Genomic DNA, 909,042 nt, shown 5'->3' with positions numbered 1-909,042 from the left:
CATTTTGAAAGTGCTGTCCTTTAAATGAGATGCAAAATTGTGTGCATTTTTAGATGATGTGAAATAATTTAAAGGGCAGGAAAGTTCTTCTGCCCTGGCAAATAATTATCCCTCAAATAGCATTGCCAAAGTAGATTAGCTGGTCATTTTTCCTCTTTGAGGGCCCCTGCTTTGTAAAAATAGGCTGCTGTGAACTGGGGTAAGAGGTTGCAGATAATTGACTAGTATTGTAGTGTTTTCCAGGACTTTTACTATAGAAAACCACCTGGAACGTCTTGATCTTGATACAGTAGCTCCAATAGACAAATATTCTTAAAACAGCTCCCAAATCATAGCTTCAAAGGAATTTTGTCACAGATAGCCATCCAGTGTAGTGTAACGGTTGGTGTTAACTCAATACAAGAGCTATCTCTCATCCCAGTTCCCTGTTCACTTCAGGAGTGTTTTTTGCACCTTCAGTAGCAACTTGTGGCAAGACATTCTATGTCCTTATAACTTAATTACCCTCTGCAGAGGTTAGAAGTAATTATTATCTAGAATTCAATGCTTACAAGGGTGGTGGAAACAGAATCAAACAGTACAAAAAGGAAAAGGAATAATTTACAGGGTTAAGAGGAAACAATAATGGAATGGAACTGACAGATTCCTGTACAAAGTGCTGGCATGGACTCCAGTTGCAGCATAACCATTATATGTTTCCACACTTATAGTACTTACTACAAACTAATGGTCAACCGTCAGCGAGTGAGAAACTGGTGGGAATAATCCTTCAGTGTCTTCCATTTTTAGCCTTCAGCTTTTACATCTTCCTGTATCCTATAAACTTGTAATTTCTCTTTAGTTTTCCCCAAGTCTTCCACCAACATATGGTCATTAATGTCAGTTTATCACCCTAGCAAAATTAAATTAAGTTTCTTCCATGATTCCCATAGCCCAGAATTTATAGTCAGTGATGAAGCAATGGGTGGGGGTGGGGCAGGAAGGAGGGAAAGATCCCACAATCTCTGTGGTACAGCTCCATCATCAAGCTGACTGAACAGAGTATACTCACAGACAGCAAACTGGAAAACAATTTTTAATTAATGGTTTAAGCATTGTAACCACTAAATAGAACATATACTTCATATTACAGTACAAATTGAAATATATTAAAAGGAATTTTTTTTTAAAATGTTTTTTTAAAACTCCCTATTGTTATACATTGTAGGATTCATAAGGAAATTAAAATATAACTTTATAATTTTCTTCCAGGCCAGCTACTTTGCTCTAAACATGGCTTAATATGCTATTAAAAAGTCACTTTTATCTCATTTAACTAAGGCTTAAATTATCAGGGCATTTTACTGTAGCACTAACTTATAAGCAGCTTAAATTCAAGGGATTTCAACTTGGTTGCAGTGGAAAAGACTGCTTAAAAAGCGCAACCTGTGAAGACACACAGGATCACTGGCAGTAACCTTGGGATTTCTGGGTTTAGCTGGACTTGCATGGACATCCTAAGATTTCTGTCAATTCCATGGAGTAAGCGTAGTTTTGATATCATTACAACCATTTCCATGACGGAATGCATAATGATGGAAGGGCTGAGGAAGAAGCCATGAAGGAAGACCAGAGCATCACTGGTCAAAGACCACCAGCTAGGATAAGTCCCATGTAGCACCTTTCATGACCTAGGGTTAGCCCAAAACATTGAAATGTTGTGATGTAGGGAATGAGGGAGCCAGTTTGCACTCAGCAAGCTCCCACACACAGTGATGAAATAAATGATCAGATCATGGCTTCAAGGATAAATCTTGACCAAAATAATAAAGTTGGGGTGGGGGGGGGGAGGGGGTGGGATTGGGAATGGAGTTGCTCCTTTTGAATATTGCCACATGATCATTTATGTCTGAGATGAATACAGTTAAGCGAAATTATAGGAAGTTCAGAGAAGGATGTAAAAAGTGAAATAAGAGAGTGCATACTGACATTTAACGTAAAAAGAAATTCAATAGTCTTCTGTAGGCATATAAATAGTAAACAGGTAATAAAAGGAGATATGAGCTGATTAAATTGTGCTGAAAGAGATCCTTCACGAAAAGTACTCTGCATCTGTCTGTACCTAGAAAGAAGTTACTGCCAAAAACAACTAAAACATTCAGGAACTGCAGAAGCTGAACACTGATAAAGTGATACCAGGAACTCTGAACATAAAAGATATGGATGGGATGCACCCTGGGTCATTGAGGATGGAACAGCAGAGCACTGGCCACAGTTTTCCGATCTTGCTTGGAAGCGAGACTGAAGCCAGAATTGCAAATACACCCTTGTTCAAAATATAGTGATCTCAAAAGGTCCGGTAGTAAATACTGCAGGACTAGTCAGCAGGCTATGAGCTATGCAAGAGACTGCAGATGCTGGAATCTGGAGCAAAAGGCAAACTGCTGGAGGAACTCAATGTATCAGAGGGCATCTGTGGGAGGAAAGGAATTGTCAATGCTTTGGATGAAACCCTGCATATGGACTATGATCCATGCAAGTTATTCATGGGGGACAGCTACAGTGAAAGGCTGCCGCGACCAATCCTTCTTTTGCTCTGTGATGTGCTCCTAAAAATAATTAGATTGCCAAATATACGACAGGAATTACTAGAATGCATGAATGAATTGAATGCAACTATGTAAATCATTGTCCGCATTTCTATAAATTATTTGTGCATTTTTTCTATGGAAATTTTTTATATGGAATTTTCTAAACAATATCACTTAAAAAGTTCTTTAAGATTGTAAAAGACAAGACAACTTCATATGGTAAGTTTAATTTGTTTCTACCTTCACACCATTCAATGAAAAGGAAGACAGCAAGGTGCTATTTTCAGAGTTAACAGCTTATGGGTTTAGAGATGCATCTCTGCCCCTTGACTAAAGTTGCTCTGGCATTTACATGGCAATAATGGAAGCACCATTAGCCTCACTGTAACTTGGACATCAAAATCTAGCCTATTAGCTTGGCGTTAAGTTAGAGTGCAAATTGTTCTGTGGCCTCATGCTCGCAGAAATGCACTCACAATGAAGCCTTAAAAGATAACAGACAGAAGTGCCTCTGATCACATCAGGCTAGATTATTTTTCAGTCCAGATCTGCAAAGTGTAAAAGGCCAGACTTCAACTTTTCATAATGTCATCCAACATATTAACTTCACCAACATATTATTGAATGGCTTAACTTCAGCAGCAGGAATTATAATATATATGATTCTTGTAGCTCAGTGATTATAATCCATTCAGTTTTACTTCCAGATTCTGGCAGAGTGTACACATATGGACTGCTAGATTCCCCTTGGTCTCTACTATTACTGGATATTTATTTAATAAGGATTTTTATTTTGTACTGAACATCCTTGTTAAGATGAAGACCTTGTTTAAAGTACATTCCCATTGAAGAAACTCAACAGACTGCACAAGGCAGAATGGATCAAAACCTAAATCAAAACTCTTAGGGACTTCTAATTGCGTATTTCTATGCTGCTGTCATTTTGAAGTAATTTCTGTGAGAAGCTGTATCCCAAGAATAGTTGAATCTACATGGCAATTTCTTACAAGAACTCATTATCAAATCAGTGTTTGCTTTCTTCACTCCCAAAAGTCATGTTTGCTGCTCTGAATAATAACTGATTCACTCACTTCATGCCTGCCATTTGCATTTCTTTATATTATCGTCTCAGCTCATGGGAAATCACCTGTCAAATTCCTTTTCATGCATATCAATGTTCATTTTTTCAAACCACAAGCAGTTTAAGGAAAATGTTTGCTTGATATTTTGGTATACTGCAGAAATCCATTTACTTTTACCTGTCCATATACCAGTCTATAAATACTAGCTGGTCACAACATCTTAAAAACATTAAACACATAGCAATAAAAGTGTAAACATTTTTAAGTATGGGAACAAGATGATTTCATCTTCATGTTAATCCCAGCATCTCATTCTGTCACTGAACCCTTTCGTGAGGAATACATACAATTTTCTTTTCCCATTACCTTATTCCACACTCATTACTCTCTGGATTAAATCATTTCTCCCCTTTCAAATTTTCTGTTTAAGGTGTCTTTAAACTTTTCACCATACATTAAACTATTTGGCCAGGTCAATTTTAGTACTATTGTTGTTGTTTAATATTGGAAAATACAACTTATTTTTTTGTTTGCTAGGAAGATGCTCCTTAATCCATGAATTCCCTTCAACCCATTTGATCTAAACCTTCCAGGATAACAAGCCAACTATGTTGCTACATTTTCTAGCTATATAGAATCATACAGCATAAAGTCAATAACGGTGGTACACGGGTGCAATTGGTAGAGCTGCTGCCTCACAGCTTCAGTGACCCTGGTTCAATCCTGATCTCTGGTACCGACTGTGGACTTGTGGGTTTCCCGAGCGCTCCAGTGGGTTAATTGGCCTTAGTAAATTGTCCTAGTGTACAGGTAAGTGGTAGAATGGGGGGAGGGGGGGCGCGGTGGGGTGGAGGAGGGGATGAGAATATGGGGACAATAAAATGGGTTAAGATTGGATTAATGCAGATGGTGCTTAATGGTCCACATGAAGACTGGGTGAGTGGAAGGGTTCATTTCCAAGCTGTATCTCTCCATGACTCTATGAGAACAGAAACACGCCCTTTGGTGCACCATGTCCATACCAACCATCAAGTACACATCTATATTAATACAATCTGGAAAGAATCAACTCACTTTCACACCCTTTTAATCCAGTTAGTAACCAACTGCCTTGTCAACATTTTCATTTGACCTTTGCAGCCCTAAACCTAGATGTCCTGGCATATATTAAAAATCTTGCTACCTTTACTTTATTCCATTAACTGCATGCATTCTGCCATCTCCCCAACATCTCAATGCTTGTTGAGTCTAGCTTATCAAATTGTTCTTCAGAACCCCGTCACCTAGCACTGGGGCCCTTTCCTCTGCACTCCAATTAGGAGTTAGTCTGCTCCCTCTAAAATCCCGGTGGCCAGCACTGGATGCCATACCTCACAAAAACAGCCTCCCCTCCATGGAGTCTGTCTACCCTTCTTGCTTCCTCAGTAAAGCAGCCAACATAATCAATGACCCCTCCCACCCCAGACATTGTCTCTTCTCCCCCCTCCTATCAGGTAGAAGATAGGAAAGCCTGAAAGCACATACCACCAGGCTCAAGGACAGCTTCTATCCCACTGTTATAAGACCATTGAACAGACCTCTTGTACGATAAGATAGATTCTTGACCTCACAATCTACCTTATCATGGCTTTGCACCTTATCGTCTGCCTGCACTGCAGTTTCTCTGCAATTGTAACACTTTATTCTGCATTCTGTTACTGTTTTTCCCTTATACTACCTCAATGTACTGATGTGGTGAAATAGTCTGTATGGATGGCATGCAAAACCAAGTTTTTCACTGTACCTTGGTACATGCGACAATAATAAACCAATTACCAATTCACACATAGCCTTTCTATAAGAGCTTTGTAATTCCAAAGACTTGGACTCAAATGATAATCTAGCATTGTTTTTATTTGGTTTATTGCTGCTTCAGATTATTTGGGTTAACAAGAACAAGTCAATATATGCATGGGGGTTAACCAAAGCGTTGTGCAACAGCAGTGGAACCTCTAGATTTGTATCCTATCCCTTGCTAATGCAATAGATTATTTGATTTCCTGTTTTGACTGCTGATATCATTTACTTAATCTAGGATGTTCACACTTTCTATTATTTGCTTCATGTAAGTTTTAAATTTTTTTTTAATTAAATTTAAATTTTATTTACAGCGTGGTAACAGGCCCTTCTGGCCCAACGAGTCTGCGCCGCCCATTTTAAACCCAAATTAACCTACCCGTACATCTTTGGAAGGTGGGAGGAAACCGGAGCACCCGGAGGAAACCCACACAGACACAGGAGAACGTACAAACTCCTTACAGACAGCGACAGAAATCGAACCCCAATCGCTGGCGCTGTAATAGCATCGCGCTAACCGCTACGCTACCGTGCATAATGTAGGATATTCTCACTTTGACTTTCTTCCTCCATCCACGAATGATATGTTTTTTTCCTAGATAATGGAAATATTATTACCTGTATGTTGGTTTTTGACAAATGGCATAATAAACTTGGTATAGGAACAACAAATGCAACATAAAAAATAAGGTAATCAAATAATTTCACACAAGATTTTGTCCTGAAGCAAATGTTGGCAGATAATCAAGGCCAGAGATAAATGGATTTAAAATGTTAAGAGTTACACTGTTGTGACTCAAATTTTCTTTTTTCAATCTCATCCTGGATGGAACTGCAGGGTTCTTTTCCTTTTGGGAGGAATAGCTCACTAGGATAGACATGGAATCTTAAAATCATCGAATCTTTATGGAACACGAGGCCACAAAAGATCCACAACTTTCACCTCCCTTTTCTCTGGGCAACTTCCAGGACTGACTTGAACTCCTTGTTTCTCCCCTCTCTTGTGATGAGAACATTGCATAACAGAACCAGTCCTACTATATTCCACAAGTTTTGTATGTCATTTTACATAGCTCCAAGTTAAGGAGCAGAGGGAACCATTGATAATAAGCAGGCACTATTTTGATCACCTTCAACCTATTTTGATATTGATATCACAGAGTCTCCAGTTGCCTTTTGCAACCATTGGCAATTGAAATTGCCAGGACACACCTGTGCCAACAAAGACCACTATTGATTAGAATGGTAGTGGTGTGATGCTTACACAGATTCTAGAAACTGAACATAATTGGTTCCCAAAACTAACCACAGTACCCACACAGATCCCGACTGCTCATAGTGAAGCTGTAGCAGCCAAAATCCCGATCTTCTATATGCATGTGTGTATAGAAGTCTGCCTGTGCCCATAAGTTTTTTATATAAGTTCTCACTGGGAATAGTGGGGGCAGGACTGTGCAGGTGCATGATGTCAGCAGGTAAAGCGTGGGCAGTTTAAAAAGCAAACCGCCATATCCAGCGGGCAGCGTTGGAGCGGGCAGCGGAATGAGAGGGAGAAGAGTGATTGGGCTTTGGCTCAAGGAGCTTAGGCGTAAAGGGGTGAGGAAAGGTAGGTGACTTGAGTAAAGGGAGTATGAGTGCGGTTTCCTGTACTCGGTGTCAGATGTGGGAGTTCCCGGAGTCTCCCTGCCTCCGGGAAGGCTACATCTGCACCCGGTGTGTCGAGCTGCAGCTCCTGAGGGACCATGTTAGGGAACTGGAGATGCAGCTCGATGACCATCGTCTGATCAGGGAAAATAAGGAGGTGATAGAAAGGAGTTATAGGCAGGTGGTCACACCGGGACCACGGGAGTCAGGCAGTGGGTCACAGTCAGGAGGGGGAAGGGGAAGAGTCAGGTACTAGAGAGTACCCCTGTAGCTGTACCCCTTGACAATAAGTACACCTGTTTGTGTACTGTTGGGGGAGACAGCCTACCTGGGGGAAGCAACAGTGGCAGTGTCTCTGGCACAGAGCCTGGCCCTGTGGCTCAGAAGGGTAGGGAAGGAGAGAGGAGGGCACTAGTGATAGGGGACTTTATAGTTAGCTGGGCAGACAGGCGATTCTGTGGACGCAGGAGGGAAACTCGGAAGGTAGTTTGCCTCCCAGGTGCCAGGGTCCAGGATGTTTCAGATCGTGTCCAAGATATCCTGCAGGGGGAGGGAGAACAGCCAGAGGTCGTGCAACCTATTGGTACCAACGACATAGGTAGGGAAAGGGATGAGGTCCTGAAAAAAAGACTATAGGGAGTTAGGAAGGAAGTTGAGAAGCAGGACCTCAAAGGTAGTAATTTCAGGATTACTGCCTGTGCCAAGAGACAGTGGGTATAGGAATAGAATGAGGAGGAGGTTAAATGCATGGCTGAGGGATTGGAGTAAGGAGCAGGAATTCAGATTTCTGGATCATTGGGCCCTCTTTTGGGGTAGGTATGACCTGTACAAAGAGGACAGGTTGCACTTGAATCCCGGGGGACCAATATCCTGGCAGGGAGGTTTGCTAAGGCTACTAGGGGGAGTTTAAACTAGATTTGTTGGGGGGTGGGATCCGAACTGGAGAAGAGGTACTTGGCTCTCAAATAGAGAAAGCTAATAGTAGGTACGAGAGGGAGAATAGGCAGGTGATAGAGAAGTGACGTGCTCAGACCAGTTCGAGATGTGTCTATTTTAATGCAAGGAGTATTGTGAACAAGGCGGATGAGAGCTTGGATAAATACTTGGAGCTACGACGTGGTGGCCATTACAGAGACTTGGATGGCTCAGGGACTGGAATGGTTGCTTCAAGTGCTGGGTTTTAGATGTTTCAGAAAGGATACGGAGGGAGGCAAAAGAGGTAGGGGAGTGGCACTGTTGATCAGAGACAGTGTCACGGCTGCAGAAAAGGTGGACGTCATGGAGGGACTGTCTACGGAGTCTCTGTGGGTGGAGGTTAGGAACAGGAAAGGGTCAATAACTTTACTGGGTGTTTTTTTATAGGCTGCCCAATAGTAACAGGGATACTGAGGAGCAGATAGGGAAGCAGATCCTAGAAAGATGTGATAATAACAGAGTTGTTGTGATGGGAGATTTTAATTTCCCAAACTTCGATTGGCATCTCCAGACAGTGAGGAGTTTGGATGGGGTGGAGTTTGTTAAGTGTGTTCAGGAAGGATTCTTGACACAATATGTAGATAGGCCTACGAGAGGAGAGGCTGTGCTTGATTTGGTATTGGGAAATGAACCTGGTCAGGTGTCAGACCTCTCAGTGGGCTAGCATTTTGGAGATAGTGATCATAATTCTATCTCCTTTACGATAGCACTGGAGAGAGATAGGAACAGACAGACTAGAAAGGCATTTACTTGGAGTAAAGGGAATTATGAGGCTCTCAGGCAGGAAATTGGAAGATTAAATTGGGAACAGATGTTCTCAGGGAAAAGTACGGAAGAAATGTGGCAAATATTCAAGGGATATTTGTGTGGAGTTCTGCATAGGCATGTTCCAATGAGACAGGGGAGTCACGAGAGGATACAGGAACCATGGTGTACAAAGGCTATAATAAATCTAGTCAAAAGGAAAAGAAAAGCTTACAAAAGGTACAGTGAACTAGGTAATGTTACAGATCTGGAAGAGTATAAGGCTAAAAGGAAGGAGCTTAAGACGGAAATTAGGAGAGCCAGGAGGGAACATGAGAAGACCTTGGCAGGCAGGATTAAGGAAAACCCCAAGGCATTCTACAAGTATGTGAAGAGCAAGAGGATAAGATGTGAAAGGATAGGGCCTATCAAGTGCAGCAGTGGGAAAGTGTGTATGGATCCGGAAGAAATAGCGGAGGTACTTAATGAATACTTTACATCAGTATTCACTATGGAAAAAGATCTGGGGGATTGTAGTGAGGACTTGCAGCAGGCTGAAAAGCTTGAGTATGTAGATATTAGGAAAGAGGAGGTGCTGGAACTTTTGGAAAGCATCAAGTTGGTTAAGTCGCCGGGACCAGATGGGATGTACCCCAGGCTGCTATGGGAGGCAAGGGAGGAGATTGCGGAGCCTCTGACGATGATCTTTGCATCATCAATGGAGACGGGAGAGGTTCCAGAAGATTGGAGGGTTGCAGATGTTTTTCCCTTATTCAAGAAAGGGAGTAGAGATAGCCCAGGTAATTATAGACCGGTGAGTCTTACCTCAGTGGAAGATCCTGAGAGGCAGGATTTATGAACATTTGGAGAGATATAATATGATTAGGAATAGTCAGCATGGCTTTGTCAAGGGCAAGTCCTGCCTCACAAGCCTGATTGAATTTTTTGAGGATGTGACTAAACACATCGATGAAGGGAGAGCAGTAGATGTAGTGTATATGGATTTCAGCAAGGCATTTGATAAGGTACCCCATGCAAGGCTTATTGAGAAAGTAAGGAGGCATGGGATCCAAGGGGACATTGCAATGTGGATCCAGAACTGACTGGCTCATAGAAGGCAAAGAGTGGTTGTTGAAAGGTCGTATTCTGCATGGAGGTCGGTGACCAGTGGTGTACCTCAGGGATCTGTTCTGGGACCCTTACTCTTTGTGATTTTTATAAATGACCTAGATGAAGAAGTGGAGGGATGGGTTAGTAAGTTTTCGGATGACACAAAGGTTGGAGGTGTTGTGGATAGTATAGAGGGCTGTCAGAGGTTACAGCGGGACGTAGATAGGATGCAAAGTTGGGCTGAGAAGTGGCAGATGCAGTTCAACCCAGATAAGTGTGAAGTAGTTCATTTTGGTAGGTCAAATATGTTGGTGGAATATAGTATTAATGGTAGGACTCTTGGCAGTGTGGAGGATCAGAGGGATCAGAGGGTCCGAGTCCATAGGACGCTCAAAGCAGCTGCACAGGTTGACTCTGTGGTTAAGAAGGCATATGGTGTATTGTCCTTCATTAATCGTGGAATTGAATTTAGGAGCCAAGAGGTATTGTTGCAGCTATATAGGACCCTGGTCAGAACCCACTTGGAGCACTGTGCTCAGTTCTGGTCGCCTCACTACGGGAAGGATGTGGAAGCCATAGAAAGGGTGCAGAGGAGATTTACAAGGATGCTGCCTGGAATGCAGAACATGCCTTATGAAAGCAGGTTAAGGGAACTTGGCCTTTTCTCCTTGGAGCAACGGAGGATGAGGGGGGACCTGGTAGAGGTGTATAAGATGATGAGAGGTATTGATCAGGTGGATAGTCAGAGGCTTTTTCCCAGGGCTGAAATGGTTGCCACAAGAGGACACAGGTTTAAGGTGCTGGGGAGTAGGTATAGAGGAGATGTCAGGGGTAAGTTTTTTTACTCAGAGAGTGGTGAGTGTGTGGAATGGGCTGCCGGCAACAGTGGTGGAGGCGGATATGATAGGGTCTTTTAAGAGACTGTTGGATAGGTACATGGAGATGAGAAAAATAGAGGGCTATGGGTAAGCCTAGTAAGTTCTAGGGTAGGGATATGTTCGGCACAGCTTTGTGGGCCGAAGGGCCTGAATTGTGCTGTAGGTTTTTCTATGTTTCTATAACTGTCTCCCAAGGTTTGGGATGGTCCACATTTTCCTGGGTCTTGCCATGAACATTTATTGACGGACGGCAGAGCATGCAGCAGGGGCAAATTAGAAGAGGACCTTTTCATTATGGATTTGAATACAAGGCCCATCCAATCAACTGTTTCAGCAAAAGCATTCACCAGAGCTTGGAGTTTGGCCTTTGAGCATGCTCAAATGCAAACATCATCTGCACACTCAGGTTTGGTTCTGTAGTCACCGTAGGTTGAACAACTTCCATTAGTTCTGAAAATTAGCTCCATTGCCAAGGCTACTTTTTTGGAGGTGAAATGCATCATTGCAATGAGAAAGGTTGAGAAAAATATTGGGACAAAGTGCTGTCTTGTTTGATATTGAGAATCATTCTGTAGTACACCCATTGATTACATGCTATCATGGAGCAAGTGTAAGGTGGGGACAAATATCTGTGGGCAGCGAGCAGACATCAGTGATGAAGTTCATCACCTCCTTGAATGCACCAGTACAGCTTTGGATTGATTGAACAAAAAGGTATCTGAAGATCAAGACCTTGGACCTGGTACAAAGCTTATGGTCATATCCCTGCTCTCTAAGCCTCTGAGACTTGGACCACCTACAACAGGCATCTCAAGGCACTGGAAAAATATAACCAACACTGTCTCCACAAAATCCTCCCAATTTCCTGGAAGGATAAGCGACCTCTCCCAGGTCAAATCCCCAGTGTTGAGGTCCTAGTTACACTCAGTTCTGTATGTTAGGTAGGCCATATTGTCTGCAAGCCCAACACCAGACTCTTGAAACAGACACTCTATCTGCACTAAACCCATTTGCCTGCATTAGGACCATATCCTTCCAAGCTTTACCTATTTAGGTGTCTGTCTAAATGCCTCTTAAATGTAGTAATTATATTTGATTCCACCACCTCCTCTGGCAGCAAGTTCCAGATATCAACCACTCTCTGTGCTAAAAAAAGTACCCCTTAAATCCCATTTAAAACTCCTTCCCCTTACCTTAAACCTATATCCTCTTATTTCTTATGTGTGCACCATTACCATGGGAAAAAGATGTGGACTATCCATTCTGTTTATGTCCCTTATAATCTTGTATATACTTCCATCAGGTCACCTCTCAGCCTCCTTCACTCCAGGAAAAACAAGCCTATCCAATCTCTCCCCATAACTAAACTCCTCCAATCTAGGCAACATCCTGGTTAATCTCCTCTGCACTCTCTCCAGTGCAACCACATGCTGCCTACAGTGTGATGATCAGAACTGCACACAGTACTCTAAATGTACCCAAGCAGTCTTTTGTAAAGTTGCAAAATAATGTTCCAACTCTTATATCCTATGCCCTGACCTATGAAAGCAAGCATGCCATATGCCTTCACCACCCTATCAGTCTATTTTGCCACTTTCAAGGAAATATGGACTTGGATTCCTATGTCTCTTTGTTCATCAACACTCTGTAGTGCCCTATCATTTACTGTACATGTCATACCCCTATTTGACTTCCCAGGAAGACTTTCCCACCTGATCTGCCCTGCACGTGTAGTGTTGAGATTGAATAAGGGCTCATTTCATCTACTGCTCCAGTTTCTCAGTAGCTCTTCACCCACAATAATTTAAAAAAACAGGGTTCTTATTTCACTTATTGCAATATACTCACCAATGAAAAAGGTAATATATTCCATCAAGCCCTGCCCTCAGAATGACCCTATACTCATCACATTAATTTTATCTACTTGATTCTATTACCAGGGTTTTTCACTCTATCATTCTGATGGGATGCCTGTTTCAATTGTTGGATCCTCCAAGAACATCTGCCTGATAAACGTGACATAAGAACTGGCTGATCTGTCCAGCGTGACACCAGAGCCCAGTTTTGATAGTGCAGTACTTGTGCTGAATGCATTTCATATCCTAGTTCCAGGAATGATACCGAAGGGCTGTAGTGTACTCCCAGTGCTTAAAGTTGTTTTCTGAACCCGTGTGGCACAATCCCTTGAGGTAGGTTACAGCATTTACCATTACAAATAGTCTTGTGACCGATTCCTCTCCAAATCCCTCTGCGTCTATTGTGGCACTTGTGGAATACCTCGTACGACGTGGCTCCAGTCCACTATAATCAAATCTTGTTTTACCTTTGTCTCCTGTTCCCTCTGACCACCCCCTGAGATATTGTTTACAGGTTTTAGTTACAGCACTTACACACTGTATCAGTGGAAGAGTATTATATCTATTGGATGCTTACTGCAATCTTATTTTATATTGCTTTAACTTCTACCACAAATCTTAAATGAAAACTTTAAATCAATATTTATGATACTACCTCAATTTCTCATTCTCCAATAATATATTCTCCATCATATCCTGACATTAAATCCAGTAATGTAACATGCTGGAGTGCAACAATTAACAGAAGACTTTAGGGATTTTTTATTCTACAGGGATTCTTGGCTCAAAATTTCCTCTAACCCTCAAAGGATGCATTGCCATTTCTGTTACATAATTAGAAACCTAATAACTAACTCATAGTAAAGTGCAATTTTGATGTTTAAAATTTGCTAGCAGATCATCAATTATGGAGGAATTTCATTCCAGCAATATGTTATTTTCCTGTTTAAGAACATCTAAAAGGATGAAATTCTTTGGGGGAAAATCACTTAGTAAATTTGCATCTTACAAACACAAACCCTCAGCCCCATTCTAACCAGGCCAAAGGCACCAAAGGTTTGTGACAAAGGCACCAAAGGCCTGTTCAGGATGGAGAGCAACCTGGACCTTATGCAGTCAAAATAGATTAGCTTAGACGGGCAAAATGGTCAGCATGGATGTTTGGGCTGAAGGGCCTTTTTTTTTGTGCCAACTCTAAAATATGCATTACTGCTGCATGGAGACAGGAGGCAGGCAAGTAGAGACTCCCTATGTTTAGGTTGCCTACCTTCCCAGCCTTCAAAGGGATTCACAGTCACTTCATAGTCAGGACTTACTTGATTCACAATCAGCCTCTTGGAATTACTGAGACTGATAGAAAGATCTCAAGAAACTGCACGGCACAGCCCAGCACATCACAGAAACCAGCCTCCCCTCCATGGACTCTGTCTATACCTCTCGCTATCTTGGTGAAGCAGCCAGCATAATCAAAGACCCTACCCACCCAGCTGATTCTCTCTTCTCCCCTCTCCCATCAGGCAGAAGATACAGAACGGTTCCCTTATACAATAAGATGGACTCTTGACCTTACAATCTACCTTGTTATGACCTTGCACCTCGTCTATCTGCAATGCACTTCCCTGTAGCTGTGACACTTTACTCTGTATCCTGTTATTGTTTTTACCCTGTACTACCTCAATGCACTGTGTAATGAATTGATCTGTATGAACGGTATGCAGGACAAGTTTTTCACTATACCTCAGTACAAGTGACAAGAATAAACCAATACCAATAGCAAGATGAAGCCAAGTTATCTGCCAGTAACTTGGGATGTTGTAGCAGCTTTACATATCAATTCCGTCATTCCTCCCAGCTCAGAACTAATTATTTCATTAAAGATTAGAGACTATTTTAATGAAAACTGCTGCTTTTCAGACTTTTTGGGGTAAGATGTTAAGGCAAGTGTTTGTGTTTATTTATTTATAGAGCCATAGAGTCAATATAGCACGGAAACAGGCCCTTCAGCCCAACTGGTCCATACCAACCAAGATGCCCATCTACACTAGTCCCAATTGCCCCCAGTTGGCCCACATCCTTCTAAACTTTCCCTATCTGTGTACTTGTTCAAGTACCTTTTAAATGTTGGTAATGTACCTGCCTCAATCACTTCCTCTGGCAGTTCATTCCATGTACTGACCACCCTCTGGGTGAAAAAGTGGTCCCCCAGATTCCTATTAAATCTCTCCCCTTTCACCTTAAACCTATGCCCTCTAGTTCTTGATTCCCCAACCCTAGGGAAAAAAAACATGCACATTCACCCCATCTATGTGCCCCTCAGAATTTATACACTTCTATAAAATCACCCCTCATTCTCCTATGCTCCAATAAAAAAAGTCCCAACCTGCTCAACCTCTTTCCATAACTCAGATCCTTGAATCTTGACATCTCATAACTCTCCTCTGCACTCTTTCCAGCTTAATGACATCTTTCCTGTAGCAGGGTGACCAAAACTGAACACAATATTCCAAAGGCGGCCTCACCAACATCTTGTAAACTGCAGCATAACATCCCAACTTTTATACTCAATACCCTGACTGATTAAGGCCAGGGTGCCAAAAACCTTCTTCACCACCCTGTCTACATGCAACGCCACTTTCAAGGAACCATGTACTCGGTCCCTCTGTTCTACAACGCTCTCAAGGGTCCTACCATTCACTGTGAAAGTCCTACCCTCATTTGTCTTCCCTAAGTGCATGACCAATTTGTTGACAGAGGGTGGACATTGCTGTGCATCTGAATCACATAGATGGTTTACCAGGAATCAACCATATATGCTGTGAGCATGTAGGCCTGACTGGGTAAAGACAACAGATTACCTTCTCTGAAGAGCATGACTGAACCAGACTGCGGTTTTTAAACTTCATTCTCACTCTTACTGATATTATATTTTTATTTCTGGTTCTATTTAATTATTTGCATTAAAAGTCTCTAGCTGCCACAATGGGATGGGAACTCATTTCTCCAGATCAATTCTTGATAATAATCCACTATAATACTCACAGCATTATTTCAAAGATGAAAAGAGTTCTCCCTAACGTCCTAGTCAACCAACACCACCATCACTTACAAATCCTTCTTTTCCTTTATAATTTGCAATTCCATATCAACTCTGCTGAAACCATTATTCCATAAATATTCCTTTCATTGAAACCCACTACTGCCCCTAGCTCCAATTCCAGATTGCATCTCTGTAACAACGGCCTAGCAACTCCACATCTCATATAGCTATACAGCTCTATCACGGACACAGCCCTCCCCATCATCGAGGACATCTTCAAGAGGCGGTGCCTCAAGAAGGTGGCATCCATCACTAAGGATCCTCACCATCCGGGACTTGTCGTCTTCTCATAACTACCATTGGGGAGGAGGTACAGGAGCCTGAAGACCCACACTGAATGATTCATAAACAACTCTTCCCCTCTATCAGATTTCTGAATGGTCCATGAACCCATGAACCATTCCTCATAATTCCCTTTTTTGCACTATTTAGTTTTATATTCTATCATAATTTTATATCTTTGCACTGTACTGCTGCCTCAAAAACAACAAATTTTTACATCATTTAAGTAGAACATAGAACAATACAGCACAGTATAGGCCCTTCGGCTCACAATGTTGTGCCGACATTTTATCCTGCTCTAAGATTTATCTAACCCTTCCCTCCCACATAGCCCCCTATTTCTCCATCATTCATACAAGAAATCAATGATAATAAATCTGTTTCTGAATCTGAAACAGCACAGAAACAAGCTCTTCTGCCCACTGATCAAATATCCATTTACACTAGTTGAATACTATTCCCATTTTATCCTTCCCACACTCACCTACCCACTAGGGGGAAATTTACAGTGGAAAGTTACCCTACCAAAACTCACATCTTTGGAATACAAGAAGCTGGAGCACCCAAGGGAAACCCACGCAATTACAGGAAGAACGTGCACAATCCACACACACAGCACCGGAGGCGAGGATTGAACCTGGGCCCTCTGGTATTGTGAGGCAGTAGCTCTACTAGGTGTGCCACTGTGCCACCCCATATTTACCTTTAAGGTTAAGCATGATAATGTTCAGCTCTTATTAATAGTTACTGTTCCCAGAGCTCTATACAGAGCCTGTGTGGAGATCAGAGGTCATGGGGTGGATTTCCTGCCTCAATCTAAAAGGAGTTGTCGGCCCTACATATCCATGGAATATCCAAGGTGCCATGAGTGAAGAGGGGTGGAGAAGGTGCAATGATGATCACACAGAGGAGAGGAAGAGATCAACTCAAGCTGAGCCAGGCAACTCTTCCCTTCCCCAGTTGTTGTTCTGACAGCAGCTTCTAATGCTCGCTACTCCCTGGGATGGAGATGCAGCCAAATGGTCCACTTTACTCAGAAGAGTGGACAGGGAGCAGTCCCAGGCCAGTACTCACCCTTACAACAGTTGTCAATGGGTCAACAGCAGTGGCAATGGTGGCTGTGACACAGGCAACTCCGACACTCCAGTTTACCCACATATGATGCCTGTAATGTGGAAGTGATGGTTCAGCACATAGACACATTCCCTACTGCACTGTCAACATGCTCCTTGTTACATTATACACACCCTAGTATTCTGTAAGCTATACACAAAATTTCAGTATACTCTGGTCACCCTATGAACCAGAGAGCAAATGTGAAAAATTGGGACAAATGACATCAGGGGCACCTTGATCAGGTGCTGGGATAAAGTCCTAACATTCAAACAATCCCAGTAATCATCAGGTTAACCTAATTGTCTCACAGCTGTTTGTAAATCAGTGCCATGTGAAAGTTGCTACAAAAGAGTTACATTTCTGGGGCAACAATATTAACCATATCAGCAGTCCAGATGTAGGGTCTCAACTCGAAATGTTGACCCATTTCCTTCCACAGATGCTGCCTGACCCAATGAGTTCTTCCAGCAATTTGTTTTTTGCTCCAGATTCCAGCATCTGCAGTCTTGTGTCTCAATATTAAACTATATGACATTCTTTCCCTAAGAAATTGTTTTTAAGCCAGACATACTTACTTATTAATTAGATCTCCATTACTCTTCCTGACAGCCAATCCAGATATTACAGAACAATTGATAAAATTTTAACAAATGAAGCAGCATAAGCAAAGCAAGCTCATGTGTTTTCAAGCATAGCTTTGTCATTATCTACTCCTATTTTTTGATAGTAACTCAAAGAGATATCAATAATTCAATTTCATCCACAACTTCAGAGTTACATGCTAAATTTCCTTTTCCAGTCCAAAGCATATATTTATTTTACAGAGGTGTCAGCCAAAATGGAAATCAGACAGCACTGCAAAATAAAATTGGTCTTACAAATTATTTCTAAAGCTCTATGATCACATCCAAATTCTTTTCAAAGTATCAACTTTTACTACTGAATTTTCCTTTGTACTTCCAGGTTGCCTGATGCTCTAAAAACATTCAATCACCTACGAGGTACACATCAGGACTGTGACAAAATGGACTCCACTTGCCTGGAAGAGATGAGCTCAAACAACACTCCAGAAACTTGACACCCATCAGGATAAAGCAGCCTGCTTGACTGGCAGCCCATACACCACCGTAATTATTCAGTCTTTCCAGCACCTCCACACCACTGTCACACTTACACACCGTATGCTGTTCCAGCAGCACTTCCCAAACCTTCAACCTTCACCAGCAGGAAGGATAAAGGTAGCAGGTTCATGGGAAATACCACTACCTGCAGGCTCCCCAACATATCCTGACTTGGAAGTACATGCTGGAACTCTTCTAGCAATACCAGAAGGATTGCAATGTTTCAAGAAGTAAATTTAATGGGCCCAGACCTGCTGGAAGTGTACAAAGCTACCATTCTGGCTGGCAGCATGTCAGGATCCATGGGGAAGGGTATCATCACCCTCATCTACAAGCCATAGAGGAAGCAGGCAGACATCAGGAATTCAGGACTCATCTCACTGTTAAACGTAGATTACAAGGTCCCATCCAGGGTGATCTCCGATCAGATCAAGTCTGTTCTGGGACAGGTGATCCACCCATACCTGGCAGTAAATCTCTGACAGCTTTGCATTGCTCAGGGATACCACTGCCTACGTGCAGGACAGGAGGTGAACACATTCTTGATCAGCTTGGGCCAGGAGAAAGCCTTTAGCAGGACATCACACACATACATGATGGATATGCTCTCCAAAATGGGCTTTGGGGAGGGAATCGTGAATTGGATCCAACTTCTCCACACAGGAATCAGTTGTGCAATCCAAATCAATGGGTAAGAAACAGATAACTTGCCCAGCAAGTCTAGAGTCAGGCAGGGTTGCCCACTCTCCAGTCTTGGTTGTATATTGCGTAGAACCCTTTGCCAAATCCATCAGGAAGGAAGCATGTCTAAGACAGGTGACAATGACAGGCATGCAGACCAAAGCCTCCCTCTACATGGACAGTATCACTGTCTTTTGCTTGGATCCAAGGTTGGTCTGCAGATTGATCAGCATGCATGACCACTTTGAGCTTGGCCTTGGCGGGGTGGGAGGGGGGCGGGCCACCAGATCCAACTGCAGGAAGAGCAAGGCCATGCTCTTTGGCAAGTGGCCAGTCCTCTGTTCCTTCACTGTCAAGTCTCACTACTGGAAGGTTCAGGGGATCTGGTTCAGAGGGACCAAGACGTGTAACAAAAATTGGCTGGAGCTGTTAGGTAAGGTGCAACAAAAATTGGGAATGTGGCAGCGACGCTTCCTCTCGATAGCAGACAAGAGCCTCGTCACTAGGTGCAAGATGCTCTCAGTGTTGCTGACGAGGTGCAGGTGTGGCCCAACCTGCTCCTCGGCCATGACAGTCACCAGAGCCATCTTCTGTTTCATCTGGGGATCCAAGATGGAATGTGTCTGATGGGTCGTGATGCAGAAGTCTCCAGAGACTGGGAGAAAAAGCATACACAACACTGCCCTCATCCTGATGGCCGCCGTCATGTGCGACTGCATCAAGCTGTGTGTCAAACCAAAGTATGCAAACACCAAGTATCACCACGTGCTGAGGTTCTACCTGACCCCAGTGTCGTGAAGGATGGACCTGGCCTTGTTCCATTCAGTTGGACATTGCTGCACTTCCAACCCTTCATGGAAAACTTTCAGGAAAAAACGTTTTGACCACAAGTCCTTCAGGCAGTGGTCAGCATGGAACTACAGGCCTTGTAGGAGCAGGACATGATGGATGCTGTGGGATAGTTTCCCGAGCTGGCAGTCAAAACCACTCGACAGAACGCCTTATTGTAGAATTCTCCAATAAGCACCAAGACTTTGCTTCACCGGAACTGAGAGGAGCATAAAAACAGGCCCTTCAGCCCACTGCATCTATGCCAACCATCATGCCTATTTAAATTAATCCCACTTGCCTCCATTGATTCCAAATCCCTCTCTGCTTTGCTCATTCAAGTACCTGTCCAGGTGCCTCTTGAATGTTGTTACTGTTCCTGCCTCCACCACTTCCTCTGGCAGCTCATTCCAGATACTAACTACTCTTTGTGTGAAAAATTGACCCCTCAGATCCCCTTTAAACCTCCTCCCTCTCACCTTAACCTTTACCCTCTAGTTTTAGATAGCATGGGAAAGAGACTCTGGCTATCTACCTTATCTATGTCTCTCATAGTTTTATATACCCCTCGGCCTCCTTTGCTCCAGAGAAAACAGACCCAGCCGATCCAGTCTCTCCCTATCACCCAAGCCCTCCAATCCAGGCAAAATCCTTGTGGATCTTTTCTGCACCCTCTCTAGCTTAGTCATATCTCTTCTGTAGTGTGGCAACTAGAACTGCTCACAATAGCATAATAGGTACATTTTTTAGGATATCCCAATTTTTTTCTTCTCTTCTGCAATTAGCAAACTCTCAACAGGGGGGATGTGGAGTAGAATTCAAGTACCATGATGTATCCTTGTCTTTTCTGTGTTGCTGTTAATAGCAATTCTCAAGCATGTCTTACAGCCAGCACAAAATGTCTAACTCCAGGGTTATTTTAAAATGACAAAGTTTGGTTTCCAACAATTCTCTGAGTATTTAGAGTACAGAAAGATTGATAATAAGTATTTGGTTGGATTGAAGAGTACTTGAGGGATACCAGAGTTTCAGCTGAATTGGGATTTCAATTGAATAACTGAGAATGGAATATTATTTGGTTGCACCAGGGTGGAGATCTAATACTGAATCCTATTTTGGCCCGAGGTAACCAAATTTTAAAATGTCTTTAATTAGGGTGTAATCAGCCGAAGGCATGTTCCTTTGGCACTGCATCCTATTAATTTTACATGCACTCTTTCATTCCCCTCCCACCCACCCCCTCCACAAACACACACACAATTTGTTCGTTAATTTTTAATCAATGTAACTGTACAAGTAGAAGGTTGTCTCTTCCTGTGCTCTACTAGTGACACAGTTGCACACCTAGCAGGGTTGCTGCCTCATGAATCCAGCTGCCTGGGCTCAATCCTGACTTCCAGTGTGGTCTGTATGCAGATTGTATGTTCTCCCTTTGACTGCATTGGTTTCCTTTGAGGTGCTGTGGTTTCCTCCCACATTCCAAAGACATACAAGTTGGTAGTTTAATTGGCCACTATATATTACCCCCATGTCAGTGAATGGTAGAGTTGATGGGAAAGTGAGGAGAATAGTTTACAGGGTAAATTAGTGAAGGAATGGTAATGCTCCGTCAGCTAGCATGGACTCAGTGAGCTGAATGGTCTCCTGTGTCAAATGGAAATATCTTGTTCAAGGAAATGCTTCAATTTTTTCTTGTTTAGTTATCAAAATTATGCTTACCTAGTGACAGGTTGAAATCTAAAATTCAATAAACTCACAATAAAAACAGAACTGGCTAGAAACAATCAACAGGTCAGGCAGAGCATCTGAATAAAAAAAAAGTCTTGTCTGGACGGCTGAATATTTCTGGAATCTACAGTACTGGTTTTATTTCATATTTTCAGCATCTGTAGTTTCTTTTTTGATTTTCAGTTAACTTATCATAAAGTCTGTCTGGAACAGATTTCATGCCATGCATTGTTGTCCACATCAAAATAATTGTTGGTTAAAAAGGTAGAGATTTCAACAATGAACTAAGTCAGAAACAGGAGGAAATACTCTTGTTCTCCTTTGCAGCTGAACTGTAAGTCACACCATGGTGAAGTCGTCATTTTCTTCTTCCAGTCACCTAATGCTAAGTCTGTAGAGTGCTCTTGATAAATGGAGGAACCTTTCCACAAAATGGGATGTTTATCCAATATTGACACAGCAAAGTTAGTAATTTATTCCATTACACAGTACAGTTAATTAAGCTTCCTGGAAAATCAAAAATCACACCTTTTAAATAAGAAAGCCCAAAATATTCCTCAGAGTTTCCGCTGCACTTCTGGCAGAACAGGAGGAATTCTGATGAACTTCCAGAAAAGATTCTCCACATTGTTGGATTGCAGCTCCCATACAATATACGTACATAACTATCTTTCTTCTTACACAAATTTGCCTCTAGAATGAAATAATTCCTCTTAATATTGTTCTCCCCTGCAGGATGGAAGATTGCTCCCTCAGTGTTGTGTATTGAAATTGGGTATTGCCACAAAGGATGGGGGTCAGAAGGGGACACAAAGTGGTAGGTCACATCATTATTATTCAGTAGAATTCTAGTAGTCTCTCACATGGAATTTGCTTTAACTCTGTTGAATAATTGATTGCCTCACTCTAACAAGATCAGGTGGTAACAACTGCAAATGACCAACATCCCATTCCAAAGCAAAATGTGTTCAATATACAGTTGCAAATAACATTTATTTTTAACAACTGTGAACATGCAAACAAGTATCTTTTACTCTCACTGCATATCAAATATTAGAAATGATTTGCCTTCATTCTTATCATTGGCATGACTTTTTCACCTATTATATAACCACATAGTAGAAGTTTTCATTCAATAACCTTTCAATGGATTTTTATTGAATTCTGTCTGATTTTCCTCAACTGACAAACACACCAATTTACTGCAACTGTTATCAGATGCTGGGTTTTAAACTAACATGACCTTGTTCTTTCAAAATCTCTATAACCTGTTGCGTTCTAAAATAATATTTTTACACTTCATTTTCAGTAACATGATAGAAAATACTTTCAGCCGATCCTTTTGATCTCAAAGATACTGGTATAATTCACCCAATTGTGGGGTTGTCACTGTAAAGGAAGATGATGGTTTCACAGCTCAAAGAAGGGCAATTAAAGAAGCTTATAGAATGGATGTTGTGTGAATCTTGTCAGCCAAAGTTCCCATCATACTTTAATGTACCATGACATTTACTGCATGTCATGACAACAACTGCAACTACTCCTCCATCACCAGATATTCTCTGCGAGTTCCTACAGAAGGTTTCCCACATTGCAGCAACAACTATACTGCAAAAGGATTTCATTGACGGTAAAGCTCTACAAGAGATATCAAGATTCTGAACGGCACTGCGCCAGGGCAAAATATTTTTAAAAATTCAAACCAAAGGCCCTTCCAGGCATGTAATAAAAACGATTGGTATGCAAGACAAGTTTTTCACTGTACCTCGGTACAAATGACAATAATAAACCAATACCAATAATATTGATCATGTTAACTCCATGGCTTACTGACAAAAGTTATACAGGAGCCCAAACCATTTCTGTGACTTTAAACATTCTACTGAGGGTGTTTGCAAGAAAGCAGCAGATAGAGATGGCTCAAGTCACACGATGACAAATATGAAAATTCTCCCTTTGACTGTAAAAGAAAATTAAAAATCAAACTTTATTGTTTAAGCTATTTTCATCCTTGTTTCAGAGAAACATGATGCACCTGCATTTCAAAAATCACATTTCACATCGCTTTCAGGATATCCCAGAGCCAAAGGAGTTATTTTGAAGGAAAACACTGTAGGAAATAAGCGCAGAGCATTCATGCACAGGAAGCGAAAAAACAGAAGTATGAGTAACAAAGTAATTCCTCACAGAAGGAAATTGAAATCTTACCATTTTCTATTGTGAATTTCCCATGGAAAATGTACAAGTTATAAACTGTAACTGAGAATCCCACAACATCACAAACCACAAAAACCTTACTTATTTAAAGTGATTGTTCCTGGCTTTCAATTGAGTTATGTGCTATTGAATACAAAAGTACTTTTTAAATATTTTCACCCAAGCCTCAGGGCAGCAGAGTATTGGTATTGGTTTATTATTGTCACTTGTACCAAGGTACAGTGAAAAACTTGTCTTGCATATGGATTGTACAGGTCAATTCATTACACAGTGCAGTTACATTGAGTTAGTACAGAGTGCATTGATGTAGTACAGGTAAAAACAATAACAGTACAGAGTAAAGTGTCACAGCTACAGAGGAAGTGCAACAAGGTAGATTGTGAGGTCAGAGTCCATCTCATCGTATAAGGGAACCGTTCAATAGACTTATCACAGTGAGATAGAAGCTGTCCTTGAGCCTGGTGGTACTTGCCCTCAGGTTCCTGTATCTTCTACCTGATGGGAGAGGAGAGAAGAGAGAATGACCTGGGTGGGTGGGGTCTTTGATTATGCTGGCTGCTTTGCCAAGGCAGCGAGAGGTAAAGACAAAGTCCAAGGAGGGAAGGCTGGTTTCCGAGCTTGTGGAGCTGCTGCCTTACAGCTCCAATGACCCAGGTTTGATTCTGACCTCTGGTGCTGTCCGTAAGGAGTTTGCACTCTCTCTCTGCGACCACATGGGTTTATATAGCTATGTGTAAAAGGCTAAGTGTTGAAAGAGGTTAAAATTCTATCTTGTGGTAGATTGCTAATGATTTTCAACACTATATATGCAATCTGTTTGCTGGTAATCTGTTTACAATCTATGGCATTAAGAAAGAATGTACCACTGGTGATACTTAGTATGTAAGGATACGTGTGCTGGCAGTTAGTAACTGCACATATATGGTGCCAATAACAAATTGCAATGTACATCAAACAGAACAACCTCACAGGATAACACAAGGACCTTTTGTTAAAGAGTTGCTATAATCCACACAATTTGCTATAAACTAGAAGCTAATTTCAAGAACATTCAGTTTCTGGTTGTTTACTCCTGATAGTTTACAAATCTCTGCACCATGGCTTTGAGAAAGAGCTTAGTGGCATGTAAAGTAAAGAAAACATTTTCTTCATTAACTGGACTTTCATCAATGGCTCAGCACCAGCCATGCAACAATGGACCATACCAGTGTCACATCTGAAACTACTTCTATGTAGGTTCAGTGGATGATCCAAGGTTGGCCTCAAACTCTTGCCAAAGGAGCGCAGGAAAATAATCGGCCAGATTTACCACCTTTGATCAGCATCCAGGCAGGCGAGATCAAGACCTGGTTGTAGTTGACTAACTCATGCACATACACTGCCAAGTCTCATTTCAAGTGTGCTTAAGTGAATGAAAAGCCACAGCTATCCACAGAGCAAACAATCCAGTGTAAGGATAGAGACAGAACATAACAGGAACAGGTGTAAGCCGACAGGCTCCTCAAGCCTGTTCTGCCGTTCAGTATGAACATGGCTGATCTATGTTGGTCTCAACTCCTTTTCTGTGCCAGTCCCCCATAACCCTCAATTCCTCACTCTTTCAAATAGTTCTCTATCTCCCACTTAAATACATCTATTGATCTGACCTCCATCACCCAGACACACGACCCTCAAAGGGAAGAAGTTTCTATCCACCTCAGTTTTAAATGACCAGCCCCTTATTTAGCTATGTCCCCTTGTTGGTAAGTCTCCCATTCATGAAGATATCTTAACTTCTACACTGTCAAGCCTCTGTAGGATCTTATATGTTTGAATAACGTCACCCCTCATTCTTCTAAACTCCAAGGAATACAAACCCAAACTGCCTAGCCTCTCTTTATGGGGCAACCCTATCATCCTAGGAACTAGCCTGATGACTCTTTTTGATTGCCTCCAATGTTTCTATATCCTTTTTTAGATAAAGGGACCAAAATTGCACGCAGCATTCCAAGTGTGGCCTGTTACAAACTGTTACAAAGCCTCCCTATTATTTAACATTATAACATTGTACACTTCACAATGAAGGCCAACATACCATTTGCCTTCTTAACTACTTGTTGGACCTGCCTGCTCACTTTCTATGATTCATGTACTAGCACACCTAGATCCCTCTGAATTTCACTCATTTGAAGTCTCTCTCTATTTAGATAATAATTTGCCTTTTGATTCCTCTTATCAAAGTGCATAACTTCACACCGCCATATTAAACTCTATTTGACAGGTTTCTGCTTAATCACTGTGATGGATATTCACTACCCAGGCCCAGCAGACCTATTGCTAACCTCAGCTGTTTGGCAAATCACTGTCCAGGGATTAAGGTGCTTATCAGTAGAAGGAACAGATATCAAGTATTAATGTGCCTACCATCAGAGGAAAACAGTCCAAGGATTAAAGTGGCTGCTGTTAAGTAATTCAAATTCCTAACCAGTACTTTTTGCTCATCCTGTTCATCTAACCAGGAGAAAACAACATCACTTACAGATGAAGCTTTACTAGGTGACTAATCAAAAAAGGATATAACTATTAGAAAGCAATAAGGGTGGGGAGGAGTTACAGAGATGAAGACATAGAATCCACTTCTCATCCTCGACCCAAGAAGGATCTCTTCCCAGAGCCTTCTTTCTGCGACAGATGACTTATTTGTCTGCAAGTCATTGGTACGTTTTTCCAGTTTGTAAGAATTGCACTGGTGTTTGGAAATCCTTTGTAGAATTAATCTCTGTTAGAATTTACTCCTTAAGATAAAGGTGCTCCATTTAAAATAAAATATTGGTGTTTAATCGGCTTCATTAGCTGGAAATAGCTCCTCCATGGTTGGGGGGGTGGACCCACTGCTCGAAATAGTGATTCTTGACAGCTAAAACCCCTTCAAAAAAAAAAGACCAAAGTAGTTAAGTAAATTAGTCTTTGAACTATAGGTTGATACAGTATAATGTTCCTAAAGTGAGGGTACTGATAGACACCTATAACTGATAAGACTTAAGGTCTTGATTTAAGTTTAGTACTCTAGAATGTACTCAATATCATCAGATCCCTATCTATATCTATGTGCAGAATCACAGAGTCCCCATCACAATACACCTTCCCACCTATTTTCATATCATTGGCAAACTAGGAAATCTTACATTTTGTTCCCTCCTCCAGGTCATTAATGTGAATAGAAAATTGAGGGTCAAGGACCGATCACTGGGCTGGTCCACAAGCTACATCCCTCCAGCCAGAAAGGGACAAATTTATTCCAATTCTTTATTTTCTATATGACAACCAGTTTTTAGTCTATGCTAACATGCTTCCTCCACACCTTGGGCTCTTAATTTATGCACCAGTCTCTTGTGTCACCTAATCAAATGCCTTTTGGAAATCTGTATACACTACATCAACAGGTTGCCCTCTATCAACTCTCCCTGATACATCCTCAAACGAATTCAAGCAAATTTGTCAAACATGACTTATCTTTCACAAAACCATGTTGACTAGGTTTGATTATATTCAGCTTTCCTATATGGATTAGTTATTTCCTTTGAATCATTGACTCTAGCATCTTGCCAACAATAGATGTTAAAGTAACTGGCCTCAAGGGAGTTACATTGGCTATTTCCAATTTTCTGATACCCTCATCCAAAGAAATCCTCATAAAGCAAGCCAACAGTTTAAAGATGTCTCAAAACCCAAATAAACAAAAGTAATTGAGAATTATCCAACCAATCAGATGTTAATTTTAAAAAGATATTAAATGTTATAATGCAAAAAGATTTTAAATAGCGAATAGACATGTCAAAAAAAACTTAAGTGTTCATGACCAAAATATACAATAGATTCTGACATGTTAATCCAATATTCTTCAGGGTCTTTTATAAATCTGATGACAACCCAGCACATCATACATTTTGCCCACCTTTGAGTACACAGAACAAAAAGTATCTATTGAATAATCATAGATTTGTACCCAAAAAATGATAGGGAAATAAATAAATATTCTCAAGACTTGGTAGTATTAATATGTGCTTGACATTTTCTGTAGGTATCCACTTAAGTTCTACATCTAATGCCCCAAGTTGTTTTAATAAACGCACATCTTATATCTGCTCCGATCTTCTTGTCACTAGACAAGCACCATTCCAGAAATAAGTTAACTTATGAAATCAGGGTGAACATATCTTGTTTGGAGAAAAAATGTTATCTATGGGTTCTTTCTGAAATGACAATCCTGCCCCCATGCACATCGTGTCCCACAACAATTGTTCTGCATGACATCAAGACTTAAAATGCTTCCACTATGGTATAGTATTTTACCGAAGGATTTTTTTTACATTTACTGTAGTAATAGCTGAACCTGCAAATATTAGAAGAAATGAAACATTCAATTACCACTTTAAATTAATTTATTTTGTTAAACCTGTCACATTCTTCACACAAGTGTGTCAAATTCCTGCTTTGTTACATAAAGGAGATTGCATGGGCAGAAAGAGGTGGCATTGTTAGAAAAAGACAATATTTTGTGGAGTTGCAAAATTTAAGGGATTTATCATTACTTAATCTTCGAATGGACAGTTGGCAGCATTCTTATGCTATGGTTACAAATTATGGTTCAACAAATACATGTTTAAACAGGTAGTTTGTCTTATTACATCAAATTTCTCTTGTAATGAGTCCCGATATAACTTATTTTCAAAGTGCACTCACAAAATCACTGCATACCTAAAAACATGACACAATCACTGAAGTCTGCCAACCATTGCATTTTTCCATAGACCATTTGCCAACGATAATGTAAAGTGGCAAGAGCTCAAATTTGCATACATCCACAATAAATATTTTTTGAAAGGACTGAGGGTCACTTGTGGCCTGCCACCTATGCACCTCAGCTGAAATGCTCTGGGATTCCATTAACAACCTGTTTGATTCTGCAGTGTACTGATTTTCAGGTTTCTTGCCTAATTTTCAGGCATTCCAGCAAGTGGAAATTTAGAGGGCAGGAAGTAAAGGGGGTCCTACTAAAGAATCAATGACCTTACAGACATTTTCCCCCTTCTAGAAACAATAGTTAGCCTCAAATTTAAAACTTCTTGGACTGGTATGATTGAAATCAGCAGCTTAGTCCATGGCCAGCTCGAGTACAAACCTGCATTTTATTACTTTGTTCTGTATCATGCCGAATCATCCTAAACAAAAATTAATGATTAGCACCCACCCTGCTCCTCCCTGCAGCCTGATCTGGAATGTATTACAAGATGGTAACAACTTGGAATTAACATGACGATGTTGTTATCTTGCATTGTTTGGCAGCCTCTAAATTGTTTAATTCAGTATTCTAGGTCTTACTCCAAATCCACTGACTTCATCCCGAGTGTAGAGAGTGAGAACCTGCTGCTATACTGCCCACTCATATCATTGTAGAAGAGAAGCTGGCAAAGATACACACAAATTCTCAAATGTATGCAGCAAGCTGTGCTTACTGACCCGACTGCTGGTGTGTTTTATTTTTAAGCTGGTGAAAGAAACTATCTCTCTTAGTTGTTTTAGTCAGTATCAAGTAGAATGACAGTCTAGAAGTCAGTTTGATTTCATTGACGTTTAGTAAATCATTGAAGTTTAATGACACCTACCCCCCACAAACCTCCCCAGCCCCACTACCACACTTCAGATCCCCCTCTCTCCTCATTGTAACAGTGAGATAACCTTGTCCTACGGCAGTGTGAGGGAGACAAGCCCAATCTGTCATCAGAGTAACCCAACCCCAGCTGGCTGACCTGGCAGAAGTAATCAGCCAGCAGTGTATTCTTCCAGAGTAAGCAGCATTCATGGACAGTACTAAGGGTCAGGTCCTATTACAATAGTTGTAATTTACCTCACAGGATAGATGAGGAAGGATACATCAAGCAGCGTGTTTCTATGGGACTACAGTGACAAAGGACCTTCCAACATCTAGTAAATAGTGATCAATTTATTTTTCAGGTACAAGAGCATGTTCAGCACAGTGTAATACTACTATTCCAAGACCAAAGCAATGTAAAGGTATTTTTACCTTGAGAAGTCAACACTAGGTGCACTGTTCTCCAGCTATCCAGAGCCCAATAACTTCAGGACAACCTAGATTTTGTTCATATTACACACCCTGTTTTCTGACTATCTGAATGTATTCATCTACTATTTACTTCTGTCCAAACCTCAAGGCTACCTTAAAAATAGGCCTTGATTTTTGCCAAATATTAATCACCTAGAGTACATTACGAGGTGCAGCAACCTGAATTCATGTCTCCATTTTAGTGTTGTTCTCCCAGGACCTCCATTTTGTTATTAAAGTGCCTGTTACCACTTCTAGAAAACAGCTTTGTGGTATATATCTGGTACCCATTCCAATAAACAGGCACCATACCTTCTGAAAAAGTCCATCAAATATCTGCTGCTGTCCATCTGTGTCTACTGATACCTTGAGGGCATTTAGAAATAAAAATATTAAAACTTCTATACAGAATCTATGCATTTCATTCTATACCTTTGGCATTGGCGATAGAGGTATAATAGAAAACTCCTTCAAAGAATTGGGTTTTGTATGGTTTTAAGTTGGCCATTAATGAAAATAAAACCTTCTGGGCACGTGTTGCTCAATGTATCCCCTAGCCCCTTAAAATACTGCATATTGCAAATGTTCTGTCACAAAGACCCTTGATAAAATACAAAAATCCCTTAAGCATGGTTTCTTGTAATCATAAGAACAACATGCTCTGTTGGGTTCAATCGTAGCAAGTTTCAATTATCATCCAACCAAATGCTATTTTTGTTTTTTTTTGTATTTGAGGGTTGATTTCCTGCGATGACACAACAATAAGAATAAAAATAAGGGTCAAAAAGGTTTATTTTGCAACAGACTCCTTTGTTTGTTTTGCACATTTTAGGGGAAAGGAACAAACGGACTTGTGTGGGAGGAACAATCGAGCAAAAAAAAGAACATGAACAGAAAGGATCCTGATCAGTTGCACTTTGGCAGTAAAGCACTGTACTCAACAATTCTACAGTCACATGCCATCAATATAATAGAATACTTTCTTTAAAAAAATGATAAATTATCAATTTATTCATTTAACCAGACAACAAAAAGAACTATATATGTATTCATAGAGCAACATATATAACAATTTTAAACCCAAAGATCAAGTATTTCCGGTGAACAATTGAATGCTTTGCACCTTTGCCAACACCTGATGATAAAAAACTCCCTTAAAATCACCATGTGATTCACATCTCACCAGCTTTTTGCCGTTAGTAGCAAAGTGAACGAGTTACATGGATGTATGTGAGGGATGCCTGTGTCAGTAGATCAATGTTTTGTCAGTGGAAGGGTATGTGTGTTTGGCTATGTCTGTGTATAGGGGATGCTAGAGTACTTTGCATGAATGCATGTGTTGGAGTGGGCGAGACTGCAATGTGTGTGAATGTAAAGACATGTCTGGATGAGTGTTTTTATGTGGGTGTATGCAGAGGTGTGTATTGGTGTTAAGGTACCTCTGAGCATCTGTGGGTGGGTGTATGGGGGAGGTTGTGTAACTAGGTCTGTTAGTGTAGAGGGGTGCGAATGTGTGTGGGTGTGCAAGAGAGAAGGTTCCTCGCAAAACCCTCGGCCTCAAATGTCCTTCCCCTGCCAACGCCCCACTGTCAGATCTGGACTTAAGCATGTTCAGAAACCAAACAGGTTGGGGGTTTGCCCTCCGCCTCTCTTGGGTGTGGACTGGATGGGGTGATTTACTGCATCACTTCAGTCCTTTTGTTCAGAGCCGGAGTTTGGTCACAAAAGACTTGCTAAAGTCCTTGACTTCCTCGGGCGTTTGGACCTTCTGGTAGCCCAGCCAATCCATGGCCTGTTGACAGTATTCCTCCACCTGTTTGATCTGCGAGTAGGTCAGTTGGGTCCTCCAAGCGTTGGCCGCCTGCGTGGCGTTCCTTGAGGAGACGCTGAAGGGCTTCTTGTTGTTGTAGCTGGAACCCATGGTCATGTTGAGGACGAACCTCTCGAGGTCCTGACTGAGGGACAGGTTGACGAAGTGGTACATGTCCTTCAGGTACCTGATGGGCTCCTCCACCAGGTCTTCGTAGCGCACCACCCGATAGTTGTCCTTGAGCCAGCCAGGCGGCTCCCTGGCCATCTGCACCGTCCGCACCATGCTGTTGCAGATCACCTCCAGCGCGTTGAGGGCGTGGTAATCCACCGCGTCCCGCCGGCTCCTCTGGTAGCCGTCGTACACCTTGAGGCGCCGTCCCTTCGGATCCTTGCTCCTCATAACCTGGAGGCTCTCCCGGATCAGCCCGTTCCTGGACTTGATGCGGGAGCTGGCCACGGCCCTGGGGTCCCGCACCAGGTGAATCACCTTCAGGTCGATGGAGGGGTCCCTCATCAGAGGCGCCAGCACGCTGAGGTCGAAGATGCGGACGCCCTTGATCACGATGGCGCTGTACTTCTGGCACTCGCCCGCCAGGGAGTCCAGATGTTGCGGCGGGCACTCGTTCTTGCAGACGTGCTCGTCAATGAGGCCCACTCGCTCCTTCCTGTAGGCTTGGCAGAGCGGGTAGGAGCAGACCACCTTGTTGCGGGGCGCCCCGAAGATCCCCATGCTGGTGACATTGTTGCCCCCGTTGTAGAGCTGGTAGATGGAGAGGTCGCAGCGGTAGAGGTGGCTCAACATGTCCCGGGCCGCCCCCTGCAACGTGAGCGCGTCACCCGGGTACAGCTTCTGCCAGATGTGCCACATGGGCTCGTAGAGGAAGAAGACATCGGGGTTCTGGTTGAAGAGCTCGCCCACGAAGGACGAGCCGGATCGCCATGTTGTGAACACGTAGACATGCTGCCGCTTGGCGGACGCGTTGTGCGGCGCCGCGGCTGGCTGGTGCTCCACCGTGTAGCGAAGCGGGTAGGGCACATACTTCACCTGGCTGCACTCCTTAGCCCCCTTGTAGTCTGTGAAATGTAGCATTGTGAGCACCACCAGCAGGATGTAGCCTAGCACCAAGAAAACTGCCTTCCTGCGCAGCACCTTCATCGTCCTTGTTTTTTTGTGTAGGGGGAAAAATTTAAAAAAAACAGAATCACTCACTGTAGCATCGTGGGCGCCGCTTTTCAACCTCTTCCGTTCCCTGGAACCAGAAGCTCTAACAGAACCAGAACCCCGGCCATGGGAGTGGGGTTGGGGAGGACTTGTCCTGCTTCCTTCTCCCGCTATCTCCTCACATCACCAGCTGTCAACTTTTCTCCCTTTCAATTCCGCTTCTCCCTTTTCGTTGATGCACACACACACCCTCCTCCTCTCTCCCCTCCGACAGGGAGAGAGGTTAGTCCCTCCGCATTGCACACCGTCTCCTCGGCTCCGTGCGAGCTAAGCCCAGGCGGGCTTCTTCCTGTTTTTGTCACGCATCTGTGTCTGAATTGTGTGCGTGCCCCCTGCGTCCGATCTCTTCACCAACTCTTACCTCGGATTTTTTTTCTTCTCTCCCTTCTGGAGGATCCTAGTGAATCCTGCGCCCAACTCCCGACTTGTCCCCCTCTCTCACTTCCACAGGACACCCTCCGGCGGCAGCCTCCCTCCTAGTCCATGGAGCCTTTTAGCGCGTCGAGACGGCGGTCTGATACTCTCGATTTCATGGTGAATCGGGGCAGAATTATCTCCCCCACATTATCTTTTCACTACACGTGTAATGCTTATTTTTAATATATAAAAGGGGCAGCGAGAGAGAGAGAGAGAGAGGATTGCGTCTTCCGCCCACCGCCTCTCGGTACAGACTTCTTCACTCTGACGCTGCTCGGCTCCGCTCTCTTGTAGCCGCGGTCTAGAGAGCAGAGTCCCCGCCCCGAGCTGGGGGTAACGTCGATTGGGTCCGAGGTGGGCGGCTTCTGGGGCCCGTTATCTGGACGCGCTCCCTCCAGGCGCAGGAAGGAGCGCGGCGGGACGTGGGCTGGACGTGGTGGTGGGCTTAGGGGTTGCGGGAGGGACAACCGAAGAGGGCGGGGAGATGGTGGCGGCGGGGGGGGGGGGGCTGAAGCTGTGAAGGGTTTGTGGGGGGAGGGGGAAGCGTTGATAGTTGGGGAAATGGGGGACCAGGGTTGCACTGATTCTGTGTGCATGGGCATTAATGATGGGGGACTGGAAAGGGGGAAGATGGTGAGAAGCTGGAGTTGTGGGAGGTGGTTGATAGTTGGGGAGATTGAAGATTGGGGTGACGGTGGCATTGAGTACATGGACACATGATGGGGCACTGGAGGGGTGGGGAACTGGGGGTTGATAGTTGGGGAGATTGGGGAAGAGGATGGCATTGGGATTGAGTGCATGGACAGTAACGATGAGGGTTGGGTGTGTTGGAAGGAGTGAGGAGGATTGCTAATGGAGGTAGTGAACCCGTGGTGGCGGGCGGGGGAGGGGGTGCTGATGGGGAACGGGAGGTTGGTGATTCGGGGGGGGGGGAGGGGGTTGGTAGAGGGAGCAGTGGTGGGAAAGGGGAGCCTGGGCTTATGGAGCACGGTGCCAGGTGTGAATTGGGGAGGCGGGTGGGGGCCAAAGTCCGTCATTATTTGGGACCTGTCTGGATAAACTGTTAACAGAGCGTGAAATACAAGTATACCGTTACAATAAATAAGCGAGGCGACTCCACTAATTGGCGAATCCAACCCGCACTCTGTCATTTAGAATGCCTTAGATATTACAAGTTCATATTTAATTTACTGGGGAAAAAACTACGCGGACGAAGCAGTTTTCGGAACGTCTCTCCGGTCTCTCGCAGTGCAATTTTACCTTCTCGGTTACAGTGACTGAGAACACGGCTCCGGCGGATGTGGGCACTTTGAACCAAAGGGGCGGAGCTGGCGATGAAGATTATACATTTCAGCGCTGACTTTACCCTCCTCCACCCCCTCCTCTCCCAAAACGTCTTTAAAGGTGACAGTATTCAGCAAGGTGGGACCGGTAATATTCTGCTATTCTGACAAGTAAGGGTGATGTGATTATGGAACAGGGAAGTCACTGGTGAAAAAGATGGCCAGTGGCTACATTATCAAGGAAATTCGTATATTTCAGATTTTCAGTATCCGCAGTATTTCGCTTTAGTACACTTAACTCCTTATTGTACGTATGTGCAGTTTACACTTTTTGATAGCCACCCTTATAGAAAATTAAATGGCAGACTTAGGACTCCATGCCCTACGTCTGCATTGGAGTTTAATGTAATGATAGCTGGTATGCAAGGAGGATATATTAGATGTACCATCCCTTATGTTATAGGCCATTCGGAAGTGTGGTTGTTGTTAACATTCTCCATGCCCACATTGGAGTATGCTGCAGCAGGGCATTCAAACCAGTGTTGATTCCTTCACCAAGGCATACTTGACATACATTAAATATCTAGAAATCAAAGGTCTCTCACTAAGCCACCAACAATCAAGAAATGCCAGTCAAAAGGGGATCATTTCCCAAATCCTTAGGAACCACCCCTCAGTAAGACCAGACAACGGTGATAAACTACACCACTGGCTATAGTGCACCAGCACAGCATACAGCTGCCCAAGGGGAAAAAAACACCAAGGTTAATGTCTCCTCAAGTACTTTCCAGTAAAAATTAATAATTTATCTAAACAGCAAAATCTCAAATGTTGCAAAGCTGGCAGGAAATGCCTGAAATACTCAATGGACCAGGCAGCATTTGTGGGTGGAGAAACTTAACATTTCAGATCAATGACTTTTCATCAAAACTGATGAACAAGCAATTAAACTGCTGGTATCTGGCAGACTTCAGTTAAAATTGCTGCTGAATTGGTCTGGCTTGAGTTATTTCATTAGAATCCAATGACTAAATACAAGAAAAATGGGGAATTTTGGAAAATTGTCAAAAAACATGATTTTTCCCTCTTACCAGCCTATGTGGTAGAACAATTAGACAGTTGTACACCATATTCCTTGTAAAACCTGTTAGCTTCAATGTCTAATTAATTAATGGACAATAAAAGTTTTTTTTTCTACATTTGCCCTTCCTAAATACATTTTCTTTACAAGTCCTCTACTCCTTGTGCAATGTGATGCATTCTGCTAATTCAGATTAAAACAAAGCACCTGGTCTGTGTAATCAATAAATACTGAGGGGGAAAAAGTGCAAGTTTACTGTGAAAGATTTGTTTTTAGCTTTACAGACATAGTTAAAGTGACAACCTGATAACTGAAGTCTATTGTTATCCAATCTACAAAGAAGCAGTATGTTCTTTATTTATTGTTAAACAATGGATTATTTATAGCAATCATCAGGCAGAGGGGATTGTTTTATTAAATTATCTATCAGAGTAAAGTAGTACTCTCTCAAACCAGCTGTCTCCAACTCTCTTCGTGCTTTCTCCAGGTCAGACAGAATGACAAATGCAGTAGGGGATTTATTGGATTTGTCTCGTTAACATTGAGGGATAAAATCAGAGTGTAGGTAGGTGGAAACAGGCAGTTACAGTTCCCTTAAGGCCACATGCAGCACAGTTCTTCAACTTGTGTTTCAGCAGAAACGATCCACCTGAGACCAAGGAAGGGCTTTCTTAGAATCATAGAACAAATGCAGGAAAGGCCTTCCAGTCCACATACTATCCTTGCCTCATTGAAAGAGCTATCCAATTATTCCTGTTCCTCTTCCCCTTAATTATTCCTCTTCCCCTAAAGCATGTAAATTTGAGTAGCTTTTTCCAAACACAGGCACAGGATAGTTGGAATCCTGAATGTACTGTCTGAGTGGGTGCTGGAGGAAGGCACTCTCACAACATTTAAGTAACAAGCACTTGAATCACAAAGGCTAAAAGACTAAGTGCTGGTAAATGGGATTAATATAGGTAGGTACTTGATGGTCAACATGAATGTGGTGGCTGAGTGACTACAATTCTTATCCTTCTTGGTCTAACTGGGTCTTCATTTTTGATTGATCAGAGCCCTATCTTATATTCCTTTTTCCAAAATTAAGTTGTACTGCCCTCTCCAATTCCTTTCTTATTCTCAGTTAATTACATTTTGTATAAAAACTGTTCAGCTTTCCACCTTAGCCCCAACTTACTTCTCCTTAACCTGTAAATGCAGCATTTAAATCTTTTGTATTGCTGAACAGTTGGCTGCTTGCACTTTGTCAGTCACCTTTATAGTTTTGAAATTGAATGGGGTCACCTCAAGGGTCCAGATTATTAGTAGATCTTAACTGTAGCATTGATCCAATAATTCAGGTTATAAAATGGACAATAAATTTTAATGACAGTGCAAGTAGCACATGGTCTGTTGCAACAAGCAGATTCACCAGATGGATGGCCTTTCATGGATATTTATATGTATTATTGAAGTTCTTTAAATTCTTTTGCCTTTTTCCATTTGTTAAAATACCCATGTTTATCACTGAATGGATGCATGGATATATTGGTCTAAAGTCCCATTGACAATGTGACCTATTTCTTCCTGCTAAGAGATATCAATGACCAACTTCGAACACTAGACAACACTGGCATCTAGCTGACAATGTAGAAAATTACCCACGTAGCCTGTCCACAAAAAAAGCAGGACGTCCAATCTAATTACCAGCCCAATCAGTCTTTGCTCAATCACAATGAAAGTCATAAAAAAGGTATTGTAGGCAGTGCATTAAAGTGGCAATACTGACAAATAAATCTGCTCACCAATGCCTAGTTTGCTTCTTGCCAGGACCACTCTGTTCCAGACACATAGCCTTGGTCCAACCATGGACCCAACAGCTGAATCTGAGGTGAAAGTAACTTCCCTTGAATAGCAGGGCAGCATTTAACAGAGTTTGGCATTGTGAAGCCTGGGCAAAATGTGCACGAAGGAGAAAACACTCCAATGATCAGTCATACCTCAAACAAAATGGTTACTAGGGGTCAATCATCCCAACCTGAAGACTGATGTAGGAGTTCCTCAGAGCTGTGTCCTAGGACCAACACCTTTAGCTGCATTGATGACCTTCATCCCACTACAAGATCATACACAGGGATGTATTTTGATGGTGGCATAATATTCAATTCCATATACTACTTCTACATCAACATACAAAACCCAGACAACATAAGGGCATGGATTGATGTGCTAATTAATATTCTTGGAACAAAAGTGCCAGGAAATGAGTATATCCAACAAGAGAATGTAAAGATTTATTCCCTTCACCACCAGTACAGCACTGCTGCAGAAGGTGTCATTTATAAAATACCACCAGTTACTCACCCAGGCTACTCCAGCAGCATCTCCAAAACTCTGAACCTCTACCACCAAGACAGCAAGTATAGCAGAACCTGCAGGGATTCGCAGAAGTCCTTCTTGAAAACATTGTTGTTTCTTTATTCTCTGCACCCAAAGAACAGCAGCAGTTCAAAAAGGTGGCTCAACACTACCTCCTCAAAAGCAATTAAGGATGGTGTTGCAAAATGCATTTCTTCCTGTCACATGACCAATTACTAGAGCACACAAGCTTTAAGCAAGCTTGTTGGCATTAACTGATACCACACTTGTGGTTTAACAATATTGCACATTTTTACAAAGGGTCAATAAAGTAGAATGTATAAAATCACTATTCTAAACTGTTTCTACATCACAGTACAGATGGGCAATAATACTGATTTTGCCAACAATGTCTGGATCCCCAAAAAAAAAGAATTAAAAAAATCTGAGTCTCATTTTTATATTTGTTTCCTCAATTCTGCAGAAAAAAAGTCTATACTTTCTCTATTTGGCACAGTGCATTCAAGAATTGTAGAGTAGCAAGTAAACCAACATATAGATCTCAATCAGTAGCCTCACATTTCAGTGTCATAACAAACTCTCACACAATGACAGGCAAAGTCTATTAAAACACACAACCTATTGAAATCCAATGCTCACATTATTGTATGATATGTTTAAAAAACACATACCTAATGTTGTATTGATTTATTCAGTGACATTTTAGTAATTTAAATAACAGCTGCATTGACATCTTTTTGATATTTGTGTTGTAAAGATTAAATTCATGCTTTAAATATAGTTGATTCAACAATCCATCCTTCAAATATTATTTGAATTTAAAATTTACATCATTTTTAAAGCTTTTGTACTATTTTGTAGCTGCCTTGGTCTTTTGCAGCCCCTTCAAATCCAGTCAGAGAACATGAAGAACTTTTAAAAATTGTGATTTAGATCTTTGTATTGTGCTTATTTTAATACAGTTTAGTAAATTTCTTCAGCCAAAGATTTGAGAGAGAAATAATCCAAACAACCATGTGTGTTTCATTCTGTTTCTGAGTAGCAGTCTATTTTTGTTTCAGAACTTTTCTGAAACAATCTGCAAATTAACTAGAATCTGCCGCAAGCTCGTTTAAAATTTAAGATGTAGACATTTTGACAGAACTGTTCTCTCTTGAATTTGAGCAATTGTACATTTCAGAGGAATTATACGTCATAACTGCAAATGCAGTAGAATATTTTGGAAAGATAATTGTTTTCACTCATAATGCAGTGAATTAATGGCATTCACACAGTGACATTTATCAAAATGAATCTTGAGTTTAACCATAGTAATACCTGAAATAGAAATCTACACTTTTCATTAGAAATATCATGCATTTGGATAAGAACATTTCTCCATTTTTCATCATCGGCAGTGCAGTTTTGAAATTCTACAATGAATGGTCTGAAATTTAATATTTTAAATAAAGCACAATACAGTGGACAATTTGTCCATTTCCATCATTGATTGGATCTCTAATCTCATGTCATCGAGGAATTCAATCCCTGCACGTCACATTTCTTCTCAATAGAAACAAGCACAGTGGACAGTTTGGACTGAATAGCTTCCAATAGACAGTTTGATGTACAGTTCCTGGGAGTTTGACACAACCCACTCATTTCAAACCCACCTCAAGAATAAAAAACCTTCCATATTGTGAATGATTAGTTTGTGCCTTCACTCAAGATGATGGCATCACAATGTTGAATCGCATTAGATTGTTTGTCCCCTCCATGTAATGCAGAGTTCTATTTGCATAACAATGACATTAGCAGACTGGCCAATAACAGGGACTAACATCATGGAATTTTGGTTGATAGAATGTGACACTTGGATCAACTAATCTGCATTCTCCTTTAAGATTATATGTTGAGAAATTCACCATTGCATAATGAATTTATCGCATTAAGTCTCATTTCAGCTCATACAAAATGCTCAAGGTTAGGCCATCATTGACACCTATGCAATAGGTCAATACTTCATATAAGTGCCACATGCTAGCCTGAATATTTTAATCATGCAGTCTCAGTTGAGTGGGTACATTGAATACAAATTAAAGAATGGAATACTTTTGGAGAAAGTTAAATACTTGACAACTCTTGTTACAAATAAAATACACCGTAGACATAGTTTATACAGCATAAAAAAGATATTAGATAACAAAGGAACTGCTCATCAAAAAATAATAATAGGATCCAAATCTTCATGTTTGCTGCAGAGATGTATTTAAAGGCACTCATCCCTTTGGTGAAGAGACAATATTTATAAAATCATAGGGGCAGAAATGATTTAATAAAAGATGCTGGTTCTCAGGCTGACTCAGTCATTTCTAAAGCATTAGCAGAACCGTGCCATTCCCAAATTAAGATATCAAAGGATGCTCAATTGTAAGCATTATTACATACTATGCTGGAATGTTTCCTGCAGCCTCGTACATGGACAGTCTAAATGAATGATTACCTTACATAAGAATAACTTTTAACTAAAATTCCCCATAATTATCTATTTAATATTGAGGGTACATCCTTGTACATGTTAATTAGGTGTTTATGCAGTTTATATTTTTCCTTATATTCTTTGCCATCCTTTCAAAATGGAAATCTTCAAGGAAAAGAAATTATGCAACTTCAAATGTTTGCATTTTTATTTGTCCATATGTAGGAATTTATTTTGAAAGGCTACTGTTATGTTAACATTACCGACCACAGTTGCCTTATCCATTTAACCCTGCTTTGTGTTTTCCCCCGATTCTGCTCAATTGTTCTTGTAGTTTGTGTCCTTTTGTTTCTCAGAGCTATTTGTTTCTTTTCCATTATCTTTCTTCCTTTCACATTTTTACATTTCTGCAGTAGGGAAGTATTCCAACTCCTTCAGCATCTTCTATTTTCCTTTCTGATGACCTGCCTGAAGAATATGAATGAGTGCTCATATTTAAATTCAAACAAGTTGCTATTCATACAATCAGACAGCAGCACAATATTGTCATGGATGTGATTGGATGGATCCCAGCTGCAGATTCTACTATAAACACATTGAGTTGTTAAATACAGACTAGAATAATTCGTCACCCATCAAATCCTTATTTTAACTAGAAAGCAGTTCTGCAATCAAGAAACAGGTCATATTTATGTAATGAGCAACTGATACAATTTGTCCTTGTGAAATTTCTCCCTCATGGTTTTTGTGTGTTATTTTTAAAATTACTTTTGAAACCTACAGCAGCCATTTTCTGGATCATGCCAAAAAGAGAAGAGAATTTGCTGGTAGTCATAGTCAGTTAATTAACTGGGGAGTTATTCATGTGTTCCTAATGGTTATTATTTGGAAGTGGATTACAGGAACATGGAAGTGGACCCTATTAATCTGGAGATGTACCATGGTAGCTGTGGAATTTAAATTCAGATAATTAAATAAATTCAAATTAAAAAGCTACTGTTTCTAATGGTGACCATGAAGCTAGTAGACATAAGTACACTACCTGCACTACCTGGTCTGACTGCGTCTTTCAGGGAGGACTGAGTCTTTACCAGGATGTTGCCTGGAATTGGGGTCCTGAATTACAAGGAGAGGTCGTGTAGATGAGAACTTTATTCCTTGGAACAAGATTTGGGGGGGGGGGGAGGGGGGAGGAGGGTGGGAGCAGTGCAGGGGTGGTGGTGGTGGTGGTGACTTGATAGAGGTATACAAGATCATGAGGTGCATAGGCAGGGTGAAAGCACACAGTCTTTTTCTGCAGGGAGGAGGTGCTAAAAACAAGAGGACATAGGTTTAAGATCGCAGCAAGAGATTTAAAAGGGACATCAGGGACAGCTTCTTCACAGAAAGGGTGGTGCATATTTGGAATGAGCTGCCAGAAATAGTGGTTGAGGTGCACACGTTAGCAATATTTAAAAGCCATCTAGATAAGTACATGGATAGGAGAGGTTTAGAGGGCTATGGGCTGAATGCGGGCAGATGGGACTAGTTCACTGGGCAACACAGTCGCCATGGACGAGTTGGGCTCAAAGGCCTGTTTCCATGCTGTAGACTATGATTCTATAACTGAGGAGAAATTGCCATACTTACCCTGTCTCTAATGCCAGACCTATCACTGGGGTTCAAATAACAAACTGTTGGACAAACTCAGTGGGTCAACCAGCATCTGTAGGGATAGTCGAAGTTTCAGGTCAAGACCCTGCATCGGGAGGACAGTCAATAAGAATGCAGCTGATTCTATGGCTCAAGTTCATGTTCCCACCTGATTCCCTTAATGTCCAAACACCTATCAATCCAGTCCTTGATTATACTCAGAGGGTTGTGGATGCCTGGCCACTGAAGTATAAAATCCCAAAGATTTACCATTCCCAAAATCAAATAGTTTCTCCTCATATTGGACATTCCTTCTCTGCAGCTCGTGGAGACAACCCCTCAACATCTATCCCATTAATTCTTTTCAGGACTTCTAGTGTCTCAATGAAATCACCATAAATAAAGGTCAATCTAACTCTCAACAGGACAGCCACCTCATCCCTGGAATCAATCTGCTGAATTTCTCCAGCAGTGATTTCAAGGCAAGTCTATCCTCATTTAGGTACAGAGACCAAAACTGCACAGGAGCCCTGTGCTATCTCAGCAAGACTTCCATACATTTGTACTCTGAACCCCTGGTAATAAAGCCAACATACTATTTGACATCTTGCCCACTCATTTAACCCTCTTTTTGGGCATCTTTTACTGATTCATTGTTGTGCACAAATGTTCAACTGATAACAAGGTACACACACCCTTCCAAAAGGATACGAAGTCCTATGCACATCCACGTATAATGACACATGAAATGCCAAGGCTTTTACAGGTACAGCAGGCAGTGCTAGTACCACAGGTCCAGCCACCCAGGTTCATTCCCGACTTCTGGTGTTGTTTGTGTGAGATTTGCATATTCCTCCTGTGACCATATGGGCTTCCCCTGTGTGCTCCAGCTTCCACCCACATCCAAAGACATGCTGGTTGATAGTTTAACTGGCCACTCTAAATTTTCCTTAACGCACGTCTTCTTCTGCATCTCAATGAATACTCAAGTCAGTATCTCCTTCAACAGGAAGGTTAGCTGAAAAAGTATAATATTAGAAACTGTGGTCCAGATGTTTAGTCCTGTAATCAGTGATCCTATATTAATGAAACAAAAATTGCTTGAAATATTCTACAGATTGAGCAGAATCCAAGGAAAGAGCAGAGCTAATGCTATGACACTTTCTCTATGGATGCCACTTGATCTACTGAGCAATTAATATTGTCATATGTACCAAGGTACAGCAGAAAAAACTTTGTTTTGTGTGCCATCCATACCACATTTCACCACATCAGTACATCAAAGTAGGACAAGAGCAAAGCAATAACAGAATGCAGAATATAGTGTTACAGTTACAAAGAAAGTGCAGTGCAGGCAGGCAAAGTGCAAGGCCATGATGAGAGATTGGGAGGTCAATAATCCATTTTATCGTGCAAGAGATCAATAGTGTTATAACAGTGGGATAGCAGCTGTCTTTGAGCCTGGTGGTACACACTTTCAGGCTTTTGTATCTTCTGCCCAATGAGAGGGGGAGAAGAGAAAATGTCCAGGGTGGCCAGGTTTTTGTATTTCCTACATTCAGCATTTTTACAAGATTTCCAGCCTGCAATATATTTTGATTTTGAATACCGAGTGATTGATGTCCCAACCTGTTTGAAGCCACTGAACGACTGCCCCTCAGCAGGAGCAGAGGTAGCAGAGATGCTCGACAGTAGGGGAGAGATGTTGGCAATGAAGGAGCCCTGGGTGCTGCAGGTTATGGATGCTGGATCCTTTTCTTTACTCTGTCTGGTTTCCTGGATCTGTGGCCGACCAAGGTTTGTACAGTACCAAAGTAACAGCCACAGTGTGTCCAAGTATTCCCAAGCTTCACTAATGTTGCTTGTGGTACAGCACCAAACAGCCACTGGCTGTGCACCACAAACAGCAAAGGAGATGCCACAATGCACAATCATTTCCAGGTCCATTGCACAAGCGATTTATATAGTGGTTAGTGGTTGATCACAGTTAAATGCTGGCACAGGTACAGATCCCTAACTGCACTGTACAGTACCTTCACATAGGTATGTGGTGGGTTGATTGCTTTATGCAATCACTGTGATAAGCCACTGGTCCATTAACTGAAGATGTTGCGTTACAGGAAACCTGACTGAACTCATGCTCTGCAATGTTCCTCTTGTTCAAATACTTGCTAACCTAATAATTTGTTAAGAACTATAAATCATTTATTACTGGCCAATTTTCACATGCTTGCTGGTGTTTAATTTTGCCTCAGTAATAGCATAGTTCAGAAGGCACGTCACGTTACAGCTGTACAAGACATTGGTGAGACTGCACTTGGAATACTGTGTGCAATTCTGGTCACCTGGGTATAGCAAGGACGTCATTAAGCTGGAAAGGGTGCAGAAAAGATGAATGAGGGTGTTATCAGCACTGGAGGGTTAGAGACATAGGGAGAGACTGGATAGGCAGGGATCGTTTTCCCTTGGAACATTGGAGGCCAAGGGGTGACATTATAGAGGTTTATAAAATCATGAGGGGGCATAGATAAGGTGACTGGTCAGCCTTTCTCCACAGGGTAGGGGAGTCTAAAACTAGAGGGCATAGATTTAAGGTGAGAGGGGAAAGATTTAAAGGGGACCTGAGGGGCAACTTTTTCCAGAGGGTGGTTGGTATATGGATTGAGCTACCAGAGGAAGTGGCAGAGGAAGGTACAATTACAATGTTTAAAAGACGTTTAGAGTGGTACATGGGTAGGAAAGGTTTAGAGGGATATGGGCCAAATGTAGGGAAATGGGACTAGCTCAAGTAGGCAACTCAGGCAGCATGGATGAGTTGGGCTGAAGGGTCCACTTCAGTGCTGTGTAACTATGCGACTCCATGGCTACAAGAGGTTGCATCCAATGAATTACCAAGTCACAGCTGAGCTAGGAAGATCCAAGGCCCAACAACTAGTGTACGTTATGTTGGTCGATCTTAGGTGACTGACCATGGAGGTGATTTAACTGGCCACAGTTTCACCCCAAGGTCAATGAGGGAAAAATTGCATAATTGAACAGAGCTGCAGAGAAGAGGCTGCACTTTCATCCTCACCTTGAATATCTCCAGGGGCTGGTTCATTTACTACAATGATTTCCTTCAAACCCACTCCAGGTCAGACAAATCATCTCAAGTACACCTTTCTCTCTAAACCACCATGCCCTTAACATTTGGCTCCCTCTCCAAAGACTTTTCCATCTTTCAGCCTTTCCCAATTATATCAAAGAAAATCTGTAAACCTTTCACTTGTTCGGCTGGGCTGCTACTTAGCTTTATTTTCTTTTATTACAGAGGGAAACTAACATTTATTCATTGTAGTTTGTTCAAAACAGAAGGTAGTGATGGATGGGTCTTATTCTGGATGGAGGTCTGTGACTAGTGGTGTTCTGCAGGGGTTTGTTGTTTGTTATATATCTACAAATGATTTGGATGAAAATGTTGTATGGTGGGTGGGCAAGTTTGCAGGCAACACAAAGATTGATGGTGTTGTGGATTGTATGGAAGGTTGCCAAAGAATACAGTGAGATATAGATCAGCTGCAGATATGGGTGGAAAAGTGGCAGATGGAGTTTAATCCGGGCAAGTGTGAGGTGCTGCACTGTGGGAGATTCAACATAAAGGGAGAGCACATAGTTAACGGCAGCATCCTTAACAGTGTTAATGAACAGAGTGATCTTGGGGTCCAGGTATATGGCTCCCTAAAAGTGGCTGCACAGGTAGATAGGGTGGTAAAGGCGGTATATGGCATGCTTGCCATCATTAGTCGAGGCACTGAGTGCACCCAGGAAGTTATGTTACAGCTTTACAAAACCCTGGTTAGGCCACATCTAGAGTTTTGCATTCAGTTCTGGCCACCTCATTATAGGAAGGATGTGGAGGCTTTGGAGAGGATGCAGAGGAGGTTTACCAGGACGTTGCCTGGTTTGGAGACGTGCTACTAGGAGAGGTTTGACAAGCTGAGGTTGTTTTCTCTAGAGTGGTGAAGGCAGAGGGGAGATTTGATAGAAGTTTAAAAAAATCTGAGGTATAGATAGACAGCTAGCATCTTTTTCCCAGGATTGAAATGTCTAGTGTACTGGAGGGCGTATATTTAAGATGAGAGGGGGAAAGTACAAAAGGAGATGTGTGAGCAAGGTTTTATTATACAGTGGTGGGGGCCACCACTCTTTAAACAAAAATGGAATGCTCTGCCAGGGGTGGTGGTAGAGGCAGATAGCATAGAAGCATTTAAGAGACTCTTAAACAGGCACATGAATATGCAAAGAGAGAGATATGGACAATATGTGGGGAAGAGGGATTAAATTAATTAGGAGTCACTGGTTTAATTAGTTTGGCACAACATCATGGGCTGAAGGGCCTGTTCTGTGCTGTACTGTACTGTTCTATGTTCTAATTAAAGTGTAAACTGTTGAATTCTATTGGGAATGCATGGAATTCAATATTCTCCAATCAGATACAATTTAAGAGACTTGCAAAAGTTAATAGTTTATGGTACATGGGCAATAATTTACAAAACTGAGCAGAAGATAAATTACCATTCCTTTCTGATTGGAAGCTTGCCTTGCGATTTAAAGAAAAGGCCTGTTTCATTTCTTCTGATCTTTCACCACTTCCTTCAAATTCCTTCTGCACTAAACAACCTAGAGCAATGACCTTAGTTCACTAATTCACAGAACTAGGCATCAACTAATCTAATCAGAGTATACCATACATGCATCCCTTTCCCGTACACCATCCCCTCCTCCCACACCGAACCCCCACACCCAATCTTCCAAGCAATGTAACGGGGTTGTTGCAATTTCAGTAACTGGATACCATTTACAGACTGTTGTTCTTCAGTGAGTAATTAAATCAGTTTTAGTTAACTAGTTAGAAATGCTATTGCCAAGTGTTTGAAAAGATAAATTCTTTATACAGAAACCCTTAATAGGTGTAATCCTTCCCTTAATTGATTGCATTGTTCAAATGGGCCATAAGAATGACTGGTGTGAGAAATGAAAATCTCATATCAATGCAGTTGTGTACACTTTATTAAAGCAGATTGGTGAGATAGAACCTCATAATGCATTGATAATTAAAATAGAAGTTACTGTTATAGATACTGGGTCAAAAATATTAAGAAATGTTCAATTCCCAGGGGAGAAAAGGGCATGTCACAAAAAGTCCAGTTAAGAACATTTAAACCATCCTTCCAAAAATGAATTAATTAATTCAATTTGATCAACTCTTGAAGACAAGTAACTTAGGTTCCATATTACACCAAAATAAATCAGAAGTAGAATGCTACTTGGTGTCTGTAATATTGACAAACAAAATAATTAATATATTGTAGCTGCACGCAACGCGCTACTGAAGGAACACACGGAGGCAGAGTGCTGAACTAAAAAAAACCTTCACTGATTCAAAATCGTGCGCTTAAATCTCCCATCCCATGGACCCCTGCGACCTGCGGGGTGGATCTGACGTCTGACTGTCCCCGGAGGGTCTGCCCTGAGCAGGTAGTTCCAAAAGCGCTACGGCGTGTCTGCCCACGGCTCCTGATGGCGGTTCGAGTCCCAGATGTGCAGGCCACCACACCCCACACCCACCCCAAAGAAGGAGTCTATTGGGGGAGTGGAGCCCCCAGTCTGTGTGGCTTGCCTGGGTGGCCAGCCTCGACGGCGCGGTGCAGGTACCCTCAATGTCCAAGTGCGCCGGTTTGAGGTGGTCCACTGTAAAAGTCTCTTCCCGGCCACCCACCTCCACGACACACGTGGATCCATTGTGCTGGATCACCTTGAAGGGTCCCTCGTACGGCCGCTGTAGAGGTGACCTGTGCATGCCCCTACGAATAAAAACATACTCAGACTCGGAGGTCTTTAGGGGTGAAGGATGGCGTGGGACCATGCCTGGAGGTTGGGACCGGTGCCAGGGTCCCTACCTTGTCCCGCAGCCTCGTTAGCACCGCTGCTGGAGTTTCTTTCAAACCTTGGGCCTCTGGTATGAATTCGCCTGGGACCATCAGAGGGGCGCCGTAGACCAATTCTGCCGAGGAGGTGCCCAGGTCCTCCTTGGGGGCTGTGCGGATGCCCAGTAGGACCCAGGGAAGCTCATCTGTCCAGTTGGGGCCCCTGAGGCATGCCATCAAGGCCGACTTGAGATGCTGGTGGAATCGCTCTACCAAACCATTGGACTGGGGATGGTACACTGTGGTATGATGCAGCTGGGTGCCCAGTAGCTGCGCCAGTGCTGTCCACAAACCAGATGTGAACTGTGCCCCTCTGTCAGAGGTGATGTCCATTGGGAGGCCGAACCTGGCGATCCAGTTTGCAATGAGCGTCCTGGCGCAGGACTCAGCGAACGTGTCTGCGAGCGGTACAGCTTCCGGCCATCTGGTGAACCTGTCTACCATGGTAAAGATATACCTGGCACCCTGGGAGACTGGCAGGGGGCCGACAATGTCCACATGGATGTGTTGGAACCTCCTCTGCGTTAGCTGGAACTGCTGAGGGAAGCCTTCACGTGCCGCTGGACTTTGGTGGTCTGGCAGTGTATGCAAGTCCTGGCCCAGTGTCCAACCTGTTTGCGCAAATCATGCCAGACGAATCTGTCCGCTACCAGCTTGATGGACGCCCAGATGGACCAGGTTGTGCAGCACGAACACCCGGCACCTCCATGCTGCTGGTACCACGGGTTGGGGTTTGCCGGTAGACACGTCGCACAGGAGTCGATCTGCTGCCGGGCCGATGGGGACTTCCTCCAACTGGAGCCCCGAAACAGCGGTGAGGTAAGCCGGGACCTCGGTGTCCGACCGTTGTGCTTCTGCCAGTGCTGTGGAGTCTATTCCTGAGGACGATATGCCCGCTGAGTGGAGGCAGGGGCAATAGTGTGTCGGCGACAACATTGTTCTTCCCTGCGATGTGGTGGACGTCCGTGGTGAATTCTGAAGGACAGATGCCTCTGCTGCCAAGCTGACCATAGGTCCAATACCTTGGCCAGTGTGAAGGTGAGGGGCTTGTGGTCCGTATACACGGTGAACTCCCTTCCCTTGAGGAAGTACAGGAAAGGCCGGACAGCCAGGTAGAGCACTAGCGACTATGTCGAAAGCGCTGTACTTCACCTCTGGTGGCCGTAGGTGCCAGCTGAAGAAAGCGAGTGGTCGCCACTGGCCCTCGACGAGCTGCTCCAGGACTCCGCCGACTGCCATATCGGAAGTGTCGACTGTGAGTGGCGTGGGTACATCGACTCTTGGGTGCACTAGGAGGGCCGCCTTTGCCAGCACCTCCTTGGCCTGCTCGAACGCTTCCGTGGACTGTGTTCCACGCCACCTCTTTGGCCCTGCCGGCCATCAGGCTGAACAAGGGTCTCATGATGCATGCCGCCACCGCGAACCAATGATAAAAGTTGACCATCCCTACGAACTCCTGCAGGCCCTTAACCGTACTGGGCTTGGGGAACTGGCAGATGGCCTGGACCTTGTCCACTAGGGGAACTGCGCCCAAGAAGTCGATCTCCATCAGCCCAAACTGGCACTTCGCCGGATTGATTGCCAGTCCGTGGTCACTCAGGTGTTGGCAGAGCTGGCGCAAATGTGCCACGTGCTCTTGGTGCAAACTGCTGGCCACCAGGATATCGTCCAAGTAAATGAAAACAAAATCCAGTCCGCATCCCACCGAGTCCATGAGCCTTTGGAAAGTTTGGGCTGCATCCTTGAGACCGAAAAGCATCCTCAGGAATTCAAACAAGCCGAACGGGGGTGATGAGGGCTGTCTTGGGCACTGGGATCTGATGGTATCCCCTGACCAGTTTGATTTTCGAGAAGATGGTCGCTCCGTGCAGGTTCACCATGAAGTCCTGGATATGGGGTACTGGGTATCTGTCGGCGGTTGTGGCGTCGTTGAGCCTTCTGTAGTCTCCGCAGGGCCGCCATCCTCCTGCAGACTTGGGCACCATGTGCAGCGGGGATGCCCACGGGCTGTCTGAGCGGCGTACGATTCCCATCTCTTCCATCTTACGGAACTCCTCCTTGGTGAGGTGGAGCTTGTTGGGTAGGAGCTTGCGAGCTCAGGTGTGCAGTGGCGGTCCTTGTGTGTGGATGTGGTGCTGCACGCCGTGCTTGGGGTCGGCCATGGAGAAATGCGGGGTGACTATGGAGGGGAATTCCGCCAACACCTTGGCGAATTCGTTACCCGAGAGGGTCACGGAATCCAGGTAGAGGGCCGGTAGCTTGGCTTCTCTGAGCTGGAAAGTCTGGAACATCTCCGCGTGGACCAAACGCCAGCCTTTTAGGTCGACCAGGAGGCAGTTGGCTCGTAGGAAATCTGCCCCTAGTAGTAGCTGTGACACCGCTGCCAATGTGAAAGTCCAAGTGAAACGGCTGGACCCGAAACGTACGTTTCAGTACAGACCGTATGTCCGAATACTGGTGCCACTTGCAGCGGTGAGTTCGGGGCCTGGGACCACGTTACATGTGTCCATGTTTGAGGGGGGGAAGTATGCTGACCTTGGCCCTGGTGTCTACCAGGAAGCACCGCCCGGAGTGCCGGTCCCAGAGGTACAGGAGGCTGTCTCGGTGGCCAGCCGTCGTAGCTATTAGCGATGGCTGGCCTCAGGTGTTTCCTGGAAAAGCACATGGTGGACAGCAGTGGCGCACGCCTGAACCCCATCTTTGGTAATAGAAACACCATTGTTCCAAACTTTCGTCTTTTTCCCGTGGGTCTCAACGGCTTCGGTTGCAGGGCCTGGGCTTTGGGGCACACGCTCGTGGCTAGGCCAATGAAGGCTGCTCCACGTTGCCTACTCTGCCAAAGGACGTCTGCTTTAGCAGCGACCCTCTGTGGGTCGCTGAAATCCTCACTCGCGAGGTGGCAGCGAATGTCCTCTGGCACTTGCTCAAGGAACAACTGTTCAAATAAAAGGCACGGCTTATGGCCGTCCACGAGCACCAGCATATCATTCATGAGCTCAGATGGCGTGCGGTCACCCAGACCGTCCATGTGTAGGAGACGTGTGGCCCGTTCGCGGTGGGAGAGTCCGAAGGTATGGATCAGGAGCACCTTAAGCTTAGTGTACCTGTCCTCCGTTGGTGGCTGGCGTAGGAAATCGATGATCCGGCCTGCCGTGTCCTGGCCGAGTGTGCTGACCACGTAGTAGTACCGCATGGCGTCGGCTGTAATGTCTGATATTGAACTGGGCCTCAGCCTGCTCAAACCAAATGTGGGGCTGAGTGGCCCAGAAAGTTGGGAGCTTCAGAGAGACCGCGCTGTGCGAGTTGCTCGAACTCATGGCTGGTCGCTGAGTCGCCGGCTCCAGATGCCATCTGGAACGTCAGGGTCACCAATGTAGCTGCACACAACGCGCTACTAAAGGAACACACAGAGGCAGAGTGCTGAACTCAAAAACCCTTTACTGATTCAAAATCACGCGCTTAAATCTCCCATCCCATGGGCCCCTGCGACCCGCGGGGCAGACGTGACATCTGACTGTCCCCGGAGGGTCTGCCCTGAGCGGGTAGTTCCAAACATGCTACCGTGTGTCTGCCTGCAGCTCCCGATGGCGGATCCAGTCCCGTGTGTGTGGGCTGCCACAATACTGTATAAATATCATCAGGCGTCAAGGATAAGAAATGTGATGCCCACACATTGACACACCCTACATATACGTACATTCATAATTTTAAAAAACTCCATAAGATTCCCTAGGCTTAAAAGAACATTAAGAGGGTCTGGGTGGCACACAGTACAGATCTGCACCTCTAAGACCCAAATTTGCATTCAACAGGGTGATGAAGTGAAAGACTATTTTCAGAGATCATCATTCAAAATTGTTCCAATTATAGTTCCAAAACCCCACAGCATAAAATTTGCTGAATTTGCCACAAATATGCAAAAACACTAAAAAGGGTCTGCTTAAATGGTTGGTATGGAGAATTAAAGAACTTTAAATGTTTGGAGAAACCATGACATTTCATTACCTGCAAGTAATTGAAGGAATAATGCTGCCCTAATGGATTTGGTTCTGTCTTAATTCAGTTCTTTTTAAAAAAAAGTGGAATGTGCATAAACTTTCAATGTAAATCATATCCTCTTATCGTAAATTAGTTGCTTTGTAAATATCAAAAACAGATGCAAAGCTAATCCCAATGATGCCATCCATGGGGATTCTATTGCCTTACAAAGTAGATCAAAGAATTTTAGTCACCTGAGTAATCTAGAAGAATTCTTCAAAAATGATTATAGTCCATTTCAGAAACAATTGCTATTGAATACTGAAGCTACTTTTCCAAATCTTTTTGTACTTTAAGACCTAGCTCTGATTGATGTTTTCATCCAGTATCAAATAGACCAACCATGATACACTTCTATGCATTAGGCAACCAGTAATAAATAGTAAAATTATCACAAACATACGTTGTATTTTTTAAACTAACCCCTGATCTGCAAGAGTGACATTTTCTTCCATAATGTAAAAGAGCTCTTCCCAGACTAATGGCAATAGATTCATTCAATTTCACATTAACTTTTTTTATATACATGAAATACATTAAATATTTTCTCATGCCACTATTGTACCCATTTCCAGTACTTTTTGGAAGAGAATATACTAGTTATACTCAAATGTTACTGCTAATTTCATGTGGCTCATCATGTCGATCTTGATGGTATAATAAGCATCAGAAGAGAGAAAACTTACCGAATACTTTAACTGTGTTAGCTTTCCATTAACCCAGCTTTTGTGAAAACTAATCAAAATAGGGGTTTTGGTTCTCATAATGGAGTGGGGTGAGAACAGAATGGAAGTAAAGTGGACTAATCTACATTTCAGGGAAACAAGATAAACTTTAAAGCAGAACAAAAACTTAAAAAGAATGATAGTTTGGGTTTCCTAATTTCCAGACACTAACATGGGTAAATACATCTGTAAATAGTGTTACCAGCTTTCATTGCTCGATCTTGAAATCTCAGAACTTGAGAAAGAAATGGAAACATTTGAAAGGGAAAGCTATCTTCAGCATAAGAACCTGACTGTAGCCACCATGGTAAGAGAAATACCAGTGGAGAAGGGAAGTGCTGCAACTATCTATGCGATAAAGGAGAGGAAGCAAAGGATTAAAATAGCAACTAGGCCGTCAAACAGATTGGCTTCTTGTTAAGAAAATTAGGAGCCTGGCAGGACAAGTGAATATCAATAAAAATCTTTCACATACCATCTTGTTTAACAATAACTATAAATGAAAGAGTAATAGCAATTCAATAGAAGAACCAATGCAATATTTTCCGATTTGAACTGAGATTTAGAGAGATTACCTTCCAAATGCCAGAATAAGAGGCATTTCAGGTGGAAATTCTTTAAAATTAAAGAAGCATGTATTTTGATTTCTTTATTATAGATTTTAAACAGGAACTAGGCTAAAGTACACAATGATCTCATCCATTTATCTCCATTAGTGATACTTAAGAAATCAGTTCTTAAGAAATCAATTCTGTGGGCCTAATAGAGACAGCCACATGGTGTGTTGCCTCCCAGGTGCCAGGGTATGGGATGTCTCAGATCGGGCCCAGAGTATTCTGAAGGGAGAGGGCAAGGAGCCAGAAGTCTTGATACGTGTTGGTACCAATGACATAGGCAGAAATAGGGAGGAGGTCCTGAAGAGAGAATACAGGGATTTAGGAAGAAAGCTGAGAAGCAGGACCTTCAGGATCGTAATCTCAGAATTGCTGCCTGTGTCACGTGCTAGTGAAGGCAAGAATAGCAGGATCAAGCAGATGAATGCATGACTGAGAGGCTGGTGCCAGGGGCAGGGCTTCAGATTCTTGGATCATTGGGATCTCTTCTGTGGGAAGTATGTCTTCTGGGGAAAGTATGACCTGTACAAAAAGGACAGGTTACACCTGAACCCGAAGGGGACCAATATGCTAGTGGGCAGGTTTAATAGAGCTGTTAGGGAGGGTTTAAACTAATTTGGCAGGGGGATGGGAACCAGAGTGATCGGGCTGAGGAAGGGGAAAACAGTAATAAATCAAATATAGCACACAGTAAAAAGAGGACAGGAAGGACAGGCAGGTGATGGGGCAAATTTGCAACCAGTGGGATGAGTTGCAGTGCAATCAAAGCAAAAAGTACCAAATACTGGACTTAAAGTATGATACTTAAATGCAGGCAGCATAAAAAATAAGGTGGATGATCTTGAAATACAGCTACAGATTGGCAGATATGATGTTGTGGCCATCACTGAGACATAGCTAAAGGATGGATGTCTTTGGGAGCTGAACGTCCAAGGATAAACAGTATATCAGAAGGATAGGCAGGTAGGTAGAGGGGGTGGCGTGGCTTTGCTGGTAAGAAATAATATTAAATTAGAAAGAGGTGACACAGGATCGGAAGATGTAGAATCTTTATGGGTTGAGTTAAGAAATCGCAAGGGTAAAAGGACCCCGATGGCAGTTATATACAGGCCTCCAAACAGCTGCCGTGATGTGGACTACAAATTACAACAGGAAATAGAAAAGGCTTGTCAGAAAGGCACTGTTATAATCGTGGAGGACTTTAAACATGTGAGTGGATTGGGAAAATCAGGTTGGTACTACATCTCAAGAGGGAATTTGTAGAATGTCTACGAGATGGCTTTTTAGAACAGCTTGTTGTTGAGCCCACTAGGGCATCAGCTGTACTGGATTGGGTATTGTGTAATGAAACAAAGGTGATTAGAGAGCTTAAGGTGAAGGAACCCTTAGGAGACAGTGATCACAACATGATTGAGTTCACGTTGAAATTTGAGAATGAGAAGCTGAAATCCGATGTGTCGGTATTTCAGTGGAGTAAAGGAAATTATGGTGGCATGAGAGAGGAACTGGTCAAAGTTGACTGGAAAAGGACAAGCGGGAAGGACAGCAGAGCAGAAATGGCTGGAGTTTCTGCAAGAAGTGAGAAAAGTACAAGACATATTCCTAAAAGAAGAAATTTTTGAATGGAAAAAAGACAACCTTGGCTGACAAGAGAAGTCAAAGCCAAAGTAAAAGGAAAGGAGAGGGCATACAAGGAAGCAAAAATTAGTGGGAAGCTTTTAAAAACTTAGAAAAAGGCAACTAAGAAGGTCATTAGGAAGGAAAAGATGAACTATGAAAGGAAGCTAGCAAATAATATCAAGGAGGATACTAAAAGCTTTTTCAAGTATATAAAGAGTAAAAGACAGGCAAGAGTAGATATAGGACCAATAGAAAACGACGCTGGAGAATTTGTAATGGGAGACAAGGAGATGGCAGAGGAACTGAATGAGCATTTTGCATCAGTCTTCACTGAGGAAGACATCAGCGATATACCGGACACTCAGGGGTGTCAGGGAAGAGAAGTGTGTGCAGTCACAATTACAACAGAGAAGGTACTCAGGAAGCTGAATGGCCTAAGGGTAAATAAATCTCCCGAACCAGATGGAATGCACCCTCGTGTTCTGAAGGAAGTAGCTGTAGAGATTGCTGAGGCTTTAGTAGTGATCTTTCAAGAATCAATAGATTCTGGCATGGTTCCGGAGGACTGGAAAATTTCAAATGTCACTCCACTATTTAAGAAGGGTGCGAGGCAGCAAAAAGGAAATTATAGACCTGTTAGCCTGACATCGGTGGTTGGGAAGTTGTTGGAGTCGATTGTCAAGGATGAGGTTACGGAGTACCTGGCGGCACATGACAAGATAGGCTGAACTCGGCATGGTTTCCTTAAGGGAAAATCCTGCCTGACAAACCTATTGCAATTTTTTGAGGAAATTACAAGCAAGCTAGACAAAGGAGATGCAGTGGGTGCTATGTATTTGGATTTTCAGAAGGCCTTTGGCAAGGTGCCGCACATGAGGCTGCTAAACAAGAGCCCATGGAATTACAGGAAAGTCACGAGCATGGATAGAGCACTGGCTGATTGGCAGGAAACAGAGTGGGAATAAAGGGATCCCATTCTGGTTGGCTGCCAGTTACCAGTGGTGTTCCGCAGGGGTCTGTGTTGGGACCGCTTCTTTTTACGTTGTATATCAACGATTTGGATTATGGAATAAATGGCTTTGTGGCTAAGTTTGCCAATGATACTGTCACAAACCAGCAACAAAAGAAACACACTGAGCATGATTCAGTGTTAAAAACTATTTTATTAATCACTACTTATGATAATACGTAAAATAAAAGTAAAAAAAATGTTAGTATGTTAGAATTCAAAAATGTTAAACCTCGAACGTTAACCCCAAAACTAAACTCTTCGTGTGTGTGTGTGTGACAAAGTCCAAAACTCCCAGTTCCGGAATGGTTCTTAAAGTTCAGTTCTGCAAGCCATAAGGTGAAACATGAGCAAGGGCTTCTTCAACAACCACCGTTGTCTGAAGATAAGACATAGACGTAGAGAAACATAGAGAGAGTAAATACGAAATCCAAATGTTCCACGATGGAACCCAAACGACACTTCAGTGTTTACTCGGTAGTGACTTCCTCACCCTGAAAAGCATCCGAACCGTGGTCGTCCACACACAAATACCTGTTTCCTTCTACAGGTCAGCAACAAAGTGAACTCCACCGGATTACTTCCAACTTCCATACATGGATTTCAGTGGCAAACACAGTTATTGTTTCTCATCCATCGATAGAGAAAACAAGCAGGCTGGTGTCTCTCTCCCTTCTCTCTCTCTCTCCTTCTTCTTCTTCTGACTTCTTCAACAACGTCATTACGTCCTTTATCTTCTATTGACGTAAGCACGCCCCACACACACATACACACACACTCTCTATCTTAAAGGGACTTTCACTGAGTCCCGGTTAAAGATAGAAGCTGAACGAGAACAAAAGAGATTAGAGGCCGAGCGAGAGAAATTAGAGGCCGAACAAAAGAAATTAGAGACTGAACAAAAGATAACTCACATTAAAGGCTCTTGGGCTTGATCACACACACATACACACACACTCTCTATCTTAAAGGGACTTTCACTGAGTCCGTAACAATACAAAGATAGGTGGAGGGGTGGGTAGTGCTGAGGAAATGGAGAGTCTGCAGAGAGACTTGGATAGACTAGGAGAATGGGCAAAGAATTGGCAAATGAAATACGATGTTGGAAAGTATGGTCATGCACTGTGGTAGAAGGAATAAACGGGCAAACTATTATTTACATGGCGAGAAAATTCAAAATTCAGAGATGTAAAGGGACTTGGAGTCCTCCTGCAGGATACCCTAAAAGTTAACCTCCAGGTTGAGTCGGTGGTGAAGGCGGCGAATGCAACGTTGGCATTCATTTCTAGAGGAATAGAATATAAGAACAGGGATGTGATGTTGAGGCTCTATAAAGGCATTGGTAAGACCTCACTTGGAGTACTGTGTGCAGTTTTGGACTCCTTACTTAAAAAAAGATGTGCTGACGTTGGAGAGGGTTCAGAGAAGGCTCACTAGAATGATTCCAGGAATGAGAGGGTTAACATACGAGGAACATTTGATGGCTTTTGGGCTGTACTCCTTGGAGTTCAGAGGAATGAGGGGGGGACCTCAGAAACATTTTGAATGTTAAAAGGCCTGGACAGAGTAGATGTGGCAAAGTTGTTTCCCATAGTAGGGGAGTCTAGTACAAGAGGGCACGACTTCAGGATTGAAGGGCCCCCATTCAGAACAGAGATGCGGAGAAATTTCTTTAGCCAGAGAGTGGTGAATCTGTGGAATTTGTTGCCACGGGTGGCTGTGGAGGCAAAGTCATTGGGTGTATTTAAGGCAGAGGTATCAGAGTAGCCAGGGCATCAAAGGTTATGGTGAGAAGGCGGGGGAGTGGGGCTAAATGGGAGAATAGATCAGCTCATGATAGAATGGTGGAGCAGACTTGATGGGCCAAATGGCTGACTTCTGCTCCTCTGTCTTATGGTCTTGTCCACCTCTCACCCTTTCCTGAACTACACAAGGAAACAAAGAATACGAAGTGGAGGGATTTTTAGGGCAACTTGTGAATGTGTGGGAAACTATCCATAAAATATCAGAATAGTAAAGCATTTTGTTCAATCAAAAATATTGTAGATGTTGAAAATCTGATAAAAAACAAAATGCTTTAAACAGCTGGCAGTTCAGGTAACACTTGTGGAGACAAAGTTAATATTTCAGGTTGATGACCTTCCATTTCAATTAGAAAATCTTAGAGATGAACACATTGTATGATGCAGGGAAAGGTGGGAGGGGAGGATAGGTGGCCTATTAATGAAACAAAACAATATTCGAAAAGCAGATTCTCAGCTTTTAGACAATGATTTTAAAATGGAAGCAGAGTTTAGGAAGTGCAGAGGAGGATGTTGATAAGGTAAATCATAGGAACACATTTTTCTTCTTCTTTGGTAGTCTCTTGAGATCAAAGATGACTTTTTCCTCATTTGCAAAGGAATCTGTCCTCCATTAATTCTGGAAGAAGATAGTCTTCCCATGAAGACAGTAACCAAGTACATGATTAGTTTCAGTTTCCTTATTCTTTCATTATAAATTTTCTCATCTCTGCCTGCAAAGAACCTCTATTGGCCTTTGGTAGAATTTTCCTTCTTACCTGTAGAAGCTCTCCAGTTTTTACATTTCTTGTTTAATTACTCCAGGTGTTCTACTTTCCCTTTATCAATTTCTTGGTCATCCTTTGCTAAATTTTAATAACTACTGTCAACTTTATACTATTTTCCTACAATCTAATACTATCTTTAATTTCTCCTGTAGTCCAAGATTGAACCTTTTGTCTTGTATTTTTCTGCAAGGTAGAAGAAACGTTAGGTACAATAAGATTTTCCAGTGAAAAATGAAAGGATATACAGAGAACATTAATGTTGCATTTGTTTAATCTAGTTGTGAAATATGAAAAGGCCATGTAATTGCAATAGCTTCTATTGCTATGAAAACTAGCCATCTACTGTATATATGGAGAATTACTGAGCAAAACTAAACCACAAAAATACTCTATGGCTCGAAGGCTGAGATGCAAGACTTTCACTGTGAGTTACAGGTGGTTCATTGCACACATCTAAATGAGTGGGAAACTGGGCTGAGAGAGATAGCTGTAGATTCAGTCTCACAGCAGAAGTGATACTAAATGTGGTGTTTATGGGATTAAAGGCCATGCCTCTGTGCCACAAAACAATCTGTAAAACACCTTTGGCATGGTAAAATATCCCAAGGTGCTTCACAGAAGTCAGATTTAAACTTGACGGGAAGCCACCAGACTTTATATTAACGCACATTGGGCAAAAGCTATACAAATGCATATGTGGATATTAGCACATCAAAAGTACGACATAGGAGGACCATTAGAAAGAGAGAAGCCTGTAGAGTTAAGGGATGCATTGTATTGCCATAGCATTAGCTCAGTAATAGGAAGTGGAGGATTCAGATCGAGAGAGTGCTCACAGGATTGGATTCAGTCCGTTGCTCAGGTTTTATAAGCAAGCTGTAGAGAACAGTATTAAAGTTTGCAGATGCTATAAAACCTGGTAACTTAATGGATTATCCAGAGAATAATTGTAGGATGATTAAATAGGTGCAAATATGGCAGATAGATCTCATTGCAGAGAAGAGGGAAATGATAGACCTGGGTGTAAAGAGAATAAATTATCCTGCAAATTAAAAATTGTAGCTGGGTAGAAGGACCTATTTATGTGTATGAATAAAGTCAAGGTCAAGTTTATATGACAATAAACTTGACTTTGACATTCATACACATTAATAGGGCAGGGCATGTATATAAAGTGGCTCAAAATCGTATGGGTAGACTATGGTTTTCTAAATAGAGGCATGGGATATAAAAAAAGAAATCATGGTAGAACTTCATATATCACTAGTTAGACCTCAGGTGGAATATCGTGGACACTTTAAGGATGTCCACTTGGGAAAAGCCCTGAAAGAGTGTGGAACAGGGGTTAAGAGGTGCCCTGTTAGATATTGAAGGGGAAGAATTTTGATCATAAATAACTATTTCTTCTAATAGTTGGGTTGATAACTAGTTGTCATCAATTTAAAATCACTGGCAAAAGTTCCAGAGATGTCAAGCATTTTTTTCTCCTGCTCAGGATCTAAAACATTTTGTCCAAAAGGGTGATGAAAACATATTCCCCAAACAACTTGAAACAAAATGAGGAACTTGCAGGATCACAAAGAGAAAGCACAAATCCAGGTCTAAGCTTGACTACTCTTTCAAAGAATCAGCATATGAAAGCAGTTGAATCACTGCCTCCTGAACCACAAGTTTATAAGCACAATTGCCTGAAGCTTCAGCATTTTTTCTGAACTTTTGTTTAGAGTCTATACTACTAATCCAAAGGCATGAGTTTGAGGAAGGCTGAATTTATTTAAAGTTAGCATCAGAAATTTTGACCACAATTCTGACTGTCATAAACACGCATCTGGTCTGCTGACATCTTTTAGTTTGGCTGATAATATTGCTTTTAACAGACCTCGTTGGTTCAAGAAGTGGTTAAGTATTAAGTACGTCTGCATAATTAGCAACATCCTCATTTTATCAATTTAAAAACTAATTTTGTAAGATTTAAAAATAATTGTTTTTGTTCCTTGTTAATTTATTGCTTTGTTACAAGAAGGCAGATTGAGAACAGATTTGCCGAGGTTGGACATTATATTATTACCGTGACTCCTCAATCAGATAAAATTTAAGAGATTTTCTTTTAGATGGTCATAATCTTGACCTGGAGGGCTGCACTTTTTTACAACACTCAATTCTAGAAGTTAGTTTTCTCTTTCTGAAGGCTTCCATTTAGGGATTTTTTCTCTCTCGTGATTTATTGCACAATAGGGCTTCCCTGGTATACATTGTGTGAAGGAGCCATCTGTTAACATTGCCTTCACTCCCAAATAGCCTAGTTCTATTTTTTTGTTAATTGCACCTTGTTCTGCTATTTGTCATGAAAGAAATATTCATGAAAGTGGTTACTGCCTTACAGACAGCTTACAATGTCATACAAAGTGATCATGTAATGCTTTAAAAAAATCCATACCTTGGGCCCCTTTGCCTCTTCTTCTGGGTCACAGTTTTGTGGACACTGGCCATCTTGGGTTCTTCATTCGGGTGGCTGTTCAAATGAATCCAGTTAATAATGTTGGTAGACTAATAATAGAGACTCATTCACAGAGCTATTTTCTAGACAGGATGAGATGGCAATTAAAGATATAGAGATTCAGTCTCTCCACCCTCTCCTACTCAGTGAAGCTACACTAATGCCAAGTGCATTTCCCTAATTACTGTGGCAGTGGAGATCAGCCAATTCAGCAGCATAAGTGAATTTGACACCTTTGATTTATGTAGTTCACTCCAAGTGCAAGGCAAGGCCATTCAGATGTGATTATGAAGTGGGAGTGATCCAGCTCTCATTTCATTATCAAATCTGACCACGTCAATTTGTCACTCATTGGTGGCATTTTTGATGTTCATTCGTTATCTGCCAACAGGAGGTCTATGCTTCCCATCAATCCCAAGAGATCTGATCCTTTTTACAAATGATCTATCACATTTTCAAAGACTTCACCTCTGGACAAACATATTTAACTAAGTCCTGAGAACCACATCCTACAAATTGCTTTGCATCCTACCCAAACAGCAAGATCAGAGTAAAAAAAAAAGACAATTTTACAAATCTCTGAGGTATCCTGCAGAAGATTTCCTGCTCCTACCCCATACTCCTTGAAACATTTTGTTGCTCAAAGTATTCGAAGTCTATTCTGCACTGTCCAATCACTCCAAAATTCAGATAGCCATTCAGGAAGGAAGTCTGAAACATTAAGCAAAGCTGGGGAATTGACTTCGACGTGACTAAATTTAATGTGGAACAATTTAGGTTCCTCTAAAGCTCATCATTTCATAGTAATAAATCATGGCAGTCTGTTGGAGTAAAAACTGCACTAAAAATGTTATGTATTTCTAATGTTATACATCTGAATCTGCATGTTAACCTTCAATTTCACTTTCACTGCTGCTACAGATGTATCAGCCCAAGGCAACATTACTGATGACCACCAGAGTCCTTGTGGTGATGAATTCCCATCTTTACCTACAGACATCATCACCATACTAAATAGGATAGATTCACAACTCCAAGTACACAAAACCAGGCAATACTAAAGTACAACAGACTTTTAGCAGCAGAATTGTGTTCCAGCACAATCTGTAACCTCCAGCTCCAGGATAGATATCCCTCACTGTACACCATCTTCAAATCAGGAACCAAAATATACATCTAGGATTGTACTCATTTAGTTCATCGACTTGATATTCTTTTATCATAGCCTTTGAATAACACAACATTAATAATGAAAATCCACTATCAACACTTAGTAAAATATGTACATGGCTTTTCATTCCATCACATTTGGCTCTCTCAAAGTTGATATTGGTAACATGCCTCAATGACTACCAACCAGTGGCTCTGACATCCACCATCATGAAGTGCTTTGAGAAGTTGGTCATGGCACGCATCAACTCCAGCCTACCAGACAACCTGGACCCATTGCAATTCGCCTATCGCCGAAACAGGTCTACAGCAGATGCCATCTCCCTGGCCCTTCACTCAGCTCTGGAGCATCTGGACAGTAAAGACACTTACGTTAGACTATTGTTTATTGACTACAGCTCTGCCTTCAATACAATAAAATCAAGCAAGCTTGTCACCAAACTCCGAGACCTAGGACTCAACATCTCCCTCTGTAACTGGATCCATGACTTTCTAACAGACCGTAATCAGTGAGGATAGGCAGCAATTCCTCCGGCACGATTATTCTCAACATTGGTGCACCTCAAGGCTGCGTCCTCAGCCCTTTACTCTACTCCCTATACACTCATGACTGTGCGGCCAGATTCTGCTCTAACTCCATCTACAAGTTTGCAGATGATACCACCGTTGTAGGCCGTATCTCAAACAGTGATGAGTCGGAGTACAGGAAGGAGACAGAGAGTTTAGTGGAATAGTGTCAATGACAACAACCTTTCCCTCAATGTCAACAAAACTAAAGAGCTGGTCATTGACTTCAGGAAAGGGGGCGGTGTACATGCACCTGTCTACATCAATGGTGCTGAGGTCGAGAGGGTTGATAGCTTCAAGTTCCTGGGAGTGAACATCACCAACAGCCTGTCCTGGACAAACAACGTGGATGCCACAGCCAAGAAAGCTCACCAGCGCCTCTACTTCCTCAGGAGGCTAAAGAAATTTGGTTTGTCCCCTTTGACTCTCACCAACTTTTATCGATGCACCATAGAAAGCATCCTATCAGGATGTATCACGGTTTGGTACGGCAACTGCTCTGCCCAAGACCACAAGAAGCTGCAGAGAGTTGTGGACACAGCCCAGCGCATTATGGACACCAGCCTCCCCTCCTTGGACTCTGTCTTTACCTCTCGTTGCCTTGGTGAAGTAGCCAGCATAATCAAAGACCCCATCCACCCGGGACATTCTCTCTTCTCTCCTCTTCCATCAGGTAGAAGATACAGGAGCCTGAGGGCACGTACCACCAGACTTAAGGACAGCTTCTACCCCACGGTGATAAGACTATTGAACAGTTCCCCTATACAATGAGATGTCTATGACCTATGACCTCACAATCTACCTTGTTGTGACCTTGCACCTTATTGCACTGCACTTTCTCTGTAGCTGTGACACTTTACTCTGTACTATTATTGTTTTTTTTTACCTGTACTACATCAATGCACTCTGTACTAACTTAATGTAACTTGTGTTATTTAACTGTACCTTAGTACAAGTGACAATAATAAACCAATACCAATAGAGAGAGTGAACAATTCAATGATCCCATAAAGAGAGAAAGCTAGTGTAGTATAAAAGTTAGATTACAATCGCATTTTGTGGAGTCCTTTCTCATCAGCCTAACTTTTGCTTAAAACACTGAGAATAGGTCCAAATTATCACCTTGATAAAAAATTTACTTTAATCACCAATGCGTGGGTCGTCTCGATCCAATGTTATCAGGTGCATATACTTCTCACACCTGAGAAACTAGAATCCAAAAGTAACTGAACTTTAAATTTGATTCTTCCTTTTTCCAAACATTAAAAGGTCCACACTGGGATTGCTAATCCAGGAATATCTTGGGTTAAAGACCAACTGCACTGCTACAAGTGTGAAGGACCTTCCCTTGTAGAGCCAGAGTTTAGATCCTAAAAGACTGAAGGGGAATAAACAAGCAGCTAGAAACAGAGGTTCTGAGCTGGAGGTTACAGAGGTTGGATGGGAAAAACGCAAAAAAAACCATGTAAATAAAGGATGAACATTTTCAATGACACATTGGAAAACTGACACAATTTAGGTAGCCTTGCTGATGGTTGGACTGGGAAGATGGAGCAGTCAAGGTTTAGACAAGGATGGGATGGGCCAAGAGACTACTGGAATTAGAGGTTCATTAACACATCAGCTTTGCAATGTTACACAGATATGGAGTAACCATGATATTAGATGTTAGAGGTTAAATAGGAAATTGAAATAGTAATTTATTCCTTCAATAAATAGAATTTGACTTTGTTACTATGGCTCCAACGTTATTGTCTAGTATGTCCCAGTAATCTACCAGTCACATACAAAACCAACTACAACAGTATTGGTGGAGATCAGAGTGTCCATCAGGAATTACATTATCGATGAAGTCTGACAACATCCCAGCTTTAATGCCAGAGCCCCATGCTCCAGAACTAGTCGTACTTCTAGCCAAGCCGTTCTGGTTCAGCTACTATATAGCCATCCAGGACACAGAACAGTACAGCACCGGAAAAGGGCCTTTGGCCCACAATGTTGTGCTGAACTAATTAATAATCAAATGCCCAACCAATCACTTATGCCGACACAATGTCCATATCCTTATATTTCCTGCACATTCATGTGCCTAGCCTCTTGAACACCCCTATTGTGTTTGCCTCCACCACCACCCCAGGCAGTGCATTTCAGGCACCCACCAAATGATAAAGACATCATTTGACATTTGAGCACTGAGGAAACTAAAATTAAAACTTAAGGGAATTTGTTTCAAGAGGTGTACAAGATGCAGGAGATGGAAAAAGAGTAAAAAAAAACTTGCCCCACATATCTCCTTTGAACTTACCCCCTCTCACCTTAAATGCATGCCCTCTAGTATTAGACATTTCAACCCTGGGAAAAAGATGCTAGCTACCTACTCTATGCCTCTCAATCTTATAAACTTCCACCAGATCTCCCCTCAGCCTCAACACAAGTTTGTCCAACCTCTCCTTACAGCACATGCCCTCTAATCTAGGCAGCATCCTGGTAAACCTCTTCATCCTCTCCAAAGCTTTGACATCCTTCCAATAATAGGATGACCAGAATTGAATGTAAAACTTCATATAAAGCCAACTAAGGAAGAACTGCCCAGGTTACCTGGCCCATAACTAAGAAATCCAAATCAACCACTGCTCTATCATTACTCACAAATCAGAAGTTGGTGAAAAATGTCATCATTAATGCAATGGCAACATTTCCCAATAGCCTACTTACCAATTCCTCCAAGTGCACTTAGCCCCAGACTTCACTACAGTCTTGGCCCAAACATGGACAAACCATTCCCTCCAATGAAATCTGGTAAGGCAAGCTGATAAAGGCATCATTTGACATTGAGCACTGAGAAAACAGAAATTAAAACTTAGGGGAATTAGTTTCAAGAGGTGTACAAGATGCAGGAGATGGGAAAAAAATAGTCTGATAGCCAAAGGCATACAAAACTAACAAAAATGATTTTCATTATTTGAAGGCAATAATCTCAGCCCCAGGTCATGGCTGTGCAAGTTCATCTGGGCAGCGCCATCAGTTCAGTGACTTCAGCTGTTTCATTAATGATCCTGCCTCCATCTGGTCAGAAGTGCAGGTGCTCAGTAATGATTCCAGAAATATTCCATTCTCAGTCTCAACTGTTCAGTAAAATGCAGGCAATAGCTGCATAGAGCTTGATTCAGTCCAAGTAACACTCACCTACAAACATGGCAAGCAATCAAATATACCCCAGCGCTGGCATCCCAAGGACCACCATAAACAGAACGGGATCAAATCTCTTCATCAGAAGCTCACAGGGAAAGTCATGCTACATCTGCCATCAAGCATCTTCTACCTCACCTGTGAGGGTGTTTGCCAACCCCTCACTAGCCTCACCTGACATCCAAGAACCCAGAACGAGACTGGACATGTCATTCTCAAACTCAATGGATTGCCTAAGAGAGTTCATCAAACACAAAGTTCACACTTTGAGGAACCAAAGATTGGCAATTTCCCCAACTTCCGGAGATCAGAAAAACAAATTAACTTAGATCAGGCATTTAGTCAGGCACTAGTGCTGAGTAAAACCAAGCAAAACTTCCCACAGAAAGACTTTGTTTTTAAAAACATGAGTAATATAAGATTACAGTGGAGGATTCAGTGGAGATAATAGTGAACATTTTTCAAAAATTCCAAAAGCAGTCACTGGTGACAAAAACTGGGACAAAGATGACCAAGTACAAAATATGAATGGGGATAGGAATGCAAATGTTTTTATTTCAGCAAAACACTCGCAGGATTACCAAATGCACATGGGCAAAGATTAAAACCAGAGATGGAAAAATCTCATATCTTTAAGGTAGCTGTCACTCCCAAACCACTGCACAACACTATTATGCCAAATATCTTAAACTAAATGCATTTTCTGACCTCAATCTTATCCAATGGAGAAAAATAACACAACACAAAAAACTAACTACAAACCTCCTGTTAGCTGATCAGAGTTGTAGTAGAGCTGCCAATTAGAGGCCTAGGTATCACCAGTTAATTATGCCAGGCTATACATTTACTTGCTACATTTGTGCACCTCCTGGTGGCAAACTGAAAGAATCACATTGAAAGGTCTGGTGACCAATAACCTAGCATGAACATACTTTCAAATTTACATTAATATATCCAAACAACAAAAAGAATTGCAGTTTGATGTAGCTACTGTTTGTTGGCAAGCAAACATCCCAAGTTAGCCAATTAACAACATATATTTGCAGTCAGAATACTGCAATTTAGATGCATAATCAGTTTGTTTTCTAAAGCCACTAAACAAAATAAAAAGGTTCAACAACAATATTTAGATCCATAAATTTCTCTCGTTTACAGAAAGCTAAATTGCAAAGGACTAAGAAACAATACAATTGATTAAACTGCAGCACAATTAAAATCTACATTTTTATTGCCTGCTTATGTCGTCTTGGGTCTTATGTTTGTAATTCACCAGGATTCTCCTTAATCAGTTTTGCAAAAAAGGTCAGGGTTCTCCAAAAGAAATTGACAATGATGGGGGCTAGCAAGATCAAGTTAGAATGTAGATACAATGGATTAATTTCATAATTATCAGATGCATTGCACTGGTTTCAATTAGAACATGAATTCAGCAAGTGTAGTCCACTCAGTCACCTCAATTAAAAAAAACTGTACAAAATATTTTGACAAGTTATCAACAAGCATCTTCATCTGGTTTATGATGTGCAAAGAAACATGGCATTCAAGGAGGAATATGGAACTTTTACACAGTTCTAATGTAAAGAATATAGCAATTTTTTCTTGACACAATGAATTCACCACATTGCTTAAAGTGATTAAAATGTCAAAGAGCAGTTAAAGTAAAAACAAAAATACGCAGTTCTCTCAGAATGTTAAAAGAAAAACTGAGGTTTTACATTCAGTATCTTTGACAAAGCTGCCTATTATCTCTGGTCTTGCTGCTTTTCTGCTTCCTCTTCAGATGTACAGCATCAAGTCTTCAGCATTGATCTTCCTGAAGTTCATGGGCTTCTTGCCATTCAGCTCAAATAAACCTTCTCAAGCAAGTGACTCCCTCTGCACAAAATGCTTATCACTTTTGGTCTTTGTAACCAGAAGTGATCAATGCAAAATGAAAAAGAGATTAACAACCATAGCATTTTGATATACTGAAGTTCCAATTCAGAGTACTCTGGAAAGATTGGCTTGCTCTACAGCATTCCTGTTCCTCAAGCCACTCAAGACTGCTTGATGTGCCATTTTAAAATGCAGCCTAGAAGAAACAAGGAAAATCTGCTTCAGGCAAAGTGCCTCACTTCTGTGTCAACAGTGTTTTATGGTGTAATGCCCAAAAAAGCTGCACGTTAAGATACCAAGAGTTGAATAGCTCAAACATTATTGCATTTACTTTATTATAAAACAAGAAATTATGTAACTTTCTGTACTGATTTTTATTCAACTCTCATTGAATGTTAAAAATTACAAAAGGATAACACTTCTGCTTCAGGCTTCCTCATACACCTCTGCAAATACAATACTGCTACTGCTGGTGGAAGAGACATACAAGGATCCTCATGAGAAATCTAACATAAAGGGGTCTGTCTTTACACAATCTACAAACAGGGAGTTTAGGGATTGATGAAGCCAAAGCACTATAGAAGTCAAATTCTTTCATATACAAAAAAGCACACAGATCGACTGGAGTTGAATATTCATAATGAATGTATGTGCATTCAAAAAAAAAGCCAGGAATGATATTCCTCAGTTTGTTTCAGGCACGGGACAAAACTAAAATTACAGAAAAAAGGTGATGGACAGTTCACTAGTGTTTGCTCTTCTTGGATTTCTTGTGTGATCGATGTGGAGATCTGGACTGGGATCTAGATTTCTTTGAAGATTTTCTGGGAGTCCTAGAACGAGATCTTTTGGACCTTTTCGGAGTCCTCGAGCCAGATCGCGATCTGCACAAAATTGTAAAACAAAAATCACTTAAGACACACGCAACCAGAAAGTTTAACTGGAGTGAGCAGTAGACTTTAAAAGTGCACAGGAGTCAGAGTCAGCTGTATAACACAGAAACAAGCCTTTGGCCCATTATGTCCATGCCTACCTTTTTGCCCACCTGTACTAATCCCATTTGCCTATATTAGGTTCCTAACTTTCTGTGCCTTGCCTATTTAAAGTGCCTGTCTGAATGTCTCTTAAACATTGTATCAAACTTCACCACCTCTAGTAGAGAGAGTTCTAGATATCAACCACTCTGTAATAGAAAACTATTCCTTAAAATTTCCTTTAAAATTTCTTCCTCTCTCTTTAAACCCATGCCCTCTTATTTTTGATATCCCTACCATGGGAAAAACTTTCTATCTACCTTATAACGTCCCTTGTATATGCCTTTTATAATTTTATGTACCATTATCAGGTCACCTATAGGCCTCCTTTGCTCCAGGGAAAACAAACACAGCCTGTCCAGTCTCTCCACATTAAAGTCCTCCAGTCCAGGCCATATCCTGATGAATCACCTCTGTACTCTCTCCAGTGTAACACTATCCTTCCTGTGACCTCAACAGCACACGATACTTCAGGTGTGTTCTAACCAGTGTTTTCTAAAGTTTCACCATAACATCCCAGCTTTTATATTCTGTGCCCTAATCTATGAAGGCAAGCATGCCACCTTCACTACCCTATATACCTGTGGTGCCACTTTCAGGGAACTATGGACCTAAGCCCAAGGTCATTCTGTTCTTCAACATTCCTCAGTACCCTGCTTTGTTTTACCCCCTATTTGACTTCCCAAAATGCATTGTTGGGATTAAATGGATGTTAAAATACAACAAATGAGACACTGGTTAAATGACTTGAGGGACAATTAGTATCATAATGACATACAGTATCATCTTAAAACCTTGCATTTGCATAGATCTTTAACGTAAATAATCAAAATAGTTAGAAAAATTATGGAGAAACAATGATATAAATCACAGAAAAAAAGTGTTAGGTTATGTGATTACATAGTTGATCAGTGCAGCAAGTTCAATGCAGCAAGTGCAATAAATTGATGAGCTTATTTAGAAAATGAAAATTGAATCTCAAACTGAGTGAACCACAAAGTAACAATACACTTTAAACAAAAAAGGAATTTTTACAATGCTCAAGTCTTATTTACCAGTGAAAGGTATTAGAGATTTACCAGCAATCACAAGAGCAAATCTCATACTATATGTGCAGTCTTACCAAATCACCCAATTCAGTAAATGGAAGGGCCATACAAAAAGTCACAGGTTCAATACATACTGCTTCAATGTACATGTTTTATACTGGCATTGAAGTGCAAGTGCAAAATCTCCACTAACTCTGCTGAAAGCACATGCATCAACAGGATCAGATGGATGAAGGGATAGCCAATTCACACCCAGCACAAAAGTTCACAAGATAACAGCAGGGAGCAAACAGCTTTGGGAGCAGGGAAACAGCAAGTGACAAAAAGGGCAAAGGAATAGTACTAAATGTACATTAGCAAAAGAAACTGCTCGAATCTTATAGATCCAACTTAACTACAGGGAATGAGTTCAAGAGGTCTTGTTTTTGATTTTTAAATACATGTAAAATTGAGACCAATAGTTTGTAATAACAATAAGCCAAGGATTAAATTCAATCCCAGAATGGTTAAAGCTGTTTAGGAAGATCCAATCCATTTTTTCTATACAAAACACAGAAAACAAATTGGTGACTGATCAGTTTATGAACTCCAGTGCCACTTGACCCAGTAAAGCAGACTTTGAAGACCCCAGTCTCGTGGCGTCAGAACAAACATGGGCAGGGAAAACCACTTGATTGTCACTTATTCCTCCCTCAGCTGAAAAATCAGTGCTTCTCCATGTTGAACAACAATGAAGGTAGAAAAGGCACAGGATGTAGTCTGGGTTGGACACTTCAAGAGTATCTTCATTGCACCAGTATAGACTGAGCTGCCAAGTCCTAAAGGACACAGCTGCCAGAGCAGTTCTGCAACAGGTAATGAGTAAACCAGCCTGAAGGATAAGCCCACATGACTTCATCTGCACAATCAACCTATGCCATTTACCCACAATAGCTTTGCTGGAAATGGCCTATGTACTATCTTCATGGAGACAAAACCCCATCTTCACACCAAGGACACAATGGTTGTCCATAGCAATAATCATGCTAAATGGGATAGGTTCAGCACAGATCTGAGAGATCAAAAACTGGGCATTTGTTAGGCATTGTAGACCATTAGGAGCAACAGAAATGTATACCAGAACATTTAATAACCGCACGCATATCCCTCATTCTATTACAATAAAACCAGGGGACTAGCCATAGTTCAATGAATACACAAGGGCTGCTAGGAGCAGCTCCTCCAGGCATACTCAAAATGATGAGATGCCAGCCCTGTGAGGCCACAACACCAGACTACATACATGCTAAACAGCATGTAATAGACAGAGCTAAGTGATCTCATAACCAGTTACACATCAGATTGAACCTCTTCAGTCCTATCGTGTCTGGTCATGAAACATGGAGGACAATTAAACAGCTAATTGGAGGAGGCAATGCCAAGAACATCCCCACCTTCATCAATTGTGCAGCCATACACAAGTACAAAGACAAGGCTGAGGCACTCACAACCATGTTTAACCAGAGATACTGGATATGTGATCCTATTCAACTCCCTTCTGAGAATCCTCCATCACAGAAGCAAATCTTCAGTCAATTCAATCAATTCACATCATATGATATCAAGAAATAGCTGAGAGTACCGGACAAAACAAAGGCTATGGGACCAGGCAGCATATCAGCTGCAGAAATGACGACAGATCTAATCTGGCTAATTACTCCCCAGTCAGTTCACTTTCACCCGCAAAGTGATGGAAGGTGTCATCAACCATTTCACCGAGTGGTACTTACTCATCAAAAATCTACTCATTAATACCCAGTTTGGGTTTCGCCAAACCTGCTCCCTACATCACAGTGGCAATTCAAGTATAGACTGAAAGGTCCTTATTTGAAAATGTGGACTTTTCAAATATTTGAAAATATTTGAGAAGTCCAGTTCTGGTCGCCTCATTATAGGAAGGATGTGGAGGTGTTGGAAAGGGTGCAGAGGAGATTTACCAGGATGCTGCCTGGTTTAAAGAGTATACATTATGAGGAGAGACTAAGGGAGCTAGGGCTTTACTCTTTGGAGAAGAGGATGAGAGGAGACATGATAAAGGTATACAAAATATTAAAAGGAATAGATAGAGTGGACAGCCAGCACCTCTTTCCCAGGGCTCCAATGCTTAATACAAGGGGGCATAGCTTTAATGTAATGGGTGGGAAGTTCAAGGGAGATATCAGAGGAAGGTTTTTTACCCAGAGAGTGGTTGGTGCATGGAATGCACTGCCTGGGGCAGTGGTGGAGGCAGGTACATTGGTCAAATTCAAGAGATTACTAGATCAGCATATGGAGGAATTTAAAATAGAGGGATATGTGGGAGGAAGGGGTTAGATAGTCTTAGGTGAGGTTTAAAGGTCAGCACAACATTGTGGGCTGAAGGGCCTGTATTGTGCTGTACTGTTCTATGTTGTATAAAGTCAAGTTTTGAGAGGCCAGAGTGACCACTCTTGACATCAAGGCAGCACTCGACTAAGGGTGGCATCAAAAATCCAGGTAAAACTAAAGTCAATAAGTAGTGTTGAGAAAACATACCACCAGCTGGAGTTGTACCACATGGAGGTCAATCATCGCAGCCCCAGGACATCACTGCAGGAGCTGCTCAGGACAATATCCTCTGCCCAACTGTCTTTAATTGCTTCATCAATGAATTTCCTTCTATCTTAAGATCAGAAATGGACATGTACCCTGAAGATTGCATAATGTTCAGTTCCATTTGCTGTCAGCAAATGAAGCAGTCCATGCTTGCATGCAGCAAGACATAGACACATTACAACATGGAGTGGCAAGCGCCAAGTAACATTCACACTACTGAAGTACCGGCCATCTCCAGTGAGAACAAATCTCATCACTTATCCTTGACATTCAATGGCCCCAATGTCTATAACCTGGGGTGCGGTGGGGGGGAGGGAGGGTGGGTGTGGGGATCATCATTGACCAGAAACTCAACTGACCAGCCATAAATACCATGGCTTCAAGAGCAGGTCAGAGGGTGGGTAAGCTGCAGCAAGTGACCCACCTCCTGTCAGCCCAAAAACTTTCCATTATCTGCAAGGCACACCAGCAGCCTGATGGAATACTCTCTGCTTGACTGGATGAGCTCAGCACCAATAATTCTCAAGGTAGTCAACACCATCCAGGACAAAGCAGTCTACTTGACTGGACCCCCATCCACTACCCCAATCATTCATTCCCTCCATCACCAGTGCACAGTGGCTGCAATGTGTACCATTTACAAATGCATTACTGTTATTTGACCAATCTATTCTGGCAGCAATTCTCAAACCTGCAATCTCTACCACCAAGGGCAACAGGCGCATGATTTGGCAATATAGCAGTGGTCCTTCATTATTAGATCAAAATTCCAAAACGCTCCACCCAACAGCACTGAGTGTACCTTCATCTGAGAACCACTGCCTCACCATCTTGTTAGTGGCATTAAATGATTGTTAATAAATATTGGCATTGAAAGCAACACCCAGATACAGTAAAAGAATTAATTAAAAAAAAAGGAATGAGCAGGGTGCCATAGGGAGGGGGAGGGAGGGAGGGAGGAACTTGTGTGGGGGAGGGGGAGGGAGGAACTTGTGTGGGGGAGAGGAAGGTCTTCTTCATTCCAAAAAAGAGTGAAATAAATTTCTTGATTTATTTCACTCTTTTTGTAATGAAATAAATCAAGAAATACAACAGGGCAATATTTCTTCATTTATTTCATTCCAAAAAGAGAAAATGACTTTTGCTGTCAGTTTACAGTAAAACTGCAGAGCAATGAATTGGTCACATTGGCCTGAATGTGAAATTACAGGTTAGAATTTTAAGGGGCTCTTTTGACATGCAAGAGTAGCAAATACAAAAAAAAAAATTCCATTTCCACTTCCCAATGCTCAGTACACCAATGAAGATTAAAATACAATGCAAAGAACATGGCTCCACACTAGGACCTACCTTTTGGACTTCTTATTTGTATCTCTAGGTGTGTCTTTATGCGCTGATCTAGTGTGTGGACTGTCTTTGGTACGCGATCTATCTGACCGTTCTGAACGCGGTGACGGTGATTTCACACGCCTGGCCACACGAGTTGGACTGACAGATGCACTGTGCTTCCTTTTCCTAAGGAAACATATCATGCATTAATAACTCAAAGTAGCTGCCCAGGCTTCATGTTTCAATTGTTTACTTTCGACCGAAGAATGTGTCAAACAGCAAATAATATAGCACTCAAAATATAATTAATGCAAGCAGCCCATGCTTCCACTGGAGTGGGTATAAACTGCAAATATATATGCATCCTTGTACATGGCTATTCAACACCACTCTCTCATTTATCCATTAAAGGACAGAAGAAAACTTGAGTAGATCCTTCAGCCCCCATACCCGCTCTGCCACTATGCAGAATCATTGCTAACCTTTTAACTCAAAAATCATCCGTTGACTCTTCCAAAAGATAAATTTCTCTCCATCTCCACAGTCCTCTTTAGTAGTAAATTGGGGTAGAATTTGTTAGGTGTGTACAGGAAGGATTGCTGACACAGTATGTAGACAGGCTGACTAGAGGAGAGGCCATGCTGGATCTGGTATTAGGCAATGAACCTGGTCAGATGAAAAGACTTTTCAGTGGGCGAGCATTTCAGGGATGGTGACCACAAATTCCTTACCTTTAGCAGAGCCATGGATAAAGATAGAAGCAGACATGGGAAAGTATTTAATTGCGGGAGGGCAAATTACGATGGTATTAGGCAAGAACTTGGGAGCGCAAACTGAGAACGGATGTTCTCTGGTAAATGCACCGCAGAAGTGTGGAGGTTGTTTAGGGACCACTTGCATGGGGTTCTAGATAGGTTTGTCCTGCTGAGCAAGGAAAGAATAGTAGGGTGAAGGAACCATGGTCAACAACAGAGGTGGAAGGTTTAGTCAAGAGGAAGGAGGAAGCACATTTAATGTTTAGGAATCAAAAATCAGATAGGGCTCTTGAGAGTTATAAAGGTAGCCAGGAAGGAGCTTAAGAAGGAACTTAGGAGAGATAGAAGGGGACATGAGAAGGCCTTGGCAAGTAGGGTTAAGGAAAACCCTTACGCGTTCTACACATATGTGAGGAACAAGAGGATGACTAGGGTGAGGATAGGACCACTTGGGCATAAAGGAGGGAAAAATGTGTCTGGAGGTGAAGGAAGTAGGGGAGGTCCTAAATGAATATTTTGCTTCAGTGTTCACCAGTGAGGGACTTAGACAAATGTGAGGTTAGCGTAGAACAGGCAAATGTGCTAGAGCATGTCCAGGTTAAGAAAGCAGTGTTGGAGCTACCCAAAAGCATCAGGATAGATAAATCCCTGGGTTCAGATAGGATATACGCCAGGTTACTATGGGAAGCGAGGGAAGAGATTACTGGAGCGTTAATGATCTTTTGAGTCCTCCCTGGCCACTGGAGTGGTACCGGAGGACTGCAAACATTATTCTGTAGCGGTTGCTACCGCGGAATAAAACAAGACTCTACTCGGAGGATTGCCAAACAGAACTCGTTTATTTTCCCGCCTTGTGCGGGCCCTTTAAGGGAGAAAAACTCCCGCCCAAAAAAACCGGCAATGACGTAAGTCCTACGTCATCAGGACTTTCCCGCGCGCGGGTTCTCCCCGTCGCTCGGAAAGACGAGGCCCGCCGCCATCTTGGGCCTCATCGCTCCGACGCCGCGCGACCCGACTGCCGAGCCGGTTCGCCCGACTAGACGGTGAGTCACCACAATTCCATTGTTCAAGGTAAAAGGGATAATCCTGGGAATTATAGACCAGCGAGTCTTATGTCAGCGGTGGGCAAACTATTGAAGAGGATTCTTAAGGGCAGGATTTATGAGAATTGAGAAGTTATAAGGGACAGTCAACATGACTTTGTAAAGGGCAGGTCGTACCTCACGAGCTTAGAGTTTTTTGAGGAGGTGACAAGACACATTGATGAAGGTAGTGCGATAGATGTGTTATATCTGGATGCTAGCAAGGCATTTGACAAAGTTCCCCATGGTATGTTCATTCAGAAAACCATGAGATGTGGGATCCATGGAAAATTGGCTGTGTTGACTTGAAATTAGCTTGCTCACAAGAATGCAGAGGGTGGTTGTAGAAAGGAAGTATTCGACCTGGAGGTCAGGGACTAGTGGTGTTCTGCAGGGATCTGTTCTGGGACCCCTGCTCTTTGTGATTTTTATAAACGATTTGGATGAGGAAACGGAAGGATGGGATGGTAAGTTTGCAAATGACATCAAGGTTGGTGATGTTGTAGATAGTGAAGAAGGTTGTCGTAGGTTGCAACGGGATTTAGACAGCCTGCAGAGCTGGGCAGAGAAGTGGTAGATGGAATTCAATCCAGAGAAGCGTTAAGTGATACGCTTTGGAAGAACGAACTTGAAGGCAGAGTACATGGTTAATGGCAGGATCCTTAGCAGTGAGGAGGAACAGAGAGATCTCAGGGTCCAAGTACACAGATCCCTCAAAGTTGCCCCACGAGTGGAGTGGATAGAGCAGTTAAGGAGGAGTATGGTGTGCTGACCTTCATTAGCTGAGGGCTTGAGTTCAAGAGCCGAGGAGGTAATGTTGCAGCTTTATAAGACTCTGTTAGACCACACTTTGAATATGGTGTCCAGTTCTGTTCACCATATCATAGGAAGGATGTGGAAGCTTTGGAGAAGGTGCAGAGGAGATTTACAAGGATGCTACCTGGGTTAGAGAGCATGTCTTAGGAGGAGAGATTGAGTGAGTTAGGGCTTTTCTCTTTGGAGCAATGGAGGATGAGAGGACACTTGACAGAGGCATACAAGATTATGAGAGGCATAGACAGAGTGGACAGCCAACATCTTTTCCCCAGGTTGGCAATGTCCAATACTAGGAGGTCACCCGTTTAAGGAAAGCAGAGGAAAGTTCAGAGAACATGTCAGAGGTAGGATTTGTTTAAGAGAGTGGTAGGTGCCTAGAAAGCACTGCTGGGGGTGGTGGTAGGGGCCGATACGATAGGGACAGTTAAGAGACTATAGGATAGGCACATGGATGAAAGAGGGCTATGGGAGAAGTAGAGAGGGGGATAGATTGAATGGGGATAAGGTTTACTGTATATAGGTTGGCACAACATTGTGGGCGGAAGGGCCCGTACTGTGCTGTACTGTTCTATGTTCTGAATTCCAAAGATTCTCTACCCAAGGGGGTGAAGAAATTTCTTCTCATTTTGAATGGCTGACTTATTTTAAGACTAACTCCTGGTTCTAAACACCCCATCATCAACCCTACTTCTAAACTATCAAGCCCCATACAAAATTTTCTATATTTCAATGCAATTTTCCCTGTTTTCCAACTGGCCCAGTATGCTCAATCTCTCAAGAGAAAATGCCCCTTCAGCCTTCAAATCCACCTTGTGAACCTTTGCTGTTCTCCCTCTACTAGAAGTACAGTACATCTTTCCTTAGTTAAGGAGAGCAGATCTGTACACAATATTCTAGGTATGGTTTTGCTAAGGCCTAACATAACTGGAGCATGATAACTATATTCTTGTACTCAAACCATTTTACAATAAAAGGCCAATGTACCAACAGCTATTTTATTTCCTCTCTATCTGCTTATTAGCTTCTGTGGATATATATACACAAGGACACCCAGATCCTTCTGAACACCAACATCTTCCACAATCTTACCATTAAAACATGCTTTGTCTACTTTTTAAAATCAATGTAGAGGACCCTAAATTATTTCCAAATGCCATGTCATCACCGATTTACATAATCCCATAGATCTTGCTGCATTTTCACAGCATTCTCTACAACCCTTTCTCCTGTCTCAATCTGTAGGAGACCTGCATTAAGTTTACTATCTTTTTTCCTTTGTTTACACGTCAGTAGAAGCTTTTGCAGTGTTTTTGTTTCTCACTAAATTACTCTGGGTTTTCTATTTTGTACTTCCTTACAAATGCCTTGACCCTCTTCTGTTGAATTCTGAAGCTTTCCCAATCCCAAGGCTTATTATTGTTTTTTTTAAAACAGCAACACAAGGTTTTCCCATTGATTTACTACCACCTTTAATTTCTCTTGATAGCCATGAATGAATTGCCTTTCCTGGCCGTTTTGCCTTGAGGGGGATGGCACACATTATACATAAAACTTTTAAACTGAATTAAACAATCCAAGTAAAATTATCTGAGCAAACTACCCCTTTAAGACCTTTCTTATGGTCACCCTCACTGCACTATACAATTCCAATGCAGTTCCAATCATCTTCTGGGTTTGGTTGACCATAGCGGGCAACATGACCTTCACAGACTGTTAATGAACCATACAGCACATAGTCAATTTTAAAGCCTGAAAGTTCTATTTGTAGGTCAAACAGATTGCAACTCAGTGTACAAGCACCTGAAGGTATTTCATATATATTCAGATAGCTCCCCGAACATCAGAGGATTTGAAAAATAAAAGATTTCTGAATTTTCTATAATGGGTGATTATTTTCATTGCTACACAGTAGTGAGACATCAGTTCTGTGATGGTGACATTTCTCCCCCGCTGGGCGGGCATTCAGCCTTTCTGAAGTTATTGGTATTGGTTTACTATTGTCACTTGCACCGAGGTACAGTGAAAAACTTGTCTTGCATACCGATCGTACAGGTCAATCCATTACACTGTTCATTGAGGTAGTACAGGGTAAAAACAATAACAGAAGACAGAGTAAAGTGTCACAGCTACAGAGGAAGTGCAGTGCAGGTATAGACAATAAGGTGCAAGCTCATAACAAGGTAGATTGCGAGGTCAAGAATCTATCTCATTGTATAAGGGAACCATTCAATAATAGTCTTATAAGTGGGATAGAAGCTGTCCTCGAGCCTGGTGGTAATGTGCCCTCAGGCTCCTGTATCTTCTGCCTGATGGGAGAGGGGAGAAGAAAGAATGACCTGGGTGGGTGTGGCCTTTGATTATGCTGGCTGCTTCACCAAGGCAGTGGGAGATATAAACAGAGCCCATGGAGGGGAGGCTGGTTTCTGTGATGTGATGTGCTGTGTCCACAACTCTCTTTTGTTTCTTACGATCCCTGGCAGAACAGTTGCTGTATCAAGCCATGATGCATCCAGACAGGATGCTTTCTATGGTGCATCAACACAAGTTGCTGAGTGTCAAAGAGGACATGCCAAATTTCTTTAGCCTCCTGAGGAAGCAGAGGCACTGGTGAGCTTTCTTGGCAGTGGCAGCTACATGGTTGGACCAGGACAGGCTATTGGCGATGTTCACTCTTAGGAACTTGAAGCTGTCAACCCTCTTGACCTCAGCACCATTGATGTAGACAGGTGCATGTACACCATCCCCTTTCCTGAAGTCAATAACCAGCTCTTTAGTTTTGTTGACATTGAGGGAAAGGTTGTTGTCATTGACACTATTCCACTAAACTCTCTGTCTCCTTCCTGTACTCCGACTCATTGCTATTTGAGATACGGCCACTACGGCGGTTATCATCTGCAAACTTGTAGATGGAGTTAGAGCACAATCTGGCCATGCTGTCATGAGTATACAGGGAGTAGAGTAGAGGGCTGAGGATGCAGTGCTGAGAATAATCGTGCTGGAGGTGTTGCTGCCTATCCTCACTGATTCCAGTCTTTTGGTCAGAAAGTCAAGAATCCAGTTGCAGAGGGAGGTGTTAAGTCCCAGGTCTCAGAGTTTGGTGATGAATTGCTTGGAATTAGGGTATTGAAGGTGGAGTTGTAGTCCATAAACAATAGTCTAACATAGATGTCTTTACTGTCCAGATGCTCCAGAGATGAGTATAGGGCCAGGGAGATGGCGTCCACTGTAGACCTGTTTCAGTAGCAGGCGAATTGCAGTGGGTTTAGGTTTTCTGGGAGGCTAGAGTTAAAGCATGCCACGACCAGCCTCTCGAAGCACTTCATGATGGTGGATGTCAGAACCGCCGGTCAGTAGACATTAAGGCACATTACCTTGTTTTTCTTAGCTACCAGGATGATAGTGGTCTTAAAACAGGTGGGAATCTCAGACTGAAACAGGGAGGAGGTTAAATATGTCTGCAAATACCCCTGCCAGCTGATCAGCACAATATCTGAGGGCATGGCCAGATGCTCCCCTCAAGTTCACTCTCTGTAAGATTGATCTTACGTCCTCGACGGCGACCATGGGTTCAGCTGCATTGGAGGGAGGCTGTCAGTGTGGGTGGTGACAAACCAATCCCCTCCTGTTCAAAACGTGCATAGAATGCATTAAGCTCATCAGGATAGGATGCACTGTTGTTGACTATGCTGCCAGACTTTGTTTTGTAGCCCGTTATAGCATGCAAGCCCTGCCACAACTGACAGCTAGGAGAGGGAGCTGTCAAGAGCACATCAGTACTTAGTGTCTACAGTACATTTCAAATTCTGTAAAACTATTTGGAGTGATGTATTACGTTTATCCATTTGTCTCTACATAGCAATAGCAGTGCACAATTTCCACTGCTACCCAAACCAAACCATGTTCCTTTTTGGTTACAGTTTGAAAATGAGAAAATTTAACAACCATGCCCCTCCACCAACTACGTATTTCAAAAGCATTAATATCTTAAACTCAAGTGGAATAATTACTGCTCCAACTGTGATTAAGCATCATTTCACTAATATGAAATCTCAGTCTATTTTAACTAAATTTTTAGTCTTCTTTGTTTGAATATATCATGAAGCTAACAATATGAAACTACAATAACAAAACTAGTAGTTAATCATACTTAAAGCTTAGTGACTTATAGCTGCCTTCACTTGCAACATGAACATTTTAGCATTTCTCCACCAAAATCAAAGTCTTATAAATACAAAAAACCATGAACTAAAAAAAAATCATGACAGTGACTCACTGAACAGACAGTAAATGCACCCTTGCTAGCACAGATCACACTCCAAAAATATATGAGGAAGAACAAATTAAAATGGTGTGATTTCAAGATGAGCATAATTTTTAGTAACAGCCAGTTGGGAACAATACCTCTCTTTGCCCGAAGGTGAGGAGGAGCTCTCTTTTTCTTTCCTATCTTTTACACGAAACTCTGATTTAATCACATCTTTCTCTTTGTCCTTTTTGTCACGCTCCCTTTCTCTTTCCAGTTCTTTCTCTTTCTCCTAAATGCAACACAAAATACTGAAGTTCAGGTCACAATATTAAGCTATTAAAGCATCATGGCACAAATAAGATAAACTATAAACACCACTAGACCAAGGGCGTAAACAAATTAACTGATAACAAGAATTTATTACTGGGGCACAAAACGTGAGGGGAGTAAATAGCTTTACAACGTAGCACAGTCAATTTATATTTTTAAAATAATTTATGTATGTTAAAGTTAAATCCGTAAATGAAATGCAAGAGTATCAGCAAACTGGCAACCCCACCATCTTAATTGATGATTACACTCAGTAGCTTGAAACAGCCACAAGCAAATCAAACTGAATTTAAATTTTAAGTTAATTAGACTTGCTGCACTTACCCGCTGAAGCAGTTTGTCTCGATAATGTTCTACTTGCTCTTGCATGGTCTGACCTGCCTTTTTAGGCCTTTTCCCAGATTCTAATTCATCCTGGAACTTCATTACTTTAAGCTGAAAAGGTCAATGTTTATTTTCAATGACAGTTATTTTTACAATTCAAAAGTCAATGCTCAAGAACTATTTTGCCAAAAAAATGGTCACAACACAAGAAATATCTGTACCTCTATTTCTCGAAGCTTTGCTCGCTTCTCTTCAGACATTTCTGAATATTTAAGAATAGGTTTGGGTTCTGTCATTTCTTCTTTTGCTGGGTTAGTAAAATAAAGCAATTCTTCTGATCTCGATATTTGATCATCAACATCATCATCATCTTCATCATCACTTTCCTTTAATGTACTGTCCCTGTTAATTACAAAACAATTTCCCATTGTAAGAACAGTCAAAAATCAATAATGTGGCTTAAATTCCAAGACCACCAGGAATTAATGATTTACGAATTCCTGCCCTTTACACAACTTAATTATAAGTTAATTTTGTTCAAAGCTATCACGTTGCAATGGATTTAAACAAGTTTTCACTTAGACTCCCATTGTAAACCTAGATACTTATCATGGTTGTACATACTATACTGAGAAGGCAAGCAGTAGAACTCACTTGTTGCAGAGAAAGCCAGCAAAGGTTTAGTTTAAAGCCAATACACACAAATTCATGCCTTATTACCTCAGATGCACCTAATTCAAAGTAAAACAAACACTAAAGCATTTGTACGTATACAATTTTCCTTAGACTTAATTGTGCAGCCTCGGCAAAATCATTAATATCTGCTGCATAGATACAACACATGCAGCACAAGTTGATGGCCTGAGTACAGTGCAATATCCAATTTGCTCCACTAATGAGGTTTTCATGAATCATTCATGACTTGTATCCTAACTTTTGAAATAAAACGCTATTCCTCCTGCTTGTGTATTCTGCATTACATCAAGTCAAAATAGCAACATACGCTGGTTGCTCATCTTCCTCCGATTCAGTTGGTTGGTCAAAGAGCTCCCACTTTGAAGTAGTAACAGCTGTAAGAAAAGCATGCAGTATTACTTAAGATAATAATTACCGATAAGTTCATTTTGCACTATTAGAGTTTAATATGAACACATCTGCCTAATGTATTAAACAATTAGCAGAAAATTTGATATGTTGAATTAAGAGTCTTTAGGAAAATTCCGTTAGTCAATGGCAGCTAGTTATGTTATAATGTGTTCATGTTAAAATCAAAACCAGTACAAGCTCAACATTAATAAACTGTCCATTTTCCTAAGTTAATTTTGTGTGTCCAGTAGAAAAATACCAGGTTAAAATTTATTTGAAACTTACCTTGAGATTCTAACTCTGCCTCATCTACTGCTTCCCATTTTGATGGAGCAACTTTAAAAACTGACTGAAACTTCTTGGAGTCTTCAAGGCCATCGACTAATAAAAGAAAGTTCATTTAGCAATCAAAAACACTATCAGATGAGACTTTCTAAATCAACAAGTTCTGACATAAAGCAAATGGCCCTTTCAGCTCTAAGAGACAATAGTATGTCATAAACTCATTTTATAACAGGTTGGTAGTAAACAGAGACTGGGCACAAGCATTGCCCAACCTCTTCCAATCCAGTCAATGCAAGCAGAGTTCTTTGTTGACACTTCTTGGAAAATAAATCAATAATCTCTGTTCAGAAATGAGATGGAAATTAAGAAAAGTCAGCATTTGCCAAGCTTTTAAATGTACACTGCAAAATTATGTGAACAGATGTTTTAAATCAATAATTGTGCACCTATAAGCTCTACCACTAAAGACAAAAGCAGCCATCACATGCTTACACCAACACCTGCAAGTCTCACACTATTCTGACTTGGGAATACACATTCCTTCTGGGTATAAACACTGGAACTTCCTACTTGTGAGAATATTTCACCAGAAGGAGCCAAGGCAAATTAAGGATAGGCAATAAAAGCCTGGTAATTACAGAGCTATGAGCCTAACATCAGTAGTAGCGACTTTATAAAACAGACCTCAGCTGGAGTACTGTGCGCAGTTCTGGTCACCACACTATCGGGAGGATGTGATAGTGCAGAAAAGATTCACCAGGATGTTACCTGGGATGGAGTGTTTTAATTATGAGCAGAGACAGGAGAAGCTAGGTCTTTTTTTCTCCTGAGTGGAGGAGTTTAAGAGACATTATTGCAGTATATAAAATTATGAGGGATATGGATAGGGAATAGACTGCAGGAAACCTTGCCCCACATCAGAGGTATATAAAACCAGAGGACATATTTATGGTAAGGGCAAGAGACTTAGAGGATCTGAGGGCACCTTTTTCACCTAAAGATTGGAGGGACCTGGATTACACTGGCTGAGAGAGTAGTGGAGGCAGAGTCGCTGACAGCATTTATGAAGCACTTGAATTGCCTCGGCATAGAAGGCTATGGGCTAAAATGGGATTAATACAGATGGGTTCCCATTGGTAGGCATGGACATAGTCATAAAGTATGGAAGTGCCATTCGGCCCACTATGATAAATTCAAAGTTTAAACTAAACTTTATTTACACAGCACGGTAACAGGCCCAACAAGTCCACGCTGCCCATTTAAGCCCACGTTAACCTACCCGTACATCTTTGGAATGTGGGAGGAAACTGGAGCACCCAAAGGAAACCCACGCAGACACTGGGAGAACGTACAAGCTCCTTACAGACAGCGACGGGAATTGAACCCAGATCGCTGGCACTGTAATAGCGTCACACTAACTGCTACGCTACCGTGCTACCCACCTATGCTACCGCGCTGAGTGAACTCTCGCCCTTTCCGTCAAGTATTTTAAAAAAATTTATACTTATCAGACAGAGCACAAGGTAACTCAATTATATACAGACAAATAACATGAAAAATTCAAACCACTTACTGGGAACCCCATCAAGGTCATCATCTAGCACCTTCATCGGGACACCATCTAGATCATCCATTCCAGTGTTCAAATCAATTGGAACTCCATCTACATCCTCCAATGGGGCACCATCAATTTCGTCCTCCACCGGTGCTCCATCAAGATCTTCAGGGTCTGGCTACCAAACATAAGCACATTACCATAACTACCTTGGTCTTTACACATCAGAACTGCTTGTTGTACATTAGAGAATTGATTTTTCTTCTTGCTTTTGCTATTGTGCAGTGACTCTTCTTTCAGAGGCAATTAAGTTGAAGAAGCTGATCAGCCACCGAGTCTGGAAGGGTGGAAGGGAATCTGCAGCTGCAATCTAATTTAAAGCTTTGTACATCATAAATCAAAAAAAAATTCAAGAATTGAAGATCACATACTTGCATTCCCCCATTCTTTATTTCCCTGTAGCACTATTCTCTTTTTTGCCCTTCACGTCTCCTTTTGATCCTTAAACTAACTAGAAGCAATTTATCGTAGCCAATTAACATCAGCACATCCTTTGGACCTTGGAGGAAATTGGAGCATAGAAAAAACCAATGCATTCTCAGGAAGAATGGGCAAACTCTGCACAGACCACACACACCTTGGGCAGTATTGAATCCAAGCCTCTGAAACCATGAGGCACCAGCGCTAAGTGGTATGCCACCATGCAGAAATTTAGAAAGGCAGCAAAATGTAGATTGTTTATATGCAAGGAATAATAATTGACATTTAAGTAACTTTAAAAAAAAATTCTTCTCAGTATAGCTCAAAGCATCACTACTACTGAATTTTCTTTGAAGCAGTACTGCTATGCATGGTTGGCAACCAATATTCTCAAACAGTGGTCACTAAATTTAACAATCTTAGTTAGATTTTCATTCCTTGTTAAAAAAATTCCATTTTAAAACATAGCATTCTCTAAATGGGTAAAGTTAAAAAAAATTATATTTTTTAAATCAAAATAGACCAGACCTAACTGTTATTTCACCCTAAAGTCGCACGTGTCTTTCAATTTTCTATGGCAACATCCAACATTCTAATCATATTTTCAGATGAGTCGATTCATAAAGCAGGGTTTGAAAACAAAATGTTTAAACTTGGTGAAACATACAAAACAAAAAAAAATTCTTACTGGGTTTAATAAGGTAGATATGGGGATAATGCTTTCCTGGCTAAAGCATTTCCAAAACCAGGTGCAACGGTACTGAGATGGCAAGAAATTTCCTTACCAAAAGGATAGTGAAACTTAAGAATTCTTCAGCCAAGTGGGCTGCAGAGGTTTAAACACCGAGTATATTTAAGACAGCAATTGATATTTTTTTTAAACATTAGAGGAACCAAGTTTTATGGTGTAAGGCAAAGTGGCAGCAAGATAAAAGATCAGCCATGATCTGAGTATCAGAGTAGATGAGAGGGGCCAAAATGGGGACACCCATTTTTATATCTGAAGTTACAATTTAAATGGCCCCCTTGTTTTGAATGTAGTTTAATAGCATGCCTGAATAATGTCTTGTGAAATATTCAAGGACAACTTCCAATGTGGCTCAGAGAAACATCTATTTCTATTTGCTATCACCTAAAATGAGATTAATATTCTTACTAAGCATGAAAAGTCATGTATAGAGGGTGGAGAAAGGCCTACAATGCAGACTGATTATGTGAAAGAAATCAGAATTTAACACTTGAATCATTTCAACTGAGTGGCTTATAGGCAAAATGTTTGTTCATTTGCTTTCAACCACAAGATATAAAATCCACTTGCACTAATGATGGCCATGATGCAAATAACATAAATCCTTGCACATCTTTTACCAAAATTCCTTCACATTAACAATTTCAGATACATAAAACATCTGCACTGCAATGAGCAATAGATTCCAAATTAAACACCTCAGTCGAATTTCTGAACTGAGTTGACAGCTCAAATACAAAAATTTTAATCTAGATCATAGTCATTGCACAGCATTTTATTCAAGCTCACTTTACCAGTAATCATTTGGGGGAAAAAAAAGAGAAAGCTCTCGGGTTCACTTTTAAACAGAAGAGAAAAGCATAAGTAAAACTTTGATTGAACTTAATTAGGTCACAGCTGGAATGCTAGCAAGAGTTTTGGTTTCTGTTTAAGACAAGGAACTGGAAAAACTAAATAATACCAGAACTGAAGTACAGAATTATAAGCTATGAATTAATCTGAGCTCATTCCCCTAGAAGAAAGACATCCAAGGGATACATTCTGATGAAACGTTGTTGACCCAAAAATGTTAACTGGTTCTCTCCACTGATGCTGCCTGACCTGCTGAGCTTTTTTTTAAAAAATGTTTCAGTCTTCCAAATTTTAGTATTGCGCTTTTGGAAGACAGGAGGTAACCATCAAGGTATCAAGGGTAGTACTGAGTTTGAGAGGTAGTAGTTCCAATTCGAAGGCTAAACCAAACCTAGGGGCCATGGACAGACATGGACTAATAAAATCTTAACACAGAATTCAGGAGGAAGTTTTTACTCAAATGGTTAAAATATAGAACATGCCACCCCAGGGAGAAGTTAAGAACAATAGCTTATATACATTGAAGAGAAAGTTAAACATTGGGAAGGTGGAATAGGACAGGTACAAGGATGCTTTTGTGGGGCCCAATCAATAAGTATGGGCAAATGAGGGCAACTAATTTGTTCTTAAGCTGCAAATACTTGATAATGTTTTGTAAACATGTAATACTACATACAGGCCCAGAAAGAAAAGAGAAAAAGGAAAATTAACTGAAATTTGGCAATGAAAACACCAAAATATTGTGGAATGCAATAATAAATCAGCACAAAGCCTCATTATAGAAAGACAAGGCACAGATAAAATACATGGATTATCACATAGGTAGCTACCTGTCGTTTAGAAACTTCTTTAATTTCTTCAACATCCACAAGTCCAAGGTAGATATTCTAGAGATTAATGAGGAATGGTGTCAACAGAAATGAAAAACTAACTCAGAGCATTTACACATTTTCATGAGTCCTGCTCACCCACAGAACAAACTGTGTAGTACAAGTAATTTATTTATTTTTTTAAAATTCTGTTGGTTGTATATTTAAGCAGAGGAAGAAAAACATCCAACCATTCTCAAGTACCTGAGGTTTGCAGAGTTCTTTACTTTCCTCCTCGAGATCTACAAGTCCAAGAAAGATATTTTGTAGTTTAATGAGGAATGGGTCAGGATAAACTGTCCAATCTTCCCATGCTCTAAAGCAGCCCATTACTCTTTGCTGTAAAACAAATTAGAATATTTCAACATATTACTAACAATTTGAGTTACCAAAAAAGCTGACAGTGGTTAAAGAGATACTTAAAAATATGAACACTATTTAGATTTGATTTTTTAGTTTGTGCCTTGCTGCAGGAACACATGCCTTGTTTTCCTTTCACTGTATCAATTGTATTTCTTAACATTTATGTCTCCATTTAAATGTTCTCAATAGTTCAGATTGAAGTTAGTTTCTTTTGATTTCCTGACAATTAGGATGTTCCCTTCATCTCAACTTGCTGCCTCTTTTCATTTTGTCGTCTAAGTATTAGCTTGTCTCCCTGATCTTCAATACTGACCATCTCAGTGTCGTGCACTATTAAAGTACACCAATCACCTTTGGCAGGTTCCCAAAACCTTCAAGACTTTGATTATTTATTTCCTAATTACTCTTCACCACCTCTTCCTTTATTTATGCTTAAGCCTTAACAGGGACAGCTAGAAACAGGAGCAATATATATTATAATTGGATATTTTATTGTCAACCATTAACAGATAGCTTTCCTGGACGTTCTGATCAGAAGCAGGAACTGTGCCTGATTTTTATTTTCTTGCTAACCCATGGGTTCCAAGGAACAAGTTAGAGCCTTATATCTGAACCTAGGATCAAACTCAAGACTTTCCAGGTTTATGTCGTATCTATTCATTGGATAAACTTGCTCAGCCATCAGTCAACACCTTGCAACTATTTAGATGGTTTTGTGACAGTTCTTTAGTTTAATTCTTAAAATACAGCACAAAATTTCAAATATTAACAAAATAAACCATGCCTATCCTTATAATCTTAATACCTTTTGACAGATTCTCAAGAACTGACCAAAATTTGTGCAAATATTCAATGGGGGTTAATAAGTGATTTTAATTTTACATAAAATTTTGATACCAAATTGTTTCAACCACATGTAATATACAGTACCGCTAATGGTTAAACCTCAAGTTTACGTAAGAAATAAGGTTAAAATAATTTAAAAAATAGTAAAATATGTCCTATTTAACTACATTATGTCATTGATTAGTTGTGATATTTCAAAATGACTATGACCAATAAAAGCAAATAGCACATGGTAGCTATTACCTTGAAATTCTCAGACTGTAAGTGACCTTGAATTGACTTGTAAGTTGCATTAAGGTTTGCAAATATCTGGCACAGCTTAGATTCAAAACTGCGAGAGAAGCAGAAATTTTATTTTCTGGAATAAATTAAACTCTGGTAAAATACAAGAAACATATCTACTAATTTATGCTAGGCTTAAAAACAAAATGTTTTACATTATTTGCACTACTATGAATGGTAAAAAATACCATGAGATTTAGTTGAATTCAACAGTTTGGGTGGAATCCTGACCAAAGATTCTGAAACACAATGATAACTTGAACTACCATTTAAAGAAGTCATTTTGGTATCATAAATTTGTATTTTGTAAAATTAATATTTTCTGACTTCTTTTGGCTAGTTCAACATTTTTCTTGCCATTTCCCTTTCAGTATAAAATGGTTTACTTTACAATAATTCTTTGTGAAGAACATTCAGAATTCAGACCAACATTATCAATTTTTAATTTAAACCATAGCCCCATGGCCTAGGAATATTGCAAGTTTTTTAAAAAAATGTATTCACAGGATGTGGGAAATACTGGCAGACCCAAAACTTAATGCCCACTCCTAATTGCCATAGGTGATGGCAAGTCCCATAAATGCCCCGAAAAGGTGGAGGCGATTCACCCTCTTGAACTATTACAGTCTTTCCTGTACTCCCAGTGCCAATGAGCAGTGAACCAGTTAATAATAGTCATTTTTCTTTTTTGAATATGTGGCCAAAATATTGCACACTTATGCTGGGAAGTGTTTAGTGGCTGATACATGCTAACATTTTGACTCAACTTTTCAGAGCGATAGAACAACTGCGTCATTGCTAATGGTGAGTTTATGATGAACAACGTCTTCAAGGATCCTTCAGCATCAAAAATGACAAATACTACAATGCACCTCATAGCCAAGCACTAAAAAAATACCTGTAAGACTGATGACCTACTCTCTTGACATTTGAATTCCACACAACATGCTTAACAGCTGCATTAAATCTTCAAGATAAATACAAGGTCCAAAGTATCTATTTATTGAATGAATCTATCAAGACACTAATATTACATAAAAAATATTTGCACAAGCACCTACTAGAAAATATGCAAGAGCATTTCTGAAGATAATTAAAAGGGCACAAGAAAATAATGAAAACTAACGAGGATTTCTGCAACTGATACCAAAAAAATTCAGATATACTCCCATCAGGAATTCACTCCCCAAATATCTCGAAATGCTACTGCCCCCAACCCCCCAATTCTGAAATTCCCTTATACTTCCAGCATCAATTTAAAACACCTTGACTATTTTTTTTTACTGCTCAACATCTACTTGTGTTCATCACTCTACAAAACTAAAATACCCAAACATGCGAATAAAACTTTAAGAATACAATTGCAATTACACAACTTTGAACAGGCCATTTTATTAAAAACAACAATTGTTGAAACACATTTTTCTGTTTCAACAATTCACTAAGATACAATGAGCCAAATCATGCCAAAAGTTTCAAAAGGGAAATGCCAGTGGTCAACCAGTCATGCCTCAAGAAGTCTCAGGCTTTCACACGTGCAGCCAAACACAGCATTCATACATCCTGGAGATCAAATGCCAGAGCATCAGACTGTCCACTTCACTCTGGACTCACCAGCGAATCCAAAAGCAGAACAGTGACTCGCTGAAGAGGGGCAAGATGCACTTTGCATCTGGCCCTCACCTTTACACCAATGATAATGGCATACAACTCACAACTTCATTCATTTGAATGGGGTCACTGATGCCATGGAAGAAGGTAAATACAGATAAATGTATTACTTAGTTGATTTTGTTTTGATAAATCCATTTATGTATTAAATTTTAGTTATTTTGGCTACATATTTAATTTTTATGCTTTTCAATTTTTAAAATTTAAATCATTTGAATAGATTAATAACTACGAGAACCGGTTAAAAATTGTTCAAAAGCCTTAAAGGGACAACATGCTTGTCAAAATTTTCACATCCAGGAAAATGATTCCACATAACTAGCTGGATCCAGGCTGATCCAGACCCATGGATAACATGATGAAAATTAAATTGACTAACCAGGAGTACTTACTATTTTCTATAATACGAGGCATTTGCAACTTTAGCTGATGAATTGTATAATACATCCGACACCAAATAAAGCCTGGCAATCTGGAACAGAAGAAATAAGTGTGATTTCTTTCCCCCCCCCAAAAGAAAATCTTTGGTTTTAAGTATACAGTTGTGACACACACAAAGAGCATAATAAAAGTACTAGCAGACAACCACAATGCCCTTCGATTCTCAAGCTTTTGAAAACAGCATCTTGGTAGATATGGACGATCACTTCCTTACCTACCTGGACCTTTTAAATCATTTCTAAGCAACACTATTTCATTGCTATGCTATGGATTTTACTCTTTTATTGCTTTAGATAAAGTTAATGATGCAGAACTTGCCTTGCAACCAAGCAAGAGTCCACATCACTTTGGCTATTAAAGTCACTAAATCATCCAGAACTATAAAAATGAAGTCTAGGGGTGTATTATGAATTGGCTGCTCTTTTTCCCACAAATTTAGGAGCCAGGTAAATTAGTCCCAAGCTAAGACTCACTCTAAATCACTTACCCACACTGTACACCTAATGGCTTTATTCCACACAGACAGCAGTGCTGAGCACAACGCAAGACCAAAATGCCAAGGTCAAACTAAGTACATCCATGTCCAAAGTATCTAAATATAATATAGGTGGAGCAGTCAGATGAGAATTTGACAGCTTATACAAAAACCCCAAAAGGTGCTGACCAAAGCCAGTTTCAAGGGTACTTCATGGTTATGTAATATCTTCCAGTTAGATACAAACCTTTTTAGGCAAAGGAGTTTTCAGAATGGACAAAGATTCTGCAATACATTCCACAATTTCTTCAGCAGCCTCAGCATGATTCAGGCAGAACACCATAGCGTCACCAACATCATTTTTTCGAGGGGTTAGTCCACGCAAGAGCTCCTCCAATTTATCCCTTTGACTGAAATAAAAGTTATAAATGTCACACTTCAACAATATTTTACAACACATGAATACTAATTAAAAGACCTTGGAGTATGATACAAATAAATTTTTGTGACCATTTTTATCATCCCTCATTTTCTGAAGTCATAGGGTATTTTGGCCCTTTGAAAGTAATAAGGATTACATGGCACTATAGTGTTAAGTTACTGAGCAAGCAGCCAGAATGCTGGAACTTTGATCCAGGGACAAGTCCAAATTGCATCATGGCATCTGGGGACTTAAATTTAATTAATATGCAGTTTAAAAGCTAGCTTTAGTAAGTAACTATTAAACTAACATATTGTGACAAAAATCTTTAATTACCACCTGTGTCTTGTGCTATCTATTCAGTCATTTAATCAAACTTGCTCTTCACCCTATTATGCATCTTTTTAGAGTTCTCCCCCCACCCCCTCAGACAATTAAAAAGCTGCCATGATCTATTTGATCCACTGAGAAACATAAGCAGTGCAGGTAATATTAAAAGTAGATAACATCAAACGAACTACTAAATTTGACTAACTTGAAAAGAGATGTGTGCATTGAAAAACAGCATAAGGAATTGAAAAAAATGCTATTCCACTGATTTGCCCAGTACTGAAGGACATTATAATGATTCAATTAAATTAATCTTACTCTATTCTTTCACTACCATTTTACAACATCATAAAAATAGTTTCTTATAATAGTTAAATATTGGAGAGATGCATTTAACTCACTCTTCTTTTAACTGTCCTTTTTTCACATTCTCTTCAACTCGAGCCTCTGTTTCTTCTAATATTTCTTGCAGATATGGGTTTAGAGGTGGAGGCCGCCAAAATGATCCATTCTTGAACATGCGGAAATCCATTGTTCGCCAACGAGTTGGAGAATCCCCCTGTCAAACAAGTACCAGTAATATGAATTTGAATGGCAGAATCGTCATTTAAAAGTATTTAAATTTCCACAAGTATTAATTCAGTATACCTGTAGTATGGAATATAATTTCCATCTGTAATAAACATGGGCAGGGCTTTGATTCTCAAAAAGGAACCTGAAAAATATATTTAATCAACTTTAACCTATGCAAAGTGATTAATAAAAATTAATTTCAATATAAAATATTTTTAAACAAATCACAAATAATTCATTGGAAATAAAAACCTGAACATGGGGTTGTTTATTTCTCTGTTCATGATCATTGCTTCAAACATAGGTCCTTCACGCACGACAAATTCAATCATCCGATGAATTACACACAACAAGTTTCTGCACAAGACAAAAATCGATACAACCAATTCATAAAAGAGGACAGCATTTTAATGAATTTAAGAACAAATTTATACACAAAACATATTTTTCTCAAATACATCAGCCCGGTATTTTTTTTAAATCATGCAGCTTAGTAACTTGCACAGCATTTTAATTGCTTTTAGTCAGTGGATGGGAAGCAAAATGGCTAGACTATCTTCAAAGCAAAAACCCAGTGCTTTCATTCATACAACTCAGAATGCTTCTAGGTTCCCTTTGAGTTTGTTCAAAATAATATATACTTTGGCCAAATAATATCTGCAGCTCACATAACTTCGTCAGTCGTACCAATGGAGCTAAATAGACTTATTAATCAAGCATCTTTCTCATCAATAGATGGTAGATTTACTTTGTTTTACATAAAAACGTGGATTATAATTAATGGTGCTTTGAATGACACATTTGAATGATCAATAAGCATTCAAATTTCCAGACCAAATTGAAAAGATGCTTCACGTTAACAAATACTAACTTAGTTTGGCTTAAGAAACTTGCACATTTGTGTGCATTACAATGATAATGCTACTATAAAGAAAGTTTAAATTAAAACAAGGTTTGGAAACACTGGTACTGAATTATTTACAGCATATATAGCATGACATTTGAAGAATGAAAGCTTTAAAACCAAAAGTTTGTGCGAGACATCAGTCTTTTGATGGTACTGTTCAATTTGACAGAGTTGGGGGTTACTGTCACTGATCATCCTATACTAAACTATTTATTGCAATTACTGTTATTTCCTTGCATTGTTGAATATAATTAACACCAATTTATTTGCTTATCTTGCTGCTTAATTATCAGTAATTATCTACTTTACACTGCTATTCCAGTAAAACAATTGATCAGCATGAATCTGACAATATCAGGTACTGAGCCAATTATAGATAAATCAATTATTGATCATACTTCCAAAACAGTTTAAAAAAAAGGCTAACATCTAGTTGAATTCTGAAAAAAAATGTTCTTTTCAGAAGTTTAAGGGCTTTGGAACATTAAATTTAATTACTTGGTGCTTCTCTGAGGGCATTTCAGTTTGCATCTACATTTGATCGATTCTTATTATGAACTACTCACCAAAAGTACTATTTCTCTATTACAGAACTATTGCCTTGGGAGAGCATTTATTTAAGATCTGACAGAACTCAGAAAGAGGGAAGGCCATTCAACCCATCATACCTAGGTCAATTCGAAACCTTCAAATATTAATCATGACATGTGTATCTTTCAACATTTGCTTTTATGAACATCCTATTCAAAACTTTAAGATCTATTGGTGTCCACCTTGTCACTACCCACGGTAAAACATGTTTTTAAATATTCTTGTGAAGCAATTTGTTCTCTCTCCCAACTGTGACCCTCTTTGTTGTAGGAATAACTCATTTTTAGGATGAGATGTAATTTTAAAATTAAAATGCATACTTGAAGCAATCAGTTTGTCAATACTGAGCTGCAATACATTATACTCTGTGCATTCCAAAGTCAAACAAACACCAATAGTTGACTCATTAAAAGTGTGCACGTTTCCAGGTTGAACAGACCTTGGTTTATTTTTGCAAGTAAAATTTTCCAATTCTATTTTTTTTTTAAAAACTTATTCATGAAGTCTGGAGGCTGAGAAAGCCAACATTTTTGTTCACTCCTAACCACCTTTGAACTGAGCAGTTTGCTAAGATAATTCTGCATTCAAGACGAGATAAAGACAGCAAATGTCTTTCCCAGAACGAAATTAGTGAACCAATGAAATAGTTTCAGAGTCACATTATCAATGCAGCCTTCTATTCCAGATTTTGGTTATTTAACCAAGACAATTTCCCAGCTATAGTTTTGAACTCTTCTGTTGATCAAGAGCAGAGGCTTTTTGATTACTACTCAAGAAACATAGTTACTGTGCTATCATACCCAATTATAGACTGATCAGAATGGTGACCACTAAATTCCAAGAAAGGAAACATCACTGACACAACCAGGAGCATCTTCCATTTGGAGACAAGATTTAAAGACTACAAGAATATATTTTCTTTAAAAAGTGGGCTTCTCATTGCTAATTTATTGCTGCATGTCAACATGGCTAAAACTAAAATTCTTGTCTCTGGGTGAGCAAGCATTGGTGAATCAGAAGACTATAAAGCAGGGTTTGCCTGGCTTTGGAGAAAGCAGTAAAAAGGAAATTCATGCTTATTCAAATGTCATTATTAAAAGATGTGTGCACAAAACCCTAAGACTTGGGCAATGAAAAATAAGGAAAACTGAACAGCAAAAGTGCTGCAACATGGAACGAGGCCATTTGGCCCATCAAACCCATACCAGTTCTCTGCGCAATCTAGTCAGTCCCATTACCCAGCTTTCCTCTGATTTATCCATTCAATTTCCTTTTGAAAAAGGGCAATTGAATCTGTTCCTCAATCCCTTCAGAAGACGAACAACACTGAAAAATGATTTTCTTCTTGTCACCTCTTTTGCCAACTACATTGTCCTTGGGATATTATGCCTTGATAATACAAATACAAGTAATATAACTGAAACTGTTGCCATTGTTATTTATGATCAAAGCATTTGTTCAGAAAAATAATTTGCTTCTTACAACAACACCTCCCTCACCTTGCATCTTTCCATTGTGGAAAGAGGAATTGAAGGGAACCAATTTCCTTTCTGGTTGGCTACAACACTATTCCATGATCACACAACTGTTTAACACAGCAGGACCGGGCGGGGGGAAGCAAAAATGGAATGATTGTACCTCTGCAACTAGATCCTTAACATCCTTATCAGGAGACCACAGTCAATGTGGATGAGTAATAACATCTCGCCCTCGCTGACAGTCAACACAGACACACATCAAGGATGCGTGCTTAGCCTACTGCTCTACTCTTTGTACACTAATGACTGCATGGCTAGGCACAGCTCAAACACCATCTGTAAATTTGCCGATTATGCCACTGTTGGTAGAATCTCAGATGGTGACAAGGAGGCATAGAGGAGTGAAATAGATTGCAACAACAACCTCACACTCAATGTCAGCAAGACCAAGGAATTGATTGTGGACTTCAGGAAAGGGAAGTCAGGACAACATACACCAGTCCTCATTGAGGGGTCAGCAGTGGAAAAGGCGAATAGTTTCAAGTTCTTGGACGTCAACATCTCAGAGGATCTATCTTGGGACCAACACACTGATGCGATCATGAAGAAGACACACCAGTGGCTCTGCTTCATGAGGAGTTTGAGATTTGATATGTCACCAAAGATGCTTGCAAATTTGTACAAACATATGGGGGAGAGCAATCTGACAGGTTGCATCACCGCCTGGTATGGAGGCTCCAATGCGCAGTGTTGTAAATGGCTGAAGAGGGTTGTAGACTCAGCCAGCTCCATCACAGGCACAAACTTCCCCACCATTGAGGACATCTTCAAGAGGTGGTTAAGGACCCTCACCATCCGGGACATACCCTCTTCGTGTTATTACCATCGGGGAGGAGGTACAGGAGCCTGAAGACACACACTCAACACTTCAGGAACAGCTTCTTCCCTTCTGCCATCAGATTTCTGAACTGTTCATGAACACTACTTCATTATTCCTCTTTTGCGCTATTTATTTTTATAACTTATTGTAATTTTTATGTCTTGCACTGTACTGCTGCCACAAAAAACAAATTTCACCACACATAAACCTGATTCCAATTCTGAGGATTTTAACTTCACCAATGTTAATTGGGATTGCTTTAGTGGAAGGCATAGAAGTGGAGAGCTTTTAAACCAGTGTGTATAGTCAAACTAGAGAACGGGCGCTACATACCCAGGTAATTGGTTGAAGTGCCAGTGGGAGAGCATTTTCAAGATGGGTGACTATTATGCATTAAATTTCTAGATAGTCATGAAAAGGGACAGAGGAGAATTTGGAAATTAAGGTTCTGAACTGAAGAAGGCCAATTTCAATATCATAAGACAACATTTAGCAGAAGTACACAAGGAGCAGCTACTTGCAGGTGGCCTACATCTGAAAAATGGGAGTAATTCAAGTTTAATGAGCGCCAAAGACTATGTTGTTTCCATAAGAGTAAAAGGTATGGACAGCAAGTCCAAGGAAGCCTAAAAGGGATTTCTGGAGCTGAATGGAAAAGAAAAGGAAGCATTTGCCAGGTACTGAGAACAGGGAGGCCCTTCAGGAATATAAAAACTGTAGGCAGTACTTTGAAAAGAACTTAGGATGGCAAAGAAATGGCAAAAAATATCACTGGTAGACAAAATCAAGGAAAAGCACAAAATATTTTATAAGTATGTTTATTCACAGAGAAAGACACTGTAGTTAGGGAATTCAGGGATAAGGGCAAGCAAAATTCTTGATCATGTTATCACAAAAAAGGAGATTAGCTATCTTAATGGGTTTAAAAGGTGGATAAATCCACATAACCAGATTTATTATCACTGACATATGATGTGAAATTTGTTGTTTTCAGCAGCAGTACAGTGCAAAGACAAAAATCTATGAATTACAAAAATAAATAAATAGTACAAAAAAGGGATAATGAGGTAGTGTTAAAGGATTCATGGATCGTTCAGAAATCTGATGGCGGAGGGGAAGAAGCTGCTCCTGAATCATTGAGTTTGGGTTTTCAGGCTCCTTAGTGATAGATGCTGCTTCTTGAGATGCTGCCTCTTGAAGATGTCCTTGATGGTGGGGAGGGTTGTGTCCATGATGGAGCTGGCTGAGTCTATAACCCTCTGTAACCTCTTGCTATCCTGTGCATTGGAGGCGCCATACTAGGTGGTGATGCAACCAGTTGGGATGCTCTTCAGTGTACATCTTTAGAAATGTGTAAGTCTTTGGTGATGTACCAAATCTCCTCAAACTCCAAGTAGAGCCTTGGAATGCCTTCTTCATGATTGCATCAATGTGTTGGGTCCACGATAGAGCCTCTGAGATGTTGACACCCAGGAATGTGAAGCTGCTCGCCCTTTCCACCACTGACCTGTCAATGAGGAGAGTTCTGTGTTCTCCCAATTTTCCCTTCCTGAAGTCCACAATCAGTCTTGCTGACGTTGAGTGCGAGGTTGTTGCTGCAACACCACTCAACCAGCCAATCTTTCTCACTCCTGTAAGCCTCCTCATCGCCATCTGAGATTCTACCAACTACAGTGGTTTCATCAGCAAATTTATAGTGTTTAAGCTGTGCTTAGCCACACAGCCCTGAGTGTAAAGAGGGTAGAGCAGTGGGCTAAGCACTCATCGTTGAGGTGCACCTGTGTTGACAGCGAACCGATGTTATTGCCGATCTGCACTGACTGTGGTCTCCTAACAATAAAGTCGCGGATCCAGTTGCAGAGGGAGGTACAGAGGCCCAGGTTTTGAAGCTTGGTTATTCGTACTGAGGGAATCTTGATGTTGAACGCCAAGCTGTAATCCATAAACAGTAGCCTAATGTATGTCTTGTTATCTTGGTGCTCCAAAGCAGAGTGGAGAGCCAGTGAGATTGAGTCGATGAGATGTGTCATAGGCTGCCAATGGGAAGAGATTAATGGGGCTCAGAAAATTTTAAATCTTTACTGGCCATTGGTAAGGCGCCAGATGATTCGAAGACAGTAAATGCATTCTCTTTTATTAAAGGACAACCAGGATAATCCAGGTAATTACGTGTCCATGAGTCTAATGTCATTGGTAAATAGGAAAGTTATTGGAAAAAAATTGAGGAATAGGATTAATCTACACTTAGAAAGACAGGGATTAAACAAAAGAGAGCATGGTTTTGTTTGGGAGATATCATGGCTAACCAAATTTGACAGAATTTTTCCAAAGGGGTATCAAAATAGATTGACAAGGGCAGTGCAATTGATGCAGTCACGCCTTTGACAAGGTCAGACATGAGAGATTGGTCCAAGAGCTTAAAGCCAGTGGGGAACATGGCAAGTAGGCAAATTGGATCCAAAATTGACTTGGAAATAAGAGAAAGATGATGATGGTGGAGAGTTGTTGTGATTGAAAGCCTGTAACCAGAGGTATACCAAAGGGATCTAGGTCGGGTCCCTTACTACTTGTTACATACATTAAAGATTTGGATACGAATATAGAAGCCATGATTTGTTAAGTTTGTGCATGATATGAAAATTGGTGATGTGATTATTAATGAGGTTAGCTGCAGGATAATATTGATTAATTGGTAAGAAGAGCCAGGGTACGACAGATGGAATTTAGGTACTGATAAGTGCAAGGAGATGCACTTTGGGAGGACTAATATGGTTAAGACACCCACAATGAAGATTAGAGGCTGAGGGAGTATTGAGGTACAGAGGGACCTCAAACTACAAGTCCAAGGATCCCTGACGGTGGCAGTAGATAAGTTGGTGAATGCAACAAATGGGATATCTGAAGAAAACAAAACAGAACATTACAAGAACTCAGTGGGTTAAGCAGCATCTGGAGGTAAAGGGAGAAAGTCGATGTTTCGGATAGATAACTCGCATCAGGACTGAGGGAGAAAGGAAACATTGCCAGTATATAGCAGTGTTGGGGGGCGGGGGCAATAGAGGCTGGTAGGCGATAGGTAAAGCCAAATAGGGAGAGGATGATGGGTAGATAAAGAACCAGCTGGAGGAAGAAGGGAGTGGGACAGAAGCTGGTAGCTGACAGATGGAACCCGTCTACCTAGTCAAGGTAGATTAGACAACCATTTGATGGAGCACCTACACTCTGCATGTCATTTTAACTCTCCTTGCTACTCCCACACAGAGCTATGGAGAGGCCAAATGCAAATTGAAAGAACATCTCATATTCCCACATCCCTGCTGTTCTCCTCCCACACACACAAACTCTCCCATTCACTTAGTTTTCTCCTCCATCTGTTTAACTCACCCACCCCCTACCCCCAGCTGGTTCCTTGAATCACCCATTAGCTTCTGTCTCACCCTACTTCACACTGCTGTTAACATGAAATCCTTCCACTTCCCTTTCAGTTCTGATGTCGAGTCTCAACCAAAAACATCAATTTACACCTTTTGCCTCCACAGATGCTGGTTGATCTCCCGAGTTCTTCTAGCAGTGTTTTGTGTTCTCGTTCCAGCATCTGTGATGTCGTATTTTCTTGGTCAGACAAGATCTCCCCTTGACAAAGCCATGCTGGCCACCTCTGATTAGTCCCTGCCTTTCCATGTGATCATTAATACTGTCCCTCAGAATTTTTTCCAATAAACTCCCTACTATGATGTTAGGCTCACAGGTCTGTAATTGCCAGGCTATTTCATGCTGCTCTTCTAGAAAAGGGGGTCATCTGCTGTCATCTGGTACCTCACTTGTGGCCAGCAAAGATTAAAAAATCTCAGCCAGAGCCCCTACGGTCTCTTCCCTTGCCTTCCAAAACAGCCTGGGATAAATCTCATCTCATTCCTGGTATTTATCCATCTTTAAGCCTGCCAAGGCATCGAGTACCTCCTCTTTATTTATGGAGACTCACACTAAAATTTCACCTTCCCCTTCGCTGAATCCTCCAACTATAAAGCCCGTTTCATTTGTGAATACCGATGAAGAGCATTCATTTAGGACCTCACCTTTACCTTCTGGCTCCACGCACAGATTGCCCATTTCCCTAAAGGGCCTTACTTGTTCCCTGGTTATTCATTTATCCTCATCATACATAAAACACATTTGAATTTACCTTAATCCTGTTTGCTAGTGATATTCCATGACCCCTCTTTGCCTTCCTAATTTCCTTTTCAAGTGTCTCGCTACATTTTTTATACTCATGATGGGCCTCCCACATCTTTATTCTCATATCTGCTAAATGCTTCCTTTTCTCTCTTTACCCTTAAAATATGATGACCTTGAATTATCATTTCTCCTTTGAATGCTTCCCAATGTGCAGATGTAAACTCACCTGCAAGTGGATGCTCTGTCTACCTTTGCCTGGTCCTCCCTTATGTTCATGAAATTGGCCTTCCCAATTTAAGTCCTTTATTCCTGGTCTATCCTTTATTTCCCCCCAATACTGAAACATCAAGTTTATCAACAAATATCTAATAAAAGCAGGAGCATTTGTTTGATTGTATTATTTGGTGCTGAGAATGTGAGAATCTTTTGATAAAAAGTAGAGGAGAGAAGGAATGAGAAGTTGAAGTATGCTCATATTCCCTCCAATTACACAGTGCCCAAATTGTTTTCGTGAAAGATGACACTAAAACTCAAGATCTACACATAACTGAAAAGGTGTGGATCAAAATATAAACAAATTATTTTTATTCATTGATATTTCATGCAGAATAATATCCAATTTTTGTTGGCCAGGAACACATCAAATCTTCATACCATGGGATTTTAATTCTTGAAAGACAATAGTAGCATTTAGAAATGAAACAAACTGTTGTTAATTTGGTAAGCAAGAAACATTCAGCATCCTCAAAATGCTTCTCATCCATAATTTTTAAGCAATCACTATAGGGAATCAAATGAATGTGTGGAGATTTTAGAATCCGATTTAATTCTTGAAAAGACAAGTTGGTTCAAAATTAAAATTTAATTGTGAAAGATTGCAGCGAGTCCATGAAAGCTCAAATGTTAGGATCAATAATGAATAAAGATTTCCTGATGTAACCAACATCTTTCACCAAGACAAATTTTTGAAAGATACATGATTTTCCCCCAAAACTAAAGCCTAACCATAATAGCCACAAATAAAGAAAAGCAATTCAACAAGAGCCAATGAGTCTGATTCTTACCAATGACTCCTCAAAATCTGAATACTTTCCCCAATTCATCCATGGTACTTTGTTCAGGTCCCTTGCTGCAAAGACTGTTCAGCTTGTGGTGTTTACTATGTCCAAGTCAAACATCATGTAGAGTTTACTTAAAACATTGGTGGCCAGCATGGTCAAATTCTGGTGATTTTTTTTGTGAATTTTGAATGTGCATTGCAAGATAAGGTTTCTGGTTTAGTTGAGCAAGGGAAACCTATTGACACATCAGCAATATCATTCTACAGCCCAAAACAGGCGAATGACACATACATATTTATTGCTTTTCCTCAAGTCTAAAGCCAATGGGATTGCAGTACAAAAACATGAATACACTTCTGTGTTAAAATGTATATAGATCAGTTTCAGTTCTTAAACTTCCGTCCTCAAAGATAGGCAAACATCCTACTCCAAGCCCCAGATACCAAATTTCAAGAAATGACTTCAGGTATAGATTCACTCTGTCATTTATCCAAATAGTACAAGTAGTTCAATCTACTATTGCTTGAACAGTCATGTTTAGAAGTTTCTTTCCAGAAGTCTTGACCTAGACCATAGCTAACTAAATTAAACCCAACTGCACTTATTACACTCTGAAAAGGAACACCAATATAGCTATCAACTAATTGCTTTTCCTCAATTTTCCATCAAGGCAGTGACACATCGTAACAGCCACTCTGCAGTTATGATGTAGCACTGTGATCACATCTGATTTGATCCTGACTCAAGATATCTGGTTACTATTCTTAAACCCCATCACAAAGCACTTGCAAAAATACCATCAAACTGATCACTTCTAAAGCACATTCAGTCATTTCACAGAAGTTGCATTTTATAATTTAATGAAGATTTAAGCAGGTTTCAAGCATTTTGAAGTAGAGACAGAACAAAGATTTTCGGTTTAAATATTCAAAGCATCAAACTAAAATATTTTGCTTCTGAAAGCTAGATAAATTGAATCAAACCTAGGTCTAACCATCATCGGCATCAATTATTGATGGTACACTTGAGCCAGATCCACACAGCTCCATCCAAACACACACAACTTGCTCAATTTTACATTTCATTCTTTAGCTGTACCACATTAGAACAAAGAAAAAGAAAAACTTAAAAAGAAAACCGGTACTGCGTCTGAACAATCTAACTTGCAATTAAGCACAGCATGGAAAACTAACCAAAAGAATGCACTGAAAAGCTGTACCCACATTCCATACACCTGAGAAGGCATTGAACACAATTTAACAGTGGTTCACTGGATATGGGCAGAAAATCTCATTTAGCAAACTACACAGGCAGTAGCCCCAAGCATACAAAGGAACCATTGCTCAGCTACCCAAAATCTTAGCCCAAAGCACATGATTGACAAATAACCTAAAGTCATTTTATTTAAGGGACACTTTCTACTATCAGCAGCAATGAAAAATGAAAGAAGAAACGTGTACCTTTCTGTTGGGATAACCACTTTGACTATGGCGTGCGACAGAGTCTGTATATGAAGTCACATCAGATAATAAAGATAGGATAATATGAGTATTGGCAACTTAAGCAGCAAGTATACAAAAATATAAATACAAATGCATTTTAAAAACCTTCAAGGTAACACTTATACTTTTATAAATCGTTACTTATTAAATTAAAAAAAAAGTACATGTATTTAAGACAACTGAAAAAAGCCACTATAGAAAAGCAGGGATAGAAATAACTGAATATTTGTCTTTACAATGCAATGGAATTAGAGCCAGGACAAATTCCCAATGATAGAAATGAGTATGACAAATTCCTGATAGTAGAAACAATGTGGAAATATTTCCTGATGCTCAGAGTAATTGATATTTTGCACAGCATACTCAAAGAATATTAGACAATACTTTAACAGGCAGGAGCCACATCATTAAACTCGTGTGTTAATCTGTCAATGTACAGTTTTTCATTTGAAAATGGTGGGATATTCAAGTTGTGACATAAAGCAGCATACAGTCAACTCATCCTTGAAGTTTAATGGTCACATCATCTAGGGAAGAGTCACTTCTCATACCCATCACCTCCCATTCAAACATTATGCTACAATTTAGTACTGATATTAAATAATGAAACTAAATTGAAATGCACTCAAAACTCACAAATATACAAAACTGGAAATGCCCAATTAGTGATCTTAAGCTTTGTCCTAGACCTAATGTGCAAAGTCTAAAGACAAATATGTATGAACAGCTATTCAAAGTACTAAGGATATTACAATAACCAGGGTTTTAGTTATTGTACATACAGTATAGTTTTCCTAAAACTATTTAGTATTAGATATTGAATTTGATGGAAGAAATGAAACATCACAATTTTCAACTGATCAATTCCAAATTAAAATACCTCCTATCAAATGTCTGGTAAAGTGTATAACCTGTGCATTATTAAATCTGAAAGTAAAGGTTACCAAAAAGCCTATTTTGTAGACAAGTGCAAATCCATGGAGAAAAATCCAAAGTGACGCAACCAAAGTCTTTGCACCCTCTTTCTCCACACAACTTCACCTATTCCTAACTTTTCACAATAGTAAAAGTATTTTCTAGTGATGAGTTCATTGAGCTTTGCTTAGTGGCCTAGCAACGTTCAGAAGAGATGGGCATGCATTATTCCTGAAGTTAATCTGTTATTGCAGCGAATGGGTGTCTACAAACAACTATGAAATTGGTAAAATATTTTGGATGTCTGTACTTGGGTCACAATACAAGAATACTACACTGCAGGTGCAAAATTCAATTGGAAAAATAATTTAGGGGGGGAAAAGCTTGAAAGTCACCTTGTACCACAAAAAGTGCCCATTGCTTGCAGAGTAGCATTGATGTGGTTCAGGGGTCATCCACAGCTTTTTCCAATGAAAATTGCTGACTGAAGGATAACAATTCTTGGAATCTATTTAAAGGCAGAGGAGGGGTGGCATGTGGTTAAGAAATAAGATAAAGGAAATCAAAATTGTGGATTTCTAAAAAGGTCACTAAACTAACTACAAGCCTTCTGCCTCAGGAAGTATGTAGAATACAAGTTGATCATATACATGACAGAGGGTTTAGAATAACAAAGCCTACCTTAAAGATTTCAATCATGAACACTATTTAAACACAGCATCTTCCTGCTGGCATAATGGATGCCTCAAAGCCAGCACATCAAGTCAAGAGATTGGGTTAATGGGTGAGATGTTAACTGGTTGCCTTTTGCTGGGTGAAGAGAAACTTCACAGATCTTTCTCAGAGATATAGGCAGAATCTACAAAAGGCCAAAGTCTGCATGGTATGTAGAAGGAATGGGCTTGATGGGTTGAATGGTCTTTTTCATTCCCCATGTTTAATCCATTACATTCTCTTAATTCACAGTTTTAACAAAATATTTATTGGAGAGCTGAGCTATAGAAATGCAAGTTCTGTCTTTTACACCTTGTGAAAGACAAAGGGGAAGCTTAAATAAAAGGTTGAAGTCTTGAAATAAAGTATTGTAAAGCCAGACTACAGATTTCACAGGTTGACTGCAATAACCACTCCTATTTTAAATGCTTTGCATCAAATTGATGCTACTTAGAGCATTTGACTTAAGAAATCAAAAACAAAAAAAGTTGATTTCTATCCCTGAAGAAATACTAGTAAAATGTATACTAACCAGAGAAAATATAGCTAATGAAAATGCTACTCCAATCAACAGATGGCCAAGAAAATTTTCATTAAAATTTCTAAAAAGCTAAATACTAATGCATGTTAATTGCAGTGAATTCTATTCCATAAAATTCCTCACCTAGACTTTTCAAATTACCTTTTCAAAGTCATCTTGATTTTTCGGCGGCATCACTGGTGTCGTGGGATTCTTCAGTCTCTCCCGTGGTTGAGCGTTGAAAGGTAATCCAGATGGTGGCGGCGGTAGAGTCAACTCCATCATAGCAGGTGGAATATAAATGGGGTGAGGTGGAATGGGCACAGCTTTCCCCCAACCCAACTTCATTTCAAATTCCATTATAATTTTCCCTGAAAGAAAGTAAAACTTTGTGAATTGATGTGTAGGTGCAACATTGCTGTTTCTTACTTCAAGCTTAGTTGTTTTGAAGGCATCTGACTTAAAATAAAATAGCTCCCTATCCTTGTATGAACTCTCAAAGTACGAGGGGAAACAGTTTGAGGAACTTTACCAATATCAAGATTAGTTTTTGATGGAGTTAAGAATGTCAAGTATTTTCAATGTTTTCTTTTTGTTAAATGACCAGCTCCTATTCACTGGATATTTTACAACCACATTTATTCTGCAACAAAAAACTGTCCTATTTAGGTTTTCTTTAGTATTTGGAATCATTCTGGCAATATAAAAAAAGATTTTTGATAGCAGGTGCATCCATACATTATCAGCAATTACTTCTGTCAAAATTCTGATCAAATACTGAATTATTCCAATTGACACTTTTTGGAATTACCATTTTCACGTCCCTCCATCTTTCTGTCACTTTCATCTCCTCTCCATTTTTGTTCCCCTCACCCGACTTTGCTTTTCTGTAATCTCTTTTCCCTTCCTGTTCACTTTCTTGTTATCTATCTTGTTTATCTTTCCATACAGATAATGATTCAGGCAGGCTTAAAGCTATAGTATTAGTTACATCTGAAATACAATAGGAAAAGTTATGTTCCAGTGTGAATCTGAGGAAATTCAAATTTGCAGTTCTCCATAATGTATTGGATGAAGAAAGACAATATTAGAGAGCCTGTATGTTTTAAAGTTCCATATTGGACTCCCACAAGGAGAAATATAGCTGCTGACAAGTTGCACATCAACCTGCTCTTAAAGCAGCTAATCTTTCAGACAACAACTTTTCCTTTGACTTGAAATCTATCAGCTACATATCAGATCACAATCCCAACAAATCTATAGTGTCAGAATGAACATAGGACAACAAAAACACTACAAAAACAGACAAATACACTGTTACGCGAGTAGCTCAAGACAAAGTACAATCAAAGAGGGAGAAAATAAAAAGATAAGCAGGACAGATGTACAAACCAATTTGTGCAAAATATAGCAAGAGGTTACCACATCTCTCTCTCTCTGGTAAACACACAGAGAAATCGACCTCCCCTACAATGTTACCTTCACATTTCAGTAAATTTGCATCCAATTACTCACCATTTAGATTTTTCAAAGCTCTTTCAGCATCCCTTCTGTTCATATAGGCTACAAATCCACAATTTCTTTCTCTGGCTCTTTCTTCTTCTGTTCTGGGCCACATAATCTTAACACTAGCCAAGGGGCCAAAACGTCCAAATTCCTGACATAGCATTTCTTCATTCATCTGTATATCATAATGAAACATTTTGTGTATGTCAACTATATTTAGATGATAAGATATCATTTGCTATACAGCAAAAAAATAACAACTCAACATTTCACCAATATATTTAAATGGACTTAATTTGTGATGTATAGTACCTTAATAAATGAGGTACCAAACCCTACAAATTAAGTCTATTTAAATAGACAAACAGTTGCTTATTTTTAATTATTTGGCACCTCTGCATTTTCCTATTGCATAGGTATTGTGTTATCAGGAGAATGCACAGGATTTTGCCATATGGATCCCTTCAGTTTTCATACCACATTAGAATAAACCTTAAATAAAATTCTAAGATTAAAAGAAACAATGTTAGTATCTGTAGAAGTTAACTGCCAACAGGCATATTAAATATGGCAACATCTTGGAGAACCATTCAGCAGGTTTGGAACGATGGAGTACTAAACACTCTCAGAAAATCTGTACAGCGTAGGAAAACACAGCAGAAAGAGCAAATTTATTATTAATTGGATGGACCAGAAAATTTAGCTTCCATAAAATAAAAAAGTAACTTTCACTAATTACCTTGTTGGAAAATAATAAATTATGTCTCAAGTTATATATGGCCGAGACCACAGCACCTCATCCCCAGTTTCTAAATCATTGAGCTATTTTGGACACAAACATTGGACCATGATTGGATATGCTGTACTCCAAGTTTGTCACCAATGAAAGTTACCAGGTTTAGTAATAATATTCTGGTCTGGGGCTTCATCCAGACTGCTATTCTCCCTGTAGGTCCAATCCTATCCAGTATTTATCACATTAACTTCATGCAGCAATTTGAAACTGCTTTTCTGTACCAAAGACGAGTAAAGTCACTGCCTTACAGCGCCAGAGAGCCAGGTTCAATCCTGACCTTGGGTGCTGTGTGTGGAGTTTACACTTTCTTCTTGTGACTGCATGGGTTTTGCCCAGGTGCTCCAGTTTGCCCCACATCAAGACATGCAGGTTGGTAGGTTAATTGGCCACTGCAAATTGCTCCTAGTATGTAGATCAGGAGTAGAATCTTGGGGTGGGGGCAAGGTGGAATTGATGATTATGTGGGGAGATCAAAATTTAGGATTAAAGTAAATAGTGGTTGACGGTCAGTGCGGAATTGGTGGGCCAAAGGGTTCATTTCCATGCTATATCTCTTTATGATTGTTTCCCTCAAGAGTCATTTTCTTCCAATTTAAATCCTGAATTCCCAATTTAGCTTTCTCCTTTACCAAACTTCAATGTAGAGGTAGTTTTGCTTAGTTCTACCTTCAAGTCAATCATCTACTCCTGCTCAATTCCACTTTTACTTAATGATTCTTTTTTTTAAAATTAGAGCTATCAAAACAAGACACACCTTGAGAGGAGTGGCCAAAAAGTATTGATTGGTGTTGGAGTAGATCGATGAACGTGGAGGGGGGGGGGATAGCAAAAAAAAACTTGAAAGCTAAGCCAGCACCAATTTGAACTAGCAAGCCAACTGATGAACTAATGAGATCAATGTTCATCACAGTTCACTCAATCGCAGAGAGTAAGACTTAATGGATAGGTTCTCAGAATATAGATCCGTCAAGTTATGATTTCTCTCTCAATCAATGCAATGCATTTAGAAGTCACATTTAAACTCTAAATATATGGTGATAATTGCAGTTTAGCAGAATAAAAAATACTGTACCTTCGGATTAATGTTACCAATATATAAATTAGTTGTAGTTGGATCTCCAGCATCATGAGAACCAGGAGTAAATTCCTCAAGTGCTAAAACGACAAAAATTATTTCTTAGTAAAAAGGTATCCAAACCAAAAGGAGAGGTTTAATATTTTCAAAATATGAAGAGGTAATTACCATTTGTTTGTCTGTTTCGTCTTGAAGACTCAGCTGAAAAGAGAAAATATTTTAGTGTCATGTGCTTGAAAATAGAAATGTATTGAGACTTTAAAAACTGAAGAAAATTTCAATGACCATTTGGCACTGGTGACTGTAAATGCAAATCAGATCCAACAGACTAAACTATTTCCTTTTCAATTCCACAAACCAAACAACATGATGGATAAAAGTCCTGACAACCGTAAAAATTGCTAGCTTGTGTTTACCACAGTAAATGTCAATTCACTGCTAAATTCACCAGACTAGCACTATCATGTACACAAATACAAGCAAATAAGTAGCAGGCAGGATTTTCTCCAGATAGAAGGATCTATTTTTAATGAAACAATTAGTTGGAAAAAGGGTGCTCAGGAATAATATGGGGTCCTTAAAAATGAAATTTCAAATTATATATAACAAGGCAAAATGAGTTTGCATTCACGTATAGCAAATAGCATCCCAGACATTCTGGGAAAACAATATTAAATCAAACTTGAGGGCGACTTTAAATTAATAAAAGGACACTAAATTAATAACCATAACTTCAAATGCATTGCCTAGTATATACCTGAAGCATGAAAAACAACTGAGCACCACTCCTTAGGCAACGTATATTGATTGATCTCTCAGATGGAGAGCAGCATAGATTTACCAGAACGATGAAGTCAGTATCCTAACATATTGACTTTGCTTCTCTCCACAATTGCTGTCTGACCCTCATGAGCATTTCCAAGACGTTGTTTATGTTTTTGATTTTGTTCTTGGTTTACCAGAATTAAACCCAGTCTTCAAGGATTAAATTACGAGTAGAGTTTACACTACCTAGTGTTGCATTCCCAAGAGGTTAGAAGGTTAAGCAATAATTTGACTGAAGTGCTAAAGATATTCAAAAGGAAATCTTTTCAAAAGGAAAAAATGCACAAGGTGGATTGAGAAATATTTCCACTGAATGTTGGTATTTCAGGGCCTTGAGGTCTTAGTCAAAGTTAGACCCGAGTCTTTCCAAAGGGAAGTTAGGAAAGACTTACAGGGTGGGTGGTAGAAATTTGCAAGTCTTCTGAGAAACAGCAAACACTGCTAGTCAATTTTTAATTTTAAATCAGAGATTGAGTGCCAATTAAAAATAAACCGTATGAAGGGATTAAAGGTTGTTTAGTCACAAATCAGATACGACTTACAAAGGCTGCAACAGGGGCCCATTCACTTGTCTGCAAATTACAAATGAAGATAACCAGTGGATAGCAAGAAAGCAAGAGCAATTCAGTGCTCAGGAGAACAAACAGATAGGTGAGATTTCGATTCCAATGGCCTTAATCTAATCCAAAAACTCTCCAATAAGAGAATACATTAACTGTTTAGTGGCAAGGAAGTGAGAGAGCAGGGGAGGGTATGACCACCAGAAAATATTCAAAAGCTATCTGATGGTGGATTTTGAATGAGTGGGGCTGCTTGTATACTTGCTGACAAAAATCAGATGAGAATAATTGCTTTTCTTGACAACTCACCCGCAGCTGCTGAATTTTAGTGCATTTAAAATTAATATTTCAATTTGGAATGACACATAATATTTAGGTATTATATACACATATCTGTGTAATAGGCCAGACTGCATGTTCATTATTCCCTCAGCCAAAATCTCAGACACCGAGCCATGCAATGCAACAGGTCAGGAGAGACATATTTTTGAACACTAGGCCAGCCACTAGAAAAATGTGAACCTTCGACGCAAAAATTATTTCAGGCTGCATTCATGCACCCCCTAGTGTTCAGTTATAGGATGTCATTCTATGTGACAATAGTACTTGCATGTAACACATGAAAATACTACACTGTGAAGTATCCAAATGTTCCAATTGCACATCAGAATCAAGTTTATTATCACTGACATATGTCGTGAAAATTGATTTGTGGCAGCAGTACAGTGCAAGACATAAATATTACTGTAAGTTACAAAAACAAATAAATCGTGCAAAAGAGGAATAACGAGGTAGACTGTTCAAAAATCTGATGGCAGAGGGGAAGAAGCTGTACCTGAAACGTTGAGTGTGGGTCTTCAGGCTCTTTACTTTCTCCCTGATGGTATTAACGTGAAGAGGGCATGTCCTGGGTGGTAAGGGTCCTTAATGATGGATGCCGCCTTCTTGAGGCATCGCCGCTTGAAGACGTCCTCAATGGCGGGGAGGGTTGTGCCTGTGATGGAACCGACTGAGTCTACAACCCTCTGCAGCCTCTTTCGATCCTGCACATTGGAGCCTCCGTACCAGGCGGTGATGCAACCGGTCAGAATGCTCTCTACCGTATATTTATGGAAATTTGCAAGAGTCTTTGGAGACATACCAAATCTCCTCAAACTCGTAATGAAGTAGAGCTATTGGTGTGCTTTCTTCATGATTGCATCAATGTGTTGGGCCCAAAACAGATTCTCTGAGATGTTTTATAGAATAGAACACTACAGCACATATGGGCCATTCAGCCCACGATGTTGTGCCGAACTACATGAACACCTCCTCTATGATCAATCTAACCCTTCCCTCCCGCACAGCCCATATCCCTCCATTTTTCTTACTTCCATGTGCCTAAGAGCCTTTTACATGTCCCTTTTGTATCAGCCTCTACAACCACTGCCAGCAGTGGGTTCCAGGCACCCACCACTCTGTGTAAAGAATCTACCTCTGACATCTCCCTCAGACATTCCTCCTCTTACCTTAAATGGATGCCTTCTGGTATTGGCCATTACCACCCTGGGGAAAAGATGCTGACTGTCCAATCTATGCCCCTCAATCTTATACACGTCCATCAAGTCGCCTCTCATCCAGCATCACTCCAAAGAGAAAAGCCCAAGCTAGCTAAACCTTTCCTCACAAGACATGTTCTCTAATCCAGGCAGCATCCTGGTAAATCTCCTCTGCACTCTGCTGCAACATTACCTCATGGCTCTTGAACTCAATCCCCTGATCAGTGAATGCCAACACACCACACGCCTTCTTAACCACCCTATCGACTTGCATGGCATCTTTGAGGGATCTATGGACTTGGACCTCAAGACCCATCTGTTTCTCCACACTGGTCAGAATCCTGCCATTAACCTTACTCTGCTTTCATGTTCGTTCTTCCAGTGTATCACTTCAATTTTCCAGATTGAACTCCATCTGCCACTTCTCCGCCTAACTCTGCATCCTGTCTATATCCTGTTGTAACCTACGACAACCTTCTATATTATCCACAACCCCTCCAACCTTCGTGTCATCCGCAAACTTACTAACCCATCACCCCACTTCCTCATCCAAGTCATTTATAAAAAAAAATCAAAGAGCAGGAGCCCCAGAACAGATCCCTGCGGAACACCACCAGTCACTGACCTCCAGGCAGAATACTCTCCATCTACTACCACCCTCTGCCTTCTGTTGGCAAGCCAATTCTGAATCCACACAATCAAGTCTCCACAGATGCCATGCCTCGTGACTTTCTGGAAGAGCTTACCATGGGGAATCTTGTCAAACACCTTACTCAAGTCCATATACACCATATCCACTGCTCCACCTTCATCTATTTGTTCTGTCACCTCCTTGAAAAACTCAATTAGGTTCTGAGGAACAACCTGCCCCTCACAAAGCCATGCTGACTGTCCTTAATAAGACTATGCTTCTCCAAATGCTCGTAAATCCTGTCCCTAAGAATCCTCTCCAATAGCTTGCCCACCACTGACGCAAGACTCACTGGTCTGTAACTCCCAGGATTGTTCCTATTACCTTTTTTGAACAAGGGAACAACATTTGCCATCTTCCAATCCTCTGGTACCACTCCTGTGGCCAGGGAGGATGCAAATATCATTGTCAACACCCCAGCAATCTCTTCCCTCACTTCCCATAGTAATTTGGGGTATATCGTGTCCAGTCCCAGGGACTTATCTAGCCTAATGTTTTTCAGAAGCCCCAACACTACCTTTTTCTTAACCTCAACATGCTCCAGCACATTAGCCTGTTCTACACTGACCTCACATTCGTCAAAATCCCTCTCCCTAGTGAATAGTGAAGCATTCATTAAGGACCTCCCCTACCTCCTCCACCTCCAGGCACATTTCCCCCTTTACCCGAGCAGTCCTACCCTCACTCTAGTCATCCTCCTATTTCTCATGCAAGTGTAGAACGCCTTGGGGTTTTCCTTAATTCTACTCACCAAGGCCTTCTCATGTCCCCTTCTAGCTCTCCTAAATCTCTTCTTAAGCTCTTTTCTGGATGCCTTATAATTCTCAAGAGCCCTGCCTGATTTTTGCTTCCGAAAGCTTAAGTATGCTTGCTTCTTCCTCTTGACTAAATATTTCACCTTTCCCGTCAACCATGGTTCCTTTACCCCACCATCCTTTCCCTGTCTCAGTGGGACAAACCTATCCAAAACGCAGACTAGGTGACCATTTTGTAGAACACCGACGCTCTGCATCTCCCCATTGCCAGTCACTTCAACTCCCCCTTCATCAATAATATATCAGTCCTCGGCCTCCTCCACTGCCAGGAGAAGTCCAAACGCAAACTGGAGGAACAACACCTCATTTTCCATCTTGGGACCTTACAGCCCAAGGTCATGGAGGAGGAGATGGTACCCCCGATCAGCACTGACTGCGGTCTCCCAAAAAGGAAGTCGTGGATCCAGTTGCAGAGGCCCAGGTTTTGAAGCTTGTTGATTAGTACTGAGGATATGCTGGTGTTGAATGCCGAGCTGTAATCAATAAACAGCAGCTTCACGTATATTTTGCCGTTTTCTAGGTCCTCCAAAGCCAAGTGGAGAGCCAGTGAGATTGCATCCACTGTAGACGGGTTGTAGCAGTGGGCAAATTGCAGCAGGTCCAGGTCCTTGCTCAGGCAGCAGTTAATTCTAGCCATGACCAACCTCTCAGAGCACTTCATCATCGTGGATGTAAGTGCTACCAGGTGATGATATTCATTGAAGCAGCTCACCCTGCTCTTCTTGGGCACTGGTATGATTGATGCCCTTTTGAAGCAGGTGGGAACACAGTGAAACTTAGTGAAACTTTGATATCTGTTACCAACCATCCAGAAATCCCGATGATTCGTCACCTGGTTCACCAGGTGATGTTTGCCATGTTTCCTGTCTATTTCTTGGGGCCCTGCTTCCCACATCACATTTCAACTCACCTAATTCTGTTGCCTTTGCTCCCTTTAAACCCATCTGCTTCCATTTCTGACGCTCCATTTATACTTAACAATTTCTGCTACTGTGTAGCATCTTAAAAAAAGACAGTGTTTTGGAGTTGTAATAACATCTGCTAAGCCCATCACCAAAGTTCCAAGTGTGCCAGGATAACAGAGTTTTACTCTACAAATTCAGTAATGGACTGACATTTAATTTTTAAAAAGACTAGAGTTTTCTAAAATGTAGCACTTATGTCACATGCAGCTTAGCCACAGCCAAGGGACCTGTACCCATGCTCTGTTGCTCTACACTCTTTTGAGCATAAAATGCATATCTAAACAATTACTGTTTTGGAAATTATAGAATTTTGGATTCAACTCCATGTCCAATACCTAAACACTAAATTTTAGTTACGATCGAGCTGAAACCTTAACATTTACAGAGATATTTCCTCAATCCTGCATTCAAAATAAGAAGTACATTTGGTCTAGATTAACAACGATAAAATTCACATGCTATGCAAGAAGTGAATTTTAAAAGAGACAATAAAAGAATAAACATTTTTTACCTAGCACACTCCAAGAACAAGCCCTATTTACTTGCACGAAAATTAACTTGACATGTCTGGTTTCCAACAACTAAAGAGAAGGGAAGTCTTTGGTGTTTCGATCGGGAGCGAGAGGCCAGCGAACAGAGGCAGCCAAGGAGTTCCAAAGAGGTAAGTTTTTTCTTCTTCTAATGGTTTTGGGGATAGCGGGGAGTAACTGCACAAGTGTGTGACGTCAGTTGTTAGCACGCGCACAGTTTAAAAAGACTGCCATATCCAGCGGGCAGCTGAGTGAGTGGGAGCAGAGTGTTTTGGGCTTTGGCTTAAAGGGGCAAGGCGGGTGAGTAGCTGGTAGGTAAAGGTAAGGTTTACCTGTTATCAGTTATAAATTTTTAAGTAGGATAAAAACTAGGTAGGGGAAAAAAAAAGAAATAGTTCAGATGGAGGACATGGTGGTGTACTGCAGCTGCTTGATGTGGGAGCCCATGGACCTTGCTGTGGTCCACGATGACCACGTCTGCAGTAAGTGCTGGAGGCTGGAGGAACTTCAGCTCAAAATTGATGAGCTGGAGTTGCAGCTTCAAACACTGCAGAGCGTCAGGGAGGGAGAGAGTTTCGTAGATACTGTACATCAGGAGACTGTCACCCCCCCCCCCTTAGAGCAGGTACTTCTGGGGTCCAGGAAGTAGATAGAAGGGTGACTGTCAGGGGAGAGAAAAGGAAAAAGAAAACAAACAAGCAGATAGTGCAGAGGACCCCGGAGGCTGTTCCCCTCAATAACAGGTTTTCCGCTTTGGAGGCTGTTGAGGGGGACGACCTGCAGGGATCAAGCAGCAGTAGCCAGGTCTCTGGCACTGGGACCAGTCCTGCTGTTCAGAAGGGAAGGGAGAAGAGGAAAGCAGTAGTGATAGGGGACTTGATAGTCAGGGAAACAGATAGGAGGTTCTGTGGCAGTGAACATGAATCCCGGATGGTATGTTGCCTCCCAGGTGCCAGGGTCTGGGATGTGTCTGATCGGGTCCACAGGATTCTTGAGCAGGAAAGAGAACAGCCAGAAGTTGTGGTTCACGTTGGTACCAATGACATAGGTAGGAAGAAGGATGAAGTCCTGAAAAGTGAGTGCAGGGAGCTAGGCAGAAGGCTGAAGAACAGGACCAAGGGTAGCAATCTCAGGATTGCTGCCTGTGCCACGCGATAGTGAAGGTAGGAATAGGAGGAGATGGCAAATAAATGCGTGGTGCAGGAGGGAAGGTTTTAGATTTTTGGATCATTGGGATCTCTTCTGGGGAAGGTGGGACCTGTACAGAGGACGGGTTACACCCGAACCCGAGGGGGGCCAATATCCTTGCAGCCAGGTTTGCTAGGGTGGTTCGGGAGGGTTTAAACTAGTTTGCGAGGAGGATGGGAACCAGAGGAGTAGGTCAGAGGAAGAAGAGGATGAGGAAAAGTCAGATCAGACAGGTAGAGAGGCTTTGAGGAAGGAGAAGCAGAGTACAGGCTATAAAAGTAGAAAGGTAGATGGGCTAAAGTGCATTTACTTAAATGCGAAAAGCATCAGGAATAAGGGAGATGAACTGAGAGCTTGGATAAGTACATGGAACTACGATATTGTGGCTATTAGAAAGACGTGGCTGACACCAGGGCAGGAATGGATATTGAATATTTTCAGTGTTTTAAAAGGGATTGGGGGGGGGGGGGGGGGGGGTGGAAGAAGAGGAGGAGGGGTGGCGATACTGGACTGGTCAGGGACACTGTTACAGCTGCAGAAAGGCTAGATAATGTAGAATGATCCTCTCTAGAGTCATTATGGGTGGAAGTTAGGAACAAGAAAGCAGTTACTCTACTGGGAGTATTCTACAGCACCCCCCCAGTAGCAGCAGGGATACCGAGGAGCAGATTGGGAGGCAGATTTTGGAAAGATGCAAAAATAACAGGGTTATTTTTGTGGGAGACTTCAACTTCCCAAATATTGATTGGCACCTGCTTAGTGCCAAAGGTTTAGACAGGGCGGAGTTTGTTAAGTGTGTCCAGGACGGATTCCTGTCACAGTAATTTGACAGGCTGACTAGAGGGGATGCCATATTAGATCTAGTTTTAGGTAATGAACTGGGTCAGGTAACAGATCTCTCGGTGGGTGAGCATGTGGGGGACAGTGACCACTGCTCCATAACCTTTGGCATTGTCATGGACAGGGTTAGGAGCAAAGAGGACTGGAAGATATTTAATTGGGGAAAGGTGAATTATGAGGCTATAAGGCGAGAACTTGAGAGTGTAAGTTGATGACATTTTTGAAGGGAAATGTACTATGGAGATGTGGTCGATGTTCAGAGATTTCTTGCAGGATGTTACGGATAAATTTGTCCCGGTGAGGCAGAGAAGGAATGGCAGGGTGAAGAAACCATGAGTGACAAGGGAGGTGGAACAACTAGTTAGGAAGAAGGCGGCAGCATACATAAGGTGTAAGCAGCAAGGATCAGACAGGGCTCATAAGGAATATAGAGTAGCAAGGAAGGAACTTAAGAAGGGGCTGAGGAGAGCAAGAAGGGGACATGAAAAGGCTTTAGCGAGTAGGGTTAAGGAGAATCAAGGTTTTTTTCTCATACGTGAAGAGCAGAAGGACAGCTAGAGTAAAGGTAGGTCCGATTAAAGACAAAGGTGGGAAGATGTGCCTGGAAGCTGTGGAAGTGAGGTTCTCAATGAATACTTCTCTTCAGTATTCAGCAAGGAGAGGGGTCTTGATGATGCTGAGGACAGTGTTGGTAAGGGTAATGTTCTAGAGTATGTAGATATCAAGAGAGAGGATATGTTGGAGCTGTTAGAAAATATTAGGACAGATAAGTCCCCGGGGCCTGACGGAATATTCCCCAGGCTGCTTCGTGAGACGAGGGAGGAGATTGCTGAACCGTTGGCTAGGATCTTTGAGTCCTCGTCGTCCACAGGAATGGTACCGGAGGATTGGAGGGTGGCGAATGTTGTCCCCTTATTCAAAAAAGGTAGTAGGGATAGTCCACGGAATTACAGACCAGTGAGCCTTACGTCTGTGGTGGGTAAGCTGTTAGAAAGGATTCTAAGAGATAGGATCCATGAGCATTTAGAAAATCATGGACTGATTAGGGACAGCCAGCATGGCTTTGTGAAGGGAAGATCTTGCCTCACAAGCCTGATAGGGTTCTTTGAGGAGGTGACCAGGAAGATTGATGAGGGTAGTGCAGTAGATATGGTCTAAATGGATTTTAGTAAGGCATTTGACAAGGTTCCACATGGTAGGCTCCTTCAGAAGGTCAGAGGCCAAGGGATCCAGGGAAGCTTGGCTGTGTGGATTAGGAATTGGCTTGCCTGTAGAAAGCAGAGGGTTGTGGTGGAGGGAGCGCATTCGGATTGGAAGGCTGTGACTAGTGGTGTCCCACAGGGATCGGTTCTGGGATCTCTACTTTTCGTGATACTTATTAATGACTTGGATGACGGGGTGGAAGGGTGGGTTAGCAAGTTTGCAGATGACACAAAGATCGGTGGTGTTGTGGATAGTGTGGAGGGCTGTCGAAGCTTACAGAGATATATTGACAGGATGCAGAGCTGGGCTGACAAGTGGCAGATGGAGTTCAATCTGGAGAAGTGTGAGGTAGTACACTTTGGAAGGACAAACTCCAAGGTGGAGTACAAGGTTAATGGCAGGATTCTGGGCAGTGTGGAGGAGCAGAGGGATCTGGGGGTTCATATCCACAGATCCCTGAAAGTTGCCTCATAGGTGGATAGGGTAGTTAAGAAAGGTTATGGGATGTTAGCTTCATTAGTCGGGGGATTGAGTTTAAGAGCTGCGAAGTAATGATGCAGCTTTACAAAACTCTGGTTAGACCACAGGATGCTGCCTGGATTAGAGAGTGTGGATTATGAGGAGAGACTAAAGGAGCTAGGGCTTTACTCACTGGAGAGAAGGAGGATGAGGGGAGACATGATAGAGGTATACAAAATATTAAGAGGAATAGATAGAGTGGACAGCTAGCACCTCTTTCCCAGGGCACCAATGCTCAATACAAGAGGATATGGCTTCAAGGTAATGGGTGGGAAGTTCAAGGGAGATGTCAGAGGGAAGTTTTTCACCCAGAGAGTGGTTGGTGCATGGAATGCACTGCCTGGGGTGGTGGAGTCTGATATTTTGGTCAAGTTCAAGGGATTGTTAGATAAGCATATGGAGGAATTTAAAATAGAGGGACATGTGGGAGGAAGGGGTTAGATAGTCTTAGGTGTGGTTTGAAGGTCGGCACAATATGGTGGGCCGAAGGGCCTGTATTGTACTGTATTGTTCTATGGTTCTAGATCTTGATGAGAAACAAATAATTGTATGGAATTTGAATTCTGGTGTAATGAACATATTTTACTCACAAGAGCGGCGACTTTGTGAAGAATCTTCTGATGGCAGAGGTTCAAATCGACTAGGCCTGAAAGGAGCATCCTTACTCCCTTTTGTCTTCTGCCTTTCATCACGTTCTTCCTGGATTCTGAAACCAATATCAAAACCTTTTTATATAATGCAAATGCTGTCATCTACTGAAAAATTTTGTTAAATTAGCGAAAACATTGTACACTAAGTGCTGGTTATTTGCAAGAGATTGGGCCACAGACTTTGCGTAAGTACCAAAAAAAACAGCAGCTATCAAGACCCTTTCCTCAGTAACCAATATACTCCCCCAAATAAATATAAATGTGCTGTATAATGTTCTAAAAGCATTCACACACATAAATTAACTATTAAAAATATTTAGATACCTAAAAAATGATAGTAACTAACAAACTACTTCCTTTGAAACATACAAGCAGTGATAGGTTTTTAAAAATCACAAGGTCCAGCTACGTAAATAAAGACCACTCTCACAAGTTAGGGAGACTCATGATACAAGTAGTCTGGAAACCGTTCACTTTATTTATACAATGATTGGTTCTTCAAAGTGTGTACACACACATATAAATTAGATAACAGATATGGGGCCAACTTCACGAGAACAGGGATAGCAAGTCAGCAGATAATGATGACTAAGTGTATTTTTAAAAGTTTGACAAACATTTACTTACTGTTTTAATTCCTCTTTGAATAGCTCCAAATTACTTTTCTTCTTCTCTTTTTCACCCTTCCTTAGGGGCTGAAAAGATTTAGTTGACATAAAAAAGTATTCATCAGGATTAAGAAATTTAAGCTGAACCAGGAGTTAAAATGAAAGAAACAACACATACTTTCAATTTCAAGAACAAAAATGATTCAGATATTCCCCAGCAGCCCTAGTTGTTATGTCAACAAACACAGCAACTAATTTATCCCAGCAACATTTAATTAATCAATTAAACAAAACCTGCTAAGAATGGGTTAAGCAGTGTTGCTTAAATAAGCTAAAAGCAAAATATTGCAGATGTTGGAATAAAAAAATGCTGGAAATACTCAGGTTAAGCAACATCTCAGGAAATATAGTTATCATTTTATGTCACTGATCTTTTATCAGAACTTCAGTTTAAAGAAACAATATCTCACTTACGTATACAGAAGCTAACGGGAACAGGTATAAGAGATATCTAGGTGCAAAATTGGTGAAAGCATGGCTTTCTCTTTCTCAAAAGATTAGTACTATAATAATAATGTTACTTTAAAATCTTAATAGGAATAAGTTTGCCATTCAAAAGCATAAAATGTGTAGCTGAGGCAGGTGGATAGAATCAAGCTACAGATCAACCCCGGGGAACAGCTTATGAAACAGTTCTACTCTCGTTCTCAAATTGCTGGCTAGGAACCAAGAAATCTTAACAGATTGTGTTTTGAATAACGAATAGAATCTTTTAGCTTGTAATAGGCAACAGACATATGGCCTTGAGAATTCAGACTAGCTTGCACGTTTAAATACCAAAGTGAGGTTTGAAAGCCCCAAATTAACTTTGCAGATAGGTGTCAGACTGGATCAGCATAGAGCTAACTGTAAATCTCAACCACAGAATTGGGAAGTCCTTCAGCTAATCTTTTAACAGTAGATTTTCCTACTTGTTTTTGACCTATATTAATTTATCCTTTTCGGTGTCTGAAAATCAATGACTTAGACCAGGCTAATGTTCCACACTGTTAATTTTCCAGCAGCTCCAAATAGGAAACTCATTTGTCATCTAAAAAAAACAGCAGCCCAAAGTCCAAATTGAGGACTTCCAAGGTGATAACGAGCAAGCAGGGTGTCCAATTTTTCTAAATGTGACATAGTGACATAGATTGAACGGGAATCAAATCTAAGTATTCACTGATCTGTTCAGCATATTACACAGATTATCCAAGCCAATGACAAAAATAGTCTATTTAAGAAAAATCTGCTTTTTGATCTCATTCTCTCTCAAGGTACTGACTTATTGGCTGAGTTACTCTTCTGCAACTGTTAGGCACACCGACACCTTTCAAGCTGTCAGTCCTCACATCTAAGACCAAACACTGAGTTAAGCACGTAAGACAACCACAGTGAATACCACAGCCTTGATCTTAATCAACAATAAATGCAAGTGCACAGCATCAGTTATTACGCCACACAATTTCTAGACACTAAGCGCAAATGACTCTGGATAATTTACTGATCCCAAAATGGGCACATGTTCCTTAACTTCTTTCACCCATTAAGGAAACAAAATGAGGATCTATTTTCAATTTTCACACAATTCTTTCTTGTAGAGATGCAGTAAGTGGAGATGCAGTAATATTCATCAAGTCACTGTTTTTCCCCCAACCTCAATGAGGGAACATGCAGTTTGCACTTGACTACTGCAAAATGGCTGGCTGGAGCATGGTAATGGAAACTGCAGATACAAGTTCATAAACTCCAATGTGATACCTTCCATTTCAGGGAGAGATGCTGTAAAAAGTTATACTGAAAGGTTATTGACCTGAAATGTTAACTGATTCTTTCTCCAATTACTGGCTGACCTGCTGAGCATTTCTTCATTCTAACTTTTGTTTCAGATTTTCAATACTCACAGTAGTTTACTTTCAGGGAAAGATGCTTCATCAAGACTCATTACCTCATTTCTTGAATACTGTATGTCACATACTGATGAATACAGAAACTGCAGATGTGTGCATCTGAAAAGTGCATACTATAGGCAGGAGGGTTTTTAAGATTGTCACAGTAGTGCTATCTGTTGCGAGAAAGGTGGGATCTGTTCAAGCCAGACCTCAAGGACCAGTACAAATACTCTTGCTCTTGGAGAGGGTGTTAAACTAGGTTGGCAGGGATATGGAAATCCAAACAGATTCAGAAGGGTCAAATATAAAGTTGAAAAGATGGGAACCTAACAAGAAAGGTCAGAAGGCAGAGGAAACAAAAACAAGAAAAGAGACAATATAGGAGTTTGGCTGTGCCTTGCAGTATATACTGCAATGCAAGATGCATGGTGAATAAAGCTAAGAACTTGTAATTACTGAAGTCTTAAAAGGAATTAAAAAGCAAATGCTTGAAATACAGAAAGAGGCTGCATCTGTGGAGCAAGAAAAAGGTAAAAGGCCTGTTCTGACAAATTGGTTTTCTGAAATTGTTGAATTCAATATGGAATCCTGATTGTTATAACATGCCTAGAAGTCAGGTTTCATTGGAAGAGTGCAAGAGGCCACAGACAAAAGGGTCAGAGTAGGAGTGGGATGCAGAATTAAAGTGACATGCAAATGGAAGCCAAGAATCATGCATACAGACCAAATAGAGGTGCTTTGCAGTGATTTAACTTTAGCCCAGTAACACTTTCAAGTAGGGGAAGAAGCAGTTTAAAAACGGCTGCAAGCTATAATGGAGCAGCCATTTTGAGCTCAAAGTGCTGTGCTTGAGGTCTAAGTGCAGAGGTTTTGATGTGGCTTCAGCAAGGAGGCCAAGTGGTGACAAGCTACAGTAAATCTAGGCAAGGTCTTTCTTCCTTAACCCAGTACTAACTTCAGGAGGTAGAAATGGCAGGCAGCGAAGCGGCTTCAGTGAAAGGTGGGAAATCAGGCAGATGTGTCTCTGACGACTGTTTGCAGGAAGTGTGTCCAGCTGCAGCTCCTCAGACTGCATGGATTGGTTGAAGAGACAGTTGGACTCGCTGAGGAGCGCATAGCAGGCAGAAAGTGCGTTAGAGAAGGGTTTGAGGGAGGTAATTACACCACAGGTTCAGCGAGATGGATGGCTGACCACCAAGAGAGGAAGGCTGGTAATGCAGGAGACCCCTATGGCTATACCCTCTCTAACAAGTGTACTGATTTGGACACTTGTTGGGGCAGGAGATGGGGATTGCCTCCTGGGAGAAAGCAACCAGATCAGTCACACCACATCTGTCTCTGTTATTCAGCAGGGGAGGTCTGGGCATTTGGTAGCGATAGAGGACACTATATCATTTTTCCCTCTCCACAAATGCTGGCTGATTTGTTGAGTATTTCCAGCAATTGCAGTGTTTTTTTTAAATCTCAGATCCAGCTAATTTTTCCCCCTCTCCCTCTTATTCAACTCTCTTGGTAAGTGCAATATCATTGCGCAAGTGTATTCCATGGAGGTCCTGCAGATTCTTGGGAGAATGTTATGCACAGTGTAGTACAAGGCCATGGAGAGAAAGCTGCGAATGTTCAAGGTTATTATTAAAAGGAGAAAGCTACGAACAAAATGCTGGAAGAACTCAGCAGGTCAGGGAACATCTGTGGAGGAAATGGACAGTCAACATTGAGTTCAGACCCTTCACCTGAACCGAAATCTCAACTGTCCATTTCTCTCCATCGATGCTGCCTGACCTGCTGAGTTCCTCCAGCAGTTTGTTTGTTGCCCCAGATTCCAGCATCTGCAGTCTCGTGTCTCCATTAATGAGGAAAGTATGTTTAAAGGCACTGCACTTCGACTGGGTGGGTAATCTGGTATTGGACAGCATCTGCAGGACTGCAAAAGCTTTGGGTGCATGTCAAGCACCATGTCACCAACTCCACTGGCACTGGTGGGCACAAAGCCCATGGATAATTTCATTACAAGCTAAGCCGATTTACTGTGAACCAAGCTTCCTTTGTCTTGAAGCCATAGGTAGCAGAGATGGGATAGTTAGAAAAGAATGGGATGAAGATCCAACACCTATTGATAGTAGCCTCTGAGGCAGACAAAATTGCACAATTGTGTGCAGCCCACAAAATAACCCCAACAGAATTTGATAATTTTGAGCAGCATCTGTCTCCCAACTCAAGGTTTTATTTACAGAATTTACAGACTGTTGATACTTTAGCAAGCTAGACTACGTGACAGACATTTTACTCTGATCATGGACCATAAACCATTGTTTTCAAGTTTCTACCAGTAAGCTCTTCAAACAACAGCAGCAGCTCAACTGCACTGATGGGTCATCTGTCACACTAGATAATTCTGTCACGTTCACAATGATCTCCCAGTGACAGTAGAAAAGACTGCCAGAGCCACCTGTAAAGCGGCAAGTGTATGAACAAACCTCTTTGGAGATGAGCTTTTGGCAAGTCTAGGTTTAGGGAATAGAATAGAACAGAACAGAACACAGGGCCCTTTGGCAGACCATGTTGTGCTGACCTTCAAACCACACCTAAGACTATCTAACCCCTTCCTCCCACATATCCCTCTATTTTAAATTCCTCCATATGCTTATCTAACAATCTCTTGAACTCGACCGACATATCAGCCTCCACCACCACCCCAGGCAGCGCATTCCATGCACCAACCACTGGGTGAAAAACCTCCCTCTGACGCCTCCCTTGAACTTCCCACCCATTACTTTAAAGCCTCGTCCTCTTGTTTTGAGCATTGGTGCCCTGGGAAAGAGGCGCTGGCTGTCCACTATCTATTCCTCTTAATATTTTGTACACTTCTATCATGTCTCCTCTCATCCTCCTCCTCTCCAACGAGTAAAGCCCTAGCTCCTTTAGTCTCTCCTCATAATCCATACTCTCTAATCCAGGCAGAACCCTTTCCAAAACCTCCAAATCCTTCCTATAATGAGGCGACCAGAAATGGACACAGTACTCCAAGTGTGGCTTAACCAGAGTTTTGTAAAGCTGCATCATTACTTCATGGCTCTTAAACTCGATCCCACGACTTATGAAAGCTAACATCCCATAAGCTTTCTTGACTACTTTATCTACCTGTGAGGCAACTTTCAGTGATCTGTGGATATGAACCCCCAAATCCCCCTGCTCCTCTACACTGCCCGGAATCCTGCCATTTACCTTGTACTCCGCCTTGGACTTTGTCCTTCCAAAGTGTACCACTTCACACTTCTCCGGACTGAACTCCATCTGCCACTTGTCAGCCCAGCTCTGTGTCCTATTAATCTCTCTCTGTAAGCTTCGACAGCCCTCCACACTATCCACAACACCACCGATCTTTGTGTCATCTGCAAACTTGCTAACCCACCCTTCCACCCCCTTATCTAAGTCATTAATAAATATCATGAAAAGTAGAGGTCCCAGAACCGATCCCTGCGGGACACCACTAATCACAGCCCTCCAATCTGAATGTACTCCCTCCACCACAACCCTCTGCTTTCTACAGGCAAGCCAATTCTGAATCCACACTGCCAAGCCTCCCTGGATCCCTTGGCCTCTGACCTTCTGAAGAAGCCTACCATGCGGAACCTTGTCAAACGCCTTACTAAAATCCATGTAGACCACATCTACTGCACTACCCTCATCAATCTTCCTGGTCACCTCCTCAAAGAACCCTATCAGGCTTGTGAGGCAAGATCTTCCCTTCACAAAGCCATGCTGGCTGTCCCTAATCAGTCCATGATTCTCTAAATGCTCATAGATCTTACCTCTTAGAATCCTTTCTAATAGCTTACCCACCACAGACGTAAGGCTCACTGGTCTGTAATTCCCTGGACTATCCCTACTACCTTTTTTGAATAAGGGGACAACATTCGCCACCCTCCAATCCTCCGGTACCATTCCCGTGGACAACGAGGACTCAAAGATCCTAACCAACAGTTCAGCAATCTCCTCCCTCGCTTCAAGCAGCAGCCTGGGGAATATTCCGTCAGGCCCTGGGGACTTATCTGTCCTAATATTTTCTAACAACTCCAACATATCCTCTCTTGATATCTACATACTCTAGAACATTACCCTTACCAACACTGTCCTCAGCATCATCAAGACCCCTCTCCTTGCTGAATACTGAAGAGAAGTATTCATCGAGAACCTCACCCACTTCCACAGCTTCCAGGCACAGCTTCCCACCTTTGTCTTTAATCAGACCTACCTTTACTCTAGCTGTCCTTCCGCTCTTCACGTATGAGAAAAAAAGCCTTGGGATTCTCCTTAACCCTACTCACCAAAACCTTTTCATGTCCCCTTCTCGCTCTCCTCAGCCCCTTCTTAAGTTCTTTCCTTGCTACTCTATATTTCTCACGAGCCCTGTCTGATCCTTGCTGCTTACAGCTTATGTCTGCTGCCTTCTTCTTCCTAACTAGTTGTTCCATCTCTCTCGTCACCCACGGTTCCTTCACCCTGCCATTCCTTCTCTGCCTCACCAGGATAAATTTATCCCTGACATCCTGCAAGAGATCCCTGAACATCAACCACATCTCCATCGTACATTTCCCTTCAAAAATGTCATCCCAATTTATACTCCCAAGTTCTCACCTTATAGCCTCATAATTCACTTTTCCCCAATTAAATATCTTCCAGTCCTCTTTGCTCCTATCCCTATCCATGACAACTCTAAAGGTTATGGAGCAATGGTCACTGTCCCCCACATGCTCACCCACCTGTCCTGGTTCATTACCTAAAACTAGATCTAATATGGCATTCCTTCTAGTCGGCCTGTCAACATACCGTGTCAGAAATCTGTCCTGGACACACTTAACAAACTCCACCCCATCTAAACATTTGGCACTAAGTAGGTGCCAATCAATATTTGGATATTTGAAGTCTCCCATTATAATAACCCTGTTATTTTTGCATCTTTCCAAAAGCTGCCTCCCAATCTGCTCCTCAGTATCCCTACTGCTTCCAGGGGGCCTATAGAATACTCCCAGGAAGGTAACTGCTCCTTTCTTTTTCCTAACTTCCACCCATATTGACTCTAGAGAGGATCCTTCTACATTATCTACCCTTTCTGCAGCTGTAACAGTGTCCCTGACCAGTATCACCACCCCTCCTCCTCCTCCTCTTCTCCCCCCCTCCCTATCCCTTTTAAAACACTGAAAACCAGGAATATTCAATATCCATTCCTGCCCTGATGTCAGCCACGTCTCTGTAATAGCCACAATATCATAGTCCCATGTACTTATCCAAGCTCTCAGTTCATCTCCCTTATTCCTGATGCTTTTCGCATTTAAGTAAATGCACTTTAGCCCATCTACCTTTCTACTTTTATAGCCTGTACTCTGCTTCTCCTTCCTCAAAGCCTCTCTACCTGTCTGATCTGACTTTTCCTCATCCTCTTCTTCCTCTGACCTACTCCTCTGGTTCCCATCCTCCTCGCAATCTAGTTTAAACCCTCTTGAACCACCTAGCAAACCTGGCTGCAAGGATATTGCCCCCCCCCCCCCCCCCGGTTCAGGTGTAACCCGTCCTCTCTGTACAGGTCCCACCTTCCCCAGAAGAGATCCCAATGATCCAAAAATCTAAAACCCTCCCTCCCGCACCAACTTCTCAGGCACATTTATTTGCCATCTCCTCCTATTCCTACCTTCACTATCGCGTGGCACAGGCAGCAATCCTGAGATTGTTACCCTCGAGGTCCTGTTCTTCAGCCTTCTGCCTAGCTCCCTAAACTCACTTTTCAGGACCTCATCCCTCTTCCTACCTACGTCGTTGGTACCAACATGAACCAAGACTTCTGGCTGTTCTCCCTCCCGCTCTAGAATCCTGTGGACCCGATCAATGACATCCCGGACCCTAGCACCTGGGAGGCAACATACCATCCAGGATTCATGCTCACTGCCATAGAACCTCCTATCTGTTTCCCTGACTATCAAGTCCCCTATCACTACTGCTTTCCTCTTCTCCTCCCTTCCCTTCTGAGCAGCAGGACAGGTCCCAGTGCCAGAGACCTGGCTACTGTTGCTAGGCCCCAGCAGGGTCATCTCCCTCCACAGCTTCCAAAGCAGAAAACCTGTTATTGAGGGGAACAGCCTCCGGGGTCCTCTGCTCTATCTGCCTGTTTGTTTTCTTTTTCCTTTTCTCTCCCCTAACAGTCACCCTTCTATCTACTTCCTGGACTCCCAAAAATACCTGCTCTAAGGGGGGGGGGGGGGGGGGGGGTGATGACTGTCTCCTGATGTACAGTATCTACACAACTCTCCCCCTCCCTGATGCTGTGCAGTGTTTGAAGCTGCAACTCCAGCTCACCAATTTTGAGCTGAAGTTCCTCTAGCCTCAAGCATTTACTGCAGATGTGGTCATCGTGGACCACAGCAAGGTCCATGGGCTCGCACATCAAGCAGCTGCAGCACACTACCACGTCCTCCATCTGAACTATTTCTCCACACCACTCCCCTCCCCCCCCCCCCAGTTTTTCCTACTTAAAAATTTATAACAGATAACAGGTAAAACCTTACCTTTACCTACTTAGCAGCTACTCACCCACCTTGCCCCTTAAGCCAAAGCCCAACCACTTTGCTCCCTCTCACTCAGCTGCCCGCTGGATATGGTGGTTTGCTTTTTAACCTTACATGAAGTGAGGCCACAGGGTTGCAATTCTGAACATATGACAAACATGCCACTCTAAAGAATGCTCAGTCAGCAAATGTGAATTGTCTACATGAAAGCAATAGGAGGCTGTACTCACTAGTCTGGGATTGATCAGGGCATTGAATATCACTTGATATCCTGCTCAGTGTGTTAGGGCTGCAAGCCACAGCTCTGGTGTAAATATGGGAGTGGCAACTTGCACCCTCCAGTGAAAGGGCATTACATTCTCTCCCCCCCCCCCCCCCCCCCCCCAGTTGGAAACAGGACAATTTCTCCAACTGGTTTAGCTAAGCAAAGAGGTTAGAGAAGTCTTTCCTTAATGTACACCACTATTCAAGAAAGGAGGGAAATGGAAAGTGGAAAACTATTAGCTGATTAGCCTAATATTTTCATTGGGAAAAATTCTGGAATCTATTAAGGAGATAATAACAGTTCACTTAGAAAGTGAAAAGACAATCAAGCAGAGTCAATGTGGTTTTATGAATGGGAAATAGAGTTTGACAAATTTGTTACAGTTCTTTGAGGATAGAACAATCCAGGTGGAGAAAGGGGAACCAACGTATGTAGGTGCCACATAATAGTACATTATTACTATGAGTCGAGTGCTGGGGGGTTAGGGGAGAAATACTGACATGGATTGGGAATTGGCCAACAGAAAAGAGACAGAATAAATGGATCATTTTCAGTTTGGCAACTAGTGACTCGTGGGGTGCCATGGGAATCAGTGCCAGGGCCCCAGTTATTTATAGTCTATAGCAATGAACTGGCTGAAGGGACTGAATGTCCTATAGCCAAATTTGCTAATGTTACAAAGACATGTAGATCAACAGGTTGCGAAGAGAACTCAAAGAGCCTGCAAAAGATAAGTTAAGTGAATGGACAAGTAGTCAGCAAATGAAGTACAAGGTACATGAGGTTAACAGGAGGTTAGCCACTTTGAGGGGAAGAATAATAAAGAAATTTAAACAGTGAGACTACAAAATCTTAATATACAGAGGGATGCCAGTACAAGAAATGCAAAAATTTAGCACATAGGTAAAGCAAATAAATAGGAAGGCAAATGAAATGTTAGCCCTCAGCACTGGGGTTGTGCAGTATAAAATTAGGGAGGTTTTGATGAAATTTTGCAGAGCACTGATGAGGCCACACATGGGACGCTGCATTCAGTTTTGGTCTCCATATTTAAAGGAAGGATAAACTTGCACTGAAGGCAGTGCAGAGAAAGTTCATTAGGTTAATTCATGGGACGAAGGGGTTGATGTTTGAAGGGGTTTGGGCTCAGGTTTATTGCTGTTTAGAAGAGTGGGAGGCGATCTTATTGAAACACAAGATTCTGTAGGTGCCGAGGACATGACACCTGGAAAAGTGATCAAGAACAACTGTAGGATGAGCATGGATTTGAGTAACAGGGTGGGTTCTATGATGCAGCCATTGCTGGGCAGGGTTTAAATCATGGAGTCACAGGAGTTCTGAAAGTGAGCAAATAAAACTCAGCCAGGATGTAATCCAATGGAATTGTTGCTACCTGAAACAGCCAGTTTAAAGATGTCAAATGCATCACTGCAGAAGAAAAGCCAGAGATCAAGTAAATTGATTGAATTTACAACTACATGAGCTGATGACTATGCATACATATGTTTAAAAAAATTCAATTGGTAAAATATGTAAAGAGTAGGCTTGTGGGGATTTCTCTTTTTTTTAAAAAAAGGAGACACAATGTAGCATATATGTATAAGTGCACCTTCAAAAACTGAGGCATCGTGTGCTATGACCTTGACACATTGCTATGTCAGTTACTGTTATTTAATTGCAAGTTCTTGCCTTTATTAAATTATGCTCTGCCAATCGCTCTACTTTGTATTTGCTTATGCAAGCAGCTAAACAAGAGCACCTGCAGACATGACATTCAAGGGAAAACTTCTCTCCATCTCAGAAAAATTAGGATATTTCCAAGACTGGAGAAATTCTAGTCACAGGATTGGATAGGATGAGGATTTCTTCTTTGGAACAGAGGCGGGCAGGGCGAGGGGGAATAGGGGGAAGATTGAATTGATAGGAAGGACCCATTTCCTTAATAGGTCAATTTCAAGGGGAGACAAATTGAAGGTAATCTGTAAATTAATTATTCAACACCTGAAGGGCAGTGGTGGCAGAATTCCTCAATTGCACTTAAAAAGTGCTAACTGAGCGCTTGAAATGCCATAATCTATTAGGTTACAGACAAAGAACTGGGAAACAAGATTAAGTCGTATAGCTCTTTTGTAACTATTAGGCTAACCAGCCGACAATTTTCCACTTTCTGTCCTAAATGCAGGCCGATTGACCTTGTGTGCTGCAAATTTGTATTTATGCATTAGATGGTAATCAAAACATGACACTTACTGGCTTCTTGGGATCAGATATGAAAGACGGTGGAGAAGATTTATCTGGCATTAAGTTCTTTATCTCTGGAACCCGCGTAGAAGGCTTGTATAACTTTCCTTTCTGTTCCTCGAATCGCTCTAATACGCAAAAATAAATTTTGTGCTATTAAATATTTTCTCACAAACAATGCAATGGGTTCAAGCTGTGGTACCAAATGCACTCACGACCAACTCCTGCTAATGATTGCAAGCTTTCATACAATCTACCCTTAATCATTACAATAAGAGGTTCTAGGAAAGACTGCCTATTTTGGTCACCGGCTCCAGCTGTGCTCTTGAGTATCATAACTTAATGATCAAGGCTGCACTTTATCTGCCTGGACCATCTTGTCCATCAGTTCCTGAATTGATAACAATAATTTCAAATTTATATGAGCAATCCATGCACACTGATATTCAAAAATGATAATGTGATAACTCCAAAGTATTGAAAAATTAATTTTTGGTCCATTTATAGGATAACGAATACCTGAATTTTTATTCTTGTTAATCTATGTGCAGAAAATCAATAAAAATCTAAGTGGATTTGCAGCAGATTTTCTTTTAAATGCACAATTTACCATACTATCAGTGCATTCCTCCCAATACCCCTTCAATATGTTCAGCTCAGATACACATCACACAAGATTTACAAGACTTCCATCTGGTGCAAGAAATATTCTTTAACAACCGTTCCTCTCCGATTATCGATTTCTCTAATCATTCAGACCAAAAACTCCTTGTGGTATTTCTTACAGTAATTAACTCAGGACGCAAGAGAATAGAAGTCAGGAGAATGTCCAAAGGTAAAAGGCAGCAGATTCATTCTAGGATTAGTGGTTGAAAGGGTAAGTACATAGCTATTTTCAATTTGACTAGATGCAAATGGTTGGGTTGAAAAGCCAGTTTAAGAACCCATAGCACAAAAATTGCCTATTTGATCCAAATGGCCATGGCACTTATGCATTGTACAAGTTTTTTACCTACTTTCTTCAAAATAATACCATCATGTCCTTAGATTTCTTTCTCACATGCTTATTTCATGCTCTCCTAAATGAAATGATTTCATTCATAGAATGAAAATTAGAAACATGCACAGTACTCCTTGTTACTCAAGTTTAATGTATAAAAACTCTTTTCATTTCTGTTTCTCTACAAACAAATTTCCTGTTGGTACATTTGCTTTAAAAGCATCCTTGATAATATGTCACTGTATAGGGATAGTCCAGATCCCTTTACTCAATTTCTTTTAGAAGTGGTACATGACCTGAATCTTTCTTCCAAGATGTGTACAATTTGTTTCCTCCGCACCCCCCTCCCACCTGCCCTTCACACACATGAACACAATGCATTTTCCCTTCACAATTCCAACAATTGTGTGCAATTCTGGTCACATCCTTGCTGTAATGGAGCAAAGGCTTTGGAAAGGGAGCAGAAGATGCTGCCTGGATTACAGGGTATGAGCTATAAGGAGAGGTTGGACAAACTTGGGTTGTTTACTCTGAAGCATCGGAGGTTGTGGGGAGACCTGATAGAAGTTTAAGATTATGAGAGGCATAGATAGACAGTCAGAATCTTTCTCCCAGGGTAGAAATGTCATGCACTAGAGGACATGCATTTAAGGCGATGGGGAAAAGTTCAAAGAAAGTTTAAAGTAGATGTGCAGGACAAGTTTTTTTTAAATATACGGAGAGTGGTAGGTGACTGGAACAGGCTGCCGGCTGGGGGAGTGGTGGAAGCAGATATGTTAGTGGCATTTAAGAGGCTGTTAGACAGACACATGAATATGCAGGGAATGGAGGAATATGGATCACGTATGGGCAAAAGAGAATTAGTTTAATTCAGCATTGTGTTTGGTGCAGACATTGTGGGCCAAAGGGTCCATTCCTGTGTTCATTTGAAGTAAATTCTGTTGTGCAATATGCTGTTGCATATAACTAATGGATGCCTTAATACTAACCTGAACAAATGATTATAGCATGCGATGTATATGTAGCTCTGGCAGCCAATAGTCAAATACCTGCATATGGCTCATGATATGCTCAAACTCTTGGCTGGGCAAGTAATTGCTGGCCAACTGAATTTCAAAAGGAGGCTTCAGCAATATCACCGAATTAAAATTTCCAAAAAGGGAATCATGGGATGATCAGTTTCTCTGCAATAATATTTATCTTCTGGACTTAATGGCAAGATGCAATGATCCTTCTGACTGCACTACAAGCAAATCTTAATTTGGGTCCAAAATATTAAAATGAAAAGCTTCAGAAACTGCTGCTTGTGTCACTACAAGTCAGTCATTTCAAAAATCAATAAGAGGAAACGTTCTCACAAATTACCCATTAGCTGTCTCCCTAGCCTCTACCATGAGGGACAGAATTGCACTTTCAACAAAGTCAAAGGAATTAATACAAAACCTGCAATATAGTCAGCCACCTTAAATGTTTTAGACAGATGTTTAATACAACCTGCTTTTATTCCAGATATCCACTAACAGCCTTGCTAAGGAAATGCGAGTACCAATAATACCAACCTTTCTCCAGGAAGACGGGCTAAAACACCACTTCTGAAACTTGCTGGTTCAAATGTGCCAAAGTAGTTTGGGATACTTAATAAAAATTATAGAAAGGAAGTTTATAATAGAGCTCACAAATCTAGGGGCAAGTATACCTGATAAACACATACTATAAATCTTTGAGAATATCAGAAGATCTCTTGGCCAAACAAAATAGTCTATTTTGCACCATTTTTTCTGGGATTAAATCCTAACGACATCAGGATTATATGTTATTAACTTTTACCACAGGTAAATGGTTCAAGTGTGAACTGGAACATTGTAAGATAATTTGCTTGATCATAGAGTAGGATAAAATGTCAGCATAACATCATGGGCTGTAATGTTTTGTGTTTAAAAGGAATCATGACATGATTTCAACAAAGTGACTTTACCCTTCCAATAAGACTATGGTATACATAACATTTCAAACTTACCTTTTGTAGCATTTACAATGCCTCCTCTAACAAAAGCTTTTACTTTACTGGAGTCAGCCCCCTCAAAGGAGGCCAGAAACTCTTCATATATCTCCGCTGCTGCCTTCTCATCTTCCTGGGGAATAAAAACAGCTTTTTGTTAGTCTCTTCCACATGTAATAAAATTTACGAGATATATATTCAAGATCATTTAGCTGCTAAAAGCATCTTATGTATTACATTGGTTTGACTAGTGGCATGCATGACAAACTGCAAAATTCATCATGCATGCACATAAATATACACATTAATTCAGCACAAAATTGATAATCACCTAGAGTCCAAACACCACGGCTTATAAACTAATGTGCTTTATCATTCGTAACATTGCACTATTCCCATTTACTGTACGCTTATTCTCCAACAGATAGCTGGCAAGGACAATACCAAAGCCAGGGAGATCAAAGTATTCTGTTCTATGCCTAATTAAGTTATCTCAGCTCAATGGCAGTTTGCCTCTACTGTCGAATTCTAGAGCTTTTAAGTAGTCGAGAGAAAGAAATAGGATAAAAATAGAGGGATCCTGTCACTGAGCTCTACCAGTAAACCATGCATCTACATCCATGATTTCAATCATAGGATCAAAAAAGGATTGAGCTAAACTGCAATAGTCTCCTCTCCAATCCCAACTTTCACTGGAGGTAAAAATAAAAATGGTCATTTGAAAGAAACTGCCTACAACACTGCTAATATTCTTGAAAAAAAATTAAATGAGTCAGATTTTTTTTAAAATGATTTTTTAAAAAAAAAATTAGGTTGATTCTAAAAAAATTGATATTGCACTCAATTTTTAAAGAATTAAGAGCAAGAAATACAGTTCTAATGAATGGTTATTGATCTGATACTATTTCCCCATCCAACATAGCTGTCTGACCTGATGTGTATTTTCAGCAATTTTTTCCAGAATCAATTCTCTTTTGCTTTTTAACTGAAGGAATGTTGTTCTAAATAAGACTAAAAATGAATGCATCCCAGAAAAAAAAGGCAAGGATGAAAAATAATCTACATTTGGGTAAAGCATATTTAACTGTAAGTATTATTCCCTGATCCACGTTGTCCAAATGGTAAATATTTGTAGGCACCCAAAGAGTAATTGACAAAAATTCTTGTATGTTTTTTTGGGGGTGGGGGAATGGGGCCTTGACACACTACAAGGAAGCACAAACAGACCTGTGTTGCCAACACTGAATATTTGAGTTTGGCAGTTCTCCCTGTGTTTTGATTGATTTTTTCATACGTATATTATGCAAGTCCTGAAGATTCATACCTTCTTTTTAATTTCTTCCTGTTCTTTTTTACTGAGGGTCCTCTTTGAGGAAGTCATTTTGCCAGTGCTCTGGGTTTTTTGTTGATCAAAAGCACACTGGCTAAAAGAAAGCACAATCGTTGCAATTTATCACAACCAGCAAACAAATGAGCAAAGTAATGTTTAAAAACAAAATCACATTCTAGGGGACAAGATTATACACAAAAAAGTGAGCAGGAAACATCTGGATAACAATAACACCATCAACTTCACACCATCTATGTAACAGAAAACATTGCAACTCCATCAGCATCTGTGGAAAGACAGGACTAGATCTGGACGGTATGCAAATAAAAGCTTTTCACTATTTTGGTACAACAAAATTGTATTAAAAAAATTGTGACAACCACCACAAAGACTTCTGTCATTTGCAAAGAGCAAATGCAACTGCGCCCACAGGGCAAATGCAGAACATTTTGACCCTTCGCAACCAAGATCAATGCTTCCGCTTCAACATTGTAACAGCCTTGCATTACTTTCTGAAGTATTCTGTTGACATTTTAGACTTGGAAAGCAAGAACATTTGTAACCTATACTAACAAAATGACACCCCTATCATGACATGCCCTGATAAAGCCCTGGCATTAAACTACTTCCCTGTTAAATTTGATGACATGATCTTTAGCAATATTTACAAGTGACAGGTTTCAAGTTTCTCATTTGTGCCACACAATAAAGAACCTCGGCTTCCCCACCCTCCATTTCATCTCAAAAACAATGAACTTCCTGTTTTTCCAGGAATCCAACTTTAAGCAGCAAAATAATTCAGATATCCAAATAATAAACTTGAAGAAACTGACAAAATTACTCCAATGTACATGTAAGTAACTGCACATTGCTGCCTAAGGCTGCCTCCACTGCTTCAGTTTTTGGGGATTTTCCAAAAGGGATTTTTTTTAAACCAACTATTACTTTCAGGGTACAAGTTAACTATAACAATTGGTGGATAGACTGGTCTTATGGTCAAAGATTGCCTGCTGATATGAAAATAAACTTTGTCCAGATTCAACCACAAGGATTAAAATCCTCACTGCACCTACTCTGTCAAGTCACCTCAATATCTTTCAATGAAAGCACCCTTCAATCTTCTGAACTCCCAGTCTAGATGACCTTTCCTCGGAAACAACCACTTCACCAGGAATCAATCTACTGAACCTTTTCTGAACTGTTTCCAAGTATATATAAAGATCAAAAGTATACACACTCTGCCCTGTACTGTTGTAACAATACTTCTCTACTTTTGAACTCCATTCCTCAATATTCCATTCTTAAACACTTACTCCATCCTCAATGCTAACTTTGTATTTCTTGTATGGAGGACAACCAATTCTTTCTAAATGTTAAGCCATTTAGTAACCATCCTGCTTTTCTTCTCTTCCCACCAAATAGGATTTTGCTTTATTTGGCCTCTGCTGCAACTTTTTTTTAAGCCCCAACCATCAATGCCACTGACTCTGATGTAGACTCATTCCCACTCACCTCACAGCCAGTCACAGATCTGCACCCACCAGTCCAGAAAGACAGAGGAATAGCAGGCAGATACTGGTAGCAGTGAGGAGGAATACACAGATGGATCAGTATGCATAAACCAGGTCGGACATCAACCATGAGAGAACAGGAAACATGCTGTATCCTGCCTACGGAGCTTTGGGGAGCCAGCATACCTCGCCAATGAGGGGCAGCCAGAGTGCTATCACTTTGCCTTCCCCTAGAGGAAGCATGGCTGCCATACTCTCTGGGATCTTAATGCCAAATGCTATCAACACTCAGTTCCTGGAGCTTACCAAAGATTTACAGCCAAGCACCGCAGGTGGTTCTCAACAGGTGGAGCAGGATAACACCATGATTAGCGGATACAAGTGTTTGTAGCTTAATCTGTTCCAAATTTTCAAAAACAAGTGTGTCGGCTGATATTTGCAAATTACTATAATTAGTTTTAAAAATCAATTTTAATTTTCTGCAATTTTGACGGTCTTTTTGCGATATCACCTGCTTTATAATTTATCCTACAAGTTAGGTAGAGCCATAATAGCAGGGCTCTTCCATAACCTTATATGGAGTTAGAATTGGTGTGAAATATTCAGAGGGCATAAGTCTAACTAGGCAGGAGCAGATCAGGCCTGCTTTATTTTATGAATTACAATGTGTAATGTGAATGAGAGTACCAGAAGGAAAACAATTTATTAGTTATAATTCCATTTTGTTTTTCGTTCAAGAGAAAGAAAACCAAGGAGCTGGAAAAACATTCTTAATTGGATAAAAATCAATTTGACTAAATTGAGATCTATTCAGCAGAAGAGGACTGGAAGCAAATATATTCCAACAAAATAAAGAATGGGACTCAAATCGATAGCCATCTGGGTGTCAAGCAAAAAGGCCACAATATGCAAAGGGAACTTGAGTTCAGGAAAGGCTCAATACTTCTGAAAACCCAGGAGAACAGTAGAAAGTGCAATGCACATTTGAAGAAATTAGTGCAGCAAAAAGATGTCAAAATATGTTGGCCAGTAAAATCCAAAGATGGTCAATATATTAAGAGGAAAACATTTAGAAATTGGCTCAGGTATAAAACTGAAACCTGACCCAAGCCTGAAGACTTGCAATTTTGTTCTATGTACATCTAACCTAACACCAACACACAATCTGGTCCTGTTAGGCTTGGATTAATAGCTATGCTCCAAAAAGGACAACAATAATTTTTTTAGAAAAACAGATATATGGAGGTTGAAGATGTGGATTTTCATGATTGCTTATGGAATTATGATGCAGGATGCCTTTATGCTGAGACATGGAAGAGCAATCCTGCACATATGCATTCATTCAAGAAAGGGATGTTACAGACATTGTTAGTTATTAAGGAAGTAGTGAGTTACTGGATGGAATTAATAAAGAAAGAAAATATCTAGGAGTTCAACATCACTGGAAATGGATTCATTAAATAAATGCAAGCTTTGAAAGAAAAACAAGGAAGGAAACACATTTTCCAATTTCTTCAAATAAAAGACAAAGGTCAGAGACTGCTAACCATATACCACTGGCTGGTCAGCCAAATGTTGGCAGAGGCAAAATTACAGAAACACATCAAAGGACAACATAATATTATTAGTCAAGTATAGTCAGAATGGACTTGTTAATTGAAGTTCCTCCAAGACTAATTCAATTGTACTTTAAAGAGATCAATGCAGGCAGTCTATTAAATGTAGTAGATGAGGATTTTAGCAAGACTTTTGGACAAGGTTCAATATAGCAAATTACTCATTAAAGTAAAACCCTTCTGATGCAAAAGAAAGGAGCAAATTGGATCCAAAGTCGGTTCGGTGGCATAAAGCAAAACATACCGGTGGATATGTGACTAGAAGGTTGTTTGCAGTAGCGCTTTCATTGGCACACTTCTAAGCTCCTTTTTGTTGTGAATGGTGAACCCAATGGTGAAAGAGCTCTACTTGGCAAAAAGCAAAGCAGCTATGGATGACTAAAAGAGGCAAAGAACAACTTAAAAGGTAAAGATCCTGACGATGATCTATCAGACAATAAAACAGGAGTTTTAACAATCAAGGTCGAAATAAATTTTGCAGAGGATATCACAATATTAGGGAAAAGATGATTCAATACAATGAAAGCTACTTCGAAGGTATGATTTTGTAATTGAAAATAAAGAATGTCATAAATATTTTAATTATAATGGCAAAGGCAGCACATCAGACATCCAATGAAATAATGCCGAATCAAAAATCGGAGCTCAGCAGAATGTTAGTATTCAAGAAAATAATGATATACAAGAGAAACATGTCCCTAAGACTACATGGAATTCGAAGAATTTAAAAGGAATTCTCTCAATTTAGGAACTAATCCATTTGAGTGAAAAATTGAACACTTTAGTCTATTTTAGGAAATGGGAAGGGGAAACCAGCGAACCAAAGAATATTTAGAAGAAAATGTGATATCAATAAATAATTAAACTCAAAAAAAATCAAGGATTGAACCAATAAAAAAGGTAAATGAGCACTCAAGGAGAATCAAAAGATTTAGGGCAAATATATTCTGACAAAAGAAAGGTTTGCCAGAAAAGAAATTGGGTATTAGGCTAGGACAAGGGAAATTATGGCAAGCTTATTTATGACACTTATTGAGAACCCAACTACCACAGAAGGCCAAGGACATAGGAAGGATTGGGGTGAAATTAAAAAGGAGATTAAGAAAACACAGAAGTATGGATCAAATACTGGCAGATAATAGAAAAAATATATTATAGTAGTCCAGGAAACAACAAGCCCCATTGGTGACCAAAAAGACCACTTGTGTGTGGAAGTGGAGGATGTGATGGGGTTTTTAAATAAATACTTTGCAGCTCTCTTTACGATAAAAAGGAAGTGCACACAATATCAGATGGTATAAGCACAACAAGAGAAATTATGGAGGAATTTAGCAAGTTTGGAAGTTAATAAATCCCCAGGCTGGTTTCAAATCCTTACTGCTTGCATCATGGCCTGGTACAGCAATTCCAATGCACTGGAATGCAAGAGGTTGCAGAAAGTAGTGGACACAGCCCAGTCCATCACAGGCACAGCCCTCCCCACCATCTACAGGAGACACTACCTCAAAAAGGTGGCATTAATCATCAAGGATCCCCACCATCCAGGTCATGCCATCTTCTCGCTGCTACCATCAGGCAGGAGATACAGAAGCCTCAAGTCCAACACCACCAGATTCAGGAACAGTTACTTTCCTACAACCATCAGGTTCTTGACAAACCTAACCTTACCTCAGCAATGGAACACCATAGAATTGTCTCTGATTGTGTCTTTGTGCAAAAACAAGACCTTAAGTATGAAAAAAAACTCTTTCCCCTTTCTCTTCACTGTCTCATAATAATGTATAATTATTAAAATAATCTCAGATGGCAATGAGGAGGGATCCAAGAGTGAGATAGATCGGTTGGTTGAGTGGTGTCACAACAACAACCTCGCACTCAATGTCACCAAGACCAAGGAATTGATGGTGGACTTCAGGAAGGGCAAGTCGGGAGAACAGACACCAGTCTTCATTGAAGGGTCTGCAGTAAAAAGATTGAGCAGCTTCAAGTTCCTGGGCATCAACATCTCAGAGGATCTATCTTGGGCCCAACACACTGATGCAATTACGAAGAAGGCACACCAGCGACTGTACTTCATTAGGAGTTTGAGGAGATTTGGTCTGTCACCAAAGACTTGCAAATTTCTACAGATTTAGGTTTATTATCACTGACATATGTTGTGAAATTTGTGACTGGTTGCATCATCACTGGTAATGGAGGCTCCAACATGCAGGATCGAAAGAGGCTGCAGAGGATTCTAGACTCAGCCAGCTCCATCACTGGCACAACTCTCCCCACCATCGAGGAGATCTTCAGGAGGTGGTGCCTCAAGGCGGCAGCATCCATCAAGGATCCTCGCTACCCAGGACATGCCCTCATCACATTACTACCATCAAGGTGGTGGTACAGGTGCCTGAAGACCCACACTCAACATTTCAGGAACAGCTTCTTCCCCTCCACTATCAGATTTCTGAACAGTCCATGAACACTACCCCATTATTCCTCTTTTGCACTATTTATTTTTGTAACTTATAGTAATTTTTGTGTCTTTATACTGCTGCTGCAAAACAACAAAGACTTCACGTGTCAGTGATAATAAACCTAAATCTGATTATACGTGTATCTGTACCCATGTGCCTGTGATGCTGCTGCAAGCAAGTTTTTCCATTGCACCTGTCCTTGTCCTGTTGGGCATGACAATAAACTCGACTTGACTTGAAATATATTCCAAGCTGTTACAAACAGTAACAGAAGAAACTGCACAGGCTCTGACCAATTTTCAACTATTCCTGGCAGGAGGACTGCTAATGTTGTACCAAGGTTTTAAAAAAAGATAAACCAAGTAATTACAGTTAAACTTCAATAATGGGCATATTATTGGAATCAGTTGAACAGAATAAATACTAATTTGGACAGACAGGTTATTCAAAGACAGTCAGCATGAATTTGTTCAGGGAAGATCATATCCAATTAAAGATAGAATTTGAGGAGGCAATAGCCACAGTGAGGACTGTTTGAGATCAGATACAAGAGTCACAAGAGTAAAGGAAGAGTGATAAATCAGATACAAAACTCACTAAGTGATAGGAAGCAGAAGGCAATGATGGGGATGTGTGTGACTGGCAAGTTATTACCAGTGGGGTTCCACAAGGCTCAGTCCTCAATTCCTTTAAATTAACAATTTAAACTTAAATGTACGGAACACGAAGTAGTTTGCAAATGATACAAAAACTCACTACCCTTTGAATGACAAAATTTCTTCTCATCTCTGTCCTAATGGCTAACTCCTTATTTTAAGACTGATCCCCTGGTTCCAGACACCATAATCAGGGGAATCTTCATCCATGCAACTTCTCTGTTAAACTCCTTAAGAACTTTGAACATTTCAATAAAATCACCTTCATTCTCCCAAACTCAAGAGACTATAAGCACAATCAACTTGACTCTCCTCATGCCAATCCAGGAATCAAGAGGATGACTTTTCTCATACTCCTATTGCAAATGTTTCCTCCCATAGGCAAGACACCACCACCTGTGGACAATATTCCAGCAGCCATCTCACTAGGGTCCAGTATAATTTCTCCCCCCGCTCACATCCTCTTACACTAAAGGCTAACATACCACTTGCCTTCTTAATTGCTTATTGTGCTGTCATATTAATACTGTAATCCATATACAAGAACACAACTGCGTATTAAAACTAACACTTTTTAAAAAATCTGTTTAAAAACTATTTTCTGGACAACTTTCCACAATCTTATCTGCCACATCCTTATCCTTAGATCACAGGATAAAGGGAAATAACAGGTTAGAGCCAAAGGAACTATTCCCCCCCCCCCCACCCCCGACATTCAGCCCAATTGGGGAGGAGGGCAAAAAAAAACGAGCAGTAGCATCATTATCAGTTAGAGCTAATCCTCTTCATGGCTGATTAGAGTTTGGAAAGCCCTTTTGCAGTTCATAGTAAATTAATGAGGATTGGTAATAGTTTTGGTGAACAAAATCTAAGGGGAATGAGGGGTACATTAGGTCAGGTCACATATCAGACCATGATCTAATTCATTTACTGCATAGACTTAAGAGTGTGAACAGAGTGCTCCTACTATTACATTCCCTTTTAAGCCAAAATGTACTGGGCATGACTAAGAAGTTTGCAGATGAGAAAGAAATATGGAAAGTAGAATTTAGCAAATGTCTGGATGAGTGCAAGACATTGCAAGTGTGCTCTCAAACAAGACAAGGGAATGGTGGGATACAGAGAAAATGTTTAAAAACAAAGGTCCTCGAAGTCACCATGACAGGTGGAAAAGTTAATTAAAAAACAGGGTATAGCTTTTGTTTTTAAAAAAAAGGCACATCCACAATGCAAGAAATGTAATGCCAGGACTGGAGAAAGCACTAATTAGGTATCAGCTAGAATATTCATGTAGTGCAGGTCATCTTACAGAAGGAAACAATTGCACGATAGAGGGGTGGGGGCGGATTTGGTTGGGTTCATAAGGTGATTTAAGGATGTAGCTACAGCTGAACCTTAGCTACAAAGTAAGAATGAAAATGCTTGAAAGGAGTTGTTGGTGGAAGGATAATGAGGAGCAATTTTTTCAGCCAAGGGCTGGTAAGTATCTGGACCTTATGGACATAAAGAAATCCTCACTATAGACAGAGACCAGAGCAAAAGTTAGACAAGAGAAAAGTAAAAGTGGAGTACAGAAAAGTCAAATGCAAAGGACACAAAGGTTACTAGATTCTAAAAGGACAATGAGTGTAAGGGCACTTTATCTGAATGCCCGTAGTATTCAAAACAAGGTCAGTGAACTTATGCCACAAATCAGTACAAAGGAGTATGATTTATTGGCCATTACAGAAATGTGGTTGCAGGGTGAAGATGAGTGGGAATTAAATATCCAAGGGTATCAGGTAATACAGAAGGATAGGCAGGAAGGCAAGGGAGGTGGGGTAGCGCTCTTAATTAAGAATGAGATCAGGGTGATAGCGAGAGATGATACCAGATCTAGGGAGCAGAATGTTGAGTCCATCTGGGTAGAGATTAGGAACAGCAAAGGGAAAAAAAAAATCACTAGTGGGAGTTGTTTACAGGCTACCGAATAATAACGTTACAATGGCACAGGCAATAAACCATGAAATATTTGATGCATGTAAGAATGGAACGGCAGTTGTCATGGGAAACTAACTTCCACATAGATTGGGTGAATCAAGTTGGTCAAGGCAGTCTTGAGAAGGACTTCATAGAATGCATCTGTGATAGTTTTCTTGAACAGCATGTTTGTGAACCAACAAGGGAAAATGCCGTCTTAGATCTGATCCTGTGCAATGAGACAGGTAAAATTAACGACCTTGTAGTTAGGGATCCACTGGGAAAGAGTGATCATAGTATGATTGAATTTCTCATACACATGGAGGGTACAATAGTTCAATCTAAAACCAGTGTATTATGCCTAAACAAGGGAGACTGCAATGGGATGAGGGAGGAGTTGGCTAGCGTAGATTGGAAACACAGGCTATTTGGTGGGACAGTTGAGGGACAGTGGAAGACTTCCAAAGAGATTTTTCATGGTGCTCAACAAAAGTATATTCCAGTTAAAAGCAAGGACAGTGAGGGAGAGGAGAACCAGTCTTGGATAACTAAGGAAATAAAGGCATCAAGCTAAGAGCTCATGCATACAAAGTCGCCAAGAGTAGCAGAAAACTGGAAGACTGGAAAAACTTTAAAAAGCAACAAAGAGCCACTAGGCAAGCAATAAGGACAGGAAAGATAGATTATGAAAGTAAACTAGCACAAAATATAAAAACAGATAGCTGAAGTTTTTATAATTATAAAGGGGTAAAGGGTGGCTAAAGTGAACATAGGTCCCTTAGAAGATGAGAAAGGGGAATTAATATTGGCTAATGTGGAAATGGCAGAGGCCTTGAACAACTATTTTGTGTCGGTCTTTACAGTGGAGGAAATGTCTAACATGCCAAAGAGAGATGTTATGGATGCAGTGGGAGGTGAGGATCCCAGTACAATCGCTGTCACAATGGCAGTGATGAGCAAACTAGAGGGCCTAAAGATAGACAAGTCGCCTGGTTCTGATGGGATATGGAAAGAAATGGCAGAAGTTATAGTAGAGGCGTTTGTGATAATTTACCAAAATTCTCTGGACAGGTCCCAGCAGATTGGAAGACAGCAAATGCCACGCCACTGTTTTAAAAAAAGGATGTAGGCAGAGGCAGGTAACTTTAGGCTAGTTAGCTCAATGTCTGTAGTTGGGAAAATGCTTGAAGCTATCAAGGAAGAAATGGCAAGACATCTGGAGAGAAGTGGTTCCATTAAGCACACACAGCATGGATTCAGGAAGGGCAGGTCCTGTTTGACAAACTTACTGGAGTTCTTTGAGGGTATAATGAGTGCAGTGGATAGAGGTGGATGTTATATACTTGGATTTCCAGAAGGCGTTCGATAAGGTGCTGGATAAAAGACTTATCCATAAGATAAGGGTGCATGGAGTTGGGGGTAATGTATTAGCATGGATAGAGGATTGGTTAACCAACAGAAGGCAGAGATTTGGGATAAATGGGTGTTTCTCTGGTTTGGCAGTGGTGAGCAGGGCACTGCAGGGGTCAGTGCTGGGCCCGCAACTGTTCACAATATACTGTATATTAACGATTTGTAAGAGGGGACTGAGCGTAGCATATCCAAGTTTGCTGATGACACTAAATTGAGTGAAAAAGCAAATTGCGCAAAGGATGCGGAGATTCTGCAGAGAGATATAGATAGGTTAAGTGAGTGGGCAAGGGTCTGGCAGATGGAGTACAATGTTGGTAAATGCGAGGTCATCCACCTTGGAAGGAAAAAAGATCAGACTATTTAAATGATGAAAGATTGCAGTATGCTGTTGTGCAGAGGGACTTGGAAGTGCTTGTGCATGAATCGCAAAAGGTTGGTTTACAGGTGCAACAGGTTATCAAGAAGGCATATGGAATGTTGACCTTCATTGCTAGAAGAATTGAATTTATGAGCAGGGAGGTTATGCTGCACCTGTACATGGTACTGGTGAGACCACACTTGAGTATTGCGTGCAGTTCTGGTCTCCTTACTTGAGGAAAGATATACTGGCTTTGGAGGCAGTGGAGGAGGTTCACCAGGTTGATTCTGAAGGTGATGGGGTTAGCCTATGAGGAGAGATTGAATCACTTGGGACTATACTTGCTGGAATTCAGAAGAATGAGAAGGGATCTTATAAAAACATAAAATTATGAAAAGGATAGATAAGATAGAGGCAGGAAGGTTGTTTCCACTGGTTGGTAAGACTAGAACTAGTGGACATAGCCTCAAGATTTGGGGAAATAGATTTAGGATGGAGATGAGGAGAAACTGCTTTTCCTCCAGAGAGTAGTGAATCTGTGGAATTCACTGCCCAGGGAAGCAGTCGAGGATACCTCATTAAATATATTTAAGACACAGTTAGATAGATTTTTGCATAGTAGGGAAATTAAGGGTTACGGGTAAAAGGCAGGTAGGTGGATCTGAGTCCAGGGCCAGATCAGCCATGATCTTATTGAATGACAAAGCAGGCTTGACGGGCCAGATGGCCTACTCCTATTTCTTATGTTCTTACATTTTAATGAATGAATAATTATCAACTTCAAAGGTTTCAGACAATTTAGGGAGTGGGATTAAGTTAGATAGCATTTCTTTGCTGGGTACAGAGTTGATGGTTTATGTGGTCCCTTCTATGTTTAAGTGCTACAATAAATACTCCTTGGCTTTTTGACCCTCTCCTGAATGCATGAAAAAAAAATCAACAAATGCAAAAAGAAAATAAATCGCAGCCTCCCTCACATATGGCATTCAGGACAGTTAGCCAAACAGTATCAAGTGTTTCATTTTACGATTAAAAAAACATGAAGAGTAGTATGCACCCTTAATTCTCCTCAAATGGCACTTCCACCACCAAAGCATATTTACTTCACAGTCCACTACTGTTTCTGTTGAGGGGCTGGATCTTGTTTGAAGACTAGCTTTAGGAAGATGATTAAAAGGCATAGACAAACATTTGTCAAGAACCACCAATGTGATACTATATCTCAAATTCAGGAAGAACCCAGCATCCCTGGACTGTGTCGAGTATCACTGCATTTCTACAGAAGAGAATTACCATGCTGGTGTAACAAAAAAAAGTATTTTAATATCAATCATATGCCTAAATTTATTACATATCTAAAAAACAGAGCCAACTGGAAACTGATTACAAGCAGACCTCCTCCCCCCACCCCAATATTAACAGTCAAGTAGTCTCCAAACACAGATTTAATACACTGGTAAAAAGAATTCAGGAAAACTCATATGCCAAGAGATTTTAAACATGTGCCAATTCACACAAACTTACACTACCATAGGCAGCTGTAACTATGAGTACTTTACTGCGGTTTCTGTGAAACTAAAGTCACTGAAATGTATCCCAAACCTGTAAGGAAAATCTCTGCCACAGCACAAACAAGGAATACGCTGCATACAAAATGACAATTGCAGCTCATCTAGTGATGATTGCAGCCAAAAGGTTCAGAAAAAAAAATTATTGCCAAGCTAACTCATTAGAGCTTGAGAAATAAATTATAGCCCAACCAGAAACATTAACCATCCCATGGATGAAAGTTCTCTTTTGTCCATTCACCTCTAACAATCTCACTTAAACCTGTGTATGCTTGTCTTTGCTCTCCATGAGAGAAGTTTTTCTTCACAACTTGTCTACAATATTGATTAGAGATTAGAAAATATGATTACTGAAACTTAATTTAGATAGTTTACAGAAAGAAATCAAAAAAGTAAAAAACACTGAATGAGATTCTCAAAAATCTAACAAATTTCCAAGCCAAGAGTAATGAGATCTAGCTCTACAATTTGACAAGAACAGGTTGAACAAAGCACAAACCACTCAAAAAATAACAGACTTAATTTCTTGGGAATACTTACACAATACTCATCAGCTCTAAATTTTATAATAACCATAGATGTTATTTCAGAAACAAACATGCCCCCACAGCAGAGCATAAATAGGTCACAGTCGATCAAATTTGAGACTCATATTACACTTTATGGTATATAAGATATGACAATCAGGTGGTTAACCTCTCTGTTGAAATATCAATGAACAAGTGAAGGCAATACTCGGGTTCACAATTCGTACATCTCCATCAAATTATCCACAATTAGTAAATACTCAATATTAAGCTACTGCAAAAACAAAGATCATACAATATATCTAATTAACAATATACTCAAAGAAAAACTTATGAAGACCACAGTAACTATGATACTCAAGTATGAAAAATAGATTAATTTACTCATTTCATTTCAAAGGATTGTTGATGTTTACAAGGATAACATAATTTGAAATTTACTTGCGTTTACTTTGTAAAAGTTTAAGATTTTGTTTCGAAAAGGAAAAATACTACATGCCTGTTTGTATTTCTTAGGAGATTTCTTATAGATGCAGATAGACAACTCAGCAATGGATTACTTGCACCTGTGGAAATAAATTTAGAATATTTTACAGTGATAAATCCCTAATCTGTTTAACCAATGAAACAGCCTTAATCACAACCATTACTAACGAGCAAGATTGTGGGATGATGAAATACCTTAAATTATTATTCTCCACAAAACTGCCAAAATAGCAACATCTTTTTAGAATCTGATGTATAAGGAACAATTTGAAGACAGTAAAAATTGAGTCAATTCGTTAAATTTTGCCACAGCTTACAAATCTGTATCATAAAGCCCAGCAAAACACCTAACAACAAAATTGACTTTCTGGAAAACCTTCACAAATATTTGTTAAAATGTAACATGGCATCAATGAGTAGAGGTCAAACAGCATGACTCTAATTTGACAATGAGCAGAAACCATTTGTGGTATTTAAAAACAGAAATACCTACAAATTGCTTTAACAACCTACTTACAGAAAATACCTGTTGCATTAAAATCAGGGGGAAAAGACAATAGAATGAAACTGCTCCCGATGCCACCTTTGCATAAAAAAATGTCCTAATGGAACTCGCAGTTGTAACCAAAGGTATGTGTAGGTATATTTAACGAGGGGGGAGTGAAATATTAAAACATCCAGGCATATATTGCACTCGAGGAGTGCTTTAAGTTACTGCTGGCGTCTTGGCCGGAGGAAGAGCGTGGTTGGGAGCCCAGAAGGGAGTGAAGCGCTGCAGTAGGCCTGAGCCAGACGAGACTCAGCCTCCTGGGCTCGGCAGTGGAGTGCGGTGCGGACACCTGCCTCGGTGAATTCTCGCCGAGCCAGAGGGCACGACGAAAGCGCTCTCACAGGTCGAAGGGTCGGGCCAGCCGCCACCGGCGGCGGGCTGGAGGAGCGACTCCGGGGGCGAGGAGCTGCCGCCCTCCCCAAGGCCCGCGCCTCCCTCGCGTGGAGCCTCCTGCATCCCCCGGGCTGAGCCGAACCTGCGCCGATCCCCTCCACCCAGAGCACGGAAGCGGGTGCGGCAGTCCGCGGTTGCACCGAAAGCCCGCTTCCCCGGTCCCGCCCGCACCCCCGTACCTTGCAAAAGCCGCACACACCGTCGTTCCCTGAGCACGGCGCTGTTTTGTCCGCCATCTTCTTCCCTCACGGGTTAATCGAGCGCAGAGCGAGGACAGGCATCGATGGCGTGGGAGGGGAGGGGCGAGGCGGCGGGATGGTCACGTGACGTCGCCCTGGGGCCTCCCTCCCTCGGTTGTCTGATCAGATGAGAGCGGCGCCAGTGAAGTTCGGAGCAAGGGCTTGGAAATCTGAAAAAAATGCTGAAGATCCGAGCAGGTCAGACAGCACCTGTGGAGAAAGAAACAGAGTTAACGTTTTCGGGTCAATGGCATTTCACTACAATGCCGTGGCTGGAGTTTGACTGTAAGTTCTGGGCTCAATTCTTATTCTGGTGTCTGGACTGGCAGTGCAGAGAGTGTGGTTCACTGTCAGAAGCCTTGCCCTTTTGATATTAAACTGTCCATTCACTTATAAATAAATAATCTCCTGCCACTGTTTTGAGGAAGAGCAGGACAATTGTCCCCAGTGTCCTCAATGTTTATTCCTCAATCAACATTGCAAGTGCGGATTTAAATATCAATCAGCACCGTAAAACAAATTGGTCATTATCACATTGTTGTTTGTGGAAGCTTGCAGTGTGAAAATTGCTTGCATTACAACTGTAAACCCAGTCCAAAGAAGTACTTAACTGTAAAACGCATTGCAATGTCGTGGTAGGATAATAAAAATTTAACGACTTTTAACAACTTGAAACTTGCCATTTTTCAAAATGAGGACACCTCCTGTAACTTAAAGTTGGAAACACTAAAGTTTGGCTTATTGGTATTGGTTCATTATTGTCACTTGTACCGAGGTACAGTGAAAAACTTGTTTTGCATACCGATCGTACAGGTCAGTTCATTACACAGTGCAGTTACATTGAGTTCGTACTGAGTGCATTGATGTAGTACAGGTAAAAACAATAACAGTACAGAGTAAAGTGTCACAGCTACAGAGAAAGTGCAGTGCAATAAGGTGAAAGGTCACAACAAGGAAGATTGTGAGGTCAAAGTCCATCTCATTGTATAAGGGAGTCTTATCACAGTGGGATAGAAGCTGTCCTTAAGTCTGGTGGTATGTGCCCTCAGGCTCCTGTGTCTTCTCCCCGATGGAAGAGGAGAGAAGAGAGAATGTCCTGGGTGGGTGGGGTCTTTGATTATGCTGGCTGCTCGCCAAGACAACAAGAGGTAAAGACAGAGTCCAAGGAGGGGAGGCTGGTGTCGTTGATGCGCTGGGCTGTGTCCACAACTCTCTGTTCCTTGCAGTCCTGGGCAGAGCAGTTGCTGTACCAAGCCATGATACATCCAGATAGGATGCTTTCTATGGTGCCTCGATAAAAGTTGGTGAGAGTCAAAGGGGACAAACCAAATTTCTTTAGCCTCCTGAGGAAGTAGAGGTGCTGGTGAGTTTTCTTGGCCATGGCATCTACATGATTTGACCAGGATAGGCCGTTGGTGATGTTCACTCCCAGGAACTTGAAGCTCTCAACCCTCTCGACCTCAGCTCCATTGATGTAGACAGGTGCATGTACACCGCCCCCTTTCCTGAAGTCAATGACCAGCTCTTTTGTTTCGTTGACATTGAGGGAAAGGTTGTTGTCATGACACCATTCCACTGAACTCTCTCTCTCCTTCCTGTACTCCGACTCATCGCTGTTTGTAATGTCACTTGAGAAACAACGTGGAACACTGTGAGCAAAATAGAGAAAAACTTTTCAGCTGATTGTGTCTTACACGCCTTCCCAACTATGAAATGAAATATTTCAACTTTCATTTAGCAGCTGGACATAAAAATAGTTTAGAATTTCATAAGGGATAAATTTGAGAGACTAAATCCATAACATCTCATTCCAATTGAAATTATTCTTCGAAGGGCGGCCTTTTCTTTGAAAACATTTCTACCTCTCAATGAAGACCTGGATAGGGTTGCAGAACTCAACCCAAACTGGGCAGATCGCTGAACTCCACGCAACATTCACAATTCTGCCTAACTTACTTATGGTCACCAGGACATGCTATGTCAGAAAATTCTGCATTGCTTATCTGTTTTAATCCATTCCTCAGTTTAGGTCCAGGATCTTTCATCAGAAGAATCCCTTTGTTATTCACCAATCTTTTCACCAACCTTTTCCAGCAGGTTGCATCACCAATTTAATCATACAATCTCTCCTGTCCTCTGCCCTATCACTAGTCATGCCTTTTGTTCTCCACCATTCTGCTCTTTCTCCATCACTTAAAACTTGTATTATCTGGTTGTTGCACCTGATGTTCAGAAACATACAATGATATTTAAACTCTATTAAAAGCAATACAATTAAAGAAGTCCACAAAACAGCAGAAAAGAAATTTGACAGCCAGCTAACCCACACCTCCACAGGGTGTCACTCGTGTCCAAAACTGATCATAGAGAGCTATAGAATCATACAGCACAGAAACATGACCTTCGGCTAGCCACTTCCATGCCAACCTTTTTTCCCCATCTACACTAATCCCATTTACCCGCGTGAACACCATATCCTTCTTTGCCTTGCCTACTTAAGTGTCTGTCTAAATACATTGTGATCGTATTGAATTCCACTACCTCCTTTGGCAGAGCATTCTGGATATCAACCACTTTCAGTGTAAAAAAAACTTGCCCTTCAGACCCCCTTTAAAACTCATTTCACTAGCTTTAAACCTATGGCCTCTTTTTGAAACCCTGACCATTGGAAAAAGATTTTGACTGTCTACATTCAGAAACATTCAGTAGTCTTCAAATTCTATTAAAACAAAACAATTAACGATTATTAAAGGTTATTAAATCATAAAAGGAAAATATACAAAAGGTAAAACACTAACAAACACATAAATAATTAAAGAACTAAATTAAACTCAAAAGTACATAAATTACTTAACTTGCTCCCTTACAGGATCTGTGGACCATTTCCCAAGCTTATGTGCTGGAGAATTGCCATAACTTAGCATTCTATCACTGGACTCAGAACTCCGCCCCAAGAAGGCTGGCCAGATAGAAAACAACAATTTCAGGACTTCTGTGTCCAGAACCCAGCAGCATCTATTTGGCACAATTCCACTTTGGCATTTCTCTATCAAACCAGCTCTACAAATCTACTTACCGAAGGTTACTTATTTCATCTTTTAGGATGCAGGTATCGCTGAAGGCTAGATTTATTGCACATCCCTCCTCTCACTCTGCTTCTCATGAAGGTGCTCACACATTGCTTTTGGATAAGGAGTTGCATGATTTAGACCCTCCAGTGAAGGAGAAACAGCAATATATTTTCAAGTCAGGACTGTGTGTGATTTGGAAGGAATTGTAAAGGAGGTAGTGTGTTTCTATATGCCTGCTGCCCTTGTTCTCCTAGATGGTAGTGGTTTGGGAGGTGCTGTTGGGGTAGCCTGGGTGTGTTACTGCAGTGTATTTTGGAGATGGTTCACGCTGTAGTCAAAGTGCATTGGTGGTGGAGGGAATAATATTTAGGGTGGTGAATGCAATGTCAATCAAACAGTCTGCTTTGTCCTGGATAGTGTGGAGTTTCATGAGTTGTTGGGGCTGCACCCATCAAGGGAAATGGAGAGTTTTTCTTCACACTTCCGATTTGTGCTGGTAGAGAGGCTTTGGCGTTTTAGAAGATGAGTCATTTGCCACAAGATATCCATCCTCTGACATGCTCTTATAGCTATGGTACTTATGTGGTTGCTCTAATGAAGTATCTGATTGGTGGCAATCTTAATATGGTTGGTGGTGGAGGATTCAGTCATACTCAGATAAATATGTGGCTGTCAGGTAAGGATTGGGTCACACATTCAAATGTGATATCCCCTCAAGTTTAACATGTTGCAGGTGCACACAGGCCAGTAATGAGATCATTCAGAACACCACAGGTCCTGCCACTGATTTGTGTACTGTGCAGGAATGAAATGACCTTATCTCATAATGTAGTCAGTTAAATCGACTACTTTGCTGCCACTCTGGCCGTGTTATCATGTGAACACTAGAAGGGGCAGTGGGGCAAGAGTTGGAATTTCCTTCAGTCAGGCAAGGGCTGCTGTCTTCCATGCTCAGCTCCAGCATGACTTTTCATTGTGAATGGAAAAAGTACAGGGCAGAGATGGCTGATGGCATAGAGGAAGGTGTGACACATGACCTGCAAACATGGAGGTGATCATCCAAAGGACTGTTTTAAAAAAAAAATTGTCTCATCCTCCACTCCAGTTCCAAAGCACAGGCTCAGTTCTCCAGTCACATTCCAACCCTGCACAATTTGCACATAGACTTCCACACCACTCAGACTGTCTGCCCACACTACTGCATATCATATCGTGTGCCATGGGTATCAAGTCTCCTAGCTTGATATTTTCAGAAGCAATTTACCAACCATCATCACTTTATCTTGCCTTTTACATTCGGATGTGGACAGTGGATAGAAAAAGACCATGGAAAACGAGGATGAAAATCATTTATTACTTGGGAGCCGAAGAAAGTCAGTGAGTTCAAGGATAAGAGAAGAATGCTCTTGTTATGAATTATGATACAGATAGCAGGATTTTGGATAACTTTAAGTTTAAAGAGAGTAGAATATAGGAAACCAGCCAGGTGTACATTGGAATAGTCAAGTCTAGACATAGATCATTTTCAGCAACAGCTGAGAAAAGGCAGAGCAGAGCTGGGTGATTGAGGTGGAAATAGGTGGTGATAATGGTGTTGCATTTATGGGTGGCACAGTGGGGGTGAAAATGTTGCATCAGTCACACAGCTCCAGACTTGGGCACGATTCTGAACTCTGGTTTGATCTATGTGGAGTTTGCACATTCTTCATGTGACTTCATGGGTTTCCCCCAGGTGCCTTGGTTTATTTTCACATCCCCAAGTCATGCTGGTTACCATAACTTACCTCCAGTGTATGTGGACAGTGAGAAAATCTGGGAGTGGTGAGGGGAGAGGGCCAGAATTGCTGGGTATGTGTGAGACAATGTGTTACAGCGAAATTGGTGGGGCAGTGGAATTGATGGGATTATAGGGTCACTCTGAGAGCTACCATAACCAAGTGGCCTTCTATGTTATTATGAAATATAAAAGTCTAACTATGAAATAATATAGGGTCAGCAGCTTAACCCAGGATGAAACTCAACACTAAAGTTTCAAACCGCTTGCTTCACGGAGTGGGATGGAGTCAATGGCCAATGGAGTTTGTAATGAGGACCAAAAACATTGGCTTCAGTCTTCCCAAAAGGAGAAATTTCTACTGAAATTTAAGTACTGAACGTTAGACAAGGCATGTGATGAATTAGGGATGATGGAATGGTCGCGAGGTATCGTAGGTTAGAACTGGGTGGAACCTGAGGTGTCAGTTAATATCACTAAGGGATAGCATGTAATGAGAAGCAGCTAAGGACAGATCCATGGGGGATGGCAGTGGTGGCAGTGAGGGAGCTTGTTGGAAAAAAGATCATTGCAAGTGAAACCACTTATAGATGGTCAAAAATGGAACCAGAAGGGGTGGTCCCACTCACAAGGACAATGGAGGAGAGCCATTGGAGGAGGTGCGATTGACTTTATTAAAAGGTGCAAACAGATGAGAAAGATAACCAGGGAAAGTTCAGTTTTATCACAGTCACAGGGGATGCATTTTGTAGTTTTTACAACAGTAATTTTGATATTGTGGTAGAGGAGAGATTAAAGAGATTCAAATAGGAAAAATATGTTCGACAGGATAAGATAAAATATCTTTATTAGTGACATGTACATCGAAACACAGAGTAAAATACATCTTTTGCGTAGAGTGTTCTGGGGGCAGTCCACAAGTGTCACCATGCTTCCGGCACCAACATAGCATGCCCACAACTTCCCAAACTGTACATCTTTGGAATGTGGGAGGAAACCCACACAGACACGGGAGAATGTACAAACTCCTTACGTTTGGTTGTGGGAGATGACAAAAGGTTCAATAACTCTGGAGAGGAAAAGGATGTCATTTTCAAGGATGTCATTTTCAAGGAGAATAAGGTTGAGGATTTTTTTATTTGAGGAGGAAATAACAGATTTGAAGGAGGAGACAGTATCTTATTTTCTCCTTGGACCCACAAATAATATCCCCATACTAACAAAGGCTGCAATTTCTCAACCCAATTAGTTTCTATTCTATATCTCATATTACTCTGCAAAATTGGCACTGCAGTGTTTCCGGTCATTTTCATATGTGTCCTTTATTTCTATTCTTAATACCTGCCAGGCCCTCTTTAAATTGCCTTTATTACATATATTTATTTTCAAACTTTCACCATTATTTTCAAAAACACATTTATCTTAGTCTATGATCCTACTTCAGTGATGGTAGTAGAAAACTTAGATTCCCTAGTTCAAAATTCAGAAAGTCACAATGACTTTCATTCAGAAAGAAATTCATTCAGAAAGTCGGGAGGCATGGGATCCTGGGAAACGTGGCTGTGTGGATTCAGAATTGGCTCGCCCATAGAAGACAGAGGGTGGTGGTAGATGGAGCATATTCTGCCTGGAGGTCGGTGACCAGTGATGTGCCTCAGGGATCTATTCTGGGACCCTTGCTCTTTGTGATTTTTATAAATGACTTGGATGAGGATGTGGAAGGGTGGGTTAGTAAGTTTGCTGATGATACAAAGGTTGGTGGTGTTGTGGATAGTGTAGAAGGTTGCTGTAGATTACAACAGGATATTGATAGAATGCAGACCTGGGCTGAGAAGTGGCAGATGGAGTTCAACCCAGAAAATTGTGAAGTGATACACTTTGGAAGATCAAATTTGAAGGCAGAATACAATGTTAATTGCAGGACTCTTAGCAGTGTGGAGGAACAGAGGGATCTTGGGGTCCACATCCATAGATCCCTCAAGGTTGCCATACAGATCGATAGGGTTGTTAAGAAGGCGTACGGTGTGTCGGCCTCCATTAGTCGGGATATTGAGTTCAAGACCTGCCAGGTGATGTTGCAGCTCTATAGAACTCTGGTTAGATCACGCTTGGAGTATTGTGTTCGGTTCTGGTCACCTCATTATAGGAAGGATATGGAAACTTTAGAGTGGGTGCCGAGGAGATTTACCAGGATGCTGCCTGGATTGGAGAGCATGTCTTATGAGGATAGGCTGAGTGAGCTAGGGCTTTTCTCTTTGGAGAGAAGGAGGTTGAGAGGTGACTTGATAGTGGTGTACAAGATGATAAGAGGCATAGATCGTGTGGACAGTGAGAGACTTCTTCCCAGAGCGACAAAGGCTAACACGAGGGGCCATAATTTTAAGGTGATTGGAAGAAGATATAAGGGGGATGTCAGGGGTACGTTTTTTTACACAGAGAGTGGTGGGTGCGTGGAACGCACTACCGGCAGAGGTTGTGGGGTCAGATATATTAGGGACATTTAAGGGACTCTTAGATAGTCCTCCGTTTCTATATCATTCATGTGGCTATGTGGGAGGGAAGGGTTAGATAGATATTACAGCAGGATAAAATGTCGGCACAACATTGTGGGCCGAGGGGCCTGTACTGTGCTGTAATGTTCTATGTTCTAAAATTTTTATTAAAATAATCTCGCCACATCCAATTAGTAATATATTTCACCATTTCAATTAACCAAAATAAATCACTGAAAGAGCATTGTCTAGAAATTCTGTAGGTCCTGAACTGGAGCGTGAATCCAGCCCTGCATCAATTCACACTGGTGCATCAAGTTCACAGTTTGACATCATCATATTCATATCAGACCACAGGTGTGCTCTCACTAGCCAACATTTCCATACAAGAGGAACTGCATGGGTCACAAAAATTAAGCATTGAATTTAGTGCACCTGTCAGCACTTTGCTGTGCTAAATCATATCAGAGCTCCAGCCCTTAAAGGACTCTCTCTACTAAGCCACAACTCTGCTGCAAGGGTGAGGGTTTTTGGCTGAAATCGTACAGGGAGAGAAAGAGGCAACAGGGGAGCGCACCTACCACTTTTCTGGCAATGACAATATCCATGTGGAGGAGGTGGAAAATGGAAGGGAGGTACTTTGTGTTCGGGAGCCAGAGGGTAATCCAAGCCCATGGCAAAGAGTTAGCAAGTAGTGGCCACAGTTATACACCCTGCCGTATGGAGTAATAATGAAAGAAATATCATGACTCTGTAGGATATGTCAAGACGAGAGCTCCAACACGGGGAATTGCACCTCACATGTGCTGCCTTAGCTGCAACACTCAGGTTCCTCAGTCAGCAACTCACGAACACCCACTTTCGGAGACAAGCAAGTAGATAAACACACACACACAGACAGACACACACACACACAGACAGACACACACACACACACACACACACACACACACACCTTTAGTAGAGGGCACCATAGTCTCCTGAATGCGGCAGTGAGCAGCAAACTGTCAGAAATGGCCTACATCTGTCACTACAGCCTAGCGTGATCAGGAGGCTAAAAAACTGTGCCTACAAAAGATCACAGATCCCCATCAACACTGAAACCTTAGCCTCTGTGGACATTGCTGCTGAAGGATGGAGACAGGAGCATTGGTCTCTGTGTGCTCTGGGGAAAAGGGTCTGTGAGCCTTTCCCCTCCTCCTGCAGGGTCGCTATCAATGTCTGCCCTCCCTTCAATACCTGTTCAGCTATAGCTCATGCAACATACCCAGCAGGACCAAGCAGAAACATGCTTGGTATAAAGATTTTAACTGCGGAAATGTGAGTTGACTTCATCCAAATTCCTTACAATCAGTTAGAACAGAGTTCAGAATCAGCAGTCAGCCTCCAGAGCAGTCTGCAGCAGACTGTAGAAATTTGTGAGTGGCCATTTAAATCACGCAACTGCACAAATAAAGTGCCATAAAAATGTGCTTCTGTTGTGACTGGTGCAATTCAGAACGAAGTGACCTAACCTCTGCTGTCACTCTGTGCATGTCCTTTGTGAAAAATGGCTCATTTGTGCAATCTGTCTTTCAACCATAAAGTTCCTGGTCTAATTTCTGGGAAACATTGATTATTTTCCATTACATAGCACTGAAAAAAAGGTCTGCTATACAAATGAAGTTCTGAATAGTTAAGTTTTATATGTATGATAAATCTGCTTCCTTATACCCTTAAATATTAACAAATTTTAAGGTAGTATCCCAATGACACAAAAGAGTTCTTAACTGCCAAAGCAAAACTTTTTACAAATGTCATTTGAAGTTACTACATGAAATATAAACATCAAAATCATAAAGATTCTTTGGAGTTAATTGATTTTAAAATATGATGTAGCAGCTCAATAGGATGGTGAAGACAGCTAGCAGGATCATTGGTGCCCCCTCCCCTTTTTGATGGAGATCTATCAGCAACGCTGCGTTCGCAGAGCTACGGCCATCATTAAGGTCTTTCATCACCCTTCTCACAACCTGTTTTCCCTCCTGCCGTTGGGGAAGAGATATAGGAGCATCTGCTCTAGATCTCGTAGGATGCTGAACAGCTTTTTCCCCACAAGCAGTCTGTGTCCCCTTCCACTTCCACTGACAAGCTCTCCCTCCACACACGGAAATACTCACATCAATACAGAAACAGTTTGATAGTTAGTTACCTGATACGTTGAACTTCATCTCGAGCTGAATAAGCACTTATTAATACATAAACACACTTTAACAGATATGAATGTGTGGTGTTGATATGTTTTTTTAGTTTTGTTTTAGAGGTGTTTTTATAGACTATTTTAGAAATTTATCACTGTTCTTTTTGTTGCACTGATATGAGCTGGTGAGAAACAGTATTTTGTTTTTTTGTTTATGTAAATACTCAGAGAAATGACAATAAAGCAAATCTTGAATCTTGAAGATTCCTCATTTAAATGAAAAGTAATTTTTCACCTTTATACTGACCTTTGCATATTTATGCCTGAAAAAGGTTAATCATTCAAAAGTAAGAAAAATTTTGAAAAACAATAGACCTTTGTCACTTTGACTTACTTTTCTGCATACCTTCTTAGGCAGTCCCTCAAGATCGAGGGTGAGTTACTTCCACTCCAGTTCTGTGAGTTCTGAGGTGTCCTACTTGGGAACTGCAGACTCTGCCACATATGGTACAGGTAGTGATTGATGAGGCAGGCAAGCATGTGGATTGATTGGGATGTTGTACACTCCTTCCTTGGTTTGTGTACAGCCTCCATCTGCTTCCATTGTAGAGGCTGTAGGTACTCAGGACCTTCAAGGATCTTCCATCTCCATTCTGAGAGGCCACAGCCTATTGTTTGCTTCAGGAGCCTGATGCCAGGCGTGTGGATAATTTGACCCTCCTATTGGAGCTGGTTAAATATGATAGGAGCCTCAGTAGGGGATGTTGACCTGGGAGAAACGGTGACATTGATTCAGCCGCTGTATTTGGATAATTCTGTGGAGGTATTATTGGTGGTACTTTTAGCATGTTTCAAGTTACCTTGTGTAGGTTGTCCATCTCTCCAGGGCAAACAGGAGGAAAAGGATCATGAGATTGGTGCCAGATTTGGGGTCTTCCCTTCTGATACTCTTTTCCTCAGTTGACTGAAGTGAGTGCACTGGAAGCAGTGTTAAATTTGTTCATCACTGTCTGCTTTTCCATGAGATGGCTTATGATCCATGTTTTCCAGGGACTTGTCATTTGTTATTGATTGTTGAGATGGGGGGGCTGGGGATGAGAGTTGTGTAGCAGGAGCAGGTTGGTAGACAACCTTTGTCTTCCCGATGTTCAGTGTAAGGTACTTCAATGAAGGAGTCAACAATTACTTTGGAGCTCAATCTCTGAATGTAAACATACATAAACATGGTCTGCATATTGTGCATCAATAACTGAGGTTGGGTAATCTTGGTTCTGGTATAGGGTCATTGAAGGTTGTCCATTTATTCTGTTCATCAGTTTGACTCCAGTGGGAAGTTTGTTAGAGTTGAGGTGCAGTGTTATGGTGAGGAAGGCTTAGAAGAAAGTTGTTGTGATGACATAGCCTTGGACATTATTTTCACTTCAACTTACTTAACTATGTAAGCAGCTCAATTAATGCCAGGTGATTCATCAAAGTATCATCTTTGATTAATTTTAGCTTTTATTTTGAGTTTACTGTGTAATATATTTTAAATGTGTTACTTTGTACAACTTTTGCAACTGTTTGTGGCCACAGCATAAACTTTGGTAAAGCATTTCTACAGTACAGTAAATCAGAAAACACTTGCATGTGTATTGGAAGATGTGAGAAATTACATGTAAAGGAGAACTACAGATCCAATACCTCCCAACACTTTTCAATGGTTTTCTCAAACGATATCATGTTTAAACTTAGAAAAAATTAGGAGTGGCACTGTTGATTCTTCGCTTAAATTTGAGGAAGTTTGGAGTCCATTCACTCAATATTTTCATACGATATAGATCCCTTTTCGATAATCTTTGAATTTAGAGGAGCGGAGTTGACGACATAATAACGCTCTTTGTTCATCGAGAATTATCAGTCCTGTTTTGTTTTGAAATTTTTTTTTAGTTTGTTTTGTTTTATTACTTAAAATTTTTTTTTGATTTGGGGTTTTTTTATATAATCTTTTTCTTTATCCTTTTTGATTTTTTTTGTAATATATTCGTTTACCAAGAAACTGTGGGGCCTAGAATATATTTTTTATTCTTTACGACTATATATTGTCATGATTGTCCTCCCGATCTCTTTGTATTACGTGTATAATTAGCGATGTTATATGTATTAATCTGTATTAATTTGAAAATTAATAAAAAGATTGAAAAAGAAAAAAAAGAGATGATATCTACAGATTTGAGTTTGTGTGATAAAATTAATGGTAGTAAGATTGCTCAAATTTATTTTAAACCTTAAAAATCATTCCTAAAATGCTTCACAAGGCTTAAAAAAATTAAAAACTCCAAGGTAAAAGTTCACTCTATGAAAATTTTAAAAGAGATGGGTTATTGAAAGGACAGAAATAAAAACAGAAAAAGGTGGAAATATTGTGGTTTACCAGGTGATTGATAGCATCCACAGTGGGTTTTAAGCATTTGTTCTCCACTACTGTCTACTGTAGAATGGCCACTAGATGGCACATCTGCACCTTGCAATCACTTGCACAGTCTCCCTTATCGCCCATTGACAGAAAAATCAATGTAAAAATGCTGATGCATCAATAAAACAGTGAAGGAAAAGAATAGTTATATCTGTTTGAAATAATATACATATATGTAAGACTGTGATGTTTGATTTTGCATCACAGATTAAATCTATGGAGTTATGTAAGATAAGGTTACATCACTAGACAAAAAAAACACAGATGCTGGAATCTAGAAAAACAGAATGCTGGAAGAACTTATCAGGTCAAGCAAGCATCTGTAGAGGCAAAAGGTGCAAGTTGATGTTTCAGGTCAAGACTGCATCCGGACTAAAAGTGAGCAAGATAATCTGCTTGCATACAGCAGTACCTTGGGGTGGGGCGGGGGGAGGGTGGTGGGTTAAGGGGATGGTTGGTAGGATAGACGCTGGTAGATGATAGGTGGAACCAGATGGGGTGGCGTGACAGGCACTTGGAACCAAGTGGAGGGGAGGTTCAGACGAGGCTGGTAGGTGATAGGTGGAACCATCTGGGGAAGGGATGATGGGCAGATGGAACCAAGTGGGGGGAGATGGAAGTGATGAACAAATGGAGAAGAAACTACATGATCAGGCGAGTGTGTAGAGCAGGAGAGCACTGAGGTTGTGGTTTACCTGAAATTTGAAAATGCAATAGTTATACCATTGGTTTGCAAGCTATTCGAGCAGAATATAAAATGTTATTCTTTCAGTTTGCTTTGGCCTCTCTGTAGCAATGGAAAAGTCCAAGGACAGACAGGTCAGTGTGGGAGTGGGAAGAAGAGTTAAAATGATATGCAACTGGAAGCTCAAGATGGCCGTTGTGGACAGATGGCAGATGATCCACAAAATGGGCACCTATTCTACACTTGACTGATACTTCTAAACCAGACCACATCTCGAGCACCAAATGCAGTAGACCAGGTTGGAAGAGGTGCAGGTGAACCTCTGCCTCACCTGGAAAGGCTGCTTAGGTTCCTGGATGGTGGTGAGGGGAGAGGTGAAGGAACAGGTGTTATACCTCCTTTGGTTGCAGGGGAAACATTAATATTAAAAACAGTCATTATTAACAATAAAGATTTCTATCAGTTAACATGAAAGGGCTTACTTATGATGAGCGTTTGTCGGTTCTTGGACTATATTCATTGGAGTACAGAAGAATGAAAGGGGACCTCATGGAAACATCTAGAATGTTGAAAGGACTGGACAGAGTAGATGTGGTTAAGCTGTTTCCCCTGGCGGGTGAGTCCAGGACTAGAGGGCACCGGTTTAAAACAGAAATGAGGAGAAATTTCATTAGCCAGAGGGTAGTGAAATTATGGAATTCTTTGCCACGTACAGCTGTGGAGGCCCAGTCATTGGGGGCGTTTAAGGAGGAGATTGATAGGTATCTAATTAGTCAAGGTATCAACAGATATGGGGATAAGGCCGGAAATTGGGGCTAGATAGGAATAGTATTAGTTTAGCTCATGGAGCAGACTCAATGGGCCGAATGGCCTACTTCTGCTCCTTTGTCTTGTGATCTTGTGAACATCATTAGCTTGAAGAGCTGTGAAAGAGCAACCAGCATTTTTCTATTATTTTGAAACATGTTTTCTATTAGCTGGTAAAATATTTTGTAAGTATGTAAGATTTCGGTTATGAACAGAATGGAAATATTTTGCTTGTATTTCAGCTAAAAGCTCTCAGTTTTGCTGCCTAAATCAGTCTGCCAAAACATAGTGGAGGGAGAAATCAGTACATTGCTGACTGGACTTACAGGGGCCTCTTGAAGAAGACACATATGGCCAAGGCACTACTGTACACCGATTAACAAACCAGATAACATGCCAACAAATTTCCTTCAGCACACACTTCTACTACGCTCTTAAATAGGAAACAGAACTAGATAAAACTGCACAAGCTGAGCAAACAATTCATAAAGAAATTTTCTCTGCATGTCTCAAAAATCACCCAGACAAGTATATTGGATGCCTATTTAAGTAATAAAGTTCATAACTACATTCCACAACAATATAACATTACAACAGCTTTGCCAACAGACTTGAGCTTACTTTTGGGAAAAAATATTAGCCCCATTGAATATCTTGGCAGCTATGTGAAAAATAACAAAACACTGAAGAATGTAAAAAATTCTATTTAAAAAAAAGGAGCTGCTGCATTTCTAAGTTTTATCAGTTGAGACTGGGATTTGAACTTCTGGAAAAAAAATAAAATGAATCAAATATGGTGATTAAAAATCTGAAGGCGGTTAGTCGGGTTTGGTAGGAAGCATCATCTTCCTGAGCACATTGTGGTAACATCGTAACACTGGTGTAGAAATTAAGAGTAAATTAAGTCAAATTGTCTAAGCAACGTGTTGAGAAAGAATTAATCTGATTTGAGCAGAAGGAAAAAAATTTTATAAATAGATTCTGCTTTTTCTTCTTTGGTTATGTCTTAGGATCAAGGTTGATTTGCTTCCCATCACAGTGTGGTTTCTGAGGTGGCTGATAAGGCTAATATGGGACCCACAGACTCTACTTTAGGTAGGACAGGGTGTGATTGATGGGATAGGTGGTGGGTGAGTAGTTTGAGAGGTGCTGTGTTCCTTCCATTGTTTACAATGAGCTTTCATGTGAGCCTGTCGAATGATTTTGAGTTTCTCAATACCATCCCCAATGCTTCTTATCCACTTTGAGCAGTAATGGGCCAGGGATTCTGTAAAGTCAATAGGGACGTTATTTGTTTTTCAAATAGGCTTTGAGAACATCCTTCAATTTTTTTCTCTGTCCATCACGTAATTTCTTGCATGGCAGATCTCGGCAATAGGTTGAGAACAGATTTGAAGAAAAGGGCATGGAGTTGCCAGTGTGAGGAGTCACAAGGGGTCAGACTGTTACAATTACACATTTATTTGTTTCTCTAACATTCACTTGTTCATTGTACCATGACTGGTACTTTCATTGGTAACAGTGTGTTTTTCTGTAGTTGTCACCCTCCTCTTTGCAGTCTCTTCTGAAGGTACTGCAATGCTATTCCACAGCTCACAACTGCCCTCTGACATTAACTACTGAATGCCATACTATACTTACGCTTTAGGGGGAAAAAATTTCTTGTTCGTTTCCACAAAAAGATTGATCCATTTTTTAAAGTTCCAGATATATTGTGGAGTTAGTTGCATTTGGTTTCAAATAAATCTATTGCTTTCTTCAAATAAGAAATTTACAAACAGCAGTGACACCTAAGCAGCAACAATGCAATACATCAGTGTACTAAATTGTAAACCACAGAGGATAGGTCTTGATTTCAGTGCAATTTTGCAGATGAGAGTTTCCAATTTCAGTTACAGTGTGGGAAAGAAAATCCCAATGATCAATACCTGAATAGTTCAGAAACATCAATAGCCATCTTAAATATCCTCTACCTCATCCCTGTATTGAGGCATAGTCATAGAATCATATGGCACAGAAACAGGCCTTTTGGCACACCATGTCCGTCAAGTACCCATCAATATTAATCCCACTTACCAGTGCTGAATCCTCTATCTTGATAACTCATCCATATTTCTTAACTGTTATGAGAGTCTCTGCCTCCACCACCCTCTCAGGCAGTGTGATTCAGATTCCAATCACCCCCAGGTGAAAAACTTCTCCCTCAGATCTCCTGTAAAACCTCCTACCCCTTTCTTTAAACCGATGCCCTCTGGCTTTAGACACCTCTGCCAAAGGGAAAAGCTGCTTACCTTCTATCCTACCAATGCCCTCATAATTTTATAAAACTTGATCAGTTTCCCCCCTCAGCCTCCTCCACTCCAAGGAAAACAAATCCCACCTATCTAGTCTCACCTCGTAATTGAAAGACTTCGTCGGAGGCAATATCCCAGTGAATATCCCCTGACACGCTCCACTGCAATCCCATCCTTGCTGTAGCACACAGTAGCTGTGACCTAATCAAAGTTTTATAAAGCTGTACTAAAACTTCCCTACTCTTATGTTCCATGCCTCAGCTAATGAAGGCAAGTATTCTGTGAACTTTCTCCACCACCTTATCTATTTGTGCTGCTGCCTTCAGGGATCCTCAGACTTGTGCAGAACCAGAATCATTATCACTGACATATGACGTGAAATGTGTTGTTTTGTGGCAGCAGTACAGTGCAAAATCTATAAATTACAAAAGTAAATAAATAGTGCAATAAAAGGAATAATGAGGTAGTATTCATGGATTGTTCAGAAATCTGATGGCAGAGGGGAAAAAGCTGTTCCTGAATCATTGAGTTTGGGTCTTCAGGCTTTTGTATGTCATTCAATGTACATATTGAGCCTTAATCTTCCTTCCTAAATTCATCATCTCACACTTAATAGGATTAAATTCCATCTGCCATTGCTCTATCTATTTTACTAATTTACCAATATAATCCTGTAGCCCAAGACTACCCTTGTCACTAACAAGTATGCCACCAATTGTTGTGTCATCAGTAAACTTGCTCATCATACCTCTACATTCATATCCAAATTGTTAATATATACAACAAACAAGAAGGATCCCAGCACCATTGTCTATGGTACACCACTGGTCGTAGGATTTCAATCACAAAAACAACCATGCACCATCACTTTCTGCCTCCTATTACCAAATCAACTTTGGATCCAATTTGCCAACTCATCCAGATACAGGGTCTTGACCCGAAACATTGACTGTACATTTCCTTCCACAGATGCTGCCTGACCTGCTGAGTTCCTCCCAGCAGTTTGCTTTCTGCTTAAAATGACAGCTACCTTTTTACAGTATACAGTAATATTACCAGTTAAGTCTCCCATGATTGGTTTTAAGAAGAATAATGCAGAATCTAAAAATCCGAATAAGTTGTGTTGAAGCCAGTTACCTGCGCATGCATTTGTGTCAACAGAATGCTGTCTAGACTCAGGAATGTTCCATGGCCTATCTCTTCCACATAGCTGTGCATTGAAATATAAACCTTTCTGAATAATAATTTGTGCAAATCTGCAAACTGCACTGGCCAACTTTCCACCACAATGTTCGAAGTCATAGCCAGTGAGAATGATCAAAGAATAACCCACATGTCAAAGAGCAATCTACTATTTTCTCCAAAGCAGAGCTTATATGTTTACCTTCTAGAAATATACTTCATAAGACCAAGTTTTCCTGAAATGTCCACATATCATTTTCAATATATCATTTGACAATAAAGCCAACACACTTCTTATTTTACCAGACAGTAATAAATTAGGCCCAGGCTGAGCCTAATTCTGTTGGCACTGGAGCCAAAGATCTTTCCCATTATTTTATTAAGACATTTTCTTCAATTCTTTAGCTTCTTCATTCTTTCACTAAACAGATAAATAGATAATATTTTAGCTTGGAATTTTCTTATCTCTTTTGATCTGGGACCATATTGCCATTTGAGATGCATCAAATGTATCTTGACTGGTTTCAGTAAGCCCATAATATGAATCCATTACATGTCAGGTATGATAATTTCAACATCATATTTCAGAGTATTGAATGTGTTTTTTTTAAAGTCATGATGAAGGAAGGTCATTCAAGGTGATTCTGATTTTGGAAGGAGTCTTAGGATTTACAAGCAGCTGCCAATCTGCAGAGAGAAGAAAAAAAATCTTTCAAGATGTTGTTCACAAATATTAGCTTTTCATTGTTCTTATTTAACACCTATTTACATAATAAGGCCTGTAGCCCTGAGGAGTCTTGTCATGTTACACCTAGCACCATCTAAGCAGTAAATTGCTGTATTGTGGGTCAAATAGAATGATAAAGCATAAAAGGAAGGGCAGTGGTCCATTATGTTTGAATTTAATAGTGCTATGCAATTAATCCCTCTCCCCTTCTCTATCCACATAGTGTTATATTATTCCCCTTTAAATTATTTAACCATTTCCTTTCTTGTTGAATGTTGATATTGAATCTGCTACAATCACCCTTTTAAGCAGTGCAATCCAGGTGTGATCGAGAATATAAATGTTAGAGAGAATTTCCATGTATAAAAAGCTGCTGAAAATGACAATGCTCTGGCCAAAAAGTGGAGATGATGGCAAATCAAACTGCTTCCTATGATCTTTAGATAATCATTGTTTTCTGACATTGTTCGCGATGTGGTAGATCGTTTAAAGTCATGGAGTCATAGTCATTCAGGCACAGAAGAAAATCAGTCAGCCCATTGAATCATATAAGATCTCTGCAGAACAATCCAGTCAGTGCCATTCCCCCACTTTATCCACAGGACATTATAAAGATTCAGCACAACTTCTCTAATATTGCACTTAATATTCATGAAACTCAGATCTCATACTTTGTTAACTACTCTCTCAATATGTTCTGTCACCTTCAGAAATCTATGCACAGGGACCCTCAAAGCCTGTTTGTTTATTTCTAGTCTGAAATCTTACATTAAGGAGAACCCAGCCCATTGTATTGTCTAGGTACCATTTCAGGAACTAATCTGACCATTTTTCATTCTAACAATCCCTTTATTCCAAACTGAATCTGGAATGTGTTACACTGAGTGCTGCTGGTACTGCTGTACTCAGTGGTGTTCTGCGATATATGTTGCTGTATCTACCCTATGCTTAGCTCGTTGCTCTATATTTACAGAAAATGGAAAACTGGAGCATTTTTTAAGTGGCAAGTGAAAGATGTCGGTATTTAGATGGATCTGGGTGTCTGTGTATAAATCACTGAAAGCTAACGTAGATAAAGCAAGCAATTAAGAAGGCCTTTGTTGTAGGAGGATCCAATTACAAGAGGTATCTTACTGCAATTACGTGGATTCCTGGCTGGATTGCAGCTGGAATACTGTGTGCAGTTCTGCCCTCCTTATCCAAGGACAGATATATTTGCAACAGAGGAAATGCAATGAAGATCCAGCAGATTGATTCCTGAGATGTGGACTTTAACCTATGAGGAGAGATTAAGCAGACTGGCCTATATTCTCCTGAATTTCAAAGAATGATAAGTGATCTCATTGAAACATGCAACATTCGTAAGGCCTTGACAGGGTAAATACAGGGATGATGTTTCCCCTGGTTGGGCATCGAGAAAGAGGAATTGTAATTGCTGAGACCAGGATGTGAAGAAATTTCGTCCTTCAAGGGGGCAGTGATTCTCCAGAATTCTTTACTCCAGGGCTGCATCACGGAGTATATTCAAGGCAGAGATTGATAGATTTTAGGATGTTGAGGGAATCATGGGACATTAGGTTAGTGAAAGAGAATGGAACTATAGGAAAGGTCAATCATGATTGAATATGGAGCAGACCTGAAGGGTTGGATGGCCTACTCTTTCAGCTCTTCCTTGCTTTGCATAAAATACCTTTTTATCTGTCACTGATTCATAACAAAACATTTAAGGTAAGATATCTTTACTAGTCACATGTACATCGAAACACACAGTGAAATGCGTCTTTTGTGTGGAGTGTTGTGGGGGCAGCCTGCAAGTGTCACCACACTTCTGACACCAACGTAGCATGCCCACAACTTCCTAACCTGTACGTCTTTAGAACGTGGGAGGAAACCGGAGCACCCGGAGGAAACCCACACAGACACGGGGAGAACGTACAAACTCCTTACAGACAGTGGCCAGATTTGAAACCGGGTCGCTGGCGCTGTAAAACGTTACGCTAACCACTACACTACCGTGCACTGTCTCTCCTTTAATATTGTTTATCAAAAGAAAAGCGAAACTTCCTTAATCTCCTAAGGGATTGTAGGAAACATTGGGTAAATTGGGCCTTTTTAATTTTTACTTTAACTTTAAAGTGTAAGGCTTAATAACCAGAGGTAAACGAGGAACAATCACAATAATTCAATTCTTCTCACTATAACAATGTGTGCAAAATTATCCTTACAGTATTTTGCTAACGCTGAAATCTTTCTACACTATTCTCTTATGTTTATTTTATATAAATAATATAGAACATTTTGTTTGCTTACAATCCTTGGGATCCTGAACACGGTGGAAATGTTAGGTGAGAGATGTACAACGAGAGATGATCAAGAAACCTATTTTAATTTTGGTGCAGGTGTTATTTTCTGTAGCGTACTCCATTTTAAAACAAAATGCGGAATAAAGTTTATTCAGTACGAAATAATGCAGCCAACAGAATTGTGTATCTCCGAATTGATTAGGGACTTAACTGTAAACAAACAATGGAGATGCTGGAAACCTGAAATAAAACAGAAAATGCTGGAAATACTCAGCAGTTTAGGAACATCCACATACCTCTGTGCGGGCTTACACAAGTTCCAACCAGTGCCTGAATTGGTCTCTTATCTAACGTGTCTTTCTTGGTCTGTTAGTGGAATGTTGTACCAGGCAGGAGTGACTTCTCCATCTTGCATAGATGTTAATTCGCACGCGTAGATTACCCTCGTCTTTCCAAACCAACAAACCCACTGTCTATGTACAAACACTTCATAGACTAGCTTGCTGAATACACGCAGGCGATCAAAATAACATCTGGTCACAAAAATTTAGTTTTGAAAATGAGCTGTGGAGCGGTTTAAACGGAGACACTTGTGTTGTCGTAGTGTCGTCAACGGTAAACCAAAGTTCCCTCCCTCTTCCTAACACATACTTTAAAGGGATGTAGATAATTAATTTTAAAAAAACCACGAAACCAAAGTAAATGTGTTTTTTAAAAATGATCGTACTACTATTATCAGCTATATACTTCACTCCCTGTGCAGCGGACACCGGTGGCATAAAGAGAATGGAAATTCTCAACGAGTTTCACCCAACTCGGCTGAAGCGTCGGAGTTTAAGCCAATTCTCCGCCTCTGTTCCCGCCCCTAATCAGTTTGGGTGGAGCCAACGGTAGTAACCCGAAGTCTGCCGACGAACGTCTCCTAAGGGTGACGGGAAAACACTGTACCTCACATCTCTGAAGTCAGCCTCCGGTATAAAAGTCACCGACTTGGTTATCCCCCCCCCAGCCGCTGAACGAGGGGCTCCCCTTTGCATCGGAGGGGATCGGCACATTTTGTTTCACTCAAACGGATTTTTAATTTGGACAAGCATTTTTCTCCTTTAAAGATTCACGTAAATAAAGCTTAATACATTGCTTTTTTTTAATCGTAACTGAAAGTGTTTTGAGACTGAGGGAAAAGGCGACTGGCCCGTGAAGCCGGTTTGCCCCCCTCCCCCGAAGAACAAACGCGATATTCATGTGCAGGCGGGGAATCGCAGAGGCGGCTCCGGACACCACCCAGACTCTGTGCCAGGCTGACTGCGCCCCGGATTCTCATTCCCAGCCTCCCGCCCTGATCCACGCCGGGAACCATGAAACTCACCGCATACTTGCTCTGCCTTTCGTGCGTGAGTCTGGTCTTAGGCCAGCTCCCCATCGGAAAAAGGTAAAACAAAATGGTGTAAAAGTCCTTAAACTTTCATCCACTCTCGAACGTTGGACGCCTGGTTCTGTCGCAGCGGGAGAGACACGCCGGCGTTTGTTCGTATCAGCTAGGGTTACGAGAGCGAAAAGCCACCTCCTGTCATCCTGCACTGTCGTGGTTAATAGATGGTCCTTGCACTCGAGAACCACTGAGATAAATCTGGTGCCTGCTAAACGCTCTGGAAGCGATTTACTGTGTGTGGTAGCGTCAGGTAACCAATGCCACGATACCCACATGGAGCTCCAGTTTTACTGCCCCATATCCTTGCAAGAGTTTTACACAGTGCCTTCACGGCCTCTTCTGGTTAGAAGTTAGCAGTCATAAAACATGAAGGCTAAAAGAAAGTTTTAATATCAGTAAATCATTGTCAGATTTTCATGACTTGAGCCGCGGGATTACATTGAGGGAGAATAAATGCTTAAAAAATTAACTTCATAACATTTTTGAAACAGTACTCTCTGTGGTAATATGCCCACAGTATCGTGCATGTTTTTTGTATTATTGCACTACGGTATTTTAGGCAAAGATTCGCTGGTAATCGATGGCAGATTAAAGAAAATCGGTGTAATCGTGCTACAGAATTGGCTGTGGTCAATCGTGATTGTGCATGAAGAAGGTGGAACAAACCGAGAGTTGCCGTTCATGCTGTTGGTAACGATACAAACCGAGTGATTTGTGTCTCACTTACTTGGACCACTAATTAACGTCCTTACACGTATGAATTCCAGAGTGTTTTGGGATAAATTTGGATCTTAACTTTCAGATAATGGGAACGTACCAGTTGGTTTGTGAAATTCAACTCTCACAATTGGGTTAATAGCTGCAATAATCGCAGAGAGATCTCGCTTGAGATCAATGCTGCGATTGCTTAACTATTCCTGTTATATTGCTTTCTCCACCATTTTAACGGAAGCATTAACCGGCTTGCTTTGAATAACTTAACAGTTTTGGTAAAAGTAACCGTGTTCGGAATTTGAAAGGAATGTGCTTCGTTCAGGCAGCAATAGATCGGGTTATTTGGATGCTTCCGTATCGTGGAGCCCAGCACTGATGAAGTGTGCGATTTAGTGATTTGTAAATCTCCTGTCTGTTTTGTTGCCATTCCCAGGAATTTTAAATGTGGAGGAATTCAAAGTGGAGTGTCAGGTTTCATTGGAAGTGAGGGATTCCCTGGACTCTACCCGCCCAACAGCAAATGCACATGGAAAATCACGGTATGAATTATATTTTCTTAACATGGGGATAACTTTACATATAAAAGAAAGTCGCAATGTATTTAAGCATTCCAGTGGAACAAATTTGGCAAAAGTCATGCTATTGAAGAATGTGACAAAATGAGTTAATTAAAATACTTAAATAATTTTTCTGAGTAGTGAATATTAATTCATAGCAGTAGTCCCCTCTGTTGACGTGAGCAGTGGATTAAATCAGTTTTTTTAAATAAAGTTTTAAGGCCTGGAATGGAGACAGAATGGTATAAATTATAGCGAATGATAAAGCCATTTGTCCCCTCCAGGTTGTTTTAGGCTAAACTGGAACAGTCTATACTATCCTCAGTGACTCCACTTTCATGTATCCTTTCATAAATGTACTTTCCAAATACCTTTTCAAATGGTGTTATAACCTCCTGGCACCATCTCCACTTGAGCTAAAGCATATAATTGTCCGATGTACAAAAAGATTGTTCTAGCTTGTGCTTATTCAGATGTTGCAACCTTGTGGCTGACACCAACCAGGAGAAAATACCTTTAACCAGTTACTCTCTCAAAATCTTTCTTGACTATCAAAACCCTCTTAGATCCCCTCTCAATCATTTCTCTTTGACTGCGATAGATTGCTCTGGGAATGAGTATGGGTGGAACCTTTGCTATGGATATAATCCAATTTCACTTGCTTTGCTTACAAATATATGGTGATTTTTGACTGATGTGGAAGACTATGTGACAACTGCCAGTGCTTTTCCAACCAGCTATGGGTGAGCTCATTGTACGACCGGACCTGGGTTCACACAGCCCTTGGCTGTAGGTGGATAATGGTGGAATCTGGTTGCCAACTCCACCCACTGTCTGCTGATCGGTCCAGGAAGAAAGCAGTTCTTGAAAACGTTTCAACACAAACAACTGTTTCAAGATGTTGTAATTGGAAGAGTGTTAATTCAAAAGAAAAAAGGCTCCATGAGTCATCCTCCCACTCATACTATCGACCAGCAGCCAGACAGCATGTCCCAAAAAAACTGTGCACTGCATTTGCATTCTTTAACTTCTATTCTCCCTCCACTCTATATTTTTAAACCATTTAATTTTCTCCCCTTCTATAGGTTCTTCCACTCCATGTACCATTCCAAGGCAAAAGAGTGAGCAGGAGGCCTGGTTCCTCTTCTCTGCCAAAGCCGCTTTTGATCAGCTAGGAGGTATGCAAAAGTGGCCTGGGGTAACTTGCCCACTAACTTTCTCTTCATCAGCGAATGACTATCAGGCTTCTCTTCACAGCCTCCCTGATAAGTGCTAAAAATTTACCCCCTCATTACTCCCCTAATTGTAAGGTATTTTTGCTTTGAAAGATTGGCCTCTGTGCTTTCACTATTGGAAGGAATGTCTGATATAAAGGAGCCAGATGCAAGGGACAAGTTCCAGTCCCAGGGAAGAACCTTTACCCTGAAACATTGATTGACTGACTTCTGTTTCTCTATAGGTTCTGCCTTCTCTGCTGGGTTTTTCCAGGTATCTTGTTGTTTTCATGTTCTATCCCAACTTCTTACAAGTTTCAAGGACAGAGGTTAGAGGCACAGAAAAATAAAATTTCTGTGTCTTGGGCATTCCGGCTAGGACCTGTGGTAGAAAAACATCAGATAAGATATATTTATTAGTCACATGTACATTGAAACACACAGTGAAATGCATCTTTTTGCATAGCGTGTTCTGCGGGCAGCCCACAAGTGTCGCCACGCTTTCTGGCACCAATACAGCATGCCCAAAACTTCCTAACCTGTACGTCTTTGGAATGTGGGAGGAAACCTAACAAAAAGGAACCAGTATGCTAAGGCTGCTTGAGCAACCCACTCTCAGAACCTCAGCAGCATTGTGTATGTGACTAGATGTACATTTAATATTCTATTGTGTCTTTTCACAGTATGCAAGTTAGGTGGATGTGGCAGGGGAATGCTTTATATTCAACATGCACCCCATTGGCTCTGAATGTTACAAAAATCAGAAACTACTGGAAATGCATGTTAGATAAATGGCATCTAAAAACACTGTGCTAGGGTGTGACAATTCATCAAAAAGCTAAATTAATGTATGGATTGTAAATAACAATCTTAACGTGTTAAATACATTTCCCTTTTGGATTTATTCTGGCCTTGGATATTTAGAGTTTTTCTTTATCTAGTACTCAGTTGGTGCATATAACTTTCTCCCAGCTTGGTGATCTTTTCAGCCAGGATACCAATTACCATCCATAGAATATCCACCAATAGTGTGTCCTTACCGAAAGGAGAACTTGTAACAACTGGGGGGGGGTGGTGAAGAGAGAGAGAGGGAAGAGGAGTTGTTGACATTTCAGGTTGAAACCCTACATCAGGAATGTTGACAATCCCACTGCTCCTGCTCGACCTGCTGAGTTCCAACAGCAGATTGTTTGTTGCTCCAGATTCCGGCATCTGCAGTCTCTGGTGCCTTCATGAGGACTTGTGTCTTTCACAGCCAGAGATTATCCTGAAGCATTTCACTGCAAAGTGGTACTTTTTTTGAAGTGCAGTTACTGTTGTAATTATTTTTGTTTCTTTCATTCTTGGAATGTGGCTATCGTCCCTCTCCTAACTGACCCTGAAAGGAATTAAAAGTCAATCACATCACATACAGTTCAAACTGGGTAAAAATGGCAGATTTCCTTCCCTTAAGGATATTAGTAAACCAGATGGGTTTTTGTGATAATTCGAGTTTTATGATCACTGTTACTGATATTAGCTTTTTACTCCAGATTTATTTTAACTACTTCAGTTTAAATTTCCCAGATGTTGTGGTGGGATTTAATTTCCACATCAATTGTCAAAGTCTCTGGACGCTAAATTAGTAATTTAACCCTTCTTCAAGAGGAAGTGTGCAGTTAATTTGCATTCAACTTTTGGATTACTCCCCATCTCTTTTTCAGAATAATGCCTTGGGTTCTTTCAAGTGAGGGCAGGCAGGATGTTGACTTAAAATCTCACCAAATGAGTATGTAGAATTCCCTCAGTACTGCACTGGCATGTAAGCATAGATTTTTGTGCTGAAATGTCCAAAATAGGATTTGAACCTGCTATCTTTTGACTCAGTAATGCTACAAGTTATGACAGCAGATCTCCACAGGGAAGAGAAACAGTTTAAAGCTATGGAAAACTCTGGGGTGAAGACATGACCTAGTATTTTGTCAATGAGTTTTTCCTTTTCTTTCCATCAATACTTTTTGGGTATGGCATTCTTTTCCATCTAGGAAGTCAGCAAACAGACTTGTTCCTCTCCAGTTATTTTTCTTAACCAATGACTCATGTTAAAGATTTGTTCCAAGGACTCCCACAGCCCGCTGGTTCCTTGCCCATCAATGTTTCTTCAAGTAACTCAATAATGATCTTTGCAGAAGTTTAATAATGCAGGGAAAAAGTCTTGCTCCCCATCTGTTTGTTAATTATGTGTTTAAATGTATATGAAAAAAAATCAACTAAGAAATGTACAGAATATCTACATGTTAACACTTTTTACAATTATTCCTACCATTTGGACAAACTGGGATAGTTACTGAGAAATGACAATAGATAGATTGCAGAATTATGATCGCTGTCCAAAGTAAGGTTCATTTATTTAATATGAGGGTACATTAATCATGTGCATTGATTAATTGAGCTATTCATAGCCTAAGCAGATATATCTCTGGGGTGAGAATGGGTCTGGCAATTATTTTTTACCAGAGGAAAACGGGGACCACTTTTGAGCAGCTGCTTATAAAGGGTTAAGTATGAAGATTTGCATCTACATAAGATTAAACAATGTAAAACAATTACATTTATAACATATTTCAGTTTTTGAAAAGTTTGTTCTGGTAACAAAATAACTTTCTAAATTTCATGGTTAGCATGACAAATGAAGTAGAAAATTGAACCCACTGCCAAGAGAATCATTGATGCAGCACTCTGGCCCATACCTGGTGGTGTTGGAAATGGTGCAGAATGATGGGATGGAATGTTTCTCTGTTTGCCATTTCATGCACTCGTTGCATAGGACAGTATTGCAGGTAGACTGAAAGGAGACGGGAAAAGGACTTGAGGTCATAATTGAGTATATCTGCAGAAGATCAGCATGACTCTGGATTGGATTATTATTAATTAACCTAGAGCCCATTAAGGCAACTGCACATGTTCAGAGGTACATATGATAGGTCTATCCCTGCCTATGAGAGGGTATTGGCAGGTGAGAACAACCTACTTTTGGTATCTGCTGGGCTGTGTGACATCCTTGCAATTCTCCTCATTTTTTTTTCTCTCCAAAGCAAAATGAAAGAGACTGCTTGTTAGAAAATATCATGGATATGCCAACACTTGGACGTAACATTCCAACTAACTTTTTGAAACAGAAACAAAACTAAAAAAAATCCAGAGACTGTCTCAAAAGTACACTCAAATCCTGCTTTGGCTCTTTGAGTGTATTTCTTTAGAGATACATCTGAAATTCTGTTTGATGTGATGCCTGGTATGCCCACGATGATGCTGCAAACAATAATTTGTATTTATAAAGTCACTTAAAATTGACAGCAACTCTCAGAGATTCATAAGAGTGCTATCAAAATTGGGTTTCACGGTGAGCCACAAAAGGATATATTATTGTAACTGTCAAAAACAAAGAAGTAAATCTTAAGCAGCATCTCAAAGAACAAGGGAGGGGTAGAGAGCTAGAGGAAGGGATTTACAGAAACTTATGGCCTTGGGAACTAAAGACATGGCTTCTTGTTATACTAGCTTATTCATAAATAATCTTTCCTTGGATAAACTAACATACCTTTTCTGGTTTAGAATCTTGGGATATCCCAACCATTACAGTCAATGAAGTGAGTTTTGATGTGTTGTCACTGTTGTCCATTAGAAGGTAGAATAACAGTAATATATAGTATACTTGCATTTCTGACTTTGGTTTATATAGGTCTGATTAAACAACTAGCTAACTGTAAATGTTGGGCAGAATTGTGCTGGTCTGGTATTTTTACACCAGCACTTACCTGATCCAATTTTGCTGGCCATCTGCACCCTGGAGTCACTGAGTATCAGATGTGACTAGGGCTCTGACAGTACATCGAGGAGGTCCCATCCCTAAAATGTCACTGATAACCTTTGACAGCTGGCAAAATTGGGGTCAGGATTTTGCCAGTTGTAAAGGATGCAATTGATGTTCATAGTTTTTACAATAATTGATGTTGTAAAACTGATAAAATTGAAGTAAGTAATAAATTTTTTTTAAAAATACAGATTAAAGTTAATTAAAAAATATAATTGAACATATTAAACAAAAGCAAGGTAATTTTTATATTAACTTTCCTCTTCCTCCTCCTCCTAAATCATTGTCCCACAATCTCCATTAAAATACAAATATATGAACATATGAATCATAAGCAGAAGTAGGCTACTGACCCCTTGAGCCTGCTCTGCTATTCAATGAGTTTATGACTGATTTGACTGTAAGCACAAATCTGCATTCCCCTCTACCCACTGTTATCTTTCACCCCCTTACTTATGAAGAATCTATCTGCATCTGCCCTAAAGACACTACTACCACTTCCCCTGTAAAGAAGAGAATTGAAAAGACTCATGACCCTTTGAGAGGGAAAAAAAATCACCTCCTCTCTCATAAATGGGCGGCGACCCCTTATTCTTAAAGAGTGTCTCCTAGTTCTAGAGTCTTCCCACTTCCAAAACGTTTTCCATTCATCTTGTCAAGACTTTCAGGATCTTGTGTTTCAAACAAGTCCCTTCTCATTCTTCTTAATGCAGTGGATACAAGCCTAGAATGTCCAACCTATCCTTGTAAAACAAACCATCCATTTTGAAGTATCAGTCCAGTAAACCCTCTATAAACTGCTTTCAATGCATTTGCATCCTTCTCTAAACTAGAGACCAAAACAGTACAGTTTACCAGTTTCACCAACAAAACCAAAGCATAACTTCCCTACTTTTGTATTCAATTCCCCTTGTAAGAAACGATAACATTCTGTTAGCTTTCCTAATTACTTGCTTCACCTGCATGTTAGCGTTTTGCAAGTCAGCTCATTTCACCACTGTTGCTCCAAGCCTAACTAGCTTCTTTATTGACTATAAGCGTAATGGACCAAACAGTTCTTTGACTGTATGATTCTGTGATATGATTTCAACCACAACATCTACTCATTTGCTACGGATAGAATAAGTCATTATTTGAAAATGGAGCATTGCCATGTGTACATTCATTATGCTTATGATTAATTAAAGGTCAGAGAAATTCCAGTGCGAGGACTAAGATTAATTCCCAGTAGTCCTCTTGCATGGCTTGAGACCAAACTCCACAATGATTTGTTTTTAACCATTGAAAATCTTACCTAAATTTCTTTCATTGTGAAAATATTTTCACAAATATTGTGACATGGACTTAGAAGTAAAATGAGATGATCACATATCTGCTACCTTTTGTCTTTTAAATATTGATAAAGAACAAAAGAACCAGGAACAAGAGTAGGCCAGTTAGCCTCTCAGATCTGCTCCATCATTCAGTAAGATCATGAATGATCCAATACTGACCTCAGACACCACTTTCTGACACTTTCCCTATTCCCCTCAACTCCTAGAATCTCCAGTTAATCTTGTGCCAAGTCTGGGCTATGTTGTTGGACTCCAAGTGGAGGCCAATGGTGACGCAAACTGTGTTTTATCTGTCAGAAAGCCCTGGACTTCTGCCTTTCACAGTGCATGCACGGAGTTCCAGTACTTAATGTCTGAATCCCAGTAATTCCATTTGGAAACACTGGCAGTAGTTAATGATGCCCAGCCCATCGCTTTGTAGGCTACTCTGTTGTGGAAGACTCATTGGTCAGCCTTGCCTTTATTTATGGGTGGCCTTGTGATGGATATTCACTTTCCAGACCCCCAAAAAATGTGTTGCTAACCTCAGATTTTTTAACACAGCAGCTGTCCAAAGGTCAAGAAGTGGTTGCTCATTAAGCTAAAATCCATTTTGCAAAAACAGTGGAAATTGTCCAAGGCTCAAGATGTTCGCTGTTTGCTAAGTTAAACTTCTAACCAATACTCCCCGCTCAGCCTCTTAACATAAACAAGAGAACAATGGAATCCACATTTACTTAATTAAATACTCCAGTCACCTCGCCTGAAAATGTGGTTGAGAAAATATCACACACCAATGATGTCAACTCAGTGGAAAAAACAGTATAAATGTTAGAAAGCAGTCAGGTTAGGGGGGAATGACAGAGAGAAGGGGTTACAGAAAGAAGACCTAGAATTCATTCCTCAGCCTTTGGTTTTTGCGACGGATGACCTGTCCATCTGCAACTTGTTGGCATGATTTCTTTTAGTTTGTAAGAATTGTATTTGTGTTTGGAAATCCTTTGTAAGTTACAAGTCATTGTTAAGAATTACTTATTAGAAATAAAAATGTCTCTCTTAAAATAAAATAAACTGTGTTTAAACTGCTTCATTAGCTGGAAGTATCTTCTCCTTGGTTGGGAGGAGGGACCTGCCGCTCGAAATAGTGATTGTTGACAGCTAGGCCTTTCCATAGAGAATAAAGTAATGAAGTAAACTAGTTCTTGAAGTGTAGGTTGATGCAGTATAACCTCCCTAGTGTGAGGGTACTCATAGATACCAATGTCGGATAGAACTTAAAGTCCTGACTTAAGTTTTGAGCTCTCGGGTGGTATGCTCAATATCATCACAACCTTCAGCAAACTTCACAATTATTACATGATGTTGATCCTCATTTAACAATGTATTACTCTTTGCTTCCAGACTATGTAAGCATTTGCAGATTAAATATAAGTCTCAAAGTTAAAATCACTAAATTAAAATTAATTATATTTCTATGTAACTACTTGAAGCAGATCCACATTGATTACTCTTTTTAAAAAAAAGTAATTGTTAAGTTTATTCATTTGCAAAGAACCTAGATTGATTCATTAGAGTGGAGAAGGCTGACACATCAGAGGTGTTCAAAATTTGGGGGATTTTAAGGAGACAAATGGGGAAAGTTCCACAAGTTGCAGTCAGCATCTGAAGAATAAAATTTATGGTCAGCATATAAAGAATTGGGAATATGTTGTTTATACAAGTTTGCTGGGATATGAAAGACTGCAGGAACAATTATGGAAGTGGAATCCATAATAGTTTTTAAAAAAGCAAGTGTATGAATATTTAATTCAAATCTTAAGGGGAACGAGCAGGGGAATGGGTCTAATTGGGCAGTAGTTCAAGCAAGTAGTAGAAGTATAACGGTACAAATAATTTTATTTTCTTTGTTTTCCTCTTAAGTAGTAATCCAGATATGGAGAAATTCCCGTTACCTATAAATACAACATTAAATAAGTGAGCCTAGCTCACAGCACAGCTCTGTACATTGGTATTTTTAGTATGCTGTGGTGAGCCAGAGTAGCTGTCCCTTTTAACCTTGCAGCGTGAACACTGGCCAGCAGTGAATTTTTCCTTTTAATGTTACCATTCACAGGTACCAAAAGGCCGGGTTGTCGCTCTCAATTTCCGTTTCCTTGATCTGGAACGTGACACACTCTGTAGGTACGACTACGTTGATGTTTACGATGGACACGTCAATGGCCAGCGGTTGGGCAGATTTTGTGGTACTTCAAAGCCTGGCGCCATCATCTCAACTGGCAACAAAATGTTGGTCCAGATGGTAACCGATGCCAACACTGCAGGAAGTGGGTTTGTTGCTATGTACTCTGCAACTCGGCCAAACCAGAGAAGTAAGGTCATTTCATTCCTACTGGCAGATTGTGCACTATTAAATGATGACAAAAGTAGAAATGTCTATAAACTAATATATAAATCATTCAATGATGGTATTCTCACCTTTGCAGTAAAGGTTGTGACATTAAGCCCAGTTCCAGTAGCCCAGAGCACACACATTGACAAGCATTGTGGTGTAGTATTTTTAGCTAAAGTTCAGAAATTAAAAATCCCATGGCACTATTTGTTGAAATGCAGGGAAGTTCACCCAGTGTGTTGGTTAAAATCAATTAACCAAACGCATCATGGAATTCTTATTGCTGGTTTTAGTGCACAAATCAGGCATTTTTGTTACAACAATGGTTAGACTGCATCATTCTGTAATGAAGGTTTTTTTAAGCTTAAAATTCAGGAAAGATGAAAAATGAATGTTTGATTCAACATCAGATATTTCAGATGGCTCCTTAAAGCTCCCCTTGATTAGTTATCTTGTAAGAATAATGCAATTTTCTATGTTTTAATTTTATTACTTTTTTCAAAGTACTGGTAGATATATAATTCCTTAGCTTGTCATTGGGAGATTTTTTTTAATGAATTATCACAATTTATGACTTCAACACGTATGAAATAGAGGTGTGTTTAAAGAGCACTTCAGCCCTCTAAAGAACACCTTCATCTCATATGTGTTGGAGTCACGATACTTAAATTCATTATTTGGCTTAAAGGGCTGGGAATTAGGCACTATGATGAAAAATAAATTGATTGTGGTGACCTCTCTGCTTCACAGTGATAAGCTCTCTTTAATATCTCACTTTGGTGGATATTACCGACATATGAGTATTAGGAAACTGTTCATTTATTGGGATGGTTGCAATGGTGAGAATCAAAAACAAGAGGAATTCCATCCTTGTCAATATGCAGTTCCAGATAAAGTCTTTGGATAATGATCAGGAGGAAGAACCCTAATCCATTTTCCCACATGAAGCGAGGATCATGGAAACCAATTAAAGTTATTTACTGATGTCCCATTGAAAGAAGTGAGTGCAAGGTAAAATGGATATTGAAACTGGAACATTCCTGATCTGTACTAGGTTTATACTCTCCCAGGGAGGTCTTCTTTCAGTTTATAATACCACACAAAAGCTTGACAGTTCTTTCACACTTATAGAAAACCTGAAAGTAACACTTTTCATGTGACATTCCTTTAACCCAATTAAACACTGAAAAACACACATATTATGAATCATTTAGGTGGGACATTAGAGGAGGCTCAGTGCAAGTGGAGAAGTTAATCTAATCAAATTGCTTATGAGCAGCTTTATATAAAGGTTCGTGTAACAAACTGTTATTTCAACATTTAAATTTCAAATTGGCATAATTCTTATTTAAGGATTTTTTAAAAAAAACAAATTTGCCACAATGACTATGTGTAAATGTTTTTTTCTGTGTTAATGTCTGATATATGTTCGCATTCAAAAATCCAAATTAAAACTTTAAAGTATAAGCAGCGCATAGAAGAGTACTGTTAAGAAGTATTTTAAATAGATTTCAGTTGCTGAAGTTGTAATGGTGGAATCTAACACTTTTATTTTGGATTGTTAGCAGAGACAGATCTCCCATTCCAGTTGATGGTGCCCTATTAATATTGCCAGATGAATTCAAAATTGACTTGAGTAAATATGCATGTGCAAACTTCAATTCATTTTTAAATAGTTGCTATTTCACTGGTGACTTGGAGAAGTCTCGTACAGTTGAAACCATCCCGTTTAGTGGCTATTGCTGCCAACACCAAATATGCAAGGACTGTTTTAACAAGATTGCACAAATATGAAGCAAGGGAACAATGTTTTATTGGCATCTTAAAAATATGTGCAACACAAGTATGTTTCACATATAACAGAAAATGATGGAAATACTCAGCAGATCTGGCAGCATCTACTGAGGGAGAAACCGTACGAGCAGTTCAGGTCAATAACTTTTCATGATGGAAGTTCATGTTTCTGTTTCTCTCTACAGATACTGTTTGACCAACTGAATATCTCTACCATTTTCTGTTCAGATTTCCAGTATGTGGGATCTTAGTTATGTATATGTATATTTCACTTTGAATGCTCACTGCTGAACATATAATGAGAAGATTTTTATTCCATAACCATAGATGATCAGTTTTGTGGTGGTCGTCTGGAAAAATCACCTGGCTCCTTTAAAACACCCAACTGGCCAGACTATGACTACCCAGCCGGAGTCTCCTGCTCATGGCACATTGTGGCACCCAAACATCAGGTATCGTTAACCAGTATACATCTTCGCCGCCACCTTAGGCAGTCCCTCAGGATTGAGGATGACATGCTTGCACTCTGGTTTTGTGGGTTCTCAGGTGACTAATGAGGCCAATGTGGGAACACCAGGCCCTTCCACATTTGGAGCAGGAGGTGTTTGATGGGCCAGGTGGATGGGTGGTTTGTCAGGTGGTACACTTTTTCTGTCATGTGTGCAGGGCTTCTGTGTGTTCCCCGTGCATGGGGACTCGAGGTTAACAATACCAACGTTTTCCATTTTGAGCCATCGTGGACCAGGTATTCCCACGAGTCAGTGGAGGTGATGCATTTTTTTTTCACGGAGGCTTTGACACATCCTTGAATCATTTTCTCTGTCCTCTGGTCCCTCCCTTTGACAGAAATCAAAACATGGTGTCTGTTTCAGGAGCCTGGTGTCAGGCATGTGAGCAATGTAGCGAGACCAACGTAGCAATTGAGCACAACTAGATTCTCAGTGCTGGGGATGTTGACGTCCTACTTCTAATGCCATGTTTTGTATCCAGAATAATGAATGCAAGTCTCTTCTGTGTTTTGCTGCAAGGCTGCTACAATAAAGGCATTTGGGCTGCTTCAGTCCAGTTCTATGCCATGTAGTCCTGCCACACAAAACTCTCCCCAAATTTAATATGAACTAATATTTGGAAAGGGCTCAGGATGATGGCACTTAGTCATAAAAGAAATTTCACACAGATAAAGAAGGTGCTCTCCAGAAGTAGCATGTGAGGCACATTGTGAGGGTAAAGAGTGTTTTTAATTTTGCCTTTCATTGTGCCAAGCATCATGGAGTCATGCAGCACAGAAACAGGCCCTTCAGCCCATCATGTCCATGCTGACCATCGACATTAATCCCAATTCCTCGCATTTGGTTCTTAGTCTTCTATGCCTTGGTGATTCATATACACATCCAGGTACTTCTTCAATGTTATGAGAATACCTGCCTCCACCACCTTCACAGGTGGTGAGTTTCAGATTATAACCACCCTCTGGGTGAAGATTTTTCTTCAGATCCCCCTAAACCTCTTACTCTTCACCCTAAACCTATACTCTCAGGCTTTAGATACCTCTGTTATGGGGGAAATTTTCTCATTATCGACTTTATCTGTGCCCCTCCTAATACTGTATACCTCTATCAGCCTTTCCCACTCCAAGGAAAACAAACCCAGTCTCTCCTCATAACTGTAATGCTCCAAGCCAGGTAAATCTCCTCTGTGTTCTGGAACTCTTGATAGAGTCATAGGGTTATACAGCACAGAAACAGGCCCTTTGGCCCAACTTGTTCATGCTGACTTCAGCTAGAGGCCCATATCCCTCTATACCTTTCCTACCCATGTACCTGCCTAAATGTCTTTTAAATGTTGTAATTGTACCCGCCTCTACCACTTCCTCTGGCAGCTTGTTCCATATATCCACCATCCTCTTGTCCTTCAGGTCCCCTTTAAATCTTTCCCCTCTCACCTTAAATCTATGCCCTTTAGACTCCCCTACCCTGGGAAGAAGACTGTGACCATCCCCCTTATCCATGCCTCTTGTGATTTTTATAAACCTCTACAAGGTCACCTCTCAGCCTCCTATGCCCAGCCTTTCCAGTCCCTCCTTATAACTCAAGCCCTCCAGTCCCAGTAACATCCTCGAGGATTTTTTTCTGCACCCTTTCCAGCTTAATGACATCCTTCCTATAGCGAGGTGACCGACCAGAAACGCGCACAGTGCTCCAAGTCTGCACACAGTCTCACCAAAAGTCTTGCATAGCTGTAACATGACATCCCAACTCTTATGCTCAGTGCCTGAACTAGGAAGAGTTCTTCTTCTAAATGCTGACATCCCTCAGCTTGATTGTCCAAAAAAAAGACAAAGAACCAATGTTTAAGGTGATATTTGAACATCAACAGTTCGTAAGCCAAGAATTTTCTCATCGATTTTACATATTTGCAGTCTGAGGTGGAATGAGTGCTTTGGTTACAATGAACATTCCTGACTGTAAATGTCGAGTGTAGTTCTTTCCTGCCAGTAAGTTTCCCATCTAAGATGAAGGTGGAAGTGAATTTAAGGAATGAGTAACTAGTTTAAAAAAAAGCTCTGCTTTCTTTTGGTTGATCTTTACTGTATGGCTTGTTGCCCTCTGCTCTGGGGTTGTTATTTTTGCTCCTCGTCCGTGCCACACAGGATTTTGTTTGGAAATATCTCTCTACCCTTGTAACTTGGATGAAAATGAAGAAGATAAGGAAGCCAGGGTGTGGAGGAGACATAAGGTCACCTCTCATTCATGCTAATCTAGCCCAAGCAATCCTACTTCTTCATAATGTTGGACCAGTACCTGCAGAATATGCCCTTCAATTGGAAAGCCATTGCTAATGCCATGACAGCCTTGAACCCTCCTCTGTTTTAAATAAGCTGACTGACTGAATCTCGTGAGATCTGGTCAATTTTTAACCCTGGAATGAACAGCCTGAAGTTATGGATGAAAGTACATTCAAGAAGAATTCTCAAAAAGGAATTGGATATATTCTTAGAAAATGAATAAAAAGTGGGGAAAGGGCAGAGGCTTCCAAAGAGTTGGCAGAGGCAGGATGAGCTAACTGGCTTCAGTGCTATACAATTCTGTGATTGACCAATCTGCTGTGCACGTGTTCATCAGCCAAGCTATTCCTGGAGCTAGCCAGTACATCAGCTTCCCTATGGACCCTCATCACCAGCATGGCAGGGCACTGGAGTTCTACAAAGGGGGAGCATTCACTAAATTATAAAGAGTCATTGATTACCTTCCCGTTACCATACATGCTCCTGTCAACAATCCCATCCACTTCTGTGAGAAAGAATTCAGTCACTCCCTGTGCAGCTTCTTTGTGACTGAGAAATATACACATTGATTCCTGCATTCCTGGCAGACGCCACATTGCCAAGGCTGTACCTAACTTCAAAAAAAAATTGTGCCTGGGCTGTGTACAAGGCAGGCAAAATTGCGGAAAAGTAATATTGATTTTTCATTAACAGTGGTAATTTGCAAGTCAGTGGACTTTTATTTCTGAGGAGACAAAAGATCTCAAGCTACATAAGTACTTTTTATACTTCTAAAAGGCACCTTAAACCTTCATGGCTTGTGCTCCTGTGTCTCTTCCATCAGTCATCATTCTTCAGGTTTTACTTGGGAGTGAGTTGATGGTAGTGACCCAGGGATTGGTGCTGCTTCATCGCTTTCAGAACCCAGGCTTGGGGCAGGTGAGCCCCAACAAAGAGATCCAGCCTCAGGAACCAGCCTCACTCATTTTCCAACTGCCATCTACAGATTGGCTGGGCTGACCCCCCCCCCCCCCAACCCCCCGAAACTTATAGAAGCAGGTCACCTCACTTGCCATTTCCCACCACTGTCTGACGGTAGCTGACCTCTGACCTGGGCCCACACATGCTGATCCCTCTGCATGCTCTTCCCTCACCCCTGCTACTGTCTCCATGCTGTTTCTCTTTTCTAGATGGGGCACCTTGAACAGAGGGAGTGACTGTAGCGCCCCTTACTTATGGGACTCGAACCGCCATTGGCGGCCGCGCGTCACGAGCTAACCGCGGGGCGGGCCTTCCGGCGGGATCCTGACGTCACGTCCGCCGGAGAGGCTCTCGGGTACCTTCGAGTGCGCGCGTTTTGCTTCACACAGTAAAGTGTGCTCCGATTCAGCCACAATGTCTCCGAGTTTTCCTTTCGGGAACGCATCGCGTTCGGCTACATTTGGTGACCCCGACACTTCCAGACGGCATCTGGAACCCGCAACATGAATTCCAACGACTCGCACAACACAGTCTCGCTCAAGCTCCCGACTTTCTGGGCCGCTCAGCCCCATGTCTGGTTTGAGCAGGCTGAGGCCCAGTTCAGCATCAGAGGCATTACAGCCGATGCCACGCGGTACTACTATGTGGTCAGCACGCTCGACCAAGACACGGCAGGCTGGATCATCGACTTCCTGCACCAACCACCAACGGAGGACAGGTACGCTAGCATCAAGGCACCCCTAATCCGTACTTTTGGACTTTCCCGCCACGAACGAGCCGCACGGCTTCTGCACATGGATGGCCTGGACGACCGCAAGCCATCCAAGCTGATGAACGACATGCTGGCACTCGTGGATGGCCATAAGCCGTGCCTTTTATTCGAGCAGTTGTTCCTTGAGCAACTGCCGGAGGACATTCGCCTCGTCCTCGCAGGTGAGGATTTCAGCGACCAGGGCGGACATTCTGTGGCAGGGTAAGCAGCAGGGAGCGGCTTCCATCTACCTAACCACGACCGCGCAGCCCAAGGCCAAAACCCCACAACCGAAGCCACCGAGACCCGCAGGGGACAAGGATGAAGGTTCGGACTGATGGGGGTCAAACGTGCACCGCTGCTGCCCACCATGTAGCTTCCCGGGAAATGCCGGGGCCGGCCGTCGCTAGTGGCTTCAACGGCTGGCCATCGAGACAGCTTCCTATTCCTCTGGGATCAACACTCCAGGCGACATTTCCTGGTGGACACCGGGGCCAAAATCAGCGTTCTTCCCCCCTCCAACATGGACACCCATAACGTGGCCCCGACCTCACTGCCGCAAATGGCACCACCATCCGAACGTATGGCACACACACCATCCCGCTGCGTTTCAGACCCAGTTCCTTCACCTGGACCTTCATGGTAGCAGCGGTATCACAGCCGTTACTAGGGGTGGATTTCCTACGGGCCAACCGCCTCCTGGTCGACCTGAAGGGCCGGCGTTTGGTCCACACCCAGACCTTCCAGACCTTCCAGCTCGGAGAAGCCCACCTCCCAGCCCTCCACCTGGACTCAGTCACATTTTCAGGCGATGAGTTCACCAGGGTGCTGGCGGATGTTCCCTCCATCATCACCCCGCAGTTCTCCACTACTGATCCCAAGCACCACGTGCAACACCACATTCCCACACAGGGACCACCGCTGCACACCTGAAACCGTAGACTCCCACTCGACAAGCTCCACCTCGCCAAGGAAGAGTTTCGGAAGATGGAGGAGATGGGGATCATCCATCGCTCGGACAGCTCGTGGGCATCTCCGCTACACATGGTACCCAAGTCCGCAGGAGGGTGGAGACCCTGCGGGGACTACGGGAGACTCAATGACGCCAAAACTGCCGACCGATACCCGGTGCCTCACATCCAATATTTCACGGCAAACCTGCACGGGGCGGCCATCTTTTTGAAAATCGACCAGGTCCGGGGGTACCATCAGATCCCTGTACACCCTGACGATATGCCCAAGAAACCCCTCATCACCCCCTTCGGGTCATTCAAATTCCTAACGATGCCTTTCGGCCTCAGGAATGCTGCCCAGACTTTCCAGAGGCTTATGGACTCGGTAGGATGAGGTCTGGATTTCGTCTTCATCTACCTAGACGATATCCTGGTGGCCAGCAAGTCACACCAAGAGCACGTGGCATATTTGTGCCAACTCTGCCAGCGCCTGAGAGACCATGGACTGGCAATCAACCCGGCGAAGTGCCAATTCGGGCTGACGGAAATTGACTTCTTGGGCCACGGGGTCAGCCAGCATGGTGCCGCCCCACTACCGGACAAAATCCAGGCCATCCGCCAGTTCCCCAGACCCAGCACAGTCAAGGGCCTGCAAGAATTTGTGGGGATGGTAAATTTCTGTTATTGGTTCGTGCCGGCAGCGGCGCGCATCATGGGGCCTCTTTTCGGTCTGGCCAGCAAAGCCAAAGAGGTGGCATGGGACACGGAGCCCACGGAGGCTTTTGAGCGGACCAAAGAAGTGTCGGTGAAAGTGACCCTCCTGAAAGAGAACTGATGTGCCCACAGCACTCACAGTCGATGCTTCCGACATGGCGGTCGGCGGAGTCCTGGAGCAGCTCGTTGAGGGCCAGTGGCGACCACTTGCCTTTTTCAGCCAGCACCTGCGACCACCGGAGGTGAAGTACAGCGCTTTTGACAGGGAGTTGCTAGCGCTCTATCTGGCTATCCGGCACTTCCGGTATTTCCTCGAAGGAAGGGATTTCACCGTATATACAGACCACAAGCCCCTCACCTTCGCCCTTGCAAAAGTATCGGACCCATGGTCGGCTCAGCAGCAGAGGCATCTCTCCTTTATTTTGGAGTTCACCACGGATGTCTGCCACATCGCAGGGAAGAACAGCGTGGTCGCCGACACGCTGTCCCGCCCCCACATCCACTCGGTGACCACCACATCCCCAGGGGTCGACTACACGGTGCTGGCACAGGCGCAACTGGTGGACACAGAGATCCTGGCCTACCGCGCCGCCGTTTCGGGACTCCAGCTGGAGGACGTTCCCGTCGGCCCAACTGCGGTTCGGCTCCTGTGCAACAAGTCTACCAGCAGACCCCGGCCCGTGGTACAAGCAGCATGGAAGCGACAGGTTTTCGACACGCTACATGGCCTGGGCCACCCGTCCATCCGGGCATCTATCAAATTGGTAGCGGACAAATTTGTTTGGCACGGTTTGTGCAAGCAGATCAGACACTGGGCCAGGACCTGCATACACTGCCAGACCGCCGAAGTCCAGCGGCATGGGAAGGCCCCCCTCCAGCAGTTCCAGCCGACGCTCGGGAGGTTTCAGCACATCCACGTGGACATTGTCGGCTCCCTGCCTGTCTCCTGGGGCGCCAGGTATATCTTTACCACGGTCGACAGGTTCACCAGATGGCCAGAGGCCGTGCCACTAACAGACACGTCCACCAAATCCTGCGCCAGGACGCTCATCGCAAACTGGATCGCCAGGTTCGGACTCCCAGCGGACATCACCTCCGACAGAGGGGCACAGTTCACGTCAGGCCTGTGGATAGCACTGGCGCAGCTCTTGGGCACCCGGTTACATCACACCGCAGCGTATCATCCCCAGTCCAACAGTTTGGTCGAGCAGTTCCACAGGCATCTCAAATCAGCCCTGATAGCGCACCTCAGGGGGCCCAACTGGACAGACGAGCTCCCCTGGGTTTTACTGGGCATCCGCACGGCCCCCAAGGAGGACCTGGGCACCTCCTCAGCGGAGTTAGTCTACGGCACTCCCCTGACGGTCCCAGGTGAGTTCGTGCCAGAGGCCCAAGGTCCAGCAGGGACGCTGGTGGAAGTGCTGACGAGGCTACAGGATAAGGTAGGGACCCTGGCACTGATTCCCACCTCCAGACATGGCACTACACCGTCCTTTATCCCTAAGGACCTCCGGGACTGTGAGTACGTTTTCATCTGCAGGGGCATGCACAAGTCACAGCTGCAGAGACTGTACGAGGGACCCTTCAGGGTGCTCTGACACAATGGATCTACATGTGTCGTGGAGGTGGGTGGCCACAAAGAGACTTTTATGGTGGACCGGCACATTTGGACATTGAACAGCCGGTGAAGATACCTTCACCATGCCGATGGGGCAGGCCACCCAAGAGGGACACACAGACTGGGGGTCCCACGCCCCCGATGGACGCTTCTGGGGGGGTGGTGGTGGTGTAGTGGCCCGTACTTACGGGACTCGAACCGCCATCGGCAGCCGCGGGCGGATGCGCAGTAGCGCGTCGCAAGCTGACTGCGGGGCGGGCCTTCCGGCAGGATCCTGACATCACATCTGCCGGAGAGGATCTCTGGTATCTTCATGCGCGCACGTTTTGCTTCACACAGTAAAGTGTGCTCCGATTTAGCCACAACGTCTCCGAGTTTTCCTTTCGGGAACGCATCACATTCGGCTACATGATGAGGAATGTGAGGGGTGTCTTTGTCTGAACAGCACTCACCAATGATGGCCCAAGCCAAAAACAAGTGCAGCAGAGGCTTTATATTGTGGAATCTACAAATACTGCAAGATTGCAATTTAGTTAGGACCATATAGTTTAACTAATTTATGGCGCTCTAATCCAAAAAGAAACTGCTGTAAATTTTCCAATGGTTTAACCAATGGTCCTTAAAGAGATTAATGTAGAATGCCAAAGAACAGGTAAGTCTTAAGTTTTACACTTCTAAAAACAGACTTTTATGCAGAGCCAGGGGGATTACATGATCTAGTTCACTGTTCATTATGCATTCATTTTAAAAGTAATTTTATTGATTAAATGGTACAGTAGAGCTGATTATGCTCTGCACTTTTGTATATTAATGGCTTTCCTGTTTTCTGATTAACACTAACTACTTGTATTTATAAAGCACCATTGACATGGTAAAATGTCCCAAGATGTTTAACAGTGGCATAATCAAACAAAATTTGACCGTCAATATGAAAACATTAAGCTAAATCACTAAAAGACTTTGTCAAAAAGATAAGGAGCATCATAAAAAAGCGAAGAGGGAAAGTAGAAGAAAGATATAGGGAGAGAACAAAGACAATTTTCGTTTTCATATAGGGATGGAATTCTGAATGGAAGGCATGGCCACAATAATGGAATGATTATAATCCGCTGTTCTTACAGAACGAGAATAGGAGGAACGCAGATACTCTAAACTTGTAGGTCTGAATGAGTTTACAGCATTGAGGAGAGGCAAGGACATGGAGGGATTTGTAAACTAGGTTTAAAGTTAATGGTCCATGGTCTGATGAGATATTCAATGGGACTATTATATTAAAATAGGAAGTTTAATAGCTGTAAGAATTGGAGATTTTCACAAAACAGTAACAAGCTATTAACTTTTGTCTGAAGCAGTGTCTCTACCCAACAATTGATATGTGTTAATTTCAATTTTTAACAGATAATTGAGTTAAAATTCGAGAAGTTTGATGTTGAAAGAGACAACTACTGCCGATACGATTATGTTTCTGTGTATAATGGTGGTGAAAACAATGATGCAAAACGAATTGGCAAGTTCTGTGGAGATAGCCCTCCAGCGTAAGTGACCTTGATGATATTTCTCCAAATGTGTTTTTATTCTTCCTTCACTTGGTCTCTTGGGGTTACTGTTCTTTGGCCACAATGACAGGATGGGAAACTTGGTATTAAAGTTCTGTTAGATCTGACCTTTTTCCATCTGTGACAGAGTAGGAATTTTGCCTGGTCACAGATCCTGGGGAATGGATTGATTCGTATATCAGGATAGATGCTTGCTCCTGGGGCTCCTTAACTGTTGAGGCAGTGATATTCCAAAAAGCACCCAGCTGCTCTGCCAAGGTATTGATTTGTCACTTGTACTGAGGTACAGTGAAAAACTTGTCCTGCATACCGATGGTACAGGTCAGTTCATTACACAGTGCAGTTACATTGGGTTAGTACAGAGTGCATTGATGTAGTACAGGTAAAAAATAACAGTACAGAGTAAAGTGTCACAGCTACAGAGGAAGTGCAGTGCAATAAGGTGCAAGGTCACAACAAGGTGGATCGTGAGGTCAGAGTCCATCTCATCGTACAAGGGAACCATTCAATAGTCTTATCACAGTGGGGTAGAAGCTGTCCTTAAGTCTGGTGGTACGTGCCCTCGGGCTCCTGTATCTTCTACCCGATGGATGAGGAGAGAAGAGAGGATGACCTGGGTGGGTGGGGTCTTTGATTATGCTGGCTGCTTCACCAGGACAGCGAGAGGTAAAGACAGAGTCCAAGGAGGTGACAGAAGCCCATGGATCTAAATAACCATCTTAAATTGGGGAAGGCCAATTTTGACAATAAGACAGGACCTGGCTAAGGTAGACTAGGAGCATCTAGTTGCAGCCAAATCTACATCTGCACAATGCAAAACATTTACAGGAGAGAAAGCAAGGGTTCAGGGGCAATGTTCCTGTAAGGGTAAGAACCAGGGAAATCAATTTCAGGAAACTCTGGATGTCGAAGGTTATTGAGGGTTGAATAAACAGAAAAAAGGAAACGTGGCAGGTATAGGGAACTAAAGAAGAGCGAGGCTCTTCTGGAATACAAAAAGTGTAGGGAGGTGCTTAAAAAGGAAAAGAGGGGGTCATGAAATATTACTGTCAGACAGGATTAAGGTTAAGGTTAATCCTGTCTGGAAAGAGTAGGGCCCATTAGGGATAACACGGGAAATCTGTGAATGGAGCCAGAACGTATAGGAGAGGTCCTAAAGGAATACTTTCTATCAATATTCACTAAGGAAATGGACTTTGTAGTTGGAGAATTTAGTGAAGAGGAAGGTGAAAGTCTAGTGCAAGTTTCGATCATTAAAGAGGACATACTTGATACCTCAGCGGGATTAAAGGTGAATAAATCCCATGGCTGGATGTGATCTATCCCAGGCAGCTGTGGGAGGCAAGGGAAGAAATTGCTAGGACCATAAATGAGATTCTTAAATCTTTGCTGACCACATAAGGTTCCTGTTGACTGGATGACAGCAAATGTGGTCCCTTTTCTTAAGAGGGTGATGATGGAGAGTTGTGTTAATGTTACTAGTGGTGTTCCTCAGGGATTGATGCTGGGACCTTTGCTGTTTGCAAAATATGTGAATGATTTGGATGTGGATGTAGGAGGCATGATCGGTAAGTTTGCAGATGATAGGAAGATTGGTGGAGTTGTTGATAGTGTGGAGGGTAGTCTCAGGCTACAGGGTGATATTTATGTGTTGGTGAAATGGACTGAAAAATGACAGATGGAGTTCAATCCAGATAAATGTGAGGTGATGCATTTTGGGAGTACTCATATGGCTAGGACATATACCATGAACGGTAGGGTCTTGCGGAGCATTGATGAACAAAGGGACCTTGGAAAACAGAGATCCCTGAAGGTGGCAGCGCAAGTAGAAAATGTGGTTAGGAAAGCATGTGGGATACTGGCCTTCATTCGGGCAATGAATACAAAAGCAGGGAGGTTATGCTCTAACTTTATAAAACTTTGGTTAGGCCTCAACTGGAATACTGCATGCATTTCTGGGTGCTGCACTATAGGAAGGATTTGATAGTGACGGACAGGATGCCAGAATATTGCCTGGGATAGAGTGTTTCAGTTATGAGGAGAGACTAGAGAAGTTGGGTCTCTTCTCCCTGGACGTTAAGAGGGGACCTGATTGAGGTATATAAAATACTGAAGGATATGGATAGGATAGACTACAGGAAACTGTTCCCCACCCCCCCACACCCCATCAGAGTTGACAAACAAGAGGACATAGATTTAGGATAAGAGGGAAGGGATTCACAGGGAATATGGGGGGACTTTCTTGACCCAGAGAGAGTCGAGTACCTGGAATACATTGCCTGGGAGAGTTGTGGAAGCAGAGTTGCCGACAGCATTTAAGAAGTGTTGAGGTGAACACTTGAATTTGTTTAGGCATAGTAGACCAAATGCTGGGAGATGGGATTAGTGTGGATGGATGCCCACTGGTCAGTGTGGATGTGGTGGGCCAAATGGTCTGTTTCCATGCTGTACCTCTAAATAACTCTAAATCCTGCCTCATCAAAAAAAAAATTTCGAAGATGCACTCTCGATGGTACAGTTCCTTCATGAAATATTTATTACCAGTGGCACGTTGGGTTGAACTGATGAGATTTCTAACATGCCATTAGTATCTCATCTAAAAGTGATCCCACAAAGGATGGGACCAGGTAGAAGAAGCACCTTCCATTCCCTCCATTGTTTTTCCTGAGTTAGGTTCCACCCCAGGATTTGAGAGCTCTTACTAACAACCAGCCACCAAAATTAACAAAGTTGACCCCAACTCTGATTTTCTTTGCTCTCCTTTTGAGCCTCTATTTGGTGATTGATCCCTTGCTAGCCTTCCTCCTCAACATACCCCCTCCCCCCATCCCAGTGACCACAAAAGGCTGTAAGATTGGGGACTGAAAACCCACAGGCAGGAGAGAACCCATCTGTTGTCATTCAGAACTAGTCACTGACAAGCATCTAGATGCTCCAGATGTTGAGTACGATACCATGACTTGCCTTCGGTTCCCCCTACTCCTTCAAAACTCTTGCCATTATAGCTCTAAGCTATCAGTCAGCAGACTGGTATACAATTATAAAATTATACCTTGATGCTAAGGTTATAATTAAAACCAGAGGGAAATGGACAGTCGATGTTTTGGTTTGAGGTCCAGATGAAGGGTCTTGGCTGGAAATGTTGACTGTCTGTTTCCCTCCACAGATGCTGCCTGACCTACTGAGTTCCTCCAGCATCTTGTGTGTTGCTCCAAATTCCAGCATCTGCAGTCTCTTGCGTCTCCTTATAATTAAAACCATTGTTTTATAAAAGCATAAGAATAATTACTGTGGAAAAGTGAAGAAAATTAAACCTATCTGCAGTTTATTTGTCTATATTATTTAAATAATTAATGAGATCAAAGGACATAATGACATCATTACATTTTATCATGTAAGCATTGCCTGTTGAGACTTCCTTACTGTTCTATTTAGAATAAACACACTTGTTTGAAACTCCTATGTCCTGTAGGCTTTACTATAAATAGAACTTATTGAAACTTAAGTAGCATATAAAGTCCACCTTAGATGTACTACAATTACAATACAAGGACTGGAAGTGTTTAATAAAATGGGGAAAGAATCCAGAAAAGTAACTTCAAATCAAATATTTTTGAGGCGAGCCCTTGTCTCTTGACCTTTCCATTGTGGAAAACAGAAAATGAGGTCTGAAGATTCAATTGCACAACTGCAGCCTGAGTAAAGTGCATCTTATGTTGTTTATTTCAGTCATACCAGTGGGATTCAGGGAGAGCTCCAGGCAGCAGCTTCTGACCTTTTTTTAAACTGCTCCACATTATTGTTGTAGCAAAATTAAAGTAAGAAAGGAGGAGTGGGAACGAGATGAGAGTAGAAGTGGGAAGTGCACAGGAGACGAGAGCACTGTTTTGATTGGAGATGACAGAAAAATAGCAAGTCATGTGTAATTCACTGACAGAGTGGGGCTGGATAGCAAAGCCTGTATGTGAGAAAGTGAAAACGTTTTTCAATGTCAATGATATTCCTGAGCTAAAAGAGTACTAAGAACATGCAGGCACTGAATGCTGCAATGAGAGAATACAAGCAAGCAAAATTCCTTATAGAAACGAGCTCTGAAGTGTATTGCGCGCGCGCACACTGACTTGGTAATGTGGAAATCTCATTTGGAGAGGTAGTTGAGATGATGGAAAGTACTGACAGTTATTCTTCACAACTGTTCCTTTAAAGTGTGCAAGTACTACAGTTGTTCTTTTAAAATAAGTAATTACTAAGCATTTCAGAAAAGAGATGTATCAGCTGCTTGTGAAATGCAGGATAAGAGATGCGAGTGTAGTCCTGAATATGACATCAACACAAGCTCAAATTTCTCATTAGTAGTCACAAAAATGGAATCCCAATCACTGCAGATGACTATTTATTTTGTATTGCATCTGTGTTACATATGATTGTAGTGTGAGAGAACAGGGCTTCAAGGTCTCCATTCTGATTGACAGAAAGCCAATTGAGATTCTGATTAAACAACTGCAGATCCTTTTATTATGGCGAAGGACACAGATGACTAGCAGTTGAGTCATCTTCCCTTCGTTAAGGAGAAGGTCAGACGTAATGCTTATTCAGGTAATTTTTAGAAGTCCATGCTAAACTGGCCAATGAATCAAGTTACAGCAGTTGTAGTGGAACTATACTGGTCCACTTGAATATCGTTATATAAATAAGTCATGTGATTAGAGAACAGAGTGACATCACAACAGATGTGATGCAGCCACCATGTATGGAAAGGGTCTTGCTGTTGGAGTGAGAATAAACAGCCCTATTTGAAGTTCTAGTCTAGTTGTTATTTTAAGTAGAACTTGCCAGGACTCCATTCACATCCAAGGCCCTTCTTAGTATAAATTACATTATCTGTCAAGGTGATTGTTGTGGACATTCAAATGCTCTTGGCTTCATGACCAGAGTTACCAACACACACCAAGTTCCAAATCTTGGCTTTGGCCATTAAAATGAAATGTGCAGGAAAATTAGTTGAGATTCCTCTCGCAGAGCTACCGGGTACTAAAACAAGAAGTGACAGAAACCCCTGGGCCAAACACTATTTCATTGCCTTGATCAGGGAATGAAAGATGAGAGTCTAGAGTTAGAAAGGACGTCCCTTCACAGTTGGGAGGTGAAGAGTTTATTTTTCACTGTATTAGAATTTCCTGATGTTAATGGTAAGCATCTACCTCATTACTGTGCTATTTAGAGAGCATTGCCTTTAAATCATCATTTCCACCTATCTGACTACAAAGCATTATAGCGTCTCCTGTCATTTGGAAAATGATTTGTGAAAGACAAACCGCTGAATGAAAGTGCTTAAAATACAAGAACATGACAGCTTCTGTCAAAAGCAATAAGAAAAACTGCATGTTAAAATGAGGACCTTTATGTCCTTTTAATTTTTCTGTTCTCCACTACTCATCTCCCTAGGCTGTGCATTTCATGCCAAAGTGCGGGCGAGTGGAGAGCCCCTGCTGAGTGCTGGAAGGCAAGCAGGAGAAACCCAGCACTCACGATCTGTCTGGTGCCTCTCCACATGTGCATGTTTGTGATAGGGAAATTAATGTAGTTGTATTTCTAACCTAACATTCTTTAGTACTATTTTGCCTAATTCCTGCAATTTTTTATCTAATTGTGTTATATTATTTTTGCCATTTGCTTTTCTTATGAACTTTATTAGTTCATGCCCAACTCAATTTGTTGTGATGCTCTTTGTTTTGGTGTGTATAGGCCAGTTCTGTCGCAAGAAAATGAAATAGTCGTGCAGTTCCTCTCGGATCTGAGTGTCACAGCTGATGGCTTTCTGGCTCACTACAAATTCAGATCAAAGAAGTTTCTCAGCACAACTGCACCAGTCACAGCACCAACCATAACAAGTGAGTTCATTAGTGTACAGGGAACAGTTAGTATTGAAGAACAAAAAGTGTTTAAATGTGCCTGAATATGTTTTTCACTTAAGCTCTGGAACACTGTGCTGCCCTTTCACTAATAAATCCTTTGGTAAATCCACCCACCTCAGTAGGCCCTCTGTGAGCTAAATGTTATTCATGGGTCGCACATGCAGCACCATAAAGCACATAAAGAAATTATAATTCCTACTAGAGTTGACAATGATGGATCTCTCTCTCTCTCTCTCGAGGATGACCATCTCTAAAACGTGAGTCGCTCACAGCAGGTTGTTTCTTAATATGCGTTACTTATCATTTCCATAAAGATTTTTAAATGATTCATTCATTAACAGGAAGTCCATATGAACATAATTTACTGCAATCCAACCCTCTTACTTTTATTAAATATAGATTTGTAGATTGGGTTTATGCTTGCAAGTCTACTTCATGTAAGGCATCAAATGAAAGAGAGAAAAGATGGCCTCAATTGACACATATACTCATCAAAACTATTTGAGTGGTATACTGGCTACTTGTACACAGATACATTGATCAACATACTTAAGAGTTTTCTAATGATGCAATTAACAAATATTCATTATAACTCAAAATATTTGAGTGGAGTATGGAATTCTTGTACACTAATACATTTTTCTTTTGAGGAAGAATAATATTTTATGTTGCATTGCTGCCCAATATTTTGGATTGCAGTAAGGTCCTGTATACCAGTACCTTAATGTTTAGAAGGTGGCATTGCTTAAAAATCCTTTCCTTGGCATATTTCTCTTTTCCCCAGCTCCCACTGGACAGACTATTCTACTATGTGGGGAGTTTCTGTCTCATGCAATGCACATTGAGACAAAGAGTCCAAGGATTATTGCAGCATGAATCCTGCCTTAGTACCTTTAGATAAGCACAGACTGTGGTCAGGCAGTCTGGGTCTGTAGTTGTCTGTATGACCCAGTGATCCATCAGATAAAGTGAATTATTAGACTAGCTATGAAAGAGTTGTGTTTATGCTGTTTTGTTTACCAATATACTTTCTGCTAACAGCTACAGTATAATCCATGAAAATTCTGAGCTGAGGTAGCATTCCTGCTCTGAAATAAATATTACATTTTACATTACATGTATTACATTTTGTGCAACATAAAATATAATGCTAACTGGAGCTTCTAATAATCCTGCATGTTTGGTTGCTTGTGTAGCTTGATCATGGACATCCACACAGATTGATTTTTAAAGAAATTACCATTATAAATCTTGAAGTAGAAAAAGTTTGAATTTTTGACAGCCAAACAGATTATAGATGCAGTAATCACAGTAAATGTTACTTCTGAAAAATAACTAAATCTGAGATAATAGATGAGCCACAGTAAATGTTGCTTCTGAAAAGTAATTAAATGTGGTTTTATGTTGTGTTGTTAGTCTGAATGATTTTTGATTGTTAATGCCTGCCTTACTGAATTTGGACACTGAATTCTGTTTTAAAGCCGTGAAACCAACTGTACCTCCTTGTCAACTGAAATGCAGAAGAAGTGGAACAATAGGAAGCAATTACTGTAACAGTGACTTTGGTGAGGAACACAGGCTTTCAACATTTTAAGTAAATTCTTTGCCAATGTATCTGTGAATGGAAAAGCCGATATATACAAGGGCTTCACAGAAAGCTTTTCTTGTAAAACAGTGAATTTGTGTATCAAAAACAAGTATGGCTCCATAGCGTAAACACAAGGCATGAAACATAGGCCGAATTGTCAGTATATGAAAAGTGTTTATTCAGTTACAGTTTTTGGCATGTTGTCCCTCTGCCTAAGGCATAATGGTGCGCTTGTCATATTGTGATCACTTAGTAGCTAAAAACATCATGCGGTAAGCTATATGAATACAGAGCCCTTTAGTTTTGCCTGAATTAGCTGCTCTTAGCAGTGCAGCAATTGTTTTAATATACGTTGTTAGAATGTGGGTAATGTTAATAATATATATTCATTGTTATCCATAGTCCTGCCATTTGTGGAAGTTTATGGCACACTGAGGAGATCATTCAGCCAATTATGTCATTGCTGGCCATTAAGTATCCAATATAAATCCAATACCTAGCTCTTGGTTCATAGTCTTATCGGCTACGGCACTTAAAATGTATTGTTGTATAACGTGACTTCTTGCACCTTCACCCCTTCGGGAAGACAATTCCAGACACCTCAGTGGGGGAAAATAACTGAGTTACTTTCTAATCCTTTTACCATTTACCTTAGATTAATGATTTCTAGTTGGTGACCTCTCTGCTAAGACACATTGTTCCTCAAATCCACTCCATCCAGGTCTCTCAATTTTATTTCACCCTGGTCTAATCTCCAAACAAAAAGAGCCAAGCCAATCCTTTTTTATTACAATTCTCCAGTTCTGGCAACATCCTTATTAATGTCTTTTGTGCTTCTCCAGTGCTGTTTATACTTCCTGTAATATGATGCTCAGGACTACAGCTGTGGCCTAATTAGTCTAATTTATTGAAAAATACCATTAAAAGCAAAGGACTTAATGTAATGCCTAGCAGAACCCAATTGGAAAAAGCCAATTGGGTCACCAAAGCAGCTATCAACCATTACGTTTTGCTTCCTGCAAGGTAGAATCCAACTTGCCACTTTCCCTCAGATACCAAGTGCTTTTATTCTTCTTATCTGTCTGCTTTGCCAAGAACCTAGTAAAGATTCTTGATAAAATCCATAGAAGCTATATCAGTTGTGGTCGTCTCTTTGAATTGTTGCCTCCTCAGAAATTCAACTAAATTAGTCAGACACAATCTTCCTTAGCAAACCCAGGCAAACTGCTCATGATCAATCCTAGCTTTCCAAACTCAATTTTTTCCCCATTATTGTCCTCCACTAATCTTACACACACTGGAAATTCCTTGACCTATTTGTCCCTTTTTTTAATATTAGCATCATGGTAATAGTCCCTCAATTGACCAGCATCAACCCTGAAGCCAGACACAATTGAAAAATAAAATCAAAGCTGCTTCTTTTTCCTTCCTTATCTTAACAGCCAAGGATATATCTGGAGCTGTATACTTTTCCATTTTCAAAGATTGTCTCCCTAACAATTTTCTCTTTTGTGAAGGTAAACACAAATTATTAAGAACCACTCACATTTTCAGTTTCACACATGGATTACCTTTTTGCTCTCTGAATCCATTCTTTCCTTTGTAATATTGTAGCTCTATGTTTTTGTAAGATAATTTTGGGCTGCCTAATTTGACTTGCACATATTCTTTGTGGCCTCTTTATTTTCCTAAATTCATCTCTAAATCTGTACCTACTGCAATACTAGTTCCTGGTATTTGACGCAGTCTTCCCTATTTTGTCTTTTCCTGTTCTGAGTGACGTCCAGTCTAATCTACATTTGGGGCTCTCATCCTTTAACTTCCCCTGAATATAGTCGCTCCTCACTTTCCTCTCCTTTAGTACATCCCTCAACTGTGATAGTGATTTACTATGTTAGCTTGTTGAATGGCAGAGGAGACTCGAGGGACCACCTCTTATTTCTTATGTTCTCGTCACCAAGTCCAGTCCGGTTTGTAGTCCACACTTGCGTAATGACATCTCAGCTTAGTTAAAATTAGTCTTTTGGCTATTGAGAACTTTTGCTCCTGGTCTTTGTTGATTTCCAGACTGATGCTCTATCCAACCAGTCACCAAAAATGCTGTCCTACAGCTGTCCTTCCCAAGTATCACGTTTCAATCTCCAAAACACATCCAGTCTTCAGAAGGTGTGACTATCTGTTCATCCTGAATAATCATTCTGTACTGGAATAGATTGGCAAAGAGCAGTGCTCAGCATTTGTCTGTTAATGGCTTACATTTGACCTTCCAAAGTGCAACACCTCACACTTGTCTGGGTTAAACTGCATCTGCCATTTCTCTGCCCACATTTCCAACTGGTCTATATCCTGCTGAATCCTTTGACAACCTTCCTCACTAGCCACATATCTTTGTATAAATGTACATTTGCCATAAGGTCACTGGACAGCAGCTGGGAAAGGAACCTTGGATCATTTTTCTTCCCTCCCGAACTAAATACACTTCCAAAGGCACTTGGGTAAACTCTAGCACCCACCAGGACATGATTGTGGCTAGAAACCATAGCTTCACGGTTCAAGAACCACCAAATACATTGGTTAATTTTAAATTAATTAGTCTCATTTGATACAGGTTCTTTTTTGAGAGAACCAAAAAAAAACCTTAATTGGAAAGTTAGCCTACTATCCATATTGGTCTGGCTTATTCACAGTTCCAGTCAACAAAATATTAATGCCTTCTGCAGTGGCCATTGAGCTTCTCCATTTACAGTAAATGGCTACTCAATTAGTTTAAAAAAAACATAACTTATTTGAAACTGACTGATGTCACAGCTCTCTTCCTCCAATGAAATGGAGTTCACGGTAGTTTCCCATTGTAACTGCTGGGAGGTTGCAGGAAGCCTGTGCCCAATTGCTGGACTTGACAAAGAGCCCAACATTGAGCAGTTAAGAAATCGCTGACCAACACACTTTGAAGTTCAAGACTTGGGTTTTCCAATAGACTTGCTCAGAAGTTCCAAATTTCCTGATGGTTACTGAAGGAAATGCATTCATATCTTGTCAGTGCACTTTCAACACTGTTATAAAATGTACAACTGTTCAAGTGATCAAGAGGCATCTTATCTATTTAATAATTAAATTGTTTATTTTAGCCATAGCCTCAAAAACATTAAAATAGATATGGAACTGGAATCTTTGTCTTTCTATCATGAGGTGATTTGAAAAACTTTTTAATATTGAATTGTTCTTGTTTCTTAGTGTTAACTGGGACAGTTATAACTGCTGTAACACGCAATGGGAGTATCCACACAACTATCTCTATTATAAATATTTATAAAGAAGGGACACTGGCAATTCAACAGGCAGGGAAGAACATGAGTGTCAAAATAATCGCAGTCTGCAAGAAGTGTCCAATTATTAAACGAGGTAAGCTTGCTATTTGGAAGGCTATGTAGTCTGTTATGCTTGCTGTGTGTTCAAAATTTCCTTTGTTCTTCTGATGTAATAGGAATAGATTGGCAAAGGGCAGTGCCCAGCATTTGTCTGTTAATATTGCCAATGGTAGTTTAAGTGCTGAGAGGATGAGGAATATTCGTTGGGCAGCAGTTTTGACTTTTTAAAAAAAACCTTAACTGCGGAAAGAAGGAAAGATCGAAGGAGTTAAGAAAAACTTTCTTTCCTTGGATAAAAATTCCAAGATCCATCGCCAGGTCCTATCACCACCAATTTTAGTAATTTCAGATAGTACTTTGGACAATAACATCTTTTCTTCAAGTAAAACATAATGGTAGAATTTTGCATCAACTACTGTGACCATAGACAGAGGCCATTAAATCCATGCATTGTGGCACAGCATTTTCAAAAATAACCCTACTCAGCTGATCTCCCACAGCACGTGAGATGCGCAGGGTGATGAGCCGGCACACCAGGTTGGGCGAAGCATGAACAGGCTGAGAAAGCAGAGCGAAGTGAGAGCGAACCACGTGGGGCGCAGCGGGGAGAAGGGCAGAGGCAGCAGGATGATCCGGAGTGGATCTGACAAAATGGGTGCGAACCCGAAAGGGAGGTAACAGGATGAAATGCGAAGAGAAATCGTACACAGCAGGGTGAAGCTGAAATGATGTGGGTAAATAGGATTAGCATAGATAGGTACAAGGGTGGCATGGATATGGTGGGCCAAAGGGCCTGTTTCTGTGCTGATTTATTAAAAAGGGGAAAAGTATCTCCTAAACAGCCCTTATTGTTTTCTTCAGCATTTTAAATGAACAATGCATTTTCACTTCTTGTGTTAGCAATGCTCTTCAGTTTTTTAAAAATAATCTATCAAACTCTTCCCTTTCTTTGTTTCAGTAGGAAAAATACCTGTAATCAATAAAGCAAAATACTCTCGCTGCTTGCAATCTGAAATGAGGCCAGAAACATGTAACGTCCTGGCTCATCTGTGGAGAAAGGATTAATGCTGCTTTTTGTTAGCCTTTTACCAGATGCCAGTATATCCATCCTCTAGCTACAAGTTTTCCTTCCCTGATGTGATTCCTGGTAATCCTGCGTTCCCTGTGGCTTTAATGGGTATCCAAAACCGCTCATAGTGACTGTATCTTGTATACCTTTACCATTGTTACTTTACTCTTCCAAAGCAAGTGCATTTTTACAAAACTCCATTCTATTGATACTATTACAATGGCTTGTCCATCAGTATTTCCTTTTTCATCTGAATACTACACCCATCATCTCTTTGTTCATCCACGCCATTTAGTTTCTTTCTGTAAAAATGTACACACCCATTTCTTGTTATAGCCACTAATCACCTTAAATTGCATTCATCACCTATTAGCCTATTCACTAATTTGTGTTCCTGAAGTAGTTACAGTTCTCCCTCATTATTAATCTCCCCCATTTTAAAATCAGCAAAAGTCAAGATTGTCATTTCTACATGTAACTACCTCATTATTCCTCTTTGGCACTATTTATTTATATTTGTAGTTTATAATAATTTTTGCCTTTGCCTTGCACTGTACTGCTGCCGCAAAACAACAAATTTCACGACACACGTCAGTGATAATAAACCTGATTCTGAAATCTTTAGAATGTTAAATAGACATGGAGGTGGCCTACAATTCTATCACCATTCACTTTCCATCTTTAAATGCTTAAGGTTTTACTGTAACCATTTCACTGCACTTAGTATTCACAGTGACTATCTTGTATTCACAATAGTTGCATGTTTCTAATGTTATAGTTTAATTTTAATTTATCCACACATTTCACTGCTTTGATGTACCTTTTTGTTTGCAAAATAGGGATCTTTATTTTCTTTGCTATATATCTCGTATTCCAAGCATTGCTACTGCTAATCTATAAACCAGTTTGATAAGCTAATTTGTCTCAGATCACCATTTATTTCATTGATTTGCCTTCATTCCCCAAAATCCTTAAATTCATGATCCTTTTCTGCTTTTACACTTTTCCTGAATAAAATCAAACTCTTCTGGTGTGACGAGAGATACAGTGAGTGCATGGTGTTTCTATTGTAGAGAAACATCGAGTTCCCACAGATTTCCACTTACCCATTCCCCCTTTTGAATAGTGTCATTCCATATTTTCAGAATACAGTTCAAGTCTTAACTCTCGTGTTGCTATCAGTGTCATTGCAATTATTCCCTTCATATTTATCCAACCTTAAAGCTCCAAGCAGTGGCCTGTATTCACAAATCCCATCTCCCTCAGCTCAGTCACATTTCTGTCCCATTGGTCTTTCACCTTCAATAATCACACTCTTGAGAATAAGTGCAAGTGTACAGCTTGCTTGCCTACATTAGTTGAGGCATTAAGAGTCAGGAAGTCATGATACAGCTGTAGAAAAAAAAAACTTTAGTTAGGCTTCAATTGGAGTATTGTGTGCAGTTCTGGTCACCCCATTACAGGAAGGATGTGGAGGCTTTGGAGAGGGTGCAGAAGATGTTCACTAGGATGCTGCCTGTATCCTATTAGCTATGAGTGGTTGGACAAACTTGGATCGTTTTCTCTGGAGCATATATATAAAAACTTCTCAGGTCTTCCCTCAGCTCCTGATGCTCCAGAGAAAACTATCCAAACACAGACACAGACACAGACACAGAGACACACACACACACACACACACACACACACACAGTGGTAGGCACCTACCAGGGATGGTGACAGAAGCAGACACGATAGTGGCGTTTGAGGCATTTAGTCAAGCACATGAACATGCAGGGAATGGAGGGATATGGATCATGTGTAGGCAGATGGGTTTAGTTTAATTTGGCATCATGGTTGACACAGACATGGTGGGCTGAAGGGCCTGTTCCTGTGCTGTTCTCTGTTCTAAATCCCAAATCCTGTCTTGTGCTGCAGACTCTGGCTAATCATTGCTCAAGCACAAAAGCTCTCCACTCGAAGACTGTTTTCCATCCATTAGTGTAGATGTATGTCCAATGAACACACTCAGGACCCATTGCTACCAATGAATTAATTCTTAATGCCTTAAAACTACCCAAAGGTAAAGTTCTGCCTTTTGAAGAATCTTTTTGTTTTGCAGGACTGAATTACATTTTCATGGGGCAAGTGGATGAAGCAGGAAGAGGCAGAGTGCTTCCCAACAGCTTTGTTGTGCCCTATAGATCAAAGAACCAAAGGTTTCTCAACAACTTAAAAAACAGACGATGCTAAACACAAACAATGTCAACAGTGACTTTACCTTCTATTTATGATGCAAGAAATCTTTCACCGATTTTTCTTTAATTCATTACAAAGTGCTCTTCCTAACTGATAGGAGATATTCGAATGCTTCTATTTACCAACAGAATAAGTTTGATGGAATATATCTAATTAAAATGATCCCAAGAATGTGGATGTTTGCTATGGGTATTTTAATCCTCAAACTAGTAGAGGAAAGTCTAGACAGAAAGGTTAGCCCCAGATTCACTCTGGCTTTGGAACTGTCTATTTATAACAGTGATGACAGAGATTGAACCTATGTTTATCTTATATACTTTTATATCAAAATAGATGGTCTTAAGTGCAATAACAATGTACAGCAGCAAATGGTGATGTATTGTAATTGTTTTAATCTTGTTTTATTCAACTGTCACTGTTTGCAAAATGTATCTGCTGCTTAATAAAAAAAATGGTATATTTGGAACTATTGAATGCCCAAAAGTCACCATTTCAAGACTGTCAGAGATAACTGTCTCTTGTGCATAGTGAGAAGCTCTTATGCTCTATTTTTCTACTTACCATCAGCTCCAACATGGAAAAAAAAGTGAAGGAACATTAGGCAGTGTCAGCACTTCTACCATGGTATCAGTCGGTAACTCGCCATGACCTCTGGCAAATATAGACAGACCAGTGAAACAGCCACACATGCATCAGCTAAAATTTAATGCAGAAAAATGTGAAGTGATACATTTTGATAGGAAAAACAGAAGCAATATAAACCAAGATTAGATGTTTCAAAAAGGGACAGGGACTGAGGTAAAAGAGGTGGGGGAGTGGCTTTGCTGATCAGGGACCGTATCACAGCTGAAGAAAGGGAGGATGTCCCGGAGGGATCGTCCACTGAGTCAGTGAGGGTGGAAGTCAGAAACGGGAAGGGAGTGATCACTCTATTGGGAGTATTCTACAGACCCCACTCCCTCAATAGCAGCAGAGCCACTGAGGAGCAGATCAGGAGGCAGATTTTGGAAAGGTGTAAAAATAACACAGTTGTTGTCATGGGTGATTTCAACTTCCCTAATATTGATTGGCACCTCCTTAGTGTAAAGGGGATAGATGGGGCAGAATTTGTTAGGTGTGTCCAGGAAGAATTCTCGATACAGTATGTGGACAGGCTGACCAGGAGAGGCCATTCTGGATCTGGTACTAGGCAATGAGCCTGATCAGGTTTCCGATCTCTCAGTGGGAGAGCATTTTAGAGATAGTGACCATAATTCCTTGACCTTTACCATAGCCTTGGAGAGGGATAGGAGCAGACAATATGGGAAAGTATTTAATTGGGGGAGGGGGAATTATGATGCTATTAAGCAGGAACTTGGGAGCGTAAATTGGGAACAGATGTTCTTGGGGAAGTGCACAATGGAAATGTGGAGGTTGTTCAGGGAGTACTTGCATGGGGTTCTGGATAGGTTTGTCCCATTGATGCAGAGTAAGGATGGTAGAGTGAAGGAACCATGGTTGATAGGAGATGTAGAATATCTTGTCAAGAGGAAGAAAGAAGCTTACCTAAGGTTTAGAAAGCAAGGATCAGACAGGGCTCTGGAAAGTCACAAGGTAGATAGGAGAGAGCTTAAGAACGCACTTAGGAGAGCTAGAAAGGGGCATGAGAAGGCCTTGGCAAATAGGATTAAGGAAAACCCCAAGGCGTTCTACATCTATGTGAAGGATAGGAGGATGACTAGAGTGAGGGGAAATAAGAGGAAACAAGTGCCTGGAGTCAGAAGAGGTGGGGAGGTCCTTAATGAATACTTTGCTTCAGTATTCACCAGTGAGAGAGACCTTGACGTTTGCGAGGATGGTGTATAACAGGCTGATACGCTCGGGCACGTTGACGTGAGGAAAGAGGATGTGCTAGAACTTTGCAAAACATTAGGATAGCTAAGTCACCAGGGTATTCCACCTGGAGGTTGGTGACCAATGGTGTTCCACAGGGATCTGTTCTGGGACCACTGCTCTTTGTGATTTTTATAAATGACTTGGATGAGGATGTGGAAGGGTGGGTTAGTAAGTTTGCTGATGATACAAAGGTTGGTGGTGTTGTGGATAGTGTAGAAGGTTGCTGTAGATCACAACAGGACATTGATTGGATGCAGAGCTGGGCTGAGAAGTGGCAGATGGAGTTCAACCCAGAAAAGTACGAAGTGATACACTTTGGAAGATCGAACTTGAAGGCAGAATACAAGGTTAATGGCAGGACTCATGGCAGTGTGGAGGAACAAAGGGATCTTGGGGTCCTTCATGTCCATAGATCCCTCAAGGTTGTAAAGAAAGTATATGGTGTACTGGGCTTCATTAGTCGGGGTATTGAGTTCAAGAGCCACCAGGTAACGTTGCAGCTCTATAAAACTCTGGTTTGACCACACTTGGAGTATTGTGTTCAGTTCTGGTCGTCTCATTATAAGAAAGATGTGGAAGCTTTAGAGACAGTGCAGAGGAGATTTACCAGGATGTTGCCTGGATTGATGTCTTATGAGGATAGGTTGAGTGAGCTCGGGCTTTTCTCTTTGGAGTGAAGGAGGATGAGAGGTGACTTGATAGAGGTGTACAAGATGATAAGAGGCATAGATTGTGTGGACAGTCAGAAAATGGCTAACATGAGGGGGCATAATTTTAAGGTGATTGGAGTGGGGTATGATGGAGGGGTGGATGTCAGAGCTAAGTTTTCTTTTTACAGGGAGTGGTGGGTGCATGGAATGCACTGCCAGCAGAGATGGTGGAGGCAGATACATTAGGGACCTTTAAGAGACTCTTAAGATAGGCACATAAATGATAAAAAAATGGAGGGCTATGTGGGAGGGAAGGGTTAGATAGACCTTAGAACAGGATAAAATGTCAGCACAATATCGTGGGCCAAAGGGCCTGTACTGTGCTGTAATGTTCACTGTTCTCAAGAGGATACAGTCAGGTATGTGTTAGAGACATCAGGCCAAGTTATGAAGGCTGCTGAAAGAATACATAGACTACCAAAGCAAAGTTTATACTAAACCTGGATAAAAACAGTGGTGCGACCTCAGCTGGAATGCTGTGTTCAGTTCTACACACTGCACTGAGGAATCATGTTAGGGCCTTTGACAGTGTGAGATTTACCAAAATGGTATGAAGAAGCTCGAGTTACCTGGAGAAGCTGCACCTGTCTTCCTTTGAATAGAAAATATGAAAAACAGGTTTGATTAAGGTGTTCAAAATTATGAAAGGTTTTCATCAAGTAAATGGAAACTGGCAGAAAGCAAAAGACATTAATTATCAGAGGATGGAGGGAATGTGATCGGTAAAAGAACCAGAGGCACATTACAGAATTTTAATGCAGATTTATTATGAGATAAATGAATTGTTTGCAAGGGTGATGGAAGTATATTAAATTGTAACTTAAAAAGGAATTGGATTAATATTAAAGGGAAAGCATTTACAGGACTTTATGGAAAGAGCAGTAAGCTGGGACGAACAGGATAGTTGCTTCAAGCAGCTGGCACAGATTTGTTGAATATCAACCTTTTTGTGTTGTTTCATTCTATGACTGTAAAGTTGAACATGAGAGGAGTGAAAGCACATATGAGAAGTGTTTAATTGAAATAATAATTAATTCCCTGGAAAATAACTGCAGCTTGTTTCATGACATAGATGTAGTAACAAGGGAATTTTCTGGCTTCACTGAGTACTTTTCCATTATGACCACGTTGCTTACGTACCTGGCAATGTTGAACAACAGCTTAAGTGTCAATATAACATTCACATTTTCACTTTTTTCAATTTAATATTCAAATGTTAATCTTTTGTGGCCTCACCGTATATTCTGACTCAAGTGCAACTTGCAACTTTTGAGTATAAAAGTAGATTCTGCAGCAACGTAACTTTTAATTCCCCTCTGAAACAGCCAAGTCATTAAAAGGATGAACAAAACAAAAAGACTAACTTAAGAATGTAGCCCATATCCTATGAATTTCTGCTTAACAATTTTATTAAATTGGTCCTTCAAGATGTGGTTGATCAATATGTCATCGTCAGATTTTAAATGGGTGAATCTTGAATTTTGACAAGGACACAAAACAATGGAACTGAACACATGGAGCATGTAACCAGCAGATGTGATAATGATGTTTTGTGACCCTGCACAAGTTAAATTTCACATCCTTTTACCACTTGAACAGTGCAAGGAGCTGCCACACAAGAACATCATGAAAACATTCTGAAGAACAAGATATCAGACCAGTTCTATGTCTTTCCTAAATCATGATGCACTGAAATCTGAGTATAAAGCTTCTAACAGTCTCTACTTTCAACTACCATTCATAACTAAACCTTCATAAGTTTTCAGACAATGTGCATATTGTATCAGGACAAGTCCAAAATGAATCGCTCAAATAATGTCCAAGTTATTACGTCAACATGCTGTGACAACCATCAAACATACCTATGATAATGTACTGGAGAAAGACCAGCTGCTTAGATGAACTAGGAAGATCCATTTTAACTTGGTTATTGCAGATCACATATTAGACTTCATCAGAGAAAGAAACTGTTCCACGAGGACTGCAATCTCTCACTGTGACAGTGAAAAGAAAATTAAATTAAAATATACTTTAAAATTAAGTGCAAGTTAAAGTAGAAAACGCACTTACTGTCAGTACTGGGCACACCTACCTTATTGGTGCGCACATGCAGAACTCTCCTGTATGGTAACCATAAACAAGATTATACAGTTCAAATTGCATTGTAGAAGACTTTTATTAAAAGGTTTCAAACATTTGCTTTTTTTTTGTCTACAAACTTAATGAAAATGTTAACTTTATGCCAAATGAACTTCTGCCTTTGTTGAAATGGTTTGCAAGAGTCATGGAAACCTGTTAATACATCAGTTGCCAATTTCACCCCATAACATTGAACTGCCATATCAAAGGTTTGATTCCGATAACAAATTATTTACCATTGCACTTTTAAAATAGCCGAAACGTTAGATGGTAACTGTTCCAAAACGTTCACACATAAATAGTGTTAAATAGGATAGCGATTAAGCAGGATCTTGATTAAATAATAAAAACATTTGGCAAGAATGATTATGGCCAAAGAAGTCCTTTCACGTGGTAGGATGCTCAGAATACTATGGCAACATACTTCAGTATCAAGTCCCATGAAGCCTGGAATGCTGTTTAGTTCCGTGAATAGAACATGGCGTATTTTGCTGTCCTGAAACCAAGAATGTCTCTCATTTCATTGCGGAATTTGGAGAGGTCTTGCCGTAGTTCATTCAGGTTCTCTTCAGTAGCCTGGTCTGTGCTATGCATCTTCTGTCTCATGGCAGTAAGGTAACGATGAACCAAGCAACACATTACCTTTTGGTAATTTTCATCTCGCTTATGCCTGAGGGACTTCCATTCCTTGTCAGATAGAAAAAATAAAAATTATTTAAACACAGTTCTCTTTCAGCAGAGAAGAAATACTAGAAACCCTTCATGTTGCTCTTTAAAGCCCATCTCCTTTAACAAAGCTTTTAGTCATTCATTCTTAAACTCATTTTGACTCTGTCAATTTTCATCTGATTTTGCTCCTTTGAAGAGCTTCAGAGGTTTTACAGCGTTAAGGATGCTCCAAATATGCACACTGTTATTGTTTATAATAATTACAATGTTTCTGAAGAGGGGTAGGTATGTTTCTTCATTGCTATGCAGGATACTTACATGATTGGGCTAATAAGGAATATCAATAATGCACATGCAAATTGTGGGCCAGGTAAGAGTCAATCATCAGCTGTACTCAGCACATAACATAAAACTACAGGAACAGACTGGTAAGAGTTCCATCAAACTAGGATGGCTTGGAGAAACACTAAGTTAGTTGCTATTTTCTGCTTTGTTCGCAAGGAACAAAGTTGCTGCCCAACCTGCCCACAGGCACTGAGATCCACCAGAAACAGGAACATGGGGCTCACCAGAGCAGTCAAGACCAGAGAAGCATGCAAATTCTGGAAGAAGAAATTTTTTCTTAATTTTATGGACTTGAAGTATGAGCTTTGGGGTGGGAAGGAGAAGTCCTCACTTCCTCACAGAGGCAGGTATCAGAGTTGAAAAAACACTATGATGCTGGAGGAACTCAGGAGGCCAGGCAGCATCCATGGAGAAAAGTAGGCAGTCAAAATTTCTGATCAGGACCCTTTTTCATCTAGATTCCAGCATCTGCAGTCCTTTGTTTCTCAGGTATCAGAGTTACTGGCAGCATAGAGTGATGGAGCAATACAACACGGACGCAGACCCTTTGGCTCAACAAGTCCATGCCGACCACGGTGCCCACCCATGTAGTCCCAATTTCATGCGTTTGGTCCACATCCCTCTAAGCCCTGCCCCTCCATGTACCAATCCAAGTGCTTCTTAATTGATACTATTGTACCTGCCTCAACCAATTCCTCTGGCAGCTAGTTCCAAATACTCACCACCACCTGTGTGAAAAAGTTGCTCCTCAAGTCCCTTTTAAATCTTTCCCCTCTCACCCTCAATCTATGACCCCTAGTTTTGGACCCCTCTACCCTGGAGAAAAGACTGCTACCATCCACCTTATCTATAACCCTCATGATTTTATAAACCCCTCATACTCCTACACTCCAAGGAGTAAAGATCTAGCCTGGCCAACCTCTCCCTGTAACTCAGGCTCTCTAGGCCTGGCAACATCCTTGTAAATCTTTTCTGTACTCTTTCCAGTTTAAACACATCTTAAATAGGGCGACCAAAACTGTATACAGTACTCCAAGTGCGGTCTCACCAATAACTTAAATAACTGCAAAATTATGTCCCAACTACTAAATGTCCTGACTGATGAAGGCCAGCATGCTAAACGCCTTTTTCACCACCCTGTCTACCTGTGACGCTGCTTTCAATGAACTATGTACTTGTACTCCTGGATCCCTTTGTTCCATTACACTCCCTAGTGCCCTACCGTTTATAGTAGAAGTCCTCCATTCTGAGAAACAATCTTCAACCACCACCTTTTGCTTCTTACCTCCGACCACCACCTTTTGCTTCTTACCTCCGAGCCAATTTTGAATCCACCTAACTATCTCTCCCTGGGTTCCATGGGACCTAACTTTCCAGACCAGCCAACCATGCAGGACCTTGTCGAAGGCCTTGCTAAAGTTCAAACAGACAACATCCACTGCCCTACCCTCATCTACCTATTTAGTTACATCTTCAAAAAACTCTAAAAGGTTCATCAAGCACGACTTCCCACACACAAAGCCATGCTGAGTCCTTCTAATCAGATTCTGTTCTATCCAAATGTTGGTAGATCCTGTCCCTCAGAATTCCCTCCAGTAACTTCGACATTACTGACGTTAGGCTGACCAGCCTGTAGTTCCTTGGCTTGTCCTGGCTACCTTTCTTAAACAACAGAACAACATTGGCCACCTTCCAGTCTTCAGGAAATTCACCAGTGGCTGGCAATATCCACGTGAACACCCATGGTGGAAGGGACCCAATTTGTTCCCTCTGAATGAGGCCCCCCTCACATAAAAGGCACCTCTGAACATGATCCTTATGCTTCTGCCACCATCACTCTCCACGTCTTCAGAGCTACTTTCTGTTTGCAGTTTGGCACATTGGTGCTAAGCTTGCCTCTGAGCCCAAAAATTGTCTTGACTTATCCAAGTACTTTTTAAATGTTACGATTCTGTCTCCACCACATTCTCAGGCAGTGCATTCCAAATTCCAACCATTCTCTGGGTGTTAAATTTCCTTCTCAGTTACCCTCTAAACCTTACTTTAAACCTGTGCCCTCTGGTTATAGACACCTATGCTACGGGGAAAAATTCTGTACTATCTACTCTATCTATACCCTTATAATTTTTATATACCTCAATCAGGTTCCCCATCAGCCTCCTCTAATTCTAGGAAACAAACCCATCCTACCCAATCTCTCCTCATAGTTGAAATTCTCCATCCCAGGCAATATCCTGGTCAATCTCTTCTGCACCCTCTCACATCCTTCCTATAGTGTGGCAACCAAAACTGCTCACAGTACTCCAGCTGTGGTCCAAGCAACGTTTTATACAGTTATACTATAACCTCCTTGCTCATATATTCTTTGCTCTTGCTAATGAAAGCAAGCATCCCTTCTTAACCACATTATCTACATGTGCTGCTGCCTTCAAAGATCCTTTGACATATTCACCAAGAACCTTCTGTTCCTCAGTACTTCCTTGGGTCCTGCCATTCAATGTGTTGTGAATGTTAACTCATCTAAGCTACTCTGATGGCACCTCCCAAACCTGTAACCTCTATCACGAAGGACAAGGGCAACAGGGACGTAGAAACGCCATCACCTGCAGATTCCACTCCAAGCTATGAGGAGGTATATCGTTGGTTCTTCATCATCAATGGGACTCTCTCTCCAACGGCACAAGAGGAGCATCTTCACCAGAAAGACCACAGTGGTTTAAGTCAGTTCACCCATACCTTCAAGGCCAATTAGGCATGGGTAAGAAATGCTGGCCTTGACATTGATGGTCAAATACCAAAAATTATTTTTTTTTTAAAAAACCCATTATTTTTACCCATCATACTTCTAAAAAAAAAATTGCAGGAAGTCCCACTGTTATTGGTTTAAAATTAATCTCTTAACCAACACTACTAGCAGACTAATTTCTCAATTATATCCAACAGTAAATGAGGATCACGGGTCTGTGTGAATTGATGCCTTCGTTGATATAACAACATTGAACTGTACTTTAATGGCTGTAATATTTAGGACAAAAAGTTTTAAGCTAATACATAAACTGTTTCTTTAGCCTTTGCTTTTTGACTGATGTGTTCTGTACAGGTGTAAGAACTGTCAACATGTACAAGTCACACCTGGAACCGGTTTACTGTGAAGTGAAACTGAATTGGCAGTTGTGCCACAATGCACACAATCTGGCAATCAGGTAAACACAACTCAGACTGGACAAGGTTTAAACAAGCTTATACCTCACAAATATTACAGGCAGTATAGGGGTACTGGGAAATGCTTTCATTTGTTGGAATTATTTAAATATAGTTTCGGATTAATCACAACACTACAGTTGTTGCAGTGTCTAGGGTATTCACTTAACACAGAGGTGAGCATCACGTTATCAGGCATATTCAGCTACTGATCGTGTTTTCTCAAGACTGTGCAAGCATCATTCTTTCCTGACATTCGGCACACATCATTTTCAAAGTGTTTACTTACTTTAAGGCTGTTCTGTCTCTTCACCTTTCCTGCACTGGTATGAGAGCAGATCCATTTATTGAGACTCGTAAAGAGATAGCAAATGGTTTTTGGAGAAGGGATGATGTTGAATGGTGGGGGCAAAGTACACTTGTCGTCGAAGTAGCTCAGCCACAGCTTTGCGCGGGCAAACTTCCACTCCTTGTCCTCGTGATTCTTGTTTGGGAGTGGGGGAAGAAGAGTACAATGAAAAACACATTAAACACTGTAATTCATCAAAACGTTAAGACACCGAACAGATTCATTGAGATGAAAATATTGAAATTGCATAAATGCCACAATTTGGTCACTATAAGAAATTAACATCTATCCTGCTTGATTTAGTTTTTATTTCCATGTGGGAATAAAGGGTTCCACGGAATGCTGACATCAATTACATCCAATGTCAGCATCCTTTCTACGACCAGCATCAGATGATACACCACGAGTTCCAATGGTAGGGCCATGAAGTTCACATGCCTGAGACCAGACTTCTGAAAGTGAGCACTCTATTGCAAACTCAGCAAATGATTTTCAGGGGACTGGGAAAGTGCTGCAAGGACATCCTCAAAACCTCCTTGAGAAAAATTATAACGTTCTTGTGGACTCATGGGAATCCCTGATCCAAGACCACCCAAACTGGTGAAGCACAAAGGAAAGAAATGAGCACTGAGTCTCTCTGGGAACACGGAGATCAAGTACAATCAATGAAAGGAGCACACAACCCAGCCACCTGTCTTATCACATTTGACCTACAAAAGGACACCTTAGTCACCTCAGTACCCACAGAACTGTATTGGAAGCAAATCATTCTCGACCTCAAAGATCTGTAATAAAAGGAAGGTAATTTCAAACAAGTGACTTCCCGAAAAGATAGTTAGATCAAAGTAATAACCAAAATGAGGTATTTATATTATCTAAAACACCATCAACTCTTTATGTAGAGGACCAGGGAGACTGTAGGAATTTACAGAAATAGTGAACTCCTTCAGGGACGGCTACAGCTTTGTTTACATGATTTGAATGTCATCTGTGGAATGCAACAGGTCATAGGTGAATACTAATCACATAGATTACATCATTTAGTTAAGATCCTGGAGGGTTTTGTCCAATTGCCAGAAGAAATTACACAAAATTTTCTCTTGAAATTTTTCTCTTAGGGGAACAATGAACTGGGAAAACAAGACCTGTCAAGATAAGCAATCTCATGGGAATTGACAGGTTTGATTAATGGATTCTCTTACTTTTTGCATATTTTCTCAGAGGCAAGCTCAACTCCCTGAAAACTGAAAATAAATTTGACTCTTAAATTTATCCACAATCATTTTAATGGTTGAAGGGTAGATTTTCATTAAATATTTCGATATCAAGTGTTCTGATGGCAAATACACAGTTTACTATTGTGGGTGTCCCAATAAAGTATTTCAGGAAGTGGCTTTGTGGTTCACATCCAGTGCATTGCACTTGGACTGGTCTTGACTGCCTGAGAGGAGGTCCAAGAGGAATACAAAAGAATCTTCTCCCTCATTGTCCTTGAATTTTGTGTTTTATTGCATATTTAGAGAAAGAGCAGGGGAATGGGACAGACAAGATTGTTCTCCCAGGAGCCAGCACAGCCTCAAAGGGCCAAATGCTTTCCTTTTGTGTTATAACTAAAGATTCTGTTAAAAACCACTTAAATGATTCATCCTCCAACAGCCGTAAGGGGGGGGATCGGGCTGCTTTCTCACAGAGACCAATCCCTACATACGAGCCAATGTTAACTCCATTTTGACCATTACTTTGCAGCACTGGCAAAGGCTGCTACTGAGAGAAAATATCCTCTAATTACCCAGCTAGCGTCTCCTTGCTCCAAAACTCGTGTGCTCCCTGCACTGATTAAAATTTGAGATTTTACCAGGGTCTGTGCTTCAGTAATAGTAGCCCAATGAGGTGATCCAACCTGAACTTGAGAAACTGGCATATATTCAGCTGTGTAATGTAAAAGAGACTTCTGTTTTCTGCCATGGTCTAGTAGCAGCCATGCGTCTTTACTTGTATAACACGATTACATTAAGGCTAAAAGAAACTTTGTACATTCTTATAGTTTTATAACCGTCTATCGTATACTCAATGGGTTACTCTCTTCTGGACACATTCACCCCAACCCGGCAAAAGACAGAATTGTATGACTAGAATGATAGTAACTTGAATTCAAAATATTAAGGTTCTGATGAAGAGTCTGTGACCTGAAACATTAGCACAGTGTCTCTTTCCACAGATGCTGGGTCTGGCCTGCTGAGCATTTCCAGCATTTTTGGTCTTTATTTCCTATCTCTGATTTTCAATGAATTCAAAAATAAAACTTAGAGCGGTGATGTGGAGAACTCCATCTATTGAGTTAAAAAGTATAGATGTGTTTAAAATGAAGCTGATAAATATGTGAAGGAGTACGGAAAAGATAAAGGAGAATATGGTGACAATGTAAACTGTAGTAAGATGGGAAAGGGCTCATGTGGAACGTAACTATTGCCACAGTCATACTGTACCATTAGTCTAGTATGTAAATGCTCTATAACTTTGGCATACAATAAAACCAAAGATATTTTTTAAAATTTTCAACAATCATACCACTTACAGCTATCATCTGGAAGCTTTTGTGTAGCATGGCTACTAGGAGCTTAGTCAGAACAATTACAACCACCACGTTATATGTGCCAATGATGAGTGCCCCAACAGAAGACTGCAAGTCATCGGCATAGCTGAACCTTGTTACAAACAGTGCCACATGTGCCAGGGAGAAAATGTACCAGAATAGGGCGTAGCAGGTACCAATAAACCTGAAGGAAGAAAAGAAGAAGGAATTAATTCTTGACCTGCCAACTCCAGGTAAAGGACATTTAAAAAAAAATAAAATAGAAACCACATAGCTATAAAACACAATCATTCTGGATTTCCACTAAATGTAACAGGAGTTATGTTGGCAGATTAGATAGTGCAGTTCTACCTGCACTGCCACTTGAAGTCTACATCTGGGATTGAGAGAGGAAGGACAACTGAAAAGTACAGCATCTTTCATGGCCCACACACTCTGTTGTGGGCAGAGCGATCTCTGTCAGTACAATTTGAAACCAGTCAACTAAAACGCACATTAATGACTTTTCCTGACAGTTCCTCCCTGCTCTTTGGGGAAGGAGTGAACCTCTGGCTGGTCTTCAAAGTAACACTGGCATCCCACATTAAAAGTGATTGCACATCGTTCCATGAGACTGCAGATCAATCACAATGTGACCACCCATATTTAACGTCATTAAAAGTACATTAATTTCCAGTTTTCTAAAACAGATATGCTCTAGGTTTTAATTATGGGGGATTCTCACTAAAGCAAAATCTGATGCCTATGATTCCAGCATTTAGAATTTACGACTGCTTTCCTCCCTTCCCCTTGGATTTACCTTGTTCTCTCCTGCCTGTACACATCCCTCAGTAAAGACTAAGCATGTTGACAAACCATCAGAAGCAGTCGAAACTGTAATATAGGAACTGTGGGAAATGCAAGATCCTGACATCTGTCTTTGGTAATCCATAAAGGATCACGTATGAAACATGCATACTTGTGATACAACTTGAGAATGGCAAACAGATGGTGTAGTATAGCTTGGTAAATGGTAATCATTGGAATGGGGCAAAACAAGCAGGAGCAAACAATTGGGACTAACTATCATAAGTGAAAAATTACTCAGATCCAGAAGCTCTGATTTACACAATGGAACTGAAATGACATGGTGGCCTCACCTTCTGATGAATCAAAATAATTGTCACAGAATAAAACTCACGAGTGGAAGGTGCTATTGCTCTGTTGCTCACAGAAGATTCCCGTACAGTCCTTCCCTTTATCCACTGTTGAAAATTCCTTGTCGTATAACTGAGTCAGTCCGATGGTGAAGGAGATCAGTACAAGCAGAAACATTCCTAGGAACTTCCCAAAATCTTGCAGCATTTGCCCCATGGAAATCTGATCACAAATATTAGCAGCAGATTATTAACCGTGTTGGATTATAAATGGAATTAGTCATACTTAGAAAATAATGGTTACTAGGCAGTGAGTGCTATAAAAAGGCTGAAGAAATGTGACTTGGGTCTTGGTTTAGTTCGTAACGGGCACAGGCTAAGGCATGAACTTCTCCACATTCATACTAATTAAAAGACGGGACAAGAAAAATAAACAAAATACTTGTGCATGTTGCAAGATCTTGTCTTCCAAGACTGGCAATGGCACATTTAGCAAAGCACAGCTTTACTTTGAACCTTGCCAATAGGACACATACTCAGTTCAGACAAAGAATGCCAAAGAAGTAGAAATACCCCAGCAATGAGTCCAAAGAGTGATCAAAATAGATAAATTGGAACAATTTCAGTTGAGTATTCACTCATAAGGCTTTCTTAGAATTTAAAATATATAGCCTTTATATTCATATATCAGCTCTGAATCTCAGAAGATATCCATCAAATCCACTTGTAGATGAAGCTTTTCACAGTGCAAAACTGGTATGCGAGTTGGAACCTACAGCATGCATGCGCCTTAAATAGAAATTAGATACTTTATGGGCCTCTTTCACTGAGCTATAGAATTAGACTAGTACAATCATTGACCAAATTAAGCTGCGCATTCAAAAAATGGATGATCGTATTGTTTCTTCAGGAATTCTGGTGGACGAAAGGCATAAACACAATTTGAAAGTTAGAAGAAAGGTTTTCTATTTCTCAGAACTGATAGCCCTCTAGAGAAAAAGGAAGAACAGATTAAAAATTAAATGGTTTTGAAATGATGTCTTTTCATGTTTCTGTTTGTGAGGAAAGAACTGATTTAATGTTATAACTAGACCTTTGAAAAGCCAGAAGGTTTTATTATTTACTTAGATTTTGTTTTTCAGCTCTAGAACTGCCAGCTTTGCTATTTGCATCCACTATGCTGACACTTTGGACACATTGACACAACACTGTATTTTGTAACTAAATCCTGCCAGCTCAGCTTGTGAATCACTAGGTCAGCCTGATGGAGCAAATACAAACCATCACATTACTCAAAAGATCTTGTAAATTTTAGAAAACCAACATGAATCTTGAGAAATAAGCAGTAATACTTTCACTTTGATCTGCCAGAGGCTCCGTTTCCAATAGTTTTGCTTTATTTTCTTCGTGACTGTGTTTCAAGTAATTACCAGGAAATGTAACAAACCGCCCGTGTTTTCAAGCCAGATGCCAACCACATTTTCCATACATTAACTGGAGAGCCTGAAAGACATCACTGTTGTGAAACTCCAAGATTAATTCTATACTTTTAACTATATTTGCATAATGTTTGGGTTCTATTTGAACATGTCAATAGCTCAGGCAAACCTATAAATCAATGTTGCTTTTTTTTTAAAATAACAACGTTAATTTAAGGAAATAGAGGGTGTCCATACCCAAGACCCTATTTCCTGTAGCAAAGCCATTTAAGCTAATTTTATTGGATTTCTTGTGCAAATCATTAATATGAAGTTTAGATAATTATACTATATTACTCACTCTGCATAATCTTGTATACTCCCTCAAAAACATCTTCCATCACGTCATTCTCCCTGATTAAGTGACAGCAAAAGTTTACTTTTCAAATGAAATTTACTCTTGATTGCTTCCATTGCGGTGGTCTGACTCATTTAGTAGATTTTTGAAATTAGTCTCTTCCAGTTTTTCAGAGCATACACTGGTAACATTTTTGAAATCTCAGCCAGCATCTCAGAATTACAGTGAGAAAAAAAATCATTTAAAATATATGAGTAATGCTGTACTCTCAGAAGAGGAAAATGCAATGCTAAACCAAGGTTTATTATTGATCTAATATCTTCTTTATGTTGGGGAGTATGGTGGTGCTTGATGTGTTGGGATAAGACTCTCTGGAAGAAGTGATAGATGTGCCTTCTCACTATTCTACCCACAGGAAGTATTCAATCTCATGGCACTGCACATAGGTTATCAAATTATCATATTGAAAGCAGAACCGAGTTACTGTCTCATTTACCTTTGTAGGTAATAAATGAACAGACCACTGGTCATTCAAAAGCAGTCAATACATGAAAATGACGGAGCAATGCCTGGAAAGTAAAGTAGCCAAGTATCATAATGCTTTCTTCTTAACTAATCATGCATTATGCTCCATTTCCTGAAGAGGAGAATGAACGATCAACCTACTCCCAGAAAGTTAACAATATCATTAAAGAACCCAGGAGAGTAGGCTAGAATCTTCCTTACCTCCTGAGCCCTTCTATGAAAACTTAAGCTGAGGTTAGGAAATCCTTGCAGACAGAAACAGAGAGACTTTTGATTCAGCTGATTCAACTGGAGCAATCAGATAGCACTGCACCTTTAGAAGAAACATCAGAGATCCCATCACTCTGTTCAAGCTGACATCAAAGATTCTATAATGTTATCTGAAGTAGTGCAGGGATTTCTCCATATGTTCTGGAAAACACTCCTCTCCCAAATGATACCATCCAAAAATAATGATTGCTTTTCATCTCATTATAACATGTCACGGGTATAGAATGACCTACACGTTTTTGACAAGCAAATATACGTGCATGATATTGTTAAATTGTTGATAGGTTCTATCTGCTGGTTATAATTGGGTGAAGTTAGTACCCGAGAATTAAGAATAGGATACAGAAATCTATCGTAGCAACTGTGAATATTTATATCAAGACAATTTGTATTAATAATCACTTTAAATTATCAGCAAGACATTCAAAGTATACAGAGAAGGACTTGTGTATTTTTGCTATTTTAACAGTGAATGTCAAAACCCCACCATTCACTCTTAATTACTAATTATGATGATCCCAATTGACATTTTAAATTGAATCAATGGTAAAACATGAATGTGTGAGACAACTTTTTTTTAAACGATACTCTCATGGTTATTTGTACACTCGACAGTGTTCAGGAGGAGGATGGATAGGGGGAGGTGTGGGTGGGTGTTGGTGGCAAGTTGTTTTATAATCGTTGCGATGCAATTAATAACATCTCTGGGACATTTTGACTGTGAAAGAAGTTGCCTGAAACCATAAAATGCATGGGTCTTTGAATTTTATTTTTACAGCACCCAAGCCAACTGGAACACAACCAGTACTTATCTGGTGCCTATTTATTTTTAGAATTCTAAAATCAGCAACTAGTCTGTGGTCTGGTGCTTCTGTTTTATTATGGACATTATTCCTAGTGATTTTAATCTTTGTGAATTATAACTGCACCATAACATTATTGGAATCTTCAAAGGTCTGCCAGAGCGTGCCACATCTTTCTCTTCCTTAAAGCAAACCGAAAATAATAAACATTGAAGTCATTGAAGAACAGCAACATTATCAGTATTGGAAATTAAAAGGGAAGATGAGTAGCTAAGACAGTTCAAATATCAATTTTCACCACAACAATGTGATCAATGTCCAATTCTCATTTTCAATGACATTCACAATACACTTAGCACTTACAACCCACTTCCCCCATGCCTGCAGTCCTCAGATGTGGTGGTTTACCTACTGGCACCTTAATTCACTGCCTAATTTATACTTGTAGTCTAGGACAGAGTCATTAATATTATTATTGCTCATTCTGTTCTTCTGCAATCATAAGATGGTTGCCACTGGCAAAGGGAGCAATTATTCATCATCTCTCATCACCTTTGAACCACCTGCTTGAACCATTGTATTGAAGGTTCTTTTCTTGTTTTGTTGCTTAGAGAGTTCCAGGATTTAAACCTGGTAACAATGAAGTCATGGAGGTGTTTCCCAGATAAAACTTGTAGGAAAACTTGCTGTTGATGTTGGACATGTGCACAAGCTGTCCTCATCTTTCTGCATGGGAGAGAATGCAGAGTTGGAGGATTCTGCCCAAGAAGCCTTGATAGGCTGCTGCATACATCTTGTAAATGTAACGCATTGCAGTCATGGTGCGACAGTGGAGAAGAAAGTTAATGATCGAGATGGTGGGAGATAGGATGCCAAACGTGGGATTGTTTTAGTTGGGATGGTATTAAGCTTAATGAGTGTTGCTGGAGCTGAAGGTAGAATCAGAAGCAGAGAGATTGTACCTTCACACTCCTGACTTGTGCCTTGTCATGGAAAAGTTTAGTATATAAATGACATAAAAGCAGGTCAGTGGCTGGGTATCCTGCAGTGTAGCCTCAGTACTTGTACCTCATCCAGTGAAGATTCTGGACAATGGTGACCACATCGCCACACTCTCCCCCTCCCTCAACGCCACCATCAGAATGGAAATGCTGGGAGATTAATCAACAGCAGCATTAAGGATAGTTGGTTAGATTTGGTCTTATTGGAAACATAATCAAGCCTGGCTGCAAAAGTTACTTTCCAAGCCTGAATTCTGCTCAGGTTTCCTTAAACGTTGGTGAGGACTATTTCACCTGAAGACTTAGGAAGAGAACTAAACACTCCACAATGTTCAGTGAATATACCAGTTTCAAACATTCTGATGGAAGTAATTTCAATAGTGAAGCAGCTGAAGACATTTAAAACTCTGCTCTGATGAGCTCGAGCTGCAAACTACTGGGGTTGAGATAGCTGGTCACCAACACTCACAAATATCTTTCTTTGTGCAAAGTATGTCTCCAGCTATTTGAGAATTTTCTCCTCCAATCCCAATGCTTTCAAGTTTACTCAGGCTCCTTGATGTCAAATTTAGTCACAAGTTGCCTCAACATCATGAGCAGTATTTCCTCACTTCACCTCTAGAATTCAGCCCTTTTCCAATGCTTGAACTACATAGTTCAGGCAGAACCCAAGAACAGCCATGACTGTCCAGTAGCAGAGAAAGCTATCCACTCACATCCTGGGCAGTACTGTTATAATATCCTTGGAATCTCCTGTCATTTATACGATTGTCCATCATCATTCATGGCACGTTGCAGAGGTCTGATCTGCTCAATTGATTGGGGGGGGGGGGGCGAAGGGAGAATGACGCAGAACAATGTTGGGGTGTCCATCTATTCCTTGATATATTCTCTGCCAAGTGTGCAGGGTTATGCAGTGCTGTATTGCAATTTCCTATTTCTTATATTATGATCTTAGTGATGCCAAGAAAGGGGCAGAGCAGATTGGCAAGGACAATGGAACCTGACAAACATAGACGTTTGAAGACCCAGCATCTCTCTCTTTTTATCATTACCATTAAAATGAATGGACTGGTTCAACGATGAGTGTAGAAGAACATGCCAGGATCCACAAGAGCTACACTGAAAAACGTGGTGCCAATTTCGATTTAAATATTACCTTCCACAACCGCAGTCCCATCCCAATGCACTTACAGGTAATGAAACACTTTTGAGGTACAGTGACTGTTGCAATGCAAGGAAATGCCACAATGAATTTGCACAAACCAGCACCAAGATAAAAGGACAAAATAAATTTCCTTCATAATGTTGGTTAACATGCCGACCTATGCCAAACATGCCAAATTGTGTTAGTGCCACTGATGGACTATATCTGACTGAGAGGCCAGACAGAATCTTAGTTAAAAATCTGATCTGGAAGATGACACCTCCAACAATCTTTCCTATGGAGCCATTCCAGAACATGAGAACATTCCACAACAGTAGCATTATTGAAGTGGCACAGCAAGCAGGCAGGCTCACCTTGAATTACAAATACAACATTTCGACAGGTACATCGATAGGAGAGGGTTACAGACTAAATGCAGGGACTAGCTCAACTAGAGAACCTGGTCGGCATGGACAAGTTGGACCAAAGGGCCTGTTTCCACGCCGTATAATTCTATGACTGCCACTATACAGATAAGACAGTCAACATTCTTTCAAAAAGACCATTCAGAAACTTGCACATACATTGCAGAGTAGGAAGTGCTTTGCTTGGAGAGTCCTTCCCATTGACATTTTTCTGCAATTCATTAGTGCATAACTTAAAAACCTGTATTCTAGAATGTGTTTTTGTTTCCATCATACGTCCTAATGAATTGAATCTAAAAACAAATTTGAAATTTATGCTGTCACAAATTAATCTGACAGAACATCATTGAAATAGTCATAAAGGTGGCAGTTCATAACATCGCAAGAATAAGGCCCTCCACTCCTTCACCACAACACAGCATTGTCATTTTAAGCAATGAGTTACTGAGAAATAAACTATACACATGGTGCCACTGCATTTATCAGCCTAAACTCTGTAGAAGGTCAGATACAGTAACACAGCGACAGAAGCTCTTTACAAAGAAAAATGGTAAACTCACAAATCAACCACAAAATCTTGGAGGCTTCAGGTGTGAAATTCAGCCAGTCTCAAAATATTTGCAGTGCAAATATTTTTAGGTTAACAGTGCTCACAGTATAAAATGTTGATTCTAGACTGACTAAAGATGATGGCAGAAGTACAAGCAGACAATATTCATATTGTTTCCCTCCAAGATTTAGATTTCGGGTCAGGCTGGTGCCCACAAATCAAATCGGCCTGTTGACGCCTACATGGATGCATGGCATTAGTTGCTGCCCTCAGCATGCAATTTAATAAAGACATGTTACATACTGGATTCCTGGCTTTCAAAGGGTGGGGGAAAAAGAGAAATTAAGGATTAATTTATTGGACACCAAACTTTCGAACCTCCTGCTAGGAAGCTCTGGAAGACAATCAAGACCTGGCCTCCCACCAAACCCAGGATTATATGGTGCAGAGGAGAAAAAGTGCAGAGAATCAAAACTTTTAATTATACAAGATAACCATAGGGAAAAATAATAAATCATAAAATATGAAAGTACAGATGGCATTGGAGATGCAGCAAGCGATCGCACAGAAAAGTAAAATACATACAGTGTTTCATGTATTCTACTACGTGAAATAAAGAAGGACATTCTAGGCACTGACCCAAAGAGGAAGAAGGCAAAACCACCCCACAAGTCATTCTGACAGATCCCAGTTCATTTGAGGTACCTTTAACTGAGACCTACTGCTGATTACCTGCCCTGTGTATTCTGTAGGGCTTACCTATTTAAAAAAAAGACAAAAGAATAAAACTTTCAAGAGAATTAACCAATATGAGTGCATTACCTGCAGTGGTCCCAGGATGGAACTGGTTGTGTACATGAAGAAAAGCCGCAGAGAACTGAGAATATTCCCAAAAGCAAAGAGACCCTCTGCCACTAAAGTGGGATGAAAAGCGTCCCAATCCTTCCTGTCTCCAATGGCATGAAACTAGAGAGACATTAGAGAAGTTCAGAGCTTGTGTGAAGAATAACAATTTACAGATTATTCTTAGTTATCTAATACATTCATTCTTGATATCCTGATTCTCTATAGATTCCTTGAGGGCATTTGTTGTAAAATTTGGACAGTTGCTTACATATTTTCAGTCTGAAAGGTAAACACAAGCTCGCTCTGTAGTGCAGATTTGTTATTTTTGAGCAAGTAATCCTCTACATAAATTTATGTCACCAAAATGAACAAACCATATATAGTAAAAACACAGAAAATACAAGCTTCAAGGTGCAGCAACTTCTATGCAATGAAACTTGAAAATGTAATGCCCATATTTCACATACTGGATTTGACATGCATGAGCAAGTAACAGTGAAATTCAACTGAACTGCAAAAGTGGGTCTGTGGTCAATGCATTATTTCATGGCAACTAGCTTTCAATTTATATGCAAGGATTCGGGTTGGGATGAAGAACAACATACGCCCATCAAAACAGGGACCATTCATTGTTTTGTGCATCCTGCAGAAATTCTTCCTCTTCCCCAACGGACCTACATTTTAAACTAATTTACCACCAGTCATACAGACATAAATCAGGTCCCATCCAGAATTCCTACTCTGATCTATTTTCAGTCTCCTAAACTTTTCCAACTACTGTAAGTTTGAGGAACGGCACCTCATCTTCTGTATTGGTAGTTTGCAGCCCTGAGGGCTCAATATTGGCTTCAATAATTTCAAGTAATAAGCTTTATTTTTTTTTTCACCTTTCCACAAATATTGGATATTCCAGTCAAACTGTGTAATACCCTGAAGGGAAAAGCAGCAAAGTAGATTTTCAAATGTTGGGCTAAAAATACAATTTAAATCATTAGCTGCTACTTCTTGAAGCGAATTAAAAACTATTTTAGGGAAATTCTAGGCAATGGGTCCTCATGAGTGGGGAAAACGAGAGAATGTCAACCCTGGCTGCTGCGGTCGTATTTCTTCCAGCAGCGAGTGTTTGACATTCTCTCATTCAATAGCTCACAAACAAGTCACCTGTCCTCACTGCAGGGGAGTGACAGGGTCCAAAGAAAAGTAGTTTGGTAATGTATGCGAAATCTATTTTTTTCTTCTTCATAGCTTAATATTTCAACTTATCCTTCTGCAGACAGCAGGTTTAGGCCTTATTTCACTGTAAATAGAGCATTAATGAATCATCAAAATATCTACTATCAGGTACCAGTATTGCACAATTTACTAATGTTCGATTTATGAATTTTTTTTTTGCCGTAATGCCATTGACACTTTGCAGACATGTCTTCAATTTATGTATCTATTTTTTGCAATGACTAATAATACATCCCTCTCAGCCTATTGGAATGCACTGTACCAACATATCTATCATGCACTTCGCCAGCCTTTTTGATTTATGTAATTTTGCTTAAAGATACGTCTTCTAGGGATGCATCCATTTCATCAAGTGAAGAATGGCTGTATTTTAAATTAAATTCACAACTACTTTCTCATTTTTGCAACATCATCTTCTAGCTAATAGCAGCGATTCTCACATCCAAACATAACTACAGGCCTGCCTTTCTCTCCGCACATCTCGTTTACCTTATGATGAGCCACAACTTTGAGAGCAAAAGTTGCTAAATACAAGGAGTTCATGACAAAACTGAGCTGATTTCGAGACTCTTCCAGAAAATCTTCAAGTCCATCATACCACAGTCGCTTCACATCTGACCACACCATTCCTAGAGACAAATTATACATTAGCACATTCTAGAGAAAATTGCTATATTCAAACCATTGATTCAACAATATCTGGATTTCTCCAGTGGAGGCAGAAAATAATGACGCCACCTCTCAGAATGAGACTAAGACTTGCAGGACAGATCTAACAGCAATGACAACAGCAGCTTTAGGATGATGCAAAGTACACTGTTTTCTGTTCAGAGTTTCAAAGGAATGAAATTATCTGCATCCAGAGAATGTTTGCACTCAGTGAATGTAAACATTATTTGGCAGATCAGTACCAAAGTATTTGTTTCCATTTATGTAGAAAGGCTTGAAACTGAAACTAGTTTCTTGCTTTGCTTAATTCCAGAAGTGTGCAAGTGACTCAGTAATGGCTCACACTGGTTGCTTTTAAGATTATTCTGAGCAGCCATGAGGCTTAGCTCCATCTTCTCATGCAAGTGATTTTCTCTTCCCAGTGGTTTTTGCCTGACCATCATGCACTTCCTTCTCATGGCTGAGAAGCCACTTCCTTCCGGGTCTCCATAAAAAATTGAGGTATTAATTACTAGGGCTCGATGAGATTTATCCTAGCTCACTTCCTTCTGGGTCTCCATAAAAAAAAACTAGAGACCAAAGCATTAGTCTCCCCTTTAATTCCTCAAAAGGAATCTACCTTCTTGCATGGGGAGATATAGGCCCTCCCCAGGTTAAAAACACCCAACTTATGGACACCCCCGAGATATGAATGAGTTTTCATAATATTATTAAATTCTAAAGTCTGACATGTACATACATTCGTTCCTATAAATGGCAGAACTGGTTTCCTCTTTCTTCACTTTAAGTAATCGTTCTTTCTTAACAGTCTGCTCTGTATTTGATGCCATTCATTACAATACTGTGGAGGTGTAGTTACCATATCGAGTGATTTCTGACTTATGGCCAAAAATCAATTTACGGATGTCTGTAAAAACGGAACCCATTCACTACCCAGGATGTCTGTATTCTTCTATTCAAGGACTGCCATGTAAAATCAACTACAAAATACAATGCTACAACCTATTGCCCATCCTAACTATAACATCAACTGCGTCAACCAAATTGGTGGGTCCAGAGTCACATACAAACCAGACCATTTAAAATGGTGAGGATTTTTAAAACCAGCAATCCAGTAGCTTCATGTCACCATGACTGAGACAAGTTTTGTTTCCAGATTTATTTAATTCCCAAGCTGTCAACTTCTAATTTGAACCTAGTCTCCTGATCAATTATCCAGGCCTCCGTCTGCTAGTCTAGTAACTTAAACACTATGCTACCTTAACCTGTACAAGATGCCCTCAGGTACCTGGAGTTTGTAACTGCACTCCACCTCTGTGCTTCATCTTTTTATTACCCCTCAATTTAGACATTTGAGGTATTAATTGCTAGGGCTCGATGAGATTTATCGTAGGCTACTACAGAAGGCAAGGAAGAAGATTGCTGGGGGTCTGACAAAGATGTTTAAACTATCCCTGGCCACAGGTGAGGTGCCGAATGACTGGAGGACCTTCATGGTACCTTTATTCAAGAAAGGCAGCAGGTGATACAGACTAGTGAGGTGAACATGAGTGGTCAGAAAGTTATTGGAAACAAGTCTGGGGGACAAGACTAAAGCACATTTGAAAAATCAAGGATTAATCAAACATAATAACCATAGTTTTATTGGTGGGGAATTCTGTCTGATCAATTTGATGATCTTGTTTTGAAAAGAGATAAAGAAGTGTGTTAATGACAGCACTGCTGTTGATGCAGTATAAACAAATTATAGTAGAGCCTTTGGCAAGATCGCACATGGGATCTTGCACATGGGATCCTACATGGGCCACAGGTAAGGTTCTGGAAAATTGGAGGGCAGCTAATGTTTTTCCCCTATTCATGAAGGGCTGTAGGGATAAGAAGGAAACTGTAGGCCGCTGAGCCTTACATCAGTAGTGGGCAAACTACTGGAAAAATTTCTTGGGGATAGGATCTATGATTACTTGGAAAGGCAGGGACTGATTAGGGGAGTCAGTATGGTTTTGTGCATGGAAAATCTGACTGGAGTTTATGCTTTGAGGAGATTACTAAAAAAAAATGAAGGCAAGGCAACAGACATGGTATACATGAACTTCAGCAAGATTTTTGACAAGCTCCCACATGGTAGGCTGGTCCAGAAAGTTAGGGCACCTGGGGTCCAAGGTGTTTTGGATCCAACACTGGCTTGGCGATCAAAGGCAGAGGGTAGCAGTGGAAGGTTGTTTTTCTGACTGGAAGTCTGTAGCCAGCAGGGATCAGTGCCGGGACCATTGTTCTTTGTCATACGTGACATGGATGGTCTGTGGTCTGATAAGCAATTTTGCTGATGACATGAAAATTGGCAGAGTTGTAGATAGTAAGGATAGTTGCCCAAGGATACAGGAGGGCATAGATCAGCTGGAAAGTTGGACAGAACAATGGCAGAGGGGATGTAGTCCAGACAATTGTGAGGCAATGCATTTTGAGTTCTCTGATACGGGGCAGACATATAAAGTGAATGTCTGGGATCTCATCCATTGATGTACAGAGGGACCTTGAGCTGCAAGTTCATAGCTCTCTGAAAATGGTGACACAGGTGCATAGAGTAGTGAAGGTGGTGTTTAGTTTGCTTGTCTTCATAGGCAGGGGTATGGAGTACAAGTGTTGGGATATCATATTGCAGCTGGTCATGACATTGGTTGGGCCACACTTGGAACATTGTACGGAGACACAAGGCATCAACATCGATTTCTCTAACTTCCAGTTATCCCTCCCCTCTGTTTTCCCCTTCCCCCCCTTTTGTTTTATCTCATTCCTGTGGACCCCTCACCCCTTCTCTTCCCCATCCCCTGCTCTCATGATCTGCCCTCTATCTCCTTCCTATTCTCCACCTCCTTCCCCTTATTCCATGGTCTACTGTCCTCTCCTACCGATTCCTTCTTCTTCAGCCCTTTGCCTCTTCCACCTATCACCTCCCAGCTTCTTACATCACTTCCTTTTCATCCCCCCTCCCCCACCTGGACTCGCCTATCACCTGAGCTCACCTATCACCTGCCAGCTCATGCTCCTTCCCCTCCCCCGGCCTTCTTATTCTGGCTTCTGCCCTCTTCCTTTCCAGTCCTGATGAAGGGTCTCAACCCGAAACAGTAACTGTTTATTTCCCTCAGTAAATGCTGCCTGACCTGTTGATTTCCTCCAGCAGTTTGTGTGTGTTGGAACATTGTACACAGTTTTGGTCACCACAATATAGAAAGTATGTGGTAGCGTTACCAAGAGTGCAGAAGAGATTCATCAGGATGTTGCCTGGAGTGAAGGGCTTCAGTTACAAGGAGAAATTGGATAGGCTGGGATTGTTTTCACTGGAGCACAGGAGGCTGAGAGTCAACCTTGTTGAGATTTTTTAAATTATGAGCGGCATACATTAACTATCTACCCTGTCTTTTTCCAAGAGTAGGGGAATCTAAAACTAGAGGACATAGGTTTAAGGGGAGGGAGGAAATATTTAAAGGAGATCTGAGGGGCAGGTTTTTCCCCCACACTTGCCCCTCAGATCTCCTTTAAATACTTAGGGAATATGGTGCAAGCTGCCAGAGGAGGTGGTAGAGGCAGGTACAATCATAGTGTTTAAAAAAACATTTGGACAGGAAAGGAATAGAGGGATATGGGCCAAATACAGGAAGATGGGATTAGCATTGACAGGCTTCTCAGTCAGCAGAGACTAGCAAGGCCGAAGGGCCTGTTTCTGTGCTTAAAACTCTGTGACTAATTGGGCTAGGACATAACAATGAATGGTAGGGCCCTGGTGGTTATTGAGGGACACAGAGACCTTGGTGTACTAGTTCAAGGATCCCTGGCAGCACAGGGAGATAAGGTGAGGAAGAAAGCATTTGGGATACTTGCCTTCTTTAGCCAGGATATATAGGATATAACAACAGGGAGGTTAAAATACAACTTTATAAAACATTGGCCAGGCTACAACTGGAATGCTGTGCGTAGTTCTGGCTGCAACACAATAGGAAGAGTGTGATTGCACTGGACAGAGTGTCAAGGAAATTTATCAAGGTGTTGCCTGGGATGGACCGTTTTAGTAAGGAGGATTGACTAGATACACTGGGTTTATTTTCCTTGGAGTGGAGGAGGCCGAGGGGTGACCTGACAGAGGTATACAAAATTGAAGAGCATAAATAGGATAGATAGTGAGAAATGTTTTCCCACAGCAGAGATACCTTAAACCTATGCCCTCTGGTTTTAGATAAGGATAGAAGGATTAGAAAGGATCTGAGGGATACATTTCCAGCCAGAGGGTGACTGGAATCTGGAATGCAGGAAAATGGGATTAGCCTTGACAGGCTTCTCAGTCAGCAGAGACTAGCAAGGCCGAAGGGTCCAAGGAATGGTGGAGGCAAAGACTCTGACAACCTTTAAGTACCTAGAAGAGCACTTGAATCGCTAAGGCACAAAAGTGCTGGTAAATGGGATCAGTGTAGGTAGGTACTTGATGGTCCACATGGACATGTTGGGCTGAAGGGCCTGCTCCTGTAATCTGTAACTCTATGACTTGAGAAACACTCTGTGATTGCTAAATGCTGTAAATATAAATGTGACAATTTGGAAAGAAAAAAAAGCAATGGATTTGTTTCCAAGCCTTGCAGGCAATAAGGCAGCTTCCTGGCACTGAGAAATTAACTTGTTTTTGCATTATATTCAGTATTAAAATTCAGAGAACCAGAGACTCAAGAACTATTTCTTAAAAGACATAGCTTTAGGATGACATCTGCATAATTTTGAACAATTTAACATTTTAAAATGTCCAATAAAACCTTCCACAGGGAGGCTAAAGTACCACATAATTACTCAGGAAATACTACATTGCCCTTTGCATTTAGCTGAAGACTAAAAGTAAATTATAATTGATGCCTAGTGGCTAGAAGGTGTCAAATGTTATTGAATTATATGCTTCATACCACAACTGTGGTCTAACTACACTTGATGCTGACTGTACTCAGAATGCATTCACTGTATGGAGTGAAATTGATTTTTCTATGCATTCTTTACAATGTGTCGCCAGGAAAATATCGATGCTCAATTTGCCTTCAGGGCATTGAAAATGCGTTTTGGAGATACCAAAGTGATCAATCCAAAAGCACCTGCTTAGCTAACACCACGTATAATTGGTGCAAACAGCACACAAGCATCTAAGCCAATCAAAGAATTTGCAGCTTCTGGGAAAGCAAAAGCAACAGAATCTGGTTCACTGACAGCAGTCCCAAACTTCAATCCAGTGGTATGAGGAGAAGCTGTTGACAAAGCTGTCCAGCGCAGCTCAGTCACCCATAATATGCTAGTGTTGATTAGCTGGCGTTCTGAGTGCACTAAAGTGAGTCAGAGTGATCGCCCTTGACATCATCAGCATTTGACCCAGTGTGGCAACAAGCAGCACAGGGTAAAGAGGGAAACTCTCTGCTGACTAGTGTTATCCTTGCATAAAGGTGGCTATTTGTAGGACAATAGCCGCAGCTCCAGAACAATGCTATGGATGTTATTCAAGACAATGCTGCAAATGATTTTCTCAAGGGTAATACAGTCATGATTCTTTGTCTCTAAGGCAGTATCCTAGGTCAACCCATCTTCCACGATTTCATCTATAGCCTTCCCTTTCATATGATTTACATACTAATGTCCAAAGAGGGCACAGGTTTAAAGTGAGAGGGGAAAAATTTAAAAAGGGATCTGAGGGGCAACTTCTTTTTCTCCCCCCTCACAGAGGGTGGTGGGTATATGGAACGAGCTGCCAGAGGAAGTGATAGAGGCAGGTACAATTACAACATTTAAAAGACATTTGGACAAGTACATGGATAGGAAAGGCTTAGAGGGATATGGGTCAAACACAGGGAAATAGGACTAGCTCAAGGAGACAACTTGGTTCGCATGGACGAGTTGGGCAAAAGGGCCTGTTTTGGGGCTGTATGACTCTATATTGGACGTGGATACTTGTTGAAAATTACTGCGTCCAAGTGATCTTTGTGACAAAAACCAAAAGAAACAAATGAGTGAGGTTCAAGTCTCTTCCAGTCCCTTGTCTGCAGCTGCCTTTGGTCACTAAAGGCTCCTGAAGGCAAAATACACAAACTGAAGCCAGAATATGAAAGCTGATCCCTGGTACACAAGCAGGACCAAACTTGGTCTTTGAAGTGTCAAGAAAGGTGGCTTGCTGCTCACATGGAAATCCTTAGCAGGCTTCTAAGTATATGGTACCTTTCCCAACCTCAGGTGCCCCAGAACCCTTTGAAACCAATTAAGTATTTTTGAAATCTTTAAATGTAATCAATTTTTTTGATTTTTTTTTTTTACACACATCACACTTCTACAGCTAGGTAATCTATTTGTTGATAATAACTGGGAGATAAATAATGGACAGGACACCAAGGATAACTCACATGCTCTTCTTTGAAGGGCTCGTTTACATCCACCTGAGAAGTTAGTAAAGGCCTTGGTTTAACACTACATCTGAAAGGTGACCTGTCCTGCTAATAAAGTAGATCCTTAGTTATGACTAGCCATTAAGCCTTGATTCTTGTGCTATAGTCTCTGGGATGGATTTTGAACCCACAAGGGGTTTGACTCAAAGACTAGAGCACTGCTCACTGAGACTGACACATTATAGAAACCTGGTATTATGGCAGGAAGAGGCAACAAAAGGAGAAAGCTGCTCGTACTCTGGTGCGCCCATTATAAGCAAAATGCAGCACTTCCTCTCATCCAACATACTGTATCTCATTATTAAAGATGCGACACATCACTGAATAATTTAGTCATTAGTTTCCTTTTAAACCTCAATTTCCCCCATACAAGCACTAGTACCTAAAAAAAAGTGAATAAACATTAGGGCAACCCTTCAGGGCAAAAAAAAGTATCATTCAAACACTGCCAAACCCTGAAGGCCTCTTACTGTGGCTTTACAACTTCTGCCAGCTCTCTGTCATTAGCGTTTGCCTTCTCCTCCTCCTCCTCCTCGCATACCTCATCACTACTCCTCTTTGACAAGTAAACACCTGCTTTTCAACAGCAATGTTGTACATTATGCAGAAAAATACTACAATTCTACCAGGTTCCTCCAGGGCACATTATAGAGCTCCCTTGTATGGTACAAATGGACTAAATGTCTGCTAAATGATGTTCCTGAAACATGTTTCTTTAAAGGCTCTTCACCGGGTGGTATGAAGTGTCAGAGCAGTGTCACTAGGCATAGTTCAAGGAGGTAAACCTTCTCCCTCAGAAGTCAAACATTTGACCTCATATCACACTGGATTGCTGTCACATTTCTCTGAAAACGTGAACATAAAAACTTGTGAATATGAGAAGGGCCATTCATCCCCTAAAATATGTTCTATTATACGATTAAATTACAACCAATCTGCATCGCAACTAAATATTTTTGCCTTTGTTCCATCTCTATTCATATTTTCAATAAACAAAATTCTATCAGTCATACATTGTATATATTGAATTCACCCCCATTATTCCCAAGCCTTTGTGGAAAAGTGTAACAGATTTTGAGTACCCATGAGATCCATTTGGGAATTCCAAATTGTGGTGAGAATGTGGAACTCTCTACCACAGGGATCAGTGATAGCAATAAGTATTGGTGCATTTAAGAAGATACTGAAGGAGCACACATGGGAGGACGGAATAAAGGGTTTCACTGACAAAGTTAAATGAAGAAAGATGGGAGGAGGCTTAATTGTTGCATACACTGGTTGGGCCAAATAGCCCGTTTCTGTGTAATCCTTTGTGAAGAAGACTTTCCTGATTTCATTTAGGGCCAACAGAACTAGAGTCAACCTCAACCCCAAGGGACTGGCTTAAAAGAAGATTGGCAGCCAACTTAACATGATGCAATCACAGCCGAGTCCATTCTTAGTCCTTACCATCTGCAAACATATCCTTTGCAGCAGGAATTACTGGACAGATATCATGTTCCTTTGTGTGAGAAGCATCAAGAGCAATTGCAGTGCCTTCCTCATTGGTCAAGCTGATACCTGCAAAGGATCGAACCCAGCCTCCCCCATAAGTGTGAGATTCACTATTGTACCAAATTGTGCATTTATTCACAGAACCTTTAGAACATTTAAAACCCCATCATCTCTCTTCACTGAATTTCAGCTCAACAATTCCAAAAGGATAAACTTCATATATGATACATGGCTCTTTGGAGAATTACACAGCACTACATCGAACAGCGCAAGAACAGGCCCTTCGTCCCACCATATCTGCGTCGACCAAAAAGGGATGTTTCAATGGAAAATCAACCAAGTGTAAATGTCAGGATTACTTTCAAGAATTGTTAAGAAGCTACCCTGCGATTCAGAAATTTGATTCAACAAATGACATAACATAAATCCACTAACTAGTTACATTAGACTGCTGGTTTACTTCACAAAATTTTAACACTAGTTAGAAGTATTTCAATACTGTCAAATTATTTTTAAACACCGTTTTTCCATGCCTGTATTAGGTTTACTCTGGCTATTCTTCTCATTATCATGTTCCATTCTTCCACAAAATCTCCAACCCACCAAAAAAAACAAGGTTTGAATTTTTGACTCTCAATCCTACTGAGGAAATAATTTTAGCTTGACAGCATTTTTATCAATTAACATACTTTGGCCAACAAAATTGCCAAGTTTCAATGCCTGTGAACAAACAGTGATTTCCACCTGCTGGGTTCTCTATTCCCAAAACTTCCAATGGCCAAGAAAATGTAGAAATGATTCAAGCTCTTGGCCCAAGCCCGCCAATGTCAACTTCAACACTTGCTTGCAAACATATGCAGAGTAAGTTTGTGGACATATCATGATGGAAAGTTGTATGCTTCAAGTTCTACAGCAGTCCAATAAAAAGATCAAACACATTCTCTCGGCTGAATCTTGAGCACCAGTGGAGCTGTGAAATAGTTTTCTACAGAAGGCTGTTGAAATCCTTTCAAAAAAGTGAACTTTTGGCAAAAAGTACACAGGCATTTCTGAAGGTAGCTGAACAATTCTATATCAGGATCAGTAGTAAACCTTTGCTAAGTGTAGCAAGTTTTGAGGACCTGTTTAGACAGATATTTCAATTCCATTTCTGAATTGTGTGCTATTCTACTAACATTAATGAACAGTTACACACTAATAACACAAGACATATAACTGGATGCATTAAAATCTTGCTTTTAGATTAATTTATGTATAGTGTGTTTTACATAAGATTTTATTTTTTAAACAAAAGGAATTACTATTCAACTTAGATTCTTCTTTTAGAAGCAACATAGAAGGAGGCCATTTGGCCCATGAAGTCTAGTTGGCTCTCAGCATTCCCATCAGTCCCATTACCCATTTCCTTCCCTCTAACTTATTCTCTATCACACATCCATCAACTCCTCCGAGATCCTCCTATCACCCATCTACATTAAGGGCATGTGACAGTGACCTACCAGCACACCTTTGAGACACGGGAAGAAGCTGGTAGGTCACTGGGGAATCCCACATGGTCACAGGACATTAATGAACTAGGTAGGGTTTTATGGCAATGTATCAATTTCATTGTCACCACGACTGAAAATAGTTTTTTTTAAATACAGCTTCATTTAATTACTTGAACTTAAATTCCGCAGCTGCCAAGAAGGGGTCTGAACTCATGTCTCTAGAGCAGTGGTCCAGAACACTAGATGATTATGGGTTGACATTCCACTTCAGGACCTTATGACATAGTCTATGCACAGAGCACCAAGGGAGTGGTGCACTGCTGGGGATTACAGCAGAGTGACAGGGCTTTTGGCCCAACGTCCATTGTGAAGGGAGGAAAATCCAACAAGGATGCAGTGCTTTAAGGATGACTCTATTTATATGTATAAAATGGGGTGTATCTTTAACATGCCCTTCTAAAAATGGTAATTTTAAATTCCTGTGGACATCCCTGATGTCAGTTCTTATGCCCCAAATTAATCTTCTTACGTTCTACTTCATCCAACCCTCCACCTTGCTTCAACAAGACCATTTCCACCCATCTTGTCTGTTACCTAGCTTCTCCTTAAAGACTGCTGTTTCCCACCTCAACTCTTTGCTGCACCTCACCTCAACTATCTGCCACCTAGCATTCCCACCATTCAGGAGGTAAAGAATTCACTCTAATTGCTTACCACATTTATTAGGGGCTCTCATAACAGCTTTGAGGTCCCAAAAAGAAGCACCTACAAATGAGATGTTCACCCAGATCTCGCCAGCCAGTCAAATGGAGATAAATAAACCCAATGACATCTTGCTAAAGAACTGCAGTGATTTATCTTGGCCAACACTAACCTCTGAGCCAGTGGCAAAATAAACACATTAACCAGTCATTTATCTTACTGGCAACTATTGTACCTGTACTGCTCGAGTGACCTCGTGACAATAAGTACACAAGGATGGGTCACTGTACAAATTTTGTGTTCTATTCACCGACTATGAAAGAAACAGAAGGAGATAAAATAAACCGAGTTGCAACTTGAAATGAATAGAATGTTTATAAGATTAAAGTGGATCACTGAACTAGTCAGAAATTTTGAAACTCCCACATTAGTGGGTACAGACATGGAAGTCCCAAACTTCCCAAGATATCCTAGCCACTGGCATTTCCAATGTCCTCTGGTGTTGAGTTCCTTATGGATGCCAGTGGCAGAGTGCCAACTTCCTGCAGTTTTCCAGCAGTTACAGAGGGAAATCAACCTTCCGAACATGCGCAAGGTTAGACCTGGCACAGGTTCAGCGTCTCCACTCATTTCAATGCAGAGGAATAAATGTGGGGCAGTTAAAGGTAATTTCAATTATTTTTCAGTTAACTGAAAATTTCAATATACTTAATTGTTCTTGTTGTTTTAGTGATTTCTAATTTAATTTAAAACATCTCTCAATGTGTTAATTTTAATAACATTTGCAAACTTTCAGGCAGTTCAGCTGGGGAGGGCATGGCTTAATCAACTGTCAAAGCATTTCCAAGGGATTTACAACTGGTTTCATACTAGGCAGACAATTCACCATCCCCAGGTGTTACGGACTCAGTGAAAGTCCCTTTAAGATAGAGAGTGTGTGTGTATGTGTGTGTGGGGCGTGCTTACGTCAATAGAAGATAAAGGACGTAATGACGTTGTTGAAGAAGAAGAAGAGGGAGAGAGAGAGAGAAGGGAGAGAGACACCAGCCTGCTTGTTTTCTCTATCGATGGATGAGAAACAATAACTGTGTTTGCCACTGAAATCCATGTATGGAAGTTGGAAGTTGGAAGTAATCCGGTGGAGTTCACTTTGTTGCTGACCTGTAGAAGGAAACAGGTATTTGTGTGTGGACGACCACGGTTCGGATGCTTGCGGGGTGAGGAAGTCACTACCGAGTAAACACTGAAGTGTCGTTTGGGTTCCATCGTGGAACATTTGGATTTCGTATTTACTCTCTCTATGTTTTTCTACATCTACATCTTATCTTCAGACAACGGTGGTTGTTGAAGAAGCCCTTGCTCACGTTTCACCTTATGGCTTACGGAACTGAACTTTAAGAACCATTCCGGAACTGGGAGTTTTGGACTTTGTCACACACACACACACACACACGAAGAGTTTAGTTTTGGGGTTAACGTTCAAGGTTTAACATTCTTGAATTCTAACATACTAACATTTTTTTTTACTTTTATTTTACGTATTATCATAAGTAGTGATTAATAAAATAGTTTTTAACACTGAATCATGCTCAGTGTGTTTCTTTTGTTGCTGGTTTGTGACACAGGAAATTCCATTTCATAATATTTGTAATGTTAGATCTCTTGTGGGTGCAGAGCTGCTCCATACAAAATAAAACTATGCAAGGCACAAAACCACAACGTACAAGACTAAGTGGTATGGTGGACATACTAATTAGGCTAGAATTTGCTGGGACTTTTATTCTCAGCACTATTTTTGAGCCTGGGTGATATATTTCTGCTTCTCCTAGCTGGCAAGCAATAATGCAAAACTAAAACCTATATCCAGTTGCCAAGTTTCCCTCAGGTATGGGAAACCCTGATGGCTGAAGTTAAAATCAATAAACTGGAATTGAGCATCTTTGAGGCAGGTTTAGTTCCTGATCCAGTGTGATTGCTTTCGCATGTTAGCCTCTGAACAATCCCAATCAACCTACATAGATGCAATATGTTGGTAGATGCAACACAACAGAGCAGCACACGTTAACAACAGTAAGTGAAGTATCATTACACTTTGTCTGCTATATCAACACAAGCTTAATGGATTATCATGGAACTGTACAACACAAAAGGTCATTCAGCCCTTGTACCAGAGCCGGCTCTGAAACCTAAACCAATCTGTCTCACTCTTTTCCCACTGCCTTTTTTATTTATTCTACTTTCCATATATTTTCTAACTCTTTTTTTTAAAAGTTGCTACTGTAATCTTTTCAACTCAAGAAGATTGCAAACTTTACATTCATTAGAAAACACAAAATAATCTTTAAATAGGAAAAACAACCAAAACTAAATAGCTGTCAGCGAGTTTAGGACTGTAATCAACTTCTATTGGCAATCCTAAAATGCTCCAGTTTCTCTCCCCAAGAATTATATCATACAGCTTGTAATGATACAAAGTGGGTTCAACTAGGCATCAACACAAGCTCCCTAAAAATTGCACTGAGCACTTACAATCAATTCCGGAACTGGGGCATTCTTCAATTTAAGGAAGTTTCAGCCCACTTGTGTGAAACTTCATACAACTTCCCATTGGGTAATGCAGAACAAATAGCACACTTTGCATCTGCTGCCGCTCATCAGTCTCAAACAAGGAACAGAGGATAAGAGATAAACAGAGGAGAATGATAAATAAATAATAGTAACTTGATTTACCGATTATCCATATGATCAAGAGGTAATCGATCATCTCTAGTGCTGGGCCCATTGTGTTTTTCTTGTCTTCATTGTACACCAGAGAGTACAAGTTCAGTAGCAGTAGAAATGTGAAATATGATGCACTATGAATGATGAATTTCATGAATGGAGTGTGAATGACTCTTCCCACTCGAGACTTTGGTGCCAGCAGGTAACAAAGGGACAGCACTGGCCACAAGGTGGCAACTGAAAGAACAGTCAGAATCTTCTTACAGGTGTGCTTCCGCCTGTAGCCTGCCATCTGCCCAAACCAGACTGTATTCAAAAACTGCTGGCAATTTGACTGAGCCACAAACTGCAGGAGATACAATAAAAGTGAAAAGCAATAATTAACTATAGAGTTATATGATAAAAAGGGCTTGAAGTTTTACTTTTTATTTGGTGAATGTTTTTGTTGTTTAACAAAAAGCACTCAAGGGGTTCATCAACTTTTGGTCTATTGCACAATAAATCCAAGTTGACACAGATAACAATAACAAATGAGTTCACATCTTTAATTATTTCTTAACAGTCTTCATTTTCTTTCATATAACTGTGAATGTCTTTTTGTTGTTGAGCTGACTTTTTTTTTAAACTTTTCTGGCTTTTTATTTACCCATGCCACCTGCTGACCAGCAGATCCCACAGACAAATGCCATTGGCTCGTGGTCCATGTGAGCATTTTGAAAGTCACATGTGGCTTTCTTAAAACAAAATGTATGAAAATGTAAATTGTGTATCTTTGAAATTTATTGCCAGCATACAGTTTTACGGATGAAAACGACAATTGCCCAAGTGCGCCTCTGGGCTTACATTGATTAAAAACAAAAGAAAATGCAAGCCCTCCTTAACAGTCATGAAAATACCTGACATATACTATATAGTATAAGAATTGATTGTGCACCACAAAGATTGATTTTTTTTAACCAGTTTATATGCATCTTATATTTATCAATTTTATTCCTTCACAACAGAATGAGTTAGAGATATAGTCAGATCACGTACCTCCTTCTGGTTGTACTTAATTGCTAGTTTAAGTCGACTTAGGTTCATCCTCTCTTCAAGCAATCCTCTCTTATCAATTGGCTCATCACTTGACGTGCGATTTAGAATAACCTCCAGTTCACGGGAGTTCCGGGCTTGTGCGAGGAGATCTTTTGCAAAGGTCTTACATTGCTGTGCTAGTTCTTCATAGTCATTCCTGAAAATATTAAAAGAAAGCTTGTTCCATTTCAGCATAAGTGTCAGAAGGAAAACACACGCATTTTAGTCATGTTATTTCGTATCCTCGTATCCCAAAGCTCTTCGTCCAATGGTTTATTTAAAACTGATGATGTGGAGGTAAGTGCAGCAGAACACAAAGATTCCATAAAATAGCAAATAGAACATAGAAAAACTACAGCTCAATTCAGGCTCTTCGGCCCACAAAGCCGTGCCGAACATGTCCCTACCCTAGAAATTACTAGGCTTACCCATAGCCCTCTATTTTTCTCAGCTCCATGTACCTATCCAACAGTCTCTTGAAAGACCCTATCATATCAGCCTCCATCACCATTTCCGGCAGCCCATATCACGCACTCACCACTCTCTGAGTAAAAAAACTACCCCTGACATCTCCTCTATATCTACTCCCCAGCACCTTAAACCTATGTCCCTTTGTGGCCACCAATTCAGCCCTGGGGAAAAGCCTCTGACTATCTACCCTATCAATACCTCTCATCATCTCATACACCTCTATCAGGTCACCCCTCATCCTCTGTCTCTCCAAGGAGAAAAGGCCGAGTTCCCTCAACCTGCTTTCGTAAGGCATGCTCCGCATCCCAGGCAGCATCCTTGTAAATCTCCTCTGCACCCTCTCTATGGCTTCCACATCTTTCCTGTAGTGAGTCGACAAGAACTGAGCACAATACTCCAAGTGGGGTCTGACCAGGGACCTATATAGCTGCAATAATACCTCACGGCTCCTAAATTTAATTCCCGGATTGATGAAGGACAATACACCATATGCCTTCTTAACCACAGAGTCAACCTGCGCAGCCGCTTTGAGCGTCCTATGGTCTCGGACCCCAAGATCCCTCTGATCCTCCAGACTGCCAAGAGTCCTATCATTAAGACTATATTCCGCCAACATATTTGACCTACCAAAATGAACCACTTCACACTTATCTGGGTTGAACTGCATCTGCCACTTCTCAGCTCAACTCTGCATCCTATCTATGTCCCTCTGTAACCTCTGACAGCCCTTCAAACTATCCACAACACCCCCAACCTTCGTATCATCCGCAAACTTACTAACCCACCCCTCCACTTCCTCATCCAGGTCGTTTATAAAAATCACAAAGAGTAAGGGTTCCAGTACAGATCCCTGAGGTGCACAACTGATCACCGACCTCCACTCAGAATACAACCCTTCAACAACCACTCTTTGCCTTCTGTGGGCCAGCTAGTTCTGGAACCACACTGCAATGTCCCCTTGGATCCCATGTCTCCTCACCTTCTCCATAAGCCTCCCATGGGGTACCTTATCAAATGCCTTGCTGAAATCCACATACACTACATCTACAGCTCTCCCTTCATCGATGTGCTTAGTCACATCCTCAAAAAATTCAATCAGGCTCGTAAGGCAGGACCAGCTCTTAACAAAGCCATGCTGGCTATTCCTAATCATATTATACCTCTCCAAATATTCATAAATCCTGTCTCTCAGGATCTTCTCCATCAGCTTACCAACCACTGAGGTAAGACTCACCGGTCTATAATTTCCTGGGCTATCCCTACTCCCTTTCTTGAATAAGGGAACAACATCCACAACCCTCCAATCTTCCGGAACCTCTCCCATCTCCATGGACGACACAAAGATCATCGTCAGAGGCTCCGCAATCTCCTCCCTTGCCTCCCACAGCAACCTGGGGTACATCTCATCCAGTCCCGGCGACTTATCTAACTTGATGCTTTGCAAAAGTTTCAGCACCACCTCTTTTCTAATATCTACACGCTCAATCTTTTCAGGCCGCTGCAAGTCCCCACTATGATCCCCCAGATCTTTTACCGTGGTGAATACTGACGTAAAGTATTCATTAAGTACCTCTGCTATTTCTTCCGGATCCATACACACTTTCCCACTGCTGCACTTGATAGGCCCTATCCTTTCGCATTTCATCCTCTTACTCTTCACATACTTGTAGAACGCCTTGGGGTTTTCCTTCTCATGTCCCCTTCTGGCTCTCCTAATCTCTTTCTTAAGTTCCTTCCTTTTAGCCTTGTACTCCTCCAGATCTCTAACATTACCTAGCTCTCTGTACCTTTTGTATGCTTTTCTTTTCCTTCTGACTAGATTTATTATAGCCTTTGTACACCATGGTTCCTGTATCCTATCACGGTACGGTAGCGTAGCGCTTAGCGCAATGCTATTACAGCGCCAGCGATCGGGGTTCGATTCCCATCGCTGTCTGTAAGGAGTTTATACGTTCTCCCGTGTCTGCGTGGGTTTCCTCCGGGTGCTCCGTTTCCTCCCACATTGCAAAGACGCACGGGTAGGTTAATTTGGGTTTAAAATGGGCGGCGCAGACTCATTGGGCCGGAAGGGCCTGTTACCACGCTGTAAATAAAATTCAAAAAAATTTTTTTTAAAAATTTAAAATTTAATTTTAAAATGACTCCCCTGTCTCATCGGAATATGTCTATACAGAGCTCCACACAAATATCCCCTGATATTCAAATGATTGAATGAGGACAGGAATTGATGTTAATGGTGTTGGTTGAGGGAGAAACTTCATCTACGACTCACAGCCTTATTTATTCATTCATTCATTTTTCTTGATTGGATTGTTGCCCATCTGTAATTGCAAGTTACTGACAAGCCACTTTCTTGAACTACTGCAGTCCTTCTGGTGAAGGTACTTCTACAAGGCTGATGGGTGCGGAGTTTCAGGATTTAAACAACAAAAAGAACAGGAATATTTTTCCAAAGTCAGGATGGGGTGAAATTTGGACTTACTGGTGGTGATGTTCTCATGCAGCTGTTACCTTTGTCCTTCTTAGTGGTAGAGGGTGAGGGTCTGGGAGGTGCTGTCAGCATAGATTCAGAGAGCAAGTACTGTGTATTTTGTATTCATTCAAAGAGTTTGACAGTGTCTAGGACTAAGAAGCCCACTAGATTGATACTTCATCCACCACCCTTAAAATCTTCAATTCCATCATGGGCAGCACAAAGTGGTGCAGTGTGTCATGGAGTTGTGCAGCATAGAAACAGGACCTTCGGGCCACGACATCTATTCCAACCATCATGCCTATTGATACTGAACCCACTTGCGTGCATTAATTCCATATCCCTCTATGCCATGCTCATTCAAATTCCTGTCCAGATGCCTCTTAAATGTTGTTACTGTTCCTGCCTCCACCACCTCCTCTGGCAGCTCATTCAAGATACCAACTACTAATGTGAAAAATCTAACCCTCAGATCCTCTTTAAATCTCCTCCCTTACCTTCAAGCTATGCCCGATGAAAAACACGATGATGCTGGAGGAACTCAGCAGGCCAGGCAGCATCCGTACAGAAAAGCAGGCAGACAATGTTTTGGGTCAGGACCCTTCTTAAGGACCTTAAGTCCTTCAGTTCTGAAGAAAGGTCCTGACCCGAAACGTTGATCGCCTACTTTTCTCCATGGATGCTGCCTGGCCTGCTGAGTTCCTCCAGCATCATTGTGTTTTTCATCTAGATTCCAGCATCTGCAGTCCTTTGCTTCTCTTAAACCTCTGCCCTCTAGTCTTAGACACCCTACCGTGGGAAACAAATTCTAGCTATCTACCCTATTTGTGCCTCTCATAATTTTAAATACCGCTGTCACATCACTTCTCAGCCTCCTTCACTCCAGGGAAAACAGACCTATCCTATCCAATCTCTCCTTATAACTCAAGCATTCCAATCCAGACAACATCCTTATGAATTTTTTCTGCACCATCTGTAGCTTAATCACATCCTTCTTATAATGTGGCAACCAGAAATGCACATAATAGTCCAAGTGTGGCCCAACCAAGGTTGTGTACAACTATAAGATGACATCCCAACTCTTGCACTCAACACCTCGGCTGATGAAGGCAAGCATGACACATACCTTTTTCACCACCCCGTCTACCTGTGTTGCCACCTTCAGGGATCTATGTACTTGTACCCCTAGTTCAGCAACACTCCTCAGGGCCCTGTCATTCACTGTGTATGTCTGCCCTGGGTTAACTTCCCAAAATGCATTACTTCATACTGACACGAGTTAAATTTCACCTGCTATTCCCTTGCCCACTTTCCCAGTTGATCAATATCCTGTTGTAACCTTAGACAACCTTCTACCTGGTCCACTATACCACCAATTTTGGTGTCAACTTCAAACTTACTAATTATGCCACTTACATTCTCATCCACATCATTTATATGACAAACAAGAAGACCTGGTACTGATCCCTGCAGCACGTCACTGGTCAAAGGCCTCCAATCTGATAAACAACCATCCACTACCGCCATCTATATCCTTCCACTTTGCTAGCTCACTTGGATCCCATATGTTCTAACCTTCCAGACCAGCCTACCAGGCAGGACCTTGACAAAAGCCTTGCTAATGTCCATGTAGACAACATCTACCACCCTGCCCTAGTCAATCCTCTTGGTCAACTCTTCAAAAAAAAACTTCATGAGACATGATTTTCCATGCATAAAGCCGTGCAGACTATCCCTAATCAGTCCTTACCTTTCCAAATGCAAATACATTGTCTCTCAGAATCCCTTCCAATAACTTTCCCACCACTGATAGAAGGCTCATTGCCCTGTAGTTCCCTGCCTTATCCCTGCTGCCCTTAAATAACATTAGCTATCCTCCAGAATTCCATTACCTCACCTGTAGCTAATGAAGTTACACAAATCTCGACCAAAGCCCCAGCAATCTCCTCCATTGCTTCCCATAACATCCTAGAATATACCTGCTCAGGCCCTGGGGATTTATCTACCTTTAATCATTTCAGGACCTCCCACACCTTCCCCTTCATAATGTTGATATACTCCAGAATGTTGCCTGACCTGCTGAGTTCCTCCAGCAATTTTTGTGTGTGTCATTAGTTTCCATGTCCTTTTCCATGGTAAATACAGATGAGAATTATTCATTTAAGACCTCACCCATTTCCCATGGCTCCACATATAGATTACCACGTTGCTCCTTAATGGGACCTACTCCCTCCCCAACTACTCCCGATATACCATGATTCCATTAGTATTCCAATATAGTATTCCATTAAGAGTCGCCTACCACTGCAACAGGTCTACAACGGATGCAATCTCACTGGCTCTCCACTCTGCTTTGGAGCACCAAGACAACAGCAAAACATACGTCAAGCTGCTGTTTATCAATTACTTCTCAGTGTTCAATACCATCATCCCTTCAGTATTAATCACCAAGCTTCTGAACCTGGGCCTCTGTACCGCCCTCTGCAAACAGATCCTCGACTTCCTTATCGGGAAGTCCTTATCTGGGACTTCCTTATGTGGCTCTACCATTTGAGTATCTAGTCAATGGTCACCCCCAGGATGTTGATGATGAGCGAACTTGGTTATAATAGTGCCAGTTAATGTTAAGGATAAGTGTTACACTCTTTCTTTGTTGGAGAGGGGCACTGAGTCACACTTCTGTGGCAAAAATATTACTCGCTACTTAGCTTTTACTTGGATATCATCTTGCTCTATGCAGATGTGGACTGCTTTACTTGCCAAGCCATTCTTCAAATATCACAAGAGATATTTTACACCCAGACAGACAGACAAGTGGTCCTTCACTTGGGTATCACCATTTGCTTGATGGCATCACCCCCATTTCAATATCTGGATCTCATGTATTTAAATCCCATTTCAGGCACGAGTTCACTAATACAGGCAATGCTAAGGGAATCATGAACGATCAGAAGTATCATTTTACTGGGCAGGTCCTTTCTTCTCATCAGAATAAGCAGCCATCAAAAACAATGCAAAGCAGAGTAGGGGTGCTTCCACTGTTATAGCCATCATTTATTCATCAACCAACATTAGAAAATAAATTATCTGGTCATGTATAAATTGTGCCATAGCTCAATTAGCAAGTCATTGCCCTCTCTGTTATACTACTAGGACAAGGTCATAGTTATGCTAATTTTGAGTGCATGCTGAGGAGGGAATCTAAATAAAAGATCGTGTGGCTTGTTCCAGTACAGTAGAACTGTCACCGAAGCTTCCTTTGTCAAATACTTGAGTGTTAGTGTTCATTTATTGGTTCACCAAGCCATCCAGGTAGGTTACAGAACAAGAGCAAATGCATCAGAGCAGTAGTGGAGCCATGAAGGGTTTAACAAACTTATCCCACACACCTGTGTTCATTACACATTTGTTGACACAGTGTAAATTGCCCTTTGGTAAATTTATTGGCTATATTACACGTGAGAGAAGCACCACATGTACCTAAATTCCACTTCCACCAGACTCAATTCCTTCAGATCGGCACTGAGTTCAAATGCTCTGAGGATGGGATCCTCCTCTGTAAGCATGATCAGTGATGGACTAGACAGGCAGCGGTAGATGTCAAGGCGAAATCTGCAAAAAGAAATGTCCGTCCTTCACACAGTTCAGCTCATTATTTTGGCCTAAGTTTTCAAAAACAGAATCATGGAACTTGGCCCAGTGTGTTCACACTAGCTGAGACAATTATTCAAACTGATCACACTTTTACAGCTTTTAGATCAAGGCAATTTTATTTCAAGCTCAAATACGCCCTACTTATATTATCCCGTGACTTTAACTAATTGCACTTCAATATTTCAAAGGGCAAGTCATAGCTACATGGTAAACAGTGATTTTACAGTGGTAAACAGTGGTAAACGGTCAAATAAAACCATTTTTAATCCAACACTTTAGAATGTTCAAATTGTTAAGTTAAAGAATTGTCATTTGATTAGAGAGGGAGATTATTTTCCCAGATTCTAAATTCAAGTAGTGCGGACCTGAAGAGATCTAATTTAGCCAAGTATTGTCTCAAAAGAATCTTCATGTTTTCAGTAAGCACAAAGTTAATTAAAAATATGTGGTTTATATGAACTTGATGCATTGTGCATCTTTAATCCTAATAAATCAGGACTATGTAATCCACTTGATATGGGTTACAAAGAACATAGAACAGTACAACACAGGAACAGGGCCTTCAGCCCACGATGCTGTGCTAGTCTCTTGTGCCCACATGTTCATATCCCTCCATTCTCTGCATATTATTGTGCTTATCCAAGAGCCTCTTAAACACCTCTATCATATTTGCCTTCACAACCATGCCAGCCAGCGCAATCCAGGCACCCACCACTCTCTGTGTAAAATAGCTTGGCCTGCACGTCTCCTTTGAACTTGCCCCCCTCTCACTTTAAATGCATGCCCTCTAGTATTTGATCAGTAGTATCTCATCAGTAGATTAGTATTAGATTAGCCCTCCAATAAAGAGCTTAGTTCTTCCAGTTACAGTTATAAATTTATCATCTGCAAACATATTTGCTATAGTTTAATGCCAAATGCTTACCTAGAATGGCGCAGGCTATCTTTCTTGTTCTTTGCATTACAGAGAGTGCACTCACATCCTACAGCATGAGGTCTTGGCAATGAGAGGTCCTGTTTGAGAAGCATAGTCAGGATCTCATAGTTATTGCGATGAGCAGCAAGAATCACAGGAGCCACATCCATTGTAGTGGAATATTCTGGATTCTGAATTCTCTGCATTAATTTCTGTTTAAACAAATAAAATGCAAGGCTTCAGGTGAATGGGAACACCAACAGAGTTAAATTAATAAATTACCTCATTGTAACAGAGTCCCATAATGTCTCAAGATTTCCTTTTAAAATTTCTAATGCAGCTACTGGCGAGGCAAATGATCCATAACTGCCTAAATTGCAACATGTTTGGGTGCTCGTCAACGTCAAGATCTTCATAAAAGAGAGACAACACTGAAAGCAGGGGGTGAGTGTAGAAGGGGAGGATTAAATCAATAGAATCATCATTTATTTTGTGACTTGACAGTGTTCACTTGTTCACTGTCATCACAATTAATATACAAGGCTTCTTGTATACGACAGTGCATGGAATCAGCAAATCGAGTACATTAGCAGCAAGACAGTCATTTTGGAAAAATCAATGTAGATTTATTGGTGCCATTAACTGTACAGAATTTCTATTTAGTCAAACTTGCAAGTGGCAAGAAAGTACTAGTTATGTAACTGTCCAAGAGTCTGTTTATTCAGTAGAGCAAGCGTTCAAGTACTTGAGATAGTATTCATTGTGCTAACTGTATGGAGCTGCTGTTTAATCCAAAAGAGGATTTATCAATGGACTGTACTTGCTAATGTTACACAAAATCTACATTGATTCTTCTGTAAACATCTGGAACTTGAGCCAAATTAAATAAGTACTATTTTTCCATGAATTCTAACTCATTTTAATTTATGTTGTACAAAAAAAGTGATGTGGAAAATTCTCTTAAGTTAGCACTTCAAATAGACCTTTCACTGTTTATTAGTTTATAGTTGCGTGTGCAATATCGGCTATATGGGTCACTATAGCTCATTAGTTCAGAGATGAAAGTTTTTACCTTTTAGTATGAAGGTAGTTTAAGAATTGGCTAGGTGTCATTTCCTTTGCCAAGGGAATTTCTTTTTCCATAAAAATGTTAACTACAAGATTTACATTTACCAGAGACATTTGCAAATTAATTTTAAAATCAATCTACTAGACTTAATCCAGCACAATGAGTATTTAGCAGCCTACTTTCTCATCTATATATTGTGCAATTCATATTTTTAAATGCAGTACTTTACAATGAAGCTGGAGGAAGCAGTCTATAATAGTTAATAACATGTTTATAATAACCCAGCACACACAGGATAGTAACAACACATTTATGGTTTACAAGACTGGGTAAGAAGTTCTTATTAGCTGTAAAAAAAATTAGATGAAAAAAGCAGTCAATTGATGTGCGAAGCATTCATAGGAGAATCAACAGAAGATGGATATTAGCACGGTAGCATTAGGGGCGGCATGGTAGCGTAGCGGTTAGCACGACGCTATTACAGCACCAGCGATCGGGGTTCGATTCCCATCGCTGTCTGTAAGGAGTTTGTACGTTCTCCCGTGTCTGTGTGGGTTTCCTCCGGGTGCTCCGGTTTCCTCCCACATTGCAAAGACGTACGGGTAGGTTAATTTGGGTTTAGAATGGGCGGCGCGGACTCATTGGGCCAGAAGGGCCTGTTACCACGCTGGAAATAAAATTTATAAAATTTATAAATTTAAAAAATTTATAAAAAAGGAGGTACAAACAAGCCATATATCCTATTAAGTAATATCTGCCATTTAATAATATCTTCTACATCAAATGTGTTTGCCACCTTAATCCTCTTTTCCTACCCTTTCCTCTTTTCCTACCCTATCCTCTTTTCCAAGAAACTATCAATCTCCATCTCATAAACCCCCAATGACTGAGAATCAACAGCATTCTGGAGGAAAGAATTCTGAGGATTCACAATTAACACATTTTCCCTCATCTCAGGTCTAAATGGTCCCACCCTTAATTAACTATTGTTGGGTAGACTTCTGATCCCAGGAATTAACATAGCAACTCTCTCAGGCAAGCATATCCTTTGTCAGCTCAGGAGATTCTCAAGCAAGGGGATCAAAACTGCACAGTGTCTCAAGTGTATATAACCACATTAGGAGTTAGAGTCGTACAGCACAGAAACAGGCTCTATGGCCCACCAAGCCCACAGCAACCATCACACACCCATGTACACTAATCCTACATTAAACCCATTTTATCCTCCTCACAACCCCTCTCTCACCAGATTGTACCACTCACTGAGGCAAATGATAGTGGCCATTTAACTTACCAACCCACACAACTGTTGGATGTGGTGCATTGTGGAGGGTCGTGGCTGTCACGTGACAGCACTGCCCCTACCTGGTCGGAAGACACACCACTGCCGATCAAGGTTTGGCCCCGCCCCACCCATCAGGGCACACCTGACCATTGGCCTTTCTACTCGATTAGTCTTTGCTGGCACCGGGCCATTGGCCTTTTTAAATTACCCGGCTGGACCTCCCAGCCCGATAAAGAGTGCCACATGTGTGTGGCTCGGTCTCTTTTGTCTTCAAAGGATGCTTTGTTGGTAAGGTGTGCATTGTTTAATAGGTTTAGGAGCATCTGCTTCATTCCAGGCCGAGGAACCGTGGAACGGCGCCGGAGAAATTAGTTAGTATCCCTGGTAGCATAGAGCTGTGCCTGCACCGAGTCAAGGGGTGGCAGGTATCGTATTGTTTTTCCTTGATTATACGTACCCTGTTCATTGTGTGTGTGTGTGTGTGTGTGTGTGTGTGTGTGTGTATGTATTTTAGCCCTGTTGTGATTCTCCCACGTTCGCCATCAACCGTGCGCGTGTGTGTTGTTCCCGTTACCTTTTCCCCGTGTTTGTCCTTGTAAATAAATAATTTATCTCAAAGACTGTGTTCAGAGTCCTTGCCCTTCGAGACCTCGAACCTGTTTCACAACATGTGGGAAGAAACTAGCGCACCCAGAGGAAGCCCACACAATCACAGGAATAACGTGCAAACTCCACACAGAAAGCAGCAGAGATCAGGGATGAACTAGGGTCACTGAAACCATGAGGCATCAGCTCTACTAGCTGCACTACCACGTCACCCCAAGGTTGGTGACACAAGTATAACGGGAGGTTATAGTATAACAGTGAAGAACTGTTACACTCTAACCTCCTTGCACTACCAGCTATGATATCATTTTCCATCTTAAGTGCTTTAGTACACCGATCACAAAGTTATTCTGAATATCAACATTAATTAGCCACACTCACTTCAATAGTTCTCCTGTTCTATTCTTCGACCAATTTCACATTTCCTTACATTATTCTACATCTGCCAGCTTCCAACCTTTAGATTTAACCAACAGACTGCCCCAGTTAGCTTTGGGTGCATTCATTCAGTCCATTTATTTAAGTCTTTGCTGAGACTTTAAATAGCTAGAGGCCAAAGCACCAATTCTCATGGCACCCGAATCTACCACTGTGTTGGAAAATGCTGCAGAGTTCAATGTGGGAATAAAATTTACACAGAATCTAAAAGATTTACTAACTGCTATAGTTGGTTTGGATGCCCGCCTGGGACGATGATTGAGAAGAATATCAACAGCACCGACAACCTCAGAGCCGATTGCCACCAGCAGTGCATCTGTAGTCTAGAATAAATGGAAAGAAGTTACACAACACTGCAAAATTTATATCCAAATTAACAATTTTAAGAAGACATTTAGCAATAATAAATACTGGCACCTGACAACCCCGTTCCAAAAGAAGCTTAAGGATATCTAGATTCTCATTTTCAATTGCTATGGTTACTGCATTCCTCCCCAGTACATCCACACAGTTTATATTCAGCTCACTGAACTTCTCATCAAGGAGTTTTTTGACCATGTAATTGTCTCCTGAAATGTTCAAAACAACAAACGTTAATGATAACGCAACAGCATATTAATAACCATGCGTTCGACGTTAAATTGTAGTGATCTTTCAGGCTGTGTGATGAGACGTGACATTGCCTTACAACTGAGTATTTTTTTTGTACATCCATAGTAAACACCTTGGCCTGGGTTGTACAGTAGTAATGATAGGGAAAAAAATTACCAATGCCAACCATCATTACTCTTTGAAAATACCAACAACCTAAGGATTTCCATGCATGTGTAGTTTGCCTCAGAAATCAAATTTACCACCAACAAGTAAATCCTCTTCCACAGGCTACACTACTTTCCTCTTCTCCACTGCAATTGAGGGAAATCACATGAATCAATACAAAATTACCTGTGACTTAATAATCAGTCCTGCTGTAAAATGACTAAATACAAATTATCAGGGTAATGGAGTTTGAAGCGAGTTTCTAAAATGACAATTGTTACTGAGAAAGCTGGCACCAAAAAATTATTTCCATCTGTTTTGAAATTCCTCACATTACATTTCACCTAAAGGGGTTTTAAAATAAATTGCTATTTCAGCATCTACATCAACACCCTGTGTGCATATTTCAATCATATTTAGCATTGTGCAAAAAATCTCAGAGGTTATTTAAAAAGCTTGACTTTTGCTTCCTGCTAAGTTCAGTGTGAGAATTCTTTCTAAAAAAAATGTAATTGGATGCCAAGCCAGTTAGATGACGATATTAGCAACAGGCTTTCAAAAACAAAAGGAAAATGCTTGGTACAGAAATTACCGAGTCTTTAAGGATGGCTTTGAGTGTCAATGCTTCATGCTGTATGCAAATTCTGGGTCTTTGATTTTCCTGTTGTTTCCTTGCTCCTTTGACCTCTGAGCAAGTACACCAGCTGAGGCAGAGACTGGTCATGAACTTGAATCCTTAAGGGAGGGAAGCACCACACTCACGGACAATGTGGAAAACTGAAGCAGCTAACAAAACCTTTTTCTATTAACATACAAAAATGATTACCACACCACTCACCCCCGACTTTAACAACTTTTGATTTATGGTCCAGCAACACCTCAAATTTAAGAATCTCATAGTTTTCAATTCCTTCTGTGGTCTCGACTGTTTGTTACCTCCATAATCTCCTCCATATTACTGCTCTCCCATTCTAACCTCTTGTTCATCCCTAGTTTCCTCTGCCCCACTTTTTAAGCCGTGCCCACGGTTATCGGGACCCCAGCACTGGATTGCCTTCCTATGAGGCATTTTTGGGAAGTTTTAATAGTTTAAAAAGAGCAAAATAAATTCAGGTTGTCGCCATTTTACCTAAAAATTGTGGTTGAAGTACTGACAAGAATATTTACAACTAATTCAGGAGAGAATTAGAATTTGTGGTAACAGAGCAACATGCGTAATTCCATTGACATGGAAATGCTAATTGATGGTGTGGACAGTCGAGAGAGAAAGAAAGAGTTAAGTAGAAGAAATGGAAACCAAGAGAATGGTCAGTATGAAGTGGGACTGTGTTAAGTGGGGTCATGCTGACATTTGGACATCTGGTTAGCGTCAGTGTGGGAGCAGAGCTGAGACAGCTTTTCAGCTGGGATGGTTTTACAGCCCTGAGAACATCCCACTATTCCCAAACACAGAGGAAAACAGACAAGGACATTGTGATGTGCACACACATTTCAGGATATTGTGTACCTGAGACAGTCTAGTCAATTGTACAGACATAACTCTGATAATTGTGAACCAGGTGGTTGAGGCAGTCATGGAAGCCAGCAGAACTTTTAAAGAATTAAAGAAATAAGTACATATACAGAAAAGAAGTTGACTTATAGCCATACAGTTGGCTGTAAAATCAATGTCTGGAAGGTATGCAAAGAAATCTATAGAAAGATGCCTCATGAGGGTCCAGATGAAGGGTCTCAACCCAAAATATTCACAGTCCATTTTCCTCTCCAGATGCTGCCTGACCTGCTGATTTCCAATAGCACCTTGTTTTCTCGCTCCAACTCTGTAGTTTCTTGTGTCTGCCTCACAAAATAAACAGCAGCAAGAACTCTAGAGACGAACAACTGCAGAAGACCTTGGTCCCTAACTCAGAAAAGAACTCACAGCATCGAACCCGACCAGATTTTCCTGGAGTGGGTAAAATCTAAATACAAGTATTGACTTCTGGAATTTGTGAAATTAACCAAAGAGTTATGTAACTAAGAGTTAAGTACATAAAGAGTTAATGAGTCATTTAATTACAGCGTATCTATGATTTGTTTGAATTAATTGCAATTAATAAAGTGTAGCGGTTGCTACCGCGAAATAAAACAAGACGCTAGTCGAAGGATTGTCAAACAAGAACTGGTTTATTTTCCTGCCTTGCGCGGGCCTTTTAAGGGAGCCTGTTCCCACCCAATGCAACCGGCAATGACGGAAGTACTACGTCATCAAGTCTTTCCCGTGCGCGGGTTCTCCCCGTCGCTCGGGAAAGACGAGGCCCGCCGCCATCTTGGGCCTCGTCGCTCCGACGCCGCGCGACCCGACTGCCGAGCCGGTTTGCCTGACCGGACAGTGAGTGGCTACAAAAGTATAGTTCTTAAGCAAAGCTATTGTCAGCTGTGTTTTATTGTGTGTTGTGTTTAATTAACCTGAAAGTCACGAAGAGTGAATTCAATAATAGGAAGAGTTGAGTGATCATCTGTGCACATATCTTGAAATACAAATTTTCATGTCTGCAGTCAAAAATATTGAATGGCTGCAGTAAAAAAAACAAGTAAATATTATGCAGCATGAAATTACTCCAAAGCACCCTTATAAGCTCCAAGAAATGGAAGGCCTCTCAGGTAATCTTTGTTAGCAGATTATTCCAGTAATGCAAAAGCTTTTTCAGCTGTAATGCATCTGAGGTAGTTTTTTTTGAAGATATACATACATAATTTTACTTGCGCTTTGAGATTCCTGACCCATCCCACTTCCATGTCTTTCCCGTGTTTTCTCTTCCATTTTTAAAACAATCAAAAAATCTAGTGCAACGGCACCAACAACTATAGGATGTTAGAAGGTGGAATTGCGGTGAGACAGCAACATATACTTTGTTTCATCGATGTGGCACAAGAATTTCTGAAAGGAAACATCTACAGCAATTGCAGACATGATACATAAATCCCTAAACCATTGTACTGCCTGTGCTTTAAACTTTAAATCCAGAAATTCAAAACAAAAAGACTATTCATACAAACTGTAGGAAGCTCCGCAAGAATATTATTAAAGAACAAAAAAACTGCAGGCACTGGAAATCCGAAATAAAAACAGGAACTGCTTGTTGGGCAACATCTGCGGATAGAGAACCAGCATTAAGATTTCAGGTTGATGACCTTTCATCGGATAGGCTAGACATCAACATGGCTTAAACTGCAGAGAAGGGGAAGGGGTAGCGAGAACAAACATAGAACAGTACACCACAGGAAGAGACCTTTAAGCCCACCATGTCTGTGCTGACCATGATGCCAAACTGAACTAATTCCATCTGCCTGTACATGGTCTGTATCCCTCCATTCCCTGCATGTCAATGTACCTGTCTCAATGCCTCTTACACACCACTATCATATCTGCTTCTACTGCCTCCCCTGGCAGCACATTCCCAGCACCTACCAGCCTCTCAAGAAGAAAACTTGCTTTGCAATTCTCCTTTAAACTTTCCCCCTCTCATCTTAAACCTATGCCCTCCAGTATTTGACATTTCCACCATGGGGAAAAGACCATGGCTATGTAAAGGGAATGCCTGTGATAGGCTGAATAATGAATGATACAAGTGGTGGTGTTGTCAGTTGGTAGGAGGATGGTGAAGTTTATTAAACATTTCTAATTATATTTGCACAATTGGGTAGAGTATCTTTCATGAAACAGCAAGTCATATTGGAAACAGTAATGTCAGGGAGATGAAGCAGGTACACAAATTATTAATGATAAACAAATGAAGCAATAAGTAATGGACAGTGAAGAAATGAGAAATTAATGTAACACTTTGAAATGTCTATAAAAAGCCTATCAGCTTTCATGTTTAAAAGGCATTTGGACAGGTACATGGATAGGAAAGGTTCAGATGAATATGGGCCAAACACAGGCAAATGGACATGGACAAGTTGGGCCGAAGGGCCTGTTTCATACTGTACAAGTATGAATTTACGAATAAAATAAATATGAAAATTACAAAGAAATAAGGACATTAAATATTTATAAGACAATTAAAGAACAATTTATAAGACAAGTTATCTGGAGAATTTTGTGCATTCAAAATATTTTTGTTCAAGGCGTTCCTGAGAAATCTGGACTGGATCATTGGCCTTATCACTCCAGACTATAGAGACTCAAGGCAACAGTTTTCAACAGCACACACTGTACATTTGTCCTTACCAGGTCCAGATTTTTGAGGGATTGGCATAGCAAAGATTTATTCACCCAAATTATCTATTTTTGGAAAGATAATGAACAGCTCCAGAGCAGTGGGACCTCACTTACAGGAAGGTTGCTCTATTGACTGACATGAATCCTTCAGGTTTTCACTATCACAATGCTGTTTCTGGAACTTCACTGGCAAAAATTGTCAAATGCATTTACAATATCAAATCCCATTCACTCAGATAATGAAAGAGTCCACATTCAAATGCAGCAAGACCCAGACAATATCCAGGCCTGGGCTGATAGATGGCAAGTAATATACACGCCACAAGTGCCAGACAATGATGATATTTCACAAGAGAAAATCCAGCTATCACCCCCTGATACTCAATGCATTAACATCACTGAAACCCACCAGTATCAATATCCTGGGGGTTACTGTTGACCAGACACTGAACTAGAGTAGCCATATACACAACGTGGGTACAAGAGCAGGAATCCTGCAGTGAGTAACTCACCTCCTAACACCCCAAAGCCTGTCCACCATCTATAAGCCTCAAGTCAGGAGTGTGATGGAATACTCTCCACTTGCCTGGATGAGTGCAGCTTCAACAACACTCAAGAAGCTTGACACCACACAGGACATAGCAGCCTGTTTGATAGACATCCCATCCACAACCATTCACTCCACCACTGACGCACAGGAGCAGCAGTTTATACCATCTACAAGACGCACTGCAGCAACTCACCAAGACGCCTTGGAGAGCACCATCTAAACCCATGACCCTACCAGCTAGAAGGACAAGGGCAGCAAAAGCAGAGGGACACTGCCACCACCTGGAAGTTGCCCTCCAAGCCACACACACCATTCTGAATTGGAAATATATTGTTGTTCCTTCACCGTCTCTGGGTCAAATTCCAGGAACTCTTTCCGAAACAGCACTGTGGGTATACCACACCTCAAGGACTGCAGAGGTTCAAGTAGGCAGCTCACCACCACCTTCTCAAGGACAATTGGGGATGGGCAATTAAATGCTGGCCCACACTGCATAGCCAACATCACTTAAAAAAAACACCCCTATGTTTTTGAGTTCCTGATTAATCAATGAAAGTTTTAAAATTCTCATCTTTGTTTTCAAATCCAGTCATGAGCTTGTTACTTGCCTTCTTTGCAACTTCCACTAGCTTCACAATCCCCCAATAACTCAGTATCCCTCCAAGCCCAGCCTCTCCCTTTGCTCCAGCAGTGGTGGCCTTGGCTTCAGTCAGTGGGAACCTAAACTCTGGAATTCCATCCCCACACCCCGTGGCTCTCCTTATTTCCTTCAAAGATGTCCCACAAAGAATAAACCTTTGCAATGCCACACATGCCTCTATGAACTTTTTATTGACTTTGTATCAATTCCTGTCTTATTATGCCTCTGTGAAGCATCTGGAGTCGTAGTAACGTCTCCAGATGCTTGACAGGAGGCATAATACTAAGATGGACATTGGCAAGTTGTTAATGTATTGATGGTTGACTCTCCAATGCAGGACAGAGAGACTGAGTAGAATGAAGAAACAATTTAATAGCAGCAAGCCAAGATTGAGCAGAATAACCCAACAGATATTTTTGAAGACTTTGGCCAGTTGGTGCACAATCAATTGGCTAGACTTTCCCAGTGAAAAATTCAACTACTTCCCTTGCTACCATCACAATAGAAGAGACAAAAACAAACTGAGATAACAGAAGGAAAGAGCAAAGAAGGGAAGGTGAATGATGCAGGGAGGTAAAATGAAAGTAGATGCAATTGGGAATAGGCTGGAAGTAGAATAGAGGAAGATATGGAGAGAGGTGAGAAAAATGCTCAAAACTGCTGAGAATCAGCTCGGAGGAAGATGATAGGGGCAAAGTATGTTTGGACTATGAGCAAAGTAGTTTCTCTGGATCAGGTAAGATTAGCAGCAGTGGAATCATAACTGATAACCAACTCCAAAGTCATAGAGAGTCATAGAATCATATAGTATGGAAACAGACCATTTGGCCCAACTCATTCATGCCAACCATTTGCCACCTTTCCATATTAATCATCTCTAGCAGCTGGAGGGATAGAAATCCACCAAGGAAAAAATGACTGAAAAGAGAAAGTATTTAAAAAACTCAAAAGAAAGTGACAAAAATAAATCTTTAGCAAGAGTACAAATGGAATTTTATAATAGAACCCAGGAGGTTTATTGTTCCTTCAGTTCTGTTGAACCATAATGAGCACCATGAAGTTCATAATGACATTATTGCAACTCAATCTGTATAGCACCCTCAAAGTGGAAAATTTTATTCATGACGACAGTTCATCGATTTGAGACAATGACCTAGAAATTGGATATAGATATTAGATATTTATTTGTTAGTCACATGTACATCGAAACACACAGGGAAATGTGTCTTTTTGCGTTACTGAGGGGCAGCCCGCAAGCGTCGCCACATTCTGGCGCCAACATAGCCTGCCCACAACTTCCTAACCCGTACGTCTTTGGAACGTGGGAGGAAACTGGAGCACCCGGAGGAAACCTACGCAGACACACAGGGAGAACGTACAAACTCCTGATAGACAGCAGCGGGAATTGAACCTGGGTCGCTGGCGCTATAAAATGTTACGCTTTCTTTTAAAACTGCAACCAGATGCAAAATCAATCAAAAATGATAACTGCAACATTTTTTTGGTCAAGTTTAAAACTGCACCAAAAATTTAACTGAATACTTCAACATTGTGCCAATCTTGTCATTGACATTCTCAGTTCTATTTATACAATGTGCAGGAAATTGAATCATGTTGTTCTGATGCTGGTTATTAATTGTTTGGTAGCCACTTCTGTAACAACCAGGATTTATCACAGGAATGCCGGAAAGCATTCCCATACAATGCGAGTTCCTCTACTTACCTTTGTACCCAAACCCAACCGTACAATCAGCTAACCTCCGCCATCCACCTCCCACTTCACAGCCTCACAAGACTTTTGCTCTACACCTCCTGACTCACATCACACCACCCACCCCAAACACATCCTGCCTCTCAGGTTTCTACTCATCCTCCTTCCAGCAGCTCATCATGAATCTATGCATCTCCCCATCACCCCCCAACCCTGAATACCAACCCCATCCCCCCCCCCCCCGCCAAGATGCCAACTCCCCCTACCAACACCCACAATCACCAGCCAAAAGCTGTGACCACACAACCTAACATGCCTCAGCCCAAGACCTCCTGGTCTGGTCTCCCTTACCCTCTAGAAGCTGGCTTTGTTGCCACCTATATTGATGACAATATAGCAGGGGGAGTGGGTTCAACAGATTGGAAAAGTAGGGATAAAGTAAAAGGGAAGACAGTGCAGGAGAGGTTACTGAAGTCTCCAAAGAATAAGACAGTTTAGAAAAGGATAAGAATTTAACTTCGGGCAACATGGAGACAAATTTGATAAGAAAGGTGGTGAATACAGGACTGAAGGTGTTATATTTGAATGCACGCAATATACAGAAGAAGGTAGATGAGCTTATAGTGCAGTTAGAAATTGGCAGGTATGACGTTGTGGGCATCACAGAGTCATGGTTGAAAGAAGATCACAGCTGGGAGCTAAACATCCAAGGATACACATCCTATCAAAAAGACAGGCAGGTGGGCAGAGGGGGTGGGGTGGCTCTGTTGGCAAAAAATGAAAGCAAATCCTTAGCAAGAAGAGACATGGGATCAGAAGATGTAGAATCCTTGTGGGTAGAGTTAAGAAACTGCAAGGGTAAAAAGACCCTGATGGGAGTTACATACAGGCCTCTGAACAGTAGCCAGGACGTTGGGTACAAATTACAACAGGAGATAAAAAAGGCATGTGAAAAGGGCAATATTACAGTGGCCATGGGGGATTGCAATATGCAGATAGATTGAAAAAATCAGGTTGGTACTGGATCCCAAGAGAAGAAATTTGTAGAATGCCTACAAGATGGCTTCTTAGAGCAGCTTGTGGCTGAGCCCAATGGGGAAAAGGCAATTCTGGATTTGGTGTTGTGCAATGAACCAGATTTGATCAGGGAGCTAAAGGTAAAGAAACCCTTAGGAGGCAGTGACCATAATATGATAGAATTCACTCTGCAGTTTGAGAGGAGGAAGCTAAAATCAGATGTATCGGTATTAGAGTTAAGTAAAGGTAACTACAGAGGCATGAGAGAGGAGCGGCCAAAGTTGATTGGACGGGGACCCCAGCAGGGATGACGGTAGAGCAGCAATGGCAGGAGTTTCTGGCAGTAATTCGGAAGACGCAGGATGAGTTCATCCCAAAGAAGCAGCAGCATTCTAAAGGGAGGATGAGGCAACCGTGGCTGACAAGGGAAGTCAAAGACAGCATAAAAGCGAAAGAGAGGGCATACGATATTGCAAAAATTAGTGGGAAGCTAGATGATTGGGAAGCTTTTAAAAACCAACAAAGGCAACTAAAAAAAGCATTAAGGGGAGAAAAGATGAAATATGAAGGTAAGCTAGCCAATAATATAAAAGAAAATATCAAAAGTTTTTACAGATATATAAAGAGTAAAAGAGAGGCAAGAGTTGACATAGGACCGCTGGAAAATGATGCTGGAGAGGTAGTAATGGGGAACAAAGAAATGGTGGATGAACTGAATAAGTATCTTGTGTCAGTCTCCACTGTGGAAGACACCAGCATCGTACCAAAAATTCAAGAGAGTCAGGGGCCAGAAGTGAGTGTAGTCGCTATTAGTAAGGAGAAGGTGCTTGGAAAACTGAAAGGTCTGAAGGTAGATAAGTCACCTGGACGGGATGGACTCCACCCTAGGGTTCTGAAAGAGGTCGCTGAGGAGGTTGTGGAGGCATTAGTCGTGATCTTTCAAGAATCACTAGAGTCAGGAATGGTTCCAGAGGACTGGAAAAGGCAAAGGACAGGAAATTATAAGCCAGTTAGCCTGACTTCAGTGGTTGGTAAGATGTTAGAGTCCATTATTAAGGATGAGGTTTCAGGGTACTTGGAAGCACATGATAAAATAGGCCGAAGTCGGCATGGTTTCCTTAAGGGGACATCTTGCCCGACAAATCTTTTGGTATTCTTTGAGGAAGTAACAGGCAGATTTGACAAAGGAGAGTCAGTGGATGCTGTTTACTTGCATTTTCAGAAGGCCTTTCACAAGGTGCCGCACATGAGGCTGCGAAACAAGATAGGAGCCCATGGTATTACAGGAAAGGTACTAGCATGGATAGAAGATTGGCTGTCTGGCAGAAGGCAAAGAGTGGAAATAAAGGCGGCCTTTTCTGGTTGGCTGCCGGTGACTAGTGGTGTTCCTCAGGGGTCGGTGTTGGGACGCTACTTTTCCCATTATATGGTAATGATCTGGATGACAGAATTGATAGCTTTGTGGCCAAGTTTGCGGATAATACAAAGGTAGGTGGAGGGGCAGGTAGTGCTGAGGAAGCAGGGAGTCTGCAGAAGGACTTGGACAGGTTGGGAGAATGGGCAAAGAAGTGGCAGATGAAATACAGCAAAGGGAAGCGTACGGTCATGCACTTTGGTGGAAGGAATAAAGGCGTAGACTATCTTCAAAACGGGGACCGAATTCAGAAATTGGAAGTGCAAAGGGACTTGGGAGTCCTGGTGCAGGATTCCCTAAAGGTTAACTTTCAGGCTGAGTCGGTAGTAAGGAAGGCAGAGGAATGGAGTTGACGACATAATATTGCTCTGTTTCTACTGAGAAATTTTAGTCCAGTTTTTTTTCTGGTTTTTTTTGATATATTTTTTTGTTTAGCTTAGCTTGGTTTGATATATTGTTTATAATTTTTCTTATTGTTTTGGGGATTTTTTTCTATCTTTTTCTTTCCTTTCTTTTATATTATATTCATTCACTAAGATATCGTTGGATCTACAGATTTTTTTATATTTTATTTTTCTTTATGATTATCTATGTCATGATTGTTCTCCTGATCTCTTTGTATTACATGTACAAACATTGATGTTATATATTAATCTATATTAATTTGAAAACTAATGAAAAGATTGAAAAAGAAAAAGAAAGGTAGTAAGGAAGGCAATTGCATTGTTAGCATTCATTTTGCAAGGACGAGAATACAAAAGCAAGGATGTAATGCTGAGGCTTTATAAGGCATTGGTCAGACCACATTTGGAGTATTATGAGCCGTTTTGGGCCCCATATCTAAAGAAGGATGTGCTATCGTTGGTGAGGGTCCAGAGGAGGTTTACAAGAATGATCCCAGGAATGAAAGGGTTAATGTACGAAGAGCGTTTCGTGGCTCTGGGCCTGTACTTGCTGGAGTTTAGAAGGAAGAGGAGGGATCTCAGTGAAAGGCCTGGCTAGAGTGGACATGGAGAGGACGTTTCCAGTAGTGGGAGAGTCTAGGACCAGAGGACACAGCCTCAGAATAGGAAGTCCCTTTAGAACAGAGATGAGGAGGAATTTCTTCAGCCAGAGGGTGGTGAATCTGTGGAATTCATTGCCACAGAAGGCTGTGGAGGCCAAGTCATTGGATATATTAAAGCAGAGGTTGACAGGTTCTTGATTAGTAAGGGTGTCAAAGGTTACGGGGAGAAGGCAGGAGAACGGTATTGAGACGAAAAAATAAATCAGCCATGATCGAATGGTGGAGTAGACGCGAAGGGCCGAATGGCCTAATTCTGCTCCTATGTCTTATGGACAATGCTCCTTGGACCCAATGGCGCTGAAGAACACCAACACTCCCCAACGGTCACAACTGGTAAATGTGTTCTAGTCCGAAACTGTGCAACACCCTCTGTGTCATGTCAGTCCCAATAGTTTCAGTACTGCACAACATTGCCAAAATTGTCACATAGAAAACGCATTCTCCAATATCCAAGCCGTTAACGCCCCCACCCCCCCCCCCCCCCCCCCCCCCCCCCCCCCCTCCACAGCTGATGCCTGCACTGCTATTTCCTGTATTTCAGATTTCCAGGACTTCCAGTTTTGTCCAAATTTTAATTTGCTTGTTAAAAGTTACATAAAATGGGAAAGTAAATTTACAATTCTTATAAAATAAGACTGTGTATAATTCACTCTATTAAATGGTCATATTCAGTGAAGAAAATCTTACTTTAACAGCTCAAATGTTCATACATGTGAAATTAAACCTGACAGCTATCAATGTCAATTATGAAAAATATAATTCACTATGTTAGTACTCTAGATAATATTTCAGGTTCCTTATGAATTGCAGACAGTAATCTAAACCTGAAATTCAGTTGATGATAAAGTAGGTTAAGATTTGTTCAACTGATTCATGGTATCATCTGAATCTCATTAGGGTTGCTGTCTTGACATTCATTGAAATCCATCAGGTAGACTACACTGTATAGAAGTATCTTAGTTTGCTTTAGCTGATGTGTGCTATCAACAATGCACCTCTATTGAATAAAACTGTTATTTTTGCAACAACTATTTGAAATATGACAAAATCCCATCTTGCTGCTGGCACCACACAAATACCAGAATTCAGTTCTGGTACTCAAAGGATCCATGTTGTTGCACACCATATTGAGCACCAGCAACCTATCAGAGACTGCAGTAAGTTATTAAGGAAGGATGTGAAGGTTCAAAGCAAAGGTGCTGATTTTCTCCATTGCTAACGTTGCACTCATCACAAATGTAGAAGTCGCAAAGACAAAAGCTACAAAAGCAAACATCTCTACTTGCCCATCAAGCCCAACTTTTGATCCATCCCCCAACCACTCCATCTTCCCTTTTACTCCAGCCATACCCCACTAAAATGTTCCAATTTCCCAATCAATCCCAACACCAATCACCCCATTCCCCCACATGGCTCCAGGCACCACCTCAAACCCCATCTTTTCCCCTCGCAATTTGCTCCACCAGTCCTTCTGCTGATCCCACCAAATCCATTCCTCATGCCCTTCCCTCATCATTCTCCCTTTCCTCCTCCCCTCGCACTAACCTCATCCCTCCACCCACGTATACACCACTCCTCTCCATCCATGCATAAACCCCCAAACCCTTGCCTACCCCCATCTCCAACTTATCCACACATATCACCTGAACACCTAGTACCCCGACTCCCTAATTCCCACCCACCCTTCATCTCCAAACTCCCCCATCTATCCTTCCTCTACCATATTCATCCCCACCAACCTCCCTCATTCACAGCCACTCCCCCAATCCCTCTCAAACAACCCTTTCATCTCCCTTTAACCACCTCCTGAGCCCTCACACCTATCAAACCCCCCTACCCACCTCCTTGCACTCCTCATCCACCAACCCCTCTTGCCCCATCTCTCCTCACCTCCCCAAGCCCCAGAACCCCCTTGATCTGCCCCAACCCTCCTCAACGCCCCCGCCACACCTTCGTCACCTCACCTCCTTGAACTCCTCATCCACCAAACCCCCTCTCGCCCCCACCTCCCCAAGCCCTGACACCCCATCTCTCCTCACCTCCCCAAGCCCCAGATTCCCCTTGATCTGCCGCAACCCGTCTCAACGCCCCCACCCACAGAGTACGTCATCCCACCTCCTGCCCTCCCCCGACCCCCACCCCTTCACCCTCCCCCCGGGACCGCAGTCCCAATGACCTTTCTCGCACGCCAGCAAGAAGAGCTTTTCATCCATGGTCGTCTCCTCCTTGACTTGGCGCACGTCCTTTAAGGTGAGGAATCTGCTGGAGAGGAGGAGGCGGCGGCGGCGGCGGCGCGGCGGCCTCGGTGCTGTGGTACAGGCTGGCCATGGCGAGCGGAGCCGCCTGCTCACAGGCGGCAGGGCGCGGGCGAGCCCCCGGCGGAACGCGGCATGTTGGCGCAGGCGGCCGCACTGCAGCAGCGGCGGCGGCGCCACCCCCGGCCCCCGCACCTGACACCCTGCCTCCGCACCGATCACATTCGGCGTCCCGCTGTTCCCTCCCTCAGTCCCGACAACAAAACACCGCAAGCACAATTCTTTCCTTATCAGACCAAGCGGTGACGGATTCACTGCGATGTGCGCATGAGCATTAGGACCACCCTTCCTCCTGTCTCTGGATTTATTTATCTTTTTTTAATCTTTCCATCTCTTTACTTCTCCCCTCTTTACCGCATTTTTTTTCTTTATTTCTTCCCTCACCCTCTTTCTGTCCCTCCCTCTCCCTTCACCCTATTATTTCTCTCTCTGCCACACTTCCAAGCTCTCTCTCTCTTCATCTTTCTCTGCTCCTTTATTTCTCACCAAGAGTTTCTTCTTTCTGTCTCTCCTTCGCTGTGCTTTATTTCCTCATTTTATCCACATTCTTTCTCTCTTATTTATCCTCATCAACATGTCAAAATTCTGTTGAAAAACCCAGAAGTTTGGCTGAAATTGCTTAAATATTCAAACAACTTTTCCATCATTGTTGTGTTCAATCAGGAATGAACTCTTCATTTCGTTTGAGTCCTCAGTAAATCCTTTGCCCCTTAATGTTCGGATAAAACAAACCTCTTGAAATGGAAGCGTTAGGGTTAGGCAAATTGGCTAAATCATAAACACCAGATTTAAAGGTGGGCAATGTGGATCATCAGACCGAAGAAGATAGAATATTTTTCAAATGGTGAGAACCCAGAAACCGTGGAGGGCTGAGGAAACGTGGGTGTGGATGTACATAGATCAGTAATGTAAAGGGCAGGAACAGCAAATAATCAAAAAGGTAAATGAATTCTGCTCTTTATACCCAGAGCACTGGAATATTGGGGAATAGAAGTTATACTACTGTTTATCTCTGAGAGCTTTTGAACAGTTTATCGACGTTCTTCCAATTTGGTGGACACTACAGTACAAGGAGAAGATCAGAGCACCGTAGTTTGGGGAGGATATGATAGCTTTGGAAGAATGCAGCATATATTTACGAGTATGACGTCTGGATGAGCCTAATTTATGCAAACTAGAGTAGTATTTCCACGAATTAAGAAAGTTAAAGAGTGATATGAGTGTATTTGTCGAGATGTAAGGGGAGCTGACGGGTTGGGTGGAGGCAAACTATTTCCGTTCACAGAGTCAAAACACCTTGGAAACAATCCCTTTGGGCCACCGAAGACCTACATTAATTCCATTTAATCCCTCCATATTAATTTACAGTGACCAATTAACCTACTAACCCACGTGAATTTGGAGGGCGAGAGGAAACCAAAGGATCCAGGAGAAAACCCACATGATCACAGGGAGAATGTGCATCTTCCTCACAGGGAGCGCTGGAAGTCAAGGTTGAAACTGGGTCCCTGCAGCTGTGAGATAGCTGCTCTACCAGTTGTGTGACTCTGACACCCAGAGTCATAGACAGCACGGAAACAGGCCCTCAAGCCCCTTCTCCCCACATGCTGCTGGTGAGGGAGTTTACTACTAGAGACCAGATTTTAAACATCAGAGCCAAACCTTTAAGGAATGAAGTCAGGAAGCACTTCTTCACACACAGCATGGTGGGAATTTGAAACTCCTTATGAAAGGTGGCACCCCTATGCCAGGTGATTTGTAAATCTTAAATCTGCAATTGCTACAGCAAATAGTGAATTGGTTCACAGGTTGGTCATGACGTTATTGAATGACAAAATAGACATAAGGCAATCTCCTGCTCCTGTCCCATCTTCCAATTTAGATAACTGAATTACTAGAATGTTTTTCATTAGGTTATTGTTAGCTGTTATTCATAAATTATCCTTTCTACCAAAGGGGAAAAATAGATTTATTTTTAAATAAGAGCCCAACTAGAAACAATGGTGGAAGCAGAGTGGGAGTGGGATGAAGATTTGACGTGACAGATGATAGTGTCACGAACCAGCAACAAAAGAAACACACTGAGCATGATTTAGTGTTAAAAACTATTTTATTAATCACTACTTATGATAATACGTAAAATAAAAGTAAAAATGTTAGTATGTTAGAATTCAAAAATGTTAAACCTCGAACGTTAACCCCAAAACTAAACTCTTCGTGTGTGTGTGTGACAAAGTCCAAAACTCCCAGTTCCTGAATGGTTCTTAAAGTTCAGTTCCGCAAGCCATAAGGTGAAACATGAGCAAGGGCTTCTTCAACAACCACCGTTGTCTGAAGATAAGATGTAGATGTAGAAAAACATAGAGAGAGTACATACGAAATCCAAATGTTCCACGATGGAACCCAAACGACACTTCAGTGTTTACTCGGTAGTGACTTCCTCACCCCGAAAAGCATCCGAACCGTGGTCGTCCACACACAAATACCTGTTTCCTTCTACAGGTCAGCAACAAAGTGAACTCCACCGGATTACTTCCAACTTTTCCATACATGGATTTCAGTGGTAAACACAGTTATTGTTTCTCATCCATCGATAGAGAAAAACAAGCAGGCTGGTGTCTCTCTCCCTTCTCTCTCTCTCTTTCTTCTTCTTACTTCTTCAACAACGTCATTACGTCCTTTATCTTCTATTGACGTAAGCACGCCCCACACACACATACACACACACTCTCTATCTTAAAGGGACTTTCACTGAGTCCGTAACACCTCCCACCTAAAAAAAAAATTTTCCCAAGAAAATTTTAACCGCGCATACAGTTAGTAATGTTAATAATTATCATGCTACACAACTACAGACTATCAGATTAGTACAGATACATGTTTCCCATTTAACATCGGGAAAGACAATCAGCAATCACATTATCTTTGCCTTTAATGTGAGTTATCATGAGATCCAAACTCTTGCAAAATTAAACTCCAGTTTAAAGCCTTCTGTTCTTGTTTTTGACTCGGCTCAGAAACACCAATGGGTTATGAATCTGTATACCACAGTCAATGGTTTCTGAGCGGGTGCAAACATATACACTGAAATGTTGCAAGGCTAAAACAAGCGACAGTAATTCTTTCTCTATGGTGGAATAATTCTTTTGATGCTCATTAAATTTCTTTGAAAAGTAAGCTACAGGATGGTCAATATCATCAAGGTCACCCTTCTGCAACAACACAGCTCCTGCAGCTTCATCACTGGCATCTACTGCTAACTGAAAATGGCTTTTCAAAGTCAGGTGTTCTGAGCACAGCGATGGTAGCATAAAATGGCTTTTCAGCTTCTCAAATGCTTCTTGACAAGAATCTGTCCAAACAAACTTTACTCCCTTCTTCTGAAGATTAGTTAGGGGAAGCGCAATATCAGCAAAATTTTACAAAATTTTCGATAATATCCAACCATTCCCAAAAAATCTTCTAACAGTCCTCGTACCTGTGGGAATAGGGAACTCAGATATTGCTTGAACTTTTGCCCTGAACAGGAGCTTGCTTGCCTTGACCTACAACATAACCAAGATACGTCACAGTGGCATGGCCAAATTCACTTTTAGCCAAGGCTAACTGTAAGGTTAGCCTTGGAAAGTCTTTCAAACAACCTTTCTAACGCAGAGATGTGATCCTCCCATGTATCATTCCCAGTCACTAAGTCGTCAATGTAGGCATCTGTATGTTTTAACCCATGAATCACTGAATTAATCATTCTTTGAAATGTTGCCGGAGCATTTTTCATTCCAAATGGCAAAACATTGTATTCATACAATCCAGAAGGGGTTACAAAGGCTGAAATCTCCCTTCCTCTATCTGTTAATGGAACACACCAGTACCCTTTTAATAGGTCAATCTTTGTAAGAAATTTTGCCTTTCCCACTCTGTCTATGCAATCATCCACCCTAGGAATAGGGTAAGCATCTGACTTTGTTACAGCATTCACTTTCCTGTAATCTGTGCAAAATCTAACAGTTCCATCAGGTTTAGGTACAATAACACAGGGCGAACTCCAATTTGAAGTAGAATGTCTAATAATATCATTTTCCAACATGTATTTTATTTCCTGATCAACAAGTTTACTTTTTTCCACATTCATTCGATATGGGTGTTGTTTGATTGGTTTTGCATCCCCAACATCAACATCATGGGTAATTATCGATGTTCTGTTTGGAACATCTGGGAACAGATTTTTAAATTTTAAAATTAATTCTCTCATCTGTTGTTTTTGTGAAACTTGTAAATGGTCCAACTTCGTTTCAAGGTTCTCCAGGATATTTTGGTTTTTTAGTTTCGATGGAACAATATTTGGTCTAAATTGGCCTTCCTCAACATCAACATCAGGCATTCTAGAAACAACCTTTACACCATCCACCAAGGCCACAACTGAATCCCTCTCATAATAAGGTTTTAGCATGTTTACATGACAGAGTTGTGTTTTCTTGCGTCTATCTGGTGTTTTGATTATATATGTTAGATCAGTCACTCGAGATTCAATAACATAGGGTCCAGAAAAACGAGCTTGCAAGGGATTATTTTGGCTAGGGAAAAATACCAATACCTTTTGCCCCACTGCGAATGTCCTAGGCCGAGCACGTCTATCAAAATATGTCTTCATTCTTATCTGGCTTGTTTTCAGATTCTCTCTCGCTAGCTGGCAGACTCCCTCCAACCGAGTTTTAAATTTTTGGACATAGTCCAACAGACTCAAGTGAACTTCCTCATTAACCCACTGCTCTCTTAACAACTCCAAAGGTCCTCTCACCCTATGTCCAAACACAAGCTCAAACGGACTAAATCCGATTGACTCCTGGATCGATTCTCTAACGGCAAACAAAAGTAAATGGATACCTTCGTCCCAATCCTTGGTGTTTTCAAAGCAATAAGTCTTCAGCATATTTTTGAGAGTAGAATGAAATCTCTCCAGAGCTCCTTGAGATTCTGGGTGATATGCAGATGATACAATCTGCTTTGCTCCCAGCTCATAGACTATTTGTTGAAAAATTTTTGACATAAAATTACTACCTTGATCAGATTGGATTTCTTTTGGCAAACCAAACAAGGTAAAAAATTTTACAAGAGCCTTTGACACCGTCTTGGCCTTAATATTTCTAAGGGGTATTGCCTCTGGAAATCTAGAAGTGGCACACATGATGGTTAACAAATACTGATTTCCAGTCTTAGACTTTGGTAAGGGGCCAACACAGTCCACAATCACCTTCGAAAAGGGTTCACCAAAAGCAGGAATTGGTTTCAAAGGAGCCACAGGGGGTTTTTGATTTGGTTTACCTACCATCTGACATGTGTGGCAGGTTCGACAAAACATCACCACATCTTTTCTCAAACCAGGCCAATAGAATTGTTTCAAGATCTTCCCTACAGTTTTATTCACACCAAAATGACCACCCAAAGGCATACTATGGGCCAGGTTTAAAATCTCATCCCTATAAACTTTTGGAACAACAACCTGATGAATAACTTCCCATTCCTCAGTAACAGGAACATGAGGAGGTCTCCATTTCCTCATTAACACTCCATTTTTGACATAGTATCCAGTTGGCACCTTTTCAATCTCCTCGCATGAGAGTGCTTTTTCTTTCAATTCTGTCAACTCAGGGTCCTTTGTCTGTTCCACCATAAAATCCTTCCTCGACAAAGACAAATCTTTAAATTCAGGCTCACTGTAAGGATGTTGATCCTCCAGTGAAGACAGAAAAGTCTCAGATAAGGCATCAAAATTTTCTTCCTGTTTAGGACTGTCACAAGGAACCACATCAGACTGCACCGGACTGTCTGTCTTGGCTAATTCTTTAGCTCTAGCTCGAGTCACCGCACATGATGGGTAAACATCTGAATCATCCTCAGACTCATCAATCCTTGGTTTGGTCGTTAACCGTACCACAGGATCACTTTCTCCATTTGCAAGGTCATTTCCCAATAACAAAGAAACTCCTTCCACTGGCAAACTAGGTCTTATCCCTATCTCGACTGGTCCTTCTACGAACTTTGACTTTAAAATCACCCTGTGAAAAGGGACAGACATGGTCTCACCTGTAACGCCTCGTACTAGATTTACTTCACCAGTGTCACTTTCTTCACCAAAATTTAAAACACTGTCCAGCAAGAGAGATTGACTAGCCCCAGTATCTCTAAGAATTTTCACTGGCACCTGGGGTGACTCATCATTCAGTGAAACAAAACCCTCTGATACATACGAACGGAATTCTTTTCTCACCTCCTCCAACTTTTCCGCTTTTCCCTCTTGCAAGGACTGATCTTTAACAGCATCTCCTAAACCTTTTTGATTTTTAATTGCCTGAAAGCAAGCATTGGGCCCAGCTTCCTTCTTTTTCTTCAAAAGGGCACAATTAGATATCACGTGGCCAGGTTTCCTACAGTAATAACAAGTACGCTCAACAGGTTTCTCCAGCCCTGGCTTCTTTTCATCTTTTCCTTTTTGATTACCTCCCAATTTAATCTCCAGTTTACCTGGATTGTCTTTGTAACTCTTTTGAAAGGTTTTAGGTTGTCCCCATTTGGATTTATGGGTTAAAGCATAATCATCTGCCAACCTAGCAGTTTCTTGTAAAGTTTCCACTGCCTTTTCATTTAAATATGTTGTTAATTCAGCTGGAACACATCTTTTAAAGTCTTCCACTAGTATCAATTCTGTCAATTTATCATAATCCCCATCTACATTTTTAGCCAGGCACCATCGTTCAAAACATATTCTCTTTCCATTGGCAAATTCCATATAAGTCTGATCTGCAGATTTCCTCAAGTCTCTGAATTTTTGTCTATAAGCCTCAGGGACCAATTCATAGGCCTTCAATATAGCTTGTTTTACCTTGGTATAATCAGCTGCATCCTCAACAGACAAAGCAGAATAAGCTTTTTGAGCTTTACCTTTAATCACACTCTGTACCATAAGAGCCCATCCTTTCCTTGGCCAGTTTGAACTCACAGCAACCTTTTCAAAATGTTGGAAATACTGATCAACCTGATCTTCTTCAAACGGAGGGACTAATCGAACCTCCCTGCTGGCTGAAAAACCATCATCAGAATCAGATTCCGAACTCCTACGCTTCATTTGTAACTTATGCTGCCTCTGTTTCTCCTTCTCCTCACTATCCAGCTCCATCCTCTTCAATTCCATCTGCTTCATTGCTAGATCAGCCTCTATCTTCATCTGAGTTAGCTTTTGTTCAGCCTCTAATCTCTTTTCCTCTCGTTCAGCTTCTATCTTTAACTGGGTTTGTTCTCGTTCAGCCTCTATCTTTGCCAGCTGCACCTGTGCCTCAGAAATTGCTATTTCACTGCCAGGAAACTGTTTTAACACTTCCTTCTCAAACACCTTCTTTTCCACATAATGGCCAGCTATCAATCTCTGAATATCTGCCTTTCTCATAGACTGCTTTACTTCTGTAAGGTTTAACCTTGTAGCAATCTTTATCAAATCATCCTTTTTCGCCACCTCCAATCCCTTTTGGGTTGGTGACTCCAAAAATGCCTTAATATCCATTGCTGCTGGTTTCCACACACACAAGCCAATTAAAAAGAATTTATCAGACCTCCCTCAAAAATCTTTGGATTGAATCTCGAACAAATCTCGTGAATCTGGGGTACAATCCCAGACGACACTCGTTAACCTTGGGAACGATCCCGGACGAGCCCCCAATTTTGTCACGAACCAGCAACAAAAGAAACACACTGAGCATGATTTAGTGTTAAAAACTATTTTATTAATCACTACTTATGATAATACGTAAAATAAAAGTAAAAATGTTAGTATGTTAGAATTCAAAAATGTTAAACCTCGAACGTTAACCCCAAAACTAAACTCTTCGTGTGTGTGTGTGACAAAGTCCAAAACTCCCAGTTCCTGAATGGTTCTTAAAGTTCAGTTCCGCAAGCCATAAGGTGAAACATGAGCAAGGGCTTCTTCAACAACCACCGTTGTCTGAAGATAAGATGTAGATGTAGAAAAACATAGAGAGAGTACATACCAAATCCAAATGTTCCACGATGGAACCCAAACGACACTTCAGTGTTTACTCGGTAGTGACTTCCTCACCCCGAAAAGCATCCGAACCGTGGTCGTCCACATACAAATACCTGTTTCCTTCTACAGGTCAGCAACAAAGTGAACTCCACCGGATTACTTCCAACTTTTCCATACATGGATTTCAGTGGTAAACACAGTTATTGTTTCTCATCCATCGATAGAGAAAAACAAGCAGGCTGGTGTCTCTCTCCCTTCTCTCTCTCTCTTTCTTCTTCTTACTTCTTCAACAACGTCATTACGTCCTTTATCTTCTATTGACGTAAGCACGCCCCACACACACATACACACACACTCTCTATCTTAAAGGGACTTTCACTGAGTCCGTAACAATAGGAAGTGTAGGGTTGCCTCTGTGCACTGAATGCAGATGCTCCACAAAACTGTTACCCAATCTGTGTTTGATTTCACCAATGTTTAAGAGACCACATCATGAGCATCGAATGCAGTGCAAGAGAATCACTGCTTCAAATGGAAGGACTTCTTGGCTGGTGGGAAAAAGTAAACGAGAGGCTTTGCATTTCCTGTGGTTGGATGGGAAAATGCTGTTAGAAAGATCGTGGTTAGTGGAAGAACCAGCCGGGATTACAAAGGGTGGGGGGAGGGGAGGATGTTTCTGGTGGTGGAATTTTGTTAAAGACTACAAAAATTTCAAAGGACTTATTCACAGAAGGAATTTCTTCTGAGATTCTTGAATGGTTGGCATTACCCTGCCCAGCAGACACTGGAAGCTGTGTCATTGAATGTGACAAAGACTGAGATAGATGCTTTGATGGACTGGAAGTAATCAAGAGTTATAGGGATCCAGGAGGAAAGTGGAATGAAGCCCAAACAGCAGGCTTAAGAAGTAGAATCCTTTATCTGGTTCCCTTTCCTTATGATCTTGTGTCCTTATTCTCCAAGGACATTAGACTGTCCTAGTGTAAAATAAAATTCCAATAAGCCACTATTCCATCATTAGAAAATCCTGATGATTCAGCACTAGGCTCGCTAGCTGCTGCTTCCTGTGCTCCCTTTAAACACACCTGGTTCTTTGGAAAATTTATTATACTACTGCCTAAAATCTTTTTGTTAGAAAGAAAGTAAATTAAAAGTGTGTGAAGGTATTAATAGGAATAACATTCAGCAGACTGGAAAAATCAGATCCAGCACAAAGTCCTGAGGGTGCTGGATTATTGGCACTTTATTGTACACGCAATTTCCAGATGGTTAAAGATTAATAAGAATCAATGTTAAACAGATAAATGAGCCAGTTTATATGATATTTTATTTGTTGGTTTATTCAAGTCCTGTAATTGAAAAAAATCACATTTTATATGAATTGATATAAATACAATTTACATTTGCTTAAGCCCCTGTATATATAACACGCTCCACCACACAGAAAATACAATAAGATCAAATTCCATCACTGGAGGAGCTACAATTAAAGTGAAACTATTTCCAAAAGAGTAGTAAATCTATGGAATTCTCTGCCCAGGGAAGCACAAGAGGCTACTTCATTAAATATATTTAAGGCACAGTTCGACAGATTTTCACATAGTAGGGGAATTAAGGGTTTATGGGGAAAAGGCAGGTAGGTGGATCCGAGTCCACATGTGCCATGATCTTATTAAATGGCAGAGCAGGTTTGATGGGCCAGATGGCCTACTCCTGCTCCTCTCTCTTATGTCCTTGTGTTATTCTTTTTGATAACATTCAACTTTTATTTGTCCAGTATTAGCAGTAATAAGTTTTACTGATTTAATTAAAGTGATTTATCCCCTATTGTATTAAAATAGATTAATTTAAGAAATGACAATTTCAAGTCAATGATATAAATAATACACAATTTCAGCATGTTTATGGTATATTGAAATAGGATAAGCTTCTTTTCAATGATATGATCAGAGAGAAAAAATAATTTTGCAACTCTGGCCCAATACCTAGCACCTGCTGCTTATTTCCAGCTTTTATGCCATCAAATAATGAAGAAAGCCAAGCACTGTCTGCCACTCAGGCATAAAACTGTTATTGCAGGTAAAGTGAAAACATCCCAAGTACTAAATTAACATCTATTCATTTTATTTGTACTAGATTGCAACTGCAATGGCATTGATTATGTCAAATTGTCAAGGACCTTGCCATGAATGCAATTCAAGCAATGTTTTCTGAAAAAGATGTTTTTAAATCATCAAGAAATGCAGTGCCATGAGTCTATGCAGTGCAACCTTTATTTTGGTGAAACTTCAAATTTGGATATAAATCAGACAGCTCCCTATATAGAGAAAAGTATCATAACAGGAAATGCAATTCTACAATAAAGATAGATCCTTTACTTGTGCATATAGTTTCTGCTGTTAATGGATGGTAAATTGCCTCACTGGTGCACAGGCAACTCTTGCTGTAGTCAGCAGTGAACAGACCCAATCAAAATACAATTCTAAATCAAGCTAAGAATTCATTCAGACCAAAGCACATTTAAATCACACGGTGTTGAATTCTGGCCAAAAAACAAATGTGAATACAAAAAATTTACTGCTTACAAAATATTCCAAGAGTTTTAAAATTTGCACGTTTTAAATGGTCAAACTTCAACCAAATTTTTATCAAACAGCAGCATGAAGTTTTAAAAATAAATTTAATTTGGTATTAAATTACTTCAAGAACTATTGTAAGCCTGCAATTCATAGAAATGCTGATTCAATAAGGTAATCAAGCAGATGTTATGTTTATTAGAATGAAAGTCTAAAGTCACATTTGAATGCCACATTATTCTGTTTTGTGGAGATCATGTTCAACATTATGTATTATCTTGTGAACCCTGTCCCAACACTATTTGCACCCATTTTTAAACAGACCCCTCTGCACCTGTGCAGTTTCACACTATGCCTATGCCCTTGCCGTCTTTTACATTCTCCTGGGAGAACCAGCAAAACCTCAGTTTAGCAGTTCATCCCTAAGTTCAAACTGTGACTATGAAGTTTTGTACCACAGAATTTATGGCAATTCAATCTTTGGGCTTCGTATTTGTTCTGAAGCCGCTCAAGACTACATTCAAACCACAGAAACAAACAAATTGAAACTGTGCATCTCCTTCCAGATTTAAGTATTTATAACTTGATAATAATGATAACCATGTTCAAAAAGAGGCTATATCCAAAAAGCAGGCAGATCAGGAACATATTCAGGCACAAGAATATTGGACATGTTTCATATGTAAGCAACACAGGAGGTATGCAAAAATGTGGTGAATGATATGGTAAAGAGCAAACTGAAAGAAATAAGTTTTGATTTACTCACTAAATTTCAAATCCATGCAAAGTAACTGAATTAGGTGCACAAGATGAAAGTATTTCCCAGTTAGTACTTATTTCTCAAATTGTTCTCAATGATATTAAGTTCTGCTGAAAACAGATGCAGAATGTGAAATGAAACAAAATTCTTTAAGTTGCAGATTGCAGAATCCAATTGATATGGCAGACAGGGTCATGGTGAATAAGGCAGTCGGTTTTCTTCAAACCTTTTTCAATCCTTTTCCCATTAAGCAGGCGAAAACAGTCATAACCATTTTTGGCTTCACTTCCACCAGATCTTCAGGCAGTGCATATACCCGGGCACCTATCTTTCGGGCTACTGAAATGGCATACCTGAAACATATGCAGGAAGAGTATTCAATTAAGGTTAGAGGTACTACTACTTAGAGTTGTTCATGCTCCTCAGACCTACATTTCAGTTTTTAAGATTTGTTTTTAAAACAAAATTGTGTTGTTTTATTTATTCACAATGTCATTTTCATCTTCTTATGTGGGGGAGATTCACTAATCATTGTACTAATGACTCAAACTTTTAAAAAGCTTTTTTCAACATTTTGCAATCAATTTTCTGTCACTGATATTTCAGTTTGTATTTGATTTCTAAGTAATAAAGAGAAAGCTTAATTCATTCTCTTCACAGCAACAAAAATGTATAATACATATTTAACCCCACCCATATTTTTGCACTTAATTACATTTGAGGTGGAAGTATTTTTTTTAGCAGCTTATTCATCAGTAAAATTAAATAAACTGAATTTAAAAAAATCTGTTAACTTGCAACCTGAAAAAAAAATCAAAATGCTAACATCTAACTTTCAATTTGTTTGCAGTTCATTTTGAAACCAATTTGTAGTTTCTCTCTTTATCTAAAGGAAAGAAGGATAACCCCACCTCAATTCAAAACAGGATTTTTAATCTCTACCCATTGCTTACAAAAAGAATTACTGATCATAAACATTAAACTCACTTTGCATTGTTCAACTTGTCAACATCCGAAAGGTCAGTACGTTTCACCAGATCATAGCAAATTGCATTTGGTACAACAGCATCTATCAAGTCTATAACAGGCAAACTGGTGCAAATATATTTATCCTGGTAACAAAAATAAACAAAATATAATCTTAAATAACAGTTTTACTCTATTATCCATGTATTATAACTGTTCTTGACAACGTTGCAGCTTTGAGCGAAGAGTAATAAGATCGTCAATGCTGGTCCAGTGTACAACAACTTAGATTTTCCCAACTTTACACAGGCACTAAAAGAGCAATTCCAGTTTTACTTCTTAAAAATGAAGGTTCACATCTGAAATGTTCTTGATTCAGTATTGAATTTTGTGATTAAGATTAAAAGTCACTTATTTCTGCATTTCTCTTCCAACATCTAACATTGATTAAATATTTCATTTGACATTAACTCATTGAAGTGGGACAGAATCCACACTGGAGAATCCAACTTTTAACTATAATTTCCAGCTCTAGCACATCTTCATTTAATCCTCTGTGGCCACTATCATGAGCCTTCCAGAAAAGTTAAAATGTTCAACTCAGCCATTGTTCACCAAGATCAAAGATCAAATGAAGATGTAATTGTGCTCCACTCAAACTGCCAGCTTCATCAATCTCCCGTGTTGTTGCATTCTGCACTCCAAATTCCTTTCAGCCATTATCCATGTGCATGCAACCATTTCCACATAATGTCAATTTAAAATCTCACCCTGTTCACATTCTGCATGGTACCTTTTTATTAAGTTCCTCCAGCTCTACAACATCTGAGAACAATGCACTTATAATTCTGGCCTTGAGCACTTCACCTTGTGTTCTGTCATTGAATACTTTTTAGCCATCTTGACTAAAACTCTGAAATTTGTTCCCTAAACATCTATACTTGCCTCTAAGATTCTCCTTAAAATAGCTTATCAAGTTTTGGTCACTCTTCTTTGACTTGGCATTAATTGGGCCCATCAAGTCTGCTCCACCATTCAATCATGGCAGATTCTTTTTTAAACCCCATTCTCCCTCCTCTCCATAACCCTTAACCCCTTTACCAATCAAGAACGCTATCAATTTCTGTGTTAAATACACCCAATGACTTGGCCTCCACTGCCCTTTGGAGCAACAAATTCCACAGATTCACCAACCCCTGACTTTGAAGGGACATCCCTTTATTCTGAGGCTGTGCCCTCAAGATCCTAGACTCTCCCACTAACGGAAACATCCTCACCATATCCACTCAATCCAGGCCTTAAGGCAATTATTATATTAAAAGCAGTTTACAAATACATGTTTAAAAAAAATCAGAACTTATGTGAAAAGTTAAGAACCATGTCATGTAAAGAACCATCTGCGAAAATCACCAGTCTCTTTTAAATTTTCCTCAAACTTTGAAAGACACAGTGACCAATTTCCAGACCTGTTTGCAGCATCCAGACAACACTATCCATAATCTAATGGGAAAATTCCCATATTTTTAAACCATCTTAAAAACTGCCTGCAAAAGTTGGCAAGATCTGGTACAAACAGAATAAGAGCAAGAGATTTTATATATTGGTTAAACTGAGTAAAAAGGTACCCTTACTGATAATTTCAAAATACAAATCTAAAATCAAATTGGTTAAGCCAAAATATTTTCTCTCTCATTTACCTTGAAGCTAGTAATTGAGCTGCTCTTCTTTGCATTTGCCAAAGTCTCATTTACCCACTTTATGATAATTTCATCTGTCACCTTTGACCCCTCTCCAAGATCTGAAAGCACCTTGAGGGTATACCTGAAAGGGTAAAGTAGGAATGTTAGAGATTCAAAATTTAATGTGCACTTTTCAGAATGTGGCCTTCTTCTAATTGCACCTGAATGGAAAGAGTCTGACCTCTGTACTCCATCAAAATGAAACAAAAATTCACTTGTATTGAAAAAACTCATCATTCCTGATGTTCTCAGATTAATAATGAAGTTCAAAACATTAAAATGGTCCTTATAGTTCTGCCTTTGAGCATTACCACTATGGTGATTTCAGAACATACTGAAATCAAACATTAACATCAGCCACTATTTTTGATGTAGCCATTGAGTTATTTCTCAAATTTACATCAACTACAGATCCACATTTGCTTTCAATTTGCCTCTAGACCTACATTCCTTGTCATTGTAAGATAGGAATTGGTTTGATAGATGTGGCAGAGCGCTTGGTCTGAATAGCCAGATTCATAGTACCAGTGACAACAAAAAAATATAGCTCTGGTGTTCCAAAACCTCAAGATGATTTCTTGTACTAAATCCTGTGGCTCATGGCAATACATTAAGAATTTTACATGACTCACTACATTTTAATGGAATTACTGTAGAGAGAAATGTGGCACCAGATGCATTTCACCACATGGACAGAGAAATAAATGGCAAGGAGAGCAAACTCTCAACACCTTGGGATCTTCATCTTACACTTCCCAAGGCCAGAAGTGACTAAATTACAATTACAATGTACTGACTACCTAAGCAATGATATCTGGTAAGCCAAAGGTTAGAAAGAGAAACAAACCTTAAAGAGAAAAAAGACAATGTTATTATTGCTTTTAAATTTTGATGTGCATAATTACTCTTTAGCTCCCTCTGGTCAAAACACAAATATCAAAATGAGGCAAGGGTGGATCAGTGTTCTTTGAGCACTAACCAAAATATTTAAAATTTCTCACGCAGGAAAACCTTGGAGTTAAGAAAAAATTAATTTTGTTTCTCTCAATTAATTAACTCTTAACTGTGGTTGAGTATTTCTGGAACTCCTGACTTTTTCAACAGTTCAATCCAAATTCCATTCTGAAAATTGTTGTTATATAGAGATTATTGCTAAGGATGGTACGCATTAGTTTTAAGATCTCTTTATTAGTCGCATGTACATTGAAACACAGTGAAATACATCTTTTGTGTAGTGATTTGGGGGGCAGCCCACAAGTGTTGCCACGCTTCCAGCACCAACATAGCATGCCCACAACTTCCTAACCTGTACGTCTTTGGAATGTGGGAGGAAACTGAAGCACCTGGAGGAAACCCAGACAGACATGGGGAGAACGTACAAACTCCTTACGGACAGTGGCCGGATTTGAACCCGGGTCACTGGCACTGTAAAGCATTATGCTAACCACTATGCTACCATGCCTGCATTATTAGTGAATGATTACATATTAGTGAATGATACCAACAGTAAATTCAGGTAAGTGCTTATTTGAATTTATTATTGGTATATCATTCACTAACGTGTGTTAAAACTACTTTTCAACCTTTGGCTTACCGGATATCATTGCATAGTGAATAAGAGAAAGTACTTCATATTGAGTTGAAACATGAATCTGAAGGGTTTGGCTTAGGATAATTACTATTCACTTATCAACCTATCTTCTCAAGGGATATTAAACTTCTTAAATCACAGGGAGGATATAAATCAACCTCCTTAAAGAGAAAAAAGTGATAATTTTAGGTTCAATAGCAACCAACTATAAAAAAAACTCAAATTTTGTACATCATAAGATTTGCCAAAGGAAATTCCAATGCATCAAAACAAATAATGTTAGCTTTCAGAATAATTGCTCATGAGTTATCTCCAAATAATTTCAATTCCTGTCTGACCTTTGAAAAATTAATGCCTTTTTTTTTCTTTTTAAACTGCATCAATGAGAATATCCCTCACCTTCTCATCAGCTGCCAAACTAGAGCTAGTGTAAGCGTTGGATTGCCATCATTCAAGTCTTGTCCACCAATACCCACAAGAGAAAAGCAGGCCTTGGTCTTACCCAGTTCAACGGCATAGTTGCAGTTTTCAAGCTGGAGAGCAAGAACAGAGATCTAGTCATGGTAGTGCTTCACCATACCGACAAACAATTAACTCTGAAGGAAATGCTATATTGGGTTTTCAGTTGAGAGCATAATTATGGGAAAATATGTCTGTTGACATAGAACATTACAGCACAGTACAGGCCCTTCAGCCCACAATGTTGTGCCAACATTTTATCCTGCTCTAAGATCTATCTAACCCTTCCCTCCCACATAGCTCCCTCACCCCCCCGCCCCCCCCGGCAATTTCTCTATCATTCATGTGGCTATCTTAGGGTCTCTTAAATGTCCCTAATGTATCTGGCCCCACAACCTCTGCTGGCAGTGCATTCCACGCACCCATTCTGTGTAAAAATAAACTTACCCCTGACATCCCCCGATAACTTCCTCCATTCAACTTAAAATTATGCCCCCTTGTGTTAGCCATTGTTGCCCTGGGAAAAAGTCAGACTGTCCACTCCATCTATGCCTCTTATCATCTTGTACACCTCTATCAAGTCACCTCTCATCCTTCTCTCCAAAGAGAAAAGCCCTAGCTCACTCAACCTATCCTCGTAAGACATGCTCTCCAATATAGGCAGCATCCTGGTAAATCTCCTCTGCACCCTCTAAAGCTTCTACATCCTTTCTATTATGAGGCAACCAGAACTGAACACAATACTCCAAGTGTGGTCTGACCAGAGTTTTATGGAGCTGCAACATCACCTCGTGGCTCTTGAACTCAATACCCTGACAAATGAAGGCCAACACAGCATATGCATCCTTAACAACCCCATCGACCTGTGCGGCAACCTTGAGGGATCTATGGATGTGGACCCCAAGATCCCTCTGTTCCTCCACACTGCTAAGAGTCCTGCCATTAAACTTGTATTCTGCTTCAAATTCAATCTCCTGAAGTGCATCACTTTACACTTTTCCAGGTTGCATGTTTCTCTCACACACACAGATGTAATTAGTTATTTTCCTTACATCACATCCATGGATCTCAGAAATCACACTGCTACAAACTGCATCCATGATTAGGAACTGCTCCAGAGAGAAACTTCTATATGCTAGGTAGAGGCAGGCACAATAATTTAAAGTTGACTTCTTTTGGAGAGATTCATTCAAAATAGGAAGTTACAATTCAATTCGATAAGTTTGCTATAAAATGAGCATGACTCAACACGAGCAAGAACAGGCCATACTGCCCCTAAAGCTTGCTTCAGCATTTAGCAAGACCAGGGCTGATGCAATCATTGGCATCAACTGCACTTTCCCATCTTATCATTAATAGGAGTCATGAAATTAGCAGATTATCTTAAACACCTAATTGAGACAAATGTTCTCTACTAGTTTGGCCCAAGCATGACTCAAGACCCAAACAAATATGCTTGACCATAAACTGCTCACTGAATGGTTAGTGAGACACTCGGGATAGGCAACAAATGCTGGCATTGCTTTTAATCACAGGAACACGGACATGTACAAGTTAAATGATGTGTGCAATTGTACTCTCCTGTTGGCCAATATTTTTGTATGATGGAGAGAAAATTGGGAAGAACCAAATGGGTCAGGATCCAAGAGAATGCTCCAAGACGGTCAACCACAACAAGTGAAGAATGTAGCATTTAAAATATTAAATCCATCCCCATTATATAGAAGTTATTTGTGCTTAGTTTGAATGAGTGGTGATAATTAATTCAACATACCTTCTTCATGTTCACCCCAAGTTGTGGATACGGAGGCTTATTGACACGGTTCCAATCTACCGGCACGTTGACATTCTGGTATAGCTGAAATATTACTAAAGCATCTGTCAGATCACTGGATTGAAGGGAAACAGCAGATGGGAAGTTCTCTTAGGTATAACTTCATAAAATGTATTGAATAAACAATGATTATGGGTGCATAACCTGAATGTCAAATGCAAGAAATATGAGCAGGAATAAGACACAAAGCCCCTCGAGTTTGCTTGACCAGTCAGATCTAAACTTCAGCTCTAATTTTCCAATCTGTTCCCAATAACCCGCCACTTCCCTACCGACCAACCATCTGTCTTTCCTCTTTCAGGATGCTGACTGGCTGATAATGTACATGTTGAATTTTCTGATTGCTGGTATTTGCAATTTTTTCCCAACTGACCAAACAAAGCTGCTTTGTGTAAGGTGTATTGTTCTTTTATTTGTTGAAAGGAAGCAGTGGTGTTGACACAGGCAAAATTCTTTTACCATCCTGTTTCCCAGCTGGGGTGACACCATCTGGGAATGCTCAATGTTCTTTGCTACTGGTGCTCCTACAGTGGGACTTGAGAAATTCCAAGATTCAGATTCAGCAATTGTGAACCAACACACTGCTCTAGGCATTGGTCAGAATTCAAATACACACATCTGGGATTCTGTACTCAGGAGGATATTAAGAATTTTGCAAAAGAAAGATGCCAAAGTGTAAAGATGAAGTACCCAACAGAAACAACATTTCAGGAAATTCTGACTCTAAGACCCATCAGGATTTGCTGAAACTGCTTTGAATATCACTTTAACATTCACTTCCGAGTCATCTGTCCAAAGCAAGAACGTGCCTTATCAAAGTATGAAACTGGGATCCTGAAGTTGGAGCCCAAGGCAACAGAATGAACTTCAGGATTGGTTTCAGATACTGGCCGACTTGTTGCTCCGATTGAACAGCTATATTATTGTGCTCCAGATGTCCAGATCTATATACTCGTTCATTCAAATATTCCATCAGCTTGATCACACTGTCCAGCCAATCAAAGTGAATCGATTATTCCCAAGTCTCATTCAGACTTTTGTAATTCTCTTCATTTGTTATATATTTTAAAAAAAATTAATGTTGACTGTTATAAGTTACAGGGAAGATGGTAAATCATTCTGCAAGACATTGTCTAATAGTTTATTATCCTCTATGTAGGAAGTATGCCATAAAATTTGAAATGCTGGAATTTAGTGCAACAAATTGGCTGAAACAGCAGACAAAAAAAAATCAAGGAAGCACTGTTCCCCAGGGCACTGATGATGCCTCCTTTAATATTCATTTTACACAAAAATTACTTAACCAAAAAAAGTTAATTGAAAATTAATTTAGTTTTAAATAAATGAGCTCATTGCAGATAGATGTAATTTAATATAGACACATTGTGTTATGCAGAAGAGCTAGACAACTTGAGGCGTATCTATTGCATGCATGGATACCAATTAAAAGCAAAGGAGATTCTGATCATGTTTATGATTCGTGTAAGATAGCCACAGAGAAACTAAATAGGGTTCTATAAGATTGCCAAGCAAATGAAGGTCAAAATTCAGAGTGTTAGTTAGTTATTATAACATAATTCACCGATACCATTCCAGTTGCTGGCAAGGAACATCAAGGTAAATGGGCTGTTAATATTGCCCAGTGAGGTACCCTGGATAACCCAGATTTCCCAAAACAAACTTAAATATAATACAAGAGGAATTTTCCAGCATATCTTTTGAAACTATCCACATTTTTTTGATAGAAGATATCAGCATCAGACATAATTGGAGAAGGCAATACCTATGAACTGGGTGTCTAGTGATGGGCTTAAAAGTTCTCCCACCAACACCCCCCCCCCCCAACTACTTGTTTCTGACTATACAATTAACTTTGATACTCAAAACCATAGAACCATACAGCACAAAACAGGCCCTTCGGCCCACCATGTTGTGCCATCCATCAAACCACCCTCACAATACCTAACCCCTTCCTCCCGCATATCCCTCTATCTCACGTTCCTCCATATGCCTATCCAACAAGCTCTTCAACCTGTTCAATATATCTGCCTCCACCACCACCCCAGGCAGTGCATTCCATGCACCAACCACTCTCTGGGTGAAAAACCTCCCTCTGACATCTCCCGAACCTCCCACCCATAACCTTAAAGCCATGACCTCTCGTCTTGAGCATTGGTGCCCTGGGAAGGAGGCGCTGACTGTCTACTCTATCTATTCCTCTCAATATTTTATATACCTCTATCATGTCTCCTCTCATCCTCCTCCTTTCCAGTGAATAAAGCCCTAGCACCTTAAGCCTCTCCTCATATTCAATACTCTCCAATCCAGGCAGCATCCTGGTAAATCTCCTCTGCACCCTCTCCAACGCCTCCACATCCTTCCTATAATGAGGCGACCAGAACTGAACACAGTACTCTAAGTGTGGCCTAACTAGAGTTTTGTAAAGCTGCATCATCACCTCGCGGCTCTTAAACTCAATCCCGCGACTTATGAAAGCCAACATCCCATTGGCCTTCTTAACTGCTCTTTCCACCTGTGAGGCAACTTTCAACGAACTGAATATGAACCCCCAGATCCCTCTGCTCCTGCACACTGCCAAGTACCTTGCCATTCACCCAGTACTCTGCCCTGGAGTTTGTCCTTCCAAAGTGTACCACCTCACACTTCTCCGGATTGAACTCCATCTGCCACTTGTCAGCCCAGTTCTGCATCCTATCAATATCCCTCTGTAAGCTCCGACAGCCCTCCACACTATCCACAACACCGCCTATCTTAGTGTCGTCCGCAAACTTACTAACCCAGCCCTCCACCCCCTCATCTAAGTCATCTATAAATATCACAAAAAGTAGAGGTCCCAGAACCGATCCCTGCGGGACACCACTAGTCACTGCCTTCCAATCCGAGGGCACTCCTTCCACCACAACCCTCTGCTTTCTACATGCAAACCAATTCCTAATCCACACAGCCAAGCTTCCTTGGATCCCTTGGCCTCTGACCTTCTGAAGAAGCCTACCATGAGGAACCTTATCAAATGCCTTACTAAAATCCATGTAAACCACATCCACCGCACTGCCCTCATCAAGCTTCCTGGTCACCTCTTCAAAGAACTCTATCAGGCTTGTGAGGCAACATCTTCCCTTCACAAAGCCATGCTGGCTGTCCCTAATCAGTCCATGATTCTCAAGGTGTTCGTAAATCCTATCCCTTAGAATCCTTTCTAACAGCTTACCCACCACAGATGTGAGACTCACCGGTCTATAATTCCCTGGCCTATCCCTATTACCTTTTTTGAACAGAGGGACAACATTCGCAACCCTACAATCCTCCGGCACCACCCCCGTAGACAACAAGGACTCCAAGATCCTTACCAGCGTTTCAGCAATCTCCTCCCTAGCCTCTCGAAGCAGCCTGGGGAAAATCCCGTCAGGCCCCGGAGATTTATCTGTCTTAATATTATTTAACAACTTCAACACATCCTCTCTCTTGATATCAACAACCTCGAGAACATTACACCTACCAGCACTCCCCTCCGCATCATCAAGACCCCTCTCCCTGGTGAATACCGAAGAGAAGTACTCATTCAGAACTTCTCCCACTTCCGCCGCCTCCAGGCAAATTCTCCCACCTTTGTCCTTAATCGGACCTACCTTCACCCCAGCCATCCTCCTACCCTTCACATACTTGAAAGGCCTTGGGATTTTCCTTAACCCTACTAGCCAAAGCCTTTTCATGTCCCCTTCTAGCTCTCCTCAGCCCTTTCTTAAGTTCCTTCCTCACTACCCTATATTCCTCACGGGCCCTGTCTGAACTTTGCTGCTTACACCTCACGTATGTTACACCTTCTTCTCCCTAACAAGTTGTTCCACCTCTCTCGTCACCCACGGTTCCTTCACCCTGCCATTCCTTCTCTGCCTCACCGGGACATATTTAATCCTAACATCCTGCATAAGATCCCTGAACATCGACCACATCTCCATGGTACATTTTCCTTCAAAAAGGACATCCCAATTTACACTCCCAAGTTCTCTCCTTATAGCCTCGTAGTTAGCCCTTCCCCAATTGAAAAACCTCTTATCCTCTCTGCACCTGTCCCTGTCCATGACAATTTTAAAGGTTATGGAGCAATGGTCACTGTCCCCCAAATGCTCACCCACCAATAGATCCTTCACCTGTCCCAGTTCTTTTCCTAAAACTAGATCTAACATGGCATTCCCTCTAGTCGGCCTGTCGACATACTGCGTCAGGAATCCCTCCTGGACACACCCAACAAATTCCGTCCCATCTAAACCTTTGGCACTAAGCAGGTTCCAGTCTATATTTGGGAAGTTGAAGTCTCCCGTTATAACAACCTTGTTATTTCTGCTTCTCTCCAAACACTGCCTACCAATCTGCTCCTCTATATCTCTACTGCTACCAGGGGGCCTATAGAATACTCCTAGTAGAGTAACTGCTCCTTTCTTGTTTCTTAATTCCACCCATACAGACTTCAGAGATGATCCTTCTACAACATCCATCTTTTCCACAGCCGTAACAGTGTCCCTGACCAGTATCGCCACCCCTCCACTTCTTCTCCTCCCTTCCCTATCCCTCTTAAAACACCGAAAACCAGGAATATTCAATATCCACTCCTCTCCTGACATCAGCCATGTCTCAGTAATAGCCACGATATCATAGTCCCGCATACTTATCCAAGCCCTCAGTTCATCCCCCTTATTCCTGACACTTCTTGCATTTAAGTAAACACACTTCAGTCCATCTACCTTACTACTTTTATAGCCTGTATTCTGCTTCTCCTTCCCCAAAGCCTCTCTACCTGTTTGATCTAACTTTTCCCCATTCCCTTCTTCCTCTGACCTACTCCTCCGGTTCCCTTCCCCCTCACAAACTACTTTAAACCCTCCCGAACCACCCCAGCAAATCTCGCCGCAAGGATATTGGCCCCCTTCTGGTTCGGGTGTCACCCATCCTCTCTGTACAGGTCCCACCTTCCCGAGAAGAGATCCCAATGATCCAGAAATGTAAAACCCTCCCTCCTGCACCAGCTTCTCAGCCACGCATTTATCTGCCACCTCCTCCTATTCCTACCTTCACTATCACGTGGCACCGGCAGCAATCCCGAGATTGCTACCCTTGAGGTCCTGTTCCTCAATTTTCTGCCTGGCTCCCTGAACTCACTCTTCAGGACCTCATCCCCCTTCCTATGTCATTGGTGCCAATATGGACCACAACTTCTGGCTGCTCTCCCTCCCACTCAAGAATTCTGTGGACCCAATCAGTGACATCCCGGACCCTGGCACCTGGGAGGCAACATACCATCCAGGATTCATGCTCACTGTCACAGAACCTCCTGTCTGTTTCCCTGACTATCGAGTCCCTTATCACTACCGTATGTCTCTTTCCCACCCTTCCCTTCTGAGCAGCAGTACCAGTCCCAGTGCCAGAGACCTGGTAACTGCAGCTAGGCCCCTGCAGGTCATCCCCCTCAACAGCTTCCAAGGCAGAAAACTTGTTACTGAGGGGAACAGCCTCCGGGGTTCTCTGTCCTGTCTGCCTGCCTGACTTCTTCTTCCTCTTCCCTCCCCTAACAGTCACCATTCTATCTGCCTCCTGAACCTCAGATGTACCTACCCTAAGAGGGGGTGACTGTCACCCGATGGACTGTGTCTACATAACTCTCTCCCTCCTTATGCTGCGCAGTGTTTGTAGCTGCGACTCCAGCTCATCAACTCTGAGCCGAAGTTCGTCCAACCTCAAGCACTTACTGCAGATGTGGCCACCTTGGACCGCAGCAAGGTCCACGAGTTCCCACATCAAACAGCTGCAGCACACCACCATGTCCTCCATCTGACTACCTTTCTTTTTTCCCTGGTTAGTCCCACCTACAAATCTATAATGAACAAAAGGTAAACCTTGCCTTTACCTACTTACCAGCTACTTACCCTCCTAGCCCCTTCACGCCGAAGCCCCTTGAGCCAAAGCCCAGAACACTCTGCTGCCTCTCACTCCGCTGCCCGCTCTCTAGGCTGTTTGCTTTTTAAGCTGCCCACGCTGCCCCTGCGCAGTCCAGCCCCCACTCGACTACTTAAAAACTTATTAAAAAATCTAAAACCTTACACTAAAAACTCAGGCCAGCAAATATCCAGACATTTTCCATGTGATAAGCCAAGCAATGGCGAGCTCCCCTACCCCTACACACCCATTCCTATAATAGCACAACATGACCTTTTGGCCAACATTTTTTGTTTGCCTTCTGCATTACTATGGTTTTTGGATTACTCTAATATATCCCGTATGAAAGTTGCCTTTCCAAAAGAATACTCAACTTTCAGGTGCTCCACTCTCTTCCTGGAATATACCAAGAGAAATGGATCATTGTCAGGTAGAGTATTTTGTCATTCAATGAGCCCAGGCTGGATTGATACCCACGCACTTCTGTAGCTGCTAAAAGTTCAATGAAGGGCATCACAGTATGACTGATTTCCACCCTATTAACTAAGAAACATCAAACTGAAAGTAAACATGTTTTACCTGTACAGGTGATTGACAAAGGGACTCACGCCCTGTGAATTCATCCAATTCCTGAAGGTTCTCTCTTCCCTTGATTCACCTACAACACAAGAAAGATGGTGTAAGACCTGAATTGGAGTACAACTTCCTTACAAAGATAGGCCTAGAAGGCATAGAAATAAGTGGAAGCAACTAGTCAATTCTTTAAAATTAGTTTAAGTGGTCCATCAACGAATTCATATACAGACCAGTTATGTTGTGCTAGTAACTTTGTGAATCATAATAAGCTCAATTAAAAGTAAAATAGCTCAAATTAGCCGTAGAAGTGGGAGGACGCTGCTGGCATTCCTGTTATTTATACACAAATGCTACAACTTGAAACCAGATGCACATTTAGACAGGCAAATCCTAAATGTGTTACCTAAAATCACAGAACTGCTACAGCACAGGAGGCAGCTATTTAGTCCTTCAAGCTGATGCTGGTTATTCAGAGCAACACTGGATGTCAAGACTAATTGTACTCCGCACTGAGAGCAATGGAATTGCTGAATATGGTCATGATTAAATTGGCTAGCCCAAATAATAAACGACATTGTTCTTGTCCTGCTACTGCAAGTTATAAACCAAGGCACCATTTTTAATGCATCTCAATATCTCTGAAGTAATTGTTCCACGGAAATATTATGCTTATATATGGTACATCCTGCAAGCATTTTGATAAAAATCCTTCTCTTTTGCTTACTTAAAATAAATAACAGGCAAACACTTTCATAAATATTTATTTTGACACTGAAGTCATATGACCCATCAGGCCCATGCTGGCTTCCAGTACAGCAATGCCATTAGTTCCCCTGTTTCACTCATTTCCCCGAAGACTTGACTTATTTTCTCTCACACAACTAACAGCCCCTTTGACTCTTTTTGCCATTTGACTACACTAGAGAACTAGTGCAGTGGACAGTTAATCTACCAGCACAGCTTTTGGAGGTGGGAGGAGACTGGAGCACATGATGGAAATCTATGTGATCATGGAAAGAACATGCAAACTCAACACTGAGGTCAGGATTGAACACAGCTCCCTGGAGCTCAGAGGTTGCAACAATAACTGATCCATCACCGTGCAGTAATTGATTACCTTCCTCTGATCATTACCAGAAAATAAAGAGCCCCCAAAATTGCATGCACATAACAGCACATATCATTCCACAAGTTTGATTCCTGACAGATGAGTGGAGTTACTAGATGGGCAATGAGCCAATGTCTGCTGCAAAGTTCCACCACACAAAGTCTGGACTTTCTCACCAAGGGATTAAGCTTGCTTTCTGAAAATGGAGCTTTCCCTTCAATGGAAGCGAGCATTGGCAGTCAGTTGATGGACTGCAATTGTGAAACTATAGTTCAATGTGAAAATAGCATCCAGCACTTTTCCATCCTGAGATGAAGGTGGTTATATCAACTGTGATATCAGGTAAAAGGTAGTTAACTACGATCTACACACTACCCACTTCTTAACTTGATCATCATTTCATTGATTAGTTCCTCCTTTTAGATTCTGAGAGTCCTTGTCATGTCCTTCTGAGTGGAAACACTAATTTGTGCTACTGGATTATGAAGATCCCATTATTTTGGCTTTATGGCCAGGAGACTGGTTGGCATCTCTCTCACACACACACACGTATGTGATACATCTCCAGGAAAAAAAAATATTTAGTATTTTTTCTCCTTTTTACAGAACACAACTCTACTGACACCAGAATTTACTGCTTATTCCTAACTGCTCTTGGAGGAGGTGGTGATCCACCTTTTTGGGCAACTGCAGTCCTTCTACTGCAGGTTCTCTGACACTCGACTTTCCGAATTCCAGGATCTAGATCCAACAATATTTCCATTCATATAAAAGGGCACAGTTATTTAATTTGCCATTGCATCAGCTGAATAAGCTCACTCCTGCAGGTTTAAAACAAAATTAAATTGATGAGTATCTATTTTCCTCTAGTCTATTCTTCACTTTACCAATGTATTTCCTCAAGTACACAAATGAAGGTAGTTTCCTGCAACCACTGTGAGCCCAACCCAGAAAGGTACTTTTTTATTTGTAAATACAGTAATTAATGTTAGTTCAAAAGCTTGCAAAATGTATCAGAGATTAGAGGAAATTAACATTTCTTTGTTCAAGATCACATTGAAAAAAAAAACCAGATTAAGGGAATCAACTGCTTAAATATCTTGAAGATATGATCATCCTAAAACAAATGCCGCATATATTAGATCAAAAGCAATATACTGCAGATGCAATCTTAAATAAAAAGAGTGCTGATGATATTTGGGAGATTAGACAACGTCTGTGCAGAGAGAAACTTTATTTCAGATGTGATGAAAGTTCAAGAAATTAATTCTGGTTTGTCTCCACAGATGCTGCTTGGCCTGCTGAATATCACCAGCATTTTCTGATTGTAGTATGATATATTAGTACTTTATCTATATACAAACAAACACAAACAATTGTTATTTAATCACACAAAAACTGCAAGCTGAAAATGAGTTCAAAAAATTGGTTAACTAACACTTAAAGATGCATTATCTGAGCAAATGAACACAAATTCCAAAATCAGGAGTTTTTAATTTTAAATCTGAAATGTTGTCCATTTAAGATAAGGCACTTTGCACGATTACTGAAATTATAAATCTAATTAGTGTACTCTTCTTCAAAACAAATGAAAATAATTGAAGTTAAAAAATGAATTGGAGCATTTTGAAAGAAAAATGCATTTACCCAATGCAATGAAAGGTTTTATGTAATCAAAAACTATGACCAAATAATTATCTTTTTACGTTTTGTCACCATTGTAATGCAGGAGCCAACACAGCCAATTTGCAACACCAAGCTCCCATAAGCAGCATTTTTACCAGATGATTTGTTTTTGTAAGATTTATTGGGGGCTAAATATGGTCTAGGACACCAGTGATAGAAAGTTTATGATTCAGGAGGCCCTTCAGCCTGTAGTGTCTGCAGTGGTTGAAAAGAATTACCCAATCCAGCACTAGGGCAGAGCCTTGCAGGTCACAGCTCCTTGTGTACATCCAAGTACTGTTTAAATGTGGTGATGGTTTCTGCCTTGACCATTATTTCAGGGAGAGAGTTTCAGATCCCAACCACCCTTAAAGTGAATAAAATTCCAAGTTCCTCCACAACCCTTCTACCTATTACTTTGAATGTATGACCTCAGTGTTTCTTTCTCCCTCTGCTAATGGAAATGGACCCCTCAATTCACCCTTCTGTTCCAAATAAAATAACCCTCACTAATCTAATCCTTCCTCATTAGATTGGAATCTTCCAGTCTTGGCAATATCTTTGCAAGTTTCCTCTGCACCATCTCTATTGTGATCACACCTTCCCCATAATACTGCAATCAGAATCATTCTCAATGCTACAGAATCACTTTGCATTCAACAAGCCAGGCAGACAGGGTCTCCTTCAACTTCTCAGTTGAAATGCAGCATCTCAATGCTACACAAGTGTCATCTGAAGATTTTTTGATCTCAAGTTTTTTTTTGAAGTTGAGCATGATACCACAATCTTTAAATTTCAGAGATGAGAGTCATATCAACCAAGCCACAGCTACCAATTACATTCTGTGGAGCTCAATCACATTTTAAAATAAAAGGCACAATTAGCGATGGAAGATAAAATTAAGTGATAACTTGTTTATAGCCAAGTATTATCAATGACAACTGGTATTGATTTTCACCTTTATACGTTTAAGGTGAGGAGTAAGAGGTTAGAGTGGATCTGAGGAAGAATTTTTTCCCCCACCCAGAATGTGGTTGAAATCTGGAATGCATAACATGGTGATTCAAGTGCTTCTGTTTCCACCATCTCCAAGGCATAGCAGGCTGTGGTCCAAGTGCTGGTAAATGGGATTTGTATAGATAGGTACTTGGTCAGCAAAGACATGGTGTGCCGAAAGGCCTGTTTGTGCCTTTTGACTCAATTAGTATAATAAATGCAATATTTACAGATTTTCCATAATGCATCCTTAATTTTAGTTATATATAGTGCATCATTTCCTTATTAGTGACACTACTGTACAACAGCAACTTTGTACAGTGTTGTCTGTTTTCATATCAAAAAGTCAACACCACCATCAGTGCTTTCAACCTTTCTCAAACTGTCACGACCAACAAACAGGTGGGCTGCCACAATAAGAAAACAGACAACTTGGTGAAAACTACACGCTATATGACTGTTTATATCATTCAATCTTTGGTTTCTGCTGATTTTCCAAGTGGCTTTGAAGGGTCCAGAACCATCAAATTGAATGTTTGCTTTGTAACCCATTTCTATTTTTACACGTAAATGAGAGCACAGATTCAAGAGAAAACTCCACAGCCATCATCACTCAAACAAACCACCAGAGCAGTTTCCAGGAAAGGCAAATGCATCATCAGTAAAGAACTCCCAGAAATTGCCCAGTTATCAAAGCAAATGAACCGGTGTACAAATCCATAGAGATAGAGCTTTTAAAGGAAAAGGTTGGGGAGAGGGAGAATCAGAGGACTTGGAACAATCCTTAAGACAGTACCTACAATGGGAGGCGTCAATTCTGTAGTCACCGGGGCAGAATCAGGACAGAAAGAAAAGTAAAACAATGCAACCTTTTTAAAGAGTTATGTACAAACTAGTCCAAACATTCAAATAATCCCTCCATCAAGCCATCATAAATTTATTTACGACTGGTTGTGTGCCCTTGCACTGGAGAAAAGTAACAACTGCTTGCAATAATGTTAAAATATTTCAAAGCACTTCCCAAAAGAGAATTATTTTGAAATACTTAAGGTGCAATGATTGTGTGGTAAACATTGTTACAGAGCAGCTTTTGGCATCTAGAATGCTTCACCAACACGAATGAGATGTATGCTGGCATTGGCCAAAGGTGAAGAACATTGTCCAGGACATCTGAAGAAATGCCCTCCTCCAGATTGACCTTTGGACGATCATAGAATATAGTATTCATCTGAATATTAAGACTAAATTAAAGAGCAGTGCCTCCATCATTGCAGTACAGAAGTGTGAGAATATACTGATTGAAGTTTCTCAAAGTGGTTAGGCAGAAATTTTTAACTCTTAATTTTTAAAGAACAACAGGGTTTCTTTAGGAGATGATAGATTCAGAAAACAGTTTTGACAGCCCAAGTTTCTGCAGTGCAGCCAATTCAACCAAAACACTAGAGGGAGCTTTAACACAAATATGCATGTGTTGAAGGCAGCAATGATCTCCATTTTAATTAGGCATTCAGTGTTTGGCTTTAATTGATGTGAAGGCTAACTTGGAGAATAAATTTTCTAGAGTTTTATTTCACCACAAAAACCTCCATATCAACCATGCAGAATTTCATTCATTTCTGTAAGAACGTTGCACGTGATTTCCAAATTGGTCACGGACTACTAACCATTCCTATTTGTTAGTGGGGTGTGCCGATTAGTAACATGGTGGTGGTGACCTGGTCAATGTTAAATTTTAATGCTGAGATGACCATGTGTCTGTATTGTTACTATTCTAATTTCAATCTGGGTCACATGCAGGGTTTCGACAATTTTTTTCCTCCCACAGATGCTGCCCGACCTGCTGAGTTCCTCCAACAGATTGTTTGTTACAATATCGTAGTGGATAAGATACTGCTGCACATAAAGTGATTGCCATGTTCTCCAAGTCACAAAGTTGTTTAATCCCATTGGTTATCAATTGCTTATCAATCTCAAATTTACAATTAACTATTGTCACAGAGTTCTGTATTTCCCATATCCTTGTCTGTTGTTTTCCAAAAGGCCTAGCTCTAACATCTACAGTACACTGCAGCCCAAGATGCTGGCTATCTATCCCATTGGTTCTCTTCATATCTTGGAAACACCATTCAGATCACCACTTATTGTTCTGATCTCCGGGGTATACTACCCTAGCTTGTGCTACACTTCTTTGGAATTTTATTCTTCGAGTCCGGGTGTCATTCAAGTAAATCTATATTGTACTGTCTTGAAGGCATATATAATGCTTCTTGAGGTGTTGGGCCCAAAACTGCCCTTGATCTTCCAGATGTGATTTGTAAGAAAGTAGCATAACTTATCACATTTTACTCCCATCCACCAGATACAAATAGCCAATTTCTTCACAAGTCCCTGACATGGATCCTCAAATCCCCTCAAACAAATCCGCTCACTTGTTCTTCCTTTACACCGAAATCCACAAGGCAGTTCCGCCCATTAATTTGTTATAATGTAATGCTTCCACCTACATTTCTTACAATGCTGCCTATATTTCCTTTCTTGGAAAACTTAGATGTATACTTTTTTTTCTTGTAATATAAATTTGGTGAATTGTCTGAGTTCCAAGACACGTACTTGGAAGACACCATTGGTCACATCCTGCTAATTTGAGTAACTGACAATTTGACTACCTGCCTACATTAATCACCACTCTTTGTCCTGCTGCTCCCAGCCAGGTCAAAAGTTTATCTTCAATTGCAAGAACAGCAACTTAAGCTAAGAATCTCTTCAGGATTGTGGTCTGGAAGTCAATATAAATGACATCCCTAGACATTCCACTATTTTGCTTTATTTTTGAAAAGGTAACTAAAGAAACATGGCAATACCTATTGCTTTGATAAAAAGGAGCAAGAAAGCACCAGAGGCATCAGAATAATAATGAGGCAATACAGAAACATTAGTGGCTGCCACTTGGGGGCCATTTCCTTTCCAATGCAAATTTCTATTCCAGATTCTGTTACACAATTTTCAATAGTCAACATTCATACCTTCCAACAAGGTGAGGTCATACTCATTATTTGATCTGTGCAGTCCTGGATACTTATTGAACAGGTTGGCTACAAAGGCAAGGTTGAGTTTGGGATTACCACTGACAACATCAGCTGGTGTGACAAACTGTCTGCAGCCTAATTTATCAGCTTGTTGCAGCATGCATTCTGCCCTCTTGAGATCATCCTTTTCCTGCAAGATCATGAAGTGCAATTAGAAATCAAAGCCATTACCATAAAGGGAGAAATGCCCAATTAAAACAAGCAGAAAGAACTTACATTAAAGCCAGTCATATCAATCTCAACCATCATTTTATCTCCATCGCCAGTGGGTGCAATCTGATCAAGTAGATGGAAATAAGCCTTGGAATCCTAAAAGTGGGATCGGACCAAAGTTGGATTTCAAGGTTAAATCAGACTTTTTGGGAAAGAACAGACTTAATTCCAGTAGAAAACAAATTCTGGTCACACTAATCCAAACTAATACACATCACCCATCTATTTCTTTTAATGTTCATACTATGTTTCTCAATTGTCAGAAATATTTCGTGCTGTTAACACAAAATAATAAGTCACCAGTGCAGGAGTACCCCAGAAGGATCTGTGCATTTTTTTAAAAACAGAATTCTTGGTATCCACAGTGAACCAGAATGGCTACTCTGAATTTTTGTCATGGTGTAAAACAGGCAATAATGAATCAGGAGCATTTTACCACCACAACCCCTTCCCACCTCTACGCTAAATATAAAATTCCTTTAGAGTTAATATTACTTTATTATATTTATACTTGGCTGCCTGGCTAGGTATCTTGTTAGAATACAGTAAAACCAAGTGCCAATTTACCTTTTCAATAAAGGAAACAAACTCTCCCTATACTTTCCCAGTTTGTGGGCAATGGAATCCAACTTTTTAAAATTCCTTGATTATGTAAGTAATTTTACAAGTAATTAATTATACATGACATTCATACACAAGTTGAGAACTGTTAACTTAAAAGCAAAATACAAGTAAAAATCTGATATCCAAGAATACTGAAGGTGGTTTTGGAAATCAAATCTTTCTCCAAATTAAGACTGCTAAAGCAAAGCAGAAGCAATTGAAACGGTCAGAACCAAACAAGGTGGGGATAGGAGGAAAAGGAAGGATGGGGGGGGGGGGGGGGGGGCGGGGAGAGAAAGATGGGGGGTGTTGGTGGGAAGAACTGTCAACATTTCAGGTTGAGACCCTTCTTCAGGGCTGAGACTTGAGGAGCGAAGATAGCCAGTATACAAGAAGAAAGGGGGAAGCATCAGACAAGTACTGATAGGTGACAAAAGTTGCAGAATTTTAAAGAGCAAAGCCTGAGCCTAATCTGATTTCCATCCTCTTTCTTTGCCTAACATTGCTGAAAACCATTAGGGGTTTGTACAGTGAAGATACGAGGGCAAGCTCAGAATTACACCAGCACTCAAAGTACTAGGAAAATTTACTTGCCTACTATCCTTGCTCAAAGGAGGGATGAATTAACATGTTGAGCTTTCCAAAAAGTAGAACTTTAAAAATAAGATCCACTCATTGAAAAATATAGGAAGTATTGGAATATTATTGTCACATGTACTGAAATACAGTGAAAAACTTATTTTTGAAATTATCTTTATGGATGGCATGCAAAACAAAAGTACATTGAGGTAGTACAAAGGGAAAAGCAATAACGAGGCGGTTGTTCAATCCACAAAGTTTGTTCAGCCACACAGATGATACTCAATTCTTTTGTGCATTGTACAACATCCAGTCCTCTTCTCTCAATAATTTCTTTTAGGGATGCTTCAAACAAGTTGGAATTTACGATGCCAGATTGTTAGTGTGAGGCACATATGTTGGCTCAAAATTGACTTTTGAGTAATTAGCTCTGTCCCTACGACAAAGCAGCATCATTTCTGTCAAGTTCATCTGGAAGAACAGAGATGCCTCTTAAAATAGAATCAAAAGAATCATTGTGGCACAGAAGGAATCCATCCAGCCATAACTGTGTGCCAGATCTCAGTTGACCACTCTCATTCCTCTGATCTTTCTCTGGAGCCCTGCAAATTATTCTCCCTTAAGTGTTTTCCAATTACCTTGAGAAATCTGATTTCCACTACCCGTATACTGAGTAAGTTCAGTCACAGCAACTCTGAACAGTAAAGTTGTCCTTTACAATCCAATAATGTTAAACTCTGCCCTTAAACCAAAAGTGGAAATTAAAATAAATTTTAACTGGCATAATGGTTTGATGAAAATACTGGTACCTTAATGTCTTGACTGAAGTTGGTGATATGTTTGTACCCTGCATTTTCAAGATGGTAGTTGACCCAACGTAGAAGAAGATCTTCAGGTGAGAGTTTCAATAGCTCCTCTAGCTCTTCACCTTCCATCAACAGAGCAATAAGTGCTGGAATCAAAGAGCCAACAGCATCAATATACCACAAATTCAAAAATTCAGGAAAAGTTGTAACACCACAAAATCATAAGAAAAAAATAAGTTTGTCCAAAAGTTCAGAATGAACAGTACAATTTTGGATGCCAAAGAGACTATAATGTTGCAAATGACACTTTCAGCGCAAGGTGAACTTTATCACTGGACTCTCCTCCAATTACTAAATGTAAAGTAAATGGAAGATCAACATGAAGACAGAGCCTTGTAAAAGAGTGCTGTTGTAATTTAGTGTTTGCAATTATGATAGACCCATACAAGTCTTCTCATATCAGAATGATAGCACCTGGTCATCTGTATACATGATTAAGTGATGAAATTAAACAGTCCCACTGGTTCTTTCCCGGCACAAGACGAAGATTATCACTTTAAGCACGTTTTCTTTTAAATGCATCTGTAAGATTTTGCCAGTTGGGTCTGTATGTGCCATTCACATTGCCCACTTACCTTCATTCCTGGTAATCTCAATATCAGCAAACAGACCAATCTTTATGATCTGCCACAGAAGGCCCAGCACCAGGTGGTGTCTCCCTTCCTTGAGATCTTCTGCACCGATGTTCACCACAGTACAGCCAATGGCAGAGGCGGAGTTCAGAGCAAGGTTCAGATTTTCCTGTGGGAAAATTAGTTGGAGCTCAGACAACTACACTGTTTTGAAAACATCAGTTCTGCCGATACAATATTTTTTAAAAAGCAGCAGCATCAGAATATAGAGAACAAGGTCTAAATTTTTCTGGGAATTGTCTCTGAAGATATCCTCTGGTGCATCACTGTCATGGAGAAAAATAAGCACAGCAGACTGTGAAGCAGGAGGTAAAAACAAAGTTCTGGAGAACAAAAAGTTGACTCTTTCTCACGCCGTAGATGTTGCCTGATGTTTAGAGTATTTCTAGCATTTGCTTTTATTTCCAATTTCCAACCCGCAGTTTTCTCCCCCAGCTAATTACGAACTCTGCTCTAATTTATAATCCACTATCCATCATCTGCACTCGAATACCATTTGATACTACTTTTGAGACAAGGCATATTAATTATAAGCTACAATTAGCTGGTGTATTACCAACAGATACCGATGAAATTGCATGCAGCAAACACCATTCCATGCACATTAAAAGCTACCATTGATGGAAGGATAGTACTTACAGAAATTGTGAATGGAGTCAGCTTCTTCTTGTTAATCACTCGCTCATCAATTGTATCAGGCTGGGATAAGTTTATCATTTTGCTGAACAGAGAAGAGGAGATTTTTGGTCAGAAGATGACATTATAACCCAAAATAGAAAATTTCATTGAGTCACCAAGTACCACTGATGAAAGTTCAAGATTATTTTCCAGTGCAAAGATCATGGGATGGATGTTATAACTTTTGTTCCCTACCAATACGGTGGCCAACACATGTCTGCCTTGTTCACTCTGCACTGCTTGCCAGCTCAGAATTTCTAGACCCATGTCTCTTTCACACATTTCAAAAATAAACTGTATTCATAAAAACAGAAAAGAAATACTAAACAGTTCCTGGCTTTCTTTACACTGTCATCCAGTCTATACATCTGACGTGTTGTCAAATCAAACATTCATGGTGTCATCCAAGTCAAACACCAATGCCATTCATGTGACTTTTTTGAACAGTACACCCTTCAAGTGTTTGTAGGGCTGTTACACAGGGCCTAGCTCCTCAGTATCCAGTGGCAGCAGGGCCTCAAATTGCAGTCCTTCCTCAGAAAACTTATGCAATGGCATCAAAGTTTTAATGTAACCCTTAGCACATGGCACAGCCACCTGGTATGTACCAGGTGGCAGCATTCACTTATGGATATCTCCTTGTATTGGAAGTCTCAGCCTGCTCCATGGAGCAAGCTCTGGATCGGATAATGATCTAGGGGATTCTGAGGCAAAGAGCATGGCTTGCCGGCTCCTCACCTTTCGGAGTTCCTCCCTCACATCCATCCCCCTAAACTGCAAGAGGACAAGTTGATGCAAGTCCATCTGGAGTTGGCACAATTCCCTGACTGTCTTGCTTTCTGAACACCTTGGTGGATGAAGAACCTCTTGATGTTGTTCTTGGTTGCTTCCCACCAGTACACCAAGTCAAAAGGGGGGTTTCATAGATCTCCAGTTCTCCAACCTGCATGATCTTTTTTTTAGTTCCTTGATGTTCTTGGGGTCAGCAGATTAGGAGTAAAGAAATTATGCCTGCATTAACCAACATCCCATCTCTTCTGCTCCCCCCCACCCCACCAAACACAAAGAACCATCAGAAGGCAAGCTGACCAAAACCAGTGTCAACCACCTCCTGGATTTGAGCAACAAATAATGCCAAAAAAAGCAAATCCAAATCAACACTATTCCAGCTTCAAATTTTATGATTTTAATCACAATTAAAAAGTTGAGAAAACAGTTACCATAGGAGAATGCCATCACCAACTGCACTAAACAGACGGTCACTGTTAGAATCCATGGGAATCAATGTTGACAGTCAGGATCACCTTCCAATGCATTGTTAATCCAATTAACAAATGCAACCTTTTCTTCCTCTGGAATTTAAGAGAATATCTTTCAAGCATTTCTGGTCATACTCAAAAAAAAATAGACAGCAATTTGCAAATTTTACAGTGGAAAACCATATGAAGCCAAACAGACAAGGTACATCTTGGGATAAAAAATCAACCTTGCAATGGCTATGGGACTTAATATTTGCCAGGCACACCACTTATGCACAGGCAGGGGCTGAGCACATTTTCTTGGTCTTGAGGTCTGAAGTCAAGTCAAAGCAGCACAATGTTATTCATATTTATTCCTCAAAGTGCAACTTCAACCTCATCTAATTAAATACTACCATAACCTTGTTTTGGTCTCTTCTCTATCACTTCAGTAAACTACAGGAATCTATCTTCTCTTGAGACTGTAAAAAGATATGAAAAATAAAAGTTGTAAAGATTTCCATTATCTTTTAAGGAATTAAATTTGTTTTTGCATCACACGTTCACTTTTTTAGTGGAGGCGCAACATTTCTAAGAATACTTCATCCACAAGATGCCGGAAACTATTTTCCATTTCACTAATAAATCAAGATGCACAAAGCTGCATTTTCTTTAAGTTCAGTAAATTGTCAAATGTAATAGAAACATTCTCAACATCTGGCTCATAGCACTTGTCTCAGTTGTGAGGTGAGCAATTCTAGTTTATAAAAACACTGCTTCAGAAAAGTTGCATGTTACATTACAATGTACTAGATATTTGATCCTAGCCTGGAGAGGGAGCTAGAGTATTTTAATGTAATAAAAGTACATTAGAAAAGAAAATATGGGAAGTGCCTCCAGCTCAATATACATTGACACATGCCAGAACCTCTCTCACTTCCACCATCTAAAATTCAAAGGCTTGCCTTTTAATTCTTGACAGCTATTGCTCCAGAAATTTTAAGTAACATTGCCATTTTTAAAATTAAGGCCTTTCCTCTAACTTGAGAAAACTAAATAGCTGAAGTTTATTGGGCACTTGACCACTAAATACAGTGAAGGGGGATGAATCAGGATGCAGTGACTGCACTAAAACCCATTTTAAAATCCTGTTGTCTGCAGGAGTATAAGACTTAATGGGCTATGTGTTTCACAATGATTTAAAATATCAAGAGATAGTGCATCATCCTGATTGTGAATAAAGATTTCAGGTTTGTGTGCTCTGCAAGTGGTCAGGAAGCACAGTGTGCCCTCTCACTAATACTATCTTGAGACCATGGGTGTGTGCACCAAATCAAAGTCAGCCAGCAAAATTAGCAACACAGAAAATGGCCAGCTCCTACATGGAGGTGGCTGACACGGCTGAAGTCCAGAGTTGGGTAAAGTGGGGAAGGAGGCAGTCGGTTGATGTAGTGGGGTGGTCAGGCTCAGTCAGGTGGCTGGTTGTAGGATTGGTGTATCCAACTGCTTTCATTGCTGTACCAAATGCCGTGCTTCAGGAACAGTCATTCATAGCCCAGTCTAACCATGAGAAAACTACAAAAAAAAAATATTAATTCATGTAGCATTTATCACAGTTGATGCAGCACAAACTTTGTTGCCTCTGCAGCCAAACTTTCACAGCTTTCTGATCCTGGAACGAAGCTGGACTGAAACCACAAGAGCAGCTCTCGCAGAGATAAAGAAAATCATGTAGACTTCAATGGATTTAGAGGATATTTAGAATGGAGAATTAAACATGGTTAACAAATCATGTTTTGCCTTCATTTTATTTACAATGATGATTTAATTTGCAGAAATATCTTGCATTTCATTGGTGGTTTTGATCTTTATTCTTCCCTTCATTAAGTATTATCCTTCTACACAGCACTACCCAAGTGCTGCCTTTGTTGTGATGCAAGCTTAGGCAATGGATTGGAGTGAGACAGAATAAGGGAGAGTCCCCCCTTCATTACTCCCCATCTTTAACAATGCATTTTGAAGATACTGTATCTTGGCTTGCAACATGGTTGAGACAGCAACAACAGCAACCTCCCTTCAGAAGCAGTCTATAGGTTCACCTATTAATCATCGTATCCAAGTGCTGAGAGGCAAGACACAAACCTAAGTCCTGCATGCCCTCTCATGACACAATTACAGAGAGCAGAGATGTCTACCACCCCTTGGGCAATATTCATCCCTTAGCCAATAACTAAATCAAAGTGTTCTATTCTGACGAAAGATCATTGACCTGAAACACAAACTCTGTTTCAATCTTCCCAGATGCTGCCCAACGAGCTGAGTATCTCAACATTTTGTTTTATTTTAATTTCAGATTTCAGCATAAATGGGATTTAGCTTTCCAAATTAAAACAGATTGCTTGGGCATTACCTCATCTGTGTTTGCACAATCTTACAGTGTGTACATTGACTAATGTGTTTCTTGCATTAAGAGCTGTGACTGGGGAAAGTACTTCATTGGCCATTAATGCTTGGAACATTCCAAGGTCATGAAGATGGACATTGTCTTTGCATTGTATGCTATTTTTGTCCCCAGTATGTTTAAATTCATTATTTCTGAGCAGAAAAGACCTTCATTTCTTTAGCATCATCTTTTTGGCATTCAGAAGACAAATTTTACCATCTGTAACAGATTAAAATTTTAACAGATTAATCATTATGAAAAAACTGGCTGTAGACTAAACTAAAGCTTCAACATCCCTGCCATTGCCTAATATTCTCTTCACAAGCCCAATGCATCACAGACATTAATTGAGCCTCCACACAAACAAAAATTAAGATAACAAAATAAAAGTGGAGTTCCAGGCATCTGTGTGACAGAGGAATGATTCCTTCAAGCAAAGACTTTTCCATGTGGACTTTTAATGTGCAATTAATGCTAATACAGTTGTACTTCCCTGGCAAATCAATTTAGACACCAGTAACTCTCCTAATGCTGCTCCCAGAATTAATTACCTTTTAGAAGTCTGCCAACCTTGAGACATTCCCACACAGTACTGGACAGAGGGGATTGGGAGGGGGGGGGGGGGCAGTGCTGGGATGTGGACTATGCACAGAGTAACTGATTTCATCTGCTCCTTAAAGGAATTGTCTCCTATCTTAGGTCTACTGAGGTGAGCCTTCCTGTAAAGGAGAGGCTCATAAACCTGTGGCACCAAATGAAATTAATTCAGACAAGAAGAAAACATTTTACATTTTCTTCTGCTATAAAGGTCACTGTTATAGAGGCTTTAGGTTCTGAAGCAACACCACAACAATCTTTCAACAAGGAAAAACCATTATTCCCAAAGCTATTGCTAAGAGATTAGAAAATACAATTAACTCATTGGTTATTTATGGAGTTCAGACCGACTTCTACAGAGACACAGGTCTTTTTAATTCAGCACACAATGTGTCCATTAAGATGGCCAACAATAAATCATATGGGAAAAAATCCATGGACAGGTGTAACAAAATCATTAACCAGTTTCCATGAAATTCTTAGCTACAAAAAAAAAATCAATTAAATTATAACGCCATTTCCCCATTTCAGATGTGATAAATGAACCTGACCCTCAAACTAAAGTCATGGTTCACACAAAACACATCTTTTACATGTGCTTATTATTCAACCACAGCCTCCAGTCATTTTCCCCTTTTTTGGTATTGTGGCAAGCAATGTTATAACCTTTGGGTGATGAGACATGTCCTGAATTCTGTTACCAAGGTCCCTAAATTATGATGTACATTTCCCTGAGAGGTATGATCAGCATCCCTGAGGTATACAGAAGAAAATAAGAAATTGAACAATTTTACAAGATTTATAAGGCTGTGGATATTTACTGCAGGGGATATGGAGACTGTCAATTATATGGGGAAATAACAACCAATATTAAAGGGTCAATATAAAAAATGGACAAGATAGATGTTCCCACTGGCAGATGTCAAGAACAAGAGGTCATATTATAAAAAGGTAATTGGCAAAAGAACCAAAATCTATTTTAAAATAAAGCACCTAGGGTTAGGATCTGGAGTTCAGTGCAAGAGGTTGTGGAGACAGATTCAATTGCAAGGTTCAAAAGGGAGCTAGATTAGTACTTGAAAGGAAAAACAATTGCAGGGGCTGTGGGCAAGGTAGGGGGGCTATTGGGCAAGGTAGGGAGGCTACGTGGGCAAGACTGGTGATGGGCCCAGCAGGATAATGGCCCCTTTCCATATTGCAATTTTTGTGATTCCATATATGCCTGTAAAGATACAGGGCAGATGGTAAATTTGGAAGGTGTTGTACAAAACAAAAGATTGTTTTCTTTTGCCTTTTTCCCCACTTTATTTTCTAATCTCTTAGCATTAGCTTTGGGAATAATAGTTTTTCTTTGCTGAAAGATTGTTGTGGTGTTGCTTCAGAACCTAAAGCCCTTTATAACAGTGACCTTTATAGCAGAAGAAAATGTAAAATGTTTTCTTCATGTCTGAATTAATTTCATTTATTTGGTGCCACAGGAAAAAGAAAATGAACAGGCAGAGAGAGTAGAGAACCCTGGAGGCTGTTCCCCTCAGTAACATGTTTTCTGCTTTGGAGACTGTTGAGGGAGGTGACTTGCTGGGGCCTAGCAGCAGTAGCCAGGTCTGTGGCACTGGGACTGGTCCTGCTGCTTAGAAAGGAAGGGAGAAGAGGAAAGCAGTAGTGATAGGGGACTCGATAGTCAGGGAAACAGATAGGACATACTGTGGCAGTGAGCATGAATCCCAGATGGTTTGCTGCCTCCCAGGTGCCAGGGTCCGGGATGTCACTGATTGGGTCCACAGGATTCTAGAGTGGGAGGGAGAACAGCCAGAAGTCGTGGTTCATGTTGGTACCAACGACATAGGTAGGAAGAGGGATGAGGTCTTCAATAGGGAGTTTAGCGAGCTAGGCAGAAGGATGAAGGACAGGACCTTGAGGGTAGCGATCTCGGAATTGCTGCCAGTGCCACGCAATAGTGAAGGTAGGAATAGGAGGAGATGGCAAATAAATGCATGGCTGAGAAGTTAGTGCAGGAGGGAGGGTTTAGATTTTTGGATCATTGTGATCTCTTCTGGGGAAGGTAGGACCTGTACACAGAGGATGGGTTACACCCAAACTTGAGGGGGGCCAATATCCTTGCAGCCAGGTTTGCAAACTAGATTGCGAGGGGGAAAGGAACCAGAGGAGTAGGTCAGGGGAGGAAGGGGATGGGGAAAAGTCAGATCTGACAGGTAGAGGGGCTTCAAGGAAGGAGAAACAGTACAGGCTACAAAAGCAGTAAGGTGGATGGGCTAAACTGCATTTACCTGAATGGGAGAAGCATCAGGAATAAGGAGATGAACTGAGAGCTTGGATAAGTACATGGGACTTTGATATTGTGGTTATTACAGAGACGTGGCTGACATCAGGGCAGGAATGGATATTGAATATTCCTGGTTCTCAGTGTTTTAAAAAGGGATGGTTGGGGGGGGTGGAAGAAGAGGAGGAGGGGTGGCGATACTGGTCAGGCACACTGTTACAGCTGCAGAAAGGGTAGATAATGTAGAAGGATCCTCTCTCGAGTCATTATAAGTGGAAGTTAGGAACAAGAAAGGGGCAGTTACCCTCTTGGGAGTATTCTATAGGCCCCCCAGTAGCAGTAGGGATACTGAGGAGCAGATTGGGAGGCAGTTTTTGGAGAGATGCAAAAAAAATAACAGGGTTATTATAAGGGGAAACTTCAACTATCCAAATATGATTGGCACCTACTGAGTGCCAAAGGCTTAGATGGCCACAGTTTGTTAAGTATGTCCAGGACAGATTCCCGATGCAATATGTTGACAGGCCGACTAGAGGGAATGCCACATTAGATCTAGTTTTAGGTAATGAACCGGGTCAGGTGACAGATCTCAGTGTGTGAGCATGTGGGGGACAGTGACCATTGCTCCATAACTTTTAGCATTGTCATGGATAGGGATAGGAGCAAAGAGGACGGGAAGATATTTAATTGGGGAAAAGTGAATTATGAGGCTCTAAGGCGAGAACTTGAGAGTGTAAATTGGGGTGACATGTTTTGAAGGGAAATGTACGATGGAGATGTGGTCGATGTTTCAGGGATCTTTTGCAGGATGTTAGGGATAAATTTGTCCAGTGAGGCAGAGAAGAAATGGTAGGGTGAAGGAAACCGTGGGTGACGAGAGAGAGGTGGAACAACTAGTAGGAAGGCGGCGGCAGCAGACATAAGGTGTAAGCAGCAAGGATCAAACAGGGCTCATGAGAAATATAGAGTAGCAAGGAAAGAACTTAAGAAGGGGCTGAGGAGAGCGAGAAGGGGACATGAAAAGGCTTTGGGCGAGTAGGGTTAAGGAGAATCCCAAGGCTTGTTTCTCATACATAAAGAGCAGAAGGATGGCTAGAGTAAAGGTAGGTCCGATTAAAGACCAAAGGTGGGAAGATGTGCCTGGAAGCTGTGGAAGTGGGTGAGGTTCTCAATGAATATCTCTTCAGTATTCACCAAGGAGAGGGGTCTTGATGACACTGAGGACAGTGTTGGTAAGGGTAATGTTCTAGAGTATGTAGATATCAAGAGATAGGATATGTTGGAGCTGTTAGAAGATATTAGGACAGATAATTACCCGGGGCCTGACAGAATATTCCCCAGGCTGCTTCGTGAGGTGAGGGAAATTGCTGAACCGTTGGCTAGGATCTTGGAGTCCTCGTTGTCCACGGGGATGGTACCGGAGGATTGGAGGGTGGCGAATGTTGTCCCCTTACTCAACAAAGGTAGTAGGGATAGTCAAGGGAATTACAGACCAGTGAGCCTTACGTCTGTGGTGGGTAAGCTGTTGGAAAGGGTTCTAAGAGATAGGATCCATGAGCATTTGGAGAAACATGGACTGATTAGGGACAGCCAGCATGACTTTGTGAAGGGAAGATCTTGCCTCAAGCCTGATAGGGTTCTTTGAGGTGACAAGGAAGACTGATGAGGGTAGTGCAGTAGATGTGGTCTACATGGATTTTAGTAAGGCATTTGACGAGGTTCCACATGGTAGGCTTCTTCAGAAGGTCAGAGGCCAAGGGATCCAGGGAGGCTTGGTTATGTGGATTCAAAATTGGCTTGCCTGTAGAAAGCAGAGGGTTGTGGTGGAGGGAGTGCATTCGGATTGGAGGCCGGTGACTAGTGGTGTCCGCAGGTTCTGGGACATCTACTTTTTGAGATTTTTATTAACAATTTAGGTGAGGGGTGGAAGGGTGGGTTAGCAAGTTTGCAGATGACACAAAGATCGGTGGTGTTGTGGATAGTGTGGAGGGCTGTAGAAGCTTGCAGAGGGATATTGATAAGATGCAGAGCTGGGCTGACAAGTGGTAGATGGAGTTCAATCTGGAGAAGGGTGAGGTAGTACACTTTGGAAGGACAAACTCCAAGGAGGAGTACAAGGTAAAAGGCAGGATTCTGGGCAGTGTGGAGGAGCAGAGGGATCTGGGGGTTCATATCCACAGATCACTGAAAGTTACCTCATAGGTGGATAGGGTAGTTAAGAAAGCTTATGGGATGTTAGCTTTCATTAGTTGGTGGATCGAGTTTAAGAGACGCGAAGTAATGATGCAGTTTCACAAAACTCTAGTTAGACCACACTTAGTACTATGTCCAGTTCTGGTCACTCATTTTAGGAAGGATTATGGAGGCGTTGGAGAGGCTGCAGAGCAGATTTACCAGGATGCTGCCTGGATTAGAGAGTATGGATTATGAGGAGAGAATAAAGGAGCTAGGGCTTTACTCATTGGAGACAAGGAGGATGAGGAAACATAAGAGGTGTACAAAATATTAAGAGGAATAAATAGAGTGGACAGCCAGCACCTCTTCCCCAAGGCACCAATGCTCAAAACAAGAGGACATGGCTTTAAGGTATTGGGTGGGAAGTTCAAGGGAGATGTCAGAGGGAGGTTTTTCCACCCAGAGAGTGGTTGGTGCATGGAATGCGCTGCCTGGAGTGGAGGTGGAGGCTGATACATTGGTCAAATTGAAGAGATTGTTAGATAAGCATATGGAGGAATTAAGTTAGAGGGATATGTGGGAGGAAGGGGTTAGATAGTCTTAGTGGTGGTTTGAGGGGAAGCACAACATGGTGGGCTGAAGGGCCTGTACTGTTCTATGGATTGCACTTACAGCCCCTATAGCCAATACCAGGGCACATCATCCTATCATTTGAACCTGAATTTTTAGATAAATTCTCCAGAGAAGCCAAAGATGCATCTACCCAAATGATGTTTCCAAACCACTGCACATTCCCCTTCTCTGACAAACTACTGTGTGGTCTCAAGAAGAAAAGAGGTCCTGAAGTGAGTTATGTACCTTCATAGGAATGCTGGGTCCCTTCACTGGACCTGTCAGACATGCCACCTATAGCGCAAATCCCCTCTTTTTTATTGATGACTTTTCTAAACGTTTTGCTGATCTCCTTGTCTTTAAGATCCTGGAAGACCTGGAATTAAAAACAGGAGTTGATTTGGCAGTGTATAATTGCAGTACCTATAATGGTATGTATTTGGAACACTGATAAGATGGATTATTCAAAGCATGGTGTGAATGAAGATCATTCATTTAGTTTTGCTTTTAAAAACCCAACAACAAATAAAAATCATCTGGAAACATCATGCAACATACAAGTTTCACTGCATTGTCAATTAACTTCAAATATCCTCTCTAACAATCAACTCTCATTCTTCCGTTTAAAGGGTAAATAAAGACAAAAGCACATCTTTTGAAGTATATTGTAAAAAAGAATTGATGTAATAAGAACACAATGTTCCAGAATAGACAACCAAGTAATTTAAGCCTTTGGCTATACTACATTTTTAAAAAAACTAACAACATACATAACAGCCAATCAGAACTTTTGTTTCCTACAGAGGAGAAATAATTGGAGGATAAGAAAGGATTCCAATTTAAAAACTTCACAATTCATTAATGGTAATGTTAATTCATGTTGCAAGTGATGCTTCGATTAACCACTTAAAAAGTACAAAGGTGAAAAACAGATTTTACTGTCACTAAATAAAGATGAATCAACAAGCAAATAAAGAGGGGTGTGTGTGTCTCTGGGTGCCACTGGATTTAGTAATAAATTGAAAACCAGCAAAGCATACAGGAATGTCCCTTCATGCATTAAAGAGGACAAATATCATTGCTGGAAGAGAGAAGTAGTATCCAAATCATTCCAACACATTAGAAGTGGGGTAAACTTCCTTTGCATTATCTACTATAGCAGAATACTCTTTCCTGTATGCACATTAGCCTTTTGGGCAAAATTTGCCCTCCAAATAAAATCAAAAAGGAAAACAAACATTGGGTTGAGAGAAACACCTAACCTTTAGTGGTACTGGTCATTTTCCTACATTATCACTAGGTCCCATGCAAACCAGATGCAAAACAAAAAAAGAAATCCTATCTTCCTACTCCATGCCCTCTAAAGATTTCTGTCAAAGAAATCATTATTTGTTGCAGCAACACAAAAACCTGGAGGAGCTCAGTAAGTCAGGCAGCATCTATGGAGGGAAATGGACAGTCGACGTAATGGGTTGAGACCCACCAAGTTCCTCCAGTTTTTTGTATACTGCTCCAGATTTCCACCATCTGCAGTCTCGTGTCTTGTGTCTTTGGATATATTTATTGACTGGGCTTTTTCAGCAAGAAGGATCAATATTCTTCTGTTACACAAAACTAACCTTAGAACAATCACTTCTCAAAGTTAAATAAAGCAAGTTTATTCTGAAGGCATATGTGGTGATATTGAAATGTTTTCTTTACAAAGGAGCTTCAATATTCCCATCTGTCTTAAGTCTACATTCATGGCTGGCCTCCCAAAATTTGTTCTGTTGCCTTCGTGGCAGAATCACATTTTCTTTACTTCTTTCATTAAAAGAACTATTTTTTATTAATTTTAAATGTGAGGAATAGTAAAAATAACTGTTACCGAAAAGTAAATAAAATAGTGCAAAAGAGAAATAACAAGGTAGAGTTCATGGACCGTTCAGAAATCTGACAGCAGAGCAGAAGCAGCTGTTCCTGAAACATTGAGTGTGGCCTTCAATGGCTTGCACTGTACTGCTGCCGCAAAACAAATTTCACGACATACATCAGTGATAATAAACCGAATTCTGAATATTCTCCGAATGCAAACTCAACAATATAAAAGCAAAAGCACCATATGGTACATTGTGGCCAAGTACAAGACAACTTAAAAATTGTTTCATGTATATAATAAATCAAGGAAGTAAAATTGCATTTCACATATTGCCTGGGGGTAAAAAAAACTGCTACAGAGCAAACCCATATATTAGGCTTCAATACCATTTTTATTAATCTAGTGGACAAACTGCAAAATACTGAAGCCATCATACTTTAATTAAAATGGTTTTTCTTGAGATAATGTCTGTTCTCGCCAATTTATCAGCCTCCATTGCCTGGTGATTAAAAAAAACTCTTGAAGCTGTCCTTCAACCTCTACATTCTTCCCAGCCAATTAGTGAAAACACTAGGAACAAGGCCCTGCAGCAATTGTTCAGCAACAGGGAGGCTACATATCCCAGAACATTTATGAAAATTAAAGGAAAATAAATAGGATGGACCAGCAGTGTTAAGTGAGCCCAGAAGAGTCATAAACCTAACCATCCCATTTCAGCCAGCAGAGCTGACCACATGGGTTTACTTCGGGTACCCCAGTTTCCCCACCACATCCCAAAGACACAGTGGTAGGTCAACTGGCTACTGTAAATTACCCCCACAAATATAGGCTAACAGCAAAGAGAATCAAAAGGGGATTGTTCAGCATCTGTGGGAGAAGTTGCAGGAGTACACGGAAATAGGGAAAGGGAGAAATGAGACGAATGATGTTACTTTTCTGGGAGCTGGCATAGACCTGAAGGGCCAAATGAACTCTGTGTCAGAAAGGAGAACTTCTCCTGTGTCATGTTAACAACAACGTAAAAAAACAGAACAAGTGAAAGGCACAAAAAAAACACACACACAGGTCACTTACCGAAACAAATTCCTCAAAACTAATCCTTCCATCCCCAGAACGGTCTCCCACAGCTAGAATTTGTTCCACAATTTCACGAACCTTGTAACCAGGTAGAGGATGATTTGCCTCCTTAAAGAGATCTTGAAGTTCATAATCACTGATATAACCAGAATTGTCAAGATCTATTTTTTAAAAAAAAATCTGGTTTATGTGGTAGAAAAGCCAACAGTCTTCATATAACAAAACTCTCTCACAATCATTTACACTATTATTTGCTAAATTAATCAAATACTTTAGATGAATCATGAGCTGTTTGAACATTGCGCCAATGAAAATATTTGCCATGCCATAAAGAATTTTGCACACTAAAATCAATACAGTAGAGGAAATTTTGGTACAAGTGATGAGATGACCAGGATGGGTTCATTCAGGAAAGTTCAAGCTTCCTAACACTTGTGAAGATAGTTGTAGCAGCACAACCCCATCAATACACCCACTGCGTCAGAGTTAAGAGGTGTCTGAAAATCAGTCTGATAACACCCGAAAGCTGTACCTATTTTGTTAAAGGCTTCTTTCATTTCTTCCAGCTCTTCCCGAGATATCTGCGTTGTGTGGTTTTCCATCTTGAGCCAATCGGGAAGTTCTTCTTTACAATTTCAGACCTAAATTTGAGCATAAAATCAGTTCAATGTCTCAATTTCTTTTTTGAAGGTTAAACAGGATACATGAGACCTGTTGCTGTTTTGAAAAGGAGTGCCTGCTACTTTTCAGACTAGTCAATAACAGGACTGTTAGTCATATTGGGTGTCATAGATAGCATTTCCTCTGTTGCCTTGCCAATGCTTCCTTATCCCGAACTAAAATTATGAAACAGTTAATCAAAATGATCACTCAATATTACACTGTAAAGCACTCCTCCCATGAAATGATAGTACATGCAAAAAATTGGACACAGACCTTCATTTCCACTGTCAACTTAATACATTGCAAATCCACATAAATTAAACTATAACGACATGGACAAAACCCAATAGATCAGCAGCAGCAGTAACAGAACTACACAACCCCAATGCAAAAGATAACTAACTGCTATGTTCCAAATGCAAACCCTCAATGAGTTCACAATGTTTCTAGTTACAAAATACAAGTACAGTGATTGATTGTACATCTGTTTACTTCAAATGGCAGGCCAGCTAAAAAGCCACCGACTATTAAGCAGGCAGCAAGACAATGTGAACTAATTATAATTGCAAACTAATATCCATTTATTAAATTGGTGCCTTTTCCTCAGGGTTCAACAGCTTCAGAAGATGGTACTGTTCATAATTTCAAAATAACAGGTACACCACTTAATACTTTTAAATATCTTGCTGACATGGAAAGAGATATCAGATGCTTGATGAGCTTAGTGCATACATTCCTCTGACCAGTGTTCTCAAACAACTTTTGGAACATTCAGCCTAGAATATGACAGTATTATTTTTTCAAAAAGCATCCCTTTTTGCTGAATCTTACACACTCTTTTCTTTTACTGTGCATTTATAAGGGCATCCTTTAAAACAAAAATGGTTTAAAACAAATAACATGTTAAAGGTTTACACTGCAGTGCTAGATATTGTGATTATTCAATATGGCCAAGGTGTTGTCTGCATACATTTTTCACAAAGCCATTAGAAAGTGTATTTGACACAGCCACAGTTATACTTATTCCAGTGATGATACAGGAATTTGTTGAGATTTTCATGACTGATTCTCATTCTATCCATTTGAAAATTCTTCAATGCACATTTAATGTTCCCTCTACCCATCACACTTTGTCAAAATTGGGCCACATAGAGTTCCCAGCATGAATGAATCAGAGTTTTGCTCCTTGACGAGGAGATTTGTTTTGCAGGTGTGCCTTAGCAAAAGTATACAACTATCAGTACAAGTCTGTATAAACCTGAAAAAGATTAAATAGTGTATATGTGTGGAAGTTAAGAGAATTAATCAGCAGCAGACAGGAAAGTATATTCACATTCACCCAACCATTCATCTGAATTATGAGTACAGCAAGAATAGGAATTAATGGCTTGTAGCATTCCAGTCCAAGTTACAACCAGCTGTCAGTTCATTAGCTACTATTAACAGCAGCGTTGCCAATGATAATTCTGCAATTAATTAATTGTCTGTTTAACATGAGATTTAAAATACTTTAAGCTCAAAGACGGAATTCCATCATTTTCCAAACAACTGCAATTTCACCCAAAATATCACTGAGAATTAAAGTTTACAGGAGAACTGCAAGATGATTAACTTTTTTTTCCTACTCCCAGTCATTTCATTCAAATTTTATTTCAGACAACGAACTAATTGAATTTCTTTTTGTGCAGGTCTATTTACCTCTGCAAGTCAGGATTATTAGCAGGACTTTTTCCCCAATTAATAATAAACACTTGCAAGTAAGGTGGTGGGGGGCAGCTGCTCCGTTGCAACATTAGATACTTAGGAAAGTTGATAGAAAAATAACTGGAACTGAATAGAAAATAACTACATTCAGAGAAAAATAAGTTCCTGAAGATCTTTAAAGAGCTCTTCAAGTTTTTATTCCTCTCTGTTGGACTTCTGGGACCAGTGACACATCACACTAGGATAACAGCAAGCAATACATGTAAAGCGATTTTTGGTGGTGGTGAAGTAACATTTCAAGTGATTCTTCCCAGAGCCTGAGATGAAAACCTTTCTGCCAGCCACTTGAATAGAACTACACTTTATATTGAAGGAACTAGAAAATTTATTAATCCCTAAAACAATTTACCCAAAACTACTTGTTGCAGCAAACTCATACCTCACTGCAGTGAGAGCATCTCAACTTTCCCCAACATAAGCATAGTTTCTATGTTTTATTTCACACATTACAGGAAGAACCAAATTGTGAAACACAAACTTGAAACTCCAGCAAAATTTCTAGCAATGAAACATTTTAACGTTGGCTTCACTGTAAAGCAGTTGTTGATCTACACTATGTTTCAAGTTGCTGGCTGTTATTTGAACTTTTCTGAAGTTCTCATCACTCCTGGCCTTGCATTGATATAGCAATTTATTATCTCTCAAACAAAAAGCATTTTAAAGCACTTCACGTACAATTAATTCTGAAATTCATTTACCACAGTTACTTAAATAAATGTCATGGGGGCCATTCAAGGGTTGCGTCAATGGTGGAAACATGGGAGTTACTACAGTGACCCAAAAGGTCTTCCCAATTTTTCATTAGAGAGATTTTCTGCTCACACAGTCCTGACTGTTGGACAAAGAATCTCAAAAACATCCAGAATTGCTTTCTTGTCATATTTGATTAGGCATATTAAGGTACTTATAAAGCCCAAATTGGTTATGTTCCAGTTTTAGTCAACAATTCACAGTTGTGTTACTCAATCATGTGAAAAGGCTTTTCTTCAGATAAACCATTGGACTGTCATGTGGTACAAACTACCCAAGTAACAGAAGCTAGCCAGTACATTGCTAAGTAATATGAAGCATTTTGAACATTTCAATCTTAAATTATTAAGAAGAAGTTCTACCAGGGATGACAGTGCAGAAGTACTAAAGAAGGACAATGTCAAAGGTTGCACACAAGTTCAGGAGTACATTTTCTTTATCACAGTAAAGTATACAACTCTGATCAGAGATGTTTCAGTATGTAGTGAGAGGGGGAGTAAAACCTGACTGATGGTAATGTTTTGAAAGCAACGCTGCTTTAAAAGGAAGAGATTGGAGATGGACAGCAATTTGCAAGGAAGAATGTTATCTTATGTGATGTTACCTTCCCTGATAGGTAGCTTCTCAGAACTTCAAGTTTCAAAAAAAATCAATTTCAAATATCTATCAGTCTCTCTCAATTTCATGCAGTGACTGAGCCAAGTGATAAAGAAGGTGATTTACCTCTCAGTCTTCAATGACCGAATGTCTGTGGAAACTGACCTCTGGCTTGTAGCAAGACATCCTTCTACTTGTCCTCTAGGAATAAAAGGCCAACATACAGTTTTGCTTACTATACCTGGCCCATAGCATTCTATGCCTTGACAATTAAAGCACAAATTTAGATTATACTCAAATGTTGCAGGAGGACATGCCCCTACCACCCACTCAGGCACATTTCCAGATACTAACCACCCTCTGGTGAACTTCCTCCTCAGTTTCAGATACTTCTACTTTGGGTAAAGGTTTCCCTACTACCTATTCAACCTGTGGTTGGAGTACAGGGGAGGGGGGGGAGGGGGGGGGGGGGGGGGGGGGGGGGGGGGGGGGGGGGGGGGGAGGGGGGGGAGGGGGGGGGGGGGGGAGGGGGGGGGGGGGGGGGAGGGAGGCTTAGTGGAATGGTGTCATGACAACAACCTTTCCCTCAATGTCAGCAAAACAAAAGAGCTGGTCATTAACTTCAGGAAAGGAAGTGGTGTACATGCAGCTGTCTGTATCACTGTGCTGAGGTTCAGTGCTTCTGGGAGTGAATATCACCAATAGCCTGTTCTGGTCCAACCACATAGAAACTATGGCCAAGAAAGCTCACCAGCACCTCTACTTCCTTGGGAGGCTAAAGAAATTTGGCATGTGCCATTGACCATCACCAATTTTTAAATCGATGCACCATAGAAAGCATCTGATCGAGATGCATCAAAGCTTAGTATAGGAACTGCTCTGCCCATGAACTGTGGAGAGTTGTGGACACAGCACAGAAACCAGCCTCCCCTCCAAGGACTATCTGTACTTTGCTGCCTCAGTAAGGCAGCCAGCATAATCAAAGACTCCACCTATCCCAGACATTCTCTTTTCCCCTCTCCCATCAGGTAGAAGATAGAAAAGCCTGAAAGCACATACCACCAGGCTCAAAGACAGCTTCTATCCACTGCTATACAAATATTGAACAGTTCTCTTGTTTGACAAGATGGACTCTTGACCTCACACCTTGTCATCTACTTCCACTGCACTCTGTAGCTGTTACACTTTTTTCTGCATTCTGTATCGTTTTCCCTTGGGCCACCTCAATGCACCGTGTAACAAAGTGATCTATATGAATGGTATGCTAGACAAGTTTGTCCCACAGTACATGCAACAGTAATAAACCAATTCCAATCTTGTATACCTCTTTAAAAATTTCCCTTTCGGCCTCCTGTTGCAAAGAAAACAGACCTCAGTCTCTTCATAACTGAAATGCTGCCAACCAGGCAACACCCTCTGCATTTTCAGCAGTGCAATGGTTTGTATAGTTTATATGTACCTTTCTATAGTGGGATGACCAGAACTATCCACAGTACTCCAAGTTCTAGACCTGGACCCATTAGTTCCAGTGAGCACAAGGCACATTTTGTGGGTTTCACTTGATGTGTTTTTCCAATGTTGTTTAGTTTCAAAACAAACTCATTGCAATATTGAGGCTTAATTCAAATCATCACTGGTTAAAGTTTAATGCTTCATTGTTGTACAAAGTAAAACTCAGCATGATTGCGATAAAAATATGACAAGGCAGCGGTCACTTGAGGAAAATCCTGGAAGTCTGTGTGAACAGCCGTTACAGCAAACCAACAAAATGTATGCAGAATGGCTAATAAATGAAACTGAGCAAAATAGTTCCATTCACGGATGTACATCAGCAATCACTTGAATCCAAAGCCTTAAAACTCATTCACACCGGGAATATTCTCATCGACTCCTCTTCAGTAGAAATATTCCAACAGTCATCTCACCCAAGTACTTCTAATGGAAGATTCAACATTAATTTCAGAACATACATACTAGGTATTTATCATTGGGTACTCAAAGCAGGAAGGACCAAATACAATTGAGACTTTCAATTAACACTGTAGCCACAAAAAAAATCCACCAGCACCTTTTAATGATTTTATTCAAAGAGGAAGTTGGGGGGGGGGGGGGGGTGGGTGGGGTGGTGGGGTGAAGAGTAAAGAAAAAACCAAAAAGGTGCACAGTATTAACTAGCTAATAACTATATTCAAATGTTGGTCTTTTGCAAGTACAGAAGAGATTCTGTTAACTCAACTGTATAAGAAAGTGTTTAGCATGCATACATTCAACATAGAGTCCATGCTTCTCTCCTATTTTGCATCTACACTACATCCTAGAACATCTTTATGCTTACTATTTATGCAATACACTAGAGTCCTTGGGGTACACTGAACCTGACTTGCCCTAGTTCACTTAAATAGTTGAAGATATTTTCTTGAATAAAAAACTTGTTACTAAACCACCTTCAAAATAGACTTAATTCAAATTAAGAAATGAATATTTGAGGCCTTAGTTTAAATCAGACAGGAGTGCAGTTCAACATAGAAAATATTAATTTCATCTAACTTTGTTGTGTTTGGTTAAGAAACAGACCTTCAGAAAGGCTATTGTAACATGTAGCATTAAAACACCGACAAATCACCTCCAGTATTAACAGCACACAACAGAATGACCACTTCCAAATGGTCAATAGTTTCAAGTTACAGTTCAGAACCAAATTTCTGCATTGTTTTTCCATTTCTTCTCTATTCTGCTTATGGTTTCTAGTTTTGGTGAACAGCCTTATAACCACCCTTAACTCCAGAATTCAGTGGTTTTTAACCACCAAAGTAATCAATAACCTCTACTATTTTTCTCCCACGTGTCAAGTTTTACTTCACACAGTGAATCATTCAATTTGAGCTAAGTGGTTGAATGAATGCTCAGGTCTTGCAATGAAATTATTACTTCCAAATTAAACAGAGCTTAAAGTTATAGTGCTATTACCCAGCCTGATGTCAGATAAGCACACACAAAATCTGATCACATACAGAAAACTAAACTAACATCCGTAATGGCAGCATATCTGTACTGGCTAACCTTTGACACCATTGTAATTGTGCTCCCATGCATGTTAAATATCTCACATGCCAACCAGTCTGAAGTCCAATGTGCAAAGAAAGCAATTAGTATTTTAGCTCACTGCAAGACAAAGGGCTGGAGAATTTCAAAAAAATAAACTATATAAATACTGTACTATATTCTTAGACAGTTCACTGAAAACAATAACTTCATGGAGATTATTAATTAAAAATGGCAACTGTTGGATAAATACACAATTGCAGGTTCTGTAGTTAAGGTAATGGAGTTCAAAATAATGATTACTGCCCCCCACCCAATATATATTTAAAACTGCACATTAACAAATCAAATCAACATCTTTCTTGGTACTGCTAAAACCTTGCAGATCTGTAATCTGGATAAAATTATGTAACAGACAAAACACAGCACAATGTTAAACTGCCACATTTCCTAATTTATAAATCCAATTGCATGTTGCATTTTATTTAAAGGTGACAAGAGAAGTTCCTTTTCTGTAAATTTTAGAACTTCTGTATGATGTTGAATTTTGTCTGATTATGCTACTATAAAGTGCCTTGCAATGTTTTGGTGCGTTAAAGGCACCATTTCTGGCAAATACAGATCATTCTAATGCAGGGAGAGATCATGAAATAGGTGGAGAATATCTTGAAGTCCCCCATAATAAACATTTGTCACAGTCAAATATCAGTCCATAACTACAGGAGCACCATCCAGCTGAACAGATACATAAACAGCTTTTCAAAGTCAGTAAGCTAACTTTATAATACCCATCAAATTGGTAACAGAAATCTGGTTGTAGAGACAGATTCCTCCTTTCCAGAAAACACATTGCTCTCTTCCCAAGGTGCTTGTGCAGTGCAGCTATAATGAACTTCTCCAACAATCACCATGTATTCAAAAACCAAATGCAGTCTGCAATTTCCCTATTCCTTTTATTTCCTCCTTGTCAATTTTACATAGACCATTCAGTGCATCGAAACAATCTTGGACCAAGAGATCTATTCTATCACCGAACCTGGCCCTCAATTTTGAGCACTTTTGGGTGAATGTGACCAGATACATTACAAACTAAATCTGAGGTCACTTGTTTCTGATCAAGATTGCATCTGCATTCACTGACACTCGATTTTAACTCTGATATCTTATGCACAAGTCATCAACACAATATCAGTTGGGACAACTTAAAGTAGCTATGTAAATCTTAATGATTCCCTCACTGTCCTGACTTCCTAACTTTAGAACTCTTAACACACTTCACAACTTTGTTAGAACAATCTTTCCAAGGCACAAAGCTCTTTTTATAATCCATTTCACTGTTCTGACAGCAGGTTTTCTTGAATTTGAGAATAAAATGACAAGGTGAACTACAGAAAATTGCACTCTGCTAATGGGACACGATTGCTGTGAGCAAGTTTGAGAACTAAATATTGTCAAACACTTGACTTTCATAAGAGATGAACAAAATGGAAAAAGATGGAGGGGGAGAATGGGAAAAGGGCAGAAAACCCTGCACGTTTATTGCTCCCCCTGCCCTCCTAAACAATAGCTATACCATTGGATAAAATATGGGGATGTCCATTAAAACATTCCCAATGATAGCATGGAAAAGGAGTTCATAGAATGCTATCATGATAATTGCTGTCATAAATAAACCAATATACCAATTGAGAAACAAGCAATTCAGATCCAGCAATGTGCCTTGAGGGTTAATAAATAACTTTCCAGTAAAGGAACTTAACAGGAAGAGTGATCATCAAATGATAGAATTTTGTATTGTGTTGGGCAGTGGATTTGGTCAAGTCCAAAGCTAGGTGCCTAAATTTAAAAAAAAACACAGATTTGCTAAGCTAATTCATTCTAGTCCATCCAAAACCTGGTTACTTTCCACATATGCTGCTTGACTGGCCAAGTTCTTCCAGAATCTGCAGTTTTATTTGTTTTCCATTCAAATTTCGAACTGTTTCCTGATTGTTAGTTTACACCTAGCTCTATCACCTCGTATTCCACCTGGAATATGGTTAGTTTACAACCCAATGACACGAACACAATTTTCCAGTTTTAGGTAACTCTCCTCTCGAGTGGCTTCTCCCTCTCCCAGTCCTCCCATTTTTGTCCCCTTTCCTTCACACCCACCCCCAGACCCCCCATCACCCTTCTTTGGCCCCCTCCCCTCCCTGATTCCTTCCACTCTGTTCACCCACAGGCTTCAGGGTCTTCCTACCACCCCCCACCACCTTACCCACCATCTTGTTTCATCTGCCATTCACCTCTCCCTAATGGCTCCCATTATTACCTCCTTAGCTGAAGTCTAGCACTGGTAGCCCTGCACGTTCCTGCTCATCTCTCCAGCAGCCATTGCTAACCTTGACACTCCCCTCCCCCCACCTCACTCTATTTTACTTTTCATTCCCTCCCCGTTTGCCTCTATTTATCATTCACCTGCTACTGCCTCCCAACTCCACCCCTGCTTCCCTCCCCTACCTGCTGCAACCTGCCCATCATCTTTCATTCTTCCTCAGTAGTGTAGTGTTTAACATAAGGCTATTACAGCGCTAGCGACCTGGGTTCAATTCCAGCCACTGTCTGTAAGGAGCTTGTATGTTCTCCCTGCATCTTCATGGGTTTCCTCCGGGTGCTCCAGTCTCCTCCCACATTCCGAAGATGTACAGGTTAGGAAGTTGTGGGCATTGCTATGTTGGCACTGGAAGCATGGCAACACTTGCAGGCTACCCCCAGGACACTCCATACAAAAGATGTATTTCACTGTGTTTTGATGTACATGTGACTAATAAAAGGAATCTTATCCACTGATCACCTCCGACTCCTATCTCACCATTCTCCTCCTCCTGTTTATATTGGTCATCTCCCCTTTCCACTCAGTCCTGATGCAGGGTTTTGACAATTCCTTCCCTCCAACCACTTCCCCTCCCCACCCACAAATGATGCTGCTCAACCCACCAGCAGTTGCTCCAGCAGACTTTTTGCTCCAGATTCCAGCACCTGCAGTCTCATGTCTCTGCATGCAAACTGTCAGTTTCATTCTCTCCAAGGACTTCTCTGCTGCAGCAAAAAAACTACATTGTCCCTTAGTGACATCAGCCCAAATGCTGATGAAACTCTTAATCTTGCCTTTACCACTTCCATATGCTACTTCTTAAAACATCCTTTTCTGGTGATTCTCTAGACATCACCCCTTTTGAACTTCAACAAAGGGAAGAGAAAACAAAATAAGGAACAGCCATTCATTTAGCCAGATGTGAGCTATCACATAAAAACACCAGTTATTAGGCAACATGAAAACACAATATCACAATATGATTAGACAGAATCAACATAATGTAACACTAAGAAAATATATGAAACCAGAACCCAAAAGGCACTAACCATTAAAAAGCACATTGGTTTGGGAGGCTGACGAACAGGATACTGCATGGATTGGTATTGGCACCAGCTTTCATAACCTACATCAATGATTTGGATGAGGATATCCAATGTAATACATCCAGTTCACCATCCCACTCCGATCTTAGGCTATGGTCTCCTACCAGATGGTGAGATAGTAACGCCCACTGCAAGCTTGAGGAACACCACCCCATCTTCTGTCTGGACACACTGCAGCCTCCCAGACTCAATATTGGATTCTTAAACTAAGTAACTCATTCTTTCTTTGTCTATATCAGAACTGGCCATTAATGCCTGCCATCACATTGGCTCAAGTTTTTCCCTTTTTCTATTCATAGAGTCTTGTCTGTGAGGCATGTCCCACCACCTGACTATTTACAATACTTTACACAGACAAGCAAGTTTAACGTAAAAAAAAACAATGAGCTGCCTGAGGAACTCAGGAGGTTAGGCAGCATCTATGGAGGCAAAGGGATGGTCAACATTTCAGGTCAAGACCCTGCATCAGGACTGGAATGGAGGTGATTGCCTCCATTAAGCCATTTGGATTCACCTCAGAGATTTTCTTTTGTTCTAACATCCCTCTCCCACCTTCTTGGCTCCTGAAAAGCAAGTTGCATTTTTCTTTCCCAGTTCTAATGAAAAGTCTGGACCAGAAAGGTTAACTGTTTCTCCTTGCATTGATGCTGCCTGACCTGCTGAGTTTCTCCAGCATTTTCTGGTTTCTGTAACTTTTCCAAACTTGCTGATAAAACCATGCTGGGTGGCAGTGCAAGTATTGTAGAAGATGTAGTGGTTTCAAGGGGATGGAGACAGATAGAGTGAATGGGCGAGGGCAAGCAGATGGAAATTAATGTGGAAAAATAGGGGTTAATGGGAAAAAAGTTTAAATGGTGAGAAGTTGAAAGTTGATGTCCACGTAGACAAATTAACATTCAAGTACAACAAGCAATTACAAAGCCAAAAATGTTAGACCTTACTGCAAGAGGATGTGTGTAAAATTAGAGGCATCTTACTGCAATTATATAGACCCCTGGCATGATTGCACCTGGAATGTTATGAACAGGTCTGGTCTCCCTGTCCAATGAAGGATATATTTGCAATAGAAGAAATGCAACTATGGTTCACCAGTTTGATTCTTGGGATGGGAAGTTAGTCCCGTGAGAAGTGATTAAGCAGACAGGGCCTATACTCCCTAGAACTTTGAAGAATGAGAGTTGATCTTCTTGAAGAAACTTTTTCTTCCCACAGAATTGTTTCCTCAACTTCAAGTCTCTGGAGTCACAGTTTCAAAATAAAAGAGTCAACCACTCAGGACAAAGATGAGAAGAAACTTCTCTACCAAGAGAGGAAGTGAATTTTAGGAATTATCAGCTCAAGGACACTGGCTTCATTGCTGAGATTATTCCAGGCAGATGAAAAACACTATGATGCTGGAGGAACTCAGCAGGCCTGGCAGCATCCATGAAGAAAAGCAGGTGGCCAACATTTCAGGTCAGGAGCCTTCTTCACAACTGAAGGTAGGAAAATGGGGAAGCAGAGCAGTGATAGGTGGATTTTTGAATTTTTAAGAGAATCGAAACGAAATGAAGCTTTCTCTGCCGCACTTCCCAACATATGGCCCCTGCTACCCAGGAGGACAAGGTCACCAAGGACAAGGGAATACAGCCAATATTAAATCATACACCATGCCAACTTGGAAATGAACCACAGTTCAATTATCATCGAGTCCAAATCTTGAAATTTTCTACCCAGCAAAACTGTGGGAGAACCTTCATCATTATGAATGCATCTATTTAAAGAAGTTGCTTAGTACACTTCAAGGACAACGAGCTAAGTTCTGACCTTGCCAGTGATACCCACATCCAAGAGAACGAAGAAATAAAGTTAAACTTAAGAAATCAATATAGAAAGATTTCCATATACAGTAGTGTGGGTACATTACCAAAGTTGCTAGATGATAAAGAATGGAGTACAGTTAATTGTGAGAGACTTCAAGTGACTACAGGTTAGTAGTTTACAAAGATAAATGAGAGACAAAATTTAATTTGTACTAATGTGAATAAATATACTTGAGGAAGGATAAAGAAAGCAAGTATTGGAAAAAATAAGCAGCATAGAGTTCTAATACACAAATCATTCAGGTGGTTAAAGAGACAGATTTGCATTTGTGCCTTGCTTTCCATGTCACTTTATGAATGCCCCAAATTTGTTTTACATTGAAATTTGGAGGTCTCCATTGTTGGAAATGCAACAACCAATTAGTGCACAGCAAGCTTCCACTGTCATGTGATAAGTAGATAATGTGTGTTTTTTTAAAATTAAGGGTACAGATTAGACAGGAGGAGGAGATAATGTCCCTGCCCCTCTGAAGTAGTGCCTTGACATCATCTACGCCCACCTGATACTATTTTAGGTTTTAAAAATGGTAGGTTGAAGTTCAAGAAAGAAAATAAACATGAAAATGATACAAATGAGTGGTTAAATGACACACAAAATATTCGCAGCTGGAACCACATTCAGAGTCACCCCTGCACTGAAACTTGAGTTCACTCTGAATGAAATTCTCTAAAATCCACTTTTGCACCACAACCTTTTGGAAAGCTGCCAAGGTTATGGAACAGACTCTCTCACCATGCCGGAGACCCAAGTTCATTCCTGATCTTGGTTGCTGCCAAAATGGAGTTTGCACATTCTCCTTGTGACCATGCTAGTTTCTTCTGGGTGCTCCATTCTCCTCCAACATCCCAAGGACGTGTGGGTTAGCAAGTTAAATAGCCACTGTAAATTGCCCCTCATGCAGGTGAGTGGTAGAATCTTGGGTTCTTGATAAGAATATGGGGAGAATAAACAAAAATGCACTGAGGTATTAATATAACTAGATAGCTCAAGGTCAGTGTGAACTCAGTGAGCTGAAGGGCCCCATTTCCATTGCTCTGTCTGACACAGAAGAGACTTTCCAAGACAAACACTGGGAATTAGAAGCCATAGTTGTGAATAGACTTGAAAAACTAACTCATACTTCATAAAGCAGACTAAAAGGAAATACAACAGAGTTCAAAATTATTGTATAGAAAAAGTATTTTTAAAACTAATTGGTCATATTGTGAACATGAATTGATCACCTGAAGAATTGAATATAATTTTCTTTTACAGAAAAATCTAAACAAAACACTACACTTAAAAGCTTTTGATCATTAGTTAAATGGTATGCAGGCATAAGTTCTACAGTAATAGTTCGAGTTTGGGAGATTAAGAAGGCAAATCTCAAACCACAGTATGGTTTATATAAAGTGAAGTTTGCAGTGAGGGCTTCGGTAAATAAATTGGTTTCAGTGAGGAGGATCTGCAGGATAATCTCAGCACCGGCTTTTGGTTCAGTATGACAACAGTGGAAGTCAGGTAGGCAGGTGTTGAATCTGTTCTGACACTCTTATAGTTTAAGAATTATTAGTGAGGGCAAGGCACGTCAGGACAGCTCAGCAGGTCATGGATAATAGCAGTGTTCCAGACAACCATATGTCCAGGAAGTGTCTCCAGCTACAGCAGCTTGAGCTCTACATTTTGGAGCTAGAACAAAGACTGGTATCATTGTGGTTCATCCCCAAAGCTGAGGACTTTGTTGATATGGTCACACTGCAGCTTGTGTGACCAGGGAGAGAAGGAATGGGTAACCGCCAGACAAGACCAAGCAAGCAGGTAGTGCAGGAGTCCTCCAAGTCAGTCAATCTTACTAACAAATATCTCACTCAGACTCCTTTTTGATTACAGTCGAGGGTGATGTTTCCTTAGGAGGAGAGCAGTCAGAACCAGGAGTGAAAGAGGAAAAGTGAAACAGGATTCAATAGTCAAATGGACAGTTGTGTTTCTCTGGCCACAGACCCAAGCTCCAGGATGGCATGTTCTCTCACTGGGGTACATCAAGGTCACCTGCAACAGTACAGAGCATCCTGCAAGGAGGGGGTTAACAACTGGAAGTCATGGTCTATACCGATATTGCGGATGTAGGTAGGAAAAGGAATGAAGTCCTGCGGACAAAGTTTAACATGGAAGGAAATAGGTTTTTAAAAAGATCTCAAATCTGGCAAATTCAGGATTACTTCCAGTACCACTAAGTATAGAAACAGGAGGATAGAGCAGGACAAATGTGTGGCTGGAGAGATGATACAGGAGGAAGGACTTTAGATAGAGTTATTGAACCTGTGCAAATTGGACAGCATGTACTGTACCTTAGCAGATCAAGGACAAATATCCTTGCAGAGGGGGTATTGCCTGTGCTGTTGGAGAGGGTTTTAAACTGGTTTTTCCCCAGATGATTTTGAACTTTCGCAATGAAAAATAAGCCTCTATGAGAGAAGGACCAGAATTTGACATGAAGTTTGAAAGTAACATAGGTCAATGCAAAACTAGGATCTTACATCCAAACAAGAGAAATTATAGAGGAAGAATTGGATGGATTGACTGAGGGAATACACTGGAAGATATGACTATGAACAGACAATAGTTAACTTGAAAGAAATAATGCACAAATCATAAAATACATTTTCTTCAAGCCACTAAACCAATACACCTGACAAGGAAATCAATATAGTATTAAATCAAAGGAAGCAGCTTATAAAGCTGTCAGAGAGCAATAGGTCTGAGGATTGGAAGCATTTTTGAACTCTGCAAATGATAGCCAAAGAAACTGATAAAGAACAGCAAGATAAAGTGAGAGTAGACTGGTGAGAAACAAACATGGACAATAAAAAGAACTTGTCTGGTTAGTCGAGGAAAAGTCTAGCTAGGGCTCCTTACAGTGAGAAACTGGAGAATTTATAACAGGGAAGTAGAAAATGACAAGAATTGAACAATTTAAGAAAGGAGGTTTAGAAAACAGGGAACCATCAACACATTTGCCCAACATAAGTGGTAGGGAAAACATCACTATCTATAGAGCAGCATGTAATAGCAGAACATCTTGAAAAAGAGTAAATGGGACTGAACAGAGCCAACAAGGATTTATGAAAAGAAATCATGCTCTACTAATCTAAGAGTTCTGCAAGGATGCAGCTTCACCTTTTTGACTCTACAGATACTGCTTTCATTTATTGCAACAGACTAGGTTGCATTCTGTAGCGAATGAAGAGAACGAGAGGAGAGATCATCAAAACTTACAAACTTCTCAAAGGGTTTTGAAAGCTGGATACAAGAAAGATATTGCCTCTGGCTGAAGAGTTGGGACCAGAGGGCCACGTTTTTGAAGCAAGGAATAGCCTGTTTAGGACTGAAGGAGCAGGAGTAATGTCTTAAATTAGACCAATGGTGAACTTACAGAATTCTCCACCCCGGAGATCTGTGGGCGGCTCAGTTTGCTACATTCACTCAAAGCAGATAGTGATAGATTTTTGAAAACTGAGGGAAATTAGGTCCTGCTAGAAAACAGTGCAGAGGTAGATGATCAGCTGCGACCTTAATGAATGACAGAGCAAGTTTTAAGCTGCTAAATTGGCCTACTCCTGTTTATACATTCTTAAAGTGGCACATATACCAATTGAATGTGTAATACAACAAATATGCTCAAACTGGATTTTAAAAAACTCAGATATGGTATGGAACTAACGATAGAGTGGTAAATGCAGACATTTTAATTAGCAGGGCAGTAATTTTGCAATACATCTTTCTTCAGTGGAATTTCTCACTGTCTTAGAACAAGCAAAAGAAAGTGTTGTTTGTGTATAGAGTATACTGAAGTGTAAAACGGGCACAAGTTCAGCTGGAGCAACAATCACTCTGACGAAGAAACATGTAATATGATAAAATATCTTTAATAGTCACATGTACATCAAAACAATGAAAACACACCATGCCTGCCCTCTATACTACCATGCCTAAGCAGTGTGGTCTACAAGCCAGTTTTGCAGACTGATGAATTATTTGATTTTAACTACTTGAGTGAATTTTTTTTTAAATGGTATTTTTTAAAAAAAATATTTCTTGTAATGATTCAAGTTATGGGACAAGATAGACCATTCAAGGTCACTCAGAAGCACATGTTAAATTTTATGCATCTCAAAACTCACTGACCTTCAATTCAGTGCTGGCATTCAAAGGCCATGACATTTGGTCAGATCCAACTGAGTGTTACGCTGGATCATCATGTCACTGAAAGGGGTCATCATTCAAACATGCAAGTATTGTTTATCACAGTGAAATTTGAGCACATACCTCAAAGTATGTGAAACAGCACCTTAGAGCAATCATATAAATGTAGATACAAAAGTAATTTCTTTCCCATGTCACAAGATAGTTTTTACAGTAAGGGCCTTTGGTTTCCTTTTGTCAACAGTGCCATTCATTTAGTCTAAGAATCATCTGATATGCATTGCAACCACGGTCTTCCTACAACAAATACTGCACACCCATTATTAAACAAATAAATTTGAACTTTAAGATTTTGCTTATTTAGTTTACATTCACAACCTGGATTTGTAATCAAAGCCAACTGTCAGTATTGGAGCAACATACTGGAGGTAGATTTTAAACAACAGGATTTTTTTTTTAAGGTCAGGGCAGTGGGCAAGTGAAAAATCCATCCGTGGCATACTGATTTAATACAGCTCATTAATATTAAATTTCCAGTCACTTCTTTGATCAGTTAGATTTCCAAACTCACTTTTTTCCCCATTGATTACATCCACAAAGCTGCAATTTCCAATAGATACAGACAAGATGAAATTGAAAAGGGGGGCTGCACTATATTCTGCAGGGCTTGAGCAATTGACTCAGATACAAATCCCAGGTTCTGAGGTCACTCAGAGTTCTCCTAGTGTATTTGTTCATTGCAATGTGGTTCAAATCCGAAGATTTAACCACATTCACCTTACAAGGAGAGTACCTTGAATGCAAGAGCCCAGGTATGCCAGAGGCTTTTCATTATCTCAGCTGAAGATCCAATGGCTAATGCTAAAGACAGTAAACCAACTGGAAGATGGCAAAGAAACTGCTCTCCAAATCAGTATAGATTTCATCCATCCAGAAACAATGGACATGATCTTCATTTTGCGTCAAGTCAAATGAAATGCAGGGAATGACACTGTTATACATGGCATGTTTCAACCTCAAAGCCTCAGACTTGATTGGCCAAGGAGGACTATGGAACACTCTCCTCAAATGTAGGTAACCCCAGAACTTTGTTGCACCTTGCTTCAAAATGGCACACAAATCATGATCCAAACCCAACGATCTACAATAGAGCCAATCTTACTGAACACTAAAGGATGTGATATTGCCACACTTACTTCAAGTCTTTACCATACAATACTACATCTCTCCTCTAAAAGGTCTTACCAAGGGAGTGGAGCCAATCTTCAAAATTAATGGAAACCGTTCAATCCAAGGTGACTATGCCTCAAAGTCAAGGTCACACAAACCTCAGTAATCAAGCTGCAGAGTGCAGGCAGTGCTCGTGTTAGAGACAGAGCTCCAAGCCATTGCACACTTCAGTGAACAAATTGACAAAGAGGATCAGCACCCACAAGACAATGGTCTCCTTCTGATCTGTTTCCTGCCATACAAATCCAATCTCCAATATTAAAAGGTCTAGATGAAAGTCATCAGCTGTCCATTTCCTGCCATAAATGTTGCCTTGACCTGCCGAGTTCCTCCAGCTTATCGTGTTGCACCAACATTAAAAGGTTCAAAGCAAAACCTGAGGAAAATGTGAAGCATTTCCAGGTCTCAGTAGCCACTTCTTGGCAAAAGCAGATTTCTATGAAGTTCACTAGCATGATTTTTAGTTGTCTGAACAAAAAGGGTGTCTGAAGATCCTGGAACAATACACTTTATATACCAGGCAGCACTGACCCCTGCTCTCTTCCATGCTTCTGACATCTAGCCTACTTACAGCAGGGGACCTTAGGACACTGAGAAGCTATCAGTACAGCTCTCTCCACAAAACCCTCCAAATTCACTGGAAGGAGTAAACCAACCAACATCAGGACCCTCCCCAGATCAACATGCACAGCACCAAAGGCCCTTGCAGCTCTTCGTTGGTTACACTGGACAGGCCAGATCATTTGCATGTTCAAACACAGACAACTTACTCCAAGCTCTATCACAGGGAGAGATTACTAGGTGGACAGACAATTCTAGGATGTGTTCAAACCATCCTTGGGGATAAGAGGGAATGCAACATCTCCACTAAACTCCTGGGAATCTCTGGCTCAAAACAAAGTGGAGAAGGAGCGTTCAGGATGATTAAGTTCACACAGAAACTTTCAAATGTTTGAAAGGAGTGCACCAACTCAAACTCTACATCTGCTGCAACAGCCACCTTATACACCATCTCTGGAAAGGTCTGCTGTTCCCATACTAGCTGCATTAGCCATCTCAGAACATAAAGAACTCAATCATAAGTCATCCTCATTCTCCTGGGACTGGCCAGAGAAGATGACAACAGGAAAAGTCACATGACCTTCCATGCTTCAATTCTATAAATTTTAGGAAATTGACAAGTTCTGTTCTACCTCTGTAGTAATTAGTTTTGATTTGAAATGGAACTAACTGGACCATTACACAAAAGCCAATTTAAGCCCCATAAACTGATGTGTTTCTCATTTTATGATCCAGATAGCAAGGCAGCAGTGCTTTGCAAAAATGGGTCTACAATAGATCTTTGCACCAATGAGGAGCAGTTGACGAAATTATGTATTGATCTCAGACAGGCAGCCTTGATGCATAGAGGTACTTGTGGAAAGTAGGATCCATTTTTCTTCTAAATTGGATGCAAGACTAAAAAACAAACCAATTAATTATGCAATCTATCTTAAGGGCATTAGCACAATTTGCAAAACAATCGTTTCATTATCTCAGCAAAAGTGAAAGTACAGATTACAAACAAGGCTACTGATGTACATTTACTGGGTCAATTTTTTTTTATCTGATGGAACTTTGGAGAATTTCTGTTTGGAAATTACACTTCTATTAAGGGCTACTGGCTAAATATAACTCTAGTAATTAAATTCTTCATTTATAAATCATAAAATATTATCCCACATACACTAATAAGAATCTCCACATGAATAACTGAGTATACTGTATTGTAATTACAAAAGATTAAAAATCACCAGGAACAGTCCATTTGAAATTGAAGGATTCCAGATCTAGCTGTGGGTTTAAGTTCTGTATGTGCATTATTCTAATTAGTTCAGAAATTCTGTCACCTAAAATAAGTACATTAAACTAGCCACACACATCAATCAGCATTTACTCATGTTGCTGTAGCTGAGCATTATTCATTCTCAATGCTGGTGAAAATGGTTCTTTGCATTTTGAGTGTGAAGCTTCTGGCCTTGGTAATAATCTGTATGGTAGTATTCATTAGTGTCCAATTTAGAGTACTATTTACCATTTACCGCATCATGTGTCTGCTGACCTTCAAAGATGATGTCAGGATAAACCACATCAAGAAATGAGTCTCTTGTACCTGGGAGCCATGTGGGAACAAATTTTGTAGTGCACAGAAGCAGCACCTATAGACTTCCCACATATGATCGCCATGTTTCTAGTTGTTTAATGAACTTCTGGCCGAGTGCAGCAAACTGGGAAAAGGCACGGATCAGTTCCTGCCTCCTGAAATGATCCAAAGTTAGGAAGTTTGACTGTACAGGCAAGGTACACTAGGCACAGCATGCAGAAGGACACATATCTATCTGCATTGCTCTAGAAACAGGAGTGAGATTCCTTGTACACTCTAGGAGTATGGGCACTATAGACAAGCCTCTCTTCCCTCCCCCACTATAGTCCCTGTGGGCATCAGTCCTGACCCTGAAAAAAAAGGTCCTATAACTCCCAATGTGACCCAACTCCAGCAACTTGACAAATGATGCCATTTGGTATGTATCCAATGTTCCAAATGGCCGAAACACCATCATCCACAGGGCAGAGAGCCAAAATAACTTTCACAAACTGCAAGGATTTATGTACAAAAAAAACACTGCAGGTCAGTTGATTTGCCCCATATCATTAGATATTCAAGGAAATCCTTTTGCTTAAATGCTAGATGTACAGAAAACACATCAGTATGACATGATATTCCACATAGAGGGAGATAATGGGAGAGAGAGAGAGGCAGGAAAAAATTTAGTTGCAAAATAAAAGATGGCAGATTGCAGGTTACTCCCTGTCACATCAAGAATGAACTTTGGACAAAACCTTGTTTACTACAGTAACAAAATTAAAATTTCAGAGACAGTAAAATTTCATTTCCCCATTGTTCCCAATTCCAAGATACAAAGTGTCAATATAATGTTCATATGCAAGATAAATGGGAAGGCATGATGTAACTAAGTCCAAGAGAGCACAAAAGCCCATCTTAAATACAAAACTCCTTTGCCATTCAATAAAACAATGACCAACAAACAACAGCCCTTTTTTTCCCTTACATTAATAGCACAAAACACTACAAGGGTGAAAGTGAATTCTCCAGCAGCGAAATGTCAAGCAGTACACAAAAAGCAAAAAAAACTGCAAATGCTTCAAGTCAGAAATGAAAAAGTGCTGGTGATACCCAGCAGGTCAACCAGCACCTCTTCTGATAGGTCATGGATCTCTGTCCTTCTCTCCACAGATGCTGCCTGACCTGCTGAGTAGCACCAGTATTTTCTGTTTATGTCAGACTTCACAAACCACCCACTTGACCACCTCAATAGAAAGCCCAGTAAGTTAGTGAAGTATCTGACATCATCTAACAATCTGCCAGTGGGCTGCTCACCCAGAGTGGACATACACTGAAGTTGGCTAATTTTAGGTCTTTCAGAAGATGCAATAGACAGCAGTAAGTAGGTTTATGAATTTCCCAAAAGAGTGCAAAATTTGAAAACAGATTTGAGGGAGAGATGAGCCTCTTACATCCTTGCAGAGCCGAGACACTCTCTCCAGCTCTTTCTCATTTAACAATAATACTAATCCCACTTAAACCTTGTCCCCTTTACTGAGCAGAATGAAAAGAGAAACACACATTGGATCCTATTCAAGACAGTCATCAGGTTCCCACCTGATGCAAGTTGATCACCAAGCAGAAGGCCCCAGAGTAAGTAAAACACCAGCAAGGAGATGGAGTAAACCAGCTTAAATTGCAATTTCAACTTCATCACCACGCACCTTATCATAGGGCACGATCAAATTAAAATCACCACAGAGTTCCCCAATCAGAACATTTGGTGCAAATATATCTAAAAAGGTATACATTCAGAAAAGGTAACTTCCTCAATAAATGTAACTGCACTGTGTAATGAATTGATCTGTATGATCAGTATGCAAAACAAATTTCTCCCCACTGTACTCGGTACAAGTGACAATAAACAAATACCCACAATGAAAGCAGTGCTAATCATCGTAAAAGTATGATACTCCAATATCACCTCAAGTTCCCTGCACATTAACAGCTCAAAAAGCTATTTCACATTTGGGTAAATATTAGGCCTCTTATGTTCTTGAAGTAGATGCCAGTCTGGTCTTTGGCAGACCATTAAGGTTCTACATTATTTACTGAACAAAAGCTTACCTAGTGTAAATAGTGCAGAGCTGACAAGCAACAATGGATGTCCCTCAGTCTGGCTTTCAAAATCTCCTCCTCCTCCCTCACATTGCATGTCACAATGAGATGAAGGCTCTCCGACAATGCACATTGAGACAAATGGCCTCTCACTCAAAACCATGAAATGACAGCTCTGGCTTCTCACTTCAGCAGTGACAGAGCATGAACAGAAAACTTATCAGGAATTTTAATAAAAAGAACTGGATTGAAATGCAATACAAAATATTATTCTTCACTTTACAAGCATTGTTCAAGTACATTGGAATAATCTTCAGTCTTACTGCAGAACTTTAAAATAGCAAGATGTATTTGCTCAATAGAACAGTTTAATTGGACAAGAGCACAAGGACTGGAGAAAGACAAAGCAGTGGAGTTTTAAGATATTACTGAGAAATAGAGATGATAGGCCAATGGCCACAATATAGGACACATTTGGGTTTTAATAGACTAGCTTATTTAATATCCCAAATAACATGAACAATCAGACAATTTAAGTTCTCCTGGGCAAAGTAAACTCCTCAGAATATAAACATGGCATTGTTCAGAATTCCAGGAAGCATTCCTACATTTATAAATTAAGTCCCAACTTTGAGGGATTTTTAAAAACAATAACTGCACCAGTGTGCATTTTATCTGAGAAAGAAGGAGCCAGCACAAAAAAGGAAGAGAGAAAGCACAAAGGAAAAGCACCAATTGAAGAGCTACATTTGCTTCTGAAACTTAGACTACCTGCAGCAGGCACCACAAGGCATTGAAGCCTTGACCAAAAAAACTTCCAAATTCACTGGAACAACAAGCAATGTCAGTGTCCGCTGTTGAGAGAAATCCACATGGCTGTCACGTGACAGTAATGACAATGACCCCCCTGCTCCACCCACCCCCTCAGGTGTGAGAGTACCTTTTGCCTCTGAACTTGCCTGACCAGTACCCTTTGTCTCTGAACCTGTCTGACCATTGGCTGTGGCAAGAACTTTTGTCTTTGACTCCCCACACCATCGGCTCGTTTAAATCACAGTGAGGCTCCACCCAGGCTCCTAGCACCATAAAGAGGACTGCATCCACTAGCCCTTCCTCTCTTGACGACCTCAGGAGTAGTGAGACAACGAGACAGAACATTGGTAAGAGGGCATCACCACATAGTCAGGGAGTGTTTTCACTCAGACTCAGGGAGCATTAAGGGCCAATGCTAGTGTGGGACGGCATTGAAGTGTTATATCTTGAAGTTGTACATTGTTATTGTGGGGAGGGGGAGGGGTAGGGGGAGGGGGGAGGGGGAGGGGGAGGGGGAGGGGGAGGGTGGGGGGGAGGGGGAGGGGGGAGGGGGAGGGGGAGGGGGAGGGGGAGGGGGAGGGGGGAAGGGGGAGGGGGGAGGGGGGAGGGGGAGGGGGGGGGGGAGGGGGAGGGGGAGGGGGAGGGGGAGGGGGGAGGGGGGGAGGGGGAGGGGGAGGGGGAGGGGGGGAGGGGGAGGGGGAGGGGGAGGGGGAGGGGGAGGGGGAATTTCACCCCAGTTGCAATTTCCCTCTCAGGTCGTCAGATTCCAGCATCTGCAGTCTCATGTCTCTTTTGTTAGGACATGGTTATTGACTGACAGTTGTGTAGACAAGTGATCACGACCTGCCTCTCATCAGCTCCAGCCTGAATGTTCTCCAGTTATTACTGGATACGAGTAGGAGCTAGTTCATTATGCAAGGAGTTGCAAGCTGATCTGGACATAGATCATACATTGTACAGCACAATACAGGCCCTTCGTCCCACAATGTTGTGCCGACCTTTAAACCTCGCCTAAGACTACCTAACCCCTTCCCCCCACTTGCAGTCATCAGCGAACATTCCCATTACCTAGCTCATGGAGGAAAAGGTAATTGATGAAGCAGTTAAAGACAAAGAGGCACAGTATACTAGCCTGAGGAACTCTTGTTGCAACATCCTGGAAATACAACGATTGACCTCCAACACAAGAAAATAGAAGGAGCAGGCCACCATGCTCAAGTCTGCTCCACCAATCATGGCTTGATCTTTGCTGACCTCAACTCTTCTGAGAGTCAGAGTGAGACACAGCACAAAACAGGCCCATCAGTCCACGCTAACCATCAACTACCCATTACACTAATCCCACATTAATCCCATTTTATTCTCCCCACATTCTACCACTCACCCACACACTGGAGGCAATTTACAGCGTCCAATTACTCTAACAATCCACATATCTTCATCATGTGGGAGAAAACCAGAATACCTGGACAAAACCCACAAGATTCAGGGGGAACATGCAAACTCCACAGTCAGCAACTGGGGTCAGGATTGAACCCAGATCTCTGGCACTGAGACAGCAGCTGTACTTGCTGCACCACTGTTCCAGTTTCCCCAACCCTCAATTCCTCAGCCTTCCAAATATTTATCCATTTCCACCTTGAATATATTATCTATTCAGCTCCACGACCCCCTGGCACAGAGAATTTCAGAGATTCCCTACACTCAGAAGGAATTTCTCCAAACCTCAGTTTTAAATGACTGGCCTTTATAACCATGTCCTCTTGTGCAATGCAACTCCCCAACTGACAAATCAGTCAGTAAAGAAGTTAAACCACTGATCAGTCTGCTACCTATTAACAAAATGCCTTCTTCAGGAGAACAACTGTACAGCTGTCTTGAAAAACAAAATGGCATTCTGCAAGTTCACAAACTCTGTCGCAGAGGTATTAGGCTCCCAGTAGTTTTCCTCTTGAGAATCTCAAAGCAGCTCTGTACTCATCACCTCAACCTTCACTCCAAACCAGCAATCATTATTAACAATGTGCATTCAAACTGGTCTTCTTCTAAGCCAAAGGGCCTGTACTGTGCTGTTGTGTTCTACGTTCTATTGCCATCACCTACTTTTCACAGCATGTCCCCTTCTGTGCTTCAGGTGAGCAGTAACTTTGACTGGAAGCAAGCTGTGTTTTGAAATGTTTCTTCCCACCATCACTTTAAACACTGATGAACAAACTATGCTATTTACAAAAGGAAGCCAGAAGCAGAAAGGATGTTGTATACATTATTTTCAGAGGTCCCTGTACAAAGCACTTATGCCAAAATGTATTATTTTTACGATTCTTATTGTTTATAGTTTGAATTGCCAAGAGATCTCAGGTGTAGAAACTACAGAAGCAAATGTTTTCAATGAAGTTTCATTACTAAAACAAATTAGCTTGCTATTCATTCCTGAGGGCACACATCTTAATACATTTTCCACACATTAAACCAAAAGCCATTCTTAGTTGTAAAGATGACTACATTAAGTTTTAAATCCTACTTTAAATTTTTGTTTTGCAGCCTGTTGTCAGGTTTTGCACAATGAAGAGCTCCAGTTATGTAGTGCTGTTCTTATTGCTAGGTTACATTGCTGATTCAGATTGAGAATAATTTATTGTAAACAGCACAAAACAGTTAGTCTATTTTCTATAGCAATCATAAAATGGAGAGGCAACAAACAAAATGCTGGAGGAACTCAACAGGTCAAGCAGCATCTGTGGAGGGAAGTAGACACTAGGTGATTTGGGCACAGACTTCATTTTATGGAGGCACACGAGACTACAATACTGGAATACAGATGAAGGATGTGGGAATCAATCCTCAGACCCTAATAGGTTTTAAACATATAAAAATTTCTTTTTCATAAAGTGGGAAATTTCAAAACAGCTTTGTTATAAATACCCGACCTATCATTACATAAAAAGAGATCCATGAGAGTTACAAGAGGATCTTCTAACCTTGTTCAATACCTGAAGTTTTTCAGTCTCCTCAGATAGCTGCTTATTAAAAGCAGGTAACAAACTCTGATTAGGATTAAATTCCATGTCAGAAGCTCAGTGTACTAGCACAGTAGAAACTGGGATACTGGTTGTCCAGTTTTATCATTGTGCATACACAGTATATCCCAGTTTGCAAGCCAAATATTCTTTTTGCAATCCAAGACTCTTGCAGTGGTGATCATAGCAAGCTTTTAATCATAGGAAGTCTGTGGTAATCAAACTTCAAAGCTAGGCTTCTTTCTTTTAAAGTATTTTTCTTCTTCTACATACCCCAATTCTGACCCAAAGTACTTTTCATTATCCTTCTGTGAATAACATTAGCGGTGACAATTTCAGATTATAAAGCCCGGACACTTACTGTGCATGAAAAGCAACACTCTCCTCTTCAAAAACCCTGGTAATTATCTCCTTTCATATTGCACTGAATAATACCACTGCATGACCAAATGTACTTTCAGGTTATTAAAATTCAAATTCTTTGTAAGAGTTTTTTCACTAGGCTAAAGTTAACATATCGAACCATACATATTAGGTAAAACAAGAGGCATTCAACCCAATCATTCCAAGTCCTTGGACTCCCTTCCAACCTCTTCTCACCTTTGTTCATTTAACACTTCCAACATAACCCTCAATTCCCTTCACACTCACTCAACTTTCCATTCTTCAAGTTCATCCATACCAATAACCTCAATCACTCCCTAAGGTGGTATGTTCCACACTCTTGCTATCCTCTTGAAGGTTCTTTTGAATTCCCTCTAATGTCTTGGCAACAATCTTATATTGATGGCCCCTCATCCTCAGTGGACTTTCCACATCCACTTTATCAAATCTCTTCACAATTTTCAACACTCATTTTCTTTTCTTTAAAAGTTTGGACAATTCATTCTTTTCTCATAGATTTTCTTTGCCCAGTTTCAATTAACATTATTATTAGATTTTATTGGGCACCCCCTTCAATGCTGCCATATTTGTTTCATGACCAAGGAACCATGACACACATGAAATGTGGATTAACAAAATTTGAATACCATCTCTATTTTCCAGTGTTACCATCTAGAAATCAAAGAGTGTTGGTTTACATTTTAAAGCCTCATTAACCTGTGTTGCTACTTTAAGGTATATGTGACTCATACCTCCATTCTTAGATGTGGGTATTATATTGGCTGTCCACCATTCCTTTCTTTCTCATAAGAAATGTAAAAAAAAAGCACTTCACAAGCCAAGACTCCTCAAGAATCATGCCTAAGGCCCAGCCCCCCACAATTCATTTTACCAAGTGCATTATTTGGTATTGGTTTATTATTGTCACTTGTACCAAGGTACAGTGAAAAGCTCATCTTACAAATGGATCGTACAGATCATTTATTACACAGCACAGTTACATTGAGTTAGTAGAGTGCATTGATGTAGTACTGGTAAAAACACTAACAGTACAGAGTAAAGTGTCACAGCTACAAAGAAAGTGCAGTACAGTAAGGTGCAAGGTCACAACAAGGTAGATCGTGAGGTCAGAGTCCATCTCATTGTATTAGGGAACCGTTCAATAGTCTTATCAGAGTAGGGTAGAAGCTGTCCTTAAGTCTGGTGGTACGTGCCCTCAGGCTCCTATGTCTTCTACCTGATGGAGGAGAGAAGGGAGAATGACCTGGGTGGGTGGGGTCTTTGATTATGCTGGCTGCTTTACCAAGACAACGAGAGGTAAAGACAGAGTCCCAAGGAGGGGAGGCTGGTGTCCTTGATGCGCTGCGCTGTGTCCACAACTCTCTGCAGCTTCTTGTGATCCTGGGCAGAGCAGTCGCCATACCAAGCCGTGAGACATCCAGATAAGATGCTTTCTATGGTGTATCGGTAAAAGTCAGAGAGAGTCAAAGGGGACAAACCAAAGTCCATCATCATTTGGAAGTGTCAAGAACTAAAAGGCATTGCATAATGGACTGAAACTAAGATCTCATTGTTGCCTTTGCTTGAATTGCCATGGATTCAGCAACTGAAATTCCACATGCACATTTCAGGCAACATTAATTACTTCTTTAAACAAGACAGCAATCTGCTATCCTGATCGAAGAGTAACTGAGAAAGAAACACTGACTTTACAAGTAATCAATCTTAAGTGAAGCACAGGAATAATAAAACTGAACTTAGAGGCAGACTGTAAAAATTAATAATCAATCCTCAGAAATCTGGTGCTACTTCGGCACAATTTATTCTGTGGCTGAGAGACAGTGAGGAGAATGTTAAACAACCAGTGCTGATTTAACATTCCAAAGAGGAGTTCCTTAGGGCATTGTCACAGCCCAATCTTTTCCAGCTGTTTCGTCAATGACCTTTATTCCATCACAAGATCAAAAGCAGGGATGTTCATTGATGTTTGCTGGAAGTTGAACTCCATTTGCAGCTGCTCAGCAAGTGAAGTAGCCCATGCATGCACACAGCAAGGCTCAGGCAGTATTCAGGCACTGACTGATATGACAATTAACATTTGCACCCAAGTATTGGCCAATGACCATCACCAGCAAGTGAGAGTCTAACCACCTGCCTTTGACATTCACCGACTCTGCTGTACTGAGGTAACCATTAACCAGAAAATCAACTGGACCAGCCACCTAAATCCATAGCTACAACAACAGGTCAGAGGCAGAGGATCCTGCAGTACATGACTCACCTCCTTTCACCCCAAGACTTTTCTGTGATCTATCAACGCACAAATTAGGAACATGTTAGAATATTCTTCATTTGCCTAGATAAATGTAGTGCTAACACTGAAGCAGCTCCACACCATCCTGGACAAAGAAGCCTGTTCAATTGGCATGGCATCCAGCCCACTTAACCATCTCCTCTACCACGAGGACACAATGGCCAGTATACGCTACCTATAAAATGCAAACGTTTTAATCACCCAGGCTCCCCTGTAGTTTGGCCAAACTCATGACTCTATCACCAAGTCGGACAACGGGTGCAAATGCATGTTAACAACACTAACTATGGTGTTCCATCCAAGTCACACACCACTTGGAAATCTATTATTAATACTTCAGTACCAGTGCGGGTCCAAATCCTGAAACATTCTCCCCAACAGCACTATGAGAGCACCTAGACCAGAAGGCCACAGTGGTTCAAAGTGACGGCTCACTACCACCTTCTCAAGATCAAATGGGGATGGGCAATATTGGCCTGATTGGTCATACACAGATCCAGAAAACATATATTATAGATATGGGTGTCAGAGGATCTTCAAGAGGGATGGATTTGTGGGAGGTCAGGCAGAGAGTTCCAAAGTCTGGGGCCCAGGCAGCTGAAAGGCACCTATCCAGTTAGGATTTGCAGTAGGATATAATGCACAAGAAGCCAAAGTTAGAGGGATATGGTCCTCAACCATTTGGCAAGGCCTCAGCATTTTACCAGCGTCCACACCTCAATGTGTTCAGGCCTTGATATGATGTCCAGTTCTTCCTTTGCCTCCACCTCTGTGGTTCTTTCTTTGCCAAAAAGTCCTCATCCCCTCCTTCCCCCACTGATGACTGACGATCTCCAACATCTCCCCTTCCTCTGAGCTACCCTCTTTGGGCCTTGTACCCTCTTCACATTTTCATTTGTAATTGCAACATTAACCACCTCAACTTGTCCACCTCCCTCACCCACTTCAACCTCACCCCATCTGAACAGAGAGCACTCCATTCACTTCTTAGCAATCCCAATTTAGTCATCAAACCCGCAGTTGTGGTCTGGCAGACTGACCTCTACCTCGCAGAGGCCAGACAGCTGCTCTCAGGCACCTCCGCACATCTAACACTGGACCATGACTCCACTAACGAACACCAGACCACTGTCTCCCACACTGACACAGATCTCATCATATCAGGAGATCTCCCTCCATACCCTCCAACCTGATAGTGCCCCAGCCCCATGTTTTCTGCTTCTATCTTACACCAAAGATCAACAACAGAACTGTCCTGGTAGGCTCATTGTCTCTGCCTGCTCTTGCCCTACTGAGCTCCTAATACCTTGAACCTATCCCCTTGTCCATTCCTTCCCACCTACATCTGGGACATCTCACATGCCCTCCATCAATTTGACAACTTTCGATTTCCTGGCCCCCACAGCTTCATTTTCACCTCCACCCCCCATTGGAAAGGTCTTAAAGCCCTCTGCTTCTTTCTGCAAGAAAGATACAACTAGTTTCATTCCACTAACACTCTCGTCCACCTGGCAGAATTTGTTCTTACCCTGAACAAGTGCTCTTTTGACTCCTTTCACTTCCTACAAATCAAGTGTGTAGCCATGGGGAATGAGTCCTCATAGTTTAATTGTCTCATCTAGCTATGAAAAAAAAGTTGAGAGATAAAAATTAAGAAAATTAATATAGATTGTAAATAGCTCAAAATCCCTATAGAAATCTGTGGCAAGCATCTTGCAATAGCCTTCATTTTGAAAACAACCCATGTTTTTTTTTTACAAAACTCCATTCTTTGCCTTAATTTTCCTTCCATTATTTTACCCTTCAAACCCATAAGCCCATAATTTGGCCCAACTACCTTTCCTGTGACATCTCATTGATAGGCTTTTGAAAATTTAGTTGCATAACACACTTGTTTCATTTTAACTACTTTGCAAGCTGTGCCCTCAGAGATCTGCTTTGGATTTAATCAAACATGACTTCCCTTCCCATAAAATTATCTTGATTCCATCCAGTTATGTTAGGATTTTCTATTTGCTTCAATACCACTTGAATGATGAAATATTTCAACATTTTTCTGGCATCTACGTGTGGCTACATGGCCTAGAAGTCCCCATTTTGTGTTTTTCTCTTCTCTTCCCCACCGTCCCACACCTCCCCTCCCCACCCCCTCCCCACCCAAATAGAGGTGACTTAGAACAGTAGAGTAGAGCAGGATCAAGAAATTATATGACATACTCCTGCTCCTTTTTCTGAAGTTCTAATGAACTTTGAAAGATCAACAAGGATATGAAATGTGGAAGCCACAAAAGCAAGTCCGAGAGTTTTTTTTCTATAAGTGGGCTCAGATAGGGTAAATGAAGGCAGTATTGCTATGGCAGGAGAAAAATATGGCTGGATGATTCTGGCAGTGCTTGAGACACTACTAGGAAGGACTGAATTTAATTTAACAAATCCAAAGCAAACTGACAAGCAATTTTCTCCTGATTGACTTCTTACAGTGCAAACACAAAAAAAAATGTAGAGCACTCTCCACAACCAGATAGCGTGGGGAAGCAGCTGAAAATGCTGCTAAAATCTTTGCCCACATAATGAAGGAAAAGACCAGTTATTGTACTCCTGGTCAATGTACTGCTTACACCATTCAAATAATTAAGTTGTGTTCAATTTTATTCACCACACCACAGGCAGAAGTATTTTTGTATTTTAATATGGTACACTAAAACAACAAGCCTGGTCTACAAGTGTAAAGTAATGGAGGTATGAAAAAACTATTAGAAAATCTGAAGGAAATAAATTGGACCTGGGTGAAGATACAATAAAAAAAAGCACTTTGTGCACTGATCACTATACAACATGCCTGATATTCAGTTCTATTAAAGCAAATGCAGTCCAATATTGGGCGGGGTGCATAACAGGTGAAAAATAATAAAATCTGTTTTGTGTACTTTCCTTGCCTAATTTTATTATCTTAAAGATTAAGGTAATAACTGGATAGATTTTAGAACAGATGCTGCATCAGGAAAAGAAAGAGCACTAAATGTTTGGAATCAAACAATTAAGACTGAAAGAGAAACAAACTTGTGTAATTAGCTAAAATTTTAGCTGTTAACCTACTAGACAGCAGTCAAGAAGTGAACCAGTGACGTGAGTTCAGATCACAACAGGGCAGCTTTATTTAAATTTAGTTTGTAATCTGGAATCCTCTCCTTCTATCTGCCTTTATTTCTTTTGTACACCTCCATCCATCATCTACCTGCCTCTCAACTCCACACCTCCCCCTCCCCTACCTGGCTACATCTGCCCACCAACCTTCACCTCTTCAGTCCACCAATCACCTCCATCTCCTGGCTCACCACTCCCTCTCTTTGTACTGGACATCTCCCCCCTTAGTCCTGATGCAGGTTTTTGACCAGAAATGTTGACAATTCCTTTCCAACCACAGATGCTGCTTGACCCAGATCATCCAGCAGACTGTTTATTGCTCTAGATTCCAGCATTTGCATTCTCTTGCATCTCCAGATCAAATTAAAACTCTGCAGTCCAACCACATCTAAATAATAGTCAATAATTAACTATCTAACAGGAGGCAGCAGCTCCAAGAACATCCTCAATGATGTGGAGCCCAGAATGCAAGTCCTGAAGACAAGGCTGAAGCTTACACAATCATATTCAGCCAGATGTATATATTCGATGATCAACCTTGGCTTCCTCCCAAGCTCCGTGCCATTATATTACCCATTCTTCAGCTACTGAATACAAGAAAAGCTTTTGTACCAGACAACATCCTGACTGTAGCACTGGAAACTTGTCATCCAAAACTAATTGATCCTCTATCCAAGCTGTTCCAGTACACTTACAGCACTGGCCTCTTCCCAGGTACATCTTGTCCTCAAAGAGGAAGACAAATCCAATCCTGAAGTGCTTGAGTCCTGATGCAGGGTCTGACCCAAAACGTCAACCATTCCTCTGCCTCCACAGATGCTGCTGAACCCACTGAGTTCCTCCAGCAGTTTGTTTTTTTTTTGCAACAACATTAGCTCCATTTCTCTTCCAATGGATGCAGCCTGACCTGCTGAGCATTTCCAGCATCTTGTTTTCATTTCAGATTTTCAGTCTTTTTTTTTGATTTTCACAAATCTAATCCAACTGGCTTCACTCAATCTACTTCCAATTAAAGTGATGAATGGTGCTGTTGACACTGCTATCAAGCAGCACTTATTCACCAATAACCTGATCACTGACACCCAGTTTAGGTTTTGCCACAGTTACTCAGCTCCAGAACTCAACACAACCTTGGCCTGAATTAATGTGAACCAAGGAACTCAATTCCAGAAGCAAAGACAGGCTGACTACCCTGGACATTGAGGCAACATCTAACTGAATGTGTCAGTATGCCAGTAACTTCAGTTTTACCAGTTATCAAGGGGAAAACATTCCAAAGGTTAGAAACATACCACATACAAAAGAGTGGCTGCATTTGGAGGCCAGTCATTCCAGCTGCAGGACACTACCATAGAAATTCCTCAGGCCGGTGTCCTAGGGTCAACCATCTTCAACTGCTTCAATGACTTTCATCTATCATTAGGTCACTAGTGGAGATACTTGCAGATGATTACACAATGTTTCATTCCATTCAAAACTCAGCAGCAAATGAACCAATATGTGCCAACATGCAGCAAAATCCAGACAAGATTCAGGCATGAAATAATGAGTGGCAAGTAACATTTGCAACACAAGGCTGCAAGCAATAATCACCAACAAGACGGAGTCTAACCAACCACCTATGACATTCAGTGGCCCTTCCAGGGCCAAGGCCCCCACCAATACCATTTAAGAGATCACCATTAACCAGAGCTAAAGGAGCAGATCACTGGCAGGATATCCTGTGGCAAGTGACTCACCTCCTGATGCTCTAAAGCCTTGCCACCATCTGCAAGACACAGATCAGAAGTTTGATGTTAGCGTAACGCTATTACAGTGCCAGCAACCCAGGTTCAACTCAGGCCTCTGTCTGTAAGGAGTTTTGCACATTCTGCCCATGTCTGCGTGGGTTTCCTCCAGGTGCTCCAGTTTCCTCCCACGTTCCAAAGACGTACAGGTTAGGAACTTGTGGGCATGCTATGTTGGCGCCGGAAGCATGGCCACACTTGTGGGCTGTCCCCAGAGCACTCCACGCAAAAGATGTGTTTTGATGTATATGTGACTAAGATATCTTACCTTACTCTCCACATGCCTAGACATGCTCCTACAAAACACAAGCAGCTTGCCATAATGCAGGACAAAGCAGTCTATTTGACTGGCACCCCAGCTACCACTCAAAACATTCATTCCCTTAACCACTGGTGTGCAGTGGCTACAAAACATACCGTCTACAAAATTGTCCAAGCTGCTCCTTCAGCATTGCCCAAACCCACAACCACAAGGGCAAGGGAAGCAGGTGCAAAAGAACACAATCACCCACAGCTTCCCTTCCAAGCAAACTCAAATCAGAAAAATACCATCTTCACCAGAAGGACTACAGTACTTAAAAGATGGCTCACCACCACCTTTCCAAGGACAGGTGGAGATAGGGGAAGCTTTGCTGGAGAAGCCCACATCCTGAAGAATGAACAAATGAAAAACTTATGGCGCAAGCACTGATTTCAGATCTAGGTTTATCATCAGTGACCGACATCATGAAGTTTGTTTTGTGGCAGCAGTATAGTGCAAGACAAAAATTACTCTTAAGTTACAAAAATAAATTACTGCAAAAGAGGAATAACAAAATAGTGCTCATGGACCATTCAGAAATCTGATGGCAGAGGGCAGAAGCTATTCTTAAATTGTTGAGTGAGTGTCTTCAGGCTCCTGTACCTCCTCCCGTTATGAGCAGACGGCACATCCTGAACGGTGAGGGTCCTTAGTGATGGATGCTGCCCTTCTTGAGGCACCGCCTCTTGAAGGTATGCACGATGTTGGGGAGGATTGTGCCCAAGATGGAACTGGCCAAGTCTACAACCCTCTGCAGCCTCTTGCCATCCTGTGCATCAGAGCCTCCATTTCAACACAAAAATATTGATCACCATCTTTTAATCTCAGGTCTCAGCACAGCATATGATTGCAGCTGCAATAATTACACAATTGCACTCTTCAGTAATAGCCTAATAAAACCAAATTCCTGTATTATAGGCAGTTTTGCTATTTTATTACACTAATTTCATTGCATATAGATTATGAACCAAACTTCTCTGGCTTTGATGTTCTACTGTGGATGAGGTTCAAGCATTTGTCTAATCATCTTCCCTATTACTTCAGCTAAGGCATGTCTATTTTTGTATTCATCAGCATTTCTGAGTATGACAGTAATTCATAAAAGGGGCCAATGCCTTTTAATAGCTTACTACCATATTCACACTGAGTTTACTGGCTCAGCCACTTAAAGTCTTTGACTGTCAATCAGGAGGGAATGTGGGTGGAGTACCTTCCTTGAATTTGATTATCTTCAGAAATTCAGCTCCATTTTATATGCACTTTCTAGTGGCATGCAAGCCATGACTTTAAACAATAGGTCCAGATTTCAGTGCACATCAGTGTAAAGCAAAGCTGTATCATTACCTCTAATTCATTCAATATTTCTCAACCCAATGCTGAACCCTACTTCCTACAAAGCTACCAAAAGTGGAAATAATCTGGAGGTCCAATAGGAAACTACTCAACCTATATTACCTTCACTCAAGAACCAAGATCACCCTGACACTTAATAGTTCAGCAGCAGTACACAGGTATTCCGTGTGCTTGGAGTTTGATCCCTGCATGTGTTCATGCCCACTCACTGAAACATACAAGTTGGCCCTACACAAAAAAAAAACAATTAGAAGTAGGCCACCTGGCCATATGAGCCTACTATGCCATTCATTAAAGATCATCACTGATCTACTAGTAGAGGACAAAAAGGTCCTCTACTAACTTGCCCCTGATGCACAAAACCAGTCTCCGACAAAAAAAAAAGTGTCTGGGGCTAGATCATGGATGTCCTGGACCACTTCCCAAATCTTGAGATTCCCCCCACCTCAAATCAAAGGTAGATATCAATGATGAGATGAGATTCACCATCACTTAGTGTGCTTACATTGCCTGTGGCTGCTTGAGGATCAAGACCCGAGATCTGGCACAAAGCTCTTGGTCTGCCAGGTCACAGTGATCACTGCTCTCCTATGTGCTTCTATACTTTTCTATTCTGGGTAGAGACAGGAATATGCCAGGACACGAGGTCACAGATGGTGTATCCAATGGCAGGCAACTCAAGGCACTGAGGAGATACGACCAATGATGTCCCTGCAAAATTGTCCAAATCCACTGATTGAATAAGAACACAAATGCCAGCTTCTGCTCCAAGACCAACATCCTCAGCACTAACTGCCTAATTACATTCAGTCTTCTCCATCAGTTAGGCTATAATATTGGAATGCCTGTGACCCAACCCCCAAAACAGACATTATTTAAGCAATGCCACAGGTGAACAGAGGAAAAGATTCAAGAATGGCCTCAACTTTCTGGAGAAAATGCAATATTCCCACTGACATCTGGAAATTCCTGACCCACAGGAGAGCAGGTCCATTCAGGATGGTATTAAGAACCTCAAGTCCAAGCATAGGGAACATACAGAAGCCCAGCATAAATGGTGGAAGTAGCACACCACTTCACAAATGACCCACCTGCCTGTCTTGCCCCATCAAGAACCTCTAGCTCCATCTGTGGTAGTGTCTTGGGGTCCCACATCGACCTCATCAGCCATCTCAGAACCAGAGTGAAAGCACGCCGTCCTCCATCCCTAGGAACACCCAAGGGAGAATGATTCCAAGAAAAGGAAAGTTAGCAATGCCAGAGTTCTCTTTTCCTTCTCAGCCCTAACTCATTGCTCAAACCATAACCATCCTTTCCAAAATGTGAAAGAACCCAACCCCCCTCACCAGAAAAATGATCAAACATCTGGGAGCAGCAATTTACAAAAACTGAAGACAATTGTATGAACAAAAGTTGGATTTGTTAGTGAAATCATTTTACAACTGAAATTATTTTTCATTAGATCCTAAAAACCATGTCATGTTTAAACAGATCACTGTGAAAAAATTGGTGACATCAAGTAGATTAATGATCATTTTTGATAATCAATTGCTCAAGGGGACCTTTCGCAGCCTCCCCAGTCATTCAGCATGGATTAAAATCAGAGGAGAGAGAGGTGAATGACACTCAGAATGGAATGTCCAGTACCCTTTCCATTCTCCACACTCAATGACCCCAGGAAAACTGCCAATTATTATTATTAAAGGAGTGTCTACCTTATGAAGGAAGTCAACCAAGACCCTCTCAATGCACTAACACAATTTCACAACAATAAATTAAGTCCAAACAAGCTCATTATTTTTTTCTTAAAAATAGCTCTTCACAGAAACTTAACATGAAGGACTGACTGTAACCTGCACGTTACAATCTTCTTGTTCCTCAACAAGAAATATATTCATAGTACAATTACTGGTATTATTTTAACTGGAATGCAACATTTTGCTCATTGTGATGATGAATTTCATGCCACTTTCTCCTCACAATCAGATCATTGTTCTGTTCAGCAAGCGTGCAGCCTTTGTACAAAATTCCAAACTGATTGAGGATAAAATTAACTTAATTGGTTGGATTAAATGGTACAGGAACCCAAAAGAGCAAACAAGAGGTCAACTCAACTTTAATTAGTTATCAAAGTGGATCACTTTAACATGGAAGAAAGACTAAATTAAGAGGCTAATAAAAGAAAATGGATTTACCCTTAGATTTCATTCATATGAGCAAAATAAATTTTATTTAGTTTACATTCCTCTTACAATCTAATGCCAACAACCATCCCTGTGCCACATATTTAATTACTGAACAACACAATCTGTTTATCTCACTCATATTGATTCACTTGGAAATAAAAAGCAATTACTTACCCATCAGTCTGCAGAATGTAATCTCTTATTTCAAAGTCAAACTGTTTCATGCAATTATCAGAGCTACATCTTTTGGCAATATTGACCTCCATGTACTCATTCACATCATAGATGAATAACAGGAATCAAAAATGATTTTCTCTTACCATCTCCCCCCCCCCCACACCTTCCTCCCCCCCCCCCCCACACCAAGTCCAGGTAAAGGACACAGCTATAGCACTACCATTGCTACTCATCTGGCTAAACAACAAATGGATCAAACTTCAATGAAGAAAGCCTTTGTTTAGATATCTCAACTACCTACGTTGTTAACGATCAGGCTGGTTAATAACTGCCACAAAAAAAAAATCCACTGGGACAGAATCTTCTATTCATTTGAGCTGGAGCAAAAGCAAATCATGCTCAACCCTGGGGACTGTCCAGGACTATCTTAGTGAGACCACACCAAGATTATCCTGCACGATTTTGATCTCCTTATTACAGAGGAAGATATACTTGTCACGGTGGGAGTGCACTGATGATTCATTTGACAGGTTCCAGGGATGGTAGGTTTGTTGCATGTGGAGGTATTGAGTAGATAACGCCCAAGATGATGTCATTAAAAAAAATTGAGTTTCAAAGGGCTTAGTACAATAGATGCTGGGAAGAAGTTGCCACTGGCTGACAAGTTTAGAACCAGGGTCACACTATCAAAATAATGGATAAGCCATTTAGATCTGAGATAAGGAGATATTTCTTCACTCAGAATGGTCAATCTTTATAAATTGCTACCCTAGAGGCTTAGCCATCAAGTTGATTCAGAACAGGGATTGATAGATTTCAGAGTAATTAAGGGAATCAAGAAACACGAGGATAGTACAGGAAAACTGCGTGAGATAGAAATCAGACATAATTAACGAACAGCAGAGCAGGCTCAAAGAGACAGAGGACGTACATCTGCTCTGAAAACTCAAACCAAATCATTTAGGTTACAAGTTTGGTATATTGTAAAAATAAGTAACCTTGAATAAATATCATTTGACTTCATTGACCTTGTGCAATTGGCAGTTAGTATGTAGCAATAGTCACTGATATTGTTTTGAAGGAAAACTTCTCTGAAATTTGACCACCCTTCACATTAGAAGCATAACATCCATCTCAGTCATCCAGCAGCACAAGGACTCTGTCACGGCAGGGAATGGTGCACAAGATTGTGTTCTGTGGGCAATTCATGAAATCATGGACCATTACAGTACATGGCTGAACTGAATGACACAAGGATTATGCAAAATATATCACGACTCATTGTGTGAAAAAAAAAATCACCCCTTTGTCTATCCAAATTGGTACCTTTTCCTTTTGCAGCAGCATTTCAGCAAGTTTCCTTGCCTCATACAAATTCCAGATCATGATCCCCGAATTGTGCCAATACCACTGGATGTAGCAACAATTTGGTATTATTGCAACTTGATTTTTTCCCCCCCACTCGTTTGTAGGAAGTCTCTGGCCTTCACTTGCCACCATTCCTGAACTTAAGAATAGAATATGAAACAAGAATATCGCAACATACTAAGGTTCCAAAAGTCAGACCCAATCCGAAATAGTAAGCAAGGATGGAAACACTATTTTGAGGCCAAAGAGATTTGTTGCAGACTTCAGAGCTCTGTTGGGCGAAACTGTCAGTGACTCCCAAGTGGACACTGGACAGGAGAAGAATTGATAATAAAGACTTTGATGGTGAAGTAAAGCTTCCAGTCTTCAATGCACAGATGAAGTCACATTTTACAAAATGATTTTCTCACTAATTTCCTCCCCAACCAATAGGACAAATCATCTCTTCCTGTTTTCAGGAGGGGAGAAGTGTATAAATCAATGATGCAGTGCATTGTTTGTTATTTCAAAACCTAATTGAAATAAATCATACACTCATTACGTTAACTCTACTGCATGAACAACAGGAATAAAGATTGGAACAGAAGTTTGGTTCAAAACGGTTTACAGCATTTACATTGAAGTAAAATACTTCCTACAATCACAACCTGGTTACTTTTATTTAATATTTTTCTGATCAAGTTATTAGTGAAGTAACAACATCAAATTTTCATTAACATCAAGCTTTCTTCAGTGAATTTTTGTGCACACAAGGCATATTTTGGAAATATGGAGACTGCTGTCAGTCAGATCAAACATATTTGTTCTGAATGATCAACAACTGAGACAAAGAATTGTGCACCTTGGAAAAACTCATTGTCTCTTGTATTGAGGAATCCAGGTGTAAAGAAAATCTTGTCTTTCACAAAGTCAAGACATTCCAAGGTGCTTTACAGCTGATTAAATACTTCAGGTGTAGTCACCTTTAATGTAACAAACAAAATACACAGCAAGCTCCCACAAACAGCCATGATAACCAAATAATCAGTTTTAATGAACTTGATGCAAGGATAAAATCTGTCCAATAACATTGAAAGAGCTCCCCTGCTCTTCCTCGAAATACTGTCAAGGGATCATTTATATCCACCCAAGGGGGAAGCAATGGTTTTAGTTTAACACTTCATCTGATAATACATTACTGCAATAGTACAGCACTCAAGTAATCACCTAGGTTTTTATATTCCAGTGCCCGGAGTAGGATTTTAAACCCAATATATTCTGACTGAGTGGTAGTGCAACCATTAGCCACAGATAACGGTGTAAAACATGAAGCGCACACTACAGCTGAAAATATCTCAGCTCACTACATTTTAAAACTGCACTAAGGACACCTGAAGTCAGAGTTATAAAAAATATTTAAACCAGCTCCATCAAGAACATCACTACAAACACTAGTTATAATACCTTCAAGCTTACTGGATAAGCAACTATTACTAGATTTTATGTCTACATTATTCCTACCACCAGGCGCAAGTATCTGATGTTGTCCCCATAGCAGTCTACTTAGTTGCCAGTCAAACAAACATAACTGAACTCATGAAATGTGTAGTCAGATAAAACTTGAGTATTCCATCACATATCTGCATGACTCTTGACCAGGACATACTCAAACCAAAATATCGTTAGGTGGGCTGGTAAAAGCAGCAGTCTTTACATAGGTCATTATTTGATTATAATAGGTTTCTGCAGTGAGCTCATGCCCCCTTGACAGCCAGTGCTTCTTTGCTGGAATATCACTTTGGTTAGTATCCTATAATGCAACAGTCAGGGTTTCAACATCTTTCAAATTCCAGCTTCATAAAAAATATTTATCTTATGGTGCTGTCAACATAGGCAGCAATGTTTGAGTTACTTTTTTGTACAGGTATCTAAAGCTGCACAAAGGTGAATTTCAAGGAAGTAGTTCCTTCCAAGGCAACCAACAAGCATGAATATGTGCTGGTTTATCACCTTTTAAATTTTGAGCCAATATGACCATTTGCCCTAATTCCCATGGGCTCTAACCATGGGACCTTGTCAAAGTCAACGTAGACAACATCAGCCACACACTTTAGTTGTTTGAAATAAAAAAAATGGATCAAATTGTTTAGACAGGATCTCCCCATACTGAACCCATACTGACCATCTTTGACCAATCCCTGACTTTCCAAGTGCAGTTTAATTCTGTCCTTAAGGAATTTGTCCAATAACTTCCCTAACTTTGACATTAGCATCACCAGTCTGTAATTACCTGGCTTATCCTTGCTGTCCTTCTTAAATAAAAAAGGTACCACATTTGCAACCCTCCAGTCATCTGGCACTTGCCTGTGGCTGATAAATATTTAAAAATCTCCATTTTGGCCTCCCAGCAATCTCCTCCCTTGACCCCACTGCCACCTAGGATATACATCAGGGCCTGGGGATTTATCCACCTTTACATCCACTAAGAAACCAAATACCTCCTTTCTTTAAAAGAAAATGATAGCACATGAGAATTCACTGCTTCCTCCTCCCCAAATTCTCAAAACTACAATGTGCTCCTCAGTGAATACAGATGACAAAGTATTCATTTAAGATCTTACTTATATCCTCTGGCTCCACAACTGCCATTTGGCACCTAATGGACCCTACCTTTTCCCTGATTAACCTCAATACACTTCTAAAATGCTTTAGAATTTCCTTAATCTTGTCCACGTGATATTTCATGCCTCATCTTTTGTCTCCTAAACTCTTCTTTAACTACCATCTCCCTGCACTTTCTATACTCCTTCAGGACCCTCCCTGTTTTATAATTCCCTATACTAATCACGTTTCTTTCCCACAAACCCCCCACCCCATTATCCAACCTTTGATATCCCTTGACATCCAGGGTTCCTTGGACTTGATGTCCTTATCTTTCACTCTCCTAGACCCAAATATTCACCTCATTTTTCCATTTTTTTGGTATGTCTCCTAATTGTCAGATGTAGACTCACCAGGAAGTAGCTGCTACCAGTTTACTTCTGCCAGGAACCGTGTTATGATATTGAAATTGGCCTCCCTGCATTTCAGGACTTTAGTTTCCAGATCATCCTTATCCTGTTTGTAAAACTTTATTGTGTTCAAGTTGAATCTTGTGCTGAGTAGTCTTATTTTAAAATAACTTACCATGCTCAAGTATCATAAAATCATGCAGGAGTTTTCTTTAAAATCAGATCTATATTTTATTTGAGTAATGAATGGGATTCAAAGGTTGTGAGCTGAAGATTACCATGACCTTATACGGTCAAGAATCAACTGCATGTGGCTTTCAGATGCCAGTCATCAATTATGAACTAGGTGCTCAGAAATACACACCTATATTTTATAGGTTCTATTCTGTTACTATAGTGTTTTGGTTACGAAGTACAGTTCACCTCTTCCATCTCTGCAAAAAAACAAACTGCTGGAGGAACTCAGCACGTCAAGCAGCATCTGCACATCAGTCCTGATGCAGCTTCTCAACCTGAATTGTTGACAATTCCTTCCCCCCACCCCAAAGAGATGCTGCTCAACACACTGAGTTCCTCCAGCAGTTTCTTCTTTTGCTCCAGATTCCATCATCTGCAGTGGCCTTGTTTTACTTAACACTTTGTAGAATAGGATAACACTTTCAAAACTTTCAATAACAGAAAAATTTACTTTCTTAATTAAACACCCTTTGTGTTCTCTGCGTATGGCTCTCTGCGTACCTGCACATGCAGATTTATTCTGAAGTAATTTATTAAAAAGGTACACAAATCAAAAGGTATTATAAATATTGGATCCAACTGTAACATTAAAGGACAAATTAAATCACATAGGTAAATTGTATTTTTACATCGTGGAAGGCCAACACTTAAATGGCAAAAACTGCAGCATTGATGTCACCTTTTGCCAAGGCACTGGGTTATTATGAAAAAGCCACAGGTGTAATCTGGGACTGTTAATTACCACATGTGGGACTGACTGGAATCAATAAGATATTTCCCCATCATGATGGGCAGAAGGTCAAAAGTTCAAGATTTGAGAATGCATCCTTAGTCTGCTGCAGACACTTACAGTGCCAATTTTACAATGTGACTCATATGACCTATTTGTACCCTCCTTTGAAGCAGCTGGATACTCCAAAAGGAGCTTCCCTCAGTGCACCTGGAGTACAATGTAAAGTTATGAGGTTACCAGGGTTTACAAATTCTTGCAACGAAGATGGAGATTTAAGCAGAAGCCCCCAACTGGGAAGCTCCTCGCCCAACCCCACCCACCCAAAGAGTACTCCATGTCACATGACCGATGTCAGGAGCACGAACACAACATCCTAACCACCAGCCCCTCAAATAAAAGAGCAGTCTTCCTTCTGCTGCTTGCAGCCCCTCCTCACTCGTGATTGGAGGATTCATCTTTGTCCTTCATCTAGAGCAGAGTGCCCTGTAATCACCAACTTCCCCAACCCTCCACCCCTGTGCTACCCTGCTCTACAAAATCCCTGGTTACTGAACTACCATGATTTCCAATTCCCAGACGTAGTCCACAACAGTCCATGTCCCATTAAGCCATCCTGTTAATCTGTCCAGATACAGAGTCAAAGAAAATTCATTCCCCCTCCCACATAAATCGTCTAAAGGAATAGATGCCCTAGGGAATCAGTGGATAAGTGTCTGAGTAAATTGCCATAAAACAAAAGGCAAATGTAACCTCATTGGGGGAAGGGAGGGCATCTTTGATCATCACTTTCAAAGCTCCAATCAGTCAACCCATTTCATCACTGGAGTACTGTGGAATTATCATAATGATTTAAGGCAGTAACTGTATCTTTGAGCATTTTGTACTTCCTTTGCATTTGGTAATTACTTTTATTCAAGGAATAAGTAGATTAACTAACTCATTTTCATGTCATGAATAACATTGTTAAGAATTGGAATTGTGCAACTTTAGTGACTAATGTTAGGTGGAAATAACCTGTCATTTAAAGATTGTGTTGAATAATACAAATTTAAAGATAGACAGCAATCTAAACCAATGCCTTAACTAAAATCATAAATTTACATCTGAAACACCGCAGGATTTCCTGAACAAATGCTATATTTAATGGGAAGCAATGACAAATTTGATATATGCATTGCAAGCCCAACCAGGATATCATACAGAGCGATGGTACAACAGTGGTTAGGTTATTGAAAAAGCAGCCGGAGGTCCAGGTAATGGCCCACAGTGAGTTTGAAAACTATTTAAGCAAATATTTAATAAAAATGTGGAATTTAAAAAGATGTTCTCAGAACTAATCCCAATGGACCCCATCTGGTAGCAGCCTTTTGGTTATAGAACACACTTCAACCATCATCACCACCACTGAACAAATCAATCTGCCATCATCTCTGGAATCCAAGGGATTTTCCTTTTCTGCCTGCCTACAGGTGGACCTTGTTCACCTTGCTCATATTCAAGTACACTACATCAAATGCACTACTTTCATCAACCCTCCTTGTTACCTCCTCAAAGAGGTCAATCTTGCTGGTCAGATACAATCTCCTGTCATCACAATCCATACTGACCAATCCTGTTTAATCTGTGCCTTTCAAAGACAAGGTTTATACTATCCCTTAGAAAGATTTTCAGTGATTTGTCCACAGAATTTAAACTAACTGACCCATCATTTATCAGTTTCTCCCTTTTTAAAATGGCAGCTTAACATTAGGAGTCACCCAATCCTCTTCAAATAAGGAGAATTGAAAATGATAGATTTCCACAAATTCCTCCCTTGCTACTTTTAACAGCCTGGGATACATTTCATCCAGGCCTGACAACTTATCCATTTTCAAAGACACTAAACCCCTTTATACTCTGTTACTATGTCTGTACCATTCAATATTTCATACTTGTTCATCTTAGCAACATCATCATCCCCTTCTTTTGTGAATACAAATCACAAAAAAAAATTCAATAGACGAACCTCTCCGCACACATCCAATTCTGGCTCTTTGTAGTCACACCAGTGGTTTTGCACTCAATTGCTTTAATCCTAAACTAAAGAATTCCATTCATAAAACTTCCAGACCTTCATGATATCTTCTCCTTTAAAGAAAATCTTTAAAAGCTACCTCTTTGACCTAGCTCTTTATCAGCTATATTGCTATTCCTCTACTCCAGTGAAGCAACATAGAACAGTTTACCATGTTAAACAAGATGCAATACAAATGCATGTTGTTTAGGTGAAAGACAAGTCCACCAAATTAAATAGACATGATAAAGATCTGAAAATTTCACGTTGATCAAGATAGCAACAAATATTTTCAAGAATATGATAAGCTGTGCCTTAAGTGCAATTACACATTCCTCTAAAGAAAGTAATTTCATCTGATAACAAAAACACAGATAAGATACAAATTTAGTTGTTACTCCCGTAAATTCTTTGTTACAGGAAGTTTTTTTCCCCCCATTAACTGGTGAGCAGCATTTTGAATGAACCATTTTAGGGGTACAACCTGCTTAGGAATTATATTTTTTAAAAAGCACAGGATTTATACACCGATGTAAAGTGGAAATGATTTGTCAAATTGTACTTTTATTAAAAAGTCAATGAAATCAATTAGTACTGACAATGCCCCTACAAGACAATAATATACATACTGAGATCTCAAAGCTCTGCAGACATGTCTACACTTATATTTGGAAAAAAAACAATATTGCTCACCACACAAACAGAATAAGGTCAAGCAAAATCATGCACAAAAATACTATTTGGTGGCAAATAGTATAGTTTCTAGCAATTTAAAGTTCATTGTTTTACTTCCACATATCTACTAGTGTTTGTTCTCATCCTAATCAAGGGGACGAGCACAGTGGTCAGTCAATGATTTTCTTTGATGGACGTCCAAATTGTGCAAAAACACTTCGCTAGTGCACCAGTACTTTCTCCTTTTGAACAAAGCCCCACCTCTGCTCATCAACTTCCCACAGTACCATGTCAAAAAAAAATAATTCGAACTCATGATAAAAGAACTTCGGGCAAAAGCCCATATCAACTGACTTCACATGACAGCATCATAACCGATTAACTTTGGCACATGCAATTCCAAGCCATTATTGCTGCTTAATTAAAATCACTATTTTTTTAAACTTTAGATTAAATACAATTTATGTTTCATCATTAGAAATGCTCTTGGCAGCCATGGAATTGTTCTCAACTGCTTCAAAGATGCTGCATTGAAGTCCAACCCAGGGGCCCGACCACAAAAATCTGACCCAACACTCTAGTGCAGTACTTGAGGAAAAAAGTATCAATTCTCAGGAATATATTTACTCTCACAACATTTGAGAAACATCTTGATAAGTACTTGATTTGCCAAGGCACAGAAGACAATGGAGCTAATATGGGTAAATTGGGATGAGTGTAGAGAGCTACAATGGACAACATGGACACAACAGGCCTGTGTCTGTGCGGGATGGCTCTATAACTAAGATTTGGTGAGCTATCTGCAGTCTCCTAGTCAGCATAGGCCTCCCCAACCCAAACAATGAGCAAAAAAAAGTTTCCCTTCACCCTACTTTGATACTTTAATTTTTTTTAACCCATCTCTCCTGAACCTTCTCTGCAATTAAAATAAAGCTTTTAAAAAAATCTCTTCCATTTCTGACAAGGGGTTCTCTGACCAAAGACATTAACTATTTCTCTTCCACAGATGATGTCTGACCTGCAGAGCATTTCTAGTTTTGCAGTTCATTTTGGATTTTCGTTGTCACATTCCTACTTGCAAACTGTCTGTCATATTTTCTGCGTTACTATCATGAATTACCATAAGAACCGTTAATTACTACACTTGAAGACGCTATAGAGTGCCTCAAAAACACCATGCAACAAACATGAACAGAACTAAATAAACGGGAAAAATGATTTACGTTTTAAAACATGCAGAACACTTTGAGAGACTGGGCTATTTTTTCCTCCTGTCAAGGAATGGTCTTCTGCTCTCCACACTCGGAAAGTGAAAGATCCAAAATTCAGCGCAAAAAAGTAGGTGGCAAAAAGCCCACAACATTCACCCACGAATGCCGACCCAATATGGCCACTTTAAACCCTACTGCAATACGTCTATTAGCTATCATTCATTATGGAATTTATATTTAAATCTTTCATGTACAAATAGAAACTTATGGCTTTATTCCGCAAGTTCAAGGTGACATTGCAACTGTTGATTTTAATGGAGGGTAATTTACTAAATTAGATGATTCCCATACCCGAGTAAAATATACTGAAAAAGCAACTTAAAACGTTGTCTTTAAAACGTATGCTCATGATTACAACTTCATTAAATAGAAATAAGTTAAAATACCGGTATATACAAGATCAACTTATACAGGTACTTTATGGCCACTGCCCAAAACAATATAATGGATTTGCATGTTAACGTGAAAATAAAACAGGTTCAATTACCGGCCAAGAACGGCTGCCATGAAGTTTCTGTCAATGAAAGGTTTCGTTGCAAATTCAACAAAGAATTAATTGTACAACATTTAACAAGTAATTGTTTTGTTAAAAGGTAACAGTAAAATAATTTCATTCGACATTCCAAGAACTCCCTCAATAGACCTCTCAGCTGTCTAAACAAAGGATTGGTGTAACTAACTGAATATAATCCAAGGATCTGAAACACGAACTAAAACCGGTTTTGAACAAACGTAGGATAGCTTATCATATTAATCAAAATCCCGCCCACAAACTTTCAGAACCCCTTTAGTTTAGTGCTCAGAAGTAATCCGATTCCTCTGAGGTAAAACATGCAAAAGTTTATTTCGGCAGTGGTTCAACTAATTAAAAAACATTGTAAATAGCTATTAACTTGCCAAGTGTAGCCTATAAAAGTACAACGTTCTACCATACAGAACCAAATTGCGAATTCCACTGGTCAATAATTTAGCTTATATTTAGTGAAATAAAGGAAACAGTTTATTTATATTTAAAAAATCAACATTTGCATTACTTACTGGCTGAATCTGCTCGCTCGGAAAGCAAGTGTAGGGGTACGCACCACGCAGGAGAAAACTGGCCCAGAAACAGCACTATTGTGACGTCATTTTATTGACAACTCGCCAGTTATCCAGGTGCTTCCCTTGCCGTCAACTACAAGGTGTCAATCAAACGAGAGAGCCAATCAGATCGACAGAAAATGGGAGGTGGGGTTTCAGGTGGAAAAAATGTGCGGGCCGATGGACGCTGCAGGGTGCGAGGGCAATGGTTGCTATATTACAGTTGGACGCTTTCACCTGCATCAGGGGAGCAAGGCTCGATAAATACAACAGGTTCTTCAGTGTTGGGCTAACGTCGGGTTTGCAATTCCTTCTGTGTGCCGATATTGCCAGCTGCTGTGAACCGGGAGGTTGAAGGTTGAAGGTATGAAGGTTGAAGTACCAGTCTCTTGCACTTGAGCCTCGGTGACAGATCAGAACTGAAAGAATCTTGCATTGTTCAAAGGTGTTTTAGGGCGTATATAAATATTTGCTGGCAGAGGTTCTTCTGTTGCCTGCTTATATTCAGTGTTCAAAGCGCACCTATTACTTTCTTTACTTTCTTTCTTTGTGGAGCTTGCAAACTGAATGCTGCAATATCCCAGAAATGGTTTGCTACGCCATGAAAGCAATTCTTTGTGATATCTCATGAACGTAACGTAAGGATGACCATTTAAGTCGTTTCAGACATTCAGCGATCACATTTTATATGTATTAAGTAATCATTCTTTTCTACATAAAACGAATATTAAATACCAATAAACTGGGAATATGCAAGAACTAACTTAACTTTAAAGAACAATTGTAACATTGCGGGTGTTTAAGGTTCTCCAGCACCGCACATAAGATTCCATTCATTATCTCTGTGCGATTAAAATATTATGTATTATTTATTCTTTTTCTCTCACTATCACTCGATTAATCAATTTTACCAAAATTGTGTATGTCTTTTTAATTTCCAATCGTTGAGAAAGAGTATACACCAACAGTTGATTCATTTACCCATTACACCTAGTAAATGTTAATTTATTTTCCAAAACTTACAGCATTTTTCTTTGTTTTTATTCAGATCTCTAGCATGATTTTCTTTTTATTTGAACAGTAGTGGCCCCTTAGCCTATGGCACTCTTGTCAAAATAAGGCCTATCCAATTGACCCTTCTGATTACCAGCCCATTTAAGTCAAGAATGGTAAACTTAATTTTCTGAAATTGCAGTGCTTTAATATCCCTCTTGTCTTAGATCATGTGTTGCATGTCACCATATTGACAATTTAAAGGAATTTGGGATAGCTGTTAGGTTTGTGTCTAATTGAGTTATATCACTTATATGCAGTCTGTCATAAATATTCAGCAGAATTGTCTTAAACTCTCAGCAACTTCTCACTGGAGTGGAACTAATCTGCAGGCCAAATGGGAAAATTTTGCCTCCATTCCAGAAGCAGGGTCACCCTAACCGCAGTAGGCAAGCTCCAGTAGGCAGACAACACTTAGGAGTACACTCATTTGGAGCCCAAGCTCCAATCATCATTGACTGGCTACCCCAAAACATTAATAGGGATGGTTGACACCACAAAGATAACAATACAAAAATTAAAGTATCAGACAATCTGGAACCAGAGTAGATTAACAAATATAGGGGTGAGCTTAGAAAAAATATGGTGTGAGCTTGAAAAAAAGGCAACAGATTTTTATAGGAACTCCTGTTTATTAAGAGTAGAATGAAGTAAACTAGCCTGGAATAATCAATATATGGATGAATATTTGCTCCCTCCAAAAATGCACTGAATCAACACACTTCAGATCAGCAGCAGATAACTTAGACAGGTGCAGAGTTGGACACTTTTATAATAGGATCATAAAATACTGAAACTGATTCAATCTCCCAATTAATTTCCTATCCTTTGTAAAGGGGAGATGGGTAGGTGAGGAACTGGAACTTGACTAGAGGGCATTTACTTTTCTGGAGGGAAAGCAGGACGGGGAGAGAGAAAACACTAGCCACTGTCTGATACCTTCTAATAGCTACACAAATTTCTTAATAACACCTTCCAGTCAAAGAATAATTATGACCCTTCAAACCAGGGATAGGAGGTGAAAGAAAAATTGACACTCCAGTCAAAAAATTGCAAAATGTTGATAAAACAGTGCTCCTAATTGCTACACTGCAAGCTTCTTCCACAATTTAGAGCACTTATTCTCCATATTTTGAACTCAGGATAATGTAGTGTCTGTAAGGAGTTTGTTTGTTCTCCCCGTGTGTCTGCGTGTGTTTCCTCCAGGTGGTCCGGTTTCCACCCACATTCCAAAGACGTACAGGTTAGGAGCTGTGGGCATGCTATGTTGGCGCCAGAAGAGTGGCAACACTTGCGGGATCCCCCAGCATGTTCTCAGTAAAGCAAAAAGATGCATTTCAGTGTGTTTCAATGTACATGTGACTAATAAATAAATAAATAAATGGTGTTATTTAATGAGTATGTTGTAACATCTAGTGGCAGATACAGGTATTGCATATTTTAATATAAAGTTAAAATGAATCAGAATCAGGGTTATTATCATTGACATATGTCATGAAATTTGTTGTTTTGCAGCAGCAGTACAGTGCAAGACATAAAGATGTAAAAATTACTATAAGTTACAAAACTAAATAAATAGTACAAAAGAGCAATAATGAGGTAGTGTTCACGGGTTCATGAACCGTTCAGAAATCTGATGGCGGAGGGAAAAAAACTGCTCCTGAAACGTTGAGTGTGGGTCTTCAGGCTCCTGTACCACCTCAGCTGGAAACACTCAAGAGGCCAGCAGCATATTTAGAAAAAGAAATGGGATTAATTTTTCAAGTGAAAGGCCCTTTGTAAAATGAAGTATTGCATACTTTACTTTGTTGATGTTGCACAATTAATATTTTAACAAATGGTATGAATAAAAATAAATTGAGAATGCCCCTTTGATTGGGCAAGACCCAAATTGAAGATTGTGTGTATACAGATTCACACAATCTGGGCAAGTCAAACTGGGAATGTTAGTCACAGAGACACACCCATCTACTTCTTCTTTGACTGGATGGTAGCAGCTTGAAGATTTAATAGTGGTCTAATAGAGTCTGTCTCCTTTACTTTCCTTCCCTCCTGAAGTAGTAATATCCTTTCCTGTCAAATTCTAATCTCCACCGTACTCATTTCCATTCGTGGCATTGCAAGAAAAGGTCAAATGGAAATTACCTGCATTTTTATCACCGCTGCTCACCTTGCAAAGGAACTGTTACAATAAGAACACCCACCAGAAATGTAAGTTATTACAAAGTACTACCCTTCCACCTCAATATTATTCAGCATACATTTCATCTGTTCTGCAGCAAAGCACTGAAAATGGAAATTACTTTGGGATTTATATTACACTTCATGACAACAGCAATTTGTGTTCTGTTGGTTTCCATCATTTATTCAAATCCTGCATTTGCACAGCCTGAAACTCAAACCTAGGCGTGTGAAAAGATTCATTTTTCACTGAAGAATTATACTTTTGTTCCATAATGACTTCTCCAATAGCTCTTTCTTTACCACTGAAGGCTACCCATTAGGATTACTGTTACCCTACCAAATTGGTACCACAGGGACCTCATGCCATATCACCAAATTTCAGTTAAGACTCTGCATCATTTCTGATTTGCTTACTGTTTCCAGCATTTTCTGCTTTTATACTTATCAGACTGTTTATTTTCTACTTTAGAGAAAAAAAAGACATTGCTGTTTTCTTTCCTTACTTTCTGGTTAGCATTTGCTGGTTAGTTCTTCCAGATCCATGTCCATGCCAGACAGATATATAAAGCTACAAACTGCTGCCTTCATGTTAACAAATTATATGAATTTAAAGAAAGACAAAAGGCTGGAGCAACTCAGTAAGTCAAACAGCATCTGTGGAGGCAAAGGGATGGTCGAAATTTTGTGTCAAGACCCTGCATCAGGACTGATAGTGCAGAGGGAAGATGGCCAATATAAAGAGGTGAGAGGGAAGATAGAGAAAGAGGCTGGAGGTCATAACTAGAAACCAATAAGGGAGGGATGATGGGCAGATGGAACCAGGTTGGGGAGCCATCTTCTCAGTCAATAGGGGGGGGAAATATACCCAACATCATCCTTGTTGATGGCCACCTTCGTGTGTGGGTGCATCAAGCTGTACATAGAACCAAAGTATGCAAGAACCAAGTGTCACTATGTGGTGAAGTTCTATCTGTCCCCAGTGTTGCAAAGGATGGGTCTGGCCTCGTGCAATGTGCCATTCAGTTGGCCATTGCTGCATTACCAGTCCTTTGTAGAAAAGTTCTTTCAGGAAAAAATACCTTTGACCATAAGTCCATCTGGCAGTAGTCAGCGTGGAACATCCTGCAGGCACTGCTGGAGAGGTACATGAAAAGTCTCTGGGATGTTTCCCTGAGCAGACTGTCTAAACCATTTGGCAGAATGCCTCATTGCCAGAACTCACTCAAAAGCAAGGCCTCACTTCTCTAGCAGTGAGAGAGGCACTCCCCATCAGATCCTTTCTGCACGGTCAGAGTTTCACTCCCTGCCTTTGGGATGGCTGCAATGAGGATGAGGTGATCGCCCACCTCTTTGTGGACTGTGCATTTGCAAAGGATCCTTGACAAGGTTCATTGCAAGCAGCTACATAACAGAAGACTCTCAGATCTATGGGACCCACACCGAGACAAACATCATTTGCTGCTGGAAGCTCATCAACTTGGTGAAAGACGCACTTTGGTCTGATCAAAACTTGTTGGTCTTCCAGTACAACGAGATGTCCATAACGGAATGCTGCTGACTGGCACATTCCAGGTTATGGGATTATCTGCTCAGGGATGCACCAAAGCTTGGTGTAGCAAACACAAAGGCTTTGTGGGGAAGGACTGCATGAAGGGGCCCTATGTATTGGTATTGGTTTATTATTGTAACATATACGAAGATACAGTGAAAAGCTTATGTTTGCATGCCATCTAGTCAGATCATGTGAATACACAAGCTTGAAGTTTGTGTCGTCCCAGGAGGCCATATGTGTGACAATGGGGCTTTGTACACAGAATGTGCTAATACAACAGATGTATAGAATGGATAACACTCTGAATGTATAGACTGAATGACATTATGAACGTAAAGAAAGCCATGCAACGTTTTTATGTATTTTGTGAATATATTTTTATGAATAAAGTCTCTATTTGAAATAAAAAAGATGGGGAGGGATTGTTAATCAAGGAAAGTACCAGAGCAGTGCTGATTCATGATATAAAAGCAGTGAATAGTGACGTGGAATCACCCCTCATTAGTACTGGTATTGGTTTATTATTATCACTTGTACTGAGGTACAGTGAAAAGCTTGTCTTACAAACCGATCGTACAGGTCAATTCATTACACAGTGCAGTTACATTGAGTTAGTACAGAGTGCATTGAAGTAGTACAGGTAAAAACAATAACAGTACAGAGTGAAGTGTCACAGCTACAGAAAAAGGGCAGTGCAATAAGGTGCAAGGTCACAACAAGTTAGATCGTGAGGTCATAGTCCATCTCATCGTATAAGGGAACCGTTCAATAGTCTTATCACAGTGGGGTAGAAGCTGTCCTTAAGTCTGGTGGTACGTGCCCTCGGGCTCCTGTATCTTCTACCCGATGGAAGAGGAGAGAAGAGAGAATGTCCCGGGTGGGTGGGGTCTTTGATTATGCTGGCTGCTACACTGAGACAACGAGAGGTAAAGCCAGAGTCCAAGGAGGGGAGGCTGGTGTCTGTGATGCACTGGGCTGTGTCCACAACTCTCTGCAGCTTCTTGCAGTCCTGGGTGGAGCAGTTGCCGTACCAAGCCGTGATAAATCCAGATAGGATGCTTTCTATGGTGCATTGGTAAAAGCTGGTGAGAGTCAAAGGGGAGAAATCAAATTTACTTAGCCTCCTGAGGAAGTAGAGGCATTCCTCCTCAGTTCACCTATCACCTACTGGCCCCTGTCTCACCCCTTCCCCTCTTTACACCAGCCATCTTCCCTCTCCACTATCAGCCCTGATGCAGGGTCCGGACCTGAAACGTCGACAATTCCTTCACCCCCAAATGTGCTGCTCGATTCACTGAGTTCCTCCAGCAGTTTGCTTTTTTGCTACAGGTTCCAGCATCTGCAGTCTCTTGTGGTTCCAGTGATGTGGAATGGTTTGGGTTGAGATCATGAATAGAAGGGTGAGGAAGGCATGAGTGGAAGTAGTTTGTAGATCCCCAAAGTGTGACCATTCAATAGGTCAAAGCATAAATGGGAAAATATCAAGGGCATGTTTGAAGGGAACTGCAATTAACAACTGGTCTATACTGGTCAACAAGAGTTTATCCCAATCAAAGAGAGAGATTCCATGGGAGAGGAGCACAATCTGTAAACAAAGGCAGTAAAGGATAATGTTAGATTGAAAAGTAGAGTATATAAAGTGCCAAGGGCCAGTGGTAGACCAGCGGACTGGGAAGGCTTAGGATCCAACAGCAGAAGACTAACAGGTTCAGAAGAAGGGAGAAACTGAATTTGGAGAGAAAACTTGCATAGAACAATAGAAAAGTAAAACACAGGAAAAGGTCCTTTGGCCCACAATGTCTGTGCCAACCATGATGCCAATTTAAATTGCACATCTGCCTGTACTTTGTCAATATCACTCCATTTTCCTACCTGTTCACGTGAGTGTCTAAATGCCTCTTAAACGTTGCTATTGTATCTGCTTCGACCACTTCCTCTGGTGAGCATGTTCCAGGCACCAACCACTGTAAATAAAAAAACTTGCCTCATAAATCTCCTTTAAACTTTCCCCCTCTCATCTTAAAACTATGCCCTCTTGTATTTGAAATTTCCACCTAAGGAAAAAGACTCTGATAATCTACCCCATCTATGCCTCTCATTGCCCTTCAACCTCCAACACTCCAGAGAAAACAATCTGTTTGTTCACCGTGGTGAACCTCTTCTTCACCTTTTCCAAAATCTCCACATCCTTCTTGCAGTATGGCGACCAGAACTGCACACAGTATTCTAAATGTGACCTAACTAAAGTTTTATACTGCTGCCACATGACTTCCTGACTTTTATACTCAATATCCTGACCAATGAAGGCAAGTATGCTATATGCCCTCTTTACTATGCTATCTACTTGTGTTGCCAATGTGAGAGAGCTATGGACTTGCACACAAGATCCCCCTGTACATCAATGTTTGTGAAGGTCCTGCCATTTATCAAATGCTTTCCTCTTACATTTGACCTCCCAAAGTGTAACACTTTACACTGGCTGGAAATAAACATCATCTGCCATTTCTCTGCCCATATTTCCAACTGGTCTATATCTTGCTGAATCCTTCGATAGCCTTCCTCATTATCCACTATACCTTCTACCCCACTGTGATAAGACTATTGGACGGTTCCCTTACATGATAAGATGGACTCTGACCTCATGATCTACCTTGTTGTGACCTTGCACCTTATTGCACTGCACTTTCTCTGTAGCTGTGACACTTTACTCTGTACTGTTATTGTTTTTACTTGTATTACCTCAATGCACTCTGTACTAACACAATGTAACTGCACTGTGTAATGAATCGACCTGTATGATCGGTATGCAAGACAATTTTTTCACTGTATCTCGGTACAAGTGACAATAATAAACCAATACCAATACCACCAATTTTTGTGTCTCCTTCAAACTTCCCAATCAGCCCACCAACATTATCATCCAAATCATGTATAAATATCATTAACAACAGAGGTCACAACATTTATCCTTGTGGAACACCGCTGGTCACAGACCTCCAGTCAGAATAACACCCCTCAATCACTACCCTCTGTCTTCTATGGCCAAGCCAATATTGAATCCAGTTTACCAAGTATCCATGGATCCCACATGCCTAAATCTTCTGGATCAGCCTATCATGATGGGCTTTGTCAAATGCTTTACTGTCATGTATACAACATCCACTAACTTCCCATCATCAATCAATTTTGTCACCTCTTCAAAAAACTCAATTGTGTGTAAGACATGACCTCGCCCTAATAAGTCCATGCCCTTCCAGATAATTTCTCTACCACTGATGTAAGGCTCACCAGCCTATAGTTTCCTGGTTTGTCCCTATTGCCATTCTTAAACAGAGGAACAATATTGGCTATTCTCCAGTCCTGTGGGACCTTGCCGGTGGCTAAAGAGGATATCAACGATCAAGGTCCCAGCAATCTCCTATCTTGTCTCTGGGAACTTTCACAGTTATAGCCCTGTTTTACACACACTTGAAATATTACAAGGTAGTTTAGAGTACTATAAAGTCCCCAATGGCTGTTGATTGTTTCATAGTTTTGGCTCTCTTAATCCATCTTTTATTTGGGAATTTTTTATTATGCTTGGGCCCCGCCCCACCCACACAGCACACCGCTTGCCAATCCACAACCACTTCCCCATGGCATAACATTTTGGTCCCTGACTATTCAGCAAACACATCCTGCGATGTGGGCAAATGTTTGCTTACCTTATAATGTTTGCAAAGTCAAGAAGACCTGTCTGCTTTGGGCACAATACACCACTGGATGTCACTTATCACTTGTTACAGTTTTGACTAACAGATGGTGTCATTCATTTGTTCCACTCTTCCTCAGCTTGAAGCTTTGACACATAAGGTACCAGTCAAATCCTGTACTTGTCTGGCATTCAACTTAATATATGTGAGGGCTTTTTGTCCCTTGATTTTGGGATGTGAATCTTTGGGCAGATCTGCATATTGTTATAGAGAATTAATTTGGCATGGATGCAAAGTCCTCATTTTGAACACACCTTTGATTAATTGAGCCAATCTTTTCCCAAGAGAAATAAAAATAGCAAATGTCGGAAATACTTTGCAGGTCTGTGGAGAGAAAAATAGAGTGAATGTTTCTGATCACTCACTTTTCATCAGAAATGGGAAAAGTTAGAAATAAAAGTTTTTACTTTGCAGGGGAAGTAGGGAGGGGGAGAGAGAACAAAGGGGACTATGTGTGGTCGGATTGAGTGACACAAGTGATGTGTGGGGCTGAAAGATGACGGTACTGATATGTCTGAGGGAGGAGTGGGAGCAGTCAGGTGAGTTCCAGTGAAAAGAGGCAACATGAACCTGACTACCTTCAAAACCAAAAGTTGTTCTATTTACCAAACTTTCGGCTCTTGCATGACATGTGTAGTTTCCATTTAAAGACGCCCTTTAAGTTAATGTTACTGAATGCACAACCAGCACGATACGTTGAAGATTAACGTGCTTTATGTTGACGGCTACTCCATGACAAACTGCACTGAACGATTTGAAAGCAGATCTGCTCTCTGCTGCGAGCTACTGTTCTTCAGTGGAGCCATCCTGGGTGCGGGAAACGGGGTGGGCGTGGCCTGGCAGGTGGGCGGGGCCAACCCGGCAAGCGGCTCGTGGCGGGCCTGGCGGCGGGCGGCAGTGGGCGGTGCTGGGCCGGCGGCGCGCCGCAGTGGGCGGGACCTGACGGGAGGCGGGCGGGGTGAACGGAGCAGCGGTTGGTGGAGGAGGGGCGCGGGGCAGTGGGCGGGGTATGGACGGGGGCTCGAGGGGGGGGGAGGTGGTCGTGGATTGGCTGGCGGGGCGCCGCGGGGGCGGGGGCGGGGGCAGAGCGGCAGGAGGCTGCCCGTTGACTTGCGCGGCTCCCACGGCGGGAAGCGGCGATCGGCCGAGCGGGATTTTTTTTATGTGAATCTACTGAAGCCGAGTTTCTGCCTCTGGCTCGGAGGCGAAGCCCCTTCCAGGATGTGTGAGCCGGGGCTGGAGATGGCCTCCATCCTGCCGGCCCTGCGGGAGCTGGAGAGGTGAGCTCTGCACTCACTCCGCCCGTCAGCGTCCATGCGGAGACCAGGCCCAGCAGGCCTCGTTACTGGGGTACCTTTCACTGAGAAACTTTGCACATTGGGAGACACAAGGGACTGCATGTGCTGGAATCTGGAAGATAAAAAACAAACTGCTGGGCAACTCAGCGGGTCAGGCGGCATCTGTAGAGGGAAATGGATAGTCGACGTTTCGGGTCGAGGCATTCCTCCAGCAATTTGTTTTTGTTTGTTGTAGATTCAGTGGCTTCTTCTGAAAACAAATTAATTAAATCTCAAACAAATCAATTTGAAATTACGCCCCATATTTCAATGACTTAATGGCCATTATATTTGCCGCATAATCTAATTAACCATAGAACACTACAGCACAGACAATAGGCCATTCGGTCCTTCTAGTCTGTGCCGAAACTTTATTCCACTAGTCCCATTTACCTGCACCCACTCCATAACCCTCCAAACCTCTCGCATCCAGCTATCTATCCAATTTATTCTTAAAACTTGAGCCCGCATTTACTACATCAGATGGCAGCCTATTCCACACTCCCACCACTCTGAGTGAAGAATTTCCCCCTAAACCTTTCCCCTTTCACCCTAAAGCCATGTCCTCTCATACTTATCTCTCCTAATCTTGGTGGAAAGAGTCTACTCGCATTTACTCTATCTATACCCATCATAATTTTGTAAGCCTCTATCAAATCTCCCCTCATTCTTCTACGCTCCAAGGAATAAAGTCCTAACCTATTCAATCTTTCCCTATAACTCAACTCCTGAAGACCTGGCAACATTCTAGTAAATCTCTTCTGCACTCTTTCAATGTTAGTGATATCCTTCCTATAATTAGGTGACCAGAACTGCACACAATACTCCAAATTTGGCCTCACCAATGTCTTATACAACCTGATCATAACATTCCAACTCCTATACTCAATACTTTGATTTATGAAACCTGATCATTATTTTCATTGATGAGTATTTGTCTTAAGCCGAGACCCTCAGTTCTTGACTGTTCCGATATAAAAAGCTTGCAAATGACGTGAAGAATGGTGGTGTTTAAAGCAAACTGCTGGTGGAACTCAACAGGTCAGGCAGTATCTGTGGAGGGAAAGGAACGGCTGACGTTTTGGGTCAAGACCATGCATCGGGACTAATGGTGGTGGTGATTGTGAGGAGGGCATTCATTAGCTACAGAACAGTATTGATCAGTCAGTAAGATAGCCAGGGAAATGGCAGATACTCCTGAAAAATGTGAGGTGATACATTTTGGTTCTGATCAGGCTAGGATACACACAATGAATGGTATGAAATTCTTAGGTACATAAGGGCCTTCATGTATATGTGCAGGGATCACTCAAGGCAACAGTACAGGTAGATAAGATGGTTGAGAAGGCATTCATGGTACTTGCCTTCATAAACTGGGGTGAAGAATATAAGAGCAGGGAAATTATGGTACAGCTCTATAAATTATTAGTTAGGTCAAAGCTGGAGTACTGTGTGCACTTTTTAATCTTCATACATTGGAAGGGTGTGATTGCACTAGAGGAAATGCAGGAGATTCACCAGGATGTTGCTGGAATGGATAATTTCACTTATGAGGAGAGATCAGATAGTTGGATTTGTTTTCTTTGGAGTGGAGGAGGGTGAGGATATATAAAACTATGGCTTATTGTGGAGGGCATAGATAGGGTGGATAGTGAGAAACCTCTCACCTTGGTTGAGGTATCCATGACCAGAGGGCATAGAATATTTTCACCCAGAGGATGATTGAAATCTGAAATGAGGGGGTATTGCAGGCAGGTACTTTCACAACATTTAGGAATTATGTCGATGAGTGCTTGAAATGCTATGGCATAGAAGGCTCAAGGCTCCATGCTGGGAAGTGGGGATTAGAATAGATAGTATTTGATGGTGGGCATGGGCACAATGGTCCAAAGAGCCTGTTTTATGTGCTGTATGACTCTTTAACTTTATAATTCTCATATTATAATCCTTTTCTATTAAGGGATAAAATAGCGGACTGAAAATCAATATATTAGCACTAGTCTTAATGTGTAGCCTTTCCTCAAGTATTTTACAAAGGATACCTTGCTTAAGAATCTCCTGCAGCAAGTATGCCTGGACCTGGGAGTGAGCAAGTCTGCATTGTTGGCCCTGGGCAGCTGGTAAACCTGATTCTATCACAGAGTTAGTGGTCTTCTAACTGCAACAATATCTGTCTCATTGTATATCTTGTGGTTTTACGCTTTTTTTAGGAATGAAGCAGAACGAAAGTAAAGTCCGTATCTTGGAAAGGCACAGTCTGTCAGGAGGTTGACAACTGAGTTTGCCACCTTCATAGGCTTGAATGCAGCCTGCAGTGGTGCTGAGGTTTCAAAGTTGTTGAAAATATTGCACCATGCAGGTCTTCCTTAGTAGTATTCACTTAGTGTCTTTTGGTTAGTTCTGACGATGGAACTTCTTACCTACTGTTGGGTTGGGTTGCGGACTACATGATCTGTTTTAAAGATAATGAAAATGTTTCTTTGGAGGAAATAACACCCCATCCAATACTGGTCAAAAGATGAGCAGTCTGGTACTGGAGGGGGTCAAGAGAGGAGTTGGTATAATTGATGTACTTTTGGAAGTGATCTTGATGTTATTGGATGAAGTAACAAAGGGCACCATGCAGATGAGAGAGAGAGACTCTTAAAGAGGCAATGCTGTTGGAAGTGTTGTCGTTGTAAGAGCTGCTTTTGGATGACTTAAAAGAAAGAACCTGAATCTAAATATCATCTTTTATGTTCTCAGAACATTCCAAAACTATATTGTACTCAGTTAATCATTATTAAGTCATGTTCCAAATTGTACTTTGAGTCCTTTTATTAGAGTATAGAACAGTACAGGCCCTTTGGGCCATGATGTTGTGCTGAACTATATGAACACTTACTCCATGATCAATCTAACCCTTCCCTCCTGCACAGCCCATAACCCTCCATTTTTCTTACTTCCATGTGCCTATCTAAGGGCCTTTTAAATGTCCCTATTGTATCGGCCTCTGCAACCACCCCGGCAGTGCATTCCAGGCACCCACCATTCTCTGTGTAAAGAACCTACCTCTGACGTCTCCCTTGAACATTCCTGCTCTGACCTTAAACGGATGCCCTCTGGTATTGGCTATTACTGCCCTGGGGAAAAGATGCTGGCTATCCACTCTATCTTTGCCCCTCAATCTAGTTTTAAACCCTCCCTAACAACTCTAGCAAATCTGCCTGCAAGGACATTGGTACCTCTCGAGTTCAGGTGCAACCCGTCCCTTTTGTACAGGTCATACCTTCCCCGGAAGAGATCCCAGTGATCCACAAATCTGAAACCCTGCCCCCTACACCAATTCTTGAGCCACACATTCATCTACCCTATTTTCCTATTCTTACCCTTACTGACGTGTGGCACAGGCAGCAATCCAGAGATTACCACCCTTGACGTCCTGCATTTTAGCTTCCTTCCTAACACCCGATATTCCCTCTTCAAGACCTCATCTGTTTTCCTATCTATGTCAATGGTACCAATGTGTACCACAACTTCTGTTTGCTCACCCTCCCCCTTAAGAATGCTGTGGACTTGATCTGATACATCTCTGACCCTGGCACCTGGGAGGCAACATACCATTCGGGAGTCTCATTCTAGTCCACAGAATCTCCGATCTGTTCCCCTAACCAATGAATCTCCTATCACTACTAGAGTCCTCTTCAGCACACCACCCCCCACCGCCCCCACCAACCCTCCACCCCTTCCCTTCTGTGCTGCAGAGTCAGACTCAGTGTCAGAGACCTAGCTTCTGTGGCTTTCCCCAGTAGGTCAACCCCCAACAGCACTTCTCCCAGGTGTAGTCATCAGGGACTCTGGAGGTCTCCCTGATTTTCAACATCCAGCAAGAGGAGCAAACTACTGCCCTGCCTGCCATTCCCAGTGCTCTAAACTCTGCAATGAGAAAATATTAATGCTGACAAGTTTGATAATGAGGCAATGTTGGGTGAGTCTATTATATGTTCAAGTCTGTAGAACAGGCTATCAATCTTCTGACTTGGAAGAAAGGTACATGCAATATTATGCAACACTTTTGTTTCAAGTCCCATTCAGAACATTCCAGAGCACTTGACAGCCAGTGTAATAATTCTGAAGTGCAGTTATTGTTTTGTTTGTAAGAAAAAATGCAGCAGTGAATTGAGATACAGCAAGGCTCTGCAACCTGCAATGAAAATGATCAAATAACTTGTTTGTGATGTGAAAGTAAGAGTGCAGATGCTTATGCAGTAATGTTATTTGAGAGGTAACAAGTGAGAATGGTTCCACTGAGCTGAAGAGTGGAATAGAGGCATTGGAGGAAGACAGTTTCATCATGTCGTGGAAGCTACAGTAGGTTGAGAGGAATGAGAATAAATATCTTGTTATGGTCACAGAACCGTATAGGCCATTCATGCTTAATTAGAGCCATTTTGATGCTGTTGGAGGATGTTCATCTGAATAGAAGATATTCAGGTAGGAAATTCGACAGAACTTAGGAGGCATCATCATGTTCAAGGATGCTGCAGATGTTACGGACTCAGTGAAAGTCCCTTTAAGATAGAGAGTGTGTGTGTATGTGTGTGTGGGGCGTGCTTACGTCAATAGAAGATAAAGGACGTAATGACGTTGTTGAAGAAGAAGAAGAAGAAGAAGAGAGAGAGAGAAGGGAGAGAGACACCAGCCTGCTTGTTTTTCTCTATCGATGGATGAGAAACAATAACTGTGTTTACCACTGAAATCCATGTATGGAAGTTGGAAGTAATCCGGTGGAGTTCACTTTGTTGCTGACCTGTAGAAGGAAACAGGTATTTGTATGTGGACGACCACGGTTCGGATGCTTTTCGGGGTGAGGAAGTCACTACCGAGTAAATACTGAAGTGTCGTTTGGGTTCCATCGTGGAACATTTGGATTTCTTATCTACTCTCCCTATGTTCTCTACATCTACGTCTTATCTTCAGACAACGGTGGTTGTTGAAGAAGCCCTTGCTCATGTTTCACCTTATGGCTTGCGGAACTGAACTTTAAGAACCATTCCGGAACTGGGAGTTTTGGACTTTGTCACACACACACACGAAGAGTTTAGTTTTGGGGTTAACGTTCAAGGTTTAACATTTTTGAATTCTAACATACTAACATTTTTACTTTTATTTTACGTATTATCATAAGTAGTGATTAATAAAATAGTTTTTAACACTGAATCATGCTCAGTGTGTTTCTTTTGTTGCTGGTTCGTGACAAAATACTTCCTCACCCCGAAAAGCATCCGAACCGTGGTCGTCCACATACAAATACCTGTTTCCTTCTACAGGTCAGCAACAAAGTGAACTCCACCGGATTACTTCCAACTTCCATACATGGATTTCAGTGGTAAACACAGTTATTGTTTCTCATCCATCGATAGAGAAAAACAAGCAGGCTGGTGTCTCTCTCCCTTCTCTCTCTCTCTTCTTCTTCTTCTTCTTCTTCAACAACGTCATTACGTCCTTTATCTTCTATTGACGTAAGCACGCCCCACACACACATACACACACACTCTCTATCTTAAAGGGACTTTCACTGAGTCCGTAACACAGAGGAAATGTGAGAGGTGGAGTTGTAGTTTGTAAGGGCAGAGACTTTAAGGATGAGGCGTTGCTAAAAATGAGACAAGTGGAGGGTTGACATAAGGAAACTGCTTAAACCAGATAGCCTAAGTTATTTTAGATAAGATTGTATTGCGTAAGTGTATTTAACCTGAAAAATTGTTGTTTCTTTTATTACATATAGTGCCAGTCCAAAAGATTATAACACAGTGGTGCAAAAGCCAAGGCAGATTCTTTGTCAGTTTGTTGACAAGATGCTGACTGATGTTGATGTTGGTAAGTACTTCCATCATTACTTACTCTAAACACTCACACCCTGCCCTTTCCCCCACCACCACCACTTCTCCCAATCAATATCCCACTAATGTTAAATATTGAAAACTAGCTTTAGGGCTTCATATTTACAGGACAAAGGTTGTTCTGCTAGCTAGAAAATATATTTGTCCCTAAATCTCATCCATGGATGATATCTTTCTTAAAAGTTTTTATTTGTTCTCATTTAGCTCAGTTTGCCTGTGACGAGTTGTTTGTGTAGGGGCCACATTCTACATTAGGTTCAAAATGCATCAGATAAAATCTTCATATGCTTTTGTGTGAATAATGAAGTGTATATCATTTTATCCTTCTTGCACTAAACATTAATTGAAATTGAAGATATTGAATGAACTGGATTGTGACATTATTGTAGTTAAATGCAGGTATTCTTGCTTCATGTGGGAAAATTCCAAATCTCAAATCCTCTACCAAATTATTAGAGGAATCATTAAATACACCTTGCAGTTGATGTGATTTTAATTTGTTGTTGAAAATTATACTTTGTATGAATTTTGAAAATTGTCATGCTCAGTTACAACTGTGAATTTGCTAAATTTTGTTAAGTCTCCCAAAAGCATTTAAATTGTATAACTTGAAGGTTAAGATGAGTTCCTTGTAAATGACCTGTTTCATTGCTAAATTCTGAAGAAAAATAATTTATTTCAATTTTGTGTGTTCTGAAAGCAGCATGTGAATTTTATGGTGGAATATAAACTGATATTTCTTAGCATTGAAAAAGCTGAAGCTCATCTGACACTTTTTTGAAACAAATAAATATATTGCAGTTCGCAAAGGTTTAATTAATTGCATGAAGCATTCTTCCTGTCAGCATCCAGCAGCAGTTGTTAACATTTTTGTTCCAAGACTTGGATCTATTGATCTCTCATCAGGAATAATAATCGCATAGATCGAATTGTATATCATTCAATATAAAATGTTATCCTTTTTGTTTAAATTTCAGTTGCTTTGGAGCTTTTGAAGAAGATGGACTCTCAGCCAACGTGTGTGATGCTGCTAGATTTTATTCAACACATTATGAAATCCTTTCCTCTTATGTTTGTGAGTGCTCCACAAAAGCCAACCAAAGTAATTCAGCGGCTCAGTAGTGACGATGAGCGTAGTTGTATTGGTGAGTGTATATCGAAGTTACAGATAAGTAGGGTGATGCCTGTTAAAGTTCTGGACATCAAAATGAAATGTTGTCTGGGAATGTGAGAGCAATGATGTGGCTGTCAGCACTCTCAATTGCAATGGAGAAAATCTGACAGTAACTTCTGAGTTACTAAATTAAATGAGAAGAGGATGCTGTTACTCTGCTTCTCCACTTGGTGGAGTCAGTTTCAAGGAACAATACTTAATGAAACAGGAGGCCAAGAAATAAACTTTGCACTGAAAGGGATCAAAACAAAGTTGGTCTTTTCGCATCGCATCCAATTTTCTTTCAGAAGTTCAATAAAATGGAGTATGAACTTCTAGCTTATTCCAACTGCATTTAGTCCTCCTCCTTGAAAGAGTAATACTTTTCATCATCGTAACTGTTGCAATATGATGGTGAGGATTAAGGAGAGACTTCACTACTATATCCATTAACATATCTCTGAAGATTGTAAATTTTTAAACTGTTTCTTTGTTGGTGATTCATTACAAATCAAGCATATTAAGCTAATGGATATAATTTGTTGTTTATTGCTGACCAGGTTTAATTCTTGAGTGTATTGAATTAACTGTTTTCAATCAGGCCCTACTGATTTTAGCAAAGTAATTACAAATTACTAATATCCTTTGTGAACTTGCTGCTTCTTGCTTGTTTATTTGAACACTGAGTGGAACACCATTGTTCTGAACCACCCTAAAGGAAATAAATGGGGCAATGAAGTTGATGGGATTCCTCTGAGAGTCAGCATACTCTGTGATTGAATGGCCTCCAAAAGTCTCATAAGGAATTTTGAACATTAATGTGAATATTATAAATTATAACAAAAATTGGCAAATCATATATTCACATTTTTAGAAATACAAGAGAGACTGCAGATGCTGGAAATCTGTGGCAACGAACACAAAATGCTGGAGGAACTCAGCAGATCAGGCAGCATTTATTTCCCTCCATTGATGCTGCCTGACCTGCTGAGTTCCTCCAGCATCTTGTGTTCATTTTTACTCTTGTTTGCAATTGCATTCATTTAATCCGATCCATTATGTCTGTCTCCAATAGTTATTGAATCCAGTTACTTAGGATTCAGCTTAAGCACTCCATGCTGGCCAATATAGTCCTTTTGAACATGCCCCAGTCAATTTCATCTATCAGCGTAATGTTTATGCTCTGGTGAAGACACTGATTTCTTTGGATGCAGCCTGAATCTGAATTTGTGTTTGTTTTTATTTGTGCTATTTAATCTGATTGTATCTCTTTTTTTTAAAGATTTCAGTAACTGGATCATAACCAGGCTTCTTCGGATTGCTGCAGCCCAAAACTGCCAGGCATTGCATAATTGTATTACAAAAATTATAATTTCTTTGCTTTGGCTATTTAAGAACAAGAATCCCTTTATATTTGGAATACAAACAAAGGAAGTGCTCAGCCTCTTTCAAGATCTAATCTGTCTGAGGGAGAAGAATACAATGATGCAGGAATCGTCTTTGTGGCCATTCACAGTTAATCGTTTTATTGTGGCTGTGACAGAGAATCCAGGATATTTAACCCCTGCACCTCTTCAACTGAACTCTGTGTTACAAGTAGAATTATTGGAGATCATATTACTGAGAATACTATCTTCGATCCTTTCAAGTGTGTTTTGCAGGAGGCAACTGCTCATCTTATGGGAAATAGGCTGCTCCCTTTTAGAACATGGCAGTCCCAAGATAAAGAGTATTGTGTTAGCCCTGTTATCAAAGTTAACAAACCTCGGAGGGCCACCACCAGAAGAATTGTCAAATATGTTTTTTACAAATTTTATTGATCTTTTGATATTGTTTAAGGGAACTGACAGAGCTGAATTAGAATTGTATGAGGAGCCATTTGCAGAATTGGTCAGAGCACTTTTTCCTATCAATTCTGAACATCTTGCAAGCGTGCATGTGATAGAACCATTTTACCTTAACATGTTAATGGATAAATTAAGTACTTTTATTGGAGATGGACTGATGAAACTCATTGACTCTGATAAATTAAGATCAGCTTTATGTCACATATTCCAGCACTCTTTGATGTTTACACCGTCAGGAGTTGTGTGTGCAATGCCAATACAGAAACACCGTATACATGTGATTTGCAGAGCTGTAACTGAAATGATAGGAACGCAGCCGAAACAGAAGGTATTTTTTTAATCCTTGTGTATTCTTACGTTTTTTTCAATCATGTATTTTACTTGGTAAGGAGAGTGCTAATGATTCACTTGCAATTGTTTGTCAAGGACTTCCTGTAATCAGTAACTTGATGCACGAGACATAAAAGGTTTGCCCTCCCTCCCATCTCCTTGACAGAGATCAAGGTATCTTGAATGCTGGTGTATTGCTTGTTCTAGGACTGGATATACAGAGCAGCAGTGCCAGAGGTCCTGCTATTCAGATGAGATGTTTAAATAGATCCAGTCAAATTCTAACAATTCTAGTGTAACTAAAAGATCATGTGGCACAATGAATGGACGATAATCCTATTACAGTAGCAACTTTCCATTTTAACCAATAATCCAACCATAAATTATCTTTTGCTGTTAGTTGGATCTGTTACTGTGCAAATTAGCTGTAGCTCATATTTACATTACAGCTATCAGGCCCAATTGTACTCATTTCCATATTTGACAGAATTCATCCCCATACACAAATCTTCCTTCCAACATCCCTAATAAGAAGTAACAAAATAGTCCATTACATGTTATGTGCTTTTCCAAAGAGAAATGACAAATATTTGTATAAATGCAAGTCTGCCTTTACCATAAAATATTACACTTTAAAAGCTCTTCTAGTTAATCATCACTATCTACATCTTTAGACTTTTTGTTGGAGCAATTGATCTCTCTAGCAGTGTAATTTAAGAAATAATAGCACAAACATTCCAGTAAATAAAGGAGTTAGCCCACTATTATCTTGAACAAGATTTGGGCAATAAATGTTTGAATGGAACACCTGAAATATAAAAAAAAACTTAATGTTGAGTCATATTGCATATATCTTGTATCTTATCAAATGCCTCAAAGCAGTTCACATGTGATGAATTATTCACCCTCATTTTTGTGAGCTGTGTTGTGCTCACTGTTTACTTATGGAGTAAATCAAAGCAACTTCTGGGGTCTGCTTATTGCTAGTTAAACCTTGAAATCTAGAAGTCTCTGTTCAAAGTTTCTCCTTCAGACTGCTTTATATTGCTACTTTGCCAAGTTACTTCTTTGGAATCCATATAAGGGGATGATGTTGCTATTATAGATACAAGTTAGTCATTGAATGTAGCAGAAAAAGTTGGCATTGCTACTTCTGGCTTTAAGTAAATTTTTAATACCATTTTTTAAAAAAATTATCATTGCTGCCAAGTAACCTTTTTGACACTTAACATTTAATTTTACATGTTTAGATTCTCATTCCTTCAGAGTTTATCTAGCGCAAGAAAATATTATTTGCCCATTGGCAAATGAGTCATGGTTCAAAAGCCCATTTGAAAGGGTGTGTGCAGTTGTCCAAGTGTTCTTTTGTTGACTCCTGCAAAATCAGAACAGTCATTCCTGGCAGTCCCAGCATTATATAAGGATTCTGTTTCCAAAAGATGATTTTTCTGTAGGTCAGAGTTGTTTGTTTTCCATGGCTACCCATTTAGTATTGCTCTATGTACACTTGCTATAATTCTTTCATTTCATTGAATAATCACCCTAACACTACCCAGTATTAAACTAATGAATTATACACTGTCAGTAATGAATCCAGTGAAATATTTTAAAATTATTATTACTAGCATGAAAAATCCTTTAAAAATATGGGAGAATAGGCATAAAGTTGGATTTCTGTAAGGCAGGTCATTCGTAAGCCAGAGAACCCCCCCCCCCCCCCCCCCCCCGCACTTTTTATACTCTTGATGGGCCTTCTCTGTCTTTAGTTGGCTATACCTGTCATGTTATTCATTTATCGCTTCATTCAGCCCTTGTCATCCCTCGACATCTAGGGTTCCCTGTATCTTTTAACTTTGGCTTTCACCCTTACAGGACCATGTTGGCCCTGAACTCTATGTCCTCATTGAATGCTTCCCACTGTGCAGGTGTAGACTTACCTCCAAGTAGATACTTCCAGCCTACCTTTGCCAGCTCCTGTCTTATAAGGTCCAATAATGCTCCTTCCGTTGAAGATATGATTGCGCTGGGGAGGGTGGAGAGGAGATTGATCACCAGGATGTTGCCTGGGATGGAGTGTGCAGGGAGAGACTGGATAGGCTGGGTCTGTTCTCCCTGGAGTCAAGGAGGTTAAGAGAGGACATGATTGAGGTGGATAAAATTAGTAGGGGGATAGATAGGCTAGATTGCAGGAAACTATTCCCCATGTCAGAGGTAGCTAAAACTAGATGGCATAGAATGTCGAGGGATGACAAGGGCTGGATGAAGAGATAAACGAATAATATGACAGGTATAGCCAACTAAAGACAGGGAAGGCCCATCGAGTATAAAAAGTGCAGGGAAATTAGAAAGGAAGGGAGGTCATGAAAAATTACTGGCAGACAGGATTAAGATAAATACAAAGGCATTCTATGTTAGGGTCACCAGAATAAATCGGTAAGTTGGTTTATTATTGTCACATGTACTGAGATACAGCGAAAAGCCTTGTATTGCATGTCATCCATACAGATCATTTATTACAACAGTGCCTTGAGATAGTACAAGGGAAAACAATAACAGAATACAGAATAAAGTGTTATAGTTCCAGAGAAAGTGCAGGCAGACAATAGGTGTAAGGCCATAATAAGGTACATTGTGAGGTAAAGAGTCCACCTTGCTGTACTAGGGGATCATTCAATAGTCTTATAACAGCGGGATAGAAGCTGTCCTTGAGCCTGGTGCTATGTGCTTTCAGGCTTTTGAATCTTCTGCACAATGGGAGGGAGGAGGTGAAGAGAGAACGTTTGGGGTGGGAGGGGTCTTTGATTATGTTGGCTGCTTTACCATGGCAGCAAGAAGTGTAGACAGAGTCCATGGAGGGGAGGGTGGTTTCCGTAATGTGCTGAGATGTGTCCACAACTCTCTTCAATCTCTTGCGGTGTCGGGTAGAGCAGTTGCCATACCAAGCCGTGATGCATCTGGATAGGATGCTTTCTATGGTGCATCAATAAAAATTGGTGAGGGTCAAAGTCGGGCCCATTAGGGATGACGGGCAACCTGCATGGAGCCAGTAGGTAACGTCCTGAAAGAATACTTTTCATGAGTATTCACAAAGGAAATCGACTTGGAGGATTCAGCAAAGGGGAAGGTGAAATTCTAGTGTAAGTCTTCATAAGTGAAGTAGAAGTACTCAATAGTACAAAATATTGAGAGGAATAGATAGAGTGGACAGCCAGCCCCTCTTTCCCAGGGCACCAATGCTCAATACAATGGCTTTAAAGTAATGGGTGGGAAGTTCAAGGGAGATATCATAGGAAGGTTTTTTACCCATAGAGTGGTTGGGGCATGGAATGCGCTGCCTGGGGTGGTGGTGGAGGCAGGTACATTGGTCAAATTGAAGAGATTACTAGATAAGCATATGGAGGAAATTAAAACAGAGGGATATGTGGGAGGAAGGGGTTAGATAGTCTTAGGCGAGGTTTAAAGGTCGGCACAACATTGTGGGCCAAAGGGCCTGTATTGTGCTGTCCTGTTCTATGTAACCCCTGTACTTGCATCAAAGTCTGATAAGTAGTAACATGGTAAATGTTACCATGGTAACCTAATCATTTTTGTTCGTGGGTTCAAGTGGCAATTGTTGAATCACTTGCCTCATTAAATAATCCAATAATATTAACTTGAATGATCAGGAGGGGTTGAGTCCTCCATTTTTAGGTTTCAATGCATCAGTCATCATTCCCCATCTGAGAAAGTGCTTGTCAGGTGAAACCAACTGCTTCACTGTTACAATAATAGTAATTATTAGGTCATGTGGAAGTGTGATAATTCTTGGCTCAGTCTCTGGTTCATGCTTCTGATGAGACTGACTGTATCTTTTCATGGTGTTTCCCTATTGTTCTAGTTGAATTGAATTAGGCCATTGTAATAGTAAGCTTGCACATTACTCTGGCTTGGCACATGGATGCATTACCACTAACCACTGGGTATGCACCGGATGTTAAATCCGATGCATTGTATGGAACTTAACAAATAGAAGATGGAGTGGGTCACCTGGTTCTGCTATTGAATAAGTTCAAGACTGATCTGAGCTTGGCCTCAACTCCCCTCCTGTCTGTTCATCATAACTCTTGATTTTCCCTATAGATCAAAAATCTGTCTATCTTAGCTTTGGATATATACCCACAGCTTTCTGAGGTAGAGAATTCCAAAGACTCACTATTCTCTCAGTGAACAAGTTCCTCGTCTCCACCTGAAACTATTACTGCTAGTTTTGGATTCTCCTACCAGGGGAAATATCCTGTCAACATTTTGTTCTGTAAGCCTCAGAATCTTATGTCTCAATAACCTTATCTGCCCTTCTGAACTGCTCTGAATATAGTCTCAGTCATGACCTTTTCTCATCAAACAATTTCTTTCAAAGGCTACCTGAAGTGTCACCAGATGATTGCTATAGTGAAGTGTGTTGCTTTGTTTTTATACACGCTCTTTGTTGTTACATGTTGTAATTTAGTATGTTGTGTTTCAGTATTTGTTAAGTTGCTTGTATATAGCAATGAGAGCGGAAGGAATCAGTGTCGTGCAGGCAACGTGTAATCGAACCCAGACACAATCAACAGGGGTTCCTGACATGAGTGGAGAAAGTAGCAATGATGAAGTTCCAGAAAAACGGCCACGCTTGAGTTTTACAGCACAAGGCTCACTGAATCCAGTCCTGCCAGCTGAGTACGAATTATATTTTTACAATATCCATTTAAAATTTGTTCGCATTTAATCATTCTATTTTGTCTTGTCGACCAATAAAGAATTTAACCAGCGTCAAAGATGAATATCAATCTTGAGAGCTGAAATGCTCCTGATACAGCTAATGAGAGTATTGGTGAACTGTCTCTTTCTGCCTCCACTAAATGGTGTCATCTAAAATTTGCCATATGCAAGTTTGTATGAGACTGAATAGTGGTGTGCTTTACCAATGACACGAACACTACCCATAGTTAAACTCATGGAATATATACTGTATCCAGTTATTAATGATTACCACAAAACTTTTTATTGTTATACCATTTGGAAAACGTTTTAAAAATTATGGGAGAACTTGGCAAAGTTGGATTTCCATAAGTGGGATCATCTGTAACCCATGGAGCCCCTGTACTTGTCCAGAGGTGTGATATCTAAACTTTCATTGCTGTCTTTTGTGGAAGCTTCTAATGTTTTGTTTAAACCTATGGCAGCCAAGATACGAGGAGAGCAGCTTTTAAAATCAGTGACACAGGAAGTAACTTAGCCGTTTGTGCTCAACTGAAGTTAATATCATTTCCTAGATCTTTGTCCGTAATTTTGTTTGATTATCCATGTACATTTCAGGTGATGAGTTCCAGATCTCTCACCCGCACCTCCCTCTATTCCTGAGTGAAATAAATTATTCCTGTTTCTCTCTAATTCTTTCAACAGTTAATTTAACTTTGTTTCCAAGTTATTGATTTCTCAGCTAAGCAATGTAGAGCCTTTCTCTTCATCCTGTCCAGGTTTCCCATAATTTTACATGCTCTCTTAGCTGCCTTTCTTACAAATAAAATAACCCCAGCTGAGCCACTCTGTCCTCTTAACAAGAATCCTCCAACCCTGGCAACATCTGGTAAATCTCCTTTGCGCCCTCCACAGTGTGATCATGTTCTTCCTGTAATTGGTGTTACACAGTGCTCTTAGCTGTATCCTTATTATAGTGTTCTAGCATGACCACCAGCTGTTCGATGATTTAGCCATTGAAACAAAAACTGACAAGAATAGGCTGGTACAATTGTGTAGTTGTTTTGACTCTCCTTCGAGGAGAGGTTAGTGTTGTTAACTAATCTTTTATGCCAGGAGAGTAATTACTTGGATTGAAACTGGAAGATATGACCAAAATGTCAAAGTCCCTCACTCTGAATACCTGATCAATGTTATAAATTCTTCCTTTTAAATGCATTGCACCTGTATGGTATGTGTCTTTGTTTTCCAGAAATGCTTTTTTAAAATATTTTCCTAGCAAACTTATTAATGCAGGTCAGAATCAGAATCAGGTTGATTATCACTGCCATGTGTCGTGAAATTTGTTGTTTTGTGGCAGCAGTATAGTGTGAGACATAAAGACATAAAAATTACTATAAGTTACAAAAATAAATAGTGCAAAAGAGGAATACTGAGATAGTGTTCACGGACTGTTCAGGAATCTGATGGCAGAGGGGAAGAAGCTGTTCCTGAAACGTTGAGTGTGGGTCTTCAGGCTCTCGTATCTCCTCCCTGTTGGTAGTAACGTGAAGAGGGCATGTCCCGGGTGGTGAGGGTCCTTAATGATGGATGCTGTCTTCTTGAGGCACTGCAAATGTCTTCAAATGTCCTCGATGGCATGGAGGGTTATGTCCATGATGGAGCTGGCTGAGTCTCCAACCCTCTGCAGCCTCTTTCAATCTTGTCCATTGGAGCCTCCACACCAGGCAGTGATGCAACCAGTCAGAGTGCTCTCTGCTGTACATCTGTAGAAATTTGCAAGAGTCTTTGGTGACGTACCAAATCTCCTCAAACTCCTAATGAAGTAGGTTTGTTCATTGCTTGTAGATGTGGACCAGTGGAAATGAAATTCAAGAGTAGATTGTGGTGGGATGTACATGAGAGACTGACAGCATTGATCAGTTCATTGGAGAAGGCTGAGTCCCACAAGGAAACTCTACCTCTGTTGGAGGGTATCGTAGTTTTATTTCGTTTGGCGGCTCTGTGTACAGCATTCTGTGACAAAGGAATTCCTAATAGGTACAATTTATGATTTTTTTATTTATTGTTTTTAACAGATCTCTTTACTCTGTGTTTTGACAGAATATTTCTCAAATTTGGAAGGTGGATGGGAATTTGTGCAAAAACAGGATGCTTAACCAAGGACTGTCAGTTTATGTCTTAGTACTTAACACAAGGCTTTAGGATTGTTTTAATGAAATCTCTGTGTGCTTAGTTGAGTTCACTCACTGGTCATAGAAGCAAACATAACCATCAAGAAAAGAATAACAGGGAAGCCTATGTTTGTCCTCCCTATGCTTCCATTTAAACTTTTCAAGAAATTACTTGTTTGTTTTCCAAAACAATCTTATTACTAAAGGCACAAAAAATTCAATAACTAAGTAATTTATATTTGGAGTGCTTTAGCCCAGATGACATTTGCATCATAAATGTGGATACTGAATCTGAGTTAAGTAAGCATGGTGTGGTCAATTTCATTGTTCTTCCCAGGACAATGAAATTCTACTTTGGAATTCAATTTCCCTTTAGAATAAATATTATGTATTTTTTTCTGTTCAGCACTGTCAAAATCAAAACAAATGACGCTGCCATTGGGGAGACACAAAATTCCACAGAAATTCTATCAATCAAAATACAATTAACTTGGATACGTTTTGAGATGTTTACCCAGGTCCTGCAATATGGAAGGAGACAACTGAACAGTACTTCCAATGATGAAGAAGTGCTTCATTTGGTTGATAGATTAATAAAAATAATTGATGCTGCAATCTACTTGCAAGGTAGGTAAAGCGTGTAATAAAGCAAGAATTTTATTTTAAGAAGTAGAATTAATTTAAAGTATCACTTTTGGGGCTTTTTTGGCTTTTTTTTATAATGTCATTATGATGTGGAGTTAACAATGCATAAATCATGAATAGTAAAACTGGCAAGTAGCAACACTGAATACATTTGGGCAAATTTTTAGGCTAGCACCAGAAAAATGACTGAAAACTGGATTATTGACAAAAAATGCTAACTGCTTTGCTTGCACAGCTTGACGAGGAAGCTTGCTTAGTAGTCTGTCTTGTAATGTCAGGATTTGTTACTTTGTTTTTGTTTGCTGCCTCTGCCCCATTTTCACAGGTTGAAAGTATTGCCTATATCTGGAGAAGAATTTTCTTTAAAAGTTTTAAATAGCCTTTTACTGTCAAATAGTTCATAGTAATTGGGTGAGGTGTCATCTTAGAATTCCATTTTTTAATTCTTTGAAGAGTCCATACCAAGCCTATCCTAGATGCTGTACCTGAGCTGGGGAATTAAGTTAAGTGAGACTATTTTCATCTCCATGACAGTTTACGAAGTCTTCCAAACAAGTATAGATTAGTGAATAGTGTCTGACAACTAGAAAAGTACAGCTTTTACATACTTATTCACAAAGGGTGCGAGAATAAACCCAGTAATTGCATGTCAGCTGGTTTATATTAGTGGTGGGGAAACAATAATCAGATTGAATGAGCCATCACTTGGACAAGTGTAGATTGAAAACATGCATGGATGTCTTAAAGGTAAATTCTGTCTTATAAACTTGACACGTATTTTTAAAGTTATATAGAGGGTCAATGAGAGAAAACTTCCTGGTTTGCTATTTACGGCATGTGAAAGAGTGCCACGTAATAGGCTTGGTCATCAAGATTGGAATAAAAGGACCTATAGCAGCCTAGGTAGAAAATGGGCTGAGTAACAGGAAATGAAGGTTAGAGTGAAACTTTTTTGACAAGAGGGAAGGCTGGAGAGGACTTCCCCCAGGGTCAGTTCTATGGCGACTACTCTTCTTAATATACTTTGGGCTTGGGTGTATAATATTCACATTTGCAGATGATTTAAAACTTGGAGACATAGTGAACTGAAAGGAAGGTAATAAAACACTACAAGAAGATTTAGGCACACTAGATATTGGTGTCACAGTGGCACAGCAGTTTGTTCTGATGCCTCACAGCTCTAAGGACTCTGGTTCAATCCTGAAGTTTGGTGCTGATTGTGTGGAGTATGTATGTTCTCCTTGGGACTGTGTTGGTTTCTGCTGGGTGCTCTGGTTTCCTCCCACATTCTAAAGATGAACTGGTTATTAATTGGCCATTGCAGATTGCCCCATAGTGCAAGTAAGTGGCAAAAACACTCAGAATGGATTTGATGGGCATGAGAATGAAGATGATTGTCAGAAGAACCAAAAATGACATGAGAGTGTTGGGAATGGGCTGCCATGTATAGCAGTAGAGGTGGAGTCAATTATAACATTCAAAAGGGAGCTGGATCTGTGTCTGAAAGGAAAGAATTTGCAGAGCAGTTGGGGGAAAGAGGGTGAGAGGTGTGCATGCATGGGCACTGCAGTGGGACGAGCTGTATTGCTTTTGCATGGAGCCTGTACACATTCGGCAGGTTGAATAACAATAACCATTCTGTGACTTGGTGGAAATGCGCACGTGTTGATATCCAACAAGTGAAAATTCTCATAGCACTATTCTTGGAATATTTCTTGATGTCAATAGTTCAGCTATCCTTCAATTAATTAAAATAAACATGTCCAAGAATTTGACTTGGCCACATTTTCAATGTGTTTAAAAGCAAAATTTCACAGGAGAAGATCAGTGGTTAAATTTTCTTCCAGAGCTTTTGTGGCAAATGTATAAAGGGATGGTGTCTGGAAATGCAACTCGTTGTGTGATACCACTGATGTTTTCAAATTACTTGACTGAAGCTGGAGTTATCTTCTGTGTCTAAAATCATAGAATTTCAAAAACAAATATTTGAGTATATTCTATAACACTAATAAGACGGTTTGTAACCATTCGAGACAAGCTTGTGTGACATTGCTGGGCCAAGATAGTTTTTGGGTTACTCTGCCCAAAGTTCCACTTGCAATGATGACTCCCTTGATAGAGTAAATTATTGGGAAAAATAGTATTTACCAGGGAATAGTTAGCAGTGGATTCACCAAGCACAAATTGCACAACTTCACAATCAGAATATGATTTGATCAATTCAAAATGCATTTAGTTTGATATTTGCATATCCTATTGTATATAGATAATTTTTTTTTGTATTTCACCAGTTATCCAAGGTAATGGGAACAAAGATATGCTTCATACAATTTGTGGTTTCCTATCATTACCTTGGATTCATAAACATTGTTCTGATGGAGCTTTCCAATCTGCTGGTTTCAATTCTGACCTTGTATCTCTCAGCCAACGTTTATCAAGCAGTTTCTGTAAGTATAATTGTAGCCAAGATTAATTCACTGCAACACTGCATTTTAAAATATGCACAAGATGCTGTAACTGGTGTAAAATTACCAACATTTTAAAAGGGAAAATGGTGGCAGGGAGGAAGAATTATTGACACAGATTTATGCACATGAGAGGAAGCAGAATTAATTATAAAGTGCTTAAATGGAAAACAGTAGTTGGTTAATTGTTGAAATTATATTTAATGAGATGTAGAAAATATAAAAGCATATTTATGAGACACAGAGAATGTGTGAATTGCTGAAGCAACTGATTGCTGATTAAGGAACACAGATGAAAATGTAAAGAACAGCCCATACAAGAACGCAAGAAAATAGGAGCAGGAGTAGGCCATCTGGTCCTACAAGTCTGGTCCGCCATTTAGTACGACTGTGACTGATCTATGCTGGCATCAACTCCTCTTCTATCCCTCTCTATACCCCCCTATTCCTTGATTTATCAGGTATTTATCCAAGTCTGTTTCAAATACTTCTAATGATCTAGCTTCCACCATCTGCTCGGGCAGAGAATTCTAGAAATTCACCACCCTCTGTGAGAAGGAATTTCTACATACCTCAGTTTTAAATGACCGACCCTTTATCTTCGAGTTATGTCCCCTTCTTCAAGACTCTCCCACTAGACTCGCATCACGTGCACTTACTCCTTGATACCATGATTAATTCTTCTAACTTTCCCTGCTTGTCTTTTCCCTCAAATGAAAATGATGGTGTTGTAAAATTTGCATTTGTATTGCCAACAAAGTAAGGTGAAATTAGATTAAACTGCATTAGTTCAGTGGAGCTTGCTCCAGGTATAAATATGTTTATCTTCCACTCGGTGAATGATACTTAATGAATGATAAATACATGTGGGGCACTCTGAGCACTTTTCTATTTCGTGTAATTATTTTGGATTAATTTTATTGATATCAAGAATCATCGTAAAGCAAATATTAAGGCATTTAAAAAATAATTGCTTTTATTATCCTAATACTGTTTATAAATTTGGGTACATTTTAATGTTCCTTCTGATCCTAAATTCTGGTTGTCTTGTATCCCATAGCACAGCAGAACCAGGCAAAATGTGTGTATCTGTTGTCTTTGCTGCACAAAGAAATTTGTCCTGATTGGAGGGCAGCAATATACAGATGGTCTTCGCAAAGTTCCATTGACGTAATCCGTGCAGGAACTGTCAAGGGATTCCCCATGCTACTACATTACTTAGGTGCTGAATCCCACTATCTCATTAATGAAGTTCTCATGTAAGTACTTTTCCTTAATTTAAAATGAACACAACATGCATTTTAGTTTTCATTGCTTGCTTGATAAGAATTATTGGTGAAAAGTTGTTAAGAAAGAAAGGGTATGACATTTTCTGACTTTTAACTTTGGATCCTTCACTTCTCTGCTAATTTGCATTTTCACTTTTGACTCCCCATGTTGTTGATGGTAGGTCTTTTGGCCACTATGTTCAGTTGGCACTGATGTACAGTGGTTATGGAACTAGTCAAGCATCTGAAGGACAGGTTATAAAGAGTATCTTTCATTCTTGCCACAGCAGCAGGAGGATTAAATTTGGGAAATTAAAGAAATTAGCAATAAAAGATAAATTTCAGTATTGGTGACCGTGAGAACTTGTAGGTTGCTATAAAAATTTTTGTGGTTCACACATAGAGAATCTGCCATCCTTGCCCACTCTGGCCTAAATGTGGACATTAGTCCAACAATATGATAGACTCTTAATTGCTCCCTGAAGCATCTCAAGCTGCTTCAGGGTAACCACAGTGGGGATGATTTTAACCACTTCTGGAAAGGGATGCAGTGGTCTTTGTCAAGGGTTATCCCAAATGGCTATGTTATACAAGATTCTCTGGTCGGCGGATGCATACTGAAACAAACCTCAACTACTCCTTAGAATATGACGGTCTGCAATACTTAGTGACAGACAGCTCTTTACACTGGAAGACCAGGAAGTTTCAGACAAACCAACTTTGTTGAGAATCTCCCAGGAGCAGTTGATGTTTGTCTTGGTATTCGTCTTTGACAAGGACTACAACAACCCTTTCCAGAAGGGGTTAATATACTCCCCACTGTGGTTGCTTTGATGGCACGTTCAGATGCTGCTGAGATTTCGGCTGCGCAGTGAAGGATCTGACTCGGAATGTCTTTCTCACCATTAGCCAGCAAGATGTTGAGGCTTGCTGAGGGAAGCTTAATGCAGTCAGCGCAAAGGCTATATCTGGAAACACCACAGCTTAAGGCTTTCTGCCATTGCACATAAGGAAACCACGTGAAGACTTGATTTTTTTATTCATGGCTAATAGGGAAAAGAAAAATTGATGTCATTCTAAAGTAAGAAATTGAAGTAGAATTATACAGCACAGAAAGAGGCCATTTAGCTTGCTCTGTTTATTTTGACCATCAAGTACCCATCCATACAAATCCCATTTATCCGCTCATTCGTACTGTGAGTGGTGAGGTGTGAATGTGCACTGTGTGTGTATGTGCGTGTACACACACACACACACCACCCCCCCCCCCCCCCCCCCCCCCCCGACTAAGATGGTTGTAGGGAGAGATCTGGGGTGAGGTGCTCCAAATAGCAAGAATGGTCTTCATAACTGAGTGGTTACAGTTGAGTGATTGGCAGGGGGGATTAAATTTTAACAGTGGTAGGATGATAATTCATTGAATGTTCAGGAATGGATCTTCATTATTATGCCAACCATGTTACTGCCATAAACTACAAATTAGTTTTGACTTGATCTGACACGTCTGAGGGCCTTTTAGTTGGTAAGATAATTATTTAATTTAGGTTGTTTTAATATTTATGTAGCCCACAAATAATTTGCAACATTTTATCCATTCGGATACAGGTCTTCATCCTGAGATTGTGGGCCTGCATGCTGACTAACTGAAGTTTTGGGAATTGATCATTGCCTGACTTTTAACTGATTTGATTTTTTTTGTTCCTTTTTTAACCTTCAACAAAGAGAATCTTTCGGCATTATGATCCTGCCATCTGGAACTGAATTATGAAATATCTACATCCGCATCACTTTTCTTGCTTTCACAATTCTTCAAACAATTTTCTTTGTTCTTTGTGAGTTCTTCATGTACTAGGTGTCCTTTTTTTCTCCACAAAGTAAAATGTACTGTGACATCCTCCTGATGTAGAGATGTGATATAATTTTAAGTTCTTGTTGCCTTTGTACCACAACTGGAGATGAGTATTCAGTATATCTGCAGTGCATGATTTGGAATGTCTACTTACCCAATGATCTTACAATTTTTGTTTCTAAACCTTTCAGAAACAAACTCCAAGATAACTCCATATTAGTACATGAAGAATCTGCCAATACTGTTGGAAAGATAGCCTGTGTGCTTTCAGGCAAGTCTGAATTGTTGCTTCCAAAGTGTGACTCAATATCTCCAAATGAAGGTTGTGACCTTCTCTGTGATAATATCAGCATTGGAGGTGACTGTGCACTGAGTGGACCAGCGGTTGGGCCATCTATTTTTATTCCATTCCTTGTACTAATTGAAAAGACAATGCCTGCTTCAGTAAAGTTGGGTAAGTGTTGCATTGATTAAGGGTGAGCTGTATGATAGAAGAGAGTTACGGTCTGTACATGAAACAAAATTTCATGCTTGTGCAAAGGTGATTTTTAACTTGCAGTACTCAGTGAGTTTTTATGCCCTTGTTTTTAATGTTACTGTGATAACTGGTTCTCTTGACTTTGTTTCCTTTGTTGTTGGAGCTGCTGAAGCACCATTCTCTCTTTTGACTTTCTGCTCTTTTTCAACTCAAAGTGGAGGAACAACACCTCTTATTCCGCCTGGGTAGTCTACAATCCAATAGCACGGACACTGAGTTTTCTAATTTTAGGTAACCCTTTCAGTGGTTTGTTCCCCACCCTCTCTCTCCTAATCCTCCTCTGGTCCTCCTATTTTTGTTCCTCCCCCTACCACCCATCACCCATCTTTGTCCCCTTCTCCCTCCTGGTTCCATCCTCTAACTATGCACACAGTTCACCCCACCTTCCCTATCTGGTTCTGGTTGCATCTGCCATTCTCCTCTCCCTTAATGGTTCCCATTATCACCTCCTGTACTTATCAGATTCCAGCACTGCTCACCCTTTGGTTTCCTGCTTACTTCCCTCCAGTGGCTGTCTCCAACTCCAAACTTCACACTCCCCTCCCTGCTCCTTGCTCCATCTGCCTCTCAATTTCTTTTCTCTCTCTCTCTTGCTTTGTCTGCTTCCATCTCTTACTCATCTGCCACTGTCTCACAACTGCATCCCCACTCCCCTCCCCGACCTGGTGCAACCTGCTTGTCATCTTACACCCCTCCTCAGTCCACCAATCACCCTGGACTCCTTTCTCACCGCTCCCCTTCTCTTTCTACTGGTCATCTCGCCTCCCAATCTCTCAATCCTGATGCAGGGTTTCAACCCAAAACATCGACAATTCCTTTCCTCCCACAGATGCTGCTCGACCCACTGAGTTCCTTCAGCAGATTGTTACACTTTCTCATCATTGTATGCTTATTTGTGTTGAAAACAGCTTCACCTAAGATAATCGGTGTTTTAACCAGACCTTCAAAACTGTAGGATCCCCACCATTCCCCAGCATTTACTTCCTTAATACCTAAGCTTTTCATCACAAGTAGACAAGTTATTTTCCTGTCTGCTACATACTAAGAGCATATTGAACATTGCAGGCAATGTATCCTGAGAATATCATGGTTGTTGCAAACTGGAACCAAAAAATTGGATAATAAGAAGAAATAATTGATCCCAGTGATTGCTTCCTTAAGCCATGTCCGCTACAGGAAAGGACTATTATACTTAACTGTCATGGTTGTGGACTTGAATCCATTTTTTTTTAGATTTCCAAGGGAAAAGTACTCATAATGATAGGGTTTTAGAAAGATAATCTATGCAGGCTTTATCAGTGCTTCAGATGGTTATAAAGCATTAAAATAAGACAGTGATATTAGGTAGTGTTTTGGTACTAACCTGTTAATACTGATTTTGTACATTTCCCACCCCCCCCCACACACAGCATTCATAAGAAATATTCCCTATTTGTGCAAGTATGTGAATTTGGCAAAAACTGATTCGGATACAAAAGCCATTAATAGTGCAATATTGAACCTCATGGAAGATCCTGCTAAAGCTGTCAGAGTTGCATTTAGTGAAAAAATACATAATTTGTTGGAGTCCCAAGAAATTGAGGATCAAAGTTTACTTAAAGAGGTGAGTAAAGTTGGATTTGTGAAGAAAAAGCTTTGATTAGTTGCACTGGGATTCTGTATTTTTTTGCTATTTTGAAACAATAATTCAAAATGTTCTGGTTTGTTGTGTTTCTCTACCAACCAGAAGCAAGTTTTAGCTAATATTATTGAGCACAAACGTTCTAGCAAGCTGCAGTCTAACAGCATGTGTTGTGATGAAAAGTCTTGGATCAGAAATGTTAACTCTTTCTCTTTGCACAGATGCTTCCTGATTTACTGAGTATTTCTTGCATTTTCTGTTTTTATTTCAGATTTCCAGCATCTGCTTTTTTAAAAAATTTTCATTAACAGAGTGAATTGCTTGGCTCCTTTTATTAGTAATATGTGGATTGTATCTGCAAAGTGGCACTGGCTATTCATATGCCTGTAATGTCATTTAATATTGTATTATATTTTAATGAAATTAATGTTTTAAATTTAATTTCAGCTGCTTGTAACCAAGCTGAAAGAGGCATATGGAAATGCAAAGATTTCAGGGGACAATGAGCTGAAAGATACATTAATACTTACAACCAGGGAAATTGGAAGGCAAGTAAATAGGATCCAGAATTTTTGAGGTTATGCGCATCTGCAGAAATATACTGTTGTAAATTTGGCTAACTGATTAAAGCATATATTGAAACTAGAAGAATATTTATTATGTATGTGCAGATATGTTCCCCCACCTTTTTCAACATGATTTTCTTTGGTTGTTCTGATTTCTGTAGCACCAAGGAAGGTAGAGCTTCAGGTTGCTACCAATAATGACCCAGCTAGTTTGTGAATGATGTCCTGATTTTGAAGAACCAATGAGGTTCTGATCCACATATCTCCCTACTAATGTGACCAAACTCTGCAACTTGCATTTGGAGAATCTGGATTCAAATATGATATCACACTGCTGTGACACAATGAAACAGCACTTCAAATGTGTTGTATCGAAGCCAATGGCAGAATCTCAGTGAACCATGATGCTACCAGCACATGTCAGGAAAAAGCGAATAGTATAAACCAGGGTCCGGTTGCCTGAAACAAAATACTTTTGCTAATCACTGACCAATAGTTGGAATACAAATTCACTTATTAAAATGTTTTTACAAAACTTGAATGTATAAAAGTGACAGTACTTAAATATTTACATTCATATGTACTTCATTTCCTTCATATTGTCAGAGCTGCCAAAGGAGATCTGGTTCCGTTTGCTCTGTTACACCTATGCCACTGTTTATTATCCAAGTTTACATATGTTGCTGGTGCTGCGTATACAGAGATCAGAGCACTAGCTGCAGCAAAATGTATGAAATTGCAAGCCTTCTTCAGTCAGTACAAAAAGCCCATTTGTCAGGTGAGTCTGAGAAACTATTCTTGGTAATTGAAAGTTCGTCATCCTTGGGTTTTTGATTCCACAGTTTTCTTGCGATGACATTTTAAGGCATAGGTTGCTGGTTACATATGATCTTCTTAATCCTTGCTGATTATGTTGTTTACTTTGTTCCCTACACACTTAATTTGACAACTCAACTGTAAAACAGTCATTTTCAAATTTGCCTTGCAATGGATTTGCCATTATTAAGCTCTGTCCTAAATTCTGAAAGAAAATGTTAGTTAACCAAAGAAGGAAATGCTCTTGCTGTGGAGAAAGTATTCTGCTAGAAATAGCAACAAATAGTATATAAGTAGGCGAGCAAGAATGAAATTGCAGATAGCCAGTAGCTGAATGGAAATTTGTCTTCAGTTTTGTTTTTATAATAAATGCCCTATAATAAGCTTTAAAGCTGAGTTGAAGTTCACAAGTGGTGTCTCTCACTATAATACTCCTGGACTCAGGGTTAAGAGAGATGAAACTTAATGTGTTAGGAATCATTCCAAATTTAGTTTTAAGAGCAAGTTCACTAAAGAAAAAGCAGTAATGCAGATTTTGTTTCTTCAAAATTCAACTTCATTCTTTTGTTAGCATTTCATTGTCAAGTATCCCTCTTGAATCTACTTACCTACTTGATGACTTGCCTAAGGAGTAGGTTACGTCAGTTCTAAATTGGAAATGTTATTGTAACAGCCTTACAGAATCTTAAGTGAATAATTACATTGTCTTTCATTTATTGCTGTGACATGCAACATTTGATTGTAAAGTAACTTTAACGGTAAAGGATATTCAAATAATATTTGCCTATTTTTCTTCCATGCTTATTAAAGCATCAAGCACTTTCTCTCGCATTGTTTTACATTCATGTCAAGATCTGGATTGCTTTTGAAACAAAAGCCACTATTTATGTTGCCTGTTCATTAGCATGACTGACAAAGAGGGGGCAGCGTCAGGCAGTCACCATTAAGACTTCCCTTCCTGTACCTGTTGAATATTAACCAGTCTTCACACACACATCCATCTGCATTCAGCACGGCTTTTCTGGAGAGGGCTCAAGCCCATAACTTTCCGATGCCAAAACAGGAATGATTTCATTGAGTGCTGGCTTGCTTCTAGTTTTTATTCTTGAGAAGAGATTTTAAGGCATAGATTGCTTGTTACATACGATCTTCTTGTTGATTCTGTTACTAACTTTGTTCCCTACATACTTAATTTGGCAACTCAACTATAGAACAGTCATTTTCAAATTTGCCTTGCAATGGGTTGCCAAATTAGGGTAAGTTAGGGAAATGTAAAATAACCAAAAGTTTTAATTCATTAATCATTTAAATCGAATTGGATCATGACGACTTTTGTTCAACAGTAATTCGTTAATTATTGGGATGTCCTGGCAGTGTGAAGGCATCTGCGTGGCCCAAATCTTCTTTAATTCTGTGCATTTATTCTTTCAGAAATTCTGCTTCTGCAGACATAGAACTATATATAAATGGGATATTGAATCCTGTCCTGACAAACTAAAACCAGGAAAGGAGCAGTATTTTAAATTTTGAGAACCTAGATGATATATGAAATGTTATGACCTGCAAGCATGAAGGCTGCTAATTATTTATCGATACTTCTAAGCTCATGTTGATGTGATTTTTTTTATATATTGGCATGACCAGACTTTTAGATTTGTGTTGTTTAAATTCGTGCATCTTTTTGAGAAATCCAAATAGTGGATTAAGCTGCTATCACTAATCAACATTGTTGTTTGTTTTGCAGTTCCTGGTGGAGTCATTGCATACAAGACATCTGGCGGCCAGTGGTAGTGTTGGGAGCCAGAGTAAAGAGTTAGGACAGTGGGAATTAGATCATCAGCGACAGATTACACTAGATATGTTATCGGAAGTAGCTCATGTATTTGATTTCCCAGATCTAAATCGCTTTCTCACGGTATGTAAACAGTATTGTGTTTCTTTAATAATAGTATAACAGAGCAATTTGAAAGATAATATTATAATTTTTTTGTATAGTATTTAAATCCAAATATTAAGGAATTGGCATTTTAATGCATTACCTGAAAAATTGAGGCTCTTTCAGAGTTGGCAATGTTTAACTGAATGGCGGAAATTTAAGTTTTTAGCAATTTATTCTTCCTACTGTGTGGTTCCACGTTCTGCTTGTGCAACTTTGTCATCCAGCAATTCACAGTTTACAGCAGTACAGATTGAAAAGTGATTGTGACTGGGATGTTGGCCATATTGCCTCCTTTCACTACCTACAAAAATTGGGATAGGGAGACCAATTGCCTTGCTGGCTGAGTTAAGGTGACATGGAACAGAGATGGATCAACAATAGTTATGGATTACATGCTGATGAGGAAACCACAAACAATGTTGTCAGTTGTGTAAAGGTTTCAGAAAGGATGATGTAAATTGAACTTTTTGGGTCGTACTTCATTCTTTTTCTGCATGTCCACAGAGGCTTGCCCTTCCGATTTTAGTTCATCTATTTCTCTCGTATGGTTTAACACCATTATGTAATGTTCCAGAGAAATTAGGATTACTCTAATGCATCATATCAAACTTCAGCTTAACTTGCTTGTCCCTTGTCGCCATAATTGTTTCTCAAGTTCGTACTCAAGCTGACAAAAGGGCATTGTTCAATCTAAGCTAGTGTATTGAGAGAGCCTTATTTTGTTTTCCAGCGTACCTTACAATCTCTGTTACCATATCTGGCTGCAAAGGCCAGTGCTACCTCTTCAGTATTGATCCGGACCATAGCAAAGCAGCTGAATGTGAATCGCCGAGAAATTCTGATCAACAACTTTAAATATATCTTTTCCCATCTGGTTTGTTCCTGTTCAAAGGATGAACTTGAGCGTGGTCTGCACTATCTGCAGGTAAAACATATTTGTTGTGGGTAACAATGATTAATGTTTGCCATTGCTTGCTAAAAATTTATATGTTTAAATTACTGAACAACTGAAGAAAGTTTAAAAGCATTGCAAGAGAAATGACTCATCAACTTTATATCCCAGAAGTCTTCTGATTCATCAGGATGCATCCCAGATAACCAGTACTAGCTCCAGACATTGCGGGGAAGTGTCTCGGCTTCAATGTTTCATTGACCTAACTGGTATAATTGTATTTGGAAAGGGATGCAGATTATATAGCATTTTTCCTGGGGAGCGTTTAAAATATAATTGTGAGCTACCAGTTGTCATCAATAATTGTTGTAATATCTTCTTTGAAGTTTTAGAAAACCCTTTAATTTGTTTTTTTACTGCTTTTCATCATTTTTATTTATTTAAATCTGCAATGCTGGTAGTTGGATTGTGAAGACCCGTCTCCATCCAACAATTGAACTATATTATTCCAGTGAATGGATATATTCCTTTCTGCTTTCCATCCTTATCCCATTCTCTCTGCAGCTTGAAACTTACTTGTTTTCTCTCTTTTCCAGTTCTAATGAAGGGCCTTTGATCTGAAACATTAACTTTTTATTTCCACAGGTGATGCTTGATCTGATGAGTGTTTCCAGTGACTGGGCAAAAAAAAACTGTCAATGTAGCTGCCATTTATTTCATCCTTTCAGGCATCAGAGATCACACTCAACAACTCCTGAACTGTAGCACTCCTTCCTCACTTTCACCATTCTCTCAGGCTCCCTTTCCTCTTCCCCTCCCTTCACTTTCTTCTGACAGTTATATTTTGATTTGTACCCATGTGTGCTTTATAACTTCTTGTTTATTTAAAGGATGTGGGTATTGCTAACAAAGCCATTTTTTATCGCCCATCCGCAATAAACTGTGAGGTGGTACTACTGGATCACTTGCCTGAAATGAAGTTGCATCAACAGTGCTTTTGGCTTGGGGGTTACAGTTTATAAAAGGAAGGACACTAATATAAGTTAAGATAACATGTGATTTGGAGGGGAACTTGCAGGTTGTAGTGTTTCCATGCATCTACTGTCCTTGCTCGTTTCCATGGTTCAAAGTTTCAGATTTGTATGGAACTATTGAAGAAGCTTTGGTGAATTGGGTGTAATTGGGCAGCGCGGGCTCATTGTGCCGGAAGGGCCTGTTACCGTGCTGTATGAATAAAGTTTAAATTGCTGCGGTGCATTTTGTGGAAGGTAAACACTGTAGTTTTTGTGTGGATGAGGTGAATGGTTGATAGTTGATAGACATGTCATGGGAAGAGGGTTAAGCTCACGTTGGAAATAGTTATTGTCTGGGATTTACATGGCATGTTTGTTGCATGACACTTATCAACACAAGCCGAGGTGTTCTCTAGGTTTTGCTGCACTTATGCAAGGTCTGGTTCCATATCTAAGGAGTTGTGATAAGAGTTGAATATTGTGTAATCTTCAGCAACCACCTTTTGACCATCAGTTTTCACTCCTTATTGTTTTGCTCCTGTGTTCAGAATGAAACTGAACTTGAACTGGGCAGTCTTCTCAGGCAGGATTTCCAAGGCTTACATAATGAACTACTTCTGCGCATAGGAGAGCACTATCAGCAGGTTTTCAACGGACTGGCCATACTGGCAGCTTCTGCTTCTAGAAGTGACCAATGCCAAGCATCCAGGGACATCACTTCAGTGGAGTTAATGGTAAGCATTTTAAACTGCTGTTCAAGAAGTGCTGTTTTTGTACCACTATTTATGGGTGTTAAAATGTGTGTTGCCTCTCAGAAGCCATAACATGGAACGTAATGGAACTGTTTTGAACCTATAAGAAAACAATAGGATTCAGTTAAAATTTGAGAGTTATACTGATAGAATTCTGCTCATACCAAGAATTCTAGGAATCGAGTAGATAAAGAGCCAAATTAAGCTGCCTGTGACTGGTGTTTCCAAAGGGAATCAGCAGCAGTCAGTGCCCTGCTAGTAAGTCCTCGAGTAAATTTTTATTTGAAATTGAATATTTTTGCTTGATTCATGTTTTAATGTTTTTACTTAATTGTCCAATCTTTATTTAGTTCTTTTATTAGAATTTATTATTTCCTGGCTTGCTTTCTGGTAGGCTGCTTGGCCATTTTGATGAGATCAGTGTTGCTGGGAATGAAGATTACAGATGCAGCTGGGATGCAGCAGCCTCTAATTTTATTGCCTGAATCATTAGCATCAGTGATCTTCAGCTGCCAAAGCCCTGCCACTTGCCGTAATAACTCTACTATATCACTATATCACATGGTGTCAAATTTCATTTGATTATGTTCTTATGAAGAATTTAGGGGGTATTTTACCACATTAAAGATACTATACAAATGCAAGTCATTATTGCGGATCACATTTTGTAAGTCTTAAATTTAAATATAGCAACACTCTTCACATTGTGTGTCGCTTGGGATAGAGAACTTCAGTTATGAGGAGAGCTGCAGAGGCGAGGTCTGTTTTCTCTGGAGCAAAGGAGGTTAATGGGACATGATTAAGTTATTTAAAGTTATGAAGGGTATAGGGCAGACTGCAGGAAACTTTCTCCCCTTATCAGAGGTGGATAAAACTAAAGAAATGTCATTGTTGTAGGAGATTCTATAGTTTCTGTGACCATTGTAGTGAGTCTGGCCTGGTATGATGCCTTCCTGGTATCATCTCATAGAGATTGTAGTACACATTCATATGAATGACAGGTATTGGTGTCCTTTGGTCAAATTTTCAGGAGCAAGGGAAGAAGTATAGGACTTCCAAAGGTAGTTATCTCTGGATTACTCCCAGTGCCACGCACCAGCAAGGCTAGAAATGGGAAGATAAGGACGATCAATGCATGGCTTTGTGCAGCAAAGAAGGTTTCAGATTCTTTAGGTGTTAGGACATTTTCTGGGGCAGAAGGTACATATTCAAAATAGATGGGTTGCATCTCAGCAAGATGGGGACAAATGCCTTTGCAGGATGATTCATTTGTAAGGGTGGGAAGGGTTTAAACTAAATTGGCAGGGAGATGAAACTTGCATTTAGAACTGGAGAGGAAAAAACAAGGTGCATGAAAGAGTGAGTGTTATGTAGCACGAGAGATGGAGGTAAAACCATAGAGGTGGGAGCATACTAGGAAAGATAATGAGCAATACCGTCAGAGGTTTAAGATGCATATATGCAAACATACAAAATGGCCAATGAGCAACAAGTAAAAATAGCCATGTGGGAGCATGATATAGTGATAATAATAGAAATATAGCTAAAAATTGTAATGATTGGGTATTTAATAAAATTCACGACCAAATCTGCAGCATAATTATAGATGTGTACAGTGATGATATTGGAAGACTTGTAATAACCCTTTATAATATCATTGGGATATTCTTTGAGTGAAAGGAAGGGAGGGAGGGAGTTTCTGATTTGTGTTCAGAAGAATGTTTTTGAGCAGTATGTTCTCCCAACTTGGAAGGAGGAATTGCTGTATCCAGTATCTAAGTTGTAACTGGCTGGTAAGAGGCAGAGTGGGACATATTCAAGATAAAGAATGTCAGAAGTGCTTTTAGGTGCAGGACAAGATTAAATAATATGAGTAGTTTTTATTGATGTTTACAAAGATGGAGGATGCCAACAAAATATTGGCCGAAGCAGCAATCGTAGAACTGATGGGTTGCGTGAAAACTGATAGACAGTATGAACTGAGGAGGGTGGCTAAGTTTACTGGCGAACTGGTTCAGATGGCTTGCACCCAAAGTTGTCTTTGCACCCAAAGTGGAGATGATAGGAAGTCCAAGAAAGAGCGTAAAGACATTCCTCATAACTGCAGGTTGGCCATTTTAACATTGGAAAAAATAATTGGGCAAAGGGTGGGTGGGATAGAATTAACAGGCTGTTACAGAGGTTTGGGTTAATTCAGGGGACTCCACACTGATTTGTAAAGGCAGATCATATTTGACTAACCTAAGTGAATTTTTTGACAACGTGACAGAAGATTGATTAAAAAAAAGAGTGGGTGTGATGCACATGGATTTTAAGAAAACATTTGACAAAATGTCACAATAAAGCCTTGTTAACAAAACTGAGACATAGAATAGGAGGCTCAATGTCAACTTGACTGAAGGACAGCAAACAGCAAGTTGTGACAATCAGACTGGAAGTGGTAGACTGTGGTGTTTCCCAAGGGTCAGTACTAAAATCTCTTTTACACATCAGTGACATGGATGTTTGAATAGAGTAAAACTTTCAAGATTTGCTGATGATGTTAAATGCAAAGACATGACAAACAATAAGGATGATACCAATTGGCTGCAACAAGACAGAGGCTAAAAGAATGGGCAGACAAGTGGCAGAGTGAATTTGATACATCGAAGTTTTTGTTCATCCATTTTGGCAGAAAGGATGGTGAGGGATGGTATAGATCTCATGGCACAGTTCTACAGAGTGCAAGGACACTGACTTGGGCTTCCTAGGCCGAAATCTTTGAAGGTAGCAGAGCATATTGAGAAAGACGTTAGTAAGGCTTATCAGAACTTATACTCATTAAAAGAGGCATTGAGTACAAAAGCTGGAAAGTACATGCTGAACCTTTTATTAAACCCAAGGTACATCACAACTACAGTATTGGCCATTTCTGGTCACCATACCTTGGGAAGTGTGTGAAGATCCTTGAGAGAGTGCAGAGGAGATTTTGCAGAATTGTTCCAGGCATGAGGGATTGTATCTGCAATATTAGGTTGGAGAAGATGGCTTGTTATTCTTGAGCAAAGGAGATTAAGGGGAGAGTTAATAGAAATGTACAAGATTATGGCAGGTTTAAATGGGGTAGACAAAAAGCTGTTCCCTTTAACTGATAGTACAATGACTATGGGACACGATTGAGGGTTTTAAGTAAGAAATTTGGAGATGGGAGATGGGTATGGATGGGAGGAAGAGGTCTTCTCAGCAGCAGATGGAAATGACCTGGAACTTGCTGCTTATGATGGAGGTGGAAGCAGAAGCACGAATAGTGAGAGAGAAAAAAGAAATTCAGTGGGCATTCGAGGAAAATTTAACTTGCAGGAGATAGAATGGGGAAGTGATTGAAGTGACTGGGTAGTTCTACAGAGAGTAGACCTGAATTGAGTGTTCAAATGGCCTGCCTCCTGTGAGTTCTGATTCTATTTAAAAAGAAAAATATCATTTGGTCAAGTCTGAGAGCAGTGATCATCTAAACCACTAACATAGATTCCTTTTATAAATAGCAAACATCATTGTCGCTTTTCCCTATCTCTTTTAATGCATCCAGCATTTTTGAAAGCATAGCAAATTTAATAACCAAATCGGAGAATACAATCTAGCCTGTTATGCCAAAGAGCCACATTATAAATTTGTGGTTCATTTGCTTATGTTTGGAATTAAATATCTGTAATATAAAAGTAATAACTAATCGATTATTTGATACATATTGCATATAACATTAAACCATACTTGGAATCTATTTTTGGAATTGCCATGAGAATGCTAATTTTCTTAAAATTCCTCTTTTCTAGGCAGATTATTTGCAGCCTAAATTATTGGGGATTCTGGCCTTTTTTAACATGCTTTTATTGAGTTCTAGTGTTGGAATGAATGATAAAAAGATGGTAAGTAACTTGGTTACTGGTTCCCTTGAGAATTTTGACAAACTTCATTGAGGAAATTTTATCACATCAGTTATTAATGCTTTCGTTCTTCATAGGCCATGGATAGTTTAATATCATTAATGAAGCTGATGGGATCAAAACACATCAGTTCTGTCCGGGTAAAGATGATGACCACACTGCGGACAGGCCTACGATACAAGGATGAATTTCCCGAGTTATGCTGCAGGTGTGTTTTGAAATTTAACTTTCTCTTTGGATGAATGGAAATGCAATGTCAAATTTTATGGAAACACTAACTTGAAAAGGTAAGTCCTTTCTTTTAAAGAATTACTTATTTTAATATCACTACATAGAAATACTACTTAAAAAACTCTCTTGGGGTTTTCTATTTATTAGAAAGTATGAAAAAGAATATTTTGTTACAAATCCTCAGTCATTGTTGAATTTTACCTGAAACTTTTTTTATTTCAGATTAGTTACAGATCCATCTCAGGTTATGAACGCTCAACTTATGGACACCCTGTATATATCAAAGAGCGTTTAGGAGACCGGCAGGTGGATGGGCATGCATTTGTCAGCTACTGTGGGGCTGCAGGCATCTTCTACCGGGTGGGAATAGGGCATTTCCATGTGCCTTCTCTCCCTACCCCCCTCCTCTGAGCTGCAACAATTGGGAGCTGGAGCTCTGAGTGTACTCATTCACTCGCTCAGTGAGGCCGGCTGAAGGCCAGTATTCCCACACCTGCTCACTCTCCCATCACAGCTGTTTCTGTGATCCTCTCCCCAGACTTTTTTGTTCATTTCCGACTTACTAACAATTCGGGTTATGAACAGTTCTCAGGAATGGAACCCTGTCATAACCTGGGGACTACCTGGCCTTATTATTTACATTGGCTACTGTAAATCATTGCTATTTATTTCTCTCTCAAAAGTAACTTTGAGCCATCAGAAACAAATAGTAAATTTGAACAATAGTAATTTTGCAAAATCTATTGTTTTTAAAAAAGGGTTATGATTTAAGATGGCTTTTACTTTAACAATTTTTTTTCTTGTCTCAGTGATGTTTTCAGTTAAGCGTATATATTTTTCAGTTGTATCTGATTATTTTCACATTTATTAGTTTTATATTTGCTTATAGTATGCTTACTAGAACCCATTTTACAACTAAGACAATTCTTAAATAGTTACAGAGCAATTCTGCTTTTCAGATGTTTTATGATTGTTTTGAGTAGTTTTATCACTCATCAAATTTGCCACTTTCTTACTGCTAATGATAGGAAGACTGAACAAAATTGCATATGACCACAAGAACATTTCTTTGAGGTTATTTTTAAGAAAACCTGCAATATATTAAACAGTGATAATTTTCTTGTTCTTTTTACATAGTTTGACCATCCACTGACTGAGATACTGTGCAGAGAATTTCAATCCATCAGTGCAATACTGCATAAAATAAATAAGGATTCACTGCTCCCAAAGGCAATTTAGTGGAGGATTACTTGCATATTGACTTACTGCAAGTTTAATTATACTTGGTGGTTTGTAAAAAGTTGTGCCTTGCCATGCACTAAATGTGTGCAAGGTGGACAGAGTATATCACATTAGTCTGCAGAGTTCTTCATATCTGTTATGTTCGTTGGCGAGCTCAAAAATTCCTTGTAGTATTTCTCTCATCGAAAGTAAAACCTTCGTATTACTGTAGCCTGAAGGCAAATTTGAGTGCAACTGTTGCCCATATTTGAACTTACTTTGTGCAGTATGAAAATAACAACAAAATTGTTGTAGAAGTAAACTAAGGAAATAAATGCAAAACAATGTCAGTGCATGGCCTGATGACCAGAGAAATCTAAATTTTTCTCATTGGACAGCAGCGGTGGTATTGTAGAATGAGCTCTTCCAGCTTGGATCCTGTGCTGCTAGGGAGGATGTGCTATCTTCATGGACTGCAGCAAACAACAAGCAATGAAGCATTGATCATCTTCCAAGCTTAAAGTTAAAAGAGAGCTGTATGTGATAATTGAAGGATGCATTAGGTTGATGTATTAATAGGTAAATGAGCCAAGGACAATTTTGTAAAATTCCATGAATAACACAGCCTGGTAATTTGCAATAAAGAATTAATGTGAATGTTTGGCAAGGTAATTGAATATTTAGAAGAGCAAGGTCAAAGAATAAAACAATTGTAAAATGAAAGCTATCCCACAGGAGTACATAAATATTTTAATACATAGTATTGCTATTAAAGCTATGATAGTAATGTCAGCCAGATCCTCATTTCCTTGTATAGATTTCCCTCAGTCAAGGGCAGAAAACAAATTACTATTAATCTTGTATATATCTTTCTATGCTCCTATATTCTGGCAATTGTAATCATTTTGCCAATACAGGGTCTTTGAAAAGAGAGTGTAGAACTCACTCTAGAAACAACATCTTTATGCTTTTCATGTTACTTAACTAGTATTAAAAGTTATAGATTTTGATCAATTTGATTAAGTTTTATTTCTTTTCTTGAGTTGATAAAAAAAAAATGGGGAGAATAAAAGAGGATTGGTGCAAAATGGCTGGTTGATTGTCAACGCATACTCGATGGGCTGAAGGGCCAGTTTCTGTGCTGTTTGCCACTATGACTCCATAATCGTTGCATTATTTTTTAGACTCTGTTTTTCATAATTTATTTTCTCCTTTCAATATGTGATTAACAATGCAATTAAATAGGAAAATTTTAAATGTGCATTGATTACAGGGCATGGGATTGCTTTGTGCGCTGCCTGGAGCCCAGTTATCTGGGCGCCCTTCTCAGTCAGGTTATTGTGGCTCTTCTGCCTCTAATGTCCATTCAGCCAAAAGCAACAGCTGGAATATTTCACTACCTGATTGTAGAGAACAGGTAAATTAATGCTGATTACAAATTATTTTGATCTTTGTTATTAATGTAGATGCATTTAATTATGCTCCAAATTATTGTTATGAAGGAACATACACACGGATATAAGTATTTTCATTTGTGTAACTGAAGTGCAAATAAGAACAAAAACAACTGGAATGTATTAAATGTTTTCATTGTAACACAAAACTAAGGTTCTTTATTGTTGAGTACGAAATGGATAATAGATGCACATTAAGGCAAATTTAAATAATTAAGTTTCACAGCAAGTAATAAGTAGTGAATTTGAGGCCCAGATTGTGAAGAACTGCCACGATAGTAGAACAGAATGAAGAGCCAAGAATACCGGCAACAAAAGATAAGAGTGGAGATTTTTAGTGTGGTGTAGGGTTAAAAGAAATTGCTGAGATATTGTGCACTGAGGCAGTGAAGGGAATATTAAATGTGAGTGACTTTTTAAGTTGCTGCATTTTGAGAGGGGAAAATAATTGTGGTTGACATGGGCATTGATAGGTGAACTTTAGATTACAGAGGCATATTGATAATGTAGGATGGAACTTTGCAAGTTGATGAGTTCAGGTGCAGTTCAGATTTCAGTCACAGCAGGGATGACCAAGGAGTGGTTTAAATAGAGGAGGTGCAAAGGCTTGTCTTTAGGAACCTGAGATCAGACTTGCTAAATTAATTTGATTTCTTTGAGGAGACGACAAACCCAGCAGAGAGAAACACTGGATGTTAGCAACCTGGATTTTAGAAAGCCAGTAAGCTTGACTGGAATAGGTTGAAATGGATTGGCAAAGTTCTGCTTGTTTTCGCATCCAAGCCGCTCACAGCATTTGTAATGCTATTGGCATCCACGTTGAAGCATTTATGGAGTTGAATAAAAGAAGAGCTGCTTTATGTGGTTCAATTTCACAGATTTATCTGTCTAGGGAAGTTACTTGCATTTTAGTCTCTGGTTGTTGCTCCATTTGAGCAATCTGCATTCTGAGATTGGATTGTTGGCTCTACTGTTAACTTAAGGGGGTACATGGATTTGTTGCTGCCTTTGCACCCTTTTGTAACATTTCATTTCTATTTTCCTCAGTCCTTCAATTGACCTTGAAATGACCCATCTCAAAATCAAGTATCATTACAATTTCTTCATGGATATAGTTGGTGTACGATTTGTTAATTTAGCTCTGGAATAAAGATATTTGGGGATAAAGTTGCATAATCTCTCTGTGTATATTACAATCCATTGCCCACAGTATAAACTGCAGATCGATATGTGTGAATAAGTATCAACCTCTTGGTCTTTCAGAACTGAAGTAAAAGATTTTCTGCATGAGATATACTTTTTGCCAGAGCACCCCGATTTTACTGAGGTCCAGGAAGTGCTGCAAGATTACAGAAAGGTGAGCCTTATTGGTGTGCTAAGAACTAATTTTTTTAAATTAAAATTGTACTAAAATTGTTATGAGGAGCTTGAAATTTGGTGTCAACAGCCTACTTTTGTTTGCTCCAAGAAGAAATTGCAAAACATCAAATTTAGTTTTTCAGAGGTTCTTAATGAGTCACAAATCTGCAACTGAGCAGTGGATCATTCTCTCCCACCTTATTTTTTTTTAATATCAGGCTTTCAGCATCCTTTCTCTTGATGATGCTGGGAATCTTCCACCGAAGCAAACTTGTTTTTAATGAATATGATTTAAAAATAATCCAGACATCATCAGCTGTTAGAAAGTCATTAAACTTAAGCATTTATCTGGTTATGTACTAACATTTATGTCAGAAACATTTGCTTTATGTGCCTTGCCTTATAGGAGACATCTAAAAGCACAGATTTACAAACTGAACTACAGTTGTCCATGAGAGCTGTTCAGCATGAGAATGTAGATGTTCGTATACATGCACTGACTAGTTTGAAGGATACTTTATACAAGAAACAGGTACACTGATTCCTTATTGATTTATTGGAGGAAAAAACGGCATGTGATAAATTCGATATTAATTTTGGCAGAATAACTTAATACAGATATAGTGATACGTGCAACAAATAAAGAAGTAACAAGTGTAACCTACTCTTAACAGATTCACCAAAAGATATGAATAGTGACCAATATGTTTATATGGCTCCCAAGCAATGTCTTTAAGGAAAGGATAATGCTTCAACATCGAGGAAAATTGATTCTAGTTGGAAAAAGTGTTAAGGAATATTGTCATGTGATCTATTTATTATGTTTATAGGAGCAATTGGTAAAACTTGCCACAGACAGTGAGACAGTCGAGCCCATTATCTCTCATTTAGTGATGGTGCTTCTGAAGGGTTGTCAAGATGCAAATGCACAAGCTAGACTCCTGTGTGGAGAGTGCCTCGGTGAGTTGGGAGCAATAGACCCTGGGCGACTGGACCTCATGACAAGTAACACAGAGGGGAAAAGCTCAACATTTGTGGTAAGATATCAATTGACTTTCATTGTCTTCCACTTCAACTTTTTCCAGATGAAACCTAAATTGGAAAAACGTCTTATGAGATTTCACATATTATTGAGCAATAAAATGTTGTCAGTAGCTTAAAACGACAGCTGAACAGTTACTATATGGCAATACCTACAGTAATACTTAAGTTTTAAATGGATCTTTTATCTGTTGTTCATTATGAATACGAAAGTGCTGCTAAGCCCTGTGTGTAAGTTTACCTCTTGGTTCCAGGAAGACGAGTCATTTATCTTTTTCAGCACCATCTGCCCTCAGACCATCTCTCTGCCTTTTCCCTTCTCTCTGCCTTTTCCCTTCTCTCTGCCTTTTCCCTTCTCTCTGCCTTTTCCCTTCTCTCTGCCTTTTCCCTTCTCTCTGCCTTTTCCCTTCTCTCTGCCTTTTCCCTTCTCTCTCCACAACCAACAATATCTGTTTTCTCTCCTTTTGTAGGCTGCTGTGTTCCTGAAATGATTGTCAAGGTTTAATTTGTGAGAGACTGCCACTTTGTATGCTATCATTATTTGGTGTGTCCTTCCATCATTTTTCTTCGTTTTCCCTTCCACTTTTACTACTTCATGATTAGTTTTGGCATAAGATGTTTCTGTCCATTCTCTGAGTGGTTACACAGCTGTGTAAAGCCCTTTCACTGCCATCAGTCTCAGAAAGCAGAATAACATGGGCAGAGTTCCTTGGTCAGCAGATAATAGTGCTGCACAGTGACTGACGGGAGTTTTAATTGAAATGATATTGAACCTTCTGTATATTCTGTTTTTACCTGTACTACATCAACGCACTCTGTACTAACACAATGTAACTGCACTGTGTAATGAATTGACCCATACGAATGGTATGCAAGACAAGCTTTTCACTGTACCTCGGTACAAGTGACAATTATAAACCAATACCAATATCAAGGAAGGAAACATTTAATCACAGGTAAATTTATTGCAATTCATCTGAGAAAATGAATTGAAATGATGTGATTGGACTGGAGAGGTGCAGAGGAGATTCGTCAGGATGTTGCTTGAGCTGGAATGTTTTAATTATGAAGAGAGACTGGCTTGTTTTCATTGGAGCACTGGGGGTGGGACGGGGGGGTGGTGGGCAGGACCTGATAGAAGGATAGAAAATCATGAGAGGCAGTAAGTAGATAGTGAGATTTTTTTTCCCATGGCAGAGATGTCTAAGACTAGAAGGTGTAGATTTAAGGTGAGGAATAAGAGGTTTCAAGGCAATCTGAGGAAGACTATTTTCACTCAGTAGGTAGTTCCAATCTGGAAAGCACTGCCTGCGAAGGAGGTAGAGGCAGGTACTCTTACAACATTTAAGAAGCGTCCGGATGAGCACCTGAATCACTCAGGTGCAGGCTGCAGACCTAGTGCTGATAAATGGGACTAGAAAAGGCAGGTACTAAGTAGTTGGCATAGATGTGATGGGCTGAAGGGCCTGTTTCTGTGCTGTATAACTCAATAATATGTGGATAACTGCTTGTCCTTTTGGTTGATAGTCAAGTTCTTAAAGGAATGTGAGAGCCTGAGTCCTGTTGGAAGTTTTAATCAAAGAAGTTTTGGAAAGCTTATTGAAAGAATGTTTTGGGAAGCTTATCGTCAACCTGATGCAGCTAATAATTAGAAGAGAACAAGGAACGTTTCAAACAATCATCTGGACTTGAACTTGGGTTTACAGGGCATATTTTCAAAGAGTGCGGATGGCACAAAACCTGTAAGTGTAATAAACAATGACAAGGATAGTAACAGATTTCAAGAGGCAGGCTGGTAGATACATGTCATGTGAAATTTAATACAGAAGTGTGAAGTAATACATGTAGGTAGTAGAAGCTAAAGAACTGGTTGGAGTTTTAATTGAGATATCCACAAGGAGGGCAAATAAGAAGATTGGTTGAAGGTTCTGATAAGCTTCATTTTAAAAACAAAAGGCATGCAGTTCATATTTGAAGCATTGTTCCCATTTACTTAGCAGATATGTTTGCACAGACTTGATGGGCCGAATGGCCTAATTCTGCTCCAATGCCTTATGGCCTATGAAATCTGTAAGAAGGTGAACAGGTCAATTGAAATTATTTTGAAGTCAGATTTTGATTGCTCCAAATTCTTTTAAAAAGTACAGTGACTTATTTATGATTTTGTTAAAAATGAACTGAATTTCCATAGAATAAATTAAGATGATTGGATATTAAAAGTACAATTTGCCATCAATGTACTTGTTGTTTTGTAATGATTCCTCTGACAGGCTGGTGTGGAGGACCCCAATTTTGCCCATTATTTGCTGATAGAATTGACAAGAGCCTTCCTTGCTTATGCAGATAACGTTCGAGCTCAAGACTCAGCTGCTTATGCCATTCAGGTATGTGATTGGATGGTTTCCATATAAACCTTTGGAAGAGGTTTGTGTTGAATAATAATAATAAGCTAAATCTTTTCTGGGGAGGGAGGTTGAACCAAGTACTTGAATTATTTTCCAAATGGAACAAATTAGAGTTAATATATCCAAGGATGGAAAAAATATAAAAATGAGCAAGAACAATAAACGGCACAGATTAAGAATGAATGTTTTCATGGATTATAACACAGTTAACTAGATAAGATAATTGCCTCTTTTAGCGTTAGCAATGACAATGTCTCAGTGTTCACAAGCCTCTTGGTAAAAAGTAGAAAGGAATCTAGCCAAAACAGTAAAAAAAAAATTAACCTAAAATAACAGTGATTTATAATATGCATTCCGGAGGCGAGTACATTAAGTACATTTTTGAGTAGAATGTTATTCAACTTGTTCTGTATTTCTATTTTTGTGGCTTTCCTTCCATGGCCCTCTTGGGCATTGAATACAGGTGGATAATGTTTCCACAAGTGGCTCTCATGGTAGGTATTTTGACTTGGATGTCAGAGTGTTTGGGGGAGTCGGGGGAAGGGATTTAAACGCTGAGAGGGGAGCATTATAGTCAAAAGCAGTCCAGTGTTTACATTCATGCAATTTTGCAGGATCTGTATTAGTTTGACTTATGGAGACAGCAAACAGATGTAATCAAATGATCTTCATCTATATTTTAAATGTATAATGCTGTAACTCCTGTGACAATGTAAATAGTGGTGGACTTCCCCCTTTCTAGTTGTATTGAGGCATTGTAATGTGAAAGGTCATGGCTGTCATGTGACACCACTGTCAATCGGGGTATAGCCCCACCCAGCCATTTAGCAGCACACTCTGACCATTGGTCCCTGTGCACACCTCTCATACCTGGCCATGACCCATTGGACTTCTTGAATTTCCTGAGCTAGCTCCACCCAGCTCTCGAGCACAATAAAGGATGGCACATGTGTGTGGCCCTCTCTCTTTGATTGCTGCAGGGGTCAAAACCACCTCGAGGGACCACTGGTAAGTGTGTGTGCGTCCACAGGGGTTTAGGGGTATTTTTAAGTAGATTCTCAGTTGTGTAGAGCCGTTGCTTGTCCCAAAGGCAGGGAGGGGTTCAGGCACCATATTGCCTCTTTCCCTGACCATTTGTAACTAGCTTACTGTGTGTGTTCGTGTGTGTACGCTTCACCCCCGTTGCGACTCCTCTCACGTTTCGTGATTACCCGAGTGCGTGTGAGTGTGCATCCGTTCCCGTCATTCTGTTCCTGCGTTTGTCTTTGAAAATAAATTCTTTTTAAAATCCAAAGACTGTCCCCAGATACCTCTACTTCTGAGACCCGAAAGAAGCTTTTCCCACAACAGGCATATATATTGCTTGCCAGAAAACCTGCTAACCCAGCATGGATTTTGGAAAGTCATATGGTTCATTTTGTGTGCTTTTACCATCTGGGCACTAAGGCATCCAAGTAAATATCATTGAATTTAAAAAAAAGTGAATTTCCTTGTTACTGGTGTTTTGGAACATAAGATGTTTACAAAAGCCATGGATTGCGTTGTGACAACCGATACTTATCGGGTTTTCTGAAGTTTGCAGTTGCCATTTTTCAGGTTGCATCTGTCACTGACCCAAATTTATTGTCCAAGAGTTGTACAGTACAGATACAGGCCCTTTGGCCCACCGCATCCATACAGACTGTTGTACCTATCTACACTAATCCCATTTGCCTGCATTAGGTCTGCAGTCTTCTATGCCTTGACTATTCAAGTGCCTGTCTAGATTCCTCTGAAATGTCGTTATTGTATATGCCTCCACTACCTCCTCTGAGAGCACGTCCCAGATATCAACATCTCTGTGTGCAAAAACTTTCCCCTCTAAACCTCCTCCCTCTCACCTTAAAGCTATGCCCTCTTGTTTCAGGCACCCCTGCAATGGGAAAAAGATTCTTATCATCTACCCTATCTATACCTCTCATAATTGTATATACCTCTATCAGGCCACCCCTTGGCTCTTTTCCACTTGAGGTAAAACAAACCTAGCCTGTCCAATCTCTCCTTATAACTAAAGTTCTCCAATACAGGCTAAGTCCTGGGGAACCCCTTCTCCACACTCTCCAGCACAATCACATCCTTCCTATAGAACCGCACAATATTCCAAGTGTGGCCAAACCAATGTTTTGTGAAGTTATAACATGACATCCCCACTTATGTATTTCACACCCCATCCAATGAAGGCAAGCATGCCATATGCCTTCATTACCACCCTATACAGCCATGTTGCCACTTTGAGTGAGTGATGGACCTGTACCTCAACTTTTCTCTGTTCACCAACACTCCTTAGGGCCCTACCATTTACTCTGCCCTTGAAAAAGTTGTGCTGAGCCCTTGTGGTGAAACTGCTCCTAGAATGCTATTTGGTATGGCGTTCCTGGATTAGAGCGAGCAATGCTGAAGGAAAGGCAACATACTTCCAAATTAGGATGATGCACAGCACAGAGAAAGGTCCTCAAGTACAGAAAATTCCATGTGCCTACAGCCCTGGTCTTTGATGGCATAGGTTCTAGGTTTAGGTGGTGCTGTCATTCTAATTTGAGCAAGTAACTGAATTTTGTAGACGGTACATACTGCAGCCATGATGTTTAAGGTGGTGGATGGGATAGTTCTGGATAGTGTTAATTATTATTGGAGCTGCATTCTTCCCGGCCTGCCTTGTAGATGGTAGAAAGGCTTTTGGACATCAGGAGGAGGTGACTCGCTTGCCACTGGATACTTTGCCTCTGTTCTTGAAGCCTTGGTATTTAAGTTGATCGGTTGAATTTCTGGCCTTTGGTAACCCTGAGGATGTTGATGCTGGGGGAATTGGTGACGGTGATACCATTTAATGTCAAAGATGCGTAGTTATATTCTTGTTCGAGATGGTCATTGTTTGGCACTTTTATGGCACAAATGTTGCATCGCGTTTAACAGTCCCAAGTCTTGCTGCATGCAGGTATTTTCATATACTGAGGGGTTGCAAATGGAAATGACTATTGTGCAATCATCACTGAACATCCCCACTTCTGATCTTATGATGGAAGAAAGGCCATTGATGAAATAGCTGAAGATGTCTGGGCCTAGGACACTACCTTGAGGTACTCCAGCAGTGCTGTCTTGGAGCTGGGATGATTGGCTTCCTGTTGACAATTCCATCCATCATCTTGCTGATGATTGTGATTTAAACTGAGCGATAATTAGCAAGATAGCATTTGTTCTCCTTTTCCATGAAAAGAACGTTCCTGGGGAATTTTCAACATTGTTGGGTAGAAACCAGTGTTTTAACTGTTTTGGAATAGCTAAACTGGAAGGATGAGCCATTCTGGAGTCAAAGTGTTTCATACTATATGATGCCTTATCCTATAACCTTTTGCTGAATTCAGTTGATCCTTGATATCACGTGAAATGAATTCAGTTAATTGAAAACCATCTTCTATGAAGGTGGAAATTTCAGGAGGAAGCACAGATGGTCCATTCACTGGTCACTTCCAGCTGAATATAGTTGAAAATTCTTCAGCTTTTGTCTTTAGCAATCAGGTATTGAACATTGCCATTGTTAAGGATGGGGTTTTACTTGGAGCTGCTTGTTTCCTTTAGCTGTTGGCCACCTATGTGTGATTGGACTGCACAAGGAGAGCAAATGGTGCTGCACAAGGTCCTGAAGAAGGGCCCTGACCTGAAATGTTGACCGCCTGCTTTTCTCCACGGATGCTGCCTAGCCTGCTGAGTTCCTCAAGAATCATCGTGTTTTTCATCTAGATTCCAGCATTTGCAGTCCTTAGTTTCCCTTTCACAAGGAGATCAAAGTTAGTTTTCTATTTCACAAGAGAAGTTGGTGACTTGTATTACATTGAGATTTATTTCCACTGGGGCAAGTTGCTATAAGTTACTTTTGTTTCATTGAGCCAACTGTGTAATTGACATCATCTCAATAGGAACCAGTATGATCAAAAGAAACGTCTCGGAAACTGAAGCTGGTGGAACTATAAGTGCATTGTGTGATAAATTATATTAATGTCTCATTCATTTTGGTGGTGTTACGCTAAATGTTAGTAAAATTGAACTTGTAGGAACTGCTACAGATATACAAATGTAAGGAAGGAAAGACTGATTGTGCAGGACGCAGATTGTGGAGGAGCTTTCCAGAGCATGTGCAAGAAATACTGGAGCCTCATCTCAACACCAGGTAATGTAATGTTCTTTTGCCATTGCAAAGAGTGACTTTTTCAAGCAGTTTTGCTGTACAAAGTTGTTCAACTTTGCAATTTTCAGACATAATTGCTCCATTAGAAACTGGAAAAGGGCCTTGCACAAACAGACCAGATATGCGTCTAAAGGATATTGAGCATCAGTTAATTGTTTTTCTTTCTTTCTCTCTTTCTACTTCTCTTTATTCTCCCATTCTTCATTTTCACTTCTTTATTTTTCCTTCATTATTGCATTTTTCTCATCCCTTTTTTTCTGAATGTTCAGCACTAAAATGAATTGCAGGGGAAGAGTGATTTTAGAGTTCAGCTCTTGAAATGGTGCTATATTTACACCACTATCCTGCTTAGTGCTGCCACACACAGAACTGATTTGTTATAGTGGTATTGGTCCTGGAATCTCAGTATTCACAGATGTCTAGCCCACTGTACTTCTTCCAAAGAAACATTTGGACAGGAACTTGGTGCAAACTCCTGTCATTCACTGGCATTCCCATGGCATCATTACTCATCACTTGATGTGGAAGTGAACAACTGAGGCAATTTGCAAAGGCTGCCTGTGTGAGCTGGCATTGGGCGAGCTGAGGTGAGTGTACAGACAGGGAGAAGCTGGGGTCTTGTGCACCCTGGCCACCGTGGTGAGTGCAGACTATTACTGGGAACTGGTAATAGCTTGTCTGTGTTTGACAGACCACCCAGATCCTGTGGTCTCTCTCATCATTTCCTTTCAGATGTGATGGAAGCTGTTGTCTCTACCCTGTTGTCTTCCCCTAGCCCAGAGAGTTCTCAGTGCTAGCAAGTTCAACAGCAGAAAAATGTTTCACACAGGTGGTTAGGATTTCATTTGCATTGCTTGATATGGTGTTGGATACAGATTCATTCGTTGTCTTCAAAAGGGAGTTGAATAAATATTTGAAAGAGAAAACATTTCATTGCTTTTCATGAGAGGAGTATGATCTCCCTTTGTGCTCGGTGATTCTAATAGGTAAGATGTACATAGACCATAGAACAGTACAGCACAGGAACAGGCCCTTCAGGCCACCATGTCTGTGCCGACCGTGGTGTCAATCTAAATTAACCCCAACTGCTTGCACGTGGTCTCTGTCCCTCCATATTCTCTGCCTGTCCATGTAATTGTCCAAATGACTTAAATGTTTCTGTTGTATCTGCTTCTACCACCCTCTCTGGCAACACATTCCAGGCAGCTACCACTGTGTGTGTGTGTGTGTGTGTGTGTGTGTGTGTGTGTGTGTGTGGGGTGGGGGAAGAAAAGCTTTCCTCACAAATTTTCTTTAAACTTTTCCCCTCTCGCCTTAAATCTCTGCCCTCTAGTATTTGATATTTCCACCCTGGGGAAAAAGACTATCTCCCCTGTCTATACCTCTCATAATTTTATATACTTCTACCAGGTCTCACATCAGCTTCTGCTCCAGAGAAAACAGTTCAAGTTTGTCCAACCTTTCCTTATAGCTAATACACTCTAATCCAGGCGACATATTAGTGAATATCTGCACCCTCTCCAGTGCCTCCACTGGAGAGGAACATAAAGGTGTTGCTAGTAGCTGCTTAAAAAAGCTTCACAGTAATTGATTGAAAATAAATATATTATTAGGATATTGAGAGACATGGGTTTAGCAGATCTGTTTATTTAAAATGCAGTTGTTGTGCTTTTAAAGGTATAAAAGCTCTCAGAAGACTTGGAACTGGGTCAGCATTAAGAAGCCATTTTATCTTGGTAAGCATGACAGGAATTTTGCGGAGTGGTCAGCGACATGGGCTGGATACCTAACAACAAAGGTGAGAATGCTGACATTAGATTAATAACAAATTTGATGCATCTCTTTTGCCATGTCTTCACATGTATGTAAAGGACTAGTGTACTGTTGTAAATCTGAATTGTGTAATGCCTTCTGCAGAAGATAGGTTTTTTAATGTTGTTGAATTAAAGAACCTTTTCAATGTGATAGAGATGGCAGCAATATGCCAACTTGTTTGTACATCCATGTTCAAAAAATGCTGTTTTGAATGTACCTTGATGTGCCATAAAGTTATTAAAACAGCTCATAAGATAACACCATTAAACTATGGGATCAATATGGAATGACTTATTTACAATCCATAGCTTCAATATTAAATAACTTCTTCTTTAGTATTATGGGATGAAAATAATTGTGATTAGCCTGTGGCCCTTATCCTCTTCCTTCCCACCCCACTGACCTGTGTCTTATGTAGTATCAGAAGGCAAGTAATACATTGCGGTCCACTTTAAAGTTTAAGCATACAAAGTAAACTCTACCTGCAATAATTATAGTTTATTGGCTAATTAATAAATTTATAGTTCAGCTTGAAGTTTTAGAAAGAACCTGTTAAGATCATTTTGGTTAGTTCCAGGTGTTTTTAAGCAAAAAATAGTTCACAGTACATTTTGCTGCAAGTTTGATATCTGGGTAAATATTTTTTTTAAGGTTCGACATGACCTAGCTGGAAAAGTCTTTGATTGTTGCAGTTTTATCATGAAACATGACTTCAAAGTGACAATCTATCTGCTACCTCATATTCTAGTGTATGTTTTACTTGGATGTAATGAAGAAGATCAGCGTGAAGTGAGTAGTTAATATCTATTTGGAAAAGCTGACAACTGCACGCAATTCTCAGTTTTTCATAAAGATCATCAGTCTGGTTTTGTTTTCCATGAGTACCATAATAGTAAACATAGCTTGTTGCTCAACTGGTGTTAGAAAAGAAAGAAAAGATCATTCTAGGCAAACATTCAGATTTCAAAGGTTAGTCATGCTCTGGAAGCTGCGTCATAGAATGCTGTTTTCCTTATTGTGGTACATGAAAATGCTGTGAAATTTGACCTGAACCAGGTCACTGTTCAGAGTACAGTCTTTGGCTGAGGTAAAAACAAAAGTACATGACGTAATTAAATTAATACAAACGATATAGATTTCTGAACTTTTGCAAGAAATGATGGGATAGGTTATATTTACAAAAATAATTTCAAGAAAAAATGTCTTTTTAAAATCACAACACAAAATTACTTGGAAATTAAAATTTGAGTGATTTTAAAGTTGGTGTTTTAAAATATGTTTTCAATTAAAGTTTGTATTTTAATTTGTTTCAGTTCTGGAGAATATTTTGCAAAATGAAGTTGCTTATGACAATGCATCAATTTTATTAGTTGTCGATAACAGTTTCATAGATATTTAACTTAGTGTGGAAGATTTGTGAAATTGTCCATTTAAAGCTTATTGTTTTCTTGAACCTATTGGTAGTTGAGGAATTAAAATGCTAAACGTAAAAGAAACGAATCATAGTATTGCCTTCACCCTCAGTATGATTAAATTAGTTGAGTTAGTTGAAAACAAACTAATTAAAATCTTGTGAGGAAACATTTTATTTCTTCTGCAGGTCTACTCTGAGATGATGGCTGTCCTAAAACACGAAGAAGCCTGGGATAGGAGGTTGCAGGACAGTGCATCCGATCTGAGTCAATTGAGTACGCAGACTGTTTTCTCTATGTTGGATCATCTTGCACAGTGGTCTAGGCACACACTACAGGCTCTCAGTTCTGAGAAAAGTGGAGGCAGATCCAGCAAGGACAGAGGTGGCCCTAATGGTGAGTTTTTAAAAGTAATGCACTTCTGGTTGTTCCTGGAGAGATAGCGACCTTTGAGAGATTTGTTGACAGCTATTTCAAAATGAGAACAGCATTGCCTATTTAAATATGGAATATCTTATGTACACAATTTCAGATCGATAGGTTTTAGTAACTGGCAGTATTATGATGTTGCGTAAGGTTAAGTGGAGTTTTCAGATTGTTGATCCTCACATGACAGCAATAAGCAGTGAGAAAATCAAATTGCTTCAACAAAGTCCAAAGCATGCGATTAAAGAAAAAAGTTACAAATTATTGCTTTTACAGCAAGAATCTTACTTTGGAGTCCAGATTACTTTTTTTTTCCCCAAACATTTGGGTTAGGTTTTATGTATACATATAATATTATACATATATATGTAATATATAGTTACTTTTAGGTATCTATTGTTCTTTTTTGGAATACACACAGAAATAATGTTTTTGTGTGAGGTGATGTCTTTCAAATGTACATATTATTTGTACTGTGTACATCTTGCCAAATATTATGTTCTTTCTTGACTTGGCTTAACATCCCTATATATTATGTTGTACTACAAGGAAATTAACTGAATTCCATTGTGCCGAATTGTATTGACTTTTTCAAGTAGTTCCAATTGGAATTCTAGTCCTAGTTTTCCATGCCCAGGTGGTGAAGCACAAAGTCCTAAACTTAATGTTGATTTATTCTGCTGCTGAACCCCATTTGTAATCCTGCAGTGAGATCAGTCTTGCTGTGGTTTCCCAGGTGTTGCACTAGGAAATCGCTGCTTGAATCCTGTACCAGGACAAACCAGGCACTCTCCTCACTACTCTTTCCAGGACCCAGTTGTAGTCCTGACCACTCTGCTGGAGCTTGCAGAAGACCAGCAATGTAGACACTGAATACCTGGTCTCCAAGCAGCAGTCTGGGTGGGGAGGGATCAGGGCTGGTTCGAGCCCAGCCATCGTGTTGTGTGTGTGTGTGTGTGTGTGTTCTGACTGGCACATCATGGAAGAATTACAGATTTGATTTAATTATTCAGACTCTTGATTTTTTTTTAATTCCCCTTTTTATTAAAACAATTTCATTGATGTTTATTCCTTTTTCTTTTATCATGTGATCAAAATTACCCAATCTTGTTTCTTCCAAAAGTAAGAAATATTTTATTTGTAATCTCCCAAAATGGAGGTAAAGATTTTATTAAGACAATTTAACAATTTTCATACAAGATTAAATCTCTTTTCTAGCTTCCTTGTTGAGGGGGTGAATATTTTGCACAGATTCGGGATTTCACTTTTTAAATATTTTGACAAATTATTTTGATTTGGTAGAATTACCATTTATTACCACGGAGCATATTTGAATGCCAGTTGAATTAAGCAACCTGTACCAGAAGTTTTCTTACTGTTACTTAGGTGGCCTGATGTTGAACGATTACCAATGAAGTTTCAAACGCATGAACCAAATCAACTAATTTGTATAGAAGTATTGATGTATTTTTGAAAGGACAGGAATGGGTAGCAGCAGGGCTTCTAAAATAAATCTTGCATTGCTGATGGGAGATTCATATTATATCATAATGACATTTGGGTAGCATCCGAACAGGTTTTGCTTCATTTTGAAGACTGAAGTTGATGAGTGTGTTATTTGTCTTGGTTAATCTTGCTTTAGATCCTTGCATGCTAATGCAGTGAAGTTGAATGAAAGATTTTTTTAAGCAAAATCTGCATGTGCCTTTGGAAATGTGTTCTACATTATTTTGACAAAATGTCATTGCTAAGCTTGTTTTATTGCAGTTTCAAGCTCAGAGTATAAAGAATATAAAAATGTCACCTCCTTTCTGGCCTCATACCCCAGGAATGTGCTTGCTATAGCTTCTTTTCGATCCAAAGCTTATACCCGTGCAGTGATGCACTTTGAGTCTTTCATTGCAGAAAAGAAAGAGAACATTCAGCAACACCTTGGATTTTTGCAGGTCAGAAGAGTAGATAAATACTAGAAATTTAACAAATGATCAATAATTAAGAAATCTGTTATGTTATATATTTGACTTCAAAAAATCTCTCTTTATAATCTACAAAAAATATAACTTGTACTTCTCTCTAGAATGAGGCCCTAAGGTCTCGAAAGGAATGTTGTGTACTGAACATTGTATTTAAAGAAAGTGTAGTTCTCTTGATTTCTCATTATAGATTGAGCTTTATTTATATTTTCAGTGGCTTCTGTTTAATACGGACAGTATAACGCATATTTTGTTAAATCATTCTCCCTGAACAGAAGATTAATCGCATATTTGATAAACGTATAATCACAACATTACCTTAAAAGAAGTCAGTTGTGGTAAAGCCAACAAAATGATATGCATATTACTTCTACAAGTAGCAACTGGACATTAAAGAAATGTTCTTGTTCCAAGTACAGAAGCTCTATGCAGCAATGCATGAACCAGATGGAGTGGCTGGGGTTAGCGCAATTCGTAAAGGAGAACCATCTCTTAGAGAACAAATTTTGGAACACGAGAGCAGTGGACTGTTGAGAGATGCTACCGCGTGCTACGACCGGGCTATTCAGTTGGAACCTGATGAGGTAAATATCAAAATAAAAAATATTCAGAATAACTTCATGTAAACTGCAATTTAATCATTTGGTATGAAATTAAAGCCAGAATTTTTAATTGAGGATTGATTTGTGAAGATCAGTATCATCTTAGAAATCTTATTACTAAAAATTGATCATTTCTGTAGCTTATCAGGTACATGTACTGATATGGTACTGAGCTACATAGCCTTGACTAGTCTAGATGTGATACCTTGCCCTTTTTAAATTTCCTAATGATAGTCAGTGGACTTGGAGAGGTGATGGAATTGGCTTACTATGCCTTGAAGCCAGGGAAGGTCAAAAGACAGTCACAGATCTGCTCATATAGGCACATAAATGGATCACAGGAAGATAGGATCTGGCTCGGCTGTGATATTTCTCTCCTTGTGGTTGAATTACCCTCTGAGCATTGCATGTCCAGACTCATTCCTGAGGAACAGCTTTTCTCAACAGGGTATTTAGAGGTCTGCTGATATGAATGGTAATTCCTCAGGTCACTTTGCTTTCCATCTGTTTGGTATCCTTTTTCAGAAAATGCTTGGCCTGTATCCAACACCTCCACATTGATTATATGAAAAAAGTGCCATGTTATTGTGATCTCAATCAGTTTACTTGTTGAGGTGTACGTATGTGATCAATGTAATACAAATAATGCTTATGGGTGTTATATATGGTTGTTGGAAGGGGTGATTTGAAAATGGCTTTCTCTTATTTTGTATCAGATTATTCATTATCATGGATTGATGAAATCTATGCTTGGGCTTGGTCAGTTGTCCACAGTCCTCACTCAGGTTAATGGAGTGCTTGCAAGCAGGTACAGTCATTGTTTACTGAACTTTTTAAGTACATTACTTATGGAAAATATAAAAATTGCTGAGATCGTTCCACGTTAGTAATTTCTATATTTTTGGAAAAACAGCTTTTGGCAGTTAAATCCACTTGTTCGTCAATCAATGAAGGGTATGGCTAACACTTACTAAGTAAATGTTGTAGATTCTTGGATTCCCTAAGCTTATACGAACAGGTAAATAGAAATAAAAATTATTTGTAAAGGATACTTCATGGTATTCCTGTGGAGGATATAATTTAAATTGCAATACTAATTCACCTTGTATTCCTTAAAGAATACTGTATTTTGTACATGATTTAGTATGTGTAGTTGACATGTACTTGGATTTTTTTTTCATGAGCATAGAGAGGATCTCTCATGCACTAAAAGATAAACTCTTGGTCTCCCAATCTACCTCATTGTGGCCTTTGCACTTTATTTGTTGACCTACATTGCACTTTTTCTGTAACTGTAACACTATATTTTGAATTCTGTTCTCCTTTTAACGATCTCGATGTACTTATGTATGGAATGATCAAGTACACAAACAAAAGCTTTTCACTGTATCTAGGTACATCTGACAATAATATACCAATACCATTGTTAAATTAAAATGTGAGTGACATGGTGTGAGGTTTCAGTGATCCATAGTGTTGTTTTAAAATTATAACTTGAAAGAAAAAAGCTAAAGATTTTTTTATTTTTACAACTTAAACTAAAATATTACCAATCATAAGCAGATGCAATATATTTGGAACATGAAGAGTGAATAATTACTGAACCTCTGAAACACTAGTCTTACACAAACTTATTTATCCTTAACAAGAAGACCCACAGTCAATTCATTAATCAAATATATGTAAGATCTGTGTCCTTGAACTGTTTAAACTTTAAGATTTTTGTGTTCTTAAAATAAAATGAAGGAACTAAATTCTTAACCAGGAAGAAAGTAAGATAATTTTAAAAGGTTTCCATGAACCTTTGGTAAATGAACGTGTAATGAACTTGGTGTCAAGTCTGTAAGTAAACAAAAGAGCCTGTTTTGTTTCTTTCAGGCCTGAGTGGACCACTGAACTGAACACTTACAGAGTGGAGGCAGCTTGGAAGCTGACCCAGTGGGAGTTGCTACAGAATTATGTAACTGCAGGTAATAAAGGAGGCAAAATAAAACTAGAGTGAAACATACAATGAGTAACTAAAATACCAGTGCAACATTAAAGTGAAGAGTTGTTTTTGGAAATAGCATTTTAAGGAAATGTTCTACATAAGTTTATTCAGGCCTTGATGCTGGTCACTATTTCTTGCATCTTTTCTGCAACAGGTAATTGGGATTTGAATTGCACTATCTAATATGGTGATAGAAGCAGATTCAAAATTGGTTTACAAAAGAGAATTGGATAAATGACTTCTGGAAAAATTGTGATGATATGTATTGTATGATGGGTGGACTAGCTGGATTGCTCCTTAAAAGATTTGGAGCAGATTTGATGGATAAAATTCCTTCTTCCTGTGCTCTTTGATGCGAATCAATGAAATAGTTCAAGGAATAAATCAAATTCTGTTTCAAGAACTTCCAAATAAGGATTTGGAATAAGGTTGGGATTGAGAATTACTGTTCTTTAGATTTTGAGTTGGATGATGTTTTGTGGGCATATTATGGGAAAGAGTCATGTTGTGATGCAAACTGGTTTACTCTTTGAAAGAGCTGCCTAGGTTAGACATTGTCAATTTGGAATTTGCTTGAACATTAAGATTTTGCGATCAGTAACACTGATACTGTCTTTAAAACCACAATTTATACTTTGCTGCTTTTAAATATTGTGAACTTCATTCAAGAGGTTTTGTGGAGCATCCTTTTAAAATTTGACAAGCTTAAGAAGTTCTTCTCTACCTTGAGTCTGCTGCGTAGTGACTTGCAAGCCATGACCTGAAACGGTGGACAACTGCCTCAAAACAGAGCTCATGTTTCTTTTGATTCCTCTCGAGCGACTGAGTCAGCAATGAAAGACACAACTGCACAAGTAGTTTAATTAAGTAGCTTTATTTAACTCTTAACTAACAGAACAAAGAAATTAGTAACTCAAGTAAATTTATTTAACTCTTAGCTACAGATCTAATATAACTCTTAACTATAGCTACAAATCTAATTTAACTGAACTAAAAGAACAAAACTCACTTCTTCATTTGATTTTCCACTAATAAATCAAGCTCAAGGTTGCAAGCAATTCATAGTAATACTTATCAGCAATCAACAATAAGCAGCACTACTTGTGTATTCTTAACCACTCAGTCTTTAGCCACTGGGGAGCCCCAACACTTCGAGACGTGAAGGGGTATCAAAGTTGCCAGGTACTAGTCACGATACAGCCCATGGAGAAGCTCCAAAAATCCCTTGAAAAGACTTTTCTGTTATACTGTTCAGGGTCTTCCTTATCTCCCTTACAAGTGAATAACAACTCCATATAAGGCAAGACCACTGATACGCGATTTACTGGAAACCACCACATAATTTCCAGTAAATCCTCTCGGACAGGCCTACCTGTGCAACCAGTCTAAAATGAAACTTAAGTTGGTCATTTTATCAACATATTCAGCCATTTGATAGCTCTTGCCAGCAGGGAAATCACTAATTCTGCTTCATCTTACCACAACAACTTTCCCCATCTTAGTGGATACTGGTATCGAGCCTGCATCATCATCCAAGACTTTTGAATCTTTCTCACACAATGCTGCACTCAGCAGTCTTCCTGCTGGAATAGAGTCTATCTGCAGGATAAATGGGAAACTGTTCAACCCATGTCACCTCCACTGCACAACCAAGGCCACCCCAACTTCAGTTATCAAGCTTGTGTATAGAGGTGATGCTTGTGTATGTATGTGCTTGTTCACTGAAGTATATAAGATGAGAGATTTTCCTCTACCTATCTCCATCTGCTCTACAACATCACCCTCCAATAACAAAGGTTCACAACGAGACTCCCTGAGGAAGAGATGGATTAGAACAATACCTCTAACAGAAAGCGCATGATCTACAGCGTGCAATGAATCCTGTCTTTCTGTTTACTTCTCTGAGTCATGGGTTTACCTATAGCAAGCAGTGGGGCAATTCCTTCACTGCTGCCTCCACAAATTCTTTCTAATCCATTGACAGAAGAAGCAAACCAACATTAGTGTCCTCTCCCAGGCCGACATCCATCATGCTCATTTAAACTCTGATGTGCCAGCCGTGTCATGTACATCAGACTTGTGAGATCAATGACCTGTTCTGAGCTCAATCACTACAATGGATTACCAGGTGGATGGGGGAAATAATTAAAAGAAGCTTCTTTGAAGTGTAGCATCCTCACCAACTTGAGAATGCCTGACCCATGACTGCTTGAAATGGAGAAGACGTGTTTGGATGGCACTAAAAACATTGAATTCATTCGTTGGTAACACACAGGATCCCAGCTTAAATGGTAGAAAGAGTTCACCACCTCCCATCTGCATTGACAAGCATTTCCTGCCCCACCTTTGTAGAGTCAATTTGTCCCACATTCACCTCAGCCACATAGAACTGGAATGGAAGCAAGTCATCCTGGACCTCAGTAGACTGCCTAAGAAGTTCTGCATCATAATGATAACCAAGCATGGAAACCAGAATGCATTTTAGGCCATATTTGTGTCATCTCTAACATTTCTTTTGCTGCTTCTCTCTGGAGAATTTCTCTTTTTGCTAAGTAGTCATGTAGCTATTTTCTATGAAATGTTCACAAACTTCAAAAATCATAGCAAGCACCCCCTAATGGTCATGCAGTACATGTCACAGCTGTTGCTTTAAGTTAAATAATATTGCCTTTGGCCCTGCATGAGTTCAGCTTTAATAACAATTTTCCTTTTAGAGCGGAAATCCTGTACTTGGAACGTGAGACTTGGCCAGCTTTTGCTTCTTGCTAAGCAGAGCAATGTGGAGGGTTTTTATGAACAGCTGCAAGTTACTCGAGCAGAACAGATTGTGCCACTCTCTGCGGCAAGTTTTGAACGAGGGTCGTATCAGCGTGGTTACGAGTACATTGTCAGGTACCATTGAAAAAGCGATCTCTTCAGATATTTCTTCTCCAGACATATTAATGTTTTATTAATTAGGAGTTATTTTTGTTTATTCAGGTTGCATATGCTGTGTGAGCTGGAGCACAGTGTCAAAGAACTGTTTCACCAGCAACCCAGGGCCCACAGTGAACACCACATGCATCCTCTCAATTGGCAGGCTCGTCTAGAAATGACTCAGAATTCCTTTCGGGCAAAGGAGCCAGTCTTGGGACTGCGCAGAGCATTGCTCAGTGTCAATAAAACGTATGTTGACATGTTTTGTTTACAATTTTTAGCAATGCTTCATTAGTGCAGAAATGGAGCAGTAAAAATTTTGTTAGGAATTTCCCAGGTTAATGAAGCCTGTATCAGGTCTGGATCCATTTTACAATAATATTAAATTTGCAGATATCTGCTAATGGCTTATTACAGTGCTTCAGACCATGCAGGTTTGTAAAAAGAATGTATGAAATTAATTCTGTGAAATGCCATAGAAACAATAAGGAAAAATTGTTGAGGCCAAACATGAATTCTTGAATTTGTTGTGCTCCCCATTTGAGCACTGCAAAAAGGGGAACCAATGTTACTAGCAATTAGAAGTTAAGAGTAATTACTTTTGAATTATTTATTGTAAAGCAATTGTGTGTCATTTCAAAAGAAATTTCATGTATATAATGCATTGCACCGTAGAGAGGTTAAACATGCAGGGTGATGCAACTTTCATACATTGTGTTTGCCTGGTTTAGTTTCAGCAGCACACTCGGAGAGTGGCACTGAAACTGCAGGTTTCTCACAGTGGCAAGGAAGCAGTGTTATTCAGGTACCTATCCCAGGTGTTATTGGAATATTTTCATGACATGAATGGCATTAGCAGAAGCATGGAAATGGCCTGATTAGTTTGGGAATGGTTAACAGGGAAGGAAAACATCTACAGGACTAATGGAAAAGAAGTTGACGTGGCTTTTGAGAGGGGCAATATTTTTTGAATTGTTCAATGCTGTTAATATTACAGGGATACTGGGAAGGTGGCTCTGTGGTGGAAGATTGATTCTGATCTTATGGAATGGTGGAACAGATTTGAAAGGGACCATGGCCTACTAAGGCTTCTACTTGTGTTCTTATAATTTTAATATGTGATCTTTATTAGGGCTGACTACAGCAAGTTGGTTGGAGAATGCTGGCTACAAAGTGCCAGAGTTGCCAGAAAAGCAGGACATCATCAAACTGCATACAATGCTCTCCTTAATGCAGGAGAATCCAGATTACCTGAGCTTTACGTAGAGAGAGCAAAGTGGTTGTGGTCCAAGGTATGTTTAAAGTTGATGAGCCATCATTTGCAAATTTTATCAACTGCCCCCAGATCCTACCATTTACAAATGCACCAGGGGTGATTTACAGTCACCAATTAACCTACCAACATGCCCATTTTTGTGGGTGGGAGGAAGCAAGAGCACCCAGAGGAAGCTCACATGATCATAGGGGGAACATGCAAAATCGACACAGATGTCACCAGAGGTCAGGATTGAACTGGGCTGCCCATCCATCTATCTCGTACTGCCTTTTTTAAAGCTGTCTTCTTTGTGTATAACAATCGTATATTAAAGAAGTGACAGATGCAGCAATCTTCAAAAACAGAAATCACTGCTGTTATGAGTCCCACTGTTATTAATGAGACACCTAATTCAAAATAAACCAGTATATATGCATGATCATCCAAATCCATATTATTATGGCATCTTTGACTGGTACTATTGGTTGCTGGTACTAATGGTTACCTTTTCATTTGATAGGTATTTGCTTGACATTACAGCTCACAAAGAGAGGTTTAATATCAATGTCAGATGTAGAACGAAGCCCTGAGTCTGTGGTAAAAGGACAGTATGTTTATACAAATCGTTAGTGTAGAAAAGCTGTTTAGGTCAATGTTGAATACATTAATTTACTTTGATTATAATCACTTAATCCTGCATCACCAGATTATTTTACTTTTGCTTTCAGGGGGATGTTCATCAAGCCTTAATAGTTCTTCAGAAAGGTGTCGAGTTGTGTTTTGGAGAAAAAGAAACAGAATTAAGTGACGAAAAAAGCTGTTTAATAAAGGGACAAGCTATGTTGTTGGTTGGACGTTTCATGGAAGAGACAGCTAATTTTGAAAGCAATGCAGTTATGAAAAAGTATAAGGTAATCTGAAATGCATCTGTGGTTATATTTATATTATGAGTTAAGTGATGATTTAAAAGGGGTTTGCTTTGTACCCACTGCTTGGTTTGTAGAGCAAATTTGGAGTCTGGTTCTCACCTGACCCAGGAATGAAGCAGAATGAAACTAAGTAAAGGAAGCAATGGCATTCCACTCTATTGTGGATTAAATTACCCCTGCCCTGCACTTTAATTTTATTACTATTGTAAACTAATTGCAGTTTGAATCATTGCAATTTTTTAGAATGCTAATAGGGAGAACCATCCCTCTGATATCTATCATAATTGTACCACATATTGTTCTGCACATAGCACAATTCTAATCTCTGCTCAACTGTTAGGGGAGATTGTCTGCTCATAAGAAAGATTAAAAAGAAATGAGAAACCGTGAGGCATTCTTGCACAGCATCTTGGATCAAGAAATAGATAGGTTTGAACCTTGCCCAGGGACATGATGTGAGACAAATTGCGGAATTTAATATTGTGGAGGAACATTTTGAGATAACAAGACCAATGTGCTGGAAAGATTTGAGAAACAAAGGACTGCAGATGCTGGAATCTAGATGAAAAACACGATGCTGGAGGAACTCAGCAGGCCAGGCAGCATCCGTGGAGAAAAGCAGGTGGTCAACATCTCGGGTCAGGACCCCTCCTCAGGACTGAAGATAGGAAAAGGGGAAGCCCAATATATAGGGAAAAACTGAGCAGTGATAGGTGGACAAAAGAGGGGAGGTGGGATGGGCACAGGGTGGTGATAGGTAGATGCAGGTAAGAGATAGTAATAGGCAGGTGCAGGGGAGGAAGGGAAGAGCAGATCCACTGGGGGATGGGTCAAAGCTAAGAAGAGAGGGAAAAGAAGAGGCAAGGATAGGGAAGAAGAGAAGAAGCATGGTGGGGGGCGGGAGCGGCAGTGCTCTGTGGGAAAGTGGGGTGGGGATTACCTAAAGTGGGAGAATTCAATATTCTTGCCATTAGGCTGCAAGGTTCCAAGGCTGAAAATGAGGTGCTGTTCCTCCTGTTTGCGCTTGGAATTCTCCTGGCAGTGGAGGAGGCCGAGGACTGACATATCAGTGATAGTGTGGGAGGGGGAGTTGAAGTGACTGGCAACGGGGAGATGCAGGTTGCGGTTATGGACAGAGCACAGGTGGAGGAACAGCACCTCATTTTCCGTCTTGGAAACTTGCAGCCTAATGGCATGAATATTGAATTCTCCCACTTCAGGTAATTTCCACCACCCCGGATCCCACCGCCCCCCCCACCCCCCCCCCAACCATGCTTCTTCTTCCCTTTCCTAGCCTCTTTTTTTGTGTCTCTCTTCTTACCTTTTACCCATCCCCCAGTAGATCTGCTCTCCCCTCCTCCCCTGCACCTGCCTATCGCTATCTCTTACCTGCATTTAACTATCACCACTCTGTGCCCACCCCTGCCCTCCCCCCTTTTGTCCACCTTTCACTGCTCTGCTTTTCCCTCCTATATATTGGGCTTCCCCTTTACCTATCTTCAGCCTGAGGAGGGGTCCTGACCAGAAACGTTGACCACCTGCTTTTCTCCACAGATGCTGCCTAGCCTGCTGAGTTCCTCCAGCATCATCGTGTTTTCCTGCTTTAAAGATTTAATCTAGATTATTTAATTGACTCAGTATCTGGGTGCAGGTTTTGCTCTGTTGCTTTTTACTTGATTATTTTACTGCTATTTCCTTCAATTTCTAAAATTTCCAATCTTTGCAGGAAGTGACCAATTTATTACCAGACTGGGAAGATGGGCACTTCTATTTGGCAAAATATTATGACAAATTAATGCCAATGGTAACGGATAACAAGATAGAAAAGCAAGGAGATTTAATTCGCTATATAGTCCTTCATTTTGGCACGTAAGTTGCTGGCTCAAGTGAAGCTTATGTTCTTTAAAAACTAATTGTGAATATCGATTACGTGAATTTGTTTTTATTTGCTAATATAAGAGAGTGTAATGTCTGCTGGAAATTGAGCAATTTTTATTTGTTACTGTACATTAAGGGCAAGTCCATGATCTGAAACATGTTTTATAACCAGATGCTCCCTAGTTTTCTAAGGGTTTATTTCAAGAGTGCTTCCATATTATTTAATTCAGATTATAGTTAATTATAATACTAAAACTAAACTCATGCACATTACATTGAAATTTTATATGTCGTGTGGTGATTTCTATCTCTGAAAACCACATAAGTTACATGAAGTCAAATATGTTTTTACTTAATTTGAACTTGAATATCAATGTACGTGCAACCTGGCCACTTCCAGGTTTAACTGGGAGGAGAAGCCAACCCATTTCAAGGAGACGTGTTGGTAGTTCAAGTATGTTAAATAGATTTACTGAAAGTTTCATGGCGGCCAGTGGATTTTCCAAGTCTGAAAGCAAAGAATTCGGACTTTTAACTTCACCAATGATCGGGACTTTCTTTGTTCCATAATATGATCATCCTTGCTTTGCATCTTCAATTAACTTTTAAGAGTTTGGCTAGTGTTTATCAGTGCAGAATCAAAAGCAGCATATTTTATCTATGAATACTATTTTGTGAGGAAATACAGCAATCATTTTGTGTACAGCAAGATCCCTTATCAGTCATGATTATGAATCTGTTTTGATGAGTTGAGGAATGAATGTTGGTGTGGACACTGTGGTAAGCTACTCTCTTCTTCAAGCAGAAATCCTGCCAAAGGATCATTATGTTCATCTGAGAGGGCAAATAGAACCTTGTGTTGAGCACATCCTCATTTGTACATTAGTGCTGCAGGGAACTTGTATTTATTAACATTTGACTTGCAAATGATGGTACCTACAACTGAACTAAGCAGACAATTTAAAATAGTTCTCAGTCCCTGTTCACAAAGTCAGGTGTTTCTCAACTGAATCTCATGAATGCAGCAAAATGACTGTCTAAACCATCAATTATCTTTTTTTATGATTTTCTTCAACGCTGCACATTAACTGATCTCAATACCTAGCTTGGTAAGAGTAAAAAAAATGTTGGAAGTGGAAGTAATGTAATGTTATAAGAAATAATCAAGCCAATATTACTGTATATTTATAACACAGTATATTTCCAAATATTAACTGACAGGTCTCTGCGGTTTGGAAATCAATTCATCTACCAATCCATGCCTAGAATGTTATCGTTATGGCTTGACTATGGAGCAAAAGCCTACGAATTGGAAAAGGGTAAGAACACTTCAGTTTACTTCAGTAAATATCTGTTGTGGTTCATTTTGATGTACGTTGCCCTTCAGTCAAAAATTTGCAACTTCACTCCCATTCCAAAAACTTGAAGAGAAGAATCCAGCTTTACCCTCGAAGTATTGAAATTGGATGTGCTGTCTTCTTGGATTCCAAAATCCCATCTGCTTGTAGAAAATCTCCCCCAACCCCCCGCCCCTTTCATGACATTATTTTGAAGAGGGCAGTTACGCATGGGACTTGGCCAATAATTATTGCACTATCAACCTTACAAACCAGAATGTCTGCTCTTTGTTACATTAATGATGGCGATCATTAATGATCTCAGATGGCAATGAGGATTCGTACAGGAGTGAGATAGATCGGCTGGTTGAGTGGTGTCGCAACAACAACCTCGCATTCACCATCAGCAAGACCAAGGAATTGACTGTGGACTTCAGGAAGGGGAAGTCGGGAGAACACACAGCAGTCTTCATTGAGGGGTCTGCGGTGGAAAGGGTGAGCAGCTTCAAGTTCCTGGGCGTGAACATCTCAGAGGATCTATCTTGGGCCCAACACATTGATACAGTCAGGAAGAAGATATGCCAGTGACTCTACTTCATTAGTAGTTTGAGGAGATTTGGTCTGTCACCAAACACTCTTGCAAATTTCTACAGATGTACAGTGGAGAGCATTCTGACTGGTTGCGTCACTGCCTGTTGTGGAGGCTCCAATATGCAAGATCGAAAGAGGCTGTAGAGTGTTGTAGACTCGGCCAGCTCCATCATGGGCACAACCCTCACCACCATTGAGGACATCTTCAAGAGGCGGTGCCTCAAGAAGGTGGCATCCATCATTAAGGATACTCACTACCTGGGACTTGCCCTCTTCACATTACTACTATCAGGGAGGAAGTACAGGTGTCTGAAGACCCACACTCAACGTTTCATAGAAACATAGAAAACCTGCAGCACGATTCAGGCCCTTTGGCCCACAAAGCTGTGCCGAACATGTCCCTACCTTAAAAATTACTGGGCTTACCTATAGCCCTCTAGTTTTCTCAGCTCCATGTACTTATCCAAAAGTCTCTTAAAAGACCCTATCATATCTGCTTCCACCACCGTTGCTGGTAGCCCATTCCATGCACTCACCACTCTCTGAGTAAAAAAAATTACCCCAACATCTCCTCTATACCGACTCCCCAGCACGTTAAACCTATGTCCTCTTGTGGCCACCATTTCAGTCCTGGGGAAACCTGGGAACAAATTCTTCCCCTCCACCATCAGATTTCTGAATGGTTCATGAACACTACCTCGTTATTCCTCTTTCGCACTATTTATTTAGTTTTGTAACTTAAAGACCTGAAAATTATTCTATGTCTTGCACTGTACTGCTGCCGCAAAACAACAAACTTCACGACATATGTCAGTGATAATAAACCTGGTTCTGATGATTTTGGTGTCTTAAATGAAAACTGATTACTAGATTATCTATATTACCACTATGATTACATTTCAAAATTGCTTCACTATGCTTTGGGATGTCTTGAGGTCTTGATGTTATATAAATGCAAACCTTTTAACATTTGCTTTAACTGGGAAGAAAACTAAGTGTTTAATTAACATTTTGAACAAGTTGAACAAATATATTAACTCTTTTCTACACAGCATCTGGACGCACTGCTGATCGCATTGCCATGAGAGCAGAACTTGAGAAAATTAACAAAGTGATAGAGGATCACACTAACTACTTAGCTCCTTACCAATTCCTGACAGCATTTTCACAGCTGATTTCACGAATATGCCATTTCCATGATGATGTGTTTGCTCGACTGAAAGGCATTATTGTCAAGGTTTTCTTGGCCTATCCCCAGCAGGCTATGTGGATGATGACAGCTGTGTGCAAGGTAATTAAGTGATACCAATGTAGTAATTCAGTGCATAACATTTAACTGATTATCTCTGTTCGTAATCATAGATTGGTGTGATTGAAACACAATTAAACTTCAATAATCTGCTATCTGATTCTTTGGAAATCCCGATTGTTTGGCAGATGATTCACCGGGGCATTGTTTGCTGCATTCCTTTTAAGTACATGAAGGTCCTGTTTCCCATGCTCTCTTAAAACTTATTGAGTTTACTGGAAAATTTATTATCCTACTTTACAACATTGATTAAAAAAAGTGTTGGGATATTATATTAGGAGTAATATTGAATAGTCCAGAAAATCTGCCAGTCCAGCACCAACAAAGTCATGGGGATGCTGGATTATCAGATTTGCATTGTAATTGCACATAGGAATTTAAAGGGAAGCTGGATACGTACATATCAGAGAATGGTAGTATAGAGGCTATGTTATTGGATTAGACATGTAAAGACATTTTGAATGTCCATCACACCTGTGAACATTAAATCCAATTAATTAAATAAAGCAGGAATAAAAGGGTAGTATCGCAAAGGATTCCACACGGTTGTTGGATTTTGATTAAAAAACCTTTCTGGTTCACTAATATTGTTGAAGGAAATCTGCAGTACTTAACTGAACTGGCTTGTATGTCACAGAAGATTCACAATAATGTGTTTGATTCCATTCTGCTGTCTGAAATGGGTGAGCAAGCCATTCAGTTAATTAGGGACCTTGCCAGTGACTGCTATATACCACAAAAACCTAAAAGGAATAGTGTGGGATGAAAGAAAAAAAGTATTTATTGACTAGGTACAATGAAATAGCAGAGGCATTTGTTAGGTTGACAGGTTTGTTTATCTGCAGTTAAGATCTAAGTAATGGCTTAATGGAAACCGAGTTTTTCTCTGTCCTAACTTCTAAATGAAATATGACAAAATAACATTGCATTGTTATTATTAACATACAAACTTCCTGCTTTTCCAAAGAAAAAGAAATAATCAATCTGACCAGTAAATTTCATCTTGGTACTAAATATTAATGGAAATTTTTATCAAAATTTAGCAACTCCTGATATTGTGGGTATATTTAGATTGAATGCTACGTTTCTAATCATTCAGCAAACAGGCTGGACTTTCTGTAACAAAATGTAAAATTATTTGTTGGTTTGCTTTTCTTCATGAATTAAATATTGCATGAAAAGTATAAGATTCATTTTCTTTTGCAGTCATCTTATGCGACACGAGTTAATAGGTGTAAGGAAATCCTTCAGAAGGCCATTAATGATGAGAGTCGCTTAGGCAAGTTTGTAGGAGATGCCACTCGTCTCACTGAGAAGTTGCTGGAACTGTGCAACAAAACGGTACATGGCTTCATTTTTAGTGAAATTCATGTATACATTTCCCTATCCGATTGTTAAGATTGTCCAATAATCCTAATATGTAAATAGTCACATTCTTAAAATTGTGAGTGAGGATGCCCTTAGTGTGCTTATTAAACCAAGATCTGTATGGGATAACATTTCAAACCATGTTTCTCCTTCTATCCTCGATCCTTGCACACCCAATTCCAAAATATTTGCATAGTTTTTGAGTTAACTATTATGGTCACTTTTCTTTCCAGGAAATATTTGTGATTGAACGTAGCTTTCTATTTTGACTCTTACTATGCATGAGGGAATACCTCAAATGTAATTAGAAGCTAGTTTTATTTGAAGTAGCTGTACTTTCTGCATATCATTTTGATGAAAATGAGAAACATGGAAAACAAGGAAAAGGTCATTTGGCCCTTCGAGCTGGATTCACCATCAAGTATGATCATGACTGATCTTCTGTGTAAATACCTTATTCCTGCTTTCTTTCTTGTATTTATCCACATGATACTACATTGGCCATATGTTTTCCCACTCACTCCACTTGTCTAAATTACTTTGAAACCTCTGCATCCTCCTCCAGAATTCACAAATTCACAATCCCACCATGTTTCATTTCATTGTCAGTCTGAGAAATATTACACTTGGTTGCCTTATCCAAACCATTGATGTATATTGCAAATAGCTGGAGCTCAAGCACTGATCCCCATAAGTACACCCTGAAAAAGACACTTTTTTCCTAATCTCTATTTCCTGTCTGTCAACTGATTTTCAATCCATTCATTATGTGCTTAAATTTTGCATGTTAACCTTCAATGTGAGACTTTATCAAAGGCCTTCTGAAAATCCAAATACATCACATTCACTGGGTTTTCCTTGTCTATTCTACCAGTTAGATCCACAAAAAATCTGCTGTTGGTTTGTCAAATACTATTTCCCCTTCATAAATCCATGTTGCTTTTGTCTAATCCCATTGATATTTTCTAAATATCTTGTTATCACATTCTTTCATAATAGACAATAGCATTTCCCCCAACTACTGATTGTTAGGCTCATTGATCTATTGTTTTCCTGGTACCTCTCTCTCCCTTTTAATCTTGTGGGGTTACATTGCAACCTCCAATCTGCAGGAGCTGTTCCACCACCTGTAGAATTTTGGAAGATACAACACATCCACTATTTTCTGTGGATGACTCTTTTAGTTATTCTGGGATGCAGATCAAGCCTGAGGGATTAATTGGGTTTCAGTGTCTTCAATTTTTAAGAACATTTTTACTAATACTAGTTTCATTTAATTCTTCCAACTTCATTGGACAATTTGTTTCCCTGTATTTTTTGGAAGTAGTTGGGGCAGGTGCATGAAGGATGGAAAGGAACTTGAATTGTTTAGTCATTATTTAGGATGCTCACAATGCCTGCTGCTGATGTGGATACAAATTTTCTTGATTGAAAGTATTTTTTTAAGTGTTGGCCTGCTTAGGGAAGTATATGATATTTTCATCAAAATTATCCTCTCTCCTATTTCTAAGAATGTTCAAAATATTTAATCAATCAGGAGAATGTAGATAAATGAGAATGGATACTGTAATTATTCTAACTTGCCCATTAAGTTCGTGTTTGTATATTTAAGTAATGAATTTGTTTTGTGGGCATTCTTTCAGAGCTTAGCCAGTTTCTAGTTGAGGTTCTAACTTCCCAAAATTATTGCAGGTAGAGGGACTTCCAGTGGAACAGACCTGTCGATCAGTTTGATGCCAATGCCTTATTGTGATGTGTATTACCGGAGAAAGATTTTGTTTTGTCTGTCCTATGGGCAATTCAGGATTGTACTCTGGCATTTTTGTCCGCATTATTTCAGTTTAGTCCCTCTGAGTTATAGCAATACATTTGTAGCTATAAAATTTGAGTATTTGTGGGAATTTCATACTTCCATGTTTTTAAGATATATTGCACGCTGTGAACTCAAGTTTACAATGGCTTTTTGATTGACATTTTGACATTTCTGTTTGTAGGTGGATGGAAACAACACAACTTTAAGTATGGGTGTTCATTTCAAATCGCTGAAACGACTGGTGGAAGAACCAGCTTTTAGTGAGATCCTCATTCCTTTGCAATCTGTGATGACTCCTACTCTACCATCAACTCCAGGCACCCATGCAACTCATGACCCTTTCCCTGGTCATTGGGCCTACATTGCTGGCTTTGATGACATGGTAAATTGCCAATTATTTTTATATGTTCTTGTTGGTTCTCAAACTGGCTGTCTTTGTTGGTTCAGGATGTTAACTACCTGCTGTGTGAGTGTGACTGTTTTCAACAATTAGTGCAATGCATTACCAAATCCATACCGGAAAACTTATTTTGTCCAAGCCTTCATGTTGTTATTGCACAGTCAGTTGCTTGTGTAGTACTGAAGCAGCAGTTTAAAAATAAGTTTTGCACTCTTGAATATTTCTCCATTTGAAGTATTTTCTAAGGGAACAGTAGCTAAAATAGACAGAACTCATCTATAACTTGTGCTACAAGCTTTCAATAATATTGCTGAGTTGCGTATGACACCAGTTTTGAGTAGTTGTGATTTGACAGCATTAAGCGTACTGCTGGTTTTTCAATATATCATACCAAGACATTTGATGAAATTGTGAAGCTTGTTACTTCTCTTTAACTTATGATTTGGGTAAAAGCAAGCTTTTTGATCGTCTTTCACAAGCAGATTTTTTCTTTTTATATAAGTAAACATCTTTACTAACTGGATATTGGCTTCTATATTTGCTTCTGAAACGTGCTGTTGATTTACATTGTGGTGTATTTTTCAGTTATCTGGTATATTTGGTAATGTATTTTACACTGTTGGCTTCTGACAATTCTTTTTTCCTGTGTTCTCAGAAACCACCTCAATGTTAACTTGATCTCGATTGTCATATTCTTTCACTTAATCATTTCTGTGACGTTGATACAAACCTCGACTGGATTGGGTGTGACATGTCACATGTGTAGTACAGCTAGAATCAATTTTCGTGTAAATGGTCACTTGTATAGCACATTGCAATAATTGCAACTGATCAGACCAAAAATACTGTGATATAGCAAGAATTTTTATTGTAAACATATAAAGAGACTCTGGCTACCATTTCAGTCCTTTGGGATTTTCTTCGAAAGTGTCTTCTGCATCTTTTACATTTGCAAAAGTGAGCTAGTTTTCTTTCAGGATCTGTTATCACTTCTCCGAATTCTTCCAGCTTCTGATTGATTCCCTCATTCCACCACAACCCCCACTACCCCCCCCCCCCACCATCAAATATCTCCCTACCCCAACTGGCTTGCATCAGGAATTAGAATAATTAGCAGTAACTTGATTAAAGTTTGTATGCGAATAAAATTTGTTGCAGTGTACATAATTCAACTTGCATTTATTTTGCATCTTGGACATAGAAAAACATTCCAAGATGATTCAGAAGGTTTAACCACATAAAAATAGATTCCAGACCTTTGAAGAATCCATGTTAAATGATGTGGAAACACTTATAAATCTAATAGGAAATTCAGAAGAAACTTATTTACAGAAAGCACTGAAAGAATATGGAACTTGCTACTGCAAGGAATGTTGAACTAAATAACATTACTGCATTTCAGGGAAAGAAAGTCATAGAAGCTTATGCTGATTGGGTTAAATAAAGAAGGTTGTGAATATTTATTTATGACTGTGCTGTACTTGCCCTGATTGTGTCACCCTTAAAAATCAGCATCTTCACCAAGCCTATGTGATCAAACCTCTACATCATTTTGTTCTTGAAAACTTCAATCAGTTCATCCCTTGGTCTTCTCTTTTCTAAAGAAAAGAGCCTTTCTTTGTTCAACTTTTCTGAAAAAATGGTCATCTCATTTCTGGTATTATTCTTGAGAATCTTTTTTTGTACCTTTTGTGTGCCTCTATTCCCTTTTTTAAAGGCTTTCTGTCCATTTTTATCTGGTCAGACCTTCCTGAAGCAGCTTGGAATGAAATGAAATTGATTGAGAAGAGGCCCGTTTTGATTTTAACTTTGGCAGAAATCTTTTGGACAAATGGCCTACTTCTGTGCTACAAGAGTTGTTTAAATATTAGAAAATGTAAAAGCTGATCAGAGAGTTTTAAATCCATAGCATTTGATGCCAAAGGACTAGGATCATGCCATAACTATGATGGACCAAAATTTTCCATACATCAGTGATTGATGAATAGGGACTCCTTATTGCTTTATGTGATACATAAGATGCAGATTTTTAATACAGCAATCTTGAATCCTGCAATCAGCTGCTTACACCTTCTCATGTTAGGTGGAAATCTTAGCTTCTCTTCAAAAGCCAAAGAAAATCACCCTTAAAGGTTCTGATGGGAAGTCCTACATTATGATGTGTAAACCCAAAGATGACCTCAGGAAGGATTGTCGTCTTATGGAATTTAACTCGCTAATTAATAAGGTATTGTATTTGAAATGTTGAAATGATTATTGGAAAGGTGCATTCAATGTATGTTAAGGAATTCTTGAGCAAAGTGTTAAGAGGATAAATTATTAAGTTAAATAGTGTTTATCAAATCATAGATGTAGTGAATGTCAAAAGTTTGGTAATGTTTTATTGTGGATTATTTCATGTTTATGGAGTAGGATCTGGTCTGTGGTATTAGTGATTTGATTTTATACTGAAATTCTGTGTAAGATGACATATGTCTTTAGATGCAGTGGTCTTTTTAAAAAAAAACTTGCATGTTTCATCAAACCAATGTGCCTTTCCTCATAAAGCTTGCTGTTTTGGACCTCAGTTGGTGTAGGGAATTAGCTGACAGAATGAAATGTTAATTATTTCTGGCCAGAGCTGAACAGTGTAGGTTGCAATGCTAGGTTGATATGTTAGGGTTTTGTTATAATATCCTGATCAGAGTTTTGGTTGGGGAGGATGATGGTCGGAATGGGAGACGCTTAAGATATTTATCATCTTGGATATTTTCAAGAATTTTTAGGTAACTCGTGAATAATTAATTGTGTTCATTATGTGGAAGTGTAAACCCATGCCAGACTAACTTTTTGCATACTCTTCCATTCGTTTTCAAACTGGTGTAATGAATAATAATTTCTCTAAAGTTGGCACTGATAACCTTTAGTTGAACATGTTTCACTAGTTAGGACTTGGCTTCCCAGAAGCATGATTGTAGCTTTTTTAGGAAGGATCATTTCAGAATCATTAATACATGTTTGAAAATCAATGCTTTTCTTCTGAGATTACGAATTTGATTATGTGTTTGAATGGTAATTGACGGAACAATAACTACTTTAAAAGAGAAGTGTAATAAATTTGGATAATCTGACAATTGACAGTGCTTACGAAAAGATGCAGAGTCTCGCAGGCGAGAACTTCACATCAGAACTTATGCAGTCATTCCTCTGAATGAGGAATGTGGTCTGGTTGAGTGGGTTAACAACACTGCTGGCTTAAGACACATACTGAATAAACTGTACAAAGAAAAAGGTAAGGATTTAACATATCACAACCCTATCTTTTGAAGTTCAATGTATATTAATGTCTTCAATATGTTGTAATCATTTCTAATGTGTTGTGGGATGCACTGAAAATACAGTGGGCTAGAAATCTGTTTACACAGATTGGAAAAAATGTGGGAGTGCTGTTGAATTAGGCCAATTTTCATACTGGAGCAATTTTGCGTACTTTTCTGGTTATCTTAGCAAATATTAGGAAATTAGTCTCCACATATTATGTTGGGATTTTCATTCTTTCTAGCACCTTATTCCTGATGTAAATCTCCTCCAAGTGACATAAACAGTAGCAAAGCACACACAATCTACCTGCAATGTGATTGCTAATATTGCTGGTCTGAAAACTATAGTTATTCTTATTTATTTGCAGAACAACCAGGTTTTACTAATCCCATTTACACTGAAGAGATTTTATGTAAAGGGACAATCCTCAAACTGCATTCTTTGTCCTCACTAAGATCTGTGGACTCTGCAACCTCACTTATGCATGTGTTGCCTTGCTAATGAAGCTGAGAGTCAGTTGTTCTCAGCTTCCTTGCCTTGGGATCATTCCAGGCAGCAGGTGCTGATCTTTGTTGAACCTTAAACTTTGCGACTTGCTGCTGCATTAGTGAAGTCACCCAAGCTCCATACTTGAGGATGGAAGATTTCCTCTACTTCTTCTTTAGTCCAAAGGAGCAGTAGGCATTTGCTGCTTTGCAGACTTTTTAAAGTGTAATCATTTGTACAGAACTCTTATTCCGACAGAAACCTCTCTGACAATCTGCATAGAGTATTTGGATGACCTTGAGGGTCTCCCTGGCACCCTAGTACAAGAACATGCCTCCTTCAATTACTGTTCTTCACTGGCTGCTTAAGTCCCTCTGACGCCTTGGGAATAGTTTCCTACACTCTCCCATCACTGCAGCATCATTTTGGCAGGAAGAGTGTTGCTTGTATTGTGATATGTTCCTTTACTTGATGCAAAGATTGCATCTGTTGGGCTATATGCTTAGAACTGCAAGAAAGTGCAACTGACAAAATCAGTTTCAGTGCAGTGTAATAGGTGTAAATCCAACATCACTGTTCGATCAAATTTACAATTAAAGTTCTCATTCTTTATGCTACGTTAACAAACATTTTTAGAGTGACCTGCAATGCTATTTTCATACCCTAAAAATGCTACGGAGCAATTTCTAGGCCAATATTTATTTACATTTTATATATGTTCAAATTAGAATGATCTCCTTATGTTAAACCTGCTGGAATGGTGCACGTTTTATGACAGTGTAAATAGTACAGTTTCAAGGGTGTGAAGGGATAGGGAAATAAACCTGGAAAACTTGGGTAATTTTAAAGGTGACAGATCAAGTTAAGGAAGTTGTAAAATAGGTATTGGATTCTTTGGTTTTATAATGAGGCATAGACTGCCAAAGGAAAGTTGTTATGCTGAACTCAACAAATCATTGGTTAGGCCCCAGTTGGAATATTGTGTCCAATTCTGGGCACCTTTCTATAGAGAACGTAAGAAGCCTAAAATAGTATACAAGAGATGGCATGGTCCCACGTACGTTGGACTTCAATGTTGTGGAGAGATTAGAGGAGCCAGGATATATTCCTTTCTGCATAAGAAGAGATTTGTTAAACTTTTTAAAAATAACGAATGGCTTTGACACAGTAAATGCAGAGAAAAATAGTTCAGTGGCATAGGAATTATTAATCTAAAAACATGGATTGTGAGATGAGAATTCTTTTATGCAGTTTTGTTAAGAATTGGATGGCACTGCCCCCCCCCCCCCCCCCAAAATAGGTGTGAGCAGATTGAGTAATAACTTCCATAAAGTCATTGGATAAATTGTCGAAGGGGAACAGTTTGCACGGCTGTGGGGTAAGATAGGAGAGCAGGATTTGTTGTTCTTTTCAAGAGTTGACACGTTACCAATTATTTTCTACCTCATGCACTGTGTAATGAATTGAGCTGTATGAACGGTATGCAAGACAAGCTTTTCACTGTACCTCAGTACGTGTAACAATAATAAACCCGTTTACCAATTTATTTATTACCATTCCATACTGTGATTGGTGTGAAATTCTGTGTTTAATTTGATTTAATTTTCAACTTGGCTTTTTTATACAGAATACCTAAAACAAAATATCCTTCTAACAAAATTTAATGAAAAAATGTATCTTGTTCCTCATGGGTGTATGCTCCAAAACCTTTTATTTATCAACCTTACTTCCTTTCCTTCCCTATTATCCCATTACATTAGTTTAATTGTAGTTGTTCAGAACAAACTAGTCATGGTTTATTATCCTTTTTTGGTGAGAAATTGAAGAATACAGTTCAGAACAATGTTGGAAAGAGGGAGGATAACTTGCCTTGCATGCAAGCACAAGTAAAATGACCATAGTAATCTTTTTCAGTGACATGTATCAATTCCAAATTGTATGCATAAGTTTAATTTCCTTCAAAACCTAGTAACCTTGATACTTGGAACATGTCTGTGGAATTGAGAGATTTTGAGCAATTCATTACTCTTTCCTCCCACTACCAATCCTGCACCAATCCTGTGGTGTTTCTTTAACTGAGCATTCTCTTCCAGATAGCTTCGTCTATAGTGTTCTGACAGTACTGATAGTGTGGTTGGACCTGTTGACTAAAGGGAGAATGCATGGCCTTTACCAGTTCCCAACCCTGCCCTTGCAGTTCAAAGACTCAGTTCAACAATGCATTCTGCTGAGCTGATAACTGACAAGCAAAGTCGTTTCAAAGTCACTCAGTTGAACTTGTAGAAGTATTAGACCATTAATTGTAAAACAATTGCAGTGACCACATTTGACAATGTTCCCAGTAATTCCCAAACATAAGTTCATAATGCCTGATCAGCTATAACACTAACTTACACTGTTGACTGTTGGATTTTAGATTTCTTCTTACTCCTGGCTTTTGAAGTTATGCATGTTTTTTAAACAGGTGTTTACATGCTTGGAAAAGAACTACGTCAGTGCATGCTACCAAAGCAAGCACCTTTAGAAGAGAAACTATCTGTATTTAAACAGCAGCTTTTGCCACGTCACCCCGCTGTTTTTCATGAATGGTTCCTTGGGACTTTCCCTGATCCAACTTCCTGGTCAGTATTTTTAAGTTTGGTGGTACAATTTGTCCTGACGATCTGCTTTCCCAAATACAGGACTGTAGGGTAATGTTTTCTCCTCATCCATGTTTAGGTGATCCCTTTCTTGAGTTATGTGACACAATTTCCAATGGTTGAATTGGAAAGGGGAACCATTAACATCTATGAAGATTACCAAGATGATTATAATTGTTAGCTTAGTTGTAAAGGTAAACTACAGCAGAGGCAAAGAATAAGACACCAAGTTTGAGTTCATACTTGTGCTTTTGAAAAGGGTTTAAACTAGTTTGCTGGGAAGATGGCAACTTAAGAGGAGAATTAGGAGGGAGATGAACAAAGCTGGAAATATAAATTACTAATGTAATAAACAGAATAAACAGGCAGCAGGGACCACAAGTGGTTATAAATGGGTACGATCTAATTACTAAAACGTGACAGCAGAGTTACCAAAGCGAGAACTAAATATTCCAGAGAATTCAACATTCAGGAAGGGTGTGCAAAAGGGAGAAATGGATGGGGTAACACTGTTAATAAGAGATGACATTATTCTTGTAGTTAAGAAGAATACATAGTGTGATACAGAACTAGAACCAGTTTTAGTGGAGCTAGGTAGCACCGAGAACTGAAAAAAATGGTGGGAGTTGTTTATTGGCCTCCAAATAGTAAGAGTGATGTAGGGTGCAGTAAAGGAGATGGATTACTCAATCAGTATGTTGCAGAACCAATTTGGGAGCAACTGTTTTATTTGTAGCACAGTGTGATGAGAAATTAAAGTAAATATTAAAACTAAGGAAAAGGTTCTTTAACTAACTGGACAAGGCAGTAATTCAGAAATTGGGTGTGACCGAGAAATTGATAACATGAGATCAAGCAGAATATGAGAATCAGTGAGAAACATAAAAACAGGCTGTAAGAGCTTTTGTGGAAAAGTAAAAAGGAGAAGACTAGCAGGGGCAAATGGGGGAGATGGCAGAAATTATAATGGGAGTAAGGAAATGGCTGAGAAATTAAATAAATTCTTTGTGCCTGTGGTCATGGAATAGTACAGAAAAATTCTCCCAGAAGTACTGGAGAACCAAGACTGTGCAAAAGAAGAGGAGAAATTAATATTAATAAAGAAATGGTACTAGACTTGTTAATGAGCCTGAAACCTGATAAAACTCACGGACCTCATGATTTACATCCTAGTGTTTTGAAAGAGGTTTTGATGAATATCATGGATGCTCTGGTTATCACCTTCCAAGATGCTATGGATTCTGGAATGGTTTCAGCAAATTGGAGAATAGTGAATGTATTGTCACTACTTAAGAAAGCAGAGAATGAGAAGATCCCTAACTAATCATCTGTGAGCCTGATGTCAATAGTGGAAAAATGCTGAAATTAATAATAAAAGATATCAAGACAATTGGAAAATAGAATTGAACAAATTCAACATGGATTTATGAAAGGGACATCATCTTTGACTAATCTATTGGAGTTCATTAGGAATGTATCTCGTAGAGAAAATGAGGGGGAACCAATGAATATGATTTAATTGGATTTTCAGAAAGCTTTCAATAAGGTCCCACTTAGGAAGTTGCTGCTGGCATTAGAACAATGGTGGGAGGGAGTGGGGCAGGCAAGTAATATACTAGATGGAGAGTTGGTTACCAGAGAAAACACAGTGTTAGAATAATTGGTTCATTCACAGGTTGGCAAGCTGTGTCTGGTGCAGTGGGTACCACAGGGATAGGTGCTCGAGGCCCAACTATTCACAAAATATATCAACAATTTGGTGGAGGCAATCAAACTCAAAATTTCCAAGTTTGCTGATGAAATAAAACTAAGTGGGAATGTGAATAGTGATGAGGATGCAAAGAGGCTGCAAGAGGACATATTCAAGCTGTGTGAGTTCACAATTATATTGGCAGATGGGGTACAGTGTGGGGGGAAAAAGAACAAGTTCACTAGAAAAAAATAACTGCTTAGCATTTCTAAACTGGTGATAGATTGGAAAGTGTTGATTTTCAAAGGGAACTGCATCTACATAAGTCACTGACCATAAATATGCAGGTGCAACAGGCAATTGGGAAGAAAGATGTTATGTTGGCCTTTATCGCGAGAGGATTTAACACAAGAGTAAAGATATCTTATGACAGTCATGTGTGGGCTTGTTGAGATTACACCTGGAGGACTGTGTACAATTTTGCGCCCCTTACCATGAGAGAAATTTTCTTAGAGAGAGAGAGAGTGCAACAAAACTAGTTCCTGGAACAGTAGGTCTGTTATGTTAGGAGATATTGAGTAGGCAAGGCCTCCGTTAATTAAACTTTGGAAGAATAAGAGGTGACGTCAATGAATGTATAAAATTCTCATAGAGTTTGATCAAAGAGATGCAGGAAGGTTGTTCTTCTGGCTGAGGAGTATAGAACATGAATTCAGTAATGGGTTGGCCATTTAGGACTGAAATGAGAAATTTCTTCATTCTGAGGGTGTTGAATCTTAAAGATTCTCTGCCTTAGAGGGCTGTTCAGTGGGCGGTTGGGTAGGAAGATGGTGTTGAGATGGAAGATCAGCTGTGATCTTGTTCAATGGTGGAGCAGGCTCAAGTGACCAGCCTATTCATGTTTCTATTTCCAATGTTCATAGGAATACTTATTAGTTGCTGTAATTTTTGAGGATGAACTACCCATTAGATAATTTCAGAAATGATTAATATCCATCAAAATGATGATTTATAGAATTAATTCTAACTTAATGCATCTTGCAAATCTACAATAGGTCTCTATGTTTTCTGTTGTGTGTTAGTTTGGAACTTAAGTCTTCCATTTCTTTCCCATTAGGTACAGTAGTAGATCAGCCTATTGTCGGTCTGTTGCTGTGATGTCAATGGTTGGCTACATTCTGGGTCTAGGTGATCGCCATGGAGAAAACATTTTATTTGATTCTTTAACAGGCGAATGTGTTCATGTCGACTTCAACTGTCTTTTCAATAAGGTAATTGATTTTCCAGCATGTACTCTGTTTCATATTTTTATTTTTTAAGTCAATGTAATTAATCTATTTTATATAAACAAGGAGCTGAATAGTTGATCTGTTAATATTTTATATTACCCATTTGAGAAGGTTTTTATTGCAAATTTTTATTTTCAGATGTCACTGGTCAAGTGCCTGACTTCGACATATTTGATTTGTCCTGGTTTCAGCACAATGGCTTTATAGTATATTGAGGCCAAGTTTGCAGTTAAAAGGGCAACATTACAGGATTGCCTTCTCCTTCAGTCAATGCCCTTGAGTGGCATGAGATTTTGAAAATGACATCGTGTTACGAGGCAGTATATTTTTGCATTAGTAATGCCACCAAACTCTGGTAGAATCACAGAAAATTTAAGACACAGGAGGATAATCAGCCAATTGTATCTCTGTTGGTTGAGAAAGAGCTATCTAATCTAATCCCATTTTCCAACACCACGAACGTGGCCCTGCAGGTCACAGCTCTTGAAGTATACTTTCAATAACTGTTTTTCAGACAGTGAGTTCTAGACCACTCTCTGAGTGGAAAAAATATTTCTCATCTCCCGTTTAATCCTTCTTTAAATCTTTGCCCCCTTGTTTCTGCACTCTCTTCCTATTTACTGCATCCAGGACACCCATAATTTTATAAACCTCAGTGAAGCCTCCCCTCAACAAGAATTTTGTGCAATGAAGTTAGAAATGAAGAAAAAATTGGGAACTCACCATGATTCTTTTTTTGTTTGTTCTTTTATCATCTCCCTAAATGTCTCCTCATGTGGTTTGTTATCTAATTTTGCTTTTGTACACTACTGTGGTATGGCTTGGGATGTTCTACTATGATAAAGGTTTTCCATAAATGCAAAATATTGTTTTCTAATAAATGGTTTAAATGCATACAGTGAACTCATAGCTGTGATACTTAGTTCCAAAATATTTAGTGTGTCTTGGTTTAAAGTGAATCACTATCACCTTTTTAAAAGAGGAAACGGTTTATGTCTATACCTATCTCAGGCTGTTATTTTGAACAAGATTGTTTTGTAAACCAGTGTCCTACCATTTTCTGTGATAATTCTTTGTGGAACACCAATTAGCTGCTCACTCAGCTAAATTCCAAAAAGATTTTCATGTATATAATTGCTAATTTTCTAGGAAAGGCATATGATAGCATTTAATCCAAGTTTGTCTTTATCCAAAAAAAAATTGGTGGAAAGAATAAAAGATTGTGCATATTTCAATTAAAAAATATTGTGTTTTTATAGGGGGAAACTTTCGATGTTCCAGAAGTTGTCCCTTTCCGCCTAACCCACAATATGGTCCATGCCATGGGCCCTATGGGAACAGAAGGTTTGTTCCGTCGAGCCTGTGAAGTAACATTGAGATTAATGCGTGATCAGCGAGAACCTTTAATGAGGTGAAATGTCAGATTTTAGATATATCATGATTTGACAGACTTTTGACTACTCAAAAAAAAATTCATGATAAATATATTTTTTGAACTTTTGTTTTGTTGGTCCACTAATTGTTTTAGTGTGTTGAAAACTTTTCTGCATGATCCATTAGTGGAGTGGAGCAAACCAGTCAAAGGAAGTACAAGAGTGCAACCCAATGAAACCGGGGAAGTAATCAATGAAAAGGTCAGTGGAAAAAATACAGGCTTTCTTGCGAAAATTGTAGAACTGTAGATGCTGGAAATTTGTACTTTTTAACAGAAGTAAATGTAAGAAACACTCAGTAGGCTAGTTCTGATGAAGTGGGTTTAATTTAACCTGAAACATGAACCCTATTTCTCTTTCCACAGATGCTGACTAATCTGCTGAGTGTTTTAACACTTTCTGTTCTTATTGCAGTCTTTCTAATGTTGGCTTAAACAAGTACCAAGCTCTTATTAGCAAAATATGTTTAATTAATGAGTACTAAAACCCAGACATGCAGCAAACAGAAAAGAAATTCGAAAAGCCAAAAATAATGAAAAGTCATCGAGCTGAAATGTTCATTCTGTTTTCCTCTCCACAGATGCTGCCTTGCCTGCAGAGTATCCTAGCATTTTTTTTATTTCAGGAAAACAGTTCATTCCTCAAAGGAAAATAAAATGTTGTTCAGAAAAAAATGTTGCTTGAGTTTTCAGTTTTTAAGTATGGTGGAATATTTTTTACAGATTTACTAAGATGAAAGCAGAAACCATCCTCTTTGGATAATTACATTGGACAGAAAAATTCATTAACCCAGTGTTTATATAACTAGATTAGAAATGTAGTGGCCTGAACTAAAAATTGGGTGACAATGGTTCATATCCCACTTCAGCAGGTTGTCAATTTTAAGTTTAGTTAATTTAAATCTTACTTAAGAATCTATCAGCAGTGATGATGATCATGAAACTAGACTGTTTTTTTTAAATAGTTTCTTTAACGACCTTCAGGTAAGGAAATATGTCCTCCTTACATGATCTGGCCTGAGTGACAAGTCCAGTCCTAATGTACCCTTTGAAATGGCTGACAAGTCACTAGGTTTTCTGCACCATCACCACAAAACAAATGCTGTTCTTGCTTTTAACCAGGCTTTAAAAAATAAAATTTTATACCCTCCACACTTCACAGTTAACAGTCAAAATTCAAGTTCCTTTGTTCGTTAGTTTATTTGAGTATATGCAAATAAGTCACCCATGTAGAGAGCTCCAAGAAGACATAAAATCACAACTCACGATGAACCATTATAAAATGTTAGTGTAGTCACAGATGGAATATTATTTCCAATTCTGCAAAGATTTTAAAAAAAGGCTTTAAAGAGGGTGTGTAAGAGATTTACTGAAGTTATTCCAGGGATGAGGAGTTTTAGTACCTGTTATTGTGCTGTTTGGAATAAAGCAGTTTGTGAGGAGGTCTGAAGGAGTTATTTAAAATCATGAAGGGGGACAAGAGCTAGGGTACATAAAATGTATGTTATTTGCAAAAGAAAAGTGACATGAGGAATACTTTGCTCACACAATGAGTGGGTACGGGCTGGAATGCACTGCCAGGAGTAACATTAAAGGGAGATTCAATTGTAACATTCAAAATGGACTTGAAGAAGAATCTGAAAACAAAGAACTTGCAGGCCAAAGGAAGATGTGTGGTTGTGGGAACAGTGGGATTGCACTGATAGAGCCTGTAGAAATTTGATGGGCCAAATGGTTGAATCCTGTGCTGTAATCATTCTGTGATTCTGAAATTAAACTGCTGACATTGTCTTTCAGGCCAAGACCCATGTACAAGACATCGAAAAGAGGCTACATGGTGTGATTAAAACAAGAAATAAAGTGAAGGGGTTGCCTTTATCCATTGAAGGTCACGTCCACTACCTTATTCAAGAAGCAACAAATGAGAAACTTCTGTGCCAGATGTACCTGGGTTGGGCTCCATACATGTGAAAACATTGATTGTTTTTGAAAGTTTATTTCAGTCAAAGAAAAACATATTCCAATCAAAGAGACTATATCAAGAAGAGGAAAAGGAGCTGTAATTTTGCCACAACCGAAAACAGGATAAAGAGTAAACGTGGAACTTCATTTCAGATCAAGTGCACTGAAGAACTTGCAAAAGCAAATGTTGAGATTAAATTATCTTACAAAGGCTTTAAAGCTATGTCAGTTGAGGAGGGAGGATTTAACAAAGAAGAATTTGGATTACAGAAATCTGACGCAAGAATATGGAAATTAAGACTGTTGGTTTCCAAAATATGACTTGAGATGCCTTTGCATAAAACACAAACAAGTTGAAAATGTTGGCAATCTCACAAATGACACAGCAAAAATGAAAGAAATTCCTTGTGATCTGTAGAAGACCAAAGAACTTTACTTATCTCTGACATTATGGCTCACTGTACGTTATCAACTGGTACCATATTGATGAATTTGTATTATACATTGAATTAATGATTTTGGGAATAAAATACTTAAGTTAGTAGCCAGATAATTTATTGGGGTCAATATGATTTTGCCTGTTAAGCTAACATTAATTTGCTTGTTTAAGATTGAACAGAATGTATTTTCATAACTGTTAAAGTTGTGTGGAATTCTGAGGTGCAGGGTGGTCTCATTTCAACCATACAACCTTATCTGATCCTGTACATGAGTGGAGAGCAAGTAAAATCCAACCTCCACACAAATTTGTGAAAAACCATTCCTTGGAGTTAATAGATTGTGGTTGATGAATAAAGTTTGGCAAATTGAGATAATCTGTTATTTTGAGTCTCATTGGCTTTCTGAGCCTTGTCAGATTTTCTTAAAAAAAACAGTAGAGACTCTCGTCAAGAGCCTTGACATTACCACAGCTATTTTCATCTTCTAAACAATCAATATAGTTTTTTATTGTATTGCTAGCTCATTCATTTAATTAGTCTGTAAATGTGTATTACATTGGTAACTACTTAAACCTGATTCCTGTATCCCTGAGCACAGTTTGTAGCTTTTTTGTTTTGTTTTTAGATTGGAAAAAATAGATGTGAAGAAAATGGAAGTTGCAAATAGGCAACTTGTGCATGTTTTTACATGCTATTATGACATAATGATGGAATTGTTGCAGTAGGCTGTCCTTATGGGAAAAACTTCCTTGAAAGGAAATGGCAGATTTAGTTTGGGAAGCTTGATTGAAATTTTTAAGGGAGTTGTAGAATGATTTAAATTCCCACTAAAGATGCCAACTAACCTACTGAATACTTTAAGAATTTCATGTTTAGTTTTCACCGTAGCAGCATCTGTGCTGTTTTGCCTTTTGGATGCAGAAACATTTGCTTATAGCTGATTTTGATAAAGATGGATACTGATCTGCAATGATGTTAGTCTCTTCCTATCATTCAAATTCTGTACGTATCTTAAAATGGGAAAATTATTCCTTTTACCAAATATGCAGGTTAAAATTAGTCTTTGGCTATGATAAATAGTTCATTATAGTTCAATAGTTCAATTTGGGCCAGAGAGAGTTGTTTAGTGTTATTAACAGAGAGACCTAGGGGTACAAATACATCGTTCCCTGAAAGTGGTGAAGCAGGTAGACAGATTGGTGAAGAAGACATATGGAATGCTTGTCTTCATTTGCTAAGGCATTGAATATAGGAATTGGGATATCATGATACAGTTGTGTAAATCATTGTTTAGGCTGCACTTGGAGTATTGTGTACAGTTCTGGTTGTCAGGTTATAGCAAGGATGTGATTAAACTAGAGAGAGTACAGATATGATTCACAGGAATATTGCCTGGACTGGAGGACTTGAGATATGAGGAATATTGGATAGGCAGGGATTCTTTTCCCTGGAGACTAAGGGGTGACCTTTTAGGTGGTTATAAAATTATGAAGAACATAAATTGGGTCGATGGTAACAGTCTTCTCCCTTGGGTAGGGTTATCTAAAACTAGAAGGCATAGGTTTAAGGTGACAGGGGAAAGATTTAAAAGGGAAAAGGGCAAAGTTTTCACACAGGGTGCTGGGTATATGGAATGAGCTGTGAGAGGAGGTGGTAGAGGCAATTACAATTACAATGTTTAGAAGACATTCGGACAGGTACATAGATAGGAACTGTTTTGAGGAATATAGGCCAAATGCAGGCAAATGGGATTAGTGTAGATCAGCATCTTGGTCGACATGAATGAGTTGGGCTGAAAGACCAGTTTCTGTGTTGCATAACTCTGTGAATCTGTACTCTGTTTTTAAGGGTGGTGATTTTAATTAATGGATGAAGTTGGGGTGTAGATTGCAAATGATGACACCACCAACCTTTTTTCATCATGTATAAGTTGATATAAAATCATATTTGCATGTCATAAGCAAACACCTAATCTTCAGTCCTGAAAGAGAAAGTTCACTAAAGCTTTCTACTCGAAAGGAAAGTTTTAACAGTAAGTACCAAGGATTCTGATCAAATTACTAACTTGTTTTTTTTTCCCAGTTAATTACATTTGGCTTTAATTTGCTTTAATTCCTCCTTCATCTCCTGGGAAAGTGAATTAGGTATTTAATTTTCAAACATATGATGATGTATCTTGTGGCACAGTAATGCAGTTGGTTGAGCTGCTGCCTCATCATTCCAGTGATTCGGGTTCAATCTTGACCTCCAGTGTTGTCTATGTGGAGTTTGCACGTTCTCCCTTGACTGTGTGCACTTCCGCTGTGCTTTGATTTCCTCCTACAGTCTAAAGACATGCAGGTTGGTAGTTTAGTTGGCCATTGTAAATTGCCCCAAATGTGTGGTTGCACCTGGGGGAGCTAATGGGAATATGGGAATAATAAAATGGGACTTGTGGTTGATGGTCAGTACTGATTCAGTGAGCTGAAGAGCCTGTTTCCATGCTGTATAATTCTTACAGAAAAATTCAGAGATATTAGGATGGATGACCAAAAGACAATACTTCATTATCTGTAGGAGCATGATAAATTAAAAGTTGATACAAAAAAATGGCCACGTGGTTGATAGGAGGAAAACTTGATTGATAGGAGTGCAGGAATGTTTAGTTGGTTGGGCAGAGAAGTACTAACTGGAATGTAATCTGAAGAGTCAAGTGATGAGTTTGGGGAGATGTGACAAGGCAAGGGAAGGCACAATAAATGGGAGGTGCAGAAGGTGCTTCAAATCGTTCTCCAGTAGGACGGTCGATAAAGTTCTCAAGGAATATGAGATGATTTTCTTCATTTGCTGAGCCATAGAATATCAGAGCAAGTGAATTGTACACAATGGTATTTAACGAGTATTGCATAGAGTTCTGGTCACATCACAGGAAATATGTGATTACACTGGTGCTGACAGGAAATTTACCAGCACCAAAAAGAGAAATAAAAACTGCAGATGCTAAAAATCTGAAATAAAAACAAACTGCTGGAAATGCAGGTCAGCCAGTGTCAGTGGAAAAAGTAAAATAGGTGGTCTCTGTCCTGATTGCAGGATTTCAACCTGAAACTTTGGTTTACAACTTTTGCCTCCACAGATGCTGTTTGACTTGCTGAATTCTTCCAGCACTCTTTTGTTCTAAGAGTATTCCCTCAATCACCCTTCCATCATTTCTATATTTATTTCAGATTCACGGGTGGCAGGAGGGGAAAACTTCATGGATGAGGAAAAATTGGAGAGATTGGCATTGTTTTCTTGGGAACGAAGGAGACTGAGAGCAGATAAAAGGGGTCAAATGGCTGGCTCCTACTTCGATTTCTCCCACTGTTATGATTTAATTGAGGTATGTGAGTGGCAAATGTTGAGCAAATAATAAAGACCCATTTCCCATTACAGAAAGGTTGGAAAAAAAAGGCAGCTGGCAGAGATTCAAAGTAACTGGTAGAAGAATTAGAGGGGAGATGAGGAAACATTTTGTTCATCCAGAGGGTTTTTCATGTGTTTACTGCAATGAGAGGATGCCTGTCTGGATTCATCACGGCTTGGTACGGCAACTGCTCTCCCCAGGACCGCAAGAAACCGCAGAGAGTTGTGGACATAGCACAGTGCATCACGGAAACCAGCCTCCCCTCCACGGATTCTGTCTATACCTCTCGCTGCCTTGGTGAAGCAGCCGGTATAATCAAAGACCCCACCCACCCCGATCATATTCTCTTCCCTCCTCTTCCAGCAGGCAGAAGATACAGGAGTCTGAAGGCACGTACCACCAGGCTTAAGGACAGCTTCTATCCCACTGTGATAAGACGATTGAAAGGTTCCCTGATACCATGAGATGGACTCTGACCTCACGATCTACCTTGTTGTGACCTTGCACCTTATTGCACTGCACTTTTGCTGTAGCTGTGACACTTTACTCTGTACTGTTATTGTTTTTACCTGTACTACATCAATGCACTCTGTACTAAATCAATGTAACTGCACTATGTAATGAATTGATCTCTACGATCCGTATGCAAGACAAGTTTTTCACCGTAGCTTAGTACAAATGACAATAATAAACCAATACCAATACAAGAAGAACCCTTCAGCACATTACTAGCAATGATTGGATGTGCACATGAAGAGCAACGACCCACAGGAATGCAGATATAATTTTATGGGATAAGGATGGGTCGCTCTTTACAGACACAGTGGTCCGGAGGGCTTCCTTCCCTGTCATTAATCTTTCAAAAGTTCCATGAAATGCTTTGGGATATTCTAAAGAGGAAGGGCGAAACGCTATAAAAATGCAAACCTGTCCAGAGACGGGAATGCTGTTGTCCGAGCCCCAGGTTACCCTTCAAGGTGGAATAAAATGTACCCCCAAGGAAGTGTTAAATAAAGAGGAGTTGCAGCCGCTGGTTTCGTGCCGGGCGGCAGTGGCCTAGCCATGGCTGTTTGTTGCTGCGGGTTACGTCACGGGGCCGGGCCGGCGGAGCTGGAGCCGGGAGGCGGCGCTTGCCCAGTACCGGCTCACGGCCCGCTCCCCAGCTTCTTCCCTCTCTCCGCGCCCACCCGCCCTCCGCTTCTCTGCTCTCGTGTGCCGCCGCCATGGGTGTCCCCAAGTTTTACCGCTGGATCAGCGAGCGCTACCCGTGCCTGAGCCAAGTGGTGAAGGAGCATCAGGTAAGAGAGCGCGTCCGAGGCCCGGGCGAGGCGCCTTTCCCGTGCTTTCGTTAGGCCGCTACCCGGACCGAGCCCCAGGCCTGTAGCCTCCCCCGACCCTGGCTTCTCTTCTCTCCCCGGCCTTCAGCTCCATTTACGGTTTGCAACGTCGAAAGGAGTTGGAGCCTTGCGTTGAAAAGGGGCCTTTGATAATCGTAACAGCTTGAGCTGCTCCCGCTTGCTGCACTTCATTCAAAAGTAAACACATTCAGTATCAGAGAATAAACGAAACTGCATTATTACTGCTCAAATATTTAGTGTTTGAGGCGGCCATCAACAGTGTTACGTTAATGATACTGCTTTTTAATCCTTCAGTATTTTAACTTTGCATTCGTAACTGAATGCTTCATATTTTCCCCCATTCTCTCTGTGTTGCTCCTAGTAGTTGTAACATCCTCCTGGCAACACACTGTTTAAGAATTCTAATACAGCACTGCAAATATCAATCTCTGTGTTTCTGTGATGTTCTCTAATTCTTCACTGCCACTTTTCTCTACATGTGGCGTTTTTTTCTCCCCCACTTTGTCCGAATTTGTTAACAAGTAACCCAAGTTGCATGTTACTGTTTGCTAACGTTTGTAGTTATATTCGAATCGATCAAAGTGTCATGATCAGAGTCATTTGCGTACTGACTACATAACATATGACTTGGACTTTGAAGAGGAAATAAGAACATTTTTATATAACGCAAGAAAACGAACTGATGCTTTGTGATGTAATTTTGTCATTGTGACTTCATGTTTTTCTTGATTTCATTCTACTTGTGTATAAGTTTGTGATTGTTTGGCCAGGTCCATTGGTCAAATTTTATTTGTTGGACACAGTAATTGATGATGTGAGGAGCCTTGCCTTGTTTCTAAACCCCTCTTTCCCCCCTTCATTGTTTTTCAAGGGACAATGTTGCCATGGCGGGGTGGGGAAGGGACACGTTCCCATTTCAGGCATGTTTTTCCCAAATTGGCCACCGTTTACTATTTCATCTTCCAGGTTTTAATTGACAAGCTATAAGAAAAAAGACATCTTGTATAAGCTTGAAGAACTCTTCTTATAAAGTTGATTTGAAACAACAGTGCATTTTCATGATGTCAGATCTGATGCAAGATGGTGAAATCCTCAGAGGCATGCTCCACTTCACATATTTCTGTAACCGATAGAGGAATGCATCTGCAATTCCATTAATTCTAAAATGTATTAGAATGAATTTGTAATACATTCTAATCAATCTTGTTGGGGCATTGCCCACTTTACCCATAAACTCTATAGTTTCTCAGGAAAGAAGCTGTCTTGTGTCCTGTGGAAACAGGGAATCACTTTTTCATTGTTATGAGAATGGCAAAGGATCCCCCTAACAGATGAGGGTTTGAAACTGGAATTACAGTATTCAAAACACAACACAGTATAAGGTGTCTACAGTTTGGGCCCATTCTTTCTCTCATCGGTTCCTATTTCAAAAGTTATGATTTATGGCTCCCTTATCAAATGCCAAGTCTCCCTAAACCTTTCAAGTATTTGCAAATTATCCTGTCCGCAATAAAAGCTGGCTGTCAAAGAAGTGAAATTATTCTGGAGGAGTCACTGAATTATCTATCCAGAAATGAATTAACTTGAGAGTAAATTTTGTCTTTGTTTTGTTTTAAATTGCCTCCAATCATATCGTCCCTAAATTTGAGAGTGCTTCCCATTTGAAGTAAAGGTGTCCCCCATGGTATGGCATTTCGGATAATGAAAATTCCTCCTTAATTCACATATCACTACCAAATAATCTGGGGTATGGAATTAAAATCGGGTCTTATGAAATTAATGTTTAAAAAAAAAGTAGCTAAGTACAAAATTATTTTTTTCAACTCGCATTTCTTGACGGATGTGCAGATGACTTGGCTTTGCGTTACAAAAAATTGCACTATGGACCGTTTTGTTAGACCACAACCCCACCATAATTGGTGTGGGTGGTCTCGCCTGTACTCATTTGTCAAGAATGTTTTAGTACAAACAGCATAATTTTTTACTGTAACTTTTGTCAGTTGAAGCACAAGAACTTCTTTAAATGGTTTTATTTTACACTCTTTACATTGATTTTGATTTTTTTTTAAAAAATGAGTATATCATTCTCTTCTGACAAATCTGATCCAAGACTGACATTTTATGCCCAAGGGAAGATACTCAAATTTTGGGGGAGAGATTAAGTATGACATTGTGGATACCTTGATTCATTTTGGAGGAACAAATACCCTGCATTCACATAAAGTTCACTTGTATTACGTGATTAAGGCTGTAGCTTGGATGACCTTAAAAGAATTGCAGCTGAGTTGTGGACAAGGTAGACATAATTGCAGAAAAGTAACATTTTCTTTCTATTAATTGTGAGAATTTGAACAAGTCTGCTGCATGAACAAGTAGGTCTGGGAGTGGACTGGGAGCAGGAGTGCTGTTGACCTTGCAAGACCCAGGGATGATGGGTTGATCTCTCTGGCACTTTGTGATAGAAGCATAAAGCCACAGGATTTTCAATTTGCAATTCAAGGTGCATACTCCTCATAAGAACATAAGAAATAGGAGCAGGAGTAGGCCATCTGGCCCATTGAGCCTGCTCTGCCGTTCAATAAGATCATGGCTGATCTGTCCGTGGACTCTGATCCGCCTACCTGCCTTTTCCCCATAACCCTTAATTCCCCTACAATGCAAAATGATTGTAATACATCTCATGGAACTTCCCAGGAGCTTAATTTGAAAATAATAGTCGCTGAGCCAAGGAAGGAGATAATTGAATAGATTAGTTACCAGTTGTCTTAAGGTATTCATAAAAGAGACGGAGAGGTGAGAAGCCAAGGGGCTAAGGGAGGTAATGTAAGTCCTAGACACTTGAAGCCAGTGCTTCGATGGTGCAGTTAAGGATAGCTGAATGGCAACAGCTGAGGGAACTTGGAATTCAGAGGTTTGTAGAATATGAGGAGGGTACAGGTATAAGGCCATGGAGAGATTTAAATGCCTTTTTGTACTTATTCTGTGAAGCACGTTTGGACATTTTACTATGATAATAGTACTATAGAAATAGAAATTTTAGTGCTGCAATCAGACAATAGATGAGCTTATTTTTATAGTGAGTGGAAGAAGGGACTCTTGCCAGGAGAGTATTGGTTCGATAGAACAGACAAGATGGGTAACAAAAATATAGATTTAAGTGCAGATAGCTTGAGATCTACACTCCTGGTTCGAGATTCTTCCTTAAGAAGTAGTACCCTCAGGATCTTGATGTTCAATCAAGTCCTCTCTTACTCTTCAAAAATCCAGCAGATACAAAACTTAGTGTGTCCAACCTTTTCTCGTATGACAATCTGTCCATTCCACGTATTTGGTCAAGTAAACTTTCTCTGAACTACTTAGAACATATTAAGATCCTTCCTTAAATAAGGAGACCAATACTGTGCATAGTAATCTAGAATGGGGTCTCACCAGTGCCTATTATAGCTGAAGCATTGCTCCCTACTTTTATATTCCATTCCCTGCAATAGACAATAGCCTTCTGTAGCTTTCCTGATTATTTACTGAACCAGCATACGAACCTTTTGTGAGTGATGCACGAGGACACCTAGATCCCTTTGTCTCTGAGCTCTGTGGTCTCTCACCACTTATATAATATTATTTCCTATTTCAGAAAGATCAAAAAAAATCACACATACTCCATTCGCTAATCTTTGCTCACTCACTCAATGTATATGTATTCTGTAGCCTCCATATGCAACTTCCTTTTCCATCTATCTTTGGGTCATCAACACATTTAGGAACCATGCCTTTGGTTTCTTCATCCAAGTTACTTAGAGAAGTTCTGAAGCATTGAGGGCCCCACACTAATCCTTGTGACACACTGTCTTGCCAACCAGAAATCTAATAAATGGGGAAAACACAATTTCTCTTTCACAAAGAGAAACAAAGGACTGCAGATGCTGGAATCTAGATGAAAAGCACTATGATGCTGGAGGAACTCAGCAGGCCAGGCAGCATCTGTGGAGAAAAGCAGACAGTCAACGTTTCGGGTCAGAACCCTTCTTTAGGATTGAAGGTAGGAAAAGGGGAAGCCCAGTATATAGGAGGGAAAAGCAAAGCAGTGATAGGTGGACAAAAGAGGGGAGGTGGGATGGGCACAAGGTGGGGATAGGTAGATGCAGGTAAGAGACAGTGATAGGCAGGTGCAGGGGAGAGCAGATCCACTGGGGGATGGTCAAAGGTAAGGAGGGAAAGGAAAGGCCTCTGTGCCGCTGCCGCCTTCAGTCAGGAGTCCTCTCCCCCTTCTAATGACCTATTTCTCCTGCCTCCAGCCCTCTTCTTTCACTTGGACTCCCCCACTGGGCCTGTTACCTTCCCTGGAGCTATTCATAGCCAACTGTTGGCACGACATCAGCTGTCTTGACTTTTTTGCCCCCCTCATCAACTCCAACCTTACCCCTTCTGAACACTCCATCCGCACCAACCCTGACATTGTCATCAAACCAGCCGACCCTCTACTTTGGTGAGACCAAATGCAGACTAGGTTACCATTTTGCAGAACACCTGCACTCTGTCTGTAACCACGATCTGCATCTCCCCGTTGCCAGTCACTTAAAACCTCCCCCCCCCCACCCCCCACACTATCATTGATATGTCAGTCCTCGGCCTCTTCCACTGCCAGGAGAACTCCAAGTGCAAAATGGAGGAACAAATCATAGAATCATAGAACAGTACAGCACAATACAGGCCCTTCGGCCTGCAATGTTGTGCCGACTTTTAAACCTCGCCTCAGACGATCTAACCCCTTCCTCCCACATATCTCTCTACTTTAAATTCCTTCATATGCTTATCTAGTAATGTCTTGAATTTGACCAATGTACCTGCCTCCACCACTGCCTCAAACACTTCATTTTCCATCTTGGAACCTTGCAGCCTAATGCATGACATTGAATTCTCCCACCTCAAGTAATCCCCAACCCCGTTCCCCACAACTCCTCCTCCCTGCCACAACCATGCTTCTTCTCTTCTTCCCTTACCTAGCCTATCTCTCTTTCTCCCCCCCCTTCCTTTTTTTTTCCCCTTTCCTTTCCCTCCTTACCTTTGATTCATCCCCCAGTGGACCTGCTCTCCCCTCCTCCTCAGCACCTATCCTCATAAGACATGCTCTCCAATCCAGGCAGCATCCTGGTAAATCTCCTCTGCACCCTCTAAAGCTTCCACATCCTTCTTATAATGAGGCAATCAGAACTGAACACAATACTCCAAATGTGGTCTAACCAGAGTTCTATAGAGCTGCAACATTACCTCACGGCTCTTGAACTCAATACCCCAACTAATGAAGGCCAACACACCATACGCCTTCTTAACAACCCTATCGACCTGCGTGGAAACTTTGAGGGATCTGTGGACATAGACCCCAAGATCCTTCTGTTCCTCCACACTGCTAAGAGTCCTACCGTTAACTTTCTACCCAGATATAGTTTATTGTCTTATTATTACTGTAAGTGGCTTCTGTTCTTGGTCAATTTTTGGTGTTTCATCCTCAACAGATCAGTAACATGTCCAAGATTGAAAATGGTAAGTCAGATATGGGAAAAAAGTTCAGGCCAAGATTGCCACGGGTTTCAGTTTTAGACTGACACAGATTTTTATTCATCATCCAAATGAGTGAAAGAAGCAAAATGCTGATGAGTTTTAAAATCTGAAATAAAAAGAGAAGTTCCTTAAAATAATGAAGCAGCATCTGTGAAGAGAGAAACATGGTTAATGTTTCAGGTTCATGATCATGTGTTTATACGTGGTCATGAAATATATATATCCAGTGTAATACTCTTTATTGGCAGAATATAGCACCCAGTGCTCAAATAGCTAGATTGCAGGAAAAAAAAGTTAACTAGGTTATCTGGTTTTGTGATATTGGTAAACATGTAAATATTAGCCAGGACACCAGAGAGAGATTCTCTGCTTTTCTTCAGGATGGTGTCATAGGATCTGAGAAGCTGGGTGGGCCCTTAATTGTTCTCCTTTCCCCTCACATTATCTCTGCCTTAAATTTCTGTGTTTTGTTATGTAGATGCTCTTGTGTAACATTCAAGTAAGTTGCCAGGATGAAACTTGAGAGGATTACATACTTGGCCAAGTTCCAAAGTAATATTGTTAAAGCAGGCTCACAAACATTTATTTTGGTAGACTAGTTTATTTGCCTTTTGTTCTTGCTGATTTGCTAAGTTTATTCATTGAGAAAATTTTTCTACATTTTACTGAACTTCCCTATCTCTCTCTATGGCATTGAAAATATAATGATACCGATCATCTTTCACTATCTTATTCAAGTAATCAGTCATCAGTTGATTGTTATGTAATTATTCAACCGTGAATTTCCACTGTTTTCCCTAACCCAAAATGGTGAGGTATATTGTATCTCATTTAATGCCATTCTACCTTCATTCAGCCAACTCATCATAGTAATTTTTTAACCTAGCTGTATGTTGTCCTTGCATACTGAGCCACAGAAAGCTGACTCTGTTATTTTACTCAGTTGCATGACCATGATTAATTTTCATCAATGTGTTTATGGTTTGGATGATGCTTGTAAGCCAGTTGAATTTTGCCCATGTGATTTTCATTATTTTCTTTTTCCATATGAATATATATCAGTATTATTTCTATTACTTCCTATATCCACAATTATGTTGTCGTGCATAATTACTTCCACTGTCAGTGGTGTTTCACTGCTGGTGGGAAGGGTGTAAGTACAACATGATGCTAACTTATATTCACTTTGATGCAAGAAATAATGAATTGATAGCAGAAGAAAAATGAAGTGCTTGTCATTCTGCAAAAAAAAATGCTTTCCAGAGTGATCTAATTGGTAAATAATTGATCTGGCACATAACTGACGTCATTAAAAATTTGATACTGAATGTGTATTCAGCTTAATCACTATATTCATCCGTGCCTGTGGCATCAGGATTTTCCTAGAAATAGCATTTATGAAAACTAGCTAAACAATAGGACTCTTGAACTTTAATCCAAAGGCCGGCTGCTTAAGAATTTCTCCTTCCTTTTGAAAATTTGAACTTGGAGTATACAACTAAATTCTTACAAACTTTTTGTTGTTCAATTTTGCAGATTCCGGAATTTGACAATCTCTACTTGGATATGAATGGAATTATCCACCAATGCTCTCACCCAAATGATGAAGACGTGCACTTTCGAATCTCTGAAGAAAAGATAATTGCTGATATTTTCCACTATGTGGAAGTTCTGTTTCGGATCATTAAGCCAAAAAAGATCTTTTTCATGGCTGTTGACGGTGTGGCTCCAAGAGCAAAAATGAATCAGCAACGTGGCAGACGTTTTAGGTAAGAAAGTTGTAGGGTATTCTGGTCAATGCAATTATTTTTGGCTTGGCAAATGTATCCAGTAAATAGCTAAGTCACATAGCTTAGGAAAGTCATTTGTTTTGGCATTAATGAGTGCCATAAGTATCTCTTGGGTAAGAATGGGAACCTTACAGGTTTTCTGATAAATATCTAGAAGCTGCCTTGAACTGCAGTGGTTTAAGAAGGTGGATCAATACTGCCTTTTGGAAGGTATGTCAGAATGGGCAGCAAATGCTCACGATGTCATCAATGCCCACATTGAGTTAAATTTATCCGTGTATTACCAAGGACAGAATTGGGTTTAGCTATTTTCCTGTTGTGATCAAGTAGACTGCTGACACTTAATGTATAGAATCCTACATGACTATTGGCCGGTTTCGTAATGGATTGGAAGATGGTTGTCATTGTAAGTACGAATGTCTGCATTACACAGTGTGCGGTTCGTCCATCCAGATGTACATTGAACATGATAATCCCCGCACAACAACTCCAAGTGCAGGGAACAGCACTCGTCACTATACGTGCCTTTTATGACCCCACTCAAGTCTTTGGCTCCATCAAATGACAGCACCAGGCAAATACCATCCTCAAATTTGGCTGCCCACAGAAATTCAATTCTATCTTAGTGTTGTTCTTCAATGACATGCAAGCCACTATCAATGTAGACAAATATTATCAAAGCTTTCCTTAATCTTTTCTGCCTGAAAGTTGTATTTCACCTTTAACAAACTTCCTTTGGGAGTAAAGCTAATCTTCAAAACTAATGAGAAGCTTTTTAACCTATGCAGGTGTATAAGTCATTGGTGAGGCTGCACTTGGAGTACTGTGTACAGTTTTGGTCACCCTGTTATAGGAAAGACATGGTTAAAATGGAACGAGTGCAGAAAAGATTTACAAGGATGATGCCAGGACTTGAGGGCCTGAGTTCTAGGGAGAGGTTGTCTGGGCTAGGTTTTTATTCCTTGGAATGTTGGAGAATGAGAGGTGACCTTAGAAATATTTAAAATAATGAAATAATAAGGTGGACGGTAACAATCTGTGTCTCCATACGTGGAGGGGCGGGCTTAGAGGGATATGGGCTGAATGCAGCAAATTGGGACCAGATGAGTGGGCACCATGGTCAGCATAGACTTGTTGGGCCGTAGGACCTGTATCCGTGCTGTATTGCTCTATGACTCTATGATAACTATATTCCAGAACAAAGACGATGCTTGTGTTTACCCATGCTTGAGAGGCAGAGCTCAGAGCATTCACTGAAACATACAAGATGATGGGCTTGCACTCAATATTTGCATCCCACAGCAGAGAGGTCTAAATTCAGATTTCATGGGTGAGTTGAGGGATAGGAAGTTTAGAAGGGATCAGAGGAAGAATTTGTTTCGTCCAGAGGTGGTTGGAATCTGGAATGCACTACCTGAGGGGATGGTGGAGGCAGAGAATAGCGTTTAATATCTACATGAGCACTTGATGTAATCATGGAAGGCTATAGGCCGAGTGCTGGAAAATGGGATTGATATGGAAGGATACTTGGTCAGCGTAGATGTGGGAGGCCAAAGAGTTAGTTCTAACACAAAGATACTCTATCAACCTGCCCCTACTGCACCATATTGCCCTCTGACAATAAAGATTAATGATTAGACCCTGGAAAATGTGGACGACTTTGTAGATCTTGGGAGCAACTTCTTGATGAAGGCAGAAATTGATACCAAAATGTACTCCCACCTTCAATGTACTTGCACAGCCTTTGGTGATAGGGGAAAAGGGCATTTGAAGATCAAGACCTTGGATCTGGAACAAAACTTGTTGTCTACTGGCAGCAGTGAACTCTACCCTCCTATATGCTTGAGACCTGGACTGGCTGCAGTCGGCCTCCTAAGACATTGGGGAAAATACCACCAATACCGTTTCTTCAAAGTTCTTCAAGTTCATTGAAAAGACAGTGACCCAATGTCAGTGTCATCTCCCAGACCAATATCCCCAGTATTGAGGGCCTAGTTACATATTCTGTTATGTAGTGCAGGCCCTCTCTTTTGCTTGATTGATACCAAAGTCCTGAAGAGAGAGACGATTCTGAGCTCTGATCTGGGAACAGGTGACCCAGTGGACAAAAGAAATGGTCCAAAGGTGTGCTCAGAGCCTCCTTGGGAAAAAAAAATGAAACATCCCCACTAACTCTTGGGAATTGTGTGAAGAAGGAGCATTTGAATGATATTAATAATCCTGAGGCCATGTATCAGGAGCAAAAATATCAGAGGCCCAGTATCAACAATGAAAGGAGCGGACTACTTTGCAAACTACCTACCTGAGTCAGCTATCGCCTGCCCCATTTGTTGAAGAGTCAGCAGTTCCCATGTTAACCTCATGAGTCACCTCCGAACCGTTGAAACAGGAGTGGATACAAGTCATCCTTGATACTACGTGATTACCTCATATGGACCCAAGCAAGGATTTAAGCTTTCTGGGATGGAGAAATCTTGGAAGGTAAATACAATTTGGAAAGAAGTGTGGTTCAAATTCCCCAGAATTATGCCAGGATTTAAGGGATTAGTTACACTGTGACGACAGGGTAAATGAACGACATTTATTCTGTTGATTTTTGGAAAGTTTGGGGTGATTTAATTACCTACAGGATTTAAACCCTGTGCATGAAGAAAATTCTTTTTACTTAGGGTTTGGCTGAAATTTGGAATGTACTGCTGGCAGATGTGGTGGTGTCAAGAACAACTGGATAAGTATATGCCAAGGAAAAATGTGCAAGCCTGCAGATATGGGGCTGGGGATGGAAATAAGTGAAAGTATTGAGTTACTCTGGTAGAGAGTGGACATGATGAGCCCAATGGTTTCCTGTGTTGTGATTCTCAAAATGGGGTTCAGTAAGATAGGTACAGAGAATATACCCTCACTGCTGAGGGAGAACTCCAGAATTAGGTGAAAAATTCTTAAAATTCAAGTTGGGGCATTCAGTCTTAAATCAGGTCCTATTTTTTTTTCCACAAAGGTCAGAGAAGCCTCTCCCAGTTAGCTGTGGATGATGAATCAGTTGAAATTTTTTGAATTTTGTGTTTGATAGCACATCGAGCAAAAGTTGATAAATAGATGTAAGTAAAGTACAGGGAAGACATGTTCTCATTTGATAGCATAAAGGTCTAGATGACTGAATGGCATTTCCTTGTGTCTATGTAAAATTAATTTGAAAGGCATTTTCAAGGAGTGCTGATAACAGCCTCAAAGTCACAAATTGCATCCTCTGACATTGATTCAATTTCACTTGCTCTTTAATGTTAATCATAACTGAGGTGTGTGCATGTTGCATCTTGGTTGAATATTGAAATGCCTCTTTGTAATCATCCTGGAAGGCAATGATAACCCTGTGATTCCTTCACTTTAACAACCTAAGATTAAGACTATCTCTTCAATTTTGTATAATGCACTTTATTTCCTTGGGCTGGTTGATGCTCCCTTTGGTCTTGTCTTGAACCCACAACTTTTCCTAATTTCTTTGCTGTTTTTCCCTCTGATGGTCTATCTGAACTTGGCTTATCCGTGACACCTAGCTTCTACTCTTTGGTCCCGTTCCTATTAAATTGTGATCACTAAGTTCTTTTCCTTGCTTCCTGCTAGCTGTAGTTCTAAATGGTCCAAATTCATCAGCTGCTGTTCACCTCTGCATGATTAAAAAGAAAATATACACTTTACCTTTTTACCTTTCTGTCCAGGAAAACCACTGTCCCAACTCCAACATATCCGTTGATTGTGTTGTCACCTACGTACCACCTTCCCTGCAGTTCTAGTCTCTCCAGTCAGATATCTGACCCTGTTGCCACACTAGAATGTCCCTATTCAAAGTCAAATTGCATCCTCTGACATTGATTCAATTTCACTTCACTTTTTATTATTCGTAATTGAGATGTGTGCATGTTGCATGCATGATGTAATTGCAGCATGCAAAGGGTTCACTGACATATCGGGTGCAATGTATGTCACACGTGTCAGAAGTTTGTGAAAGTGAATAAATAGATAGCATGCAGGTGGCACACTAGTGTAGCTGGTAGAACTGCTGCCTCACAGTCCTGGCGACTCAGATTCAATCCTGACCTCTGATGCTGTTTTTGTGGAGTTCTCTCCCTGTGCACTGGTTTCCTCCCATATCCCAAAGATGTGCAGATTGGTTGGTTATATAGCGATTGTAATTTGCCTCTAGTATGCAGGTGAGGGGTAGAAACTATGGGGGATGATAATCACAAAAGCATTTTCCTAAGTACAGATGTAAGTGACTATAGACGGTAATTGCTGTTAACTAAGCATGGTTCAGTGGTCAATTATAATGGTGGGCAACTGGATCTACCTTTTTCTTTGTGTGTCATAGAAATTTGTGCAATTATATTCTGTATGTATACCTTATTAAAAGACTATCCCTTGTATTACAAGGCTATTCTTTGGGATATTGCTAATGGTAATTAGAAAAATGTGCCATTTTATGTCAGCTAATAGACAATATGTTATTTATATTATTGCTCAGATGATTCAATTCAAATTACATTCTTTCCAATTGGGAAAAAATCACAAAGTCCCTGCCTACTTTTGATTTGTGGTAAGGCTTTTCAGAGTGTGCATCTTGCCCCAAATTTAATGTTGCTAATTTCTAATCGAATTATACATGAGGATTCAAGAATAAATGCACTCTTCATATTTGAAGGACAAAAAATAATTAAACCCAGTTCACAAGTGCAACGTACCACTCATTTTCAAGTCGTATTCCAAATTTCAACCATTGCTTTGCATAATATTTTTGCTTTACCATGATTCACATTTATAACATTGTCAAGAGTAGAAATATAGCAATTTAAGTAATTTGGGTGAGCAAAATAAGAAATGAGTGGAACTAACTGGATGGTTGTTTCAAGTATCTGGCGCAGACAGGTTGCGCTAAATGACCTGTTCAGCAACGTTATCTTCTGACTCTGAAGTGGTGGAGCAACAGAGAATATTTCAAGCTAAGGAGCTGGGGGAATACATCTCCAATATGAAAGCAAACAAATTACTGTCAATAAGGAGGCAAGTTGCTCACAGACTTAAGACTGGTATGAAGTATGTGTGCAAACATAAGACTTCTGGTGTATTGTGTTTATAGAGCTTTTGAATGTTGTGTGTTACTTTTTTAAAAATAACTTCAAGATTCAGAATCCACAGGAGGCAGCCATTCGACCTATCCAGTTCTTGCTGGCCTGTTGAAGAACAATTAATCCTGTTCCATGGTCTTTCCTTCTCCTTTGAATATTATATCTAATCTCCTTTTGAAAGCTACTCCAAACCTGTATCCATTGCCTTATCAAGCATTGGATTCCAAAATATAACAACCCATTGTGCCCAATTATATTCTGATGGTTTTGCCAATAGCCATAAATCTGTATTGTCTGGTTATTGACTATTGGAAGCACTTGATTCTTATTTGCTCTGTGTAAAACCTTGATGATTTTAAATATCTTTATCAAATCTCCCCTGAAGCTATACTATTCCAAGGAGAACAATCCCAGCTTCCTCTTTCTATGCACACAACTTCATCCCTGAAAGGGTCTTAAATCTCTTTCGGAAAAGACATGATAACCTTTTAAATGTGCTGCTCAGAATTAGATACGTTACAATAGCTGGGGCTGAACACGCTTTTTGTACTTTATATATCTATTAATAAGATATCTTGTTTACATTCTAGAAATAATTAAAACGTTATTAGATGTAATGAGGGGGTGACCTAGGGCTGTGATGTGATGTTTAATGGTTGAAAGATATTGTGGTAAGTATGTATTGACAAGAGGTTCACTAAATGTGGAGGGTGGGGTGGGAACAACAGGGAGGTTGTGAGGTCTTGGTAGCTATGTGAGTATTCCATTTTAAGTGTTTTAAATTACTTTAGCAACTTAGTGAAACATTGCAAAAAAAATGTCTTTTGGCATACCGAAGAGGGTAGTCCTTGGGATGGGTGAAGTGGGAGAAAATCATGTGAAACTATTGAAAGGTGCAGTAACTATTTTTGAAATAAAACAATGCTGGAAATGCTCAAGGTCAAGAACCATGAGTGCAAAGAGAAAGGTCATTGTTTGGGTTCATGACCTTGCATGAACTGCACACAATTGGAACAAACTTTCTGTTGCATGGACCAACAAACAAAAGACATTTAGGCTAGAAGCTGCCCAGACTGAACAAAGTTAGAAAATCCTGGAGGATGTAGATCAAATTATTTTTGAAGTACGCATACTAAACACATAATCTTACTTTTCTGTCTCCTTTCCCATTGCACATTTATTTTTGCACAAGGAGAAACTTGTCAGGTGTCTATAATCATTACACAGTATCTTTCCCTCATGAAAGTGTGTATTTCCTGTTCATGTGACTCAGCGTGATTCCACAATTTTTTAAATTATAGATCAGCAAAGGAAGCAGAAGAAAAAATTAAGAAGGCCTTGGAGAAAGGAGAAAACCTTCCTACAGAAGCCAGATTTGACTCCAACTGCATCACCCCAGGTAACGTGCCCAGCAGTAGCTGCATTTTCTTCAAACTAAATACAAATTTTACATAGAATTGAATAAAATAGTGATATATATATATTTTTTTGTGTACGGTTTAAGTTCTTGGAGTTGTGGATCATAGTAATTTATTTCCAGAATCCAGGAAGGGAAAACTTTTCTGTGCTTTTAATATCCATCATCTGGGTTGTATAAACATGATAACCTCATTTATCTTTTGTGGTACCAGATACCTCACTGCGTGGATTTCCTAAACCACACTGATCTCATCTGAGTCTATTGACCTTTGTATTTCCAGATGCTATAAGATGGAATAACTTTTCCCTATCCTGATGCTAATCAGTGAGTTTTAAGGGTTTTAATAGATTGAAGGCCATAGCTTGTTTATAAATGGTCTGATCAGAAAGGCATCAATGGGCTGTGTGTGTCCAAGAATATACCTTCTTCAAAGAATAGAAATTTAAGTTCTTGATCTTTAAGTGAGGAGTATGCAATAACAGTTCTACATAAAGACTTCTTGTGCCATTTAAGTGCACTTTCTATGGGGAAATCTGAATACTTTATAATAAATTATAAGCTTCTAACTAATTTGGATTATTGGATCCTTTAAGGGCTAGAGCTCCCTGAAGATTCATCTGTTCAAAAAGCAGAAATTTGCAAGTTTTGGAAATATGAACCACATTAGTTTTAAGCTTAACAACATTCCAAATCATCAATGTAAAGATAAATGTTGCAAAAAAAACTCCATGTGCTGGAAATCGTAAACTAAAAAAGAAAATGCTGAAAGCATTTAACAGATCAAGCAGCATCCATGGAGAAGGATACAGAGTTGACGATTTGGATCAAGAACTCTTGATCAGGATCGAAGAAATGAGAAAATTATCATTTTAAGTTGCAGTGATGGGGAGGTGGGTAGAGAACAGTGGGAGTGTCTGGGGCAGAATAAAGCTGCCAAGGTGACAATTATTGCAAAAAAGTGCAGTTAGAGACAAGAGAAAATAGGAAACAAATTGAAGCAGAACTGTATAGCCACATCTCTGAAGAGGGCGAAAATAAGAGACCTGAAATTGCTGAATTCAATATTGAATCCAGAGGACAAAAGATGAGGTACTGTTCCTTGAGCTTAGATTGGGCATTGTTGGAGTATTGTAAGAGTCTAATAACAGAGAGAAGTCAGCATGGAAATGGGAAGGAGAAGTGAACTAAAAGTGAATGAAAGCTCAGGATTGCTCTTGAGAACTGAATGGAGGTGTTCTGCACAGTGGTAAACCGTTATGCATTTGACTTCTCTGAACAAAATAGACAAAATTAGAAGAAGTGAAAATGAATTGGTGCTTCACTTGGAAGAATTGGGTCCCTGGATATGGAAAGGGAAGAAACATTCCCTTGGTTCTCTGCATCCTTCCTCCTCTCTGCAATTTAAATTATGCTTTTTGTTCCCTCAGTCGTTCTACTGAAGATGCCTTGACCTGAATTATTGACTGTTTGATCTCCCCACAATGCTGTTTGATCACAATGCTTAATACTTACAGCATTTACTATTGTTGTTATGTAAAGTTCTATTTTGTGAAAGAAATCTTCTATTCACTTCAAAAGACCTGAAGCAATCATAGCAATTCATTTTCAATGATGGTGCTAATTAGTCACAGCCAGTTTGAAAGAAACAGATTTGTTGTCCTTACAGCATCACAAGTATTCTTGTACTTGTGACAAGAATTCTTTAGTCGTTGTCGTGAAATTCAGTCCATTCCAATTATCATTTATCAAAGCACACAGTAAACAGTAAATAGAATAGAATGAATTTGAAGCCTTCACTGAATCCAATCACGTAGCTCTGTGATGTCATGGGAGCTTAATCCTGGTATTTGCAGAAATGTGTTTCATGTGAAATATCCATTCCTTGCAATAAATCTACAATATCAAAGTAGAATATACAGTTAGGTTCTCCATTGGGTACCATTAATATCGAGTGTTAATCTACAATTCATGTGTGATACAACTTAATGATTCTTGAGTGTCAGCTTTCAACTGAATTCTGAGAGCTGCACATTTCACATATAATACGCTACTCCACTGGATTGGGTTTAAATTCATGGATAAGCAGATGTGCAGAAAAGATTTTGTGTTTTCTAATTCTGGATTCCCACTACGGTCACATTTTTTTTTCTATTGTTCCAGTTAAATCTGTAAGTACTTTGTTTTACATTCTTGAAGATACCAAGGCTGGTAATTACTGTAGAAAAAGAGAGATGATAACTCTATATGGGTTGTATGAAGGGCAGTCATTGAACCCTTAGTACAAAATGATGTCTGAAGCTCCATCCTTATTACACAGCAGCAGCAGTTCAAGTATTGTTTTCTTTTTTTTCTGTGTCCTTTTGGAGAAAATAAGTTTTTCACTTGTATGTTTTTGTTTTGTTTCAGGCACTGCTTTTATGGCCAGGTTACATGAGCAGCTAAAATATTTCGTAAATATGAAGATTTCAAGTGATAAATCTTGGGAAGGTGTGACTGTATACCTGTCAGGTCATGAGGTAATTAAACAATAAATAGCCCAGATTTGTTTTTCTTCTCAAGTTGAAAGTCCAAATGGATGAAGGAAGGAAATGTTATATAAACTTCAGAAAGTTAGTTGGGATCATCAAAAATACAAAAATAGTTTGGGTTTAGAATGTATCAAAGTAAATACGAGAAATATGGCTAATAAGCATAGTGGGCATGGGAACTAATAGTGATGTGGGAATATAATCCAAGACCAGGCTCAAAAAAGGAAGATTGAATGCATGATATACATATTCAGGAAAGGTAGGGATGAGGAAACATAGTATTGTTAATTTTGATTTGGGAAAAATATGATAATGTTGTTACGGACGCCAGTTGTTGGGTAGGGGTTCCAGTAAGGCCAGGTGGTCAAAGAATCTGTTTGGTTCTGAAAAAAATTATGAAGAAGCTATTAAGCTGCATGTTGTGTTTTATAAATCACCAAATAGTAGAAATGAGCTATATGAATAGATTTGATAAAGAGTGAGACATTACATCATTTTGAATGATGCGGTGATTCCTTAAAGAGCCAGAAAGAGGAATTTCTGTCCAAGAAGATTATCAGTACATTCCAGCCCAGATAAGGAGGTTTTGTTCCATCTAATCATGAAGAATGAAATAGGAATATGGAAGTCCTGATGATAGTGTTGTAACTGCTATGATTAGATTAGATATGGAGAAGGGCAAGAAGCAATTTAGCAAGGAAAAGCTCAAGGAGGAATAACTTTACCTATCTGAAGAGTGCAATTGTGTCGAAAGGTTGATATGCAGTGAAACAGCAAACATAGAAGTGTAACAGCTCATGCATATTCCCACAAGTGGGAAATGAAGAGCAACAAAACCAAATGTTTAGAAATTACAGTGAAGCAAAAAGGGGATGTATGACAAATATCATCTTTAATAATCTAATCACAGAAAATACTGAGGGGAAGAGAAGCAGGTACAAAAATAGATTAATGGCTACATGAAAGTGAACTCGCAGATCTTCTCCAGACACATTAACAATTAAAGGATTGAGAGAGGAACAGGAAAGCTAATTAGAGACCAAAATGGAGATATGTTTACAGAAGGCATGGCTGCGATACTAAATGAATGCTTTTCCATTGTGCATATCAAGAAAGATGATTTTGCTAGCATTGCGAACTGAAGTCGTTGCCAGTATATGGAAGGAATACTGTTAAAGTAGTACTGCAAAGGCACATGGTAGAGAACTCACTGTTTTGTGGGTAGGATACATCGGTAGTTGCTGAAATGGAAATGGGATGACACTGTAGTTCTTCCGAAATGTACAATTTTAAAGGATGCGAGAGACAACAGGATATTTGTCCATAGATCTTTGAAGGTTGCGTGACTGATTAACAAGCTACTTAACCAAATGTCCAAGCCTGGATTTTTTTCTGTGAAAGTGATGGATAAGTCAGACAAATACAGTGAACTCAATTTACCTTAAATGATGAGGAAGCTTTTAGAAATAATCCACAGAAAAATTAACAATAATTTGGAAAAGAAACATTGACTAATTGAGGTATGTTAGTTCAGGGCAAATTATGTTTGACTAACCAGATTGAATTTGGCATTCAACACCATCATTCTCTCAGTACTATTAAAAAACTTCAAAACCTGGGCCTCTGTAACTCCCTCGGCATCTATATCCTTGACTTTCTGATTGGGAGACCACAGTCATTGCAGATTGGTAATAACATCTCCTCTTTGCTGACAATCAACACAGGTGCACCTCAAGGATGTGTGCTTAGCCCACTGCTCTACTTTCTCTACACTCCTGACTGTGTGGCAAGGCACAGCTCAAACGCCATCTATAAATTTGTTGGCACTGTTGTTGGCAGAATCTCAGATGGCAATGAGGAGGTGTACAGGAGTGAGATAGATCGGCTGGTTGAGTGGTGTCGCAACAACAACTTCGCACACATCGTCAGCAAGACCAAGGAATTGATTGCAGACTTCAGGAAGAGGAAGTCACAGAACATTGACCAGCCCTCATTGAGGGGTCAGCGGTGGAAAGAGTGAGCAGCTTCAAGTTCCTGGGAGTCAACATCTCAGAGGATCTATCTTGGGCCCAACACATTGATCCAATCACGAAGAAGGCACGCCAGCGCCTCTCCTTTATTAGGAGTTTGAGGAGATTTGGTACATCACAAAAGATTCTTGCAAATTTCTACAGATGAACGGTGGAGAGCATTCTGACTGGGTGCATCGCAGCCTGTTATTGGAGGCTCCAATGTGCAGGATCGAAAGAGGCTGCAGAGGGTTGTAGACTCAGCCAGCTCCATCACCCAGCATTGAGGACACCTTTAAGAGGCAGTGCCTCAAGAAGACGGCATCCATCATCAAGGATTCTCACCATCCAGCATGCCCTCTTCTCATTACTACCATCGTGGAACAGGTACAGGAGGCTGAAACAGACACCCAACGTTTTAGGAACAGCTTCTTCGCCTCTGCCATCAGAGTTCTGAACAGCTCATGAACACTACCTTGCTATTCATCTCTTGCACTATTTATCTATTTATCTATTTATTTATTTTTGTGGCTTATAGTGATTTCTATGTCTTGCACTGTACTGCTGCTGCAAAACAACAAATTTCACGACATATGTCAGTGATAATAAATCTGATTCTGAGTTTTTTGATGAAGTAGCAGAGTGGGTGGATGGTGTTAATATGTATTTTGGCTTCTAAAAGGCAATTGCTGAAGTACCAAAATAGTTGGAGGATTAATTTCCAAAATTACAGATGACTTGAAATTTGGCAAAGTGATAAGCATTGAGGAAAAGAGCAGAGGACTGGGACGGACTGATCAAATGGACTAAATGTGTGGCAAATGAAATTTGATAGAGAAAGTGTGAGGTGGTATGTTTTGATAGAAATGATGAGGAGGGATGACACTTGTTAAATTGCAACATTTGAGACCCTGGAATCATTGGGTGTGAGATTATTTAGCTCTGTCTGCTGCTACTTAGCGTGCATGTTGTTGCTACGCGACATTGACACATCATGGCTTGATATGGCTGGTGCTGCTCCCAGCGTATCTTTATACATGCCTTATTTAATTAGTGTGGGCTGCCTCTCTAGATGATAATGGTAGAGTGAGGGATATACTGAGCCATGAGGTTACAAATTGTTATGGAATAAAATGTCACTGTTTAAATACCAGTTTCTAAATGATGATATCTTGTTTTTAGACCCCAGGGGAAGGAGAACACAAAATCATGGAATTTATTAGAGCTGAGAAAAGAAAACCGGATCATGATCCCAATACAAGACATTGTCTCTATGGGCTGGATGCTGATTTAGTATGTATTAAATTATGCTCTTGGGCAACACACATTCAACAGTTATACTTACATTTCTCTTAACTGGCTTTCTCTCTTTTAATCTCCTCTTTCTTCTCCAGTCTCTCTCTCACCCACACTCTCCTTTCCGTCGTGCTCCCTTGATCCAATTGGTGACTAAATTAATTGCTAGACAAGGGAGTAAATTTGATTCCCCACTATCATTTCATGTCAGATTACCAATTTCATAAAGTGCTATTAATTGAAGATTTAGGTGGCATTGAATAGTTTTTATTTTACAATAATTAGAAGTAGTTTTATTTGTGTTGATGCAGTTCTAGTTCAGAAAACATGATTAAAACCTCAGTGCTTTTGCTTAATTTTACTTTAATCAGGATAAATGCATTCATTCATGTTACCATCATCAGGGAGGAGGTACAGGAGCCTGAAGACCCACCCTCAACGTTTCAGGAACAGCTTCTTCCCCCACCACCTCCCCCCCACCCCCCCATCAGATTTCTGAATGGTCCATGAACCCATAAACACTCCCTCATTATTCCTCTTTTGCACTATTTATTTATTTTTGTAAATTATAGTAATTTTTATGTCTTTATGCCCTGCACTGTACTGCTGCCACAAAACAACAAATTTCACCTCTTGTGTCAGTGATAATAAACCTGATTTTGTTTCGTGTTCCAAGATGGCTTTTTTCCAATGTAATGCACTTAACACTGAGTAATTTATAGACATTTCTGTTTAATGCAGATTATGCTTGGATTAACAAGCCATGAACCAAATTTTTCCCTTTTGAGGGAAGAAGTTCGATTTGGTGGCAGAAAATCTCAAAAAAGGTAGGATCTTTGTACTTGTGAACAGCTTTCTTCAAGTTTTAAATTAAAATTTTATTTTTTCTCTTAGAAATTCATTAACACCATTTTTGATTCTTGATTATTTTCCCTGCATTTGTAGATTACTTGTAGGGCACATTTAATAGTCAAAGGAGTGTGCAACAGTTCTCTGGGCACACTGGCCCTTTCCTTTCTGAGAAGGGAATCTTTGGAATTTGCTGTATGTCTTTCCCCTACTGCAGGGATAAAATAGTAGTACTTTTGCTATTCTTTAGATTCTCCAGATGTTTCAGTAGCTAGTTTTTTTTATTCCAAAATAAACATTATTCATCATTTTTTAAAAAAAAACAAACTATATACAACAATAAAAACAGTGCAAGCCTTTACATTCATGTACGGATCAATCATTAGTGTTTCTTTTTTTATATACATAAGAAAAAAAACCACAACACCGATGCCACTCTTGGCTCCCTGGGGTGCTACCCCAGTCCCATATTTACAATATTTAAGGGGCTTCCTCGCCTGACTCCGCCCCTCCCTCTCCAGTGCCAGAAGAACCTTAAACCGTAGTCCTTCCCCACCGAGCCCTTATGTTGGCTGCACCCAGCTTCAGTGCATCCCTCAGCACGTACTCCTGCAGCCTGGAATGTGCCAGTCGGTAGCATTCCCCAACAGACATCTCGCAGTGCTGGGAGACCAACAGGTTTTGGGCAGACCAAAGGGCGTCTTTCACCGAGTTGATGACCTTCCAGCAGCAGTTGATGTCCGTCTCCGTGTGTGTCCCCGGGAACAGCCCGTAGATCAGAGAATCCTGTTTTACAAAGCTGCTGGGGATGAAATGTGACAAGGACCCTTGCATCTTTTGCCACACTCTCCTCGCAAACCCACAGCCCGCAAAGAGGTGGGCGACCGTCTCGTCCCCAGCGCAGTCCTCCCGGGGGCAGCGTGAGCTGGGACTGATGTTTCGACCATGCAGGAAAGATCTGACTGGGAGGGCCCCTCTCACCGCTAGCCAAGTGAGGTCTTGGTGCTTGTTGGTGAGTTCTGGCGATGAGGCATTCTGCCAGATGGTCTGGACAGTCTGCTCAGGGAACCACCCCACAGTGTCCATCGAGTCCTTCTCCTGCAGTGTCTGTAGGATGATCCATGCTGACCACTGCCTGATGGACTTGTTAATCTGTGTTATGGACTCAGTGAAAGTCACTTTAAGATAGAGAGTGTGTGTGTATGTGTGTGTGGGGCGTGCTTACGTCAATAGAAGATAAAGGACGTAATGACGTGGTTGAAGAAGGCAGAAGAAGAAGGAGAGAGAGAGAGAAGGGAGAGAGACACCAGCCTGCTTGTTTTCTCTATCGATGGATGAGAAACAATAACTGTGTTTGCCACTGAAATCCATGTATGGAAGTTGGAAGTAATCCGGTGGAGTTCACTTTGTTGCTGACCTGTAGAAGGAAACAGGTATTTGTGTGTGGACGACCACGGTTCGGATGCTTTTCGGGGTGAGGAAGTCACTACCGAGTAAACACTGAAGTGTCGTTTGGGTTCCATCGTGGAACATTTGGATTTCGTATGTACTCTCTCTATGTTTTTCTACATCTACATCTTATCTTCAGACAACGGTGGTTGTTGAAGAAGCCCTTGCTCATGTTTCACCTTATGGCTTGCGGAACTGAACTTTAAGAACCATTCCGGAACTGGGAGTTTTGGACTTTGTCACACACACACACGAGGAGTTTAGTTTTAGGGTTAACGTTCGAGGTTTAACATTTTTTTGAATTCTAACATACTAACATTTTTACTTTTATTTTACGTATTATCATAAGTAGTGATTAATAAAATAGTTTTTAACACTGAATCATGCTCAGTGTGTTTCTTTTGTTGCTGGTTTGTGACATCTGGAAGAACTTTTTCACAAAGGGTTATTCTTTATAATGCTGATTTTGGTCCACAGGTATCTGTTACTGACTGTTTTCTTCATTGCAGGATTGCTGCAGTTGAGGAAACCACATTTCACTTGTTACATCTGTCCCTAATGAGAGAGTATATTGACTATGAATTTTCATCGATTAGAGTGAGTATTTGGATTGGGATTAATTTCTAATGATGATGTCTGAACTGAATACTCTTGTGCTATTTGGCTGTTGAATAGGTATCATTTAAGTAGAGACTGTCTGCAAAGAGCTTTTTTCTGGTGACACCTGTGCTATAAGTTGCTGCCCACATAGACTGATGCCTTCAGAAAAAAGTTTCTTCAAAGTGTCTGTGGAGGTTTACTCTGAGTAGTGAAGTATGGGAACAAAACTGAACTGAAGGATAAAAGCAATGAATAGGTATCTCTATTTTACAATTGATTACAGTGAGAGATGTAAGAGTAATGATCTAATTCACCATTTATAACATAATATACAGCAAATTTTTAAAAAACCCTTTGATCTTGTTTGTAACATGTCATGACTACCAAAGGTTCTGCCAGTGCAACTCTACAACCATCTACTACAGGACTAAAGGCAACACAAAACAGTTTTAGCTTGACGTAGAATCTACAGAATGACTGAAGAGTCCAATTTCTTACACATTGTGTAAAGAATCAAATTCTAGTAATCTAGTGATGAAGGATGTTCATTGGCCATTGATGAAGGACGTTCAATCCATGATAACGTGTAAAGAAGATACTATTTGGTTTCATTTTTGGCATCACAATTTGGGTCAGATGATGCCTGGATGTTAAGGACGATCACTCGCCTCACCTCTTGAATTCAGCTCATTGGTCCAGGTTTGGATGAGGTCTGAAGCCAGTGTCCAAGCAAAATCCAAACTGGATATTGGTGGAAAGGTTATTGGCAAATAAGTGTGCTTGCTTCAAATGAGTATGAATGGTTGATGACAACTTTTTGTTGTTGGAGTTGTTATTGTATTTTGTTGATTTAAAAATGTATCAAAGATTGCACGATATATTGTCCTTTCTCTCTGTGACAGCAGCGCCTGTTTCCATGCACTATTTTGGTGAAAGGGAAAACTTATTTCAACTCACCTTGATGTGGATGGAGCAAAATGATTCAAAATTTGAGACTGGTCTTGGTCTAACTCCCTTCAACTGATTTCACCACCATCACTAAAGAAACATATGGTCTCCATCAGTGCTTTGGTACTTTAGCTGTCGTTGAACTTTTTGAATATGTTCAAGAATTAGCTGTCTTGGTGATTATGCTACCAGTATTGGTATTTTGAACCTAAACCATTAGGATAGTGCTTTTAACATGAGAACAGGTTAAAACAACATTTTTCTTCCCCTCAGTGATAAACAGACTGTTAAGTTGAATTTGGTAGGGTCCTTCCTTGCTGAGTTGTGACCTGATACATTAGCAACTGTCGGATTTGCAGTAGCATGCTACTGGATTGAACCTTACACAGAGCTGCATTATCACAATTGTTCTGGAGCTTTTATTAAGCTTGATTAAATTGCTTGTTGTTCTCAATCAACAGGGAAAGATTTCCTTTGAGTATGACCTTGAACGGATAATAGATGACTGGATATTGATGGGATTTCTTGTTGGTAATGATTTTATTCCTCATCTACCTCATTTACATATCAATCATGATGCACTGCCTTTGCTATACAAGACATATATTGAGGTCCTCCCAACTCTTGGAGGTGAGTACTTGAAACAAAACATTTGGTTAGTAAATTTTTTGTACTTCATTCTAGCTTGGTGTCAAAGATTGTTTCATAGGCATGTAAATAATTAGTATAATTTTTACTTTATTTGGATCAGGGTATATTAATGAAGGCGGAACTTTAAATTTGGAACACTTTGAGAAGTATCTTGTAAAACTGTCAGAGGTAAGCTCAGATTGTTTTCATTATTTGAATGCTTTATTTAAAATCCACCATATTCGATCTGTTTCTGAATCTTAAATTAAACAGATGTTTTTGGATTGGTGTGCTTGAGAAAAAGGCCTGTGATATGTCAACTTTGACTCTAAGATTACAGTAATATGCAGTGACTGTTGTGCACATATTGCAGATTGATCCACTTGTCCATCTTTTGGGGTCGAAAAACTTATTGACCCCTGTTTCAGCTACAGTGGTTCTAAATTTAGTTTGGCTAAAGGTATCTACAGGTCATATGGTGGCTATTAAATTCAGCAAACAGATTGGAGGCATTGGAGTTTTCAAAATTTTGGTTATTTTGTCTTTCTTTTCCTTTGTATCTCCAAATGCAAGTTTCAAAACAGAATTTCATGTCTCACTTTTCCCATCCAAAGAGGTAAAGTCAGAGGTGAACTCTGCATCTCTTTGCCAATCTGTCAATCTTTACAAAATATATCCGAACTCATGTGATCTGTCTACCCATTTTACATCTCCACGTAGGAAGGTTCTGACTTGATTGTTGCTTTCATTCTCCTGCTTTTGAGAAATTTCACCTGGACTTGTGATCAACTTGAACCTTTAACTTTTTGCCTCAGTTACAACTATTTACTTCATAGTTGCAAGGCACATGTGAGACAAGTTGTAGTTTTCCATGGTCCAAATATAATTTGACCCTCTTGTTTTGGGGCTCAAATTGTGAACCTTAACTAATAAACCAATGGATTGATTTGTTAGCATAGCTTTCTGCTTTAGAGTAAGATTTGACGTTTCAAAGTCGGGTACCTTTTTATTTTCCAAGCAATGATCTGAAATAGTGGATGTGGTTTGGTGCAAATGTCTATGTTAAGCCTGCTTCTTGTATGTTTAAAATGCCCTTTATGAGCCTTTTTTTTCCAATGGCAGGGCAAGATCTTGGTGATTTTTTTTTCTTTCTTTTCCAGAAGTTTATCTGAAGTATTTTATCTCTGATTTATCAATGATTGAAAAATTAATGATAAGCATTAAATCTTTAACTCGCATCTTTTCACATACAAAAACATTCAAATGTGGTTAAGGCAATTGCCTGCTAATTGAGACTTGCTGGCATTAAATTAAAATTGTTGCAGTGTTTTATGGCACTTTGAGCAAACTGGCCAAAGCCTTTCTGTCTTTATAGAAGACAGCAAGGTTTTTAAAGAAATGTCTGCTAATTGCTAGCGTATATGAACTAGATTCCATTTATATTTGATAATCAATGAGATTTATCATCAATTCAGTCATATATGGGTGTGTTTTGTTTGTGATTAATCATAACATAATTATTTGCTTACAGTTTGATCGTGAACATTTCAGTGAAGTTTTTGTTGACCTGAAGTGGTTTGAAAGCAAAGTAGGCAAAAAATACCTCAATGAGGCAGCAGGCATTGCAGCAGAGGAAGCAAAACGGCGTAGAAAGAAAAATAAGGTAGGTATTTGATTTTGATTTGTAAATTTTGTAGATGACATGAAAATTGGAATTGTAGATAGTGAGGAACGTTGTCACAGGATACATCAGGATATAGATTAGTTGGAAATTTCAGCAGAGAAATAACAGATGGAGTTCAATCCAGACAAGTCTCAGGTGATGGATTTTGGGAGGTTAAATGCAAGAGGAAAGTGTACAGTAAATGGCAGGATGCTTTGGAGCATTAATATCCAGAGGGATCTTGGGGTGCAGGTCCATAGCTCCCTGATAGTGGCAACATAAATGGATGTGGTGGTAAAGAAGGTGTGGGGCACGCTTGCCTTCACCAGGAGAGCTACTGAGTGTAAAAGTTGGGGAGTTGTGTTGTGGCTGTACAAATTTGGTCAGGCCACAGTTGGAGCATTGTGTCCATTTCTGGTCACCATACTACAGGAAGGGTGTTGAGGGTGCAGAAAAGTTTTACCAAGATGTTGCCTGGATTGGACTGTATTACACTCCTTACAGTTAATGCACTCCAATTAGGAGAGATTCAACAAACTTGGATTGTTTTCTCTCATTGGTAACTGAGGGGTGACCTGATAGAAATATATCAAATTGTGTGAGACATAGGCAGGGTAGATGGTCTTTTTTCCAGGGTGGAAATGTCAAATACCAGAGGGCATAGCTTTAAGGTGAGAGGGGGAAGGTTTAAAGGAGATTTGTGAGGCAAGTTTTTTGTTTACCAGAGTTTTGTAGGTGCCTGGAGTGCACTGCCAGAGAGGTGATAGGAACAGATAAGATAATAATGTTGAATAGGTATTTAAATATACACATGAACTGGCAGGGAATGAACATTGTGCAGGCAGATGGGATTAGTTTAGATTGGTGTCATGGTGCAGATATAGTGGGCAAAGAGCATGTTCCTGTGCTGTTTTATTTTGTTCTTGAATTAATTTTTACAGCTGAATAATGGATGAACTTTTTAAGTTAGTGTTATATTCTGAGAAAATGAAATAATGTAAATCAATAACACACCATGTCAATGAAATTCTCAAATGATTCATTTTGACAATAAGGAATCTGAAAAGTTCCAATCAAACCTGCTCCTTCCACAGACTGAAATTTGTCTTTTCAGATTTATTTCATCTCCTGAGGGAAAATTCAGTGGAAGTATTTCCCCACACCCAAGCATCATCAAATCTCTAAAATATTTTTTTTATTTTTGTTAATTGAGCTTTCCCCAATGTACTCTATAGTGAATTCTAATTATGTCCTGTCTTACAGTATGGAAACCTCTGGTCCGCCAATTGTTTCAGTGTCCTCAGCAAATGGAGGGGATTGCTAGTTGCTAACTGAATTATTGAAAAACCTGATTTCAAACACAAAGGCAGCATGCATCTGAAACTTGAAGTAATTAAGCAAATAAAAGAAAATTGCTATCCACTTAAACTCACCTGTGAACCGGTTGTTGAAGTTCTATTGATCATTTTTCACTCCTTTCCAGGTCATTAAGCTGCCTATGTACTATGACTGTATTTTAAAAGATTAGGAGAAAACGTATGTTTGCCTAATCTGAATTTATTTGAATTTTACAACAATTATTTCAGAAATTCGCTTCGTATCATTATGATTTGAGAATCAGCAGATTGAAGTTTGAAATTACCCAACTCAAAAATGTAACAAAATGGTTATTATGTATTCCATATTTTTTCAGGAAGCCTTAATTTCTCTGCCAAGGTAACTTATTTAAGCATACTGTTAGCTACGTCTAATATGGGTTGCAATGTGATGCCTTATGATTTGGAAATTAATCGTCAGACTATGAGAATAGAATCAATTCATCAGTCCCATGTTATTCGTTGTATTAGTTGGCTAGCTGTTGAAGAGGTCTCTGTCTACTCATGGGGAAGTTTGTAAGCGTGCTGCCTCTTTATTTAAGGGAGTTGAATTGGGTGAGGAAAAAGTTTATCCATTTACTTATTTACAGATTCGAGATGATTTGTGCCTAGCGGTACTAGATGAAGGTCAAAGTGAAGCAGAAGCCTGCTTGGACTGCAGTACTGAATTGAATCACAAAGGTAATAGTGAAGCCATTCAGCTTTCATTGTATTACCATTCATTCTCTGGATCTCAGAGAAATATTACATTTTAGTGTCGCTTGAGAATTTACTTCGATTAAATCGTAGCTGATTGAAATAGGTTGTTAAATTTAGCAAGGAAAAGTAATGCATTTGTCTGTTTTGAGTTAGTTGTTTGTAGTTTAAGCGGTATAATTATTTTGTTGAAATATCACCATAGTGTATTTAAACTGATTTACATAGCCACATTTCATTCCATTTCTGTATTTGCATGAATAACCTACACAGTATACTTTACTCTTCAGACCTATTGGACAATGACAAAGATGAGGACGATGAGGATGATCTGTTTGAGACAGAATTCAGGCAGTACAAGAGAGTTTACTACATGACTAAAATGGGCGTAGAAGTTGTTTCTGAGTAAGTGAATCTTGTTTGTTGCTCACACCAAGCTAATATTCAAGCATATGATTATATTGTGTTAAGAAGAATAAAAAGATGGTTCGGGGTTTCATTTGAGATGATCCCTATTCTGGGAGAAACTTGATTTGAAGTATTTAAATCTAACATTGATGGGTGAGTTGCAAAATTTGTCTATCTAGTGTCACAAACCAGCAACAAAAGAAACACACTGAGCATGATTCAGTGTTAAAAACTATTTTATTAATCACTACTTATGATAATACGTAAAATAAAAGTAAAAAAAAATGTTAGTATGTTAGAATTCAAGAATGTTAAACCTCGAACGTTAACCCCAAAACTAAACTCTTCGTGTGTGTGTGTGACAAAGTCCAAAACTCCCAGTTCCTGAATGGTTCTTAAAGTTCAGTTCCGCAAGCCATAAGGTGAAACATGAGCAAGGGCTTCTTCAACAACCACCGTTGTCTGAAGATAAGATGTAGATGTAGAAAAACATAGAGAGAGTACATACGAAATCCAAATGTTCCACGATGGAACCCAAACGACACTTCAGTGTTTACTCGGTAGTGACTTCCTCACCCCGAAAAGCATCCGAACCGTGGTCGTCCACATACAAATACCTGTTTCCTTCTACAGGTCAGCAACAAAGTGAACTCCACCGGATTACTTCCAACTTCCATACACGGATTTCAGTGGCAAACACAGTTATTGTTTCTCATCCATCGATAGAGAAAACAAGCAGGCTGGTGTCTCTCTCCCTTCTCTCTCTCTCTTTCTTCTTCTTCTGACTTCTTCAACAACGTCATTACGTCCTTTATCTTCTATTGACGTAAGCACGCCCCACACACACATACACACACACTCTCTATCTTAAGGGGACTTTCACTGAGTCCGTAACACCTCCCACCTAAAAAAAAAATTTTCCCAAGAAAATTTTAACCGCGCATACAGTTAGTAATGTTAATAATTATCATGCTACACAACTACAGACTATCAGATTAGTATAGATACATGTTTCCCATTTAACATCGGGAAAGACAATCAGCAATCACATTATCTTTGCCTTTAATGTGAGTTATCATGAGATCAAACTCTTGCAAAATTAAACTCCAGTTTAACAGCCTTCTGTTCTTGTTTTTGACTCGGCTCAGAAACACCAATGGGTTATGATCTGTATACACAGTCAATGGTTTCTGAGCAGTGCAAACATATACACTGAAATGTTGCAAGGCTAAAACAAGCGACAGTAATTCTTTCTCTATGGTGGAATAATTCTTTTGATGCTCATTAAATTTCTTTGAAAAGTAAGCTACAGGATGGTCAATATCATCAAGGTCACCCTTCTGCAACAACACAGCTCCTGCAGCTTCATCACTGGCATCTACTGCTAATGAAAATGGCTTTTCAAAGTCAGGTGTTCTGAGCACAGGATGGTAGCATAAAATGGCTTTCAGCTTCTTAAATGCTTCTTGACAAGAGTCTGTCCAAACAAACTTTACTCCCTTCTTCTGAAGATTAGTTAGGGGAAGAGCAATATCAGCAAAATTTTTACAAAATTTTCGATAATATCCAACCATTCCCAAAAATCTTCTAACAGTCCTCGTACCTGTGGGAATAGGGAACTCAGATATTGCTTGAACTTTTGCCTGAACAGGAGCTTGCTTGCCTTGACCTACAACATAACCAAGATACGTCACAGTGGCATGGCCAAATTCACTTTTAGCCAAGTTAACTGTAAGGTTAGCCTTGGAAAGTCTTTCAAACAACCTCTCTCTCTCTCTTTCTTCTTCTTCTGACTTGCTCACCCTGAAAAGCATCCTCAACAGACAAAGCAGAATAAGCTTTTTGAGCTTTACCTTTAATCACACTCTGTACCATAAGAGCCCATCCTTTCCTTGGCCAGTTTGAACTCACAGCAACCTTTTCAAAATGTTGGAAATACTGATCAACCTGATCTTCTTCAAACGGAGGGACTAATCGAACCTCCCTGCTGGCTGAAAAATCATCATCAGAATCAGATTCCGAACTCCTACGCTTCATTTGTAACTCATGCTGCCTCTGTTTCTCCTCGTTATCCAGCTCCATCCTCTTCAATTCCATCTGCTTCATTGCTAGATCAGCCTCTATCTTCATCTGAGTTAGCTTTTGTTCAGTCTCTAATTTCTTTTGTTCAGCCTCTAATTTCTTTTCCTCTTGTTCGGCCTCTAATTTCTTTTGTTCTCGTTCAGCCTCTATCTTTAACTGGGTTTGTTCTCGTTCAGCCTCTATCTTTAACTGGGTTTGCTCTCGTTCAGCCTCTAATCTCTTTTGTTCTCGTTCAGCTTCTAATTTATTTTGCTCTCGTTCAGCCTCTATCTTTGCCAGCTGCACCTGTGCCTCAGAAATTGCTATTTTACTGCCAGGAAACTGTTTTAACACTTCCTTCTCAAACACTTTCTTTTCCACATAATGGCCAGCTATCAGTCTCTGAATATCTGCCTTTCTCATAGACTGCTTTACTTCTGTAAGGTTTAGCCTTGTAGCAATCTTTATCAAATCATCCTTTTTCGCCACCTCCAATCCCTTTTGGGTTGGTGACTCCAAAAATGCCTTAATATCCATTGCTGCTGGTTTCCACACACACAAGCCAATTAAAAAGAATTTATCAGACCTCCCTCAAAAATCTTTGGATTGAATCTCGAACAAATTTCGTCAATCTGGGGTACAATCCCAGACGACACTCGTTAACCTTGGGAACTATCCCGGACGAGCCCCCAATTTTGTCACAAACCAGCAACAAAAGAAACACACTGAGCATGATTCAGTGTTAAAAACTATTTTATTAATCACTACTTATGATAATACGTAAAATAAAAGTAAAAAAAAATGTTAGTATGTTAGAATTCAAGAATGTTAAACCTCGAACGTTAACCCCAAAACTAAACTCTTCGTGTGTGTGTGTGTGACAAAGTCCAAAACTCCCAGTTCCTGAATGGTTCTTAAAGTTCAGTTCCGCAAGCCATAAGGTGAAACATGAGCAAGGGCTTCTTCAACAACCACCGTTGTCTGAAGATAAGATGTAGATGTAGAAAAACATAGAGAGAGTACATACGAAATCCAAATGTTCCACGATGGAACCCAAACGACACTTCAGTGTTTACTCGGTAGTGACTTCCTCACCCCGAAAAGCATCCGAACCGTGGTCGTCCACATACAAATACCTGTTTCCTTCTACAGGTCAGCAACAAAGTGAACTCCACCGGATTACTTCCAACTTCCATACATGGATTTCAGTGGCAAACACAGTTATTGTTTCTCATCCATCGATAGAGAAAACAAGCAGGCTGGTGTCTCTCTCCCTTCTCTCTCTCTCTTTCTTCTTCTTCTGACTTCTTCAACAACGTCATTACGTCCTTTATCTTCTATTGACGTAAGCACGCCCCACACACACATACACACACACTCTCTATCTTAAGGGGACTTTCACTGAGTCCGTAACACTAGTGTCTTGCATTGGCTCCAGAAATGTAACATTATGAATTTGCTACATTAATTTCTGACCAGTCTCTATGAACTTTGCTTTCATGTACCAAGAAAGCTGTACTGTTATTTCTGTGAGCATGCAACAGCTATATTGCCTGTCCAGTGTGTCGTAGAACACTGTATCCAGTGCAAAATGAGATATTGGTTGAGAAAACAGTTGAGTTCATGTCTGTGGTTAAAAATGCTGCTGTAACTGTTGAAACTTGCACACAAAGAGTTGGTACTTTTGAAAAGATATTGGATATTATCCAAAAAGTGGGGAGAAAATACTTGTTGAAAAATCTGATTTGAATTCCAGAGAAATTAATATTCCCCTCTTTCTCACCCCTTTACCCTTATTAGGGTAATAGCAATAGTTAGAAGTTGTAGTATTTAGAAAATTATTGATTTTTCTTTCTTCCTATTCCAACAGTGAATTTCTTGCTCAACAGGCAGAGTGTTATGTTCAAGCAATACAATGGATTTTGCACTATTATTACCACGGTGTACAGTCCTGGAGCTGGTAGGTGTTTGGATGAAGATTCTTACGTAGAATTTTTGTGAAGCTGTACCGTTGTTTTATTCAAATGTAGTTCTACAATTTATTTTTTTTAACTGTATGGAATTTAAAGATTTATTCTTGGAACAAAGCTTATAAAGAGTATAGAGGTAATAAATTAAGATGCTATTAGTTCAGTCAGATAACTTTGCAACTTGGCATGTACAAATCACTTGCGGCCTCCACAGTAAAATTAGGGATGTTTGTTTCTAAATATGGGACTTGGATGTCCCTGGCAACATCTGCTTTTATTGTCCTTGAGAAGGTGGTGATGAGCCATCAGGATCCTTCTGTTGAAAATATTTCCACTTGTCAGGCAACAGACATTCTCGACCAAGTCACTTACGTGTATGACAAACAACTGAGGTCCCAGCATCAACCTTTGCGGTACACCACTCATTGCAGACTTCCAGTCAGAAAAACGCTCCTCCACCACTACCCTCTGCCTCCTATCACCAAGCCAATGTTAGATCCAGTTTGCCAAAACGCTTTGGATCCCATGTGACACAACTTTCTGGGCCAGCCTACCAAGCAGGACCTTGTCAAAAGACTAGCTAAAGCCCATGTTTTCTGCCTTGCCTTCATCAATTTTCATAGTAACCTCAAAATACTTAATCGGATTAGTGAGGCAGGATTTCCCATGCACAAAACCATGCTAACTTCCCTAATCACTCCCTGCCTTTCGAAGTTATCATAAATCCCATTCCTAAGAATTCTCTCCAATAGTTTCCCTTCTACTGCCATAAGGCTCACTGGCCTGTAGTTTTCTGGCTTGTGATACTGACCTGCTTGATCCATGGAAGTAGAAAATGTTTTATCACTTTCCAGCTGATGCCTTTAAAATGACAAGGACTTTGGGGAGTCAGACAGTAGGGCACTCACTGTGGGATGCTCATCTTAATACTACGTTTAAGAAGTGTTCAGCAGGGATCTTTTCTGATGCAAATATCTGATTGCAAATTCTTACACTATGTTCCACTATATAAACTGGAAGTGCAGAGAAGGTGGCTGGCAACTATTTTGGTGACTTTTGATGAAGTATCTGCCTTGGGGTCAATTATATACCAGTTTTCATAGAAACTATTGAACAGGTTCATTAGAAATATATTCCAGTGAAGGTGCATTTTCTTCAAATTTACCACAATTTTTGAGTTGCCCTTCAACAATGAATTAAAATATAGTTTCTAGTGAAGCAATAAATTTAGTGATTCTGATGAAAGATTGTCAACCAGTAAGATTAACTTTGTTTCTCTTTCAAAAATACTACCAGACCTGCTGAAAATTTTGTTTCCCTCCTGCCCCCCCCCCCGCAAGATTTCCTTCAGTATTTTGCTTTAAGACAATTTCTTGTATTTATATCAATATTGTAATGCAGTGCCATTTCAATAATTGAATGTCTGTTTCACTGCTTAGGTACTACCCTTTCCATTATGCACCTTATCTGTCGGACATCTGCAATATTAGTAAGTTGAAGATGACATTTGATATGGGAAGACCATTCAAGCCATTTGAGCAGTTACTTGCTGTTCTGCCAGCAGCTAGCAAAGATCTTCTGCCCAGTTGCTACCAGGTAAATTAAATTTGTTTGGTATTTAAAATAATAAAATTGTAAATTGGCATTTTGCTTAGAATTACCTGTGATAATTTGCATAATGTATCATAAATTACCAGCAGAATTCAAATATTCAGCTTTCGGTTGTTTCCCCTCCCCCAATACCTACAAAAGGTTAGGCTGCTTTGTGGTGTTTACAGCAAAATAATAGATCTTACAAGCACAATAGATGATAGATATCTTAGTAAAAAAAAAAGACATCTTTCATAATACCTGTAAAGCTTAATATAATTGATTATTGTTTTTACTTCCTCAGTTTTTAATGACTGATGAAGAATCTCCAATCATAGAGTACTATCCTCCAGACTTCAAAACTGATCTAAATGGCAAGCAACAGGAGTGGGAAGCTGTTGTACTGATTCCATTTATTGATGAGGTGAATATCTTTTGAATGTTACCACTTGGTGTTTCAAGACTTAAAATGGTTAAAATGAACCAGTCATCACCTTTTAATGTCTAAATGTGACTATTCTTTAATGAAGTGTCTCTTTCATTCTTGATTTGAAAATAATGATTTTTTTTTTCGTTGCCAGTAAGCAGCCTGAGGTTTGTACTTGAACATGTATTTGCTAATGTCTTTTTCCCTTGTTCTAACTTAACTAAAATACTGTTGAGGGTGGTGTAGGGGAATTTTCCATGGAACTTTCGTGGTGCTTATTCATGGGTCATTCCATTGTACGTTTTTTGTTGACTTTTTAGATTTCTCTGTGATAGTGAAAACCTGGATTTATATAATACCTTCAAAATGGAATACATACTTTCGTGAATACTTTGCTTAAATACTTTCATGAGAGACAGGGAAATTAGGGAAAAAAAGGTCTGAAGGAATAAATACCTAATCACGATGGCAGTGTGGCAGGAACTGCTGATCCAAAGAATGAGTTTGGTTAAAGTTCTGAAAGTACTAGGAGTGATGGGAGGAAATGACAGAAGGCAGAAGAAACTGAATGCTCTTGACACCGATGGGGAGGCAAAAGAAGACGATAACCAAAAGACGGAATGATCTATGAAGAGATAAAATACTGGAAGGTGTTTCACTAGATATAGTGAGAAGGTAGAGGTATTTAAAGAGTAAGTTTTTTTTTAGAAGACATCGGTTAGTATCAGTGAGGACAATTTGCTTGGCAAGGTATCCTTCATGAAGGTTAGAAAGCTGGTAGGGAGTAAATTGGTGAAATCTAGACCAGCGTTAACATATGGGTGAGGCTTTTATGACCATAGGGATAAAGTAGATATAGAACCAGATGACGAACAAGGTACAGAAGGGTGACTGAGCAAGATATGAGAATAAAACAGTCTGACAGAGGTTTGGGAGGAGGAGCATAATAGGGGAAAATGTGAGGGTATCTACATTTTGGGAGGGAAAAACAGGATATTGTTCTAATGGTGAGAAAGTGCAGAATACTGTTGGGCAGAGGGATCAAGTTATCTTCATACATGAATTACACCAAGTCAGTACATGGGTAGAACAAGTTAACATGAAAGCAGATGGAAGGGGCATGGAGTATAAAAGTAGAGAAATCTTGCTTCGGTTTCACTCAACAGATTTGGTCTCCTTTAAGGATGGATGTACTTGCATTGAAGACAGTTCTGAGAAAGTTCATCAGGTTGATTCCTTGGATAAAACAATTTTCTGATGAGGAAAGATTGGGCCTATACTCCTTGGAGTTTAGAGGAACAAGAGGTGATAGTATTAAAAATGAGCAAGGTTCTAGGTAGCTTGAAAGGTAGGTGATGATCTGCAATTAGATCCCTCTTCATGATGTTTCCCCTCGTGGAGGAATCCAGAACAAAGGAGCATAGTTTCGGATTGAGGGCTGCCCATTTTCAATGAAGATAGAGGAACTTATTCTCCTGGTGTTGTGTATCTTTGGAGTACTATAATCCTGAAGCATTGTGAAGGTTAAACGTATCATGGCTAAGATGAACACATTTTTAGCCTACAGAGAATTTGGTGGTGGTGGGGAACATGCTGATAGTAGAGTTGAAACCAAGATCACATCAGCCTTGATCTTATTGAAAAGTGGAACAAGCTCAAGAGGCTATTTGGTCTACTACTCCTACTATTTCTTAGAAACATAGAAAAACTACAGCACAATTCAGGCCTTTCGGTCCACAAAGCTGTGCCGAACATGTCCCTACCCTAGAAATTACTAGGCTTACCCATAGCCCTCTATTTTACTCAGCTCCATATACCTATCTAACAGTCTCTTGAAAGACCCTATCGTATCCGCCTCCACCACTGTTTCCAGCAGCCCATTCCACGCACTCACCACTCTCTGAGTAAAAAAACTTACCCCTGACATCTCCTTTATACCTACTCCCCAGCACCTTAAACCTATGTCCTCTTGTGGCCACCAATTCAGCCCTGGGGAAAAGCCTCTGACTATCTACCCTATCAATACCTCTCATCATCTTATACACCTCTATCAGGTCCCCTCTCATCCTGCGTCTCTCCAAGCAGAAAAAGCCGAGTTCCCTCAACCTGCTTTCGTAAGGCATGCTCTGCATTCCAGGCAGCATCCTTGTAAATCTCCTCTGCACCCCCTCTATGGCTTCCACATCTTTCCTGTAGTGAGGCGACCAGAACTGAACACAATACTCCAAGTGGGGTCTGACCAGGGACCTCTATAGCTGTAACAATACCTGACGGCTCCTAAATTCAATTCCCCGATTGAAGGACAGTACATCATATGCCTTCCTAACCACAGGGTCAACCTGCGCAGCCGCTTTGAGCGTCCTATGGACTCGGACCCCAAGATCCCTCTGATCCTTCACACTGCCTAGAGTCCTACCATTATGACTATATTCTGCCAACATATTTGACCTACTAAAATGAACCACTTCACACTTATCTGGGTTGAACTGCATCTGCCACTTCTCAGCCCAACTCTGCATCCTATCTATGTCCCTATGTAACCTCTGACAGCCCTCCAAACTATCCACAACACCCCCAACCTTCATGTCATCCGTTGTTTTTATGGAGAGGATTTTGCAACCCTTTCCTCTCTTACCCCTGTTCCAGACTCTCGGTTATATAATTAAAAAGAAAATAAACCACAGATGCTGGAAATCGGAAATAAAAACCAAATGTGAGGAATGCTTGGTAGGTCAAGCAGCATCTGTGGAGGGGAAAACTGCATTAATATTTCAGGTCAATGACCCTTCATCAGATCAGGATCTTGATTGAAGGTATAAACATGAACTCTTCTCCAGCATTTTCTGTTCCTACAGAAATGTAATTGACTGAACTACCATTTAAAAATGGCCTGGCAAACCATTTGGTTCAAGGGATGTCTGGGGTGAGCAATAAACGTTGATCTTGCTAGAAATACCCACATTCTTTGAATAAGTAAGACAGTCATATTCCCAGGAGAATAATTGCCTTGAGAATCTCAAAAAAAATTAATGTAAATCCTTTTATTGCACTCTCATTACTGTACAATAAAACTGCACCTGTCAAAGTCTAACCATACTGAATACTGATATAACTATTTTAAAACCAGTTTTGAAGCCAGCATCACTAGAATAATGAAGATATCAGCAGGCATTCTGTTATAAACATGTGCTGGAAATCGCCCCCTCCCTTTGGAGCTCATAATGGACATTTCCATCTACTAGGGTTGCCATCTTTTTAAAACACTTCAACAAATTGCAGATGTGTTACCAAAACGGAATATTTTTCCATCTTTCAGAAACTATTATTGACAGCAATGGAACCTTGTAATGAGCATCTTTCAGAGGAAGAGATACAGCGCAATCGGCATAGTGGGTGCATCAAGTATTGGTATGATAAAGAAATTGAATTCAAATATCCATCACCGTGGGCAGAAAAATTTCCAGATGTGAAACAATGTCATGCAAGGTATTGAGATTCTAGCAATATCAACTTTCAAATTATTTTCTAAATCATTGTTCTGTGCATTAAGCGTCAACAACTGTTATAAGTTTTTATTTACTACTTCTGGTATTTTGTTACAGGCATGACGAGATTCCCATTGATGCGTGGAGAGTACCTCTTAGTTACATGTTAAACACAGTCACTGACAACAGTTCTGTTTACTTTTGTGGCTTTCCAACTCTGAAGCATATTAAGCATAAGGTAAGATTTACTCATGAGGAATATCTTTTATCACAGAGCTTGCTAGAGGCAGTTGCATTTATGAATTGGGAGCAGGGGATGACTACATTATTGAGGGCTTGGAGAGATTGAATGAGAAATTCATCTGTTCAGAGGTTGTTGGATCACCACTTGATTGTACGATTGTTCCATTGCCCATAATCAAGTCACAGCCACCATTCTTGAGGGACTGAGTGGACACTTGGGATTTTTGCTATTAAGGTGGAAAATCAAAGGAAATAACGTGAATGTTTGTAGACTCATAGATGCTGATGGGCTGTTTGATAGACCCAGCCAATGGACACAGTAGCATAGTAGCCTGTACCATAGATCCAGGGATATGTACTCAAAACCCACTAAGGTAGCTAGTGAATTTAAATTCAAATAATTTAAATAAATCTGGAATGAAAAAAATTAGTCTGTGGTGTTGTCTTATGAAACCATTGGATTGTCATAAAATTCTCCTCACTCACAAATGTTCTTCAGGGAAGGAAATATGCTGTCCTCACCTAGTCTCAATTGTACGTGACTCCATACCTGTAGCAATGTGTTGACTTTTAACTTTATCTCAGTTCGGATCAGTTAGGGATGATCAGAAAATGCTGACATTGTCTCCAAGTCTACCTCCATAAATTAGTAAATAAAACTTGAAAAAAATAGATTCAGAAATATTGTTGAGTCTTTAAACAAAACTGATATGAAATTCATGCAAATAAGTATGTCTCTTATTATACAAAAGAATATCTTGACTTGTCCAGTGAGCATTGATGCGGTTAAGACCCTGCATTGTGTAAAGGGATGCTCGTTATTAACTAGCTAAAACTTGACTGCCTACCAGTGAAGACCATGGCTACCTTGCTGATCTTCATGTTAATCCCAGCATCTTCATTATTCATTGGCATGAGTTATATCAAGCTGATGTAGTAATTCTACAGCGGAGTTGGTCTTGATTCCATTGGTGAAATAGGCTGGTTAGCCATTGCCTTGGAAAGTGATGACCAATATTAGTCTAACTCATAAACACAAAGCACTCACAGTACTAAAAGTTGTCATTTGGATTATCAAGTTTGCATTTGCTTTAAGCTCATTCTTCTGATTGTTACTCATACTTGTTTAATATGGCTCAAGGCTGAATGATCTCATCATGAAGGCACTTTCACAATTGCCTCTCAACGTGAAATCATGAAATTTAAACTATACCAGTGTATGGCAAATGAATGATGAAATTGGAAAACTTCCTTTAGTCTTCTGCTGGCTGATTATGGTCTGCAACTAGTGCTGGATATAAAGAAGGCTGCAGTTATCTAAATAGAGAGATGCACCAAGTCATTTACAATAATTGGAAGTAAGCCTTTCTTTTACGCTTTGTATTTCTTGTAGAAATGGAAAATGTTTGTCTATTTTTGTTTTTGCAGTTCTACTTAAAGAAAAGTGGGGTTCAAGTCTTTCAACAGCCGAGCCGTGGAGAAAATATGCTCTTGGAGCTATTGCCCAACAAGGAGGAGGAAGTATGTAATGGATTATATGAATTGTAACAAATGAAATTTCATATATTTATTTTATTTTACCTTTTTAAGAAAGGATCCAAAGAGACGTTAAAATTAGAATGTTCAATTTAAAAAACTGCTTTCCTGCCCCATTCCATCAATGAATCAGATTATTTTCAGGAAAAAAAATTGCTCAGTTCCTTGATTAAATGTAAATGCCAGATCATTCATCAGGTTTACACCAAAGCTAGCTTTTGCAACATTAAATCATTTTTCACAATCCAAAAGTGTGGGCATTTTTTAAAATGTATTAATGCCCAATTTCAGTCAAGGTTTTTTTTCATCATGCTTAGAATGCTGTCATTATTGAAATGTTGCATTTGTGAGGTGTGGAAAAGAGGAAACCCAACATTTATAATCCATATATTTAAGATTAATATAGAAGTCACCTGTTTCCCTTTCAGAATGTGGATGACGTTGCTAATCAGGAGCTGGGAAGGTCTATCTTTTTGAATTGGCCTCATCTTGAGGAAGCTCGAGTTGTTGCAGTGTCAGATCAAGAAACAAAGTAAGCACCAAATAAAAAAAAATGTTCTGAGTTGCAGTTTGAGCAATAGTGTGAGGCAGTGCACTTAGTCTTGTAGTTTGGGTTTTGAATTGGTGTTTGCAGAATAAAATTCCCTCTTGTATACTGTTTTCTTCCTCATCTGGAAGTCTACATCCAGTGAGCTGTTCATATTCTGTTGATGCATTCAGCAAACCAGGCAGTAGTTGTGGAGAGCAAAATCGAGTTGCTGTTTCCATGCACTGATGGGAGATCAATGACCTGAACTTTACATCTCTTTCTCTCTCCACCTTTGCTGCCTGACCTGCTAAATATTTCCAGCATTTTCTGCTTCACTTTTTCGGATTCATACTGGTTTACTTATGACAGCTTTGTTACTCAACAATGCAGATTAGTTCAAATGATTGCAAAAGTTAGCTCTGGGCTTAGGAAGTAGCATTAAACTTGCAAGCTGAGCAATTTTTAAAAGCATGGCAGGGTTCTGTACTTGCACGTTTCCTCACACTTATTACTCACTAAGAATCCACACACAGTATTCACATTATCAAGTATTGCCATTGGGTTGTGGAATTTCAGAAAATGTTGCAGTTGGACTGGGAGCTCTGTTTTGCAGCTTATTTATTAAGGTGAAATGAGTTTAGGATTGAACCTCTGACAGATTTCTAGGCCTTTTGCAAGTTATTAGAAGCATGTTGCATTCTAATTTTCAGAAAATTTGTAAGGCTAACCACATCATCTAATTTCATTGCTCTCCTATATGTAGGAGGATAGTTCAAAGTGATTGTATAATTTGAATATGCTACATTGAAATTTAATTCAATATCCATATACATTAATATTATAGGAGAATAGTGATCATTAACTATACGTTTTCATGAGCAATTTGATAAAAGCAAAATCAACCAAAGCTTCCCTGCTGTGGATTATTTCAATCTTTGAATATAGAATGTTGACCAGATGAAACTGACCTGCATTTGTAGATGTTCTACTCCCAAGCAACAGCACCTCTGCCCAGCACTTTGGGTTGTTGCTGTTATCGCTGTCGTCATCTCAACAGTGATTTTTTTTCTTGGAAATGGAACTTAAGAATAGGGATAAATGTTTTTCTTGCATCCAGAGGTCATTGTTAATCACACATTACATTAATTCCTCACTGTGTGTGGATGTTTGAAAGCTGTTCGAAACTTGGATGAGTGAAGTGGTGTTATAGTCAAGCCTTAATAAGACATCGACATTTCATTATGAGTTTGAGGTCTGATCTGTCACCATTATATCAGTAATTTCAATACTGCATAACCTGATTATTCATCTACATTAGTATGCTGTTTGTTCTTTCAAAGTTGACCTTATTTTGTGCTGATTGCTATGTGATAGGTCATGGGTATTACTGCAGCTTCGAACCTGAGGAACAAATTAAAATTATTTTTTGTTCTGATCTTAATTAATGGAATGAAAATTGATTTGTAACATGCCTGTTTTATCTGCCAATGATTGATAGATTTTATTTAGAAGAACCCCCAGGAGTGCAGAAGATTTATACTGGGAAAACTCCACCACCTACTAAAGTAGTTTACCTTGGTGATGCAGAACAAGACATGTGGACGAGAGAAGTGAATAATATAACAGAATTGTAAGTACACACATGAAATGCAAAGTACTTATTTCATATTAATATTGAAAGTCATGATTTAGAGTGGCAAAATAAACAGAGAAAAATGCACATAGATAAATGAAATAGAATTTCTCTTAATTGACATTTTTCTTCCTTTCACTTCATTTTACCACTTCCTGGATTGACCAGTCATACTGAACAGAAAGTTTCTGAAATCTGGGGAATTGTAGTCATTGAGACACTGTTTGCACAGTCAGGATAAGTCACAAAACTAATCCATCCACTAATAGGCTGGGACCACATTTGACGGTTTAATGATTCTGGATTTTCTGTATGGAAGCAGCTCCCTTTCTGGCTCATTTATCATCTGATACAGTTAGTAGTTCTCTCTCCTCTTCTCCGAATCTGTTGTCATAGAGTCATAGAGTTATACAGCACAGAAGCAGGGCCTTCAGCCCAACTGGTCCATACCAACCAAGATGCCTCATCCAAGCTGCATTTTTTTTTTGGAACAAAGCCTTGACCCCTCCATCCCTTTCAAACCACTGTCCCATCTCCAATACTTTTACCATTCCTAAGTCCTTCAGTGTGCTGTAGCCTCCCAGGTTGAACCCTCTAGTTGAGTTTCTACCTGTGTCAGAATGTTGAAACAGCTCTGATCAAAGTCATTATCCTTCTATGTCATTTTTAAATGTCTGCAGACTTTAACGTGATTGATTCACACCATTCTCCTGCAGCGCCTTTCCACTGTTGCCCAGCTGAATGGGGCGACACTTGATTCCATTTTATCTATCTGCTCTTAGTCAGTGAATTGTTAACAATGGCTTTACCACATGCCCCCTCACCCCGCCAAGGGCAGTTGTCGACCTATTTATTATCTTTGTGGTCTCCTTGGCATCATAATTCAAAACATCCTTGTTTCCACATATTTAGTCATATCACAGATCTCCCCCTCTCTGGACCTTTATACTGTCCTTATATTTTTGGACTTGTGATATATCTATGTGTCATTAAGACTGCCTACTTCCATATCCATAACATCTGTCCTTCCCTGCTCCAACTCATCTGCTGAAATACCTATTCGTGTCGATGTTACTTTTAGACATGACAATTTCTTGGCTGGACAGCCTCCCTCCTATGTTCTCCAAAACTTGAAGTCATCCAAAATGCTGCTGCTTGTATACTCTCATTTATCCATTACCATTGCACCACCTGAGTCACATTGGCTCCAAGTTAACCATGCCACAATTTTAAAATTTGCCTCTTTGTTTTGACGTTTCTATGTGGCTTCACTCCACCCTATCTTTGTCAAACTGGCCAATAACTTTGTTCCAATAATTTTGGCTTTGTGATCATCCCCAAATTTAGTCAATCCATCGCCAGCAGCCATGCCTTCAGCTGCAGATCTGAAGTTCTCTCCCTCAGCCACTTCTGGACATGCCTTGTAACCTAAGCTGTTAAATCTCTGCCAACTTACGCTTCAGAGTCAAGGTCATCCAAACCTCAGTGTGGTTGCATTTGTGCACACTTGGAGGCTGAGCTCCAAAACATCTTTGATTCATTTACCAAAGCAAATAAGAAGACGGACTTTATGCTCAACATCCTCATAACCAATGTCCTCTACCAACCTGATCTCTGACAATAAAGATTTGGAACGTGACCCTGGCAAATATGGATCACTTCCTTGTCTCAGGAACCACCTAACAGTGAAGACAGACATTGATAATGAAATTCACCCCAGCCTTCGATGTGCCTTCGGTCGCTTGAAGTAAAAGGGTATATGAATATTGAGATCTCAGAATTGGCACAAAGCACATGGTCTTCCAGGCAAAGGTGATCTTTGCCCTACATGCTGAGTCATTGGGTTACCTGCAGCCAGCATCTTGAGGCACTGGAAAAATATCACCAACGTCTACAAAAACCTGCAAATTCACTGAAATGATAAGCAAACCGATGTCTCTGTCCTCTCCCAGGCCAACATCCTCAGCAATGAGGCTCTTGTTCTCAATCATCTATGTTGAGCTGGAGCAGACACCAGGCTCCTGAAACAGATATTCCAGGCTTTGTTGTACGAAGAGGTTGCCAAGCTGACACAGAAAAAAAGATTTCTGATGTGCTCCAAGCTTCAGTGAAGAAGTGCAACATCACCACTGATTCCTGGGAACCTCAGGCCCATGGTTGCTCAAAGTTGAAGAGATACATTTGGGATGGTATAAGGAATCTAAAGGCCATGCATTTGGATCCAAATGCATAACCCTGAGTAAATGATGGAAGGAGCACATCACCTCACAAATTACCTACCCATCTGTCCTGTCAGCCGCCTTCTGTGAAAGTCTGCTGTTCCCCCATTGGCCTTATTAACCACAAATCCCACAAACCTTGAGTGAAAGTAAGTCATCCTCAATTTCAAGGGACCGCCAAACAAGAAGACCTCCATCTGCCATAACATTCTCATGGTCTTTTGTCTCCACCACCAGCAGTCAGATTGCACTGTAGCTGTTTATAAACTGATAAACTGCATATGGTTTTATTTCTATTCATTTGTAGAAGTTCCTAACCTTTGTGAATGAAAAACCAATTTGTTCACACTCAGTAAAATGCACTCCCCTCCATGAACAACTACTGCTGCTTTTATAGAGTTGGGATGTTGAGACTGTACAAAAGATTCCCAGCAACTGTATCATCTCTACAACCAGGGCAAAATATTTTCTTCACTTTCCTTGAGAACTTTCTAACAAAATTACTACTATTATTTAAGCCCCAAACCCACCACCATCCACCCCCTCCCCACCCCTCACCACACACAGACACACAATCCCTAATATGCATCAGTTTGTTGGAAATCTCAAACTTATGGGACATTGGTGTTGCCTGCAAAGACAGCATTTATTGCTCATCTGTAATTGCCCCTGAACTAATTAATTGGCTGGGCTGTTTCAGAGGGCAGTTGAGAGTTGATCATATTGCCATGGGTCAGAGTTATATTGAGACCAGATTGGGGAAGGACTGAAGACCTCTATCAATAAAGGAGGTTTTAATGAACCAAATAGGTTTTTTTATGACAATGCAGTACTTTTAAGGTTATCATTATTAATACTCTCTTTTCATTCTCAGTATTATTTTTAACCAAATTTAAATTCATAATCTTCTGAGGTGGAATTTGAACTGTGTCTGAATCATTAATCCAGTCCTTTGGATTACTGTTAACCACTCTGTTTCAGTGCCCAGTGTTCACTGCAGAAGTATCTTAGGTAGTGCAGCATGTAGATTTTACTTCAGTTATAGCAAAGGCACATCTAAGACAAATGATGTGTAGTACAGCATTTCATTAACAGTGGGATTTTCATTATCAATGTGTTTTCTCACATTATAATGGAATTAACAGGAAAAGCAGATAATGGATAATTCACTGAAGATTTTGGAACAATGATGAGAAACGTATGAGTGGAAAGAAAACTAATGCTCTCACTTTTAAGACTTGGTATGAAATTATTTATCTTTGTGACATGAGTATTTTGTTTTATTAATCTTCCAGCAACACCATGGGTTATTAGTTTTATTATACTTTTTTTTCCTCATATGGCCTCTTCGCAAACAAACTAATTTTATCTTCTAATTTTGAAGATTTTTAAATTCATGCTTTCTTTATTTCAAAAAAAATCTTTTCAGTTACCACAAAAGGAAAGGAATCCTTATCAATGAAACATCAGTGCTTGTATATGCACAGCTCCTCACAGGTCGTCGATATGTATTTGGTCGCAATGGTGAAGTTACTTTGGAGAAAGAATGGTCAAAGCAAATACTTCCATTTGCTCATCATACCACAGTGAGGGTAAGAGCTGAAAATAAAGACAGTATTGCTATTCCAGTAATAATATGTTTTATATATCAGTTTTATTTTAATGTACTGCTTGGTTGTAATTAACTTTTAAATTATCCCAGAGGTGGTTTTCATGCCTATTTTTGTGTAAACTATCTGGTAGTGATCAAGTCCAACAAGTTTTAACCACAATATTTCTTTTTCAGAACCTAAAATCATTTGATTCCAGTTTCTCTCGCTTCCACACGTTGGATGAATTATTTCCACCCAGAATTAATGTTTTCATGATGGGGACTCCCTACTATGGCTGCATGGGAGAGGTTGGTTAATTTTGATACAGGAGATCTAACATTATAGTGTTTTAGGTAAGAGTGATTGCAATTTGGCCATGCTTGAGAAGTAAAATTGGCCACTAATTGTTTCAAGTGCTCTTGTTCGAATATAGTTTCTAACCTTGGTATCTCATTGGCTTACAATGTAAATACTTGCCACAAAAAACAACTCAGTCTCATGGTCAAATAGCAGACCTTGATCTTGACAACAGTAATGGTATAGTTTCACAGAAAAGGTTTTGTGGGAAGAGAGGACATTTGATTGCTGTTTCTGATCATCAACTTGAAGGATCATTGGTATACCTTGTGAATAGGGAAAGGGTAATAATCTGCTGTAATGTAACCTACTTAGAAATAACCTGCAGAAGTTGTGAATAAGTGAAGACTATATATATGGGGAGGACACCAGTGCAATATATTCTCATGCCTCCAATTTGCAGGAATAGGTTCCAATCAAAATTGTTTTATTGTTGAGCAACATTCATTTATAATATGATGCTCTGCATTAACTTTATTTGAATTGGAGAAATTGTGTACTAACTGTGTGCTAAACACACAGGATAGTAAAATTTGCATTGAACTACACTACTAAAATTTGCTTCTAACTTAAGTAGAATTAAAATTGTAAATGGAGTTCATTATGCATATTTTAATTAAATGTATAGCATTATCAACTGAGGTCTCAGTTCAACCACATGAATTGTATACATAAGCTGGCAGATAGGAAGAAAGACTTGGAATACTTGAATAAACATCTAAGCACTTCACCTTGAATTTAATTCGGTGGGTTGTCTAGACGAACACAACAGCTAGATTTGGGTTAACAAGATTCTGGAAAGTACAGTCTGATATCTTCCACGTTCCTTACATGGGAACTGTTACGAAGGATTCTGGAAGGACGTATACAACTGGCTGAGCATAAAGCTGTGGTTTATTTCAGTATTTAATCAGAAGAATGACATCTCTGGCAGTATAGCAGTCCCACAGTAACTGTGTTGAGACATGGATGCTACCAACAAATCCAAACGACATCTTGGTATGAATCTGATCAAAACTAGTATTCAGTTCAAGTTGGTTTAAGCTGCAGACTCAGCAAATGGAACAGATAGAGTTAAAGCCCTACTCTGAGACTGAAATACATTATCAGGGCTTTAATTTCATTGCATTTCTGAGGGGCTGCTATATTGTTGTACTTTTGCTCTAAACAAGCTATTAAATCTCGATCTTGAATGTGTCAGGTGGATATAAAAGCTCTACTTCACTATTCAAAGAAGAGTGATGGACTTCTCCCGGCATGCTGGTCAATCCATTATTATCCTACCAAAGCTGCCAAGGCAAATTTAACTGATTATCTTTCACATTGCTCTTTGTTTCACCCTCCTATATACAAGTATAACAGTAACTGTACTTAAGGATGTTATTGGATGTGACTGTTGTTAATTGCTAGGATGTGAACATCCAAACTCTCTTCTTTGTCTGTCACCTATTATAGCTGCTTTCTCCTCTTCTGCTTTGGAATCCAGTAAGATACACCAGGACATGTGCTTGCATATGACATTGCTGAAAAAAACTGAAACTGATTATCTTAATAGGTTCAAGACTCTTTGGATGTTATCACAGATGGGAGAATCCGTGTGGTTTTCAGTGTTCCATGTGAACCTCAGTTAGATGGCATTATTCAAAACCAGCATGTGAGTACTTGGTGTTAATTTGCACATTGGAAATATTGTAGCGAGCTCCATCCAGTGTTGCTATAATGGCCCTGTTCAAAACTATTATATCTTGCTGGTAGTGAAATTGGTAAATTGGGTTATTATTGTCACATGTACTGAAGTAGAGTGAAAAACTTTGTTTTGCATGCCATCCATAGAAATCATTTCATCACATCAGTGCATTGAGGTAGTACAAGGTAAAACAATAACAGAATGAAGTATTATAGTTAGAGAGAAAGTACAGTGCAGGCAGGCAATGACGTGCAAGGCGATAATGAGGTAGATTGTGAGGTTAAGAGTCAACCTTATTGTACTAGGGGACCGAGTCTTGTAACAGCAGGACAGGCTGTCCTTGAGCCTGGTGGTATGTGCTTTCAGGCTTTTCTGTCTTCTCCCTGATGGGATGGGGGAGAAGGGAGAATGTCCAGGGTTAGTGGGGTCTTTGATTATGTTGGCTGCTTTATTCTATAGGCCCCCCGGTAGCAGTAGAGATATAGAGGAGCAGATTGGCAGGCAGTGTTTGGAGAAAAGCAAAAATAACAGGGTTGTTATAATGGGAGATTTCAACTTCCCAAATATAGACTGGAACCTGCTTAGTGCCAAAGGTTTAGATGGGACGGAATTTGTTAAATGTGTCCAGGAGGGATTCCTGATGCAGTATGTCGACAGGCCATGTTAGATCTAGTTTTAGGAAATGAACCGGGACAGGTGAAGGATCTATTGGTGGGTGAGCATTTGGGGGACAGTGACCATTGCTCCATAACCTTTAAAATTGTCATGGACAGGGACAGGTGCAGAGAGGATAAGAGGATATTTAATTGGGGAAGGGCGAACTATGAGGCTATAAGGAGTGTCACGAACCAGCAGCAAAAGAAACACACTGAGCATGATTCAGTGTTAAAAACTATTTTATTAATCACTACTTATGATAATACGTAAAATAAAAGTAAAAATGTTAGTATGTTAGAATTCAAAAATGTTAAACCTCGAACGTTAACCCCAAAACTAAACTCTTCGTGTGTGTGTGTGTGTGTGTGTGTGGCAAAGTCCAAAACTCCCAGTTCCGGAATGGTTCTTAAAGTTCAGTTCCGCAAGCCATAAGGTGAAACATGAGCAAGGGCTTCTTCAACAACCACCGTTGTCAGAAGATAAGACGTAGATGTAGAGAAACATAGAGAGAGTAAATACGAAATCCAAATGTTCCATGATGGAACCCAAACGACACTTCAGTGTTTACTCGGTAGTGACTTCCTCACCCCGAAAAGCATCCGAATCGTGGTCGTCCACACACAAATACCTGTTTTACTTCCAACTTCCATACATGGATTTCAGTAGCAAACACAGTTATTGTTTCTCATCCATCGATAGAGAAAACAAGCAGGCTGGTGTCTCTCTCCCTTCTCTCTCTCTCTCTCTCTCCTTTCTTCTTCTTCTAACTTCTCCAACAACGTCATTACGTCCTTTATCTTCCATTGATGTAAGCACGCCCCACACACACATACACACACACTCTCTATCTTAAAGGGACTTTCACTGAGTCCGTAACAGGAGAGAACTTGGGAGTGTAAATTGGGATGTCCTTTTTGAAGGGAAATGTACCATGGAGATGTGGTCGATGTTCAGGGATCTTATGCAGGATGTTAGGGATAAGTATGTCCCGGTGAGGCAGAGAAGGAATGGCAGGGTGAAGGAACCGTGGGTGACGAGAGAGGTGGAACGACTTGTTAGGGAGAAGAAGGTAGCATACATGAGGTATAAGCAGTAAGGTTCAGACAGGGCCCGTGAGGAATATAGAGTAGCAAAGAAGGAACTTAAGAAAGGGCTGCGGAGAACTAGAAGGGGACATGACAAGGCGTTGGCTGGTAGGGTTTAGGAAAATCCCAAGGCCTTTTTCACGTACATGAAGGGTAGGAGGATGGCTAGGGTAAAGGTAGGTCCGATTAAAGACAAAGGTGGGAGAATGTGCCTGGAGGCGGCGGAAGTGGGAGAAGTTCTCAATGAATTCTTCTCTTCGGTATTCACCGAGGAGAGGGGTCTTGATGATGCGGAAGGTAGTGCTGGTAAGGGTAATGTTCTCGAGGTTGTAGATATCAAGAGAGAGGATGTGTTGAAGTTGTTAAATAATATTAAGACAGATAAATCTCCAGGGCCTGACTGGATTTTCCCCAGGCTGCTTCGAGAGGCGAGGGAGGAGATTGTTGAACCACTGGTAAGGATCTTTGAGTCCTCGTTGTCCACGGGGATGGTGCCGGAGGATTGGAGGGTGGCGAATGTTGTCCCCTTGTTCAAAAAAGGTAGTAGGGATAGTCCAGGGAATTAGAGACCGGTGAGTCTCACGTCTGTGGTGGGTAAGCTGTTAGAAAGGATTCTAAGGGATAGGATCTATGAACACCTAGAGAATCATGGACTGATTAGGGACAGCCAGCATGGCTTTGTGAAGGGAAGATCTTGCCTCACAAGCCTGATAGCATTCTTTGAGGAGGTGACGAGGAAGATTGATGAGGGTAGTGCGGTGGATGTGGTCTATATGGATTTTAGTAAGGCGTTTGATAAGGTTCCTCATGGTAGGCTTCTTCAGAAGGTCAGAGGCCAAGGGATCCAGGGAAGCTTGGCTGTGTGGAATAGGAATTGGCTTGCCTGTAGAAAGCAGAGGGTTGTGGTGGAAGGAGTGCCCTCGGATTGGAGGGCAGTGACTAGTGGTGTCCCGCAGGGATCGGTTCTGGGACCTCTACTTTTTGTGATATTTATAGATGACTTAGATGAGGGGGTGGAAGGCTGGGTTGGTAAGTTTGAGGACGACACTAAGATCGGCGGTGTTGTGGATAGTGTGGAGGACTGTCGGAGCTTACAGAGGGATATTGATAGGATGCAGAGCTGGGCTGACAAGTGGCAGATGGAATTCAATCCGGAGAAGTGTGAGGTGGTACACTTTGGAAGGACAAACTCCAGGGCAGAGTACAGGGTAAATAGCAAGGTACTTGGCAGTGTGGAGGAGCAGAGGGATCTGGGGGTTCATATTTATAGTTCACTGAAAGTTGCCTCACAGGTGGATTGAGCAGTTAAGAAGGCCAATGGGATGTTAGCTTTCATAAATCGTGGGATTGAGTTTAAGAGCCGCGAAGTGATGATGCAGCTTTACAAAACTCTAGTTAGACCACACTTGGAGTACTGTGTTCAATTCTGGTTGCCTCATTATAGGAAGGATGTGGAGGCGTTGGAGAGGGTGCAGAGGAGATTTACTGGGATGCTGCCTGGATTAGAGCGTATGGAATATGAGGAGATGCTTAAGGTGCTAGGGCTTTATTCACTGGAAAGGAGGAGGATGAGAGGAGACATGATAGAAGTATATAAAATATTGAGAGGAATAGATAGAGTAGACAGTCAGCGCCTCCTTCCCAGGGCACCAATGCTCAAGACGAGAGGGCATGGCTTTAAGGTTATGGGTGGGAGGTTCAGGGGAGATGTCAGGGGGAGGTTTTTCATCCAGAGAGTGGTTGGTGCATGTAATGCACTGCTTGGGGTGGTGGTGGAGGCAGATACATTGAACAGGTTCAAGAGTTTGTTGGATAGGCCCATATGGAGGAATGTGAGATAGAGGGATATGCGGGAGGAAAGGGTTAGATAGTGTGAGGGTGGTTTGATGGACGGCACAACATGGTGGGCCGAAGGGCCTGTTTTGTGTTGTATGGTTCAATGGGTCTATGGTTTACCTAGGCAGCAAGAAGTGTAGACAGAGTCCATAGATGGGAGGCTGGTTTCCTTGATGTGCTGAGCCGTGTCCACAACTCTCTGCAGTTTCTTGCAGAGTGCAATAATCTCTTTCAATCTGTAAAATAACCCATTGACAGTCAAACCTCTCCCTGGTACGGTAAGGGCCCAAGCATCAATCCCCATGGTACATCCCCACTCACAGGCTTCCAGTCACAAAAACAGACTTAATATTACCTACGGCTTGCAACTATACCCAGTTTCATTTTCTGAGGAGTTGACAATGGAATTAACATGCTGCATTCATCAATAAACTTCTGACATAATGAAAAACAGGTCATTGATGAAGTAGCTGAAGATGGTTAGGCCAAGGACACTGCCCTGTGGAACTCCTCAAGGGTATTTAGGAATAGTCAATAAATTCTAGCAATGCTAGCAGCACCAACATACTTGAAGTGAATAATAAGAAGTAACCTTTGTGCATCTGTTTCCTATCCTCTTGCTTTGTCTGTGATAGATTCTCCCGATTAGTGTAGAGCCAAGAAAATTTGTTCCATTAAACAGAGCCAGACTGGCCTTGATCTGTCCTCCAATCATTTCTTTGATTTATCCTACCTATTCTTTTGATCGACACTTGTTATTTCAAAACTATAGGTAATGGGACATAGAACTTACTTTATTTTGAATCAGCAGTATTTGTTTTAGGCAGTTACTGATTTTATGTAATTGTTTCAGAAATATTCTACAAAATATAACCCTGGCTATGTCGTGGCCAGCCGCCTTGGAGTTACTGGGTATCTTGTGTCAAGGTTAACAGGCAGTTTGTTTATTGGGAGAGGATCAAAGGAAAAGTAAGCATCCCTTTATTGATATTTCCTATGTGTTTACTTCTGTTTTGAGTTCCTTCTGTTGCCACAAAGATGTTTCAATTCTCTTTGATACAGAGAAAATATTAATAATGTTGCCTTATGGAGGGAATATGGATAAATAATCATAGGCTATTGTTTTACCCAATGCATTTCTAAACAGCTTGTATGCCATGAATCTCCTTGATAAGGATTGGTTAGGTGCGGTGCTAACTTGAGAAAATTACCAGATCTCTGAGGTCTTGGCTTTGAAATGCAGATCAACAAAATTGATGCTTTAGTGTGCTCACCCAAGCTCCATCGGTATGGGAGCAATCAGGCCATAGTCTTCATTAGTGCTTGCACCAATTGGAGTTCCAATTTAAATGGTAAGCTCACTTGATAAGTTCCCATGTTTAAATATTGGAAGGAACACATCAAGGTAGAAATATCATTATCTGAACTATCATAAAATTCTTCATTTTTTTTGTTTCCCAAGCCTTAATTTTGGAATGTAAAGGAATTACAAAGCACATGTTTGAAATCAGCTTCATGGCATTGAATTCTTCGTTAAGCTATTCATTCACCCATGAGATCTGTTGTACCTCAAGTGACAACCTAAGATTTTCTGAGCATTGGGGGTGGGGGGCGAACAGGCAAGAGTTTAGTGCATTAATACACTGCATGTGCAGAAATACTGAAGTTGCTATCAGTTTTATAGGTGGTCGGTGGTGAATACTGCTGCCATTACTATCACATAGCCATTGATACTGGAAAAAATGTGCAGCAGGGTTTTGTTTCTCTACACCAAGAATTGTAAATGGAAGAAATCCAACCGGATTTATAAACATGTATTGCCAAGAAAATTTTAAGGGAGCCTTTTAGGAACAATTGTTGTATATAATCAGTAATTTATTATCTTAAATTTCATTTTGGCAGCCCTCTTGGAGAACAGAAAATAAATGTGGGGTTGAATCTGAAGTTTAATAAGAAGAATGAAGAAGTGCCAGGTTACACGAAGAAAGTTGGGAATGAGTGGCTATACTCTTCTGCTGTTGAACTGATTCTGAGTGACTATCTCGAGAGGTAAAGGATTATCTTATTGTGTACATAATTCCACTTATCCTCAGCAAAATATTTTTTTTGCAATTGAAGATGGAATTTTGGGTATCTGATCACTTCTAGCCCTGTGATGTCAGTATTGGTTTATTATTGTCACTTGTACAGAGGTACAATGGAAAAACTTGTCTTGCATGCTGTTCGTACAGATCAATTCATTGCACAGTGCATTGAGCTACTAAGGGTAAAAACAATAACAGAATACCGAGTAAAGTGTCACAGCTACAGGGAAGTGCATTACAGGTAGACAAGGTGCAAGGTAGATTGTGAGGTCAAGAGTCAATCTTATCGTATAAGGGAACCATTCAATAGTCTTATCACAGTGGGATAGAAGCTGTCCTTGAGCCTGGTGGTATGTGCCCTCAAGCTCCTGTATCTTCTGCCTGATGGGAGAAGAGAGAATGACCTGGGTGGACAGTGGAGTCTTTGATTATGCTGGCTGCTTCACCAAGGCGGCGAGAGGTACAGACAGAGTCCATGGAGGGGAGGTTGGTTTCCACGATGTGCTGGGCTGTGTCCACGACCCTCTGCAGTTTCTTGTGGTTCTAGGCAGAGCAGTTGCCATACCAAGCCGTGATGTATCCAGATAGGATGCTTTCTGTGGTGCATCAATAAAAGTTGGTTAGAGTCAAAGGGGACATGCCAAATTTCTTTAGCCTCCTGAGGAAGTAGAGGCACTGGTGAGCTTTCTTGGCTATGTTATCTACGTGTTTGGACCAGGACAGGCTATTGGTGATGTTCACTCTAAGGAACTTGAAGCTTTCAACCCTCTTGACCTCAGCACCATTGATGTAGACAGGTGCATGTACACTGCTCCCTTTCCTGAAGTCAATGACCAGCTGTTTTGTTTTGCTGACATTGAGGAAAAGGTTGTTGTCATGACACTATGTCACTAAGCTCTCTCTCTTCTTCCTGTACTCTGACTCATCATTATTTGCGATACGGCCCACTACAGTGATATCTGAAGTCATCCCTTTCAGGATTGCTAAATTAAGTTGAAGTTTGGATTCAGTTCTGGAGTACTCCGTACACTGGAATATTTGGTTTAAAATACTAAACTTGTATATCCATGACTGATTTTTTTTTAAATATTGGTAGGATTAAGTTAACAAATCCTCTTTATGGGTCAACTGAATGATACTCAGTTAAACCTTAGTGCATAAACCTTTCATTCCCAAATATTTTTTTGAACATTACACTTGGGAAACAGTGAATATCAAAGATCCCATGGTGGCACTGAAAGGAGAGCATGGAGATTTCTAGTATCCTGTTGAATTTTTTTCCCTTAACTAAATTCACACAAAGGAATTTTCTGATCATTATCTCATATTTGTTTGTGGAATTTTGCTTTGAACAATTTGGCTGTCATTTTTATTTGTCAGTTCTCTTTGAAACATAAGATCGATTACTGTTAAATATTAAAGGAACAAAAGATGAAATTAGATTTTTTTTAATCACCAAGTTATTAACTAAAATGTCTCTGTTCTGTAAATCCTCTACACTTAGAATGTTTTACTGCAACTGGTTATTGATGCTCAGATTCTGATGGGATTTCAAATGGAAATGGTTATTTTGAAAGTATAAAGAACGGAAGTTGAACAGTAAATTTACAACAGATAACTCTTAACTGAATAGTCAAGACCAAAGATTCATAAAGAAAGTTGTGCCCTTTCTTGTTATTTCTAGTGTTTCTTTCATCTGTCATTTTCTGGTAATTATTTTGAATACATTAAACTGGTAATAGCAAATAATATTAATTAACCCAAACGTAAACACAAATTTTCATTTTTAGGTTCCCTGAACTGATATGCCACATTGCTAAAAACAGCCAAGAGGATCTGTACTATGAGGATGACATTTGGTCTGGAGAGGATGTTAATGGGTGAGATTAATGTACTTGATGCTGTACTAACCCTTCTGATTCAGCTACAGTTTTATAACCACTTGAATAAACTGATTGGTGATAAGGTTGGCTCCATACCAATAGGAGTAGATCATTTGTCCCTCAAGCCTGCTCTGTGCAATGAGCTCCATTGTCCCTTATGCCCAAAAACCTTGGGTTTTGAAGAATCTATCATTCTCTCATTTAAAATTAGCAATTGACCTAGCATCAGAATTCTGAACTTGTAACACCATTTGCTTGTAACATTGTTTTCTACCTTAAAACCGGAAAGCTCCATCCCCTTGGTTCAACCTATACATCAAAGCTCTCTTCACTATTGGTTGCTGGATAGTGTTCAGGTAAGGGTATTTGGGCTGCCTTTATGTAACAGAAAAGTTTCCCACCTTGTGTTGAATATAAATATTCATTGTAAGTTTATCTAAAATCATGTTAACCCAGCATTGATCTTCAGTGAACTGTGTATTCCTAGTCAGTCTTTTGCACTGTACATTATAATAATTAAGCTGCAGCTTTTAAAAATTGTTCCAACTTTTAACAGTCCTGAAAAGGTCCAGGAAATTGGAGCCTGGTTGAAGACACATCCTGTCAGTAGTTTGTCAAGAGCATCTTGTGACTTGAACTTATTGGATGCAGCAGTCATTGAAAAGATTGAAGAGGAGGTAGAAAGCTGCAAGGTATTTCCTGTTTAAGTTTCTAAATAACTAGATTTAAAAAATCCCTTTTTAGTTTTAATTCCTTCACTCCATCCTTTCTTCCATATTGAAATAAGTTTCCTTGTGGTGAGTCTGTTTGATTCAAATTCTACGTTGTCAGTGGTTGCCTGCTACCTTCCAGTACATCTTAGTAGCAACTCTTAATGTGTGAATGTTGACAGGCTACTGAGCTCTGTGCTGTTTACATCTTATCTTTGCGTATGTGCATTCCACTGGGTCACTAAGTAGTGATCAAGAAGGAGGTATGAATGATTTTAAGTTCTTTTTCCCCTTCCAGTTGTTGAACTCCTTGCACCATTTCAGTATCCACAAGGCTTGTCCATTGGTTTTGGGGAAAATCCAATCAGTGCTTCTGTATTTTTCCTGTTTCCACCCCCACCCCTCCCATCAGGCTCAATAACTTTGATTTTGTGTGTGGTAATTCCTTGATTTTTGAATGTTCAATTTATGAATTTTTGCTGTAATGCCATTGACTCTCTTGGGGTATTTGTCTTCTATTTACAAAGCTATTTTTCACTTTGAATAGCATGCCCCTCACCTTGCACTGAAATATGCCATGATGCATTTTGCTGTGATGACTTTAACATAGTAAGATGTCAAAGAGCATTAACAGAAAATCTGACATTCAGCAACATAAGGAGCTAATTCATAGAGATACGTTTAAAGAAACAGTTATAATTAGGGTGCTCATGAGGCCAAATATGGAAGGGCTAAAGATGGAAAGCAGTGAAGTCTTAAAGGGATTTGAGAATATTAGAATTGATACATTGCTTAACTTGGGAGCCAGGACAGGGCTGCAAACATAATAGTATGGGTGAGTGGAGTTAGGATAAGGGCAGCAGATTTCTGAATAGGCCAAGATTACAAAGGGTGGAAAGTGAGAGACTGGTTCAGGTGTGTGTTAGAATTGATAAGTTTAGAGGTCACAATGATAGCTTCAGCAGCAGGTAAGTCGGGGTAGGCACAGATTCAGGCAACTTTTACAGAGGCAGAAATAGGTGGTGGTGTAAATACATGGCCAGTAGCTCATCTCAGTCGTCAGCTGTGATAGCAAAACTGAAAGTCTGGTTCACCTTCAGGGAGTTACCATAGAGAGGGATGGAGCTGGTAGTTAACGAACAGCTTGTCATGGATGTGGCTTTGGTCTTCTCAATATTTGGGTGATAGAAAATTCTTTTTGTTTAATATTAGATGCTGAACCAACTGTTTAACAATTCTAAAACAATAGATGGGTTGAGGAAAGTAGTGGATGCAAGATGAAGCACCAACTTTCAGATGGAAATTAAGCCTAAGGTTTCTGATGATGTCACTGAAGGCAGTATGTAGATGAGGGGACCAAGGATAGATCCTCCAGGAACACTAGAAATGGTGCATTAAAGGGAAGAGAACTAATGACTGGTGGATGTGACTGAATAGATAAGAACGGATGCTCCTGCAGATAAAGATTCTTCTACTTGCAAACTAATGGTTAATCACAATGGAGACAGCAAACTCATTACCAGTTAAGTCTGCTTCTGATGCTCTCAAGGCAGGTGCTTTGGTGCCTAGAGCACATAATAAATGTCCCAGATGACATGGGTACATTCACAGGCAGATGCAGATAATTTCCTGGGGAGAACTTTTCTGCTGTCTCATACCACTGCCTCAGCTCACTGCTGCATCTTTTAGATATAATTATTCTCTGCAATCCTATTATTAAAATGAGTATTTGATAACCTCTTCCAATTTTGCAACCAAAGGTAATATTTCTGTTTCGTTTTCATTGTTGGATTTAATGTGACACTTGGATACTTTGAACATAAAGCATAGTTCATAGTTTAATATTTTAAGAGGAACAATGTTGTCCATTTGGTGAAGGTGTTAAGTTTAATATCAATGTTGTCATTATTCTTAGCAAAGAAGAAGTAACAAGAAAGTAAGAGTGACTGTGAAGCCACATCTGTTGTACAGGGTAAGTTCAATTATTCTGTTTAATCAATGTAATATAACTCTGAAATCAAAAGATTTGAGGGAGATTTTCCATTTGATAAGTATAGCACCAGTAACCAAAAATCTATGTGTTAGTTCATAGTTGTGCTACTGGACAGTATAGGATCTTGAAATCAAAATCCAGACTTTACTACTATTTGTTTACTTTGCTAATTGAGAGAGAGAGTTTTTGTCTGCTATTATAAATAATGTATGTAAATTACATATCTGGAGCACATGTACAGAACAAAGAAAATCATTCCTCTCATTGGGTAAAATTTTGCTACCCATCTGAAAGATGAAATATCTGTCTGATGCCAGGAATAAATATGAACATTATTTTCTTGCACCTCAACCTGGTGGGTACGGCCACAGTTTTACTCTCATTGGAAAATTTTCTGATTTTGCAGTCTGTGCTGTATACTAGGGTAAGTGTGGATATACAGCCAAGTGTCCTCTTAAAATTAAGAGAAACAAAATTATATAAAAACCCAATGTGCTGGAAACATTCAGCAGGTCAGGCATCACTGTGGATTAAGAAACAGGGTTAACATTTCAGAGCATCTTCTGATTGATATTCTGTAAAGTCTAATGCCATGAAGTATGGATGGTACAACAGAACTCATTTAATATTTCATTCCATCTAAACTCAATCATCCCAAATTTGGTAAGGTGCTGAGTGGAGGCAAGAACACAAATTAGAGGATCTGTTGCTTTGGGTTATTGGCAGCACAGCCTTGTGACTACTATTTTGAATATTGACAGTGGCCTTTTCTTTGATTTGCATTGTCTTCTCATTCTGGAAGGAGCAGCTATATAACAGGAAATAGAAACAGAGAGCAGAATACTGTATGCCCCTCTTCATCTACTGCTTCCCCCATTATCTTCATTTTTGTATCCCTTTATGTCTTTTTTTCTTCCTCACTCAGAATGCAGCTAACTGTGGATAAGTTCAGAGATTGTGCTATTTCATCCAATTCTGAGTGAAGGAAAGGTGTATCGAGGTGGGCCTAGTCCAGTCTATACAATGCTTCCAAACAGAAGAACTCTGCAACATGTAACTGGCTTGAAGCTTTATTGCTTTCTTTTCATGGGGGAGTGAAAGAACTCTGATTCTCTGCATGGGCAACAGCCTATTGTAAGTGAGGGGATGATGGGAAGAGCCCAACACTAGAAGGAACACTATGCCAGACTAGACTTTTTGACCTGTTAGATTTTTGGAGATCTGGAACTTTGGTGCATTCGTAAATAAAATAAACTGCTTTTCCTTTTATCAATTAAACTGCATTTTAAATACCTGAGTATTTTCAAGGTTTTTTTTTCTTTCTAAGTTTTTATTTCCCTACACAGCCTCTGGAGCAGCAACATGGTATAGTCCCAGACAAAGATGCAGAGTACCTTTTATTTGATCGTGTTGTGAATGTGAGGGAGGACTTCTCTGTTCCTGTTGGTCTTCGAGGAACTATCATAGGAATGAAAGGAGGTGAAGTTTTAAAGAGTATGATATTTAGAGAAGGTTAAGTGCCGTGAATTCGGATAGGGAGAACTCAGATTTTAACCTTTATAATTAAACACTTCTTGTAGACTTTTAAACTGTCTGTCCCACTTGGTTGCAGTCTTTACACATTGTTTTTGCTAAGGCCAGAGACAGTCTTGCTTCACTCTGGCGTGCTTTTTATGGGAGTCCTGTGTCTCCCTCAATGGTTGGGATCAAATAAAGTTCTAAGACCATTCCTCAGTGGCTCTATTTTATGGAGACTGTCTATTGTTTCAAATAATTTCCGTGTGTGTTTAATTTTGAGGGTTTCCCTATTTTCAAGCTTTTAAAGTTTGTAGTTAGTAAGTGGCTTTTGCAAGGTCTTTGGAGTTTCTGTTTGGCTGAGCTGTGTACAGATTCCATTTGACCCAGCAATTGGGATCTTCATATTTACATATTTATTTGTCTTAGTTTTTAATGTATTATTATTTTGTAGTTTACTTTGTTCTTACTTCTTAGATTCATCTGCTTTTGTTTTTGGTGTTCTTGGCCTGAAGATATCATGCCTGATTAAGTGTGTATTGCTGCTGTAATAGTAGTAACCAAATTAATTGAAAACCTTTTTGAAGCATTTTTAACATGGTTCTCAAAATATCTCATTATTCTATGCATTCCTCCCTATTTCTCCGTTATAATTTGCCATAATGAATTGCTGTTCTCATCATCTATCCCCACCTGTTGCCAACATTATTTAAATTTCTCATGCTCCTACGTAATGCCTTGGTGGAAATGTTGCTTTCCTGTACCTTTCGCAAACTTACCCTTCAAATTCTCCTTCAAGCTCACTTTGCCTGAACACACACTTTCCTGTTTTCATTCATGTAAATTAATGTGTTGATGGTGACACAGTTAGGCACCACGTTTAATCACTAAAGTAAAATGAATTTGGAAGAATGATTTTCTTCTCCAGACTCATTATAATGATGCAATAATGTTCACTTAAAATCCCACTTGGTTGAGAATCTCACATCATATTACCTGTCATTCATTTTTAGGCAGTATCTTCACTAAATCAGTTTTAAATTCAGCAAAATAAATAATGGGAATGGTAAGAATGTTGATATTCAAAGTTTAACTCAACCAGTCTTTTAAAACAAAATTTTTGATTCATCAACCTTCCCATCACTTCCCACCATTGCCACAACCTTTTTTTGTGCATTGCTCAGGTTATCTGGACTTCTGGAAGCATTGTCTTGAACAATTTACATTTGCAATAGACCTTATTTGGATTGGAGCCATAAACTATATGGTTTTCTGATTAGTGAAAGTGGAAATAAAGTGGTATTTTGCTGTTGTTGAGGAAATTCTGCTTTTCTTGTCAATAAAATTTTGTACTTGTCTTCTTTGTATAGCTGAGCGAGAATCTGATGAATTTTATGAAGTGTTATTTGATGAAGAATTTCCAAGTGGACTTAGTATAAGGTTTGTGTATATTTAGAGGGTTGGTATTTTCTTTGAATTTACTTAATTCACTGTTCAAATCAATTAGAGCCACATTTGTGTTTTCATTGATAGGCTTTGCTAACTAAATGATTTGTCCTTTAACTAAAGTAAAAATAAGATTGATTGTGCTGTATGGAAACATAATTTAGTCTGAGTTAGTTTATTTTTATGGGATTTGGGTAAGGCTAGCATTAATGCATTTACTTCCTTAGACTATGAGTACTGAAAAAAAAAATGGAGTTTTGACACCTAATAATGCTACAATTGCCTTCAGATGCTCTCCGGGCCGAGGTTATAGACTTCCAAAGTGTGCCTTAATCAACCTCAGTCATGGTAATCGCTTGGAGTTCGGAAACCAGAAAGCAGCAACATTATTAAAACCACAGCCAGCACCAGTACCTCAACATCCTATGTATCCTTCTTCACAGTCTGCTCAGAAAGTATCAACAGGGGGTTTGAACCACTCCCCTCGGTCCCTATTTGTACCCACACAGGTATAGTTATGTAATTTAATTAACTGTATAAACGAAAACTAATATTGGAAATCTGAAAAATAGAAAATGTCAACAGGAAACAATAAGCCAGCTGGAATCCAGGGAGAGGATAGATGAGTTAATATCGCAAATGCTGTTTTACCTACTTGAGCATTTCCTGCTTCCGCCTTTTTTAAATTATTTGAACTGATTTTATGGATCTTCTGTGTCTGCTGGTCTTGCAGGCGTACCATCTTCCTGCAAGAAAAAAGCTAAGTGTTGGGGAACTTTTCACAGACTAGTGAAAGTCTAGTTTGATCCTAATGCATACACATTCCATGTGAATTAACAGAAGAGGGGAAGGTCATTTGGACTAACAGTTCAATGCCAGTTCCTAACCTTTACTGCTTAAACTTTTTCCCTCACCCTCTAAAATATATTTATGCTGTTGTCCAAGTGATAGAAGTGATTTCCATATGCTGATCATTCTCTGGGCAAAGTAGTTCCTCTTGAGTTTCATACTGGGTACATTAGAAACTGTCTTCTGTAACGACCCCTACTTCTGGTCATCTTCAAAAATGGAAGTATCTTTTCTATAAGTTCGGTGTTAAACTCGTAAATAATATTTTTTTCCTGATATATCTGCTCATTTTCAGTTCTGATATTATCTTCGTGATTTTTTTTGACATATATCTGCAATGATTCCATATCCTTTCCATCACATGAGATAAGATTTGTGCTCAGTACTCTCAATGATGGTTTATCAAGGTTTTTTTATGTTTGCATCCCTGATTTTTCAATACCATACCTTTAGGAAATAAATTAATATGTTGCTGCTTTAATAATGTGAGAATCTGTACCTTTGCTTATCTGTCCTGTTTAGACTCTTATTTTTTTCAAGGAATGTGCATGTCCACTCCCTATCAAAATGTGTGTCCTGAAATTCATTGTATAAGTGCATGCCCAATCTCCACAATAAGTTGTACAGTCTTTGACTCATCAAATTAATTGAGAAAATACAAATCTATTACTGAAAGCCAATGAGACTGGGGCGAATCTATTATTACCTTGTATTGAAGATTGGTAAAGAACAAAAAACAGGATAGGAATAGATTAATCACTTTTAGATCGGCAGGCACTAATGAGTGGGGTATTGCAAGGATCATTGATTGAGGCTTTCTATTAATTTATAACAATGATTTGAACAAGGAGATTGCATGTAATGAACCTATGATTTCTGATGATGCAAAGTTAGATGGGAAGATAAATAAAGAGGATGCAAGGAAAGACGGTCAGATTTAAGTGCAAGGGCAAGAACATGCCAGGTGAAATATATTGTGGAGATTAAGGAATTTTTCCACTTAGGTTGTAAAAATGGAAAAGCAGAATTTATTTTACGTGGTGGGAGACCGGGAGTTGTTTGTATTCACTGGGACTGAGGTATCCTTGTATTTGTATCACAACTAACATGAGGGTAAAATTAAGCAAAAATGATATTTTAGCCTGAATTATAAAGGGGTTGCAGTATAAGCGTGATATAATCCTGCATTTGTAGGGTCATGGTAAAGCCCCACTTGGAGTGTTGTGTATTGTTTTGGTTTCCTTATCAGAACTCTCATTTGTTTCTTTTTAGAGTGGATGCAGTGAAAGTTGCCTCTGTTGATTTAAGGATGAAAACACCTGAAGATTGAGTAGAGTAGGCCGATACTCTCCGGAGTTTAGACAATTTAGATGTGATCTCAATGAAATGTATAATATTCATAACGGGGCTTGATGGGATGGATGCTAAGAAAATGCTTTCTTAGTATCTTAGGAAGTCTCTAGCAACGTGTTCATGTGTCTCAGAATACGAGATCAGCCATTTAGGAACAAAGCTATGAGTTTCTCCACTTTAGAAATGTGTACATTAGGCAATTGTGGATACTAAGTGGTTGAGTTTATTTATTTCTGGTTCTAAGGGATATGGGTATATGGCAAGATGATGGATGAGTTAGAAGATAAGCTGTATTCTGACTGAATAGCAAGTGGTCACAAGTGTCTGAATGCCCTACTTGTGCTCCAATTTGTTGTGTTCTAATGTGAATGGGTGTTTTAAGAGTACATCCACAAAGGTATTTAAATGTTCCGGTATGGCAGTAATACTCCAGTTTACTAACATAGTCGGCTCTTGAATTTCTTAGATCCAGCATTATTCCAGCATGATGTGAGATATTAATTGTGTCTCCCTCAAACCCATTTTCTGCCTGGTGTTCTGAAATGCTTTGAGATTAAATGGACTAGGCTGATGTTCTCTGGATCATAATGGGTCTGGTTCACTTTAGAATCTATACAGCACTGTAACTTTGTGTCAAAGACATTGATGTGCCAACAAAAATCACATTTTTGTCTGTACATTTTAACATTTAGCAACTGAATGGAAGACAACCATATCTCAGGGCAGAAAATCAGAGCAATCAAATCAACCATCAGAAAGCAAATGGACCATCTAGCTTTCAAAGAAATGATGATCATGAACACAAGGGAGCATCTGCTAAAGCGGTAGGAAGGATGTTCACTGATTAAAATGTATTTAATTATACGTGAATATCTTTATAAATATAGTAAATATTATGTTCCTATTGTATCTCTTCCTTTCCTGCATACATTAAAAAAACAAAATTTTGAACTGCTTTCTTCCTCTGGTTTGTATAGTAACATCAAACAACAGGTTGCCCATCCAAATTCAATTATAACATGAAGAATCTGGTCTTTATTGAGATATAATATTCAGGATAATCACAGTTGTCCTACAATTCATGTTGTGCAGAATTTTAACTAACTTTTTACTTGATCATTGAATTCCAAGCATACCATCAGTAAAACGTAATGAAACAAAGACACATTATGTGGTAACAGAATGGTGAACATGAACCCAGTAAACTACACCAGAACCCTTCAAATCTCCATAGATTGTTTTATTGCCAGGGTTATTGCCCACATCAGCCTTTTCCAAGTACAGTATTACTTATGTTCTGCATTTTTCTCAGAGGGATAATAGAAATTGTTGTTATGTATAGTGTGAAGGCCTCCATTGTTAGATATATTGATGCATTGTTGTGTACACTGTCAGCTTGGTTATCCCTCAGGGTACATTCACAAGATATAGTGCTGACAGTGCTAAAAGGGACTATTATAACATTATATGTGGGGAGAACTGTTACTGGCAGTGCAGATGTGCTGGGAACCTGGCGTAAAGCCCAATGTCATTCTCACTGTTGCATACTGGTGTGCCAGGAACCTGACACAAATCCTGCCCTCTGTTGGTCCTCCTACAGCATGAATTCTTGATGGATTGGTTTGCTGAGGCTGCCTGTGACGACTGGCGTTAGACTGGCTAGGCCAAGCAGTGCAGCCATTCAGTGCTGAGGTATGGGGCTGAGATGAGCGTCCTGGCCAGCACAGTCAGAGTGGGCCATTGCTTTGGGGCTGGCAGTAGCCACCCCATGTGTTGACAGACCACCCAGATCCTACGGTATTTCTTAATGCCTCTTCTTGGATGTGATTAAAGGTGCTAACTGCCCTTCTCTTTGTTTGGCTACACAGCTCTCCCCAGCATGGAGATTTCAGTGATGAGCTCAATGACCAATGACCCCCATTGAACTTGAAAACATTGAGAAATCTTCGAGCTAGGGAGATAACATCCCCCATCACTTTGAATAGGAGGTGATGAAAGAGACTGTAGGATCTGGGTGGTCTGTCAACACATGGACCACCCACCGCCAGTTCCAGCAATGGCACACACTCAATGTTCTGACCAGTGTTTCTCCTTGAGCTCCACATCAAAGCAGTAAGCAGCTGCACAGCTTCCCCCAGCATGTCCAACACCAGCTATCCCCACACCAAGTCATGGACAAAGCATTACCGCAGGAATTTCAGCAGGTCTTTTTTCCAAAGTCTTGGCACAGCAGTGAGGAGGGCAGAGGTTCATGCCATGTTCCTGGCGCGGTCGTGTGCTCTGCCAAATTGATTTCTTCTTTATAAACTTCTAATAGTTACTTGCCTCTGAGTGTTAGACTGGATTACCAAGGATGCTATAATGAATGAACACTCTGTGGGTAGAGCAAAGCAGTGTAATTTCCATTTTCCAAATTGGTTTTCTTTGTCCTGTGTGTTGCAAATGTACAGGTGAAGTGAACTTTGACTATGTCATACTGGTATGCTAAAAGGTAACAAAATGACCTTTTAAAGGACAAGTTCATTTTAGAGCAACAAACAATCTTCCAGAGGAACTTGGCCTGCTGAGTTCCTCCAGCAGATTGTTTGCTGCTCCAGATTCCAGCATCTGCAGTCTCTTGTGTCTCCAAAGTTCATGTTTGAGCAGTTAACCCTATTTACTCATGGTATGTTACAAGAAGATTCAATGTTTTTAAAACTGTTTCAAAAACTGTTGAATATAAAATTAAATATCAAAATGAACATGAGCTTATATTCCTTTGAATGAAAACTAATTTACCACTTGAGCTGAATTGCATTATATTCATGTCATAGGATCAGCTGAAACTGGATGAGTTTTCCAATGTATGGCAGTCCTTACAAAATAATTTTGGAATTTCACCCGTCCCTATACAAAGCAATTCTCATAGTGCAGAATTAGCCTGCAAACCTTCTTCCAGTTGGCAAGAAAAGGTAAGTAGAGTCATAACATCCTTCTGTGTTGTTAAATTTTTATTTGGCCCTTTGTGTCGATGCAGATAATCTTAATATCACTTTCAAACTTGAAAACTTTGACATACTTTCAACTACAATTCATCACATGTTCCTTTAAAAGAAGTATAAAAGAATTTAAGATAGTCCAGATAACAAGCTATTTCCATTATATTTTTGCATGCTAACGAAAAGATGACCTTTGCTTTCATTTTTACTGCATCATGTTTAACAACTCTTGGAGATGTGTTGGAAAAAGTAAATGCTGAGATCATAAAACCCATGTTTTGGACAGATTGCATTAAAAATTCACATTAACTATTTTACTGCCGACTGGCAAAAGACCATCTCCATTGATCGTATCCCTCCAGGAGAATGTGATGTTATGTTTGTGTTTTGGGCACACTTTACGTTACTTACTCTTTACTACCTTCTTAGCCCGTGTCTGGTTCAGCATCCATTTCAGGAATTCCATCCCAAAATCCCACGACTGCAGAAAATAGTACGCAACCATTCAAAACAGATGGGCAACAAAAGCAGAGATGGGTACCAGGAGAGCAAGTGGCACGGAGCAGGAAAGGTAATGACTGGAATGGACTCAGTTAAACTTTGTAGTTATGGCCATATTGTTAGATGAAAATAAAACACCTAGTGTTTCAAAGATGCCAGAAGTTTTGGTACCTCACAACTATTTTGGAATTTCTTCATTTTTAGTCAGTGGTTACATCTAACAAATCTTAATTCCATCCAAGGGTTTAATACAATAAGTCTTTTTTTCAAAAAAAAATTACTCCCTTTCATTAAGGATCAGAAAGTAATAGGAAATGAAACGTGTTTGTTTTCTTTAGATTGTTTAGATGTGTTAATCCACTAAATAGATTTCACGCTCTTGTGAAGGTGAAGCAGCACAAATGCATTGGAATGAATGGCCTCCTTTGTGTTGTAAATGTCCTATGACTCTTTGAGCAGCATATTCACCACCCTGTTTGAATAACCAAATTTGGGCAAAAAGCTGATTGTAGCAGATTTGTCTTAGGCTTGGCGGAGAAAGATGAAATATAGGATTTAACAATCGATCCCTACACTTGTTTTAGGTTTTGGAATTTTTTTTATATATCCTTTATCATTGAAATTTTGACCAGATTTTAATCATTAATTTGTTTGATAAATTATATCCTTTGTTTCTTTCTAAGTTGTGAATTTTTCTCTGAAGTAAACAAATCTAATAAAAGTCAAGAAAATTGAACGTAGAGGGAATAATCAGTAGATCAGGTAACATCAGTGGAAGGAGAAGATAATGCTTCAGATTTTTCATCAGAACTCTGATATTCATAACGGTCTTTGATTAAATACTGTATGTGAGACATTTGAGGACAAACCTAGGAAAAATTGAGATTTCTGAGTAAGCAAAGTTTTCAGTTCTTTGACTCAGTGTTGATTTTTTTTCTTCAGAATGATGATAGATGTAGCCATTGTAATGAAATAAAATTGTCTTGTGAAGTATTGAGTCATGCAAAGAAAATAGGGCTGAGAATAATACTTTTATCATATTTGAAATGGTTTGGGTTATTTTACATTTTAAAAGCAAAGCTTGAGATTGATTTTTTTCATGCTTTATCTGCAGTGACCTAGAAAAAATGTATTTGTCCAAATTACAAACTAAATGAGGCTGCCTACTTTTTTACTTATTGATAAGAAGAAGTATTTTATGAAGGAAACCAGCAATGTTTCCAGAAGTATATCTTGCAAATTATGTGCCTTCATGTGTAAACAGCTGCCCTTCTATTTGTATGATGTTGCCAGGGATCAGCACATTGATGAGTAAGATGAAAATGAAGGGGTCAGAGGTAGATCTTTTGAACAGTAGAGTTACAGAGCAAATGTAGGAAGAGAAGCCTTTGTGAGTAGTTCTCTGGGTACAACCAGAAGTATGAGAATGAAATTGGGTGAATGCAATTATTGGAAGAGGAGAGTGGAGGATGGACCACACCAAGGGCTGCAGATAAGTCAAGAAAGATCTGAAGAGATTTCTGGCTCTTGCATGTTATCTGTCTTAAATTTCTCATTATACTTTCTCATATGCTTTCACCTCCTTTCAGTTTTTAAAATTTATTCAGCTATGTTCCTGTGCACTTTCTGCCCTAATTCTTCTTGGAGATAGACTCTGAACTTGGAAGATACTATCAGTTTAGCCTGGATGGTACACAAGAACCATGATGTGCTATTTACTGGCTGGAGTAGTGGTAGGGGTACCAATCATATGGTTGCTTTGTCCTGGATTGAATTAAGCTTCAAGTGTTGCAGCTCCACTCATCCTCTCATCCAGGGAAGCATAGATTATTCCGTCACAAGTTTTAACTTGTTCCTTGTAGATTGTGGGAACGCTTAGTGAGGATGAAGATTTGTGTGAAGATGTGTCATGTGCTGAAGGATACCCAGTCTCAGATCTCCACTATGATTATGTAGTTGCCCTAGTTTTGTTTTTGATTATTGGTGATCAGAGGATGTTGATGGTAGAGAAACTTGGTAATGGTAATGCCGTTGAATGGCAGGTTTAGACTTTTAAAGTCTTTCTTATTGAACATCGTCGTTGCCTAGTGTCAATGTTACACCATGTATCAACCCCATGTGTGAATATTGGCTGGAGCTTGCCGCATCAGGTATGGATTGCTTCATTTTTGAAGAGTTGTGAATGGAATAGAATTTGTGTCAATGCACATCCTATTTCTGACCTTGTAGAGGAAGGAAGGTCATTGAAGCAAATAAGATGGTGAAACATAGGACAATGATCTGAGCAACTCCTGCAACAAGGTCTTGAGGTTAGGATGATTGACAACCATAACCATCCTTCTCTATGTGAATTATTGAAGTGTTTTATCTCTGATGCTTGATAGCTTCATTTATACCCGAGCTCCTTGATATTTCTTTGAGGTCAAGGGCAGTCACTTTCATTTTATCTGTGTCATTCTGCTCTTTGCTTCTTGTTTGGATCAAGTTGTAAAGAAGTCTGGAGTTGAGAGGCCCTGGTGAAAGCCAAACTGTGAGCATTGGTGAGCAGATGACACTTAACAATCAGCAAAGCGATGATTGAGAATGGACTGAACAATAATTAGCTGGACTAGATTTGTCCTTTTTGTGGACAAGAAATAGCTGGGCAATTTTCCATGTGATTGGGTAGATACTAACATTGTAACTTTTCTGGAACAGTTTGTCTGGAAGCACAGTTAATTCTGGAGCAGATATCTTCACTACAACACCTAAGGTGTTAGCATCCCACATCCCTTGCTATAGTCAGTGCTCTGTCATTTCTTGATATCAAATTTGGTGAATCAAATTGGCTGAAATCCCACTTCTTAGGTGGGGAGTTCACGAGGAAGCTAAAATGGATCATCCACTCAATGAATGTGGCTGGACATTGGCACTCGCATGCTGTGCACTTCCATCATTGAGGTCAGGGATGTTCCTGATGCTGCCTCTCCCTGTTACCTGTTTAATTGTCAACATCCATTCATGATTAAATATCAAAGGACTGTTGAGCTTTTCTCTGATCCATTGTTTGTTATAAACTGTTCAATTGTGTATTTCTTCCAGATTTTGTTAACAACTTTATACTTGAAACATTAATTTATCTTGTATCTTAATAGATATTAACTTGTCCTATTGAGTTTCCTACTTTTACATTTCTTTCTGTCTCCATGGCTATTCAATATTTAATGTATCAGCACTCATTGCAAATGAGCTGTTCCTGGCGTCTGTCTGGCAGAATTCTTTTAAACAGTTTGTATTCTGAGAATTAAAGCTCATCATCTTGCATCCACTAGCAAAAGAGGACAACTCTGAAAATTTCAGGGCAAGGACTCGGGGACCTGAAAACTCTGGCCAGTCACTCTCATCACTTTCTAAACTGCCAAGTAAACAGGTATGTACATGTTTTCGGATTGTAACTTGGAATTTTATGTTCTGAAGTCTGCACGCAGACATTACAACATTTGTAAAACCAAACTCTCTGTGAAGACCAGTCATGCTTGATGGTTAGCAGCTGTTCATGGCTCAACACATCTTCGACTTCCACCTTTGAGTGTGCATATGTGGATGTCTGAGTCAAGTTGTGGCTCAGATGCTAGCACATCTTGCCCAGTGAGTTCTGCAGCAGAGCTGTGATGTGTTGTAAAGAAGGCTCAGATGTACATTGCCTCAGCTTTATGCTATGAATATCTGGCAAATGAGCAGCAGTTCCAACAGCACAGTGGCTCAAATGGCAGAGCTGCTGCCTCGCAGCTCTGACGGCTCAGGTCCGATCTTGACCTCTGCTGCTGTCTGTGACTGCATAAGTTTGCCCCAGCTGCTCTGGTTTCCTCCCACATCGCACAAATATGCACATTTGTAGTTAAATTAGCCACTGTAAATTGCCCCTAGTGTGTGGGTAAATGGTAGAATCTGGGAGGGAGCATATGGGAATGTGGGGACTATGAAATGGGTTAGAATAGGATCAATGTGAAAATCAGTGCTTGATGATGGGTGCAGCTTGGTCAGCCAAAGAAACCTGCTTCCATGTTGTATCTCTCTCTGACTCTATAACGTGAGAATAGGATTACTGCTTGACTCATTTTATTTTATTTTCCATTATTTGAATGTGTTGCAATTAATATTTCAATGTGTTTTTAATTTTAACTTACCATTTTGAGCATTTAATTATTTATACATTGAGTTTTTTTTTCAAATGTCTCTATCTCAAAAACATTTGACAATAGTTAAAAAGCCTTTGCTGGGCAGCAACTGGCTGAGAGTCTAAGCTTTGAGCTGAATTGAGCCCAGTGTCTGTCCTGATTGGTATCTCCCTTCACATCTGTGGGAAAATTAACAAAAGAATGCAAATGTAATCAATTTCCCAGTATTTCTTTCATCAGTGATGGCATAATTCATAGCATTGAATTGTTTAAAAACATAGTTTTAATTAAGCTTAGAACCAAAGAAAGACTGTGAAATCCTTTTGTGAAACCTTGCAGGTGTGTACTGGCAATAGTAAACAAAGTATGAAAATTCTCAGAAGGAATGAAGAGTCAAGTGAACAGAAGCCTGTTGTAGTAAACTGTCAGTCATCTTCATCTTCAACAGAAAAGAGTAATTCTTCCACCAAGGTAAGAAACCCACTTGCAGCATCAGATGTAGAGATATTGAGAGTGTTACGGACTCAGTGAAAGTCCCTTTAAGATAGAAAGTGTGTGTGTATGTGTGTGTGGGGCGTGCTTACGTCAATAGAAGATAAAGGACGTAATGACGTTGTTGAAGAAGAAAGAGAGAGAGAGAAGGGAGAGAGACACCAGCCTGCTTGTTTTCTCTAAAGAGGGATGAGAAACAATAACTGTGTTTTCCACTGAAATCCATGTATGGAAGTTGGAAGTAATCCGGTGGAGTTCACTTTGTTGCTAACCTGTAGAAGGAAACAGGTATTTGTGTGTGGACGACCACGGTTCGGATGCTTTTCGGGGTGAGGAAGTCACTACCGAGTAAACACTGAAGTGTCGTTTGGGTTCCATCGTGGAACATTTGGATTTCGTATGTACTCTCTATGTTTTCTACATCTACATCTTATCTTCAGACAACGGTGGTTGTTGAAGAAGCCCTTGCTCATGTTTCACCTTGTGGCTTGCGGAACTGAACTTTAAGAACCATTCAGGAACTGGGAGTTTTGGACTTTGTCACACACACACACGACGAGTTTAGTTTTGGGGTTAACGTTCGAGGTTTAACATTCTTGAATTCTAACATACTAACATTTTTACTTTTATTTTACGTATTATCATAAGTAGTGATTAATAAAATAGTTTTTAACACTAAATCATGCTCAGTGTGTTTCTTTTGTTGCTGGTTCGTGACAAAATTGGGGGCTCGTCCGGGATAGTTCCCAAGGTTAACGAGTGTCGTCTGGGATTGTTCCCCAGATTGACAAGATTTGTTCGGGATTCAATCCAAAGATTTTTGAGGGAGGTCTGATAAATTCTTTTTAATTGGCTTGTGTGTGTGGAAACCAGCAGCAATGGATATTAAGGCATTTTTGGAGTCACCAACCCAAAAGGGATTGGAGGTGGCGAAAAAGGATGATTTGATAAAGATTGCTACAAGGCTAAACCTTACAGAAGTAAAGCAGTCTATGAGAAAGGCAGATATTCAGAGACTGATAGCTGGGCATTATGTGGAAAAGAAGGTGTTTGAGAAGGAAGTGTTAAAACAGTTTCCTGGCAGTGAAATAGCAATTTCTGAGGCACAGGTGCAGCTGGCAAAGATAGAGGCTGAACGAGAACAAACCCAGTTAAAGATAGAGGCTGAACGAGAGCAAAATAAATTAGAAGCTGAACGAGAGCAAAATAAATTAGAGGCCGAACAAAAGATAACTCAGATGAAGTTAGAGGCTGAACGGGAACGAGAGATAACTCGGATGAAGTTAGAGGCTGAACGGGAACTAATTCGGTTAAAGTTTGAGGCAGAGGAGAAGGAAAAACAGAGGCAGCATGAGTTACAAATGAAGCGTAGGAGTTCGGAATCTGATTCTGATGATGGTTTTTCAGCCAGCAGGGAGGTTCGATTAGTCCCTCCGTTTGAAGAAGATCAGGTTGATCAGTATTTCCAACATTTTGAAAAGGTTGCTGTGAGTTCAAACTGGCCAAGGAAAGGATGGGCTCTTATGGTACAGAGTGTGATTAAAGGTAAAGCTCAAAAAGCTTATTCTGCTTTGTCTGCTGAGGATGCAGCTGATTATACCAAGGTAAAACAAGCTATTTTGAAGGCCTATGAATTGGTCCCTGAGGCTTATAGACAAAAATTCAGAGACTTGAGGAAATCTGCAGATCAGACTTATATGGAATTTGCCAATGGAAAGAGAATATGTTTTGAACGATGGTGCCTGGCTAAAAATGTAGATGGGGATTATGATAAATTGAAAGAATTGATACTGGTGGAAGACTTTAAAAGATGTGTTCCAGCTGAATTAACAACATATTTAAATGAAAAGGCAGTGGAAACTTTACAAGAAACTGCTAGGTTGGCAGATGATTATGCTTTAACCCATAAATCCAAATGGGAACAACCTAAAACCTTTCAAAAGAGTTACAAGGACAATCCAGGTAAACCAGAGATTAAATTGGGAGGTAATCAAAAAGGAAAAGATGAAAAGAAGCCAGGGCTGGAGAAAGCTGTTGAGCGTACTTGTTATTACTGTAGGAAACCTGGCCATGTGATATCTAATTGTGCCCTTTTGAAGAAAAAGAAGGAAGCTGGGCCCAATGCTTGCTTTCAGGCAATTAAAAATCAAAAAGGTTTAGGAGATGCTGTTAAAGACCAGTCCTTGCAAGAGGGAAAAGCGGAAAAGTTGGAGGAGGTGAGAAAAGAATTCCGTTCGTATGTATCAGAGGGTTTTGTTTCACTGAATGATGAGTCACCCCAGGTGCCAGTGAAAATTCTTAGAGATACTGGGGCTAGTCAATCTCTCTTGCTGGACAGTGTTTTAAATTTTGGTGAAGAAAGTGACACTGGTGAAGTAAATCTAGTACGAGGCGTTACAGGTGAGACCATGTCTGTCCCTTTTCACAGGGTGATTTTAAAGTCAAAGTTCGTAGAAGGACCAGTCGAGATAGGGATAAGACCTAGTTTGCCAGTGGAAGGAGTTTCTTTGTTATTGGGAAATGACCTTGCAAATGGAGAAAGTGATCCTGTGGTACGGTTAACGACCAAACCAAGGATTGATGAGTCTGAGAATGATCCAGATGTTTACCCATCATGTGCAGTGACTCGAGCTAGAGCTAGAGAATTAGCCAAGACAGACAGTCCGGTGCAGTCTGATGTGGTTCCTTGTGACAGTCCTAAACAGGAAGAAAATTATGATGCCTTATCTGAGACTTTTCTGTCTTCACTGGAGGATCAACATCCTTATACTGAGCCTGAATTTAAAGATTTGTCTTTGTCGAGGAAGGATTTTATGGTGGAACAGACAAAGGACCCTGAGTTGACAGAATTGAAAGAAAAAGCTCTCTCATGTGAGGAGATTGAAAAGGTGCCAACTGGATACTATGTCAAAAATGGAGTGTTAATGAGGAAATGGAGACCTCCTCATGTTTCTGTTACTGAGGAATGGGAAGTTATTCATCAGGTTGTTGTTCCAAAAGTTTATAGGGATGAGATTTTAAACCTGGCCCATAGTATGCCTTTGGGTGGTCATTTTGGTGTGAATAAAACTGTAGGGAAGATCTTGAAACAATTCTATTGGCCTGGTTTGAGAAAAGATGTGGTGATGTTTTGTCGAACCTGCCACACATGTCAGATGGTAGGTAAACCAAATCAAAAACCCCCTGTGGCTCCTTTGAAACCAATTCCTGCTTTTGGTGAGCCCTTTTCGAAGGTGATTGTGGACTGTGTTGGCCCCTTACCAAAGTCTAAGACTGGAAATCAATATTTGTTAACCATCATGTGTGCCACTTCTAGATTTCCAGAGGCAATACCCCTTAGAAATATTAAGGCTAAGACGGTGTCAAAGGCTCTTGTAAAATTTTTTACCTTGTTTGGTTTGCCAAAAGAAATCCAATCTGATCAAGGTAGTAATTTTATGTCAAAAATTTTTCAACAAATAGTCTATGAGCTGGGAGCAAAGCAGATTGTATCATCTGCATATCACCCAGAATCTCAAGGAGCTCTGGAGAGATTTCATTCTACTCTCAAAAATATGCTGAAGACTTATTGCTTTGAAAACACCAAGGATTGGGACGAAGGTATCCATTTACTTTTGTTTGCCGTTAGAGAATCGATCCAGGAGTCAATAGGATTTAGTCCGTTTGAGCTTGTGTTTGGACATAGGGTGAGAGGACCTTTGGAGTTGTTCAGAGAGCAATGGGTTAATGAGGAAGTTCACTTGAGTCTGTTGGACTATGTCCAAAAATTTAAAACTCGGTTGGAGAGAGTCTGCCAGCTAGCGAGAGAGAATCTGAAAACAAGCCAGATAAGAATGAAGACATATTTTGATAGACGTGCTCGGCCTAGGACATTCGCAGTGGGGCAAAAGGTGTTGGTATTTTTCCCTAGCCAAAATAATCCCTTGCAAGCTCGTTTTTCTGGACCCTATGTTATTGAATCTCGAGTGACTGATCTAACATATATAATCAAAACACCAGATAGACGCAAGAAAACACAACTCTGTCATGTAAACATGCTAAAACCTTATTATGAGAGGGATTCAGTTGTGGCCTTGGTGGATGGTGTAAAGGTTGTTTCTAGAATGCCTGATGTTGATGTTGAGGAAGGCCAATTTAGACCAAATATTGTTCCATCGAAACTAAAAAACCAAAATATCCTGGAGAACCTTGAAACGAAGTTGGACCATTTACAAGTTTCACAAAAACACCAGATGAGAGAATTAATTTTAAAATTTAAAAATCTGTTCCCAGATGTTCCAAACAGAACATCGGTAATTACCCATGATGTTGATGTTGGGGATGCAAAACCAATCAAACAACACCCATATCGAATGAATGTGGAAAAAAGTAAACTTGTTGATCAGGAAATAAAATACATGTTGGAAAATGATATTATTAGACATTCTACTTCAAATTGGAGTTCGCCCTGTGTTATTGTACCTAAACCTGATGGAACTGTTAGATTTTGCACAGATTACAGGAAAGTGAATGCTGTAACAAAGTCAGATGCTTACCCTATTCCTAGGGTGGATGATTGCATAGACAGAGTGGGAAAGGAAAAATTTCTTACATAGATTGACCTATTAAAAGGGTACTGGTGTGTTCCATTAACAGATAGAGGAAGGGAAATTTCAGCCTTTGTAACCCCTTCTGGATTGTATGAATACAATGTTTTGCCATTTGGAATGAAAAATGCTCCGGCAACATTTCAAAGAATGATTAATTCAGTGATTCATGGATTAAAACATACAGATGCCTACATTGACGACTTAGTGACTGGGAATGATACTTGGGAAGATCACATCTCTGCGTTAGAAAGGTTGTTTGAAAGACTTTCCAAGGCTAACCTTACAGTTAACTTGGCTAAAAGTGAATTTGGCCATGCCACTGTGACGTATCTTGGTTATGTTGTAGGTCAAGGCAAGCAAGCTCCTGTTCAGGCAAAAGTTCAAGCAATATCTGAGTTCCCTATTCCCACAGGTACGAGGACTGTTAGAAGATTTTTGGGAATGGTTGGATATTATCGAAAATTTTGTAAAAATTTTGCTGATATTGCTCTTCCCCTAACTAATCTTCTGAAGAAGGGAGTAAAGTTTGTTTGGACAGATTCTTGTCAAGAAGCATTTAAGAAGCTGAAAGCCATTTTATGCTACCATCCTGTGCTCAGAACACCTGACTTTGAAAAGCCATTTTCATTAGTGGATGCCAGTGATGAAGCTGCAGGAGCTGTGTTGTTGCAGAAGGGTGACCTTGATGATATTGACCATCCTGTAGCTTACTTTTCAAAGAAATTTAATGAGCATCTAAAGAATTATTCCACCATAGAGAAAGAATTACTGTCGCTTGTTTTAGCCTTGCAACATTTCAGTGTATATGTTTGCACTGCTCAGAAACCATTGACTGTGTTTATAGATCATAACCCATTGGTGTTTCTGAGCCGAGTCAAAAACAAGAACAGAAGGCTGTTAAACTGGAGTTTAATTTTGCAAGAGTTTGATCTCATGATAACTCACATTAAAGGCAAAGATAATGTGATTGCTGATTGTCTTTCCCGATGTTAAATGGGAAACATGTATCTGTACTAATCTGATAGTCTGTAGTTGTGTAGCATGATAATTATTAACATTAACTATGCGCGGTTAAAATTTTCTTGGGAAAATTTTTTTTTTAGGTGGGAGGTGTTACGGACTCAGTGAAAGTCCCTTTAAGATAGAAAGTGTATGTGTGTGTGGGGCGTGCTTACGTCAATAGAAGATAAAGGACGTAATGACGTTGTTGAAGAAGTAAGAAGAAGAAGAAAGAGAGAGAGAGAAGGGAGAGAGACACCAGCCTGCTTGTTTTCTCTAAAGAGGGATGAGAAACAATAACTGTGTTTTCCACTGAAATCCATGTATGGAAGTTGGAAGTAATCCGGTGGAGTTCACTTTGTTGCTGACCTGTAGAAGGAAACAGGTATTTGTGTGTGGACGACCACGATTCGGATGCTTTTCGGGGTGAGGAAGTCACTACCGAGTAAACACTGAAGTGTCGTTTGGGTTCCATCGTGGAACATTTGGATTTCGTATGTACTCTCTCTATGTTTTCTACATCTACATCTTATCTTCAGACAACGGTGGTTGTTGAAGAAGCCCTTGCTCATGTTTCACCTTGTGGCTTGTGGAACTGAACTTTAAGAACCATTCAGGAACTGGGAGTTTTGGACTTTGTCACACACACACACGACGAGTTTAGTTTTGGGGTTAACGTTCGAGGTTTAACATTCTTGAATTCTAACATACTAACATTTTTACTTTTATTTTACGTATTATCATAAGTAGTGATTAATAAAATAGTTTTTAACACTAAATCATGCTCAGTGTGTTTCTTTTGTTGCTGGTTCGTGACAAGAGGCGCAGTAAAAATGGATGATTAGGATTTTTGAGCTGGGGAAGATGCAATTAATTGTGAATAATTGATTGGTACTTGAATATTTTTATCGAGGTAGTGCAAATGGATTATTGCGTTTCAGTAGTCTGAATTAAGGACTAGGATTTAAATTGGAATTTCTCCTGTAACTTTTACATGGTGTAAGAAGTTGTTTTGATGATGGTTGCACTAGAAAGACGTGAAAATTAAGACTGAAAAAAACAAAAAGGGCTTGGGAAGAGTAGCAAGAAAAGATGACTAATTATGTATTATTTGTCTCTTGTAGTATTGCATATTTTAAGACCAAGTGTATTCTTTGAAAGAAATTCTATTGATTTAAATGGGGTAATTCTGTGCTCAAGGTCTCTAGAGAAAAGCTCATTATTCTAGTAGGCAAGTCTAGAAACAGTGGGTAATTTTCCTGTTAGAACTAGTTTGTTCAGCTTTTACTTAACAAAAAATAGTGAAATTCTGGAACTCTTCCCACCTGCCTCCACCCTTATAAAAAAAACTGTTGAGGAAGTCAGTTGAAAGTATATGGATTGGTTTTGATATTTTTTTGATTAGCAGTATTAATGGATGTGGAACCATGGTGGAAAAATGAATGAAAGATACAAAACAGCTATCGATGATGGAACAGGCTCAAGAAACTGCATGCTCCATTCCCAAACCTTATCCACTTGGCCGAAAGGGAAGGGGTACAAATTGTTAATAACAATAATTAAAATAACATATTTACAGTTGAACAGAGTGCAAGATTCACCCAACCAAGCATGAAAGATCACCCAGATGTTGAATAATGTGATTCTAAGATGATCAGTGTAAATGTGGTTAGTTGATGCAATGAAATTAATATCTTTTGATCTGGAAACTGAAGCACTGAATGTAAGAGCATCTATAGATGACAGTTAAATGTTTCTTTTTCTATTCTCTTTCCCCTTCTCACACATTTTCTGTCTATATTTATATAGAACTTGCCCCTAATATTTGCCTTAGACCATTGAATCCTTAGACCATTTCAATTTGCATGAATGTAAATACATATCTTACTGAATATAGCATATTCTATTATATTAAGTAATATCCTCACTTTTTAGTTTGGCCACAATGTCATTGAAGAGTGAAGATCTAAAGATTTTATGCTTCAAGTTGAGTTTGATCTTTGGATTTCTACAACTCTGGAAGGCAAAATCATCCTCATGAAATTTTTTCATACAATTTTTGTTTGATGTCGTGCTGGTTGTTGTGATCTTCTTCTCTATGATTACACTGTTTAACATACAGTTGGAAAGGTTCGGGGATAGTAAGGGTTTAGGAGGATATGGGTCAAATGCAGGCAAATGGGGCTAGCTCAGGAAGCCACCTTAACCGGCATGGACAAGTTGGGCTGAAGGTCTGTTTCTGTGCTGTGTAGTTCCATGACTGTATTTCTTATATCATGAAAACGCGTTATTTTTTTAAACAAAAGAAATTCTCAATGGAAGCTGATTTTGCCACCATGCCCTATTTTGTTGTCAGCTAATAAATGATGTATTTCTAATCTCATTTTGTCTTAACCTTTGGTCTTTGTTTTTTTTCAAAGATAAACACCATGTTTTTACATCTGCTGCCTTTCAAAATTGCTCCGAGGATTTTGAGCTATCCTTTGTAGTTGCAATTTTACTTGAATTTGTATTTGATGTTACCATGCAATATGTCAACAGGTCTCATCTGATTTTGAAGAACTGTTAGTTTCATTAAAGACATCCAGTGGACAAGCAGGGAAAGATGCACAAGACTCACAGTCCAAAGAAAATAAGGGAAATAATGGAGAACCTTTATCCCCACAGTCTTTTGCAATGGTAAGTATTGTCAAGGAAGTTACGTTGTTGATATTTTAAAACTACCCAAAGCAAAAGGGGATTATAAATTTTCTATTAACTGCAACATTTGTGCTTCTGAGAAAAGCAATGTCCAAGTCCTTAGCAATAATTTCATGTCCTGTTCACTTCATGAGTTTTGGCTTTTGGTCAAATTTTGCAACAATTTAGCAACACATTACTCCTGCAGAGTTCTGTCAAGCATTGTCTGATGCTCAGCTGCAAATATTAAGGTAGCTCTTTAGAAAGATTCTTCAAGGATGTGGTGGTCTCAACAGGCATCTCTAGGAAATTAAAGCAACTTGTAGATTTGAGGCTGCTGGGAGGTCAGTAATACTTGTAAGTTTTTGGTGCTGATCAGTGATCTCAGGTTTGGTTTCTTGGCCTTGTTTTAAAATTACTTCTGCACAGTGCCTGACAGCTGTTAGATACGTGCCGGCATTATTCTGCATAGTGCATTCAGTACCTAATCTATGTATCAAAATTCAGACATCAAACTTTACTCCAAGTGTCCCTGCACCCAATCTGCTCACATTTAGCATTGTATAGGGAGTAAGTCATGACTTATTAAGGGTACACCAATAAGATAGAAGTAATCAAGAATGAAAAATGGTAGTCAAGGTTTTTGGGGAAAAAAAATGAAATGAGTGGCAGCAGCATTTTCAAAAAAAGAGCAAATCAAACAAAATATTACCTGCGTTAGTTTTTCCACTAACATATTTATTTACTACTGGAAAAAAGACTTAGCAGCATAATAAATAAATTAAAAATAAAATTTTATTCAAAACTTTTACATGTTATACAGCATGGAGACAGGTCCTTTGCACTATTGTGTTCATGCTAGCTGCCAAATATTTGTGGTGTGTTTGGATTTTCAGAAGGCATTTGATAGGGTGCCACATAAAAGGCTGATGCACAAGATAAGAACGTGATATTGAGGGCAATGTATGAGCATGGAGTGAAGACTGGTTGTCGTATAGAAGAAAGAGTTGGGGTAAATGGGTCTCCTTCAGGCTGGTCGGAAGTAAGTAGTGGAGTGCCTGAAGAATCTGTTCTCGGCCCTCAATTTTTTGCGAGTTATATTACTGACCTTGAGGACAAGGCAGAGTGTGAGGTGTCCATATTTATTGATGACATGAAAATAAGTGAGGAGGGCATGTTGTGATGAAAATATTTGAACTCTGCAGCAGGATATAGGTAGTTAGATTGAGTGGGTGAAAGCTTGGAGACCAGCACCAATGATGGAAATGATGCACTCTATGCCATTAAACATCACTTGATCTTTGTAGGCAGCATGTTTCCTGTTCATAGCGAGCGCCATTCCTTTGTTGCTGACTACAGTATTCAGTCCAAGGTGCAAATTGGGCACAGTGGCTAATGAGATTCACCTATGTAAAAAAAAAACTCCTGAAAAGATTAAGTTCAATGCTGACAAATACAAAGTTCTGGATTAGAAAATGTGAAAATGTACATTTCTTATGAGATGGTAAAATGCTCGAGCTAGTCAGTCAAATAAGGGTCAAGTGTTTTGCTGGATGGATTATGAAATCTGGCCGTTCATTTCTTGCACAGGTGTAGAGTGCTTTAAAAACAATTGGTTTATCGGTGAGGATATTATTTATTCCACTATAGATGGTTTAAAAGCTGAATCTTCTCTTGGCAAGTCAATTTCTGTTATGTTTTACTCTCTTCATCTTTCCTATTGCATATAATTATTAGAGGGTTAAAGGATATTTACAGTGTTGATTCTGAAGTACATTTATTCTGAAGTATTATTTATTGAGGAAGTTTTCCTCCTTGTTGCTTAACTCGCTTAAAAAGGAAATAAGATAGAGTATTGAGCAAGTGTGAGGTCATTTTGGAAGGTCAAATGTAAGGGGAAAATGTACAGTTAATGGCAGGACCCTTAACAGCAGTGACGTGCAGAGGGATCTTGGGGTCCAAGTCCATACCTCCCTGAAAGTGGTCACGCCAGTAGATAGGGTGGTAATGAAGGCGTATGGCATGTTTGCCTTCATTAGTTGGGGCATTGAGTATAAGAGTAAGGAAGTAACATTGCAGCTATATAAAACTATAAACTTTGGTTAGGCCGCACTTGGAGTTTAGTGTGCAATTCTGGTCATCCCATTGCAGTGAGGATGTGGAAGCTTTGGAAAGGGTGCAGAAGAGGTTTACCAGGATGCTGATTTGAGCTATCAGGAGAGGTTGGACAAACTTGGTTTGTTTTCTCTGGAGCGTCAGAGGATGAGGGGAGACCTGATATAAATTTACAAGGTATGGTTAACAGTCAGAATCTTTATTCCCAAGGTAGAAATGTCAAATCCTAGAAGACGTGCCTTTAAGGGGAAAGTTTAAGGGTGATGTGTGGAGCAAGTTTCTAAAAAAAAGTGATGGGTGCCTGGAACAGGCTGCCAGGCAGAGAGGTGAAAGCAGATACAATCGTGTCATTTAAGAGGCTGTTGGATCGACACATGAATATTCAGGGAATGGCGGAATGTGGATCATGTATAGGCATTTGAGAATTCGTTCAATTTGGCAGCATGTTCAGTGCAGGCATTGGGGGCCAAAGGGCCCATTCCTGTGCTGTGCAGTTCTATGTCTGAAACGTAAACTTATGCAAATTTTCCAAGACTTGGAAAATTTGATGAGAAGCTGTCAAATAGTCCTGTTTTCAAGTTGAATGTGATACAATTATATAAGATTTCTTTAAGTCATTGGTACAATATGAACAGTTTTTAAATGAAGATGAAGTAAATTCCTTTTGGAAAGAATTTGAAAAATGAATGTGGAATTTAACGAGTCTTAAAGAGGCATGATGGACCAGTTGTCTCTTCACAGGAAGGTTAATATGTTGTGCCATTTCCTTCTGTTACTTTCCAGTCTCAATGAAGTAGAGTAAAACTCCATTAATCCAGCATGCTCAGAACACTGGTGATGCCAATTTTTCAATTAGATGTTATTCCTATTAATATTTCAGCGCACTTAATTTGCTGCTGTTTTAGATGTTGCACAGTTGAATAATATTTTCTCGAGAATCGATAAGTTTCTGAACAAGGTAGATTTTGAGTTAGAGTGGGAAATGATGGGTTTCAAGGGAATGCAGGAAACAATCCAGTGGGTTTCAAGGGAGCCTGGGAAACAGCCCAATGCATTTCTGAGGGAGCCCGGGGACTGGTCTCAGTAAGCCATATGGCGGGCAGTTAAGATTTCCAAATAGTTGGATAGCGGGTCATCAGAATAAGGTTTATTATCACTGGTGTATGTCATGAAATTTGTTGTTTTGTGCCAATAGTACAGTGCAAGACATTAAAAATTACTTTAAGTTACAAATATAAATAAATAGTGCAAAAGAGGAGAACTGAGGTAGTGTTCATGGACTGTTGAGAAATCTGATGGTGGAGGGGAAGAAGCTGTCCCTAAAACGTTGTGTGAGGGTCTTCAGGCTCCTGTACCTCCTCTCCAATGGTAGCAATGTGAAGAGGGCATCCTGGATGGTGAAGATCCTTAATGATGGCTGCCGCTGCCTTGGAGCACCGCCTCTTGAAGACATCCTCGATGGTGGAGAGGGTTGTGCCCATGATGGAGCTGGCTGAGTCTACAACTCACTGCAGCCTCTTTTGATGCTGCACATTGGAGCCTCCAAACCAGGCAGTGATGTAACCAGTTAGAATGCTCTCCACCATATATCGGTAGAAACTTGCAAGTGTCTTTGGTGACATACCAACTCTCCTCAAACTCCTAACAAAGTAGAGCAGCTGACGTGCATTCTTTGTGATTGCATCAGTGTGTTGGGCCCAAGATAGATCCTCCGAGATGTTGATGCCCAGGAACTTGAAGCTGCTCACCCTTTCCATCGCTGACCCCTCAGTGAGGACAGGTGTATGTTCTCCCAACTTCCCCTTCCTGAAATCCACAATCAATTCCTTGGTCTTGCTGACGTTGATTGCAAGGTTGTTGTTGCGACACCACTCAACCAACTGATCTATCTCGCTCTTGTACGCCTCCTCATCGCCATCTGGATTACCGGTGTTTTACTGCTTTGTAATATGTAATCATCAGGTATATTATTTAGTTATGAATTCAACCCAACATTAATATAACTAAAGTGAAAATTGCAGACGAAGAGTAACTTGTAGCAGATTGTTTGGTTCAGTGGTGAGTTCCAAATGTTACAGTACTCGTATCGCTTATGAGTTCTGAGATGAACATAGTAACAATATCTGAATGAACTGTACCAATAAAATTGAAACAAAAACAAATGTTGGATGCCATCATCATGTCAGAGAAACAGTTGATGCTTTGAGCCAAGGACCCTCCTTCAGAACTGGAAAAGTGAGAAGGGGGAGGGGGAGAGAACAGAGGATATGTCTGATAAGGAACGAGCTCAAGATGTCAAAGTAACAATTCCTTTAAAATCTGACCATTGTAACCGAATGATTCCAAGATAAATTTAAACAAAGCATCTTGAAATAAAATCACATGTCTTGGAAAAAGAAATGGTGGTAGGGTGGGGGGCTGCTTACCTGTAATTGTTAAATTCAGTATTAATCCCAAGTGTTACAACTTGCAGAAGAAAATGAGGTGTTCTTCCTTGAGCAGAGTTTGTGCCAAATTTAAAATATTTTGCAAAAATGATGCTGTGGCAGAGGTATTCAATAGGATGCCAATCAGGCAAGTATAAAACCAAAGGTTTATATTTTCTTTGACCTTCTTTAAAAAGAAACAAAATCTAAATGTGTCTTAAAGCTGTTTCACATTACGTGCAAACATCTATTTGTATATGTGTGGTATGTGAGATGAACTTGCCTATCAGGATGGATTTAGCAGTTGAGTGAGTTTAAATGTATTGGATAACAAATTTGTAAGGGGTCTTCCCAATGTTCTCTGCACACTCTTGAAACAATATAACCTCCAGCATGGCATTATTAATGCCCATGTGGACTTATGAATAAATTGCAAATTAATAACCGAAGCTGTGGACTCGGGACCCCTGAGATCCCACTTTACATCAATGCTCCTGCCTTTAGTTGTGTCCTGTCCCTGCACGTCTGAAGCAAATTAATGAGAGTGTTAAAGCAGACATTAGCCCTCTTCTCACTTTTCTCCCCTGCACCGCAGCCCCCCCCCCCCCATCAAGTCAACTGAAGTTCCACCCAGCAACTAAATTCCAGAGGGTGGGACTTTTTTTTAATTGTTTAAGATCAAGGAGAATAATATATTGCAAACCACCTTTGTGTGGAAAAAGCTGGCAGAAAATATAATTTACCCCCTGTCCAACATTTTAAGTCAAGGAGTCCAAAACTGAATATGATATCTGCAAACCCTGACTTAGATAATCTGTAGTTGAAAATATTCTTCTCTTAATCTATATTAACTGATTGAACTTTCTAATTCTTACCCTGCTCCCACAAAGTAGTATTCTGGTTCTAACAAATGATGAATTCTGACTGTTTCCTTGCGTTTTGATTTTTGGATGTTTGGAAAACTTTTGACTTAATGTAATAAATATTTTTGATTTTGCTGATAGAAAGGAACACAAATGTTAAAGGAGATTCTGAAGATAGACGGAGCACATTCAACCCCTGAGAAAGAAACTAACATATCTTCTAATGTAAAGCAAGACACGTCTCCAGCTGCTTCAGTCCATCATGAGAAAGCAGGATATACCTCCCACCAGCGTCCATTAAAAAAACTTGGTAAGTCGATCACCATTTTAACATTAGTCTTACTAAGGATAAATTCTACTGTTACCAATAAAATACAACACACGATAAAAACACACCAGACACTGACTAACCTGACAACTATGCTTTATTAATCACAACTGATTTGAACAACTCAAAGGTTCACCACGTAGTTTCAAACAATCACTTAACTTTAGTTTTACTGCTCTCTTAGGTACTTGATCTCTTGTGTCACTAACTTTCTCTCTCCTCTTTCATGGTGATTATCATTCCATTTAGAGTAATGATTACTTTCACAGTGGAAGTCCTCTTGCACCTTTCCCTATTGAAATGGAAGACCTGTTGATGACAATGAATGATGACTGGCTCTCTGAATGCTAAAATTTGTAATATTATATGCTTGTGACCTCACATCTCCACACATATTTGAAGCTTCAGTAAAAATTAGCAATGGCAGACTATTTACCTTTCTTGACCATGTTTTATTGTCAAAATCAACGTTACACCACCTAAAGTTTGATGCCACAGAACTTCGCTTCCCCCAGGTAAATTTGAATGAAATGTATAATTTACCATTTGAACAGGTGTCATGTCCATAAAATTATTCTGAGAACTCTCTCCGTTTAAGTAGCAGTCAACTTGCCAACAGCAAAAATTTATTGCTGATGCTTTTTTGACCATTATTTATTTTTGTCAATTTCAATTTTCTTTCAGTTAGGAATTTAATGTGTATATGTCATGGGGAGATGGATACCTTGGTTCACATAACTGAAAATGTGACTTGAGGAACTCTTGAATATTTTTGATGGTTAATTTTTTATTTTTAGAGGTGGTGAGGTGAGTGAGTTTACATACGATCATACGAATGTTTATTATCACTGAGTTTATTATCACTGACATATGTCGTGAAATTTGTTCTTTTGCTGCAGCAGTACAGTGCAAGACATAAAAAATCACTATAAGGTACAAAAATAAATAGTACAAAAGAGGAATAATGAGGTAGTTTTCATGGACCATTCAGAAATCTGATGGTGGAGGGGAAGAAGCTGTTCCTGAATCGCTGAGTGTAGGTCTTCAGGCTCCTGTACCTCCTCCCCAATGGTAGTAATGTGAAAAGGGCATGTCCCGGATGGTGAGGGTCCTGAATGATGGATGACGCCGCCTTGAGGCACCGCCTCTTGAAGATGTCCTCGATGGCGGGGAGGCTTGTGCCCATAATGGAGCTGGCTGAGTCTACAACTCCTACATCCTCTTTCAATGCCGCGCATTGGAGCCTCCACACCAGGCTGTGATGCAACCAGTCAGAATGCTCTCCACAGTTCATCTGTAGAAACTTGCAAGAGTCTTTGGTGACAGACCAAATTTCCTCAAACTCCTAATGAAGTAGAGCCACTGGCGTGTCTTGTTCATGATTGCATCAGTGTGTTGGGCCCAAGATAGATCCTCCGAGGTGTTGACACCTAGGAACTTGAAGCTGCTCACCCCTTCCATTGGTATTGATTTATTATCCTCACTTGTACCGAGGTACAGTGAAAAGCTTGTCTTACAAACCAATCGTACAGGTCAATTCATTACACAGTGCCGTTACATTGAGTTAGTACGAAGTGCATTGATGTAGTACGGGTAAAAACAGTAACAGTACAAAGTGTCACAGCTACAGAGAAAGTGCAAGGTCACAACAAGGTAGATCATGTGGTTATAGTACATCTCATTGTATAAAGGAACCATTCAATAGTCTTATCATGGTAGGGTAGAAGCTGTCCTCAAGTCTGGTGGTACGTACCCTTAGGCACCTGTATCTTTGACCCGATGGAAGAGCAGAGAAGAGAGAATGTCCCGGGTGGGTGGGGTATTTGATTATGCTGGCTGCTTCACCAAGACGACGAGAGGTAAAGACAGAGCCCAAGGAGGGGAGGCTGGTGTCTGTGATGCGCTGGGCTGTGTCCACAACTCGCCGCAGTTTCTTGCGGTCCTGGGCGGAGCAATTGCCGTACCAAGCCGTGATACATCCTGATAGGATGCTTTCTCTGGTGCATCGGTAAAAGTTAGTGAGAGTCAAAGGGGACAAACCAAATTTCTTTAGCCTCTTGAGGAAGTAGAGGCACTGGTGAGCTTTCTTGGCCATGGCATCTACATGATTTGACCAGGACAGGCTGTTGATGTTCACTCCCAGGAACTTGAAGCTGTCAACCCTCTTGACCTCAGCACCATTGACGTAGACAGGTACATGTACACCGCCCCCTTTCCTGAAGTCAATGACGAGCTCTTTTGTTTTGTTGACATTGAGGGCAAGATTGTTGTCATGACACCATTCCACTAAGCTCTCTATCTCTTTCCTGTACTCCGATTCATCGCTGTTTGAGATATGGCCTACGACGGTGGTATCATCTGCAAACTTGTAGATGGAGTTAGAGCAGAATCTGGCCTCACAGTCATGAGAGTACAGGGAGTAGAGTGAGGGCTGAGGACGCAGCCTTGTGGGGCACCAGTGTTGAGAATAATCGTGCCGGAGGAATTGCTGCCTATCCTCACTGATTGCGGTCTGTTTGTTAGAAAGTCAAGGATCCAGTTGCAGAGGGAGGTGTTGAGTCCTAGGTCTTGGAGTGTGGTGATGAGCTTGCTTGGTATTATTGCATTGAAGGCAGAGTTGTAGTCAATAAACAATAGTCTCATGTAGATGTATTTACTGTCCAGATGCTCCAGAGCTGAGTGTAGGGCCAGGGAGATGGCATCCGCTGTAGACCTGTTTCAGCGATAGGCGAATTGCAGTGGGTCCAGGTTGTCTGGTAGGCTGGAGTTGACGCGAGCCGTGACCAACCTCTCAAAGCACTTGATGATGGTGGATGTCAGAGCCACTTGTCGGTAGTCATTGAGGCATGTTACCTTGCTTCTCTTTGGTACCAGGATGATAGTGGCCTTCTTAAAACAGGAGGGTACCTGAGATTGAAGCAGGGAGAGGTTAAATATGTCTGCAAATACTTCTGCCAGCTGATCAGCACAAGATCTGGTCATTGCTGACGCCTCAATGAGGACAAGTGTCTGTTCTCCTGACTTCCCCTTCCTGAAGCCCACAATCAGTTCCTTGGTCTTGCTGATATTGAGTGTGAGGTACAAGAGTGAGATGGATTGGCTTGGTTGAGTGGTGCAACACCACTCAACCAGCCAATCTTATGTCACTCTTGTACGCCTCCTCATCGCCATCTGAGATTCTGCCAACAACAGTGGTGTCATCAGCATATTTATAGATAGCGTTTGAGCTGTGCTTAGCCACACAGTCATGAGTGTAGAGAGAGTAGAGCAGTCAGCTAAGCATGCATCCTTGAGGTGCACCTGTATTGATTGTCAGTGAAGAGGAGATGTTACTACTGATCTACACTGACTGTGGTCTCCCGGTAAGGAAGATTTAAAAGCAGAAGTAGGCTACTTGCTCCTTGACCCTTTTCCGCCATTTAATGAGGTCAGGCTCATGTGATTGTAAACCTCAACTCTGCAATTCTTTTATTCTGGTAACTTTTCACCCCCTTGCTTATTGTATCTATCTACCTTTGTCAATATTCCACCGTTCTTTGAGAATGAAAGTTCCAAGCAATCTCAGTCCTCTAAGGGAAGAAAATACTCTCATCTGTTTTAAATGGGTGACCCTTTTTTTTTAAACAGTGACCCCAGTCCTAGATCCTCCCAATATCCTTTCCTCATCCTTGATCCTCCCAAAATCCTATCCTCATCCACACTGACCCCTCAGGAGTTTGTTCCAATTGTCACTTCTCACTCTTCTAAACTCCCAGCAGATACAAGTCTAGCTTGTCAAACCATTCCTCATAAGACAACCCATCCATTCCAGATATTAGTCAAGAAAACCTTATAAAAACTGTTTGAAATCCAGTGACATCTTTCTTGAAGTTAGGTGGCCCGTGCTCCAGATCAGGTCTCACCAACGCCCTGCTTAACTGAAGCAAAAGTCCCCCTTTCGTATTCAATTCCCCAAGCAATAAACATTAACACTTGTAGTTTTCCAAAGGACATACAGCACCTGCATATCAATCTTTTGCCAATCAAGCACTGGGGCACCCAGATCCCTCTGCATTTCAGAGCTTTGCAATCTCTCACCATTTAGGTAATGTGCGTTTTTAGTTTTCTTGCCAAAAATGGACATTTCCACATTTTCCCACATTATACCCCATTTGCCAAATCTTTGCCCACTGATTTGTCTGTATTCCTTGGTAGCTTCCTTATCTCTTAACAACTTCTGTGTCTTTCTTACTTTTATATCTTTCTTGGTGTCATCACCAAATTTAACAACCATGCACTTGGTCATTTCATCCAAGTCATTTATGAACATTACAAAACAGCACGGATCCATGTGGCACACCACAGTTTACATCTTGCCAACAAGAAAATTACCAACTTTTTTCCTACTGTTTCCTGTCAGCCTGTTTACTATCTATGCCAATATATTACCTCCTTGCATCATGTGCCATAACCTTTGACACTGCACCTTATCAAATGCCTTCTGGAACAATAAATATGGCAAATCAGCTGGTTTCTCTTCATTCACAGCACATGTGACCATTTCATAAAACCAGTATATTGGTAAAACATGATGTCCCTTTCTCAAAGCCATGTTGACTTTGCCTGATTACTTGGAATATAACTGAGTGCCCTTCTATAACATATTTAATTATAGCTTCTAACATCTTCCCAATGACAGGTGCTCAGCTCATTGGCCTGTTGCTTCCTCCTTTCGGTCTCCTTCCCATTTTGAATAAAGGTTACATTTCCTATGCTCATATCTGATAAAACAACCCCAGATCTGGGGAATTTTGGAGAAGTAAAACACATTAACAAGACTCTAAGACAAACTTCTTCAGGACCTTGGGTCTTGGCAGTTGCAGCTCCAACAATTTGCTCAATACTACTTTCCTGATGATTGTAATTTTCCTGAGTTCTCTCTTTTCCAGTTCTTGGTTTACACCTATTTCTAGCATGTTACTTGTATTTTTTATACTGAAAGTCGATCCAGAAGACCTGTTTAATTCATCCATCTGTTTTCCATTATTAAATCAGCAGACATAATTTCCATGGGACCAATGCTCATTTTGTTTACTCTTTTAAATGCCCATGGTTTTCTGGTCTTTACCATCTGTTGTATTTCTAGCTCACTTTGTCTTCCTGATTTAATCTTTTGCTCATTCAGTTTTTTCATATTCTGACCAATATTCTGACATGCCACTCAATTTTGGACAACAGTAACTTTCTCTTTAAATTTGATGCTGCCTTTAACTGTTTTAGATAACCACAGATAGTAGCTGTTCCCCATGGAATTTTTCTTGCTAATTCAAATGTATTCAAATGATCTGTTCTGAAAGATCCCCTTGAGTCTGCCACAGCATCTCAACTGACTGATCTCTACTTGTAATTTGACAGTTCACTTTAGCTAGGTCCGCTTTCATCCCCTCATAGTTGTCTTATTTAAGTTTAATATACCAGTCTTGGTCCCATTCTTCTTCTTGCCCTCGATCCAAATGTAAAATTCAAGCACATTATGATTGCTGCTACCAAGGGAACCTTCATGAGAATGTCATTAATTGAAGCCTATCTCACCGAACAGTACCAAGCTTGCTTACTGGTTGGATTTGGAACTATGCCATAAAACACTTTAACTCCACCTGGGTTACCTTTGACCATCTGATTTTTCTAGTCCATATGTAGATTCAAATCCCTCATGGTGACATAGAACACTACAGCACAGGGACAGGCCCTTCGGCCCACAATGTTGTGCTAAACTAATTAAACTAGTAATTAAATGCCTAACTAAACTAATCCCTTCTGCCTTCACAATATCCATATCCCTCCATTCTGTGCACATTCATGTGCCTATCTAAGAGCCTCTTAAATGCCTGAGAGATACAAGGGACTGCAGATGCTGGAATCTAGATGAAAAACACAGTGATGCTGGAGGAACTCAGCAGGCCAACCAGCATCTGTGGAGAGAAGCAAATGCCCAATGTTTTGGGTCAGGACCCCTCTTCAGGACTGAAGATAAGAAAAAGGGAAGCCCAATATGTAGGAGGGAAAAGCAGAGCAGTGACAGGTGGACAAAAGAGGGGAGGTGGGGTGGGCACATGGTGGTGATGGGTAGATGCAGGTAAGAGATAGTGATAGGCAGGTGTGGGGGAGGAGGGGAGAGCAGATCCACTGGGGGATGGGGCAAAGGTACAGAGAGAGGAAAAAATTGGGGGTAGAAAAAAGAGAGGCTAGGGAAGAGAAGGAGCATGGTTGGGGAAAGGGTGTGGGGATGACTTAAAGTGGGAGAATTCAATGTTCATGCCGTTAGGCTGCTAGTTTCCAAGACTGAAGATGAGGTGCTGTTCCTCCAGTTTGCGCTTGGAATTCTCCTGGCAGTGGAGGAGGCCGAGGACTGACATATCAGTGATAGTGTGGGAGGGGGAGTTGAAGTGACTGGCAACAGGGAGATACAGATCGCAGTTATGGACGGAGCGCAGGTGCTCTGCGAAATGGTCACCTAGTCTGCGTTTGGTCTCACCAATGCAGAGGGGACCACACTTGGAGCAATGAATGCAGTAGATGATATTAAAGGAGGTGCAGGTGAATCTCTGTCTCACCTGAAAAGACTATTTGGGTCCCTGGATGGAGGTGATGGAGCTGGTGTAGGGGCAGGTCTTGCACCTATGGCAGGGGCAGTGGAAAATTCTCTGGGTGGGAGCAGGATGGGTGGGGAGGGAGGAGTGAACCAGGGAGTCACGGAGAGAGTGGTCCCTGCGAAAGGTAGAAAGGGGTGGGGAGGGGAAGATATGCTTGGTGGTGGGGTCCTGTTGGAGGTGGCAGATAATGATGTATTGTATACGTAGGCTGCTGGGATGAAATGTGAGGACAAGGGGGACACTTTCCTTGTTGGGTCCGTGAGGAGTGGGGGGTGAGAGGGGAGGTGCGGGAAATGGCGGCGATACGGGCGCGAGCTCTCTCGACCACAGTCGGGGAGAAGCCCGGTTAGAAAAGAAGTTGGACATCTCTGATGTCCTGGAGTGGAAAGCCTCATCATGGGAGCAGATGAGGCAGAGAAATTGAGGAAAAACGATTGCGTCCTTGTAAGAGACAGAGTGGGAGGAGCTGTAATCGAGGTAGCTGTGGGCATCAGTGGGTTTGTTGAAGATGTAGGTGGATAAGGAATCTCCTGAGATGGCAATGGAAAGATCGAGGAAGGAAAGAAAGGTGTCAGTCTGGCTCTCATAGATATTAACCATGCAGGCTATCTGGTATTACAACTGAGTACAGACCTTTTTTCACAGACACTTAAATGCCTGTTGTATTTGCCTCCCCTACCACCCCTGGCAGTGCATTCCAGGCACCCACCACTTTGTGTTACCAAAAAAAAGTTGACCCAATTATTATCATACTTTTCTGAGAAGATCCCATTATTTTTTCCTTCATATTGCCTTACCATGTGGGTACCCTAGTGGGACCACCATGACTGTTCCTATGTCTTTGTACTACTTTTTTTAAAAATGTTTAAAGTGACCCATAGTAAATTATCATTCCAACACAATTGTTGAACTGTTTCTTTATTTTCTATTGTCAAAGATCTAATGTATGAGTACATATTGTATAAAATGTACTTTTCCAATTTGTGACATCATTCTTTTGTAGCTGCAAAAATCAACAAACCTCAGGGGATACTGGGTGGAGAAATCTCAGGACATTATCGAGGGCAACAGCCTCCCCTGTCTATTCCGGTGTCAGAGTTGTACGTCACTTGTGCCAGACTTGGTTTACCACATCCAGATTTCTCCTTTATTAAGACCCCACAGGTTGGAACATTTTGTATTATTACGTCAGCAATAGTTTAACATTTGCTTATTGGCAACCTCATTCATGGTAAATACTGGTAATCTATTACAATCCAAAGGCCAACTTAATAGTGTTTTAGTTGTGTGCGCGGTTGTGTGTTGCCATTGCTTAGGCAAAACAAAGGCCTTTTAACTGTTGGTGGAGGTAAGAATCCCTTTTGGAACAACTGGTTAACTGTGATACAAATAAGTCATAAATCCTGAAAGGAAAAAAAATTGGTGTTCTTTTGTTTTAAACTACTTTGTAAACTAAAGGCTAACAGTTTATTTTCCCACTCTGCCAATGAAGTATTATTGGAAACAAAATGCTTTCAATCAGTGACAAATGCAAATCTTATAAGATGCTTATTAATCGGAAAGATAATGAGCTTCATTGACTCCCAACAATACACTAATATACGATGTGCTTCATGTGTTCATCATTTTATATGTGTTAATAATGAAATGTTGTGTATTCTAGGGCTTGAAGGTTTGCCAGGTGAAGTTAGCCAATGGTTTGCTTGTGCATGGACCTCAGTGCCATTCAGATAGTGAAGCCCAAGAAAAAGCTGCGGCATTTGCATTACAACGACTGGTACAAATAGCAATTTTTACTTTTAATTTAAACTTGATAATGTTCCACCAAAAAAACCGTATCTCTAAGTTTGACATTTTTGCTATCTAATTTTGGGTGAATATTTATCTAATAAATTTTTGTTCACTCAGAATGCCACAGGGCAAAGTACACCCCTCGCTCCAAGCATGTTTCCCGGTTATCAGCCCATGACAGGAAATGTACCTCCTCGAGCCATCCCACCACCCTTTGGTCAGGCCTCAGGTAACACATGCCTGAATGTACTGTAATAAACTGTGTTGTTGTTTCCACTTTGGTTACTTTTAATTTTGAGTAGTCAACTGTACTGAAATACTTATGGTCCATTTTAAAAAGTGTCAACATAAGATAACGAAAAAATTCACAACTGTTCACCTTTTGACTAATGTTAGAAACTCTTCTTTCCACATAATTATCAGTATAGCATTGTCTTTGATTTTTGAAATGTATTTGTACATTTAGCTCTAAATCTTCCATTTTTTCTGCTATGCACTCCTGCATTGAAGCTTATTTATAATGTGAAAACAGATAACACTGGAAAGAGGTATGTCTTTTGCATCTGCAGAAAAAGAATCAGAGTTAAAGTTTCAGTTCCAAGACACTTCTTCAGAACCTGAATGCTGCTTGACCTGCTGAGTGTTTCCAGCATTTTCAGTGTTCATTTCAGATTTCCAGCATCTGCAGTTTTGTTTTTTTTTGTTTATTTAGATAACAGATCATTAAAAGTAGAAGTATTTTTTTTAAAGGAACTTTTTTTTAATGAAGTGCATTACATTTTATGAACAGCTTATGAAGGCAGTCTTTCATGACACAGGTTGGGAGGCTCCCCAATGCCACAGTGTATCATACAGAAAAACATCACAGGTGGCAAGATGCAGGCTGTTTTTTTTCTCTCACCTAATTTCCTGCAGTCATGATTTAGTCCAGAGAAAATTCAACCTGTTTTTTCTGCTTGCAAGGGAGGAGGTAAAATTTTCAAATCCTTAATGCATTGCATTAAAAGCAGTAAAGAAAGGAAGAAAAAGGGACTGAACCCAGATTGCTGAGTATATCAATGCACTTTTAAGAGTGTGAAGTAGCATGGAGTGAAATCAGTAGTGTTGAAAATTAAAATAGGTATTAATGCAGCAGAAAGGGAGTCATCCAAGATGTATTTTGAAATGTTTTCAAATGTTCACAAATCTTAAAATATTTATCTGTATTTCAATCTTTAGGTGGTATCATGCCTGCACCACCTCATGGATATGGTCCTGTGCCTTGGACAAATTTGATTCCTCCCCAACTCTACAATAACTTTCAGATACCGTATTCAGGCAATATCTGTCCTGGAGGAGTGCTTATTGGTACTCACAATCAATTTGTGCCTTTACAGGTAAGGGACTTAAAAGTTTTAAAATAAATCATGATCTCTGGAGAAGGGAAGAGTTGAGGAAGATATATTTAGAATCTTGGGAGAGGTCACTCAGGGAAGGGTATAGTAATATTCTGTTTTGTCCGACTGATGTACCAATACCCGAATCTCTACAGGGCTTTGATAAAAACATCTTGTTTCATTAGTATTCTCATAACGATAGAATTGCAAGATAGATGGTCCTGTCTGATATAGAAGGAATATCATCCTGGTAATAAAATTCCTTTGGATTGAGAATAAAGCAGGTAAATTATCCTTTCTTTAATGGATCCACTTCCATTCTTTTTATTGGGCAGGGGTAATTTTTCCTTTATGCTTTTTTTTTCCCAACACAAAGCAAAGAACTTGTATTTATATATAGTGCCTTATAATGTCTCTTGGGGCACCCTGAGTAACTTCAACACCACCAATTACATTATGTTGGGTTCTTCTGGTTATGAGCATTGTAATCAATCTGTGAAGAAAGGGAATATGAATGGTTGGCTCTTTGTTTATTTTAGGGAAGAATATTAGCTAGGATATTGGAATAACTTCTCAAAATACATCTTTAACATTCACCTCATTTGCTCAAGATAGTGCGTCTTTTATTTGACCTAAAGACAGCATCAATTCTAACACTGGACTCAAATGACAGAATAAATTTTGTGCTTAAGCCCTAGAATGGGACTTTAAATCCCAGCCTTAACAACTTAGAATCAAGGATGCTATTACTTGACCATGTGTTCCAAGAAGCATAATAAAGAATTCTGTATTAATTTTCTATTAAAACATTTACAAGTGATTTTTAGTTCTGCTAATTTGGAAGAAAAAAATAGCTAAATGTTCACCAACTTAATGATTTCAACAGTACTAAAAGGTAAAATTACGAGTGGAGACGTTGAGGCCATTCTGGACCTGGTACTAGGCAATGAGCCTGATCAGGTTTCAGATCTCTCAGTGGGAGAGCATTTTGGAGATAGTGACCATAACTCCTTGACCTTTACCATTGCATTGGAGAGGGATAGGAGCAGACGATATGGGAAAATATTTAACTGGGCAGGGGGAATTATGCTTTTAGTCAGGAACTTGGGAACGTAAATTGGGGACACATGTTCTTGGGGAAGTGCACAGCGGAAATGTGGAGGTTGTTTCGGGAGTACTTGCATGGTCTTCTGGATAGGTTTGTCCTATTGAGGCGGGGTAAGGATTGTAGAGTGAAGGAACCTTGGTTCACAAGAGATGTCGAATATCTTGTCAAGCGGAAGAAAGGAGAAAGCAAGGATCAGACAGCTCTGGAGAGTTGCAAGGTAGCCAGGAGGGAGCTAAAGAATGGAATTAGGAGAGCTAGAAGGCGGCATGAGAAGTCCTTGGTGAGTAGGATCAAGGAAAACCCCAAGGGGTTCTACACGTATGTGAAGAATAGGAGGATATTTAGAGTGAGGGTAGGACCAATCAGGGTTAAAAGAGGAAATATGTGCCTAGAGTCGCAAGAGGATGGGGAGGTCCTTAATGAATACTTTGCTTCAGTATTCAGCAGAGAGAGAGAGACCTTGACATTTGTGAGGATGGCATATGACAGGCTGATACGCTAGAGCATGTCGATGTCAGGCAAGAGGATTTGCTGGAACTTTTGAAAAATATTAGGATAGATAAGTCACTGGGGCCGGATGGGGTATATCCAAGATTATTACGGGAAGTGGGGGAAGAGATTGCTGCGCCTTTGGCAATGATCTTTGCATCTTCACTGGCTACAGGAGTAGTGCCAAATGATTGGGGGGGTGGGGTGGCATATGTTGTTCCTTTGTTTAAGAAAGGGAGTAGGGATAACCCTGGGAAATGCAGACCAGTGAGTCTTACTTCAGTGGTGGGCAAATTACTGGAGAAGATTTTTAGAGATGGGATTCATGGGCCTTTGGAGAAGCATAGGCTGATTAGGGACAGTCAGCATGGCTTTGTAAGGGACAGGTTGTGCCTCACAAGCCTGGTTGAATTCTTTAAGGATGTGACAGAGGACATTGATGAAGGTAGAACAGTGGATGTGGTGTATGTGGATTTTATTGAGGAGTTTGATAAGGTTCCTCATGGAAGTCTCATTCAGAAAGTCAGGAGATATGGGATCCAGAGAAACTTGACTCTGTGGATTCAGAATTGGCTCGCTCATAGAAGGCAGAGGGTGGTGGTAGATGGAGTGTATTCTGCCTGGAGGTCGGTGACCAGTAGTGTTCCGCAGGGATCTGTTCTGGGACCCCTGCTCTTTGTGATTTTTATAAATGACTTGGATGAGGATGTGGAAGGGTGGGTTTGTAAGTTTGCTGATGACACAAAGGTTGGTGGTGTTGTGGATGGTGTAGAAGGTTGCTGTAGATTACAACAGGATATTGATAGAATGCAGACCTGGGCTGAGAAGTGGCAGATGGAGTTCAACCTGGAAAAGTGTGAAGTGATACACTTCAGGAGATTGAATTTGAAGGCAGAATAAAGGTTAATGGCAGGACTCTTAGCAGTGTGGAGGAACAGAGGGATCTTGGGGTCCACGTCCATAGATCCCTCAAGGTTGCTGCACTGGTCGATAGGGTTGTTAAGAAGGCGTACGTTGCGTTGGCCTTAGTTGGGGTATTGAGTTCAAGAGCTGCCAGGTAATGTTGCGGCTCTATAAAACTCTGGTGAGACCACACTTGGAGTATTGTGTTCAGTTCTGGTCGCCTCGCTATAGGAAGGATGTGGAAGCTTTCGAGAGGGTGCAGAGGAGATTTACCAGGATGCTGCCTGGATTGGAGAGCATGTCTTATGACGCTAGGTTGAGTGAGCTAGGGCTTATGTCTTTGGAGAGGAGGATAAGCGGTAACTTGATAGAGGTGTACAAGATGATAAGAGGCATAGATCGAATGGACAGTCAGAGACTTTTTCCCAGGGCGACAATGGCTAACACAAGGGGGCATAATTTTAAGGTGATTGGAGGAGGGTATAAAAGGGATGTCAGGGATAAGTTTTTTACACAGAGAGTGGTGGGTACGTGGAACGCAGTGCCGGCAGAGGTTGTGGGGGCAGATACATGAGGGACATTTAAGGGACTCTTAGATAGCCACATGAATGATAGAGAAATGAAGGGCTATGTGGGAGGGAGGGGTTAGATAGATCTTAGAGCAGGATAAAATGTCGGCACAATATTGTGGGCTGAAGGGCCTGTACTGTGCTGTAATGTCCTATGTTCTAATCCACCTAATAATGTTTGGTAACGTTTGTGAATTTCTGGTTAGAAATTGGACTCCAAGACTGTGCATAATAAACATAAACAATGCAACAAAAACTATTGAAACTTCAGCAAAATCCATCTGATCTTGTCAATTTCAAAAATTCCAAAGCAGCTCATAGTAATTGACTTCATCTGGTATTCCTTTTCTGAAGAGGTCACTAGCTATATGCTATGTTGGGATGTGGAATTCATTGATTTTTATTTATTTTCCAAATTATGAAATTTCATCTAAGATCCATTTACCCCATTCTGGAAGCTTGGTGTATTATCTCTACTACCTACGTGACTGGTATGACTAAATCTGTTCTTATTTCTCATGGCATATGAGATGTAGCTTTCCTGAAAATAAATATTTGGTTAGCTTGGTTCTGCAATGGTACTACCATTTCAGATTTGGGCATCTGTGCATTTGAGCTCTCTTCCATGTTCATGTTATCTGGTTGGTACTTCTGTGCAGCACCAAGAGAATATTGCATTGTCACACATGGCCTCTTTCAGATTAGGCATTAGATTGAGGTCCCACTTATGGTTATGAAAGATATGATAAAGAGCAAGATAAATCTTCAAATGATCATGGTGACCTTTCGTATCTTAGTTACTTGTTTTCTCATTAGCACAAAATATAAAAGAGCATGTTGCCTACATCTGTTGCAGTTATGATGTCAAATATTTTAAAGGGATCATTTGGCATGATTCTGCTTGTTGAAGTTCCCCCTTTCAAACTGGACTAAGATAATTAATCTTATTTTTGTCATTATGAACATTTTGTGATATTATGTTTATAAGGTCACAAAGAGGAGGACAGCCTTCAACAAGACACATGATGAAAAGGAATTCAGTCACTCTATTCAGCAAAAGCTGAGTCAGCCAGCAACTACAATGGAGTATTCTAACGCATCACATGGGTATCCTAGTGCCAGCACTTCAAGGAACTTCATTCAGCCCAGCCAAACACCTCTAAAGTCCCAGGATAAGACAGTTGTACAGACTTCCAGTCAACCTCAAGGGCAGCAACAGCCAATAACAGTCTCTTCTGGCAGACGCAAGCAAAGAAAACTCGCAGTCAATTTTGGAGCCCCTCGGCTGCCTCAGTAGTGAAGGTGAATCAAATTAAGCTATTTCTGAAATTTAATTTCATAGGGTAGCTTTTTTTTAGATAGTCTTGACATCGAATGTTCCAACTTTCATTAAGTATTCATTTAATGGTGTGCTTTCCTAAATGCTAATTAATATTGTCATTATGCTGAAGTTCTCTCCATTATAAGCTGATGGCCTCATGGATTCTTTTGCCATTGAAGAGACGGTACTCTTTATCTCAGATGTTTAAAAAATGAACCTATCTTTTAAGAATTTTCCCATCCATCACTCAAATTTAAGTGAAATCAGTGAAAGACGACTTGTGCAAAAATCCACTTGCAAGATTAATAATCCCTTCAGCTGTGATCAGTTCCCAGTACAGGCCATAAAACACTGAAGTTTCTATTGATTTGAATTATATTTCTTTCCTCTCCTCAGTAACTACTCACATGCCCTACTCTGATTTCAAAGGTTCGCAGTTTATTTGAATTATAGAAATGATGCATTTTTTTATCATCAGCTGTATCTATGCTTCAGTGCAATCCCAATTAAACACTTAACAAGCGTAAGACTCAATAAAAGATTTAATCCTAGCATGTACCATATTCTATTTTTTGAATATATAGTGATTTGAGCTTATCCTTGCGAGACTTACCAGAACCTCCAGTTTGTAATATTACTTGTATCAATGATCAAACTAACTGGGTGGGAAGTTGCTGGTGGTGAGGAGGAACAGCAGGTGAAACGTTTGCCATCCATTACATGACATGCCTGATATTTAATTCAATTGAAGTGGCTGGAGTTGAACATGGGTAGACTTTTTAACCAGGTGAACATTTTCATATTGGCTCTGTTGCCTTCCTGCCCATATCTGCTTTCACATCATGGAATTTCCACACTGGGCAAATTGTAGGATAGAGATCATCCTGACACATGTATGATATTGTCAAAAAGCAGATGAACTTTTGCTGACTAGAGTAAAAGAACATTATTATCAGTTTAAAAAGAGATTAGGTGAGTATAATAAAAGAAACTGCATAATTATTTTACAATATTTTATACAGGCAATATTAATTATCTATAATACTTAATTAAACGTCAATATCTAGAAATTGAATTTTCACTTCTAGGCAAAATTATATTTTATATATTAAAATTCTTACATGGCCTTTATGCTGGGCATGAATCAGGCGCTATGGAAATGAAACTCCCACAGTTGCAAAAGCAGTGACATCACAAGACTTTGCATAATATTCAGCCTTAAGCAACCTGACAACTGAGTAAAACATTCACAATATTCATCACATGAATGATTTTCCCCAGAAGTCTAGATAATAAAACCCTCATTCCAACTTGAGCCTTTTATTATCTATGGTGAGTAATAGAGAAGAGTTGCCAAATTTTGTGATAATTGAGGATTAACATTTCTTGTGCATTACAGAAATTGTGATGCTACCATCTATGCTGCTTTTAATACAAACAGGTTTTTGATTTGGGTAGAAAATTCCTAGAGACTCAAGCCTTGCATTTAATTCTTCCTGTTTTGTAGTCTGTACCTTGATTTGGAAGATTGAGTTTGTTTTGAATTTGTTTCTTTTTGGGCATGGTGTTCTGGCTCAAACTGTAGAATATAAGTCTGTGAACAGTGTTCTTCATTTTGAAGACCTTTATTTCTTTGCCTCAGAAAATTATTTTTCTTTTCACAAATAAAAAAACTTCTATCAGATCTTGAACACATTTCTTTGGGCATCAGCTGAAAAAAGGCTTCCTGAACTTAATCATGATTGAAAGTGGCCACAGCCTATAAACAGGAGCTCCATTAAGCATTGTCCAAGTGCATGGGTTCCTTCGGGCCCCCAGTGGAATACTGTTGGCTTATTAAACAAAGTGCTTAATTTTTTTGTGATTGGGCCAATATTAATTCTTATGGGTAATGGCTTCAAAGAAGAGATTTTCAAGCTGAGTTTCAATCTTTCTATATTTGCGCAGAGCACAGCAATCATACCCACTATACCATAAAGAGCCTTTTTTTTGTGTGTGTATGTGTGTGTCACATTTCTGTAACTAAACCAGTAAAAGCTGTGTTGGATCAGGTGTTGTGCTGAAAAATATTGATCCATAGTTACACATTATGCTTCAATACATTTTCTTAATATTTAGCTTTTTGTCTATCTCGTGTATATGAGTGACGTGGCTTAGTTTTCTGTTAAACTTGTTGACATTGCACTTGGGAGATTGGTGGAATTCAATCTTTATGATGCAAAAATTTAAATACTTTGTTCACTTAAATGTTCTGGGGTTTGATAAAACGGAAGTTTTATTTTAATACTCATTTCTTCAAAACTGCTAATGTCCCTTGTATTTTGGAATTTTACATTGCTTAAACATGGTACCTTTGCTTTGAATTTTTTTTTAATTTTCTGGTAATATCCTATGAAATGGGTTAAATGCTGTGATTCAATGTGTGTTAACTGTGTTTTAATTGATTCATCTTTCAAAAGGTATTCCTGATCCATTTTTAATGTCACCTGATGTCCTATATTTTGTCCACATCTGCCAATACTTTGTGAATTGTCATCAATCGTCCAAGGAAGAGCTGCCTCCCCTAATGCAAAATCCCAACTCAACATGTGTGACCTTGCTTAATTTTATAAATTTCATGTAAATTTTAACTTTTATTCAATACAGTCAATTATGTCCATTAGCACAGTTATACCAAAAGCTTGATATGTACTTGTACAGCAATGTATTTTATACGACTCAAAGAAGAAAATCAACTTCTGATGTAGATGTTGTAGAAGTGCTTTAAGATGGTTTTATAGAAAATCTCAAAAATGATTTACTGCCTGATTTCTAGGTTCCTATACATATACTTGTACTTTTTTTTTGGTTTTAGAATACTGCAACTGTTTTATCAACTTGTGACAAACATTTTAATGTTTATCAGTGTGAAAATTTTGCTTTTATGAATGCTCTTGATGTTATATTAAAGCAGTTCCATGTGGATCACACTGGTTTAAAATTGTACAGTGAAAGAAAGGCGATGGCAGCACATTAATCATATTTATTGATGAATGTGGACTTCTAACATTTTGTGTATTAAACAATGGAGCAGTGACTGATTTAATAAAAGAGTACAATTCAATGTTGCACTTTCTGCTGATGTGTATAGGCAAGCTCAATATGACAAATAAAGCATTTTGTTACAAGTGTTTGAAATGTGATACTGACTTTGTTTTATCATTTAGTAACTTGTAACATCTCAGAAAAGGAGGATAAATTCAAGGTTGTTTTGTAGCTGTTTATGATGTTCCTCAATTTTATGTTCTGAGAATCATTGCACTGCATTTCTAGCTGGAATTTTAGGCATTTACCCATTGTACACCATCAAACCCCAGAAAAGCGGTGTTCTGCCAGGAAGTTTGGTATAAACTCTAAGACTGTTTTACAAAACAATAAGTTGATTACACCATCTGCCATTTATCTTCCCCACCCATCTCTCCATTGTAATAATAATTTGGAGCCTTTAGAAGTTAAAAGTGTTAAAACACATGGCACTTAAGTATTTCTTTCAACAAGCTGTTTGAGTGGGATGTCGAAACTTGAAAGTATTATACTATCTACTCTCTTTGTTGAGGAATGGATCTAAGTAGAAGTATAATGGATTTAAGGAGATTCAAGAACATTTATTTGCTAGTTTTGGGAACCTTTTTCACCTCTGGGTACACTTCTCGCATATGGCTGGAGCAAAGTTTATAAATTAACTTCAAGGTTCATAAGCCATTGTATGACTTTTTCATAGAGGGTAATTAAGGATGCCTCCATTGGATTTGTGTTGAGTACAGGATGTGATGGTAGTGTTTGATCCATTGAGACAGAGGAGGGTTTGATTTACATGTATGAATTAAGTTGCCACATTGCCCTGCTTCTGACTGGATGCTGATTTAGAACCATCCATAGGCTGGAGAAAACAAGGATACTTGCTGTTGAATCTTGAATGAGTGTTTTGTTTCATGCAGTGTTTTTGGTCCAGGCTTTAACTTTTTTGCCATCGTTATTGAAGTTGATGAGGTGAAGGTTACAAGACCAAAATAGGTTTAATGAAACCATGTCCATTTGGTCAGGAGCTGCAGGATATGTTGGTTCAGGGGATTCCAGTGGATTATAAGCACAAGTTACTGATTTTTCTCACAGCTCCAGTGTGTCATAGCATTTCAATGAACGTGAGGAGAAGCAAAATTTAACAGCATTGGGAGTCATTGTTCAGATTAACTTCCAGATTCCAGTGATTACCCATGTAATTGAATCATACCCATCAGATTTCTGGTCCATGAACACTACCTCATTATTCCTTTTATTTTGCACTGTATTTTTTTTTGTAATTTTGTCTTTCCACTGTACTGCCACAAAACAGCAAATTTCACATCATATAACTCAGTGATGATAATTCTGATTCTCAGCTGTACATCAATGAGTTTAATGTGACAGCATGCTGACCAAACCAGACATTGTGATCAGAAACAACTTAAACAAGTATGAGAGCGGATGTCTTATAAACCTTCACATCAGCACCCCAGGCAGTGCCTGCAAGTCTATGGATAACGATAACCTATGTTTTGGTGTTAGCTGCAAACATCTGTACTTGATAGGTCAATGACCTATCCAGGGTTATTCAAAAATATGCTTATGTTGGATCATGATGCACTTTCTTTCCACAGAACGTAGTGTTGTGGTTGCCATGTAGTTTGCAATATTGAGTCCAGTGATTTGAGATATTGCTGGCTTTGGTCACAGCATCCACTTCAAAAAAAAAAAAATTCATTCTTGGGGACAGAAGTTGGGTCTATGGTCAGAATGTTCATCAGATTTCTGAAGGTTTTGATATGTGAGTGCTATATCATCAGATTGAGAAGATTTTCTCATCATTGTGGCAAGCATATCGTGTATGGATCTTGATGAGTCAAGAAGTACAGTCTGAGGTAGATTGTTGTTGAGGGTGCAAGGTTGGATAACCTTGTGCCACAGTCAAACCCTTATCTTTTTGGTTACTGACAACCACAATGAATCAACTTGGCAGACAGCAGCATTTGCTCTCATGGACTACACTGTTATGTGCATTTGACCTAAAGCTATGTATTTCATTTCTGAAATGGAATGGATCCCCGGTTGTGGATTGTTCATGTCTTGTTTCCCACACACCATCCCCAGATGAATGTGATGTAACTTAAATTACAGTTAAACCACCTTGGATACTTTCTGAAAGGAATGAAAGTCTGGAACTGAAGACAAACTGTAAAGATGAAGTCTTCACATCAGTATTCACCAAGCAGAAAGGACATGGATACTGGTGAGATTAGGGTGGGTAATGTTGATATTCCAAAGTATATTGATATTTAAAAAGGTGGTGGTGTCAGGTGTCTTGGAAAAACATTAGGTAGTCCCCAGAGCCTGATGGGATCCATCCTAGGAAACTAAGGGAAGAGATTGATGGGGCCTTGAAAGAGATCATTGTATCCTCTTAGCCATATGAATGTCCCAGAAGACTAGAGAATAGCCAATGTTGTCCTTTGTTTAAGAAGGACAATGGGCAAACCAACAAATTATAGGCCAGAGAGCCTTATTTCAGTGGTAGAGAAACTATTGGAGAAGATTTTTGGAAGAAGCATGGAATTATTAGGGATAGTCAGCATAGCTTTGTGTGGAGGAGGGTCTGTCTTACAAATTTGATTGAGTTTTTTTGAGGAAGTGACAAAGATGATTGAAGGGGGTAGGGCACTGGGTGTTGTCTACATAGCAAAGTAATTTGACAAGGTCACTTGTGGTAATCCAGAAGATTAAGTCACATGGGATTAAGTCATATGGTGAGTTGGATACAAAGTTTGTCTTGAGTTGTGGTAGAGGGATGCTTTTCTAATCAGGTCTGTGACCAGTTGTGTTCTGCAAGAATCAGTGCTGGGACCTCTTTGTAATGTATATTAATAATTTGGATAAAAATGTAGGTGGTCTGATCAGTAAGCATGCAAATGACATGAAAACTGGTGGAGTTATGAATAGTGAGGAAGGTTGTCAAAGGATACAAGAATATAAATCAATTGGAAATTTGTGTCAAGTTTAATCAAGACAAGTGTGAGGTCTTGCATTTTGGGTGGTCAAATGCAAGAGGAAAGTATAAAGTAAATGGCAGGATCCTTCGGAGCATTGATCTACAGAGGGATCTTGGGGTGCAAGTCCATAGCTCCCTCAAAGAGGCAACGCAAGTAGATAGGGTAGTAAAGAAGGCATTGAGGTGCAAAAGGTGCTATTGCCTGGATTGCAGTGTATGAACTATAATGAGAGGTTGGACAAACTTGGATAGGGTGGTAAAGGAGGTGTAATGCATGCTTGCCTTCATTGGTTAGGGCATTGAGTGTAAAATGTTAGGAAGTCATGTTGCAGTTGTATAAAAGTTTGGTTAGGTCACATTTGGAGTGTTGTCTCCAGTTCTGGTCACCAAACTCCAGGAAGGATCTGGAGGCTTTGGAGACAGTGTAGAAGAGGTTCACCAGGCTGTTGCCTGGATTGGAGTGTGTGAACTATAAGGTGAGATTGGACAAACTTGGATTGATTTCTCTGTGGAGTTTGAAGCTGAGGGGTGACCTGATAGAAATATATAAAATTATGAGAGGCATAAATGGGTTAGATAGTCTTTTCCCAGGGTGAAAATGTCAAACACTGACGAGAGGGGATAGGTTAAAGGTGATAGGGCAAAACTTTAAAGGAGATTTGCATGGCAAGTATTTTTTTTATGCAGAGAGTGTAGGTGCCTGGAAAACACTGCCGGGGAGGTGGTAGAAGCAGATACAATAGCAATGTTTTAGAGGCACTTAGATACACATGAACAGACAGGGAATAGAGGGATATATGGGACATGTGTATGCAGATGGATAAGTTTAAATTGGCTTCATGATCAGCACAGACATGATGGGCTGAAGGACCTGTTCCTGTGCTGTACTTTTTTTATTTTTCTATTAACAATTCTAAACATGGTTTGATCGATAGTTGGTGAACAAGTAAAGGAACCAAGGAGGGTAATGCAGTTAAAATATGAATTAGCCACAATCATTTTAAATGGTAGAAAAGAATCAGAAGGCTTTTGCACTTCTTCCTATCCCTAAATTCCATATATAGCTGGTAATATTTCAAACATAGTTCTCTTGTCAGCATCTATTAAAAAAATAATAATCTTCTGCATTTTAGTGAATATGGGTGGTCATAAAATTAATCAATAATGTGGATACAAAATTCATTTGTATGGTATGTTTTGAACATCCAAACTTCACGTCATGCAGGCGTGGTAGTGTAGCGGTTAGTGTAACGCTATTACAGCGCCAGTGACCTGGGTTCAATTCTGGCCGCTCTCTGTAAGGAGTTTGTACGCTCTCCCCGTGTCTGCGTGGGTTTCCTCCGGGTGCTCCAATTTTCTCCCACATTCCAAAGATGTACGGGTTAGGAAGTTGTGGGCATGCTATGTTGGCGCCGGAAGCGTGGCGACACTTGCGGGCTGCCCCCAGAACACTCTACGCAAAAGATGCATTTCACTGTGTGTTTCAATGTACATGTGATTAAAAGAAATCACGAGGCTGCAGACGTTGGAATCTGGAACAAAAAAGAAGTGCTGGAGAAACTTAGTGGGTGAAGCAGTATCTGTGTACACCCAGGGATTTGATTATCCCTTTTCATCCACAGATGCTGCTTGGTTGACCTGCTGAGTTCTTCCAGCAATTTGGTTTTTTTTTTGCTTCATGTCATGTAGCATAGTTTCTGCCACCAGTGATCTCCTAAATTTGCATCGAATGACCAGAGTAGCTGATTTATCCCTACCGAGATCTTCCAAATTCTAGCTTCAATATCACTAAGATCATTTTGCAAACGTGGTCAAGGACAGAAAATCATACTAATTTTTACACATTAAACCCAACATGTTATAAACGAGAACAAAAATTCTTCCAGAGGATTGTGAACTTCTGGAATTTTCTACCCTAGAGGGTTGTGGATATGAGATCATTCTGGGTATTTAAAGAGGAAGTAGATGATGAAGGAATTGAGGGCCATGGGGAGCTGGCACAGAAGAGATGAGACCTGCAGCAGATCAGCCATGATCATACCCATGGGAAAGGCTTGAGGGGCTGAATGGTCTCCTCTTGCCCCCATTTTGTTATGTTATGACTCATCCTAGCTCATAGCATTGTTGTACTTTGTACTGTGACTGTTACACATTGTGAGACTCACTGTAAAAATAGTGTGTGTGTTTTCAGTTCAGTTTTTAATTCTCTCAGTTACAGGGCTGCCACTGTTGAAAATATTGACCTGTTCAAACCCACTGACATTGCATAACCTTTGCAGGAAGGGCTTCAATGAGAATACAAAGCTCTTTTGAGGACCACTCATGAATTCAGAAGACCTGTGTTCAAAAATTGAGAGGGGGAGGAGAGAAAGTTAGAACTAAGAAGAGAAAAGGTGTGCTGGAGGGAAGAAATAAGAGGTGAAGGGAGAGGGCAGGAAGCTGCAGGCGATGTTATTCCATTGCTGTCAAAGGAATTGAGCCCCTGAACCATGAAGAGCACCACATTGGACAAATTGTGGGATAGTGATCATCCTGACTCACATATGATATTGTCAAAAAGCAGATGAACTTCTGCTGACAAGGGCAAAGAAAACATTATAATCAGTTTAAAAAGAGATTAGGTGAGTATAATAAAAGAAACTGCATGATTATTTTACAATATTTTATACAGGCAATATTAATTATCTGTAATGAGGATAGGTTGAGTGAGCTAGGGCTTTTCTCTTTGGAGAGAAGGAGGTTGCGAGGTGACTTGATAGAGGTGTACAAGATGATAAGAGGCATAGATCGAGTGGACAGTCAAAGACTTTTTCCCAGGGTGACAATGGCTAACACAAGGGGACATAATTTTAAGGTGATTGGAAGAAGATATAAGGGGGATGTCAGGGGTAAGTTTTTTTTTTACACAGAGAGTGGTGGGTGCGTGGAACGCACTGCCGGCAGAGGTTGTTGGGGCAGATACATGAGGGACATTTAAGAGACTCTTAGATAGATACATGAATGATAGAGAAATGGGGAGCTATGTGGGAGGGAAGGGCTAGATAGATCTTAGAGCAGGATAAAATGTTGGCACAACATTGTGGGCCGAAGGGCCTGTACTGTGCTGAAGCGTTCTATAATACTTAATTAAAAGTCAATATCTAGAAATTGAATTTTCACTTCCAGGCAAAATTATCTTTTCTATATCAAAATTCTTACATGGCCTTTATGCTGGGCATGAGTCAGGTGCTATGGAAATGAAATTCCCACAGTGGCAAGAGCAGTGACATCACACGACTGAGCAGGAGAGCACCAACGCGTGTGCCTTCAAAAAAAAACAAAGGCGCCGCACCTCCCCTTTAAGATGGGCTGATGTGTGACGCACGACGTTACAGGCGGGGCGGGCCGGGGTCAATGACCGGGAGAAGGTGGCAGAGGCGGGGCATTCGCTGCGTCCGAAGCAGCGCCTGGTCAAATGGACGCTCCAGCGCGGCGGTGCCTCCTCCTGCCGGCCGGACACCGGAGCTCGGCAGCCCGTCTCTGAACGGCCGCCTGCGTCTCGGGTGGCCTCGGTGGAAGGGGGAAGGAGAATGCGAATGTTTTGTGCAACTTCCCGGGGCGCTGACGATCCGCCGAAGTCCTTCGTTGGCGCCGTTTCCTGGTGCTGGTGGCGCGCTTGTGTGAAACCGTCTCCCCCTCCATCCTCCCGCCTCCTGTCGCTTCCAGCCCGCCCCTGAGGTGATTTAGTGGGGTTTTCTTTTCTTCTTCCCTGCCTTTACTTTTCATAGTGCCTCCTGCCCTGGCTGTGTGACTCCCGGCCGCGCATCCTTGGCACCCACCGCCCCGGTCATGGGCTCCGTCAGGAACGGCTTTCAACGCGGCGACATGTACGTTGTGGCCGTCGATGTGGGCTCCACGTCCATCAGGTGCTGCGTGTACGACCGCGCCACGAAGATCCGAGGTTTCAGCGGCAGAACGGTGAGGTCCATGTGGCACAGAGACGCCCGCGAGTGTGAAGGGGGACTAAATCTGGTGGCAAACAGCGCAGGCTGGGGGAGGGGACAGGTTCAACCTGAACTTGTGTCTGTTGTCATGGGGAAAGCAAAACTAGATTACGCGTCTCGGGCACTTCATCACGACATCAGTTTAATGCGATTATAGCGACTCAACAAATCCGGTTCCTTGAATTCTGAGATCTATTGGTGTTTTAAATCGAAAATAGTTCAAATTTCTAACACTTTCGTTCTCCTTTCGGGATGTGACTGTCAGCGTTTATAGCCCACGTGGTGGCACCAAGCAAAATTGTTCTGACTGGGATCAAGTACCGAGCCGGGTGTAACACCTGTCTTGAATTGAAATGTTTTGTCGGACTTGAACTTCACACATTTACAGGTGGTGGTAAACTTCGGTCGGGTAGCTGGGCTAATAAAAAGTACTCCCTTAGTGCTGTTGGGGAGAGAGCTTTGGATTTAGACTCGATGACGATGAAGGGACCGGCGAGATATTTCCACATTGTGATAGTGTGAGATTTGGAGAGGAGCCTGCAGATGGTGGTGTTCCCATGCTGCTGCCCTTGTACTCCTTGCTGCTATAGCTACACATCTAGATGCAACGCTGCAGCCGCATTGTTACGAAAAGGAGTAATTGCAGGTTTGGAGGAGTGGATGAGGTGCCAGTCAAGTGGTTTGCTTTATGCCCGCGATGTGCAGTCTCACATTGGTGCTGCACTTATCCAGGCAACTGAGAGCGCATCAAAGTCGAGTTTATTGTCATATGCACAGGTGCAATGAAAAACCTACTTGCCGCAGCATCACAGGCACATGGCATCACTTAAGCAGCATTCACAAGAGAAACCTAAATTAAGTATAAATTGTGCACAAATTTTGCAAGAACACAATTAGAACGAAACAAAGTCCACTTTCCTCACTTGTGGTTTGTAAATGGTGAAAAGGCTTTGGGGTGTCAGGAGATGAGTCACTTGCCACATGGTACCCTGCATTTGACCTGCACTTGTAGCCACTGTGTTAATATGACTGGTATATTTGTTTCTGGTAATGCAATTGAATGTCAAGGACGAGTGATTAAGCTCTTTTATTGGAGATGAACCTTGCCTGGTACTTTTATGGTGGGAATGATACTTGTCACACATCGGCCATGCCCAGGTTTTGCTGCATGCAGGGGTGGTCTGGTTCATTTCTTGAGCTGTGAATGACATTGAACATTATTCCGTCATTTGCAAGCTTCCCCAGTTTTGACCCTTTGATGCAAGGAAAATCAGCTGAAGATGGTTGGGCCTGGGGCTCTACCCTGAGGAACTGCTGCAGTGATTTCCTTAGGTGATTGACTTCCAGCAGCCACAACCATCTCCCTCTGTACATGGTTCAACTCCAGCCACTTTGCTCTTGGTGCCTGTTGACTCTTCTAACCAGGCCTCCTTGATGTTACACTTGTACCAATGTTGCCTTGATATCAAGGGCAATCACTTTTGCTTCTGCTTACCCCTGGAATTCAAGTTTTAAGTTGATGTTTGCACATGATTGTGATGAAATCTGATATGAAGAAAATGCTATTTTACATTTTATTACTGTAGGCTGGCTTTATCATTGCTTTATATATCGTGTTCTGTTCTGTTAACATGGGGGGCAGTGGGGTGGCCAAATTGGCCTTGGCCATCAGCACTGTGTGGTTACATTGTTGGGATAGCAACAGTTTTTTTACTTGGTAAACAAGATACAACAATAACAATCAACGGTTGTCAAGGCATAGGAATTAACATGTTATATGTAGTATAATCTGTGATCATGACTGGTTTTGCATTAGTACAGCAAGACCAAATCATTGTATGCTGCTGAAAGCCTGTTCCTCTGGGTGTCAACATTGAAGGGCTAAGGTTACCTGTTATGATAAATGGGATAGTTACTTGGCTGAATAGTTGGCCTTGTTCGCTTCCATTTTTTCATGTATCAAGTTTGACTTGTCTTTCAGTGAGGAGAAATTGCTGGACATGCAGTCTGTTGAGGAAACTGTTCAGGAAATGACTTAAATATGTACAATTTTTTTCTTGCCTTGGCTGGTAGCATCTTGCCTCTGAGCCAGGAGTTATGACTTTGCATCACACTTTGGAAACTTCAGATTATGGAGGCTGACACATCAGCACAGTTCTGAGTGATGCAATCTGTGAAATGCTGTAATTGAGATGATGCATGTTGGTCATAACTGTGTGAGCTGGCTGCCATGATCGACACACTAAAATAGTTGCTCCATTTCATAGGACGTCTGACCTCAGAATACTTTTTTGGAAGTGACTTAAGAGCATGCTAAATGAAATACTTTTCAAGTGCATTTTCAGTGGAATCTGGGGAAATGTTTGGAGTGCCTGTCCTGCTGAGTGTTCCTTGCATCTTGTTTGTATTTCCAGCATCTGCAGCCTTTAGGCTTCCAAGAATAAGTCAGTTTGATTGTCCTACCTTTGAAAGCTGGGGCTTGTAACAGACCAATGAAGTTTGGGTAGTGGATTTATTAAGATATCCATAGGGAGGTAAATTGATTTGGAGCTTCCATAGGTAGATTGGTTTACTAAAGCCACCTTGATTGTGAAAATTGGGTATGAAGAGTTGAAGTTCGCTCTGAGAAGACCTGAGCCATCCTTTCTCTCCCCCTTGCTTCAGCTTTTAAATTTTGTTTCAAAAATAATGCAGCAAGAAAAGTCACTCAAAGCACTTGTTTGGGAGACACAGGAATACTTGGCCATGAACTCGGGTGTAATTGGATCTGGAGATGACAAAGGCATTTGGCTTTCGCCAGCAGAAAGGACAAGAAAAGAGCTGGAAGCATGCAAAGCTGTGTTTAACCTTTGGGGAGTCTTTATTGTTGAGGAAGATGTGGGCTTTGAAGTGCAGTTTGACACACAGGTTTTTTTTCAGCTTGAGAAGGTGATAAAGGAAGGGAGCAGCAGTAAGGCAAGGCTGGAAACCATAACTTTGATTTCCCCAATTTTGGTGAGTGGAAGTTGTGGCATGAAGTTGCATCAAGCAGAGCAGTAGGACTGAGAGATCAGTATAAAAATAGACAATGCTGGAAATACTTAGTGGGTTAGGTTGCATCTGTGGGAAGTGAAGCAGAATTAACTTTTCAGGTTGAAGACCCTTCGTCAAAACTGGGAAGGAGACAAAAGCTTGTAGAGCTGTAGGGAAGTGGGGGGGGGGGGGGCGTGGGGAATGTCTCTGATAGGGTAAGACCAGGGGATAAGTTGTAAACAAGGTGTTCTGGTCAATGACTTAACTGGATCTGTTTGAGAGTGAGAGCGTAGACAAAAGAATGTAAGCGTTGTGAAATGCAGAGCAGGAATATGTGCCTGGCAGGTCAGGCTGGGTATGTCCTGCATTCCCAAAGGACAAGTCAGGGGGCGGTGGGGGGGGGGGGGGGGGGGGGGACAAACGAGCTGAGCTCATGTCACAGATGGGCAACTGAGACAGACAGAGAAATAAAATTACTTAAAGTTGAAGAATTCAATATTGAGTCCAGAAGGCTGCAACATGTGTAGGTGGAACATGAGGCCATGTTCCTTTAGCTTGGGTTGGGGATCGTAGCAACAGTACAGGAGGCTCCAGACTGATAGGTCAGAGTGGGATGGAGAATTGAAGTAGCAGGTAACAGCAAGCTTGGGGTCGCACATGTAGACTGAACACAGGTGCTTTGCAAAGCAGGCACCCAATCTCTGTTTGGTTTCTCCGGTGTGGAGGAGAACACTGAATGTAGTATACCAGATTGGAAGAAGTACAAATGAATCGCTGCTTCACCTGGAGAGACTGTTTGGCTCCCTGGATAATGGGAAGGGAAGAGATGAAAGGACAAGTGTTGCATCGCCTGCAGTATCAAGCCAAAGTGCCCAAAGGGGGAGGGTGGTTGGTGCAAAATCAGTATTTTGTTTTATATACAGTGGCATGCAAAAGTTTGGGCACCCCGGTCAAAATTTCTGTTACTGTGAATAGCTAAGTGAGTAAAAGGTGACCTGATTTCCAAAAGGCATAAAGTTAAAGGTGACACATTTCTTTAATATTTTAAGCAAGATTACTTTTTTATTTCCATCTTTTACAGTTTCAAAATAACAAAAAAGGAAAAGGGCCCAAAGCAAAAGTTTGGGCACCCTGCATGGTCAGTACTTAGTAACACCCCCTTTGGCAAGTATCACAGTTTGTAAATGCTTTCTGTAGCCAGCTAAGAGCCTTTCAATTCTTTGGGGGATTTTAGCCCATTCTTCCTTGCAAAAGGCTTCTAGTTCTGTGAGATTCTTGGGCCGTCTTGCATGCAATGCTCTTCTGAGGTCTATCCACAGATTTTCGATGATGTTTAGGTCGGGGGACTGTGAGGGCCATGGCAAAACCTTCAGCTTGTGCCTCTTGAGGTAGTCCATTGTGGATTTTGAGGTGTGTTTAGGATCATTATCCTGTTGTAGAAGCCATCCTCATCTTCAGCTATTTTACAGACAGTGTGATGTTTGCTTCCAAAATTTGCTGGTATTTAATTGAATTCATTCTTCCCTCTACCAGTGAAATGTTCCCTGTGCCACTGGCTGCAACACAAGCCCAAAGCATGATCGATTGATCCACCCCCGTGCTTAACAGTTGGAGAGGTGTTCTTTTCATGAAATCCTGCACCCTTTTTTTCTCCAAACATACCTTTGCTCATTGTGGCCAAAAAGTTCTACTTTAACTTTATCAATCCACAGAACTTGTTTCCAAAATGCATCAGGCTTGTTTAGATGTTCCTTCGCAAACTTCTGACGCTGAATTTTGTGGTGAGGACGCAGGAAAGGTTTTCTTCTGATGACTCTTCCATGAAGGTCATATTTGTGCAGGTGTCGCTGCACAGTAGAACAGTGCACCACCACTCCAGAGTCTGCTGAATCTTCCTGAAGGTCTTTTGCAGTCAAACGGGTTTTGATTTGCCTTTCTAGCAATCCTATGAGCAGTTCTCTCAAAGTTTTCTTGGTCTACCAGACCTCAACTTGACCTCCACCGTTCCCGTTAACTGCCATTTCTTAATTACATTACGAACTGAGGAAACGGCTCCCTGAAAACATTTTGCTATCTTCTTATAGCCTTCTCCTGCTTTGTGGGCATCATTTATTTTAATTCTCAGAGTGCTAGGCAGCTTCTTAGAGGAGTCCATGGCTGCTGATTGTTGGGACAGGGTTTGAGGAGTCGGTATTTATAAAGTTTTGAAATTTGCATCACCTGGCTTTTCCTAATGATGACTGTGAACAAGCCATAGCCCTAACAAGCTAATGAAGGTCTGAGACCTTGGTAAAAGTTCTGAGAGCTCAAATCTCTTGGGATGCCCAAACTTTTGCATAGTGTTCCTTTCCTTTTTTTTCACTCTAAAATTGTACAAAACAAAAATAATACACTAATCTTGCTTAAAATGTTGAAAAGATTGTTTCATCTTTAACTTTGACTTTTGGAGATCAGTTCATCTTCTACTCAACTATTCACAGTAACAGAAATTTTGACCAGGAGTGCCCAAACTTTTGCATGCCACTGTATATATTGAAATCAGTATCTGGAATCTCACCATCACCTGCTGATGTCTTTGGGCACCTGAACAGTTCTGGTGAAACTTGAAGCATGGAAACAGGCCCTTCAGCCCATCAGATGCCTGCTGACCATTATGCACCATTTTATTCTCTACTAATCCCATTCACACTAATCCCATTTTATTCTCTCCACATTGCCATCAACTACCCCCAGATTCTACTCCTCGCCCACAGACCATGGATGATAATTAATGCATCAGATGTCTTTGAGAGATGGTAGGGAATGGGGGCACCTGAATGAAGTCCACACAGTCACGGGGAGAGCGTGCAAACTCCACACAGAGGGCACTGAAGGTTTGGATTGAACCTGGGTCTCTGCAGCTCTAAGGAGCTGCATCACTCTGCTGTTCTGCACAGTTTCTAGATTTTCAGTATCATCATCAGATTTTTCTTTCAAAAGTGTCTTCACTTTCCCTACATTACAACAATGACTACACTGCATGTCCCTGGTTGTAGAGCATCATTGGCTGTAGGATGGCCTGACTTGTTCGCTTGAGAAATTACGCCGCATCTTCCCTCTGGGCATTTCATGGCCTTTAGATCATGGTATCAAATTCAGCAGTTTTAGATAACTCTTTTCCAGCTTGGCCAGGTCTGTAAACTTGTCTGTTCAACAATATGAACTAAATTTTTCTCTCTCCAGAGACACATTCTCTTTTTTTTGCTCCAGAAGCAGCTCTGACCCATTCCTCACAACTTTACATGTCCCTTTGTCTGTTTGTCCTCTCGCACTCTCTGCCCTCCTTAATCTATTAACCAGGTGACACAGTAGCGTAGCGGTTAGCGCGATGCTATTACAGCACCAGCAATCGGGGTTCAATTCCCGTTGCTGTCTGTAAGGAGTTTGTACGTTCTCCCGTGTCTGTGCGGGTTTCCTCTGGGTGCTCCAGTTTCCTCCCACATTGCAAAGACATACGGGTGGGTTAATTTGGGTTTAAAAAATGGGCGGCGCGGACTCGTTGGGCCGGAAGGGCCTGTTACCATGCTGTAAATAAAATTTAAAAAATTTAAATTTTAATTTAAACTGGAAAACCATGGCTGTACTTTATCAGATATTTCCTTTTGTTCTCCCATTTTCCAGCCCCATCTGTGTAACACAAGCAAAAACAACACGTAACCTTTTGTAGGTAGGAGTGCAAAAACTTTGTTTCTCTCCCCGATCTGATAAGGTGTCATTAACTCAAAACTTTAGCTCTGCTTCTCTTCCTGCCAATGTTGCTTGACCTACCTAGTGTCTTCTGTTTTTATTTCAGATTTCCAGGATCATTTTTGTTTTTTTAAAGAAATGTTCATGATTGCTCTATCTTTCCCATAGATGCAACAATGATAGTTTCGCATCCATTTCTGGTGAAGCACTTTAGGGTGCTTGACATTGTTGATGGTGTGAGATAATGGAGGCTTCCCTATTGTTGTAATTCAGGATCATTGAATAATGTGCAGTTTGCCACAGAATAATTACACCTCCAGCTTTTAACATCAGCGTTGGAGATGTTGGGCTTGTCCAGGATAATTGATAGAATTAAGTGGAGTGGAGATCTAGTCTGTGAAAGGAAGGAACGGATCAAGTTCTAAAGTCAAGAAAATAGTGAAGCTTGTTTTGGATCTTTCAGTTGGCTGCCAAGGTGGTAATTTCATCTGAATGTTTTAAATTAAGTATGTTAATTCCAGAAGTGAGTTCACTTAAGCAAATCGGCTAACTTGGTTCAATCAGGCAGCATCACAGGGAGAAGAACCTCCACAAACGTAATCTTTGTAGGTGTGAGTATGAAAGACAAGGCTGTAATATTAGCAGTTGATAGTGGTATGTTGGTGATCCCAATCAGATCATCCTGATTCCTACCATTGCTGATTCAAATTTCATCTAATTTGATTTGCTCCATAATGTCAAGAAATGCCTTGCAAAGGCTGTGGGCTTGGATATGACATTGGCTATAGTGCTAGGGACTTGTGCTCCAGAACTATCTGCCCCCTTTGACTGAGGCACTCCCGTGCAACAACAACACTGGCTTCTATCCAACAAGCACGTTCGACCAACAAAAAGGATAAATCCAATCCAAGCTACTAACCCATCCCGCACTCTGTTGTCAGCAAAGTCAGGGAAGGTGTCAACAACTGTACAATTGGATTGCATTTATTCATAAAAAAACTTGCTCACTGATGCTGTGTGAGCCTTGCTGGAACAACTCACTTCCAGACCTCATTGCAGCCTTAGTCTGATCATGGACAAAAAAGCCAAAATCTAGAAATGAGATGGAAATGACAGCAACCCAAAGTAGAATTTTGTAGATGTTGGAAATTGGAACCTTGTGTTGAAAGTTTACTGGGCACTGTGCTGTTAACAGTCTTTTAACTCTCCACAGGTGCCTCCTGATTTGATGAGTATTAGCAACAAATGTTTTTTTTAAAACGAATGTGACATTAAGGCAGCATTTGACTGAGAATGCAATAAATAATCTAGTAAAACTGAAGTCAATACAGATAGACACACATTGCCTTAAATCTCCTGCAGTAATATTCCAAGCCAAACTTTTTCAGCTGTTTCATCATTAACTTTTTCTCTCTGCCACGTCAGAAATGGGGATAGTTATTGATGCTTGCAATGCTCAGTGCCAACTTTCATAAAATGGTGCAATTGATACCTGCACACAGCGCAACCCGCATAATGTTCAAACGTGGGTGGTAAGTGATTAACAACACTAATGCTACACAAATACCTGGTTACAACTGATTGAGAAAGAATCTAACTTCCACTCCATGACATTCTATTGCGATTATATCACTAAGTCATCCCACGTTAACATCCTGATGCTCACTGTTGATAAGAAACTCAGCTGGACCAGCCACATAAATACTGTGGCTATAAGAATAGGTCTAAAGCTGGGTATCTGTTGGTAAGTGACTCACCACCTCTTTCTTTAATTTATTCATTTTCTGAGATTCTTGCTATCACTAGCAAGGCCAGTATTTGTTGCCCATCCTTACTTGCCCTTGGAAAAAGTGGTGGTGAGCTATCATCTTGAACCATTGCAGTCCTTATGCTGAAAGAGCTCCCATAGTATCATTGGGCAGTGAGTTCTAACGTTTAGACCCAGCAATGGTGAAAGATGCATTTCAAAGTCAGAAAGGTGTGCAATTTCAAAGACTTATTGGCTGCAAAGCAAAAGTTGTGAAATGGATGGAATATACTCCATTTGCCTCAGTGAGGGATGTTCCAGTGACACTACAGTAGATTGATACCATCCAGGGTAAAGTAGTCCATTTGTTTGTTATCCTATTCACTGTCTTAAACATTTACTTCCTGCAAAATAAGTGCCATCTGAAAGATGCAAGCTCTCCAAGTCTTTAGTACGATCCCAATCTACACTTTTTAGAAGGACGTGGGCAACAGATCCCTACAAACATCACCTCATCCAAGTTACTTCCCAAGTTACATTTTCCTGACAAAATACATTCATTGTCACTAGCTCAAAATTCTGGAGTACCATCCAATCAGCATTGTCACCAGCAGACTGAGGTAGTTCAAGATGGTAGCTCAATAGCACCTAAAGGGCAATTAGACATGAACAATAAATGCAGCTCTTGCCAGAGTGATGCCCAGATCTGTGAATGAATATTTTAAAAATCTGTGCCCTTCCTGAACCAATTTCAATCATGTAGAAATGCAGCTGGATTTTGGTCTGGAACAATGTTGGATTGCATTGTAATAAGTAAATTTAACATGAATGTTGACACTCATGAGAAAGGCACTCATGAGAAAGGCAAAGGATATTTCCATTAGAAGTTTCAAGTAAAGCTGAAAGGAAAGTGAGGTCAAGGTTGTTTGTTCAACATGAACATAATCATTTTTAATATTGGAGGCTTTTTGGAATAGCAAAGTCCAAATTGTGTTGGAAGCTACCTTTGGCTATCTTGCCTACAAATCACATACTTGGAATATAGTCACTGTTGTAGCAATTTGTAAATGCTGGTGTTTGACAGAAGCAAAGTGTAATGTTTCAGTTGGTGGTGATTTGCAAATTGAGCATTTTTAATATTAGGATTGAAAACCTTGTTCTCTTCAATATGCTGTCTCATTTCAGAGCCTCATCCAAAGCCATGCTCTAACAACACAGTGCAGAGCTGTTAGTAATGCCCTGAAATTTTAGTTTAGTTTGTGTTCAAGTCCAATAATGTCTTGCAGTCATGACTTACTGACTAGCAACAAAGTAGTATGTATTCAAAATGTAAAACTCTTCAGTCCTTTGGACCCTTGAACATTTGAGGACTTCTACCAACTTTAGCATTGATTAGTGCCTGAAAAGTGAACAATTCTGTACGTTCAGCACTAGAACAGGAAGTAATGTTTTATTTCAGTCCCATTCTTCTAGAGAGAAGATTGGAAAATGGAGAGGAGGAAAGTAACCATATTATGGAATTAACTAAATTCTACCTTCAGAGGAGGAATGAAAATTTGAAAAGTCACCTGAAAATTTGATCCTTTTGCTTCAGCTAACCCTTAAAGATTGGAGCTGAGTGACACTTTGAAAGTTTTCATCATGAATGATTTATTTGCCGTACATTGGAGGGTCAGCAGGAAAAATCACTTCAACTTATCTGTAGGTGGCTTTAATCTCCCAGTATTTAATGCATGTATATGATAAATTCCATTGATTCAAATAAATGTAAAATTCTTCAGAAAAGTGTGGAGCTATCCACTGTTTTGCAAGATAATTGGAATTGCTCTTGGACCTGTTACCAAACAAAGTTGAAATTCTGCTCCCATGGGAGTTTTGGTAAGAGAATAATAACACTATTCATAAACATGAAGCTGTTTGGAATTTTTGATCCAGATTGGGGGCATTTTGAAACAGTCACTTGAGGTACAATTATGTAAGAGATCAGGATTAATAATTTTGTAAAAGCTGTTGCTGAGTGGTTCCAGTTGTCAAGTGTTAATAACGTATGACCTTTTCATAATACGGACCAGTGACTGCTTATGAAATGGTAAATATGCTGCCTGTTTAAAGGTTGCACAGTAATTCACTATTATTGTATTTATTATCATAGACTTTATCTTTATGGAACTGTGAACTGAAGCTGACTTACAATTTTTGAGAATTTCTTGGGCATGATAACTAAAAGTTGTAACACCTAATTCATGGCTTTTTAAAAGCAAGAAGCTCCAATTCACCATTGTTACCCACTGCTCTACTTGGCATTGACCAGGCTATTATGCTGGCAATCACATTTGCATTTATTTCCATACAATTGGGTTTTATAACACTCCTTGTAAATGAAATAAAATCCAACTTAAATATATCATTTTTCCATAAATAGTGGGTTAAAATTATGTAGTTTAAGATTACTGATTTAAAAACATACACACTGAAAACATGTATGCAAAAAAAGCACATTTAATATAGATTTCTTTAACCAAGTATGTACCAATGCACAATGTGTAAGTTTACTTGATTTCAATGTTAAAATGCTTCAGAATACACTATATTTCTTTTGAATCTGGTGTTTTAAAAAAAAGTGTAGATTTTTATCTCCAACTCTGGAGAAACCAGCATATCCAACTCTGGTGCATCCTGTTTGTGATGTACATAAATGACCTAGATGAATATGTTGATGGATGGGTTAGTAAGTTTGCAGACGATACCAAGATTGGTGGAGTTGTGATTAGTGTAGAAGACTGGTGACGGATACAGTGTGATATAGATCAGTTGCAGATGTGGGCAGAGAAATGGTAGATGGAGTTTAACCCAGATAAATGTGAGGTATTGGTAGGGCTAATGTCAAGTGGCAGTACAGTCAAGGGGAAGATCCTTAACAGTGTTGAAGAGCAGAGAGATCTTGGGGTGCAAGTCCATGGTTCATTGAAAGTGGCTACACAGGTAGATAGGGTGGTTAAGAAGGCTTATGGAATGGTTGCATTTATTAATTGAGGTATTGAGTGTAGGGGTCAAGAAGTTATGATGCATCTCTATAGAACTCTGGTTTGGCTGCATTTAGAGTATTGTGCGCAATTCTGATTACCTCACTATAGGAAGGATGTCAAAGCTTTAGGGAGGGTGCAGAGGTCATTTACTAGGATGCTGCCTGGAATAGAGGGCATGTGCTATCAGGAGAGGCTGGACAAACTTGGGCTCTTTCTCCCTGGAGTGGCAGAGGCTGAGGACTGATCTGTTGGAAGTGTATAAAATTATGAGAGGCATAGAGAGGGTGGACAAGCAATATCTTTTTCCCATTATTGAGCGATCCAATACCAGAGGGCATGCATTTAAAGTGAGAGGGGGTAGGATCAGAACAGACATTAAGGGGATGTTTTTTTAACCTAGTGGTGGATGCCTGGAATGTGTTTCCTGATAGGATGGTGGAGGCAAATTCATTGGGGGCTTTTAAGAGGGGCTTGGATGGGCACATGAATGAGAGGAAAATAGGGATATGGGCATTCTGTGGGTAGGAGGGATTAGCTATGTTGGCACATGCTGTTCTTTGTCCTATGTTTGTATAGCTGACCAATGGAAAAGCACTGAGTTTTGAGATTAAGGCCAACAACTTGCAGTGATTGTCCTTGTGCCTTGTTAATGCTTATAGCAAAATTTAAGTTGAATGGGGAACTCAAGTCACTTGATTTGAAAAGTAGATTAGATGGGAAAATTGGTATCCAAGGGATGAAGACATTTTCCCCAACAGCATTACCAGTCATTACTGTAGCCTTATTAAATGTAGTCATTTTTGAAATGATCTTGTGCCGTTGCATAGTATTGGTGGATCTAAATTCCTGAGTAGCATGATGGAAGTTCCTTTTAGTTCAAGTTTGTGATGGTGTTACGGACTCAGTGAAAGTCCCTTTAAGATAGAGAGTGTGTGTGTATGTGTGTGTGGGGCGTGCTTACATCAATAGAAGATAAAGGACATAATGACGTTGTTGAAGAAGTCAGAAGAAGGAGAGAGAGAGAGAAGGGAGAGAGACACCAGCCTGCTTGTTTTCTCTATCGATGGATGAGAAACAATAACTGTATTTGCCACTGAAATCCATGTATGGAAGTTGGAAGTAATCCGGTGGAGTTCACTTTGTTGCTGACCTGTAGAAGGAAACAGGTATTTGTATGTGGACGACCACGGTTCGGATGCTTTTCGGGGTGAGGAAGTCACTACCGAGTAAACACTGGAGTGTCGTTTGGGTTCCATCGTGGAACATTTGGATTTCGTATGTACTCTCTCTATGTTTTTCTACATCTACATCTTCTCTTCAGACAACGGTGGTTGTTGAAGAAGCCCTTGCTCATGTTTCACCTTATGGCTTGCGGAACTGAACTTTAAGAACCATTCCGGAACTGGGAGTTTTGGACTTTGCCACACACACACACACACACACACACACACACACACGACGAGTTTAGTTTTGGGGTTAACGTTCGAGGTTTAACATTTTTGAATTCTAACATACTAACATTTTTACTTTTATTTTACGTATTATCATAAGTAGTGATTAATAAAATAGTTTTTAACACTAAATCATGCTCGGTGTGTTTTTTTTGTTGCTGGTTCGTGACAATGGCATACCAGGTGGTGACTGAGTTTAAAAATGCAACAGGAAAATGTGCAGTCTTGTCAATGTCTCTCATGCAATCAATGGATTGGACAGGTTGTCCAGGAAACTTCAAAAGAAGGTCTTCACTCATGGACTGCATTGCCTTTTTTTTTGGTGCTCAAATTGCTTTTTCACACGACCATTGGTAGTTGAAATAGTGTTGAGTGATATCTACCATATTGATATATATTTCAATTAAATCACTTCTCATTCTTCTAAATTTGAGAGTAATGTCAGAGTGTGATCTTGTATAGCAAACCCACCATCCCAGAAGCCTTGAGAAACAAAGGACTATTGATGCTGGAATCTAGATCAAAAACATGATGATGCTGGAGGAACTCAGCAGGCCAGGCAGCATCCATGGAGAAAAGCAGGAAGTCAACATTTTAGGGTCAGGACCCTTCAGGACTGAAGATAGGAAAAGGGGAAGCCCAAGGTTCTGTCTTGGAACCTTGTAGCCTAACGGCATGGACGTTGAATTCTCCCACTTTAAGTAATCCCCAGTCCCCTTCCCCACAACTCCCCCTTCCTTTTCCCAGCTGATCCCTCTTCTTTTTCTACCCCTTTTTGTTTTCTTTCTCTCTTTAGCTTTGACCCATCCCCGGTGGTTCTGCTCTCCCCTCCTCCCCTGCACTTTACTATCATTATCTCTTACCTGCATCTACCTATCACCGCCTTATGCCCATCCTGCCTCCCCTCTTTTGTCCACCTATCACTGCTCTGCTTTTCCTTTCTATATATTGGGTTTCCCCTTTCCTATCTTCAGTCCTGAAGAAGGGTCCTGACCTGAAATGTTGACCGCCTGCTTTTCTCCATGGATGCTGCCTGGCCTGCTGAATTCCTCCAGCATCATCATGTTTTTCATCCTAGAAGCCTTAACTGGTGAAATTACACCAAATTCCCCAATTTGCAAGCATATTCTTCTTGGCAAAGGGAGACCAGACCTGTGTATGATTAGTCCAGCTGCAGTTGTATCAGAGCTCTAGATAAGTGGAGCAAACTTTCTTTACGGTTGTACTGAAATCCTCTGGTAAGGCTGGGATGTGGTGAAGGAATGTTTGAATGACAGAAGTGATGATTCCAGGTGAAAGCAATAATGATGGCTAGTTCAAAACAAAAGTTATGACTGGGGGCTGATCAAGGGGGTTTGTAAATAGGATAAGACGAGCAAAATCAGAAACCACCAGAAGGAGGAGGAAAGTATGAACACAGGTGCTGTAATGGCAGAGGTAATTTTGTGGAAATCTAAAATAAAAGCAGATAATGCTAGAAATACTCAGTAGGTTGGGTTATATCTATGGAAAGCGAAACAGACTTAATGTTTCAGGTCAAAGATCCTTCATAGATAATTAAGTTTGATCTTTGTATGATTACATTTTCAGAGGGAACCAGGTGGAGGAATGTTGTTGGAATGTGAAATATTGATGTGGTGGGATAGGGCAAGGATTTGAATTATAAATATGAGGGTATGTTTTGTCATGCACAATGAAAAGTTGTGCACCAGTTTTGATTGAGAATGCATCCTGTTCTGCAACTCAGTACTGACTTTTCACTTAACGACTAGCCGTTATTAAAAAGTTTTATCAGATGCGAGAAAATCGATTGATAGTTTCAAAATTTAATGAGAGGCTTGCATTTTTAAAAATCCTCTTCACAGCCTCCAAATCTCTGTTATACAACCAATAAGCTTAGAAGTGTTATCACTTTCACATTGAAAGTACACTGCAGTCGATTTGCACAAAGATCCATCAGCAGAAAAGTGGTGTTGATCAAATGAATTATTTTGAATGATGTTGGGGAAAACGTGCTTGAAATGGGGTGAGGTGAGCCTTTTACTCCCATATGAGAGGGTAGAGGTGGCATCTTAATTTCTGTCTCATTTGAAAGATGGAAATGCCAACACTGCAGTATCCCCTCAGTATTTCATTGGAGTCCGATCCCATGATTTCAAGCAAACATTCTATCCATTCAGCTAGGACTAACATAGTAGATACTGAGTTGCAGTGCCATGTTGGTCCATTTGTGTTGCTTCTGAGAATGAATATTACAGAGTATTTCTACAAAGTTGTTGGAAAACTGTTTTGTCTTAGCTCGGATGTTAAATCTGTGAAGTATAAATAAGACCTTCACTGACTCTGAAGTCCAGCATTAGCTTCTCCAAGTCTCATTCCTCTTGATCACAGCATCAGCTGGTTGGCGATCCTAGCTCAACAGAATTTACATTTTGTTATTTTTTTTCCAGGATGTATACATCACTGATAAGATCAGCATGCATTGCCCAACCCTTGTTGTCCTTTTGATGGTGGTGAACTCTTGAACATCAGTAGTCTTTCTACTCCAGTTACTCCCACAAAATTAGTTGTGGAGTTACAGTATTTTGACCTTGTGACAATGAAGGAACAGCAATATAATTCCAAGTCTGGATGATGTGTGATGTGGAGGGAATCCTGCAGCTGGTGGTGTTCCCATGCACCTGCTGCTATTGTACTTGGTGGTGGGGGTTGTGGGTTTGGGAAATGCCGTTGGAATCTCTGCATTGCGTTTTGTAGATTGCACAGTGCAGCCATAGAGGCAGTGACTATTAGGGTGGTGAAAATAAGTGCCAATTAAGTGAACGTGTTTGTCTATTTAAGCTAGTTTTGGTGCTGCTAGGTTGCATTAATCCAAATAAGTGGAGAATCAAAGAAGCTGGTGAGATTGTGGTTTTGAGATGATCACTTTCCAGGAGAGACTCAGTCTCTGACCTGTGTTTGTAGCCACAGTATTTTTGTAGTTAGTCTGGTTGACTTTCTGGTCAGTGCTCACCCCCGGGGCATTGGTTAATGTGGGACTAAGTGAACATCAAGAGTAAGTGGTTGGACCCTCATTGGGGATGGCCTTTGCCTGACACAGATGTTAGGCCTCTGTTTGCATGTTGTCTAAGTCTCTCTGCATGCAGGAACGGACTGCTTTTGCTGAGAAGTTGTGAATCGAATCAGAATCGGGTTTATTATGACTGTCTTGTATGATGTGAAATGTTTTGCGGCAACAGTACAGTGCAATTTCACAAAATTACTATAAATTACAAAATAAATAGTGCAAAATAAAAAGGAATAACGAGGTAGAGTTCATGGACCATTTCAGAAATCTGATGGTGGCGGGGGAAAAAGCTGTTCCTGAAGTGCTGAGTATGGGTCTTCAGGCTCCAGTACTACCTCCCTGATGGTAGTAACAAGAAGAGGGCATGCCTCAGATCATGAGGGTCCTTAGTGATGGATGCCACCGCATTGAGGCACCACTTCTTGAAGATGTCCTAGATGGTGGGGAGGGTTGTGCCTGTGATGGAGCCGGCGGAGTCTACAACCCTCTGTGGCCTCTTGCGATCCTGCGCATTGGAGCCTCCATACCAGGCTGTGACGCAACCAGTCAGAATGCTCTCCTCCATATATCTATAGAAATTTACAAGACCCTTTGGTGACATACGAAACTCCTCAAATGCTTAACAAAGTTGAGCTACTAGCATGCTGATTTCATCAATGTGTTGGGCCCAGGATATATCCTCTGAGATGTTGATGTCCAGGAACTTGAAGCTGCTCACCCTTTCCACAGCTGACCCCTCAGTGAGGATTGGTGTGTGTTTTCCTGACTTCCCCTTCCTGAAGTCCACAATGAATTGAACTAATCATCAGCAAACACCCACATTCTGACCACCCGATAGAAGAAAAGTCATTGATGAAGCAGCTGAAAATGATAGGGTCTGAGGAACTCCCGAGTGATGTGTTGAGGCTGGGTTGATTGACCTCCAACAACCAGAACCTTTGTAAGCATTATGACTCCAGTGGGGGTGCTTTCCCCTTTATGCCCATTGACAAGTTGTACTCGATACCACACTCTGTTAAATGCCACCTTTATATCAAAGGCATTTACTTTACCTTTGGAATTTAGTTCTTGGTTCCATGTCTGGACCAAGATGGTGTTGATATCTGGAACCGAATGATCCTGTCAAAACATGGAAGCTATTGAAGAGTGAGTGCCACTTGTTACGGACTAGGTTACTATTGGTGAATGTCCCTTTAAGATAGAGCATAGTGTGTGTGGCGTGGTTACAACAACAGAAGATAAAGGACGTAATGACGTTTTTGAAGCAGTCAGAGGAGAGAGAGAGAGAGACCAGCCTGCTAGTCTCTATCGATGGATGAAAAACAGTAACTGTGTCTGTTACTACAATCCACGTATGGATTTTTGGAATAATCCAGTGGATTCCACTTTGTCATTAACCTGTAGAGGGAAACAGGTATTTGTGTTGATGGCCACATCTCGGATGCCTTTCAGGGTGGCAGATACTTCGGAACAAAGCAGTGGAGTTCACTTTGTTGTTGACCTGTAGAAGGAAACAGGTATTTGTGTGGACGGCCACGATTCGAGAGCCTTTCGGGGTGAGGCAGATGCAGTGGAGTAGTCACTGCTGAGTAGACACTGAGGTGTCGTATGGGTTCCATCATGGACCATTTGGATTTGTAATTACTCTCTATTTTCTCTCTACATCTACGTCTTATCTTCAGTCAGCGGTGGTTTTGAAGAATCCTTTGCTCACGTTTCACCTTATGGCTTGCTGAACTGGACTTTGAGAATCATTCCTGGAGTTTGGGAATTTGCCACACAAACACACTTTGAGTTTAGTTACATAGAAACATAGAAAAACTACAGCACAATTCAGGCCTTTCGGCCCACAAAGCTGTGCCGAACATGTCCCTACCCTAGAAATTACTAGGCTTACCTGTAGCCCTCTCTTTGTCTCATCTCCATGTACCTATCCAACAGTCTCTTAAAAGACCCTATTGTATCCGCCTCTACCAGCGTTGCCGGCAGCCCATTCCACGCACTCGCCACTCTGAGTAAAATAACTTACCCCTGATATCTCCTCTATACCTACTCCCCAGCACCTTAAACCTATGTCCCCTTGTGGCCACCAATTCAGCCCTGGGGAAAAGCCTCTGACTATCTACCCGATCAATACCTCTCATCATCTGTATACCTCTATCAGGTCCCCCCTCATCCTCTGTCACTCCAAGGAGAAAAGGCCGAGTTCCCTCAACCTACTTTCATAAGGCATACTCCGCATTCCAGGCAGCATCCTTGTAAATCTCCTCTGCACCCTATCTATGGCTTCCACATCCTTCCTGTAGTGAGATGACCAGAATTGAGCACAGTACTCCAAGTGGGGTCTGACCAGGGGCCTATATAGCTGCAACAATACCTCTCTGCTCCTAAATTCAATTCCACGATTGATGAAGGACAATACACCATATGCCGCCTTAACCACGGAGTCAAGCTGCGCAGCTGCTTTGAGCGTCCTATGGACTCAGACCCCAAGATCCCTTTGATCCTCCACACTGCCAAGAGTCCTGCCATTAAGACTATATTCTGCCATCGTACTTGACCTACCAAAATGACCCATAGTTTTTGGGGTTAATGTTTAAGATTTAACATTTTTACTTCTAACATTCTAACACTTTTACTTTTACTTTTCTTATTATAAGTTGTTATTAATAAAGTAGTTTTTAACACTGATACATGACTCTTTTGTTGCTGGTTCGTAACACATTTGATTATTGTTTATTGCTCGTTCTTGACTGGGACCACGTCATCTATTCTGTAGTGTTGTGATTTGTGTGGAGATGGCTGATTAGACCATCTGGGCTTGAAAGTTTCACACAGGTGATAGTGGTGTTGGAATACTGTAGAAATGATAGTTCTTGATTTTTGAGATTCTTTTCTTTGCTTCCTCCATTCTAGCTTCCTCATACTTGTTATGCAGGTATACCAAACAGGAGGATCCAGTGTTTGTGGTTCCCAATGGTATGTGTCGATGTTGATTGTTTGCCCTTGGTCAGCTCTCCATAAAGTAGCTGCTTTGATGTTCTGTCATCAGACTTTCTTCCGACATGTTCTGCCCACCTGATTTGTATTTCCCATCAGTGTATAAATGGTGGGGAGGTTTGTGTGGGACAGAATGTGTATCTGAAATCTTGTTTTGCCACTTGATGTGAAGTATTCTGCAGATGGGTTATGTGGAAGTGGTTAAGCTGTCTGGCATGTACTCTGTCCATGTCTCAAAAGCATAGTGGGTATGACAACAGCATAATACATCTTCACCTTGGTCTTTGGGCTGATCCCTCTTTGGTCGCATACTTGGTCTACCTAAAGCAGAGCTGGCTTTTGCAATCCTGTTGTTGACTTCGTCATCAATGTTGACTTATCTTAAGAGAGTGCTGCAAAGGTATGTGAACTGGTCCACAACTGAGCCTCTCACCATTCACAAGGATGTTTGGGTTGTTTGGTGCAGGTTGGTGCATTATTTCTGTCGTCTTTGTGCTAAGTTGCCACTGGTAAATTTGTCCAAGCTTTCCTGCATATCAGCTTCTGAGCTTGCATTGAGTGCAGTCATCAACAAAGAGAAAGTCCCTTAAGGTGGTTTTCTGGTACCTTGGTTTTGGCTGAGAGTCTTCTTGGGTTAAAAAGAGCACAATCAGTCCTGTATCTAAGATTGATTTCTTCTTCTTTACCAGGGTAGGCATGAGAGCTTCACACTAAATGGTGTGGGCACAAGTGTACAGCCTTGTTTCACACTGTTGGTGACTGAGAATGGGTCTGAAGATTCCGTCATCCATTACTCTGGCCAACATACCATCATGGAGTTATCAGACAATTGTACTGAACTTTTTGGGGCAACTGTACTTTGCCATGATCTTCTACGGACCCTCACAAAGTGTTCAAAGGTGGTGAAACGAGCTATAGCTTTGTCCTTGACACTTGGAGTTGTCTTGCTGTGAAGGTCACATCTGCTGTTTCACGCCCTTCACAGAAACAACTTCGGCTTTTCGGAAGTAGGCCTCCCTCGAGTTGTGGTCAGTCTGTTTAGCAGGACTCGAGTGAGAATTTTACCAGCGGTGGAGGGTAAAGAGATTCCTCTGTGATTATTGCAGACTTGACAGTTCCCCTTCTTGTATCATGTGTGTAATTGAGATGTCCTTTAAGTCCTGGAGTGCAATATCCTTGTTCTGTAGCATCTGAAGTAGCTCTGTCCATTTCGCAATCAACAGTAGGCCCCTTCTTTCAAGACTTCTACTGGTATAGTACCGGCTCCTGAAACTTTTCCACACGATAATTGTGGCACTGATTTTTGGATTTTTGCTGTGTTTGGGGTTCAAGGCAAGCAAGGTTTGTTGGAAGTTGTGGCATGCAGTCCATTGTTTTGTCATTAAATATAAATGGTCTATGTAGGACAGAGTTGAAATGCTGAGCCCATCTGTTTCTTTTTGGTAATGAGTGTCAGACCACCTGCACTTAGTGGAGGTGAACCACCAGCTGGCTGAGGACCATGTACAGATCTTAAAGCAGCTTGAGATTTTTCAAGTCTTTCATTTTTATAGAGACACTGTCATGGATGCCATCCGTCTCATTGGCACCTATGGATTTTTTAATTATTTCAGGCCAGGTATTTAGTATTAACTTAAGTGACAGACTACAACGTGCTAAGAATATTTTGTTATATAAATTACCTTTTTCCTCAGTTTGACTAATACCTATTATTTTTCAGTTAAAGGTTTTGTATCCGGAACCTGGTCGGGTGGAAGTCGATCCAGAAACAATGTTTGAACAATTTGTTTCTGTTGTGAAAGAGGCAGTGGCAGGTAAGAAGAAGATTTAAAGTTGAGTATTCTGTTAAGTAAAGAAGACTGCCTTTGCAGTGTCTTCTCTGCTTTTTAATTTTACTTATCAATGACATTCCCAACCCTTGAATATAATCAACCCTCTGAACTTTGTGGCTTGCTAGCCTGTTTTAAAGGACAGTTAAAGCAAACCATATTTCTAGGTGTTGATTCTGAAGCCATGCAACGGCCATATTGAGTGAAAATGACATATTTCCTCCCCTGGAGCATATTTGTGAATCAGATGGGTTTCAGTGGTCCGGTTGTTTCATAATCACTATTAGTGACATTGGGTTTTTATTCCAGTTACTGTACTACTTGAATTTAAATTCAAAAGCTATCAGGATGAAATTCAAATTCACGTCATGCAGTAGTGTGCTAGATGAGTATTCTCAATACCAATCCATACTCTCTTGGATGAGGCTCCTTTTTATTCTGCCAGCTGTGTCTATGCGTTATCCCTTTGGGCCTGGCCAAGGCCAGGAGCTCACTGCATGGAAAAACCTTGGATATGATTCCTTATTCAACTCCATTGTTCTGCCTGCTGCACTCTGGATTTAAACTGTGAGATTGAGCTGAAAAGCATTATTTGTAACCTCATCTGCATATTCTGAACCAAGGGCTGTACATTTGGTTAAATTGAAAGCATTTTCAGGGCCTAAATTTTGTAAAGGTAAAAACTGTGTGAGGCCTGTTTCTTCAGAGTAAATCTGCACTATATTCACTGCACAGATTTCACACTATCGTGCAACCGCAGAGAGCATAACAACAGGATCGTACAGAATGTATCCATGGTTTAATACTGTTGTTGCATTGACTCCAAAAATAAAAAAAATTTCAGTTAATTCATGTAATTTCCTATGTCTCAATTTGTGAGATGAAGAACACGTTTTTGGGGATTTTAAAAAAACAAACAGGATTTTAGAGAGAGCAGGTCTTTAACCTTACTGTAAAGCAAGAAACTGCAGATGCTGGATATCTAGACTAAAAACACAAAATACTGGGAGCACTCAGCAGGGGCAGGCAGTATCTATGTTGTTAGAAATTATTTAAATTTAAATTATTTTAAATGTTCTTGTAGGGCCAAATCAGTCTGGTTCTGTTCCCTGCCCACAGTCTTTGCTTATCTATACTTGGCTTGATGCAGGGAGCTGACTGAGCCGCCCTCTACACTTGGGAAGTAAGATAAGGTATTGTTATTAGTCACACGTACATCGAGAAACACAGTGAAATGCACCTTTTGCGTAAAGTGTTCTGGGGGCAGCCCGCAAGTGTCGCCACACTTCCGGCACCAACAAAGCATGCCCACAACTTCCTAACCTGTACGTCTTTGGAATGTGGGAGGAAACCCACGCAGACACAGGGAGAACGTATAAACTCCTTACAAACAGCAGCCGGAATGGAACCCGGGTTGCTGGTGATAGCAAGGCCTCGGGCAGTGTGCTGGTAAGGGCTCGTATCCCTGTTTCTGCCCTCACCACACCTATACTGTCCCCAGGACATTTGATAGGAGGCGAAGCTGAAAGGAGAATTTCCCTTTCTGTCAAAGTTGGAAAGCTATTTTATATTTGTTCTTTAACGACTGATATTTTAAACTATGTTAAAATCGCTCTTAATTAAATTCTGAATTTGAAATTAATTAAAACATGAAACAATCAGGAATAATTGAAAATATTGAAATCCTGTCTTTTTTTAAAAAGGGAACTTGCCTTCAATTGAATAGAGACGTTGATCCTAGAGTGGGTTTTCATGACCTAGGATCAGAGGGACAGGTCCTGCAGCATCACATTGCTCGATCCAGCCTGACTGGCTCTGCCATTGGACTCGTGGAGCAGATGGTAGATGCAGGTCTGGCGTTTGCTAAATTGGCCCAGTAATACAATCCCAATCCATTATGGGTAAGGAATGTTGGTTCCATTAAGTAAATCAGTCCTCAGTGAGCCCAAGTTAAGGCACCTGGAAACTAGTTACCATAGAGTTTTGTAAAGCCTTTGGTGTGAAGCTGTTTAGCTCATAAAACCTGTATGAAATTAATATGTCTAGTAGTTTAATACAGTAGTCTACCACTGTCTGAAGTTCTTGTATTACATAGAAATATGATTCACTTATGCAGTTTCAAAAAAAAAATTGAGTTGTTGGAAAATATTGTATTTTCCCTTGTTTGCTTCTCACATCGTAAGGCTTTTTTCTTGTTACTTGGAACTAGAATCGGAAATAAGGGAAAACATTTTTGTTTTCGTATAGATTTTGAAATTGTAGAAAAATTACTACCACTTGTCATTATACTCTTTGTTAGATTAACTGGAGAACAGTTCCGTAACTTAAATCAGCAAATGAAACCTATAAGTAGTTGACTATATTAAATTGCAGAACAATTTGCAAATGAATGAGCCTGTTTGATATCAAGTAGTAATTTTCCCTTTCATTTGTCCCTTCGGCTACATGGTCCCAAACTGCAAATCAGTTTCAAGTATTCAACCTTTGCTGATAACATCCTAAGAATACCTTTTTTATCCATTTCTATTCATGACTTGACCTACTTTTGTTCAGAATGTGAATCATTGTCAACTTTTAACTAAATTGATTTTGTTTTGTGGATTAGGGATATATTTGAAGTCGAAGTACTGAAATATTATTGAAAAGTTTTTCCAATTGGTACTCCACTAAGATCCTATTTGAAAGCCAAATTGATCCTATTTGAAAGCCAAATTGATTCCCATGTGACAGTCCAGCAGTGTTGGTATGTTAATAGAAAAAGTACCATTGAAAACAGATGATGGACAATCAATCTTTCAGTCTTTTTTTTTCAAGAATAGTCAGGATGTCTTTAGAGGTAATGTTAATTTTTTTTGCTCAATGTATAACTGCTTCAAAAATTACTTGCAAAGCAAAATATCAGAAGTTTACTATTCAATCAGGTTACCTCAGCCCAGCTCTGATGAAAAGCCCTGAAATCACACCACCTGATATCATCAAGAAACTGTATGAAATACGTTCAAGTTGCTTCAATTTTTTTTCATTCATTCTCAAGATGTGGATCTTGCAGGCTATCATTTATTGTCCTGGAATTGATGACTAGGCCTTTTCAGGGGGGATAACTGGGAGTGAATCACATTTGAAAGAGTTATGGCTCCATTTAAAAATGGTGGACAAGGCATTTTATATAAATAGGCTAACAGTCCAATGCACTTTTGAGGATGGAATGGGTTTGTTGGTCTTCTGGTGTACATAATATTTTCAGTCTTTACCACTTTCTCCTTCCTCATTACAGGAATGTTAGAAATGTTTTATTGCTTATAAGTTGCAGAAACCAATTGGAATCCATTGGACACCCAGCAGTTCTGGAAGGCTGCAGTGTGCTTAGATGTAAGAGAGGTGCTGTTCCACAAGCACTTTACTCTTCATAATGGGTCACTTTAATTCTTCATCCCACTACCATTAGGACCTCTGTCCGTGGTCCCCAGCACTGTTAATTGACTCCAATTCTGACAAAGGGACGACCCGAATCGTTAACTCGGTTTCTCTTTCCACAGATGCAGCCTGACCTGCTGACTGTGTCCAGTGTTTCTTGCTTTTATTTCAGGTGTCAGATATCCAGCATCTGCATTTTTTTTTGTTGATTTTCTGGAACTGGGTATGACCCAAATTTGCTTACTTGATGTGATATTTCACAGGAACAGTCTTCCCATAACTGACCATTACTCTGAAGCCATTTTCACCTCCCATGCTTAAAAATATAGGGTTCCCTGCACTGATGAGCTGCAGCTTCAGTTGAGCTTTATATCAAAATGTCAATCACATTTCAGCTTGCAATACTTGATTAAATGATTCTTTTTGTGTTTCTAGGTTCACAATTACATATGAAGCAGATAGTAGCTCTTGGCATTTCAACGCAGAGGGCAACATTTGTTACTTGGGACAAGTAAGTGATGAGAATAACATACCTCCTGTAGGTTTAAAAAAACTCTGATCTAGTTTCAGACTTGCAGTTGCAAAGTAAGAAATTTAACTGGAAGAAAAAAGATTTGAGCCACACTTCTAATTTTTTTTATTTCTAGGCAGTTGTCTGTCATCTTACCAAAGAGAGTACTTTTTAACCCCGAAAATAATTTGCGGAATGCCTTAAGAAATGTGATTACTTTGCTTCATGGTGCTTTATAAAATCTTCTACTGACTAAACCAAAAACAATAATATCTTCAGGCTTCAGTGTTACAGGGTTCAAATAAAACATCTGGGAGGTGTTAGTTTGAGAGGCATATACAGAAAATAGGTTGTTTGCAAAAGAATTGAACTGTGAAGCTGTTAGAAGAAGCAAAATAGATTTTATTTTTAAACTAACATGATTCAAATTTGACTATCTGAGTCAATGTGACATTTTAAAGTGTGGTTTACAGTGGTGTTGATTTGAATGGTGCCTGCTGGATGTCAGAGGAATATATTGGATTTATTTACCTGATATGCCCTGTAGGTGAACATGTGGTTACGTTGCAGCCATTGGGAATAGGTGGCAGGCTGTGGCTAAACATCGTGACTCTTCCAGCAGCTATGCAATGCTTATTGCCATAATATCTCCAATTTTCTAAACCAGAAGCTGCTTCTGTTTTCCATATCAATATTGCCTTCATAATTTAACAATTGGTGCTGGGGCTGGCCAGCAGTCACCATGTTTTGCCATTCAGTTGGCTCTTAATTGATCTATACCCGAGACTGGCTTCATTCTCTTCAGACAAAAAACTTGATATCTGCCTTGGAAATTCTAAATGTCTAAATATCCCACTTTTTGAGGGAAGTGTTTCAAATTTCTACCTTGTTTGTATGAAGAAATATTTCCTTTCTAAATAGCCTACTACTAAATTTCAGCTTGTGCTCCACATTCTTAATTTCCCTTACCAGAAGAAATAGTTCCTCTGTGTGGATTCTAATGTTTCTTCTATTTAAATATCCCAGGTTCTTCACTCAATGTAATGCAGGCCAGATTTATGTAGCCTGTCTTTATGTTCTGGTTGCAGTTTGTTACAGCTTTGTAGGAGTTGTACTGCCAAGTTTTACCAAATCAAATATGCCACTAAAATTTTAAATACACATGGTATTTATGTGCCTCCTTATCATAGAATCAAAACATCTAAATTTGCTTCCCTTTGCAAATTCCTTTTGGCATGCAGTGATGCTGCATAAGCAGATTAGCATAAGGGAAAAGCCAGTTATTGTACATGTTTATGAGGGAAATGTTAACTATGACACAGCTTAATCTCAAATTGTATCAAGCAATTTTTAACACTTTGTTCAATAGGTAGCCAGGCTTGCAGCTGACTTTTCAAGGGCATGGTTTTGAGAAAGCAGCTAATCTTCAATAATGGGACTGTCAGTATACGTTATTTGCCTAAATTCCACAATAGCACTTGAACCATTAAATGTGAACCACTAAAACTACAGACCTAGGTACCTCCTTATTTAGTCTTCGTTAATTCTAATGGAGAATGTGAAGCCTACACTTAAATTTACACATCTCCAACAGTAACATTGTGGATGATCTTTTCAGTCTGCAAATTATAATAAGAGAATACATTTCTTCAGCTGTGTGTGCATGCATATCTTGCCTGCAATCAGAGCATGGGGAAATTGCCCACATTCCTTGGACAGGTCAGGACCTATAGGATAGGACAGGTCTACAGGTTAGGGTCCGAAACTGGAGCAGGGCTAATTTTGGTGGAATTAGGCAGGATCTAACAGAGGTCAATGGAAATAAATGGCAATGTTTTGGAGGACATTCGTATTACCAGGAAGGAGATATTTGCAGCCTTACAGCACATTTAGGTAAATAAATCCCCAGGGCCTGACAGAATGCAGCCTCGGACTTTGTGGGAGGCAAGAGAAAAAATTGCGGAGGCCTTTAAGGAGATATTTGCTTCATCATTAGCCACTGGTGAAGTTCCGGAAGAATGGAAGGTGGCTAATGTTGTTTCGTTGTTTAAGAAGGGTAGCAAGGATAAACCAGGAAACTACAGGCCAGTCAGGCTGACGTGAGTGGTGGGGAAGTTACTGGAGGGAATTCTGAGGAACATGCATTTGGATAGATAGTCTGATTAGGAGGAGTCAGCATGGCTTTGTGCATGGAAGATCGTGCTTGATGAACCTTTTAGAATTTGTTTTGGAAGAGGTAACAAAAAAGGTAGATGAGGGTAGGGTGGTGGATGTTGTTTATTTGGAAAAATTGCAGATGCTGGAAATCTGAAATAAAAGTAGAAAATGTCAGAATTACTTAGCAGGTCAATCAGCATCTGTGAAGAAAGAAACAAAGTTCACATTTCAGATTGAAGACTCATCAATGCCAGACAAGACTTGAATCTCAAGGACAGGACTGCGTGAGGGCGCAGCTTTCCTCCAGTAATGACTGGTCTGGCATTTTAAATCTTTAAGTAGCACTTGAACCTCAGCACAGTTGTTCTAGTCAGTGACTTTAACTTCACCAATATTGACTGGGACTATGTTAGTGCCTGATGGTTAGATGGGGCAGGATTTGTTTGGTGCATCCAGGAGGGTTTCCTGAAACAGTATGTCAAAAGACCAACCAGGGTAGGGGACATACTACACCTTGTATTGGGAAATGAGCCTGGCTAGGTGATCAGTTTCAGTCGGAGAGTATTTTGGGAACAGTGATCATAACTCCATAAGTTTTCAGATGGTCATGGATTAGAGTGCAGCCTGTAGGTGCAGGGAGGTGCTAATTATAACACTTGTATTGGGAGAAGTCTAATTATAACTGTTGTGTTGGGAGAAGGCTAACTATAAACACTGTTAGGCAGGAGCTCGAGAGAGTAGATTGGGAGTGGCTGTTTTTGGGCAAGTCCACATCTGACGTGGGAGTTGTTTAAAGGCCAACTGGTCAGATTTCTGGACCAAAATGTTCCTTTAAGGAAGAAAGACAAGGATGGCAAGATATTTTGTAAATTTAGTCTAAAAGAAAAAGGAAGAATCCATGAGCTTTAGGAAACTGAAATCAGACAGGGCCCTTGAGGAATATAAGGGAAGCAGGAGAGCATTTAAACAGGGAATGAGGAGGGCTAAAAGGGGCCATGAAATATCCTTGGCAAGTATGATTAAGGAGAATGCCAAGTCATTTTATACATATGTTAAAATCAAGAGGGTAGTTATGCAGAGGTAGGACCACTGAAGGATGAAGGAGGGAATTTGTGCCTGGAGCCAGAGGAAGTGTGTGAGATACTAAATAATTACTTTGGGTTAATATTTTCGAAACAGGACGTAGAGGATAGTGAGATCAGGGAGGGGCATGCTGATATTCTAGGGCATGTTGATGTCAAGGTGTTGGGTCTCAAGAACATTTAAGATGGATGAGTCCCCAGGGCCTGATGGGTTCTATCCCAGATTATTGCGAGAAGCAAGAGAGGAGACAGCTGAGGCCTTGACAGGGATCTTTGTGTCTTTAGCCACAGGCAAGGTCCCAGAGGACTGGAGGATAGCCAAAGTTGTTCCTCTGTTTAAGAAGGGCAACGGGGACCAACCAGGAAATTTTTGGACAATAAGCTTTGCATAAGTGATAGGAAAATTATTGGAGAAGATTCTTGGGGATAGGATTTACTCTCATCTGGAAAAGCATAGACTTGTTAGGGATGGTTAGCATGGCTTTGTGTGGGTGAGGTCATGTCTTACAAATTTTGAGTTTTTTGAAGAGGTAACAAAGATGTTTGAGAATAGGGCAGTGAATGTTGTACATGGACTTTAGTAAAACATTGGACAAGGTCCCTCATGATGGGCTGATCCAGAAGATTAAGATGCATGGGATCCTTGGAGACTGTTAGATTGGATTGGAGATTGTCTTGTCCACGGAAAGCAGAGGGTAGTGGTCGACAGGACTTACTCCGGTTGGACGTCTGCGACCAGTGGTGTTCCGCGGGGATCAGTGCTGAGATCTCCACTGTTTATAAATTATTTGGACAAAAATGTAGGTGGTCTGATTAGTAAGTTTGCAGGTGACATGGAAATTGGTGGAGTTGTGAATAGTGAGAGAGGTTGTTAAAGGATTGATGTACAGAGGGATCTTGGTGTAAGTCCATAGCTCCCCGAAAGTGGCAACACAAGTAGATAGGGTGGTAAAGAAGGTGAACGGCATACTTGCCTTCATTGATCAGGGCATTGAGTATAAAAGTTGGCAAGTCGTGTTGCAGCTGTATTAAACTTTGGTTCGGCCACATATGGAGTAATGTATGCAGTTCTAGTCACCACATTACAGGAAGGGTGTGGAGGCTTTGGAGAGGATGCAAAAGTGTTTCACCAAGATGTTGCCTGAATTGGAGACTATTAGCTAGAAGGAGAGAGAGGACAAACTTGGGTTGCTTTCTCTGGAGCATCAGAGGCTGAGGGAGTGAACTGATACAAGCATGTAAAATTATGAAAGGCAAGGGGTAGGTTGACTTGTTTTCCCAGGGTGGAAATGTCAAATACTAGAGGGCATAAGTTTGAGGTGAGAGACAGGAAGTTTATAAAGGAGATTTGCAAGGTAGGTTTTTTATACTGAGAGTGAGGGGTGTGTGGAACTCACTGCCGCGGTGGTGCTGGAAGTAGATACGATAGCAGCATTCAGGAGGCATTTAGACAGGCACATGAAGGGCAGGGAATGGGGGGGGATATAGAACATATTCAGGCAGTTGGGATTAGTTTAAATTGGCATCATGGTTGACACACAGATTGTGGGTCCAAGGTCCTGTTCCTCTGCTGTTCTGTTCTATGTTGTGTTGTGAAAGCATGTGTGATTCAAAGGTCATGCAGTAACAGGAGAGTGAAAGTTAACCTGCAGGGACAAATGCTGCTTGACCTGTTGAGTATCTCCCAGAATTTTCTGTTTTTATTATTGATAAACTTCTGATTTATCTTTTATAAATTTCTTTTGCAACATCTGTTCTTTATGCATTTGTAACATTTGCAGCTCAGATGTTTGTAATATTTTGGTCTTTAAGTTTTCAGAGATGTCATTGGCATTGTGTTCTCTTTACCACTCCCATGTTCTGTATCTGTGTTGCAGGAGAACAGGAAAACCATTTCACAACTTTATCTGCTGGCAGGACCTTCGAGCAGTTGACCTTGTGAGATCGTGGAACAGCTCATTGCTACTTTGGGTAATGTGGACAAATTATAATTGGGAGTTGCTGGGCAAGTTTGCTGTATTTTGGCAGCCGTATCTGATTGTTGAAGCTTTGAGTTATGTCAATTATATTCTGTTTGCATAATATCACACAGGATGTAATTTTGAAACTGCTTGAATTCAAATAACCTAAAAGTTATTGTACAACTCCTAAGATGACTTAAGATACAAATAGATATGTGGAAAGCACAGGAAACAACTTCAAGTTGTTGACTTTGTTTTTCTCAGCTATGCTCTAGAATTTTTACACCAGTAATTCATAGGCCTTGTAATTCCTCTAGTGAGTAGCAGTCAGAGACTTGGCAGACTATTCCATCATGAACCATTACATGTCAGCTCAATCTGAGCTCAGCCAGTGCTCTCTTAATATCCAATGCCAAATCTGGGGATGAGAAGTGCACAGGTGCAGACCAGAAACATCGTCCATCGTTTTACCTCTGCAGATGCTGCTTGACCCACTGAATTCCTCCAGCAGTTTGGGTTTGTTTTTAAAAGCTTATTTTCTTTATTTTGCCTATCAATGTTTCTTGATGCTTGGGTGTTGCAGCCAAGGACAGAGGCCCCAGATTAACAAGCTGCAATTGAGATCAGACCCATATGCTGCACCCTGGTGTACTCCTATTATGGGGCAAGATTGCTTTAACCCTGGCCCATTTCTTGTGGTCATGACAAGTGCTAGCCCCAGGCTGTTATAAATTGTTGCTGCCCCACGGCTTCTAATAAACTGTTGGCTTTACTACCATGTCCTTTCGCTCATGGCCTGCTGTGCCCTGTGGTCACTGGGCTGCAAGTGGTAGGAGCTAGAGCCCTGCCCATGGACTGCCTTGATGGCCTGGTGACAGCTTGTGCTGTCAAGGTCTCTTCTACTGTTTCTGAATGTCTCTGATAACCAGTTGGGCCAAAAAAGATTTAAAATTATTTAAAAGAATGAATTTATTTAAGAACACATGAACAGCTATTAATTAAAAAATAGAAATATATATTGAAATAAAGAAAATATTAAAAAAAGCAAACAAAAAAACAATTTGTTGGAGGAGCCCAGCAGGTAAAGCAGCATCCGTAGAGGGAAATGGACAGTCGACATTTTGGGTCAAGACCCTTCCTCTGGACTGGGTCAGGTTTTTGCTCCAGATTCCAGCATCTGCCGTCTCTTGTCTCCTCTGAACATAAAAAGACTGGCCTTTTAATTAAAGGTTGACAACTCTGTTTAAATGCATAGGGCTGAGCTTGATGCATCGGCTGTTGGTGCACAAAGCTAAAGGGCCCGATTATGTACTGTATCCAGCCTTTGGCTCAGCAACCTTGAGTGTTCTGGACCCAATGATGAGTGTTGGGTCAGTGCAAGAGATCAGATGCTCTCACGTCAGTGCATTTCCTACTTCCACACTGCAGTGCACAGGTTCAGCAGTGTGCAACTTGCTGCCAGCCAGCAGTTGTTTGTGAACCTAATGGCTCATTTTAGCATGCTCCAGTGTCTATTACCCTCAAGATGGGTTCCTGATTTCAAGTTGTTTATGAACTGAAAGCGGGGCCGTTTCCTGACTGGAAGATGAGAAGGAAGGAAGTGAGATTGGAGGGGAAGTTCCACCCTTGTGCTCTCTTAGTTCAGCTGTACCATTAGTAAAAAAAACTTGGAACAAGGTCAATAAATGACCCTTCGTATTGGAGAACCTGAAAGAATGGCGAAGGATAAAACGACTGTCAAAGTAAAAAAAAAAGTCGAGTAAAGTTTGTGTTATCAGTAATGCTAAAACAAAATGTTGCTCTAATTTTAGTTGCTTGCTCAAAAATGATATTCAGAATAGCCATATTACATGATAGTAAAAGTATCCAAGGCATTCACAAACTTTTAAAAACAAAAGCCAAGGTGTGTCTTCCCCATATCAGTCTGCCAATCTCTGGGTACCTTGTGTCACTGCATCCATGGTGGGTGTAGTAGTATTGTTCTGACTGAGATATTTCACCTGGCCACCTTTTGCAGTTTGTATCCCATTGCTTAAACCTTTTATAAGAAAATAAAAAAGCCAATTCCATCAGCTCAGAATATGAGCAATGTTATTTTTTTCTGCTAAGCTGGCTCCTGCCAATGTAACAATGATGTGTTGACCACTTTAAAATAGAGAGGTCTGGTTACGTAAAATGAGCAGGACAGAAATGGCCTGTTTGGTTAGTCTGACAGTATTTAGGTCCCCTTGAGCCTTCCACCTCTTTCCACCTAATTCTAATCTTGTACTCCTTTTTGGTTTTTAATGGAAGTTTCTAAACTTTTTTGTTTCTTTTATCAGTTCGATGCATGTAAAGGGAACGATAGCTTAAATTATACTACTTTATATCACACAATTTTCTTTAGTGTTCCAAACTAATGCCAGCTCTCATTTCTTTTACTTGTTCCTTGCTCATTGTCCTGAGCAGAAGGAAGATCCTATTTTATTAATTCAGTTTAATTTGGAGACTGAAGACAACTGATCTTGCCTTCTGAGACATTCTTCCTAAGTTTAGAATGATGAGACAGCACAATAGCATTGTACACAACTAACTCAATTACTGTTATGACAGTCTTTCCATGGTGCGAAACATTTCCAGATGAGATTGGAACAGACTGTCCAGAAAACTAATAAAATTCCCTAGCAAGGTGTTGCATCAGACCCAAAGGTTTAACTATAGCTCTGGTTGGAACAATATTGCATGAAATTCATTAACACATTTGACCTTGAGTCTGAGTTGTGGATTTTACAGAATAATTGAATTATTCTCTTTTTCTTTCTTGTAGTTAATTCATAGATGCAGTGCCCTGCTCCATTTTCTCTCCAGACAGAAACGCTTCTTAGCTGCGAGTGTGATCCAGTTCTCCACACAGCATGTATCCCTTCGTTTAGCTTGGGTTCTCCAAAATATAAAACAGGTAAGAAACGGTGACTTTGGAAGTTGATTTGTGCTGAGAGGACTCGAAGCAACAACGCTATGTGAGATTGAAAATATACTTTGAAGTACATGATCTTTAAAATTGAAAATCCAAGCCAAGGAATCAAAAGGTTATGCACAATAGGTTTTGATTCTTTGATGTGAATTTTCAGTTTTAAAGATGATCTACACCATCAGGTTTCAAAATAGAGGCAAAACAAAACATTATGATCAAGTATTAATATAAATAACTTCCATTTCTATCAAGTCATTAGGATATCCTGAAGTTCTTCATAGGCAGTGAAGTAGTTTTGATGGGTTATCCCTTAAGAACGGCTGACAATTACATGGGTGCTTCCAAGCTGTAAGAAGTAGAAGCAAGAGTGGGCTATTTGTTCCCTTGTGCCAGCTCTGCTGTTCAAATACATTGTGACTAATATTTTATATCTGCCATTTTTCTGCATAAACCCTATCCCTTCCCTTGATGTCAAAAATTCTTAATACATTGAGCCTACACAGCTTTCAGGTAGGGAATTCCAAAGGTTCACTGCTTTTCAATTTCCAATTTCAGTCCTAAGTAGTTGATCCCTTATTTTTAAGCTATTTTTCCTGGCACCTGAGCCAGGGAAAATGTACGTTTTTGTAAACCTGAGAGTACAGGCATGGTCTGCTTAATCTCTCCTCTGCAAACACTCCATGGTAGGAATCAATCTGGTGAATCTTCTTTGTCTTTCCTCGAAAGCAAGTATATCCTTGGGCAGGGACACAGTATTCTTGATGCAGTCTTACCAGGGCTCCTTATTTCCACTTTGTCTGATAATAACAGACTTCTATTTCAGTATGTTTATGTATTGCATTTAGTTATTTATTGAATGTGGACAGTAACAAGTTCCAATTCCTTATTCCACCAGAAATTGTCACTCTATTGCTGCAACTTCCTTCCTTTTGGGCTGTGATCAATCTGACCAAAGTTCCATCCACTTGGTAGATGGATGGTTTGTATTCTTTTAAACTCCTAGGTTACTCCAGTATTCCCTTGGAATTTTATGAAGATGAACACCATTTCACTACCACAATTTTATATTCCTATTCCATGAGCAAATCATACAAGCATTATGTGGGGATTTCTTCTGTAATGTGTAGGATGGTACAGCCTTAACTAATCTATAAATCCGCTCATGAACTTTCCCCAGACTAACTTGAAATTTCTTCCAACCCTCTGTCTAGCCTCTTCTAGTACTGGCCTTCTGTGTGCATGCTAATCTTTGCACTCCTCTGTTGGCAACCATTATACTAATCTTCTTTGGAATTCTTTCTATGGTCATTTCCATGGTACTACATGTTGCTGTTTTTAAAACCATCCACAAAACTAATCTCTCTGACAAACTACAGTCTGCTCCCCCAACAGTTTCTTTCCAAAAGAATTTGTTTCTCCGATCAAACTTGAAGCTTTTGTATTTTAATTTATTGGATGTGTAAGAAAGAGGGGGAAGGTGAAACATGAAGAAATAGTTGGAGAAACAGTTAGAAATAGTTGAATGGAAACCACTCGTATGATATTTAGAGCCACGTTGAATCGAATGGAGAAATTGTTAGGACTTTCTTTGCCCACCGGTTATGCTATGGATAAGTTAACTGGAACAATTATAGATGGTTGCAATTCCTTTTTATAGTGAGATTGATGCCTTACTTTTATATTTAGCACCAAGTTTAGTCAATTTCTTTGATATGAAACTGACTCACTTAGGTTGTTAGGAAGTGCCAGTGATGTTTCCTTTTTAGAAATCTGTTACAGTAGAAAAATCACGGACTGGTTTGTAACAGTAAAGATATCTAAGCTTCCGGCTCATCAATGACTGCTTTGGTGCTGTTTCCCCACTCAAACAGAATTTGAAAATGTCATTACTTTTGCTGCTGGTTTCTACCCTGCTCATTTACAGTATGCCTGTGTATGTATGAATGTATCTGTGTACGTGGATGAGCATGTGTGTTACACACTCAGTCATACTTCAGATTGAGCACATCTATCTACTTGATGGTAGGTTGCTGCCACATTTATTTAGTAAATTTTTTTTACTCCACAGTGCAACCTCATTATAAAATGAAAAATGTGTGTGGTGCCTATAAGTTTGTCTGAATTTGTGAATGGATGTGCAGCTCTCTGGTGGCAGAGAATGATACTGCAACTCAGTAATGTGCAAGAGAAACCCACAACAGTGGAACAAAGTTGTTCATTTTAGCAGGCCTCTTCCTATCACTGGTATCTTGCAGTCTTCTGACCAATTTCCTGATGTTGACAACCAATGAATGGTCAAGCATCCAAAAATATAAAGCTTTGATTTTTTTTTAAAAAAACTAAAAATTCAATTATAGAATTTCACATGTAAATCATCTTGTGCAATTGCAGATGTAAATTTAGTGACACAGAATCTTTAGCTCTTAGGCTGTGGAAGGGAAGGTTTTAAATATTTGCTTGCAGGAGGTGCATGTCATTGGAAAGGCTGACATTTACTGTCCATCCATGATAACCGTATGTACTTGTGTATGGAATTATCTGTTTTGACAGTACGCAAACAAAAGCTTTTTCATTATATCTCGGTACATGTGACAATAATATACCAATACCCTACCTTGGAGTAGCTTGCTAGGCCAAAATAGAGTACATAAGAGTCAGCTAATCACATTGGTTGTTCTGGAGTTGCATATAAACTAAACTGGCTAAAGATATCTGATTTCCTCCTGTGAAGAACATCGAACCAGATCGGCTTGCATAATAGTAGAGTTATTTTATTGCTACCACAACTGATCATTAGCTTTCATTGCCAAATTTGTATTCCTAAGCTGCCATGTTGAGATTTGAACTTGTGTCCCTGAATCAGTAGTACAAGTATCTGGATACTGGACAAATAACTATTGTGCTATCATACTCCAAATAAATAAATGACTCAATTCAGTTTTTCTGCCAGTGCTAATTTTTCTTTCACTCATCAATGATGATGGAGTCCTTTTAAGATGATTTCTCATGAGAATTGTGATTGTTCCATGTTCCACAAACACCATTATGAGTATAGTTATGGGGAATGCTGTACCCAGGTTACTGTCAGGTTGTCAAAGTTCTTGAGTAAAGTTAGTCAGTCATACAGCACAGATAAAAGTCCTTTGGCCCATGCCGTGTCCATGCCGACCAAGACGTATATTCAATATTTTAAAATCTTTTTATTGAATTTCAAATTAATATACATAACAATAATTATACATATGTGAAGAGATTGGGATAACAGTTAGTATTTATACTCACAAGGAGTAAAATATGTCATCTAGACCTCCCACTCTCTTGCTAAGTGTACAGAATGCAAAAAGAAATTGAAAAAAAATTTGATTATATGGAAAGAAAAACCTCAATCAAAAAAAATGTAATAGACAAATGAAAACCAAAAACTTCAAAGAAAAAAAACTGGACTGTTATTTCTTAGATTAAAAAAAATTATATAATCAGCTCTGCTCCTCTCTATTCAAAGGTTATCGAAAGGGATTCGAAAAAGGTCAGCTTATATCCTATGGAAATATTGAATAAATGGACTCCAAACTTCCTCAAATTTAAGTGAGGATTAACAGTACCACTCCTAATTTTTTTCTAAGTTTAAACATGTTATAGTTTGAGAAAACCATTGAAATGTAGTAGGGGGTGTAGGGTCCTTCCATTTAAATAGAATGGATCTCTTGGCCATTAATGTAACAAAAGCAATCCTACGACAAGCAGAAGTGGATAAAGGGCCAGAATCCATCATTGGTAACCCAAAAATTGCAGTAATAGGATGGGGTTGTAGATCAATATTCAATACAGTTGAAATATATTAAAAATGTCTTTCCAGTGTTTTTCCAAAAGAAGACAGGACCAAAACGTGTGTCAGGGAAGCCACCTCCGAATTACATCTGTCACATATAGGATTTATGTGATGATAAAAACAAGCTAACTTTTCCTTCGACGTATGGGTCCTATGAACCACCTTAAACTCTAAGAGAGTGTCTAGCACATATTGAAGATGTATTAACTAATTGGAGAATTTTCTTCCATGTCTCTGTAGGTAAGAGTATCTGGAGTTCTCTTTCCCATTCATTCTTAATTTTATCAAGTGTCTCTAGATGTATTTTCATAATCAGATCATAAATTATTGCTATCAAGCCCTTCTAATAAGGATAACTCTAGTTAGGCCACACTTAGAGTACTGTGTTCAGTTCTGGTCGCCTCATTATAGGAAGGATGTGGAGGCGTTGGAGAGGGTGCAGAGGAGATTTACCAGGATGCTGCCTGGATTGGAGAGTATTGAATATGAGGAGAGGCTTAAGGTGCTAGGGCTTTATTCACTGGAAAGGAGGAGGATGAGAGGAGACATGATAGAGGTATATAAAATATTGAGAGGAATAGATAGAATAGACAGTCAGCGCCTCCTTCCCAGGGCACCAATGCTCAAGACGAGAGGGCATGGCTTTAAGGTTATGGGTGGGAGGTTCAGGGGAGATGTCAGGGGGAGGTTTTTCACCCAGAGAGTGGTTGATGCATGGAATGCACTGCCTGGGGTGGTGGTGGAGGCAGATACATTGAACAGGTTCAAGAGCTTGTTGGATAGGCATATGGAGGAGTGTGGGATGGGGGAATATGCGGGAGGAAGCGGTTAGGTAGTGTGAGGGTGGTTTGATGGACGGCACAACATGGTGGGCCGAAGGGCCTGTTTTGTGCTGTATGGTTCTATGGATTAAAACCTAAGATTTTTCCTGTAATTTCAGTTTTATATAGTATTGGAAAAGAAGGTAAACTAACTATTTAACAAGTTTCTAATCTGTAAATATCGGAAAAAAAATGTGATCTAGGCAAATTGTATTTATTAGACAACTCTTCAAAAGACATAAAACAGTTATCAATGAATAAATCACAAAAGCATGTTATTCCCTTCATTTTCCATAAAGAAAAAGCTAAGTCAATTCTAGATGGTTGAAAGAAGAAATTAGATTGGATAGGACTTAATAAAATGAATTTTTTCAATCCAAAAAATTTATGAAATTGCATTTACCAAATGCAAGAAGCATCAGGAATAAGGGAGATGAACTGAGAGTTTGTATAAGTACAGAGGACTACGATATTGTGGCTATCACAGAGACATGGCTGACATCAGGGCAGGAATGGATATCGAATATTCCTGGTTTTCAGTGTTTTAAAAGGGATGGAGGGGGGGGAGAAGAGGAGGAGGGGTCTTGATACTGGTCAGGGATACTATTACAGTGGCAGAAATGGTGGATAATGTAGAAGTATCCTCTCTAGAGTCAATATGAGTGGAAGTTAGGAACAAGAAAGGAGCAGTTACTCTACTGGGAGTATTCTATAGGCCCCCCGGTAGCAGTAGGGATACTGCGGAGCAGATTGGGAGGCAGATTTTGGAAAGATGCAAAAATAACAGGGTTATTATAGTGGGAGACTTCAACTTCCCAAATATTGATTGGCACCTGCTTAGTACTAAAGGTTTAGATGGGGCAGAGTTTAAGTGTGTCCAGGACAGATTCCTGTCACAGTATGTTGACAGGCCGACTAGAGGGAATGCCATATTAGATCTAGTTTTAGGTAATGAACTGGGTCAGGTGACAGATCTATCAGTGGGTGAGCATCTGGGGGACAGTGACCATTGCTCCATAACCTTTGGCATTGTCATGGACAGGGATAGGAGCAAAGAGGACAGGAAGATATTTAATTGGGGAAAGGCAAATTATGGGGCTATAAGGCGAGAACTTGAGATTGTAAATTGGGGTGACATTTTTGAGGGGAAATGTACTATAGAGATGTGGTCGATGTTTAGGGATCTCTTGCAGGATGTTAGAGATAAATTTGTCCCAGTGAGGCAGAAGGAATGGCAGGGTGAAGGAACCGTAGGTGACAAGGGAGGTGGAACAACCAGTTAGTAAGAAGGCAGCATATGTAAGGTGTAAGCAGCAAGGATCAGACAGGGCTCGTGAGGAATATAGAGTAGCAAGGAGGGAACTTAAGAAGGGGCTGAGGAGAGTGAGAAGGGGACATGAAAAGGCTTTGGCGAGTAGGGTTGAGTAGAATCTCAAGGCTTTTTACTCGTACGTGAAGGGCAGAAGGGTGGCTAGAGTAAAGGTAGGTCCAATTAAAGACAAAGGTGGGAAGATGTGCCTGGAAGCTGTAGAAGTGGGTGAGGTTCTCAATTAATACTTCTCTTCAGTATTCACCAAGGAGAGGGGTCTTGATGATGCTGAGGACAGTGTTGGTAAGGGTAATGTTCTAGAGTATGTAGATATCAAGAGAGAGGATGTGATGGAGCTGTTAGAAAATATTAGGACAGATAAGTCCCCGGGGCCTGACGGAATATTCCCCAGGCTGCTGTGTGAGGTGAGGGAGGAGATTGCTGAACCGTTGGCTAGGATCTTTGAGCCCTCGATGTCCACAGAGATGGTGCCGGAGGATTGGAGGGTGGCGAATGTTGTCCCCTTATTCAAAAAAGGTAGTAGGGGTAGTCCAGGGAATTACAGACCAGTGAGCCTTGCGTCTGTGGTGGGCAAGCTGTTGGAAAGGATTCTTAGAGATAGGATCTGTGATCATTTAGAGAATCATGGACTGATTAGGGACGGCCAGCATGGATTGGTGAAGGGAAGATCTCGCCTCTCAAGCCTGATAGGGTTCTTTGAGGAGGTGACCAGGAAGATTGATGAGGGTAGTGCAGTAGATGTGGTCTACATGGATTTTAGTAAGGCGTTTGATAAGGTTCTGCATGGTAGGCTTCTTCAGAAGGTCAGAGGCCAAGAGATCCAGGGAGGCTTGGCCGTAGAAAGCAGGGTTGTGGTGGAGGGAGTGCATTTGGATTGGAGGGTTGTGACTAGTGGTGTCCCACGGGGATCGGTTCTGGGACCTCTACTTTTTGTGATATTTATTAATGACTTAGATGAGGGGGTGGAAGGGTGGGTTTGCAAGTTTGCAGATGACACAAAGATCGGTGGTGGTGTGGATAGTGTGGAGGGCTGTGAAGCTTACAGAGGGATATTGATAGGATGCAGAGCTGGGCTGACAAGTGGCAGGTGGAGTTCAATCCGGAGAAGTGTTAGGTGGTACACTTTGGAAGGACAAACTACAAGGCGGAATACAAGGTAAATGGCAGGATTCTGGGCAGTGTAGAGGAGCAGAGGGATCTGGGGGTTCATATCCACAGATCACTGGAAGTTGCCACACAGGTGGATAGGGTAGTTAAGAATGTTTATGGGATGTTAGCTTTCATAAGTCGTGGGATCGAGTTTAACAGCTGCGAAGTAATGATGCAGCTTTACAAAACTCTAGTTAGACCGCAGGATGCTGCCTGGATTAGAGAGTATGGATTATGACGAGAGACTAAGGGAGCTAGGGCTTTACTCATTGGAGAGGAGGAGGATGAGAGGAGACATGATAGAGGTGTACAAAATATTAAGAGGAATAGATAGAGTGGACAGCCAGCGCCTCTTTCCCAGGGCACCGATGCTCAATACAAGAGGGCATGGCTTTAAGGTAATGGGTGGGAAGTTCAAGGGAGACGTCAGAGGGAGGCTTTTTACCCAGAGAGTAGTTGGTGCATGGAATGTGCTGCCGGGGGTGGTGGTGGAGGCTGATATGTTGGTCAATTTCAAGAGATTGTTAGATAAGCATATGGAGGAATTTAAGATAGAGGGATATATGGGAGGAAGGGGTTAGATAGTCTTAGGAGTGGTTTGAAGGTTGGCACAACATGGTGGGCCGAAGGGCCTGTATTGTTCTGTGGTTCTATGGAAATTGAAACCGTATTACTATTTTATGTTTAACTATTGGGTTAATCATTTGTTTACTCAATTTAGTAAGTGCAAAAGGGAGTGAGGCTCCTAAAATAGAAGCTACTGAAAATCCTTGCGCTGATTCATACTCAAGATACACCCATCGAGGACATTGAATTACATCTAAATCTTGTGCCCAGAAAATTAAGTATCTAATATTAATTGCCCAATAGTGAAATCTAAAGTTAGGCAAAGCCATACCACCATCCTTTTTTAATTTCTGTAAATATTTCTTACTTAACCTTGGATTTTTATCCTACCATATATATGAAAGAATTTTAGAATCAATAGAATCGAAAAAGTATTTCGAGGTGAAAGTTGGAACTGCCTGAAATAAATAGAAAAATTTTGGTAAAATATTCATCTTAACCGCATTAATTCGTCCAATCAATGATAGAGACAATGGGGACCATTTAGTAAACAATTGTTTAACATGATCAATTAAAGGTAAAAAGTTAACTTTGAATAAGTCCTTATACTTCTTGGTAATTTTAACACCCAGATACATAAAATAATCAGTCACTAATCTAAATGGTAATTGCCTATAAATTGGGACCTGCATATTTAATGGGAAAAGTTCACTCTTATTAAGATTTAATTTATAACCGGAGAAGACACTAAACTGAGCAAGCAATGATAATGCTTCAGGGATAGATTTCTCTGGGTTAGAGATGTAGAGTAACAGGTCATCTGCATATAGTTATATCTTATGGATCCCCTTTCCATGAGTAATACCAAATATGTTAGAAGAGTCCCAAAAGGCAATTGCCGAGGGTTCCAAGGCAATGTCAAATAATAAAGGACTTAAAGGGCAGCCCTGCCTAGTGCCTCAAAAGCCTGAAAAAGAGGGATCTCTGATTATTAGTAAGTATTGAAGCCATAGGTGTATGGTAAATCAATTTAATCGCGGATAGAAAATTTGGACTAAAATTAAATTTCTCAAGCGTGTTATATAAATATTCCCAATCAACTCTATCAAACGCCTTCTCGGTGTCCAGCGAGGTAACACATTCGGGATTATAGATAAGGGGGTATATACAATATTCATTAACCTCCTAATATTAAAATGCAAATAACGATTCTTAATAAATCCTGTCTGGTCTTCAGAAATTTGTGGAAGTACCTTTTCCAGTCTAGAAGCCAATATTTTGGGAAAAAAATTTTGGAATCCACATTCAGTAGGATCTTTATCCTTTTTGAGAATTAAAGAGATAGTTGCTTCATAAAAGAATTGTGGTAATTTACCTACTGATAGGGCATCTTTTAAAAAAAAATTTTACCTAACCAGGGGGAGAGAAGATCAGAAAAGGATTTTTAAAAATTCAACTGTATACCCATCGTGACCAGGTGTTTTATGACATGTATTCAATCTAATCCCATTTCCCACCACTTGGCCCATATCCTTCTAAACTCTTGTCATAAGAACATAAGAAATAGGAGCAGGAGTAGGCCATCTGGCCCATTGAGCCTGTTCTGCCATTCAGTAAGATCGTGGCTGATCTGGTCGTGGACTCGCTCTGCCTACCTGCCTTTTCCCCATAACCCTTAATTCCCCTACAATGCAAAAATCTATCTAACTGTGTCTTAAATGTATTTAATGAGGTAGTCTCTACTGCTTCCTTGGCAGAGAATTACACAGATTCACTACTCTCTGGGTAACCAGTTTCTCTTCATCTCCATCCTAAATCTATTTCCCCGAATCTTGAGGCTATGTCCCCTAGTTCTAGTCTCATTGACCAGTGGAAAACAACTTACCTGCCCTTTCGTAATTTTGTATGTTCTATAAAGATCCCCTCTCATTCTTCCAAATTCCAGCAAGTATAGTCCCAGGTGACTTAATCTCTCCTCATAGGCTAACCCCCTCGTCTTCAGAATCAACCTGGTGAACCTCCTCTGCACCGCCTCCAAAGCCGGTATATCTTTCCTCAAGTAAGGAGACCAGAACTGTGTGCAATACTTCAGGTGCAGCCTCACCAGTACCCTGTAGAGTTGCAGCATAGTCTCCCTGCTCTTAAATTCAATCCCTCCAGCAGTGAAGGCTAACATTCCATTTGCCGCCTTGATAACCTGTTGCACCTACAAAGCAACCTTTTGCGATTCATGCACAAGCACTCCCAAGTCCCCTTGCACAACAGCATGCTACAGTCTTTTCACCATTTAAATAATCTGATCTTCTATTTTTCTTTCCAAAGTGGATGACCTCACGTTTACCACATACTGCATCTGCCAGATCCTTTCCCACTCACTTAACCTATCTATATCTCTGCAGCTTCTCTGCATCCTCTGCACAGTTTGCTTTGCCACTCAACTTAATGTTATGAGCAAACTTGAATATGTCATCCACATACTTGTCCACATACTTCTTAAATGTACCTAATGTACCTGCCTCAACCACTTCGTCTGGCAGCTGTTCCATATATCTACTACCCACTGTGTTTCTTTTAAAAAGGAAGTTGTCCCTTGTGTTCTTATTAAACCTTTCACCTCTAACCTTAAAACTATGTCTTCTAGTTTTTTGATTTCCCCAACCCTGGAAAAAAAGGCCGCTCACCATATGCTCCTCATTATTTTGTATACCTTTGAGATCACCCCTCAGTCTCCTACGCTCCAAGGAGTAAAGGCCCAGCCTGTCTAACCTCTCCCGATTAATTCAGTCCCTCGAGCCAGGCAACTTCCTTGTAAATTTTTTTGCACTCTTTCCACTTTAATTGCATCCTTCCTGTAACAGGGTGACCAAAACTGAACACAATACTCCAAGTGTGGCCTCACCATTGTCTTGTACGATTATTTTTAATTCCATTCTAGCTACACCTGATTATTTCTTGCAAATCAGATCAGCTTTTGAATCATAAGCCTGGTACTGTCTATAATTTTGTCTAAATACTGTGAAACAAAACACAATTCTGTTCCCTTCAAGACAAAAGTAGACACTTGACTTCAAGTCAATGCTCGCACCAACCAGCTGGAGTACAATTTCATGTAAGATTTCATTCTTTTTCAGATATAACAGATTATCTAAAGGGTTAATGATTTATAAAGAAATCTGTTGCTATGCCTATTAGATTACAATTACATAACAGGCTCATGACCTCCAAAGGTGGAACAAGATGGCTGACAAGTAATGAGGCAGCTCACAGTCATGGTCATCTTGTTGAGCTGGTTAACATGTTAAGTCGATGTTTGCATGGAATCATCTGAGAAACCTTTGAACTCCTCCCAGAATTTGCTCTGTGCTGCATGGTTTGTCTTTAGGGGCAGGGAAAGATCCCAAATTGATCTCCAATCCAGATGTACTCCTCATTCAATGGCCATCCAATTGTAATATGGGTGGAAATATGGAGTTAGCCTCTGGACTCACTCCACATCTGGCTAGTTTCTGAAGGCCAGCAACAAAGTCTGAACAGCATTAGCCCCAACATTTTATCAATTATGCTATGCTACATCAAGGCCAGTTTTTTGGCCTATGACTGTGTTCCACCAATTTCCTTGATGCATTGTATGTTCAGAAATGCAATGTAGGCTGGGCTGAAATCTCTTCAATAGCTGCTTCTGTCTAAATCTGTGTGTGTCAAAATGTATGAAAGGGAACTCTGCTCATAAATCACGACCATCTTAACAAGCCTCTAATGTGTTTGAAATCTACAGCAAACCTCTGATAATCCAGTATCTACCCGTTATTCAGAAATCCCAGTTTGCATCTGAACTGGCCAGCTTCCATGAAAGGTCATTAATCTTTCTAGTTTAGCTCTTTTTTTCTCCACAGGTGCTGTGTATTTCAATATTTTTGTTTCTATTCAGGTTCCAGCTTCTGCACTGTTTTGTTCCTGCAGTATATTACATCTTGAAGTTAGAGTGTTGTTCTTTCCCTTTTCTTTCTCTTTCCTTTTCATTTTCATTGATCTCCCAGTTAAATCTACTGATGGATCATCCATGATTAATGAGCCTTTGCCACCATATTACAGCTGTTACTGCCACCAGATTAATCATTCTGTCTCTTTTTCTCCACGTAATCATACATTCTCGTTTGTTCTTTACACCCCACCCCTTCTCTACAGCTTAAGAGTTTGAATATTGTCGGTTCTGATTAAAGATCATTGACCAAAAACATTACCCTCTTTCTGGCTCCCTTTATGTGCTAACCTGCAGCAGATTTCCAGAATTCGGTTTTCATTTACCTTTTTTTTTCCATTATTGTTTAAATTCTATCCAAACTTCAATCCCTATTGCAAGTTGTACATCCAGTCTTTTCACGGGATTGCACAACCAAGTTTCCTGACTTTGCTGCTGAAACAAATAAAAAGTGAGTCCATCAGAAATCAGTTGATAACTGCATTGTTTGATGGAAGCTACTGTAAAGATTCTGTGAAGAAGTGTGGAGAGTTTCTTCTGAGACTGGGTCATTTGTCAGTTTTAAGGTAATATATGCAAAAGTCGCAGATTCACTTTTTATTTTGATAATACGCAATTGAGGTACTATGCATGCTTGAAATCAAATTGGAAAAAAATGTTAGACTTACTAAGCTGGTTAGAAAGTGCATGTAATGTTTTGGTTCTTGTGAAAGGATATCAATCCAAAATATTAACATTGTCTTGCCTAACCTGCTGAGTATTTACAGCATTTTCTGTTTCTGCCCCCTTCAAAGGCTGCTGTTGAGTTGAAAGTATAGACTGCACTCTATTCTATCCCAGGGTTGCAGCAACAGTAGAAAACTAGCTGAAGGTGCAAGCTGAGGACAAAATTGAGCATTTCAATGATACCAGTGGAAGATCTTCCATCCCTGGAATGTCCTGGGGAATTAAAGGCTGCCACATGTTTCACATCTGGATCCAATAAACAAAGCCTTAAGGTGCCCCACCACAGCAATAACAGAATGTAGTTGCAGTAGCAGTGAAAAGGTTTTTGCTAGAAGTGACCTATCTTGCGCACTCTATGCTATTTACTAGAGGCAAAGGTTTCCTTGGTGGAAGTAGTTTACGTTGTGTATTTCGTACGTAAGCACTGAAGATCTATAGTATTAATCTGTTCTGTTTTGGAGATCACTTTGAAGTGGATTCTGACCCACTGAAGATCCTGTTGTGTTTATTTACCAATCTGGAGCCAAGGTTTCTTTTTCTGAAGCTTTGATATTTCTATAGATTCTACTATAGGTGTTTTGTTACAGGTTCAAGAGGCAGTGGCTGAAGACAACTGCTCCTTTGGCACTATTGACACATGGTTGCTGTACAAACTGACAAAAGGTAAGGCAGGCCTTGAAGACTCAATGTTAGGTTCACCAAAAGAACATTGAAGCCCTAATTCAGAACGGTAATTGATTAAAACTATTTAGTCTAAGTTATGAATTGAACAACATCCTGCTGCTCTGCACAGAAACTACATCTATCATTGAGTTCATCTTGCACTTGTCACAGGCTTGGAAAGAGTTGGAGCATCCTGATTGGCTCATTTCTCAAAGCTTAATAAAGCAACCAATAAAAAAAAAATGTGAAGCACTTGCAGTACTTCATTACAGTAAAACCCCAATAATCCTTTATCTGACTCATCAGAAATTCTGATGCTTCAGCATTTGGCTCACTGGGGCACTGGTCCCCAGGCTCCCTTTCAACTTAGATGGTTTACTGGAAATTTTATTATAATTCTGTGTAACGTCTTAAAAATGAATTAAGAGTGAGGTATTGAAGTAACATCCAGTTGTCCAGAAAATCTGTCATTCCAACATCACCAAAGTCCCGAGTGTGTTGTATTATTGGAGTTTTACTGTATATATCAAATGGAAGTCCCAGGAAGTTGTTTAAATCTTTATGCTTTTTAAAAAGCATCTAAAAATGAATCAAATTTTAAGCCAAACAATGAGAAGGATCTTGTCAGTTCTGTGTTCCATTACTTCCACTAAGTTTACCTTGAATGTACTCTCCCTTTTTCCACACCCCTTGCCTCTTCCTTTCTGTGGCCTTTCTCTGTCCTTCAGTGCATGTTCTATTCCAAGCTTGATCGTTGAACTTATTGTTGGGTAATGATGTTTGTCATACTAGCAACATTCTGATATTCACTGCATCCCAACTCTTCCCATGGACCACCCAGGGCAGCACAGAGGCTGTGACTAGATGTTGATAATTATGTGTAGAAAAAAATTCCAAAGAAGGGCTTTTTCAATTCTTGTATACATTATTCAAAGGACTATAATCAGTTTTTATTAATGTCATAGGAATATGGTTTTGCCCATTCAGTACCTTGAACCTGCCCTATCATGTAAAAGATCATGGTTGATTGTATACTATCACTTCATTTACTTGGCTTTGCTCCATAATCCCTTGGTATCCTTGCATAATGAACAAATAACTAGAGGGGATGCATTTAAGGTGAGAGGGAAAGTTCAAAGATGTGCGGGGCAAGTTTTCTGCACAGAGTGCCTGGAAGGCACTTACAGGGGTGGTGGTGGAGGCAGATACAATGGAGGTATTTAGGAGGCTCTCAGGCAGGCACGTAACTATACAGAGAATAGAGGGATAAGGGCAAGCAGGTGTCATCAGCTTAATTAGTTCAGTACAACTTCATGGGTCGAAGGGCCTATTCCAGTGCTGTTCTGTTCTATGTTCTAATCTGTCTTGAAAGCTCCAACTGTCTGAAAATACTGGCTTTTTGGGAAAGGGCTCTAGATTTCCTGTACCCTTTTTGTGGAAAATGTGCCACCTATTTTAGTTGTCATTGTTATGTTACATCTCTATTCTTGCATTTGATAAATTCTCGACATCCAGCCAATCAAATCTTAAACACCATAATCCAATCAATCCTCAATCTTGAATAGAATATGAGCCGGGATTATGTATCCTGCCCTCAATTTCTTTCCTTCACCTCTTTTTTTAAAAGAATATCCAGATTTATCAGTTTTGGATCAAAAGTGAAAGACCTCTGTTGTCTGCATTGAATCTGCACCACTTCCTTTCCCTCCTCACTCGCCATTATTTGGTTGTACAGTTCCCACTTCCTTTATCCAAATCACAAATGAGCAGACTGGAAAGCTCCCCACTTTGCACTTCCCACCAGTCAGAGTACATATACTTTATCCCCAGAGTGCTGCTTCGCTACAATTTCTAAATGCTAAGTCATGACAATAAGACAAAGGAGCAGAAGTCGACCATTTGGCCTATCGAGTCTGCTCCGCCATTATATCATGAGCTGATCCATTCTCCCATTTAGCCCCACTCTCCTGCCTTCTTACCATAACCTGTGATGCCCTAGCTACTCAGATACTGTACCTATCAGTCTCTGCCTTAAATACACTCAATGACTTTGCCTCCACAGCTGCCTGTGGCAACAAATTCCACAAATTCACCACTCTCTGGCTAAAGAAATTTCTCCACATCTCTGTTCTGAGTGGGGGCCCTTCAATCCTGAAGACGTGCCCACTTGTACTAGACTCCCCTGCCATGGGAAACAACTTTGCCACATCTACTCTGTCCAGGCCTTTTAACATTTTAACACGTGTACTATGTCTCACTGAAACGTGGCTTACACCTGCCTCACCTGATTCTGCTATTCAACCTGACGGCTTCTCGATTCATTGAATGGACCATATAGAGTCCTCAGGCAAAGTTAAAGGTGGAGGGGTCTGCTTCTTAATAACCTGTGGTGCTCAGACGTGAAGATCCTGGCGAGCTCCTGCTCACCCAGCCTGGAATATCTAATGGTGAAGTGTTGACCATTCTATCTGCCAAGAGAGTTCGCTTCAGCTATCCTGATGACAGTCCACATCCCACCACAGACAGACATGAAGCCTGCACTCAATGAGCTATACTCTGTGGTCAACAATCTTGAGACAGGATACACTGAGGCCCTCTTCATCATCGCAGGGGACTTCAATCAGGCCAACCTCGGGAGTGTGTTACCAAAATACGACCAGCACATCTCCTGCTCCACCAGGGGCGCTAACACCCTTGACCACTGCTATACAACCATCAAAGATGCCTTCCAAGCCACCCCTCGTCCTCACTTTGGGAAATCAGACCACCAGGCTGTGCTCCTCCTCCCTGCATACAGACAGAAGCTGAAACGGGAGGATCTGGTACGGAGAGTCATGCAATGCTGGTCTGAGGAAGCAGATGAGCTTCTACGTGACTGCTTTGAGACAGTGGACTGGACCATGTTCAAAGACTCAGCTGCCAGCCTTGATGAGTATGCCATCACCATCACAGACTTTATCAGCAGTTGTGTGGAGGACTGTGTACCAAAGAGGACAATACAGGTGTTCCCAAACAGGAAGCCATGGATGAACTGGGAGATCCACTCCCTACTGAAGGAGAGGACTGCTGCACACAAATCTGGTAATCCTGATCTGTACAAGAAGCGAGGTATGACCTTCGTAAAGCTATAAGGGATGCCAAGAGGCAATACCAACTCAAAATAGAGTCCCTGACCAGCCGCCAGTTATGGCAGGGCTTACATGCCATGACAGGCTACAAGATGAAGTCAGGCTGCATAGCTAACAACAGCGCATCCCTTCCTGATGAACTTAATGCTTTCTATGCACGTTTTGAACAAAAAGGAAGTGGATTGTCACCATCCACTCTGACGGCCACCAACACAGCTGAACCTGTGATCACAGTGGAGGACGTAAGGATCAGTCCTTCTGAAGAGTGAACACGAGGAAAGCGCCTGGCCCAGACGGTGTCCTGGGCCACGTGCTCAGATCTTGTGCTGATCAGCTGGCAGAAGTATTTGCGGACATATTCTACCTCTCCCTGCTTCAATCTCAGGTTCCCTCCTGTTTAAAGAAGACCACTATCATCCCGGTACCAAAGAAAAGCAAGGTAACATGCCTCAATGACTACCGACCATCATGAAGTTCTTTGAGAGGTTGGTCATGGCACGCATCAACTCCAGCCTACCAGACAACCTGGACCCATTGCAATTCGCCTATCACCGAAACAGGTCTACAGCGGATGCCATCTCCCTGGCCCTTCACTCAGCTCTGGAGCATCTGGACAGTAAGGACACTTACTTTAGACTATTGTTTATTGACTACAGCTCTGCCTTCAATACAATAATACCAAGCAAGCTTGTCACTGAACTCCGAGACCTAGGACTCAACATCTCCCTCTGTAACTGGATCCTTGACTTCTAACAACAGACCGCAATCAGTGAGGATAGGCAGCAATTCCTCCGGCACGATTATTCTCAACACTGGTGCACCTCAAGGCTGCATCCTCAGCCCTCTACTCTACTCCCTATACACTCATGACTGTGTGGCCAGATTGTGCTCTAACTCCATCTACAAGTTTGCAGATGATACCACCGTCGTAGGCCGTATCTCAAACAGCGATGAATCGGAGTACAGGAAGGAGATAGAGAGCTTAGTGGGATCGTATCATGACAACAACCTCTGTCAATATCAAGAAAACTAAAAAGCTGGTCATTGACTTCAGGAAAGGGGGTGGTGTACATACACCTGTCTACATCAATGGTGCTGAGGTTGAGAGGGTTGACGGCTTCAAGTTCCTGGGAGTGAACATCACCAACAACCTGTCCTGGACAAACCACGTGGATGCCACAGCCAAGAAAGCTCACCAGCGCCTCTACTTCCTCAGGAGGCTAAAGAAATTTGGTTTGTCCCTTTTGACTGTCACCAACTTTTACCGATGCACCATAGAAAGCATCCTATCAGGATATATCATGGCTTGGTATAGCAACTGCTCTGCCCAAGACCGCAAGAAGCTGCAGAGAGTTGTGGACACAGCCCAGGGCATCACGGACACCAGTTTCCCCTCCTTGGACTCTGTCTTTACCTCTCGTTGTCTTGGTGAAGTAGCTAGCATAATCCAAAGACCCCACCCACCCGGGACATTCTCTCTTCTCTCCTCTTCCATCGGGTAGAAGATACAGGTGCCTAAGGGCACGTACCACCAGACTTAAGGACAGCTTCTACCCCACTGTGATAAGACTATTGAACAGTTCCCTTGTACGATGAGATGGACTATGACCTCATGACCTCATGATCTACCTTGTTGTGACCTTGCACCTTATTGCACTGCACTTTCTCTGTAGCTGTGACACTTTACTCTGTACTGTTTTTTTTAACCTGTACTACAATCATGCACTCTGTACTAACTTGAAGTAACTGCACTGTGTAGTGAATTGACCTGTAAGATCGGTTTGTAAAACAAGTTTTTCACTGTACCTTGGTACAAGTGACAATAATATACCAATACATTCAAATGTTTGAGGTTCCCCCCTCGTTCTTCTGACTCCAAGGAGTACAGCCCAAGAGGCCGTCAAATGTTCCTCATATGTTAACCCTCTCATTCCTGGAATCATTCCAGTGAGTCTTCTCTGAACACTCTCCAACGTCAGCACATCTTTCCTTAAGTAAGGAGTCCAAAACTGCACATAGTACTCCAAGTGAGGTCTTACCAATGCCTATAGAGCCTCAACATCACATCCCTGCTCTTATATTCTATTCCTCTAGAAATGAATGCCAACGTTGCATTCGCCTTCTCCACCACCGACTCAACCTGGAGGTTAACTTTTAGGGTATCCTGCAGGAGGACTCCAAGTCCCTTTACATCTCTGAATTTTGAATTTTCTCCCCATGTAAATAATAGTTTGCCCGTTTATTCCTTCTACCAAAGTGCGTGACCATACACTTTCCAACATCGTATTTCATTTGCCGCCACTTTGCCCATTCTCCTAGTCCATTGAGGCCATTTCTGGTTCCACATGTTTCAATCTTGTTATTGCATCACTCCTATTACATTGCCATTCACTGCAGTTGTTACATCCTCCCTGAGAAGGGAAAATTCACGCATTTTCATTCACATAGACATAAACCCACCATGTTTATTATAACTGGGTATTCTGGGATATGATAGACCTGCCAATATTCATGGTGAGATTAAAGCCCATTAACCAGCTGCAATGAATTGTGGAACACATCCAGTGTGCAGAACAGATACCTCATCAGTGACCCCACAGTAATTGTCCCTGGTTCCCACCTTCCTTGAAGGCGGTGGATGCACTTTTCAATAGAATCCTCAAGCGATGAACAAAGTGGCCAACTGCTTCACAAACAGGAGATCCTGGATGATGCAGTGTATGAATGTGTCCTGTGAGTCCTGCAGCAACAGGAGAGATCTGATTTTGTTTTCCGCTTGGCATCTCGAGGTGGTTGACTGGATTAAAAGACAACGCTTAAAAGGTCATGCAAAAAAAGGAGATCATTGCTATTGAAGTCGGTGGCTATCTCCTACCACACATGTATGCCATCACCCTCCTGTTTTTACCTAAAAATGTTTCTTCTGCCCATTTGTTGTTACGGGTACCCTTTCTTCCAACTGCTGTAATGACTTCAGCAATATTGTAAATCTTCTTGCTTTATTATTTCCTGACTCTAAAGGAATTAGAAGTAAACTCTAATAATTTCTCATTAAGGCCAGCTTGTTAGTATAGATGTAATAATCATAGTACAAAAGCTGTTTATGGGAATGGGGAAGCTTCATCCAGAATATTAATCTACTAGGATAAGGAAACTCTTGTATGAAGAATGATTCCCATCTGGAATAGCATTTTAGGAAAAGTAGTGGATGCAAACATCCTGGAAATGAAAAGGAAAATTAGAAAACAGAGTGGGAATGTACGACTTTACTGGATGATTTAAGACTGTCTTCTAGCCTTAGTCCGTCCTCCAGGCTGAAGTATTTGAATTTCAGTTACCTCTGCTTACTCTGTTACCTATGTTGTCTTTTTAAATGTAGGTGCTGTCTTTGCAACAGATTACTCGAATGCAAGTACCACAGGAATGTTCGATCCATATCAGGTATTTTAATTCCTGTTCTAACTCGGCATTAAAATCCTGGTCATGTGATATTTTCAGATATGATTAGGGATTTTCAACAATATGTACTTTTATTTTAAGAAAAGCAATGCAGTAAATCTAACATATAGAGCCTTTACTTTTAAAACCTAATTTATGACAGCAAACTCATTTGTACTACTGCAAATTAGCAGTAATTAATATTTATCATTTCAGTTGTGCTGGAGTGAATTGCTTGCAAACCTTCTCTCAGTACCTGTATCTATTTTACCTCCAGTGAAGGATACTTGGTAAGCATTTTGGTGTCTAAATCGTAATCATTGTGCCCACTGACATACTACAATGCAGTTAAAACAATTGCTTGACATTGAATGGATGGTGGAAACATGAGTGAAACTTTGATCTTTGGACAACACCTTCCCAGAAACCTGTGGCTGGAGAATTAAGGATGTTGTAAATTCCGATTCACTAGTTAATTAGGGACAAAGTGTAATGGTGACAAGTCCAATTGGACTGACGTTGTCACTGAAGAACTTCAGACATTGGTTGGTGATCTGTACTGAATTTTCCTTGTTGAATTAGTAAATAGAAAGTCAGTGTGTTGAAACCAGAACTTTTTTTTTTGAAAGACATCACAGATGGGCAGATTTATTAATAAACACCAGTAAGACATGTAACTTTGGTGTTCAAGTATGAAAAATGTATTTACCTAGTTTTTCTTGATAATGATAATAAAAACAATTGTGATTTAGGGCAATTTTGTATGAGATTGATCTTTGGGCCACATTCTATTCTGAATTGTGCTGCTGAACATTATGGCATTAAATACTCTTGGGAATTAACTTTATATTCTGACATTTGGCCTCTTTCTTTTCGGTATTGATATCCTGAAACAATTTGCTTATTTCCATTATATAAAACTGAACTTAAATAATTTAAACTTATGGCAGTTAATACAACTTACAACATTTTACTTGTGGATTTAAGTGTTTTTCTCTTGAAATGATACATGAGCTACTTTGAATTGGAGCTTAATTGAAGTTGCTCTTTCCCATTGGAATTTTTTTTGGGGATATGATCCAAGAATGTACAAAAATTGGTTAAGGAAAATATAAGCAAGGCATCTAACTCTATTACAGGGGATATGTACAAATCTGAGATGACTTTTTTCAAATTTATTTTTCTAGTGTCTACATCATCCAAGTACTTGGAAGTATTCTCCGGCTTGTCTGTCTTCATATTTTACCTTGCTATGTCTTGAGCATATTTTCTTCCTTGTCATCCGCAGCACTGGCTTTGATTTCCCTATCTTTCCCTCTTGTGGAAATTTATTTTGTCTTAAACATCTTGAACATCTTCCCACTGTCCCCTTGTGACTTTTTTTTTCCTGTCAACTTTTGGTTCTGTTTTCCTGGCTAGACCCCCTCTCATCCTGTCCAAGTTGGCCCTCATGCAGTTTAGAAGTCTAATATAGATGGTACTTTGCTTTCCTCTATAATCTAAACCATGATTTTCTGTTGATCGCACGTACCCAGGTGTTCTCCCACAGATACTTGGTGGTCTTCATTCCTCAGCACCAGATCCAGCAATCCCTCTTCTTGCTGGACTAAACATTTTGGTCAAGGAAGTTTCCCTGATCACATTTTAGAAACATCTTCCTTTCTTCCCTTTTACTTTGATACTATCCTGGTTGTTGTTTTTGGTCGTTAAAGTCTACTAATATTACCACGCAGTAGCTCTGGCACGTTGCTGTAATTTCATTGCAGATTTGCTGCTCTATATGCTCTTGCTGTTTATAGGTGTATAGAGTATCCCCAGTAACGTAATCCTAGTCTATTTGTTTATTGACTTTCATTAAATTCATTCTGTTCTTGCCTGCTGAAGGACAGGCCATCTTTCCAACACCACACTGTCTTCTATAATTAGTTATGCCACCCCATCTTTTTGTTCTTTCTCTATCTCTGAGATCTTTTAACTGCAGAACTCATCTGATCCTCATCATTTTAGCACTCTTCTTTCACAGCATCATATTCCCACGTGGCTATTTATACTTTCTTGACTGAAAGTTATGGTAAATAAAATACTTTGAAGAAAAAGCCTCACACAGATTTTGACTTGATATTTGAACAATACGATGTAATTCAGTAACTTAATGTACTTTTGCTTCCAATATTTTAGCTCCAAATTCGGTTATACTGATAGGAGTATATTTGGTACTCCTATTCCAATAATGGCTTTGGTGAGTACACGTGTACATTTAATACTCAAATAGTTTCCCTATTCGCTATGGTGTGCTAGCATATAACCTAATTATCAGTGCTATGTATTCTGTTTACTTGGAAGTTCATTATGACAGTAATTTTAAAGATCAATGTAACTTTGGAAATTATCACTGATCTTGAACTAGTTTCCTATCACATGTCCTGTATTGTTATTACAACTGACTACTTGAGTTAACATAATTTAGTCGATATGTTGCATTGTAACTATTTTTACTTGTTTAAAGAAGTCAGTTAGCAATGGTTGGGGGTCTTTTAAAGTAATTGATTTTAAGGAGACTTTATTTAGATTTGTCTTCAATTCGATGCTTATTTGGAAATGTACTTGTTAAAGTACTGGAGTGTCTGTGGAGAGAATTACATGATTACATTTGGAAGTTGGCCTTCTGAGCCACCAGCCAAACCAAACTACATGTGCTAGCCCTTGTCCACCTCCCTCCTCCCTCACTGGTTTGCACCCACCCACCTGGTTCCACCTATCACCTACATCATTTATCCCTCTCCCTTCATACTGGCAATCTGTCCTGTTCCCCTCAGTCCTGATGCAGGATATCAACCCAAACACAGACTTGCATCTTTTGCCTCCACAGATGCTGCTTCACCCACTGAGATCTTCCAGCATTTGTTGTTGTTCTGGGTCACCAGCTTAGTTTGTAATCTTTTCCTGTCACATTAGATGGAAGAATGGGGAGATGGTTGGTTCGAGAGAAGATCAGAAATTACCCGGGGGAAAAAACTTCTCTCCTTGTTTGCTTGTAAATAGTCCAAGGAATGGAAATTATTTCTATGAAGTGAAGTAAGATGGGACGTGGTGAGGTAGAAACTTTAATCTTTGATCACCAGTGCTAACTGTGTGCTGGTAATGGCTGCCAATTAATAGGCCTACATATGATTGATGCTGTTGATTTCAATGGAACCAAATGTGCAGATACAACAAACGGGCACCTGACATTTAGTGGAAGACATGAAACATTAATTTTTGTCATGTGAGTTTCTTGCATTTGCCCTACTGAACATAAAGGAAAATAGGAGAATTATGAAAGAGAGAAGGTGCAGAGTTGTGGCAAGTAGCTTCACAGCAATGTGGGCATGTCTAATGTGTTTACTCCTTTGCTAGGCAGCGGATCAACAAGCAGCCATGTTTGGGGAATGTTGCTTTGAACCAGGTGATGTGAAGCTCACAATGGGAACAGGCACTTTCATGTCCATCAATACTGGAACCAAACCACCTACTTCTGTAACAGGTACACAATTGTACTTCAATCACTGCTGCACACGTTAGGTTCCTCAGTGAATGAAACTTCTGTTCATGGAAGTTGCCTGGAGCAATCTAAACATAGTCTGAAACCCCAATCCATGTAAATGTGCTCAGTAATCTGGGATACCTTGGACTGCACATGTGCAAGAAATTGTGACAATGTTTAATGATGGTACATTTTGTTACATGAAGCACCTTGATTCAGAATAAGTCCACGATGTATCTGTTTCATGCATTGATCATATTTTCAAAACTGGGGTGAATGGTTATTAAGTTTAATTGGATGGGCTCATCCAGAGACTTATTTGTACCGTCTTGATTGCAGCAGCAGTAGTCCTGAGATGTTTTCCTTTCCCCTTAATTTTGGTTCCCCCTTCACAATGGTTGACAGGGCTCTCAACCATGTCTGCTCCATTTACTACACTTCTGCTTCTCTCCCACTTTTCTCCCATCCAAAGTTTCCTCTTGTCCTCATCTTCACAGTCAAAGGATTATCCCCTTGTAATTTCTGCCACTATCAACGTGATGCCATCACAAGATGCATCTTGCCCTCTTCCCTTTCAGCATTCCGAAGGGACCATTCATGATTGGATTTGTTCTTCTATCTTTCTTAGGGCACCTTTGCATGCATCTGCAGGAGATGCAATACATGACCCTTTATCTTTTCTCTCCCTGCGCCCCCCCCTCCCCCAAAAAAAATCTCGGGCCCCCAAATGCACCTTCCAGGTCATTGTAACTACTTGTTACCCCTCTGCAGACTACCTTCGTTCAGACTTCATTGGTGACCCAGAGCTTCAAGTTGCCTGGTATTTCAGTGTTCCATAAGACTCTCTGGTCTTTGGCTTCTGAGCCAAACTGAATGTAAGCTCAAGGAACAGCATATCATTTTCTAAACGCTTCTGTATTGATCTCAACACTTCCAGATAACCAGCCTGTCCTGTTTGTATCAGAATTGACCACCTGCATATTTTCAGCATTCTTTTCTGAAATTCTAAATGCACCACATTTACAAGTTCTCCCTTTTCTTATCTACCAGTTAAATCCTCAAAAACTTGTAGTGTTTGCCAAATACTATTTCCCTTTTACATTGCCACCTTGGATGATTGCAACTAATACATCGACTATTACCATGACTACCTCTTTTAATGATATGAGAGAGAGAGGTGATCAGACCCTGGGAATTTAATGGCTTTTGGTGCCATTAATTTTTCCAGCACTTTTTTCTAAATGTACAATTTTCATTTAATTCCTCTTTTTCATTAGACTCTTGGTTCTCCAGTATTTTAGAGAAGTTTATTGGTATCCTCTGCCGTGAAGACAACCCAAGTATTTGTTTCATTGAGGTGCCATTTCTTTGTTCCCAATTATATATTCTCCTATTTCTGATTTTTAAGGGACCTACATTCATCTTTTAGTCTTTCTTTTTACATAGCAATTTTATAATTCACTTTTATGTTCCAAGCAAGGTTTACGCTCGTACTCCGTCATTCTTCTTCTTCACACCCCTGGTCCTTTGTTGCTGAATTCTAAACTGCTCCTATTCCTTGGACTTTTTTGGCAACTTTATATGCCTCATCTTGTATCTAATACAATCCTTAACTTCTTTTGTAAACAATGGTAGCCTTGCTTTTCCTATTGTTTTTGCTCTGGAAAATGCAGGTTCTGCATTTGTTCCTTTAGTGCTGGCCTTGCCTACCCACGGTTATGCCTTTTATGATCTCCCAAGTCTAACATACCAAACTCACTTCTCATTTCTTCATAGTTTTTCTCCTTGCCCTCTGGTGATTATGCTAATTTGATGTGGTTATGGGTTATTTGGGCACAAAAACTTAAAATATTTGTATTATTAGTGAATCAACTGAAATGTCTTCTGCATTACTTGGAGTCATGTCTTTAATTCTATCATGGCCCAATTGTTCATGGCTGATGTTAGTTGCATTTATTTAAATGGTAGCCATTATGATTGGACATTTAAAAGCCCATGGGAGATGAGCTAAAATTCCTCATAATTTCCCCATGTGGTTCTAACGACCTGGAGTTCACATTACTGAATGGCCAGAAGCTAAAACAGGCATCCTAATGTTCTACTTCATCAATGCAGGGCTTTATCCATTGGTTGGCTGGAAATTGGATCTGAAGTAACATATATAGCAGAAGGAAATGCTGCTGATACGGGTAAAGTGATCCAGTGGGCACAACAGATAGGTAAGGAGTTGCATTTCTGTGTGCATGTTTTTCTTTGGAGAGAAGACTGCTTTAACTTTATTGTGCTCTATATGCAATCGTTTTTAATGTCTGAAATTGGTTGTTTAAGTAATATCTACTGGATCAATAATGTAAAATGATTCTTTCTTTGTGTTTCCATCATTTGGTTTGCAAGTGCATTTTTATGTCAAATTGAGGTATGTGCATTCAGGAAATGGAACTACCTTTATTTCCTAGATTTCTCATCCAGTGTTATACATTTTAGTTCTTTTAAGAGTTAAATACAGGACCAGGAGTCCCTTCCACAGCTGCAACATTTTGTTCAACCAAAATGTTCGTATTACATTGTTAATTCAACAGATTTTGCATCCACTTAATTCTTTTTGATGTAAAATCAGTCTTGTACACCTGTGGCATTTTATTTCCACACTAATTCCTACAGATACCAAATCTTTGACCAAATTATTCAGCATTTGGTGTAAAGATTGAGGGGGGAAACTTGGTTCAGAGAGATGAGAACAACCTCCTCTTCCAATAGCACTTTAGAATTTTCCACATTCTGTTGAACAAGTAGTCAGGGCTTCAGTACATTGCTGCATCAGACAAACACCAACACTTTCTCTGTACTGCTGCAATGATGTCAATAGGACAAAGTCGTAGATATTTGACTTGGATTCAGAACGAGCTAATGTTTCTCAGTTTTTCAAAGAACGGTAATAGTAGCAGCAGCGATCACTCACTCGTAGTTTTGCCGTCATTGCACCTATATCTTTAGTGATGATTTTTTACTGTGCACCAAATCTGTTATCTTTTTTTCTCTCCCACCCTATTGTTTGTACTCCTACGTATTACAGAGTTGCCTTTTCAAAAAACATTCTATTTTTATCATTCATTATATTTGTGTATGTTCATATTGGGCATCATTTTGGTGACTGTGCAAAGCAATCTCTCTCTTGCCCTTTGTGTTATAACTTTTCAAACCACACATTGTTCTCCAGCTGTGGTCTTCGTTTTTATGAGGACTTGTTATTCTCAATTGGGAAACTGACCTACCTCTCTGTTCCATCCTCAATCGAATTTGCAACCCTCCCTGTACTCCTTTCTTGCCTCCATGTTCCTGCATTGAATCTTGCAATTGGTTTTTTTTTGAACGTTTGTGTACACAAAATGGCTTTCCCAAGAGAATACACCTGGGTTTTCACAAATTTTCGGGGAGCTAACACCTGAAGATTCTGAGGAGGCACAGGGAGTGTTAGATTTTTTTCTAATAGAAGTAAACTTCTGCAAAAGACCCCAGGTAGCAGATTTCTAATAGCTTTTGTAATTCTTTCTGCCATAAAACACACTTGCATTGATATTTTATGACTTTACTGACCTGAGTGTTGTCTTTTATTTCTCAAATGTCTTTGCTTTTTCGCAAAAAATGCACTTCCTCTTAAATTAATGCTTTTATTTTTTGTATCAGAATATGCCACTTTATACACTTATATTAATTCAACCCACACTTTATTCACATTTCATCATCCGTTGTAGATGTTTTGTCCTCCATTTTTTGTGATGATTCCCATTTATATTATCTGTAAATCTGAACACCTTTTAGTATCCAATTTGCACTTATCAGATGTGGTCTCAGAACAGAACCATTGTAACCACTGAAAGACTATCCTGCCTCTTACTCTCTCCTAACCAGTTTTTCTTTATTTTGCTGTTCTTCCTTCTAGACATTTATATCAAATACTGAAGAGATTACCTTATGGTTTTTGAAAGCACACATACCATATTCACTGCATTTTTGCCTTTTCAATTTTATCTGCTGCTTCCTTAAAGATCACTTCGTTAGGCATAACTTCTAAAATCCACAAGCTGATATTAATTTCTCCTCATCCATGTATTTGAAAACAATTTTCTCATGTAATCATTTGGGTTAGTTGTTCTCTTGAAAATGAGTATTGCTTCTCCCCAACCATTGTCATGTAGCGATAGAACCTTGTAATGACCACTTCCTTCTCCCATATTCATCAAGGTTCTTCAATGTATCCTGGGTCCACCACTTTGCCTTCCTTTACCTTGATTAATTTCACTATTTTATTATGAGCATAGAACAGTTTTGAACTTATTGGTTCTGGGACTGAAGTCTCTTCAACTTCATTTAATTTTGTGATTAACAAAAGGAAGCATCTTTTCCAACAGCTATGGACTGGACTTAAGACTGGATGAAATGGCATGTGTTTAAGCTGATGTGCCATCCCGTCTCCTCTGTAACTTCATCCTCTCATTATTCTAGGTTTGTTCTCTGATGTTGCTGAAACTGAAAAGATGGCACAAGAAGTCCAAAATTCAGATGGTGTATTTTTTGTCCCATCATTCAGTGGATTACAGGTAAATCTGAACAATGTCAAGTTGTGTACTCCATACTCCATTAATTCCAAAATATTTTCAAGTAACTTGGTACAATCAGTACCTGAATTAGACTTTTTTTATTGCGCGAGTGTTCCACATTAGGCTTTGGTAAATGTTTCAAAGGAAATTAATAACATTTATACACCCCAACACGCTGTAGGAGAGTCTCGTACTATTTGACCTGCTCTACATCTTTGATTGTTCCCCAGTGATGCCAGCAAAATTTTACTGTTGAATCACCCCAATGAAAACATCTTTTCTTTCACTGCTGTATTGTCTTTTATCAATTCTGCTGTTTTTTTTCTTTCCCAATTTTCATGTACTTTATATGTCTGCTCCAATCTGGTGCATTTAGATCTTAATGTCTGCTTTGCATATGAGATTTAAGTTCTTTTCATCAATTGTGCAACTCTGTCAGATTAGAACTCTCTCTGTCCAGATTCAATTTTGATAGGGAGGGTGCAGGAAGAAAAGGCTTGGCAAAATGTTTAATCTTTACCTCCTACCAAAATATGTGGGGATTCTTTTCTTAGAAGATGTCCTTCAAGTATTGAATACATTTTATAATAAACTGGCTTTCAAAGAAACCCCAAAGGGAGGACGAATTCAGCTTGATTAGTGTGATGTAATTAACATTGCCAACCAATGATTGAAGAATTTTTTTTCTTGATGCTTGAAATTGTATAAATGTTCATTATTACAACTGTAATATTTTTATTGGTGTGTAGGGTTTTGAACATTGAGGTACAATAGTATTTTGGTTAAGATGTTAGACTTGCATCCAAATGTCTAGATCAAAGGGCAAGTCGGAAAAGAATTAAATGTTAAAGTTTATCAGTCTGTGTAGCTGCATAGCCCATCATATAAGGTGTCGTGGGAGAATTAATCATCTCCACATTCCTGTTTAAATTAGACTTGCATCACTATTTCTTCCTCCTCAATTCAAAATGATGGAATTTCCTGTTGAACACTTGTGGGAGCAGATAATGAGAAAAGTTACAGCAGTTCAGAGTAACTGAAGATGGGCAGTAATTGTGGTCTTGTTGATGCTCTCAGAATGCTGGTAACATGTAGTCATTAAGTCCAACAAGTTGCAAAACAGTTGAATGTTTGTGAGTTAACATCGGTTACAATAGTGTCGATGCAATTTTTTAATAAAAATGACAGGTTTTATTTTGCTCTCTTTTTTGACTCTCATCCCTTCAATTGGAAGGAAATGGACTCTGAATTGAAATGTACAATACAAGGTAATTTCTGCCTTAATGTGCTGATACAATGTATTACCAGAAATACATTTTAGTGATGTGTAACTGTACTTTCTAATCCACCATACAGTGCACAAAAATGTGTCTAAAAGGACAAAATGTTATCCTTCTACAAATGCGTCACAAATGTGTAAGTGTGTAAACACAATCTTGATCTTATGATTTGTGACTACAATTCATTTTGTATCAATAATTCCCATTAGAAAGCAAGTCCTAGATTCAAAAAACAGTGAAGAATAGCTGATAGACACTGTTCACTTTCATTGAGGAATTTTGGGAGTTTGTAACATGTATTATAAGATTACACTGAAAGCCAGATGATATTTTAAAGTTAGGTAATAAAATCAAAATGGATTTTCCAGAAATATACTTGTATTATCCTTATTATCCCTGAGCTGTAAGCACAGAAGTGTATGACAACATCCATGCTAACCTTTTTGCCCATTACACTAATTCTATTTGCCTGCATTTTATGCCTTGCCTATTCAAGTGCCTGTCTAAATGTCTCTTGAATGTAGTGATTGTCTCTGACTTCACCACCTGCTGGCAGTGAGTTCCATATATCAACTATTCTGTGCACTTAAAATAACAAAAAAAAATACCTTTCCCCTCAAATCCCCTTTCAAACTCATTTCTTTCGCATTAAACCTATGGCCTTTTGTTTGATACCCATTCTGATTTCCCCTTCCAAACAGTCTTCCTGACTTCATTTTCTCCAATTCCCATCTACACTCCTTCATCACCACTCTCTCTTCTATTTGTTAAGGACCTACTTAAAACTTGTTCAAGCTTTTAGATAACTTATTTCCTGCATTTTTTCCCCCAATGTCCTTTGTCTGTTTTCTTTCCTTAAACCCCATTGAAATGTGTTGCCATGTTATAAGTTGCTATACAAGGGCAAGTTGTGTGCCCACTGACTTTTTTTCCATATATTGAGTGTGACAGTGCTGATTTTTGCAGTCAGCGATGAGCAAAAAAAATCCACTTGATTATGATCTCTAAAGAGTTGATCTTAACATTTAGTGTTCTTCACAGCACAAACTTCCTCTTTTCCGGTATAAGTTTAACTTGGTGCCTACTACAGGGGGATGTGTGGTATCCAGTGTCTGGGCAAGCATTTTAATCATTTTACATGTAATCATTTTACAGAGACTGATGTAAAGATTGGGATTTTCCACATGGGAGCGACTGGAAAAACAAACAATTAAACAATTTTTTAATTAAATTTTGAACTTTGTTTACAAACTGATTTTAATTTTTTCTCAAATGTTCTCACTTTGGGAAGTGAACCTTGTTAAAGGTACCAATAGTTATTTGCTGTGTATGAGCATAAACTGAACCAGTTTGCTGTTTGGGGCCATTATCATCCCATTTAGTGTCCCCATGCAAGTAGATAGTGGAGAAAATGGATATTGAGCAGGACTCGGAATTAAACTGTACTTTCCCTTTGTAATACTTAAGAACCTGCTGTGCCAACCCAAACATTGCACTGGCTGAACTGTGTGGAATTGACAGACTAATAATCAGATTTGGGGCTGCCTTGTGTGACATGGTGCTATAACAAGAAATGTACCCATAACAGGGAGAGTATTTAAATTGCTATTTAAGTTGTTTAAAGTATATATTTGCTGTTTCGTGCAAACATGAATTGGTTGCTGAGGACCATGTAATAGCTTGGCGATTGTATACAAATGAAATGGCCATAATATTCATCACATGCCATATACATAAGAGTGAATGATATTTTAAGCTGACCCACCTTTTAATTTATGCAAATGACAACATAGAAAGGAGGAAAATCTCTTTTTATCTATGTTGTTTATCACTGTCCTTGTCATTTAGGAAAAAAATAACTCAAGTTACTTGTGTGCATGGCACTGAACTACGTTCTATTACTGTGATGTGTTTTATTTTGGTCAGGCTCCTTTAAATGATCCTAATGCATGTGCGTCATTTATGGGACTGAACCTTCAACAACCAAAATTCATCTAGTTCGAGCAATATTGGAATCCATAGCTTTCAGGTGTGTGGAAAAGAAACCAAACATGTATTTATTTGAACCCTTCTGTGAAAGAAATACTACTTTTCTAGTCTGCAATTATTATTTATCCTACATTGTGTTTCAGCATATTTTAAATGTTACAATTTATTTATGGAAACCAATTTTAGATGCATATTACTTGCCTTTTGGATTTAATACTTTTTCCCCTACAGTGTGGAAGTTCTCATGGATTTAAAGTACAGCTCAGGAACAGGCCCTTCGGACCACAATTCCTTGTCAATTTAAAGTGCACATCTGTATTAGTAGGAGCGATAAAGAGGAGGTGAAGGAAATCGCTGTTTGCCGTAGGTTGGAAAGGTCAGGAAATCTCTACCCGAGATAGTGGTTAGGACAGAAAATTCTAAGACTTTGGTGCATACCAAAAGACCCATAACTCGCAAGGCTTATGGACCAGGTAGATACGTGGAGTTGTACAGCACAGAAGCAGGCCCTTTGGCCCAACTCATCCATGCTGACCAAGGTGCCTTTCTTCGCCAATCCCATTTGCCTGCATTTGGTCAATATCCTCTAAGCCTTTCCTATCCATGTATCTATTCCAAATGCCTCTTTAAACATTGTAATTGAACCTGCCTCTACCACCTCTTCCAGTAGCTCATTCCATATACCACTATTCTCTGTGGTAAACTTGCCCCTCAGTTTACCAACTTGACCCTCGGATACCCCTAGAAGTGCAGGAAAGTGAGCAGTGGCTGGATGAACAGCTCTTGCTTTCCTATTGCTTCTGGGTAGCTTTTATCACTAGAACATTCACAATAGGCTGAATGTCCAGTATTGTAAATTTTCTATGATTCTCCTTGCATAATACTGAGAAAGCTTTTATGATTGTCTTAATTTTCAAATGATAAACTGTAAACATAAAACTCTTATCTTTGGCCAGCTACTCTTAGTCCATGGCAATGTACCTCTGAATCATTTCATTGATGTGAAGTGCATCTCCAGAACAAAACTCAATAAGGAAGGTTGGGGTTGTCCATTTAGAAGTATTCACCCAGCCACTACTCACTGAACAATGATTGTTATGGAGCACTCCCAGAACTCCAACTCCCATGCTTTTGAGCAAAGAAATGGAAATAAATCCTAATCATGTAAGCACATAATGTAGATATTAAAATAAATGTTCTTCATTTATCAGAGCCTTAGGAAAGGCATCTACACGCTTGTTTTTTTTTGGTTGCTTGCAGATCATCCTTGACTGGAAAGCAGGCATGTGACAAAATTCTGATACTGCTGCTGAAGCTACTCCAGTTAGCATAGCTCCATTATTTCCTTCCACATAAATCCCAACGGTGATTTGTTTCTACATTATAGATCATTTGCTACAGTTTTGGTTTTTGATGGTTTTGCAATAGAAACCTGACTATAAGATTTGGTTTCTGTATCTTTTCCTCCTCTAGATTAAAAGTTTCCTAACTTGTAGTAATCTGCTTACTGAATCTAACATGGTCTCTTTTGTCACTATAAGACTGGCAGCTTTGTAGTCTTAGTTGTGGAAACATCAACTTAGAACATTTTGCTAAATGTTTTAAGTAGAATACCAAGCAAATGTAACTGCACTCCAATTGTTAGCGTATGCAGTACAACTTCACACTAGCCACTGCGCTTCTGACTACAGGAAATTTGAATCTACTGCCTTTAATGCACGTTGCTGATATTCCACAACAATGTGTATTGTGTTTCCGGATTCCTTGAATGGCAGATAATATCTGGACTTTTAAGTGACAAAATTTGTACATTTGTGATAAACTTTACTGGTACACTAAAGTATAACTTTCTCCTGTACCTTTCTGTATTCAGTGACAATTTTGACATGATTTTTTTTATATATAGGAACAAACAACTATATGATACAATGCTGAGAGAAATCCACATTCCAATTAGACATATCAGGTATACTCCATTTGAATTTCAGAGCACTGGATTCAGTATGTATATTTTTACATGATCAATATTCTGCATTTTATAAGTAGAACATAGAACAGTACAGCACAGAGCAGGCCCTTTGGCCCACAATGTTGTGCTGACATTGCTATTCCCTCCTACCTTCAGGATGCCCATATCCCTCCATTTTCCTCAATCATGTGCCCATCCAAGTCCCTCTTAAAAGCCCCCAATGAATTTGCCTATCAGGCAATGCCTGATAAGGCAACAAGTAACTTGTTAAAATTACTGATACCAATGAAGAAAATTTCCAGCATTTACTTTAATAATGTCAAATAGATTTATATGACTTGCAGTTAAAATTTTTCCTAAGAAATAGTAGATCTTGATACTTTGTGTTCTTTTGCTGATGTTTGTTTATTATTTACAGAGCAGATGGTGGCATATGCAACAACCAATTTGTCATGCAGCTTACCACAGATCTGCTTGACTGTGACATTGAGAAACCTAGCCATGTGGATATGTCCTGCCTTGGGGCAGCTTTTTTCACTGGTCTTGCCATTGGTATGTCAAAAACTCTGAACTTTGATATTCTATTTCTTTATATTAAAAGTTACCTTTTTTTTGGAAATCAGACTTATTTTTGCACATGGTCCACTGTTGAATGCTTTTGACAGGAAAGTTTAATTGTTGTAGTTCTGATGATGCGGTTAAAACTTGACATTCACTTCTCCAGTGTATACAGTATAAGAACGCTGCCTTTGACTTTGGTGCATTGTTATACCAGCCACTGTTGTATAGTTAAGACTTGATTCCCTTCATTAATGGTATTCTGTGGTGGCTCCATACTCTGTTACTTGCCTTTGCATAGAGTCTACAGATACTGTAACTCCCTTGATAATTAAGACAAATTAAAAAGCAAAAAAAACTGGAGATGCTGGAACTCTGAAATAAAGAAAATACTGGAAATATTCAGCAGGTCAGGTAGCATCTGTGGAGTAAGAAAGAATTAATATTTCCAGTCAATGACTTTTCACCAAAATTAAAGATAGACTCTGGTGGTTGAGGGCACGTGTGGATCTTGCTATTCTGATGCAAAAGTTTGCACATCACTGATTTTAATTTCATTTTTTTTTTACAAGATAAAGATTTTATTAATTGTTTAATGCTGTTACAGGATACTGGGATAGCCAAGAAGAATTAAAGAAGATTAGAACTGTGGAAACTACCTTCAAGCCACAAGATATGTTACATCACTATGAATCCACATTTAAGAACTGGCAATTGGCTGTAAGACGATCCATGCACTGGTACAATAAAACAAAATAGAAGTGAATTTTTACTTGAATTGAAGATGGCACTGACAAGTTTCCTTTTGTAAAGGTTCCAAGTACACTTACTTACAGCTCCCCTAGATAAGACTTGCATTGGTAAATCTAAGGGGAGAAAATGGAGTTTCTGTAATTCTGCCTTCAATTCTGTTGTCAAAATTCCTGTGAAAATACTTGCACATGTAAAACCAATTGTGCCTACAACAAAAGGCAAAAATATTGAAATTCATGTTTCATTATTTCTAATTCATTCCCAGTACCATCTCTCATTTCATCTAAGTGGTCCATCCAAAATGGTGAAATCCAGTCTAAGTCGATGAAACCTGCGTGGGAGGGACTGGCATTGTTGACCCTTAAACTTGTGACCATTTGGTGAATGTCGGGTGTTTTGCCTTTTCCACATGTTGGCACCATTTTATCATTGTAATCTCTGTTGTGGAAAAATATTCTGCGATTTTTTTTAACTTGCCACTCTCGGCATAAACTACATTGCATTTCTAATTCCAATGATGTGTCTGATTATAATGGTGATTACACGTCACTAGTACTGTAAAGCATTTTTGGGACTTGGTAAGTTTCCTGGGAGGTGTTATATGGATACAGTCTTTTCTGTTGGATAACAAATTATGGCTCTGAGTATTTTAATAATCAAGTTCTTTATTGATGCCATGCAAATGATAACATTTACATAATGAAAGATTACAAATTACCAATGTGTGCCTTATTAAACTTTTCACTAGAATTGGTTGCATAAAGATGTGGTTTTGTCAAATGGCAAAACAGCCATAGATTAAGCTGATGAATTATGAAAGCTTTATAATGACTTGCCATAAAGCTATTTGGAAATGAATGAAGATACCTGATTTTAATTTTACAATCTTGTGTGTTAAAGTAAAATTCATATATTTAAAGATATAAAATTTTGAACTGGTTAAGTCATCTTCAAAACAGTTGAACTCCAGTAATTTAAGAAGCAGGCAGATAATGGTAAAGTTATGATGATACTCAATTTCATGGTTAATTCTTGGGGTTATGAAACTTAATTGAAGTAGTGACTTAATTATCTACTCTTGTTCCTGATACACTAACTGAAAACTGTTTTTCAGTTTGTGGCCAGTAATCCACAGAAGATGACTTTCAGTTCTGTTTAAAATCAGAGCATTCTGTATTTTTTGATGTTCCTCCATTTTTACCCTGTATATAGTAATAGCTGTGTGTAGCAGCATTATAATAAATAGTGCTGTACGTTGGAAGGGTATGGTTCGGACTTCTCAGATTCCTATTGAATGCCATTGTTTAGCTCATTCCTCCCTTTGGACGACACTTTAAAGTCATTTCATCTTAAATTGAAGTTCAGTGGACTCATTCTGGGCCACTCTTGTGCAACTACCTGAACACAGTTCAAATCACCAACTATTCTCTCTCACTTCTGTGGAGAAGAAATGGTTACCTGTTCTTTTCTTGGGGTCTATGCACCACACTTTCTTAAACAAAAAAATTAAGTATTTTACAGATGCCTCAAATGATCAAATAAAATGTGGTTTTCTGAGTCAGTGTACTATTGTAAGATTAAATGGCTCTGGCTTCAACTGGTATTTTTTTGTTTTCTCATTTTGTTTTGATCCTCATTGGCTTCAGGAATGTGATATGTCATCATGAACCATCAAGAAATGATGCCACCTACTATTACCATTCATGCTGCTTTATAAATAAAGTACAAAAGTGCATGTAGTAGGGGTAAACAAACCCACTGAAACCCACAGTTACCTTGACTACACTTCCCACCCTGTCACTTGTAAGGATGCCATTCCCTTCTCCCAGTTCCTCTGCTTCTGCTGCATCTGCTCCCATGATGAGGTTTTCCATTCTAGGACATCAGAGATGCCCTCCTTTTTCAGTAACCCAGGGCTTCCCTTCCATCACAATCAATGCTGCCCTTACCTACATCTCCTCTACTTCCCACACATCTGCCCTCACTCCCTTCCCCCTGCCAACATAACAGGGACAGGGTTTCCCTTGTCCTCACCACCGCCCCATGAGCCTCCACATCCCACACATTTTCCGCAACTTCCGCCTCCTCCAACGGGACACCACCACTAGGCACATCTTCCCCTCACCCCCTCTCTCTGCTTTCCGAAGGGACCGCTCTCTCTGCAACTCCCTTATCCACTTGTCCTTGGCACTTATGCCTGCAACCACACCAAGTGCTACACCTGTCCCTACACCTCCTCACTCACCACCATTCAGGGTCCGACAATCCTTCCAGGTGAGGCAGCATTTCACCTGCGAGTCCGAGGGTGTCATTTTTTTTGCATCCAGTGTGGTGTCCTGTCCATCAGTGAGACCCAACGCAGATTGGGTGACTGCTTCATCGACCACCTTCGCTCTGCCGCAAAAGCCAGTACCTCCCAGTGGCCACCACTTCAATTCCACATCCCACTCCCATACTGACATGTCTATCCATGGCCTCTTCTACTGCCACATTGAGGCCAGACACAGGTTGGAGGAACACCTCGTATTCCACCTTGGGAGTCTCCAGCCTGCTGGGCTTAACGTTGATTTCGATAACTTCTGGTAACCCCCACCCTTTTTTTTTCTTCCTCTTTCTCTCCACCTTACCCCACACTGTCTTCCCTTATTTCTATGGCTCCCTTCCCCCTGCCTTGTGATGACCTGCCCATCTCCTCTCCTCCCCCATCCTTTATTCCATAAATAAAGGATGGGGGTGGAGGATGGTCCACTGCTCTCTCCTACTGGATTTCTCCTCCTTCAGCCCTTTGCCTCTTCTACCTATCTCCTCTCAGCTTATTACATCTTTCCCCCTCCCCATCCACAACCTTTCTGCCTATCACCTGCCTGTGTACACTCCTCCCCCTTTCCCCTTTCTTATTCTGACCCCTTTCTAGTCCTGATGAAGGGTCTTGGCCCTAAATGTCAACTGTTTATTTTCCTCCATGGATGCTTCCTGAGTTCCTCCAGCACTTTTTGTGTCTTGCTCCAGATTCCAGCATCTGCAGAATTTCTTGTGTTTTGGTCTCTGGATTTGTATAGTGTTTTTAGTGACCTCCATTTGTCCTAAAACTCTTCAAGGCCACTGTAAATTGAACTGTAAAGCACAGGGAAGCCAGCTTGTACACCAGGTTCTATCAACTAACAGTCTGATAGTGCCCAAATTTTGTTTTTTTTTAGTACTGTCCTTCCTCATCTGATGAATCAGGCTTTCTCTTGTTGAACAGCACTTGGAAGAGACATTGAAAGAAAAGTGTCTATCACCATGAGTAGTTGGATAGGGTCCTTACTCGTTTGAGCAAACCATCATGAGAAATAATTCCACATGATTATCCTTGCCAAAATAACTGTGGTATATTCATCTGTCCATTTGAACTCCTAGCTTCACAGTGAGGACACTCTCCATTATGTAGTGTAGCACTATGATTCTGAAAGATCCAAATTGAAACTGCAACTTGCAATGTGACATCTATAATGTGGTGGGGGTCTTTGGTGCTGCTATCAAAGTCAGCATTGATTACCCATCCCTGACCACACTGGAGAAGGTTGTGGTGAGCTTGCTGCATTCTGAAGTTGCTCCCATATTGTTGCTGGGGAAGGGTTTCCAATGTAACAATCTGTGTGAAGGAAGTTAGAATGGTGCCTGACTAGTAGCATCAGAAACATACATCATGACAATCTGTAGCATAAGTTTAATGAGAAGTGCAGAGAAAAGCTTCCTTAAGAACCTGTGAAAATGAAGTGCCAACCTGGGGAAGTAACAACCCATCTACATATGTACAAAAGAGCAAAAGCAACATTTAGTCAAGAAGGTAAGGCAATCCTACAAGCAACAGAGGAGATTAAAGTTTTGCAGTCCTGCCACACTGAGTTGTGAATAGTGATGGATAATTAAAAGGAAAGTCCCAGCATAATCCCCACACTCAATGATGGCAGGGTTCTGCATGTGACTGCTAAAGCTGAGGCTAAGCATTTGCAACCGTATTCAGTCAGATCCATCTTTGGTTTCTCTGTAGTCTCATGAGAAACCTGTCTTCAGCTGATTTTGATTTATTCTATGTGATATCAAGAAATGGCTGATAGCACTGGATACAGTAAAATATTAGTCTTGTGTTTCAACATTGGGCAAGCTCCTTCAAACACATTGTCTAGCAGACCCAGGTATGGGGAAAACCAGACTAGCTAATTACTGCCCAATCAGTCTACTCTTCGCCAAAGTAGTAGAAAGTAGTCTGGATAGTGCTAACAAGTTTCACTTGCTCTCCATGTGCCCACTTGCTAATATCCAGTTTGGTTTTTGCCAGGATCACTTGTCCCTAGCCATCATCACAGCCTTCATCCAAACTTGGACCAATGAGCTGAATTCGAGAGGTAGAGTGAGAGTGATCTCCTTTGACGCTAAGGCAGCATTTGATCAAGTGTGACTTCCAAGATTACAATTAAGAAATGTCAGGAGAACTCATCAGGAATTTCCAGCACTCCAAACAATGATCTGAAACATTGCCTGTCTTCTCTCCCCATTGGTGCTGCCTGACCTTTGGCATTTTCTATTTTTGTTTTGGGTTTCTGGCACCTGCAGCTTTTTGGTCTAGGTAACCTCACGGATCCCTGGTAGAACAGAAGTCATTTACCATCAAGAGGAAACACTCAACTGTTTGACTTGTATTTCATACAGAGGAATGGGGCTTGTAGTTGTTGGAGGTTAATCACCCCAACCTTGGGACACCACCGCTGATTGTACAATATTCAGTTCCATTTGTAATACTGCAGCAAATGCAGCTGAGCTGCTAGCATGCTGCAAACCTAGGTAATGTTCAGGCACAGGCTGATAAGTGACAAGTAATTCTAATGCTAGAAAAGTGCTAGATATCATCTTCGATTAGAGAGGCTAACCACCTACCCTAGTTGTTTACTGATGTCAGCTTTGCTGAGTCCTCTGCCTTCAACATTTTGGGAGTCATCATTGGCCAGAAACGAGCTGGGCAAGCTAGATAAATACTGTGGCTACAAGAGCAGGTTAGAGGCTGAGTATCCTGTGCCAAGTGACTTAAAAATCCAAAACCTTTCCACCATTAACAAGAAAAAGTTCAGGAGCATAGTAGAATACTTTCCACTTACCCAGATTAGTGCAACTACAAAACTTAGGCTGCTTTGCCCATTGAGCTTCTTATTTGACTGGCATCCCAATAACCACTCTGAAAGCTCACTCCTTCCACCAGCTGTGTATGGTGGCTGCAGTTTCTACGTCTATAAAATGCACTGCATTTTCTCGCTAACTCCACCAACACCTCCCAGACCCCCATGATCTCTGCCACCACGTAAAGGGAGCAGGTGCTTGCGGACACCACTTTCTGCATGTTCCTTTTAATTCGCACACCATTCTTAGTTGGAAATATGTCATTGGTCCTTCATTACTGTTGGACCCAGGTTCCAGAACTCTTTGCCCAGCAGCACTGTATGAACACTTTTACCGGAAGCTCTACAGCACTTCAAGAAGGCAACTAACCACCACTCCGGGATGGGTAGTAAATGCTGGGCCTTGCCAGTGATATGTAGATCCTGAATGGTGCTTAGATCCTAACATTTTAAAAAAGTGCCAGAACGGATTGCAATCTGACCACAGTTCAGAAAATGGAGTGGTGTTGAAATGTACGTACACAGATTAATGAATGAAGAAATGTCCTCTTCCACGAAGATTGTTTACAATATACATAAAGAATTTAGACTTGTGAATTACAATGTAAAATTTACAACAGATAGCAAAGTGAAGGATGTGGATAAGTAAGGGAAATAAAGACGGAGAAATCCAATAGGGAAGCCAGAAAATACTTCTTTCTTAAAGTGATAAGAATTTAAAACTCAAGTGATTGTGTGGATAATATGGATACACTTAAGGAGAATCTGGACAAGCCTATGATAGAGGAGGGAATGTTGATAGGTTTAAATAAGGAAAAATGGGGGGAGGCTTGAGTAGAATATACTCAAGCCATATACTCAATATACTCAAGGTCAACTGGTTGAATCCATGAAACTTTTCTGTACCACTTATCCAATATTTTTATAAAATACAGGAAAATATTTACAAATCTGCAGAATGGTTATGTATCGGCAGATGAAGTTCATTATAGATCAGTGCAAGATGGTTCATTTGAATTGAAAATATTTCCTAGGAAGGTGTGTAAATGGCTTAGAGGAATAGGAATATCTTGGGGTGCATTTACACAGATCAGTAAAAGTAAGTTAATAAGGTCATGAAAAAGCTAAGAAATCATTGCTGGAGAGATAGAATTGAAAAAGATACGTTATACTGAACTTGTATAGGACTTTGATTAAATCTCCCATGCAGGGTTCTTGCTTCAATACCATTAAAATGGTAAAGGCACTGGTGATCTGAAAGGAATTTATCAAAAGATATCAGAATCGAGGAAAGTTCAAAAAGAGACTGAAGTGTGGCTTGAAGAAAGCTCCAAGTTTATTGAAGGGTGAAAGGAAAGCCAAGGAGCATGAATATAATTAAAAATAAAAAATTGCATATGCTCGAAACTGGAAATAAAAAAGCTGGAAACACTCAGCAGGCCAGGCAGCATCTGTGCAAAGAGAAATGGAATTAACATTTCAGGTCTAACCCCCTTCAGCAGAAGAGTAAATATAAGCTTTGTTAAGATACAAGATTCAAGGTTGTGCTGGAAGCTTCCTTGAAGGAATGACTCCTGAGTACCTCTGACTGATGACTGTTCAAAGTGGAGAAGGAGAAGAATGGAATTAGAACCTCCAAGCCATGCACTGGGAGCACACAGAAGCCCTAATTAAGTGGCAAAAGATTTGTCACCTGCCCCACCAGCCATGTTCTGCCCCTTCTGTGGAAGAGTCTTAGGTTCCCACATTTACCTCATTAGCACATAAGAACCCATAAAATCGTGTGGAAGCAATTCACAGAATCAAAGAATGGTTATAGCACAGAAGGAGTCTGTTCAGCCCATCGATCCATGCCAGCTGTCTAACAGACACCTCATTAGTTCCACTCCCCACTCTTCCATATCCTTGCAAGTTTTTTTTCACCATCTAGTTATCCAATTTCATCTTGGAAGCCACAATGGAACCTGGCTCTGTCACTTCTGCAGGCAGTGATTCCAGATTCCAAATAGGTTGTGCAAAAAAGTTTTTTCTCAAGTTGCTCTTAACTCTCTTCCCCTTTATTTTATATCTTTTGCCTCAATTCCTTGACCCCTCCACCCACAGGCCCCAATACTCTGTTCAAACCCATCATCGTTTTATATACTTCCTTCAGCCTTCCCTGAAGAAAACAGTCTCAGCCTCTGACTCAATTGAAGGGGACCACCTCAAATTTGGCTGCCCGCAGAAATTCATCTGCATGCACAACAGACCCAATTTCAGTGTAGGCTGATGTCAGGCTCTGTCATTCCCCTGACACTTTTCTCAATCTCTCTCCTTTCAGTGGTGTACCCACCTCCTACTAGCTTCCTGTTAAAGTGCAGCTAACTTGCAGGACACTGGGCAATCCATATCACCTCCACAGCAAAACCAAGGTCACCCCAACTTCAGTCAATAAGGCACAGTATGCTGATGACACTGATGTATTCTCATGTTCAAAAGCCAAGCTCCAAGCCAACAGTCACTGAAGTGCAGAAAAGAATGGGCCTTGCACTTAATATCTGCAAAACAAAGTCCTTCTACCAACCTGTACCTTCTGTACAACACCATCTGTTCGCTGACAATAAAAATCCAGGAAGAAACCCTGGAAAACATGAACCATATTCCATATCTTGGAAGCCACCTCTCAACAAAAGTAGATCACTACAGTGCACCAGCAAAGCCTCTGGGCATCTGACAGAAAGTATGTTTGAAGATCAAGGCCTCAAACCTGGTGCAAAGCTCATTGTCGACCAGTCTGATGATTCCACAATATTACATTCCATTTAGAACTCCTAGCAAATGAGGCAGCCCATGCCAGCAAATGGTGAAACCAAGATAGCATTCAGGTCTGGGCTGATGAGTGGCAAGAAACATTTGCACCACAAAAATGCTAGGCAATGGCCATCTCCAGCTAGACAGGGTCGAGTGCTTGACATTCATTGGCATTAGCATTATTGAGTTCCCCAGCATCATTATCCTGTAGGTCACCATTGACCATTGACCAGAAACTCTACTAGGCTAGCCAGATAAATACTGAAACTCTCTGGCTAAAAGAGGTCAGCGATTGGGTGTACTGCAGCAAGTGACTCACTTCCTGATAGATCAATGCCTTTCCACCATCCACAGTTATGTGATGAAATACATTCCAAATGCCTGGATGAGTGTAGCTCCACCAACACTCAGGAAGCTTGATACCAACCAGGACAAAGCAGCCTTTTTGATTGGCAACTCATCAACCACTCTAAATGTTCATTCTCTACATCACCTGGATGCACAGTGGCTGCAGTGTGTACCATCTTCAAAATATACTGCAGTTACTCACTGAGGATCCTTTGACCATAGTTCCCAGACCTGTAACCTCTAACAAGATGGAGAAAGACAGCTGGCACATGTGGACACCACCACCTGCAGTTTCCTGCCCAAGTCACACACCATCCTGGCTTCAAAGTATTCTCATTGCTGGGTCTAAATCTAGAACTCCCTACTCAACAGGAGAGGAACTGTGTCATAAGGACTGCAGGGGTCAGGAAAGTGGCTAACCATCACCTTCTCAAAGGCAATTAGAGATGGATAGAAAATGATGGATAGAAATGCCAGGACTCTATCATATGTCTTCACACTCTTGTATAATTTATGTTTTGTGTGTTGTCTGAATCTATGTGCCTGTGATACTGCTGCAAACAAGTTTTTTGGTTTACCTGCACGTCATCATACTTGTGCACATGACAATAAACTCAACTTGAACCTGGAGCAACACACAAAATGCTGGAAAAACTCAGTAGGTCAGGCAGCATCTGTGGGGGGAAATGGACAGTCGATGTTGATGCTGCCTAACCTGTTGAGTTCCTCCAGCATTTTGCGTGTTGCTTCAGATTCCAACATCTGCAGTCTCTTGTGTCTCCATTGAACTTGAACTACCTCCAAACCCACAGAGGAAGTTGTACTTGAACCTGAACAACTGTTTAAGGAGGAGGACAGAATGTACAGTTGGGGTCACATTACAGGGACAATTTGTTACTCTTAGAGACGTTAAAGAAATTTGAAGTCTGGAAAAGCTTAGTTATGAGGAAATATTAGTGAGGTGGTTTGTTATCTTTAGAACACAGGAAGTTTAGAGCTACTTAATTTTTTGAATAGATTAGAAGAGGCTAGTTATTCTGAACAGAAAGAACCCATTTCCCTCAACAGAGACTAATAATTATTGGGTTTAGATTTAAGATAATAGGATTAGAGGGAGCAAAGAAATGTTTCTTCACCGAAAGGAATCTAGAACTCCTTACGTGAATGGGTGGAAGAGGCAGTAACACTCATTATGTTTTAAGTATTGACCATCTATAAATCTCGAGGCAACAGGGCCTGAGTGCGAAGTGCGAAGGCTGGTTCATGCCAGCCAAAAAACCCTACTTTTTTGGGCTGGCATGAGCATGATGGACCGAAGGGCATGCTCTATATGCTGTCAAGTCCTGTTTGTGTAGTTCTGCTCGTTTATTCCCCAATGTGCCTGATTTCATACCTGTTGCTCTTCCACTACTCCCCGTGCCCCAGCAATTTTCAGCCTGTTCTCATCACCACAACGCTGCATCGATGCTTTTTTTCCTCTGCTGATCGCATTTGCCCTGCTCCCACTTTGCTCCCGTTGCCCTGGGCCGCTCTCTCTCTCTGCACCCTTTGAGGCCAGTCTTCTGATACAGCTGTCGCTTTAGTCCCCCCTTTGCCCTGTTGATCACAGTTCGCCCCGTGTACTTTAATGGCACTCGCTCTGGTGTCCCTTCCCCGTCTTCTTCCCCCTGACTTGGCCTCTGCCCTGCAGATGCCCCGGGCCGCCGCGCGTTGCCGTTGTATCCATTCAGGCCGCGCTGTAACCATTCGTTCACAGCGCAGAACGCCAGGGGCCAATCAGCTGCGAGCTCGGAGGACACAGCGTCCAAGTGGTTGGTGCGCTGCTACGACGCCTGCGGCGGCCGTCCAATGGGGAGCGGGTGCGTGCGGCGGCCGTCCAATGGGGAGCGGGTGCGTGCGGCGGCCGGGAGGCGGGAGAGCGAGGGCGCCTGGCTGGATGTTGTTACAGTGAAGCTCCCTCATTTTGTGTTTGTTTTATTTTCTGTTTTCTTTTATTTGTAACATTTAATTGGCGCCTGATTTTCTTAACAATATCTCCGTTGGGGTAGCGCATGAATTTTCAGGACTTATCTTTGCAAGGGATTTATTTAAAAAAACAAATCGTCTTTATTTCTAATTATTACAGATGTTAGAAATGAGTGTTCTTAAGAACAAAAGTTTGTTTCTGTTTTGATATCGTAGTTCGACGTTTCCTTTTTCCCCCCCTGTTAATCCGGAAATCCAATTGCCCGAGGGCCAGTCTGGAGGGTCTCTGTTTTTGTTTGAAGCCTCTCGGTGTTTGGCAGGAGCTGGTGACAGATTGTGCCAGCTGATTGCTGCCAACTTCCCGGCGACTTCTTGGAGCAGATAGGATGATGGTGAGTGACTGATGCAGTTTATCTGCTCGGGAAGCAGGGTGGGGAGGACGTGCGTACGCGAGGATGCATGCAGTCTGGGGCAGAGATATCGGTACGTAGACTTTGTAAGACCATGCATTTAAAGAAACTCGGAAAATTAATGTCTGTATTCTTGCTAGCTCCTCCAACGGTGATCGAAGCGCAGTTTTGGATGTGGTTTATTCTTGTCAATAAGTGCATTTAATGTGCCGATCTTTAAACTTCGCCATCGGTTTTCGAAAGAAGTGCAGAAATTTTCGTGTATTGCTTTTCTGGTTAGGTATAGTAAACTTGTTAATCTGTCAGTTATAGAAATAATTACTGTAACAATCAAAATGAGAAATTTATTAAGGATACCTGAAGTGTTAGTCTAATTTTGCCTGTTTTTCTTTATGACATTAACGGCAATTTTTAAATCCAGCTTGTAATTTTATAGGCCCTGAACAACAGCAGTATGTGCATAAAGTAACAATTTAATGAGTGCATTTATTCCTTGATGCTAAAAGATGTTGGCAATTTATGTTGTAACTTGCTCCTTTTCCTGGCTTGAAAATCAAAATGCTTTAACTTAAATTGCATTCTTTTAAGTATGTGCATTTCAACATTTTTGATAGGTGGCCTAAGTTAATTGGAGTAGTTTGCTTGTTATCCCAATTTGCTGATCTTGGGAGTCTTACTTCTTGGCAAGGCCATGAGCATCTTCTTGTGGAGATTGGCCAGTACCATGCAGCATTTGCTATTTAATTAGTTGCTTGCTCCAAGTTATGATCACTGCTGTACGATTAAAAATAAGTTGCTTCTTCTGTCAGAACATTCTAGATCTGTTGATTCCTTTTCAGAAACAAAACATGCAGAGTAAAATATCAGAGGGTGGAGAGAAGAGGGGATCAGTAAGTGTGTTCAATATATTTACTTCCTGAAATAATTTCAGTATCACGTGTTCCTTCTCATCTTCAAATAGATTAGTACATTACCAGAAAACAGAAGTACCAGTATATGAACTCACAGGTGTTTGAGTGCTCTAGACATTTGATGTTATGGCAAAATATTCTCTGGTAGTGTTAACAAGGGCTTTTTAAAGATATGGTCATGTAAATGTGAATAGCAGGACCGAAATTCTGAATTGGACTCAACTCAGTAGGAGGGAGGGAGGGAGGTTTGGAAGTTTGAGAATGTAGAATGACGCCACCAGAGAACTGTCTATACCTAAACCAACAGCAGCAATTGGGGTTTAGAGATTTCATCGTCTGATGACTTGGGACAGACTGTCGATAATATTTTTATAAGATCACAATGTTTGTGTGATTATGGAAGTCTTAGTTGTACTTTAGAAATGAGAAATCATCAGCGCAACAACGAAATTAAAAATTTATTCAAAACTGAGATTTATGCAGGTTGAAAGGGTACGTATGATCTGAATCTGCATCCTGCCATCCCACTCTGACTTCTATTCCTAAATTTCCTTCTCCCATTTCTTCGAAAGGAAAGCTTCCCTGAAGAGTGTGGTTCCGCTGGTGATTGTTGCTCTTTGGTTACTCTCTTATCCATGAAAATCAGCCTCAAGCGCAGAAGCTTATACCTTTGTAAAAGATATAAACAGCATCAGGTTCTGGCTCCACCTGTTGCTGACTTCACCCAAAGGTGAGAATAGGAATTCAAGGCAATTTTATGCCCTCCAATTTAGGGAATCTGTACCTACTGGTGACAGCCCTATTACAGGCTGAGCTAATCCAGCCTAATTTTAGGACTGTAGCTGGATTATTTTAGATATGACTTTGGCTGCTTGGTTGTGGTACTTGCAAGAGTGATATTTTAAAGTCAAATATCACTCTTGGGTATTTTATGTGCTTGCTAAATTGGTGTCAGGACATGGATGTTGGAAAAGTTTGTTCCTAACTCGATAAGATGCTGTACTTGAGCTTTATTTAATGAACAACTCTTGTCTTTGGAACTGGAAAGGATATAGGTACCAAAGTATTCAGTATCTGTTCAGGAAGGTTTCTCTTGGCATCTTAAGGAATAAAAGATAGTTGGACAGGTACGTGGATAGGAAAGGTTTAGAGGGATATGGGCCAAATGTGGGCAAATGGGACTAGCTTAGATGGGAATCTTGGTCAGCACGGACCAGTTGGGCTGAAGGGCCCGTTTCCGTGTCGTATGACTCCCTGACTCTATAATTCTTAACAGAAGCTCTGGAAGAATCTTTTGAAGAAATTACTTTTCAAGAATTTGGCAGGGAAAAATAAAACATACTTTTGACCAGACTGTTGGAGCCTCCTGGGGCAGTGGATATGGCAGGGAGCAAATCACATCAACATTGTGCCAGATACTGACTCTCGAGCTTACCCGCAGATTGAATCAGGAGGTGGGTTAAAGCAACAGGTGTAGTCATCACAGTTAACCCATGATGAGAAAGGGTACCAGGAACTGGTTCTAAACTTAGCAGATACTTTTATCTTGCAGTTTGATGTGATGACTAATAGTGACTGCTCCACCAACAGTTTGAAATTGGGACCATTAGATATTTGTCAAGTGAAACTGCATACAGGTTTAAAACCAACTCTTAGTGTGTGTCTTCTTTTGAGATTTAGGTATCATAAATTGTTGTAAAATGTTTTTGTTCACAATATATACTCGCCCACTGATAATATTCTGCACAGGTGTTAATGGAACAATCAAGCTTACAAATTCTTATCAATCTAACATCCATGTTGGTGCATAGTTGCAGTTCCAACATGATTGCAGCAATGAAACAATTATAGTGGAATGGCTAATCAGATTTATCAGGCATCCCTGTCACTACAATGGTTGTGGTATTTATTGTGGCAAAGGATGTGCTTTATTTGACTGCATAATAATGATATATCATGAAGGATATTTTGGCCTGGGAGGGAGTCCTGCACAGACTTATCAGCATGAAATTTACCCTCCTTGGTTTATGTTATGAGAGATTCCACAAACTAGGATTGCATTGGCTCTAATTTAGAAGATCAGAAGAATGGTAGGTTAAAAGAAGGTTGATAATTTTATGATACTAAAGGGAAACTGATGGTGTAGAGGAAGCTCTTTTGGCTGGCATCTAGAACTAATCTAAAAACTAAAGGCAAACCTTTCCGGAGTGAAGTTAGGATATAGTTCTGCACACAGGGCTGCACAAATTTAGAACTCTGCAAATAACAGTTAATACTATGTTGGCTGTTAATTTTAAATCTCAGTGTGAGATTTTTGATAACTAAAAGATGCTGAGGGATGTGGGAAAAGGTGGCGGATGGTTTTGAAGTGCCACGGTGGACTGAATAGTAAAACAGGCTCCTGCTCCTAAATTGCTCTTCAGAAAGCCAAAGAAATGTGCATCTGGAGGTGGAACACGTCAAAAGGCAAGTTTTGCATTTCAAAGTACAAGAGTAAAAGGGTGGGAGCGAATGTGAAAATTTGACATCTCAGACATATATTTAGAGAGTTGTGCCCACACCTTGGAATAAATCCATGGAAGTTTGGTTGGCGGTGGAGGGAAAGCCAAGCTTGTTTTGTACACGGTGCTTCGCTGACTTTGGATTTAATGATTGTGTTTTGCCCTTGACTAGGTGGCACTCTGGAAATTTGATGCAAATGGTGCCATTGAAATGCAAGTTGTTTATGTTCAAAGAACTGATGCTTAACTGCTCTCCTGTTATCACTGCCACCCATCTTCCTCAAAGGATCCAGTTCATTTGTTGTTGGAAGATAGACACACAACTGTAATGGTGCCAGTATACTTCAAAAGGCTGAATGACTAAACCCAACGTATACAGTTACCAGCTGCGTGAATTTTGCACTAACCACTAGATGCTGGTTACGGATCATGAGCTGATGCAGCCCAGCAGCTGGTAATTTTTTTTGAAAACTTTATGCTTCAAAATTTGCGGTTGCAAAAACTAGATTCCAACACAACCTTCACTGACCAACTAAAGCAGATGTTGTCTTGACATTCTTCCAGTGAAAGGAGATCTATTTTGCCCATTTTATTTTGTGCCTAAAGCCCCTCAATCATAGATTTATTTCTGTTAATCTCTCCATGCACTCCTGTATTGTGCTGGGTATCCTGCCTGAAGTCGGCCTTCTGGACCAAAGGCTTTTGAACTGAAGATGGAACTGCGCCTTGACACAAGGTCTAGAGAGGAAAGAAAGGTAGGTAGAAGTTGAGAACAGTGAGCACTTAACCATCAGCTTTTTGTACAAAAAACTCTTGCACTTCTGTAGCACCATTCAGAATCAGAACCAAGTTTATTATCACTGACATATGTTGTGAAATGTGTTGTTTTGCGGCAAGACATAGAGACATAAGGATTACTCTAAGTCACAAAAATAAATAATAGTGCAAAAGAGGAATAAAGAGGCAGGGTTCATGGACCATTCAGAAATCTGATGGTGGAGGGGAAGAAGCTGTTTCTGAAACGTTGAGTGTGGGTCTTTAGGCTCCTGTACCACCTCCCTGATGGTAGTAACTTGAAGAGGGCATGTCCTGGGTGATGAGGGTCCTTAGTGATGGATGTTGCCTTCTTGAGACACTGCCTCTTGAAAATGCCCTCGATGGTTGGGAGGGTCGTGTCCGTGATGGAGTTGGCTGAGTCTACAACCCTCTGCAGCCTCTTTCGATCCTGCGCATTGGAGCCTCCATACCAGGCAGTGATGCAACCAATCAGAATGTTCTCTGCTGTACATCTGTAAAAATTTGCAAGAGTCTTTGGTGACAGACCAAATCTCCTCAAACTCCTGATGAAGAGCTGCTGGTGTGCCTTCTTCATGATCGCATCAATGTGTTGGGCCCAAGATTGATCCTCTGAGATGTTGATGCCCAGGAACTTGAAGCTGCTCACCCTTTCTGCCGCTGACCTCTCAACGGGACTGGTGTGTGTTCTCCCGACTTCCCCTTCCTGCAGTCCACAATCAGTTCCTTGGTCTTGCTGACATTGAGTGCGAGGTTGTTGTTGCGACACCACTCAACCAGCCAATCTATCTTACCTCCTCATCACCATCTGAGATTCTGCCAACAACAGTGGTGTCATTGGCGAATTTATGGATGGTGATTGAGCTGTGCCTAGCTCAATCAGTCATGAGTGTAGAGAAAGTAGAGCAGTAGGCTAAGCACGCATCCTTGAGGTGCGCCTGTGTTGATTGTCACCGAGGAGGAGATGTTGATGTCTTCTCCAGGATATTCCAAAATGCAAAAGCGAATGACGTACTTTTGGTCATTGTAATAATGGAAATGCAGCAGCCAATTTGCATAAAGCAAGCTCCCACGAACAGTAATTGGTTAATGATTAGAATATCTTTTAGTTGATTGGGGGATAAATATTGGCAAAGGTTTAAGGGGCAAATCACCTGTTTCTTTTCCAAATTGGGCCTTGGAATCTTTTAAGTCCATTGGTGAGAGGAAGTGGGGCTTCAGTCTAATGACAGAGCATCAGTTTAACATCTCATCCAAACGTCAGCTCCTCTAACATGTAGAACTCAGTACTAAACTGGAGTGCTGGCCTAGAGTTTTGTGCTCAAACTTCTGGAACAAAATTTGAACCATAAATGTTGACTCAAAGATAAGAATGCTGCGAAATTAGCTGGTGCTGACTACATAGTAATGATATTTTGGAAGAATGATGAAACAAGCGTCCAAGGAAAGTAAGCCAATTACTATTGCTGGTGGCAAAACACTAAGTAGTTGTATGGTAGCTGTTACGGACTCAGTGAAAGTCCCTTTAAGATAGAGAGAGTGTGTGTGTGTGTGTGTGTGTGTGTGTGTGTGTGTGTGTGTGTGTGTGTGTGTGTGTGTGTGTGTGGGGCGTGCTTACGTCAATAGAAGATAAAGGACGTAATGACGTTGTTGAAGTTAGAAGAAGGAGAGAGAGAGAGAGAGACACCAGCCTGCTAGTTTTCTCTATCGATGGATGAGAAACAATAACTGTCTGCCACTGAAATCCATGTATGGAAGTTGGAAGTAATCCGGTGGAGTTCACTTTGTTGCTGACCTGTAGAAGGAAACAGGTATTTGTGTGTGTGGACGACCACGATTCGGATGCTTTTCGGGGTGAGGAAGTCACTACTGAGTAAACACTGAAGTGTCGCTTGGGTTCCATCGTGGAACATATGGACTTCGTATTTACTCTCCCTATGTTTCTCCACATCTACGTCTTAGCTTCAGACAACGGTGGTTGTTGAAGAAGCCCTTGCTCATGTTTCACCTTATGGCTTGCGGAACTGAACTTTAAGAGCCATTCCTGGACTTGGAGTTTGGAACTTTGTCACACACACACACGAAGAGTTTAGTTTTAGGGGTTAACGTTCGAGGTTTAACATTTTTGAATTCTAACATACTAACATTTTTACTTTTATTTTACGTATTATCATAAGTAGTGATTAATAAAATAGTTTTTAACTCTGAATCATGCTCAGTGTGTTTCTTTTGTTGCTGGTTCGTGACATAGCATTGGGCTATGATTCGGTTGGGGGCTTTGAAGTGGGTTTCATGAAGGAGTTGAGCATCAGAAATGCTTTGAGGAAGATGCCTTGCATAGGTCAACAATAGTAACAAATCATGAGATATGGATGCTCTAGAACAGAACCTGACTTGGGTTTTTTAAGGATATGTGCAGAGCTGATGTGAGGATGAGCGTGCACCAAGAATGTCCAACAAAATCAATAGGGCTTCGTGTGGATGGAGAGGTCTGAGTGGATGGGGGCAGGTAATTAGTTCCTCAAAAAGGGTGTGGAAGTAAGAGGGAATGAATGTCATTGCATAACTTGGGGACTTGCAAGGGTGGTAGGGATTTAAAAGGGAGAGAACATAGAGGACAGGTTGTTCTGGAGTAAAGGAAAATGATCAGCTGGCCTTTGAATGCTGCAGTCATTTGGCTGAACCCTATTTCCTCTCACTAACGGACCTAAGAGATTCCAAGATATGATTTGGAAAAGAAGGGTTAGAGTACTGCCTGTACTGAGCGATAGCTGTATTTGTTTATGAAACAGCAGTTGACATCAGCTTGCTCAGCATAGACTAAGTTTGTCAACACTCTATTGCCTTCATATCTTGGTTCTAATATGTGTTTCAGTTTCCCTGTTATGTATCCTAACTCGATCTTGTTTTCCTAGTTAATCTCACATCTCTACCCTCGCTATGGTCTGGATGGCCTCTTTAAAGCAGGGCTTCTCAACTGAAGGATTCAAGTCAGACATTGGCAGCAGGGCATGTCCCTGGATACCACTGTAGTTGTGATGCATGACAAGCAAACCCTTTGGCAAGTCAACTAATGGTTGCCCACCTCAGCCATTGTCTCATCATTGAATCTTTGAACTTCTCCATCTTGAAGCAATCTTCCGGCTACCAAAATAAAATCATCTATCGCTCATATGATTTGCATGTCCTAACCAAAGGAGTATCAGGAGCAGAAGCATACATTGGGTACCTAGTTTATTTTCCCAAGGATAGGAACAGAGTATGGAAGGAGTGTCCTAATGACCTTCCTGCCATCTTCTTATTGCTCAGTTTTTCTTGCTTTTAACTGGTTGTGGGATTCTGAGCCAACTTGGTTGCCCTATTAATCGCCACAGGGCAGTGAAAAATTAAAGCTACAAACCTATTGAAAAGGAATTTCGGATTGCAAAATTACAAAATATTTTGGGCATTTTTCTGGCATAATGATATTGGATTCTCATTATGTCAGTGGAGTATTAACTGCTAAGCAGTTAAAATGCAGTCAGGTGAGAAGCACCCGAGCTGAGGGAACCACAAAGATGTTAGTAAAGGAAATGTTGTTGTTAGTTGAAGCAAACTTTTCAAGCCACATGTTGCTGTGGACCTCAAGTGCACCTGTGTTATTAACTAGGTTTAACTGTTCCTTTTAGTTTTTAAATAAGATGTTTTGACTGTAACTATTGGTAGTGCAATTAAATTGTAGCTGCTGGAAAGAAATACTAAAGAATGGTATGCAGTCATGGTATTATATCCAACAAGTCACAATGCGAATTGCAGTGGGAGGAGGGAATAGATGAGAAGGGTAAAATAGTGCACAAAATGGGAATTCACAGTGGGAGTGCAGGTGCAATAAAATGCTTATGGGAATATAACGGTGAAAGTCCAAACTGCACAGCAATTTACTTTGATTTCGATTTGCTTAGACTTTGTTGTGTGAAGGTGGAGACAGACATCTCACTCTGGAACGTGAAATGAATATGAATGTACTTCTAATAAGAGTATTGTAGATAGTTTGGGCAGTGTGACTGGGAAACTGGGAACTTTTGTCCGGGTACAACTGATTGAGAAATATGCTGTGCAATTAAAACTTCTTTAATCCACCTTTTTGGATCTGGGCATTGCTGGCAAGACCAGTATTAATTGCCCATCCCTCATTGCTCTTGAGAAGGTCATAGTGAGCCATCTTCTTGAACCGCTGCAGTCATTCTAGTGAATGGCATGGTTTGGCAGAGTGTTCCAGGATTTGGATCCAATGGTGATATGTTTCCAAGTCAAGATAGTGTGTGGCTTGGAGGGGAATCAGCAGATGGTGATGTTCCCTTGCACCTACCACCCATGTCCTTCTCAGTGGGAGAGGCTGTGGGTTTGGGAGGTTAGAGTACCCTGGGCAAGTAACTGTTGTTCATTTTGTAGCTAGTACACAACGTAGCCTCTATACACAGATGGTGGATAGGGTGCCAATCAATTGGGCTCCTTCGTCCTGGATGATATGCTGCTTCTTGAGAAATGTTGGGGCTGCGTTCTTCCAGACAAGTAGAGAATATTCCATTGTGCTCCAGCCTTGTACCTTGTTGATGGTGGATAGGCCTGGGGTGAGAGGAAGTAAATCACTTGCTACGGCATACCCAGTTTCTGACTTACTCTTTCAGCCATGATATTTATGTGTCTGGTCTGGTTGAGTTTCTGGTCAGCAACGATCTCCAAGATATTGACTTGGAAATATAATGCCAAGGGTAGGTGGTTAGTGTTGGAGATGGTCGTTGCCTGGCACTTTTGTGATTGAAGTCCCCACCCAGAATACATTCTCTGCCCATCCTACTTCTAGTGCTTCTAAGTTTGTTCAACATGGAGGAACATTGATTTATCAGCTGAGGGAGGATGGTAGGTGGTATTCAAGAAGATGTTTCCTTGCTCGTGTTTAATGTAATGCCATGTATCTTTATGGATTCTGAGGTCAATGTTAAAGAAACAAAGGGCTTTTCCCTCCAACTTGTATACCACTGCTCTGCCAGTTCCGGTGGATCTGCCCTGCTGGTGGGACAAGCAGTCCCCAAGGATTGTGATAGAGGAGTCTGGCACTCTGCCTGTAAGGTATGATTCTGTGAGCACAACTATGTCAGACTGTTGCTCCGCTAGTCTGTGAGGCACTGCTCCTCTTGTAGACACCAGGTCACAGATGTTTGAGAGGAGGATTTTGCAAGGCTGTGCTGGGAATGACTTTGCTGTGCCTGAATTTAGTGCCTGTGTCGAAGTCAGGTGACCTGTCCGGTTTTATTCCTCCTCGGTTTGAAAGTTGTGGTAACGATGTAATTGAGTGGCTTGCTAGGCTATTTCAGAGGGCATTTTAGAGAAAACCACATGGGAGTCATGTGTAATAAGGATAAAGGATCCTTACTGAGGATCCTTTGAGGATCCTTAATAAGGGTCCTTCATCCCCCATGAAGGATGAACCAGACAGTTTTTAAACAATAATCCAGTGGTTTTCACAATCCTCATTACTAACCCAATTGGTGTTCTTTTTCCCCCAAGTTCCTGATTGTGAACTGTATTTAAATTCCATAGCTGCATTGGTGGGATTTGAACTCCTGGCTTCTGGATTGTTAATTCAGGTTGCTAGATTACCAGTCTGATAATTTAAACACTGCTTCATCGCCACATTCTTAAAAGAAATCCACTCTTTGCAATGATGTTGCCAGAATAATAAAATGATGACTGCTTTGAGGAAAGGTGTCTGTTGCCCATGCAGTGGTATCTCAGTAAGGAGGCAACACTTTTCAAGAAGTTGTGGGAGGGGTTGGGAAGAATAGAAGGAGAAAGCAGAGTGATTTGGGAGAAAGTATCAAAGATTGACTGTTGCCAATTCAAATTGATGTTCAGCATCATCCAAAGTGCCTAGATTTGCAAGAGGAATGGAGTGCAGAAAAAAGCACAAATAAGAGAAATTATTAGAATAAAAGAAAGTTAAGAGAAGGACTGATCAAGTTTCTTAATAGAAATGATGAGGTAAATAGGTTTTTCTAGATGAGAAGATAAGATCCTTATTAGTCACATGTACATCGAAACACACAGTGAAATGCATCTTTTGCGTGGTGTATTCTGGGGGCAGCCCGCAAGTGTCACCACGCTTCCGGTGCCAACATAGCATGCCCACAACTTCCTAACCCTTATGTCTTTGGAATGTGGGAGGAAACCGGAGCACCCAGAGGAAACCCATGCAGACACGGGGAGAATGTACAAACTCCTTACAGACAGCGGCCAGAATTGAACCCAGGTTGCTGGCGCTGTAATGGCATTATGCTAACCGCTTCACTACCGTGCCTGCCATTCGAAATGGAGGAATATTTATAAGCTTTTTATAAAAAGGAAAAGTTGAGTATTTTGTACAAAGTATTATTGGGACTTGAGAACTGAGAACCATGTTATCTTCAAAAAGTATCAGATAAATATTTGATAGAATGATAAGTGTTTAGGGAAAGGAATTCGGTGAGTTACTCTTTTGGACCATTGGGTTCAGATAGTTGCGTCCTGTGCTTATGATTCTATGAAATTTATTATTTAAAGTAAATGACCACTGCGGACCTTGGCCTGGGAAGGACAATAACATTGGTTGTCTTATCCTTTCAGTGTAGTATAAGTGAATCAACATTGGTATCCGTCATTAGGTGAATATCCCCAGCACTGAAGTTCTAGCTTCACTCAGTTGGCTATACCGGGCAAGTCATGTTGTTCATGAGCCCTATACCAGTCTCCCAAAACAGACACTCTTATTTTGAGCTCTGTCATGGGAAGAGATTGCCAGGTGGACTGAGGAAAGGATTCACGGATGTGTTTGAAGCCTTCCTGAAGAAATGCAGCATCCTCACTGATTCCTGGCAATCTCCAAAACCTCAAGTCTATCCATCAAAGGCACATAGAAGCCCAGTGAAAATGTTGGATGGAGCACATCATATCACCAAAAGATGCCCCGACCTATCCTATCAGGCATCTCCTGCTCGGTATATGGTTCTTAGATTGATCTCATCTCATCAGAACTCATGAAACTTGGAATTGAAGCAAGTCATCTTTGATCCCAAGGGAAGGCCTAAGAAGGTTGAATCTGACATATCTATGTTGTTACCAATTGTGGTAGTCTTTCGCTGGCTAAGCTTGATCAATGAAGTTTAGTGCAGCACCTGCATAACTAAGGTGCTGTGTTCTGCCCAGTGTCATCTGATACCTTGGCCACCAGTTGCAAATGGCTGATTGGGAATCCAGTTATGGCTAATTGTAGTTTTAATTTGTAAATAATGATTCTGAAATAAGCCCTGTCATTAAACATGTGATCTTAGTATTTATTTGCACAGGTTATTCGTGTGTAATTTATCCATTTTGTGTGATTCTTGGTAAAGATATAAGAGTATGAGTGTTTTATGATTGATCAGAGTCTTCAGTACCAGAGTGAATGAATGTGCTAGATGTCTGTTAGAAAATGTGGAACTATGAAGTACATAAATCTGTTTAATGTGAGTGCATACAAGGTATTTTTTCTCTCAAAATTGCATTTGACTAGTCAGCATTTTTTATTGTACAACACTGACTCCCTTTTAACTAAATTTGCTTGAGGAACTGCTTTTCCCAGAGAGTATTGAATCTGTGCAATTCTCTGCCCAGGGAAGCAGTAGAGGCTACCTCATTAAGTATATTTAAGACACAGTTAGATGGATTTTTGCATAGTAGGGGAATTAAGGGTTATGGGGGAAAGGCAGGTAGGTGGAGCTGAGTCCATGGCCAGATCAGCCATGATCTTACTGAATGCGGAGCAGGCCCAACAGGCCAGATGGCCTACTCCTGCTCCTATTTCTTATGTTCTTATGATTAATCATTGCAAACTGAAAACAATGGAAAATATGCATTCAGTCTGGGAGCCAATTGAAAACAGCAGTGCATCCAAAGTTTGAGCGAGTGCTTTATCAAGGGAGAGCTTGTATTGCTATCAGCTCAATCATAAAAGTCAGGAAATTCTTGCACTTTCCGCCAAGCTTGGAATTTGTCCCACTTTAAGAAATCACATGCCTGTTGAGTATTACTTTCACACTTTCCTACTTCAGAGGCTCAGAGGGACATTTTTCTGTCATCCTTTTGAACCGAAGGCCACAATGCTAATATACATTTAATAAATGAAATGCCTGTTTATTAAGAACTTTCTATAAATATAAAAGATGGTACCAATTTAGGCTATGTAGTAACTCCTACTAAAATGCATTCACCATAAGATGTCTTATTATTAAAGCAGTTCCAGGGGAAAGGAAAAAATCAAAATACAGATTTGTTTTACCCTGAATATCGAGTATACCAACAACTGTGCGGTTTTAAGGTAGCAAAGAATCCCAAGACACAACTGTATTAATTGTTGTAGTCGTTTTAATTCAAGGGTGGTTAATTCAAATCACTGCAAATTAAATTTTGCTTTCTTGCTAAAACTATTTCTGAATTATTAGGGATGAATAGCAATTTGAAAGAAATTGAATAGTTGTTTGAAAAGGAAAAATAAAAGGAGTACAAGAATGCTGGAAGTGGGATTTGATTAAGAACTGGGCTGAACACAGATGCAAGGTCCTGTACAAGACTTGCTTTGAAAAGACTTAATAGGAGAGTACACTGCAGAAAATACACCCCAACAAAACTTCACCTTTAAGATTATCTTCAGGGCATTTTTCCACCATATTTGGTATCTTATTATACTCAACTAGTGGCTGAGATAAGTGTAAATTGTACAGTGCACCCAGTCCAAAACATGAAGAAAAACGCTAACAGTTTCATAGGAAGCCAAAGAAGCTGTATGTCCTTGAAGGTATATTTTTCCATCTTCAGTTCCTAGTACAAACTTGATGAGCTGAATGGGTTCCTCCGTTCTTCCTTTCTGAATGATAGTGGAGTATAGAGGGGCAGGGCAGGAAAGAAAGACATGAAGACTTTGGATTTGTGTGTGTGTATAGAGTTGACATCTTGGTTCAAACATACAAGGGGAAGGTAGTTTGGGGCAGGGATGAAAGTTACTTAATTTTCTCACCAATACTGTTGTGTAAATTTCTTACCTGTGCAGTTGTACTGCAGATGTAGCATTAGCCTCTTTCTTAATGATACACCATCTTGGCTTGCTTTCACCTCTAGTTTGGCAGTGAGTGAGAGGAACATGCAGAAGGCGAGTTACTGGCACTGGTTTGATGCTTTCAATGTTGCAGGAGGTGGTTTGCATCAGTTTGGAAATCGCCTTCATTACATAGCTCTTAAAGAAAAAGAGAAGCAGACATATGGGTTGGCATACCACTAGTATCTATGTGCAGTGGGGTTCAATACAGTCTTCAGAGCAGTGATGATGAAGGATTGAGTGATGGGAAATTTTGGTGGATTTTGCTTGCTTTAGTTTGCAGTGTAAAATTTTATGGTGGGATTGCATGGAAAAAGAGGATGCATTAAGCACCCCAGGAGTAACAGCTCTTGTATCAAACATCTGGCAACTAATAACTTTGATTAGAGGAGGAAGAGGGAAGATGGTTGGCTAATGATCTGTATTGTGCCTTTATCCCAAACGACCAGTACATAAGCTTGGAAGTTTGTGTCTGATAATGATTGCTTGATTTTTTTTTGTAGAGGGTAAACTTGTTACTCCCAAATATTTAAGTAGTTTGTCATGTAGGTGTTTAAATTAATACTCTCCCAACATGGAATCAAGTCTGGCATGGCCTATTACAATGCAAGTTTCCTCCCTCTGAGGCCAGCTTGTATCATTTCCTATTGGGCCTTGGGCCACAGCAAAGAAAACACTTCTAATTTGTCAATAATTAACATCATTTTCATTCTGAGAGCTGGGACTGCTCACATAGCCTACCAGAAGTGGAAAATGTCAACTGGAGCAGTATGGTTCCTGCCGGCTACTGAAAATCTGTGCTGACCAACTGGCTGGAGTATTCACGAACATCTTCAACCTCTCACTGTGGCGGTCTGAACTTCCCACCTGCTTCAAAAGGGCAACAATCATACTGATGCCCAAGAAGAGCAGGGTGAGACACCTCTGACTTTCGCCCAGTAGCACTCACATCTACCATAGTGAAGTGCTTCAAGAGGTTGGTTATGGTTAGAATTAATTCCTGCCTGAGCAAGGAAGGACCTGGACCCCCTGTAATTTGCTACCGCCACAACAGTTCTACAGCGGACGCAATCTCAGTGGCTCTCCACTCTGCTTTGGAGCATCTAGACAACCACAAGACATATGTCAGGCTGCTGTTTATTGATTACAGCTTGGCCTTCAGCACCATCATTCCCTCAATACTAATAACCAAGCTTCAAAAGCTGGGCCTCTGTAGATCCTTCTGTAACTGGATCCTTGACTTCCTTATAGGGAGACCACAGTCAGTGAAGATCGGCAATGACATCTCCTTCTTGCTGACTATCAACACAGGCGCATCTCAAGGATGCGTGGTTAGCCCACTGCTCTACTCTCTCTACACTCATGACTGTGGCTAGGCACACCTCAAGTACCATCTATAAATTCACTGTTGACACCACTGTTCTTGGTAGAATCTCAGGTGGCGGTGAGGAGGTGTACAAGAGTGAGATAGATCTGCTGGTTGAGTGGTGTCGCAACAACCTCGCACTCAGTAGCAAGACCAAGGAACTGATTATGGACTTCAGGAAGGGGAAGTCGGGAGAACACACGCCAGTCTTCATTTAGTGGTCAGTGGTGGAAAGGGTGAACAGCTTCAAGTTTCTGGTTATCAACATCTCGGAGGATCTATCTTGGGCCCAACACATTAGTCACGAAGAAGGCACACCAGTGGTTCTACTTTGTTAGGAGGTTGAGGAGATTTGGTATGTTACAAATTTCTATCAATGTAAGATGGAGAGCATTCTGACTGACTGCATCACAGCCTGGTATGGAGGCTTCAGTGCACAGGATCGCAAGAGGCTGCAGAGGGTTGTAAACTCAGCCAGCTCCATCATGGGCACAACCCTCCCCACCAGTGCCTCCAGAAGGCAGCATCCATCATTAAGTACCCTCGCCATCTGGGACATGTCCTCTTCTCGTTACTACCATTGGGGAGGAGGTACAAGGAGCCTGAAGACTCAGACTCAATGATTCAGGAACAGCTTCTTCCCCTCCACCATCAGATTTCTGAATGGCCCATGAGCCCCTGAACACTACCTCGTTATTCCTTTTTTTTTGCACTGTTTATTTACTTTTTTTGTAAATTTATAGATTTTTATGTCTTTGCATTGTACTGCTGCTCCAAACAACAAATTTCATAACCTACATCCGTGATAATAAATCTGATTCTTGTTTGATGTTCTTAGGTTATTGTTGTAGCATATTGTCAGAATGAACAAAGCTGTCGCATTGACACCTCTCTTAAAAAAAATAATTAAAACAGTTAATTACATTACTGCAATATTACAATTTGGCAAGATTTTTCTGTAGCTACAGGGAAATTATTGCGAATAGCATGTTACTGCTCATGCAGCGTGGACTCGTTCCTGTACAAATTCCTGAGTGATAGAACAGCATCCAGGCAGAAAATAAACAGGTAAACATTAGAAATGGATAGGCAATAAAAAAAAATTGCTTTGAGGGGTCAGTTTCTCAGAAAAAAGGTAAGCTTCAGTGTAGATCCACCTGAATGCCTCCTTGGCATCTGGTCACTGTCCAGCTTAGGAGTGGATAAATTTTCCTTGATGTCTTGCTCAGAGTAATGTTTGAATGGCAATTAGGAAAGATGTGGGGGAGAAAAAAGTTAATATTTTATGCTCAACTGAATTTAGAATTTGTGGACTTTGTAAAGGTATTTTGTTTGGAAATCCAAAATTCTGCAGAGGCCAAGAAAACAAGGTTGCTAATCTTCATACTTAAAGAATATTAATAGTAAATGTATACCACTGATGATTCATTTCCTGTTCTTCCAAGGCCTCATTTTCCTTGAGCCAAATGCTATTTTTTTTAATGTTAAAAATTAGTTTTGGGGAGTACTTTTAAAGAGAAGTGGAAAACAGCCAGTTGTCTCAGTCTGTCAAGGGAAGTAGTGAACTGGAAGTGTATTCTGTAATCACAAGCAACTGGTGCAGTGGTATGTAAATTGGGCAGTGAGAGTCTAATTTTTTTTTAAGCAAGAAAACTCTTGGTGTGAATAAAGCTGTGCTGAGATCATTGGAAACTGATATGGATGTTCTTTGTTCAGTAGTGGAACTGAAGCAGGGGCTGTAGCTTAATGAGCAATGACAACAGGTGGCATGCCTTCTGTCAAACACTGGAGAGCAAAGGTAACGGCCACAAGGGGTTCCATACTTGCGTTTGTACTACTTTGTGATGAGATCTGCCTTTATATTTCAACTGTCTTTTGAAACATCAAGTGTGCTGATGCAGATGTTTTTGAACCAGCAGCACTTCCTCTAAAAGCATTCTGTAAGAAACTCTGCTTTTGAGCCCTTGTATTGCTTCAGCATGTTTTCAGTCCAGAGAAACTTATTGCAGGTCACACTGTCAATGAATAATACCTCTCACTGTACATTTATTAATGGTCACATCCAAATGCAAAGGATGAATTTTATAGCATTTACTCTATATATTGGAGAATGAACAATTTTTCAGAGATGGGAGGAGAGGTGGCGAAACCATGGAAATTGCCTCTAAAATGCAAAATGCTTCATTTCCCCATCTCGGCAATGAATCCCTTTTCATGCTTTCCCCTAGTTTTGATCGGCAGCCAACTTTCTACAGATCTGTGGTGCTCAGGAACTGGTCATTGGGATATAGCCAAGGAAGCACAAGTTAATGTCCTTTTGATCTATTCATACTCCTAATTAGAAAAGTATCTTTTTAGTGTTTAGTATCTTTTTAACACTTCGTGTTGTGTCCAATGTACTGGTGTGGTAAATGCTTGCTGCCTTGTTGCTATTCAGGCACAGTAATACAAAGCACAATGGTGTGGATGCTGGAAATTGTAAAACTTCCAACATTTTTTGTTTTTATTGAGACTCAGACATGGTATGTATGATAGTGCTACATTATGTACCATAAACATTGGTTTTTAAAAATCCATGGAACAAAGAGAATTATGTTTATTTTTCCCAGTTTAAAATAGAAAACAAAAATAAACCTTAAATGTGATTACTGACTAAAGTTTGGCTTTTGTTGGATCAATTCTAAAAGAAAGTATGGATTAAGAGTTTAAGTAGCATCATTTTCTGATGTTTACAAACTTTGACTGTGTTTTCTCCCAGTGTAAAAGGAGGTCATTGGAGCTACAGTACCAGTCCAGTAGATTTCCTTTACGCTCAGTGGTGAGCGATCCAGGCACCCCCTGTAGATTTTCAGCCCAATAATTTTGATTGGCTTTTTGTTGGATTGCATTCTGTACAGCAAATGTCACATTAAAGACCACTGATGCAAACTAATAATGCAACCTTGTATTAGAATCATTGATTTGTAAATCAACATTCATTATTGAGCCCACTCCCTACACAAGGCCAGATCTCATATTCCAGCTTCATTGACCATCTGCTCATTTTTTTTTTGATTCAGGAAAGATAATGGCAGATGGTGAGGTCAGAAAGTTCACGTTCCTTGGTTACACAGTGTGTGCTGTTCATAAAAATGTGTGCTGATTGTCTATTGCTCCCAGCACCTCATGAGGTTATGAGAACAGCCGCAATTCTGGGGCTGTCTGCTGTAGATCAAATCTTCCGGGTCAGTGGCAAAAACTCATTTTATTTGCTAATAGCCCATCATAATGAGAACAATAGCACCATGAATGAATAAATGGCGTTTGTGCACTCAATATTGAGTAATGGTTGATACAGTATCATCTAATATGAGCTTTGTTTTCTGAGTGAAGTTCCACATAATGCAGAGTAGCACAACAAAATTTATCGTACATAAAGCTTTAGGACCCATGTCTGTGGCTATATTATTTATGCTCTGAGGCTGAAACAGATTGATGGAAAGAAACTCAAATTTGTTATTACATTCATTAATGAGGGTTTTATATTTGGTTTTGGACCACCACCCCTCCCCATTGTTGGATATCACCCCTCCAATCACCTCCCCCCACCAAACAAAAGGAAACATCTTGTCTATGTCCACAGTTCCATAATTCATAATTTTAAAAACCTTATCTGGTCTCCCCTGATGGCTATTTTGGCAGTAAGCTTGCTTTCAGTAGCTTTTACTTTTGATGGAACCCAATACTAATGGATTAGTATACTGAGACTAAAATGCAAACAGATTCACTAAACTTAACTATTTAAGGGTAATTTACTGAGTGTTTTAAACAACTTTATAAATTTTAGGGCACATTTGACATAAGAATTAATATCTGATGTATTAATAAGTAATGATTGGCCACAGATTTCATAGAATATAAACAACAATGCACAAAGGAATAATGATTGTTGGTTTATGGTGTCTGAATTTAAAGACAAAATTCTTCTATCTTTCTACCATTTTGCGGAAGCCCCAGATTTGCAAAGTTCTGACAATTTCCATTGCAATGAAAATTGGACCCAGTCAAGGTTGGCAAGAAAGAATTTTCCATAATGTTCTATGAATTGAATGAGTAGGTTGTCCGAGTTTATAAATGTTTCAGGAAGTATATTCAAGACACATAGTATGTAGGTATTCATGTTTGCAGACCACATCAATCATTCCTATGTATGAGAGAATCCTGCTTTACTGCAGAGATGATATTTAAACCAGATCACGCCGTGTTCTGACTTGCTGATTCCCTCAGTAACTGGAATGGCACTTCCTGTGTGGCATTTAGCTTCAGTGCAGTAGGATCCTTTAAAGCTAGTTTAGGAACTAACTTACAAGCTATTCTGAAGTGTATTCCTGTACAAAGCAAGTGACAAATACTATGTTTCTCAAAGGAAACAATTAAAAGATGTTAGACAGAGATCAAATTTCAATTCCAATTAGAAGGTGTTTATACGTGGGAAAAATGATGGAGCTACATCAACAATTTTGTGCCATAGCTGTTCTTTAACTTCATGAATGCCCTCAGCTATGTTTGTAAAGATAATGCCACTTTACTGGTGTCTATTAACTTCATAGGCTTTCTGTCGGTCTCCATAGAGGATGTATATCAAAGAATTTCGTAACTATTAAATGCCCACGTTGTAAACACTGCCAGGGTCAGTCATACATGATTATAATATTCAAGTGTGATAACTAGGTGCTTGACCAGATGGGAAATTTAAGTATGAGCATGAAAGGAATGGTTCCAGCCCCAATAAATAATCTACAGAGTGCAACAAAACTGACCTACAGCTGGGGACTGCCTGTTGTTGAGCTAATATTTAATGTTCTTTTACCAGTACAATGAACACTTCCTTCATGGCTGACCATTTCCTCTCTCCAAGGTGCTTAGCCTTTACTAACCTCAACCCATCCCACTGAGCATTCAAACCTCATTGCAATATTGTCCTGGTGCCTTTGTGATTTTATATCTTAGGCTGTAAACAGTAACGACACCAATGCTTCATTCTCAATGTGTCATTGCATGTATTTTATTTCTAGTGACCTACTGATGGCCATAACTTCAGCTACCTAGCAGGAGTTCCCTTCTGAATCACTTCGCCTCCCTACCAGACTTTACATCTCAGTGTAAAAGATTGACCACGTTAAATTCCTGTTTCAGTAGTTGCATTTTGTAGCACACCGATAATGCCATAAGCTCACTCTTTGCAAAACTATTCAGTTGGTTTCAGTGTTGCACTGCTTATTAAAACTGAACCTTGTCTCCAACAGGATATTGTCGTGGTGTAAAAGAAGTCGCGTGCTAAAGTGTCATTTTTTTGTTTGCGACTGAGGGCCTCGGAGAATTTTGGATCCAGAGCACCCGGTTTGGTGCAGGTACAATGGCAAAACATGTGAGTAACAGCATATCTCTACACTGGGGCCTTGATCAGCTGTAGATATGTCAAGATAATTAATTATTTCCCTGGACATACTGTCTTACGTGGTAGAAAACCAGGTATTATGATGAGGTTTTCTCAGCAGTTATGATGGTGTTCCTTGTATGAAGTCATGTGGAAACATTTTATGCAACAGTTACTTTTTAAAATGTAACTTCCTGAATTAAATTTTCAACTTTGTGTTCAGCTCAGGCTACAATTCAACTTTTGTTTACCTTGACTTGTGTAATTCTTATTAAACCAAATGTAGCCAGGCAAGAACCTCCATGGTGGTGGGTTTGACTGGATTTTAATGTCTTATCAGGCAGCAAAAAAAAACTTGTCTAAATATGATTGTTTTTTGTTCTTAGAAAATTTACCAGGTAAATTATTATTTGGTCACCTTTTGAGATGTCTTCCTCTCCCCTTTCCCTACAGCCATATAACATTTACAACACAAGGTGGGAAACTTATTTACTCTTTGGTCTTCATTGTCACCATGAAAGCAATTGCTAGGAAATGTTTATTCTTCTTTTCTGCTCCCCACCTGCAGTTGCCTTGTGCAGGATTGGGAAATCATTGTCTGAATTTGCTTGCTTTTTCTATGTAGGAAAAAAATCCCTGTTATCTTGTTTAGCCCCACACTGATACTTTGCTTACTGATTCATTCATTTTAATTTTTCCTCCCCACTGCCATTACCACATGTCCCTACAGAAAATCAAAGCACACAAGATATGCCAGTGGCTCTTGTACAGTTGAGAAGTGTGCCAGGTTCCTGGTCTCTGATTTTAGTCCCTTCCAGGAAAGGAAACTTCTCATCCCCTCTGTATCATACCCTTCTTTCCTTAACACATATCTCCATTGGGAGCCATGACTTTTTAAAACTCGTTCACAGATGTTACTGGTAAGGATCTTATTTAATCCCCATCTCTCATTGTCCTTGAACTAAGTGGTTTGCTAGTTAATCCCAAAAAGGGTTTAAAATTCAACCAAAATCACCAAGGTCAGACTAAATAAGGACTTACTTTCTAAAAGATTATTGGTGAACCAGTTGGATTTTCAATAGCAGTCCTGACACCAGTTTTTTAATTGCAGGATATATTTAATTAACTAAATTTAACAATAATATTTGAATTTGTGACCTGAATTATCATTCAAGGCTTCCGGACTGCCATTCCAATAATTCAACTATTTGACAACCACATGAAATCAAATTGCATTATTGTATGTAGTTCCTTCATGGACTGAAGCATTATAAACATTCCCTGTTTTTTTAATATCAGATTACTGCATAATGTGCAGGTATGTGGGATGTTAGCTTTCGTAAATCGTGGGATCAAGTTTAAGAGCCGCGAAGTAATGATGCAGCTTTACAAAACTCTGGTTAGACCACACTTAGAGTACTGTGACCAGTTCTGGTCGCCTCATTATAGGAAGAACGTGGAGGCGTTGGAAAGGGTGCAGAGGAGATTTAGCAGGATGCCGCCTGGATTAGAGAGTATGGATTATGATGAGAGACTAAGGGAGCTAGGGCTTTACTCATTGGAGAGAAGGAGGATGAGGGGAGACATGATAGAGGTATACAAAATATTAAGAGGAATAGGTAGAGTGGACAGCCAGCGCCTCTTTCCCAGGGCACCAATGCTCAATACAAGAGGGCATGGCTTTAAGGTAATGGGTGGGAAGTTCAAGGGAGATGTCAGAGGGAGGTTTTTCACCCAGAGAGTGGTTGGTGCATGGAATGCACTGCCGGGGGTGGTGGTGGAGGCTGATACGTTGGTCAAGTTCAAGAGATTGTTAGATAAGCATATGGAGGAAGGGGTTAGATAGTCTTAGGAGTGGTTTGAAGGTCAGCACAAGATGGTGGACCGAAGGGCCTGTATTGTGCTGTTTTGTTCTGTGGTTCTATGATATTGAAAATGCCAATTCCATGATGGCACTGCCCCCAACCTGTAACCCTCAGCAGCAAGGAGAAGGGCAGTGCAGAGGCAACCCCTCTAACGTTAGGTGCTGTCTGTGTGGAGTTTGCGTGTTCTCCATGTAACCGCTTGGTTTTCCTCCAGATGCTCTGGTTTCCTCCCACATTCCAAATATCCAGCAGGTTATTAGGTGAATTGATCACATTAAATTGCTCCTAGTATATGTAAGTGAATGGTAGGATCTGTGGGGGAGATGCTGACCTGTACAAGAGGGATGGGTTGCACCTGAACTGGAGGGAGACCAATATCCTGGCAGGGGTCTTTGCTTGTGTTACTTGGGAGCGTTTAAACTAGTCTGGCAGTGGGGGAATCCCAAAGCTGCTGTGTAGCAGATGAGAAAGTTGAGGCAAATATAAAGCTAAAGTGAGCAAGTTCAGTCAACAGGACAGGAAAGAACAGGACAGAGAGTGAGGAAGGTCTGATAGGCTAAACTGCCATTTATTTTAATGCAAGAAACCTGAAAGGTAAGGCAGATTGAACTCAGGGCATGGGTTGGTACATAGGATTGGGATATTATAGCTATTACAGAAACATGGTTGAGGGATGGGCAGGACTGGCAGCTCAATGTTCCGTGTTATGAATGCTACATGTGTGACAGAGGTGGAGGTAAGATGCTTTTCTTGAATAGGGACAATATCACAGCAGTGCTATATCGTCCAGTGAAGCTGTATGGGTGGAATTCAGGAATAAGAAAGGAATGATCACTTTGATGAGATTGTGTTATAGGCCCCCCAATAGTCAGCAGGAATTAGAGGACCAAATATGTAGGGAGATCTCAGATCGCTGTAAACACAATAGGGATGTGATAGTAGGTGATCTTAACTTCCCTGATATTAACTGGGACTGCCATAATCCTAGGACTTGGATGGGACAGAATTTGTTAAGTGTGTCCAGGAAAGTTTTCTCAATATGTAGGTGGCCCTGCTAGAGAGGGGACAACACTGGACCTCCTATTGGGAAATGAGGCAGGGAAAGTGGCTCAAGTGACAGTGGGAGAGCATTTTGGGACCAGTGACCGTAATTCTATAGTTTTAAAATAGTTATGGAAAAGGAAAGAACTGGTCCACAAATTAAAGTCCTAAATTGGGGCGAGACATTAAACAGGAACTGGCAAAGATTGATCGGGGGAGGCTGTTTGCAGGTAAAGGGATGTCTGGCATGTAGGGTGCTTCTAAAAGTGAGATGGGGAGAGTTCAGGACCAGCATGTTCCTGTTAGAGTGAAGAGCAAGGCTGGCAGAATTAGGGAACCTTGGTTCATGAGGGATATTGAGGCTTTGGTCAGGAAAGAGAAGGAGGCATAGCTCAGATCAAGAGAATCCCTTGAAGAATATAAGGTAACTGCACTGTGTAATGAATTGACCTGTACGATTGGTTTGTAAGACAAGCTTTTCACTGTACCTCGGTACAAGTGACAATAATAAACCAATACCAATGGATGCAGGGGTACGCTTAAAAGGGAAATCAGGAGGGCAAAAAGAGGACATGAGATAGCTTTGGCAGAGAAGATAAAGCAGAATCCTAAGAGATTCTATAAGTCAGTCACCAATGGTCTCTCAGCCATGTTTCTATAACAGAAACTCAATATTCCAGGATACAGATGCTACAGGCGTGACAGTGGTACAGGCAAATGAGGTGGGAGTGTTGTCTTTTTGATAACAGAGGACATAACAGCAGTACTTAGAGATGACATTCTTGGGGGATCGTCCAGTGAGGCCATATGGGTAGAACTTAGAAGCAAGAAAGGAAGGGTCACTTTAGTGGGGCTGTATTATAAGACCCTTCAATAGTCAGCAGGAACTTGAGGAGCAAGTGTGTAGAGAAATTGCTCATAGTTGTAAGAATGATAGGGTTGAATTACTGGGAGATTTTAATTTCTCCCTCGAGTGTTAAGGGCCTGGTCAGGGTGGAATTTGTGTCCAGGAAAGTTTCCTGAGTCACCATATTGAAGACCCTACTCAGGAGGGTGCAATACTGGACCTCCTCTTAGGGAACAAAGTAGGGCAAATAATGGAAGTGGCAGTCAGGGAGCACTTTGGCTCTAGTGACCATAATTCTATTAGTTTTAAGATCGTGATGGAAGAGGATAGGACAGGTCCACAGGTTAGGGTCCTAAACTGGAACAGGGCTAATTAGGCAGAGGTCGATTGGGTGAGCCTGTTAGAAGGAAAAGGAATGAATAGCAAGTGGGAGGCTTTTAAGAGTGTGATATCAAGAGTCCGGGAGCAGTACGTTCCTGTTAGGGTGAAGGTTAAACTTGACAAGTTTAGGGAACCTTGGCTGTTGAGGGATACTGAGGCTCTGGTTAAGGAAGAGAAGGAAGCGTGCATTGGGTTTAGGAGATCGGGGACAAGTGAATCCCTTGATGATGATAAAAAGGTTAAGAATACTCTTAAGAGGGAAACCAGGAGGGCAAAGAGAGGGTATGAGATGGACCTGGCAGGTGAGGTGAAGGAAAATCCCAAGAGGTTCTATAGCTATATTAAAAGTGTGGCTCAGGAGAGAGTAGGTCCTCTTAGAGATCAGCAGGGCACCTATGTCTCGAGCCTCAGGAGAAAGGTGGCATTTTTAACGGATATTTCTCTTCAGTGTTTACTGAGGAGAAAATCATGGTTTCTCAAGAGATAAGTGAAACTAGTGGAGATGTTTTGGAGGAAATTCATACTACCAGGGAGGAGGAATTTGCATCCTTGCAGCGCATTAAAGTGGATAAATCCCCAGGGCCTGACCGAGTATATCCTCGGACTTTGTGGGAGGCTAGAGGAGAAATTGCGGAGGCCCTTGCAGAGATGTTTGCTTCATCGTCAGCCACTGGTGAAGTTCACGAAGACTGGAAGGTGGCTAATGTTGTTCCATTGTTTAAGAAGGGTAGCAAGGACAAGTCGATCAGTCTGACATCAGTAATGGGGAAGTTACTGGAGGGAATTCTGAGGGACAGGATCCACCAGCATTTGAATAGACAGAGTCTGATTGGGAGGAGTCAACATAGCTTTGTGTATGGAAAGTCATGCTTGGTGAACCTTTTAGTTTTTTAAAGAGGTAACCAAAAAGGTAAGTGAGGGTAGGGCAGTGGATGTTGTCTATTTGGTCCTTAGCAAGTCCTTCAACAAGGTCCCATATGGTAGGCTGGTCTGGAAGGTTAGGTCCCATGGAATCCAGGGAGAGCTAGTTAGGTGGATTCAAAATTGGCTCAGAGGTAGGAAGCAGAGGGTGGTGGTTGAAGGTTGTTACTTGGAATGGACAGCAGTGACTAGTGGTGTGCTGCAGGGGTTGGTGTTGGGACCTTTGTTATTTGTTATTAATATAAATGATTTGGATGCAAATACACAAGGCTTGATCAGTAAGTTTGCGGATGACAAGAAATTAGGAGGTGTTGTTGATAGTGAAGAAGGTTATCATAGATTGCAGGGGGATCTTGATCAGTTAGGGAAATACACCGAGGAGTGGCAAATGGATTTTACTTTGGAAAGTCAAACCAGCTTTGGACTTGTACTATGAATGGTAAGGCTCTAGGAGTGTAATGGAACAGAGTGACCTGGGAACACAAGTGCATAGTTCATTGAAAGTCAGCATGGCTTTGTACGTGGGAAATCGTATCTCAGGAATTTGAGTCTTTTGAAGAGGTGACCAAGAGAATTGATGAGGCCTGAGCGGCAGATGTTGTCCACATGGATTTTAGCAAGGCCTTTGACAAGGTCCTGCATGGTAGGCTGGTCTGGAAGGTTAGATCACATGGGATCCAGAGTGAGCAAATATAAAATTGGCTTGGTGGAAAGAGTCAGAGGGTGGTAGTGAAGGGTTGTTTTTCAGATTGGAGGCCTGTGACCAGTGGTGTGCTGCAGGGATTGGTTCTGGATCCACTGTTGTTTGTCATCTATATTAACTATTTGGATGAGAATGTAATTGGCATAGTTAATAAGTTTGCAGATGACACCGGAATTGGGTGATTTAGTGGCCAGTGAAGAAGGTTATCTAAAATTACAACAGGATCTCGATCAACTGGATAAGTGAGCCAAGGAATGGCAGATGGAATTTAAGATGAACAAGAGCAAAGTGTTGCATTTGGGTAAGTTAAACCAGGGCAGGAATTGCACAGTAAATAGCAGGGCCCCGGAGGGTGTTGTAGAACACAGGTTGTTGTAGAATAGGGGTGCAAGTACATGGTTTCCTGAAGGTTACGACACAAATAGACAGTGGTGAAGAAGGGGGTTGGCGTGCTTGCCTTCATTGGTCAGGGCACTGAGTACAAGAATTGGGATGTCACGTTACAACTGTACGAGATGTTGGTGAGACCACATTTTGGAGTACTGTGTGCAGTTCTAGTCGCCTAGCTCTTGGAGGGAGGTCATTAAGCTGAATGGGGTGCAGAAAAGATTCACAAGGATGTTTTACTGAGACTGGAGGGCTTGAGATAAGGAGAGATTGGATAGGCTAGAGCTTTATTCCCTGGAGGGTAGGAGGCTGAGGAGTAACTTTATAGAGGTACATAAAGTCATGAGGGGTGGTTGAGTGACTAGCCACAGTCTTTTTCCCAGAAAAAAAAGGAGTCTAAAATTAGACATCATCAATTTAAGGTGAGCGGGGAAGGATTTAAAGGGGAGCTGAGGGGTAAGTTTTTTCACACAGAGGGTGGTGGATATGTGGAACAAGCTGCCAGAAGAAAAGGTAGATGTAAGTACAATCGCAACATTTAAAAGGCATTTGGACAGGTACATGGCTAGGAAAGGTTTAGAGGGATATTGATCAAATGCAGGCACGTGGGATTAGCTCAGGTAGGCAACTTGGTCGGCATGGACGAGTTGGGCTGAAGGGCCTGTTTCCCGTGCTTTATAACTCCATGACTCTAATGTGGGAAGAATAAAAAAATGTGATTAATGTAGAATTAGAGTAAATAGTCGGCATGGACTCAGTGGGCCAAAGCACTGTGTTGTATTTCTTTATGACTCCCTGACCCAATGACTGCTGTCATTGCTACATATGGCAGGGCAGTTATACTCAGTAGAATTGCACAGACGATAGTGAGCTTTTTTTATTTTTATTTTTCAGAATATGGGCATCACTGCAAGGTCCCAAATTGCCCTGAGAAGGTGGTGGCTCTCCACCATCTTGAACCACTCCAGTCTTTCTGGAGAAGTTACTCTCAAAGTGTTGTTAGATATGGAGTTCCAAGGTTTGGATTTGTTCAATGATCAAGGATTGGCAATATAATTCCAAATCAGGATGGCGTGCGACTTGGAGACATGATGCCCTTGTCCCTTATTCTCAGTAGAAGTCATAGGTTTGGGAGGTTCTGTCAGAGTAGCCTAGATGAGTAACTGCAGTGCATTTTGTAGATGGTACACAGCCAGTGTGTGCCAGTAGTGGAAGGAATGAATGATGGGGTGCCAGGTTGCCAATCAAGTGATCTGTTTTGTCCTGGATGCAGTCAAGCTGCTTGAGAGTTGTTGGCACAGCACTCATCCAGCAAGTAGAGAGTATTCCATTACATTCCTAATTTGTGCCTTGTAGATGTGGATAAACCTTGAGATGTCAAGAGGTAAGTCACTCAGCACAGGATATCTTGCCTCTGACCTGCTCTCATAGCCACAGTATTTAAATGATGGGTTTCTAGTGAGCCCCCAGGATGTTGATGGTGGGGAATTTGGTGATGGTAATTGCACTAAAAGTCAAGGGTAGGTGTTAGACATTCTCTTATTGGAGATGGTTATTGCATGATGCTCTTATAGTGTGAATGGTATCTTAATTACCAAACAAAATGTATTGATACTGAAACAGAAAATCCTGGGAATACTCTGTAGGTCAGGACAGCATCTGGAGAGAGAAACAGAGTCCACATTTCTGATGAAGGGTCATTGACCTGAAAAATTAACTTTGTTTCTCTCTCTACAATTGTTGCCTGACATGCTGAATATTTCTGACGTTTTCTGTTTTTGTTTCAGATATCCAGCTTCTTGGGTTTATTGCTTCAAATAATCTGTTGCTGTTAGTTGACAAGTTAATGTTGCCTAGGATACAGAGAACTTTCCTGCACTTTGAATAGTAGAATGAGATGTTTTATGTCAAATGTGAAAGAATGTATGGAGGATTGGATTAATAGTTCATTTAAAAGCTGAAGACTGTTATAATACTCCCAATTAAAATAGAAAAGGTTTAATCCTTGGTCTGCCTCAGTTACTTAATCTTGGTTAATGTGTCAGTACATAGAATTGGTCTTGTATACTTAAGATGAATTCTTTCTATCTGAATGCTTTTCCATTTGCACATGAGGAATAGTTTTCTGGATAAGGGGCACACATGAAACTACCACAGGTGATATTATCTTTGAATTAAAGAATAGTTTAAAAAAAAGTAGTAAACCTTGTAAAAAAAAATTAAAACAAGACTTGTATTTCTGTAGTGTCTTTCACATTCCTTTCAAGATGTCCCAAAGTATTTTACATCCGCGCATTGCTTCTTGAAGCATGGTCATTGCCGAAATATCAGAAACTCGGCAGCCAGTTTGTGTACATAAAGCTCCCACAATTAGCAATGTTATAATGACCAGATAATCTTTTTTTTCAGTGATGTTAATTGAAGATAAACAATGGTCAGGACATGAAGGGAAAGCCCCCAGGCTCTTCTTTGAAATTATACTATGACATTTTTTTCTTGAAAGTCCAGACAAGGTCTCCATTTAATGTTGCATCTAATGAATGCTGCAGTAATTATTTTGCAATGATCTACTGTATTCTTATCTGACATATATCCACTTCTTTTTTACATTTCCTTGATAAGGCACACAATTCTGTTTCTTGAGCCTTAGTTTGAAACAAGACAATATTTCTTTTTATTTTCGACCAGTCGGTGTGTCTCACAGACATGCTGTTTGCTGATCAGGGATGGAATTTCTTACATGCAGTTCATCACGTTTATAGTACTTGTACATTTGGGGAGTTATTGCTCTGGAGCTCATTGGAACTGCACTGGTGTTAGCTGTTCCAGAAAAAGGCTAGAGAAAGAATTGGGCAAATTCAAGTCCAGAATTGCTGTTCTGTGTATTTTATTTGAAGGCTTGTGCCAGTGAGGCAACTAATGTTTTTGTTAGAGCATTGGTTCAGTGGAGCACACTGCTGAGCAACATGTTAGGTTAATCCGGCACTTGCATTACTGTACAGAACCAGGGTGTGGTTAAGGCTTCTCAGCATTTTTCATTAGAGATACAGAAACAGAAAATCCAGGCAATATTCAGCAGCCCAGGCAACATCAGTGAAGAGAGAAACGTTAGTTAACATTAGATGCTGCTTGACCTGCTGAATATTGTTAGCATTCTGCCATGTTTCAGATTACTAACATTAGCAGGGTTATTTTTTGCACAGTGGTAAATTGGAAACCACAGAGAACTAAGGCCGATTACTCAAGCATCCACCCCCATCCATCCACTTGTATATAATGTTTCCTGTATCCATTTCTGTCTGCTAAGTTGGCCCTACCACCAACCTTTGTTGAGAAAAGCATAGTCTTCTGTCAATATTCTTCTTACTATCTTCTTAAGTACTAAATGCCAGTTTTTGTTTTAAATTTTGTGAGGGAATAAAAAAAACACCCTCACCCTCCCTTACACCCTGCTTAATACTGCTGTCAGATCATTAACTGGGTGGGGCTAGTGACAATTGTTCTGAACCTGATTTTGCATCTGACTATGGTAATAATGAGTTCGAGGAATTATAATCTACACATTTTCAGCACTTTTTTTAAACAGCAACTGAATCAAGCTGCATCCAGACATGTCTTCAGTTGTTCTCACCAGTCAATTAGCATATTCTTATTTGTTTAATTCTTATTTTTTGTTACTTTTTAAGAATTTGATATAATGTGGAAGATTTTAGTTTATGAAGCCGTCAAAGCGTAACTATGTATGATTTTGCAGAGTGGCTATTGTGGTAATTTCTTGAGGTTTGAAGAGGAATCTCATTAGTAATTGCATGCAAAGGGGTTGGATAACTTTTTGGTCTTGCAATTTGCACGAAACAATGTACTTCTGGTGCTTGCTGTAATGGAAAGATGTATATTTGCCAAAGAAAGTACACAATACTGGCCTTTCAAAGCCTGAATATGTTTATTTCACAGCGTGAACCTAGAACATAGAATTTCATATTTAGATAAAACCAATTGTTTCCTTCATTATGATTTTTTCATGTTCATAGAATGTGGCTGTCACAGTTTAGGTTACCATTATGTTATATTTAAAAAATATTACTGTATTCATAATATTTGCCAAATATAATACGGTACATTTATATGCCACCATTCTCCATGCAAGCTGCATGATTCTGTTTTTATTTTCACTTTGCATGCAGTCCATGAGCAATAAATCTGAAGGGATTTTATAAAGTTCCAGATTGTCAGTGTGCAATTGCAGAAGGGCCTTAAGCTATGGCCTTTGCCCACAAAGTCTTTGTAGACCGCTTCATGCACTGGAAAACCATCAAGTTTTGGGCAGACCAGAGGGTATCTTTTACTGACCTAACTGTCTTCCTTTTGTTTTTTTGTCTCAGTGTGAGTCATGGGTTTTGCAACAGTTTATGATGAACCTCAATAAAGACTATGGATTCTGACCTACAACAGGACCCCAGCACCAGGCATATTCCCCTCCCCTCCTCCCCTCTGTTTTCTGCAGGGATCACTCCATGATTCCCTTGTCCGCTCATCCCTCCCCACCAATCCCCCTCCCTCCCCAGGCATTTGCCCTGTAACCACACAAAGTGTTACACCTGCCCCAATACACCCTCTCTCACCACCATCCAGGCCTTCCAGGTGAGGCAGTCTTTCACATGTGAATCCTGTGTTATTTCTTGCATCTGGCGCTCCCATTGCGGCCTCCTCTATGTCAGTGAGACCGGACGCAGATTGGGGTACCACTTCATCGAGCACCTTCGCTCCGTCCGCCATGCTGGCCAGGATCTCCCAGTGGCCAACCATTTTAATTCCATTTCCCATTCCCACACCATGTCTGTCCACGGCCTCCTCTACTGCCAGGTCAAGAACTCTCTCACTACTGATTCTGTTTCCGGACCTTCCTGGCAAATATGCATTCGAGAAGTTGATGGATGATGGTCTCATCCTCAGCACAAGTATCTTGAAGGCAGAATGTGATGCCATCAAGACTCTGGCTGTGCATGAAAAATCTGACAGTGAGACCCTTCTCACAAGATTATGATGCTTGTTTGACTGTTGTGGTGATGAGACATTTTACAAATGTGCAGACCGTAGTCTGATTGACCCACGGTCAAAGGTATTCTTCTGCGCAAATGTTTCTACACATGGCACATGCGACACCCACAGTATAGCTGAAAAGAATGTTCTGTGGCAACGGGACTAGACTCGTCCTTCACAACAAAGTTGGATACATTGTGAAACTTAGTGTTTGCATGTCCTGGGCCTATGGACAGTTTGATGCGGACACAAGTGGAGATAGCTATCAGGATGAGGGCCTTGTTGGATACATTACCTCTTCTTTCATCTCCAGACCAACAATTTTCTCTGGAGATCTATTCATTGTTTCTCTGAAAATGATGCATTTTCTGAAATTCTGTACGCAAACCGTGCAAGCTGCAGTATGCATGTCAATCTTTTGTAAAACCATCAAGAGCCTCCCTAATCACAGATTCATTGACTTCAGCTTACAAATTTTCATTCCTGGCATTGGACAGATAAAGGCTAAACAGACTGATACCTGCAATGTTATTACTAATTGCAAACCAGTACTTATAATATTCTTCTAAAACATTAACCTGTAATAGGCAGTTAATATTACCTCCAATAAAATGCCTCACCAAATAAATTCTGCAACATATATCTGCCCTTGCTTCTTGCAAGTCTCTTCTTTGCCCCCTCCATTAAAAATTATTTTTCTCTTAGGTCCATGTGGTTTCTGCCCGAGTGAGTATTCCTCACTGCCACTCTGTGTTGGGCCAACTAACCAAATGACTGATGACCTTCATCAGCAAAGCCACACACTGAAATGTGCTGGAGGTCAAATGTGAGTGCATCCGATCTCCTGTCGCGTTTCTGGACACTACGCTGAGTCTGGATGTGTCCCGTAAAGTACTGAGCTGGGGGTCCAAATAGTTCCTCAGCTCTATGTAAACAGGATGGAGCAGCCTGCATGACACCGTTTATTTGAATTGGGTCACCGACTATTGTTGTAAAGGACAATGGCTTTCTTTTTCATTTCCTTTAATATCAATGTTTTTAATTAATCTATAGAATGAATGTGATTTTAATTTCTTACTTTTTTATTTTAATTTTTTAAATGTTTTCAACTTTTTAAATATCTCGATCATAGCAGACATTTGTGAATGGTGGGAAAGGCCTCTGATGGTAGGAGCAGTCAAAAGGCTGCTGGAGTGGCCCACGGACAATCCATTAGTTTCCGCCAACTGCAGCCTACTTGCTGCTTCCAGACAATGCCATTTCATGGAATGGCTACAGCAGCAAGGCTGGTAGGGTGTTGGGAGTCATGTAAGCATAAAACATGGGTATCATACATAGAGTCATACAGCATGGAATACACAGAACATAGAACAGTACTGCACTGGACAGGCCATTCAGCCCACGATGTTGTGCTGATCTTGATGCCGATTTAGACTAAGTGTCCTTCTCCTGTGTATCACCCGTATCCCTCCATTCCCTTCGTATTCTTGTGTCTATGTAAAAGCCTCTTAAACTCCACCAAACTGCCTGCTTCCGATACTACCCCTGGTAACCCATTCTGAGCACCTACCACTCTCTATGTTTAAAAAAAACTTGCCTCTCACATCACCTTTAAACTTCCCTCCTCTAACCTTAAAATTATGTCCTCTGGTGTTTGTTATATATACCTTGGGAAAAGATTCTGACTGTCTTATCTGTGCCTCTCATAATTTTAAAAACCTCTATCATGTCTCCTCTCAGCCTCTGACACTCTAGGGAGAATAACCCAAGTTTGTCCAACTGTTCCTTATACCCTCTAATCCCGGCAGCATCCTGGTAGACCTCTTCTGCATCCTCTGCACAGTATCCACATCCTTCCTATAATGGGATGACTGGAACTGCACACAATACTCCAAGTGTGGTCTGACTAAAGTTTTGTATTGCTGCAGCATGACTGACTTAATCTTATACGCAACACCCCTACCAATGAAGGCAAGCATACCATATGCTGCCTTTACCACCTTATCCAATTGCGCAGCCACTTTCAGTGAACTATGGACCTGGACCCCAAGATTCCTCGGTACCTCAATGCTATTAAGGGGCCTGCCATTAACTGTATACTTTCTCCTTTCATTTGACCTCCAAAACTGCAACACCTCACACTTGCCCAGATTAAACTCCATCTGCCACTTCTCTGCCCATATTGGTAACTGATCTATATCCAACTGTATTCTTTGATAGTCCTTTACACTGTCCACAACTCCACCAACCTTGGTGTCATCTGCAAACTTGCTAATTCACCCATTTATGTTTTCATCCAAATCATTGACATATATCACAAACAACAGAGGTCCCAGCACCGATCCTTGCGGAACACCACTGGTCATGGACCTCTAGCCAAATAACACCCTTCCACCCCTGCCCTCTGTCTTCTATGGGCAAGCCAGTCCGAATCCAAACTTGCAATTCACCCTGGATCCCATGCATCTTTATCTTCTGTTCATCTTCTGAATCAACCTACATGATGGATCTTATCAAATGCCTTACTAAAATCCATGTAGATAACATCCACTGCCTTACCCTCATCGAGCACCTTTGTCACCTCCTCTAAAAACTCAATCAAGTTTGTAAGGCCCCACACAAAGCCATGCTGACTGTCCCTAAGCAGGCTGTGCCTTTCCAAATTTCCAAAAAATCCTATCCCTCAGTAACCTTTCCAATAGCCTCCCTACCACAGATGTGAGGCTCATTGGCCTATAATTACCTGGATTATCCCTATTTCCCTTCTTGAACAAAGGCACAGCATTTGCAACTCTCCAGTCCTCTAGTGAGGACACAAGGATCTTTGTCAAAGCCCCAGCAATCTCCTCACTTGCTTCTTTCAATATTCTGGGATATATGCCATCAGGCCCTGGGGATTTATCCACCTTAATGCTATTCAGAAGACCCAGCACTACCTCCTCCTTAATGTCAAAATGTCTCAGCACATTAGCATGCCCCACTCTGTTTTCATTATCCCCCAATCCTTCTCCTCAGTAAATACTGACGCAAAGTACTCATTTAGTACCTCAGCCATGTGCTCTGATTCCAAGCACACATTCCCTCCTTTATCCTTGAGTGGACCTACCCTCTCCTTAGTTATCCTCTTTCTTAATAGAAGTATAAAATGCCTCTGAGATTCTCCTTGTTCCTGCTTGCCAAGGACATTTCATGGCCTTCCTAATTGCCTGCTTGAGCATTTTCCTGCTATCTTTATGTTCTACAAGAGCCCAGTCTGATTTTAGCTTCCTAAACCTTATGTAGACTTCCTTTTTCTTCCTGACTAAGTTTAGCACCTCTCTGGTCATCCAAGGTTCCCTTACCTTACAATCCTTGTCCTTGCTCCTTACCAGAACATGCCGATCCTGAACTCTGATCAGCTGATCTTTAAACAACTCCCACATGTCAGATGTAGATTTGTCCAATAGCAGCTGCTTCCAATCAACGTCCTTTAGCTCCTGTTTTATCTTGTCATAATTTGCCCTCCCTCAATTTAGTACTTTCCCGCAAGATCTGATTTTATCCTTACTTATAACTACCTTAAAACATAATGAGTTGTGGTCACGATTCCCAAAATGTTCACCCACTATCAGGTCTGTCACCTGGCCTGGTTTAATTTCCCAAAACCAGGTCCAGTATGTTCTCTCCTCTAGTTGGACTCTCCACATACTGTTTCAAGAACTCCTCTTGGATGCACTGAAGAAATCCCGCCCCATCTAAAAGCCTCTTCTATTAAGGAAGTTCCAATCAATACTGGGGAAGTTAAAGTCCCCCACTATGACGACCCTGTTGTTTCTGCACCTTTTTATAATCTGTCAACATATCTGTTCCTCCACCTCTCGGTGGCTATTGGAGGGCCTATAGTATAATCCCAGCAGCATAGTTGCACCTTTCTTATTTCTGAGCTCCACCCAGATTGGATGAGCCCTCCAATATGTCCTCTCTTGAGTACTGCTGTGACATACTTTGTTATCAGTAGTGCAACCCCTCCATCTCTTTTACCCCCCTCTCTATCACATCTAAAACAACGAAACCCAGGAATGTTGAGCTGCCAGTCCTGTCCCTCAAGGTCTCTGTAATACATCCAGAGAGAGTGGGCAGATCCAGCCCGATCCAGCCCTGTTAAGTCACAAATGCCGTACTGTTTTACATTTAGCTCTACTGTCAAAGGACAGTAAAGGTCATTGCTGGATTTTTGCCTTGCTTTTTTTCAAGCCCCCAGAAACTTAAAATGGGTGACCCCTTATCCTGAAACTGAGCTCCCCAGTTCTAGATTTGTCCATGAGGGGTAACATCCTCTCAGCATTTATCCTTCAATTGTCCTCAGAATCTTAGAGCAATAAGATCACCTTCATTCTTCTAAACTCCAATGAGTATAGGTTTAAGCTTTCCTCATACGACAATCACTTCGTCCCAGGAATCAACTTCGCGACTCTTTGAATTGCCCCCCTGAGGCAAGTACATCCGTTCTTACATAAGGAGACCTAAAAAATGTGCAGCACTCCAAGTATACTGGAACACTCCAGTATAATTTATCACAATATTTCTTTGTATTTCAATGCCAAAGTAAACCTCAACATTCCCTATAAAGTGTGTGGGATGCTTGACTTTGTTACAGGTGTTACTTAAGTGCGTGTTGTTGTTGTTGTTGTTGTAGGCACTACCAACAACATATCTTAAATTATGAACTTTGTGATATATTTTACTTAATCTAATAATTATTCACTTATCTAAATTGGTGAAAATTCTACTGTTAGTGGAGTGTAAAATACTTTGTGAAGTATCCTAACTGTATACTATTCCACCCCTCACCCCCTCCTTAGGTTGCAATAATTAACACAAGTGGAGAACTGAAAGAATATACAGACCAGAACCTTTTTCCTATAAAGGGTGAGTAGAAAACAGAAAAGGACAATTTATGTGAATTTAGTTTGAAAATCATTTCACATGAATCAACTGAAATTCTAATTTGAAGTATCATCGGATACAAATCAGGCTTCAGAGGAAGTTCTTAAGGGTTTTTTTTAAACCTGGAACTGATTCTGAATTTATTTCTCAGATGTATTGCCTTCACTTGAGCTTGTATTCAGAACCAAGTTGAGAATTGGATTGTATTATGGTGGCGCAGTGGTACTGCAGTTGGTGCCTCACAGCTACAGTGACTTGGGTTTGATACTGACCACTAGTGCTGTCTGGAGTTTGCGTGTTCTCCCTGTGACAACGTCTGTTTCCCTCTGGGTTTCCTGGTTTCTTCCCACATTTCAAAAACATTGGTGGGTTAAGTTACCATTGTAAATTGCCCCTAGTGTCAGTGAGTTGTAGGAGAATCGTGAATGTGTGAGAGAATTGGTTGTAGGAAAATAAGTAGGAGAATAGCGTTTCTCTGAGAGCCAGAATAGACTTGATAGGCCAAATGGCCACCTTCTGTGTCATTGTGCAATATGAGATTAATTTACTCAGAAATGTGTAGTTCCTATTCAAATATTATTGTGTCTAAACTCCTGGTTCAGTACTTTAATTTGTGAAGGCCAATTTGCTGTTCAAGTATATTGGTAAACATCTGTATTACAGTTTGTGCATGGGCATATGTCATGGAAAGGTAAAGTGCGGACATTGCATGTTTGAGTATGTGGCTACATTTTGCAGTAATCTTTAAAGCTAGTGTTTATTTTTGGCTAACATGACAGGCATGTGAAGGCTGTTGGTGGAAATTGTGTCATAAGTACCTTTCCTATTTACATGACCAATAACTATTCTCCTATGGATTGACGTGACCTTTTTTCTTCCTGAGATGGGATGTGCAGGAAAATAGGATTAGTGTAAGAATTAGCGCAGATAGGATAGGTAAAGATTCTAGAGTGAGAATGGAGATGTAGATTGCTAATATGGTATAGCATTGTTAAAGTTGTTCTGAGCAGTGATTCTCCATTGTGCTATGGCTGTACTCGCACTGAAAAATGAAAGATCGAGTTTGCTTGCTGACCAGCATAGTTTGCCATTCAACCTGCAGAAATTGAGTTGGTCATAATTACAGCTAAAGCTGAATCTTTTTGTTTTCCTTGTTTTTCAAATTCTGCATTGGGTTTTTACTGTAAGAATGGGAAAAGAAAGGCCAGAAGGGTAACCATATTACTGATTTAACATTGATAAGTAATCTTCCCAGCCCTAGCATTGATCAATGATAGTTCACCGTTTCATGCCAGGCATCATTATAGCTGATTAAACACAGGCCAAGTCAGATTTCCAGCACCTGCATTTTTTTTTATTTTCGGTTATCCCTAATGCTATTAGCAGTTAATTTCAGAGCATTAAAAAAAGTCCCTCTGCTCTATCCAATTATCTTCTGGAAATTATCAACTCTTACTATGAAGAAGGTTGCCACCGGCTTTTGTTTTGTTTTAGGGTTGGGGGTTTGAGGTACGTTTTATTTTAAATACACATGTGACCCAAACATATTGTGTTGGACAGTTAACTCCACTGGTTGTGCTGAACACCTTCAAGTTTGTGAATTTGAATAAGTTGCTTTGATGATCCGTGACGGCAACTAAAAGTTGTCCATGGGTTTTGTCTTTATGGTGGGCGGGAGTAGGTTCTTATTTTCAAAGTTTAATTTGCTCACATCTCAATTTTGTAAATGGAACAGGTCTTCGGTTATTATATGGATTTGTCCACTAGTTGATGGAAATATTTAAAAATGGCCAATTTTTAGAGTAAAGGCTTTAAGATTGAAGCAGGGCTGGCTACCAAATGAGAATGGCATTAAGTTGTCAGAGGTTCAGGGATTGCATGTGATTCCATGGCCGTGTCTCATACCTACTTGTTGAAAGAGATGCATCTGAGATTCTTCACTGTGTGGTTAAAATTGCAGTCCAAAACAACATATTTATGAAGATCTACATTAGTATATTATGGTCTCATTCACAATTAACATTTTAAAAGTTGCACCACCTATTACTCTTGTTGGCATTCCTAACATTTAGGAACTAAGGCATACAAACATCTCGATGAAGGGTCAGTAAAATGAGGCAGGAAACAGAAGGACCTCTGAGTTATCTGCCATGTCTCAGCAGCCCGAATTCTAGTGTCTGTGAGCTAATGATATCGTTATGACTCAACCATTTGAGCTTTCATGCAAAATACTCAACTCTTTGTGGTTAAGTTGCCATCTTAATAAATATCCATTTTGTTCATGTTCTTTTTGCATTAGGCTGACAGTAAGTTACAATGTTAGTGTTAAATTCAGGAGGTCTGATGACCTACTTAACAGTGGGCCGAATGGCCTTCTATGTCATAATTAACAACGGAAATGAAGTTTACACATTAAGTGAGATCCAGCAGCAGTCTAGTGTTGAATTACTGTTAACTTCATGTGTTAAACAGCTACTTCCTTCAGTTATTGTTACTCTTGGGGTCAGAGGTCTGTACATTCAAGTCTCAGACCATGGCATCAAACTAAAAACACAAAACCACAATTAAAAACATTAAACTACATCTAATTCTCTTTTAAAAGAAATGGTGCATTTTTGGCCTATAATCTCCATTGAAATCTTTGGTGTCTTTGATCCTATGCCTGACCTGGTGCAGAATCTGGGTGGCACTTTCCCTCGGGAAATGCTGGGGAATCTCGTCAAGACTAGATGCTGCTGGTAGACTCCAAATTTGTTTCCCATTGCATGTGTGGATGTCTGGAACTAACTTTGATTTCAACAGCTGGGCGTCAGCGGTTCCAATCGGAACTGCCAGGAAAAGTCAGTTTTATATGATTACAGGAACTCTGAGAGTATGGAACTCCAGTAGGTAAGCATTTCACATCTATGATGATGAAAAAAGAAGGTAATTGAAAGAAACACCACTTGCCTGTTTCTGTGGCATGTGAAACAGAATAATGACTTTGAAGAGAAAGTCATGTTGGGGGCTGCACAGTTGGACAATTGCAGGCTAAAAATGTGACCTCTGGGATTTGCAGTGAGATGTACCTTCAAGGTTGGAGATGGAGAAAAGAAAACGATGGAGAAAGAAATAAATGTGTGCAGATGGTTGAATATCTAAAAAGAAACTACTTGCATATGTATACCCCTTTCATAATCTCAGCATTCCTTAACGCTTTACAGCCAATGAAAGTTATTGAAGTATAATCGCTGTTAAAATATTTTAAAAAAGCAGGCAAATTGAACATAGCCATATGCACAATTTAAAAAAAAGTGGCCAGATAATTTGTTTTTAATATTCTTTGAGAGAGAAATACTGAAGAACACTTGTACTTACGAAGGTGACAGTTTAATATCTGTCTTCTTACAGTAGAGCACTGAATTTTACTTGACGTTATGCCGTTACCCATTGGGCCAAATGTCTGAATTCTGTGGGAGAGTGGGACTTGAACCCATGATCTTTTGAGTTAAGGGGTGGAAGTGCTACTATTGAGCCATGGTGAAACGGCACCAAAGTATTCTGAAAACAATTATAAGTAAGTGCATGAGAAGTGGGTAGTCCAAGAGAAGAACTGTTACCAACATAGACATGATGAACTATATTTCCTGCTTTGTGCTATAATTTCTGAGAAAGGCCTGATGCATAACACTAGACTAGGACCAAGAACACTATTATGATTGGCACGACTTAAGTTATTTTACTGTGGTGAAGTTGGGTGCTAATCAGAACTGAAAAGGACCTGGAACTTGAGACGATACCTGCAGATAAGTTACTATCCTAAGATCTGTTAAATGAAAATGTAACTTCACATCCAGAATTCAGTTGTGATTGAATTGCAAATAGCAAGTATCTGATGCTGAAGTTCTACAAGTCCAATGGCCTGAATCAGCAGTTGAGGAAGTATGGTATTTCTCCAGGATTTAGCCATTGGGGTTCTGGTAAAACAATCACTTTACACTGAGTTAAGTATTCACAAGGCATTCCTGTAACTTGTTGTTTACCTCGTAAGGAATCCAATCTGCAGTTGCCTTAACATCCAACCTGTTGTGAGTATCCCCTTTGGGGTTAGAAGGGAGGAAGATAAGTAGTCTTTGGGAATTGAGTTGGTGGTGGCATTTTCGAAGCAGGTCAACCTTTTCAACTTTTAATGGCAGATTTGGTAATCTAATACCTGAGCCAGGCAAGTCTATAGTATTTCAAACCACAGTTTAAATAACAGATCTTAATTAAACCTGAAGGGGTAGATTTGTTATTGAGGATTGAAATTCTTTCAGCTAACTTCAGATAAAGTATAAACTAATGATCTGCTTAGTGGGTGAGCTTGCTCAGTAAACAGAGGAATGTATATCAGTGCTTTTTTCTGATAGGCTGTGTTATTTTATATAGTTTATATAGTTAAACTCCATCAGTAAACAGATTGGAAATCTGTAAGCCTTGCCTTTACCAAGTTATGTGCAACTTGTTTGGACCCTTGCAATAACAAAAACAGTGACATGCATTTACATGGTATCTTTATCGTGGTAAAATGTTCCAAGGTGCTTCCCTGGAGCATCGCCACATAAAATTAGATACTATGCCAAAATGAGGTGGTGTGACAGATGGCTAAAAGCCTAGTCAAAGAGGTAGAATTTGAAGAGTGTTGCGCAGAAGGAAGAAGAGCTGGACGGGTTAGGGAGATAACACCATAGGTGGGGCCTGTTGGTTGAACTGAGGTTGGAACAATTAAAATCACCAATGCACAGAAGGCCAGAATTAGAGGAGCTCGGCGATATTGGAGGGTATGGGGCTGGATCCGATTCCAGAGGTGGGAAAGGACAAGGACGGAGCAATTTGAAAGCAATTGTGAATTTTAGTATTAAATGTTTGCCAGGTTCGGAGCCAATGTAGTCATCAAGTGGGTGACGTGGATGTTATCAGGTTAGAGGATGCAGAGCTTTGAATGGGCTCAATTTTATGCGGGGGTGGGGGGGGGGGGAAGAAGATGTTGCATTAAGATCTTAAGCAGAGATGTCAATGACAGAGGGCATAGGTTTGAGGTAAGGAGTAGAAGATTTAGATGGGATTTGAGAAATATTTTTCTGACGCAGAAGATAAGAAATTCTGGAACACACTGTGTGAGGGGATGGTGGAGGCAGTTGTTCTCAGAAAATTTAAGTAGCACTTAGATGAGCACTTGAAATGCCAGGCATAGAAGGCTATGGGTTGAGTGCTGGGAAATGGGATTATCATAGATGGTTCCTGGATGGTGGGAATGGACACAGTGAGTGTTTTTTATTCTATGACATTGAGAAGGGTTTAACGTGATTTGTAATGGATATGAGAATCTGTGGATTATTTTTACATTCCCAAAGAATTCCAGAGTCCGCTTTAGCAGAGGAGAATCAAACCAGTCAGGTTGAAGCTCTGTAATTATGTTTCAACTTCACAGAAGCAGTGTATGCATCTCTATCAAATAGTTTTTAATAGATTGTTAGACTTTCTTAATCATGGAATGTTGGTATTCCTTTCCAGAAGTATGATTTGGCCTGGAGTATGAGTTGGGGTCCAGCATGTTGGTATTTAATATTGGAATGGGCAGACACATCTCCTTCTTTGATTTTTCCATTAGGCGTTACTGTTGTCAGATACACCTTTTTCATCTCAGAGTTGTGTACAGTTTCATAAGAAGCACAATATGTGAAGATGCTAATAAAATGGCTGGATCACTGTTGAGGAGGAGGAGGAGCAAGGAAGAGGAGGTTGGTCGCTGGGATGTTTTTTTACACTACTTCCACTTTGTGAAATTGTGGCACGATCTCAGTAGGAAGGGAAATCTGCAGCTTGTATGAGTTTTCTATTCAAATGCACTCTTTACAGATTTAATCAATCGGTAGATGAGTAACTTTTGAAACAATAGCTGAGGTGGAGCAGATGTGCTTTAAATTTAACTGTTGGCATTCCAAGCTATGGAAGAGAATTTTGCCAGCATTAATCCTGAGCCCAGAAATCATTCTACACTTTTTATTCTAGAATAATTTTAAACCAGGTTGTTTTTATTTACATATGGTAAATTAATAGCAGTTATTATTGTAAAAGTATGTGGACTGGATCACAAGCTCTATATATAAAATAAAGAATGACAAATGCTAACCATACATTATGTAACTGCAGAGTGGATGTAGTGGATGACTGCTGCTCTCCCAAATCTTGGGTGATCCATTCCTCACTGTTAAACTGAATTGCTGGTTATCACATTGAAAGATAAAAGAACATCGTAAAATAAGGAGATTAACTCAACTCACTACAGTTAATAAGAATGCCCCAAGGTTCCTTTAAATTTTCCACTGTTCTTTCTCCTTTGCTGGAGAGAAATGTAATTAAGCACACAGAAGACATCACAATAAAATTAAATTGCTCAGTTGCTTCTGTTATTTGGCTCAGTACTGCATCCAGCTTGCTTGCAGCAAGATCTCACAAATACTGTAGTGAGATGAAAAACCAGTTATTCTCTCTTTGGCAGTTTTTTTTTGAAAGGAGAACAATTGGCACAGACCTGAGTATCATAGCTGCTAATTTAGCCAATCTGCTGCCTGTAAAGGAAGGCATGGATTCCATCAATGCCAGCTCCTCTCTGGGGCTCTGTCCAAGAACAGTGAAACTCTGATAAACCAGCACTGTTGGGACTTTGGTAGTACTAGACTCTCAGAATTTCCAGACTGTTGGGTGTTACACGTATAACTCCAACACACCTTTATACCCTGGCTCTGATCGCATACCTACTCACGATCCTAATCCCATATGTTCCTGACCCCAGTTCCAACCACGTGCCTGGCTCACACCCAGTAATACCTTGTTGCAAGTACACAGTAGGTACGTGGATAAGTAGGACGTTGCTCTAATGAGTGAGCCAGATGCTGAACCATCCAAATCATCGTGAGCAGACCCGAAGTCTATTCTGATGAAGGTCCAGACCTGAAATGTTAACTGTTTCTCTTTCCACAGATGCTGCCTGACCTGTTAAATGTTTCCAGCATTTTCTGTTTTCATTTAGGATCTCCAAGCAATTATGGGAGTTTTACTTTAGTCCTCAATCTTACTGGATGATGAATGTGATGCTAGTACTTTCAATGTTAAGTGACTGAATTCCCTGCTCCTTATGACTGACATTATAGATACATGAGCCCATGCAGTCAGGAACTGTGGAAATCATAAGTGCTGTACAGAGATGTACCGGCATAGCATAGATTAGGGATTGAACCAAAGGTCTTCTGAAAGGTTAGGTTATAATTTGTCTTAAAATAGAAAATCTTTAATTTTAAGACCTTAATTTATTTAAAAAACAGCTGCACTCCTGTGGGATTTAATAAAGTTATAGCAGCTGATTTGCAATGTGAAAGCAAGGTCTATGATAGGATGGAGATGAGAGAGTGAATGACACAAGTGTGGTGATAATGGTGCTTGTTGAGTGAGGGTGGTAAGGATATTGGTTTATTATTGTCACTTGTACCAAGGTACAGTGAAAAGCTTGTCTTGTATACCGATCGTACAGGTCAATTCATTACACAGTGCAGTTACATTGAGTCAGTACAGAGTGTATTGATGTAGTACAGGTAAAAACAATAACAGTACAGAGTAAAGTGTCACAGCTACAGAGAAAGTGCAGTGCAATAAGGTGCAAGATCAGGTAGATTGTGAGGTCATAGTCCAGCTCATTGTATAAGGGAACTGTTCAATAGTCTTATCACAGTGGGGTAGAAGCTGTCCTTGAGTCTGGTGGTACGTGCCCTCAGGCTCCTGTATCTTCTACCTGATAGAAGAGGAGAGAAGAGAGAATGTCCCGGGTGGGTGGGGTCTTTGATTATGCTGGCTGCTTCGTCAAGACAGCAAGAGGTAAAGATAGAGTCCAAGGAGGGGAGGCTGGTGTCCGTGATGCACTGGGCTGTGTCCACAACTCTCTGCAGTTTCTTGCAGTCCTGGGCAGAGCAGTTGCCGTACCAAGCCGTGATACATCCAGGTAGGATGCTTTCTATGGTGCATCAGTAACAGTTGGTGAGAGTCAAAGGGGACAAACCAAATTTCTTTAGCCTTCTGAGGAAGTAGAGGCGCTCTCTGGAGGATATGCAAATAGATGGAGATGAATAAGAACTGGCGTGAAAGAAAAAATAATGCTGCAAGTGTGAGACACAAAATATTATGGTTGCTGGGAATCTGAAATAAAAGAAAATGCCTGATTTACTAAGCAGCACCTTCAGAGAAAAAGAAATTGAGTTAATATTCCAGATAGGTGAACTGACGTGAGTACTGGTCAGCTCTGATGCAAACTAGAAAGATTGGTCATCTGTAATTGTTGAATTCAATGCTGAGTCCTAAGGACTGCAATGTGCCTTGGAAATGGAGATGTGTTTTCTAAAGTTGTGTTGGGCTTTGTTGAATAGTGTTTGAGGCCAAAGATGTATATGGGGGGAGATGCAGAATTGAAGTGACAGGCAAGAGAAAGTTCAGGTTCAACCTTGATACTTGATATGTTATGCAAAATGGTAACCCAATATGCCTTTGGTTTCCTCTGTGTAGAGGAGACCACAGTGCAAGCACTGAATGCTGTGTACTAAATTGGAAGGAGTATAAGTGAACTGTCCATGCGAAGTGGAAAGGAAAGGGGTAAAAGGGCAAGTGTTGTACCTGCTGCAGTACCATGGAAAGGGAGTGGGTATTGGTGGAAGATGGTAGAGTGAGTTCTATGGTCACAGGTGGAATGGTCCCTCCAGAATGCAAAAAGAAGAGAGAGGGGAAGATGTGTCTTCTGGTGGCATCACATTATTATGTAGGATGATTGTTCCATATGGAGGCTTGTTGAGAGGCCTGTCCTTTCTGTGTATGGGAAGAGAGGGGGTGTGACCAGAAGTATAGGAAGTGGAACCGATGCAGTTAAGAGTCCTTTCAGCTATGGTGGAGGGTAAATCACAATTAAGGGAAAAGAAAGACATCTCAGAAATACTGATGTATGAGGTGTTCCATCAGAAGAGCTGCTGTTGATTTGGAGAAACTGTGTGCTAATCGTGGGAGTCTGTGGGTTTGTCATGGATGGAGATCCCTAACCTATCTTTTGAGATGATGATAGAGAAGTCAAGAAAGGGAAGGGAAATATCAGAGAGGGACCATGTGAAAGTGACAGCAGGGTAGAAGTTGGCAGCAAAAGTGATGGAACATTTGAGCTTTGTATGAGGTGAGGAGGCTGCACAAATAGGGTCATCGTGTACTGGAACAAGCAGTGAGGGAGGGGCCCTGAGTAGGAGTCAGGTGTGGCTTAGATCCATATGCATTTCCATAACAACACCCTTGATCTGGAGGAAGTGAGTGGAGTTAAAGGAGAAGTTGTTCAATGTGAGAACAAGTTCAACCAAGCAAAGGAGGGTGGTAGCAGAGGGGGACTGGTTTGCAAATTTACTTTTCTTGATGTTAAGTCATGTTGTTTTGGTATTAATAGTTTTAATTTTGTGTTCTAAGTGTTTCTTACAGATACTGTGACCTTTATCTTAACCATTGCTAAAAAAAACTTGCACAGTGCTATAATAATAACATAAAATCATCATGACACATTAAGACTCGTAGGACTTTGTATATACAATTTACTCTGCCAAAGTAATCCCAATTGTTATTTGGTTGCTTTAAGTACTGTATTCCAAAATAAGAGTGTTAGTGTTGGAAGCAGCAATGGGTCATGGATCATTCAGCCACCACCCCCCCCCCCCCCCCCATGCCTTTCTACCATGTAATAAGATGGTGGATGATCACTTACCTCAGTGCTATTTTTCTGCACTAACCCTGTATCACTAGACTCCTTAATGTATTGATCTATGTCTTGAATACACACAGCGACCAAGCCTCCATAACCATCTTGAGTACAGAATTCTAAAGATTCGCAACCCTCTGGGTGAAGACGTTTCTTCTCTTAAACCTGACTGGCAATCCTATATTTGAGACTGTGATCCCTGGACCTGGACACTCCAGCTAGGGGAAATGACATCCCTGTTAAGAATTTTGTACATTGCGATCAGATCTCCTCTCATTTTTCTAATCTGAAGAGCCCATTCTGCTTAATCATTTCCCATATGATAGACCCACCATCCCAGGAATGAATCTGGAAGTCTTTGCAGCACTCCCTCTATTGCAAATACATCTTCCCTAAGGTTAGGAAACCAGACCTGTACACATTAATGCAGATGGGATCTCAGGGCAGGCACGGCGGTGTAGCTGTTAGCATAACGCTATTACAGCATCAGCAACCCGGGTTCAATTCCGGCCACTGTTTGTAAGGAGTTTGTGGGTTTCCTCTGGGTGCTCTGGTTTCCTCCCACATTCCAAAGACATACGGATTAGGAAGTTGTGAGCATGCTATGTTGGCGCCGGAAGTGTGGTGACACTCCCAGAACATTCTACGCAAAAGATGCATTTCACTGTGTGTTTCAATGTACATGTGACTAGTAAAGATCTTATCACTAGGGCCCAAAATAATTGTCCAAAAGTCCTTGAAATAAAGGCCAATATATTGGTCGCCTTCCTAAGTGCTTGCTATATTTGCATGTTAACTTTCGGTGAGTCATATACAAGAAATCCAGATACCTCTGAACACCAACACCTTTCAGTCTGTCATCAGTTTGGAAGAAAAATAACCTGTGCTTCTATTTTTATACCATTCCTCATTGTGAAGGTTACTCCTCCTCTTTCTATCATTTTGCCTATCTTTCCTGTAGAGTCTAATCCAATAAGTTTAGTTCTCAGTCCTAACTGTCTTGCAGCCACATTTTGGTAAAGGCTACTATGTGATACCCTTCAAGTTTAAATCTGCTCCTGCAGTTTGTTTTGTATATTGTGTGTGTTTGTATTTGGTGTGCACAAGTAACTAGCCCCCACTGCTGGCCCCCTCCAGCTGCTTTGAGATATCAACTGGGCCCACTCTGGAGCCTCTGAAATGGCTACAAGGCCATGTAGCTGGTGTGAGTTCTGAGAGGAGAGTTGATTCGTATTCAAACCCCAATTCACCAATCCCTCCTTCACTCATTTAAAAGACACATCATCCACAAACACAGCTGCTCCCCTTGACTGCCTGGAATCTGGAACAATGTGTGCGGGAACGGTGGACAGTGGAGACATTTACGTTGATACCTGTTGTTTCAATCCCCATTGTTTGCAAAGTTGTAAAGCAGGAATGTCCAAAAGTTTCTGTAGCAACTCCTCCCAAACCTGAGTTCTCCACTACCTAGAACAGAGGTTTTCAACCTGTGGTCCGTGGACCCCTGGGGCGGGTTGCCAGGGGGTCCGCGAGCAAGCCAAGAAAAAAATGGAAAAGGGACCTGTTACAAAGACGTAGCTTACTTGTTTGCTCCAGTTTTCCACTATTCAGAAAATCGGCCATATCTATTCTATCTGTTATAGGCGACAATCTTAGAGACTTAGACAGTGTTCCCTTCTGGTAAGCTGCTGCTTAATATTTGATTTTTGTAGTCAGAGTAGTCAGTAGTGTTCACTACTCACTACTATTCTGTTGTGCACTGTAGTGTTAGCGAGACTGAGTGACGTTGTTGGTGTGCCTTAATAATATTGCTTACTTACTGTACATTTATGCCACAGTGACGTCATTGTTAAACGAAAAGTGCACAAGCGTGTAAATTTTAGATTAGTTTTGATAATTTTGTTTATCAGTAATAGTAATTAAACTGTCCAGCGTGTATTGCTGGGTATGGAGAAATTTCTGAAGAGAAAAGCTGACCAGAAACCGGAAGATTCTGATGACGAAGGGGATAAGGGTGACCGAAAGAGAAAACAACGCGAGTACGATCCAGAATACATTTCATATGGCTTCATCGCAGTGGGGACAAATTCAGACCAACCTCTCTGTGTTGCGTGTTTGCAAACACCATCCAACGATGCAATGAAACCAGTGAAATTGAAGCGCCATTTAACAACAGTGCATCCAGATATTGCCAGTAAGCCGAAGGAATATTGTGAGCGGCAAAAGGAGCTGTACCTCAAGCAGAAAGGCAAAATGACAGCCTGCGCCACCGTAAATGAGAAGGCTCTTCGCACATCATATTTGGTAGCATTACGAATAGCACGTTCCAGAAAGCCTCACACAATTGGAAAAGAGCTTATACTGCCTGCAGCAGTAGATATGTGCAAAGTTGTATTGGGAAAAGAATCCAGTCAAAAACTGAAAGCCATTCCACTGTCTGATAACACAGTAAGCAGAAGAATTGGCGATATGGCGGAAGATATACAGAGCCAGCTGATAACACGTCTTCAGCAAGTCAGATTTGCGATTCAGCTCGATGAAAGTACTGATGTTGCCAGTGCTGCGCAGTTGTTGGTTTATGTTCGATATTGCTGGGAAGGAGAGGCTTTGGAAGACTTTTTGTTTTGCAAGGCACTCCCAGGGCGTACAACAGGTGAAGAACTTTTCTGTGTGCTTGACACTTTTTTTGTACAATCGGCATTGGCGTGGACACAGTGTACTGGAGTATGCACGGATGGTGCTGCCGCAATGACGGGACGGAAGTCGGGTCTAGTCGCACGAGTGAAAGAAGTAGCTCCACATGTAGCAGCAACCCACTGCATGATTCACCGTGAGGCTTTGGCTGCAAAGGATATGGCTGAAAATCTTGCGGATGTGTTTTCCACGTGCATTAAAATCGTCAGCTTTATCAAAGCCAGGCCGCTGAATCATCGTTTGTTTGAAAACATATGCCGTGAAATGGAAGCCGAGCATAAGCATTTGTTGCTACATACAGAAGTCAGATGGCTGTCACGAGGCCGTGTTGTGCAGTGTGTATATGAATTGCGAGATGAACTGCTCATTTTTCTAAATGAGCATGACGGATCATTGGCACAGTTCTTGACAGATGAGACGTGGGTTGCCAGATTAGCTTATCTTGCAGATATTTTCAACATTTTGAACAGCTTAAATCTATCATTGCAAGGACCTTGCTTAAATGTTCTGAAAACGCATGACAAAATCAATGCCTTCCAGAAAAAAACTCCGTATCTGGAAGGGAACATGTCTATGACATGTTTCCGTTGCTGGCTGACTTTCTGACGGTGAATGAGACTAAGACAGAGGCCATTGCGAGCACCGTTTTGAACCATATTCAACAACTGTCACATTATTTCCTTGAGTATTTCAGCAATGATGACACGAACATGTTTGATCGGATTCGAAATCCGTTTGAATGCGTGCTTTCTGATTTAACTTGGACATCTTGGACGTGAACAAGAAGAATTGGCTGAACTGTCATCTGACAGGACTTTGCGCTTGCAGTTCAACTGAATGTCACTGTTGTCGTTCTGGATAGCATGTTCCCAGGAGTATCCACTGCTGTCCGGCAAAGCCATCAATGTTCTGTTACCATTTGCAACCACTTACTTGTGCGAAATAGCATTTTCTGCAGTCACTGCCATGAAAACCAAATAAAGATCAAGACTGAATATTGAGGATGACATACGCATATGTTTGTCGCACATACCACCACGTTTGGACAAACTCTGCAGTGCAAAACAGGCACAACCTTCACATTGAACTAAACACTGCAAGACACCGCTGGTAATTATCGGTGATCGAAATAGTCACTATTTCAATAGGGCCTATGTGCAGTAATTTAAGAGTTGTATGCATGAATTATCGATTGTTTGATTTTGTTGTCTTTGGGGGTCCGCCATCTAACAAGGACATGTTCTGGGGGGCCACAGCATGAAAAAGGTTGAAAACCACTGACCTAGAAGGACAAAAGCAGTTGGTGCATGGGAGCATAACTACTTGCAAGTAGTGTACTTTCTTGATTAAGAAATATATCGCGATCCATTTGTTGTCACGGGGTAGAATGCCTGTAGCTCGTGGCTTAACAGCATTTGGGGGAACTACATCACATGACTGCAGCAGTTCAAGAAAGTTCTGGAGCCTGTGATGTGGCTGCAAGGCCAGGTAGTTGCTGCAAGTTTTGAAAGGAGGGTTAACTGCCACACCACTGCAGCACCCATTAACTTGCTCATGATTGAAGTCATTAATTCTAGTACAGCTACTTCACTGTTCCTACTCTGTGCAGTTCTGATGTACCGCAGTCTTTGCCCTTCATCCCCAGTGGATTCTGCATAAACATCCAAATGATTAAAAGATGCGATAAGTGTCTTGGAAAGATGGTTTCTTTTATATTGTAGAAGACACACATATTAAAGGACCTGGAAATATAACCAGCCTTTTAACTGTTTATTTGATTTGGCACTAAAACATCTCGGTGATCATTGCTTGTGACATTGTGTGCAGTGTGAGATTTAATACTTAATACTGTCGAAGTTAATATCTAAGAAATGTACTTTTGATGTATTCTATGATAATAAGCATCTGGTTCTCTGCTTTATCAAGTAACTAGGTAGAACTTTTTTGGATACTTTTAGAAAGAAAGAGCAGATTCCTGTTTAACACAGAAGTACATGGAAGATGACACTGTGTTTGGTGTATTCAACTGGATAAGTCTATGTGATAGTTTCTTTATTTTAACATCCTTTGATCAGATTTTCTAAAATCTTGTGTTAATTTTTCTGCCCAAAGAAGTGCAGGGAGTTCTGATTATTCCGGCCAGCATTCATCCCGCAACCAATGCAGTCAAAACAGATTAAAGTAAAACTCCAAAAAATCTGGCATTCCTGGGACTTCGGTAGTGCTGAACCAGCAGATTTTCCAGACTATTGGATGTTAGAATTGGTAATTGGTTTATTATTGTCACATGTACCAAGGTGCAGTGAAAATCTTTGTTTTGTATGCCACCCATGCAGAATATTTCATTACAGCAGTGCATTACTTGTGTCGCTTGAACACACTCTTATTTCACTCCTCTTAGATGTCACACAGTAGTATAGTCATTAAACCCAGTGAGAGTAGATTTGGAGCAGCTGTTTGGAGGTGGAGAGGTCCAAGGGAGAGTGGGAAGTGGAATCTGGTGAGTTTCAGCTTGTAAGGTTAACTTTTTTCTATCTTTCAGTTTGTCATACAAGCTGAAACATGATAGCACTCCAGACTCCATCCCCAGCCACACAGTGGTCCATGCTCTGCATCACAGTTCTGGAAGCAAGCCCCCTCAGTGTTCTTGGCACCCCCCCCTCTCAGTGTTCCTGGCCTGCCCCCCCCCCCCCCAGTGTTCCTGATCCCCCAATGTTCCTGACCCTGAGCACCCAACCTATGCTCCTAGTAATACACAGCTGACCTCACAAGTGCTCATATTGCAAATGGTAGGTCCACGGATAACAGTGATTTAGTGCTCTAATGAGTAAGCCAGATGCTAAACCATCAGGATTTGTGAACAGTCGGATACTGGATTATTGGCGTTTTACTATAAACGTGTGTTCATCTCGCTGCTCTGTAAATAGTGATAACTAATAACTTGGGGTGTCCTGAGCAGAAGTAAATATGTGCATTCTTTCATTACCCTTTCTCTCTCCCCATCCTTTTCTCTCCTCTCTTTGGTACTGCTAGAGATACATTTCTGCAGGTTCTGTCACACAGCCTTGTATTTTATCTGGATGCCCATGTCAGATGAAGCATCTCGACCCGAAACATCAATTGTCCATTTCCCTCCATAGATGCTGCCTGACCTGCTGAGTTCCTCCAGTGCTTTGTGCATTGCTCCAGATTTCAGCATCTGCAGTCTCTGGTGTCTCTCTGAACTCTGACCACCTGGCCTATAAAAGACACCCACATGTCAGATGTGGATTTACCCCCAAACAGCTACTCCCAATCTACTCTACCGAGTCTAATACTGTTGGAATTAACCTTTCCCCAAATTAGTACTCCCCCCCCCCCCCCCCACCGAGGTTCAGTCTTATCTTTATATATAACTATCTTAAAACTTACTGAATTATCATCACTGTTCCCAAAATGCTCCCCCACTAAAACTTCAGTCACCTGGTCAGGCTCATTCCCCAGTACGAGGTCTAGTACGGTCCCTTCTCCATTTGGACTATCTATATATTGTTTCAAGAAACCCTCCTGGATGCACATAACAAATTCTGCCCCATCTAAGCCCCAGGGACCAAGGGAGTCTCAGTCAATTTTGGGGAAGTTAAAATAACTCATTATAGCAACCCTGTTGTTTGTACATCTTTCCATGATCTACCTACATATCTGTTCCCCTTTCTCCCACTGGCTGTTAGGAGGCCTATAATCTCCTGATTGCACTTTTCTTATTCCTGAGCTCTATCCATGTGACCTTGCTGGATGAGCCCTCAAGATGTCCTCTCTAAGTGCAGATGACATTCTCCCTGATAATTAATGTAATTCCCCCACCTCTTTTGCATCATTCTCTCTATTGCATCTAGAACATCTAAAACCCTGGAATGTTGAGCTGCCAGTTCTGCACTTCTCTTGACTAAGTTTCTGTACTGGTTATGACATAATAGTTTCATTTATGAATTCAGGCTCTAAGCTCATCTGCCTTACCAGTTATAGTCTTTGCAATAACATAAATACCCTTCACACTATTAGTCCCACCATGTTCATAAAACCTGGCCCTGCCTGTTCTTCCTATTAGACTTACTTGACTTAACCTCCACCTTCTCCTCGGTCTCTCCACCTGCTGACCTACTGCTCTGGACCCTCCTAAAGAGCACTAGCAAACATCCCTATAAGGATATTGGTGCCCCTCCAGTTTGGGCTGTGGATGAAATGATCCCTCCAAAATGGTGAAAGGGGAGGGGATGGGACGATGTGTGTGATGGGGGCATTGTATTGAAAGTGGTGGAGATATTTGAATGTTTGAAGGTGGTAGATATTTGAATGTAGAGGTTTGTGAGGTGGAAGGTGAGGACAGAGGGAATCCTATCCTGGCTGAGTGTGAGAAGGGCAGGTGAGAGCAGGAGCGCAAGAAATGGATCAGAACATGGTTCAAGTTTTATCATGAAGGGGAAACCGTGGTAAAGGAGAAAAGACATTTTGGAGGCATCGGTGAGGAAGCTGTCATCATCAGAACAGATACTATTGATGACAACTTCCTCACTGGAGTTGGAGGAACTGGGAAATGGAATCGTTCTTACAGGAAGCAGGTTGGGAGTTCTTAAGATAATTGTGGGAGTTGTGGACTTTCATGGATATTGGTCCCTCTAAAGTGTGTGGCACATTGGCACAGCAGTTAGCATTGCTGCCTTACAGCTCCAGAGGCCTGGGTTTGATCCCAATCTCAGGTGCTGTAGAGTTTGAACATTCTTCCCATAATCATGAGGGTTTCTGCTTGGTGCTTCACTTTACTCCCACAATCCAAAGATGTCCTGGCCACTGTTAATCACTCCTTAATGTAGGTAATGCAACAAAACTGCGAGGGGATTTAATGAGCATGTGAGAGAGAACATGCAGGGCTACAGGGAAATAAGTATAGGAGAAATGGTATTGTTGCTTGCCAGCCAGCATGGATACAAAGGGATGAATGGACTCTTCTTGTATTATAATAAGTAAGTAAGGTATCCCCTGTGATAGAGGTGGGGATTGAGTTTGGGAAGAGAAGAATTGGAAATAGACCATGTGAAAGTGACAGCAAAGATTATGGCTCTTTTGAGTTTTGTGTAAGTGCAGAAAGCAGAAACAATGCAATCATCGATGTGCTGGAAAAAGAAATGAGGGAGAGTCCTGGGTAGGACTGACTGTTTCAGACCTCCCACAGAAGTAGGGATAGCTTGAGAGTTCTCATAGCTGCACCTTTTGATTTGGAGGAAGTGAGTGGAATTGAAGGAGCTGCTGCTCAATGTGACAACGGGTTCATCCAGGCAAAGGAAGGTGGTATCAGAGGGGGACTACTTGGGCCTCTCTCTCTCTAAGAAAAAAAGCAAAGAGTCCTCATGCCATCTCGATGAATGACGGAGCTAGAGAGGGATTGGACGTCCTTGGTGAAAATGAGCCAGTTATAACTAGGAAACTAGAATGTGTTAGCGGTGGAGGATGTCAGAGGTACCATAGAGGTAAGCGGGAAGAAGCTGGATGAAGGTAATTCCGTCCACCCCTCCCTGTACTCTCCAACTTTAAATATTTTGGATTTCTAACTTTTCTGAGGGAAAGCCAGTGGCCTGAAAAATGAACTGTCTCCAAAGATGCTGCCTGACTTTGAGTGTTTCAAGCATTTTCTGTTTTTATTCTAGATTAACAGTTTCTGCTATATTTTGCTTTGTGTTTGTGTTCACTTTTAATTAAATTCAATGTTTGCTTTATGTGGAGGGAATACCCACACCCCCCCCTCCTCCACTCACCTTCATTTGGCGTACTCCAAAAAAGGTTAAAGTTAAAGCTGTGGAATCACCCAAGACCAGACAACATGTAGATGATGTTCTTCTAACTTTGCACTCATTTTCGTGCTTCAGCTTGTACCATGGGTGGTGGTGCAATGCTTGGATATATATGCAGAATTCCTGATCTTGTGGAGGCAAGTGTATTAATAGGAGATGATAAACAGAGTATTGACAATTTTGTATGGTTATCCAGGTTGCTTTTGATATGTTTGCAGTGCCATCTCAATGAAAAACAGCTTGTTGACCATTCCTTTAAGTTTACATGACTGCTATTGATGGATGAATTTCTCAGAACATAGAATTAGCTAGAAAATTCAAAATTGTAATGCTGTGGTTTTTACTTTATCTGGAGTGAAGTGCAGTAATGGCTATCTTCAGGTCACTTAGTGCCATTTTAGAAATTCGACAAGGCACTTGCCAATCTGACTCACCCTTGCACATCTAATACAATTTCCCTGTGCAGTGAGGTGGATCAAGCTGTGCTGAAAGCAACCATAGTTGTGATTCTTAGGACAGCTGGCTTGTAACATAGTAGTGCACTAGTGAAATCTCTAGAAGACAAGTCCCATGCTTGCATTTGATTCTTCAGTGCCCCTCAAAAAAAAATCTCCATTTATCCTCCCCACTCACCCCAAGCCTGCAATCCAGTTGCATCCTTGCAAAACCCCTTCCTTTTTCAAGCAGGCACTTCTATCCCGTCACTTAACTTGTTCACCCATCCGGCATCAGCTTCCAATCTTTGGCCTATGGCTGCCTGCCCCCTTTATAACTCCCTCTAACTCACAACCATCTGAACACCCAGGCCTATCCTCATTCTCCTGGATTTTCATCTGCAAAAATGTCTCGTGCCTTGGGTAATGGTGAAATTTACAGTGGGGACAATGACCAAACTCTCATTAGCTCTTTGCTGCAACATCAATCTACTACATCCATCTGGGTGCTCTGGAATTTCTTGGCAAATACAGGGAAGAGGTAAGAGAGGGAAAATGAAAATGCACATCATTTTTAATGATGTCAACCTTGCTAATGTTTAATTGACTCCCATGCAGGATTATGCTGCTTTTTAAAATGTGGAGAGTCTTCGACACAGTAGTTCTGTTTGTGAGGTGATTTGTCAGAAGACTTATTCTCTCTCCATATTTACCAGACATGAAAACAAAGCTTTGGTGGGTGCACAGGAAAAATCTCCATCTGGATTTTTTTGAACTTCCATTTTTTTTGTTGCATGTCTTTTCAATCTATTAATATCCTCCCTTCCCCTCATATCCCCCTCACCCTTGCATGGGGGAGGCTCCACAGCTTGGCAGCACATTGAAAATAGGCAAGCTGCAACAGATGTCTCTCAATTAAGTTTGTAAAATCAGCCTTGTCCCTTGAAAAATGAGTCTCTTTGTTATGCATACTGTAGATAATAAGTTGTTTGCTGTTCCAAAACATACACTGAAAGATGCTATTTAAAAAAAAATTCTGATTACTTGTGATGGAAATCCTTGCAATGTGGTTAGGCCACAAATCTGCAAAGACTATGCATGCTCTTTCTTTCCACCCCAGAAATACCGTGAAGCACTTGAACAAGTTTTGTTTCATGAGTTTGAGTATTTTTAGGTTTACAACTAATTAATATTTGTCAGACTTTTTTGTTTCAGTGACTGGTTAGAAATGGTGATGTCACTGTTGTCACGTAACTTGGGGTGTAATGCTTACAGAATATTTCATGTAGTTCCCGTACAGAGAAGGCTGGTTTCTGGCAGAAACTTGCAAAGTGTTGCAGTGGTGGGTGTGACCTAGAGAAGGCGCTTCTTGAGTTTCTGAATTAGTAAGCAATGCGCAGACACTTCAATCCACTGTTGTAGAGGATTAATTTGGCTTCTTCATTGCTGCTGAGCTGATGGGTGGCAATTACAGCACAAACACTTAAGGATAATTAAATATGTTTTTATTTACATGGAGCCTTACCACCTTGAAAGTTGCAGAATTTGACAGATTATTAATTGCTTTTGAAGTTACGTGAGTTATGATAAAAGGAAGTGCGGGAGGTACAGTTTACTTGCAATATTCTACAGAGAGGTTTACAGTGGAAAATGTTCAAGACAAATGAACCAAGTTAAGAGGGTATTATTGTGAGTGAGAACTCTGTGTAGGAGCAGGGATTACCTTGAGAGATGTATGAATGAACCAGCAGTTACTCTTACACCGATGCTTATTCTTGCCTTGTCTTGCTTGATAAGTAAACCATCGTTTATCCGAACTCGTAACATGAAAATGTATGTGTGCAAAGTATGATTTCCAGATTCCTAGAACATAGAACACTACAGCACAGTACAGGCCCTTCGGCCCACAATGTTGTGCCGACATTTTATCCAAGATCTATCTAACCCTTCCCTCCCACATAGCCCCCTATTTTTCTATCATTCATGTGTCTATCTAACAGTCTCTTAAATGTCCCTAATGTGTCTGCCCCCACAACCTCTGCAGGCAGTGCATTCCACGCACCCACCACTCTCTGTATAAGAAAAAACTTACCCCTGACATCCCCCTTATACCTTCCTCCAATCACCTTAAAATTATGTCCCCTCATGTTAGTCATTTTCGCACTGGGAAAAAGTCTCATCTCCATGTCATTTGCACAGATTGTAAAATGAACTAGTCTGACACAAGTTTATTATCCTGGCAGTGATAATCTCACTAGAAAAGAAATGGCAACCAGAAAGGAGCAACATAAAACATCCTAATGCAATTTTGAGGTTGTCTTGCAAATGGTAGAAAACATTGGTAGGAATTATTTATAGACCACCAAATAGTAGTTGTAATTTTGGGCAGAGTATAAATCAGGAAATAAGTTACAGGCTCTTGACCCAAAATATCAACTATCCCTTTGCCTCCACAGATGCTGCCTGACTTGCTGAGTTCCCACAGAGTTTGTCTTATGTTCCAGATCCCATCATCAACAGTCTCTTGTGGCTCAGGAAATTAGAGGTGCATGTGACAAGTAATTCAGTAGTCATGTGGGAATTTAACCTATATATAGACTAGACAAGTCAAATTGCTGGTAGGAAGAGGAAGCTTTTGGGAAGGTAGCTTTTAATAAGGGAATTTGAATATGGGAGTAAATATGTCTTACTGCAGTTATTGAAGGGCCTTGGTGAGACCACACATACAGTATTGTGTACATCTGTGGTCTCCTTTCCCAAACAATAATTTACTTGCCAAAGAGGGTACAGCAAAGATTCACTAGACTGGATGGCGCAGGAATCAGAAGATTAGCCATGAATGGCCGAACAGGCTTAAAGGCCCAAACACCCTGCTTCTCTTGCATCCTTCCGGGCAATCAATATGAATAAATGGTTGAAGCAGGTGGGATGCTGCTTACAGGTGTAAATCAGGCCACATACCCCTGTTGGAGAACCTCTTTTCGCAATCCCAAGGTACAAATTGATTGGAACATATGCAATTCCCCACACACACCCCCCCCCACAGATACACACATACATAGATATTGTGAGTAAGTTAATCAACAGTCTTAAAGGAGCAGTTGAGGTCACTGAAAACATCCTTGAATTTTTGTAGAACCTGTAAGAACAGAAATATGGTGCCTTTGGGGGAAGTGCCTGCTGGTGTGCTTCCCTTAATTTTGCTGCTGACTTCCTCTCAGTTTCAAAGCAAGTGAGATAAAACAATCAGATATCTCTGCATCGCCACCACCTCCACCCATCTCCCACCACAAGATTTGGTAGTGTGCTCACTTGTACTCCTTAAGAACAGAGCAACTAATGCTGGGATCCTTAAAGTCACATTTATCTAGGACTCCCAGTATTGGCAACAGGCAGACAGTGGTCACTTTTACAAATCCACGTACTTTCAAAGTAAGTGGAATTGAAATTGGTTTATTATTGTCTTTTTACTGAGGTACAGTGACAATCTTGTCTTGTATACCGTTCAGACAGATCAATTCATTACACAGTGCATTGAGGTAGTACAGGGTAAAACAATACAGAATGCAGAATAAAGTGTCACAGCTATTGAGAAAGTGTACTGCAATGTCTCAAATGATTGCAGGTAAAAGTTCGGAGTTCATTTGTGACTTTAGCAGAATTAAGTAAAGCATATCTAAATGAAAATCAGTGAACTCAAGTGTGAAAATTACAACTAAATCACTACTAGTTTACAAAAAAGGCAAGACACTTGTATTACAATAGAGGAAAGTTAATTGTAGCTCAATGATCTCTGACCCAGATGTGATGTACAGACCTGGAATATTCTAATTTGTGTAATTAGAACCATTCTGAATAATAATTCTGCTGTTAAAACTGCAGTTTTCTGCATCTTGATAACTTGCATGCAGTCAACTGGGAGAGCTTAATGGGCAATAAAAACAGAAAATGTTTCTGCTCAAGGAGCTTCTGTGGCAAGGAAAAACAGAGTTAATGTTTCAGATGGTGGGTGACCTTTCGTCAGTTCTGGTCATCTACCCGAAATGCTAACTGTTTCAACCTCCACAGATGCTGCCTGGACTGCTGACCATTTCCAGCAGATTTTAGTTTTTATTTTAAATTTCCAGCAAGTGCCATGGTTTGCTTTTAGCTCGATGGGTAAGTAAGACTGTAAAACTTTTATTAGTAGATGTCCATCAATCAAGAGCGGACTAGTGTTCGTTCTATACATATGTTTTACAGACACTACACATTCTCATTATTCTGAAAGTAAAGAGTCTATTAACACAATCAATGCAAAATAACTAGACAGAAAGGTTTCAGTTGGCAAAACTGTGTATATGTGAAATTATTATTGGTGAGTCATGAAAAAAAATTGAAAAGGAAAGCAAGTTGGTACATTCAGCACTAGAAACAAACAATTTCAGAAAATCGTAGAATCGTTGAACTTTATAGCACCGGAGCAGAGGAGGTCATTTGGCCATGACCACTCGGCATAAAAAAAGCTACAAATCACTCTTTCTGGTGCTCTGATTATTGCTTTGTAGTTTTTGGCACAAGTGTTCATCAGGTACCTTTTAAACATAATGAGTATTTCTTTCTTATTTCAACTTTTCATACTATGAGTTCCAGACCCCATCGTTGGGGTGCAATTTGTTCAGTTCAAAAAATAATTGATAGGATGCAGAGCTGGGCTGAGAAATGGCAGATGGAGTTCAATCCGGAGAAGTGTGAGGTGGTACACTTTGGAAGGACAAACTCCAAGGCGGAGTACAAGGTTAATGGCAGGATACTGGGTAGTGTGGAGGAGCAGAGGGATCTGGGGGTTCATATCCACAGATCACTGAAAGTTGCCTCACGGGTGGATAGGGTAATTAAGAAAGCTTATGGGATGTTAGCATTCATAAGTCGTGGGATCGAGTTTAAGAGCTGCGAAGTAATGATGCAGCTTTACAAAACTCTGGTTAGACCACACTTAGAGTACTGTGTCCAGTTCTGGTCGCCTCATTATCGGAAGGATGTGGAGGCATTGGAGAGGGTGCAGAGGAGATTTACCAGGATGCTGCCTGGATTAGAGAATATGGATTATGAGAGACTAAAGGAGTTAGGGCTTTACTCACTGGAGAGAAGGAGGATGAGAGGAGATATGATAGAGGTATACAAAATATTAAGAGGAATAGATAGAGTGGACAGCCAGCGCTTCTTTCCCAGGGCACCGATGCTCAATACAAGAGGGCATGGCTTTAAGGTAATGGGTGGGAAGTTCAAGGGAGATGTCAGAGGGAGGTTTTTCACCCAGAGAGTGGTTGGTGCATGGAATGCACTGCCTGGAGTGGTGGTGGAGGCTGATACATTGGTCAAGTTCAAGAGGTTGTTAGATAAGCCTATGGAGGAATTTAAAATAGAGGGATATGTGGGAGGAAGGGGTTAGATAGTCTTAGGTGTGGTTAGAAGGTCGGCACAACATTGTGGGCCGAAGGGCCTGTATTGTGCTGTATTTTTCTATGGTTCTTCAATTCACCTCAAATCCTAATGCTTCCTACCTTAAATCTTTATCCCCTTGTTAACTAATGGAAACAAAACATAGCTATTCACCCTGGTCAGGACTTATGTATGCATCCTGATTAAATCTCAATTCAGTCTAATTTGTTTCAAAAAATGCCAGCCTAGGTAAACTTTCCTCATAACTAAATTTCTCTATCCTTGGCAATGTTCTTATAAGTCTGCTCTGAATTCATCACAAATGGTATTGGTATTGGTTTATTATTGTCACTTATACCATGGTACAGTGAAAAGCTTGTCTTACAAACTGATCGTACAGGTCAATTCATTACACAGTGCAGTTACACTGAGTTAGTACAAAGTGCACTGATGTAGTACAGGTAAAAACAGTAACAGTACAGAGTAAAGTGTCACAGCTACAGAGAAAGTGCAGTGCAAAAAGCTGCAAGGTCACAACAAGGTAGATTGTGAGGTCATAGTCCATCTCATTGTATAAGGGAGCTGTTCAATAGTCTTATCACAGGGGGGTAGAAGCTGTCCTTAAGTCTGGTGGTACGTGCCCTCAGGCTCCTGTATCTTCTACCCGATGGAAGAAGAGAGAAGAGAGAATGTCCCGGGTGGGTGGGGTCTTTGATTATGTGCTGGAATGTGGTGACTAGAATTTTACACAGTATTCTGTCTAGGACTAACCAGCGTTTCATGTCCAAGCTTTTCTCTGCCTCTGTGTTCTGTGTCTCAGCCATTAAAGAATCCTCTGAACCTCCTGATCAACCTACCCTACCTTTGGGGATCTGCAGTTGTGGATTCTTTGGCTGCTGCTCCTCTACACTTGTCAGCATTTCTCAATATCCCACCACATTCCTGCCCAAGTCCTTGAAACACTCAACTAAATTCCATTTGTCACTTTTTCGCCCTACCTGACCAGTCCATTGACATTTTCCTACAGTCCACACCTTTGTTTTATTAGCTTCAAATGTTTTAATCACATCTCCTAAAAGTAAGTCTAAATTATTGACTTTTGCTTTTTGCACTGGGTGGATCGACTTGCCAATTTTCTACTGATACCACAGGCTTCTACTTTTCTGATCCGTATATTATGTGGCATTTTTATCAAAGCATTGCTCAAACCCATGTTGACAGCATCAAATACACAAGCCTCATTGACCCTCAGAACCACCTCAAAAAATTGGATAAGGGTTGTGAAACACACCTTTCCCTTAGCAAATCCATGTTGACTATCCTTGATTAATCTTTGACTTTCTAAATGTTAATCTTAAACTGTCACTCAAATTTTTATTTAGTGATTTGCTCATCATGTATATTTGTCAGACTGGCTTTCAATTACTCACCTTATCAAATAAGAGGTTTCCAAGAAGATGACATCTAACTAATAAAAAAAATTGAACTTTGTCACTTCTTTTGTAAAGTCCTTCACATGGTTCCCAGAGTAAGAATGAAGATGTCCTTGCTTGAATCTGGAAATCTCAGCAGATACAAAAGCCAAAAAGAATGAACACAATCTTTTTTTTACTTGTTTGTTCATTCATTCACTTTTTTTCAACCACTGTTTGCTTTGGTGGAGCGAATGATTGGTTAGGGCATTTGAAGGGGTGCCTGTCAAGTGGGGTACTTTTTACTGGCTGGTGTCAAACTTATTGAGAATTGGTGGCACTGCAGTCATCTAGGCCAGTGGAGTGCATTCCATCATGCTCCTGATTGGTGCCTTGCAGATAATGGAAAGGTTTTGACATGTCACGACATACATCAGTGATAATAAATCTGATCCTGAGTAATTTGTCACAAGCTGCCCAACCTCTCATCTGCTCGTCTGGCCATAGTACTTATGTCGCAAACTCAGCTGAGTTTCCTGGTTAATGGTGATTTCCAGGATATTGATGGTGGGATATGTGGGTAATGCCGTTGAATGGCAAGGATAAGAGTTCAGATTTGTTTTCCTGTTGGAGATGGTCATAGGACGGCAACTTATCAGCCCATATTGGAATGTTGTCTAGGTTTGCTTTGTGTGGGCAGAGACATACTTATTTAGTAAGAAATTCCAAATGGAATCATCAGCAAATACCTGCACTCTGACCTTGTGTTGGGAGGAAGCTCATTGATGAAAAAGCTGAAGGTGGTTGGAACTAGGACACTGCCCCATTGAACTTCTGCATTGATGTCCTGGAGCTGGGATGATTGACCTCCAACATCCATGACCTCCAACAACCATGACCATCTTCCTTTGTTCAACGTACAACTTCAACTCTTGGAATATTTTCTCCATGTCCATTCACTTCAGTTTCACCGCAGCTCCTCAACATTCCCAGTGTTGCCACTTTTAGGGAATTATGGACTTGAACCCCAAGGTCCTTGAGTTCATCAACACTCCTCAGCACTCTACCATTTACTGTATATGTTCTACCCCTATTTGACTTCCAAAAATACACCTCACATTTGTAGGGATTGACTTCTATCTGTCAACACTCCAATCAACTTTCCATCTGATTGATATCCTGTTGTAGCCGTAGACAACTTTCTTTGCTATCCACAACACCACCAACTTTTGTGTCATCTGCAAACTTACTAATTATACCTCCTACATTGACATCCACGTAGTTAGTATATATCACAAACAACAAGGGTCCCAGCACCGATCCCTGCTTTACACCAGTGGTTACAAACATCCAATCAGGAAAGCACCTTTCCACCATACCCTCTGCCTCCTATTACCATGCCAATTTTGGATCCGTTTAGCTAGCTCATCTTGTATCCCATATACCTTAATCTTTTAGACCAACCTACCATGTGGGACCTTGTCAAATGTCTTACTAAAATCCATATAGACAACGTCTACTTCTTTGCCTTCTTTGTTCTTCTTTGTTACCTCAAAACTCAATCAAATTAGTGAGGCAGGATTTCCCTCATCGCCCCCTGCCTTTCCAAATGTACATAAATCCAATCTCTTTGGATTTTCTCCAATAACTGACATAAGGCTCATTGGCCTGTAGTCATTGGTTAATGGTGAGTAAGTACTGCTCCATAGCCTGTCAATGACACCTTCCATTGCTTTGCTGGTGATTGAGAGTAGGCTGATTGGGACATAATTAGCTGGATTGGATTTATCCTACTTTTTGTGAGCAGGACATCCTCAATTCTCTGTAGCTGTGACACTTTACTCTGTACTGTTATTGTTTTTCCCTGTACTACATCAATGCACTCTGTACTGACTCAATGTAACTGCACTGTGTAATGAATTGACCTGTACGATTGGTTTGTAAGACAAGCTTTTCACTGTACCTTGGTACAAGTGACAATGATAAACCAATACCAATATTCACATTGTCAGATTGACGCCAGCATTGTAATTTTTCCCTATAACTTAAGGTGCTAAAAATATCTGTGCTTTGCAAATTAACAATTAATGGTTTGTTCACAACTCTTAGTTTAGATCTTGTTTGTGCAAATTCAATTTAGCACACACCCCAACTCTGCTGTCAGTCTGCAAAACTGACCTACCTGATTTATTTAATAGCATGTGCAATAATAGGCCATTCTAGACTTGCCAGCCTCTTCCACCACTGAATCAGATCTACTTTTAAAGGGGACCTTTATTCTGCCGTTGGAAACACTTTCTCATTTACCAAGTTAAAACTTCTCATGATTTTGAACACTTCCAGCGGATATCCTCTTAACCTTTCCATTCCAAAGAATACAACACGAGTCTATGCATAAAATTGGTGTGCCTGATGTCCGGTATCATTCTTGTATATCTCCTAAAATATGATGCCCAGAATTTTTTTTTGTATTGCAGCTGGGGTACAATAAACGTTTAGCATAACTTCTTTACTTTGGTTGTCAATGTTGTTATTCATAAAGCTGGGAACGCAGGACAACTGTTATTCAACTCCTGCCACGTTTCAAAACTTCAGCTAATAATCTCTTGCATGGAATCTTATCAATCACTCTGGACATCTGCTTGGATAATATCCATAAATACTTACTTATACACAGTTTTGGAGGCTTCTTAAACATAGCTAATATATTAGTTAGAGATGATCAACCCTAATCTCTAATCAGCCTAAATTTCTCCATGCAATGTTTTCCCCATTTCTCTAGACCTATTCCATTCTAACTTTCTTTGTGTCTTTTTTTTTCTTCTGTGTGTTTATTGCTTTTTTTTAAATCACTTAAACTTTAAGTATCAGTATGAGTGCATGCATATATATATATATATATATATATATATATATATATATAAAATATATATAGATAGATAGATAAAGACCAACTTCAATCACTTCCTTGTATCAGTTTCCATCTGTACTTTCCTTCCTCTTCTGTACACTGCTATCTTCTTTGTTCCAGGGGTGGACACAGATCTCTCCCAAGTTACTTAGTCTGCACTTTCCCTCCTCCTCACATCCTACAGGGGCAATCTTTCTTTAAGCTTTGCCCAGGGCTCGAGCTCACATCTTTCTCTAGTTTGTCTTCTTTCTTCCATGCTGCATATTCTGAGATCTTGTCTATCAGAGCTATCTCCTGCTCCTTTGACCTTATTTGTACTGCACTAGTGACCATCTTAATTCCCTTCCTGGGACCCTTGTTAGCTGATACTGTTAATTATTCCATCTCTTCTTCATTTTTTCAAATCTGCTTGTGATTTTTATGAACTACAGCCCCTCCCCCCCCCCCCCCTCTGCAAATACTCTTTATTCTCAAATGCTTGAATCATTTGGGTTTTCTGCCAGATTATTGGAATGGTTCTTGCCAAGGTCACAAGTAATATCCTGATAGATTGATTTTGGCATCTCTTCCTGTCTTTGTCCAGCTTGAACTGACTGTAACCTTTAACTGGATGATGACACCACCTTCCTGCAGCACCTCTTCTCCATTACCCATCAAAGTGGACACGCAGACACACACACACAGACACACACATCACACAGATGTAAATTTACAGTAGTAAGCTGTAAATTATCTACAGTGGCTTTGCTTCTAGCTCTAACACAGTTACCTCCGATGTTTCCCTGGGATCTATCCTTGGTTTACTCTGTCTCCAAATGGAAAAAAAACACCAATCTTCACTGGTGCACTGATCTTTACCCCGCCACACCTGGTTTTGATCCCCTTCCTCATTGTGTGCCAATTGCTAGGTTGTTTGTCTGACATCTGACGTTGCATTTAATGTCCTCCAGAAAACTATTGGGAAGACTGAAGCTATTAACTTCCCTTCCTCCACAAACCCTTTTTCCCAAATTACATCTGCTTGCAACTGTCTGATGATCAAATTTAACCCAGCAATGACAAATCTTTGCCATCACTGAGTCTACTCCCACAACACCACCCAATTTATCCTTGCCTAAACTTATCTGCTACTGAAATCCTCACCACAACATTGTTAATCTAGAGCTGATGATTCTGGTGGTTCCCTAGTCAGTCTTTCATCAACTACTCTCAAAAGTTAAGCTTAGACAAAACCGTCCTTCCCCCACTCTAACTTGTCCCATGTTTTTTTCCATCTATCGCCCTGATATTTGACAAGTTACATTGGCTCCCAATTATGCACCACATCAATTTTTAAAGTCTTAGCATCTTTGTTTTCAAGTCTTTCAGTGGTCTCCTGATCTTTTTAACCTCTTCCAGCCCAACAACATTCATATATCACCAAGCAGCACAATTCGATGAAATGTTTGTGCACCTCCATTTCACATCTGATGTGCACCCATAATTTAAACATTCCATCATTGGCCACTCCTGAAATTTGAAATTTCTTCCCTAAACTTCTCAACCTCTTTCTTGCTTCAGAAGGCTCCTTAAAATCTGGTGTTGGTATTGGTTTATTATTGTCACTTGTACCGAGGTACAGTGAAAAACTTATCTTGCATACCGATTGTACAGGTCAATTCATTACACAGTGCAGTTACATTGAGTTAGTACAGAGTGCATTGAGGTAGTACAGGTAAAAACAATAGCAGTACAGAGTAAAGTGTCACAGCTACAGACGAAGTGCAGTGTAGGTAGACAATAAGCTGCAAGGTCACAACTAGTTAGAGTGTGAGGTCAGAGTCCATCTCATCGTATAAGGGAACCGTTCAATAGTCTTATCATAGTGAGATAGAAGCTGTCCTCAAGCCTGGTGGTATGTGCCCTCAGGCTCCTGTATCTTCTGCCTGATGGGAGAAGAGAGAATGACCCAGCTGGGTGGGGTCTATGATTATGCTGGCTGCTTCACCAAGGCAGCGAGAAGTATAGACCGAGTCCATGGAGGGGAGGCTAGTTTCCATGGGGCTGTGTCCACAACTCTCTGCAGTTTCTTGCGGTCCTGCAGTTGCCATACCAAGCTGTGATGCATCCAGATAGGACACTTTCTATGGTGCATCGATAAAAGTTGGTGAGTGTCAAAGGGGACATACCGAATTTCTTTAGCCTCCTGAGGAAGTAGAGACGCTGGTGAGCTTTCTTGGCCATGGCATCTACATGATTTGACTCTCTCGACCTCAGTACCATTGATGTAGACAGGTGCATGTACACCGCCCCCTTTCCTGAAGTCAATGACCAGCTCTTTTGTTGATATTGAGGGAAAAGTTGTTGTCGTGACACCATGTCACTAAGCTTTCTATCTCCTTCCTGTACACCGACTCATGGTTATTTGAGATACAGCCTACTACGCTGGTATCATCTGCAAACTTGTGGATGGAGTTAGAGAAGAATCTGGCCACACAGTCATGAGTATGTAGGGAGTAGAGTAGAGGGCTGAGGACGCAGCCTTGTGGGGCACCAGTATTGAGAATAATCATGCTGGAGGTATTGCTGCCTATCCTCACTGATTGCGGTCTGTTGGTCAGAAAGTCAAAGATCCAGTTACAGAGGGAGGTGTTGAGTCCCAGGTCTCAGAGTTTGGTGATGAGTTTGCTTGGAATTATCGTATTGAAGGCGGAGCTGTAGTCAATAAACAGTAGTCTACCTCTTTGACAAACTTTTTACAGTCTTCCCTAAAAGCCTCTTGTGTGGTTTAGGGTCAAATTTATTTTCAACTGCCATAGAGTCATTGAGCATAGGAAAAGGTCCTTCAGCTCACCAAGTCCACATCAAGCATCCAAATTCTCAGAATCTGGTTAGATGTGGAGAAAATCATTAGTTGAAACTTAATGGGCTAAGACTCAATTTTTCTCATAAAGAGAAGACCTGCATCTGAAATTGAATAGTAGCATTGCTGTTAAGATCTATATTTTCTGGCCTTCCTGATGACTTGCAGGCTGCTAAACCCTTGGCAACAGAGAAGGGTTGTCCATTCACTACAAAGTCAGCATTCTCTTTGTAAGGGTTGTGGTACAATTCTTGCAGATTCCCTCATTTCCAAAAAAGTTACAAATCCCAAGTGTTGTCCCTTGACCTTTGATGAAAGCTGCACATGTGCAGATATCCAGTGAAAATGTAGTTCCCACCACCTCTGACTTGACTCAGCTTTAACCCTGTCCTTGAACATGTTGATGCAAAAATGGCCCATCATGGGCTGCCAGCATGAATGGACGTGTGACCATGTAAGCACTGTTGTTTTGCGGAGGAGATGGAGAAGACGCACCACACCTCTGAGGTAAGTTTAAAACCATTAAATAATAATTTCAATTATTAGGGCATGCTAAAATTAATGGTGTCTAAGGGACCATCAATAGGGGGGGAAACAGTGCTTCCACAGGCTTTGCAAGACAAAGTGCGCTCAAACATACAGTTATGTCCATTCAAGGCAACAGATAAAATACGTCACTTAATTCACTAACATTCTATCTTTTTATTGTTTGTTGCAGGTAGGGGAATAATGCTCAATTAAATCAATGTCATGTAGTTATTAACTCGCAGCTGAAGAAAGCAGGTCCTTCCTGTTCATCCAGCCTCACCTCTCATAATTGTACATACCTTGATAAAATCTCTCCTTTATTCCAAAGAAAATAACCCTAACCTACCCAGTCTTTTGTTATAAGTATTGCTCTCATCCTGTGCCAGTTATTTTCTAAGATTATTTCTATTCAGCAAACGTGCATTCCTATTGGTTTTCCTGATTGTGGGATCGATACCTGGGCTCACCATTGATGTATTAGCTGCCAATAATGTGCATTCGTTAAGATGAGGATGATCTACATTGATTCCTTGGAATGAATATCTGAATTATCACTAATTGCCACCTTTCTTAAATGTTTGATGGTGAGACCCATAGTGTAGAGTCTACTCAGTAATAAGAACTTCTGCATTGCATGTCACATTTTGTGTGTTGCTCATTGTAGCATTGCTCATTTTCACATATTTCGTATATGTCTCTAAGCATGTTTTTGCCTACCATGGGTATTTAAACAGCTCTAACTAAAGAGACAAATGACCCCTTCTGTGATTATTATTCACTTTTCAATGGCCCAGCCTCTGATTCCTCATACCCCTTGTTCAATCTGTGGTCTTACTGTTATTTGTTTAATTCTTGCCTCACAGATTGTGCTTTTGCTTCCTGTTAAAATTCCCAATAACTAAGAGAGAATTGTTTGAAGAAATTATGTCAGTGAGGAAAGGTATATCTTGATCTGCTGTTTTAAATCATATACCTGTTGAGAATCCTCAGTGTACTTATAAATAAAAGTTGCAGCATTGAAACAGCACATTCAGTATATGAACTATGTTGATATTTACCTCCTAGTTCTAATCATATTGACTGAGCCATTTTCTGTATCCCATTGACTCATTTCCTTCACCCACCTTTTCAAATTAATTGAGAACATTTTCTCACTACATTTTTCCTGCCCTCTGCTTTAACTTCCTAAGATTTAATATGTCTTTAATCATTCAAAAGGTTTTTACTGCTAACTGATCTTGCGTCCTCTCTGAGTGTAAATTGCAATACAGGGCAGATGAATGTAAAATAGGACCAGTATTCTGATGTGGGTGCAGATCAAAATAAGAACTGAATGGAAAGCTCTTGTACCTGGCAGGGAGTGAAGAAGAAGCAGGTTAAGACTTGCTTTCAACTGCAGAATGTAGGAATGATTTGCTCCTTTTTCATTTACGCATAAACATTCAATAAAAACATCAATGCAGGAGAGAATTGTGGTCTGTTTGTTATACAGTGTAATTGTTCCAGTTCTTAACACCAGGTTAACAGCTTGTTAATGGGCACTTACTATCTGAGCTGTACAACACATTGCAGAATGCATCAGCAAGAGCATGGAACTTTCACAGCATCCCTGCACTTGTAATTAAATGAGTCCAGCTTGATTCTTGGTTCATAAACATTTGTTAGGTGGTGCAGAGATTTCTCAAGTTTATCAAGGTGAATTTCCATGTGGACTAGGTGACCTGAAAAGTTCGTTTACTTGAATACTTTTGGTAACTCAGTACAACCTTTGATTCTGTACTGATGGCCTGGATTGATCTTTCAGTCCACAACCCAGACATTTGGAGAAGATTAGAATCAACAAAACCAAGTTGATCTCTTATCCTTAATTTCCCTTATGCCACCGGCCCCCATCACCCCATCTCTTTCCCTTACCCCACCCTCTGAATCTGCCCATCACCCACACATTCCTCCCTCTGGTCCCCTCCCCACCTCCTTTATTCCATGTTCCATTATCCTCTCCTATCAGATTCCATCTTCTTCAGCCCTTTGTTACCACCACCTATCACCTCCCAGCTTCTTGCATCATTCCCACTCCCCCACCCATCTGCCTATCATCCCCCTCTCACCTGGATCCACCTATCACCTGCCAGCTCTTCCTCCACCCTTTTGCCGCCACCTTTTTATACTGGCCATCTCCTGTCTTTCTTTCCAGTCATGATGAAGGGTCTCGACCCAAAATGTCAACTGTCCATTTCCCTCCATAGATGCTGCCTGACCCGCTGAGTTCCTTCAGCTCCTTTGTGTCTTGCTCCAGATTTCCAGCATCTGTGGTCTCTGGTGTCTCCTGTCTTGATTAAATATCTGCAAACTCTCAACACTGGCTACTTCATTAAAAGAATGACTCTTGGGCAAGATATTGGAGAATTGTTGGTCATATGGAACTCCAGCATTACTCATAACTTAGCAGCATTTATTATTTATCTTTAATTTTATCTGTCAATATTTATGTTGATATTTTGGAATTTGTTTGACTTTTATTGGGAAAGTTAGGCCTCTGGAGAGTAGACAATTTATTAATGTCATCATATGAATATAAAGAGGAGTAGACTGTTAGACTTCTCATGTCTATTCTGCCTTTCAGTAACATCATGGCAATTCGGTAAACAGATTAGCTACTTTCTTTCACCAACCTGATATCCCTTGATTCCTCAATACCCCCACATCCAACAAACTCTGTGACTGAGCCTCTGCAGCCAACTGGGTGAAGAATTCAAAAGATTCACTCTCCTCTGCATAAAAAAAATTCATTCTCGTCACAGTCCTGAGAGGTGACTTGATAGAGGTACAGTGTATAAAATTATAAGAGGCAGAGATATGGTAGATATGACAACCTTTTACCCATGGTAGGGGTATGATAAACATGAGGGTTTAAGGTGAGAGGAAGAATTTTCAAAGGGATTGAAGGGGAAAGTTTTTTTTTACACAGTGGTTGATATCTAGAACTCACTACTAGAGAAGGTGGTGGAGTCAAATGCAATCACTCTGTTTAATTGAGATTTAGCCAGGCACTTAAGTTGGCAAGGCATAAAAAGATATGGATGTAATGTGGGCAAATGGGATGAGTGTAGATGGGCAAAAAGGTCAGCACAGGCCAAAGAGCCTGTTTCTGTGCTGTATGACTCCATGACTCTCTCATTAGTTTTTTTAGAAATAACTTTATATATACAGCTTGATAACAGGCCCTTCAGGCCCAACAAGCCTGCGCCGCCCAATTACACCCATGTTAACCCACTAACCCGTACGTCTTCGGAATGTGGGAGAAAGCCGGAGCACCCGGAGGAAACCCACGCAGTCACGAGGAAAATGTACAAACTCCTTACAGACAGCAGGAATTGAACCCTGAACACTGGCGCTGTAATAGGTCGCTACACTACCGTGCCGCCCTAGTTGATGGTGATTTGGAGCTCTACCTTGTCATGGCCCTTTCACTTTATTTGTCTACCTGCACTGCACTTCCTCTGTAACTGTAACACTATACTCTGCATTCTGTTTTGTTTTCCTTTCGTAGTACCTCAATGTAGTTATGTACAGAATGATCTGTCAGGATGGTATTCAAACAAAAGCTTTTCACTGTATTTCAGTACGTGAGACAATAATAAACCAATTACATGCAGACAAAAGTGTCACCTGCGCATTAGAGCTAGATTACTGAGGTTGGAATGACCATGGTTCTGGGCTGGAGATGATACAGTTTCCCATTAGTTCCATTCCAACAGAAAGCTTTTTAGAAGCAAGGCATTCCTGAACTGGAAGTTCCAACATGCCTCAAGGGAAAAGAAATGGCTCTATAGGAAGCTCAAGGCTGAGGATGAGCAGAAGACCCATGACCTGAAGAAAAGAAGGATGGTCCAGCAACTCACAGACAACATAAGTTACACATATTCTTTAGCACCATGAAGGCCGCCTACTGGTTCAAACAATCAAGGCCACATCCAACTAGGAACCAAGAAGGGAAGGTGAACTTGTGAAGGACAAAGAGCATCGATGCCCACTGGAAGGAACACTTCAACCTTTTCAAACCTCACTCTGGCCTTGATGTGATATTATTGATGTGGGCTTACAGAAGGCATTTGATTAAATTCCTCTTGAGAGATGTTTGCTAAAGTTGAATCTCATGGAATTATTGGCCTGATTGGATACTGGGTGAAGTAGATGGACAGTACTCAACAACAATAGCAACTTTCATTTATTAAACTTGGCAACTTGGTTGGCATGGACAGGTTGGGCTGTAGGGCCTGATTCTGTGCTGTATAACTCTGTGACTGTATGTTTTTACTAAGGATGAATATCGCAAGCTGCATAATAAAATAAAATTGATACTATGCCACACTGTGAATAGTCATCTTCCTAAAAGATTTGCTCAAAACATTGGGTTTTATTTCTTGTTATATAGGAGAGAAGGAGAGAGCTTTGGGAATGTATTGCCAGAACTTAGGGCCATGGCATTTGAAAGCACAGCCACCAATGGAAGTGTAAGGAGCTTAGAATTGGAGAAGCAAAGATATCTTGGTTGGTGGAGATTACAGAAATAAGGAGACACAAGACCAGGAGAAGATAGAAAAGTAAGAGAATGTTAAACCTGAGTTGTGCTTAGCCTGCAGACAGTGAAGGCTAAATAGGATTTGTGTTGGGGCATTTGTACCAGAATTGTGGATGGTCTCAAATTTAAGTGGAATGAGGGACCCCAGCCAGAAGTATATGGAACACAGAGGTAGCCAAAGTATGCTTAAGGGTTTGAGCAGCAAATGAGGTGACAGAAGGCCAGCTGGGCAATATTGCAGAAGTGGACAAAGGTGAGAATAACAAGCAGATGAGGTCAAAGCTCAGCTCAGGGAAAGGTAAGACGCCAAAATAACAAACACTCCTACTCAGTTTCAGAAGGTTGCTCGGGATAGGGATGGAATCAGTGACAAGGGAATGAAGTCTCATGTGGTATCTTAAGGAGATGGACTCAAGTCTTCCCAGTATTTCTGCAGATCCAATTCTCTGTCAGACAACTAGTCTGATGACTTGAAGACAGTGGCAGAGCCAATGTGTGATAAAGCTGGGTATCACCAACCTTTCTTGAGTAGCAGTGTGTAACTACTGGAGTTCCCCAAGGATTTGTGTTGGAGCTGACATTACTCGTGTGAAAGCAGAAAAATACATAAGCAGTTCAGAGAAAGGACAAAATTATTGGAAATTGATTTCAATGTAGCCACATCCAGAATGTCATCCACTTTGGACCTCGGGCTTATAAAGGATAGAATGGAATGTTTTCTCAATGTTGAGAAGCCAGAAGCATTGGGGATCCAAACAGATTTAATGGTGGTTGGGGTGGGGGGGGGGGGTGGTGTGGTGGGGGACATTATATGTAGATATAATGCTACAGAAAATGTTCAAAAAGGTTCATGGAATTCTGGCCTGACACCTAGATGTCTGGAGTACAAGGAAATAGAAGTTATGCTCCAGCCATATAAAGCCTTGTTTACGCAGATTACTGGAGCAACACACACAAAATTCTGGAGGAATTCAGCTGGTCAGACAGCGTCTATTGGAGGGAAATAAAGAGTCATCATTTCGGGTTGAGACCCTTCATCAGGACTGGAAAGGAAGAGGGCAGAAGCCAGAATAAGAAGGTCAGGGAAGGGGAAGGAACGCAGGCTGGTAGGTGATAGGTGAGTCCAGGTGAGAGGGGGAGGGGGGATGAAAGGGAGTGATATAAGAAGCTGAGAGGTGATGGGTGGAAGAGGCAAAGGGCTGAAGAAGAAGGAATCCAGTAGGAGAGGACAGTAGTCCATGGAATAAAGGGAAGGAGGTAGGGAATAGATGGGCAGGTCATGAGGGGAGGGGAAGATAAGGGGTGATGGGGTCACTGGAATGAGGGAAAACAAAGGGAAGGGGTAAAAAAAAGAGGGGGGGGGTTACCGGAAGTTAGAGAAATCGATGTTGAGGCCATCAGGTTGGAGACTACCAAGGCGGTCCCTCCAACCTGTGGCCAAGGCAGAATATGAGGTGTTCACAAGATCACAAGACGAGGGAGCAGAAGCAGGCCATTCACCCCTTCGAGTCTGCTCCAAGGAAAAGGGAAGAAATGAGAAATGGGGGGGGGAGGAGGAAGAAAAAAAAACTATTCTAATCCCAATTTCCGGCCTTATCCCCATATCCCTTGATACCCCAACTATTTAGATAACTATCTATCTCTTCCTTGAACGCCCCCAATGATCTGGCCTCCACTGCTGTACCTGGCAAGGAATTCAACAATTTAACCACCCTCTGGCTAAAGAAATTTCTCCTCATCTCTGTTTTGAAACTGTACCCTCTAGCATTTGCAGAATCTCTTGTGTACCCAGATTATTGTGTGCACTTTATGAAGGAAATGTTGGGCGAAGAGGCTTTGGGTGATGGGCTGTTGAGGACTTGGGCATCTGGCATTTAGGTGGAGTGGGTTGTGGGGTAGATTTACTGGAATGATACCTGAATCCAAAGGTTAAATAAGGAGGAGAGATAACCGGCACATTTTGACTGTAGTTGTACTCCCTGGAATTCATGGTGTTGATTGCCAATTTAATTGAAGCATGTATAAGTTCAAGAAACTAATTCCACTGATAAGGGAATCTATGAATATGTACTCCATTTAAAAAAATAGATTGGGCCTTTCAGGAAATGTGGAGAGTGTTAGAAATTTGGAACTCACTTCTGCAGATGACAGTTCGTGCCACTACACTTGTTAACTTTAAGCCTGATGGTGGTAGGTTTTGATAATCAAAGGTATTAAGGAGGATAAGATGGGCATCTGTAGTTGGATCATAGATTAGCCATGTTTGAATTGAATGGCAGGCTCCAGGGATAAATAATAAATCACTTCTTTCTATTCCTATGTGCTACACTCACCCTTCTCCATCCATGGAACGCAATGCTGTACTTGATATGGGAAATGGAGAGTGGAATCCCCATTTCCCCAATGATAAAATATCTAGCCATAGCCATTGTGGATTGCTCTTTCCAAGAATCTATCTGGTGGGCTAGAACACAAAAATGTTATTCAATATGACACAAAAGGAGGCCATTCAGCCTATCAGGCCTATGCTGGTTTCCAATGGACCAATCCCATTGGTACCCTCCTTATTTCCTGCAATTTATTCTCCCTCATATGCTCTTAAACTCCGCTTTGATTATGTTGCCACTTACCTACATCAAGGGGAATTTAGAGTAGCCGGTTTACTAACATGTCTTTGGCACTTGGAGAGAAACTGGACCATCAGGCAGTAAAACATACAGTTGTGGGGAGAATGTGTGAATTCCATGCACACAGCACTCAAGGTCAGGATCAAACCCAGGCTGCAGGAGCTGTGAGGTAGCAGCTCTAACTGCTGTGCCGTTCTACTAGCCAATATTTTGGCAATAGAATGGACATATTGCCAAAAGGCTACATTAGCAGATTATTCCCTCAAGTACATACAAGGAGTGTTTGATGGCTCAGGGCCTGTACTCAGTTCAGTTCAGAAGGATGATGGGGGGGGATCCCATTGAAACTTATCGGATACTGAAAGGCCTGGAGAGTGGATGTGGAGAGGATGTTTCCAGTAGTGGGAGAGTCTGGGATCTGAGGGCACAGCCTCAGAATAAGGGACGTCCCTTTAAAACTGAGATGAGGAGGAATTTCTTCAGCCAGAGGGTGGTGAATCTATGGAATTCATTGCCACAAGGGGCTGTGGAGGCCAAGTCATTGGGTGAACTTAAGGCAAAGATTGATAGGTTCCTGACCGGTAAAGGGGTTAAGGGTTATGAGGAGGAGGCAGGAGAATGGGGTTGAAATAAGCAAATGATTGAATGGCAGAGCAGACTTGATGGGCCAAATGGCCCAATTCTGCTCCAATATCTTATAGTCTTACACAAGATGTACTTGAGATAATTTTCTATTGATTAGTTGATTCCCCTGACACTGGGGAATATTATTTTCATGTTTGTTATATTGTAAATTCAATAACTTTGTTTTGGTTGCCAGGTTTGGACGGGCCCATTGAGGCTACATATTAAACATTTGCTTCTGGGGCTATTAATGTGGGTTTGTTTTTTTGTTTTGGTAAATAATACAATAATCCTCAAGGACAAAGGTCCAGGTTGATGCTCCATAATAGCATCATTTTGAATAATGAGAACGGGCAAGTTATTACTGACGCCCTGGCCAATATTTATACCTCATTCTACATCACAAAGCTGAATCTGGTCATTATCACATTGGTGGTTAAGGGATCTTGCTGTACCTAAACTCATTGCATTATGTCCTATATCACAACAGCAACTCATCTACAAATGTATCTTTCTGTGGAGCATTTTGAGATGTTCTGAAAGAGGTGCGAGAGCCACTGTGGATTCTTTGTGTCAGCAGATTATTTCCTCCAGTTTATCTCCAGATTCTTATATTGATAACTGAGAGGCAAATCTTTGTTGTTTTCTTTTAATTGTGGCTATAATTATTCATTAATGACATTTAAAATGAGAACCTGCAGCCTAATTTCATTTTTTGTTAGTCTAGGCCTTTTGCATATGCTCATTTTGTGCTACTGCTAAGGTGGGAGGTTAAACAGCAGTCTTTGCAGGCCCTGTGCCTTTACCAGTGCAGAAATCTCTGGCATTTCAAAACAGTTGAATTTTCATTAAGTTCAATTCTTAGAGATTTCCTGTACCCATGTAACATTTATTTTACTTCCATCATGTAATATTTTTGCATGTGTTTTTATATATATGTAATTTTTAATTTAACAGATGTAACATTTTCTTTTTATATATTGGGTTTTGTTTTAAGGCTTTCTGTAGCAAAATGTTAAGAACAAACTAAGTTTTGATAAAAAGGATGTAATCCCAGTATTAAAAATTATCTCATAATTTTAATATTTTTCAGACAAAAAGCAGGTTTTATGACATTCCATTTTAAGATCAGTGAAGTGTTGACTTTGTAAATGGTCTTTTTTTAAAGAAAGTTATGAATATAAGCCTAGTTACCTGTTTCCAGTTTGAACACAAATAGAGTTGTCCTGTACTGCTGAGTATCCTATGCACTAGACAGACTTAAATAGTTGATGTAAGAATCACAGATGTGCCTCTTCCTATTTTTCCTCTTAGCTGTTGACCTTTCCCAGACAGTACCGAAGATGCACACAACAAAGCGGATCTTGAAACATTGGTCTATTTTTGATAATGCTCACAGATGTAGAGGAAGCGTTTAAGGTTGTGCGATTGGGCAGCCTGTGGTTGATTACTAGAGTCTGGTACAGGCTCAAGTTTCCATTGAATGTTAACAAAGGCTGTGGAGGGTTCTGTTGGTACTGCAGTGAGACCATGCTTTCTGGGAACAGGTAAAAGAGAGACCTTCTGTAATCTACAGTTACTGTAGTCTTCTTTATATAATCTCTGCATCTCTTCTGTTTTGTTATACTCAGCGATCCTAGAGTCGAAAATAGCCTATTGTCCCAGTTGCAAAGCATAAAGGAAGTTTCAGTAAAGCAAAGTACATAGTGTGGAGAGGGGGAGGGGCAAAGTTAAGGGCTGGTCTGCAAAAAAAATTAAAAGTGGAGATTATTTTCATCAACTGAACAGGGTACCTTTATGTCTTCCTAATAATTTTTCTGTTCCTGCACTTAAACAAATGTTGATTTTAATTGATTTTGAAAGCACGTGTGTGCATAGCATGATCCTGGTGTTGGTAACAAAGGTGCACTGAGTAAAGTGCATAAATAAGTTTCAGTTTCAATACATTATCTTTCCTTTAAAGAAAAACTAGTATATACTTTAAATATGGTAGGATGCATCGTCCCTATAATTTTTTAACATGGACACTCTTTTGCACTGGAATGGTAGTTGGTGGTCAGCTGTATTCTAATGAAGTCAAGCCATTGTTTGTTCTAAGGAGGCTGGTGCATTCCACTGCTTTATGGTTTATTATCGGACTGTGTGTGCGTGTGAGGTACCATTTGGTATCTGCCATTTGGCCGTTAGTTCAGCAAATAAAATATTTATTGGTTCTTTCTCCCCTTCTCCCTTTCTGCCTGACATATTTTGCACTGAGTAAATCTGTGACCAGTTTATCAATATAGTGGCATTAGTTAGATCATAGGGAATCAATAAACTTTGCCATTGCTGTGCTTCGACCGTCTGGGTATGAACATTAAATGCAGTAAAAAAAAAGTTAATTCCAATATTAGAGACATTCATGCATAATTTAATGCAGCTTTATTGTGTTTTAAAATTGCTTTATAACTGGTCACGTTAAACGCTCAGGAGTTTGCAGAAAAAAATCTTTTCATGAGAGTTCTTCCACCTCGCCTTCCTATCACCTCCTTCTTCTCCCACTGACTTTTAAAAAAAATCTTTCATCTTTTCTCGTTTCTACCTTCCTCTCCCCAATACCAAGCTTGTGTCAGTGCAGGATTGTGTCCGACTGGACACTGGCTCACTAAAGTCTCTGTTCCTGTGGGACAGGACTTCTAACAGGAACATAAAAATTGGGGGGGGGGGGGGGGGGGAATTGCAGACCTGGGTATGGTTTACCAGCATTCACTGAATCAGGGCATTCTTACCCATGGTTTAAATGACATTCTAATCAGGGCATTCTTACCCATGGTTTAAATGACATTCTAATAGCTGTGATTTATCTTAAGTTTAATTTTTGTAGTTTTGGTTACTTTATTTTGATTTATTTACTAATGTACTTGTAGTTGTTTTATGCATTGAAATTAGTAACACAGTTTGCCTAAAATTTGTTTCCCCCTCCCCCCCAACCCCATAAAAAGACAGAAATCAGTCATTGGCCTTGCTTCTGCTTGCTCTGCAGTGACCCCTGCTGGAAAGTGTGAATAGTGGTTGCGAACCTCATCAAGCTCTCTTATGACGTCTCCATAGTCTGATAGAACACAACTTAAACTGAACATACGTCTGTAGAGAGAAGGGAATATTTAAGAAATAAGTATATAGTTAAAAATCGCAGTTTAGAAATAAGGACACAGTAGAGTAATTACAAATATTGACCATGGTAATGCTTGGAAAAATTTGTTAATGTTCTTCTGTGCAACTTGGGGTCATTGGGCAAGCAACTACTGATGCCAAGTTCCATTAGTCAAAAATATAATTTATGTTGTGAATGAAAGGATTACAAAAGTAATTTCAGCAATGATTCAGAGACCTCACAGTGCTCAAATTGGCTACTGAATTTGTCTACAAAACAACAAAAAGTTTGCATTGCGATCTTCCTCTTTGACTAAGAAATAGACTTGCAGTTCCTCTTCAGGTACCTATCATTCTGACTGAAATACCTGTAGGAAAGCAAAGTTCAGGGAGTGCACTGTCTGCCACATATTAATTGTAAATAAGAAGCTAATAGTTTTTAGAAATTACAGACATTGGGTAGAGCAGAGGGCAACTTCAGTTTTTATACCACGTATACATTACCTACAAAACGAAAACCTTCAACACTGATTCTGTTGTGTTCCAACTATGCTCCCTTGTCATAATCCAACATTTTAGCTGCATTACCTTTGTTCTTCTCTCCAGTAAATGTTTTTGGATTAAAGACCATTTTTCCTATCCAGGATAAAACATTATCTAAGGTTATTTGCAACTTAGTTCTTTTGCTCCGTGTTATTTCGTTTTTATATCTGATGTTTTAAAGTTTCTGATCCTAAAAGCTTTGTTGGACTTTGAAGTACTGAATTGTTAAAACTATATCCTGGTCACTTGATCTTGAGTGTTTTGTATTAGTGAGGGCCACCAGCTATTTTTTATTGGGATCATTAAAAACCTGAAGAAATAGACAGTGGAAAATTCTTCATACAGTATATCAATTTTCTGTGTATTAGAGTTTTTATAATACAGAAAATTTTATAAAGTGGAAAACAGTGGAAAAGACCAGCAGATGAAGTAATTGATGCTCTGCTATTATCTTGTCTTAATGTGTACCTGTCATATCTTTTCCATGTACTTAACTTCTACTGCTTCTCTGTGAGGTGAGAGTTTGGTTGACTTGCTGGCACTCTCACCTCTGCACAGAAAAGTTAAAGTTCAGTCCCCATTGTGTACTTGCCTGGCATTTTGTGTCGTTCTGACGTAGCGTTGCAATTTAACAAAGATACAAACCTGAGTCTTAACTACCTGCTCAAGTGGATGGAAGTGATCCCGTACAACTTGTGTGTTGGGATAAATTTTGGCCAGTACATTGGGGAAAACTGCTACTCTGCCAGATATTGCTGTGGAATGAAATCATTTATGGCCTCCTGAGAGGATACACAAAATCTTGGTTTAACATATCATCAAATGAAACCTTCAACAGCATATCTCTCCCTCAGTGTTACACTGAAATATCGGCATGGATTATGCAGACATCTACCTAGACATGCAAGCTATTGACTGAGTTCTGACTACCATAACTGAATTGAGACTGGTGCTTTGTAAAATTAAAACAGAGACTGCTGGAATAACTCAGCAAATCAGGCAACATCTGTATAGAGAGAAACAGTTTCAGGTCAGTGATCTTTCTCTGGAATTAGTTCATCATCTGAAGAGTTCATAAAAAGATATTGACCTGAAACACCAACTCTGTTTCTCTCTTCATAGATGCTGCGTAATTCGCTGAAAATTTCCTGCATTCTGTTTTTATCTCATATTTCCAGTATGGGCATTTTTTTTTCTTGCTTTATAATTACTGTTGTTTAGAGATCCTTTCCCTGGTATACTTTCTGTAAAACTTTACACTTGAAGTTATGTTGCTGCTTCCTGTAGGAGCTTTTGAAAATACTGTTGGTGTTTAGTCTCTGAATTGTTTTGTTTGACTGACTGAACTAGTGCAACCATCTTTTTCTGTCTGTATTCTAACTTTTACCTAGTCCCATTCACCCATCTGTCCACTGCTTGCTGACTTGCACTTCACCGGGTCAAGCAACACCTTGGTTTTTAAAACAAGCAGCAATGTGCCGGAGGAACTCAGCGGGTCGAGCAGCATCTGTGGGAGGAAAGGAACTGTTGACGTTTCGGGGCAAAACCCTGCATCAGGACCAGATGCAGGATTTTGACCCGAAATGTCGACAATTCCTCTTGTCCCACAGATGCTGCTCGACCCGCTGAGTTCCTCCAGTGGATTGTTTGTTGCTTCAGACTCCAGCATCTGCCGTCTCTTGTGTCTCCTTGATTTTGAAAGTTCTCATCCTTGTTTACACTTTGCTCCATGATCTTGCCTAATCCTATCAGTAAACTACTCCACTGTGATCTCTGCACTCCTCCAATCCTGGCCTCTTGTGGATTCCCTAATTTCTTTGTTTCTTCATTAGCAATTGTGTTCCTAAGCTGTGGAATTCTCTCCAACTCTCCTCACTTCCACTGAAACAGTCTTTTAAAACCTACCTCTTTAACCTAGCTTTAGCTCACCAGTTCCTGTATCTCTTAATGTGGCTTGGTGTCAGATTTTGCTTGGTTATGCTATAGTGATGTTTATTGGGATGTTTTACTATGTTGTAGGTATTATATAAAGACATGATGAATTAGTGGATCATTAAGATTCTGTCTCCATCTGATGCTTGTGGTCTCAACACACAATGATTAATGAGGTGGCAGGTTTTCATAGTCGCCTTGTTAATTGTCAAATATCTTGAAGCCTTGAAATTGTAGCATTTGTTTGGAATTCAGTGCCAAATATATTAATGTGATTTGTCCCTTCTGCTATCTGACACCATTTTAATTAAATCAGAATCTTTGGGTAAATGCCATCATGTTGTGCCTGTTCATAATCTGTTTTCTTAAATTTCTCATCAATGGTGCCATGTGCTCAATGCTGTTGATACCCATGGTATTGACAGGCTTATTGAGACAGGTGGTGCCTTTCTTGCTTCCTGGGGCATTCCAGAAAAGGCAGCTGCTACAGCTTTTCCGATCAATGCCAGTTTCTGCTCACCACCTGCACTGGCTTTAAAGCTGCAGTCTTCAGTACTTCCAGCACCACACTTGGAGCAGGTGTTCCTCCTGGAGAGTCACACTGCTCAGAAGCGAGCCCTTTGGCCCATCATGTTTACATTGACCCATCTGTACTAATTTTCCTGCACTTGGTCCGTAGCCTTTAGTGCCTTAGCAATTCATGTCCTTGTCCAGATACTTCTTAAAATATCATCACTCAGGCAGTGTGTCCCACATTGCAACCACTCCCCATGTGAAAGGACTCTGCCTCAGATCACCTCTAAACCTCCTTATGCCTTACCTTAAATCTATGCCTTTTGATTTTAGACACCTCTGCAGTGGGGGAAAGCTTCCTACTATCTGCAGTTGAGGGTGTGTGCTCCACTTTAAAGTATTGCCGTTATGTTACAAAGTAGTGTAAACTGTTCTAGATACACTGGAGTTCAGAAGAATGAGAGGTGATCTTATTAAACTAGATTCTGAGGGGGGGGGGGGGGGTCGATAAGGTGGATGCCGAGAGGCTGTTTTCCCCTTGTGAGGGTGCCCAGAACTAGGGGGTATAAATTCCAAATAAAGGATTATCCATTAAGGGAGAGATGAGGAATAGTTTCTTCTCAGAAGCCAGGGAATCCTTGGAATTCTGTACTCGGGTAATTATTTAGGCAGTTTCATTGAACATATTCAAGGTCTGGAGGGGCGTCGAGGGTTACAGGGAACAGGCAGGAAAGTTGAGCTGAGGTTAAATTCAAATCTTATTCGATGGTGGACCAGGCTTAAGGGACCTTTTGGTCCACTGCAGCTTGTGTTTTCTTAAACTGTACAACATAAGCTTGGGAAATGATCTGATTTTCTGTAAAACAAACAAGCTGGCTCAAGTAGCAGGACTTTGGTCCCAAAGCTTCTTTAATCGTTAGTGTAAATAGAAGACTTGGAAGAGAAACTGTTTCTCCCAAGTTCACTGGTTCTGGAAAATGTACAGTGGAGATTTTTGGAAAACAGCTCACAAATATATGTTTGTGACTAAGTTGTGGAATGAATTAAGAAGGTTGTAAGCTAGTGGCCCTGTTTCTAGTCTTGAGCTGTGAAGACATTTCAGAGGAGCTTCTGAGATATGCAGTAATGAGTACTTCTGTTTTTTAAAAAAAAATCAGTTCCCAACTACTGTGATGAACGTTATTGGTTCTTTGTTTTGACTAAAGTTCTAAAATGCACTTCCCATATTGACACTGTTCAAATGGAGGTGATAAGGTGCAGTGGGGAGGGGTGGAGAGTGCTGATCATTGTTGGGGTGTGATGAAGATCCTGGCACGGGCTGTGAAAGGGGTTGCTTTGTCCTGGCAGAAGTGATAGAGATTTAATGAGTTGGAAATCCTGAGATGACTTGGCAGCAACTGCTCCTGTTATTCATTTCCCTCACGCTGCTGAGGAGAATAAACCAAATGATGTCATGAGTAGTTGCTCATTAAAAAATGTCACCACATAAAATTCCAAAATGGCTGAGGGAGTTTTCTCTTTTTTAAAGGGAACTTTTGGGATCAGTAGCTTTATTTAACCATTTCACTACTTTATTTATGGAATGTCTGTAATGAATGCTGCTTTGTTTTACTTACATTTGAAAAATAATTGAAGTAATCCCAAGAAGAATTGTTTATGATTAGAAGACTTTTAACTGCTTTTTAGGCCTTCCCAAGATGATTCCTCGGGTGATAGGTATCTGAAATGTATGTCTCCCAAATTTAAATATGTCCAATCTCATCATCCAATGCATGGTCAACTTCAAAAGAGAAAGCATAGGGTACAAATAACTGTGATTGAGGTACAGTTACTGATGTGCCAGATGGCTGCCATGTATATCCTGTAAGAACCAAATTTCATTATTTGGTTTATAGAGGAATAATTTCAAAGGTTTGTTTCAAAATCATGAACAGTTTTTTCTCATGTCCCTGGACACGTTGTGCAATTCTGCATAAGCTGGAAAAGAATTAGTACATAGTTCTGAACTGATGTAGTCATTGTCAATATTTATCTGGTGTGCCTCACTCTCTGTCGTTCTGCCAATCTCTAAATCCAATCCTACTTCTCGCAAATCATGGATCACCATTTCCCATGATGCTAACATCTCCTCATTTTTCTTGCTGACTGTTTATTTCTCTTCTCCCTGTTATATCTCAGATCTCATATAATGTTTCTGCGTTCCTCTCTGCCCCCTTCCTCCCACTAATTTTAAGGTAAAAGGAAAGACAGGAGGACTTGACACAAAGGAGTGCATTTGAAATCTGATCAGCGAGTTATGGTTGAGTGTGTATCTATCCCCTCTTTGTGGAAAATTAAACTAATGTAGATGCCTAAAATTGGAATAAAATAGAAATGCTGGGTCAGGGAGCTCCATTGGAGAAAGGAAAAGAGTTAATCTTCCAGGTCGATGACCTTCCATCAGAAGTCTACAGAAGCAAGATGACCCACCTTATGTATCTCAATTACTTCAAAGATGGAGGCCAAGGAGAAAGAAGGAATCCCAAACTGAGTGGGCAGATTTATCAACAGGACAGTTTGAAACCCTGTGTGATGGAGCTGTTCCACAATAGGTATGCAGCCATTTCACTGCAAGAGATCTTGGGGCAATAGGGAGAGATGTGCAGTGGTGTAGCAAGAGGATGTGATAGCATAGTGGTTAAATTACTGGATTAACACCTAGAGTAGAGAGTTCAACTGCTTCTGGGCAATTTAAATAAGCATTGAATTAAAAGCTTGTATTAGTAAAGGTATGCATTAAACTTCTAGATTATGGTAGAAGCACATGCAGTTTATGAATGCCCTTTAGAAAAAGAAATAAAATGTGACTCTAGATTCATAATGGCGTTGATTCTTCACTGCCCTCTGAAGTGGCCCAACAGGCTATTGAGGTTAGGGCCATGTGGTGATGTTCAGAACACTGGTAAGGACATGTGCAATTTTTTCTGTAATGGAATATAAATACACAAACTGGTCTAAGAGGGTTTCATTCAACTTGTGCTCCCAGCTAATTCTGGCATTCTGTGTTTCTGTTGGTTATTTCATCTGTTTCTCCAGACTGCCTTCAATGCTCTGTAAAGACCAATTCTGTGAGTGCTGGTTGTGTTGTGCTGTTTTAGCCACTGGATTATTATTTCTGTATGAGCTATCCATGCAATTCTACATAACAATGAATGTTGGAATTTTAGTGATACAGCACAGAAGGAGACCACGTGGTCCGTGAAGCCCATGTTGACATATTGCTCTCAGTCCTCTGCCCTTTCTCTGTGCCCTTGTGGGGGAAAAAAAAGTTAGTCTTGTTCATGATACAATTGCCTTTGGCAAATCAGTTTGCCAATACATCTAGAATGCACTGCCTGGAAGGATGAGGAAAGCAGATTCATAATTTTTAAATGGGAATTTGATAAATACAGGAAGGAAAATTGTATACAGCTCTTGGTAAAATCTAAGGACAATTAGATAACTCTTTCACTGGGCTGGCACGGGCATGATGGGCTGAATGTCCTTGCATGCTGAGCTGAATAATATCCTTTGGAAACAAGTAAATATATATGGGAGCAGACAAGTCAGTGAATTGAGTTTTGAGACCTTTTGTATGCTACACTTTTTGGAGCTGTTACTATTTGCTTATCAGTTCCTGTGAGATATGGCTAGATGTACCCCTATCTCAGTGAATTAAGCAATGCCTAGACAAAGAGTATCTCTAGTAATTAAAACTCAATTGGCCAGAAGATCAACATGGAACTGGAAGGAAACTACATCTTAGACCTTCTTTAATATTGGGTGCAAAACTATATTTTTATTTTTCCTGTTTGCTTATTCTGCTGCCTTCAAGTTAAATGAGACCCATGAAATGGAGCCAAACAGTAGACAATGCAGCACCTATACTGTAACTTCACCATCATCAAATATTGGTTCAAATTTGAAACCAGCCATTTGCCCAGAGAAGAAAACCAAAATTCAAGAAATGAACTTACAATGGTTAGGAAAATGTTGCAAATATCAGTTGATGAGGAAATTTGCAAATCTAAAAACACGTACAGTCTGCCTGAATTTGTAAAGGTTACTGAGTTCTTGACAAAGGTCCTCACCCAAAAATGTCAACTGTCTTTCCTCCTCAAATGCTCCCAATTCCACTGAACATTCTAACATTTTCTTTGAATATTGTTTTGAGATTATGGCTGGGTAATTTTGTAAAATGGGTTGGTGGGGCTATAAAATATATGGAATACTAACTCCTTAAACCAAGACATACACTTGTGGCTATAAATCTCTGCTTTTCACTATGTCCTGCTTTTCTGAAAGACACAGAAATAAATAGAAATTATAGTTATGACAGTTTTGCTCACTTTTAACCCTCCATGTCAGTTAGCAGTTCTAAACACGTTAACACAGTGTTCACCTGTCTCATTGCTTCTGTTGGTTGATAAACTTATCCGCTCATCTTTGATGTCGATGTCATTTTTGCCTCGTCTCTAAGTATGGAAGTGAATTCCACAGCCTGTATGTTGATGTTTGTTCCAAATCTTTGCAAAGCCCCTCAATGACTGAAAGCATTCTCCATCCTTCAGTAATTTTAAATGCTTCCATCATATAGCTCTGTAATCCACTGTTTCTTTGCATTTGATTTCCTCATACTGGGCAACAATGCAGTAAATCTGGGCAACAATGCAGTAAATCTGCATAGGGCCTTGTTATCTTTCCAGAATGTGAAAACTAATGCTGCATGTAGTACTTCATAACTGAGGTCTGAGTAAGGTTCTGTAAAAGCTTGACAAAGTTGACTTGTTTAGGTGTGTCATTTTAATCGGTAGATTAAGACCTGATTAATTTTGTTTCCAGCTACTTATTTTGGAATGTTTTGTACAAAGAGCCAAAAATTGTAATGAATACCCAGTGTACAAACAGAACTAGAGACAACAATTGTAATACAGATTCCAGGAAAAACATAGCCATGGTTCAGCAAACATAGGTTTGTAACAGATGGACAACAGATTAAAGATCCTAACCGTTCACAGTAACATAGGGATTGTGCTCAGCAAGTTGCTGAGCTATGCATTCCAAGAAGTCCTTGTATTCAACCCCTGAGCTGTGCTGAATTAGTTGATCCACTTTCAAGATTCCACATTTGATGTCCCTGGTCGAAGACTGAAAAATCAAGCAATGTTTTGCAGAGAAACGTCCCCTAAGGAGATTATCAGCATCCGGAAAATTAAATATAATTTTAGTGGCATAATGGTTCCAGAATTAAGATTAATTTGGGGCAGCGGCTGGAGAATGGTCCCCTTCTGCTGCAGTTGGCACAGAGCACTGAAAGTTGGAATGGGGCCAATGCCCAGAGACCATTCAGACTTCCATGGAGAAATCTTGGAGGAAGGTGGGTTAGAAATCGAAGATGAATAACATTAAGGGAGTGTGCAAAGCTGAAGGACCTGGCCCTAATATTGGGTTCCGTAAACTTCCACCTCTAAAAGGGCCTGCCATTTCACAAGAATCTTGAATAAGTTAGATTATGAGCATGCTCCATGAAGAAAACCCTATCCTTTCCCTTTAAGTCCCTTTAAGATAGAGAGTGTGTGTGTATGTGTGTGTGGGGCGTGCTTACGTCAATAGAAGATAAAGGACGTAATGACGTTGTTGAAGAGGTCAGAAGAAGAAGAAGAGAGAGAGAGAAGGGAGAGAGACACCAGCCTGCTTGTTTTTCTCTATCGATGGATGAGAAACAATAACTGTGTTTACCACTGAAATCCATGTATGGAAAAGTTGGAAGTAATCCGGTGGAGTTCACTTTGTTGCTGACCTGTAGAAGGAAACAGGTATTTGTATGTGGACGACCACGGTTCGGATGCTTTTCGGGGTGAGGAAGTCACTACCGAGTAAACACTGAAGTGTCGTTTGGGTTCCATCGTGGAACATTTGGATTTCGTATGTACTCTCTCTATGTTTTTCTACATCTACATCTTATCTTCAGACAACGGTGGTTGTTGAAGAAGCCCTTGCTCATGTTTCACCTTATGGCTTGCGGAACTGAACTTTAAGAACCATTCAGGAACTGGGAGTTTTGGACTTTGTCACACACACACACACGAAGAGTTTAGTTTTGGGGTTAACGTTCGAGGTTTAACATTCTTGAATTCTAACATACTAACATTTTTACTTTTATTTTACGTATTATCATAAGTAGTGATTAATAAAATAGTTTTTAACACTGAATCATGCTCAGTGTGTTTCTTTTGTTGCTGGTTTGTGACAAAATTGGGGGCTCGTCCGGGATAGTTCCCAAGGTTAACGAGTGTCGTCTGGGATTGTACCCCAGATTGACGAGATTTGTTCGAGATTCAATCCAAAGATTTTTGAGGGAGGTCTGATAAATTCTTTTTAATTGGCTTGTGTGTGTGGAAACCAGCAGCAATGGATATTAAGGCATTTTTGGAGTCACCAACCCAAAAGGGATTGGAGGTGGCGAAAAAGGATGATTTGATAAAGATTGCTACCAGGCTAAACCTTACAGAAGTAAAGCAGTCTATGAGAAAGGCAGATATTCAGAGATTGATAGCTGGGCATTATGTGGAAAAGAAGGTGTTTGAGAAGGAAGTGTTAAAACAGTTTCCTGGCAGTGAAATAGCAATTTCTGAGGCACAGGTGCAGCTGGCAAAGATAGAAGCTGAACGAGAGCAAACCCAGTTAAAGATAGAGGCCGAACAAAAGCTAACTCAGATGAAGATAGAGGCTGATCTAGCAATGAAGCAGGCTGGTGTCTCTCTCCCTTCTCTCTCTCTCTTCTTCTTCTTCTGACCTCTTCAACAACGTCATTACGTCCTTTATCTTCTATTGACGTAAGCACGCCCCACACACACATACACACACACTCTCTATCTTAAAGGGACTTTCACTGAGTCCGTAACACCAGAGACCATTCAGACTTCCATGGAGAAATCTTGGAGGAAGGTGGGTTAGAAATCGAAGATGAATAACATTAAGGGAGTGTGCAAAGCTGAAGGACCTGGCCCTAATATTGGGTTCCGTAAACTTCCACCTCTAAAAGGGCCTGCCATTTCACAAGAATCTTGAATAAGTTAGATTATGAGCATGCTCCATGAAGAAAACCCTATCCTTTCCTCTCAATTTTCACAAAGAAAGAGCTTGAGTTTACCCTATCATGTCCTCGAGATGATCTAAAGCATTTCACCACCAATAAAGTGGGCAGGCAGTAACAGGCTGCTGAACGTAGGACCTGAAAAGCCAGTGCCATTGCACAATAAGAGGCCTATATGTTTAAATGGTTTGCTTAAAGAGATGCTTGCTTTCTTTTAATTTACTTGTTCATTCAAACATTCTAATGTAAAGGAAAGAAAGGAGAAAGAATCATCAATATGATAAGTGGATGAGTGTTTTGTAGTTCAAGCATGCAGTGTTATTGTGCAGTATAACTCAAACTTCCCTTCTGTGTACATTGTTCATTGAATACTTGGTTATGTAGCTTTGGAAGAGGGTGACAGTAAACCAGGAGTAAAAGTTCTCAATTTAGGTAAAACCAATATCTGATTTGCAGGAGTAAGGCTGTGTAGCTCCTTGAGCTTGTGCTCCCATTTATTAAAAATGACCTAAAGTAGACTGGAATAATCTTCCTGAACCTCAGCGCCAGAGCTGTGGGAGGCATTCAGCAATGAGATAGTGGAGGTTCAGGAAAATATGATCTCACTATGAAGATAGATGGGACCGCTGAATCTGGATCGGTGTGGATGTTAAAGTGCAGACACATTAGGGTAAAGGAAAGAAGTTTGTGTTGGGTACCAGACGCTCAATACTGCAGAAAGGGTAATGAAGTTTAGAAAGTACAGAGGTGGAATTCAAAAGGAAATTGGAAAAGTAGAGAGGGTCCATGAAAAAGTGTTCACAGGTGAAGTCATGGAAGGCCAAGATGTTTTTATAGCTACGTGAAGAGTAATAGGACAGCAAAGAGTAGCAAACATTAGAGACCAACAAGGTAATTTGTGTCTGGAATTGGTAGATTTGAGTATGGATTAGATAAGTACTTTTCAGCTATCTTCACAGAGGAGTGCAAAAACCCAAATTCTGTGGTTTAGGAAGATGACTATGAAAATAATGGATTGGATAAAGCAAGCAAAAGGATACAGAAAGCACTTCTGGCATCATTAAAAGTAGAAGAATTGCCAGGATTGGATAAATATATCCCAGACAGTTAAAAGCAGCAAGGAAGGAGTTGCTGACCATCATTTTCCAATCTTTTTTGGTTATAGATATGATGCCAAAAGACTGGAAGGCTTTTAATATGGTCTCGTTATTTAAAAGGAGAGGAAGGGATAGACTGAGTAATTGCAGACCAATCAGCCTGACATGAATCCTGAGTAGGTTATTGGGGGTATTCTATGGGATGGTATTAATTAACTTAAAAAGTCACAGACTAATCAAGAGGTGTCAGCATGAATTTATTAAAGGAAAATAGTGTTCAACTAACTTGACTGAATTTTCTGTGGAAATAACAAGGTTGCTAAGAGAAGTGCATTTGATGTTATCTCTTTAGATTTTAACAAGGCAATTGACCAAGTCTCTCATGGCATTTTCATCCAAAAAGTAAATGTTCTTGGGATCCAGAGGAAAGTGGCAACCTAGATCCAGAAGCAAAACACTGAAATAAAAACAAAGAACTCTGGAAATACTCACCTAGGTGGAGGAGCGTCTGTGAAGAGAAAAATTTCAGGTGACAACCCTTGAGCAGAATTTTAAATTCAAAATTGTTGAGATACTGAGAAGTATAAACAGCGCAAAGAGCTTGGAGTTCATGCTGCAAGCAAGTGGAGCAGGTGGATAGGATGGTTAAGAGGCTTGCTGGATACTTGCCACTTTTGGCCAAGGAATTAAATGTAAGAGCAGGGTAGTCATGCTAGAATTGTATAGAATAGTAGTAATGCTGCAGCTGGAGTATTGATACTGATTTGGTCTCCACATTACAACAAGTGTATTAGTGATAGAGAGAGTTCAGCAGAAATTTACAAGAAAACTGTCAGAGAGACACAGGAGGCTGCAGCTGCTGGAACCTGGAGCAACAAACAACCTGCTGGAGGAACTCAGTGGGTCGAGCAGCATCTGTGGGAGGAAAGAAGTTGTTGATGTTTCGGGTGGAAACCCTGCTTCAGGGTTGGAGAAGTTTAATTGAAGAGATATTGTTAAACTGAGATTTTGTTTTGGACCAGAGGAAGCTGAGGGGAGATTTACTTGCCTGAAGGGAGATAAAATGATTTATCAATCATAGGGAAATTATTTTTCATTCAAAGGGTAAGGGAGGGAATGGTTTCGAACTTGCTGTCTAAAAATAGCAGAAAGCTGCTTTTTTTATATAAAGGCACATGGATATACACCAAAGGCAAGGACAAAGAGCTGAGAAGTGGGATGAGTGTAAATAGTTCTGGGTAACATAAACACAGTGGGCTGAATAGCCGCCTTTGTTGTGGGCATTACCATGATGTAAATGGAAACCATGTAGTTTGAAATGCAGAGTTCGCTCAGATTTGCTTTTGAAGCCATCCCTTTACTTCCCTGGACCTTGAATTCTTCATCTGTGTCTTTTACACTGTATTCCTGTCTCGAAAATTATGCTCGTAGTTTTGGAAATTATCAGAGGGTAGTCTGTGATAGGCTTTCCCATGGGGCCATCAGCCTCTGTCAGTTTACAAGTCCGAGATTGTAAATTTCAGCTTGGCTGTTGGTACGATGCCCCAGTGCACTGAGGGGTGGAAAATCTGCACTAAAACTCAGTTGTTAGTCAAAGATGTGTATTTCTGAGACTTGGGAGCAAATGCCTCCTCAGCGTTGAAGGACTGAATTGTGTGGGAAGTAAATTTGTTTTTGAATTGAGAGTGAAATTGCAGATTTCTGTGTTATTCATTTGAAATGATTTCATGCATTTTTTTTTAAGGAAAGGGAGCAATTGGCCTGGAGACCATCCAGAAAGTGAGCTATGCAAGTATTAGTTATGCTTGCATACAGCATTTAAATTACTCTCCAGAGTCTGAAGCAGTCTTATCCACTTTATCCAGCATTCTCTTCATGAATCTGTAAGGGATGAGCCTGTCCTGTCTATTCAAGATATTTCAAAGAATTGCAGCTCTCTTTCTGCAGCTGTCTTGTTGGTCGACTTGGCCCAAGGCATCGTATTCTGCCCTTGAACAATGGGCTAACCAGTGAAGTATATTGGAAACATATAAAGTAGGAAGAACTGGAAAGAACAAGTCAAAGGGATTGATTTGAAATCTCTAAGAGGTCTTTCTGCCAGTTGTTGATCTTTGTCAGTTCCTGGGTATGCTGGTGCTAAGCAGCTTCAGAATTTTCTTGGGACAGAGGAGGTGTGTAAGGTTCCTTGCCATCACTGAAATGAGAACCAGAATGTCCCAACTTGAATAAAGCCTGTGGCATCCAAGGCTTACTTGGAATGCTTAGGCATGTGTTGCAAGCTTTAATTTGCACCAAGTGCAATATTTAAGAACAAAGACTGAGCTGTCATTGTGTGGTGGAGGTGGTAGAGCCTACACGAGCCTTGTAATTGGAGCATTTGATGGGATGGGCAGTGTTGGTGGAATGTCTTTGTGCAAGAGTCTTGACGACATTGGTTGAAGCACTGTGGCTAGTTAATGCCGGACTAGTATTTCTGGAGCTTCAAGCTGGCTGGCACAATGCATTTAGTCGTTGCACTATGAATCTTTGATAGAGACGAGGGGGCAAGTGTTGATGGATTTTCATCCCTAAAAGTTATAGTTCAGTTGACAAATTGACTAGATGAACTGTGAAGTAAATATGCAACACTAATGTTATCCAAGCACAAACTGGAGGAACAGCACCTCATTTTCCATCTTGGAACCTTGCAGCCTAACGGCATGAACATTGAATTCTCCCACTTCAGGTAATGCCCGCCTCCACCTTCCTCACAACCCCCCCCCCTCCCCCCACCATGGTTCTTCTCTTCCTCCCTTTCCAAGCCTTTGTTTTCCCTTTCTCTTCTTACCTTTGGCCCATCCCCCAGTGGATCTGCTCTCCCCTCCTCCCTCAGTCCTGCCTATAACTATCTCTTATCTATCACCACCTTGTGCCCATCCCACCTCCCCTCTTTTGTCCACCTATCACTGGTCTGCTTTTCCCTCCTATATATTGGGCTTCCTCTTTTCTTATCTTCAGTCCTGACCTGAGACGTTGACCACTTGCTTTTCTCCACGGATGCTGCCTGGCCTGCTGAGTTCCTCCAGCATCGTTGTGTTTTTCATCTAGATTCCAGCATTTGCAGTCCTTTGTTTCTCCACTAACGTTATCCAACTCGTATTGAAAACATATACTTCAAAACTAAATGCAGCATTGGACTTGGACACATTAGCTTAAGGAACATAAAATGTCATTACTTGCAGTGGCATGCCTGAATACATTTATGTATTGTCAACAAGAAAGTCTAGTTTGGGTCTCCACCCAGTCACAGACATTCCCTTTGTTCACTCCACCCCTGCCCCTTCTCCACAGCTTCAAACAGCTTTGACTTCAAAGTTTTCCCAGTTCTGATGAGAGATCATCAACCTGCAACATTGACTGCTTCTCTCTCCAGTAATGCTGCCCGGCCTGCTGAGTATTTCCAGAGATTTCCATTTTATTCGAAAACATTATTTTTAAAGTGTTTTTTGCAGATCTTGCTTTTGCTAGCTCTGGATAGGGATCCAAATGTAAATTATACTCTTGAAATACTTACATATATTCTGACAGGTTGTTTATTGGGATGCTGATGGTAATGCACTGTAGAAACGGTCTGTAGCCTATAGAAATTAAGCTGCTAAGTTAGAGTACAGGTCAGGTGAAATGCGCTGTCTTTGCATACCACACTTTATTAAAAGTTGCAATTACAGGCTCCCCCCAGGTAATGAACAGATTCCATTTTTATAGATGTCCTTAAGTTGATTTCGTCTATAAATTTGAAAATACACAAAAATCACTCAATATGGTAACCACACCTCCACGGCATTGTAAGGAATGGCAACAAAAACATCTATGACTGATAGGAAAGAATAATTACTAAAAGTGGGGAGAGAGAGAGAGGGGGAGAGAGAGGGGGAGAGAGAGAGAGAGAGAGAGAGAGAGAGAAAACTAGTTCTGCCATTCGTAGGTGCATGTGTTGGACTTTTGAATTTAATAATCGTATGGGAGCTTGTGTGTATGTAGGGATGTCCAGGAGTCGGGTGTTTGTGACTTGGGGACAGCCTGTATCCCACAATTTCCATGACGGTTCCAGAATTGTTGTGCATCCTTGTCATGGTTTAGATTTGTGGCTACAGCCAACCACAAAGTTATTGGGCAGGGAGAGGTTTTGGTATTGGTTTATTATTGTCACTTTTACTGAGGTACAGTGAAAAACTTGGCTTTGCATATTGTTCGTACAGATCAATTCATTACACAGTGCATTGAGGTAGTACAGGGTAAAAACAATCATAGAATACAGAGTAAAATGTCACAGCTACAGGGAAGTGCATTGCAGGTAGACAATAAGGTGCAAGGTCAAACAAGTCCATCTCGTCGTATAAAGACGTTTAATAGTCTTATCACCTTGGGATAGAAGCTGTCCTTGAGCCTGGTGGTATGTGCCCTCAGGCTCCTGTATCTTCTGCCCGATGGGAGAGGAGAGAGTGACCTGGGTGGGTGGGGTCTTTGATTAAGCTGGCTGCTTCACCAAGGCAGCGAGAGGTATAGACAGAGTCCATGGAGGTGGGATGTAGACTGCTGAAGTGAACTCCTGTGGCAGGTAGTATGGTCAACACTTCACCCTGGAATATCTAATAGTTGCTGAGGTGCCACTCGGGAGTGGCAAGGGTCGTACAGCATGAGGTTGCTGTCCTTTCTCAGGAGGACAGCACTAGTACCTTTATCCCTTGCCATCCTGCAAATGCCTTGTTATCTGTCACAGATACCTGTGCGGTGATGTGGCTGTTCGTGCCTAGACTTTCCAGGTAAAGGGCAGTTCAAAGTCATTCTCCACTAAAAATCAGCAGTCTCTCCCCAGCCTTTCTAAACCAAATCTATAAGTAATTTTGTGGTGGCGTTTTTCTGTTAGACACAAGCAGATGCAGTGATGGTTAATGATAGGGTGTGGGATTCTCACTGAATAGGCGGCTGATGTTGCAGTTCCTGATATCACACAAATAAAAACTTGGTCCGGACAGGAAGGGTCTGAATGGATTAATCCTCCCTCCTTCTTACCCTTCTTCCTCTTGCTGTTCAGCTGTTTGCTTGCTGAAAGCTGTCCCCTTAGTTGAGGTTGCTCAATTGTGTACAACCCATACACACAAGCATTGCCTTGTTGAACCAACCCTTTTACTGCCTTGACTGCTTTAGAGGAGGTGGTGACGTGTCCTTTCTTCTGCTGACTGAGAGAGTGTTAGTTGAGTGTTGAGCTCCAAAGTGACAACATTGATGCTGATTGACATCACAACCTACCTGCTCTGTCTGTAACCTGGCACACCGCACAACCCTTGCATTCTCAAGTACTCAAGATACAAATGCTATTTGCTCCAGTTTTTAGATTAGGGATGTTCTGCCAAACTGCAGAATGGAGCTGAAGTCTGGAATTTATCCTGAAGATAAGTTGGGCATATAGGGCAAACACCAGTAGGTTCTGCAGAAACAGCCTGACAGGAGACCACGTGCTGACATAGTTGCTGACTTGTAGAATTGTTTCCAGTTGTTATTAAAACATTCTGCTCTGTGTAGAGAGTTCTGTCTGGAAGTGATTGAAGACCCTGTGTTCTGGTGCTTGAGTGGTCTTCATCTGCCCTTCTATTTGCATTTGGATTCCTGTATGAAGTTCAGCTGGAAGTGTCATTCTCTAAACTCCAGGTTTTGACAGGCGGGGGGGGGGGGGGGGCATGGAAGGAATATTTATCTCCACTGTACAAAAATAAAATCCTGCGGATGGTGGAAATGTGGAATTATTTATCCTTCCTCATTGGAGCAAAGCCTGGTTTGGTCACTTTCAGTAAAGCATTGTGTCGAGTCAGCATCTTAAATGTATCATTGGCATGTTTTGGGGAGGTGCTGCTGAGCAGTCCAAAACACCTGCCACAAAGCTTTTTCTCCGGCTAAAAACTGCATTTGTTGCTCCCCAGGCAAAACATATCATAGACAGAATTGGGACAAATTCCTTGAGCAAGTTATGGCAATATTGTCTCAGCAGTCTGAGTTTGTCCTGCATGCTGTCAGCCCACACCAATTAGTACCAGTTGCCATACGTTCAAGGAAAATTTTCATCTTTTCTTTCCCCCACACCCTCTGACTAGCTTTATAAAAATCCACAAAACTTAACTGCTGGTCTGTTCACAAGGAAAGGGAACAAAAAATAAAGCTGGACTCTTTTAAGATGACATTGAAGTGCCTGTAGTCAATCAAAAGAACAAATGATGCAGGGTTTTGACCCGTAACACCACCAATTCCTTTCCCCCAACAGATGCTGCTCAACCCGTTAAGTTCCTCCAGCAGATTGTTGTTGCTCCAGATTCCAGCAGCTGCTGTCTTTTAGAACAAATGAACCAGGCAATGTAGCTAGAGTGTGTGAAAATCAAGAAAACTGCAGCTGCTGGAAATGTAAAATAAAAACAGAAAATGCTGGGGAAGAATCTTCAGCCTGAAACCTTAGCCCAGTTTCTCTTCCTGCAGTTGCAGCCTGACCTGCTGGGTCTTTCTAGCATTTTCTGTTTTTAATTTACCTAGAGTGGGCATCGGGGCTGTGGTTGAAAAATGAACTGTCTTTGGCACTGAGGTATGGTCCTCATCCAAACTAATTTTTATACCCTAGTTAGATCAGCAAGGCAGAACCACTATCTGCCAGAGGCTTTATTTTTTAAAATATATTTTGGTATGTCTATTTAAGCACAATTTGTGTTTTGAAGTATGTTGTGGAATGGTTTGGAAGGAGAATCTTTTTGGACTAAAGTAGATTTGAAATATGGTACTCTAGAAAGCTATTTCATTGAAACTCATGGGCACCAATTCATCTGAGAATTTGTCTTGAGTGTCTTTTTGATTACATAGCAAATATGAAAGCTGATAGACTGACAGATAAACTTGGATGTTTCCAAGGACTGATTTGCTCTTTGTTGAAAAATCTGAACAGGTTTCATGAACCCAGCACCCCCTGCCCTCCAAACAAAAGCGACCTTTTCAGTGGCTGCAAGTGACCGTGTTGGAAACTAATTATTTTCATGAAAATGAATGAGAAACAAGAGTGCCCTACACTGGTGGCAGTAGGAGGTCACCAAGATATTATACACAAACTCCAAAGGACCTTTCAACTGACAACTAAAGCTATTGCATCTGCAGGACCTTTGTTGTTTACATGGTGATGGATGATGGAGAAGGAATTTCTACAATTTTTCTAGAATTTCATTTGCATCTAATTCGTGATGCAAGTTGCTTTGAAAGAGTCTGGTGAAAGAGTCATTCTCAATACATTAGTGGGAACTGTTAGCAAGCTAAGAGGCTTCCATGGGATGCTGAAAAAGCCTTGTATATTAAATTGACATGGTAGCTGAGATGCAGTCACATGTGTTCATAATTTTGGATTCCTTTTAATTTTAAAAACATGAGAAAACACTAGGCCATTCAGCCCCTTACTCAGGAATTCAATAAGATCACAGCTAATCTTTTGAGTCAGTACCACTTCCATGTTCTAACCCCATGACCCTTGATTGCCTTAACATATAAAAATTTGAATTGAGATTTCATTTCTTTTGACAAATATGACAACATGACCTTAGACTGTAGGCTAATGGATTGAACTCCTTGTCTACTGGCTCACAAGACATGTAAGCTTTTTCAGCTTTAAGTGCTGATCTTGAAGATCCAATTTCATGCCTCCTCCGCAAGTAGACGGAAAGGTTTCATGTTTTATTGGGAAAGCGTTGTGAGGCTTCTCAGTCTTCTGAAAAATTGTTGCTTTGTTATCTATGAAATGATTGTGAGCAGAGGTGTGTGTGTGATTGTTCCTGCTGTAATCATTCACAATACATCCAGATTCTAGCATGAAGATGGATGTTTCATTGGTTTTCCATTTGTAAGTCTTTAGGATGAGGCTGGCCATCTTTCTGAGTATGAAGAATACTCACAGTGTGATTTGTGTTTTTTATGTCGAGAAACATGTTTGCTTCATTAGAAAATGACAAGGCCTGTAATCCTGCACAGCAGGCTAGATATCAGAACCTATGAAAGGGTCCAGTCAGCATCAAATTTTACTTGCCTTGGGGGAAGTCTGCCATTTTTTTTTCCCCTTTACATCTTTGGCACCCAAACCATGATAACTCACCCTGGGGTGCAGTTCCATGGACTCTTGGCACCTCACCCTAATGACGCTGTGTAATCCTGGCCACAGCATGCAGCCATAATACTTAAGCATGGAAGGACATGGTAGCCAAGCTAAATCCTGTTCTGACTAGAATCCAGGCATGTACCACTACAACAAGTGTATGGGGAAGATGGATGGGTATGTGGAAGTTGGGAATTTTATTGGAAAATAAACACAAAAATGCAGAAGTCCAGAAGTGCTTTTGCAAATATTCGTGTCTTGCTAATTTCCCTGGTGTTGTTTAACTCAGAACTTGCCAAAAGTCAAACCTAGCATCTTGTCTGTCGCGCTCAGTTGAACAGTACTCTTAAACAAAAGAAATGACCAGTCTTGCTTCGTTCAACAAGAAAGAATTCTCAATCAGAAAGTTTTGTGTTTGGCATCGTTTGTTGGGCAATGTGAAAATTAGATATTATTAGCTCTTAGGACCTGAATGGAATTGGGCTTTTCTGCTCTGTGATATTTATTTGAAAGTTGTATGGCCTGGATGCATGTGCTATTACAGCTAGCAGAAGAACATTTGTAATTCTATTCCAAGCTGCCGGAAAATTGAAAAAAAGTACTTGGGAGTGAGAAGACCATTCAGCCCACAAACCTATTCTGAAATTCATTTAGATTACAGGCGAGCTCAACTTCACCTCCCCTAATTTGCCTTATCAATCTCAATATCAGTGCTTTAACTGTCAAAGAGCAATCTTATTTGCCAGAATATTCTTAATTTTTTTACAAAGTTCCATCCACCCGTTGAGTGAAGTGGTGACTTTATTCTGAAATGGCCTCTGTCTAATTTAAAGATTATGCGATCTTGTTCAGAATATAATCCATAAATTTAATCATTTCACAACTGGTGGCTGTGCTGTCAGCTCCCAAGATCCTAAGGTCTGGAATTCCCTCTATAAACATCTCAGACGCTCCATCCCCCTTTCCTCCTATAAGATACTTTTTAAAGCCTACCTCTTTGACGAAACCTTTGTCCTGATATTTTCTTTCGTGGCACAGCATATAACTTTATTCCTTGCAAACTCTCCTGTTAAGTACCTTGGGATGATTTTGCTGTTCCGAAGGAGCGATATGAACGGCACCTTTGGTCATCTACAAATGGCGGCCTTTCCATCCATTTAACCAAACTCCTTTATCACTTCAGAGAACTTGAACAGATCACCCTTCAACTTCTTACACTAAAGGGGAAATACAGAGCAGATTTATATAGACCATCATTATTTAACCTTTAAATATGCTGCCATTGATGATTTAACCCTTTAAACAATGATATTGTTTCAGTAACTGTATCCTGTATTTCCTCCAAGCCCAATATGTCTTCTTCTGTTGTTGGCTGCCAGTAATTGAATATAGTGTAGCAGATGGGATCTGACCATCTGTGCATTAGGGTTAGGGTTTCTCACTTCTGTATTCTAATTTCCTCAACATAAATGGGTCCATAGCAGGCATTTTGATTCCTTACTGTGCCAGTACATTTGCTTTTAGAATTAGTGGTTAAAGACAGCAGAATCACTTCACCACTCTACTGCCATCAGCCTCTCATCACCATTTAATAAAATATTCTGATCTGTCTTTCTCAAACCCAAAGTGGATGACATTTCATTCAATTACATAACTTGCTGTGTTTGCTTCTATCGTATCATCTATATATTATTAACACTTACGAAATCCCAATTTTCCAATCCTTTCTAAAGACCACATGCACCAGAATATTTATCTCCCAATTCTGACAAGTTTACAGCCTGTACTTGCCGCATTGCAATTAAAGATGTATTCATGCCTCCATTTCATGGGTTATTTCCATGCTATGTACATTGGTATATAGAACTCTGAGATTGACTGCTCTCATTCCATTGGGCTTTTGCTCAAACTGGTTTGCCGTATGGATTTACCTCTGTTTGAAGTAACTCATTAGAAAAACTGAGGCCCCTGTTCTGTTCACCATGTACAAGGCACGGGTTAGGAGTGTGACGGAATGCCCTCTGCTTGCCTGGCTGCATGCAGCTCCAACAGCGGTCAACAAGCTCAACGCCATCCAGGACATAGCAGCCTACTTGATACCTCAGCTACCTACTTAAACACTCTCCCTTCACCACTCCGTGGCTGCAGTGTGCACCATCTGAAAAATGTGGTTATCGACAGGCTGCATTAACAGCAACTGACACCAAACCACCTCCCCAACCCATGACCTCTCCCATCAAAAGAAAGATGAGGCAGTAGGCACTTAAGACCACCAACACCTGCAAGTCACACTCCATCTTATGAAATTTGTTGTCATCTGCTCCTTCATCACTGGGTCTAAATCTTGGAACCCCCTGCCCAACAGAATTGAAGGAGTACCTGCATCGGAAGGGCTGCAGTGGTTCAAAAGGTAGCTCATTGCCACCCTCTCAAGGGCAGGTGGGGTTGGCAGTAATGCTGAGGTATCTGCATCCTGAAAAATAAGTACAGGAAGAGATTACTGCAGAACATACTGCACCAAGCTCCAGACGGAAATCATTCCCTTTATTGCCATTTCCTCTCCTATCTCCTGAGCCTGTTATTAACCCACATCACAGGGTTACATACTGTTTCATTTTACTAATCTCTTGCGTGGGAAGCATTATTAGATGCCTTCTGGATGTCTGTATAGGCACCATTCATTGCCTCTTCTCTCTGCCAGGCTAATAATCTCCTTAAAAATACCGCTAGATTAGTGTTACAAATTCATGCTTGCTTTCTTTGATCATCTCATCCTTGTCTAAATGCTTAGTCACCTCCTGTGATGATAAATGCCAGTAACTTACCCACGTAATCTGTAGTTACCAGATAACTCACCACCAGTCTGACCCCATTTACTAAGGTCATTTCATTCCTCACCCCTTGAAATTTGCCGTTCTTGAAGTTAAAACCCTGTTTTGGCACTGTTCTCTTATTGTCTGATTTTTAACTGATTCTGACTAATTTACTCTTCACTAAATTTAGTTTGGCCTGTTACTCATTACTAAATCCTGCCCTCTCCTTCGGTCATAAGTACCTGACTCAAGAATTTTCCCAGAATACATTGTAGAAATGAATTGCCTTTGTGAATTGGGTGGACCTGCTTTTCCCATTTGGTGAAAATTAAAATCTTTCACAAAAGGTCCATTATTCTTGCAGTATGCTTCCTCAGCCTCTGCATGTACACATCCTCTCATTACAGCATTTATTGGGAAGATCACATTGGATTATGTGATTGTTCCCCACGCACTAAACCCATGGTCATATAACCTTTGCAGCTGTGCTTCTCCAACCACCTCAGGGCCTTGCTGCCATGGCTGTTCTGTAAAGTGGAGCGGGCCACAAGCACCAGCGAGGCCTCGGGCAACACAACCTAAGGTCCTGTCCACGGACCGATTTAATGGAATTCTGGCAGCTTGTCCAGTCCTAAACAATGACATTTTAAAAATAAAAATTTCTAAAATTTTTAAGAAGTCATAAAGTCACTTAAAAATAATTTACTGATTAATTAAAACAAGAAAATCAACTAAACTAAAATACGAAAACAAACCACTTACATTGTTGTATCTTATTAAAGGAAGTCAGTAGCACCATTGATCTGAATGAGGCCACATTGGATATGCTGGCTGTGACTGGCATGAAGTTGAGGTGCCAGATACAAAGTCTATCTGTCTCCTCAGCACGGCCCATTATAGAGTTCCCCTGGATTCAGTGGTGAGGTCAGGAGGTGAGATGCACCTTCTGTGCTGCAGTGTGGACAGCATGGAAGTCCAGAAAGTGTGAATGCTCAGACCTCCACTAGCTGGTGCTCTCTATTGACTTACTAGTGAACACAGTCCAGTCCAATACTAGGTCTGTAGGCAACTCTTCCTGGAGGCTGTATCGTTTGTTTTCCCTTAGCCTTACGATTAGGATTACCTGATCACTCCTGCTCAGATTGTTTATACCTTTGCAATTATGGCTTGTATCATTAGTGGTAGAGCTTCATTTTGAATTTTCTTGTCCTTTCTAAAAATGCTGTAACCTTTGGATATTTAAGTCCCAGTCATGCTCCACTTGTAGTCAGCTCTCCAGAATGGATAGTGGATCTGCAGGAGTTGGCTGTGCAGTCCTTCGACACTGCTCTGTCGTTCAGTAAGATTATGGTTGTTATTCCTTAATTCCATATCTGACAAATTCCTAAATCATTCCCATAAAGCTGAAATTGTGCTTCTAAGCTACTTGTGCTGTTTCTTATCCTATGTGCATTATTGCCATTGACTCAAACTTTTTGACTTGCCCTCTGGATCTTCATTGGAGGTGAAGGAAGTTTAGCCTTTAGAACTGAAATGTTATATTCACCGAGAGGCAGGAACTTTGGATCAGGTTATCCAATGTCACTCTCAATCAAGTAGTTGTATAAGACATTGGTAAAGCCGCGTTTGGAATATTGTGTTCAGTTTTGGTCACCCTGCTGTAGGAAAGATGCCACTAAGCTGGAAAGAGTGCAGGGGCTTTTCTCTTTGGATCGAAGAAAGGTGAGAGGTGACGTGATAGAGGTGTACAAGATGATAAGAGGCATAGGTCGAGTGGACAGCCAGAGACTTTTTCCCAGGGTGAAAGTGGCTAACCTGAGGAGGTATAATTTTAAGGTGATTGGAGGAAGGTATAGGGGGGATGTCAGAGGTAAGTTTTTTTTACACAAAGAGTGGTGGGTGCATTGGAATGCACTTCCGGCAGAGGTTGTGAGGGCAGATACATTAGGGACATTTAAGAGACTCTTAGATAGACACATAAATGATAGAAAAATGGAGGGCTATGTGGGAGGGAAGGGTTAGATTTATCTTAGAGCAGGATAAAATGTCAGCACAACATCGTGAGCTGAAGGGCCTGTACCCTGCTGTAATGTTCTATGTTCTAAAAGATGTACAAGAATGTTGCCAGGACTCGAGGGACTGAGTTATAGAGACAGGTTGAGCTGGTTAGGACTTTATTCATTAGAGCCTAGGAGAATGAGGAGTGATCTTGTCGAGGTGTATAAAATCATGAGGGGCATAGATAGGGTGAATGCACACAGTCTGTTTCCCAGGGTTGGGGAATCAAGAACTAGAGGATATAAGTTTAAGGGGAGAGATATAATAGGAACCTGAGGGGCAACATTTTCAGCCAGAGGGTGGTCAGTATATGGAATGAGCTGCCAGAGGAAGTGGTTGAGGCAGGTACATTAATAACATTTAAAAGGCGTTTGACAGGTACATGGATAGGAAAGGTTTAGAGGGATATGGGCCAAATGCGGGCAAATGGGACTAGGTTACATGGGCATCTTGGTCTGTTTGGACCATTTGGGCTGAAGGGCCAGTTTCTATGCTGTATAACTCTAAGGAACAAACAGGTTGTAGCAGAGTAGAAACCAAAATAAGTCAACGTTATAGCCCAGTTTGCGTTATGACTCAGTCTTTCAAATTAGATGGAAATAAAAGAAATTAAAAGCAAATGATTGAAGAAATCATAAATGAAGTCAAAAAAAGTGCTCAGAGTAAAAATTCCAACATATGATGCCCATTAAGTGTATTTATCAAGGTCATCAAATTAAATCTTTAACATTCAAATTTCCATCTAGAAGTTAATAATGCCTGAAATGTTCTCATTGAGTCATCACATTAACCGGATTGCTTTATGTTATTGCCCACTATACCACCCTCTCATCGGGATGCTCACAATCTGAATCAAAGTTTCTTTGATGATTTTTAAAATATTTACTCCTGGATGTGGCTTCATCGGCAAAGTCTGCATCCATTGTTCATTGATCATTGTTCTTGGGAAAGTGGAAGCAAACTGCTTTCTTAAAGCATTGCAGCTATTGATGCTGGATGGAGTGGGAAAGGAAAGGGAAAGAGGCAATGAGGGTGGATGCTGAGAGGTAGGAAGTGATGGAGGCAGTTAGTGGAGGATTGGACAGAGGCAAGGAGATGGGGGAAGAGGGCTGAGAAGGTGGGTGTGGACAGGAGTGCGTCGTTGTGTGTGGTCAGAGTGCCTCTGTATGCACTGTATGTATTTCGAGAGAAAGTGTGCATACTAACTGTGCAGCAGAGCATAGTCTCTAATCACCATGGACTTCCTTGCCATTGGACCAAGTCATCACCCTGTCATGTCCATGGGATAGCTGGTGTGGAACAACCTCCCTCATCTCAAAAGAATTCATGACAAGCACCTTCCACTCCCCAGAACTGGATTTTTCTCCTTTAAGAGCTGGTGTGAATGATAAAATTGCCTTGACTTCTCCCTGAAATCTCAAGGCGATGATTCTTGTCTGTAGAGATGCCCTGCATTCCTGTGCAATTTGCTGTGTCTGGGCCAGCTGGATTAAATTTCACCAGCCTCGATTGCAAAGAAACTTGTAAATTTAAGGCACACACTTATACTTGCCAATATCTGGCTATTTGTTCTCAATGTGTGAGTTTCACTGCTCGGGTCAATGTTTATTACCTGTCCCGAATTACCTTAGATTTGCTAAGAGTCAACCACATTGGTGGGTCAGGAGTCACAGGTAAGTCAGATCAGTAAGGATGGCAGTTTTCCATTGGTGAGTCAGAAATTACAAACAGACCAAACCTGTAAGATTTCCTTTCAATTAAACTACATATTTAATATAAAGACCACTCTGGTTCACTAATACCTAGATAAAACCAGGTGTTTCATTGATGGCATTACTGAGACCAACTTTTCATTCCAGATTTATTTAATTGTTTGATCACAAATGGTTCACATGTTGGAAGAGAAGGAGTTCAAGCCTTTAAGTGTCATTCACCTCATGCAGGTCTGGTAAGGCTCCTGGTACCGTCCAAAAGACCAAAGCTCTGGTACCCAGTCATGTCTAGCTATCTTCACAGGTCAACAAACAGTTGCATGTGGGCTCAGATGAGATGGGAGACACATCTCATGATACCTCTGAGAGGTTGATATGTGTGCTTTCCCAGTAAGGAATATTTCATTTGTACAGATCTTCACAGTTTAATTGTTGGTTTGGTTGTTTCCAGATAGTATATCCATGGTCGCAGCATCCGTTTCCAACATCGTCTCTCAAACCAAGATCTTACCCAAAACCTTAGGCCTAGCAAACGTGAATGTTGCACCCCAAATGGTGAGTATTGAAGACCCTTCAGTGGTTTCATGACTTTTTCAGTCTACTCACTGTATGCAAACATAGTGTAATATGCTCATATGTTCATCTTCTTTAACCGCATTGTCAGAAAAGAATGTGTTCTACTGTGGTGCAAGATGCTTTGTATTTTCTTCCTTTTGTTTCAAAGGGTAGTACAAAGGGGAAACTAATATATTTGACTCCATAGACAAACGGATGTTGCTAAATATTTTACCATCTGTGATGTTATGGCACTAATGTTCTGTGTATGTGAATCTGAAGGTCTACCTTTTGATCTTGTAATTCCCCACATGATGAGATTTCAACATTTGTTGGAAGTTGCCATATAAAATTCGGATACTTCCCATCCCATTCCGCCCTCCCTGCTTAGCATTAGTTATTTTCTTTGCCAGGACATTAGAAGGATCATGAGAGAGATAATCCATTACCTCTTCATTGCTTTGAAAATTATAATGATCTTTAGTTGTTGTGCTGAGAAGATGGTGGGGAGCAGTCTGCTTCAACCCACTGCAGAGTTTCTGGTGAAGGTACTCCACAGTACTACTTGGTAGGGAGTTCTAGGATTTAGACCCAGCTGCAGTGAAAGAACGGTGCTGTATTTCCAGGTCAAAATGGTGTAAACCATGGAAGGTAGCTTGTAAGCAGTGGTATTCCCATGCCCCTGCTGCTCCTGCCCTAGTTGGCCAAAGTCAGAAGTTGTATGGTGATCTAATTTGGGAAAGTGTTACAGAACTATAACTTTACATGAGGCCAAAGATTGAATTGGGTGAGTTGCTTGAAAGTGAAGAAAATGCAAGTGAGAGGGATCTGGTGTCCCAGAGTCCAGGCAAGGCCAAGATTTTCTTAGATTCATCCACAATTATATTTTGAATGGTGAGCGGCTTATTCACAAGAGAACAATTCACACAGACAAGGACATTACATGATGATTTATTAGCAAATCAGGAAAAGATCCATCGCAAAGATTGTTGAGGTTAGGCCGAACCAGAGTTAGTTATGGGGGATGATGCAGTTCTGATTGTTGCTATGGTGCGGCCGGCTGTGGGTTAGGTGATTGGTATTGTGAATACTCAAAGGGGAGTAGAGAAAAGATGTGAGCTTGTCCAAGGAGGGTTGAACTGGGAACAGTTGAGGAGTGACATTTAAAGGGGATGCAACATGAAAAATACCATATGACGCAGAAAGGAGAGGAGCTGAGACTTCGGTAAATGTAGGTGAAGGTTGGGAGTCTGTTGGGAGGGAGACCTTTGATAACAAAATGAATAACCTGCTAGTATGTTTTTTAAAAAAATTGCACTGAAGTACTGATACTGACAACAGATTTTGCAGGAGGTTGATCTAAAGCAAAAATTCATTTTTTTCACTTATAAAATCAGATTCAGTCACTGTTGTACCCTCCGATTTACAGAGGCACACAATCTCCTGCTGAGGTTACATGGAAATAGTCGTGTGTGATCAACCCTTCCAGTCAAACACAAGAGCAGGAGTGGGCCATCTGGCCTTTCGAGCCTGCTCCACCATTTGTTAAGATCATCTACCCTGCCACCATTTTCCAGCATTAGCTCCATAATCCCTTGATTACTCTAACGTCCAGAAATCCATTGATCTGTGCAGCTATCCAGGATAGACAATTCCAATGGTTCCTCATCCTTCTGAGTGAAGAAATTTCTGCTCATCTGGTATACCCCTTATTCTGAGGTTGAATGTTTTTTGATTGATGTCACTGAAATTCAGGATTTACCCAACAGGTGGCAGCAAAACATCTTTCAGGTATTTACGAACAATTTGTCTTTATGCAACTGATGAGCAATGATTCACTTTGAACTATTTTGACATTTTGGCCACTTCATTATATATGTTTCATATTTTTGTAGAGCATTTTGGAAAGGCTTGGTAATTACCTGGATTTAATTAATTTCTTTAAAGCTTGCATTTAACATTTACCTGAACAATAAATTAATATTTTTAAATTCAAACTGGTAATGAAATTTCCATCAGCATTGGATTGAGAATTGCATGAGGCAGAGTAGTGAGCAGGCCCAGTACTTTCTGCAAACCATCCGTTGAGGAAGGTGCAAGGATTTGAGCAAGAGTTTTGGCAGCGGGCCATACAGAAGCAGACAAAGTACAAGGAAATGCTTTCTTAGACGATGCTTCCAGGGTCGTAACCAAGCTATAAAGCTTTGTTTATTTGCACGAAGCTGTGTGTTTCATTCTGGCTCTCCTTTTTTCTTTTGATCTCACGCCATCTCACTTGCTTAAATTAACTTTCTCTGGCTACACAGGCCATCAAAATGGCAACCAAAGCAGGTTTGTGTTAATTGAAAGATGGTTAAAAAGAGGACAACTTTAATACTAGATTATTGACATACCACTTGGTCTGCTAAATATTGTGTTTCTCTCATGAAATGCTGCTTTTCTCCTCTGCTCTGTTTAAAATTGAGTTTTAATACTGAGGCAATGTGCTAACACTAACATGTTATAATACTTGAGAATGCTTTAGCAGATGTTAAATATACTTCATAAATGTCCTTCACATTATACGATGGCATTGTTTTGCTTTTGGCATTAAGTGTGCTCAAAACTATCTCCCATGGGAAAATGAATGTGACTACCTTAAGTGGTGGCTCAATAATTGAATTGAATTCTTGAGTCTTTAATCAAAGTTGACAGAACATATCCATAACTCTCCTAAATTCCTTATGAACTATGTGGCATGACCTGCTGTCAGAATGGACTGAGGATTTACATTGGTCTCAACAGCTTGTTGTGCTTGGATAACCTTGCAAACCATTTGTGGAGTTTAATCATTTCATTAAATTAAAGGAAAATTCATTGAATTTGTTTCAATAGATGTGAGGAGAGGTGGTTAGTCTTGAAACTCTTGGTTCCTCCTGGTATCAAAGCTATGCTTGAATATAGACATTATTTTCACAAGCTGTGCTTTAATTTTTCATATTTGCACAACAAAGAACTGAAGCCCATTTCTGTACATAAATAAGTAACAAAGGTTGATCGTGGTACAGAAATTACCTCCTCAATGCTGATGAGCTTAGCTAGTTTTGCCTGTGGTGATACTAGTTATTTAGATTTGATGAGGCTGAATCACCTTTGCTAACTCACTTGTGAAAATGTCATCATTTTATTGCAGTTCGGTGATGGAATTTTATGATAGAAGATACTGTGAAGCAATTTATGTAAATGTCGCATTTAAGCAAGATTTGCGTCTTAATGCAGCATTTAAATTGCTTGGAAGGGGGCATAAACGAAGCATTTCCAGGTTCATTTGAGGGGTTTGCAGGGTGAGCAGGCCTATGAAACCGAAAGGTGATGCATGAAGCAAACTTCTTTAGTTCAGATGTTTCCTACATTGAATTTGTTGTTACCTACAGGTTAGTTGTATTGTGATTTGTCATATGGATAGGAGTTGATCACTCTGTCCCCTGAATAAAGCAGTTTTTCAAGTAGGGGAAAATCAAAAAAACTGCAGAGACAGGAAATCTAAAAGAAAAACAGAAAATGCTGCAAATAGTCAGCAGGTCAGGCTGCTTCTGTGGGAAGAGAAGCAGGGCTAACATTTCAGGGAGAAGGTTAAAGCATTAACTCTGTTTCTCTTCCCACAGACGCAGCCTGACCTGCTGAGTATTTGCAGTATTTTCTGGTTTAATTCTTGTTTAATTCTGGTTTAGTTCTGGTTTAATCTGTTTTAATTAATTCTTCAGCAATATAAAAGTAATTGGCAGATTGCAGTTTCAAGTGCAGAATTTTGATGGAGCTGTAGCAGGAGTTCAAGAAATGATTTTATAGATCTGAGGCTATTTAAGATCATAAGATTTAGGAGCAGAATTAGGCCATTCAGCCCATCGAGTCTGCTCCACCATTCAATCATGGCTGATTTTTTTTCAACCCCATTCTCCTGCCATCTCCCAGTAACCCTTAACTTCCTTACCAATCAAGAACCTATCAATCTCTGCCTTAAATACAGCCAATGACTTGTTGCCACAGAGGGCTGTGGAGGCTGAATTCCACAGATACACACCCTGGGGCTGAAGAAAGTCCTCTGTGTCTCAGTTTTAAAGGGATGGCCCTTTATTCTGAGGCTGTGCCCTCAGATACTAGACCCTCCTACTAATGGAAAGATCCTCTCCATGTCCACTCTATGCAGGCCTTTTAGTATCTGGTAGGTTTCAATGAGATTCCTACCACCCCACCCCACCCCCAATTAAAATTTGGAATGTGGTTTGTTGTATGGCTCCAGCTCCTTCTGCCTGTGTCTTTCTGTTGGAGGCCAGTTACATAATCACTTGTCTGATAAGATGTACTGCTCACAAGAGTGATGGGATTGTGGATCCTTTGCAGCAGAGGTACTTCTTTTGTAAGGCAGCTGAGCACAGGTATTTTTTTTACTGTTATCCTGCAAGGCCACTCATCTCAACTTAAGCCTTTAGTTTTTCTTTGACCCTTTTTTTTTCCTTTGACCCTTTTTTTCCTGAAGTCTTGAGCTGCAAATCTGATCACCTCATTATAGGAAGGATGTGGATGCTTTAGAGAGGGTGCAGAGGAGATTTACCAGGATATTGCCTGGATTGGAGAGCATGTCTTATGAGGATAGTTTGAGTGAGCTAGGGCTTTTCTCTTTGGTGTTACGGACTCAGTGAAAGTCCCTTTAAGATAGAGAGTGTGTGTGTATGCGTGTGTGCGGCGTGCTTACGTCAATAGAAGATAAAGGACGTAATGACGTGGTTGAAGGAGTTAGAAGAAGAAGAAGGAGAGAGAGAGAGAAGGGAGAGAGACACCAGCCTGCTTCTTTTCTCTATCGATGGATGAGAAACAATAACTGTGTTTGCCACTGAAATCCATGTATGGAAGTTGGAAGTAATCCGGTGGAGTTCACTTTGTTGCTGACCTGTAGAAGGAAACAGGTATTTGTGTGTGGACGACCACGGTTCGGATGCTTTTCGGGGTGAGGAAATCACTACCGAGTAAACACTGGAGTGTCGTTTGGGGTCCATCGTGGAACATTTGGATTTCGTATGTACTCTCTCGATGTTTTTCTACATCTACATCTTATCTTCAGACAACGGTGGTTGTTGAAGAAGCCCTTGCTCATGTTTCACCTTATGGCTTGCAGAACTGAACTTTAAGAACCATTCTGGAACTGGGAGTTTTGGACTTTGTCACACACACACACACGACGAGTTTAATTTTGGGGTTAACGTTCGAGGTTTAACATTTTTGAATTCTAACATACTAACATTTTTACTTTTATTTTACGTATTATCATAAGTAGTGATTAATAAAATAGTTTTTAACACTGAATCATGCTCAGTGTGTTTCTTTTGTTGCTGGTTTGTGACAAAATTGGGGGCTCGTCCAGGATAGTTCCCAAGGTTAACGAGATTCATTCGGGATTCAATCCAAAGATTTTTGAGGGAGGTCTGATAAATTCTTTTTAATTGGCTTGTGTGTGTGGAAACCAGCAGCAATGGATATTAAGGCACTTTTGGAGTCGCCAACCCAAAAGGGATTGGAGGTGGCGAAAAAGGATGATTTGATAAAGATTGCTACAAGGCTAAACCTTACAGAAGTAAAGCAGTCTATGAGAAAGGCAGATATTCAGAGACTGATAGCTGGCCATTATGTGGAAAAGAAGGTGTTTGAGAAGGAAGTATTAAAACAGTTTCCTGGCAGTGAAATAGTAATTTCTGAGGCACAGGTGCAGCTGGCAAGGATAGAGGCTGAACGAGAGCAAAATAAATTAGAAGCTGAACGAGAGCAAAAGAAATTAGAGGCCGAACGAGAACAAACCCAGTTAAAGATAGAGGCCGAACGAGAACAAAAGAAATTAGAAGCTGAACGAGAGCAAAAGAAATTAGAGGCCGAACAAAAGATAACTCAGATGAAGATAGAGGCTGATCTAGCAATGAAGCAGATGGAATTGAAGAGGATGGAGCTGGATAGTGAGGAGAAGGAGAAACAGAGGCAGCATGAGTTACAAATGAAGCGTAGGAGTTCGGAATCTGATTCTGATGATGGTTTTTCAGCCAGCAGGGAGGTTCGATTAGTCCCTCCTTTTGAGGAAGATCAGGTTGATCAGTATTTCCAACATTTTGAAAAGGTTGCTGTGAGTTCAAACTGGCCAAGGAAAGGATGGGCTCTTATGGTACAGAGTGTGATTAAAGGTAAAGCTCAAAAAGCTTATTCTGCTTTGTCTGCTGAGGATGCAGCTGATTATACCAAGGTAAAACAAGCTATTTTGAAGGCCTATGAATTGGTCCCTGAGGCTTATAGACAAAAATTCAGAGACTTGAGGAAATCTGCAGATCAGACTTATATGGAATTTGCCAATGGAAAGAGAATATGTTTTGAACGATGGTGCCTGGCTAAAAATGTAGATGGGGATTATGATAAATTGACAGAATTGATACTAGTGGAAGACTTTAAAAGATGTGTTCCAGCTGAATTAACAACATATTTAAATGAAAAGGCAGTGGAAACTTTACAGGAAACTGCTAGGTTGGCAGATGATTATGCTTTAACCCATAAATCCAAATGGGAACAACCTAAAACCTTTCAAAAGAGTTACAAGGACAATCCAGGTAAACCAGAGATTAAATTGGGAGGTAATCAAAAAGGAAAAGATGAAAAGAAGCCAGGGCTGGAGAAAGCTGTTGAGCGTACTTGTTATTACTGTAAGAAACCTGGCCATGCGATATCTAATTGTGCCCTTTTGAAGAAAAAGAAGGAAGCTGTGCCCAATGCTTGCTTTCAGGCAATTAAAAATCAAGAAGGTTTAGGAGATGCTGTTAAAGACCAGTCCTTGCAAGAGGGAAAAGCGGAAAAGTTGGAGGAGGTGAGAAAAGAATTCCGTTCGTATGTATCAGAGGGTTTTGTTTCACTGAATGATGAGTCACCCCAGGTGCCAGTGAAAATTCTTAGAGATACTGGGGCTAGTCAATCTCTCTTGCTGGACAGTGTTTTAAATTTTGGTGAAGAAAGTGACACTGGTGAAGTAAATCTAGTACGAGGCGTTACAGGTGAGACCATGTCTGTCCCTTTTCACAGGGTGATTTTAAAGTCAAAGTTCGTAGAAGGACCAGTCGAGATAGGAATAAGACCTAGTTTGCCAGTGGAAGGAGTTTCTTTGTTATTGGGAAATGACCTTGCAGATGGAGAAATTGTTCCTGTGGTACGGTCAACGACCAAACCAAGGATTGATGAGTCTGAGAATGATTCAGATGTTTACCCATCATGTGCAGTGACTCGAGCTAGAGCTAGAGAATTAGCCAAGACAGACAGTCCGATGCAGTCTGATGTGGTTCCTTGTGACAGTCCTAAACAGGAAGAAAATTATGATGCCTTATCTGAGACTTTTCTGTCTTCACTGGAGGATCAACATCCTTATAGTGAGCCTGAATTTAAAGATTTGTCTTTGTCGAGGAAGGATTTTATGGTGGAACAGACAAAGGACCCTGAGTTGACAGAATTGAAAGAAAAAGCACTCTCGTGAGGAGATTGAAAAAGTGCCAATTGGATACTATGTCAAAAATGGAGTGTTAATGAGGAAATGGAGACCTCCTCATGTTCCTATTACTGAGGAATGGGAAGTTATTCATCAGGTTGTTGTTCCAAAAGTTTATAGGGATGAGATTTTAAACCTGACCCACAGTATGCCTTTGGGTGGTCATTTTGGTGTGAATAAAAACTGTAGGGAAGATCTTGAAACAATTCTATTGGCCTGGTTTGAGAAAAGATGTGGTGATGTTTTGTCGAACCTGCCACACATGTCAGATGGTAGGTAAACCAAATCAAAAACCCCCTGTGGCTCCTTTGAAGCCAATTCCTGCTTTTGGGGAGCCCTTTTCGAAGGTGATTGTGGACTGTGTTGGTCCATTACCAAAGTCTAAGACTGGAAATCAGTATTTGTTAACCATCATGTGTGCCACTTCTAGATTTCCAGAGGCAATACCCCTTAGAAATATTAAGGCCAAGATGGTGTCAAAGGCTCTTGTAAAATTTTTTACCTTGTTTGGTTTGCCAAAAGAAATCCAATCTGATCAAGGTAGTAATTTTATGTCAAAAATTTTTCAACAAATAGTCTATGAGCTGGGAGCAAAGCAGATTGTATCATCTGCATATCACCCAGAATCTCAAGGAGCTCTGGAGAGATTTCATTCTACTCTCAAAAATATGCTGAAGACTTATTGCTTTGAAAACACCAAGGATTGGGACGAAGGTATCCATTTACTTTTGTTTGCCGTTAGAGAATCGATCCAGGAGTCAATAGGATTTAGTCCGTTTGAGCTTGTATTTGGACATAGGGTGAGAGGACCTTTGGAGTTGTTAAGAGAGCAATGGGTTAATGAGGAAGTTCACTTGAGTCTGTTGGACTATGTCCAAAAATTTAAAACTCGGTTGGAGAGGGTCTGCCAGCTAGCGAGAGAGAATTTGCAAACAAGCCAGATAAGAATGAAGACATATTTTGATAGACGTGCTCGGCCTAGGACATTCGCAGTGGGGCAAAAGGTGTTGGTATTTTTCCCTAGCCAAAATAATCCCTTGCAATCTCGTTTTTCTGGACCCTATGTTATTGAATCTCGAGTGACTGATCTAACATATATAATCAAAACACCAGATAGACGCAAGAAAACACAACTCTGTCATGTAAACATGCTAAAACCTTATTATGAGAGGGATTCAGTTGTGGCCTTGGTGGATGGTGTAAAGGTTGTTTCTAGAATGCCTGATGTTGATGTTGAGGAAGGCCAATTTAGACCAAATATTGTTCCATCGAAACTAAAAAACCAAAATATCCTGGAGAACCTTGAAACGAAGTTGGACCATTTACAAGTTTCACAAAAACAACAGATGAGAGAATTAATTTTAAAATTTAAAAATCTGTTCCCAGATGTTCCAAACAGAACATCGATAATTACCCATGATGTTGATGTTGGGGATGCAAAACCAATCAAACAACACCCATATCGAATGAATGTGGAAAAAGGTAAACTTGTTGATCAGGAAATAAAATACATGTTGGAAAATGATATTATTAGACATTCTACTTCAAATTGGAGTTCGCCTTGTGTTATTGTACCTAAACCTGATGGAACTGTTAGATTTTGCACAGATTACAGGAAAGTGAATGCTGTAACAAAGTCAGATGCTTACCCTATTCCTAGGGTGGATGATTGCATAGACAGAGTGGGAAAGGCAAAATTTCTTACAAAGATTGACCTATTAAAAGGGTACTGGTGTGTTCCATTAACAGATAGAGGAAGGGAAATTTCAGCCTTTGTAACCCCTTCTGGATTGTATGAATACAATGTTTTACCATTTGGAATGAAAAATGCTCCTGCAACATTTCAAAGAATGATTAATTCAGTGATTCATGGGTTAAAACATACAGGTGCCTACATTGACGACTTAGTGACTGGGAATGATACATGGGAGGATCACATCTCTGCGTTAGAAAGGTTGTTTGAAAGACTTTCCAAGGCTAACCTTACAGTTAACTTGGCTAAAAGTGAATTTGGCCATGCCACTGTGACGTATCTTGGTTATGTTGTAGGTCAAGGCAAGCAAACTTGGCTAAAAGTGAATTTGGCCATGCCACTGTGACGTATCTTGGTTATGTTGTAGGTCAAGGCAAGCAAAAGTTCAAGCAATATCTGAGTTCCCTATTCCCACAGGTACGAGGACTGTTAGAAGATTTTTGGGAATGGTTGGATATTATCGAAAATTTTGTAAAAATTTTGCTGATATTGCTCTTCCCCTAACTAATCTTCTGAAGAAGGGAGTAAAGTTTGTTTGGACAGATTCTTGTCAAGAAGCATTTGAGAAGCTGAAAGCCATTTTATGCTACCATCCTGTGCTCAAAACACCTGACTTTGAAAAGCCATTTCATTAGCAGTAGATGCCAGTGATGAAGCTGCAGGAGCTGTGTTGTTGCAGAAGGGTGACCTTGATGATATTGACCATCCTGTAGCTTACTTTTCAAAGAAATTTAATGAGCATCAAAAGAATTATTCCACCATAGAGAAAGAATTACTGTCGCTTGTTTTAGCCTTGCAACATTTCAGTGTATATGTTTGCACCGCTCAGAAACCATTGACTGTGTATACAGATCATAACCCATTGGTGTTTCTGAGCCGAGTCAAAAACAAGAACAGAAGGCTGTTAAGCTGGAGTTTAATTTTGCAAGAGTTTGATCTCATGATAACTCACATTAAAGGCAAAGATAATGTGATTGCTGATTGTCTTTCTCGATGTTAAATGGGAAACATGTATCTGTACTAATCTGATAGTCTGTAGTTGTGTAGCATGATAATCATTAACATTACTAACTGTATGCGCGGTTAAATTTTTCTTGGGGAAAATTTTTTTTAGGTGGGAGGTGTTACGGACTCAGTGAAAGTCCCTTTAAGATAGAGAGTGTGTGTGTATGCGTGTGTGGGGCGTGCTTACGTCAATAGAAGATAAAGGACGTAATGACGTGGTTGAAGAAGTTAGAAGAAGGAGAGAGAGAGAGAAGGGAGAGAGACACCAGCCTGCTTCTTTTCTCTATCGATGGATGAGAAACAATAACTGTGTTTGCCACTGAAATCCATGTATGGAAGTTGGAAGTAATCCGGTGGAGTTCACTTTGTTGCTGACCTGTAGAAGGAAACAGGTATTTGTGTGTGGACGCCCACGGTTCGGATGCTTTTCGGGGTGAAGAAGTCACTACCGAGTAAACACTGGAGTGTCGTTTGGGGTCCATCGTGGAACATTTGGATTTCGTATGTACTCTCTCGATGTTTTTCTACATCTACATCTTATCTTCAGACAACGGTGGTTGTTGAAGAAGCCCTTGCTCATGTTTCACCTTATGGCTTGCAGAACTGAACTTTAAGAACCATTCTGGAACTGGGAGTTTTGGACTTTGTCACACACACACACGACGAGTTTAATTTTGGGGTTGACGTTCGAGGTTTAACATTTTTGAATTCTAACATACTAACATTTTTACTTTTATTTTACGTATTATCATAAGTAGTGATTAATAAAATAGTTTTTAACACTGAATCATGCTCAGTGTGTTTCTTTTGTTGCTGGTTTGTGACATTGGAGAGAAGGAGGATGAGAGGTGACTTGATGGAAGTGTACAAGATGATTAAGGGGCATAGATTGAGTGGACAGTCAGAGACTTTTTCCCAAGGCGACAATGGCTAACATGAGGGGACATAATTTTAAGGTGATTGGAGGAAGGTATAAGGAAGATGTCAGAGGTAAGTTTTTTTACACAGAGACTGGTGGGTACGTGGAACGCACTGCCAGCGGAGGTTGTGGGGGCAGATACATTAGGGACGCTTAAGGGACTCTTAGATAGACACATGAATGATAGAGAAGTGGGGAGCTATGTGGGAGGGAAGGGTTAGATGGATCTTAGAGCAAGGTAAAATGTCGGCACAACATTGTGGGCCGAAGAGCCTGTACTGTGCTGTAGTGTTCTATGTTCTATAGGGACTGAGTTGTTCTGCTTTTTTGCATAAATGAAATAATTCGATTCAGATTCCAATGAAACTTTATATTGGTAAATTAAATTGATTTAAATAATTGTTTTATTATTGTCACGTGCACCAAGGTACAGTGAAAAAAACTTTGTTTTGCATGCCATCCATACAGATCATTTCATCATATCAGTGCATTGAGGTAGTACAAGGGAAAACAATAACTGAATGCAGAATAAAGTGTTACAGTTACAGAGAAAGTGCAGTGCAGGCAGACAAAAAGGTGCAAGGCCATAGCAAGGTAGATTGTGAGGTCAAGAGTCCATCTTAATCGTACAAGAGGTCTGTTCAATAGTCTTAACACAGTAGGATAGAAGCTGTCCTTGAGCCTGGTGGTATGTGCTTTCAGGCTTTTGTATCTTCTACCTGATGGGAGTGGGGAGAAGAGAGAATGTTCAGGTGGGTGGGGTCTTTGATTATGCTGGCTGCTTCACCGAGGCAGCAAGAAGTGTAGACAGAGTCTGTGGAGGAGAGGCTGGTTTCCGTTTTTTTTCACAATTTCACAACTCTCTGCAGTTTCTTGCGGCAAATTGTACTGAATACAATTGGGAATTCCATGTTCACAGTGCTGTCATTGAAAGTTTATTTAGTAGCTCTCTGCACTCGCTAATTTTAGATCTTTCTGAATGCAAAACAGTATAGTTGTACTCAGCATTGAGACCCTGTGCTGTTTTATTACATTTGCAGCAGTTTCTCCAGCACAATCCTCCCACAGATTGCATAATATTCATATTCATAAATGAATGCATGTTGAAAGTAAAAGATGTTTCCAAATCTGAAGTATGGGGCACTCTTGTTGCACCTTTTAAAGACTCCCGGTGCCTTTTAGAGGCTCCCAGTCACATGTTGTAATTCAGCCAGTAGGATAAGTTGCAGCAGGGTTGTTGAAGTTGACCATTTGGTCACATTTTCTGCTCCTTCCCTGCTGATAAATGCTAACACTGCACCACTACAGGTAAGTTCAGGAACTGACTCTGCAACTCCATCTTAATCAGCTCTGAGGCACAATGCAGCAGCAGGAGCACATGAATATACTTCACTGGTATCATTCTAGTTTGCTGTGCTTTGTTATTGCTTATCATGTTGAAAAACGTCAGCACTAGGAACAAATTACACTCACGAGTATAATGCTTTTGTTACTGAGTGCTGTCAGCAGGAGGTGTAGCACACATTATGGAGAATATAAAATTATTTCTTCTTGGATTCAATACGTACATATATCTCATTGGTCGAGGACTATTTGCATGCTGATAACTTTCCTTGTGGCTTTATTATTGATCTCCACACTGCAATTTCATCACCAAACTGCATTGCAAGCCAATGTGTCTTAATTATAATGAAGTGCTTCTTACTGACCGACATCTGTGAACAGATCCCAATGTTTGTGGACTAAAGTAGTATAAATGCATTGAGTTTGTAGTAAAAATAATTGAACCACAAGATAAACTAACTCAAGTGCTGGTTTACCAGAGTTATGACAGTGCCACTATAAAAGCAGTCTACCCGTGTTGTGCTGAGGGCTGAGGTGTTGTATAGTTTGTTAGTTGAAATTAGGAGCTTGTACTTGCAGAACAAAGAGTATGAGCTGTAGTCTTTTAGGGGTTAATATGTGCGTAGTATTCGCTTGACATGCAATATCAGGGAGTGATCTAATCAAAGTGTTTGAGAAACCATTTCTTCTGGTGGGGAATCCAGAACTAGAGGCATAATCTTAAAATAATATCTTGGTCTTTTAAAAGTAAAATTGCATTTTAGTTCTTTTCAAAAAGGGTGTTAGGAATCTCTCTAACCACAGGATACGGGAGATACTGGGTCAGTTGAAGCGTTCAAAGCTGGTGTTCGTAGTTAAAAGTAAAAAGGGCCACAGAACAATAGTGAGTAAATGGGCTTGAGGTACTGATCAACCTTGATGTAATTGAATGGTGGAACAGGTTGAATGGTCTATTCCTTCTGCAAGCTCTTAATTTACACCCCTGGATTTGTCCCACAAACGTCTTAATGGTTTTGAGTCTGGGAAAGAGACTGAAGTGTTTTGTCTTTGCAATAGAAGTACTACATGCACTTGCTCAAAGTAGTGTGTCAATTGCAGATTGAATCTTAAACACATTTATTATGGTAGTACTGATATATACTATGCATTTACAACTGCAAGTTATTTTTCCCTTTGTGCTTGACAGATCATAAGCACACCACAGCGACTGAGCAACACTGGAAGTGTTCTGATTGGAAGTCCTTACACCCCCACACCAACTATGGTTACCCAGAGTCACATAACAGACCCTTCTGGATGGGTTGCAGGGTAAGCTTCCACCTTCTAACACACATGCTGCAATGTGAAAAAGACTGTTTCTCGGATTTCCTGAGTTAATGGTTGGATGTGAAACATTTTTTTCCAGTTACATGCCTTTACACGACACTGAGTTTCTGATCTGCTCGGCCAAAGTGTTTTGATATTAAAGTGAGTGTGCTGGTACTTGAGGTGTTGGGCATGGGGATAGTTGAGGTGTTGGTCAGAAAGGAAGGCACTTGGTGGAGCATGCAAGTATCTGAAGTTCATTAATCACAAGGTGGAAATCACCAAGAAAAATATTTTATTATTGTTATTATTGTGGATGCACTTGAGTGTTTTGGAAAATTTCTGATGCACTTAACACAGAATTTCTTATCGTAAGATTGTTCTCCCCATCCCTGACCTCCTCCAAAGCCAAATCTTCACTGGAAAGCAAATACTCCTAGAGCAGTGTTGTCCAATTGAAATTGCTGACGGGCCACATAATTGTTTGCGACGAGTATGTTTTACCAGCTGCAATGTTTTTCGTGTGATATGGGTAAATGTGTTTCCCATGTATCTATTTACATGATAAATCTCTGCCTCCTTTCATTAGTCAAAGAAACGCAATGATCATCAGAATAAGCCAAATGGTCAAAGCACACTTGCTGGAAGAAAATGAGGATTGAAGACATACAGTATGCTCAAAGACTATCTGCTATCCATTTATTATTTACTCATCCAGACTGCAGTTAAGCAGTGTATATTGACAATGTGAGATGAAATAAATTGGGAAACTGTTCACAAGATTAATTCCTGGGATTTTCTGTGTGAAAGGATTGAGGAGGGGACCTATTTTCTCTATGTTTAGAAGAAAGGGGGGTGATTTCATTGAAGCATATAAAATTCTTCAGAGGGATTGTCAAGGTGAATCCTAAGAGGCTGTTTCCCATGGCTGAAGACACTAGAATCTGAGATCATACCGTTAAGAAGGGAGGTCAGCTTTCAGGGCTGAGATGAGAAACCTCTTCACTTATGGGATTTAAGGTTTTATGAATACTCTAATCCCAGAACCAACGAGTGTGCAAGGCCTGGAATAAACACACACCGTGAGGAAAATGGAAATAAAGCAATAAAGTGGTGATGAGGTAGCAGATCGGCCATCACCATTTGAACGTTCGAGCAGGTTTGAGGGGCTGTGTGCTCTGCTCCTTTTTCTTATGTTCTTATGGGAGGAGGCTTGTGTGAAGCATAAACATTTGTATGTTGGTGAATGTGTTGAACTGTAAAATTCTATATATCCACAACTGGATTCCCAACTAGCTGCATGTGGCTGATGTGTGAGGGAATAGAGTCTGAGAATGCAGTCCCAAAGATCAGCATGACTTCGGCACCCTGGGCTAGATTTTGGAATCATTCTAAATCACACAACTATTGCAAGTTTGACATCAACAATCTTGCACCATTCTCCAAAGAGCAGTTTAAACAAATGAGCAGCAATGCAACACTTCAAGTGAGAAATCTACTTCCCATGCAGCTTATACCAGAAAAGATATCTTAAGGAAGGAGTCTTAAAATGCATCAGTTCTGGGAACTCAAAGCTGTCTTGACTGAGATAAATATTCTGTCAGTGATATATAACGAGATAAAATCAAAACGTGTACAAGATTGTAAACTTCCACTCATGGCCTGGATTGGACAAGGGCATTGCTTCTGGTTTCAGAAACTTGGTTCTCCATGTAGAAGTAGTTTGATAAAGAAGTTGCCAATTATTCTTTGTTCCTTGTTAACAGGTGGGTGTCTACTTATCCAATAATATGGTTTTTGGTTTGTGCTGACACAGGCATTAGGAGAGGTTCATTGGCTCTACCGCTGAGGAATTAGCCAGTTTCGTATTATTGGTTACTAGTATTGGTCTGAGGTACAGTGAAAAACTTGACTTGCATACCGTTCATACAGATCAATTCATTACACAGTGCATTGAGGTAGTATAGGGTTAAACAATAACAGAATACAGAGTAAAGTGTCAGAGCTACAGGGAAGTGCATTGCAAGTAGACAATAAGGTGCAAGGTCATAACAAGGTAGATTGAGAGGTCAAGAGTCCATCTTATAACTGAACCATTCAGTAGTCTTATAACAGCGGGATAGAAGTTGTCCTTGAGCCTGGTGGTATGTGTCCTCAGGCTCCTGTATCTTCTGTCTGATGGGAGAGGGGAGAAGAGAGAATGTCCAGGGTGGGTGGGGTCTTTGATTATGCTGGCTGCTTCACCGAGACAGCGAGAGGTTTAGACAGAGTCCATGCAGGGGAGGCTGGTTTCCATGATGTACTGGGCTGTGTCCACAACTCTCTGCAGTTTCTTGTGGTCCTGGGCAGAGCAGTTGCCATACCGAGCTGTGATGCATCCAGATAGGATGCTTTCTATGGTGTATCGATAAAAGTTGGTGAGTGTCAAAGGGGACATTCCAAATTTCTTTAGCTTCCTAAAGAAGTAGAGGCGCTGGTGAGCTTTCTTGGCCATGGCGTCTACGTGATTGGACCAGGACAGGCTATTGGTGATGTTCACTCCTAGGGACTTGAGGCTCTCAACTCTCTCGACCTCAGCACCATTGATGTAGACAAGTGCACGTGCACCGCCCCCACTTCCTGAAGTCAATGACCAGCTCTTTTATTTTGCTGACACTGGGGGAGAGGTTGTTATTATTGCCACCATGTCACTAAGCTCTCTATCTCCTTCCTTTACTCTGACTCGTCGTTATTTGAGAAATGGCCCACTACAGTGGTATCATCTGCGAACTTGTAGATGGAGTTTGAGCAGAATCTGGCCACACAGTCATGAGTACATAGGGAGTAGAGTAGAGGGCTGAGGATGCAGCTTTGTGGGACATTATGCTGGGATTCTTGTAACCCAATAAAGTCCAACAATTTCAAGGTGTGACTTGTTCATCATGAGCCAGTGGTACAACAAACACTGTTAATATTTGTTCTTTGAATAAGTGCAACCTTATTTCATAATAGAATTGTCTCTTGTACCACAAGCAGTAACAGTTCCTTCTATCACCTGAAACATATGTCAACATAACATTAAATTAGTTTTTTGGTGGCAGAGTAGAGGTTTGGCAGTAATTACAACTTGGTACACCACTTAAGAACTCTTTTTCATCTCATCCTGCAAGGCATAACATGTTCAACATTTAAAGCTATGAGAACAGCAAGTTTTAAAAAAAAAAGAAAGTACAAGTTAATTTTAAATCTATGTTCTGCGCTGGTTGCATTGAAAAGTCTGCAAAAGTTCTCCCTGTGGAGGAGCAGGGTGTCATTGACAACAGCTTTTAGATTTTTCAGTTCTAGATGTGTATCTGCCAACTCTTCATTTAGGCAGTTTCATGAAGGAATTGTCAGCAAGTGCTCTGAACTCCACTGCATTATAATTTCAAATTTTGAGCACGTCCCTTTCCCTAATTACAATACAGTCCACAAGCACCTGACCACACCATACCATTGCAGTAGTTTGACTTACTGGGAATATTTGCACACAGCAAAATTATGTTATTGTTGAGAATGTTTTAAAAGCAGATTGTACTTAATTTGTGATGTAGACATTACACAAAGGAAAACAGTAGTTTGCCTTTTGGTGCATCACTAAGTTCAGGTTGCAATCATTTGTTAAGTTTGACTTGCACTTACTGTGAAGCATTCTGATCTCTAAATGTCAAGATTCCATGTTTAGATGAAGCTGATAATATGTGTATCTATGATCTCATCATTATTGATGAATCGCTTTGAATATGACTGCCTTTTGCTTTTAAGTATAGGATGTGTTTGCATTATATACTTACTGGTTCTTGAATGTTTCTTTCTTTTGGATTGCTTTTATATATTAATTAGCAGTTGTAACTGCAATTCAAATTTTTACAAAACAGAAATGATCAGAAATATATTCACAACTGTCTTCATTAATTTACTTGATTTGATGCAAGTAAATACACTGTCTGGTATGATTTTTGACATGAAAAAGACCTAGGTTTGAATTTCTAATCTATATGTAACTGTGGATTTTATTTGCTGAGGGCACTGCAGGTGCAATATGAAAGTTGGTTAGAATTCTTTCTTCTGATTATTATCCAGTCATGTGCATGGTTTTTAATGTCTTTCTTTATCTTTATTAGTCACATGTGCATCGAAACACACAGTGAAATGCATCTTTTGCGTAGAATGTTCTGCGGGCAGCCCGCAAGTGTCACCACGCTTCCGGCACCAACATAGCATGCCCACAACTTCCTAACCCGTACGTCTTTGGAATGTGGGAGGAAACCAGAGTACCCGGAGGAAACCCATGCAGACATGGGGAGAACGTGTGTGACTATTGGATGAGAATGGGACTCTCTTTGCCATGTGGTTTCCATGATCAAAAAGTCCAGAGATGGCCACCACCCATCTTCTCCCATGAAGATAGGATAGTGGAGTTTGCAAGCACTGCTGGAAATAAACTAGCATGAGTCACTTTCAGCAAGATGGGAAAACCTGGACTTGATTGTTTTTTATTATTAAGCCGCATCTTCTAATCTGATGTTCATAGTTAATTATTAGAATCATGTATGATTGTACAGAAAAGACCTGACTGGCTTAAACATTTCTGCTGTCCAGTAGCTGGAGAGTAGAAGGTATGCTTTCCGTGCAGTGTTGCTCAAAAGTGGGCTGCCTCACAGAAGCTTTAATGATTGCAGAATCCATAGTAGTTTATTTTTAATTAAAGGAAAAAAAACATTTGAAATGGTAAAATTTTAGATGGTCTGGGGACAGGTCAGTGGGATGGAACAGGTGAGGTTTTTCTGAGAACAGGATACAATGGCTTCATTCTGAGCTGTCATATTCAGTGATTCTAATAATTGTTCTTCACCATTTTTGTTGTGTTGGTCTTCAAAGCCAGAGCTGCTGCAGCTTTAATAATCTTGCTTCTGACTCATGTTTGATGTCACTCAATCTACACATCGCCTAATTGGGCTTGGTGCAGGTGTTGAATTCAAAAGGTACAAAATATTCCTTTCCACAGCACTGATGTTCCTGATTTTGGTCTCACAGTTCTCTGTCTCACGTGCACACACAAATGCATAAACCTATTCAAGCCTAGTGCTTCGATAACTGCTATTTTTAGGAGCTTGGCTTGTGGTCTGTGCAATAATTTGCTGTTGTATTTCATTCTTGGCAATGCCACGGGGAGGCATTGAGCTGGAACTGGAGACATAAAGTGTATAGCTGAGTGAACTTGGAGGTGTCTGATGCATTTGTCGAGTCCCTGGGATAGCTCATTTATTCACATTTTTAGATAGGAATGGCATTGGGAAGGAAGATGAACTGAAACGGGCAATGATGATAGATTTTAGCTTTCTGATTCACTTTGCGCATTGAGTATTCCTTGCTAAAATGTTAGGCTGTCTTGTGTCAGCTATAATTATTAGCAGCACTCTTCCCTCTTAGCTAGATGGTTGTGAATTTAGGTGCCAACTTGAGAACAAAAATCTAATGGACACATCTGTGCAGTGCTGTGGGTATGCTGCACTGTGGGACGTGCCACATTTCAGACAAAACTTTAAATTATGTCAGTTGGCATAAAAGATCCCAGGGATGTATTTCACAGATGACACAGTAAAATTATTCCCAGTTTCCTGTCCAATACTTACTCTTTATAAAAACACAAAATATTTCATCATTATGACTTTACTGTTTGCAGTATATAAATTGGCAGCCATGTTTCCAAAATCACTACACCAGCTATATTTAGTACATTCTTGGTATTAATAACTTAGGACATTTGTAAGATTGTGATATTAGAAATGGAGGCTTTCTTTCTTTAATTAGTGGATAAGAGAAAGGCTTTTTGGTTGATTGTATTGGCTTTCATTACCTCTACTCACTCACTCTAACCTCTGCAGCTCTCCCCTTTTCTCCCACCACTCCCTTGAATTTGCAGCACTCCATTCACAAAGGCAAAACCCAAATCTGTTGACAAGTGCAGTGCTGTTGTTTGGCAAGCTGACCTCTAGCTACCAGAGGCTGAACACCAGCTCCCTGACATCACCTCATATCACCCTTTAGACCATGACCCCCACCCAAGAACACCAGACCATTGTTTCCCACACAGTCACTTATGTGCATAATGTGTTGTAAATGCTGAGGGTGTGGGGCATGCACGGCAGGCCAGTGTACAAAAAGAATAAGAATAACTAAGCCAACACGATGAGGAGCAGAAATAGCCAGTGCTGATACAGACAGACAGAAAGGGTGATCTACCTAAAGCTGGAGAATTCAATATGGAGTCTAGAAGGCTGCAATGTGTCAGATGGAAGGCGAGGTGTTGTTTCTCAAGCTTGGGCTGGGCCTTGTAACAGTACAGCAGGCAACAGACAAAGATTAGTGAAAGTGTGATGATGAATGAAAGTTTTGTTAACATTGCCAATTTCCACCCTGCCCTCACTTTCACTTGTATACCTCCAAGTCCTCTCTTCACTTTCTTGATTTCTCTCTGTTTACAAGGGCAAGGCAAGTGACCAGTATCCACTAGAAGCCCATTGCTCTCACAAAGACTTTGTCCACACTTCCTTCCATCCTGCTTCCTGGAAGGGCTCCATTCCACTCTCCAATTTCTCTGTATCATCTGTTCTGGTGATGACATCTCCTTCACCTGTGATTTAGGGGTGTCTTCTTTTTTGCTCGTCTCTGATTTCTCATCCATCTTTGTTGATACGACTTCCATCTGCACTTTTCCATTTCTTGCACCTCTTCCTTCACCCTCTCAGCCCCCACCGTGAGAAGGGAAAGGGATCCCTCTCCAACAGTGTCCGTCATTTTTGCCGCTACCAACATGATTCCACCACCAGACACCTCTTCCTTTCCCATGTAAATGAAAATCAAAAGAACTGCAGATGCTGAAAATCCGAATCAGAAACAGAAAATACTGGAAAAACTCAGCAGTTCAGGCAGCATCTGTGGAAAGAGAAACAGAGTTAACATTTCGGGTCTGAGACCCTGCCTGATATGTGTATTTCCAGCATTCTCTAACTTCATAGCATAAAATATAATGGTTATAGCACAGAAAGAAGCCATTTGGTTCATTGTGTCCACCCAGGCTCTCTAAGTTTCAGTTTATATTTCAGTGCAGTATTGGCTTGTTTGGAGTTTGAATGCTATCATAGACCTGTTGGGCACAGTGCTTCTACGTACATGGAATTGGCTGCAACCTGAGGGACGGTGGGGAAATAATTTGCCTTTATAATAGTGATCATGAAGCTATTGGAGTGGTGTAAAAACCCATCTGATTCACTAGCATCCTTCAGGAAAGAAAATCTGCCATCCTTAACTAACCCACCGAATCCCTCCCCACCCCTATACCCAATGTGGATGACGCTAAACAGTGTCTTCGGTTTGGAGGCAAATAGAGATGAACAATAAATCCTAGGATTGCCAGAACATCCATATCCGATGAACAAATACACATAAAAGAGGAGCTTTAATGGGTATGTAATACTCTGTAGTGTTATTTTTTTTCTTTAGGGAAATAAGGCAATAAGGAAAAGAGAACACATTAAAAGTTGGCAAAAACTTTTCTCCTTCGTTATATGTATGATTATAAGATTTAGAAAGCAGGAAACTGGGGTTAGATCATTCTTATGTGTAACCAGCATTTGCACAGGTGCCAAGAAGCAAATAACTAATTATGTTCCAACATTTACATTAATTGCAAGGTGCAAAAACTTCTGACTTTGCCCCAATAATGTGCCAACATTATTATCAGTATTTCCAAATTTCAGACAGAGCAAATGGGCAAGGAAAAGAGCTGAGAAAAAGTAGTACTCTGTCCCTTAGTTTTAACGGAACTGATTGATTAGGCTAGGGAGTTAAAACTAGGAGAAAACAAAGAGCAGATGCTATTCTTAGGATCCTGTGCTTGCTCTTCACTCTCATTGGAAGCTACCTAAAAGCTTGCAATAAACCAGTTTGATGAATTAGCACTAAATTAAATTCATTTTTCATACTTTTGCAGGAGTGGTCCATTTTTTCTTCTTCATCTGAACAAATAATATAAGACTTTTTAATTCCCCAAACTAGCAATGTATAAAATCCATTTAATTTATTTCTGAAAGCTCTCTGGATACTAGGATAACCTGTATATGAATATGTTAATATCATGGAAGCTAGAAGTGCTTATCTGCTGCAATATAAAAAGCCTGGTGAAGCCTCTACTATTTTTAGCATACAATGGAGTATTTCAGGCTATTTTTAAATATTCTACTATGAAAGCTATCCCTTATTCCTTACATTTCGAATCGGCTTTCTCTTCCTTGCAGGAGCAGAAAACGTACTCATGAATTTATTGAATCTGATTTTTCAGACAAGTAAGTACATATTAGCATTTTAAATGTTCACCCTCTTATGATTTCACCATATTATATTATGTAATTTTGGGGGGGAGGAAGCAATAACTCATGCATGATGGCGCCTTGTCAATTGTGATTTATTTTCTGTGACTAAAAATAGCTTTTCCTTCAGAGGGCTGTAACCTTGTTGCACATCAATGCTAGTGTATCTGTCAAGGAACAAGTCTCTGGAGAATAGAGCATCTGCACTCTTCCATCGCGCAGGCTCTGCTCGCTTTCATTGCAGGGGGTTTTCCTGCAAAATAAACTGCAGTGCCCAGATAAGCTCGGAAAAGGTGTCCGTGTTTAGAATGTCAACCTTTTGAAAGCATTGTATTAGCCATGAATTGTCCATGGTCCTAAATTTAATTATGACATGTATATGCTTGTGTGTGAAAATAATGTATATTCTAATTAATGTGTAGAATTAAATATTATGCTAGCAATTGCTGACATAGCTCTTCGTGCTTTTAAAAATAAATATCTAATTGGCTTACCATGTTATTGTACTTATTGTCATATTTTAATTTGTGTATAGCATATAAACCCAAGTTAAGGAATGTCGTGTTTAACAAGGCGACAGTAGCTCTTTTGACATAACATTTTCACTTAAATCATTGAACAGGTAGTCTTCCTTCAACATGTAATTTAGTACATAAGGGGTACAGGAGTAGGCCATTTGGCCCTGCAAGTTTGACTGTCTTTAAAACATGTACCTACCTTCTCTTTCAATGCCCCCAATGATTTAGCCTCCACAACTCTCTGGGGTAGAGTATTTCTGAGGTTCACCATCCTCTGGGAAAGCAAGTACCTGTGCACCTCAGTTTTAAGTGATCATTCCTAACTTTGTAACTATGTGCCCTGGTTCGAGATTTTCCCACTCGTGGAAACGTCTCAACATCTACCCTGTTATCGATCTTGCATGTTTCTGTGAGATCATCCCTCATTCTTCCAAACCCCAAAGAATGTGCATCTAATTTTTCTAACCACTTGTGATAGGACAACCCCTTAGTCCCAGGAATTAGTCTAGTATCTCTCTTTTGGACTGCCTCCAATGCTGCCATCTCCTATCTTAGATAAGGGGACGAAAACTGTGCACATGACACTAGGTGTGGCCTCGCCAATACCCTGTACATTTGTAACACGTTTTTCCTATTTCTAAACTCCAACCCTTTTTCAATAAAGGCCAATATTTAATTTTTATTTGTAACCATTTGCTGCACCTGCCTCCTAACTTCCTGCAATTCATGTACAAGATCACCTTGATTCCTCTACACTTTAATAAAAGCAGAAAGCTCTGGAAATACTCAGCAGCTCAGGCTGCGTTTGTGGGAAGATAAACAGGAAATGGTAGGGGGTGGGTAGTGTTTCGGATGGAAGACCCTGCATCAGAACTGGGAAGAGAGAAGTTCGCTGACCTGCAGGGAGGGTGCGGGGAGGAGGGTGTCTCTGATGGGTTAAAACTGAGATGACCACAGGGATAAGCTGTAAACAAGGTTATCTGGTCAATGAGTGAGTGGGAGCCGTTGGGGAGTGAGAGCATAAACAAAAGAATGCAGGAGTGGTGAAATGCAGAGCAGGAAGACGTGCCCAACAGGTCAGGCTGAGCATGACCTCCACTTCCTGAGAGAAAATAGAAAACAAAGGAGAAAAAAAAACAAGCTGAGCCAATATCTGAAACATCCCTATTTGCCATAAAAACTATTTTGGTGTAACATGATGAATTGCAGCTTAAGACCTCATTGACTAATGAAACTGATGTTACACTTAGTGCTTTAAGGCTGGAAATAAAGTTTATCTGTTTTAATTTTGTCTTTTTGCTTTTCTTCTCTGTTACATTCATACCTCTCCTGAGACGCCTTTATAGCTCATGCAATTGTTTTGTCTTCCTTGCATGTGAACTCCAATGATGTTGCTGGGTTTCATTTCCCTTAGCAGTATACTTTGGTTTCAGCCAATAATAAGTTTCATTATCCATCTATTTTTGCCTCGATGAATGGTCGCCGAAATTAAAACACAAAATGAGCTGTCTTTAGCCAGTCACCGTTTTTGCCTGACTAATGTCTTTCCTTCTGTGGATAGAATCCTATTAAGCATTAATATCTGTGAAGCTGAAGTCCTACTTCATTATGACGACACAGTTGATGCCCTGAGGGGTTGTACTCTGCAGGTACCATGTTATTATTGGCAATCCAGCAAACCCTTTGGGGCATTAACAATACAATTAAGATTTCACTGTTCTTTCTATTAATGCTAATAACACACAGGTTCACTTTATTTTCCCTTGGAAACTAATCACATTTCCGACTGCTTTTTTTTAAGGAAATGTTTTCCTTTTTTTTAAGAACGACGTCAAATGCTACCAAGCGTATTTTGTCTCCTGAGCCTCTTAATACTGGGCATCACCAGTTCTTTTGGAGTGTTTCATTCATTAGTTTAATCTGTTATACGGTAAGCTAGCCAGAACAAAGTGCCTTTGGCAGCTGAATGGTTCTACTTGCCACCAAGCATCTACTGCAGTCCATGTAATTTGCTATGCAGGGATTTACGACTGGATCTGTTTCACCAGAATAAACTAATTTCTTCATTAAGGGAGCTGCCTCTGTTTATAGATACTGCCCTATTTTGTTGTACCCAATAATGCCAGAATCTTGAAATTTGATTGTATTGCCTTTTCTGGGGCAGTGGGTTCGTGTGTTCATATTTTAATGAAAAATTCAAAAAAAAATTAACAGTTATCCACTCAAGTGATTTTATCCATGCTTTGTGAACTTTTTTTTCATCAGTTTCTTCATTCCTGGTGACAATTTTTTTTCCCTAGCTGCACTGCACTTCTTGTGATCTTGTGATATTGGAGAGCATGTAATCTGTGGCAATGGGATCCAATTATTAAAATTCACATTATGTGATAAAGGGTTGCTAGCAAGGCCAGCATTTATTGGCAATCCTTAATTTCCCATCGGAAGCTGATGATGTGTTGCCTTCTTGAACTGTCGCAGGCTGTACCGTGAAGGTATTCCAGTTAAGGAGATCCTGGATTTTGATCAACATATTGGCAACGTGTTTCAGAGTCAGAATTGTCCTGTGACTTGGAGGGGGACTTGCTGGGGGTATTTCTCCTAACTTGTCCTTCTTGGTTGTAGTACAGACCTGGGGAGAAAATGTCACCCAGTAAAAACTTCATATTCAAAATCAGAGCACTGAGTGCATCATGGGCTGCTTTTGCAGAATCTGCAATGGAGCTTTTAAATAATAACCCAAAGCACTGGAAATATTCAGCTTGTCAGGCAGCATCTGTGGAGAGAAAAACAGATCAATGATCCATGTTTCAGGTCAATGACCTTTCATCTGTTCTGATGAATGGTCATTAATCTGATACTTTAACTCTCTTTCTCCACAGGTGCTGCCTGACCTGCTGAGTGTTTCCATCGTTTTCTGTTTTCATTTCAGTTTCCCAGCCTCTGTTATTAATTTTTGATGACTGTAATGGAGCTTGCATGAATATCATGCCAAACATAGTTGTGACTACATTAATTTACTTTTGCTTGAGTGATCTTCAGATAACCTATTTACATAGGCTTGCCATTTTACATTGTTTTTTTTCCAATCACTTTTTATAAGTGCCAAGTGATGTGACTTCACTTAAATCTCTTTTTGCATTGTAACTTAATAGTTGGCACTGTCATACAACTATACATACTTTAGTATTCATCTTGCATATAAATTAAGGTTATCTGTTGTATATTATGTAATTGGTATTGCATATAGAATAAGACAGTTTTGTATGAGTTGAAAATGGATTTTCATGATGATTCTAATATGTTTTATCACAACATTTACAATTTTAAAAGTTTATTTTAACAACATGTCTATTCTAGACAAAAGGAACAGTTATTTGAACAACAAACAGCAGGGATAGAAATCACAATTTGGTTTAATATGCTAAGTTTTGGATCAATCCTCATTGGAGCATTTTGGTGTGATGACATTTTTCAATAATTTTAATCCATTGTACAGGCTCATGTATGTACAAAATATTGACTTATATTTTATTTATCTGTTTGAGAAAATAGGATGAAATTTCTGACAAAGGAATAGTAAAATTTATGGGTAAAGATGTTCATGTGTTGCAGATCAGGGGGGAGGTTGAAACATCTTTATAGCAAAGGTAAATGTTTTCATATTACTTAAAGTTCAGAACCATTTCCATCTATGAAGTCAGCATATTGATTATTTAGCCTTGTGTCAAAGTGAAGGCAAAGCCATTGACAGCCTCAAAGTGAAAGCTTGTGTATGTTCAGTGACTCTGTTCAGAAAAGTTTCTCGAACAACAAAATAGAATGCAGAGCAGAATGTAGTTAATGTTCTTATTGGTTCTTTGGGACAGCCCAAGATAGAACAGTAAATACTTGTTCCCAATTATGGTATTTTATCTGTCAGTAGTTTTTTGGAGATTCAGGTTTTGGCTTCAAGTGCTAAATCAGCTCTTATTTTAATTGGCAATCTGTATGGTGTAAAATTATGTTTCTTAAATGTCATCAGGACGGAAAATAACCAGAGACCTCATTCCACATTAACTTCAGACTACTTGTTATTCTGCATTTGGTGCTCTAAAGTAGTTGCCAACCTTCCTTGAAGAAAAATCAGGTGTATATAAGGTTAGGCTGCCTTTGCAGCCAAAGGTCTTTTATTGTGCATATAATGATGGACAATGCAATCTGCTTTCTCACCATTTAAGATTAACAAAAGAAAATTAACTAATCGCACCCCCATATGCTGTTACAACAAAAGTAGATCTGTTTCTCTTGTGGGAAACCACGTGGGAGTAAGGCTCATTATAAATTGTGAGCCATGACGCAAATTACTGTCAGTTTGTTCGTTCCATTTTGTCTGTGAAGTACGTTGGCGCATTTGCTTGCAACCTGATGTGCATAAATAAAGAACTTCTTGGTACCAAGAAGGGAACAAATCAATGCACTTTAACTGTTTGTTTATGTCAATGCACACATTTATTTTTATTTCATACATACCAACTGTGGCAGCTGCTGCTGTTATTTAATAAACATTTGTTCATAATTGGTTTAGCTTCCTTCAGAAATGTAAGTGGATGGTAAATATGTCACAGTGGTTAGAAGGATGGTTGATGGACATTTTAACCATCACGGCATGGTAGCGTAGCAGTTAGCGCGACGCTATTACAGCGCCAACGATCGGGTTCGATTCCCGTCGCTGTCTGTAAGGAGTTTGTACGTTCTCCCGTGTCTGCGTGGGTTTCCTCCACATTGCAAAGACGTATGGGTAGGTTAATATGGGTTTAAAATGGGCAAGCGCAGACTCATTGGCCGGAAGGGCCTGTCACCACGCTGTAAATAAAATTTAAAAAAAAAATAAAATGAAATATAAATGAATAAATAAATATCATTTCTTGTATGTTGTATAATTGATGTGCATCATGCATACAATAAGGTGAAAAATAAACTGCTAGAAAGTCTCAGTGGGTCAAGGGGTGATCGACATTTCGGGTCGAGAACTTGCATCAGGACTGAGAGTGTAGAGGGAAGACCCCTTGTATGTAGAAGTGAAAGGGAGGGGTGAGACAGGCTGGTAGCTGGAACCAGATGAGGGGGGAAGAGGGGGATTGATGGGCAGATAGAGCCATGTGGGGGTGTTGAGACAGAGGCTGGTAGGTGATGGGCAGGAACAGATGAGGAAGGGATAATGGGCAGATCGAAAGGTGAACCAAGGGAGAAGAAAACCAGATTAATAGGTGTGTGTGTGGTGGGCAGATGGAACCAGGTAAGGGAGGATAACAAGTCTTGGTTGTGCAGGAGGGGAGGGATCGAAAAGATGAACAAAGAGAAAGAGAATTAGGGTGGAGAGGTGGGAGTGGAAAAGAACACAGTGTGGACTACCTGAAATTGGAAAACTCAGTGCCATTGAGTTGTAGGCTTCCCAAGTCGAGTACAATGTTATTTATCTAGTTTGCATTTGGCCTCACTGTCGCAGTGGAGAAGGCGAGGACAGACAGGACGGTGTGGGAATGGGAAGTGGAGTTGAAATGACGACGCAACTGGAATTCAAGATGTCCGTTGCAGACAGAGTGCTAGTGTTCTGCAAAATTGTTGTTTGCTCACAACCGATGGAAAGGAGGGCACATGCATACAATAAAGCAGTTTTGTGCAAATTCAAAAGAAATGTCAGCAATTATTCTACTGTGCTCTATCACAACTTCTTCCAATTTTAGAAAATTTGACAAAACCTTGAAAGCCAAGATACATTGGCAGAAGGCAGGCTGGTGACGTGTATTTTACTGTAGACAAGAGGTAATGCAATTTAAAGGGAGAAAACTTGCTTTTATGTAATGTCTTTTACATTCTCTGATCGTATCATATGCTTTAGAACCAAATAATTAATCTTGAGGAGCTGTTAATGTTGTTTTGCCTCAAATGCACGGGGCAATTTCCTCACTGCAGGGTTCCAAAAACACAGCATGTGAAGTATGATCAGCTAATCTGGTTTGGGTTGAGTTGATTAGGTGAACAGCAGGTAAAGCTAGAATAGTAGCAAGAGATTTTTTATTTCTGTCTGAGCGGAACTTCAGTTTGCTATCTACTCTGAAGGATGGCACCTTTGACAATGTGGCATGCCCTCAGCATTCACTGAAACTAGGAATTAATTTGTAATTCAGCTGAAATATATATGGAGGCTTATTGAAAGGCTAAGAATTGCAAATTCATTTTCCCTTGAAAGAGCAGAATTGTGTTTTCAGCATTACAAATCATGTGAGATAGTGAGACTTTTTAACTTCACCCATGTGCTTTCTCAGTTGCATACACAAAATAAACCTGAAGAGTCAATGTAAGCAAAGTATAAAACTTGCTGTTATTTTTCTTTCAGTAAAAGAAGCAAGAAAGGGGAAAAGAATGGGAAGGGCCTAAGGCACTTTTCAATGAAAGTGTGTGAGAAGGTGCAGCGGAAAGGAACGACTTCTTACAATGAGGTGGCTGATGAGTTGGTGGCTGAGTTCAGCAATTCCAATAACCATATGTCGTCAGATTCTGTAAGTGGATAGTGCTTCACACTGCGTCAATCTATTATGAGAAGTTCCACTAACCTCTCATTTGACAATTCTTAAGTAAAACCTAATAACTGATGATTGGTTTATTATTGTTACGTGTACCAAGATACAGTAAGAAGCTTTTGTTTGCATGCCATCCAAACAGATCATTCCATACATAAGTACATCAAGGTAGTACAAAAGGTAAACAATAACAGAATGGAGAGTATAGAGTAATACAGCACGGAAACAGACCCCTTGGCCCAACTGGTCCATACCGGCCACACCATCCTCCCTGCTAGTCCCAGTTGCCTGCGTTCGGCCCATCACTCCAAGCCCCTCCCCTCCATGTACCTATCCAAATGCCTCCTAAATGTTGCAATAATGCTTGCCTCAACCACTTCCTCTGGCAGCTCACTCCAGGTACTCACTACCCTCTGTAAAGAAGTTTAAGGTCTCTTTTAAATCTTTTGAGTCTTTCAAAACTTTTAAATCTCTCCCCTCTTACCTTGTATCTGTGCCCTCTAGTTTTGGACTCCCCAACCTTGGGGAAAAGACTATGACCGTCCACCTTATCCATACCCCTTGTGATTTTTATAAATTTCTGAGGTCATCCCTCATTCTCCTACTCTCCAAGGAATAAAGATCCAGCATGGCCAGCCTCTCCCTATAACTCAGGCCCTCTAGTCCAGGCAGCATAAATCTCTTCTGCACACTCTCCAACTTGACACTATCTTTCCTGTAACAGGATGACCAAAACTGTACACAATACTCCAAGTGCAGCCTCACCAATGACTTTTATAACTGCAACATAATGTCCTTACTCCTAAACTTAGTGGTCTGTCTGATGAAGGCCGGCATGCTAAATGTCTTCTTCACCACCCTGTCTACTTGCGTGGCCGCTTTCAGCGAACTGTACACTTGTACTCCCAGGTCCCTCTGTTCCACAACACTCATCAGTGCCCTGCCATTCACTGTATGTCCTACCCTGGTTTGACTGTCCAAAATGCATTATCTCACATTTATCTAAGTTGAAATCCATTTGCCATTCCTCAGCCCATCTCCCTAACTGATCAAGATCTCTTTGCAATTCATTGTAACCTGCTTCACTATCAACAAGACCCCCTAATTTAGTATCATCAGCAACTTGCTAATCATGCCATGTGCATTCATATCCAAATCATTTAAATAAATAATGAATAACGGAGATCCCAACACTGACCCCTGGGGCACCCCACTAGTCACAGGCCTCCAGTCGGAGAATCGACCTTCAACCGTAGTTCAACCCAACACCAATAGTGTTACAGTTAAACAGAGAAAGTGCTGTGCAGGCAGATAAATGAGGTGCAAGGGCTTTGATGAGGTAGTCTGAGAGATCAAGAGTTCATCATATAAGAGATCCATTCAAGAGTTAAAGCTAACACAGTGAAAGTATTTGTGATTCCTCATCTGTTTAATCACTTATAGGGATACTGTATCTCTAAGGAGTTTGCTATATTTTTTATGCATTTTGGGCAACTGTTTCCTCTGTATATGCATTTAATCAATCTCATTCTGAGTGGCACTGTACAAAGTGCTTTTCTCCGAAAATCATAGGATCTTTACAGTAGCCTATGGTAGCTCTTGATAGAGCAATCCACACAGTCTGATTCTCCTGCTCTTTTCCTTCAGTCCTGAATTTGTTTTTTGTCTTCAAATATTTATCCAGCTCTCTCTTGTAAGACAGAATTGAATCTGCATCAGCCATGCTTTTGGATATTTTGGTTATTTTCCCAGTGACTTTGGAGTTGTTTCTCTCTGTACACTCTATCTAACTTGTCATGGTTTTGTACACCACAATCAAATTTCCTCTGCTGTAAGGAAAACAGCCCCAGACTCTTGGAACTAAAATCCTTCTTCCTAGGAATTCTTCTCATAAACCTTTCCTGTGCCCTCACAAGCGTCTTCATATGAAAATTCTCCTCACTAACTCTGTAGTTATGTTTTTGAGAATCTGTACAACATTCATGTGCTGTCTTTGTGCCACTCTTTCCTATATCTTTCTGGTCAGAGTACAGGCAGCCACCACCCCCCACCCCCGGTTAGGTCAGGGCTCTGTTACCAAGAACTGTTGGTAAGTCAGAAATGATCAAAAACAGTTTACGGGAGAGGATCACAGAAACCAGCTGTAACGGGAGAGCAAGCAGGTGCAGGAAGAGCGGCCAGCAGCCGGCCTCACTGACTCGGTGAGTGAGCAAGTGAATCTGCTCAGTGCACCCAGCTCTGTTCAGCTTGACCCAGCTTGGGGAGAGAAGGCTGCCAGTCTCCCAGATGCTAGTTCGTATGTACAGGGTGTCAGTAAGTCAGGTGTTTGTAACTTGCGAAGGACCTGTATCACCAGCACTGGCTTCTATTTCTGCATTTTCACTGTGACTTCTGAAGTGCCCTAGGACCTATCCTTCCTCCATCCTCTTCTCATTTGCTTGCTGCGTTTTGATGTTATCTTATAAAGTATGGTATCAGATTCTACGTATATCTGGTATGTTCCCAATATCAGGTTTAATTCTCCACCAGCTTTCTTGAAACCATCCACCCCTCTATTCTCACCCATACTGCAATACCTTTGTGGTGTCACACTGCTTGTTCAACATCTACTTCTAGATGAGTGGCAACTTACTGCAGGTAGGAAATTATAAATTAAAGTAATAGAGTTGTTATGGCACAGAAGGAGGCCATTCAGCCCATTGAATAGATGCTGGGTTTTAACAAAGCAATCTCTGCTCTTTGCCCAGAGCCTTGCAAATTATTCTCTGAGATAGCTATGCATTTCCATTTTGAGAACCCCAATTGATTCAGTTTTCACCATGCCTAGAGAAAGTGAATTCCAGATCACAGCTACGGTCTGCATGAAAAATATTTTCCTCACACACTGGGATTTAAATGAAAAGAACTGTTCTAAAACTATAATTATGTTCTGGCGTAGTACAATCCATTGAACAATAGCCTGCTAAACCCCTCCTGAGTTTTTTGCCTTGGTCTTCTGGAGGAACAGATACAAGCTTGCATAAAATTCCATGTATGAATGGTCTTCTGCTAATTCGCCTGTATCAATCAATCATGCATGATTTGCAGATTATGAGAGAGGCTGGCTATACATGCTTAATGAAGGGGATGATAAGTACTGCTTTGTGTGTGGTTGAGACACCCTAACCCTTGAGGCAGGAATTATGGATTGCTAATTTTCTCCTTTCCTCCACCCCAATTTGCCATCAGCACAGGCTGGATGAGATGAACGGCCTCCTACGTTGTAACAGTTCTGTGATTCCTCTTGTATTTTTTGCCCATTTCCATTTCTGCCAGCTATATTATCTCCACCAACTCAGAATTATTGTGCTGAATGGCCTTCATTACAATTCTGCATTTCCCTTTATACCTTTTGCCTAAAATTTTAAATCTGTGCTCTCATATCCTTCAATCATTTGCTAGTGGGAACATCTTGTCTCTATCTACCCTATCTAAACCAAATGTGATCTTGTAAAGCTCTGTCAAATTTCCCTTCAACCTTCTTTTGCTCCTAGAAGAACAAGCCCAACTTTTTCCTTCTAACCTTGTAGTGAAATCTCTCATTCCTGGAACCATGCTAGTAAATCTTTTGTATGCACTCTTTCGGACTTTTAAATCATTTTTAAAGTGTGCTGATCAAATACTCCCAGTTGTAGCATAATGATGCTTTATAAAGGTTCAGAACAGTTCCCTGCTTTTGGATGACCTGAAGCCATTTTCTTGAGCCCCATACCTTCATCTCTATTTACAATCCATACTCATTCCCAACTTGGGTTTAGGTTCTCTTTTCTGACCATTGATGTTCTGTTGATTGTAGGATGAGCTTCAACACCATATCCTCTTCGACACAAATACTACCAACTGTCGCCACTGTAACATCACCTGTATCTGCTCTTTCCTTAGCCTATTCACTTTAAAAAAAACCTCATCAGTGCTTTTGTTAATTTGGATTCAGTTGTTCCACTGATAGTTGGCCTCGATGAACCATCTCACCCAACCTCTGCTGTTTGTCTCTTAACTCATATTATGGGCAACTCATCCTTGGTTTATTTTGGGTTTTAGTTTCCCGATGCCTGGAATTTCAAATTCTCACCTCCGTATTAAGATCCTTTGTTCTTTCACTATATCTAAACCAGCCACAGCACCCCAGAGCACAACAGGCCCAAGACCTTTATATGGATGCGCGGCTGCTTCACTGACAGGCACGTGCCAGATACATGGCTCAAAGTCTCTCTGGCTCCCCCACACCTTCTGCAAGACCTGACCATATTAGGTCTAGCAAGAGCCCGTGTGTTCCTGACAGGATATGAGTTCGACCGCAGGAAGCTGTCTAAGTCCTTCCAATTACAGTGACGTCCTCCAGTCACACCACCATATGAGGAATTCTCTGGTCCTAAAATTTAACTGCAATTGTTGTAACAGGCATCACAAGAGCAATGCGGCTTTTTTCTGTTTACCTCCCACTGTTGAGTTCCTAAAGGCAGAGCTGCAAACAAGAATTGGCCATAGGGTACATTGAACTTGATTAACAGATTAAACTGTAAGATAATTATTGGCCAGTATTTCAATTTCAATTAAGCTAGTGGTTTAAAGAGAAAAAAAATAGCATTTTCTGATTGAAGTGGTGATAACCTTATTAAAAGCTGAAATATGGGGCAACATAATAAGACATGAAGCCATATGTTTTAGCTTTTCCAAGCATCTGAAGAAATGTTTTAATGATTGGAGCTGGTTTGTTTTCCACCATCCTTTTCAGCAGGCATATGATCAGAAGAATATACGACGCCGTGTTTATGATGCACTAAATGTGCTGATGGCTATGAACATAATTTCGAAGGAGAAGAAAGAAATCCGATGGATTGGGCTTCCCACAAATTCTGCTCAGGAATTCCAGAATCTTGAGGTGAAGTATCATAAATTGTACTGAATTATTACCTTGTATGTGCTAGAAATATTACTGTGTAGTTTAAGCATGTTAACAGCTTAGCAAATCAAACTGTGCTACTTGGATTATTGAACCAAACTGGGCTGAACATCTGCTTCAGAGTATCTTAAGAGAGCAAATTTCACAAATTGTCCTACCTTTCTTTTTGTACCTTTCCTTCTTTTTGGTTCATTTATGCTTATAGTATTTGCACTGGTTAATTAATTAGCACTCATGCCCAAGTCAGAAAGTTGTGGTTCAAGTCCCATTCCGGAGACTTGAGTACAAGATCTCTTTTGATACCACAGCTCAAAACTGGAGCCTCCTGTCTGTTGAAGGTGCCATCCTTCAGATGACATCTTTGCCTTCTCCCACATAAGAGATTTAGAAGGTCCCATCCTGCTATTTTGTAGAACAGTGGAGTTCTCCTAGTCATTATTTAGCCTCAACCAGCATCACTAAAGCAGGGTATCAAGAAAAATTCCAACGCATAACATCTTATGTACAAATTGGCTGCTGCATTGCAGCAGTAACTACATTTCAGTGTATCCCTGGCTTAAACATGCTTCTGAGCCACACAGGGATAATGACAGATGTTGGATTATGTCTTAGTCTCCAAACGTTTCTGCTTGCCCAGAGTGCAACCTTAAGTTTTACTTGATTAGTTTTTCACCTTTTTTCTCTCTCACTCATTCCTTTTTTAATACTTCTGTCTTTCTGCTTAATACACTTAATGCTATACCCAGAGATCCAGGCAAGTCCACCTCCAGCTAAACCAGCCCCATTATTTATCTTCAATCATCAGCCAAGAGAGTGCAGGGGAACAGCCTAGCATGACTCCCTCTTTGATTTTAACTTCTTGGTGTAATGTGCCAGCCCCCCATGCTTGGTCTCACTATGGTTGCTGAATCTGAAAGTTGCATGTGTGGGGAAGGATGAATATGATCCAGCGTCCTCAATCTATTGCCAGGACAAAACATACTGTTTGTATTTGCTGCCATTGACGCTTGTTGATGTCAGTGCTGCTAGGAATATTATTATAATACCCAATTGGTTAAGAACAACGGTAAGTACAAAATGGAGTTCATCTTGATGGCTGCAAAGTCTTAATTACCTATGCTCTCATATCTACTTAATTCTCCCTCAAACTGCTCCAGGTTATCTGCCTTATTCAGTCGTCCATTCCACACTTCTATCACTAAGCAATGTAGTTAAATTTAAACCATTGCGTCTCACGGTGTTTTAATTGTGAGCTTATACCCTCTGGTAACTTTTTTTTAACATTAGTTCTTTCAAGCCGCAAGGATTTCACACACTGTGTAATGCAAATGTATAATATTGCCTATGTGGAGCTATCCTATAAAATACATGATCCATAGAATAATTTGATTCTTGTAATAAATCAAGGATAAACTTTAATTTTATATACACAGCATTGATTTTCACGTCCATGAGGTGAAACAAAATGGAATCATGAAAATTCTGAACAGTGACTATGTTTAAAACAAAACATACTGTATGTGCCAACTGTCCAAGTTTCATGCATGTTATTTATTTTATCTCATTTGTGAATAACAATCGTTGTGGAACTGTCTCAGTATAAACATGTAATATTTTGGCAAACAGGTCAATGAGAGCCTGCAACATTATTGTAACATGTGCATTGAATTGTCCCTTTGAGACTACTACGCATACTTCAGAGCTAATCTATCAGATTAGTTTTGGTTAACCAGATTGGTTTCTGGCATGTGGGGGCTGTTGTATAAGGGGATATTGAGTATGTGTGATTCATGTTTGCTGGAGTTTTAGAATTCTGAGAAGAGGTTGATAAGGATGGATGCTGTAAGGCTGTTTTCTGTAGAGCCAAGAGAATCAGTTAGGACTGGTGTGTGGATAAATTTCTTCACTATGAGGATTGTAAATATTTGAAATTTGCCACCTCAGGTCACGGAACTCTTGTTAACTGCATTCAGGACCGCAAATGTTAGATTTTTGGGTCCTGAGGAAACCGAAGGAAATGGAAGATAGGGCAGGAGAGTGGATTTGATTTTATTAAATGGTGTAACAGGCTTGAGGGGCCACTTGGCCTACTTGTATTTATTATTGTCTTACACCACTATCTTATACATTGTATGGAAGAGACATCAGTCTTTCATGCTGTCACAGCATCACGTATGTCAGTCAGTATCAACGCTGCTGCATTATACTATTGCTCTCAGTAATAATCACATAAAGAAGGAAAATGTTGTTAACACGTGGCAGGCCATTACTTGAAGATTGGGTGTCCTTTTTTGTCAAAGCAAATAGTCACAGAATTGACCAGTGCAGTGATGACTGCAAAAGGCCAGCTTTAAAAATAAAAGCTAAAGCTCAGCGTACATTATTCAGTTTCTCTTTATACCTGCTCGGTTTAGATTCTCCAGTCCAGTTGGAGTTATCTTGAATAAAGATTCAGCAGCAACCACTTATTTAAAGTTCAATTTCAGCTGCAATTTGCCATTCTTACTGATGACGTAAAATTAAATGGGAATCTGAGTAGTGATGAGGATGCAAAGAGGCTTCAAGGAGATGTGGACAAGCTAAATGAGTGGACTCAAGGCAGATGAAGTGCAATACGGCAAAATGTGAGTTTATCCTCCAGAGTGAAAAACATAGAAATTGTGAGTATTTTTGAATGGTGAGCGTTTGGAAAACGTTGGCATTCAGAGGCTTCTGGGTCTCCTTCTGCACAAGTCACTGAAAGTTAACGTGCAGGTGAAGCAGGTAATTAGGAAGGCGAATGGTATGATGGCCTTCATTGGTTTGGGTAAAATTGTCTTACTACAACTATATAGGGCCTTGGTAAGACCACACCTCAAGTATTGTGTACAGTTTGGTCTCCTTGCCTAACAAGGGGATTTACTTACAGGAGAGGAAGTGCAGTGAAGGTTCACCAGATTGGTTCAAGTGATGGCACGTGTGACGTATGAGGAGAGACTGAGTAGGCTAGGCCATTCTTCTCTAGAATTTAGAAGAATGAGAAATTCCTCATTGAAACATACAACATTCTTAGAGGGCTCAACAAGGTAGATGCAGATGGATGTTTCACCTGGTTAAGGACCCTAGAATTAAGGTCCTAGAATTTAGAATTATCAAAATAAGGGCAGGCCATTTAATTATGAATTGAGGAAACATCTGAGCTCAAAAGATAGTGAATCTTTGTAATTCTGTACTCCTAAGGGATGTGGAGGCCGAGTCATTGATTGCGTTCAAAACAGAGATCGATAGAATTCTGGATATTAGAGGAATCAAGGGAGAGGGGGCAAGAAAACAGACCCCTGGTAGAAGATCAGCCTTGATCGTGGGATAGTGGAGCTGGATTGAGGGGAAAATCACAATCCTATATTATAAAAGAATAGTTGTGGTTATGGTTAATTGGAAGCCATGTGAAGGCCAGTCTTTGCTCAAGGGTAGTACCCTGTTTCAAATCAGTACGTTGCATTCAGGAAATAAATATAAATAGTTTGCAAGTGCACTTGGATAGAGTACATTCGAAACATCCTAGATACTGTTAATTATCATCCTAGCAAGTCGGTGCACTTACGTACATGTGAGACATCTGCAGCACAGCTATGTCAGCTGGTGTGGGAAGAAATCTATAGGTGCCAAATAAAAAGAGCAATGAAAAGAATTTAAATTGGAATCTGATTCAGCATCAATCGACGTGACAGTAGCAATATTGGTTGGCAGCATCATATATGATGTTTCTTTAGAGGAGAAAATTGGGGAAAAAGAACCTGTGAAGGTGTTAAACTGAACTGCAGTATGGATTAAACATTTTATTTACTAAAATCCTACTTAACAAGCAGAAAGGTTTTGGTCACTGACATTGGAAGAGAATACAATCTGAGTGCAGCATTAAGTGGAATATCTGTTTACGTAATACATAGAGAAGTCAAGCCAAATCCTTTAAGTAGCACTGTTGCTATTTTTAAACTGTGACTCAATAATTAAAAGTTGAAGTCCATTTTAAAATCTTGAGTGAGCACAATGGTTCTCCAGCAATATAAAAGTTGGCTCTTCTTGTCCAGAACTAGTTCATGTATTTCCAACTAAACTAGTTTACATAGATATACAGCAAAGAAATAGGCCATTTTGTTTGCCAGGTCATGACTTTTTTTTTACACTGCACTTGAATTTCCTCCCATCCTTCCATATCTAATTTTATCAGCATGACTTTCTATTTCCTTCTCTGTCATCCAGCCTCCCTGAAATGGATCTATATTAATTTTACCAGATGTTTCTGTGTGGAGCAAAATGTTTGTTTCACATTCTTCCCTCCCTCTGGGTTGCTTCTTAGCATTGGAGGCAGTCCAGAAAGATTCATTAGGTTATTTCCTGGAACAAGAAGTTTGTCCCATCACTAAACAGCTATAAAGGTTAGATCTCTTTTTGGAGTTTAGAAGACTGAGGGGCAATCTTATTGAAATGTATGATACTAACAGGACATGACAGAGAAGATATTGAGATGTTTCTATTGGTGGGAGAGTCTTGAAAGAGGAAACATGGTTACAAGATAAGGGGGCAATCATTTAAAACTAAGATGCATAGGAATTTCTTCTCACAAAGGTGAATCTCTGGAAAAGTGTATCACGTGGAATTGTAAGGCCTAGATCACTGGAGGTATTTTTAAAAAGTTGATAAGTTTTTGAAAGATCGTGGAATTGAGGGTTATGTGGAACTGGCACAGAAGAGGAGTTGAAGCTTGAGGCAGATCAGCCATGATCACATTGAATGGTGGGACCAGCTTGAATGACCAAGTGACTACTTCTCCTATTTCCTTGTATTCTATTTCCTCATTTGATTTCTTGCTGTTTCCTTTATATTAATGTTCTCTAGTTCTTCCCCTCAAGAGGGACACTGCTCTTGCATCATGCTTGGCATCTTTTTGAGCCTAGTTTTTGCAGTCCAGTTCACATCTACTTGGGAAAAGTGCCGTTAAGTTGCCTCCTGGCATGGAAGAGCAAAAGACTACAGATACTAGAAGTCTGAAATATGAACAGAAAATGCTGGAAATAGTCAGCAGGTCAGCAGTATCAAAGGTGATGATTCAGATCAAAGTCTTTTTATTAGAATGTTCTAATAAAACTCAATTTGAAACCTCTTTCTATCTTCACGGATGCTGCCTGAGCTGCTTTTTCCTAGTTTTCTGTTTTTGGTATCCCATGTCTCTAGCCTCTGTCACTGCACTATGAACTGGTATTACATTGCAGTAGCCTCACCAAGTAAGATTGTCCAATTATTGCCAAATTTTAGGTAGTTCTGACCCCTGTGGGCCAGTCGGAAGTGGCCAGAGCCATTCAGTTTACGTTATTACAGTGTCTATTCCAAAGGGACTTGCACTCTATCAGTTCCTGCTACATTCTGTGCTAATGGCAACTATCTAATTTTCAGGTGGAGAAACAGAGACGAATAGAACGAATCAAGCAAAAGAGGGCCCAACTAGAAGAATTGATTCTGCAGGTAACAAATACACGTCCATAGAAAATGTGCTCGGATGTTTACCTGAATAATTACATCAATGTTGCTTGTGTTTGTATTTGAAATGCAATTAAGCCTTTGAACCCTTGAGTCAGAATAAAGATGAAGAGGGTAAATTAACATAGACAGGTTGTTGTGAATAGTCATGTTATCATATGAAGTTGATCTTATTGGAATAATGCACAAATGTAGAAGTAAAATCACACAGGTTTGGCAATTGTCACACAGTACAGCTATATATACACAAACCTCTAATTTGTTGCCTGTTAAAAATAGGATTACAAATATCTATTGAGAGAGAAATCTAGTAATTTACCTCCATTAAAAATATGGAAATTGTAATTTCTTACATTTAGATTTCCATGGCCCATTTGCCAAGTTTCCTAATCATATTCTTAACACTGCATAGCATGTTCCTTTGGCTGAGTGTGTGGGCAGGGGACCTGTTCTCAGTCTTATGTCAATGTCACTTTTGGGCCATCCTTGAGAAAATGTTCTAAAAATATAAATTATGTCTTGAACTATTTTTCTTAATCAATTCCATCTTCCTTCCCACAGTGCAGCTTGCTTCCACTCATGACTTTCTCCAGATGTACTTCTGAAATTTCAAGCATACTGTATTATGTTGAACTCAAAAAAAAAATTGTATTACCCTGCTTAAAGCCCAATCATTGTGTTATCTCTGTTAATATTTTCTTTGGTTGCTTGTCATCATTCTCCCTGTTGTACCTCAGCGAAGTCCTGGAGAATATTTCCTTTGTTAAAGGTGCTCTATGTTACAGATAACATGGGTATAGCAGTTAGCACTGCTGCCTCATGGCTTCAGAGACCCTGATTCCACCCTGATCTCAATGCTGTTTGTTTGGAGTTTGCATTTTCTCCCCATAACCATGTGGGTTTCCCTTGGGTTTGCTAATTTCCTCCCACATCCCAAAGATCCATATGGTAGGTTAATTGGCTGCTGCAAATTATCCCTAGTGTAGCTATGTGGCAAAAGAATCAAGGAGGACTTGATGAGCATTTGGGAGAGGGCAAGTTGCAGGGATAGAACTGATGTTATTGCTCAGTTTGGAGCCTTATTGGAGCCAAATGGCATATTCCGGTGTTTGAATAAATAAATATTTTAATTCTACAGTGCCTTTTTATTACATAGGGATTTACATTGTTCGGGTTACTACTGTAACTAAATTTTTTTTTTATAAATAGTTGAAAGACAATGCCTGATTTGTAGTTGGTGCCCTGTCACTGCTCCATTTCACAGCCATTCCAAATCATGGGCACTTAATGGGGTTTAATTTTTCTCATTCAGCTTCACTGTCAGTCTATATTTGTCAGCCAGCCTAATATTGCAGGACACAAAAACTTGGCCTAGCAGCTTTCCCAGCTTTGCCTTGTAATGCATTTCAACAATAAATGGCTGGTAGGTTAATAGACTACTGTAATTGGCCCCTGGTTTAGGTGGGTGATAAAGAATTGGGGAGGAGGGTGCGTTAAGGGGCATGTGAGAGAGAATAGATTGAAAGGAAGTAAAGGGAGGAATGAGATTGCTCTGAGAGCTGGCATAGACTTGATGAGACAAATGAGTTTCTTTGTTATGTGATATATGGAAAGAATGTTACATTGAAAATTTGCTTGCTCACGGTATCCCTCTGTTTAATCATAAATGTTGGGCAAAGTCAACCTCTTATAATTTGGTTTCATGTTTTGAAGAGACTTGTGTTAAAATAGAGTTGGCAAATTCTGCTTCTTATCACGGGGAAGTGCATATCGAGAGGTCAGCAATTTAGAATTGTTAATGAGTGGGGGGAAAAGGGTAGAAAAAGTCTTTACATGGAACATAATTGGATCGTAGCATGATTTAAGAGGGAGTTGTAGAAACCAATATCTATGCATGTTTTATTTGACAATCAAATAATTTTTTGAACACAAGATTGTGCAGACCAGAGCAGGGAGCAGGCCAGTAACCTCAAACACGATGTGTTTAATGGTCCCATGATTTGTCACTCTGGAAGAAGTTTTTGACTTCTGTTCAATATTTCTTTTGCTTCATCATCCTGAAAAAATAACCTCTTCATGGAGGAAGTAGGTGACAGACTCAAAGTTTAAAACAACTGGATAAAAACAATTGTTTATTCAATCTCCCTTGCACAATCTTCATTTATTTAAATATCAACCAATGATGTCATAAAAAAAGAGATGTTGGAATATCAAAATCTTTGCGCAAAGCACTTTTAATTGATTGGCAACATAATGAGTCACTACTTTCCAATGTCGTTCTAATTAATGCTTTTCAAGCATCAGCATGTGAATGTGCACCGGGCTATCTTTGTAATTGCACAATTTTTGAGCTACCTACTTTCCTCCCTTCCTTTCTTTTTGATCTATTCCAATAATTATTTTGAGCATTTTCCCTTTGATTTTTTTTAAGTTTCTACTCTGCCTATTTTTCTTCTAAAGGCTCATTTTATTGAGTTTTTTTTTAATAAAAAGCACTTATGCCACTCTGTCTTGTTTTTCATTTATTTTTAGTCAGTGGTTAAAATTTGAAGCTTTTTTCCCCCCCGTTTCCCACCAAAAGCAAATAGCATTCAAAAATCTGGTACAGAGGAACCGACAATTGGAACAACAGACACAGAGTCCCCCTGCACCAAACTCTACTATTCAATTGCCTTTCATCATAGTCAACACCAGCAAAAGGACTGTCATCGACTGCAGCATCTCCAGTGATAAGTAAGTTCCTAACTATATGAGGAGCATTAATCTTAATTTTAACCTACTTAATGGTTAGTCTACTTGTCCTTCTTAACTTTGCTTACATGCCACATTATTATGGTACATTTATGCTGCAGCATCTGTGGATTCCTTTGAGGTGTGCAGCAGGATCATGGATTGCCTGTGTATGGCTCATTAGATACATGGTCATCAGAAACTTATTCCATTAATTCAGGATGTCCCCCTAAAACTGGGTGCCAAAGTTGTGTAGGTTAAACGAGGAAGATTCTGTGGAAATTGACCTCAGTCATTTCATTACTTATGGATTTATGACAGCAATAGAGAAAATTTTGTCCAAAATTACCTTATACCATCTATAATGTGACTGCATCAGATGTTACATTTGAACATCTTGATTGACCAAGAAGTATCTCTTTGATTTGGAAATAATTCTCATCAGAAGCCATATTTTTTAGGGAAAGTGGGGCTACAGAGGTGAAAAGTGTGGCAAAATCTTTAAAAGTCAGTTATTTTGTAAAGCAAATGTTCAATAGCTGGAATAGTTTGGATACAAAATAATAAAACCAAAGTGATTGGGGTGAGGAGACAAGGCACGCAAAAAGGATGCACCATAAGTTATTTATGTAAAATTTATGTTTCCGGTGTATTTGTATATTTTTGCTTTTAAAAATTAAGCTGCTTCACACATTTGATTATTGATGTGATATTAGGGTATTCTTTAGCATCGCTGCATGATGTTGAACACTTCAGACAGAAATGAAGTCTCAGCCATTATGGAACTTTCTTGAAATTAAATCAATGTAATGGTTGCTATGACTACCTTCTTGTTCTGGTGCTCTACTGAGATGTTGAATAAGAATTGCCTTAAACTTGCAGTAACCCGACGTTGTCAAGTTACCCAAGGTTGATTAGTTTGCAACTAAATAGCAACAACATGGACAGAAAAAGATCAACTGCTCCACCCATGCTTCCTGGAGCATCATGATGAGCTATCTCATACCTCTCTCTGGGAACCTTCACCCCCACCATCCCAGCTTTTTAAGCTCCTGAAGAAATTAAAAGAAAGTGCCAATGCAATGAAGAACTCTGGGGAAAATTCCTCTGCGAGCCCTCCAGTGATCAAAATCAGTGCAAATGAGTATATTGACTGCACATTGTACATGATAATCCGCTTACCATCTATGACTAAGTACAACTAAAGACATGTTTCAACCCAGTTTGACCCTCTATATTCTCTTGCACCTCACATGATAAAACAGAAAAGGTAATGAAAATTGAATTGGTGTGAATTTGTAGCTAATTGCTCAGTAGCCTTATTAATTAATTTTTGTAAATTACCTCAGGTTCGAATATCTCTTCAACTTTGACAACACCTTTGAGATTCATGATGATATTGAAGTTTTGAAACGTATGGGAATGTCCTTTGGCTTGGAATCCGGCAAATGTACTCCAGAAAACCTAAAAACTGCAAACTCATTGGTGCCAAAAGTATTGCAGCCCTATGTTGCAGGTTAGTAACAGCAATGGTTTTAATCCTTTGCACTGTTTATCATATTCCTTATAGAACCAATCTAAGAACTCCCCTAGTACATAGTTTGGGTGGCTTTAAGCAAAACAGCTGTTAATTTTTATATCAATATAATTCTGTTTAATCTGTTTTAATAACCATACTGTGATTTTGCACTTCTACCACATATTGTTAGCAAAATGATTTGAATTCACATGCAACGTATTTATGCACCAGTCCCCCTCTGTATCGTCATCCAGCTAGGTGGGGACACGCTCATCTGATTTCATTTTTTTTATCCCCCCAATCGTAACCCGAGAATCACCTGAAACGGCTTCTCTTTCCTCATCCATGCAAGGATCTGTCATTGGCACCTCCAATTTCTCATGTTCCTGCTGCAAATCAGCAACATCATCCGAAAAGGGGGAGTTGCTTTCCACATGCACGCCTATAGCATTCTGTTCTTCCCACTGGCACCCTTCTCCACCCATCCATAAACCCTAGATTATCAGACAGCATGTTTGCTGTACAGTACAGAGTGAACAGAAATCCCTTCCGACTAAATATCAGGAAGACCAAAGACTTTGGCTCCCAGCACAGTGTCATTTCTCTGTTCAATGACATTGCCATTCTTCATGGCATCTGTTCGAAACTAATCCAGATTGTTCTCAAACTTTTGTTATGTTTGCTTCCAAGCTCAGTTTTGGAACCGCGTAATCTGGGACATCTTCAGAACAGTCCTTTCCAATTCCTGTAACACTACCCTACCCCAACTCAACACATCTCAAGTGGATTTGACTATTTTATCCCACTTCTGGTTGGCCTCCCACATTCCATTGTCTGCAAACTTGAGGTCATCCCAAATTATAACTTGCACGAGGCCCTATTCATGCATCTCCAGCTTCTACTGACCTTCATTGACTACTGGTAAGCATTGCCTCTATTTTAAAAGCCTCACCCTTTTTTTATGTCCATTTATGGCACTACCCAGGAATGGATATAACTACCCATGAGCGATCCAATAGCAGAGGGCATGCATTTAAGGTGAGAGGGGGTAGGATCAGAACAGACGTCAGGGGAATGTTTTTTACTCAGAGAGTGGTGGATACCCGGAATGTGTTGCCTCATAGGGTGATGGAGGCAAATTCATTGCGGGCTTTTAAGAGGGGCTTGGAAGGGCACATGAATGAGAGAAAAATGGAGGGATGTGGGCATTCTGTAGGTAGAAGGGATTAGGTATGTCCACACAACATTGTGGGCCAAAGGGCCTGTTCTGTGTTGTACTATGTTCTACCCATCCTTGTGTATGTCATCTCTTCCAGCCTTGTAACATCCCAAGATATCTGATTCCCTGATTCTGATCAAGTACCAAGTTCCCAAACTCTGGAACTCGCTCTCTAAACCTCTCCACCTCTCTGATCCTCTTTCCTTGTGCAGCTTTGTGTCAGTTTTGTTCACTAGCACTCTTGGGAAATGCCTTGAGACCTCTTACTACATTCAACCCATGCAGTTTCAGTTTATTGAGATGGAAATTAAAATTCCCCTTTATCTTGGCCTCAGAGTTTAATCTTTACAGACAAAATTATCAAAAGGGTGAATCTTTCCAACAGACATGTCATTTCTGGCCTTCCAATCTGTCAGCAGATATTGTTGTCGAACATCCTCACCAAAAAATAGTTTATTATGGAGGGACAGAGCTGAACTTAAATGGCACCTGTTGTTGAGAATGTATTTTTGAATAATGGAAGATGCAGCTTTTCAACCAGAATCTTAAACAAGATTAACAAGATACTGTAACACTTAAACCTCTTTTTGAAATGGAAAAAAAATCACACCATTTTACAAGGTGTAATCATTCCTTGTGATTACCAAAATGTAGTAATCATATAAACAGCAGGTAGCGTAAATAAATGTTGTAATAGCTAAGTAAAATCTAAAATACAAGCTGTTTGTCATGTGGTATATTGTGGTGCCTAATTGACCTTCCTTTTGTAATTGATTAGGCCAGCCTACTCGAAAATGTCCTTTTTGCAAATCTCACACCCACATATATTCCCTGTTCATACAGGAAGATGCTGCTTAATTTATCTTTCCAATGGCCCAGATTTTGCAGTAAAAACAATGAGGCTGTTAGCAGTCTCCGTCATTAGAGAATAATAGGACAGCAACTTCAAGGACTGCCGATCTGCATCTGAGTGCATAAATCAGGAAACTGCTATGCTTTATCACTATCTCACTTAAGAGTCTCTGCATTCAAATATAGTTATGTATCTAATAACCACTCAACCTGCAAACAACAATGTTACTCCAGACCCACCAACACAGTGATTCTTAACTTCCCCCGAAATGGTCCAACAAGCCTTTTAGTTCAGTGGTCAGAGAGGGATGGACAATAAACATCAACCTTCCAGCACCACCTACATCTGTCAGTAAATACATTTTAAAGATGTTGATGCCAAGCAACTTCTCTGGCAATGCAGATTAACTTCTACCTGTGTGAAGTCTCATTCTTTCACATTTTAATTACTTTTAGATTTTAAAGTAACTTTTGAAACTACTGTTCTCTCTCTCTCTCAATCCCATATGACTTTCACTCTCTTTGCTTTCATTACATGATTTGACATTGAATTAAATATTTAAATGTGCAACTTAAAACTACCTTGTTTTCTTTTCCCCTGTTCTGATGGAGTTTTTGTTCTGAAACATTAGATGCTTCTCTTTGTGTAGATGCTACCTGACCTGCTGAATATATCCAGCATTTTCTATTTTTATTATTGGGAATAGTTTGTTGCAAAATCCAGGCAGATATTTCAGTTGGTAAATTGGTTCATTATTGTCACATGTACCAAGATACAGTGAAAAACTTTGTTTTGCATGCCATCCATACAGATCATCTCATCACATCAGTGCATGAGACAGTACAAGGGAAATCAATAACTGAATGCAGAATAAAGTGTTAAAGTTATAGAGAGTGCAGTGCAGGCAGACAATAAAGTGCAAGGCCATAACAAGGTAGATTGTGAGGTCAAGGTACCGATACACCATAGAAAGCATCCTATCTGGATGTATCATGGCTTGGTACGGCAACTGCTCTGCCCAGGACCGCAAGAAACTGCAGAGAGTTGTGAACGCAGCCCAGTGCATCATGGGCACCAGCCTCCCCTCCTTGGGACTCTGTCTTTACCTCTCGCTGTCTTGGTGAAGCAGCCAGCATAATCAAAGACCCCACCCACCCGGGTCATTCTCCCTTCTGTCCTCTTCCATCAGGTAGAAGATACAGGAGCCTGAGGGCACGTACCATCAGACTTAAGGACAGCTTCTACCCCACTGTGATAAGACTATTGAACGGTTCTCTTATACAATGAGCTGGACTATGACCTCACGATCTACCTTGTTGTGACCTTGCACCTTATTACACTGCACTTTCTCTGTAGCTGTGACACTTTACTCTGTACTGTTATTGTTTTTACCTGTACTACCTCAATGCACTCTGTACTAACTCAATGTAACTGCACTGTGTAATGAATTGACCTGTACTACAAGTCAAGTTTTTCACTGTACCTCGGTACAAAGTGACAATAATAAACCAGTACCATCTTATCATGCAAGGGGAACCGTTCAATAGTCTTATAACAGTGGGATAGAAGCTATCCTTGAGCCTGGTGGTACGTGCTTTCAGGCTCTTGTATCTTCTGCCCGATGGGAGGGGGGAGAAGAGAGAATGTCTGAGGTGGGTGGGATCTTTGATGATGTTGGCTGCTTTACCGAGGCAGCAAGAAGTGTGGACAGAATCCATGAAGGGCAGGCTGATTTCCATGATGTGCTGAACTGTGTCGACAACTCTCTGCAGTTTCTTGCGGTCCCGGGCAGAGCACTTGCCATACCAAGCCGTGATGCATCTGGATAGGATGCTTTCAATGATGTGTCTATAAAAATTGGTGAGGGTCAAAGAGGATATGCCAAATTTCTTTAGCCTCCTGAGGAAAGAGGCACTGGTGAGCTTTCTTGGTCATAGCAGCTATGTAGTTGGACAGGAAAGGCTATTGGTGATGTTCACTTCTAGGAACTTGAAGCTCTCAACCCTCTCGACCACAGCACCGTTGATGTAAAGAGGAGCATGTGCACCACCCCCACTTCCTGAAGTCAATGACCAGCTCTTTTGTTTTGCTGACATTGAGGGAAAGGTTGTTGTCATGGCACCATGTCACTAAGGCTCTCTATCTTGTTCATGTACTCGCACTCATCGGAGAATCAACCCACTACCGTGGTAGCAAAGGAAGGTGTTGAGTCCCAGCTCTAGAAGTTTGGACATGAGTTTGCTTGGAATTATGGTATTAACCTCACAGATGATCAGAATCTTAGTTGATTCCCCTCTCCTCAGTTGTTACAAATGAATGCAGGTTAAAATAATAACAGATATAATTGACTGACAGAGAAGAAAACCTGCACTGAACCATGTAAATTCAAGAGAAAAATAAGTGTGAACTTCTTGTTGCAGTGAAGAAAAATCTTGCATCAGTGTAATGGTTTTCATAACCCTGCAACATTGCAAAATGCTCCACAACCAATAACATTATTCTTAATCTGCATTTGCCTCGGTTGGGAAACAGTCTGTTTGCTGGTAACAAGGTTACATGAACAACAAATGAATAATGAACAGATAATCAAGGTTGATCAAGGTATATAGCCCAGAATACTAGGGGAATATTAGACCCTTTATGTTCTTCAAACAGTGCTCTTCAGCAGGGTGACACAGCTAGTAGAACCACTGTCTCACAGCACCAGAAACCTGAGTTCATTCCTGACTGTGGGTGTTGTCTGTGTGGAGTTATTCCTGTGACCACATAGATCTCCTCCCTCATCCCAAAGATGTGCAAGTTGATAGATCAATTAGCCACTGTAAATTGCTCCCAGTGTGTAGGTGAGTGGTAAAATCTGGGGGGAGTTGCTGGGAATTTGGGGAGAATAAAACAAGTTTAGTGTAGGATTAGTATAAATGGGCGGTTGATGGTCGGTGCAGACTGAGTGGATGAAGGACCTGTTTCTGTGCTGTACCTTTCGATGACTCTATGAATGCCATAGCATGTTCCTTTGGCAAGTAGTCTCAAGATCCCATTCAAAAGAAGTCACTCTGGTAACACAGCATCCCTTTAACTTACGAGTTGATTCATTGTAAGTGGCAACTCATTCAACTTTGAGTATGTTCATCTAGGATGTTTCTTTGTTGGAATGTCCCTCTATCCAAAGTTGGTGAGTGGAAGACTAATCTGACAGCAGTAATTGCAAAATGTTTTTACCAAGCAGAACATTTTCATCTTAACCAGCATCACTAAAACAGATTAACTGGTCTTTAGTCTCATCAGTGTTTGTGAGAGTTAGCTGTACATAAATCAGGTACTGCAATTCTCTATGTTAAAATGGTGACTACACTTCAAGAACATTCCTTTCACTGTGAAGCAGATTAGGATATCCTAATTAGGTTGTGACCTATCCTAAGGTTATATAAATGCATGTTTTTGTTTCAGTTGTATTTTGTCAATAAGCTGCCAAATTTATTGCTATTCTTGAACAAAGAATTGTGTGCTAGGTCACTGAAAAGTATGACCTTATTAGAAAGAATTTCTAATTATATTGACTTCTGTACAACTTATTGTTCATGTCTTGGAAAATAGCATTTTAAAAATGTCTAATAAATGAACAGCTATTAAAATTGTATTCTCCCTTTCCCCAAAAGGACAGGAAATGAAGATACAGCAGCAATAAATTTTGTCACGACAGTCGGCTTCAATAGATGTATGCCTTTAACTAGATCCCTGCACATGAATGCTCCTTTTAAACTTGCCTGACTTATCAGTGCACTGTGGCAATTATTTTCACTTGGATTCTGATTGCACCCTGTTTATTGCCTTTTGAACTGGCTTGCAAATTTGTCTGGTTAATCCAACCGCTAACCCAACACCCTTTGCCTAACAGACCACTGCTGAAATGCAGTATTCCTGATTTATGTGTTTCGGCTGGTGAGAGGATACATAATTATCATCTGCATCATCCCTCACAGTTAGTTTATATTGTTAACATTACATGTTTTTCACTCAAATTTAATTTTTTTTTTGGAGGGGAGCAGTTAATGAGTCCCTGAGTATGTAATTGCAAGCAAGTAGAAGGAAATACTAAGAAATTCAAAGCTTTGTTGAAAACCCCTTTGTTCCATTAAGGTAGGGGGTCGAGAAAGAGAGGATATTTAGTTCCAGCAGCTCCAGTGGTTACCATAGCAACACTTACTAACCCATTCCCAATTGACATTCAGAGAACATTCTTTAAGGTTCTGTTCTTTTCTGAATTTATTATCATTTATTCAGTGCCTGCTACAAGCTGGTGGATTTCGTTTTTGCTTAGTGTTTTTTGTAGGACAAATTCATGAAATTGTTTTAAAAGATATGTGGAAAAAAATGGCATAACCACATAAAAGACAAATGTTTTGGGGTGAGTTGATAGGTAATTCAGATCCAGCATTAATATTTTAGGAAGTCTTTATGCATTTTGTTATCAAGACTGCAGGTTAATTAGGATTTGGAACAGTTTTCAAGAAACTGAGCAAGATCTGTTGCGATGTAAACAGGTTATTAATTACTACAAAGGTAAAACCATCAAGTGTCCACTTAATATGAAAGAATCGTTTCCAATAGAAACAGCTAAAAAATGTGTGAAAGGCTGGCGTTCTGAATCCATCCCACTTGTGTTCTGCGGTGGATTAGGAGCGTGTCAACATTGCCCGAATCATTCGGCTGCCCATGCGCAAGGATGTGTAATAGCATTTATCACAGGATGTTCCAGTGCTACTATTCAGCCCATGGGGTTGTTGCTGTTCTTTTGAAAGACCTACTTAACTAATTCCAATCCCCCACCTCTCTCTCGCCTCCTAGATTCTTCCTGTTTAAAAAATTATTGTTAAATCTTCTCACAGCTCCCTTCATGTATTGCAGTTTATAGAAACCACTTTGTTTAAAAACCATCTTTGCCTTCTGCCGCCCCCACCCAGTTCTTTTACAAACTAACTTAATTACATCAACTAAATATCCTTTCTCCCCTTATCCCCAAATCCTTTGTGAAGCTTAAAAAAATGTATCTGAAATAAAAAGAGAGACTGCTGGAAATACTCAGAATGTCAGGCAGCATCTGTAGAGAGAGAGAAACAGATTTAATGTTTCAGATAGATCCTCTTTCTGGAACAATTTGAAATGCTTCATCCCGCTCCAGAGATGTGACCTGACCTGCTGAGTATTTCCAGGGTTCTCTGTTTTTATCCCAGATCCACTGGTTCCCTTTGTATCAGAAAATCCATTTCTGTCCCTCTTGTCTAGACTCGATGACTATGCAACAATAACACTCTGGGGTATACAATTAAGAAGAATTACAGCCCTCTAAGTAAATAGTCTCCTCCCCTCACTCCTAAGAGGCCAATCATTTATCCACTCTCCTACCAGAGGAAACTGCTTAATTATCCAGCTCCTTTTAAGAATCCTAAATGTTTCTCGAAGGTGGAAATGCACAGCACAGGAACACTGCCCTTTGGCCACCGTGTCTGCGCTGACCATGATGCAGAGTTAAACTAATTCCATCTGCCTGCACACAGTTGTATCCCCCTATTCCCTGCCTGTTCGTGTGTCTGTCTAAATGCCCCTCGTCATTGCTATCATATCTGCTTCTACCACCTCCCCTGGCAGATCGTTCCAGGCACCTGTCACTTTCTGTAAAAATAGACTTGCCTTGCAAATCTCCTTTAAACTTTCCCCCTCTCACCTTAAACCTGTGCCCTCTAGTATTTGACATTTCCACCCTGGGAAAGAGACTCTGACCATCTATCCTATCTGTGCCTTTCATAACTTTATAAACGTGTATCAGGTCGCCCTCAGGCTCTGATGCTTCAGAGAAAACAATCCAAGTCTGTCCAACCTCTCTTTATAGCTAGTACACTCCAATCCAGGCAACATCCTAGTGGACCTCTTTTGCACCTTCTCCAAAGTCTTCACATCCTTCCCTTAGTGTGGTGACTAGAACTGCATACAATACTCCAAATGTGACCTAACCAAAGTTTTATACAGCTGCCACATGACTTCCCAACTCTTGCACTCAGTGCTCCAACTGATGAAGACAAGCATGCCATACGCTGCCTTTACCACCCTACCCACTTGTAGGATAACCTTTCATTCTTCTAAACTGCAGTGAAGATTGGACAAGCTCACTTTAGTATCTGCTCACCCCATATATCAATCTAGTGAATTTACTCAACATTGTCTTCACAATTTATGCATATGTGCTTTGGTATAGAGACCCATGCTGCACTCCACATCTCATTAAAACCTTGTACAGTTATAGGAAGACTTTCTTACTCTTGTATTCTAACCCCTAGCAATGAGGACCAATGTACCATGAGCCCTCTGAATTGGCTGCTGTACCTGCGCACTAAGTTTCTGAACCAACACACTAAGATCTTGCCACACAGCAATATTTACCAATTTCATATTTAGTAAATATTTTATTTTTCTGTTAATCCAGTTGAGGTGAATAGCCTCACATTACCCCACATTATACTCCATTTGGCAAGCATCACCTTGCAGCTTTCTTGTGTCCATTTTACAACTTCCCATTTAGCTTTTTGTCATCGGTATTCTTGGATTCATTACACTCAGTCCTTTCTTTGTAGTCATTAGTATTGATTGTAAGTATCCAAGGGCTCAGTACTGACCCTTGTGGCATCTTGACCTTCCTCTGCTTTAAAGAAACTAATTCTTGTTGTGGAAACTACACCTAACCATATAACTGCAGTCCCTGAACTCCTCTATGATTCTGGTAAATCTCTTATGCAGTCTCTTCAAAGCCTTTGTAAAATAAGGCGCTCAGAATTTAATGTGTTTATACTAACGGTTCTGATCTGGTGAATGTATCCTTACCAGCCATGTTTACTATGGATGGTATAGTTCATTAAAAAGCTATTAGTTATAAGAACAAAACAAATAGAAGCAGTAGTCATTCACCCCCTCGAACCTCCATTCAACAGGTTAAGGCTGATCTTCTACCACGGTGCCACTGTCCTGCACTGGCCCTGCATCTCTGGATTCCCTTAAGCAGACCTGGCCTATAGTCTCTTGAATTTAGAAGAATGAGAGGTTACCTCTTTGAAACATGCAAAAATCCCAAAATCCAGCAGTCCCGAGAGATCTGTGGAGGGGCAATCATTTGGGTATTGTCAACAAAGACTCACTACCCTCTGGGTGAAGAAATTTCGAACCATAGAACACTACAGCACAGAAAACAGGCCATTCAGCCCTTCTAGTCTGTGCTGAAACTTTATTCCACTAGTCCCATTGACCTGCACTCGGTCCATAACCCTCCAGACCTCTCCCTTCCATATATCTATCCAATTTATTCTTAAAACTTAAGAGTGAGCCCGCATTTACCATGTCAGATGGCAGCCCGTTCCACACTCCCACCGCTCCCTGAGTGAAGAAGTTCCCCCTAATGTTTCCCCTAAACCTTTCCCCTTTCACCCTAAAGCCATGTCCTTTCATACTTAGCGCTCCTAATCTAGGTGGAAAGAGCCTACTCTCATTAACTCTGTCTATACCCCTCATAATTTTGTAAACCTCTGTCAAATCTCCCCTCATTCTTGTACGCTCCAAGGAATAAAGTCCTAACCTGTTCAATCTTTCCCCATAACTCAATTCCTGAAGACCCGACAACATTCTAGTAAATCTTCTCTGCACTCTTTCAATCTTACTGATTTGAAATTTCTTCTCGTCTCAATCCTGAATGGCTGACCCTTATCTTGAGAGTGTACACCTGGTTCCAGGCACCCTAACCAGGGCAAATATCAACCTGAATTCACCCAGTTGAACCCTGTAATAATTTTGTTTGTTTTAAAGAGATCTCCTTTTAAACTCCAGAGAACATAGACTAGGTCTGCTTAACCTCTCTTCATTTGATGTACCTGGAATCAATGTTCCTCAAGTAAAATTAAGAGGTCATTCAATATTTTAAGCACAAAGTTATCTAGAATAATCAGAAAAGAACCTGGAATAACCACCCCCTGCTGTTCTCATCTACACACCCCACCTCCCTAATTTGGTTCCATGTTCTACCTTCCTCTCCTATTAGATTCCATCATCTGCAGCCCTTTGTTGCCTCCGGCTATTGTCTCCCCCTCCCGTCAGTATTTCCATCTTTCTCTCTCCACCATCTGATTCCATCTGCCAATCGACCTGTCCTCACCTGGATCCACCTATCCCTTGCCAGCTCTTGCCACTCTATACTGGCTATCTCCAGTCTACTCTTTCAGTTTAGATGAAGGGTCTCAACCCAAAACGTCAACTGTCCATTTCCCTTCAAGGGTGCTGCCTGACCCACTGAGTTCCTCCAGCAGCTTGTTTTGTGCTCCAGATTCAAGTCTCTTGTGTCTGTAGAATAATCAGGAGTAGATTTCACATCTATCATACTTTAACATTAAAATGGCAATTATTGCATATAGCATTCAGCATCATCTGTGTGAAAATGGTGTTGAGTGATGCAGGCTGATATTATAAAACACAGGTTATAGTTTACACAGAATTGCTGACAAGGCTTCACCTTTATGATGGTTTTATTTCTGATGAAGTGAGTCAATGTTTTAGTGAGGCCATGATTCACCAGTCTGAGGGCACTTGTTGGAGGTTGAGGCTCAATTGTTCACCACAGGACGTGAGTGGAAATCAGAGTGTGAATCATCCCTGCTGATTTTTATGCTCTGCAGAGCAATCAGAGTGTTATAAGGATTGCACTAAACCATAAGAAGCAGCTTGTGAAGTTATACCACGTCTACATCTCCTATAAAAACAGCAGGATACAATTTTGCTTTTTAGGATAACTATTCCTTCATGTGTGGCAAGATCATCTTGAATTCAGTGACATGAGAGCAAAGGATTATTAATGATGTGTCTATTGTGGGCTGTGGAAACGGTAGAAGGAATTTGAGGTGATTAGTTAAGAGACATGCACTGGATTGGCATTTATTAGCTCATGGTTTTTCTCGTAGCTGTTTATATGCTAAATAAAGCAAGAGACAGGTTGTATTGGCATGTCACTGAGTGCAGATAACCAGTTCAATGTCTCAGGAATTGTATCATACTTTGCCAAAGTACCTTCAGTATGTGGCACAGTTGCTTAATTGGTGATTTGGTGCCAGAAACTTCAATGTTCTGTTGGAAAGACTCTATTTCATTTTCCTCTTCCTTGCCTACATATGACCTCACGATCTACCTTGTTGTGACCTTGCACCTTATTGCACTGCACTTTCTCTGTAACTGTGACACTTTACTGTTGTTGTTTTTGCCTGTACTATATCAATGCACTCTGTGCTAACCCAATGTAACTGCGCTGTGCAATGAATTGATCTGTATGAGCAGTATGCAAGACAAGTTTTTCACTGTACCTCAGTACAAGTGACAATAATAAACCAATACCAATATATCTGTGCCTCTACCTCCTGTTAACTGTTGACTCCTTTTTTTGTTCCTAACCTCTACCCAAATGGCTTGTTTGAGGAGCCTTCAAGGACACTTTCTCTCAAAACTGAAGTAATGCATTCCTTGACTAACAGTGCAATGCCACCTCCTCTTTTACATCCCCTCTGTTTCATCTGAAATTCTATACCCTTGGATCTGGAATTGCCAGTCTTGCCCTGCTTTCAACCATGTCTCAGTGATGGCAATAAGATCGTAGTCCCATGTGATAATTAAAGCTTTTGGGCTCATCTACTAGTTAGACCCCCTTGCATTAAAATAGGTGCAGTTTAGTTTTGTATTTCCCTTGTGTATTTACCTGCCTGCTCTGCCTACTGTACTTCCTATTTGTTCTCTAGATGACTGGGCCATGTTCAGGCTGAAGGGATTAGGTGTCGTTAGCTTAATTAGTTGTAGCCCAAAGAGCCTGTTCCTGTGCTGTACTGTTCTGTATACTGTGTTCTATGACTGTACCTTCCCATCCGAGCACCTACCCTGAGCATCATTCTCCTGCCAACTCGGTCTAAATCTTCCCCAACAACATCAGCAAATCTCCCAGCAAGGATGTTTTATGATGTTTGGACTTGTTACTGCTGGGGTTAAATCATTGTGATGTCTTGATAGGAATTAAAAAGGATTGGTGGTCAAATCCTGTGATAAATCAATTTACCCTTAATTCAGTGTTCATGAACATGGAATCTCCCAAAAGGCAAGTGCTGACTCGCCAAAGAGTGGTGACCCACTAAAAGAGGAGGTGACCAGGAAGATTGATGAGGGTAGTGCAGTAGATGTGGTCTACATGGATTTTAGTAAGGCGTTTGACAAGGTTCCGCATGGTAGGCTTCTTCAGAAGGTCAGAGGCCAAGGGATCCAGGGAGGCTTGGCCGTGTGGATTCAGAATTAGCTTGCCTGTAGAAAGCAGAGGGTTGTGGACGGAGTGCATTCAGATTGGAGGGCTGTGACTAGTGGTGTCCCACAGGGATCGGTTCTGGGACCTCTACTTTTTGTGATATTTATTAATGACTTGGATGAGGGGATGGAAAGGTGGGTTAGCAAGTTTGCAGGTGACACAAAGATCGGTGGTGTTGTGGATAGTGTGGAGGGCTGTCAAAGCTTACAGAGGGATATTGATAGGATGCAGAGCTGGGCTGACAAGTGGCAGATGGTGTTCAATCCGGAGAAGTGTGAGGTGGTACACTTTGGAAGGACAAACTCCAAGGCAGAGTACAAGGTTAATGGCAGGATTCTGGGCAGTGTGGAGGAGCAGAGGGATCTGGGGGTTCATATCCACAGATCACTGAAAGTTGCCTCACAGGTGGGTAGGGTAGTTAAGAAAGCTTATGGGATGTTAGCTTTCATAAGTCGTGGGATCGAGTTTAAGAGCTGTGAAGTAATGATGCAGCTTTACAAAACTCTGGTTAGACCACACTTAGAGTACTGTGTCCAGTTCTGGTCGCCTCATTATAGGAAGGATGTGGAGGCATTGGAGAGGGTGCAGAGGAGATTTACCAGGGTGCTGCCTAGATTAGAGAGTATGGATTATGAGGAGAGACTAAAGGAGCTCGGGCTTTACTCGTTGGAGAGAAGGAGGATGAGGGGAGACATGATAGAGGTATACAAAATATTAAGAGGAATAGATAGAGTGGACAGCCAGCGCCTCTTTCCCAGGGCACCAGTGCTCAATACAAGAGGGCATGGCTTTAAAGTAATGGGTGGGAAGTTCAAGGGAGATGTCAGAGGGAGGTTTTTCACCCAGAGAGTGGTGGTGCTTGGAATGCACTGCCTGGGGTGGTGGTGGAGGCTGATACATTGGTCAAGTTCAAGAGATTATTAGATAAGCATATGGAGGAATTTAAAATAGAGGGATATGTGGAAAGAAGGGGTTAGATAGTCTTAGGTGTGGTTTGAAGGTCGGCACAATATCGTGGGCTGAAGGGCCTGTATTGTGCTGTATTGTCCTATGGTTCTAAATATTTAAAGTTTTACCTGGAGGAGAGCTCTGACCACACCCACAGTATGAAATGACTGTGGAGTTCCAACCAGGCAACATGAAGTCAGTTTTGAATTCCAGCTATTGTCTCAGGTTGGCACCTTCAGTATAAATACATTATTGAAGGCAACCTGCACTGGAACACAGTGACGTTGGCATTGGCTTAGTGGTAGCACTTTTGCCTGTGACTCAGAAGTACCTAATCTTAACTGACTCACCAGCATGGTCCAGAATTGGTGCATTGTCCAGGGTGCAGTCTTTCAGATGAGACCGAATAAACACCCCACAATAACACAATCTAGCCCTCAACTAACACAAATAAAGTAGATTATATGGTAATTCATCTCTTTGCTGTTAATGGATCTTGTTTAGTTTACATTACAATAGTGACTGCCTGTTTGGAATTTGAAACAATTAAAGGCACTTTGTGAATCCAAACTATTCTTTTCATCAGCTGATCATGGTGGAAGGAAGTGGAAGACTGCTAAGTATGGCTTGTATTGATTGGTCTTGTATTGACTTTGCACTGCAGGCATTGATGCACTAGTCCATGCAGGTCTCAATGCATTTTCCTTGCTGTAGAATTGTGATTTAGCTGTTCTGTTTCTGATAGAAATGGCGGAAGGATCATCTTGGGCAAACAGTGAAGTGCCTTCAGATCTAATGCAGACTGCCTCTGCTTTATCAACAACTGGATCTATTTCACAGTCAAGGTAAGCAAATTATGATGGATTTGCATTTGAATACCTCACACTTCCATAGTTAATTGGGACTACTTTCTTCGACTGTTAGAAATTGCTGATCAACCTGTTAATCTCTCCTCTAATAATCATTTCTATGTTTTTCCAAACTCTTGACAGTCAATATTTGCAAACCTACTTATCCTTGTTAATAGTTCTGTTGAGCACAATTTGCTGAAATGGTACTAAATAGCCTCTAATGAAAAGCATTCAACTTTTCACCCACGTGTAAAACTGGCAAATGACAGAAATGTATTATTACTGTGCTGCATGAGTGTTTCGTTTTTCTTTTTTATCCAACAGTATAAACCCTGGGTTTTCATTGGATGTAGAAGTTGCCTTAGCAACAGGACAGTTTCTTGCTCCAGAGAGTCACCACTCAAGCAGTGTTGCATCGCACCTTGAATCACGAGGTGAAACACCATGCTCATTTAATGATGATGACGAAGACGATGATGACGACGAAGACGACTGCTCTTCACTTGTTGAAGGAGAGTAAGGAGAGTGCTGACATACTTCTCAAGCTGCTCGTGTGTGTTCGTAATGAAGCTGTACTGTACTGTGTTTCACCATCCGCTCTTGTCAACTTTGTGACTGACCCTCGCAGACTGTAAGCTGAGGGAGAGAACAATAAACACCAATTCTGTGTGAATGTACGGAATCCTGTGATGCAGCCTCTGGTTTGTTGCTACACGTTATCACATCCAGTTTAAAAAATGATCCAAAGCTGATTGGCTGGCACAGTTTTAATAGCTGCTACCTTATTTTGTTCTGGTTTGTTTTAACTTTCAATCTTGCCCTTCACCGCTTCTACCTTTTAGGAAAGCTGTGAAGTAAGCAACCTGGTTATTTCAGTGTTGGTGTTATAAATGTATCTTGTGCTTGTGTAGCTGATGTTTGGATTTGGTGTTGAGGTGAAACAAATTGCTGTAGTTATTTTCCAATTTTTACATGCTGGGGGTAGTGGCGTGATTGGAACCCATGGAGTTTTTGAGTTCCTGGCAGGGAAGTACTTGGAACAAGTAACATAAGCTTCCTCTCGACACTAGCGTGTTTGCCCAGTTCTAAAGCAAGGGACTCTAATGTTGATCGAAGCTAATGTATGACATCTATCTGGAAGGACCTTTTCTTTCCAAAAGAATATAATTTTAATTTTGTAGTCTTAAATTCACTTTGTGAATGATTGTTTTGAGTGTTTAGCAACAAATCAAATAGCATTCCTTATCAATGACGATGTCCAGAAAGTGAGGAGAACAAGTCCAAGGTGTTGATCAAACACAGCAACAATGATCAGCGACAAAATGTAACACTTCTGCTCCTCCAGTGGCCGTGCTGATTTATCTGATGAGTAGTTTGTCTGTACTGGTTAGAAAGGTGCCAAGTTCAGTCCCTAGAATTAGCTAATCTTCAGATCACTGCAGTTGATCTCCTGTCTGAATTGGAAAGAGGATTGGTCAGACTTCCCTGTCCTGATCACTATCCAGCAATTTCCATTCAAATCTACCTGTTTGGAGATCGGGCGAGATTAGAATCAGCGCAGAAGACGTGTAGTCAAATAATTTACCAACTTTCAGTTGTAGAGGGTCGCCAGTGAATTATGATCCCTGTATGAAGGAACCAGGGGATGACTGGGTTCCAGATAGCAGTAGCCGAACAAGGAAACGTTTTCAGGCAGAGGAGAAAGGATAACAAATAGTATAAGAAATCACCTCATTACTTACTTCCAGCTTTTGTACATTGTCTTTTTAAAAATTATATGATGGCAAAAGCGATCATCTTTCTCAGATATAATTTTTACTCTTTTGGTTAACCTCTAACTTTCTCTCATAGAAGAATAATATCGGATAAAATACGGGTTCTGTCTGGTGCACCAGATAGAACAGTTACTGAAATACGGTAATTTATGGCCTTGCGTTCACACACCAACCTCTCCTTTCAGAGTCTGTCACCTGCAGATGTAAACCTTTATGAACTCATTGAGGGTGAAATTGATTATGGACAGTTGTGCAAAACAGGTGTCAGCGTATCAGCAGCCTTCTTCAGGTCCCATGCCTTTTACTCTTCCACTGACTTCACATAACGTAAGGGCTGTGGTGGGCTGCAGTTTGTTATTGTCTGTTTAGTACCAATATCCAGGACCAATTTCAAACCAATTGTGTTTTTTTTGTAAATAATTAGCCATGTTCTTAATTTTTCATTCAAGTTTTATATCCACTTTGTAGAAATATGTTCACTGTGTATATATATATTATATAAATATATATATATATATATATATATCTATATTAAGAAATAAATTTGTTTTGCTGCAAGTGACATGTTAAGGTATACCTTTTGGTATGGTTTAAAACAAGGACATCATTGTTGACTGTGCTGATGAACATACCTGCATGGCCTCTGGTGATGGTGCAGCTACCTGCTTCCTGATTTATCAGGACAGAATATTTCCACAATAAACTAAAAAAATTTGTATTGTAGAACATGGAATAAAATAATTTAAAGACAATCAAATGGGAACTGACTGATCTTCTTTACATGTGTAAAGCTTCTGCATGTTTAGCTGTAGTGGATGTTGAGGAATGAATTCGAACATGAACAAAATACTCTGTTTACAGTGTACACCAGGTGGGCTGGTGATGTAGCATCAAAGGCAGCAGTCTTATTCAGTAGCATGCAAGCACAGTGTCCCTTTGCTCCCAGCTGAACTGCATGAGGCTGAAATTGCAGCAAAACCTTACCGAGGCAAAGTGCAACTCAGATGGATGAAGGCTGTTATTACTGAATCATCACGACATGATGGATGGCTATGAGGAGAGGGTGGACAAACTTGGGTTGTTCTCTCTGGAGCGGTGGAGGCTGAGGGGACATCTGATAGAGGTTTATAAGATTATGCGAGGCATGGATAGAATAGACAGCCAGTATCTTTTCCCCAGTGTTGAAATGTCTAATACCAGAGGGCATGCATTTAAGGTGATAGAAGGTAAGTTCAAAGGAGATGTGCAGGGCAAGTTTTTTACACAGAGAGTGGTGGGCGCCTGGAATGCGCTGCCTGGGGTGGCGGTGGAGGCAAATACGATAGGGGCATTCAAGAAGCTCTTAGATAGGCACATGCATGTGAGGGAAATGGTAGGACATGGACATTGTGTAGGCAGAAGGGGTTAGTTTAGTTGGGCATTTTATTACTAATGTAATTAGTTCGTCACAACATTGTGGGCTGAAAGGCCTGTTCCTGTGCTGTACTGTTCCGTGTTCTACAAATCTTCTACCCTTTACTGGTCACACTTCCCTTCCTCCTCTCTGCTGTCCTCAACCCCCTCATTACCACAGATCCTCCTGCCTTTGAGGCAGTGAAGAGATGCTGTAGAAAAATTATACTCTTCCAAATAAGTACACAATTTTGTTACACCTTATATGCAGGTGAAACTTCCCATCACCACTATTCATCACTGCCCACTCTAGTATTTTTGAATAAAGTTAGCAATGTTGTAATTTGTTCAAAGTTTGAAATGCATTCCAGTTTTCAGTGTGGTGTGTTCAAATGTATAAAACCAGTGAAATTGATAGGATGCTCCCTGACATATGATTCAGTCTATTATAATTTTGAATTAGTTTGGTATTTGATGGAAAGCCTGATCAAATAAGATGCTCTGCAACATCCACAAAGCCCAGCATTACTAAAGTACTTCTTGGTATTGGACAGTCTATTTCATTGTCATGGGCAACTCTAATGACTTCACGGGACTAATGTGGCTGAAGCTGCTAATTAGAGCTCTTTAATTCCTAGTGATTTTCACAGTGTGTGATAGGTTGACTCCACCAAATCTGTACAATGTCCATAGGTTGAGAACAGACAGGGTAATTTGACAAGATAATTTGAGACCAATATTTTCCATCCATGTGATATTTAACAGTTTTTCTCCCCCTCTTTGGTACATGCTATTGCCTATAATGTGTTTCTGTTTAACTTGCATTGTTGGATTCTGTTGAGCTGGGGGCTTCGAAGTGAACTGACAGAATTAAAACAAGTTTCAACAACACATAAAGGGAAGATCAATAAACAAAAATCTAAAATGGTGCAGCAAGGAATCATCTTCCAAGTCTGAGATCAAAATGTTGTTTGGAGAGTACAAAAAGAGCTTTACGTAAAACTGGCCATGTATTACCTGTGACAGGACTGATCGCTGTACACAAAAAAGAGATAGTTACTCAGATTTATTCACAATTGTATATGTGAATTAGGGAGGATTCTTTCTGATTGTTGGAATATGCATATAGATGCCATATATAGTAAAAATGTGCAATGTAATGAAAATGGGAGTATATTGTTTAAAAGTAGAGAATAAAGGTGCTGTTATAGAGATTGCCAAAGGTGAGTTACGTAGAAAAGACAAATTAATTTATTATGGAAGCGAGAAAGCAAAAAGTACAGAGCATTGGGTGGGCCACAGTCGAAATCTGTGCGCTCACTGAAGGTTGTTGAATTTTCTTTCTGCCCTTGTGTCACCACAGATGCTGCCTGAGCTGCTGAATGTTTCTGGCATTTTCCATTTTTATTTCAGGTTTCCACTATCTACTGTATTCTCTTTAAATATATCGTATTTCTCAGCTGTGTGCGCACTTGTCCCAGAGCAATTAATTTCTTCAGCCAGGTTTCCAAATGTATCTCAGTGTCAACTTCCATATGCTATTAGAACAGTTTCTACCCTTTATGGCTCTTGGGCACCTTCCTGTTGTTTGAATCTGTCATAGAAGCATTAGATTTTCCTGCAATAGAATAACTGGAAGTCTAGCACCAGTACTGGGGGCCCCACCAACTCCATTTCTGGTTCTGTTTGACACTGGCTGAGTTTCAAACACGATACCTTATCCAAAATTGAGGTTCATTACCTAAAAATCCATCTTTATTCTCGTGTATTGTCAAACTGTTCTCATTTTTTCACCTGGTTTCCTTAATATCCATCACCTTCAGTGTTTTCTGACCCGTAACCCCTTTGACGCTGACTTACATTGTGACTACCTCCATTGGCAAAATAAGTGCTCCATTTGCTTTTGGAACAATGCAACCATCATCAAATGGGAAGTGGAATATGCTGCCTTGAATAGCCCTTCTCAGAAACTGGAACGGAAGATCCCAACTTAGCTGTTTGTTTCCCACAACAATACTTTTGAATTGTGAACAACACACTTCATCTTCCTCCAAACTCCAGTAAACTCATCGGCAACCGTGAATGTGGAATTTGGGTAATTGTTTATTCTTTGTGTAACTTGTACATCTGCTTTGTTAATGTATGATCTAACTGTCTGTAACTCTTCAACATCATGGGAATAGTATTGTCTCGGTGAATATTTAGTCCACTCTTCCATCACTACCAATATATAATGGCAAGCTAGGGCTTTGCCGTATTTTATAGTATAAACTAGCTCTACCCTGCAAATCCTGGAACTGTGATATATAATTGGAGCAAACAGCTGCAGATGCTGGAAATCTAAAAGAAAAAACAGAAAACGTTAAAAGCACTCAACAAGTTATGTGGCATCAGTAGGGAGAGAATTGATGCTTTAAATCAAGGACCTTGATCTGAAACACCAGCTGTTTCATTCCCTACTGATATTGCTTGATGTACCTTGACCTACTCAGTGCTTCCAGAATTTAATATTTTTGTTTGTGTGATTATAAATCTAGCTTTTAATAGTGAGACATTTAGTGCTGAACACCAGCCAAGCTGATTTTCCAAATGTGGAATATTTAATGCACATTCCGTATCTCGAAACCTCCCCTTTTTACACTTAACCAGAGTGTAGTAAAATGTTAAGAGAGGTAGAATCATAAAAGTCACGTGATACAGGAGCCTGGCACCCCATTGTGTCTTTGTCAGCTAAAGAAACTCATTGCCTTCATCAGCTGCTGGTCTGTATCCATGGTGGAGAACTAAATACCTGTTACTTCAAATGAAGCAAAATACGGTCCATACCCCTCCCCTAACTACCCCCCCCCCTCACAACCCCCAAGCTTGCATTTAATTCAGACAATAATGCAAGTATCTTACCACATCTACATTTTCAGAAGCATTAGCTAGAAGTCATTTGGATAAAAATCAGAAACAGGAACTTGCATAAATCTTCCCTTTCCCAATTCACTGGATGCTATCGACAAAGTTCTTTCCTTCCTTTGCTATTCCCTCAAACCCTTCCCAATCTTTCTGTACCAGTGTTTGACTCTCTCATCAGATTGACACTGAAGCCATTTCCTTCCTGATATCAAAACGCTTGCTTGGTTTATGACTTCTGAACACCTTTGAACTGAAATCCTACAAATTCCCAGATATCTGTTGCTTTATTATAAGTGATAGTTTTTGCATCCTTGACTATTCGTGACAACTGTCCATGCATCCTGTCGATAAAGGCTATTGATTTTATTACTACAGTGTTGGGTTTCAATTTATGCTGTCTGGGAAAGACACAATAAATATTGTTGAATATTAAGTGTTGATTTGACGTCACTTGTTCACCGAAGTTTCTGGAGCATGCACTACAATACACTGTTCTGAAATTCGCACATTTTAATCTCAACCTGCAATGGCCATGTTTCATACTGTGAAAATCAAGGGTAAGTTGTTCTTTTTATTTCTTTACAATGTGGTCAATGATGTTGTAAAAATAATTTGCCCAGATAACACATTATTTGCTTGACCACATCATTTGGCATAATTGGGGAATTTCTTAATCTATCCTCTCTGCATTGTTCATGAAGTTAGTAATGAACAAAATAACCGACCTTAAACAAATTACATCAAACACTTACTGGTAATTGTTTCTTCAATGGACTTTTAATCCATTAGTCTAATTTCTATTGTCAAACATGCTGTTAATCCTTTCAACTAATTAACAACAACAACACAGGTTTGCCTTAATAAAATCCTCTTGAAACACCCAGATAAATTCTGCTGATGCAGTTGTCCATGCTGCATGTTAACTAAACATCCGCAGAAAGTTGTCTTAATCTTTTACGTGAAAAGTTGGGCTCATAATGAAGGGTCTTCGACCTGAAAGTCTTAAATCTTATTCTTTCCACAGATCCTGTCTAACGTGTGGAGTATTTTCAGCGTTTTCTGCTTTTAATTTCAGATTTCCATCTTCATTTTTTTTTTGATTTTCAAATAGTATTGCCTATAGTTTGCTTTCATTAAGTACATTTTTTCTAACAAGCATGGCAAAGTTCAAATCCAGTGTCAGTTCAATGTAAATGCTTCTCCAAAAAAAACATTGACCAAAAAAAAGCAATATAAAGGAAATCAGGAGTGATGCCGAAGAACAAATATTCATGTTTGAAAAATATACATTTAAGGTAAGAAATAATTGCTTAAGTTATACAATAATGATTACTACAGGATGTGATGACAAAAAAAAATCCAAAACCTAATATTTATACTGCAGTAATTTGATTTTTTTCTCTGCTCAAGCGATTAAAGTGCAGGCTGTATGGATATGTAGCTCACAATGAATATAGTACAGACTGGGAAGGAAGTCTTATTTAAAATTTTCAGTCTTAATCTAGGCAATAGATTTAGTCCAACATTGTCCTGCCCTCTCACTTTCGCCATGATATGCAATGCCAAAGCAAAGATGGGGCTAGGCAGTGAAATTTCACTATTCATTACTGGAAAGCAGAATAAAATTTAATTTTAACCTTGATTATAATAAGTGAGAAACCAATTACAGTTTCCATGAGCCATCCATAGTAGGTGCGAGAAGATTACTTTTAGCAGCTCCACAGGATGCATCTGAGCCAGGTTTGGTTTTGGCACTTAACCGCTGCCTCCAAAATACAGATTCCTTGTATCTTTTGATATTAGAAATGTATTTTGAACACATTCATTATTCCATTAGCTCAACTTCTGTTTGTCAGTGCTATTTTGTTTTGGCACCACTTCATAATTATAGCTATGAAATCAGCAGTTTTGAAGTTTGAATGATCTAGTAATATCTGTTGTTATAAAATTATATAAAAGAGTTAGACATTTTTAATAGCAATAAAATTAAGGGCAGAATTATAGTGTCCCAGAATGGGTATAAAAGGAGCAAGTCAGCAGTAAAGAGTTGCATGCTAATATTGGAGGTACTTAGTTTGGCAAGACAGGCAGTTCACTAAGTTGAAGAAATCTACAGCAGAAAGCTTCATGTGGTACACCTTGCAACCTTATAATTGGTCCAGTTTGGTTTTGTTGGAGGATTGTCTTTGCACAATGCCCACAACATATTAATCTTGGTGATACTTGAAGTGTGGCTGAGACAAGCACTTAAGATGCCAGGCAATTAGTGAAGATGGACCTGCAGACACAGGTATGAGGTTACATGCTGGAGGAACTCAGCATGACAGGCAGCATCTGTGGCGGGAAATGGACAGTCGGTGTTTCTGGTCAAGACCCTCCATCTGGACAGGCCAATTCTCTATCTAAAAGGGTCATGGATGTTCAGCTGCTGAACATATTTACGGCAGAGACTGATCAGTTTTTGGGTATTAAAGGAATCAAGGGATAAGGGGTTAGTGCAGGAAAGTGGCACTGAAATAAAAGACCATGATCTTATTTAATGGTGAAACATGTACAAGGGGCTGAGTAGCCTACTCCTGCTTCTATTTCTTGTGCTCATAAATAATTTTCATTAACTGGTAAATAATGGGCCTGCATTCAACAGTTCCTGTAAAATGAAAAATCACAAACCTGCAGATGCTGCAAGTCTGGAATAAGAATAGAAAATGCTGGAAACATTCAGCAGGTTAGGCAGCAGTAGAAAGAGAAACAGAATTAATATATCAGGTCAGGTACCCTTCATCAGAACAGGGTAAGAGAGAACAAATTCATTGTAAGTTGCAGCATCTCAATTTAAGATTACCAGCCTGAAACATTAACTCTGTTTCACTTCCCAAAGGTAGTGACTGAATTGTTGAGATTCTGCAGCATTTTCGTTTAATGTAAAAATGCTTTGAACAATCTTGCATGCAGTAATTAAATTCTATCATCCTCTGCATGCATAATTTAGCAACTTGATGCGTTATACATCCAGAGAAACTAAGGACTGCAAATGCTGGAATCTAGATGAAAAAAAACAAGATGCTGGAGGTACTCAGCAGGCCAGGTAGCGTTTTTCTCCACAGATGCTGCCTGGCCTGCTGAGTTCCTCCGGCATCTTGTTCCATTATACATCTAATGTCTTAATTGTTAAACTGTATGTGTTCCTTAGCTGCCAGTTTGAAGAGAAATGACAGAATTTTATGAAAAGTATTCATTGGTCAAATATCAGCTTTAAAATGTATTTCAGAAGTTGGGTTCTGGTCATCCAACATGTAACAGATGTATAGATAATTATGTTTCTGATTTAATAAACGTGAGATCAATACCAACCTTTGGTATATAATTTCAACATTCATATTTGCTAAGTATATGTATTTTCTGTGCTTATTGATAAAACAGAAAACAATAAGCATCGTAAGTAATTTTTCAATTTATTGTGCGTGCATTACAGGTCCTCACCATGTTACAGCAGGGTTCCTGTGAATTGTTCATTACCCGGACAATTCACAAGTCGGAAATGCAGCTGTGAACAGAGTTCCCAAGTGGCAGAAGATGCCTGCAGCCCCGCAGCAGCCGGCAGTCCATCCTGCCTGTCTCCCAAATGCTCATTTGTATGTACGGGCTGGACATAAGTCAGGCGTTTGTAACCTGGGGAGAACCTGTACTTAGTGAATCATGATAAGTGTTATGTGAATATACACAAGTTACAGTTCCCTACATTAATGTATTTTCTTTCAAACTAAGTGCATGTGACTAAAGTGCTATCAATGTAGCTCTCCCTGTCATTCAGATATGATTTCTATTAGAATGAACTGCTACTCTAAGAGTCCCTTAAGAGATGAAACTTTGTGAAATTTTTAAACAATGATGCCAAACTGCACCCTAAAAAAAGTTTAAAATCCAGTTTTATTTTATTTTATTTTCTTCATACAGGTTTTAAGGCATCTGCACGAAAGACATAATTCTGCAAAGGTTATAAAATCATTTATGGTCAGCCTGCGTTATCTTTGATCTTGCTTCCTAAATTTTTCATTCGTATTCTACGTGAACGTTAACCTGTGTTAAATCCATTAAATATGTACACAGCAACAGCACATTAAGCTTTAGACATTCACTTGGAGCAAAAATCACAGCACAAAACGACAAAGACCGCCATTATTCAAAGTTAAGTAGAGCTATTTACAGGTCCCTTATTATGGCATGATGTCTTAATATGTGCATAAACTGGTCCAACAGGGGGCTGGGCAGGGGCAAGGCAGGCAGCTATGTATTTAGGATTTATTTTAATACTTGATATCTGGAAGCACATGATGCTACCATTAAATGCCATCTAGCTCATACCCCCTTCAAAGTGGTCACACATCTAAAATGGCAGGTCCAGCGCATTATAACAAAACAAGACAACAGAGTAGTCATCGTGCAAGCTCTTCCATTCATGCTATTCTGCTACGTGAACTCTGAAAGCTACCCGACCCAAGAACCTGTCACGATCGTCATTATTCTTCAGATTGGTACCAGTTATCTTGCACTCGATCATTAAATCCTTGTTGGTGTCATTGGCGCCCAACAATAGTTTTACAGCAACCAGAGGCTGGGAATAGTTAACCTACAAATAAGAGACAAAAGCAAAGTTTAGACATTTCAATATTTGTACGCCACCTCTTCAGGAGTACTTTCCACTGGATCTGAGGTGGTGGAATATATTCTCCAGATTCACAGAGGAAGCCAACTAACACTTTGTCAATTATCATGAGTCTTGCCTGAGAGCAACAATAGAGTCATAGAGTTGTACAGCACAGAAATGGACACTTTGACCCTTCACATCCATGCAATGTTTTTGCTTATCTCCATTTAGGTCTGTATCCTTCTATGCCTTGCCTATGCTTGACTAAATATCTCTTACACACTGTGATTGTATCTGAATCCTCTGGCAGTGAGTTTCAGATATCCCTTTTTTAAAAGAAAACTTCCTCCTCAATTTCTCTTTAAAACTTCTTCCTCTCACCTTAAACCTATGCCCTCTTGTTTTTGATATTCCTACCATGAGAACAGGATTCTGTCCAACTATCCTATCTTTGTGACAAAGCTGATTGATGAGGGTAGGGCAGTGGATGCCCTGTCCTGATGCAGGGTTTTGACCCGAAATGTCGACGATTCCTCCCTCCCAGAGATGCTGCTCGACCCGCTGAGCTCTTCCAGCAGATTGTGGTAGGACAGTGGATGTTGTCTACATGGACTTCAGTAAAGCATCTGACAAGGTAACATGGTAGGCTGATCCAGGAGATCAAGTCACATGGTGAGTTGGTAAATTGGATGCAAAATTGATCACAGAAGATGGGGGGTAGTCGTCGAGGGTACTCCACTGACTGAAGGTCTGTGATCAATGGTGTTCCGCAAGGGTCAGTGCTGGGACCTCTTATGTTTACAATATATATAATAATCTAGGAGAAAATTTAGGTGGTCTGATTCATAAGTTAGCACGTGATATGAAAATTGGTGGCGATGCGGGTAGCCAGGAAGGTTTTCAAAGGATACACAGGACATAGATCAGTTGGAAATTTGGACAGAAAAACAGCAGATGGAGTTTAATCTGAACAAGTGTGAAGTGTTGCATTTTGGGAGGTCAAATTCAGGAGGAAAGTACACAGTAAAAGGCAGGGCCCTTAGGAGCATTGATGCTCAGAGGGACCTTGGGGTGTAAGTCCATTGTTCCCTGAAAGCGGCAACACAAGTGAATACGATGGTAAGGAAGGTGTACGGCATGCTTACGTTCATTGGTCGGGGCAATGAGTATAAAAGTTAGGAAGTCATGTTGCAGCAGTGTAAAACTTTAGTTAGACCACATTTAGAATATTGTGTGCACTTCTGGTCACCACACTGCAGGAAGGATGTGGAGATTTTGGGAAAGGAGCAGAAAAGGTTCACCAGGATGTTGCCTAGATTAGAGAATAGGAGAGGTTGGACAAACTTGGATTCTTTTCTCTGGAGCTCAGAGGCTGAGGAATGACCTGATACAGTGTATAAAATTAGGAGAGGCATAGACGGGGTATATAGTCAGAGTCTTTTTCCTAGGGTGGAAACGTCAAGTACTCAGGAGCACAGGGTTAAGTTGAGAGGGGGAAATTTTTCAATGAGATTTGTGAGGCAAGTCTCTGTTTAAACAGAGAGTGGGAGGTGCTATCAGATATGATAGCAATGTTAAAGAGGCATTTAGATAGGCACATGAACAGGCAAGGAAAAGAGGAATACAAACCATTTGTAGGTAAGTGGGATTAATGAGATCAGCATCATGGTCAGCACAGACACGGTGGGCCCAAGGACCTGTTCCTGTGCTGCACTGTCCTATGCCTCTTATAATTTGAATTCACGTCACCCCTCAGCCTTTTTTGCTGCAGGGAAAACAAATGCTGCTTATCCAATCTCTCCGCATAACTAAAGTTCTCCAATCCAGGCAACATCCTGGTGCATCTCCTCAGCACTCTCTCCAGCAAAACCACATCTTTCCTGTAATGAGGCAATGAGAACTGTACACAATGCTCCAATGTAAAACCTCTGCATGTGTTAATAACAAAAAGATGCCCCTCAGTCCATTGGACCATTCATTCAGATGATTGCAGGTCTCTAACTCATCTCGATATCACATAAAACGCTTAGCTAACTAAATCCAGTTCATGGACTTAAATTTAGATTGATCCAGCACATTCAGCCATTTAGGCAAGAGACCAGCAAACAGATGATTGTATTATACAGATAACCTAACATAAATCTCAAAACAATGCAGCATTCAAATATAGTAGCAAAGTTGAAGCAAACTTACATGGGCTTTTTTGCCATAATATGGATAGTACATTTTATCAAATGATCCAAAGTACTGCATATCCACGTATGGTTCTTTCTGCATAAAGACAAAATAGTTGTTTACATCTCTCATATTACAGTTGGTTACAATTATCCAATTATTCAGGGGTTCTACCAGGCTTATGCTGTGCATGTTAATTTTTAAAGAATGATTTCATAAAATGTATTATGTTTTAAAAATATTTAGATTATGAAATGAAGATTTGAAGCTTAGTGACTTTAGTAGATTTATGTGATGTGCTGCACTGCAAAGTTTAACAATGCTAATTCATTTAGGGATTCATTCAGGCTTGGCTGCACAGTTAAGCTAGAAGAGAAAAAATATCACACATTAAATAACAACAATAATGTCCACTACTGATCCCTCAAAAATTAAAATAGTCCAAATAGTTATGAATAAAAACAAAGAAAAATCTCAATAATGCATAAGCTAAGCTTAGTCAATTACCACCAAATTCATGTTGCGGGATTAGATCCCACTTTGTTTCTGTACTCATCCGGCCTGAGTGATGCAGAAAAAAGGTACCTATCCTGTAACCACTTTCCAATGACTCTCAGCCTTCAAACTCTTCCCCCCTTAAGTTTTGGAGAGCAACGTGTTTTCCTATTGCTAACTGCATGTAATGAATATGTTCAGAATTAACAAACATTCATCAAAAATGTTTCCTCCAAACCTTCAAATTGAGAGACTGTCATTGAAGCTAATGTTCAGAACTACAGATGTTGCTGGAAATTGCTGAATGGAAGGTAACTAAATTTGAAAAAAAATTAGAACATGGTAGTAATAACATCAGAGAATACATCAAACATGGACGGTCACATAGTGCTTCTCGAGGACTAGACCATGGATCCAGGGATGTTTAAAATAATTAAATAAAACGCTAATATCAACAATGGCGACCATGGATCTACTGGATTTAAAAATAGTCTAGTTCACTTATGTCCTTCGGGGTAGGAAGTCTCCCACCCTTCTCAGGGCTAGTCTATCTATGACTCCAGACCAAAACTTAACTGGACCGAGGACATTAACCATCTCCATGCCTCCATGGATGCTGCTTGACCTACTGAGTTCTTCTAGCAGTTTGTTTTTTTGTTCTAGTTACATAAACATTGGGGCTTTAAGAATAAGTCAGAAGCTTGGAACTCCATGGTGAGTGACTTTCTGCCCCATTTCTCCACTTGCTTGCCATCCTATCCTCCACGTTTAACACTTGTTTGTTCTACCACCAGCAGACCATGGTTGCAATGTGTACAAATTAGCCAGAGGGGCAAGGGGAGCAGTTTCATGGGATATGGGATCATCATCAGCTCCAATTTCTCCTCCAAGTTGCACACCATCTTATCTATAATGTATCGCTATTCCATTGTTGTTGGGTCAAAATCCTGTCACTCCCCACCTGATGGTTCTGTGGGAGAATCTTCAGCAGGATGACTGCAGTGAATCAAGGATACAGCTCACCATTAATTTCTCGAGAACAGTTAGGGATGAGCATTAAATGTTCATCTTGCTATGAGAACCATGCTCCATGGGAATAAATGGAATACAGGCTATGGCAGGGTTCCGTTCCTGTGAACTGCTCGTAACCCAAACAGTCCGCAATTTGGAAATGTAGCCATAAACCGAGCTCCCAGGTGGCAGAAGATGCTTGTAGCCCCACAGCAGCCGCCAAATCCATCCCACCAGTATCCCAAACGTTCATTCATATGTACAGGCTGTACATAAGTCAGGTGCTTATGAGCTGAGGAGGGTCTACATAAAAATAGCACAAATAGGTCATATGGCCCGCTGAAATTGTTGAATTCAGTTCGATCGTGGCTGATTGCAATGTTTGCCAATTTTCTTACCTTTTCCTTACATCCTTCAACTACTCTAATAAAAAAAATTATCTACCTGTCTAGAACATACTTGCTGATTCATCATCCACAGCCTTCCAGGGCTCTCAAAGAGTCATAGTCCTCCGAGCAAAGACACTTCTCCTCACCTTGGTCCTAAAAGGCTGACCTGCTATGCTGAGGCAGTGCCCTCTGGTTCTGGACTCTTCCGTTGAGAAGTCAGCACCTTGAGAAGTCATCAATAAGCCTAAGAATGTTGCGTGTCAGTGAGATCACTTCTTTTTCAGTGAATGTAAGCCAATCCTACCTGCTCTCTCCTTTATAGGACAACCACTTCATTCCTTATTTTTCAACAAATTAATCTGGTGAATCTTGGTTACGGAGACCAAAAGGACACATATTACTCAAGGTCTGGTGTGGAATACACAGCAGCCATTCAAGGTGGGCATACTGCTGAGCTCTTATTGTCAAAATCCTAGAACTCCTAATCTATTTGTATTGTGAGAGCACCTTCAACACAAGAGCAACAGTTCCTAACTTCTGACTCACTGGAAGGAGCAATATATTTTGGCCTTACCAGCAGTGCTACCATCCACATGAATGAGAGAATACTGTATCCACCTCTTTCAGATTCATTATAGATTCTATGATCCAAAAATCAACCAAGCATTAAACCTATTTGGTTTCCCATTACAGGTTCATACAGGACACCTGCACTTTTAATGTGGCTACATATATTGAATTGATATGCTCAAAATTCAGAACCACCTGAACACCTGTCCACTAGTCCTGCTATTAAAGATTAGTAAATAGACAGAAGAGAGACGTTCTGGAGGACGTATGAAAGTTTATATTGCTCTGTAAACCATTCCACTCCAAAGGAATGCAGGAAATGAGAAAGTCGTCACCAAGAAAAGTATTAAATGATTCTGGGTTGAGGCAACAAAATAAGATTATTCCTACTAACTTTAACTTATGGTCATTATGCACAAGCTGGAGATCTACAGAAGAAACTAGTCTACCTTCACAATGCAAGCGGAATCTTAATTCTGAAGATTTGTTGCCATTTTTTAAACTGAATTTATTACCATGCCCCACCAAGAAAATAAAAACATTTTGAAACATGATGTTTTTAAAGTCTGTGTGTTTGGAATGTTTAAACATGCACTTACTGCAGCTTTTGAAGTTATTATTTAGTGAGTGCTGGACCCTGGAGGTACCTGAAGGTTTTACCTGGTTGCAAGTTTGCAGTGTGGAAATAAAATAAAATGATGAATAAAGAAAGCAATGAACAATAATTCAATGTTATAGTCACCAAGTAGCTATAAATATTTCATGTTCAAATTTCAACAGCCATATACATGTTTGGAACCAAGATTACATGAGCTTATGGGAACTATGAGTAGTTACTGATACTAGCTTTACAGAGGGACAGAATTTCTCCTCTAAAAAAAGTTTTTGTATCCACCTGCAGCGGCCCAACAGGCAGCAATGTAACTGGAATGTTACAGATAGTATTTTTAATTGGGAGGACAGGGATTCAAAACACCTAAATTTGTCATCCTAACCATTTAATATATTCCTTAAACCATGCATAAAAACATTTGCAGAAGGCATTTTGAAAGGGTCAGGCACTTTCTGTTGAGAGCCAGAGATTGACACATGTAGTTGTCTAGGTGGCGATAAACCTCCTGTCCCATTGATTTTATGCCACTTTATTGTTATTCCCACTACAGCTTCAAACATCTTGGTTCAAAGCAATCACTCAAGGTTGGTGCAGAAAGGACTATTTGAGCAAACGTTTACAGTATATTGTGCATGTAATTTGAAACAAATGTTATTAAATATTCCATGAGCAATGCCACTTTCACCACATCATAGACATAGTTCTATGAGTTCCATTAGAACAAAAATAATATTCAAAGGCTCACCTGATGGATAGCATTCCCTGTACACTGCAATGAAATCTCCAACTTAGATTCTGTTCTAACTCCTCAACTAAATCAAGTCATCATTCTGACAATTTCTTTGCATTTCATTTAACTTCGTCCAATCATTCTTCTCTTTAAATCCATGATCACTAATATCAAATAGAAAAATGTGGGCAAGGCTAACTACATTAAAGTGTTACAGTGTGGTGGGGGTGGAGTGGAAGTAATGACTTGCCCTGGTGTCCCTGCCGCACTGCTCTTCCTTAACCAAGGTAAGTGTTTTCAAATTTGTTTAGTCCATCTTATCACTTATTTACTGAGTCAGGAGGAAGCACATTTCCACAACGTTTCAGAACTTGCATTTAACTCTATTCCCCCTCTTCATCCAAGCTCCATTAATCAACTCTAACTGCTTACAGGATATACCCCCACCCCCCAAACACCAAATAGGCTTCTGCTGACAAGATGCACAGGCTGGTGTTGGTACCTCCTGAGGAGCAAGTTTTCAGAGACAAAATGATCACTGATAACAGTTAATCATAGTGTGCAGAAGAGGCCCAGACTGAAATTTCTACTGTCCATAGGACTTTTACTTTAGATGTGTGCTGGACCAGAAGTAAGCCAAAGAATGAATCCAGATCAAAAGCAGAAACATATATCGAGATTGCACTGAATGCTATTCCTGGCTGGAGGGAGGTAGAGAGAGGTTATTGAAATATGCCCCCCCACCCCCTCAACCCCTGTTCCCCAGAGCCAGTGAACACATTGGCCAGTGTAGATTCAGAGCCTAAACTAAAGAACAAGCTCCAGGTTTCACAACAGAAAGAGGCTATAGACTCACTCCTAGAAAGTCTTCATGCCATTCTTTCTACATTAACATTTCCCTCTCCACAGGTGCTGCCTGACCTCAGAGTATTTATAACATTGTGCTTTTATTGCTATAGATCTGAACATTTTACCACTAGGAGGGAAACAGGTAGAGAGGCATTCAAGGGTCTTGTCAACTTCTATTGACCAGCATCTCAAGTACAGCAATAGCCGAATCATACAAAGACAATGGCCTAAAGTGAGTGAAACAAGGATTATTTTTGAGTGGGAGTGCTTAGCATAGGTGGTACAGAGACCTGAAGTAGGGGAATATAAAGAAAATAATATAATTAATGTATGGTAAAAATGCTTGTATTTTGAAAAACGAAACAACATTTCATTCACTTTAATGGTACTTACCAGTCAGTTCCCACAGTATTCCTAATGGCAAGGAAAATGTATACCTCTTCTTGTATATCTTACTTTCATTCTTTTCTGATCTGTCACAGTCATTCTATTTCTTATCCGTTATCTACTATGGTTATCTCCAGATCTACAGATGTTGCTCACTGTTTATGCAAGTCTCTCCCCAATTCTTCTGTCTTTCCTGCACCTCTCTTTTTCAGCCTCTCGTATGTTGCTTTTCAAAATAGAAGTTTCTGCTGTCTTTACTCACGTGTTTGATATCTTACATACTTGTGCACCCTTTCTATATCTATCCCATTATCCTTGTGCTCTCACCAGTCATGGAGACCCAGAGGAAGACTTGAAGGTCCAAATCTTTAATAAGTGCATAAAGTATCGTGATTCTTTGGTAGTGGTACCTGAGGCAGCTCATGAGTGGGAAGAGAAGCTAGGTCAGGGTGAAGAACAGGAGGCGGTGCACAAGGATCAAGCTTGTGCTTGGAGAAACTGGGAAGCTGGGACTGACCTACAAAGCAGTAGATTGACCAAGTGTCCAGGGAATAATAACCATATAAGTAATGCTGCATTAATGGTCAACTACTTGGAATGCATTAAAGCAGATCTGCAGGACAACTATAGAAAAGAAAAAAACCTCTGTTGATATCTAGATGTAAAATCAAATTGATTTTATTCCATTCTACATAAACATCCACATATGAAATTATATTAATGCTAAATTATAATTGCATAATAGCCAACTTTAAATTTTCTGTCTATAAGTTGGTTGACCAAAGGAACTGTTATGCAATACAACTGGTGATCATATAAATTCCAAAATGAAATTCCAGCATTATACTGTAAATCTCTCTCTCATATACAGATGAGATATTTTATATCTATACTACACAACATACATATATATATATTATATATATGTGCCAATATCTAATACTGTAAACACAAACCATTTCAGGACTGTAGGAAAGACTGCAGAGCTCAGGCTGCATCTGGTCCTGGACAATGCAAAGTCTTCAGCTTGTGGTCATGCCAGGAGGGCAGTGGAGCTTTAGGTTGGGCAGATCAGAAAATAAGAGTATTAAAAATTAAAAGCTCAAAAATACCAAAAAAAGTGAAATAATTAAAGTTTGGGATGTAGCATTATAAAACTGGAAGCTATGGGTGTACTAGAAAAGTAGTTTGTAAAAGTGGCAATTCTGAATCAATTTGCCAAGCTTGTGTTGCTAATACGGTGAACGTCTGAAGTTTAAGATCTGAAGGATTCTTCCACAAACTTAGTTCCATAATAAAAGTGAAGATGGTTTCACTGGATTTGCTGGGGGAAGAGGTTGGTAGGGATGGGTGGTGGGCATTCAGGTGGAAAGGGGTGAACTCAACCACAGATGTCTAAACAATTATCACCACTTTTAGCCAAGACTTGGAAGATACATCTAAAGCTAAGACAAGATTTAACAAAAAGAGAACCCAACACACAATTGGTTTACAACTAACCTTGGATGTACAGTTTACTGTAGGATTACTTCCTGCACCTACTTCTAGTCCAATTATCTAGAAGAGAAAAGATCACAGAATGAGTTCCAAAAAGCAGCTGGTTGAACATATTTTCCAAACAGATATTTGAGAAGCACTTACCCTATTCATTTTAACAAGGACACATGGTTTTCCCTCACCATAGCCAAAACTCCCATTATTGGTTCCAGAACATTCACCAAGCATTGTGCGGTTAAATTGACAGGCCTTTTTCTCCGATATACTCTCAGGCTGTGTAAGATAACTTCCAGGATGGCAAAGAATATTTTTTTGTGCTTGTATCAAATCATCATAAGCTATTTAAAAAGAAGTATTTCAGTTAGAATGAATTATGCACAAAGAATACTGAAAAATTTTTAAATTGATCAATACTTACGTTTTAGAAACCCGTCAAGAGCTGCCACATATTTTTCATAAGACTTAGCATCAGATTTGTTAAATACAATTTCTAGGGCGGATCCTACTTTTGGCCTAATCATAAGACCTACAAGTGAAGGAAATATTTCAATAAGCATATCTGTTTGAACAATAACTTACACATTGAAAATGTTTTAAGCGTTCAGTTGCATTCGTTATAGGAAAGTTTTGACCTATTAATTTTCAAACTCAAGGTTCCACCAAAACTAAGCTTTATTGCCTAGAAATTCACATCACGTAATGCTGCTCTTTACAGCAGGGGATGAAACACGAGAATCATGATTTCCACATTATTTTCTACCATTCTGAAAATTTGACTGGGCACCTTCTGACACAAGTCATCCTTGAATCTTGACACAATTTCTGCTTCTAGGGTCACAGTATGATGTCCTTCCCTGTGTGGGTTTCTTTCAGAGCACCATATGGGAACTTGGTTCAAACTAGTTGATTCTTTGACTCTCACCAACTTTTACCGATGCACCATAGAAAGCATCCTATCTGGATGTATCATGGCTTGGTACGGCAACTGCTCTGCCCAAGACCGCAAGAAGCTGCAGAGAGTTGTGGACACAGCCCAGTGCATCACAGATACCAGCCTCCCCTCCTTGGACTCTGTCTTTACCTCTCATTGTCTTGGCAAAGCAGCCAGCATAATCAAAGACCCCACCCACCCGGGACATTCCCTCTTCTCTACTCTTCCATCGGGTAGAAGATACAGGAGCCTGAGGGCACGTACCACCAGACTTAAGGACAGCTTCTATCCCACTGTGATAAGACTATTGAACGGTTCCCTTATACAATGAGATGGACTATGACCTCACGATCTACCTTGTTGTGGCCTTGCACCTTATTGCACTGCACTTTCTCTGTAGCTGTGACACTTTACTCTGTACCCTTATTGTTTTTACCTGTACTACCTCAATGCACTCTGTACTAACTCAATGTAACTGCACTGTGTAATGAATTGACCTGTACGATCAGTATGCAAGACAAGCTTTTCACTGTACCTTGGTACAAGTGACAACAATAAACCAATACCAATCCCAGAACAACAACATCTTCCCAAATCAATGCTGGACTGGGGTCCACTTCAGGCAAGTCCTTTACCTTTCAGCTTTCTAGCTGTACCTTACTTTGCACCAACCTAAACCACCACTCCCCAATGTTACTGCTGGCCTCCTAATGCTTGGACCTCAGCATTCCAGTCTCCAAGGGGCAATAACTGAGGCAATGGTTTCAGAATCCCCATCCCTTCACATACACCAGCACCGCAGACAAGCCCTGCTCCTTTCCCAGCCTCCACAAATTAATTTCTAGACCTTTGTCAACCACGTTAAGAGTCCCCCATAACCACATCTTGAAAAGAAAGTGAATAAACAGTGAAAATTATTGCAGTAAAATGCAGAAAGCATGCACATGTAGGCTGGGATAAATCTGGAAATTGTTGGTAACTTCCCATCAATGCAAGATAATGTATACACAGCTTTCAACCTTCACTGATCAGTAAATAAACCAATTCTGGAAAGAGAGTCTGCCACAAGTGCCACAAATGAAAATGTCACTGACCATGACAAAGTATGATCTATGGTTCTGTGGCCTTCCATTGCTGGCCTCTACTTTGGAGTTGTTGAAATCACAGATTGTCATTGTGTTCATCCCATTTCACAGCTAATGTTGTTGTTTGCTGTCATCAGCTACAGTATAATCAACATTGAAGGGTGTTGTATCTCTTTTACTAACATCCTTAAAATGGAGCTTTGGGCACCCTGCTGGTCATTTGGCTTGGCTGCCTTTCCAAGTTGTTGGGGATGTGGCCATCTTTCATCCACTACACATGCCTGAGCCAGTGAAGTCTTCTTTGCTTGATGAATGCTGGGGTGCTTGGCATCTTAGCTTCTGAAAGGACTGCTGTGCTGGAAACATTTTCCTTCAGTGAGATGCCAAGAACACTGCAGACACTGAAGATGGAAATTGTTGAGCTTTCTTTTATGGCGGCTGTACATGGTCCATGCTTACCTGCCGTACATCAAGATGCTTCGAATGCAGCATTTATTGAACAGCACCTCAGTCCCAAGAAGATGTGTCTTATTCTTGAAATATGCACTATAATATTTACAGTCTGATGTCCATAGTTCAGAATTCAAAAGAGAAGGCTATGAGAAAGCACCAGTGCAGATATTCATAATTTCTCCTGTGGTTTGAAATAAAGTTAATGTTCCTGCACATAGCAGAGGCTGCTTGTTGAAGTTCAGATGGAGAAATTCTCCATCCACAAGCAGTGATGCCGACCTTCTCAATGTCAAACTTTCAAATCTGTCCACCTGTCCCACATCCTGTTCACTGACCAACTTCACTACTGCATTCCAATTTTGTTCTAATCTAACTAAAAGCTTTGGTGCTAACATGCTTTTTGATAATTTAACTATTATTGCATGAATAATGAACTATAAAATAGTTAAGGCACCCCAGTAAACATGGTAAACCATCATTCTTTCATGCCTGGTAGGAAGGTGGGATGGTGTCAGGGCAAGGCTCTTTATATAATGCTGCATTTAAAACATGGCAAAAGCTTCAAACAGTTTCTAACCAACATTCATTAATTTATTTCATCAGCATGAATGTTGATTCTGGTAAGTACTGCAGATGTACAAACACTATAGGTGAGAAATTAAAATTTGTTGGAAAAACATTACAAGAATAAAACTGATGAACAAGGGGTTTTTAAAACCTCTACACTGCAATCAACTTTAAATCAACCATAGAGCATCCACAGTATTGAGTGTAAATAGCAGAAAATGCTCGCAATCCCACAAACTGTCAATAGCACAGCTGTGTCACCTCCTCCCGGTCCATCTGTGGAGAGTATGCAGTTCTCACACTGGTCTCATCAGTTACCTCAGAACCCACAAAACCAGAATGCAAGTATACTGTCTTTGATTCCAAGGGAATACTTAAACCTTCAGCACCCCAATTTTCTGAGACAGTTAAAAATGAATCACCAAAGGTATGAATGAAAGATGAGGTCCAGATTGAATATATTGTAATGATGAACTTTGCTGACCGCTCAAGTCAAAATGACAACTTTGTTTAGAATTAGCCTCAGTTTACATAAACCAATGGGCTCATGTGCTTGACAATTTATTCAGAACCTAGACCTGTCAAAACTTCTTAGAAATCTGCAGGGTGTTACCTTAAAGGCAACTTTTTTTATGCAGGAAAACATGTTTTTATTTCATTTGTCCAAGGACAATGGGCCAAAATGGCAGCAACATAGGCTAAAAATTTCTTTTAGCAGCTCAAGATGTTAAAAACTTCTGACACATTGCCCAACCAACAACCTAAAGGAGTGTTCCTGACATCAGTGGATAAAATGTTTTTAATTGCTGCTATGCACTTTTAATGAACACTTTCCAGGGGAGAACCAAACCCAAAATTACCAGTGGAATTATATACTTTGTGCATTTCTCAGAGTCATCCTGTCGAATCACACATTCAAATCTTCTGACCTTCCACCAAGAACTAGACATATCATGCCACAGGCAGTCACCCCAAGATTTATTCTGCATTCCAAAGCTGCCACTACAACCACTTAAGAACAGTTTCCGAAGACGGCAAGTCAATGTCGAATCGCACAATTACATAATCCAAAGGCTATTTGAATGAACTGTCAAAACTTCTTAGAAATCTGCAGGGTGTTACCTTAAAGGCAACTTTTTTTATGCAGGAAAACATGTTTTTATTTCATTTGTCCAAGGACAATGGGCCAAAATGGCAGCAACATAGGCTCTAAAAACACTGAAGTATTATGGATCAAGGCATTAAAACTGCAAAGATTCAAGATATCCAAGATGTCCTGCACTTGCAAAACTTCAGAATAATGGAACAGAACCTAGCCTTGTGTGATGCTGCTTATCTGATGCAATGTGCTGCTGCAAGTCAGTTTTGCATTGCACCTGTGCATACGTGTAGTTGTGCGTGTGACAATAAACTTGACTTTTGACTTTTGATATCCTCAACAGCTCCAGTAATCTGAAGCTTGTGTACAATAGACAAGACAAAGCTTTTGTAAAATCCATGTGTTTTGGAGAGATTCTCTAAAGTGGAAAGCAGAACTTTCATTTGGTCCATACTATACAGTAGCCAAAGAAACGACTATCTAATTACCACACAGTGCCATTTGCAAACCCTTCCTAAATGAACATCTCACTGAATTATGGCTGGGAAAATAAGATAAAACACCCGAAGCAGCAATTGGTTCACTTTCTGAGCCTTGCTTCCCTCATTTAAAGACATATTTGCTTCCCAATTACATTTTTCCTGAGAGCTAAAAGGGCAACTTCAGAACATCAGGGATTCTGAATCGACCAAGCTGAATTTGAAAATAAAAATGGTTGTTTTGATGCTTTTTATTTGTTTTTTTCCAGTGTGAATTGAATTTATTCAATGAAAACTTCTCATTCAGGAACAGATATTTCATTAGAAAAGATTGTAAACTCTGCATGATCATTTAGCAAATTAAAAGTTGATTTCCTTCTTTTTCCCCCCTCTCTGAAATGGGTTACTAATTTCAAACAAGAAATAGAGCAAAGAATTTTGAATTATACTTAAAGGAAAATATTTGAAGTTTTATAGTGCTTTTAATAACCTCAGTATATCCCAAAGCAACTTAAGATTGGAGGTTTAATTATTGGTGCTGTTAATGTTAGACTACAAATTGTTTATGGGGAAACATGGTCATTTTTAAGTGGGACTTACTGACATCCTAATCAGACAGGCAAAGGTTGGGAAGTGATGATCAACGAGGATCAGACCTGGGACCACTGTTGTTGAAACAATCTGAATTCAGGGATCGAAATACAATATCAAAATTTGTGGACAACTTGTTGCAAACATGGTTAATGGAAAAGTTTAACAAAATACAAGAGGGTACACAATTAACAAAAGAGCTTTGATAAAGCCTAATGTTCGGTATGAAGAATAAAGGGGCTACAGACTGCATGCTATAAATGAGGCATTGGAGCAGAGTGATCAAGTTTTCATTCCTCAAAACAGATTTAGAAAGCAGAGAATTTATGTTAAACATAAAAAAAATAGGCTGAAGTATGACTTGATCCTAAACCTTAACATTATTGAAAATGTTTCCACTTACAGGGGAGACTGTAAACAGAGGTGGAGGAGGACTGGACATTAACATAGTTTATGGCTGGTTTCCAATAAATCCAACAGGGAATAAGACATGCTTCATTATTCAGAGATTTGGCTAGAATGTAGAACTCAGTGATACAGGAGGAGTTGAGCTTTGTAGCAGAACAACGCAACTGAGATAAGGTAGAAATTTATATTGATGGGGTTACGTGAGATGGTTAAAAGGAACTCGACTGGAGCATAAACATGGCAAGGATCTGGTGAGCTAAATGACCCACTCCTCTGCTGTAATGCTCCAATTTAGTTTTCTCCAAGACTATTTCTTTTAAATGACAATTGACTTGGCAGCCAGGTCGACCATTCAAAGTCAGCCTGTGCATCACCCTCTTCAACTAATATGTAGTCTCAATCAGCTAATGCAATCACCCAAGCAGTGATGATACCTCCTTAAAAAATGAAGCATTGATTTAATTCCTAATCTCTCATTAGCTGAGAAAATGAGTACTTGCTTTGTACCCAGACAATATTTCAATGGTATCTCAAAGAATGTTAACGCCAACAAAATGAAAATGCAGCAAGAGAGCAAGAGCACAAAAAGGGGAAACCTAGTCAGAAAGATGACAAAAATGAATAAAACTATCAAATGTTTGGTAAGTAATATGTTCGGCAAACAAAGAATAAGATTAGAGAGCAAGGGACTCCCATGAGTGGAGTCTAATATAAGAACACCTATAGAAAAGTGGTTTCCAGCAGTTATACTAAGAAATCTTCTTGAGAAACCTGCACCAAGTCAGATTTGGAACAGGATTTCAAAAGCAAAAAAGGTATAGATGCAGAAAACTTGAAAGAAAAACAGAAAATTGGGATGAAAGGTCATTGACCTGAAACAATAACTCTGTTTCTCTCTCCACAGATGCTGCCTGACCTGCTGAGTATTTCCAGCATTTTCTGTTTTAATTTTAGACCCGGAGCAGGTTTGGCGATTCCATTTATTTCAACAGAGAGGAATAACCGCAAGGTATAGAGGCAAGTTATAGATAATTTATGTCCTGTAATTAATTGAGTTAAATATATTTTAAACGTTCTTAAATGTTTCCTTGTGTTTCAGTGATTTATTTTATTAGTGTGATTAATTTTTAATATATTGAATGTTTCTAAGTGTTATGGGCATTTACAAATATTCCAACTATCATTTTTGACGGGCTGTGAATCTGAGAATGTGGCTTTGGGAAAGAAACGTTATCTAGTTCATATAATAGACCCAATTAGCTCTCTTCCGTATTGTATCACTTTCTACTTCCTCCTCTGTACTAAAAGATCATCAATGTGGAAGCCATAGAGAGGGTGCAGAGGAGATTTACAAGGATGCTGCCTGGGATGTGGAGCATGCCTTATGAAAGCAGGTTGAGGAAACTCGGCCTTTTCTCCTTGGAGAGACGCAGGATGAGAGGGGACCTGATAGAGGTGTATAAGATGATGAGGGGTATTGATAGGGTAGATAGTCAGAGGCTTTTCCCCAGGGCTGAATTGGTGGCCACACTAGGACATAGGTTTAAGGTGCTGGGGAGTAGGTATAGAGGAGATGTCAGGGGTAAGTTTTTTTACTCAGAGAGTGGTGAGTGCGTGGAATGGGCTGCCGGAAATGGTGGTGGAGGCTGATACGATAAGGTCTTTCAAGAGACTGTTAGATCAGTATATGGAGCTGAGTAAAATAGAGGGCTATGGGTAAGCCTAGTATTTTCTAGGGTAGGGACATGTTCAGCACAGCTTTGTGGGCCAAAGGGCCTGAATTGTGCTGTAATTGTTCTATGTTCTAATTCAACAGTGTCTTATAATAGCAAGAGACAATTAACAACAAGATACTTACCCTTCCATTTGTGCATTTGAATCCTAGAGTGGTCTTTTACTATAATTAGATGCAAATACTCTACTACTAATCCAAGCTGATTTTTTCTATAAGAAGAAACAAAAGTGATATCTGTTCTTCAATTCAAAATAGAAGAATCTAAGTATCAACAAAGCAAAACATGGGAAAGTTACCTGGACTGGAAACTCTATCACGATACTTGGGTGTGTAGTCATCCAGCATCTGAAGCATTACCCACATGGTGAAGCTGAACAGACCAGCTAGGAAGCCGTAAAAGACCAGATAGAAGAGAAAAATCAAAGCTGTACGGAAAGGAATTTAAAAAAAAGTTAAGTCACGTTTCCAAATGCCTTCAACTTTCCAGGTTCATTTTACAGCTCATACTTTGAAATTTTATACAGCAAGTAGGAGCCTGTGGGTGTTTGAAAAACTTAACTATTTCTAACTTTAAAGTCAATCAGGCAACATACAAAGTGCCATTTCACACAGCACCACCACTGTAAAGTACCTAAACACAGCTGTGGCATTCTATTTGGAGAGTGAATTAGGAAAAGTGGATGAAGAAAGATAATAGATAAGAATTTGGAATCAGCAGCTTGGAATAAATGCTTAAGCCTTCTGTGCTAGGCATGCATTTCAAATGATTTGAAATGAAAATTAAAACAGAAGTTTTTCCTTACTATCTCTATACCAGGTCTTTGTCAGAACAATATCGAATCTAATCACCTGCCCCATTTACTCCACAAGACCATGTATATTCTACTTCTTCAAATATTTCTCAAATATAACTTTGAAGTTGCAATCATCAATCTGTCACAAAGTATTCCATTGCGAAGCAACCCTCTGAAAACAAAACATATTTTAATACCTTTCATCTCTCTAAGTATCGACTTTAAAGTTTGCATTGAGTCAGCCTCTGAGGCTGTACTTTCACAACTCATTCTATCAAAACTGGTTTGAATCTATGTTTTATCCAAGCCTTCTTTGCTTATGTGGAAGACTCTCCTAATCGTGAGAGAACATTGTTTTTGTTTTCATTGTGGATTCATGATGTGAGCATCACCAACAAGGCCAGTGTTTAATGTCCATCCTGGAAGGTTTTCTACAGTTGCCCACAATGCTGCAGGTCTGAAATCACACACAGGCCAGACTGTGTAAAGGCAGCAGATTTCCTCCCCTGAAAATGTCAGTGAACTAAATGTGTTTTTATAACTAAAATCAACTTTGTTTTTTGTTCTAATTGTGTTTTCTTGTTAAAGTTGTGCATAATTTATGTTTAATTTATGTTTTTCCTGCGAATGCTGCTTATCTGATGCTATGTGCCTGTGATGCTGCTGCAAGTAAGTTTTTCATTGCACCTGTGCATACTTGTACTTGTGCATATGGCAATAAACTCAACTTTGACTTCAATAAATTGGATTTCTCCATTGCTGACTGTAACTTTTTAATTAGCCAAACTTAAATTCTCTAACTGCCCATTATCTTAAATGTATTCAGTACTCCAAAATTACTAACACAGTAACATAATATGCTAACATAAACTACAAAAAAATGTTTTCATACGTACTCTTTGCTCAAAATGCTGTTAATATGATCCACCCATACACGCACTTTCAATGAATTAAGCACCTGATTCCTTTAGTGTCTTTCTATTGATTGTTTGCTCTTATTCAATTTTATATACCCATCCTAAATATAATTTTCCTGCCTTGTTGCTCTGTTGGTCTTTCTATATCTATTATGTAACCTACTCCCAAAGAAGAGTAAATTAATGGAAGTTATCGACTTTAAACTCAAAAAAGTAATGCCCTACTGTACAATCAGGCTGTCCTAAACTGAGCACTATTTAAATAACTAAGAACGAGAATAAAAATTTAAGGGTTCTAATCCAAATACCAGTCTTGATGAAGATACAAGGGATACAGAAATTAGAATTATGAATGCAATTGTTCTGAAAGAAGACACATTTACATAAATGTAACCCATACAAAATAAAATGTACCAGTCTTTAGACACACGAAAGTGGGATCAGAATTTGAAACCCACCCAACCTTTGGGATGCCCAATGAAACTCACCACAGAATTTGACGGCAGACTAAAGTCGAGAGATTGGTTTAAGATTTTGTTCAATGAATATAGATTTATGCAGGTAAAAAAAATAAGATTGGTTTCAGTAATCAAAGGTAACAATTTCTGAAACTACAAACCAATTCCTTCCACTTTGCCTTGGTGGGATGAACAGCAAGAGGCTGACGGACATGCAGATCTCAATAACCAATTGATTGCTTTTGTAGCATAGTACTGCTCTTTTCATAAAGGAATCCACATCAAATATTCCCTCACAGGCAGATGAAAAATTATTTATGGTTCAGTAATCTAAAGTTTGAGAATAAATCCACAGTGCTCTTTGCCACCCCTGCCATTAGTGCAGTGGTTAGCGTAAAGCTATTACAGCACCAGCGACCCAGTTTCAATTCCTTTAGGAATTACTGTCCGTAAGGAGCTTGTACGTTCTCCCTGCATCTGCGTGGGTTTCCTCCGGGCGCTCCAGTTTCCTCCCACATTCCAAAGACGTACGGGTTAGGAAGTTGTGGACATGCTATGTTGGTGCCAGAAGCGTGGCTGCCCCCAGCATATTCTACACAAAAAGACGCATTTCACTATGCGTTTCGATGTACATGTGACTAATAAATAAATATTAAATATTAATTAAATTAAATATATGGGAGAAAAATGTACCTTGTTGTATTCACATCTGTGATGCAATTACTCAATGAAAGAGTTGAGTTTAGTAATAAAGAAGTAAACAGTTAAAGGTTGAAGACAAATTATTTCTCTGGCCAGTACTTATGTATTTACCCTTCAGTTTTCCCTGTCTGGAGTTGTCCTGTCAAAATACATACCAATGATATTATGAATACCTACTGTAAATATACATGTGGACAATTTTGCATACATAATGGTATTTTAAACTCATACACAATAATAGCACATTATGTTATTTAATAGTTGCTTGACATATCTTGGACATACCACTGAAGAGCAATAGGTTGAATTTTAGGTTAGCTTCTTTACTGGATTTAGAGTTTATAGTTAGTGATGTGAAGAGATAATGAGGGACCCGAAAAAGATCCAAAGTGACTTGTTGGTAATTCAATTGCCATGGAAGTTCTCATCCCTGGAAAATATTAGTAAAGGAAATGGTACCAAAACAAAGCCATTTTTCTTCCCCCAAAGATATTGCGTTGGACTAGCGATCCATAGAGAATTATTCGTCAGATTTTCCTAAAATCTCCAAATTACCTTATTGAACAGTTATCAATATACTTCATTAATGTTGGATCCAATGAATTTTTGGAGGAGAGGATCAATATTCCTCACAAAAAGGCAAAAAATATATCTATAGCATTAAAAAAAATAAAATAAATCTAGCATTTGTAAGGAAAATAAAAGTAGCACAGTAAGATTACCTTTCAAATCTTTTTCTGTCAAAAGTGTTAGATAATAAAGACAGAGTGCATCTATATGGTACCTTTCATGAGCTCAGGATATCTAAAACAGTTTACAGCCAATTGAGTACTTCTACAGCCACTCTTTCAATATAGGAGCCAATTTAGATACAAGTTCCCCAAAACAACAACATGATAATATAAAAGAGCCAAAACAGGACCTCAGTTTTAACATCTCAACCATAATAGAGATCTCTGAGAGTGCAGCACACTGTGTTGCATGAGATGTCCATGACCAGATCCCTGTGCTCAAGTCTTGGAATGAGACTTGAACCTTCTAAATTAGTAGCAAAAATGCAACCATCTGAGACACAGCCAACCACACAAATTTAAATTTAAGAAACACCAATTTCACACTATTGTATATACTCTGATTATAATGTCTTTTGGATACAACTTCATTCAGAAAATAGATTACAATCAAGACTTTCAGGTTCTAAATACTGAAACAAAAACCGTTTTGCACTTTATGTCTTGAAATGTTTTAAAGCTAATGAAGCAGAGTCACTTATTTATTTATTGAATATTTATTGAAGCAGAGTCACTGTTCTGATGCAGGAAACATGGCAGCTAGCTTGCACACAGGTGTATAACAGTCATTGATTTTTTGAAATAATACAAAATGTTGATTGAGGAATAGATATTGGCCAGAAGCACTGGGATTATTGTTGTGTTCTAGAATGTGGTGCTATAGATATTTTCACATCCACTTGAGAGAGCAGACGGATCTTAAGTATAACAACTCATCCATAAGATTCACCTTTAACAGTGCAGCTCAAGTATTTTTGATAAAATCTTGGAACTATTTGGAGGTGAGAATGCCACCAACTGAGCTGCAATTGACATGGCAAACACTGTTAATTGCAATAGTGATTTCTGAAAAAGGTGTATTTAAATCACTACATAATGCTTGTGACATTGCACACAAAATCAAAACAAGTAGAACCTTCAGGTGAAACATGGTGCTTATATATATCTTCATTTTGGTTACAAATGCTCTATTTTAAATAGTAATTTGTTTCTATGTTATGATTGAATAGTGAAGCTTTTATTAATTGAGAATGCAAAGAAATAAGGAATAGTTGGAGCACTGAGATTTCTCTAACAAAGGTTCAGATGTAAAACTGATGCGCTACAGTGCCACCAATGGGGGGAATTTGTAATTATATGTGAATAAGTTTTGAAAAAATTGGCAGTTTCCTTGTAAATATAGAAATCAGAATTTATGATGGAAAAATTGCTGCAAAAAGTAACACACATACAAAGTGACATAATGATTGAGTGGATCATTAAATGCACATACTTGTTTCAAAAATGATTTTTTTTAACTGTTAGCAAAATTAACTTTAAACAAGGTTTTCTAACAATTTTGCAGGTCTTGCCCATGGACTGTTTGAAGTAAATTGCAATGAATTATTTACACTTGTTGATCTAACACAGGAGATAAGCTTTGAAAGAGAATCTTATTGTGCAGTATTCATTACCCTAATTGAACATACAATTCATACAACTGAAATACACTGAAGTAATACAATGGGAATCATTTACCCTTTAACATGTGATAATTGGAGAACTTATGAATGGAGTAATAAAGAACCAGAAGACTTACTTGTTTGCAGTTCAATTCATTAACATCCAAAATCAAATGTTAACAATAGAGATACCACTGGTCATTCATCAATAAAGTCATTTGAAAGAAAAGTATTTATTTAATGGCTTTAATGTCATAAAATACCCAAGCCACTGAGCCAAGAAAGGTTGAGGGGTGGGGGGGGGGGGGGGGGGGGTGGGGTGATGTTTAAGGAAGGCCTTGAAGGAGAACTCAAATGCCTAAAAACACAACCAGCACCAGCATAACACCTTATTGCTGTTGCTCCACAGCTCCAGAGACTTTAATTTGATCCTGATCTTGGGTGTTGTCTGTGTGGAGTTTGCATGTTCTCTCTGTGACTTTGTGGGTTTCCCCTCGTGCTCTGGTTTCCTCTCACATGAGGAGGTGAGTGGCAGGAAAATGCCTCATGTAGGGCTGGCAGGAGAATTGTTGAGGGTGGAGATAATGGGGATGTGAAACAGTGCTGATTGGTTGGTGTGGATTCTATGGGCGGAAGGACCTTTTCTGTGCAATATCACTCTCTGTGACAGTCATCAACGATGGGCCAAATGAACTGGGTGACGCACAAGGTCCCAGAACTGTAGGGCTGGAGGAGGTTACAGAAATAAATCAACCAAGAGAAAATGCAGGGATCTGAACAAGGTTGAACATTTTAAAAGTCAATGCTATGTAGATCAAAGGGTAAATGGGACCATGTGGATTGGGTTACAAGTAGCAGAATTTTGGATGAATTCCAGGTTTATGTAGAATAGAAAATTAGACCCATTCAGGAGAATATTAGATTCATGGAAATAACCAAAACATGAATGCAGGGTTTAGCAGAGGATGGGCTAAGACAAGAACAAAGACCAACAATTTTACAGGAGGTGAAGGTAATTAATCTTGATGATGAAGAAAATATGGGAATGGAATTGAAGTTCAAGATCAAGTACAAACGATTTGACTTAGGCTAAGACAAAAGCCAAAGAGAAGGATGGAACTGGTGTCTAGGGAGCGGAGTTTACATTATGAGCCAAATGCAACAAAATTATTTGGCTCCTCTGAGATTGGATGCTGGCCCATCAATTCCTTTTATATTGGGCTCACTTCAGTCATCAAAGTGATGGAGGGAATCATCAACAGTGATGTCAAGTGCCACCAATAACCTGCTCACCAGTGCTCAGATTAAGTTGTGTCTGAAATTAAAACAGAAAATGCTAGAAACACCTTCTGCGTGGTTACAACAAGGCCTAATGCAAGCTTAAGGAACATCACCTCATCGTCCATCTGGGCATGTTGCAGCCTTCTGGACTCAATATTGGATTCTCCAACTTGAGGGAACTTACTTTCTCTGTGTCAGACCTGGCCAGTTCTGCCTTAAGTCATCCATCTGTGATATCGACTGAGTTCTTGTAACTCCATTTGTACAGCCTGACCCCATTAGCTGATTTGACCTGGCTTCATCCTTTTACCTATCCATTTCTCCCCTTACCTTCTCTGCAACTTCAAACTAACATTTTTCTCTGTTTCCCAATTCTGATGAATGGTCTTTTACCTGAAACATTAGTTCTGTTTCTCCTGCCACAGCTGCTGCCAACCTGCTCAGTGTTTCCAGCATATTTTTTTTGCTTTTGTTTCAGATTTCTAGCATGTGCAGTTTTATTTTTAATTTCTATTTATTGTTGAGTTATTTCAGGACAACTGAATTCCAAACCCAATTACAGTCTTGGTCCAAACAGAGACTAAAGAGCTGAATTTCAAGGTGGGAGTGATAGCCATCAACACCATGGCAACTTTTGATCCAGTGAAACTGAAGTCAAAGTCAAACCAGCAGGAACATTCCGCTGGCTGGATTCATACCTCTATGATCCCAGGAATGAAAGGCTTAATGTATGAGAAGCGTTTGATGCCTCTGGCTTGTACTCAATGGAGTTCAGAAGGATGAGGGGGCATCTATCTGAAACCTACCGAAAGGCCTGGATAGAGTGGACATGGAGAGGATATTTCCATTGGCGGGAGAGTCTAGGATCCAAGGGCATAGCTTCAGAATAAAGGGACGTCCCTTTAAAACTGAGATGAGGAGGAATTTCTTCAGCCAGAGGGTGGTGAATCTATGGAATTTGATGCCACAGAGGGCTCTGAAGGCCAAGCCATTGGGTGTATTTAAGGCAGAGATTGATAGGTTCTTAATTGGTAAAGGGGTTGAGGATTACAGGGAAAAGGTGGGAGAATGGGATTAAATAAAAAAATCAACCATGATTGAATGGTAGAGCAGATGATGGGCTGCATGGCCTAATTCTATCACAAAGGATGATGCTTGTGGGGTTAGTGGCATCATTTCTATTCCAGGACATTGTTCCAGATTTCTGAATGCCCTAGGCTCAACCACCTTCAGCTGCTTCATTGCAAGGCCAGAGGTGGAGATGATTGCAGATGATTGCACAATATTCAGCTCCATTCACAACTCATCAGATAATGATTCTGTCTGTCCCTGGATACAGCAAGATTAGGGTCATATTCAGGCTTGGATTGACATGTGGCATTAGTATTACCTGTCAGCTAAATGCCGGGCAGCAACCACCTCCCCTTGACAGTCAATGACATTACCACTGCTAAGTGCCCCACCAGTAATATTCTAGTGGTTGGCCATTGACCAAAAGCTTAAGTGGACCAGCCACATAAATATTGTGGTTACACTTCAGGGGAAGGGTACCCTTAAGGCGTGTGACTCCTTAAAACATTTTCATCATCAGCATGACAAAAGTCAGCCAAGGTGCGCTAGTAGCACAGATAGGTGGGAATGCAGAGTTGGGGTTCCACTCAAATCAGCTGTAATCTCCTTGAATGGCAGAGCAGGCTTGGGGGGCTGAATAGACTATTCTTGCTTCTGATTCAAATGTATATACGGTTCTATGGTCTCATTGCCAGGGTAAAACTGACCATTTAATTAGCATTCCATAAATCTGCAGTGCAGCAATCTGCCAAAGGTTCTTTTCACAGAACCTCCCAAATTCCCACCCTCTACCAGATTGATTGATGCGCTTCTCTCCTACCTCTATTCAACACATCTACAATATTGATGTACCGTATTCCCTCCAAGTCACAGACCACCCAGACACAACAACATTTTGCTGTTCCCTCAACTGTAAAAGATCCCAGAGATTGAAACATGTTGGTGGAAAGATGAGTGTCGACCTGGGGCGAGGAAAGGGAGGCTCGACCTGACTTCTTTTTGCAAGGATAGAAGGGTCAAAGGTGACTTATTGAAGGAAGGAGTGATGTTTGGTAGATTTGTGGCTGAGAAGAGGGAACTGTTGACGATATCAGTTAAGTGGAGCATCGTAGGGAAAGTCGGGTGGTCAGCAGTTTAGAGGAAATTAGGTCAATAGTGCAGGAGGTGGGTCTTGTGGATAACAGTTAATTCATAATGTATTACAAGTATTTACCAATCTCAAAATTGTATTCATGCCTTGATAAGCATGATAAAGATAGCTATTCTGTCTCCAGTGATATTATATTAGAAATTGAGGAAGAACAATATAAATGAGTACTAGCAGAGTATTATTAAATTAATTCAAGCTGCCTTTTAAGATGCCTCTGAGTTCTGGAAACAGTTCTAGTCATCAATACAAGACAATTTATGTTGTACAGAGTAAGGCCAAGAGAAAGGAATGAGTTAAGGGGAAAGACTCAAGGAACTTTCGACCTTGAAAAATGATAACCAAGAGATGACCTTAGAAGAGCTATAAAGATAAAAAGTGACATAGAAAAGATAAACCAGGAGTACCATTTCAAAACAAACTGACAGGAGGACTACTGGGAACAAGTTTAAATTGTGAAAAAAAAATTTCATACTGATATCAGGATGTTTTTCTTCACACAAAGATTGAACACATGGAATTGACTCCTACCTAGGGTGGTGTTGGAAAACCCCTGGAGTCACAAATATTTGGAAGCTGAGTTGCAATGGATACAATTATGCAGTCTTTCTGTTTGGATGAGCCAGGATGTGCCAAATGGCCTTCCTCATCGGTATCCATTTGGCTATTTTGCACATCCCTGGAAATACATTTCCACATGCATTGTTTAAAACAGTATTTAATCAAGACAACAGTAAATCAGGGTTATGATAGTAATGGGATTATCACTGGAGCACCACAACCACACGGACTGCAGTCGCTCAAGACGACAACGCACCACCATCTTTTCTAGAGCAACTTGACACAAGTGATCAACACCAATCTTGCCAGTGTAGCCCACATCCTGAAAATTAAAAATCTTTCTGCTTGGTTTTACAACCCGAGTGTTATACTTAATCCACAGATACCGAGAAAGGATGACCAGCTTCTATGATTGGTTATGGGGAATACGTAGGAAAGTAGATCGAGTCCAAGCTCAAATTGGCAATGATCTTACTGAATTCCAGAGCAAACTCGAAGGGTTGTATGGCTTACTTTTGCTCCTATTTAGGCTCTTATGACTCGTATCACACATGTAATGCAAGTACTGATAATGGCTATTCATTATCCAATGTCAATATTGGCTTCCATTTCAAATGGAAATGCCATCTGAAAAAAAAGTAAACACACGAACAGATTAATTTGGAAGGCAAGTATCACCATTTTACTTATTTATTCCCAGCTCACTGCAGGTACTGATATGACAATTATTTAGCTATTGCAATGGTCAGATTTCTTCCCATTGGTACATTCGCCTGTGCACAGTTCAACTCCACATACCAAGCTCTCACACTTTCTGCTCCCTAGTTCTCCTTCAGACCAGATGCTGCTCAGAGTATATTATTTAAAATGAATACATTCAGCAGCCATATTCTTATCCTTTGCTTAGATATTGCTACTTCCAATGTCTATCCAGAAGTGAGGAAGCAGCCAACCTTGGGACCTAAATAAAATGAGAGCATGAGGTGTGAGAAGTACCAATTAAGGAATCGCTCAGAGTGCTAGAGGCAAACACACCCAAGAAACCAGTCAAGAGAGACAAAGTTAAAAAAGCAATCATCACTAACATCAATGTTATAAGCAGATGCCCAACAAAAAGCACAGCTTTATATATCCTTAACACCTGCATCACAGTTTAGATAAAAATAAAGGACATAAAAATATTTATTCCAATGGCCCAAGGTAAAGAAATATTTATTTTCAAAAAATTAAAATTATTTGGCTTCATACTTCTGGATGGCGCCCTGCTCTGGTTTCCTGCGGAAGTTTCCAAGCAGAACTGTTAAACAATACTATATATGCAGGAGAAATAAACAAGACCATCTTTCTTTTCTGCACAGATCATAAAAATTGGTTGCTAAACACGAAAGGGTTTCCACATATATTCAATTTAAATAAAATGGCTTTAAACACTCAATATGGGCACTTTAAGACTAATGGAGAGAATTATCCTTGCCACTTAAACAAAATATCCAGTGCATCCAGCACAATCTCCTCACGCAAAATCTCCAAAATGTGGACATAAACATACCAAGATCGATGTTAGCTAAGTTATGGTTTCTGTACCTCAAGTAAAATTAAAAACTGATGGAAGAAAATAACGTACAGGAAAAAATCTATACAATTACAAGTTCCCTAGATGTTGCCCAACACTTGTAATTGTCATATTCTTTAAATGATTTAAGTAACATAAATAAACTGATTTTGTTTTGCATTAAGCAAGGCAAATTAAAGGTCGACCATATTAAAGCATTTGCTGTTTTGGAGACCTTTAACTAGCAGCGCTTCTCCAATTATTCATCCTCAGGGATTCCGTTTCTGTGGGAACTGCATTGCTACAATCCATCTTTGATGAAAATCACACCTTTTCAAGAAAGGTTACTTCTTGAGTTGCCAAAGGTACAATTAAAAAAAAGATTCGAAAGATGATTTATATAAATGTTACCATGTATTTGTATACACATAGGTGTATAAGCCCAGTATTGCATTGGATTGGCAAGATATCATTTCATGTTACTTAAAAATAAGAACATTTAAAATTGCAGGAATTTATTTTGCATCCAGCTCAAGCATTTACATCAATGTACAACAAATTCACAACAGTTTGCAGCGTGTGAAAATTCACTGCTTGGTCAGCGTATTGAGGTTTATTTGAACATCAACGTCTTATTGGAACGAGGGGAAAGAAGGAAACCTGGCGGATACGACCAGTCATTCATATAGAACATTAGGAGTTTGCTCACGTTAACGCTGAGCATCGTGATTGACAGTCACTGCATAATGCGCAGGTTTCTCCCAATTACCTCCTAAACTTCCCCATCCCCCCAGAATATATTTTGTCATACCAGTAGAACATTGCTTTAAGTAAGCATTATAATATTACCTCGTCTTCTCCCTGGCTTATCATTTGCTTTCCCGACCTCATCAATGGTGCTTCTGGCGATTGTGTGTGTGTGTGAGTGAGAGAGAGAGAGAGAGCAAGTGTGAGCGTGTGTCTGAGAGAGAGCAAAGAGTATGCACGAAAGAGAGAGTGAATGTGTCTGTGCGTGAAAGAGAGGGACTGAGTGTGTCTGTGCGTGAAAGAGAGGGACTGAGTGTGTCTGTGCGTGAGAGAGAGAGGGGGGGGGGGGGGGATTCCCGATTACACTCTGCACATTCTGCCCTCAGTCCCTGCGGAGACGCTGCCCGGCCTGCTAACATGGGAAACTCAGCACTGCGGGCAAAGCGCTTGCGAAGGTTTCACCCCCTCTCCTCCAAACGCAGCGATCGTGACCTGGGTGAAGTCTCTCGCTCTCCACCGCCTAACCAGACATATGATGCACTTGTCAAACCTGATTCTAAACCGCACACAATAAAAGGAAGCACTTAATTTACAGCACCATCAAAATATAGCCCTGTGAATTGTCTCGCGTTAATGTCCTTTTTTTCTTGAATAAAGAGACTTATTTTTGTGTGTATGCAGAGCAGAGGGCATTGCCATTTCTCCTCCTCTCTCCGTGCTTCCTTACCCCAGCTGCTGGCGGTCCTCCCCATAAACTGGCCGGTTTCCGGGTTGTAGATGAAGTTCTTCCATCCTCCTGATTCTTGCTCGAAATCCTTCTTCACATCCTTATCAGCCATGGTGTTCAAGATAAACTGGAAGGGCTGCAAGAGTCCTTTTAAGCAGGCGAGGGGTGAGGGTTATCCCTTTTCGTTGGGTAATATTCTGGATCTCTGTCTCTCTCTCTCTCTCCCTCCCTCTTTCCCCCCCGATCCCACTTGTGCCACCGTCGCCCTTCGATGCTGCAGTGAAGAACCGCAGCGGCTACCCCGCGGGTATAAGGCTGACCGAGCATGCGCCTTGCGCAAAGCGGGAGCGCGGCGGAGCGCGGCCCCGGGGCGGCACGCGCCGCGGCGAGGGGCGCGTGGGCGCCGGGGAAGGAGGGGGGAGCGCGCGCGCGCGCGCGCGGGCGGGAGGGCTGGCCAATCGGGAGGCAGGGGCCGGGGCAGGTGGGCGCCTTAGAATGCGGGCGGCAACAACGTTGCGACATTGGCGATTTGTTACACGGCGTTCTGCGCGCGCGTGGAGGGGCCATTCCCAGGGAGGAGGGAGAGAGGGAGGTGTGATGAGGAGGGAGGGAGGGGGAAGCACATGTGCATCACCTACTTTAGCGCGGGAGGGTGAAGGAATCGCGAGTACGCGCGCTGCGCCATACCACGGCGGCGTGCTTGCGCACCCACCTGCGGTTGGAGGGGGTTGGGGGGGGGGGGGGGTCAAAGTCTTGGTACTACTCTGCTACTGCAGTGAATTTGTGCGGGGTTGGGGATTGGGGAAGGGATACAAACTCCTTGCATCCTGTGAACACCGATGGGTTTCGTCACAGCTGACACATTGTGAAACGCGTACACACAGGTGCTGTCTTCTAAAAACATATTAGCGTTTTCACGCTAAATGGAGGCCCTCGTATTTGCCCTGGTTTTTTACACAGGAGAACGGGTAAGCCCAGAATTCTAGACTGGTTTATCTCCTCTGGAATTGTCAGCTCTACATTTCAACACCAACTTCCATTTTGACAGTTCTCCCATAACGGGGAGTAACGTCCACAAGCAAAATAGTGCAAACGTTGGACATCTGATGTAAAGTAGAAAGGTGCTGGAAATACTCACCAGCTGTGGAGAGTTAACATTTCAGTTCTCCGGCTTTGAGAGGAACTGAGAAGTTAGGGGTTAAAAAGTTCCAAGGTGCAAAAGAAGGGGGGAGGGGTGCATTTTTATCCTTTATTCCAAAAAAAATCTGGATACCTAGTTGAAAACAAAAAAAAGGGAAATCAAGGCACCAAGGTGTCAGAGTAAGGGGAAGGGTGGACTCAGAGTTATGAAATGGAATAGGAAAGAGTAAAACAGGTGTCCACATACTGAGATGGATTTAAAATGTACAACTGGAAGAGATTGCAAAGGTTGAGCGCAGGTGGTCATTAGGGGAATTTGAACAATCATTCAGATTGACACAACATGACATTTGTCATTCAAACTCTCCTCCTACCTCTTATGGACCTTCCCTTCAGTTCTTTCTCCTGCACCCCTCTTCCCCCCCACCCACAGAAGAACATAAGAAATAGAAGCAGGGGGAGAATTTATAGGCCCTTATCTTGTTCCGTCACTCAGTAAAATCCTGGCTGATCTTTTACTTCAGCACCACTTTCCTGCATATCTCCTGATTCCCTCAACATCCGTTGATCTCTGTTTTGAATATCCTCTGTGACCGAGCCTCCACAACTCTCTCACGCAGATAATTCTGAAGAAGAAGAAAGTTATTCTCGTTTCTATCCAGAAAAGCCAATCCCCCTTCTTGAAGTTGTGACCCTGAGTTCTGGCCACCCCAGCAAGGGGAAACACCAGTTCTGCATCTCCCTGCCAAGCTGCGTATGAATTTTATGTTTCATTGTGATCACCTTTCCCAAACTCAAGAGAGCATGTGCCCAGAATGCTTATTCTCTCCTTATATGACAAACCTGCCACCTCAGGAATCAATCTGGTGAAGCTTTGTTGCACTCCCTCCACTGTAAGGATATCCCTCCTTAGGTAGGGAGACAAGATCAGTACACGATATTGCAGATGGGGTCTCACCAGGGGCCACTATAGTTGGCACAAAATATCTCTGCTTTGATACTCAAATCCTTTTGCAATAAATGCCAACAGAGCATTTGACGCTTGAAGAACCTGCACATTAACTTGCACTGTTTCATCTACAAGAACTCCCAAGTCCTTCTGAATTTCAACAGCTTTCAATCTCACACCCTTTAAAAGAAACTCTGTCCATTTTTTCTACTAAAGTGTTTTACAGTTTTCCACATTTTGTTCAATCTGTCAACCTTTGCCCATTCATTTCACTACCTGCACCTCCACTCCCAAAACCACTCTGTAATATTCTCAGAGCCACACTGTCACATAGTTTTGTATCATCAGCAAACCTGGATATATTATCCTTGCACACATCCACCCCCTTCATTCAGATCATTGATATAAATTGTGATCAGCTGGTGCTTTGGCACGAATCACTGTTGTACCCCACTGGTCACACTCTTCTTACCTGAAAATAATGAAACATTTATTTCTACTCTGCTTTTTGTCTGTTAATCAATCTTAAACATGTTTTGTTTCAAACTTTTCCCAGTTAAGATGAAAGATTTTGTTCTAATTGTGTTTTCTTGTAAAAAGTCATGTATAATTTATGTATTTCTTGTGAATGCTGCTTATATTATGCAATGTGCCTGTGATGCTGATGCAAGTAAGTTTTTATTGTACCTGTGCACACATGTACGTGCATATGACAATAAACTCGACTTTGACTTTAACTTTGTTTCTCTTTCCTCAGATTTTTGCCAGATCTCTTAAGTATTTTGAGAATTTCCTGTTCTTTGTTTCTAATTTTATAATTAACCTCTTGGGGCATAGGTAGGAAGCCAGCGAGCTTAGTATGAACGGTCAAGGGGGAATTAGGAGTTTGATTGGGTATACAATTGAGACTAGCAAGGGCAAATACTTGTAGCTTTTTCCATTCCCGAACTGATTGTAGCAGCCTTAGGGGTGTTGTTCATATGCAGTGATGCTGGGTCCTGAGCTGAACGGCCAGTGGGGCACAGCCTGACCTCACCAACCTGAACCTAAATGTTTGACTATCACCCTGACCTCAACACATGGCTGGGACCTGTTGTGCTTGGGGTGGGTAACAGGGCTTCAGAAGGAATGCAAGGGTTGGCATTGCCAACTTCTGAATAAATTGTAGTTTCTGAGAGCTGAAGGGTAGAAAAAGAGAGTAAAGTGCCACAGTAATAAATTAAGTGTAAATGGAAATGCATTTGAGTTTTGCTGACAGAGTCATAGAGAGAGATACAGCATGGAAATGTCCATCAAGCATCTATTTACATTAATCCTACAGTAACCCATTTTATTCTCCCCACATTCCCATCATTCTAACACTCACCTACACACTATGGGCATTCCCCCCAGATTCTAACACTCACCAACACACTACAGGCATTCCCCCCAGATTCTACACTCACCTACACACTATGGGCATTCCCCCCAGGTTCTAACACTCACCTACACACTATGGGCAATTTACAGCGGGCAATGAACCTACCAACTCACCCATTTTTGGGATGTGGAAGTAAACTGAAGCACTCAGAGGAAACCCACGGGGTCAAAGGGAGAATGTGCAGGGTCTACACAGACATCATTGGAGGTCAAGGTTGAACTCGTGTCACCACAGCAGCTCTACCAGCTCTACCACCCCAATAAAAGAAGCAGAGAGAAATGGTGAGCAGTTATTTTTAAACTGAAGTAGAGCAATTTTTGGCTGTTGATTCGATATCAAGAAGGATTTCAATGTAAGTTGAAGGCTATTCCAAAGCTTTTATACTAACATTAAATTAAAAGTTAAAAATTATTTATGTGTTAATGATGGGTAATTAGAAAGAGCAACACTGGAGATTATGATATAAAGGTGGATGTCATCCATGTATATGTGGGAGTTCACTCTATTTTTACTTACTAGAATGTAAATTTAGATTAATGGATGCAGTTTAGCCTTTCAGCCAGAAGATTGAGAGCCAGTACCATTAAATTAAGGGTTCCTGAACTTCTTTCCTGTGCCCCATTTTGAAGAAATCTGTTTATGTGGCATCCCTTCTTCTCTAATTATAGGCATCAAATTAAACCTATTTTTATAATTGATTCTCTCTTCTACCCTAGCCAAGACCCTGCCTCGCCCATTGCAGTAAATTAATTACATAGGTAATTGTTAGTATTAGACTGAAACTTCAGTAGAGTACCAAGTGAGTGTGTTATAGTTGCAAGACTAATTGTTGAGACCAGATTTAAACAAAGCATCTGTTTGCTTATTACAATGTACATAAAAGGTTACATCATTTCAAGTAGGCAGGGAATTGTGGCAGGCATTGCTCATCCAACCAGCAAATTTATCTTTTTTATATGAAATACAGTGCACTATTTAGCATATTCTTTACTTTTATTGTACTTTCTTCATTTAAAAAAAGATGTACTAACGGTGACTTTCATGCCTCTTTCAAGACATGCCCAAGCACTTTGCAACTAATGTTGCAGTGTAGTCACTGTTGTCACTTTCTGATTTATCAATTGAAGGAGTTTTCTTTCCATTGATGATACAGTGTTTGCCTTTGATGCCTCTGGTTGTATTAGAATTAGATAAGCTGTCAAATTTGGCTTGAGTCATCAACCCACACAGTGTCTTTCCAAGTCCTCGAGTCTCTTCAGCTTAAAAGAATTAGAAAGGGAAGGTCCATTTCTGCCTTCAGTTAGTATTGGTCACCAAGGATTAAAACAATATCACAAATCTTGTATTGCATTTTCTTTGTGATTTGTTGCATTCATCTGTGATGAATAAGACCAAATTATATAAATTAGAACATCATTCACCCTACGCATCAGATTATTGACTCAAAGATTTGGGGCAATACTGGGGAAATGTTTACCATCCTTGGAAGCAGCACCATGTGACATATCTAATTTGGGATGAGAAGGTGACATGGTTCTGACCAAAATGATGGTAGTGGATGGAAGAGGAAGGCATCAGCACTGGAGTGTGCAAATACTTGGCTGGCATTGATGGATTTGCCTCCTCAAAAGGAAGGAAATAAGAACAGAATGATAAAATTGTTATAATAATCGGACTGAGCCATGTTAATACTAACTTTTTCTTTGTGACTTTGTTTTGTTGAATGCCAGCAACGAAGTGACGAAATCCGAATCTCTATGCCTCTTGGATTATCAAAAATCTCGAGTACATGCTCAGAAAACAAGGATCAGACAGGGCCCTGGAGAGTTACAAGGTAGCCAGGAGGGAGCTTAAGAATGGATTTAGGAGAGCTAGAAAGGGGCATGAGAAGGCCTTGGTGAGTAGGATTAAGGAAGACCCCAAGGCATTCTACACTTGTGTGAAGAATAGGAGGATGACTAGAGGAGGATTTCATTGGACTATATTTTCAATGACAAGGTAGGCATTTTTCTATCCAGCATGATGTTCCTCATATTAGCAGCATATTTCAGAAATTTACCAAACTAATTTTGCAAAGGTAATCAACATTTTATGACTTTCTTAAAAATTCCATGTCTTTTTTAGTCAAAAATCTTGCCACATACAGGCACACCTGCAGCATTTTTTAATGTTTAATGGGGTCATCATTTTAAACATTATGAGCAATAGTAAGTTACATGAATTTCTGAAATCGTGGAGCTTCCTTAACTTTAGTAACAAAGTAGAGAAACACAAGGGATTACAAAGTGGGCTTTTTATTGCTATTCATCTGAACTAGGCTGTGTACATCTGCTAGTCAGATCAGAGGGAGCAGGCAAGGGAATATACTGTACCTATCTAGGGATACAAAGTTGTACCAATATACATAGCTGATATCCATGAATGCTCCATAATTGGAAGTGGCTCCATTCTTCCCTAATCTGAAAACTGGAAACTATGGTGTGTCATAGCATCAGCAAGTAGAAAGGAAAAGTGTGCAGACGACCTGGAAGTGAACTTAAATTAACCATAGCAATGTTTTTAAAAAAGAAATTGAATCTGGTCATTCTTTTTCTATCTATAATAATATCCCATTTTTATATTTGTAATAGTATCATCTGTAAACAATATCACTTTTCACACGATGCTGATGATACCCAGCTCTGTCTCATCACTATCCCTCTTGACCTATAAATTGTCAGAGATCTTGTCTGATGCTCAGTATTGGAAGAGCAGAAATTTGATCCAACTCTGTATTAGGGAGGCCAATACAATTTTCTTTTGTCCCCATCACAAATCCCATTCCTTATTACACTCCCTTCATCCTTCGCCCAGGTATCACTCTGAAATTGTCACAGGCCACTCACAATCTTGGTGCCACGTTTGACTCCAAGCTGAGATTCAGACCACAATTTGCACCATGACTAAGATTGTGTTTCCGCTTCTGTATCATTGGCCAATCTTTTCTGTCCAAGTGCTCTGCTAATGAACCTTCACCTATGTTTTTGTGACCACACCCCCCACCCCACCCCATCAACATACCTCTTTCAATACAGCCCTGGCTGGCTCCTCTGTTCTTCTTGAGATCAGCTAAAATTCTGCTGCCCACATTTAATTTGTATTAAGTCCTGTTCATGCATCAGCCCTGCGTTTGCTGACCTACAGCGGCTCCCTCTGAGCAGTACTTCCTATTTTAACATGCACTCATATTTTCAAATCACTCCATGGCTGCCCTCCTCCCTTTCTCTGTAATCACCTCCCATTCCATAATTCTCAGATATATTTGCAATGAAGCCATTGACATATCCCATAATGGAACTCTCATGATCATCGCTGAATTTAATTGCATTGGCAGTAGGGCCTTAAGCTCTGGAATTTCCTCCTCCTTCCTCTTATCTCCCCTTTAAAGATGTTCCGTAGAACCAACCTCTTTCACTAAGCTTTTGGCCATCTTCCCATATTTCTGCTTATATGGGTTTGTTTTGAATTTCATGAAGGCACCATATAAATGCAGTTGTTATTGTGGATGCCAATAAGGCTGGTGAACATTGCCCATTCCCTAAGCGGTGGGGGGGGGGGGGGTTGGGGGTTGGGGGGAGGAAGGGAGGGGTCTTGCTACGACATTTCTGTGGATGTTTAGCATGTTGATGTCAGACTGTATTCACATACTGACCCCTCTACATGCCAGCTTTTCTTCCCTCATGAACATGATTTTTTTAAAGACCTTGAGATCCCAGTTTTTCCCCACATATTTAAAAATTCAATTCAAATACTCAAATTGCTATGTTGAGATTGATACTCACATTCACTGGATAATTAGTCCAGTCTCCTGGATTACCATTCCAGTAAAGTGAACTATATGCTGTAGTAGCCTAGTCGAGCATGGAAGATCTGGAGAGTGTTGCTTTGGCTGATCTGAACAGCACTGCCACTGCATCTGGTATGGTCTTTGTTAACTGTATGGTGTCTACATGTACATGAAAGATTGTGTTGAATGTCAAGCAATAGTTACTGAAGATTATCAAGGTATACTGTCAGGCAATGTGTAGTAAATGAATTTCTGTAAATATGAATTGTCAATGTGATTTAAAAAAACTTTTTGTGCTCATCTTTACAAATGAATCTGCATTATTTAGACTGACTACACTACACTATACACGACACATAGCAAAGAGCAAAAGCATCACACCAGCAAGCAGCAGCAGACATTTTCATTATGTGACACATTGCCACACTCAGCTTTGAAGGTCAAAAAAAGGAGTGGAATTGTAAATGCAGGATGATGGATTCCAGAGATTTACATTTGGATATGTTGCTTGAATGTTTGAATCAGGATATAAAAAATTCCTTCTTGAAGTAATCTGTGTTGGGGAAGCAATGGAATGTGTAATGCTAACATTCATTGCTAGAATGAAATGAATCGGGCATTATTCAAGACGCTGTGTCCAAGCTTAGTACTGTGCTGTAACAGAACGATTATATTTGTCACCACCACATAGGGACTGTCAACCAATACAATGGTTGCAGCAAATCCTCACTGACCCTTGAAAGATAAGGTAAAACAGCAACTTGCGGAAACACTTACAGCAGGAATAAGATTAGCACTCTGAACAGCTGACGGACATGGAGAGCTGACTTTACATCATTCCCTAAGAATGATTTGTCAGAGGTGAAGATTGCTCTGTTTCAATAATATTCAAAAGTAAAATACATCTTTCCTCATTTCCGGTGAAAGATTATCACCCTGAAATGTTAACTATCTCTCTTCACAGATGCTTCCTGTCATTTTAAAGTATTTCCAGCATTTTATCTTAATAATTTTATCCATCTTTCAAAATGTGCAGAACAGTAAGGGAAAATGAGCAAATGTCTCTCATCCTAACAAAGACTCATAATACAGAGGATTACTATGCTTTCACAGATATTTACTGTGAAAAATTGCCCCACAGAAGGCTGAATCCTGCCAATAAACCAATCAGCCAATACCTAAAACACACGAACTGGACATTTATTTAATTCCTGTTTGTTGGACATTGCTTTGCACAAATTGTATTTCCTGTATTCAAACCATAACCATACTTAAAAATGTATTAGCTGTAAAGTACTGTAGTTGTGAAAGGGAGTATATAAATGGATGTTGTTCCAACAGTGGTCTTACTAATTTTTTATGTGGATTTCCTGTTAGATCTAATCTTTTATATTCCTTACTCTCCGACCTCACAATAATGACTACAAATCAAAGTCCTTTATTGGCTATAAAACATTTTGGGATACTCTGAGGCTACAGAAGGCACTTCGCAAATGCATGTCTATTTGCTATCATTTTCCATTATCCATGGTGGTGACAAATATAATCATTATGTTACAGCACTGTATTAAGCTTGGAGACAGTGTCTTGAATAATGCCCAATTCATTTTATTCTAACAATGAATGTTAGTGCTGGTTGCAGTGTCTTATGATCCTGAATTCCCAAATCCTTCTGCTCCTCCCACCTTTTCTCTTATATAATAATTTGCTTTTATTTTTAACAGGAAATAAATTGATTGTAAAGTTAGCTATCAAAGGTACTGTCACCCGCAACTGAACCTATTCTTAAATAATCCTTTGGAAATGAGAATGATTTGCTTCTGCTGTAGTTCTGAGGAGTGAAGGATGCCTCTGTGATCATTCTTTTAAAGTAGGGTGTTACAAAGCTCAGAAATGGAAGAATTTACCACTTGTGAGAAAATGATAATTCATAATACTTTGACATTTAATGAAACAAACAATATATTTGGCAGATAATGATCTAATATTTATTCAAGCTTTTAACTATAATTTGCAATATTTTTAAAAGTAGCATACAGATTTCAAAGTCATTGACTATTGCCAAAGGCAAATGCTTAGTTTGTACTTAGCATTTGAGACTTTTTTAGAAAATGAACATTGAGCATTCTTCATTATCAAACATCATATAATTTACACAATTTTTAATTTTGTATTTACATTATTTTCAACACATATTAGCTCAGTAACTTACCAATAACCAAAAGAAATCCTATTGAAATTGTAAACAGGGCTTTGTAAATACTTAAAGTAATAAGCAGGGGATGGGAATGCATCATACCTTTAACAGATAAGAACAAGTGGGGAGAAGACTACAATCAGTACTCATGTAGCAATCCCATAGAAGCACAGGAACATGTTGAATATTGAGTATCAGGCAATCGCTAGGTGATCACAGTGCAGTTCCATTATGAAGGTGCTATGATGAATATTTACTGAATGTTTGGATGGTTGACATAGAAGTCTTAAGTGATATTGTGCATTAATCCTTGGGTTACAACAGGAATAAAATAAGACAGAACCATAAGGCAGGGTTTTATGATCATATTAGTGTTAGCATATTAATCAGTGAATAAGTTGGTAATGAGATGTAGGAACATGCTGAAATGGACATGAATTGTTTGTTTAGGATGGCAGCCCAACTGGGAGCTCTCATCAACCCATTCTAATAACTTCACATATGTTAGAAAGGGTCAAATTACCCTAGCTCCTTTTGGAAATGTTGGATACAGTACCTGGACATCTAATGAACTCAGTACATGGAAGCAGAATGCAAACTTGATACCAAGTAGCCATCGTCAACACAAAACAGCTGGCTACTTCATATAGGAGCAATAGGCTTGATCTAAAGCTTTAAACCGTATTTTATTAGAAGCAATGTATTTGGGATTCAGGGTACATTGTGGTACATTTTATGTTAATAAACATTTGGTTGCCATGTCATTTAGCTGGTCCCAGGGTTTTCTGCAAGCAGTGTTGGACAATGTATTAACATTTGTAGGAATTGAGAAACTTGGTAGTTTCGTTGCAATTCCAGACTCTTGTATTTGAAGGTATTTAATCATGGCATTAAAGGGAACTGTTGCTGCACTAGGCAGATACTCATCCTTGGGAACCCATTGTATTGTCAGGCAGCCCACAAAACCACTTCTGAATGCTCCTGATTATCTAATACTCTTTCTTAATGATTCCAGTGCTCATTGTATTCTATCGTATTTGTGGTTTTAAAATGTGGTTTGTGAAGAGAGTTGAATGCTATAATGTGTTTGGAATTTTAAAGTATACTGCCTGTTGGAAAAAGGCCCTGTGCCTCTCATGTTCTTTTTAGATGTCCATGGGGAAGTTGTTGAATTTGCTTGCTTGGTCAGCAGGACATGCAGAGCATCATTTAGTTGCTTCATATATCTATGCACTACCGATTGGCTTACACTGCTGAAGACCAGCCTGATTAAGCCAAGTTAATATTGTGTTAGGATGACCTCAATAATTCCTGATGCAGTTTGACTGGAAGTCAAGTTCCAGCGTACAATCAAAACACCTTTCAAAGCTTCACCAGTGAATCTCAGAAACTGGAGTAAGTATACCTCTTCTGAACATATCCATGATCTGAAGTGGTAGAAATTGTGAGATGCAATCAGACCTGCCAGCTTTTTGTTCTTTGCTCCTTCTGCACTTCTTCCAAAACACCGAATAAAGTATTCTTTTTGGAGTGACCATGGTCCAGATTTTAATAGTATGAAATTAAAGTGATCTTCCCAATGCCTTTGACACAAATATTATGGTAAGTGTGAGAATCTAAAGCAAAACAGTCTAAAAATTCAATATTGTTATATACCAGGTTCCAAAAGTAGCGATATCCAAATTCCTCTACTCTGGTTAAATTCTCACTATTTTGAGAACATCCAATTTTATTTGGTATTAGCAATCTGAGCATTCCTGGTATTTAAATAATTAGAAATAAACATTTAAAATCACCATATTAAAGTGAAACACCCTCTCTTCCCTCCATTAACCAAGTCACACCCAGACAGAAATGCACATTGATGCATTATGTCAGACGGCAAGCAAATGCAGATTCCATTCCTGTAAATGCACTGTTCACTCCTGACTTTAGAAATGTTTGTCTAGTGTGAATGATACAAATTGCCTTGCACCTTCAAAGCAGAGTGATTACGTGAGTTACTTACTTTCAAATTACTCTGTCCTCTAGCTGTGACAATGCTAAAGCAATGGTATCCAAAATAAATAGTTAAACTGTTGTAGATGTGGCTATGTTGAAACTATTTTAACCATATGCACTTATTTATACAGCAGACAGCTTTACATACACACATATATCTATTTAGTGTACAAACTTCTATCATTATGCAGCAAAAAAGAAAGTAAAGCATTACAATCAAAAACCACTGTTACACTTTGCTTTTAGTCTTACCATCTTATCAATAAACACTCAAAAAGGTTTAAAGTACTCATATGTACATTATCTGAGTTTGTTCATTCAGCATTGAGTATTTGAGGTTGAGTGCTGGGATTCTCAGTGACTTTATGTCTACTACTTAATTCTTATTTATGATAAATGTAATTTGTCAGATCTACATACCCAATTAGTCACACCGGACCAGTCGATCAGACATTGGACAGCACTGTGGTGGATTTCTATTGTAAAGACTCAAGTTTGACTCTTAGTTCCAAAATGCTCTCGTTTTGTAAATTTCTTTCACCATATCTATTAGAGAGGAGTTAGATTATTCTAGGGAATTAAGATCATTCCTGTATAACTTACCTGTACCTCTGGGAAGAATGAGAACTAAACCAAATTCAAAACCCAAAAATATCCAAACTATTTTGTTTTGAGTCATATTTCGAATATATAAACTTTTTCGTTTATTTTGGTTTTATTTATCTATCACTGAAATTGACAGCGTAGATGCCCACTGGAACAAAATGTATTTCAGAACAAGACCATCTCTATTAAGTGCTGCTTTTCATTTACTCTCAGCATTTTGACAGGTTGCAACAATAGATAGATTTTTTTGAGTAAAAAATGGTTTATTGTTTTTATTTTCAACTAAATTTGTGGTTTTATATATTTCCATTTCTCCACAGAATTATGCAGGATGTTTAATTACAATGCATATCTTTTTTCATTGGTGATGCTGATTAGGAGTCAATGTCTGTATGCAGATTCCCCTGGTATGAGAGAGAAGCAAATTCTGATTTCTACTTACTGGCAATCTGCAGAGGGTGTAGTTGCAGCAAAATTAAGGATAGATTTCCCCTGTCACAGAATTATACAAACACCTGATTTTGCCTCTTCAGTGCCATTTGCCTTTGATTGTTTCCTGGTGGGATCATTCAGTTCATCATAAAGGCCACATTCAATCATTTCTTCTTGCCAAGGGATGGTGACAGCCCCTGTGGCAAATTTCTTGTAAAACTGCTTATCCTTCTCAACAATGTCAATACCTTGGACTTCAGAGAAATCAGCAATGTCTCCAAGATCCTTACAGTACACTGTGCTGGGGTCTGGCACAAAAGGAGGCTCAATAAGTCCAGCTTCTAATCGTTGGAAGTTGATAGATTTGAAGAAAGAGTGTTTCCGAGGGTCATCATTTTCTCCCCTAAAGTGAAAAAAGGGGACGAAGTGTGTAATATAAAATTAACCTAAATTTTCAGTTGGTGTTTTTAAATTTAAACTTATTTGGTCAGTTTCAGAGAAGAATTAAGGAGAAGTAATAACACCTCATGAACTACTTTAATCAATCAGGATTTCACTTCCTTTATCACTGAGAAGGAAGATATTGATGGTTTCGCTGAGTAATAAAAATGTCAGAATTCACAGTAAGGTATGTTATTTTAAAATCTTCAAACCAATCATTTAGTCAAAATTGCAAAAGAAAACATGTACAGTACGAAACACTTAAAGCACCATTGAGTACAAGTATGTGCTGTCACCACACCCAATGTACAAGACAAATTAATGACTTTAAATATTAGAGGAATGTTCCATGAAAAATTCACAAAAACCTATTGTCTCGAATTATATAACAGTCCCTTGTTGGAGGAAAACAATTAGGCATTTTATTTTGTAATTCACCAATGGATCTATCCTGTCTGAAGGTGATTGTACCTGGTTTGAAAAGCAATAAAGTTCTGACTTGTGAGTGCAAGGGTATGAACAAGGGACCACTTAATCTCAAATAATCAATGCCCAGTGTTTATATTTTGGACAATTCTACATACTGTAAAATAGGCACGATGACAGCATTAGGAGAAAAATGTTATACTACCTGGTAAAAATGAATGGCTTGCTGTACTATTTCAGAGAGCAGTTAAGTGTCAAGTACATTGCTATGGGATATGGAGTAATACATCAGACTGCATGAAGACATCAGATTTCCTTCTCTGCAGGACATCAGTGAAAATGATGTTGCTTTACAGCAGATCATTAGTATCATGTTTACAATTACTGGTATCACCTATTAAATTTCAGATTACTTAATTACCTGAAATTAAATGCCCCAAGTGCAGTTTTGAACTCCTCTCTTTAACCTGGGTTCCTGCGTGAGTAGTCCAGTAATTTATCCACTGTCTGTTCATTCCTGACCTAAGCACCAAATTTGAAGATGGGAAAGGCAAAATCTGCAAAATCCTCCTATCAAATACCTGGAGATAAGTCGAAATTGGGAGAGACCAGTCAAACAACTACCTGACATCGGCATACCTCATAGCCAATGCCACACACTTTTTCATCTCAGGCCCTGGGTATATCCTGTTTTCATTGGCAGACCAGATCCACTGGAGGTGACAGTGCAGTGGTGTGGCCCTGGGAGTCCTAACTGAATCCCATGGTATCAGGTCAAAGATGGATAAGGAAACAAAGTTGATTAAGTCAACAGAAAGTAGTGGTTAAAGTGTTTTATAGTCTGGAGGCATTCCCCAGGGATCGATGTTAGGATCATTGCTTTATTTCATCTATCATGATGGTTTAGACTAGAGGTTGCAAACCACAACCTCTAAATTTGTGGATGGCACAGAACTTGGCAATAGTGTGAACTGCAGGCAGGAAAACCTTAGATTGCAGCAGGACATGAACAGGTGCAGGTGCAGAGTGACCTGGGGGCACGAGTGCACAAATCATTGAAAGTGGCAGGGCAGGTTGAGAAGGTGGTTAATAAAACACACTGAATTTTGGTCTTTGTCAATGGATGCACAGAGTAGTAAAACGGGGAAGTCGCACTGAACCTTTATAGTGCACTGGTTTGGCCTCACATGGGGTATTTTGTTCAATTCTGTTCACCACATTGTAGGAAAGATGCGAATGCTTTAGTGATTTATGAGAAGGGTCTCTGGAAAGGGGAACAACGGTCACAAGGACAGATTAATGAGGTTGGGACTGATGAGGGGAGATTTGATAGAAGTGTATAAAATCATGGGTCTAGACAGAGTTGCTACCAGGAGTTTGCTCTCTCTGGTGGAGGGGTTAAGGACAAGAGGTCATAGATATGAAATAAAGCGGAAGAGAATTAAGGGCGACCTGAAGAAAAACCTTTTTATGCAGTGGTTGGAATCTCAAATGTTTTGCCTGCAGATGTGATGAAGGCAGGTTCTGTTGAGGTCCTCGAGAGGGGATTGGATCAATATATGGTGGAGGAAGTCTTGTAAGGCTATGGAGACAGAACCAGTCAGTGAAACTACAGATTTGCTCTGGTTGACAACCAGTGCAGATATGATGGGCTGAATGACCTCCTTCTGTGCTGCGACCATTCTGTGGTTCTCTGGCTGGTGATGGACAAAAAGAGGAGAATCCATTTATGTCTCCATCCTCAATGATACCAGAGCCCTGCATGTACTGAAAAAGGCTAGATAAAGAGTTTAAAAGCATCTTTTGCCTGAATTGGGTGATCCTTCTCCCTGGATCCCCACCATCACAGAAGCCAGTGCTCAGACATTTCAATTCACCCTTTATGACAGTGAGAAAAAGCAGACATTATTGAATACAGCTAAAGCCATTGGGCCACCATCAATATCTCAGCTGTGGTACTGAAGACATGCGTTCCAGAACTAGCCAAGCTGTTTTAGTACAAGATAAAAACCTGTCCAACACTATGGAAAATTACCCAGATGTGACATCCACAAAAAGCAGAATAAGTTCAACTGGCCAATTACCACTCATTACTCTCTCATTTACAAAGGGATGGAAGGAGTTACCAGTTCTGTCAAATAACACTTATCAATCAACCAGCTCACCAATGCCCAGCTTGGATTTTGCTAGGATCTCCATACATGGCTCCAGATCTCAATACAAATAGGGGCCAAAGAGCTAAGTTCCTGGGGTCAGGTGAGAGTAACCATCCTTAACATCAGGTCAGCATTAGGAAGAGAGTGGCATCAAGGACCCCTCATTAAGCTGGTGAATGGGCATCTTCTAATCCAGTAAATTCCATCACAATTTCTAAGAAGATGAATCTGTTTATGCCTATGTGGAGCAAGATCCAAACAAAATTCCAGCATAGGCTAATAAGTGGCAAACAAGTGCAAGGCAAAGACTATCTCAAACAAGGGAGAATCTAACTAACTGTCATTGATATTCAATGGCATTACCATCACTGAGCTCCTACTATTGACAACTTGTACTACACTGCTGACCAGAGATTCAATTGTACCAGCCACGTAAACTTTGCGGCTACAAGAGTAGGCTGGGTATCCTGCAGTGAGTGATTCATCTCCTGAGACCACACAGCCATCTACAAGACATAAGTCAGGAGTGCAATGGAAAACCCACAACACTGGATGAATGCAGCTCTTACAACACTCAAGAAATTTGACATTGTGCAGGACAAAGCAGCTTGATTGACTGGCACCAAATCCAGCAGCCTAAATATGGATTCCCTCTGCCACCAACACACCATAGCTGCAGTGTGTATCACCTATAAAATACACTGCAGTTATTTACCTAAGCGACTCTGACAGCACCTCCATAATCCATGATCTCTGCCGCCAAGCAGGACAAGGACAGCAAGTACATAGGGGAACCACCACCTGCATGTTCCTTTCAAGTCACATACTGTCCTGGCTTGGAAATATATCGCCATTCCTTTATCATCATAGAGTCTAAATCCTGAAGCTCTCTGCTCAACAGCACCGTGCGAATGCCTTCATTAGAAGAAGAACAGCAGTTCAAGAAGGGAGTTCACCACTGCTACCTTCTCTAGAGCAGTTAATGAAGGGCAATAAATATTTACAATTCCAGTATCAGATACATCCTGTAAAATGAATAAATATATTAAAAAAGGTTAATTTAATATGGAACAGGATCAATGGGCTGAATAGTCTACTTATATTCTTATGGGGCAGGAGCACACATGCCATCTTAGTGGGGGAGGTGGAGAGAATTTGGTAAGGTCCAGATACTAGTCTTTGTTGGTGTAGTTAATCTGAACCCATTTTCCAATTTCAGACAGGGATTGCAAAGGAAAATTACATGAATATAAACACTAAGTGATAGTGTATGTATAATTAAATATAATTTGATCAGAAAATGAGTAGTGGATTGATCTGCAAACACTGTAGATTGATTTAAATTCCTGAATTTATATTTTCCACTTCATAATGAAATGTCCTGAAATGATAGTATTTATGTATTATTTTAGGTATTAAAAAGGCAACTTCTCTCAAACACCAGCTTTCACAGCTTGCATCATTGTAGTTATTGTGGCATATTAGACATATTTTAGAATAACAATCATATTAAAATTTTTGTTGCAGATCAACGCAATGGAAAGTAAAATGACTCACAGATCTGACTATGTGTTTCAAGATCCTTACCTGCAGCCCAAGCGTTCTTCTGAGTTTTTTGCCAAAAGCAGTTGGCAGATGTCCTTTGACTCTTCTGTGAACTTAGGGTGCTCGTATTTCACTTCATCTTCCAATGTTCTCCTTTTCACTTCATCTTTACTGACCTTTTCCTTGTAATCCTTGAAAGGAGTTCTGCCTGCAATCATTTCGTAAATGCTGCATCCTAGAGCAAACCAGTCCACAGAATATGTGTACTTTTCTTCTTTTAAAATCTCTGGAGCCATATAACCATTAGTTCCAGCCTGAAGTATTAAAAAAACAAAGAACATTTTAAGTACATAAATAAAGGCAAAAGCATTATTGCATTCGTCGAATTAAAATTTATTTATGGTATATTCTCAACTGAATTGTTTATCAACCAATAACTGGATAATGTAGGTACACTGGAAGGACACCTGTGTTCTACAGAGATATTTTTGAGTTATTGTGTTATTATTGACAGGCTGTGATTACAACGCAGTAACATAAAAAGGTACAAAATGTGTCATTTGATGGATTGAGGCTCAAGCAGTTCAAAAAAAATGTGTTCGGATTTGAGAAAATTCATAATAGGAGTGCCATTTTCAGAGTGGAAGAATAAAGATGAGTCATTGGTGCAAGTAGCTGAAACAAAATCAGCCTACGCTTTAAAATATTGCTGTTATTATCTGCTAAAACAAAACAGTCTTGCTGCAAATTACAAAGGCAATTATTTTGCAAAATTTATTATTTACTGCATTTCATTTTCGAATACATGATTATAGTCTACAGATTTTTCACTTTTTCTACTTTTGCTTTTCCATTGTGTTTGATTTTATTCATCTTCTGTTTATTCCCCTTCTCTAACTTTGCTCCAGTGATCCTTTTCCTCTGTCAGTTTGTGCCCCACAGCTCCATGGTCTTTCCCGAATGATCATCCTTCTATAAACCCTCTGACCTATAAACTCATTGCAACATCTGCCTTATTATAGTCTTGTTGTACATTTCCACTTAATTATTACTGTTCCTAGGATAGAAATTCATCCCCAACTATTCGCATTGAATGTGTTCAAATGTTGGTAGTTGACAAGTACAGTCCACAAATACTATTGGATCACATGTCTCCTATACGTGACAGAAGACATGTTTCTACACCTACGTTTTCAATTAAGAGAACACTGATGATCTCTTAACTCTTACCCAATGAGCTGCAAATTAATGTTACACATTATTGATGTTTGTGTGGTTATTAAAAGGGAACATTTTTTCATCTATTTGTTCATTGTTTTGGATGTGTGGATTGAAAGAAACAATGCTCGTGTTTACACAGGTGAAGAAGCTTAAATAGAATTAAGAGGATTCTATGCTGAACCAGTTGATGACAATGATTGATTCCAAAATAAATTGCATTAATTGAATTGCAGTAATTTTCCGAATTGAGATTAAGGCTAGAGTTCCAACCGTCAACAATGGTGAATCAAACATGAATGTTCTGTAACTTTACAATATTTAGCTTTATTGAAAAGCTTAGTCAGGATATTCAATTACAGTACACATAACATTTTTGGCAGGTATTATAATTGCATTCAATAGAATGGTGATTTGTTAATAATTTTTAATGAGTGTTCAAACTGTGAAATTGGCTGACACTTTATAAGACAATAATTAATTGAATATTATTATTATGATAATGGTAGCAAGGGCAGAAGAGTTTATGTTAATAATGAACAGACATTGCATTAATAATAATGATCTTGATTTTTTAGTCACCGGCCATCTAATGTTTATATAACAGCCCACAGATTTTTTTTGTGGAGCAGCTTACAACAAATGGGTGTCATTTCAATGTAGCATCCTGTACAGGGGATCTGGAGCCTGTGTGAGCAGCGAAAGCAATAGTGTATCTCTGCATTCAACCAGACTGAAGAATCCTTACTGAGTCATGCAGGGTCTTAATCAGAATCTGGTTTATTATCACTGATTTATATGTCATGAAATTTGCTTTGCGGCAGCAGTACAGTGCAAAGACATGAAATTACTGTAAATTACAAAATGAATAAATCGTGCAAAAAAGAAAAGGAATAGTGACGTAGTGTTCATGGATTCATGGACCAGAATAACAGTTGCAATAGCATTGTGGGTATACGCAAACCTCAAGGATTGCAGCAGTTCGAGGACTCAGCTCACCACCACCTACTCAAGGGCAATTAAGGATGGGCAATTAACCACAGGCTCAGCCTGTGAAGCCCACGGCCATAGAATGAATATAAAAAAATAATTATGGAAAAAGTACAGAAAATAAAATAAAGTTGGAAAGAAAATGACATAAAGAGAGGGAGAGAGAAAGTAAGGTAGAGATAAAAGATACAAAAGTAAAAAAGAGACAAGTAAAATAAGTTGTTTTTAAAATCACCAGCAATAATTACAATTTAAAAGATGAATCTTGAACTTTTTAAATTAAATATTCAGTGCCAAAGACATCAGTTGATAAATTTTTTCAAATTTTAAATTTTATTTACAGCGTGGTAACAGGCCCTTCTGGCCCAACGAGTCCACGCCGCCCATTTTAAACCCAAATTAACTTACCCGTACGTCTTTGCAATGTGGGAGGAAACCGGAGCACCCGGAGGAAACCCATGCAGACACGGGAGAACGTACAAACTCCTTACAGACAGCGACGGGAATTGAACCCTGATCGCTGGTGCTGTAATAGTGTCACACTAACTGCTACGCTACCGTGCCGCCCTGGTAAACATTGGTAAAAATTGCCTTACACCACTGGAGAAGCCTTAGTTTTTTCTTGTGTGTTTATTTGATATTTCAAGGGGTGGGTGGGGTGTACTACAATGTTATGCCTTTGGGTTTTAATGTCTATAAATCTGTGAGGTTTAAACTCAGGAAGCCATTTACTGATTTACGCATTTTACTTTACATGAATGCAGAGTACATGGTTAATGGCAAGATTCTTAGCAGTGTGGAGGAACAGAGGGATCTTGGGGTCCAAGTACATAGATCCCTCAAAGTTGCCATGCAAGGTGGTGAAGAAGGCATATGATGTGTTGGCCTTCATTAGCCAGGGGATTGAGTTCAAGAACCGAGAGGTAATGTTACAGCTCTATAAGATTCTGGTCACCACATTATAGGAAGGATGTGGTAGCTTTGTAGAGGGTGCAGAGGAGATTTACAAGAATGCTGCTTGGATTGGAGAACATGTCTAATGAGGAGAGGTTGATCGAGTTAGGGCTTTTCTCTTTGGAGCGACGGAGGATGAGAGGCAACTTGATGGAGGTGTATAAGATTATGAGAGGCATAGATAGAGTGGACAGCCAGCACCTTTTCCCCAGGGCGGTAATGGCCAATACTAGAGGTCACCCATTTAAGGTATGTGGAGAAAAGTTCAGGGGAGATGTCAGGTAGGTTTTACACAGAGGGTGGTGGCTGCCTGGAATGCACTGCTGGGGGTGGTGGTAGGAGCCGATACAATGGGGTCATTTAAGAGAGATAGGCACATGGATGAAAGAAAAATAGAGGGTTATGGGAGGTGAAGTAGAGAGAGGGAGAGATTGAATGTGGATAAGGTTTATATTGTTCAGCACAACATCATGGGCTGAAGGGCCCATACTGTGCTGTACTGCTCTATGTTCTATGAATGGTATGCCAAGTTGCTGCCCAACTTGCTACTTTTCCCGCTGCAAAAACTGAGCCTCTATGCATTTTTCATATGGCTACACTTCAGAAAGCATTTTAAGACTAATAATGTGTTTAGTGAATTCCTCTTATCAGCTGATTTAACAACATAATGGGATCTTTATTAGGATGTTTGTGACTGGCTTTTACCTGATGCCATTATGAGATTTACAGATTTCTAGACCACAATAATTCTGTGTGTGTCAACATTGCATGTTCGTACTTACTTTATGGTTAATGGCTTTGCCCTCCTTAATTCTGACTGCAAGCCCCAGATCTGAGAGCCTGCAGTTTCCATTGTCATCCAATAAGACATTTTCAGGCTTCATGTCACGGTACACAATATTCTGAGAATGCAGGTGCAAAATTCCACAGGTAATCTGGGCTGTGTAAAATATTGCACGGTTCATTTCAATTCCCTTTTCACCGATGTTATAAATGTGAAATTTCAGGTCTCCTCCATTCATCAAGGTCATGACCAAGCAGAGATGGCTCTTGGTTTCATAAGCATAAGCTAGATTAACAATAAATCGGCTGTTAACCTTTTCCAAGATTTCTTTCTCAAGGAGGGCCATTTCTTCTCCATGCTTCTTTTTTAATCGTTTCTTGTCTAACTGTTTACATGCATACATTTTGCCAGATATTTTCACTTGTATGGCACACACCTGAACAAAGCAGATTGATATAGTTTATTTGAAACTTCAAACAATTCTTTGGCTGATTCCAGCGTGTTAAGTAATACAATAGCAACAAATAAAAATATTATTTGCTATCAAGTTTTCCAACTGATTGAAAATATATTTAAATGTTAACATATGTATATATCTCAATGTAAACATACAGAAAAATTACTGTTCTTATAATTTTTTCCCCAAACCTAATGTTCTACATAACAAGGACCTTACCTCTCCAAATCCTCCTTTGCCTAAAACTCTGAATTGATAAAAATATTTTTCAGTTATAGGCTGACGTTCAAAGGTTTTCCATTGCAAGAATTTGTCAAAAAATGGGCTGTTTAGAAAGTCCTGGAAAGCTTGTCCCTTGAGGAATGCTTTAGCTTCTGATTCAACCAGAGCCAGGAGTTCCTCAGACTCCTTTTCTGCAGCAGTTTTACACTTATCAGCCAGTTCTTGGCTGAGGAAGGACAGGTAATTTTTTGAATCAGGCTTCAGAAAATTAGTTACAATGTTCTGTCGCAGGTTCTCCTTTACTCCATTCTCAGCAAGGTAAAAGTTGAAAACTTCATTTATGAAGTCAACAGCAACCTGATATTCTGGGACTGTTGCTGTAAGCTGATGGAACAACATTTTTCCAATTGGTTGTTGTTCACACACACTCTCGTATTCAATATCAATATTTTGCTTCACTGAAACACATTGTGCATGGCTCGGTAGGAACAAACTTTGTCGTCTCTTTCGCATTTCCTTGATATCTCCATCCACACTTTTCCTGGCTTGCAGGTAAACCGTGTTGGCAATTAGATTATCGAGTGCTCCCATGTCACACATGATGTTTAATTTTGTAGATCCTCACTTAATATGAAAATGTCTGATAGTTTGTCTGCACTTGTTAGCTGTGAACAACTGAGATTTTGTACCATTAAATACCTCACAGATTTCCCTAAGTACCTTTGGTGTTCTGTGTAGGGATTATGATGCATCAGAGATTTCTGTCTTAAGTAGATTCCATGTTTCATTGTCAGAGGCATTTATGAGATGTGTTTGATTACATATTTAAATAGGTAGCTGGCTACACATCTTTTGAGTTCAGCGGCTCTCATAGCTTGTCACAACACCTTATAAAATATTTAATGTATTTGAATGATAACATGATTCTTTTTGAAAATGATTTGAGTTCACAAATTAATGTTCATTATTTACAATGAAACTTGAAATTGAAATGACCTATGTTTGATTTTTGAAAACTTACACATGGAAGCATTAATATGTAGTTCTTTCACTTGTTACAAAGACGTAACATAGAAAAGCGTCCTTTCACAATGTTATTTCAGTTGTAGCTAAAGCGTGTGGCTCAATGTCTATGGAAGTTGTCAATTAAGATTGATAGAAATATCAGCATTCTCCAGTGAAGTATTAATTTAAACAGATTATAGCTCAAATGAATATTTTACTGTAGTTAGCTCATGAGTGCAAGGAATATGAATCAAAATATTTTACATTACTATTTCAAAAGGAAAAAGACTGAGTGTAATCTACTGTAGATGGCAATTTAGTCATTGACTTTCAAATGTATACAGACTGTGTAGAGGGTCTTTATTTCCAAGAGTTGTAGATAAACTTTTTGAAGTGCCCAATAGACCTTCAGCACTCTTCAAGTGGATTTCACATCATGATGGAATTCTGTTTCATCTGAAGCTGTAACTGTAACTTTATCAAAATAAAAACTCATCCCACAGATACTAAAATGCAATACATGTGCACCAACAATATTTATTTGAGAAACTGTTTGTATAGCAAAGGGACACAAAGCAACCTAAGAAAAAGTAAACTATAATCAAAATCCACCGTAGATTTTTACATTTAACTATTGATTAAAGAAAGCACGTAAAAAATGAAATACAAAAATAGTGAAATCATTTATAGTTCCATATTACTGGCACCTCTCTGCTATTTATCTAAAACTCTCTGATACTTTTGCAAAAGAATTAATCCATTCATTATTAGATTACTACTCGTAAACCATTGATTTTGAACATGTACAGCACTTCTGTATGATTTGTAATGCTTTAAAATTATTAGTGTTGTCAGACTCAGTTCTTGATACCTTTAAAACTTAACCCCTCGATCTCCCTTTTGAAATATGTTCTCACTTTCTCAGTCTAAAGCTCTGCAGGCTGTGGCAGGCAATCTGCCCTTGGTCCTCCGCCAATGCAGGGCTTGAATGGCTGTTTGGGTTTGGCCAAAAGTGTCCCGTGATTACACACATTACAGTTTGCTCTCCTTCGTTTTGAGGAACTACCTTTTCTCTTGTTGGCATTTCCTCCTGACATCATGACCAAAATTCTCAAGTGTGGAATCACTGGCACTGAACTATACCCAGGCATTCTACACATATTAAAGTTACAAAGTCTGACTTTTTTTTTGTATTCTAGCAATCAAAGAATATTCAGTGACTAATAAAGAACTTCTTCTCAAATCCTTTTTAAACTGATGGCACAGAGGTGCAGCTGGTAGGTGCACTGCCTCACAGTGCCAGAGACCAGGTTTCAGTTATGACCTTGGGTGCTGTCTGTGTGCAGTTTGCACATTCTTAGGTACTCCAGTTTCCTCCCAAAAATGTGCAAGTTGGTAGATTAATTGGACATTGTAAATTGCCCCTAGTATGAAGTTAAGTGGTAGCATCTGTGGGGAGTTGATGTGAATGTGGGGAGAATAAAAATGGGATTGGTGTGGATGGGTAGTTGATGGTTGACACGGAGTCAGTGGACTGAAGGACCTGTTTCTATGCTGTTTCTCTCTATGACTCTATGAAAATCTCCCTTCTCTAATATGCAAATCAGCTGTACAGAGAGTTCTGTATTTCAGATGGTGTTTGCAAATTTCAAAACTATATGTCAGAAACCAAGAGTTTGCCCTTAAGTTAAAAGTTCATTTTCCACTTATAATGTATAGGTTTAAGCTAAATGTATCCATCATTATTTTTCATTTTAGCAACAAGTTAAGAATTGGAACTGAAGCCTTGTTTGTGCCTTAGCTGGAAACTCCAGCCAGTTTTATACTTGACAAAAGACAATTACCCTTAACCTTCGCAGGTGGCTCTTGGCTCTTTGCCCTGAAGAAACAGTTTGACCATTCAGTGTGTGTGTGTGTGTGTGTGTGTGTGTGTGTGTGTGTGTGTGTGTGTGTGTGTGTGTGTGTGTGTGTGTGTGTGTGTGTGTGTGTGTGTGTGTGTGTGTGTGTGTGTGTGTGTGTGTGTGTGTGTGTGTGTGTGTGTGTGTGTGTGTGTGTTTGTCTTTTAGTCTTGGAACTTGTAACAGGTGAATTTGAAGGGTAGGTGGACAATGACTTTGAACAATGGAATACCAACCCAATACCACTTTCATGACATAAGAAATAGATGTAGGAGTGGTCTGTACAATTGTTTGAGTCTGCTCTGCCACTCAATAAGATAATTGTCGATTCTGTGCTTCAGGTTCCCTTTCTTGTCCAATCCTCATATTGCTTGGTGCCCAGAAATCTATCAGTAGTATATTGATGTATAGAGAGATCTTAGTGTATTAGTTCAAGATGAAAGAGTAAACGTGCAAATATTGCTAATAGGAAGAGGAATGGAAAGTTGGTCTTTATTCCAAGGGCAGGAGTAAGAAGGCCCTGCAGAGATTGTACACGGTTTCAGTTTACTGAATGCAGCTGTGGTTCTTATATCCAAAGAAACATATTCCCATCTTGGAGTCAATTGCTTGGAAGTAGAATCCATGTTTGTTTTTAAAATGCAAGTGGATAAATAGTGCATAAAGGGTAAGATAGCTCTCTCTAATGTGATGGACAAATGACCCTCACTCTCTCTGAATTGCCTCACTGCATGTCTCACATCCAGAACTGAATGGGAACCAATTTTTCCCAACTGAATATTGGGGCAGCAAAGCTGTTGTCTTTGGTCCTGATCACAACCTGCCTTCCCAGGTAGTCAATCTATTGCTCTTCCTGGGATCTGTCTGAAACTGAACAAGACTACTTCTAACCATGTGAGACATTTAACCTGTGAGTTGAGCATCGGACCACGTATCTGTGTCAATATCAAGAATGCCCCTTCAACCACTGTAATGTTGCTTTATTTCAGCCTGTCTCAGCTCAACTTCTGTTGAAACCCTCATTGGCACCTCTTTTAACCACAAGAACATGACTCTTCCATTGCACTCCTGGCCAACCTCTGCTGTTTGACCCTCTGATACATCTGCTGGCCATGTCCTAACTTGCATGAAGTCCCATTCACCTATATGCTCTCTGCTTGCTGGCCAATATTGGCTTCTGGTTAAGTGACACTTTGTTTTTAAAGATCTCCTTGTTTACAAATCCTTCTGTGCAATTGAACTTCCCTCTCTGTATAATTTATTCAGCCTTTATAATGCTCTTCCACTTCTGGCCTCTTCACTATTCTTGAATTGAATTTCTCCACAGCTACAAAACTCTAAACTCTGGAGTTCCCTCCCAAAACAGTTTCTCTATTTCTCTTTTCTTCTTTTAGAACATTAACCATTGTCATTCATGACGTATATTAACTCCCAGTTAGGCAGTGCTTTGATTTTAGAATTCTCTTCCTTGTTTTCAAACTTTCTTGATTTTCTCATCTTCCATAAATCTTCATTCCACTTCTCCGTCCCCCTTAGGACATTCCTTAAGACATTTTGGTCATCCTTCATATTGGCTTTGGTGCTCAATTCTGTTTTGTAATGTTGCTCTGAAACATTTTGAAATGTTTTGCTATGATAAAGGCACCATATTAAAATTGTTTTTGTTGTTGAAAAATACATTCATGGGACTCTTTCTAAAAGGAACAGTGAAGTTATTCTGTCCATATTTATCTTTCAGTCATAATCACTTATACTGATTATCTGGTCATTGTCACTTTGCTCATTATTGTGTGTGAATTGGCTGCTGTCTTTCCTATACTGCACCAGTACTTCATAAATACTTAATTGGCTAAAAGCACTTTGGGACATCCTGAAGTTTTGGAAGTTATTGCTATAGAAATGCAATGTTTTCTTATCCTTCTGTATTCTAAAATCCCGCCACCCCATTAATTACTTACTGAATCTCTCCTTAAAATGGCATTGACAGTCTCCTCATACTAGACCTGAAAACATTCTTCTACCCATCCTAACCTCCATGTAACCATAAAATGCATATCAACCTCTTCTTTCACAATAAGATTCCTATAGTTACTCAATTTCACCCATTTATCTGGGTTGCCTCTTATGATATTCCTTTTAATGCCAAAACAGATTTTCACATTCACAGATAACTGAGTTTTCTAATTTGATATTACATCTTTATAGTGTTAATTAGATTTCATATGTCATTACAAATGTTTAGATGCAGAGTTACCAGCATAGATTGGAAAATTCATTCATTAAATAACAGCTATTTGTTTTCTAACTTATCAGGGCTTTTGTTAAACAAAAGATTAAAAAAATTCTTAACGAGCATCCACCATACGTTACCAACATTCTGATGATTTTTTAACAATTGGTGATTCTACCAAACTAGATAGACTTTGTTTCATCTCAGTAACTATGTTACTGTCATTCTTGGTCTGTCCAACTTTTATGTTAAATTGCTATTAATCTATCTTAAAAAACAATTGCAAATGATTCTTATAATTTATAATAAAACTGTCAGCAATGAAGAGACAGAAAAACTGTCATCATTACACAAACTTACAAATCCTTAACTGTCCACCAAAATTAGCTCACGACTCTCAGAGAATGTTTTGCTCTGAGGAGTTTATATAAGGAAATTGTCAGAACCAGACTGTGCATGGTGCTTGAGATGAAACTAGGTTATGTTGAAAGGATAATCCTCTAAAATCTTAGATCTACACCACTATGTAAGGCATCTTTAATTTGAAGTTAGAAATGAAAATTACTTTGAAAATAATATTCTGACTATGATTATCAGAGGAATATCTAATTAGTGTGATATATGGGTGCAGTTCTATCAGGAGAAGTTCTAACTAGCATTGCATTGCTTTCATTTGTAATTAATCAGGCTGGTGGAATTCAAGAGTTGCAAATGAGGTTATTTCCATTAAAGAGCAACTGGTGAGCCAAGTACAGAAGATGAGCTGTCACTGAATTAAAGGAGTGTGCTTGTTGCAAATTTCAGACTGCTGCATATAACTTCTCAGGCTTGATGGTGACAACTAAACCCACAAATGGTGCTGCCAGCTTTTTAATCCTGATTCATTTTACCCTCTTTCCAGAGACAAAATTTTAGGACTGAGGAAGTGCTTCACTATGTCATCTTTCAGCTGAGATGTTGAGGCCCGACCTATCTGTAAGACCGTAAGAAATAAAAACAGGAGTAAGCTATTTGAATATTTGTGGCTGCTCCACCATGCAGTAAGACTGTGGCTGATCTTTGCCACCTTCCTGAACTAACCTCATATCCCTTGATTCCCCTGATACCATAAAAACTATTGACCTCTGTCTGGAATATCTTCAGCAGCAATATATTCTCTTCCGTAGCTGTCTTGGGTAGAGAATTCCAAAGGTTTACCATCCCCTGGATGATGCCTGATGTCTTATTTTGAGACTTTAGTCCCTGTTTCTGGACAGCACAGATAGGGAAACATCATCCCCGCTACTACCCTATCAAGATTTGTAATCTTTTTTATGTTTCAATCAGATTACATCTCATACTTCTAAAATCAAGAGAATGTAGACCCAGTTCGCTTAATCTCCCCTCATAAAACAAACCCTTATCTCAATCTGGTGAACCTTCACTGGTTTCCTTCTGTTACAAATACCTCCTTCTTTAGGCAAGGAAACCTGCATGTGACATTCCAGGTGTGAAATCACCAGGGCCTGTTTAATTGCAGTAAAATGTCTTAATTCTTGCACTCAAATCCTCTTGCAATAAAGGCAGACAATACCATTTGCCTTTCTAATTGCTTGCTATACCTGCATGTTAACTTCCAGTGATCTTTGCACAAGGACAATCTAGTTCCTCTAAACAAAATACCTTTTCAATCTCTCACCGTTTAGTTCTACCCAAAGTAATTCTACTTCTTCATTTTTGAGCTAAGATCCTTACTCTCTATTGCTTACATTCTGCCCTTTATTAGCAGGACTGCCACTCCTTTTACAAAGATCTCTGTCAAGGCCTCAGCAATCTCCTCCCTTGCTTCCCTCAGTATCCTGGGATAGATCCCATCAGGCCCTGGTGACTTATCCACCTTCATGTTGTTTGAGACACCCAGCACCTCCTGCTCCTTAATATCAACATGCCCTAGAATATTAACATACCCCTCCCTAATCTCACCATCATCCATGTTCTTCTCCTTGGCCAATACATCACGGGCACATCCCTCCCCACCATCGGTAGTACCTACAGAAGGCGCTGCCTCAAGAAGGCAACATCCATCATCAAAGATCCCCACCATCCAGGCCATGCCATCTTCTTACAGCTACCATCAGGCATGAGGTACAGAAGCCTGAAGTCCCACACCACCAGGTTCAAAAACAGCTACTTCCCTTCAACCGTTTAGTTCTTGAACCAACTGGTACAACCCTAATCACTAGAGTTTAGTAACACTATGACCACTTTGATCACTTTGTACTAAATTGGACTTCATTTATTTTTGTGCTAATTGTGTTTTCTTGAAAACATTATGTTTAATTTATGTTTTTCTTGTGAATGCTGCTTATATGATGCTATGTGTCTGTGATGCTGCTGCCAGTAAGTTTTTCATTGCATCTGTGCATATATGTACTTGTGCATATGACAATAAACTGAACTTTGATCTTGACTTTCCTTGGTGAACATCAATGCGAAATACTCATTAAGGACCTCAACCATTTCTGGCTCTATGCACACATTCCCTCCTATGATCTTGAGTGGACCTTAACTTAGATATCTCTTTCTCTCAGCACTTTCTCCATTTTGGTTGACACCTCTCAGTGAAGGTAGACATCAGTGCTGAAAACCATTATCTCTTTCAGTGTGCCAGCACTGTGACTCACTGGGAAAAAGAATGTGGAAAAATCTCAACCTCATCTGCAGGACAAAGCTCACGATGTACTGGGCAGCAGCAATCCCTGTCTCTGCTGAATCTTCCAAATCCAGTAGCAAGATGTGAATAGAGATAGTGACCTTTCATGTTTCAAGATCCCTAAGCTTTAATTATACCAATGTGGGATTCACAGATTCAGGCACAAGTGGGCAAGAGTGCTGACAGGCGGGTATGTGGTAGTACCGGAGGTAGTCTATTCTTTCTGCTGTTTTTGCTTGTTTTCTGGGTGCTCCTTATGAAGAAGCTTTCGGTGCCACCTTGGATGCTCCTTCTCCATTTTGACTGGTCATGGCCCAATGATTCACATGAGGCGGTGAGGGTGTAACACTTCCTTTTAACAGGGATTTTGAGGCTATCCTTGAAGTGTTTCCTCTGTCTTCATTAACCATTTTGATCTCTCCCTCTGGACATTTGAGGTGGAAGTAGAGTTTATAACCCTGACTTCCTATTTGATCCTGAGCTGAGTTTCCAGTCCCATATAGGTTCTGCCACCAACACTGCCAATTTCAACCTCCACAGCAATGTCTCTCTTTGCTCCTCTTCAGCTGCTGCTGTAACCCATCCATAACTTTCCTGCCTTTGTATTTCCCAGTGCGATTTTCATCCCATTTACCCATCACTCTTGTACTCACTGACCTACCCTGCTTTCTAATCTTTATCCATTTCAAATCCTCTCTCTGGCTTCTCTAACCTTGCAACTTTCTCCAAGTTCTTTCCAAAACTTCCATCTTTTTTTCATGTTGATGACTGAGTATTGCCTAGACCCTGAAATTCCTTCTCAAATCTCTGCTACTCCACCCCTCTCCCTCTCTATTTAAGATATTCCTTAAAACTTGCATCTCTTGGTTACCTCTCCTCATATCTCCTAATTCAGTTTTGTGCAAATTTTACTTGATATCACTCTTGGGATTAATTTTAGCAGGTTAAATTTGCTTTACAAATGCGGATTGTTGTAGTCTTCAAAAGTAGGTAAATATTTATTAGAACTCATATTTCTGAGCAGTGTTATCAAAGTTCATGGGTAATTAGAGCAGTGAATAAATAAATCTGCAGATGGAATCATCTGGACTTACTAGTTATTACAATAGACAGTTATGCTTTACAGTCATCCAAGTTGATTAAGATTAATGTCTTGGACAACAGCACATAGAAGGACTTCACTTCATTAAATCCATTGAAATTAGAAGAGAAAAATATTTTTCTTTGAAATGTGCTCAGATGCTTACCTGATCATCAGGACATCAAGGAATGCTAAATCTTTAATTATAGTGCTAGATGATAATTAGAATGGTATAGGGTGATCAGTAGCATAAAAGATATAAATGTGTACGTCATAAATTGACGTGATGGAAAGCAGAAATATGGTAATAACGTTAATGAATATGAATGAAAGAATACAGACATATGTAAGAAGGAGAATGTTGCACAGATTATGTGAAACAAACACACCTATGGCAGGATAGTATTAGAATTCTTATGACTTGCTGTCCTTTCTTCAAATAACCTTGCTTAAAGTAACCCTTTAGAGCTTTACTCGTATAGTTGCTCAGCTGGAACATACTTTTTTAACCTTCGTTCTTTACATTTAGTCCATGAGAAGTTTCAAACTAACTAAAATATTTAAGTTGAAAGGATAATGTTTGGAAATCTGCCGACATGCATAAAAGGACTCTGAAAAATAGCTTGCAAGGACTCACAAGGTTAACAATAAACCGTTTTGGAGTTATGTAAAGAGTAAAAACACATGAAAGAAACATGGACAGAGGCAGCAGAAACTATAATGGGGAATAAATAGTCTTTTCTAAAATAAACATCTGTCCATAGAGCAGAGAAAAAGGGCAAGGAAGCCTGAAATTAAGACAAAGGGAGGATTTACAAAGGTATGAAAATGGTCATGAAGAAAAAAAATGACATTAAATATATCTCTAGAATCTGTAGGCTTCTACCCGTGTATAAAATGTAGATGAAAAATATCAAAAATATTTCTTTACCTCATAACTTTTAAGATTCCTAGGTTTTAGAATTACACCTCTTGATTAGAAAATTCCAAAAGTTACTATTTTTTAAAAATTGGGAATAAACCACAAAACTATAGTTAATTGAAGTTTAAAACCCAGTTGATTGGTAGATTATTGAAATCTGTTATTAGGTGGTTCTTTTTAAATTTTCAACACTGATATTGATATATTATTAATAGGTAAATATACCATGATGCAAATGGCAGGTCAATGGAGGTTAAGTATGGATCAACCTTGATGCAGCTGAATAGTGGATCAGACCCAAAGGGTTGAACGATTGGTCTAATTCCAGGTGCCTAACATGCAAAAGATGTGTCAACTGTCCACTTTCCCCAAATAGAAGGGTTTAATTATCCACATCTATATACAACCACACCTAGAGCTGACATTACCCAGATTACCATTCTAGTAAATAGGGTATGTGTTCCTCAACAGCTTGGATTATGTTATAATAGACAAATGCTAGCAGTACGTATTTTGAATTTCCTTGTGTTAGTACCACCAAGAATGGTTGGAATGGCCAGTAACCCGGGTTCAATTTCAGCCGCTGTCTGTAAGGAGTTTGTACGTTCTCCCCGTGTCTGCGTGGGTTTCCTCTGGGTGCTCCAGTTTCCTCCCACATTCTGAAGACATATGGGTTAGGAAGTTGTGGGCATGCTATGTTAGCGCCGGAAGCATGGCGGCACTTGCGGACTGCCCCCAGAGCACTCTACGCAAAAGATGCATTTCACTATGTGTTTTGATGTACATGTGACTAATAAAGATATCTTATTTTATCTTAATTTCCCTGTGTAATTACAGGTAGACAGGGTGGTTCAGAAGGTATTTGGCAAAGTTGCCTTCATCGGTCAGGGCCTGGAGTACAAGAATTGGGACATCATATTACAACTGTGCAAAACATTGATGAGACTGCACTTTGAAAACTGTGTGCAGTTCTGGTCACCTGGGTATAGGAAGGATGTCATTAAGCTGGAAAGGGTGCAGAAAAGGTTCACAAGGATGTCACTGGGACTACAGGGCTAGAGCTATAAGGAGAGACTGGATAGGCTGAGACTTTTTCCCTGGAGCATCAGAGGTGACCTTATAGAGATTTATAAAATCATGAAGGGTGTAGATAAAGGTGAAAGATCACAGTCTTTTTCCCAGAGTAGGGGAGTCTAAAACCAGAGGAGATAAGTTTAAAGTGAGAGGGGAAAGATATAGAGATCTGAGGGGCAACTTATTCCACACAGTGGGTGGTGGGTATATGAAACGAGCTGCCAGAGGACAAGGTAGGGGGGGCACAATTACAACATTTAAAAGACATTTAGACAGGTACATGGATAGGAAAAGTTTAGAGGGATGTGGCAAAATAGGATTAGCTTAAGTAGTCAAACTTGGTCAGCATGGACATGTTGGACTGAAGGGCCTGTTTCCGTGCTGTATAACTCTATGATCAAGTTCATAATTCAAGCATAGAATCACAAACTTGATAACTGCTCATCAGTGGCTTTTCCACAAACCTTTACCGGTGTTGTATCCACAGCAGTAGAGTGAAGTTGCAGCAATTTCCCAGCAGTTTCTCTGGAGAATCTCTGCTGAACTTGTCCCAGTTATTTCGTCCCAGGAATGACAGTCTTTGGAGTGAATTGCATTTAGTTAAATATTTTAAATTATTTTTAAAAGTTTATTTTGTGATCTTTTTAAAGAAGTGTTAAGCATTTTTGTTTCATGTGCAATAGTTTTTCAAATGTTTTTGAATGTCAAAGACAAACATTCGAAAGTTTTTGAGATGTTTGAAAGATGGCTAAATTGGAATGTATGCTAAGCCATCTGTCAGCTTCTTTCATCTGTTTCATGAGCAGGATCTGTTTGGCATCCCCTTTCCCCCTCCAGTCACGTGACAATGTTTACATGCAGAAACACTACTGCTAATGCAAAGCCCCGTCGTTGAAGGTGGGACTTGCGCTCGTCAGCAAGTTGATGCTGGGAGATCCACATGAGGTAAGTTAAGAATTTACTTGTGGATCAACAGCATACTTGCAAGAAATTTTCACCCAATATTTTAACTGGCTTCATATTTTGTAGAACCCTGCCGTTGTCTTGACATATATATCAATTAAAAAGTGTTGTGAGAAGTACATTGTGGTGCTAATCTTGATGCAATCATTAAATCAAAATAACTCTATACTGTATGAGGAAACAGGATATGCACAACTCAATGCTTTCATTGTGAAGTTAAACCAAAGCAAGATATTTATTTAATTCTTTGTTCTAGAAGCTTCCAAATTTGTTACAAAATAGCAGAAGCTCATCCAGCTATTTTATTTAGCTGATTATTCACTTACACAAGCTGATGACCTGGCAGACACAGATTAGGTGTATAATAATACCTCATCCTGCCTTAGCATAAAGACAATTGGAATCCTATTAACCGACACCAGCTGCTTAATATATGTCCTGGGAAGTGATGAGAAAAATGTTTACTGGAAATACAACTTGTATGTAGAAATAGTTTTATATTCCAAATTATCCATTTAATTGATAAATTGAAAGATAAATAAAATTTATTGATCAAAGACTGAAATTAGAAAGGCAATTGTCTTGGCTGCTACTTTTATTCAGGATTAATTTAGGCACCAAATGTGCCTTGGACTGGAAGACACCACAAATGCCATGATGAAATTCTACAGATTGCATTAAACACAAGGTGATACTTTGTGTTATAAACTGTCTGCTGCTGCTGAATGGCTAAGGTGCTAATAGCAGGAAATTCACTGGATAAACATTTCCCATTATTTGAATACAGCTTCTCCCCAGGTTATGGCAGGGTTCCGTTCCTGTGAACTGTACGTCACCCAAAAAGTTTGCAAGTCAGAAATGTGGTTGCAAACTGAGTTCCCACACAGCAGAAGATGCCTGCAGCCCTGCCACAGCCAGCAAATTTGTTTCACCAGTCAGGCTGTACATACATCAGGCGTTTGTAAGCTGGGGAGAACCTGTACCTGTATTTAAGTGGCTGAATTTAATGCCTATTACCTTAAAGTGATGGAGATTGGTGGGGGGATTCCCTGTTACATCTTCCAACCCAATGCAGTTATTGAATATTGGGCAGAAATGGCAGGGTTGGGGGCGCGTGTGCAATTTAATCCTTGTTTGACCTTTTCTTTTGCAAATCTTTGGAAAGGTATTCAACTTGGATGTTTCAATAATGTTGTATCTAAATGATCCCATAAGGCAAAGTGCTAGGATCCCAAAATTGTTATTTGTAAAACGTAATGCAGTTGGGAGTAGAAAAGGAGTAACAGACTATCTGTCCATCATTTTGTCTCTGAAGGTTTCACTCGATTAAATTGGGTTAAGAAACCGTAGCAAAATATGAGTAAAGCATCATTTATTGATGCTTTAAACTGCAAAACTTTAGTACGCCAAGAAATACTCACACTCATTAGAAATGGTAATTGTGAGTTTAAGGAATCATTCACCTTTGGAAAAAACCCTTTTCTGTATCTCAATAATTAACTACATCCTAGGAAGTTGAAACCATCCATTCAGTGACATGATGTTTGACTTTAATAGTCAACTAGGATTTGTACACACATTTGAACGGGAGATAAATGCCTTTAAGAGTTAACTCCAGGAGTTCACAGCAGATAAATTAGCATTTGCAAAAACATCAGTAACTTCTATTTGTATGTCCCTTTAATGTAGCAAAACATCCTATAGACTTCACAAGAGTATTATTAAACAAAACTGGTGAATGAGCCACAAGGGGGTATTAAGCTACATTAAAAAATTGGTCAATGTAGTTTTTAACAACAATCAGAGGAGGAAAAAGGCAAGAGTTCCATGGAATTGGGCAAGTGCCAGGTGCAGAAATACTGCTGGAGGACATACAATGCTGCCTTACCTACAAAAAGGAGGCTGCTGAGGTTGAGGTGTTGACTGCTCACTGCTGTTGCAGTGTGTGGATAAAACATTTTTAAAAGCAGCAAACCACGGTTGTTACTCTTCCTGTTCAAACCAGGGTTCATCATTGCCCATTTTGGTAATACATTAAATATCACCTATTATGCATAAAGTCATAGAGTTTTACTGCACAGAGACAGGCCCTTTAGCCCACCATGTCCACACTGACTATTTTGCCTGCCTACACTAATCCCAGTTGTCTACATTAGGTTCATATCCTTCTAACCCTTGTTTATCGAAGTGCCTGTCTAAATGTCTCTTAAATGTACTGATTGTATCTGACTCCACCACCTCCTCTGGCAGCACGTTCCAGATATCAACCACTCTCTGTATATAAAAAAAAATTCACTTCAACTCCCCTTTAAAACTCCTTCCTCTCACTGTAAACCTAAGCCTTTTTGTTCGTGGTATCCCTATCTATGCCTCCTATAATTTTACATACCTCTATCAGGTCAGCCCTCAGCCTGCTTTGCTCCGGGGAAAACCCAGCCTATCTACTCACTCTGCAGGATGACAGTCCTCCAATCCAAGCAACGTCCAAGTGAATCCCTACACTTCAGTGCAACCAGATCCTTCCTATAGTGTGGTGGTCACAACTGCACACAATTCTCCAAGTGCTGCCTAACCAATGTTTTAGGAATGCAGGGAAGAGATATTTGTTATCTAAAAAGCACATGAGAAAGTGTTAAGTCAATAAGGTGTTATGATCATTGCTGCTAATACATTCTTTATTAATTTCAACATAGTTTTGTTTAAAATGGGAGGTGCAAGGCAGAATTTGGTTGTAAAGATTAAAGAGACTTGAGAGGAAAGAAGCAAAACTTCAAGATGGCATCAGAGAAGAAGAAGTGGCAGTGTTAAACGTTAATGTAAAATACTGTGGATGCTGGAAATCTGAAATAAGAAATCGCTGACAGCATCTTTATTGCCTTCTGCGGGAATGTATATTACAAGAGCTGGTGTAAATGGTGTGTGAAATCGGTATGTTTAATGGATATAGTGAGCATGCACGGATCCACTGATCTCTACAAACACGAAATGGATCTGGGAGTACAGCAGGATCACTGCAATCCTATAAATGGGCACACAGGCTTCAAGGCATGTAGTGCCTACCCCTGGTCCTTTTAACACTTTTATTTATCTTGTCTCTAGCATCCAACTCAAGGAAGGGAATATAGATCTCAGAATCAGGCACTATTCTTCAATTCAGCAATTACAAGTTTGTGAACTATTTAATTACTTAGAACATGCTGTAGAGGTTTGGACATACCGTATACAGTACATGACTAAAATCTTTGATCCATGAATAAAATTTTACTTGAAATCCAATTTCTTGTAACCATTTTTTCAAATTATCTCTCTCTCCTTTTCCATCTCTCCCCACCGGCCCATTCTCTTCTTTCTGGCACTTCCCGCACTGGCCCGTCTCTGGCTGAGGGGCTTTCCAGATTTCTACCTATTAATCTGGGGATCTGGATGGGAACCGGTGCACAAAGGGGATCAAGGAAGATTTGTAATCTTGAAACTACCTTTTCCTCAAGAGTAAAGCCAGGGTAGTGCAATATTTACCCACCAAGGGAACTTCCTGCAGGCAGAATGGGAACTAGTACATGGATTATCAATGTTTCATGATGGCTCCGTTGAATCGCATTAACCATTTCCAATTTGAAGAATCAAATGCTACATTTTAGTGAAGAAACTATCCAATATCCATACAAATGTAACAATCTGAGTGACACCCAGGTAAGAAACAAAATGCCAGAAGACATTTAATACTCTCCAACTTTTTAATAAATATACACAGGTCATACCCAATGGCATATGATTTATTTAACACAGGCAGATCATCTTTGTGTAAAATGGCTGAGGGGAAGGAGGGGCTACTCTTAGAATGTTCCCTTTATAACAGCAAACACAACTCTGCCATATCAAACACATCAACCTGGCACCCATAAAGTTGGTGGTGAATGAGAGCAGCACTATTTTCCTATTCTCTGCACCACCCAGTCCTGCTGACAAAGAGGGCAGCGATTGTTCTGTTTCACCCACAGTGACATGCAGCAGTTGTGGAAGGAGTGGTTGCATTCTCCCCAAACCACTGTAAAACAGAAAAAAACATTTCACTTAGTAATACCAAATAAAAACATAATTTCCTTCCAAACACAAATATATTTATGGACTATATCCTTTGAATCAGAACACAAAATGATTGCTGAATAAGTTTCTTTACAGTACACACTGTGTGATAAAATTAACAGAGATGGTTACAGCCAAAGAGTTAGGAGTCCTTCAATATAATAAGAACATCTTGATCCATGCATCCTTATATCTCATGGCTATTCTTAGTTTAATTTTCATTCGCTTAGTTTGCAGTAGTTTTATCGAGATTATTTTTTCTTTAGTTCAGCCTGTGATCGGTATTACAAACAGCTGATATTGTGTTCAAGAGATAAAGGGTTCTTGGTGATATTGAGAGGTTTTCTCCAACTAATAAAATCGAACTCTGATTTGCAAAGTGACAAACAATCAACTAGACTACAGGAGCACAACAGAAGAACTTACCAACACAATCCTCTTGTTTGTTTTCAGCTTGACACCGGAGACAAGCATCTAAACAAAGAACAAATTATTTAACAGTACAGTGGAAATTAGAGAGTTGAAAACCAAATCATTTTTGTGACAGTGACTATTGCTCTGTAAAATACTGTAACCTGGAGATCTTTCTTTGAATCTTGGATGTGGTGGGGATATTTTTCGATCTCCCAACCCTGGATTTTCCTCAGAGGGATTGGACGGAGAACTTTGATGACATTGTGAACAGGTCTTCAACATAGTTGCACCAAACTTCATTCTAACTATGGGGGTGGGTGTGGGTGGGTATGGGATTATTCAGCTTCATGAAGCAGCATCTATACTGTTCCTAATGTCACAAGTTCTTCGGCAGTTCTTGACCTCACAATCTACCTCATTATGACCTTGCACCTTATTGTCTACCTGCACTGCATTTACTCTGTAGCTGTGACACTCTGCATTCTGTATTGTTTTACCTTATACTACCTCAATGCACTGTGTAATGAATTGATCTGTACGAACGGTATGCAAGACGAGTTTTTCACTGTACCTCGGTATACGTGAGAATAATAAACTAATTCCACTGTCTTTGAAATGATGCCAGTTGAAGCTTTAAGTTTTTACCTGCTTTCTAGCTAACACCTTTGAACATTTTATTACTCTATGTTCACCTCTTTTGAAAGTACATTTATACCACATCAGCTTTGTCGTTTACTCTTCCTTCAGCACTAAACCAGCATTTCTCTCTTTCTGGTGTATTATTCCCACTTGTCTTTTCCAGCTGGGATTATGTTTGACCTTTGGAACCTTTCTCCTTGGACATCCATCAGTGTGAGAACATCCTTACGTGGCACCAGTCCATTTCCACCAATTACTTTCCCTCCCCTCCCCGGGGTCAACAAATGCATCCAGGGTTCTCTTTCCTAACTCCTTGGTTAAAATCAACTTCAGCATTTTACCATTGGTAGTCTTCTGCTTACTCAACTGACTCCATCCATCTGGGGATGGCACAATAGTTGGCACCGCTTCCAGTGACAGGGTTTAATCCCGACCTCAGGTGGTCATCTGTGTGGAGTTTGCAAGTTCTCCCTGTGACAGCACAGGGTTTCCTCCAGCTTGGTAGGTTAATTGGCCAGTGTAAATTGCCCCTAATGTGCAGATGGGTGGTAGAATCTAAAGGGAGTCGATGGAAATGTGGGGAGAATGAAAATAGGATGAGTGTAAATGGGTGTGATGGTCAGTGCAGACTTGGTTGGGAAAGAGCCTGCCTTTGTGCTGCATAACTCCATCCTATAATGCTGCTTGTCTGATGTATAAGTTAACTTCTTCCAGCATTTCTTAACTCATTATCCTTGTTCGTCACCCTCCTCCAAAGGTCATCTCTAACCATTTCCCTCCCTCACTCAGCCTGAAACAAACTGTTGGAAAGAAATGAGTCCTTGCTATGAAAAAAGTCCTTACTATGAAGATAGCATTCCATGGTGGGTGACACAATGGAGCCTTTCACAGGCACCAGGGCAAAATTAATGGAGACACAAGAGACTGCAGACGCTGAAACCTGGAGCAATAACAAACTGCTGGAGGAACTCAGCGGGTCAGGCAGCATGTGTCGAGGGAAATAGACAGTCGACTGTCCCTCTACAGATAAAGCCTAACCTACTGAGTTCCTCCAGCAGTTTGTTTTTTGCAGGGGAAAATTAATCACGTTAGCTGTTTTAAAAAATAGTTGTGGCTGATTAAACCCATTTAGACCCAGAGCATCCTTAATGTAACAATAATGGTCTATAAAAGGACTGTCATTGAGATACCTAGGGATACTTTAGGCCAGATAAGCCAAAGCTCGAGCACCTTAAGGCAGAGGTAGCGTGGGTGTTATTGAGGAAAGTTCCACAGCTTGCTGTGTAGGTAGCCAAATGCTGTCATCAAAAGTGGAGCAGTTGTAATTGAGGCTATTTTTATTTATTCATTTTTTGTGACGTGGGTATTGCTGGCAAGTCCAGTATTTCTCTAAGATCTCACCAGGCAACAGTGATTCCTCCTCTGGCTGTGAGTTCCAGAATAGCAACCATTAACTTTCCCCTCAAATCCCCTTCAAAACTCCTTCCTCTCACTTTAAACCTAAGTCCTCTTGTTGTTGGTACTCCTACTATGGGAAAATGATTCCATTTCCCCTACTTATGCCTCTTATGACTTTATATACCTCAATTAAATCACCTCAGCCTCCTTCACTCTTTCTGCCTTTCTTTTCTGGTAAAACTTTTTGACCTGGAAAGCTAATTGACTCTCTTTCCACAGGTGCTGCCTGAACTGTTGAGTGTTTCCAGAGTTTTCTGATTTTATTTCAGATTCCGAGCATCTATAGTTTTTTTTTGATTTCTATTTCTTCTGAGTGTCTCACAGACAATCTGTTAAAGTTCCTGCCAGCAGGAGTCAAAGTATTTACAGAGAAAAACTGCCCTGAAGTCCACCACGATTAGCACCAAAGAAGGGGCTCTTAGCTTCTCCACCAGAAGGAATCAAGTTTGGTTTGATGAGAATGACCAAGAGGTCCAGGAGTTAATCAACCCCAAACACTTGGTGCTCTGGGATTGGAAGCTACACCACACACCTGAAGGCTGAGACCCAGAAAACCCAGGACCCAAAGAACGGATGGAAAGTAGAAAGGGCGTAGGAGGTCCAGCTACACACCGATGTTCATGATATCATAAGACTATTGAACGGTTCCCTAGTACATTAAGGTGGACGCTTGACCTCACAATTTACCTCGTTATGATCTTGTACCTTATTGTCTACCTGCACTGCACTTTCTCTGTAACACCTTATTCCACACTCTGTTATTGTTTTACCTTGTACTACTTCAATGCACTCTTGCAATGAATTGATCTGCATGAACAGTATGCAAGACAAGTTTTTCTCTGTACCATGCGACAATAATAAACCTATTTACACACCCATTATTCAAGGCTGTCAAGACAAATCGACAGCTCAAACCCCACCCTACAGGAACACTCCAAACTTCAACCTTGACTCTTTCCTTGAAGTGAGCACCATTAACTCCATTCCACAGCAAACTATCCCATTTAGCCTACTGTCACCCCGACCAACAAAAGGTCAAAAAGACAACACCCCAGTGCATTATGGGGAGGTGTTGTTGTAGGGGAGATGCTTTCTTTATAAGAATTAGTTTCTGGAACCGGTTGGAATTGGTTTATTATTATTGTCACTTGTACCAAGGGACAGTGAAAAACTTGTCTTGCATACCGTTCATACAGATCAATTCATTGCACAGTGCATTGAGGTAGTACAAGGGAAAACAGTACAGAATGCAGAGTAAAGTGTAACAGCTACAGTACAGTGCAGATAGACAATAAGGTGCAAGGTCATAACGAGGTAGATTGTGAGGTCAAGAATCCATCTTATCGTACCGTTCAATAGTCTCATAACAGCGGGATAAAGCTGTCCTTGAGCCTGGTGGTACGTGCCTTCAGGCTTTTCTGTCTTCTGCCTGATGGGAGAGGGGAGAAGAGTGAATATTCAGGATGGATGGGGTCTTTGATTATGTTGGCTGCTTTACCAAGGCAGCGAGAAGTATAGACAGAGTCCGTGGAGGGGAGGCTGGTTTCCGTGATGTGCTCAACTGTGTCCACAGCTGCACTTTCTTGCAGTTACAGGCAGAGCAGTTGCCATACCAAGCTGTGATGCATCCGCATAGAATGCGTTCTATGTTGCATCGATAAAAATTAGTGAGTGTTAAGGGGGACATGCTAAATTTCTTCAGCCTCCTGAGGAAGTAGATCCAAGGACCAGGATCCAGATGTCACGGTACAAATCCTGAAATGAACATTAATGTGCTCACTATGACACTGGTGCATTTGTAGAGCTTGCATATGAAAACTAGCAATGGCTTTTCTAATATAAGAGAGTGCACTTCAAAAATCATTCTCCCATGACTGCAAACCATCCAGGGATGTTCTGTAAGGAATATGGAAATCATTTTTGTACTGGTGTTGGGGTCAATCTGTGCCACCTCTGGAGGAGATTTAACAAGGTTCTCACTGAGATCCGTCACCACTCGGCAGCAAAACGTGAACCACATCTTCCCCCACCCCCAGCGCAATCCTCACCACAACTCCTCACCTACCCACATTCAGTCCTCCACCCCCTCATCCACCTCACCCCCAGACCCCACCCACCTCACCTCCACCTCCTCACCCCAACTCCCCTCATCCATCTCACCCCCTCATCCACCTCACCTCACGCCACCCCCCTCACCCCAACCTCCCTCACCCACCTCACCCCCCTCAACCACCTCACCACCACCCCCCTCATCCCCACCCCCTCATCCACCTCACCCCCACCACCCTCATCCCCACCCCCTCATCCACCTCACCCCCACCACCCTCATCCCCACCCCCTCATCCACCTCACCCCCCCTCCCCTCACGTCAACCCCTCACCCCCACACCCCCAAACCCCACCCTTCTCCATCCCACGCCTTCGCCTCCGCGCCGTTGTTCCCCCGTCCACCCCGGGGTCCCCGCTCTCCCCGCCGGCTCTCCGCCACTCGAGCGCCCAGGCTGCAAGGCCCCGTCGGCGGCTCCTTACCCATCACCTGCACCCTGCAGATGGCGCAGGTATCGCACTCCACGTCCCAGCTCCACATGGCCACGGCGTTCCACTTCTTCAACGTGAACATCTTGTCTCCGGACTTGCCCCCCGACCCCGCCACATTGTGAACAGAAGCCGGATCCTCCACCTCCTCGTCCGCCATCAGCGCAGGGAGAGCGGCCGCCAGGGGGCGCAGCGACACCGCAATACCGCACCGCGGCCGCCAGGGGGCGCAGCGACACCGCAATACCGCACCGCGGCCGCCAGGGGGCGCAGCGATGTCATTTTCCAGTCTCTGCCTCACCTCTCATTGACCTGCCACTGTCTCCCATCTCCATCCCTGCTCCACTACCTGGCATAACCTACCTGTGATCTCAGTCCGCCAATCACCTCGGACTCCTTTCTCACCACTTCCCCTCTCCTCTTTATGCCGGCCATCTCCCCTCTCTGCTCTCAGTCCCGATGCAGGGTTTGGACCCGAAATGTTGACGTTGTGCTTCCACAGGTACTGCTGGAGCTGCTGAGTTCCTCCAGCAGATTGCTTGTTGCAGCAATATCGTACCCTGCTCTTAGGCAGTCCCTCGGGATGCAGGATGACTTACTTCTACTCCAGTTTTTTTAGGCACAGAAGTGATTGATGAGGTTAACATGGGACCTGCAGACACCACCAGAGATGGGGCATGAAGGAGACACAAGAGACCCCAAATGCCGGAATCTGGAGCAAAAAACAAACTGCCGGAGGAATTCACCGGGTGAGGCAGCATCAGTGAAGGGATAGGAATAGTCAACATCTCGGATTAAGACCCTGCATCAGGACTACTGCAGGGTCTTGACCTGAGACATCAACCATTCCTTTCCCTCCATTGGTGCTGCCCGACCCACAGAGTTCCTTCTTGGGGCAGGAAGAGCTTGACTTGATGGGTGTGTGGGTCATTTGTGAGGTGGTGAGCTCCTTCTGCCATTTACACAGAGCTTCAGCGAGGTCCCGGTGAATGGACTTGAGACTCCCAGTGCCATCCTGAATGTTCCTCCAGTTTTACTGGTTTGAGCCAGGGATTCCCAGCAGGCAGCGAGGATGTCGCATTTTATTCAAAGATGTTTTCAGAACATCCTTTGAACCTTTTCCTCTGTCCACCTGGTAACCACTTGCTGTACCAGAGCTCAGATTACAGAGCCTGTCTGGGGAGTCTGGTATCGGGCATGTGGACACTGTGGCCTGTCCATTAGTGAGTGAATGCCCTTAGGGCCTGGATGCTGGGGATGTCGGTCTTGGAGAGAATGGTGACATTGGGTTGTTTATCCTGCCAGGGGGGTTCAAGGATTTTGTGGAGACAGTGTGGTGATGTCTCTCCAGTGCTTTCAGGTGCCTGATGTAGCTGGTCTAAGTCTCAGCAGCAGACAGGAGGCCAGGAATCACTGTTGCCTGGGGAGGTCTTGATTCTTAAACATCCTTTCCCTCAGAGGGACAAATGCTGGCACAATGAAAGAGATGAAAAATCTCATAATCAATGAGTGGAGTCAGCATTGATCCCTGTTATCCAGGGATAGACTGACCACCAAGAATGCAAAGGCTCCAAAATATTACACACAACAATCACTGACTAGGTCTATCCTTTCCTCTGAGACAAATTCCTCAAACCAATGGCTTACTGGCTAATTTGCACTGGATCTGTTGGCCTGGATGTGCTGGAGGAGTATGGCATGATGCTTCCAGTCAGTGGCAGGTCAGAATCCACGGGGGAGGACCCTGATCTGCCAGTGGAAGGGGATGAGAGAGGAGATCAGATATTGGTGACCCTCCTCACTGATAAATGTGGATTAGGAGATTCTGTCCAAGGTCATTGTTAATTGATGGATTTGATCTGCAGTGTATCCGACAGGAAGATCTTGGACTGCCTTGTGCTTCTCAGGGATTTGATTACTTACGTTCAGGGCGGACACTTGCTAGTCAGCTTGAACCAGGAGAAGGCCTTTGATAGAATATCGCACATGTATATGGTGCATGTGGTCTCCAAAATGGGGTTTGGGGAATCCATAATTGGATACTACGGCTTTACACTGACATCAATCGTGCAATCCTAATTAACACGAGGGAAGCAGAAAACGTCCTGATCAAATCTGGGGTCAGACAAGGCTGCCCTCTCTCCTTTGACTATGTGCTGTATTGAACTTTTCACTGAATCCATCAGGAAGGACAGGGGCATGAGAGTGATGGCAGTGCCAGGCAGTGCAGATGTGAGGGTCAAAACCTCCCTGTACATGGATCACGTCAAGACCAACTATTAGTCCACGGATTGATGACGACCATCGCCCATTTGGAACTGGCCTTGGGGGCCAGAATACAGTAAATTGCAACTTCCTTTGGCAACTGGCCCAACCAATAGTTTGTTCCTGACACCGTCAGGTCCAGTGACAGGTGCATGCTGGGAGTGCAGTTCGGAGAGGCCGATACGTGCACCATATGTGAATAGATCAGAAGGTGGGAATGTGGGAGCAGTGCTCACTCCCGATTTCAGGAAGGAATCTGGTCTTCAATTGTGAGGTGCTTTCAGCTTTACTGTAGGTGTTGCAGTGTGGCCCACACCTCCTCCGACACCTCAGCAGTCAGTCGAGCCACCTTCCATTTCAGCATTGTGTTTGTAGAGGACTTGTATAAATCTCCGTAGAAAAGGGGAAGAATGTACCCAATATGACCCTCATCTATTGTGTGGGGACATCAAGCTGTGATGTAGGGCCTGGGTACACAAGCACCAAGTGCCACTATCTGCTCCCAGCATTGTGTTGGAATTTGCCATTCATTTGGACAGCACTGCACCACCTGTCCCTTGTATAACAACTTGGGCAGAAGAACACCTTTGACCACAAGTCAATCAGGCAGTGTTCTGGATGGATGTCCTCGAGCCCCTGTGGGAAAGGAAATGGCAGATCCTGTTGGATGGTTTCCTGAGCAGACTGTCAACACCATCGCCAGAACTTAAAAAAAAACACCCAGACTTTGCTTAACAGGTGGTGAAAAAGGCCCTTCCTGTCAGATCCTTCAAGCACAGCCTGTGTCTCATTCCCATCCCCAGCTCCCTGTGGTGGGGATGGGACTGTTATGCATTTTCTTCTGGAGCGCGTCTTTGCCAAGAAGGAGTGGAAGAGGATTCAGTGGTGTTTGTTGAGCTTTATTCCAATCAGCTGCCTAACACAGAGCTCTGTGCTCTATGGGCTGTTCTCAGGCAAGCGTGCTGAGAAAGCACTGATGGCCGCTGGAAGATTGTCAGCTCAGTGAATGGCACACTTGGGTCCACCCAGAACTTTGTTGATCTCCCAATGCAAGAAGCTGAACGCTACTGAACGTTCCTAAGTACAGGACTCCATACGGAGGGGTGTGTGGAAGCTTGCTGCAGCCGCTTGCAAAGGGTTTATGGGGAAAAGCTGCAGTTTTCCTGCCACAGTGCACTGACAGGCTGGGCCCTTTGTACTGCCCTCTCCAACTTATTGCTAATGGAAGGTTTGTGAAAGAAAAATGATGCTATGTTGACATAATGTAAATATAGTAGGCAAATATAATGATACGTTAGGTGTGGTGATTGGTTTTATATGATTATCTGGCATTATAAATTATATTTTTGGAAAACAGAAAGACAACCAGCAGAGGGCACTCCAGCACCAAAGTCCTATCCAGTGACCAGCGGCTAGTGATACAGAAGTGCTTACTACATGCTGACCACCAGAGAGTGCAGGGTTGCTTGGTGGATGACAGTAAAAAAGACGCAACGAGGGTTAATTTCCCCTAGTTGTAAAGTGGGAAAACTAACTTTGAAGTGTGTCAGACCTGAAGTACGCTGTACTGGAAAAGGTTAAATTAATTTAAACAGAAGAAGCTGAAAATATCAGCATGTCAGACACAATTTGTGGTGAGAGTTAATGTCAGAATCAGAACCAGGTTTACTATCACTGACATAGGGCCATAAAATTTGTTGTTTTGCAGCAGCAGTATAATGCAAGACATGAAAATTACTATAAATTACAAAATAAATAAATAGTCCAAAAAAAATAACGAGGTAGTTTTCATGGGTTCATGGACCGTTCAGAAATCTGATGGCGGAGGGGAAGTAGCTGCTCCTAAATCATTGAGTGTGGGTCTTCGGGCTCCTGTACCTCCTCCCCGATGGCAGTAATGAGAAGAGGGCATGTCCCAGATGGCGAGGTTCCTTAGTGATGGATACTGCCTTCTTGAGGTACCACCTCTTGAAGATGTCCTCGATGGTAGGGAGGGTTGTGCCTGTGATGGAGCTGGCTGAGTCTGAAGCCTGTGTGATCCTGTGCATTGAAGCCTCCACACCAGGCTGTGACGCAACCTGTGATATTTTAGGTTGGTGACGTTTTATCAAAACTTTCTCCTGAAATGTTAGGTCTATTTCACTTCCTGATGTGCTGAATACTTTGAGGATTTTCTGTTTTTATTTCAGATTTCTACAATTATATAGTTGGTATTTTACTACAATATTATAGGGTTTCTCTAAAACCAAACCTGTTGAACTGTGTATCATGGAAATCGCCTTCCCTAAAAAGTAGATGTACTTACTGTTGGAGGGAGTGCAGTAAAGTTTCTTATGTTCAATGTAACTGCACTGTGTAATGCATTGACCTGAACGATCAGTATGCAAGAGAAGATTTTCACTGTACCTCGGTACAAGTGACAATAATAAACCAATACCAATACCAATACCAAGATCTGTCATAGTGATTTGTGGCTTAGCAGGTCTGTCATATGAGGAGGGATTGAGTAGGCCAGACATCTATTCTTTGGGGTTTTGAAGAAGGTGAGGTGATCTCATTGAAATGGACAACATTCTTAGAAGATAGACATGAGAAGTCCAGAACACCGCCACCTGCAGGTTCCTCTCCAAGTCACCATCTTGACTTGGAGACTTATCACTGGTCCTTCATTGCACTGGGTCTAAACCTTGGAACTCCCTCCCCAACAACAGTGCTTCTTCACCAGAACTTCACTCAAGGTGGCAACACACCTTCTCAAAGGCAATTAAGGAAGGGCAATAAATATCAGCCTTGCTAGTGATCACCAGATCCCAAAAATAAATAGAGACTAGATTTCTGGGTGATAGAGGAATCAAGGGAAATAGGAATAGTTCTGAGATGGAAGATCTTGTTGAATGTGAGCAGGCTCAAGACGCCACATGGTTTAATCTTTCTCCCATTTCTTATGTTCTATGTTTTTTTCCAACGTCTGGAGTATTTTGCTTCGGTTAATTTTCCTCCTTGCTATCTGATGGAAGGATTGTTTACTGGGAATGTTCGGGGCATCCAGTGAACAGAAAATCAGGTAGGCTGCACAGGTAGTTTTGCTGTAACTTGTGTGCCCCATCACTGTGAGGTAAAGGGAACTGGGACCTGGGCACTGTGGTGAATCCGGGGTCCAGTGTTAATTCATGCCAGCTGAATGATCCCAGCTTAACGGGGATCCACTCTACATGTCAGATATGTTTTAAGTTAAAACATACGTTAAGTTAAAACTTAGGAAAGATTTTAAGTTCTTGGGTCTGGCAGGGCCAGTTCTTTGTATGTGAACGCGAGAAAGTTGATCCTGTGGAAGGTGTCCACAGACAGCTGGGGGAGTGCAGGGAGCAGTTCTCTCAGCAGAGCCGAGGCAGACAGTCCAAGCCTGACGTCACCTGACTCATCTGTTGGGCTTGGGTCAGCAGTTGGGTTCGGATCAGTCGTGGTCGATGTTCACACAACATCTGCCGTGATTTAAACACAAAAAATGCTGTAAGCACTCAACAATTCAGGCAGCATCTGTGGAAAGAGAAAAAGAATTGTTGTTTCAGGTCAAAAATATTTCATTTGATCTGAGATAGAGAGAGAACAAGTTAGTTTTCAGGTCCAAGTTAGTTTTTGATCCCCAGAGAGTGCTGTGATGCCTAGCGGATGACAGTGAAAAAGGCAAATTGAGGTTAATTTCCCTCAGCTGCAAAGTCAGAAAACTAACATTGAGGTGTTGGACCTGAAGTATGTGGGATTGAAAATTGCCCCTTGTGTGTAGGCGAGTGTTGGAATCTTGGGGAAGATGTGGGGAGAATTAAAAAAATGGAATGAATGTGGGATTAGTGTAAGTGGGTGGTTGATGGTCGTACAGACTCAGTCTGTCAAAGGGCTCACTTCCACACTCTATCTCTCTGTGACTCAGTTGTCTTCCTTCCATAGTAATGTTAGACGAAGGCATCCTCTTAAAGGTATTACAGTGGGAATAAATAGTCTGCCTGAGTATGGCAGTCACAAAAACACCGGGCCTGGTGAAAAAATGAAATGGGCCAGAGTAAAGATGCAATAAAAATAAATTTAATGCCATTTCCAAAATTTGTGTTTAGAATTAGTGAGTTGGGTTTTAAATGCTGAATTATGGTTTGCAACCAACATGCTGTTCATGTCCCACTCGTTGTAGTTTGGCCTGTTGTTTGTAGGTCACCTGCTGGTTGTAGTTTGGTCTGTTGGTTGTAATAGTTGGCCTGTTGTTTGTAGGTCACCAGTCGGTTGTAGTTTGGTCTATTGGTTGTAATAATTGGCCTATTGGTTGGAGGTCACCTGCTGGTTGTAGTTTGGTCTGTTGGTTGTAATAGTTGGCCTGTTGGTTGGAGGTCACCTGTTGGTTGTTGTTTGGTCTGTTGGTTGTAATAGTTGACCTGTTTGTTGGTCACCTGCCGGTTGTAGTTTGGTCTGTTGGTTGTAATAGTTGGCCTTTTGGTTGGAGGTCACCTGTTGGTTGTTGTTTGGTCTGTTGGTTGTAATAGTTGACCTGTTTGTTGGTCACCTGCCGGTTGTAGTTTGGTATGTTGGTTGTAATAGTTGGCCTGTTGGTTGGAGGTCATATGCTGGTTGCAGGTGTCCAGCATCTTGCTGGGAGAGAGAGAGAGAGAGATAGGAAAAAAAATTGGGAAGGATTAGCAGAACCCAGGGCCTTGTTAGCTGAAGGCACGGCTTCTGATGGTGCGGCAATTAGTTTTAGGGATGTGCTGGAGGCTGGGATGGAGGAGCACAGCTATCTCAAAGGTTGTTGGGCTGGAGGAGATTGGGGTGGGTAGTGAGAATTTTATAATTGATGAGTTGTTTAAGCAGAGTCAGTGTAAGGAGACAGGTGATGGGTGAAAGGGGCTTGAAGTCAGTGAGGACTCAGGGCAGCTGACTTTGATTACCTCATCTTCTTAGAGAGTAGAACAAGGGCGGCCAGATGTGTATTGGAGTAATCAAGTCCAGAGTCAATGGGGGCAGGGATGAGACTCCAAGGAGCTGCTGAGCTGAGGCCGGGCAGGAGTTGGCCAGTTTTATGGGGGTGGACATTGGCCATCCTGGAGATAGAGATCTCAAACTCGACTTGGTGCCAAACATGACATTATGTTTTCAGGTAGTTGCCGGAAAGGAAGATGAGTCAATGGAAAGGAAATAGCATTTGCAAAAGGGACAATGGTTTGGTTCTTTCCAGTATTAAATGCAAGGAAATGTCATCTCGGTGAATCTTGTGCATTGGGCAAACAGGTTGCCAATGTAAATGGAGTGAGGTATTGGCATAGTAAATGTGGGAGACGTTGGCATATGTGTGGAAAGTGATGCCATGTTTTGACAGTGTGGACAAAGGAAAAATGTGGAGGTGAGAAATTGTTAAATTCCTTCAAGAACCAAGGATCAGGCCTTAGAACTGAGGAGGGAATCAGGCTCCCGGAGTCTTGGACTCTTTCCCTGCCAGCAGCACGTGAGCTGAGCCATGTCTTCCTCAGCACAAGGATCTTCCACTTCCACCCCTGGAATCACAGTCATCTCCAGAATTACATCAGCCCATCATTCATGCATTATCGTTTCAATATCTTATACTCCAGTGTTCCCAAAGTCAGTCTTACCTCCTTTACCCTTCAGTTCAAAACTTCTTCTGGAATACCCCATTGCCCATGACATGGTTCCATGTCTCCATAGCATCAATCTTAAAATTCATGCACTGTTCTTTAAGACCCTTCCGTAGCCGACCCCTCCCCACGTGAAGTCAATCAGCCTCACATACCATCCCAAGCCCAGTTCTGTAGACCTGAAGAATGCTCGATCCATAGGGTTTCACCAGCATGCTGTGACAGGTTCCTAAGTGTCAATGCCTGTGGAGTAAATTCTCCAAATCCACCCAGAAACTCCAGTCCCAGACATCAATATGAGAACACCATTCAGGGATATTTAAAACTAAATAAAAATCTTCTCAGTTTTTTAGTATCAGGACTGTTTGCCGGAGCTGGTCTCCTCCACCAACTAGAAGCCGGCACATCTCACCTCACCTGACTCTGTGCTATACTGGTCCCAACAAGGTAGGGAAGCTGTAACCCTGATTCTTACCCCTGGTTCCACTTGTCCATAGGACAAATGCCTTGTATGGGGCAATAACTCAGCTCCTTCTAGGGCAGAGCTGGATATCCCAGGAGTGGTGTATATCCTGCTCGAGACTGGCAAAACTCCAGCTAATTTTTAGGGTTACAATCTTTACCAGAACTACAAACTAGTTCTTGAATAATCCTTGTGAAGACTACAATACTCCTCCCTAAAAAAAGATAAAATATCATTAGCTGAAATATTAATTACACTTGCTGTAAATTATATTAGATTAAACCCACATGGAACTTGCTTGGAGTAAAATTGGAAATATTCCAATTTTAATTTTGGTATATTTGTCTCTTGCTGAACAATTCTAACATCAGCACAGAGGGTATAATAACTGCAGTGGAGTTCCATTCCTTGCACTGAACTGCACCGTGTGCTCATTGGAAACTTGTATTAAGAGATGACTTCCATTAATCTTTAAAAGAAAATGGTGGTATTGTACTCTGTAATTAGTTTCAAGAATGAGTGGAGTCCCCATTCCTCATATCTCTCTACTGCTTCCACGACACCAATCATCAAGATTGATATTTATAATATTGCATTTACAACCAAAGTCAATATTGAACATATAAAACAAAATGATGTGTCTCAATCAACAGTTTTATATCAGTATCATGGGGACATTGGTTTTCCATAAACACTGATCTTTCTTCTTGCAAATGTAAGGTAGGTCCTGAGGGCAACTGAGAGGCTGCAGTGGCATTTCTGACAGATGTTGGCTCCTTGCTTATTTAAGAAGAGGTCTTCTTTTGAAAGATGACTTAGTCTCGTGCCTTCTCTCAATGGGAGAGTCTCGTCTAGGGAGAGACAATTTGTGGTCAGCATTTACCACGTTCTTCTGATTGATGGCTGCAACTCAGTTTGATATAAGATGATCCTTGGAGGGAATGCATTGCATCACTTTTTTTGGCTAATGATCCAAATGCCTTTTCCTGTTAGTGCTCAGAACTTACCAGCGCAGTGGAGATGGAACAGGCTGTTAATGCACAGAGCCAATTCACTTGCCTACTATCCAGGAGAATTTTCAATGTTGGTTCATGCTTAGATATTGTTTATAGCAGACAGAAGCCCTAAACACCTTTAAAAAATCTTTGGATATGTTCTTGAAGAGTTGTGACCTACAGGGCTATGGATCAGGTTCAAGAAGAGGGTGGGAACTAGACTAGAGAGGCAAGATGGGCTGAATGGCCTCCTTCTGTATCATAAATGTTAAAGAGTTATGGAGTTACAGAGAAATACAACATGGAAACAGGCCCTTTGGCCCACCTACTTAATTCTGACCACTAACCATCCATTTACACTAATTCTACATTAATCCCACTTTCTATTCTCATCAATTCCCCCAGATTCTACCACCCATCTAATCTAAGGGGCTGTTTACAGTGGCCAATTAACATACTAACCCGTACATCTTTGGGATGTGGGAGGAAGCCAGAGCACTCAGAGGAAACTCACGCGGTCACAGGGAGAATGTGCAAACTCTGCAAAGACAGCATCCAAGGTCAGGATTGAACTCGGGTCTCTGGCGCTGCGAGGCAGCAGCTTTACTAGCTGCGCCACTGTGCTGGCCACAGTGATTGTTCTATAACTTTTGACCAATTTTCCTCGTGTGCCTGATTTCGTCCCATGCTGGGACAATAGTAATAACTCCTGATTGAGACATGTCATTGCAAGTTTATTGTCAAAGAGAACCTAATTGTACAAGGCACTAATAAAATAATAATTTTCGTATCTATGCAGCAATAAGTTCATCGTATAGAAGTGCATCCAAACCACAACATTTTATGCCTTCCCTTCAGTTCTTGATTTTGTTCAGCCTTTGGCCCTCTAATGGCATGATCCAAATGTCAGCAGAACTGCTCAGCCTGGGGGGAAGAGAACTATGTTTGTCAAAGCCATTTGCTTTTCTCTTTTTAGCACCATTTCTTGTGGAGTTGGCAGAAACTTGTGTTTTTAATTGGTGCCATTTTATATTAAAAAAATATTTTAATTGATGGCATGTCAGGAGTATGAAAAATCCAGGGTACATAATATTGCCTTTTCACATGCCTCTACTTTTGGAAGCAGTTCAATGCAATTTTGGATGTTTTTGTTAAAATGGATGTTGCCAGAAGTCAACTGTTTCCATATGGGCTGCAAAAAGGGAGGCTGACAAGGGCACGTAAAACAGAGTGGAGCCCAATAGAATGCATCCAACCTTTTGCAGTGGATAATAATTAACACTGATGTGAGGAACGTGTTTATTTTTGAATAATAATCCGCAATGCAAATTGTGAGGTGGAGAAAGAGAGAAATGCATGGTTCTACCAAGGTCGTATCCAATTGCTGCAATGTATTTTGTGGACCAATGGGAAGCTTTCTTGCTCTGCTCCCTGTGATACCCTGTTTGGCAGACTCAGTCTGCTTAGACCCTGGATGGGAGAACATCTGCATTGGGTTCATAGCCTAGGGGAACTGACAATTCAACCAGCAGACCAAATTCAAGTCCCAACAAAAATCCCATTCAACTGCATGTGCTTTAAAGAATGTATACCTTTAAGTTGAAGGTAAATACCAATTTTCCTACATAATATTTTTCAGGAATAACTGCAGTGAAGAACCCAGCAGAGCAATCAGGCTGTGAGTCTTCATTAATACTGCATTCACCAGAGGGCAACACTGAACTGGCCATGGGTGGCTATGTGAGAAAGGGCTGGGACTGCATTACTTGCCCCACTCCTGCCCCAGCCAACTAGTTTCCTGTCCCCTCCCTCTGTCAGATGTACTAGCTTTCCTCGGAAATTCTCAACAGCAAAGTGTTTGAGATAAAACTCAATTGACATCTATTCCATTAGTCGATCCTGAGCATTCTGGTGCCACCACAGACGCTAGGAAGACATGGTCTGCAAGTTATTATTGTCGAATCGTTGTTGCATAGCTGCTGTTGCAATACTTCAACACACACACTCCAAACACTGCCGCATGGCATCGCTTGCATAAGTGCCAAGGTTTGTGCAACCCTGTCTTCTGTTCCTGACCACACTCCAAGCCCCTCTTAACAAAGTTCTCAGCACCTGGGAAAGTCATCTGCTGTCACCTCAAAACCTTCAGAAAAATATGGAAAGCTTGGGAGTCTCCTAGAAGATGCAACAGTTTGAACCCTCACACTCCACAATTAAGTAACTTGCCTGGAGCACAATTCAAAGAGAAAGATGTTTCGCTAACCACTAAGGCTGAAATCCATGATGTTTTTTTGCTGGACTCCGAAACTGCCTGTGCTTCAGCAGGTATCTTTGTCCAACCTGGCGTAGCTCACCGATCTTCAATGTCCTTCAGTGAAAATCCAAGAGGCATAACTTCCTGATTCAGTCCATCTGTCTGTTGGGTGGTCTGGTCAAAAGTGTCGGAGGAATCTGGAGCACCTAGGGAAAACCCATTCAGTCAGACGAAAAACTTGTCAACTCCATACAGGCAGCAAAGGCAGTCAAGATTGCTGGAGGTTGCTGGAGCTGTGAGGAAGCAGCGCTGCCTGCTGCATCACCATGCTGCCCATATTTCCATCACCTATTGATGTCAGAGGGCAGTCCATATTTCAGGTGTGTTCTCATTGCCCTGACACTGGTGGCCTATGGGAACCAAATGGATATCAAGTGGGTTCTGGGTCAAATGGTATTGACGCAACAGAATTTTTTCAGAGGATAAGGGGATTGGTCACAGATTTGGAAGTGTTCATGGTGGTAGCAGCTGAAACTTGGAGGAGAACCCTTGCTCATTGTGGCCTATGAAATTAATTTTAAGCTTGCTCTTCTTGGTCCTCTTTGAAGCTACTGATACATTAACTTGCTGAGATGTGCATGGTGCAAGCTCGGCTCTTTCTCATGGTAATTTAGCTCCTGCACACCTCAGAGAAGAGCAGTTTCCATTCCCTCAGGCAGATGCTCCAGTCATGCAGGCTGGACTGGGAGAGGGAACAAGGTTGTCAAGAGGCTATCAGTTTAGTTCCACATGATAGTGCTAACAAAGATCTCCATTGATATTCCCAATTCTCACAGAAGGAAGCCATTTGACCCACTGAGTCTAGTAAAGCAATCTTATCAATCCATTTCCCCCATTTCTTTTCCTGTATCCTCTTCTCTCACACATACCCAATCACTCACCACCCCCTGCAGTGATGAATTGACCTGCCAACCAGCATAACTTTTGGGATGTGGGAGGAAACCAGAGCACCCAGGAGGATCCAGGGGATGTCAGGGGTAAGTTTTTTACACAGAGAGTGGTGGGTGCGTGGAACGCACTGCCTGCAGAGGTTGTGGGGGCAGATACATTAGGGACATTTAAGAGACTCTTAAATAGACACATGAATGATAGAGAAATGGGGAGCTCTGTGGGTGGGAAGGGTTAGAGTAGGATAAAATATTGGCACAACATTGTGGGCCGATAGGCCTGTACTGTACTGTAGTGTTCTATGTTCTATCCCATTCAGTCAGAGAGGGAACATGTGAATGCAATGCAGACTGGTTGCTGGAGCTGTGATCAAGCAGCACTACCTGCTGCATCACCATGCTGTCCATATCTCTATCCCCATTCCCCTTGTCACTGGCTTGGAGCATAGTTCTGTTCACCTTCTCTCTTGCTGAGAAATTCAGAATTATAGAATCATGGAAACATCAGCACAGAAATGGTCTTTCTTGGCCCAGCTTGTCCATGCTGACTCTGATGGCTATCTGCACTAATCCCATTTGCCTGCTATAAGCCTTGAAACCTTTCCTATCCACGTACCTGTTCAAATGCCTTTTGAACATTGTTTATGCTTCTACCTCCTCTTCTGACAGCTCATTCCTGATAACCAGCACTGTCTGTGTGAAAAACTTACTCCTCAAAACTTCTTTTAGTTCCTTCCCACTCACCTTAAACCTGTGCCATTTAGTTTTAGACCCCTGGGAATAAAGACTCCATCTGTCCTATTTATGCCCCTCATAATTTTATAAACCACTGAAAGGTCACCCCTCAGCCTCCTACATTCCTGTGAGAATAAACCCAACTTATCCAATCTCTTTTTATAACTGCAGCCCTCCATTCCAGGCAGAATCCTGATGAATCTCTTCTGCACTCTCTGTATTGCCGCCATGTCCTTCCTGTAGTGTGGTGACAACTGCACACAATACCACAAGTTAAATAACATTTTGGAAGGAAATCCATGTACACGAAACCACCACCTTTTGAACATTTTGTTCTAAAACATCCTGTGATCATGAAGATGGTGGACGTCAGTGCTTGAGAATGGAACTCCGTCCCTTTGATGCACCCGTCAGCATCAAGCACTCCCAGAGCAGGTATAAAGGTCACATGCAGAGTAAAGTTTCCACTGGTCTGCTCTAGCAATGTAGTACTCTCAAGCTCATTTGTGAACTTCCTGTCAGTAGTTCACAAATCTGTGCCAAACCAAGGGTCACTGGTACTGTAAATTCAAGCCCTGCAGAAACTCATTTCAGAAAAGACCCTTATAACAAGTATAGGGGATATATACTCATGGCATCAGCCTAGGTGGTTTTATTCCAAGGTTCCGTAAATTAGAGTCTCTTTCAGTGTCCTTCCTAATTCACCCTGAAGCATGAACTTCAAGAACTAGAGGGCTTAGATTTAAGGTGAGTGGAAATATTTAATTGGAACCTGAGGGGCAATTTTTTCACACAAATGGTGTTACATATATGGAACGAGCTGCTAGAGGAAGTGGCTGAGGCAGTAAAATAGCAACATTTAAAAGACATTTGGACAGGTACAAGGTCTAAGATCTGAGGGCACAGTCTCAGAATAAAGAGATGTCCTTTTAAAACTGAGATGAGGAGGAATTTCTTCACCCAGAGGGTGGTGAATCTGTGTAATTCGTTGCCACAGAGGGTTGTAGAGGCCAAGTCATTGGGGATATTTAAGGCAGAGATTGACAGGTTCTTGACTGGTAAGCGGGTTAAGGGTTATGGGGAGAAGGAGGGACAATAAGGTTGAAAAAATCAGCCATGATTGAATGGCGGAGCAGACTCGATGGGCTGCCCCTATGTCTTTTGGTCTTGTGGTCTTATAGTTTAGGGGGATATGGGTCAAATGCAGGAAAATGGGACTAGCTTAGATGGACATCTTGGTTGGCATGGACGAGTTGGGCCAAAAGGGCCTGTTTTGTGCTGTATTACTCTATGAATCTGTGACTCTATACCTGAGAGAAGGGAGAAAAAAAATAATCAAAAAAATGATAGCAGGAATGCTGAGTGCTGATAGATTATGTCAAATGTAATTTCCAATACAGATGAGCAAGGCCTTGTTTTGCAATATTGGCAATGTCAGACTTGCTTAAATTGGAGGGATTTGGCCCATAGTAATTGGCTAAATTGATGTTTTTACTCCACTAGTGATAAGCATCCATCGCTGATCTAAACCCATATTGGGAAATGCACCAGAGAAAGAACTTGCTTTTAGCTGCTTTGTATCACTGACATCATAAACTGAATGGAAAGATTTCCTATTCTCGCAAGTCCAAGATAAACCATGAAAGCTTTTTAACAACAAAAATATATCATAATTCTAGATTGTCAAAAAACTTTCTGCTATCTTTCAGACATTGTTAACAAGTAGTGACCAAAGCAAAGACTTCCCCATGGGCATGAAATAATACAAAGTTAATACAAAGAATGTTACTTTCTGCCAAAATTAGCATACAGGATTCTGACGTTCAGGAAATAAGTTCCATAAGTGTCTTTGGGAACTGATACCAATGAACCTAATTTAACCACAGTGTTGATGTGAATAGGAGGAACTGAGCGACACAACTCTTTATGGACTTTTTCTACTCTAACCATAACATCTGAACATTAATTCATTAGCTTCTAATATTCAGTTTTTTTATCTGTGCAGATATCTTTTTCGTTCATGGTTTGAGGCATCCTGCATCATATTATGTGCTGTCCCAGACACATTTTGTTCTGTGAAGTTCAATACCCTGTTCTAGGACAAGTGTAATGGAACTTAACTTAATGTCCTTGATCAACATGTTCTCAACAGCACAATGAACCTTTACAACTCTTGGGGAGTTCATGGGATTATCTGCAACAACTCCTGGTATTGTGATCAAATCCTCTGACTGCCCCGCTGGTGTAGTTAGGAAGGTGAGCTGCAGCAACTAGAAACAGAAAGATTTTAAATGAAGTATAGGAATAGGCAATTCAGCCTCTTGAACTTCTTCCATCATTCAATTAGCTCAAGGCAGATTGATATCTTAGTTCCATGTACGCATTTAGGTTCTGTAACCTTTAGTAAAATTGCCTATCAAAAATCTATTAATCTTACAAAGATCAAATTAAATTTAACTTGCCCTCAAATTGTATGGCTTTTTTGGAAAAGTATTTCAGATTTCCATTGTTCCTTACGTGAAAAATTGCTTCCTAACATAACTCACAAGTGGCCCAGCACAGGTTTTAAGATTGTTCTAGACGGTCACCACCTCCACGTCACCAGGAAAGTTGTTCTCTCTAACCTATCTTAACAAATCCTTTGGATTTAAAAAATATATATATTCATTTACAAAGTGTGGACATTTCTGGGGATGCCTGAAATATTCAGCAGATCAGGCAGCATCTGTGAAGGAAGAAACAGAGTTAACATTTTAGGTCGACGATCCTTGATCAGAACATCCTGAATTGCCCCTGAGTTAAGGAGGCAGTAAAGTTTAACCACATTAATTACATATTGGCCTCACCGTGTAAGGATGGCAGATTTCCCCCCCCGAGGATGTTATTGAACCAGATAGGCCGTCATAGCAAGCAGGTTGTTTGCATTTATTATTTCTACTATTTTATCACGATTCCATATTTTATTTAATTACTTGAATTTAAATTTCCCAGGTGCCATGGTGGGATTTGAACTCATGTTTCTGGATCAATGGTCCAGACCTCTGGCTGCTCATCCAGTAGCATAATCAGGCAACCAAATTAAATCACCCTAATGCAGGTAAATGGGATCAGTGTAGGTAGTTACAACAGGTGGCGTGGTGAGCCAAAGGGTCTGTTTCCGTGCTGACGGACTGTTTGACTATGACCTTAGATCTACAACAAATGAAGAAGTACAAGCCTACTTTATGCAAACTGACCTTTTAATTTAACCCTTTCAACCTATGTATCATTCTAATGAATCTGTATTGTTCATTGTACACTCTTTAAACCAGTATCACTTCACTGAAGTGTCTTGAAAGATGAATCTAGCTGTACCACACTGATTGAGTCTTCCAAGAAATATCAGGAGGCAGAACAATTCGACATAAGAGAATGTCTAACACTATTTTTGCAGCAAGGATGAGTACTGACAGCAAAGCATCAGCATGTTAGAACATAGAAGAGTACACCACAGGAACAGGCCCTTCAGCCCATGATATCTGTGCCACCCATGATGCCAATTTATACTAAACCAATCTGCCTGCACATGATCTATATCCCTCCATCCCCTGCCTGTTCATGTGCTTGACTAAATGCCTCTCAAAAGTTGCTATCGTATCTGCTTCCACCCCTGGCAGGGGGTTCCATTCACCTACCACCCTTTTTTGTACTCAATGCCCTGATCGATAAAGGCGAGTATGCCGTACACCTTCTTTACCACCCTATCTGCTTCTGTTGCCCTTTTCAGGGAGCAATGGACTTGCCCAAGATCCCTCTGTACATCAGTGCTCCTAAGGGTCCTGCCATTTACTGTATATTGCTTAGAGATTAATTGCATGTTCTTCCACTGATACTGAACATTTTACCACACTGCTTGATTATGAGATGATGGAGAACCTCATACTAGGGTGCTCTCGAAGAGTGTGCCACACTGCACTGTGTTGCATTGAGTTGCAACAATACATGGAATTTCATGCGTATTAATTTGAAATGCATAATATTATGCAAATGACTGATAATCCATGATTTGAATATTCAGAAGCCCCCATGGTTTGGCATTTGGCTTCCACGTTCCCTCTCCACTTACCAGGGCCTCAGTTCCAATACTCCCATTTCACTCACTGGTAATTGGTAATTGGTTTATTATTGTCACATGTACCGAGATACAGTGAAAAACTTTGTTTTGCATGCCATCCATACAGATCATTTCAAAACATAAGTAGGGATAAGATTTACGTACATCTGGAAAGACAGGAGTTGATTAAGGGTAGTCAGCATGGCTTTGTACATGGGAGGTCATGTCTTATGAACTTGATTGAGATTTTTGATGATGTGACCAAGAGGGCAGGGTGGTAGATGTGGTTTATATGGACTTCAGTAAGGTCTTTGATAAGGTTCCACATGGTAGGCTGCCCTGGAAGGTTAGATCATATGGAATCCAGGGAGAGCTGGCTAATTGGATGCACAATTGGCCTGATGGTGGAAAGCAGAGGGTGATAGTGGAAGGTTGTTTCTTGGACTGGAGGCCTATGACCAGTGGTGTGCGTGTGCCTCACGGGTCGGTGCTGGGCCCATTGTTGTTTGTCATCTATATCTTGGATAAGAATGTACAAGGCATGGTTAGTAAGTTTGCTGATCACACTAAAATAGGTGGTATAGTGGACAATGAAGAAGGTTATCAAAAATTACAAGGGGATCTTGATCAGCCAAGTAAGTGGGCTGAGGAATGGCAAATGGAGTTTAATTCAGATAAATGCGATGCATTGTATTTTGGAAAGTCATGTTCAGGTAGGACTTTCACAGTGAACAGCAGGGGCTTGGGGAGTATTGTAGAACAGGGGGATCTTGGAGTACAAGTACATGGTTCACTGAAAGTGGAGTCAGGGTGGTGAAGAAGGCTTTTGGCATGCTGGCCTTCATAAATGAGGGCACTGAGTATAAAAGAGAAACAAAGGACTGCAGATGCTGGAATCTAGATGAAAAACACGATGATGCTGGAGGAACTCAGCAGGCCAGGCAGCATCCGTGGAGAAAAGCAGGCGGTCAACAGTTCAGGTCACGACCCCTCCTCAGGACTGAAGATAGGAAAAGGGGAAGCCCAACATATAGGAGGGAAAAGCAGAGCTATGATAGGTGGTCAGATAGATAATTTTTCCACTTACCCTGTTCATTGGAAAATTTATTGTAATATTATGTACCATTTAAAAAATGAATTAAAGGTGTTTTGGGGTATCAATAGAAATAACATTCAATAATCCAGAAAATCTGCCAGTCTAGCACCTTCAAAGTCCTGACTGTGCCAGATTTCTGGAGTTTTAC

At 40.3% G+C, this 909,042-nt stretch overlaps 12 protein-coding genes across 25 annotated transcripts; 5 read left to right on the top strand and 7 right to left on the bottom strand.

Moving 5' to 3' along the window:
• Window positions 1–28,168: 28,168 nt before the first annotated feature.
• chst2b (carbohydrate (N-acetylglucosamine-6-O) sulfotransferase 2b) lies at window positions 28,169–32,892 on the bottom strand. Its single transcript, XM_052018987.1, has one exon. The coding sequence runs from the start codon at window positions 32,834–32,836 to the stop codon at window positions 31,571–31,573; it is 1,266 nt and encodes a 421-aa protein (XP_051874947.1). The 5' UTR covers window positions 32,837–32,892; the 3' UTR covers window positions 28,169–31,570.
• A 33,732-nt stretch (window positions 32,893–66,624) lies between these two features.
• Window positions 66,625–149,015, bottom strand: u2surp (U2 snRNP-associated SURP domain containing). Of its 2 annotated transcripts, none has more exons than XM_052018969.1 (28): window positions 148,877–149,015; window positions 147,764–147,834; window positions 135,196–135,291; window positions 133,890–134,004; window positions 130,882–131,000; window positions 119,898–119,965; window positions 119,211–119,326; window positions 109,115–109,147; window positions 108,944–109,026; window positions 107,085–107,250; window positions 105,732–105,940; window positions 103,379–103,422; window positions 93,078–93,182; window positions 92,901–92,967; window positions 92,654–92,811; window positions 91,749–91,911; window positions 90,978–91,057; window positions 88,876–88,963; window positions 87,628–87,762; window positions 87,385–87,441; window positions 84,493–84,652; window positions 82,920–83,015; window positions 82,552–82,618; window positions 81,770–81,950; window positions 81,549–81,659; window positions 81,050–81,183; window positions 74,017–74,181; window positions 66,625–68,854 (listed from the first exon to the last, which is right to left on the bottom strand). In XM_052018969.1, the coding sequence occupies exons 3-28, from the start codon at window positions 135,250–135,252 to the stop codon at window positions 68,716–68,718; spliced, it is 2,916 nt and encodes a 971-aa protein (XP_051874929.1). In that variant the 5' UTR covers window positions 135,253–135,291; window positions 147,764–147,834; window positions 148,877–149,015; the 3' UTR covers window positions 66,625–68,715. The 2 variants fall into 2 exon arrangements, with proteins under 2 accessions (XP_051874929.1, XP_051874930.1); XM_052018970.1 differs by having other exon boundaries at window positions 147,768–147,834.
• Window positions 149,016–169,815: 20,800 nt separating this feature from the next.
• Window positions 169,816–206,151, top strand: pcolce2b (procollagen C-endopeptidase enhancer 2b). Its single transcript, XM_052018988.1, has 9 exons — window positions 169,816–170,334; window positions 171,482–171,587; window positions 180,099–180,354; window positions 182,496–182,620; window positions 191,348–191,484; window positions 197,251–197,396; window positions 198,902–198,985; window positions 202,243–202,410; window positions 205,547–206,151. Exons 1-9 carry the CDS (start codon window positions 170,261–170,263, stop codon window positions 205,675–205,677), a joined length of 1,227 nt encoding a protein of 408 aa, XP_051874948.1. The 5' UTR covers window positions 169,816–170,260; the 3' UTR covers window positions 205,678–206,151.
• Window positions 206,152–210,255: 4,104 nt separating this feature from the next.
• On the bottom strand, window positions 210,256–266,721 carry trpc1 (transient receptor potential cation channel, subfamily C, member 1). Of its 4 annotated transcripts, XM_052018973.1 has the most exons (14): window positions 266,331–266,462; window positions 256,001–256,107; window positions 253,211–253,362; window positions 253,015–253,116; window positions 249,405–249,607; window positions 248,306–248,437; window positions 241,843–242,038; window positions 240,817–241,153; window positions 227,766–227,905; window positions 226,020–226,163; window positions 218,745–218,923; window positions 217,547–217,748; window positions 214,912–215,106; window positions 210,256–211,094 (listed from the first exon to the last, which is right to left on the bottom strand). In XM_052018973.1, the coding sequence occupies exons 3-14, from the start codon at window positions 253,349–253,351 to the stop codon at window positions 210,867–210,869; spliced, it is 2,199 nt and encodes a 732-aa protein (XP_051874933.1). In that variant the 5' UTR covers window positions 253,352–253,362; window positions 256,001–256,107; window positions 266,331–266,462; the 3' UTR covers window positions 210,256–210,866. The 4 variants fall into 4 exon arrangements, with proteins under 4 accessions (XP_051874933.1, XP_051874932.1, XP_051874934.1 ...); XM_052018972.1 differs by lacking the exon at window positions 256,001–256,107 and having other exon boundaries at window positions 266,331–266,721; XM_052018974.1 differs by lacking the exons at window positions 248,306–248,437; window positions 256,001–256,107 and having other exon boundaries at window positions 266,331–266,497.
• Window positions 266,722–276,747: 10,026 nt separating this feature from the next.
• LOC127572098 (plastin-1-like) lies at window positions 276,748–361,332 on the bottom strand. The gene is given in 18 exon segments (XM_052018977.1): window positions 276,748–278,190; window positions 278,825–278,949; window positions 280,501–280,624; window positions 282,533–282,666; window positions 284,367–284,481; window positions 290,955–291,033; window positions 297,744–297,936; window positions 298,023–298,115; window positions 300,011–300,153; window positions 300,643–300,808; window positions 301,339–301,420; window positions 302,598–302,661; window positions 302,664–302,729; window positions 310,970–311,099; window positions 313,656–313,819; window positions 314,191–314,299; window positions 349,638–349,753; window positions 361,275–361,332. Coding segments are annotated over 16 exon segments (1,881 nt in total). The 5' UTR covers window positions 314,261–314,299; window positions 349,638–349,753; window positions 361,275–361,332; the 3' UTR covers window positions 276,748–278,057.
• Window positions 361,333–370,912: 9,580 nt separating this feature from the next.
• On the top strand, window positions 370,913–453,169 carry atr (ATR serine/threonine kinase). Its single transcript, XM_052018966.1, has 47 exons — window positions 370,913–371,137; window positions 376,962–377,053; window positions 378,054–378,221; window positions 379,512–380,404; window positions 384,908–385,104; window positions 386,974–387,165; window positions 387,706–387,926; window positions 390,236–390,391; window positions 391,470–391,668; window positions 393,718–393,980; window positions 395,474–395,667; window positions 396,133–396,233; window positions 396,858–397,029; window positions 398,812–398,982; window positions 399,737–399,931; window positions 401,460–401,645; window positions 405,473–405,565; window positions 405,661–405,791; window positions 408,309–408,452; window positions 409,753–409,846; window positions 410,255–410,380; window positions 410,679–410,885; window positions 413,160–413,273; window positions 417,383–417,498; window positions 419,194–419,314; window positions 419,983–420,120; window positions 420,932–421,139; window positions 422,937–423,115; window positions 423,562–423,726; window positions 424,461–424,552; window positions 425,623–425,714; window positions 428,449–428,626; window positions 428,714–428,899; window positions 429,783–429,942; window positions 430,634–430,816; window positions 432,561–432,703; window positions 433,934–434,031; window positions 435,693–435,931; window positions 437,156–437,290; window positions 439,312–439,512; window positions 441,614–441,757; window positions 442,651–442,801; window positions 445,781–445,937; window positions 448,763–448,916; window positions 450,194–450,345; window positions 450,463–450,568; window positions 452,164–453,169. Exons 1-47 carry the CDS (start codon window positions 371,079–371,081, stop codon window positions 452,335–452,337), a joined length of 8,040 nt encoding a protein of 2,679 aa, XP_051874926.1. The 5' UTR covers window positions 370,913–371,078; the 3' UTR covers window positions 452,338–453,169.
• Window positions 453,170–457,268: 4,099 nt separating this feature from the next.
• xrn1 (5'-3' exoribonuclease 1) lies at window positions 457,269–560,086 on the top strand. 2 transcript variants are annotated; one of them, XM_052018968.1, is made up of 44 exons: window positions 457,269–457,451; window positions 464,604–464,836; window positions 471,279–471,376; window positions 473,804–473,913; window positions 477,117–477,227; window positions 477,972–478,057; window positions 480,038–480,125; window positions 481,538–481,706; window positions 481,828–481,895; window positions 483,238–483,369; window positions 485,336–485,426; window positions 485,732–485,846; window positions 489,781–489,870; window positions 491,320–491,476; window positions 491,775–491,894; window positions 495,214–495,383; window positions 495,500–495,620; window positions 497,054–497,146; window positions 497,590–497,693; window positions 499,189–499,320; window positions 502,972–503,134; window positions 503,329–503,442; window positions 505,047–505,145; window positions 509,610–509,725; window positions 510,659–510,805; window positions 512,631–512,720; window positions 513,280–513,415; window positions 515,349–515,405; window positions 516,773–516,905; window positions 518,312–518,381; window positions 518,677–518,896; window positions 521,282–521,413; window positions 523,403–523,540; window positions 523,997–524,138; window positions 527,380–527,477; window positions 528,565–528,696; window positions 536,847–536,984; window positions 542,530–542,698; window positions 550,352–550,512; window positions 551,012–551,125; window positions 551,257–551,368; window positions 552,358–552,515; window positions 556,573–556,886; window positions 559,365–560,086. In XM_052018968.1, exons 1-43 carry the CDS (start codon window positions 457,377–457,379, stop codon window positions 556,879–556,881), a joined length of 5,511 nt encoding a protein of 1,836 aa, XP_051874928.1. In that variant the 5' UTR covers window positions 457,269–457,376; the 3' UTR covers window positions 556,882–556,886; window positions 559,365–560,086. The 2 variants fall into 2 exon arrangements, with proteins under 2 accessions (XP_051874928.1, XP_051874927.1); XM_052018967.1 differs by lacking the exon at window positions 559,365–560,086 and having other exon boundaries at window positions 457,287–457,451; window positions 556,573–557,456.
• Window positions 560,087–566,359: 6,273 nt separating this feature from the next.
• Window positions 566,360–635,788, top strand: gk5 (glycerol kinase 5). Its single transcript, XM_052018978.1, is given in 18 exon segments — window positions 566,360–566,923; window positions 587,699–587,792; window positions 591,657–591,732; window positions 596,849–596,942; window positions 599,739–599,870; window positions 612,874–612,949; window positions 619,457–619,518; window positions 619,732–619,805; window positions 621,694–621,754; window positions 622,912–623,038; window positions 625,154–625,177; window positions 625,180–625,257; window positions 627,542–627,636; window positions 630,843–630,885; window positions 630,888–630,945; window positions 632,812–632,871; window positions 633,293–633,426; window positions 634,040–635,788. Coding segments are annotated over 18 exon segments (1,569 nt in total). The 5' UTR covers window positions 566,360–566,794; the 3' UTR covers window positions 634,192–635,788.
• An 8,617-nt stretch (window positions 635,789–644,405) lies between these two features.
• LOC127572100 (transcription factor Dp-2-like) lies at window positions 644,406–811,194 on the top strand. 7 transcript variants are annotated; one of them, XM_052018980.1, is made up of 13 exons: window positions 644,406–644,833; window positions 664,855–664,976; window positions 681,012–681,078; window positions 750,301–750,404; window positions 764,155–764,276; window positions 772,592–772,639; window positions 779,558–779,720; window positions 784,519–784,662; window positions 790,117–790,185; window positions 792,782–792,933; window positions 794,280–794,446; window positions 808,581–808,680; window positions 809,011–811,194. In XM_052018980.1, exons 2-13 carry the CDS (start codon window positions 664,965–664,967, stop codon window positions 809,204–809,206), a joined length of 1,344 nt encoding a protein of 447 aa, XP_051874940.1. In that variant the 5' UTR covers window positions 644,406–644,833; window positions 664,855–664,964; the 3' UTR covers window positions 809,207–811,194. The 7 variants fall into 7 exon arrangements, with proteins under 7 accessions (XP_051874940.1, XP_051874939.1, XP_051874942.1 ...); XM_052018979.1 differs by having other exon boundaries at window positions 784,516–784,662; XM_052018982.1 differs by lacking the exon at window positions 772,592–772,639 and having other exon boundaries at window positions 784,516–784,662.
• Window positions 811,195–818,666: 7,472 nt separating this feature from the next.
• On the bottom strand, window positions 818,667–847,965 carry atp1b3a (ATPase Na+/K+ transporting subunit beta 3a). Of its 2 annotated transcripts, XM_052017821.1 has the most exons (7): window positions 847,657–847,961; window positions 835,763–835,891; window positions 828,537–828,644; window positions 828,263–828,456; window positions 828,122–828,178; window positions 821,596–821,673; window positions 818,667–819,384 (listed from the first exon to the last, which is right to left on the bottom strand). In XM_052017821.1, exons 1-7 carry the CDS (start codon window positions 847,766–847,768, stop codon window positions 819,217–819,219), a joined length of 846 nt encoding a protein of 281 aa, XP_051873781.1. In that variant the 5' UTR covers window positions 847,769–847,961; the 3' UTR covers window positions 818,667–819,216. The 2 variants fall into 2 exon arrangements, with proteins under 2 accessions (XP_051873781.1, XP_051873782.1); XM_052017822.1 differs by lacking the exon at window positions 835,763–835,891 and having other exon boundaries at window positions 847,657–847,965.
• A 12,325-nt stretch (window positions 847,966–860,290) lies between these two features.
• On the bottom strand, window positions 860,291–870,020 carry LOC127571564 (rhodopsin kinase grk7-a-like). The gene is made up of 4 exons (XM_052018058.1): window positions 869,418–870,020; window positions 868,740–869,177; window positions 864,838–865,109; window positions 860,291–860,630 (listed from the first exon to the last, which is right to left on the bottom strand). Exons 1-4 carry the CDS (start codon window positions 870,018–870,020, stop codon window positions 860,291–860,293), a joined length of 1,653 nt encoding a protein of 550 aa, XP_051874018.1.
• A 12,798-nt stretch (window positions 870,021–882,818) lies between these two features.
• On the bottom strand, window positions 882,819–890,591 carry rnf7 (ring finger protein 7). Of its 2 annotated transcripts, none has more exons than XM_052018035.1 (3): window positions 890,408–890,591; window positions 885,795–885,842; window positions 882,819–885,330 (listed from the first exon to the last, which is right to left on the bottom strand). In XM_052018035.1, exons 1-3 carry the CDS (start codon window positions 890,571–890,573, stop codon window positions 885,212–885,214), a joined length of 333 nt encoding a protein of 110 aa, XP_051873995.1. In that variant the 5' UTR covers window positions 890,574–890,591; the 3' UTR covers window positions 882,819–885,211. The 2 variants fall into 2 exon arrangements, with proteins under 2 accessions (XP_051873995.1, XP_051873996.1); XM_052018036.1 differs by having other exon boundaries at window positions 885,274–885,330; window positions 890,415–890,591.
• Between the last annotated feature and the right edge of the window lie 18,451 nt (window positions 890,592–909,042).

The sequence above is a fragment of the Pristis pectinata genome, chromosome 6, assembly GCF_009764475.1.
Source record: "Pristis pectinata isolate sPriPec2 chromosome 6, sPriPec2.1.pri, whole genome shotgun sequence".
Classification (NCBI taxonomy): domain Eukaryota; kingdom Metazoa; phylum Chordata; class Chondrichthyes; order Rhinopristiformes; family Pristidae; genus Pristis; species Pristis pectinata.
The sequence above is the reverse complement of the archived record's forward strand: the minus strand, read 5'-3'. Positions and strand labels throughout refer to the sequence as shown.

What these genes read in the sequence shown, in the direction of transcription:
- xrn1 (XM_052018968.1), top strand. Translation starts at nt 457,377, where the DNA reads ATGGGTGTCCCCAAGTTTTACCGCTGGATCAGCGAGCGCTACCCGTGC. An exon ending in ATGAATTTTCATCGATTAGA is followed by an intron (nt 480,126 to 481,537) that starts GTGAGTATTTGG and finishes CTCAATCAACAG; the next exon opens with GGAAAGATTTCCTTTGAGTA. An exon ending in GCGTCCATTAAAAAAACTTG is followed by an intron (nt 542,699 to 550,351) that starts GTAAGTCGATCA and finishes ATTCTTTTGTAG; the next exon opens with CTGCAAAAATCAACAAACCT.
- chst2b (XM_052018987.1), bottom strand. Translation starts at nt 32,836, where the DNA reads ATGAAGGTGCTGCGCAGGAAGGCAGTTTTCTTGGTGCTAGGCTACATC.
- atr (XM_052018966.1), top strand. Translation starts at nt 371,079, where the DNA reads ATGTGTGAGCCGGGGCTGGAGATGGCCTCCATCCTGCCGGCCCTGCGG. An exon ending in TCACTTCAGTGGAGTTAATG is followed by an intron (nt 401,646 to 405,472) that starts GTAAGCATTTTA and finishes CCTCTTTTCTAG; the next exon opens with GCAGATTATTTGCAGCCTAA. An exon ending in ATAGTCCTTCATTTTGGCAC is followed by an intron (nt 432,704 to 433,933) that starts GTAAGTTGCTGG and finishes ATTAACTGACAG; the next exon opens with GTCTCTGCGGTTTGGAAATC.
- LOC127571564 (XM_052018058.1), bottom strand. Translation starts at nt 870,020, where the DNA reads ATGTGTGACATGGGAGCACTCGATAATCTAATTGCCAACACGGTTTAC. An exon ending in GCAAAGGAGGATTTGGAGAG is followed by an intron (nt 869,178 to 869,417) that starts GTAAGGTCCTTG and finishes TGCTTTGTTCAG; the next exon opens with GTGTGTGCCATACAAGTGAA. An exon ending in GCAAAGCCATTAACCATAAA is followed by an intron (nt 865,110 to 868,739) that starts GTAAGTACGAAC and finishes TTAATACTTCAG; the next exon opens with GCTGGAACTAATGGTTATAT.
- rnf7 (XM_052018035.1), bottom strand. Translation starts at nt 890,573, where the DNA reads ATGGCGGACGAGGAGGTGGAGGATCCGGCTTCTGTTCACAATGTGGCG. An exon ending in CTGCAGGGTGCAGGTGATGG is followed by an intron (nt 885,843 to 890,407) that starts GTAAGGAGCCGC and finishes TTCTTTGTTTAG; the next exon opens with ATGCTTGTCTCCGGTGTCAA. An exon ending in CAAACAAGAGGATTGTGTTG is followed by an intron (nt 885,331 to 885,794) that starts GTAAGTTCTTCT and finishes TCTGTTTTACAG; the next exon opens with TGGTTTGGGGAGAATGCAAC.
- LOC127572100 (XM_052018979.1), top strand. An exon ending in GAACCTTTTTCCTATAAAGG is followed by an intron (nt 681,079 to 750,300) that starts GTGAGTAGAAAA and finishes GGTTGTTTCCAG; the next exon opens with ATAGTATATCCATGGTCGCA. An exon ending in TAGAAGAATTGATTCTGCAG is followed by an intron (nt 790,186 to 792,781) that starts GTAACAAATACA and finishes TCCCACCAAAAG; the next exon opens with CAAATAGCATTCAAAAATCT.
- trpc1 (XM_052018972.1), bottom strand. Translation starts at nt 266,367, where the DNA reads ATGGATGAAAAGCTCTTCTTGCTGGCGTGCGAGAAAG. An exon ending in CTTGATCATATGGATAATCG is followed by an intron (nt 227,906 to 240,816) that starts GTAAATCAAGTT and finishes ATTTGTCTCTAG; the next exon opens with GAATGGTGTGGTCAGATGTG. An exon ending in AGCAATAGCACCTTCCACTC is followed by an intron (nt 217,749 to 218,744) that starts GTGAGTTTTATT and finishes TTCTTCCTTCAG; the next exon opens with GTTTATTGGTACCTGCTACG.
- atp1b3a (XM_052017821.1), bottom strand. Translation starts at nt 847,768, where the DNA reads ATGGCTGATAAGGATGTGAAGAAGGATTTCGAGCAAGAATCAGGAGGA. An exon ending in TGATAGAGTTTCCAGTCCAG is followed by an intron (nt 828,645 to 835,762) that starts GTAACTTTCCCA and finishes CTTCACTTGTAG; the next exon opens with GTCTTATGATTAGGCCAAAA. An exon ending in CAGTAAACTGTACATCCAAG is followed by an intron (nt 821,674 to 828,121) that starts GTTAGTTGTAAA and finishes GTCTTTATGCAG; the next exon opens with AAAGAACCATACGTGGATAT.
- pcolce2b (XM_052018988.1), top strand. Translation starts at nt 170,261, where the DNA reads ATGAAACTCACCGCATACTTGCTCTGCCTTTCGTGCGTGAGTCTGGTC. An exon ending in AATGCACATGGAAAATCACG is followed by an intron (nt 171,588 to 180,098) that starts GTATGAATTATA and finishes TACCATTCACAG; the next exon opens with GTACCAAAAGGCCGGGTTGT. An exon ending in GTGTCCAATTATTAAACGAG is followed by an intron (nt 202,411 to 205,546) that starts GTAAGCTTGCTA and finishes TTTGTTTTGCAG; the next exon opens with GACTGAATTACATTTTCATG.
- u2surp (XM_052018969.1), bottom strand. Translation starts at nt 135,252, where the DNA reads ATGACTTCCTCAAAGAGGACCCTCAGTAAAAAAGAACAGGAAGAAATT. An exon ending in ACGAAACAGACAAACAAATG is followed by an intron (nt 109,027 to 109,114) that starts GTAATTACCTCT and finishes TTGTCGTTTTAG; the next exon opens with CACTTGAGGAATTTACTCCT. An exon ending in TCACCTTCGGGCAAAGAGAG is followed by an intron (nt 74,182 to 81,049) that starts GTATTGTTCCCA and finishes ATGTTTCCTTAG; the next exon opens with GAAAAGGAAGCACAGTGCAT.